The following is an 875,830-nucleotide window of genomic DNA, read 5'->3' on the forward strand; positions in this document are numbered from 1 at the left end:
GAACAATGAAAGGTTTTGGCCGGGCATGGCGGCTCATGCCCGTAATCCTAGCGTTTTGGGAGGCCAAGGTGGGCAGATCACTTAAGGTCAGGAGTTTGAGACCAGCCTGGCCAACATGGCAAAACCCCATATCTACTAAAAATAAAAAAATTAGCCTGGCATGGTGGCACATGCCTGTAGTCCCAGCTACTCAGGAGGCTGAGGCACGAGAATTGCTTGAACCTTGGAGGTGGAGGTTGCAGTGAGCCGAGATTGTGCCACTGCACTCCAGCCTGGATGACAGAGTGAGACTCCGTCTCAAAGAAAAACAAACAAACAAACAAACAAACAAAAAACAATGAAAGGTTTTGAGTTACTCTCTGTGGTCTGGGAAGGTTCTAGAGCCACAGCAGCAGGAAATAGAGGGTAAAATCCCCCTTGGGAGGCCTCTTGCCCCTCCCCTAAACAGAGCCTCATTTCCCACAAAGAACCTGTAACTTCCAGGCCAATCAGCAGTGACAGTAACTACCAGGCTTTTCAAAGCAGTGACCTAATCCATCCAATCTACTTCCTGTGCGAGTCATTTTTTATGCAGAATTGCTCATTGCGAGCATCAAGGCCACATGTCCTCTATGGATAACTCTTCTTCAGACACTTCGTCCTCAGAGCCCCTGAAGACTTCTGTACCTAAATAATACTCCAGGCCAGGCGCGGTGGCTCACGCCTGTAATCCCAGCACTTTGGGAGGCCGAGGCAGATGGATCACGAGATCAGGAGTTCGAGACCCTCCTGGCTAACACAGTGAAACCCTGTCTCTACTAAAAATACAAAAAATTAGCCAGGTGTGGTGGCATGCGCCTGTAACCCCAGCTACTTGGGAGGCTGAGGCATGAGAATGGCGTGAACCCAGGAGGCAGAGGTTGCAGTGAGCCAAGATCGTGCCACTGCACTCCAGCCTGGGTGACAGAGCGAGACTCTGTCTTAAAAAGAAAAAAATAATAATAGTAATACTCCAGCTGAGGGCTGTAACTCCTGGGCAATAATAACAATAATATAATTATGGAATAGCTAACATTTACTCAGCTCTCATTCTTTGCCACGTACAAGTTTAAGTGTTTTCATGAACTAATTCACAATAATTCTATAAAGAAGACACTATCAATCCCTCCCATTTTACAGATGAGAACAGTAAGGCATAAAGTAATTTACCCAGCATCTCACATCTGGTAGGTAGCAGAGCTGGGCTACAATCCCAGGCAGCTTGGCTTCAAAGACTGTGTGCCCAGCTTCTACACAAAACTTCTTAGAAATAAGCTTCCATTAGAATGTAAGGGGAGAGCCAGAAGAAAGGAATTAACCTGAAGAACAGATTTGTAGAGGGACAATGCAGGGAAAGAGGGAGAACACAAGTGGACAAATGATTCCAATATGACTGAGTGACTTTCCCTGTGTCACCAAGTCATTCCAAGTCTAATCCCCTGTATTTCTCTCTTCTTTCTGCAAAAGTAGAGAAGGCATCACTGTAGTTAAGCTATCTCCATGAACTTGCCAAGGTTACTGACAAGGTTTGGATCTATCCCCACCCAAATCTCTTGTTCAATTGTAATCCCCAGTGTTGGAGGTGGGGCCTGGTAGGGGTGATTGGATCATGGGGGTGGATCCTTCATGGATGATTTAACACTATCCCCTTGGTGCTGTTTTGTGATAAAGGGTCTCATGAGATTTGCGTGTTTAAAAGTGTGTAACACCTCCCCCTCCACACCTTCTTGCTCCTGCTCCAGTCATGTGACATGCCTGCTTCCCTTCTTTGCCTTCAGCCATGATTGTAAGTTTTCTGAGGCCTCCCCAGAAGCAGAGGCTGCTATGCTTCCTGTACAGCCTACAGAACTGTGAGCCAATTAAACCTCTTTTCTTTATAAATTACCCAGTCCCACGTATTTCTTCATAGTAGTGTGAGAACAGACTAATACAGTTACTAACCTCTTCTTCCAAGGCATCTACTTTTACTCTATCCATTCCTTCATTACTTTCGGTTTGTTTGTTTAATAATGTATTTTCCCCCTGCTAGACTTGAGCTTTAAGTTGCTGTTTTTCTTACCAATGTCTTGAAGACAAAAGATTGTGACAAAAGACACCCTTTTGATGACAAGGACTCAGTTTCAGTTTTCTTAAACAGAAAGGAGCCACAGGGTTGGCAAGATATACAAGAAAAATATTCCCTTTTTCTAGTGTTCCTTTCACCTAGGAGTACTCACAGCCAACATCAGACTGGGCTCCCAACATTACAACTCTTCAGTGACACCTACTCAAAGCCACTTTTCCCAGTAAGGATCCCATAGCACCCATGAGACTGGATCAGAAGCAGCTGCATTAGAACTTCCTCTAAGACAGTAATTCTCACCTCTAGGTGCAATTAGAATCACCTGGGGAGCTTTAAGAAAAAAACCCAAAGCCCACATTATGCCCCTGATCAATTATAGCAGAATTTCTGGAGTTGTGACCTAAGCAATAGTGTGGTTTAAAGCTCTCCTAGTGATTCTAATGTGGTTGAGAACAACTTTCCTAAATAATGTGTAACTTCATTATTAAAATATCACTTTCAAAAAGTAAAATCATGACTCTTATGCAAATATAAAATATATATGCCAAATTTATTCAGTTCATCAATAAGTGAGCCAGTAATATGGCAAAACCACCCTCAAAGAGCGTTTCAGGAGCTAAATATTTACAAGCAATGGGTCGGGCACAGTGGCTCATGCCTGTAATCCCAGCACTTTAGGAGGCCCAGGCGGGCAGATAATGAGGTCAGGAGATCGAGACCATCCTGGCTAACACAGTGAAACCCCGTCTCTGCTAAAAATACAAAAAATTAGCCGGGCATGGTGGCGGGCGCCTATAGTCCCAGCTACTTGGGAGGCTGAGGCAGGAGAATGGCGTGAACCTGGGAGGTGGAGCTTGCAGTGAGCCGAGATTGTACCACTGCACTCCAGCCTGGGCGACAGAGTGAGACTCCTTCTAAAAAAAAATATATATATATATATATATATAATATATATATACACACACATATATATTCTATATATATATATGCAATGTTAGCTTAAGGTGGTTGTTTTGATACAAAACTAGTTAATGTCACTCTCCAAAGCAAGCCACAGATTCACTGCAATTCCTATCAAAATCCCAATGGTAGTTTTTGAAGAAATGAAAAAGGTCAATGGGATTGCAGTGGACCCTGAATTGTGATTGATATGGAATTACAAGGGGCTCCGAATAGGCAAAATCATCTTTAAAAAGCAGAACAAAGTTGCAGGACTCAAACTTGCTGATTCAAAATCTTACTATAAAACTACAGTAATCAGAACAGTACGGGACTGGCATAAGTATAGACATATATATCAAGAGAATTGAATAGAAAGTCCAGAAATAAACCCATTCATCCATAGTCAATTGATTTTTTACAAGTATGCCAAGACCATTTAATGAGGCAAGAACAGTCTTTTCAACAAATGGTGCTGGGACAATTGATTATCCACATGCAAAATGAAGTTGAACCCTTCTTATCACATACCATATACAAACACCTCAAAATGGATCAAAGACCTAAATGTAAAAGCTAAAACTATAAAACTATAAAACTTAGAAGAAATCATAGGAGTACATCTTCATGACTTGGATTTGACAGTGGTTTCTTAGATAAAACACCAAAACCAAAAGCAACAAAATTAAAAAACAGATAAATTTGACTTAATCAAGTGTGAGAAGACAACCAACAGAATGGGGGAAAATATTTGTGGATCATAGATCTGATAATGGTTTAATATCCAGAATATATAAAGAATTCCTACAATTCAACAACAAAAAGACAAACAACCCAATTTTAAAATGACAAAGGACTTAAACATTTCTCCAACAAAGACATACAAATGGCCAAAAAGCACATAAAAAGATGCTCAATGTCATTAGTCATTAGAGAAAAGCAAATTACAACCACAGTGAGATAATACTGCACACCGACAAAGTTGGTCATAACCAAAAAAAAAAGGAGGTGAAAGACTAAGTATTGGCAAAGATGTAAAGAAATTGAAATCTCCATACATACATTGCTGGTTAGAATGTACAATGGTATAGTTGCTATGGAAAACGGTTTGGTGCATCCTCAAAAAATTAAGCATTGACTACAGGACCAGCAATTCCACTCCTAGGTAAATACCCAAAAGAATTGAAAATAGGCATTCAAACATATACTTGAATGCTCATAGTATCACTGTTCACAATAGCCAAAAGGTAGAAATAACCTAAATGTCCATCAACAGATGAATGCATCAACACAATGTAGTATACACATACAGTGGAATATTATTCAGCCCTAAAAATGAATAAAGTACTGATACATACTACAGCCAACACAAAGGAGCCTTAAAAACATTATGCTAGATGAAAGAAGGCAGATACAAAAGGTCACATATTATATGATTCTATTTATATAAACCATCTAGAATAAGCAAATCCATAGAGACAGAAATCAGATTAGTGGTTTCCAAGGACCAAGTGGATGGTGGGATGGGGAGTGACTGCTTAATGGGTATAGGATTTCAGGATTTCCTTTTAGAGTGATGAAAATATTTTAGAACTAGATACAGGTGGTGGTCAAACACATCGCAAAAATGATGAAAATGTTTCAGAACTAGATACAGGTGGTGGTCAAACACATCGCAAAAATGATGAAAATGTTTCAGAACTAGATACAGGTGGTGGTCAAACACATCGCAAAAATGATGTAAATGTTTCAGAACTAGATACAGGTGGTGGTCAAACAACATCACGAAAATATGAAATGCCACTAAATTGTATACTTTAAAATAGTCCATGAGGCCAGACACAGTGGCTCACACCTATAATCCTAGCACTTTGAGAGGCAGAGGTGGGAGGATTGCTTAGGCCCAGGAGTTCGAGACCCGCCTGGCAACATAGGAAGCCCCTGAATCCACAAAAAAAAAAAAATTTTTTTTTCAGACGGGGTCTCGCTCTGTCGCCCAGGCTGGAATGCAGTGGTGAGATCTCGGCTCACTGCAAGCTCCACCTCCCAGGTTCACACCATTCTCCTGCGTCAGCCTCCTGAGTAGCTGGGACTACAGGTGCCCGCCACCATGGCTGGCTAATTTTTTTGTATTTTTAGCAGAGACGGGGTTTCACCGTTAGCCAGGATGGTCTTGATCTCCTAACCTCGTGATCCGCCCACCTCGGCCTCCCAAAGTGCTGGGATTACAGGTGTCAGCCACTGCGCCCAGCCAAAAAAAATTTTTTTTTTAATTAGCCAGGCATGGTAGTGAGCGCCTGTGGTCCCAGCTACTCAGGAGGCTAAGGTGAGAGGATTGGGAGGTCAGGGCTGCAGTAATGATTGCACCACTGCACCCCAGCCTGGGGGACAGAGCAAGACTCTGTCTCTAAATTAATTAATAAATTAAATTTTCAAATAAAATGGTTAATGATTAATTTATGTTATATTAATTTTACCCCATTTTTAAAAAGAACTGGTTAATGTCCAATGAGACCATAATTTGTAACCCTTAGGGTTATCTGTTCCACCTGATAGAAACATTTCAACTGGCAAAACCCTCTCAGACAAAAAAATCTACAAGTTTACCTTTGCCCCTATGAGTTGCGAAATAGCCCTGACAAAAGAAAGTTAACCCAGCACTGTACCGAAAGAACAGCCAGTAACCTCTTCCCTATTTCCAAGTTTTAGGTTTTTTTTTTTCCTGACATCATATAGAGTCCAAATTACCAGTTCAGATTTCACTCTTACTGAGGGTTACTTTCACCATTGAAGTGGGCTCCCTTTTGTTTTTTTTTTTTAAGTCAGTTGGTCTTATTCAGGGCTATCTCAGTCCATTAGAAATGTACTTAAACTAGAAAGGGAATGTATTGGGATCTAGATTTCTTTATTCCCTGAAGATTTCTGGGAATGTATGCAAATTTTCCCACCTTTTCCCGGCAATCAACAAGCCTTCTGTGTGTGGATCTATCTACTTATCCATAGCATTGTATTAGTCTGTTCTCACACTGCTGATAAAGACATACCTGAGATTGGGTAATTTATACATGAAAAGGGGTTTAATGGACTTACAGTTCCATGTGGCTGGGGAAGCCTCACAATCATGCTGGAAGCCAATGAGGAGCAAGTCACATCCTATGTGGATGGCGGCAGGCAAAGAGAGAGAGCTTGCACAGGGAAACTCCCATTTTTTAAAACCATCAGATCTCGTGAGAGTTATTCACCACATGAGAAAAGCATGGGAAAGATCCACCCCCATGATTCAGTTATCTCCTACCGGGTCCCTCCCACATGTGGGAATTATGGGAGCTACAAGTGAGATTTGGGTGGGGACACAGAGCCAAACCATATCAAGCATGTATTTTGTATGCAACAATGAGTAAGAAATAAGTATCATTCACTCTGCCTGCAGAGCTGGATTCTCAGCCTTTTACAAGCAAAACCAAACAGAAAATTCTACAAAACTATTTCACCAAAATATTGGGGAAGAACAGTGTAAAGAAACAGAGAGAGGCCAGGTGCGGTGGCTCACGCCTGTAATCCCAGCACTTTGGGAGGCCAAGGAGGGCGGATTACCTGAGGTCAGGAGTTCAAGACCAGCCTGGCCAGCATGGTGAAACCCCATCTCTACTAAAAATACAAAAATTGACCAGATGTGGCGGTGCCCACCCTTAATCCCAGCTACTCAGGAGGCTGAGGCAGGAGAATCACTTGAACCCAGGAGGTAGAGATTGCAGTGAGCTGAGATCATGCCACTTCACCCCAGCCTGGGCGACAGAGTAAGACTCTGTCACAAAAAAAAAAAAAAAAAAAAAAAAAGAGAGAGAGAGAGATGGAGAACTCACAAGAGCATGCAGACCCTGGAGCACTTTTGTGTAGCACTTCAATTTTTTTCTTTCTTTTTTGAGACCAAGTTGCTCTGTCGCCCAGGCTGTAGTGTAGTGGCACGATCTCAGTTCACTGCAACCTCTGCCTCGCAGGTTGAAGCAATTCTCCTGCTTCAGCTTCCCAAGTAGCTGTAATTACAGGCCTGTGCCACCACACCCGGCTAATTTTTTTGTATTTTTCGTAGAGACAGGGTTTCACCGTGTTAGCCAGAATGGTCTCTATCTCCTGACCTTGTGATCCACCCACCTCAGCCTCCCAAAGTGCTGGGATTACAGGCATGAGCCACCGCGCCTGGCCAGCACTTCAATTTTTACTAAATATTTTGGGGGTAACAGAACCCTTTTAGAGTTTAAAGAAAGCTGAAGACATCTTCTGCAGGAAAACACACATAGATACATAAACGCAAAATGTCGCAGATAATTTCAAATGATTTTGTGCCTCCAGAAAGGTTTCCAGGTAAAGGATTCCTATTCTGCATCCCCCAAAACCAGCAGAAATGGCCAGAGTAAACAGTTTAAAAATGTTCCATGGGATCTGACTAACCCACGTGTAGACAAAGTCTCCAGTCTATAGCTTTCATCTTTTTGAAAAGAACCATAGAATATATAAAATTGCTCCCTTTCTTGGTAGGTTCCTGAAATGAGGAAATCAAATTGTTAACAGAGAAGAAAATGTCAAAGAAGAAAACTTCTTCATAGACCTGCTTTTTGGACTTCTGTTATTTTAACTAATTAGCCAACCACTCTTAAAAGACATTCATTTCGGAAAACTTATTTATTTTGGTCTGCCACATTTATTTGCTTAGTGTCACTCTCATGTACATGGATTACTGGTTAATGAAGTCTAGAACAGCCATATTCAGCATGCATTTCAGTATTAGTCTGAAAATGCAATAAATTTTCTATATCAACTTCTAATTGAAATTAATCATCTTCGCTTTCTTCTCAGCTTGAATACTTTTTATGGGCCTTTCTGCTCCTCCCACTCACAAACTCATTAGTTTCACCTGCTAATTTACTTTTTAATTATTTATCTCTGCCATACTGCCCCAGTAGTATTCAGTGGTTCTTAGTAAACCTTGGACTATTTCAGGAAGAAAAAAAAAACTGTCGGAATGGTATTTTTTTTTATAGGAGTCTAAAGTTAAAAATAAGATTTACTTTGCATGCACCATTAAAGGTGATAAATCTTCAAGCTTCAGTTAAGAACATAACAGCATCAAATGTCAGGGAAATTCCTTCTTTATGCCACCTATTTTATAATGAAGTTTAACATAGAATTTAAGGTATTTCTTTTTAAAATGTCACAGAGTTGATGAGCAATCAACTCTTGAAAGATGAAGAAAGAGCTGTGAAACCAGGACTTGTAATTAATTGCTATGCACCAGTACCCAGTGTGGGGTTTTACATCAAACATCTCTTCTCTTTGGGCCAGGGTTCATTCTGACTGGTCAGGCCCCTTGTTCTGATTGGTTGAATGTCTGGGGTGACAACTGTATTCCTGTTTGCATGGGACTTCCCCAGTTTTAGCACTGAAAGTCTAGCCTCCCTTTTTAGTTCCAGGAAAAGTGAGACAGTTACCTCTTTCAACAAAACTTAATGTTACTAATTTAAAAACACCCCAAGTTCACATTTTGTAAATAGTTGTCTCTCTTCAGATTTGTAATACACTCCAGAAAAACATTTTTTAATATACTCAATTTAAAACACATTTAAGACCAGAATGGAAATTACATGAGTATTATGTCAGAAAAGTCTGGTAGCAGAAAGACTAATTTGCATTGGCATTTATAATAGAGAAAATTTACATATTGTGAAATTAAAAGTAAAGTTTTTTTTAAAGTATACATGGAAATCTGCCTAAAATATGTTAATCTGAGAATAGTAAAGAATAGAATTGCTTCTACAGCTGAGATTTGTTATTGTTTTTATATTTGAATTGTATTTATTGGAATAAGTATATGAAGTACAAAAGTTCAAAAGAAACAAAAAGTGCACATACAATGAAACATCTCCCACATTTTCTAGACAACCACACAAACAGTTGTTATTTCTAATATTTCTGTCCAGAAATATTCTATGCAAAAAAGTAAATAAATGGAATTTTTACAGAGTAAAATGATAATTACTAAGGTGAAGTTGGAGGAGGAGACCTAACTTGGTGCCACAGCTGGAAAAGGCCTGCCCTGTGGGCTGACTGTAGAGTTGAACAGTAGGTGTTAGCCAAACTAGAAAGACCAGAAAGAACAAAGGCACGGGGTAGAGGTAGCATGGAGCATTCAGGGAAGTGTAAGCAGTTCAGAAGGGTCAGAGCTAAGGGGACAAAAACAGTGGGGACAGTGGGAGATTAATGTGGAGAGACAGGCAGGGCCAGCAAATATGCTTTCTTTCAGTATGAAAGCACAAGTTTCATCTTAAATTAGTGTGAACCAAAGAAAAGCAGATTAAGTCTCTACCAGGAGTCCAAAAACAAACAAAAAAATACAGTAAAAGGCAGTTCTCTTGTTGCCAAGCCTAGTTTGGTCCAACTGCTGGATAATGTGTTAATGACACGCTGTGGAGGAGGGGGAAGGTATCCACATAGAAGACAAAACTGAGTATTCTCCAAGACTGATGTCCATCTCTATCAAGTGAATCATAAGCAAGGCTCTGACAAAGGTAGATATTAGGGGAAATTATTTTAGCCAGAATGCTTACTTCCCACTAAACTGCTTTGACAAGCTCTGAAGGTCATTAGATCACTGGGAAGTACTGCTTTTTAAAACACTCATCAGCCCTGCCTCCTGCAATCATAGTGCAGCCGATGTCATAGCTGTGAGCTTTTAGAAGGCTTTCTCTATGGCTGAAACACTATGGGAGAACCTTAAGAAACACTGTCCTCACTAGCGCATTCCCTCTGCATGTCCATGGACTTCTGGCAACTGTAAACATATTTCTATTGCTGAGCCAATAAATAGGAACTCTTTCTAGAGAGAATGACTTGCACCATTGCATAGTAATTTCTAAGAAATAAAAGAAAGAAATTTCAATCAGTGCAAGACAGGAGTTCCCTTACCTGGCTCTATATTAGAATCGTCTTGAGAACTTAAAAGAGAAAAAAAAAAAGATTCTGACCTTGACTTACTAAGTCAAAAAGAGGGATTGGTGATAAAGGAGTCATCTTTAAAAAAAAAAAAAAAAAAAAACCTCTGGGATTATTTATACTGATCAACCAGATCTGGGAGATTTCATCTGCTAATACAGAATGGGGCAAAGTCTTCAAACAATCTTTTGGAATCATAAAACTTGTATCAAATGAGCCTGACTGCATTGAGACTGTTGAAAGGTTTCTAATGACAGGTTGTAAGACTCTTTAACTCTCTGGCAATTTGTTAGTCTCCGTAACAGAGGAAATGGCCAGTGGAGAAGAAAGTCCTTATAGAAACCCATTGGTGATGGGTCATTTAACCATATTGGTGTACCTTAATGCAGTAGATGTCTTCCAGAAAAAAGAGTGAATAAATCAAATTTTTATAAATGGAATTTTTTTAAGTATATGAAGAGCCTTAGAGATTTAAAGGGTTCTTGAGGGGCCTTTTTCAAATCAGCACTTTATTTTAAAAGTAATACATGCTCGGGGTTAAAACAATAATTCACACACAATAGAGAAAAAAGTAATGAGATGTAATAGTCACTTCTTCTCCTTCCAACTCCTCCCACATAATCAACTTAACCCTTACTTGTTTCCCAGACATTTTCACTGCATATTCCTTGATGATTTTATAAAACCTGTTTGTTATTTTTTTCTCTATCAAAGCATTATAGACACTACCCATTAGGAAATACAGAGCCCCCTCATTCTTGCAATGGCAGAATGGATGTACCACGATATGTAATATCTATGGTCTATGTAACTATTCCTCTTCTTACAGAAATTTAGGTGATTTCTTCTCTCTCTGTTTCTCTCTCTCTCTCTCTCTGTCACACACACACACACACACACACACACACACACACACACACCCCATCCTGGTAAATATATCCTTAGAAATATATATTTTTATATTTTATATATATTTATATCTAATATATATATTTATTTATATTTATATATTTTTATATTTTATATATTGTAGATATATATATAATTAAATAATATATAATAATATATGTTATTATATGTATATATAATATATAAATAATATGTAACATATATAAATAAATATATATGTAAATATATATATAGGATAATATATAGAATACCTATAGAATAATTTCCCAGGAGTAAAATTGCTGGGTAAGAGTATGTGCATGTCAAATTTGGCAGGCATTCTCAAAGCATATTCTCCAAAAAAGTATACCAACTTCCAATCCCAACAACAGTGTATGACATTCCCTACATTCCCACTTCCTCATCCCCTCTCTATATTATCATATGCTTCTTCTTGGTCAGTCTTATCAATGAAAATGGTATCTCAGCTGAGCATGGTGGCTCATGCCTGCAATCCCAGTACTTTGGGAGGCCAAGGTGGGAGGATCGCTTAAGGCCAGGATTTTGAGACCAGCCTGGGCAACACAGGGAGACTCCTGTTTCTATAAAAATTTTAAAAATACTAGTCAGGTGTGGTGGTTCACACCTGTGGTCCTAGCCACTTGGGAGGCTGAGGTGGGAGGACGGCTTGAGCCCAGGGAGTCAAGGCTGCAGTGGGCCGTAATTACACTGCTGCACTCCAGCCTGGGTGGCAGAGCGAGACCCTGTCTCAAAAAAACAAAAAAGGAAAATGTATCTCATTCTTATTTTAACTGATGCTGATTTTTCGTGGAGGCTGGGTATATTTTCCTGTTTTTTGGCCACTTGGATTCTATTGAGAATTCTTTTGCAAAGCAGAGAATCATTATTCAACGTGATCCTTCAGCTGCCATGATTTATCCCTTTCTAAGTTTGGGTTGTCACGAATCAGCCAAAACGTCATTTCCGGTGGATAACCATGCACAGGTCACCCTGATTTTGAAAAAGCCATCATTTGGTTCTGCTCCAGTCCCATTTCTATCCTTTGCTTTGCTGCCAAGAGGTTGATTCTTATTTCCTCCCCACCCACACCTTCCTCATTTCCCTGAGTTCTGGCATCTGTCCCCAGCACTCTAACAAACATGTGTTCTGGAAGGTCACCAAGGGTCTCTTTATTGCTAAACCCCTTGACCTATGCTCTGTCCTCATTCTCCTCCATTTGTCAGAGGCACATATAGGGCCCTGCTGCTGTCTAACCTCTCTGGGCCTCAGCTACATCATGAGATACTAAGAAGAATACCCTTTCTGTCTCATATTCGTTGGGCGTTTTAAGTGAAAAATATTAAACTGCTTTGTAAACTGTAAAATCTACATAAGTACAGCTTGTCATTATTGTTCATCTGGACTCCTGCGGTTCCCAGGACAGGGTTAAGCTTAGAGAAGATACTTCTTATTGATCAGCTACTGAGGTTAGTTCTTAGTTCTCCATCTCTCTTTAAAGAGATTTTTATTGAGTACCTACTGTGTGCCAAGCAGCATGAGGGGTGGAAAAAGCAGTAATCACTTTTGGGAAACCGCTATTGAGTGTTGACAATGCACCCAGACTGTGCCTAGTAGCCCACAGGCATAACAATGTTCAACCCGTATATCAAGTCTCAGAGACAAGTATTATCTTTTACATCTGTTTTTTTTTGTTTGTTTTGTTTCAGAGACAGGTTCTTGCTCTGTTACCCAGGCTGAAGTACAGTGGTACTATCACAGCTCACTGCAGCCTCAAACTCCTGGGCTCTAGCAATCCTTCTGCCTCTCCCTCTTGAGTACCTGGGACTACAGGCTATGCCAATACACCTGGCTAATTTTTTAATTTTTTGTAGAGATGGGGTCTCACTATGTTGTCAGGCTGGTCTCAAAGTCCTGTGCTCAAGAGATCCTCCCACCTCACCCTTCCAAAGCACTGAGATTACAGGTGTGAGCCAACAAGCCCAGCCTACCTCTGTTTTAAAGATAGCAATCTGAGACCTAGAGAGGTGAAGTAATTTACCCAAAGTTACACAGCTAGTAAGGATGGAAGCTGGGATTTGAACCCAAGTCTTTATGACTGCTCTATATAATGCTCATTACATATTACAGCCACCTGCCTTACATGGCTGTAGGGAGACAAGGCTGGCTGTCCAAATCAGAACCAGATGAACTCCTTTTGAACAAATAAGTGAGACAATGTAGATGCTTGATGCGAGCCTGTAGATGTAGATGAGATAAGTAGGTATTTAATAAAGGTAGACTCTTACTAACTCCAGGACCAAGAATGTCAAGATGTGTAACTCAGCTACAAGCAGGCTCTCGGCAGGATTGACATGAGCAGCTCATAGGCCTCAGGGGCACGTTGGTTTTCCAGGTGAGCACAACAGCGGGCAGTGCATGATGATTAGTCTATGCCACAACCAATTACCTATTTCCTCCTTCTGCCACAGGGGTCCGTAACCACTCCTGTTTTATTCACTGATTTTATGCCTCTTGCTGGAGGGAACAACAAGGGATCAGGTGTCATACTTCAGTCCTGAGCCAGAAGAAAGGTCCCTGCAGCCAGAGAGAGCAGTCTGCTTCCTTTGGAGAGGAACAGAAGCACTCCAGTATGTGGATCGCATTGTCTGGAAAAAGCCACCCAGAATTTGGAATTCCAAGTCATTCTGTAGATTGATCAGGTAAGTCAAAAAGACACCAAGTTCCTTGGTAAGTCAGCATTCCAGAAAATGAAAAAATTACCTACTCAGAGCTAAATGGTTCCGTCAGAAAATACACACGAACCCACAGGACACAAATCTAAATTCTATTATGAAAATTACTACTGCTGCCATTTCTCACCCAATCTAAGACAACGGACATTTGCAAAACATGCCACTTTTCAATGTACTCCTAAGAAAAAATGCTGCCAATTAAACTGTGCCATGCCACCATTTGTAAGATGCACCCTCATTTTGGAAGAGACTAACACATGAAAAGATAGGTGTGTCGAAATTGATAAAATTGGTAATAGTAAGAACAACTAAAATGTTATTGTCTGCTACCTACTGGACAGTCTTCCAGGTGCTTTGTACACCTTATCTTATTCAATCTTAAGTACCTGTGAGGGAGGCATGACTCTCTGTCTTTCACAAATGAGGACGCAGAGGCCTAGAAACATCTGCGCCAAACACGCAAGATCACAGAAGTGTTCCTGGAATCCAGATCTGTCCATCCACGCCCAGGTGCTCTCTCTGTCACCCCCCTACATAGGTTTGGGAAAGGTAAGTGTGTTCTTTGGAATGCCCAGTGGGCAATGTGGAGTCACTGAGGCTGAGTCGGAGAAGGAGCGTCGGTGGGAAAGGTGCCCAGAGCTGCCACCTGCCAAACAAACCTGGGACGTGGTGCAGAAGACGTCTGGCTCCATGAATAGTTTCACCAAGGTCATCTAACATCAAAGAACATGAGAAAAATTCCGGACAAGTTCTGGCATGTGGTTTACCAACAGGCCATTATTAATCTCAAGCAGTGAGCTGAGATAGCGGAGGTGACAGCAAGCACAGCGGGTGGACAGGACTCCACTGGCCAGCCCCAACTTTATAGAATGTGGCTTAATTCTGGAATCTAGGAGAATCCACAGACCAAGGCTGGCTGGCCAAATCTGAACCAGAAGAGCACCTCTTGAGCACCTTCTCTGAGAAACCTCCAATGAATGCTTAAAAAACACTTGTTATAATCATATGCTCTTCTATCATTAAATGCCTACACTCAGGAAATGGACCCCGGCAGGAAGTCATAACAAGAAAGGGTCACAGTCTGATAAAAAAGTCAGTCCCCTAGCTGCCCCATTCCATCCAAGCCAGTTTGTCTCAGAAGAAAACACCTGGATGTTTTTACGAGGAAAAATAACTTTTTCATTAGTAAGGGACAGCAATGTCCTCTGGCAACACTCTCAATGGACATGTCTTAGGACTCACCTGAGGAATTGCGTTAAAAATATGGATATCTGCACCCTCTTCCTCCATACCCAAATCATCTAGCATTTTTATTCTTTTAAAAGTGCTTTAGGTGATTCTTCTAATTCAGGAAGTTTGGAAAACCCTACCCTGCAAGCAGTTCTTGTTTTTTTGTTTGTTTTTTGTTTGTTTTTCTTTTAGACAGAGTCTCACTCTGTTGCCAGGCTAGCATGCAGTGGTGCAATCTTGGCTCACTGCAACCTCCACCTCCTGGGTTCAAGTGATTCTCCTGCCTCAGCCTCCCGAGTAGCTGGGACTACAGGTGTGCACCACCATGCTCAGCTAATTGTGTTTTGTTTTTGTTTTTTGCTTTTTGGTTTTTTTTTTTTTTGAGACAGAGTCTAGCTCTGTCGCCCAGGCTGGAGTGCAGTGGCACGATCTCAGCTCATTGCCATCTCCACCTCCCAGGTTCAAGTGATTCTCCTGCCTCAGCTTCCCGAGTAGCTTGGGATTACAGGCGCCCGCCACCACATCCAGGTAATTTTTGTACTTTTAGTAGAGATGGGGTTTCACTGTGTTGACCAGACTGGTCTCGAACTCCTCATCTCGTGATCCCCCCACCTTGGCCTCCCAAAGTGCTGGGATTACAAGCGTGAGCCACCACACCTGGCCAATTGTTGTATTTTTGGTAGAGTTGTGGTTTCACCATGTTGGCCAGGATGGTCTTGATCTCTTGACCTCGTGATCCGCCTGCCTCGGCCTCCCAAAGTGCTGGGATTACAGGTGTGAGCCACCGCCCCCGGCCACAGTTCTTGTTTTAATGGAGAGCCACTGAAATAGTTGTCACCTGGATGGGCAAATTGCTGGAGTGCAAATTAACTTCCTGAAACAAATGGATAATTGAAAGGGTCCTGGTTCTTATTCATTATTTTATCTTTAAAAAAAAAAAGTCTGGCCCAGTGGTGGCTCAGGCCTGTAATCTCAGCACTTAAGGAAGCCAAGGCAGGAGAATTGCTTGAGCTCAGGAGTCCAAGACCAGGCTGGGTAGCATAGTGAGACTCCCTCTATACAAAAACTAAATAAATTAGCCAAGCGTAGTGGTGCATGTCTGTAGTCCCTGCTATTAGGGAGGCTGAGGTGGGAGGATCCCTTGAGCCTGGGAGGTTGAGGCTGCAGTGAGCCATGATCGTATCACAAACAACTTCCAGTTGATTTCCTGTATCTTGATAAGAATGAGTTGCACCCTTAGTGGCTGCAGCCTAAGAAGGAAACTGAAGAACTGCAGATCAGGGACCATAATTTGGTGGCTACTGTTAAGCTTCCTGCAAGCAATAGTAGGTATGCTCTGTTATTATTACCATTTTACAGATGAAGATTCCAAAGCCCAAACAGGTTAGGAGCTTGCTAAAGAGTCAAATGTGAGCAGGGCTATTGGGAGCCAAAGAGATAGAAAAAACTCTCAACTTGAAATTTCCATTTAAATAAATCCAATCTCAATTTGGAAATGTTATTTTAGCCCCTTTAAAAGTCATTAAGCTTGGCAGTAAGAAAACTAAGCCCTACTCTAAAGGAAATTAGGTTCCAGCTTCTTCTGTCATTTTATTTATTTAATTTTGAGACAGAGCCTTGCTCTGTCACCCAGGCTGGAGTGCAGTGGTGTGATCTCGCCTCACTGAAACTTCTGCCTCCCGGGTTCAAGTAATTCTCCTGCCTCAGCCTCTCAAGTAGCTGGGATTACAGGTGTGTGCCAACACACCCAGCTAATTTTTGTATAGTTTTAGTAGAGACTGGGTTTCACCATGTTGACCGGGCTGGTCTCGAACTTCTGACCTCAAGTGATCTGCCCCCATCGGCCTCCCAAAGTGCTGGGATTACAGGGGTGAACCACTGCACCTGGCCTTTCTTCTGTCATTTAAACTTAACCAAAAAGCGTTATCAAAATCCAAACATATCACAGCTGTCATCTGATGAGGTTTTTTTAATTGTTCCAATGTCTTATTAATAAAGATAGAAAAATATTCATTGTGTTTCGGCTGCACCCATTTGTGGTGCCAAGTGTAAAGGGTCAACTGTACAAGAAAGGCCTTTACCTTCTACACAAATCCAAACAAAATTACTCCATCTTTATGTTAGTAAAATAATTCCTTAGATCTGTTGATTAAACTTCAGTATGCAGAAGAACTCTCTTGACAGCTTGTTTAAAATGCAGATTCCTGGACGTGAGATTAGGTCTGAGGTGAGGCCCAGAAATGTGAATTTTATTAGGTTGATGCAAAAGCAATGGCAGTTTTTGCCATTACTTTTAAGGACAAATTCGCAATTACTTTGGCACCAACCTAATAAAAAACAGCTCAGTTGCATCTCCTAATAGGGACTCATTTATCAGACTCTGAACTAATAAAACTTACATGTAACTGCTTTCTCCTCTTACTGTTATCTTCCACACCAAGAGAGCCTGTTTTTGTATTCAATGCAGAATTATCAGAAAAAGCTGGAAGAGCTCTGAATTTCCAGAAAAACAGGTGAATTTCCAGCAAAGTGAAATAACTCATTCATTTAGGCAAATCGGCTCCCCCTTGTGGAATGTCTTCTATGGCAGGTATGGGCCTCTTAAATGAAGCACACAGGTCTTAGTACTGAGCTGATCAACACAGTCAACCAAGAGTATTCTTGTGATTGTTGGAGCTGAAATTCTGGGAAAGACATTTGGTTTCATGCATCCTACTACACTCTGTTTCCTGCATCTGATCTGATGTTCTGAATTCCTGTCTCACTGATGTCACGAATAGAAATTAATTGAATTAGCCTGTCTCCAATTTTCATTTGCACAAACCAACTTCGAGTTTAATTCTGCAGTGTCCGCTTTCCTCACAGCCCTCTCTTTTTACAGGTGAAATCCCTAGATAAACAAACCACCAACAAAAGGACTTTTCCCTTGGCTATTTCCAAAGATAGGTAAGCTAAATGAATTTTGTATAATAGGTTCTATCATCATTTCTAAAAAAAAATTTTTTTTAATCTCTTAATTCTGTGATAATCTCTTGTAATATGTGTTTGCTGTATTATTTAAGATTATTCAATTCTGCAATGGAAAATAAGAGAAGCAAATAAGGAAAAGAGATGAAACTAAACATAGAAGAAGTGAGTAGCTTATGAGACACATTAGACATAGATAAGGTAAGCAGAGCAATGCATGTACTAAACATAGAAAGAGATGGAAGGACCAAGAAATTCCAAATAGCCGTGCTGCACAAGTTAGAGACAAGAGTTTTTAAAGTCAGGTTGTGCAGAAAATCACATTAAGGCAATGGTTGCCTTCAAGTGCATGAAGCATCTAATATTCAATCTATGAGGTCTTAAATTGTCTCCTATTGATGACATCCATCCTGATACCCAAAGTATCTGCCCAAGAAACACCTATGGCTTCTTATCAGCTTTTGGGCAGGCTACAGATGTCGGCCAGGAATACTTGCAAGTGTGTTTCTGATAGAGCAAGTATATGTTATGGTCCCAGATACCTTATGTTTTTTGGGTGCCTTGCTCAAACCTCACCTGTGGTCCTCCTAAAGATATCAGACCATCACTGTGAAGACTGATGCCAGAAAAGAGATATTGAGGAGGGAGGAGAAGGGGAGGAGAAGAAGAGGGGAAGAGAGGGGAGGAGGGAGAGAGGGAATGTAAACATCCCCAGAACTCAGTGTGAACTTTTCACCCCATTGACATCCTATATTCAGTGTGTTAACCTATCCCAACTCTCCCCTGTTGCTTCACACTGGGTGTTTTAAATTGCTTCAATGAACCATACAATTTGAACATCTTAATTTGGTTTGTGAGCCTTTCAGTTAACTGACCTCTTAGTTAGCTAGCCTGGTAGTGTGTTTGGAGCGTCATTCCACCAGGGAAATTTCCCATACAACATCTCTTATTCTTGTCTATAACATGTTCTAAAATACATCAGCGGAGACATGTAATAGATGTGCGAGTTAACATTACTCTAGCACCCTAAGTGTAATGAATTAACTTTCAAAGTGCCCTGATCAAGAATCCACACTCGGTCAGCATCTGAAGGATCCTAATCAGGAATCCACACACCAGAGAAGCCCCCTCCCCCAAGAGCTTCAAATATCCCTATTGAATCAGCACCAGAAGTTTTAATAATTAGCATAAGAGATGTTAAAAATAAGTTTTCGTGGATGAAACGTGAAGCTGGCAGGAAAATTTGTATAGGCATCTGCACTCTGACATGGATAAGGTCTAATTATCTGGCGAGCCCAGAAGCCTAATGTCTCCTGAGTGGTGCCTAAAGTTTATAACTCAGTTCACTTCTGTGTCATCTCAGCTTACATACTGAAGAATCCTTCACCTGAAAGCGAAGTCACTTCAGGTGAAGTTACCTTCACCTGAAGGTGTAGTCAAGATGACTCGAAAGTGGGGGATCCTGCCATCACCACATGATCGCATTTGTCTTGGAATAAACCACTCATGTAAAATGTCATCAAAGTGCCTAAAATGACAGAGAATAGCGACTTTTGGGAGTTTACAAGAGAGGATCTGTGATTGCTTTGTGTCTGCTTGTTTGCTTACCAGAATTAAATCTGAAACTTGCCTCATTGTTTTCATTCAGTGATATTGTCAGGAAGAACTAGAGCCCTCACCTACCCTAACTCTTAGAGGGTGCTAATATCCATCAAAAAGAACACATGAATTATGAACAACCACATTTACTTAGGTTAATTTGAGGTGTGTATTAGTTATCTATTGCTTTGTAATAACCCCAAAACTTAATGGCTTGAAACAATAAACATTCATTATCTCACAGTTTCCATGGATCAGGAATTCAGACGTGGCTTATCTGGCTGGTCTGGTTCAGAGTCTTTCATGAGGTTTTAGTCAAGATGTGGGTCAGGGCTGCAGCCATCTGAAGGCCTGACTGGGGCTGATGGATCAACTCCCAAGGTGCATCACTTACGTGATCTGCAAGATGGTGCTGGCCAGTGACAGGAGCTTCAGTTCCTTGCCAAGAATTTCTCCATAGGACTGCTTAAGTATCTTCAGGATATTGAAACTGGCTTTCTCCCAGAGTGACTGATCCAAACACAGTTAGGTGAAGGTGTCAATATGCTTTACAATACAGTCGGGTGCAGTGGCTCATGCCTATAATCCTAGCACTTTGTGAGGCCGAGGTGGGCAGATGACTTGAGGTCAGGAGTTCAAGACCAGCTTGGCCAACATGGTGAAACCTTGTCTCTACTAAAAATACAAAAATTATCCGGATGTGGTGACACACGCCTGTAATCTCAACTACTTGGGAGCCTGAGGCAGCAGAATTGCTTAAGCCCAGGAGGCGGAGGTTGCAGTGAGCTGAGATCACGCAGCTGCACTCCAGCCTGGGTGACAGAGCAAGACTCCATCTCAAAAAAAAAAAAGAAAAAAAAAAGTCTTACAATACAATCTCAGGAATCACACATATCATCACGGCCACATTCATTTACAGTGAGTGATTAAGTTTGTCCCACCCTCAAGGGGAGGAGAATTAGTCTCCACCTTTTATAGGATGAAATGCCAAATAATTTGTGGACATATTTTAAGGCTTCCACAAGGCACTTACTTGATGCTCATTTTTGCATATCAAATGGAATTTATTCTCTCCTCTCCATATTCTTACAGTAAATATTTGTCAAGCACTTACTATGTGCTAGGCCTTGCTGTAGGTGTTAGGAATACAGCTCTGAGCAAAGCAGGGGAGGTTAGGATTGAGCAGGATGGAGGAGATAGCTAATTAACAACAAATTCAAGTGCAACTGAAGGGAGTTGCCAAGTGTCAGGATATGGAATAATGGGGACCATGGTGAAATGACGAGTACCTTCCTAAGAAAGGCATTCACTGTCAAGTTCTGCGTGGGAATATGGGCCGCTCAGTATTTCCAGACTCTCTGATTTTTCAAGAGAAGGTGGAAATATATGCATGTATGTAAAATTCCCAGGATTTTAATGTTAGCAACTACTTCAAATATTTATAAAACACTATGAGGAAAAAAAGTCGGTGGGCCTAATTCAAGCAATAGACAAAAATATTCACATAAAATAATAAAAGCCTAGATAAAAGTTTAGATAAAATCTCTGCTGTTATCTTAGCGATACTGATTCATTTTTCTGTCTTAAAATGATGTTGATAATTATTTTAAAGATTAAAAACAAAAATCTCTGGGAAATAAGAGTAGGAAAAAATGATGTTGTGGAAGAAATGGGACAGCCTGCATTTAAGTAAAATGAATTTACAATCAAGTACGCAAGACCCTAGATACTTTTCTGCCCTTTCCCCTCACAGAAAATAAAACATTTATGGCATGTAAAAAATAGGTAGAAACAGACCCCACTTGTTGCATTTGGTGACTTAAAAATAAGAGCTAGTAACTTTTTTTTTTCTTTTTTTTGAGACAGAGTCTCACTCTGTCACCCAGGCTGGAGTGTAGTGGCATGATCTCGGCTCACTGCAACCTCTGCCTCCCAGGTTCAAGCAATTCTCGTGCCTTAGCCACCCAGATAGCTGGGAGTACAGGTGTGCACCACCACACCCGTCCAATTTTTTTAAATTTAGTAGCGACAGGGTTTCACCATGTTGCCCAGGCTGGCCTTGAACTGCTAAGTTCAGACAATCCATCTGCCTCAGCTTCCCAAAGTGCTAAGATTACAGGTATGAGCCACGGCACCCGGGCAAGAGCTAGTAATATTCTTAATTGATCATTTGTTTTTCTCCCCAATTATTTATTGTGTTATAAGTCTGCAGTTTACAATTAAGAACTAGAAATGGTGATGCCACATCTCTTTCTTTAAAAATGTAAATGTTAGGCGGGGCATGGTGGCTCACGCCTATAATCCCAGCACTTTGGGAGGCCAAGGCAGACAGATCACCTGAGGTCAGGAGTTTGAGACCAGCCTGGCCATCGTGGTGAAACCCTGTCTCTACTAAAAATACAAAAATATATATATATATTAGCCAGGCGTGGTGGTGCAGGCCTGTAGTCCCAGCTACTCAGGAGGCTGAGGCACAAGAATCACTTGAACCCAGGAGGAGGAGGTTGCAATGAGCCAAGATCACACCACTGCACTCCAGCCTGGGTAACAGAGCAAGACTCCATCTCAAAAAAAAAAGTAAATGTTGAAGTCAGTAAGATTTAATCTACCAGGCTTTCAGATTTAAATTAGAAATCATATGCTAACCTGGGCAACATAGCAAGACCCCGTCTCTTCAAAACAATTTTTTAGGCTGGGTGTGGTGGCTCACGCCTGTAATCCCAGCAATTTGGGAGGCCAAGGCGGGCTGATCACGAGGTCAGGAGATCGAGACCGTCCTGTCTAACACAGTGAAACCCCGTCTCTACTAAAAATACAAAAAATTAGCCGGGCATGGTTGCAGGCACCTGTACTCCCAGCTATTCAGGAGGCTGAGGCAGGAGAATGGCCTGAACCCGGGAGGCCGAGCTTGCAGTGAGCCGAGATTGCACCACTGCACTCCAGCCTGGGCAACAGAGCAAGACTCCGTCTCAAAAAAAAAAAAAAAAAAAGGAATTTTTAAAAATAAGATGTAGTGATATACACCTGTAGTCCCAGCTATTCAGGAGGCTTGAGCACAGAAGTTTGTGGTTACAGTGAGGTGTGATTGTGGCACTGCACTCCAGCCTAGGTGACAGAGTGAGACCTTGTCTCTAAAAAAATAAATAAACCATTCGACTGACATTCTGTAAATGAGGCAGAGTGAGCGGTGTGGCGATTTGGTTTAAGAAGGTGAATGACTTCTGCAGTTATAAGCACAGGATTTACATCAAGAGGGTATTGGTTAGAACATAGGTTTTTAGCTTCAGATTCTTGGTTCAAATTTTAGCCTTTGATCTTAGATAAGTTATTACATCTCTCCAGGCTTTTTCTTTTTTAATTTGCAAAATGGTGATAATTAGACATGCACCTAAGTATTGGAGAGATAATGAGATTATGTAAGTCTTGTGCGCATTCATTGTCAACGCTCAGTAAATGTCAGTTATTGTTGTCACTGGGCCACATGCCTTCCATATGGCTGCCTCCTGGGAGAGAAGTCAGTCCACCTCATACAAATCTTTCTTACCCTTAAAATCCAAGGGGTTCTTTGTAGGCCACAATTTGGGCCAACAGCTGCTTTCTTCAAAGGTAGTTTAACATCACCAGGTGGGTATTTGCTAAGTCCCTGAAAAATTGCCTTAATGGCATTTGTACAGGTCCAAATCCTGGAATTCTGTTCATGACCTCCTCTTTCAGGAAGGGTAAATCACTTAAACTCTCAGCTTGTTTGCCTAGAGAAAAGAATAAAAAGTCACTATCCCAACTGTGATATTAATTAGTAGAAGTAAAGGGTTTTGGAAATGCAGAATATGGTTACTTTTTAAAGGGTAAAACATAAATATTAAGTTCATTGGAATTTGATCACACTGTAGAGGGAATGTAACTGTTTTAATCCTTTTTTGCAGGAAAACATTAGACGGTAGTGGTGATGATTAGCCTGGGTTCATTTTGAGTAGATCTAAGAAGAACCTTGGGAGATGAGGCAAGTTTTTAAAAATTGGAGTTAAAACACACACACACACACACACACACACACACACACACACACACACACGCAGGACTTTTATAAGGCTGCTTTTTCTCTGAAATCCCTTTAGTAAAATGAATTTGTTTCCAGTTCCCCAACATTTCCACTATTGAATATCTCTAGCTTTAATACGGTCATAATAGCACTCAAGTTTTCTCTTTGTCACTAAGGGGCTCTCTGTTGAGTGTTAAATTGCTCATTTCACTTGTGGAAGTGAGGGTCCCTAAGTCACCAAATCAATGTAATAAATTTTATGAGCTGGTTTATATCGGTGAGGTGTTCTAGAATAATGACTTGTTTAAAGAACTATTTGACTTTTCAAAATGGAAGTATTATCCTTTTAACCAGGAAAGTTCACATAGAAATCCCCAACGGTAGCTGGCATGGTGGCTGATGCTTATAATCCCCACACTTTGGGAGGCCAACGAGGCCTTGAGTTCAAGACTAGCCTGGGCAACATGGCAAAACCCCATCTCTACAAAAAATACAAAAATTAGCTAGGCGTGGTGGTGTGTCTGTAGTCCCAGCTACTCAGGAGGTGGGAGGATCACTTAAGCCGGGGAGGTCAAGTCTACAGTGAGCTATTATCTCTCCATTACACTCCAGTCTTGGTGACAGAGCGAGACCCTGTCTCAAAAAAGAAAGAAAGAAAATGAAATCCCCAACGCCACGGGGGATAAACTGTCATGGCTCATGTTGACGTAATAAGGATACTTGCTTGTCTTTATTTTTTAAGTGTTAATTTTTATTTCTTTATCATAACTTAAAAAAATCCCCCATGGGGTAGAAGAGCGACATTATCTCCATTCACTGAAGGAAATCAGGACAGTGGGGCTTGGTGACTGACTTTTCCTGAGTTTGTAATGGAAGCTAATGAACGAGCCAAAATTAGAATCCCTAAGTTCCTCCCACTCTCCTTGCTCCACTGAACGCAGTTCATTCCAAGCAGAGGCCCTTCACTTTACCATTTCCTGTTTGCTCTCGGAGGGAGTTCAGCCCCTCCCTATTCCTTTTTCTTTGGTCTGACCTTCCAAAGACAGGAATATTTATCAAAGTCCTCTAAGTGCTCTGCCCAAGCACCAGCCATTTTCAGATTTTACATAAACAACAGGGGGGTGACACCCCAGCGTTTAGTGAATTTGAGGGGGATGGCATGCCTTTGAAAAGGGATAAACGATGTTTAGATGGGATGGGAAATGAGACCTATGCAACGAGGATGGAATTAACTTAGAAAAGGAAAAACAAAATCTAAAGATGGCCTGGAAAAGGAAATATTAAGGAAAGGAAAAATAGTCATTGGTGCTGGCATAGTGAGAACAGAGCTGGAAACCAAAGATTTAAATTGTAGGAAAGAGGTTAAAAGAGGAGGAAATTTTCTGTTTCCTGGCTCTGAGCAGAAAGGTGGATAACTTGATGATGATGATGATGATGATGATGATGATGATAATGTGCTTAGAAAGTTTGAAGGCAGTGCTGCCTAGGGCAGGAGAAAGGACTCAATGAGTCTGTTGGGCCTCGTGAGTCTCTGGGTTTTAGACTGAGAGCCTGAGAGGTGGGCAGAAGCACAGAGATCTTGGTAAAAAGCAGATTCCAGTTCTAACAAGGGGGCAGGAATCTGCATTTCTAACAAGGTCCTACAGGATGGTGTTGGTGCTGGTCAGTGAACCACATTTTGATTAGCAAGGCTCAGAACTAAGCTGTTAAATAGAAATATTATGTGAGCCACATATATAATGAAAAATTTTCTAGCCACTACCTCACAAAAAAGAAACCAGGAAAAGTAAATATATTTTATGTAATACCCTATATCTAAAATACTATATTAAAATCCAAAATGTTATATATTTACCATATAATCAATATAAAAATTTTTTTCCATACTAAGTCTTAAAATCCAGTGTGTAAGTGTGTATTTTATACTTAAAAAAGATCTCAATTTGAACTAGTCACATTTCAGTAGCCACATGTTGCTTGTGGCTTCCGCACTGGATGTGCAGGTCTAGACAATATTTACAAAAATTTAGCATCGTCCAAATGCCATTGGCAAGCTAAGAATAACTGTGCTTTTAGTACCGAAACCCACTTGGGTGAGATCCAAGAAAACCCAGGGCCATAATGAATTCTGTGCCACTGAGCCAGAGTCCTCAATGTTTAATTATTCACCAGGATTCCCTGAGGACAGGGTTAAATTGTAGATTCCTGGGCTTTACCCCTAGATATATATTTTTTAATCCCCAACTTTTTCTCGCTCTGTTGCCCAGGCTGGAGTGCAGTGGGGCGATCTCGGCTCACTGCAACCTCCACCTCCTGGGTTCAAGCAATTCTCTGCCTCAGCCTCCCAAGTAGCTGGGATTACAGGTGCCCGCCACCATAACTGTCTAATTTCTGTATTTTTTTTTAGTAGAGACAGGGTTTCACCATTTTGGCCAGGGTGGTCTTGAACTCCTGACTTCTTGATCCAAAGTGCTGGGATTACAGGCATGAGCCACCGCACCCAGCCTTGTTTTTTTGTTTGTTTGTTTGCTTGTTTGTTTTGTTTTGTTTGTTTGTTTTTTGAGATGGAGCCTCGCCCAGGCTGGAGTCCAGTGGCGCAATCTCAGCTTGCTGCAACCTCAGTCTCCTGGTTCAAGCGATTGTTGTGCCTCAGCCTCCCAAGTAGCTGGGATTACAGTTGCCCACCACCATCCTCAGCTAATTGTTTTGTATTTTTAGTAGAGATGGGGTTTTGCCATGTTGGCCAGGCTGGTCTCAAACTCCTGGCCTCAAGTGATCTGCCTGCCTTGGCATCCCAAAGTGTGGGGATTACAGGTGTGAGCCACTGCACCTGCCCCAAAACTTTTTATTATTAAAAAATGTGAATATCTATACATAGAGTAGAGAAAATAGGATATTAGACCTCTTCCCTTCCTTTCATGCCATTGATGTGGTTGTTAGAGAAACAATTATTTTGGGCGAATTGTCCCTCCTCCTTGATTTAGCTGATTGCTTCCCTATAGTGTTGTTTACTTGTTCTTATATTCCCCATATTTTCTGCAAACTGGCATTTATTGCTGGAGAACTGATGAGATTCAGAGTCACAGAGATCCTAATTAAAGTAGGGGTTTAAACCCTGGATCCCCATGGGAAACACTTGCGAGCTTTAAAAATTATTGATGGGCCAGGCACTGTGGCTCATTCCTATAATCCTGGCCCTTTGGGAGGCCGAGGCAGGAGGATGGCTTAAGGCTAGGAGTTTGAGAGCAGCCTGGGAAGCATAAGGAGCCCTCCATCTCTACAGATAAATAAAAATAGCCAAGCATGGTGGCACACACCTGAGTCCCAGTTACTCGGGAGGCTGAAGTGGGAGGATTGCTTGACCTGGGAAGCTGAGGCCACGGTTAGCCATGATGGTGCCACTGCACCACAACTTGGGCAAGACAGCAAGACTTCGTGTTTTTTTTTTTTTTTTAATAAATTACGGATGCCTGGGTTCCTCCCCCAGAGCTTCTGATGTAATTGGTATGGGGTATGTTGTGCACAACAGGATTTTTAAAAGCTGCTGGGTGGTTCTGGTGTGCAGCAAGGGTGGAGAACCACTGAATTAGACAAACTGTGGCTTGAAACAAGGTACGTTTTCCCTAAAGGCTTCAAAGTAGGTCTTCTCCACCTTCTTATCACTCTGACTATTCCACCTCCTGTCTTGAAGTTCTCCTCCTCCCCCTTATTCCAACAGGAAGAGAAATCACTGAAATGCTCCCAGAGCAAAGCCTAGAACACACTTGCAAGTCTTACTTGTAGAAAAAAAAATTATTTTTCATTTTATAATTAACTTTGCAAAGGAGCCTCAGAGACAGTGTCATGCTAAGAATCGAGAGTCACCTGGGGAGCTTAAAAAAATACCAACACCCACAGTTTTCCCCAGAGAATCGGATAGAATTGTTCTGGAGTGGGTCCTGGTTTGTTTGGTTTTAAAGGCTCCCTGGTGATTTTAAGGTATGGCAGGGATTGACATCTAGGACAGTACTTCTTGAATTTAAATAAGTCATCTGGGCATCTTGTTAAAATGCAGATTCAGATTCTGCAGGTCTGGGTTAAGTCCCAGGTTCATCATTTTGATGAACTTCCAGGTAATGCTGGTGTTGCTGGGACAACAATTTGAGCATCAAGGGTGTCGATGGATAATATGCACTACAGCGCTAGAAAGAACTGCCTTTTAATTCTGCGTTTGCAATTTACTAGCTTGTATGGCTTTCAGCAAGTCACTTTACTCCTCTGAGCTTTTTTTTCCACCCACAAACTAGTGAAAATAAGAATGCCTACCTTTACCCTGGCCAGGCACGGTGGCTCACGCCTGTAATCCCAGCACTTTGGGAGGCCGAGGTGAGCGGATCACGAGGTCAGGAGATGGAGACCATCCTGGCTAACACGGTGAAACCTCGTCTCTACTAAAAATACAAAAAATTAGCTGGGCGTGGTGGTGGGCGCCTGTAGTCCCAGCTACTTGGGAGGCTGAGGCAGGAGAATGGAGTGAACCTGGGAGGAGGAACTTGCAGTGAGCTGAGATTGCGCCACTGCACTCCAGCCTGGGCGACAGAGTGAGATCTCGTCTCAAAAAAAAAAAAAGAAAAAAAAATGCCTACCTTTACCCCATCCCATGCCAGGTGTTCATTAAACACTGCCCTATCACTGCCTGATGTGAATAGCATAGAGAGGCTAGTTGGATGCGGAGTTTCTCTAAGATCTTCACCCATTGAGGCTAGATCATTTCCAAGAGGTTTGTTTGGCTTTCTAGCAGACTCTTTGTTAAAAAGGACAGATCAAGAGTTTGTTTGTTTGTTGTTTGAGATGGAGTCTCGCTCTTGTTGCCCAGGCTGGAGTGCAATGGCGCGATCTTGGCTCACTGCAACCTCCGCCTCCCGGGTTCAAGCAATTCTCCTGCCTCAGTCTCTCTAGTAACTGGGATTACAGGCGCCTGCCACCACACCTGGCTAATTTTTGTATTTTTGTAGAAACAGGGTTTCACTATGTTGGCCCGGCTGGTCTCAAACTTCTGACCTCAAGTGAAACACCCGCCTCAGCCTCCCAAAATGCTGAGATTACAGGCATGAGCCACTGTGCCCAGCCAGATCAAAGCATTTAAATAAGTATTCTGAGGCCAGCATCAATACTCCTCTACATGGTGCCAGACTTTTTGGTTGGCAAAGCAGAATTTGAGGTGATTCATGACGTGCTGTCTCCTCACCTCTTGTCCTCATTTCCTCTGATCCCTTTCCCCCCCACTTTGCTTCTCCTGATGCTCTGGATTAATTGTCTTTATGTCATAAATCACAGCCAGCACCGCGTGTTTCTATGACTATGTTGAAATAAAACCCCTCTTTTCTCACCATCTGCCTAGCTTACCCTCATGTCTGAATCTCAGCAGGTTCTTGATGCCCTGACTTTCAGTGCTCAGAACAAATGCCAAGAGTTCATCTATTGTGAAGCTGAGAAAAGAAACTCTCCTGTTAACATAACTTATGAACTACAAGTTCAGATCCTCTATTTTTAGCCATATGGAATAATTTGGAAGGCTATAAATCACATAACTGTGTAAACCAAACCAAAACTACCTCCTTTTCACATTAAAAAGAATGTTATATTTATTCTGTTTTCTAAAATTGACAGACAAAACAGTTTGCTGTGGCTTCTTGACTTCACAGATGTGCCTTCCGGGTGCTTTCAGCATTGGTCTGAGTGTTAACAGTTCACAGTGGAAACTGATTAACACCATTAATAGTTTTCCAGTTCAACAGCCCTGTCCTATCTGAATTACTTTTAATATTTGTTTCTTCCATGTGCTCCTCATTCAGGCACCTGACTCCCTCTCAATTTCAAGTTCCCATTGTGTCTTTTGAGGGATCAAATAAATTAAAAGACTTTTTATTTGTTTCCCTGTAGAAATGCCTTTATGCTAAGTGACTGAAAATGTGTTTTCTATTCAAATTAGGGAAGGAAAAAAGATACAGCCTCTCCATATCAGTATTTTTAAAGTGAGCTATGTATTAACTGATTCAATAAGCCATTATTGGGTGTTTCGTTTGTTAAAAAAGCCATGCTGAGTGTCAGGGAAGGAACCAACAGAGATGAAAGTAATGAGAATATAAAATCTTTGTCTCCAAAGACTGAGAACCTAGAAAGAGAGACAAATCTACATATATGAGCACCTATAATGTAAGCACATGTGAAAAATGTCTAGCTGGGCGCTGTGGCTCATGCCTGTAATACCAGCACTTGACAGATCGCTTGAGCCCAGGAGTTTGCAACCAGCCCTGGCAACATAGTGAGACCCCATCTCTACAAAATGTACAAAAATTAGCCGGGTGTGGTGGGATGCACCTGTGGTCCCAGCTACTCGAGAGGCTGAGGTGGGAGGATCGCTTGAGCCTCAGAGGTTAAGACTGCAGTGAGCCATGGTTGCACCACTGCACTCCAACCTGGGCAGCAGAGCGAGACCCCGTCTCAAAAAACAAACAAAACAAAACAAAACAATACAAAACAAAACAGCGATGTTGCTCAAAGCCTTCCCAGGTCCAATTGTCCTTGTACACTCTGTTCACAATGCAAACACTATCCATTGTGTTATCATTGGTTGCCTACTGTCTGTCTCCTTGGGAGGGCTATAAGAACTCTGAGGTCAGAAACCTTTTCTCACCTCTCTATGGTCTAAGCAGAGCCTGGTATTTGAAGGTGTTTATGAATAAATGACAGGAAGGGAGGGAGGAGAAAGAGAGAAAGAGAGGCTAACTTGGGAGTGAGCTGACCTTAGAGCTACGAAATAGGTGGGGCCTGGTGGCTCACACCTGTAATCTCAGCATTTTGGGAGGCCTAGGCGGGAGGATTGCCTGAGGCCAGGAGCTTGAGACCAGGCTGGGCATAAAGTGAGACCCTTATCTCTACAAAAAAATAAGAAGAAGAAGAAGAAAAAAATGGTGCCTGTGCTCCAGGCATTCAGATCCTGTTGAGGGAGGTGAAATATAAGTCTCCAAACCTGGTGAGACTTCTGTTGAGTAAAAATGAAGTAGAAGACATTCAGGCTCAAGAGAAGCTACGAGGAGCAGAGTGGAGGCCGGTGTGGCAGGACTAATCTGAGAAGTAATTCGTGTATTTGCAGCTCCTACCAAGTCCAGGATAGAAACACTAAGAAATTTTGAGAGAGAGTTTAAGAAGCAGAAACACTCTGCAGTAGAAATGCCAGTGACTAAGCTGGTAAAAGTCCTGGTGGCAAAGCCATCTTCCCTTGTTCACTAACCCAACATATTTAATTGTAGGTACTGAGCCCTAATTCTGTGGAGGCTCTGTTCCAGGTTCTGAGGACCAGAAGAATGAGGATATATGAACTTCCTGCCTGTATGAGGCGCCTACTCCCATGGGCAAAGGCAATAATTAAGGAAACCAGGAAGATGATCCACACACACGATGGGATAATTGACTGGGAAGCGAAGAACAGGGTGCTGTGATAGAAAGTGACCAGTTGGGCCGGGCGCGGTGGCTCACACCTGTGATTCCAGCACTTTGGAAGGCTGAGGTGGGTGGATCACTTGAGGTCAGGAGTTGAACACCAGACTGGCCAATGTGGTGAAAGCCCGTCTCTACTAAAAGTACAAAAATTAGCCAGGCCTGGTGAGGTGTGCCTGTAATCCCAGCTACTCGGGAGGCTAAGGCAGGAGAATCGCTTGAACCCAGGAGGTGGAGGTTGCAGCGAGCGGAGATGGCGCCACTGCATTCCAGCCTGGGTGACAGAGCGAGACACCGCCTCAAAAAAAAAAAAAAAAAAAGACTCAGTCTCAAAAAAAGAAAAAAAAGTGACCAGTTGGGGCCAGGTGTGGTGGCTCACATCTGTAATCCCAGTACTTTGGGAGGCCAAGGCTGGCGGATTACTTGAAGTCAGGAGTTTGAGACCAGCGTGGCCAAAAGGGTGAAACCCTTGTCTCTACTAAGAATACAAAAAAATTAGCCAGGTATGGTGGTGGGTGCCTGTAATCCCAGCTACTTGGGAGGCTGAGGCAGGAGAACCGCTTGAACCCAGGAGTGGAGGTTGCAGTGAGCCGATATCATGCCACTGTACTCCAGCCTGGGTGACAGAGACTCCATTTCAAAAAAAAAGAAAAATGAGAAAAGCTGGGCACAGTGACCCCCTGTAATCCCAGCACTTTGGGAGGCGGGCAGATCACCTGCGGTCAAGCGTTTGAGACCAGCCTGGCCAACATGGCAAAACACTGTCTCTACTAAAAAATACAAAAATTAGCCGGGCATGGTGGCTCATGCCTGTAATCCCAGGTACTCAGGGGGCTGAGGCAGAGAATCACTTGAACCTGGGAGGCGGAGGTTGCAGTGAGCAGAGATCACGCCACTGCACTACAGTTTGGGCGACAAAGTGAGACCACATCTCAACAAATAAATTGATTAATTTTTTTAAAATGACGAGTTGGATAGAGTGGTCAGGGACAGCCTCTGTGAAGCCGAGCTGAGAAATGAGGAAAATGGCACAGCCAAACATTGAGGAAAATAACCCCAGCTAAAATAGTGGTCGCAGCTGGGAATTTGGCATGTAGAAGATATTTGGGGTTGTCACATCTTAGGGGAGGGGCTGCTACTGGCATCTAGTGGGTAGAGGCCAGTGATGCTGCTCAACATATTACAGTGCACAGGCCAGCCCCTCCACAACAAAGAATTATCTGGTCCCAAATGTCAATAGTGCCAAGGGTAAGAAACCCTGAGCAAGGGAAATGGACAACTGCAGAGACCCTGAAATGGGAGTTATGATAGCTGTTAAGTCTGAAAAACAGGAGGCAGGCTGATGTGGAGGGAACATTCTGAGGTCTGGGAGGAGTAGAAGGTGATGAGGGCGTTAGAGGTGCCGACCGAATCACGTGGGACCATGTTGGCTGTGGCAATGAGCCCACCTAATTGTGTTACTTTAGAGCAATTAACCTGGCTCCTATAGCTGCTACAATTTATAATTTTTAGGTGGATAAGGTATTTCCTTTAAAGACTTTAAAATAAACAAATCAGTTTATGGTCGCTATTCCCAGCTCTCTCTGCAATTCCAGTAGCAGACCAAAAAATGATTTCAGTACAATTTTCTTCTGAGAGCTTGAAGAAAAGAACTTCTAAACAATTGCCCCATTCATCCTATGGATCAACAAAAATTCCTGCAGTCAAGAGGGACCCAGGAAATGGAATCTTATTTAACCTTGTTTAATCCAATTCTCCAGCCTTCTGTCATACATCTTTATGGCTCTTTCGCCCACCCAAATTGCTAATGTGGAAAGAAAGACACCTTCATTACTAAGAACTCAGAAATGATGGATGATGATGTAATGATTGATTTGCCATTGTTGGAAAATGGAGCTGTACATGTTAAAACCTCAGTAGAGAGAAGCAAGATTGAATGGAAACGTGGCTATTAATGTGATTGTGGAGAAATATGAAATAATGTAGCTTCAGAGGCTTCTGATGTACATACAAATGTATAGTTTTATAAACATACCAGTAAATATTTAGTTCTCTATCATGCATGGTACTCTTGTGCATCTACTATGTAGAAGGAAATGTGTATGGTATTGGAAGCTAAAAAGAAAAATAAGGCAGAATCCTCCATTTCAAAGAGTTTGTAGTTTATAGGTAAGATATCACATAGTCAACACAGTATAATATAATCCAGAATTAAAGAAATACAAAGTGGAAGCCAGAGACATCTATAGTTTCTGCCTGTCTAGTATGTCTTCTCTTTCTTGTAGTAACAGCAACTTGATTTTTTCTTTGGGGAACCACTCTCCTTCATTCTCAGTCCAGGTGGACTGGATCAGTTTGACCCTCACTTATCCTCATGCCACCAGGACTGGGCACATATCCAGGCCCAGCCAACCAACTTATTCCATTCCTCTGGCCACAGGCTGGTGTATTCCAGGATTCCAGGGACACATGACCCATGTTGATCCAACAAGAGTCAGCCCCATCAAAGAGAAAGAAGGCCTATCTGAGAATAAATCCAGCCTAGAGTAAGAGAGACAAGAATTGCAGAGAGGATAACTCTTGCTGACATTGTTTAAGCTCCTGGATTTAACCATTCCTGAAGGCAGTGTCCTATTGAAAAAAAATTATTTTTAAGTTTACATACAGTAAAACTGACATTTCTTGGTGCACAGTTCCATGAGTTGTAGTACATACATATATTTGATTATAGTGGTGTACCTACCACTATAATTAAAATAAAGAACAACTCTATCACCTCAAAAATCTCCCTCCTATCAGGGGCAGTTGCTCACTCCTGTAATCCCAGTGCTTTGGGAGGTCTAGATGGGAGGATTGCTTGAGCCCAGGATTTCGAGACCAGCCTAGGCAACATAGTCAGACTTTTGTCCTCTACACACACACACACACACACACACACACACACACACACACACACACCACATACCACATACAAGTCAGGCATGGTGTTGCACGCCTTTAATCCTAGCTACTTGGGAGACTGAGGCAGGATGATTGCTTGAGCCCCCGAACTTGGGGTTGCAGTGAGTTATGATCATGCCACTGCACTCCAGCCTAGGTGACAGAGCAAGATTCTGTCTCTTAAAAAACAAAAACAAAAAACCGCCCTTCTTCATGATGACTCTTTATGATCAAACCCTTTCTATACCCCTAACCACTAGCAACTACTGATCTGTTCGCTATCTCTATAGTTTTATCTTTTCCAGAATGTTACACAAATGGAAGCATATGAATGTAATTTTTTGAGACTGGCTTCTTTCACTTGGGATAATACCTTTGAAATTCATCCAAGTGTTGCATGTATGAGTCATTTATACCTTTTTTTTTTTTTGTACCTTTTTACTGAGACAAGGTCTCACTCTGTCACTCAGGCTGGAGTGACAGAATGAGACCTCCTGAGCCTGGGAGGTCAAGTCTGCATGGGAGGTCGTGGCTCACTGCAGCCTTGACCTCCCTGGCTCAGGTGATCTTCCCATGTCAGCCTCCTGAGTAGCTGGGGCTACAGGTGCCCACCACAATGCCTGGATAATTTTTGTATTTTTTGTAGAGTCAGGGTATTGCAATGTTGAACAGGCTGGTCTTGAACTTCTGGGCTCAAGCAATCCACTCACCTTGGCCTCCCAAAGTGCTAGGATTACAGGCATGAGCCACCGCACCCGTCCCATTTGTACCTTTGTATTGTTGATTAATAGTCCATTGTTTAAATGTACCACAGTTTATCCCTTCTCTCTTTGAAGGGCATTTGGGTTGTTTCCAGTTTGGGGTGATTACAAAGAGAGCTGCTATAAATATTTGCATAGGGTTTTGTGTGAACATAGATTTTCATTTCTCTTGGGTAAATACCTAAAAACGGGATTGCTCAGTCATATGGTAAGTATACGTTTGACTTTATAGGAGCCTGCCAAAATGTTTACTAGAATGGCTACACCATATTATATTCCCACCAGCAATTAATAAGATTTCCCTTTGTTGTGCATTCCAGCCAAAACTTGGTATTGCCATTCTTTTCTTAATCTATTTTAATGGGTGTGTAATGATATCGTACTGATTTTAACTTGCATTTCCATAATGGATTATGATATTGAGCAACTTTTTATGTGCATGTTTGTCATCCATATATTTTCTTTGGTAAAGTATCTGTTCCTATATTTTGCCGATTTTTGCTTGTTTCCTTACTGTGGATTTTTGAGAGTTCTTTATTATTATTTTTAGAGATGGGGTCTCACTCTGTCACCCAGGCTGGAGTGTAGTGAGTGATTACAGCTCACCACATCCTCAAACTACTGAGCTCAAGTGATCCTCTCACCTCTGCCTCCTGAGTAGCTAGGACTATAGCCACATGCCACCATGCCTGGCTAACATTTTTTACTTTTTATTTTGTAGAGACAAGGTCTTGCTATGTTGACCAGGCTGTTTCTGAACTCCTGGCTTCAAGCAATCCTCCTGCCTTGGCCTCACAAAATGATGCAATTACAAATGTGAGCCACTGTGCATGGCCAATTTTTTTCTTTTTCCTTTTTTTTATTCCAATAGTTTTTGAGGTACAGGTGTTTTTTTGTTACAAGGATGAGGTTTTTTTTTTTTTTTTTTTTTTTTTTGAGACAGAGCCTTGTTCTGTCGCCCAGGCTGGAGTGCAGTGGCACGATCTCAGCTCACTGCAACCTCCGCCTCCCAGGTTCAAGCAATTCTCTGCCTCAGCCTCCTGAGTAGCTGGGATTACAGGCGCTGCCACCATGCCCGGCTAATTTTTTTGTATTTTTAGTAGAGACGGGGTTTCACCATCTTGACCAGGACGGTCTCGAACTCCTGACTTTGTGATCCACCCACCTCGGCCTCCCGAAGTGCTGGGATTATAGGCGTGAGCCACCGCGCCCGGCCTAGGATGAGTTCTTTAATGGTGAATTCTGAGATTTCAGTGCAGCTATCACCCGAGCAGTGTACACTGCACCCCATATATTTTCTTTTATCCCTCACCTACCTCCTAACCTCCCTCTGAGTCCCCACAGTCCATTATATTGCTTTGTATGTTTGTGTGTCCTCATAGCTTAGCTCCTACTTATAAGTGAGAACATACAGTATTTGGTTTTCCATTTCTGAGATACTTCACTTGGAATAATGGCCTCCAGTTCCATCCAAGTTGCTGCAAAAGACGTTATTTCATTCATTTTTATGGCTGGGTAGTATTCCAAGGTGTATATATACCATATGTTCTTTATCTACGTCTTGGTCAGTGGGCACTTAGGTTGGGTCCATATCCTTGCAATTGCAAACAAATTGTGCTGCTACAAACATGCGTGTGCATGTGTCTTTTTCATATACTGACTTCTTTTCCTTTGGGTAGATACCCAGTAATGGGATTGCTGGATCAAATGATAGATTTACCTTTGTTTTGTTTTGTTTTGTTTTTGTTTTTGTTTTTTGAGACGGAGTCTCGCTCTGTTGCCCAGGCTGGAGTGCAGTGGCGCATCTCGGCTCACTGCAAGCTCCACCTCCCAGGTTCACGCCATTCTCCTGCCTCGGCCTCCCGAGTAGCTGGGACTATGGGCACCCGCCACCACACCCGGCTAATTTTTTGTATTTTTAGTAGAGATGGGGTTTCACCGTGTTAGCCAGGATGGTCTCGATCTCCTGACCTCGTGATCTGCCCGCCTTGGCCTCCCAAAGTGCTGGGATTACAGGTGTGAGCCACCACACCCGGCCTACCGTTAGTTTTTAAAGGAATCTCTGTACTGTTTTCCATAGTGGTTGTACTAATTTACATTCCCACCAGCCGTGTAAATGTGTTCCTTTTTCACCATATCCATGCCACCATTTATGGTTCTTTGACTTTAATTATGGCTATTCTTGGCCGGGTGCGGTGTCTCATGCCTGTAATCCTAGCACTTTGGGAGGCCAAGGTGGGCGGGTTGCCTGAGCTCAGGAGTTTGAGACCAGCCTGGCCAACATGGTGAAACCCCATCTCTACTAAAAATACAAAAAATTATCCGGACATGGGGGTGTGTGCCTGTAGTCCCAGCTACTCGGAAGGCTGAGACAGGAGAATTGCTTGAACCTGGGGGCAGAGGTTGCAGTGAGCTGATATGGCGCCACTGCACTGCACTCCAGCCTGGGCGACAGAGTGAGGCTCTGTCTCCAAAAATAATAATAATAAAATTAAAAAAAATTAGCAATTATGGCCATTCTTGCAAGAGTAAGGTGGTATCTCATTGTGGTTTTACCCTGATGATTAGTTAAGCATTTATTCACATGTTTGTTGGCTGTTTGTATATCTTTTGAGAAATATCTTTTCATGTCCTTTGCCCACTTTTTGATGGGATTATTTGTTTTTTTCTTGCTGATTTGTTTAGATCCTTTGTCAGAAGCATAGTTTGCAAATATTTTCTTCCACTCTATGGGTTGTCTGTTTACTCTGCTGATTCTTTCTTTTGTTGTACAGAAACTTTTTCGTTAGTTTAATTAGGTCTCATTCATTTATTTTCGGTTGTATTGCATTTGTTTTTTTGTTTCGTTTTGTTTGAGATGGCGTCTTGCTTTGTCACCCAGGCTGGAATGCAATGGTGCGATCTTGGCTCACTGCAACCTCTGCCTTCCGGGTTCAAGCGATTCTCCTGCCTCAGCCTCCTGAGTAGCTGGGATTACAGATGTGCATCACCATGCCCAGCTAATTTTTGTACTTTTAGTAGAGACGGGGTTTCACCATGTTGGCTCGGCTGGTCTTGAACTCCTGACCTCGTGATCTGCCTGCCTCGGCCTCCCAAAGTGTTAGGATTACAGGTGTGAGCCACCATGCCTGGCCTGTTTTTTGGGTTCTTAGTCATAAAGTCTTTGCCTAAGTCAATGTCCAGAAGAGTTTTTCCAATGTTATATTCTAGAATTTTTATGGTTTCAGGTCTTAGATTCAAGTCTTTAATCCATCTTAAGTTGATTTTTGTATAAGGTGAGAGATGGTGATCCAGTTTCATTCTTTTACATGTGGCTTGCCAGTTTTCACAGTACCATTAATTGAATAGGGTGTCCTTTCACCAATTTATGTTTTTGTATGCTTTGTGGAAGATCAGTTGGCTGTAAGTATTTGGCTTTATTTCTGCATTCCCTATTCTGTTCCATTGGTGTAAGTGCCTATTTTTATACCAGTACCATGCTGTTTTGGTAACTATAGCCTTGTAGCATAATTTGAAGTCCAGTAATGTAATACCTCCAGATTTGTTCTTTTTGCTTAGTATTGCTTTGGCTATGTGGGCTCTTTTTTGATTTCGTATTAATTTTAGGATTTTTTTTCTAGTTCTGTGAAAAATGATGATGGTATTTTGATGGGAATTGCATTGCATCTGTAGACTGCTTTGAGCAGTATGGTCATTTTCACAATATTGATTCTTCCCATCCATGAGCATGGACTCTATTTCCATTTGTTTGTGTCATCTGTGATTTCTTTCAGCAGTGTTTTGTAGTTTCCCTTGTAGAGAACTTTCACCTCCCTGGTTAAATATATTCCTAGGTATTTTATTTTTACTTTTTTGCAGCTGTTGTAAAAGGGATTGAGTTCTTAATTTGATTCTCAACTTGGTCATTGTTGGTGTGTAGCAGTGCTACTGATTTGTGTACATCGATTTTGTAACCTGAGGCTTGACTTCAGGAACCTTTTGGATGAGTCCTTAGAGTTTTATACGTATATGATCATATCATCAGTGAACAGTGACAGTTTGACTTCCTCTTTTCCAATTTGGATTCCCTTTCTTTCTTTCTTTTGCCTGATTGCTCTGGCTAAGACTTCCAGTACTATGTTGAATAGAAGTGGTGAAAGTCGACATCCTTGTCTTGTCCCAGTTCTCAGGGGGAATGCTTTCAACTTTTCCCCATTCAGTATGTTGCCTATGGGTTTGTCAAATATGGCTTTTATTACTTTGAGGTAAGTCCCTTCTATGTCTATTTTGTTGAGGGTTTTTATCATAAAGGGATGCTGGATTTTATCAAATGCTTTTCCTGTTGTCTATTGAGATGATCATATGGTTTTTGTTTTTAATTGTTTATGTGATATATCACATTTGTTGATTTGCATATATTAAACAACCCCTGCATCTCTGGGATGAAACCTGCTCAATCATAAGGTATTATTTTTCGGATCTGCTGTTGGATTCAGTTAGCTAGAATTTTCTTGAGGATTTTTGCATCTATGTTCATCAGGGATATGGGTTTTCTTTTCTTTTTTTTTTTTTAATGTCCTTTCCTCATCTTGATATTACGGTGATGAGTGGCTCCATAGAATGATCTAGGGAGAATTCCCTCTTTCTCTACCTTTTGAAATAGTTTCAGTATGATTGGCACTAATTCTTCTTTGAATATCTGATGGAATTCAGCTGTGAATCCATCTGTTCTTGGACTTTTTTTGTTGGCAATTTGTTTATTACCGATTCAATTTCATTGTTTGTTATTGCTCTGCTCAAAATCTCTATTTCTTCCTGATTTAATCTAGGAGGGTTGTATGTTACCAGGAATTTATACTTCTTCTCTAGATTTTCTAGTTTGTGCATGTAAAGGTGGACTTAGTAGCCTTGAATGATCTTTTGTATTTCTGTGGTATTGTTGGCAATATTTCCAGTTTCATTTATTTACTTATTTATTTAAGATGGAGTTTCGCTCTTGTTGCCCAGGCTAGAGTGCAATGGCGCGATCTCAGCTCACTGCCACCTCTGCCTCCCAGGTTCAAGCGATTCTCCTGTCTCAGCCTCCCAAGTAGCTGGGATTACAGCCATGAGCCACCACGTCCAGCTAATTTTTGTATGTTTAATAGAGACGGGGTTTCACCATGTTGGCCAGGCTGGTCTTGAACTCCTGACCTCAGGTGGCCCACCCACCTCGGCCTCCCAAACTGCTGGGATTACAGGCGTGAGCCACCATGCCTTGCCTCCAGTTTCATTTCTAATTGAGCTTGTTTGGATCTTCTGTCTTGTTTTTTAAGTTAATCTTGCTAATGGTCTATCAATTTTGTTTATCTTTTCAAAGAACCAGCTTTTTGTTTTATTATCTTTTGTGTTTTTGTTTGTTTGTTTCAATTTCATTTAGTTCTGCTCTGATCTTTGTTATTTCTTTTCTGCTGGCTTTGGGTTTGGTTTGTTCTTTTTTCGTCTAGTTCCTTAAATTGTGACATTTGTTTGTCAATTTGTGCTCTTTTAGAGTTTTTTTTTTCTCTCTCTCTTTTTGAGACAAAGTCTCAGTCTGTCACCCAGGCTGGAGTGCAGTCACACCATCTCAGCTCACTGCAACCTCTGCCTCCCAGGTTCAAGTGATTCTTGTGCCTTAACCTCTTGAGTAGCTGAGATTACAAGTGCATGCCACCATGCCCAGCTAAATTTTGTATTTTTAGTAGAGATGGCGGGGTTTCACCGTGTTGGTCAGGCTGGTCTCGAACTTCTGAACTCAAGTGATCCACCTGCTTCTGCCTCCCAAAGTTCTGGGATTACAGGTGTGAGCCCCCACACCCATCCTATTTTGATGAAGTTATATTTATCATTTTTTTCTTTTATGGATTGTGCTTTTGGTGTCTTATTGGAGAACTCTTTGCTAACTCAATGACATAAAGATGTTCTCCTACGACTTCTAAATTTTTTGTAGTTTTATGTTTTACATTTAAACTTATATTCTATTTTAGTTAATTTTGCTGGCCGGGCGCGGTGGCTCACGCCTGTAATCCCAGCACTTTGGGAGGCCGAGACGGGCAGATCACGAGGTCAGGAGATTGAGACCATCCTGGATAACACGGTGAAACCCCGTCTCTACTAAAAATACAAAAAAATTAGCCAGGCGTGGTGGTGGGCGCCTGTAGTCCCAGCTACTCGGGAGGCTGAGGCAGGAGAATGGCATGAACCCAGGAGGCAGAGCTTGCAGTGAGCCAAGATCACGCCACTGCACTCCAGCCTGGGTGACAGAGCAAGACTCCGTCTCAAAAAAAAAAAAAAATTTTTTTTGCCATAAGATGTGAGGTATAGGCTGAGGATTTTTTTTTTTTTTTTTGCATATGGATGTCCAATTGTTCTAATATGTTTTGTTGAAAAAAACTATCCTCACTATATTAAATTGCTTTTGCATCTTTGTAAAAATCAATTGGCAATATTATGTGGGCCTATTTGTGGGTTCTCTATTTTATTTCATTATTTCATGTATCTATAACTCCACCAATACCATATTGGCTTGATTAATGAAGCTTTATAGTAAGTCTTACAGTCAAGTAATGTGAGGCTTCTAACTCTTCTTTTTCATAATTGCTTTGCTAGTCTAGTTCCTTTGCTTTTCTATATAAATTTAGTATCAGCTTGTCTGTATCTACAAAAAGTGGAAATGCACAAATGCATAGATTTATTGAAAATGTATATTTGACTATAATGTCATCCAACCCATGAATATAGTATATCTCTCATTTAATTAGTTTTTATTTGACTTATTTCATGAGCAGCTTATAGTTTTCTACATACTAATCCTACACATATGTTGCTAGGTTTATACTAAAGTATTTCATTTTGGGGAGTTTATCGTAAATGAGTTTTTTTGAATTTTAGTTTTCAATCTTTTGCTGCTCATATATAGACACAAAAATAATTGTTGTAGGTTGACCTTGCATCCTACAACCTTGCTAAACTCACTGGGAACTATGTAGATAATCATGTCATCTGTATAGGGGCAGTTTTATTTCTTGCTTTCTAATATATACGGTTTTTTTGGGTTGTTTTGTTGTCTTATTGTACTGGCTAGAATTTCCAGAATAATGTTGAATAAGAGTGCTGAGAATGTATTATTTACCCTGAGTGAGGAAAAAAAAAAAAAAAACAGTGGTGAAAATGAATATCCTTGCCTTGTTTGCAGTTTTGGAAGCAAATAATTCAGACTTGTATGAGTTTAGCTATGGGTTTTTTTTTAATAGATGTCCTTTATTATGTTAAGGAACCTCCTCTCTTCCTAGTTAACTGAGAGTTTTTATCATGAATGAATGTTGAATTTTGTCACATACCTTTTCTGCTTTAATTGATAGGATCATGTAGTTCTCTTTAATCTATCTTTAATGTAAAAGAGCCTTATCAGTCATATTTGCTATGACTATTTAATCCTTTTTTTTTAGACAGTGTCTAGCTCTGTCACCCAGCCTGGAGTGCAGTGCTGCAATTACAGCTCACTGTAGCCTCAATTTCCCAGGCTCAAGAGATCCTCTCACCTCAGACTCCTGAGTAGCTGGGAGTATAGCCACACACCACTAAGCTTGGCTGATTTTTTTTTAAGAGACTGGGGTCTCACTATGTTGCTCAGGCTGGTCTTGAACTCCTGGGCTCAAGTGATCCCCCCATCTTGGCCTCCCAAAATGTTGGGATGACAGGCATAAGCCACCACACCCAAATTTAATCCTACTTGTTAAATAGTGTATTAAAACACCACTATATGGCCGGGTGCAGTGGCTCACGCCTGTAATCCCAGCACTTTGGGAGGCGGAGGCAGGCAGATCACTTGAGGCCAGGAGTTTGAGACCAGCCTAGCCATCATGGCAAAACCCCATCTCTACTAAAAATACAAAAAATTAGCTGGGCGTGGTGGTGCACACCTGTAGTCCCAGCTACTCAGGAGGCTAAGGCAGGAGAACTGCTTGAATCCAGGAGGTGGAGGTTGCATTGAACTGAGATTGTGCCACTGTACTCCAGCCTAGGCAACAGAGCAAGACTCTGTTTCAAAAAAAAAAAAAATGCCACTGCATGTTCATTTTCTTTCAGCCACTGAATATAGGGCTTTTTGTAATGACAAAAGTTATTATTAGGGGACTTAAGAGATTTTCTATGGTTATATATATTTTCAGAATAAATAGGCTTTGCTAAGTCTTAAGTTCTTTAAAATAAACATTGCCTCAAAATTTAAAGTTAGGATGATTACAATGGGTTTTGTTGTTGTTGTACAAACATTCACTTGAGAAGTTGAAAGCCCAGTCACAAATGTGTTTTGTCTATACATGAAAACAAACGAAGGGTAAAAGGTAAATGGGCTTTGTATTTATTTCCTAGGGCTGATGTAACTAAGTACATCCAACTAAATGGCTTAAAACAACAGGAATTCAATGTCTCACAATTCTGGTGGCTAGGAGTCTAAAATGAAGGTGTCATCAGGGTTATGCTCCCTCTGAAATCTGTAAGGGAAGTTTTTGCCTCTTCCTAGCTTTTGGTGTTTGCTGGCAATACTTGGTGTTCCTTGGCTTGTAGATGCATCACTCCAATCACATGGCTGTCTTCTTCCTGTGTCTTCCCCTCATCTTTCCTGTGTGCTTGTCTGTGTCTGTGCCCAAACTTCCCTTTTCTATGAAGACACCAGTCATATTCGATTAGGACCCACACTAAGGACCTCATTTTAACTACATTACCTCTGGAATGACCATATGTCCAAATAAGTTCACATCCTGAGCTTCTAAGGGTTAGATACCTTCTTTCAACATTACTTCACAATAATTCAACCCATAACAGGCACTACTCACTTTTAACAGTAGATGAAGTAGATTGTTTGTATAGAAGGCCACAAAATTCCTCCTACCTTTCTATTCATGTCCTTTTGCTTCCTGACTTTGCTGCTTCTCCCATCAAGAACTGGAGTCCATTTCCACCTCCTCTTGAATCTGCCCTGGCCTTGTCTTGCTTTGACCAGTCAAATGAAATGGAAGTAATTTCACACAACTACTAAGTCTAGGTCTCCAGGTGCCTTGCAATTTTCACTCTCACTCTCCTACCTGAGATCTTTTTGTAAATAAGTCTGAGACAGGCTGCTATAGAGATTAGTGGGTGAGGTCTGAGATGCTCCAACCAACAGCCAGCACGAATTGCCAGGCATTTGAGTCAGGGAATCTTAGACTATGAAGCCCCAGCTGAGCATCTGGATTCTGGTGCTATAGATGCATGAGTGACCTCACACAGAACCAGCAGAAGAACTACTCAGCTGAGCCCACCCCAAACTTCTGTCCTACTGTTTTAAGCTACTATGTTTTGAAGTGATTTGTTACACAACAATAAATGATTGATACAGAAGAATGTTAAAAGCTTGAGTCTTCTGTTGTTTACAATCTGAATTGCCTCAACTAAATCACTTAATTCTAATAGCCCCTGCTTCCTTTTTTGTAAAATGTAGATATTTTACTCATCTGTCACCACTGGTTCCAGGTTTCAGGTTTTCAGTTTTAATGAATAAAAACGTAAGGGATAGGAATAAGAGGAAATTATTAGCTCAAGTAACTGACAAGTCAAGGAGTTGGTTTGGCTTCAGGTATGACTTGATTCAAGGACTCAAATGAAGATATCAGGGATTTGTTGGCCCCCACCTCTGTATTCTTTTTTTCTTCTTGTGTCAGATTCTCAGATGGGCTTGCCCCAAGTGAGGGCCCTCTTTGCAGTATGAGGTTTAAGTTGATCTGGCCTGGCAAACCTAAAAGGAAGTTTGACTTCATTGGACCTACTAGAAATATGTGCCCATCCCTAGACCAGTCAGGTCAGAGGGATGAAATGCTCCATTTGGTCAGGACTAGGGCACGTGTCCACCTAACCCAGTGAAGTGGAGAGGTGGAGGTAGGGATAGGGGAAGAAAGGGTTAGGCTCACCAAGACCATCTGGGGAGACTGGCACAAAGGAAAACTGGGACACTATTACTAGAAGAAAAGAAATGGACGCTGAGCAGGTAGAAAATAACAGATGTTCACTTCTTATTACATAGGCTGGGTAAACAGATAACAGTAATAGCTTATATTTATTAAATGCTTATTAGGTTCCCAGCACTGATCTGAATAGTTTATATATATTAATTCCTCTTATTCTTCTCTATTTAGGAAGATGTATGGTTATTATAGTATTCCTACTTTACAAATGAGGAAGCCAAGGCATAAAGTGATTAAGTTGCCTATGGTCATGCACATATGAGTAGCATCAGAATCTAACTAGACTGGCTTGAAAGCTACTGCCTTTAACCTCCAGTCTATATTCAAAATAGGTCACCAGCACTATAGTAGGCAGGATTCTAACGTGGTCCCCAAGATTCCCAACCCTTGGCATATAATTCCTTCTTCTTGAAAGTGGGTGGGACCTGTGAACATGACAGGATAGCCACTCCCTTGACTAGGTTACATTATATGACAAAAGTGATGAAACGGTCACTCTCTAGACTCCTGTAGGAGGATTCTCCTGCTGACTTTCAAGGAGTAAGCTGCCATGTTGTGAGGGCGCCGTGTGGCTTAGACCACTAGTTGAAAGCAGCCCTTGGCCAACAGCCAGCAAGAAAATAGTAATCTCAGTCCTACAACCACAAGGATCTGAATTTTGTCAATAACCTGAATGTGCTTGAAGGAGGAGCCCAAGCTCCAGATGAGAAAGCCTGGCCCATCCCTTGATTTCAGCCTGATGAGCCCTTGAGCAGAGGACCCAGCCATACTGTGCCCCAGCTTCTCACCTCTAAAAGTGACAGGCAGTGAGTATATATTTTTTTAAGCTGCTAAATTTGAGGGTCATTTGTTACTAACGTCAGCATCTTCTCTTTGTAGCCTTTTTATCTTCCATCAGGGTAGCTAGGCTCTCCCTCCTTTGGCACTCCCAGGGCTTTTCACACCAACTTGCTCACTGTTATCATAGAGCCCCCATATCACCTGGGTTAGGATTGTAATTACCAGGTAGGAGCATGGCAGGGCTACTGCTAGGTCATTATTGTGTGACTAGCACTTGAAAGTGTCTATTATATATGAATCGCTCTGTAATTGGTTGCAGAATAAATGAAAAGGCATCTGTGATGTATGTTTGCAAAATTTTATCTTTTGTAGGGACTGGTGGGGCCTGGATTGTGCTTCCAAGGGTAGTTTGGGGGTAACCTTCAGCCTGGGGTCCTAGGACAGTCACCAGTCCATACCGAATTGGATGTGAAGTTTTAGCATGGGGCCTCCTACACTACTAAGGTAGTGGTAATTCACTCTGCAAACCCATATGAGGTTTTCCCCGACTCTGAAGCTCTTTCTTTACATTCCACATTTTGGTGCCTTCTCAAGCCATTATTCTGTTGCCTTTTCACAGCTGTGGAGGCAAACAGGCCTGGGTTGAGAATCTCAGCTCTGCTGCCCACTAGCTGAGGATCCATCATTGTACTCTTCCGAGCATGTTTCCTTGTCTATTAAATGGGGAAAATAATTCTCACAGCTGGCAGTATTTTAAGGACTCCATGAGAGAACGGAGCATGGACTTAGGAAGGTATGCTCCCATAAGGCATGAGGGCTTGCCCTTTTTGTTCGAGGCTGAGTTCCCAGTGTGTCCCTCAAACAGTAGGTGCTCAATACATTTGTTGAATGAGCAAGCAGTTTATGGCATGAATTCAGCACAATGCCTGGTACACAGTAAGCATTCCACAAAGGACAGCTTTTCCTGTCCATTTCACAGAGGAGGAAACCTCACCAGAGGACGCTGACACAAGTGTTTCACGAGTTTTTCCTATTTTATCACTCGACATTAAGAAGGTAGTCAGGGATGCTGGGGTAATCTAACTTGAGGAACGAATATCCCTCAATACAACACTTCCAGGAAAAATGGCCCTCGCAATCTTTTATAAAGAAGTCAGGATTCCAATAAAACCAGGAAGGACCACATTCCAAAGCAAACAAACTCGCCTCATTCCCCACCCTGGAGGAGGGTGTTCACCCCCGTTGTGCTAAAGATAGAGCTAGGGCCCTCCCCAGGAACTTCCTGGCTTTTATTAGTTTGTAATCCCAAACGTAACTTTTCAAAGGTTTTTCTTTTGGAAGTGTGGGTGTGAAAATGCTTCCTTAATCACATCGAGCGGGAGGATCTCCGACCATCTGTACTTTATTTGAAAACCTAGCATCCGGTTGGGATGTTTGGGTGGGTGGAGGACCCTGCCGTGTTGGGATGAAACAGCAGGGACACGTTTAAAACACAAGAACCATGCGCGGTGGCTCACGCCTGTAATCTTAGCACTTTGGGAGGCTGAGGCAGGCGGATCACAAGGTCAGGAGTTCGAGACCAGCCTTGCCAAAACGGTGAAACCCCGCCTCTACCAAAAAAAAAAAAAAACCACCAAAAAAATAATCAGCCGGGCGTGGTGGCGGGCGCCTGTAGTCCCAGCTACTCGGGAGGCTGAGGCAGGAGAATCGCCTGAACCCGGGAGGCGAAGGTTGTAGTGAGCCGAAATCGAGCCACTGTACTCCAGCCTGGGCGACGGAGCGAGACTCTGTCTCAAAACAAAACAAAACAATCCCACGTCAAGATCGCTTTGAAACACAGGCAGAAAAATTAGGCAAAAAATGTCAAACGGCTAATTACCTTGGCTCAGTTACACATTTAATCGAAAGCCCGCCTCCCCCACTTTTAGCCCCAGCGTTAAGAATGTAAAATAGGGCTCTTAGAAGGCTAAGCGATAAAGATCTTCTTACCGAGAGGCAAGGGACAAAACTCATTACAGATAAGCCTAGTCCTCCCATTTCCCCCGGACGCCTCTCCCCGATTGCTAAAGAAGCAGCCGCTCCCCGGGTAGCTGCCAGGAAATCGGTCCGGCCCCGCGGCGCTGCTTTCACCCTGCAGGGGGTAAGAGGCGCACTTCCTGCGCCCTCCCCGCGGCCAAACCGGGGTGCGGGAACCTTCTCCAGAGAAGCTGCGAGTTGGGGAAACTCCGCCACCGATCCATCGTGGCGCCGGGAAAGGGGCTGTGGGGCTCGGAAGGGCTAGATTTCGCAATCCTGGGATCGATATTCCTCCCCTCCCCCACTTTCCCCGGCCTTGGACTGGGCCAATGAAAGCCCGAAAAGGAAAAAAAAAAAAAAAAAATTAAATCTCAACGTAGCCGGAGTGCAAAGGCCGCTCGGCTTTGTTTCCCGGCGGGGGAACGCGCTGTGGTGGAGGCGCGAACAGGAGCCGCAGACGGTGAGCCCCTCCGCTGCAACTGCCAGGGCAGTGAAGCCGAACAGAAAACCCCATCCCTTTAAAAAGGCAGCTGTCCGCCCTCCCCCTTTCCCCTCGCCCGGGCGAGGGGCCCCTCAAGTCCGGGATCCGCCAGCTACGCGGACGGAGGATCTCGCCAAACCCGAGCACCGTGCGGCGTCTTTTAAGAGCTCGAACAACGGGAATCCAGCAAAAGACAAGCCGGCCCCAGAAGGCAGCCTCCCTCCTCTCTCCGCGCACGGGCTACAATCGCCCCCAGTCCCCAAACTGTCCCAGTAGAGGCCGCGCGGAGAGAGCAGAGCCGAGGGACCCCGCGCAAGGCGGGAGTCAAGCGCGGCTGCTTTAAGAACGCGGAGAGCGCGCGCCCGCCGCCAGCTGGCCCGGGCTGCGCGCCCCCGCCGCCACCGCGCGCCCCCTGTTCGCTCGCTCCTTCGCTCGCCGGCTTTAAAGTCTCTGCCAGGATCCATGCTCACATGTTACTTCCTGTATGGAGGCATGGCCAGTTTCCAGCCCCGCGCTCTTCGTTCCTTCCCAGCCTGCGCCGGAGCCACAACTTTCAGGAGCATGGACTGAAGGCGCCCTCGCCCCAGCGCCCCTCTGAGATCCTTTGTGTTTTCCTCCGTTTCCTCCGGCCGTTTCTATTTTGGGGGGCTCTCCGCTCCCCCCGCCTCTCCCCTCCCCTTCCCCTCTCGCAAACATGCCTCCTTCCTTCCCGGGGCCCTGGAAGGAGCTGCCTGCCTGAAGCCCGGAGACGCCGCGCCGCGCTCAGCCCCGCCGCCGCCCGCCGGCTCTCGGGCTGTGCTGCGCTGCCGACTCAAGTTGGGGATCCTCGGCTGCTCGCGGCCGCCGCCCGCGGTCCCTGCCTGCCCCAGGCCCGGGGCATCGCCGCCGGCCGCCGACTCCGCGCCCTGCCCGATCGGTTCTCTCCTTTTTGAACGGAAAGCAGCCCTTCTCCGCCGAGAGGATCGTCCCCAGCGTGGCTCTGCGTTCCCGGTCACTTTTTGAGATTTTCCGGGGGGCGCTCGGCGGCTTCCCGGATTCCAAGGGGACTCGGGCCGCCGAGTGCGGGGGGCCCGTGGAGCGGGCGAGCCGGGGAAGCGCCCCGGCTTAGCGGAGGCTCGCACGGAGGCAAGAACTTACTCAACAAGTTTATCTCCCTGCTTTCCTCTTTTCGATGTGCGTTTTCGGACATGCGGAGGTTACTGGAACCGTGTTGGTGGATTTTGTTCCTGAAAATCACCAGTTCCGTGCTCCATTATGTCGTGTGTTTCCCCGGTGAGTGCCGGCCGCCGAGGGGATGCGGCCCCGGCCGGCGCGCGTTGGGGATGCGGAGTTGTCGCCTGGGCGCGGAGCTCCGGCACCCGTCCGGGAGACCCTGGAGAGGGTGGAGGGTGGCCCGGCGCCCGGGTAGGAGAGGAGGTTTGCTCCGCTGGCTTGGACGATGTTTAGGGAGGCAGGCTAGTGGTCGAGGAAGGTGGAGGCAGGGACCGGCCGGGGAGGGGGCTGGGGGACGCGGGGGTCTGCTCCCGCTCCCTTTTGGGGGGCCTGGGGAGCTGGAATCGGGAGAAAGGGGGACTTGCTTTGCTGACTCGTCGCCGATCGGGAGAACTCGAGTTGTGGGGCGGTTGGGGAGACTGAGGCCATGGAAAGGATGCTTCTGTGGGTTTGGGGGGCCCGGGATGAGTCCCCTCGCTCTGGCGGGTATTGAAGGAGCTCAGAAGGTGGGGGTTTGCTTTGCTGTTCTCCATCCCTTTGTGAGGGCTAGGTTTCGGGGAATGGAAGTCGGAGGCTGGCTGCGGAGGACTGAGGATGTGGGGAGCAGCCTGCGTTCTGGGGTCGGGGGTGTCCTCCTCTCTGGGGGCTGGGGCGGCGGGCAGCACTTCGGTGCCGGCGTGAGGCAGCCTCCTTGGGCGCAGTGAGACGGCAGGGCGCAGGCGGTTTCGGAGACATCCGTGTCCCCCCTAGCCCCGGCCGGTGGCCCTTTCCCTCCGCTGCTCTGCTCGATTGGATTGCCTAGTTCTGGACGCGGGGAGGGGGCGGGGGCGGTTTCGGCGGCCGGATTGCTGTTCGCGCCGGGGCTGATTTTTTTCCTGTCTCGCGCGCCCTGCCTACCTTCATCTTTGCCCTTTTGCAGGCTGTTCGCGGCTGGCAGACCCAGACTCGCTCCTTTCTGGCCAGGTTAAGTCAGGAACAATACTGGCCGTTGATAAGGAGAATAAATCACCGCACGTAACGGTGTGCGGCTCGGCGACCCTCCACTTCCAGCTCTCAGCTGGCAGTTCCCCCTCCTCTCTCCCCTGGGGAGGGCAGAGGCCAGTTGCCTCCCTCTACTCTCTTGCAGGTCCCCCGGGCAGCAGCCCCGAGCTCCCTCGTAGCTGTCCCTTGGGGTGGAGGCCAAGTCCTGCCCTAGCCCGGGGAAGGGCTGGAACAAGGGGTGATTTGCTTTTCATCCCTCGCTCCCCTAAGGACAGAGAATTCCCCGTTTTTCTGCCCTCTCATCCATCAGCTCCTGCATACCCGGAGGTGGAGATTATCTTTATCAAGAAAAAGAGGAATGTGCCCCGAGGTCTCCGCTCTGCCTAGTTACAGCCGCTTGTCCTCGGGCGGCTGGAGCGCCCGTTTTTGGTGCAGCGGGTCCCTTAGTCCCGTCGTGCGACCCGGAGCAGGGCGCGCGGGAGCCCTCGTCGCCCTTGGGGATCCCTCTCGGGGGACTGGCAGCGAATGCCCCCTTTGCAGAATCGGGGATGGCCTCGGGGGCAGAAAGGGAAAACACTGTCTTGTGTTCTGCACCCCCTTTTCTCTCTGCGCATCCTCCTGCCTGCGGAGCGGCACGGAGCTCCAGCCCAGAAACGCAGCTCGGAGGCCGAGCGAGGACGTGCGTCCACACTCACCCTGGGGTTTGCCCACTGGAGTCCTGCCTCTACGGTAGGACACTGGGGCCTGGGGTTTGCCCACTGGAGTCCTGCCTCTACGGCCTCTACGGTAGTGTAGGCCATGGGGACATCTCCCCCTAGAAACAGCTGCCTTCATTCACTGAAAGACCACTGCTCAGTATTTGGGTTAATTATCTCTCCTTTCTAGTCTCCCCTGCTTTACCACGGACTTGACGACTGAGCGGGCTCAGGTGCACACAGGGGTTGAGCCTTGTGAGGGCCACTCTTTAATGGGTTCAGTGGGAGGTCGTGGAGGGCTGCCTTGCAAATTAGAGGAATTTCCAATTCCACTTCTGTCCTTCTTGCGCTCGGGGATGCAGTCAGTGGGCTGACCGTGGTTTTCTTTTCCCTGGTGTGTGAGGAAGCTTGAGATCCAAAATGGGACTGCCAGGGAACCAGCCTTCGTGGGGCTTGGACCATTTTCGTCTTCTCATTTTCTTTTCGCGCCCACGCTGCGAGGTAAATAGCCCCTTTCCTGGTCCGGGAGCCGAGGGGTGTCGGAAAGGGAAAGGACAGTGGTGGGAGGCGCAGGGAAGAGGGCGGTTTGGTTTGGAAAAGTGCAGCCCGCGAGGGAGCAGCAGGCTTTGGAGCAAGGTAAAGTTAAAATATCAGATCTCTGGGAGACGCTGGCTTTTCGTTTTCCGAGGTTGCCGCGACGGCACTGGACCTCAGGGGGCGCCCCCGAGCCACTGATGGGGCTCCTGCCACCTCCACACTGGTCGGCCTCGGCCACCTCCACGCCGCAGGGATGGGGCGCGCGTGCCCGGGTTCCCAGGCTCTGGGGCTGCAGACACGCCTTGGCGCGAGGCGGCGGCCTCGGCCTGGCGATGCTGCTCCTGGCTTTCTCGAAACCCGCTGGGGGCTGGAGTTCGCCTTGGGACCCCCACTTCTTGCCTGCTGTGACCTCGAAAGCGCTTATCTGTTTGACATGAGGGATAAAAATGCTTCTGTTTTGGAGTAGGGTCCTCCTTGTGAGGTCTTAGCCAAAATCCCTTGTTATTTAGTATTTTTGTGTTTCCTCTCAGAATCATAACTCAGCATAACTCTTCAGTTGCATTTGAGTTCTCAGCTCCTGTTCAGGATATGGGTTAGCTGTAGTTTGGGCAGGGTTTTGGAAACACAGCCCTGGCATGAGCTTTTTCCCAGTGGATTGGAAACAGTGGATTTTAGTCTTTGAACAGCAGTGTGGCAGGTTTGGGATCCATTCAGGGTTAATAATGCTTCAAGTGATGCTTTCCAAGTGCAAAGCTAAGAGTGTTACCAAACATGATATTAGGCATATTACATTGCTATATACATCTTTATAAAGCACTGTAGAAACGTTTACAAAAATAGCAAAATATAATGGATCCCCCACCCAACTTCAACACTCACAACTCAATCTCTCATCTCTTCCTCCCCAACACCTTATTATTTTAAAGCAAATCCTACACATAGTTCATTCAAACTCTGATATATATCTCCAATCACTGGGAATTTAATTGCCTCTGACACAGTATAAAATGTTACTTCAGAGTGTTAACCTTTTATCTATTTTACATTCTCAAGTTCAGCAGATTTTTTTTTTTAATTGATTTTTGTCTTTCGGCCCTCAGAGTGAAACTCTGGTTTTGATATGTTTTGTATTGTAATTACATTATATCTAGGATGCTGCCATTGGAAACAGTTCAGATGGATAAGCTCAGCTGTGTACCTTGGATGTGTCAGAATTGGAGGCTCCATGATTAATGTCGGGTGAATCATGAATCTCCCTCTAAGCTGTCTCTTACTTTATTTGCATGTGCGGGCTTTAGTTCTGATGGGCATCCGTTATGGCCTTAGGAAAAGGCAAAAGTAATATTTGGAAATCAGCAATCTTTCTCTTTACAGGGTGTGAGATTGTACAGGTTTTTTTTCCCTCTCCCTCATGTATCATGTTTGAAAATGAAGAATCTTTACCCAGTCTCTAAACTGGGTTCCTTTGACACAGTTATGGAGTAAAATCTTTGATGTTTCCTTCTAAACAGTGTTCACATTTGAGGGTTGATGGACTTACAACACTAATAAAGATAGACATAAACAGGGCCTTTTGGAAATAGGGGAAGTTGCTGTTGTTGCTGGAAGAAGAAAGGTCATAGGAAGGGTTGGCTGATGTGGGAAAAGTGACTATTCCATAGTGAAGCTTTGAGTATCTTCCATTAATTATGGACCTGTTTTCACTGAATAAAAGATTATGTTGTTGTTTACATGAAGCGATCCAGGGAATGCTGATGATTTAATGCAGCAAAACAAACAGCCCTTTCAGATTTGCCTTTCTATTCTAAACAGCTCCCAAGTTAACAGAGTAGAATCAGTTATACACCTGTGTGCTGATTGAAAGTAACTTTCTTGGCATTCACGTGAGATCACTTAAAATGCCCTAGTGTAGTTACTTGGGAGCCTCTCCTACTCCCTTGCCTCCCTGCCTTTTCCTGGAGACTTCTTTTCTTTTTTTGAGATGGAGTCTCACTCTGTCACCCAGGCTGGAGTGCAGTAGTGAGATCCTAGCTCATTGCAACCTCTACTTCCCAGGTTCAAGCGATTCTCCTGCCTCAGCCTCCTGAGTAGCTGAGTCTACAGGCACGTGCCACTATGCCTAGCTAATTTTTGTAATTTTGTGGAGATGGAGTTCCGCCATGTTGGCCAGGGTGGTCTTGAACTCCTGACCTCAGGTGCTCTGCCCACCTCGGCCTCCCAGAGTGCTGGGATTACATTGCAACTGGGCTGTTGCTTTAACATTTTGCTTTTACAGTGACACGTTGTTTGTACTTTTTAAATCTTGATTTCCATTCAGCATGTGGGACAATGAAATGCCATTTCTAGGCAGGTTGAAGATTACAATATGTGTACATTCTGAATTAAGAGATTTAAACAATTGTAGTTAATACTGTCATCCTGGGTTACATTTCATGTGGTCACATTCCATAACCCGGAGCTTATGGGAAAAATTTAGGGCATCTGAAGTTCCCTCTAAAGCACTTGGTGCCCAGAAATTAGCCCTTGGTTTGCTTTGGTTCAAAGTTGACCTTGTTAGATGTTGGGTGGTGGTCACTGAAACTGTTTTTGGCTGTATCCTGTTTAGAGAATAAAAGGGCTGTTTTATTAATGTTATAGAAGCCAAGGAGTACACTGCTCCCCACCTTTAATTCTCCACCTGAGCTTGATCTAGGTTAAGCAGCCACTGATGAGGTAGAGGGAGTGGCTCAGGAGGGACTCAGGAGGGGCTGAGAAGAGCCTGCTCTGTGAGGGCTTCTTGTGGGATTTGGCAGTAGTCACTGAATTTGTCCCAGAATGAGGTTGCCTGTGCAAATGATTAAAAGATAAAACTTGGCACTGTGGCTCACTCCTATAATCACAGTGCTTTGGGAGGCGGGAGGGTCGCTTGAGCCCAGAAGTTCGAGACCAGCCAGGGCAACATAGGGAGACCCTGCCTCTACAAATAATAAAACAAAAATTAGCTGGGTGCACTCTTTTGTCCCCACTACTTGTGAGGCCAAGATGGGAGGATTGCTTGAGCCCACGAGGTTGAGGCCACAGTGTACTGTGATCATGCCACTGCACTCCAGCTTGAGTGACAAGTGAGACCCTGTCTCAAAAAAAAAAAAAAAAAAAATTAAAAGATCAAATGTAGGCTGGGCATGGTGGCTCATGCCTGTCATCTCAGCACTTTGGGAGACCCAGGTTGGGCAGATTGCTTGAGCCCAGGAGTTCGAGACCAGCCATGTGCAACATGGTGAGACCCCATCTCTACAAAAAATACAAAAATTAGCTGTACTTGGTGGTATGCGCGTGTAGTTCCAGCCACTCCAGAGGAGGAGGAGAGGACTTTGGGGCTGCAGTGAGGTGTGATGATGCCACTGCTCTCCAGCCTGGGCGACATAGTGAGACCCTGTCTCAAAAAAAAAAAAAAAAAAAAAAGTCCATTTGCCAGTCTGAGAAATGGGAGCAACCATCTTACTTGGAAACAAACTATATCCAGGACTAGGGCAACATTCTGTGCACTTAAAAAATCAACTATACTTGTGTAAAAAAGTTATCGGAGTTGGCTTTGACTTATTTTTGGTATTTAGTTTATGTGGAGTTGTAACCAACAAAATCAATAAAAAGGATAAGTATATTCCAGAAACCTGTATTTACGTCCCCTTGCTTTTCCCTACAATTTGCCTGTTGCAAATTTCTAAGTACACAGGATTGTTAATGTCTCTTTAAAAAATGTCTTAAAGTAATATAGGTAAATTTCACTTTCAGGAAAGTCTGTGATGATTGAGATGTAGAACAGATAAATTTGTGGTTAACTCAGTATGAAAAGGATTGTTAGGTATAAGTGATGGCTGTGCAAGATTGCTTTAAGTAGCTAGAGGGCTTCTTGAGTGATTGTCCCCTCCTATTGGGACAACTATAATTGGAGGGACCATTTCACCTGGTATCATTTGTAGCAAGATATTTGGTGTTTTGACAGAAAAATATATTCTGTGTGAGATAGCTTGCTGGATCTATGCAGGCCTAAGGTTTTTATGATTGGCAGCCCTTAATACAACTAATAAAAAAATTTTTTTTTGGCCGGGCATGGTGGCTCATGCCTATAATTCCAGCATTTTGGGAGGCCCAGGCGGACGGAACATGAGGTCAAGAGATTGAGACCATCCTGGCCAACATAGTGAAACCCCGTCTCTTCTAAAAATACAAAAATTAGCTGGGCATGGTGGTGCACACCTGTAGTCCCAGCTACTCGGGAGGCTGAGGTGGGAGAATCGCTTGAACCCAGGAGGCAGAGGTTGCAGTGAGTTGAGATTGCACCACTGCACTGCAGGCTGTGCGACAGAGCAAGACTCCGTCTCAAAAAAAAAAAAAGATTCGTTTTAAGTGCTTCCAGGGATAGGAAGAGGAATGACAGCTGATGAGGTTTCTCTATATGCCTGGTTTCTCTTTTGGAAGCCTCCCAAACGGAATTGGGTAGTGTTTCACTTGTACTTGTGGTGGGTGTGGGGATGGAGGTAACTTACACATTGAATGAAAACTTCATATGTCAGCCAGTTGATGAGAGTTGCCATACTATTTTGTCAGCACGTAGCAGGAAGAAAAATCTTTTAGGAGCCTGGAACTTGTTAATGCTTTTCTATTTGTTTTCTAAACTAGGTGGCTATTGAGAGTTATACAGAACATAGCAAAATAGGTAAGAATATGGCCTCTGGAGCCAGCCTACCTGTGCCATTGCTAGCCGTGCTACCTTAGAAAAGTTACATACCCTCTCTGTGCCTCATTATTTTTTTCTTCCTCTGTGAAATGGGGTGGTGATAGAAGCCTAACTCCTAAAGTCTTTGTGAGGCTTGAATGAGAATGTGTATAAGGACTTAGTGCAGTGCATGGTAAACAGTAAGTGCTCAGTAACCATTTTTTAAAATCAAAAGTTTTATATGTTTATTTTTATAGAGACAGGGTCTCTCCCTGTGTTGCCTAGGCTGGTCTTAAACTCCTGACCTCAAGTGATCCTCCTACCTCAACTTCCCAAAGTGCTAGGATTACAGACCTGAGCCATTGCTCCTGGCCACCGTTTTTAAGTGTTCTTAAGAGATTTGGATAGGAGTGTATGGAAAGAGGATGGTGGAACTGAAAAGGACAACTGTATGTATAGACAACTTTTTAAAAAATTGTATAAACATACGTGATGGGTTTTTGTATCTGTCTTTGCTGTTGAGGGTGAGGAGGAGTAGGGATCAGCATGGGGACATCCTATGTAAGATTACTAACAGGTTATATTTTGAGGTTTAAATAAATGAGAAAGTCCTCATGAAGTCTGAGATATCACCTTGCCCACATTGCAAAGGAGGTCTCTGCTTTCTCAGCTTAAAGTGGGAAAAATGCTTTCTGTGGGCTTAAAATGTGTCTCATAAATCTTCCAAATCCCTGTGTAGAAAGAGTCGCCTAGTCCTGCACCCTCAGATGTTAATTCCTCTTCTCAGGCTTAATGGACAGTGTGGTAATGGAGGGAAATAGGTTACTCATTACTGGGATTCAATTTGGCTCCACTGATGGGAAGCAAACAGTAGTTGGGTGTTTGCTTTTATTTTACACTTGTGTGACACTTGAACACATTGATGTCCTGTCTCTATATGTTCATGGATTCAGAGCTACAGAGCATATGAGAGAGAACCAAACACTGATGCACACCTCGTGCCCTCTAATCTTTTCTTCTTTTTTTGCAGACTGAAATCAGCATGATATTTTTCTGGCCAAACAACAAAATGTGATTTTAAACTACTCAGTTTAGCTATTTTTGGGGAGTAGCAAAGTGACACAGTTGGCTGCTGAATTCTAGCAACTAAAAAAGAAAAAAATGAAAGCATAGTTCATGGAATATGTAACACTTCCATGTAAGAAAATAGGACAACTGGTCTTATTTTTGGGTCTGTGATACTATCTTTCTAAGTGAGTGAAGCAGGGTGTTGTATAATGCAGTGGATATACTTTTGAGGAATTCATACTAGTTACAATATACATCTAAGAGGTATTTGAGTTTTCATAGCGTTGCTGCCTCATGAATCCTGCAGTGCACTTAAATCAGATCTGTTCATTAATTGGGAATGATTTGGATAAGGGGACACAGCCATAAGCAATTGACCAAGCATAAAAGCATAGTCCAGATTAGTGAGGAAATATTACTGACTTTTTAAGGTTGTCTCGAGAGCTTTTTAAGAATTGTCAAAAGGATTTATTTACAAAGCGGTGGTTATTTATAAATGAGTTCTACCTGTTTTTAAAATGACACTTTTCCAGAAGCGTTTCTCTTCAGTAAGTGTGGAGGCTTAGCTCTGTCTGTGGGTAGCTAAGGGTGGTTACCCAACATCTTACGAAAGTGGGGTTGGGTGGCGCTGGGGCTCTGGGAGTTTAAGATATACATGTCTCTTATTCAGAATCCACACCAAAACCACAGAGACCTGGGTTGAAATTCTTAGTTCATTACAGCATTTACCTTGGGCAAATGGGCCTCACCCTTTTAATCTATAAAATGGGAATAGTAATTATAATAGCCTACGCTTACCAAGCACATGTGATCTATGCGCCGTGCTTGAGCATTTTATATGCTTTTAATCATCCCTGGAAGTATAAACCATGATTATTTCCACTGTAGGGTTAGGAAACTAAAGTTGAAGAAGGTAGGTCCAAGGTCACCGGGGTAGCAAGGCGCGGGGAGCGGTGGGGGGCGGTGACTGTAATATGTTTCTCTAATCATTGCTCAGGATTTTTTTAAAATTTTATTTCAGACCATTTGCTTTTTGAAGAGAGTATGGAAACTTTTTCCTAATTGCACAGGAGGGCCAATTGAAAGATCTAGATTTTTATGTATTTCACCCTGTTACTTTTCCCATATAAGCAAGTGCCATGAACACTGGGTGGAATAAAGGTGTCTTCCTGTACTTGCTACAATTAAATAAGTAAGTAATGCAATTAGTATAGGATTTTATTTGGTTACGTTGAAGAGATGACCTTTCAGCAAATTACTTTAGCTTCTGAATAAGCTGATAATAACTGTGGATAGAGTCTGAATTTGTTGGTGGTTTTTTTTTTGACACTACTCCTCTTCCAAATTACCTAAATTGATTTGCTTTGTAATTTGAGAACTTTTGTTTGGGGCTTTGAATATGGTTACTTTGTAATAATGCGGTATTTTTACTCTCCCATGTATATCATCTAAGTGTGGGCAGCAGGCTCTGAATCATAACTTCAGGAAAGGTCTGAGGGTGTTGTGTTTGGCAAGAAATGGCTTGGATTCTGCATTTTTCCTCTGGAGTTTGGAACTAGCCATGGGAGCCAGCCAAACCAGCTGTGGGATCTTGGGCAAGACCCTCAATTTATTTCGGGTTGTTTTCCTCACCCTTCACTAAATGGCTTCTAAAATTTTTTTCTGGAATTTCAGAGATTGTTGATTCCAGGCTAGGCAGTTTGGAAGAGTTATGGTCTTTTTGCAATATGCAAGTCAGATGCCCAGGACACACTGTGATTTGTGAGGTGCACTTGTTGACTTTTTCCTGTGAGGGTTTGCTTCCTAAGGCATTGAGAACCCTTCCATTATCTTGCTAACCTTGCTACAGATTATCCTGAGGGAGTAGCAGACAAGGTGGTGAGTGGAACTTGGTTAATGGAATGCCTATAAGCTATGTTTTTGTTTGTTTGTTTGTTTTTTAAACATGAAACCTTATTTCTTCTGGAGACCAAGTAAAAAAAAATATGGAGATTTGCTCATGTCAACAAAGTTATGTGTATAGCGTTTAAAACTATCTAATGTGATTTATGATTGGAGTGGTGGGGGCAGACGTCTTTGTCTAAAATGAGAAACGAAGCTAGTTCCGGATCTTGTGTCTGGAAAGGAGAAATGGAGAAAGGACAGGCATTTGGGTTATCTGGAATTGTACAGATGTTCTTTTGGCCATACTGCATTTAAAAGAAAAAATAAATTAAAAATTAAGAATGCATTAAAAATCAGTCATTTTGCATTCATGCCATCAACAAGTTTCTGGGTGCCTAGAGCATGCCAGGTGCTGTTCTAGGCACTGGGGGAGACAGTGGTGACCAAAACAGATGGAAGCCCCGGCCTTCATGACAGCTTCCTGTGAAAGTGGGGTTACTCTTGAAAAATAGGAAGGTCTAGCAGCCTAGGGCCTATGTTAGTGCTTGGCAACAACATTAACCTGAAATTAAATAGTGCTACCCCTTGGGATGGGGCACACACCTGTCCTGTAGTGGTTATTTACAATACTCAGCTGGTCCCTGGAGGTGTTTGTCACCCAAGCATAGGTGATTTTCCTGAGGGACAGATTTTTTCTTTGGGCCTGTTTGGGGTTTTGTATTGCCTGGATTGGTCATGTATAACCATGTGCGTGGGCACATGCGCTAGTGCACACAGGTGCATTGCTGGCTGACGACATGACTTCTTTCCTATCAATCTTGCTTATGAAGCTGAAGCTCACCTCTCCTGGCTGTGTCGTTTTCTGGCTCTACAAATGGCCTGCTCCTTGGATATTTCACAGTCATGTGTTGACTTCCCTGGTTGATTTGAATTTCTGTTAGCTTGTTCAGTTAAAACAAAAGTGTGTTTTGAAAAATCGCTCATTTAAGAGCTGGTTCTCTTGATCAGTTATTTGTTATCAGATGGCCCAAGAAGGGGTATGATGTGGGGGGACAAGGGGGGAAAGCCAGTGACTATTAATAGAGTAGGATCTGAGTACATTATTATTGGAGATGCCATATTAGTGGGTCCCTTGCTACTTAGTTTTTTTTTACACAATATTGCTGCCCTCCTAATTTTTGCACATGGATTTCCAATAAATGATAGAAATAGTGCACATTTTAATTTTTACAACAACAACATGTGAAAGCCTGAACTTTGTACACAATAGAGTGGCTAGCTTTTGACTATTACAGATGGAAGATTTGAGGGGATGATTCCTTCACCCTTGTTTTAGTACATGTTCATTAAGTGGTCACCGTGATACGCAGTACATTTACATGAATTCCCCACATGTGATTCAGAGCCAAATTAGGCTATGTTCTTTGAGGGCAGGACCACATTCCTCCTTGTGCTGTGTCTTTGGTGTGTCAGTAGCGGTAGTCATGTTTGAGGGCTGACAGAATGAGTAGATAATGCTCTTCAAATGATTATAGGATGTTTTACAAGACATTGATGTCATTGTATGTAGTTTCAAGATATCTCATGTTTGTATATTGTGTCTTAAGAGATACACTATCCAAGGTTAATATCTTCCTTAAGAGAATTCTGAGTATATATATTGTCATGGTGGTTGAAGTTTATCTTTAAAAAGAGAAGCTAAATTCGTACCTTCTGTTGGCTGCTAAGGTATCTGTTGCTGAGAACAGGATTCTATTCTAATTAGAGGACAAATGTCTATAGGACAGCAGGGTTATGTTTTGATGGTTGCAATGGTAGTAAACCTTTTTTTTTTTTTCCTCTCGTGGAATAATTTAAGCTAAATTCTGTGAATCTGGTGGTCATTGTATCAAAAGTGGCCTTGGCTCTTAGGTGATTCAGGAGAAGGTAGCCCTCTTATTAGTGCTTTGTTCCAGAAACAGTGAATGAGGTATGCAGAGAGCAGCAGAGCTTGCCTCAGCTGACAGTAGAGCGCAAAAATGAATGCCATTGCCCAGTAATGGCTTTGTGCAGGTTGGACTAGGAGAAGGGCTTGCCTGAGCTGATCATTTTTGCTTGGTTGACAAGTACTAGTTGGTCACCAGATCTACTGCCCTTGATGAGGCAGATGTTGGCTGGTGCATCATGGTGATTCTAATGTGCATAGGCAGAAGCTAAGTTTTCTAGAACACATTGCTAGTCAATGCCTGCCCTGTTTTATCCCTCTTCCCACCAGTTGTTTTCTCTTCTAAAACTAGTCATTTTCTCTTATTTACATGTGTGTAAAGGTTACGAGTGGAGGGTGCAGAAAATCTCTTGACAGTTTTAGGCACTAGCTTCTCATTTTCCCAGTCAGTCAATTTGGGCAGAAGCTGCTGAAATTATTTCATGTGATAGAGGTTTGCATGCTAGAGGTCTTAGTCCATTTTGTGTTGCTGTAACATTATCTGAGACTGGCTGGTTTATAAAGAAAAGAGGTTTATTTAGCTTACAGTTTTACAGGCTGGGAAGTTCAAGGGCACGGCCCTGGTGTCTGGTGAGGGCTTTTGTGCTGCATCATAACATGGTGGAGAAGGTGGAAGGGGAAGTGGACATGTGCAAAGAGAGGCAAAACCCAAGTGATGTCCTGGCTTCGTAACAACCCCGCTCAAGGGAACTAATCCATTCCCACGAGAAGTGACTCGGGCTTGCCAGAATGAGAACTCAGTCACTGCCTCGAGAATGGCACCAAGCCATTCGTGAGGGACCCACCCTCATGACTCAGACAACTTCCACTAGGCTCCACTTCCCAGCACCACCACGTTGAGGATCAAATTTCAACAAGATTTGGTGAGGACAGACCGAAACCATAGCAGCGCATAACTTTAGCGTTAGAGTTCTTTCGGAACATATTTTAGGATGTGGTTTTTAGAAGAACACCTCAGTTGCTAGTGAAGTTTCTTAACTGAAATGAGGGAGTTGCTGGTTCTTGAAATTTCTGCTGCTCCTTATGATGCGAAGTGGAGGTAAAATTGATTTCTGGGGAGTCTAGGGGAAATGTAAGCACTCTGACCACATAAACGAAGGATTTTGTGAAAATAAATCTTACATGCCTTGGAACCTTTAAATGGGGTTGAGGGAATGAGACTTGAAGACAAGTGGATTCTGATGAAAGAGGCCAGTGGCAAATGTGTATTTAAAAAAAAATGCATTTTTTTTGCAGGTACCAGAGTGAATCCTAGCTTTGTCCTTTGCTATCTTTGGCCAGTTACTTAACTTTATTGGTTTTCTTACCTTTAAAATGGGGATAATGAGAATTTCAACCTTCTTGAGTCCTTGTGAGTATTAAATGAGATGTGTGTGCAAAGCACCAGAAAAGCATTAGGCACACAGAACTTATTTTTTTTTTTTTTGAGATGGAGTCTCGCTTTGTCACCCAGACTGTTCAGTGGCGCGATTTCGGCTCACTGAAACCTCTGCCTTCCGGGTTCAAGCAGTTCTCCCTGCCTCAGCCTCCTGAGTAGCTGGAATTACAGGCACATGCCACCACGCCCGGCTAATTTTTGTATTTTACATAGAGACGAGGTTTCGCCACGTTGGCCAGGCTGGTCTCGAACTCCTGAACTCAGGTGATGTGCCTTCCTCGGCCTTCCAAAGTGCTGGAGCTGATGATATAGACATGAGCCACTGTGCCCGGCTGGCACACAAAATCTTATAGATGGTACCTGTTTTTAATAGCCAGTGCTTAAGATTCATGAAACAAAAGTGTGCCTAAACACGCTCTCAACGAATGCTATGCCACTGTTGTGAAGACATGGGAGAGAGCTGGAGCTGTGACAGCAGAGATCCCACAGCGAATAAAGTGGCAGAACCAGAATCTGAACTGGCTTTTGGCTGTTGTCATGCTTTCTTCTGTGCAGAGCAGGAGTGCGATGAATTAAGGCTCACATGGCTACCAGGAAGAGGTTTTTTGTTTGTTTGTTTTGACAGAGGTTTAGCAAAGATGGCTTTTAGGATTTAATTTGTCCTATATCCCCCACCTTGAAGAAAAAGGTTTATAGCTACTCTTCATATTCTCATTGCTGAAATTATCAGCACGAGTAGGGTACACATGCCTTGCTGTATATCTTTGTGTTAATATGGGGCCAGTCACACCCCCTAGGTGCATATAAACAGGGACATTCAGTGAAAGTGAACAGCATATGTCTTCTTCCTGTCCCTGTGTGTTATTTTGCAGTTTTTCTACAGAGGAATTGGAGATTGGCATTTGAGCCAGTGGTCCCCATTCCCATAGCTGTGGTAGATGTTGCTAATTGATCACAGAGCTTTTTGCTACTGAAGCCTGAACTAGGTCTTAGAATCATTTTCAATAGTTGGTCTGGGAGAGGACTTTTGTGCCATCTCTGTGCCTATAATAAGGCAGATTAACCAACCTTCGAAAATAGCATGAGAAAGAGAGGTGTATCCAAGTGGCTACTGTATTCTTGGAAATAGGTGTGCTGCTACATGGGCAATTTTAAAGGTTTGCTTGTCCATAAAATTGATTTGAACTTATATTTGACTCACATTTGTTTATTCAGAAAAAAAAAATCCAGTCTCTTGATGGTGGTTACATCGTATTTTAATTGGTAAGATCCACTAATGGAGATATAGGGATCTAAATTCACTTGCTTATTTTTCCTTCAAAGCCCAGGGGTTTTGCATCAGATTATGGCGCTTGTAGGACTGTTTATATTCCAAAGTGACACCTTTCTGAATTCTTAGCTATTTAAGTAAGTGTTAAGAATGGGCTTGGTGAAAGCAGTTTTTAAAACTGTGATTGACTTATTGGATCTTTTCCCTCTGTTGTTTATACCTGACAGAGTATCTTATGTTTGTTCTGAATAAGTTGATTGTTACCTTTAGGGTAGCTTGTTTCTCAAAATTTGAGTGGTCCTCTGATCAGTGTTATTTTTGATAAGGAAATTGAAGAGTGGGCACGAAAGGTGAAAGGAATTCATTTGCAAAGCTGACATCAGAAAAATTTTAGGTGCTTGGTAACATACCAAGTACTCGGATGACATCAGGTAATCCTGTATTTGTTTCCTGTATATGAGTTTTTCCACTTCAAGATTACTTTTGATGTTGAGCCTTTGCTTAATTACTGTGAAATGTCTATAGAGCTCTCTGTTCAATATGGTAGCCACCAGCCACATGTGGCTAGTAAACACTTCAAGTGTGGCATGTCTAAATTGAGATGTGCTTCAAGTGTGAAATATACACCAGATTTCAAAGACAAATGAAAAAAGAATGTGAAATATCTCATTAAAACTTTTCATTGACTGCCTATTAAAATGATATTTTAGATATATTAAGTAGAAAATGCCATTGAAATTACTGCCACTTGTTTCCTTTTACTGTTTCATGTGACTACCATAAAATTTTAAATTACACATGTGGCTCGCATTGTATTTTTATCGGACAGCACTGGTCTAGAGAGCTCTTTCCAACCTTTTCTCCCCTTCCAGAAGAGCATTTCACAGCTGTAATCCCCTGTGTGACATTGATTACCTGTTTTCTCTTCCCTATCCCTTCAAAATGTAGGGCTAAGAGAAACTCTTGTAATTGATGGAGAAGGTTGTCTCCTAGAAGATAACTGCCTCTGGGATATTCCGGGTATGTTAGGATAGCAGGTTAGGGTCATTTAGCTTTGCGTGCCTGTTTACCCATCTGTGAAATGGGTTTAACAGTCCCTGCTCCCTGAGGTTGTTTGAGGAGTAAATGAGGTAAACCATGTAAGGCATTTGGCACAGGCCTTGGCATCTAGGGAGCACTTGAAAATAAAAGCCGTTGTTATTATTTTACCAGCTCATGAGTAGACATTTAGCAGAGTTCCTGGCATTGATTTCTCCCTCTCCTGGTTCCTGTTGGTGCTGCATCGTGGGACCTGTGTGTGTTGCAGACTGGTCCCTGCTACCTAGAAAATCCAGGGACAGCATCTCGCTTGAGCTCCTGCTCAGCAGTTTGAAAGGTAGAAGGGAACTTGGAGATTTTCAGAGATTGCACACGGCCTGCGGAAGCTTCTTGACAGACTGATGTAATCCATTGCAGCAATCAGCCCCTGGAGCCTGGTGAAAGAGCTTCATAATTTCGTGTATTTCATGAATAGCCAAGCTCATTTAGGATCCAAGCTGTGGACTCCAGGGTATTACCAGTGGTCCAGGCTTTAATACAGCTGTGGATTTATTTGACCAGTTGGATTGGGTGGTGGTCTCTGCATCTGAGTAGTGTAGAGACATCCAAAATCCCCTCTTGGGATGTTTGGTTCCTTTCTCCAACAGAATGCTAAAATGGGTGGCTTTTCCAAGTAAGGTGAATATTCTCTACTCTCCAGCCTGCTACTTAATTTGGAAATTAAAATGTGGAGAATGTGAGAGACAGACAGGACATACCCATCTGAGAAAACAGTTAGGTCTGCCCAGAAGGGCTTCTAGCTTGGATCCCATTGAGTCCATGTGCATCCACAGGCCAAGGACATGGGCAGTGGTGGCTAATGGCTAGGGAGGGATGCAGAGGCACAGCTGGGAAAACCCCATCCCTGTTTAATTGTTTTTGAGGTTCCCCCGATGGAAATGCATCCTTCCCAGGGAATGTTTGGCAGGGTGGACACATGCCCTTTGTTTGGTGCAGGTGATAAGAATCTGGGTTTCAGTGGTAAGTTCTTTTACGAGGGATAAACAAGGATGTTAAAGTCTTGCAGTTAGGGTGTTGAAGGGGCGTTGGAGGATCCTCAGGCCCCATCTCGAGCCTTGGAAACTCAGGGGAGGGCTTCTGAGAGCAGCCTGTGAGTGCCTACATGGGAGTGGGAACAAAAGGAGTTCCCTGAGGACTAGCTAATACCCTCCAGCAGAGCCAGACTTCAGAGTGACTCTGAAAGAGACTAGTCCTTCAGACCTTTCTGTTCACACGGAACTTTGGCCAAGTTATCTCTTGCTACATTATCAAGGCAAACCCTTTCTAGGGAGTGCTGTGATCACCTGCATCTGCCTCTAGCGACAGCTCCCTCTCCCCGTGTCCCTTCATGGGGTCTGGGAGTTTTACTCTTGTGTAGTATTTTCCACTGAAAGCCCCAAGGGAAGAACATCTCCCTCACCAGGGGTGAGGGAGGGCATCCTGAAATTCTGCTGCTATTCCGACAGGTGTTTTTTACAATGTGGCTAACACAAACCATTTTTTGAGCACCTACTGTGAGCATGAGCTGGTAAAATAAAATAACTTCATCTTAGGGGCTGGACACAGTTTATCTGTAATTCATCCTTGCATTTTCCAGGTGTAAAAGTTGAGGTTTTGCTAAGTTAAGAAATTTGCCCTGTATCACGTAACTTGGAAAGCGGCGAAAGCCGGGCTTCTGACTCCAAAGCCAGTGCTCTTCTTTCTAACAGTGTGGTGCTTCTGTTCATACATGGATACCATCTACGTGCAGCTTGTGAATTGCACTTATTGGACTGAATTTTGGGTACTTTAAGAGCTGAGTTCTGAAAAGGAGAAAGGCCAGGTGAGTGAGGACAGAAGGCTAACTTAGACTGATATCTTCATTTTCTGGCACTTGGCCACTGTAGGGATACATGGAATAGGGTGAAGTCTTTGTATGCACAGCTGACCCTCGAACAACATGGGTTTGAACTGTGTGGGTCCACTTATACGTGGATTTTTTCTTCAATAAATGTCTTAGAAGATTTTTTGGAGATTTGTGACAATTTTTTAAAAATCACATCAACCATGCAGCTGAGAAATATTGAAAAAAATAAAAAATATGTCATAAATGCATAAAATGAATGTAGATACTAGTCTGTTAATGTGTTAACTGATGGTTTATGTTATCAGTAAGGCTTGTGGTCAACGGTAGGCTATTAGTAAAGCTCCTGGGGAGTCCAAAGTTGTACTCTGAGCCAGGCACGGTGGAACCTGTAATCCCAGCTACTCTGGAGGCTGAGGCAGGAGGATTGTCAGAGCCCAGGAGTTTGCAGCCAGTCTGGGCAACATGGCGAGACCCTATCTCAAACAAACAAAATTAAAAAACAAACAACAGTTATACTCAGATTTTCGACCGTGCAGGAGTCAATACCCTTAACCCTTGAGTCGTTCAAGGGTCAACTCTATTCTGATTTTTTTTTTTTTTTTTTGAGACGGAGTCTTGCTCTGTCTCCAGGCTGGAGTGCAGTGGCGTGATCTCAGCTCACTGCAACCTCTGCCTCCCAGGTTCAAGAGATTCTCCTGCCTCAGCTAATTTTTGTATTTTTAGTAGAGACGGCATTTCACCATGTGGGCCAGGATGGTCTCGATCTCTTGACCTTGTGATCTGCCCGCCTCAGCCTCCTAAAGTGCTGGGATTATAGGCGTGAGCCAATGCGCCCAGCCATCTGATTTATGGTTGATAAAATACTATAATGTATTTTAAACTTAGTAAGTGTTACATATGTTAATAAAAGTAAGGGAAAAAACCTAACTGGGTAAGTGTGTTTTATTCCTGTGGCTAAGAATAAAATAAAAGGACTTAACGATTATTATTTTCTTTTGGCTGCAGAAACCCTTCAGTAGATCTTCTTAAGTTACCTTGGGTAACAGGATATAATTATACCCTTGGTCTGCAGAGGGCATGTTAGCAAGGTACTGTGTGATTTGTACTGGTTTCTGGAGGTTTTGGAGTAGTTACAGGGAAGTAATGTCTTGATGGAGAGAAAATATTTGTGTTTCCCTCATCGGCATGTTAGTTCTAGAGCATAGCAGACATGCCTTCTTGCTTTCTGACTTTTCAAAGCCTGGGCTTGGTCCATTCTGGTGTTTTTCTCAATGGTATTTTTTTGTACCCATCTATAGCCAAGGAAGCAGCCATGTAGCCAGGGATGAATTTTAAACTTTTCTGGAGGTGGATACTCTTTGAATAATGAATCCCATCTCACTATGCTCTCAGTTAGTTCTAGCCTGGAGGAGGCGTTGTAAATCTAGTCGTTAATTCCCCCAGAGAAAGTTGCCAGGGTTTGTTTTTGTCCTTCTTTCATGCCACACCTGTTAATTAGTTCCAGACACTAGCTAATCAGACTCAAGTGTAAAAGCTCTGGGGTAAGAAGGAAGGTCAAATCAGCTGTCTTTCTCCACACACAACAGAAGCCCTGGTTTTAGTAGCAAGGTTTTATGGCATCCTTTTCCCCACCTTAGTTCCCTGACTCTGCATTTGATTCATTTCTGAGTGCAGGCTGTGCGTAGCTGTGGGGCTTTTTGTCTCCTGTGGTGTTAGGTTTGTGCTTCTCAGTTTTAGAGCGTGTGGCCACGAGAATGTGAGAGGGGGAGCAGGGCAGAGTTAATGAGAGAACCCATGGTTGCTTCTTTTTTTCTTTTTTTCTTTTTTTTTATGAGACAGTCTCGCTCTGTCCCCCAGGCTGGAGCGCAGTGGCACAATCTCGGCTCCCTGCAACCTCTGCTTCCCAAGTTCAAGTGATTCTCATGCCTCAGTCTCCCAAGTAGCTAGAATTAGAGGCACGCGCCACCACGCCCAGCTAATTTTTATATTTTTAGTAGAGACAGGATTCCACCACGTTGGCCAGGCTGGTCTCGAACTCCTGACCTTAAGTGATCTGCTCACCTCAGCCTCCCAAAATGCTGGGATTACAGGTATGAGCCTGTACCTGGCATATGGGTCCTTCTTTATCTTGGCATGTACTGTACTCTTATTTTATTTTGTTTTGTTTTATTTTTATTTTTATTTTTTTGAGACAGGGTCTTGCTCTAACACCCAGGCTGGAGTGCAGTGGCGTGATCTCCCCTCATTGCAACCTCCCCCTACTGGGCTCAAGCCATCTTCCCATCTCAGCCTCCCGCATAACTGGTATTACAGACGTGTACCACCATGCCCGGCTGATTTCTGTATTTTTTGTAGAGACAGGGTTTTGCCATGTTGCCCAGGCTGGTCTCAAACTCCTGGTCTCAAGTGATCCACTCGCCTTGGCCTCTCAAAGTGCTGGGATTACAGGGTGTGAGCCACTGCACCTGGCCCTTATTTTGTTTTATTTATTAATTTTTGGGTGCTGGGAATGCTGAATATATCATATATTCATACATGTCATTATATCTAAATGATAAAAATCACAAGAGTAGCAACCACATGTAGCCAAAGTGGAAAGCTGTCCAGTACATTCTTTTTGGTCCTGGCACAACTCTGAGATTGATGCTGTTTCTCTAGGGGGGGATGGGGAATGCATGAGATAGAACAATTTATCCGAAGTGGCGAGTGCAGCCAGGACGTAGCCTGATAGGAACCCAGAAGCCTTTGCCTATGTTTGATAAGAGTGGAATTCATGTTAACTTTAACCATGTATTCTGTGTTTGTTGGGATGCTGTGAAGGGAAGGATGACCAGGCTTACTCTTGGGTCCAGCTGTTGACTTCTGGACCTTCCTGTTTCCAGGCTGTAGATGCAGAAATGAATGCCTGAGATGTCCAGTGGGACGTTATGATTTTTAACTATTAGGGAGTTTCCTCTTGTACATTATTGCAAGGAAGATAATGGATTCAAGTCAACTGTTAGTGGAAACTCCATGTGTTAGCACTTTGCTTCGGGTTTTGGGGGTTCAAAAAATGTGGGCAAAAAGTCCCTAAAGCAATGTGTTGCAGTGTAAGACTGAAGCTAATAACATGCTGAAATACTGATTCAGATCCCAAGTGTTCAGGAGCGATAGAATAATGAGATAAGATACCTTCCTACAGGTATCCTGGCTGGTATTTTATGTACACAATGAAGTGAACACAACGTGAACAGAGGCAATAATGAGCATACGGTGGTTGACCATGAGGCAAATGGGCTTATTCCTAGAGATGAATCATGCATTTCTGGGACTTGGACCCATATCTGTCTTGTATCTTAGGTGCTTCCTCATGGTATAAAGCCATTAGTGACTGCTAGCTGGCAGATGGGCCCTGCAGAGATTTGAGAGGCTTGGGAGCCAATGTTGAGACGCATGGGAGCCAATGCTGGATGCATTGACTGGCCCCTGAATGCAAGGCTGAGGCATTGTCCATGGAGACTGAGCACAGGGAAGGGCTCAGTGGCTTCCTTACAGTGGTCTTGTAAACTATAGTGTCTCTGTGCTTGCTGGTCATGGACTAGCTTTGTGTCCTCAGGCCCCAGTACATCTATAAGATGGAATGATGATCCCTGTCTCATAGAGCTGATGGAAGAATTGGATGCGGATGTAAGTAAAGCACTGGTCCCTAGCAAACACATGATTATTGTTGTTTTTATTGTACTGCTATTATTTTTGCCTGCCTAGCATCTCTTTTAACATTCTTTGCTAATAGGACCTTTGCTACTCTTTGGGTATTGATCTCCTCTCCTCTCCGTGTTCTTGATGGGATCATCTGCTGATTAAGGAGCTCTGTCCACACCTTTTTGAGGGTGGTAAAAAACTCAGGCTGGGCTCGATACACCTTTTCTCCCTAGAATTGGCATCTTGAGCCACGTGACATGAAGACATCCTCATCTTTCTCAATTCCTGCTCCCTGAAGCTCAGAGCCACTCTGATCCTTGCCCTTTCTAAAGCTGGATTGTTTGGTTCTTGATTGGTGTCTCTGAGATGTCCAAGGTTCTCTCAATACATTCTTTTAATGCCTACGTTAACCAAGGGTTGATTTGGGTCATTTTCAATCAAAGGGCACCAATATCAGCTGGAAGTACACAAAAGGATAGATAACTAGATGTGTTGAGAAGGACAGGAACCTTCTCCCCTGCCTGCCAAAAATAATCCTTTAATAGTGGTTTCATTTCTTTGTTTGGTTTTTCGAGTTCATTCATTTTGAGCTTTTTATCTTCGGGAATCTGAGGACTTTTATTTTGGTGCTAGGGACAGCCTCTCTGGAGGAGACATGCTGATAACACTTAGCCTTAACTGCTTCTCTTGATTTTATTTGTAAATTAGAATCCTAAGGATCTGTAAGGAAATGAGTAAAACTTAATTGAACAACATTTAGAGCCTGAATTAAAAATAATAATAAAAAGAGTCTATAATGGTAAGAGGCCCTGGAGGATGAGATGAATGCTGAGCTGTGTGTCTGGGCATGTATTTTGTCCACACCTAATCCTTTCTGTCATGTTTTAACTACTCCTTAGAGTGGAGGTCAGCAGAGTGTCTGATTACCTCCAGAGTTCCTCTCTCTTATCGTATCTTGTCCCTCGCTCCGTTTCCTTTTCTGGCATTATTGGACAGCAAGTGTTACAACTTAAAATCAATACGAAGCAATTTCATTTGTTTATAACTATGAAGATGAGCGCTTCCAGCAGAGCACTGTACTTTCAAGTAAAGTTTAGGTTTTTTTTTTCCTACTTTTTCTGGCTGGTGCCCAAAATGCATTAATTTTTCATTGTACGAGTTTGCTTATGTTACCCCGCTTTGATCTAAGGCCTTGCTACCATCATCATCTCTTTAAAACTGGGATTGTTGGCATCTGAATCATTTTTGTGTTTTATAGGTCCTTAGTAATCACAGCTCCATTGAGTTTGTCCAGCCCTCACACGGAATCTTATTAAAAATGCAGCATCTCTGCCTGCCCCAGACCAATGGAATCAGAATTTGTGTTTCAGCAAGATCGCCAGGTGACTTGGTACATGTTGGAGTTTGAAGACTGCTCTGTGTTTGAATGGGATGTCATTCTAATCTCCACATTTTTTCATAAATTTTTCACTAATTATTGAAGTGTAGCAAATGTTCGTTATAGAAAATAGGGGAATTCAGCTGGATGTGGTGGTTCACGCCTGTAATCCCAGCACTTTGGGAGGCTGAGGTGAGCAGATTGCTTGAGCTCAGGAGTTCCTGAGCCAACATGGCAAAACCCCATCTGTATTAAAAATACAAAAATTTGCCAGGTGTGGTGTCTGGCACCTACTGTAGTCCCAGCTACTTGGGAGGCTGAGGCAGGAGGATCACTTGAACCTGGGAGGCAGAGGTAGCAGTGAGCCAAGATTGCGCCACTGCACTCCAGCCTGGGCAACAGAGGGAGACCCTGTCTCAAAAAAAAAAAAAAAAAAAAGGGAAGAAAAGAAAATAGGGGAATAATTCATATAGGTACGTGGAGGAAAATGGCAATCTTCTGTAAATCATCTGTAACCTCAACACACAGTCTTATGACTTGCCATTTGGTCTATAGCCATTGGGTGGGTTGTTGATTCATTCTAAAAAGCAATATTAGAGGCTGGTGTGGTGGCTCCCACCTAAATCCCAGCACTTTGGGAGGCTGAGGAGGGCGGATTGGTTGAGCTCAGGTGTTGGACACCAGCCTGGGCAACATGGCAAAACCCTGTCTCTACAAAAAAAGTACAAAAATTAGCCAGGTGTGGTTCCGTGTGCCTATAGTCCCAGCTACTTGGGAGGCTGAGGGGTGGGAGGATGGCTTCAGCCCGGGAGGCAAAGGTTGCAGGGAGCTGAGATGGTGCCACCACACTCCAGCCTGGGCAACAGAGCCAGACCTTGTCTCGAAAGAAAACAATATTAGGACAATATTGCAAATATTAAAACATCTTTTATTCAGCATGCAGTTTGATTCTTAGGAGATGAATGATGAAGATCCAAGTTCTGTTTTGGTCAGTGGCACAAAATTCTTGAAGAAACCTCCTTTTCTCTCAAACCTGTTTCATTTGTTGGGGACCTGCTGTGTGCCAGGTGCTGCTGCCTACCTTGGGGAACCGTCTAGTTGGTAATCACAGTGGAAAATGAAAAGACACTGATTGGGCTATTGGATTATAACATGAATTTTTAGTGAAGCCTCTGGACGGTTGAGACAAAGGAAATTATTAATGCATTTTGTTTTCTGCTTTTTCTTCTTTTTATTTTTTGCCTTGTTTTGCTAGTATGGATTTTGATTTAATTGCTACTTCAATTGCTTTCATTGGGTGATAGATTCCTCTGATTGAGTAGACCTTTTCCATCCCAAAATATCTAGGAGTTGAAACTTAAGGTCAGGAAGGACAAGTTCTTCAGTGGGAAATAAAAAAAAAAAGGTGGTTGTCTTGGCAGCGGAAGCTTGCTAATTACACTGCCAGTTGTAGTATCTATTTATGATGGAGGCACTGGGGACCCAATTAGCAGGTCATTTTCATGTAAAAGTTTGGGATTGGACTCTCGTGTATGAAGATGATATGGCAACCAGTGAGCACCTTCCCAGTGCAGGGGAATTGAAGGTGGTTTTAGATCTCATTGCCTTGGATCTCCACAGGTCACTGATAGGAAACTAAAGCTTGACTGTTCCTTCTGTTCATTTGCACCACCAGTTTCTAAAGTTATCTTGTCTGCAGGGCCAACATTACTGAAAAGTTGCTACTTTTGAGAGCCTGACTTCCTGGGAAGGAACTGGTCATAGTGATGAGACCAATAGGGTTGTGAGAATTTGCAAACTGGAAACATAGGGATGGGAAAGGCAGTGGGACCAGGAGGGCATTGACACATCCCTTCGGTCTGGTTGTCCCATTTGTTTTGGGGCTGCCTCCCGGAAACAATCTACTTGGCTTCTTTGACTAACATTGATTTGGAAATGCTAGAGCATCATCAGACAGACTGGGCTACCATGTTCTCTCCCTGTTTATTCCTTATCATTTGTAGACTACGTGTTACCCAGGTATTTCTGTGCCCAGATATATGTGTCTGCTTCCAGCTCTCTGCCCACATGTAGGACACAGAGCAGGTGTGACTCACCTGGTGGATGCCAAGAACAGGGGAGTCTGTGATGGCCCATTGCAGGGGCCACTTGTTATGGGGGATGGGGGTAGTGTTCTGACTCCTTTTTATGTTACAGCAGAAATTAAGGGCCTATGGTGACAGTATACACAGTCTTGTTGTTAGTTTATTTGTAGCACTGATGGCAAATATCTCCTACATTATTGTGTAAAATAGAAATGTAGAAAGCAAACAGGCATGCTGTGTATAAAGGGCTTTTAACAGGGAACTTGTAGCTATCACTTACTCCTTGTCCTTAAATTTTTAAATTTTGAAATAATTTCAGATTTCTAGAAAAGTTACAAAATTGTACAAAGGATTTCTGTGTCCCCTTCTCAGGTTCTCCAAATGTTAAGTTGATCACATTTGTTTTTTCTCTCTATGCACATACACACTCTCTGTCAGACTCATTTTCTCTCAAACACACACTTTTTTTTTTCTCAGCAGTTTAAGTTGCAGCTGTGATGTTTCTTTACCTTTAAAGACTTGAAGATGTGTTTCCTCAAAACAGGGACTTTCTCTTGCTTAAGTATAATACAGTCATCAACATCAGAAAACCAACTCAGATACATTCTGTTATGTAATTACAGACCTTATTCAAATTTAGTTAATTATCCCACTAATGTCTTTTATTTAATAGGAAACAATAAAGTTTTTTATTTTATTTTATTTTATTTTTTTAAGACAGGGTCTTACTTTGTCATCCAGGCTGGAGTCCAGTGGCACAATCATAGCTCACTGCAGCCTCAACCACCTGGGCTCAAGCAATCCTCCCACCTCAGCCTCTTGAGTAGCCAGGACTACAGGTGCACACCACCATGTCCAGCTAGTTTTTAAAATTTATATTTGTAGAGGTGGCCTTACTGTGTTGGCCAGGCTGGTCTCAGACTCCTGGGCTTAAGTGATCCTTCCATCTTGGCCTCACAAAGTGTTGGGATTCCAGGCATGAGCCACTGCAGCTGTCCCATTTTTTTTTTTTAAACTTTTTTTCTGGTCCAGGATCCAAATCCATGATCACCATGTTACATTGGGTTGTCTTGTCGCTTTAAAAAGTCTTCTTAAATTAGGAACTTTATCTTTCATGACCCTGCCCCTTCAAGAGTACAGACCACTTAATTTTGTAGACTCTCCCTCACTTTGGATTTGTGTGATGCTTCCTGTGGTTAGATTCAGGTTATTATTTGCTTTTTATTACAGTTATGCGTCCTGTTTCTGAAAGGAGGCATGGAGAGCTCGTTTCAACTCTTTTTGATCTGGTACTCTTACTGCAGGGAGAAAGTTTTGAACATATACCCCTATTATATATACTTTCCTAAATTACAGTTGTACTCTTATGCTGATGTTATATCTATCATAAAACATTCCAGAAATACAAAATTTAAGGATAATTTTTTTTTTTTTTTTTTTTTTTTTTTTTTTTTTAAAATCTTGAGACAGAGTCTTGCCCTGTTGCCCAGGCCGGAGTGATGTTGGCTCACTGCAACCTCCACCTCTTGAGTTCAGGCAATTCTCATGCCTCAGCCTCTGGAGCAGTGGTGTGATGTTGGCTCACTGCAACCTCCACCTCCTGAGTTCAGGCAATTCTCATGCCTCAGCCTCTGGAGCAGCTGGGACTACAGGCCTGCACCACCACTCCCTGCTAATTTTTTGTATTTTAGTAGAGACAAGGTTTCACCATGTTGTCCAGGCTGGTCTCAGACTCCCGAGCTCAGATAGTCCGCCTGCCTTGGCCTCCCAAAGTGCTGGGATTACAGGCATGAGCCACCGCGCCTGGCCCTAGGAGGGATAAATATTCATTAACATTCATATATATGAAAAAAATATATACACACACATACTCATATATGCATCCGTGTATATGTATGCATAGATGCTCTGTTGTTTTCTTCAAGTAGCACAGTGCTGGAGACTTCTGCAACAAACAGCAGTTGTAGTCAGCTCTCTACAGGGAGGAAAAATTCATAGCATGCTAAATTGGGATTTATTGATCTCTCCATAGCTTATAGGATTTCCTGTAAAACAGGGGTCAGCAAATCATAGCCTGGGACCACCCAGTCTGGCCCACTGCCTATTCTGTACAGCTAGCAAGCTAAGAATATTTTGCTACATTTTTAATTGTTGAAAATAATTAAAAATAATATTATTTTGAGACGGACATAATTATATGACTTTCAAATTTCAGGTCCATAAGTAAAGTTTTCTTGAAATACCCATGCCCGTATTTTATTGAAATAGCCGTATCTGTTTTTTATGAACAGCACCACAATGGAAGAATGCTGTGTAGCCTGCATGCTTAAAATATTTATTATATGGCCTGTTACAGAAAAAGGCTGCCAACTCTTACTCTAATACCATCTCGTTAAGGAAACTATCACTTGTTGAATGATATGTTCCAGGTCCTGAACTTAGCACTTTGCATATATTAATTTAATCTTTGCCCCAAACCCATGAGATACAAGGGTCTTCTCAGATATCTGCTTCTAAGATACTGTCTCTGCCATAGAAGTGAGAAAACTTTGAGGCTCACAGAAAAATTTCCCCCAGTTACACAACTGGCCAGTGGCAGGGCTAGGATTTGAAAGCAGTTCTTTTCCATTTTGGTTGTTGGTGACTCAAAGTCATTCTGAACTTTCAGAATTTAGGTGGTTGATGGGGCGGGGTGGGGGTGTCAGTATGCGTAGCTCAGGCCACTAGACTGGTCTGCGTGTCAGGATGGCCTTGTCCATTGCTGTATGCTTAGCACATGGGGACACGTGGCAGCTGCTTAGTGAAGAGTTGTAGGGTGGATGGATGAGTGGATGGGTAGATGGGTGGATGGATAGGTGGATAGTGGACAGCTGGATGGATGGATGGATAGGTGATGCCTAAACTCAGCATGGAAAATGAAAGTCGAATATGGATGTGTAGTCAGGGTCAGTTACTAGACTAGATTTATAGAAAACAGCCACTCACATTTGGCCTAGAGCAAGAGACCCACAGTTTAGGGAATCTGTGGTGAGAAGTTGAGGAGTTAGGCCAGAGATGATGCTAGGAGCCAGAGGGTTTCAGACTGATGCTTTCCGAGACACGTGGTAAGTGGTGACTCAGGATGACACAGCTCTTTGGAAATGCCTAGAGCTTGTGTCCGTGTACCATTGGGCACAATCCTTCTCAGGATGGCATCATCTTCTATTTCAGATTGAGATGGATGGGCCAGGAGCATGGCAGCATCTACTCCTGGAGTAGGCATTGTTGGCATTTATTTTTTTCTTTAATCAAAAAAAAAAAAAAATAGGCTGGGTGCGGTGGCTCACGCCTGTAATCCCAGCACTTTGGGAGGCTGAGGTGGGCGGATCACTTGAGGTCAGGAGTTCAAGACGAGCCTGGCCAACATGGCCAAACCCCGTCTCTATTAAAAAAAATATAAAAATTAGCTGGCGTAGTGGCACACACCTGTAACCACAGCTACTTGGGAGGCTGAGGCAGGAGAATCGCTTGAACCTGGGAGGTGGAGATTGTGGTGAGCCAAGATCGTGCCACTGCACTCCAGCCTGGGCAACAGAGCAAGACTCCATCTCAAAAAAAAAAAAAAAAAAGTATAATACATAAATACGTTTTTTTCTTAGAACATTTCAACTAAGGCTTACATCTGTTGACTACTTCCCTCTTGTCCTGCTGCCCTAGAGTATGAAGAGATTTGAATAGGTTTACAAAAGTATATTTATAGAAATACGTAGATTATTTTTACATGAATAATATGCTGTATTTATCATTGTATTGCTTGCTTTTTTCATTTGGTAATAGTTTAAAAAATACTTGATTGTTGATCCCTAATACATTTAGCATAGTCTTTTTAGTTACAGTATAGTATTCTATTGTTGAAAATATGTTGCAGAGGTGCCATATGCAGTGGCTCATGCCTGTAATCCCAGCACTTTGGGATGCCAGATCACTCGAGGTCAGGAGTTCAAGACCAGCCTGGCCAACATGATGAAATACCATGTCTATTAAAAATACAAAAATTAGCCAGGTATGATGGTGCATGCCTCTAATCCCAGCTGTTTGAGAGGCTAAGGTGAGAGAATTGCTTGAGCCTGTGGGAAGTGGAGTGAAACCTCCACTGGGGAACAGAGCAAGACCCTGTCCCAAAAAAAGAAATGCTGCAAATGTAATTAGGCATTCTCCTGCTGATGGCCATTAAGGCCACTTCACAGAAAACAGTCTTTATATGTACCTCCTTGTGCACATTTGCCAGTATTTGTTTAGGGTCAATACAGAGATTTGGAACTGTTGGATCATAGGATAATAGAAACGAGGGTCTTGGCTAGCCCTCCCCTTCTTATGGTACTGGATACCCGAGGGCAAGATTCAGTCTCCATTAGCTGGTCCTCTTAGCTTTTCTTCTTGTGGATGCTATTTGTTTTTCTTTCTTTTTTTTGGAGATTGAGAGGGCACAGGGATGAGCTTGCTGTGATAATTGCAGGCCAAGTTTGTATGAATCCAGGACCTCCTATCTGCTGTGTCACTGGGCCTGCAATGGGTTTTCTTCCCTCCGTTGTTAAGGGACAGATAAGACGTAATTGCCTTAATGCTGAATTGCCTTTCAGCAGGAGGGAAAAGGGACCAGTGGCTTCTCCTTCTCTAGGCCAGTGGCATGGAAAGGAGATGGAGAAGGAGTAGGAAGAGGAGAGGGCAGTGAGGTGTGTAGAGGAACTAGAGAGAATCCTGTGGACCTCAGGTTTTGAACTTGGTGGTGGAAGCATGATATGCTCTGGCTTAAAAATATTCACTGAAGCACTATGTATAGTGGTTGGGTTTGGGGACATGGGCTTTGGAACTGGGTAGATGGTGACAAGGGCTTTGGAACTGGTAGATAGATACGGTTCGATTCCTGTTTCTAGGCATAACTAGCTAAGTTAGTCAACCTATTCTGAACTTGATTTCCCCAAGGATCCTTAAGAATTGTTCCTCAAAGGGGTAGAAGGGGATGTTCCAGAAGAAAACAGATGTGAAGTGCTCCTCCACACAGTGGAGTGCTAATTTTTTTTTTTTTTTTTTTGGATGGAGTTTCACTCTTGTTGCCCAGGCTGGAGTGCAACGGCATGATCTCCGTCTCACCGCAGCCTCCGCCTCCTGGGTTCGAGCAATTCTCCTGCCTCAGCCTCCCGAGCAGCTGGGATTACAGGCCACCACACCCAGCTAATTTTGTATTTTTAGTAGAAACAGGGTTTCTCCATGTTGGTCAGGGTGGTCTCGAACTCCCAACCTCAGGTGATCCGCCTGCCTCAGCCTCCCAAAGTGCTGGGATTACAGGTGTGAGCCTCCGCGTCCGGCAGTGGAGTGCTAATTGTTAATTCTCTGCTGTATGTCAGTTCCTAGTTTTGTGCGGAGACTGTAAAGGATAAGACGTGTTCCCGCCTTCAGAGCAAGTATGGCCTAGAAACTGCTGTGTAAGTCAATCAGCATGAATACAATGTTGGATGAGCCCAAACTGCTTGGAGTTTCTCTCAGTAAGAGGCACTGGGGGAAAAAAGGACTGAATTTTCCCTTTCTCTGAAGCTTAAACTGTGCCAGGGTGAATGGATGTTGCAGCATGCAATTTTTGTTTTTATATAAAGTTTAGCCTAATCAAAATAGTTGCATATTATTTTCTTAGTAGTCATTGTAGGAAACACCAATTTTTTCTTTTCTCTCTCTTTTTCTTTCTTTCTTTCTTTCTTTCTTTTTTTTTAAGAAAGGGGGTGATCTGTCTAGCTTGTGGACTCTCTCAATATTCACCCTGTCTCTGAAAATCACCCTCCCACCTCCTTGAATTCTGGTGAAGGCAGTCCCACAAGTTTGTGTTCCACCGGTTGAATAGCCCTGTTAGGAAGACATCCATTTTCCCCCACAAGTTCCCATAAAAGCCGTGGGGCTGACCCTTACTGGACTCCACTTGGGGCATGGCCCCATCCTTGACCTAAGTATGGCCCATGGGGCTGTGCTGAAGGTGGTTCCTTAGAGAGAATAAATACTGGGCAGGCAAAAACAATATAGGTCCTGAGTGGGCCTAGGGTATTCTAGGATATTCTATGTCTTACTACTCAGGGTATCATGCTCTGGTCAGCAGCATCACCATTACCTGGAAGCTTGTTGGAAATGCAGACTCATAGACTTTTAGGCCCCACTGTAGGATCTCATGGATCAGAATCTGTTCTTAACATATTCCTATGCACATTGGAATTTGAGATGTGTGCAGTGCTGGAGCAAGTCAGGGAACTCTGGCCCATATCCATCTCTTCTTCATGGCGTATCCCTGTATACACACTGGGCACCTCCATCCCCCACCAGGGCTCACACCTTTGAAACCCTAAAGCAGTGTGTGTCGAGAGAGGCCCCACCATGATGAATTGCTTTGAGATGTTCCTATAGTTTCCTTTAAGACCAGGAATCAGCATTTCCTTTAAGACCAGGAATCAGCATTTCCTTTGTTAGCTAGGTAAAAATAATGAATTGGAAAAAAAAAAAAAAAACCAACCACAAAAGATGGTCCAGGTTTTCCTCACAGTTAAAATAACTGGTTACATGGGTGGGAATTGCTGCATGAAGGCTTAAATCTACTCCTTAAAAACAAGCTGTGTATACAGTTCTCCTTTTCTTAGCTAAACAAAATGAACTGGGTTTCAAAAATTGGAGATGAATGAGGTTCTTATAATAATCACTTGCATTTACTCATCAGCTCTTGTTTCTGTTCTCTTCATTTCCTTTCAGATTGAGGCATTTTTAATGAGGAGAGAAGTTAGAAAAGGGGGTCAGGAAAACTGGAAAAAAAAAAAAAAGAAGAAAAAGCCAGAAAAATTCTTCTGCTGAGCTCTGTAGCTGTTCTCAGTTCTTTAAAGTGCTTGAAAAGTAATATTTTGTTGCTACTAAATCTAATTAATAGCTAGCTGGTACTCATCAAGACCTCATTTCTTTCAACCTTGAAGGCAATTGGAAAGATAACAGATCTGTGTATTATCACAGCAAACGAATTCTCTTTTTTCCTTAATCACTTAGAGCTTGGTAAAGCAATGTAGGCAGCAGACGGACAGCTGTGTTTTAAAAAATAAAACGCATCTCAGGATGTTCACTGTGGCTCGTAATGAATGTGTATTGATTTTTAGAATTACTTTTTGAAAAAAATACAATTTTGAAAGCAGAATCTAAACTGTATACTAGGCATGGTTCTTAACAGAATAGCCTACCTGTTCCTGAATGTTTGGATTGAGTGAATAAGTATTTGGAAGCCTGTCCTCTGCCCAGCACGGACTAATCAGAATGCTGTGGGCCAAAATGGATTTAAACACAAAGAGAGGATGAAAATACTCCTCCGGGAGGAGGGCGCCGGGTGGATTACAATGCAGAGCCCTGCATCTCTGCCTGTGTAGGGTGCAGCTGTGGGCTGTTAGTTACATGGGCATTTCTTCCATTCGGAGTGGACCAAGTGTGAATTGACTTGGTGCCTGAGGTGCAGATAGGCTCAAGGAAAGTAGGTCAGGCCTGAATTATGGCTGTTAGAGGTTGGGAGCGCAAGCAGAAGAGAAGACAGTGATTACAAATGCTGCCTATTTAGAGGACAAGAGCAACTTCGGAGAGTTGGAGGAGCACCCCCGTCTGCGTACCACCTCCTCCATCCAATCAGTTATTTCTGCTGAAGCACACCCAGGACTGATGATGTTTTGTGTGTTGTTAGGTAGACTGTTACTCATTTGGCAGATATTTATTGGGTATGTACTTTGTGCCAGGTCCTTTGTTTGAGCCTCAAACCTGCCTTGGGTTGGTTGTGCCAGTGGCGCCGACATCCATCACTACTTTGCATGTTGGTAATTTATATACTACACTAATAATCTGGCAGCCCTGCTTTCAAGCCTGACTCTTATCAATAAAGCGTAACTGAGAAATGCGCACAGTGTGTTTGGGGAAATAGTTTACAGGAAGAAACACGATGTTACAATAAAATTGGCCTGATCTAAGCATAGCTAAAGTCTGAAATCGACAGGGAATTGTTACAATTAGTGCACTGATTTTTTTTTTCTCTTTTAACCATTCCTTGTCTGTTGCGGGAAAATGAAAGTTTTTCCTCTCCGGATGAAAAGCGAGAAAACTGATCTGTTTATTTACAGATGTTTGTCATTTTGTCAAAACACACAGATGACGGTCTACGTTTCTTGGTTTCTGTCTGGACATGCTGCATGTGTCTGTATAATGAGAGCAGCAGTAATCTCCCACTTCCCCTGGACGAAACCGAACAAGATGTGTTTTTTTTTTTTTCCTTTGTGCTCTGAATGTGGGAACTTAATTGTCTGTGTTTGCTGGTGAACTATTTGTTTCTATGCTAGGTGCTAGTACATATTAACGTTGTACTTCCTTTGCAGAAGGGGAAAAAAATCTGATTATATAGTGTTACTTAGCTGCTCAAAGTTAATTGAAATTGACTGAAGTAAGACTGTGGGAAGTCCAAGATGTCTCTTCTTACAGCTGGGAATGTGTCCTCAAAGTTTGTATATTCTCCAAGATGGGTCAGCAGTGTTGCAATTCCAAGAAAGGGACTAGATGTCAGAACTTGGGCAAAGGAGGCATTTCCTGTGACTGCTTGAGAGAAGGTGGTAGAGAATTTCATTTTGGTAACTTTAGTAGTTTGGCCCTAGGCCTTGACCCTTCCTTCTCCTAATTGAAAAGACATTATGTTCATAGGCTAGTAGGCTGGAATACCATTTATATACTTGACACAGCATCTGTCAAGCTCAGTGGGGCTGTCTAATATTCACATGTAAAACTGGGGTGGGGTCTTGGAGTCTTTATTGGTTTTATAGGTTTAGGTAACTGATTCATATAGTAGCTAAGAAATCTATCTAGTGTTCACTCCAAGGGAAAAGATTAGATCATTTATATGTTGTATTTCTTTTTATACTTCTGTTTCTCTCAGTAAACAAAGTGTTTAAAGAATAAGCAGCTATAGCCTGAAGTGTTAGTACCATTGTGTTTTTTTTTAGCAAGACTTGGAAAAACTGAAGGTATTCTTGAAAAGAAAGCTCCGCCACCCCATGTAATTTATACATAGCCTACGTTCAAGGCAAAAATCCATTTAGGCAGAAGGACAATTCATTTTGAAAACAAATTGCACAATCTCCATTTGTATTTGGTTTTAGAAATGGAAAATGTACTCTTCTTAAGTCAGTTTTCAGAAACTTTTGGCCAAAGGATATTTTAGGACAAAGAGTATTCTTGAAAAGTTGCTTATCTTTGAAATGCTTAGGTTAACGTAGAAATTTTATCTGTTGTCACCCCCTCATTCCTGAACCCCGCAGTCTCAACTTGTTTTTCATTGTAAGAAGACAGTGGATATGTACATTTAGCTTAAATTAAGTGGAATTGTACCATAGTTTCACATTACTTTTACTGTGTGAGTATGAGACAACATACATATTCATTTATAAAAACAACAGGAATTTTTGCAAGAGAAAAACAGATTTCACTAGTGGTTTTCAAAACACAGAATCTGTTTCAATTCGGATGGATTTGTTGTTGTTGTTGAAGCACAGTATATGAAACATGTAGCATGACCTCTTTATTTGACAAATAACTGGGGCAGTGTAGGGCAAGACATTTGCTATCTGAGGCTTTAAAGCAAGCTATTTGTTTTTTATCTAGTGTAACACTTCTCTCATTCCTGATGAGGAAACTGAGATTCAGAAAGTCCGAGGCCCATTCAGAGTCACTGTGAGTTGGTGGCAGAAGTGAGTTTGAACCCAAGTCTCCTCATTGCTAGTTTGTAATTGTTTCCTTTTTGACAAGTAGAAAAGACAATGAACAAAAATGAGAATTGCATGAATATGAGTTTAGAGTCTCAATTAGTTTATTATTATTATTATTATGTTTACTCTTATTCCCTAGTGAGACAGAATTATTTTTTAGAAGTGAATAATTGTCTCAAGGTTTTTATGCAGCTTAACCTACATTTTAGTAACATATGTCTTAGTCCATTTTGTGCTGTTATAACAGAATACCTAAGACTAGGTAATTTACAGTGAAGAGAAATTTATTAGTGCAGGCTTTTGGAGGCTGGGAAGTCCAAGATTAAGGGGCCAGCATGTGGTGAGGGTCTTCTCGCTGTGTCATCCCATTGTGGAAAGGCAAAGAGAAGGCGAGGTAGGGAAGGGGCAAACTAGTCCTTTTATAAGGAACTTACTCTCCCAGTAACAAACCCGCTCCCTCCTTAATGACATTAATCCATTCATGAGGGCAGTGCTCCCATGACCCAAACACCTCCCATTACGCTCCACCTAACACTGCTGAATTGGGGAGCAGGTTTCCAGCACGTGACCTTTGGGCGACAGATTCAGACCATACTGTATTATCCGCCCTCCATATCTGCTGAGTATTGATTCTAGGACTCCCTGTGGATACCAACATTTGCAGATGCTCAAGTCCCTTATCGTCGGCCCTCTAGATCCTTGGATTTTGATCTGCTGTTGATTGAATTCAAGGATGTGGAACCTGCTGCTGTTAGGGAGGCCTGACTGCATATTTGATTGAAATAAATGGTATAGAACATTTAATGTTGAATTTTACTTTCCCTGGTCTATTAGTTTAGAATACCACCAGCTGCCCACATTATCTAGGGCATGTAAGTCCATTTGTTAAAGGGTCCGATTTAATCTTTTTACCATGTAGGATTTGGTGTTAGGTCATTGTCCTGAACTTAATAAATTGGTTTGGATTTCCTGTGTGTTGTGGGCTTATGTCATCTTTAATTTAATCTATTAAAATGGATAAATCTGCAAGGATGTTGAAGACCCTGTATTTCTCTGACAGATTTCTGTGAGCCACTGAATCACTTTATTTTTGCTAAATATTGATATATATGTGAAAATGGAGAGAGTGATTTGTGTTAGTTGTCATTAGGAACATTTTACTAATAAGAAATTTATCCTCTTAAAGCATTTTGGAGCCATTGTCATGGAGTATAAAACAAAGCTAAACATTATTCTAGCATGAAAAATCCACTTAAAGGGTACAGTAGTTGCCACAGTTTGTTTTTCTTTACCAACCAAGATACGGCTTTGAAACTGAGGGGCACTGGCTATGGGAAGGAACCGCTGGCACTGAATGAATAGAAATTTTGAACATGCTTGTTTTGAAACTCGGCTACTTCTGTTCAGGGTTGACTGGTCTCAGTGGTAACAAGCTAAAAGTGAAATAATGCCTTTTTGCCAACACCATCTTGATGCTTCTTGTATGGACTGCTTGAGCCAATGTAACACATAATGTAGAGCAAAACAAGGAATCGATAAAGCCATTAAGCAGCTCACTGTCTGGCTAGGAATGTTGATGAATGGGTCCGCATTTCCCCTTGGGTGTTTTTATTCACCACGGGAAGAAAAGGATTGGGCCAACAAAGTAGAAAAATGGAGAAGAACGGCTTTTCTTGCTTCAGTGAGGCAGCGCAGCTAGTGTCTGTCCTTTTACCCTGGAGATTCCTATTCTTATCTCTGAACTAGGATGTGAGGTTGAGCATCCTGTGCGGTCCCCCTCCTGTCTCTTATTTTGGGGCTTTATTACTTGATGATAGAGTGAAGAGCTATAAGACACGCTCATTAAACTCGGCCATCAGTTAAGGTGTGACTCCGCTTAGAGTCGGGGACCAGTGCCCAAGAGATGTGATGCCATTGAGTGGGGCCACAAGAGAAGATGTGAGCTTGGATGGTATATTCGTTTGCTAGGGCCCCTGTAACAAAGTACAACAGCATTACAACAGTCTGGGTGGCTTTAACAATGGCAATGTATTGTTTCATAGTTTTGGAGGGCAGAAATCTGAGAGTGTAGGCAGAGTTGGTTCCTTCTCAGGGTCGTGAGGGAGAATCTGTTCCGTGCCCTCCCCTAGCTTCTGGTGGTCTTTTGACATTCTTTGGCCCGCGGAAGCACCATACCGACGTAATTCCTTCATGTTCACATGGTGTTCTCCCTGGCTGCGTGTGTCTGTGTCCAAGTTTCTCCTTGCTGTAAGGATACCAGTTGTACTGGAATAAGGCCCACCCTAATGACCTCATCTTAATTAATGATATCTGCAGTGACCCAATGTCAATTCAACACATACAGATGGATAGGAAGATAGCTAATTTTGTGTCTCTAAAATCTTAGTTAAGAGTGGCTGCAGTCAAGCAACCTCAGTCAAGCAACCTACAGATTTGGAATTAGCACCTACTGTGCATTAAACCATTAATTAATTAATTAACTAATGATAGTCTTGCCCTGTCGCCCAGGCTGGAGTGCAGTGCAATGACTCGATTTCAGCTCACTGCAACCTCCGCCTCCCAGGTTCAAGCGATTCTCCTGCCTCAGCTTCCCAAGTAGCTGGGATTATAGGCACACCACCACGCCTGGCTAATTTTTGTATGTTTAGTAGAGACAGGATTTCACAATGTTGGCCAGACTGGTCTCGAACTCCTGACATCAAGTGATGTGCCTGCCTTGGCTTCCCAAAGTGTTGAGATTACAGGCATGACCCATTGTGCTTGGCCATTGAAACTTTTTTCTAGGTGCTTTCACATATCCTGCATTCTTTTTTCTTTGTTTGTTAGTTTGAGACAGGGTCTAGCTCTGTTGTCCAGGCTGAAGTGCAGAGGTATGATCTCGGTTCACTGCAATCTCCATTTCCTGGGCTCAAGTGGTCCTCCCAACTTAGGTTCCCAAGTAGCGGGGACTACAGGTGCACACCACCATGCCTCCCTAATTTTTTTTTTTTTTTGTAGTAGAGACGGGGTTTTGCTATGTCACCCAGGCTGGTCTTGAACTCCTGGACTGAAGTGATCTGCACGCCTTGGCCTCCTAAAGTGCTAGGATAATAGGCGTGAACCACCACACCTGGCTGATCCTGCATTCTTCACCACAGCAAACAAATGCATTCATGTTTCTGAAAGTTGTAAAGGCTTTATAATAGAATAGAATAGAATGGCTGGGCAGGGTGGCCCATGCCTGTAATCTCAGCACTTTGGGAAGCTGAGGCAGGCTGATCACTTGAGGCTAGGAGTTTGAGACCAGCCTGGCCAACTTGGCAAAACCCCATCTCTACCAAAAAATACAAAAATTAGCCAGGTGTGGTGGTGTACACCTGTAGTCCCAGCTATTCAAGAGGCTGAGACAGGAGAATCACTTGAGCCCAGGAGGCAGAGGTTGCAGTGAGCCAAGAGCAAGCCACTATACTCCAGCCTGGGCGACAGAGTGAGACATTGTCTCAAAAAAAAAAAAAAAATATATATATATATGTGTGTGTGTGTGTGTGTGTGTGTGTGTGTGTGTGTGTGTGTGTAAAATAGAATGAACTTTATAGACAAGCAGGCACACTTTAAAATCTTCTACTCATCTTTTATTCCTTTCTGGGTACTGAAAAGCATAGTAATTCTAATTCCCAGTCACCTGCACGAAGACTTTGATTTCAGTCAAGCTCAGTGGGCAGCCAGTGTTGACATTACACAAAACATGTACTGTATCATTACGTAAGACATGAACTGTACTTTTTGAGTGATTCACGGGATTTGTCAAGGGTAATTTTGACTCTGGATGAAACCTTTCACTTTGTCTTTTGAACTTCTTACTAAAGTTTGATGATGATGTGGTTTTGGTTCTTTTGTTTTTTGTTTTTGTTTTTTGAGACAAGGTCTTGTTCTGTCACCCAGGCTGGAGTGCAGCGGCACAATCACAGCCCACTGCAGCCTTAATTTCTCAGGCTCAAGTGATGCTCCCACTTCAGCCTCCCAAGTAGCTGGGACCATAGGTGTGCGCTACCATGCCTGGCTCATTTTTAATTTTTTTGTGGAGATAGAGTTTTCCCAGTGTTGCCGAGGCTGGTCTCAAACTCCTAAGCTCAAGCAGTCCTGCTACCTCGGTGTCCCAAAGTGCTGGGATTACAGGCTTGAGCCACTGCACCAGGCCTGTTTTTGTTTTTTAAAGTGTCTTAAAGTTGGGTATTTTCAAGCCTGCCGTTAGCAGTGGAACCTGTTTTGCAAATAAAATCTTATTTCAAATCTCAATGTATAAAACAGATTTTTAAAAAGAGCTTTTTTGGGCCAGATGTGGTGGCTCACGCCTGTGACCCCAGCACTCTGGGAGGTCGAGGCGGGCAGATCGCTTGAGGTCGGGAGTTCGAGACCAGCCTGGCTTACATGTCATAACCCTGTCTCTACCAAAAAATAGAAAAATTAGCCAGACGTGATGGCACACGCCTGTAGTTCCACCTCCTTGGGAGGCTGAGGTGGGAGAATCACTTGAACCCTGAAGGCGGAGGTTGCAGTGAGCTGAGATTGCACCACGGCACTCCAGCCTGGGTGACAGACGGGGACTCTGTCTCAAAAAGCAAAACAAAACAAAACAAAAAGAGCTTTTCTGAATCAGGGTATCGGCTTCTGTTCGATGCCTGCCTCCCACCTTTCTGGGTTGAGTTAACTCATCCAGAACACACTTTGGGAAGACACTGAAACACTGTAGAATGTGGGCATGTTGGCCTCTGATATTTGATGTGAGTTTTATTATCTAGAGGAAAATTGCAACATTATATCCTTTGGGTAATCTCCAGTATTTATGGGCTCAAATCAGTGTTGATGGTGTATTCTTTTGTTCACTTATTCAACAAAAACAAAAACGATGTTGGAGGTCAAAGGATCAGTGAGTCTCTTCCATAAGAGTTCTTGGTTTCCCTTTATCCATCCATCTCATATTTATTGAGTACCTCCTATGTGCCATACCTTATTTTAGGTATTTGGAAAAGTGACAAAACCAACAAATAATATCAGCCTTTATGGAGCTTGTATTTTAGTGGGGGGAAACAGACTAACATGATAGAAGGTGACAAGTGTCCGTAAAAAGGAAAGAAGAATCATGGAAATCAGGAATTGGGTGGGAGTTGGGTGGATTGCCACCTATCTTAAATAGACCTCATTGGAAGAAGTTAATATTTGAGCAGAAATGTGAAGGAGGTAAAGTTAAAAGTTAAGGAGCAGAGGGAACATACTACTCAGTCTCATGCGTGGTTTCATTTGAACCTTACAACAACGCTGTTAGAGCGTTGCTGTCAACCTTCAGCCAACACTGACGTTGTCCAGGATGAAGTGATTAGGAAACAGTGGTGGAATTCCCAGCCTGTGGGTGGCTTTATGCAAGATGCAGCTGGCTAATTGGACAAATGTATCTATGTGACTGTGTTAATGGAAGCTTTCTTGGGCTTCTGTTTCAGGCCTTCCTAGCCTTTTTTTTTTTTTAATTTTTAATTTCTGTGGGTACCTTCTAGCCTTTTGGCTGGCTGTCTTAGTCAATAGGGTTGAGACTGTACCTGTCTTGCTCACTTGGGTTTCCACAGTGTCTCGTTCATAGCTTACATGTGTTGATTAAACAAGAAGGATAAAATATGCCACCTGCCCCCTTGTAATTAAAAGAGAAATTCAAACATCCAACCCAGTGTACACAATCCAGAGGGAAATGAAATCAGCATCCTCAAGGTGGGACCAGTCAAGCGTCCAGCTACCTCACACACGTGGGCTTCTAATTTTCTCTGTGGGTCACACTAAATAGTCCATTGTTCATCAAGGAGAGAGGAAATTGATTTCAAATTACGCCTGTATTGGTTAAAAACTGAACTGCCATGAATGCTTTATGGGATCAGGGAGAAGATAGGCCCAGGGTTTTAGCTGCAGTAAAACCTGCTTAATTAACCAGACACTGTCTATTACTATCTTGACAGTCAGCAGGACCCCCTCTTCGGCACAGGGGCTTAGTTTTGCAGCCCATGCTTGCAGGGCCAGGCTTGGTTTAGACCTATAAGGGTGGAGGGTTTGGGCTTCTCATCTGTTGTCTACTTCCTTCCCTGGGTCACTGCTTGTGCCGGCTCGTGAGAACTGATTGTTACATTTTCAGGAATTTTGAGAGCCAATTATTAAACACAGTCTTTTAAAACATAGACTTATGTAAACTTACAATTAAATTACGTTTAAGAAGTGACAAATATCTCAAGCTCAACACTTCCTAATGATTTTCCTGCATTTTACTCTGATCTGTGCTCCGGAGGTTGTATCTGTGGTGTGTGTGGTAGTATTACTGTATAATGGTTTGCTACTGCACATCTTTCCTCCTTCACATTTAGTGATGTTACTTCATTTTGGTGCTTTGAAATGGGTCATCATGGGAATATTTATACCATGGAAATCAGCAAACACTATAAATCAGCCACCCTGCTGGAACTGGATGGTAAGTGTTCACCAAACCACCACTGACTTGGAGCATCCTCTGAGTTCCTTAGGGCTACTGATAAAGTTTGGATGTTTGTCCCTACCCAACACTCATGTTGAATTGTAATTCAGCATGCTGGAGGTGGGGCCTGGTGGGAGGAGTTTGGATAATAGGGGCGGAGCCCTTGTGGTTTGGTGCTGTCTATGCCATAGTGAGTTCCTATGAGATCTGGTCATTTAAAATTGTGTGGCATCCCTCACCTACCCCCACTTGCTTCTGCTTTGCCTTCTGCCATGATTGAAAGCTCCTTGAGGCTTCACCGGAAGCCAAGTAGATGCCAGCACTGTGCTTCCAGTATAGCCTGAAAAACTGTGAGCTCTTTTCTTTATAAATTACCCAGTCTCAGGTATTTCTTTATAGCAATGCAATCATGGCCTAATACAGCTACCATTACAAAATGCTACAAACCAGTGAGTTAAAAAAAAGAAGGAAATTTATTGCCTCACAGTTCTGGAGTTCAGATGGTCCAAAATCAAGGTGTTGGCAAGGTTGCTTTCATTTTGGAGGCTCTGAGGGAGAATCTGTCCCTTGCCACTTTGTAGCTTCTGGTCCTTGCTGGCAATCCTTGGCATTCCTTGCCTTGCAGATGTGGCTCCAGTCTCTGCCTCCATCTTCACATGGCACTCTACCTGTGTCTGTGTTTTCACATGGTCATCCTCCATCAGTGTCTCTCTCCCCTTACTATAAGGACACCAGTCATACTGGATTAAGGGCTCATTCTACTCCAATATGACTTCACCTTAACCAGTTATATCCACAGTGACCCTATTTCCAAATCATGTCACATTCTGAGGTATTGGGCATTAGAACTTTAGCATGGCTGGGCACGGTTTTATTGACATATATTTGTCAATATATGCCTGTAATCCCAGCTCATGCCTGTAATCCCAGCACTTTGGGAGGCCGAGGTGGCAGATCGCTTGAGGCTAGGAGTACAAGACCTGTCTGGCCAACATGGCAAAACCTTGTCTCTACTAAAAATACAAAAATTAGCTGGGCATAGTGGTGGGCACCTGTATTCCCAGGTACTCGGGAGGCTGAGGCAGGAGAATCGCTTGGACCTGGGAGGCGGAGGTTGCAGTGAGCAGAGATTGCACCACTGCACTCCAACCTAGGTGACAGGGTGAGACTCCATCTCAAAAAAATAAAATAAAAAATAGAACTTTAACATATCTTGTTCTTTGATGGTGACGGGAGGTTGTAATAATTCAACTTTTAACTTCTGCCAGTGGTTTTAAGTTGCCTATTGTGACATCTGGCCTGTAGGAGCCCAGCTCAGATCATACAAATAAACATTAACAGCCCATTCGTCTTAAGAACTTTAGTGGCTTACTATGCATCAGGTATTATTCTTTGTCAGATCAGTTCTCCTTTAACCCTCTCAACCAGCCTGTAATGTAAGTACCATTTTTTCCATTTACCAAATAAGGAATTTGGTAAACTGAGTAAGCTGGAATAATTGTCCTGGCTAACAAGTAGCATACTTGGTAGTTGAACGCAGGTCTGTGACCTTTTGTATTGTAACACTGCCATTCATCAGCTTGCTTGCCATAAGTTTTTTTTTCCCCTAGAATCCCATTAGCTGTGCCACTGCCACATGGAGGGTTCATTGTGGCAAAGTAGGAGAGAAGGAGTATCTGTTTTTCAATAAAACTCCTTGTAGATTCAGGGTCCAGGCAGGGTGCCCTGATATATATTACCTGATTTGATCTTCATGACAACTTTACAAGTCACTCGGTCTGCTAGATGAGAAAATGGAACTGGAGGGGAATAAAATGAACTTTGTACACAGAGCTGGTAAAGGGGACAACTGACGAGGTAGCCCAGGTCTCTTCGGACCTAAAGGCCTTTCTCGTTGGATCATGCCACACTCTGTCCTTCAGCACATCCAACATCTGATAAACTGGCATCTCCCATTCGCTATCCTTCTCTTTGCTGGAGGATTTAGTCACGCGTCTGTTTATTTTCTCATTCAGTTAGTACTGAGAGAACCCTAATGATGTGCTGAGGACTGTGTTGGAGGTGGGTTGTGACTTGTAAATAAACATTTATTTTAATTTTTTTCTTTTTTATTCTTTTGATACAGAGTCTTGCTCTGTCACCCAGGCTGGAGTGCAGTGGCATGATCTCGACTCACTGCAACCTCTGCCTCCCAGGTTCAAGTGATTCTCCTGCCTCAGCCTCCTGAGTAGCTGGGATTACAGGTGCCCACCACCACACCCAGCTAATTTTTGTGTTTTTAATAGAGACGGGGTTTTGCCATGTTGACTGGGCTGGTCTCAAACTCTGGACCTCAGGTGATCGGTCCACTTCGGCCTCCCAAAGTGCTAGGATTACAGGTGTGAGCCACCACACCAAGCCAATTTTTTTTTTTTTTTTTTTAAGAAAGAGTCTTGCTCCGTCACCTAGACTGAAGTGGCAGTGCTGTGATCATAGCTTACTGCTGCCTTGAACTCCTGGCCTCAAGTGATTCTTTCATCTCTGCCTCCCAAGTAGCTGGGACTATGGGCACACACCACCATGCTTGGCTAAGTTTTCTAGTTTTATATTTGTAGAGATGGTGTCTTGCTACCTTGCCCAGGCTGGTCTTGAACTCCTGGCCTCAGGCAATCCTCCTGCCTCACTTCTCAAAGCACTGGGACTACAGATGTGAGTCACCACACCCAGCCTGACTTGTGAATAAATATGAACAGCTTGGCTGCCAGAACTAGAAGGCTTTGGCATCTCCCACTGCCATGCTTCCTTAAAAGGGCATGAGGTCCCACCTCTGTCTTTTCCATTTTCCTGGTTGGTGGCACCCCTCACCCCGTGTGGTGTATCCATTTTCTATTGCTGTATAACAAATTACCATAAACTCAGCAATCTAAAACAACATGCATTTATTATCTTGCGGTTTCCTTGGGTCATGAGTCTGGGCATTAGCTGGGTCCTCTGCTCAGGCTGAAATGAGGGTGCCAGCCAGGGCTGTGATCTCATCGGAGGCTCATTCTCTCCCAGGCTTGCTGGTTGTTGGCAGAACGTAGCGCTTCATGTTTGTAGGACTGAGGCCTCAGCTCCTGAAGGATGCCTGCCTTTGCCTGCCACGTGGCTGTCTCCACAATGTGGATGTTTGCTTCTCCAAGGCCAACAAGGTGGTGGGGGTGCGGGGTGTCAGGGTGTCTCTGCTATTTGTAGTCTCTTTTAAAAGACTCACCTGATTAGGTCAGGCCCACTTAGAATAAATTCTCTTCATTAAATTAAAGTCAGCTGATCAGGGCCATTGATATACATCTGCAATATCCCTAGCTCCTGCGGAGCTATATACAGAGCTTATTTCTAAGGAGAGAAGTTCTTCTGGTGTCCCAATGTCAGTCCATGTATGTTGTTATAACAAAGTATCTGCAACCAGGTAACTTACAAAGAAGGGAAATTAATTTTCTTACACTTCTGGAGGCTGGGAAGCCCAGGATCAAGGCACTGGAGGCGTTCCTTGTCTGGCAAGGGCTACATCCTCCAGAGGGGAGGAACACTGCCCTCAACATGGTGGAAGGAAGAAAGGCAGCTTTCCTGGAGGCGCTGTGGGTCCTCTTTTGTAAGGGCCTTAATTTTATTCACCAGGGAGGAGCCCTCAGGGCCTCATCACCTCTTAAGGGCCCTAACTATTATTACTATCACATTGGCCACCTGGATTTTGGAGGGCAGGCACTCTAACCATAGCACCAGATATCATGCGTTACTCTTAATGATCAAGATTTGGGTCACGTTCAGCTGGACCAATAACTGAACAGGCTCAGATGACGTCCCCACCTACATGATAGAAGTGAGGATGAAAGCCCCCACTTCAGCCTCAGGGAATAGCATTCTCTTAGGAAAGAGGACTCTCTGCCAAGAGGTGAGAGAAGGAGCTTTGGGCAGGTAAGGATAACACATGCCCACTTTGGAACTTAGAGTGACCAGCACATCCTATACGGATCAACTTGGTTATCATTCTAGAGGTCTAGAATTGGTATTCTGTGTACCTCCTTCCTTGACACTGTAGTGGTATGGACAGCCACCTGTGAAATAAAGCTGTGGGTACAGAGCAGTCCCTGTTAGGTTTACATTTTGGTGTGAATCCTCTGTCTCCTTGACATGAGTATCCTTTAAATACCTAGAATATTGTCCCGAGAAAATGCCATATGAATTCAGAAATCGGATCAAACTGTGTTCTTTGGGATCCATTAAAACTGAAATGCCTGGGGCCAAAACACTTACCAGATGCATCAAACACTACCGTCAGTCTGAGACTGCGCTCAGCCGCATCACTACCGCTCTCATTTCATAGGAGTTTTCTTTCCCACAGAAAGGCAGCTCGACAAACTCTTTTAAACCTTCCTTTTTTTTGGTTTTGGTAGTGGTAGAGGGAAGGTCTGAGCAAAGATAACAGAGTGGCTACAAATTTAATTATTAATCTGACTCTTCTCTCCTGCTTCTCTTTAGAAGTGACATTCTCTGTGGAGAGGCCAGGAGGGGGAAGTTGTAGCATTCAGGTTTTATCAGTTTGAGGGCCCACTTTCTTCAGTGGGTCTCTGTGATGGCTGAAACGGGTTGCAAATAAATAAATGCCATGTGGGCTCAGGAAGCTAAAGTGAAAGAGTGAGGTGCAGGGCCACAGCGAGGGGCTGGACTGTGGAGAACTGGATGCGACTTGCCTCTTCTCCAGGCCTGGCGGGGTTGGGCTTGGGGTGAGGATTACCCTGTTGGAATTTGAGCCAGCATTGTTAGATCATTCTAATATTTCCAGAGAAACTAGACATCTTAAACTTTACCTAATTACTTCCAATTTTTATATTTTTTGAATGAATTCAGCTTTTATTACTGCATGAGGGCTGAAATAATTGTCTTTTGGCTAGACTTGTCCTGTGGGTGGCCAGTTTTGATCTCTGGTCCGCAACTTGCCAGGGCAGAAGGCTTATCGGGGATGCTGTTTGATGCCTTGTCAGCATCCATTTCTATCTTCCTTCTTCGTACAGAGCCTCAGTTTTGTATAGATATCTGTCCTCCTCCATAAAGCTGAGCAGCTAGGGAGAAGCTGAGCAGCAAGGGAGAAGCTGAGCCACTAGGGAGAAGCCCAGCAGTTGGGTAGAAGCCAGACGCTAGCTCCAGGTTGGCTATATTTGGTTCACAGCCATCATTAAGGATTGGTTCAGGAGCAACTATGTGATCTCACCACGTGTGTAATGGAATTGGGAGGATGTGTGTGCTGGGCCCTTCCGTGGAGAGCTGCGTCTTTCCTTGAAGCCTGGGAATCTGTATTCTGTTTGCTGTGGGTGCTGCCAGGATGTGCCACCCACAACTGCATGTGGCAGCCATCCTGCTGCCAGCCTGAGGGTACAAGGTTGAGGAGAGCTGACCTGGAAGGGAAGGGAAGCACCTGGATTCTTGTTTGACTTCTTTGAGCTGCTGAATCAGCTGGCTCTGGAAGCCTGCCTTTCCTTTGGACTCCCATTTGTGTGAAACAATAAATGTTTTATTGTTTAAGGCAGCATGAGTCGGCCTGGGAAGCAGACTAGGAGAGAGACCTCAGTCCATTTCTAGACTTCATGAACTATTGGTGATAAAGGATGCTTTCCCTGATGCCAGGCTAAGCTGCCACTAATTCAGGGCTAGATGATGGAAGGATTTCATCGTCTTTACGCTGAGCCCTTGCTATTGGCCCTTTAGGGGATTATCCAAGATAATACTCCATCTGAGGTCTGGGCTCAGTGGGGAAGAGCATAATCACTTACATCTGCCATGGGGGCTCAGCATGAGGAGTGGCAGGAGTACCAGTGTTTGCCCTGGATGTGTGAGGTTGGGTCAGCCTGAACATGATACGGAAGCCTTTGGTCTCTAGAGAGGGTTAGATATAGATTGATACTAAACTATGACCTTTTCCATTTATGAAAATTAACTCTTCAGGACGATATACCTTCATCAAGGTATAGGAAGTTATTGGACTTCCCTTAGGCTGTGTCTCCTTATCTGTAAAATGGGGCTAACCATCCCTCTATACCTTGCTGTGTGGGTCGAATGAAGTTATGTATGTAAAGTGATGAGCACAGTGCCTTTCTCATTTTAATTTTCATGTTTTCCTGTTCCATTTCTATGCATCATCTTGGCTACCAAGTCAGAAACCTAGAAAGCCTTTTGGGGAACTTCATATATGTTGTGCTGTTTGCTGATTTTTCTGGTGGAGTTTTCTGAGAAGGGAGCTTCGCCTTTCAAGGAAGAGCTGAGTTGTATGTGGTATCATCCACAGTTTCAGGTTCTTAAGAGTAGTACAAACAGAAAAGGTGGTTCACCAACAACTACAAGCACCCTACATCTCTTAGCATTCCAGATGTTTCTTTCTTTTTTTAAAATAAGAAATAAGACTGGGTGTGGTGGCTCATGCCTGTAATCCTTGCACTTTGTGAGGCCGAGTTGGGTGGATTGCTTGAGCCCAAGAGTTTGAGACTAGCCTGGGCAATACGGCAAAACCGCCCTCTACACAAAATACCAAAAAAATTAGCTGGGTGTGGTGGCGTGCACCTGTAGTCCTAGCTACTTGGAGGCCAAGGTGGGAGGATCACTTGAGTCTAGGAAGCCCAGGTTGCGGTGACTGCACTCTAGCCTGGGCAACAGAGTGAGATCCTATCTCAAAATAAATAAAATAGCATTGCATTTTGTTTTCTTATTTCTATCAATTTACACAGATTATTCTTTCCAACTTTTTTCCAACAAGTTAACAATTAAAGACAGCCCTTCTATTAATAATGCAGATAACTTTTGATTATATACAAATTATTTTCACACTTTAAAATGTTTTTATTTGTATCTAGTATGGAGAGGCAGTGAGGCATGTGATGTAAGGAGTATGAACTGCGATACCACACTGCCTGGGTTTGAATCCCAGCATGGCTACCTAGTGGTAAATCACTTAATCTTGTTGTGCCTCAGTTTCCTAATCTGTAAAATGAGAGCAATTATAGTACAACTTTGTAGGGATGTGAGGATTAACAGTTTAATGCATTTAATACATTTAATGTGCTTGGAATAGTGCCTGGCGCACTCTAAGTGCTGTGTGTTCACTTCTATGCATAGTCAAAAATAACAGTAATAAAATCTGCAGTGCTACTACTGGCTCTATCATCAGTCTTTGCTAAGAGATTTTGCAAGACCCAAATCATTTGGTAGATGTATTGTCATTGTCTCTTAGATTACAAGTGATTTACTGCTGAATATAAAAAAATTGCCCAGGCAGGTAAGCTTAGGAAAAGGAGCCTCCATGGGGCAAAGATGCTGGGCTATAGCCAGCAGTCTTCGTAGCAGATGGATAAAGAGATTATATCGTATGTTTGCCTACATAGATTTGGCTGTACTCAGGGTGATAGTAAGAACAGGAACTGAATGTTACTTAAGAGCTCAACACTAACACGTATGCAGCATTTAATAAGACAAATATTCCTCTGTTAAATGACCATTCCTTTCACAGGTAGGTAGTTATTTTTGTTTCACTCACTTGAGTATTACTTATTCTCTCATTGCCTGCCTGCCTGCCTGCCTGCCTCCCTCCCTCTCTCTCTCTCTCTCTCTCTCTCTTTGTTTTTCTTTCTTTCTTTCTCCTGTTGCCCAGGCTGGAGTGCAATTGCACTATCTTGGCTCACTGTACTGTCTACCTTCTGGGTTCAAGTGATTCTCCTGCCTCAGCCTCCCAAGTAGCTGGCACTACATGTGTGCGCCACCATACCCAGCTCATTTTAAAACTATTTTTAGTAGAGATGGAGCTTTGCCATGTTGGCCAGGCTGGTCCTGAACGCAAGTGATCCTCCTGTCTTGGCCTCCCAAAGTGCTGGGATTACAGGCATGAGCCACCGAGTCCGGTGTATTCTTTCTTTTTCTAAATGGCAAAAGCAAGTTTTCGAACAGAGATCCTAATCATCCTGTAATAGTTAAAAGTATGAGACTTAGAGCCAGTAAAACGTGGGCTTGAGCTCTGAAGATATCATATACCACTGTGACTTTATCAGAATGTTATTCAGCTTCTTGTGGGTTCAGTCTCCTTACCTGGAATAAGGTGAATAACCATCCCTCAGAACCTTGCTGTGTGGAACAAATGGAAAGATGTACACAAAGTGACAAGCACAGTGCCTCTCTCATCATTTTAATTTTCATTTTTTTCCCGCTCAATGTTAACTACCATCTTGACTGGTAAGTAAAAAAAACTTGAATGCTTTTTTGGGGACTTTATGTATATTGTGCCATTTACTGATTTTTCTAGTAGACTTTTTGGAGAAGGGAGCCTGTTTAGAAGGAAAAGAGTGATTTTTCTTGCATTAGTAAGTACATTTTTCTTGTGGGCCTTCAGTTTATTTGGAGCTGTTTTCCCCAAATTTGTGGGTCAATTAAGGCAGGGGTTGGCGAACATTTTCTGTAAAGAGCCCAATAGACATTTTCAGCTTTGCAGGCCGTATGCCTCAGTTGGACATACTCACTGCGTTGTAGTGCAGAAGTAGCCACAGACAGTACATCAACGAATGGGTATGGTAGTGTTCCAATAAAACTTTATTTATAGACTCTGAAGTTGAATTTCATATCCTTTTCATGTGTCAGGAAATATTCTTTTGACTTTTAAAAAACTATTTAAAAATATAAAAATCCTTCTTTACATGAGGACTATTCAAAAGGAAGCAGCAGGTCAGAGTTTGTTAACCTCTGCTGTAAGGGTTTTTTGTTTTATTTTTGAGATGGAGTCCTGCTCCATTGCCCAGGCTGGAGTGCAGTGGCACTAACTCGGCTCACTGCAACCTCCGCCTCCCGGGTTCAAGGAATTCTCCTGTCTCAGCCTCCCGAGTGGCTGGGACAACAGGCGCCTGCCACCATGACTGGCTAATTTTTGTATTTTTGGTAGAGACGGGGTTTCACCTTGTTGGTCAGGCTGGTCTTGAACTCCTGACCTCAGGTGATCCACCTGCCTTGGCCTAATCCCAAAGTGCTGGGATTACAGGTGTGAGCTACCACGCCTGGCCACTGTAAGGCTTTTGATAAGCCCTGTTGCAATCTGTGCAGTTGAGAAGGCTCTCATTTAAAGAGGTTGTCTGGTGAGCATCTTGGAATGCGAAGCATCTTTCTGTAGTAACCTTTGTCGTGACTCTACAATTCCATCCAGTTGAGAAACTGTTCTCTTGGATGGCCTTTGCCTAAAGTGAGATGCACACGTGCCTCCAGTTCAGTTGTAGGTAGTTCTCGGCAGTACTGCATGTGGCCTGTTTCCAGTTAGAAATGTCAACACTGTGAGCCCAGGTAGCTGCTGGGCACGAATTGCCTGATTGACTCTCTGAGAAGCTGTTAACTTCTCCACTGCTTTTGAAAGGATCTTCAGCTTTATGCATTCTCTAGCCTATTTTTTTCCTCTGTTTTTTTCCCCCGTCTTCTCTACATTAAAGGTGCATTAGTGTATTCTCAGTGCAACACTTTAGAGTTCTTGGAATGGGCAGAGAGCAGTTATATCCCATGATAGCAGGATAATCAATGGAAAGAGATAGATTGCCAGGTTGTAAATCATGTGAGAGAATTTGATGATATCAGCTTCGGGGGAATGGGATCCTATTACTCGTTCTGAATTCTCTGGTTCCTGGAATTAATTTGTGTGTGTGTGTGTGCGCGCACTTGTAATCTTTTGGTGGAACAGCATTTGCTGTGAACCAGAGGATGACAAAGGACAGGTCAGCTTGTCTCAATCTCTCCCTCCATTCTTTGCTGTCCGTGCTCACCTTCGACGAGAAATGCTTTCCATAAAGCCACCAATAGCGCAGCAGAGTGGCTTACACTTAGACTGTCAGAGTCAAAAGAACATTTATTTCTCCATATTCAAGGGAAATCACACCCTTTAGACTAGGACACTCAAAAGCCTAGCAGAATCCTAGCAAATGCATTTGCTGGCAATAGAAAGCAAAGGGCTTTTTCTATTTTTAAGAGGAATAAACTGTGCCTTTTACTTTCTGACTTAATGCAGAGAGATGAAAATATGCTAAAATCATGTTTTTTTTAAAGGCATAGACCAGAGACATTTTGGAAGCTTTTCATCTAGCAAAGCCAGCGTTCCTTTACGCAAAGCATCAGGATTGCTTCAATATTTAGGTATTAATATTCCCTTGTGGCTCAATCAGCTCTTTGAAGATGAATTTCTCAGCACTGCTGTCACAATTAAAGAAAGACATGCTGGGGTGAAAGGGAATTTGTGTGTTTCTTAGATTGGAAGGATGTGTTGAGTCAAATGAACATTCTCTCAAGGTTAAATTATCTATTTAAAACCCACCCAATTACAGTGCCAGGTACAATCTTTGATGAGATTCAGGGAAAACAAATTAATCTGTGTGGGAGAGATTCTCTTTGTATGAAGGCAAGCTATGAAATCAGAATGAACTGGGCATTGTTTGTTAAGGGGGAAATGGTTATATAAATTGAAGATGGTGTAGTCTCAAAAACCATGATCCATTATTAGGTTATTGAAGACCTCCTAATAGAGGAGGGTAGAGGTGGTTTATTACAGTTGTGCTTTTGTATTTTGTTGAAAGAATTGTGAGGTGACCACAACACAAAACCATGAGCAATACACTGTGACCTCTGTGTGCGGAGACTAATCCAAGGAATTTAGAGTAATCTCAGGGCATGGCTTTCTAGAATGATCCCCACATCCTGTTGGTTTCACCTCCCAAATAAATCTTGAATCTCCCTGAGCAGTGCTCTCTAAATTTACTGCTATTGACTTGGTGAGCTACCATCCTCCCTGGGTTAAAATATGGTGATAGCCCTCTAAGTGATCTTCCTCATTTTAGAAACATCTTCCTAGTACACATGAAAAAATCCAAACTCTCACCCATGGGCCTGCCTCCGCCTCTCACCTCTTCCCCTGTTGTTCCTCACTCACTCACTCAGTAGCTCCAGGCTTCATGGCTGGGATGGTTCAACAGGCCTGGCTCCATTGCGCCTCCCCATCCTTCTGTTAGTTGCTTGGGGTTGCCACAATGGCAGAGTAATTAAGTATAGCCTCTGGAGTCAAACTGGTAGATTCCAATCCTGGCTGTGCTACTAACCAACCCTATGACCTTGAGTGAGTTATTAAACCTTTCTGTGTCCCAGTTTCCTCATCTTTAAGTTGGGTATAATAATAATTTGACTTTAATAATACCTTTTTTTTTTTTTTTTTTTGAGACAGGATCTTGCCCAGGCTGGAGTGCAGGACTGCAGTGGCGTGATCTTGGCTCACTGCAACCTCTGCCTTCGGGGCTCAAGTGATCCTCCCACCTCAGCTTCCCAAGTAGTTGGGACCACAGGTGTGCACCAGCACGCCCAGCTAATTTTTTTGGTGTATTTTATGAGATGGGGCTTTAGCATGCTGCTCAGGCTGGTCTTGAGCTCCTGGATTCAAGCAATCCACCCGCTTTGGCCTCCCAAAGTGCTGGGATTACAGGCGTGAGCCACTGTACCCAGCCTACTTTAATAATACTTAATAATTCTAATTAGGTTTTTGTTGAGGAATAAATGAATTAAAATATAGAAGGAATTTTAGACCACTGCTTTGAGCTCAGTAGCACTGTATAGATTGTGGGACAGTTTTGTTATAAAATTAGCATCATCATTATTATCTCTGCCCCTTGGATTTGTATGTGGCAGCTCCTTCTCTTGTACATATCAGCTCTAGTGTCTTCTTTCAGAGTGACTTTCCCACCCAACTTCTGAAAGAACCTACCACTTCCAAACACACCGTGCGCTCCACCCATTATAGTTTTAAAAAGATGGAAAAAATTGTAACAACAACATAAAAGAACTTTTCCTCGCTGAACTACTTGGATTCATTGCCAGCCTGGCACCCTGTCCCCTCTGGACACTTGAATGTGTATTTCCTACAAACAAGAACAGTCGTGTATCACAATACATCCATCAATATTGTGAAATTAACTTTATACCACACTACTGTCTAGTCCTCAGACCTCATTCAAATATGCCCTAATTGTCCCAATGACAGAAGGAACCATTTAGAATCATGTGTCAGTTGTTAGTCTCTTTCAGGTCTGGAACAGTTTCTCGGAATTTCCTTGGCCTTTATGACCTCGATACTTTTGAAGATAACACACCAGTTGTTTAGCTAGACTGTCACTCAGTTTTGGTTTGTCTGAGGTTTCCTTGTGATTACGTTCAGGTTATGCGCTGGGACAGAAACACCAGCGGAGCGGTGCTCTGGGCCTTTTAGTCCTATCAGGTGATTTGATTTGTCCCATTGCTGGGGGTGTTAACTTTGATCACTTGATAAGGCAGCATCTGCCAGGCTTCCCCAGTTAAACTTATTCTTCTTTTTCCCTTTGTAATAAGTGTGTTTTGAGCAGGTACTTTGAGACTGCTTTCCATAAACTTTCAACTTGCTCTTTATTTGACTTAATCCATAAATCCTCATCAGTTTGGATGATGGATTTTTATTTTATTTGGGTTATAGTCTGTTACCATCATTATTTTGATGCTCAGATCTCTCCACATTTAGATAGTGGGAGTTCTTGCCAGCAGGTTCCTGTGTCCTTTTGACATATCCCCATCATTATTTGAGTAATTCCTTACTGTCTAGAACAAGAAGTTCCAGGTTCATCTTGTACTCTGCTGGCCCTGGCTCTGGATTTGGCCAAGAAGCTGAGGAGCCAAAGAGCTCTGATTTCTTTTAGAGGAGACTAGTATTTATTTACTTATTTGTTTGTTTGTTTGAGATGGAGTCTCGCTCTGTTCCCAGGCTGGAGTGCAGTGGCACAATCTCGGCTCACTGCAACCTCCGCCTTCTGGGTTCAAGCAATTCTCCCGCCTCAGCCTCCCAAGTAGCTGGAATTATAGTCATGTGCCACCATGCCAGGCTAATTTTCGTATTTTTAGTAGAGATGGGGGTTTCACCATGTTGGCTACGTTGGTCTTGAACTCCTGCCCTCAGGTCATCTGCCCACCTTGGCCTCCCTAAGTGCTGGGATTACAGGCGCGAGCCACCACGCCCGGCTGAGAATGGTATTTAGAAACCAACATCTGAGCATATCTTGGGATATTGCAGCCCCCAGGCCCTTTTAGTGGACAAATCTATGGGTTAAATATGTATGTGCATGTCCATATACACACATTAACATCTGTATGTCTGTTAACATTCACAAGTTCAACAACACATGCTTTATTTTAGTTTTCTCTTTCATGGATTTGTGGGACTCCTTCTGTGACAAGGTGAAACTGGGCTCTGACAGTTTTGAATATGTTTATTTACTCAGTCCATCCCACTGTGTGTTGGAATACTCTTCCGTGTAGACACTTCTCAACTCCCTCAAACACCAACCTCCACGCCAAGCCCTTCTCCCTGCCATATAGACACCCTCCTCGTCTCACTTGGTTAACCCTTCTGGACAGACGGTACTCTTCTGCAGAATAAGGCATGTCTTCCTCCTGGTGGAGGGCAGCCCCATGGCAAAGTACTTGGCTTGGCAAGCAGGGTGTGTTGGCTAGATTTCATTCTCTCAATTGACCGGACACCTTTGTGTTAATACGCAACTTTATGTGGCAACCCTGAGGACTCTGCCCCACCCCAGCTCTGCACCCATCTTGGGACTGAGGCACTGCTGCTGCAGGGGTGCTGCTCTGTTAAACCTAGGAACAGAAAGGGTGTTGTTGGTAGTTGACATTCCACCGTCGATGCCGGAAAATAACAGAAAACTCAGTAAGAGGGGCATAAAGTAGGTAGACAGAGAAGATAGCGAAAGAGGACTGCTGGAGTTTTGGTAAAAGGATTGTGTGCCTGATCCTGGTTTGTGTCCGAGGCTAGCTGCATCCCTGCCCTTGGTATTTGAGGGACAATGTTATAAAAGATTTCACTCTTGAAGTTAAGCTACCAACTGAAACAAGTCACATGGTCAAGCTCCAAGTCAAGGGACAGGAATTACACTGTGTGGGAGGAACTGCAAAGTTGCCTGTAGAAGGACCCGGATACAGACAGGGCCAATTACCCAGTCTACTATAGAGAGGTCAACTTGTTTGCCAAGGGCTAACTTGTTAATAAGTGGTAGAATCTAAATGAGGTCTGTCCAGCCAGGGTGTGTCGGCATTTAATGGCTCTTCTACTGCTTCTGGATAAAATAGTCAGGGACTTGTTCGGCATGTGGGTTGCTCAGGGTATACAGGCCATTTATAAGGGTGTTCCTTTCCTTTAGCTGTCTCTTGCCTCCTTGTATGTAGGAAGTATACTTTCAAGAAGATAGTGTTAATCAGATACAGAACTTCCAAGAACCAGATGGCCTTCATTTCTTTCTTCCTGATTAGCTATATAGAACCAATTGTCCAACTGAGAAAGGCTTAATTTTACAGGCTTACCGGGGAGGCAAGCTTATTGTTTACAGCTTTCAACCTCCCTCTTGCCTTCCTTGCCAGAGGCTCGGCTCCAGCAAGGGAACCTGAATCTAACACTAAAGAATTTTGGAAGAAGTTGGATTTTTACAAGGAGTCCTCACACAGTGGATAGATAGGAAAACGGTCTCTTCACTTCTGTGAGTTAAAGGTGTGCCTGTGTTGTTCTTAGGGCCTGCCTTGTATATCTTCTTTGTTGTGTCATATTTTAAATGGCAAATGGCATTGACTGACAGTAAGAGCTTGTATCGTATTTTTCAGATAGTATCTGCATTAATGTCCTGTAGGAAAACGTCTGATAATGCTGGAGACCATTTTAAGGAATGGAAATCTAAAAATTTCACTGAATTATAAATGTGCAGGTACACTATATAACTAATTATTAAGCTTACAAAGCGGCCAGGTGGTACTTGGAGAATCTTAGTATTTAGTGTGGTGGAAGAACTATTCTTGCATCAGTGGAAATATTACACTGAAGCCGTGTGCTTTTTTATGCAGAGTAAAGATAATAGTGGCTGGAATACAGGATCAGCCATGTGCTATGTGAAAGATGGCAGGCTTAAAAAAATCCATTTGTATTTCTGGCAAATTGTCTTAACATAATCCACATGCCTTTCTAATTTAAAATATAAAAAATTAAATAAAGTTTATACTGAAGTTACATCCATTAAGAAACTGGTAAATTAGTTAAGTCTCACAAGCTTAGACTCCAGCATGAGAGGGGGGTGTGTGTGCCTGTGTGTGTGTCCTGCTAACATTTGAATTGTGAATTCACATTGCATTCCCTTGCAAGGATGTGCCATTTTTAATTAAGACTAAAGCATGGTGGGGTATTCTAAATTGGGCCTGATTATAATTGCAGATGGCAATTGAGCTTTTGGAAGCTGGTTTCTTTAACTGTTAAATAAAAATTGTCTTTTTTAGTATTGGTTTGCAGAAGTTTAGCAGTGGTTGTTGAGGGAAAAAAAACGGTAACCTCTTTCTTTCCTTGAAACTAAATGTCACAGCATATCCATCTTCTGTTAAAGGGGTTTGGCTCTGAAGAAATTTTTCTTAAGGCCTTTTTAAACAATTGATCAGATAAAAAATTTTGGCTCATAAAGCTGAGCTTTCCAGAGACTTTCTGTTGATAAGAGTCAATGCAGTAAAAAATGACAGTATTCATTGTTATTATAAAGAGTACTTTTGACCATCACACTTTCAGTGATCATAATTAGTACCTTAGGCTGGGCTTGGTGGCTCACGCCTGTAATCCCAGCACTTTGGGAGCCCAAGGCAGGAGGACCATTTAAGCCCAGGAGTTCGAGACCAGCCTGGGCAGCATAGTGAGATCCTGTCTCTAAAAAAAAAAAAAAAAAAAAAAGTTAAAAACTACCCTGGTGTGTTGGTGCGCATCTGTGGTCCCAGCTATTCGGGAGGCTGAGGTGGGAGGATTGCCTGAGCCTGGGAGATCAAGGCTACAGTGAACCGTGATCATGCCACTGCATTCCAGCCTGGGCAAAACAGTAAGACCCTGTCTCAAAAAGAAAAAAAAGAAAAGGTACCTTTAGCATACAGAGCCTTCTTCTGTTTGGTAGGCAAACATGGCTTTGTTCTGTGCTCCAAAAAGGATGGGCTTGACAGTCTGGGCTTTTAATGAATTTCTGTATGAAGTTCTGTATACATACAATTTCTGCCTATTGATGAGTATGTACACCGACGAGACCAGTGGTTTGTAACTGAGGGAGGGTTAATAGTTTTGCTGTCTTCCAAGGGGACATTTGGCAATGTCTGGAAGCATTTTCGACTGTCAGGACTGGGAGGTTGGTGCTACTGGCATTTGGTAGGTAGAGGCCAGGCATGCTGCTGGGCATCCAGTAGTGCACAGGACAGCCACCGCAGGAAAGAATTATCCAGTCCAAAATGTCAGCAGTGCAGCCTTTGAGAAACCCAACACTGAACAATGAGCCTCTAGTGCCTCCTTTTGTCTCACTGCAAAAATGGGCTTGGGTTCAACATGGACTTCCTATATTTTATCTTCCCATTATAGTACTGGTGGGTGTATGAAACATGAATTAATAGAAAATGGTGTTTTCTGGAAGAAGTCAACAAGGAAGGTGAGCTATGAATTAGTGGCATAGCAGGTAACTGGTATTGTGGACAGAGCCAGAAGTTTACAACAGACCTGGTAGTGGATTTGTTTATGGGCTTTGGGGAAATGGACTGTTTTGAACCCTAGGAAGTCTAGCTTTTTTAGGGTAAACATCACCCCTTCAATGTTAACTCTTCTAAGTGGTGGATTATTAAACAGGTGCTGATGAAAGCATCTTAATAAAACACATCACACAGTTGTGTTACTCCTTCACGCTGAGCTCTGCCTAATGAAGATTGGCTGTGTAGAGCCACTACTGCTTCATTTTGTTGCATTTTGTATACACAGTTCAGAAAATTAAGAGACCAGGGAACTAGTATTGAGTAGAATAATAAAAGGACTTTCTTGAATGATGGCACTTTTTTTTTTTTTCCTGCCCTACGTGACTGGACGAATAAGGGAGGAAGATATCATGGGGCCTCTAAACAGCTGATAACAACAGGCTTCATTTACGTTTTGTAGCTTGTGTATCCCCCCGACTTCAAGCACATGCGTAGGGAATTGAAATTGCAGTTTGCCTATTACGTGTTGGCAGTAATCTTTCAAAAAAAATTTTATGTTTCAAAATCAGGCAGCCAACAGCAGTAGCCAGTGATATATGGGGCTATTGATGCGGATTGAATTTGCAGAGGGAAAATGGGATTTGGTTGCCATATGAACTCATAATGAGGTGGCCTCACAGATTTGTAATGGTCAGCCATTATTTGCACCCGGAATCCGCCAGGAATCAAATACCTTTCAAGGAGACACTGAAATGAAACTTGAGGGTTTTTTTTTTGTTCCTCGTCCGGTGAATGGAGCAGTTCCAAAGTAATGTCATTTGGTTTGTCAGTTGAAGATGCTTAAAGTTAACAGTTACTCTTTTTTTTTTCTTTTTTGAAATGGAGTTACGCTTTTGTCACCCAGGCTGGAGTGCAATGGTGCGATTTTGGCTCACTGCAACCTCCGCCTCCCAGGTTCAAGCAGTTCTCCTGCCTCAGCCTCCCGAGTAGCTGGGATTACAAGTGTGTGCCACCATGCCCAGCTAGTTTTTGTGTTTTTACTAGAGACAGGGTTTCACTATGTTGGCCAGGCAGGTCTGGAACTCCTGACCTCTGGTGATCCTCCCACCTTAGCCTCCCAACATGCTGGGATTACAGGCGTGAGCCACCGCGCCCGGCCTTACAGTTACTCTTCTAATAAGCGTAGTGTGGATCAGTGGTCTTCACTGATCCCAATGCCTTATCAGCAAAAAAAAATCTGGACCCATGCCCCAGTGTGTGTATATATATATATATGTGTGTGTGTCTGTGTGTGTGTATATGTGTATGTGTGTGTGTGTATATATATGTTTATTTATTTATCTGTTGTGTTCTTATACTAAAATCCTATGAAAATTATAAAACCTTAAAAATGTGAAGCATGAGGTCAAAACTATTCTGGATATAGAAGGCTAAATATTGTTTCCCACATCCCCTTTGAATTGTCTTATGCACCCCTGGATACTCAGTGCTGGAAATGACCGGCAGGAATCCTGCCTTAGGTGACGAGGCTGGCACTGGAGAATGTTGGGCCGTCCTTCCTTCCATCCTGCAGGGATCTTGCTAAAATAAATGACTTAACCTTGAAACTTTACTGATTACGTGGTATGTGCTATAGATGGGATTGGATTAATACTAAACATTTCAGCAGCAGTTCTTCTTCCCAGGTGTGGGGTGTAGGCATGAAATAGCTTAAGTCAACTAAAGCTCACCTCTTATGTTTTACCTGGATACTGTGCTTTAGAAGTTTACTTTCTGATTCATCTCAGCAATTTTGTTTTTTTCGCTTCCTCCCTCTTTCTCTCTCTGTCTTCCTTAACTCCTTCACTCTTTCTGTTCTTCCTTTCTTCGTGCCGGGGGAGATTGGGACACAGTATTTTCCAAATATATTTATCCTCTCAGTTCAGTTGGAGTTTGTGGGCTAAGAGTATGAGATTTGAAGTTAGGATAATTATAGTATTTGGATGAGTGAATGAATGAATCAGTAGATATGTCCCTTCATCCAAACTATGCTGGTTAGGTGATTGGTGGGCAAGCTGGTAAGTTCCTCTGATTCTCTGTTTTCTTATTTGTGAAGTGGAGATCGTTGCTAATGTATGTGGTTCTCTGTAGAAATTAAGTAGAGAACACGGGAAATAGCCAGCACATGGTCTGGCATTGTGTACATGCCCATTTAATTTTGGGGTAATTATTATCTCCACAGTCCCTGTCCTTCTTGGAAGTCCTGAAAGTATTTCTTGAAAGTCATCACTCAACTTCAGAGCATCTTAGATACCAAAATAACAGATGGTACAGTATTTGCTGGGCATACATCTTTCACTTAGGTGTTCTTTTACTTTCCTTTTCCCGCGTAAGTTAACTTTCTAGAGGGAGGAAACCAAGTCTTCACTTTACTTTGTGGTTGACTTTTCTTGCCTCCCTCTCCAACACCTCGCTCAACAGGTAATCAAATAACTAATTTTTAGTTGTCAGGCAAAAAGACATTTTTGTGTTTAAGTTCTTCAAACCTTAGCTTTTGGTTGCATCAGAAGACTTGCTTTGAAATTGCAGAAGGTAAAGAAGGGGGAGCTGGAAGGATTTCAGGAAGGAGAGTTTGCTATTTGTAATTAGTGCCTAACAGAAGTTGGTACATTTCTGTAGTTTTCCGTTGTCAGTCACTTTGGATGATAATTTTTTTTTTTTTTGCTATTATTTTTAAGTGACAGATTGCAGTACGTATTTTAGGACCTGCCACCCATTTTGATTTGAAAGATTATGTTGTTGGAATTTCAGACACTGCAGGTAAAGATCTAATTTTACTAAATAACAGGGACTTACAAATCTTGTAAATTACTTTCCTCTTGCAATGGAAAGTGCTTTTCTCTGATTTATTATACAAATAATTGCAAATCCTTATAACTGAACAAGGTAAAACTTTTCGTGTCTTTTGGAATCTGTTTTCTGGTTTTGTGCCTTCAGTAATAGTCTTACCTTAGTAGACAAGATGTATAAATTGTGTAAATTACTAAGCAAAGGTGAAGGGAAATATATTTCGGTTATTTCCAGTTAGTAACTGCCTCTTAATGAATCACATTAAGTGCCATAGTCACTTCTTTTTTTCCCAAATTGTCTTTAAGAAGGTACATTTGCACCCTAAGTACAAAAAAGGGACAGTATTATTTTGCTGCTTTTAATAAAAGTAATAATGTCATATTTTTCCTGTTCTAGAATTTCAGGCATCACCCCCTGGAGCTGATGGAGAGACTGGTATTCCACTGTGTATCTTAATATCAGGGAAATATCTCACAGGCACATCAAGCTGATATCACAGGGTTTCCTTGATTGTAAACAATAGAATGGGTTATGACTGACATGAGCCAACACTTGGATTTGGAAGGGTATGATAGATATTTTTGCTCAGGGTCTAAGAATCGTAAGATACCAAACCTTGGAAGGGGCAGGAATCAGGACAGTGGGAGCTAATGGCAAGTTGGTGGTGGAATACATTGGCCCTACCATGTTTTGTTTTTAGACATGGCATTCCCAAGACTCAGATCCCTCCTTGGGCGAGGTTCTGATCTGCATGACTAGGGAGGACAGAACAACTGCATGGTTAAGGCAGAGGAAAGTTGGGGGACTAGAACACAGAGAAATCGGGGGGAAGGACCTTGAGGTTAATTACAACTAGGCCTTACTTTTTTAAGGTTATCCAGTGCAGGGCTTTGATCATAGAGTGGATTTTCAAACATTGGAGCAGGAAGAGGCTCCCGACTCTCACCAAAGCCTTGGGGAATGAATGACTTGTTCAGGAGGTAGGTATAGCTTGGGGTTACACCTGGTTTTCTTTAGCTTTGCAACAGACTAGAGAATTTGGTTCTTAAGTGATATTATCTAAAATTGGGAAAGAAAATCTCTTTCAGTTAGCAGAGATAAAATATTGACAATGCTGTGGAGGGGATGTCTATACATAGGCCTTCTATAATTGAAAAGGAGCAATTAAAGAAGACACAAAACCTTCAGTTGCTGTTTGTAGATGTCACATACAGGGCTACCTGTGAAAGGCTTCACCTGTTTGAGGTTTATAACTATCACTTGAAGAAACAAAACATCTGAGGAGACAGGAGCAGGCAGCATGAGTCTATTTCTAAATTTTACTGCCAAGCACCAAGTACAGCCTCTGGTGTTTATTCGGAAATGCTATTGTTTGGAGGCATATCCAAAGTTCTGTTAGCCTCACTGCCTCCTTGCATTCAGGTGCTCAGTTTACCTGAAACCCCTAAAGAGCAGCCACTGAACTCAGGAGCAGATCAAAACCCTCTCTTAATTCCTTTACACTTGGGACCCACCCCTTGATAAAGGTTTTGGGTTTGCTGAGAGTGCAGTATGTCATGGTGGTCCCCTGTCCCAGTATGGGTTGGGGATTAAGATAATCCTGTGAATTTAAATCCCGACTCTCCCACTTAATAGCTGCGAACCGGAGCAAGCTTTTAACTTCCCTGGGCCTCTCTAGATATGCTGAATGAAAATCTACCCCCTCCTCCTTCCTTCTGAGTCCTGTATTATTAGGCATGGCAATGAACCCAACTAAAAAACTACATTTCCCAACTTCCCATGCCAGTAGGGATGGTCAGTGAGTTCCAAGTAGAAGTTGTTTTGGGCTTCCAGGAACACTGGAAGGTGAGAAGAAGTATGCTCTTTTTGATTTTTCACATTTTGCATTTTAGATACGAAATGTAGATGTGGTGGTTTGAGCCACAGCATCCATTTTGGGACCATGAGGGAAAGCCCAAGGGCATCGCAAAGACATGGCTATCTTTGGGGTGCTGAGTTCTATTAATACCTGCAGACTTCTTGTTATATGAAAGAAAATTAACCCTTATATGTTTAAGCCTCTGATAGCAGCAGCAGAATGCAGTTCCTGATACTTAACCTCAGGTTCTGCATCTGCAAAATGAGCATAATAGTACTTACCTTCTAGGGTCATTCTAAGGATTCAGTGATAGTGCATACACAGTACTTACCACTGTGACTGGCAGCTACTACTTTTCTTTTTAAAAGACTGTTACCATTATCAAATATAGGGATGTGTATTAATTTGCTAGGGTTGTCATAACAAAGTACCACAAACTGGGAGGCTCAGATAACGGACATTTACTGTCTCACAGTTCTGGAGGCTGGAAGTCTGAGGTCAAGGTGTCAGCAGGGTTAATTCCTTCTGAAGCTGGAAGGGATGGATCTCTCCAACTTTCTTTTCTTTGGCTCGTGGATGGCTGTCTTCTGCCTGTGTCACTTTGTGTCATCTTCCCTTTACGCATATCTCTGTGTTCATATTTTCTCTCTTTTCAAGGACATCAGCCATACTCGATTAGGGTCCAACCTAATACCTCATTTTAACTTGATTACCTCTGTAAGGACCCTATCTCTAAGTAAGGTCACATTCGGAGATACTAGATGGGGTTTAGGACTTCGACATACCATTTTTAAGGGGGGATATGATTCGACCCATCACAGTACATACGTAACATTATCAGTCAAACTTTAGTCTCTCACCCTTTTTCTGATTACAGAAACTCTTTATAAAAAAAATCAAATACTTCTTCATGAAAAATTGCTTCCCTTCCCACCAAAATTGTCCTGTTGTATAAATGACTTTTAACTTTCATCTCTTACATTTTAAACCCATCAACTAAACCCAGCTTCTGGAATCTAAGGGCTTGTAATGGGGCCATTTACATTTCCAGTTAGTTTTAGGGTGGTAATGATCGGCTCTTAGGACGCTCTTCGATTTGAGTATTCACTTGGGTGTGTTTCAAGCCCGTGACTTGGAAATACAAGGGTCTTCTGTTTATTATTCCATACTCTTTAGAGTAGTGTTGATGTGGTCATAGTCATACACGTCATGGGATGTTTGCTGCTCTCGATGAATTTACTGGCCATTGGTGCCCTGGAGTATCTACTACAGAGTGCTCAAGACAGGCTGCCTGGGGATATTTAATGTGTCTAAGAACACTCTTAAGCATTTCAGCCTCCAACATAAGCTCACTAAGGTGGGACTTGCTTAAATCATATTCCGTGTATAAAAATTTAAAAATGTTGAAGATTTTACTGTTGCAGAACTTACTCCATTTAAACTTGAAATCCAGTGTTCCTACAGCTGCTTTCCTTTTCTATGCAAATATTTCAAGCATTGAGACCATTACCTCCTGAGCAAAGCAGAGTCATTTATGCATTAAATAAATAACTTTCCTGTCCCAACAGGGTTTGTTTGTTTGTTTTTTTTTTTTCGGGGGGAGAGATCACTTTTAGGCGACATTATGTGTTTGTAGGGGCTTTTCTTCAAATAAAAAGCATAATTGAAATACAGCTGAATAGGAATCAAGAGTGTGATTCAAGTGTAAGGTAAAATTGATGGCATCTCTCATTGCTTCGTAGATGAATTACTTTATGGCAGTTTTTTCCCGATAAAGCTTTTTTAAAAACTAAAAATGCATTATTCTAGTGTCTAATTGTCCATCCTGACAGCAGCAAAAAAGAAAGGCTGTGTTTTGCTTTTTGTTTCTTTTCCCTCCCTTAGCAGTGATAGTAGAAATTGCTTATTGCTGGAAAATCTGTATTTGCCTGCTGGTATGCCATTAAAAAAGGGATTTGGTAGCCTGAATTCCATTTTTTCTTTAATGCAAAACATAAGGGGTTGCATTTTCCATACTGGCAGAATGTGGAATGGGTAGGTGACTTGAATGTTGTCTTTTCCACTTAGTATTACCGTTCAAAACCCACGTACACCAAGGAATTGGAATATTCGAATGTGAGACAGAAAGATGACATTGCGGTTAGCACTGTCTGTATCCACCAAATCGTGAACCTTCTCAGAGTCATAGTCCCAGCCAGGGAAGTAAGAGTGTCGCTCTTCACTATTGCTGCACACATCCTGCTGCTGGGTGCCAAAGTGGGGCAGGTGCTCAACTTCCCAGCAGTGTTAGGAGTAAAGGCTGGTGGGGGAGAAGGCTGGCTGGCAGATTATTAGATGTATTTTACATTTGCCATCCAGTTTCATTTTCATGGCCCACATGGCCACCTAGGATATATTCTTAGAAAAAGGAATAGTAACTCAAATCAAGATCAAGCTTCTGATCAAATGCTGGGGATACAGCCTGATGTAAAATGGGACACCTGGATGCAATCAGCAAAACCCACAATGAGGGGAATTCTACACTACAAATGATCCTGTTATATCCAATTTATGTATGGAATGGCTTAAAGAGGCAGAGAAAAGCCTTTGGATTAAAAGAGACTTGAGAGCCCTGTCACCCAAATGCAGTGTGTGGACTTTGAATTTGAACAAATCAATGTTAAAAGCAAATTTTTTTTTTTTTTGAAGTAGGGAAATTTGAGTACTGGATGTTACCTGATTTATGGAATTATTGTCACTTTTAAGTACAGGCAAAATAGTAGTGTTGGAATTATACTTTTTAAAAGAGTCCGTATCTTTTAGTGACAGATGCTGAATTAGTTATAGGGAAATTATGATGTCTGGAACTTGCTTTAGGATAATTCGGTTGGAGTAAGGTGTGATTTGGGGTAAAAAAAACATAAAATTTGCCTGATACGATAATTGTTGAGGGTAAGGGAATGGTTATGTGGGGACTCTTCTATCTCTGAATGTTGGAAATACAATAGAAAGTTAAAACATAATGACTTAACCTGTGTTCTATTCTTTATGATGGCTGCTGGCTTTATCAGGCCTACTTCTTTTTTAAGTATTTGTGGGGTAATGAATATTTAAATATATAACCTTTTTACCTCAAAGTAATCTAAGTATAAATATGGTCACTAACTGCACAACCAGGTCTCACAGAACTGACAGGTTTTATTTAATGACCCATTTTCCTTTATTTGAACTCAGCCCCATGGAATAAAGGGAATGTTTTATTCATCAGACTGTTCACTTTTTTAAATTTTAGAATGCTTTTGTAGGAATTAGCAGGTGTTTAATTATCAATGGGAGGATTCTTTATTTGCTGAATGCAGTAGAAGGTCATTAAAATAAGTTTAAAATATGAAAGAATCAAGTAGTGAGAGAACTTGGGAAATGAATAAATCTATTCTCTTGTGTCCTAGGTTTGTTAAGGTCAAGTGAGGTGTGGTTTAATGTTTTGCAGCTTCATTGTAAACCAAGCCAAAGGAAAATCTTTCTGCCCTTTGGTCAAACATTCCTGAGTGAAGAGAGCACTGGCTGACATGGAGGAGTGCCAACATTTTTGGGTCATACTTTAGAACTTAAGTTTAGATAATTGAGATAAGCCAGGATTTATGGACAGACAGATATATCCCTAGTCTCAACATTAAGCCATTATTTCCGTATTGCATCGTCTTTCATGCTCTAAGTATATGTTGGAGTGCCGACTGTGGATTTAGCTGTGTGCTAGGCACTGGGGAATAAGACAAATAAGAATTAGATATATGTGGCTCTTTTGTTTAACTTGAACATAAATGTTTTCCCTCTTATCTTTCCCTTTGCTTGTAATTTTTCTCTTTTCTAGCAACAATGCCCTATCAACTTCTTATCTATTTTTTCATTTTTATATATTTATTTTTTTTGAGATGGAGTCTCACTCTGTTGCCCAGGCTGGAGTGCAGTGGCGTGGTCTTGGCTCACTGCAGCCTCTGCCTCCTGGTTCAAGTGATTCTCCTGCCTCAGCCTCCCGAGTAGCTGGGACTACAGGTGTGCACCACCACACCCAGCTAATTTTTGTTGTTGTTGTTATTGTTGTATTTTTTGTGGAGACAGGGTTTTACCATGTTGGCCAGGCTGGTCTTGAACTCCTGACCTCAGGTGATCCGCCTGCCTTGGCCTCCCAAAGTGCTGGGATTACAGGCAAGAGCCACTGCACTCAGCCCTGTCAACTTCTAATGATACAGTGTTGGTGGTGATGGTAAATTATTTGGATTTGGGGAAAAGGTGTGGTTAAGGTGAAGCAGTTTGGAGGTGGGGTAAGGTAGGGGGAGGTGAACAGCTACCACTCATCCATCTCTGACCCTGTGCCATACTGCTTATTTATTCATCCACAAATCCTGCAAGATAAGAATCACCCCTATTTTGCAAGGAAGGAAAGGAAACTGAGCTTGAGTAACTTGATCACAGTCTCTCGACTCATAAGCATCTTTGTTGGTAAACACCCAGGTCTGTTTAAAGCTGTGCTTGTAACAAACATACCACATATGTTCTCCAAGACGGTAGGTAATGTGGGCTGTTTTTCAGTGAAACGTCTGCCATGCATTTTCACCATGATGTTGCTTTTTATTGATTTCATTTGGGAAGTTTAGGGAGAAGTAGGAGGGACACTTGGGAAATAGAGGCATTTGTGCCTTCAAGCAGTTCTCTCGGGGCACCTGCATGAACTTCCAGGTGTCCTAAGTTAGATTTCTTTTTTATTTTGAGATGGAGTCTTGCTCTGTCATCCAGGCTGGAGTGCAATGGCGCAATTTCAGCTCACTGCAACCTCTGCCTCCTGGGTTCAAGTGATTCTCCTGCCTCAGCCTCCTGAGTAGCTGGGATTACAGGCACCCACCACCATGACCGGCTAATTTTTGGGTTTTTAGTAGAGATGAGGTTTCACCATGTTGGCCAGGCTGGTCTTGAAACTCCTGACCTTGTGATCCGCCTGCCTTGGTCTCCTAAAGTGCTGAGATTACAGGTGTAAGCCACTGTACCCGGCCCCTAAGTTAGATTTATACCTCAAATGTTTTCTGGGTAAAAGAGGGTCCTAGGAAGGACAGACACTATTAGGTTTAATTGCTGTGAAATTAGTTGCTAGCTGTTCATCTGCACTGCTGCTTTGTTTTAACATCAAAGTTGACAAAGTCTCCACGGTGTAGTAGAGAGAGGTCTTTGTGAAGAAAGCTCCTTGCCAGCTGTGGGCATTGACAGGAAGGCACTCTCTTCCTAAACCTTGTAACTGATATTGCTTTTGCGGTCTCAGGTAAGAAGGAGAAAAAGGGTAAAAGTTTACTGTAGATTCTTTAGAAAGCCTGTGGCATTTTTGAAGTCATAATAAAAGATAGATTCCAGTGGATCTCCTAGAGGCTCTCTGTGTTAACTGGCATTGTTTAAGTGTAACATGTCTAAAGCTTTAGGCTCCTTAGCCTTTCAAGGGCCCTTCTGTCAAGCTGATGGGCTACCATGCCAGAAATGAAGTCCGATATTAAAATGTTTGTTCAACAGAAGGTGGATGGAGAGCAGCATTTTCAAGTAATGGGCAATAAATCATGGAATTGGAGGTTACTCAAATTTTGGTAATGTGCCCAAAGACCCTGGCCGTGGCCTTATGACTGAGACATGCATATAAGTGGTGGTTCTTGGCCTTAGGGTGCTAGGAATTGGTTGACTGGATGTGTGCTTTAAATAGATGATATTATTGGTTCAAAATAAAATGATGGGGTGAGAACTGTAAATGCCTCCTAGACCATATTCTGGGTCTTTTTTATGGAGTTGTAGATAGAGGAGATTTTGAGATAAGTATTCATTTAGTTAAAGGTGTTGTCATGAAATTCCTTCTCAAGGAGTTGACTTGAGCTAACTTGCATGTTAACAAATTCCACTGTTCTGGCTTTCCACCGTCCTGTATGAATATGGAAGTGACATAGAAATAAAACATTTTAAGTTTTCTTAGCGCTTAAAGCACTAAACTGTAACATATCTGGTTAATACTTTAGTATTGTGTGCTTTCCTGTTAATATGACTTTTTTCCCAAGTAAAAGATGTTTTCTCCTGTCTTCCTCTCTGATCAGGGAAAAGAAAACAGTTTCTGTTTTTCTTTGGAGAGCTCTTCAGGGGATCTTTTTAAGGATTGACTCAACTTTAGGAATTTTTCAGTTGAGCTGACATTCATTGCAATGTGTTTGTGGTTTAGCATGGTTCAAAGTATTTATCATCTCAAGTCTCTTTGACCACAAGGGTAGAAAGAAATATTCGCACACTTGCCCCAAAGTGCAAGTGTGCACTTAAGTAGATTGTCAACTACTTAAAAAATGTATTTTTAACGGGGCGCGGTGGCTCATGCCTGTAATCCCAGCACTTTGGGAGGCAGAGGCGGGCAGATCATGAGGTCAGGAGTTCGAGACCAGCCTGGCCAATATGGTAAAACCCTGTCTCTACTAAAAATACAAAAATTAGCCAGGCGTTGTGGCACGCGCCTGTAGTCCCAGCTACTTGGGAGGGTGAGGAAGAAAAATCGCTTGAACCCGAGAGGTGGAGGTTACCAGTGAGCCAAGATTGTGAGACTGCACTCCAGCCTGGGTGACAGAGCGAGACTCTGTCTCAAAAAAAAAAAAAAAAAAAAGAAAAAAAGTGTTTTTTTTTTTTTTTAAGACAAATGAAAATTCAAATCTTCAGACTATTGGAAGCAGGGAATTGTTATCAGAAGTGAGGAAGCAGAGCTTACCATTAAAGTTTTTTACTACTATCTTGAAATTGTATGGTAAGAAAAAAAAAATGGGTAGCAACCTTTTGCCAGGTGTGACAATTTCTACCTGATCTGTTAAATTAGTACAGTAGTCCACCCTTATCTGCGGTTTTGCTTTCTGTGGTTTCAGTTATCTGCAGTTGCCTGCATTCTGAAAATAGGTGAATATAGTATGATAGTATATTTTGAGAGAGAGAGACCAAGACTATATTCACATAACTTTTATTACTGTTTGCTGCTATACCTGTTCTATCTTAGTGGTTATTGTTAGTCTCTTACTGTGCCTAATTTATAAATTAAACTTTATCATGGATATAGTTGTATAGAAAAACCACAGTGTATATAGAGCTCAGCTCCATCCATGGTTTCAGGCATCCACTAGGGGTCTCAGAATGTATCCCCCTCAGATAAGGAGTGGGTCTGCTTTATATTATTTTCCAAAAATTGCGTTTGTTATATAAAAATCCATGTTGCCAAAGTTTTTAAGCTCTGTGTTTTCAAAAGTAGTTTAAATACTATAAAAGTGCTTATTCTACTCAGTCATTGGGGAGCCTATTTCTGGATCAGTAGAGAAAAGGGAAATTGCAAGTACATGAAAAGCTTCCCCTTATTTTTTTTGTGATGTAGGCACTGGAGGTACAGATATAAACAAGATGTGGAACCTCCCTTCAAGGAATTCATACTCCAGTGACAGAGAGGGAAATGTAAATAATCAATTGCTGTAAAATGATATAGATGCTCTGATTGTAGCCTGGATTGGAGGCAGTGGGAGCCACATATAGGGAGTGATCAATTCTGCAAAGGTGAGATTTCGGTCAAGAATCTATAGTCAGCTGGGTGCCATGGCTCACACCTATAATCCTAACACTTTGGGAGGCTGAGGTGGGCAGATTGCTTGAACCCAGGAGTTCAAGACCAGCCTTGGCAACATGGCTAAACCTCATCTGTACAAAAAATACCGAACAAATTAGCTGGGCATGGTGGCATGTGCCTGTAGTCCTAGCTACTTTGCAGGCTGAGGCAGGAGGATCACCTGAGCCTGGGGAGGTCAAGGCTGCAGTGAGCTGTGATTGTGCCATTGCACTCCAGTCTGGGTGACAGAGTGAGACTCTGTTACACACGCGCACACACACACACACACACACACAAATCTGTAGAGGAAGTTACAAGGCACATAGGTAATGCTTATAATTGATAGGAAGTGATGAGTATGAAAGGAGGTTGACAGATAAAGTGCTCTTTGTTTCTAGAGAAAGAAATCACTTCTGTTCTAGGATATTAGGGAAGGCCTCAGTGAGGAGGATGATAATTTTGCTATATGTTCAGCAGCCATTTTCAGATGAGATCAGGCACGTTCAGGGTGGCATGGCCATAGACACAGCAGCCATTGTCAGTTTGCAAAAAGCTTTCAAGTACATCATCTGCTAGTTATTTGGAAACCCTGGGAGGAAGTTGTAATAATTTAGATAATGACCCAGAGAAGTAGGGCAACATACCAAGGGCCACCCAGCAAGTGATGATGTAAGCATGTGTTTAAGTTGAGCATTTCTGACCAATTATTTCACAAAGAACTAGAGTCATTACATCACTTTCCTTCATCCCCTTCATCCCCCTCCCCTCCCTGCCCATGGCATCACATTACATGTAGGATAAAGCTTTCATTCTGGACTATGTTCTGCAAGATTGCACATGATCCAGCTTCTGTCTTTCCTCCAGGACTAGCCTTCTTGCTTACCTTGCATGCCGGCTGTTTCCAGAATTTATGAAACTGTTTTCCACCCCAGGGTTCTTACACATGCTGTTTCAGTTACATAGAAAGAGTCATCCCCACCATCCTTCTTCTTGATTTGGCGCATTGTTAGAATGTCACCTCCTTAGGGAGACTTCCCTGATCTTTGTATCTAAAGCACATCCCATCCTCCCATGAGCCTGCATCTCTCTTCTCTGTTTTATGTTCGTTATGGCACTTAGCACTATCAGAAGTTGTCCTTATTGTTCATTTGTATGTTGTCTTGTATTCCCAACTGGAGTGTGAGTTTCATGATGGGAGTGGCAGGGATTCTTTGTTCACTACTGTTTCCCCCAGCACTTGAGATATAGGAAGCACTTGGTAAGCATTTGTTAATCAAATAAAGGAACCTGTAGTAGCTTAGGGTACAATTACAAGTAGTTTTCCAAGAGCCAGAAATGAAAGTCATTGGGATGAGTTATAGATGCGGCTTATAGATTGGAAATTTGGAATGTATTTGGGACAAAATGATGTGAAACATTTTAATTTCATTTTTGGATTGTTCATTGCTAATGTATAAAAATACGATTGATTTTTTGTATATTTATCTTGTATCCTTCAACCTTGATGAACTCGTTTATGATCTCTGATAGTATTTTTTGTGGATTCCTTAAGATTTTCTGTATACAAGATTATGTCATTTGCAAATAGAAATAGTTTTACTTATTCTTTTCCAATCTGGATGCCTTTTATTTCTATTTCTTGCCTAATTGCTCTGGCTAGAACCTCAGTGTAGAAGTGAGGTGGCCTCCAAAATAGAAGTGGTGAGATCAGACATCTTTATCTTGTACCTTATCTTAGGAGGAAAAATATATAGTCTTTTACTATTGAGTATGATGTTAGCTGTGAGTTTCTAATAGATGCCCTTTTTTAGGTTGAGGAAGTTCTCTGTTATTCCTAGTTTGTCGAGTGGTTTTTTTTTTTTTTTTTTTTTTTGGTGTTGCTGTTTTGTTGTTTTTAAGAAAGGGTCTCAGTCTGTCACCCAGGCTGGAGTGCAGTGGTGTGATCTCAGCTCACTGCAACCTCCACCTCCTGGGTTCAAGCGATTGTCATGCCTCAGCCTCCCAAGTAGCTGGGATTACAGCAGTGTGCCACCATGTCTGGCTAATTTTTTTATTTTTAGTAGAGATGGGGTTTCGCCATATTGGCCAGGCTGTTCTTGAACTCCTGGCCTCAAGAGATCTGTGTGCCATATGATCTATATATATTAATTTCTTACTGAAACAAAAATACCCAAAGTGCCAGGATTACAGGTGTGAGCCACCAAACTGCCTGTTTTTTGAGACAGAGTCTCCTACTGTCATCTGGGCTGGGGTGCACTGGTGCGATCTCGGCTCACTGCAGCCTCCGCCTCCCGGGTTCAAGTGATTCTTCTTGCCTCAGCCTCCCAAGTAGCTGGGATACAGGTGCCTACCACCACGCCTGGCTAATTTTTTTGTATTTTTAGTAGAAACGGCGTTACAGTATGTTGGCCAGGCTGGTCTCAAACTCCTGACCTCATGATCTGCCACTTTGACCTCCCAAAGTGTTGGGATTACAGGCGTGAGCCACCGTGCCCAGCTTTGTTTTTTCTTTCTTTTTAAACCATGAAGTTGTGTTGGATTTTATCAAATGCTTTTTCTGTGGAAACCTAAACTTTTAGGCTACAGTTCTTTTTAAAGCAGGTAGCAGGACAAAACTTCTTGACCACCACTCAGCAGAGGTTTGAAAGTTTCCCCTCTTCTCCTGTGAGGTCACTAAGCATTTGTTACAGAGTTAACCGAGAAGAATGCCTGTGCTTATCCTCTGGGAACAACTGTAATGATGGGATGTTTCTCTATAAGTCTGAGAAATAAACTGCTGGAATGTGATGCCATATCTGATATGCTGTGTTTGTTTTGCCAGTGTAATACTGTCACAACACTGTTGAGTGAGCTGATTTCAAGCTGTTGATATAGTTCAGACATTGGCAGTTCTCTAATCTCCTTGACACTTTAGTGTTTGACTGCATTCCTTTGCCCTGCAAATAGTCGACAGTGTAAGTGATCTCAAAGTGAGAATATATCTAAAGTCTGTATTTGTAATAGACAAGGTTTGAAGTAGAGCTGAGACCTTGTAAAATTCACATATGGACTTCCTGAGCGTGCAGTAAAGACTTAAATTCTACTTGATGGAGCCTGTCAAACAGCCATATTACAGGCATGATTTGGTTGCATGGGACTTCTATTCTTAATGTTAAAATAAAATCCAATAAAATGAGTTGGCGAAAATGAAGCTGTCGTGGAGTTGCTAAAAATCTTGTTCCAATGAAATGCTATGAGAAAGGCGTTATTATGCTGTTTAGTTTTTACCAATTACCCTATAAAGTATTAATTTATATATACATATTATATATATAAATAATAATTATTATTAGAGACAGAGTCTCACTCTTATCACCCAGGTTGGAGTGCAGCGGCATGATCTCAGCTCACTGCAACCTTGGCCTCCCAGGTTCAAGTGATCCTCCTATCTCAGCTTTCTGAGTAGCTGGGACTATAGGCATGCGCCACCATGCCTGGCTAATTTTTGTATTTTTTTGTAGAGATGGGGTTTCACCGTGTTACCTAGGCTGGTTTCAAACTCTTGAGCTCAAGCAATCTGCCCTCTTTGGCCTCCCAAAGTGCTGGGATTACACATGTGAGCCACTGCACTTAGCCTATATTATTAATACTATTATTGTTGTTGTTGACTTCTTTTTACAAAACAGAAAGCTTGAGTCTTAGGCTGATTGCTTCCCTAAGGCTTAGATGGCCTATGGATTTGATTCCAGGTAGCCTATCTCCACATTTTGTACTCTTGAACATTTTCTAATTTATTTACTAATTCCTCAGTCACGTAAATGTCATCCATGAAAAATATTAGAGTTTTGGTATCTCAGAGATGGTTCCTTAGAGCTCTCAGCCCTAAATGGAAATACATCTTTTTGATAGTGTTTTTTATTTTCCAAATCCCAAGAATCTGTGAAATTAGTAGTGTTCTTGACCAACAGTTAGATAGCCTCTGCTTGAATGCTTCTAATAACTGGAGAGCTCACCACTTCATGGTGACAACCTTTTTCATTCTTGCATAAATTCTTCCTAACTTTGAGCCATCCTGAAGGTCAGTTTAGCTTTCCTATCGTCTAAAGTACTGTATATTGCTGTCTGAAAACACACAGACAACTAATTGCTCCAGTTGCTTTTTTTCCCTTTTGGTGACAGCTTTATTGAGATAGAATTCATATAGTATACAGTTTACTCATTTAAAGTATTTTGCATATATTCAAAGAGTTGTATAATGACCTTATTTTAGAACATTTTTATTATACCCGAAAGAAACCTTATACCCAGTAGCAGTTACCTATTTTCGTTAAACACCTCCAGCCCTAAGCATCTACTAATTACTGTCTTACTTTATAAATTCGCCTATTCTGGACATTTCATTTAATAGGTGGCCTTTTGTGTCTGACTTCTTTCACTTAGCAAAATATTTTCAAGATTCATCTATCTTGTATCAGTACTTTTTTTGTTGTATTTTTAGTAGAGACTGGGTTTCACCATGTTGGTCAGGCTGGTCTGGAACTCCCGGCCTCAAGTGATCTGCCTGCCTTGGCTTCCCGAAGTGCTGGGATTACAGGCGTGAGCCGCCACGCCCAGCCTTGTTGTATCAATACTTCATTTCTTTTATGGACAAATAAAAGTCCACTCTATGGATACACACATTTTGTTTATACACTCATTTCTTTATGGGTATTTGGGTAGTTTCCACTTTTGACTATCATGAATAGTGCTGATCTAAACATTTGTTTCAAATGCTTTTTTTGTATGAAACACTGCTCTGTCTGCTCCTGCACTGTGATGATTTTTTGATTAATCTCATGTAGTATTTTACTTGGTAAAATCTCATACTGTTGGTATTAGTCTGGTTCTGCCTTGCTGGAAGTTTGAAATTTTGATTCTTTGATTGATCATATGATTTGTTCATTTCAACCTTGGGTACTATGCCAATTGGTTAAATCTCTGTTCTCTGTCCTCATCCATGTCAGTGATCAGTATACTGATTGCTGAGTGGGGTGGCCTCTCTGCCACATAGCTTATTGCTGTGGAGGAAAGAGAGTCTTCTCTTAGCCATTGTTCTGTGTGGAGTTGGCGGACTAACACATTTTTATATTCATATGCAATATTTTCAATTCTAAAAATCCTTATGTTTGTACCAGAACTAAGATGTCCTGGGATTATGGAATTATTCATGTCAGTTGCTTATCTCTGGTCAGGTAGTTAGTTGTTACATCCAGCAGCTCAGACTAGAATTTGAATTCTGGCTCTTGTCCCACTTATTATCAGAATGACCTTCGGCAAATGACTTGAAGGTTAACTTGGGTAATTTTCTCACCTGGATAATGCGGATAGTAGAAGGACTTAACCTCATAAGGTTTTTGAGAGGACTGAGTGAAGCAGTCCACACAATACACCATCATGTGCTGGGCATGTTGGTAAGGGCTGGATTTCAAGGATGAAAACAGAGGCCAGAGAACTTTCTGTGGCTTTCTGAATGTCAAAACTGAGACTGTGCAGATCAAGCAGAACGCTTTCTGTTCCTTCCAAGGCTTGTTCCCTTCAGGTTTCAGTTTCAGACGGAAGCGAAGTTGTTTGTGATGCCGGAGCACACACCTGCGGGAACTGTAGACGTCTTAGGAGTCCACCGGGGTTGCGTCGCATTGCTTCCACGCCTCTGTCCTCACCAGTGTTGCCAACTGTGGATTTGTATGTGTGTGTTTATCATTGTTGGCCATGCACCACAAACAGAGATATCAGTCACATTTAAACTCTGCTGCCCAGGAAACTCCTGCCTACAAACCCAGCCTAGCCCTTTGAGAACCTCACCGACCAAGTGAGTGATATGTTGAGAGATGAGCATAGCCATCTTACCATTCACGTCTGTGAATTATTATTTATTCAGACTGGAATAATCTCGTTAAGAGAACTGTGTGTAATCTTAGCATGATAATCGGATTCCACTTATCACTTGGAACTGTGACTCACTCTTGGAATTTGAAGGACGTAATTACAAAAAAAATTCTTGGTTACCTTTTAAAAAGGAGTCTGTTGTCCTTAGACTTGTTAACTCTTCAACCGCTGTTTTCCAAATCGTGGTACAAAGTTATTATTTGCGGGTATTCCCAAGTGGCCTTATAAAAACCAAAAAGGCTTCTTGCTAATTCTCTTCAGATGCTGATATAGAAATGACACTGATTTTTTTCTTTTTAGTATTTAAGAGCACCCACTAGAAGGATATTTAATATTTGTATGTAGTTTTTTTTTTCCTGTTATGTTAAGCAGAATTTCAGGACCTTGCTGCAGAGCAGCATCTCTCCATTTAAGTAATGTGTAGACCCCTTTTCAAAGGGGAAAGCACCTTGCAAGAACCCTATGAATTGTACCAAACCCAACAAACATAAGGTAAACCTAAGGTTTACATGCAAGTCTCTTTTGATTGCCAGTTATCAGGGTTCTTGCCTGGCTTGTTGTTCATAAATGGGAATATTTTATTTTTAGATTATCATAGAAGTGAAAAAAAAATCTTCCCAAGTAGCTGGGACTACAGGCACACACCACCATGCCTGGCTAGTTTTTTTTTTTTTTTTTTTTTTTTTGGGGTAGAGGGATTTCCCCATGTTGAACAGGCTAGTCTTGAACTCCTAGCCTCAAGTGATCTGCCTGCCTTGACCTCCCAAAGTGCTGGGATTACAGGCGTGAGCCACCGTGCCCAGCCTTGCCATGCCTACTTTTTAATAAGGTTGTTTTTTGCTTGTTCAGTTGTTCAAATTCCTTATAGATTCTAGATATTAGATATTGGTCAGATGCATATTTGCAAATATTGTCTCCCATTCTGAAGGTTGTCTGTTTACTCTGCTGATATTTTTCTTTTGCTGTGCAGAGCCCTTTAGTTTAATTAGGTCCAGTTGTCTGTATTTGTTTTTATTGCAATTGCTTTTGAGGACTTAGTCATAAATTCTTTTCCAAGGCTGATGTTTATAATGGTGTTTCCTAGGTTTTCTTCTAGGATTCTTATAGTTCCTGATCTTACATTTAAATCTTTAATCCATCTTAATTTTCATATGTGGTGAAAGGTTCACTTTCATTCCGCTGCATATGGCTAGCCAGTTATCCCCAGTATCATTAATTGAATAGATAATCCTTTCCCTCTTGTTTATTTTTGTGGACTTTGTTGAAGATCAGATGGCTATCAATGTATGGCTTTATTTCTGGGTTCTCCATTCTGTTCCATTGGTGTATGTGTTGGTTTTTGTAATAGTACCATGCTGTTTTCGTCACTGTAGCCTTATAGTATAGTTTAAAATTAAGTAATGTGATGCATCTAACTGTGTTCTTTTTGCTTAAGATTGCTTTGGCTATTCGGGATCTTTTTTGGTTCCATATGAATTTTAGAATAGTTTTTGTTTTAATTTTGTGAAAAATGATATTGGTAGTTTGATAGGAATAGTGTTGAATCTGTACATTGCTTTGGGCAATATGGTTGTTTTAACAATATTGATTCTTCCAATCCATGAGCATGGGAGGTTTTTCTATTTGTTTGTGTCATTTGTGATTTTTTTCAGCAGTATTTCGTACTTCTTGTAGCAATCTTTCACCTGCTTGATTAGATGTATTCCTAGGTATTTTATTCTTTTTTGTGGCTATTGTAAATGTGATTGCGTTCTTGATTTGGCTGTCAGCTTGAACATTATTGGTCTATAGAAATGCTACTGGTTTTTATACATTAATTTTGTATCTCGAAACTTTACTGAAGTTGTTTATCAGTTCCAGGAGCGTTTGTCTTTAGGGTTTTCTAGTTATACAGTCATATCAGTGAAGAGAGATAGTTTGACTTCTTTTCCTATTTGGATGCCTTTTCTTTCTTTCTCTTACCTGATTGTTCTGGCTAGGACTTTCAGTACTATATTGAATAGGAGTGTTGAAAGTGGGTGTCCCTGTCTTTTTCCTATTCTGTTTTTCATTCAATAAAAACTCAACACATACTAAGCATGGAGTGGTATATACCTTTGAAAGCATTACAGACACTACGTTTCTCTTTAACTGGGTTTGCATTCCACTGGAGACTTTCACTGCTTTGCCTCTTGCTTTAAACTCTTACCAGCCAGATATTTTCCTTTCTTGATCTACCCTCTTAAGAGTCCTGCCCATTGTCCATGATTGACAGCCTGGTTTCCTGATTGAGTGCTTTATATGAACATGAAAATTCATAGCATCCTTAAGGGAGAAATGTAGTTGATGGGCAAAGAACAGACAACAATCAGTCTTTTCCCAAAATGAAAGCTGCCCTCTGGAGAGATCAGAGTAGGTCCTGGGGTATACACCTGCGGCCATTTCCAACACTAAAATGGGCTTTCTCTCCAGTGTATATGTGTTGATCCTCCTCCTCCTCCTCCTCTTCTTTCTCCTGATGAACACAACTTGTAGAACATAAACCAAGGATCAGGCTCTATACCAGGTGCTTTTTGCACATTACCATATTTAATCCCCGTAAGACCCCAAAAGGGAGGTACTCTTATCCCATTTAACAGATGAAGCAAATGTCTTAAAGGAAAGATGTTAGCTGTTTTAAAAGCCTTGTGGCTAGCAAGGGTCTGAGCTGTCTGATCAGAGCCTAATGGTTGCCATTAAGCAGTCTTCACCCTTTTCATGATGCAAAATGGACTTTCAGGTTTAAAGAAATGAAGTCTAACACAAACTGCAGTTATTTAAAAGGCAATGTAGTGATTTAATCAAGATCCACTTGCTTTTGGATATTTCACGTTTCTACTTCTGGTTTCTTCTTGGATCACTTTCTGAATATAATGGATCTGGAGTACAGGGCCACGGCCTTTAGAGTTTCTTTTCTCTTCCCTCAGTGTTTTAAGTGGGAAGGTGTTTGCCCATCAGAAGAGAAACTTTTGGATTGCATGGTGCCCCTTGCTGTTTGAGGTGCCTCTGAGGAACTTGGTGTGGAGATAGGAGGAGATCAGGAGAAGATTCTTCGAGCTTCGGCTAGAAGATGTCCAGGCAGGTTATCTTCTAACTACATGCAACTAGAGGCATATTTACAGAGAATAATCTGAAGCTTGACTCTTTGATCATCAACTCCTTGGAGTAGCCTGTTAGCTCTTAAATACTCTCAGTTCTAGTGAAACAAATAAAATTCCTACCTCCCCCTCCACCGTTCCTTCCTCCTCCTCTCTCCAGATTTCCTCCCCCTCCCTCCCTGAAATATATATAGAATACCCACCATCAAGCATTGTTCTTGGCTCTGGGGATGCAGCAGTGAATGGAAACAGATGAAGTCCCTGTCCTTATGGGATGTTTCTATTGGGGAACAAAGTGGAAATCTCGGGAGGGCAAGACGCCCAGCACATGGTTATCCTGTGGACTGCAGGAATAGTGAGTAGTTTGTTAAGCAATAATTATTTTTATTAACTTGGGGGAGAGAAAGTTTTCACATGTGTATTTCTCCTTGCCTTCTCTCCATGCCACCCATTTTACTGATATGTTTTTAAGGAAGAATCACCAAGTTAGTTCTGACTCTCATTTAGGTAAATGTTTCCAATTCATTTAAGGTTATCGGCTTTTGTGTTTTGTCCCACTACAGATGGGCTTGCGGTTCTGTTTAAAAGATGGGTCATCATTACATATATAGAAACTTAATCCAGGTTTAGTAGTGTCAACAGATGTCTTCATGAAATCTGATTTTAAAAAATCAATTTCTTTGGTTGATTTGGAAGGAGTGGGCCCAAATCTAGAAGCACGGTCATGGGCTATCATTTCAGTGCCTTTTAGAAAAATTGCAAAGCAGGAAGTAAACCTTGCTTGCTGAGGTTTAAAGATGGATGGGTCTAATTTTGTTTTGCATTTATATTTAATGGCCTGGGTGCCTTTCCTGTGGGCTGGTGCACATTTAGCTAATGAATGCCTTCTGAGGAGACCTTGTTGGTTATATGGAGGGCACGCCCAGCCTCCTCATCTGGAAGCCCAGAGAGAAACCTGGTGCCATTGCCCGCAAGGCCGCTGCAGGGCTCACCTGCAGAGTTGTTTTTGTGTTGCCCACTCGCCTGGATTGTTAGTTTGTAAAAATCAAAGGACTAAGGCAGAAGCCCTGATGCTGACCCCGAGTTATTAAATTGGTTCCTCTGGCCATTTTTCTCAGCCACAGAGCTGCCCACTAGCCACGGGCCCTGACCCCGGGCTGTGGCGTGCGCCTCTCTCTCCTTGGGGCCGTCAGCCTTGCAATTTGTAAAGCCATTTACAATTTGTAAAGTTGAGTTCAGGCTGTTGGTTCTATTTTTCTCAAGTACAGTTTGTTATTTTGCTCTGCTTTGCTGCTCATATGCGAGGACCTTTCTTGGCCAGCCTCTTGAGATCTTCTGTTCTGGTGATAGATGCTTGATTCGGGTTTGGAGAGCAGCTTAGTGTCCTCAGATAATTCTGGGAAAGCAACTGAAGAGTGATCTGGTTCTACAAGCTGGTGACTGGACCCACAATACCCAGAAGAGGTCTGCATTTTGCCCCTGGCACCGCAGAGTAAAAGGGAGGCCAGAGTTCTCTGCAGACTCCACCTGTTCTCCTTACTGCCCTTTATAGTGAATGGACATTGATTCAAGTTTGTCTATCTACACTCTTTGGGGAGCCCCTTAAAACCCGGATTTGACTTGGAAATGAAGCTTTTGGTTATGGCTTCTGATCATGCTATATGTAGTAGAAGCTTAGTGTCTGTATTTTTAAAATTCAGACTGGCTTTTAATACTGGGTAACTAAGTCATAGATGAGGGGAAGTTGATGGAGTGATGGAAATAGACAATTGCCATTTTGCAGCCCATCAATGAATTGATGGATCTGGGCATGAGACATTGACACTTGGTAATATCCTCCAGAGACAATAAGCTGTTGTTTGCCCCTGACAGTAGAATACTTTACCTCCAAGGAAGTAGTCTTACAAAAACAAATACAGCTGATCTGTTCAAGTAACAATTTACAGTAACTACAGAGGACAAGAAAACATGGTAAACAATGTTGTTAGGGATACCATTGGCCTATTCCAGACTGACCAAAGATCTGCTTTCTTTAACAAATAAATTACAAGAAAGGAAAAAATGATGGAATGGAAAACCTACAGATTAAAGAATTTGAGACATATCCATGAAAGTCTGTAGTCTCAGCTACCTGGGCGGCTGAAAAGGGAAGATTGCTTGACCCCACAAGTTCATTTCTAGCCTGGGAAACATAGCAAGACCCCATCTGGGGGGAGAGAGAGAGAGAGAGAGAGAGAGAGAGACAGAGACAGACAGACAGACAGAGACAGACATACCAACTGATCTCCATATGTACCTTATTTAGATCCCAATTCAAATGAATTAACTAGTAAAATCTGGGCAGTTGGAGATTTGAACCCTGATTGGAAATGGGGCAAAATTAGGGGAGAGTTGTTAGATTTTTCTAGGTCCAATAATAACTTTGTGTTTTTATTTTAAAAGCACCTACTGGCCGGGTGCGGTGGCTCATGCCTGTAATGCCAGCACTTTGGGAGGCCGAGGCGGTGAATCACTTGAGGTCAGGAGTTCGAGACCAGCCTGGCCAACATGATGAAACCCCCATCTCTACTAAAAATACAAAAATTAGCTGGGAATGGTGGCGCACGCCTGTAATCCCAGACAGGAGAATTGCTCTAACCAGGGAGGCAGAAGTTGCAGGTGAGCTGAAATTGCACCAGTGCACTCCAGCCTGGGTAACAGAATGAGACTCTGTCTCAAAAAAAACAAAAAAGCACCCACTGTAACACAGTGAATGTATATAGAGGACAGTCAGCAAATGCTTATTGAATGGTCAGTTTGATGATATAATATTTAAGTTTAATTGGATTCTTATAGATGAACTAGGATACCCTTTTCATTCTGAGTTGACCATTTGTACCCTGTAGGAAGGAACAGGTGAGGCTTCCAAGTTTGTCCTTCTTCCTGCTCTGTGGAACCAAATCCATTATGTACACAGCCCCTACCCTAACAGAGACGATCACAATCACATTTAAATTATACAGTGCACCTACAGAGTTTTAGCAGATGTGTGAATATTAAGTTATTAATAACTAATTGGGTGCTAATTATGTGCCCTGGAGTTCTTGGAGCTGATAAAGAAGTGTCACCTACTGTGTCAGGCCTCTGTCTTTTCAGCTTTGGAAAATCATTTTTGGCAGATGTGCCAAAGTTAACTTTGGAGCTTTAGGTTTTGAATATCATTTCTCACAAGTCTTATTTTATTTTTTTATGCCTTGTGAAAACTTACTGTGAAACTGATGTGACTTCCCATAAGTAAAAATTGCATGTACCGTTTTCCAAAGAGGGGGTGGCCTGTGTGTGATGATAGTGTTTCATCTCTGGGGAGATGGAAGAACTAAGATTAATCCGAGGGGAGAATTTAAAGCTGCTCAAGGGAATTCAGAAGTGATTCTGAAGCCCAGTGGGTTTTTGGTATATTTTGGGAGATAACTGGTTTGGAAGGGCTTTGAACTTGGATCTTGCAAGACTCAGCTCCATCACTAAGGATACGCATCTCGTATTTGTGCACACACGCCCCCACTGCCCCCTTTTTGTTCCATCTCTATCCGAAATAGGACTAGTTTGGCTTTTGTTAACTGGAAGAAATCATTGAGTTAGAAAGCCTGGATACCAGGTTAGGATACTAGGAATGTGATCCATGGTTTCTAAGATTTATAGAATCCTGTTAAATTTAGAAGAAGGGTTTTAATGAGATAATCATTGAAAGGCTACACTCTCCCCTTTCTGTCTCTAGTTGCTTGTAAGCTTTAGATTGCTGGAACTTTGTGCCTCCTATTCGGAACAGGCAATATACTCATTTGTCTTAAAGTCAAATCCAACAAGAAAAGAAGGTGTTGCTTTATGGTCGACATAACCCATTTGCTGCTGGAAAGTTGTTAGGACATTAGAGCTGCTTGGTTTGCTTTGTCTTTTAAAATTAGCTTCATAAATGCACACAATTGAAGAGGCTCCTGATCTTGGATATTGCTTTTCCTTCTCCCACACTAAGAACATTAAAAAAATCTCAGTATTTCCAACCCAGGGTTAAAAATATAATATAAAAGGTAGAAGGGAAAACTGAAGATGAAAGTAAATAAATAGAAGGCCAGAGTTACCAAATATTGACAGTGATTAACACCTGTTTGTTACTGGTCAAGCTGTCCAAAAACCCAGTGTTTGCATTTAGCCACAGAAAATAAAAGCTCTCCCAGTTGGGTTGTGGTTAATAGCTTTGTCCACACCCCGCATTCCTTTTCTATGCTGTGTGTTTGCCCACCTGTTGTTTGGAACTCCTTTCTAGGTTTTGGCCTTAACTGATAGATGAGTCCTGGTGGGATCCAGAGACTGTCTGAGGTTCAGGTTTCCAGCCTCCCTTGCAGCTAGTGTGTGGGCATGTGACCCGGGCTCCACCAATCACATGCATCTGTCCCAGACTTTGGATTTACTGCTAGTTTTGCCAACACAGACAGAAGAAAAGACATTTTGCCAGTTGCTACAACATCCTGTTGACAAGAATAGCAGTGGTGGTAGAGAAGCCTTGTTGCCTTAACGGGGCTAGTTCCTGAGCTCCATTATCTAGCCCAGGGGTTGGCAAATTTTTTCTTTAAAGGGCCTGATAGTAGATGCTTTACGTCCTATGGACCATACAATCTTTGTTGGAATTATTGATCTTTGTTGTGGTGTTGTGAAAGCAGCCATAGACAATATGTGAGCAAATGAGCATGGATGTGTTCCAGCAAAACTTTGTGTACAATAACAGGCAGTTGCCTGATTTGACTGTAGTTTGCCAATACCGGATCTAGCCTAACCAGTGATCCTGGGAGCTGAGCTACCCAAAACTTTCAGTAAATTCTGTTTCTTAGATCAGGTAGACTTGGTTTATTTTCCTTCCCACTAGGGTATTCATTCCTATTTCCAGACTTCATAATCTAACTTACTATGTGCAGAGGCCATAAAATCTTACCTGCTTTATGCAGACACAAATAAGGACTCCTCCATTCAGAGAGAGTAACTCTTTTGGATAAAATATGGTTTGTTTTTGATTCTCTGCAGTAGATCATCTTTTTTTATTTTTTTGAGATGGGGTCTCACTCTGTCACCCAGGCTGGAGTGCAGTGGCGCAATCTTGGCTCACTGCCACCTCCACCTCCTGAACTCGAGCAATCCTCCCACCTCAGCCTCCAGAGTAGCTGGGACCATGGGTCCCACCACGCCACCACGCTTGGCTAATTTTGTGTATTTTTGGTAGAGACGAGGTTTTGCCATGTTGTCCAGGCTGGTCTTGAACTTCTGAGCTCAAGTGATACGCCTGCCTTGGCCTCCCAAAGTGCTGGCATCAAAGGCATGAGCCCCCGCTCCTGGCCAGATCATCTAATTCTTAATTGAACTGCCTTCTTTGTCCACAACTCTTCTGGAATTACACATCTAGAAATGCTCCCATTCAAAACCTTCTTCCCCTAGAGGAGTTCTTTGTACCCTTTCCCCAGCCTCCCCCAATGATGCATTCTATATACTTATAGTGTAATATCAAAACCAAGAAACTGACTTTATCAATTCACAGACTTTATTCAGATTTCACCAGTTTAACATGCACTTATTTGTATTTACTCAGTGGTGTTTGTGTTGTGTATGTGTATGTGTAGTTTTATGCATTTTTGTCATACATGTAGATTTGTGTGACCAGCATCACAATCTAGATACAGGACAGTTCCATCACTGCAAAGATCTCATATGCTACCCCTTGATAGCCACCCCCACATCCCTAACCTCTAGCAATTACTAACCCATTGTTATTTCAAGAATGTCATTATATAAAGGAAATCATACAGTACATAACCTTTTGGTGCTGGCTTGCTTTACTCAGTGTAGCTCCCCAGACCCATCCAAGTTGTTTGTTCCTTTTTATTCCTGAGCAGTATTCCATGGTAGGGATGTGGCAGTTTGTTTATCCGTTCATCTGTTGAAGAACATCTGGGCTTTTCCTAGTTTGGGGCTATTACAAATAAAGCTGCTTATGAACATTTGTGTACATAGTTTTTGAGTGAACCTAAGTTTTTATTTCTCTGAGATGAATGCTCAAGGGTGCCATTGCTGGGTCGTATAGTAAGTACATATTTAGTTTTATGGGAAACTGCCAGACTATTCTCCTTTACTAAGCACGTGATAACTGGAATTGGCAGTGTTTGAACAGCTCTTCCTGTCTTTCATTTTACCGTCTTTCACACCATTATCTGGATTAATTTTTAAACAAAAGAGGAATTGCAGTTTTCTTACATGCCAGATATTATACTAAGCACCATACACATACTATCTAATTTAAGCCTCATAACAACTCCCCAAAGGAGGGTCAATACCATTGTTTCTCTAAAGAAGGAAACTGAGCCACATGGTTTGTGCGATTAATGAGCTTGATGATCCTGTAATTGTTCAGGTTCATCCAGCTCATTAAAAGTTATCAATTGGCCGGGCACGGTGGCTCACGCCTGTAATCCCAGCACTTTGGGAGGCCGAGGAGGGTGGATCACGAAGTCAGGAGATCGAGACCATCCTGGCTAACACAGTGAAACCCCGTCTCCACTAAAAAATACAAAAAAATTAGCCAGGCGTGGTGGCAGGCGCCTGTAGTCCCAGCTACTTGGGAGGCTGAGGCAGAAGAATGGTGTGAACCTGGGAGGCAGAGCCTGCAGTGAGCTGAGATCACGCCACTGCACTCCAGCCTGGGCGACAGAGTGAGACTCCGTCTCAAAAAAAAAAAAAAAAAAAAAAAAGAGTTAGCAATTCAAACTCTGACCTTGGAGCTGGTGCTGCTTTTCTGAAACCACTGAATGTTTGGTGCCCTTGATGCCTTGAGATGTTCCCTTACGAAGTGTCCTGATTGTGATTGCGGCCTGTGAGGCCCGTTATGGCTTGCCTATCTACTGACATTCCCTTGTACCCATCCGTGAATCCTCTGTCCTCTTGGGTTTTATTTTTCTGTCTTGCTTTTGATATGCCTGAAGCCCAAGACATGCTGCAACTTCATGATAAGTGGAGGCTTCATGTTTGATTAAACCAGTCCTATGCATTGTCACCTGAGAATATCCTGACAGTGGAATTAGTAAAGGAGACTACTGCAGGGTGTTGTGGACCCCCGTGGTGATGAAGACACTCTGAGATTAAAATAACATATTAGGAGATTCGTTAACATAGTTGTCCATTCGTTACCCAGGCAATCCTTGTTTCATTCGTAAGGTCTCATGACTGCATCTTAGTTGGACTTAGCAGCACCTAACTTCTGCGGATTCCCTGGCATCCCTCCAGGACCCCATTCTTTCCTGCCTTGAATGCCTTCCTGTGTTTCACACATAGGCACCAAGGATCCACGTGGAAGACACCTAGCTTGCTCCTACCAGGCTACACATTTTCACCCGAGGGGAAATGAAAACTGGGCAGCAAAAGAGGTTTTCTTTTGGAATTACACATCTTGAAATACCTCAGTTCCTCTGTCCTGAGACAAAGGCATTTCATTTTTTGTTGGCAGCTAAATGCAGGGTGTTTGAGTGGGGTGACCCCAGGCTGATGCACCAAGGGAACGTCTAATGCCTGCACTTCCCAGGCTTTCTGCTGCAGAACACACACTCATTTGGCTGCCATCTGTAATACAGTCAAAGAGAGGGGGCAGACATTTTTCTATTAGGTTCTATTACCTTGTATTGGAAGAATAATGGCATGTTGCTTGCATGTTTCCCAAGAGAATGTTTTCTGTGCTCCGTGTATATTTCAAACTCCAAATAAGAAAAGTAATGAGGGTTGGGGGCTGCTGGTGAGGCAATCTCCAGTTTAAAGATTCTGATCTTTGTTGAAGCAATTATTTATTTACATGAAAAAATAATGCCTTTTCCTTGAGCTGTCTCAGGAAATCCAAAAGTGAAGAAGCAAATAGACATTTCTTATAGTATAGCAGTGTCAAAGAACAGTCATGTGAGTTTATTACCAAGGTTAAAAAACCTAGTGTTAACTTTGGGTTTGTCTAAGTTTGTTTTTCATTGTTACAAGAGTATGCCTGAGACTGGTTAATTTATTTTACTTCCTCCCTCCCTCCCTCCCTTTTTCCCTTTTCGCTTCCCTCCCTCCCTTCTTTCCCTCCCTCCTTCCTTCCTTTTTCTATTTTCTTTTAAGAGATGAGGTCTTACAGTATTGCCTAGGCTGGTCCTGAACTCCTGGGCTCAAGTGATCCTCCCACCTCAGCCTGCTAAAGTACTAGGATTACAGGCATGAGCCCCTGTGCCTGGCTTTGGTAATTTATAAACAATATAAATTTATTTCTCACAGTTCTGGAGGCTGGGAAGTCCAAGATTTAGGTGCCAGCAGGTTCAGCTGTCTGGTGAGGGTTTTTCTCTGCTTCCAAGGTGGCACCTTATTGATGCATCCTCTAAGGAAGATATGCTGTGACCTCTCATGCGGAAGTGGAAAAACAAGTGAACCAAACACTATCTGAAGACTCTTTTATATGGTTCTTAATCTCATTAACAAGGGAGGAGCCCTCATGGCCTAATTGCCTCGTAAAGATCCCGATTCTTAATGCCATCACATTGACAACACCTACGTTTTGGAGGAGACATGTAGGCTTCAAATCACAGCAGGGCTAAATCAGCATAATATGACAACTTGGATTTATTGTGTTGAGTATAATGCAAGGCACTTTGCTTATATTACATTGGCTCCTCTTAGAAATAGGTTGTCGTATAGATGCACAGACTGACACTTAAAGTTTTAGTTACTTGGTCAAGATCATGTGGCTGATGACAGGGGTTGAAATTGGTAAAGCCTTGGTTTGGGGTTTGAATTCTGCCTTATGTCCCTGAGCTCATTATTTCAACAGACTTGCTATAATCTGCTCGTGGAAAGCAGACCATCAAGAACACCTTTTACAAATGGTAGCCTGAAGGTCCTAATAAACAGGGCACTGAGTTTTACTGCTAAACCTAATAAGGGGAGTCTCTGGTTTCTCTCAATTTCTCCTTGTCCTTAATTCTTCTACCTTTTCTTCCCAGAAGGAAAAATAAAACCCATAAGCACCAGCGATAAAAAAGCCTGGTACTTTTTTCCCCCTGTACAAATGCAGTGATACATATTGAATGTGTGAAAACCAGAGCTGTACACGGCTGCTGAGAAATTATCTTTTAATACATAAGGGTTACAAAACCAAATCAAGGAAGCCAAGGGTGGGGGCACCATGTACCTTGATCCTAAAAATGTTGAATGCCAGCGAGGTATTACAGAATCGACCATTGCCACTCACCTAGGAACACCAGTGGGAATGTGTAGTACAAGATTTTTGTGGAATGAGACTCATGTTCGAAGAACACAGTGGCGAGTTCCGCACAAAACTGTTGAGAAGCAGCCAAAAAAGAGCTCATAAGAGATTGAGTCCCGGCCAGGAGAAGGGAAACTTGGCACCTGATTTTATTAGGATGCAATAGTTATCCAACCATTGGATGTGCCTGCGGTTTTCACAGGGAAGACCGTAGACCTCAGGATGATAACTGAGTAAGAAAGAAGTTTTGTGTTTGAGCCCATGTGTTTCTAACCAGAGTGCTCTTTTCCATGGAATAAATGTTTCCTAACACTAGTGTGAAGATTTAATCAAATACACACTTCCTCATCAAACGCACAGTCAACTTTTATCTTAAAATTTATTAATGTGATCATTTTCATTTTCAAATGTAAGCATTTTCAAACACTTAATTGTTTAACTCTCGATTTGCAAAATGAGTTTTTTGGTGAAATGTGTCATTTGAGGGTCTTTTACCACTATTTGGTTTTATAGCTTGCTTTTCTTGTTTACTTTATGATGTAAACTAATTTTTACTACCAATAAAAGTTTTAGGAATCCTATTTACATGTGAACAGTGATTCAGCAATTTTGAACCTATATTTTTTGCTGTGGAGTTGTCTAGTAAAAGTTTATATGACTCTGCTGACTCTAATGGCTCCGATAAATTACACATTTATCCGTGTGTATGTTTATATTTCTTTCCTCATTGCCTACACTTTTAGAACCCTATTCATCAACCTCAATTACACGATGTATTTGGACACTCTTTCTCTTTTTTTTTTTTTTTTTAAAGGAAAAACATAATTTCTATATACTACCAGATGGGTGTGTTGGCTGTAAGATAAAAATCCCAAAATACTTAAGAGACCATCTGGTATCTTGGTAGGGTTTAGTTGATTAAGTTCTTGTGTATTGATTTCAGTCTGAGCAGAGGTAATCTTACCCCTTTGGATCTCTACTTAAAGAAAAAAGTTGTTGTTGACATTTTGTCCCATTGTTAATAATCTTTTTTTTTTTTTTAAGTTTCACAAAATACTAGTGATAGATGAGAGCAGCCATTGATTTATATGCTCACACAGTTGCTCATGACTAGTGGTTGTTTATCCTGAACGGGCCTGATGAAGCCGTAGGGCTAGACTTAGTTCATGAGACACAGATTTCTTTAGAAGATGATAATGGGTCCATGTGGGAATTGACCTGGATTCATTGGTGTTGAGCTTGAAGCTAAGCAATTTCCGTGCACCATGTTGGAAGTTTTCTGGGTGTTACTTTGTAGGCCACCAGTGAATACTGCACCTCTGGTGTACCTTGGAGAGTGTCAGAAGCTTTATATATATTGATCCATGTAAGTCATAGAAGAATCAAATAGCCAGGTGTGGTGGCTCACGCCTGGAATCCCAGCACTTTGGGAGGCCAAGGTAGGTGGATCACTTGAGGTCAGGAATTTAAGACCAGCCTGGCCAACCTGGTGAAACCCTGTCTCTACTAAAAATACAAAACTTAGCAGGGCGTGGTGACACACACCTGTAGTCCCAGTTATTCGGGAGGCTGAGGCAGGAGAATCACTTGAACCTGGGAGGCTGAGGTTGTAGTGAGTAGAGATCACACCACTGCACTCCAGCCTGGGCTACACAGCGAGACTTCATCTCAATATATATATAAAAGTAGGCCAGGCACAGTAGCTTATGCCTGTAATCCCAGCACTTTGGGAGGCTGAGGCAGGTGGATCACGAGATCAGGAGTTCAAGACCAGCCTGGCCAAGATGGTAAAACCCCATCTCTACTAAAAATACAGAAATTAGCAGGGTATGGTGGTGGATGCCTGTAATCCCAGCTACTTGAGAGGCTGAGGCAGAGAATTGCTTGAACCTGGGAGGCGGAGGTTGCACCGAGCCCAGATCGCCACTGCACTCCAACCTGGGAGACAGAGCGAGACTCCGTCTCAAAGTAAGTAAATAAAAAATAAAATGAAGAATCAAATAAATAGCACTCTATTCCTCATTCTGCAGATGCGGAGTGTGTTAGCCATTGGCAGGGCTGATCTTGAAGTTTACCTCTGCCTGACTCTGAAATTAGAATTTCCTCTACGGTGCAATCTATTTTCCCTGATGGACAGGACACTTGCTGAGCTCTTTCTTTGGGTCATGGACTGTGCTAGGGTTAAGGGATATTCAGTGGAGCAAATGTTCCCCTTCTCTGCCCTTCTAGAACCTTGTTCCTCTAGTTACAGTATTTTAATATTGTTAATAATAATGTTTCTTTTCTTATTTATATTTAAGATACATCCTCAGGCTCTTCATTTTAAACAGGGATTCTCAACCTTAGCACTAGTGGTATTTTTGGGCCCCGATAGTTCTATGTTGCTGGAGCTCTTCTGTGCATTGTAGGATGTGTAGTAGTATTCCTGGCGACTCACTGGATGCCGCTAGCATCCTCCTAAGTTGGAACATCCAGGGGTCGTCAAATGCCTTCTGGCAGGTGGGGGATTCTCCCCTAATAGAGAACCATTCTGCTAATGTAACTGCCAGCTATTTGTCACTGGGTGAAGGGTCAGAAGCCTGTTTGGCAGCTGCAGAATCTTCGTATCAAAGTGCTATGGAGTGGAGATGTACACTACAACCACCAGATATCATGGGGATAGAAATTATGCCAAACAACAGATTTGTATTCATTGCAGAACATTTTATAAGTACATATAAGGTGAACAAGGCTGATCCTTGTCCTCGTGGATCTTACAGTCTAGCTGCATATGTGTAGCTAAATCATTGCATATGTCTTTGTTTTGTTAGGATTCGTCGTGCCCTGCCATTTTCTCAGATGTGTTGTCCCCTGCCCTTTCAACTTTCTTTGCTCATCAGGGCAACCTCTTCCTGTATAAGGGCCCAGCCTCTATGAAAGGGAGGCTCTAGAATCTGCTCGCCTGTGAGATTAGAATTCACCTTGGCCCACACTGTTCCCAGTTATCTAGTGAAATCAGCATGAATCAGAATTTACTAGAAGCAGCATGTGTGCAGGTTGTTAAGCGAGGGGGAACTGTAAGGGAACATGTAAGGCTAATTAAGGTACATCATCTGTTAGGTGTCTTTTTTGTCCTGTTTTTCATGGATGACTCCAGGGGAAGCCCAGTGCCACACCTGAGAGGCATAGAGGGAACATGAGATACATGCCCTTCCAGGGCACTTTGACTTTGACAAATTACCTAATCTCTTCGGACCTCAGTTTACTCTTGTGCCTTATAGTGTTGTGGTGAGAAATGAATCATGTGTGAATAGCATTTACCATGGAGTCTGGGATGTGGGAGTCATTCAAGAGAATGGGGCTGCTCTTGTTCTTTAACCAACACCCGCCCCCCGCCCCCTGCACCCATATGCTAGATAATTGATGTGAGTTCTCAAGTCTTCATAGCACATTTAGGAGATATAGGTGGAATTTTGTTAGTTTTTGCTTCATATGCTTTGAGGCTCTGTTGTTAGGTGAATATATATCTATGATATCATTCTTTTTTTTTTTCTTTCTTTTTTTGAGACAGGGTCTCACTCTGTCCCCCAGGCCAGAGTGCAGTGGTGCAGTCTCAGCTGACTGCAGCCTCTGCCTCCCAGGCTCAAGCAATTCTCATGCCTCAGCCTCCTGAGTAGATGTGACTAGAGGCATGTGCCACCATGCTCAGCCAATTTTTTGTATTTTTAGTAGAGATGAGGTTTCGTCATGTTGTCCAGGCTGGTCTTGAACTCCTGAGCTCAGGCAGTCTGCCCGCCTCAGCCTCCCAAAGTGCTGGGATTACAGGCATGAGCCACCATGCCTGGCCTATAATATCATTCTATCCTGCTTTCTTGTATGCAGCCCACGGCTTAATGGGTTGACCTTCTATGCTGCTGACAAAGGAAGGCTACCTGCGCTTTTTCTTTCTTTTTTTCTTTTTTTGAGACAAAGTCTCACTCTGTCGCCCAGGCTGGAGTGCAGTGGTGCAATCTCGGCTCACTGCAACCTCTGCCTCCCGGGTTCAAGAGATTGTTGTGCCTCAGCCTCCTGAGTAGCTAGGATTATAGGTGCCCACCACCATGCCCAGCTAATTTTTGTATTTTTTTTTTAGTAGAGACGGGGTTTCACTACATTGGCCAGGCTGGTCTCAAACTCCTGACCTCAGGTGATCCACCCACCTCGGCTTCCGAAAGTGCTGGGATTACAGGCGTGAGCCACCGCACCCGGCCACCTGCGCTTTATCAGCTTATTGAGGTGTGCGGCAGGAGTCCTGGTTGCCTGGTGAGTCATCCTGCAGGTGGAATGGTTGAGTCGCTGAGTCCCCTTCCAGATTGTCCAGAGTTGTACAAGGGCACAGTGCTGCCTCTCAATGACAGGAAATAGGTATGATTTCCTCCCTCTTCTTTGTCCTTATTTCATCTCTGATTATTGTCTTCCCAGCATTTAACCACATTTGCAAGTTACGTTTTTCACTTATTTGTTGACCTGTTCATGATATTCATTAATCCTGTAGATTAAGATCTTCAGGGATTGTTATCAGTTTCATTTATTCTTGTATCATATGGTCCCAGGATACTGCCTGGCACATAGTAGGTGTTCAGAAATATGGACTAAATGAGTATTATAATTGACACATCTCAGTCAAGAAGGAGTGGCAGTTATACTCAGTTGTAACTTTTTCTTGAAGATATGTATCTTCAAGTTACTTGTGCTAATGGGTGGTTGCATATTTTGACTCTTTTACTTTGTATTTTTTTAGAAACAGGATCTTACTTTGTCACCCAGCTTGGAGTGTGGTGGCAGCATCACGGCTCACCACAGCTCACTCCTGGCTCACTCCTGGGCTCAAGTGATCCTCCTGCCTCAGCCTTCCCTGTAGCCAGGACAACAGGCATATGCCATCATGCCTGGCTAATTTTTAAATTTTTTTTGTAGATATAGGATCTCCCAATGTTGCCCAGACTGGTCTTGAACTCCTGGTCTCAAGCCATTCTCCTGTCTTGGCCAACCAATTGTGAAACTGTGTCTGGCCTGTTTAACTCTTAAGTGTAGATGTAATTTACTTCATGAAAGAGTCAGACTCAGTGGCTTATACCTGTAATCCTAGCCCTTTGTGGGAATCTGAGGTGGGAGGATTGCTTGAGGCCCTGAGTTTGATACCAACGTGGGCAACATAGCAAGACCGCCCCCCCATCTCTAAAGAAAATAAAATGAAAAAATAAGCTGGGCATAGTGGTGAGCTCCTGTAGTCCCACTTCTCAGGAGGCTGAGGAGGGAGGATCAGTTGAACCCAGGAGTTTGAAGCTGCAGTTAGCTATGAGTGTACCACTGTATTCCAGACTGGGCAACAGAGCCTGACCCTGTCTCTTAAAAAAAAAATAAATAAGAAAAACAAGAAAGGGCTTCTTTCCTTCTGAGTGTGTGAGCATCCCTCATTTGATGCAGAAGGTGAGGTGACACAGAAGTGGTCTCTGTCTCAGGGATTAGCAAATTTAGTAGGGAAATGCCTCTATAGCCCCCAATTTACGTATGAATAGTTAAAAACTGACAGTTTCATAAAATAAGCCCTAACCACGAATGCATTTTAAGGGAATACTCTTGTGATGAGTGGATTTCCAGAGCAAAGAAGAGACACAGTCTGAGTTACCGGTGCCAATTACTTGGTACCACTGCAAATCGTTCCCCTTTGGCAACATTATTTTTAAAATTAACTTTTAGGAATTTCTTCTCCAAGCATATTCTTGGTTCGGCCTTCTAACAGTTCATTTACCTGATTGCATTTGATGGGTCTGTTGGGATTCTGGAATGTCAATTTTACTTTTTAGGAGATAGGTTGCCTGGGTCACGTCCAACATTCTTGTAGGTTGAAGATATTTTCCTTAGCTTCTTGTTCTTTGCTTTCTGGACTCACATCCTTTAGTTGTTTTAGATTTGGAGCTACTATAAAAAATGTTTTTACTTATTCCCCAGGTATTTTCTTCCAGCCATATGCCGGGCCCCTTTGTTTCAGGCACCCAGGATAGAGTGGTGAACAAATCCCTGCCTGCACAGAGCTGACATTCTAGAACCTGTGTAGGGGAGAGAAGATTCCTTTCCCTTACACATCAAAAAGTTCCTGGCTGAGGCCCCCATAACAGATTAACAAGAGAAAAGCAAACATATTTATTGAATATCAGTTTTATGTGTCACAGGAGTTTTCAGAAATGAAGACCCAAAGCAACGGGGAAAACTGTATTTTTATGGACAGTGGTGCCAAAGTATGATTGGAGGAAAAAGGGGTATTATTGTCTACCGGTAATAAACTGTGGGGGTGGAGGGGAGCCAGCAAGGCTTGTTTTGTTCAATTTCTTCTTGGTGTCTCACAGAAATAAGGACGTTCCTTTCCTCTGGGCATGTGGAGGACCCCTCTAGAATGAGGGTGAGACTATGACCTACTTTCAGGGGAAGGTCAGTTAAGTTTTATAACCAGTTTCAGGGGGAGAAGGGATGAGAGAGGACCAGAGAGACCATCCTGCTTTTGATGTTCTCCCAAAGGCAAGGTGCTCCATTTTGATGCCAGGAGTTTGGTACTAGCTTGGGCAACATAGCAAGAGCCCCCGTCTCTACACAAAATAAAATAAAAAAATAAGCTGGGCATGATGGCGAGCTCCTGTAGTCCCACTACTCAGGAGGCTGAGGAGGGAGGATCAGATGAACCCAGGAGGTGTTCTCAACTCTGGCACATGCTTGTAGCTGAATTATTGACGATGCCTTTGATTTGTTTTCTTGGGATTCATTGTGCCCTAGTGTCTCCTGTATGTGCCGTCCCTCATGCCTCCAACTGTCTTTGCTCAAAATGAAACCAATTGATTATAAATGAAAGGATCAGTAGGCTTTAAAGCAGTTATTTACAACTGAGCATTTAGAGTTCCCACCCTTACAAAGTGCTGTTCCCATGGCTGCTGAGAGTGCTGCGGAAGCTGGTTCTCTTTGTCCTTAAGTTGATCGATAGCAGGCATCAGCGGGGAAGATGCTTTGTACTTTGCTTGTTAAACAGAGGGCTGCTAAGCAGCTGTGGCAGTGTGACCCTGGTTGTGCTGCTGTGGGTGACATGAGTGTGCATGTGGACAGTGGTTATGGTGCTTCCCTACACACTGGGCACCCACCCTATGGACAGACACACTCCATGAAAATGTTTGGGAAGTATAAGAGCTCCAGGCCATGGGATGAGATGGGAAGGACCTAACTCTGATTTCTAGATTTGGAATTGAATCTGCATGTACTGTTCAGGTCATAGTTCTGGCACATATTTGGCGGTTTGGTCGGCTTCAAGCTCAGGGGCTGCGAAAGTTGCCAGAATAGGAATGTTCTGGCCTGATGCAAGCAGGCACCCAGTGCCTGTGGATTCAGGACTGGTCACACTGCAGCTGGACATTATGAATTCAGATGTCCCTGATGAGACGGTGTCCTAGGATAGTGGCTAGGTGAGGTCTCAGGATCTCAGGTACAAGGTTAGAGGAGGCAACGTGGAGTCACAGTGGAGAGCTTGGTTGGTCCCACAGCCAGATAGCTACAGGTTCAGGTACCAGCTCTGCCCTCAACTATTTTTTGTGACCTTGGGAAAGTTAGATAACAATTTGAGCTCCTTTTTCTATCTTGAAAATAGGGATCAAATGTCTAACTTAGCTCCCTGGTTTTTCTCCCCATCTCATCCACATCACGCTTTTATTTTCAAGTCTTGTTTTCTTTCTGTCATTTATTCCCGAGATAAGTGTATGCTTGTTTTGTTGTTTATTTTCCCAGCTAGGATACAAGTTCTTTGCGAGTTAAGGATTTGATTAGTCTTGTTCACTGCTCTGTCTCAGCACCCAGCACCTACTAGGTGAAGTATTTATAGAATGAAAGGATGAGTTTGCTAGACACTCATGGCCATGATCTAGTGCTCCCAGGTCCGTATTTTTTGGCCAAAGCCAGAAAAAGACCATCTTCAAGTAGAAACATAGTTATACGCCTGTAAAAATTTGACACATTATAGATTCTGGCCACCATGCCCTTGGAACTTCACTTCTGAATCTGTGTTCAGACCAGGAATGTAGCACTGGTTCTCATGGCTTGCTTTGGAGGAAGTCTTTGGAAATTTTTGCTGATAGCCTTCTACCTAGGAGCATGAGCTCTGCTGTTTTCTCCTGCCCCTGCCCCTGCCCCTGTTCCCCTTTTTGGACAGTGCCCAAGACCTAGCAGACACACCTTGAGGCCCCTCCAGCCTGAAAGCCTTTGGTAATCCCTGCTTTTAAGGGCCTTTTGCCATGGCCTGATGAACATCAGACAGGATGCTGATGGTTTTATTCTTGTAGCTCCAAAGCCGTCAGCCTGAATAGATGTTCTCAGGGCTTCATATAGGCATATACAATGTATGTTTTCTTTCGTCGACAAAGGCACTGATGGTGCAAGTCCAAACAGTGCTGCTCAGTTGAGGATTTTCTTGTTCAATTTTCTGGAGCTCTTGACTGACTGCATTCTGCTTCACTGGAGAAGAAGATAGTTTGATGAGGCTGTGTACACTTCTTAAAAGTGAAAAAGCCTTTGCAGGCTTGTCCAGACAGTGGGGTGACCAGGAAGGAGAGTCAGAAGAGAAGGTAGGGGTCTGGATCCTGATTTTGAGTGTTCATTTCCCAAAAAATCTTAGGAAGATAAACACTTTCTTGGTAACCTTTGAGTGTCATGTTCCTTCGTCTGAAGAGTGTATTAGATTCCATGTGGTATACCCAGTAGATTGCATTTTGTGTGTCATTGATGATTAATGGATAGAGACTGCTTAGACCACTGTATGGAGAAGGATTCTGAAGTCATGTCTGGGTGCAGTGGGAGAGTGTCATGATACATTGATTATTACTTTTCATAACCGATTTACCTAAACCAAATAATACTAGTTTTTAAATTCCTGGATGTGATACACAATTTCCTTTAAAAATAAATTTAATTAGAAGAAATGAATGGTTTTTTTTAAATTAGGAAAACTAGAGTTTTTCAGGGGGAATGTGGATATGGTGGAAACTTTGAACATAGTATGAGAAAGAATGAAATTCTGGCCGGGCGCGGTGGCTCACACCTGTAATCCCAGCACTTTGGGAGGCCAAGGCAGGCGGATCACGAGGTCAGGAGATCGAGACCATCCTGGCCAACATGGTGAAACCCTGTCTCTACTAAAAATACAAAAATTAGCTGGGCCTGGTGGTTCGTGCCTGTAGTCCCAGCTACTCAGGAGGCTGAGGCAGGAGAATCGCTTGAACCTGGGAGGTAGAGGTTGTAGTGAGCTCAGATCATGCCACTGCACTCCAGCCTGGCAACATAGTGAGACTCCGTCTCAAAAAACAAATAAACAAAAACAAACAAAAACAAAAAAAGCACAAAGAATGAAATTCTGGAAACACTAAAGAGATGAATGTTTACCTACCTGACAGAATTGTTTTGGGAGTTTTAATGCAGGTGGCAGCTTGCTGTGACTTCTAAAGGCAGTACAGAAGTATCACAGTGTGGTTAAACTTCTTTTTTTGACCAGGAGGTAAACCTGAACTCAAAGTCTCCCAAAGCCCTCTCTGAACAAGAAAATAGAATAGTGGTCCAGAGTTTGGATACTGAGGCTGGACTGTCTGGGTTCGAGCCCCCTCTTGCCTCTGTTCACATAGTTAGCGAGTGATATATCCATTCAACTTCCCTGAGCCTCAGTTTCTCATTTGTTAAAGGCAGTACCTCATAGTGTTGGTATCAGGATTAAAAGACCATTTCAGAGGAAGCTTCTAGAACAGCACGTGGTTCAGTATAACACGGTGTCTACGGGTTGACAATGATAATGATGATTGGATATTTAAAAAAACCTGACTGGATGCGTTGGCTCACACCTGTAATCCCAGCACTTTGGGAGACTAAGGTGGGCTGATACCTGAGGTCAGGAGTTCGAGACCAGCCTGGCCAACATGTTGAAACCCCCATCTCTACTAAAAATAGAAAAATTAGCTGGGCATGATGGTGCACACCTTGTAATCCCAGCTACTCAGGAGGCTGAGGCATGAGAATCGCTTGAACCTGGGAGGCGGAGGTTGCAGTGAGCCTGGATTGTGCCACTTGCACTCCAGTCTGGGCCATAGAGTGAGACTCCATCTCAAAAAACAAAACCTTACACAATTTAATACATTAAACAGGTTTGGACACTTTTTCCCCCAATTAAAAAATTTCTTTTTTTCTTTAAGAGACAGAGTCTTGCTCAGTTTTCCAGGCTGAGTGCAGTGGCATGCTCCTAGCCTACTGCAGCCTCGAACTCCTGGGCTCAAGCGATCCTTTTGCCTCAGCCTCCCGAGTAGCTAGGACTACAAGTGCATGCCACTAGCCTAGGCTCCCCTCACTTAAAAAAAAATGGGTGCTTGGCCTTACAAATTGCTGAGATTACTCTGTCATCTTACTATTTTTATAAAATTTTCCTTTTTTTTTAATTTAAATTTTTAAGAGAGAAGTGATTTCTGAGTGAAGGAATAGCAAACCTTGACTGTGGTGAATATCTTATTTCTCCTTTAGTGTCTATATGCCCGTTTTTATGCTGCGTATATCTTATTTATCTGGCTTCCTAGGCAGTTTAGAATATGTAAAGCATTTATGCAACTGAATGTTTTTTAGAATTATAGCATCTTTAGTGAATGACTGTACCTACGCTGAGCCATTTTATCATGCTATAAATACCAAAAAACACTAGAAATTAAAGAACAAGTTTATTTCATTTTTGTATATAAATTCTATTCCTTTTATTTTTAACTTGGATAAAGAGCTTTGTTTGTTTCTTAATCACTTCTCTTTTCTTTGTAGTGAGTAAAGAGGAGATATCAATTTGTGTGTAGATATTAGCATTCTTATATAACAGACTCAGCCCTAGACACATAAAACGCCAGCACTTATTAGCTGGTGTTGAAATGTGATTGTGGCAAAGAGAATAATGATTTTGATTTACAAATACTTACCTGTCAAGAAATAACACCACCACCCAATCCCTTACTGTTTCTTTTCAGAAGTTAATAATTTAAATTTTAATAAGCACCAGGCTTAATGCCTCATCAAGTTTTTTTTTTTCTTTATTATTATACACGTTGGTGTAGCTAGCGTGTTGACCAGCTCTGGTTAGCACACTAACAAATAGAAACCAACACTATACTCACCTTCTAGGTTCTAGGTTTATAGTTAATTAACCCAAGTTCTCCTGAAGACCAGATTTCTTCTTGTCTTGGAAGGGGTTAGAAGGTAATAGTCATTTAAACGTATGTCCACAAAATATTTTTTCAGAAACTGAGGTTTAATTCTCCTCCTATTGACTATGAGCTAGACTTCGTGTCTCCTGATGAGCGTAATAAGGTTGAAGTGATAGTGACTTTAGAGACGATATCTCTAAAGAGACTTGCTGTCTTGGATAACTTTGAGGAAAGCCACCTGCCATGTTGTGAGGACACTCAAGCAGCCCTGTGGAGGGGCCTGTGTTGTGAGGAATGGAGGCCTCCCACTGATAGCCATATGAGTAAGGCTGGAAGTGGATCCTCTATCCCAGATTAAATATTCAGCTGACTGCAGTGCAGCCAACACTTGACTGTAACCTCATGAGAGAACCTGAGCCAGAAGCAAGCCAACTAAACTGCTCTTACATCCGTGCCCCACAGAGCCTATGAGATGATAAATGTTTGTTGTTAGAAGCCATTACGTTGTGGGATAATTTGTTACACAGTAATAGATCACTAATGCACAATAATGGTGGGGGTCAGATACACAGGAACAAACAATCATCACTGAATCCATAAGAAGATGATGGTCCTTGGCATGCCCTTGGAATGGCGTCCAATGATGTTGCAGAACTAGGTAAGGCCTTTCTAGGCGCAGAAAAGGGAATGTTTTGGGGTTAGATTTGGTACTTAGCATCAACAAGGAAGATCTGTTCCAGTAGCATTTTAAAAAGGCCTCGCAACTAAGACTTATTGATGGTGATGGTACATATGTCTGTCGGTCTGCAGAAATGCAGGTGAGCAAGGGAATGCAGAACAGATGCAGAGTATACACATAGGCGTCTGATGCAGGTTCAAGTCAAGTAGCTTCCGATATGACTCTTTTCTTTAGTTTTCACAACCATTGAAAAGAGCAGGCCAGGTATGGTGGCTCACACCTGTAATCTCAGCACTTTGGAAGGCTGAAGTGGGTGGATCACTTGAGCACAGGAATTTGAGACAAGCCTGGGCAACATGGCGAAAGTGTCTCTACCAAAAATACAAGAATCAGCTAGTCTCATAACCCGGTCTCAAAATTAATAAAAAATAAATTAAAATTAAAAATAAAATAAAGAGCAATGTCGTTGGCATCCTATTCATGTTTGGGAATGGAATCTGACTTTGCCACTTGGAAGATTGTAATCTCCATGAAGGTAGGGACATGTCTGTATTATTTACTCCCAAATGCCTGATGTCACAGAACGTGGAAGGTTCTCAGTAGGTATTTGTTGAAAGAATAAATGAATATCATTGTATAATTTTGAGCAGATGATACAATCTTTTTAAGCCTCAATATCCTGCTCTGTACAGTGGGGATAAATAACCCCTATCTTGCAATGTTATTGTAAGGCTTGGAGATAGCGTATTCAAAGCAGTAGTCCCCAGCCTTTTTGGCATCAGGGACCAGTTTTGTGGAAGACAGTTTTTCCATGGACCGGGGGTTGGGGGGATGGTTTTGGGATGAGTCAAGTGCATTACATTTATTATGCGCTGTATTTCTATTATTACTATATTGCAATATATAATGAAATAATTATACAGTTCACCAAACTGTAGAATCAGTGGGAGCCCTGAGCTTGCTTTCCTGCAACTAAGCAGTCCCATCTGAGGGTAATGGGAGACAGTGACAGATCATTAGGCATTAGAGTCTCATAAGGAGCGGGCAACCTAGATCCCTCACATGCACAGCCCATAATAGAATTTTTGCTCCTATGAGAATCTAATGCTACCACTGATCTGACAGGCGGCAGAGCTCAGGCAGTAATGCTCTCTTGCCCTCCACTCACCTCCTGTTGTGCAGCTCGGTTCCTGACAGGGCACGGACTGGTTGTGGTCTGTGTCCTGGGGGTTGGGGACCCCTGATTTAAAGCACTTACACAGTAGGTGGGCATGTATTTCTCAGAATCCTCAGAATTCATTCTTGTTATGATGGTCAGAGAACGAATGTGGAGTTTTGATCATGTTGTACTTTCTGTTTTGGCAGAATTAGCCTTGGTAATTCAGTTCCTTAAGTTGTGAGTGATGAATTCAAGAAGTGAACTGTTGCATTTTGTTCCACATCTGGATTGTATTAAGTGGATTATTGCCAAGTTCCCACTCTACATGCTCCTTGTAGTCAAGCTAGTGTCACGCCCCTCGCATTTTTAAGAAGGTAACATTACAGTTGTGAGTCATAGTTACCCAGCAGGAAGCCACATTCTTGGGACTCAACTGATGGGGTGGTTGAGCCCAGAGCTCTTGGTCTGATGGGCCATCACTCCTTGTCTTATAATCCTCAGTCCAAGAGCATGACAGAATTATTTCTTTCTGTCACTAAGATTGTTGCAGTAAAGTAACCTAGTATAAATCTGGATATTCTGTAAAAACAATTCACTTCTACCTTTGTGCTGTAAATAATTATGAGCATTACTTTTGGCATTTAAAAATGCATTGTAAAGGCCTGGCGCGGTGGCTCACACATGTAATCCCAGCACTTTGGTAAGCCAAGGCTGGTAGGTCACTTTGAGCCCAAGAGTTCCAGACCAGCCCAGGCAACATGGTGAAAACCCCATCTCTACAGAAGATACAAAAATTAGTCAGGTGTGGTTGTACGCGCCTGTAATCCCAGCTACTAGGGAGGCTGGGGTGGGAGGCTCCCTTGAGCCTGGGAGGCGGAGGTTGCGGTGAGCCGAGATCGTGCCATTGCACTCCAGCCTGGGCGACAGAGCCAGATCCTGTTTCAAAATAAATAAATAAATAAAAATAAAAAAATTAAAAAGCATTTAGGAAGATATTGAGTAGTAGGAAGTTTTTTCTGAAGGGTTATGTGAAATTTAAGGAACTGGACATCCCCTGTTTTGGTTCAGAATTTTTCTTGGAACCACTAGCAGGTGGAGTTTTCTGATAAATCTTACTGTCTCTATCAGTGTCACCCCTGTTTGAATAGGAACCCTCACAAGAGGATCCATGTTTATGTCAGATTTTATTCTGTCCCATTTTGTGTAGCTGGGCTGTGATTCAAGGTGAAATTCTTAGGAAAGGAAATCTTGTGTAGTAGGTAGGGGCTAATCTTCACCACACAAGCTCCTGCCTTTCTGCCATTCAGAAGTAGAGACCTAGAAGAGATAAGAAATGGGGAGCTAAGAAATACATTGCTGGCCTTCTGCGTTACTCGCCTACCAGTATTTTCCCTGTCCTCTCCTGGAAGTATGGTTTTAAATCTATTGCACAAAGTCAGACAAATAGGTTTATTTGAGTCAATGATTCTTTTATAGAGATATGGCGATGTTTTATGGAGGCTCAGAGTTATCTTGCAAGTCTGGGCCAAGTTGTAACTTGAAAGAAAACCCAAAGCTAAGATGGTGAATTTTAAATAAATACACACACACACACACACACACACACACACACGCACAAATATATTGAAGACTTTGTTTTTCTAGGCTGGGTTCAGGTACAAGGGTTCATGCTTGTAATTCCTGCACTTTGGGAGGCTGAGGCGGGAAGATCATTAGATTGCTGGAGTTCAAGACCAGGCTAGGCAACCTAGTGAGACCTTATCTGTATTAAAAAAAAGAAAAGAAAATTAACTGGGTGTGGTGGCATGCACCTGTAGTCCCAACTACAGGGGATGCTGAGGTGGGAGGATTGCTTGACCCCAGGAGTTTGAGGTTGCAGTGAACTGTGGTCATGCTACTGTACTCCAGTCTGGGCAACAGAATGATACCCCATCTCTTAAAGGAAAAGATTTTGTTTTTCTAAAAATGAATTATGGATATGAAACTCTTTTAGTTGGAATTTTATGTATGAATTTGAGAGGTCCAGAAAATGAAATAAAATTAGACTTATATTGGAAAGGATTAGAATTCTAGCTCTTAACGCCTTTTTACTTTTTTTTTTTTTTTTTTTGGCCAAGTAAAATGGCTAATTATACTGGGAACTAGAAACAGGTGGCTGTGTATCTTAGTAAATAAAGAATGATGTTAACCTCTCCAGAATGCTGGTGACTATTGAGTTTGGCCAGAAAATCCTATAAAGGAGAAAGAGTTGCAGAGTGTAATAAACTCCCAGATGCTCGATAAAAACCTCTGTTCCTCTTATGCCGGCTGGTGAAGATCAAGGGCGCCGCAGCAGAGCTGCTGAAGGCTCCTTACTGGTGTGAAGGTGATGAGATTTCTCTTCTGTTATCTGTCTGAATTACTTCTGGGCTTGACAGAGATGGGAACTCTCATTTGATAGCAGACTTTGGATATCTTATTTCCCTTAAGTTAAACTTACCAGTCTTCATTTGCCAAATAATTTCCACTTCTGGGAAGGGTGTGTGGCAAATCTGACAAGCTTGTGTTCAGTTCTCTGCTGTTACTTTGAGGCTAGGGGACTTGGAGCAGGCAGCCTAGCCTCTCTGTGCCATCTTTTCTTGCATCTAGCAATGGAAGAAAGGAAAACCAGCCTTTGTAGGGTTGTGATGAAGGTGAAATGAGATGATAAACACCAGGTACCTGGCAGGTGGTTTTACTGTCGCTGGTTTTCTCAAAACCTAAGGCAGGGTTTCTGAAACTCAGCACTATTGACATTTTGGGCTGGATAATTATTTGTTATTATCCAAAGGTTATTACCCAGCATCTGGGAGGACCATCCTGTTCATCGTAGGGTGTGTAGTAACATCTATCCTAGATGCCAGTAGCACACTCATCCTCTTTGTAATACCAGAGATGTCTCAAGAGTAATTTGTTTCTGACCACTGACAGAAGTCTACTTAAGAAAAGCTGACAGCTGATGTCAGGTGTTTTCTTTGTTCAAAAATGGTGTAGAACAGTACTTGGAGTGAATGGGTGACTTCAATTTAGTAATTGTTTTTACATTTAGTAAAGAAATTATGTAATGGTAGTGTCTCCTCTCCCTTACCCCCCCCAATTCATTTGAATTAATAATTTAAAAAGTACTTTTAAAACTTAGACCCAGCCATCTGTTCCTTCCTGTTGCCTTACAGCAGCAGTAATTGCTTTAGGATGGGCTTGGAAACAAGAGCGGAAATGGTCTCCAGTGACCCCAAATCATAACAGAACTCGAATCCTAAGAAAAACCACAAGTGGCTTATGAATAAGCTGAAAACTTAAATGCCTCCTCAACAATTTAAATTTGGATTGCATAGCTTATGGATTTGGTGGGACATTCTAACCTCGATGTATCTTTAACATTTTCTGCTTTTAAGATGCAAAGGCGTTAACATAGAGATGGAGAGAAAACTTCCTTCTAAGTTTTCCTAGAAAGTCTGGCATCTTTGACATAGCTATAACAGAAAGAAAAATATATATGTATTTGGTACTGGTTCTAGATAATGACATTAATTAGATTTAAAATGATGCTTATAGCAAGCATATGTACAACGTAATATGTTCCAGCTACGACTCTTAAGCACTTTTCCCATTTTAATTCACTTCCTTCTCAGAACAGTTCTATGAGGGAGGCTGTATTAGGCCTGACTCGTGCTCGGCATTTTGTACACGAGGAAACTAAAGCAAGGCAAAGTCGATTGCCCAGAATTACCAGCTAATAAATGTCAGTCTTGCCTGGTGCTGCACACCTGCAGTCCCAGGTACTTAGGAGGCTGAGGTGGGAGGATCTCTTGAGCCCAGGAGTTTGAATCTAACTGGGAAACATAGTGAGATTTTGTCTCTTTAAACAAAATTTTTTTAATTAAAAAAAAAAAAAGTCAGTCTGGCTACTAATCTTTTAAGTCCATTCTGCTGATTCTAAGACTTGATCCACAAGACCAGGGATTGGCAAACCATGGCCCATGGGCAAACATCTGGCCTACTGCCTATTTTTTTGTAAATAAAGTTTTATTGGTCAAGGTGTAGGGGCGGGAAAAAAGTTTTATTGGAATAGAGCCCCTGCTATTTGTTGACTTATTGTCTATGGCTGTTTTCTTGCTACAACAGTAGAATTGAGTGGTTGCAACAGAGACCATATGGCTTGCCAAGCCTAAAATATTTACTGTCTGGCTGTTAGCAGAGTGAGTCTGCCTACCCATACAGAAGACCATTCTCATCCATATGTATAGTCCAGAAAGGTAGGAACAAATTTTTAAAAATCTTAATTCCATATACTTTCAAATAAGATTGAGTTAAAACTCATACATTGAAGGTCCAAGTATTTGGTGCCATTCTCCAGTGTTACGATGAATGTGAAATCATTTACAGGACACCCCTCTATCAGGCATTTGGGGGAAGAGAAAGGAACAGATAAACATGTGAAAAATGGGAGAGTGTGTGAACTCTCTATAGTACTCTAGAAAGCCGGGCTTTAACGCTGCAAAATTTGAAAATAGCACTCTTAAACTTTCCGTTTTTCTCGCTGCTTTTCTGCAACAGCTTCAGAATAGAAACTGACAGGCCCATTTTAGTAGAAAGCAAATGGCAGTGTGTGGGTGGTGCCTTATAACACAGCAACTCAAGGTTAGGTGGGGGGAGACCAAGAATTGAGTTTCTTTTGTTAAATCAGAAATTATGCAAATTTTACAAAAAGTATTAGAGGAAATGTGTAAGGCTTTAATTGGTTTTATGGGTTTATCGCTTTTTTTTAAAAAAGGTTACTTTGTGAACATTACCCTCTGCTGAACATGTAGACACTTCCTGAAGTTTAATGAGATCTCAGAGTAGAATCACAACAAATGTGACTCTCAGATATTTTCAAGAGATGGTATTATCTTGGGCTGAAAGTATGTTACACTAAGGCTGTCATTTCTTAGGAGGATTTACTCTACCACACAAGCTCCTCTATCTGAAATTATGATGAGCCCCAACATAGAGCTTTTTGCTTATACTAAATTCAGAGAATACTTAGTTAGTATTTGCTAAATCAGTGGTGGCCTACTTTTTAAAGCTCATTTATTACACTGAACTTTAGATAATACAGAAATGCTTTCTAATTACAGTTTTGTCCCCTGGTAAAACTAACACTGTGCATTGCGTTTGTACTATTGACATTACCTTCTAGGGCCTTGAGTGAAGGATGCTGAGCTGCGCTGCTCTCTAGGATTGGTTATTTTAAACTTTGATTTTTGCTTGAGAGTGGACTAAGGTAGTGTAGTTAAATAAAAAGTATGAGCAGAAATGTTTGTTTCAGGCAAGATTTTTTCAGGGCCTCATTTCCAGTGGGGTTGATGGATGATTTTTGTGGCTTAGAGCTTGAGACATTATGAGTTGTTCACCGAGACCCAGAATCAGGTCAGAGGACTGACTCCAAATACTGTAATGTGCTTGGATGCTGGTACCGGTATCAAGAGGCTCAGAGGAACATTGGATGTGTCCCTAGTAATGACAGCAGAGTCACAGCTGGTCTGTGGCTTAACAGTGTCTGCAGGGGCATCCATTCCCATCCCTCTTACTCCTTCTTACTTCTCTTCCTAGACTTTACTATCTCTGTTAATTACAGTTCCATTTCAGATAGAGAGTTAATTGATTTAAGTTTATGATTGGACCCCCGTGCCTGCAGTGTATTGTTGAATGAATGGATGTTGTGATTTTTTCTTCTCCTTTGAAGCAAGGAATTTACTGCTTGGAACTATGCTGCACAGGTTTTTCTTAACGTTCTGCAGGATACACATTACTTTTTCTACTATGTGTCTTTTATTGCTGCAAAAGTCAGTTGTACTTGAGACAGTTTGGCACTGAGAGGGGAATGTGGCATATCTTGGCACTGTGGACAGCTGGTTGGGTGTTGATGTGGTGACAGGGAGGAGGGAAGGGCTCACAGACCAGACACGTGCTGCCTTTGAATGCAGGTGGTGATCAGTGTGCTTAGTCATGTAGGGCTACTCCTCGTGGAAGAGGTAGCTTGGTAGGGTGGTTGAGTTTCAGTACTGGAGTCGGCAGAACTAGACTTCTGTCCCCACCCTGGCTCACTAGCTGTTTGACATTGGACACCTTGATTCAATCCCTTTGAACATTAGTCTCCTTGCCTCTTTGATGGGGATAAATATCTGCTTCACACATAGCCCTGTGGGAAGATGTGAAAAGCCCAACTGTGGGTGTGTTGGGGCAAATAAATGCTGAGTGTTAGCTTTCCTTTAGCCGAATCTGAACTGATTGAATTGCATTGGGACTCAGTTTGTAGTCAGTGACTTATGTTCAAAAACTTGGGAAGACCCAGGAGGGGGTTGCCTTATCCTGAAAAATCAGGTTCTTTTTGAAAATGTGCTAATTCTTTCAGGCCAGCAAGGTGTCATCTAAGAATGTCTGCCAATAACTAGTTCCCAGGGGGTCTTAAAGATGTCACTGTAGCTTTCAGACATACCTGAGTTACTCTTAAGAGCACCTTGCCTTGTAGGAATCCATTTTGTGATATTTGTTTAAATTATGTCACAGCGCATTGCAGACTTGTAATCTGTTTTCAAAATGGTATTATCTGCGCCCTTATTGATCAGCGCCACATCTTTTACTTGCTTATCTCTGCTTTCCATATGGTCATACTCCAAAGCTAGACCTAGAGCAGACCCACTAACTCATTAACCTCTCTGACACGAAATAGAAACCTTCCAGAAGGGGACCAGCTATGAGAGGCAGAGTTCTCAAAATCTCTCGCAGCGCCCCCGGCATTTTCCTGAGCCTCCGGTTGTAGGTATTAGACTGGGCGCGAGTTTTCACAACACGGGGGAATTTGTCATGGTTGAGTCTGCTGTCGTTTGAAATACTGCTTAGTTCTTTAAGATATAATTAAGTAGAATCGCAGAAAAGAGACCTTTGTTGGCATTTTTTGTTTGTGTTGTGACTATCGAAATCCCTGCTCTCCGGAGGCTTGCCCTGACTTGGGGTGGGGAGTGTGACGTAGAGACACTGCGAAGCCGGAGCGATCAGGTTAGGTGAGGCCATGCTTAAGTTGGATTCGTTGAAAATATGATTCAATTTGAGAACACGGTAGTGCCCATTTCCGAGCTGTCACGGAGTCCAGGAGATGGGGAATAAAAAATCTTCGGCATCTCTCGGGGAAGATTATTTTGTTTGAGGTCTTAGGACTTCTCCTGATACTGTATGAATGTACTGCAGAGAAAACTTTCTTAAGGGTCCATCATGTTTTGGAGTCTAAAAGTTGGGACCAGGTGTGGGGGCACAACATCTGCAATGCTAGCACCTTGGGAGGCCAAGGCAGGAGGATTCTTGATTGGCCCAGGAGTTTGAGACCAGCCTGTGTGACATGGTGAGACTGTCTCTGCAAAATATAAAAAATTAGCTGGGTGTGGTGGTGCGTGCCCGTAGTCCTAGCTACTCGGAGAGACTGAGGTGGAGGGTATCACTCGAGCCTGGGAAGTCGAGGCTGTAGTAAGTGGCGATCGTGGCACCTGCACTCCAACCTAGGCAACAGAGCGATACTTTGTCTCAAAATAAAATGGAAAAAAAAAGATAAAACAAATAAATAACAAGCTATAAGTTGTCCCTGCATATAAAACAAAAATTGTCCCTGCATGTGAATCACAGTCTTTGCGCTTTCTGGAAAGTAATAGAAATTTCTGTGGATGAGCCGCTTGGCAAAGGTTATTTCTAAAACTCTGTGTTAGAGATTTTTGGTAAATAACAAAGAGCCTGAATGGTCCCATGGGATAAAACACCAGCTCAAGACTTTACAAAGTGGGGCTCTCATTGAGGTAGTTCCCAGTCTGCAAAATGAAGATGACACACCTTAGATGGTATATATTTCAATGCTATTATTATTGAGAGCCAGTTTGGCATTAGGCATCACACTGAGTACAAAATATATTTCTACATGTTCTTCTTTTAAAATATGGAATTCTTTTATTATTGTTTGTACTAGTTTATTATTACTGTTTGTATAAATCTATGCAAGTACAAGTGCAATTGTGGTACATGCATAGATTATGGAGTGATCAACTTGGGGCTTTTAGGGTATCCACCACCCAAGTAATGTACCTTATACCCAGTAAGTAATTTCTTATCATCTAACCCCGTTTCTGACTATTGAACTCTGAGCAACACTTGATTGGATTGGGAGGATTGGAGTAAGAAGAATGTACATTCCTTATGTTAAGATGTGGTAGAAAATAGAAACGTGGCTCTGTCCATAAAAACGTGTGAGTTCATGTCCTTTTCAGGATCATGGATGAAGCTGGAAACCATCATTCTCAGCAAACTCAGGAACAGAAAACCAAACACCGCTTGTTGTCATAAGTGGGAGTCGAACAAAGAGAACACATGGACACAGGGAGGGGAACATCACACACCGGCGTCTTTTGGGGGGTGGGTGGGGTAGGGTAGGGATAGCATTAGGAGAAATACCTAACGTAGATGACGGGTTGATGGGTGCAGCAAACCACCATGGCACGTGTATACCTATGTAACAAACCTGCACGTTCTGCACATGTATCCCAGAACAAGTATAATAATAATAAAAAAAATAAAAAAAGAAACATGGCTTTGCATGAGAAAAGCCTATTGAATGTCTCAGAGATGGACATGTTAATGTTGCCTTGAGTAGAAAGATCTGGATACTGATCTCCAGCTCCCCGCTCTTTCAGTTTTGGATTCTACTGTTACCTAATGTGTTTAAAGCCATATTGGTTAGCAGGGAGTGATGACAGGTGCCTGTAATCCCAGCTACTCAGGAGGCTGAGGTGGGAGGATTGCTTGAACCCAGGAGGTGGAGGCTGCAGTCAGCTGAGATCGCCCCACTGCCCTCCAGCCTGGGCAATAGAGTGAGACTGCATCTCCAAAAAAAAAAAAAAAAAAAAAAAAAAGCCATATTACTACTCTATAAATACTCCATTAAAAAAAGGTGGGAGGTAGGAGACGATTCCCCAGTTGTCCAAAAAATTCGATCGATGTGCTGCTGACTTCTGTTTGGTTTAGCAGATGTTTGTTGAGCAGCTGTTTGTTGAATTGGTTGAAAATAAATTAAAAATAATTTTATCTTGACCTTTCTCTTTGTAACTTTAACATCACCTCATGAGGTAGCTGGAAAAGTCCTGGAATGTCTTTCAAACTCTGGGTGGGAATTACTGTTTACAAGTTGTCAGCCGGTGTCACTAGGTGATAATTCCCCTCTGTGTGAGTGTCATGGTTACAGTATGCTTTTTTGCCTCTAAAAGAAGAATTATATTCAAGAAATTTCCTAGTGCATTTAAAAACAGCTGGGTGAAAGTCATTTTAAATCCCCAAATCCAACACATTAGTTCTTTTATGCATTTAATTAAGCAGAAGTTAAAATAAATTAGAACAGGAGACATTCAGTGCTGATTGTTGAATCAACAAAGCAAGAAAGAGCCTAGCATTACCCTACCACAGATGTCTGTCACTCAGTGCTGTTACCCTATAAATTTCCATCAACTCTTACCATTTTTTGAATAACAGTTTCTTTTCTAGTAAAAATTGGCATATGATGTATAGCAAGCAATATTCTTTATGCAAATGATATTTCCATATATCTCTAATTTTTTCCCCTTAATGATACATTTATGTTGGTGGCTTGGATAACTTTTCTGGAGGATGGAGGATGTGAGATGGGTTAGGCTAATGGTAAGGTTTAGGAAAATATAGAAAAATAAGATTTAGCAGTAAATTTGGGTATTATTAGTGGAAGTCACGGTTGAGATTGTTTCATTTATGATACTAAATTATTTTAAGGACATGTTAAGTTTAATTTGTCTTTATAATGCAAGTAATATATGGTTCATGGTAGAAAAAGTTGATTAAAAACATATCAGCCAGACACTGAGTCCCGTATTTTTCTCACCCACAGGTATCACTGTTAGCATTTCTAGGTAAACAGTCTTTTTTCCCCCTATTATGTATGTACTTTTGGCTATCTTTTAATAACAGGATTATGCTTCCTAGGCAGTTGTATGTCTTTTTTCTGCCATTTAGTAGAATATCATAATTGATATGGTATTTGATGTTGGCTTCTAAATAACCAAGGGGAGAGGTGAGGCCTATGGCTAATGTTCCAGCTGAAACAAGGTTTAGCCCTAAGTTGAGGATAGTTTTTGCAGATGAGTAATGAGGGTTTATTATACTGTTGCTTTTGCATACATTTTGAATTATCGTTCCTACATTTTTTTAAAGTGTTCAGTAAGCCATAAACATCTCCCCAGATCTACGCATTCACACCAATGCCATTCTTCAGAGCCATGTGTCATTCTGTGGTAGCATGGATCATATTAATAATTGAACCAGTATCCTATTGTTAGATACGTCTGTTCTCAGTTTTTTCGACCATTCTTGGAAATAGAGGAAAATTTGTCCAGTCATTTATTTAAGAAGGCATTTGTAAGTTAAATTTTTATTTATTTTTCACTACCCAAGAAGGAATCTGGAGTTACAGTAACAGAAGATACTGGCTAGTATTTTGCCTTAGTTAACAAAACAATCATGAAAAATGTTTGTTTAGAAAGTTACTAAAGTCTGGCCGGGCACAGTGGCTCACGCCTGTAATCCCAGCACTTTGGGAGGCTGAGGTGGGCAGATCACGAGGTCAGGAGATCAAGACCATCCTGGCTAACACAGTGAAACCCCGTCTCTACTAAAAATACAAAATATTAGCTGGGTGTGGTGGTGGGCATGTGTAGTCCCAGCTACTCGGGAGGCAGGAGAATGGCGTGAACCCAGGAGGCAGAGCTTGCAATGAGCTGAGATTGCACCACTGCACTCCAGCCTGGACAATAGAGCAAGACTCCATCTCAAAAAAAAAAAAAAAAAAGAAAATTACTAAAGTCTGTGAAGTTAGTACATTTTCTGAATACTTCACTGTAATTCCAGTGAATATTTTACTTTCACACACACACAAACACACACACAATTTAGTGTATCAAGTAATTTTTATTGCCCGGTGTCTTGGTGCCTTGATATATTTTAACGTGTTGCAGTTGCATGTGACTCTTCCAAAGACATCTATCGGGAAATGGATAGTTAATGCATGGTGTGTATCTCTCTGTTGTTTATTTACCATAAGTTACTAATTCCCATTTCTCAGCTGAGAGCTATTATAGGCCTTCCTCTCATCAGGGACAGTTGGAGCCAGATAGGATAGAGATTGGGTAACTGTTGGAACGTGGACCACCAATTTCTTTTATTGGCTTCCATAGCTAGTTAGATGGAGACTCCTGACCTGAGTGAGGAGTATTATCTGTCCTGTGAGCCTCCAGTTAGCCTGGGTAAAAACAGTACATTAAGAATCACTACCTCTTCTTAGCCAGGCACGATGGCTCAGGCCTGTAATCCCAGCACTTTGGGAGGCCGAGGCGGGTGGATCACAAGGTTAGGAGTTTGAGACCAACCTGGCCAATATGGTGAAACGCCATCTCTACTAAAAACATAAAAATTAGCTGGGCATGGTGGCGGGCGCCTGTAGTCCCAGCTACTCGAGAGGCTGAGGCAGGAGAATCACTTGAACCCAGGAGGCAGAGGTTGCAGTGAGCCCAGATCGCACCACTGCACTCCAGTGTGGGTGACAGAGCGAGACTCCGTCTCAAAAAAAAGAAAAAAAAAAAAATCACTACCTCTTCTTACGTATGTTTAGTGTGGGACAGGTGCTGTGTTATACCTGGCACCTACCTTAAACAACTGAATCTTTATGAAGGCCATCAGAGGCAGTCTCTCTTATTCTTCCCACTTTACATGTGAGGAAACGAGGCCTAGACAGTGAGAGAAACCAACTTGTTCAGTTAAAGTTGCACAGCTAGATATAGATTTTTTTGGACATGTTAATTAACCCTTTCAGTGGCTTGGATCAAGATCCCAGTAAATCAGTGATGAATTTTTGGTAGATGTCTATTTACTTATTAATTATAATGTATGCATATAAAAGCCATAGAGCTAGGCCTGTGATTAAAACGTGCCCATTGCTTATGTGTCTAAAAGTTCCTTTTCTCTCTGTGCCGCAATAGCTAAATTTTGCCGATTTTCTATTTTCTGTTCTTACTTTGATTTGGAACAAACCAAGCTTCAAATGCACAGGGTCCCAGAGTGGTAGAGTGGCTTGCTTATTTGATATATTTCTTAAGCTAGTGATTTCTGGAAATCGGCAGCCCCTCTTGATGTGGCACACCTAGACCATAATAAGTCAGTTATAAAGAGTCCTTATGAGTGCTGGGCCATGGATGGGAGGGGAAGGGAAGTGACTGGTAGAGTTTCAAAAGGTAGCTTGTGTACAGCCCTTCCTCATGAATTAAAATTTATGAAAGCTGTTTGGGAAATTCGATACCCAGAGGTGCAGACACCACATTTGGTAACACAACATGCTGTGTGCAGAGCTGGAGCAGAGGCCTGATGTTGGGCAGATTAGGATGTTTTATCATCATTAGACAAGCAGTGCCGTGAATGAGGGGCTGTGGCTGGGATCATCCAGCTCAGCTCATGCTGTTTCCAGTCTCATAAGCAAACCAAAGGCATGCGTGTGGCTGCCCTCCCGCAATCCAAAGGAAGATGGAAGATGAATGGAAAATGACTATCGTTCTAAAAGACACTTGAAAACTAACAGCTGGGAAAACTGCTCTGAATACTTGAAGGGGTAGCCCGACGGGTTTAAAAAAATGAAGGAAGCGATAGATATTCATGTGTTGTCCAGGGAAGAAATAGTCAACATGTGTTTTACAATGTCTGGTGTAGTTGTCTAGTCTTTACAAGTAGAGTTGTCTGAATACACAGCAGGGGAGTCAAGAATTCGGAGGAGTCGGGTGGGGCTGGAATTGACGGGAACAACCTGATGGTATCTCCCCACATTCCCTTCTTATTTGGAAAGAAGTGCAGTCCATTGTAGCTGTACCCTCTGTCTTTGCATCTTTGATTTCTCCAGCTCGGAGCATCCCCAGACAAGATGGCCTCATCCCTGGTAAAAAGTTCCCTGGCCGAGAGATCAACGTGAATTTCCCATCCTGGCTTCCAGTCGTCTCCGCTTGGCATCTCACATTTCTAGAAAAAGAGCACCCAACCTACTTCCCAGACGTGTCATAATCATGTCCCATTTTGATACGTATTACAAATAACCCCAAACACGTGTACTCTTTCTATTGGTTGTTTGTCTAAAACTTTATTTTTGTTCTCCAAAAGTAAATGCCCATTGTAATACCCAATAGTCTCTTTGAATTTGCATCCCCCATACCTAAGTTTTGGGAGGCCTCCCAATGCTCACCCCTCATTAATATCTCTGTATTATGTGCAATTTTTTTTTCCTTGAAAGCATTTCTGCAATAATGGCTTTTTTTTTCCCCCGTTAAGTGACGACAGTCATCCTAAGTTAAGTTTATTTGACTAGGAGAGGGAAGAATATTCACAAAGGGCACTGGTCTCATGTGATTGAGAGACTGATAGAAACATGGCAAGATTGGGCCACAGTCAAATCAGAGTCTGGAAAGCTTGCAGCCTCAGGGATGGCTGTACATACAAACTCCCAAATGATACATTAATTGATTTTGATTATATGACTCCAAAGCTTGAGCATTTCAAACTGTTTTCAAACTAATGGCCGTCGCATTTGGCAAGGAGCCCAACTGCGCATTGGGTTCATTATAAAAGGAGATCTTGACAGCCTGTCAGGAGGACAGAATGCATGCTAGGGTTTTGAGAAGTTGCTCAGTTTCAGAGGACTTGGTGTTGTTTTTCATTAAAAGGTACCAGAAATTTAGCAGCCCGACCAAGAGCCAGGCTTATAAGTCACAGAATGACCCTGGTCAGTACATGCAGAACCTTAACAGTATGGTCTTAAGATATCTCATTAGATTCCAGTGAATAAGGCCAGGTACCGTGGCTCACGCCTGTAATCCCAGCACTTTGGGAGGTCAAGGCGGGTGGATCACTTGAGTCCAGGAGTTTGAGAACGGCCACCACAGTGGAACCCTGTCTCTACTAAGAATACAAAAAATTAGCTGGGTGTGGTGGTGCATGCCTGTAATCCCAGCTACTCAGGAAGCTGAGGCACGAGAATTACTTGAACCCGGGAGGTGGAAGTTGCAGTGAGCTGAGATCATGCCGTTGCACTGCAGCCTGGGCGACGAGCGAAACTCTGTCTCAAAAAACCAAAAAAACAAAAAAGCAACCCCACAATCCAGTGAGTAAGACCTCAGCCGGCCTGAGGTTCACAGGGTTTAAATGGAATGCAGTGGGAAGTAAAGAGTGATCCCAAGGAGAAGTAAAAATCTTGACACCTTACCCTCTTCAGCTTGTCCCACTTTTCTTCAACTGCCCCGCTACTGGAACATTTTCTCTTTCTCAATTTCGATTGTCCCCTTAAGCAATTTACTAATTAGACATTAAAACTTCCTATTCTCTCAATCCCAAAGCAAAACTGATGAGCAGAGCAAACCAGAGCAGTTGGGCCAGAACAGAACAAAGACATACCTGATGCAGGGAATTGAAGCCAGACCCAAAACGGGCAATCCAGTAGGATGGCCATCTGCCCCATTAATGCCAGCTTGTCCAAGTGTAATTATTAACAGTGCCCCCTTTCACTCTCCAAAGAGTCCCTGTCCAGACAGTTAATTGTGAAGTCGCCTTCAGATGACTGGCGGTAAGGAAAGTAGAGTGAGGGAAGCAGGGTAGGTGGAGGTGTGAAAGGGAGAGGGCCTTATCTCAGGGTGGCTGGACCTGCACCAGCATCGTCCTGCATGAATGTGCTCCTACTCTTGCCCAGGCTGAGTAACAAGAGAAGCAAGAAATCTAGATAAAAATCCAAATCCAGAAACATTAGTGTTTTGAGGTTAACATGTTGTCAATTATTCAGCTTTATGAAAAAAAAAAAAAAACAGCATGGGAGCCTGGCAAAATATGTGGGTGACCCTTGGCCACTTTTGAATGAAGTTTTCCATTCTGTCCTTCAAAAAAAAATCATACAAAATAGGAGATCAAGGGGGGGGGGGGGAAGAGGGCATGGAAAAACCAGCCTCTGGTATAGGCTTTCAGGGTATATTGGTGAGCAAACTTTTCCTAGAGCTGTTTCTGGTTATCAGGTGTGGTACAGGTTGCAGGGAGGTGGGGATGGGGATGACTAGGGTCACAGCAGGCAATAACTAGGGTTATTGGCACCCGGTTGGTGTTTGGTGCCTGCTGTGTAACTTGCTGGGTGTTGGGAATCTGTATATGGCATATGCCATGTGCACAGTGGGATGTGTTTAAAATGTGGGAGACAGGAGCTGTATGGAAATCATTATTTTCAAATGTGGTCATGGCTTTTAGGTTGTGAATTTTTGTTCCTTTCCAAAACCGGTTTAGACGAGCAGCTTTGCTTTTTAGTGAGATTGAGTTAATCTTACATCTTTATGTTCTAAAAAAAAAAAAAAAAAAAAAAAAAAAAAAAAAAAAAAGAGAAGAAAGTAACAATGTCCAAACTTCCCTGGAGCCATTTCTGTCTCTGTGAAATAGGCAATTTAAGGTCCATCCCATCCTAAAAGCTTTTAGCTTGTGAAAAGCTTCTTTTCTTGCTTTTAAAACCTTCACTCTGCGTTTAGAATAAATGGCATTCCTGGATCTGTTAAATAGGCAGTTAATAATGCCGCAGAAACTACCCACCGCACACCCAACCATAAAACTTGCTCAGAGGCAGGATGTGTATTGGAATATTCTGTAATGATCCAATGCTGAAACATTACAATCAGCCTTGACCCTGCAATCTGCATTTTTAATTGCAGCCTTCATTTACAGTGGGGTATTGATCTGCTTTCAGTTTGTCCTGAAGGTTGACTGGATCTCGTAATCTATTCATGTCAGACTGCCTGCTAGGACCAGCATGAATTCAGCTCTTCAGAGGAAGCATTGTCATACAGAGAGGACTCGGCCGTTTGTTTCACCTTGATATATTTCCCAATATATGCTTCATTCCCTGGGGTAGTTTTTATTCCTCTTCTATAAAATGTGGATTATAAGGACTCATGCCCCATGGAATTTCTATAGGGTTTAGATGAGATAATACATGTAAAGTATTTGATATGGGCATGTAGGAAGCACCAAATAAACAGTAGCCATTATGATTTTTCTTGCTCTGGATTTAAATTTTTTAAGGTCCTGAATTTTGGATTAGTAATGTTGTTGACCATGGAGGAAAATTGAAAAAAGATGTTGGCTTCATTTTCTTGATGACTGAAAAGTAAACCAGTGGCCGGGCGCAGTGGCTTACTCCTGTAATCCCAGCACTTTGGGAGACTGAAGCTGGTGGATCACTTAAGGTCAAGAGATCGAGACCAGGCTGGCCAACATAGTGAAACCTTTTCGCTACTAAAAATACAAAAATTAGCCAGGCGTGGGGTGCACACCTGTAATCCCAACTATCTGGGAGGCTGAGGCAGGAGAATCACTTGAACCTGGGAGGCAGAGGTTGCAGTGAGCCGAGATTGTGTGACTGCACTTGGGCCTGGGCCACAGAGCAAGACTCCTGTCTCAAAAAAAAAAAAAAAAAAAAAAGGGAACTAGTAATGAGAAATGAATTTTGGAAATAATGGTGAACTGCAAACATGGACTATAAATTAGACCATATTATGTCAGTGTTAAATTCTCTGAATTTGATAATTCTACTTTGATTATATACGAGAATGTCTTTGTCTTAAGAAATTCACTCAAGTATTTGGGGTCCAAGGGGCATGATATCTTCAAGCTATTCTCAGATGGTTGAGGAATAAATATGTGCATAGAGACTTATATAGCAGATGCTGTTAAATGTTGACAGTAATGGGTATGGGTGATAGGGACATAGGCATTTGTTGTAAAGTTAAACATAAAAAAGTTTTTAATAAAGTGGGCCAGTGAGGAAAAAGGTAGCTGGTAACTTCATTCTGTGTTTTTTCACTAGGTCAGAACTACTGGTTCATTTATGATTTCTGTCCAAAGGTGGATTTTTCCCAATTAGTTTCTCTATCCTGTTCTTCTTTCCCACCCCTCAATTCTTGATTCCTGGGGATGGTTATTTGAAAAGAACTTCCTTGCCCAGCTTTCAGTGACCCTGCTGTTTTGTTTCCAACTCCCAGTCATAATCCTTTGTTCATGACATTATAATCATCACCACAAGTGGCTAATTGTGATGTCACAAATGGAGGATTATGACTCAAATGAGGAATAAACAGCAGGGGCGGATTAATTCCTAAGCAACGAAGAAGATTCTGTTTTGTGCAAATGCCCCAGGGTAATAAAATTTAAAACCAGAAAAAGGCAAGGGGAAGACAAAGCTGAACATATGTGATCTATTAGCTAAATTGTCTTTAAGTGGAAAGCTTTTCTTTCTCTCTCTCTTCCTTCCTTAATTTTCCACGTGGTATAAATAGCTCCTCTATGGTAGATAAATCGATTTGGTTTTAGGCCTAACAAAGCTCAAGGTGTCTTGCTGACTAATTACAGGGATGTCACACCTGGGCTGAAAAGTGAGTCGTTATGGAATCTTTGAGGTGTTTTTATTTTCCGTAAAGTTGAATTGCTCTTTTCAGTCAGCATTGCAAAAGTCAGACTATAAAGATCAGCACAATGGCCGAAGACAGCTGGGCTGATAATTGACAGCAGTCCCAACCTGGAAACTCTGGGTAAGGCCAGCAGAGCCGAATGGCGTCAGTCACTCAGGACAGTTTTCTGAATGGGTGATATGTAAATGAAGCAGTGGTAACAGCTGTTGCTGTGGATTGGCCTAGAAATAGTAGTCAATTCTCTGTGGAGGGTCAATTTTCGATTCTAAGTCAAGGATGTGTTTTTTTTCCCTTTTAGGAAATATGTGGTTCCCATACTATTCAGTTAACCAAGCAGCCAAATCCCTCTCTACACTTAACAGCTCCCTCATCCCTGGGGTTACTTGGCCATCTCAGGAACACTTTTGAGTTTGTGGCCTTTTCTAAAACCATGGTTGCAGTAGCCAAACTAAACTGGAAATCCCTTTGAATTGTTTTCCTTTTCATGGGACATAGTGTTCCTTTCTTCCGTTTGATATATTTCGTTCTCTGTCGTGCTTGAGCTCTCTCTCGACTTATGACTTCACCATCACTTGAATATTGGAAGCCTTCTTGAAAAACATTGGTGAAAGACTTGAGGCTACAGTTTGGCATCAGCAGCAGAGCAAATAAAACCACACTTTAAAAACTTGGTAAATTTAGTTATGAAGGAGACTTCCCATTCGAGTCTAGGCGTTTAATAATAGCCTGTATGCACAAAGTAGAAATTATGTGATTATCGTCTTGGGGCTGTGATTAGAATGTGTTGCTATATATTGGTAACGTTTAGAAATGTGTAACTTCATCCCAGCTCCATGGTACCGTAGGGCAAGCATGACATAAACATGGTCTTGCAGTTGTACACTGGTTTGAGATTCCCTGGAGACTAAACAGCCATGAGGGAGTCATGCTTCCGTTTGCCACTGTTGTCTCCCTTGTCTCGTATAGGCTATCAGAGATGTTTCCTGGACTTTTAAGAGTAGCTGTAACAGAAGTTTTGCCTTCTGAGTAGTAAGGTGGTCACGACTTGTCCTGTTTCCCCTATGGGAGTGTATATGCTGCTGGTGGTGGTGGGGGATCTCACCTTTGTTTCCACATCAGCATGCTGCTGCCAGCTCCCCTCCAGGCTGTGCTGTCGGGACACATCTGTGTGCCTGTATGTGGCCCATTAGGGAGCGGTTGCCTGTTCTTTTGAGGTGAGCATACATTTTGATTTTTCTTTTGGCATCTTTTGGTTTGGAACATTTACAGCCCTTTTTAAAAATATAGTCATTTCTGTGTGGGTTTTCTCCGAGCCAGTATTTGCCACACTCCAGTGATATTGAGAGAAACAAAGGGAACACGTCCAAGCCCAGAGGGGCTCTGTCTTAACATCTGACAGGAGCTTCTAAGCCCAGTGTGGTTGTTACTGTGGGAAGTCGGGAAGTCCATTACCCAAGGCTGTGGGAAACACAGGTCATAAAAGCGGGGGCCTCTGATCCTGGGGCATTCACAGCTTAGTTTGGGAGCCAAAACTGGACCATGTGAAACAGCTTAGAACAATTGCAGAACCAAGAATTAGCAAATGTGGATTAATGTAGATTAAAACTTGCCTGTGAGATTCCAAGGTACTTGGAAATTTGAGTTTTACAGTTGACTGGGAAAGCCTTCCTGGAGTAGTTGAGTTTGGGAACCAGGTTTTAAATGAACCAATATGGGGTGGTGAAGATGATCGTGATATCTGTCACCAGAGACACCTCTGTGTGAATCCCTTCCCTGCCATTGACTGACCTTGGGACAAATTATTTAAGCCAAGTCTAGTCTCCTGGGGATGAGCCTTTGTTTCTCTCTCCCCATCTCCCTCCCTCTCTCTGTTACTCCTCCTCCTGCTCTCCTCCTTTCTTTTCCCGCTCCTCCGCCTCTCTCATTCTCTTTCTTAAATACAAGACTGCCTACCTCCCTCATCTGGTCGTTATGAGGATTAAACGAGATAGTACATTTAAAAAATTGGGCAATGTGCTTGCACTTACTGTGTTGAGAATTTGGAATTATCAGTGGAGGCAGGAAGAGTTCAAGACAAGGAAACTGGCCTGTGCAAACAGGCGCACTGATGGGGAAGGAAGACATCAAATGCCTTATCGTGGAGGGCAAGTTAGTTTGGTCAGAAAGGAAGTCTGACCAGGGAGAAGAGGGTTGGTTAAAATTAAGAGTGTCCTTGATGGTCCCGATAGGGATCTGACTACCTCAGGGATGCAGATACTGAGTTAGCAGTGCAAGGAATTCATTGGGGGTTAGTGCCTGTAGCAGAAGTAAAGGGAAGAAGATTGGACAGGGAGAATCTCAGAATGTGCTGCAGATCTGCCATAGTGGACAGAAACAGGCAGACCCCAGTAGTACCCCTGACTCCTTGCACCCCTTGGCTGGGGAAGAGCTTTGCCTTGACACAAAAGCTGCTTGGAACCTGAAGGTTCTTTGCAGCTGAGTAGCAAGTTCTTTGCTGAAGGGACCTTCAGGTTGTGCCCCCGCTAGGGCTAGCTAGAGATACCTCCACTATCTGTGTTGGGGTCCCTATTCTGTCTTACTTCTGTCACATGTAGTTTATTTCCTACACAGCATTTTATCATCAACTATAATAAAAAGGTAATGAAAATGTATCCTGTTAGTCTCTGCCCCTAGAGTGTGGCCTTTGTCAGTGTAATTGACTGCTGGCACATTGAGGAGCACAGGAGAGGGCATTTCCTGGCAACATGGCATATAATGGTGTCAGATTTCTTATTGCCGTGTTCTCTTTTGAGCTTGGAAAGATTAGTTACCGCTTATTGGGGTATGAGTGGGAGCGCCGTGCTTCTGAACATTTGCAAAGCATCTGCCAGGACCCTGCACTGTGGGGAGCACTTGGTGCTCGTTACCTCATTCCCGTGGTCTTGCGTGGGGAGGGACTTGTTTACATTTGTTTTAGTACCGAGATGCATGCATGTCCACTTGATGGGTAAGGAAACTGAGTGTTAGAGAACTTAAATATTGAGGTTCTTCAGGATCACTCACCTCAGAGTGGCAGAGATGGGGCCTCAGCTCTTTCTGCCCACTAAGCCTGTCAACTTAATGGCTCTGCTGTCATGTGACAGATAGAGCTGGAGCTAGGGAATGAATGCAAAGAGAATTTGGCCCATATTAGCCCTCTGATACTTACCATTGTTCTCTGTGCCAGGGTTCATGTTAGAACTGGCCTGTGCCGTGAGTAGTTGGTGAGACTGGGGGAAATGAGTGGTCTTAGACATCACTGTTGGGGACTTTAAATGAGCACAGCTTCTATGAAGGCGACTGGGCCATGTCCATCACAGTTAGATTTGCCTATACCCTTGGATCAGGAAACTCTGCCCCCAGGTGTGTGCCCCACAGATGTACTTGGCTGCAGTGCAAAATGACTCATGTCAAGGTTATTCCTTGCATCAGTGTTTGGATTTTGAAAGGATTGGAAATAACCTGACAGCCCATTAATAGGGGCTGTTTTAATAAATTATGCTATGCTAAATAATGGCATATGTGCAGCTGTTAACAATCAGAGAAGCACTGCCCTATGAACAGATACATATGTTTGTCTGTATATCGAAATCTCTATTTCCCTAGATAGCCTTGTTAATCAGGTGGGGGAAAAGCAGGGCATACAACAGTATTTAGTTAAAGCTACTTTTTTTATGGGACACATACAGGATTATCTTTAGCATCATGGTATTAATGGTTGGTGTTGTCTTGAGAGGTATGGGGAAGAGGTGAGATAAGGAGTCCATGTTTTTGTACTTTGACTTTGATTTATAGAATATATACATACATTATCAGTTCAGAAAATTAAATTTAATAAAGACATCCCCCAAACCAGCCAACCAAAAATGCATCAAGCGTTGACCACTGGGACTAGCAAAGAGATCAGGTAGAGCTTACCAGTTAGACAATACCTACCCTGAAATGAAACCAAGTATGTGTTCACTTCCAGCTGACAGGAAAAGACCTAGGAAATCTTCACCAGATTTGAAGGAAATGTTTGGAATGGTTTGACTTAAACATCTTATTATCTGGCTTATTTGGAATTTTCTTTAGGGGGCCTTCAGTGACACCTCAAGTTGGTCCTTAGCCATCCACCCTGGTGGGTGCCCATAGATTCAGATAAGCAGTGGAGAGCATGTGTGCTGCACTAGCCCTGTTCAGGGTAATAGCCAGCATGTATTCATACAACACTGGTTAATGATTCTTCCCGGCAGTCCTACTAGGGACTCCACCTTTGTCAAGGCCGTAAATGGACTTTGGGGCTGTACATTAAGAGACCTGGCCTGACTTGATCTGGCTAAACATGGCTTTGGGACCCTCTTGGAAGTTTCCAGTTGATATTTTTTATTCTTTTCAAACCAAATCACTGCAGTGAAAAGAAAACAAAACTCTTAACTATTATATGTATACAAAAGTATGAAAAAGGAGTTTTTAAATTTATACAAAAGTATGAAAAAAATGAGAAGTTAGGAAAGTGTGAATTATATTTTAAGTAAGCCTTTGTGGCTTTGTTGATCATGGAAATCTTTTTATTAACACATTAGACAAATTCTTTACATGCCAATTTGCATTCACTTAAAGAAACATTTGTGGGGGTGGTGTGTAAAACGTGCAGCAATACCTGCTCCTTTTTGGGAAATCCATTTGTTAAATAGCCCTCAGAATATGACAGTTTTATAGTAGGATTATGACTTTTTTCTGTTTCCATGTCTGCTAAAAAGGCTAACAGAATAAGACAATTTAATCACATGCCATTATGTTTATAGGGGTTTGGGAAGCTCAGACATGTTTCTAGAAAAGGAATCGAGTACCCAGCTTTTCCAAGTTTCTTAGCAAAATTCGATAATTACTTGATTTGGAGATGTCCCCATTCAGCCCCTTCTTCTGAGGGCATCTGGCCTTCCTGAGTGTGGCTGACATCACTTTCATGACCTTGGCTCTATTGAGGTGGTTGTCAGGGAAGGTGTGTTGCCAGAACTGTCCCGTCACTCTTCGACAGAGAGAGACAGAGAGACCTTTCCTGGAGTAATCCATGTTTCCAGCCAGATTTTATTATTTACAGGGTATTAGGCAAGGACCAGGATTTAGCCAGGTGTTGCCCTGGAAAATTGTTTCGGACCTCAAGTCAAAAAAAGGCTGCATGCTGACTAGCGGAGGAAACAGCTCCCCACGGGGCAGCCTAGACTCTGTATCCTGGCATTTGTCATCCCAGCTGGAGTTTTTTGAGGAATCGGAGCTAGAATAAAGCAGGAGCTCATCAGAGGCTCTCTTTTCTCAGTCGCCTCCATCTTTCCAGAGACTCAGAGGCCACCAGCTGTGGCAGCAGGTCTCAAGCTTTGTCGGTGATTAGCTGCACGGCGGGGAAGGCTCTTCGCATTTTCCTCTGTTCTGGGGCTCTCTGGTGGATTGGAGCAGGCAAATCGGGCTCCTCACTGAGCAGGATGCAGGCAAGTCAGAGTGAAAGAAAGGAGCCAGTATCCCCACCACCCGCTAGTGTTTTCCATACCAAAGGACTTAACGCTTATGTTTGCAAAATTCAATTGTCAGTACGCTTGTCAGCTTCTGCTTTAAATTCTGTGTCCTTTGCCTGTTTCTGGGTCATTGCCTAGTAAATGGTAAACATTGCCATATCCCAGCTTCCTTTTTCTGGGTTGTCTTGTGTGAGCCTTGTCAGTAGAAGCTTAGATAGGGTGGCTTGACTTTGGCTGACTTGCCATATTCTTGAACTGTCCTGCCCTGCTTCTCAATGCATCAGGGAAAATATCCTAACATGTCTGGCATGCCCTTTAACTTGTCAGAGAGGGCAGAGGCTGAGGAAGTTTGGTGGTACGACTGCACTTGGTTAAGCAGCCAGTGCTGGCGAAACAGGCTTTACTTAGCCCAGGCATTCTGACTGCCATTTGAGGACTGTTTTTACTGTAATAATCCATCACTCTGGACTTCATGCTCTAGGAATGAAAATTGTATTTACTATTGGCCTAAGAAAAACATTTTGCAATTCATATTTGAAGCTGCTTTAACAAAGATCCCTAACACCAGCCAGAAGTGATTTGGCTATTGGAATTACCTATTTTGGAGAGTGATTCCTATAACTGCTTCCCTATCATCATCTGTAATGGTTGAAGCTATGTGTATACATTCACATGTTTACACACAAACAAGATAATTGCTTTACTGGGTCTTAGCAAAAAGTCTAGAAGAATTTTCAATAAAACTGGATGCATATTTATGATTGTCTGACTTAAAATGTAGACTGTGTGGCATGTATGAATTTCACTTTGGAGGGAACAGAGTCTTGAGCAAGCACCTCAAATAAATACATAGGCCATTACTCTGCTAGGGCAGCTGAAACTGAGAAATAGTGAGGGCTATGTGGCTGCTTATGTGGGAAGATTTAATTTCTGTTATAGGATGCTGAGGACCTCGGAAATTGAGGCACTGAAGCTGAAGTGGCAAGGGCAAGTGTGAATTGTATCAGATCTTTTTCTCTCAGGGTAATTTCTTCATATCCCAGGGAAGGTAGCATTTGGATTTCTAGTCTTTATATTTATTGGTGGTGAGTAATTCTCCCCAAAAATGGAGGGGGAGAAACTAGTATGCAAATAATGACAAAATAGTAGAAATCTATCTCATTTTACAGTGTTCTTATCCCATCATTAAAATTAGTTGATCAGATAAATTGAAGTGTTAACCAGATTCCATTTATTTCCTACTAGACGCATTTTGGAAATCTCAGTTTGTGTTCTGAAGATTTTCTAGCTAGAAAGTTTTAGTGGGGTTAGAAATAGTGTTCCTCTCAATTGCTTCTGAATGAAAGCATACTCCATTGGAAGGACCATCAGCAAGGGCCATACATTCTAACGAGTCTCATTGTTTTTCCCATGCTATTGTTCAGCTTCCTTTTTCTTTGGACACTGTCTCAACCATCGCCTGGGTTTGGTGATGCCAGACTTCCTTCTGGCATCATCCGCAACCGACAATGGACTTTACTTGTTACGACAATATCACCAGCTCTCATTGCATGCAGCAGATGGCCTGGAATGCAGTTTGTCACTATCACTTCTTGGAAATGCAGGGGCCTCCTGATTCTTCAAGGCCACTAAGCCCAGGAAGGGAGCAAGTGTGAGATGGCAAAGACCCCCTAAGGAACAGCATCAGATCCCTTTCTGGGTGTTTGTTGCAGGGTGGCTCACTTGCTGCTTTTCTCCAGGATAAATGGCAATTGCTTGATGCTTGATAGGGACGTATTAAATACAACGGCTGTCTCAGGACCCTGTCTGCCTTGTTTTTCATCACCTGAACATCTGATACATGCAAAGTGGAGGAAGTATTGCAAAGAGTGGAAGACAGGTTAAACAAACATGCACCAAAACAGTTAAAGCTTAAGTCACTAAAACACTCATTGTGTTTTTGCTCTGAAGGTCCATGAAGGGATAGATTCGTCCATCCTCCTTCTCCGTCATCACACATCAAGGCCAGGATTGTGCCATTTATGGATTTCACATCCTAAGAGAAAACTGTTCACTCAGATGGTTTCTGGTAGTGACTCCTCTTCTCTTTGAAATGCCCTTCAAAGTATTTAGCCAGAAACAAAGCTTTTTGGTTTTTGAGCTTGTGTCAGGCTTTTGCTAGAGAGTGATTTTATTTTTCAAGGAAATTAATAGATGATACAGTCAATGCTAGACAATTTTAGATCTCAGAGCTGTCTTCCTTGAAAGGTACATCACTGTTTCTTTTACATCTCTCAGATGAGACTGCTCAGAGAATGATTGATTTTGGGGTGAATTGCTATGTTTTTACATAGACAAAATAAAACCACAGAATCTGTCAATAGAGGAAATAAAATATGGCACGCCATCAATGTGGAATATTAGGCACCCTCAAGTGTAAGTCTATGTATATATGACATGGAAAAATGTTTAAGATGTGGTTGGGTGACTTTAAAACAAGTTGCAGTTTAGGCACAGTGCCTCATGCCTTTAGTCCCAGCACTTTGAGAGGCTGAAGTGGGAGGATTGCTTGAACCCAGGAGTTTGAGACCACCCTGGGCAACATAGAGAGACCCTATCTCCACAAAAAGAATTAGCTGGGTGTGGTGGCACATACCTGTAGTCCCAGCTACTCTGGAGGCTGATACAAGAGGATCGCTTAAGCCCAGGACATAAAGGCTGCAGTGAGTCGTGATCACACCACTGCACTCCAGCCTGGGAGACAGAGGGAGACCCTGTCTCAAACAAACAAAAAACAAGTTGCAGAACAATGTGCAAAATGGAGTGTGATCTTATTTGTGTTTCATATATATGAGGATCAGGACCATCCTAAATACGTATGTATATCTCTGTGTGTGTCTGTGTAATTGCTTAGAAAAATGACTAAAATGGTATGAATCAAACTGTGTTCCTTCAGGCAACGCTGGGGGGATGTGGACAGAGGGTGACCATTGCGTTTTGTTTACATCTGTGTATTGTCCTGATCTCATACAATGAGAAATATTTATACACTATGGATAAACAAATTTTGGAAAATATCCCAGCAACGTTAGTAATGCAACAGTGCTTTCCCTGGGGCCACCATTTTGGTTCTCACCAAGAACAGATGGTAGCATCAAGTATTTCAGTAAAATTTTAATATCATAAAAAGCATATGGGGCTTTCCTAAGGTCTGAGAGGCACAGTATAGTCATGTTAAATAAAGAGGACTTACGTTTAAACCTTGGATTCATTAACAATTTATTGCTGGGCGGATAAAAAGGGGATGTTTACATCACACACGGGTCGAAGACAAATACATTTTCGGTTGCAGAGAGTATATAAGGCAAGTAGAATGAAGAATGAGTATTTCATGATACATTTTTTACTTTTATTAATTTTTGAGTACATTCCAGTGCTAAGCAGTGAATAGTATATGATACATAATGAATTTTCTTCTGCTTCTATGCAGAGTTTTCTCCTTAAGGATTCAGCTGCCCTTCAATAGGTGTGGTGTTAGTTAATGGTTTGATGAAGAGTTTTATGTTGCACGTAAGTTGCAAATAGCATTCCTTTTATTTGGATGCCCAGTAGAATTGGACAAACCAGAGTTCAAATCTCCATGGAACAACTTAGTAGCGATACATCCTTGCATTCAACTTCGAGCTGGGGTTTTTCAGCTATAAAGTGTAAATAATAAAATTACTTAACTCCACAGAGTTGATGTATTAAATGAAATAGTGTACAAAATTGATGTAAGTTACAGGTTGTGGCACATGTTGTTTGGTAGATATTAGCTGCCATTACTACATTTTACAGTTTGGAAATTTTCATGCGCGTCCGTGTGAAGAGACCACCAAACAGGCTTTGTGTGAGCAGCAAGGCTGTTTATTTCACCTGGGTACAGGCGGGCTGAGTCCGAAAAGAGAGTCAGCGAGGCGAGATAGGGGTGGGGCTGTTTTATAGGATTTGGGTAGGTAAAGGAAAAAGGGGGGTTGTTCTCTGGCAGGCAGGAGTGGGGGTCACAAGGTGCTCAGTAGGGGAGCTTTTGAGCCAGGATGAGCCAGGAGAAGGAATTTCACAAGATAATGTCATCAGTTAAGGCAGGAACAGGCCATTTTCATTTCTTTTGTGGTGGAATGTCATCAGTTAAGGCAGGAACCGGCCATCTGGATGTGTACGTGCAGGTCACAGGGGATATGATGGCTTAGCTTGGGCCCAGAGGCCTGACAGAAATGAGCAGAATTGAAAGATTCATGACAAAAGTTGGCTACTTCTGTGCAAGCACCTATTAAGCTTTTTTTGGTATGTTGTACATTTTCTTCTTCAGGGTCTTCCCAGCCCTATTAGTAACAGTTGTTTTTATAGCAATTGGATATGATATGAAACTAAGAACTTTATTATTAATTGGTTGCTATTCCTTGGAATAAAAATGAAAAAAAGATTAACAATGGAAGAATATTAAAAGTACAATTTGCCCATTCATTATATCAGATGTCTCAGTTTTATGGCGAGGTAGGCATCATATTAAGGTACAACTATTTAGCGAGATGTATAAATGATTAATATATGAGAAATTATGAATTTAATACCCGTCCAAAACTTGTTAGAATAAATGATTTTTATGTTCCCATTAGGTTTTGTGATGGGAAATAATATATTTTATGTAAGAGAAAATTCAAATGCTTCTACTTATTACCCATGAGGTGTCCGTGAACTTGGCACGATATTCCTTTTTTCTAATATATTCTGAACTCTCATGGTTAAATGCGTAGGTAATGTGTCATAATTGAATACATGTTCTTATCGATAGTGTCTGTCAGCCAGTTTCCAGTAGATTCAGCAGACATTTTCTGCCTATTAGGGGGCTGGACTTGGTGCTGAGGAGTACCCAGGGAGGGTTAAGTTCTTGCCCTTGAAAGGTGTGCTCAGATACTCCAGTAAGAGGCAGGCATAATCTGCTGCAGAATAAAGGTGCACAAGGTGTGTGTGTTCAGGGCTGGGGAGGGAGAAGATGAAGACGTATTGAAATCTGACTCCAGGCTTGTGTGTGGAGAGGAATTAAGAGAAGCAAGGCTTTAGGCCGGGTGCAGCGGCTCACGCCTATAATTGCAGCACGTTTGGAGGCCGAGGTGGGCAGATTGCCTGAGCTCAGGAGTTCGAGACCATCCTGGGCAACACAGTGAAACCCCGTCTCTACTAAAAATACAAAAAAATTAGCCGGGCATGGCAGCGGGCGCTTGTAGTCCCAGCTACTCGGGAGGCTGAGGCAGGAGAATCGCTTGAACCCGGGAGGCAGAGGTTACAGTGAGCTGAGATCACGATACTGCACTCCAGCCTGGGTGACACAGTGAGACTCCATCTCCAGAAAAAAAAAAAAAAGAGAGGGAAGCAAGGCTTTAAAAAGTAGGTGATGTTAATGAGTTGAGTAGGGGATGAACCAGCTGGGCTTGAGGATCTACCATGCCATTTCAGAGACAGGGAACAGCATTTTGAATACAGGGAAGAATGCATGCTAAGACGTGGGTGCAAAAATGCCAATTAATTCTTTAGGGAATGACTAACTCTCTAACAGAGACAGAACTGGAATAAGGTAGACAGGCAAGAGGCCAGTTCATGAAGGGCCTTGGGTCTTTTAAAGACATTAAGAAAAAGATTTTTAAAAAGTCCCTTACATAGTTAAAACCACAGTGAGGTAACACTATCTCATGTTGATTGGCGAAGATCAAAATGTTTGATAAAATACCAAACTGGTATGGGTATGAATAAAAGTACTCTATTACCTACGTACTCCTAGACTGCAACTGTGTCAGTACGAACATGCATCTGGTTGAGAACCTATCGGTTTCCACAGAAAGTAAAAATACGCATACTTTCTGACTCAGTGATCCCACTTCTGAGAAATTATCCCATGGAAAAACTGCATATCTCTACCAAGGTTGATGTACTAAGATAGTTATTGCAGCAACGATGGGAATAGCATGAAACTTAAAACATCCTAGATATCCATAATTAGGGAATTTCAAATTGTGATATATTTGTGCAGTGGGGCACGATGTAGCCATTTATAAGAAAGGAAGCTCTGCATGTATTGATTTAGAATGATTTTCCATCTATATACTGAGTGAAAAGAGGCTATGTGCAGAATTTGTACGGTGTTCTGTTTAAGATTGTGGGAGTGAGGAACATGCTATTCATTCTCATTCTCTCTCTCTCACTCTCACCCTCACTCTCTCTCATTCACTCACACATACTGTCTTTGGAAGGATATGGAAGAACTGTTACCAAAAGTAGCTTCTGGGGAGGAGACCTACTTTTCACTGCGTACTCTTTTGAACTGTTTGGCTTTTTTTCTTTTTCTTTTTTTTTTTTGAGACAGAGTTTTGCTCTTGTCATCCAGGCTGGAGTGCAATGGCGCGATAGTGGCTCACTGCAACCTCCGCCTCCCGGGTTCAAGCGATTCTCCTGCCTGAGCCTCCTGAGTAGCTGGGATTACAGGCGCCTGCTACCATGCCCAGTTAATTTTTGTATTTTTAGGAGAGACAGGATTTCACCATGTTGCCAAGGCTGGTCTCGAACTCCCGACCTCGGGTGATCCACCCACCTTGGCCTCCCAAAGTGCTGGGATTACAAGTGTGAGCCACCGTGCCTGGCGTGTTTGGCTTTTTATTGCAAGGTCCTCCATTTTTTCAAAATTTGGAAATAAGAGTTCCTGCATTGGCTTGAGGCTCCTGATGTCTTAAGAGCATTGAAATGGGTGGACCACCATTGGTTAGGGTTATGGGTAGGGTCCTGAAAGGCTTAATTTAGTAGTTTCTAGGTCTCAATTTTCTCTCTATGAGAACAAGTTCCGTTGACTAAAGGATTTCTGTTCCCTTTCTACCTCTGATATCCAGTCCTTGCAGGGTCCAACTTTATACACCTCGGCATTTTAGGAATTAATTCGGGATTTTACAGTTTGGCTTGATTTGATTTTATTTTGTTTTTTGATTTTTGACTATTCACAAGATTTTTAAAAATGTCATACATTTCCATTGAAGATATGATGAGTTCTACAGCTAGTATGACATGTTCCAGGTTGCAGTGGTGTAGTTCAAGTTTTATGTTTGTTTGGTTTTAATTTTATTGTTTTTGCCAAGTGAACAATAGTTCGAATCAAGGATGCTAATTATATGATGTACAGAATTAATCAATTTTGAGATTAAAACACTACTGTATACTATATACTAAATATACATTAATGTTAATAAATACATCCCTAGTTCAAAAATGTTAGAATGAGTGAATGAGTATGTTCCAAGAGGGATGGAGTGAGACAGGGATTTAAGGATGTGTTTTGACAACATTCTGTGGCACAGTCAACATGAGGTTGAGCTGATTGGGATGTAACTACATGTTCTTAAAATGAAGACTTTGAGGGTGTTGTTATGAGAACAAACCAAAAATGCGGTTCTTCCATGCACTTGTAGTACCCCAAAATTCCCCCAATGCTTGTATGATTGTGCTATTTTGTTGTTGTTGCAAATTGATACGAGTACATATCTATTAAAAAATTCTAGCCAGGCCGGGCGCGGTGACTCACGCCTATAATCCTAGCACTGTGAGTGGCTGAGGTGCGTGGTTCACCTGAGGCCAGGAGTTCGAGACCGGTCTGACCAACATGGGGAAACCCTGTCTCTACTAAAAATACAAAAATTAGCCAGGTGTGGTGGCAGGTGCCTGTAATCCCAGCTACTTGGGAGGCTGAGGCAAGAGAATTGCTTGAACCCAGGAGGCGGAGGTTGCATTGAGCTGAGATCACACCATTGCACTCCATCCTGGGCGACAAGAGTGGGATTCTGTCTCAAAAACAAACAAACAAACAAACAAATTCTAGCCACATGCTTATTTGCAATGTGAGCCCACATTTGGTTTTATAATCCTTTCTCACTGATGGACTGATGGACTACATGAATACACTTTCTTTTGTATTCATACTGGCTGGGTACTTCAGTGGGTAGGTGCATGGAGGAGCAGGTAACCGGATCTGAGAATTAGTCTTTGCCGGGGAAGCGACTAGAGCCCTAGCTTTTTTCAATGGAGAAATCCATTTTCTGGCTTTGGCCAGTGTAGGGTAGACTGCAACAAGGCGCTATTATAACTTACCATACGTATTTTTCATGCTTCAATCTGGTAATGGTTGATCTTCGAGTCAGACTGGGGTTTAAATATTGCCTTCTCCACTGATACGGTCTTGTGACCTGAAAGTCTTTTAAACTTTCTGAGCTTTAAATTTTTCCTCTATTCAGTGGGGATGATGACAGAGTCTCTCTCCTGGAGTTAGTTATTGGGAAGATTGATTTTGATGGAATTCAGGACATACTACTCCAAAATATGGCACCTTGGAATTTGAGAAAACAGCAGAAGCAGAAAGGTCACTTTTACCTTCCCTGACCCTTCTCCCCTGAGGCAGGTTATAAAACCTAGGAAGGCCACTCTCTGGCTTTCTTCTGCTTTTCTTCACTGAAGTAGGTCCTAAGACCCTCATTCCAGAGGCGCCTCCCTCTACCCTGAGAAAAGAGGCATCCTTATCACTGAGGACAGTCTAGAGATGCTGTTGGGGCTCAGAGAACAATACTCCGAAGTCTCATACTTCGGCATGCTGAGTACTTTTGAATTAAAGAAAATTGGAAGGGCTTCAAAACTGCCCCAGAAGCAAGGATTTGGGAACTTTCTGTTGTACTCCCTTCATCCCCCAGGGTCTCTCTGGAATTCCCCATATCTGACTTAGAAAGCTTCTTACAAAATAAATGCAATGGTTTTAGAAGTCTCATTAAATAACCAGACACGATTAACCATCAGAGAAGAGAAAAGACTAAAAGTAGTCACCATGCCCAGACATGTTTTTCATCTTTTCTTCTGAAGGCAGCTTTGAGGGATTACCTGGAAGACTTTATCTGCATAATAAGATAACCTTTGGTAACAGTGCAGTTCTGCTCCTTACCTTCCAGTATTCAGTCCCATTCAGTTTCCAAAGAATCACTTATAAGCTATTGTCTGCCCTTTGGGCTCATTCATTCCCCCCTAAAAATCATTTATTGCTCCTTCAAAATTGCGCACAGCCCCCCACTTCCCTCTCCCCTATGAAAAGGGTAGTTACGCCTCAACCATTTGGCCCTTCTTTGAGTCTCATATTTTGCATGACTCCTGTACTTATGCCTGTTATTCTGTCTGTTGTCAGTTTGAGCACACATAAACATTCAGAGGGAGAGGGAAAATTCTTTTTATCCCTACAACACCAAGAAGAATTTGAACAAACAGTCCTTGCTAATTTCCCCTGCGTTTATTCCCATTAGACCATATTCTTTTATCCTGTAATTGTATTTCTCCGTGACTCTTCATTCTTCATCAAACATAGGCATAAAAATACATAAGGTTACCTATTTCTTAGAGTCTGCATTTCCAAATGAAGCTTCCCGTGTCACATAAAACTTATATTAAATAAATATCTATGCTTTTCTCTTGTTAATCTGCCTTTTGTTATAGGGGCCTCAACCATGAACTTAGGTTGGGAAGGAAAGAGATTTCTTTTTCCCTACAATTTGATATAAAGTCTCCATGGCACATAAGAGATAGTCAGTTAATGTTGCTTATCATCATCATCATTTTTTTCTGGAAAGGGCCACATAGAAAATGTTTTAGGCTTTGCAGGTCATACCTTATCTGTCAAAACTATTCAACACTGCCCTTGTAGCAGGCAAGCAGACATAGATAATACATAAGTGAATGGGTGTGGCTTTGTTCCAATAAAACTTTATTTACATAAACAGGCAGGCTGGATTTGGCCTGAAGATAGTATGTGAACCACTGTAGCTGTGTGTGTCAATACAGCCTTACTTACAAAACCAGGCAGGATAGATTTGGCCCATGGGACATAGTTGGCTAATCCTTACGTAGCAGTGGTTCTGAAACCTTTTAATTTCAGATCTCCTTTATACTCTTAAGAATTATTGAATAGGACCTGAAAGAGGTTTTGTTTATGTGGATCATATCTGTGGATATTTACTGTTCTAAAAATTTTAACTGACAAATTAAAAAAACTGTTAATTCATTTTAAATAACTAATACAACCATAGCATGTTAACATAAATAACACATTTTTATAAAAGAATATATGTGGCACATATACACCATGGAATACTATGCAGCCATAAAAAATGATGAGTTCATGTCCTTTGTAGGGACATGGATGAAACTGGAAACCATCATTCTCAGCAAACTACGGCAAGGACAAAAAACCAAACACTGCATGTTCTCACTCACAGGTGGGAAATTGAACAATGAGAACACATGGACACAGGAAGGGGAACATCACACACCAGGGACTGTTGTGGGGTGGGGGGAGCGGGGAGGGATAGCATTAGGAGATACACCTAATGTTAAATCACGAGTTAATGGGTGCAGCACAGCAACATGGCACATGTATACATATGTAACAAACCTGCATGTTGTGCACATGTACCCTAAAACTTAAAGTATAATAATAACAAAATTAAAAAAAATTATTTTTCAGATGAGATCGGGCGCGTTCAGGGTGGTATGGCCGTAGACAAAAAAAAAAATTATTTTTCAAAACAAATTTTAGTTGGAAGAGTGGCATTGCTTTATACTTTTGCAAATCTTTTTAATGTCTGCCTCAGCAGAAGACAGCTGGATTCTCCTAACTGCTTTTGCATTCAATCTGTTGTGATATTATAAGTCATATTGTCTCCTGAAAACTCCCTTGCACCTCCTGAAAGTACCTTGGGGACCCACAGGGGTCTTTGGACCACAGTTTGAGAATCTATGTCCTACAGACGACATTAAGGGAAATTAAGTTAAGTATTACCTTGTAAATGGCAGCTGCTTTTACCTATTATTTCAGAGTTTCTTTGTCATCTTTTTTTCTGAGCTAAAAGTGAACATTTCAGTGTCTGTTCCTTCCCCCTGCTGTAGAAGGCATATTTAGTCATGTGGTAGGTGTTTATGAAAGCAGGTTTGCTTTATTTTCTGAAATGATTGTCACCTTGGCTTGAATTGTCTGCTGCTGCATCACAATAGAGTTTTACTACTGTGGAGAAACAAAAGCCAGGAGATAGTCTGAATTCATTGGAGTAAAAGGGAACAAAAGAAGCTAGCTTCAGAGCAGGAAAATGCCTGTGATGACAAAGAAGCCTAAAAGAATGATTTGCATAAAACTGAAACACTTGAAAAGCTTCAAGATAATAAGGTTAAATACAAAAGGAGACTCAACCTCAGAGTGGCTGCTTTTGAAATAAGTTTTCTAGAGGGTTTTCAAGAACAAATATTTCATACTTAAGTTTTGAGGGCCCTTCAAGTTTAGGTCAGTGATATCTGGGATTCTGGGTTCTTGGCAGTGGTGAGGGGGTCTGTGTGGTCCTCTTGGAATTGATCCTTATATAGTGAACGGGTGGCTCTGAAAATCTGAGGAGGTTTCATGCCCAAAGTCTCCTTATTCTTCTCTCTACCCCCCAAGGATTTCCATATGCTGCTAAAACTTGTCTTTTCAACCAAGAAATAAGTCAACTCTCACATTGCTAGAACGATGCTGTGGGATCCTCATATGAACCTATATATGTGAGATTTTTCCCATAAAGGCAAAATTATTTCATCCAGATCTGTTTTCTTCTTTGATACCTGCAAGTAAATAGATTGGGGGATAAAGCTGCAAATAAGCTGAGAATGTTCCACAGTAAGATTTCTCACAGTCCTGACTAGATAGAAATGAATATTAAAGTAATTCAGCACAGTACTAAAAGCTTGTACCTAATTGCCTTTTCTTTATATTTAGCTTAACTTTAAAGGAAATTTATAACTAAATTGGGCTCAATGAATTCCCTGGTTGCCTACTTTTATTACCCATTATAACATATTTCTGTTTAATTTACCTCTTCCAACCGTGATACTTCAGTGAAGTTATGAGTATGTATTTGGAAGATGGTGAAGTGAACTTGACTGTTTTGGGAGGCTCAACTCCAGGGCTTCTCAAAAACAACAGCAATGTCAAGGAAACAATTTTAGCCTTGTTCCAGAATATTCACATTTTGGGTTTTCTCTTCTGAATGTAGAAGGAAAAATTCCCCTATTTTTTTCCACACTCATGTTCAGCTTTGTCATTTTCATTCTGGGTATACATCCCTTTCCCATTTATTACATCTGTTACTTTTATACTCCACAGGAAATACATGTAAAACATCCTACCCACTCTGATAGAAACAAATGTGCATCCCTGTCATTAAAGCTACACCTGTAAGCTTTGCCCCTATCCGGGTCAAAAGGCCCTATCATGTAAGGAATCCCAGCAACTAGCAAGGAAGTGAAGACAGTCTAGGAGGGAAAGACTCCTGGTTTTCTGGAAACCTATGCAGTGGGAGCTTTAATAGTTGCCCTCAATCTCCCTGCCCTCCTTGCTTGCCCCTTTGTTCTGTTTAAGGCTAGCTGCATATTTCTTCTTGTGTTTTCACGGAGCAGTCCACCATCACACCATATGGGCTTTTTCCTGTGGTGATTAATTAGGTTGCACGCTGAGCTCTCTGATTCTTTGGGGACTGTGTTTCCTCATGGTCTTGTCAGAACATGCAGAATAGCTGTGTGATACTTCTCACATTTGCACCCACTGCTAACAAGGTATCTGACAACTCCTCAATATCATGTTGGATGCAAGGCACAGGATGCTCCTGGGCTAGTGCTGTTTAATTTTCAGATCTCTGGTAGCTATGAGTTTGAGGAGGCTTGGGTCACATTTTCTTATTTATGTTTCATCTCTACTTTCATATGATTATAATAGTAATATTTGAAAACTTTTTGCATAAAGGCAGAAGAGGAAAAAACCCATATTTAGTGACTAATTCTTCTACAGTATAATAATGAAAAGAAGTGAGTGCAGAAACATTTCTAACAATTGTTATAATAATGATGGTGATAGAAATAATTGAAGGCTGGGCACAGTGGCTCACACCTGTGATCCCAGTAGTTTGGGAGGCCAAGGTGGGTGGATCCCTTGAGCCCAAGAGTTCAGGACCAGCCTGGGCAACATGGCAAAACCTCACCTCTACTAAAAATATAAAAATTATCCAGGTGTGGTGGCACGTGACTGTCATCTGAGCTACTCAGGAAGCTGAGGTGGGAGGATCAGTTGAGCCCCCAGGAGGTCGAGACTGAAGGGAGTGCCACTGTACTCAGCCTGGGTGACAGAGCCAAACCCTGTCTAAAAAAGAGAGAGAGAGAGAGGGAAGAGAAAGAGAGAAAGGAGAGGGAGGAAGGAAGGAAAGAAAAAAGGAAAAAAGTAGCCTGTGTGCTTTCTTTCTTTATTTTTTGAGACAGGGTCTCACTGTGTTGCCCAGGCTGGAGTGCAGTGGCGCGATCTCGGCTGACTGCAACCTCAGCCTCCTGGGTTCAAGTGATTCTCTTGCCTCAGCCTCCGGGGTAGCTGGGAGTATAGGCAAGCACCGCCACACCTGGATAATGTTTGTATTTTTAGTAGAGACAGGGTTTTGCCATGTTGGCCAGGCTGTTCTTGAACTGCTGGCCTCAAGTGATCTACCCACCTCGGCCTCCCAAAGTGCTGGGATTACAGGCGTGAGCCACCGCATCTGGCCATGAATAGTAGCCTGTGTGCTTTGATGCATCTTGCTAAGACTTTACCCATCCTTACCTTTTAAAATATTGACCCTAACATGCTGAGAATAGGAACTGTTACTTTCTTCATTTTAGAGAAGAGGAATTTGAGGCCCAGGAAATAAAGTAACTGACCGTAAGTCCCTCTTATGGAGAGTTACATTTTTACAAAACTTTTCATTAAACAATTAAAAAAATTTAGTTTGAGTTAAAACGTTTATACACACGTGCACACACACACACTGGCACAGTAAATTGTACAAATCTGAAGTATGTGGCTCAGTGTGTTTCTATAGGTGTGTTACTGCTTTCACCTGAGTGGCTGCCTTGCAGATCAAGATGGAATACTTTCTAGCATTCCAGGCACATCTGTCATTTTTCCCAACCCCCCACCAGGTAACCACTATTGTATTTCCACTCACCATACAGATAGATTTGCCCACATAACTTAGGGAACTCTTTTGGGTCTGTCTGCTTTTGCTCAATGTAATGTCTATGAAATTCACACGTGATGTTGTGAGGTACTTACTCTTTAGTTATTGATTATATAACTATACAACAGTTTGCCAGTTTTCTTCTTGTTAGACCTTTTGAGTTCTTTCTAGTTTTAGGCTTTCATGAGTAAAGCTGTAAAGAGCAATCTTGTAAATGCCTGTTGGTGCACATTTGTATGCAGTTCCCTCTGGTGCCTACCATAAGGGATAAGGTTAAATGTAATTCATACGGTGGGTGCAGAATTTGCATTTGAACCTTGATTCTCTATAGGCAGAGCCTTGGCTCGTTACCACTACCCTCTGCTGCTGCCTGTAATTTTAAAGCCTGTATTTCTCCCCAGGTAAGGAAGTTGAATCTTTTTTTTTTTCCCCCTGTATGAGAGTTCAGTGGACTGGCACTTTAAGATGGTTCTTAGCAGCTTGTGTTTGCCCCACTTATATAGGTGCCACACCATTAAACTGCCTATCATTTTCCGACTGATGCCTTTCTGGAAAATAGATAAAGGACATCAGAAGAATGCATCTTATCAGTATTGCTTTAGCCGAAAGGGTTGTAAAGAAATCAGTTACAGTAATGTCAAATTTCATAAGATTGGTTTTGAGAGAGTAGCTGTGTCAACTAGGCTGACATTTTTTCTCTTTTGGCTTTATTTCGTAGTATGGACATTAATGGTGGAGTGATCCAGATTTGGAAACCAAAAATGGTATTTCTAAGGCATTCCACAGGGCTGGGGGAGTTGATGCTGTATCTTTTCATGCTCCCTTGGTGCTAACTGGCTGTATGGCCTTGGGAAGGCCACTTAGTTTCTCCTGCCTCACTCATTTGTAAAGTGGGGGGCATAGGATTGTATCAGTGAAACTTCACCTTTTCTTGGTAATCTGATGGATGACCCTCTCCTTTGAAAAACAAACACAAATCTGTGTAAATTTCAAACCTATTTCATATGGGCTTGTTGATACCTGTTAGCTCATGATTTCTTAATTATAAAGGAAATTCCCAATTCTATTATTAATGAAAGTTCAGCTCTCTGCATTTTGGAGAAGTCTTTTATTACTCCAGGTTTATTGTTCTGGACAGCAATATATAGCATTGTAGCTAAAATGAAAATGATACTCCATGGTCTACCTGCAACAAAAGTGAGCTGGATATACTATTGATCACACTTTAAATAACTTATCTTTGTGGACTGCCACTCTGAGGCAGCCTTGTGCTGTGAGGGTAGAGAGGTAAATAAGTCATACTCCAGCTCTACCCCCATAGGATTTACAGTAGGGATAGGATCTGATTTGGTGAATTACTATGGAGAGGAGAGGCACAAATTGGTTGTCTGCAAGGCCAGGTAGTATATAAGGAGAGACACAAATTAGTTGTCTGGGAGGCCAAGTTCTGGAGGTAGACGGCCAGGTTTTTGTGGGCCAGTTACTAAAAACTGTACTTCAGTTTGTCCAGCTGTAAAAAGGGTATAGTAACTGTACCTACCATTTAGGATTGTTGGAGCTTTAAATGAGTCCATGCAGGGTTTCTTGGCTTGGGCACTATTGGACACTTTGGGCCAGATAATTGCTGTGCATTGTAGGGTGTTAAGCATTTGTAAAATGGGGGGCATAGGATTACATCAAAGATTCTTCACCTTTTCTTGGTAATCTGTTGGATGACCCTCTTCTTTGAAAAACAAATACAAATTTGTGTCAGTTTGGCCTCGGTTCACTAGATAGCTCCAGTGTGGCAACAAAAAATGTCTCCAGGTATTGCCAGATGTCCCCTGGAGGGGCAAAATCACCCCCCACCCACCCCACCTTGACTTTGAGAACCACTAGTCTTATGTTAAATTCTCTTCTAAATGCTATGGTAAAAACACCTGGTGGTTGTTGCCTTAAAGAAAAACTCCTCTGAGAAAGCCATAATTCCCTGCCTAGTGCCCCACTGATGGAAACAAAAATAGAAAGCTAACAAAGCCCTGGCAGCAAAGGTCTGTTTGTTCCCATTCCCCTGCTTACTGAATTATTGATATACTTTCTGAGATGAACTGCATTTGTTCAGGTAGGATTAATAGCCACCACCTTCCTGAAGAACAGTAGCTTCTGCCTGGCCCCCGCCCCTGGCCCTTGCAATTTGACAGTTTCTGCTACCTGCTCATTTGCAGCTCAGCTTCCCTGGCTTCCTGCAAGTAGGTCCTTTCTGAGAGCACACCTGTTAAATCATGTTAAAGCTAGGCAGCTCCTGGGAGAACCCCAGCCTGCTAGAGGTGTGAACACAGGTGCTGGACAGTGAGCTTAGCTGCCTGGGATAAAAAAACACATGCATTGAAGAGCTTTGGGTGGCTGAGCCCCAGGTATTTGCTCATCACCTGTTAATGACCACATACCCCATAGGCATCCACCACGAAGGGGCTCTTGGGGCACCTGAGAGTTGAAGTTAAGTTAGTGAAGATGCCTGCCCTGGGTGTGAAGAACAGGTGGAAATTACAGTTCTGAAAAGGCACTTGGAAAGCAGGGAGCAGAATACCAGTATCTGATGGGTTTTGATTGTTGGGAGAAGGAGTTGGAGGGTGGGAGAATGGGTAGATTCTGATTCTTCTTTTATTCTCCATTATTTGCTCAAGGCTGCTATTTTGTCAGGGGTTTCAGGCTTTGGATTTCGTGTACCAGTTAGTAAAACTGGAGGCCTGCTGTAAAGTAGCTAAATAACTTTTAAGTTTGTCCAATAGAGATGTTTGAAGAAAAAAAAAAACATACTATTTACTGTCACCATCACTGCATCAAAGAGAGGATGCTTTGTCACCAAAGGAGTAGGAGGAGTATAACTGTGCAATAAAGAAGAGTCATTTATGTTAAATGAATCAGGTGTTATGGGCCTTATTCTTGGTTATTTTACCAGGACCCGGGAACGATGTCATCATAGGCTGGTCCATTTGTTTCACTGCACATAGTAGGGATTAAATGCTTATTACTGCTTAGATGACGGAATTAATGAACAGTGGTACCCCGTATTCATCATTCTTGGGGAGGACTGATGCTTGAGCAGGGGCCGTGAGGTGCCCTCTTCAATGCATCCATCTTCAATTCTTCCTTTTTATCTTTTGCTTTTGACCTTTCCTGAAGTGGCTCAAGATTGTAGCAATACACAAGCATATTCCTATTTCCCCTAAGATGTTGTACCTCCCATCTGCTTCTTGTTTCATATTGTTTTGTTTTCATGTGCCCTAAGGGACAGTTATGTTGTATAAAGAGCAAGTCCCCCAAGTGTCCTCCCCACTTCGGGTCTGCAGAAAAATGATTGATTATGAGGAATGTGATTTCAGTAATGCAGGCAGGATTAAATGCTTGCCATCTATTGACACTTTGCAGTGCCTTAAAGAGAGCTTTTAAAATTTTGGGCTATCATTAAAAAAAGAAAAACCCAGAAATACCTTGGGGAAAAAAAAAAAAAACCTGGGAAAATGTACAGAATACAACTGGGAGCTGTCCCATTGAGTAAGTGCCCAATGTGAGCTGCATCTGCAACTTAAAGCAACACTCTGACCTATTTCTCTTACTAATAATTGGAACATATATAGTGAGATAATATCTGTAAAGGAAGCTGTATTTTTTTTTTATAACATGTATAAAGCTAACAGCCCAAATTCCTTGCTTTGGAGAATTGCAGAAATGACATTAACTCATTTTCTTTCTTTGATTTTTATCTGAATGTGCAAGTAATTTTTTTTTTTTTTTTCGAGATGAAGTCTCGCTCTTGTCCCCCAGGCTGAAATGCAATGGCACAATCTTGGCTCACTGCCACCTCCGCCTCCGGGGTTCAAGCGATTCTCCTGCCTCAGCCTCCTGAGTAGCTGGAATTACAGGCGCTACCACGCCCAGCTAATTTTTGTATTTTTAGTAGAGATGGGGTTTCACCATGTTGGCCAGGCTGGTCTCGAACTCCTGACCTCAGGTGATCCACCCGCCTCAGCCTCCCAAAGTGTTGGGATTACAGGGGTGAGCCACTGTGCCCGGCCAGTATTATTATTATTATTATTATTATTATTTTTAACTAGAAAGCAATATATGAATACATTGAAGTTTGAAAAAACTTAAAAATACATGAAACATGCTTAACCTACCCCTCCTAGTTCCAGTTTCCTCTCAGAGATAACTGCTGTGAATTTTATACATTTACTCTGCATTTACATATGGGGAAATACCTAATTTTCATGTTCCATGAATGGTATTTTCATATTATTAGCCTATTCTTTTTTCTACTTAATATCTCTTAGAAGTCTATACAGGTCATTCCATGGATAGTGTCTTTATTGTTGTTATAATAACTGCTGCATAGTTTTCCATAGTATAAATATTTCATAGTTTATGGAGTATGTAGCTGTTCATGGTTGTGTTCTATTACAAATAATGCTGAAGTGAAAAAAGTAGCATATGCATCCTTATGCATATATGCGTTTTTACCTATGATTAAATGCACAGAAGTTTAGTTAGTATTTGTATTCGTCAGTGTTCTCCAGAGAAATAGAACCAATGGGATCTATATGGAGAGAAAGATTTATTATAACAAATTGGCTCATCGGATTATGGAGGGTGACAAGTTCCAAGATCTGCCTGTTGGCCAGCTGGAGACCCAGGAGAGCCAGTGGTGTAGTTCTAGTTCAAGGCCAGCAGGCTGAAGACCCAGGAAGAGCTGATTTTTTTTCTATTTCAGTCCAAAGGCAAGAAACAAATGTGGCCCTAGCTTTAAGGCAGTCAGGCAGGAGGAATTACCTCTTGTTAGCAGGGAAGGTTAGACTTTGTATTCTGTTCAGGCCTTCAGCTGATTAGGTGATCCCACCCACATTAGGGAGGGCAATGTGCTTTTTACTCAGTCTATCAATTCAAATGTTAATCTCATCCAAAACACCCTCCAGGGCATACCCAGAATAATGAATTGACCAAATATCTGGGCACCTTGGCCCAGTCAAGTTGACACATAAACTTTACTGTCATAGTATTTGAGGATGTTTTTATTTTTTAATGCCTATTTTATTATTATTTTTGAGACAGGGTCTCTCTTTGTTGCCTAGGCTGGAGTGCAGTGGTGTGAACATGGTTCACTGCAGCCTTGACCTCCCTGTTTCAAGCAATTCTTCTCCCTCAGCCTCCCGAGTACCTGGGACTACAGGTGCACACCGCTGTGACCAGATAATTTTTGTATTTTTTGTAGAGATAGGGTTTCACCATGTTGCTCAGGCTGGTCTTGAAATCTTGAGCTGAAGGGATCCACCCACCTTGGCCTCCCAAAATGCTGGGATTACAGGTGTGAGCCACCACACCCAGTAGTTTTTTTAAAATTTTTTATGGATATTTGCCTCCCCCGAACGCTGTGTCACTTTGTGCTGCTCCTACTAACAAAGTATGAAAGGACTGTCCTTTCTGCACATCTCAGCCAACTGGTGATCTAAGCTCATTAAAAAAATATTGAGTCACTATGTCAGGGCAACTTTGAATAGTTAGTCTTCTGTACTAGTGAAGAGGGCATGATGTTTTAGAGTCATGATGGAAGCAGTGACCTGCCTCCAGGAGTGTCTCAGGAGCATGAGGACACTGGGCAACTTTCTCACAGCCCAACTGGGGGATCATTAGCTCACCAAAACTTCGACTTCTTAGATCTTCCCTAATGAACTGGGCTCTCTGCAAATCTTTTTTTTTTTTTTTTTGAGACAGAGTCTCGCTCTCTTGCTCTGTCACCCTGACTGGAGTGCAGTGGCGTAATCTGGGCAAGCTGTGCCCCCGGGTTCATGCCATTCTTCTGCCTCAGCCTCCTGAGTAGCTGGGACTACAGGCGCCTGCCACCACGCCCAGCTAATTTTTTTGTAATTTTTTAGTAGAGACGGGGTTTCACTGTGTTAGCCAGGATGGTCTCGATCTCCTGACCTCATGATCCGCCCGCCTCGGCCTCCCAAAGTGCTGGAATTACAGGCATGAGCCACCGCGCCCGGCTTTCTGCAAATCTTAAATTGAGCAATGCATAAACTTTTATTTCTGAATGGAAGATACCAGTCTGGATTCCTGAAAAATATTTTGGAAACTTATATTTCATGTGACTGTGAAGGTGGTTTAGAGCCTTTCAGGGGCGCACTTGCCCTAAACCAAAATCAAACAGGTTAATTTTTAAAATGTCACAAGGTTTGGCCAGTTTGGATTCTAAGTCTGTTGGAAGGAAGCAAACACTGGTAGTAAGATTACAGTAAAAACAATGCAGCTAGCTGCAGGTATGTTAATTTCAGCACTATGCATGTCTATGCTGGATCATTTTGTGCTTTAATCCTTTTTGTGTTTCATCCTTCCCACAGTCCCACTGAGTCAGAGCTATTGTTGTCTCCATTTTGCAGATAAGGCCACTGAGGTAGAGCTTGCCTACTGGGGATACAGCTGATAAGAGTGTAAGCCAGCTAATGCATGTGACATGTCAGCCTGACCCAAAACTTTTGGCCATATGGCTTATTGGCTTTGAATGGTTTTCATATTTTTAAACAGTTGCATTTTATTTTTTATTTTATTTATTTATTTTTTTTGAAATGGGGTCTCGCTCTGTCACCCAGGCTGGAGTGCAGTGGCGCAATCTCAGTTCACTGCAACCTCCACCTCCTAGATTCAAGTGGTTCTCCTGCCTCACCCTTCCGAATAGCTGGGATTACAGGCATGCACCACCACACCTGGCTAATTTTTGTATTTTTAGTAGAGAGGGCGTTTTGCCATGTTGGCCAGGCTGGTCTCAAACTTATGACCTCAGGTGATCTGCCCGCCTTGGCCTCTGAAAGTGTTAGGATTACAGGTGTGAGCCACCGTTCCCCGCCTTAAATGGTTGCATTTTAAATGGTTCCATAAATACCTACCTAATCTTGACTTTACTTCTTGCCTAAGATACTTACTATCTAGCCGTGTATGGAAAAATTTTGCAACGCCTCCTCTTGACTATTACTCCTTCATTTCCCAAGACTGAAAAGAAGCCTTTTCACTGTGCAAATTAACCACTGTGCCAGTGGTTCTCAAATTTCACTGTGCAAGAGAACCACTGTGCCAGTGGTTCTCAAATTTTAGCAGGGCCCTGAATCACCTGGACGGCTTGATGCAACATAGATTGCTGGGCCTTATTCCCAAGGTCTGGGTTGGAGCCTGAGAATTGGCATTTCTAGGTGCTGCTGATGCTGCTGTTCCTGGGACCACACTAGAAGTAACATTGAGCTAGAAGGGTGAACCAGTACTTCCGGGTGTTTGCCAAGTTACTGTGAGAGTGTCTCACTCCAGTTATTGGTAGTAGTAGCATCCCCTTTGAGTTTGAGCCATAGGTTTGTTGCCTGACAAAATCATGCACTAAGCACGGAAAACTTTTGTTTTGATGATGAAGAAATTTAAAGTATGATGGAAGTGGCTGTCTGAAAATGGAAACAGCTAGTATGAAAGAACTTCAGCTTTTTCTGCTTCCATGTTTTAATCTTAAATGTGGTTAGATCTATATTTAAATCTCTTCCTTATTTAAATGATGATAATTAGCATCAATTATTGATATTTCACTATGTGCCAGGCTTTGTGCTAGACCCCTTTCCATGTCGAATCCCATGTAGTGCGTACAATAGTTCTATGAGGTTAGATAATAGTAGCCCCATTTTAAAAGTAAGTAAATGAAGGCTTAGATATAAGAGGAAACTTCTGTTAGTCTCTTGACTAGTAACTGGCCCCAGATCATTCCAAGCTTGTCCAACCCGTGGCCCAGGGCAGCATGTACCCCAGGATGGCTTTGAATAAGGCCCAAAACAAATTCGTAAACTTAAAACATTATGAGTTTTTTTGCATTTTTTTTAAAGCTCATTAGCTATTGTTAGTGTTAATGTATTTTATGTGTGGCCCAAGACACAGTCCTTCTTTTTCCAGTGTGGCCGAGGGAAGCTAAAAGATTGGATACCTCTGATTTAGACCCTTGTTCATATAGTTTTCTCTTTACTTTCTTTTTATTATTATTATTATACTTCAAGTTCTGGGATACATGTGCAGAAAGTGCAGGTTTATTACATAGGTATGCATGTGCCATGGTGGTTTGCTGCACCCATCAACCCATCATCTACATTAGGTACTTATCCTAATGCTATCCCTCCCCTAGCCCCCCACCCCCAGAGAGGCCCTGGTGTGTGATGTTCCCCTCCCTGTGTCCATGTCTTCTCATTGTTCAACTCCCACTTATGACTCAGAACATGCAGTGTTTGGTTTTCTGTTCCTGTGTTAGTTTGCTGAGAATGATGGTTTCCAGCTTTATCCATGTGCCTGCAACAGACATAAACTCATCCTTTTTATGGCTGCATAGTATTCCATGGTGTATGTGTGCCACTTTTTCTTTATCCAGTCTGTCATTGATAGACATTTGGGTTGGTTCCAAGTCTTTGCTATGGTGAATAGTGCTGCAATAGACATATGTGTGCATGTGTCTTTATAGTAGAATGATTTATCATCCTTTGGGTATATACCCAGTAGTGGGATTGCTGGGTCAGATGGTATTTCTGGTTCTAGATCCTTGAGTTATCACAACACTGTCTTCTACAATGGTTGAACTAATTCACACTCCCACCAACAGTGTAAAGTATCCCTGTTTCTCCACATCCTTTCCAGCATCTGTTGTTTCCTGACTTTTTAATGATCACCATTCTAACTGGTGTGAGATGGTATCTCATTGTGGTTTTGATTTGCATTTCTCTAATGACCAGTGATGATGAGCTTTCTTTCATGTTTGTTGGCTGCATAAATGTCTTCTTTTGAGAAGTGTCTGTTCATATCCTTTGCCCACTTTTTAAAGAGCTTCTGCACAGCAAAAGAAACTATCAGAATGAACAGGCAACATACAGAATGGGAGAAAATTTTTGCAATGTGTACATCTGACAAAGGGCTGATATCCAGAATCTACAAGGAACTTAAACAAATTTACAAGTTTTCTCTTTACTTGCGTATCACTCAGCTTTCACCTTCCCCCATGGCTACCACGTGAATTTACATTTGTCTGTCTCTAAAACATTAGAAAAGTTTTACTCTGGAAAAAGATATGGCCCATCAGATACAAAGTTAGTGATGTTATTATAGTCTTTTTTTTTTTTTTTTTTTTTTGAGAAGGAGTTTCACTCTTGTTGCCCAGGCTGGAGTGCAATGGTACAATCTTGGTTCACTGCAACCTCTGCCTCCTGGGTTTAAACGATTCTCCTGCCTCAGCCTCCCAAGTAGCTGGGATTATAGGTACCTGCTACCATGCCCAGTTAATTTTTGTATTTTTAGTAGAGACGGGTTTTTGCCATGTTGGCCAGGCTGTTCTCGAACACCTGACCTTAGGTGACCCACCCGCCTTGGCCTCCCAAAGTGCTAGGATTACAGGTGTGAGCCACTGCGCCTGGTCTGTTATTATAGTCTTTAAAAAATTGTCCTTTAACTGCCATCGATTATTTTTACAAATTTGAATTATGTAAAATTTTTATATAGAAAAAATATATGAGACATTTAACAGATGCTAATATCTTGTCACAGAGGCTTAAGACTTTTTTTTTTTTTTTTGAAAGAGAGAACACTGGAGAATTGGCAAGTTCCTAAACATCCATATCCCTTTCTTCCCCATTGATATTGTTTGGCTCTATATCCCCACCCAAATCTCATCTGGAATATAATTCCCACGTGTCGAAGGAGGGACCTGGTGGGAAGTGATTGGATCACGGGGGAGGTTTCCCTCATGCCGTTCTCGTGATAGTGAGGGAGTTCTCATGAGATCTGATGGTTTAACAGTGGCAGCTTCCCCTGTGCTCTCTCTTCTGCTGCCTTGTGAAGAAGATGCCTGCTTCCCCTTCGCCTTCCACCATGATTGTAAGTTTCCTGAGGCCTCCCCAGCTGTGCGGTACTGAGTCAATTAAACCTCCTCTCTTTATAAATTACCCAGTCTCAGGTGATATCTTTATAGCACGGTGAGAATGGACTAATACATCTATCTCAAAGTAATAACTTCTTTTGCTTATGCATACTTTTATCTAGAGCAAAACTACAAAAACATGCATGAAAGGTCATATATAGCAGCTTCTGCATATGACATTGTAATCAATGGTGTGTTGACATTTTTTGAGTCAGTACACAGTGGGAGGTGACAAGATTAAGAGAATGAGCTCTCTTGATGTTCATGGAGGGGTAGGTTGTAGGCATGGTATTAGTAACATACCAACTTCAGGAATTTTTATCTGGCATCCCAAGTACTACCTTTCATCAGCCATGTTTTGTTGTTGTTTGTTTTATTCATGTTTTCCTAGTTTCTCCTAAATGCATGTCTTTGGGTTCAGAGTTATAGGGTCTTATCAGGGTTTTGACAGATTATTTGAAACATCAAATATGTTTTTTTTTTTTTTTGAGACGGAGTCTCACTCTGTCACCAGGCTGGAGTGCAGTGGCGCGATCTTGGCTCACTGCAACCTCCAACTCCCTGGTTCAAGTGATTTTCCTGCCTCAGCTTCCTAAGTAGCTGGGATTACAGGCACGTGAGACCACGCTCAGCTAATTTTTTTTTTTTTTTGTATTTTTAGTAGAGACGCGGTTTCACCATGTTGGCCAGGATTGTCTCAAACTCCTGACCTCGTGATCCACCCGCCTCAGCTTCCCAAAGTGCTGGGATTACAGGCATGAGCCACCACACCCGGGCTGAAACAACAAATAATTTTAAGCCTCTGTATGTATTGTAACTTCCTTTGTTAGGCAAGGGGATTATAGTAGAGAATGAGGCAGATAAAATACCCTTCCGCTTCCCCATGGACCTTAAATTCAGGTTATTCCAATTTTTATTAGCCCTCCCCCGAATTTAATATAATACGATTTTTCTAAAGGTAATACTTGTTAAATAGAGCCCCAGATTTTACGTGCTGGCCGCAGCATTCAGCAGTTAACATCATCCTGTGTGTGGCAGGCAGCGTGTCCCAATTTTTGGTTTGTAGAAGGTGGTCACCTTATCTATTATGTGGCAATGAGGCATCCACACTCTTATTAGATGGCCTGCACAAGTTATGTGCCCATTTCCATTTGTTATTAGACATTGTGCTAATTGCATGGGTGATTTAAATGTTAAAAAGGCATTAAAGCATTTGTTGTAATAATTAACAAAGAGATTGCTAGGTTACAAACGAACGATAATGCCGTATTTTAAAAATACAGCATTACATATCTGTGCAAAGTGATATATGTTATGAAACATTAATATCCAAATGAGAGATTTGAACTGAATGATCTCCAAAATCCTTTCTAATATGTCTTTTCTGGCTTTCTAAAATATGAGCTCTATGACTACTAATATATTTTGTGAGATGTCAACTGTGCCATATTTCTGCAAACCTCAAGGAGAGGCCACAGCCTATCTTTAGTCTTATGCCAGTATATTAACTGAACCTTGCATGGTGGACTAGAGGTTGCTGATTGTCTTCTATTATTTCTCCATAATAGAAGCCCTGTTTTTCTAGGTGGGCCCATAGCTGCAAGGAATAAAGACCAGCCTTCACCCTCCCTTGTAGTTAGCCATGGTTTAAGTATGCAACTTCTAGGACATTTCCTCAGTGGAAGATGGTCATGTCCTTAGTCTGTTCTTCCTCCCTGATAGCTTGAATGTGAATACAATGGCTGGATCTTAAGCAGCCATGATGGGACCACGAGATTGGTACTATGTGCCGAAGATGGGAGAGCCACAAGATAGAAGCAGTCTGGCAGCTGTACATACTCAGATGTACAGAATATTTCTTGCAGAAAAGTCTGCTACTGAGGGAAGGAGTTAGGGGCTGAGATTCAATCCAGGCTCTTCTCAAGTTGTGTTCTTAGAGAAAGGTGGGGCCTTTTACTTTCCACAAAAGGATCATATGTTTGCTAAACCATATACTTGCAGGGCTCCTTCCCAGGAGGGCTACCTTTCTTGTCATTTGTTCAGAGGCGCCACGTGAGCCTTGATACTGTGAAATGTCCCACCATCCCAGACTTCCCTACCTCTGAACTGTATTAATGGTAGAGAGAAGTTACAAGTTACAAGAAGTATCTTGTTTTAGCTACTCCTGTTTTGATATTTTCCATTACTGGTACCTGAGTCTAATCCGGATAAATATATCACTGTCTTTTTCTTTGCAAGAGTCACTTTGGATTTTTTGTTCACAAACAGAAATCAAATTTGAGTAACTCAGTTGAAGTGTTTTGGAAGGTTACAGAAGCTCCCAGAATAGAGAGGCAAACTGAAGAAACATTGCTGGTCATGGGCAAGGAATTCCAGAGGCTGGGAAGTGAGTGCTAGAGGACAGCATACTTAAAGCCGGGATGGTCTGGTCATAGGTACAGCTTCTGCTACAGAGAGAATCATCTCCTGCTTGTTTTTTTTTTTTTTCTTTCTTTCTTTTTTTTTTTTTCCTTAAGGAGCTCATTTTTTTGTTTGTTTGTTTTTGAGTCAGGGTTGTCCTGTCTTTTTCCAGGCTGGAGTGTAGTGGCATGATCATGGCTCACTGTAGCCTCCACCTCCCAGACTTAAGCCATCCTCCCACTTCAGCCTCCCTAGTAGCTGGGACTACAGGTGTGCGCCACCACATCTGGCTAATTTTTGTAGTTTTTCTGTAGAGACTGGGTTTCGCCATGTTGCCCAGGCTGGTCTTGAACTCCTGGGCTCAAGATGTCCACCTGCCTTGGCCTCCCAAAGTGCTGAGATTACTGGCATGAGCCACTGCGTCTGGCCCTCAGGAAGATGTCTGTCCATTTGGCAAGGCCCAGATCATATGTCTTGCCCCCTCACTCTACTGGGTTGGGTGCACTACTCCTGGAGCAGGAGTGAGTGCAGCTGGGTTGACTGCCTAACTGCCTGCAGTGGAGGGGGGACAGATTTCCAAAAAAGAAATGAAGCTGCTGGGAGGATGAGGGATGAATTCTGAGCAACCAAAATAGAGAAAACAGGAAAGAAGTAAAAGAAGACAACGATGATGACACATGATCACACGCCTCTGTGGTCTCCAGATTAGAAATGGAATAGGGTACATCCTAGTTTCCCACCAATGGCCTTTTTTTTTTTTTGGTCCTTAAATCTCTACCATCCAAGAAGTGAGTGCTAACTCTGTACTTATTAGTCCCTGGATAGATAAGCAGAGTCAGTACTCACTGCTTTGTGTAGGGTACTCTCCTAGACATAAGAGGAGCATAATGACATACTGGATGGAGAGGGTCTCCCGTGGTGAGGGTGCTGGGAACACTGAAATGCATCCAGAATCACAGGGAAGCTTCAGAAATGGCTCTAAGCTCTCAGCTCACTGCCACCGCCACACCCCTTTCCTTTATAACTCTTTAGGGAATGGTTGGTTTGCTTTTTTTCCCAGAATTGGGGATTACGTCACAACTCTGAGGTTCCTCTAACGTCATCTTGAACTCTGCAGAAGTATGTTTCTGCCTCTGAAGTGCTATTTTGTGGTAATTTAATGTATTTTTTTCATGAATAATTTACCCATAGAGTCCTAATATCTTGTTAAGACAGTGAATTTTGTTGTTTATCAAAGATGTATCTCAACTAGGAGAGAGAAATCAATTTCTTATTACAAAGCAAAGACAAAACACAAGATCATCTACCCTGTGGGATAACAATCTGTTTTGGAAGCATTTTGGATTATTAATATTTAAGTCAGGAACACATGGATAAAGAAATTATTGTCCCTTTTTATAAAGAAAGTGGTATATTTATTACTCATCTTATGTGTCCCCATTGCATACTCTTTTTTCTCTCATTATCTTTTCTTATTGTTGGGTTATGAAGTGTCCTGAATTCACAAAATTTTAGGGCTAAAAGACAAACTCTACTTAAACTACCTGGTGAAAATACTTGCTTACTTTCTAAATAAAAACTCCCAGCTGGGCATGTTGGCTCACGCCTGTAATCCCAGCACTTTGGAAGGCCAAGGTGGGTGGGTCACGAGGTCAGGAGTTCAAGACCAGCCTGGCCAAGATGGTGAAACCCCATCTCTACTAAAAACTACAAAAATTAGCTGGGCGCGGTGGCAGGCACGCGTAATCCCAGCTACTCAGGAGGCTGAGGCAGGAGAATCACTTGAACCTGGGCGGCAGAGGTTGCAGTGAGCCGAGATCGCGCCACTGCACTCCAGCCTGGGCAACACAGTGAGACTCCATCTCAACAAAAAATAAAAAATAAATATTCCCAGGGACATAGGCTTCATAACCAATTATGGTGACTTGTTTCTTTGTCTTAAACTCTAGTAGTATTTATTGCAAAAGATATATTGATGCTCTTGTTTAATTGTTATATAGCTGTTTCTTGGATTCACGTGTTGTAAAAGATTTTTATGTTTTTGAAGTCAAATAGTCCATACAGGCCATTTTTTTCTGCCTTGTGTGGTTAGTCTCTGAATGCCCACAGGAAAGAAAAATAGTAGCAATAATAGTAATGGTTACAATTTATTCATGCTTCCTATATGCAATGCATCATCCTGACCGTAACCCTTTGAGGTACATATTGTTATTATTCCCATTTTACAGATGAGGAAACTAAGGACTGAGTTTTCATAGCCAAAGGCAATAGACCTAGAACTTGAGAGGTCTCTGCCTCAAAATCACTCTTGTATTTTCCCACAATGAGTAAATTGATACACATACACTTTTTTTACTTGAAGGAGAACTAGTAGGTGTTACTATAAAGAATGATTTGTGGGCCAGGAGCGGTGGCTCATGCCTGTAATCCCAGCACTTTGGGAGGCCGAGGCAAGCGGATCATGAGGTCAAGAGATCAAGACCATCCTGGTCAACATTGTGAAGCCCCGTCTCTACTAAAAATACAAAAAAAATTAGCTGGGTGTGGTGGTTTGTGCCTATAGTCCCAGCTACTTGGGAGGCTGAGGCAGGAGAATCATTTGAACCTGGGAGTTGCAGATTGCAGTGAGCTGAGTTTGAGCCACTGCACTCCAGCCTGGCGACAGAGCCAGACCCTGTCTTTAAAAATAAAAATAAATAAAAATAAATACCCAAAGATTTGTGTTTTATTGTAGGTATTAGAACATATTAAGCTACTGTTTCACCCAGACATATAGCTTTGTAAAAACTAAGACTCGACTGGGTATGGTGGCTCACGCCTATAATCCCAGCACTTTGGAGGCCAAGGTGGGTGGATCACTTGAGGTCAGGAGATTGAGACCAGCCTGGCCAACATGGTGAAACCCTGTCTCTACTAAAAATAAAAAAATTAGCCGGGCATGGTGGTGCGGGCACCTGTAGTCCCAGCTACTTGGGAGGCTGAGGCAGGAGAGTTGCTTGACTGGGTGGTGGAGGTTGCAGGGAGCCAAGATCATGCCACTGCACTGTAGCATGGGTGACTGAGCAAGACCCTGTCTAAAACAAAACAAAACAAAACAAAACAAAAAAACAAAAACCAAAAAAAAAAAAAAAAAAAAACACGCAGACTCAGAGAACCAAGACAGATTTGGAAACTTCATTCAGGGAAGAATTTGTTAGATCATTGACATTGCTTTAGTTTTAAAAATTCATTTTATATTCTTAGCTAATTTTCATTTTAACAAGCTGTAATGGTCCATAGAAATGAATGAAAAAATGCCAGGTTGATTGAAACTGTATGCTGGAGAAGGTGTGGATCCACTTTAACACATACTTGGCTTCAGCAGGTTAAAAGACTACACAATCATGTGACATTGTGACATTGTGATGTGACCGTCCGTTAGTTTTAAAATCTGAGACTGTTTTATATTAGTTATGGGAGTGAGCAGAAAGCACAGAAGGAGGTTTTTGCCTGTGTCTCTGTTGCTTTGAAACAAAATCAGGAAAAACCGTATCTCCAAAAGCAGCCTGTGTGCCATCTTCTGTGCTACTGTAACTTAGTAACTTTTTTAAAGCAATTAGAAACCAGGGACTTGAAGTGGCCCAGAGACTCATAAGACAGGCTGATGATTTCGCTGGATAGAATTGGACTTTGCAGAAAGGTTTTGATAACCTTTTTGGCCTGGTGCCCTGCCCTCATCTAGTCCTTTCCCATTTGTAATAGAAGCATGAAATTCAATGCTATTGACTTCCCAGGAGTCATTGAATTGCCACACACACAGTGAATTTGGAGTTTGGTTCTTAAGTTGAAAGGGGATAAACAGTCGACATTGAATTTGTACCTGTTATAGCTTTGTTGACTTAATGGATTGTCCCCAACAATCCATCAAAAATGGTACATATACCAGCCATCACCTGGCTCACTAAAAGCCAATAGAAATTCCCAAACCTCATTTTAGGCAAGGATTTCCACTTCTCCTCTTGTAAAAGCTTTCCCAAACAGCAAGGATTCCAGACATGAGACATTGTATTGCTTTGCCTGCTGTGGAACTGTATGATCGTACAATGGAGAGAGAAGAATGGCAATTAGGTATGAATTGTAGAAATTTGGGAGAAGGAATTTGTTCGTTGACTTGTATTTTCTATGAAGAAGTAATCGAGGAAAGGCCCTGGGCTTAATTTTTTTAATTAATAGAGAAGACTGCAGGTGTTCTCAAGTATTTATCAAGTCCCTGCGCCTTGGGCCTCTAACTGGGAGTTGTGGGGATGACTGGTGTCGAGGTCTTTTCTTGCTAAAGTGTGTGGGGAGTGCATACTCAGGGGATGTGCCCCTCCTCTCTGTCCTTTGTAGTGACTCTTGGCTCTCCTGGGTCTCCCCACTGCCAGTTTTCCTCTGTGATACAGCCTTCGGTGGTGTCTTTGTCAGCAGGCTTGGCAGTGGCAGAGAAAGGGAACAGGGAGAAAGTGGAATAAACCTAACTGGTGGCTGGCCCTTTCCTATCGTGGTTCCTTACCCTCCCTTTTCCGTTTTCTCAATCCTTCATCCTGTTTCTTCCTCCCAGAAGTTATGTTAATCAATTCTGAAGTCTCTCTGAATTGAGGCCATGTGTGTTTGGGGTTTGGAAAAGCAGGGCTTACAGTTAGGTTGAGTCTGATCATCACTCACTCACTCTGCTCTAGCGACCCTGGCCTTCTTGCTGTTCCTCACACTTCCCAGACACCCTTGTGCCTCACTGTTTTGTAATTGCTCTCCCCTTTCCTGGAATGTTCTTTTCTGAGACCCAACTTGCTCTTGACTGCTTCTGTGAGTCTTCGCTCAAATGTCACATTTTCCTAAGGCCTTTGCTGGCCGCTCTCGCTCACTTTACAGTGCAGTCCTGACTTGTCCTATGTCCTCTCCCTACTTTTTTTCTCCTGGGCACCATTTGTCATTCTATATGTTTTACTTTATCTTGTTCATTATTTATCCCTCCTCCGTCCTGCTTAGGGGGTAAACACCATGATGACAAGGGAATTTCTTTCTTTTTTTTTTTGAGACACATTCTTGCTCTGTCCCCCAGGCTGGAGCTGGAGTGCAGTGGCAGGATCTTGGCTCACCACTGCCTCCACCTCCTGGGTTCAAGCAATTCTCCTGCCTCAGCCTCCCGAGTAGCTGGGATTACAGGCATGCACCACCACGTCCAGCTAATTTTTGTATTTTTAGGAGAGGTGGGGTTTCACCATGTTGACCAGTCTGGTTTTGAATTCCTGACTTCAAGTGATCCACCTGCCTCGGCCTCCCAAAGTGTGGGGATTACAGGTGTGAGCCACCACTCCCGGCCAACGGGAATTTTTAAACTCGTATTTAATTGTAACATGCATGTGGAAAAATGCATGCATTATAGTGAACCGCTCAATGAATAATCACAATATCTGAACACAGCCATGTAACCAACTCCCAGATGAAAAAACAGTATCACTCCCAAAGGTCTCCCCATGCTCCCCTCTTCCTACTTCAAGGGCTACTACCGTCCTGACTTCTGATATCATAGATGAGGTTTGGATGGCAAGAACTTTTGTCAGTTTATTTCACTGCTGTATGTGCAGGATATGGTAGGTGCAAAGTACACATTGATTGAGTACATTAAAATAATACTGGAAGAGAGACCTGTATTTCTGATGTAGCTAGATTTCTAAAGCTGACCTCCATTGATGGATTAATTCCCGTCAATGGAAAATGCAGTTAGAGGCTTTAGAAATATTATCCAGTGGCAAAACACTGGCCATTATAACTTAGACGATTAGATTTGTCACTTGTTTCTGCTGCGTTGGCCTTGATTATTTAAGTATTTTAGCTGTGATGTCTTTAAGTCCACTCTTCTTGCTTGTAATTTTAATTTATTGTGTGTTCTATTTGCTGGCACTTAATCAGACATCTCTCTGGTGATTGTCTTACAGGATTATTTAACTTCTTCTTGCCTTTCAACTGCATTGTAAATTTAACCAAGCATAATAAATTTGCACCAAATTTTACCCTTCAGTGTTGATTCTTCCCTAGCTAGAATTACTGTACATTTCTGTTTCTGGTCACTGGCCACTCTCTGGTACTACTTGAGAATTGATTACTGTTCCAGGTGGGTGACTACATTAGAATTGCAACCTGAACTATTTTAGCGCTTTAAGTAATATAGTGTCATCAGTTTTGATTTTGCTGTTAACCATTTGATATTTGATGATGAGTTCAAGGATACAGTGGCTTCCTAGAAGTTTGGGTTAGAGGTGCCTCCAGTAGAGATGTTTACAAACTCAAAGATGTACCATTCACTACAGAGACACTATGCAATTGAGTACAGTTATTGGGCCTTTATCCTGGAAGATGGTAGAGATGTGTCTAGAGAAGGGAGTACCTTTTCTAACTTGCACAAAGTCACATCAGCCAACTGTGGGGTTTGACCATCTGTAAGATGGAATATTATACAATAATTTAACAAGAAGAACATTATATTTTTGGATCAGCTTTGTGTCCTGTTTTTCATATTTAACACCATGTCCTGCATATTTTCCTAAGTCAAAAAGTTCCTGGAGAACTTTTTTTTCCCTTAAAATCCATAGAGGTCATCCCCTGGCTAGGGCTGCCATGTAAGCAAAATCCATGTGTCACCTGGGATGCTCTCGGTTCAAGTAAGGGAAGACCCAACTCAGAACAATGAGAAAATAAAGAAATAAGTTAGTATAAATACTGGAGATCCAGAAGTAGTGTATTTCCAGACAATCAGCGACCAGTGAACTTCACTGGAACCTCAGATTGTTTCTGACTTTCTGCTCTGTCATCTGTGGATCAGATTTAGCTTTAGAGTGGTTCTCCTTAGTATGGCAAGATGCAGCAACATGAAGTGTTGCATCGAGACCAGGAGAAAAAGGAGTAGACCAATTCGGGCCCTTGAGCTTGTCTTAATCTGTGTTGTGCTGCTGTAACAGATTACCACAGACTGAGTAATTTATAAGGCACAGAAATTTATTGTCTTATGGTTTTGGAGGCTGGGAAGTCAAAGATGGAGGGGCTGGCGTCTGGTGAGGGCTTTCTTGCTCTGTCCTTCCATAGCGAAAGGTGGAAGGGCAAAGAGGGCAAAACAAATACACACACACACACACACACGCACAAAAGAGGGCCAAACTAGTCTGTTTATAATGAACTCTCTCCCTTCATAATCCATTCATGAGGCTGATGCCCCCGTGGGCCAAATACGTTTATTAGGCTCTACCTCTCAACACCACTGCATTAGGGATCAAGTTTCTAAAAGCTGAACTTTGGGGGATACATTCAAATTATAGCAAAGTTTGCAGTTGAGCTGAAGGGAAATTTGGACACTAAATTGATTTTGATGTAGCAGAGGAAGCAGTCTGGATAAGGGTGGGGATCAGATACAGGATGGGGCATCCAGCCTACTTGCTAGAATTAGAATTGGGCTTTTGGAACTCTGTTTATGCATAAGTCTCCCTGCAAGGCTTATATTTAAAGCAACTATATAAAATATGAAAGTCAGTATCAAATTTCTAGTCCTGTTTTCCTTTAATTTCAGTACTATAACTTCAAAGTGAAATTGTAATTTTTGTTAGGAAATGAGTAACGGTGAATTTTATGTTATGTCTGTTTATTTTGGTTAAATTTTTAAACTGCCTTTTAAAATTTTCCTTCAGACGGGGTGTACTATCTGGCACACAGGATGCCTAACACATAGTTATTCAATCATGGAAATGTATTTTCTGTTCTTAAGAACTGTATAAAGGTGCCAACTGATGTTGGAGTTCTGAAAGTAATGTTTTAATTTGAATGATTTGAGAGATACAAGTGGAACTTAAAAAATTATTTGTCGAGTGGGTTTGTCGGGGTGAGCAGAGGTCGATGATAAATTTAGAGGAGTTGGTTTTGTGACCCAACCCTAGGTTAGAACTATGCAGTATTCAGTCTAAGTCAAATATTTAGGACTATTCTGATTTCCTGTCTCCTTTATTTTCAAGAAATGTCTTTGTTGTAGAATTCATATAATCCATCCTTTAATTGGTACATTGTTCAAAGGCCTGGTAATGTGTGGTAATAAACTTTTGTTTTATTTCCCAGTATTTTATTGGATGATTGACAGGAAGTTACAGATTTAAAGTCATGGTGACTTTTCTATTTTTTTTTTTTCTTTTTACTGTCACAACAGCATTAATTTTCATGGCCTGATTATCTGTTGAGATATCTTTCTAAGAAGTTGCTAAGTTTTATCTGCCCTCATCTTCCTCCATCCCTCCCCCTTGGTATTACCATTATAAATAGGATACATGTGCACATTTTTGGTGAAACAAGAAAAGGGAAACCCCCATGGTTTCATTGTCTTTAAATATATATTTTCTCATGTTACGAGGTCCTTGTTTCTATCAAAAAGGGTTGGATAGAAAGTAAAAATGATGGCTACTGTAGATTCACAGGAAGGTGCCAAGATAGTACAGAGCGGTCCCATATACCCCCTTTTTTTTGTTTTCTCTAGTGGTTCCATCTTACAGGATTACAGTACAATATCAAAACCAGGAGTTTGATATTGGCACGATATATGTTTGTAGTTCGTGGACATTTTATCTCATATATGGTGTAACCACTGCTGAAGTCCAGATACTGGATGATTCCCATGTCACAAAGATTTCCCTCATTCTACCCCTTTATAATTGCAAACATCCTTTCCTCTACTGTCTCCAAATGGTGGCATCCACTAATCTGTCTTACATCTCTCTCATTTTGTCATTTTGAGAATATTGGGCTGGGCCCTGTGGCTCATGCCTATAATCCCAGCACTTTGGGAGGCTGAGGCGGGTGGATCACTTGAGGTCAAGAGTTTGAGACCAGTCTGACCAATATGGTGAAACCTTGTCTCTACTAAAAATACGAAAATTAGCCTGGGTGTGGCAGTTGGCGTCTGTAACCCCAGCTACTTGGGAGGCTGAGGCACTGGAGGGGGAGGTTGCAGTGAGCTGAGATCATGCCACTGTACTCCAGCCTGGGTGACAGAGTGAGACTCCCATCTTCAAAAAAAAAAAAAAAAAAAAAGTAGTTATATACATAGAATCATATAATATGTATATAGTGTGTGACTTTCATAGTGCCCCTGATCTCCATCCAAGTCATTGTGTGCACCAATAGTTTGCTTGGCCTTATTGTAAAGTAGTATTCTGTGGCATGGATGCACCACAGTTGGTTTAATCTTTCACCTTTTGAGGGAGATTTTGGTTGTTTTCACTTCCTAGCTGCTACAAAGTCAAATATTAACAGTGCGTACACGTTTTTGGATGATCATAAGTTTTCACTTCCCTGGGATAGTCACCCCAGAATACCGTTGCTGGGGTGTATGGTAAATGTATATTTAAGTTTTTTTACTGCCAGGCTCTTCCAGAGTACCTTTCCCACTCTACACTCCCACCAGCAATGCATGAGAGATCCAGTTTTTTTGCATCCACCCCAGCAGCTTTTGGTATTACCACTATTTTTTTATTTTAGCGATTCTGATAGGTATGCAGTTATATCTCAGTGTGGTCCCAATTTTCATTTTCCTGGTGGCTAGTGATACCGAATATCCTTTCATGTGCTCATTTGCTGTCCTGTCTTTGTGTCTTTTGCCCACTTTCTTATTGGATTTCTTTTTACTGTTGAGTTCTGAGAGTTCTACACACACTCTAGATAGTAGATATTTGCAAACCCCATCAGATATGTGGTTTGCAAATATTTTTTATCAGTATAGAGCCTGTTCCCACGTCCTCTCACCAAGGCTCTTTATAGCACAAACATTCTTACTTTGAATGAAATCGAATTGATTGATTTCTTCTCTCTGGCCGATGCTTTGGTTGTCATATCTGAAAACTCTTCACCAAGCACCAGGTACAGAAGATTTTCTCTTCTCCTTTTTTACCACTTACGAGTTTCATACTTTACATTTAAATGTACAATCCATTTTGAGTTAATTTTTGTGTAAGTTGTGAGATTTACGTTGAGATACGCTTTTTTTTGGGACAGAATCTTGCTCTGTCACCCAGGCTGGAGTACAGTGGCGTGATCTGGGCTCACTGCAACCTCCACCTCCTGAGTTCAAGTGATTTCTGGCTAATTTTTGTATTTTTAGTAGAGACAGGATTTTCACCGTGTTGGCCAGGCTGATCTGGAACTCCTGACCTCAAGCGATCTACCTACCTCAGCCTCCCAAAGTGTGAGATAAATGAGATACACTTTGTATTTTATTTTTTAAATTTTTTGCCTGTGGATATCCAATTGCTCCAGCACCATTTGTTGAAAAGACTATCCTTCCTCCGTTGAATTGCCTTTGCATCTTTGTCAAAAATCAGTTGGCCGTACTCTGTGGGTCTCCTTCTGGGTTCTCTGTTCTGTTCCATTGATCTTTATGCCTGAATCTCTGCCTATACCACATAGTCTTGATAACTTTAGATATAGAACAAGTCTTGAATTTGGATAGAGTGATTCTACCCACTCTATTCTTCTCTTTTTGAAGATTTGATTCCATGCCTACCTCCACCACTACTCCCACCTTTTTTTTTTTTTTTTTTTTTGGCTTGGAATGGCTACTGTGTTCATTGCAAATGACCACAGCACTCCCTGAGAAATCTTCCCTTTCATGTGGCACATTTAATCCTGAGGGCCAGTTCTAACGGTTTGGTAATGTCTTATCATCTGTTTTATTCCTTTCTGGATTCCAATTTTAAGTCAGATCGAGAGAACAAGGCCTGGCCCAGCAGGAGAGTTATCTGATCCTTCGGTCCTATGTGACTTAGGTATGATAGGTATGTGGTATCAACAAAGCTGGGTTTTTGCCTCACTGGTATCAAATAAGGCACTGCTGAGTGTTAGTTGGAGAAGAGCCAGAAGCTTATGACTGGCTGGGATGAGTGGTAGAGAACAGGCCTTCCCCACGTATTTAATCTAACCTCTCTAGTTTAAATATTTCCAGTGGATCATCATACTCTATGACCTTGTGACATAAATCTGCACAGAGCGGCAGTTCTTATCTTCAGACTTCAGTCAAGTTTCATTACTGTGGTTTATGTATAGTGGCTTTGTTTTGGGGCTTCCGCTTATCCTGCTGTCTGCTTGTTTACCATCTCTTTCAAGCGAAAGGGTCTTTTGATTTATGACTTGGTGGGATCCTTTTCAGCATTGATAGAGAGATGTATGGGTTAATGGTTGAAAATATATAGAATTTGGTTGTTAGAGTATATCTAGAGAAATTGAGCTACTTTGAGGGAAATATAATACCAAATCTCACTTGTACTGATAATTTGTATAATGGAAATATACTGCCATTAAATGGATAACACAAAAAAATTGCTAAATATAATTGTAAGTAGGCACTTTCCTACCTAGGACATATAAGATAACCACAAAGCCATTTTATAATCCATTAAACACTGCTGATAGAATTATATCTTCTCCAATGCATGCCCCCTAAATTGCCTGTTTCGATGCCTGAAGTTTTGCCATTAAGGATTATTATTATTGTATTTTTGCATCCCTAGAAATTTTCTTTGTTGGATTGACAGTTCCTTTGAGTTTATGATTTGTTAAGCTGTTCCAATTTATTAAGATTGAATTGGCCGGGTGCGGTGGCTCACGCCTGTAATCCCAGCACTTTGGGAGGCCGAGGCGGGCGGATCACGAGGTCAGGAGATCCAGACCATCCTGGCTAACGCAGTGAAATCCCATCTCTACTGAAAGTACAAAAAATTAGCCAGCCATGGTGGCGGGCGTCTGTAGGCCCAGCTACTCGGGAGACTGAGACAGGAGAATGGCGTGAACCCGGAAGGCGGAGCTTGCAGTGAGCCGAGATTGTGCCACTGCAGTCCAGCCTGGGCAACACAGTGAGACTCCGTCTCAAAAAAAAAAAAAAAAGATTGAGCTATTGAATTTAATTTTGATTTTGATTTTCTGTGGCATTTTTCTGAGTGCTGTAGTTTTGAATGCAGGAGGGGAGAGGGATAGACCTGGAGCCCAAGTTGTTTGGGAAAGTGGTTTAAGTCATTGTAGTGTAAAATCATAATTTTTTTTTTTTTTTTTTTTTTTGAGATGGAGTAGTGCGGTGGAGTGATCTAATCTCACTGCAACCTCAGCCTCCCAAGTAGCTGGGATTATAGATGCTTGCCACCACACCCAGCTAATTTTTTTGTATTTTTGGTAGAAACAGGGTTTTGGACGGTTGGCCAGGCTGGTCTTAAACTCCTAACCTCAGGTGGTATGCCCAGCTCAGCCTGGGATTTGGGATTATGGGCATGACCCACTGTGCCCCGCCCATATCAAAAAGTTAAAACCATGGCTTTTATACAAGCAAAATGAATACATGTCAAACGCAAATCATTAATAAGGCAAACAGTAATCAAGTAAAGTTGGTTTAAAGGACATTTTGAGGAACTGGGTATTCATAAGTTACAAAGGCATGCCAGAATATGATTGCTAGGTTACAGCCAACACTGGTTAATGTCCTACAGGGTAATACAACTGCTGCCTGTTTTTCTTTCTTTAAACTGGATATAAATCTACAGGTTAATGTGTAAGGTCACCAAGCCTTACCTTTAATCCCAGTAATATCAAGTCAAACAATGGTATGCTCTAGGTAACTAAATAATTTAAGGTGAGCTTGTTAAATTCTTCACCTACCATGACACTGAAATTTCGGAGAATTTTTCTTCTCAGCAGTTTGCAAAGCTTCTTGGCTACTGATAATGCCTGGGTTTTATCTACTTTACAGTTTTGCTTTGGTCTGGTATGGAAGGCTGGTCTACCTGTTTGTGAGGCAAAGCACTTTACCAGCTGGTAGCTGAACCATTTGTGATATTTTCATTGTTTTTCTTCTTCTCTGTTGACATTTGCCACTTTCAGTCCCATTTCCATCTCCATGTCTTTCTTTCATCTTGTTAGAGTGCATTTATGCCTCTCAAATTTGCCTAGCATGCTGGCAAAGAGGAACAGGCTGTTGGAGATGAGTGAATTACAGAGTCCCATATGATTTACTTTCTTCACTGTCTTGGACTTGGAGTTAGGTGGACATGCCTCTGCACACACCCGTGCGACCTTGAGCAAGTCTGGTGCTTACTTTAAAAGGATACTGTGAGGAGTAAAGTGTTAAAATAAAGGATTTAAAGCTATGCATGGTCGTGCACATTTGTGATCCCAACACTTTGGAAGGCTGAGGTAGGAGAATCACTTGAGGCTAGGAGCTCAAGACCAGCCTGGTCAACATAGTAAGACCCCTTCGCTACAAAAAAATTAAAAAATTAGTTGGGTGTGGTCTTGTGTGCCTGTAGTCCCAGCTACTCGGGAGGTTGAGGCAAGAGGATCATTTCAACCTAGGAGTTAGAGGCTGCAGTGATCTCTGATTGCACCACTGCCCTCCAGCCTGGAAGACAGAGCAAGACCTTGTCTCAAAAAAAAAAGTTAAAAAAGAAAAAGATTTAAAAATGGTGTCTAGCACACACACAGTAAGTTTTCAATTAAGATGATCTAGCTAAGAGCTATGTATTATTTTTTGTATCTTATTATTTTATATCTTAGGTGCTCTAACATATTTGAAAACCCATATGCTTAAAAGGACCAGGGAGCATGCCTGGTGGCTCATGCCTAAAATTCCAACACTTTGGGAAGCTGAGATGGAAGGCTTGCTTGAGCCCACGAGTTCGAGCCCAGTCTGGGCATCATAGTGAGACCTAATCTGTACCAAAAAAAAAAAAAAAAAAAAGAAAGAAAAAAAAATTAGCTGGACATGGTGGCATGTTCCTGTAGTCCTGGTTCCTTGAGAGTTTGAGATGGGAGGATCGCTTGAGTTTGGGAGGTTGAGGCTGCAGTGGGCCGAGATTGCACCATTGCGCTCCAGTCTGGGCGGCAGAGAGAGAACCTGTCTCAAACAAACAAACAAACAAACAAAAAGGACCAGGGAGGCTCCCTGTAAGTAGCTAAAGGGGCTTACAGAATTAAATACAGGAGCAAGGGTAACTGGCAGCTGATATCTGGCATCCCAGCTGAGGGGAAAATAGTGATTAGTAGGGGCAGTGGTGAAGGGGAGAACATTTGCACTAAGTGAAGATGGCCCACAACTGTGCATCCGGGCCAGTTGTTGCCGTATGTTTCAGGATGGCTTGATACCAACATTTTAAAAGGGAAGAGTAAAGTCTGATTGTCCTATGTTCTTTCCCCTTTGTAAAGGTTGGCAACTGATTGACATTTAAAAACCGCTATATTTTTGGGTTTCATAGAGTAGGCTATCAGTTTGCCGTGTTTGCTCTGGGTTGATTTAGGTTACTCAACAATAAAGGTAAATAGTTAATTTAGACCTTGTAAGACCTTGTGACCATAGCAATCATTTTCCCAGTCCTCTGCTTTCACAGACAAGGGAGTAGCTTTGGGCAAAGTTACATGGCCCGTTAGTGACAGTACTTTTACTTTTTATGGAAATGAGCTTTACTTTTACACATTCTTTGATTTGGGGAGTTATATGGTTTAACATGCTCATTTTTTAACAATTCACCATGCATTTAAAACATGAGCCTAGTGATTGTTAGAACAAAGGAGGTAAATACACTGAAATTTGAACAGTGGTTATGGTTATTTTTATTTTCTTGTTTATGCTTTTTATGTACTCTCTTGCCTATTTAATGTACTCTGCTCATTAATGTACTTTGCTTAATGTGCTTCTATAGTGAATATTTATTGCTTTCATTATCAGAAAAAGCAATAAATGCCATTAAAAAAAGAATTCATCATGGAAATACCTAGATATGTGATAATATAATGATTGATTAGTTTCATGGCTCCCAAGATTGTTGCCCGTAACGTGGTGGTTCATTTCGTTTGCTCCATGAAAATGATAGTGCGTCTTATTTTGCACCTGAGATACATTTAGATGGGTCTTCCTTAGGTCTGCCGCGATTTCTTTGACTGAAGGGGTTTGTGACCACCACGGGGCATATAAGTTGCTGGTGCCACTCCTGGGCAGCTTGCCTGTAAGGGATACCGTCTGTGTTGGCAGAACCAGGGGCTTGTCCTGCTGGGCTGGAGCCCACCAACTGTTGCAGCTACAGTGCCTCAGCTGTCGTGCTTTTACACTAACTGTCATTAGCCATGCAGACCTTTATGGCTCAAACCAGGCCACATCTGTTGTGAGTCCTGTGACCTTCAAAACCCACACCAGGAAGAAATGCAAAACACATTTTTATCTCCAGGCTTTCTGCAAACACATCATTTTAGAGGGCTTATTTAAGAATGTTTTTCTAAACTTATAAGACTTTCATTTTTCTTGTCTTCCATTAACAGCGGAGTTTCATTGTTAATGATTTGAGCAAATTAGTGTTGCTCAGAAAGTGGTTTGTTAACCACTTGCATCTGATCACAGGAGTTTGTTAAAAATATTCTCTCAAGCCTCACAGTAGTCCAGTGGAATCATGATCTGAGGGGTGTTTTTGTCCATCCACATTTTAAACCAGTGATTTGGGCATTTAGGGCTATATGCCCTAAGGGACACTCTCTTCTAGAGAGGTAGGCATGAAGTTAGAAAGGTGACTCTAAGATGAGTGGTCATGTGGTGAATTGGGCACCTCCAGGAGTGCCTAGTCTTCTTAGAAAGTTTGCTTTTGTTCACTTATCACATTATTGAGAAAGGGAGAGTAAACTTTAGGGAAAGGGGTTCCAAAGTCATATTACTTGCAGAGTGTTTGTGGCCATTGAAAGATTGGGAACTGGATTTCTAGGTTACAACATTGATTCATTTGGTTATGCTTTTCAGAAATAGTAATGACTATCATGAAATTGTCCTATTTTCTGTATTTGCTGTGGGCCCCTTTAACTCAGTTCCCTCTGAAAACCTGCTGAACACTGTTCTACTGTTTCTGCATTATTCAATGCCAAGCCAAGGTGTTAGGCTTCCTGATGGATTTATGAGCCTCACATTTCCATTGCTAAAGCAGTGAATAGACCAAGGAACGATTTGGCTCCATAAAAATAGTTTTTACCCCCGTTGAGTTAGCAGTCTCTTGAATAGAAAAAAGGAAAAGAGAAAAAGTAGAGTTCCCTTAAATTGTGGGGATGGGATAGGTAGAGAATTGAAAGACAGAGGGTTTGACTAGTTTTGTTCTTGGGGACAGGAACATTAGTAGGGAGTATGCCATGAAGGAGACACAGAAGCTCACTTTCCTTTTTTCTTTTTTTCTTTTTTTGAGACGGAGTCTTGCTGTGTTGCTAGGCTGGAGTGCAGTGTCACAATCTCGGCTCACTGCAACCTCCGCCTCCCGGGTTCAAGCCATTCCCCTGCCTCAGCCTCCCGAGTAGCTGGGACTACAGGCACGCACCACCACGCCCAGCTAATTTTTTGTATTTTAGTAGAGACAGGGTTTCACTATGTTGGCCAGAATGGTCTAAATGTCCTGACCTCGTGATCTGCCCATCTCGGCCTCCCAAAGTGCTGGGATTACAGGCGTGAGCCACTGTGCCCGGTCAGAAGCTCCCTTTCACAGTGCTATGCAGGGCTTTAAAGCCACACATGCCAGACATTCTAGATGGAGATTTCTTTTTCCCATTTATTTTTCCAGCTTTTTCTGTAGTTCTCCACTGTCCAGTAGGAATGGAACGTGAACTGCATAGGTACTTTTTTTTTTCTTTTTTCTTTTTTTTGAAGCGGTCTGGCCCTGCCACCCAGGCTAGAGTGCAGTGGTGAGATCTTGGTTCACTGCAACCTTCACCTCCCAGGTTCAAGGGATTCTCCTGCTTTAGCCACCTGAATAACTGGTATTACAGGCGCCCACTACCATGTCCAGCTAATTTTTGTATTTTCAATAGAGACGGGGGAGTTCACCATGTTGGCCAGGCTGGTCTTGAACTCTTGACCTCAAGTGATCCACCTGCCTTGGCCACCCAAAGTTCTGGGATTACAGTGGTGAGCCACTGCGCCTGACCCACATAGGGACTTTTAAATTTTGTAGCAGCTACCATAAAAAGTAAAAAGAAATAGGTGAAATTAATTAGAACAATTTATATAACCCAGTATATCTAAAATGTCATTTAGACATATAATCAGAATTTTAAAAATGTTGATGAGATATTTTGCCTTTTTGTTTCTTACTAAGCATTTGAAATCCTGTATTAGCAGGCCGGGCGCGGTGGCTCATGCCTGTAATCCCAGCACTTTGGGAGGCCGAGGCGGGCGGATCACGGGGTCAGGAGATTGAGACCATCCTGGCTAACACGGTGAAACCCCGTCTCTACTAAAAATACAAAAAATTAGCCGGGCATGGTGGCGAGCACCTGTAGTCCCAGCTACTCGGGAGGCTGAGGCAGGAGAATGGCACGAACCCGGGAGGTGGAGCTTGCACTAACACGGTGAAACCCCGTCTATACTAAAAATACAAAAAATTAGCTGCACATGATGGCGAGCACCTGTAGTGCCAGCTACTCGGGAGGCTGAGGCAGGAGAATGGCATGAACCTGAGAGGCGGAGCTTGCAGTGAGCCAAGATCACTCCACTGCACTCCAGCGTGGGTGACAGAGCAAGACTCCGTCTCAAAAATCAACCAATCAATCAATCAATCAATCAATCAATCTTGTATTAGCTAGGGGCGACAGTGTCGGACAGCACAATTTGGAAGGGTGCTTCTTATCCCTACTGCTCAGTTAAAATGTGAACATATGCCTGCGTGGAACATTCCCTTTTTCTGTTTAAAAGAAAGTGAATTGTTTTCGCAGCAGTTAGTTGGTGTTAGCATAATGCCTTCCTGTGTAGGCTGTAGTGTTAGAATTCTCTTTACAAGCCTTGTAATAATTTTCAGGAATGATCACTTTTATTATAGTATTTTTAGTGCCACTAGAGGGTTTTTACAGTGTGAAATCTCTTAAAAGGACAGTCAAAAACATATTGTGTTTCTTGTGGGACACAGGGTTGGGCATTTAAGTACCTAGTAGTGTTCTTGAGACAGATTCTATGAAATTAGAATTGTCCAGGAGAAACCCAGGTCAAAGGTCACTTTGTATCAGTTCAAACATGTTCTATATTGGTATTTCATGTTTGGGTCTTTATACTTTGTATATTTTGTGAAATAACTAAATCTACATGATTCATTTCTATGTTGTAGCCCATCACACTTAAATAGGGGGTCCCAGTGGAGCTTCCTTTCCGTTTATCTGTTTAGAGTGTCTGGGTGTGTATTCATTTCTCTGTCATGTGCCATGTGACTTTGGCAAGGTCCTTAATCATTCTGTGCCTAGATTGCCTGGTTTTTAAAATGGGAATAATGAGAGCATTTATCCCAGAAAGCTCTGGTGAGGGTTAACATGAGATATTTCAGTTGAATAGATCAGCACAGTGCCTCCTGGTACATGGTAAGTGCTAAAGAAGCATTACCTATCACCAGCACCATTACTCATTTTCTTTGTGAATTTTAGCAACTAAAGCAGAGCAGGACAAGTTTTAGGAATGGATTTATTTCTTTGACATTGAGATGGAGCTTTAAAAAGCATTCCTGACTTCTTCCCAAAACATAAATTAAAAATCTTTGTTTCTGCCACAGTATCTTTAGTCTCATTTCCCTGTTCCCTCCACTGTTTCATCCTGGGATTGATCATCTCTTCACTTTTGTTTTGTTTTATTTTATTTTGAGACAAAGTCTTGCTCTGTACCCAGGCTGGAATGCAGTGGTGTAATCTCAGCTCACTGCAACCTTTGCCTGCCAGGCTCATGCGATCCTCCCACCTCAGCCTCCCAGGTAGCTGGGATTACAGGTGCATATCACCATACCTGGCTAATTTTTGTGTTTTTTGTAGAGATGGGTCTTACCATGTTTCCCAAGCTGAGCTCAAGTGATCCGCCTGCCTCGGCTTCCCAAAGTACTGCGATTACAGGCATGAGCCACCACGCCCAGCCAACATCTGTTCACTTTGGGTAAATTATTTTAATAAGAACTCTCTGGTTAGAGCATGACTGTTAAAGAGAAACTTCCTAAATGCATTTTACAAAGTGCTTTTTCTCTTTCTCACTTTTTCTGAAACACTGGTTCTTGAATAAACCTCAGATATCATGTATGATTTCTGAAATACCTAAAATCTGCAGACTTTTTTCTCTTCTACTTTTTGGTTCCATTATGTTAAATATCTAAGAATACATTAACCAGAATATGAATGGACAGGCATGCAAGAAAAACTGGAGGTTTCCACTTGCTCCTAATACCATCTATTTCTCTCACCTTTTCACTTAATACTCACTTACTGATTATGCAGAGGTGATATTTAAGAACAAATCCATTTAATAAAGCGTTGTAAGTAATATTTAAAGGAGTGTTTATTTTTCAGAATTCACCCAGGATTTCTGTGATCTGCGGTTCTTGGGCTTTGGCACCCGGTTGTCCCAATTTGTTCCAGAGTATTTTACTGCATATGAGATGTCTTTCTCGTTTGCTGTCTATAAATCAAAGGAAGAGTTCGTTTCATTCAATTTTGCCTGATAGGGAAACCCCCAAAGATACAAAATGACTCTTCAACGTTAGTGTATTTATTAAAAATAAAAAAGGAAACTGCCTTTTTGTTCTCCTTCCTATCCCAAGTTTGATTGACTGTATTGCAGAGTCATAAAAGGATTTAAATTCAGAGTTGAAAAGTCTCCCTGAAATTGATTTCACCCAGCTTCTTGTATACAAATAGATATTGAGAGGGGGGGAATAATACTGAACTGAAACTTTCAATTTTGAATGTGAGCTTTCCAAAGTCATGAAACTGCTTTTCCGTCTGACTCTTGAGATGGATCTTATAGCATAATTGGTCAGAGCCAGAGGAGGTTTTTGAAAAAGCATACCCAAAAAAGAGAAAGGAAACAAACCCCACTTTTTTAATAGCTGCAGTTTCTTCATCAGGAAAGGACTTTGGTTAAATAGTTCTTCTTCCCAAAAAGGCAAAACATTTTTCCTCATATAATTAATTTAAGAAATTGCTTTTAGAGCTATTTAAACAGACCTAGAGATAAGTGCTTTAGCCATCTTGATGTGCTCTAGCGAAAATTTTTATGTGGTTAGAATTTTTTTAATTAAATCACTTTATTTAAGATTGTAATAGCCCTTTTAAATTATTTTCCTTGAGACTTGTATTGTGTTATTTCAAGTTAATAACTCCTCTTCAAGCAAAGCAAAATGCAAGATATTTCTTCTGATGATTTCTTTCTGCAATTGAAGAGAACAAAGCCAGCCTCATTCTTGCTGGAAAGGAAGCAAATCTAACACCTAATAAAAATGGAGATAACAAAAATGAACCTGTAGCCCTGGGATATTCTGACTAGCAACATTAAAGTGGTTGCCTGGGCAATACTAACCCCAATTCCTTGAGTTTTTTTTTTTTTTTTTTCTTTGAAATGCCAGGGACAGGCCTACATTGATTGAATCAAACAAAGCCGATGAGAGGCCTGTGTTTGAGGGGGAAGAAATGTTCCTACAGACTTGGAGTGAGGAAGAGAGCAGTATATTTGGAATTTTTCTACCCAAAGCATATTTGTCCCTGAATACACATGCATGATTATAGAGCCATCCTGAACAGGTGCTAAAGACAAAGTCTTTCTCATTGTGCAGAGACAATTTACCATAGATTTAATTTATTAATTAGCCTTTACTTAGATGTGCTCACACCGACTTATGGAAAAGTTCTTTTTAGAATTGTTTTGGGAGGCAGAGTTGAGGTTGAGGCCATGCTCACATCCATGTTAAAACAATGATTTTTTTTTTTTTTTTTTTTTTGGAGACAGCATCTCGCTCTGTTGCCCAGGCTGGAGCGCAGTGGCATGATCTCAGCTCACTGCAACCTCCGCCTCCTGGGTTCAAGTGATTCTCCTGCCTCAGATTCCCGAGTAGCTGGGACTACAGGCGCATGCCAGCATGCCTGGCTAATTTTTTGTATTTTAGTAGAGATGGGGTTTCACCATGTTACCCAGGCTGGTCTCAAACTCCTGAGCTCAGGCAATCTGCCTGCCTCGGCCTCCCAAAGTGCTAGGATTACAGGTGTGAGTCACCGCACCCGGCCATTTTTTTTTTTTTTTAATTTTTTAATCATCACTGACATAAGGTTTCTCTGAAATCCATAGTAGAGCCTTCTGTACCTCTACAAGTATCATACAGGCAGGAAGGTTTTTTTTCTTGTATGATTTTCAAGGGTGTAATTTTATGTACTATATAGCTAAGGGAAAATTTAGTAATAATGTATATTCTTTCTTTTCCTTATTTTCTCTGTGAATACTTGTATTTGGCTTGATTCTCATTAACTGTTATCTTTTTTTTTTTCCCCATTGATCTGTCTAAGCAGTTCATTTTGTGAACAATCCTAATTCAGATGAAGAAGGGCAAAGGTGAAGTTTGTAAAAATAATATCAAAAGAAATCTAAAAACACGTTCATTAGGCATTTGACCAAGTAAATATAAGTAGATGAGTTGAATATTTGTTTTGCTTTCCAAACTTTTTCTTCCAGGAGCACTCCCACCCCAGTCCCCTGTGCACAGGTGGAAGTACACACTTAACAATGATTCGTCTTGACTCACCCTGGGGATGGGAGTGAGGAGCCACTGTTTCTGCTCTTGCCCGCCTCCCTCCAATCTGTTCCCTGCCCAGCAGAGTCGTTTTTACAAAGCATATATTGGTTAAAATGTTCTAAAATTAGATTACAGTAATGGTTTATGCAAGTCTGTAATTACACTAAAAACCATTATATCTCAATAATGCTGCTTTAAAGGAAGGCATATATCAGACCATATTGACTGCCATGTTGGTTCTTCATTGCCTTCTTAAGTTCCTTTAAGGTCCTGAAGGATCCTGACTTGGTACATCTTCAGCCTCCCACTTCTCCCCAACACCAGCTCATCAAGATTTACCAGGGTGGATGCCACCGTTTTTCCTGCCTCAACATCCTTGTATGTGCTGTTCCCCTGTCTTTGAACCCTATCATCTCTCCCTGTCAATGCCCTCAACTAAAATGATGTTCTTTTCTCCAAATGATGTTTCTTTCCCCGCCTCCTCTCTCTCTCTAAGTACATTCTTTCCCCGCTTGTATTCTCTGTGGCTGTATCATGTGTGTTTCACTTCATTTTTATGTTGTTCAGCCATTATACAAGTTTTGCTTTATGTGTTTATTGATTGCCTTCCTCATGGACTGGAAGCTCCAAGAGGGCAGGAACGGTGTAGAGTATATATTGTTGAATGCCATGGCAGCATCCTGTCATGGAGAGACCAAGAAAACTTGCCTAAATCTTACCAAACTCCCTAGAAATTATCTTTTTGATAAGCAGGAGTTAGGATCTACTTAAGCAGATGGTGGGTGTTGGAGGTGGAGTACATAGTTTGCTGACCAGAAGCCCAAAGCTTGGCGAATAGATGGCGATGGGCTATTGAGTGGCTGACCAGCTAGGGTTCAAGTGGTTTCTTCAACCTGGCTCTGGAAGTCAGAGGTCTTTGGGTTTACTCCGGGGAGAGTTTTGGAATGAGGTCCACCCCCTTCATGATATGGTGTTTTAAGCAAAGGGGTGTCATGGTTGGAGTGTCCCCTGTATTTGATCCCCAGACGCAGGTCCTAGGGCTTGTGCATTCAGGGTGTTTTCTACCATCTACCATGTTTGGGGATTATCTTGGTGGATATTTTTGTTATTGTGAAGCTTACTCATTTCTAAGTTCTGGAATTATTAATCACCTGCTTGCTCCTGGCACATTTTGCTAGAGGTTGCGGATATGCTGAGGTTTTTTTTTTTTTTTTTAAAGACAGAGTCTTGCTCTGTCGCCCAGGCTGGAGTGCAGTGGCGCGATCTTGGCTCACTGCAAGCTCTGCCTCTGGGGTTCACGCCATTCTCCTGCCTCAGCCTCCCTAGTAGCTGGGACTACAGGCGCCCGCCACCGCGCCCGGCTAATTTTTTTTGTATTTTTAGTAGAGATGGGGTTTCACCGTGGTCTCGATCTCCTGACCTTGTGATCCACCCACCTCGGCCTCCCAAAGTGCTGGGATTACAGGCATGAGCCACCGCACCCGGCCTATGCTGAGGTTTTAAAATGGGTACCCAACCACATTTAAATAGGGCTTCTTTGTCCATTTATATCTATATTAAAAAAAAACCCTATTTCATTCAATATTTCACATGGAATATGTATGTAAAAATGACTCAACTATATAAAAGGCCTATATAAAAGGCCTATTTCTTTCAAATACCAAAGTTAGGTGACATTGTTTGTTTTGGGGTTTGGCACAAAGTTACTAACCATGGTGCTCTATTCGGCTTATACAACTGACAAATAACTGCTGGATGAATCTGCTTTTTTTTTTTTGAGATGGAGTCTCGCTCTGTCGCCCAGGCTGGAGTGCAGTGGTGCAATCTTGGCTCACTGCAAGCTTATTTCTCATGGATAAAAATGTGTTAGGCAGTCACAATTACACATTTTAAATGAAAGATAACATGAATCAAGATAATTTATTAATCAACATGTCACTTTCTTATTTGCTTCCTTAACTCAAGTTGTAACTTAATGCTTACTTCTTTATTTTTATTTTATTTTTGAGACAAGGTCTTGCCCTGTTGCCCAGGCTGGAGTGCAGTGGTGCCATCACGGCTCATGGCAACCTCAGACTCCTGGGCACAAGTGATCCTCCCATCTCAGCCTCCTGAATAGCTGGAACCACCTTGCCTGGCTAATTTTTATTTTTATTTTTGTCGAGATGCAGTCTTGCTCTGTTGCTTTTTTTTTTTTTTTTGTAGAGATGGGGTTTTGCTTTGTTGCCTAGACTGGTCACAAACTCCTGGGCTCAAGCTCTCCTCACTGGTTGGCCTTCCAAAGTGATGCGACTTGGCCTATTTGAAAAAAAAAAATTTTTTTAAAGGCTAGTCAAGTGAAGCAGTGGGAGTGGAGAAAGAACAAAGAAATCTGTTCCTGGTTGTGATCAATTTGATACATATTTCTGCTTGGCTTGGAAGTGATTTTCTTATTTATAGACAATAACCAAAGTTTGTGTAGTTGTAATTGGAAGTTAGAAAAATCACTCTACATTTTACTGTTAATAATATTGGGAACATGATTTTATCTTAGACAATTGCCAATAGTGGTGCAAAGACTAACCTAGACAACTTCTTTCTTTTGGAATTGTTACATTTTTAGTTTTATGAGGCTCATGTAGAAATTTTTCACTTATGATGTTTGTTTACCTTTAAGCAAGTGGAGTAGCTATTCGTATTAACTCACAGATATTTTTATGATGCCTAAAATTCAATTTTGTGAAATATAGTTGTAGTGTAGTGTCAGTTATAGAGGATTGAGAGTAATATCTGGTTCAGACCTATGTGTTCTTATGTAAGTAACTTACCTTTTCTGAATAATTGTACCTAAGCTACAGGACTACTGGAAGAATTACATGAGCCTGTGTATTGATGGTAATTTTAATGATGCCTTCCTCATAGGCAATAATTGACTTGATTTAGTTAATAACTTATGATTGGGCCAGGCCATGGGTGCAAACACAGATGGCCACAGGGACTCTTTAAGAAATACAAATGAACAAGTGGGACTGGGTGGAGAAGGCAGCTAGCTGGATATTCATGACTCTTCTCTAAAGAGCTACTTGCTATTCATATAGCGTATTGTTGCCATTTGGGAACATGATCCAGCTCTCGCATTTTAAAAAAATGAAAATACACATATTGGTGTTCTCTCCTGGGGTTTTCCACACTGGCAACTAATGCAATACACATAAACCCATGCATATATGTACAGTGGGTGAAACAAAAGTTCAGATGGGTGGCCGTGTTCAGCATGGTGGCCACCAGCATGCAATCTCTCTGCTGTTTGCCATTTCTGTTGGCCATTAAAGATTTAAAGAGATGCCACAATTGTAAAATGGAAAGTAGAGGTCTGTGGCCTTTGATATTACACCAACACTGTCTGTCACTGATCTTCATTTTCCTGGTAATATTATAGAATCAGGAGATTTGATTCCTTGAGAACCAAACAGTAGTAAAATGGCCTGAAAGAGTAGTCATTTTATTTCTGTCTGATATTTGATGCCGTGAGCCCAGATTTTTTTAGGAAGGTGCCTCTGAGAAAGAGGGAACCATGGTATTTTTCAGATTTTCATCACAAATGTATAATGAGCTCCATTATAAATCAGTTTTATAAGTGTATCTTTTCTGAGATCTGTTGGAAAGTGTGTATTTTTTAATTTCTGAAGTTTTAAAACTGACAGAGTTAATGGCAGAGGAATGACTCCAATGTTTTGTCCCTTTTAGCCCTTATTTATTTTTTTTAATAGATTCTGCCCTTTGTAACTGACATTATTTAAGAGTAAAATAATAGAGGACTTCAGTATTTTGTTCTCTGCCTGGCTTAGCTCATTTTTACAATGCTTTTTTTTTCTGTTTGTTTTTCCCTCTAGGATACGACATTGCTGTGTGATTCCTCTTTCCCTTGAATTGCCTCTGAGTTTTAGTACTTTATTTTACTTAAAAAACATCATGGCTCTATATTAGGTCTCTTTATTCCTGTAAGGTGATGAAAAAAACTTTTTATAGTTGAAACAGTAAGTATATTTGAATATGATAAAATAGGTAATCTAGTGTAATATAATCTATTGTATTTGAGGTTAGCTCAGTATTACAAACAACTAGAAGGACCATTTATAATGCAGTGGTTACAAAGGAACACACTTTTTGAGTCTACTTTTTGGGACACTCACCGAGCACATTTTACTACAACTGATTGAAATACAGGCACAAAGGAAATGAGAGGTTGATCAGAATATTTAATTACTTTCAACTTAATTTGATACTTTTGCCCATTGTAGGCATAAAAAAAGATTTTCATTTTAGACTATTGTGTGAGATTTAATGTTCTTAAATGCTCTTTAAAATTTAGAGAAAATTGTGCTCAATGGAGATTTCACCATCCTTGAGGGATCTTTAATTTGTTTGTTGTATGTGGCGTTAAAATAGATATAAACAACCTACTTAACTGCTTGTCTGCTATTCTGGATATCTTCGTTCTAGATTTGACAATGTGAGTGCCTGTTGCTTGTTTTTAGTTGGCTTATGTTTTGGCAGTATATCTGGGAGAAGAACTAGGACTCCGTATATGAGAACTACCCACCCATCACCCTAAGTAGTTTTCATTTTGGCACTGGAGAACCAGAATTTCTTTGTTCTGATGTTTTCAATTTTAGATGGAAGCTGACCTATTCTCCCAGGCTTCTAAGTCCTTTGGAATGACCTAGAATTGGACATACAGTTAATGAGAAATACCCTTATGTGTTACTACGCTGTTTTGCTTTGATCATAGCATGTGCAGCCATATTGTAGATGGAACTTTGGGATGTTCTCATCACAGACTTACTCTGCTTTCACCTTTGCATAACCTTTGTCATATAATCACTTTTCCCTGTAGGAGATAATGACATAGCAGAGGTCAAGTCGACATGGCTGGTTCAATACAGTCAGATGAACCAGTGTTGTGGATGAATGCTGGGGTTATTTTGGAATCCTCTGTGGCCATGTATCTTCTTTTCTTGGTGGACACCTCAGACTTCCATTCACATTCATATACACAAATCTATATGTAAATGGACCACCTTTGTCAAAAACAGTAAGACATTCATTGTACTCTAATTTCAATCATGCATTTGCAATCTTGTAGGAAAAATATTCCCTATGGATATATTATGTGACAACATTTATTCATATTCAATATAGACTCAGTGACCCTTTCATCTCTCTGAGAGTAAAACTTAAGAAAAAACATCTATGTCAAGAATGCTGTTTCATGTGGTATTCAGAGGAGCCGGGCTCTTTGTATGAAAAATGTTTAGCCTGCAAATTAACACAGAAGAGTTAACACAGCTTGCAAGTCTTTTTTCCCCCGCAAGTCAATATTTCTGTGAAACACTGAGAGTAAGGATTACACAGAATCCTCCCGAAGACACAGTTAAGGCAGATGGGATACACATCTGCTTTTTTATTCTGGAATAAAAACATTTATTCTTATAAACTATGTCCGGTGGCTCTGGGAAATTAAATGAGGCACATAGGAAACAGTTGCGTTGATATCTTCAGTAGTAGGTGACTCTTAGGATATTTTTATAGGAAGAAATTGGGGCTTTGGGTCTGGAAATTTTTTTTTTTTTTGAACTGGTAATAGAATTTATTCAAATGTGCCTTAATATAGGCGCTGGGACTTGCTCATGGTGCTCTTGATATATAAGGCCCAGACATTCTGCCAGTTTTTCTTGAGCAATGACACCAAGAAGTTGACAGCCAGGTGAATGTTATACACAAGCTCATCGTCTGTCATCTTCACGTGACCAACAGCTACAGCCAGACATAACACCTTCTTCATTTGGAACTTGATTGTGGACTTCACCTCACCCACTTTGGCCACCATGTTTTCGTTGTGTGTGAGCAGGGAAGGGAACTTTCCTGCCTTATTTAGACCTGGGCCGAGGATTCGTGGAATCTGCTTGATCAGAGACTCTGAGGCCAAAAACGCATCTTACTTCTTGGCCAGCTTCTTGACCAGTTTTTTATTCTTGTTGAGTTTTTTCAGCGCCTCGATGTCCATGTGGGGGATATCCACGGCCTTAGCCTCGTCACAGTGCTGCTGGTCCCCCAGGACACACACACAGAACTTAGGGCGGGGAGTGGACTTAAGTCTGACGGTGCCCGAGAAGCGCTTGTCCTTCTGGAGGTCATACATAGTTCTTCAAGCTGATCTGCAACTCCACCGTCTCCAGGAACTTGCGGCGCTTGCGCTGGTTCCGGTGCAGGACTTCCCGCACCGCCTCGTACAGGGTGTCGCGAGAGACTTTGCTGCTCATGGCATCTCGCGCCATGCTAACCGGAAAAGAGCGGGTCTGGAAATATTTTTATCTTTTTTTTTGCTTCGGGCTGGAAATGAGGTAGGCTCAGTAGAAGTTCTGAGAAGAGATAGAGTTTATGGAAACTCCCTGATGAAAATACCTGTCACTCATTCAGCTCTCTGCCTAGCAACCAACTTGACTTAAGATTCCTCCTGCTGAGTGAGACGTAAGCATCATTGGCTAGTTAATACTATTGGTTTTGAAATCTCCACTCTTATCTTGTCAAAATCGAGAGACTCAAATTTTCCTGTATGATGGGAGTCACTGTATTCTTCCTTTCTAAACCCATTTCATTATTTCACTATTCAGACTACTTAAATTTGATATTCCTGATGCTCAGGTTTGTCAGGCCATGGGTGTCTGTGTGTGTGTGTGTGTGTGTTGGTTAAAATGTCATTAGAGATGACCTCTTTGAGGAGGAGAATGCAGCAATGTACAGCATATACTGCTGGGCTTCCCTGTGTCTTACATAACTGATATTCCAATTTCTCGCTATGCTATAACATGACTAAAAGTCCTCCTAAGCTTTTCACTGAAAAACGACTTCCCCTCCATAAACCATAGTGGGCTTGGTGCTGTAACACTTGGTAGAATATATGTTTGCATAACACCATGTCCTCCCTCTTGTTATTCACATGATAACCATAGGCAGATTTACACTTATTGTCTATTCTGAAGAGTGAAACTACATATTTTCATAAGCATGCTCCATTTTTAATTGTGTAATTAAGTTGCTGACATAAGCAAGTATGCAATTTCACATTAAGGTGAGGATCCGTAAAGGCATTCATTTGCATAATTTAATTTTCTGCACAGAAGATATTGAAAATCAATAGCATGATTCATAGCCATACCATATCATTGCCACACCGCCTTTGGTTGTCTGTCTGAGCTTAGAAGAGTACAAAGAGTATTAAAATTGATTGAATTTTGGTGTGCTGACTCTGTATCTTTACTTGGGAACCACAGGCTGTTTCTATTTGCAAATCACTGCTCCTTGCCAATAAAATATTAAGTTGCTTAATATACTCTATATATACTTTTTGACTGCTGTTCAAATAATAGTTTTAAAAGTTGGTTTTTTAAAAAAATCACAGCATCGTCGATTAAAATGCGTTTGAGGAGAGGACTTAAAATGTTGTCTTATTTTAAATTATGTGAGTGCCAGTAATAATGATAATTAGTCCTCAGACGCTTTTGTTGTGCGAACATCATAGAGTGTACTTAACAAACTCAGATGGAGTAGCCAGCCCACTACACACCTAGACCATATGGTGTAGCCTAATGCTGCTAGGCTACAAACCTGTACAACGTGTTACCGTCCTGGATACTGTAGGTAATTGTAGCACAATGGTAAGTATCTGTGTATCTAAACATATCCGAACACATAAAAGGTATGGTAAAAAATACCTTATTATAATCTCATGGGACCAGCATCATATATGCAGTTTTTCATTGACTGAAATTTTATCATGTGGCACATTACTTGATTATGCTCTTACAGATAGGGGAGGGGGAGAGGTCACACATTATTGACAGAGATGGAATAAAAGGGAAAACTAAATATAGTCACCTTTAATGAGTAGTTTATCTAGTTAAAAAATAAAATGTGCCGAGGTTAAAAGTCCTGCCCTGTTCATTTCTGAACAATTGCCTTCCTAAAGAATTGCTTATTGGTCACTCAGGGCCATTTTCTTTTTGCTTCATGTATTAAATGCTTGCTGTTTGTGATAGGTGGGCAGTGGCTAGAGAGTCAGTGAGGTTCTGGGTGGTGGTTTTGCCTGTGGCTTATGTAAACAGGCACATAACATGCATAGATACACACACATTTTCTTACCATCACTACCCTCTAGAACACAGAAACCATCAGCTTTTTGATCTTTCATGTGTTCATTCATTCCCTCACTCTTTTTTTTTTTTTTTTTTTTTTTTTGAGGTGGAGTCTTGCTCTGTTGCCAGGCTGGAGTGCAGTGATGCGATCTCGGCTCTCTGCAAGCTCCGCCTCCTGGGTTCAAGCGATTCTCCTGCCTCAGCCTCCCGAGTAGCTGGGACTACAGGCGCGCCACCATGCCCAGCTCATTTTTGTATTTTTAGTAGAGACGAAGTTTCACCATGTTGGCCGGGATGGTCTCGATCTCTTGACCTCATGATCTGCCCACCTTGGCCTCCCAAAGTGCTGGGATTACAGGCGTGAGCCTCGCACCTGGCTGCCATTCCCTCACTGTTGATGAACACACACCATGCGCTGATTTCCATTGTGAGTGGTAGGTTGACAGTAGTAGTTCAGGAATATGCCTGTGCCCTATTTCCAGGGAGCTTAGAGCCCTTCATATGCCATGCAGCATGCACTTTAGAAGCCAGTTTTCCTGCCCATGCTGACCTTGCTATGGAAAACCCACGTTGTACCTCAATACTTTGCGTAGTGTGAGGAAGATAAGATTAACCTACCTTCTTGGGATGGCCCTGTCCCTTCTGTTACCTCTTGTCGTATGTAGCAGAACCGTACCTTTTACTTCTGTCTTAAGTGAATTACCTTTAGACAGGCAGTCCTGTTGCTCAAGTCCAATTCCTTATACCACATTGTGATGTATATGTGTGTCTGGGGTGAAGTCCAAGGCATAGGGTTGGTTGGTTGGTTTTAAAATAGCCCAGGGTTAAGAGAGCTCTAGTACAACAATGGCCTTTTATGGATGGAGAAATTTATGACCAGGATTTCAGGTGATGGTTTAAAGCATACGATGGGTGTCATTTGAGGATCTTCTTTGGTACAAAAGACAGAAAAATGTGCTTTAGCAGGTAAAACTGGTCCCAGTAAAAATAGACCCTCAGAGAGGGCTAGCTTCAAATCAGCTTTGTCCAAGGTTGAAATATTTTATTTTAGTTATTTTATTAAACTTTCTTTCTTTTCTTTTTTTTTTTTTTTGAGACAGGTTCTCACTCTGTTGCCCAGGCTGGAGTGGAGTGGCACAATCACGGCTCACTTGAGCCTCCCTGGCTCACGCTATCGTCCCACCTCAGCCAGCCAAGTAGCTGGGACTACAGGCGTGTGCCACCACACACTCTATTTTTTTTTTTTTGAGACAGAATCTCGCTGTGTCTCCCAGGCTGGAGTGCGGTGGCGCCATCTCGGCTCACTGCAAGCCCCGCCTCCCAGGTTCACTCCATTCTCCTGCCTCAGCTGGGGCTACAGGTGCCGCCACTTCGCCCGTCTAATTTTGTTTTTGTATTTTTAGTAGAGACAGGGTTTCACCGTGTTAGCCAGGATGGCACACGCGCTAATTTTTTTATTTTTTGTAGAGATAGGGTTTCGCCTTGTTACCCAGGCTGGCAGAGTTTAAATTTTGTCAACAGAATTGATTTTTTGGTCCCCCTGGCTTGGTTCTAATTTTAAGGTCCTCTGTTAATCCCTTACTTGGTCCTCAGCCACCCCCCGAGGCTTCCACTTTGTCTAATACCTTCAGGAAGGAAGAAGAATCTCTCTGACTGGCCAGTGTGCCCATACCTGAATGCATCACTGGGGCCACGAGAATGGTTAAAAGTGATTGACTGGCTTGAACCAAACAAGGCTCACTTCTAGAGCTAACATTGGTGGTGGCGGGTTAGCTGTCCAATGCGTGACACACAGCTAGCTGGAGTGGGGATATGGTTATTACAAAACAGATCCTCTACAGCAAATTTCCACTATGTTGTCGGACACTAAAAAGCACTAGGGCTGGGTGCAGTGGCTCACACCTGCCATCCCAACACTTTGGGAGGACCAGGTGAGAAGATTGCATGAGCCCAGGAGTTTAAGATCAGCTACAAAAATAAAAAATCAGCTGAGCATAGTGGCATGCGCCGATGGTCCCAGCTACTCAAGAGGCTAAGTTGGGAGGACTGCTTGAACCCAGGGGTTAAGGTTGCAGTGAACCATGATCTTGCTACTGCACTCCAGCCTGTTCGACAGAGCAAGACCCTGTTTCAAAAAAAACAAAACCAAAAGCAGTGTATGCCCAGTGCTGAGTTAGGTGCTCTGCTCACCATAACTTGCGTTATCTTTGTAACAGTCTTAGAAGGCTGGCATTTTTAGGTCCATTTTACAGTCAAGGAAATTGAGGCTCAACCACATACCCTAATGGAAGCCACATTTATTACTAACATAGTCAAGACAGTGTTTTACTCACTGTTTTGATGGAAAGAGGAAGGATTAATGGGGAATAATTATTTGTAGAATGGTTTGGATGGAAGGCACCTAAACCTTCCTTGTACTTGAAAAATGAGTGGAAGCTTAGATTTTGACATGAATTTTCTTTGAGGACCAATGAGCAGACATAAATGACATCAGGTTTACTTTTTAGGCGTGTGTTGAGAATTTATAGGATTCTTGTTTCCCTCTAAAGGGCTCATCTCTGTGGAATACTTTTGTTCAAGCATTACATCTTTTAATGCTAGTCTTTTTAATTGAAGTGTAAGCATAAAGTACTCTACAGGTTTCTTAGTTTTTTTCATGACTGTCACATTGTCTAAAAGGCGAATGCTATCTTGGCGATATTATTCCATTGACTAATTTGGAATACAGAAGGCGTTGTGTTTTCCTGGTCCCATCTTTGTCTTCAATTGAATATACAGCTTCCCAAAACTTTCTTAATTTTTTTTTTCTCTTTGAAAGCATGCTTGCTTTTGTTTAGGTGCATTTAAATGTTATCATAGTCAGCTGGGGTATATTGTTTGCCTATAATTCCGTTTCATTTTGGATTTTGAGGCACCTGTGACATTTGTCTTCTTATACATCAGTGTTTTCAGGTGTGGGCTCACAATAAAAGAAATCCGCATCCGTGAGGTAGCTGGGAAGAGAGGGCTTTGAACGCTATAGCAGGCAGTTGGAAGCTCTCCATAATGGGTGAGAGTAGTATTTTTGCTGTTGCTTGGTGGATTGAAATGATTTTGAGATTTCAAATATACATCACTAATCAGTGTTTCTTTTCTGGGCATTGTGGGCCTTGGAGGCTTTCTTGTTTCATATCTTCTGGCACCACAGGTGACTGTTAGTGGCCCAAAGGATGTGGAAGACTGGTACTAATCACAAGGAGTCTCCTAGGTTTCAGATTGTCCTGTGTTTGGGTGGCTGGCTTTGATGCAGGGATGCTTAAGTCTGGTTTTCTCATCTACTGCATACCTACTGGGTGACCTGGGGCCAGTTACTTTGTGTCTCTGCTCCTTAGTTCCTCCATCTGTAAAAGAGATAGAATGACCCTGGCTCTGTAAAGATCAAATGGAGCCCGAGGGTCTTTACACACAGGTCGTAAACTTATACGTGCAGTTGGAACCGAAGTCTACCAGTTAGTTGTATGTATGACCTTGGTCAAGTTAAAGTTCTTTCTGTTGTTGAAGCTTCAGTTTGCTTATCCATAAAAGGGCCCCATTACTGGGGCCCTTTGTACTGCTTGGTGGTGTTTTGCAAATCAACTAAGATAATGTATATGAAGTGCTTAGTGTACTGCACTTCTTGGCACAAAGTAAAGGTTCCTTGTCAATTCCTAATATTAATAATAATAATTTGTCTGGACTTTCCTATAGTTTTTTTTTTTTTGTAAAATAAGTTGGTTCTAGTCAGTCATCCTCAAGGAATATGATTCTACGAAGTCACCCAATGGTGTTCATTTGACACCCTTCCTGTATCCAGTGGGGTGCTGCGTTTGTCTCATTGTGGGTTTCCCTCTCTTCCAGCGTTGACAGAAGGCTACGTTGGGGCCCTGCACGAGAATAGACACGGCAGCGCAGTGCAGATCCGCAGGCGCAAGGCTTCAGGCGACCCGTACTGGGCCTACTCTGGTAAGTCCAGTTGTTCTAATGGAGATCACGCAGGCCAGTTAACATCCCATTCAACTCACTTGAAAGCACACTTTGAATCACTTTTATGCCTGAGTTCTGTTTGCTCAAATCTTTCGTAGTTCACTAAAAGTTGAAATATTCGAGCCTGTTTTTCCTCAAGGTTATAAGCACCTTAATTTATCTCTACCACCTGTTCCCTCAACCTGTTTTCCCCTCAATTTGCATTTATTTCTGAACTTTACTGTTAATGAGTTATTGTACCAAACTTGTAATTTTCTGAAAGACGTAGTCTTGTCTTTTCTGTTTTTTCAGGGGCTGTGATTTCAGAGAGCAGAAAATATATGGCTAGTCTTGAGCTGCTAAATGTCTGCTAAACATTACAAACATCACATATCAGAATGCTCTATTAGGCTCTAAGCCAAGAAATGCAACTTTATTTTTAAATCACATCTTGTTCTTTGAATATATTTTAGCTGTCTACTCGATGGTAATCTGCAGTCCTTTTCATTTTTATTTTTACTTTTACCCTTTGAGCTAATGAAGGGAGAGAGCATTGTTCTAACTATGTGGAATGTTACATTGCAAATAATTTTCTTACATTTTAAGGGGACAAAAATGAAGACCGAAAACTGGGGATAGACTTTTCTGGATTAGGCTTCCCAAAACTCCCAAAATATGAGAGGTGGATTGTTATTTCTAGAAGAGATTTTTGATGCTCAAAAATATATGGAAAATGTATTAAGGCTAATTAAGGAATGCTTGAGTAAGATAGACCACTTTGGAAATTACTTTGGCACTGAATAATTCAAACTCCTTCTATGAAAGAGCTTGGAGGCATGGAGTATTAGTCTTAATAATAAATCTATGTATTATGCAATGTTGTTGCATATAGAACTGAAAGTATTCTTTTCATAATGATGCTCGGGTTTAAATCCTGAATTTCTCCCAGCAAATCCTGTTAAATTTATGTCAGTGTAAAATTTATAGGTCTGATCTTTAATTATACCTTATCTATTGGCTTTTTGCATCCTTTTGTCTATTGATAAATCTGCTGCCCCTGCAGGGAGAATATCCTATCTGTTTTGTTTTGCAGTGAACAGATAGTGATTCTGAAGTTTTCCATCACACCCAGTACCTTGTGATTAGAATTATCTAATTAGAGGCTTTTTGTCACCATTTCTGATAAATGAAGGAAATTGGCAGATGAAAGCCAAAATTACATATATATAGCATCTTGCCAAGAAACCCAAAGAAAATTTATCATTTTGTACTCTGTGGCTCTGACATCAGTCAGGAGGAGGCACAAAGTGGCTTGCTATTTACAGTTCATCAGTTTAGAATAATAATGCTGTTAGTCAGGAAATTGGAAGTTATATCCCATTAGCATGTCCAATTGCAAATGGCAGTGAAGAGATGAAAGCCCTTAAACTTTTCCCATTATGTAGTTAAGAATGACCATAAGTGGTGCCATCTTTGTGATGGAGTGATTGTTGATGTCTTTAACTTTGGTAGAGTTCAGAAGTCTCCATTTTGTATTTCTGGAATGCATTGTGTCTGAATTTGGGTATTGCCTCCAGTAGTAGAAGGACTAATGGTTCAAATTCAAGAGTTGGCACACTTTTTCTGAAAAGATCCAGGTAACAAACATCAAAAGCCATATCGTCTTTGTTGCAACTGCCCAACTCTGCCATTGTAGCTTAAAAGTACCCACTGACAATTCTGGACAGACTGGCTGTGCTCTGATAAAAATTTACTTATGAATACTGGAATTTGAATTTTATAATTTTCATGTGTCAGGAAATATTCTTCTTTTGATTTTTTCTCATTCATTAAAAAATATACAAACCATTCTTGCTTTGCAGGCTGTGCAGAAACAGGTGGCTGGTTGGATAGGGTCCACAGGTTATATAGTTTGTGAACCCTTGTTCCAGTTGATTTTTTTCCTAGAAATCAGATAGGAGAGTCATTTGAGGAATTGCTTGGAAGGATGTGGACTGGTTTGGAAGACTGAATGAAGTCATTTGTTAGGCATAATGGAAAAAATAAGAGTAAAAGAAGAATAGAATGGGACAGATATCAACTGATGGTATAAAGTTCTTATGCTTGCAACAGTTCTTCCTGACAATTCGACAGTATCTATGGTTGGCTCATGCTGACGTGGTGCAGTATTGGTTCTCATGTCAAGAAGGCTTGGAGTTCATCACAGACATTCCTTAGCATTTGGCCAATGTGTAAACAAGGCCAGGAAGAAGTAAGAGTTGGGGCCTGTTACTTTGGGTACATCAGACCAGCACCTTAAAACCACAGCAAATGAGATGTGGGACTATTAGCTGCAGGCATAGTCCTCTGGATATAAATGCTTGAAAAGTGGGACTGACAAAAAAAGGCTCATTTTTTATGAGGGAAATGTTTCTAAATTTAGCAAAATGAAGCAGGCAGTTCCTGAAAGATTGCTTTAATAGTCTAGATTTCAATCTGAGGCCTCAAATTCTCTGATTTGTCTTATTTCCTCCTAAGATAATGCCATGGGTGCTTTAGGGGTGCAGTGTGTGAGAGTATGAATTTTGAAGTCATATAGACAAACCATAGTTCAAAGCGAAGTTTTGTTAATATCTTGATGATGTTGGAAAAGTGTGACACGGGAATGATTAATATTAATAGCACTTCCCACATAGGATTGTTACAGGGATTCAGTGAGATGATATTTGTGAAAACATTAACATAGGCCGGACGCAGTGGCTCACGCCTGTAATCCCAGCACTTTGGGAGGCCGAGGTGGGCGGATCGCGAGGTCAGGAGATCGAGACCATCCTGGCTAACACGGTGAAATCCCGTCTCTACTAAAAATACAAAAAAAAATTAGCCAGGCGTAGCGGTGGGCGCCTGTAGTCCCAGCTGCTGGGGAGGCTAAGGCAGCAGAATGGCATGAACCCGGGAGGCGGAGCTTGCAGTGAGCCGAGATTGCGCCCACTGCACTCCAGCCTGGGTGACATAGCATGCCTCTGTCTCGGAAAAAAAAAAAAAAGAAAACGTTAACATAGTCTCTGGCGTAAAGTAAGTTGTTAATATTACTTCTTGCTTATTTTTGAGACTGTTATTATTACTTTTGCTGCAATTAATGTTGGTTTTAGAATGCACAAGTGTCGCGATTGACAGTGGGTAATGACTGGATAGTTCTGAGAGCTGAACAAGTTAGATTCTCTCAGCCATAATTCTCAAGGGGTGCCTAGTTGGGATTTGGGCATGAGGGTTAAGCAGACTATCCTGAAGTTCAGCGGTTGGCAAACTACAAACTGCAGCTGTGTTTTGTAAAATAAATTCTGCTGGAACACAAGCACACCCATCACATTGCATATTATCTATGGCTGCTTTTGTGCTACAGTTGCAGAACTGAGTGGTTGTGACAGAGACCTAGAATGTTACTATTCCAGTAATATTGAATATCTAGTAATATTGAATATTAAATATCTAGTAATGGTGAAAAGCCTAGAATATTACTATATCTGGCCTCTTACAGAAAAAGTTTGCTGGCCGGGTGCGGTGGCTCATGCCTCTGATCCCAGCACTTTGGGAGGCCGAGGCGGGCAGATCACGAGGTCAGGAGTTCGAGACCTGCCAACATGGTGAAACCCCATTTCTACTAAAAATACAAAAATTAGCTGGGTGTGGTGGCGGGCACCTATAATCCCAGCTGCTCGGGAGGCTGAGGGAAGAGAATTGTTTGAACCTGGGAGGTGGAGGTTGCAGTGAGCTGAAATCGTGCCACTGTGTATTCCAGCCTGGGTGACAGAGCAAGACTGTCTCAAAAAAAAAAAAAAAAAAAAAAGAAAATATTTGCCAACTCCTGCTTATAGTAATATAGGCTGGGTTTTTAGCAGATGTTAGTCTGGTGTAACTTTTCACTTCTCATTTTAAGACTAGCCTACTTTATTTCCACTTCACTGCATCACCTTGGAAAATGCAGACACCTTATTTATTTTTGAAATGTTAAACTTTACCTTTATAGGCCTATCAAACAATGCCTTTGTGAATACCTGTAATTTTAGCATAGAGAACTATTTATTGAGGAACCTGGAGATATGTATTAGAGTTCTCTTGTGGTCACTGGAAGATTTGTTGTTTCTCTGGATCTTAAATTTCATCTGCTAGTAAAAAAGGGGGACATAATATCTGATTTTGACATGAAAACATCATAGAAGGTATGAAATGGAACATAAATATAAGTTATTGTTGACATAATAATAGCAATGTAATTTGATGATTGATTTATATCTTTGGATTTCTTTTTCCTTGTACCAACATAGTAGGCAAAAATGGGAATGAGTTATGTTTCATATAGAGTTGTACTGAAAAAATGCAGTAGTTTAATAGTATCTCATTGGAAATAATAAAACAATTTCTTTTCTATTAATTTTACTCAGCTAAAGTATATTTCTGTTTTTCTTGAGGTGATGGTAGCTCATGAATTTTGGAGTTTGCCCAGAACTTCTATAATTATTGCACAAAGAGTAACACATGCTAGGCAGGTCATCAATGCAGGAAAGAGAAATGAAAAATAAATCATAAATCTAGAGTAACTTCAAGTAGAAATTTGAGGTTTTTTTTTTTTTTTTTTTTTTTGGAGATTGGATCTTGCTCTTTCACCCAGGCTGGAGTGCAGTGCCTCGATCTCAGCTCACTGCAACCCCCCAACCCCCTGCTTCCTGAGTTCAAGCAATTCTCACGCTTCAGCCTCTCAAGTAGCTGGGATTATAGGTGTGCACAACCACACTCCCAGCTAATTTGTGTATTTTTAGTAGAGATGGGGTTTCACCATGTTGGCCAGGCTGGTCTTGAACTCCTGACCTCAGGTGATCGGCCTGTCTCGGCCTCCCAAAGTGCTGGGATTACAAGCGTGAGCCACCACACCCGGCCAGAGGCATTTTTATATATAAAGTTATTTTCTCTCTTGCCACGCAAAGACTAGAGAAAAACAGGTGGTAGTTTCTTCCCTTCCTCTGCTTTTTTTTGTTTTAACTTAATTCTGTTTCATTTTTCACAATTTTAATAATCTCTATCTCATTTTCCCCTGTGTAGAAATAGCTTCTAAGAATCAGTACAAGGGGACCATTTCTCATTGTTAGAGAAATCCAGAATTGAAATAGGCAGTGACCAAAATTCCCCGTAAGACATTTCTGGCATTGGGCTGGGTGAAGGTCAAGCAGGATTATTCTAAGAGGCATTCCTGCCATAGCCAGGGGCCATGCATGGTCCTCTCCAACTGTCCTGGGATTTGAGGAATTGCTCAGCTGTAAAATGGAGATGGCTTTGAGGGTTAAAGGTAATATATATTGGCACCTGTAGTATGTACTTTTTGGCCTCCACCCTGGAGTAGAGTAGGTATTACCTATGTGGCTCTTCATTATATGCCACCTCACTACACTGTTCATATAAACATCTTGTTTTATAACATGCATGTGTGTGTCTGGGCGTGTGTCTCATTTCCCCGGCTAAGTGTAGAATCCTTGAAGGCAAGGATTATTGCTTATAATTCCTTGTTTCTCCTGCAGCGTGCCAGTGTGTCTTGTTTTGTGGAGATTTGGTGCATGTTATTCAAGTGGACAAGTGGATACACGGATAAACTAACTCAAGCCAGAGTCTGTCCTTGGGAATTTACTAAGGGGAGTCCTGCCATGAAATTCAGATAAATTAGTGGGTGATTTGCAAAAGGTTTCACTGTTGGATCCCTTTAAATAACGAGCTCCCCTGGTGAACTTAAGATATAATTAAATTCCTAAAATTACATTTTCATGCCTATTTTTAAGAATGTCTGTACAGGATAAAGCAAAATATACGTGCCTGCAGAATTCAGCTTTTGTCATTAGAAGAATGGAAGGCACCGTAGGACCTCAAAGTTTAATGTTAATATTGTTGTGTTATTTGCCTCTCTCCTAAAGCCTCCTCCAAAATCTCTTAAGGGAATCATTTCCTTAGAGACATTCTCTTCCTAATAGAGACCTCCTTCTTCTTCTTCTTTTTTTTTTTTCTTTTGAGACGGAGTCTTACCCTGTTGCCCAGATCTCAGCTCACTGCAACCTCCGCCTGTCGCCCTGATCTCAGCTCACTGCAACCTCCGCCTCCTGGGTTCAAGCTATTCTCCTGCCTGCACCTCCTGAGTGTCTGGGATTACAGGCATTTGCCACCACGCCCGACTAATTTTTGTATTTTTAGTAGAGTTGGGGTTTCGCCCTGTTAGCAAGGCTGGTCTCGAACTCCTGACCTCAAGTGATCTGCCTGTCTTGGCCTCCCAAAGTGCTGGGATTACAGGCATGAGCCACTGCGCCCAGCCCTAATAGAGACCTTCTGATCGGAAGGAACCACACCACTGAGGAGGAATCAGCCTTGAGAGTCTTCCTCCACGTCTCAGCTCAAAGGCTCCCTGTGCCTTGGTGCTTAGCCTGACCCATTTCTGCCTAAACTCCTCAGTCTCCCCTTTATTTATTTATTTTTAAAATTAATCTTTATCTTTTCTACATATCCCTATTAATCTTACAGTTTTAAAGTAGAAGTTCTTTACTTATTTGTTTACCACACTTACTAATTGTCTACTGTGTGCCAGGTGTTGTGCTAAATGTGAAGGGCCAGAGAAGCTGCCCATAAAATTGCTGTTGCCAGATTCCAGTCTTCAAAGACAGGCAGGTGTTTGCCAGGACACACATAGGCCTTGAGCCTGGAGGACTCTGGCAGTGATTAGAGAACCAGAAGCAGCTCAGAAGCTCTAGAGCATGCGGTGGGGTGGAGAAAGTTAAGGGCTTAATGAAGAGGATTGGAGTTAGACTATGGACGTAGCCTTATGATATTATTCTGCTAGTGACATAGAACTTCTTTCTAAGGATGATAGGGAGTAATTAAAGAGCTTCACCTGGAATTGGACTACAGTTGGTTTTATGTTTAAGACCACTGGTTGTAGGGTTAAGGACTGGGCAGTGGGAGGAAGAGGGCAGGATGAAAAATGATGGGGCTGTATCACTGGGGATTTGAGAATGAAAAGAAAAGAGCTCATGGGAATTCATTATCGTTTGTACAAGGAGGAGAAGGCAAAATGAATTGTTGTCCCCAAGATGATTGAAGATGGCATTGCATTTGTTTTGAAATAAGTAAATGAGGAGTGGTGGGTTGGTTGAAAAGATGAAGAATTTTGACTAGAACCTATTAAGATGTGTTATAGTGTTTTGTCGGCATTTCTTATGCCCTTTAGAGTTCATGCTCTTTGAACAGAACCTTTGTCTGTAATTAGTCATTGTATTTCCCTGTTTCTACCTAAATGTTTTTGGATAGGAGGGCTTCAAGATAGAGAACAAATTGTAGAATAAACTGTTTCTTCCTACAGGTATATTTTTCTTTTGTAGTTCATGTGTGGTTCCAAGGGTAGATGGTGTAAGAAAAAACACATATGGTCACACACTAATCAGAACTTTATGTACAAAGGAGAAAAATGTGTTGCCATACGCTTAAGGTACCTGGAGAATTTTTCAATACTTGGCCAAGTTTGGGAATTGCCTCTCCAGTGTTTGAAAGATGTTGTTCTCTCTACTTAGAGTTCTTTTCTTATTTTTTTTAAACTTTCATCCTTGGCACCTGAGTTCTAAAGTTTCTTGGCATTTTCTCTGTGGAGGTGGTTTCACATGTAAAGTTAATGGATGCTAATGCATTAATATATTATCAGAGGACATGAATACATTCCTTAGGGGCCTTGTGACCGTTGGAAAAGTCTAGCAGTAAGATGAAATACTGTTTAGTGCTGTGTTGGTATCAAGTGGTACATATCAGTGGTAACAAGATTTCAATTGTTGCTGTGATGGGGTATTTAAAACATGGGTAAATGGAATACTGGGAGTTTGGGTTTTAAAGTGACTCTGAAGGTAGTGGGGTGATGGATCCTTTTTGGAGGAGGGCTTTTCGGCAATATCTGTGAAAATGTTAAATACTGCTCATCTTTCATCCAGCACTTCTGCTTCTCAGAATTTCTCTTTCTGAAACACGTGTGCATGTCTCCAAAGTAGCATTGTGTTTAACAGCCTAAGTGACCAAAATAGGGACTTGGGTAATTATAATACATGCTTACAATGAAATGCTTACCTGAACATCCACCAAAATGGAGGAGGTTGAACTACAGGATGTATTAAAATACTATGGGTAATATGGTCCCATTAATGAATAAAGCTGAAGAATCCAGAGACTACACCCAAAAGTTAATTGCGGTTATCATTGAGAAATGAGGGATACTACCTTTTAATACTTAGATTTCTATAATATTTTAATATTTTATAGAAGCATATCTAGAATATTTCAATTTCTTATACCAGTAGATTCATAATTTTTTTAATGACCTTTTTATTTTAGAGTAGATGGCTAAATGGTATCAAATTCAGGCAGTTTTCTTTGTAACAATTTTGAGGGGGAGAAAAAGAAAAAAACCTAAAAGGGAAGCCAGAAGGAAAGCAAAAACCTTTTTGTCTCTTTAATTGGCTGTATCTAAATTTTTTAGGTGAAACATTGTCAGTGGCATTTCAATTTTTTATAAAATGCTGATATGAACCTTGCAGAAATTAATGAACTGATATTGACTTAGTTTGAAATGAACATCAAGATTTATTGAGCAAAGCAGTAAATATTGACCCAGCCAAAGATAAGGTCAATATTTACTTTGACATAACATAAATCCTAATATTCATTAATCTATAAATTTATTGTGTCAACACAAGGCATACAGAAGTTGTATATAAATATATTTTTTTCATATCTGCAATGAATCAGAGTCAAACATCTTTTTTCTTGGTTATAAATTTAAAAGGACAATGTTCTCTTCTTTGAAACTACTTTCTTTGGGGAGAGGGGTGTGCGCGTGGGTGGAAGGACATGATTAATTTAAAGGTTCAAAGGAAAAATATACCTAGCTGAATACTACATGTGTTATAATTGGAGCGCAGTGATTTGTATGTGCTGTGTGATTTACTTAAGGGCTACCAGTTTTCCTTTCTAACCTAACAAAACGTTCTCTTTCATTACATCTGATTTGATTCATAAAGCCCACCCACTTCTTTTTTCTTTCTTTTTTTCCATTTTTTGAGACAAGGTCTCACTCTGTCACCCAGGCTGAAGTGCCTGGTACTGACTATAGGCGCACACCACCACACCTGGCTAATTTTTGTAGAGTTGAGATTTCACCTTGTTGGCCAGGCCGATCTCAAACTCCTGGGCTCAAGCAGTATTCCCGATTTAGCCTCTCAAAGTGCTGGGATTACAGGCATGAGTCACGGTACCCGGCTAAAACCCACCTTCTGATGATATAAAATGGGGACTTTCTGTCTTTCCCTCTGGATATTGTTAAACTACTTACGTAGAATTTTGTTTGGTAAATAACATATTGTTGGTGTATATCATACTTCATAATACTTTATTGGCTGAAATTTCCCATGTTGAAATTATCTTAGTTTATTTTATTATTATTATTTTTGAGCCAGAGTTTCACTGTGTTGCCCAGGCTGGAGTGAAGTGGCACAATCTTAGTTCACTGCAACCTCTGCCTCCTGGATTCAAACAATTCTCTTGTCTCAGCCTCCTGAGTAGCTAGGACTACAGGCGTGCACCACCACGTCTGGCTAATTTTTGTATATTTTAGTAGAGACGGGGTTTCACCATATTGGCCAGGCTGGTCTCGAACTCCCGACCTCAGGTGATCCGCCCACCTCAGCCTCCCAAAGTGCCACCACGCTCGGCTTCATGTTGAAATTATCAATTTGAATTGAACTGTCATTCTTTATCTTGTGCCTTCTCTTGGTGGGGTGGTCTTGGTAGCAGTAAGAAGAACGTAAGGAGACCCGTTTCACTGGATTGTGAACTTTTAGAATTGCCAATATGTAGTTGGAATAAGTGTCTAATATATGCTTAAAGACTGAATTTTCTCGCTGTTCATTTAAGCGAAGAAAGTAACTCAGTCACAAGCTTAAGTATAATCTTGTCCCTATGCAATAGTCTTATATGATCCTGTTGTGCTCAGTCCACCTGGCATGTTCTTTGAGTGTAAAGTGGTGGTGTTAGTTTCAGTGTTGGCTGATCTTGAAATGACCATCACTTCTCTCTCTCAGCTGGTAATCTCCTATGACCCTGTTTGAGATCAGCTACCTTAAGGGTGGTTATCTTCTTGGTTGTCTTTCTTGCTATTAAAACTTAACTGTCCTATGTTTCGTTTACTTTAAGGCCCATTTTCTGTTACGTAACTGATAACTTGTGTAGGTTAAAAACTTATCAGTGGTGTGTATATAATATAGAACTTTGCCTTCTTGAGAAATACTTTCTAATAACTTCAGGAATTCTCACTTTTCATTCATGTCACTATAGTATATAATAATGTTTTCCACTGCGTGTAGTGGCTCACACCTGTAATCTCAACACTTTGGAAGGCTGAGGTGGGAGGATCACTTGAGCCGAGGAGTTCGAGACCAGCTTGGGAAACAAAGTGAGGACCTGTCTCTACAAAAAAATTAAAAAATTAGCTGGGCATGGTAGCTCACGCCTGTAAGTCCCAGCTACTCGGAAGGCTGAGGTGGGAGGATCGCCTGAACGCAGTCAAGGCTGGAGTGAACCCTGATCACACCACTGCATTCCCAGCCTGCGTGACAGAGTGAGACCTTGTCTCAAAAATAATAATAATAAGAATACTAACAATGTATTCCTTGAGTGTAGTATTCATTGGGATTTTTATGTCATGTGAAAAATGACTCTATGACTCTGCTGTGATACAAATATTTGACTTTCACATAATAAAGTCATTTCTTCTTGAGTTTTTTTTTTTTAAATTTAAATCAAGGAGAAAGTGAGTTTTGTACTAATAGGTCTTTAACATCTCTCTGTCACTTGCTCATACCTCTTTTTATCAAGAAGAGATAGGACTGGCCTCAGTCTGCTGGGAGAGTATCTTAGAATTTGATCTCGTGGATTTCGTTATACCCTGGTACCCTTCATGTCTGGCAAGCCATGCTAGTTTTCTGTTTTGATGTGTTACATTTCCTATTAAGTCATATTTGAGATTTTATAAAAAGTGGGCCAGTTTAAAGAAAAATTTTATCTAAGCAGTAGTACAGCTGGCTTTCCAATATGGCAAAAGAAGTCTTTCTGTAGGAGATATCACCATTTTGGCAGGATTGAAAAGCCTCTTGTTTTGTGCCATATAATCAAACTATATCTGTGATTTGAAAAATGACAAAGGGTATAATAATTCCTAGAATTGGTTTTAAAATGAAGGAAAATAGTATCCTAGTTCAAAAGTTATGGCTCATTGTAAGTGCTGGTCTGGTATAACCATACAGATTGTTTAAAATCTTTAAATAAATAGTTGGCCCAATCCCTTTTGTTCCCCCTTTCTCGCTGCCCTGGAAACTCCTTCTCTTATTTTGGGACCTTTTAAAAATCCTACCTTAGACCTGTAAACCCACTCTGTACCATCTGCTGTGACTGATTATTATCTCTGATTTGTTAAATGATTTAAGTTTCATTTCTGCTTATCATGACTTGGAGGGAATTTCAGAGTGATAGGCCTGACTTGGTAGGGTTTTGGGATATGTATTATACTCTGCAACCCATTCCTTTGTTTTTTTACATTTTATTTTAAGTTCAGGGGTACTTGTACAGGATGTGCAGGTTTGTTACAAAGGTAAATGTGCGCCTGGTGATTTGCTGCACCTATCAACCCATCACCTGGGTATTAAGCCCTGCATGCATTAGCTATTCTTCCTGATGCTCTCCCTCACCCCTCCCTGCTCTCCAGGCCCCAGTGTGTGTTGTTCTTTTCCCTGTGTCCGTGTGTTCAGCTCCCTCTTACAAGTGAGAACATGCAGTGTTTGGTTTTCTGTTCCTGCATTAGTTTGCTGAAGATGATGGCTTCCAGCTTCATTCACATCCCTGCAAAGGATGTGAATGAAGGATCTCATTCCTTTGTAAGGCTGCATAGTACTCCGTGATGTATTTGTACCACATTTTCTTTAGTCTATCATTGATAGGCATTTGGGTTTATTCCGTGTCTTTGCTATTGTGCACAGTGCTGCGATGAACATAGGCATGCATGTATCTTTATAACAGAATGATTTATATTCCTTTGGGTGTATACCCATTAATGGGATTGCTGGGTCTAATGGTATTTCTGATTCTAGGTCTTTGAGGAATCGCCACACCATCTTCCACAATGATTGAACTAATTTAAATTCCCACCAACAGTGTAAAAGCATTTCTGTTTCTCTGCAGCCTCTCCAGTATCTGTTGTTTCTTGACTTTCTAATCATCATCATTCTGGTCAGGCATGGTGGCTCACGCCTGTAATCCCAGCAGTTTGGGAGGTTGAGGTGGGCAGATCACTTGAAGTCAGGAGTTCAAAACAAGCCTGGCCAACATGGTGAAACTTCATCTCTACTAAAAATACAAAAAAATTAGCCAGGCGTGGTGGTGGACACCTGTAACCCAGCTACTTGGGAGGCTGAAGCAGGAGAATCGCTTGAACCCTGGAGGTGGAGGTTGCAGTGAGCTGAGATTGTGCCATTGCACTCCAGCCTGGGTAAGAGAGTGAGACTCCGCCTCAAAAAAAAAAAAAAAAAAACCGCAAACAAACCGTCATCCTGACTGGCATGGCGTGGTGTCTCACTGTAGTTTTGATTTCTGCAACCCATTTCTTGAATTGAGTTGATCTTGAGAGTTTCCTTGGACTCGGGAAGCCACTTAATCCAGATTTCCTATTTCTGTTGATCCACATTCTTCCAGCTTGAAAGCCTTTTTCTGGGGGAGGAAAACAACCTTCTTCTTAAAGCTGCATGAAATTTTGCTGCTCCCAAAGGCATCATTTAGTAGCTCTGCCCCAATTATTGTTGGCCACTTTTCCTCCTGGAAACTGTTTTTCTCTGTCCCACCCTTCCCCCTAGTTCCAAATGTTAGGTTGATGTTCTTCTTTTTAGCAGAGTGTGCATGCCATTAGTACACTGAGTATTGATTGGTCATTGAGAGATTTTAGCAGGAAAATGAAATATGAAGCTCTTCTTGGCTGTTGGACTAGCACCTGCAAAGATGAGCGAAGGCATTTTTAGTGTGTTTCTGGCTCTGGGGCTCACTGTGATAATGGGAGGTATTTTCTTCTCACTGTTGATAAGTACATGGTCCACACTCTCCTCTTGGGGAGTGATTTTGACACTTTTTGATGGTCCTATGGCTTTTACATTCTTATACCATTTCCTAATGAGTTATCTTTTCTCTCACCATCTACTAGGGTGTGAAAAGGAAGTTTCAACACTCAAGGCCAATTGAGCTGCTTACCTGCTGTGCCAGAAAGAACTAGTTAAGATTTGCTTCTGGCTGGGCATGGCGGCTCATGCCTGTAATCCCAGCACTTTGGGAGGCTGAGGCGGGTGGATCACCTGAGGTCAACAGTTCGAGACCAGCCTGGCCAACGTGGTGAAACCCATCTCTACTAAAAATACAAAAAGTAACCGGGTGTAGTGGTGGGCACCTGTAATCCCAGCTACTTGGGAGTTTGAGGCAGGAGAGACGGTTGAACCCAGGAGGTGGAGGTTGAAGTGAGCCGAGATCATGCCCCTGTACTTCAGCCTGGGCAGCAGAACAACACTGTTGCTTCTCTTTGACATATGAGTACACCATAGCTAGCAATATTACTAGGATTTTTCTCCTAAATTCCCATGGAAGTCATTTCCGGGAGTATGAATGTGTATAAGGATTTGTTTTTGGATCAGTTTTAGCCTCTAGAAAAGACCCCCTTACTCTCCTGGCCTAAGCGTAAGGGCAGTTTATCGCCTTACATAGCACACCTAGGGTAGGACACCTCTGGGCAGCACCTTTGTACCCTGCCATCTTTAAGGTACACCCCATGTTGTTTAGACTTTGCCATCCTTAGTGGGTAGGCTTGGTCCTTAGAATCACTTTCCTTGTGTTCTTAACATGGCTTCCAGAATTCTAGATGTCAAATACTGAGTACAAAGTTCAGAGGAGAAAGGGAACGTGTCCCTTACTTATGTCTCTGTTGAAGAGCATGTAACATGGTCTTCAAAGCATCCCACCCCTGGTGAATCAGCCTTCATATTTTGTTGTCCAGACTTGGATCGTGTTCTAATGCTTAAACCAATTATTGGCAACAGGAATGGGATTAGCACTGTTGCCTTAGACTGATCAGGATCTACCCCGAAGTAGAGGTCCTGGAAATATAGCCCGTGTGGCTGCTACCTATACCTACCCTTGTCATCATTTTCAGGTGTTTTTTTTTTGAGACGGAGTCTCACCCTGTTGCCCAGGCTGGAGTGCAGTGGCATGATCTTGGCTCACTGCAACCTCCACCTCCTGGGTTCAAGTGTCTCTCCTGCCTCAGCCTCCCAAGTAGCTGGGATTACAGGCGCGCACCACTACACCCGGCTAATTTTTGTATTTTTAGTAGAGACGGGTTTCACCGTCTGCCACTACAGCACCTCCCAGTTTCAAGCAATTCTCTTGCCTCAGCCTCCCAGGTAGCTGGGATTACAGACTCCTGCTGCCACGCCTGGCTAATTTTTTTTTTTTTTCCCTTCATTAGAGATGGGGTTTCACTGTGTTGGCCAGGCTGCTCTTGAACTCCTGACCTCAGGTGATCTGCCTGCCTCGGCCTCCCAAAGTGCTGGGATTACAGGCTTGAGCCACTGTGCCCGGCCCATTTTCAGGTTTTAAAGGCTAAGCAACCCCATGGCACTTAATACAGGAAAATGTTCTAGGAAAGAAATGTGTTTACTTTTGAAGTGAAAATTTGATTTGAAAAGCCTGACATCACTACAAATAAAATAATAAAGCTCCACGAATTTGGAGTCCTTTATGATATTCCTAGCTTCCCTGTACTCTTCTATAGTTACTAGTTACATTTGGCTATTTAAATTTAAATTAATTAAAATGAAATAAAATTTAAGATTCAGTTTCTCAGTCACACTAGCCAAATTTCAAGTTGTCAGGAGCCACACATAGCTAGTGACTACCCTTTTGTATTGCACAGATATGAAACATTTCCATCCCTGTAGGAAGCTCTATGTGACAGTGGTGTTCAGAGGATATAGGCATTATAGAGGAACCAGCAGGTAACATATTATTGAGTACTGAAGATGTGGGTATAAGACCTTTCTGAAAAGCTTGCATAGTGCCCCAGTTGTACAAGCTTCTAAAATTCAGGTAGACCTCCCTGTTCCTTTTGGAGGTCTTGAGAAGTTGACCTAGGGTATATTTTCTGAGCCTTGTTTTTACCAAGGTTCTGAATCTTTGGAGAAATACAGTGAGTGGAGCGTAGAAGTGAGGAGGCATGAGGGCATCCTCATACCAGTCTTCATTCATTGAGTCATTCAGTAAAAGTGTTTATCAAGCACAAGGCAGGTGGCAAACTCAGTTCGAGACTAGGGCTAACTACAACAGAGAACAAAACGTACACAGTTCTATTCCTACCTGGTGGAGGTGGACAGAGCAGCATATACAAAGTAACATGTAATATCATCACATCATTCTGTGAAATAAAGTGTAAAGTGAGGTGGTGCCTAGAGAGGGATTTAGGGGAGAGAGGTGTTATTTTAGCCTGGGAAGACCTCTCTGATCAGGTGATACTTGAGCAGACATCTGAACACAGAGGGACTGAGCCTTGTGGCTATGTGAGGTAAGCATTGCAGGTAGAGGGAAGCGGGGGAGATAATAGCACTCGGAAAGGTTCAATGTTATACCTTAAACTACTCTGTGAATTTTAATTAGGCCTCCTTCTAGAACTTTCTGGCCCTGTATTCTTGCTTAGGATAGATTTTGCATTGTTCTAGAGAAGTAGTTCTCAAGTGGGGACGCTTTCCTTTTTGTGGAAAATCTGACACAGTCTGCAGACATTTTTTGGTTGTCACAATTGGAGATGGTTGGGTGGCCAACTGGCATTTAGTGGGTAGAGGAACAAGATGCTGTTGAACATCCTACAATGTACAGAACAGCCCCCACAATAAAGAATTATCTGGACCCAAATGCCATTAGTGCCAAGATTGACGAACCCTAAACTGAAGGCTCACCAGAATCCATCGTTTTTACACAGTTGGTCTCCATGCTGCTGTGAGGTTCTACCTTTCTAGCCAGTCCTTAATTGAATGAGTACGTGGCACAAACACAGCAAGGTGTGTTGTGCACAGTGGCTAAGGTATTAGAGAATAAAGTGAGTGTCATGGTGTTTAATCCTCTTTGGAGATTAAAGAGTAGAAATGGAAAGCTTGGCAAGTTGACCGTTTCAGAAATCTGTGCATGAAATCATAAAGGAGTGAATCACGCTTCTGGTCGTGGTGAAAAGCCTACCTCGTAATGTCACATGGAGGTGATGAATGTTGATTGTGCTGCAGTAAAGAGGTGGTGAGATTGCTTTTATTATTATTGTTTTATTTTTGAGGTCTCTTGTGACTATGCCATTTGTCAACTCTTTGATTTAAGAGGCCGTTAGGAAATAGTATTCATCTTAGTATTGCTAACCATGAAGGACCCTAAAGGATCAGCTGGCCAAGCCACTACAGCACCCTGAGAAAATTTATAGTTACCCAGTTGTGAACCTTGACATGTCACTTCAGGGCTGGCAGGGAATAGCAGTTTCTTAAATGATCACTTTTCACTAAAGGAGTGGAAAGGAAACCAGAGCTGTGAATGGTGATTGACAGGCTACCGTGATCCAGCTTTTTGTCAAGTGTCAGCACCTTAATATTTGATAAGGGTTACATAAATGTAGTAGTAATGGCCACAGATATCTTCCAGAATAGATTTCTCACTTTTTTGTATAAATTAAGCAAAGCTACCTTGTGATGGGGTATAAATGCATGTATATTTATCTACACGTGTTATGGTGGCCTGAATTTTCCACAGAGCAGATGGCTGTTTGTACTCATTTGTTCCCAAACCCTCTTGTAGATATTTGAGTATAAAGATAGATTCATGTGGTCACCGCTTCTATGGAGCTCAAAGGCTCTCTTTCTCTTTTCTCTATTGAAACCCAATTTTTATTAGCATTGAAGGCCACTGACGTTGTAGGTTAAACATAAAAACATCTAATATATCTATCTCAATACTCCTATTGCAGGTCTACTAGGGGTTTGAAAAGGTGTAAGATGATTTATACATCAGGGTGGCTCAGAAATACTTTTTCTTTAAATTGGAATGATAATATTATACCAAAAGTATTGATATATCCATTTAAATCGTGAGCTGTGAATGTTATTCCATCTTCCTTCATTCCTATACAGTTTCGAGCTCAAATTGGAGAAGGTCATGTGAAAACCACTTTTCTCCCCAAAGAAATGTTGGCATTATTTTAACATCTTTTTCCTACCCTGGATTCTTTCTCACATCCCAGACTAATTCCAAAAGAGTTTCTTCAGTCACTGCTGTTGACAAGAGACTTTATTTTTGGAGATACTTTTTTCTTGTTAAGTTTTCTTTCTTAGATTTTGATTCTAACATCTCTAATTGATAATCACATTTTCCAGATTTCTATCTATATATTAAAGGAGTAGATCTGGAATTTCAGCTCTCTTTAGTAGACTGCATTATAGAAAGGAAACTTTGTTCGTATCACACATGTATTATTTAACACCATTATTAATGTTAAAAATTTTTTTTTTTTTTTCGTTTAAGACAGTCTCACCCTGTTGCCCAGATTGGAGTGTGGTGTCATAATCTCTGGTCACTGCAACCTCCAGCTCCTGAGTTTAAGCAATTCTCCTGTCTCAGCCTCCCTAGTAGCTGGGATTGCAGGCATTTGCCACCATACCCAGCTAATTTTTATTGTATTTTTAGTAGAGCTGGTTTTTCACCATGTTGGCCAGGCTGGTCTCAAACTCCTGATCTCAAATGATCTGCACACCTTGGCCTCCCAAAGTGCTGGGATTACAGGCATGAGCCATCGCGCCCAGCCCAGCCATTGATTATTAAACATGTTACTTAGAAAGTAGAATTAGGACAGGAGCACTGGCTCAGGCCTGTAATACCAGCACTTTGGGAGGCCGAGGCAGGCAGATGACTTGAGGTCAGGAGTTCGAGACCATCCCGGCCAACATGGTGAAACCCCATCTCTACTACAAATACAACAATTAGCTGGGCGTGGTGGTGCACGCCTGTAGTCCCAGCTACTTGAGAGGCTGAGGCAGGAGAATTCCTTGAACCTGAGAGGCAGAGGTTGCAGTGAGCCGAGATTGCACCACTGCACTCTAGCCTTGTGACAGCAAGATTCCATCTGAAAAAAAAAAAAGAAAGTAGAATTATCAAACTCCATTTTTTAACTAAATAATTTTTTATGTTAAAAAAGGCATACCATTTTCTTTTACTCTCATTTTGTTTTTGCTTATTCTAATACATGATGATTTCCTTGTAGTAAATAGTTTTTTCTAATTTTCCCCATGTAGACAAATCCAAAATGCATACATGCTCGTTTAAATAATTTGTCCACTGGTAACCTCAGCTGAGCGCTGCCCTTGGCAGAATATGTTTTACAGGATATTAAATGTGTTTAAAATATTCTTTCATATTAATTGGTTGGCATTTAGATGTCTTAAGTTGTTTTAATAAATTAGGGAAAGCTATAATATAAAAGGTAGAAAATATATACATTTTCAGTGTTCCAAGACACTTTGGTGGACTATAGAATGCTTTAAATGCAAGTTAAGATGAATATTTTTTATTTGGCTGGGCATAGTGTCTCATGCCTATAATCTCAGCACTTTGAGAAGCCGTGGTGGGAGGATCGCTTGAGCCCAGGAGTTCAAGACCAGCCTAAGCAACATAGTGGGATCCCGTTTGTACCAAAGGAAAAAAAAAAAAGCTGGATATGGTGGCACATGCCTGTAGTTCCAACTACTGTGGAGACTTACATAGGAGGATTGCTTGAGCCTGGGAGGTTGAGGCTACAGTGAGCTGTGATTGCACCAGTGCACTCCAGCCTGGGTGACAGAAAGCAAGACCCTGTCTCAAAAAAAAAAAAAAAAAAAAAAATCTTGGTATTTAATTTTGAGCTCTCAGTACGGAACAGAATAGATTTATGCATTGGGAGGATAGGAAATATAATAATTAGAGATATATTAATTGATTTTAGATTTTTGTCTGTAAAATACTAGTCATAAATGCAGTTACTAGAATCCATGTTTATGGTCTTTGAATTTGATCAAGACAGAGAGTTATTCATCAAAAAGCCACTAGACCCACCATTTATCACAACTAATCGTGAACTTATATCTCTGTAACTCACAGGTATGATGTATGTCTTTTTTTGGTAGGGATATTTACTAGAGGAATTAATTTCAGACATTGGGAGACTTTTATAGCCATTTAACTGTTAGCTACCTAGAGATTTAAATAATTTTACTGGTTTCTCTGTGTTAGCCTCTGGGAGTAGAGTTTCTCTGCACAAAAAGAATGTCATCAGTACAGAATTGTTGGAGTCTCTCTTTGCCAGCCTCAGTACTGAGTCTGTGTAGGAAGTCCCCGGCAAGTAGCTAAGTACGGGTTGTTGCTCGGAGAGCATTTTCTCAAAATCTGTGTCTGGAACATTAGTTGAGGAGGCTGTTCACAGGCTTTTTATGGCAGGAGGGTTCTGTGACCATGGAAGATTGGGAAAGGCCAAAGTAAAGATTGTCATACAGGTTTCTTTGCTGCAAGACTTTTCAGATCCTTTAATAGTCCACTCTTAATAGAACTGGAAACTTGTCCTTCACTGTGCACTTAGACGTCCGATTAGAATGTGAGGGAAAGAGGAAAATAGTTGTGTAGGGGAGGGTGTGTTTGCCCAGGGAAGAGGGGTATGGGGGAGGAGAAAGGTTGATTCTCCTGAGTTGGCTCAGTGTCTACTATCATGATGATTTCCCCACAGCTTTATGAGGGCTGTGCTGCTGTTGTGAGGTGTGGTCACAGGGAAATTTCAGTCTGAAAGATGAGTTCCACATGATTCACACACCTCCTATGAAGTAGTAAAAGGAAAAACTATGCCAATTTACATTAGAAGTATTTTCCTTTCTTCTTTATTTATTGGAAATGGAGCATTTGTGTATGAAAGAATTCCTTGGGGGATAAAATGCCATTTAGTTTAATGTGATGACAATATGTATTTAAGTCACCATATGAAAATATTTACTAGAAACAATGACATTTGAATTTATGGACGTGAATTTTGCGTAATACCTTCCTTAAGAGGGTGATGATGTATGGGAGTGTGGGATGGTTTTCTTTCACTGAATTTGGGATTAATAGAATTGTCACCCACAAATGTTTGTTTTTTTTGTTTTTGTTTCCATATAGGGTTTTACTCTGTCGCCCAGGCTGGAGTGCAGTATACTTTGGCCCAGTCATAGCCCACTAAAGCCTTGACCTCCTGGGCTCGTGATTGTTCCACCTCAGCTTCCTGAGTAGCTGAGACTACAGGTGTGTGCCACCACGCCTGGCTAATTTGTTCTTTTTCATAGAGATGGAGTCTCACTGTGTTGCCCAGGCTGGCCTCGAATTCCTGGCCTTAAGCGATCCTCCCAGCTTAGCCTTGCAAAGTGGTGGGATTATAAATGTGTGGCACCACACTTAGATGCCCACTAATGGTTTGGTGAAAGGATTAAACCCCCCAAGAACTGAATTTTCAGTAATAAGGAATTGAAGATTTTAGTCAAGCCAGAACACACATGATTGGACTTCAGCAGTGAGGGTACCAAAGAATATTACATTTGGAAATTACATTTTAAGAGAGAAGAGGAAAAAAACTGGGCGTAGAGAGTATGGGGAGAGAATAAAATATGGTGAATATGGTGATGTGATTCTTGAACTGTCCTTTTGTTTTTTTCTGACTGTAAAGAGTAGCACATTCCCCAATTAGACAATCAGAAGTGTTTTCAGATGTTCCCACCTATCCCCTGGGGAGTCAGGGGCAGACTCCTTTTTGGTAGAGAACCCTCTGCTGTAGAACGTGTGAGAAATAATAATAAATAGTAATAGTATGGAAGAGTGTAGAATTATTACATGGTAAAGGTAGCTGTGATTTTTGACCTGATAAGCTTATTTAGCCAATTCCAGAAGTTTCCTTATTGCAAAGTGGGCGGATTTTAAGTGTTCCTTACCAATTGTTAAATGTGGTGAGATGGATTTTATTTCCCTTGGATTCGTGCTATATCTGCCATGGAAAGCATGGGTGGTGTTGATTGTAGCTCAGATTGAAAATGACAGCCAGGAGTTGCTTAGTTAATGGGGTATATGTTGGTCCTCAATTTGTGCAATTCATTGTTTAATGTGAATGAATAATTTAGGGATGAATGATTGGGTTCATTTTTAGACACTGGCTACCTTAACAGGATGATAGTTGACAAAGCTTCATGTTATATTTCCTCACGTGAAGAGCTAAAGTTGTTGCCCAGGTTAAGTCAAAACATTAGACAAGGTCATAATGTTAATTATTTGAATATGTTAAACTGCTGAATATACATACGTTGGTGCAAAAGTAATTGCAGTCTTTTGCACCAACTTAATATATACACAAGTGTATATATTTGTGTGGTGGTAGGACTAATTACTTAAATAATTTTTCTCAACTTTGCATATACTTTTTTCTTCCTGCATTTAATCTAGTTTCATTTGGATTATGTCTAGTTTCTGTGGAAGTAGCTTCATAAATAATTTAAATGATCTTTGATTTGAGATTGACTCTTAAAAATGGAAATTGCCTTTATCTGGGTTAGAATTTTATCTAGGATTTTAATTTAATAGCTGTTATTTTTACTTTCAAATTCATATTTTAATACAATTAAAAGTTGGGTTTTTTAATTTGGGGACAGACAGCAAGCTGTTTTATTTTATTTTTGCCTGCCAAGGATTGCTTTTTTCCTTGACACGGACAAGGGTGCTCTTTCTTTTTCTGTTCTAGCTCTCCTGTGTCTTGGACTTCTTAATTCTTTCTGGTGGGATTTTTCTCCTTTCCTTCTTTACCTTTCACTAGAGATAGAGTTATCCCTTCTTCTGGCTCTTGTTTCCCTCCCAAGACAGCTACATCTCACCATTTGCCTTGGCCTCCTTTATTTCTCCTTCTATTCATCTTTTGTACTTGGAGTGGTCCGCAAGGTGAGGAGAGTTGAGCTCAATGAAAAGAAGGTAGACTTTTGCCTTTTTTATGCAGAACAATGTCTTCAAAAAAATCAGAACAGAAAAAATAAGATGCATTCTAATGGATCTTTGACACTTTTTGGTAATGAAGCTTTTAGTTCCCATAGAGTTGTGTGTAGGTCAGAAAATCTGCCAAGTTTCTTACTCTATGTTCAGCTCAGGTTTGCTCTGGCACCAAAGAGGAGAGAAACGGGGGGTTGCAGAAAACAGGGGGTTGAGAGCTTTATCTTTTTGTCCTTTACTTTCATCTTAAAAAAAAAAAAACTTTCTATGTAAGTCAAAAGGCATACTAATTTTATATTTCAGTGTTTCTTTTGAGTTTCATTTAGACCATACAAGCTGACCATGACATATGACTTCTGTGTGTTCAGTCATTTAAGATCATCAAATGCCTAGACTTTTTATTTGAAATCTTTGGCATCCCTTCTAACTTGTGTTTTGCAGTTAAATTACTTTGGAGATGAGATAGAAATCTGAACCAAAAATAATTATTGTAACTATGCAACTCTTATTTCCTACCTTGGCTTAATGTGTTCCTATGTGAACTGTGTTTGTTTGGAACAATTTAAAAATATATCTCCTCTCATCCTTTTTCTTTCCTGAACCATAGTAGGCTTTGGTGAGCAGATATGAAAATTGTGATGACCAGGCTGGGCACAGTGGCTCACACCTATAATCCCACCACTTTGGGAGGCTGAGGTGGCGGGTCACCTGAGGTCAGGATTTCGAGACCAGCCTGGCCAACATGGTGAAAACCTGTCTCTACTAAAAATACAAAAATTAACCAGGCGTGGTGGTAGGCGCATGTAATCCCAGCTACTCAGGAGGCTGAGGCAGGAGAATCACTTGAACCTGAGAGGCGGAGGGTGCAGTGAGCCGAGACGATGCCTCTGCACTCCAGCCTGGGTGACAGAGTAAGACTCTGTCTAAAAAAAAAAAAAAAAAAAAAAAAAGAATGAATGAATATTGTGATGATCTCTGAATCGTCTTCATGTTCCTTCTTTGCCAGTTCCCATCGGGGCCAACCAGGGACAAACTCAGGACTTCCTGGGAAATTATACAGTTGAGGGAGGGCGTTAAGCAGGGAGGTGTAAAATATGTTCTTGGAGACTACTTTGTCTACCAGAATCTGTGAAGCACCCGTTTAGTGTTGAATGAGGAATTTAGGAATGATTGGCCTTTGTTGCTGCCAATCATGGTGATGTGTGTATAGGATTATCAAAATGTGTTACAAATCAACCTGCTCATTCACATTACTCCTTTTCCGTAATGTCTAATTTTTGTATCATTAATATTTTTATATTTTATAAAGTATAAAATATTAATATTGATTTTCTTATTATAGCTGATCAATCAGTGGAAAAATGAATAATGTAACCTGCTATTCCTTTCCCCCAAGCCTACTTTCCTGAGATCATGATTATAATCTTTGTACATACACTCTTTTCTTTTTTTAAGCATTTGCCTTTGGTGACATCATTCTCTTCACAATGTAGAGTAGATATCCATCTGAGTCAATACATAAAAATCCATGTTTTTAAAAATAACTGCATCTGTTCTGCAGTGTAGATAGACCATATGTTATTCAAACATTTCCTTCATGATGGACATTCACTTTGTATCAAGCTTTTTCACACTACCAAAGCACTGCAGTATCTATCCTCATGTGCTGGTGCGTTTATTTTTGTAGGAGAGATGGTCAAAAATAGGGTTGCTAGATCAGAGAATATGCTGTAACTTTTTCCCGTGTCCTTCAGTATGGGGATTTTCAGATTTGATTATTTCTACCACAACGAATGGGAGAAATGAGTGGAACTCCATAATAATATAGACTGAAAATAAGTGAATTGATCAACAATGAAGGAATTGCTTTTAGAGGCAACATTTGAAAAGCAAGAAAGACAAGATAACATTTGAAACATTAGATGTTGGTTTGCTGAACTTAAAACATGCAGGTGTCTATCTTAGAAAATATGTGTGTTATCGGCTGGTGTAGGGTAGGGTGGTGGTAGGTTTGCAGAGGGGTTGAATGTATGCAATAAATTATTTGGAAGAGTGTGTTATTGATGCAGTCAGGTGGAAATTGTTCAGAAAAAAAGTGACAAAGACCATACAATGATAGTTAATTACTAATTAGAAATTTAGAAGATGAAATTTTACCAGGTAGAATATTTGAGAAATAAAAGTGATCTGTTGCTTGAGCTGAAGAGGAAGAGGAAAGATAAACGCCTAACTACAGACCATTGGTAGCAATGTAATAATAATAAAAGATTCCAATTTGATAGAAAGAAGTGGTGAAAACTTTCAGGGATGCTGTGGATTTGGAAGATCGATACATGTGGCCAAAATAAAAGACTTTTGGGATCGGACATGGTTATTGGATAAATAATAATGTATTGAGCATTTCTTTTGTGTAAAAGTGTTTTAGGTGAGTAATGTCTTTTAATTCCTCCTATCAGTCCTAAGAGGAGAGTATGATTACTGCTGTTATTATATAGCTGTGAAAATTGAGGTTCATAAAGAACTTGTCCAAAGCTCACTGCTGTATCCTGAGATCTCAAAAAAGAGCCTAGGATGCTGTGTATGCTTAGGGAAAAAAAATTGTCATGTAAATAAAAAAGTTAAAACCTTCTCCCCCATTGACTTTTTTTTTTTTTTTTTTTTGAGACAGAGTCTTACTCTGTCACCCAGGCTGGAGTACAGTGGTGTGATCTTGGCTCACCACAACCTCCGTACCCCGTGTTCAAGCAATTCTCCTGCCTCAGCCTCCCGACTAGCTGGGATTACAGGCGTGCACCACCACGCCTGGCTAATTTTTGTATTTTTAATAGAGATGGGGTTTCACCACATTGGCCAGGTTGGTCTGAAACTCCTGACCTCGGGGGATCCAACCGCCTCAGCCTCCCAAAGTGCTAGGATAACAGGTGTGAGCCACTGTGCCAGCCCAGACTTTTTCATTCATTCCAGGCTTAGAGAGTATCTAAGAGACTACAATCCTTTCCCAAAGTTGACCGCATAGAACACAGCAAAGCATGACATTGAAGAAAGATTTTGTCAAAAATCGAGTCAGTTCTCAAGTACAAAGTGCAGATGAGTTTGATGACTGAGGGGTTCCCAGAATGTGAGACATTCATGCTACTCTGGCCAGCACACCGGGAATGTGTGCCTGGGACCAGGAGTAGTAGTTATTCATTTATATGCATTCAGCTAATCATTTTTGCAGACGATTGCATGAATATAAATACCCCATTTGGAGTTTGCTTGCTGGCACTTGAAAATTTGGCTGTCTTATATATACGAAATGTGAGAGTTGGTACTGGAACTGTTGCATAAGAGTCCAAATAGTTTACAAATGCAGTGAGATCAATTGCAGCCTAACCAGAGTAGCACCAAGAGGACAAGAAGGCCACAAAGACTCTGGCAACTTCAGTTGGATGCAAATTTCAAGTCTGTTCCAGTTTGTTTTCTGTTTAAAAGGCTGGATGTGTCTTGCACACTCTCTTTGGAGATTTCAAAGTTAAAATTATTGTTTTATAATTAGCATCAATATAATCGACATGAGAGGAATGTTGCATGGATTAGTGCATGCAGGCAGCAGGGAGTGAAGGATGCTTGCCTACCGGTGTCTCTGCTTCATTCCCCATCCACGTATGGCTATTGAGCAGCTTCTCGGGTTGTTAAGAAAACACAGCCTTAAAAAGGTTATTAGTTAAAACAAGATGGGAATGGACGACTGAGTGACCCAGAGATTGGACTGTGTTTGACCTTTTCCCAAAGTGGAGAATGTATTCTTTTGTAATGCCCACTGTATCCGCTTCAAGTTGCACCTCTTTCTCTGTGCCTTCCATACTTCTGAATTCCCAACAGGGTGACCTCCTTCCCAACCCCAGTTAATTTTTTTGACCCGTATGTGATGGTGTGTGACATTTTATCCCTTAAAGAAAATTGTTGTTGTTGTTGTTGAGACAGAGTCTTACTCTGTCTCCCAGACTGGAGTGCAGCGGCACGATCTTGGCTCACTGCAACCTCTGCCTCCCAGGTTCAATCGATTCTCCTGCCTTGCTCTCCTGAGCAGCTGGGATTACAGGCATTTGCCACCACACCGGGATACTTTTTGTATTTTTAGTTGAGATGGGGTTTCACCATGGTGGCCAGGCTGGTCTCGAACTCCTGACCTCAAGTCATCTGCCCACTTTGGCCTCCCAAAGTGCTGGGATTATAGGCATGAGGCACTGCACCAGGCCCCTTAAGTAAAATCCTTTCAGTAATTTGAAGCTTGCAAGACTGTATGTAGCAAAGCTTGCAATGCAACATGGCCTGCTTTGGTTCCTGAATATGGGCAGATGTTTTTAATCGTATTAAAATAATGTTACGGCAGAAATGCTAACCTCATAATGGAAATCTTCTTTTTGATAATTTAGTCGATATTAAAAGACAAACTGAGTCTTAGGAAATGCTCAACAATCCTAGAAATAGCTTCATGTAAATAGTTTGTTTCCATGTAAAACAAACACCAAAGGTCTTGGCTAAGAAATCAAGGTTCTGCAACCCAAATGTCCAACAATGATAGACTGGATTAAGAAAATGTGGCACATATACACCATGGAATACGATGCAGCCATAAAAAACCATGAGTTCATGTCCTTTGTAGGGACATGGATGAAGCTGGAAACCATCATTCTCAGCAAACTATCGCAAGGACAAAAAACCAAACACTGCATGTTCTCACTTATAGGTGGGAAATTGAACAATGAGAACACATGGACACAGGAAGGGGAACATCATACACCGGGGGCTGTTGTGGGGTAGGGGGAGGGGGGAGGGATAGCATTAGGAGATATACCTAATGCTACATGACGAGTTAATGGGTGCAGCACACCAACATGGCACATGTATGCATATGTAACAAACCTGCTCGTTGTGCACATGTACCCTAAAACTTAAAGTATAATAATAATAAAATTAAAAAAGAATTCAAGGTTCTGGTATAAGTCATTGCATTGGTCAGGTTGGTCTGACCCCTCCCACATCTCCAGGTTTGTATCTAGAATGTTAGCATCAAGAGTGAGTGGGAGCGTAAAGAATACTGTTTGCTAAGGGAATGGAACTGCTGGCCAATCCAGAAGTGTTTGGTCAGTTTATTTCTTTGGGTGAGTGAGACCTATGAGCTTGACTTACTTCCTTAAAGGTTTGATGATTTTTTTGACCCCAAGTTCTCATTTTTATTGGAATAAAAAAATTAGTTGTATCGCATAGATTAAAATCAACACAGGCGCTTTCCTCTTCTGTGCCAAACACTCTTTGAAATCCCAGGTGTCACTTTATGCTTATGGTAAGAACCCGTTTGTGTCTGTTGTTAATTATTTTCTCTTGGTCAGACCAGTTCCCCAGCCTCAGAAAATTTCAGAGGAGAAAGTACATCCATAGTGAACTGGGAAAGTACTTTCTGTCCTAGACCTTATTAGGGCGGCACCTAGTTTACTACACAAGAAATTCTATCCTTTTAACTGGAACATCTGGGTTCTTAATGCTCTCTGCTTGCAATTATCTGTAGCCTTATATTTTGCCATGGTCTGTCTTGTCATTCTTGAACATTCTCCATCTGAATGCTAATTTGCACACATTCTGTAATTGTGTGTAACTGTGCTTCTTCTTGTGTATTAAAGTCCTCCCTGTCTTTAAGAGTAACTTAAAAACTACTTCTTTGCCTAAGTGTTGCCAGATTTTTTATTTTGCTCCACCCCTGAATTTGAATTAATTATTGCACGCCTGTATAACTTTACTTACTATTTCTGCACTGAACTGTAGCTAACTTTTGACTGGTATGTTTTGTTTGCATACTGGTTTGTGAAATTTGTGGGGGTCGAGGTTCAAGTCTCATTCCTCTTTGAATCTTTGCTGGGCCTAGATCAGTACTGCATATGAAGTTCTCAAATAAATATTTGAAGCATTTCATTGAATTGTGTGTCTCTGGAATATCAGAAATGACATTTCTCTTAGTCAATACATAATAAAATTTTACTCGGTAGCTTTATTTTTTAAAGATCCATACAAGTGCTGTCCAACAGAAGTTTCTACAATGATGGCAATGTTCTATGCTGTGCTGTCTAACACAGCAGCTACTTGCCACATGTGACCATGGAGCACTTGAAATATTGCCAGTATGGCTGAGGAATTGAATTTTGAATTAAATTTAAATTTAAATAGCCACATGTGGCTAGTGGCTACCATATTGTACAGCACAGGCAGAGAAATAAGCTTTCAATCTTGATCTTCTCCTCTTTCATTTCAGCAATCTTTATTAAGCACCTATTAGGTGGCAATACATTTTCCTAGGCCCTGGGAATACTAAGATGCATTGGTTAATTCCAGGACTGAGACAACTGTCACGGTACTGCAGAGAGATCAACAGGATCCTATCATTCATTAACACAGGACAGTAAATGCAGTGCTGTTAGGGTTAGCAGGGAATCGGAGACATTTAGAAAAGAGTGGTGTAAAGCCAGGGATCATTTTCAGCCAAAACCGTGGAAATCCGGGAAGACTTTTAAAGAGGTCAAGGAGGGTATCACACAGGAGGATTACGTGACAAAAACATATTTTATGGGCCCTCAGTGGGGAGGCCATTTGTGGTTGATCTGTTTCTAGATAACGTGAAACATGGCAGAGGGTAATCACATGATCTGTTCACCATATTTTTATTCTGAAGAAAGTCTCCCATAATAAAAGACAGAGTGAAGTCCTATTACTTTGTCCATTTATTTGACTCTAAGCCCTGACATTGTTAAATTTCCAGAGTTTCAGATACCAAGTGTATTTAGCTTGTAGTTGGTTCTTCAGTGCCTAGTACAATACGTGCCATTCACTCATTCATTCATTCATGTAACAGGATACTTGGAGGCCTGCTCCATGCCAAGCACTGTGGCTCCACTGGAGGTTGTAACCCATTTTGTTATTGGTAGAGGGTCTCAACTGCAAGTTATCCAGGTTCTTGGTGTTTTGATCAAAGAATTGGACAAAACGCTCAGAAAAGTGAGGAAAAGAACGAAGGAATGAAAGCTGAGATTTATTGAAAATGAAAGTACACTTTACAGGGTGGGAGCGGCAGGGGCTCAAGGGCTCCTGTTACAGAATCTCCTGGGATCCAAATGCCCCCTAGAGGTTTCCTATTGGCCACTTGGTGTTCACGCCATGTAAATGAAGTAGTGGCCCACAATCAGAGGCTGAACTGAAGTTACAAAGCTGCACTCCTATGCAAACGTCTGACTGGGTGGGGAAAAGCAACTAATCAGAGATACTTTCAATTTTCCATCTGCTACGCAGAAAACTCGGGATGGGGGTGGGTTTGCAAAGGGAGTAGCTTCTGGTCCTTTTGTTACTTAGGCCCGGAACGTTGGGGTTTTTCTTTTGATTTTGTTCTAGGAAGTCAGTGTGAATCAGCCTTAGGTTCCCTGCCCCCAGGCCCTATTCTCCTGACTCAACTTGGTCCCTGCTACTATCCTGAGACCCATCTTAGTTGGCCTGTCAGGTGAGAAACTAGTGAACACATCAATAGATAGTACTGACCTACTGTAGCCTTGAAGGAGTGAAGGATCTCAGATAGGTAACAGCAGCAGGATTGATTTTAGGCAATGGTGAGGGGAAGGTCTCCCAGTCATGTGATGAGTCAGGGAAAGAATTCCAGGCAGAGGGACCAACAAGTATCAGGACCACGTGGTGGGAAAAGCACATGGTTTGTTCTAGCATCTGAGTGCAGACCCTGGAAGCAGAGCAAAGTGAGAGAGAGAGGAATAGTGTGACAATGAGGTCTGAGAGGGAGGGAAGGAGGAAGGAAGGAGCTGGATCCTGCAGAGTCATGTAGGATGCATTAAAGACAATAAAATCCTAAGGATGATGAAAAATAATCATTTCAGGAGGATTTACACGCACACAGACACACACACACGTTCTAAGGGAGGGAAGTTTGCAAAATTTTAGTTTACCTTTGAAGTTACTGAACACTTCTCATGGTCAGTCATGTTGCTCTTTTGAGATACCTCATTATGGCCATAGATTAAAATGCATTAAAAAGCTGCACAGAGTTGTACATTCTCCTGAGAGTGCTTGAAGCTGAGCAAACTGGGGAAACATCAGATGAATCCTCGGGGAGGAAAAAGTGGAAGATATAATGCTATACAAGTAGGTTTTGACTCCCAAGTCTAATTTTAAGGGTAAGCCCCCCTGTGAGTGGCAGTAATTGGCTGGAAGAGTGTGATTGCTTCTAATTGCCTTCCTAATGACACGTGGCAGTGTTGGGAGCTGCAGGCTTGGTGCCTGGCACTGTACATCACAGATGACTTGACCCCGGGGAGATATGGCTAAAATATCTCCCTAAGGTGAGCCTTTTTTTGCAGTCCTCCAGTCAGTGAAGATGGAGGGATGTAGGTTATGTGAATGGTCCTTTAGGCATTTTAGGTAGGCATGTTCCACCTCAGAGGGTAGATATCCTACCAAACCTTTCAGCTTTAGGAAGATTAGCTTCTTAAATTTTCATATTTTAGCTCTTGTTTAGTATCAGTGGAGTATTCCAAGAAGTTGATGTTGCATAGATGCTGTTAATATCCCACCCACATTTTCTTATTTTCAAGCACTTATATTTTTATTTTTTGCATGCTGACCTGCTGTCCTCCTGCTGGCACTTGCAACTCTTTCCCCAAGGGCTCTATGGGGCCACAGATGACATGTCGCCATCCAGAAGGGCTGGGGGAATCCATGTCCGATAGCGAGCAGCTCTGAGGCGATAATTGATCAGAGTTAGATATTACCTTCCCTTATCTTGTTCCCTACTCCTCTATTGTTTCCTGGGTCACCTCCCAAAGAAAGTATTGGTACCTCAATCTTTGTCTTGGGACCTGTTTCCTGGGAAAGCCAGACTAAGACACACTACCTTAAGAAAAGTTGATGTAAGAAGTTAATGGCCAAAAAGCTTCATTGCCAGACATGGAAGTCACATATGAAACCCAAATGTGTTTCTCTGAATAAGACAAAGTCAGCGTTACTATATAAAGTTTAATCAAGTGATGACAAGTTACTTGAAATTAGTCATTTAATCAGCAGCTCTGGGTAATGACAATCAGACTTTGTTTTGTTGTTTCATGGGAGGGATCACTTTTTGAAGCTGGAAAATACCAGAAACTTGAGTGGGGGGCAGGCAGCCACTTAGGCCCCCAGGAAGAAATTACAAGAATGCTTAATGAAGCATTATGAGTTTCCTGCTTGTGACTAAATCACAGGAAGACTGGATTTGTCTCTGATTTGGGCTGTATTTAGTCTGTGAATATTGTATTTGTTCACCCAGTGTTTTTAACATCCTTGGATTCGTTCCCAATATTTAAAAATTGGGGATTTTAATTTAAAAGGTCAGTATTAATATCTTCCTTAAATCACAGTGCACACATTCTGAATTGAAACAGTAAAGTCAGGCAGTGGGGCAACAGGGAGCCTGCATTCTTCCCTGACAGCAATGTCTCTTCCTAGTCAGTCCCTACTGATGAGTGATATTGTGAACTTAGCCATTTATATGATCTGCCACACCCCATGAGACAGTTGTATTTGCATCCATGATCTAAGAATTTGTTTTCAGTTCATTAACCATTTGAAAAACTTAATTCTTAGGCACTCCTGCCAATGAGCTTTAAATAGGAAGATAAAATGTCCATGAAATTAAAATGTGTGCCTGTGTCCATATTCTTTGCTTTTGAGGGCGATGTACCTGATGGCGTGATATTATGAGTTAATGGGATTTTGCTAACAAAAACATGATTAGCTTAGAGCTCTCCTACAACAGGCCTCCAGAGGGAATGGGGAGGAATTTTGGTAATTATGTAGCTCTTAGAGTATTTGACTTGGGTCTCTTTAGTTATCTTAGCTAATTTCACATGACTTGAGAGTATCTGCCAAAAATTGAGGCAACACATGGATATATTAAAAGGAGTTGGATAGGATAGCCTCAGTGATGGCCTCTGTAGGAGGAAAGATGCCTTGGGGCTGAATCTATTGGGAAATTTAATATTGATTCCCATCTTTCCACCTGCATTAAAAAAAGTTCATAAACCTTTAGGAGTAGAAGAGCCAATGAAATAGAATTTGCCAAGTGTTTCACATAAAATAGGTTTAGTTGTGTGTGCTTTTCAGATAAAACGTTGAGGGATGACTGGGTATATGAGCATTTAGTCTGTTTTTCTAGATATAAATGATAGAGAAAAAACGTAACTTAAGTTTGACAACTGTCCTTTGATTATTATTTATAATTTAATATATTTTTTGAAACTAATGAGGAATACTCTGTTTTGTGTGGATCAGTGAATTTGGGATACATATCATCACTTCCTACATCCTGACCTCTCCACTGAATAAAAATTTGAGAATGCTTAATCTATCATGAGTTTCCTACATGAGGCAAAATCACAGGCAAACCAGATTTGTCTCTGATTCTCTGATTTGGTCAACAAATATTTTGTTTTTATCAGTATGATAATACTATTCAGCTCTGAATGTAGACAAACAGTTGATTTTTCAATTGAATTATTATGAGATGTTGATTACTAAATTAACAGAATTTATTAATTTCTCTTTTTTTTGAGATAGGGTCTTACTCTCTTATGTAGGCTGGAGTGCAGTGGCGAGATCATAGCTCACTGTAGCCTCAGCCTCCCAGGCTCGAGCGATCCTCCTGCCTCAGCCTCCCAAGTAGCTGGGACCCCAGGCATGCACCACCATGCCCAGTTTTTTTTTTTTTTTTTTTTTTTTATGGTAGAGACGGGATACTACTATGTTTCCCAGGGTGGTCTTGAACTCCTGGGCTCAAGCAATTCTCTTTCCTCAACCTCCCACCGATTTTTTGTTAATAAACATGATTTAAATCTGTCATAGCTTCAGCTCAGCAGGACATGACCATTGCAACCTCATTGAATGGGTATAATCCCCAGATCTAAGTGGAGATACTTTGTGGGTTGTTATTTTGTGCAGCTACTTTAAAATATTGGGAAACACCACTGTTGAGCTCCACTGTGACTTTGAGACCTTTAAGGCCAAGGGGCAAGGTACTTTATATTTCCATCTTCCTTTGGCTTGCATTAAACTTGCTTAAAGTTGAGCTTACTCTAGTGTAGTTATCTCTTCTACCGTCTCCTCAATGTCAGATGTTGTTTATTTTCCAAGGTATCACTTGGCTAATTTGATAAACCAATCAGTGCTAATTTAATAATAGATGAAGACAATGCTTTATTCATCAATTTAGTCGTGTGTTAAATCGGTCAGTAAATTGAGTGTGAACCATCAGCCAGGCTGATGAACCCTGCCTTCACAAAACTTGGTATGAAAGAGAGACATTGGACATATAATTTCACTAATCTTTGATTTTAAAATGTGATGTGTATAAAGACGTTTGGTGTACAGCTAAACAAAAGTGCCAGGTGAGCCAGAAACTGTGAAGTTTTAAGGACAAGAGTAATTGATTTTGTTAACTGAGGCAGAGTGCTCTGATGAAACAAGGGCTGAAAGAGAAAACTGAAGACGAATATTTAACCTAGTTGACCTGGCGCATTTTAGAACCCTTCGTTTTAAGCTGAAGGTTATGATATGCTCTTTCATTCATGGTAATAATTGCTTGAGTCTGGATGAGTATCGTGTTTTGTTTTGTTTTGTTTTGTTTTTTAAATAGAGCTAAGGTCTCATTCTGTTGCCCAGGTTGGAGTGCAGTGGTACAGTCATAGCTTACTGAAGCCTCAAACTCCTGGGCTCAAGTGATCCTCCTGCCTTAGCCTCCTAAGTAATTGGGACTACAGGTGTGTACAACCATACCCGGCTAATTAAAACAAATTTTTTTTAAGAGATGGGGACTCACTATGTTGTCCAGGCTGGTCTAAAACTCCTTGCCTCAAGCAATCCTCCTGCCTCAGCCTCCTAAAATACTGGGATTACAGGCATGAGCCAGCACACCCAGCTCAGTTTGGTTGAGTATTCCATTTGTAATTCACTTTTTAAAATATATTTCAACATGGCAAGACCCTGTCTCCACTAAAAATAAAAATTAGTTGGACATGGTAGCATGTGCCTATAGTCCTAGCTAATTGGGAGGCTGCGGTGGGAGGATTGCTTGAGCCCAGGAGGTTGAGGCAGCAATGAGCTGTGTTTGCACCACTGCACTCCAACCTGGGTGACAGAGTGAGACCCGTGTCAAAAGAAAAAAGTATATTTATTGATTATCTGCTTCATGCCAAGCATTCCTAGGAACTAAAATACTTAAAGAGTGTTCATTGTATTTAGGGTAGAGTAGATATAGATGCCAGTTCACACAGTATCACCATGTGATAACTACAATAATGCAGAAATGCATTGGTTGCTATAGGAACCAGCTATAATGTGTTCTAGGGTGTGGCTTGGTGGACAGGGAAGATTTCTGTGTGTCTGGGTGATATGTGTGCTGTGGTTGAGGAGGGTTGAGATGGTGTGTGCTGAGGGTTGAGATTGACGTTGAGTTGGGGTGGGAGTGGGGAGCTGGCAGCAGCATGTTTGGTGCAGTAGAGAAAGTATGAACAAGGGGTGGAAGCCAGGACTAGCATAGCTCATGCTGGGTGGAGGGCCACAGTGAGGTCCTAAGCCCTGGAAGGAATGTGAAGGCAGGCACTGGAGACAGATGAACTTGGGTTGCATATCGGGGCCTTGTCGTGGAGAGCCTTCATGCCAAGTTTTGGACTCTAAAGTGGAGACATGACAGGGATCTGTGCAGTGATTGACTGAGTTAATTGGAGGTGCTAGCTGGATGTACTGTTGGAAAAGTTCATCTGGCCATTGGGCATTTGAACCTGAGCATGGGATGGGGTCAGAGGTTTGGGATTAGCTTAGATGACTGAAGGAAAATTACAGAGCAATATCCCCTGAGAAACACCAATATTAAAGAAGCTGAAAAGCCAAGAGGAACCTGCATAGAGAAGGCTAGGAATGGTGAAAACTACACTGTGGACCTAAGAGCAGTGGGTGAGCCAGAAACTGCTGCAGAATTTGGAAGGAGGTGAATAATTGGTGACGTCAGCGGGGCCACACTCACAGGAGCCTGCCATCCTATTCCCAGCAGCTGATCTGAAGGGCAAGGCTACATGCTGAGTGGCGGTGGGGTTGGGGGACGGGGTTAGGTGATGTTGGATTGAGCCAGAAGCAGCCGTCATTTAACTAATGATTTTCCCTTCCTTCATTTTTTTCAGATACTTATTTCTTAATGCACACCATAATATGTAAATATTTTTGATTCTATAAAGACATAGTTTTAACCTAATTGGGTGGGGGAGAGAGTTTGTGTGAGTGAGTCAAATGAATCATAGAGTTTATTCCTGGAATGAGTACGGGCTGTGGTTGAGGATGTTGAGGGTAAGTTAGAAGCTGACATCTGTGTTTCACTTTAAGCTTCCACAAGACTTAAGCCAGATCTAGTTAGCTGATCATCTGCATAGTTGTTCTTTAAGTTGGGTATGCATAGCGCTGGTAAATTAGGAGCTTGATAATTTCATTAAGTGATCATGATCTATTTCTTCTGCCTTTCCATTTTTACATGTAGAAGCAAATATCGTTAGCAACCAAAATGACCCATTTGCTCTCATTATGAATTACAATTCTTTTAAAGAATTTAGTATGCATATCCTTGACCTTTTTTGAAATTAAAAATTATCTTGAAAATTTACCTCTCCGTCTCTAATTTCTGTGGTGTGCTCAAGAACAGCTTAATAGTCTGAAAACGGATGAATTTAAAATTAGAGAGTTGAAGGTCGTAACCCAGCAGTGATAACTCAGCTAATGAAATATTCATTTCCAAGTACGAAGTGGCACTGTATATCAATATGTTGTCACTGTCTGTCATCATTACGTAGAGCACAGGTATATTTATGCATTTATAAATAGCTAAGGGAAAAAAGAGGCTAATTACATGCAGAAATGCTACAGAAATTTCCGTGGCTGTGCTTCTAACAGGCAACTGCTAACCGTTTTTCCAAGCCACGTTTGTGAATTAAGTATAGGTTCTGCACATTAACCTCTGCCGTATTTGGTTTTTAGAATGATGCTCTTAGGGGGAGGACAATTCAGGAGATATACATACTTTTTAAGGTCATGTCCACACTAGGGATTTGTTTATACAAATGTAAAATGAAACGTGCAATTTAGCACCTATCTAGAAAAATTAAACCGAAAACTGTTTGGTTCGAAAAATCTAGAACATTGTAGAAGAGAGATATATTTATATAATTAGCATCACCAATTAAGAAGGAATTGACTTTAGCAAAAATCAATGTAATTATCTAGATAATTCAGGCTAATTAAAGACCTTCCCAAATCCTTAGATCTTCATTAGCTGCATGCTTCTGGTAAAAGCAGATTTTTGGGGTGTCACATTAGCTTTATATTTTGCATCAGTCTTGCTCTATTCTGCTGTCGTAGACCTGGCTTCAAATGATAGTGCCCACTTGATAAACAGATGTTGTTCAGGAGAAAATAAAGTAGGAAATATAAAATATTCTGTGTCGAATTGAAAGCATGAGGGTCCTCATGTTCTTAGAATCTTCTTAGAAATACAGTATAAAATCTTAATATACAGATACACATTGACAACAATAGAGAACTCATAAGCAGTTACCTGAGCAGGGTTGAACATATAGGTAGGGTCATGATGATAATACACTAATGAACAGCCTGCCTTACACACGTGCCTCCAATACACAGACACATACACACTTAGCTTAGGGAAGTAGGGTCACTTCTCTCCTGTTTGTTCTTTTCCTTGGATTCCTATACTTCCCTGGGCCTGTCAGTAACCATCCCTTCTCCCCAGTCACACTTTTTCTGTAGTCCCCTCTCTAAACAGGAAGCGACAACTACTAATTAGACTTATAAATAAAAGCCACCTTAAATGAACATCATGTGTAGGTTTCCCAAGTTATACGTGCCTCTGGCCTTTTTCTCATCATTTACTATGGAAATAAAAACAAACAAACATATTTTCCCCCATAATCTTTGGAGGGTAGAGTAGGTAGTGTCAGATGTGCCTGTTATGGTGGTTGTTCAGAAATTAAAAGAGGGTGATTTGCATTGGCCAATGGACACTTTAGCTTCTAAAAAATTCATTTTATTCTTCTTCTTTGATTATTCCTAGCTTTTAATCTGAGTAAAGGACATAGATTGTGGCTTGGCCTTACTTCATGGCATGGGAAGCACATGATACGAATAAACTTGACTTAGTACTGTATTTGGCCGTGGCTTGACTTGATACCTTGAGCCTCATGAGTTATTTCATCAGTTGGTTGCTAGTTATGGTTCTTTATCTTTCAAGGGCCTTAACAAAAATTTTTAAAGAGCCAGGCTGGTTATCGTAACTATTATAGGAATTCAAGGGTGGTTGGAGAGTCAACGTAGCGAAGAGTTAGAAAGGAGGAAAGAAATCCACCCCCAGACTGGGTATGTATCATTGATAGTGTCAGAAACAGGCAGGAGTATTATTTTTGGAGAAAAGACCTACTTTTACCTTTGTGCTTCTATTTTTATACTTATGTCTCATGATGTTTTTGAGACGCCAGAAATGACATATGTCTATCAAGTTTTGAAACTAATATGTCTTTAAATGATCATTCTCTGATTACATCATGTAGATTTAGAATATGCTAAATTTGAGGAAAATTAGCATTGTGTCTTTGAAATGTCCCACTGGAAATAGAAGCCTTACGCACCATAACTGCTTAAAGACAAAGAGAAAATAGATGTCTTTTGAATTCTTTCTTAATTATCACCATGATCTCCCATGTGTCAATGCTAGTTTTTCTAAGCAAAACACAGTTTTGGTTTTTAACATATATCCTGAAAGGGGAAATAGTTGGTGATCTGGTATCCTACTTTAAAAGCTCTTCATAACATAGGCTAAAAGAATCGCTTATATTTTCCCCAAAGCTGAATCCTTTGTGTGCCAAAAAAAAAAGTTATTTAACCTAAGAAGCAAATATTAATATTTCATTGAGTTGAAAAATGTGTCTGTTCTTCTCTCCGTCCTAACCCCAAATAAAGTGATTGATAAAGAAGGAATTATGGTGATGAATAATTCCTGATGGCCTTTTAATGTTCATTTGTATTTCCTGTAAATGATTAAGGATAATTACTCTGGAAAGAATCCGGAAACAAGAGTAACTCCATAGCAGGAATTATTTAATTTATGCTGTTACTTCCTTTCCTGCCTTTTCCCTGAATGAATCTAAGGCAACTTTGGTAGCATCACATTGCCTCCGTTTGAAAAACTTTGCTATGCTTAGTTTTAGTGGATGGGTTATCTCATTGGCATTTGAAATGGTAAATATTCCGAGTGGTATCATTAGTTTCGCTTTTCAGTGATCTGTGAAGTAAAGAGCCCCTAAGTAATGCGGGACAGTACAGTTACTGAATCACCATAGTCCGCTTTATTGGGTCCTTCTGGGAAGCCCATAAATGCTTGATCACTGACCCCAGACCTTAATGTTCATTCCTTATTGGAAGCCTTTAATTTTGGTATGATGGACACAATTATATCACAATGGTTCCTGTGGAGTTGTTAAAGTCAATCTGTTCTTAAAAACTTCTTAAAAGGCTGATTTATTGACTTGATGGGCTGTAAAACAGTTTCCGTTTATTACGGGAATTACCTTCTTAGGTAGACATTTGTGAACATGATGGCTTTAGTGATATCCCTCGTTACCCAGTGGAGTCCTGTTAAAATTCTTGAAATTAGGCCATTTATTCCCTCAAGGATATCGTCTCCAGTGGTGTCTTTTTTTCTTGAAGATGGCTCCCGCTATCTCAGACAAACTTGTGAGTTTGTCTGAGGAAAATAAAGGATTTGGAGCAGTATTCAAAATGTTCCCAGTTTGACAGTAGCTCCCAATTAGAGAGGCTCCTGCTGCTTGTGTCTACCTGTCCTCAAAGGACACACGGCCAACTTCTTTCCTTTTCCCAGTTTAAAAGTGATTTACTCCCACGGTTGAGACTGGTTTTCAGCATCAACGTGTGCTGCATGGCGTCTTCTAAGTATCAAAGCAGAGATTCACTTTTCCTTCCTGGGTATTTGGAAGATGATCAGGTGCCTAGGACTATTAGATGTATAATAAATATGTTTTACTTCTCAACCAGAGTACACAGGGTTACAGAGGGAACTAATTTTATTGAGTTATCAAAATATTAAAATTTGTGATTGGCAATGCGTGAACATTTTATTAACACATTACAAGATCTAGTAGCAGGTATAACAACTATCATAATATTAAAGTTGTCATGAATGCCTGTGACATTTTGAGATACCTGCAGCAACTGTAATGTGAGTGATTTCTCACTGACAAATTCTCAAGTATTGCTAATAGTACTGTGGATTTTCCTACATTGGTAAATTGAAGGAATTGCTAAATGCTGAATTCAACAACCAGTTTGAGATTGTTGAAAATAAAGATTGTTTCTTTTTCAATGCAAGTTCACAGATCACTGGAGTTCTAGCTACAGTTTGTTCTAGACCAGAGGTTGCAGATATTTTTGTCCTATAAAGAGACACATGGTTAATATTTTTGGCTTTGTGAGTTGTATAGTTTTCATTGTAGCTGTTCAGCTCTGCTACATAAAAGCAACCATAGACCATACCTTAACAATTGGTCACTTTTGAGTACCAATAAAACTTTATTTAGAAATAACAGAGGGCTGGATTTGGTCCTAGTTTGCTGAACCCTTTTCTAGATGAAGGCTCCTCTTGCCAAGACTGGCTCCCTACCTTGGCTGACAAATTCTCACTTTGGGACTTAGTCATTGTTGCTGCTCTCTGTTATTTTGCATGTCTTTTCTCATGTTTAGGTGCTGTGTCATAATACTTTTTTCTTACATTTAATTTAACAATCATTATTGAGCACTGGTATGTCTAGTTTCTTTTCTCTTCTTTCCTCCTTCTCTTTTCTTTTTTTCTTTTTCTTTATTTGAAGGCTCTCACTCTGTCACCCACACTGGAATGCAGTAGCAGGATCTCAGCTCACTGTAGCCTTGATGTCTCGGGCTCAGGTGATCCTCCCATCTCAGCCTCTTGAGTAGCAGGAACAATGAGTGCATGCCACAATGCCTGGCTCATTTTTTAAAATTTTTTGTAGAGACGGGGTCTCCCTATGTTGCCCAGGCTGGTCTCAGACTCTTGGTCCTGATCTCAAGTGATCCTCCAGCCTCAGCCTCTCAAAGTGTTAGGATTACAGGCATGAGCTACTGTGCCTAGCCTCTAGTTTCTTATAATACAGAGATAATTAAGACATACTTCTTGCCCTTACAGAAATTCATACTAGTTGAATAGACCAACACACAGATGGGTAAGTGTAAATATAGTGTTATAATTGCTACAGTAGTGCAGCATAAAGTGTTGCTGGAACAATGAGGACAAAAATAACGTATTCCTCCCTCATGGGACTTTTCAGTACTTTGCATTCAGTACTTTATATGGATAGTGTTCCTTTCTTTCCATGAACTGATATATCTAAAGATCAATGTGTCTATATTTAAGTAAGTATTTTATTTGAAAAGGATGAAGAGTTCTGAAACCCTAAGTGTTTGTATATGGTAATGGAAGTTTATTCACAGGTAATGATAACTTACTGCTTTGGAGGTACTTTGTTTCACGAGTTGATTGTTATTTGAGGCTTCTGTTGTAAGTGAGATGAGATAAAAAATAATGCCTAAAACCTAGTCCTCTAATCTGGGGACAGTAAATTTTGTGCATGGAGTGAATTTCCATAACTGGCATATCCTGTCCTGGTTGAGATCTTGTGCATCACATGATTTAGTGCTTCATTTTCAGCAGCTGTTTCCTGGTACCATCAGGGTCGGCATGGGATTCAGCTGATGTGCTTATTCCAGTGGGTGGTTTCTCCCTGTGTTGCAGAGTTCACAGGCTGTACCTAGCTCAGTGGAGTAGACTGGTGTGATCACTTAGCCCTGTCTGTCGTGGGCAGTGGAGTACAGAGGGTGGTTGCCCTCTCTCCATTTCACACTTGTACTGGAGGAACCCTGAGGCTAGATGGTTTTTCTGTTAATTTAGAAAATCTTTGTCCCCTAATGTTGCTGGACTTGCTGGGGTGGTGAACCATTCGAGTTGTTGCCTTCTCTTCTCCGTCTGTCCCTTCCTTAAGCACAGAGTACTTCGGGAACACCATCTTGTCTTCATCACTATCTTGGGCATCTATTTATTACAAACTTGGAATTGAACAAAAATGTTTTAGTCCAGTGGTTTGGATTAAAATCAAAGTTCATAACAAAACTCAGACCATGTTCTATTTTACTGAAAACATCAATAGTGAGTGTACTAGAGCTTTTGGAGTTAGAAAAAGAACCATGGAAAGCAGAGTTGCTGCTGATGTGTTTTGCTTCTTGGCTAAGTTTGTGTATAAGTTTATAGATGTATACTTTCCCTATGTATACACATGAGGAAGTACTAAAGCAGAACTTTATAGCTATTTACTTTACCCTTGGTTTCACAAATAGCTTCACTGAAACATTACAAGAGAAATTCTCAGTCTCAGAATCCCTTTCATTTCAGAAATTCTTTGACTTCTGTGATTTTTTTTTTTTTTTTTGGTTTGGTAATTTTTCCTGAAATTCAGTTATTCACATTGTGATTTAATTATTTCATCTAGGAAAATATGTCTGAATAAGTCATTCATCTCTGACATAGGTAGGTACAAGGATTGATTTGTTGATACTTTTTTGAATATCAATAAGATTAAAGTATATATAAAATGAGTTTTTGATCTGTTGTATGTTAGCAAGGATATTTGTAATTAAAATGAATTATCAGTCAGCACCTCCTTTTTCCTTTTACTGTGGTTAAGGTAAAGATGTCGGTTAACAGTTTAAAACAATAGTCTAATCAATGGTTGCCGTGTTGCTAAATTATTAATGAAACAGGGAAGAAGTATGGTATAATTTTTATTATTTGACTTGACTTCTGCACCTGTTTTTATGTATAATTGATCCTAAGCTATTAGAGCTGAAGCTTTGAGAATAGCTTTAGAAGCAAGAGACTGTCCTTTCTCAGTGGGCTGGAAAAACAAAGTCAGCATTTATCTCAGGTATTTACAATGTATTGTTTCTTAGATTTGTCATTTAGGCTTACTCCCACAGAGTCTGGGAAATAATTTTCTGTTGCAACTGTTTCTTGAGGCATGCTCTTCCAGCCTTTGAGTCAAACTTACCAAGTGACTTTAGGAACCAAAATGATTCTTTTACTTAGATAACCTGTTTGAGGCAAGAGTTGGGTATGTATGTGTAACTGTTTCAGATGCTGGATTTCTAATAAATTTATTTACTTACTTTTTTTGAGAGGGAGTCTTGCTCTGTTGCCCAGGCTGGAGCCCAGTGGCGCTATCTCGGGTAACTGCAACCTCTGCCTCCCAGGTTCAAGCGATTCTCCTGCCTCAGCCTCCTGAGTAGCTGGAATTACAGACATGTGCCACCACGCCTGGCTAATGTTTATATTTTCAGTAGAGATGGAGTTTCACCATGTTGGCCAGGCTGGTCTCAAACTCCTGACCTCAGGTGATCCGCCCATCTCGGCTTCCCAGAATGCTGGGATTACAGGCATAAGCCATCAGGCCCGGCCTGTTTCTAATAAACTTATAATATTTATTCAATGACATCTATAAACTACAAGTGTCTGTGCTAGTTCGGATGTTGTTTAAGGTCCTTTCTTGCCTTCAGAGGTATCATTTATTAGTGAATTTATTTTTATCTCACTTTTTAGATTTTGTTAATGATTTGCAGAGTTTTAAGAGAAATGGAAGGCAGAAAAGTACATGTTTAATGCATCTTCCTGTAGAATCTTTAGTTCTAGACACTGGAATGCCTCACTTGTTAGAGCTCCCCTTTTTGCTTGGGTTGCTGTGACCTCAGAGTATAGGAGTTTTTAGGGGAGCATGGAAGATGAGAGATCTGTAATCTTGTAGTTGGTATAGTGTCACCAAAGGGGACTCTGGCAGGCACATGACTTTATGTCTTTACTTCTTTCTTGAGGCGGGGAGTTGGGGGTGGGGGAAGGACCAGTTCTTATTCTGTCACCCAGGCTGAGTGCAGTGGTGCCATCACAACTCACTGCAGCCTTGATCTCCCGGGCTTAAGTGATCCTCCCACCTCAGCTCCACAGGCACCCACCCCCCTCACCCCTCCGTAGCTGGGACTGCAGGTGTGCGCCACCATGCCCAGCTAATATTTTTAAGTTTTTTGTAGAGATAGGGACTCACTATGTTGTCCAGGCTGGTGTCAAAACTCCTGGGCTCAAGCAGTTTTCCCTCCTTGGCCTCCTAAATGGCTTTACTTCTCCGTTGAGCCTACACTTAGTGGGCCCACGTTGGGCTATGCCACATTCTTCTCAGTTCTTGGCCCATTCCACCAATGCATTCAGGAATTTGGGTTCATATCTCAGGTGTGCTATGTCACATTTTTCTTAGTTCTGTTTCCCATGGAAAACATAACTTTTTTGTGGGTTTTTTTTCTTTCTTTCTTTCTTTGAGATGGAGTCTCGCTCGATTGCCAGGCTGGAGTGCAGTGGCGTGATCTTGGCTCACTGCAACCTCCGCCTCCTGGGTTCAAGCGATTCCCTTGCCTCAGCCTCCCGAGTAACTAGGACTACAGGCACGTGCCACCACGCCTGGCTAACTTTTTGTATTTCACCATGAGTTGGGGTTTCACCATGTTGGCCAGGATGATCTTGATCTCCTGACCTCATGATCTGGCCACTTCGGCCTTCCAAAGTGCTGGGATTACAGGCATGAGCCTGTAAATAGAAAGGCTTTGAGAGTGGCACAAGAAATATAAGATAGGAAATATAAACAAGTGGAGGAAAGGTCTCCAAGGTTCAGTGAATGATTGTGAATATTGGATGCATGTCAGGATTTGTCTCTTTATTGGTCCAGCCTGTCGCTTCCTATCTGTCCCTGCTTCTCACAGTTCTAGTATGGCTGTCTGTCACCGTGACCAGAATGGGAGTGGACCGCTTACCCAGCCCAGTCTCTTTCACTTGAATGGATATGTCACCTGGGCTTGTGGTGTACCTAGCCAAAGTGGTGGTTTCAGGACTGGTTATGTGTCTCAAAGCAAGGCTAATGTGCATCTTTTCTGAGTTTGCTAGTCCCCTCCCAAACAGAATTTATCTTCTTTTGGATGTGTTTCTCATCCAAAGAAGAATATGCTGCATTTTTGGCTTTGTGATGGCAACTTCCTGGCCTAGAAGGTAGAAAGAGAACCAGAGCTATGATGATACCTGAACCAGCTGTATCTGGAGCTTTGTACCTTAAACTTTTTAATTATTTGAGTCAATTCCTTATTTTATTTATTTGACTTAATTTATGTTCTTTTCTATCAAAAAATACTCAAGCGATACAATGGGGAAAGGGACACAAAAAGCTATTGATAAAAAAATAATAATAACAAGCTATTCTTACCATCCAAGACCTTAACTTGCAAATTGACAGAAGTCCAGTCCAGTACATCTTTCTGGATGCTGTCTACTTGTTGTTTTTTTTTTTCTGGCCACTGTCTCCACCCCTTGCCAGTTTCCTTGAGCTAAAAGGACCAAAATTAATTCCAAGTTTGGCTAGGTGGTGAAAATGACACTGTGAGAATCATCTGTTCTCTGTTTCTCCCTGCCATACAGAAATAAACATCTTTTTGATTATTAAATTAGAACTAGCCTGAAGTTTTTCCATGGCATGTTGAAGTTGTTTCCACCAAACACCTTGTTGGAGCAAAGTGATTTTGCTGTAGAGGAAGTGACATCCCTGGAAGTTAATGTCACAGATTTTGGAGTATCTGCTTAGTGTTGGAGAAAGGTGAACTTTTCTGTTTCGTTTGCCCAACTGCCTTGACTTGAGCACAGAAGGCCATTTTGCACGAATGCTTTTATCTAAATTCTGTCTTTCCCATTACTTTCCTTGTTTTCCACCCCCATCTCCATTTTACTTTCAAAAAAAAATCAGAATAGAATTTGTATAATTATTATGGACTTGTGTGTGGGGGGTATCTTTTTCTTAAGGATGTGTTAGAATTACTATTATTTAAAAAATTCTTCTTGTCTTTATTTTTCTATTGCCATCTGTTCATTTAAATATTCTCAGATTGTTTATGGTTTTGGTTTTCCCTCCATATATTTTCTGGCATTTGGCTCTCCTTTTCTGACACAATAGGTCAGGCTTTCAAAAATCTGGTCCCTATGTAATTTGACTTTTTCAGTAGTCAACATACCGCCCATGCCTTCAGAAGTCTTTCATCTCTTAGGTCTTTGAGCAGATGTTAACTGTTTAAATATTTTGTTGTTTTGGTGTAAAGAAAATTGAAATATAAGACGTCAGTGATAGCATGCTTTGCTTACACCAGAGCAGATTGCTGCTTACAAGTTGAATATGCAAACATCTTTAAAACATGGAACATTCCCTTATGCATTTTAACCATAATCTACAGGTTGTGTATTCTGAAAAATGAGTAAATTCATCAGGTTATAATGAAGATTTTCATTTGAAAGCTGGTGTTTTTATTCCCTGAATTGGTCTTCAACTTTGGGAACTTACCTGTGGATAGAGTCGGTCTCCCACCTGAGAATGAGAAAGGAATTTAGGTGTGTTTTATACTCTATAACTTCTGGTTCATATTATATTGATGATGGTATTTGGACTTATTTAGTCATAATATGAGTGGTTAAAATAAATGAATACTAAGTTGGTGGTGGTGTAGAGTCAACTAGGAAAGTGACCTCACTGTTACTAGTAGTAGCAACAGAAGCAGCAGTATCAATGATCAGCGTTCATTGCATACTTAATATATTCCTGACACAGTGTCAAGTGTCTCATTTAATCCTCCTGCCAGCCTTATCTGTTAATCCCTTTTAGTATCCCATTTTACAGATGAGGGAACTGAGGCTTAGAATAAGTAGCTTTTCTAAGGTCATACAACTAATAAGTAGTGGGGCTGGGATTTCAGTCATGGTGATCTGAGTCTATTGCTCATGGACTTGACCACTGTGTTGCATTTCTTCATTGTGGTATAGGGCTTAAGAGCACAGGCTGGTGAAGGTCAAGAAGTAGTAACCTCACTAAATCTTACTTTTTTAATCTGTAAAAAGTAGGCGGGAATAGGCCGGGCATGATGGCTCACACCTATAATCCCAGCACTTTGGGAGGCTGAGGCGGGCGGATCATCTGAGGTCAGTTCAAGACCAGCCTGACAAACATGGTGAACCCCATCTCTACTAAAAATACAAAAATTAGCCGGACATGGTGGTAGGTACCTGTAATCCTAGCTATTGAGGAGGCGGAGACAGGAGAATCACTTGAATCTGGGAAGCAGAGGTTGCAGTGAGCCGAGATCGTGCCACTGCACTCCAGCCTGGGTGACAGAGCAAGACTCCATCTCAAAAAAAAAAAAAAGTAAGTGGGAATAGTATCTACCTTCACAGTGTTGAGAGATTAAATGAGAAAATATAGACAACTGGTTGGCATAAGTGCTTAGTATATACCGGCTATTTTTATTATTTTTAAGGCTATTGATTACTAGTACTTTAGAACTTTGTATATACTGTGTCTCCCCACCCCCATTATGAAGTGGCCTTTGCATAGTAAAAGTTCGTATGGCTTTGAGTGTAATCATATCTTTGGGTAGATAATGCATCACTACCTTTGCCTTACATGATATATTAAATAACTGAACAGCAGCAGATACCTCTTTAACTTTATTCAGATTTTGTCCTTGGCCTGTTCCCCACCAGCCAAAGCAGGGAGAAATTTGTAGCTCAGGCCCTCAAGTTGAAAGTGGGCATTAATATTAGCAAATTCCCTTTAATAATCATCCCATTAAATTTGATGACCAGAGGGGACGTCCTCATAGCTTATAACAGAAAATAGTGTCTCTAGGAGTCAAGGGAGCTTTTCCCAAATGTTACCTATTGAGCAAGATTAAAGAGACAGATCACCCAGGAGGCTGATGGTAGGTGGTGTTAATCCAGTAGTCCACACGCAGATAACTCGTTAGGTTTCCTGAGCATCCCCCTTAATCTTGGCTGCAGAGATAGAAAAGGAGATTGTAGAAACTTGCCCTGCAGCAAAGATTATTGATATGTTTTCCTCTTACATGACTGAAAACCAAAAAGGAATGTAATAAATAACGGCTGTGACTCCTGGAGTGATTAAAGAGCACTCAGGAGCCAGGAGAGCTGATAGCTGCCAGCTCCAGAGCCTGAGTGGGCAGAATTTGGTTCCTTGAGACAGCAGCTGCCTAGGAAGGACAAAGTCTGCATGACGCTCTGTGGTGCTTTGTGTGCAAGTTGACCATTGTGGCAAGGTCATAGGATAGCATGGCGGGGAGGGGGTTGCCCCTTTGTGTTTGTTGCCGGCACCTTTGCCCTTGTGTGCAGGATTCTCTCTGCTTCCTTTTGTGGATGAATCCTTCTGACTTTTTAGGTCATAGAGTTTGTGTTGATTCTTAAGTGTGGCCTCTCCAGAGGTCGCTTGCCTTAATATGTTTATATTGTTGCTGTTAACTTTATTGTTTTTGTCTGTCTTACCAGACACAAGGCAAGATTTTGTTTCTCTCTTCACTCTCTTTTCTGGCTTAACCCAAGACCTGGTGGTGGCACATACTAACCACTCCAAAATTTTTAGAGGCTGAATGCCAGCTGTTGGCTTAATCCATATGTTTTCATGAAACCATTGTGTTCGTCTGTTTTCTCCCGGGTGAAGGGTTAGTTGTTGGATTCAGCTTTATATATTTGGAAATAAGAAATCAAGTGAGGGACTGTAGAAAAACGTAGAGCAGCTCCTGGTTTTGCGAGGTTGTTAGAGGCCAGCCAGCAAAGAAATGTTCGTATTCCTCCCAGGAGCTAAGATATTCATCATGAGCTCTTTGAGCCAGGTTTCCATCATCTGTGAAATACAGAAATGATGCTTACTGTGTTCTAGCTCCCCTTAAGGATTAAACCATTTAACAGATCTCATTGATGCAGAAATTTCTTCTTCACATTTTAATATCTCTGAAATCGGAATATACTTTTCATTGAATAATGTTTGAAAATTGTTGGATTTTTTCCCCCATATTTGAACATCACTGAGATTGGGCTGAGTCTTAAAATCACTGGTGTCTGACTTCATGAAATAAGGTAATTATGGGAGCCGCATTGGTCTTAGGTGTATACTAAATGTTAGTAACCTTTTTCCGTAATAACTAAGAAAAAAATGTTGATACAAACATCACTATGTGAAAGAAAGGCTCCTTTCTGTGGAGAGGCACAGGTGTGAGAAGAACAGGGAGGCTGGGTTCTTTCAGTTTTGGTGTTGTCACTAGCCTGGAGTCATTTATCTCCACACCCCCCCCCCCCCCCACCTCCCGCCTTCCTTTGTAAATCAAGATTTTTGGTTTCTCAGGTATGAAACTAGGTTTTCCATCTAGTGCCACTGATTACCAGTAGCTCATGAGAGTTCTGTGCTTGAGTAGAGTTGTAAAGCCAAGTCCTGTGTTCGTATGCTGGTGTTAGATCATGCTGACTGCCCGGAGTGTGGTGTGGAGAAGGAGACTTGACAGTGCCCTCAGTTTCCCCTGCTGGGTCACCTGATCCTCAACTCTAATTTTTAATGTCAAAAAGAAGGAAAGATGAAGGAGGGACGAAAAGAGTGGGAGAGAAGGAGAAAAAAATGAAAAAAAAAAAAAAAAGAAGGATGAGGATGAAATTTTTAAAAAACCAGGTCAATGGACTATTCTTCCCAGCATAAAATTAAAGAAGGCAGAGAGATACTTGAGTCTGCCTGCTGAATCCAAGCATATAGTAATACTGTTGAGACAGTTATGGTTGAATAATTTTTTCTTCATTCTTAAAATGCTTGTCTGCATTTTAATACAGACAATTGCATAAATTATCTCTTATAGGAATAAACTCTCTTTCCACAAAGATTAACCCTGCCCAGTATCATGGGGAGCTTTTAAAGAGTTTATTAGCTGTGATATAGGAAAGAAACACTTCAGATGATTGTGGAAAGAAAATAGATACAACTGTAGCTATAAATGCTAAAATACCAACTCAGCATGTTAGGATCCCTTCCCCCACACACACTTCACCACTATATAGGTTCCCACCAAAATCCCGTATGTGACAGTAAATGACAACTAGTTAATTCTTTTGGTAGGTTAAGAAGGGCTTTTAGGGTATGGACAGTAATATCAGGCATGAAATTACTTTATCAGTGTAATGTTTATCAGAATCACTTGCCAACTCACTATGCTTCCTCTGAGACTTATATCCAAAACATTTCCCTGAAAGGAATAAAAATTTTTTCACAGTCACTTTGCTTTTTAAAGAGTCTGTTCTTTACCACCTCATCAGGCATTCAAAGTGCTGTTGTTGTTGCTGCTGTTTTTTTTTTTTTTTTTTAAACCCTTTGAGTTATTTTGAATCTTTTCACTTTTACCTTTGGAAGGGACCCTTAGTGAAGGTCTTGTCTTTTCATCTGTAGCATCTTCCAATAAAAGTTGGCTCAACAACAGCCCATCTGATAACTCAAGAGTCGGAGACAAGGGCTTGACTAGTGAATGAAATGTTCTGCTTTTGTGGATAAGCAGCAAGTAGAAAAGGAATGTCAGTGGAACAGACCAGAGGCATGGTGAGTCTTTGGCCTCCTGTTGATGGGGTAGAGCTGTACAGTACAGAGCCAGCCTTCCGTTCCTGAGCAGAGTTCTCGTCATTAGTAGAACCTGAAACCTTGAGGGTTTCTTGGTCTTTTTCACCTTCTCTCCACCTGTTAGGGACATAAACATTAAAATTTTTTTTTAATTTTAAAATAGCTTTTGATTTATAGAACTCTACTATTTTCATAATAGTGTTATGAAATACTATTATGATAATTGCATGAATTATCTCTTACAGGAATAAACTGTCTTTCCAATAGTATTATGAAATTCTATTATGAAAATAAAGAGTTCCCATATACCCCAAATCCAGTTTTTTCTATTATTAACGATTTACATTAGGTTGGTACATTTATCACCAGTAAAGAACCAAAATTAATACATTTTGATTAAAGTTCATAGTTAATCTGTGCAGTACAAAGCCAGCCTTCCCTTCCTGAGTAGAGTTCTCGTCATTACTAGAACCAGAAACCTTGGCTATTCAGATGGCCTTATTTCTACCTAATGTCTTTTCTGTTCCAAGATCCCATACAGGATGCCACATTGCATCTAGTCATCATGTCTCTTTAGGTTCTGCTGGACTGCGACAGTTTCTCAGACTTTCCTTGTTCTTAATGACCTTGGCAATGTTGAGTACTGGTCACATATTTCATAGACTGTCCTTCAATTTGGATTTACCTAAAGTTTTCCTCATAATTACACGGGGCTTATAGGTTTTGGGGTAGAAGATAACACAGGTAAAGTGCCATTTTGATCACAACCTATCAAAGGTACTTGTTTTCAACACAATTTATGACCTTGATCTCCTGGACTGAGTTGGTATTTGTTAGATTTCTCCACTGTAAGTTTGCCCCCCACCATACTGTACTCCTTGTAACAAAGTCACTATGTGCAGCTCACACTTTAGGAGGTGGGCGTTATTCACTAACCCCTTGAGAGTGTGGACATAACGTTTTTCCCCAGAACAGTAAGTGTATTTATTTTATTGTTCAAGGGGTTGAATTCTGAATTTGGAAGATGCTGTACTATCACAGTTAAGAGTATGGACACTAAAGCCAGACTAGGGTGGGTGTGAATTCCAACCCTGCTAACTTCCTAGCTCTGTACCTGGAAGGTAATTTAAACTCTCTCTGCCTCACTTTCTTCATCTATCATATGGATCTAACAATGGAAATACAGTGAAAAATAAAGACCCCGTGGTACAATGCTTAGACCAGTGCCTGGAAAATTCTAATTACTGAATAAATATTGTGTGACTGTGTCCATCAGCTCGTTGTGGGGTGGGAGGGTAGGATGGTGACAGATATATTACTGGTTTTAAGCTGATTTGGTATGTTTTTTCATAGAGCCAGTGTTCTAGAAGGTGGTAGGTTTTCCAGGTGAGTTGAAGACAGGTGACATATTATTACAGCTCCAATTTCAAAAATAAAGACAGAAAACACAAAAAAAATTCTTTGGGTCAAAAATACCCTGAGCACTAGTAGAGGATAAGGAGTTTTTACTTGAAGTTTAGTAGGTACAAGAACTTGGAGAGTTTCCCAAGGATGCTTCTCGGTGCCTTGGCTGGGTTAGAGATTGTTGCTAGTTCTTGATGGCGTCCAAGTTACCTCCATGCCAGAGACTTCCCTATGAGGTTGGCACAATCCCTAGTCTGATTTCTCAGGATTAGTGTTTCAAGTTGGGTGAAGAAAGTCATGTTTCCTGAGGTAACAGGTGTGGAGAAAGAAGGGTGTTCCGTGGTGGGGACAGAACTGTGCACGATACTCTTTTTTTTTTTTTTTTTGCTCTTGTTGCCCAGGCTGGAGTGCAGTGGCACGATCTCGGCTTACTGCAACCTCTGCCTCCTGGGTTCAAGTGATTCTCCTGCCTCAGCCTCCCGAGTAGCTGGGATTACAGGCACCCGCCACCACGCCCAGCTAATTTTTGTACTTTTAGTAGAGATAGGGTTTCACCATGTTTGTCAGGCTGGTCTCGAACTCTGGACCTCAGGTGATCCACCCGCCCTCAGCCTCCCAAAGTTCTGGGATTACAGACGTGAGCCACCATGTCCGGCCAGAACTCTGCACAGTACCTTTAAGGAAGAAGAAAGATGGAAGGAAGCAGAAATCTGCTGAAGCTTTGCAGTGCTCTCTGGTGAAGCCCCTGCCCTGGCACCGCCTGCCGTAGCTTCCCTCTGGGAAGTGACTTCCTGGTGAGGTAAAAAGTGTGTCACCAGCTGCTTCTGCAAAACAGATGCACTGGCAGCCCAGGGGAGTGCTTGTGAGGTGGGAAATGGCTTCTGACTGCTTAATTTAGCTTCAAAAGCACACATATTTTCATGATTACCCCCCAGTGGTCTATGCACGCAGACGCCCTCAGGTGCTCTCCAGGTACAGACCACTGGGGAGGGTGGTGTGCGCACACGCATATGTGTGTGTGTAATTTTTTTTTTTTTTTTTTTTTTTTTTGAGACAGAGTCTTGCTCTGTCACCCAGGCTGGAGAGCAGTGGTGCGATCATGGCTCATTGCAGCCTCAACCTCTAGGGCTCAAGTAATCCTCCCACTTTAGCCCCCAAGTAGGTGGGACTACATAATTTTTTTTACACACATACATAGAAGAGGGGTGGAGGGGGGAAGAAAGGGGAGGATAAGACGAGGGTGATGTCTACAGCAATAACCTATGTGGAGTGCAGCAACAGAAACTCAAGTCGGCTTGTGTCATAATGGAAAAAATGGAAAAGAATAACGTTTGTGTTGGCCTCAGTGAGGGTTGGGTTCCGCTTCTCAAGATGGTTAGGGACTGTTTCTCTCTGTTTCTGGGCTCTGCCATCCATATTGTTAGCATTATCCTAATTCTGGCTCTGCATTATGGTGGGCTGTTCACTGTCCACAGGAGGGAATGTTTGGAAGAACTTTCTCAGAGGGCCGGATGCCAGGAGTTTGAGACCAGCCTGGCCAACATGGTGAAACTCTGGCTCTACTAAAAATACACACACACAAAATTAGCTGGCCGTGGTGGCGTGCGCCTGTAGTCCCAGCTACTCAGGAGGCTGAGGCAGGAGAATCACTTGAACCCGGGATGTGGAGGTTGCAGTGAGCTGAGATTGCACCATTGCACTCCAGCCTGGACAACAGAGCAAGACTCCATCTCAAAAAAAAAAAAAAAAAGACTCAGTGTTTCAGGTCATGTCAGTTGCATCCTAACTAGCTCCATTATTTGTGCAGCTGGTTATCTTAGCACCAAGATACATGCTGCACCCTACCCTACAGTCTGTTTAGGACCTTAAATCAATTTTTAAAAATGGAAATTATCAGTAATATACAAAAGTAGGAGGAGTAGGAGAATGAGCCCTGGTGTAGTCATTGCCAGTTTGGGTGGAACTTTTAAAAATCACCAGTTCATGATTTGAATAGGGAAGGTGTGACCACTGAGACGAGAACCAGCATTATTTTCCAGAGATGGCAAAATAGAGCTTGTGAAGCTGGCCAAAGAGAAGATGAAATGAATGCTGGTTGCACAGTGTTCATTGTATAGACATCAAGGGATTCTGGCCCTGTTAGATATGTTAGAGGAAAGGTTTGTTTAACATTAATACAATGTGCTACAGGGGAAGTGTTGTCAAACAGTTACGCCGGTTTCTTAGGTAAAGTTGGCCAGTATTCTTCTTGCAGGCCTAGCTTGCTTCATCATTAGGATAACTGTATGCATTCTCATTGGAGCCTGTTATCCAGATATAATTGTTAATTATGTCCATTCTTTCATTCTCAAAATTGATTTGGTTTGGACCATTTATCAGTCCTGGGTAGAAATGCACATTTTCTGACTTTCTGACTGTCTGTCTCTCTGGAGAGCCTCTTTGTATGACACCAGTTCTGCAGCAGGAGTGCTTGTGCACATGGCCATTATGAGAAGGCCAGTTAGATTTCAGGAGTCATGGGGACTGTGAGGACCTGGAATACCCATGCCCAGTATAAAGGTAATTCAAGTTCAGATTTGTGCAAAACCCACGCTGGATGCAAAAACACATTTGCTGGCCAAATTCAGATCACAGGCACCTGGTAGGTTCATCTTCCTCTTTATAGGGAACTGTTAATGTTCTAGACCCTGGGTAGGCAAACTAGGGCACACAGGCCAAATTCAGCTGTCTGATGAACTAATATTGGAACATAGCCACATTCATTTGTTTACATATTATCCATGGCTGCTTTAGCACCATAGACAGAGCCAGAGCCTAAAATATTTCCTGTCAGGCACTTACAGAAAATTTGCTGTGAGTAGAAATCTGTGAGCCATCAATGCCAGTCACACATGTAATTTAAAATTTTCTAGTGGTCATACTAAAAAAGTAAAAAAGGTGAAATTAAGTTTAGTTGTTTATTTTATTCAACCCATTATCTCTGCAATAGCATCATTTCAACCTGCAATCGATAAAAAAAATTATTAGTGAAATATTTTACATTCTTTTTTTTCCTGCGAAGTCTTTGAAATCTGATGTGTATTATACTCTGTAAGCCCATCCCATTTCTTACTAAGGGACATTGCAATTGCTTAATCGGCCACATGTGCCTGGTAGCCATTGTTTTGGACAACATGGTTCATAGAAGGTAATGCCTCAAACATTCTGCTAAGCACACTGCAACCCACAGTACTATTTCAACTTATGTTCATGTTTTACTGCATACTTGATGAGTTATTTTTTCCCCCAAAGGATTTTTGTTGTTGTTACTGCTTCCTGAATGTTGCACTTTTACAATAAAACAGTGTTGAAATGTGAATGTCTGGTGGTTGGCTGGGCTCTCTCACTGGGTGACACACCACCATATACTAGCTTTCAGGTGCTCAAAAGTAATTTCTTCCTCAAGAGATTGAAAAATACCTATTTGTCATGGGTCTTCTGGGTCTGTTAGAATAATTACCAAGTATTTGGATAGTTAAAAGTTGCAACGCTAGGGTCTTTTATACTTGCTCTAGGACATAGTTGTCAGGTATGAAAAATTTACCATGGCAAGATCCATTTGTTGTATTAATCACTACCTTTCCCTTAGAGTTGATTTATGGTTCAGAGGGATATTCTGGAAAATGCTTAGAGCAAACAAGACCACATTCATTCATGGAGAAAGAGTGGAATGCAGGTTCGTAGTAAAGAAAAATAATTTCCAGGGCTCCTGGGAAAAAGCGTTGGTCACTTAAATGCCCTTGGGCTTTCTGTAAGTAAACATCTGCAGTCCTCTCTATTGGTTTTCTAGCATATTCCACACAAAAGCAGGGGAGCAGAGTAGTGTTAATTACCCTGAGCCAAGTCAGTATTAATCTCAGGTCTCCATTGTTGTTTAAGATTGATGGATAAAGATGTGACTGCCCAGAACTACCTTTGTTCTCTTACTGGAAAGATGTGGACTTGGAGGGGCAATCTGGAGTTAATAGTCAGAACTAGATTGTATCCTCCTTACTGGGATGTGAGCTCTGTCACCTGAGTAACCAATCTTTGTAAAGGGATGTAATCTCAAATCTTAGCTTTCAAGCTGCCAGGCTTGGTTTGCTTTTATATCCCCAAATGGAACTGGAACCTTCTTTATTCCAATGGTACATTGTGGTAGACTGTATTCGGCAACCTTTTGTATGAAAGGGTTAACATAGATCTGTCTCATCAGTGTCTTTTTGTTTAAGGATAGCATAAAAGTGCTGATTGTTAACTTCACTTGGTCCTATGCTTATTCTTTATTTTTACTGTAGGATTTACTTTTTCTTTTCCTGTCTCTTTCTCTCTCCAAAAAAATAAAAAATAAAATCTTCCTTGATGTGTCAAAGAAATAAAAAAGATGTTATAAACATTAAACATACGTTCACGTTTCTGTTTCTTTGTGCCCCTGGTCCCCCTTTTAAAAATAGGCCTCACAGCATCAGGCATTTGCAAGTGCAGCAGTTTTGAAGCATAGGATTTTTCCTCTTCCTAATGTATAAATGCCAACTCTCTTCCCCCCTTTGCAGACACAGGCATTTTCCTCTTTTGAGTTTTAGTTTTATGATAGCACATTACAAAGAGTTTGACAGATCCTTTAAGATAAAGATCTGTTGATGTACTTCCTGTTTATGGTGGCTCCCAGCTTCACTGGTGATGAGGACACAGGCGCCTGAAACCCAGAGGCAGGGTGGATCTGCACTTCTCTGACCTTGCCAGGGCTGACCTTCATCATTCTAAAGGAACTTTTTTCCTTTTTTTCCCCTCCTTAAGCAGTGGTTCTCAATTTGGGGCTATTTTACTCCAGAAGGGGCTTTTGGCAATGTTTGGAGACATTTTTGGTTGTTACAGCAAGACTTGGAGCTACCAGCCTCTAGTGGGTAGAGGCCAAGGATACTGCTGAACATTCTACAATGCACTGGACTGTCCCCACAAAAGAATGATCTGTCCTGAATTGTTGATAGTGCCAAGGTTAAGAAACCCTCCCATAAGGGATGTTTTCTAGGCTTAAACAGTGGCCTGTATGTGTCTTTCTCCTTATTTCTTTATTTCAAGAAAAGAAAAATGCTGCCAAAGCAAAAGCCGTGCAGTATGTTCATAATAAATTACTTTTTAAAAGAAATCTCAGGCCTACTCTTCCCGAAAATGGGAAAGACAAAAAAAAAAAAAAAAAATCAAAGTGCCCCAAGGCACAAGTTATCCACTGATGACATTTCCCTCTGAGGACTGTTTTCTGGGTTAGGGTAATTACCACAACCCAGAAGGTCATGGAGTCTAAGTTAAAGGGCGTCACTGATTCAGCTCTCAGATGAGCCACCCCACTGGGATGTATGATGGTATAAACTGCAATTAAATCTTGTGCTGTATTTACTGTGTGATTGGAAGGACAGAAGGGAGATTTCCCTTTAGTCATTCTTACCTAGAGCAAAACTCATGTTTTTTAGTGTAATGTGATTTCTTGAGAATGGTAGATGTTAGTGAAGTGGGGCAGGGGGATGGATTTACAAATCTTGGAGTTTGCAAAATATGACTTGACCTTTTGTTCTTATGTTGTGGGCTGTGTTTTCTATTAAGCTGTCGATCATATTCTCTCTTTGCCATTTAAGAAAAATACAGCACAAACCTCTGTCAGATTTTAGTATATGGTGACCTAATTTGGTGGGATGATTGCTAAAGTTCTGGAACAGGCCCTTTGTAGCTGATTTTTGTTGAATTGACAAGCATCGAATATACTAAATATAATTTTTTGTGCCTAGGTCTCTTCCAAAACTTGCATACCATTTTTAGCCTGAACTCAGTGTTATCATTTTGGTCTTTTAGAGTGGAGGGAGGGGGAGAGGGAGAATCCAATTATAGCAAGCCTGACTTGATTGAATGATCTTAGAATGAACCTTGTGGGAAATAATGTGTTGGCGAGAAAGAAAGTTGAGTTTCTAAAGTTACAGAATCTGTAGATCTGTTACACAAGTGCATGTAGGTAAAGCCTCCCTGGAATGATTCAAAAGGTAGTTGTAATGGATGGGTTAAAGACTTCATTTCACCATCATCCTTATCCAGGTTCTAAATACACATGCCATGTCTGGTCTGTGGCTCATTTTAGATACAGTGAGTGGAAAATTGAATTTAATGATTAAGTCTTTTTGGTTTCTGATTTGTGGATTTTTTTGTGATTTTTGTACTTCTGGATTTATATTGCATCTTAGTGAATATCATTTTTTTTCTTCTTAAATTATCTAAAATATGTGATAGGGTAGTTAGCAAACCTGTGTTGGTTATACCTATTGGCAAATGAAAGGAGATGACAGAAATAGGCTCCAATGGGCCCGTGGCTGAATTACAGAGTGGTAATTATTCTTTAAATACTGAAATAAGAGTTTTGCCTATTAGAAGCCTCATAAAACCAGTGTCTACCATCTATCTGATTTTGCTGTTGATGTAATTTTAGGAAATCAAATGAACTGGGATGGAAATTAGGTTTCGTACTCCGTGGCTTGTGTACCCCTCTAAGTTCTATTAAATTTTATAGGAGTTTTACAGGTGGAAACACAGCAGGACAACAGCTTTTGTCACTTCAAAGAGCAGCCCTTTCATAAACAGAGAATACAGAATCATGCCTTTTATCTTGCCATTTAAAAATTCTTCATTTTCTGCACCCAAGTTATTTATCACATGGACGGAGAGGACAATTCAGGGTATTGTGTTTCGAAAAAGGGAAAGAGAAGCCATTCAAATTCCTATTAAAATGAATTGCACTAGCTGTACATCATTTTCTAATTTCTGAGACGACTTGTAAATCACAAGGAGAGAGGGCATTCTACCATTGGTCAGGGGAAAAATGGGAAATTTAATAGTTTGTCAAAGATTAACAAGAAAGGATTACCACTCTGAGAGACCCTAACTTGATGAGCAAGTACATTTTGAAGTTCATCAGACGTATAAGCAGTTGGAGAGTTTAATTAAAGTTACTTGTCATTACTCAAGTTTACATCCGGTCTGTCTCTGGGCCAGAGTATATGGTATGCCAGTGACATTGTCAGAACTTAGTTTTGACCCTGAGAGCTGTGCGTTGTTCTTTTACTCCCTCTTGATTCTTCTTTCATCATGTAGAAGCTGATGTGTATTTTAACATTGTGGTCAATTTGGTGACAGAGGTCTTGATCAGTGCAAGTTCCAGTAGTTAGCTGAATTTTATATTTTTCTTTATTTTTTAGCTGATAATGATTCAAGTTGTTGGAATAATCTAAGACTGCTAGGAAATAACATATATACACATATGTACACTTGTGTAAATGCCATCTTGATAACAGAATCATAAATGTGTTCATATAAGGGTATGTGTGTGTACGTAAATATGTATTATTGAATCGTATTGGGATGATTTTTTTTACCCTTTCAGATGTCAAATTGTATATTGAGACTATTTATTCCATTCTTATAAGCAAAGCCCTTCCTTTCCCTCTTGTTCCTGCAAAGCAGCTCAGAGAATGACTTTTATCTGGGCAACCATATTTTTGATCTTCTGCAGAGCTAGGAGCACTCTGACATATGGTTCAACAAAGGCTCGAAGACCGGGGCATCCAGTACTTGTGGTGCTTCTGTTAACGCCTGTTTATCAGATTATTGAAGGGCAAGCTGCTTTCCTCAGAACGTGCTTGCTCTCCCTGACTCTGTGTAATCCTATCCAGGCACGGAGCTGATATTGTTATACAAACAAAACTCAATAGGCATTACTGAAATCCAGAGAGTGGATTCTTTAGGATTGGACCTTTTGTGTGTGTAACCAAATTTGAAGGAGACCTAAGAATCATCATCTGGAACTTTTTAAAATTGCAGTTACTGGAAACTAAAGCCAGAAACTAGGAGAAAACCCTCCGATTTTTTGTTTGGTTATTTTTAAGTGGAGAAGTTACAAAGGTGTTAGCTGTTAAGATGTGGAGTGAACTGGAATCCAGTGGCTCTCAAATCTTGCAGCTCATCAGAAACCCCTGGTGAACTTTGTAAGTGGCACTCACCCCTATTCCTTAACTGTGAAATCTATACATTTTTTTTTCATCCACCCCAGATAAATCATATGTAGGTGGGCTCTTGGTCCAGTTTGGGAACCCGTAAAAGAGGTTATCAACCTCATCATAACCTTCCCAGGCAGGAATCAATTTCTTTGAATATAAGCCATTCAAATTCCATAATATGATACTGGCTCTAAAGGCACATTTAATTATGTAGGACACACCATCCCTTTCGCAAAATCGCACAAAGATTTCAACTTAGGCCTAAAATCTTTGGCACATACGTTGCATTGGGCACGGATCCCTTGGCCTAGATAATACTGAATTAAACTCCTCCCTTTCCTGCCCTCCCACACAGAATTTGGCCAGAGAAGCTCAGTGAAGGTTATTCTTAAACCCATCCCCGTTGTTCAAATCTGGCAGTAAAAAAGGCTTTACAACTTGGGTCAACTCCTAATGGGGCCTTTTGATCCAATTGCTTTAAAGTTTAGACCTTTTGTATCTTTGTTGATAAAAACTGAGGTGTAGTATACCATTAAAATTTTTAAAAAATTATTTCTACTGAACCTGTTGGATTTCATCTGTTTTTGCTATCTAGTAGGCTTGTGACCTTGAGCAGATGACTTAACTTTGCCACATTTTTTTCTTTTCTTGTAAAATGGGGGTAATGTAATCCATAGAGTTATCATAAGAATAAGTAAAAGAATGTGTAAAGTGTTAGTTCACTGCCTTCCACATAGTGAAGGCCCAGTAACTGTTGTTTCTTATTATTATCACGGTGGGGGAGGTTAGTGGGGGAAAGTTACAAAATGAATAAGCAGCAGACTTTGCCTTAGTCAAGAGCTTGCATCCTCAAATTTGGAGTAAGGTATAATTATATTACCATACTAGAAGTAGGAAGGATTAAAAGAAGAAAATAAAGATGCGCTCTTTTTTCAGAGAAAAATGTGATCACTGATGGCTTTTTGCTGCATCTTGAGGGGAGACATTGCCCATGAAACAGTTTTCTGAGCTGAGCCCAGAAGAATAACCCTATAGGAGTGGGACAGATAGAAAATCCAACTGGAAGAGGAAGTGGTATGGTGTACTAGTGTCTGACACACAGAAGATACCCAAGAAATAAGGGTTGAAAAACATGAGGCTTTATGGAGAGAAACTTACATTTGAGTTCTGATCCTGTTAATTTCTGTAAAATAAGTATTATAACACTGACCACATAGGGGCCAGTGTGGACAGCGAATACTATATGTCATGTACCTAGCAGGTTATCTGGCACGTTGTAAGCTTGAAAAGAAAATAATATAGTTATTCTGTATTAATATGAAGGGGAATAGAAAGACATAAACTTGCAACATAAATGTGGACCAGATAATTAAGGCATTTGAATCCTGAACCAAGGAGCTTAGATTTTATTCACTTGACAGTTGAGAGCCACGGAAACTTTTTGAGCGGGTGCACAGCTATTGAAGCTCTGTGCTCTCTTGATTTCAAGGTGATTAAGCAGAATAGTTTTCCCCCAGCTCCTGTATCAGGGAGGCAGAGCTTTCCCAGAAGTCCCAATGCATACTTCACCTCAGGTGTATGCTTGGAATTGTGGCCATGCCCACCTTATAGCTGCAAAGGGGGGCTGGGAAACTGTTTAGCCTGTTGAGCCTCTGTAGCTGGAAGTGGGCTGTGCCTGCACAGCCTAAATGGCTTTTGGTTTGTGGCCAGGAAGCCAGTGATACTTGCAACTGTGAGCATAATAGCATGTTGGAGGCCAAAGTGTACTCTACAGGGAGTGCAGGAGAAAATAAGAACAATACCACTGGTACAGAGAATAGAGGAAAGGGTAGAGGTTTGTATGAAAGCTGGCAAATTCAGTTCTAGACCAAAAATGAGTTTAGGGTGCAGGTAGGATATCCAGGAAGAAGTGATGCATGGGCAGGAGTAATTTAGGATTAGAGTGCAGGACTGAAAGTATTGATCAGTGAATCATTGATTTGGAAGATGACAGTAAAACCCTAAGAATCTGAGGTAAGGAAGGATGAGAGAGGAATGGACAAGAACCAGATAACAAGCTTAAAGGAATGATTTGTTTTTAGGTGCCCTGTATAAGCAATGACAGTGAGAAGGGATACCTTATTTAGCATTGTTTAAACCTCTTTATCTGCTCCATAAGCATATGACCTCAATAAAGGCAGCAGTGTGTTTATGATGCAGACCCAGCTAGAAGACAAGTTCCCAGGTCTGGCTACCCACCCCTACTCTTGGCCACCCAACTCCTACCTCTTTTGGACAGATTTCTCTTCTCAGCTCTGTCTGTGTAATGCAATTGTCCCTACAATGGCCTTTGACAGAGAAGTCATGGAGATCCAAAGAAACTAATTAGAATGAATAGGCATTTTTTATAAGTAATTCGGGACAAATGGAGAATCCAGTCCTTAAGAAGGATTGTAATGAGGGTAGCTGAATTTGCTTTTGTGGGCTTTTACTTTAGCGTTCCACCATCAAGGTGACATCATATGATGTAAGAATGAGTATCTGATTGGCTACCTGCCAGCCAATGAGGGTTCCCCCTTGCCTACCTGTGGTGGGGAGTGCAAGGCTGTCCCCAGGAGGGCAGGTTAGGGTGAATGTGGCAGCCCAGGTGAGGTAGACCTGATGATTGTTCGAATGTGACACTTTCTCCCTGTCATAGCCCAGCAGCCCCTTTAGTTTGTGACTCTGCTGTGCCTCCCAATTAGGCCTGCTGTGGACATCTCACTTCTGGGTGAACTTTGGGCTGGGTTTTGTGATGCTCTTTGGTCAGTGGAATGTCATGGAAGGCCCATGAATAGAGTGCTTGAATGTGCTTGCATGACTTTACTTGGCCTCTCTGTTCTGCTAGGTACCATGAGAAAAGCATGTCCTGGATTCACAGGTGGAACTTCCTGGCCCCAACCTGTTGCTTAACTCTCAGTCACCCAGTGTACCCAAACACCAGTGAGCAAGAAATAAATGCCTACTGTTGCTCAATACCAAAATCCTTTTTTCCCCTCTTGCTTTTGGTCCCACAGTATTGTTGCAGTAGAAATCTGACCAATACAGCAGACAAGTTGACTAATAGGTCTGCCCTTTGGCCAGGAAACCAATAAGAGCCAGAATGGACAGTGATGATGGAAATGAATTAGTTGCATCTAGGGCCATGTAACTTGCCCTCCATTTGACCAAAGCTGAATTTCATTGAAGTGTCCATTCCATCATGCCTGAGTTCTATATTGGAAAATGATCTGCTTTTTCACAAAACACAACTTTAGCTTTCATATCCTGATTAACAAAGACAATATGCATTATTAGACTTAATTTAAAGGTGTAATCAGCCATGCGAGTCAGATAAGGGAAAAAATAGTACCATGGACCTTTTCCAAATTCCCACAGGCTTAAAATATAAAAATTCCCTCAAGAGTGCTGACAGCATACCTTGCCTGTTACTACAGCTCGAGTTTTGTTTTGTTCCTCTGCCAGTACCAGAATATCATTAGGTTACAAATCAGATCTAACGGTTTAGATTATTGTTCATCTTGAGCTCTGCGCTTTCTCTCCATTTGTTGTGGCATAGCAGAAATAATTAAATTTATTAGTAGGCCTGTCTTCAAAAAAAGGCTTTTATTTCAAAATGTGCTTGAGGACATAGTGGGGAGCACCATGAGTTAAGCCTTAGTTTTTCAGGAGGTAGAACTGCTAGGATATAAATGTGTGGTTTTGCAGGATGAAGAGATGCTTGTACCCCAAAATAACGCATCCTTACTGCAAATAACAAGTTTTCTGGCAACTTCTTCCTGGTATCTACAGTTGATTGTGTGTGTGTGTGTGTGTGTGTGTGTGTGTGTGTGTGTGTGAAAACCATGATTTTTAGATTTACTGTCTTGAGGGTAGTTTAGCAGTGGTCCTGACCATTCATTCATTCATTCATTCATTCATTTTGTTAATCCATCTGTGAGCCATTCAGCAAATATTTATTTTCCACCTTCTTTTCAGGATGTGATCAATTTTTCTTTTGTATATAATAATCTTTCACACTTTGAAGATCATTCAAAACGGGTATGTACATTTTTGTGGTATAATGAAAACCCACCAGTTTAAGCCCAGATTTGTCATTAAACTTCCTAAGTTTCCACATACTGCCTCTATTTGTTCCTTTTTTGTAATAGAGGTTGAAGATTATTTGAAACAGAAATGGATGCCTTTGCTCACCAAAAGTCAGATTCATCCTATCTAGGTTTCCAGATAACTCCTCATTAGCTGCTTTCCACAGTAGAGATTCTTAAGGGACAACAAGACCAGCAAAATGACTCAGAGTCTTTAAGAAGAATGTGTCGCCCGAGGGCTCCTCAGATGTTCACCCTCAGTCTCCCTGCCCATGTTGGGCCAGCTCTCAGATAATTCTCTGATGCAGTTAAGAGTGTGGGAAGTGATAGAGGGCATTGCGGCAGAGAAAAACCCTGTGAACAACTGTTTTGCTGGTTTGATGAATATTTAATGTGCTCCTACTGGTTTAGGATGCTAGGTTCATCTAAATGTGCATAACTACCTTTAGGGTCTTAAATGCCCCCTTGCTTTATGGAGACATTTAACATTTTAAATCCTGTAAACAGTTTTGTTATATGCAAAGAATACTTGTGTAGATCACCTGAAACTGTTTCCCACCAATTGTTGTTTGGGAAAGACTGTTGTATTTGAAATACTAGAACAGGTGAGTGAGGTAGAACATAGTACAGATTCTCTCTAGCATGAGGTTATGTGGAGCTCAACGGAATGGTAGAGCATGGGGTCTGAGGCTGTAGAAAGAGTAAGGTATTTTAGAATGAAAATCTTTGTGGGTATGGCTGGGCACAGTGGCTCACGCCTGTAATCTCAGCACTTTGGGAGGCTTAGGCGAGTGGATCACCTGAGGTCAGGAGACCAGCCTGGTTAACATGGTTAAACCCCATCATTACTTAAAAAAAAAAAAAAAAAGAAAAGAAAAAAGAAAAATTAGTTGGGTGTGGTGACGTGCACCTGTAATCCCAGCTGCTTGGGAGGCTGAGGCACCGAGAACCACTTGAACCAGGGAGGCGGAGGTTGCATTGAGCTGAGATCGCACCACTGCACTCCAGCCTGGGTGACAGAACAAGACTCTGTCTCAAAAAAAAAAAAAAAAGAAAGAAAAAAGAAAATCTGTGTGTGTGTGTGTGTTTAGTTGTACTGGCTTATTTTTCAGCCGTGAAGAGTTCTAGATGCCTTTAATAGCAGTAGTTGTAGTCGTAGTCATAATAACTTATTGAATGTATACTATGTTCTTGGCTCTTCCATGGAACATCTTGTTTGATTTGTTCTAACAAGCCTATGATGAAGGGGCTGTTAATCTCATGTGACAAAAGAAGCAAGGTCTCGAAGTGGTTTGTTTATGTTCCAGACATTTGTGTAGTGCTGTAATACATGCTTTTCACATATTACATTAATTCTTACAGACATCTTATGAGATACTGGCTTTTTTTTTTTTTTTTTTTTTTTTGTGTTGGAGTCTCGTTCTGTCACCACCCAGGCTGGAGTGCAGTGGCGCAATCTTGTCTTGGCTCACTGCAACCTTGGTCTCCTGGGTTCAAGCGATTTTCCTGCCTCAGCCTCCAGAGTAGCTGGGACCACAGGCATGTGCCACAAGGCCTGACTAATTTTGTATTTTTAGTAGAGATGGGGTTTCACCATGTTAGCCAGGCTGGTCTCGAACTCCTGACCTCAGGCAATCTGCCCGCCTCAGCCTCCCAAAGTGCTGGGATTACAGGCGTGAGCCACCGCGCCCAGCTGAGATACTATTTTTACAGTGAAGATATTGATGGGGAGAAAGCTAAGGCGCCTTTCCAAACTCACATCCCTAACAAGCGGGTGAGCAGGATTTGAACCAGACCCTCTCGCTCTTTCACCATCTTACTAAAGAGCTTATAGTTCATAACCACTGGAGTATTCCACTTCTCGTATACAAGAACAGATGGAAGGACCGACTTTGCTAGTTTTTTATCAGAGAGTAAATCTGAAATCCACCTGCAGACCTATGTCTAGTGGTAACTTGCTTTGTTGATATCTGACTTACTGTAGTTCAGCTTCTCTCTAGTAGCCCCGTATGTTTTCTGCTTGTTTTTTGTTTGTTTATACTTGAAGATCAGCTCTGAAGATTTTCTCAGACCTCAGGTAACTGTGAGTTACATGGGAGGCTGCTTAGAATTCTTAAATGTCAGTAGTAGCTACCTAGTGTGCTGCTGCTTTATTTCATGCATAAGCAAAAGGAGAAATAACCTGTATAAAAACTTGTGTGCCCTGATAGGATATTGCTCTTGCTTTCTATCTTCATCTCACTTTTTTCTTCTTTGTATTCATCTAGGATGACTGGGAGGGACTCAGGGAAATAAATGTTGTTGCATGGTTGCTTGGTGCCAAGCATATTGTTAAGTGATTTGCATACCTGGTATCATTTACCCCTGGCAGCAACTCTATCAGGAAGCTAGCAGTTTTTATTGCTATTTCATAAATAAAGATGCTGAAGCTTAGAGTGGCCAGTGGTAGAGACAGGATTTAAACTCATATCTGCCTAGTGTCCTATCTAGTACATTTTCTCCTCTGCATGGCTGCCTCAGACTCAGGTTTTTTGTGACCTGCCTGCTAATTAGGTGGTTAGTGGCTGCTGCTTTCTCATGTTTTGTTTTGTTTATTATTAAAAGAAATCTGGCTGGGCACAGTGCTTCACACCTGTAACTGCAGCACTTTGGGAGGCCGAGGTGGGTGGATCTCTTGAGCTCAGGAGTTCAAGACCAGCCCGGCCAACATGGCGAAACCCTGTCTCTACTAAAAATACAAAAAAAAAAAAAAAAATTTAGTTGGGCATGGTGATGTGCACCTGTAATCCCAGCTACGTTGGAGGCTGAGGAGGGAGAACCGCTTCAGCCTGGGAGGTGGAGGTTGCAGTGACCTGACTGTCACACTCCAGACTGGGCAACAGAGCGAGACTGTCTCAAAAATTAAAAAATAAAAATAAAAGAAATCTTATTGTTTCATTTTACTGTCTTGATTGGCTTTAACCCTGTTTCCAATGCAGTCTTAGAGATGGAATACATTATAATGGGGATAACCATGTCTCAGTGTCATCTCTCATTTGATCTAATCAGAGAATACGAGGTTATATATTGACAAGATTGTAGGGACCCAGATGAGGGGGCTGCATTGTTTTACTGTGCAAAAGTAGTTTATCCGTTTTTTATTGTGAGTGCTTATTGAGAACCTCATTGCTCTGTGATCTTAATCATCACTAAGCAAGGTGAAAGATACAGTGGCTGTTTATTAGGTTAAGGGAAGCCCACACATCTATCCAATAAATATCTATAAAGCACCTGTTACATGCTGTGCACTGTTACAGGCACTGGGGATATAGGAATGAATACAGCAGAACAGGTTCCTCATTTGCCCTAAAAACATAACCAGTGTTTGGAAATTCTAGAATGGACCTCTCATTATTTTCATTTTTATTTCATTTTAGGCTATTTTATTTCCTAAAGTCACTGGTGACTGGCCATCTTTAACCCTTGAAAATATTACTACAAGTGAAGATCTCTTGATAGCAAAACTGATGACTTTAGGTCTTCCCTGCCTGCTGTTGAATAACTCTTTTAAGTTTGTTATGAAATCTGTAACATGACTTCAGTATCATCTAGTCAAGCTCCTACATTTACCTGGTGAGGAAATTGAGATCCAGGGATGAAGTTCAAATAGCAAGGCAACTCCATTCAAAGTAGGAATTGTGACATGCTGTTGTTTTGTGTCTTGTCATTCTTGAACAGAATTTCAAAAACCCAGAAAAAGGCTGGACGTGGTGGCTCACACCCATAATCTCAGCACTTTGGGAAGATGAGGCGGGCAGATCACTTGAGGTTAGGAGTTTGAGACCATCCTGGCCAACATGGCGAAACTCCGTCTCTACTAAAAATACAAAAAAAATTGCTGGGCATGGTGGTGGGGGCCTGTAATCCTAGCTACTTGGGAGGCTGAGGCAGGGGAATCACTTGAACCCTGGAGGCGGAGGTTGCAGTGAGCCAGGATTGCGCCACTGCACTCCAGCTTGGGTGACACAGCGAGACTCCGTCTCAAAAACAAACAAACAAACACCAGGAAAAATGTTGGAATGTTAACTCTATCCCATCCAGCTATCAGATGGTTGCAGCTTTACTGGGCCTAGAATTCCTTGGACATGTTCTCCCACAGAAAAATCCCAATGGCTACATGTATTCAAATTGTTTATGGAGTTTTTGAAAATGGATTGGGGAGGCACATGGATGGCTGTTTTTGCAGCAGTCTTGATGAGATATGATGAAAGTTTGGTTGAGTATGATTGTGAAGGAGATAATAGAGAAGTGACCAGATTTGAAGACCTTGGTGAGATAAAAGTGATGTCTCACTGTGCTGATGAGAAAAGTTTCAGTTGAAAATTTGTATTGACATGTAGCTTTTTGGTAGGGATGATTTACTGGTAAAATGAAATGAAATATAATGCTATAAAGCTTTTTGGTAGTACCTGAGAGTTTCAGTAATCACTTATATATATATTATTCATATATATATAATATATAAATAATATATATTATACACAATATTATATGTAATATATATTATATATAATATATGATATAACATATATTATGTATTATATAATATATAATATAATACGTAATATATGTTATATAATATATAATATATATAATTGTATTATATATATTATTTTATATATTATATATAATATATATTATGTATTATATATAGTATATATTATGTATTATATATTATATAATATGTATTATGTATTATATATTATATATAATATGTATTATATATATTTTTTATATATCATATAATATATAATATATATCATATAATATAATATATATTATATGTTATATGATATATATTATATATATTTTATATATATCATATAATATATAATATATATTATATATTATATAATATATAATATATTATATGAGTGCAGTGGAGCGATCATATGATATATATAAAATAATATATATTATATAATAATATATATAAATATATATTTATAGAGAGCTATTGGTAATCTCCATCAAAAGTAAGTGCTGAACCTTTTAAATCACTGAATTTTTTTTTTAAATGGTTCAACAATTTTATAGAAAACATTGGTAGGGGGAGATTTTTATTTTGGGGGGAGTTGGTAATTTAATGTACCTTTTCATATTTCTAAGAAAAATAAAATATTTAGTTGATTGTTGTTGGCTTTAGAATCATTATAGTTGAGTTTTCAATGAATTCTGAGAAGAAAACAACCAATAATGACAGTTTTTAAATCCCAAATTTTTCCATGGAAAAATAAAGCTACTAGGAAAGCTAAACTATAAACTCACAAACAATATCTGTAATGAAACTAGGTTATGAGGTATCTCCATCAGTCTCAGAATATGTGTGAATGGGACAAACCACCTACAGCTACGAGACCTGCGTGGAATTGGCCCCAGAGGGCAGAGACAGAGGACCTGAAGTTTCAAATCAGCTGCATATTGCAGATGCCCATGGGAAAGTGTGCTGGGCCTACTTGGGATGTGCATTGAAGAGTAGGCATGCTTCCATAGCATACCTAGTTCCTGGATGAGTGCAAGGAGACTGCAGTGGAGCAAGATGTGGTGATTTTGGGGCTCTATCGTTTTCCAAACTAATAACCTGAATCTGCCTTCTAAGGTAAAACTTGCAAGAGGAAGAACTGCTGGGGGTAGAAGTCAGAATGAACAAGATGGGGCAGTGAGAGTCAAGTATAGACAAGGTTCAGATAACAGTGTGGAAGTTGAGAAGACAGGTCTGTGAAAGCAGAAGGTCATAGTGTTTGGAATCACTTTGTGAAAATAATAACAGTGGGAGATCTACATGTTAAGAACTAGAAAAGCTCCACCATACCCCCCACCCTAACCCCATGATTAGCGTTTGGGAATATTTATTTTACATTAAAAAATGAGCAGAAGAAAAGCATTACACTTGAACTCTATATAAAGTTATTCCAAAAAAAGAGAACATGGAGCAGCACTCATAAAAGAGTTGAACACTATATACCTGATATTTTAAAATAAGACTAAAATATGAGAATGTGATAGATGGTATGAAAGAATGTTATACATTAGTTTTAGAGAAACTCAGAAATGCCAGAATTGAAGAGAAAGATGGCAGGATTTGGGAAAGAAGTAGAAATAAAATAATGTTTCAGAAATTAAGAATAAATTAGAAAGAATGCAAGAGCAAGTAGAGGAGGAGGAGATTTTAATAATCAAAGAGAAATATAATAATGAAAAAGTCATATAAAATGTATAATGAAAAAGTTGTATAGGTGGGCGTGGTGTCTCATGCCTGTAATCCCAGCACTTTGAGAGGCTGAAGTGGGAGGATCACTTGAGCCTGGGAGTTTGAGATAGCAGTGAGTCATGATTGTGGCACTGTACTCCAGCCTAGACAATAGAGCAAGAAGACCCTGTCTCCAAAAAGAAAAAAGGGAGAAAAGAAAAAGTTGTATAGAGGCTGCCTAAAGGAGAACCAAAATATGTGTGATAGGAGTCCTGTAAGAAGAAATTGAAAGTAAAGAGAAAAAAAATATTAAAAATCACAAGAAAAATTCGTTGAAATAGGGGTCCTTAAAGCTACATTTAAAGGGCCACTATGTTCCTTAGAAAATCTTCTCAAATCATCCCAGATAAATAATATAGAGGAAGTATGGGTCATTCATGAAAAAGAAAAACAAAAATCCTTTGAGCATCCCAGCAAAAAGACTGTCACTATAAGGAAAGGAAAACTGGATTCTTGGGAAACTTTTTTTTTCTTTGACAGTAGTGTTATATGCCAAAAAGACAATGGAGTATCATATTTAAGATATGCAAGGATAGAAAATGTGAACCATGAATTTTATAACTCTCCAAAATGGTCTTCAACTATGAAGATCAAATGATTGTGAGTGTGCCAGAAATCAGGCAATATAACTTCCATGAGCTGTTTTTGAAGGAACTAGTGGAGAACAAGCTTCAGACAACCTCAAAGCTTGAGGAAGCATTGATGACATAAGTAGAGGTCAGTAACCAAATGATTGCTAATGGTTCTTTCTCTTTACAGAAGTATTTCATCTACTAAGGATACCATATAGTGTTTCAGATAAGCATAATTGGAGTGTCCAGTGAATTTGGGGAAGATAGCACTAGAGGTAACACAGTTTTGTGGCCCTGAATAAATTTGTGTATCTAGGCAATAATTATCAATGGCCACTAGCATCACAAATGGGGGAGACACCTAGACTTTATATAATTCTCCATAGGAGAATGCAGTACTACCTATAAGGTAGTTCTGCCAACAAAATATGGAACTTTAGTCTGATCAAGCTTCTACATCTATCAATTTACAGAAATTAAACTGAGTATCATGTTAAATGACACCATGGGGATGCAATCAGCAAAACAGACAAAATCCGTAACATGGGAATCTTTATACAACAGAGGGTACAAAATGTTTTTAGCACAAAAAGGGGTAAATGGAGATAAAAGGGGAACCTATAGATTAAATGAGATTAAGGAGTACCTTGGTTTATCTTAATGTGTATGGCCCTTATTTGGATCCTGATTGAAGCAAACACATTGTAAAATGGAAAACATTATAACTAGTTGGGAAAATGTATGTGACTATTGGATTTTTAGGAATGGATCATTCATATTTTTTAAGTGTTTCCTGACATTTTGGTTTTTATTAATAATAAAAAAGAATACATTGAAGAAAAAGGGTTTGAGTCATCAGTAAGCGAACATAGGATGCTGAATCACTCATTTGAAATTTTAGTAGATATATGAGTTAGGGTTCTTCAGAGGAACAGAAAAAAGGAGATATATTTTTAAAAGACATTTATTATAAGGAATTGGTGTGACTGTGGAGGCTGAGAAGTCCCACAGTCTGCTGTCTGTAAGCTAGAGACCCAGGAGAGCCAATGGTGTAAATTCCCATCTCTCTTGGAGGCCTGAAGAAACTTATGGCCCTGCTTAAGCTTAAACACTCAGGCAGAGAGAAGATGTTTTCCCTTCCTCTGCCTTTTTGTTCTATTCAGGCACTCAGGGTGCCCTGAATGGGTACCTACCCACATTGAGGTACCCACTCATACTGAGTGGTGCCCACCCACATTGAGGAAGGCCATCTGCTTTAAACAGTCTATTGAATCCTAAACACCCTCACAGACCCACTAAGAGATAATGTTTAACCAAGTATCTGGGCACCCCATGGCCCAGTCAAGTTGACACACAGAAATATCCATCATCTCAGAAAACACTCCCCTTTTTAATTTCTTGTTCCTGTGTCTCTCTCTCTCTCTTTTTTTTTTTTTTTTACTGTGGCTGTAGGGATAAAACAGTAATTTTGGTGTTGAATCACTGTGTTCATTAAAATGGAGAAAGCAGGTTTTGCTGTTGGGTAGATAGAGGCGCCTCGCTGCTGGGGATTGTTTGAGTAACAGCTAGCTATAGCATTCATCTTCAGGGGTTCCTGTTTTGCACTTCCTCTGTGACCGCAGTGGGAAATTGTATATGAGTGAGACTTCCTAGGGTTCTTTGGCCACACTGGAGAACTTGATTACTTGTTACCTCTAACACCTTTATTGAACATGGTGTTTTTTTGATTCACTGTGAACATTTATGGATTTTTTTTCATTACGCCAAGCTTTTCAAATATTCCTTTCCTTATCCAGGATTTTTAAATGCTGTGTTTCATATGGACTTTGTCTACATTTTGCAGTATTCTCCTCAGCATAGATTTCCCCTTTTAATGGCTATTTCTTCAGCTTTATGAGTTTAACTTTTTCAATAATAACAACAGCACAAAATCATATTAGTTATGATCAGTTCTCATTTGTCTGCTCTTCTTGTTTTCTTTTCTTTTCTTTTCTTTTTTTTTTTTTTTTTTGAGACCGAGTCTGGCTCTGTTGCCCAGGCTGGAGTGCAGTGGCGCGATCTTGGCTCACTGCAAGCTCCGCCGCCCGGGTTCACGCCATTCTCCTGCCTCAGCCTCCCATGTAGCTGGGACTACAGGCGCCCGCTACCTCACCTGGCTACTTGTTTGTATTTTTAGTAGAGACGGGGTTTTACCGTGTTAGCCAGGATGGTCTCTATCTCCTGACCTCGTGATCCACCCGCCTCGGCCTCCCAAAGTGTTGGGATTACAGGCGTGAGCCACCGCGCCCGGCCGTCTGCTCTTCTTAAGTTGACAGAAAAGGAGTTTTACAGTTTTTACATTTCTTAATCCTTTATGGGAAATAGTATTTCTTTCGTTTTGCATGCCAGAGAACTGAGGCTTAAATGATAAGTAATGTGCTATGAGTTATAAAGCTAATAAAGGAAGGCTAGGATGACCCTAAGCATAGAAGACAGAGGCAAAAGAAGAGGGGAAATACGAAGGTTAAAGAGATATAAACAGTAGAGGGTAAGGGGTCGTGAGTTGAGTGTATGAATAGCAGTATGAGCGATGACAATACTGAATATGATAATGATTGAGAACATCCGCCCAAGATGCATGCTAAGCACTTTATTAGTATTATATCACTGGATTTCACAGCACCTTTATGTGGTAGTCACAATTATTTTCTCCATTTTACAGATGAGTAAACAGAGCTGTTAGAATATTATGTAATGTGCACTGGGCAGGCTCTGCCCAGTGAGTGCAGAAGCATAAGCTAGCAATTTAACTGCCTCTCAAATGCATCATAGTAATCTATCTTCCTCCTTCATCATCAGGGATTAAGTAACTGTACCATGGACAATGTAAGTAACTTGCCTAAGTAATTAGTTTCAGTCACTGGCACAGCCAAGTGGAGAATCTCTCTTTTCTGACCTGGAAGTATTATGAGTTTGCTCAGTGAGTTTGTTTTTGGAAATGCTCCTCTATGGCAACATTCTTGCCTATTCAATACTGTTTCTTTGACTTCTGTGTCTGTTTTTAATTGTTCAGCTCTTCTCTTTCCACCCACATCCCCAAATATGCAGTGAGTAGCCGTTGGGTTTCACGTTGTAATTGGAAAAGGTAAAAGCCAGCCTGAAAATAATTCTGGCCTGTTGGGAATGTTGGCTTGATGTTTTGAGAATTTCCCTCGTGTCCCTGACTTCAGAGTTAACTTTTTCTTTAATGAGGACTAACATGTTAATGTTGTCTCTGAACTTTATTTGCAGTAATTCACTAATGGAAGCTTTCACAGCCAACTCTGGTAATGAATGTAGAACAGCGACCTTCTGTAGAAAAGGAAAGAAAAAAATGCTTTCTGTCCTCAGAGGGATCTTTCCTGTTTGGAAAAACCAAATGGACAAGAAAAATAAATCAAGCATTTGAAGGAAAGGAGCTACATCCTTTAGAGTGTTATGTTTGTGAAAATTCTCATAGCCTAGAGATTTTCTTTCCAATTTAAGCAAGGAGGAATTTTCCAATGTGAAGCTATTTTTACATGGCCATTAATGGGGTATTTTTGGTGCAAAAATAGTTTCTGGTCCTTGGTGTAGCAACCTTTACCCTTTTAGTCAAATGTTTTATTCTTCCAACACACACAGTAGGAGAATTTCTTCTCTAACAGTCCTCATACCTTCCCCAAAAAAGGAGACAGAGGAAAGGCGATATTTGTTTTGAGACTGATTCGTTACATGGCCGATGGTGACTTGAAAACACCTCCCTGTGTGTGTTTTCTGGGAAAGAGAGGAACAAGTGAGTGTTAATTCTCCACTCTGACTGGGGGCCAACATCCCTTTGATACTCATTGTGCTGCCTTTCCTGGTTAGGAGTTCTTGGGGCACTTAATTACCCTGGGCTGAATATTTTTTACCATCTACTCCATCCCATCATGCGTAGTTTGCATTTGCAAGTTCGGTTACTTTGGGAGATTGATGGAGTTGAAATTGATGATGAGCCAGTTGCACAGGTTTGTTTGTTTGTTTTTGTTTTGAGATGGAGTCTTGTTCTGTCGCCCAGGCTAGAGTGCAGTGGCACCATCTCAGCTTACTACAACCTCTACCTCCCGGGTTCAAGGGATTCTCCTGCCTCAGCCTCTTAAGTAGCTGAGACTACAGACGCACGCCACCACAACCAGCTAATTTTTGTATTTTTAGTAGAGACGGGTTTCACCATGTTGAGCAGGATGGTCTCAATCTCCTGACCTCGTGATCCACCGCCTCGGCCTCCCAAAGTACTGGGATTACAGGCGTGAGCCACCAAGCCTGGCCGCACAGGGGTTATTAATTAGTGGAATCATATTGCTCATTGCAGAGGAGCAAGTAGAACTTAAATGTGTTATGCATTTTGGGTGTAACAAATTTATGCATTTAGAATAGATGTTAATGTAACAAAGGTGATGAAAAACTTAAAGATTATTATGGTAATTTATATATTTTTTTATTTTGTAGACTAGCTTAATAAGGTGTAAGGAAAAACAACTTGTTCTTCATGGAGTTTAAGTTCACATGGATTTATAGTGCAAGTAGAAATCAATAATGTAGGACAAAGGAGAAATGCCTTCATTCTTGGATATGTCTGTCCAGCAAATATACTGATGATAAATATCCATGTTATAAATGATGATGAAGCTGGGTGCAGTGGCTCACGCCTGTAATCCCAGGACTTTGGGAGGCCGAGGTGGGCAGATCACAAGGTCAGGAGATCGAGACCATCCTGGCTAACACAGGGAAACCCCGTCTCTACTAAAAATACAAAAATTAGCCAGGCGTGGTGGCGGGCGCCTGTAGTCCCAGCTACTCAAGAGGCTGAGGCAGGAGAATGGCATGAACCCGGGACGCGGAGCTTGCAGTGAGCCAAGATCGCTCCACTGCACTCCATTCAGCCTGGGCGACAGAGCGAGACTCCGTCTCAAAAAAAAAAAGATGATGAAAAATGAGTTGACAGTTGTGAGATTTGAGTGAGAGATTTTGAACAGTTTTCCAAACCACACTAGACTATTCCTATTGAGTTAGTTTAAAATATTTTCTAGGCTTTCCTGCAGAAATGACTTGTCATATTGGTAGATGAATGTGTTAATTTTGACTGAGAAGCCAGGTTAAATTTTTATTTGTTTCCTTAGGTGTTTCATAAGAATGTAAGCAACCTTCCCTCACAAACCCCACACAGTCTTCTACCACCAGGTTACTCATGTAGGATAGGTGGATGGAAGAAAACCAATCTTTACATCTAAGAGGCCTTCCCTTGCAGCAGGGAAAACCATAGCTGCAATTTAATTCTGCTTTGAGGATTTTCAATCTCAGTGGAATCCTTAAGTGAAACTGTGATTTCTCAGCAAGTATGGTGGCTCACGCCTGTAATCCCAGCACTTTAAAAAGCCAAAGCAGGAGGACTGCCTGAGCCCAGGAGTTTGAGACCAGCTTGGGCAAACAAAAATTAACTAGGTGTGGTGGCACATGCCTGTACTCAAGAGGCTGAAGCAGGAGGATCAGTCAAGCCCAGGAAGTCAAGGTTGCAGTGAGCTGTGACCTTGCCATTGTACTTCAGCCTGGGCAACAAAGCAAGACCTCATGTCAAAACAAATTGTGATTTCTCCACAGTGATGAAAATTTTGTATGACATAAACTCTAATCCTTCAACTACTTGCTGGTCATGTTGATAAGTCATACAAAGTCCAACTGGCTTCCTTAGATTTAACAACCCACTTAGGACAGAAAACCCTTGTGGATATGTGTTCCTTGACATTCAGTTAATTTAACTAGGTGTGGTCTTGAAGCTGCCATCAGATGTGGGCAGTGCAGAATGGGAAGCAAAAGGTGACATGCCAGAGTAGAGGTAAAGAATTGTCTTTTAACCCTGACTCCTGTCTCCTCTAGGGGTGATTTGTGAAAAGGGTAAGAATATTCGAGATGCATCAGTAAACGTACTCCTGAAGTCACAAAGCCTGAAGAAAGTTTTCAGGTTATTGGACAGAATTCAGTAATTCTGCACATTCATGTGTCTCAACACTTTTAGGGATTACTAATTAAGGGAAACCCATTGAGCTTACTATTCTCCCGTGTTTTATTTTAAAGACCAGTAAGTTAAATGCTTCAAGTGTAAGACTGGTCATACTGAACACAGATTAAATAGACAAACTACAGAAAAATGCAAATAAGTGGTTGAGGTTGCTTCTGGTTATGATCCATAGAAATTGTAAACACCAGAACATAATACAAAGAGGGAAAAGTGGAAACATAAGAGTTTCATACCTATTGTTTTGATGGTTTTACAATGCATATCATAGATTTTAAAAGCTGAACTAGCAGTTAGTTACTAGATTCTAGGTATGAAATGGGAGACATTATTGTATGGTAGTTAAATAAATTTCACAGATTTGGAATAAGACCAAGATAAGGTCTTAGTTCTACCACTTGGCTTATTCCATTTTCTTAGGTTTTTTTTTTTGAGACAGGTTCTCGCTGTGTCACCCAGGCTGGGGTGTAGAGATAGGATCACAGCTCACTGCAGCCTCCATCTCTTGGGCTCATGCCATTCTCCCTCCTCATCCTCCTAAGTAGCTGAGACTAGAGCTGTTCCCTACCACATCCAGCTACTTTTTGTTGTTGTTGTTGTTTGGTGGAAATGAGGTTATGCTATGTTGTCCAGGCTTGTCTCAAACTTCTAGACTCAAGTAATTTTCCTGCCTCAGCCTCCCAAAGTGCTGGGATTACAGGTGTGAGCCACCACTCCCAGCCAATCTTGTTAATAAATGATGATAACAGTAACAATTTTGGAAGATTCATGGAAATAATGCATAGGAACTACTTAGCACTCTGCATGGTACATAGAAACTGCTCAAATATCCTTAACTCGCATTATCATTACCAGCTGTCCTGTTGTTTTAGGAGGATAAAATACATATCTTAAGTTAAAATGTTTTTTTATTTGGTTGTGTCGTTTTGCATGGAATAGTAGGGAGAAGCCTCCTGATTTGTTTCTCTCGTGGAAATTTGATCTGTATCTGCTAAAAAATGTTTATCCCTTCTTCTGTAAAAGGGACTCTTTCCCCTATGGTGAGTAGTATATAGTGAATATCAATGCTGATACATTTAAACTGTGGAGGCATCAGGGGACCAACCTGCAGTGATGCTAAGTGGAACTGACAAGATAATGACATGCGGGTTATTGTTGATTAATCCAGGTCACTGGAGAATCATTGGGAAATGCATTTATCCTTTCACCTGACCCTCCCAACCCCACAAAAATGATTTACAGTAATCTTGGAGTCACCCAGTCCTTTCTTCCACATCTTCCAGAACTTAAAAAAAAAAAAAAATCTGATGTTTGTACTATTTCCCCTCTTCCCTACTTTTGATGACGGCCAATTTGTTAAAAATGTAAGAATGGCCAGATGTTTGGTGTTTGTGTTAGTGGCAGCCTGGAGCTAAGTATGATTTTTTACAGTGAGGTAAAATACTTGCTTCTTACTCTACCAAGTACTTTTTACACCTCCCTTTATAGCCCTTTTTGTAAGCAAAGATGCCTGACTTCTGTTTCTTATCTGTGAAGTATCATAGGTCTAGAGTCCATTAGACATGATAGCCAAATATAAAACGTTCTAAAAATGGAAAGGTTTTTTTTTTTCTTTTTTTTTCCGATTATGTGGTGGCAAAACCTAACCTGTCCTGAAATCATTTGGTGATTGAAGTAGTAATTACTATGCTTCTAGAAATATTTTTAGCTCTCCATCTCCAGGCGTATGGTAGCCTTACATATCCCGCCCTCTTCTAAGTTGAGCATGACTCTCAAACTCAATCAGGCAACTAGAATGAGAATATCGATATGAATGAGGATATAGACGTTTGTTACCTTTAGTTGGAATCTTTCAGAGTAAGGGCATGCTTTGCTGTGTTCTTCTATCCTCTATAGTCAGGGAAGTGTGAAGGTGGAGCTACCCTCTCAGCCTGGGTACCCCAGTAAGGGAGATGTTGGGCCTAGTCCCCTAAGTGGTGCATTTGCAGCATGAGCAAGAAAACATCTTGCTGTTGTAAGATTCTATTTTGGAGGACTGGTTTGCAGCATAACGTAGTTCACCCAGAGAAGTATGTGGTAAATATAGGGCTTTGATTTTTAGTCTTTCATGTAATCAAATGCACTTTCGGAGAAGGGTTTCAATCTCACTTCCAACCTTTGTATACCTTGTTCCTAATCACACCCCATCATACTATAGGAAAGGTGGAAGGTGGACAGAATCTGGGATCCCAGCCTCACTCATGGATCCAAGGTCAGAAATCATCTCATTTCTTTCTGCCAGTGAATGTCCTTCTCGTGACCTCATGATATTTTGTGACATCCCTGATCTGTCCTTCAGTCCATGGAAATGCCCCTGGCTGTAGTCATATTTCTCTGTCTATCTAACCATGTGTCTCTCTATATTTTCATATTTATCTGGTTGGAAGCATATATATATATCTTTCAAATACTGGGAAGGCCCAATATTTTGCCTCATTAGGTTATACATACATGATAAACAGCATGATATACATTTTAATATCAAGTAGATAAAACACAAGCTTTTCTAAGCTATAGGTCATCACTGGTGACCCTATCCTGATACAGTTACTTTAGAGATCTAAAGAGATTAGATATTATATTTTCTTATTATATAGTACCTTAAAAATGTCTATAACAGATAATAAAATAGTGCATTAGCTCATATATACTACCTAAAGAGAGACACTTAATCTTACTGTGTTTATTTGGAAAGTTTAGGTAATTTCTTACATTAAAATATTTTTCCTTAAATTAACTGCTGATTCTTAGATCAAGTCAGTTATGTATTCTTGACCTAAATTCCACGTACAGTAATTAGTTTTTGTTTTGCTGGTCATACTGAGTCATTGCTATATTTCTCTGGTATGTGATTTTAGTCTTCTACATGCGCTTTTTTCTCAGTCTATCAAGGTACATTACATAGTTTATTTATTCTAAGCGTTTCTACGAAATACAATAATTGTCACTCAAGTTTTAAAGGTTTAAATTCCTAGGCTAGCAAAGGAGTAAGTTATTTTCCTATATGCAGTCAAACCTGGGTGACACAGTACGGAAGATGTTTAATATCTGTCCATATGTCTGTTTATTCTTTCATACAGCGACACATGTGTTGCACAACTATAACATACCAGGCATAGTCAGTAGCGTCTGGGAATATTCAAGTGAAGAAATCTAAGTTCTAGCTACTCCATGGAGAAGATGCTTTTAGACTAGAACAAGGTAGACAAGGTGTGTTTTGCACGTAGTCTTTCATTTTCATAGTGCCTGGCCCATGCTTAACACCAAATGGGTAGAAAGTGAATGCATGGACTTGTAACCAACATGTGTCTCATCTGGCCTTTCAAGGAAGTGCTGTGTGAACCCAGAGGAAGTGCTGTGTGAACCCAGAGGAGGAGTGACTACACATGGTTGGCGTCGGATGCATTGGAAAGGCTTCAGATAGGATAGTATTGGACTTGAGCCAATGGGAATTGGCTTGGTGAAGACCTCCAGGGGACAGGGTGACAAGCCTTGCCTGCAGTGACAGCAGCTTGTGTGAAGGCACAGTGACAGGGATTATGTGAAAAGAGGTGAGCTGTGGTTTTCATGTCCCTGAGGGATCTGTTTATTTGGGCCAATAACCTATATTTCCTTTTTTTCCCTTGGTCATGGGTGTAAGATATTTACCTATATGACTGACTCTGTACCCAGAAGAGGTGAAAGCCTGGAACAGATGATTTCTCCAATATTTAAAGTGTAGGTTTTGTCAGCATCTGCATGTGTTATATAGATATATATCCTTAGCACGTGGTGTGTATGTGTGTGCATGAGCTTGCCTGTGTGTGCCCGAGTACGTGCCTATGAGTGAGAGAGAAGGAACTTACTTGGCATGGGATATGAAGGAAGATACCCAGTATTTGTTCCGACTCATGCATCCCAACAAAGGCGAAGTAAATGTCTCTGTGGTGTCCCACATAAAACATGAAGCACTAAATAATATTGAGAGAGCCTCGCTGAGCCCTCCACAAATAGTACATTAATGTCAAGGAAGTGTTGAGGAATTCCCAGAGAGCGTTGTAGTTCAATAATGACCGTTATTTATCACAAACGTGCACTCTGTTTGTTCACATTGGGTAATGAATGACCTTTCTGTTTCTGTGGCCAGGGCCAAACAGGCCTCTGTCGAGGCGGGTGCAGGCTGGGGGCCATTTATCATGCCTCACTTAGCCCGATCACTGCCTTAAACGACACCACCAGGGACATACTCAGGCTTAAAGGATCAGGCCCGAAGAAAGCCTTCATGGGTTAACTACTCCAAAAGCAAATACTGTCCAACCCTTCCTGCTGTCTCTTTCTCTTGGATTTGATGCGACTACAGTTTGGATGAAATCACATGACAGGTTGTCAGGGAGAGTGTATTAATCCACAGGAAAAGTATATTTCCAACATTGATGACTCTTGCAGGACTTTTTGTTGTTTTGTTGCTGTCTGACACAGCTTCCTTTTGTTTTTTTTAATTGAGAATTTCTGTCATCCTTCAAGTGAGAGGCATACAGTCAAGAAAATCACCCGGTAGATTAATTTAGCTGGTGTAACATGGTCCTGAACTTGGAATGAAAGGAGACAGAGCGCCTGTGTATTTTGGAGGAAGAGGTTGTCTTGCTTGTGATCTGGTTGGGACTGTTGATTTAGTGTGGAACTAAAGACTACTTCATTTTAGTTTTTATAATGCTGTGATGTTCTTGTATCCTCCACATGGTGGATACCTCACAGAAAAGAAGAGGAGAAACCTTTGCGTGTGGTGATTTAAATACTGCAGTGTGAAGACAGCATCTTTGTTATACACAGTAGTTGTCCTTAAAAGTTAGATTTACATCAAACGCTGGTCAAATCTATTCACTGAAAAATGCATTTAAAAGCCAGCTCTGAGAAATGCTGTGATGTCATGTGGCATAACCCTGGGAATACTGCCAGTTCTGAAAACCTGTGTAGCAAATCGGAATTGCCGTATTTTTGGAAACTTCACTGTGTGAATTTCAAGACTGCTATGCTTTGGAATTATACGGTGTGAACTGTCTTACTCTGTTGTCGTGGAAGAATACTATCATCTTTTAGGTTGATAATGTTTAATTTAGTTGTGTAATTACAGTTCAACCATAAAACCCAGAAATCTGTCAATCTCTCCAACTGTCTGCCTATAGATATCTTTTAAATAGAAAACAAACTTTAGGGGCTTCTCCAGGTTTGCTGATTCTTGACAGATTTGTCCACAATGTTCTCATCTTTGAATCTTCGACTTACGACTTACTTAAAACTGGTGATGGTTCTTTTTGTTTTTGGTTTTTTTTTTGGAGATGGAGTTTCGCTCTTGTTGCCCAGGCTGGAGCGCAATGCCGTGATCTCGGTTCACTGCAACCTCCACCTCTCAGGTTCAAGTGATTCTCCTGCCTCAGCCTCCGGAGTAGCTGGGATTACAGGCACGCGCCACCACACCTGGCTAATTTTGCGTTTTTAGTAGAAATGGGGTTTCTCCATGTTGGTCAGGCTGGTCTCGAACTCTCGACCTCAGGTGATCCACCTGCCTCGGCCTTCCAAAGTGCTGGGATCACAGGCATGGGCCACTGCGCCCTGCCGATGGGTCTCTTTATCAGGAGGTATAAATGCATCAAAATTTGTGGAGCTGTAGTGAAATTTGTGCTTTGTTTTTACTTGGTGGCTTCCTTTCTTTTTTTAAAGACCTAATGAGAATGTTTAAATAACAGACATCTGGGTTCAGCCTTTGAAGCCTTAGCTTGTACTGTCTGATATTCTCAAGTTTTTGAGGAATATCGGGTCAGTGATGGACATTTAGCTGCAAAATATATTCCTTTAGTGATCCATCTATTTAATCTCACTGATAAAAAGATACTGATACTGATGAGTATCTTTCCTATTTTCATGGAGGCATTATTCAGGCATAACCCAGGATACTCCTAGCTGCTGTTGCAGAATTTTTCACTGAAATATAGAAATATGTGTGTAAACATCTGTCTCACAACTTTTGTGAAAAAGCATAATACCCACTTATGGTGAAGAGAAGGAATAAGCAGTTAAGAAAGGAAGCAGTTAAGTGAATAATTTTGTCATTTGACTTGCATGAAATCATTGGGATAATTTTTACTTATAAATATACCACACACAGGAAGGACCTTTTGTTCCATTTTAAAAATTGCAGGTGACACCTGTTTTTTTGTTTTTGTTTTTGTTTTTTTTAACCTCATGTTACTTCTCTTGCTTGATGTTCAACCCAGCTTAATGTTAAAGCAGACTCAAGCCACCATTCATTCATTCTGTTGAGGACAGCATCCATCTGGTATCTTCTTACTTTGTTAATTCAGTTATTCTATCTACAATTGTTTCTCACATTGATGACTTAGGAATTTCAGGAATGGATGAGTTAGGAAAATGCCAATGACCATGGAAATAGAGAAAAAGGTATACCAAATTTTGGGTGCTTTTTGAGTTTTCTGTCTGATGGGTCAATGATATTTTTGTGCCTTTTTCTCCATTGCAAAAAGGAAATAGTTTTTCATAAGAATTGCTGGTTCAAACTGTGTATATAGATAAACACACACATAGGATAGATATTGATGGGTGGTAAAAGTTTTCTAATTGGTTCAGATGAGAAGATTTAAAAATTACTTAAAAGAGAATAAACAACATCTTGTCTATAACTATTCTAGGTGGTTTGTTTTTCTAAAAATAATGTAATATTTTAAAAATGTTTCTAGATGATTTCATTTATACATGGATTTATACATTTGTATCTTATAAATATCCCAGAAAGAGTCAATCAAAAAATTATATCTGCCAAAATAAGTGTAATCATGTTGTTCAGCCTAACAAGAAGGGGGTGCTTTGCATGCACAATTCCATGCAAATGAATTCACATTTCCATTTAGCTGTAATGGGCACATTCTCCCCACAGCTGTGCTTTTCGTTGTGACATGGAGATAGAAGCTCCACTTTCAAAATTATTGGATTTGGAAATGGAGTTAGAATATTGAATTTGGTGCCTAAAATAATAACTATCTCTTTTTAAAAACATTATTATATGCTCAAAACCCCTTCCCTGGACTAAGTCATTTAATTCTCATAACCCTATGAGATAGGTACTGTGATCATCTTCAGAAGAGAGTTTTGGAGCATAGAGAGTGGGTAAGCATCTGGGTCAGGGTCATGCAGCTGGGAAGAAACTGACCTGGACTTGAACCCAGGCTTTCTGGCTTTGGAACTAGCTCTGTTAAGTGCTCTGTGTACAGCCTTCAGGGTATCAGGTCCTTATCTGACATTATCTCACCCTCTTCCCCCAGTGGATCTTGTAGGGTAGGTATCATTATCTTCATTTTATAGCTGAGAAAACTGAGATGCAGAATATGCTGCTCTGATCTTTGGTTTTTACTTACTTTTTTAAAAAAAATATTTATTTCTAGTTTGTATTTCAGTAGGTTTTTGGGGAACAGGGTATTTGGTTACATGAGTAAGTTCTTTAGTGGTGATTTATCAGATTTTGCTGCATCCATCACTTGAGCAGTATACACTGAACCCAATATGTAGCTTTTTATCCCTCGTCCTCTTCCCACCCTTTCCCCGCTGAGTCCCCAAAGGCCAGCGTTATCATTCTTATGTCTTTGCATTCTCGTAGCTTGGTTCCCACTTATGAGTGAAAACATATGATGTTTGGTTTTCCATTCCTGAGTTATATCACTTAGAATAATAGTCTCCCATTCCATCCAGGTTGCTGTGAATGCCATTAGTTCATCCCTTTTTATGTCTGAGTAGTATTCCATTGTGTGTGTGTGTGTGTGTGTGTGTGTGTGTGTGTGTACACACAGTTTCTTTATCCACGTGTTGATTTATGAGCATTACCTCGTTCTCCTTCTTTTTATTTGAAGGGTGGAGTAGAGTTAGCCTGAGGTGCAGGTAGAGTCTCTTGACTGAAAGTTATAAATTGAATTCTACATATGACCCTAAATATATACTATAAGACTTTCACTATAATGCCCCCAATTTTGCAGGGCAATTTGCTACATCTGTCAAAATCCAGTGTGCATGTGCTTGATATAGCAAATCTGCTTAAAAACGTGCAGAAGAAATCTCTAGGGCTTTTACTGGCTTAATCTAGTTTATTTCAGAATGTCAGATCTTGCGCTTGGGGTGGTGTTTGTGACGATTCCAGACCTAAGCGAGAGTCCCTGCGAGGATGTAGTGAGCGTGTGTGCCAATGCCCTGGTGAATCCTTTATCCCCAGGCACTTCACTTGCTTTCCTCATTCCGGCAAAGTGTTTTCCTTTCTTTTCTTTTTCTTTTTTTGGAGACAAGTCTCACTCTGTCGCCCAGGCTGGAGTGCAGTGGCGTGATCTCGGCTAGCTGCAACCTCCGCCACCCGGGTTCAAGCAATTCTCCTGCCTCAGCCTCCTGAGTAGCTGGAACTACAGGTACCCGCCACCACGCCTGGCTACTTTTTTTGTATTTTTAGTAGAGATGGGGTTTCAGCATGTTGGCCAGGCTGGTTTCGAACTCCTGAGCTAAGGCAGTGTGCCCTCCTCGGCCTCCCAAAGCGCTAGGATTACAGGCGTGAGCCACCGCGCCCGGCCGTGTTGAAGTGTTTTCTATGGAAGCTCATGTTTGAAAGAAGAGCTCTGTCTAAATGTTAGGTATTCTCATCCACAAAGTTATGGGTCTTCTTTATTTCTCATCTACTTTATTGGCTTCAATTAGTCACAGCACAGTAACTTAAAATGATTAATAACATGGAGGTCAGCTTAGGATTTCAGAAGATGCTTTTCTTGGGAAGTAAACATAACGGATTACTTATATATTACTCTTTTAGGTTATTTGTCAAAGAACACATTTGCCTTGGGAGGATATTTGTTACAGCATCTTTTCTTCTTTCTTTCTTTGACATGTTGCCTCTCTTGAGTCATTTCTTCACAAAAAGTCTCTTGTGGTTACAATTGTTAGATGGAGCTTTGATAAAAATTGGTCTCAGAATCATCTGGAATATTTATATTGTCAAGTTTTTTCATATAAATTATTTTATGGCCTTAAGAGTGTTTTTTTCTCAAAGATACTACCCTGGCAAGAGGTCAGTTTACAGTTCAAAACTTTGTTTGCTGTTGAGCTTAATTGATTTAAAAATGTGCTTCTAGCCAGGTACAGTGGCATGTACCTGTAGTCCTAGCTGCTCAGGAGGCTGAGGTGGGAGGATCGCTTGAGCCCAGGAGTTCAAGACTAGCCTAGTGAGATCCTTTTTCTTAAAAACATAAGGCTTGCCACGGTGGCTCATGCCTGTAATCCCAACACTTTGGGAGGCTGAGGCAGGTGGATCAAGAGGTCAGGAGATCGAGGCCATCCTGGCCAACATGGTGAAACACTGTCTCTACTAAAAATACAAAAATTAGCTGGGCATGGTGGCGTGTGCCTGTAGTCCCAACTACTCAGGAAGCTGAGGCAGGAGAATTGCTTTAACCCAGGAGGTGGAGTTTGCAGTGAGCTGAGACCGTGCCACTGCACTTCGGCCTGGGCTGGAGTGAGACTCCATCTCAAAAAGAAAAAAACATGAACATTTTGGTTCTGATGTGAGCTGCCAATTTTTTCTCATCCTGGAAGTTTTCTAAGGCAAACATACTGGGAATCCAGCTCTCAGAAATTAGACAATTGAATTATATTTCATCTAGATTGCCCACCCAAGCTAGTGAAAGCTTGGGTTTTGATTTTGGTTGTGTTTAATAATTACAATCCTTTTGGCTGTGTTTTCTATCTGAAATTCAGCTAGATATAGAAATAAAGTCCAAATATACCTAAGATTCAGCATCATAAATGTCAGGTTCATGGAAGGATTATTTATACTTGTATTGAGAATTATGCTGTCCAATTTGGTAGTTTCCAGGTGTCTCATTGTGGCAGAGGCAGGCTCCCTTCCTTCGGTCGTTACTGTGCCTCAATTACCTCAATATTCTCTTGAGAGAAAAGGGCTTAGGTTATTCCATTAGCCTCTGGTCAGCCCTTCCTGACTCTACTGTTGCTTTCTCCTGCTCCAGCCTCCTTTGTAAATGTGGAAGTCAATTTCCTATTCAGTGGGATCATGTCATTCCTACTCCCCCCTTCCCCAGGCTGGAGTGCAGTGGTGCGATCTCAGCTCACTGCAACCTCTGCCTCCTGGATTCAAGCGATTCTCCTGCCTCAGCCTCCCGAGTAGCTGGGATTACAGGCACACGCCACCACACCTGGCTAATTTTTGTATTCCTAGTAGAGATGGGATTTCACCATGTTGGCCAGGCTGGGCTCGAACTCTTGACCTCGTGATCCAGCCGCCTCAGCCTCCCAAAGTGCTGGGATTATAGGCATGAACCACCACGCCCAGCCCGTTCCTACTATTTAAGTCCTTAATGGCCTGGCCTTGTTGGTAGTCTGAAGTGTCACATCAGTGGTTCTTAAACCAACCTTTTTATCAGGATCACTTTGGGCATATGTTAAAATATACACACGTGGGCCGGGCGCAGTGGCTCACACCTGTAATCCCAGCACTTTGGGAGGCCGAGGTGGGTGGATCACCTGAGAGGTCCGGAGTTCGAGATCAGCCTTGGCAACATGGTGAAACCCCATCTCTGTTAAAAATGCAAAATTAGCCAGGCATGGTGGCACATGCCTGTAATTCCAGCTACTTGGGAGGCTAAGGCAGGAGAATTGCTTGAAGCTGGGAGGTGGAGGATGCGGTGAGCTAAGATCGCGCCATTGCACTCCAGCCTGGGCAACAAGAGTAAATCTCCGTCTCACCACCCCCCCGCGCCCCCCCCACCACCAAAAAAAAAAAAATATATATATATATATATATATACACACACACCTGAACCCCACTGCAGATTAATGGCTCTTTGGATATTTGTAGGCCTGCTCTTTGTTCTTACAACTGTGTGTAGGAATCACTGGTAAGTCTTTACCTTCCTTGTCTCTTCTCTTTCCAAACTATTGTTCTTTGTTTAGGCCTTTGTTATAGAACATAGCCCTTTTCTGTTCATCCACTACCCTCTGACCTCTCTGATTCATGTACCCCTCACCTTCCTCATTGTTTTCTGAGTGTGTAGTACATGGTAAGTGCTTGAAAGTGGTTGAAGTAATGCAGTTTAAAGTTGTAACATTTTGAGGCCTGGTGTTGATCTACAAAGATGGTAGGCTCAGTTCCAAACAAGACACTAGCCTTTCATGTCTCCTGGAGGCCAGCTTTATTTAGGGATAGTGATAATAAAATATAGCAGCTACTATTTACTATGCTCTTACTACCTTCCGGGTACTTTGCATAATGCCTCTCAGACATTATTGACATCAAGGCCTGAACTGGGAATATCAGATAATAATATCTATTGCCATCACTTTGTAGTTGAGGAAATAGAGGTGCAGTAAGTTTTAATAACTTGCTGAATATGTTGCAGTTTGTAAATGGGTGAAGTTCTGTTTGAAACCAGTTTTTTGTTGTTGTTGTTGTTTTTTGTTTTGTTTTTGTTTTTTTTTATTTGTTTTTTTCAGATGGAGTCTCTGTCTGTCACCCAGGCTGGAGTGCAATGGCACAATCTCGGCTCACTGCAACCTCTGCCTCCCGGGTTCAAGCAGTTCTCCTGCGTCAGCCTCCCTAGTAGCTGGGACTACAGGCACACGCCACCAGGCCTGGCTGATTTTTTTTTTTCTTTTGAGATGGAGTCTTGCTCAGTCGCCCAGGCTGGAGTGCAATGGCACAATCTCGGCTTACTGCAGCCTTCACCTCCTGGGTTAAAGCGATTCTCCTGTCTCACCCCCCAGAGTAGCTGGGATTACAGGTAGGCAGCCATCATCATGCCCGGCCAATTTTTGTATTTTTGTAAAGATGGGGTTTTATCATATTGGCCACTCTGGTCTTGTACTCCTGACCTCAGGTGATCTGCCTGTCTTGGCCTTCCAAAGTGTTGGGATTATAGGTGTGAACCACTGGACCTGGTTAATTTTTGTATTTTTGGTAGAGACAGTGTTTTGCCATGTTGGCCAGGCTGGTCTCGAACTCCTGACCTCAAGTGATCTGCCTGCCACAGCCACCCAAAGTGCTGGGATTCACAGGTGTGAGCCACCGCGCCCAACCTGAATCCAGCTTTTTCGTCTTTAGATCTTGACCTTTTGACAGTTACCCAGTAATATCTCCTAAAATGTGGGATAGAGTAAAGTAACTGGAAGTTGAGTCACAAGCAGGGCTCCTGTTTGCCCGTGTCTTGCTGAATGTTCGGCATGCAGGGGGGTACTAGACTATTAAAGGCTGAATACGGAGGTGCAGCCTGAATAGTACGTCATAGACAAGAGCGGATCAGCAGCATTGATTGAACAATAGCAAGGTTTTAGCCTGGATTTTTGTGTTTGAGGTGAAGGAAGGGGATGAGGAATGTCTGTACACGTACACATGTACCATATTTTTCACTTGAGGGTGCTTTCACTGATAAATTTTGAGGGATTATTGAAAATAAGTGAAGACATTGAAACCAGATGTATTAGTCCACTAGGGCAGCTATAACACCACAAACTGGGTGACTTAACAGAAATTTACTTTCTTACAGTGCAGGAGGCTGCCAGTCAAATATCAGTGTATTGCAAGTTTGCTTTCTTCTGAGGCCTCTCCCCTTGGTTTGGAGATGGCCACTTTCTCTGTGTGTCTTCACATGGCCTTCCCTGTCTTTCTTCTTCCTCTTACAGGGACATCAGCCTTAATGGATCAGGCCCCCTACACTTTTGCCCACATTTAACCTTATTCACCCCTTTAAAAACCCTGTCTCCAAATACAGCCCTGTGAGGGCTTCAACATATGAATGTTGCAGGGGAGGCACAATTAAGTTCACAACACCGGGATGGTTAAACAACTGCCCTGAGATTTCAGATGGTGAATGGGAGGGAACTGGGCCTAAAAGCTGGTTTCTAGGACAAGTGGTGAAGGTGCTCAGAATTATTGTCCTGAACTCAGTATGTGAGAAATAGTTAAATGGGGAAGGTTGTGCTGTTGGGTTATCTACCTGAAATCAGTTGAAGAATCGTTTTTGGTTTCAAATAATTAACCCTAGAAGTTGGGCCTGACTGGAGACTTAGGCCACCAAAACTAGACAGGTTTATATAGTTTCTTTTCCCTTTGAAAGATCCCTTTTGGATTTACTTTCAAAATAAGATGGCCAAATGTAACCTCCCTGAAGTTTCATCATACCTTCAAGTTTTTCATATGTGTGAATGGACAGAGTGCCCACAATGTGATATTTTGGCCCCACATGGTGATTAAAATCAGGCTTTTCCTTTAAAACTCTTTAACAGTTTATGGCTGGGCATCCCTTAAATAAAAACAGTCTGTTAAATAAGTGATGGTATAAATCTGCTTGTATTTGGACCTTTTGAACCAAATACCAGAATGACTTTTTAAATTGACTAAGTTTTATTTCAATAACACTGTAATGTTCCATATCAAATGACTGGTCAAAAAGTGACAAATTGGGTATTCTTACCACTTTCCCTGAGCTTTTTCTTCTTCATTTGCTTTCTCTTGCTAAAACTGTCATTTGGAATTAGTTCTTGTCTTATGTTTCTGTAAATAAAATTGATAGCATGTTATTAGTGTCTTTGTTTCCAGAATTCTGAGAGTTTGCATTTTAAAAGGAGCTATATAAAATCTAAGCTTTTCATGCTTAATAGGCTAGTCTTTAAGTGAACAATTGTGTGAAGTTAGCACATACTAATTAAAATGTCTGCAAAACCAAAGCTTTATGAATTCAATAAGGATTGAGAGGAGTTTGCAGGTCTCTGATTTATGTGTTCCTACCAGAAAAATTTTAATATTGTAAGCAAATCTAAAACCAACAAGGCATATATCCTTTAAGATAATAGATAAACTTTCAATTAGGGGCTTTAAAGAAAGTAACATCACTGAGAAAAGAAATTTCACAGAAAATTACTTTTATTGGAGGCAGGAAAAGCTTATTTAATGTGTTAAATATATTTAAATAGCTCTTAAGTTGATTACACCTGAAAAATATTTACTGTTCGGTAGATTAGAGTTTGGCCTCTGTAGAATGAATCTTATTTTAGATGCACAGAATGTAGTAGGCACAAGAGACTATTCCATGATACTGTTCTGTTTCTTTAAAAATATGTCCAGCTGCTCCTGGAAGCCCCAGATCAACAAGGAAGATAAATGCAAAAACAAACTAAAGTAAAATAGTTAATATTCTTCAGCTGCTAGAAGGCTGGAATTTCTGGGAAGGACCAGCTCCAAGAGCCACAGCTTAAAACATTTTAAACTAATCTTGTCAGAGTTGGGACTTGAACTGAAAAGATAGGAATTTGCTTTAATAATAGACCTATATAGCAACAGTACTTTCGTATTTGAAAAAAATGCCTGTAAAATATTTTTAATGAAGTCTATTTTAAGGTTATAGAGCTAACACATGTTCCATATAGAGAATTTGGATAATAAACATTTAGAGAAATAAAATCGCAATTAATTACATTAGGGAAAAAGAATTGCTTTTGACATTTTCTGAATTTTCTTTCTGTACCATACCTGCTTCCCTCACCCCTCAACTCTCACCCCCTTCCCCCTTGTTGCCTACACAGCATTTTTTGTCGTTATAAAGCTCACACCCTTCAATGCATTTGGCATTTATTTTGTAATCCTAATGCATCTTAGAGTTGTGTGTATTTTATGTGGTACTATTTCTTTTTCCTCCAAAAAAGCTGCTATTAAAATGACTGCGTATTTCAGAATTCATGGAGTCTTGGAATTTAGATAATATAGCACACATATATTTATGTATACACTTATAGTTTATATGCACATATATATTTAGATGTGTACCTGCATTTTCCCCTTGATATTATATCATAAACATTTCCTGGTAGTATTAGGGTCTAGGCACTTGTAATGTCTAAATCATATTAATTTATGTGATTGTGACTTTATTGATATGATTTTGCTTCAGTCACTTAGGTTGCTTTTAGTTTTTTGACTAAGTGTAGTTAACATTCTTAAGAATATTTTTTGCTAGTTTTCTGTCTGAATATCCAGGGCCCATTTCGATCTGTATTCTTTAGTTACTAAATCTTTAAAATTTAAAATATTAGGGTTTTTAAGCCCATATAATTCAAGAAGTAAATGTTTTATATGTTGAATTATGATTTGGGCAAATGCATCTTATTGTTTTAGGGCAAAAAACTTAAGCTTTCTTCTATTAAAGTGATTTAATAAGCACTTTGTAAGTGTGTAATGAGGATGATTTGGGTTTTATTACAAATGATGTCATTCTGAATTGTGTAATGATTTCTTGCTTTGGTCATGCTAATTTAAGCTCTAGGAATAAATATTCTTTTATCAAAGAATCATTGATGACTGGGCACTCTGTGGGAGGGTACATGGGACAGAGAATATATTTTTACCTTTGGAGTTTATATTGGGGGAGGGACAGGTCATGTGGAGACAAACAATGCACAAGTAAACAAATATATAGGATATAGAAAATTTCAGATGCAGTTTTTTTTTTTTTTTTTTTTTTTTTGAGATGAGGTCTTGCTCTGTCACCCAGGCTGGAGTACAGTGGCAAGATCTCTGCTCACTGCAACCTCCACCACCTGGGCAAGCGATTCTTCTGCCTCAGTCTCCCGAGTAGCTGGATCTCCAGGGGCCTGCCGCTATGCCTGGCTAATTTTTGTATTTTTAGTAGAGGTGGGGTTTCACCCTGCTGGCCAGGCTGGTCTCAAACTCCTGACCTCAAGTGATCCACTGGCCTCGGCCTCCCAAAGTGCTGGGATTACAGATGTGAGCCACCACACCCGGCCGATAGGTAGCTATCTTAATAATGCCCTTTTCCATCCACTGATTATCTTACCAACTTTAACAATAAAAAAAGCATCAACGTATATATTGGGACTGTTATAGAAGTTTACGCCAAAAATGTTAAAGAGATGTTTTATATATACTTGACACAGTCATATTATAGTGAGCAGGAAAGAACCTTTCTATTTAATATTTGTTCTCCCAGGTCATGTGTTTGCTGAAAAGCCATCAGTCAAAGCGAGGCGGCCAGGTGCACTCTCTAGGTGGAGAAATTAAGAGCCTGTTGCTCTCTTTACAGTGATTTTAGTTTTGTGAGGTTTCTTCTTTCTTTTAAAAGAAAGAGAAAAAAATATCTTTGTCCTGTAGGTATAAAGTCATTATCCAGACTAATGGGGCATTGAACTAACCGGAGGTACAAGGTGGACTCTTTTCAAACCTTTTTATTGAATCCATTTCACTGTCAGGTCAAACAAGATGTGATTAAACTTAGCCCTCGTCCACCACCACCCCCACCTTACCCCTCTGCCCTTAAGAAATGTTTTCATGCTTAGGAAATGGCACCACAAAAGAACAGTCATGTGCTTATGTCCACTGGCAATTTACCAAGTGAAATAAGCTGAAAGTAAGAGAAAAAGAGAGTACTACTGTGGAATAGTAAAGCTGCTTGAGAAAGATGTGTAAATACAGGACGATAAAGGAATGTGCCAGGGCGACAGAGCGAGACTCCATCTCAAAAACAAAAACAAAAACAAAACAAAACAAAATAGACTTTTTGTACCAGAGCTCTAAGAGTTAATAATTTCAGGCAAATTACCCATAAAAATCCCGATGGTGGAACAAGAGAACTTGGGTCACCACACAACTCTATGACAGTCATTGTAGATGGTATGCACAGAGGTTGTTGTGACACAGCAACCCTGATAAGTAAGCAAGAAATGAAAGCCTTAGCTAAATGTTTCTTTATAGGATTGCAATTTCTAGTTTTATTTAATAAACACAGTTATAAGAACCAATGCAGCACTGAACGGGACAAGAGATAAATGAGCCTGTCTCTGAGTATGCATCACACCCTATACCATGTTTAGTTCAGAACAGCCAAGGTTAGCAACCTCCTCCTTCAAATATCACAATTCCATGTGCATCCATCACTCAGCAGCAATAACGTTTCTTATTGCTTCTAAAGGCAATGCCATACACTTGGAAAGCTGTAATTTCACTGCAACACATACATGCACACTACACACAAACACATTTATATGCTCTCTCGCCAGTCTGGTGAGCAGCAATCCTTGACTCAAGTCTTCAGTCTGCACCTTCGAAAGTACCAGAAATGTACTTTAGGTACTTTAGGAAGACAGTTCAGATTTACTTTCATTACATGTTCCCCTCCTTGTATTCCAGGGCAAGAGAGGAAAGATAATAGAAAAGATATTGAAGGCCCACATTAAATCAACCCAACGTACATTTAGTATGTGCAGTACACATTTAAATTATGCTGTAACAGAGATTTCTACTGCTACAACACAACTTGTTTCCTTTTTTCTGGATGACACAGATAAAGTGAATTTTTCAAACCCTCTCAGGGCAATGTATGTGTGGCAAAAAAAAAAAAAAGAAAAAAAGCCAATGGAATGTGGCAGAGTAATATTTACTACTTCTAGGCCTGACCCATAAAATGTTCCCAGTTAGATGGGGATGGCAGAGCTACAAGACAGAAGGAGACTTGGTCCCTGAATGACAACCTGGAGGGGAGCCTACTGACTCACCATACCTGTGCTACTAACTTTGCATAAGTTAAGAACAAACTTTTATTCTGTTGAACCACTGAGATTTGAGAGCCTATTACGGCCACCATCATTATTAATACATGCCCAAGCCACTGCAAATCAAATGGAAATCCAAATTATATTTCATGAAATGTCTGGTATCTCTCTTACAGCTCTGTTGCTCTAGCCTGATTTATACTACTTCCCACTTCATAGAAAAAGTTTTTTATCTCTCAGTTTCATATTGATTCATTCTGCAAAGAAAATCCAGTTTTACCGAATGCCAATTTAAATTTTGATAAGACACAATCCCACCAATATTTGAAAATGGCCAAGTTAATCTATAGCCCATCTGAAGCAAGAACCATCAGAAATAACTTGAAAAAACAAAACAAACAAAATCAAGGGTTTATACTGTAAGAAAAAGCGTAGAATAAAGTTGGTATTTAAAACAGTGTGGTACTGCCAATATAGATTATTATATAATATTGTATATACACACACACGTATGTCACACACATACATAAACATGGATCATAGAAACAGACCCATGTACAAATACAAAATAAGAGATATAAATGAATACAATGTAAGATAGTATCTATCTTCAGGGAGTATCCTGAGACAATTCAAGGTGGGCAAAATGAAACATTCATTGAAAAGTTTTGATGAAGAAGAAGTTAAAATGATGACTTAGGGTTGTATGTCAGATATTTTAATAATGTTGGCAGTTCCTAGATTCTACAGTCTTTCTCAAAACTAAGAGGTTTATCCCTAAGGCAATTTTCTTCTCTTTTTTTACTACCAAAAATGTTTATTCTATCGGCAGGTTTCCAGTGACTAGAAAAATGTCCTTCTTTACAACTCTGAAATCGTAGCTCAAATCCTTTTCTAACAGAGGGAAAGTAAAAACATTATTAGTTGATGTCAACACCAGCAGAAAATCTCTTAAAACTGGACATTTCTTTAAAAAAAAAAACCAAAAAACCCAGTTTTCCAAGTCACCAATTCCATGCACTTAAAATGCTGCAAATTTCAGGTGAGGTAAAATAACATTATAGTTTATGTTCGTGTCATTGATAGCTTGGAAAATTCACATTTTACAACTCTTTTTTCTTTTTTTGAAATGGAGTCTCATTCTGCCGCCCAGGCTGGAGTGCAGTGGCACAATCTTGGCTCACTGCAAATTCCGCCTCCCGGTTTCAAGCGATTCTCCTGCCTCAGCCTCCCGAGTAGCTGGGATTACAGGCATGTGCCCCCAGGCCCGGCTATATTTGTATTTTTTAGTAGAGATGGGGTTTCACCATATTGTTGAGGCTGGCCTCGAACTCCTGACCTGAGGTGATCTGCCTGCCTTTGCCTCCCAAAGTGCTAGGACTACAGGCGTGAGCCACCACGCCCAGCTGAAAAAAAGTCTGTTTTTATATTTGTATTGCAAGTTGACACTACTGATGAAATGGCGTATTAGCCTTGCTAGATAAAATACAGGATGCCCACTTAAATTTGAATTTGATCTGAATTTGAGATAAATGACAAATAATTTTTTAGGATAAGTAAATCCCATTCAATATTTGTGACGTACTTATCCTAAAAGTTATTTGTCAGAAATTCAAATTTAAGTGGGCATCTGTTTTTGTTGTTGTTGTAACTGTGTTTTTAAGAGGGAGAGTCTCGCCCTGTCACTCAGGCTGGAGTACAGTCATGTGATCATAGCTTAGTGTAGCCTTGAACTCATGGGCTCAAGTAATCCTCCCAATTCAGCCTCCCAAGTTGATGGGACTATAGGTGTACGCCGCCACATCTGGCTTTTTTTTTTCCCCCCCTGTTTGGTAGAGATGCGTATCTTGCTATATTGAACAGGGTGGTCTCGAACTCCTGGCCTCAAGCAGTCCTACCGCCTTGGTCTCCTAAAGTGCTGGGATTACAGGCATGAGCCACCACACCTGGCCAGCATCTGTATATTATTTCCTAAATCTGGCAACCCTAGTTTCTAGAACAATTTCATCAGACTTTAAAGGGACATTGAATGGTTAGATAGTAATAGGGATACCTACATCAAATAACTGGCAATAGTTGAAAGGTTTTTTAACTATATAAACTAGGGCAAGGCTATATCTGCCTTGTTTGTTGTTCCTAATCTTATTACAGTGCTTGGCACATACGTGCTAAATATTCAGTTCTTACATGGTTGTTTATCAATAAAGGGAAAATTGATTCATTCATTTTGTCATTCTCTTTCTTTTGGGTTTGTCACACTTTCCCCAGCAACCTACCTTAAGCATTTTATGAGTGGAGTTGTTTCATGTTCTTCTTTTGTGTTTTTAAAGTATTAGTGATTTAAAAGGCACCTGCCAAATACCTGGTAGGTGCTTGGTGAATGAACTGTCAAGGTTTTTAATGGGTGCAGAAAACTGAGGGAGGTGATGGGAGAGCAGCTTGTGGTTACCGTGTTGAAATTTAACAAATAATTTTAGGTTATAGATGAGGACAAATAACTTAACAGTGAGGACAATTAACCGTGGGGTGGCCTCTTGAGGCAAACAGCAGAGACTGTTGCTTTAGGCAGCCAAAGGCAAATGTTTCCACTGGGAAGATGTCTATTGATCCTATTATCCCGGGACTTGAAATAACATTTCCATTTTCCCCTTGAAAACCCATGATGCTGTTTTTAAAATCACATACTTCATCCTTAAACTCTCATGCAAAGCTATTACTTGAGTTAAGCCTCTCACCAGAAATGTCTTCAAGGAGTATTCTCTCTGTAAAGGTGTATATTGTGGAAGATGAAAACAGGAAGCTCTCTTTGGTTCTCTGTTACACGGGGTGGCTGCTTTGCAAGGTGAGTCACTTCGGAGACTGTGAAATATTTCATGTCTTATAATGTATTTTCCATTATTTTTGGTCCATAAGCATGTATATTAATAAGTTGTACGAAATCAAATGTCAGAGGTTCAGGGAGACAGTTTTGAAATCCCAGCATTTTGTGAGTGGAGGTTGTTTCATATTCTTCTTTGTGTTTTTAAAGTATTAGTGATTTAAAAGGCACCTGCCAAATACCTGATAGGTGCTTGGTGAAATGAACTGTCAAGGTTTTTTAGTGGGTGCAGAAAACTGAGGGAGGGTCCCAGTTTGGGATGTGAATTTGGGGTCCAGATGTAACATTAATTTGCGCTGTCACCTTGAGCAAAGTGCTTAACCTTTGAAAGCCTCAGCTTGCTCATCCATTAAATAGGGATAATAATAGTAATTATTGTGAAGATTAAAGAAGATCCGCCTAAAGCACTCACTACGGTGTCTAATCTCTGATAGATGCTCGAAATATTTGATTTGCTGTATTTTATTATTTATACCTGTAATTTAAAAGAGACAATTATTGTTACATTGTTAAGGCTCAAAGCTACAATAGCAAGTAATTAATTCGGACAATAGCAATTAATATCCGAGTGATGAATTGTCTTCCTATAAGAAGCAGCTAGGAATGTAGTCATCCATGTGACGGTTGCAGGTCCCAGGGTGGTTTCTTATTTAAATTGTAAAGGAAACAGCCGCTGGGGCAGCTCAAGAAACAGGCTTCAGAGTCAAAAAAAACACCCATCTGGATTCCCTTCCTGACTCTGAGGCTCATTGACCTTGAATAAAGTACCTTATTTACCCTCTCTGAACTTGGGCTTCCTCCTTGGGTAACTGGTGGCACCAGTGCCTTCTATGCATAGAGCTTGCCACAGTACCTAGAACACAGCAAGCTCTTGGTAAAAGCAAAGTGAAAGAGAGACAATATTTTTATTGGGCATGGTGGCTCATGCTTGTAATCCCAGCACTTGGGAGGTTGAAGTGGACAGATCACTTGAGCCCAGGAGCTCAAGACCAACCTGGGTAACATGGCAAAACCCCGTCTCTACTAAAAATAGAAAAATTAGCCAGGTGTGGTGGCACATGCCTATAGTCCCAGCTACTTAGGAAGCTGAGGTTGGAGGATTGCTTGAGTCCAGGAGGTGGAGGTTGCAGTGAGCTAAGATGGCACCACTGCACTCCAGTCTGGGTATCAGAGCTAGACCCTGTCTCAAAAAATAGAGAGAGAGGGACAATATTTTGCGACTGTGCTGTCTAGTACAGTAACCACTAGCCACGTGTGGCTATTCACATTCAAATAGATGGAAAAATAAAATTAAAAATTCAATTCTTTGGTGTTTGGAGTGGAGTTGTTTCCCCTTTCCCCCAGTCATATGTTGAATTCCTAACCCCTAGTACTTCAGAAAGTGACCTTCTTTGGAAATAAGGTTGCTACAGATATAATGAGTTAGGATGATGCCATACGGGAGTAGAATGGGCACCTAATCCAGTATAACAGGTGTCCTTATGTAAATGGGAAATTTGGATGGAGATACAAGCACACGGGGAGAACACCACACAAATGTTAAGGCATGGATCAGGGCAAGGCATCTACTGGCCAAGGAACCCCCCAAAGATTGCCATCAGCCCACGGGAAACTTCAAGAGGGGCATGGAGTAGATCTTCCCCTCATGGCTCTGAGAAGGGCCCAGTGCTGCTGACACCTTGATCTTGGACTTCTGTCCTCCAGAGCTGTGAGACAACAACTGTTGTTTTAGGCACCCAGTTTGTGGTGTGTTGTTATTAGCACCCCAGGACACTCATGCACTCAGTCTCACCGGCTGTATTTTGAGGGCTCAGGAGCCAGTGTGGCTACCATCTTGGACAGCGAGGACACTGAACATGGCTATCACTGCAGAAAATTCTAATAGACCTCCCTCCTTCGGGGATTCCAGGTTGCTCATTGCTCCAAAAACTCAAGCCAAGAAGATAGAAGAGGTTCAAATGATTGTATGAAGCATGTTCTTTGTCTGGAAATCCAGAACAAAACAAATAAATGATCTTTGAAAAAAAAAATCTCTGCCTTAAAGTTGGGCTGGTCAACATGTCCAGATATTCACAGAGACTTCTTGTTCTGGAAGAGATGCAGACAGAGGCTTAAGACAGCCTTCTGTCCTGTGACGGACGAATTTCTGATTCTGCTTCCACTGTTAAACTCTTACATAATTGCATTCTATATAGAGAGCTTCCCTTTGGATCCAGCTTGCTTTTCCCCTTGTCTTCTTCCTCAGACTTTATGAAAGTATTTGCAGAGACGCCTTGTCCCCTGCCATGAGCTGTAAATACTTATGCAGATCAAGGGTTTGTTACTCTAGTTGATGAGTGTTAGGGAACCTGGAGCCTTTCCTGGTTTTGAGCTGTGGCTGAGGACGTAGGCAATTCTCATGCACACTTTGCATTGGCTGAAGTGCATGTCCTGGAGTGCCTCATGCTACAGGACTGGCAGTGAAAAGCCTCTTAGGCTTGGGGTAGAGGTGAAAACCTCCCTCCATGTTTGCACTCTCTCCCGCCATGCCCCCACCTTCACGCGTGGTTGTGACTGCTGGGTGGGGCTGAAGTCACAGCCTTGCTGCAGTCTTTGCCCTAGGCAGGCTCTGTATGATCTTTGGTCAAGGGAGAGCACTTTGTGTGCCTGACCTCTGAGCAGCCCATTTTGGCCCTGAAATCCTCTGTTGGCAAACTTCACATTCAGTGAGTCAGAATGAAAGGAAAATGCTGAAGGAACATTTGCATTTTTTATCTTTTCCAAGTTAAGGCTGTTCTTTTCCAAAGTGGAGTTATACTTTAGAGTATCTTAATATATCTTATAGCAACTCATCAGGTCTTGCAAATGTATTTTATCTTTTCATATTAGAATTATTTCAGACTATTTTCATTCATTATGCGTTTTGTTAAACCAAGTTGTTCCTATAATGAACATGGAATATAAAGACTTGCTCTTCCCTAAATTGCTCAGTATACTATATCTTGAGTCGTCTTTATGCTCAATCTAATGCTTTATTAAAGGAGAAGACACAACATACACACATGTATACATGTGTAAAATACCTGTACTGTGCTCCTACTATGTGTCAGGCACTCTGCCAAGCACAATGCACTTGTTTTATTCCTTACAATAAATCTCATAAAGAGGCAGGTAATTCAATTCATCTTCACATTATAGTTGAGGAAACTGAAGTTCAGGGAAGTCAGGCCATCTGGCTGGAGAACAGTTTGATATCACAGCAAAAGTTCCTTCCCGGAGTGTTTGTGAAATAATGATTTCATTAAACATTGTTCAAACCTAAATTGCGTTTGTTCTTGCAGTCTTTGGAGTACACTGGGCCTTTTGCAGTTGGGACAAACCCATTTCCTCTCTCAGTGGGAAACACTCCAAGTATTCCTCTTGAAACAAAACGTCAAAGATTATTTTTGCAGACTTCTGTGGAGTCATTTTTGGACAACACCCTGGAACAGGAAACCACAGTTTCTCCTAAATTTGTACAGGATGGAAATAGATAACATTCTTCATAAAACCATGGCCACAATTAATGCTTTCAAATCAACATAATGGTGGATGGTTTGTTTTTTGCATTTCTTACCTGAATAGATTATGGGAACCTGCAGCATGGGAAATTTCATGAATAATTTTACAGGGTTTTATTTTATAAACTGGAAATGCAGTGAAAAGATATGTGTAGGTGATGAAAAAGAGTGCTATAGGATTCAACGTATTTGAAAGCTGTCCCTGAAAGATGGATTTGAAATAAAACAGAGTCTCGCACCCTAAGTTATGGGAATGAGATTTACGCTCGCTGACTGAAGCCCAGGTGCTCCTAAAGGTTAATTAGTGAGAGAATGTGATGAACTTAATGAAATAGGTGATGATGCAGTGTGAGGGAAGCCCACACAGTCATCAAAAGATAAATGCACCGAGACATTGTATTTTTCTTTTCTTTGCTACAGAGGAGTAGCTACAACTACACATAGAACAAATCCAGAGGAGTAGCTACAGCTACACATAGAACAAATCCTGCGTATACCCATAGCAGGTCCGGAAGGACTGGGGTGCTTAACTACAGACTTTGCTGGGAGCCATCGTTCCATAACTGCTGAAACTCCTCTTATTTTAGGTCTGTTTCTGCGAAGTCCTGATAGCTGACTTGACTTAAGAAGAGTTGGACTAAGTTTTTAAGGCTACTTTATTTTTATGATTGATTTTTAATTATTCTAAGCAATACATAGTTATTTTCTCTGGGCGAAAAGTTGAAATGTTTCATACAAACCTCAATTCCTTGTTTCCTAGCAAGGACCCTTCTCCCCTTCTTCTCAAATAAAAGCTAGCACTAGTTTTGTGCATATACTACTAGTTTGCTTTTAATGTGTATGTATGTTTATATTTTCTTAGGAAATATTTAATATCCTGTTCTTTTATTTATTTTTATTTTTTATTTTTGAAACCGAGTCTTGCTCTTTCACCCCTGCTGGAGTGCAACGGTGCAATCTCGGCTCACTGCAACCCCCGCCTCCTGGGTTCAAGCGATTCTCCCTGCCTCAGCCTCCCGAGTAGCTGGGATTACAGGCACCCACCACCACACCCAGCTGATTTTTGTATTTTTTAGTAGAGGTGGGGTTTCCGCATGTTGGCCAGGCTGGTCGTGAACTCCTGACCTCAGGTGATCCACCTTGGCCTCCCAAAGTGCTGGGATTACAGGCGTGAGCCGCTGTGCCCAATCCTTGTTCTTATATTTTTAAACATAGAAGGTATGATATATATGTTTTTGTGTGTATGTGTGTATATGAATTTTATACTTTGAAAAAATGTGTCCTATTTGTACCTCGTTTATGTGAATCTTCTTCAATTTGTATATACTTCCTGTTTTAAACTGTTGGACAGTATTTTCACATTGTGGCTATTTTATAGTTATTTATTTGCTTCTCCTTTACTAGATGTTTATATTGTTTATATTTTTATTGACATTAAGATGGTAGTTTACCAACATCTGTCTTCGTGCATCCTTGTACACATACGCTGCAGTTTGTGGTAGACCCATTTAAAATTTTAATAGACATGCAAAAATGAGAGCACCATCTTTAAGCAAATCTTAGAGATCCTTTTTGCAAAGCAAAACATGCCTTTGTATGAAACAGGATATATTTAAAGGTACATCTCAATTTTGCTTTCCTGTGATTTCTGGCAAGATGAAGCTTGCGTGGGCACCTGTGACTAGGTTTCTGAGAGGCTCCAGCACTGTCCATAGGTGTCAGGTTAGGTAAGATTCTTAGAATGTTAACGGTAACTCTCCCTCTTTTTGCCTGTTCACCGATAGCAGAATGCCCTTGGCAGATGAAGGAACACTATATGGTACTAAGACTGAGCCCACAAATGATACATAGTAACCTATGCTGTCAGTCAGTGTTGCAAACAACTGAAGGCTGCTATGGCTTAGTTTAAGCAAAGATGGACTTTGTTGGAGAAAGGGGAGCTGGGGAAATCTCTAGCTGAGCTGAAAACTCCAGCTCAGAAAGGATTAGATTCAGAGAAGAATCTAATCAGAACTTTTTCACTGTCTGTATTTCAAAGTCTCTTCATTGTAGGATGGGTCTATTTTATAGGAGGGTGAATACCCTGTTTGAATGGTTCCTCAAGAGAGGATCTAGTTGGGAAACATATTAACACAAAAGAAAACCGAGCTGCTTTTAGAAATACAGATGCTTGGTGGCCAGAAAATACACAATACCAGCTGCCATCAAATAAACTGACCAATATATCTCATGGCGTGCTTTATCTGTATAAACGTACCTAACATTTTCCAAATGTGCTTTTCACATCTAATATTCATTTATTTGCATGGTGGAAAAATGGGTTGTTTGAATCAGGTATCTATTTTTATAGAATTAGATTAGGGTGAAGTACACTTAACATTTAAAGCACATTTAAATTTTAAAATGCCTGAGAATTGTCATGAGGAGTCTTGGAATTATTAGACTTTTCTTAATGGGTTTGTTGTTACTTATTGGTAATGAGAGAGACATATTCTGATTGAGGTTCTAGTACAGCTGCTACAATCAGTTTCTTCTCTTTGCCTTCAGTAGCATAATTGTGGAGGTGAAAAATCAGAAGGGGTAGTTCAAAAAGTAGTTTTCATGTTAAACAGCCATTTTAAATTGGAGTCACGTAATTTTCCAGTGTCCTATGATTATAGCTATCTAGATTGGCTGACCCTCAGAAACTATGATGAGGTTAATATTAGTGGTTTTAGGCCACTAGATTTTGAGGTAATCTCTTATGCAGCAATAGATAACTAATACAATGTTGATACAATTGGGGCTGTATTTTTCGTTGATGGTAAAATATTTTGAGTTCTTTTGGAACTAGATTTTAGGGAGTTTAATAAACCCATTTTTGTTAATTTCTTTTTAAGATGTTTGGATACAGTATTAGCTGATACTACTTTTCTCTCTCTTTGCCTCTGTCCTTCACTAAACATAATCTTTGAAAAGGAGGCATTTTTGTTTGTTTGCTGTGCTTTCCAAGAAGGATGGGGTCTGACTTTCTCTTTTTATGGTCAGTTATAAAGTTGTAATAAGGATTATTTTGACCTTTCTGGAGAATATGTCATGACAATTATATTTCAAGCATGTTATACAGTGATTATAAGGTGGGTCCAGTACTTGGAATAACAATTCACAAACGGAATTTTACAGTAAGACACAGATCTATGTTTAGACAAACCTACTTGCATACTTCGGATTTTCTTACCTGAAGAGTTTTTTAAAAACCATGGACATATACTGTTAGCATCCAGCTTCAGTGACGTTATAATTGGGATGAGGTCTTACTGATAAATATTGTGTTTCTTACGAACATGGAAGCTGAGTCCCAGAGAGTTAAATTGATGAGTCTTTGGTTTAGAGGCAGAATCAAGATAGAATTGGAGACTCTGTATTTCTAGGTTACTTTGTGCTCTTTGTATTATGGTGCCTATGTCTTTGTCAAGTTCACGGTGGCTATGGAGATCCTGAGCTTTGAGGGCCATGTGTGAAAGCACCATGCAACAGTTTGCCTTATGAAAATTGCCTGATTTATTCTTGTTTCCAGGGGCCTATTTTAGAAATGTTATCTCAGTAAAGCGTATGGACATACATGCATGGACTTGCAAAGGTCCTAGAAGCTGGACGTCTCAAAGACCTCACCTTTATGAGTAAAGTAGACATTGATTGCCACTGCCTACCTGACATCCATGTCCCTTCCTCTTTGCATCTGTTCATCTAAATTCCATTTATTGAATGATTTCTTTGTAACAGCTGTTGTGTTACATGCAGGGGATAGGATAGTGACCAAAGCATACAAACATGCTTGTCCTTGTGGAGCTTACGTTCTACTGTGGGAAACAGACAAAGAGTAAGAAGTATGTTGTATGATGATAAGTTCTAAATAGAAAACATTAAAGCAGGGAAGGAGGGTTTGAGAAAATGGAAATTTTAGAGAAGGTGTGTGCAAGGTTCAGAATGGCCCCCATAATCCCCACTTCCAGGTATTCACACCCTTTTTTAGTCTTGTTAAACAAAGAGAGCTGGTTTGTGTGATCAGTTGACGATGGCAGAGGTGACACTGTGTGACTTCTTAAGACCAGGCCATAAAGGAATTGCGGCTTCTGCCTTTGGGCTTACTATTGATTGTTTCCTTTGGAACAAGCTCACTCCAATATCATTAGAACGCTGGGGAAGAACTGAGGCTCCACCAACAGCTGGTACCATTTTGCTGGCCATGTGATTGAACCACTTAGGAAATGGATCCTCCAGTCCACGTTAAGCCTCAGATAACTGCTGACCCAGCTGACATCTTGACTGCAATCTCATTTAGGAAACTTGATTCAGAACTGCACAGCTAAGCCATTGCTACATTCCTGACCTATAGAGATGGTGACAGATAATAAATGTTTATTGATGTTCTAACTTAGTGAGTTTTGGGGGATTTAGTTACACAGCATATGACAACTAAGATGCAGAGTGCTAGGAAAGTCTTTACATAAAATATTCCTTTTGGGGAATTCACTGTGACCCCTTTGTTTTCTCCTCCAAGTCGATGTGTTCTGGGGTGAGCTGTTTTCCTTCTCTGGGCTCTAGGAATGGACACATGACCCAGGTCTGGTCATTTAGGTTGTTAAGATTGCTTTGATTGGATTGGAGATGAATATGTGGCCATGGCCATCTAATGAAAGTCTCCTGTGCTTTACTTCAAATGGCCACATCAAAGTCCTTCCTGTGCTGAGGTTTCTGTGCTTTTCAGAACATAAGCTCAGAGGAACCGGTGGCCATTCAAAAGAGAAAGGCCTGTTTGAGAGTGCAGCCAGCACTGGAATGCAGAACTGAGTTGACAGCAAGAGAATGAGATCTCTTGAGAGAACAGCAGCCCTGTGCTGCTAGAAGGTAGCAGTACTACACACATGCACACCAAATGTACCCCCTGAATAGTTATGTGAGACAATAACCTCCTTGCCCTTTGGTTTTCTTTTGTTTGGGCCACTTTGAGGTGGGATGGTTTCACTTTAAACCAGTGCCCTGAGTTTTTACCATAATTATAAAAACATTGAGCCTCGGTTTCTTATCTGTAAAATAGGTCTGATTTCACCTATTCTCATCTATAGACTGTGAGAAATTAATAAGGGAAGACAGGTAAAGTACCTGGCAAAAAATTGATTCCTCTGTCTTCTCTATTTACTCTGTTTCTCCTTCCTGCAACTATGTACCCCATTTTGTTCTCCTAAGGTCTGTGCCTGTTCAGTGTGTACACATACATATTCATGGACATATGAATACATGCTTTTTAAAACGTGCACTATTAGGGAAACTGTACTGGTGCACTGTAATATACATGCAGCATTGTAAGTCTGCTGGCTTATCAAGCACTGTGCTAGTGGACTAGATATAGATGAGATACAGGAAGGTCTTTTCCCGTAAGAAGAGCAGTCTCATGTGAGTGGGCAATACTTACCTGAGGTTTAAACTAGGTATCAGGTAAGATTATAGCTATTTGAAGATCCACATATCCTAAAAACCTGTAATATGAGGGTCCTAGAGAAGGATAATGCTGACAGTGTGATAGAGAAGCTTCCGTTATATTGCTGGCTTATTAATAAAATTGCATATTACAATTTTGAATTTAACATGCCAAATTCTATGTTTTAGCATTTTTTCTTTGGTGCCTAAATCGCACATTTGCATTAATTTTTCTAGTAGAGGGAATGCTGCTGGTTTATAGTGGTATGAAGTATTTTTGGAGATGGCTGTGATTTAATTTCTTCTTCTTTTCACTGCATCAGAAGGTGAATGCAGTTACTGAGTGGTTCTCTTGTTTGACAACAAGCCTTTCCCTTGCCTGTTTTGTTCCCAGCCTTGTACTTAGGTCCCTAAAAGTGTTACTAAGCTCTCTGGGATTGCAGCTGCTGACCTTAAGACATGAGCCACCTGTAAGGTAAAAGTAATAGTATAGAAAGCTTTCATAACTGGGCTCTTGTCCTAGTTTAGCCGCCTTTCCTTTTCTTGTAGGAATTGTTCCTCAAGCAGTTCTCTCAGAACCATGGGTTTTGTAGTCATCTCATTGCAGATTGTACCTTCAGTGTTTTGTAATTAATCTCCTCTAGACTTTCGTGGTGTAGAGAAAGATGTTCTCATACCCCTTCCAAAACAGCAGGATTCTTGCCCAAGTCTGGTGGTTTTCAAAGTGTGTTCTGGAATTCTGTGGTTGCTTGGAGTCTTCTAAAATTTTACTTTCTATATTTTGGTCTTCCATGTAAAACTTCAAAACTCAGTTTCAAGAAAAACTTCTAAAATAGCTTTAAAATGTTCATGTTAAAGTAGACTTTATAGTCTTGTAATGTTTTACTAAGGGGTATAAAATAATATGAATGGGTAGGCCTTTTTTTTTTTTTTTTTTAAAGCAAAGCACTGATTTAATTATAGTAATTTCTTACTTTTATTTCTCTCTTAGTACTTCTCATACTCTTGGTTTACTGGTGCTTCAGGCCTCACATTAGGAAGCTTGCTGAGGTGTAAGCCTGAGGTAGTTGGAATGCTGTCTTGCTGGGGGGCTCTGGGACCTTGGAGGTTGGCATTAAACCAAGGAAGTGTGGAGCAACAGCCACTAGATGTCAAGGTGTTGTGGAATGGGGGAGTGGGTTTCCCTTGAGTTAGGAAGAAACAGATATCTCTATATCCCTCTGGCCACATAACTTAAATTTTACTTCTTCCTATTTCCAGAAGAACTTTCCCTTCCTCCCATCATGTTTTCCTTATTGATTGGGAGGATGCTAGTGATATTGATGGGTGGGTGCTAGTGACAGTCAAGTGTGATGCCCTCAGTCTCTTGTACTTACGTAGAATATTAAGACTAAGGGTCTTTTAAATTGTAAAATACACATAACATAAAATTTACCATTTTAACCACAGTGTACCTCTCAGTGGCGCTTAGTATATTCGCAGTGTGATGCACCCATCACCATTATCTAGTTCCAGAACATTTTAATCACCCCAAGTGGAAGCCTCATACCCATTGAGCAGTCACTCCCCACTTCCCATTTCCCACTGCCCTGGCAACCACTGATCTACTTTCTAAGACCAATAATTTTACAAGGTATTTTAGAAATTACAAAATTTATATTTTAAGCTCTAGCATAAGAACAAGCCAAAAGAAACAGTTACATGGAAACGAAGCCCACAGTTTGCACCGTGATTTCATTCTTCTTTTGATCATTTCTGATTTACCACCTCAACCTTGGTTCCAAAACATTTTGAAATATATCCTTCCATACTTTTTTTCTCATTGCATGCATACAAGTGTATTCCCGTATTTTGATTCATTTTCTGGACTGTTTATAAATATAGAACTATAGTGTACACATCCTTCTGCAACTAGCTTTTTCTGAACAGGTTTTGTTAACATGTCTCCAGGTCATTAACAAACAACTCTAACTTATTCACTCTGTAGCTATGTAATATTTCATAAGGTGGCTGTTCCACAAATTACTCATTATGCTGCTCTTGGAGGCCCTTTGAAGAATTAGTAATTAATGCTTAGAAAGTCTTATGAGGAGGACTGGACAGGTAGAATTAGCCCATTTTGTATGTTGGGGCACTGAACCTCAGAGGGTAAACCATTTAAAGTCACATAAACAGTACTGCTATATGATGTCTTGACTGCTGTCGCTCAAGCTGATGACTTTCAAGTCTTCTACTGCATTTTCTCTACATGAGGCTCCTTTATTTTCAAAGAAAAAAATGCCCTTTATGTTGGCTATTTCTTTTTCTGATCATTTCCCATCCTATTTTCCTATTTCTGTGTGTGTCTAGTATCTTTTTTTTTTTTTACCCCCTCTCTCAACATAGCCTCATTTAGTATTTGGCAGTTTTGCAGTTGAGGTAACCAATGCCTCATCACTCCAGAAATCTCATATTGTAAAATCTTTAGAATTAAAAAATCCTTATACAACTGAAGAAAATACAAGAGAGTTTCAATGACTTGCTCAAGTTCATACAGCCCTCCAGTGGCCAAGGCAAGACTTGAACCCACCTCTTATGAATTCATATCCCATCATAGGAGACAGATACACAGCAGCTCCCACAGCAACCTTCAACAACTGGTAGTGGCTCTCTACAGCACCATGTGTGAATAAATCTGAGACTTTGATTGATTAATGATGTTTGCCATGAATGGGATGGGTCAGGGAGTAGACTAGAGAGATAACTAAGTGGTGATACATGTGCCATGGGTTGCCTTTGCCCCAGCACAGCGTATTGACAGTGATGATTCTTGAGTGTGACTCGATAATTATTTTATTTCAAGGGTTTAAAAGGTCAGCCTGGGGACCAATCACAAAGTCAGGGTTGAGATCCTATATATCACAAGGCTTTGAGACTACCTGACCAACAATGAGTTTAATTACTAATCCTGCAAAGACTAATATAGTTCCTAATGTTTTATCCATGTTTTATTAGTATGCTGATGTTGAATGTTGGGTGTGTGTTGTTGGCTCCTTCATTTTTTTTCTGCAATCAAATATGGCTTTCTTTCTCCTTTGGAAGAAATGACGTAAGGTGGGTGAAATTGGGCTATCACAGTCTCAGCATTATGGACATTGGGGATAGCTAATTATTTGTTGTGGGGGCTGTCCTCTGATATTTAGCAACATCCCTGCCTCTATCCACTGGAAGTCACTGACACCTCCCTCTTAACACCAGGTCTTTAATCTTGACAACAGGAAATTTCTCCCAGACATTGCAGAATCCCGCCTGTATGAGAACCACTGGCTTAAACTGATACATGTTTTCAATGGGTTGTAATAAGTTTTTTAAAAGGTAATTTTCTCTATGGCCCATTTGTATTGTGGGCGTTGGAATAGTGACAGAAAAGCATGAAGGAAAACAAATGTTTATTATCTTTTGTAAGGCAGTGGGAAGCTTTTCTTCTCTATAGTACTGAATAGGAAAGCCACAAATACAGAAGTACATTTTACAACAATAGGTGGCACACTACTACCAGAAGCCTAGTTCAGAAAGTAGATGGAGACAGTTTTATAAGTGAATGTATTTCAATCGTTTTTTATTAACAGTATTCCCAACTTCATTTTATTTCTCTTAAAAAAACATATTCTGCTTTAACAGTCCTTCTAAAGCTAATTTTATTTTTAAAAATGAGCATAAATTTGCCCTTTGCTTTGCAAAACAAACCTGCAATCAATATAGTATTTATAATAGAGACGTCATATAATTGTGGGATTAAACCAGATTAACTTTGATGTCAATTATTTTTTCAATGCATTATAGAAAAAGGCATTTTTTTTAAAGCTTTTCTGGAATATTAGGTGTTCTGTATGTATTTTTTAAAACAAGTAAATGGATGTTTAGTCTCTATTAGTACTTAAGAATTAGTACTTAAGAAACACTATTATAATAAATATGACTTCTGTTGAAAACAGGTCATGAGATATCAATTGAGGGGAGCTGAAAATAGGGCAGCTCAGTGCCTTCTTTTCTTTTAAAAACTCTTAAACTTTTAATTATGATGCCTCAGTGTGTATTTGGAGAAGACTGTAAGTTGAAGTTTAAAGATTATAACCATGGTGCTCAGAGCTAGCATAAGAGACTAGTTTATTACAAACTCCTTTTAATAAACTCTCTGCCCATACATTTAAAAAATAAATGCCCTCCCTTTTCTTCCTGTTTGAGTAAATAGCACTTCCAATGTTTTAAGTATGCAGAGCATGATCAAAGAATGAGGAGATGGAGACCAAAAGTTGCTGAGTGAATATTTTTATTTTTGTAGTTGTGTCTCTGACTTGTTTAGGAGTTGATTTTTTTAAGACTTTAAGTAAAATAAAGCTTAATCTAGTGGAGACTCTCAAAAGGAATGATGTGTCACTCCTTTTCAAAATATATGTGCTTTAACTATATAGTAATGTTTTAAAGCTTTTATTAATGCTGGGGTTCTTTATAATGAGAATACCATTCATTGGTCATTTATTACAAACCTATTATATGTTAGATATGAAAGATCTTAGGTTATTTTCTTTCTTTAATCCATAAAATGATGGGAATTAGGACATTATATCCCAAGGAGGATTATTAAATAGTTAATGTCACGGTGTTAGTAAGTCACAGGGCTGAGATTCAAACCCGGGTCTAATTTTGAATTACCCTTTATCTAAAATCATGGAATATCACCACAAGGGAAAATCAGAGCTGACATGAACTTTCTTCCCCCTATGCCTCTGTCCCCCTTTTGTTCCTTCCTTTGGCTTTGGAAAAATTTGTTTAAGCGAAATTCTATGAGTCCCCAGGACAATTGACACAAGGAGAGTTTCTTATTTGAGATCTTGGTTTGATAGTCCATAGTTTTTTTTTTTGGTCATTGTTGTTTGTTTGTTATTTATGAGCAAGGAGCTTGAGTTACAGAAAGGCAAGCAAATGACCCCCATATTGAACTGCTGGAGAACTTATGACCTGAACCCAAGTCTTAGGAGAGACTCTTTCAAAATTACCTTTCTGTTGGCCTAATTTTAACTAATAAAATACTGCTGCCCACAATATTTAAACTGTGTGGTAATTATTGTTTCTTTTCTTGTTTTTCTTCCGCATTACAATATAAACTCTCCCATCTGCTGTATATTTATAGCACTTAATATAATCGATGGCACATAGATGCTCAGTAAACCAGTGTTTCATTATTCTTTCATAAGCAACTGCTCTTGTGACATCCTTTATTTTGATCAATAGAATATATCATGTATTAATTATATTTCCTTTATAATTTAGTAAACTCTAGGAAACACTGAGGAATTCCTGTTTGTACACCAATCCATAAAATCACGTGTGATTGCTTAGTCCTGTTACTAAAGATGTTGAGACACAGAAGAGGAAATATTGTATGTACATTTCAGAGTGAAAAGTAATTCCTCAGGGTTGGATATGAAATTGAAACAGTTGATAGTAAGAGTGCTGCACTAAGAAGGGAATCCTTCCCCTAAATTTTAATATGTCCCCTAGTCATGCTATTCCATCTTAATGAGAATTGATTTTGTCCTTTCACCTATCACAGACCCTTACATGCTTCCTTCCCAGCCCCTGAAAGCCATTGTTTGGTGAGAAAAAAATACATGACTTTTCTCCCCAGGCATAGAAGGATAATAGCTGTGCTTTTTTTTGTTTTTGTTCTTTTTTTTTTTTTTTTTGAGACGAAGTCTTGCTTTGTTGCCCAGGCTGGAGTGCAGTGGCACAATCTTGGCTCACTGCAACCTCTGCCTCCCAGGTTCAAATGATTATCCTGCCTCAGCCTCTGGAGTAGGTGGGATTACAGGCACGCACCAGCACTCACCGGCTAATTTTTTTGTATTTTTAGTAGAGACAGGGTTTCTGCAGGTTGGCCAGAGTGGTCTCGAACTCCTGACCTCAAGTGATCCACCCGCCTCAGCCTCCCAAAGTGCTGGGATTACAGGTGTGAGCCACCGCGCCTAGCCCATTTTTTAAAATTAAAGCTTTTCAGGTAACTGTTGTTTCACATGCAGTTGTATAAAATAATACAGAGAGGTCCCTTTTATACTTTTCCCAGGGTGTGTGTGTATTAAGTTCTACACAATTTTATCACTGGTGTAGATTCATGTATCCATCACCACAGTCAAGATTCTGAATAAGTCCAGCACCACAGGCAGGGTTGCCACAGCCACCCCCCTTCCCCGTCCCCATCTCTGTCCCCAACCCGGGCAACCACTAATTTATCCTGCATTTCGAAAACTGTCATTTCAAGATGTTGTATAAAAGGAATCATATAGTAAGTAGCTTTTTAGGATTGGCTTTTTTAATTGTCTGGTTTTCTGGACAATCATCCAAATTGTTGAAGATATCAATCATTGGTTTCTTTTTATTGCCAATTTTTAAAAATATAGAATGTTACTTTAAGAAGATCGTTTAGGAAGCTGAGCCTGTATTATGATAGTTTCAGTCACACAAGGTGTAAAGGGAGGTCGTTTGCTATGATTGTTGTTCTCCAGAGTCTCCAATGAGTAGCTTTTTCTTAGTGGGGAAAAAAAAAAAATTGGCACAGTCACTGCTTCTCAAAGCTTTTGTCAAGCTGGGGGCCAAAAACAAAATCCCACGAAGGCATTGATCAAAGATATCATTGTAGGAGGAAGTCCTAGAGGGCAGAAAATGCCGTCTTCCTTTTGCTGTCTTGCCACAGTTCCCTGTTATTAGAGTCCTGTCCTTTGTCTTCAAAGCTTTGGAGAAATGCTTCACATAAAAGAAAATGAAGCAGGGGCCACCTAAGAGGCTTGTCTTTGTTGTTGTTTATGCAGAAAGTACTGTTCTCTGCTATTGGCAAAGTAATTTTCAGCTCTAGATGAGCCCAGATCAGTCACAATAGTTTTCACAAGCCTGATAGGAAGGCCTAGAGTGGTGTTAATTAGTCAGAGATGGGAGAAGGAGGACATGTGTTAGCATATTCAATGAATGCAGAGTTTCTTCAACTGGCATGGGGGCACTCCTCAGCAGTCACTGCTACAGTAGGGCACTTAATGCATGCCGATGCCCGTGGGTTTGATTGCACTATTTAAATTTTCTGCCATGCATCCCAATGGTGGGAAAATACTGCTGTTTTAGAGATGCATTATGAGTTGTGAAATTAGATTGAAAGAACCTTATGGGGGCAGAATTAAGATATGACACAAGCAGAGGTGAAAGGGGTAAACATTTGTGTGCAAGTTGTATCATCATGTAATAATACAGGGGTCTCCAACTCCACGGATTGGTACCGGTCCCTGGCCTGTTAGGAACTGGGCTGCACAGCTGGAGGTGAGCAGCTGTGAGTGAGCTCCGTCTCCTGTCATATCAGTGGTGGCATTAGATTCTGACAGGAGCACGAACCCTGTTGTGAACTGCTCATGCCAGGGGTCTAGGTTGCTTGCTCCTTAAGAGATGCTAATGCCTATTGGAAAAAGTGTCTTCCACAAAACCAGGCTGTGGTGCCCAAAAGGTGGGGGACCGCTGGTATAATACATTTATTGAAACTTTTGGAAGTTGTCATGTAGTGTAGTGGCCTCCTTTGGCCAAGGAACCATAACTAATATTAAAGATTATTTCTGATGTAGGTATTACTCAGACTTTTTTTTTTTTTTTTTTTTGAGATGGAATTCCGCTGTTGTTGCCCAGGCTGGAGTGCAATGGCGTGATCTTGGCTCACCACAACCTCCACCTCTGCCTCCTGGGTTCCAGCAATTGTCCTGCCTCAGCCTCCCGAGTAGCTGGGATTACAGGCATGCACCACCACGCCCAGCACGCCCACTAATTTTGTATTTTTAATAGAGACGGGGTTTCTCCATGTTGGTCAGGCTGGTCTTGAGCTCCCAACCTCAGGTGATCTGCCCGCCCAGGCCTCACAAAGTGCTGGGATTACAGGTGTAAGCCACCGTGCCCGGCCTGATGTTACTCAGACTTAAAGAGTAGCCGCATACAGTTCCCTTTCACTCTTCTGGACTTTGTTTTCCAGACCTGCTTATAAAAATCTATTTCACGGAGTTCTCTCCTGTTTTCTTAGTGTCTGTCTGATGTCAGCCTACTTAGTATATCTGCAAAGACTCAGAGTGGTTTATTGGAAGGTTCCAAGTCCCTCCTACTATGTGACATTGGGCATGACATTTAACTTTGTGGGGTCTTAATTGCCTCAAGTATAAAAGCAAATGAGCAGATTTCACTAGATGACACCTAAACTCTCATCTAGGTTTAACAGTCAATAAAATCTATGAGGGCGAACTGTAAGACCTGGCACCTTTTTCTGAAGAGAGATTGATTATGCAGTGCAGTTGTCTTGAATGCACTGCACAAGGATGTGCAGACCCAGGAACTGCTTGTCTAATGAAAGGAACCAGCTGAATGTCTCACTGGGCTGCCAGTGCTTAGGGCCTGACCCAGACGGGGCTTCCCCCTCTTTGAGCAGTGGATTGTCATGGACTGAGACAGTGAAATCTCCTTTCTTCACTCCTCTTCTTTAAGGAGGATCAGTGTCATCTGCCTCACCTGTATGCCTTCCTTGGAGATGTTCATGAGAGCATTTAGGTGGTGGGTAGGTATATAGGCATTTGCTCTAAAATTACTTCAACTTTGTTTTATGTTTGAGCATTTTCATAGTATTAGATAGGGAAAAAAAACTAGTGGAAATTTAATTGCTTAAACTTTGGGAGCAAGTCAATTAGAATGTGTGCCTAGCTGCAGATCCCAGTAGCCTAGACTTAATTCCTGGCCTTCTCTCAGATGTCAAGTGTCGGCAGGACAGGAATTTGTAATGGGTGAAGGATGCCTTCATTTCCCCTTGCCTTTTCTGCTTATTTGCTATGCCAAGCAATTATTCCAGATTTTCAGTGTGGGCCTCAGGAGCCCCTGTGTTGCCTTGGGCAATATGACTCTGAGTTCCTAAGACAGGGCTCTGCTCCCTGCTGCTCCTTGCAAGCCTTGGGTGACTTCAGTGTGTTTTCCAGCTTGTCATAGCATTCTGAACGTACCATTTAAGCTGGTCAAAGGTAAGGCCACCTTTGAATGTGCAGTTCAACCTTTTCCCACTTTCCATAGAAAAGAGACAGTTCAGCAGGTTGAGGGAATGACCTAGTAGGAACCTCAGTGTTGTTCTATGTATTTAGCAGAACTCTTTTAACAACATCAATTCTGAACAACTTACCCAAGGTTAAGTTCATGCTGGTTGAGGAGAATAGTGCTGGAGCCAGATAGCTTTGAGTTCCAGCCCTGGATCTTATCCTCTCCTAAGTTAGGGAATTTTACGCAAGTCACTTAACTTCTGAATCCACAGCTCTTCACATTTGTACAACGGGGAGAGTAAAAATACCTTACCTACCTCCTGGGTTATTAGGAGAACACAGTCAAACAATCCCTTCAAAATCCTCTCTTTGAACCTGTCATGGATAATTCTCAATAAATGTCACCTAGGGTAATAAGAATTCTCCCTGCTGTATAAGTAGAACCTTTTGTATCATTTTACCCCTTATTTACCCAGGATTTCTATTTGTACCCCAGGAGACACAAGTGTCCTAATATCTCACAGAAATGTCAAGACTTTGTCTTGTGGCATTGATCTCTAACGATGCCCATGTATGATAGGTGGATAAGGGGACAGTGCTTCTCCTTGTGTCCCGATCGCTGAGTATGGAGGATCCCGGGCTTCTAATTCTCTCCAACTGCAAGCAAAGTAACGGAACTGAGCATTCAAGGATTTTGGGAGAATTAAGGCAAATCCCAGGGGGATTAGGAAACCAGAGTCATTTGGTTGTCCCTTGATCTTTCTTTAATAAACGATCAAGTTCAGCTTTGCATGGTGAACTGAATTTGTTTCAGCTCTTAATTTTTTACCTTGTAGCTATAATTCTCTGGCTGCTGTTGCTGTCTTTAAATCCGGTTCACCAGCCACCCGGAGCATTCCAATAACACAGGCATTTTAAGGTTTTCACTTCAACATCTGTGCTTTGGAAATTGAGAAGAGACCACAATTTAGGAATATGCTGAGAAGGAGGCATGGAAGACCAGGGGTTCCATCTCCTCGTAATGTGTGGTATCTGTTCTCTCATTCTTCCCAGATTGCTCCACAATGTTCCTCTCCCCACTTCTATTTAAATGGTCCAGGGGAAGCTCTGTCATGATATTTCAATGTCTCAGGAAGGCCCACCATGACAGCATGCCACTGTCACGGGGTCACATTCAGTCATTCATTCCCTTGCTCACGTGCTCAGAGACCATTTTATGTTTTGCCCCTTCCTAGGCTGCATGTTCAAGCACTTGGCTGTGTTTGGGTTTCTGGGGACTGGAAGTCATTTTTGCTGATTAATGGGGATGATGGTATTTTTGTCCAGGAGCAAACTGGGGAGTTGCTTTAGGTATATGGCCAGGAGAGAAATGCCTTGGATATTTGTGGGGTTAATACTGGGCTTATTAGAATGCTGTCAGTCACTCCTTGCTCTCAACTCTAGCCATGCATGCCAAACCCCCACAACAATAGTGACAACAACAGCAGTAATAATAGCAGCTACCAGTTAGAGAGCTACATGTGAGGCCTTGTTTGAGCGTCTCATTTAATTCTCCAAAAATCCCACAAGGAATGTGTTGTTATTTTTTACTTGTTCTAGCTGAGGAAACGGGATATTAGAGTTCTGAGTCCAAAGCATGTGTCTTGTAAATGGTGAAACTAAGATTTGAACTCAGATAACCTTGACCTAGTACCCAAGTTTGTACCAACTGTGCATCATTCCCTATCACCCTAAGCTAGGGAGTAGGTCGAATTAAGGGTACTACCTTCATATGGATGGCCCGATACCTGGTCATAATGAAATCATTCTTTCTTGGCCTTGGTCTCTCCACCTGCCGACAGGGCAGGTGGCAGCAAGCTGCTTACACCACATGAGCATGCCAGAGCCCCTTTGTCTTCTCATTGGCCAAGGTCTTCTTTCTCTCTTCATAAATACCTTCAGATTTCCTAGCCCACTGCTCTAGAAAATGTATTTCCTCTGATGGCCACACAGCCGGAGCAACCCCAGAAGGCCTGTGGTGTTGTGCTGCTCTTTATTTTCTGCCAGCTGCATCTGTACTCTTCTAGAAAATGCTGAGATTCAGCAGTTGCTCAAAAGGCACTGACATCTAATTATCATCCTATAGGCTGTTGCCACAAGTCTGCATAGTGAAGTCAATGCTGAGACAGGCTTCCTTTGCCAGTCAGAGGGGCTCTGGCTTGTTTACAGATAGAATCTTTAACTCCTTTGAAGGGCCAGCGTGAGGATACTGGGAAGGTTCCTGTGGGACAGTTTTATAATTGAACCAGGGAACTCCTCTGTGCCTGCTCATATGTGATATGGATAAGTCATGCAGCACCGGTCCTCCTGCATCCAGGAATGGGCTGACATTGATCTGTTCACTCTTCAGGGATGCTGTCTCCAACTACTTGCACAGGTATAATTTTATTATATTACGCTGCATATTAAATACCTGCACTTCCCTTTTCCCATCCTGATACAGATGATTTCATTTTGCCCACAGTAACACATGCTTCTGTTTGCACGTGACCATGATCATTTTCTCTACCTCTAGGCTTACAGAAGGGCCAGAGGTGGTGCTAATCGGGAACTGGAAACTTCTGACCCCACTGTGCAGGCTGGAGTAGGGTTGAGGCTGTGGCTAAGAACCAGAAGGAGAAAGCAGGGGCAAGTCCCCATTCTAGAATACCTGGCTAGGATGTGGGGGAGAGAGGTGAGCATAGCTCCTTTCTGTAAAAATTACACTTACACAGAGCTTCCCTGGCTTTGGAACTGTTTGCTCTTTTTTTTTTTTTTTTTTGAGACGGAGTCTTGGTCTGTCACCAGGCTGGAGTGCAGTGGTACGGTATCAGCTCACTGCAACTTTGCCTCCCTAGTTCAAGCGATTCTCCTGCCTCTGCCTCTGGAGTAGCTGGGACTACAGGCATGTGCCACCACGCCCAGCTAATTTTTGTATTTTTAGTAGAGATGGCATTTCACCATGTTGGCCTGGATGGTCTCGATCTCTTGAACTCGTGATCCATCCGCCTTGGCCTGCCAAAGTGCTGGGATTACAGGCATGTGACACCGCACCCGGCCAAAGTGGTTGCTTTTATTCTAACAACGTCTGTGTTTGCAACGGAAGAGAGACCACAGGAGTGCTAGAGCCTGAGTTCAGGGAAGGGTTTGACAGGAGTTTCAAGGCTTCTTGTTGGCGGGGTAGAACATCATCCTTCCAGCCAGGAGTAGCTCTTCATCAGATTGCCCGGGATTGGAAAGGGATCAGTACCAGATGGCCTCCTGGCCCCAGAAGTTCCTTCTGGAGCAGAACAGGGTTTTCTTGTTGCTATGATTCAGCAACAGCAGGCATTGATGGCGGCCCCACTGGGTGCCTGGCATGGCATCATACCCCCTGCCTCCCAGAACCTGCGGCCCTCCTCCATGGCCAAGGAGCAATTGCATGTGGAGCCATACCAGCAGCCCCCATTGAGCTGACTTGGTTGCCTGAAGTGAGAATGGTTAAATGGGTAATTGATGGAAGCAAAAAGCCAAGGGAAGGAGGTACCCGCTGGGTAACTGGTTAGTGTAAGAGGCTGTGTGTGTGTAGCTGAAGTTGATCACCATTCCAAGGTGAGTCTTTTCCCCTCTCTTCTTTCCCTCCTTTTTATTTAACAATAATAATAACTTTATTGATTCATTGCTTTTTTTGAGGCATGCATTAAGCCCTTCACATTTATTAACTTGAAAAAATAGGGGAGTTGAGGACCCAGAAAGGTAAAATGAAGTACCCAAAGTCACACGTTTTAGTGAGTGGCAAAAATGGGATCTCAGGGCATGGTTCCTGTCTCTTGACAGTCTAAGCTCTTCACCCTGTACCTCTTTTCCATCTCTGCAGCCCTCTCTCCCTCTCTTCTTTATAGATACTCTGAGCGTTTATCTTGCATCCAGTTAGCAATGCAGTTTCAGAGATAGAGGACATAGGACTTCCCTTACGGAACTCAAAATTGAGTTTGCAGAGACAACCTTAACCTTTGTAAGGTGAGGGAAGCCTAGAGTTGCGTGTGGTGTGTGGGGCCCAGGGATGCGTTTGTAAAGCTTGGGTGCAGTGGTCTTTCTTCCACAGGGAGTCTGAGACCTTGGTCTGCTTACCTTTCTCTAGGGCACCCAGGGCATGAGAAGGTGGTGGTGTTCCTTATAACCTTGGCCATCCAGTAAAGTTCAACAAGTAGGATTGGTTCAGTCTGATACCTGTAGTCCCCTATTTTACATAAGCCCCTCCCCACATTCTCCCTTAAACACATGAAGAAGTGCAGAGGAGAAGGGAGAGGGCATGTCTTGAGACCCAGTTATGTGAAGGCTGTGGATTGAGAGTTTACAGTGTTAGTGATCTCTCGTCATCATCACAACAACTCTATGCAGTGGACCCTGTTAGATCTTATATCACGGAGGAAAAGCTCCAAGATCAGAGTTTCAGGTATCTTCTGTTTCATCTCTGCTTACAATCTTCTCACAATTTCTTGCCTCTCTCAGATTTGATTCCAAAATCCCTGAGTGCTAGAAGAAAGGCATCATATCATGTTGTCCCTGGTTATCTCATTGAGTTCATTTTCCTGCCCTCTGCCCCCAGCTCCCTGGCCTCTCTGCTGCCTGATGCACTGCGTCCAACCTGCCTTGAGCCTGGGCATTCAACACTCTGCCTTCTTTCCCTCTGCCTTTCCTTGTTCACTTTCCCCCTTCCAATCTCTTTTCTTCCTCCTTTTAAATTTTCCTTGTGTGAGTTTGATTTTAAAGGTTTTGTTGGGCAAAGTGAACACACTTGGCTTATAGAATCACCCTTAGGCTAATTTGTTACAGAAAATGCTGTGTAATGGGACAGTTTTTTTGTTTGAGTCAGCACAAATAAAGCAAACTGTCCAGGGTTGTGGTCAAATGCTGTTTCTTACAGTTCTCAAGGTTTCTAAGTCCAGGCTCTCTAGTTCTCATGTTATTTGGAACTCCTTTGGGCATTGGTCTTTGTATCTAAAATGGTCTCATGTTTAATTCAATGTGCGCATTTATAACAAGGTCTGATTTGATGACTTGTTCAGAAGGGTGGTTTTTTTTTTGAAGATTTTGGTAGAATTGTATGATTTTCTGGTCTTTGGACTAGTCACTTCTAATAACTTTTTTTTGGTGAGTGAGTCTGGTCTTCTCCATAGTTTGCACGCTTCATAAAGCATTAGGAGGACGGCATTTCACTTGCCATTCCCTATGGTCTAATCTCCTGCTGATTTTATTTTAACTCTGAGGGATCTGCTGTTGGTCCAGCTTTACCATCAGTTGCATCTCCATCAATGAGTCTGACCTGGAGGGACTGGATTCAAATAGGGAGCAGCACCCAGTTCTCTCTACCTAGAGATTGCCAACTTCTCTGAAGCATTTCCATGAAATTTATAATTTAATTTCTATTTTGGCTCAAGAGCATCTTGGTACAAATCCTTGGGTGTGGCCCTCTTTTGTAAGAAGTACAGAATGAAAGACCATCTTGCCTGCAAACTGTGTGCAGATCTTTGTGAGAAATAAAGTCATGTTTCATTATTTTGGCTACATGACTTAAAAAATGTCATGACCCAGAATGAATATTGCTTTTTAGTCAGGTGGTTGCATGTTTCAAGATGGCTCCAGTGGCTTCTTAAATGTGTTTACCCTGCGAACATTGCAAAGTTCTCTGTGCTTTGTCCAGAATCCCTGGATGCCATTCTTTAACCTTCCCCTCCCCTCCCCTCCCCTCCCCTCCCCTCCCCTCCCCTCCCCTCCCCTCCCCTCCTCTCTTTGTCTGACAGAGTCTTACTCTGTCACCCAGGCGGGAGTGCAGTGGTGCATTCATGGCTTACTGCAGCCTCAATCTCCTGGGCTTAACTGATCTTCCCCCCTCAGCCTCCCGAGTATCTGGGAACGTAGGTGCACGCCACCATGCCTGGCTAATGTTTTGTTTTGTTTTGTTTTGTTTTGTTTTGTTTTGCAGAGATGAGGTTTTCCCATGTTTCCCAGGCTGGTCTCAACCTTCTGGGCTTAAGCGATCCACCCGCCTAAGTCTCCCAAACTGTTGGGATCACAAGTGTGAGCCACTGCACCTGGTCCTGGGTGCCATTCTTGACTACGTCACCTAAATGCTCCTTCTTGTGATTCTACTCTCATCCTATATACCTAGTGCCACCATGACCCCATCACCCTACGTCCCCTCCCCCTTTGACTTGTCCTCATCACTGCATATTGAGCTTTCACTTGGCAAAGTCTTCACCTCCTAGTACCATCACCTTGGGGCTTAAGTTTCAAGATATGAATTGTGGGAGGACACAAACATTTAGTCTATGGTGGTATGAAATGCCCAGCATTATTGTTTCTGTGACCTTAGGACAAAAGGGTACATAGATGCTATTGCATAAAATATTCTGTTTCCTAGCTTTTCTGTTGGGGAACTATATAAAAATAAGTTTTGGTACATAACATACTTTCCTGATGCTAATATTTCCATTGTCAACTAGGAAAAATTATTCTTTTTTTTTTTTTGGAGACGGAGTCTCACTCTGTTGCCCACGAGTGCAATGGTGTGATCTCAGCTCCAGTGCAGCCTCCACCTCCTGGGTTCAAGCAATTCTCCTGCCTCAGCCTCCTGAGTAGCTGGGACTACAGGCACGAACTACCACACCTAGCTTTTTTTTTTTTTTTTGTATTTTTAGTAGAGATGGATTTTTTTTTTTTTTTGTATTTTTAGTGGAGATGGATTTTTTTTTTTTTTTTTAACCATGTTGGCCAGGCTGGCCTCGAACTCCTGACCTCAGGTGATCCACCCACCTCAGCCTCCCAAAGTGCTGGGATTACAGGCATGAGCCATCGCACCCATTGTTGGGTAGGAAAAGTAATGATTACCTCCCAGTTTTGAGCATCAATTGGTAACAAAATCTGTGTAAGTGTTGTCTGTATAAATGGTAAAGTTCTGTTGAAATGTTGGATAAAATAGAGGCAATCATAGTAATAATAACTGCGTCATACTAGGCTTCTTTCTATGAAATAAATTAGGTCATTTACTAAAAGCTCAGTTAATGAATATGACTAAGAAATTTTCAGAAATCACTGCTTAGAAATCAGCAATGGGGTAGAGTGAGTTACTTACAGATGAATATTTGAATCAGGGGTTTCAGGAAAAACTGATGAGAATTGTTTGTTTAGACTGTCAGTCTCTGTGCCTCAGTTTCTTTTTTCTAGAATGAAGGGGCAATCACCAGAGTGTCTTGAAGGTCCCATTCAGTATTCCATTTTCCCTACATTCCCTGTTATGTTATGTTATGTTATGTTATATTATGTTAATGTTATATTTTAAGACAGGGTCTTGGTCTGTCACCCAAGCTGGAGTGCAGTGGCACAGTCACAACTCACTGCAGCCTCAACCTCCTGGGCTCAGGTGATCATTCTGCCTCAGCCTCCCAAGTAGATGGGACCAAGGCACATGTCACCACATCTAGCTAATTAAAAAAATTTTTTTTTGGAGAGATGGGGTCTTACTGGTCTCAAGCAATCCTCCCACCTTGGCTTCTCAACATGCTGGGATTATAGGCATGAGCTACCACACCCGGCCCCTTTTACTGTTTAAAAGCATAAAACTGCTGACTCTCCCTGAGTGTTTGATTCTAATAGGAAAAAGTTCATCCTCTGGGCCCTGTTGGATCACGGTTGATGTAGTTTGACAAAATCTGTAGTAGCTTCCATGGAAAGAGGAAAGTTTTGTTGATGTGAAGATTTGTTTCTCTTTAGTTTTATATTTTAGAACTCATCTTGGGTTCCACTTCCCATTGATTTGGGGGTTGTAGCTTTGGTAGTCAGGGAAGCAGGACCTGGAAATCACAAGGCCTTTTGGAATTGCAGCTCCCAAGCAACACGGCCTGCTTGCCTTCCCTTTTGAAGGAGATCAGTTGCTCCCTCTCTCTTTCTTAGTGTTTCTCAGCAAGACTATTTAACATTTAAGGCCATAGGCATTAAGGATCCAGGGATCTGTGTTTTAGAGCTGAATGTTCTTCTCCAAGCCAAGCTCAGAGCCAAAGCTCTCAACAGCTGAAATACCTGCTTGCTCTATTCTTTTTAACCAGTGCAGCAGTGCTTCCTTCTAGGATAACAGAGCTCTTCTCATATATTCCATTGACTGTTGAAATCTCAGTAAGGGAAACACTTTTCAAGATGTCTTGTTATGGAAAGGATTGGGCCAAATAAATATATTTCCTGTTGAAAGTAACGTGTACTTGCACTGAAGGATAGCTTCTCTACTACAGCTACTGTTTGAAAGACTATAAGAATGTTGATTCTAGCCAGGTGCAGCGTTGGGCACCTGGAGTTCTGGCAACTCAGGAGGCTGAGGCAGGGGATCACTTGAGTGTGCTGTGATTACACCTGTGAATAGTCACTTCACTCCAGTCTGGGCAACATAGTGAGACCCAGCCTCTTCAAAAATGAAAAGGAGAAAGAACGTTGGTTCTGGAGTCAGAATGAATTGGTTCTAGTGTTTGGCTCTTAGGCTCAGTAACTTGTGATCTTGGACAAGTTACTTATTTTGTCTGGCCGAACTCCAAATTCCCCATCTGTAAAGTGGGAATCATAACTCTGAGAATGGCTTGCCGATGCAATAAGATGAGATAGGTAGTGCTTGTGTTGCCTGACCCTGAGTAAGTGCTCACTCAATATTAACCACAATTTTTTTTTTCATGACCATTTGTACAGTGTATTGTCATGTATATGGAAGGGGTTTCAGTTCTGTCTTAGGGATTTCTCTTAGAAATCTCCAGCAATTTCACTTAGGGAGCTTTTGAAGCCATCTGCCTTAGTGAGCTGTGCTAGTGTGCTCTTTTTGAAAGGTAAGCAATCTTTGGGCCAGTTTGGATATGAATCTTTTACATGTCCAGTCCATATATTCCCAGAAGAATCCAGAAGTCATGGCCATCAAAGTAAAATACCCAGCCTTTTAAAACCACTACATTTGGATAGGAAGATGCTCTGCTTGAAATTACCTTTTACCTTTGAGATCCATCTAGAAAAAAATCTAAAGAGTTGATTGTGGGTCAGGCCCATCAGAGTGTAAGAATGAATTAGAGCTGTAAAAAATGTGATTCTTTTTCTTTTTTTTGAAGAGCCATTGGGCAGGAGTAAATTGGTAGAACCATTTTGGGGAGCTGTATATATTCAGTAAAGTTGAAGATTTCTATGCTGTTAGGATCAGGTAATTTCATTTGTAATTTAGAGAAATTTTGATACATGTAACCTGGGTGACATGTACAAGAATATTTGTAACAGCAGTTTGTAAGCGGAAAACTGGCTACAGCCTCAATGACATTCACCAGGCAGTAGGTGAATTTGATGTTGTTTATTCATACCTTGGGAGACCATGCAACTGCTAAAATGAATGAATAGGACCAGCAGATCAGTGTGGATACATTTTTAGCTTTACTCATAAGATGTCATATCTTAAAACATCTGATACAGAAATAGAAAAATATGAAATCATATTTTAAATATAGTAGCAAAAAATATAGACATAGCAAAATATGGAATCTTATTTTAACTATAGTAGTGACTGTATGGCTGTTGATTCTGTTGTTTCTGGGCATTTGCAGCATTTCTTACTTTTAGATAGCTGTTGGAAAAGAAAAATACTATAGGATGGGTTATGGGTTGCATTTGGCATTTATTTTTAATGTTATACAATATTGTATTTTTGAGGAAAATAAATTGGTAATGTGTGGAATTGGGTAACTGGGGGAGGGGTAGTTTTTGTCCACTGTATTCTCTGCTTATTTTTTATTTACTTTTTACCATTGGCTCTCTGATATAAGAAAAACGGAATGATGATTAAATTCAGTTGACGCAGTATAAATGATTAGCTAAGTGATCAGGGCTCTGAGGCTGCCTTTCTGGGTTTATGTCCCAGCTCTCATTCTTACTGGCTGTGAGATAGGAGGCAAGAGACTCAACCTCCTCCTGTCCTGTTGCTTCCCCTGTAAAATTGTTCAGTAGAGCAGTGAGGATTGAATTGGATTATTCCTGTTGATTCAAGTACTGGACAATGTTTGACACAGAATAAATGTTAGCTGTTTTTGTATTATTATAGTTTGATATGGAAGAAGGAACTGTAAAATGCAGTTAGTTACGGGATCCTGGTAAAAGATGCTCAAATCAGACTCTCAGGGCCACAAGAATCCAGAGTGCATCCCATTGAGCCTGCACCATTTCCTCGATCCTCACCTTATCTTTCCAGGTTGAGCCCTCCCCAGACAGTATAATCAGCAGGCACTACCCCTGTTTTCTTTCTCTTTTGTACCTTGAGACTTTAGGGTGGCCTAAAAGCATTTGCTGGATCCCCTCAACCTCCTTTGGGAGGCTCATGCTCTCATGGTTGACCACGTCTTACCAAATATGTTTATCCTCACAATTTATCTAGCCAATGCAAATGTCTTTTCAGTGGAGATGATAAATTGGGTATTTAAAGGCACCAGGATAATTTCAAATTTGTGACTTCCACTGGAATGGGGTACATTTTAAAGCAGAGAGGTAAATGTCTTTCTTTTCACTTAAATACCCACCATTCCTTTTTCTTTCTTCCTTTTTTTTTTCTACACATAAACACAGATACTCAACCACTTTAAATTTGTAGAAATTGATCTAGGACAGAGGTGGTTGATTCCCAGCCAGGAATGGGTCTCCTTCTCCCTGGAAATATTTGGCAATGTTTGAAGGCAATTTTGATTGTTAGGCTTTGGGACAGGGGGAGTGTGCTGTTAACATTTAGTGGGAGGAGTCCAGGGACGCCATAAACATAAAGCACAGGACAGTCCTCTACAACAAAGAATGATCTAGCCCAAAATATTAACAGACCTGAGGATGAGAAGCCCTGCCCTAATTTAATGAGAGAGATGTAAGTCCATACCCGTAACTGAAGTCCCAAGACTTCTTCACCATGGCATTGCTCCAGCATTGAGTAAATCTGGCATCACAAAATTTGTCTTATGTAGAGCTGGAGACAAAGCAGGGAAGAAGAGAAGGAAACCTGTTAAGTCCCACGTAGTCTACAACTCCATCAGGTTGAGCAGGAACAGAAAGCTGTTTTCTTTAGAAATTCTCACTCTTCTCTTTCCTCTGCCGCAAGCTCTTATCTAAAGAAGGGAGATACAGAGTGGATAAAGATCTCAGGAAATCTTTTGCTCTAGCTTTTGATCCCTCTTCTCAGTTTCTTCTCTTTTCAGTGTGAAGTCATATGTCAAAGCACAGACCTGTTTAGAATATCAAGAGTGTTAATAGAGGCTTCAGCCTTCTTTTAGGCCACATTCTCGTTCTGCAACTGACACTTGAGGAGGTATTTCCTGTTGATACCATTCAAGGAGCTGTTTCAGGAGGGCCCTGGTGCTGCCTGGGGATGGTGTTCTAAGTACTTGATTCCATCTGCAAGGCAAAGCGTTTTGAGAGAGAGAGGATTCTCTTTTAAAGGAATCATAATGTTTTTAATGTTAATTATACAGGCTACTCGATTAATCAGTTAAGTGCCATCTTTATACAGAAGGGAAACTGGGAAGTGTTTCAAAATGAAGAGTACCTAGCGGCTTGAAAGAGATGTTTGCTCTATATTTATATTTTGGGACTTGGGTAACTGACGATTCAGACATCTATCAGATGGAGGGCTGTCTGCTTGGAGTCATGCCTCAGCTATACACACACATGCACATGCGCACACACACACGGCACACACACACACAGCACACACTTTATAGGCCGTCTTCATGCCTTTGCCGAGGTCTTTCTGTTCCTTTTAAGAGTGCCATCATTTCTCGCAGAGATGTAACTGGAGAACAAAGCTTGCAGAGGCAGTTGGATATATATTCTTCTTACTCCCACCTTCTGCCTGGAATGAAGATGAGGTATAGGCTGCACTCCGTTTCATTTTTGGCCCACTTTGATAAGAACCCAAGGTGAGGGACCCAACTGGGCCTCACTGGTTTCCCACTGGGGAAACCTTATAACTGAAATCTAGTCTCTACTTTTGAAAATCTTAGTCATGATTGACTAAAGGCAGTCTTTCTTTAAATAAATAAATAAATAAAAGCACATTACAAATAAAGCCTTCAAGATTTGAGCATTTGGTAGCCCAATATCAGTCAGTGAAAGAAGTGTTTACAATTAAAAGTAGTAATTAGAAGGGACATGACATGATTTCTCTAGTATTCTTGACAAAAATGCATAACTGTACTCCAATCCTGGGATGACATCATACACCTTCAGATTGAGGGATATTCTACAGTAAGTGATCTGGACTCCTTTGTCAAGATCATGAGAGACAGGAGACTGAAGAACTTTTTATAGATTGGGGAGGGCTAAGGAGAAATAACAGCTAAATGTAATGTGGGATCCTGGATAAGATGCTGGAATTGAAAAAGGACATTAAGGGAAAATCTAGTACAATTCAAATAAGATTTTTCATTCAGTTTATGAGTTAATTCTGTCACGCTCGTGTCAATTTCCTGGTTTTGATCATTGTACTGTGGCTGTGGGCCACAGTCAACATTTGGGGAAGCTGGGTCAGGGATATATTCTTTGTACTGTTTTAGCAGCAACTTCTCTATAAATCTAAACTTCTCTCAATACAAACTTATTTTTTTAAAAAGTAATAATTAGTATGCATAACAAAACTAGGTTAAACAATTTCTTTTCCGGGCTGGGCGTGGTGGCTCACATCTGTAATCACAGCACTTTGGGAGGCCAAGGCGGGCGGATCCCCTGAAGTCGGGAGTTTGAGACCAGCCTGGCCAACATGGTGAAACCCTGTCTCTACTAAAAATACAAAAAAATTAGCTGGGCATGATAGCGCATGCCTGTAATCCCAGCTACTCAGGAGGGTGAGGTAGGGGAACTGCTTGAACCCGGGAGATAGAGGTTGCAGTGAGCCGGGACCGCACCCTTGTACTCTAGCCTGGGCAACAAGAATGAAACTCTGTCTCAGAAAAAAACAAACAAAAAAACAAGTTATTTTCCCTTCTAATCCAGATAGCAATTTAAATAGCATTTCACATAAATAGTTCACAAGTATGTTAGTTTTATGAGGTACAAAATCAGAAAAGTGTTGGTTCCAAATATTTAATGATAAATTTTTAAAATTGAGAGGATACATTAGTAAACTTTTTTGAGGTTATTAGTACCTGGCATTTTTAAGAATTCAAGTAATAGACATTGTGGAAATTTAAATAACATAAAGTAGAAATGAGATTATCCTGCTCAATTTCTATCTTTACTCCCCCTCACATTATCACTGGACCACCTCCCAGTGTTAAGTTGGGTACACAAGTTTCCAAAGTTTTTATTTCACAAATGAGACTATGTTATATATAACACAATGGGATCACATTGTATAAGGTATAAGCCCTTCTATTAATATAACTAGCTTCCTCCTCCTTCCCCACTACCACTTAATAGTAATTCATGTTTTTTTCCCAATATATATACTTCTGCCTAATATCATTTATCTGCCTAAAATATTACATTTTTAGAATTTGTCATAATGTATTTACTTAACTTCAGTAGTCTGTAACAGAGTGAGGTCATAAAGTGTTGAACATTCTCGTTCTTGTGGTTCTCCCTTTATTCCTTTTTTCTTGACATTAAGAAATACCGCCTGTAATTCAGGCTTACATTTTTGTGTCAGGAGGATTTGAGGTCTTTGCCTTGTGCAATCTTTGCATTCCTTTTTAATTCTTTTGTTTCTAAAGTGTAGCACTCCAGACATTAAATATCTGGGTCTAAATATAAGAATATTTTGCATTTTAATTTGCAGGGAAGAAAAATTATATTTTAAAGTCCACAGTTTCTGGCTTTTATTTACATATTTTGGACTACTTTGGTTATGCAGGGAGCACAGAAACATGCCTTAGCATTTGGATATTTATTATTTTCTAAGTATTAAGAACGTGGATGTTCTGCAGCAGTGGAGAGATGTTTGAGAATGCTGGCCTGGCTTGGCCCTCAGACGTTAATTTAGGGTTTTTAACTCTGGTGCAAATGCTTAGGTTACCGGCAGGGGGTTGATAAGTAAACCACAGAGAAGCCACAAAGGTGCCTACATGTGGTTGTTGTGTAGTTTATCATTAGGCCAGAAAGCGGGGGAAACAGCTGACCAACCAATTCACAGAAATTTATCATAATTGAGTGGTTAATGCAAGCATACTAAACAGATTAAATCTCAATAGTTTTTGTGTATGCCTTGGTAGAAAAAGTAGTAACTGCTTACTTGCACATCGGAAACATGCTCATGTGATGTTAACTTGTTTGCATACAGAAGCTTATGATGCAATGAGACTGAAATAATGAAAATGATGACAGTAAAAAGGAGAAAATGTAAAATGCATGCTAGTTGGTAAAAGAAAAAAGTCTTCTCTTTGCTTCCAAGGTATTTAAACTCTGAACAAACTGTGTGTGTTGTGGAATATATTGGGTTAGCGACCTTTCAGAATTAGGAAGAAGGAGTTGTATTTTTGAATATAGAAGGCCAGCATAATTACTCTGAGTACAGTAAATGTCCCTATCATTCTTTGAGTTTAATCTTAACATAATTAGCTCCTCGCACAATAGAGTGTTTAATTTGAAATGCTGCCAAGGCTCATTAAGTGAGAGAAGTACTTCCTGAGAGCTCTGTTGTTAAATTTGGGATTTTTTGTATGAGATAATTTTCTCAAGAAGTGTTAGGGTATCAGAATTGTTGTTCATATTCTGACATTTATCACCCAAACTCACTGAAACACTTAACATTTTCTGTTTTATTGATGGAGCCTTTTATGAATATTGGGGAATTTGCTGTGTCACATGGAAAGAAATTAATTTCCGAAGTCTTGACAAGCCTTCTGAGTGTTAGGTCCATTTGCACTGCTGTGCCTTCCCCACACAATAGCGATAGTAAATATGAGCTGGTAGGATTTATATGAGCTGGTAGGATTTAATTCTTTTATCTCTTCTTTTGGGTTCTGTTTGATTATTGATTTCTGAGTCAGGATAAGCAATACAAAATGTGAACACCAGTGTTTTGTTGTTGTTGTTTGTTTTTAGTTTGCATTTCTATTTTGGTTTGACTTGACATCTCCCCAGGTTGTTTTTGGTTTGTTTTTGTTTTTCATTAAGACAGGTAGGGTATCGCTCTGTCACCCAGGTTGCAGTGTAGTGGCAGGATCAGGGCTCACTGTAGCCTCAACCTCCTAGGCTCAAGCCATCCTCCTGCCTCTGTCTCCCAAGTAACTGGGACTACAGGCATGTGCTACCATGCCTGGCTAAGCTTATTTTATTTTTTTATCTTTAGTAGAGACGAGGTCTTACTATGTTGCCCAGGTTGGTCTCGAACTCCTGGGCTCAAGCCATCCTACCTCCTCTGCCTCCCAAAGTGCTTGCATTACAGGCATAAGCCACTGTGCCTGGCCCCCAGGTGTATAAAACACAATGGAACTGTCCTATATTTTTGGAATGAGAGTACAAAATATTTTAATATGCTTTGATAGTTTATTACATGTATCAATTGACATGGTTTTACTAGTAAGGCGTCTTATTTTATAAGATCACTAACCTGTGCATACTAGAATTCCTTGGTCTTTGTAAGTACTTCTATATATTAACAGGAAGTAAATCTAATCGAGTATAAAAAACTGAAAAGTAATGATTATTAAGAACCAATATAAATTTACTAGGAACAAATCCTGTGACATTAACCCCATTTCCTTTTTTGATAAGTAATGAACCAAAGGTGTAAAAATTGCTCAGAAAAGTCATTGGACAGTGTGAGCTGCAGGACTATAATGCTGTTCACTTTACATGGTGATCAGACACCCTGAGTGTTGATTACCAAGGCAATAAAAACCTAGAGAGACAGATTTCTTGCTATGCTTCTAGGCTGTGTTTTTCTCTGCGTCCTCACGATCAGCTTATACTGCAATATTAGAGCAGTTTTAAGTCTTCTGATATAGGAACATGGGAGTCTTTTCCCATTTATCGAGGTCTTCTTTTGTTTCTTTCTACGGTTTTCTGTAGTTTTCAGTGTATAATTCTTGTATTTTGGGGGATAAACTTATTCCTAAATATTTTATTCTTTTTGATTTTTTTTAAACGAAATTGTTTTCTTAATCTCATTTTTGGGTTAAATGAGATTAATCCAAAAACTGAATTTTATTCAGTCATATGTTGCTTAATGACAAGGATATGTTCTGAAACTTTGCTCAATTAGTTTATTGGATCTAATAGTTGTTTTGTAGATTTTAAATAATTTCTATATACAAGAGCATGTCATCTGTGAGCAGAGGTGGTTTTAATTCTTCCTTTGCAATCTATATGCCTTTAATTTTTTCTTGGCTAATTGCTGTAACTAGAACCTCCAGTGCAGTGTTGAATAGAATAGTGAGAGTGGACATTCTTGCTTTCCTAATGGATTTTAGGGTTTATATCCTTCTACTATCTGTATGTATATTTTTATCCTAGCTCAGCTCCATCTGTATATACAATCTTAATATGGTGCTTTGTATAAGCCTTTATGTTATAATGAAACAAATCAAAATTCCTTTTGCAACTGAGAATGTCAAAAACTGTACCAAGGATTGTCTTCACTACAGCCTATGGTTTTCCACATGAACTATTCACTTCAAAAATGACCTAGTGATGGTTCCTTTGACAGGTCCCTTTGTATGCAGCTTTACTGCATTGTGTCATGAGACAGCACCACTAGTTTTTGATTCCAGTAATACAATTGTCACATCTGGCAGGGATTTTTAAATTCATCTGTTTATCACATATTTATTGAGTGCTTATCAAATACCAGGCATAATTGATGTTCTGGGGAAATAACAGTTAATAAGAAACTTAGAGTCTTATTGCTAGAGGCTGACAGATTAAGAAATTGACAAATGTAAAATTTTTAGACTATCTCCGCACTGCTACCTTTTCTAGAATTTGTATTTTAGAATACATTTAGCAACGGACTGGCCGTGCACAATGGCTCATGCCACACACAATGGCTCATCCCAGAACTTCGGGAGACCAAGGCAAGTGGATTGCTTGAGCTCAGGAGTTTGAGATCAGCCTGGGCAACATGGTGAAACCCCATCTCTACAAAAAATAAAAAAATTAGCTGGGTATGTAGATGTAGGCCTGTGGTCCCAGCTACTTGTTGGGGGCGCTGAGGAAGGAGGATTGCTTGAGCTTGGAAAGTCGAAGCTGCAGTCAGCTGTGTTTGCGCCACTGCACCTTAGCTTGGGTGACAAAGCGAACCCTGTCTCAAAAAAGAAAAAAAAAGAAAAAAGAAAAAAAAAGACCTATGGCCAGGTGATGAGGTATGAAGCCATTTAATGCGAAGAAGAGCTAAAAGAATGAGAACGTGATTGCATGAAATGTTTAGCCAGAAATCTTGGGATATAGGAGAAGAGGGGGAGACTTGATTGATTTGGTTGTAAATATTTGTCCTACGGACACGGTAACGTGGATTAGCATTCAGAGTAGTAACCAGTAGTGGGAGTTGGAGTGATAGAGATTTGGGTCTCTTTATCCCAGGAGATTTCCAATGGGGTCAGTTTCTACTGTCCTTTTAGAGAGACCATGCTATGCTGTCTTTTTTTTTTTTTTTAATTTTAAATTTTGTTATAGCCCCTATTGATCTTCATTCCACTCATTTGTTACCGTCTTGGCATTCTTAATATCATTTGTGGCCCTGTCCTCATCATTTTACAAGGGTTTTTTTTTCCAGATATAAAAATGTTTAATAAAATTTAAGCACATCAAATTTAACATTATATAAAAAGAACAGTACTTTATAACAAAGTGAGGTTTACAAGGGGCTTGCTCTCTAAAAACAGCCTTCTTCTTTCCCGATAGATTGTAAGTCTGTGTTTGTAAAGTCATGATTCTCTGTGAGAAGATGAATTGTATGCATGACTGTTTTACTGTTGGTTACTACTGCATCTATCAACTTGGGGAGAAATGTATTAGAGACAAAATAAAATGGTTTTAATCTTAAAAAAGAGAGAACAATGGTGGTGGTAACATCTGCCTTACCAGCCTCCCAGGTAGAATCACACAGGTGGTGAGTCAGACGACTGTGAGTTTACAAACATGCAACACAGCAGCAATCGATGAACCTTCATGATGTGCTGGACGCTGTTTAGGGACCCAAATAGACCATTTCACCATCACTGCATGCAGATCTGAAAGCTCCTGTTTTCTAAAGGAGGTTTTTCTAGCCATTTGGGTTTTCCATGAGCAAGTTAGTAATACAGTGAATGTGATAAAAGCTTCTATGAAGTTGACTAGATTTATTTTAGGTAAAGAACACTTTCCTCAAATACATTTACACAACTTCCTTCCTCTCCTCTCCCTCCTATATATAGAAATGAAGAGAGAACCTTAGCCCAGATACCTATCCTCTTGGCTTCCTTTTCATTGTCTTAGATGGTGCCTGATGAGCCTCTTCAGAACCATTGGACACAGTTGGAAAATCACAGGCTCTGATATACTTTGTAGATCTGTATTCCTCCATAATAGTGTTTCCCAACCTCAACACTATTGACATTTTGATTCCCCTGACAGTCCTGCCCAACTCTTTCAGTTCCAGTCATCATGTATATAACTAGACCCGTGTATAGCAGAGCTACTGCTTTTCCTCATGGAGTCTCATGCTGGGGGTAAGAGCTTATGCGAAGGGAGTTCTACATTTGATTGACTCCTAGTTACATGCCATTACAACTGACAGTATACCCCCTTTTTAAGAAAATACATGTCAAGTCTTTCATCTTCTGAGAACAAAAACTGTGAACAACTTTCTGAATGGGAAAATCACTGGGCATTTTGAAATATAGTTAAAGAGTATTGGGGTAACTTATAAATGGTGGGTCGGTCAACTGCGTGTGTTGTTTACACAATTCCAGTGACTAGTTGGGAAGTTGTTTCCTCTGAAAAGGGACTTGCTCAGCTGGAATTGCTTGCTAAAAGGCTAGGTTTGTTAAATAGATTTGTACTCTGTTTTGGGAAGCCAAAATGTCCCTGAAACTATACTGTTCTGAGATGACACAGTTTGAAATTAGGTGAAAGCATTTACTATGGAGTTGCTCTTAATTAAATTTGAAAGATGAGTCATTGATCTTGGAGATGATGATTTGTCATAATTCTATCTTGGTGGCAGAGTTAGTATGAGGTACTAAGGGCTTTTATTTAAGCTGTGTGCCATCTCACTTATTTGTGTTTTTCTACAAAAGTCCTGCATACTTCCATGAATGTCAAAAGTGATGTCTTAGAATTACATATCTAAATACCTTGCGCATCATGCTAGTTGGCCTCTTAATTCAGAGTATTCGTCTCTGGATTTGAATCCCTGTGCCACTGCTTGTTCACCTGTCTGTCTTTCCCATTGGATTGAGTAGTCCAGAGTACATGTTTTTGTTTGTTTCTGTATCATACGTGTTTCTAAAAAGACTAGACCCACAGGAGGTATTTGCTGATTAAATGGGTGCCCCATTCTCCTCTGTTCTTCTTCTAAAATCTCCTTCAGTATTCAGCCTTCATTTTCCATTTCCTCTGCTGCCATCTCAGGCCTCTGCCATCTTGGCTGGGGATTCTACTAGATGCTTAATGGTTACCCCAGTGCCACTCTTCTCCTTAGCAGACAGAGCTCACTTTGCAACCTTCAACCCCTGTGTTCAAAACTTCTCATTACGGCTGGTGACATGCACAGATGGTCACCAACAGCTCAATACTGTGGCAGTTCGCACAGGTGAGGTGTTCAAGGCTGGGCCTCCAGGGTGTCTGTCCTTGGGGACTTTTTCCTTTGAACTTTAATTATCATTGTAAAGGTTTATCTTTACAATGTAACTTGAAGAAGCTTAGAATAATGATGAAAAAATTATTCGCTGAACACCATGCACTGTCTTCTGACCAAACCACCCCTCCACTTATGATCTTATTAATACATCAGGTCCTTTGTCACCTGTGTACTGGTGAGGCTCCTGATGTTCCTTGTTTCTGTGTGCCCTTCCCTGTGGTTCTCCACCTGGGGTCTACCAGTGCAAAAGTCCTTTCCTCCAGAAACTTTTCCTGGATTGTTCCAGGAGGAATAACTTCTCCTGCTAGGATGTCCTTTAAAAATACCTGTAAAGTAAGAGTCCTTATTTAGTAATTCAAAACTCCTCTCGTTCCAGAAAAGGAATTAAAATAGCTTACAGGAATATGTAAGAGTCAATAAGAATTCCATGGGGACAAAAAAAATAGTATCTGTGTGTTAGGATATAAAACAGGGCCAGAAATGAGATTAATATAAAAATACATATCATAAAGTTTGAGATACCTTTTATGGGTTGAAATAGTTACCTTGTCAAAGTCGCTCTTTTTTTGGAAGGCAGGGTGGAGTGGGGCCAGGTCTCACTCTGTCACCCAGGCTGGTAGTGCAGTGGCACAATCACAGCGCACTGTAGCCCCTACCTCTCAGGCTTAAGCAATCCTCCCACCCCAGCCTCTCAAGTAGTTGAGACTATAGGCATGTACCAGCATACCTAGCTAATTTCTGTTTTTGTTTTTTGTAGAGACAGGGTCTTACCATGTTGCTCAGGCTGTTCTTGAACTCCTGGCCTCAAGCAATCCTGCCACCTTGGCCTTCCGAAGTGTTGGGATTACAGGTGTACAACATTCTTAGTTGTATGCTTGTTTTCTTTGCTTACAAGCTTTTGGTGGTTTAAAATGGCAGAAGACATTGGACAATCCATGACATACTTAGGACATTTATAGTCACCTCTTTCTTCTTGACTCTGCTAAATTGTTTTGGGAGTTTTACATTTTTTCTCCTGAGCCATTTCTTTATCCCCCTTTTGAAACCTAGCTGTATGGTTGCTAAATTGATAATTATGTTACTCCAATCAAATGCTGTAAGTGGCAGAATAGTGATTTAGTAATGGGGTTAAAGTTAGTGTGCTTCACCTTAATATGAAGGCACATGGTATACCAACTCGGTGAAATGAATATTAAGATTATAAGGTTATCTGAGCATATGTTGGGTCAGCCCTCAGGGAATTGAGTCTGGTGGGGAAGATAGCAAAAGTTATATAAACAAACAAATGCATTAAATGATTAGAAATTGTGTCAAGTCATGTGGAGGAAAGTTTTGATAGAGTTGACCTGCCTAGAAGAAAGACTATGGAAGTTCTTTTCAAGATTGCATTTAAGGTGAACCAAGAAAAGTGAGAAGATACAAGGTGGAGGACCAGTTTACACACAGACTTCCGGGCTGGCAATGGTTTGATGTGTTCAGAAAGGTGAAGAATGTCCACATAATTGGAATGATACTTTAACTTTTCTTCTTTGGAAAAGTTGAAATTCTCTTTAAGGACATGAAGTTTATTTACCTTTCAAGGGCCTCGTCTCTTTTTGATTTGAAAAAGCCAGGTACAAGGCTACATTGTGGTTCAAGTTTTCCACTTGCCATTACTACTAAACTCTAAGGGGAGTGATCTTCAAATTGGATTCCTGACAGATTTAAAATTCCCCTAGCAAAAGAAAACCCCAGGGGAAAAACATGGTTAAAGCTAAGGAAAGTGGAATGCCTCAAGTTTAATCAGAGTACCTGTTCTCCTGCCCAGAGTCGCTTACAGATCTGTCCTGCGTGTGCATTTGGTAAATAATCTTGACGTGTGGTGTTTGCTTTCATTGTCGGCTGTAGTAAAATGTCATTTATTTCACTCTTCCAATTTGAAAATCATGCTCTTTTATGAAAATACAAGTAGATGCGGTGTAGAGGTGAGGTTTTTGTTGTCTTTTCACTCAATTTGTAAATTTCATAGATCATATAACAGGGTAGTAAACTATGACAGTTTGCTTAGAAGCAGACACTGGGCAAAATGTATTCTGAATTTTGACTGCAGATCTCTATTGGGCTGTTTGTTTCAAAAAACCACCTGTGTGGATTTCTTTTTTACTACTGTAGAATATTTGGAAAATATGCTGAAGATTACAGAGGCAAAAATGATTATCCATACTTCTGCCCCCAAGAGCTAGCCACTGTTGGTGTTTTTTTAAATTTCTTTTTCTATTTGTACATATGCACATTAATTCACGTGAGGACTCGTGTATGTGCAGTCTTGCTATCCTACTTCATTGTTATCCTCTCACATTTAACCCCAATATGTTTACACCAATTGCAATAAAGGCCAGATGTTAAAGGTCAAACTATCCATTTTATCAATGGTAATGCTATATTGGACAACACAGTTTGGATCTACCAACACAGTGGAGCATTTATAGACTCACTCTTTTCCTTCTCTCCTCTCCTCTCCTCCCCTCCCCTCCCCTCCCCTCCCCTCTCCTCCCCTCTCCTCCCCTCTCCTCTCCTCTCCTCCCCTCCCCTCTCCTCCCCTCCCCTCTCCTCCCCTCCCCTCTCCTCCCCTCCCCTCCCCCCTCCTCTCCCCTCCCCCCTCATCTCCCCTCCCCTCCCCCTCCCCTCCCGTCCCTCTCCCCTCCCCCTCCCGTCCCTCTCCCCTCCCTCTCCCCTCCCCTCTCCCCTCCCCGTCCCCTCCCCTCTCCCCTCCCCCTCCCCCCTCCCCCCTCCCCCCTCCCCCTCCCTCCTCCCCCCTCCCCTCCCCTCTCCTCTCCTCTCTCGACAGGGTCTTGCTCTGTCACCCAGACTACAGTGCAGTGGCACTATCGTAGCTCTCTAGGGACTTGAACTCCTGGACTCAAGTGCAGTTCCCGCCTCAGCCTGAGTAACTGGGACTATAGGCATGTGTCACCTCACCTTTCACCACCTTTTTGTTGGGTCTAAATCTTGGGACCTGTTTAATACAGAGCTGGGGTAGGTAGGGTAGATTCTTATTCAGCCAGCTACACTGATAGTCATTTTCTTACACTTCTGGTGCCTTCAGAATGGACCACAGGTAGATGGAAGACACCACATGCACACACAGGGAGAGAGGGAAACCCTGGACACTGACCCAGGACAACTCGAGCACCACCCCCTGACATGTCACGTACTAGGAGAAAGAGAGAGGAGAAAGAACCTATCATGGAAAAGTTATCTCACAGTTTAGATAACTTGGAAGATAACTTCGCTATTCCTGCTCGATCCTTCCTTCCAATTTCAAATCAGAAGAACTATCTTCCTTCTGAGGAAGAAAAGTGGGTAAGTGGATTCAGGTGGAGAAATTATAACCATAACCCTCCTCTTATAGGAGATGGAGGTTAAAACTGTTACTTTTTATGGCTACTTGAGGAGACACACAAAAGTAAACCTTTCTGCATTGAGTTTTCAAGTCTCAATGACTACCTAGTAGTTCATTTACTTACCTATATTTGTATATTCCTCTTTTTGTAGAGAGTATTTTTGTTTTATTGAATATTTTGGTTTGAGATCATGGGGAAATCGTTGCACTGATCAGTGACTAGGAGTCAGTAAGATAGTGTTCAAGGATATTGATGTCTGATGTTGGATGGTCTACAACTTGTCCTGTATGCCTTCCCCGCCCTGCCCCTTGCCACCTCCACTGCTGTTAGGATCTGCAGAAGTCAAAGGTGGAAAGACAGAAAGCTTCAATCAGGAAGATGGGGAGTTAACAGGTAGGGCTGTTTGATGCAAGACATATTGCTGGGTATGTACCTCCTAGCTACCCATGGCCCCAAACTATTTTGAACTACATTAACTAGCGTTTCCATTTTCTGTTTCTTTCCAAATTGTGTTTTATAGATAATCTTCTTCCAAATAGAAGGGTTTTATTTTCTGCTTAATTGGGTGTAAGCAATTGATTACATGTTTGCTTCATAGACTCTCTGTATCCTGGAATTTTTCTGCTGTTAGAGAATTGATGAGAAGAGGACTGGACTTTTTTTTTTTTTTTAAGTGAAGTTTTGATTAGGGATGAAGTCAAACAGCGCACAGTGTTCATGGACGATCAAGCAAACCATTGAAGCATCTTGTGTGCGCTACTAATATCTTGTGTGCGCCACTAGTAAGAGGAAACATCTCTTATTTTCTGATTGTTTTCCACTTAAGCATTATCTCGGAAAACTATTTTTAAAGTATAACCATAGCATATATATATATTTTTAATGCCATCATCAAACACTCATTTCAGCCTGGTAAGACAATTTCAGCCCTTGGTGAGGAGAGAAGGAAAGTTGAAAAAGAAAATTCACAGAACGATACTCTGCTGTGATTTCTAAGCCCGTGGCAATCATTTCTTTGCTCTAACTAAGAGCCATTAAACCAGTTTTAACAAGAGCTCTAGACATAGTGAAAAACACATGCTAAGAATAAAGAGTCCAGCAAAACTTTGAAGATTTTCTCACTTAGAGATTTCCCAGTGTACTGTTTACAAACATGTCCCCAGTCTTGAAGTGTATTCAGATTTCTTTAGGCTAGGAAAACAAAACAAAAAACCAAACCAAATGCAGACACACACCAGAAAGGAAGTTCCTTTACCAATTCATGAAATTCTGGGAACTTTTTATGTGAGCTGCTATTTAACCTTTTGATTGCTGTGTGGTAGTTTTGGACAGTAATCACATTACGTGGTTTGACTACTGTTGTTTTGCAAATTCTATGCCATATATTACCAGACCTTGATTATGGATGATGGCTTTCAGTAAGTTAAAAAAAAAAAAGGCTGATGGTTAAATCATCCATATTTATTTAGGGCAAAAATGAAGACCTCAGAGTATCTTTGCATATATTCTTTATTCTTAAAGAAAAATTAATACACCACTCATCTATATTGCTGAGGTCACATTCCTGGAAATGCAAAGATATTAGAGGAACATGACTTAAAATCTAATTTTTCACAGGGACAACATTATAGATTCAGTCAGAGAGCTCTGGAGAATACCAAAATGGATTAAAGTAAGTCCAAGTAAAAAAACCAAAAAAACAACAAACATAGAGCCAAAGTCAAAGACACAGAAGGCACTAAAATAGCTATTATGTGATGGTGAATCACGTCTTCCTCTATAGTGTGAAGAGGTTTTGGAGTACCTTTGTATTATTTTATAATTTCAAACTTAGAGAAAAGTTGAAAGAAAAGTACAAAAACCATCTGTATACTTTTGATCTAGTTTCACTAATTTTTAAATCTTTGTGTGTGTGTGTGTGTGTGTGTGTGTGTGTGTGTCTGTCCGTCTGTGTGTATTTATTAGTGAAGTTTTAGACGTATTATGCCCCTTTACTTTTAAACAATTTTCTATTTCTGTTCTAGGAAAATGGGTTGTTTTTTTGTTTGTTTGTTTGTTTTTTTGTTGTTTTTGAGAGGGACTCTTCCTCTGTCGCCCAGGCTGGAGTGCAGTGGTGCAATCTAGGCTCACTGCAAGCTCCACATCCCGGGTTCATGCCATTTTCCTGCCTCAGCCTCCCGACTAGCTGGGACTGGCCCCTGTCACTATGCGCGGCTAATTTTTTTGTATTTTTAGTAGAGACGGGGTTTCACCGTGTTAGCCAGGATGGTCTCGATCTCCTGACCTCGCGATCCGCCCGCCTTGGCCTCTCAAAGTGCTGGGATTACACGCTTGAGCCACAGTGCCCGGCCAAAAAAGGGTATTTTCTTACATAACAAAAGTATAGTTATCTGAATTGAGGAGTTCAGTGTTGGTATGATTTTATTCTCTCAATCCTTATTCTAAGTTTCAATCTCAGCCTTTGTCTCTTTGTTCCTATTATGTCCTTTATAGGAGATTTCTTCCCAAGCCAGATCATACATTGCATTTTGTTGTCATGTCTTTTTAGTCTCTCTTAATCTGGAACTGTTCCTGAGTCTGTCTTTGAATCTTATGAAATTGACATTTTGAAGAGTATATGGCAGTTATTTTGCAGAATGTCTCTCAAATTAGGTTTCCCTGATACTTCTTTGTGATTTGATTTGGGTCATGCAGGAATAATTATTAGTGATATTGTGTTTTTCTCAGTGCATATCAGGAGGCAGTGGATGCCAGTTTATAAAATTTCTCAACTGTAAAGCTAATAATGTTTTCTCAAGTTAAAGTGACTTGTAAGATGATACTTTGAATCTGTGTAAATACCATATTTTTCATCGAACCTTTACCCATTAACTTGAATATACTTTGATAATTGTTACTATTACTATTATGGTTGCCAAGTGGTGGTTTTCTAACTCTGTGATTTCTGTATATGTATTTCTGTACCTTTGTTGTCATTCTACTGGAAAGAAGCACTTTATTTCCTCCTCTAGTTATTTATTCGTTTGACTTTATCATTGGGGCTCATGTATTCTTGCCTTATTCGGTGGGTTATAATATATTACTATTGTTATTTTGCTGTTCAAATTGATTGTCCCAGATTTGGCGAGTGTGCTCTCTTCAAGCTGATCATTGTGTTATATATCCATGACCCTAACTTGTACATGTCTAACTTGATTAGCAAAGTTAAATTTTAACATGATAGTGACATGTTTACATACTCAGTAATGTGAAAACTTAACCGTTAAAGTGTTGCCGTGTTATCTCCGTTAGTATTTTTATGTTGCCCATATGAAAAGCTGTTGTTATTATTTCTGGTTTGTATGCTTGAGTCCTTAGCTCATTTGAACATTACAGTCTACTTAAAGCTAATTTACATTGTTTTAAAATGGAATCTTCCTGTAGGTGGATGGTTTTTAAGGAGGGATGGCATCACACTCTTCCCCAGGAATCAATCATGCCTTCTTAAACTATTTCCCTCATAAACTGCAGATGTGATTTAGTGTGTATTTTCTTCTTGTTATTTTAATGTTTAGCTTATTTCCCTTGTCAGTTCTGGAGAAGGCCAATATTCGTAATCTGGATTTAATTAAAAACACCCACTTATAATACAGAGACATACCTGCAAACAAGAATGTCAGAGAAACGGATGATGGGGGGCATTCTCTCTGAAACACATGGAATTATTTTAGCAAGTATTCTGTTAAGGGGCCTCCAAATCAAGAGATTTTGCACATAACTCTTCTCATACTTTTTGTACGAAGATATTTTAAGTTTTTCCCACTTAAGCTTTTCTGCAGAGTATATGGGGACAGCTGTTGCATTCTTTTTAGTAACAAAGTGTGATTCATTTTGCAGTCTGAAGGTCAGACTTGAAACTCAATTATTATCCTTAAAGTATTTATTAGATGGAAAATTATCCATAGCTTAGTATTTAAGGTTAACTGAATGGCCAGATTTAACTAAAGTAACAATTTAGTGAAGGATGTTGTCATTCATTCTTTGGTTCTCCTTGTCTCCCTTTTATGTGAATGTATCTTAGTCTGTTTGATTAACCAAGCACAGCATTTTGCTGTGCAAGGCGATGGGCAGTGGAAGTATTTATGGGTTTTGGGCGGGTTTCTTGTTCTTTGTTTTTTTTTTTTTTTAAGGGTCAGGTTTTTTTCAATTTTCCTTTCAGGTCCTAACTCAGTAACTCCATAGTCTTTGAGCAAAGATGCCTGGAAGCTTTGCCAACAACAAAATAACAAACATTCCTTGAAGCAACTATTTTTATATTAATGTTAATATTTTAACAGGTATTTTACTACCTTCTATCCATTTTTGTTCTAAACATGCAGTGACTTGAAATAATTTCCACCTCCAACTGCTGAATTTGAGAAAGAGTTTTCAGTGTAAAAATTGACTTTTAAAAAAAGTCTAAACCCAACTTGAGCCCTACTCCAGCCTTCAGGTTTGAAATCCATGTCAGTGCTTGTCATTTGAGAGCATGAGTCCTTTCTACCTGCCATTCAGTTTTTGAAAGGAGACATTGCTTATGTAAGTGTGAGAGAATGCGAAGCATTCTACAAATAATGTTTTGTTACTTTACATCCATATGAAAAGATAGCTCTTTGTTTTATAATTAGTAAGTACTTTTGCCAACTTTGATGAGTTTAATATTACATTTTATTCTTGAAAATTTGATGTTTTTACGGATAGCAACTATTTTTTTTCAGATATATATGTTGCATGTTTAAAAATTTTTTAAGGCTGGGTGCGGTGGCTCATGCCTGTAATCCCAGCACCTTGGGAGGCCGAGGTGGGTGGATCACGAGGTCAAGAGTTTGAGACCAGCCTGGCTAACATAGCAAAACCCCATCTCTACTAAAAATACAAAATTTAGCCAGGCGTTGTGGCATGCGCCTGTAATCCCAGCTACTCAGGAGGCTGAGGCAAGAGAATCACTTGAATCAGGGAGGCGTACCATTGCACTCCAGCCTGGGTGACAGAGCGAGACTCCATCTCCAAAAAAAATAAAAATACAAATAAAAATAAACTTAATCTCAGTGACCTTTGTCATCCTCCATCCTACCCTGCGTTTGATCCCAGCTGGCTTGGCTCTATCCCTTGAAAGACCAATTTTCTGAATCCCCTGAAAGACAATGTGGAGATTTTCTATGTGTAAACCATTTAATTTTAGTCTGTTCATGGAAACACATCTCTACAGATTTAAAAGAATTGTTTCATTCATGGCCATTTTTTGGTGAATCAACCTGAGAATCACCTAATGATGGTGAACGGAGACAGAATTGAAAGAATGAACTTTAAGGTCAAGAATGTTGTTACAGATGCTTACCCTCTGGAAAGCACATGAGGTAGCTGAGAGCAGTGGAGATCATCAGAGGCTAGTTTTAAACTAGAAAACACATTTTAATCTAAAGAGAGGCAAAGTGTTTTGTAAGCCATTATACACAAAGTACTTCCTGAAATATTTTTGATCCTCTATCATGGGAAGGCTCAGTTTCTTACTGTAATGAAGATAGTCTGTGTAAGATGTTCACCTACTTTTGTGTTGTTCCTTGTGGAAATTAGCATTATGAGAAAAATGTTTGTGTGATTTCACTAAGTTTTTTTTTTCTTTTTTTTTCCAGTAAATTAATACAAACTGATATGCATTTTCAGTAAATAAATTTAATCTTTAAAATTATTTTATAGCTGCCTTTATGAAAATAATAGTGCAAATTTACTAACTGCTGGTAATGTGCTAGGCACTGGACCATTTTGAAGAAAGATTTTTCATTCAGTCTTCATAATGGCTCTGTGAAGTAGTTAATACTGTTATCTCCATTTTACAGATGGGAAAGTATATCTCAGAGAGAGAGAGCTTATGGAACATTCTCCAATCCATTCAACTAGTTCAAGTAATAGAAACTAGGTTTCCAGCCCATACCATGTGATTTTTTTTTTCTTCTTTTGAGACAGAGTCTTGCTTTGTTGCCCAGGCTGGAGTGCAGTGGCATGATCATGGCCTACTGTAGCCTCAGCATCCTGGTCTCAAGTGATCTTCCTGCCTCAGTGTCCTGTGTAGCTGCACACCATGATGCCCAGCTAACCTTTTGATTTTTTGTAGGGATAGGGTCTTGCTTTGTTGCCTAGGCACATCTCAAACTCCTTGGCTCAAGTGATCCTCTCACTTCAGCCTCCCAAAGTGCTGGGATTACAGGCATGAGCCACCATGTGATTTCAATGCTGAAATAGGTACGTGGGTCAGGCGCGGTGGCTCATGCCTGTAATTCCAGCACTTTGGGAGGGAGAGGCGGGTGGATCACCTGAGGTCAGGAGTTTGAGACCAGCCTGACCAACATGGAGAAACCCCTTCTTTACTAAAAATACAAAATTAGCCGGGTGTGGTGGAACGTGCCTGTAATCCCAGCTACTCAGGAGGCTGAGGCAGGAGAATCGCCTGAACCCGGGAGGGGGAGGTTGCAGTGAGCCGAGATCGTGTCATTGCGCTCCAGCCTGAGCAACAAGAGGAAAACTCTGTCCCAAAAAAAAAAAAAAGTACCTGGGTCCCTTTAATTGATTATTGATATGTATGTGTATTAATGAATGAAATAAAAATTGGGGCTCACTTTGTTCAGTTTTTAATAAGACCATCTTAAGGGGTTAGGCTGGTTAATAACTAAAGAGTAGATATAATACAGCATAAGAATCAAACTCGATTCAAAACCTTCATTCCCAGTTTCTAATGCAGGGATGTAACAGATGTTCTTACATTTAGACTGTTATCTTGATGGGTGGCACGTCATTATCGTTGACTGCTGATGAGGTGCAGATGAATGCTGCTGAGAGCCATGTGTGATAGTGGAGGAAGTTCTAATTGGAGTGCTCTCAGTACAGAAAATTTAAGAATTTATCAATGTTTTAGGAGATAGCATATTTTGGGAAAGTCAGTGTGTCTGCAAGCTGCTGAAAGATGTTCTTGTAGACTTGTTGAAGAATTATGAACTGCAGGATGCCAGTTTTTGAAATCCCAATTCCTTTGGTAATAAGTATAAAAATAGCCACTATAAATTGAGCCCCAGGTTCTGTTAAACTAACTTAATTCTCATAAGAACCCCATAAGGTAGTCAATGTCAATATCTCTTTTTAGCATTTTGGGCAAAGTAGATCCAGAGTGATTACCCAGAGTGATTGATTATTGACTGTAGGTGGAAGAGCCCATTATCTACCGTTAGCTTTGGTAGTCTTAACCACTATGGCACAGCTGCCTCTGCAGTTTGGATGGCTCATACAAAAATCCACTTGAGGACTGGGTGATACTTTTTTTGGTAAGACAGGTTTTCTTTCATCTAATGAGGTATGTTTTGGAGTCTTTATGTGAAACATTTTCTTCTAAACCATGATTATTAAGGGCAGGAGCTATGTCTGTGTGTTCACCATTTTATCATCAGGCTTTCAGTGGTGTATAATAAATATTTGTTGATTGGACTTGGATTCTTGAGCAGGGGCATCCAGTTGGTATGGTTAGGGAACTTTTAAGAGAAACATTTCGTTTATGCAAACACCTCTTAAAGGATGTATCTTTCAAACATTTCTTTGGTGCTGGTCAGGTCACTTACTACTGGGCTAATAGGAGTGGTGGTTTCCTCCTTGTTAAAGTTGTCTGTTACCTGAGAGTATTTGGGACTGATAGAGAAGTTGGTGGTGGGGGTGTTATTTGCAGAGAAACCAGCTGGCACTAAGTTTACAGGCTAATTAGAAATGGTCACGCCTCTAATCCCAGCACTGTGAGAGGCTGAGGTGGGCAGATCACTTGAGGTCAGGAGTTCAAGACCAGTCTGGTCAACATGGCAAAACCCCGTCTCTACTAAAAATGCAAAAATCAGCTGGGTGTAGTGGTGCGTGCCTGTAATCCCAGCTACTGGGAGCTGAGGCGAAAGAATTGCTTGAACCTGGAAGGTGGAGGCTGCAGTGAGCCAAGATTGTGCCACTTCACTCCAGCCCGGGCAACAGAGCAAGACTCTGTCTCAAAAAAAAAAAAAAAAGGTCAGCTTTTATCTGGTGCTGGAGGAGTGGAAACTACTTAAAAGAGTAACCAAATTTAATCTGAAAAAGATGGTTTACTCTGTTGGCAGCTGAGAAATAAAAAGACTGGAGTAAAAATTGGAAAGAGTTCATTAGTAATAACAAAACATTTATTTTTGGAATCCATGCTATGGTTTTTGACAGTCATCTCTTATTTATTTTCGTTTTTCTAACAGCTCTTAGGGTGAAGAACAGTCATTAATTCCCCTTTACAGATAATAGAGACTTACTAAAGGTAATCGCCTAATTTAATGTCACCCAGGTATTAGATATTAAGTGTCAAAACTGTGATTTCAACTTGGGCTTTATGGCTCCAGCAATGAGGCTCTTAAAACATGGTCACAAAGAAAACCTTCTTCCTTGGGATGAATCAGATTTGAGAAGATCAAGGGAGTAACAGCTACCTTTGCCCTTGGAGATCAGATCCACTTAGTAGCTCTGAGTTATTAATCTTGCTTTTATTTTTATTTTTTTAATTGTATGTTAGCGATCCTTTTGTTAAATGCAATGCTAGCATCCCTCTCTGTCAGGAGTTTGAATCTCAGCACCATTGATATTTGGGGCCCCATAAGTCTTTGTTATAGGAGGGTATCTTGTACATTGTGGAATGGTTAGCAGTATCTCTGGGCCCTCTGCCCCCATAGCTGTGACAACCAGTGTCTCCAGATGGACGTTGTTAAACATCCCCTAGGGGCAGAATGGATCCCTGATGATAATCACTCTTCTGCAGGAAGAAGACAGCAGTAAATTATAAACAGGTAGGTGTTCTAACAGGGCTTCTGAAACTCATGCGTATGAGTCACTTCATAGCTTGTCATAGTGGTTTTTTCAAGCATTACTCTGACTTAGTTGGTCTGGCTGGGAGCCAAGGGATCTGGAAAGTGATTGATGCAGGGTGTTTCTTGGACCGTACTTTTAGGGGAAGTAGCCACAAAGAGCTGAACCTCACACCCTTTCATGTAAACTTCTTGCTTAGCAACAGAATAGAAGTACCTTCATGGTTATTAAAATGCTTTTCTCCTTGTCTTTTTATTTTTTCTTAGATCTGCTGGCCTATCTTGCTAGTGATTAAGTTTACAGTTCAGCTAATCATTTGCTCCAGGTTTCCGAGCTTGTAAAATCGCATGCGGTGCATATAAATGTATAGGATTTTGACCTTAGAAACTGAGGAGCAATTATCCACATGTCTTAAGACAGAGTAGGCCACCTTTTGAGTTTGAAAATATCACCAGGAGGGCATTTTATTTTTGGAAGTCAAGTTTTGTGTTTCGAAATATGTTTGTTGGGCTTCTTGGTAGCAGTTTAAGTTGTATTGTGATTAGGGGCTGAAACAAGTGATAAAAAATGAAGTTTCCTATTTAGTGATGTGATGTCACCTGTTGCTGCAGATGAGAGTTGGTTCTCTTTAAAAATTTGAAAGTGATACCATTTATATTTCAGGATTCTCACCATGTAATTTCTCTCTTCTGGCTATCAACCTGCACTTTTTAAATTTAAATTTTTATTCAGATTGTAGATTCACATACAGTTGTAAAAAATAATACAGAGATATCACTTATATACTTTGCCTAGTTTCCCCAAAGGTAGCATTCTGGTAAAACTATGGTATATCACAGGATATTGATATGGATATAGTCCACTGATCTTCTTCAGATTTCCTGATTTTAATTTATACTTATTATGTGCATTATGTAGGTGTGTGCATGTGTGTATAAATTCTATATAATTTTGTCATTTGCGTAGGTTCATGTATCCACTATCCCAGTCAAGATACTGAACAGTTCCAACACCATAAGGATCCCTCATGTTTCCCTTTTATAACCACGCCCACCTCCTCCCTCCTCCCATCTCTAACTCCTAGAAACCTCTAATCTGTCTTCATTTCTAAAGCTTTTGTCACTTCAAAAATGTTATATAAGTGGAAACATACAATATTTAATCTTTGCAGATTGCTTTTCTTTCACTCGGAATAATTCTCGGGAACTCATCCATTTTGTGTATATCAGTGTTTGTTCTGTTTTATTGTTGAGTAATATGCCAAGGTGTAGATGTGCCACAGTTTAACCTTTTACTTATTGAAGGATATCTGGACTGATTCCAGTTTTTGGCTATTACAGATAAAGCTACTGGGAACATGTGTGTACAGGTTTTTCTATGAACCTACATTTTCTATTTCTCTGGAATTAATAACCAAGAGTCCAGTTGCTGGGTTGTATGGTAGTTACGTATGCAGTTTTATGAGAAATTGGCAAATGGTTTTCCAGAGTGGCTGTACCATTTTACATTCCTGTAGCAACATATCTCTGCAGCCTTGGCAATTTTTGACATTACAATTTGATATTGATATTGATACTGATTTTTAATTTTTTACTTTAGCCTTTTGGATCACCAATGTAGTGATATCTCATTGTAGTTTGAATCTGCATTTACCTAATGGGTAATGATGTTGAACAACTTTTCCCATGCTTATTTGCTATCTGTATGTCCTCTTTGGTGAACTATTCGTGTCTTCTGCCGATTCTCTTTTCTAATTGTATTTTTTTCCTTCTTACTATTAAATTTTGAGAGTTTTTTTTTTTTTAAATATATTCTGAATACTAGTCCTTTGTTGAATTTATGGTGTGCAAGTATTTTTCCCAGTCTGTAACTTGTGTGTTTATCCTGTGTTATTTTGTCTTTATGAGCTTTCTCGGCAGAAAAGTTTTTAGTTTTTATTAGGCTCAATTTATCAAATTTTCCTTTTATAGATCATGCTCTTAGTGTTCAGGTCTAAGAACACTAAGAATGTAGGTCTTAGCCCTACATTACCAAGATTCTCTCCTATGTTTTTCTGAAAATTTTATAGTTTTACAATTGAAATTTAAATAGATGATCCATTTTGAGTTAATGTTTATATGAGGTGTGAGGTTTAGGCTGATCTCTTTTTTTTTGCCTAAGGTTTTCCAGTTACTTCGGCACCATCTGTTGAAAAGGGTATTCTTCCATTAATTTTATATCTTCATCAAAAATGAGTTGAGCATATTTGTGTGAGTCTATTTCTGGGTTCTCTCTTCTGTTCCATTGATTGATGTCCCTATCTCTCCACCAATATCACACTGTCTTGATTACTATAGCTGTACAGTAAGTCAATATCAGGTAGAAAGATTCTTCTCTCTCGATTGTTCTGTCAAGATTTTTGTAGCCATTCTAGGGCCTGTGCTATTCTATAGAAGTTTTATAGTCTTGTGGATGTCTGCAAAAACTTTCCTGGAATTTTAATAGGAATTGTATTAATAGTATAGATCAGTTTGGGGAGAACTGGCATTTTTACTACTTTGAGTCTAGGAACACACTGTATCTCTCCATTTATTTAGGTTTTTGATTTGTTTTCAATATCACATTGTAATTTTTAGCATACAGATACTGTACATGTTTTGTGTATACCTACATATTTTCTCTAGAGTACAGTTATAAATGGTATTTTTGTTCCATTTATTCCTTTTTTAGTATATAGAAATGTGATTGACTTTTCAGGTTGATCTTTTATTCTGTAACCTTACTGAACTCACTAGTTTTAGGAGGTTTTTTTTCATGGATTCCTTGGAATTTTCCATGTAGACAAGCCTGTCATCTGCAAACAGAGATAGTTTTATTTCTTCTTTTTTTCTTTCTGTATGACTTTACTTCTCTTTTATGCCTTATTTTAGTGGCTAGAACTTTCAGTGCTGTGTTGAATACGAGTAGTGAGAGCACACATCCTTGCCTTGTTCCCAATCTTAGAAAGAACACATTCGGTCTTTCATCATTAAGTATGCTAGCTATACTTATGTTACAAATCTCTCTGTAGGTGCTCCTTCTGATTCTTAGGTAATTCCTCTTAGTGAGACAAGGTCTCACTATATTGCCCAGGCTGGTCTTGAACTCTGGGGCTCAAGAAATCCTCCCACCTCAGCCTTCCAAAGTGCTGGGATTACAGGTGTGAGCCACCATGCCTGGCTGTATACATCTTTTTAAACATTGCACAGAGGTGCTCCGGCCTCATTGTTTGTCCTTATGCTGCTGCTTTTTTTCTGTCTTCCTCTTCTTCTGACTTTATCCTTGTTTCTCTTATTGTATCTCTAGAGGTTATGCTTTAGATAATTCGGGCAAGAACAGTTGAAGCAGGTTCTATTAGATGATACATCAGAATCATCTGAGTTCATATTTAAACCTAGCTTTTCTGGTTTGGCAGTTGAAATAGGCATGATAGGTTACATTGTGTTGTTTTCCCCAGGCATTACCTCTCCTCATTGTATGATTTTTGCAATGGAGTCTCTTTTCTTATTGAATAAAGCATGTGGCAAAGGTCTTTAAATGGAAAGAACCTTCTTTTGATGGTCTACTTGCTGTTGAAGTGAATAAATAAAGAAGAATGAAGAGCCAAAAGAGGAATTCAAAAAGAAAGAAAATGATTCTGTTGATTCTGGGGTAAGATTAATCTGACTTGAGCCTTGGTTCTGGAAATAAGTAACATTGTGTCCCTGGACAACTTGCTCAATCCCTTGTTATTTATTTGTCTGTCTGTCTGTTTAGAGACAGGGCTTCACTCTGTCGCCCAGGCTGGAGTGCGGCGGCACCATCATGGCTCACTGTAGCCTTGAGTTCTTGGGCTCAAGCGATCCTCCCACCTCAGCCTCCCAAGTCACTGGGACTATAGGCACATTCCACCATGCCTGGCTGATTTTCACTTTATTTTATTTTTTGTAGAGATGGAGTCTCATTCTATTAGCCAGGCTGTAAGTTTTTTAAATTTGTGAAATGGAGACATCTCTCTGGGTGGGTTAAATGAAATAATACAAGTTACCTACTCTGCCTAGTGCCTAGGTTCCTTGTGTGCCCTCTGTAAATGATGGTTAGTTCTGATAATGGTGTGTTAGTTACACATGGAATGGGTGAATAATTCTGACAGGGAAGAAGAATGAAAAATAGGAGGTGGTTTTGGAATGATTGCTGAGACAGAATTGCTAATATTTTTAGGTAAAAGGAACATAAGGGAAATATTTTCAGGAAAAAATCCAAAATGACTGAAAGAGTTGTGTTTGAGAGTGAACATGGTGAAAACTTGTGACTTGAAAGTGATTTCATATGGCCTTTTAAAAGGCCCCTTCAGGAGAGAGAGCTGTCGGTTTCTGCTTTGGTGTCATTTCAGTCTTGCTTGGAACATTGCTCTCTGTTGTTGTGCTGTCTATGGAAAAAAGGGTGAACCTCCAGAAGACTCACCAGTAATGGGTCCCAAACCACACTTCCCTGGAGACTCATCGGGGAACACCTGCTACTGGATTTTCAGAACCTGTTTGTGGATTCCAATTCAGTAGATTTGGGGGCAGGGGGACAGGCATCTGTATATAGTTTGAAACAGAGATCCTAGGAAATTCTGAAATGGGGCCAATGTGTCAGTGGGATTCATTGGGATGTCATGGGATTTAGCAGCTGTAGTAGCATCTTCAGTTCTGCTACCAACTTTGTGTGTAACCCCAGGAAAATCACTTAACCTTTTTGTACCTTCCTTAACTCAGCCTTCTGAAAGAGGAGGCATAAGGGATAATAACTCTGACCTACTTTACATCGTTGTGAAGAATTACTTTAAAAAATGACTGCAAAGCACTTTGCAAATAGAAATTGCTCTATAAATGTCTGTTTTTAAAAAAATGTAATTTTCTAACACAGTTTTAAACACAAATAGTCTTGTTGAGTGCATCAGCTCAAATTACAAGTATCAAATGACATGGTATGGTGGCTAGAAATAGTGTTTTTTTTTTTTAAATACCCAAAGTTAGAGGCAATAAGGAAACAACACAAGGTTGTAATGTCGTCGTTTATCTGTATCATCGTTAAAAAATAATGCTGACGCTAACCTCTACATCCACATTTTCCGGTTTGTTTTGTTTTGTATTTTTAATAGGCTACTCCCACGAATTTGAGAATTTAATTAGAAAAATAAATGACTTCTACCATTGCTGCTGTGCTGTTAATTCTCCCCCTCCTTCCCAATCTCTCAATGAAAGGCCTGCTCCTCCTGTCATAGACACATCTGTGGATCTGTTAGAAGTCTGTAAATGGACGCACACCTGCAGAGTTGGCAAAGACTCTGTAAGTCCCCATCCTCTGATGCAAGGTGTGTTTTCCTGTCATTCATCCATCCCTGCAGGAGCACCCCAAACACCTCCTCTTCAAATCTGCTGCAGTGCAGCTCCCAAACCACCCTGTCTCTAAGGCTAAGACAACTGGAGGCCCATTAATGCCCAGGTCCATGGATTGTAAGCTTATTTTCCACCTCCAAATTTGGTGGCAGGATGGTTGAGGTGGTAACAAATATCGGACAAGTTAGAGGACAGAGTCCATGTGAATTCAGAACACATAATTTTAGGCACTTGTCACTATATGTGTGTACTGTAGTTAAAAAAAAAAAAATCATAGGTGGCAGTATAGAATAGTTGCTCTGGAGTGTCACCAGCCAGGTAAAAATCCTGGTCCCGCTGTGGTTTTAGGCAAGGGATCTAACCTCACGAAGCCTCCATTACCTCATCTTTAACCTGTGGGTGCTAACAGCAATAATCTCATAACAATGCTGTGAAGGTCAGTGGAAATAAGCATAGAAACTTGTTAGTTCAGCGCCTGGAACATACTAAGTGTTCAACATAGCTGAGCGCTCTTAATCTGCTGACAAAGGCAGTGGTGCCCTTGTAGGAATAGATGGCAAACCATATGGACTAACGTGGATTTCAGATGTTGTAGTAGTCTACATTTAAATATTTTTAAGCTCGGCTACCAATAAACTTAATGGCTTATGTTTTGCTGGGTTTTCTCTTAAGTTATATTTTGCTACCATGTCTGTATATATCTGTAGTTTTTCATACAGATAACACAGTATGATGCTTTGTGCATCCTTCAGCAGTGTGTTATTGCAAACAAGGAGTGTGAAGGTTGGGTTGGTAAGCAAAGAACTGCCTCCATATTTGAGTTCTGTGATGCAAAAAAGTTACTGGATGGCTTTCAACTCTTAATTAATGTTTCTATTGACTGCTGATGCTAAGAAAGTATTATCACTTGTTCCCTCTGGGTGGTATACACTGAGATGAGGTAGATAAGAACAACCTTGGATGTACTGTTTCAGTTCCCTTGGAAACTATAAATCCAAAGGTGAATTTGCGCGCTATGTGCAAGATGTATATGCTTCCCAATTTCAACTGCAGTTCCCTCAGTCCACAGAGAAGTGTTCTTGTTTTGTACTGTCTATTGACTGGGCTAAGCGTTAATAGCATCCCAGATTCTTCAATCCAGCAAGCTTTAGAGCCTTTTCACACTGCTTCTGAGATAAGCCAATTTGCCAACTGCTTTCCTAGGGTGACCACCTGCTCCTGGGGTCTGAACCATCTGATTTTAGATAAATTCAGGCTCCACAATTTGTAGAATGCCATTTCTTTTTCCTTTACTTTGTAACATTGATATCACTGCTAGATATCTGGACCTTAAAAAAGTAAAAGAAACCTCTTTAATAAAAATGATGTTTTAAAATGATATTACCTGATAATTATGCTTGCCTATTTTTATATCTCTTCCCCCATTTTTCCTTGATGGTTTTTGTCTTGTAATGAAACGTGGTAATAAAGAGCATATTGGATGGGAAGGTACTCTATTGTCGTACCAGCTTGGTGTGGAGAAAATAAAATGTTAGGTATACACTGAATTGTTGGTTATCACCCGGTATGAATTGTCCTTCTCACCATGGGGTGTACCATATGCAGACTGTTAGCCTGCTCTGGGGACCTGGAGAGATGCCACATTCTTCTGTTTCCAGGCTGATTGGAACTGAAAGGGTTGGACATGAATGTTAGGGTGGCCTAAGGTAGTCTTTCTGCCTGCTTGTTTGGAAAGAATTAGGTGGGAGAACATGCTGAGAGCTACTTTCCATTGTATGGTTCTTAATACCTCAGGGCTGATTATAGCATTGGAGGGAGAAGCAGGTGCTTGGTAGACAGGTGCATGTAGGCCCAAGGGAACAAATGTAATTCATTGAGCCTTAGTTTCCATCACCTGTGTATTAAGATTCATCAAATGGAAGACGCCCTTGAATGTAAGACCTGCATTCTTTTATGTACCCCTAAGGAAGAAAACTCACTACCAGTTAAACTGTGCTATATTGCTAAGTTACCATCAATAATAGTATCTGTCCCGATTTCAGAGATAAAAGATGTAAGTTGTAAAATATAAAAGCACTTATATCATAAATTTCTAAGGACCACATTAGATAGTATACCTGTAAAGTATCAGCAGTGTCTTAACATATAGTGAGCACTCAGTAATCATTAACTGTTTTCTCTCAGCCCTCTCTCCTGGTAGTATTGGTAAATACTTCCTACCTGGTAAATCTTTATTGAGCATGTAATATGTATCTATCATTGTTTTGTGTATCTGGCATATATCAGTGAACAAAATAGGACATAGATCCTAGCTCTGTTGCTTATTTTTGATATCAGGGATATAATGTGGACTTAGGGACCTGCCATCTTGGTAACTAGGAGAGTCGCCCCTCAACTCAGCTCTCCTTTCCCACCAGGGGCTGCTTTACTTGGCCTTGTCTTTGGGGTTGAATGTGTGTGCCAGTAGCATAGGCACATGTAAGACCTGCCAAACTCCTTCCAGTCTCATTGCCTTCCAGTGTTTTCTGTGTACCTTACACTCTGTCTAAGCTGATGGCATACCTTGCCTCAAACAAATCATGCTCTCTCCCCTCTCCCTTTACCTGTCCCGTGCTGTTCTCTCCATCTGGTATTTTGTGTCCCCCACCATGAACATGCAGATTCCCCAGCGAATCCCATGAGCTGCTGCTCTCCTGATGCCTTTCCTCGTCCTTTCATCTGTGTGTAATTTACCACCTCAGGCTTTCTGCATGACACTGCTTTACATCTGCTCCTCTGAGGGTACTCACAGAATGCAATACTGATACTGCAGTCACGTGGCTATTGGCTTCTTTTTTTATTTTTAGTTTTTGAGACGGAGTCTTGTTCTGTCTCCCAGGCTGGAGTGCAGTGGCACAATCTCGGCTCACTGCAACCTCCGCCTCTCGGGTTCAGGTGATTCTCGTGTCTCAGCCTCCCAAGTAGTTGGGATTACAGGTGCCTACCACTAAGCCTGGCTAATTTTTGTATGTTGAGTAGAGACAGGGTTTCACCATGTTGGCCACGCTGGTCTGGAACTCCTGACCTCAGGTGATCCACCCACTTTGGCCTCCCAAAGTGCTGGGGTTAATTGTGTGAGCCACCGTTGCCGGGCCTGGCTATTATTGGCTTCTTAAGGAAGCCCACTTAACAGTAATTACTGGCCAAAGATACATGTTTTTATTAATGCAAATCAGCATGTCACACTGAATTATATAAACATATAGTGTGTATATTAAACAAATTAAGTCATGACCTTACAATCAGGTCATATGGTGGTCTGTACTTAATTATTTTTATATTTTATTAACAGGAAGTGTGTAATTAAGCACGGATGGCTCTTCCCACCCCTTTCTTTTTTATATATGTCTGTTCTGTCTTCTCACATTTCTGGACTGACTTAAACTTGTCAGCCAGAAAGATGGATGTCATTCAGGTATTGGCAGGAAGAGATGCTTCTGTAAATAGTCTCTTTCACATCTGGGTGTTCAGTTTTCCTGCTGGGGCTGAGAGAATCTGATGAGCTTTGGGTATTTCTTTCCATAGCCGGGACTGATCCAGCCTGTGCCTCCTCTCTGGCGTAACCTCATCCTGTCCTTCCTCATTTTTAACACCCAAGTGCAGCTGCAGGGGCTTTCATCCGCCTCAGACTTGCCAGTACCCACCACTTGAAACTGGGCCCTGCTGTGATTGTAAGTCTCCATCCAGAAGGAGCTGGGTTTTTTTCTCAGGACTCAAGAGACTGTGAAAGTCTGAAAAAATTTTGTGCCAAGAGAAAGAAGTGCAAACATCCTCTGTTTTCTGTCTCTAAAGCAGGGTCAAGTGGTTTCCAGTGCTGTGTTTTTATGTCATTTGACTAACCGTCTCCCTACAGGCCCAAGCAAATGTGGCCAGTGCAGATCAAGCCTGCTTCCCAGGACTTTTTGAGAGTGACGGTGGTACAGTATTTCACTGTTTGTAGCATGCCTATAGACTGCCGATTTACAGGATTTAAAACCTTCCTGGCAGATGTCCAGAGGCCTCTGGCTCATATCTACCTAGTTTCATGGTTGGCTTTCTAACTCTTACGTAACAGCTGGGGTTTTTCACTACATTTAAATTGTTACTCAGAATTTAATGTAGTCTTTCTAAAATGCTGTCCCCTAGGTGGCTTAACAAAGGTGTAAATCCAGTCTGTAGAAGCCAAGAAAGGCATTGCATATGAGTATAGCTGGTATTTACATTTCACATATGTATTTTTTTCCAGTTGACAAAAATCAGCCCAGTAATTTTACCCTGGGTTTTCATCCTAGTAAAGAAAATTGTTAAATATTACCAAAGTATAAAGTGATCTTTGATTCTAATTGGAAAGCCTTTTTTTTTTTTTGATGCTCAAAAGTAACGTTGTAAATGGGTAGAAAATTGTCCATTTGGTTCCTGCTGTCTGTCTTTTCCTGCACTTTGATGAAGGAAAGGCTTTTTTCCCCCCAGTCCCTAGAAGACCTCAAAGGAGCTGCTTTTTGAAGGAAAAGGCTTCATTCTCCCTGCTCGAAAGATTGCCACACTATAGATACTTGAAAATCAGATGCGGTAATCAGAAAGCTATTCTGATAGTCTGACTGCTCTGCCGATACAGGTTATATTACTCTCACACAATATGTTATCACATAAGGGCTGGGTAGGACATACATACTTCAGTGGGTAAACTGAGGTTAGGGACATAGGGAGCTTGACTGTGATTCCAAGTATGTGGTGAACTCACAACCCCCAAGATTATTTTATCCTCTAAACGGTCTTGTCATGCGCTTTTCAGGAGTCACATTAGAATCTGCTTTCTAAGACCATATCTAGTGGCTGGGCTGTTTTTTTTTTTTTTTTTTTTTTTTTTTAATTTATTTATTTTATTGATCATTCTTGGGTGTTTCTCACAGAGGGGGATTTGGCAGGGTCATAGGACAATAGTGGAGGGAGGGTCAGCAGATAAACAAGTGAACAAAGGTCTCTGGTTTTCCTATGCAGAGGACCCTGCGGCCTTCCGTAGTGTTTGTGTCCCTGGGTACTTGAGATTAGGGAGTGGTGATGACTCTTAACGAGCATGCTGCCTTCAAGCATCTGTTTAACAAAGCACAACTTGCACCACCCTTAATCCATTTAACCCTGAGTGGACACAGCACATGTTTCAGAGAGCACAGAGTTGGGGGTAAGGTCACCGATCAACAGGATCACAAGGCAGAAGAATTTTTCCTAGTACAGAACAAAATGAAAAGTCTCCTGTGTCTACCTCCCTCTACACAGACATGGCAACCATCCGATCTCTCAATCCCTTCCCCGCCTTTCACCCGCTTCTATTCCACAAAACCGCCATTGTCATCATGGCCCATTCCCAATGAGCTGCCGGGTACACCTCCCAGACGGGGCGGTGGCCGGGCAGAGGGGCTCCTCACTTCCCAGTAGGGGCGACCGGGCAGAGGCGCCTCTCATCTCCCGGACCGGGCGGCTGGCTGGGCGGGGGGCTGACCCCCCCACCTCCCTCCCAGACGGGGCGGCTGGCCAGGCAGAGGGGCTCCTCACTTCCCAGTAGGGGCGGCCGGGCAGAGGCGCCCCTCACCTCCCGGACGGGGCGGCCGGCCGGGCGGGGGGCTGACCCCCCCACCTCCCTCCCGGACAGGGCGGCGGGCCAGGCGGGGGGCTGACCCCCCCACCTCCCTCCCGGACGGGGTGGCTGGCCGGGCGGGGGGCTGACCCCCCCCACCTCCTTCCCGGACGGGGCGGCTGGCTGGGCAGAGGGGCTCCTCACTTTCCAGTAGGGGCAGCCAGGCAGAGGCACCCCTCACCTCCCAGACGGGGCGGCCGGCCGGGCAGGGGGCTGACCCCCCCCACCTCCCTCCCGGACGGGGTGGCTGGCCAGGCGGGGGGCTGACCCCCCCACCTCCCTCCCGGACGGGGCGGCTGGCCGGGCGGGGGGCTGACCCCCCCACCTCCCTCCCGGACGGGGCGGCTGGCCGGGCGGGGGGCTGACCCCCCCACCTCCCTCCCGGACGGGGCGGCTGGCCGGGCGGGGGGCTGACCCCCCCACCTCCCTCCCGGACGGGGCGGCTGGCCTGGTGGGGGCTGACCCCCACCTCCCTCCTGGATGGGGTGGCTGCCGGGCAGAGACGCTCCTCACTTCCCAGACGGGGTGGCTGCCGGGCGGAGGGGCTCCTCACTTCTCATATGGGGTGGTTGCCAGGTGGAGGGTCTCCTCACTTCTCAGACGGGGCGGCTGGGCAGAGACGCTCCTCACCTCCCAGACGGGGTCGCGGCCAGGTAGAGGCGCTCCTCACTTCCCAGACGGGGCGGTGGGGCAGAGGCGCTCCCCACATCTCAGACGATGGGCGGCTGGGCAGAGACGCTCCTCACTTCCTAGATGGGATGGTGGCCGGGAAGAGGCGCTCCTCACTTCCTAGATGGCATGGCGGCCGGGCAGAGACGCTCCTCACTTTCCAGACTGGGTAGCCAGGCAGAGGGGCTCCTCACGTCCCAGATGATGGGCGGCCAGGCAGAGACGCTCCTCACTTCCCAGATGGGGTGGCAGCCGGGCAGAGGCTGCAATCTCGGCACTTTGGGAGGCCAAGGCAGGCGGCATGCTTCGCCGGGTGGTCAGAGCTATTCGCCCATAGTCCGTAGCCCAGAGCCGGGGCTGCTCGGCTCTCCATCCCGGGGGGCCGGGGCCGGGCTGGAGGCGTGCGAGCCTCTCATCGCCGCCTCCCAGCACAGCCACCCGAGCCGCCGCCGCCGCCTCCCTCCATGGCTGCGGCGCCAAAAAGAAGTCTCTTGAAGAGAGGTAGGAAGGCAGTGAGGGAGCCAGCAATGCAGACTCTAATGAGAAGGGCCTGGGCTGTTTTTTAATGGATCACTTCCCCTTCCATCTTTTGACACTATCTATCCAATCCTCAGGATTCTTTGTCTTTCAAAACTTCATGTGCTGTATTGAACTTTTCATTTTCTCAGATTAAAGGTGGTCTTTTAACAGTTAGCGTACCTGCTTGTTCATCCATTTCTTTGTTAGACACGTAACACAAATTCAATCCCCAGGAGTATTTAAGCATCTCCGGAGCATTCTGTGTTTTGGTCTGTATTTCAGTGAAAGATCTACAAAATCAAGAGAGAACTTCTGAAGTCAAACCAAGCAGGTTCAGATATCTGCCTAACTTTGTTGATTTTCACTCTTTCTATGGTGGGATAAACAGGGACAGCTGAGAGGTGTTATTAGAAAACTTTCAACTGAGTCAAAAATAAAAGCAAGGGCCAAAGCTTCTTCACCCTTTGTCTGTGTCCATTTAACTTCCCAAAATACTTCTTCTCTAGATGAAATAGACCATTCAGTATTTCACCACTAATTTTACATGTATTATGTCTCCAGGATTAAGATTCCTTGTACTTAGGAGAAAATATTCTCTTATGAAAGAATCATGTAAGTATTAATTTTTTCATTAGTGTGTTTTATTTCAGAGAGACATGAATACATGGAGTTTTATTTTTTAGGTTTTCATTTAGCTCTAAAAGTACATGTGACATTATTAAAGTTGGAATGCTTCCTTTTTTTGCTGTGGAGAAAGTGAAGTCATATTTGAAGAAAACATTTTAAGACCTTGGATTTAAAAATTATAGGGACTTGGGGCTGGGCTCGGTGGCTCATGCCTGTAATCCCAGCACTTTGAGAGGCTGAGGCAGGTGGATCATGAGGTCAGGAGTTCAAGACCAGTCTGGCCAACATAATGAAACCCTGTCTCTACTAAAAATAAAAAAAAATTAGCCGGGTGTGATGGTGTGCACCTTTAATCCCAGCTCCTCGGGAGGCTGAGGCAGGAGAATCATGTGAACTGCGGAGGTGGAGGTTTCAGCGAGCCGAGATCATGCCATTGCATTCCAGCCCGGCTGACAATGCTCAACTCCACCTCAAAAAAAAAAAAAAAAAGAAAAAAAAACTATATATATATGGACTTGGTGTGGTGGCTCACACCTGTAATCTCAGCACTTTGTGAGGTCGAGGTAGGAGGATCACTTTAGCCCAGGAATTCGAGACCAGCCTGGGCAACATAGGTAGACCCCATTTCTCCAAATCAAAAGTAAAAACTAACCTAACCAAGGGTGGTGGCACAGGCCTGTAGTCCCAGCTCCTCTAGATGTTGAGGTAGGAGGATCACTTGGGTCTGGGAGATCAAGTCTGCGATGTGTTGTAATCACACCACTGTATTCTAGCTGGGCTGGGAGACAGAGTGAGACCCTGTAGGTAGGTAGGTAGGTAGGTAGGTAGGTAGGTAGGTAGGTAGATAGAATTGTATTCATATTGTAGAAATCCATATATCTGAGTTAGATTTTTAAAACGCTGTCTGACTACTGTTGCTCCTGGCTACAACATTAAAAAAAGGTATCCTGGTTTTCTTTTCAGGAAAGAGCGATATTTTTATTTTTTTCATAGAAAACAGAATTAAACCAATAAATGAAGTTATTACACTTTTGAGTTGGACAACTTAAATCACACAATGTTTGAAATTATAAAGCATTTTTGCAAGAAGTTGTTATTTGGGGTAACATATTCTGTCACAGTATGCTACTTATTCCTTCTCTTCCCCAACTTCCCCCACCCCCTTTTTTTTATATAAATGGTGTGTCATAGTCAATATTTATTATAGAATATGATAACTACTGGCCTGGTTCTTAATGCCTGGTTTATACTCTTGCTAAGAAAAGCTCGAGGGTGACTCTCAAATCTCAGGCTAATTCTAAAACCAACAATTGAGAAGCCTCCTTTCTGAATCCAAAGGCACATGGTCTCTCTCCCCTGCCTCCATGATCAAGGAAGACATCACTAATTGATCAGGCCGTCTTCCCAGCAGAGCCCAGATGTGCCCTCCTGATTCTTCTCAGCATTGCTCTGCAAGCTGCCTCCATCAGTCATGTCGAATTGGTACTCACGATGAAATCTCTTTGACATCCTTGAATAAAAGTGTGTTTTTATGGAAGGTCCTTTTATGAGCAAAACCCTGTGCTGAAGGGGATTGCAGAAAATACTTTCTTCTGGGAATTTATAAGTCTAGTAAGGAAGATTATTGCAGCACTGGGTAGAACCATAAGCAAAATGCAGACAAAAGTTCCTGTAATTAAGGGAACACAGATGATAACGATTGGCCTGGAAGAATTCTTGGTTGCTTTGATCTTATCTGAAATCGGACTGTCAGTGGGACTTCTTTCTCAATTGTGGTAAAGCTAAGGAGCCGATTTCCTTTGTAACTGCTGAGCAGAGACCAAGGTACAGGTCTGAAGGAACTTTTAAAGTCAGTATTTTGGGACTGGATGCAGCGGCTCATGCCTGTAATCCCAGCACTTTGGAGGCCATGGTGGGAAAAATCACTTGAGGCCAGGAGTTTGATGCCAGCCTAAGCAACATAGCGAGACCCCCGTCTCTGTGGAAAGTAAAACAATTAGCTGGGTGTAGTGGTGTGTGCCTGTAGTCTCAGCTGTTCTGGAGGCTGAGGCAAGAGGATGGCTTGAGCCTAAGAGTTCGAGGCTATAGTGAGTTATGATTGTGCCACTGCTCCAGCCTGGGTGACAGAACAAGATCACCTCTCTTTAAAAAAAAAAAAAAAAAAAATCGGCTGGGCTCACGCCTGTAATTCCAGCACTTTGGGAGGCCGAGGCAGGTGGATCACTTGAGGTCAGGAGTTCGAGACCAGCCTGGCCAACATGGTGAAACCCTGTCTCTACTAAAAATGCAAAAATTAGCCAGGCATGGTGGCACATGCCTGTAGTCCCAGCTACTCGGGAGGCTGAGGTGGGGAATCGCTTGAACCTGGGAGGCGGAGTTTGCAGTGAGCCGGGATCGTACTACTGTACTCCAGCCTGGGCAACAGAGCAAAAAAAAAAAAAAAAAAAAAAAAAATCAGTTTTTCAGAAGTGGAAATCTAGTTGTGAAATATATATTGGGAGGTCATTGGCTGCATTTGGCCACAGTTCCACATGTAAGATTTGGAGGACGTGGTTAGAGTTTGAGTAATTTAGGATCAACAGTTCAATCCTGTATAATTTAGTGACTCAGTGCAGCAATAAACCCTGGAACCTTCTGCTTCTGTGTTTCTCCTCTGCAGGAATTAAGGGCAGATAGAAAGAAAGCAAACATGAATTAATTTGATTTTATGTGCTTAAGGAGACATAATGAGAATCTGTTGGTGAGGTAGAAGTTACCACCAATCTACATAAAAATGAATAATACTGACATTAAAAGAGAGAACATCAATTATGTTGCAGTGATTGCAGGTTTAAATCATGTTAGGGCTTAGGCTTACACGTAAGAGTCTCCAGTTCCCGAATTTGTTGGGCCTTACATGGAAGCTGAGATATGACAGAGGGGTCTGAAATACTGCCCCCCATTCCAAGTGAGATTTCCTACTGTTCCTTTCACTGACTTGCCCTTTCACTAGATATGCTATCTTTTCTCAGAAACACTAAAAAGGATTTTTGTGTTTGCAAAGAGTAGGAATGAAATGGGGTTTTTCTATCCCTTCTGATAACTGGGTACTTTTAATGGCAAGGCTATTCTTGGTTTCATTCCTTGGCCAATTTTGAGATAATTTTTTAAGCACATTGGAGCCCACGTGCTCAGTAGTGGTTCTTCAGCAGAAAATTCGCAGATCAGCTGCTGAGAATTCTAGATTTCCTGTTGTAAGAGGTCAAACAAATGGTACAAGTTACATAAGCGTTTCTTGGATGATAAAGGAGCTGTTTTCTCTAGATAGGTGTACCCTTTTCAGCTAGCTAATATGAATCTGTGTCAACACAGGTTTTAATTTTTTAATTTTTATGTATTTATTTTTTGAGATAGGGTCTCACTCTGTTTCCCAGGTTAGAGTGCGATGGTGTGATCATGGCTCACTGCAGCCTTAACTTCTTGGGGCCAAGCAATCCTCCCACGTCAGTCCCCCAGTTAGCCAGGACCACACGTGCACCACCACACCTGACTAATTTTTAAAAATTTTTTTGTAGCAATACAGTCTCACTGTGTTTCCTAGGCTGGTCTTGAGCTCCTGGGCTCAAGCAGTTCTCTTGCCTCAGCCTCCCAAAATGCTCAAGCAGTTCTCTTGCCTCAGTCTCCCAAAATGCTGGGATTACAGTTATGAGCCATGGCATCTGACCTCAACTGAAGTTTTAAAATCTTTAGGACTATACAGTTTAAACCTCAAGGGTAGCAAAGTAATAATATAAAAACTACAATATATGAGGTTTGTTAGAGAAATCGAATTGCTAATATTGCTGCCATGGTATTTGTATACAATAATATACCAAGTGAGATTTTTATCGCTGGTAAATATTAAAGTCTGTTCCAAAATCATTTAAACATTTTTTAAAATTTGAACATCAGGTTCAGAGAGTTTAGTGATCATACTCTTCATGGCATACTGTCCTCCTTGGTTTGTGAAGGGGCTCCTTGTGGTTTGTTTTGCTTTACTTCATTTTTCTCTTTCACTCATATTCCATTCTTTTTTCCCCAAAGATGCTGATTAGTAGTATTTTTAATTCAGTTATTTTTGTGTGATATATCTCATTATGCTATTATGCATTTTAAATCAATGCCAGTTTTCAAAGTCTGTTCACATGCCTTACGTACCTCTTCATTGCTTTTGAATGCTGTGTCCTATTTCGTGTATTGATCCATCCCATTCTTACCCATTCCCCACAGGGAGACGCTTTGTTTGTCCTGATGAATTTTGCAAATTTAGTGAATTTGTTTGTTGCTGAATGTCACCAAAATGTGCTCCATCACTTCCTAGGATGACTCTACTGTTGTTCTGCACCATCTCTGTTTGAACATAAAGAGTCATATGAGCTTACCAAAGATTCTCATTGCCTCATATCCTAATGTTGTCCAACCCAGTGGGTATGAAATGGTAACTCACTGTTTTACCTTGCCTTTTTCTCTTGTTGCTGGTGATGTTGAGCATCATTTTACACCTTTAACCACTGGATTTTCCTCTCCTGGATATTGCCTGTTCCAATTTGTTCCTGTTCCTTTCCTTTCTATGCTGGTAGTGACTATGTTTTCTTAATTATGTTTAAGAAATTGAGAGTGAAGCCAGCCTTGTAGTACCTGGTGCAGGCTTTGTGTCTGTGAGATAACTCCTGAGGCTACTCCTAGAATTTCTTTTTGTCTTTTAACAATCCAAGGCTGTCATTTTCCCTATGCTGTTGATTCCCACCTGCTTTCCCCACAGAACCCCCTGCCTCCGTTCGGTGCAGCCAGGAGGAAATCTGAGCAAGCCCCAGACAGTCCCTGCTTTGATTAAAACTGTCAGGGGCTTCCCTTGGCACTTAGGTGGAAGGCCTGAATCTTTGCCGGTTCTCAGCCCCACCTCCCATGATTCAATTCTTGACTCTGGTTGTCCCCCGTTCTTTATGTTCTGGCCACAGAAGACCTCTGCCTTATTTTTCCAGCACCTTCTCTGGGCTCAGCACCTCTTATTCCCTCTGCTGCTCCTGTTGTCCTCTCTGCATCCTCTTTCACCTGGATAACGTCTACTCTTCCAGTTTCTCATAGTGTCTTTAGGAAAGCCCCTCTTGACCTTCATACTCCTCTCTCCTATGACAACCTCTATTTCCTTCTTTCAAACCCTTTCAATACTTATGAACTGATACTTAATACATTTTTGGTTTCAAGACAAAGAGGGGAAGGGGGCAGAAACATTTCCCTTGTGAACTTCATAATCATGAGGTCAGTACCTGTGCCTTTGTTTCTCCTTACTGTATTTTAAGTGTCTGGCCAGGCACCAGAGACATAGAAGTACAATTAATATTTGTTGAGAGTGGGATAAAAGTGTAGGCACATTAAATGCTAATTCCATCACTTTGGCTTCCTATGTTATTTTTACTAAACATTTGAACCTATTTTTCCATTTGGGACTACTTTTGATTCTGCTTTTCACATTCACTATGAAAATACATTTAATTGCATTTTTCTTGTTGATTGAATAAATATACTTAAATACATATCTTTCTGTTAATATTGTCTACAAGTGTATTTTTAATAGGGGATGTATTTTACATGTCATTACCTTAAATGTCATTATATACCATGCTGCTGTGTCATGGTTTGTATGATTGTTTCCCTATTTTGAAGCATTGTTTTCAATTTCATTATTTTATAATGAAATGTAATATTTCTTGGTATAAATTAATTTCTTTTTCCCCAAGTTACTTCTTTGAAATTACTGCGTTTGAACAGCTCTTATTAAAGTCTGCTAGATCATTTAGAAAGATTGAAGTTGGTTTCATTGCCAGCAGTGTGTACCTGTTTATCTAGAGCTCTACCAAAAATTGAATTTTATAATTTCATTGTATTTTAATAGCTGTGAAGTGTAACTTTAAAGTTGTTTCAATTTGCATTTCTTTCACTCCTGGTAAATCTGTGTATTTTTCACCAGGATGATTTACGCCCCCAATTTCTTCTATTTAAATTGTCAGTGTGCATCATTTGATGTCCTTCTAATGTAATTAAATCTTTTCTTTTTGTGAGTGGTGTAAGGAGCAAGTCCTCAGGATCTTATCTAGCTGCCTTCTATTTTTATGAAGTATTTTTGTAGCCCCATAGGATTTGCTTCTAAGAGTATTCCTTGGTACTCTTAGAAAATGCACAACAGTATAGTCAGCTTTAGAAATACCCCTTCTTTACATATAATTTCCATGGGAATGTAGTTATGGCCCCTTACCACTATTAAGACCAAAACAGTCAACAAACAAAACAATAACTCTTCTATTTAGTTGGGTGACAACTAGCCCACTGAGAAGGTAGGAGGAGTTTGCATAATGAAGAGTGTGTTTTCTTGGTTCCCTTTTAAATTTAAAAATTACTCATGGATTTGCATTCTGTAGTGTCTCAGCATCATTTAGAATTAGGCTTTGCTTACTGAAGTCAAACTGCAAAGCTTCACTTATGTATGACTTAATTACCCTTTAATGTTAAAAAGAGGAAAAAGTAAAGAAAAAAAATCCTTTGGAATTGGTCATCATGATTGATTTTTGTGCTCAGAAGACCGACAGTCTTTTCTAAAAGTTGTATAGCTGTTTTTTGATCTTTTGCCTTTTTGTTTGATATTCTTGAATAATCTGCATAGTTTTGATATTTAATTCCCCTTATTCTTGTCAATCGGGACCAAGATTTGGGAGGTTGGCATTTCTTTATTCTCCATGCAGTTAGGAGTTTCTTGTAAAGCATTTGAATTATGCAGAGCCTGGAATCATTTTAAGAGTGGTTTGATGTGGGTATTTTAGTTTACTGGCGGGAAACAGACTCTGGAAACAAGTCATTGATGTTTAGGTTTTATTTTTTTTTCACCATTTTTTAGTATTTTTCTTCCAATTTCTTTTTGCTTTACTGGTTTTTCTCATGCTGAAAATAACATGAACAGGTGTATGTGAAGGACTGCAGTGGACAGCTGGGCAGGCTGCTCACTGTGTGAGAGTACCAGCCAAGGAGACCAATGGCAGCTGCATATCAGAGCAAGGGACACCTTTTCTTTTCATTTAAACGTTAGATTCAGGGGATACATGTGCAGTTATGTTATATGGATGTATTGCATAATGTTGGAGTTTGGGCTTCTGTTGAACCCATCACCCAAATAGTGAGCGTAGTCCCCAGCAGGTACTTTTTCGACCCTTGAGGGGACAACTTTTTCTTTTTTTTTTTTTTTTCTGAGACGGAGTCTTGCTCTATCACCCAGGCTGGAGTGCAGTGGTGCGATCTTGGCTCACTGCAAGCTCCGCCTCCCGGGTTCATGCCATTCTCCTGCCTCAGCCTCCCGAGTAGCTGGGACTACAGGTGCCCGCCACCATGCCCGCCTAATTTTTTGTATTTTTAGTAGAGACGGGGTTTCACTGTGCTAGCCAGGATGGTTTCGATCTCCTGACCTCGTGATCCGCCTGCCTCAGCATTCCAAAGTGCTGGGATTACAGGCGTGAGCCACCGCACCCGGCCGAGGGACACCTTTTTCTGATTCATACAGATGTACTCTACGAGTGCATATGTATGTGTATGCACTCATATGGATGTGTGACTTCAGTGGTTGCTCACAGTTTTCTAGATCTTATATTTCTATATGAGTTTCTTTACGTCTTTTTGTAACCTTGCTTTTCTGGTCTTCACAAAGGGATATCCAGTGGTCTGTGCCTTTTATTCCATTGAAAGCATATTCCTTACTAAGTCTGCACCCATGGCTGGATGAGCATTACCTCGTTCATTACACCTGAAGTGAACATACTTGGTTATGTGACTAATCTCTAAGGGAAATCTCCCCAGCTTTTAGTTTTGTCTGCTGCTTTCTTCTCACCAGTGTGAATGTCTGGGGTTTTAAAGCTGTGTAAACTGAGAGGCGTGGTCTTAGAGAAGAGCTCAGCTCTCAGAGATCGGTCCAAATTTACTAAAGAATCCTATTTTGTTTCTGTGTTATAACAAAAGGAAAACCTCCCCCCTTTTCCAGCCTAATTGAGTATATTTCACAGTGGGATCACAAAGGCTCTGGTTTATGTCCCATCTGAGTGGAAACCTTGGTTCATGGAGTTACTTTTCCTCTCATCTACAGTTCAGTGGTCCTAGAATTGATGTCATGATTAGGTGAACATTAAAGATTCCACTGATCTCTGGCTTTTTGACTTCTTTGACCTACGTTTCCTGTTTGGAAAGGGTTAATTACACTTGACTTAAGCGTTTCTTTTTGTGATTCCATGTGGGGTGCTGGAATAAGGTATAAAGTTGATTAGTAGTCTTGGAGCTGGGTCTTCTACTTTAAGACCCAGTTCAAATCTGTGTTCCCCATGGGGACTTTGAATTTCTGCTCCCTGCTCATTTCTAGAGAAATGTTCCAGAGAAATGTGACTCCCGGCAATATTTGGTAGCTCCTTGCCATCTGGTAGTCATCATTGACTACGTCTCTTTCCTGCTATGAATACAGCAATGTAGGAGGCAGATACTTGCCCATGTCCTTGTTTTCACATTCCAAGTTTAAGCATCTGAAAGTATTCTTCGTAAATTAGTCAGAACGGTCTTGGACTTTATGAATAAACATGCTGTTCTGAAATGATACTAGTTTTCCCCCTTTAGAGTCAAGTACCTTCCTGGTTTCATTAATTCAATCTTCTTCCTAGCTTATTTCCAAGGAATTACAATATTGACCCATATCGAGGTATAATTACCTCAATATGTAAGTAATTTTAACATGTAGAAACAGGTTAGGAAAGATACACACAAAACAAATAAATTGTCATTAACTCTCCTTTAATGAGGAGGATGGGCATAGGCAGGGAGGAATACGTGGGCTTTATATGGGATGCATTTTATTTTTCTCCAAATGTTACCATATTGTTTGAGTCTTTTTAAAGCATATCTATTACATACATAATAATTAAGTGGGCTGGGTGCGGTGACTCACACCTGTAATCCCAGCACTTTGGGAGGCCAAGGCGGGTGGATCACCAGGTCAGGAGTTCCAGGCCAGCCTGAACAACATGGTGAAACCCCGTCTCTACTGAAAATGTAAAAATTAGCCGGGCGTGGTGGTGCGTGCCTGTAGTCCCAGCTACTCAGGAGGCTGAGGCAGGAGAATCGCTTGAACCCAGGTGGTGGAGGTTGCAGTAGGCTGAGATCACGCCACTGCACTCCAGTCTGGGTGACAGAGTGAGACTCTGTCTCAAAAATAAATAAATGAATAAATAAAAATTAAGCGGGCAAGATTTTGAAAATTATCTTAAGATAAATAGCTCTGTCGGTTCTCCATTTCCTTTTCTTTGCATGTTTGGAAGCAGGGCAGTGTTTCTTCCCCTGTTTTCCTGTTCTGTGTTTTCTGAATATTTCAGAACATCTCTCTCACTTCTTTTCTGTTGACTTCAATATGGCAGTGGAGGGGTAGTTGAGCTGAAATCTGATTAATGTGGAAGTGTTCGTGTTTCCTTACTCTTTTTAGCAAGAGACGGTGTCAAGTTAGAGGAAGGCATTGTTGTTCTGTAATTAGAGCTGTGAAATATATCTTATTTGTCATCATCTTATTATTCTTTGGCCTGTTTCTAGAGATCAGCACAATAAAGTTTGTAAATCCTTGTTCAGAAGCTATAGTTTGAGCCTTGCTGAATGAAGTCTTTTAGGAACATATTTTTTCTTTCTTTCTTCTTTCTATTTTATTTTTTTTGAGAAGTCCAGGAAGTGTCTGATTATGTTTCAGATGCTCTATGTAAATGGAAATTAATTCTTCAGCAAGAAGATGCAATCACAGAGGGTAAGATTGGTGTTTGCAAAGCATCATAATATCACTTGATTTAAAGTCAAATATCTGAACCTGAATACTATAGGAAATCCCAAATAGTGACACTGAGTTTAAGACAGCTTGAGTTGCATTTTATAACTCCTGGCTGAACAGCACAAATAATTGCAGCCCATTCCTGAATTAATGTGTCTGGGTGTGGGTCACTTTGCACAGATGAGGGAAAAGTAATCAAGTAAACTACTCAACTGCTTTTAATTCTTATGCATAAAAATATACAGAGTGCTATTAAATTAGATATGAATCTTACAGCACTTAAATCCCTTAGCCCAAATGCAGTCAGTTACGTTTGCCATGTAAGACATTTTGATTTAAACTTTAGTCAGGAAGCTGAGGAAACAGTCTCCTCTTGAGCCTAAACATTAAAAGTTGGCTGCATGTTTTTCTTTGTTGGCATTTGTAAATTGAGTTTTTCACAGGATTCTAGACTTATTTTTGGGTGTGTGTGTATAGAGCTACACTATTTAATGAAAATATAGTTTGATTCAGACATAGAGTGGTGTTGAAAATTATTTTAGTAAGGAGATTATCATAGTTATAAATTGATTTTGAAAATTCTAATTTTAGTGTTAGATGGCACCAAAGAGACTATTTTAACCTCCTACTCCCCACCTTGTATGTTTTAAAATAAATGATTTCTAGAGGTTAAGCTGTGACAAAACTGTGCTGAGAATAAAAATCTCACTGTCAAATTAGGCACCTTTCTGTGTGTGCTGTAACATGAGATCATGATAATTTAGATTGAAAATGGAGTTTCATAGATGCCTATTCGATTGTTTCTCTTTAAATCTGTTATTGTTATTATTATATTTATCTTTTAATCATTATATGTTTTTAATTGCTTGCATGTGTTAGGTTTCATACATGTTCAAAATCTGTTTTATCCTCATAACAGTCATGTAGCATATAGGAACTATTATGATGTCCATTTTTCACATGAAGACACTGAAGTATAGGAATATTAAATAATTTGTCTTGGGTTAAGCAAACTGGTATGTGGTGGCTCCATTTCCATTACAGATCTCAAGCTTTTAATCACTCTTGATAAAAATCCTACCCAGTGCCTTTTTAAGTTTAAAAATTATAACATTCTGAAAATGTCAAAATAATAAGTCGAAATTGATGGTGAATGATGCCCATTCTTGTGGATAATTTTTCCTTGCATTCTGAGCTGTTTTCTTCTGAAGCCTTCGACCTCTCTTCATCCTAGCGATGTGGGGACTGGAATGCTACGGAATCGGCTCTACTGGCTGATGGCAGATGCGTTTTGGGTCAAGGTGGCCGCCAGTGCTTTTTGGGTCCCCTGCAGCTGCTGAGACAATATGAATCTGTACGGTGGAGGCCTGCCAAGTTAGACGCTCAGCTCCTCATTATGCTTTGGGAACTCACACGTTCCACAAACCTCCTGCCCTGCAGTGGCTCACATCAGTGCATTGCTATGTCAGGCTGAATAATTCGCAGCATTTAGCACTTAAATTGGCTCATTGCAGACAATCCAATTAGAATAAAGTCTATTATCGTTTTGGTACCTTGGAATGAAATGGAGTGTTTAAGCGGTGAACATGCCACGTTGCCTGGCAGTTGCTCCATGTCTAACTCATATTCGTCTTGCAGGTTCTTTGCGTGTTGCTAAAATCACACCCTACCTTAGTGTGAGCCATGTATGAAGCTCAGTAACATACCTCTCACACAGGCGTTGTTTTAATGTGTCAGCATTCAGAGGATCCTGAGAGCTAGACAAACATGTCTTAAAATCTTGGTTACGTGTCCTGCTAACAATGGACATTTAATTAAGGTTGCTTTTCAGAAGAATCCAAGCAAAGGCGGGGCGTGGTGGCTCACGCCTGTAATCCCAGCACTTTGCGAGGCTGAGGCAGGCGGATCACCTGAGGTCAGGAGTTTGAGACCAGCCTGGCCAACATGGTGAAACCCTGTGTCTTTACTAAAAATATAAAACATTATCCGGGTGTGGTGGCGGACGCTTGTAATCCTAGCTACTCAGGAGGCTGCGGCAGAAGAATCACTTGAAGCCAAGAGGTGGAGGTTGCAGTGAGCCGAGATCACGCCGCTGCACTCTAGCCTGGGCAACAAGAGCGAAACTGTGTCTCAAAAAAATAAACAAATAAATAAATAAAAGAAGAAGAAGAGGAAGAATCCAAGCAGGCATTGATAAAGGACGAGGCATCATCCTGCAACTAATGAATCATGTAGCTTAGAGATCAGTAAAACAGAAGTTAGAAGAAGCAGTTTATAGAAATCTTGAATTTTTTCCCCTGTAACTTGGTCAGTGATAAATGAGATGAGGAGGAAAATATGAGGCAAAGGCAGGATGGTGGAGAGAAGTTCCAAGGAAGACACTAATCAAAAAAATACTTGGATTGAGACCAGGATAGAATGATGGAAATTTTGATGTCAATGTGAAAGTGAGGCTAAATCAGAGAGAAACGAGAATTAAGTACAAGTTGTTCCTAACACATGTATACTCATCAGGCTTATAAATGAGAAAGGAAATCAGTTATTGAATGGGAAATATGTATATATATATATATATATATACACACACACAGAGTATATATACATAAGGTGAGTATATGTGTGTGTATGTATTTAATTCTCCTATGATGCATTGTGGTACTCTGAAAATACTGTTGGGTGTTTGAGATACTAATTATTCTTTTGGAGCCACTTGTAAAAATAAGAATAAGATCGCCCTGTACAAATAGTACTGAGGATAGGAAATAGTATGGAAAAGCTCCTTATATTTAGTAAAAGCCATACATGTTGTCTAATTATTGTAACTTTAAGCTCAGAAATCACATGGACAAGAAAGGTGGCAAGGATAGCTTCCTTTACTCCTTTAAGGTTTTGAAAGGGGGCTGTATTTGAATTGGATACCAAAGGTGGACTGGGGAGCGGTAATGGGAAATGCCCTTACCGTCACTGAATATGGCAGGGATTTAAAGCATTTCTCTCTACCTCTCTCCTTTGTTTTTGTCTGACACAGGTTTTATATTGCCAGCCAACTTATCCTTATTGATTTATTTTACACTGTGAGTCAAAAGGCTACCTCATTTCCTGGTGAGAGATCGTGGTTCTGTAAATACTCCTTTATCCCTGTGTAAATGCTGTTAAAGGCTTTTTGAGGAGAATTCCGTGGTTGTGAGAGTGGGACTAGGCAATCTCTGTAGTCCCTTCCCACAGTGTAGTAGGGGAGTTGGTTTTGCACTTGGTTCCCTGTGCCTAAAATGTTCCCAAAAGTCGGGGCATTGATGCTTGTAATTCCTGTGATTCCTGCATTTCAAGTCAGAGATCTGAACTAGCATGCTTGGTAAGCATTGCTTTTGAACTGCCAAGGAGTACTGGTTTTTACATGGAGTCTAGCCATCAGATACCGGCTCATCTCCTGCTTCATTTTCGGTGCTGCGTTGAGGTTGGAGATACAGATGTGGTTGGTCATGCACAGTTAAGTAGGGGGGTGTTTTGGGTCTCTGCAAAGTAAGGATGTGGTAGAAATAGCAATACATCTAGAGAATGATCACATGGTGAGTCTGTTTATTATCCAACAAATAGAAAGCAAATCAAAATGCAGACAATATCCATGTGGTCATCTGCGATGTGTGCATCTCTATGCCTTAGGTGAAATTCCAGGGTCTAAACAGCTTTGTGCCTCCCTCCACGATGGAGTTTCCTACTTAATGATGAGCATGAATTGGAGGAGGGTTTTGCCCACAGCTGTCACAATCCAGTAGGGGTCACTGGTCCATTTGGGGAGTGAAGATGGACAAATGGGAATCGTCCTGAGCGGTCCCATTCATCTCCCTAGGGAATCATGGTTGCATCTCGTCATGGGGAGGGTTTTCTGTTTCATGTACCTCCTCTAAAGGAAGATTTTTTTCTCTGATTTATTTATCTGTGGACCTGCTTATCTACTGTTCTACCTAGCCTAGAGTTTTTAAATAAAAAAGCTTCTGGAATTGCTTAAAAAGTTGTTACATGTGCTTTCCCTCACCCTTACCTCTGCAGCTAAGAAGCCTGCCCTTACAAAAGGCGAACAGTCCAGTCGTGGGCAAGGTTTACGTAAAAGCAGTCACTAGTAGCTGCTGTCTTCTAATCCTATTGGTTACTGAAGAGAAGAAGAAAAATCATTATATGATGGTACCCAGGATTCCAGGCACTAGTTAGGAAATTTTCTTGATTTCTTACCCATAACCAGCTACAGAAGTGCTTGTGACATACTGTTGTGGAAGAGGAAGATGATCCCTGGTTGAGATGTTTTTCTCCATAGGGAGAATCCCACATGCCTGCACTCGTCCCCACATCTCAGTTCTAGAACAAACTCTCCCTCACTTGTCAAAGACTCAAAACACTCCCCTACTTAATACCAACCATATCTGTATCTCCAACCTCAAGACAGTCCAGAGTCCTTCCAGCTCTGTGCCTTCTGGAGACCATGTCTAGAAATGCTCATCATTCTCAGGCTCCTCCCAAAATGTCATAGTTTGTACATGAATGAGCATCTACTGAGTGTTCGGATAGTTGTAGTTCTCCATTTTGAAGTAGATTTTTTTTAAGACTTTTTTTATTTTTTATTTTTGAGACGGAGTCTTGCTCTGTTGACAGGCTGGAGTGCAGTGGCACAATCTCGGCTCACTGCAACCTCCACCTCCCGGGTTCAAGTAATTCTCCTGCCTCAGCCTCCTGAAGAGCTGGGACCATAGGCATGCACCACCACCCCCAGCTAATTTTTGTATTTTTAGTTTAGACAGGGTTTCACCATGTTGGCCAGGATGGTCTCTGTCTCCTGACCTCTTGATCCGCCTGCCTTGGCCTCCCAAAGTGCTGGGATTACAGGCGTGAGCCACTGCGCCTGGCCAATACTTTATTTTTTTAGAGCAATTTTAGGTCCACAGCAAAATTGAGAGGAAGGTACAGAGATATTCCTTATGCCCCCTGAGATACACATATTTTCATATTTTAGCATTTTTTAAATGTATGTGATTTTTAAACATTGATGTACTGTTCATTAAAGAATTGGAAATACTTAAAAAATTTAATGGGACATTTAATAAAAGTGAATTTTGAGTTGATGGTATCTTAGATTTGGTGAAATATGATGTTTTCCTTTGGTGTCTCCTATTCAATGGTAAGCTTTCTTTCATTGGATACCAGAAATCTTGGCTTATAATAGGTGCTTTGTGTCTCAGCAAACCGTGAGGGTCTTGTTATAATAAAATTAACAATTAATTACTTTCTTTTCTCCTTTCTTCTTGTCTTCCATCCATCTCCTTCCATCCATTTCCTTCCTTCCTTCCTTCCTTCCTTCCTTCCTTCCTTCCTTCTTTCTTACCTATCTACAGCTTAGGGAAAAAGATGGGACAGATTACTATTTAGCTTTAGGAAAGTCTTATTTTCTTTTATTTTAATTTAATATTTAAGATATTGGTAAAGATAAATCTTGTTGAAGAGCTAACTGTTGAAAACAAAATGATGAGAGAATGAGAACATATCGAAGTAAGATGATGACAGAAAGCTGAGATGGAAAATAGCATGCTAAAATCTAGTAGGATAACGGGATGGATCTTTAGCCCTTTGTGAGTGACATTACAGTTAAGCGTCCCTAATCTGAAAATTGGAGCTCCAAAAAACACTTCAAAATGTACGGCTTTTTGGCTGCCAGCATGGTATCAAAGTGGAAAATCCACACATGACTTCATGTGACGAGTTGCATTCAAAATACAGTCACAACTTTGTTTCAGGCACAAACTTATTAAAAATATTGTTTAAAATTACCTTCAGACTATGTGCATATATAAGGTATATATGAAACTTAAATGAATTTCATATTTAGACTTGGCTCTCACATTTAGACTCAAGATTTCTAAGATATCTCATTATTTATTTGAAAATATTCCAAAATTTGAAAAAATCCAAAATCTGAAATTTTGGATTTTTTGGAAAAGGTTCCTCAACCTCTACTGGATTCTGTACTTACAGGTTAGGAAATTGTTTTTTTTCTGTAACATCTTTATGTGAAGCAAAAAGCAGAGTTTATGCATATTGAGCTTTATTAAACCATGCCTTAACATTTGTACATGTCACCTTACTTGAGTTTCCACAACCTCTGTTTAACATAATAAATTAAGCATCCAGATCTGTCTTTAATGTATCAAGCATGACCCTAGATTTAGTATAAAGGAAGCTCTTCCAGAAATGTAAATTTTACTCAGTTAGTCAACATTTTGCAGCTTGTTGAGTTTCCTTCTGCAGGCATATCCTGCTTGTGAGCCCTGTACTTTTAAGTGAATGTGATCTGCCCTGAGGATTCCTTTTCCCCAGCAGTATGCTATTTCTCAGCCAAAAGTACTAAAATCACTTCAAGGGACTTGATTCATAGGTAAAATACAATTCACAAGTAATTCTGGAAAGCATTCTTCTCCTGGATATCTGCCCTGCATGTTCACTTAGAAAGATCGTTTAGTCATTCAACACACATTTCATGAATGTTTGTGCTAAATGCTTGGCATGCAGGCTTCCTGCCTTCAAAAGATATGCGCTCTGGATGGGGAGATGGACAAGAAAGCTGGCAATAGTAGCAGAGATGCACAGGGAGTGACAGGAGCATGTAGGTGCATACACTTGTGTAGGAATGTGTCTGTGTGAGTGTGTGTGTGTGTGTGTGTGTACGCTTGTGCGCATTTGTTATTGCTGTAGGACCTAAGGGGAATCCTTCTTTGGTACAGACTCAGGAGCCTGCACTTAACTATTTCTTGTCTGGAGCATGCTCTCCCTCACCCTCAGCTGTCATATAACTTGCTCCTTAGCTCAGTTCAGGTCTTTTATCTTTTGAGGCAGGCTCTTACTCTGTGGCCCAGGCCGGAGTACATTGGTGTGATCATGGCTCACTGCAGCCTCGACTTCCTGGGCTCAGGTGATCGTCCTGCTTCAGCCTCCTGAATAGCTGGGATTACAGGTGCGTGCCACCATACCTGGCTAATTTTTGTATTTTTGGTAGAGACAGAGTTTAGCCATGTTGCCGAGGCTGGTCTTGAGCTCCAGAACTCAGGTACTCTGCCTGGCTTGGCCTCGCAAAGTGTTGGGGTTACAAGCGTAAGCCACCATACCCCACCCAAATTAACCTCTTTAAAACATTATTTCTATCCTGCTCTATTCCCTTATGCCCCAATACGCCTTGAATTTTCTTCATAAAGATTATCCCCACTAGGTATTGTATCATTGTTGTCTCACACTCTCCAATAGAATTTAACTCTTTTTACCCTGTTGTTTTCCCACTGCCTAGAGCTTAGTAGGTACTGATTAAAATGTATTAAGTTAATGCTGTGACATACCAGCTCTGACTTTTCCACAGTTTGAGCCCATTAACTATTTGTGTCTTCCCCAAACTTCACAAAATTAATCATTATTTTGCACGTGTGTCAGTGGAGACCCTGAGCTGTGTGAAAATAAGCGATGGCTTTAGAAAAGTGCTAAGAATTGATTTAACCGTACATCATATTTGCTGTTCCTATGCATATCTTTACTTGCTCAGTGAAATTGTCAGCGTTTTCCCAAAAGCAGACACTCTTTTTTTATTTTTTATTTTTATTATTATTATACTTCAAGTTTTAGGGTACATGTGCACAACGAGCAGGTTTGTTACATACGTATACATGTGCCATGTTGGTGTGCTGCACCCATTAACTCGTCATTTAGCATTAGGTATATCTCCTAATGCTATCCCTTCCCCTCCCCCCACCCCACAACAGTCCCCGGTGTGTGATGTTCCCCTTCCTGTCTCCATGTGTTCTCATTGTTCAGTTCCCACCTATGAGCGAGAACAGTTCCCACCTATGAGCACCACCATGTCCAGTTTATTTTTTGTATTTTTTTTTTTTTTTTGTAGAGACAGGGTCTCACCATGTTGCACAGGCTGGTCTTGAACTGTTGGGCTCAAGCATTTTGGGAGGCCCACCTCAGCCTCCCGAAACACTGGGACTATAAGCATGAGCCACTGTGCCCAGCTTTGTTGGTTTTTCTATCACTACGCTATTATGCTATAAAATATAGTAAAGGGGATGTATTAACTGTTAATTTTATCAAGTAAACGATTCATCTTTGAGAATAACTAGGAGAAACATTCATTTCCATTATACTATTTGCTATAAGACAATTTCATAGACATTTTTAGAGGTTTCTTTTAGATATCCTGTATTAGTTGTTATGCTATAGAAAGCTAGGGCTTTTCCCATCGCTGGATCTGCTACTGAATTTTCCTTTTTTTCCGCCATTCAAAATTTATGTTTCCTCTTGGGCTCACTTTCCTTTCCTCAAAGCTGTACTGCTGTAGCGTGTTCTCTCTGTGCCATGGCCCCAGTTGGCCGGCAGTCAGGTGGCCTGTCCTTCTGTCTGCCAGAATGGTCCTGTGACCATGCAGATCCTGACCTGCACTTGCAGGTCACAGGGTCAGCTGCTTCTGGATATGGCAAGTCCTAATTTGGAAACTGGATTCCATCCTGCCTACCACCAGCCCAGAAGGAAGGAAATGGAGTTTGTGGTGGAAGAAAACCGGCTATTGTTATTAACAGGAGGTTATATTAAGCACTGTCATTTTTAGCACATTCTAAATAAATGCCTTATATTGAAGAGCCAGAGAAGGAAACGGAAACTTTGAAGCACCTTGATTAAAAAGTATGAGCTTAATTACAATTGGCACAAATTGTTCAGCATCTCCCACGTGCTGGCACTGTGCTGAGTACTTACATGTAGCAGTGAACAAGACAGCTATGGAAGAAATAATTGCTCCTGCTGAAAATACTATGGCAGTGAAACAGAAGATGGGATGAAGTATTTGAGTAGGTGATTTAATCCTCTGGTCCAGGGGTCAGGAAAGTTTTTCTGAAAAGGGCCAGATAGCAAATGTTTTAGGCTGTGAGGGTCATATGGTCTCTGCTGCAACTATTTGTCTTTGTCATTGTAGTAAAAAAGCAACTGTTGTGCACTGAATGTTTCTGTTGCTCTGAAATTCATATACTGAAGCCTTGCTCCCCAGTGTGATGGTATTTGGAGGTGGGGCATTTGGGAAGTAATTAGGTCATAAGCGTGGAGCTCTCATAAATGGGATTATTGCCTTTGTCTAAAGAGTCAGAAGAGAGATGATATCTGCAAGCCAGGAAGGTTATATTGAAATCTTTGTAAGAACCCCACAGAACACACTGGTCCCCTGATTTTGGACTTCCTTGCCTCCAGAACTGTGAGAAATAAATTTCTGTTGGTTAAGCCACCTAGTTTGTGGTATTTTGTCATAGCGGCTCAAGGTGACTTAAGACAGAATCATAAATAGTACACAAATGGACATGGCTTCTTTCAGTAAAACTTTATTTATAAAAACAGATGGCAGTCTGCATTTGGCCCATTGGCCGCATTCTGCTGACCCATCACCTTGGTGCTTTTTCTGCTTTTTCTCTGTTGTCCTCTGTGTGTGTTCCTTTGTCCTGATCCTTGTCACCTTGTGGGTCCAAAATGGTTCCACTAGCCTCATGGAGCCTGGCCTTACATTGCAGAGTCCAAAGCAGGAGCTGAGGGAAAATGAAAAACAACTTCTTCATCACCGGAAGCCCAGCAAACTTCTCCTTAAAAATCACTGGTTAGGGCTGGGTGCAGTGGCTCACACTTGTAATCCCAGCACTTTGGGAGGCTGAGATGGGCAGATCACCTGAGGTGAGGAGTTCGAGACCAGCCTGGCCAACATGGTGAAACCTCATCTCTACAAAAATGCAAAAATTAGCTGGGCCTGGTGGCGTGTGCCTGTAATCCCAGCTACTCAGGAGGCTGAGGCAGGAGAATCTCATGAACCTGGGAGGTGGAGGTTGCAGTGAGCCAAGACTGTGCCACTGCCTTCCAGCCTGGGCGACAGAGTGAGACTCTATCTTTAAAAAAAAAAAAAAATCATCAATGGTCAAAGTTGCAGCACCTGCCAACCTATACGCCAGTGTTCACCAGAGGGGATTAGGATTCTTATAACTGGCTTGTCCCGAGCATGACTTATTCCTTGGGATGAATACATTACTGTTCCAACAAAATCCCTGTTGATGAGGTAACCAGCAGTGTTTCCATAGGAACTCGAGCTCCTGGCTATTCCTAGCCTGGTTCTCTGACCAGCAGCACCAGCGTCACCTGCCAGCTTGTTAGAATGGCAGAACCTCAGACCCTTCCTGTAACTACTATATCAGAATAGAAACCGCATTTTAGCAAGATCTGCAGGTCATTCACAAACACAGTAAAGTTTTAGACATGCTGATCTGGAGAGGTAATGGAGGGCTATTTTAAGGAAATCCATGGAAATAAACTTGGAGAAAGAGTAGCTTGAGTGGTTGGTAGCTGATATGGTTCAGATCTGTGTCTCCCCCCAAATCTCATGTTCAGTTGTAGTACCCAGTGTTGGAGTTCGGTCCTGGTGAGAGGTGATTGGTTCATGGGGGTGGCTTTTCATGAATGGTTTAGCACCATCCCCTTGGTGCTGTTCTTGTGACAGTGAGATCCAGTTGTCTAAAAGTGTGTAGCACCTCCCCCTTCTCTCTCTTGCTCCTACTCCAGCCATGTGATACGTGTGCCTCCCCTTCACCTTCCTCCATGATTGTGAGTTTACTGAGGCCTTCCCAGAAGCCAAGTAGGTTGCAACACCATGCATCCTGTACAGGCTGCAGAACTGTGAGCCAATTAAACCTCTTTTCTTTATAAATTACTCAGTCTCAGTTCTCCTTTCTTCCCCTTTCCTCCCTCCCTCCCTCCCTCCCTCCCTCCCTCCCTCCTTCCTTCCTTCCTTCCTTCCTTCCACTAACATCATAAGGTATTTTTTTATATCAGTGCAAGAACAGATTAATATGGTAGCCCAGCCTTGACTCCCATTCATATAAATGCCATTATAATTCCAGTTTGTAGTGATATCTCAGATTTAATCCACATCTTAGTACATTTTATGGTGTTTAGTGTTCATAGTGGACCATAATTATTTAGAGGATCCTCCTTACTCCTTTTTGCCTCCAGCAAGTTCTGACAGTGTTCATAGTGTTAGGAGGTTGAAATTAAAACAAAAACGAAAAAAACAGTTCGGGGGGAAGAAAAAAAATCTGTACATGTTGTCCTTTTCTACCTGTAATGTAGTGCATGCAGATGACAGGACATTTCTTGTCTTTATTTTGAAAATCATTTGCCATCGTTCATGATGTGCAACTGCATGAGTACATATGACTGTCAAGTGTCTGGATTCTATTTCTGAATTCAGGAAACTCCAGAGTTAAGCAACCTAATTCCATTTCAGAATCCGCTTCTATTTTTGTTCTGTTCATTTGATCTTTTCCATCGGTAGGCACATTAGCTTACTAAGCATAAAGAACTTTTTTTTCTCCCAGCTATATATTCTCCACAAAACACTGAGGGCTTCCCTGGGAAATAAATCCCTGGCTAAATGGAAATGTGGTTGGTTTCATGGTATATCTTCAGATCTTGGACAACAGCTCTGTGCTTGCAGTCTTCTTTGTGTGACATTCGGAGGCCGAGCTCTCAAATGTCCCTTGAATTTCATTAACTGGTGTGCTGTTTTGAGTTAACTGTGGAGAGAGGCCTATTGGAGATGGTCCCTGCCAGTTGGGCAGCTCTCCCACTTGACTGTTTTGAGAATTGTTATATCCTGTACTATGGAAACAGGATGAACTTGGCCATGAGTGTGGGCCAGAAGCCTCTATCCCATTTATGCGGACTTGCTGGCTGAGTTTTGAGAAGTGCATGATTTCATTTGGGCTGTGGTTTGCTGCTAACCGTGTGAGTCTGCAAAATGATCCCTTTTAAGTAGAACCAGGACGGAATAACCCTGGAGCTATGTTTGGTGTGGTTTGTCTGCAAGGGTTAAAAGCTCACTACAGGATTTTGCTGCTTTATAAAATTGAGGCCTCCTTGAAAGTTGTGTCATTTCTATGCTTTATGAATTGGATTATCTTCTTTATGCAGCAGTCATTTGATGTTTAATAGAAGCTGAAGATACAGTTCCTCTGTAAAGATTTCATCATTGTTTGATTGGTAAAGGTGGACATTTTCCCCCTCTCCAGGTGAGGTATACATGTGTTCAAAGAGGGATGGGGCAGGAAAGCGGTTGGCGGTGGTCAGAAAGCCATCTGTAACTCAGGTGATTTTCCTGTACCAGTCACCTAGCTGAATCTGAATGAGAGCTTTTTGTAAAGTTGTGGTAGAAGATAAATTAGCCTGATGATGGATTATGCACTATTTCTCTTCTGCTATAAGGGGTATGAGGCCAGAGGTTAGGAGACTCACACACAGTCTGTCAGAGGGAGGATGAAGCCGAGAGTTGAGTGGCCTTCGAGCTCCCTCTGGTTGCTCATACCTTGTTTCTTTCTCCTTCCTATGAGTTGGGAACATGCCCAAGAAACCTTATAAGTGTGAAATACAGCATGCCTAGTCTCTCCTGCAGAATAATGCGACCCCATATTTGTTAACCACACAGACCTTAGAATGTGACAGTTTTCTATCTTAAGTGAATTGGAATGAAACCCTATCACATTTTCCAAACCAGACTTATTTTGCCTGAGTCCATTTTTTTTAAATCCCCTACTTTCTACTTGAAAAATGAAATTGCTTGAATTTACTGAAAGAAAAAATCATAGCAATTGTCAGACTGCATGAGGAGGGTATTTATTCAGATTTCATGGATGGGGCCAGTATTTTCTGGAACATGTTGCTGAAGTTTATGAGCATTTAAATTATAGGATGCTATTTGGGATTCTCCCTAAAACAAAAGTTTTATAGTGTGATACTATGCTTCTAAGAAGACAAAAACACTGGTTTGATTTTTTTTTCATTTCAGTTTTTACTTCTGTTTTAAAAGTTCAAATATATTTTCTAGAGATATTGGAGATAAGGGGGATGAAAATGTCTTATCTCTTTTCAGGGTTGATATATATTTATAGAAAGGTATCAGATGTATTGTGACAGTCTACAGATGTAATAAAATATTTCACTATAAAACAGTTGATTGGAGTTGTACAGTGGTTCTCAACTAAAGGTGATTTTTCTCTTCCCCTACTCCTGGGGACATTTGGCAGTGGATGGAGACATGTGTGGTTGTCACAACGGGAAGGATGTTGCTATTGGCAGTCTAGCGGGTAGAGGCCAGGGATGCTGCCGAACATCCTACAATGCACAAGGACAACCCCCACAGCAAAGGAGTCTTTGGCCCCAAATGAGAAACCCTAGAGTGGCATAACCAAAACCAAATGCTTTAATAAATACCCAGCCCTGAGGTTTTGGTATTTAAAGTGACATTTAACATCACCAAAAACATGTCAAAAATGTGTCAGCCATTTAACACATGCATAAAGCCTTCTTTTTTAAAATAACAGATGTGACACTTCTGAGCCACATTTTTCCTAGAGGTTGTTCTCTCTCTGGGAATGAATACCGAGGTGCTATTTCACATTATAAAATTTTTAGCTACTGAAGAATTATGTTTAAATTTGAAAAAAAAAATACTTTTGCTTTTTACCAGATCGAGCGTTTCTTTAGTGGCATTCTCTTTTAATCCAGTGATTTTCAAGTGACCCCGTATTTAGTCCTAAAATTCCATTTCTCAACTGAAACTCAACATTTAGTTGAGTAGCCCATTCTAGTTCTATATGCTTTTCATAATGGGCTTCCTTTGAGCAAAGTTCATGCATTGCACCTAACCGTCCTTTGGATGTGAGTTTTTCATTGTGGATGACTGCCCAAAAAAGTGATGAATTAAATTGTTAAACTCATTTAGCTGTGACCTCAGATGAATAGAGGGCATTTGAAAAATGAAGCACAGGTTGTTTATGAGCCGTCGTGTCGGCATCACACTTCAGAGTCGGTGTAGATTATCTACCGCTCTAGCCCTATGGACTGCAGTGATTCAGGAGCAAGAGCGAGCAGTGGGTTCTTTCTAACGTGTCAGCCTTTTGACCTTGAGCTGCATTAAGGCTTTCACATGTGCAGTTGATTAAGATTTTTATTTTCTTCCTTTATTTCATTTGTACCATATGCACAGAGAGTCGTGGATAACAGTTTAGACTAAATAAAGGACATTGAATTGTCAGTAATGAAATATCTTGTTTTAATTAAAACTATTAGTAATGCTCTTTCTTGCCCTGGGTACTAGGATATTGACATACTTAATGGTAGAATAACAGATAATGCGGTATTTTTTTTTTTTTTGCTTTTTACTCCTACAAATTGCTTTTAAATTCTCTAAGATCTGGTTGACAATTGCCAGTATAAGTATTTATAGAGAAAGATAAAGATGGAGCTACCTACACTGTATCTATAAATACAGCTGTACATATAAAATTTGATGGTGACAGCCATCTTGCCTGTTTCAGCTGTGCGTGTTTTTAGGAAGATTTGAATATAAAAGATTTGTATTTATATAAATTATTTTTTGTATTTTGTGTGGCTTCATACCCTCAAGGGTGACTTTGAAAGGTATCTTGACCCAGGGACACCAAAGAGTTTATTCCAACAATTCCACGTGGAAGAATGTCAGTGATTCCCTGGAGGTCAGAGTTCCGTCTCCCCCTGTCTTCTCAGCAGTGTGATGAGGGGCTCCCAGCACACAGATTATCACTTCCATTCCTTTTGGGATGTAGACCTGCATCTTATGTGTTGCCTCTTACTTTTGAGTTACTGTGAACAACTGTTTTCTTCATCTGCCAGTTAAAGACAAATTACAAGGAGGAAAGGATGGAAAATACAGGAAAAGAGTGTGAAAGCCCAAGAACTTAAAGCTCTGGATGTACAGTTGTTCTTTTTTGTGGAGTCAAGCGTCATTGTGGCATCATCTATGGGTGTTCCAAAATTACAATTATAGTTAGAGAAATAATATAGGTAATTATGCTGTCGAACCACTGTAAAGGAGAGCACGTAAAAGAAGGCAGTGCGGCCAGGCGCAGTGGCTCATGCTTGTAGTCCTAGCACTTTGGGAGGCCGAGGCCGGTGGATCATCACGAGGTCAGGAGTTCGAGACCAGCCTGGCCAATATGGTGAAACCCCATCTCTACTAAAAAATACAAAATACAGAAATTAGCCGGGCATGGTGGCGCACCTGTAGTCCCAGCTACTCGGGAAGCAGAAGAATCACTTGAACCTGGGAGGCGGAGGTTGCAGTGAGCTGAGATCACGCCACTGCAGTCCAGCCTGGGTGACAGAGTGCAGCCCCTAATTCATTGCTTAGAAAGGCCCAAAGCTCCTTCCTGCCCGTGGGCCATGTGTTGTGGTTCCTGCAGCCTCCCCAACCTGGTCTTCTCTGCTTGCTTTTGCTCATTTTGCTTCTGCAGCACTCACTGCTGGGCCACTTTGCTCTGTTCTGATTTGCATTCTTGTTCTGTGCTACCTGTGCCTGGAAGGTTCTGGAAGGTTTTGCGATGTTGAGCGCATTTTCACCCTCAACAGTTCTGCTTAAAGGTTTATTACTTGTTGTGGCTAACTCCAAGTTACTTTGCTGCCATTTTTCTGGAATCCTGCTTGATGATATTTGGTAAATAGAATAACGTTGGCACAGACACACTGCTCTTCTGTTTCATGTGTGGTAGTGGTATGTCCACAGTCTTTTTTTGATTCTTCCCTGACTAAGTCATGGCCACATTACCCGTGCTGCCTCCAGAGCTAAGCTAACCTCACTGGATCTGCTGGCGAGGGACTGTGTGTCCTGGGCCCAAATGGGTTACTGCTCTTACACAAGTCAAGACCCCGTGTCCTCTTAGAGCTGCCTTCCCACCCTCCTCTAACCTTGACTTTACTAATTTAAGTTTATGATCTAACATGATCAAACGCACAACTGAGTCTATGTTGTTTACTTTCTGGTGGCTTCAAAGAATATCCAACCACCTCCATTCCCCTCAAAACAAAAACAAAAACAAAAACAAAAACACCAGGAGATTCATTCAAGGATGATGACCATATCATCATTTTTCATTGTCTGATCCATGTTATTTGTTGAGTGGATGTTATGACAAACTCTCATGTTTAATAACAAAATCGTGTTTCTGTTCTTAGCTCCAAAGCCAGACCTTTGGTCCTAAAGTTTTTGAAGCTTCTGGTTGAAACATTGCTCTTCTATGTTGTCTTCCTTTCTTATGAATGGTCAACCTTTATTGTACTCATGACATTCATCATTTGTATTTTCATTTTTTATTTTTTTACTATTTAAAACATGTTTTTTGCTAACAATATTTTCCCCTGCCAAAATCTGTTTGCTTTTAAAAAATGAATTAGCTTAGATTTACTCTCCAGGTCAATTATATATCTACCACTAAGTGTGTGTCAGATGGGGTCTGCAGGTGTGGGACCAACTAGCTCCTTTCTGAAGCCAATGGTTTGGTAAAGCTTTGTGACCTGAGAGCTGCATCTTTGGATTGGATATTACATAGATTCTTGTAATGCAGCACTGCATGGAATTATCCCAATGTGGGCATCGGTGTTGAACACAACAGACCATAAAATTCCATTTCATTTCTGTTGCATAAACATAGGATCACAAATAGTGTGATTATTTCTGGCAGCCTCAGGCGTCTTAGCCAGGGGGAACATGTAGGAGACTATGAATACTTAAATATATTATAAGCTTCCCCACATGAGCTGACCAAGTACCTTTGACACTAGCCTTTAAAAGGGTCGAATATAAAAACCTCTAATACGGTCACTTGCTGAGTTCTTACTGTGTGCAAGGCGCTGTTTTCATGCTTTCATTTGCATTATCACAGCAAGTCTTCAAGCTAGCATTGTAGTGCATTATATTCTCACTTCACAGCTGAGGGCATGGAAGCCCAGAGAGGTCATGACACTTGGCAGAATTGCACAGTAAGGGCAAAAGGTGGGTTTTGAACCCATGTCTTTTGACTCAAAACTTGTAACCACCACCACCACCAAAATCTTGGTCAGAAACAATTCAGTTTCTCTCACAGTTCCTTTGATCTTGATTGGCTTTCCCTTATGGGTTTTTCAGGCGCAGCATTCTCGTGTTCTCCTTGTCTCAGTATTTCATGGGAGGCAGGCAGTGCCGCAGAGCCTTGAGGAAGACTAATCTGGACAAGACTAGGGCTAGAATAAATGAATGAAACCCCCCACTTGCTACTTCACTTTTAGCTAAAAAGTCCAAAATGGTTAAATTGGCTGTCTGGAGAGGGACCGCCAATTAGGAAACCCATATGGCTGAGAATTTGTGGCCAGACAAGCAAAACTGAGCACAGCCTCTGCTGCGATCCTGTGATTGGGGTCCCCAAAGCAAATGTCTGTTGGAGTTGGTCGGAAAGCATAAATATGCAAAACAAAAAGGTAAAAGACAGTAGGAAATAGCGGAGCTGGGGTCTATGTGGAAAGGTACATTTCTCTTTTCAACTTCAGGTTAAAAAGTAGTAACAAAATCCTAAAAACCTGGTGGTGAATCAAAATGATGCTGAGATACAATTTTGTCCCCTCTGCAGTAAGAGTGCTGATCTGTGATGGCAGAGATCTTTTTTATTTTTTTTTGCTCTCAACTATTAATTGTACTGGGTACCTGATGGGCACTCATTAAATATGTTGTGAACAAATAACAAACCACTGTAAGACTTAGTTTTCTCATCTATAAAATAGTCATGATGAGAGTTCACAGCTCAGGGGATAAAATGAGATTCCCCACCAAGCATACGTTGCTTCTGGTGTCTGGTGAGTGTAAGTGATAATGGAAGTGCTGACTGTTAATAACAATTTCCACTAATTGATTAATTGATTATTACCATGTCACTCCTCCATGCTTTACTTGGTAGCAATGACCTTTTGTAAAGGGTCACCTAAGACCATCAGAGTGTGACTCACATTGACGGTGGCCACTGACGCCCCCTTCCACTGCTCTCTAGTCCCATGGTTTCCTCTCCATTTTCTAGACTGTTTTTTAGATACTGTATCTCACCAGTAGCCATAGGAAATGATGAGATAATCAAACAGATTTCTGCCTTGTCTCCTCAATGATACCAGTTTTTTCTTTCTTTGGCATTTATATCAAACATGTAATCAGTAGATCAGCTAGTTTGAAAATAGTCTCCACTGCAGAAATTCACCCCATTAGATATCTGTGCCATCAAGCCCAGGGAAAGCAAATTTCCTCTCTGCAAGTGAGCCACATGTGGGTCAGGCAGGCTCATGCTTTCGCTCCTGCACCTGTGTTTTCGTGTCTGAATATTTTATGGGCTTAAAGATGCAGCTACAATTTCCTCACTTTGTGGGGACATTTAGCTTGTTCTACAGGGTGTTTAGACTTTCAGTGGTGTGGGGATGTGTATTCTAACAAGAACAAAAGAAAGGTGCCAGTCTTAAGCATAGCTCTCATCACATTAAGTTTTATATATGCATATATAGAGATGTGTATATATTTTTAAATGTATTAATTAGAATCACTGACACTGTATATTCTGGTGTATGTCAGAATGCCCTAGGAGATGGATGCTTAAGTAATCTGCAGAGTGGATTATATCCTTGCATTTGCTCTAAAACTTGGATTTTCTAATACTGACTGTGCTATTCACAAAATTTAAATATCTTTTCTCGGTGTGTGCATTTGCAATCCTGTTTTTCTGCTGTAACAATAGTCCAAGTAACAGTGACTTTTAACAATATGCTGAATTTTGTTCTCATCTAGTAGTCTGTCCTCCAGCAATTTAGGGCTGATCCGGTGACTATGTTGAGTTGATCCTGACTACGCCTATCTTGTTCCTGTGTTGTCCACCACCTGTCTCATGATCACAGGTGGGGACCCCAGTTCCTGCCATCATATCTGCATTGTGGCCAGCTGGAAGGTACAAAGTATAGAGTATGTCTCATTCCCTTTTAAGAGTGTGTGCTGCTCCCACTCTTGTCCTATTGGTCAGAATTTATTCACATGTACATACCTAGCTGCAAGGGAAGCTGGGACATGTAGTCTTAAACTTGGGTGGCCAGCAGCCACTGACCTGGGGGTTCTATTGCTCATTTTGTTGAAATAAATTGACATAATCTTCTGACCATGGGGAGCCTATTTGTCCTATTGTGTATCATGCCCCTGGTGCTCAAATCAGTGGCTGGCACATCATGATGCATGGGATGCGTTGCTTAAATGAATGAATGAAATGGAGTTCATCTCCTCTTTGGAACTTCTTGAGTGCGGAGTTCCCAACAAGTCCCTTCCACCTCCCTTTCACAGCTCTTCTTTCCATTCCAGGGGTTTACAGACATCCTCCTCTCCTTCCCACACATGTGCCTTTACTGGCTCTGAAGAGAGCTGCCACGTGCAGCCCCCATCTCCACCTCTCCCTACACCAGGCCCAGCACCCACATTCCCTTTAACTGTTGTGCATTTTCATAAGCTGAGGTCCTTCCCCCATCCTTGTCTCTCACCTCCAAACACATTCCAGTTTGCTCATTTATTCTTTAAAAGTGTGATCTACATAATGGAGCACAGCTTCTCAGTTTTGCAAGTAACAGATGGACAGAATACGTCCTGCTTCGTGTGCTTTTGATGGACATCCTGTCTTCTCCACACTCTTGACTACAATTTCTTTCTGTGTGGCACAGAACATGGCAAAATTACGCACGTGCACACATACACACTCACACACCCAACCCCACCAAAAATACATATTAAACAAACTTCATGGCAGGCAGAAGAAATGAACTTTCTTGATCTTTCTCCAGACGCAAAAAGAAATACTACCTGAAGCAGTGTAGACAGTTTAGGCATAAGGGCAGCTGGACAGTGGTACATTTTATACCACTCTTAGTATACTTGTGCCATGTAGGGTTTTATTTTGACCACTGACTTTACTGCTGGTATCTTTTTTTAATCTTATTCTCATTCTCGGAGGCCCTTACCTTTTTTTTTTTAATGTTGTAATTTCTGTATATTTGCAAGATGTCCCAAATCCAAGAAGTCATCATATATATAAAGTATGTATATCTTAGAATTATATTAATATTAGCCAACCTCACCTAATCTTGTCTGTCCTGGGCATTGTTCTGAGCACTTCATATAGAATATTTAATTTAATAACTGCTTGGTTTAAATGATGGTGTTCCCTTCAAAATGCGTGTTGAGACTTAATCCCCAGTGTAAAAGTATTAAGGTGTGGCCTTGGATGGTGATGAGGTCATGAGGACTTTGCCCTCATGAATGGTATTACTACCCTTATAAAAGAGATTAAAGTTGAATGAAGTGCTGTCTTGCCCTTCTATTCCCTCTGCCACATGAGGAAACAGCATTCCTCTTCTCTGGAGATTGCAATACAAGGCGCCATCTTGGAAGCAGAGAACAGCTCTCATCAGACATGAGTCCTGTTGGTGCCTTGACTTTGGACGTCCCATCTTCCAGGACCATGAGAAATAGATTTCTGTTCCTTATCAATTACTCAGTTTCAGGAATTTTGTTACAGCAGCACAGACAGACTAAGACAGTTACCCTGTGGGACAGGTACTAGTTCTATCCTCTTTAAGTGAGGTGAGTAACTTGCCCATGAATTCTTTTCAGAGATGAGATTCAGTACCAGGTGACTTGAATCCAGAACTCATGCTCTTGAGTAATCATTAAGCTCTACTGTATTTATTTGTGACTTTTTTAGCTTGGCTTTGACCAGGTGGGACCATGGGCATCATCATAGTTTACTGTGCATCAAATAAATAAAAGCCAGAAAGTAGTCACATTCAACCCCCTACCCGCCCCCTACTGGTCAAAACAGAGCTGTGCTCGGTCTGCTGGAGGTACAGATGAGGGCCAGAGCAAGAGCTGTGTGTTGAGATGGGCTAATTTTCATTGTAGCTGTGTAGCTCCAATTTTTCCTTAACATGTCTACTATGAAAGGGGATCATCGCTTTTTAGTTCTTCCTAACACCGTGAGGGCTTTAGGTTATGGCATCTCAAATCCTTACGTTTTGGATGTGGAAATTGTGTGTTATTTATAGCTGACACATGAAGAGAATTACCAGAAGTGATAATGGAGGAGGAATACCTTCTGTGGTTTTACTTTATCAAAAGCAACCACTGCGGAAACATCCCCTTATAAAAGCCATATGAGGGAATAGGATGTTTGGCTTAGAAGCAGAACTTGATCCTTGAAGAAGTTCACACAAGTGATGTACACAGAAGAAATGCTTTTAATCCCCACAGGTATCTTGCGAATCAGATGACCAGGCAGAGGAGGCTTTTTTTTGAGACATCCCTCGGGGATGCTATGAACTAAAATGGGAATCGTCTTCTCTAAATGTGGTGCACCGTTGCCCTGTCATTTAGATGAGATGTAGCATCAAAGGAAATCACTGGGGATATTCAGTTGCTAAAGTCTTTCCTTGAAAGATGCAAACCTTCAAGGAGACCTAACCTGTGTGAGAGATTGCTTTCTGGAGAGTCAACCTAGGCAAGCAAAGTGCTTGAATATACCCACCAGATTTGGCGTCCCTGGCCTTCCTTTTAATGTGAGGACTGCTGGCCATTTCATTTTGACCCTGGTTTCACTGCTGTCGCAAAGTGTCCTTTTGAATCCCGTGGTAGCTTGTGCAAGGTTCCTCGTGCTCTTTCACATCCCAGACATGGAGTTACCATTCTCTTGTAAACCAAACCCAGTTTCTGGGTGAGGCTGTCTCTAGATATTATCAGATCCCAAGTCTTAGAAGCCATTTGAAATACCCTTCATTGAGGATTTAAGGCTGATCATGTTTTCATTATTTAGAACAAATGCTTAAAAATAATGTAAAACCATCTTTACTCTGATGAAGGCAGCTGAAGCCATCATACTTCATAAGTTCTCTCTTCTTTTCTTTGAGGCCTGGAAACTTGGAAACATTTTCACAGCTTCTTGCTTATTTTAGAGGCAAGAAACATGCAGTCAGAGTGATCACAGTTTCAGATTTGTAACAGGTGACGGCAAAAGGAGAACATTGTGCTCATCGAACTGCTGTGCCACTTCCACCTCCCAGCTCCAGTATATTTATTAACGTCTTTTGAGTAAAGTCTTAAAATTATCTATTAAGCACAATTTTTCACCCTTTCTGATAGATCCCTGGTGCTGCCAAGAAGCTTTTAAGCTGTAAATGAAAAGGAAAAACAATCCTGCATTTGATCTTGGGTTTTTTTTTTTTCCCTTCAGTGAATTATCTTAGAACAGAATTTTGCTATCAGTGCTTTTATTGGAATTTAAAACTATAATACCGACTTTTCCTTCAGTCTGGGCTTAAGATTTCCCACTGTTCTAAGACTGCATTTGAAGTTATCTATCTTATCTTAGTGAAAGTTTAAAAAATACTCTTCCTTTGCATTTAAATTTCTTTCTCTGTGGTTAACTAAATCCAAATGAGTCATTTTATCAAAGCTTTAACATGTATGTTTGTTTTCTGGGTAGCTTATCACCCCTTTTTCTTTTTCCTTTTTGTTTTTTTACTTTAAAAGTTTTTTTATATTTGGTTGGATAACCACATGATACGGGTGTATAAAGTTGTTTGTATGACCATAAACTTTGAAAATGGGTTTTAAGAAGGCATTTGCACCATCTTATCCTGCAAATTAGTAACTTTCTGATCTGGAAAAGGACTTTTGGTATGCCTCATATATTTCCCTGGAGTTTGATGTAAATTGAAATTTATTATGAATCAAATTCAATTTTAGGTGTTCTTGAGGAATCTGTAAATGCCAGTTGAGAAGAGAAATTGATTTCGCGTTCAGCCCTCTATGATGAATATCCCTGTGTTTGACATGTATAAGTGTTCCGCTTATGTTAGTTATTTTTCCTAATAACCTTTCAGAAGTGTCTGCTAATGAAAGTTGTACCTGTTTTTTTCACTTAAGGTGCGGTCAGTTGAAATATTTGCTGTTGCTCTATATTTTATGCAGAGTCTAATGCTTACGCTACGTTATAAACTGAGTCTAAATGGAAAATGAAAATTTTCATTATAGTTGTCTCTTTTTCTAGGAGAAATTAACAGGTACATCTTCTGGAATGAGAAAAAAGTAATAGCATTGCTTAACATTTTCACTATTCAATATCCAGGTATAATTGGTTTCGAGATTTTTGCTTTGGGGTGAAATAGTTCATGAGCGGCCATTAATTCCCATAATAACTAATGTAAAAACTGAGCTTTATGAATGGAAAAGTAGATTCAGACATCAATCATATTTGCTTGGGATCACCCCCTGCAGTTCAGCATAAATCTGTGATTTCCATTATAATACGTTTAAATTACTGCAGCACCTGGGAAAACCGGAACTGGGTACAGGCGCGATGTCCACACTCACCGTTTTGACAGTTGTTTGGATCCCGTTCAAACTGGCAGTCACACTTGTAGTGTGTTGAGGAGCAGTTTTTGCACAACTTAAGGAAGCATTTAAAAATAAAACACTGTTTTCTGATAGAAAGCAGCCCTATATTTACTCACATGAGGGTTGCAAAGCTCAGTGGAATAATTTGACATGAAGTGCCTCTAAGCAGACCTCAAACAAGCTCCTTGCCTCCCATAAGCTTAGAAAGAGGATGCTTACATAGCAAAACTGAGTAAATATGCACAGGGCTCATAAAAAGTCGTAACTGATGGAACCTAAAGAAAAAGCCAATGCTTAATAAAATCGCAGTGTGAAGATAGATTGCTAAATCTGTCATCCTAGGAAAATGCCAGGCAAATACACAGAAACTGCTGAAGATTTTATAAGATTGTTTAAGGTTTAGCCATGTAAAAGAAGTAAGGTGCCGCATTTTGGGAGAAGATAATCCATACTCTATTTCTGAAATGTTGGGTTTCTAGTTTTCAATAATAGTACATGAAATGGTTTGAGAGTTATATTTAACTTTATTCTCCTGCATTGATCCAAAAGGTCCAATAAAATGTTAGATTGTATTATTTGAGAAGTAATCATCTATTTTGCAAAGCTAAATAGGGAACTCTGTTTTGCCCTTTCATGAAGAGATGGAGTTTCTGCAGCTGGAGCACCATGTGCAGCTCCATGGGCTTTGCAATGTCCACCCATGTTTGATGGAGAAAGAGAGTAACATTTTGGATAACTTTTGAATTGAATGGAAAGAAGTATTGGTGGGGTCCATGTCTTGGCTTCCTTACTGACTTGTCTTTTTTTTTTTTTTTTTTTTTTTTTTTGAGACAGTCTTGCTCTGTTGCCCAGGCTTGAGTACAGTGGCGAGCTATCTCAGCTCACTGCAACCTCTGCCTCCCAGGTTCAAGCAATTCTCCTGCCTCAGCCTCCTGAGTAGCTGGGACTACAGGCACAGACCACTGCACCCGGCTGATTTTTGTATTTTTAGTAGAGACAGGGTTTTACCATGTTGGCCAGGCTGGTCTCGAATTCCTGACCTCAGGTGATCCACCTGCCTCGCTGGGTGGATGAAGTGCTGGGATTACAGGCGTGAGCCACCGTGCCCAGGCACTGACTTGTTTTTAATGTGGTTGCATTACTTACTTTTCTGCACCTTCTTTAACTTTAAATGAAAAATAATCTTTCCTAGCAAAATACTGAGTGCGTAATTAGTAGATAGGTGAGATAGCACTGCTGGCAGAGGTCATGCATGAATGAATGAAACTTGAGAAATGCTGGACTTCAGAACAATTAATCTCATAGCAGTGAGGATACTCTGAAGGAAGTGCCAAGATTTTTTTTCTGCTTCACTGATTCCTCCTTTCTGCCCTGGTTGTTTTTGCATCTGATTTGGCATGTGCTCTATGTGTCTTGTGATGATTTCTTGTTTTGTTCTCTTGGTAGAATTACACATTTCTCAAGGGGATTTTATTCTGGTTTTTATTGATTTCTATGGATTCAATAGATGCTTTTTTTTTTTTTTTTTTTTTTTTTTTGAGACAGAGTCTCGCTCTGTTGGCCAGGCTGGAGTGCAGTGGCGCGATCTTGGCTTACTGCAAGCTCCGCCTCCTGGGTTCATGCCATTCTCCTGCCTCAGCCTCCCAAGTAGCTGGGACTACAGGTGCCTGCCACCATGCCCGGCTAATTTTTTTGTATTTTTAGTAGAGATGGGGTTTCACCGTGTTAGCCAGGATCTCGATCTCCTGACCTCATGATCCGCCCGCCTCGGCCTCCCAAAGTGCTGCGTTAGATGCTTCTTATATGATGGTCAAACCAATGTGGTCTGGTGGAAGGAGTTCTGTAGTTGAGATCAGACAGATTGACATTCTGATCCCAACAGCAGCCATTACTTATTGACTCTTCTTAGGCAAGTTAATTTACAGCTCTGTGCACTCTTCTTCCTGTATTAAATGGAAAGAATACTGCCATCTCACAAACTTGTTGTGTGGGTCCAAGGCGATAATCATTCATGAGTGCAATAATTGCCATACTTGTCATAATAATCCAGCAACCATTGTCCTGCAGTCGTCCAACATGCTTCATCCATGTAAAGGGCTTCGCCCAGTGCCTGAAATCTATGACTCTCATTATTATGATTCTCTATCAGGGATAATCTCAGAGAGTCAGATGATCAGTTAAGAGGTCAGTGATTTAGGCCAGGCGTGGTGGCTCACGCCGGTAATCCCAGCGCTTTGGGAGGCTGAGGCGGGCAGATCATGAGGTCAGGAGATCGAGACCGTCCTGGCCAACATGATGAAACCCCGTCTCTACTAAAATACAAAAAATTAGCTGGGCATGGCGGTGCACGCCTGTAGCCCCAGCTGCTTGGGAGGCTGAGGCAGGGGAATCTCTTGAACCCAGGAGGCGGAGGTTGCAGTGAGCCGAGAGCGCCACTGCACTCCAGCCTGGGCGACAAGCAAAACTCCATCTCAACAAAACAAAACAAAACAAAACAAAAAAACAGGTCGTGATTTATAGATGCCATAAAATATGACTTTTTGCTGAACTAACCATTGAAATTTGATCAATAGTCTCCCTCCAACTTCCCCTTTTTTTGGTCTTTAAAAACAGTTTTTTTCATTCTTAAGAAGTTTGACTCACACTCTATTGGCTTATGCTTTGTTTATAAAGAAATATTTGATTTGATAACCAGCAAGTAAGAACAGATTTTTTTTTTTTTCTTTAGAAAGCCAGAATGCTGGCCAGGTGCGGTGGCTCATGCCTGTAATCCCAATACTTTGGAAGGTCGCGGCGGGTGGATCACCTGAGGTCAGGAGCTGGAGACCAGTCTGGCCATCATGGTGAAACCCTGTCTCTACTAAAAATACCAAAAATTAGCCAGGTGTGGTGGCAGGCATCATAATCCCAGGTACTTGGGAGGCTGAGATAGGAGAGTCACTTGAACCCTCGTGGTGGAGGTTGCGTGAGCGGAGATTGCGCTACTACACTCCAGCCTGGGCAATAGGGCGAGACTCTGTCTAAAAAAAAAAAAGGGAAGGAAGTTAGTTTTGCATCATAAACAGAAATTGGCCATGGCCATGTTGGAGCTGTTCCCTTTACCTGGGTGCTCTCCCAGGAGCCATGGTCCTCAGCCATCTGTACTACCTTCTAACTCAGAGGCAGTTTCTATTTGTCACCACATTTGCTGTCATTTTCCAAACAGCAGAGTTAAGAGGAAGTGAAATGCCTATTTTCTTCATATACCTATTAAATAAGAGAAAACAAAAATTAGACCAAGCCCCATTCACTCATGTGAGTGTACCCCATGGCCCTTTTTTCATTTTGTCTATATTATTGAGTCAAATTTAGGTTCAACAAATATTTATTGTTCACTTCATAATGAGAACTGTGTTAGGCACATTTGCATATCTTATTTAATTCTCCTAACCATTATTTGAGATAGATAATGATGATGACCATGAATTCAGTTTTTTTAAGAGATGAAGAAACTGAGACTCAGAGAGGTTTGTGAACACAGCTATTACACAGCTATTAGCCAGAAGAGCTAAGTCTTAAACTCTGACCTGGACAATTCTGTTACTTTTATGTTTACTGTAACATAGAAACTTTGCCCCAAATCTCAAAAGTATTGCTTCTCTATTAAATGTCTTTTTAAAAATTGTCCCAGATAATAGAAAATATAATTTTTATATGACTTAGCAAACTTCCTTCCCAAACATGATAGGAAGAAATGAGTGAAATCTCCTTTAAATAGACATCTCAGTTTTTCTAAGTATTGTATGCCAGTAGGAAGAAGGCTAGTATTCTCCCTAGGATATGCAGGCCGGTGTATACAGATGTGTCTCACATCTGGGTGCAGATCTCCTTGCCAGGTGCAGAATGGGGACTTTACGCCAGGTATGCTTGTTGGTCATTATAAAGTTCAGGTGAATTGTGTATAAGTCTTTGGGTTTTCATGACAACTTTTTTTCCTGATGTTCAGGTACCAAACACAGAAAAATCCTTATGTGAAAAACAGATACAGATTCTTGTAGTAGGGAGGGAATTGCATTAGGGGTTGGAGTTTTGGAGTTTTTGGTCTAACCACATCCTGTCTTAGGAATTTTGCCATATCAGTTGTTGTGAACCTGTTTTCTAAAAATGCTGACAAAAATACATGTAATAGGCTGGACGTGGTGGCTCACGCCTGTAATCCTAGCACTTTGGGAGGCTGAGGCAGGTGGATCATCTGAGGTCAGGGGTATTCGAGACCAGCCTGGCCAACATGGCGCAACTCCGTCTCTACTAAAAAATATCAAAAGTAGCCAGGCCTTTAATCCCAGCTACCTGGGAGGCTGAGGCAGGAGAATCGCTTGAACCCAGGAGGCAGAGGTTTCAGTGAGCCAAGATCGCGCCACTGCACTCCAGCCTGGGCAACAGAGTGAGACTCTGTCTCAAAATAATAATAATAATTTTTACCTTGTAAGTTTACATTGCAATACTGAAGAACACATGGCAGTGAAAAAGTTCTTAATACAGGGGAGCTTTTATCATGTTAATGATTTACTGTCACCATCATGCCCTAAAATATTACTCTCTTCATGGGGTACCTCAAAATTTCTTATACGAGTCACTTAGTGTGGGTCCCTTTGAACAAAGCATGAATGAAATGGCAGGGCCTATGCTCCCAGAGGATTGGATAACTGCTGCTTAACTAATGGGATAGAGGTCATCACCCTCCCTAGTCTGAAGAATAGAGAAAACAGAGAAGCCAGAGTGTAGTTAGCAGTTTCAGATCTGGGTTATCTCCTTATACTTCCTTTAGTTCTCTTACACTAAAAGTAATTTAACTTTTTTTTTCATTGAATATATATTGAGCAGCTGCTATATGCCTTGGTTCCAGCAGCAAACAAAGTACCACATTTTGTCAGTTACATCAGGGTTTCTCAACCTCAACACTATTGACATTTTGAGCTCATTTTTTGTTGTTGTTGTTGTAGGGGCTTTCCTGTGCCTTTTAAGGGAGTTCTGCAGCATCCTGGGTCTCTACCCACTAGATAACTGCTGTGACACCTCCCATTTGTGACAACGAAGCCTCCCTAAACATTGCCCAGATGTTCATTGGTGTGCAGAACCACCCTGGCTGAGAGCCACTGAGTTGTTGGATGTACAGTTTTCACATATTGATGTCCCTGTGATCGGAGCACATCTTACAACTGATGCCCTCCTGTTCTTAAGATTGGCAGTGGGATTCTTCTTGGCTTGTGGCATTGTACAGCAGGTGGACACCGTGCTTCCATCGTCTTCCTCATTTCCCCTAGTCCCTTCTCAGAACTCACAGTCAGCTGGCTGCAGTGGAAGTCTGGGGATTAGATGAAGGTGAATTTAAGTCCCTCTCAGTTTGAAGAGCTCTATGTCTTTATCACAGTCTGAAATTCCCCTTTTCACAGGGCCAGACAGCCTCGCGCTACATGATAATCTGTTTGTGAGTTCGAGATCGTTGGATTCATTAGAGAATGACTAGGATAGTTGTCAGCCTCTGCTTTGTCAAAGTATAATCTTGAAAAAAAAAATTTCTTTTTCAATTTTAATATAGTCTTTCCCACTGGAATGTACTATCACTGGCAATAAACTGGCTCTGGTTCTTTTTAAAGAAATTACTGTTACGCTGTAGCATTTATCTGTATAATTTTAGTTATTGAATTAAAATCTTTTGGGACCCCGACAGGATGAGATCATTGGCCAGCTGGCTTCCTCCCACCTGCACCTGGACTGAAATTCCCCGTGGCATTAGAGGTGTTTCGTAAGGTGCTCCCTGCTGTCTGTCCTACAGATTGTAGTGGCTCTGCTGGAAAAGAATGGAATTCTATGCAAGTCGCATGTGTCATGAAGGGCTCTGCACAGTGGGTGTGTTTCTTTTTCTTCTTTTCTCCACTCTGCTCTTCTGTGAAATGTGCCAGCAGTGGACAGAACAGGGGCAGAGGTGATTAGTGACCATTGCACAGAATATCAGTAAGTGTTGTAAGGTATATAGTCTTGGCCAACAAATTGTAAGCAAAATACCAGGAACTTCCTAATCTAGTAGGAAATTTTGTATGCTTTTGACAACATCTGATCCTACTGACACTGAAAGTCCTTAAAAGGAAAAACTTGAGGCCAGGTGCTGTGGCTCACGCCTGTAATCTCAGCACTTTGGGAGGCCAAGGTGGGTGGATCACCTGAGGTCAGGAGTTCGAGACGAGCCTGGCCAACACGGTCAAACCCTTTCTCTACTGAAAGTACAAAATTAGGTGGGCGTGATGGTAGGCGCCTATAATCCCAGCTACTCGGAAGGCTGCGGCAAGAGAATTGCTTGAACCCGGAAGGTGGCGGTTGTAGTGAGCCAAGATGGCGCTACTGCACTCCAGCCTGGGCAATAGGAATGAAACTCCATCACCAAAAAAAAAAAAAAAAAAGGAAAAAACGTAAATGGAGGTGAGCTGGAAGATTGAGTGAACTTGTCTGAGCCAGAAAGGATACATCTACAAATTTTTCTGGGAGAGTATAATAGCAGGCTGCAAACATAAATATGTCATCTGTACTTAAGTAATTTTGCTAAATTAATAAAATCAACAATGGCTACCATTTAGAGAACACATTGCATAACTAGGCACCGTCCTGAGAACTCTGAATATAAAATGAATACTGACAGTGACTCTGAGAGGAGGCATGGCAGCAGACAAGATGGCTATTTCTGTTGCATTAGGTGAGAAAAACGAAACACAGAGACGTGAAGTGGCTTGCCCAAGCTATATGCTCATTAAACATCACTGGTGAAATGAGCTTTCCTCTGCTCAGCCAACTTTCTTGATTGATTGATTCATTCATTCATTCATTTTTTTTCTTTACTATTATCTCTCTCTTTGTATGAGACTACAAATTGTTATAGTAATTGACTTATTGATACAGTTACTAATTATTTAAACAGCACAAAATTAAAAACTTGGCCACAATATTATTAACACACAGCTGGGGATTAATATTTTGTGTCTTCCTCATACAATCCCAAAGTCAACTTCACCTTCCCTAGCAATAAATAAAATCACACTGGATAATTTTAAAATTTTCTGTCTATCAAATGTGTGATCAAGTCTGTGCTCTGACAGCAACTCTACAATTGGCAGGAGCTGAGAAACAAAATACATTTTTTAAAGTAATAAATAAAAATGTTAATTCCTGCCATGCCTTAGAGGTTTGAAACTGGGAACAGAGAAGGATTTAATTTAGGGAACAGAGAAAGATTTAATTTAGAAATGACTTCATAAAGACTTAGGTTCTAATTAAGAAGATTGAAAGAAGAGCATCAAACCCCACAGCCTACATTCTTCTGTGGGTCTGTTTGATAGTGAGCTCTCCCGCCTTCAGAAGTGCCCTCTGTACTACATAGATTGTGCTGTGCATGGTTGAATTTACATGGGATGCCTATCTACAGGTAAACCAAGTACAGGTATGATATTCCATTCCAGTGGATTTAGCTCCGTCTTGATTTTGTAAATGAGATGCCAAAAATACCTGTGTTCAGTAATTAGTGTCGTTTTCTGCATCAGTGTGCTATTTTGGCATTGCTCTCCTCTGTTGCAGAAATTTGAAGACATCTGTTTACTTTCAACTCTCAGAGACCTTTTTAAGCACACTGAATTTGTAGAGCATGAGCTTGTTCTTATGTTAGAGCTCCTTATGGTATCTTCCCTCTTCTAGAACTTTTTAACAAAATTATTGAAAATCAGTGAAAACATTTGAACAAATTTAGACATGGTATGATGAGAAATGACAGCTCTTATTAAAAGGAAGAGTGTTCTGCTAAAATCTCTTCTTGGGGGATGTATATTTGGGGTTAAGTAAGGAAGAGTTTCAGAGGTTTCCAGCAGCGATGTAATCCTTTATAGAAAAGGCCCATCGTTCTTTTAACAATCGCCACAGTGGACCGACCAGGGTGACAGCGTTTCCATTAGCAACGATAATTAGTCCAGCTTAATCACGTGGGCATTTGAGCTTTTGATCCCATGCAAATTTGTGGGCCTGCATAAGGAGATAAACCAAGTGAACTAAAGGTCAGTTTTGTGGTTGGCCTGTGTAATGAGCATCTGTTCAAAGTATATAAAAGACTTGCTTAAAAATTGACAACAATTTATGAAACCAGTTACAATGTAAAGGATGGTACTTAATTTATACCTGAGGAATTATACATGCAAAATACGTGACATAAGGAAGGGTTCATTTCAGCAGCAATGGTTCTGACCGGTGCCAGGGCAATATGGGAATGATAATTGAGATAAAGTGCACGGAGTACGCAGTGAAGGAATGTCAGTGATATATAGGAAATCTGAAGCTTTAGAGGTTGCCCAGATGGAGGTGACTTGTATCCGTTAGGATTTATTCAGGCATGTATAACAGAAAAGCCAGGACAAGCAGGGTGGAAGCAAAAAATTGGAACTGATTGACTGAAGTAACTGAAAAGTCTGGGGCTAGTTCTGGCCTTTGGCTTCCTGCCTCTTCATGCCTCTGCCTGGGTTGGCTTCCTTTCTAGGCAGGCCCTTTCTTCGTGGTGGCCCCTGGCATTACTGGGCTGAAATCATCTTATAGTTGCAATGCCAAAGGAACAGAAGCCTCTCTCCCTAGAATTTCTTGCAAAAGTCTTATCCTTGGACCAGTCACTGCAACTAGAGGGAAAAACTTGTCTAATTGCCAAGTGTGAATGTCTGCCTGCCTCCTTTTTCAGAGGAGGCCCTGACCAGACCCTGCTTGCCTTTCAGAAGGACTGAATATGGAATGAGGGGAATAGTTTCTTAAAAGGAAATCTGAGTGGGTCCTCAGAATGAGAAGAATTGATGCTGGCCAGGCACAGAAAACACATATCCCATAGGAAATCAAGAAGGAAACTCTAAGGCCAGGCGCAGTGGCTGAAGCCTGTAATCCCAGCACTTTGGGAGGTGGAGGCGGGTGGATCACCTGAGGTCGGGAGTTCAAGACCAGCCTAACCAACTTAGAGAAACCCGGTCTCTACTAAAAATAAAAAAATTAGCTGGGTGTGTTGGCACATGCCTGTAATCCCAGCTACTTGAGAGGCTGAGGCAGGAGAATTGCTTGAACCCGGGAGGTGGAGGTTGCAGTGAGCCAAGATCGCTCCATTGCATTCCATCCTGGGTAACAAGAGCAAAACTCCGTTTTACAAAAAAAAAAAAAAAAAAAAAAAAAAAAAAAAAAAAAAAAAGAAGGAAACTGTTGACTGCTCATAAATGCAGTCATTCACTCCCTCATCCTTCCTACCAAGAATTATTGAGCACCTGCTATGGCCAGGCATTGTTCTAGGTGCTGGGAATTCAGTAGTGCACAAAACACCTCAAATTCCTTTCTTCATGAAGCTTATAACATTTTTCATGCTAGTGTTGTGGGGGGCGGTCAAGGGTGGGTTACGTCCTCCAGATATGGAGTGATTGGTTGCTATAGCTACAATAAAAGGCAGAGGGGTTGACAGATTCTGTAGTGGGAAAAGTAATCTAGGGAACAGGAGATTCTATTAGAGAAAAGGAAGGGAGGGATGGAGAGAGGTTTGAATACCTCCAAAGTGGAGTCTGACTTTGGGTACCTGGAGTATTGTATCAAGCACAGAGGGATTTAGCATAGGTGTGTAAAGAGCCTTTTTGTTAATTGGGAGTGAGAGTTAATGTATTTACCTTTGAGAATGCAGTCATGATACTGTTTTATTTTAGATGCTTTGCCTGCCCTGGAAGAAGCACAGAGTTGATGATCTAATAGCTTGTTACCACCGTGAATGTCTATGATTATCTTTGTCACAGTGGGAATATAGCTGTCAGGGAAAGAGAAAGGCATTTCTTCTTCACTTTCAGTAATAGAGCTCAACCTGCTGACACTCCAAGGAAAAGAGAGAAGGCACTTAACAAAAAAGACAAGCCAAGAAAAAAAAAAAAAAGCCATGGGACCTTAGCATGTGATGGCTTTTAATGGGAATGCTAAGATGGTCTTGCCGATGGCCTGGTTTTCCCCACCAAGGGATTAGTAGAGTATGACCTGATGGCTTAAAAAAACAACTCAAAAAAACCAAATCAACCAACCAAACAAAAAAACCAGGTGTGATGGGGTATTTATAACTGAAGGAAAATGGATTTAAAGAACAGATGGAAAAATAAAAATAATGCAGTTTTTCTTGTTGATGGTAGCGTAATGAGGATTAAATAAAAATGTAGCCTTTTATGTTTTGAGGGGTGCAGTATGAAGGAGAGGCTCTGATACAGGCTGTCTCTTTAAGGAAAGAAGCAACAAAAATTAAGTATGTAGAGGAGAATCAGGGTCTTGAGCATTGCTGGTGGAGAAACCACAATTGAAGTGAGGCTTTGGGTAGCGTTTACTATGTGCCACATGCCTCAATGAGGGTCTAGTATATTTTACCTTTTATGCAACTCACCTGCCTGGAAAACAGTATTGTCCTAATTTCACATGGGAGGAATTTGTAACAGAGAGGGGTTAAGCAACCAAGTTTCCATGACTGTCAAATGCCAGCTCAGGTGCTGAAACCTAAGACATTTTTTCCCCTTCCTAAGCCTTCGGGTTTCTGTTTTGTTTTTAAAGTCTTTGGATTCTTTGTGGTTTTTTTTGTTTGTTTTGGAGAAGAAGTGTCACTCTGTCACTCTGTCACCCAGGCTGGAGTGCAGTGGCGTGATCTCGGCTCACTGCAACCTCCACCTCCTGGGTTCAAGCAATTCTCCTGCCTCAGCCTCCTGAGTAGTTGGGACTACAGGCACCCGCCACCGTGCCCGGCTGATTTTTGTATTTTCAGTAGAGACTGGATTTCACCATGTTGGCCAAGATGGTCTCAATCTCTTGACCTCATGATCCGCCTGCCTTGGCCTCCCAATGTGCTGGGATTACAGGTGTGAGCCACTGAGCCCGGCCAAGCCTTTGGTTTTTAATCACTGCCTTCCAGACCCCTCCTCCAGAAAAATCCCTGAATGGCCTTGCGTTACTAGTAATATAAAGTCTTAACATACTTTGTGTGGCCTACAAGGTCCTTTTTAGCTTTCTCTGGGAGACAGTTTCCAGGCCTGTGCTGAATTCTTTTGTCTTTCCTCACATTCTTTTCCCCCAGCTCTCCCCCATCTGACTTTCTGCCATCTTACTTACTTCCTCTTATGCCCCTGCAGTTTTGCTTATACCTGTGTTATGACACCTACGCCTCCAAATTGTCTTTTTCTGAATGCTTGATTGTGAGAGCTTCTGGGAGTTCCAGTCTTGTGGAAATTGTATCTTATGTTTTTTGCCCCCATGATTTTAGACATAGTAGGTGTTCAATGAAGTAAATGCTGAAAGAAAACTATAAATGGTAGGTTTCAGAGGGTTAATTGTTCTTGGTATTTCTTTCAGACAGAAGCCCAGAGGAACTTTAGGAGCAGCAACCATGCCTTAAATGGTTTTTATGAATACATTTTTTTTAAAGCATTGGTTATAGGTTCTTTCTGTACAGTTGTGTTAGAGGCAGATTACATTTACTTTCTTGCACCTCTGGTAACTGGATAAAAAAACTCTTTGTTCACCTAAGAAGTCTTGCTTCATATTTGAACTGGCTGATTTGACCCCCTTAATTATTTTACCATGTTTATGCCTGCCACAGGAAATGTGAAAGTGGGTGTTTTTTGATCTTTATGTTTAAATTATTAATGTAAAGTCAAAGCTGGGAAGAGAGCTCAGTTGCTGCATGGCATATTCATAAATATTATCCTATTTGAAGAATGGGATTTCTGGAAAAACTCATGGGGGTTTTGCAGTAATCCTATGTCCTGTCGTGTGGACAAGTATTTCAACCCAGCTGTCCCCAAGACATGCCATCGCTCCCTTTCAGCCCATTGGCTCTGTGGAATTTTCATTGCAGGAACATGGAAGTGGTTAAAATATCATTTTCGTAAGCAGTACAAGAAGCTGTAAATTGCCCCCTAGCTCTTAAAGAGAGTAAGTCATTCATTGTTAGCAGTGATAATGCATACCTATACAGATTTTAGGAGTGTTTCAGTTCTGATCTTTCGTGTTAGAAAAGTAATCTCCCTTCCCAGTTGAACTCTTTTTCCTAGTTACTAGAATTGGAAGTGGCAATCACTTCTATTCCAGCCTGTCCAGTGTTTTCTGCTGAAACTATTTAGAAAGTGTGATGTCCTAATGGGACCTGGCTAACTTCTTGAACTGTAGCTTTTAATGTTCTTGGTTTTGTAATAATCTCATCCTTTCAAAATTTGCTTGAAATTTGTGTTTCTTTGACCTCTGGTAGACTATACTTTGGTGCCCTTTGTAAAAAGATTTTCTTTGACTCAATATTGTAGATAGTTCAGGCAACCTTTTAAAGAAGTATTCTTCTTTGTATGGTTCTAAGAATTCTTTACACATTTAGTTCTGGATTATTTCGTGGGAGGATGGCTCCCAATCTGCTCTCTCTAGTCTCCTTGAGGGCAGAGGACTCCCCCAATTTCCTGTGTATTTCCAGTGCTTGTTTCAGTGTCTGGTTCTGAGATAGTCTACACAGAGTGTTTTTTGGGTAATGTGCAAGGGTTTCTTCTTGGCAACAATTGACTTCTACTGTTTTACAAAGTACAGAGAGGCTGTGCTCTGTTGCTGATGGGGTTACTTGATTCTGTGAAGTACTCTTTTCTGACTGGTATTAGCAAATAACGCAAACCCAAATTTTAAAAATGATAGAATCGGCCTGGCGTGGTGGCTCACGCCTGTAATCCCAGCACTTTGGGAGGCCGAGGCGGGCAGATCACGAGGTCCGGAGATCAAGACCATCGTGGCCAACATGGGGAAACCCTGTCTTTACTAAAAATACAAAAATTAGCTGGGCGTGGTGGTGCGTGCCTGTAATCTCAGCGACTCGGGAGGCTGAGGCAGGAGAATCACTTGAACCAGGGAGTCGGAGGTTGCAGTGAGCTGAGATCACGCCACAGCGCTGCAGCCTGGCGACAGATCGACACTCCACCTCAGAAAAAAAAAAGACAGTATCAGAATCCCTGTCTTCCTCAGACCTCATATGTGGAGGCAGTGCATGTTTAGCAAACCTGGGGCCCCGGGAGCCACCAATGACTGTTAGGACCACTTTAGTGCCTGTGCTGTAAGCCAGGATTTTGAAGTTCTTGGGGGCAATTTTGCTTTAAGCAGTGTTAGGGAACTCTTTACAGGCTTGTGAGCTGGGAGTGACAAGCCATTATTTTATCCACATCAAAGCTTTGAATGATAAAGGGGTTGAACCACTGTCATTCATTAACTGTTGGAATTCCTCTAAGGATCTATCTGCAGGCCCCTTCTCTTCTCACTCTGTACACCGTCTCCCCAGGCAACCTCATAATGGCTAAAATTACCATCTATTCCAAGAGCATGCTCAAATTGATATTTCTGGCTGAAATCTCCCTTTTGAGATTAAAGCCCTTATCACCTACTTCCTCCTTGACGCGGGAGTTCTCAGGACACCTTAAAACCAAGTTCAGTATCTCTGCCCACTTCTGCTTCCTTACCTTTAAACCTGTTCCTCATTCAGTCCTTTCTGTCGCCAGGAGTGGCAGAAACATAATCCATTTGCCCTAGCCTCAAACCTGGGATGTCTCTCTTCCTCCGTCTACAATTAATCATCAGCCAGCTCCTGTCAATGTCACTTGAATCCATATTTTCTCCCCTACTCACTGCCACCACTAAATAGTAATCTCTTGCCTTCTGTGGAAGCTGTAGAACATCGCTTCAAGTTTACCCTCTTGTGACCCACTGTTGTCTGCACAGAAAATCTGGAGGAACCTTTAAAAATGGGAATATGAATGTATCACTCCTGTGTCAGTAACTATTCCGGGACCATTTTTGTGGCTTCCAATAGGTCTCAGGATACATTCTAGGATCCAGTAATGACTTTTCTTAATTTCTCGCCCTTTCTACTTACCGTGCCCCAGGTCAAGCCCACAATTTTCCCTACACCTACTGCTGTCTCTACTCAGAAACGCTTTCCCTCCTCCCAACCTGCTTCACCTGGTTGAATTCTAGCTCCTGTTTCAGAAGCTTAGCTTTAATCACTTCCTTCAGGAGGCTTTTCTTGCCCCCAGGTAAGTCAGAGCCTTACTCTTCTCCCACCCACCCTTGCTCTGCTACTGACAATGAAGAATTGCTTGAAAAGGGCAAAAATAGAGAGAAACTAGATACTGACACAGGCACGCAGGCAAAAGGAATGGTTAGAAAAAAGGAATTGCTGGTCAATTTCGCCATTATTGACTTTGTCCCTTGGTATTTAAAAACCTAGGCAGGTTCCCTAGTATCAGTGCCTCTAGGAACGTGAGCACTTCTGGATGCCAGGCAGCACTTCTAAAGGTTACCTACGGGCTCCCTAGTAAATTAAGGTTGGATATTGCAATGGCAATTAAGCAGTGTAATAAATGAGATTGTTGTGGTGGTTCTATGGGGAGGGGAGACTCTTCCCACAGGCTGGGTTCCTTTCCTGCTGCTTGTCTAATTAACATAATTTCTAGCCCCAAGGCTCACTGCTGCATTTTCTCCTCCAATGTAGAAGGGTGATGGAGATGCACCTTCCATTCTTTCAGCACGTCAGTCATAGTAAACTACACTCTGTGAGGGCCAGGGGAAGGAAACAAAAACCCTTCTGTGTATGTAGAGTAAGAAGTTCTACTCTAAAGCACAAATGCTCCAGAGAAAATACAAGGGAGTGATATAATCTGCTGCTCTCTCAGATGCTTTGACCTGTTCCTATAGTGACTTTGTCACATGATTCTGAATTTAAGGATACATCTACTTCCTACATAAGACTAAGTTGCAAACCAGCTGCAAATATGTAGTACTCCCTTGGATGAAGAGTGTTGGATTGGAAATCTGGGGAGAGGACAGACTCATTGGTCTTCCAGTTTGTTTTCCTAAAGATTTCTTGAGAGTAATTTTGACGATGCCCTGGGTGGTTTCATGTTTCTTGCTGACTTTAGCACCGAAATCCCTTCCCTGCCCAACTTCCCGCCCTCACCAAACATACTGGTTCCTTACTGAGGTTTGAATGTAGGTTTGAATGTATGCATGGTTCCCTGTTAAAGTTCTCTTGTTTGAGGTTCATTTTTAAATAACCTTTGGCGGTGTGCTGGGAAATGTGTTAGTGGTATTAGTGGTGGTGTGCTGGGAAATGTATTGGTGGTAAATTTGTATATGTTTGTTTACAGATGAGTGTAATGTTGAGAGAGGTTGGGCTGGTGATGGTGTTGAAACACAGGATCTCAGACTCTTAGGGCTGGGGAAAGCTATTAATACCATCTGCTCTCATCACTTTGATGTTCTGTATAGGGCTGGTTTGTAGAGCCTTTCTATTAGATGAGGTAAGCAATAGGGACCTTCAGAGATTCGTGGGGAGACGTTTATTCTAGCCCTGAAAAAATGGCACAGTATGAGCTGGCAGGATTGGAGAGAGGAGGCTAGACTCAAGCGAAGCCAGGGGGAGAATTTAAGGTGAAGATGTGTCAGACACTGACACGTGTAAGATACTTCCCTTACAAAATCGCATACTACATCCATTATTTTTCCTTGAGTTAAGTTATAGCAGTGGTCCACTGGAAATGTTTTGTGGTGATATTATGGGAATTCTGCAGCATAAGGATGAACAGATGAGAATATCTCAATGAGATGTGGAGTTGGAGGACTTAACAAATCAGATGGGAAAGGACAAGCTTGAAGACAGATCAGTTTAGGTAAAAGTGATTGCATGCATGTGAGTTTGATTGAACAGTACCAACATGTCCTGAGAAAGATGGGAAACTTTCCTAATAATCATCTGATGGAATCAAGTTGTGATAAATTGTTATCATCATAGTATTATTTCAATTTAATGGCCATACATAATGGCATCTCCCAGCAATTAATCTAACATTAACCTCCACCTTAGTTATTGAATGTATACTGTGGTTTAGGCTGAAAACATGATGGATAAGAATTACTGACCGCTTTGGATCTGTGTACGATATGTCATAGCCTTGAACTTTGTTCTGTTCTGCTTCAGTCTTTTTCAGACCTTCCTGTATGAACCCAAGTCTTTATTATTTGTGACCCAATAGCATGTTAGATGTTTTTAACTGGAAAATGTGAATGGCCACTTTTTTTTCTCTTATGCGAAGTAAATGCTATGTAAATTGATTTTTAATGCTTTTATTGTCCCACAGGAAGATAAAAACCATTAGCTAATGACAATGGTAATGTTTAAATAGTTTTTAATTTTAAAATAATATTTGTAACCTGCGACGCTATGCTATCTCATTTTGGACTTAGCCAAAATGTGTGAGCATCTACATAAATGTATGTGAATTAGGCTCCAGGAATAAAATTGCATAAAAGTACAACTGTGGCTTAAATCTATTTATCTGTATGCTTGGATCCTGAGCAATATAGATATCTGGCTAGAAACCTGGCTGCTCCATTATAACTGAATGTCAAATTCCCCACAGTTAGCCATTATTAAAAATACCCTTGTCTTAAATTTACTTTGGCACGGGAATGTTCTTGGTGATTACCATACTGTGTTACTCTAGGGAGTTAAAGATTTATATTATGTTTCAGTTCTACTGAAATAATAGCATTCGTAGGCACACACATATCTCTATGTGTATACTGATATACTTGAGAAAGTTCTCCTTTAACAACGGGTGATTTTAATGTTATCTGAAATAAAATAAAAATACTTTGTTTCATAGCACTGTGGAGTGTCAACAGAAATCTTATTTTTTCTTTACTCCTAAAATAGGAGTATAACACAAAGTAATATGCTCACTAAAGAACAGAATCTCAATTTCAGAGATAGAATTGCCAAGTTCATTATTTCTGGAGAAAGGAACAAATATTAACCCCTTAGTTTAACCTGAAAATGAAAGAGCATGTGGACTAAGGGGAAAAAAATTATATAGATATATATATATATATGAAAAATTGACTCTTCTGTCTTTTAGTTGTATGTCTTTATCTCCAACAGATATGTGATTATCCTCCAAAGAGGACCATGAGAATTTATTTTTAATTTTCATTCCGTTAATTACTTGTGTAACATATGTATGTCCCCATAACAGCCAGTGCTCACTCGCGTGCACGCTGTCTCTCTCTCTCTCACACACACACACACACACACACACGCTTACTACATATTCATACATTTATTCTACAGGGAAGAAGAGACAGTTGGAGACACTAATATTCCAGCTGTCGGCAGCAGAATCATTTCACAACCTTCTTCCCAGAACTTTTGGTCATACTTACTATTCTTGCCCCTCAGCCTCACTACTCACTGAAAAAATATTTAATGTGGATCTAGTAAGTTCCAGTTTGGTTAGTTTAAAGAGATCCAGGAAGACTGAGCAATCATTTACTAATCTGTATTCTAAAAAACCAGCTCAAGAATTAATTCAATTAGATATGCCAGTCACCATATCTGGAGATTAAAAGCAGGCAAACAGAAGGGAAATAAGGAAAATGAAGCAGGGCAAATAGGACTATTACTGATATATTAAAATGAAAGACTATACTAAGACTTCTCATATGCGTATATTGAGATTTTTCCTCCTGGCAATGATCAAGTACAATTACATACCTTTTGTATGACATTTCTGATTGGAAAGGTTATGTGACATGCAGGGAGGGGTCTTAGTTATTGGCTCTTTAGCTATTTCCCTCTTTATCCTGGAATAGTATCACAGTGTGTTTTTCACTCCTTTAAAACATTCTTTAATGAAATTGCTTTGAGTCATGCCTGTCTCTGTGCTTTGCCTCTTTTATTCCATTGACTTGTTTAGGGTACATAGGAAATTAGGTTGAAAACGTGTTAGTATTCCACATTAATATTAACTTGAAGTCTCTCCCTTGTATCACTAAATCACTACAAATAAAAACTTGTACTGTGAATGCATGCTGCTTGTCTATAAATATCACCTGAAACAGCAAATAAAGCCATGTATGTTTAACTGAGAAGAGTTGAGAATTAATGCTAAATGAAAATATTGTCACACAGATTAGGAGAGGCATACACACACACAGTCTCTGATGCCTTTCTCTTTACTGTGAACACTGAATAATAATTATTTGACGAAGGTAGTGCGTTGTAAATATTTATAAACAGAAATGTAAAACAGTGAGACCACAGTGAATAAATTATTTTGAAATATTTTAAAATCCAGTTTTTATATGCTTTTTAGTAAAAATTATTCATGGTGATCAATATTTCTTTCTCACTTGCCATCTGCTCCACTTCTTTGCCTGTGCAGTTCTAGGTGAATGATGCACTGTGCTGTATAATGTACTCCACAAATTTATTGACTTGGATGCAGCATTTTTATGGAGAGCGGGCAAACATGTAATCACTAAACACAAGTCTTCTGCTGTTGTAATTGCCAGCTCCTTCCTAACCACGGGAACAATTAGGTGATCATTAAATGGCTTCCAAGGGGATGCCTTCTTCTCCTGTTTTAGTGCTGGTGTCATTTAGTAGCTTCTGCAGGGAGAAGGTGGAAGAAATCTATTCCACGTAGTCCTGGAGTGACTGGTCAAAAGGATTTCATCTTGTGTCTTACAGGCAATTTGTGAAGAGCCCCTGTTTTCATGCGATTCCATTTTAATTCAGTTGCAGCATCCAGTTTTGCACTATTGAATCACCCCACTTGAAAGCCTCAGAGAGGGGCTTTTGGGCTGAAACAATGACACTTAGGTGGTTTGACCACCCCTTTCTTAGTCTGAAAGCAGATGTCTGTATCCACTTACTAACCTGTGACTCTTGTAAAATTTTCCTTTTGTTACCTGGCTTGGAGCATTTGCCTTAATGAGGTTTATGTATTTTTCTGGTTTGTTAGTTATCCTTTTTATTCTTCCAAGCAAACCATGTTAGACTTTATTATTATTATTACTTTAATTTCTGCCTGTTTAGGGGCTAGTTACAAATATTCAAGGACTTTTCTTCTTTTTTTTCTTTTTTCTTTTTTTTTGAGACAGACTCTTACTCTGTTGCCCAGGCTGGAGTGCAGCGGTGCCATCTTAGCTCACTGCAACCTCTGCCTCCCGAGTTCAAACATTTCTCCTGTCTCAGTCTCCCAACCAGCTGGGACTATAGCTTCGTGCCACCACACCTGGCTAGTTTTTTTTGTATTTTTAGTAGACATGGAGTTTCCCCATGTTGGCCAGGCCAGGCTGGTCTCAAACTCCTGACATCTAGTTACCCACCCACTTCAGCCTCCCAAAGTGCTGGGATTGTAGGCCTGAGCCACCATGCCTGGCTGGAATTTTCTTGAATCAGGTAAAATCATAGCAACCTAGTAATGCTGCCTGTAATTTGAAGACACCTGAAGGTCAAGGGTTCTTAATGCTGCCTCTCCTGTTAAGCCATCCCTGATTCTCTTAATTTAAATTAATTGCCCTCTTTTGTATGCCTCCATAGTTACAGGTTTTTTCTTTTGTTGTTGTGTTTCATGAATCTGCCTTACATAAGTTCTCTTTATGATCATCATTCCTGCTGAGTGGCAAAGTCTTCAAAGGTAGACATTGAATCTTATCTGTCTTTGCTTTCCCCTGCTGAACACTGAATATACACTTTATAATTAATTGCTTGTTGAATTGGAGATAGTCACATTTTTCTAGCCTAATGCCCTCTAAAAGAACTCTCATTGTGTCATTCAAGGATCATTTAGTGGCAAGAATGGAAATCCACACGAACTTACTTTAGGCAAAGGCAGGAGGTTCTTTGGAGTATACAAGGATGTCTCTCACACTCAAGGCTAGGCAGTACATCTAGCCAGGACTCAGTGGGGAGAGGGGCCACTTCTGGGAAAGTCCTAGGAGCCCCACTCCTGTGCCGCACTCACTATCTTTCTGTCTCTTGGTCTGATGGTACTGCTGTACCATGGTACCAGCATCTGTCAGTCTGATTATCAAGCTTTTTGTTCTCTTTCATTAAGTAATGACTTACCAGGAATGCTGCTCCCTCTAGTCCCTGCAAATCTAAGGCCTCAATATGACTAGTTATGTGTTCCAATTTCAGATTCCCTGCAGAGAGAATATCATGGCCTTCTCTGGGTCAAGAGTCCACCTGTGTTAGCTTAGCCGAGGCTCTGAAGAAAGGAGGACATCTAAGAGAGGCTCACCTGATTTGGAGAACTACCCTGTCCTCAGGCTCCCAAGCCAGCAGTTCCCAAGCCAGCGGTCCCCAACCTTTTTGGCACCAGGGACTGGTTTTGTGGAAGACAATTTTTCCATGGGGGTTGGGGGGATGGTTTTGGGATGAAACTGTTCCACCTCAGATCATCAGGCACGTGCAACCTGGATCCCTTGCATGCGCAGTTCACAATAGGGTTCGCTCTCCTATGAGAATGTAATGCCGCCGCTGACCTAACCGGAGGCGGAGCTCAGGCAGTAATGCTGAGTCCTGCTGAGTGTCTTGGTTCCTAACACTAAGGGATGGGTTTGGAGGAGCAGAAATGATTGTTGGAACAAGTGATTGGTATCTGCATGCAACTGTGCCGCTCAAAGGTGCTGGAGAATGACTAATTTGGATGGAGGAAAATAGTAGCCCTATTAGTTGTGGTTTTCTTTTCAAAATTTCTTATGTTCACAACACTTGTGTTTTGTCCTCTGAAATTTACCCTCTACACCCTAATGCTTGATCAGTGTCCCTGCCTGTGTGAGAAACCCTCCTGGACCACTAAAGCCCAGTGTCATTTTGTTCTTCTTTGCCCTTTAAGAGAATGGTACATTGCATTCATTTTACATCTGCTTGGGCTGAGCTCTGTCCTGCCCCTAACGTTCTGTGCTGTTCTCATCGTTGTCTTCTCCTCTGCAGCTTCTGTTCATGCTGTTCCATGTGCCTGGAATGCCCCTCCCCTCATCCTTATATATCCATCAGAGCTCAGCTCATGTGCCACCTTCTCAGGAGTCGCTGTATTCTGTAGGGTCTCCTTGATATTTTTATTTCACATTCAATTATCTTATGTTCTTTTTCACAAGCTGCATTTACACAAGTTTGTGTTAGCTTACTTGCTTCATACCTTTCTCCCCCACTGGAATGCAAACCCCTGAAGGCTGTTCTGCCTTGTTCATCTTGGATCTCGGTGCTTGGTATCCAGTAGGAGCCCCGTAAATGTCTCTTTAACGTGCAGCTGTCTGGCTGTCATGCATCTCCTTGAGTGGTGGCATGGCCTCTTCTTCTTGAAATGACTGAAACGGAACCCTTTGTTAGGCCATCTGTATCAGGGTGATAAATTCCCTGTTTGTGTAGTCAGCTGCCCTGCCAGGAACATGGCACTCTGTAATGTGCATAATATAATCATTTAGCTTTTGGGGTGGTTTTTCTGCATCATTTGATCAAGTCATAAACCTAAGTTATGAAGTCTACTCTGGAGACTGAGCCTAAGTAAAACTGATCAATGGGATCTGTCTTGGGAACAAGAAATTTAATATACTCTGCTTGACAGCCGACTAGAGTCATTGTTTTTCCTTCCTAAATGCAGATCTAATCGTCCAGATATGACAAGGGTGGGATTTTTTGATGAGTAGGTTAGGCAATTTTGTCCCCCTTGCTTCTGGATCAGAAGACAAGATGGTTTTAGGCTGGTTGCTTTTGTCATTAAGTAATTATAGCTTTATAATGGGTCTTGGGGAGTATCCTGCATTCCTGTGTTCTGACCACTGTCCCCTGTACTCCCCTGTAGCTCAGCTTTTGAATTTCCTAAAATTAAGGCAATGAGTGGTATGTGTAAAATCTTGCATTATAGAGACTGGGCTCAAATCCTAGACCCTTCACTGATCAGCTGTGTTAACTTGGGCCAGTTACTCAATCCATTAGCCTGCATTCTTCATTTGTAAAATAGGGATAAAAATGTATTGTCTTAGCAGGGATCTAGTAAGGCTTCATTATGAAGATATGTGTTCTTTGCACAAGGCCAAACAGGCAGTAAAGTGTTAAAAAACTTTGGCATCAACATCATTCCCATTATCATCATTATCTCCATCTCTCCAGTAGGACCTTCAGAAGTGACACTGATGTTACCTGGAAGGAGGGGCCAGGAAGGGGAAAGGGTGTGACTAATACCCACAAACATTATCTTAGGCAGCATAAGTTTCCAGAAACATGGATTCATTTATTATTCATTGGTTTGAGTTCAGCTTTTCTTGTTGTTTCCAAATAATACCTTTAGGGTTGAAGTATTAGGGACAGGTGTGTATGCAGTTTTTTCTCAGCAGTGGGGATAAACATGTGGTTGCAGGACACACAGGCATCTTAAAATTCGGACTTAATTAAATAAAGGAAAAATAAACCATTTCACTTCATTTTTCTGCTCAGGTCAGATTGATGTCTGTTTTCTTAGGGTAATTGTGGCTTGATGCTCTGTTTGGTCCCCTAAATAAGAAAGTTTAGGCACATCATTCCTCAAAGATCAGGTATTCCTTGTCTGGAAGTCTTGTTTGTTTGATCTTCAGAGTATTTTAAAAATAGAAACAGACTGAGAAAATCCAGCCATGCTTGAAAAATCTTAAGGTTTCCATGGATCTACATTGCTCAGTCTCAACCAGAGACTAGAACTGAGTGGAAGCTGCTTTCTTTAGACCTGTCATTCTCAAATTGTGGTCCCTGGGACTAACAGCATCAGCATCAACCCAGGGGACTTGTAAGAAACGCCCATTTCTACAACCCATCATCCCAAGGCTTTTAAATGAGAAACTCTGGGGTGTGTGCCACTGTCTTTATCAGGCCTTCCAGGTGATGCCCATGTGGCTAGAGTTTGAGAAGCATTATTTCAGACAGAGCTCGGGCTCTGCACTCCCCAGTTACAGTTCTTTGCCCTTCTTTGCTGTCTTACACCCAGCTCCCTACACTGAGTTAAATCGCCTCCCTGGTGCCATGAAGTATTTTTTTGTCTAGGGACTGCTAAGGATTTTAGGGTTGGGTTTTAAGTATGTTGATTTCTCTTCTGCGTCAATATATCTGACACCTTAAGCTCACTTAAGTCCCTTAAGCTTCTCTAAGCCTAAGAAATACATGGTGAGAGGGATGTGTCTCTAAGAATATGTTTAACATTGTGGAAGACTGTTGACAGCTGTGTTGACTCTCAAGACAAGATCAGGATAATAGACTGTCTAAAAAGAATGTGTTAATTTTATTGCTTAAAGTATAAGCATATCAATTTTTCTTAATTATGCTAGAAATGGTGGTAGTCAGGTAGTCAGGTTCACCTAGTTGTGAAATCTTTCCTTTGCTCCTGTAGTTGCATAGCTTGAGGGAACATGTTTAACCTCTTGAGCACAACTTTGCTCACCTGTGAAATGGGAATTATATAACCTATGGCAAAGTGAAATGGGGAAGAGTTAAGTGTGGCGTGTATAGGAAACTGTTCCTTTGAGTTCCTTTGCTATTAAGGCTCATTTTTTTATATCCACAGTCACATTTATGAAGCTTTTCTGAAGAACAAACACACCGTTTGGGAAGTATAGTCAAAAGCGGGAACGTATTTATTGAGTAATCAATAAGCTGTATATTTTGTCATGTACGAATTATATATGAATTATTTATAATACCTCACACATGAATCATACTTATAGTAAGCATTTTTTGAATGCTTAGTATGTGTCAGGCACTGTTCTAGAAGCTGGGACACCAAAGAGAGCTGTTTAGATAAGATCTGTGTTTTTACGGTACTCATATTCCGCTTTGGAGATGGAAAGGGAGACACAATAAACAAGTGTTATGTTTATTTTTTTGTTTGTTTAGTCATTTAGTTTTTGTAATTTAATTTTTTAAAATAGATAATACATGTACAGCATTTGAAAGTCAAAATAATGTAAAAAGGTATATGCAGAGAAGTCTTATTTCCACCATGTTGGTGAATTCTATATTCCGTCCCCACCCTATCCTCCCACAGGTAACCATATTTATTAGTTTTCGTTTATCCTTCCAGGGTTTCTTTATGCAAATATAATTAAATTATATATGTTCGCAATTTCTGCCTTAATAAAAGGTAGCGTACTATACATGCTGTTCTGCACTTTTAAAGTAGGAGTTCTTAACCAGCATAAGACTTTAAGGGGTTATTAAACATACTCCCTCAAAGTTTTAAATACCATTTTATATGTATCTGTCAATAACTTTCATCATATTTTCAAAGTCATCTATGACCCCCAAAAAGGGTAAAACTCATTATTTCATAAGAGTTTACAGATTACCAAATACCTGGATTTGTAACAAACCATGAACTGCAGTAAAAGATATATATGGCATCTAGAAAAAAAATCAGAAAAAGATGCCATATATAGAAAAATGCATCTGAATTAATACGCGTTTAATGAATTCAGTGTAATTTTATGCTTTTATAGTTGGGGATGCTGGAAAGAGAAAATATTTATGATTAATTCCTTATGAGACTACCAAGTTAAGTACTTACAAGATACCAGTGAAATACATATTAATCCACATTAGAATTTAAAGACAGTATTTTATTTTCACAGGTCTCTGTTGTATCAAGTATAAATGACGAAATTGTTAATAGTTCTTAAAACTTGTATAAGTGGATAATTTGAACTGTAGAATATACTTTGTAGAAGATGGGTTTTTTGTTAGTTTCTTTTACCTAAATGAACATATTCATGACAAGTTGAAGGCTTGATCTGTGCTTGTCCTTTGGGAGAAAATTAAATCTTACCCTAAACAATGGAAATACTAAAGGAATGCTTGTTGAAAATATGTGCAATATATATTAAAAAAAAAAGACCTCAGAAGGCAAGGGTATATTTAGAATTTGGTAGAAATTTTGGTATCTGTATTCTAAACATGTGGTTTCAGTGTACAGGTGATATGTTTAAGTGAATGTAATTTAACAGTATTCTTTCAGATAGTATTCTATGCAGTACCTAGCAGCAGTTGCTCATTTAATACATGCAGGGAACACATAAGTAGCTGGAAAACAAACTTTATCAGTGTAAGTAGAATTGTCTCATGTGGAATTTGCTTCAGAAGGTATAGAGCACAATGGTTAATGTGTTATCTTTTCAGAAACATAGAACTAAGTTGATGGGAAAGAGGGGACAATTTTATTCTGTAATCACTAAAGTGGTTTGGAGACTTTCCCAAAGATATTGGCAGGATGGCTTTATAACATAAACCATGACTTGGAGAGGATAAAATTAATCAGTAATCTTCACTGAAGTATAAAGTGTGAATGAGGCGGGAAACGTCATGGGAAAGGAGATCTTTTCTTATGGACTGGGGGACTTTCTCAGATGGTTCTCTCAGCACTGTCCTCTCCTGGGCGGCACTGTCACATGCATTTATTTATTATGGGGTTATGAGTTAATGACCCACCTCCATTGCCGCTGCCAGAGCAAAATGTTAGTTTGAGATCAAAACTCTCCATCAAACATCGTTGAATTCCAAATCGCTGAACTGCCCTTCACTAGAAGGGAAAGTGATATGACCTGTTCTGCCTTTCTCCAGGCACCTATAAAGCCAATAATGCTCCATTCATGTGAAGCTCCTCTTGTCTTTATTGCCTTCACCACTTTTTTCCACTCTTTATTATAGTTCCTTTGTCCGTCCTTGTGTCGTGGTTTTACACGCGTGGCTCAGCCTGAGCTTCAGGCTTTGTTCTCTCTGCTTTTTTTATGGCCTTTTTGATGAGTCGCTGGGTAGTTCCAACCCACTCTATTGTCATTTGATCACATACTGTCTCATTGACCTAGAATTTTAGAAGGAAATGCAGTCTAGATTAGTATCTCTTTGAATTGTTCAGCCTTTAAAAAAAATCCAATCAAAATGAAATAATTTTGTAGTTAGTAAAGAATCCGGGGCCGGGTGCAGTCTCTCACGCCTGTAATTCCAGCACTTTGGGAGGCCAAGGTGGGCGGATCACCTGAGGTCAGGAGTCCGAGACCAGCCTGGCTAACATGGTGAAACCCTATTTCTACTAAAAATACAAAAAATTATCCAGGCGTGGTGGCATGTACCTGTAATCCCGTCTACTTAGGAGTCTGAGGCAGGAGAATTGCTTGAACCCGGGAGACGGAGGTTACATTGAGCCGAGATGGCGCCATTGCACTCCAGCTTGGGCAACAAGAGCGAAACTCTGTCTCAAAAAAAAAAAAAAAAAAAAAAAAAATCCAGAATGACTACAGTGTTAAGCTACGGTGGCTCACACCCAACATGGTGAAACCCCGTCTCTACTAAAAATACAAAAATTAGCTGGGCGTGCTAGTGCACGCCTGTAATCCCAGCTACTGGGGAGCCTGAGGCAGGAGAATGGCTTGAACCCAGGAGGTGGAGGTTGCACTGAGCCAAGATCACGCCATAGCACTCCAGCCTGGGTGACAGAGCAAGACTCCGTCTCAAAAAAAAAAAAAAAAAGTTAAGCTTAAGCCCTTAGGGTGGACTTACTTTAATGAGCAGAGAATGTGTGAGTTGTTCAAGAGTGTTCTTCTAAAGCACTTGCAAAAATAGCTTTAGGTATGCTCATTCATTCATTCATTCTTCTACAAGTATTTATTGTGGTCCAACTGTGTGTTTAGCATTGGGCAATAATAATGGCTAATATTTAACACGTAACATGCTCACTATTTGCAAGACACTAAGCATTTCACCTCATGTAATTCTAAGAGTTAGGTGCTGCAATTATTCTCATTTTGTAAACAAGGAAACAGATGAAGAGTTTAGGTAACTTGCCCAGGACCACTTACATGCCAAGTGGCAAAAGTGGGATTCTGTGGTCTTGTTCTAGGATTCATGGTCTTTATCACTGTGCTATGCATGATTTCTTTCTTTATTGAACTTGTCATCCAGTCAGATCTGACCCGCGCAGTTTTGTTTTCAGGACTCTCAAAGCAAACTTTTCTTTCATGGCAAAAACAAGTCTATTCTAGCTCCATCTGCATTACCACAGAATCCAGATTAGTAGATTTCAAAAGAAGGAGGTTTAACCATAGCTACTATACCTCCGCCCTCAACATGTGACTTGCATGTCAACAAGGTCTTCCATATTGACTGACATTTACATGTGATATTTGGTTATCGAGTTTAAGGAATCATCTTGCATGCTTAACTATCTGCTGGTGAAATTTTTGATGCCATGGAATGTGTCAGCGCCAGTGGAGCATTATAAGTTAATTACTTGTGTGCACAGCGGGCAACACTGATACAGGTGGCCTCTAGCAGTGCGGAGATGAGACATTACTTGAGACACCTGAGATGTGGCTGTGAGTGAGTTATCCTGATGAGTGGGGAATGGGGAATGTCAAGAAGGCCAGGTATGGCTCTGTCCTGATGGAATGTTCGTTCAGATGGAATGTTGATAGGTTGTGAACCATACCATTGTTTTACAGTGGGGTGTGCTGATGTGAGGTTGCCTTCTGGTGGCCCAGGTAGAATTATGTGATAGGGATTCAGGATTTATAATTCCTCTTCAATAACATGCAAAACATGTAAAGATGACTAGGACCCACTGACTTAGTTTTCATTCGTTCGTGTTTTTTTTTTCTCACTTTCCTTATTCAAGAATGATTTACTGGGTGTTTATTATATGCCAGTACTTGTTGCTACACTCTTTGGGAACAATGGGAAGCCAAATAGACATGTGGCTCTAGAATTTCTATATAAGATTCTGCCACTGCAGAGTGGGTAGAAGCGGATCTAGTTGGATTTGTCTTGAATCAACACTGGCATAGCAAGCACTTTGTTTCTGCTTAGCTTGTACGTTTATTAAGGCCACTTTGTTTGTGCTTAGCTTGTATGTTTATTAAGGCCACTTTGGCCGAAGTTTTCTCCTAGCCATTTCTGCCATAAAACTTAAAGTTGGGCTTGTGAGAAGTAGGACTTGTCACAAACAGCATTGGCTCAATTTCTTTCTAGTGGATCAGTGAAACTCAGATAGGTGTTCCCAGAGAAAACCTGGTTTTCTGAAGTGTATGACAAAGTAAACTAATCTGGAATGGTGGGCTCGAGGAAAACTTCTTGAATAAGTGACACTTCTGCTCAAGTTTGAAAATGGAATACAAAGTCTAGGCCTGACCTGGACCATTATGAGATCACACATAGGGCCTATTGCAGTTATCACATGCCTTATCTTTGTCCGCACATCTGGTTGGGAGATGGGTCTGTCAGTGGGGGCCTCTGATTGTGATTTGATCTCTTGCATTGAACTATAAAGGCTTTTTAACAAACTAGGCAGAGTCGAATGTTAAAAACCTCCATTAGAAACATTTTATTATTACTCATCTTATCAGCAAGACCTTCAATTCATCTCAGCTTTTTCAACTCCTTAATCTCCATTCTACTTGTCAGAAGTAGTAAGAAATATTAACCCACCATAGGAATGGTCTCACGCCTCATTTCAAATGTTAGTAATGCATCAAAACCCTAAGACTTATATTAGCTGCATTTTAGATGTCTAAATTCATTCCCTTACTGGGAAGGAAAGGTATATAGTTAAAAGCAGAAAAGGGCTCATGGCATAATAATTTATAATCATGGTGTTCTGATTAGAAATGAGTGACATTCTTCCAAATTTAGTGCATGTAACTGCCACTGAACACTGATTATAAATTTGGCTAATTTGAACAAAGGCTTTCCTTGTTGGTTAAGACAGCTGTGTCTATCTTTACTATTGTTGCAGTAAAACATTTTAAGTGGAATTTCTGGGTCAAAGTGAATGGATGTTTTGAAAGATGTATATATAAACAAAAGCTTGTGTGTGCGTTTGTGAATATGTATTTGTGTATACACAACTGACTTCTATATTTTCTCTAGTAAACGTGTAAAATAAGTATTTTTAATAATAATAATAATAATAGTATATGAGTAAGTTTAGATACAAAATTTTGGTCCTCTGGTGGGGAGATAAAGGAGGGGAATATGGATGTTAAAATATATCAAGCACGTCTTATTGGAAGTTGAGAAAGAAGAGAGAAATTCCTTATAGTGACATGTTACTCTTCCATGAAATAATGCTTCTGACATTAAGCTAAATGGATGATGTCATTTTGGCCATAAACAAGTACTAAATTTGGCTAATACAATGGTCTGAACCATTAAATGTAAAGATTTTTATTTTGTCAAGTGTGGTGTGATGGTTTATGCAATCATGGATATATGATTTCATATTCTGCTTTTTTTTTGCTTTTTTCATCATCCTTTCACTTACTAAATGGCTTCTATTTCAGAGCTATGTCATATTCCATCAGTGAGTATAGACTTGCATTGTTGGACAGGCAGTTTGTTCATCCCTTTTTGACGCTAAGAATATGGATATGAAGCCCATCTGTGCATAACTGTTCCTTTGCTGAGTTGGATTTTCTTAGGTTCTTAGATTCCCACATGTAGACTCATTGGGTTTAAGTGTGAAAATTGATAAAGTTTTTATATATATTGTGAGAACTCTTCCCCAAAATATTTGTGGTAAATTTTAGTGCCTTTGGCATTATCTGAGAGTGCTTCTGCCATTGTATCCTTGCCACTGGTAGCTTTTTATAGATCTATTTGATATAGATTTCAAACTAAAATTCCAGGTAAAATCAAGGTGCTGCCATTTGGGGGTTGACTTTGGCCTATTCATTTAAGCCCTCTCAACTTTACTTTCTTCATCTGTTAAATGTTGGATGGAGGAGGGGAGGGAATGATATATGAGGATGAACTTGATGATATCACCGTATCGATGGTGATACTCCATGGGACTGTGGAAAGAAAATCTGTGCTATGGCAGTTGGTCAACTTTAAAGAACATTTGTAGGGTAATGATTCTCATAGCTCACCTTTATTTAAACCTGTAAGTTCTTTGAGACATGGTGTTGTCTGTACTCTGTACATTTTACTGAACACATGATGTCACGTATAATTAAAACTAAGAGCACAAACTTGAGTCTCAGATTCACCAGAATTTGTACTCCTACTCCATGTGAGTTAAGTCCTGCATGTATCAGTTTATACATCCTTATTATGGGAATGTGGTACTATATTTGACACAGAATGGGGTGAGGAGTACAAGGAAACACTACAGGCCAACTGCCTGGCTCAATGAGTGGTTCATTAATGATAGTTAGCAATGGTGACAGCAAGAGTGGCAACAGGTGTGCACATGACAATGTGGTCTCCAGTGGAGCAGAGAACCTTGTCCCTCAACAATGTTCCAAGGTACCCTGGATGCAGAGCTCAGTACATGTGAGGTCTGGGGTAGAGGGAACCTTGAGTGAATATTTGCATCAATGAATATATAATAGGAGTAGTATAACAAATAATTTGTGAATGAATTAATTCTTCTTCTTGGGGAATTTTACTTAAAGCCATGAAATAATACAATCTTTTGGGTACACAGTAGTCCCGTACAGAATTGTATGATACACATTATCCTTTTCAGCAAAAAGTATTAAAGAAGTTGGAGAAGAGGCAGTCTTCTTCAAGGGCAAGATGGATAGTAGATGGTGATCCAGGAGTAAAGTGAGGAGGTGAGGTGGGTCTGGGAGTTGGAACTGGTGCCTTTTAGAAAGTTTTTTCCATAAATACCTACAGACTCGGTCACCCTCAGTCCCTGCATCTTGCATGGACCCTGGTGTGCACATCTGGTCATTGGGACTAAAACATTAGGCACCTATCAGCTGCATATGTCCAACCTGGGGAGCGAATCACCCGGCCCAGCATCCCTCAAGACATGATAGGGGAGGAGGGATACAGGGATAATGATTTTCCCTTTGGAAAGCTGCACTGGGTAGATGGTACACACCCATGTCCTTTCTCAATCACACTGGTAGAATAGATTAATTTATATGGAAGTACAACTTAATATGAAACCAGTGAGGTTGTTTTTTAGATTAATACGTTTCAAAAAGATTTTGAGATAATTTTGAGTTAAACTGTGAGGCAGATCAATCTTCAGCCATAGATAGATTCCTATCACTCCTTTTTAGCACAAATAATTGTTCATTTGACATCAGTCATAAATATTCTTAAGCAAGGTAATGAAATGCCACTTTTTTGAACCATGTGAGATATATCTTCTGATTGTGTTTCCAATGTCAACTCAAGTTAATGTGATTTACCCAGAGTAGGGTACCTGGGTAGCTTTTTGGATGGCATTGAGAAACTCATGAGGAGAAGAAAAGAAGGCTTTTAATTTTTTTGTCATGTTCTGACCTCTGTCTGTGTTTTAGTGTCAGGATAAAGACCATACTTAAGGAATTTTCCTTTCTTCTTTGTTTAGAAAAATCACTGACAAAGAAATGCAGAAAACACAGGGAAACATCTAAGGAGGGCTGAAGAAAACACAGTTGCCTTATTTTCAAATTTGGTGTAAATGCTTGCTAGTTGTAGAAGCTAATTTAATAGCTTCATCTGCAAATTATAAGTAATACTTGAAAGGACAAATATTCAGTATGTGTTTTGCTTTGAGATTTTAGTTGTTAATATGCAACACATTATCTATAAATATGCAAGGGGAAGAAACTCTTTGGGATTAGAAGGAGTTGTTTGGAATAATTAATAGTAAAGGTAGGTTAGTAGTGATGGCTTAACTGTGATTTTTTTTAAGTGGATGTTCAGAATTTATTTGAACTCTTAAAAAAATTCTAGGATCTAGATCTGCATCTTAAAGTCACATTTAATTCTTCTTGGCTTTGAACTTGGTACATCTGCAGTGGTAGGTTAGGAAAGAATCACCCAATAAAGGAATTTGAACCAAATGAGTTCATACATGGGAACTTATACCTGCCACTTATTCCTGACGCCATCTAAAATCCTGAGCTTATGAACCAAGTGAGTCCATATATGGAAAGTTATACCTGCCACTTACTTCTGAAACTGTCTAAAATCCTGAATTTAAGAGTGTAATATTGCTTATTTATTCTCTGTTCTGTCAATATTTCATTGATGCCCCAGTGTGGTTTGAATATTAGTGATGGTAGTAGTATCAGGGAGGACTTCATGTCTTTTTTTCTGAAACGGAATGTCGCTGTCACCCAGGTTGGAGTGCAGTGGTGCAATCTCAGCCAACTGCATCCTCTGCCTCCTGGGTTCAAGTGATTCTCCTACCTCAGCCTCCTAAGTAGCTGGATTACAGGCACCTGCCAACCATGTCCGGCTAATTTTTTTTGTATTTTTAGTAGAGATTGGGTTTCACCATGTTGGCCAGGCTGGGTTTGAACTCTGAAGGGAATAGAAGTAGGCTTATCATCATGGAAGTACTTACCTGGCCATATCTGAGTGAAGGACAGTTGAAGTACTTGGTCTCATTGGGACCATGTCAAGATATTCCAGGAAGAAAATCCTTGTCTCATTTTGTCAAGGCAATACTAGGAAATCAGTATTTGTATGGATATTCCATATTTTTGGTTAAAGGGCCGGAATCAAATTCTACTTATTTCCATTGCTCTTACAGTGCTGGGTACCATATTTGAACTAAAACTCATTATCTTGTAACTAAAGGAAATTAGAGGTTGATGAGTAACTAGTCCATGAGCAAGTTGCTTCAAAACTGTTCCTAGAAGTTTGACTACATTTTATAACAAGAGAGGAGATGTCACATAGGTATACTTCCAGTTAAGAATCCCTCTTCGGATCATTTGGTGTGATGGAAGTGTTCTGAAACTAGATCGTAGTGATGGTCGTACAACTCTGTAAATTTACTAAGAGTCATTGAATTGTACAATTAAACTGGTTGACATTAAGCATATATAAATTATACCTCAATAGAGTTGTTTAAAATCCACTATTTTAAAGTTAAACTGCAAGGAAGAAAAAACAAAAAAGAATAAAAATGAAGTGAAACTGCATTGTTATTTGTGTGTTTTAGAATACTTATTGACCCGTGTGTATGCAGCAATGCATATAATGGGCCCATCGCTGTCATTTTAGAATTTCCCTTGGGGCAGTGAGTGAACAATAGACAATATACGAAACAAATAAATGTGTACTGTATATTAGAAGGTGTGCGCTACAAAGGAAAAAATAAAAAGAGGAAGAAAGCACAATGGAAGACGGTTTACATTTGTGTGGCAGAATAGGTCTTATTGATAAAGTGACATATGAGGACCTCCAGAAGGTGACTGAGTTGCCTGTTACTCTAGGTAGGCTGAGGACAGCAGAAAAATGCTGATGATGTTCAAAGGACAGCAAGGTGGCCTGTTTGGCTTCTGTAGAGGGATCCATGGGGAGAGAAGTAGAAGCTGTGATCAGGGAGGTAAATTCGGGTAGAGGCCAGATGTGTAGGGCCTTATAGATGATTTTTCAGGTCTTTGTCTTTTACTCTGAATGATGTAGCATGCTATTGGGGGGTTTCATGCAGGTGAGTGACATGATCTGACTTAAGTTTTAACAGGATCCCTGGCTGCTGTGTTGATAATAGACTGAAGGGGAGGGGAGGGTGGGTCAGAGCGTCAGGTTAGGAGACGATTGCAGTCATTTCTAGGACAGGTGATGGCAGCATGGGACCCTGAGTGTTAGTAGTTAGAAAGGGCAAGAAGGAGTAGTTTCTGGATCTCTTTCTTCCCTCCCCTCCCCTCTTCTTTCTTTTTCTTTTCTTTTCTTTTTTTTTTTTTTTTTTTGAGACATGGTCTCAGTCTGCTGCCCAGGGTGGGGTGCAGTCGCAGAATCATGGCTTACTGCAGCCTTGATCTCCCGGGCTCAAGTGATACTCACACCTTAGACTCCTGAGTAGCTGGGACCGCTGGCATGTGCCACCATGCCCAGCTAATTTTTAATTTTTTTTTTTTTTTTTTATAGAGACAGGGTCCTCCTATGTTGCTCAGGCTGGTCTTAAACTTCTGGGCTCAAGTGATCCTCCCACCCCAGCCTCCTAAAGTGTTGGGCTTATAGGCATGCATCTCTGTGCCTGGCCTGGGATTTTTGTGAATGTACAACCAAGAATTTGCTGTGCTATCCGGGAGGGAGTCAGGGAGAAAAATTAATGCTAATAAATGAAAACAAGCTGTCCTGCCGAGACACTTGAAAGGTCTAAATTTCCCCTTAAAAAGTAGTCCTGCAGTTGAGAACTGAGGATACAAAGAGAATGAAAGCTGATTACAGCATGCTTCATCCTTTGTCCAGCATCTTCTGAAAACGGTTATTTTATATTGCAGCTTTGTCTGCATTAGCAGTTTTACCTGCAAGGAAAGGAATTCTAAATTGCTAATTAGAGCACTTGTTTTTCACAACTAGGATCCAACTGTTTTGGAAATCACTAAGCATTTTCTCTGGAATGGGAGTTCCTGAACTCCCATTATTATTATTGCAGCTAAGTTCATCAACATGGTAGATGGGAATTGACATATGCTTGCATCATTCAGGGTTTAGTTCTAGAATCTAAAAGGAAAAATGTGTGTGCTGTCTCCTCCTTACTGGCAAGCTGTGGATCTTAACTTCAGTTTCCTATTAATCGTATTTTTTATGCATCTTGCCAAATAGGACTCTTCATTGTGTTTAAGAAAATGATTTGGGTCCAGATGCGGTGGCTCGTACCTGTAATCACAGCACTTTGGGCGGCTGAGGCAGGCGGATCACTTGAGGTCAGGAGTTTGAGAACAGCCTGGCCAACGTGGTGAAACCTCATCTCTACTAAAAATATGAAAATTATCTGGGCGTGGTGGCGGGCGCCTATAATCCCAGCTACTCAGGAGGTTGAGGCAGGGAGAATTGCTTGAACCCGGGAGGTGGAGGTTGCAGTGAGCCAAGATGGCTCCACTGCACTCCAGCCTTGGTGACAGAGCGAGACTCCATTTCAAAATAAATAAATAAATAAATAAAAGATTGGTTTCTTCTTTAAAAAAATAAAACTCTCAGACATGTAGGAGCCCACCACAAAACTGTCAAATGATGCTTTCCTTTGCCTTCTTGATAATGTACATAGACTACTGTCAGAGTTTTTTTTTCATGATATTAGTGATATTTAAACAGGTAGTTGAAGAACTGTGGAACCAACACCACAGAGCCATACTCTAAGCCAAAGTTTTCTCTTTTCATTTCCAGTAAACAAGTTACTGTGATGCCTCATGACTGTCTTTTTTAGAGTGTGTTGGTATTGTTTTAAACTATTTTTTAATCATTTGATACCTTAAATAGGGCAGACTGTCTTAGTACACAAAGGCCTATGGTTTCAATTAGTTGTACATGGAACTTTTTTTTACCAGTTTTTATTTCTACCTTAATCTTGCAATGTTTATGTCATTAATCTTCTCAAATTTAGTATGTCCTTTGGGAGGCTGAGGTGGGCAGATCACCTCAGGTCAGGAGTTCAAGACCAGCCTGGGCAACATGGTGAAACCCCATCTCTACAAAAATTTAAAAATCAGCTGGGCATTATGGCTGGTTCCTGTAATCCCAGCTACTCGGGAGGCTGAGGCAGGAGAATCACTGGAACCCAGAAGGCGGAGGTTGCAGTGAGCCAAGATCATGCCATTGCACTCCAGCCTGGGCAACAAAGCAAGATTCCATCTTTAAAAAAAAAATTTTTTTTAATATGTCTTTTATGGAACACTGTGCCTTTTCGTGACTGACTGTCTTTAGGCAACAAAAGCAATTGCTTACTCACTTCATTTCCTTTTATCCACCTACTTAGCTTTGTGCCCCACCTAAAAACATATGATTCTATTGGAAACGTTGGTAATTTTGTTAATACATTTATAATGATAACTGTTTTCTTTGCAGATTATGAAGAGACAGGGTCAAAGATCCCAGTACTGGTAGTCTGTTCTCACCAGTGCATGTCCTTAGCTGAGAGATCCTGTCCTTTGTGGAGCAGCTGAACTCAGCTCTAAGACACAGACCTGAAGTCTGTGTTGAAATTGTCCTTCAGATTTGCCTAACATCCTAACTGCCCACCAGTACCAACCATTCAAATATTGCTATAGCAAGAAGTTTAACGAGAGTCTCTGGAGCCATCTGTCTGAGTCTGAATCTTGCTTTCACTACTTGCTTGATGGTGTGATCTAAATACCAAATAGCATAACCTTTCTTGGCTGCAATTTCTTCATTCAGAAAACGAGGGTAGTATTGTCAGGAGCAAATAAGGTAATCTGTGGACGTTGGTCCATTGTCAGTGGCCTATAAATGTTACCTGTTAATAAAGAATTGATGTGAAGGGTTAAAAACCGTTTACTAGGGGAATGATCTTGGACAGGTTATTTAACCCTCTGCCCTCACATGCCTCATCTATAAAATGGGGGTACTATGGAAGTTTATGACCTACAGTGAATTTGAGAATTATGTGAGATGACTCTTTGAAAGCACTTAGCACAAATGTCTGGTAACAGCTAGTACTCCATATCAGCCTGTAATATTGTTCTTGGCTGTTTTCCTCATTCTCAAAACAGTTTCCTTGCTCACTCTTGGAGGTGCTGTATGGGGCCTCAGAAATATGTTTTATTTCTAATGAGGTTCTGCACTGCAAATCTCCCAGCACTAGTCTTTTTGGTTTAGCATTTCAGAAACACTGTCTTCGTCATCCATGACCATTGTCAGTGAGCTGCCACATCTCACCATGTAAGTCCTAAAATGAAACTGTGTTTCACTTAAAAATAGAATTCTACCTATTTTTCTGAAGAATACTTTTTTTTTTTATGGTGGCCACTTTGTTTGCTGTCAATATAAATATATCGCTTCTGTAACTCTCACAGTTGCATGTGTTTCTCCTCCATCAATGATCTATTTAGCCCCTAAAATTATAATAATTCCTGTGGTCTGTAAAGATTTTCATCAAACATTTTATGTCGATCACAAATTTAGACACAATGAAAAACAAGAAAGCCGGCCATTTTTATGTTTTCACTGATTTGCTCTTTTTTATATATTCTCCTTGTATACCCCTATTTATTTGATGCAATTTTATTTGCCAAATGCCCCCACTGTCATGTGTTGGATTACAAAGGTGAAGTTCTATGTCCTACCCTTGAAGAACCGTCTTCTAATATTCCCCAAGGGAGGTCCCTTGTTACCTACTGTTGGGAACCCTGCAGTGTGCTGGAAAACATTACTACATTTTCAAGTGCAACTGACATGGATGCATTTCAGCGAGATCCTTGACAGAATATCTCTTGATATTCTCAGAGTTGACATGGGGAAATGAGGATTCATAATAGATTGAAAAACCCTTCCCAGGGAATTCTAGATAATGCACTACTGTAATGATGGAGAGTTCTATCTTTAGCCCTGGCCTTTTGAGCATTTTTATCAAACAGCTTGACAAAGGAGATGGATTTATTAAATTTGTGAATGTTGCCAGGAGGCATAGGTCAGAAATTGGATGACAGTCAGTATCTCCCTAGTTCCCAAGAGGTCTGATGGGTGAAATTTAAATATAATGCAGTAGAGAAGCAACAGGTAATGCAGTGTAATGGAAGAGCTGTATAAACTTGGGTCTAAATCACAGCATCAGCTTAATTGTTTACTTGTACTAATGGGTATATTAGCAACCTACAGGGTTCTCATATGTGGTTAACATGAAATACAATATTGACTTCCTTTTTAATAATAAATTGTCTCATTTTTAGTTTCAAATGAAGTATTTGTTTTAATATGGATCTGATATAACATCACATGGAAAAGACTGTAGGGTCTTTTTAAAAAAATTTTTTTTGAGAGGGAGTCTCGGTGTCTTGCCCAGGCTGGCATCCAATGGCGCGATCTCGGCTCACAGCAACCTCTGCCTCCCCGGTTCAAGCAATTTTCCTTGCCTCAGCCTCCCGAGTAGCTGGGATTACAGGCGCCCACCATCATGCCTGACTAATTTTTGTATTTTTATATAGATGGGGTTTCAACCTGTTGGCCAGCCTGTCCTTCAACTGCTGACCTCAGGTGTTCTGCCATGCCTTGGCCTCCCAAAGTGCTGCAATTACAGGTGTGAGCCACCGTGCCCAGCTTATTAGGGGTCTTTTTCTCCCACATAATTCCATAATACATTGTTTCTCAACCTTGTTTATTATTGCCTATCTCCCTAGGAGTCTTTTCAGACATTTTCTCTTTAATCACCCCCTAGTCCCTGAGATTTTAATACCACAGATAGATTGTATATCTGATTATGTGCTCTATGTATATTTGTGCCTTAAATGTAAAAAGAGTACAATATTTCTGCCCTCCCCCCCACCCCACACTCCAAGAACAAACTTTTACCTCACCGGGAGCAAGACCACCCCACTAGAGGCAGTGTCACCCCCATTGAGAATGCATGCTATGATGTGATAAAACCTCAGGGGTTTCAGAGTTCATCGAGAATGTCCTGAGATCAAGGTCTCATGAGTTCTCTAATTGTGTGTCTAATTTTTTAACACGTTTTTGGTTAATTATAGAAGTATTACATGTATTTTCAAAATAAGTATCTCCCTGGATCATGCATGTGTTTTGACTTCCAGAAGTCATCATCATTAATGGTTTAGGAAGTTGCCTTGTAATTTTTGTGTATATACCGTTACTGGTTTTGATTTGTATTTATTTTTTCTTTACATGATGTGATATATTTCTGTAATAATAGTTCTGCAACTAGCTTTTTTTTCACAGAATGGCATTAGATACTTCTACCTCCATTTGAAATTTATATGGTTTTTAAAAAAATTTAACTTTTAAATTGGTAAGATATTTATATGATTCAGTGTTCAAAGAGTATAAAATAATAAGTAGTAAAAAATTGCTCCTATTTCCTCTCCCTGTGTTAATGTTATAGTGTCTTAAATATGTTTACAGAGATACTGTATGGATGTAAAAAATGATCTGTGTGGCCACTTATTTTCTCATATTAGAAACACAAATGGTGTAACATAATGCATGTTGGGTTTTTCAATTAAAAATGTAACTTGGAGGTCTTTTAATTTGAGTTTAAAGAGGTTTATTTTTTCCCCCAATGAATTCCAGACTATTTCAGGCTCCTGAGTAGCTGGGATTGCAGGCACCTGCCACCACACTCAACTAATTTTTCTACTTTTAGTAGAGACGGGGTTTCGCCTTGCTGGCCAGGCTGTTCTCAAACTCCTGACCTCAAGTGATCTGCCCGCCTCAGCCTCCCAAAGTGCTGGGATTACAAGTGTAACCCACCATGCCTGACTGACATTTAGAGCTGATTGATTTCTAGCATCTCTTTGCGTACTAGAGAACTTTTACTTTTGCAGTATGGATTGCAAATGTGTTTTGCTGGTCATTTGTCATTTGATGTTTTTTACCGTAGTTCCTCCAATGGAGAACATTAAGTATTCTTTATTGTATTTGATTTTATCAGTCTTTTTTGGCTTCTAGTTAATATGTAGAAATGCTTTCCCTACTCTAATTCTTCCCACAACTGCTTCTTATACTTCTATATATTTATTTTAAACATTTAAATCTTGGATTCATTTGAAGTTTGTCCTAGAGTAAGGTCGTCTAGTTTTGGACCATTGCATGGTGTTATGTAATAAAATAAGTTTGCTTAGCAAGTTTCTAGTGGTGGATATTTGCATTATTGCCAATTCTTTCATATTATAAACATTGCTGAAATTTAATATGCTTTCTTGTAAACATATGTATGAAGTTGCTGTTACATAAGGTATGCAGATGTACATATTACCTATGTGCTGTATTTCTGCCAGGGAAGCAGTATTTTGTGATTTAGAGTCAAGGTCAATAAACAGTTTCTGTAAGGGCAGATGATAAATATTTTAGACTTTGCTGTCTCTTTTAAAACTACTCAAATCTGATTTTTAGACAATGTATGAATGAATGGATATGACCAAGTTCCAATAAAACTGTTTATAAAAACAGGTTGTGGGCTGGATTTGATTCAAAGGCCATAGTTTGCAAACGCCCGTTTTGGAGCATGGTCTAGTCCCGTAGATCTGGAATTGACTGTTTGATCTTAACACATACTACACGAGGGCAAGTTTTCTAGCTTCTGAGCCTCAGTTTCATTATCTGTAAAATGGGGAAGGTAGGGCATATTTGACACGAGTTGTTGAAAGGATCAAAGAAGATAAAATGTAGAAAGTTTTCATTACAATGGATATAGTGAATATTCTCCAAATGGATGATGGATTGTTGATGTTAGTCATTTGATAGCAGAAGTAGGACTTGGATGTTTAAAAACTCAGCTGTCAAGATAATTCAGATTTTGATGCAATATGGTTGATTATTGATTTTTCCTTTTGGTTCAGAGTCCAATAGTCTTTGCACAGCACCGTTACTGATAATATCTTTCTTTGTCTGCTCATCACAGATTTTTTGAACTCATTTAAAATTTTACGACACTTTTGAAATATTGTTTGTTTTGATAACTGAATTTTTGGTGAATGCCTTGTTTGCCTTACCCTAGTCCTATCCCTATTGAACAGATATGAAAATAGACAAGTCTCTGACATCATGAGGCTCATTTTCTCATGGGCCTTGTACTAGGAAGAGAAATTAACAAAGCTAACAAAATAGAGAGTGGCTAAGGTTGCTATTTTAGATAGTTAGGTCAGAAGGCCTCTCTGATTAGGTGATTTTTATGACTAGTATTTCTGCTAAAATCCCTCTAATTTTTTTCCTAGGTCTCATTTACTGGAAGTTACTTACACTATGAATTTATTGAAATAGAAGTGCAAGTTAAAATCAAGTATTCACAGTGTGACAGTGGGACACAGAATTCATCATGTTGTTTTGGCTTTACCTCATAAATATGGTGCTTTATGTCTAGACATTTCCCCAGATAGCATTTAATAGTTAATATATTTTGGAGCAAACATTCCTCCTTTTATGGTTGTCACAGGAAGTGAGTTAATCATCCTGTCTGCACCCTCTGAAGTGTTTCCTAGTCCCACATCCCATCCACACCAGGCCCCTGTGCTGTTGAGTGAGTGCCTTGTAAAACTGTTTTTAATTTCTTTTTTTTTTTCCTCTCAGCCTTTATGTCAGTGGGTTGGTATACAGACCCTCAGCCCTCCTAAACACCAAACTCCCAAATTCTGTCTCTGAGAATTTTTCCCTTTTCCTACTTGTGATTGAAATTTCTCATGAGCTTGAGCATCTTTTTAAATATTAAACAAAACCTTGTGGAGCGTGATACTGAGTAATGGTGTGAAAAAGCCCTTCCATACAAAGAAAGGAAATCCTGGCCATGTTTAAACCAGACCTTACCTGCCAGTTTTGTTTTGCTCTCTGGGTTGCATCTCTGACTTTTCAGAATAATGCGTGCTCACCTCAGCAAGTCTTTCCCACATGATAACTTGAGCGGTGGCATGTCTCTGAGGCAGAAGACTTCGGCAAGAGGCAGCTGTTCCCGTTAAGTGTTTCATGGATTTTTTTCCCATGACTGCTGTGTTAACAGTAAAAATTTACAGCAATGGACTTCAGAGCTTGTTTCTTCTTTTTTTGTCTAAATGAGATCTTTAAAACCTTAGCCAAGTTCGTCCTTCTCTTATAGGGAAAGAAGATAGGAAGAAAGAGGGAGAAGGAGGAGGGAATTTAGGGTTGTTATTTTTATATATTCCATCCAGAATGCATTCCTGATTTTTATCTTTATAATTTGACATTTTCGTCTTAGTGAAAACATCGAATAATTTAAATGTTGGTCTTCTTAAACCACCATTTTGATTATATCCTATATTTATTAGTTACAAATAGCACAAAGCCTACTCAGAAGGGTTAAAATACAAAGGCAGTTAAAACTGAAAAGTCTAGAGATAAAATTTAAATTCAGACATGGTTTGATCAGATCTTCCTCTCTATTTCCCTCCCTTTCTCTTGTTACTGTCTTTTTACTTTTCAGCTTTGGCCTTCAGCTGCTTCCCTCCTGATTGCAGGTCATTCTGCTCCCTTCCTTCTTCATTCACATTCAAGGGAGGGGGGCCTCTTCTCCCCCACAGGCTCTGAACAAAATTTTGGGCCTTGCCTTGTGAATAGTACCAACCTAAACCAGTCCCTCTGTATTAGTCCGTTCTCATGCTGCTATGAAGAAATACTTGAGACTGGGTAATTTATAAAGAAAAGAGGTTCAATTGACTCATAGTTCCACATGGCTGGGGAGGCCTCGGGGAACTTAAAATCATGGCAGAAGGCACCTCTTCACTGGGTGCCAGGACAGAGATTGAGTGCCCAGCACAGGGGGAGACCCCTTATAAAACCGTCAGATCTCGTTAGAACTCAGTCAGTATCACTGGAACAGGATGGGGGAAACTGCCCATATGACTCACTTTCCTCCACCTGGTCGCTTCCATGACACATGGAGATTATGGGAACTACAATTTAAGATGACATTTGGATGGGGACATAGCCAAACCATATCACCCTCTGAACTGAGAAATCTTCCAGGCACTAATTGGCTTAGGCCGGGGTTAACACCCTTTGCTGATTCAATCTCTTGTCAAGGAGGATGAGATTCCACTAATTGCCATATATTAGTCAAGTGCCGTTTCTGAAGATGGGTCAGGGTCATGCCATTTAGGTATTAGTATCTGGATGTATGTTCCTAGAGGAAAGTATGGATAATCATGTTTAGTGAGTACTTGGTATGTGCCAAGTACTGTTGGACATGCTGTTGGTGTAAATCATTTATTAAACCCTTATCACATCCTTGTGGTTACTTTTAGTAAGGTACTTGGTGGGGTTTGGAGGTCGGCTGGACTATCAGCAAATATTTTGTGTCTATTTGATTCTCCCAGGTATTACAGGACGTGCTCCAATTGAATTTAGAACTCTTAGGAGCTTTAGAGGTGATCTAATGTAACCCTGTAATTTACATGTAACAAAATTGAATTCTTATAAAACATCACCACTGCCATATTCATGTCCACTCTCCAGAGATGAAACTGGAATGGAAAGAGCAAATATGTGACATGGCTGTCCCCCTAGAAAGGTATTGCTCATTAATCTTGTCTTTATGAATAACTAGTCATACAATTTGTGAGTTATTTGGAGCCAACATGCAAGTTAAATCTTACTTGTTATCCTTGAACTAGAACTCAAGTTGCCAGTCACCTTGCCCAGTGCTCTTCGTACTCTGTTATGTGACCTTTTTAATCCTTGGATGATTGTTTCTATTATGTCTCGATGGAAAGTCAGGATTCTAAAAGAACATATTAGTCAAAATGTTGACCGTTTGAGGGTGTACCTAACTTTAAGGTTGAAAACTTCAGGTCTGGAACTAACTCATCTCCATTTTATAAACACTTAAGATGTTTGGCATTGACTAGTAAGAATTGTGATAACTTTGTTAGTATCTCAGATACTTGTCGAAGCCAGTTTCCTGTTGTATCTATGAGAAGCAGGAATAAAGTTGGTACAACTTTAAGTCAGACTGGTTAGGTTTGGGGTGAATAAATGATCCCAATTATTGGTAGAAATTTTTAATGAATGTTTGGATGTGGGGTGGATTCAACTTGAAAGATATAACTTTTAAATCCCAGATACACCTAAACATGCATAGGTCAAAGACTTTTAAGTCTTTAAAGGACCTTCAGAATCTTGCAGTGTGTGGATGGCATGCATATTCATGGTTTGCACTCTAATAATGTCATATTATACACCCATGCGGGCATCACTAATCAGTCAACTCCTTTTGAGCCTTTACTCAGCCTAGAGGTCTGTGGCTCAGAACTAAAAGGTAGCCATTATTGCCATCTTTACTCTTTTTAATACCCTCCTTTTCCAGAACAGTAAAACAGGCTCCAGAGAAGCTTTTACCATCAGGATTAGAGTCTGGGACCTCCAGTTTAGGCATTGATACTGAATGAAATTTTACCTGAAATAGTTTTAACATCCAGTCCTAAAATAGACACCCTGGGAAATTAGACAGACAATGGTATTAAAAAATGAACAAAGTAGTTTCTGTTTCTGGTGTTATTGTCTGATATTACTTCTGGTATTATGGTTAGTTGTTGATAGTTTTCTTTAAGCACACCATTGATATGAAATGGAGTACTGCAGTTTTTACACCTTAAATTTAAAACCAAAAAATGTGTATTTCATTATTTGCAAGGTAACTTTATATTTTCTTAACTGGCTTAAAATTTAGAATATTTCTATCAACAAAGTTGACCAGCTTTATAATTGAATATGAATAAAGTAAAAATAGTGGCAAGCAGTAATATGCATGCCTTTTAAGACTTTTTCCATTTTTCGTGTACACACAAACAATAAATGCACAAGAAGTAATTAAGCTATTAGTACTGGAGAATGCAAAAGAATTGTAATCAGAATCCCATAAAGATTTTAATTAAAACATGGAATAATTTAAACGTGTGTATTCGATTTCGGATAAAAAGCATTAATTATGATAGGTAAAAAATGATACACATATTTTTGGATTGTTGCTATTGGTTAAAAGTAGACAACAAAATGCAGAGTAATAAGCCTGGATTCAGGTAATATTTGTAATATAAGTTTATTGAGAGAGGCATTAATAAGCATATTTGACTAGAAACAGCACATAACATGTATATTAGTTTTGTTTTTAATTAGATTTAGACAGAATTCATTATTTTTAATGGCTTTTCATTAGTGAATAGGAACCATTATTTGGATCTATTGTGGTAAAATAAATTCAAGGTACATGCTTATTTTCAGCAAAGAACCTCTTATGTATTTAAAGAAACCACTGTTTGGAACATGAATCATATATAGGTATGTGAAATTCCTTGCTTTTAGACAAAAGTATGATTTCTGTGCTCATACAACTTTTATCTTAGGTCAGTTATTAACAGAGAACTATACTGAAGTGAGACAGTTTGCTTAAACTGTAGAAAATTCTTGTTGTTGACCAGTTTTATTTGTCCTTATTTGGACTTTTCAAGTAGTATTGCTGGGGCTGATGGTAGGGCAACATTAAGGTGTTTCTCTCATATTTTTATATGATATTTGTTTGAATAGAATTAACTAACATTGATTTAAAATTTACATGTGTCAACCAAGTCCTTTGGGCTAAATCTGCCTTAAAGAAACTGAGTATGAAGTGAAGTCTCAGATTCAAGCCCAGATTTACAGTATTTGCCATTATTTTCACGTGAGGAATTCTATCTGCCTTAAACAGACCAGTTGGAATTAATCTCCAATTGTGTGATTTATTCTCCCTACTGTAGAAATATGTCTTCCTGATGCTAGTCTACTGAATTGTAACAACTCAAAATGAGAAAAATACAGTGACTTGTGAATGGCACACTAAGGAGGTAGAAGTGGATTATTTTAATGCAGAAATGAGCTATAGGTTAAGCTAATGATGTTTTTCTTAATGACAGCTTTAAAAACTGAATTTCTCCAACTTTATATAAGGTTTTTATATAAGCTTAAATAATATCACCCATGAACTTGATTATTTTCTTTACCGTAGTCTCTTGTTTCCTTCGTCTTTTGTGTTTGCAGACTCCATTTATCCAAAAAGAATATGACAATCATCCCAGTATTACCCATAAATCAGTGCCCATCTCCCTCATCTATCATGCCATAGACACGGCCTAAGTGCATACCAGTAAATCCCGTAAAACCTGGATAGTAAAATTTAACTTATTTAACACAACTTATATTTTACTTGGCTTCTATGAAGTTTGCTCCATAATTTCTTCATTTCATTGTCAGAGTAGCCACAAAAGAATGACCTTTTGACAAGGACCTACTAGGAACCCAACATGGGTGTGTTTACTATTAACTGAGCACCAAACTTTACTCAGAGCTCATGAGTTTTTCCATTAATTTTTGTTTTTGATTCCACCATTCAATCTAGAGCACCACATTCTATTTATTGTCTGTGTCTCCTTAATCTTCTCTGATCTCTGACAGTGTTTTAGTCTTTCTCATGACCTTGACACTTTTGAGGAGTGTTTGTCAATTATATAGAATGTTCCCCAATTTGGGTTTGTCTGATGTATTCCCCATGATTATACCAGGGTTGTGAATTTTTGGAAAGAATACCACGGAGGTGATTTGCCCTTCTTACCACTTCCTGTCAGATGTCCAAGATAGCCATGTGGTCTCACTGGGGATGTTAACCTTCATCATTTGACTAAGGTGACTTTTGCTAGGCCTCTCCACTGGGAACTTACTCACTAAATCTAGCCAAAGATGGGATTAAGTTCTTCTTGCCAGAGGGGCGAACTCTACTTTTGACTCTTGGCTTCTGCCCAAATGGGAAATGCCTGAGTAAGATGACCACAGGCTAGTAAACTTCTCTGCACTGCAGGAAGTGACTTCACTCAAGTGTCACCCCCACCATAAGTTCTCTCCTGGGGAGGTGGGGCCCCTCCTCTCCCTTTGCATGCCATGAAATGCTTGCACCCACCTGCCTTAGCCGTTGGGTGGGCTACATGTCTGTTTCATCCATTGCCTAGTCAGTTTCTTGACAGTCTGCTATACATTTACAAGCCAGTAACAAAGGCAGTAATTATTGTGGGCAGCACTTATTGAACTTTTAGTGTTTGATAATGCTCTAAGCACATGGATTATCTAATATAATCCTTACAGCCACCCTTTGGTATCTGGGTACCTCATTGTACAGAGGAGGGGCTGTGAGCCACAGGCAGCTTAAATTGTCCAAGGGAACTGGGGCAGCCCTGCTCCTTATGTCCCATTTCTCAGCCCTGTCTGGGACTGAGCAAGTGTCGATTCTGTATTTAAATTGATAACAGTGATGGATTGATCATTAAGACTAAATTTCTTCTTTGATTGACCTTCTTTGATTACAGAGGTCTGTTAAAGCATAGAAAAAATAAGAGCAGTTTAAAAATGATGATGCTTCGCAGAAGGCATCAAAAGCAAGAGTTCTACTGCACCCTTTCTTTGAAAAGCCATAGTCACCTTTGCTGGGCTTGTTAAATTTGCACATAGATTCTTTCATGGACATCTCATATTTGCAGCTTATTTTACCTTGTCACAGTTCAAACGAATTTAATATATTAGTGAAGAACGAAAAGGAGTATTTACTCCTGAAGTTGACATCCTGGCTCTGGAGACCAAGGGAGTGAGGAATACTTAGCAAGAAGTCAGTAGATAGATGGGTAAACTCAAACTAAAATAAATATGACAATGATCATATTGAACAATCATATTTAATATGACAATCATCATATTTAATATGATTGAATCATCATATTAAAGAGTGGAACTCTGCCACTCTTTAATGTCTTCTTTCAGTTCTCTCTTCTTTCAATTCATTTAATTGTACCTAAAAATATGTTTTAAGGGCTTACTGTATGTGAGCCCCTGTGATAGGCATTGGAATGAAGTTGTACAAGATATAGAAGGAACCAGTTCTCAGAGTTTACCACCAGTGGGGAAGACAGACATTTAGATATAAATGGTAAATTGTATAATAGTAATAATGGGGTCCAAAGGAAACCAAGAACCCCTGTGTATCTCTCACAAAGGGACGTTTACCCTGAGATCAGACTTTTAGCCAGGGGTTTCAGATGTGTTTATTGAATTCATTAAAAAGGATATATTTGTCATCACATGTTGAATGAGAAACACTATTACATTCCCTTAGTACTTAGAGGTTGGCAGTATGTCTCAATCAAAATCTCATTTCTTTAAGACTTTCATCAGGTGAACAGGAAATTACTTTTGGCAGCCCAAATTGCCCTGTGTTTTCTACCCCGCCCTTACCTCTTCCCTTTTGAGAACACGGACTTGTGTACTAGATTGACGTGTTGGAGTTGGTGAGCCATTCAGAAGGATCTTGCTGCCAAAATACAGATGTCTTGTTACTTCTAAGAAAGAGTCAGTAAGAGGAAACTAAAGTGCAAGTGACTTCTTATTCTTATTTTAGATGGGTAATACCATGTCTCAGAGAGGAAGGCTTCTTGTTAAGTGTTCATCTCTTCCCAACTAGGTTTAAGTTAACCATAGTCTTTATTTAGTATCTTTTTTTTTTTCTTTTACTTAAAACTATTTATTCAAATTTGTGAAAAACAAAGCATTCAATATACTATGAGTCTTGTGGAACTGCAAATGATTAATGGTATAATTCTCAGTCTTTTATAAAGTGTCTTAACACTGAAGAGATTTATACAGTGTGGAATGGCAATGGTGCTTCGATGTGAGAATAGATAATCAATATCTGCAAGCTTGGAAAAAGTGTTCTATTTCCTCTGCTAATGACATAGGGGTTTTTGCAAGGCAAGGGTGTCTGAAGCATGAAGTACTCCAAAGAAGAATTAATTTGAAATCTGAAGTGGAAGATCAGTTTCAATTAAAATTGCACTTCAATGTATATTGGGTGGAAGTGTGAAAGCAAGCATGTAGTTGGCTTAAAGCTTCAGATTGTTACCAGTGAATAAATGAGTCCCACTGGTATGAACCCAGATTATATTTTTATAGAGTGATAAATTGTATTTTACCCATGTCTGGAAGGTTATGAGAAATAATATGAATGGCAAGTACTTTTCTGACATCACAGAGTATTTTTTAAATTGTTAGTAGTAGTAGGAGAATTATCAGGTATCTGTTTTTACAAATGATGGCTTGCATCTATTATTTGAGTCATATGTATTTGGATTTATTTTACTGTGTCCCATATCATTTTTCTCTGTTGAGTGTAATTTTATTGTACTGTAAGTTTCTAGAAGGCATGCATACATACACATGTGATATTATGATATTAAAACATTTAGATTCCATAATTTGGATTTACAAACTCAATTGTGGCTAAGTAAAATTCCTATTTTGGTCAGCCATCTAATAAATCAACAGTCACTTTATTTGGTTTTTCAATGGATTCTTTTGGCATCTGGAAGAAAATTTAAGCTGTAGACAGGATAATTAGAGCCATTCCTTACGTCTCGTTCGTCTCCTTTTTTTTCTTTTTTCTCCAAATATGTAGATGCAAGATGAAAATAAAGTTTGGCCAAAATAAAATTTGGCTAAATATATGGCAAATGCATACTATCCCTTTGTGACTCATCACAGTCATAGGGAATTTGACAAAGAGGTAAAAAAATACATGAGTGAAAAGCCTATGACAATTAGTTGTAATCGTGCAGTGAAGAAAATGGTGATGTGAACTTTTTCCAGATAGTAGCGTGACACCTTTAAATGACTTAAAAGTGCCCCAAGGTTGCTAGACCTTTGCCAGTCAGTGAACATGTTCATTTGGATAGTCTGTTTTTAATCTTACTCTTTGGGATGAGGATTAGGGAGAATGACTGAAGCATTAGAGTGAGGCTGCGGTATTTTCCAGATAGCAAAAATATGCATCATTTTTAAGGAGCTATATCCATTGCTCTTGCAGCCATGAAACCTCCCTTACCATAATGGAAAATACTTTCTGTGATTGTCCCATTTTTCTTGTACCATTATTTATATCTACTGTGAGCTGTTACCAGTTTTGGGGGAATGGGGAAAGCCATGGCAAATGATTGGGTGGCAGCCACTCATGTGGACTCTTATTTAGTGGTAGACAGGTTTATCTACTACTAAACTAACAAGGCTAGTAGTTAGACTTACCTACTAATAAACTAAACAAGATTTATTTGTGTCTTCCATTGTACGAGGCTAGGTATACAGGAGGCACAAAAATCCCCACCCATCTACCAGTATTTCTGTAGATGAATGTATATACACACATTAAGCTTTCTCATTGGGAAGCCTGTGTTTTACTTGCTAAAAATTGTGAAGTTTTTTCTTATCTAATTCTCAATAAAGGATTCAGTCTTAATCTTTCCAGCAAAAGTTGTTTCAGCAGGCTACTCCCGCTTTGTTGTGTCAACAAGGTTAAAAGTAGGATGCAGAAAAGTCTAAGAGCCTGTAGTCAACGTAATAGAAACTGCTCCCATAATATTTCATTTCCAAATAGGACAGGGAGGCAAATGCAGTGTGTTTTCTGTATTTATACCTGATTGGAACCTATTAGAATTATGCTTTATGGTTGTGCTTTCTTCGTTTATTTCTGTGGCATATGTCCCCCCAAATTCTTTATTTATATGAGCGCAGAGTCCAGTCTGAAGGTAACTTTATACCTGCATTTTCTATGAGAGAGAAGGATTGAAAAGGAGAGATGAGTGTCTTAACACTCAAGTGTACAAATGAGGGCCAAACTGAAAAATCTTTCACAATTAGCCAAAGGAAAAACCTGCCTTTATTGCCTCCATGATTTGTAATGCCTCTCATCTAGTTTTCTGTTGCCTTTAATTTTTTTTCCGTTTTTCATGTTTACAGTCTTTTATGGGCTAAGAAGAAAGTTGTATTTAGGATATTGCCCACAATAGCAAAACATGCTAACTCGATGAAGGTGCTTTTTTTGTGAATAAATGCTCTGCTTATTTTAGGAAACATTTAAAAATTGTCAAAAATATGGACAACCCTAACAGCCCTTCTACACAACTCTCTTAACCTGATTAAAGATAAAGTTAGCAAATGTTTGATTGTAAATCAAGAAGCAAAACTAACTTAAGTAACATCTTTTCTGAAATCTTCTTGTCACATCAGGCCAATGGCTTTGATTCATAGTTTTCAGTACATTCACCTCTTTGGATTGGGGACATGTTGAGAGATGCAGTGCTCAGCTTCCTAAGATTTATTCATTTCATCCCTGACCCTTGAACCATGAGGATTGAAGTGTTGTCTTCTTTCAACAGGTGCCTATGGTCCTGAGCACTGGGTCACGTCTAGTGTCAGCTGCGGGGGCCGTCACCAGTCTCCTATTGACATTTTAGACCAGTATGCGCGTGTTGGGGAAGAATACCAGGAACTGCAACTCGATGGCTTCGACAATGAGTCTTCTAACAAAACCTGGATGAAAAACACAGGGAAAACAGGTAGACAATGGCTTCTTTATTTGTCCACAGAGCAACAAGAACTATTTTTGGATGTCTCTGGTGTTTTCCTTAACCATGACTTGCTCCTTAAATAGGGCACATTGCTGTAGGGAGCCTAAATCAGTCCTTAGTTTCAGAACAAGTTATGTAACTCAGTAAATCACTCTGTGGCTAATCACCCTGTGTCTTCATTTTTTAAAAAATATAAACTATAGATAATAAAGTATTATACATCTAGACCTAGGGTAGTAGTGATTAAATGAGTTAGCAGATGTAAGGTATGTAGAAGGACTTTCAGAAAGCTACCCAATCTAGTAGCTACTAGCCACATGTGACTATTTCCATTTAAGTTTTAATTAAAAATTAAATAATATTAAAATTTGGTCCCTCAGTTGTATTAGGTACATTTCAAGTGCTTATCAGCCACATACGGCTAGTGACTACCCTATTGGGCAGCCCAGACAGAGGACATTCTCTCACTGCAGAAAGTTCTATCAGGTAACATTGTGCCAAATATGCAAATGGAAACAGAATTCTTATCTTTCTTGAGATTTTGCTTTATTAATATTTTTTATTACTTCCGAGTACAGATGAACTGTCTCATCCCTTTGTGTATCAGACCAGCAATTCAATTCTTCCACTTGTCATTTTGGGATTTGTGAATATGCAGCATCGTCTTTTTACCATTGCTAATGCGAAGAGCTGCCTCCCTCTCAATTACTGTTGTGCAAATATCAGTTTATAGATTGTCCTTGTAAGTACCAGAGAATGCCTTGCTGTGCTCCACTGTACGATCTGAAAATAAGCTCTGGGATGTTATATTACATCTCTGCTTAGTGCTACCTGGGGTTCTGTTGATGCCTAAAGATATTTTTCACTCTTATTACTTAACTACTTATAACTTTGGCCCATTAAAGCAAGTTTTTTTTTCTCTTTCTCTTTTTAAAGTGAACCCTTTGTAACCAAGGATGTCACTGTGAACCACTGTTAGTAATCCCTTTCAGGAGCCTTGGCTGTCAGAGCCCTCATGCTGGGCTAAAATGACTTAGCTCCTAGCCCTTTGGTGCTATTCATGTTGTAGGTCACAAAGTTGCCTTTTTTTTTTTTTTTTAAATAACCTAACTGGCTAAATGGGCAGCTTTAGGGATCCATTTTCTTTCTTTCTCCAAACCATCATTTGAGATTATTCATAGCTGATTGCTTTGAGTTTGCCTGGCATGTTCATAGAATTGCTTCCCACTCACTTAGCGCAGTGATTCCTGGCTTTGGGCCTTTTTTATAATGCCCCCAGAAACAATTCTGCTTCCTGTGTTATAGCAGGTGACCCTCTCCTGTACCTTGATTCATCTATATGAGTAGCTGCTTAGAAAAAACTGGTGATCCAATAATGTTATTTGTACGTAATTTTTTTAATTTTTGAGACGGAGTCTCATTCTGTTGCCCGGGCTGGAGTGCAGTGGCATGATCTTGGTTCACTGCAACCTCCACCTCCTAGGTTCAAGCGATTCTCCTGCCTCAGCCTCCCAAGTAGCTGGGATTACAGGCATGTGCCACCACCCCCAGCTAGTTTTTGTGTTTTTAGTAGAGATGGAATTTTGCCATGTTGGCCTGACTGGTCTCGAACTCCTGACCTCAGGTGATCTCCTCGCCTCGACCTCCCAAAGTGCTGGGATTACAGGCATGAGCCACTGCACCTGGCCTGTACGTACCTTTTCATCCTCACCTCTCTACCACCCCAGCACAGATTGTGTGCTTATTGTTACAATTCAGAATTTACCTATCAGTTGCCCTACTTTATGTTTTAAATATGGTGTTCTTAGGATAACCGCAATGAGATTATTTCTCTTCAGACCATCTAAATGTAGTGGGCGAGAGCTTTGCCACACTGGGTGCAATCAGATTGGAACTGAGTACCACCTCAGCACCACATTCTGGAAGGCTGTCAAAGACAATCACTGGGCTCTCTGATACGGTTTTCTACTTGACTTGCAACGCTTGACAGCCTTCGGCAAAGATAACACGTTTCAGTGACAGCTTTCAGCTTCGTATCACCAGTGACAGGTTTTAGACGTATGTAGGGTTCACTCGATGCAAGTTGATTCATGACCTTGGTCTTCCAGAAGCTGATTATCAATCTGTGTCACTCTCCTGGCTTCCTAGAGTGATCCACAACCTGTTGCATATCTCTGAGTGCATGCACTTGATTTTAGAGCAAAGCTATCCAAATATGAAGCCATCAGTCTCAGAAATTTCAGAAGCACAGTGTTCTGAGAAGCAGAAATAAATCTTTGTTACTCTCATACAACTTATTACTGTAAAATTCGCTACATAATATCAGATAGGCCAATATATCGTAAATACTCTAAGATGATTCTGTAGGAAGGGTTTTTAAAAAGTGACAACCAGTTATATGCAATTTGAAACAAAGAACGTGCATTTTTGCATTTTTTTTTTAATCTCTTGAAAGAGTTTTAACTTATGGTGGTTTAGAAACTTGGGTGCAGAAATCAACTTGTGTTGTTTTGTTTTAACACTAATAGAAACTTCCTTCATTTGGTAGGTCTTTTTTTCTGAGACGGTCTCACTCTGTTGCCCGGGCTGGAGTTCAGTGGCATGATCTCAGCTCATTGCAACCTCTGCCTCCCGGGTTCAAGCAGTTTTCGTGCCTCATCGGCCTGAGTAACTGGGATTACAGACCGCCACCTCCATGCCTGGCTAATTTTTTTTTTTTGAGGCGGAGTCTTGCTCTTGTCACCCAGGCCGCAGTGCAATGGTGCAATCTCGGCTCACTGCAACCTCCGCCTCCCGGGTTGAAGCAATTCTCCCACCTCAGCAACCCGAGTAGCTGGGAATACAGGAGTGCGCGCCACCACCCCTGGCTAATTTCTGTATTTTTAGTAGAGACGGGATTTCACCACACTGGCCAGACTGCTCTGGAACTCCTGACTTCAAGTGATCTGCCCGTCTCAGCCTCCCAAAGTGCTGGGATTACAGGCGTGAGCCACCGTGCCCGGCCATGCCCGGCTAATTTTTGTATTTTTAGTAGAGACAAGGTTTTGCCACGTTGGCCAGGCTGGTCTTGAGCTCCTGGCTTCAAGTGATCTGCCTGCCTCAGCCTCCCAAAATGCTAGGATTACAGGCATGAGCCACCATGCTTGGCTATTCTGTAGATCTTAACACGCCACATTAGTTCATAAATTTTTTAGAATTTTGGAGAAATGAGTATTTGCTCTGTTTTGTCTGGATCATATAAATTCAACTGAACAGTGCATATTAGTGCAGGCTAAATTAGGGTGGGGTTGATAATTTCCACATTGAATAATATTGATAGGTAACCTAATTCTTTTTTTTTTTTTTAAGAAACCACCTATCACTGTACTATAGTTTTTTTTTGTTGTTGTTTGTTTGGTTTATTTATTTATTTTTTTGAGATGGAGTTTTGATCTTGTTGCCCAGACTGGAGTGCAATGGTGTGATCTCAGCTCACCGCAACCTCTGCCTCCCGGGTTTAAGCAATTCTCCTGCCTCAGCCTCCTGAGTAGCTGGGATTACAGGCATGCGCCACCACACCTGGCTAATTTTTTATATTTTTAGTAGAGACGGGTTTCTCCATGTTGGTCAGGCTGGTCTCAAACTCCCAACCTCAGGTGATCCGCCCACTTCTGCCTCCCAAAGTGCTGGGATTACACGCATGAGCCTCCGTGCCCGGCCCACTGTACTAGTTTTGAAAGATGGTACAATTAAGAGAAATGGGTTAAAGGGCTCATGGTATCTGTGCATTATTTCTTACAACTGCATGTGAATCTGCTATTCTGAGAAAAATTAAAAGTTTAATTTTAAAAAATTCATGTATCATAAGCCACATGGTCTGTCTTTGTGCCATCCATTTTATATCTATCTTGCATACCTAAAAGTATTTTAGAGTATTTTGTGGAACTTTATATTCCAGGAAATAAATTCAAGAGGGAGTATTTATTTTTTTCTGATGGAAATTTACAGGTCACTTATCTGTAAAATAGACTCTGTCTTTTGTATATTAAAATATGAATATAGAAAGTTAATATTTAAAGCGGCCTATTACATACAGACAGTAACTCTCCCATAAAACAGCTTAAATGTTCAGATCTGTCTTAACCCCCTGAGAGTGCTATATATCCTATCCAGCATAATCAATAGAGCAACTTGGTTGTACCTAGCCCACTTCTCGAAAGTTGTCTAAAATATCTTCACAAGACAGATAGCATCTCTCTATTTCTTCCTGAGGAGCCGTAACTATCTATTGTGCCAGTTCCCATTTGATTTCATCTAAAGTTATTTCCCTTTCTTTCATTTTTGTAGAATGAAAAGGTAATGCATTCATCAAGAACATTTCAAGGCAATCTTGCTGTTCCTAGCATTAGCTTCCAGCAAAATGATCAGAATTTAATACTTAGATGGTGCTTCTGATGTATGTTAATAAGACGTGGCCTTCTATGAATTTTAACTATTGGGAGGGTTTTTATTTTATTTTTTTAAACTACTTTTTCTTATATCCCACACTGAGGACAAATAGTAAATGTGTTTACCACAAGGCATGCTACTTTCATCTTCTCACATTGTATTGGTTTATTATATTTTTTCTTTGCCTACATTCTTCCCTATTTGTCTGCATATGCCATAGTGCCTGTGATACAGGTGGATTCAAAATATGGTTATTCAATTCACACAAGAATCAACGGGAGGGAAACTATGTATAGATGGGGAAGTCAAGAGTCATTTTCTAGTATGTTACTGAACCCATAAAAGTAAGGCAAGTAGTAGGACACTGTTGCATTGAGTTTACTTTACCTGGCTCTTAGAAGTTTTCAGTAGAGTAGCAACTTAAGAGCACACACAGGCAAGCTAAATAATGAACAAACTAATTGCAAGCTGGTAAAAAGAGAAAAATAAAATCTTAACAACCTTGGTCATTTCCACATGCTATTTCCCTGACTGAGCTTGTGACCCAAGCTAAGTATTGGAGGAGGATGTAGCTCTGCTGCTCTGCTCAGACACAGGCCAGGGGTAACTACCCCTCCCCAAGGTCAAGCAAGTATCTGGAATTGAAAGATACTCTTTGCCCTGTTGACTGCTGCCTCTCGCAGCCCTGAAGAGCCACTTGTCTCTTCCAAGGTCAGTGGAGACAAGGATGTGTGAGCCTTACTGAGAGTCAGCACCAGGCTACCACTTTAGATGGGTACCTTACAGGTTTTTTTTTTCTTTTTTCTTTTCTTTCTTTTTTTTTTTTTTTGAGACAGAGTCTTGCTATGTTGCCCAGGCTGGAATGCAATGTCACCATCTTGGTTCACTGCAACCTCCGTCTCCTAGGTTCAAGTGATTCTTATGTCCCAGCCTCCCAAGTAGCTGGAATTACAGGTGCATGCCACCAAGCCAAATTCATTTTTGTATTTTTAGTAGAAACAGGGTTTCTCCATGTTGGCCAGGCTGGTCTCAAACTCCCGGCCTCAAGCAATCTGCCCCACCTCGGCCACCCAAAGTGCTGGGATTACAGGCATGAGCCACTGCGCCTGGCTCATTACAAGGTTTTCGATAGCAATCTTCATGATGTCTGATTTCCCTCCAAAACTGATGGACTTTTGTGCCTAGCCCTCATGCAAGATGTGATCCAACAGTGGCATGGTTGCTCAAGTGTAACACGGATGCCTTTAATCAAGAGATTGGTTAGGAAGTTTCTAGGAAAAGTGTGTTTGTGTGTGTGTGAGGGGGGCGTGGGTGTGTGGGTATGGGGGTGTGTAGGTATTGTGTATGTGTGTGTCTTCATATGTTTCTGATAGTCTAGGCTTTCCGCCTGCCTGCCCGCCCGCCCGCCCGCCCTCCCTCCCTTCCTTCCTTCCCTCCCTCCCTCCCTCCTTGTTTTTCTTTTTCTTTTTTTGATAGAGTCTCACTCTGTCTCCAAGCTGGAGTGCCGTGGTGCAATCTCTGCTCACTGCAACCTCTGCCTATTCTTTGTATTCTGTTGGACTCGATGTGTCTTTCTCTACGGATCTCTCCACGAGCCTTTACATTTTTTGTTGTTTCATTCTCTCCCACATTTTCTCCTGTGTCTTCTTGCATTTGCCTCCACTGGGGCATGTCTCTGTCTCTCTGCCTGATTCTGCCTGTTTTCACTCCCTGCTCCTAGCATTGGCCCCCTTCTCTCCCTTCTTCCTGTCTTCTTTCCTTAGAGCTGGCCATAGAAGAGAACTGAAGTTTAAAAAATGTTTTTATTTGTTGTATCTGTGGAGTAGATTTTGATATTGACAATAATAACCTAAATGTGTTCTTATTTCAATAAAACCTCTCTTATCCCTGATAATATTGGATGGGGAGGGCCTGGAAAAGTGAAATACATGAATGGTTCCCCAAATGTATTTTTGAGAGGGTTTCAAACTCACCTGGTACCAATCATTACTTTTATTTTGAATTATAACGCTTCCAGTAGCCTCCTCAATGTAATGATCCTTAATAGGTGTAAATATGGGACGATGATGGTAGACCATTGTGGAGTCATCATTCCTTGATCAACAGTTGCTTTTTTACTCTGAGTTTTGTTTATGGCACTGATGAATAGGTCATTTCACCTACAAAGAGACTGCCAAGCTTCTGATTAAGAGCAGAACATCAGCCAAGTAGACAGACATTTGGAAACATCTGGGCCCTTGGCATTGTTTATGTTGGGTGTGTCTAATATAAACAGTGTCTTTGTAGTACCCTGGGGCATCTCTGGTTAGCTTAAGGTTGCCCAAAGAAAGAAAATGTAAGTTTAATTTTTAAAATCCATTCTTTATTTGGGGAATGCTAAGTGTGCTTTTGCTCTACTTTATACATTTTCCTGTTTCAAAGGCCCACATTCTTTGGTTCTTTCATTCTAATACTATCCAGCTTTGCCTGAACCCTGGAATTGAGCTTGGAGCTATTTCACTGGGTCACTCTTTGGCTAGGTACTCTGCAAGCTGTGTTTCCTGTCTGCTAAGCTCCATTTTCTTTGTTATCCCCACAGCCTCAGTCCCCAAGTTCAGTAGTAGGAACTAGTTTTTGTGTAGACAGAAGCCTAATTAACCAATTACCCTGAATGTTACAGGCCATTTTTTGAAGAACCTTTTCTGTTTTAGGGTACAGCATTCTCTGCTAGACCCCTCCATCTTTCATGTCTTATATGGTTAAAAGTGTTAACTAATCTACCTTGTTCATCTCACTCAGTTTAGCAGTGAGTTAACTGAGACCCAGGATAATCCTGCAGTTTGTCATCTCTTGGATATCTGAGGTTGCTCTTACTCAGCACGTCCAGTGACTCTTTACTGGATTACTGCTATCAGCTCCTCACTTATTTCTACTGACCAGCATTGCTTTCCTCCCAGGCCTTCTCCACAGAGTAGCCAGAGTAATCTACTTAGTTCCCTAATCTGATCTTGCCTGTCTGTCTCTGCCTCTTTGTTGTTCTCTCTCTCAAGCATATCAAGGACTTCCCATTTCACTTGGGACAAACACAGACTGCTCACTGTCCGTGCCTCATGCTCTGTCCTCGTGTCCCATCCTGCTCTCTGGGTACCTGTCACCTTGGCTTTCTCTTACTCATTACCACTACCACAGGGCCATTGATTCTTTCTTGATGTTCTCCCATCTTGTTGGCACTTCCCCGGGGTAGCTCCTTTAACTCTCAGCTCAGACCATGACACCCTCCCCTTCTCTCATCTGGGGTTCGATGCTCAGGTGCTACCCCTTGTCCCAGTAGCAGGTTTGCTTCTGTTGTCTGTTTAGTTCTTGGGACCTGTCTTTCCCATCGGCCGTAAGTTCCATAAGGGCAAGAGTTGTGTCTGATTTACCCACCTTTTTCTGCCAGTGATTACTCAGTAAATATTTGTTGAGTGTTTGAAAAACATAAATGTCAATGTCTACAGGGAAATTAGTGGAAGGCTGGAACTAGAGCCAATGCATTCTGACTTTCAGACAACAGCGTTTCCCTTTTACCAGGAGTCCCAGGGCAACCCTCTGATGTCACAAGTATTGTGGAACGTGGTCTGGGGATCCCATCATTAGGGTCCAATAATGGTAGGCCTTTTTTTCTACCTTATACTCTTGGCAACGGTGCATCAGGGTAGGAGGATATGACAGTAAGCTGCTAGTTTTCCTCTCATCCATTTTTCTTTACTTTTTAGCACCTGCTGCTGTTTACTCAGATTTTGGTGTGAACATTTGCTTTAGCCTGTGTTATACACACATGTTGAATTTAATTTATAAACAGTTGGGGGATGTCCTGCAAAGAATGCTATGAATGCCAGGTACTTGGTCAACACTTCCAGTTCAGGAGAAAACTAATTCCTTATTTAAGATGTGACCTGACCCACGCTTTGCCCTGGCCCTTTGCATAGCCTGGAGCGTCTTTACATCATGGGGAGCCCCAAACATAGGGAGAATCTGGTGAAATCTGTGGATCCTTCCCTAGGATAATAACCTTCCTAAAGGTTGCATAACACCAGTGCTATTCTATGATGTGTATGAATTGCTGCTGTGAGCATTCGTCGTATATCAGCCCTTGTGAACCCCTTAACAAACCTGTGTAGTAGCTGCTATCTTATTCCAATTTTACAGAATAGGAACGAAGGCACCAAGAAGTGCATTAACTTTCTCGTAAGTGGACAGTGGCAGAACTAGGATTCAAGTTTGGACTTATTGGCTACAGAGTCCAGCTCCTAAGCTCCACGTGTGCCCCATGCTCAGAAATTTACTTCTTGTATCAAGAAGGTATAGACCTCCAGAGCCCATAGGTAGCCACGGCTATGGACTGTTGGCCTCTAGGTTAAGAAACCCTGAATTCGAAGCTTCCAGCTTCTTCTACTGTCTCCATCATTCTGCTTTGATTTCATCACAATCTACGTTAATCACAGCAAGGATAGTTCTAGAAACTTCATTCACTACGTAGACCTTTCCTGTCTTTGCTCTTAGCCCATCTGTCCTAGTTAGTTCAGGCTGCTGTAACAAAATAACATAAACTGGTGGCCTAAACAATAAACATTTCTCAGAGTTCTGGAGGCTGGAGGTCCAAGATTAAGGCACCAGCAGATTCAGTATCTGGTGAGGGCCTGCTTTCTGATTCATAGATGATCCTTCTCACATTCCGTGGTAGAAGGGAAGGCAGCTGGCTGGAGGCCTCTTTTTTTCTTTTCTTTTCTTTTTTTTTTTTTTTTTGATGATATCTCATTCTGTCACCTAGGCTGGAGTGCAGTGGCATTATCTCGGTCACCGCAGCCTCTGCCTCCTCAGTTCAAGTGATTTTCCTGCCTCAGCCTGCCAAGTAGCTGGGATTACAGGTGCCTGCCACCACACCCGGCTAACCTTTTGTACTTTTAGTAGAGACGGGATTTCACCATGTTGGCCAGGCTGGTCTCAAACTCCTAACCTCAGGTGATCCGTCCCCCTCAGCCTCCCAAAGCGCTGGGGTTATAAGTGCAAGCCACCATGCCTGGCCTGGGGATCTCTTTTTTAAGTGCACTAATCTCATTCACGAGGGTTCCACCCTCATGGCCTAATCACCTCCCAAAGGCCCTGACGCATCATACCATTACATGGGGGATTGGGGTTTCAATTTGTGAGTTTCCAGGGACAAAAACATTCAGTCTGTAACACCATTCATTGTTCTCCTGTCTTTAGCTGTTAGCTTGGCACCTTCCAGTTTGTGCCTTATCCAGATTCAACTTTTCCTGCTGTTGTTTTAATTTTTAGATTAAATTTTATTTGTATTTATTATTTTTGTAGTACCGTTTTCTTCTAATTTACTTATTTCGTTTTGATTAAATGAATTGATTTTAAAAGAAAACTCTTTATCAACACCATTATTGGAAAAACCAGTTCTGTTTGACTGGTAGAGGCTTACTGCTAGAAATATGTCCATAATCTACAAAAATAAATCAACCTTGCTCATGTTATTAAATTTTAGGATTATGCTTATTCTTGAGTAAAAGTGGCAAATGAATGAGTATCAGGGAACTATGTGGGTTATATTAGCACCCAACTATGATTTTCTTTTCTTTGATATGATCAAAAAGATAGAAATAATTCAGAAAAGGCAGTATCTTTTTTATTCTGTTTTAGTGAACTAAAAGCATCTACTCAATACTTAAGATCTCCCCCCCAGGCCCAGGCTGGGCACAGTGACTCACACCTGTGTAATCTCGGCACTTTGGGAGGCCAAGGTGGGTGAATCTCTTGAGGTCAGGAGTTCGAGACCAGCCTGGCTAACATGGTGAAACCCTGTCTCTACTAAAAATACAAAAATTATTTGAGCATGGCTACTCAGGACACTGAGGCAGGAGAATCACTTGAACCCAGGAGGCTGAGGTTGCAGTGAGCGGTGATCACATCATTGCGCTCCAGCCTGGGCAACAGAGCGAGACTCTGTCTCCAAAAAAAAAAAAAAAAGTCCTTACCAATTTGATAGACTCCAAATGGTATCTTATTGCTGTTTCTGCCTGTATATTCCTACCCAGGGCAGACTTCGGTGCCAGATTACAGAGAACTTAGAATGTAGAAAGAACGGTGCAGACCTAGGCAACAGAAAAGCGGAAGACATGTGGGAAAAGACATCCAGAGAGAGAAGCATCCAGAGAAAAAGGAGACCAGTGTCACATCCTTTTTGGCATGCAAATTTTTACATATTGCTTTAGGTTTTGAACATTTTCTTGAGAAGCCTTCTCACTTGCCTGCTCTTCAGAACGGACAGAGGTAGATGCCATCTCAAAAAAAGTAAAATAAAAGATCTCCTCCCAAATAGTATTTGAGCCACCCCTGCTCTTCCTATTGTCCCTGCCTAATGACACTTGTTATTGTGTGAGAAAGTGTTGCTTTAAAGTATAACTTTCTCTGAAAACAGAGAGTTACACCTGTGTGGCCAGTCTTCCGTGCTGTCCAGGAGCTCCATCCTTGATTCTAGAAATGAGTTTGAAAATAACCACCACTGAATATGTGTTTGCTGGCTTCCTGGCCCTGGATCATCTGCTTTCCCAGTGTGATTTTTCTCCAGGTGTCAAAATAGCCCAGCCAGGTAGGCACTGCAGTAATTATCACCATTTGAACAGTGGTAGAAACTGAGGCACAGAGAAGTTGGGTAACCTTCCTGAGGTCACGCCACTGTTAAGTGGCAGAATGGAATTCCAACATGTCTTGAGCTCATATGCATGACATCTTGTGCTCTGCAGTGACTGCCTTCGGTATATTCTGTTTCAAACAGTGCAATGTTATCACTGGTCATCAGAAAATGTGCTAGCTGGGGAAGTTCTCTCATTCCAGTTTTGTGTGTAAACAAAAATATAAGACATTTTTGGAAGGGGTGGGTGGACATGTAACATGCTGTGTGCTCTGGTGAGAAACACTGTAACATGAAAAATGAGATTAATGTTTCAGATTGTACAGTTCCCTAATTATGCTTTTAATTATTCATATAAAACAAGTAAAATGACCCCTGACAGAGATACAAATGATTTAGACAAAATCAAATATTTATAAGATGCTGCTGATTCCCTGGGTGTATTGTAACAGATGCAATCAAAACGTTTTGCCTTCGTCCTGTGGATGCAAAATGTTATGTATGGAACTTATAACTGGCTGAGAAGAATCAACAGTGTTTGAAACACTACTGAGCTAATGCCTAGATGTTTTGACATCAGAACTAAAGGTATGTGGTTGGTATAATATAATATTTTAGAAGATATTTTATAATATCTGTATATATATTTTATATAAGATTTTAGATATTATCTTCTAAGATATTATATTTTAGGGGTCACACAATGATAAGTTTCTCATTTTTACATTTTTAAATGATTTGAAAATTAAAAGTCGGTAATATTTCATGACACATTGAAAATTTTGTCAAATTTAAATATCAGTGTGGTTAAATAAAGGTTTATTGGATCATAGCCTCACCCATTCATTTAAGTATTATCTTTGGCTGCTTCTGTGCTATAAAGACAAGATTGAGTAGTTACAGTAGAGACCAATTGGCCTGCAAAGCCTAAAATATTTACCAACTGGCCCTTTACAGGAAAGGTTTATGACCCCTGTTCTAAAACATGCCCAACACAGAGTGAAGGTGGCACAGTGCTGTAGCATGTTTAATTGGCACAAGAAACACTTGCTTTTACTTCATTTTATCCTTTAATTTGCTGTTCTACTAATTGAGCATTCCTTGTATATTTTTTCAGAAGTTGGAGAAAAACTGCCTTTTGAATGCAATAAAAAGGGATTTATATGAGAAGTTTCCTTCACTTGCTTTTAATGCTTCCTTTATATAGAGAAGTACTGAAACTAATTGCAGTATTCTAGAAATGGGTCATTAGCCTAGTCCCTATCTTTTATGGAGACCTAATTTTCATGCAGGATTTCTCGCTAAAGCTCTAACTAGGATCTCTTTAGGAAAAGGAGACAATGAGGATAAGTACTTTCCCATGGCTTACACAAGCTTGGCTTTTGATCACAAACCATTCGGTATATTGTTTGGCACCTTACATGTGTTTAGCAGCCAATAAGTATTTATTGAATGAATGAATGAATGAATCCACTTCTAGAGAAACAAAAAAAGGGAATATATCTCTTGAATAGAATTTGTTTTTTATGCATTTAGACATTATATTCCTTTTGGAAAAATATTTTTTGTCAGTGTAAATCCAAGTTATTCTCAATTTCTCCTTCCTGTATTTCAAGAAAGAGCAGTATATTTTTGAAATTTAGGGTTGGAATTTAATTGAGGTTCCCTATGTTGCGGATGCTTTCAGGTGTTCTTTGGATGGGTTAAGGGAAAATATTTTTTGCTTGAAACTAAAAGAAACAGTCAAGAAAACTAGTTAGCTGCCAGTATTTGAGTGACTTCAAGAGTAGATTTTTGCATTACACTTTCCTGGGTACTGTTATTAAATACAGACTCCCAACTGTCTTCCCACTTACTGTTGCCTTGATATTGGAAGCACCCACAAATTTTTATTTCCTGATATCTTGCCTACATTTTCTGACCAAAGAAACATGCCTATTGCATCTGGCTGATCATATATATTTCCTCTCTTGTTCCAGACCTTGAATCTTGGGGTAGCCCCATGAATCAGTGCTTAAAAAGAAAAATCTTGCTCTCTAGATGATTTTGACCATCAAGCAGTTTTAGGAGACACTGATTCAGAGCGACTTTTTCTCTCATTGTTTCCATTTTTTTAAAAAAATCTGTTAAATGGATAAGTAATTCTGAGATCATTCTCTGGAAAGTATCATGATTTAGGGCCAACTGGTGCTCTGAGAGCATTCTGCAGCTAGAATGAACTAATTTATTCAGGCGGGTGTGTTCAACATATTTTTTCATAGGTACATGAGGACATAATTCATATCATGGTAATGGTGAACTTTATTAGAAGTAACAGAAAAACTCCATTTGGTTTTGAAACTCACTTTGTTTTCCTCTCTTCTCATTTGTTTCACACAGTCGCCATCCTTCTGAAAGACGACTATTTTGTCAGTGGAGCTGGTCTACCTGGCAGATTCAAAGCTGAGAAGGTGGAATTTCACTGGGGCCACAGCAATGGCTCAGCGGGCTCTGAACACAGCATCAATGGCAGGAGGTTTCCTGTTGAGGTGAGAGAAAGTCAAGATCTCAACGTGTAGCTGTGCTTCGGTCTTTATGTTAATCAGATGCTATGCCCTTACCCTCAGTCATTTTGCAAATCACACCTGTACAGTACCTAACTTCCTCTCTCTGGAAACCCTTTATCCATAGTATGGCAGGTGGGTATCCATCCTTGTTTCTCACCTTTGTTTAACTGGAGAAACACAGAAGCCACAGGCATCATGGTTTGAGTAGACTCACTACTGGTTGATGATGTTCATCATGTGTTTCATTTGACACAGTTTCTTTTCACTGTCTGTTCCCATTTTTGAAAGGTGACATTTTGTACGAAACTGGGTTGACTTCATTTTCACCCTTAAGAAAATAGAAAAGTTGGCAACATGAAGAGGAGTCTCTCTCAGAACCTTCTCTTGGTAGCAAAGTTTTAAGTTTTTTTTGCTCTCACTGGCTGTTGAAAAAGAGGCTGTGGTGGTATGAGTCACTGTTAATTTTGTTAGGATTGATGGTGACATTTTGCTTCTGCTGTGTCAGTCTTCTCAGTGATCCATCCTGCTGGACAGAAGAAGGGTGTGGGTGCACTAGGTCAGATGCTGCTGTGTATCTGCTTAGAGCCAGGGTGAGGGAGGGAGCATGTTTCCAACTCCTTTATTAATGTTGAGTAGGGACAGCACATCTCTTCCAATGCCAACCTTATATATTTCCTTTAATCATGATTGTTGTGTGAATATTCTTTTGTTGTGATGAACATGTTTGTTTCTTGGTAGGTCTCCCATGTGATAAGCCTTAGAAGTGTGTGGAAGAACAAAATGGATGTGGTTCTGAAACCTGCCCAATAGTCCTATAGACAGTTGCTTTGGATAAACATAGAAATTGACCCTTCCGCTCTTAAAACTTCACACTTATGTTTTATTTGAGTTCCTTCCTCAGGAAATTACCTTCAGGCCTCTCAAAAAAGTATCAAAGGGCTGAAGTTCACCAGACCATTGCACCAAATACCTCCTTGCCCCTCCTTAGTTCTTGTTTTCTTACACATTGTTACATTTCTTCCTTGCTATATAAATCTCTAGTTTTAGTCAGTTGGGGAGCTGGATTTGAGACTGAGCTCCCATCTCTTCTCTCGACTGCAGCACCCGATTAAAGCCTTCCTTGGCAATGCTTGTGATCTCAGTGATTGGCTTTCTGTGCAGCGAGCAGCCAGACCTAGACCGAACCCCTGGTGTTTCAGTAACAGTTCCAGCCGATGGCTGTACTCAAACATGGAGTGACTTTTCACTGGTAACATATGTTAATCAAAGGAGCTGCATGGCCAAGAAAGGTTTTCAACTGTTAGAATTTCATAGCTTCTAAGTCTTGTCCTGCTTTGATAAGCTAATGAATTCTTGAGACCCCCTTCACAAAGAAGACACATGCATCTATCTACACATAGATTTACATGTAACTGATAGGGTTTCATCATTCTCCCTAGCTCCTCAGGCCCATTTTTGCACTCTCTAAGTATCCTGGAAGCTCTGGTGAAGAATCTCTACACAATATGAAAGTAATATTTATTTTTCTATAGATGCTTATATGGCCATGTATATTTGTTTCTTATCCACTGTTCCTGGAGAAACCAGAGATAACTATTCTGAGAAAATGCTTCATGTTTTATCTTGTTTAGCTGACAGATTCTCAGTATCAGAATTCTTCCTGCATTAGGACTCCTCTATCTGTGGGACTTCCTATCCTAGTCACAATAACGATATCTTTCATGAGTTGGGTTTCTACTTAATTGGTTCTCTTCCACCCTTAAAATGGAATGAATCATTTCTTAGAAGTCTTAGCTTTATTTCCACTTGGAAAACTTTATTCCTAGAAGCAAAATTACATCATGTTCTTAAGTGTAGGATTTTCCTTCTGGTCTTGCTGACAGGTTCCCATTGGCAATATGAGTTGAAGGGGTAGCTTTGTGTCCAGCCAGCCTTGCTCTGAAGCCTCTTTGTCTTAGAATTGGGTTTCCGTTTGTTCATTTAATGTTGTTTTGGACAAAAGACCTGTCCTGAAAGCTTAAAAACTTAATCAGATGGCTACCTTGGAAAAGAAGACCTCTAGAGCTAGGAACTGGGAACCTTGCCTCTGTGTAATTACATTTCCTCATGCCAAAAATGGCCAGTTTCCTCTTTACATTTGATTCTGGGAATAATGTATCAAAGACATTAATATCCTTTTTTTTTTTTTTTTTTTTTTTTGAGATGGAGTCTCACTCTATTGCCCAGGCTGGAATGTAGTGGCGCATGATCTCAGCTCACTGCAATCTCCGCCTCCTGGGTTCAAGCAATTCTCCTGCCCCAGCTTCCCAGGAAGCTGGGATTGCAGGTGTGTGCCACCATGCCTGGCTAATTTTTGTATTTTTAGTAGAGACGAGGTTTCACCATGTTCACCAGGCTGGTCTTGAATTCCTGACTTAAAATGATCCACCTTTCACCTTTCTCAGCCTCCCAAAGTGTTGGGATTACAGGCGTGAGCCACCGTACCTGGCCAGAGATTAATATTGTTTTGAAACCTATGACTTTTGGTGAATATTTCAGTTTTACATTTCTCAGAGGGAGCCATTGAATTCAGAAGCTAATTAGAAATGGCAGCCACCATGCCCAGGCTTATTGTTTGACCAGGTTGTTTGGATGTTTTTCTTTTAAGTAATGTCAGATGGTAAGGCTGCCTGTATCAATTGGGTTCCTCATTGAAGTCCATCTGATTCATAGCTTGATTTCTAAAAATGTGATAACCATATTAATGGTATATTTGGAGGAACTTGAATTTCAGAGATTAAATAACTGCATTAAATTTAACTTTAAAATATGCACAAGAAAGTTGCTTGCTTTTGCCCAAAGTGTGTCTGTGATATTTTATGTTAAGTTGCTTTATTTGAGCTCTTCATTAATACCCATCTCTCCCTACGATTTTTATACGATTTGAGCATCTTACACTTGGTTTATTTCTTTTCATATAACTACATTGTTTTCCATATAACTACATTGTTTTCATTCTTAAAAACTAGAATGAAAGTAAGAAAATTTAATTTATCATGGAGCAATTTATCAGCATTGGGGGCATTAATTATTTGTCTTGCATGCAGTATGTATGAGGGCTACAGAAGAATCATTGTTGAAGATTGTACTAGGATTGGTAGAGTACAGCTATGGTTCTGAGCTGGGGTCAGCATCTCCCCCCTGCACCCTGGGACATTAGGTAATGTCTGGAGACATTTCTCGTTATTGCCATTGTTAGAAGTGTTATGGTATTACTTTCTAGTTGGTAGAGGCCAGGGATACTGCTATACATTCCAATGTAAAGGACAGCCCCCACTAAAAGGAATCATCTAGCCCCAAAATGTCACTAGTGTCACTGTGGTGAGATTCTGGAGTGGAGAAAGCAGTGCGTTTAGTGGAATTAAGCATTTCTTTATCTAAGTAGCATCATTTAAAATACATTTGAATAAAGAGGACTTGTTTCTTGGGAAGTCATTCCATCCTCTTTGGTTTTTAGAGAGTAAATGTACCTTGCCTTATGTGTAACAGCATTGCTGTTCCTGGTTTCTTTAGTATCTACTTGAGATGCAGTCACGACCTTGGGAATTTTAACAGCTCCCTCTGTGCTGTGGCTCTGCAGGCTGAATTTTAAACATATGCCCCACAAGAAGCTGGATCTGCTCCCTGAGGGTAAATGGCAGCAAACTCAACTTTGTAGGTTTTGTTGCTTCCCAGGAATTCTTTGAGGTCATCTGAGACAACTTTGTAGGCATCCAGAAATTAAAGCTCTCTGAATTTTCCTGGCTGGAATCCTAGACTCCGTCTTGTAGTTCCTACACTTAAAAACATCTAGTCTAATAGTTAACAAAGAAAGCCCTTGTACAAACAAAACAACAAAACAAGACGAAAGCTCTTCAATAACCAGTGTTCTTTACAGCTCAGTTAAAGTTAGAAAAGAAAGTTGAAGTCAGATTACAATGCCATGCCTTGGAGACTGAACCCAATTTGGATCCTCAGATGCCCTCACCTCCTGTTACTGAGCTTTATTCCTTGCCTAGCAGCACATTTTTCTTGAGTATCTTCTGTTGTACCTGTGCTGGTACACAAAGGTAAGTCAGAAAGTCACAGTTCCTGCCTTCAAGGTATTTACACTCCAGTGGTGACACAGAAATTAAACATTGGTCATGTAAATATATGTGCAATTTCATTTGTGTTATAGTCTGAAGTAGAGGGACATTTTGATAGGGGATGGAAGCTTTCAATGGAGACATGGATACTTATTAGATGGAAAAGATGAGTTGGAGCTTCCTAGTAGAATAAGGATATGCAAAAGCCCTGAGGCAGGTGGTGTTGGTTAAGTTTAAGGAATAAAGAGGCCAGTAGAGATTTTGGTAGGCAAGATAATGTCTCTTCTTCCAAATGTCTGCTGTAAATACGTTACTTTATGTGGTACAACAGACTTTGCAGATGTGATTAAGTGTCCTTAAAGTAAACAAACTCGGAATATTCCAGTCATTAAAACAGGATGACCTGTTTCAGTTCTTCTGTGGCTGCTCAGCTTTCTGTTGTCTGTCCAGCCACAGTTATCTATGACAGCTTCTATCGTATCCTAAACTTTTTTCCTATTCCACACTCATTCCTGTTCTGTGGTTGGTAACTTAAATAAAGGTTCATATAACACTAATAGAAATTGAATCATGCTGTATTTCCACTAATAACCAAAGTTGCAGTTAATGCAAAGAGAAACCTCCAGATAAAACCTTTGAGAACTCCATTAAAGTGGGGGGTTCATTGCATGCTTGTTGTTTGAGGTAATTAAAATCTTATTTATGACAATAAAAGATCACGGGAGTTGTTGATTCAGACTTACTGGTGCTTTATGAGTTGAAGTCTTCAATAAGCTTAAATGATCCAAATTGATTGTATGTGCCCCTTCTGGTAAAAGTCACAGCTGGTTCATTTCAGCTCTGTTCAGAGCATTTTAGTGAATGAATAGAAGCAAAGGCATTTTTCCTAATGTATACCATGTACACATTACCATATGGTACAGGTCTGCAATCCCTTATCTGAAACTCTTGAGGCCAGATGTTTTAGAATTCAGAATCTTTCTTAGAAAGTTATTATAGCCCAGCGGTCCCCAACCTTTTCGACACCAGGGACTGGTTTTGTGGAAGACAGTTTTTCCATGGACTGGGTGGGGTCGGGGGTTCAAAATGAAACTGTTCCACCTCAGATCATCAGGCATTAGTTGGATTCTCAAAAGGATCATGCAGCCTAGATCCCTCGCATGTGCAGTTCACAATAGGGTTTGTGCTCCTATGAGAATGTACTGCTGCTGATTTGACAGGAGGCAGAGCTCAGGCGGTAATGCTCCTTGCCCACCACTCACCTCCTGCTGTGCGGCCCGGATCCTAACAGGCCATGGACTAGTACTGGCCCTGTTGGAGCCCATATGCCATGTATATTTCAGAAGGCAACCAGTAAGGTCTGGAACTACACCCTTAAATTCATTAATATTCCTATAACGAGCAAATGAACAGCCATGCTAAGTGGAAATATCAGTACTCTACATAGCTTCACATTTCTTCATATCTGGTTTTACCACCAAATTAGTTTTTATACCAAATTCATAAAAAGAACAAAGCACCTTTTTGTCTTGAAAAAGTATCCAGGGCCATTGTATGGGTCTCATGCCTATTGAGTGACTTCAATGGCTTATGTCTAAAGAGCACTGCTGGGTAGTTACAACCATGACACAAGCAGGTTAAATCATGTGTCTCCCTGTGGGGTGGATGTGTCCCAGTACTTCTCTCTTCTTCCTCCTGTCTTTGTCTTCATATTGTGCAGCATTCTTAGGCAAAGTTCAGGATTGTCCAGCCAGAAGTTTCTAGTTTTAGGCTGACCTTGTTCTGTGATCGATTCTCGTTTGAACATTCTGTTTGGGCCTGCAATTGTCTTCAATATCCATGTCTTCAGGTATGTTACCTTGACCTCCTACTGCACTCTTCTCCTGTCTGCTCAAATCCTGCCTTCCTCCTGAGAGCCTTCCTAATGATTTGCCATCCATTTTATGAAGTCGATCGGGGTTCTTCCCTGGAATACGTCTGTCACATTTTGGTTGGAGAGTTGTCTTGTAATGACCCCTAGGTTATGGCTCAGGTAAGAGAATGTGTTCCTTGTCTCTGGTAAGCACGTCCAGTTGTGTCACACACATAAAGGCCTTGCACAGTGCCACCCTCTCCACACTGATGCAGGCACTCAGGTTCCTGCCTTACTCAGATGTGGACCAGCCTGTCTAGGGTTTGAGGCCCACATGGATCCTGAGCTTCAGCAGCATGATATGTTAAAGCCTAGACTACATGTCAGGTTGGGTAGCACCGCTTAAATAATCCCTCCTTCACTGCTGGAATAAGTTTATGTATACATATTTGTATGTATGTATGAATGACAAGGTCTTACTGTGTCACCCAGACTAGAGAGCAGTGGTGTGATCACAGCTCACTGCAGCCTCAACTTCCTGGGCTCAACCGGTTCTCTTGCCTCAGCCTCCCGAGTAGCTGGGGCTACAACCACACACCACCGTGCCCAGCTAATGTTTTTTATTTTTTGTAGAGACAAGGTCTTGCTATGTTGCCCACACTGGTCTTGAACTCCTGATCTCAAGTAGTCCTCCCTCTTCGCCCTCCCAAAGCCTGGGATTTCAGGTGTGAGCCACCATGCCTGGCCTGGAAATAAGTGTGATGGATGAAATACTTTCTTGAAGATTTATTTGTACATTGGCATATTAAGGGCTTTGAAGAGTCCTCCGCTGAAGAATCTGTTTACCTTTGTTTAACACAATGTTTCCCCAAACTTATATGACCTCTGTCCCTCTCTTCTTGTGTGTGTGTGTGTGTGTGTGTGTGTGTGTGTGTGTGTGTATAAGTTCATAATATCACTGTTTTGGAAATGTAAGTTTATACTTTTCTCCTCTCAACCTTTAGTCCATATTCCTTTTAAGAAATGGGGTCCTGTTCAAATACATTGTTGTTTTGGTTTCTTTTCCTTTTCTATTTTGTTTTTGAGATGAAGTTTTCCTGTGTTGCCCAGGCTGGTAGTGCTGGCTACTCAGCAGCATCTCATGAGCCCAGGAGTTCAAGGCCAGCCTGGGCAACATAATGAGACTCTATCTCTAATAAAATAAAATAAAATAAAACAAAATAAAATAAAATAAAATAAAATAAAAATAAAACTATAAAGACATCTTGGCTTGTTCAAGAAAATTTTTTAGCATCTTTATGAACTTGATGCTATCTTGTTTTATCATTAGAACTGTCATCAGAGGGGGTCTGAGATATTTTCTATTAAAAATAACATTTCCAATATAATAGTTTTTCCCCCGTGTTGTGTACTTTATGTTAGTTCCTGGAATTATTACAGGTGATGCATGACTTTTGCTCCTTTAGCTAAGCAAGGTCCAGGTTCTTGTCTCAAGACCAGGAAAAATTAGGCACGTGGACACCAGAGAGTGAGTGCAGTAGAATTTATTAAGTGAAAGGAAAGCCTTCAGCAAAGAGAAGGATCCTGAAAAAATGGTTTCCAGTTGCCCCCTTCCCAGTTGAATACCCTGGCTTGTATCTAAAAAACTGATGAGGCTGGGTTCCTTATTTGTATATGGCGTGAATTCCTGGTGGCTCCACCCCATCCTTCCAGTGCGCATGCAGGCCCTTAGAGTGAGCTGCTTCATATTGATTTATTTCCCTCCCGTGCATGTGTTAAGGAATTGAATTTTCCGCCGCTGGCATATTTAGGCAAGCTCCCTGTGCAGGTTCCCTTATCTGCACAAAGTATCTGGTGTAAACACATGGGGCGGGTCGGAGGTTCTACGGGAACCCTTCCCTTACTGTCTGCCTATAGAAAGCTGGTTAACTCCTTTCACAGAGTCTCTGAAAAGTTTCTTTTTTCACAGAGTCCTTTGTCATGAAGCTTAAGACAATGCCTGTTTTCTCTGTTGCTGCCTCTTCATGGAGCGTGGATGTGTTAGAGAGATCATCCCATGGTTATCTGGTGTTTGCTATTCTGTGGTGTAGCCTAGTAGTGACTTCCATCAAATGGGAAAGGAATTGGTTGAAATTTAGTTAATGGCTTTATTGAAATAAAGATTCCATTTTAGAGCAGAATGTTTCATCCTTTGCTAGTGAAATGTTTAATTTCCATCTGGCTGATCTTTTATGTGTATGTCCTGTGTTAATTAAGAGGAACATTTGAGAATGCCCTAGTACTTAGAGAATACTCAGTGGAGAAGTTAATGCCTGGTTGTGCAAAGCAAGCGTGCAGGTTTTGTGAGGTAAAATAGCTTTGGTCCCTGGCTTGGTAAATCTCCATGATGTCTGGCAGTCCTCATCGCAGTCATCCTTAGACAAGAACTTGGCTCAGGGCTGTTTGATGGTGTGTCACTGACACGTGGTGTGCTGATAGCTGTTTGAATCATACCAAAAACTGCAGTAAAGAAGATGGCACACTCTGAAAAGAAAACCTGGTTAAGTTGGAGATACTCTCAGTGTAGAAACTTGGTGACCGTGGTGGCCCTCACAACCATATAGAAGGCTTAGGGTAGTGGTGGTTGTGGTTGAAGTCACTGATACTGGTGTTGGTAGTGGTAATAGTGATGATATTGTAGATGCAATTTAATAGACACGACCTATATCAGGCACTTTCTAGATGTTTCTTCATGTCAGCCTTGTGAGAGAGGGACTCTTCTTATACCCATCTTAAAGATGGAAAGACTGAGCTTCTGCAGGCTTGGCTGAGACTTACTGTTAGTACTCCAGAATCTGGGCTCGAATATCTCCAACACCTTAACCATAATTGGTTTTATTAGTTAAGTAATTCTGCTGTTTTTCTTGTCATTGTTTTAGGTTGTTTTCAGAACCGCTGATGCAGTAGGTAGAAGTCATTTTTTCAGAATCTTAACTGTTGCTTATTGTACCAGTTGAGTGTTCCTCATCTGAAATGTTTGGGACCAGAAATGTTTAATTTTTAAATTTTTTTTATTTGGGAATATTTACTTATATATAATGAGGTTTCTTGGGGATAGGATTCAAGTCTAAAAACAGAATTCATTTATGTTTCATATGCCCCTTAAATACGTAACCTGAAGGTAATTTTATATAAGTTTTAAATAATTTTATGGGTGAAACAAAGTTGTGAGTGCATTTTCATTGCAACCCGTCACGTGAGGTCAGGTGTGGAATTTCCCACTTGTGGCATCATATCAGAGCTCAAAAAGTGTCAGATTTTCAAGCATTGAAAAGATTTTGGATTTTTAAGATTTGGGATGCTCAACCTGTATCGTAGGAAAGAAAAAAATGAAAGGGCTTCAAATGTTCAGAGATGGCTGAACCTGTAGTAAAATATACAGAGAGATACGAAGGGAATAGAAATTAGTCAGCACTTATGCCTAGAGCTATCTGTGCAAAAGGGTATACTTTTTATCTGGATTGACCGCTTCAGTCTATTTTTAATCACTGAGAGCAATACTATCTGGTAAAAATATAATGTGAACCATACATTGTCACTTTAAATTTTCAGAAGCCTCCTTAAAAGAGGTAAAAAGGAAGATATTATTTTATTTTATTTTAACAAATATTTTTATATTATACAATAATACAACTTATATTAAACAAGAATATTTACTATAAAAGAAATTCAATTTCAATTGAATTAATCTGTTTCCCCAATACATTCCAAAATATTGTTTTAACATAAAATCAATATAAAAAGGTATCGCTGAGACATAGTACATTCTGTTTTTATACTATGTCCGTGAAATCTGGTTTGTATTTTACAGTTACTACCATACTAAAACTTGCAAAAGTTTTTGATTCCAGACCACAATAATGGAATTTTGATAATAAACTACATGAGAGACTAACAAATTCTTTAGGAGGTGTTTTTTTGTTGAATTTTTGGTAATTTTGACTTCTTCTCTTCCAACGGCGGCAACAAAAAAGGTGAAAGGATAGAAAGTAGCAGGTATGTACAGTGAACAAGTCTGAAGAACTAATGTACAGCAGAGGGACTATAGTTAATAAAAATGTATTGTATGCAGTATTCAGGATTTTTGCTAAATGTGTGGATTATCTCTGCTCTTGCAGCAGGGCATGGGTAGCTATGGGAAATGATGGATATATTAATATGTTTCACTATAATCATCATTTTACTATCTAGATTATGTACCTCATAATGTTGTATACCTTAAAATAAAATTTGTTTTAAAAATACACATATAGTAGTTCAGTTTTATATTGGAATCTGATTTATTTATTGAAAAGGCTTCACTTAGATGCTGTACAGGTTTTTTTTTTTTCTTCTTCTTTATAAGCTGTAACTTTTTTCCTCTTATTCTTTTTTGCAACATTTGTTCCTGGAGCTTTGAACACTATTCTTCTCAGAATCCACTTCCAAACTCGGGAACTCAAATAAAGCTGGCTGGGGAGACCTTTGTGCACTGAAGGTAGAGACTTCAGGCTGCCAGATCAGATGTATTGTAAGTTCAGGTCAAGAGGATTTATGGGCCTGTGTATCAGCAACACCACCAACTGCCTTTTTTTTCTTGTCCTGTCAAAATTTGAGCGGGAAGGTTTCAAGCCATCTTAAATCTAAAGCCTTTAGCAAGTTCTTTAGTGCCACCGTCACTCAGAAGGGACAGTCAGAAAGATTTATAAGGAATAGAAGGGAGTCAAGTTTGAAAGAAAGTCTATTTCCTCTCTTCCCTTTAAATCCCTGGCATAGAATTTCATTGCACCCCCCTTTAATGGAATGGGAAGAAAGTTTCAAAAGCTTCTCAGTCCGGATTGTTTGGCCTGGCGCTGTATTGAGCACGGATACTGCTCTGGATACGTTTACTGTGATGGATGGAGACCAGCTGGGCAAATTCACCAAAACCCTATCTTATTTAAAAATATAAATTTCATCTCTTGAGTGTTGGAGGATGTCTTAGCAAGACAGGGTACTTTAAAACTCAGGTTAATATGTGGAAGATATTTAGGTTAATAGTAAAATAACTTCTAAATCCCAGCTATTACCACACAGATAGAGCTTCAACTCCTGAATCTCCCTATTAAAACCTTCACTCTGTTCATTTCTAAAATTCAGTATTTCAGGGAATTTTCTGAGTTCATGCCTCTGTGTTCAGCATTCCCTGATTAGGGAAGACTTGGAGTGAGAGAAACCTCACGCACTCCCCTTGCTATTTCTTAGCCTGCCTCTGTGTTCGCTTCTTTGAATTTGTCTTTGTCTCTGATTGCCTGTCTCTGTCTCTTTCATCATCATTCTTTGTGTCATTTATTGGAAGGGTATAAGTGGGTACTGAAATACCTAAGCATATATAGTCAGCACCCATCGAAAAAGATGCCCCCAGCATATTTTCTGGATTCATCTTATTCTATCTAAAGTATCTGCCTAAAAGTTGACTTAAGAAATGCTGCATGACATGTCTTCCTCTTAGAGCTTGATAATGGGTTATCACAGTCCTGAGACATATTCTAGGGCTAACATAGTCCTGAGACATATTCCAGGGCTAACATAGTTCTGTGACATATTCCAGTAGGGAAACCCCAAATAGTTCAGTGGAGAGCTTTTCTTTCAGCCATGATGCCATGATAATACAGTATGTAGAATGTTTAAATTACTTCCTTACTGGCTTCTCTAGAGACATTTCTAAATGACCCACAGTGTTTATTCATTTGGTTCATTAACAGAGCCTTCTCTGTGGAGGGCAGAGTGTCCTGGCCTCAAGAGGCTTTTTCTTCAGCAGGCCCTGAGGCCCTGAGACAGGAGCCTGCCTGGCCTGTTTGAGGCAGAGGCAGGAACCCGGGGCTGCTGAAACAGCAGGAGAAAGGAGCAGAGTGATAGGAGGTGCAGTCAGCAGATAGGCAGTGTGATGGTGTGAGGTCTTGGAGACCATGGGAAGCTCTGTGGCTTTTACTGCAGGCAAGATGGGAAATTGTTAGAATGTTTTCAGCAGAGAATGTTCTCCATCTCAGTTTCCTAACTTATATTTTTTAACATTTTATTTTAAACAAAAAATTTTTTTTTTTACAACCCAAGGTCTTGCTATGTTGCCCAGTCTGGCCTCGAACTCCTGGGCTAATGCAATCATTCCACCCCAGCCTCCTGAATAGCTGGGACTACAGGCACACACCATCACACCAGTCTATCTAGTTTATGTTTTAGAAGGATCCGTCTGGCTGCACTTGAGAGTGGGGAAGACCTGTGGGTGCTGAGAGCCAGGCTAGGAGATAATTGTAACATTTCAGGAGAGAGGATGGTTGGGTGGGCCACAGAGGAGTGTTTTGAGAAAAACATCTGATTCCAATTGTTTTGAAGGCAGAAGATGCTCCTCGAGGGGATATCATGTTGATGTTATCTCAGGGCATGTGGTTTATACTTCTTGGTTTAAAAAAAGAATAATTTGAGGAGAGAAAATCATGGATAACTTACCAGTCAGTAAGTTTTTTAAAAGTCTTTTAAAGCTTTGACTATCCAGTATTCAAATCTTGTGTAATACCTATTACAGATCAGTTTTCACTGCATAATATGTTATATACTAAAGAATGTAACATAGAGAAGTGATCATTAAGCACATTATTAATAGTATAAACCCCCTCCTCATAGAGTAAATTTGAGTTAATAGACATAGAGTACTTTGAGCAGGATTTGGCATTCTTACAGTTTATTTATATTAACTATATATTTTTTTAAGACCTAGTCTCACTCTGTTACCCAGGTTGGAGTGCAGTGGCACGATTTTGGCTCACTGCAACCTCCGCCTCCCGGGTTCAAGCAATTCTCCTGCCTATGCCTCCTGAGTAGCTGGGATTACAGGTGCTTCTACTACGCCCAGTGAATTTTTTGTATTTTTAGTAGAGACGGGGTTTCACTGTGTTGGCCAGGCTGGTCTCGAACTCCTGACCTCAAGTGATCTGCCCGCCTCAGCCTCCCAAAGTGCCGGGATTACAGGTGTGAGCCACCATGCCCGGCCTGTATTAACTATTAATATGAACTCAGTAGTCTTCTTGTCCCATGAAGCAACAGATCCCCAATCCATCTATTTTGTTTCTTTTCCACTATTTCTACCCTGATTCAAGCCAACACCATTTCTGACTTCAGTCATTGCTATAGATTCTTAAAAAGGTCTCTCTAGCCCTTCACAATCCACTCTTTATCCAGTAACCAAAGCTTTCTTTTAAACACTTGGATTGCATTACATTTTTCCCTCACTTAATATTTTCCAGTGGTTTCCAATCACATGTTGAGTAGGTCCAAAGATCTTACCTTGGCCTACAAGGCCCTAGTTGACCTGGCTTCTACTCTCCCTCATTCACCCCCACACTTCTCTCCACCCTCTTTTCACTGGCTTTGTTCTTCTCCCTGATTATCCCTCACTCCTTTCCTAAGCCGTCTTATCATTTCATGCTCTCTCCTTTTCCAAAGTAAGTCACTTTCTTTTCTATTACCCAGTTTTATTTTCTTCATAGCATTCATCACTTTTTTGAAGTTATTTACTTATTGATTTCTTTACTTATTTATTAACTCCCTCTCCCTCCCTCACCCCCGTATACTGCATGTGAGCTTTTAGAGGAGGGGATCAGAGGAGGGGATCGGTCTGTCTGTCTACTATTGAATCTTGGCTGCTAATGAGCAGAGTCCCATAACAGCGTAAGCAGTGTTACCCATTAGGAAACCAACATTCTTGTATTGTATCCTTATCTTGTGGGCCTGCTGGTTTAAAGGGTAAGAAACTCTAATTCCTGAGAACGAAAACTTTTAATTCTTCATAAAAAGAACGTTTAAGAAACCAAATCCTACCCCAAAAGTATGTCTTGTATTAAGAATGTGAAAGAGCCCAGTAAATTAGTTACTCCCAAATAAACACATTCATCCTCTTGCCTCATGCTGTGAGGCTAAGGGTTAATCGTTTAGCTCAGAAAATGATCTTTTTAAGGTCTGTTCTTCCAGAGTGTAGCTCTTATATTAACAACCATTACATCCACATATCAAGACAGATTGTTTCAATTAGTCAATGAGGCCCACGTTTTTGAGAGCTGTTAATATGTACATGAGCAATTACTGTAGCAGAGTTAAAAGGTGTGCCTTTGGGAATTTTAGATTGAGATTATCAGTTTCATTCATGAGCCAAGACAGAAGCCATGAGAATTGTATGCTGCATTTCTCTTCAGGTTTGTTCGCTAGAAGCCTCTCCAGTGCCCACACTCCAAAGGTTATGAAGTTGCCAGATTCCTTTCCTTGGTCCAGTCCTCATACCATCTCAGAACAGTGCCTTCCTTTGTATTCATTGAGAACCAGGCAATATGCTGAACATTTGGGAATTTCATAGTGAACAAGACAAGCAGGTTCCTTGACCTCATAGAACCTGAGAGACCAACAGAGTGAATCTTAACCCAAATGTACATCAGAATTAAGTGGGTACTTTTACATGTTCCAAAGCCAAATTTGAGTAATTTTCATTCATTCCTTATTACTGGTAAATGAAAAGAAAAATAAAAACCTTCAGCTGACAGTCTGCTTTTCCACGTTCAAATAAAAAGCCGTGCATCTTTAATGTGGATATGATGCCTCTCCATTGTGCTCAATCTCACCGTTTCCCTTTTAAAGTTTACTAGAATCCCACAATGTCAGCAGGAACTGGAGTCAAATAATAGATGATTTGTAGGCTTCAGGGGTGTCACCCCTCTCTTTCCAGTTGGCCAATCTTCTAAATGATTCGAAGTCTCCAAGTTAGTCTCAAAAATGCCTGAAATTCCATTATTTGAGTTAAGGTATTACTGCCTCTTCAAATGGTAGTCTAAGGAAAGAGCAAAATGTAAGCACTTGAACTACATTGAATACATTAATAAAACTCATCAGGTAATGCCCCAGCAGTAGCATTACAAAGCTCAAGGCATCCCTTGGAATAGGATGCATAGGAGGTCAACTCTGATAGGACAAAATGTGGGCGGGTCTACATGAGCCACATCCCGGGGAAGCAGGAGGACCCACCCACAGTTATGGTATGGATCAGTGTATGGATTGGGAGAGGAAGCATTAGGTATAGAAGGCACACTGGATTTATGACAGACAGTAAGTGAGCCTGCCCCAGTGCTAGAGGAAATGATTGGAATGGACAGTGGTGTGCAAATAGAGTGCAAGAGTGGGTCTTGATGTTTTTGAAGGGATCCTCTTAGAAGAAGGAATCAACTTGGTCTTTGGGGTCCCAGAATGAAACCAGGACCTGCAGAAGCTGACCTTACTGAAGAAACTGGTTACAGCTCGGGGCTCAGCACCCAGGCTAACAGCAGGAGCTAACCAGGTGCTCATCTGTTTCACATAATTCAGGGTAGATTTTCTAAAATCAAATTCCTGAGGTCCCTCTGCGACCTCCTGAATCAGATGTTGAACAGTAAGAGATATTCCCCATACTTCTATCAAAAACAATTCCTCGGGCCGGATGTAGTAGCTCACACTTGTAATCCAGCACTTTGAGAGGCCAAGGCGGGTGGATTGCTTGAGCTCAGGAGTTTGAGACCACCCTGGGCAACATGGGGAAACCTCATCTCTACCAAAAATACAAAAACTTAGTTGGGCGTGGTGGCACGCATCTGTGGTCCCAGCTACTTGGGAGGCTGAGAAGGGAGGATTGCTTGAACTCAGGGGGTGGAGGTTGCAGTGAGCTGAGATTGTGCCACTGTACTCCAGCCTGGGTGACAGAGTGAGACCCCACCTCAAAAAAAAAAAAAAAAAAAAAAAGTCCTTGGAAGGATAAGTTCAGGAGATCTGTTGTATAACAGGGTGATTATAATGAATGACAATGTATTGTATACTTGAAAATTGCTAAGAGAATAAGTTTTAAAATATTACTGCCACACACACACACACAAAAATGGTAAGTACGGGAGGTGATGGATGTGTTAATTAGCTTGATTGAGTCATTCCACAATACATTTTGAAACATAATGTTGTATGCCATGAATGTGTACAATTTTTATTTGCCAACTTAAAAAAATTAAAAACAAAGAAAAACTCTTACAATAATAATGATAGTTAACTTTTTGAAAACTACTTCCTGTGTATACTTAGAGTACTTACATGCATTGTGCCATTTAATCATCACTTATTAAAAACATTTTTCCACAAAAACCTCTATCTCTATTTTTCAGATAAAACTGAAGGAAGAGAGGTCATCCTTATAGAAATCTCAGTGGAGTCTAACATCTTCTTGATAGAAATAATTTTAGGAGTATAGTAGTCTGAGTTTAGGTACCATTTTCTGTTGATCATAGATTCTGTTGATCATAGAGTGATCTGTTGTCATTTTGACTCATTTCCTTCCAGTACTTGGCAGAGGGTAGGGGGAGATAAAAACATAGTCAATATCAAAATGAATATGTTTACAGTCTGCTTTATCACTTTGCATATTGTGAATATTTTCTAATATCTCTCAGTTCTTCAAAAATGAAATCTAATTTTCCTACTTGTACCTTGCTGCATTCTACAGATTTTTCACAATTAACACACTTTACTTTAAATTCAAGAAAAAAACCCAGAACAATGTGTCTCATTTAATGTCATTTCTAAGACCTTATTTTTGTAAGCTAGAACAAGTATAGAGGCAGAATATAAAAATAATTTTTTCTCAAAATGCAAATGGTTTATGGTCTTTTGATTATCAAAGTAATACATGTTCATTACAAAGTAATTCACACAATATGTGAGTTAAAGAAAGTATGTGTTTCTCCTGCAAACAAGTAACACTCTTTTGAAATGCCAATATGATTTCATAAACTCATTTCCACTTAATAGATAATGGGAGTCTTTTCATTGTCAGTAAGTAGCTATCTACACCTGTGACTCAGAGGGCAGCACCCAGGCCAGCAGCAAGTACTTAGCAGGGGCTTATTTCTGGTTTTGTTGTTGTTGTTGTTTGTTTGTGTTTTGAGGCAGGGTCTTGCTCTGTCTCCCAGGCTGGAATACAGTGGCACATCACAGCTCACTGCAGCCTCGAACTCCTGGGCTCAAGGAATGTGTCACCATGCACAGGTTTTTTTTGTTTTTTGTTTTTTTTTTTGGATACAGGGTCTTGCTATATTGCCCAGGTTGATCTTCAGCCCCTGGGCTCAAGCAGTCCTTCCACCTTGGTCTCCCAAAGTGCTGGGATTATATGTGTGAGCCACAGCACCTGGCCTCATCTATGTTTTTTAATGCTGCATAGCCGAGGCCCTTGAGCCAGATCCCTGGGGTTCATATTTCATTACTGCCACTGTGTGAGTATGACTCTGGTCATCTGTTGAACTTGTTTCCTCATCAGTAAAATGACTTTTAATACGAATACCTGCCTGATAAGAGTTTTTGTGGGAATTAAACTGTACTACTTAGAAACGTATAGTTTAGTGTCGCATAGTAGGTGATTGATAAATTTTTTCTTTTTTCCATGATGTGGATGCAATACATTGTTGGACCTTTCGGCTCTTTCTGTTGGTCTGTCTTATAAACATCACAGCTACTTAGATCATATATCTGGGATAAACTTAGGTTTAATAGGAGCCAGGTGTATATGACATGAAGATGAAAGGTAGGAGAGATGTCTAACATGCTATTTGACTTGTTGACATTTGAGACTATAAGCCAACATTAGTCAGAACATCTGACATTTTCAAAAGAAGCTCATAACTTGTTTGAAAAAGCCAAAAATATATGTTTATGTGTATAGTATACCCTTTTTGTTAAAATACAATACATTGTCTCGGCCTTCATGATGTACTTATGGGCTAGAATTAGTGATCAGTCAGGGTTTTAAATCCAGAATGTTTAATCTCAAAGTGGAAGTTCTTTGTGTTACAGTGCGCTTGTCCACCTTTACCTTCGTGAATTGAGATGTTTGGGTTGCTATGCTAAAAGTTAATTCATTTGATATTATGTGATGTAGCTTTATATGTCAGCTCTGAAACTGTCTATAATAATAGTGACTTTCTCTCACCAGAATGCAATATATGGGTTCCTAATATAGGGCTAACACATTTCTTGAAATTATATGTAAAATTTTGGCCATATAGGTCTTTTTCCTTTTCTTTTCTTTTTTTCTTTCTTTTTTTTTTTTTTTTTGCATTCCATGTTTTGTTTAGATTTTCTATTGTTTTCTGATTTCCTTTCTCCCTTCCCCCTCAAAAAAGAAAGTGTCTGGAGAGAGAGGAACAGACTTTTTTTCTGTAGAACTAAATTGTCTTTTACTTTCCAATGTAGAGAATACATATATATGTATACAATTTACATTAAATTTTATTCATAACCTCATTACTGGTCTCATGAATTTCTAGAGGTCTGAAAACTCACAGCCAAGGCTGCTGTACGTGACTATTCCGCCAGAATCCTATGGGCAGGTACCATTGCTGTCTCATTAATTTCTGTAACCTCAGTGCTGAGTGTAGTATATGTATGTTGTAGGTGACCTATTTACATTTTTTGTGAAATATAAGAATGAACCCACTATTATTTGTCTTAACTAATTTCAACATGTGAGAAGTCTTCCAGCTTATGTTTGTAAGAACTAGATCATAAAATGTCTGATCTTTTAGTTAAATCTAGTTTTGGTGCTAGGACTTGGCAGAACAATACCAGTATCGATGGGCATTTTGTTTTGACATAACTGACTGGCAGACATAATGCTTGTCACCTTCTCTTGGCTCAGGAGAGGGTGGAAAGCTCAACAGGTTTTACCCAACAGGCATTTTTCAATTTAAGTAGATTATGGTGTGAACGATGCAGGTAGAGATCAGAACTGGCAGGGAACTGGGATTTGAATAGGGCCTTCAATTTATTTGACATATCTAATGTTCTTATGAATGGGGATGGAACCCTGGTTTTTGGTGATAGGTAGAAAGATTGGCTCCCGGATTGATAGCGTCTTGGGTGGATTAGTAAATCGATTTGTTAAGAGCTGGAATTATATACCTTTTGGGTCTAAAATTTACCTCGCAACAGCTTAAGATAACAAACCTACTGCCCCTTGCATTTCAAAGGTATTTTGTATAGAAGCTGTAAGTTGCTTTTCTGTAGAACTACTATTTCTACAAAAATAAAAGCTATTATTTTACTAAATAAAAATTGGTAATTGATTTCTTAGTGATATATTGTTCATCTGAAGCCTTTTATTTTTCTTGTCTGTTATTATTTTAAAATTTGTTCTTCAATTGTCTTATTGCATGTTTATTAAAACAATATAATTAATACATTCAAAACAAAATTAAGAAAATACATCACCAATTAATTAAATTTGACCTCAAAAGGCTGCAGCTTACCTTTACAGCTATATATATTATGACTAAATTACTTGCTCTAAATAATGTAATGAAACAGAAAAAAACAATAATGCTAACAATGCATATTATCTTGAGTTAATTATATTTCTGTGTTATATTTAAACACAACCTTGAATTAACCTCAGATATAAATATATTAATGAACAGATATTGTGGTTCTCTCCCACATAATACTAATTGAAACATCAGGAAACTAGAACTTTTCCTTAGCCAAAGATGGAATTAATCAAAAACAGACTTATGATGAAATTTACCTCAACTCTTCATTAGCAGTGTTACTATGAGTGTATATCTCTCTGTGTATATTTGCAAATTTCAGCCAAAGACCCTGTTTTTTTCACTCCTCTTTTTACCTTCTTGCTGGGATTTCTCCAGTCATTTTTCTTCTAAAGTTGTAAGTGCTCCATCTGGTTTGGAGCCTTTCTTATTCCTATGCACTCCTCCAAGTATATTTTTGAGTATGCATTACTTTCCTCTCTAGCCATCATCCTTGTTTACTCCTCGACAAACAAACAAAAATCTTTTTCGTGCACAGTTACCAAAAATGGCTAAATTTAGATTCATCCAACATCTGCCTTTATTACGGATATGGAAACCTAGGGAGACTGTTGAGATTCCAAGGCTACCTGGCAAAACCAAGTCTTAAATGCGAAGAGATTAAAACCTACCTACTGTTTTGAGGTAAGCATTAAAGAAGGTACTAGTTGTGGCAGTGTTTTGGAACATAGTAAACCCTCAGTAAATGTGAAGTTTTTCAGAAATGCTCATGAGAACATGAGATGTTGTGCAGTAATCCTTCAATAATGGTGTTATTGTCCACATTATTGCTGGGGAATACTTGAATCCTCAATGAAAAGCTTATCTTAGGATGTATCCTAATTGTTTTCTTAGACAAGAAGAGGTTCAAAAACAAGAAAGGGGGTCTAGCTTTCTGTCATTATTGGAAAGACAAGTGAAACAAGGCTGTTGTAAGAGTGTCTGTTTAGTGTAGTTTTCTTTTTTAAATTTTAAATATTTTTTGACTGACAACTATGTTTATGGTACACTACATGATGTTTTGATATATGTGTACATTATGGAATATCTAAATCAAGGTAATTAACATACATTGCCAACTATTTTCTAGACGTTCACTTGCAAGTCCTTTTTGTGTTAATTCAGTGCTTTGGTTTAACCCAACCTGGTAATAGAAAGGAATAAATTTCTCCATTTATCAAGATACTTTTACAGAACACCCATCTCCCCACTTGTCCATGATATAATTATTTTGGCAATAGTGATAATGAAAGGTCACTATTTTGTGAGATTTTTGTTAAAGAAAAAGGAATAGAGCATACACTTTTTAATGCCAGGTAACTTCAAAAGAATATTTGGCACTGCTACTGTGATTAAGTGATTTTAATTTTCTACTCCATCACGCTTAGGTAGCCTGCACTTCCTGTATTTAAGCAGAAATGGAATGGAAGTAAGTCAAGTCAGAGTTGATATGAGTTTCACTAGCTATGGGTAAAGTTTCCAGTTTATTCCCTTCCCTGTAGAATATTTTTGGCCATTTCTTCATATTTACCCTTTCTTACCAAGTGGGTTTTTAAAGAAAGTAAACATTATTGGATGCAGGTTTTCCTTCTGCAACCCCTAATGTGTTATCTGATAGATAAGGATGGATTAACTAATGAATTTACTTAAACTCAGTAGATCTGATAAATGCTTTAGACTTGACTTCATACTGCTTGGGTTTAGGGACATAAATAGGGCTGTGTTTTGTGAATTTCGACATGAGATTTTCCAATTCATCAGTATCAGATAATGGGAAATTATTTACCACATTTTCAGTAATTATCTTTCAAAGCAGGTTGCTGCCTCTGTTGTGTCGACCTAACCCTAGCAATTTGTTGTTTTTTGGCATAAAAGTTATCTTCCAGGAGTATGAAAGTCATGCTTGTGACCCCAGTTAGAAGGGAGAGCTTTATATAATAGGCTGGGAGCTGGTCCAGTTTTCGCATGTGGGCAGTGAAATCAGAGTTAGACACTGCAACAGGGAGTGGGATGAAACACTAAAAATTTTTAATATGTGGTGTCTTAGCTGTCACTACCCACCTCAGTGCTTAAGAAATGAACTAATTGTTAAAAAAAATTATAGGTCTGAATGCACGTATATATATAGCAACACATATTTGTGATGCAGATGTGTTAATGTTACTATGGGGAATTTTGCTTTACATTTTGCTTTGGTGTTAGAGAAACCTTGGCAAAAGGACTGGGAAGGACTCTGAGAAAGCTTAGTGTTTGTGTTCCTTTATCTCCAATTATTTGTTTGGAATTTTCAATTAAATATAATGGGAAAACCCTTTTTTTTTCAGTTTTTTTGATGACTACTTTTCTTATTTTACATTACCCAAATTTTCATCTATTTTTTTAAATTGCTTGATTAGGATCTCAAAGGGTTCTAAGGTTTTGTTGTGTTGACAGCGGTAAAATGTAACCATTATGGAGTAATTTTTTTCCCTTTTAAGTCTTTTCATGTGACCTCAATTTTTCAAATGTTTTTTCCCTCAGGTATCTACCTGTCCTTAAAAATTGCCAAGCTTCAGAACAATTCTTTTATGAACTAATGTAAAAATTGTAAATGTTTTCACATAAAGGCACAATGAAAAATTATCTAGTTTGAAAACATTGTTTAAGTAGGCTCTGTATAGTCTTCAGTGATGACCTAACTAATTTTTACTAGAGTTAGAAGAGAAAATCTCTAGCAGTGGCTTCCTTACAAATTGGCTTTTAGAAGGCAAAACCATTTTTATATTCTTTCCCATATTTTACTGATACATTTGTAATCACAACTTTTTGAAAAGGTTAATGGAAATTGCAATGCTTTATTGTCATGATGCTTAAATGATTTCTTTTTCAATAAAGGGTATGTTATTAAAGAGAAAAATGATTTTGCGACCCAGGCATTAAAGTATGCAGTGCCATCTGTCTTAAGCCTGGGTAATCAATGGTGTAAGTGAGGCCAGTTTATTTCTCATAGATTTACTAGCATCACTGCATAAATAGCCATAATGGAATTGATTTCTTAGGCTGAAGCAGCTTTTATCACATACAAGGGTTTGATGATGACTGTATTAAATGTTGACCTTTGATTAGCCTTAGTCTTTCTTGGTTACAGAGGTCTTAGAAACTTCATGCTTAAAGATTGAAAATGCAATGTTCTTGACATTCAAGTGTTTTTTATATTAACTACTTGTTCTTATTTTTTACTTCCTAGACAAGCTCTTATGTTCCATGTGTCTTGACTGTTCTGTATCTCAGTAAAGTTTTATGGCTACCATGGGCACCTCCCTTCTGATCACCCAAGAGGCACAAAGAATAACACAGTGAGTTAGAGCATGAGATTTGAACACAGACACGTGTGCCCAGGTTTGAATGCTGGGCCCTTTACTGCTGCCTGCATGACCTAGACATGTAACTTTACTTATGCAAGCCTCAGTTTTCTCACCTTAAAAACACGTATTAGAGGCCGGGCACGGTGGCTCACGCCTGTAATTCCAGGACTTTGGGAGGCCAAGGTGGGTGGATCACAAGATTAGGAGATCAAGACCATCCTGGCTAACACGGTGAAACCCCGTCCCTACTAAAAATACAGAAAATTAGCCGGGCGTGGTGGCACGTGCCTGTAGTCCCAGCTACTCAGGAGTCTGAGGCAGGAGAATCGCTTGAACCCGGGAGGTGGAGGTTGCAGTAAGCCGAGATTGCACTGCTGCACTCCAGCCTGGGAAACAGAATAAAAAAAAAAAAAAAAAAAAAGATATAAGAAAATTCTGCTTAGATTGTTGTGTAAAACAAAACAAATAGTGTATTGATTGTACCTGGCAAGATGCCAGACATATGGGCAAATGAATAGGAGCAATTATTATTGTCTGCTATTCCTATTGTTTTTACTACTACTGAGTCAAATCATTTAGAGTCAGTGTAGATATTCTCTGTTTAAATTCTCTCCCCCTGCCCTGTTTTCTTTTTTTTAATCGTAGATCCCCCTTCTCCATGGCTAGTTAGTAGAACAAACTGGGGATGACGCTTATTACATTAATCTAAAATGGTTTTTCTGCAAATGATTTAAAAATCACTAACTGATAGTGTGGAGAAGACCTAACTTCCAGGCTGATCTAGCTCCGAGGAACATTATGAGGACAAGGAAGTCTTTGTCCCACCCAATGCCATGTCTCCAGAGCTGTGTCCCTTAAACTGACCTCCAGTCGCTATACTTTATTCTGATCCTGGTCATAGAAGGTGACTGGCGGCCTCATTTCTATTGCATTCCTCCTGCCACCCCACCATCCCCTGAAAAATGCAGTGAGCTGTGTCAGCATAAATCAGCTCCTCACATACCCCATTCAGCAGCCAGTGTCTTCAGTGTTTGAGATCCTGGCTGAAAGCAAGTGTCTGCTTAAAAATAATTTGTCGCTTACCTGAAAAAGCCTCTACACCCTGCAAAATCTAATTTTTCCAAATATTTTCAAGTGCCAACTCATATTTTAAGCCAAGCAGCTGACAGACATTTACCTGTAGGCTAGCTTAATCAGATTTTAACCTAGTCAGAAGCCTAGCCAATGAAATAAACTTCCTTTGTGGGCACAGATTTTTTAAATCCATCAAAAAACGTGCCCCAGAGCCAGTGTGATTTTTTTAAAAAAAGGATTTGCTAAATGATCACCCAGGAAATGTGTGTGTTCGTCTATAGGACAAGGCCGGGGATTAGGAAGAGAGGCACTTTTTTTTGTGTTTCAGTAAGTAATTTTCCTTGTTATAATAAAAAATCACATCACTTGTTGGAAATCTGGTTGGTGCCCAACTGCTCCGGGCAAGTGTTTGCAACTCGTGATTATTTATTCCCCAGATCTTTTTAGATGTGTTATGTGTGAATCAGCCCAGCCTGCATTTAAGGCTTGAAAAATGTTCTTTAGGATTCCTTGGTATCAAAGCATCCATTAATTACTGAAAGGATAAGACAGTGGTTTACTGGAAGTCAGAATCTGCATGTTCTTTGTTCTAAAGAGGAGAAAAGAAGTCTTCGGTAGAAAGGAGAGCCACTTTTAAAGATGCCCTTTTAATATATTTTTGAAAGGTATGCATTTTTTTGTCATAAAGAGCTCTTCAAAATGATCTTTTTGTGGTGACATCTACATTACTCTGGAAAATATTCTTATGTTTCTGGCAATGATATGCTAATTACAGCCTATACATTTTTAAGAGTTGAATCTGTCATATTCTAGGAGAGGAGTGATTCTGATTCCAAACAAAACTGAAATGCATGACCAAACACATTATGAAATGTGTGGTTTCATTAAATCCTGTTGTTAATTCAGTCAGAAGAAAATTGTTTAGTTCATAAGAGGAATAAGAATGCTGAGGTATTACGATTACATTTCCGAATATCCACAAACGTTTCCATTCATATTTAAGCCTTGCCACCGTATTATGTTATGTTGCATGGTGGCCATCAAGGAGGTCAGGTCACAATTTGGAAGAACATTGTTTTATACCAAGGCTTTGTTAGCATTCCTGGGTTGCACATAACAGAAACACACTCAAGTCAGACTAAACATAAAAAGATTGTTTATTTTTAAAATATAGGAGTGTCTAATGAAACTCAGTGGTACAAATGTGGCTAGACAGGGGCTAGAAAGGAGACAGAAGTCTTTTATTGCATCTTTAGCTTTTGTTTGTGTCTTGGACATTTCCTCCTTCTGCTGTAGACAGCTTCTTTTAGTTGGTGTCATATAGTCTGGTTCCTAATGCTTTTTTGAGTTTGCAGATTATGAGTTGATACTCACTGAGAGTCCTTTGGCCTAATGCCAAAGACCCAGGAACGACAACCTCATTGGTCCATCGTGGGTCAGGTGGTCATTACTTGGTCCAGTCCAGTTGGCTATGGCCATGGAATGCACAACATACATGGCAGACATGGGCCTATACCTGTGATCCTGTTTCCGGAAAATGGGGCACTCAGCAGACTCCCTAGTGTGTGTGAGTGTCTTCTCTCACACACACTAAGAATGTGTGTATTCTGACTTGTGAAGGGCCAGATGCATCTAGGATAGCCTCAAATCTCAAGGTCTTGCAAGAATTCTATGTGTATCTTCTGGACACAGTTCAGTATCTGAATCAAGGAGGACTAACACAGGTCCGAGTTAGAGTCCATTTGGAGACACTGCTTACTTCATTCTCACAAGTGCATTTCTCACTGTCACAAGCTTCAAATGTGCGTCCCAGAAAGGAAGAGAAAGCTATTATTTAAAGATGGGCTCGTTATCAAAAGGTGACCAGAGGTATCTGCTTACAATTCACATTCCTAGCACACCCTTAAAAACGCTAAAACACTAGATATTATTTATGAACAAGTCAAAATATCAGCATGTCCTCTGAAAGGATGCTTGGGTTATTTATTTATTAATTTATCCATCTTCATTGGAAAACTTACCATCTGGATGCTGTCCACATTTTAAAAACACATAAATTAAAACCCAAGGCGAATTGACTACAACATGGGTGACCTTCAAACCTCTTTTATTCCAGCCAATCATTTCCCATTCTGATTGTGCCCAAAGGAGGGAGGATGAAGGGAAAACATTCACACACATTAACAGAACTGCATCTTTTCTTCAGTAAAATCAGGTCTTCCTCCATAAGACCTTGCATTTATTTTAAACTTTATATTATAAGTGATGATAAAATGTGAATTATGAATAACATGCAAGAGTAATATTCCTAAAATAACACAGTGCATTTCATATTGCCTGGCCACCTTCCACCTGTCACAAGACATTGTCCAATCTGATTTTCTAACTCGCATTTTCTGACTCTGGTTGAATGACTTTATACATTGCTTTCATGATTATCTTTACATTCTGTTAAAGGATAGGGGTTTGATGAATAAATATATTGTTTGCAATTTGCCTCTATCATTTGTGTATCCTGAGTTACTCAAGTTTTAAATTGCATGAGGCTTTTAGTGAAATCATGTATATCCAAACACAGGTTTAACTTTATGCAGATAGGTGTTTTACATATACACACAGTTCTAAAATGATGGAAAAATTTTCCCTGTTTTTTTTTTTTTTTAAGTCAGTTCCTGCGTTTTTTGAACTAAGGCCATGTTGACACATTACTCCCCCTCTCACCCAAAGCTTAATTAGTTTTTCAAACTGATATTTATTGAGCATCCTAAAATCCACCTGCCAGATTCCTCATGAAAACAGTCTAATTGAAATATTGCTTTAAGGAACTTTTAGAGGTAGGGAGGAAGAAAAATATGTACATAAGACTAATTAGTATTTTTTAATGAATGCTACATTTGCATAAATGGAAAGTTTCAGCCTATGGATTTATTGTAGAGTTGTGGTTAAATCGGCATTAGTCAGCTTGGGCATGTTTCATGATTATGGGTAAAGGGAATTACACTTTTACTGGAGATGTCATCAATGATCAATCAGTTGACCAGCAAGTGAGCACTGGAGGAGGCGTGAATCTTGGGGTGGTGGGAGAGTCATCAATCACAAAACCCAGTTTGGGAGGTGAGATGCACTCATGGACAGTTAATGAACAGCAAACAGTATGAAATGAGAAATGCTGAATTGCAGACAAGTCTGAGGATATGTGAGTCTCTATAATGGAATTAATTGTTCAAAAAACTGAACAAAACAAGGAATTGTCATTGAATTCATTTGGGATGAAGGCTGATTTGCCTCTGGAATGGGGCAGGAACTTAGACTGACCCCCCACTGCCTGGGTAAATCTAAAGCAGATGCTTTAGATTTAGTCAATACGGATTTGAATAAAAATATCCAAGACACAATTTGTTGGTGTAAACCAATTGCACTATTGTAAGAAATTCTGAAATTTCCACTGGCTAAACTGGCAACTCTAATAGAGCCTTTATGGCTGGGAAAAGATGAAACAACTGGATTTTATTGAAACGATTTCAGTTTTTTAACAAAAGTATTGAAGGAAGGATGAACAAATACCTAATCAACAAATAGGTGTTTAGGAGTAACTGTATATCAGCTCATGTGTCAGGCGAATAAGATAGAACTCATATTCTAATTACAATTGTAATACAACAGGTGACCTGCAGGCTACATAGGAAGAAAATAAGATGAGTGGCTTACCTAGCCTAGAAGCAATGGGTTTACTTCCAAAGAAGAGTGGTATATTCTCTGAAACAGAAAGAATATAGAGGAGTTGGATAGGAGAACGTGGGGAAATGTGTGTCCAGGGAAAACTGCAGCAAGCCCCAGTGTTTAGGAAGAGAGTGGCACATTTGCAGAAGTCTCGGATGGCTATGGACAGAATGAAAATAAGATAGCCATGATATGGAGAGGTAGACAGGGGATATGACAGTAATGAGTTTGGATTTTATTTTAAGGGAGATGAGAATCCTTCGAAGCGTTGTGAAGAAGGAAGTAGCGCAGTGAGCTACCTGATCCTGGTAGATGACCGGGAATGGGGAATGGATGGTGGGATGGAATGACCTGCAGTGTAAAATTACCTTGGGAGGCTCTTAAAGTAATACAGCTAAGTGACGGTGGTTACTAATCTAGATCTGATTGGAGGCAGGGGCCGGGTTAAGAAGTGGACTGATTTAAGGGATGTTTGGCAAATGAGGTTGACAATTCTTGGTGTTAGTTATGGAGAGAAGATAGAGACATTATTTCAAGGGTTTTGGTTTGTGCAACTAGGTCCAAAGGCAGTGCTCCATTGAGACAGTGAGCTCTGTGGAAGTGGTGGGTGTAGGAGGAAGAGGATGAATTCTGTTTTAGATATATGTAGATATATCCAATTGGAAATGTCTAAGAAACCAGTTGGTTAGATGGGTCTGCCACTCAGGACACAAGTCAGAACTGGAAATAAAGATTTGAGAGGCATTAGTATGCACATGGAAATTAATGCCATAGGGCTAATGAGAATTCCTGGGACAGATGGATTGAGTGTGTACTGGTTCCCCTGAGCTGTGAGTTACACCAGCCTTCAGAAGACATCTTGGGGAAGGTAGATGGGCCTGCAGAGAACACAGAGTTGGACTAGCCAGAGAAGTACAAGGAAAACTCATGTTCACAGGAGCCAGTGGGCACATTTGCTTTGAGAAATATAGGATTAGTCAAAAGTGCCACCTATTCCCTGAAAGTCATGTGGGGAGAGGGACTGAAATGGAATTCAGCTACAAGAAAGCTCTTTAGTGACCTTTCCCCAAGCAATTGCTTTAGATTTAGTCAATATGGATTTGAGTAGAAATATCCAACACACCATTTGCTGAGCAAATTGAATACCGAATATACTATTGTAGGAAATTCTGGAGTTTCCAGTGGCTAAACTGGCAACTCAGTAGAGCCTTTGTGGCTAGGAAGAGACAAAACAACTGGATTTTGTTGAAGAGCATTCCCATTTTTTTTTTTTAGAAAAGTGTTGAAGGAAAGAGGGAAGCAACAAATCTGATTTAGTGAAGACGTTTTCCTTGACAGCAGGATTTACTCCTGAGTTATAAATTTGCCATGATCGAGACTAAAATGCAGTGAAAGTTAAATTTCACCTATATCTCATTCAATGCCTAACGTGATTTAAATGACAGGATTTCAGGAGTGACATGTAGCCTTGGATCTAAATATATTTTTTATGGCTGGAAATTTTAATTTCAGATCAGTGAAAAATCATGACGCCTCTTCATGTGTAAGAGACTTAAAGAGTGGAGTGTTAGGCCGGTGCAGATGGTTTTGTCAGGCAGAACTATTAATGCTAAGGGGAATCAGATGGCAGAATTTGCACAGGCTTATCTATAAATGCGCGCCCGCAAGATAATATTGAAATGGTTGAATGACCGACCTAGTTCTAAGATAGTGACATGATGAGTTCATCTTGTTTTAATCTCACATTGGATGTTCAATTTGCCTGTGACATGCTGGTATAGATGCCCTATAAAAGTATTATATGTGTGTGACCCGGCTCCTGCCTCCCAGCCCAGTTACATCTGGAAATACTCTTTCCCCTTTTCTCTCTGCTCCAGCTTTAATGACCTTCTTTAAAAGGCCTTGCCTCTTCCCACCTCAGGACCTATGAACCTACTTTCCTGCTTTGTCCTACCTCTGAGAAGAGTCTTTCCAGACTCTTCTTATTAAAGCTTCAGTTCAAATGTCACTTTCAGAGGAAGGCTTCTCTCTCTTCCTTGCTGAGATTTGGTATCCCTGGTATCTACTCTCAACTGCTCCCTATACATTTTTTTTTTTTTTTTTTGAGACAGGGTCTCACTCTGTTGCCCAGGCTAGAGTGCAGTAGTGCCATCATGGCTCACTGCAGCCTCAACTTCCCGGGCCCAAGTGATCCTCCCACCTAAGCCTCCCAAGTAGCTAGGACCACAGGTGCACACATACCATGCCTATCTTCCCCCACCCCACCCCCCACCAGAGATAGGGCCTCCCTGTGTTCCACGCTGGTCTTGAATTCCTAGGCTCAAGTAATCCTCCTGCCTTGGCCTCCCAAAATGTTGTGTTGACAGGCATGAGCCACCATGCCTGGCTTCCCTGTACTTTTTTGGAGTGGATGCAAATTAAAGGGGGAGAGAGTTTAGTAACAACTACCTTGACTACTCTTTTGAGGTTTCCAGCAACCCTCATTGTTGACTGATGATTCTTCTTTTTTGAGACGGAGTCTCACTCTGTCCTCCGGGCTGGAGTGCAGTGGTGTGATCTCAGCTCACTGCAACCTCTGCCTCCCAGGTTCAAGCGATTCTCCTGTCTCAGCCTGGGACTGAGCTGGGACTACAGGCGCCCGCTAATGCCCAGCTAATTTTTGTATTTTTGGTAGAGACGGGATTTCACCATGTTGGCCAGGCTGGTCTTGAACACCTGACCTCAGGTAATCCTCCTGCCTCGGCCTCCCAAATTGCTGGGATTACAGGCATGAGCCACTGAGCCCGGCCAGCTGATGATCCTTATGGAAAAAATGATAATACAAGCTAATACAGGGGATTGGTTCTGCAACCCCTGTATTATACCCGCATATACCAAAATGCTCACATACTCAAGTTCAAAGTCAGCCCTGTGGAACCCAAGTATACAAAGAGTCAGTCCTTCATATACATGGGTTTTGCATCCTGAGAATACTTTATTTTCAATCTGCATTTGTTTGGAAAAAGCAAACCCTTGCGGTTCAAACTCATGTTATTAAAGGGTCAACTGTATTTTAATTCTCACTGGAAACCTGCGGTGTTGGTATTATTTTCATACACATCATGTCAGGAAACTGAAGTACAAAGAGACGAGGCTACCAGCCTTGGGTCACTCAGCTAGTAAGTCCAGTGAGTGGTGTTGATGCAGTTCAGAACTTGCGTGAGGTCTGATTGTGGGGTCTTTTGGAAAGGCAGCAAGCTGCTCAGAGCCATGTGTGAGTCTGTTGGTAGAATGTCTTTCAAACTCTTCTCTCTTGTAGTCTTCCTAGTTCGTCAGTTACACTTAGAGGTAGATATCCATTAAAATTCTTAACAGCTGGTATACATTTCTCTGTTCTGATGGAAACTTGTATAGTCAGGTGATAAAGGCATTACAACAGTACCAAGTCAGCATCCCTCCACTCAAAAGAAATTTTTTAAATGTCCGTGCTGGCAGCAGACAAGGATGAATGATTAAAAAATAAATAAAATCAAAGCCATGGCTTTGATGAGTTTTCTGTATCTTTCTCCACAATATACTTGGCCACCCCCTCAGCCAGCTGCTGGAGGTGCTGGTTCAATAAATGTAATGGGAGCAATCTCACTCTATTACTTTTAAATTAACTTAGTCTATGTGGCCATCCCTGTCCATGGCTCCTTCTTGGGGAGGAGGACTGCACCGTATTGATTCAGGTGATGGATGGGAATATTAAATGTTCCAAGGCGGGACAGGAGTCCTATAGTGGGGACTCCACCGAGACAGACCTCCAGGCCTCTGAGCAAGTTAGCTCTGCTAGATCAGGGAATGGCAAAACCCTCCAGTAAATTTAAAGTTAAAATCTGAACACCGAGTCTCTGTTTGGGGCTTGAAAATGGCACTGTTTTCAGACTCTGAATTTGGAGACCATTTTCTCTTCCCCAAGTAAAAGCCAGAGCTAGAAGAAAGTAACATGAATTCATGGTCATCAGGCAGGGCTGATATTTCAAAAACCTCAGCATCACCTGGAAATGGGAATAGCACTGTCAAATGTAAAAGCCAATCAGAAAGGTTGCAGTTCAACTTTCTTGCCCTGAAAAATGAATGGGGTGGGGTGGGGTGAGAAGGTGTGAATAATCTTCCAGGACATTTCAGAGTAGTTCTAACAATAATGCATTAAAGTGTCAGTAGGTGAAATGATTAATTGAATTTGCCTTCATTTTTCTCATTTATTTGCTTTTGGTCCTGTCTTCACTATCTCCTATTTAAGAAATACAAGTAGTCCTGTTCAGCTCAGTCCCTAGCCCTGTCTCTGAAGTCCTTCATTATTGCAAAGTGACATATGTGAAACCTTGCCACTGACATTCATAGACTTACAATCCTACTCCTTCAATTGCTTTATTAATGCTTTGGCTTTCAGCATAAAAGCAAGCACATTGGAAACCACGGAAAATTTCTGATTATGACAGTGACATTTATCATTCTCTAATGGAGGAGCTGTAGCTTCTAGGTGGAAAGTTGGCGAGTGCGTCCAATGCACAATTTCCTTGTTTTAAATGCAGTCTTTGCTGAGAGGAGCTGTTCTCCCAGATGCTGGATAATACCTAAGCCTTACATGGTTGTAGGCCTATGTCCAGCAATTGGTGGGAGCACTGTTAATTTTTAACTGTAGGTTTTATGGGTGAAGAATTGATGTCGCATTAATTCAGGGATGTATTCAACATATTACCAAGTGCTTTCTATGTGCCAGACAGTGCTCTGTGCATTTGGAATGTGTCAGTGACCAAAAAAAAAAAAAAAAAAAAAAAAAAAATCCTGCTACCATGGAGCTTCTATTCTAGCAAGGGGTAGACAGATGCAAAAACATCATAAATAATTGCATATGTTAGAAGGTGAGAAGTACTTTGGAAAAATATAGCATAGGTTAAGGGAAATAAGCTGAACCAGAGTTTTGTGGGGGTTGTGGGTTACAGCTTAATAGGCCTTAATAGGCCTTGAAGGAGGTGAGTCTGGTTTGGAATATCTCAGAACTCCATAAGGAATTCCAGATGATGTGATAAAAAAGAAATCCATATTGAAGAACATGAAGTCCTGGGTTATTGCAAACTGAAAATGCATTCCTCTTTTTCTTCCCAGCTTCTGAATCCTCTTTTCTTCTGTCCAAGTCCTGGCATTATTTGGGAGCAGTGGCCACCTCTCCTGCCACTCCACACTGTAATGAGAATTGGATGAGAGAGTGCAGAATGTGACATTTTTGTGTGATGCTTACGGTTTGTCATGAAATCCACTCAAGAGTTAAACAAGTCAAGGGTGTTAGCTTTAGGCATGCTTTTGCCTCACATTTATTGGTGTTTAGTATGATTCACTGACCTGAATCAGTTCTAATGGTACACTTAGATATGCAACTTCTTGGGAAGGAAAAAGACAAAAATGTCCCTAGTGCAATTTTATTGAGATTTTGGTCCAAAAGGAAACAGTGTAAATAAACAGCAAAAAAAGCCATAGCTAAGGTAATGTGCTTCAAAACAAGCTAGAAGACAAATGCTAGGTAACTCGTACCATCCTCTGATTAAATGGCCATGAGCAAATCATCGAGCCCTCCAGGGCACACTCCATTCCTCTTTGTTGTGGCTGTGGGATGACACATCTGTGCACAGCTCTGCACTCAGAAAACTCAGGCTCGTTTGCCACCACTTTCCTACCTCCTGCGCGCGTGCGCGCGCGCGCACACACACACACACACACACACACACACACACACACACACACACACACAGTGTTCCCTGATGTACAAAAGCCAGTAATAGTAATTATTTAATGATAATAATCTTTGCGTGCATTATCTAATCTCCCAATGACTTTATCAGAGAAGTACTTATTTTATCCCTTGTTTACAGATTTGGAACCTGGAGCTAGGAGTGGTTAAATTACTGATGCCCAGCACACACAGCTAGTTCAGTGATAGGGTTAGGGTGGCTGGCCCCATAGGTCATATAAGGATACATTTGCTCATATGGAAACAAGTTATTTTTATTGACATGGTGCCAGATCACCGGGTTGGTGGAATTTGTCTCTTGATGTCATACTTCCTGATTGTCTCAATTGATATCTCCAATCCTCATTTCTTACCTTTAATCTACCTCTCCCTGCCCCTGTGTTCTTTGCATTATAGGATGTTTAGCAGCATCCCTGGTCTCTATCCAACAGATGCCAGTAGCAGGTAGCAGCCCCCTATAAGTTGTGACAATTGGAATATCTGCAGGCCTTAGCAAATATCCCTTGGGGGGCAAAATCGTCTCCATTTGAGAACTTCTGGTCCAGATGTTCAGGTTACATGGACCTACTCTTGTGTGCCAAAATCCAACTCTTCATCGATAGTCAAATTTCGAATCCATCTAGGAACTGTTTGGCTGTGGCTGAGTGTATTAATCTGCTCCTACTGCCATGACAACATACTGTAGACTAGATGGCTTAAATAAGAAATTAATTTCTCAGTTCTGAGGTGAGGGCTGGAAAGGCCCAGGTCAAAATGCAGGCACGGTTTCATTAGGTCTCACCTCTTCTTTGTGCATTCCTGGGGAGACAGCAAGTTCTTTGCTGTCTCTTCTTATAAAGGTGCTAATCCCATCATGAGGGCCCCACTGTCATGACCTCATCTAACCCTAATTACTTCCCAAAGGTCTCATCTTCAAATATCATCACACTGAGAAGTAGGGCTTCAATCTACGAATTTCAGGGGAGTAGGGGTGGGCAAACATTTAGTCCTTAACACTGAGCCTTGATATGTTGGAAGGACATCCAGAAGGAGTGTCAAGTCAAATAGGCCAGAGCTGGTTCATGTCCCAGCTCTATTATTTGGACAAGTTACTTAACCTTTCTTTGCCTATTTTCTGACCTACTAAATGGGGATAAAACTAGTTTGGTCTAGGGTTTTGGAAATTAAATGATTGATCCCAAGATGTGTCATTTTTATCAGGAAACTAATTTTTGTTCTTTTTGTTCGCACAGTCTCTCCACATGTACCCTAAGTTGGTAATGCAGGCCCACCTTCAAAGTTGGAAAATCATAGTAAAATGAGAGTTTGTAGCTCCTGGTGTGGTCTTTGCAGAGCATTTGATTAAGCACATTATTGCTTATCTAATGAATAGTTATGCTTTTTTCTTTTTCTTTATTTTTATTTTTTTGGAGACAGGGTCTTGCTCTATCACCCAGGTTGGAGTGCAGTGGTGCAATCTTGGCTCACTGCCGCCTCAACCTCCCAGACTCAAGCTATCCTCCCACCTCAGACTCTCCAGTAGCTGGGGCCATAGGCCCATGCCACCACACTCGGCTAATTTTTATATTTTTGTAGAGAGAGGGTTTTGCCATGTTGCCTAGGCTGGTCTTGACTTCTGGGCTGAAGTAATCTTCCTGACTTGGCCTTCCAAAGTGCTGGGATTACAGGTGTGAGCCACCTTGCCCGGCCATGCTTTGTTTCTTAATGACCACAGTTGTTACAGCCCACCCAAATGAGCCTATGTACATATATGGAGATATATATAGAGAGATTTTTTTTTCCAACTTCCTCTATTTTTAAATTTATTTTAACTTCAGGAGTACATGTGCAGTCTTGTTATATAGCTAAACTTGGATAATGGTAGTTTGTTGTATATTTAGTCACCCAGGTATTAAGCCTAGTACTCATTAGTTACTTTTCCTGATCGGAGAGAGATTTATTTTTTGAGACAGAGTGTTGCTCTGTCACCCAGGCTGAAGTGCAGTGGCATGATCTCAGTTCACTGCAACTTCCGCCTCCCAGGTTCAGGCAATTCTCTTGCTTCAGCCTCCTGAGTAGCTGGAACTACAGGCACATGCCACCATGCCTGACTAATTTTGTATTTTTAGTAGGGACAGGGTTTCACTATGTTGGCTAGGCTGCTCTTGAACTCCTGACGTTAAGTGATCCACCTGCCTTGGCCTCCCAAAGTGCTAGGATTATAGGCGTGAGCCACCACCCCTAGCCAAGAGTTGTGGTTTTTTTGTTTTTTTTTTTTTAAAGAGAAGTGTTTTATGTCTACTCTTCTAACACGTATGTACAACTTAAGTTAAAAAAAATTTTTTTAAGCTCGTAAGAAATTTCTGGGAAGTCCTTACCATCTCTGGTAAGAAGTGTTTTCATGCAACAGGGGGAAAAAATATCTTTTTTTCTAATAAAACTGTGGAAACAAGATGAGTAATTACTACACGAAAGCACAGAATGTTTTCCAAATATTGTGATGGGTGTTTATTCTACATTTTTCTTCTCTCAAGGCCAATCATGGGCTTGTACAGAAATGTGAACTTCAGGTCTCAATTATTGGTAGATCTGAAGGGAGTCTATGTACAGAACTATTGTTTACCATCCCGAGAAGTTAATTTCATAGATAGATCATTTAAACAAATATGACCGTGTTTTAAATTTGATTTAAGAATGCATTTGGGGTGATTAGCAATGTAGCAACTCCTGCAGCTGGTGAGCCTTAAATATGCTTTATAAAGATTCCTGTCCGTTGCCAGCACAGCTGTAAACACTTGGCGCCTTTGCTTTGTAACAGTTACAGCACTTGCCTTTTTTCCCCCCAGCCATAGAGCAGCAGTGCTAATCATTAAGTATGTTTAATAAAAAATATCTTCTGAGCCTCCAAGTGACTCTCTGTTAAATATTTTAAAAACTTATCCCACTTAGTGAGACATTCTTGACATTAAGTAGATTTAATAAGAAATTGTTAGTTTCTGATGGTTTTCAGTGTTAAGTATTTTTTATAGGTAGTTACTTTTCCAGCCGACAACCAGCTCTAAGTCTTTAATATTTAAAATGTTGCTTTTATAGCTGCGTCCTGCATCTGTGTATAAAATATAGCATGAGGGTTGCCTCTAAATTTTGAAAGACTCCTCCTAATGAACATAAGAAGAAAGCATTTTCATTTTCTAAGCATATTTATATTTCACATACCAAAGTACGTTCCAAGTTTCACAAATTGGAGACAATTTCTGCCCAAATATCAGTTTTAACATCTTGTAAGATGCCAGTAACAAAGGCACACTTGAAATGTACTTATCTGGCAGTGAGCACCTATGGGAAAATGTGCTGTGGGTAATGATGAGGACATGTAATGTTGTGTTCCACTGAAGCTCTCTAAGACAGTACAGAAAATTTCGACTGTCTTCACAGAGTTTATTCGAAGTTGCACGTGAGTCCAGTTTTATTTTTTAAGACGGAGTCTCACTCTGTTACCAGACTGGAGTGCAGTGGTGCAATCTCAGCTCACTGCAGCCTCCACCTCCAGGGTTCAAGCGATTCTCCTGCCTCAGCCTCCCACGTAGCTGGTACTACAGGCGTGCGCCACCACACCCAGCTAATTTTTTGTATTTTCAGTGGAGTTGGGATTTCAACATGTTGGCCAGGATGGTCTCCATCTCTTGACCTCATGATCCGCCCGCCTTGGCCTTCCAGAGTGCTTGGATTACAGGTGTGAGCCACCATGCCCAGCCGAGTCCAGCTTTTAAGTGGAAAATAGAGCACCGGAGTATAGGAGCTTGTCAGAGCCTGGTCAGGGACGTCGGGGCTAGCTGTGAACACACTTTGATTTCTATTTTGAGCCTGGGTGTGGCCTCTGCATATATAGAGGAGTTTCCGCAGTTTTGCCATCTTTGGGTGACTGACTTAGGCTATGCACTGGAGGCAACATGGGAGACAGACATAGAGGTCAAGCCCCTGGGATGCAGATGAACAGACCAAACTTTGAGTCCTGGCTCTGCCCACTTTTCTTTGTGAATCTGAGTCAAGACTTCACCATTCAGTGTCTCTGTCTCTTCCTCTGTAAAATGTGGGTAGTAATACCTGATGCTTGTGGTGGTTGTGAGAATTAAAGGAGTTGATACATACTCAAGTTTTCTATTCTCGGCACTTAACAATATATTCAGTGTTTATTGAACATTTACATTTACTCTATTTTGTGTGTGTGTAATTGACTAGCAGAGTAAATTCTTTGCAGCCATGCTTCAGAGAAGGATTGACTTGGAGACTTAGAAGCCTTTTCGGATGCCAAATTTGATAAATCCAGGAGACAGAATGTTGTTTCTTACCTCGTAGTACTTGAAGAATGCTGGGATCTTTTTTCATGGGTAAGCAGATTGTTGTCAAAAGGTTGAGATGATACCATCCAAGAATTCTAGAAACACACAAGACAAGACTTTTAGTCTGAAATTAACAAAGGATTGAGCATGTCCTTGAATGTCTCCTTTTTTGTAATGTGAGGAAATTCTGCCGAACCTCTGCCTTCACATACAACCTTCCACTCCTAATTCTGAATTTTAGATTTCTCCCATTGTGCTTAGAAATCACCTTTTGGCCTCTCCACAACCCCTGCCCCCTTCCACATCTGATATTGTGGGAGATTATACAGGATTCAAGTGGTGACTAAAAGGAACTTCTCATTTCTACCTGCAAAATCTTCTATTAGATGTCATATACCCAGATATGACGGTGGTAATGATCATTGTGATGGTGGTGATGGAGATGACAGTCATAGTGATGGTGGTGCAGATATGGACTTTGATGATGGTGATGGGGGTGGTTGTGGTGATGATAGTGACTATAATGCTGGTGGCTTCCTTGTACTGACTATGACCATGTGACTCACACAGTGCTGAGTGCTGTGCCTGCATTATCTCATTTAACCCTCATCGCCTCTTAATTCTGCATCATAATCATCCTTGTTTAATGAATGATTAAGCATCCATTAAACACCCAGGCTTTAGTTTACCCAGGATTATACCCAGGGAATGGTGAAATGAGGTCAGAACCCAGACCTGCCTCACCTCTTAACTGCTTTGCATGTTGCCTCTCAGAGGGTCACAGAAAATCTTGCACTGCTGGCATGCCAGTTGCTTCTGGGGCTCTAGGATTTGGGGCAAGCTCAGAGATGCACAAGGATAACCTGGAGCTTCCACACCAGTTATGGAGTCAGAGATGTGAACAGTAGTATTTCCAGCCTTGCCCTGGCCTGTCATAAAGCCATGCCCAGCGACAGGTATGGAATAAACCTGGGCTTCACCGGTAGGATCCAAGTGACCCTGTGCCTTTGGAGTAAGTCCCTGGGTGTCCCAGTGTCCATATTTTAAAGACCAGATATTTCTACAGCGTGTCTTTGTTATGCCAAAACCCCTTCTGAATTTAGATTTTCTGATCTTCTGACAGACGTATTTCAGGTTTTACTCATCTCTGATTCCAGGTCTCACCTTTTCTTTCTGTATCATGAATTTTTAAGCATGGTGTTCTTTTGCCTGAAATTTTCTTCCTCCCGCACCCCCACCCTGCATGACCATTTGATATTGTCTCTTTTCCTTTGGGTCTCAGCTTAGCTGCTTCATCCTAGAAGGCTTCAGGGTCTCCTCCAACCTCCACTCCAGTTCCTCTACTAGGTGTTCCTGTGACAGCTTCTCCTTTCATAGCTTCTATAATTCTGTGCTGTTAGTGCTTGCTTTCTCGGTTGTCTTTCTTGTGAGACTTTGAGATGCTAACCCTTTAGGCCCTATGAATCCCTGTGTGCTCAGCATTTGGGTGTTCAGTAAAGATTAATTCCGTGCTTGAATGAATTCATTGAATTCATGTCATGTTTGTGTCCCAGAAACACATCAAGGAGCACAGGATAGGAATTAGGGTTGTGACCTTTATCCTTTGACCCACATCTTTAAAAGGGTCAAATCTTTTACTTACGTACAATTAAGCACACGTAGTAAAAATAAATTTCCAACTGGAAGGTACTCTTTAGGGTACAATTTTTTTTATTAAGTGACGTGTCAAGATTATTGGGCTAAGTTGGGGTAAGTTCATCAGTTTAAAATTTTCATTTTTAACAGACAGAAGGCATGAGAAAGGCAAAACTCATTTTCCTGTGCTGTTTAATTTGATCACATAAAATTATCTCAACAAATACAAAGAAGCCCAATATGTTTTTCCACTAGGTTTCTATATTTATCTTGTAGAATCAACTCTATAGATACACCTTTAGTGCTTTGTTCTCCAAAACATAATTTTGTTTATTTTCATATCCTATTTTCTCTCTCCAGCTGCACACATCAAGACTTTTTAAATCAACATTCAATTATCACTAAATGACTTTTCTGCCTATTTCAGAATGATTTTAATGCGGTCATGTTTATTTTATTAAAGAATTTTTATATTTGTCTTGGGATAATGCAATTAGAATTCTTTTTACCTTTATGTGACCAGTTTAGAGCCCTTCTCATAAGAGAATAAACAAAGATAATAAGAAGGCAATATTTTTATTTTAAAAGGGCAGATAAAATATCCTCTGTTGCAAAAGGTCTTTTTTGGCTCTCTGTTGAATATGCGGCAATTCAGAGAAATAGATCATATACTTCGAAGTTAGGTCATCTTGGTTTTAGGTATAGAAGAATAAGCTTTGGTCGTGAATTTAAGGTTTGTTTGTTTGTTTGTTTGCTTGTTTTTACTTCTGCCAGGTTTATGATTGTTAAAGGATAGACTCTTGAGTTCCTAAACAGTAGAAAACACAACCGTTGTCTAAGGGGTGGTATAATCTAGTCAATTAGGAAGAAAATACGTGAATGAAGAAACAAAGTTGTCGGTGGAAGAAAGTTTTGAAATCCATTAGAAAACAGGACAGCTTATCAATATCATAGGGGCCTAGTGCAGATAGTTGGCATGTACAGGGAGCTAGAAGCAACACGAAAGACCGTGGTGAAAATTTTCAATTTTCTCAGTAGGGTATTTGGAGGATAATTTTTGCTCCCAATGATAATGGAGTCAGCACCCTCTTTGGAGCCATGAACACTCTCTCTTAACTTCTTTTCAGAACCTTTCCTGTATACTGCCACAATCTCAAATGCTTGGCATTAGCCAGAGGCTGGAGTGCAGGAATCTGATGAAGAGTGCAGCTTCTTAGCCTTGGCCTTTACTAACTGAGCACTACTGAGCAAGTCACTTAACCTCTCTCTGCTCAGTTTCTCTATTTTGAAAATGGCTCTTGGCCGGGTGTGGTGGCTCACGCCTGTAATCCCAGCACTTTGGGAGGCTGAGGCGGGCGGATCACCTGAGGTCAGAAGTTCAAGACAAGCCTGACCAATATGGTGAAACCCCGTCTCTACTAAAAATACAAAAATTAGCCGGGCATGGTGGCACATGCCTGTAGTCCCAGCTACTCAGGAGGCTGAGGCAGGAGAATCACTTGAACCCAGGAGACAGAGGTTGCAGTTAGCTGAGATCACGCCACTGCACTCCAGCCTGGGTGACAGAGCCAGACTGTATCTCAAAAAAAAAGGAAAAAAAATGGCTTAGGAATGCTTACCTCATGAGATTATTTTAAGATTAAATGAGCTATTGTATTTAAAGCATTTAATACACACAGTAACTACTCCTGAAATCTTAGCTGTGGCTATTAATAAAAATAAAAATAATCAATAACATATTGTGCAGCCATATTGTCATTATTATTAATATCCTTCTAATCTCAGATACGTCATTGCCCAGCCCAAATGCCAGCTCTTCCATTAAGCTTCCTCTTTTCACCCATTGGAATTAATTACCCTTCTGTATTCTTATTTACTTTGTCCTGTATGTTTATTATAGCCCTTAATACTTGATGGATTTTATTATGTATGTCCTGGAAACTTGGGAGCATTCCTTACCCATCCTTTTAATCAAGACTGAGCATAGTAATTATTTTAAATTAAATAGCATTGTGGTAGAGGAGAGGACAAATGAGTGTTTTAATTTGCATTCATTGTAAGAATGGGCAAGGGGTGTTGGTGTGGGGTGAGGGCAGCCATTTCATGAAACTCATAGTAGTTGTCTCAGAATGCTACCTTGTCTTAGCTTTGCAATTGAAAGGTAGCTTAGATGTCCATTGTTGCTTTTCAGATGATGCAAACAGTCTTAGGTTGAATATTCGCTGTTCAATTCAGGAAGAAGTTTCCCCAGATGGAAAGCCTTGAATTATTTATGCAGTGTTTATCTCTGAGTTTACTTCCCATCACAACCAATTAAGGCTATTTGGTTTCATTAAAAATAGCATTTTCTCATTTGGGAAAACATTTATCTGAAGGAAATTTAAATTTACCCACTTGGAGGCTACAAAGCTGGTGTCGAGTTAGCTGTACCGCCCTTAGCCAAGAAACAGAGAAGGAAACAAATGCAGTTTTCTCCTCGCTGTACATTTTTTTCCCTTTTAGTTCTTTAACAGACATGAACTGTGTAGAGTCAAACCTCATTTTGTCCAGCTCTTAGATTTAAATCTCTGCAAATCAGAAGCTTATAAATGGCACAGGGAAGTAGATCTTATTGCCCTCAATGCTGCTGTTTTCTGTACCTGTCAAATGTCCTTAGTAATTTGTTAAAATAGTTTAATAGACATAGAATGGTAACAGTCACCAGTGCCAGTCATTACCTTGAATAAAATGTGTTAGGTCTTCTCTTAACAGGTCATGACCTGAACACAAGGTTCTGAGCATCTCCTTCCCACTAATTCTGATGGTATGCCATTGAAAATGGCACTCAAGCTTTACCCTTTTGTAATGCAAGCTTTGCATTAATTCATAAACATATTTGAAGTGAGACTAGTTATCTTTGCATGGGCAAAGGTGAGGCAAAGTGATAGGGCCAGACAGAACCCAGTGACCATTCAGCCAGGATGTCTCAATGACAGTGCTCCAGCAGGGGCATCATGATCTAGATTCATCTATAGGAGGTGGTTGATCTCTCCAAGATGTGTTCTGTCCCTTCTCTTCCCCCTGTGAGGTGGTCGCACAAAGCACCATTCCCCTCTCTTGGTTGTTATGTGAGGGCTGTGACTGTCAAACTTTGGGATGCTCTAGTTACCTTACTAGGGCACCCTCTCCCCACTATACATCTTCCACAGAAGGCCAGTTATAACCTGTTAGGCAAGAATGGAATTGGAGGAACACTGAAATGGCATGATGTTGATGATTTGATTGGTGGTATCAGTTCATTTCCCCCAGAGCGTATCCTTGCATTCTCTCATCGACTCCATCCATTCATGCTTTGAAGTTACGTGTGTGGGGATGGACCCTCCAGGATTTATTCTGTTTTTCCCCCTTCTGTGTGACTGTCTATCTTTCATTGACCTTTTCTTTCTTTAGAGAGGTCAATAGCAGTATATAATGGAGGAATAACAAGTACCTTATGTATACACTTCCTGAGCCTGTGCCAAACCTCACTAACTGATCATAGAATTTTTTCCCAAGTCTGATAGGGCTTCTTAATCCTTCTCAAAGAAGGGAGCCAAGTAGCCACCACCAATTAGTCATCATTGGCATGCTACATTAAACCTATTTGCTGCCTTCATTTTAAGTCAAAGTCTTTCTTTCCTGCATTTAGTCTGGGGGACTTACTGTCTCTCATCATTAGGTGCTGATTTTTTTTTTTAATCAGACTTTCAGAATTCATGTATCACCTACTCTTTGAACTAGTCCCAAACAAAGATTTTTGTATTGAAAAAGCCTTTGAGAAGACATCCTTAAGTTTAAAGGTAGATGTTTGTTATTTATCTGGATTGTTTTGACTGTTGTTGTGTGGAAAGATGTTTTAGACCTGCAGTATGCGTGGAGAAAAGTATGCTAGTAACAACTACTACCATTTATGGGGCACTTATAGGGTGCAAGATTGTGCACTGAGCTAATTATGAACATTATGCCATTCTCTCAATGTGCTAAGCAGGTAATATTACCATCCTGCATTATGGATGATACAAGTGGGGCTTAGAGAGGGTAATTTGCCCATGGATATTAGTGCAGAGCAAGAAGTGGAACCCAGAATTAGAACCCACATTTTCTAAGTTTGCAAGCTTCATTTCAAATTTCAATCATAGTCTTTCTGGTTAAAACATGCTGTGTGATATAACCCCATTTACTTCAATATTCTTGCCTTATGCTGTATTTGAAAGTAGCTTCTAGAATGCAGGGATTTTTTGGATTCTTTGTTTCACTTGCTGAGCTTCCTATTATTTATTTATTTATTTATTTATTTATTTTTATTGAGATGGAGTCTTGCTCTGTCGCCCACGCTGGAGTGCAGTGGCATGATCTCAGCTCGCTGCAACCTCCGCCTCCCGGGTTCAAGCAATTCTCATGCTTCAGCTTCCCAAGTAGCTGAGACCACAAGCGTGAACCACCACGCCTGGCTAATTTTTTTGTATTTTTAGTAGAGATGGGGTTTCACCATGTTGGCCAGGTTGGTGTCGATCTCCTGACCTCAGGTGATCTGCCCTCCCCAGCCTCCCAAAGTGCTAGGATTACAGGCGTGAGCCACCATGCCCAGCCCCAGCTTCCTATTATTTAAATTGTATCCTGGAATGCCTTGCTCACTGTTACAGACTTGCATGAAGTTCAAGTTTTATGTAAGAGTTCTCTGACCCATTCAGCTGTCACCTTATGTAATATGCATTTTCCCCTCTCATTTAATGCTGGATGTCAATGCTGAGCTCCTCAGAGATAGTACATGCCTCAGGATGGTAGGACCCCTTCGTCCTAGATATAAATCATTCCAGCAGGGGCCTTTGAGTTCATAAATGCAATCAGCTTTTCTCTTCCTTTCCTTACCATTCCCTCCCCCAGCCTTTTAAAAACAGATTTCAGGTTTACATTTACAGGATCGCAAAAAAGCCAGCACAGTTATTTAGCTCCAGTCTGCAGTTGAAACAGTGGGATGCATAGCTAATTTCACTCATATTTTTTTAATGTGCATTAGTAACCTGGCGCTCCATTAATTACAATATTTTATATTGGGAAGCTAAACTGGCTTTTCTTGGAAACCTGCTGAAAGTCAGACAATTACCTCTGCAAGCTACCTCTGAGTGTTTCATATTTAATAGAACATGTTAACATAATAATGCTGTTTTATGGAGAAAAGAGGATGAATTGTGTACTGATAATAAAAAGCCCACTTAAAAAAAAAAGAAAGAAAACAAGGAGGTAATGAATGTTGCTCTTTCCTAGAATTAGAGAAAATATATCCAAATGAGGCAGTGTCTACACAAGCCAAAAACAGGTCCAGGTGGATAATGGGTATTGTAACCTGCTTGCTTGGCAGTTTATAACTTTCCTCCTGCTTGCTGTTGAGTCTTTGGGGTGGAAGAAAATACAGAACAGTTTAGAGTATGTCCTTATTTCTCCCAAGATAGGTATTTTGTGACCTCTAAGTATAGACAAAATGGATAGAAAGTAAATCCTTCTGTCTGGGCAGTGGAAAACTGCAATCGCTATGTGTACCTTTACCTCTTGTAAAATCAGGATGTAGGAAAACATTGTAGGGTTATCCACCAGAAGGGCAACCTTTTTTATATAAACTTATCTCTTCTTACTACCTTTTAAATCTATCTCCCAGTTGTTTTCAGTGCCTGGGAGTCCCCATGAACACTTGTATACGGAGATTGGAGTAAATGGTGCTATTAGCAGACTATTGTCTTCAGAAAATCCTAGTGGTCCTTTATTCTCTATCTAGAATCATACAAGTTTCCTGCATTACATAATTGCTTTGTCATCACATTTTATTTGATCTGTAAAGGTGAACATGTTCTTTTTCCCCTCCTGCAAGGAACAAAGCTGGAGAATATGTATAATTCAAAAATTCGTCCAGTGGAGGCACATAACTTTCATTTAATTAAAGGCGCTGAGTAAAGGGAGTTTGAGATAAGCTTGAACAAGGAGACTGCTGCCTGTTTCTCTGACCTTTTCAAAAGGGATACAATATGTAACTGAATATTTTGCGAATGGAGTCAGGAAATATAAAATAGAAGAAATGACTTTGACACAACTTTGAAGTTAATAACCTTGAAATGGAGTAAGAAGGTGAAGATCCTAAAAAGTAAAAACAAAACAAAACAAAACAAAAAAAAACAGAAGCCGGGGAGAAATGTATCTCATCGTCCCTCTTTTGTATCCTTCAGCTGACTCAGTACTCAAGCTATTCCCTGTCCACTTAAGATCTGTGTAATGCGAGCAGCATGTTCACTGTTTTAAGGTTGTACCACAGATTATGCATGCCACTTTTCACTGGTAAAACGGGTTTTAGTTTCTAGGAGTCTCCATTTTCTAATAAGTTAGTAAGATGTTTCGCCATTTGGTATACTGGGTAGAGAAGGATTTATTCAGAAGTAATTTTGAAAATCTTAGTCTGTTAAAAATGTCTTTCCCATTTGAAATATTTCATTTGCATTGTGCATATAATGGAAGTTTGCTTTGAATGATGCTCGTTGTTTCATGTAATCAAATGCATCTTTTACTCGGTAACTTTCCAAGTGGTGGATAGGATTTTCATTGTCTTGCACCCAGTAAAATCATCAACTGGAGTGGAATGGCTAGATAAGTCGCAAAAGATGCTGGGTGGTAATTTGTTTTTGAACTTGCATAGGTTCAAATACCATAATATGTTGATGGGAACATTTCTGGGGAAACTTAGACATGTATAATATCTTACGAGTTGTGCAGTACTCACCCTGCGTGGTAGGTCAACGGGAATTCAGAGTAGGGAAGGAAGATATTACTGAGCTGTTGAGCTGCATTCTGAAGGACACTGAAACTGCTTGGTTGAAATAAAGTAGTGTTAGGAAGTAATTTTCACGTGGCTTTCTATAGACTTTCTCATACTTCGCTGTTTTTGCTGGACTTTGAAAAACATCAAAAAATGATATTAAATTGGAGAAATATTAGAAATAATTGAATGTATGATTAAAGTGACACCAAGGAAATTCTTAAAGCTACCAGTGGACTGGAAAATCAAGCTTGTTGAATATTTTAGTGGATGTTAGCAGTATCAGAAAAAGGATAGTGTCTCTGAGTAGAGAAATTGTTAAAAGAGGTGCAGTAGGTAAAACAATACTGTAAATCCATTATTTGAAAGAAAATAGGATAAAGAGGCTCTTGACTGGTGTGGAGAATAATAGAAATACAGTTACACACCACATAACAATGTTTTGGTGAACAGTGGATCACATATATGACAGTGCTTCCAGAAGATTATATTACTGTATTTTTACTGTACCTGTTCTGTCTAGATATGTTTGGATACCGAAATACTTACCATCATGTTACAGTTGCCTACAGTATTCAATACAGTCATATAGTTTTACAGATTTGTAGCCTAGGAGCAGTAGGCTATACCACATAGCCAAGGTGTATAGCAGGCTATAGCATCTAGGTTTATGTAAGTACACTCTGATGTCTCAGCAACAATGAAATCGCCTAACAGTGCGCTTCTCAGAACATGTCCCTGTTGTTAAGTGACACTTGACTGTCTAGATTTGAAAGTTGCTTGAGAGATGGCCGAGTGGCCATGTTTTTTAAATAAGGAAGTTGAGAAACAGGGATATCAAGTGCTTGGTACAGTTTTGTTCGTTGTATTGTTTTGGTTGTAAACTATCTAATCTATCCCAATCTAGCTGAAGAAAAATGCGAGAATTTAGTGACTAACATAACTGCAAAGTCCAGAGGTATCATTGGTTTCTAGCCATAAAGACAAGGTATCAGGAATCTGTTTTTCTAGTGAGCTCCTGTTTTCCTGGATGACCTTCATTCCCAAGCAAGCTGTCTTCTTGGGGTTACATAAAACAGCTCCATCTTACATCCCTCTAGGTTCAAATTCAATGGAAAAGAGAATACCTTTCTAAATATTTCCGGAAAGTTCTCTATTAATACTCCGACTTTGTTTAAATGGATCACATTTACATCCCTGTACTCCAAGGTTCTATAGGAAGCTTTTCTTCTAAGGGAAGGAAAAGAATTGTTATCCAAAGGAAATCAGAAGTTGGTTACTAAGTGGCGGTTAAGTCAACAGGTGTCTCTTACAGAGTACAGAAAGCCACTTTCGGGCATAAGTGAGGCATATCTCCAGGTTTCCTGGTCTACCTCATCAGGCTGCCATTCTTCCCACTGGGACCATTAATCCAACAAATATTCATTGAGTGTCATCCATGAGCAAAATATAGAAAGTAATAAGAGTCTCACTGTCAAATTGATTTCAATTTGGATTGCTCTGGTTACTAATTTCAAAGTCAGTTGCTATAAGCATCATTTGGCACAACTGCCCTGGACCACTGGATCAGCATTTCTGGCATGGGAACCCAGAAATCTGCTCTTTCAACAAGCCTCCCAGTGACATGGTTGTGCAGCAAGGTTGAGGGGCTACTGTGCAAGAAAAGAGTGCTTTGAACATGTGTAAATGTCTTTATAAAAGCCATTTGCAGCTTATTTCTATCATAGTTGGAGTTTCTCAAAGCTTAGGAGGCATGAAGTACCTAATTTGGAATAATTACGTTAAATTCAGATTCCAGGGCCCCCCTTGAGACCTATTCAAATTTCTAATCTTGTTCCTAGGAATCCACATTTTCTTTAATCTACCCAGGTGAATTCTGATACGTGATAAAATTATTCTCCAAAGTGGAATATAAAATGTTGAACCATGGTGGCTCAGAGAAAGGTTTTAGAATACTAGTTTTATGTTTTGTCAATTAAAAGAAAGCTGTATTAATATTTGATATATATGTTGCAGCCGGCGCCCTCATGTGGTCTGTGTGCCAGGTGGTTACATGTCTTATTTGGCAGGTATTCAATGGAAAGAATGGGAATACCAGTGTACACGGAAATTCAATTGCTTTCAACATATTGCAATCAACTGCATTTTATGTATGCCTATTGTAAGTAAATCTGTGTGTTAATATACCTTTGTAACCAAACCACCTCTCCCAGAATAGACAAATGGCTTAATCAACATGGTCTCTGTCACCCATCTTCTGAGTAAAAAAAGGATCTAATCAGATCTGACATGGAGCTGGGCATGGAAATTATAAATTATCAAGACAGTTTGGTATATGCTTTTTTGATATATGCTTTTATACATGTCTTCTCTCATTAACCATAAGTCTCATCTGCAATATATTTTGTGAATTATTTCCAAGTGTTAAAGATTAGCACGATACTTTAAAATGATGTTTCTTTCATTTTCACTGCATCACTTTTTTTCTTCTTTTGTGATTGTTTTAGGATGAACATATTGTGTTAGTACAGTAATCCAGGTGTGTAGTTTATCGGTAAATAAAATAGTGGGAACTTACCCACCTACACAGAACTTGTACCAGTTGGATAGTACATGATCTAAAAAATTGCAGTGACCACTGTTCTGTCAAGGCCAGGCATAGCGGCTGATGCCTGTAATCCCAGTGCTTTGGGAAGCCAAGGCAGGAGGATCAGGAGGCCAGGAGTTTGAAACCAGCCTGGGCAAAATAGCTGAGATTGCATCTCTACAAAAAAATTTAAAATGTAACCAGGCATGGTGGCATACACCTGTGGTCCCAGCTACTTGGGAGGCTGAGTCAGGAAGATCACCTAAGCCTGGGAGTTCCAGGCTGCAGTGAGCTGTGATTGTACCACTGCACTCCAGCCTGGGTGACAGTGAGACCCTGTCTCTTAAAAAAAAAAAAAAAAAAAGAAAAGAAAAGAAATTGCCTGTCTTTGGAACTCTCTTGCTCACATTCTGGTACATTTGGTTAGCCTTTCATTTCCTTGTTACTTGACTTTAAAAAGACAAAAGAGAAGAAGAAAAAATAAACTGCCATTTATTGTTAGATTTCAACCATAAGGAAAACACCTTATCTGTATTTATTTACATGTTGATAATTGCCTTCTTTCTGTTTGTCAGATACATATGCATATCGCTTTGTTGATAGAAAAGGCGGAGATACCCAGAATAGCCAGGAAGCACAGCCCACACCACGCATTAATTTTTAAACCATTTCTCAGATCACAGAGTCTCTTGAATCCATTCGCTTTTCCAGTTTCAATAGTGTTTGACAAAAGGAATGTGTTAGTGTGCATTCCTCTGGCTTTGATTTTTTTTTTTTCTAAGGATACATCAAACTCTTGACAGATACATGAGTGTCATTTTTTGTGGTTTAATATAGACGGTATTTATATTTATAAATGTAATTGCTCTCCAAAGGAAATCAGTAATTTGTAAGTGATTATCTGTATTTTGAACTTCACTGCCTTGGGTTTTTTTTTTTTTTTTGGAGACGGAGTCTCTTTCTGTCTCCCAGGCTGGAGTGCAGTGGTGCTATCTCAGCTCACTGCAACCTTCACCTCCCAGGCTCAAGTGATTCTCCTGCCTCAGCCTCCCGAGTAGCTGGGATTACAGGCGTCTGCCATCACACCTGGCTAATTTTTGTATTTTTAGTAGAGACGGGGTTTCTCCATGTTGGCCAGGCTGGTCTTGAACTCCTGACCTCAGATAATCCACCCACCTCGGCCTCCCAAAGTTGTGGGATTCCAGGCATGAGCCATCATGCTTGGCCTTCCTTTTAATACATTTGAAACTTATCTAGCTAGTGCTTAATATTCTGAAGGGATGAATTTGTTTGCTGTAAGAAAGATAAGCATGGCATCTGCTTCATACCTGTGGTGTTGGGGATAAAGAGCATGCAGTAAGTTATATTGAGGGACCTTTGCAGGATCTTCAGGGAATGGCCTCTGTTCTGGGATTTTTTCTCATCTAAATGTAAACTAAAATATAGATTTCCTCTCCCCATGAGAGCATTTAGAGTTACGAGGCTCAAACTGCTGGTTAGATAATTTGACTTTCTAGCTCTGCCAAGCCCAGCTGTTCATGCAGTGCAAAATTTTTTAAACTTTCTATTGAGGCATAGCCTACATACGGTGAAATGTTCAAATATGAAGGGTACTACATGAGGGACTATACATGTGTATACACCCTGTAACCACTGTCTGGGTCAAGATATGGAACATGCCCATCACTCTGAAAGGCTTCCTAATGGACCTTCTCGGTCTTAACCTTACCTTTACTGCACATCTATGAGCGTACTGACTTCCGTCCTCTTCTGTCCCTTTTTGTCTATTTGTGACCAACAATGATTGCTGCTGCTATTGTAGTCCCAATTGTTAGACTCAGAGTCATTCTTGGGACTCTTACAGGACAATTCTAACATTTCTATAGCTCCAATAGGAGGACAAGGCCTGTCTGCCTTCAGACTCTCCTGGTAGGCCTGAAGTAATATACAAGGTGTTCATTATTTGTTAGCTACTATTTTGAATAATGGTTTTTTTTCTTCTATTTGGCCTTCTCTCCAGTTGGTCTTTAATGTGTATGTCACCTGTTTGGAATAACTGGTTATGTTAGTGTCTATAGATCCATTTGTAAGGATCAATTTGTCTGAGTAGCTTGCTGTTTTCTAACACTGGATGGGGCCTCCAGGGAGAGAAACATGGGCCAGGTAATTTGATAGAGAGGGAAATAATCAGGAAAGTCAGTGGTTCTTCTGGGTGTCACCTGACTTCACCTGGTTGCCAGAGCAGACTGTAAGGAACAAGAGGCAAGTTAGCAATAGAGGTTGAGGCAGCTGCCTAATCATGTGTCTCTTTGGGACATTTGAATTCTTCCAGGTATTTGGAAATGGAAGCAGAAATGGAAATCTTTGTTTTTGTACCTTTTTTGAGTTATATTTTGCAGTCTTAAAAGAACTGCATTGTTCCTTCATTTATGAAGCATACGGGAGTGTGTGACAGGGAATTCAAAGATGTGGTTTTGCATTATACAGTGCTTACGTGAGAGGCATGTATTTTGCTGAATAAGTTCATGGACGAGGTATAAAGATGAAATTATAGGCTTTATTGGGAGCAAAAAGTGGACACCACTTTCATGTTTCCATGGGGAAATGGGTCAGGGGAGTGATTGCTCATTGGAATCAGGAAATAATTCATGTAGCAGGTAGCACTTAATTTGAATCTTGAAAGATGATGAGTAGGAGTTTTTCAGGTAGAATTATATCTCAAGTTTTCCTGCTTCTGGTTGTTCTGAACTGATACACTCACATCATAAATTGCTATTGTAGTTAATATTGTAATTAAGGCCCAATTATGTTTCAAGTGTCAGTGGAATTGAGTCCACACTTTCACTGCATTGCAAAATTTAAAGCAGTAATTAATATAGGACTATTATTATACCATTATACTCATTTTAAAGATGATACCATACTTAGTTTTCTATGTTTTGGATTAAAATTGCAAAATGTGTTAAAAAATGTAAAGGCATCACAGAAATATCGCTAACAAGGCTTAAATCATTGAGGCTGGGCATGCTAATGAGAGAACAGCTACTGTTTGTTGAGCTTGTAACACGGACTAGTCACTCTGCTTTATTTTATCACAACTGCTTTTCATAGCAATCTCAATAACTAGGTGCTTGTTAGATCTAATCCTGTTTTTCAGATACAGAAAACCGAGACATAGGTGAAGTTCCCTGTATTCATTTCCTAGGGTTGCCTTGACAAATTATCACAAGCTGAGTAGCTTAGAACAGCAGATATTTGTTGTCTTACAGTTCTGGAGGGTCCACGTCTGAGATCAAGATGTCTGTAGGGTTGGTTCCTTCTGAGGGCTGTGGGAGAGAATCTCTTTTGTGCTTTTGCTCTTAGCTTCTGGTGGTTTGCAGGCAGTCTTTGACATTTCTTGGCTTTGTAGATGCATCACTTGCCTTCATCTTTGTGTGGCATTCTCCTTGTCTTTCTCTGTGTCCACATTTCCCTACTTTTTAAAGAACATAGTCATATTGGATTGGGATTCATTCTAATGGCCTCATCTCAATTTGATCATCTGCAAAGACCCTGTTTCTAAATTTTCCAAATAAGGTGACAGTCATAGGTATACAGAGGATAAGGACTTCAAAATCTTTTGGGAAGATATAATTCAAACCATAGCATTGCCCAAGCTCACTCAGCTAGTAAGCATTAGAGAGAATTCAAATCCAAGTACATATGACTCTATAGCCCAAGGCTCTAACAACTGTGCCATTATACATTAGGGAAATACATTCGTATCCAAGAATATTGTACGTTTTAAAATTCAGCAGTGAGTAGGCAAATATCAGGATATGAACATCCCATCCAGACAGGATTGACTTCGAATATGCCCTGGTAAGAAGTGTTAGTCCAGTTGTCATGGAATTGTAGGTGTTTGCTGTCCACTGAGATATGTGTTATGTGCTTCGTTCTGTACAAAGGAGGGGTATAGGAGTGATATTCTATTTAGTCTAAATCAAGCTTGTCCAACCTGTGACCCACGGACCACATGTAGCCCATGAGGACTTTGAATGTGGCCCAACACAAATTTGTAAACTTTCTTAATACATTATAAGATTTTTTTTTTTTAAGCACATCATTAGTGTTAGTGTATTTTATGGTAGCCCAAGACAATTCTTCTTCCATTGTGGCCAGGGAAGCCAAAAGATTGGACACCCCTGGTCTAAATACAAAACATTGTATCTCAACCTCAGCATTTTGGGCTTAATAAGCCTTTGTTATGTCATGTGCACTGTAGGATGTAAAATAATATTCTTGGCCTAAAATATCTAAGATGTAATAGATGCCAGTGGCACCCCTGACACAGTTGTGACAACCAAAAATGTTCCCAGACATTACCAAATGTACCCTGGGGTAATTACGATTACTGCAGTTTGAGAACCACTGGTTTAGAAAGAGAGGAATGACATGTGGCTAAACTGTGCCAGCCTGTCACTTGCTGTGCTTTGCCTAGACTTTATGTCTATTTAGGGTGGTTGCTGGCAAAGTGTGAGGAAGACAAACTGTTTCTGTTGAACTTCCCTTGAGGCTCTATGTCATTCATGGACACGAGAAGGAGGTCCACAGATGGAATGGAGAGTTGAAGACTGAAAGCGCATTATGCATGCTGTCTGCATAACTTGACTTTTACAAAGCAAGATAGTGGCTTTGGAATAAACGGGAGATAAAAGTAAAGCTCTTTCGTCTAAACAACAAGGATTATCCTTGTTTCCAGAGAAAGGCAAATGACTCTGATGGCAGACTGAAAGTCAATGTTTTGACTTAACTATTTTGGGAGGTATTTGCAATTGAGATCAGAGTTTTAATGGGCCTTACCTGAGAAGGAAAGGCAGGGATGGTTAACCCTGGCTACATCTTTGGGTTTTTAAACCTGGTGTTTATGGTGAGAAACCACACCCAATCTCAGCCAACCATTGAACATTGTCTGGAAATTCTGACTTAAGACTTACCCACATCCATCCTTCATCCTCCAGTTTACACTGTTTTCTCTTGTCCAGGAAGATGGAGAAGTACCTCTTTTTTTATTTCAAAAGAAGTGCTTTTCTGTAGGCTGCCTTGTGGGACTCCCAAAGGATGCCATTTCCTGAGACACGTCAAGGTATCTGCATCTTAGACAGTGGTGTTATCATGTCCGCACATCAGTCAGTGCATTTTCTCTTGGCCCCAGGCCAGTAATGTGATTGTGTACACTGGTCACAGCTCAAAAAACTGAAAAATGAACTCTGAGCTTTACTGCAAAGAATGCCAGCTAACAAAAATAACTGCCAAAGCAGTGCCCTGGACAGGTTTGCAGCTCTGAGAGCTAACAGTGCTGATGTCTGGGAGTCCAGTAGAATGCTTAAAAAGAAAGGAAAAAATAGAAAAAAATCCATCTGCTGTGCCGTTAACATTCCAAAAAGGTAATGCCCAAGAACTCCAAATGGGTCCTAATGTGCTGTTTAAGACTCAGAAAACTCAGCTGTAAGTTCTACACCACTCTGTGCTCCCAGACTGGGAACAAAAGCAGGGTATTTCCATGAAGTGCAAATAGATGATTGTATGGAGGAATCAGTGGGTGGGAATTATTTTGCTAGCATGTTAAAAATACTTCAGGTGTAGGCATTTCAAGAAATAATAAAGCCCAATACTGTAACCCTTAGACCAGAACTTGGGGCTACAGATGGAATACAATGCTTTGAATAAAACTACAACCCCTACCAGAGACCTCTTTGAAAACACAGCAGTGCTTGTATGGATGTGCTTCCCCTAGCATGCAATTCCCCATGGATCCAGCCTTATTGCATTTCTCTGTACAATTCAGAAAGCAGGATGGAAAATTGTGTGTACCTAGCCCAAGCTATCTTTATTGTCTGGTGTCTAATACAACCTCATTCCTAACCTCACCTTAATAATCTTATAAGGGAGCATAAGTTGCCTTACGGTGGGAAGGAACCTTGCTAGTGTGATGACATTTGGATATTCACTTATTTATTATTATTATTATTATTATTTTTAGAGACTGGGTTTTGCTATGTTAACCAGGGTTGTCTGAAACGCCTAACCTCAAGTGATCTTCCCACCTCAGTCTCTGAAAGTGTTGGGATTACATGAGCCACTGCACCCAGCTGGATGTTCATTTTAAGTGCGTCAGTCCTTTTATGCTAAAGCTTGTCATCCCCCTCCCCCTCATACACACCTTTTTGTTGGGATCTACAGAAAGTCGCCTATGGATTCTGCCAAGCTTCATTCTTGCCCTGCGTTTATGGATCTGGGGAGTTTATGTCCTGAGTATATAGGCCGTGGGTCTGTCCCAGGAAGCAGTGCATGTGTAGGTGCTGCTGTTAGCATGACCCAAGTAGGCAGTAGGGACCAGGTTGAATTCAGTGTTGATAACAGCATCCAGCAGATAGGACTAGGCTTAAATTCTGACCAAGGCAGTTGTTGAGTCAAACTAGGTCCAAGAAGAAAGAAAACAGAGCCCCAGTGATCTGAACCCACTGAAGTTGAGCTCTACTCCCAAGGGAAGGGCTCTTTTCTTCCCTAAACTGCATTATGATCCCTGCTGTGTCTTTCCCTTTGCTTATGAGCAATTGTCACACCAGAAGGAGATGGGGACTCTACCACAGAACCCTGCTCTTGGTAGGCAGACGGGAATGATCATCCAGTGTCTGGCCTGATGAAGCATCAGCCCCAGGTATCCGGTCTGCTCTGAAGGGGCACAGATTGTAGAGTCACTGGATCCCTAACTGTTCACCAGCTATGTTCTTGAAGCAGTTTCTTAACCTTCCTAAAATTCCCTTTCCCAGTCTTTAAAATGGGGATAATAGTAACACCCGCTATGTAGAATTGTCATGAAGATAAAATTTCCTAATCTTCACGAAGCACATGTCCTAGGGGACTCCTTCATAAGTGGAACTCACAAAATTATAGATGATTCTTAGACTTGGACTCTCTCAAATTCTGGTTCCTCATTCCATTCCCCTACTAGCAGTCAGCTTGAAAACAGCTCTAAAGCTTGCCCTCTGAAGACTCTGATCTCATTACCCCAAACCCCCATTGTCCATAAAACAGATCAGGAATGAGAATTCAGCTTTTGATCTTACCTTGTAAGAAATATGGACCGAGACCTGGTATGAAAGACATTTGTTTTAAAGCATCATAGAATCCCATGTTTAGAATGAGCTTAAAAACCAACTGCTGTTGAAAGTCAGGAGTTGGCTGGGCGCAGTGGCTCACGCCTATAATCCCAGCTCTCTGGGAGGCCCAGGCAGATAGATTGCATGAGCCCAGGAGTTCAAGACCGGCCTGGGAAACATGGCAAACCCCACGATATGGTTTGGCTGTATCCCCACCCAAATCTCATCTTGAATTATAGTTTCCATAATCCTCACGTGTCATGGGAGGAACCTAGTAGGTGGTAGTGGAATTATGGGGGCCGTTACTCCCATGCTGCTTTTCTCATGATAGTGAGTGAGTTCTCACGAGATCTGATGGTTTCATAAGGGGCTTTTCCGACTTTTGTTTGGCACTTCTTGCTGCTGCCATGTGAAGAAGGACGTGTTTGCTTCCCCCTCCACCATGATTGTAAGTTTCCTGAGGCCTCCCCAGCTGTACTGAACTGTGAGTCAATTAAACCTCTTTCCTTTATAAATTACCAGTCTTGGGTATGTCTTTATTAGCAGCATGAAGACAGATTAATACACACCATCTCTGCAAAGAAATACAAAAATTAGCTGGACATGATGGCACAAGCCTGTAGCCCCAGCTATTCCCCAGGCAGGAGGATCGTTTGAGCCCAGGAGGTCGAGGCTGCAGTGAGCCATGGTCACACTACCACACTCTAGCCTGAGCAACAGAGTGAGACCCTGTCTCAAAAACAAAAAACAAACAAAAAAAACCCTTCCTGCTGATTTCCTGTATCTTGATGAGAATGAGTTGCACCTTTAGTGGCTGTAGCCTTAGAAGGAAACTGAAGAACTGCAGATCAGGGATTATCATTTAATGGCTACTGGCTACTGTTACACTTCCTGCAAGCAGTAACAGGTAAATAGAAAGTCAGTAGATGGTTACTCTTGGTTGGAGGGTAGTGACCAGATGAGATTGCACAAGGCTTCTGGAGGAGCAAGAAGCGTTCTCTTTCCTCATCGGGATGCCAGTTACGTGGATGTGCTCACTCTGAGACTTCACTGAGATCACTCACAGTTGCGCTTACAGCTATGCACTGTTTTGTCTGTATGTCAGTATTCAGTAAAGTTTGAAAAGAAATCTTGTCATCCTGTGCTATGTGGTTCTTGTTTTAGTCTTTCTTTGTTGTTGTTGTCTTGTATTTGTTGTTTCAAATATTTACAAAAGAAATTCTTCTCCTTGATAAATCTTTAAACAATACTGAAGGTATGGAGTAGAAATTGAAGTCATTGTTTTATCTCTATTCTTGCCTGCATTTTCAGTTCTCAGAGGTAACCGAAGTTAAATATCTTATAGATTGTTTAAGGTTTTCTGCCCTCCTTTATCTGAAATATGGGATGATCATAATACATGGAGTTCTGTAACTTGCCTTATCATTGGCTTTTTTTGCATATCAGATACAGAATCAACATAGTTCTTTTTAATACCTGCATAATATTTCATAGTATGGATGCACCCTAATTTATCTTGTTATTCTCCTAAATTGTCAATGAACGTGTCTGTATCCTTCTGCTATTATAAATAATGCTTCTTGAACTCCCTGAATCTCCCTTGTAACATTTGTGACACTGGTCAAATCCCAACTAAGGTAGCCTGTTTTAGCATCCCTTGATTTAAAATACCTTCTTTGAAATTAAGCTTTTGTCCTGGAGTTTTTAATGGGCACAACTCTCTATGATGACTGAAATCTCAAATTTGGGAATTACAAACCAGACTTCCTGGGCAGACTTCTGAGTGTGTTCACTGTTGTGTATTATAAATTCAAGACAAATTAGAAAAACAAATGTTTGAGCAGGACTGTATTTAAAGTATCATCTCTCTGGATGTTTTCTATATCCACTAACAAGATAGGTCATAAATGGAGCCACTCTGTAACCTGATTATTGGTTGACACCATCTCCGGTAGACTTTCTTCATGAAGTCATGGTTTTGATATTCTGCTGTTTTTATCCCCTCCTTTAAACTCTATTTTTATTCCAAATTACTAACAGTTCCCTGCTGAGATTTATCTATCAGAGTCTCAAGATGCTCTCATTAATAAAGTTATTAACCCCTTTGCTAACCAGCAGGATCCAAAGCCTAAAAAACATTACTTGACTTTCTCTTTTCTTTTCTTTTCTTTTTTTTTTTTTTTAGATGGAGTCTCGCTCTGTCGCCCAGGCCGGAGTGTAGTGGTGCCATCTCAGCTCACTGCAATCTCTGCCTCCCGGGTTTCAGCGATTCTCCTGCCTCAGCCTCCTGGGTAGCTGGGATTATAGGCGCCCGCCACCACACCCAGTTAATTTTTGTATTTTTAGTAGAGACAGGGTTTCACCACGTTGGCCAGGCTGGTCTGGAACTCATGACGTCAGGTGATCTGCCTACCTCGGCCTCCCAAAGTGTTAGGATTACAGGCGTGAGCCACTGCGCCCAGCTGCCTGGCTTTGTCTTGATGCCAAGGTTGCTGCTTTTACAATGGCTGGCTGTTGGAGAGTGCTGATGGCATTTTTCGTTACAATTTAGTATGGGGGGGCGGGCGTGGTGGCTCACGCCTGTAATCCCAGCACTTTGGGAGGCCGAGGCGGGTGGATCACCTGAGGTTGGGAGTTCGAGACCAGCCTGACCAATGTGGAGAAACCCCATCTCTACTAAAAATATAAAATTAGCTGGGCGTGGTGGCGCGTGCCTGTAATCCCAGCTACTCAGGAGGCTGAGGCAGGAGAATAGCTTGAACCTGGGAGGTGGAGGTTGCTGTGAGCCGAGATTGTGCCATTGCACTCCATCCTGGGCAACAAAAGTGAAACTCCATCTCAAAAAAATAAATTTAGTATGGGATTAAATGAATGGATAGCAGGATGAACTGTTGTTTGATAAAGCAGGTACATTTAAATGTTAAGGGAGGTATCTAGGTGGGTTGTATGCAGGTGCTCACAGCAAAATTCTTTCAGCTTTGCTCGTATGCTTAATGCTTTTACTTAATAAAATGTTGGGGGGAAGCATATGAAACAGTAAGAAAATGGGAAAATCTAATTAATGAGGGACTTGATCTGAGTCATATGTAAATGAATTCCCTATCAAGTAACCAATTCAACAGAGACATCTATTTTTTGAAAAGAAGTTTTATAGAAATTACAATTATACTAATGATGAGTAAGAAGATAATGTTGATCTCATCTCATAGATTTTATGGCATTTTTTTTTTAAAGGCAGGATCTCATTGTGTTACTTAGGCTGGTGTGCAATCATGGCTCACTGCAGCCTGACCTCCTTCTGGGCTCAAGTGATTGCCCTACTTCAGCCTCCCAAGTAGCATGGACCACAGGCATGTGCCACCATGCCCAGTTAATTTTTGTAGAAATAAGGTTTCACCATGTTGCTTAGGCTGCTCTCGAACTCCTGAACTCAAGCTATCCACCCGCCTCAGCCTCCCAGAGTGCTGGGATTACAGGCATGAGCCACCATGCCCAGCCAATTTTGTGGCATTCTTATTTGCCCTGTGGTGTTAAATACTAACCCCAAACTAGTGTAAGGTTATATTCAATCATCAAACTTTGTTTTAAGTCACCATCATTCAAATGTATTTAAAAGCATCATCTCAATTTTGCATATTTGGAAATGGGGACCCAGAATAATTAAATGATTTACCCCTGATCTTAGCACCCGATGAGGCAGAGCTTGAACTTGAACTTTCATTTTCTAATTATTATCTTTTCCACTCCATCATATGTTTTCTCTGATTATGAGATTCTGAAACCCACATTTTCCAGAGAATTGATAGAAAGATCATCAAGCCAAGGATTTTGAACTATGATCAAAGCTACAGTGGTGGCAGCCCACTGTTCTTTTTACCACTAAAGCCTTTATCCAGTTCAGAAAATGCCTCTCTCTAATCATTCCTGTTGGGTTTTAACCAATATATCAGGAAGACGTGCTTTGCTGAGCTTTGGGCAGCCTTGTTTTGCTCTCTGATTCTCTGGTGTCCTTCTGAGCAAAGATACGGTCTGAGAGAGTTAATATTAATACTTTGTGTTTATATAAAGTAAAATTATAGTGCGCACTGTAATTTTATGGCTAGGTAGGTGGGAAATTATTAGTCTAAATAAATACACTTTTTAGTAGAGCAGCTGTGTTAAGTAAATTAAATTCTGCATAAATCTGAAACAGTACCTGGATTTTCATTTTTATTTATTTATATTTTTTGTAGAGAACTAGTATCGCTATGTTGCCCAGGCTAGTCTTGAACTGCTGGCTTCGAGCAATCCTCCTGCCTCATCCTCCCAAAATGCTGGGATTGTAGGTGTGAGTCACCTCACCTGGCCTCAATCTTTTCTTTATTTCTTTGTTTCCTTTGGAGTGTTAGTAAGCTTGAGTAGTTGTGTGTTTCATTGTGGTAAAAGATACATGAAGAGTGAATTGTGTTACAGTGAGATCAGGAATAAAGGAAGATTACACCCTGCGTGATGTGGAGCTGTCTGTTGCTAGGGGCTGATGGATGCATTCCTTTAGAACACTTTGCTGATGAGGCTGGTCTTCTGAGTTAGGTCCCTAAATGGATCTATTAGATTCACCCTCTTCTTCTTACAGCAGTGGTGGGGTTTGGGTTTTGTTCTTTTTTGATTTTTCTTTTTCTGCTCATTTCAAGGGAGACTTTTTTTCCGATGAGCTATATTTTTAGAGCCAGCAAGTGTTTTAAACAGTTGGGATAAACCACCTTTCTTGGCCCCAAATCAATACAAGTCTTCTCCCCAGAGAAAACTACTGTTAGTTTGTGCTGTTTTTCCAGACGTGAGCCTTCCGTTGCCTTAGATCTATATACTTGTGCATATACCCACAGGACACATACAATACTGAGTTGTATGACATTTTTAAAGTCAAATGTGATCACAGTGTATTTATTTTGCAACTTGATTTTCTCCTCTAACAATATATCTGAGAACTTTCAAGGCTGGTCTTGAACTCCTGGCCTGAAGCAATCCTCCTGCTTCAGTCTCCCAAATTAGTGCCTAATTTCTTCCTTCCCCCTCCGTAGGTTCTACCATTCTCCTATTTATTATGCATATCAAGTTTTTCTTTCCCCGATACCATCAATGGTGGGGCATAGATACTTGTATATTTGTCTTTGTATATGCAGCACTTGTGGCAAAGTATTAATATTCTGAATAAAGAGCTCCTTAAATAATAAAACAGGAAATCATTAGAAAAAACTAAGTAAAGATTCTTTACTTACTGGTTATTTGGATTTTTTTTTTTTTTTTTTTGAGGCGGAGTTTCAATGTTCTTGCCCAGCCTGGAGTATAATGGTGCAATCTTGGCTCACCGCAACATCCATCTCCCTGGTTCAAGTGATTCTCCTGCCTCAGCCTCCCGAGTAGTGTGATTACAGGCGTGTGCCACCACGCCAAGCTAATTTTTTGTATTTTTTAGTAAAGATGGGCTTTCACCATGTTAGCCAGGATGACCTTGATTTCCTGACCTCCTGATCCTTCCAACTCGGCTTTCCAAAGTGCTGAGATTATAGGTGTGAGCCACTGCACCCAGCCTTGTTTGGAAATTTTTAAATGAGAACAGAAGTACCCATCCAATGGTAAAAAATAAGAAGGATCCATAAATCCAGTGTTACGAATGGTATAGGAAAATTGGTATTCTCCTGCACTGTTGATTAGAGTAAAAAAATATGTGTAATCTTTTCAGGGGATGGTTTGGCTTGAACTGCTTCTAGATATCTGTCTTAGAGGAGGGATTTTTTGCTCACTGAGGCATGTTTACATATTTTTTTAGAGGTAGTGATTTTTAACCTTTCTGGCTTGTGGAGCCCTTGAAGATTCCAGTGAAGTCCATGGTTGTGTACCGCATGAGACCAGGGCTGAAAATGGGTCTTTCAGCACGTGGTTGTAGATGGAACCATAGAAATCTGTCTGATCAATGAACTGTTGAAGTGATGGACACTGTTCAGTGAATACATGTACCACCTTCGGCAGTCTTTCAGGGGGCTTGCAGACCTGCTGGAAGCCAGATTCATAGTTCCATAAATCTGTTTTTCCCCCTTGATCAGTCATCTGACCAATGCTGTTGGTTATTTTAAAGGATACTGAATAATAATAATAATAAAAAATCCCGGTGGAGCAATGCAACGTATTTTCTCCTGTGTGAGAAATAACTCATTCATTCATTCCATAGTCATTTAATGAGTGCCTACCATGTGCTTAGCTCTGTAAGGACCCTCCCAGTGGGAGAGGTCATGATACAATATCCAGAAGAACGTTTTGTAAGGGGATCTCCACCAGAAATGATAAGATGACCTCAGGAACAGAAGAGCTGTTTTAAAGAAAAGATGTTCTAGACCAGTTGACCCAGCTAACCTTAAAAATACTTCACTGTAGAGGTTCTTCCAAGGACACTAAAGGGTGTGGTTTGGATTTATAGAACTCAGAAGCATTTAGAAGCCTTCTGTTGTTTTGGATGTGTGTTCTCAGAAATGTTTTGCACCAACCTTTTTCTTATGGAGAACCATGATGTGGCAGCATTCAGCTGTATAGTGCAAAATGCAGTTTTCCAGATAAAAGAGCGTAACTTGTCTTTGTGACAAGCTTTCTTGGAGGTCTCTGGCTGGGAGAAGAGGAGGGAATACAACCAACTAGATCTACACCTGTGTTAATTTTGCTTAGCTTAATTGCAAATTCATGACATCATCATTTCCCCGAAAACATGAGGAGGTAGAAAATACAATATCAGAAATGAGGAAAGAACTCTAATGGTAACTTTGGTTGAGAAAGTAACAAATAAACTATATTTCAGCTTTCTTGTATTTCAAAATGGGAGACATATTGCTGATTCCTAGTTGGTTTTGAATGATTTATAACCTTTTATTTGTGGCTGAGTGTTGCAGTCTATGTTGTCATGGAAATTCTATTGAATTTATAGGTCCATTTATCCAAAATGATTTTCCAGACTTCATTTCATGGTGAATCATGTGGCTGTTACTCCCAAGTACAAAGCAGTTTCTAAAAAGTTTCATATTACAAAGAGCACAAACACTGTGGTAGTGATTTTTGTGTTTTTGAAATACAAATGAGTTCCAGATGCACCTAGGGACCCCTCCCCCTCCACTATGTCCAAGGCGTTAAGCTCCACTGCATTTCAGAACCAGCTTTATACATAAAATAGCCATGCAAGCAAGGAAACGTTTCATTAGAAAAGAAAGCCATTGCAGTCACCTCAAGAGAAGTTGAAATTACTGGTTTATGTGTATGGACAAAAGTGCTCTCCTGGCTGGGCACGGTGGCTCATGCCTGTAATCCCAGCACTTTGGGAGGCCGAGGTGGGCGGATCATGAGGTCAGGAGATCGAGACCATCCTGCTCAACATGGTGAAACCCCCTCTCTGCTAAAATTACAATAATTAGCTGGGTGTGGTGGCACGTGCTTGTAATCCCAGCTACTCAGGAGGCGGAGGCAGGAGAATCACTTGGACTCAGGAGGAGGAGGTTGCAGTGAGCCGAGATCACGCCACTGCACTCCAGCTTGGTGACAAAGTGAGAGATTCTGACTCAAAAAAAAAAAAAAAAAAAAAAAAGATCAACTGCTCTCCCAGTTTCAAGCTCCCTCACAGCAGACTTGATCCTCCCCGTCAAGGTTCAGTAGTGGTGTGAAAGGGAAAGAAAAACAAAGTGCTTTACCATGCCCACTGATCATGTTTCATGTTGACAGTGGGTGTAGGACAGGGTTTCTGCATCTCAGCACTATGGACATTCTGGGTGGATAATTCTTTTCTTTTCTTTTTTTTTTCTTTTGTCAACCTCCAAAGCGTGAGTAGGCACAGGAAACTCCCATGATGTGGGGGCACTATTCTTTGCATTTTGGGGTGTTTAGGAGCACCCCTGGCCTCTACCTGCTAGATCAGTGGTCCCCAACCTTTTTGGCACGAGGGACCGGTTTTGGGGAAGACAGTTTTTCCACGGACCTTGTCTGGGGTGGTGATAGTTTCAGGATGAGTCAGTTGCATTGTATTTATTGTGCACTTTATTTCTATTATTATTACATTGTAATATATAATGAAATAATTTTACAATGTATAATTGTATAATGTAGAATCAGTGGGAGCCCTGAGCATGTTTTCTTGCAACTAGATGGTCCCATCCAGGGATGATGGGAGACAGCGACAGATCATCAGGCATTAGATTCTCATTAGGAGTGTGCAACCTGGATTCCTCGCATGTGCAGTTCATAATAGGGTTTACGCTCCTGTGAGAATCTAATGGCGTCCTGATCTGACAGGAGGCAGAGCTCAGTCAATAATGTGAGCTATGAGGAGCAGCTGTAAATACAGATGAGGGGGTTAGGGACCTCTGTGCTAGATGCCTATCACCCCCTCAAAGAGTGACAACGAAAAATGTCTCTAGACATGGCCATATTTCCTCTGGGGTACAGAATCACCCCATGTTAAGAACACTGCTCTGGAAGCTTTGAACTAGGATCCTAGAGAGAACTAACAGGTAGTGCTCATTGCTAATGGAATTCTGGTGAGGATGTTGTGTGGTAGAACAGTTTTAAGTAAGTGGGCTCTACAAGCAAATGCCTAGATTTGAGTCCCAGTGTTAATTACTTCTTAGACAAGACCTACTATCTCAGCCTTAATTTCCTTCTGTATAAAATAGGAAAAATAAGAGTATCACTTCTAGAAAATAGTAGTATTGATTTAAGGAATTAATTGATGTAAAACGTTCAGAATCGGGCACATTTAAACAACCCTCCTGAGTGCTTTATGCTTGAGGCTGCCTCAGGGGAAAGGGCAGGCAGGGGCAGTGCCTGGCTCTTGTAATAGTTATTGGGCCCTAGGCTGGAGGGATTCTCTATGTTAAGGCCAGTCACTGGAACTTGCTCCGTCAAGCAGATAAGTTCAATCTGACCACACTGTCAGATTTAAAGTAGCTTATATTAAATGGAATGAATGCAAAACAGGGCAGTAAACTCGGCCCTGCTCTGTTTTGGTTTGTTTGTTTGTTTTTAATTGAAGCAGAGTCTCACTGTGTCACCCAGGTTGGAGTGCAGTGATGCAATCACAGCTCACTGCAGCCTTGAACTCCTGGGCTCAAGTGATCCTCCTGCCTCAGCCTCCTGAGTAGCTAGAACTACTGGTCTATGCTATCATGCCCAGCTAGTGTTTTTGTTTTGGTTTGGTTTGGTTTGGTTTGGTTTTTTGAGATAAGGTCTCGCTATGTTTCTCAGGCTGGTCTCAAACTCCTTGGCTCCAGGAGATCTCAAAAACATCCTGGCACCCAAGTATATGCCTCATAGCCCTAGTGTGCACCTTAGGTTCTACTGCCCCAGAACTTGGGATTCCTGCTGTAAAGTAGTTGAAGATAATTCCCTGTTACAGGGCAAATGAAAACAGGAAATAATTAAGGATTAGTGTACTCTGTGATTAATGATATTGCATAAAGGAAGTGTTTGAGAATGTTTATTTAAATGCCACCTTGCCTGCAAAGATACCCACTACCTACTATTCTTCAGAGCTTGGTTCCTCTAAAAATATTCTTCCAGTGAATGCCACACACTGGTTTCTTTGCCACACCCTGTGGCATGACTTATTGGGATGTTGGCTAGCCTGTGGAAATGGTTTATTTGAACCTTACTTTAAGTATCCCTTCTGGTCATAAAGAAAGTCATCAGGACATATTGTAAGAGAAAAATGAGAGCTGTTTCATCAGTTTTTACTTTTCCAAAGCAAGCGCTTAGTGAAAATGTATTACAACAGCCCCTTGAGGTGTGAGTATTACCTCTATTTCACAGAAGGGGACACTGGGCCTTAGAAATCTCCAGGCTCTTCAATATACAAATCCGGTCTTATTCTATAGCAAATACTCTTAGATCTTCATCTAATACTGCCAACTTTATGGATATTTTTCCGTATGCTGTAAGAGTGTGAACTGGGCTGTAACAGGGGCTACATTCTGCAAGGTAGAAGCCTGTTAGAAAGAAGTGAGAGAAGATGATAGAGTTCAGAGCTCAAAGAAGCCCAAAAAGTAACGGAGTTGCAAAATGGTTTTATAATGTGATACACAGACAGACATACCTGTGTACGTTTGCTTAAAACCAGTAATGATTTTAGGGGGTATATTAGTCAGGGTTCTCCAGAGAAAGAGAGCCATAGGATCGATGTCTCTCTCTCTCTCTGTCTCTCTCTCTCTCACACACACACACACACACATGCACGCACAGAGTAACTCTGGCCTATAATTCATGAATTTTAGCTAAGTTGCTCTAGCTAAGTTGATCTTGCAGTCTTGAGTTCAAAGGCTGGAAACCTGAGCTCAATCTGTGTTGCAGTGTAGAGGCAGAATTCCCTCCTCTTAAAAAGACCTCAGGTCTTCAGCTGATTGCATGAGACCCACCCACATTATAGAGGGTAATCAGCTTTACTTCTAAAGTCTACTGATTTAAATGTTAATCACATGTAAAAATACTTTCACAAAAAATAACAATGATCCTTTTAAAAAGTAACTAGGAATAGAAACTTTGTTCATTAGGATAAAACAAAATACCCAGTGTTTGTGTTATGTATTTTCATGTAATATGTATAATGTATATTTATAATTTTCTCCATAATTTAAATGAATAGATCTTCTTTTGTTGAAGTATTAAAATTTTAGGCCAGAGTTACTTAGACAATGGTTTGACTTTCTTGTGGATTAAAGAGAAAGTAACATAATCTGTATTTAGCAGAACCATACCTGGAGTCACTTGGCCATTTCACAGTGATTTTGGCTTGTATTTGCACCTTTCTGAGCATTTACTCCAGCAGTTTAAATTCCTTCATTCTTTCAATATCTTGAGCCCTCCTTGCCACTGAGTTTGTTATTTATTCCAAGAGATGGCATGGACTTTGTTAGTGTTTATGGCTTTATCACTTGGCTGTCCTTGCTTCAAGCCACTTAGAGCTCCCACTCATTTTATTCATTCCAGAAATAAATTACTAGTATTTACAATGGGCAGCACTGTGCTAGGGACACAGCCTTGCACTGCACAGACTTACGTCCTGCGTGCATACATCTTTCTGTCTACAGGCAATGGCAGAATTAGAGTTAGGGTGTAGTGTGTTGAGTGTGTGCGTCCTGGCCTCCTTAATACTAGCCGTTACAAAATAATTTAAAAATCATGTTAGATTAGGAGCTTATTTTACAAAATGCTTAACTCTGTCATTATCCTATGCATGTCATCAAAAAAGCAGAACTGGCAGATTCACTATGTTTGGATGTTTACTTTGCCTTCACTTCACATCTTTATTCTTAGGTACCTGTTTCTTGTCCACCACCACGTTCCCAACTGGCAGGTTAACACCAAGCTTGATTAGAAAAATACATTTCCACCTCCTCAGTTCTGTTGTCTGCTGCCTCCTATGTGATTTTTAATTCTGCTGTTGCCTTTTTGGTTACCCTCTTTATCTCGTCCTGTTTAAGTCTCATCTCCATCTGTTCTTTTCTGTAGCTTTTGCCTGTGTGTTCTTCCACTTTAATAAAAATCCCCAGCAGTATCGTGGAAATGTCTATTGAGTCTTTCAGTAGATTGCCTTCCCCCTGAGCTATCTGCATGCTGTTTCCTTACTTACTCCATCATGATTTTTTTTCTTGGGCCACGTGTGGGGGGCATGTGGGAGAAATCGCTTTTTGAGAGGAAATAAAACGTAGAGCTTTCTAAATCTGCATAGAAGTTACTGTTGGGTTTTCTACTCTCATGTTGGGATCATTTCCTTTTGCTTCCATGATCACAGCAACCAGGGAGCTGACTCAGGCACACAACTATAATAGTAGGCACACAACACACCTTCTGGGAAATGCCCCCTCCTGCCCATTGCCTGTATAAGTGTAGTATTTGTTTAATAGATGCCTCACTTGACCATGAGCCATTCATTGCCTTATGCTTTTATTTCGTGATACACTCAGTCAGCTTTGGCACTCAAAAATAAAGTTAACCTTGTCTCATTAATGATATTTTAGTCTTCCTGAGTGCAGACTGTATCTTCATCTGTCATGGTGCCTTACAGACAATAGGCATTAAGCAATACTCCTGCCAATTGGAAGGAAGCGCAGTGATTAAGATCTTGAACTCTGAGATTTGAAAGACAATTTTGAAAGATAATTTTTCTGTCCCAACCCCACTTTCCTTCCTTAGGAGCTTTGTAAATTTGAAATTACAAATTTTGTAAATCCTTGGTTTCCTTGCCTATAAAATGAGAATCGTGTGGATACCTACCTCACTGAGTGCCAATGAATCATAGTACAGTACCTAGCATACAGTAGGTACTTACTAAAGGTTTGAAAAACATTAACAATGTTTTAACATGATTAAAAGTATCAAAGGCTCGGGTTTTCAGATTTGTTGCTTTCTATTCATTCAACTTAACATGGACAGTGACACATGTAGGAAACCAGACATATACACATTTGTAAAGTCAAATTGCAACTGGAGTTATTTTAAATGTAAGGGAGAAGTTGCACAAGGCAGGAGAAAAGGGAAGCTAGGTGGACATTTTGTTGTCACTTTGTATGTGTCACACTAGTACCTTACAACAGTGGAGCATTGACTGTTGTCAACCCTGTACTCACAGTGTCCCTTTCACCTCCCTCCCATTACTTGATAGTATTGGGATTCATGCAGGCATTTGCCATATATGTATTTTAGGACATGTTTCCTGGTCGATGATGATGCTTTTAATGTGATTTGTTTTGCCCCTGTAAAATTCCATTTTCCAAATGTCAAATTATGCTATATGATACTCTATGTTATCCATCACCTTGATCTGGCTAGAAAAACACCTGGAGGGTTTTGCAGTCAAGACATTCCACAAGGCAGAGCTGAATGATCCATTTGGGCTAATGACTCTCACTTAGGCTTTGAAAAATTTGGCAGAACTGGTCCCATGATTGTGCCCTGGTGCAAGCAGTCTATCGGTGGCTTTTTAAGTGAGTTTCATATAGTTTGTTTCTGTGCTTGAGAATATATATATATATGTGTGTGTGTGTGTGTGTGTTTTATGTATATAATATATAGTATCTGCTATCTCATGGAACTCTACATGATGAAGGAATGTCTGTTTATACAGGATTGATTCAACTTTCCTTCCCTTGCAAAAGAGAGGCCTGCTTGGAATAGATTCATCGACCTTTAAGCTATATAGTATTCTTAAAGAATCAAACCCAAAGTATTCTATTTCAACTATGTTTGGAAAATACTGAGTTAAAGTTACTAAGTCTTCGAATAACCTTTGAACCAGGACTTAAATGGCCAATTCTAGGGATAGGGCAGGGAAAATGTAGGATGAGCCCAAAACATCTGTGCTTGATAGGAGTTGCTAAAAAATAAAAAAATAGGAGAACGTGGCAGAGTGACAGGGAAATAGTTTTGAAGGGTCTCCTACTGGGCAAATCTGGGACAATCTGAGCATCAAAATACATAATGTTAGTAATGGAATCTGATAATGGATTGAATAAATAGAAACAAAAATAAACAAGTCCATATGGATGTAAATGAATGAATGAATAAGTGAATAAACTGCAGTGCAGGGAAAGCAATTCCTTACTCTAGAATGCCATTAATGAATATAGAAGGAATGGTGGAGTTAGAAAGTCACCCAAGGATACTAAAGTAGTGAGTCAACATTAAATGAGGAGCAGGATATTTATCTCATGCCAAAGTATCTCTCTACAAAATACTTTTTAATTATGAAAGGAAAATTAATAACATTATAGTGGAGAAGCCCAATAGATAGCACCTTAGCCACATGATCAAGATAAATACCTCCAATAGCGGGATAAACCCGCATAAATGTGCTTGCTGATATGATGCACGGAGAAGATATAAGTTTTTTTTTTTTTTGAGACTGAGTCTCACTCTGTTGCCTAGGCTGGAGTGCAGTGGCGCAATCTCGGCTCACCACAACCTCCGTCTCCCAGGTTCAAGTGATGCTCCTGCCTCAGCCTCCCAAGTAGCCTCCCAAGTGGCAGGCACCTGCCACCGCACCTGGCTAATTTTTGTATTTTTGTAGAGACAGGGTTTCACCATGTTGGCCAGGCTGGTCTCAAACTCCTGACCTCAAGTGATCCATCCACCTTGGCCTCACAAAGTGCTGGGATTACAGGTGTAAGCCACCACACCCAGCTGACAAACCTCAATTCTATGAAATTTCTGCCCTGTACGCTTCTAATTGTCAGAGTAAAGAAAGAGGCTCAGTAACTGTTCCAGATGAAGATGGGGTTGGAAGAGGTCAGTGTAAAAAGACAGGACAACTAAATACAAAGTTTGATCCTAGATTGAATTCTGGACTGAGAACCAGAAAATGATCTGTAATGGACTTTATTTGGGCACTTGCCAAAACTTGAAAATGGTCTGTGAATTAGATAATAGTATTGTATTAATGTGAAGTTTGGTAATTCTAATAATTATTCTGTGATTATGTAAGAGAATGTCCTTATTCTTAGAAATTACACACTTAAGTATTTAGTGTTAAAGGGGCCTATTATCTCCCATTTGCTCCCAAATGATTGAGGAAAAAAAGTGAGTGTGTGTGTGTGTGTGTGTGTGTACAGAGAGAGCGCAAAAGAGGTATAGTATAAATAATTGGTGATACTGGGTAAAGGAGATAGGGAACAGTTAATAGATCCCTTTATTGCTGGATTTTCCAGATCTTTTTTTTTTTTTTTCTTTTCTTTTCTTTTCTTTTTTTTTGAGACAGGATCTTGCTCTGTCACTCAGGCTGGAGTGCAGTGGAGCCATCAGTAGCCTCAATAGCCTCAACCTCCTGGGCTCGAGCAATCCTCTCACCTCAGTTTCCTGAATAGGTGGGACTACACTCACCACTCCTGGCTAATTTTTTGTAGAGATGAGGTCTCACTGTGTTGCCCAGGCTGGCCTCAAACTCCTGTTCTCAAGCAGTCCTCCCACTTGGACCTCCCAAACTGCTGGGGTTACATGCATGAGCCACATTGCACCTGGCCCCAGATCTTTTCTTCAGCTTACGTACACCACGTTTCTTCATAGAAGGATTGCTGTAGAGTGAACATCACTTAGATTAACATTACTAGAAAGAACACACTTTGGGGAATATTGAAGGGAGGGCTCTGGGATCTAGAGCCCAGAATGTTGAAGGGAGGGCTCTGGGCACAGTTCATTTTGAGGATAAAATTGATGGTAGCTACCCCAAACACCTGCCAAAGGTGTTTTTGGAAAATAGTTTCCAGCCTCTGTCCAAACTTGGACATCACCACCGCTGACAAAGTATGTTTCAATTCACGCATGTCCAATTCGCTCAGCAAAACCTCATCTACTTATTCTTACATTTTAGACACTTCAAATATTACCGTAGTTCGTTAGGCTACAACTTGAGAAAAATAGTAAGAAAAATAGATATTTCAGACCTGTGCTACTGTCCTTTTTATGAGACATTTTATTATCCAGATGGGTGGAGCTGTGACCCAAACACATTTTCTAAAAATGTATTTTTTTACCCACTTGTAAATGAAAATGCCCTTGAAGAGGTCTTAAAGTATTTTGTATCACACACTATTCGGGTGATGCATTAAACAATGCTGCTCCTGCACATGGGCTGAAGTATAAGAAAGCCTTCTGTGAACCTACTTAATTTGAGGGCCTGAGTTTTAAAGAGAAAGTGAAGTGTAATTTTCTGAATACACCTGTGTTAAGTTTCTTTCTTGGGTTAGTAGTATTGTATCCAAAGCAATTCACCTAATATTAAACCATTCTAATCTGCACCTTATTGAATGGATTTTTCTCTAAAAATTCATGATGTCTAAAGCTGTCCAAACCGTAAGGCAACACATTTGTAAGAAACTGCCAGAATTGGTGCGAATTTACAGTCTTAGGAAAAAGAATTACCTTTAAGAAAGAAAACTCTCCAAAAGAAAACTACCCATCCTTCTCCCATGTACTTAGGTATCAGAATTTTTCTAGGAAGTGTCCTGATTTGGGCTACCTGATTGCCCTCTTCACAAAAGAAATGCCGTTGTATTCTTAGCATTTGAGTTAATTCAGTCATCAGAACTCTGTTTACCTTTGACCTATATTTAGCTTTTCCTGCTGGGACTTTATTGTTCACCGTCAAATCTCTAAATCTCTCTGGGGTGTGGTTGTTCAGTCTATTACAGAAAATAGCATCACGCCTTTTGGAAAAGTAGGGAAATAGAGGTCATGAAAGAACTAATTATATAGAAGATACTGTTTTCTGTAAGGAGTACCATCATTCTAGATGATTCAGTGGAATCACACTCTTACTAGAAATGTTAAGATGTTTGCCAAATGTTAATCTTAAAATATGATGATGATGATGATGATGACCAGGCGCAGTGGTTCATGCCTGTAATCTCAACACGTTGGGAGGCCAGGGTGGGCGGATTGCTTGAGCTCAGTTATTCTAAACCAGCCTGGGCAACATAGTGAGACCCTGCCTCTAAAAAAAAAAAAAAAAATATATATATATATATATATATATATATATATATATATATATATATACTAGCCCCATATGGTGGTGTATACCCGTAGTCCCAGCTGCTTAGGAGGCTGAGGTGGGAGGATCGCTTGAGTCCAGGAGGTCAAGGCCGCAGTGAGCCATGATCATGCCATTGCACTCCAGCCTGGGTGACAAAATGAGACCCTATCTTAGAAAAAACTACATATGTATATATGGTGATGATGATGGTGATTTGTTGAGCATCGATGAGGTCTAACCATGGTGCTTCATGTTATACGCTACGTTAACTTATTTGAGCCTCACAATTAGCCCAGTAAGTGGAAATACTTGACTTTATGCCTAAGAAAGCTGGTGCTTGCAAGTAAATAAGGAAGCTGGAATAGGAACCCAGGTCTGGTTTTTTTTGTTTGTTTGTTTGTTTGTTTGTTTGTTTGTTTTAATCAGTGTGGAGGCTTCTGGGGATACCCAATGGTTCATTTTTGTTCTCTACATCTTTTTTTTTTTTTTTCGAGACAGAGTTTTGCTCTTGTTGCCCAGGCTGGAGTGCAATGGCATGACCTCGGCTCACCGCAGCATCTGCCTCCCAGGTTCAAGTGATTCTCCTGCCTCAGCCTCCCGAGTAGCTGGGATTGCAGGCATGCACCACCATGCCTGGCTAATTTTGTATTTTTTGTAGAAATGGGGTTTCTCCATGTTGGTCAGGCTGGTCTCGAACTCCCGACCTCAGGTGACCTGCCCGCCACGGCCTCCCAAAGTGCTGGGATTACAGGCGTGAGCCACTGCATCCAACTGTTCTCTGCATCTTTTTAAATGTCAAAATGTGTGCCAGCATTAAAGTTGTATAATGATTCTGAGTTGACTTACCTGTGTTCTGCTTTTTGAATAAGAAATTCTAGTCAGGCCCAGTGGCTCACACTTGTAATCCCAGTGTTTTGGGAGGCTGAGGCATGCAGACTGCTTGAGGCCAGGAGTTTGAAACCAGCCTGGACAACAAGGCAAAACCCTGTCCTTACAGAAAATACACAAATTAGCTGGGTATTGTGGCATGCACCTGTAGTCCCAGCTACTCAGGAGGCTGAAGTGGGAGGATCTACTGAGCCTAGGAGATGGAGGCCGCAGTGAGCCGTGGTGGCTGCCACTGCATTCCAGCCTCGGCCACAGAGTGAGAGTGAGTTTGTTTGTTTGTTTAAAAAAAAAACAAACAAACCGTAATGCTAGCCAAATGTAAGAGAAGATATTTAAGGTTGGGATGAAAGCACATGGATTTTGGATTCTCTCTGATGTGTAATAGTAGGCAAATTATCATCAAATTTCTGAAGCACTATTTTCTCATCTATAGCTGAGTATAGTAATTTCTGCCCTAATTTTTTTTACAGGGCTTAAGAGGATTAAGAAAAATAATGTGTGGGTTAGCTTTTTGCAAAAAGGTGGTTAACTCCATTAAAATTTTGCTTCTTAATAGGGAAATTTCACCATGACCTGGCTATTAGAGGACTAGAAGGCATTGGTTTTACTTATTTTGGGTGGCATGAATGCATTGTAGTTATGTGAAAAGATGGGATATATTCTGACATATCTAGGGGTAAAATGACATGATGTCTGGGTTTGTTCTAAAATACGTTAGCAAAGGGCCGGGTGTGGTGGCTCATGCCTGTAATCCCAGCAGTTTGGGAGGCCAAAGCAAGCAGATCACTTTAGGTCAAGAGTTCAAGACCAGCCTGGTCAACATGGTGAAAGCCCATCTCTACAAAAATACAAAAATTAGTGGGCATGATGGCAGTTGCCTGTAATCCCAGCTATTCGGCTGAGGCAGGAGAATCGCTTGAACCTGGGAGGCGGAGGTTGTAGTGAGCTGAGATTGAGTCACTGCAGTCCAGCGTGGGCAACAGAGCGAGACCTTATCTCAAAAAAAAAAAAAAAAAAAAAAAAAAAAAAAAAAAATGTTAGCAAGGAAAAATATGAATAGGTGAATAAATTTGGCAAAATCTTATTAGCAACTGGAGAATATACATTTATGGTACTATTCTCTCAACTTTTTATTTATGTTTGAAAATTTTCCTAATACATTTTTTTAATTGTTCTTACAGATGCAGATTTTCTTTTACAATCCAGATGACTTTGACAGCTTTCAAACCGCAATTTCTGAGAACAGAATAATCGGAGCCATGGCCATATTTTTTCAAGTAAGTTAACAGTGGCTGAAGTACTTCAACCAAAGAATTCTTTGAGTATTTTTTTTAATTGGCCGAATTGTTTCATGTTTAATGAATGCATCTGTTTTCTAGTTCACACCTGTCCAAATGAAAGATATTTCATATTGTCTAATGTGTGATTTAAAATGTAAATAAGTATGTTTAGAAACATAATGAAAATTTTTGCATGAATTACTCTGATTTTATTGCTACTTGACTGGTGCACAGATTGAAGAACACATTTATCATCTAAGTTACTTCGCCGCTGAAGCATTTTGAACAGGTTCCTTCAGCATATTAAGAGACTGATATAAAAAAAAGGTGTTTTTTTGAGCAACTTTAAAATTTGACATTACTTGCAAGTAGGTTAATAAATAGCATCCATCACTTTTCTAAAGAGACCCCCTCTCTTTCCCTCTCAGAAATCCCCATAGTAACTAAAGTTTTTGTTGCAACTATCTCTGTGTTGGTACATTTATGAACTCTTATCCTTCCGTCCTCTCTTTTAATATGATTGTGTTGATGAATGCTCATAACTCAGTGTTGATTCTGCACCTAGAATCCCAGCATTGCATCCTTCGATAAAATAATGCTGTTCAGGCTTTTTAATAAGTCAAATCAAAGTAGTGTTGATCAGTGAGTGCCTTGACCAACTTGCCTGTAGGAGACCTTGGTGCTTTTTAGTGTGTAAGGTAGTCTGAGTAGTAGGCATCTGTGATTTGTCTTTCAGTATTAAAGTTGACCTAGCGACTACATAAAGGTGTTCATTTCACCAATGAGTCTCTGTTGGAAAATGAAGTCTTTTTGACAACTAAAGGAATGTTAAAGACATAAGAGCCTTCTCCAACACGTCTTTGACATCTGCCTTTTTGAGCAAGTTTGTCATTGAGGTGGAGCCATTCTTGTTTGGAGTATGTTAATTTCACCACCCTTTTCAATGGGTGACACATGAGTGACAGTTTTCTCCCTTTTAACTACCTTTCTCCCTTTTCTCAAGGGAGATAAAGGCTCAAATGAGAGATCAGATATGAAAATTTGAAAAGCTTGATATTCTACCTAGAATAAGAACAATGGTTGTCATTGGTGATTATGGCACTGGTTTTCAAACAGTGGGTTCTATCTTACTGTTGAGCCATGAAATTATTTCAGTAAGTTCTGATCAGCATTTTAAAAACAGTGACATAGAATAATATAGAATAGGAAATAAGTCAGAGAATATCAGTAAAATATAGTAAAGGTAAATGTATTTATAGAATTTGTTTATGCACAGTAAAGCATACTGGGTGTGTGCTGGGTCATGATATAATGTGTATTGCTTACTGTGGGTCGTGGTCAAGTATTTTGGAAGTTGTCTGTTTATGCTATGTATTGGTCTAATTTGCCCATTGTTCTCCAACACATCTCTTTTTCCTGATTACTTTTCATGAACACAATAGAGCATAGTGTTTTAAGAGCTTATTCACTGGAGTCAAGATACTTGCTTTTGAATTCCATGATTTCTACAGTGTAATGATAATGTAGTTATTTAAACTTTTCAATCTCAGTATCCTTATCTGTGAAGTAGAGAGAACAGCTAATACATCATGTCGATTGTAGTGGTAATTAAAGGACTTCCTAGTATGGCTCCTGGAACTTAGCGGACACTTGGAAATTCCCAAATAGTATGCATCTATAGCCCTCCATGTTTCTGTGGGATGGAGACCCCATGGTATACATATTATCTTTTTATGAACAGAAGTATGTTCTGGACACTGCCCTGTTGGCAGATGACTTGAGTTCTGTCTGGACCCCTTCGATTCTTTTTTTTTTTTTTTTGAGATGGAGTTTCGCTCTTGTTATGCCCAGGCTGGAGTGCAGTGGCGCTATCTCAGCTCACCACAACCTCCGCCTCCTGGGTTCAGGTGATTCTTCTGCCTCAGCCTCCTGAGTAGCTGGGAATTACAGGCATGTGCTACTATGCCCAGCTATTTTTTTTTTTTTTTTTTTTTTAGTAGAGGCAGGGTTTCTCCATGTTGGTCAGGCTGGTGTTAAACTCTCAACCTCACGTGATCCGCCTGCCTCGGCCTCCCAAAGTGCTGGGATTACAGGTGTGAGCCACTGCGCCCAGCCCCCTTCTGTTCTTAAACTGTGATTGGTTTGCGTTTGGTAGCACTGGGACCACACAAACTGCTCTTAAACAGTTCCCACGTGCCTGGCTAACACCTGGTTTTCTGTCATCGTTCCCTTAGCATGCTGCTTTTCATGCAGCTGGACCTCTGCTCCTGTGGACCTGCCGTCAGATCCACCCTCGCTTCCTTCTCTGTCATGCCAACCTGTGCTCAGACCTCCAAGATTCTACTTCATAGGGAACCTTTCTTAAATGAAAATTTTAAAAAAACTTTTTAATGTTTTTATGAGTACTGGAAGGACTAGTTTATAGCATGCTCTATCCAAACACTTTCTATTTTTTTCAGCTCTATAAACTCTTGTTAAATATAAGACCAATTAGAATTTTAGGCAGGCAAGACACATTGGTGTGCAAATCAACAAAATACCTCACTGTGAAATCTAGGTTTTGAATTTTTAAAGTATTTCGAGGACACGACTACTAGTTTGCATATAAAGATATTTAATGTACACTTCATTTGTTAGGTCCTTTTCTAAATTTGGCTTGCTATCCTATAGACACAAATTAGAGGTCAGATGATAAAAAATAGAACATAATTAGAGGCCGGGCGCGGTGGCTCACACCTGTAATCCCAGCACTTTGGGAGGCCGAGGCGGGCGGATCACTAGTTCAGGAGATCGAGACCATCCTGGCTAACACGGTGAAACCCCATCTCTACTAAAAATACAAAAAATTAGCCGGGCGTGGTGGCGGGCACCTGTAGTCCCAGCTACTCAGGAGGCTGAGGCAGGAGAATGGCGTGAACCTGGGAGGCAGAGCTTGCAGTGAGCCGAGATCGCGCCATTGCACTCCAGCCTGGGCGACAGAGTGAGACTCCGTCTCAAAAAAGAAAAAAAAGAACATAATTTTACATAGATAGCAGCTGTATTAAGCTGCTTCCTTTGTCTTTCTTATTTATTTATTTAGATACAAGTCTCCCTGTTGCCCAGGCGGAAGTGTAGTGGTGCAATTATGGCTCACTACAGCCTCCAACTCCTGGGTTCAAGGGGATCCTCCTGCAACAGCCTCTTGAGTAGCTGGGACTACAGGTGCAGGCCACCATGTCTGGCTAATTTTCTTATTTTTTTGTAGAGACAAGGTCTTGCTTTGTGGCCCAGCCTAGTCTGGAACTCCTGGGCTCAAGTGATCCTCCTGCCTCAGCCTTCTAAAGTGCTGGGATTATAGGCGTCAGCCACTGCGCCCAGCCCCTTTGTCTTTCTTGTAAGCACACACGTGCTTATATGCTTGAATTCTCACTATGTCATGCAATGCAAATAAAAAAAATTGTTACCTGAATTTGGCATTCTAGTTAGATCTCATTTTTTTATTTTTTTGCTCTCTATAAGAATGATAAATTTGAGAGTTTGATATTTCTTCCCAAAATAGAGAAATCTTGGTGTATATTTCCAAATTCAAACCTGGCATCTTACATTTTGGTATTGAAGAACGGTTTGTCATCTATCTATTCAACATCTATTCGATGCCAGGAGTGGTACTAGTTTCTATGTTAAGCATAATAAACACAATCTTCTCCTGTGCACTAGAACCTCACTGTCATGGTCCCACAAATAACGGCCAAAAAGAGTTGAACTCCTCTACTTGTAAAAAGGGTATACTCTGACTTGGTGCTTATAAACCCACATATTCATTATTCAGAGTGACACAAAGAGAATGACCCAAAAGCCCAGGCCTAGGCAAGGCCAAGTTCTGCAGAGATACCAGTAGTCCAGATGCTGATTTACTTCATGTACTAGAAGAATTTTTTTTACTGTTTCAATTTTTCACTATCCATGCTTCTTTTTTTGTTCTCAACATGTGCCCATTATTCCTGGTAATTTTGGCTTTCTCTCTGCCTTTGCTGTGCTTAGATATGATGAAGTTCATAATGTTGCCCCCCAAAAGCACCAAAATAGGCACAAACCTAGCAGACATCTGGTTGTCCAATGAACCCTTACATTGGCCTAGAGTAGTGGTTACTTGCACTGTGCCCCATTGTGGCTCACAGGCATGATTTGTTGAATTTACACAGTGTTTATGATTCTTTTCTTCAGTTAAATATGGAAGGTTTTACACAAAATGTCTTGATGATGTAGCAGTAATCGAGATGTGTCTAGTGGCTACTTTGGAGGGAGTGTGTGTTCCCATTGCAACAAAATCATCAAGCAGTCTTATTCATGTGTTCACATCAACGTGATCTTAAGATCATGATGACTGGCCCGGACCCCAGTAACTCTGAATGGCAGCTGATATATTTTGGTAACAGATAAGAGTTGAGGGTCAGTCTCAGTGCTGAAAGATGATGAGCCAGGTCTGCTGTTGAGCACAAGTGAAGGAAGGAAGAACAACCTCCATGTGTGGAAGACGGTGAATCAGGACAGCCACATCTTGGCCCAGACAGCTCTAGAAGGTGCGCTCCCTTTGTAGCCACTGGTTAAGTGTAATATTATAATTTTCCATCACATGGTAGTAATGTGTCTGGAGGAAGGATCACCTTTTTCTAAATCACGCAGATCACCTTTGGGTTTGTTCCCTATCGAAAGCATAGGGGAACAAGTAAGAGTAAAGTTTGCTTTTAAAGGATTTAAAACATAAATTTAAAATAAAAGTATTGTCAAGGGATAGAGGAATTTGTTGTTAAAACACTCAAGAGAATAAATACTTGTTTAGTTGATTTATGTAAGTACAGAAACTAAAATAATTATTTTTTATTTGTTAAAGTAAAACTTCTGTTCTCTACTGTCAACCTAATTTGAATGCCTATGAAAATATAAAATATCAGAAGTTATTATTTGGTTGGTGCAATAGTAATCGCGGTTTTTGCTATTACTTTTTTTTTTTTTCTTCCTTTTTGTGGAGAACGGGGTCTCACTATGTTGCTCAGGCAGGTCTTGAACTCCTGGGCTCAAGCTGTGCTCCTGCCTCTGCCTCCCTAAGAGCTGGGATTACAGGCATGAACCACCGTGCCCGGCTTTGCCATTACTTTTAAAGGCAAAAACCGCAATTACTTTTGCAGAAACCTAAAATGCTGTTTCAAAATATTGTGTGATTCTGATAACACCCTACATGGTTTATCTGGTGAAACAAATAAATATAAAAACCCAGCTTTACATGAAATAGAATCAGTGGAATCATTAGGCAATTTGTGGAAGGATACTTTGCTTTTAAAAACTGTAATTCACAGAACAATTTCATTGGTTTCTTTTTAAGTTGGTAGAAGAAAGAGTACCCAATACTTAGAATGACCTTATCTTTAAGTAGTCCTGTTCTTTTGAGGCCAAGAATCTTTTATCGTCACCCTCAGAATTGGGTTCTGGTGTTTTTCCCTTGGCTTCCGTCTGTTTCTTCACCATTAAATGCTTTCATCTACTTTCTCACTAGGACCAAAGTGTCTTTTAACCATGCAACCTTCTTAATGGATTTCAGTCAGATGCCCATAGAAGTTTGGTATTCCTGTTCTTTATCTTTGATTAATTGTGTTTTTTCATGAAGTATATTGTTATTGAATTTATTATCTTAAGGGGAACATCTCATTCATTTCATTACCCAGTTGCCATTGTCATATGAATGCTTGAAATTTCATTTATATTTCATTAATTCCATTGAACTTTGGAATCATAAATGCATGATTCTTCAAGAGCGTCTACATTAAGAAACGTTTCTTATGTGACATTGTTTCCAGCCTCCTTTATGGCTGTGGTCAGTTCTGAATCTTTGCATCAGAAACAAAGATATAAAATGATTGTCATGTCTGTATCCAGAGATCTAGTCAATAGGTATATTTCTGAATACATTTAAGAAATAAGTGAATTGCATCTGATTTATTCATCATTCTTAAACTATTTCTTTTTGACAAACTGTCGTCACCAACTCTACTGCAGTTTCCTCATTTAATGTTCTCCTTCTACTGGGAGAGTTGAGCTGCCTTCCTTTGTACCAGTTTTCATTTTTATTTAAATTCTACCCAGAATATGACTGTAGTCCTTTGGTTTTTCCCTCAGGTCTGTAGAGTCATTTGCCCCGTTTTCATTTCTGCCCTTCTTTCATAGTTGAAAGGAAACTTCAGAACTCAAATGCTTTGCAAGTTGCAAACCCATTCTTTATATCATGTCGGTGTTACAGACTGCTTAATTATTTTTCTCCATCTGGAGAGGCTTAGTAATTAAATGAATTGCAGCACCTGGGATTATTTATAGACATTGAGAAGGCAGGAGGAGTTCTTGATGACTCATCCATCCAGGGCTGGCGAGGAAGCCTTTCTCTCCACTTCCCTGCATTTCACCTTCCCCCTCCTTCCCCACCATAGGTAGATATGATCTGTCCTTCCTTTGACCCACTCTGACTTACAGCGTTCCATCTTGTATTAATGCTGTTATTTTACTTGCTTTCTTCTGCATTAGTACTGTGAGATCATTGAGGCTGGAGAGTCTTCATTCATCATTATGTCTCTTGCACACGGCTAAAACTGTGGCTTGATTGTGTAAATACTTAGCTGAATTTCATGGAAACACATTTAGGCTCCATTGTCTAGATTGGAAAGGGACAGCCTAATAGCTTATTAGCTACAAATTATAAAAAATAGGCATTAGGGGGTAGAACCTGAGACTACTAGAGTATAAACTCTCTGACGTTGAAGTCTGTGTCTTGTTCCTCTTCTTTTTGTATACCACCCACCCACCTTTCCCTAGCCCTCACAGTAGTGCATTGACCTCAATTATTGCTCAGGAAATATATACTAAGTAAAACTGAGCTAAAGGAAACCTCTGTGTTTTATCACATTATTAATTATTTGGGTTTTTGAAAAGCATATATCTAGATGGCTGTGTAAACTTCACCCAAAAAGGATGCTGTTTGTGTCAGAAGTGTAAGATTCTTGAGCTGGTCAAGGACATTGAACATGAAGACTGTGTAACGATTCATTGAGGATGGTAACTCTCTTCCCTGTGGCTCCATTGGGTCAAACATGTTAAAGGGATGCATCTCCATTCCGTAGTGCGTTCAGAGGCCTTAAAGGACTGTTTTACTGTAAAGAGTATCGGGGTGTATCTTTATAAGGTTTCCCAACAAAATGCGTTTATCTCACTAGGTGATGAGTGAAGAGGGTTTTTTGGATCATTTTGCTAATTTTCTTTCCCGTTGTCTCTGCCTCTTTCTTGCATTTTTCTTTACTAGGGTTCCTCTATGATAGTTGATGAGTTAGCTTCTGTGTGTTTTAGTTCATCTGTTAACTTTTTCTTGCTCTTGCTGTTCTTTACATGTCTATGTTTTTCTGCCTCTTTCCCCCCTTTCTCCTTCAGATTTTCTAAGCAAACAATGTAAGATTTTCTTGCTTATGTATTCATTCTTGCATTCATTTGCTAACTCATTTGTTCACTCTGCATATTTCTTAAGCACCTTCTCTGTGCCATGCTCCATGGAAATCATGAGGTATCCTCAGAATTGTGTCCTGCCCTCAAAGTAATTGAGGGACAGTAAGTTTTCAGAAGGACCTTAAAATTCTTTCTTCAAAAGTAGCTTTATTTTATCATTGGGAGCTAGGGGAGGACAGATCAAGTCAGGCAGATAAAATCTCAAGAGAATAATGCAAGAATTATATCTTATGTATATTTTTAAAATGATAAATATTTCAGTTTGAGAGTATGAAGTTTTGACTTTGTAAATTTTAGAATTGGACTCTTCTTTCTCCATTTTTCTTCTGTTCTGGTATAAAGCAGAACACCACTATTAAAGTATAATTCATTCCTTTTATTTATGGTGACCTAAATTAATCTTTTTATTCTTTTTAACTATCCCAAAAGAGTCTTTTTCTTTTTTTGATGAAGAATAAATTTTCTATCATGTTATGGTTTTAATTTTTTTTTCTTTTCATGGTTCTGATGGCAGTGTGAAACAAGGGCCTTTAACTCTGGAGAGAGAGAGAGAAGGGATAAATTAGTAATCTTACCCATCTACCAAATTCCCACCCTAACCCCAGACCCCCAGAAAAAAACAAGAACTATTTTTGAGTCTGAGAAAATTGAGTTTGTGTTGGAGAATGGTGGTAGATTATTTAGAACTTCCTTCTTAGACTGCTTTATAAGATAATGACGGTAAACTAATATGATTCCTAATTTATTCCTTTCCAGTTACTGCTGTTTGAATATCGTCCTTCTGACATTTTCCACATCCTTGGTTTTATCCAGATATAAGTTCAATTCTTTCACTACATTACCTAGAAGTGCAATTGCAGAATGTTTTGGGTTGATTAAGAAGACTTTTTTTTAATCCACACGCAAAAATTAAAATACATATGTTCCAATTAAACTATTTTAACAGCTAATTGATTTCATAGGACTTACCATTAAGTGAAGGCCAGAGTGATTCTTAATGTTCAGTTGCAATTTTGGAATAGATTTGTGGATGTACAACATTGAATTTATAGCCTATCAGGTGTTTTCAGCACATCTCCTGTCTGCAAATGGCCTGTAATTCAAATTTCCTCTTAGTGGACATTACAGAGGACTATTTAATTATTGGCGAAGCATTACATAATTAAGAGACTTGGAATTCTTTGAATGTGACCATGTGAAAATCTATTTTAATTAAATCATGGCACTTCAAGGACGTTACCAAGTACTTCGCTTTTGTACATCATTGAATGATAGTTTAAAATTGTTTTGGCCATTAGTTTTAATGTAAGTCACAGAATCTGATTTTCATAAACTCAGAGAAGATCTTAGGCACTCTGTAGTAACCTTACTATGACAGATGACAGGCCTGACCCTCTGATTGACCGTGGTCTCCTAGCTCTTTGCAGTCTGCCAAGCCAAGAATTTGAGTTGTGTGACTCCCAATCCAGCGACTTTGTTTTTTCCTAGATTTGGTCTTCCTGGAATATGATCTAGTAGGATGCTTTAGCTGATTAGATTTATCGGGAGAACTCCTGACATAAAGCACTTTTTTTTTTTTTTTTTTTTTTTTGAGACGGAGTCTCGCTCTGTCGCCCAGGCTGGAGTGCAGTGGCGCGATCTCGGCTCACTGCAAGCTCCGCCTCCCGGGTTCACGCCATTCTCCTGCCTCAGCCTCCCGAGTAGCTGGGACTACAGGCGCCCGCTCATAAAGCACTTTATATTCACAACCGTTCTTACCTCTCTTTCCTCCCCCAGATAAATTAGTTGCAAGATGTTTCTAAATAGAATACAAACACCACTAATAAAAGTTAACATTTGCTGAGGACTTAACTGATATAAAATGCTAATGACAACTACTATACAGTGTCTCACTTAATCTTCACTGGGACCCCTCAAGGTATTAGTACCTCCATTTTATAGATGTGGAAGCTGAGACATGGAGCTTTTTTCAGTATAAATTACTCAAAATTACACAGGCCAATAAGTGTTGGAGCCAGCATTTCAATGGCAACCGTATATCTCCAGGGTCTGTGCTCTCAGTGAAGAACTGAATGGGAAAAGTTGGGTTTTCTGTGGAAGAGGGTAGAGGGAGAAGTATATATTATTGGTCCCAGTTATTGTCATCTGCATATAATTGCGTTCAGGCCTCTCAGTTTTGCTGATAGCTGAAGAGGTATTTTCTTGTAACTTAAAATTATGTTCTTCTTCTTTTTGTCCATAGTTAAAATCTTCGATCCTAAATTATCTTAGGCTATGTGTCTGTAATTATTTTATAGATTTGATGACATCTTTTTTCTTTAGTTCCCTCCCTTTTATAAAAAGGCTATAAAGAGTATAGAATAAATGCTGTGGTTATGTAAGCATAGTGTGAGTGAATGGGGTAAAGATTTGAACTTTGAATTGAATGTATTAACTTTTTAATGGCAGCAGTTCTGAAGTGGGGAGGGAGGGAATGGGGGTTTTGCCCCACAGGCAATGTGGCCATGTCTGGAAACACTTTAGGTGTGTCAGGGCAGAGGCACTGCTGGCATCTCATGGAGAGTGCCCAGGAATGCTGCTCAACATCCTGCAGTGCACAGGAGAGTCCTCCACAACCAACAGTTAGCAGCCCAAAATGTCTGTGCTGGCTGAGGTCAGGAAACTCAGCTTTATGGTCATCAGCTAGCTAAGTGACTGAAGATACCAGAATATCTTCATCTCGGTAGAGGGGAGGTCAGTTAGGGCTATTTGGGTTATTTTCTGCAGGCCGAAGGCCATAAGAATAACTAATAATCCCAGTCCTAAGAACTCCAGTAGTCCCTGGCTAACCAAGACTTGGACAACTGGGATTCCAACATAAGGTGCAAAACTTGCATGCCAAAATATTTAAATCTGCCCTATTCCTACATATCCTAGGTTTACCTCTGCCCTGTTAAATTAAAGCACCCACATGGGTATTTGTTTGCAGACACTGCAGTGATTTTTGAAACAAGCACCAATTTAATAGAACATTGACATAGATGTAGAAAAGTAAACAGAGGTAAGAAGGTAAGAGCATGTACAAATGCTTTTGAACTTGAAATCAGCGAGAGCTAGTTTAAAAAACTCATAGGAAGATCAATGAAACTCCCTTGCAGAGGTTGTAGGAGAACCTGCTTCTGTAAATTACAGCACTACACAGTTTCCTTAGCATTATCGAAGGATTTTCCCAGGACAGGATTTAAAAATGATAAACGCTGGCTTATTTTAGAGGGTTACTGTTGTCTCTTGCGAAATCTTTTTACTATCTGGCCATCTAGGCATTGAGGGCCAGGATTATTAACCATCTTTAACTGTATGCATACAGATGCTACTCACCTGTGCCCATTTGAGAAGAACTTTACAATTCTCTTTTGATTTTGTTGTTCAGGGTTTACACTGAAGCTACTGTTTTCTCTATCTACAGCATCTTAACATTTATGATATGTCTGAACCCATCTGAAGCCCAGAACTTTTGTTCTTTGTCTTTTCTGGATAATGCCTGCCTGTCTCTTGAGTATCCCTGTGACCCACATTCCCAAAGCAGATATCATGTACATCACATAGATTATATTTTAAGACAGACCAGTCTGCACAGATCTTTCTGATTTTATGGAAATACATTCAAACATTTTTACATGATGGCAAACTTGGAAGAAACTTAATTTTATTTATCCATGTGAGACTTTTTATGATTTTCCCCATGTTCCTCTTTTTCTGTTAACATCTTGATCTTGGTAACACTGTTTTGCTGATTGTGATATTTTTCAAGAATGCAACTCCTGTGGTTTGTAAAGGATTAGGAAACGGTCTATTGCAAGAACGTCCATGATAGAAATATTTTATCCTTCCTGCCTTTTAACTTGCCATAGGTCAGAATCTCAATGTGATATAGTAAAAGACACAGTAGTTGGTGCTCATATCATCTCTTTATTATGATTGTACAGGTGTCTTTTGAGAAAATTTTTAGCATCAAATCCCCGTTTGGGGTCTGTTGGGAGCTATGAGCATACCTGTGCATTCACTCACCTCAACACGCTGGTACAGCAAATTCTGTTTTTCTTGGCTCATTGTGTTCTCTGAGTATGTATTAAGTTGTATGATTTTTTGTGAGTGTGCAAATTCCTAGGTAGCTGTATAAAAATGATATAAGGGAGCTAACTAATTTAGGTCTTGCGTATTTAGAATTTGGATTTGTCCAAAGTTGATGTAAGCCAAGAATTACTTATGCATTTTTAAGAAGGCATTTTATTAGACACATCAGGACTGTAAATAAAATTGCAATGGGAGGAGTTGCTTACTCCGTGTATCAACTGGCCATTGTCAACCCATTTTATGTGGGTATATTCATTTAATATAGCCCTTTGGTTATAACAGAGGACTCTTATGTGTTCACACAAATGGAACAGCCTGGCCAACATGGTTAAACCCCATCTCTACTAAAAATACAAAATTTAGCCGGCCGTGGTGGCGGGCGCCTGTAATCCCTGCTGCTCGGGAGGCCGAGGCAGGAGAATCGCTTGAACCCAGGAGGCAGAGGTTTCAGTGAGCTGAGATTGTGCCACTGCACTCCAACCTGGGCAACAGAGCAAGAGTCCATCTGAAAAAAAAAAAAAAAAAAGAAAAAGACAAGGACCTTTGCTTGTTTGGGGTTAATATCCTCAATGCCTATCACAGAGAGATAATGAATGAAAATAAGACATTCCTTGAGAGTCAGCTTGGTGAAGAAAATGGTCTCTAAATCCAGATTGCTCAATTAAATCTCAGTTCTGCCCATTAGTAGGAGTAAAATTCAGTCAAGTACACTTAACCTTTCTGTGCCTCAGTTTCCTCATTTGGAAAATAGGACCAGTAATAAGAGACCTACCTTGGAGGGTCATTTTGAGGTTTGTATTAGTTAATATGGGTAAAATCGACAGGTGACTGGTATGTAGTAAGTCCTCAGTAAATACTAGCTCTCATTATAATTTAAACAATAGCATGCGCCTGTCATATGTGTAGTGATAAGCATAAGTTACCATGTACAACAGTTGTGCGGTGGGAAGGGTCGTTAACCTGCATGTGTGAGAGAGGAAAGGCATTCTCACCTAACAGGTTTGTGATGTGTTACTATTTTCTGTTTCTTCCTCTCCAAACTCAGTGGGCCGAGAAAGTGTAAAACAACTTTCCTCAATCATGGCTCCACACCGGAATCACTGAGCAAGCTTTAAATAATACCGATGCTCAGGTTCCACCCCTGGGATTTAGGTGTAATTGGTCCAGGAGATGGCCTGAACATCAGTATTTTTAATAGCTGCTTGCATGATTCTAAATAGTGCACACAGGTTGAGAACTAGCAGAGCTTATCAGAGATCCCTTGGGGTCCCTTAATTGCCCTCCACCCCGGCTCCTATCACGCTAGCTTGCTGCTTAGGCGGTTGATGATTCATTTAGGCCATACTCTGGGGACTCTAGTTTTCTTAAAGAGCATGTTCTCAACTCCTGAGATTCATGATCCTCCCGCCCTCTACTTCACAGAGTCACACCAGTCCAACTTGAATTCTCTTCTCATTTTATAGTGAACGACAGGAAGCCAAGTGATCAGACGTGCCATTGTCTGTTGGTTTCCCCACCTTGGTTTATTATAAAAAGTAGTAGTAATCTCACAGGTGGAGGGGAGCATGGTCATTTGTCCCACCTCATTGGCACCAAAAGAAACCCAGGTATGAGATTTGCTCATAAGGTAGATTGGAGGATATGACTGGCACCAGAGGACGGTATACGTTTTCATGCTTCCTCCCTTGGAGATGAGCATGTGGAACAAGGCCTGCCTGGCCTGTCAACTCAGGTACAAGGGATTAGGAGCAGGTGCATGGTTGGCCCATGGACCTGCATATACTGGAGACTGGAAGTAAGATCATCCCCTCGGGCTGTTGCCTGAGAAGATAGCTCCAGAGGAAAGGGCTGAGCTTGCTTTTCCTTTGAGTGACCCTGCATTAAGATGGAACTATCCTTACCTTGGGGAGAGGTAGCTGGGGGTAGAGAGTTGGAGGGAAGAAAGACAGCTTTTTTTCCAAGCACTTTGGAATAAATTAGTTTTGCTACAAATTCCTACATCTGGTGAGAGAGGAAGGGCAAGTTCTTACCTTCTCTCTTCCTTTTCCTCCTGCTTCTCCTATTACCAGTAATATTAAGGAAGAAAACTTTGTTTCTGTGTGCCAGTTCATATCCATTATCTGCTTTGATGCCTCAAACCTGTAAAGTAGGAACTTCTATCCCCAGCTGACAAATGAAACCAAGGAACAGAGATATTCAATGATTTGCCCAAGGCCACTCAACTAGAAAATGGTAGGATTTGAAGCCATGTCTTTCTTACTCTGGAGGCTCTTTCCCTCTTCTGAACTTCAGTATTAGGCTGCCTCCTACCCTCCTGGAAACTCCCTACCCCCTTTTTCTTCCAAAGAGTGTGGATCTAGGGTAGGGTCAGCCACTCCAGTATATGTCTGGTCATCATCCCTTGGTGGGGTGCCCTTGTGACAATACTTAGGACCTAAGACAATTAGGACTTTGAGGAAAAGTCTTTTTTTTCAGTGGAGATCTTGTACTTTGAAACCACTTCTTCTGCAGGTCGCTCTCTCCTAAAATCTGGATGGTGCTATGGTTGTGAGAGCTTCGCGTTTTCCACTAGTCTGCCTCCAGACATTCTGTTGAATACCTATGGAATCTCACTTCAAGCTCATACAAATTGGGTTTTGACGGTTATTGCCATGCAGCTCCCCTGGTCCCATTGCTTCAGTAAAAGATTTTGGATATTCTGTGCTAGGATGTTCCAGGCTCTGGCAGCACCTGCTGAGTTGCTCAGTACCCAGAGCCAGGTCTCTTCTAGTCCAACGTCCCCACTGAGGCTATCCAGGGCCTATGCTGAGAATTTATTTCTGCAGTGGACCAGAAAAGATGCTTGTCTTATGAGACTGGGGAGAGTAGGGAGGCTGATGGACCCCTCAGCTGCTGCTGAAACTTTTTAGAAGCCCAGAAGCAGTTCTGCTCATGCCTGGCTGTGTTCTGCCAAGAGGCACTTGCAGACATTCCCACATCAGGAAGGCTGCGACCTGCCGCAAAGGAGCAGTTGTATCCACAGGCCGACTGTGCCATGCAGAATGGTAATCTACCTTCTGTGCCTTTATCTTCCAGAGCAGCAACATCATAATCTTCTCTCTGGCTTTATAAATGATGAAATGTCACACAGGGTTTTCTGTCAGGCAAACATGTAAAATCAGCCTGGATACCCAGCAAAGTACCATGCCTTCCATTACATCCTTGTTATGCAAGCTTCATTTAAAAATTCTTGGGTCATAAAGCGAAGAGAGAGCATGGTGTACCATCACCAGTTGTTAAGCAGACAGTCTTGGTGTCAGAGGGGACTCTTTTATGCCGTGATGCTATCAGTTACAGAGAATGTCAAAGCTGCATCCCCCATGTGACCTTCAGTGAGGCAAAGGAAGAATGTCTACAAGGAGATTTTTGTGACTTGGTGTGGTTGCAGCCTCGCTGTGGACTTAGGAGGCTCTCTGGGATACAGATGACAGCAGTTAGAGGTTACACCAGTACAGGAGATCACATACCATCCTGCGTTCTCAATGAAAGAAGAGTGTTACTGTCTCAGCCTGTCTAGCTTATACATATATAGTATAACCTGGCCTCCTTCAGTATTCATTCATCAGCTATTTCTTGTAGCCAACTGTATGCCAGGCACTGTGCTAGGCACTGAGGCTGACCTGATTAGAAAATACCTGTGTAGCCTTGGTCTTTGTGGACATCACAGGCTATCGGGGGAATAGAAGTTTATCATGTAAATGTGCCAGTGGACATATGATTCAACATGTGTGAGGTCTAGTGAGGGAAAAAGACATTGATTGCTTTGAGAGCATGTGATGAGGGTCAGGTCCAGGTTTGGGGGGTCAAGAAAGGCTCTCTGGGAGAAGACAGGATTCAGCTGAAGTTAACTAGAGTGGAAATTACAGGCTGAGCAGAGGAGATTCTCAGCTACTAGCAATAGCATGAGCAATGGCCCCAAGCAGGAGAACTGAGTGCTCAAGGACCAGAGAGAAAGCCCTCAGGGCTCAAGCTAGAGCATTGACTTCACTAGACCACAAAGAGCCTTGAAGGCCATCAGCCCTAGACTTTTCTTGGGGAGCCAATGAAAAACTGGCAGAGCAAGGGGACTAACTTGGTTGGCATTTTGAGCAGATAAGGAGCACTACCGAGAGAGCTGAGCTGGAGAGAAGTGGGGGAGGACACATGGGCACCCCTTTGGCAAAAAGAGGAGAGATGGTGGTAGCTGGGACCTCGGGAAAAATGATATCTTTCTATTACCAAGATTGTAAGGATTTTATGTTCTTATATAGGAGGAAGGGAATTTGTTTCAGGCTCTGGGAGCATGCATTTGAACCAACTTGGTGACTTATGAAAATAACACTTCCGGAGGATGAAAGCAGGTCAGAAGGGGCTTTAGAAATGCTGCTCACTATCAGGCTTATAGAAACACTCTTATTGTTGTTTTGATACTGGCAATTTTTCTGAGCTCACTTTTTGCTGCTTTTCTCATTTGATATTTTCTCCTGTCGTCTTTATTTCTTGTTTTATGTGTGTTATGCGAGTGTATTGAATGGGCTTTCTGCTTTCTTCTGGTTCTGTTTTAATTTTGGAGAGCTGGACAAGGGCATGATTATGATGATCAGCTCATGTGTATGTTTTGCCATGTGTTATCTCTGCAAATACAACTGGCTGCTTTCCATTGTAAATGTTAATTTTGCAGCCATATTGTAAAACCTGTAAATCCATAGATTGAACTTCTTGGGGGATTTCATTAGTGTATTTCTGCAAACAGTCCATTGATGTCTAATATATAAAAATGACAGCATTCATATAGTATCATATTATTCTCTCCAACCTCAGAGCTTCAGGACAGATTGATGACCAGGCTGAAACCTGATTATAATTATCCAAATAAAAGAACAAATTAGGTGGATGGTTCCTAGCTGCATTGGGCTTTAATGCCAAACACATTTTATACTCAGTTATAATTTGCAGTTCCAAAGACCTCCCATTTAGGTTTCATTTGTAGTACAGAAGGATTTTTAAATGTACACAGTTTACTAGCCCATCTTAGAAACATGAAGCAAAAATCCGCCCATCTTAAAAGTGAAATTATGGGCCAAGCTGGCTTAAGTTGGCAACATTAGCAGCCCACTGTCAGAAACACAAAGACACCCCCAGCCAGCCATTACTATTATCACGCGCTTAAGCAAAGGGCAAACTCAGAGTCTCTTTGGAACCGATTGCCTTTGTTCCACTTAGTATCATAAAGGAGATATTGGCTGTAAAAGCTAATGGTATAAGATAGGCTTGGTAAAGGACGCCCTTTTCAGTTCCTTAGATCTTGCTCATGTAATCTTCCAGCTGAGAAGTGAGAATGTGACTCCTATTAAATGCAGTTCAGGATGTTCTGCCAAAGGCGATATTACTCCAGACCTGTGTCCGTTCCAGCAAATGAAAACCTAAATAAGTCCCACAACAGCACCGAGTGTTCTCGAAAGGACTGTGGTCTGACATTTTCACGTAAAATAAACTAACACTTATAAGTAATGGTGCATTTTCAACATGCTCATGTGACAGGTATATGAACGCGATTGGTGGGGGGGGGGGCATATTTTTGGGGGCAAGAGAGGACTCCTCATTCACCCTTCCCCAAGATAGAAAATGCCATAGCATAGTAGGAATACATTCAAAAAAACAAATTTCTAGATGATATCCTGCATATGAAATAAACTTCAGTCTTTTGTACCATCTGTATCTAGCATACTTATAAAATAGAACAAAGTGTGCATTTTTAATAAAGAAGCATGGTGTTGATTTTCTTCTTCAGTCCTCTTCTTCTTTTCTATTATTTTATAAGGTACGCAAAGTATATTATTTGTTTTTAGGAATATTTTAGTGGGGCAACAAGCATGGCCAAACATTATCTCGTGAAGCACTTTTTAGAAGAGGAAGCATTTGAGATTCTCAAAAGCACTTTCAGCGAAATGTTTTTAAATGCACATTATAATGTTAAGAAATTAACTTGAGTTATTAAAGCGGCAAGTATGTTAGACTAATAACTACTACCATCATACTTTCCCAGGTTTGAAGAGCTGCTATCACAGAGATTTAATAATTCTAATTCGAGGTTATCTTCATTAAGAATACTAAGCTTTAGAATGATTGCATGACTGATAAAAGAATTAGAAAAAATAGTTTAATATCAATTTACTCTTCTATAGGGCTTGACAATTTATCAAGTGCCTTTACCTGTATTACATGATTTGATCTTTAAGACAAATACAAGCCCTCCATATCCTTGGGTTCTAGATTTATAAATTCAGCCCAGGAATTGAAATTATTTGAAAAAAAATAAAAAAAATACAACAATATGAAATCATACAAATGAAAAAATAATACCATTGTTTGCATATCACTTACATTGTATTAGGTATTATGAGTAATCTAGAGATGAGTTAAAGTAAGCAAGAAGATGAGTATAGGCTGTATGGAAATACTACACCATTTTATATAAGGGACTTAGGCATCTGTGGATTTGGGTATCTGTGGGGTTCCTGGAACCAATCCCCTGTGGATACTGGGGATAACTGTGGGCAAATAAGGCATTGTCAATTTTATCCCACCCTCCACCTTGGCCCCAGCTTTTATTCTGGCCATTAAAAAAAAAATAGAGTTGGGGGAAAAGATCAGAGGTTAAGTAACTTGCCCAAGGTCACATGGCTGGAACTGGCACCCAGACCCTGTAGCTTTTATTCCTGTATTCTTTATTGCCTTCCAGGAAACCTGGTTTTTCTGTAGTAGTTGGCCTTTTCTTAGGTTTTATGAGTGGACAGGTTCTGTGAATATTCTAGAAGGCATGCTAAGTATGTTTATATTTTCTCTCAGAAAGCTAGCAGAGTCTGGTATCTTCCAACCTTTCATACTTACATCTCCTTGTTAACAGATGGTAGAACTGAAGGGAATGCATAAACTTGAAGGGTTGTGGTCACAGAATATGTTCTGACTCCACATATAGGGGTGTGAAGTGTAGGATGTTTTAGAAACAAAAGGCATATCCTAGTGCCACTAGACAGACACATTGTGAGATGATGCATTTTTGTTATAATTTAGAATTTAGAGTTGTTTGAAACAGGACGTATCCCTGATGCCCACCTGCCTACACATATAGTTGCATTTCTTATTTGCTCTTGAAATTCCCATGTTTAGGAATTTTCACCACTGGCACTAAAACTGGGGCCCTTGTCCGGGATTTGATGGTATGAGGAAGATTTGCCTGAATTTGTGACTCAGAGTAAAGCAATAAAATCCAGAGGTCCAGTAGTTGAAGATTCTCATAACCATCTATTTCTGCTTCACCATTAATTCTGGTGTAAGCAAGCTCTTACTGTGGAATGTCATTTTTTGATTCCTTACTAACCGTCGCTACTTCCTAGTCTTTCAAAATGGTATTTTAGGCCTGAAAATTAATTCTAAGAAAATAATTCAAATACTAGAAAAGTTGTGGCCACAAAAGTGTTGATTCCACTCTTATGATAGTGAACATTGTTAGGAAAAAAACACAAATGCCCAACATTTTGGAAATTATTAAATAAATTAGGTCCATCCTGAAGTTGGAATTATATGACCATTAAAAATTACGCTTTATGTTCTTACACAGAAAGGTGGATGGAAAAAAAAGAAAAAACTTATGTTTTTAATGACATGAGCCATGTTATCAATTAATACTGTTATTGATAAAATGTTAATACCATAAGCAAACACTGCAATTAAAAATAGCAAACACGTATATGGTTCTTATTACAAGGCAACTCATCAAAGCATTTAATGTATATATCAAGTGACTTTGAGGTAAGTAGTCATAGTACTTAAGTGATAAATCTTTTTTTTTTTTTTTTTTTTTGAGGCAGAGTCTCACTCTTTTGCCCAGGCTGGAGCGCAGTGGCACGATCTTGGCTCACCACAGCCTCCGCCGCCCAGGTTCAAGCGATTCTCCTGCCTCAGCCTCCGGAGTAGCTGGGACTACAGGCGTGCACCACCAAGCCTGGCTAATTTTTGTATTTTTAGTAGAGACAGGGTTTCACCATGTTGACCAGGCTGATCTTGAACTCCTGACATTGTGATCTTCCCACCTTGGCCTCCCAAAGTGGATAAATCTTTTAATAATGTAATTTTTAGATGAGGAAACTGGAATCTAGCTAGTAGGTCACATACCTAATAAGTGGAGGAGCAGGAATTTGAACCCCCGAACTCAGCCACAACTGCTGTTTACCCCAAATAAGGTCCACAAATCATGACACAAAATGTGTTTTTGTGTATGAAAAATTTAGAAGGGTCTGTGACCCAATTCTCAGCTCTGGTGACCTGTGTGGTGGGAATTTGGATGACTTATTCCTGTTCTAGTCTTTTCTATATCTTAAACAGAAAACCGACACTTTGGTTATTACAACATAATGCAATTTTAAGTAAATAAGCAGGAGCCGTCTTTACCCTCCTGGGATTTCCTTGTGGCCGAGTGAAAACCCACCCCTACGCTGTCATTTTATGTCTTTCAGTTTCTGTGCAGTCAGACCACAGAGAGGGGCTTTCTTCACCATGGATTTGGCATCCCTTCAGTTAGAGAGTGGATCTGGACATATGCCAGATTTGCCTGGATGTTTTTCTGCTTTCCAATCATAAGCCAAAAAAACAAAAAACAAAAACAAGAAGCACACAGGAATGTATGATTTGAATTCTGGATCTCTCAGTTCCCATCTCTTAATTTTTTAGTTGTTTGGCTAAATGCTTGGGCATTTTAGCCATGGAATAAATACTAGTAAAGACTTTATGGAATATGTAGCAGGAAGCATTTTTAAATGGTGCACTGTTTCCACTGAGCTGTGGACAGATGGGTTGTTTATAGGCTGTTTCATATCCAGCCTCCTTTTTTGTTTTGTTTCGTTTTATTTTGTTTTGGTCTTTTGCTGGTGAGAAGTAGAACCACGCTTCTTTTGTTCTTTTTCTACCTCTCTGCTCAATCTTCTTTTATATGTAATATTCTTTAAAGTATAATTTGCAATGATAAAGTGGCATCCAAAATGCTACAGGAACATGTTAAGACATTTGAAGAATCTCTTTCTTCTAGAAATATGTATGAAAATATTTGTTAATAAAAAATGATTGAGGGTTTGCTTCAGCATAATTGGAGGAGTGTGAGGATGTAGACAGAAGAAGACTGGTCATGAAGCTGAGTGATGGGTACGTAGGAGTTCATTACACTTATTCTTTCTACTTTTGTTTATGTTGAACAGTTATCATCACTTAAAAAAAATGAAGCAGTCACTTAACTAGTATCTCAGCAATTCTATTGCATCACGAGATGCAGCAAATTTAGTTTGAAAGGGTAATTTTCAGGAAAGAAAACTTTAACATAGAACTTTAGTCTGTAAAAACCAAAACAAACAACTGAAATATGGAAAATTCTGACAGGCCATCACATTGTGTGCATACGGAATCTATACCATGCCAAAGAATAACTGATTGTTCATTTCAACTTAACTTTATGATGATATTATTAATCAGTTTTGATATGTTTAATTATGGCTTTTGAGCTTTAAGCCCTTTATAAACACTTCACTGTCTTACCCTTTACTACTACACAAGTATCTGAAATGTTCACTTTGACTGCAGACTCTCAGCCTTCCAGGCCATCCTGCAGTCTCCCTTGATGCTAACTAGGAGCACTTTTCTTTCATCGTTATCCTCATGTAGAATTTGGCAGTGGCCTCCAGTGGCCTGTGAATAAAATCCAGATGTTTTAGTTTGGCCCAAACCTACCCTTGCTGATTGATTTCTTCTTCTGTGAACCACTTCCTGGGAATGGAAACACATAGAGCAAAAATAATGAACTATTTAAAAACTCTTGATACTTATTTCCAAAGTCTTCAAAAACAGTTGTATCAATTTGCACTCCCATCAAGTATGTAACTCTGCCCATTTTGCCGTACACAAATAAACAGCAGGCATTATTATCTTTCAAAATCTCTCCTGATGTAAGCCAAAGAAAACATATCTCTTTCTTTTTTTAAGTTATCATTGAGAATGGACTTTTTTTTCCTACTTTGATTGGCATTCCTTCTTTCCTATTTAAAATGTATTTGCTCGTATCTTCCCCTATTGTTATCATATTCCTTAGTAATATTTTGGTAGCAGGATAGAGGCTCATTGTGTGTTCTCACATGTAAACTTCCTGAGGGGGTCTTGTTTCTTATCCATTTTTGCATCCTTAGTGCCTGGTCTAGAGCTTAGCACAGCGTGGATACTTAAGGTAACTGTTGCCGTGTTTGGACACCTTTCTTTCTTTTTTCCTTTCTTTCCTTTCTTCCCTTTCTTTTCTTTCTTTTCTTGATGGAGACTCACTCTGTTGCCCAGGCTGGAGTGCAGTGGTGCAGTCTTGGCTCACTGCAACCTCCGCCTCCTGGGTTCAAGCAGTTCTTCTGCCTCAGCCTCCCGAGTAGCGTGGGACAGGTGCACGCCTCCACGCCTGGCTGATTTTTGTATTTTTAGTAGAGATGGGGTTTCACCATATTGGCCAGGCTGGTCCCGAACTCCTGACCTCATGATCTGCCCACCTAAGCCTCCCAAAGTGCTGGGATTACAGGCGTGAGCCACCACGCCCAGCCTGGACACCTTTCTTTGAAAAATGAAAATGAACAGAGTGGTGTCCATTTTGAGTGGGTATTTCTATAATACTGGTTGCTAGGAAATCTGGTTTTTTTTCCCCTCTGCAGAATAAATCATCACTACTCTCTGCCAGTGACCCCTGGAGAGGTCTGAGAGGTCAGTGGCTACAACACAGGAATAATTGTCCTTCTGATTTGTAAGCTTTGTTCCCCATATCAGGAGCATTGGTTAGGAAAAAGAAGTGTATTGTGCTGAAATCTAAAAGTTGCTCATATTACAGGGCACCTACCAGTAATTTCTCATGCCATCATCTAAATTGAAGACTTAGTATTGTTAACAAGTTTTGAAAAGGCATTTTTTAGCTTGTTCCTCTAGATTATTTAGTGGCATTTTCCCCCACTGGTACTAAAAATCAGGAGTTAAATCACAAGTCTTTTTGTTATATCCTACCAGCCCATCTTTTGTGGCATCCTGCTTCTCTTCTTTTCTTCCTGTAAAAGAAGATTTTTGAACTTATAAAATCACTTTTTAAAATAGACATTTTTTCCTAACCCTCAGCTGTTCCTCATCAAGTTTTTTTTTTTAATTTATTTTGTGTTTCCAGCTATTGGAACATTCAACCTCAAGACTGTGATCTTTCTGTGGCATGCTTGGACTCATAGCACGCGGAAAGGAAGCCTGTCTTGTGCATTGTTCTAGGACAAAGTCCATTAAGTGAAGGTCTTAATAAAATATTGAAGGTCTTAATGAAATACTCTCAACCCTCACCAGCTCCCCACCAGTGCTAAGCAGGGTTTTGCCTTCTCCTCCCACATGTCTAACTAGAATTCTTCTAAAGGAATAAACTAAGAGCAAAATAAAAGTTATCCATCTCCAGTGCCTGGGATTCCGGTCTCACGGTTTTTAAACCTTTTTCCTGTTTCCATAGTCTGAGGTGTGCCTAGAAAGGCCAGCCCTAGAAAGGAATACATAATTATCTTCTAGTTTGCTCCATCTCCTTGGTTCCCATGAAGAAATTTCAAGCCTATGATGCCTTCTCCTACAGATAGATCCTCTTTTCATTCTGATGTCATTTTGTGACAGATGGTGAATAAAAGCAGCAAGCCCAGGCCAGGTGGCAGAGTATCTGTGTCTGCATTTTGATGACACCTGTCATCGGAGAATCTAGGCACACAGGCTGGGGCAGCATCCATGGACGAGGCAGAGGAAGTGGGTAGCCTAGAAACTCCACCAGCTGAGGAGTTGTTTCGTGGTCTCAACAGCTTATAGAGTGTTGATGTAATTTTGCAGGTAGACCCAAACCTTTAAGCAACCTGCATTTTACCAAGAGTTGCTCATCATTTCAGCCTCTCACTCGCTATTCTCACCATCAGATGCAGAATCCTGTTGCAATAAAATCATAAATGAAATAAAAGCACAGTCAAAACTGTGCCATCCCTCTAATTAACCAATGTTGTTAGCTCAGGGTCTAGAGTATTAGGTATATTTTTGTTACTTTATGGAGCCTAAGCTTGCTGCTACATGGGAGGGAGCTCTACTTGCTTTACTTCCTGCCAAAACACAAGATGCACTTTATGACAATACTGATTTGGAACCTTCTAGGGATTTTTTTGTTTTAATTGCCAATGGCAGAAGGACACTACTATGGTACTATTTTATACAACTCATGGACTCAGGCACAGTGTCATGGTGAAATGATTGTATATAGCCCTGCTGGCCTTCCATCTCGTACTCCTTCCATGATTTGTGGTTATTGTCTTCTTTTGCTTTGTTTTGTCAGCCAAATATGAGATTTGAGCATGAAATCGTATAGTTTTAGAAATTCCAGAATACTTCTTTAATCCCTGAAAGTCAGTACAATTCTACCTAAGGACTTTCAGCCCTTTGCCTTGTTATCTGAAAATTGTCTTTCTCTGGATAATTATCTTGACTTTATTTATTTGTTCATTCAGTTATCCACTTAGCAAATTATGATGAAGTACCTTGTATGCAACAGGCAGTAATAGCCTATTTCGTAGCAATTTCAATGTCCAGTGGAGAAATGTAGACTAGTATTTGTGTTTACGCCAGTTGAGGACCTTTTTAAATAGTGGACTTGAGCTTAACTCTCTGCTTCTTCTTGCTTTTGATGAGGAACAGAATTCACTTACACATTTCACTGGGAAAAGACCTTCCCATGTGCATTACTACTAGCGGGAACAAAAGCTGGAATTGATGGTCTGCAAGGTCATATGTCATCATATGTCAAAAACTTCAGAGCTTTGCAGATTTTTTTAACCTTGCATTATGCTGGGATTATTGCATTGTTCTAGAACTATTGCATTGAAAAAAGCCTAGAAGTGTAGTAATCAAAACAATAACATTGCTTATATCTAGGTAATAGGATACATTTTTATTTTTAGTTTGCCTATTCATCTTTCCTAATTTCTTTGCAGTTTATTATACAATAAAGAAATCATCATTACTTAAACAATATAGTTCAGGCAAGAAACGCCTCAGTTAACTGTGGTCATTTTGGAATGGTGAATTGCTGTATTTTTTATTAATGGATCTGGAAACTTCATTGCTATAGCGTGATGTTGGGGGAATGAAACAGTTGTTCATAGATATTTATGGATGGAGCTACACAAAGACAAATAACATGTTTTAGTCATTGTCAGTGGGAAAATTGGTTGTATTTCCAGGGCATCCGTATTAGCAGGAGTAGCCAAATAGCTATATTAATGTTCTGGTGTGTGATTTGAGTTAATTACTGCCATAGTTTTGTTAGACTTCGACATGATTTCTTTTCCAGCAAATAAAACTTGAGAAAATTCAAGATTGGTATTAATTATGTTGCTCCAAATGAATTTCTAATGTAGACACCTAAAATCAACAACTGTAAAGCCATACTGTCAATAGGAGAGTGAAGATCTCCTAGCATAGACATATCATAGAAAAACCTCATTTTGATTTTCACCTCCTTTCAGATAAGATTAGTTTACTTGTCTAGAGAGGCATTTAAGAATAGAAGATTTCCTGAAGACTTTCTCTAGGAGAGGCTGATGGAATTGCCTCTGGGTGCATAAGAAATTAGCTTAAAGGGAACATATGCTAGGGCCACAATATGGGTGGATTTGGTATTATTCAGTCTGGGCAGTTGAGGTTCTACAAATCACAGATTCTACAGTTTTTAGTGATACCATGGAATCTTTGAGGTATAATTTGTGAATCAGGAGCTAGTCAGTTGCCCAACATTCATATGTCAACCTAGATCTCTTGGTGTCTTCTCAAGGTCATTAAATCATTCACTAAACGTTTAATGAACATTCTACTATGTGCCTAGGGAACAACAATGAATATGACAGATGCAAGCTATGCTTTAAGGATGTCTGGTAGGATTAGTTTTGTAGAAACATTAACACATTTAGGGATTTTTTCTACCTTATAAACATCAAGACTGTATCACAGTAACTGATCTTTATAGTCATCCTCTAAAAATGAAGTTCCTAAATTTTATTTTCATGGTGACCTTACTAATCTATATATGTGTGTCTCCCAGATAAAACTTTTATCTATAGCAAAACTGAAAAGAAGGTGATATGGGCAGATTTTCTAAATCTATAGTTTTGCCATCATGGAAACAGAGGTAGAACCTAGAGAAGGTTGGGGAGGGCATCGCCAATTCACAGTGAGTGAATTTTCTTTGTTACTGGACTCTAACATCACAGTTGGGTAGCACCTTTGTGGAACATCTCAGCAGACACCATACACTAAGCAGAGCATTGCTGAAAGTCGTAACTCAGGAAAGTGAGATCAGAGTGCGGGATCTCTTGTCAGATATCCAACAGCTAAATGTTGTCTGTCCTGGGGCATTAATAGATAATTGTCTTATAGTCCTAGTCCTGAATTTTTTTGGTCCCCTGCAAACTCTTAAAGGCTTTTTTTTTTTTTTGTGGCAGGATCTCACTGTTGCCCAGGCTGGGGTGCAGTGGCGCAATCACGGTTCACCGCAGCCTTGACCTCCCCCAGGGTTCTAGCAGTCCTCCCACACCAGCCTCCCCAGTAGCTGGGGCTACGGGCATGTGCCACCATGCCTTGCTAACTTTTGTATGTTTTGTAGAGATGGGGTTTCACCAAGCCCTCTTGATATCTTTTGTGAAACTATACACACCTCTAGGAACAGAAACAGACAGTCTTGTGTTTCATCTGGCCTGGCTTCCTCTGATGGGAGTCATATACCTAAGAGTATTTTAATTGTATCTATTTCCATAGCCCTGAGTATCTTTGGGTGTATGACTTATATCCAGTCTCCTTTCTAAGGAATCATATGGTTTCCATAGGAAGAATATAATGGTCGATATTAATACAGGAACCTTATTGAAGAGGAAAATGATAACTGCCTTTTCTGGATTACCTTCACTGGCAATATAAGTGTCAGGCTACTCTCAGCATTAAGAACTTGATTTCCTATTTTGAACCAGGATCTCTCTCACCTGTAAGTTAGAGGTGTTCCAATTAAGAGAAATGTGAAACAGTTATAGAAATAGAAACGACAGTCATATGGTTGGTTATATCTCACTTTTCACAGTTGGCATCCCTGTTAAGAATTATGTTTCCATCCAGATCTTGTCCATAGAATCAGATTCGTAGTTACATCATGGGAGCCAACTGTTCCAGTGATCTATATGGCAAATCACTCATACCATGAAGCATACTTCTATAATATGATTGGTCACCTCCTAATGTGAGATTTTTGTGTCCCCAAGGTTTCATTAAAAGGAAGCTTCTGGGCTATTAAAGATGCATTGATATGCCTACAGCACAATAAATGCACATGAAATACTCCCATAACAGATAACACAAAGAAGATAGCTTTTTATAACTCAAACAAAATGTTTCTAAGTCCCAGGCAATAACCTGCTAACTTGAAGACATGTTTATTTCTGCTATAAATACCAGTGTATAAAATGGATTAAGACCCCTCTGGAGATTTTTTTCCATGTGAATTGAATTTTGAATAATATATGGTACATACTACAGTGAAAGTTTCCTAACTGATCTTGTAACAGAGAAAATGTACAAAACACATATTTTGGTGTCTGAATACTGATATTCTCTTCTCAAACTGGAAAACTAACCAGAGTCACGGTCAAAGATAAAACAGTAAAAACTCATATTTGTTTATTCATCCATTCATTCATTACATGTTTATTGAGCACCTATTTGTGCTAGCCAGTGTACTACTTACTAAATTCCCATTCTTCTGTGACTGAGAGAAAAAGCTTTTAATCAATGCCTTATAGACTTTTTAGCATATGCTGATGATAAATCCATGGAAATCTCTGCACTCTCACTCAGACTCTAATGGAAAGTATGCCAGTTAGTCATTTATTACCTCTGAGTTACAAGTTTGCCTTTTCTTGCCCAACTTTGTAATCTTGGTGTAGAACCCTGGAAACATTTCTCTCTCTCTTTTTTTTTTATATTATTATTAAAGTTTTGGGTTACATGTGCAGAATGTGCAGGTTTGTTACATATGTATACACGTGCCCCGGTGGTTTGCTGCACCCATCAACCCGTCACCTACGTTAGATATTTCTTCTAATGTTATCCCTCCCCCAGCCCCCCACCCTGCAACAGGCCCTGGTGTGTGATATTTCCCCGCTGTGTCCATGTGTCCTCATTGTTCAGCTCCCACTTAAGAGTGAGAACATGCAGTGTTTGGTTTTCTGTCCTTGTGATAGTTTGCTGAGAATGATGGTTTCCAGCTTCATCCATGTCCGTGCAAAGGAGATGAACTCATCCTTTTTAATGGCTGCATAGTATTCCATGGTATATATGTACCACATTTTCTAAATCCATTCTATCATTGATGGACATTTGGGTTGGTTCCAAGTCTTTGCTATTGTGAATAGTGCCTCAATAAACATATGTGTGCATGTGTCTTTATTGTAGAATGATTTATAATCTTTTGAGTATATGCCCAGTAATGGGATTGCTGGGTTAAATGGTATTTCTAGTTCTAGACCCTTGAGGAATCACCACACTGTCTTCCACAATGGTTGAACTAATTTACACTCCCTCCAACAGTGTAAAAGCGTTCCTATTTCTCCACATCCTCTCCAGCATCTTTTGTTTCCTGACTTCGTAATGATCCCCATTCTAACTGGTGTGAGACGGTATCTCATTGTGGTTTTGATTTGCATTTCTCTAATGACCAGTGATGATGAGCTTTTTTTCATGTGTCTGTTGGCTGCATAAATGTCTTTTGAGAAGTGTCTGTTCATATCCTTTGACCATTTTTTGATGGGGTTGTTTTTTTCTTGTAAATTTGTTTAATTTCTTTGTAGATACTAGATATTAGCCCTTTGTCAGATGGATAGATTGCAAAAATTTTCTCCAATTCTGTAGGTTGCCTGTTCACCCTGATGATAGTTTCTTTTGCTGTACAGAAGCTCTTTAGTTTAATTAGATCCCATTTGTCAATTTTGGCTTTTGTTGCCATTGCTTTTGATGTTTTAGACATGAAGTCTTTGCCAATGCCTATGCCCTGAATGGTATTGCCCAGGTTTTCTTCTAGGATTTTTATGGTCCTAGGTCTTACATTTAAGTCTTTGATCCATCTTGAGTTGATTTTTGTATAAGGTGTAAGGAAGGGGTCCAGTTTCAGTTCTCTGCATGTGGCTAGCCAGTTTTCCCAACACCATTTATTAAATACGGAATCTTTTCCCCATTGCTTGTGTGTGTCAGGTTTGTCAAAGATCAGATGATTGTAGCTGTGTGGTGTTATTTCTGAGGCCTCCGTTCTGTTTTATTGGACTATATATCTGTTTTGGTACCAGTACCGTGCTGTTTTGGTTACTGTAGCCTTGCAGTATAGTTTGAAGTCAGATAGCGTGATGCCTCCAGCTTTGTTCTTCTTGCCCAGGATTGTCTTGGCTATGCAGGCTCTTTTTTGGTTCCATATGAAGTTTAAAGTAGTTTTTTTCCCACATTCCTCCTTTAATAGCTGGTGCAGCAGTGGGTTGTGCCTGTAGAGGACACTGGGGGCACTGCAGAGGGAAGTCAGAGGTGGGGCTTTGCCTCCTGCTCTCTTTGCTGCTTAAGGGCCCTGTAGGCAGCTGATCAGCAAGAGGGAGGCCCAGCCAGTGCCACTCATCTCAGCAGCTCTCAAAACAGCTGCAGCCCACACCCTCCAGCAGATGTCTTTCCGGGCTGCTCCTTCTAACCTATGCTTTCTGGTAAATTTTTCCACAACCCAGTGAGCCACTCTTCTGGGTATGTGCTGGTCAGCTCTCACTCCACAGAGTTTCTTCATTACCTAGTGGGCCATTCCTATAAACCATCACCAGCACACCCTCTGGCAGTTTCTTTGCCACAGGTTCCATGTTCCTGTGACATTCATGCCCTCTCAAGGTCTAAATATCAGCCTTTGCACAGAGGGCCCTCTTCTGAGTTCTTAGTTTCTTCCTTATTCGGTAGCTCTCTCTCTCTATTCTAGAAATAATGGCTTTTTTTTTTTTTTTTGCAGTAGCTTTTCCTGTACCCCTTAGAGACCCCCCTCCCCATTTTTGGTAGTTACCTATCTTTTACTTGTCAGCAATTCTTTATATATTAAATTTTCCCTGCTCAAATTACTGACATGGTTTCTCTCTCCTGACAGGACCCTAACTGAAAGAGATGTGCTAAGAGAGAAGCCACCTACAAAAAGAATTGCCACCAAACTACCAACTTGTGACTAACAGCTATTTTGTTCAGCATGCTCAATAATTGATTTTAGTCTGATTACATCGGGCATTCCATAATCAGGTGCTGAATATTTTCCCCAGCGCGACTTTATTGAGTACAAAATAAATAAATGCCCTCTTATGCTTCCATAATATGAAGGCATTTATCCACTCAGTAGAGATTGTTTCAGTAACGTCTGCAGGCTTGGCATTGGAGTAGATGCTTTAAAAAAAAAAAAAAAGGAATGCTACGCTCTACCTTGCAAATTTTTCAGAGAGACAGGACTTCTGTGTGTGAAAAGTGCAATAGGGTTTGCAAGGCAGCATACAGTCCCATTAGCATTTGTATTGCTTCATATTTCTAGACTAAGTGATGTTGCAGAACACCAGTATTCTGTTCTATACAATCCGTTCACATTTCTAAGAGCATGAGCGTTCATTTGTCTTTTCAATTGTTTCCCACTTTCTCTGCATACACAGTACTTGCTGGTAGAAATTGCGAGGGCTGTAAGTTGGTAGGTTCTCTGTAATCAATGAAAATAAATAGTTTCTGACACTAGATCTTTGAAATGGTGTCTGAATATGCACACTTTGGGGCTTTAGGAGGCATCTCTTTGGCTGTATAAATTACTGGAAGCAAGCTGTGTGGGATGAAGCAGGAGAGCTTGTGGAATGTCATTGTTTTAGAGATTGTAGGGCTCTGTGGGAAGTGATTCTAGCTTTGGAACTTTACACAGCCAAGATTCTTGGAGCCAGATGTAGGGAGTCTGGTTTCTCTTCATACATGTACACTGTATGGAATAATATTTAAGATGTTATTATGCCAGAATTGTTGTAGTGAGTTCCTTGAGTGGAACTGTGTCTCCTTCTCTGTGCATTTCTTGTAGAGAAGTTAAGTCAAATCAACAGGCAGTGCCTGCGGAGCTCGGAAACTGTTGGTGAACGTGGTATTCTGGAATCCTTGTGGTACTCTGGAATCCACGAGGCCAGCCTTTCCCAGAACATCCTTTGAGGAGCACTACTCCTGGAAGATGCTCCACCTCGATCAAGTCCTGGAAAGTGCTGTCTAGTCTAGCACAGCTTCCTCTTAGAGACTGACAGTGTGCTTTAACATAATAAAGGCTGTCTGATAAAGACTGAAGTAAAAAGAATCTGTCATTTTCTTTTCTTTTTAGAGACAAGGTCTTTCCCTGTCACCCAGGCTGGAGTGCGGTGTCATGGTCATAGCTCACTGCAGCCTGGAACCTCCTAGGCTCAAGGAATTCTCTCATCTTAGCCTCCAAGTAGCTGAGACTACAGGTACGCATCACCAAGCCTGGCTATTTTCAAATTTTTAGTAGGGACAGGGTCTCACTGTGTTGTCCAGGCTGGTCTTGAACTCCTGGCCTCAGGTGACCCTCTGGCCTCGGCCTCCCAAAGTGCTGGGATTATAGGCGTGAGCCACCACCGGGCCCATTTTCTAACATAGTATTCCAGAAATATCATTGTCACCCTGGATCTTTTTTTCCTTTAAATGTCAGTTGTCCCACAGAAACATTGTTTTCCGTATGCAAATTGAGGATGTTGATTTTGCATATCTGTCCTCAAAGCCCTCATCTACGTGTATGTATGTATGAATCTGTAGGACTTAAACATTTTTGTTCTGGTGTTCTCTGCCATTCTTAAGGATTTGAATGATTAGATAAATGAGGCCTAAAGAGGAAACCATGCATGTGAGTTATAGGAATTATGATGAGTAGGCAGTGGCTTGGGTTGTACCAGAAACACCATGGCCCCAGGTTTAAGCCCAGTCACTACCACTTTCTTTTTTTCTTCTTTTTTTTTTTTTTTGAAGTGGAGTTTCACTCTGTCGCCCACGCTGGAGTGCAGTGGTGTGATCTTGGCTCACCGACTGCAACCTCTGCCTCCCAGATTCAAGTGATTCTCCTGCCTCAGCCTCCTGAGTAGCTGGGATTACAGGCACGCACCACCATGCGCAGCTAACTTTTGTATTTTTACTAGAGGTGGGTTTCACTATGTTGGCCAGGCTGGTCTCAAACTCCTGACCTCAAGCAATCCACCCACCTCGGCCTCCCAAAGTGCTGGGATTACAGGCGTGAGCCATCCCGCCCTGCCAGTCACTACTACTTTCTAGCTACGCCTTTAGGCAAACATTGGTTCTCTCAAAGTCTTAATTGCCAGAGCTGTTATATGAGAATGATTATTTGCTCTAACTCTTAGGGTTGTTGTAGATAAAGAGAAATAATGAATGTAAAGCACTAGTATAGTGAATGGTCCTTTATAAGCTCCCGGTAGATATTAACTGTTACTATTATTTGAGGAACAGATTGCTTCTAGCATTTGAGGTAGACCTTTGCGAGTCCTACCTGGGCATTAGAGGCAGGGACTGCAGTCACTTTTGCTAAGTTTTCAGAGGTTCTGTTGGTGAAATGAAAGATGTCACAACTGATATCAGGGTAACACCTGGAAACATTACCATGTCCCTAAGATGTATGTACGTTCGTGTCTGTGAGTAGTGGTCCTGAAGGAATGGGAAAGAAAAACAGCAACTCAAACCTGAGGTGACTTCTCCAGTTTGGTGTCAGATGTCCATGCTTGACTCTTCTTCTGCGACTATTTCTTTGGAGGTCACTTTGGAGTGTATGTCTTTAGGTCTCTTTCACCTTTCAGAGCAGACCATGCCACCTGAAGTCCTGTTGATTATAGAGAATCATATGTATCACAATTCTTGGGGCAAAAAAAAAATGATTCATGTCTGAGAGATGCTTTAACTTTGGGCCTGTTTGGGAAACCAGCTTCTTAGGTTTAGTGCAACATCTTCTTGTGCTCCTTACCCAGGTCAGGCTCCCAGAAGTTTGCTGAGAAATTCCATATTGGCATCTCCTGACCCCATCCAGCTCCACATGGGAGGAGAAGTAGATTAAAGATTAGCTGTGTGGGAATATGGCCTGTTCCTATTACCCGCCACAGAGGAGTCCAGCTGTGGTTTGACAGCATCTGACACTGTGTCAGAAACACAGCAGCCAGCTGGAAACCGATCAGCATGACTCTAGTTCCTGCCACTCACCCTAGGTTACTCTTTGCTGAAATGCTTACTGTGATATATTTAAATACTTATTTATAATTTAATCAGTTATACATCTGATACAAATGTGCCAAATTTGATATATACACAGATCCAAATCGTAAAATACACATACCAAATTATATATAAATATATGAAAATTGACATGCAGTATATCAACATTTGAATACAATGTGTTTTTGAAATGCAGATCACTTTTTCTGGTTCTAAAAATAATCATGCTTGTACAAATGTCAAGCAACATGAGGGACTATTAAGGAAAAGGGGATCCTACCCTCTGGAGGGAACCAGTAAGGTTTGCCTTTCTGCTGTCAGAAGTTTTAAAAACACCTATAAATATGTTACCTGAATAAAACAAAACTACTATAAAGTGGTTTTGACCCTAGTAATATGTAATAATCATGTCTTGATATTAGAAGATACAGACTTTCCTCATCCTTTTTAACTACTTCATAGTTGACACTAAATGGTGATGCCATAATTCATAGTAGGTAGCTATTTATGGATTTATTAGAGTAACTTCAGATTGTCATCCTCTGATAAAAAATACTGATACGTTGTATTGATATGTTTATGCCCATATCCACTTATCCACATTATTTTTTTGAAGTCTTAGAAGTGGCTTTCCGAGCGGGTGCGGTGGCTCGCACCCGTAATGCCAGCACTTTGGGAGGCCGAGGTGGGCAGATCACCTGAGGTCAGGAGTTTGAGACCAGCCTGGCCAACATGGTGAAACCCCATCTCTACTAAAAATACAAAACTTACCTGGACATGGTGGCACATGCCTGTGATCCCAGCTACTTGGGAGGCGGAGGCAGGAGAATCACTTGAACTTGGGAGGCGGAGGCTGCAGTGAGCCAAGATCGCACCACTACACTCCAGCCTGGGCAACCGAGTGAGGCTTTGTCTCAAACAAAAACAAAAACAAAAAAACACGTAGATTTCCTAGGTTAACAAGTATACTCAGTTTTAATTTTGAAAGGCTGTTGTTCATGTAATTCCCTTAACCAAGTACACGGGTAATCAGTTGACCATATTCTCATTAACACAGGGCATTTTTGTTGTTGTTGTTTAGGAGTCATTATTTTATCTTACAAGTTTCTTGTGCTTTTATGATATTCTTTCTCTTTCCTACATGTAGTAGCCAAAGTACTTCGTATACTTCAACTATTTGAGTTATGTAACAGAGTCAGTAAGAAGCCGAATAAGGAATGTTAACCTCTAAACATACCAAGATAATTTTTTTAATGTGTTTATTTATTTATTTGAGACAGGATCTTGCTCTGTCTCTGAGGCTGGAGTGCATTAGTGCAATCATAAGTCACTGCAGCCTCGAACTCTTGAGCCGAGGCAATCCTTCCATCTCAACCTCCTGAGCAGCTAGGACAGGTGCATGCCACGTTGCCCTACTAATTTTTAGTTTTTTGTAGAGACAGGGTTCACTATGTTGTCCAGGTTGGTCTTGAACTCCTGGCCTCAAGCAATCCTCCCATCTCAGCCTCCCAGTGTGCTGGGATTACAGGCATAAGCCACCACACCCAGCCATAAAAATGTTAGTAACTATTTTAAAGCCTCAAATAACTATGGTAATTTAAATTCTTGGGCTACTATTTACTGACACAGTTTTGCTAAACTGGGATTCAACTGACTGTTGCAATTGTACAGAGGCAGAGTTAAAGCTCAGATTTTCAGGTCATCAGAAAAATAGAGATTTTCAGAGCATCGTCACATGTTTCTCATCTCTTATCTTCCTACCTCTTGATCCATACCCGAGTGACCTGACTACCAACCAGACAGAGTTTTAATCTCCCTCAGGTTTCATGGAAGGTGGTGTACAGAGTATCTAAAACTCATAGATAACCTTCCCATTGGTTTATCTTCTCAACATTAATGCAGATGACTAGAAATCACGCATGAAAAAAATCCCTTTCCCTTGGGTGATTTAAAGAGTGTTTATCTTTGGTGCAGACTCAACTAAAATTTTTTTTGGTAGCATATATCAGGAGGTTTTCAAGGGTTGAGGAGTATAAGCAGGTAGGTTACCACTCGATGAAAAGTGATTGGTAATGGAGGAAAGACTGTGAAACTCATGTTTGCTCTTTACTGACAGCCAAACCCAAAGAGAATTAATATGTCACTCTATATCTGCTTGAAATCAATATTATTAATTTCTAGTATCTCAGAATTTCAACTTATAGAGTATAACTGTATCAGGCACCATATAAATTGATCCAAGGCACATTCTTTTTTTTTTTTTTTTTTTTTTTTTTTGAGACAGGATCTCACCCTGTCATCCAGGCTGGAGTACAGTGGCACTAATTTTTGTATTTTTTGCAGAGACAAGGGTTTTCCGTTTTGCCCAGGCAGGTCTTGAACTCCTGGGCTCAAGGGATCCACCTGCCTTGGCCTCCCAAAGTGCTAGGATTACAGGTGTGAGCCACCACTCCTGACCCCAAGGCACATTCTTATAGTGGGAAAGAATATCATTACAAGGGTTGCTCAAAAAATAAGTTTCCTATGATGTTTTTAATTTGCCAGTCAAGGTTTCAGTATATTGAAAGCAACTTTTTCAATTACAGTAATAACCAGTATTTTGGGGTGTTTATTCGATAAGTGGATTATTGTAGCAACTCTCATGACAGCTGTAAGAGGTTTATTGTCAGTGTTGTCTTTATTGTCAGTTGTTGTCAGAGTTGGGGGAATTGAGTCTCAAGGAGGTTAAGTTACTTGCCCAAAGTCAGCCAGCTAACCAGAGCCCAGAACCCAAACCTGAAGGTCTGCCCAACTCTTAAAGTCCTTGCACTTGGCTATGAGGTTCTGCTGACTTCCGTTGTCATAGGACGGATTGAAAATCCATCTAGTATCAGGTAGGCCTTTTAGTATCCTTTGGAAAAAATTAAAATTCAGCATGATTGCTGTGCTGCCTCCTTTCCTGAAATGTTACACCCTACTCTGATGTGCTTTATTGGCCGGAAATCTTCTTTCCATAAACTGCATCAAGTTGGTGATGCTTTATGCAACAGAAAGAGAAATAATTTACCATAAACACAGCAAATCATTGGATAAATCTATCTTGATATTTTCACATAATGGTATTCTCTACAGTAATAAAAATGAACTACTACTTGGACAAACATGGGTGAATCTCAGATATAACGACGAGTGAAAGAAGGTGAGACAAGATTCTGGTGTATGTTTCCATTAATGCATATGGAATATGGGGCTATCAACTGGAGGGTCTTAAGGAAGCCTTCTAGAGTTCTGGAAATTTTTGTCTTCATCTGGCTGAGGTTGCAGGGGTGTATACAGATGTGAAAATGCATCTAACTATATACTTAACATTTGTGTAGCTTACTGGTTTATGTTACACCTCAATGAAAAATAAAGATAACAGGCAAATCACAACACACGTTTCATCTGGGACCTCAATGTCTAATGGGAAGACCATTTTAAACTAAGGACCTCCACGTTTTAGAGTTGTTTCCTAATGAGACTTCTTGTAAGTCACCCAGCTTACAAGTGGATCAGTTACCTGACAGTCTTGAGGAGCTAATGCACAGGCAATAATTTTAAAATAATTTTAAAGGTTCATAGGCACCAATTTATATGTCACCATATCTATACATTAAAACACACATACTACATTCACTAGAGAGCTCTTCAGCGTTCTGTGTGTCTTTACTTTCTATGACACTTGCAGAAGAACATGTACCCTGAGACTTCTGCTTTATTAGAACCTGGTGACCCAATTATTATTCAAACGGACCATCTTTAGTCATTTATAGAGGCTTAAATTATGTTTAAGGAGGCAATGAAGCATGCAATACATTTTACAAAGGTTTCATCTGAAAATGTAAGAATAAAGTTTGAGAATTTAAAGGGGACTTTTCCCAACTAGCTCACAAACTGCTTGAATTCTGTATATTGTTCTACCAACAGAATCATTGCACTGTGCCTTATATAAATGTTGAACTTTGCATATTTAACATTCTAAAATAACTCTCACGTTTCTCAGAGCATGCCCAGTCTTTTAAATTACATTTGCAGGGATACCAAGATCTGATTAACACAACACTTGTAAAAAGCTGTTTCTAGATTTTTGGAGATGTTCCTGTGATGTTTACAGGTATGGTTCATTTACTGTGCCATAAAACTTGTGCAGTTTTTTATCATTAGAAGCCTCCCTCGTTGGTAAAAACTATCAATCTATCAGTCATTCCACAAGATATTTTGAAGGCTTACTGTGGAAGAGGCACTGGGTTTCCTATTGCAGTATATCTTCAAACAAAACAAAACTCGTAGTCTGGTTAACATAGTATTAATACTATATCTACTAATACCACAATTACACAATTCACAGGGTTCGAGCATCTGACTGGCAGAAAAATTTCATTTTCTTTTGTCTGTACTTTTGTTTGTCTAATAGATATATTTGCAGTACAATACATCCTAGTATAATTGTTGGCACTTATTAGGTGCTTAGTAAATATTTGTTGAATGTATGAGTTAGTGGGTGAATTAATGAATAGGTGGATGGATGAAGTTTAGCACTGATAATTTTAACAGTAATGTTTACTGTTCAGTAATTTCATCAGTGAATTCTTGCCATGTGCCTGGCATCGTGTGAAGTATTTTATGTGGATTATCTCATTGGTCTCTCCTCAGCCCTCTGAGGAAAGTACAGCCCTAAGAGGGAAGTATTGTTAATATCTCCATTTTCCAGACTGAAGAATCTGAGGCTTAGGACAGTTAAGTAATTTGTTTGTGTAAAACTGGAATTGGCAAACTTTTTCTATAAAGGGCCAAAGGGCCAGATTGTAATATTTTTGACTTTGCAGGCGATGAGCTCTCTGTTCCAATTGCTTGATTGTGTTTTTTTTAGCACAAAAACAGCCACCAACGATATGTAAATGAGTGGACCTGACTGTGTTCCAATAAAACTTTATTTACAGATGCAGTCTGTGGGTGGGATTTGCCTTGTTGGTCATAGTGTGCTGGCCCTTGTCACACCTCATCCATGATAGAAGTGTAATTTGAACCAAGGCAACCCGACTTGGAAGACCTTGTGTTTAACCAGTTAAGAGCAAATTCTACACTTGATCTTAGCCAAAAGGCTGAGAAGTGATAGGAGCAAATTCTGATCTAGAAAAAGGAAAAAGGCTAGAAACTTGCTTTAGAAGTCCTTGTTAATAATGACGACTATTTTTTTTTAAATTTTATGTTTTTTGCTTTTACCTTTCCTTCTTAATTCCATACCACTTTTCAGTCATGGATTAAAAGAAAATAAAAAGGAATCTCACCACAATGTGATAATCCCCTGGTCTGTATACAGTGGAAAAATAATGCCTGTGTCACAGGCATCTTTTCATTTTACCCCTGCAGAACAACCCAGGAGGTGTGTGTCATTGTCCACTTGCCCAGAGTGATTAAAGTCACTTACCTCAGGTCACACAGCCAAGACTTGGATCACATTTTTTGGACATAAATCCCAGAACTCTTTGAACTCTCTAAATACCCTGGTTAAAGTCTTCTTTTAGCTTCACCCTCCTTAACGTCTTTTCCCTGCTTCACCTCTTTAATAGCTATCTGCTTTTCTTCTAGGAAGCAAACATCTTGTTAGCACCAGCTCTGTATTGGCACTAAGATAGAGCTGGGAATATGAAACAAACTAAATAAAGTGCAAGCCCTGCCCTCAGGGAGCTTCTGGTCCAGTCACGCGATCAGATTTCTAAACAGGTAATTACAATGAAGGGTAGGAAGTGCAGGAGAGAGGTTGTGTTACAGGTGGGTGTGAGCATTTCTGACCTGCTTAAACTTAAGAGACTCTCCTGGATTTCCTCAGCTGACGCAACCAGTTGGGCTGTACCCTGAGCTTTAGGAATTGACAAACAGACTGGTGCCAGGAAGGAACTAACAAGAGTACTGAGTTAGCAAACATTTGGAATGGGCCAGGGAAGGCCTCCTGTGGGAGCCACATTGAGCTTAGCTCTGATGACTGAGAACTTGCCCTGCAAAGAGCTGAGGAATGAGCGGCCTAGTCAGTGGGAACAATGCGAACAAAGGCCTAGAGGCAGTGAAATGCTCTGAGTATTTGAGGAAGAGGAAGGAGGCCCTGGAGTCCTGTAGGGAACCATGGAAATCCTGGAAGAATCCAGAGGTCAACTGGGCCCAGATCGGGGAGAGCTTTTACGCTGGCATGGGTTGTGATTAGATTTATTTATTTTTATTTTTTATTTTATTTATTTATTTTGAGACAGAGTCTTGCTTTGTCACCCAGGCTGCAGTGCAGTGGCACAGTCTTGGCTCATTGCAAACTCCACGTCCTGGGTTCAAGTAATTCTTCTGCCTCAGCCTCTCGAGTAGCTAGGACTACAGGCATGCGCCACCACACCTGGCTAATTTTTTTTTTTTTTTTGTATTTTAGTAGAGGCGGGGTTTCACCATGTTGGCCAGGATGGTCTCGATCTCCTGACCTCTTGATCTGCCCACCTTGGGCTCCCAAAGTGCTGGAATTACAGGCGTGAGCCACCGTGCCCGGCCAGATTTATTTTTAAAAGCTCATTCTGACTCAGTGGTTCTCATCCCTGCCTGCACATCAGAATCATCAAGGGAGCTTTTCAACATCCAGATGCCCAGGCCACACCCTCAGGTCAATCAGAATAGTGTTTTGTCATTGTTGTAGTCTACTTTTGTTTTTAGTTTTTTGGGTTTTTTTTTTAAGCTGGTTAAAGATGATTCCAGTGGGCATCCAGGGTAAAACAACTACTGGTCTATCAGGCAGAGAAAGAATTGGAGGGTACAGCAGAGAAAGCAGGCAAACCAGTTAGGTCAGGCTTCTGGAAGTGGTTTAGGTACAAGATGGTGTTGATCCAGGATATGGTTAGACCAGAGGAACTGCAGAGAAGTGGTGGTCATATTTAAGATGCATTTAGGAGGTAGAATCTTCCAGAATTTTTGGGCATCAAGAAAGGAAGTGAGTGGGTCAGGAAAGGGGTGGAATCAAAATAATTCCTAGGTTTGAGGATTTAGTCTGCTGGATGGAAAAATGTTAAAATTGTATTAAAACAAAAGATTGAAGGCCAGGTGCAGTGGCTCACGCCTGTAATCCCAGTGCTTTGGGAGGCCGAGGCGGGTGGATCGCTTGAGGTCAGGAGTTCGAGACCAGCCTGGCCAACATGGTTAAACCCCATCCCTACTAAAAATACAAAAATTAGCCAATCATAGTGGCATGCACCTGTAATCCCAGCTACTGGGGAGCCTGAGGCAGGAGAATCGCTTGAACCCAGAGGTGGAGGTTGTAGTGAGCCGAGATAGTGCCACTGCACTCCAGCCTGGGTGACAGCAAGACTCCATCTCAAAAAAAAAAAAAAGATTGGAAGATGAAAGATTGGGGTGTGGGTAGACGATTATGATTGAATTTAGTTCAGGACTCCAAAAATAATTGATCTGTCTGTAGCAAGAAGTGGGAGTATTTTTGGAACTTTGTGTGTTCCTGGTTGGGTACCAGCAGGGCATGCCTGCCTCTTTGGGAGAAAGAATGGCTTATAGCTATAGGTTTTTTTTCACAAGACAGCCAGCTCTGTCGCCCAGGCTGGAGTGCAGTGGCCCTATCTCGGCTCACTGCAAGCTGTGCCCCCCGGGTTCATGCCATTCTCCTGCCTCAGCCTCCCGAGTAGCTGGGACTACAGGCGCCTGCCACTACACCTGGCTAATTTTTTTTTTTTTTTTGTATTTTTAGTAAAGACGGGGTTTCACCATGTTAGCCAGGATGGTCTCGATCTCCTGACCTCGTGATCCACCCGTCTCGGCCTCCCGAAGTGCTGGGATCACAGGCGTGAGCCACCGCGCCCAGCCTATAGCTACAGCTTTTAAGGATCTTGGATGTGTTAGGAACTGTGCTAAATACTCACGGATCTTGGATGTGTTAGGAACTGTGCTAAATACTCATTTAACCCTCTTAACAACCCTATGAGGTTTTTCAGGGGGGTGATCTCAACATTACATATGAGGAAATTGAGGCACAACTAGATTGTAATTCACTTTCCCATGACTATACAGCTGCTAAGTAGAAGAGCTGGGTTGTGAATCGGGCTCTAGCATCCTGGTTTCAGAAACCCTGTACTTAACCACTACACTAGTCTTAGGTACCCAGCTTGCAGTTTAAAATGAGCTCATCATGTTCACCTACAGGGGATCCATCTGCACGTTTTCTATGGAGTTACTTATTCCCAGTTTACTGTCAATGGCAGTTTTCATAAGATAAGCCTCTTCCTGGCTAAATGTTACCTACACCACCCTCTCCCCTACTGGGACCATTTTTTTCCATCCGAACTGCTGGAAGAATTGAAAGATCCTGAGCACAGTTGCTTAAATAAGTAGACTACATGCTCTATGAAGAAATCATATTATTTTCTCAGAGGAGAGAGAGTTGGCCCAGTGAGGAAATGATTGCTGGGAACAAACTTTCTGGTTTTCCATTTTGTTCTGCTACAAATGGCACGTTCTATCATTCAAGGCCTGCCGGGAAAGATTTTGTCTTTCCTCATTGCAATTTAATTTTATCCTCTGTTGAACTCAGGTGCATGTTAAATACAAAGCTGAACTCTTCAGTTAGCATTAATCTGTGTCGTCCTCGAGATGGGGCTGGATTTTGTTTAGACTGCCTCTTCCCAGAAAGGAATTTCCCTAATTTGTGGATTTTGAGATGTTTGTCCACTTAAATAAGCTATCTGTAACCCCCCACCCTGAAAAAACATAGCTTTACTGAGACCCTTAAATCAAATGCTCCAACAGCTTTAACGGTAGCTCCCTAAAAACAATTTTCACTGGTTTGTCTGTGAATGAAGTATAATGTTTAGGTGAGTTAGCAGGTTTATTTCATAGAGGATGATGACAAGGAGCTTAAGTTTCTCTTGTAGTATCAGGCAGCAGACCCCTTCCATGAGCCCATGGTTTGGAATAGGGAATGGCCTGTGAGGTATTGCTTAGGACAGTGAATTGATACTTAATCTTCGAGACTACATTATGAGAGCAATCATTCAGTGCTTCAAGAAAGCATAGAGTAAAACTACCCCCTCTTAAAAGAAAAAAAAGCTTTAAGATATGTAATTAGTTTACACTTAACTTAATTGCTGTGGATATGAAACAGCAGCACCCATGCCACTGCATAACGCTTTGTGCCTTGTTCAGTGGCACCTTTCACTTAGGTTCTGTGCTGCAATTAATTGGTTTTCTATGTTTGTTTAAACATAAAAGCTACTGAAAATTCTATATCCCAGAATTGATTATCGATGTTTATTTGCTGCATTTGGGGTTCGCTCATTATTTTTGCCAAGTTTTCTTGGTTGGAACTTGGATTCTAAACAAACTGCTTCTTTTCAAACTCTAGAAACGGTGACATAGCAGCTGAGGTCCATGAGGGGCAAGAACTCATCTAGAAGGAGGGGAAATGCCTTTTGATAGCTGATGCAGCAGTGTAAGGAAAATGGTGATGTGTGGGTTCATTACAGAAGCCAGGGCCCCCAACCTGTCTGTGGGAGCTAGAACTAGATCATCAGTTATATGAGGGCAGAGCACTGTGATTTGTTCAATGACATTTTCTATTCCGCTACTCAGTTCTTGGCATACGGTTATCTACTGATATGGAGCAAATTACTGCAAACTCAGCAGCTTAAAATAACACACATTTATCATCTCAGTTTGTGTGTGTCCTCAGATTCAAGGTTTCTCACAAAGCTACAATCAAGGTGTCAACTGGGACTATGATCTTATCCGAAAGTTCAACTGTGGAATGATTCACTTCTAATTTTACTTAGATTGCTGGCAGAACCCAGTTCCTCAAGGGCTATTTGACTGAGGAGCTTAGCTTCTCCTTAGCTGTTGGCCAAAGGCCGCTGTCACTTTGTTTTGGCATTATCATAGCTCACTGTAACCACTAACTCCCGGGCTCCAGCTGTCCTCCCGTCTCAGCCTCTGGGGTAGCTAGGACTATAGATGTGCACCACCAAACACTGGCTAATGTTTTTTTTTTGGCTTCAGACATGTTTTTTTATAATCTTATACAGTCTACATAAATTCGAACTTGTATTTATTTGGGTTCAGTTATAACATAGCATAATAAAAATCAAAACACTGGTCCTCTGAAATAAAGCAGGCAATCACCATTCAATAAACACACTTGATTTATTTTGTATAAAAGGGTTACGTTTACAACTAAAAGTTTAAACTTTTATAAAAAGTTTAGCATGAATAAGTACATCATTACACTTTTTAATGCAGAAATAGACATCTCTGCCACTGTACAAGAAAACTCTAATTAAAGAGTTAACAAGGTTTCACTCAAATAGATATATTTATATATAAATATATACACAGCATTCAGTAGGCTTGTGTCAAAAAGGTAATTTCTGACCAAAATACTTCATTTAAGTGACTGAATACTGGATCCTTCTGGTATTCACACTCCACCTTTGAAAAAAGGCAAAGTCTGCTTAGATTGGGCAATTCCTTGTGATTTTAACGTTTTTGCTCCCCATGGTGGGAACAGTATATAAAAAAACCCTCCAACTGCAGAAATGGCATTTAAAAGTCTTTTTCATAAATAATGAATATCACCGTCCAAGTGAGAGAACACCCTGGGAAGATGATCATTCTTAGTTTTCCTTCCCTTTTTTTTTTCTTTTTAAAAAGGTCCATTCAACTTGTCCTCCTTGTGAAATGGTTGAAAAATAAGTTCAGCACTTAAAAGATTCTGTGAATTTGTTGTTGTCGTTGTTGTGCAAAGAAAAAAAAGAAGTCAGGATTATTCAGCCACACAGTGCTTTCCTGTCATTTGACATTAACTCCGAAGGGAATTCAGAAGCCTGCAAGGACAGGATGCTGATGTCCATGTTGAGGGTGGTCAGTGGCATCCTGGATGCCTGGTTCTGCCCGGGTCTCTGGTGATGCAGGCTGACAATAGTGGGATGCAAGTCCAGGGTGATCTGCAGGTCCAAGATGTAGTCGATCACGTGCTGCAGGATTTCCATCTTGCTCACATTCTTGTTCTGGAGGATGCTGGGCACCAGCTCCTTGAGCTTGGAGTAGCAGTCATTCATGTTTTACAGCAGGCTCATCAGGTCATCCACCGGGGTTTTGCTCTGGGAGATGCCCAGGCGGTGGTCCAACAGGCTGTTTTTCCTAACGGACCTCACGGGACTGAAGGCTTTCATGCTGACCGTGAGGGAAGGTGAGACCGGGAGGGAGCTGGCTGTCCTGAAGCTCAGGCCGCCGCTGCCGCCTGCTGAGCTAGCTGCGCTTGGCACCGGACTTGGCTCAGAATCACACTGGCTAATTTTTAAAATTCTTTTCTAGAGACGTTGTGTTGCCCAGGCTGGTCTCAAACTCCTGGCCTCAAATGATCCTCCTGCCTCAGCCTCCCAAAGTGCTGGGATTACAGGCATGAGCCACTGCGCATAGCCAGAATCTTTCATAACGTTGCTTTTGCCTTGTTCTACTGAATAAAACTAAGCCACTAGATCTAGCCCACCCTCAAGGGAAGGTGATTACATAAGGGTCTGAATACCTGGAGTCAGGGGTCTTTGAAGGATCATCTTAGAGTGAGCCCATCACAGTCTTCAGTAGAATTCAGTACATATTGGTTGAATCAATGAGCTTAAGGAGCCAGTGCTTGTAATTCGAGCTGAGGGCCCCTAGCTTTGTCCTCCTGTCACCTTATTATATGACTATAAAGGGGTATTTAAGGTCATTTACGTCATTTTAACATTCTACATATGATACCTACATGATATTTACATGGTCTTCCCCCGTTCCTAATACTGCAAAATGATAATCTTCCCTACTCCTATGGAGGGATTCTTTTTCAAAAGAAGGATCAACCTGGCAACCTCTTTGATCCAATGTGCCTTGTCTCTTATATTTTTCATGCTGCATGCATGATGGGAATTTAAAGCCATCCCCACTCAGTGTTTTCTGGATTTCGAGCCTTTTGTAAATGGAGTGCCCCTGAGTAGCTTTTTGCTTCCAGGGAATGAAAAAACAAGGGTGAGAGTTCACATCTAATGTGTTTTGGTTGAAGTCACTTGCTACATGTGAAAACTGTCGGCTCTGCCTTCTCCACTAAGCCTTTGATATTGTTGGGGCTTTTCAGTGTATGGCGGGATTATTAACAAGGGAAAGTCAAAGTTGTCCAGCACTGCCACACAGAATCAGGAGAAACTTGCAAGCAAGTCACTGAACCTGAAATAAGCTCCTTTTGCCCCAGGCTTCCCCAGATCTCATACTTTTTTTTTTTTTTTTTTTTTTAATTCAAAGGTCATGACAATATCTGTGTGAAACAGTTTGCATTGTAGCTTAAGACTCTAGGTCATGCTTTGCAAAGCTGGAATTTCTGTTTTGCCTCTCCAGTTCAGGAGCAGCCTGCACTTTGAGAAGATTGGCAGGGGTGGGACAGACAGGTTCTGGGACCCCGTCTTGAAATGCTGTAAAGCCTTTCCCAAAACCTTCTTGGCTCTGAAACACAATGTATTAAAAAGACAGAAGGACAAAAATCACCATGCGGGCCCCCACGGGAGTACCATTTGCCAGGCACCCCAGCCATCCCACTTCCTCCCTCTCTTCTGCTCTGGCTTTGAAATGGCGTGTTGAGAGAATCCAAAGTTTGATCCTCATGAAAATGAGAAATTGCCTGTATTGACAATCTGCAAGACTGCTCCTGGCAAAATGTGCCATTTTGTACGGATTTGCTACCACCCTTGCTGTCGCCCTGCGGGGATTGGTTTTTCCAGTAATGCACTCCTCCAAGCCAAGTCTGACAATGAGATGGTAAATACTCTGGTGGGTTGGGGAGGCAGGGGCAGAGGGCCAGAGAATGGTCAGTTTAAGTAGATCAAAAGCACAAAATTCATTTCCTCAAGTGGCCTTCTGTGACCATGAATCTCAATTCTCTGGAGATGAATAACCTGTGAATTAACTGGTTTCCATTAAAATTATGAATTAACAGTAAGTAAGCCATGTCCGTGCTCAAGCTGCGTTTGAAGTGGGGAGGGTGAATCCTATTAGCATTTATAATTGTGTTTCCTTTTCATATTAATCCCTTCCCAAGGCTGAGGAATTAGGAGTTTTCTCATCTGCCGATGGAAACCAGTCCCAGGAGTCTGTCCCTGTCAAATCCTGGAAAATAGATGATGATACAGGGCCATACCTTTTGCTTCAGTCAGGGGCACTTCTGTGAGAGGCCTCGGTGACATTTTGCATGTCTGTTAGATTAGGCTTACTGTATGATCCTGGAATTTAGTAGTTGCATTTAAAGCAATTCTCTAGACCAGGAATCCACACTTGGTTACTCATCTTTATCGGAATTTCATGAAAAGTCCTACAGGTTTACAGAGCTCCTTTTTCCCTTGCCATTCATCACTGTGAATTGTGTCTCTGTATTCCTCTCCGACTTATTTCGTGGCAGTTTGGGATGCCACATGTGCCAACATCTCTGATTCTGCTTTTTGTAATATCCCATTGCAGCAGTGATAGGAGACACTAGAAAATGATGTTGGAATGTCAAAAGGGAAAAACTACATTTCTGTATCAGAAACTAAGACCATTGGCTATACAAGAAGGAAGGTAATATTTGTGAAGACTAAAAAGAAAAGTCAGGAAAAGAAAATTGTTTTCAATATAGCTCAGTGGTTAGTGGTTTCATGCTAAAATTGTCTTCTTGAACATGGCCACATTTCCTAAATTATTGCCAAGTGTTTAACTTATTAATAAAGGAAGCCAGGCAGTCATCTCTTTCCGGGTAAGGGCTAACCAAAATGCAAGGATGCAAAATAACCACATTATAAATGCTTTGTGACAGCAACGTGAACCAAAATCTAGTTAGTGGTCACTAGGATGTTGAAGTCAGAATGAAAGAAGCTACAGCATCCTTGCCACGTGGCTCTTTAGGTAAGAGCCACGGAAGGAGGGGAGATTCAGATGTGAAATCAAACATCCTGAGAAGTGCTTGCCCTTGTCCTAATACAGCAAATTAGCTTCTGAATACACAGTTACCTGCTAACTGCTGGGGTGGGTGAGTCCTCTTCTCTGCAATTCTGGAAGGCCATGTGGAGTCTCTGGTCCTGCCCTTTGTCACTTTCCTCTGCAGCCATGGTTAACGGTATAGCCATTCACCCTCAGCATGCATAAATCCTTTTTTCCCACAAGAGGATATTGGCTGGATGTGATGTTTATGGAACTAAAGGAGCAGCTGGCGGTGTCGGATTCAAGGCAAGTAGGTTGTCTTGACCATCCTATTTAGCAGATGGCCAGGACTTGATAGAGCAAAAATTATTAGGATCCAAGTCAAGGGCCAAATGGCATGGGGGACAGTAGAAGTAAATGGCAGCACATATCTGAACGCAGGCACATGTCGTCTGATGAGGTCTCTGTGCTTCCTTTTCATTTTACTTCAAGCAAGAGTAAACACAGGCCCTCCTGTAGAGCCTCCAGGTAAACATATCTCTAGAGATTATTGATAGCTTGGCTACTAATTTGATAATTGTGTGAATCCTTATGGTGGGCTATTAATTGAAAAGAAAATGTTACGAAGTTTAGATTTCATGAGCGTTTATATGAATTTGGCCTTCAGTCCAAACCTAGGTTTCATGGTTTTTCTGTATTGTCAGTATCTCTATATACTTTGGTTGTATCTAAAGACAACTGAAAAGCTTTAATTCAGAGCCCTCTTTCGAGTTTGTGTGCCATCCTTTTGAAGATGACTAATGCCACGAAAGCTGCTCCGAAGTGGAAGTGCCAGGAGTGAAGTTTTGCAATGAGAGTACGAACTCTGCAGGGAAAGGGGGTGTCTGTTTCTTCTAGTCCATTTTAAGCTCATTTGTGCAATTGCTGCCTTCTCCGTATTACTGCATAACTCCTTTGATCTTAAAGTGGAAGGAAGCAAATTTCAAGAGCCAGGATCACTTCTCATGTGGCTTTAAAAGGAACAGCATATTACAAAATTGAGTGGATGTCAAATAAAACATAAATTTGGATCTTTTGAAATTTGAACTCAGGGAGATATTACTTTCAGAGCCAAGCACGTTGACAAGCTCAGGGATAAATTGCATTTGTTTGTCATTCATTTAAATTCAAGTGTTAGGTCAACTTGTTGCCCAGTGTTATTGTCCTTTATTGGATGTGGCATTTGTACTCAGCATTATACTCTAAACTTTAAACGTTTAATCCTCATGACAACATTATAAGACTGTATCCCCATTTCACAGACAAGGACACTAAAGCTGAAAGCATCCATACCTGACTCAGAATTCCATATTTTCCCCATCCCTGGCCTCCTGCATCCTAGGTGGAGAATAAAATGTAAACACAGGTTGCTAATACAGCCCTCTTCACTCTTGTCATATTTAAAAGCTGCCAAAATTGCTTAGCTTATGCCCATGACATTTTTTTTAAGTGGCAAATTGATTGAAGCAGTGAGTGAAAGGGATTATTTCAGTTAGGGTTATGCCTGACTGGAACAAATCCACTTATTAGCGTGCTCTTTGGATTCCCCACCCTGACTTTTGGAACCAAGACATAGACCAGAGAATGAGCTCAGTATTATTAGTAAGTTACTTTGACCAGCCAATAATCTCCATTTTCTGTCCTTTTCTCCTCATTCATCTTCTCAACCCCAGCCATATTAACCACCAGTGAAGACGATGGGAGCTGAATGGATGTTGTAGAAGGCTTTGCATTTGTGCAGTTGTTAAGAATCTGGGGTCAGGTTCCTGAGCTCAGATGAGGTGAAGTCTGAGTATCAGACACGGAGAAGCTGTAATCAGAAATGACCAAAAATTGAACCTGGGCTAGGTTGACTGGTTGTTTTCCTTTTGCATAGCCTACAAATATTATTGGTGTGTGTCAGTCATGGAAGATTAGAGACACTTTCTTTGAGCCTTCACATTATCAGATAATACTAAATGCATTAAAAAGTTCCTGTCATAGTCTTTTTTGTGCTGCTGTCACAGAATGCCACACTGGGTAATTTATAATGAACAGAAATGTATTTGGTTAACGGTTCTGGAGGCTGAGAAGTCCAAGAGAATGGTCCTGACATCTGGCAAGGCTTTCTTGCTGCATCATAACCATGGCAACGCGTATCACATGAACAAGAGAGAGAATGTGAGAGAGCAAGAGGGGGTTGCAAGGGGTCCAAACTCACTTTTATAACAAATTCCCTCTAGCAATAATGATGATAATCTATTCATGAGGGCAGAACCCTCATGACCTAATCACTTCTTAAAGGTCCCACTTCTCAACACTGTTGCATTGGGAATTAAGTTTCCAACACGTGAAATGTTGGGGATGCATTCAAACCATAGTGGTCCCCCTGACTGTAAAATATTCCCTCTCATTCAGGATCCAAGATCAGAGTATCTGAGAAATGTTGCCATGGTAGAGAAGGGATAACACCTTTTTGGAGGAGCACATGAGTTGATCAGGTGGCCAGCAAATGCTGTGTCTTGTGATGTGGAATATTACTGGGAAACTTTTAAGACAAACCATAAGCCAGATATATTGTTTCAAAAAACTACTGGTATCATAGGCTGTTTCTCATTTTTTACCTTTGCATACAACTCATAGAAACTAATGGCTAAATTTTGCTGTGTACCAAATGATTCCAGTTAGTTAAAACAGATCGTTTTATGGGTCAGTAGGTTGGCTGGTCAGTTCTGGGTATGGCTAGTTCAGCCCATCTCTGTGGACTGCAGATGGTTGCACTGAGGCTGGATGGTCTTAAATGGACTCACTCACCTGTCTGGTGGTGGCAGGCCAGTGAGTCTAGAAGAACGTTAGCTAGGACTACCTATGTCTACTCCTTGTAGTCGCTCATCCTTTAATAGGCTAACTTGGAATTCTTCATTTGATCTTAGGATTCCAAAGAATCTGAGTGTTTTATGAGCTTGTGTCTGCATCATGTTCACTAATTCTCCATTCACTAAAGCAAGACATATGGACAAGCCCAATTTCAAAGAATGGAGTAATTGGTGTACACTTTTCATAGAGGAGGGCAAAGTCAAGTTGTAAAGGCACATGTAACAGGGATAGAGGGAATTTGTGGCCATTTTGTCATTTCTCACAGATATTAGAGTAACTAACTACAGATAGTTAAGCTGGCATCCCCACCAGAATGAATCAAAGGGACCATCTTTTTGTCTATAGCTTCAATTTGGTATGGAATCATTCTCTGGGATCCTTATTTTATTCTATTCTGGCCTCTTGAAACTTGGCCACTTTTACTGGTTAGGTTCTCTTCTCTTGCATTCCTGAGCTGTAATTCCATTTTTGACCAGGTTTTAAATTTTTGATCAATTACCTGCTAAGGTACAAATACGATGTTTCTTCTAATGCAATTTTGATTTGGTGTATTCTGTGCAGTTACCTTTCAAGAATGTTTCATGCTTTAGTCCCTGGCTGGAGCTTCTTCTCAGGCAATTTGTAGGCACACTTATGCCAACTCCCAGAATTCCACCTTTATGGTCTGATACACTGGGTTCCTATTCACTGATTTTTTTTTTATCTGTAATGTTTACAATGTAGTAGCAAATTCCACATATTTTATTAGTCTATAAACATAATCCTGTGTTTAGTAGCACCTGTATTCTGAATTTACGCTCTAGACATTAAGATATAATCACTATTAACTCATAGAGCATCTAATGAGGGCTTCTGACCCTCAACCTCTGCACCACTGACATCTTAGCCAGATAAGATATTGTAGAGAGCTATTCTGAGCATTATAGGATGTTTAGCAGCAGCTCTGGCCTCTACCTTGATGTCAGTAGCCCCTCCCCTTCTCATCCCCCTCCCACTGCTATGTGACAACGAAAAACGTCTCCAGACATGGTCACATGTCCCTCTTGTAGGGCAATATCTCCCCCATTTGAGAACCACTGCTCTCTTCTGGAGATGCTGAGGCTTAGGAGAGATGGAAGTGTGTGGAGTGTGTGTTATTGTCAGAGAGGACACACTAGGAACAGCAACCCAACAGGGAAAATTCGTAAGAGTAAAAAGGAATGTGGAAAATTTTCAGTCACCTTAAAGTTAATTCTAGGGGTGGCTCTTGATTCCTCTGAATTGACCTGAAAACATCAAATTGGATTGTGCTACACAGTGAAAGGTTCATCAATATCTCAACTTCATTATGTGAGAAGTGGATTAGATATAAATACTATCAGTGGGGGATGGGGGAAGCAGGAGCTATGCTGGCCATAGATAATAGATTTTTGAAAAACTCTTTATTTTGGAAAAACTTAATTATACATAAAAGTAAAGAAAATTGTATGACCCATCCTATACCCACCACCCAAGGTCATAAATGATTGATTCAAGCTGATCCTGTGGCATGTATACCCCACTCACTCCCCCTGCTGTTCACTCTTGGATTATTTTGAAACAAATTCAAGACGTCATTTCATGTCATTTGTAAATATCTCTATATGTCTAAAAGAAAAGACTTGAAAGCCAAAATTGTAATATGCTGCTAGAATTTTAATCTTCTAGAATGGGCAAGAATGAGGAGTTCTGCTGAGTAGTATCAGAAAGTTAAGGGAAAGAAGAGGTGGGAAGAAGACTGAAGAGACTTGACTTTTGGGGGGGATTAAAAACCCCAGGAGGAAATGAAGGTGGGAGACACTGTCTCTTCAAGCTTCTCTCCCCTCCTCTTTTGCTTTCCATAACTTTTAGAATATGTGATTTTTCACAGGGGACAGGGATCCTTACGAAGGAGAATAGGCTGGCAGAAAACAGATTCATTTTCTAAAAAGAAGGGGAAAACACAGTCACCAGAAGATGTTGAAATTTTCCGTCAATGATGGATTGCTCTCTCATGACTTTCAATGACTTTTTAGCCGATTGGGCCTACTTTTAATAAAACAAGGCAAGAAGAAAATCTTGCGGTTGCTTTTTAAGATTTTGCTAGGACTATAGTATTTCTCTCCTGTTATAATGTATTCTGAGAAGTTTCTTTCTTTTGATTTAGACTTCCTCACTTGATTTTATGATGCCATAAATCTCCTGCATTTGGTGAGAGCCATGGTGTATGTGAGACCTAAGCAGCTTGCTAGATAACATTCTATTCTCCCCCTTCTCTTTAGAAGATTAAACTGAGACTGTTGTGCCTGATGCCAGAATAGATTTAACCAATCATGTTTCCTTTACATGTAGGTCAGTCCGAGAGACAATTCTGCACTGGATCCTATTATCCATGGGTTGAAGGGTGTCGTACATCATGGTAAGTATGCCACATACACTTCCTTTTGCTGGGATGTGAAGGGCTCAGATCTCTACCTAAAAGAATCAGGTTGTCTTGCAGAGGACAGAGGGTGACACCCATTCCTCATCCCCTGATGTTGAAGGGCATTAGAGCCATTATTTGATGGGTAAAGAGCATGCCCATTTATTACCTGCAGATGGGTCTGTGTTAACAGTAAGCAGTTTGTTTCTTTTCAGATACTAGTTTGAATGCATATGTTATAAATCAGAACACCTTAAGATGTACTATTCTTATGTGTTGAACTTGCCATTTGTTTCATATCTCTCCTAAAAATATTCTTTCAATTGTCTTTTCACCTATAAATGTTTGGTTTGCGTCACAGATCTAGGGAAGCATTTTAAGTAGCCAGACAAGTTATTAAACTTTGCAGCATGTGAACAAGCGTCATGCAGCTACTAGAATGGAAAAGGCCAGGCTGCTGTTCTGTGCTGCAGATCTCTTATCCTCAGGCATAAAACTGGGAGAGAAAGTAAGATAAATGGGTTCTGTCTTTTCCAACTGGTTTTTATTGGAAGAGTTTCCCTGCAACTGTATTATCTGCACTGCATCATTACCTATGACATCAAGATCCTCTAATTTCAAAAGTACCCTTGTCGCAGTGAGGTGTGTAGTCGAGATGTAATGTAATGATTTGCAAAGTTTTAATAATCTAATTAGAATTCCAGAGACGTTGACAGAAATAGCATTAGTAACCATAATAAATCTCCCCTTCATCTCCACAGCTGTGATAAAACATCTTCACACCTTTTTGAGAGGATTGTCTTTAGACATTAGCCAACTCCATAGAGCTTAACAAACATCTTCCCCCTCTCTTTCCGTGAAACTAAAACCAGTTGTCAGGGTTCAATTGGAGCAAGTAGGATTTTGGATTAATTGTTCCGTTCTCAAAATTGGTCAGTCATGCAGCAGGTAACAATAGTAAACCTACTCAGTGTAGAAAAATAGGGTTACTGAAAACACCACATAGAGGCTTTCATTTTAAGATATTTCTGGGCCAGGCACGGTGGCTCATGCCTGTAATCCCAGTACTTTGGGAGGCCGAAGTGGGTGGATCACCTGAAGTCGAGAGTTTGAGACAAGCCTGGCCAACATGGTGAAACCCTGTCTCTACTAAATACAAAAATTAGCTGAGCATAGTGGTAGGCGCCTATAATCCCATCTACTCGAGAGGCTGAGGCAGGAGAATCACTTGAATCCGGGAGGCGGAGGTTGCAGTGAGCCAAAATTGCACCATTGCACTCCAGCCTGGACAACAGAGAGAGACTCTGTCTCAACAAAAAAAAAAAAAAAAAAAAAAAAAAAAAAAAAAAAGATATATATTTCCATTGTTTCTTCCCAGTTCTCAGTTTCTGGAAGGGTACTAGCCCCATTCTTCAGGGCTCTTACCTCCCAAAGCCTCCACCTCATGTCATAAACTTGGGGATTAGGATTTCAACATAGGAATTTGGTTAGGGGACACAAACCTTCAGGCGACAGCAGAGGCTGCTACATATGGAAAAACGATATCTGGCTCTGGGAGGGTTGCCAAGATGCCCGGGGTGTGGTTTCAACCCTACCCTCTAAGTGGGAAGTCAGACGAGACCTGCAAAATACACTGACCTACAAAGGAAGTTCACTTATTCATTCAGCAGAAATATATTTCATGCCCACGCTGTGCAAAGCCAGGTTTGGAACACTGATTAAGACACACACAGGCCAGCTCTCATGGACCTAGAAGGGAAGTGAAGTGCTGCCTTCCTCTCCCGCCAGTCTGCCTGGTATGCAGCCCCTCCCAGCTTGTGCATTTGCTGTTTCCTCTGTCGGGAGAGTTCTTCCTTCGCTTGTGCCAAGGGTGTCTCCTTCTTATGCCTTCAGGTCTCAGCTCTTATCTTGCCTCCTTAGAAAGTTGTTTCTTAAGTATCCTATCAAATTATTCATCCCACCCTACTCCCATCACTCTCTGTTACACCATCCCAGGTTTCTTTCTTCAAAGCACTTAAATGTATCTGAAATAACTGTGTTTGTGTTTTTGGTCATATATCAGCTTCTTGGGTATCAGTTTCCTGAGGGCAGAAAACCATGCTGATGTGGCACGCTGTGTCCAGCAAATAGTAGGTACTCAGTATCTTAGTCAAATGACTGAATCAAGTAAGCATACAAATAAATAAGTGAAAATTTTCAAAATATGAAATGGGATGAAGGGAGGGAGGAACTAAAGCCCATGTGGGTATTGCCTTGATTGGGAAGAAAAAGGAGTAGGAGTATGTCATTCTTCCAAAAGGGAATGGAGGACATTAGAAATAGTTTTTAAAAAAACTGTTGTTGGAGGCCAGGGGCAGTGGCTCATGCCTATAATCCCAGAACTTTGGCAGGCTGAGGTGGGTGAATCACTTGAGCCCAGGAGTTTGAGACCAGCCTGGGCAACATGGCAAAACCTTGTCTCTACAAAAAAATACAAAAATTAACTAGGCGTGATGGTACATGCCTGTAGTCCCAGCTACTTGGGAGGCTGAGGTGGGAGGATCACCTGAGCCCAGGAGATCGAGGCTGTAGCGAGCCATGATCATGCCAGCCTGCAGCCTGGGTGACAGAGTGAGATTCTGTCTCAAAAAAAAAAAAAAAGAAAGAAAAATAAAAAAGCTTTTGTTGGAACTAGAAGCATTTCGGTTGAAAGTCCTGTGAGGGATTTGAATGATCTGTTAATTTGAAGGAACAGAAATAATCATGTCCTTCACAGTCTCTGGCTTGGGAACAATGATAGAGATGTGTAAAGAGAAAAATCAATATGGATTTCTGTTGCAGTTCAGAAATGACTTTTATTTCTTCAGCTCTGGGAATCATATATTAGAATGTTAATTTCTCATTAATTTTTTTTTAAACAAGAAGCATCTTAAATGTTTCTTCAGCTGAAATGTGAAGGAGTAACCTGCTCATATCAGCCAACTGTATTTGGCAGTTGGTCATTGGGGTCCTCTGTTAAGCAGACGCCAAGGTGGAATTTGAAGTGCAAGAAAGATTTTTGGCAGGGAGGGTCTGCCTGGGAAGGATCAAATGGAGAAGGACCAGGGGTTGGTGGGGAGAGCGTTTGGGCCACGCATAGTGCAGGTCTGACACCTCTGCAAGGAGAGAGGTGAGCTAGGAGGATTGGCCGAAGGCAGCTGTAAGGAAGTCTTTGCCAAGCTGTCAGAGAGCCCCAGAGCAAAGACTGCCCCTGAAAGGAGTCCTGTGTTGGCAGGAATGGCCCAGCTCTTGTTCCCCACCATGCGTTGTCATTGGCTGGAGCGTCCCAGCAAGAATAGCCTGATTGTAGATGCTGGGCAGATCCTGGAGGTGCAGCTGCTGCAGGCTGTCAGCTCAACAAGCTCCTCACAGCAGCTTGTCTCTGGAAGGGGGATCTCAGGGGTGCACGCTTAAGAGTGGCACAGAGCTTCACGTCCCCTTCCAGAGGCACCTTCCTAATCACACTCCCGTAGTGCTCAGAGATTCTTACAAACAGTCCTGGCTCATTCTGTCCATAGTTACTGAGTGCCTAATCTCAGTACACCATGAAGCTAGGCATTGAGACATGGACCTGCCCTCACCATGTATGCATATGCTTGGTAGAGATGTACAATTAAGTATGTAATGACATTAAAGTGTGGGAAGCAGCACACTTAACTCAAACTTTGGTGATTGGAGGTGGCTCAAACCAAGTGAACATTAAGACCCAAAGAGTGCATAGAGATTATCCAGACAGAGAAGGGATGCAAGCAGGACCAGTATAGATGAAGGTGTCTGTTGGTAAGAGAGGATGTGGAGAATGGTGAGAATGTGGAGAATGGATTGTTGTCATATAAAATCCACTCTTTGTCGCATGTCACAGTCTGATCGAGAAACGATTCATTGTTGTTGCATAGAATAAGAGAAGACCACACCTCAAAACAGCAATTTAAAAAAAATTTTTGCTCAACTCATGAGGCACCCACTTATCGAGCTTTTTTACTGTTCCAATTTGCTTCAAATGTCGAACTACTGTAGAATGGTTATTGCTAAGTTCTTTGGCAACTTCTCATATAGTTGTAAGAGGATCAGCTTCAATGATTGCTCTCAATTGGTCATTGTCAACTTATGCTTCTCATCTTCAAGGCTCTCTTCTCTTTTGCAGAACTTCTTAGACCACTGCTGCACTGTATGTTCATTAGCAGTTCCTGGGCCAAATGCGTTGTTGATGTTGTGAGTTATATCTGCCGTTTTACAACCCATTTTGGACTCAAATAAGAAAATTGCTCGAATTTGCTTTTTGTCTAACATCATTTCCATAGTCTAAAATAAATATAAAATAAACAGCAAGTACTAAGTCATTAGCAAAAACACAAAGTGAGAAATGTGCATTAAAATGATGTGTAACATAACCATATTTATTGAAGAATGCATTCCCGTATCATTGTTGCAAATTTGAACAGTGCAAAAACTGCAGTTCCTTTTGCACCAACCTATTTGCATCAACAATTTTACCTAACTGGTCCATGTTAAGAAATGTGTGTGGGCTGGGTGCGGTGGCTCATGCCTGTAATGTCAGCATTTTGGGAGGCCAAGGCAGGTGGATCACCTTAGGTCAGGAGTTTGAGACCAGCCTGGCCAACATGGTGAAACTCCATCTCTACTAAAAATACAATTAGCCAGACATGGTGGCATGCATCTGTAATCCCAGCTACTTGGGAGGCTGAGGCAGGAGAATCACTTGAATCCAGGAGGCAGAATTTACAGTTAGCTGAGGCTGCGCCATTGTACTCCAGCCTCAGTGACAAGGGCAAAGCTCCAAAAAAAAAAAAAAAAAGAAAGAAAGAAAGAAAGAAAAGAAATATATGTGCATTATACGTCGCTTCTCATCCTTTCGGCTAAGATCGAGTATGTGTGCGTTATGTCCTGTGTCAGTTAAAAGGTTTGTGTTTTTTCTTTTCATGTTGTTGGAATACATAATTTGTCTTCCTTTTTATAGTGCTCACTCCAGGAAAATCCAGCAGGCTGTTTGTGTACACACACATATACTGTGAAAAGGCTTCAAAACACCATCCTCTTGTGTCAGTCGTCTAAAACGGACCACTTTTGTGTTCCTGATAGGAAACTTGCCTGTGGTGATTGCTTGGTATTTTATCATTGTCTGCTTGTCCTCTTTTCCCACCCCTTCCTCACTGTCACTTCCCTCTACTGGAGAATGTACCATCTTAGTGAGGTGTAATAGGCTTCTTTTTCTTTCAGAGGAAGTGTGAGGGGGACAGTCAGAAATTGCCACAGACAGCTGGGTACAGTGGCTCACACTTGTAATCCCAGCACTTTGGGAGGCTGAGGTGGGTGGATCACCTGAGGTCAGGAGTTCGAGACCAGCCTAGTCAACATGTTGAAACCCCATCTCTACTACAAAAATTAGCCAGGCTTGGTGGCGGGCACCTGTAATCTTAGCTACTCGGGAGGCTGAGGCAGGAGAATCGCTTGAACCTGAGAGGCGAAGTTTCCAGGGAACTGAGATCGCCCCACTGCACTCCAGCCTGGGAGACAGAGGGTGACTCTGTCCCCCCTTCCCCCAGAAAAAAGCCAAAAAGAAAGAAATTGCCACAGACATAATGAAATCTTCTGCTGGTCAGAGCTAGACGGCTGCTCTCTCTGGGTCTTCCCTTCCCTGGCTCTTCCAAGAAAGCTATCAGTGAAAGGACAAATAAGTTATCACCTGAGAACTCGCTTCTATTAGTGTCACAAAATGAGGCTCTTGCAAGTTTTTCTTGTCGAAACACGGCACTGGCAGTTGTGTCTATGACAAGATCAAAACTTTTCTTGCAGACCAGCTTTCTCATGTGACTAGTCTGTTCACTTGGCTCACATTTGGGGTCTCCCTCCACCTTTTTGCCCCTGCCCTGGGACACCCATCATCTCACCAAATCTGTGGACAAAGCCCTAGAATAGCTAGAGTCACTCTAGGCCTCTAGCAAAAAAGGAAGAAATAACAGTGAATTTGCAAATATGCATTGACTGCCCTGCCAAGCATTTCCAGAGAGTAGAGAAAGCTATCTGAGAAACTCCACATCATTCATCTTTCCGTATTCCACCTGCTGGGACTGAAGTTTCTACAATGCAGAGTAACGGAGTGTCATCTCCAGGTCAGTCCTCTGAATTCCTTCTAGAACAGTGGGTAGACTTCATCTTATACAATTGCTGTTGCATCACCAGCCACACATTCACTGTTTAAAAAGAAACCAGCCCCAGGGTATGGTGCTGCCTGCACTGTTCCCCTGCTGGGGATGCACTTGGTTCAGCCCCTTCAGAAGACCATGTACCTATTTCTGCTGACGTTACACATGCACCCCGCCCTCTGAGCCAGAAATACCACACTTAAGTATATCCCCAAGAAAAATATTGACAAAAGACTTGTGCATATGAGCCTTATTCATAATAACCACAAACTGAAAACAGCCTAAATGTCCATCAGTGGGAACAGGGATATAGAAGTTATAGACTATTCATACAATGGAATATTATGCCGCACTTACAAATAATGAACTATATAGATTTACACAAAAGCAAAACAGTGGGTAGTGCATGATTCCATTTATGTAAAGTGTGAGAACAGGTCCATCCACAAAATTAATCCATAGTGATGAAAGTCAGAATAGTGGGGAGGAGGGGCCGGGTGCAGTGGTTCATGCCTGTAATCCCAGCACTTTGGGAGGCCAAGGCGGGCAGATCACCTGAGGTCAGGATTTCAAGACCAGCCTGACCAACATGGTGAAACCCCTTCTCTACTAAAAATACAAAAATTAGCCAGGCATGGTGTTACGTGCCTGTAGTCCCAGCTACTCAGGAGACTGAGGCAGGAGAATCACTTGAACCCAGGAGGTGGAGGTTGCAGTGAGCCGAGATTAAGCCACTGCACTCCAGCTTGGGTGACAGACTGAGATGAGACTCGGTCTCAAAAAAAAAAAAAAAAAAAAAATGAGTGGGGTGGAGGAATATATTGAGTGAAAAGGAACCTGAGGAAATTTTCTTGGGTAATAAAAATATTTCTCTATCTTGATCTAGAGGATGATTGCCCAGGTATAATATAAAAATTTCCATGCTGTCCCCTTAGATTTCTGCATTTTAATGTTTGAAAATTAAAGAATAGCTCATATATATTACACATTAATTTCCCGAATATATTGCTTCCACAAAGCTTAAAAAAATTAGCACATACCAAATAGTCAAATATTAAAAATCTTGACAGTGTCAAGTGTTGGCAAGGATATGAATGCAGGAACTCTCATGTTGTTAGTAAGAGGATAACTGATATGATCACTCTTTAGAAAATAGTTTGGCAGTATCTAGTAAAATGAATCTAAGAGATTCCATTTCTGTGTATGTCCCCTAGAGAAACTCATATATGTGTACCAAGAGATGTATAGGCCAGGCGCAGTGGCTCTTGGCTGTGAGCCACTTTGGAGCTGAGGCAGGCAGATCACTTGAGCCCAGGAGTTTGAGACCAGCCTCAGCAACATGGTGTTTTATCTCTACAAAAAAGTAAACAAAATTAGCCTGGCATGGTGGCACCCACCTGTAGTCCCAGCTATTTTGGGGAGCTGAGGTGGGAGGATCGCTTGAGCCCAGGAGGCAGAGGTTCAGTGAGCCAAGATGGTGCCACTGCACTCCAGTCTGGGTGACAGAGCAAGACCTGGTCTTAAAAAAAAAGAAGATATGTGGCTGGCCGCAGTGGCTCACGCCTGTAACCCCAACACTGTGGGAGGACGAGGCTGGTGGATCCCTTCAGGTCAGGAGTTCGAGACCAGCCTGGCTAACGTGGCAAAACCCCGTCTCTACTAAAAAAAAAAAAAAAAAAAAAAAAAAAAAATTAGCTGGGTCTGGTGGTGCGTGCCTATAATCCCAGCTACTTTGGAGGCTGAGGCATGAGAATCACTTGAACCCAGGATGTTGAGGCTGCAGTGAGTCAAGACTGCACCACTGCACTCCAGCCTGGGTGACAGAGCAAGACTCTGTCTCAAAAAAAAAGAAGACATGTGGGCAAGAATGTTTGTGGTGGTGATTTTCCTAATTACCCAAACCTAGAAATGCCTCAGGTGCCCATCATTAGCAGGCTGGATAAAGACGTAGTGGTGCAGTCATAGAATAGAACATTTCACCACGATGAGAAAGAATGGCCCACTCAACAATATGAGTGCATCCGAGATTGGTAAAGTTAAGCAAGGCAGGCTGAATGAGAACTGGCCTCAAATTCAAACCTAATCTAAAAGGAATCACCTTTGAAGTCTTTTTACGTCTTAGCAAGCTTCTGAAGAAAACACTGTGCATTCCCAAAGAAAACTTCAAAACATGAGAAAACCCAATCTTTATTGCTTAGGAGTTTATATGTAGGTGGTAAAACTTAAGAAGAAACCCAAGTGATTATTTCAAAATGAGGATGGTGGTGACTTCTTGGGGATGGATGAGAGAGTGACAAGGGGCTGGCTGGCTGGGTAGGGGAAGGCAAGGTCTTCTCGTGTTCTGAGTGTTGGTCGCACACCCACACACCAGAGCTCACTTCAGGATCATTTTTCAACAGTACCTTGATGTTTTGCACGCCTTTCTGCATGGGTGTTATATTTCACAATCAAAGAAGACAATGATTAACATTAGAAAGGAAGAGATTCAGACATTGCTTTCCTCTGGGACACATCAAGTTCCAAGTGGCCTCACAGCAACCAAAGGGGAGTGACAGCACTTTTTAAAAACTTTTTTACCATAACTACCCCTGACAGGCTGTGTGTTCTCTCCACAAATTGATTGTGGTCCAATGAAAGAACTCTGCCTGCCTTGGAATTGTATCATTAAGAGGTAACTCTGAAAGCAAATATCTCCTTGTAGAGATTAGAAACAGGAAATCAGAAACAAAGGGGATGGGTTGTCAAGTGACAGGTTTAAACACAAAGGGCGCCTCACTGCTGCTGTGCTGGGGCATGCTTGCTCTGTCTGATTAGCCCAGCAGGGATCACTACATATTCCAGAAACCCTATGAGATACAACCACCATGGTCCCCATCATATAGAAAGGCAAGCAAAGCAGTCAGAGGCGGGGTGACTTGCCCCAGGGTCACATCATGAGAAGTGACCCAGCCCAGAGTCTAACCCAGGTCTTCCTGACTTCAGACTGGCTCTTCTGACTCCAGGTCCTCTCCCGCTCAGATCCCTGCCAGGCTCCCCACCTACCTTTTTCCATCTTGATTGAAGCTCATCATATGGGTTTCGTTGAAGGGGCAAGTGAAGACATATTGAACAGGACCATAATCTGTCACTGTCACCCTGACACCATTGTGACTATCCTTGTGGTCCAAAAGCTCGAAATAAGCCATCTGAGGCCAAATGCCTGAAGGTTCTGAAAATATCTTTTGTGGACTTTGGAAGAAGAGGACAAATTCTAGAAAAAGCGACTTTTGGGAAAAATGAATCCTGAGGCAGAAATGTCATTATAATCCAGCAGCAAGAAAATGGAGCAGAGCTGAGTTGCTGTGAGGGGTTCTTGCCTGTTTTTGTGTGTGTGAACTGCCAAGCTCCCTAAATCAGAGTCCACACATCCTTCCATCAACTGACTGCCTAAGGTGCTGAGGGTAAAATGAACAAGATTTCCCTTGTCCTTGGAAAAATTTTAGTCTCATGAAGAATCTTTTTTTTTTTTTTTAATTTTTTTTGCCCTTGACTTTCTTAGTGTAAAGACTAATGTTACTTGCATGCAAAGTAATCTCACGTTGAACCTTTGGAATGGGCTTTATTAAAAGTCTCCATTATGGAATACTTTTAAAGAAACGGAATTTTGTTATTTTTCACTTGAAGTTGGACTCTTAGGAACACAACTGAATGAGGTTTCTAGAGCAGTACTTCAAAGTTCAGGCTGGCCTGGGTTTGAATTCTGGCTCTCCAATTTGGGAGCTGTGTGACCCCAGTACAAATTACTGAACCTCTCTGTCCCTGACTTTCTGCCTTGTAAAATTAGGATAATGAAAGTGCTTATCTCACGAGTATCATCGCTAAATGCATTAAGACAGGGAAAACACAGAGAAAAGAAGGCGTGCCTGGTATGTGTTCAGTGCCCTCTAAATCAGTGGTCAGCAAACTATAATCTGCAGACCAAATCCAGCCTACTGCTTGCTTTTGTAAATAAAGTTTCATTGGAACACAGCTGTACTCACTTGTTTACATATCATCTATGGCTACTTTTGCACAACAATGGCAAACTTGAGTAGCTGTGACAGACGCACTGGCCTGCACCACCTTATGTATTTAATCTCTGGCCCTTTAAAGAAAAAGTTTGTCAATCCTACCTCATCTAAACGGTAGCTATTGTAGTAGCTCTACTAATAGTGTTGCCTGCACCCAGTAATTTGTTTATGTTGGGGCAATGTAAATACTCAGGTCATTACTTACCATTTGCTAGGCTTTACAGAGATAGGTTTCAGTTTTCATTTTGCCAAGATCATCACGTTTCAACTGAATTAATGAGGGTTCTGTTTTAAAGTTTAACTTAAAGAAATCCTCCAAATTATTTTCTCCCTTTTGAACAGGAAAACCAATGCTGTATTATCTATAGCTCACTGATAATTTTGAACATCTTAACATGCAACAAAGTTTCCCATTTGAAGTTTGTGTTTCCAGCATTTAATTACATGGAACTTTCCTGAAATGTGCTATAAATATGCAGCACCCTGATCTTGGCTAATTGGCTCACATCTATTAAGGATCCAGGAAGGACTGATGCTTATCAGAACACGTTTGATCTCAAAATCTTCTAGAAACAGGCACACTTAAGCCATTTCCACCATTTCCTGGATTTCAGTGCATCAAAACCACCACCATAGATGTGAGCTATTTCCACTTCTTTTCTTAGCCAGGAAATGGGATGCTGTGCGACTTCTATTTTATCACTAATAGTATTGTTAACAATAATGTTAAGACGTAAAAAGACTTCAAAAGTGATTCCTTTTAGATTAGGTTTGAATTTGAGGCCAGTTCTCATTCAGCCTGCCTTGTTTGTCAATATTTTATCGTTTGAACAGGATTATGGGAACCCAGGGAAATGCCGTTTTCCTGCTTGTTTCAGTGGGATGTGAAGAGCAAAGAGAGCTCTTAAAAAAATACCTCCATTTGCCTACTGCAAAAGTGCCTGCTAAAGTGCTTGGGACTACCGTGTGTGATTTTCTTACCCTGCTCGCATGCTCTATGTATGTCACCTCGGTATAGGAGAGACAGACACTATTGCGTAGTGGGTTTGAAATCCAGTTCTGCCTTTGACTAGTCGTACAACCTGAACAAACCACTTCACCTCTTTGTGGCTCAGTTTTCTCAACTGCATCGTGAGGTAATACTAATACCAGTCTTGCTGGTTTATCCTGAGGATTCAGTGACTTACTGTACATAACTGTGCCTGGCATGTGGTAAGCACTCAGTGATAGCTGTCACCACTGCCACCAACCCCCACTGCCCATCATCATCATTATTGTTACTTGTGGACTTGAATATGGAAACCACATGATGACAGGAAATGACTGCAGAGTTCTGGGTACTGCCACCATCACTGCCCATGTAGTACAATGGAATGCATGTTGCTCAACTTAATTCGTCCATACAAAAATAAAATGAAATGATGAAGAAGATGATGATGATGATGATGACGAAGATGATTTGGGTAGCCAGTTTCTTTTGAGATCAGGGGAAAGGGTAGTGGACAAAGAACCAGGAAGTGGGTGAAAGGAAGAAGCAGCAGCCTCTCTGCTTCTGCAACTGTTAACCTCTGTCTGTGTACCTAACCCTACCTGGATGTTCTATAAATACAATCTTATTGAATCCCATCAGCAACACATTGAGGTAAGAATTCTTAATCCCATTTTATAAATAGGTAAAGTGAGGTTTTAGAGAGATGAGCGAATGTATCCCAGCCATGCAGTGGAACAGTGATTTGAACCCAGTTGTATTGGACTCTGAATCACATTTCTTTGTGCTCTGCTGGGCCAGCTTCTAAGTCCCAGCATCGACTAACTTTCTGATAACTGTCAAAAGCACTTAACTCTTGTATATCTTGGTTTTCCTTTGTGAATTAGGTCATTGACTGAGCATCAAAAGGAAACTAAAAGAATGTACACGTCGTGTCAGTTATGGCCACCAGAACCCTGTAGGGGAGAAAGGCAATCAATGAAACTGTTCAGTGATAATATTGGGTTTTTGTCACTGTATGACTCTATATAATTTAAATGTCATGTTCATTTCCTTAATTGTTGACAAGACTGCTATCTTTATGTGCTTTCTCTTTGGAAATATTAATGTCAACATACATTTCATTTAAACATCAACCCTTAAATCAAAATGCCATCCTTGGTCAGCTGAAACCTCTAATAAAGTTGGAGGAGGCTAGATGTCTTAGATGTCTTTGAACCCTGTGAGGTGGCTATTCATGACCTTGGATTGCCCTTCTCCAGGTGCTTCAAGACAGGGATCTGATTAATAAGGTGGACTGTCTCCCTCCCAGGCCACCTGGTTCAGACCCCACAGCACTAGTTATTCATGCCATAGTATGGGCCCCGGGATTTTCTCTGGACTGTGCCTGTAAGGAAGGCCATGAGGCATGCATTTAATCCTCTGCCTACTGATGGAGAGTGTTTCACAGGCAAAAGTAAATTCCATACCTCCATCACTGCATGGAGTTGGCCCTATTCATGCTCATATGTATTGCCTGTTGCTTTTAAAAAAAAAAAAAAATACGCCGCCCTCATATAGGAGTGCAGGGGTTGGCAAAATTTCTCTGTAAGGTGACTGATAGCAAATATTTTAAGCTCTGTCAGCCATATATTCTCTGTTGCAACTACTCAACTCTGCAGTGGTAGCCTGAAAGCATCCGTAGACAATGCATAAACAAATGAGCTGTGTACCAACAGAACTTCATTTACAAAAGTAGGCACTAGGCCAGATTTGGCCCATGTACCATAGTTTGCCCACTTACGACTTTGAGATATGTCGTGAGTTAGTTTGGTCAATTTCTTTTAGCCATGTATGAAAGACCTACTTTATAAAGTGCTACGTTGGGTGCTGGGGATAAGGTCAGGAGGCATGGTCTTGCTGTAACAGAGCCTACAACCTGTCAAAGAGACCATGTTAGCCAATTACACAGACTGAAACCCAGATCTTAACAACCTATGACCTTGGGTAAGTTCTCAGCCCTCACTAGGATGTTGATTCCTACTTCACAGGGTTGTGAAGCTTCACTTAGAGAAAGGCCACAGCAGGGCCTGGCACCCAGTTTCTGAACCGTAAGTGTGAACTGGGAAAAGGAGGCAAACTGAAGCAAATCCCACAGTGTGGAATGGAGTCTTGGGGTGCAGGTCAGTGAAGGGTAAACTGAGGCTAGAGAACCCAGTCACTGTAAACAGATGAGAGTCAATGCTGCTGCTGCCTGGCCCTATGCACATCCTTTACTGTGGTCACATAAAACAACAAGCTCTATACCTGGCTTCTACTAGACTCAGAAAGTTGACGGGGCCCTTTGCTGTGAGTCCTACTGAATAATGTCAGTATCTTAGTTAATCAATTCTGCGACTCTCATGTCTTCATATTTTAACAACTCTAAAATTGGGATGCATCTTTGAGTTCATATCAAGTCATTGTTTAATTAGCAACATGTTTCCTTTATTAGTGGTATTGGAATAATGATGCATCTCACGATTGATGTTGACTTAGAGATGAGGAAAATGGTATCTAGGACTTGTTTGTTATTTAAAATATACCAATAGCTACTGTGCTTGTTTGTTTCTTCATTCTCTTTTCACATAATTATTAGGCACCTCCTGTGTTCTGGGGAAGTGTTTTAGCTGCTGGATATATGTACAGGCAAGGTCTTCGCTCTTGTGGAATAATCAAGCTGTTGTGGCAGACAGTAAACAAAGGAATGCTGGAAAGGAAATGAAGGTGTGATGCAGAAAGTTAATAACAAGCTGGGCGTGGTGGCTCACGCCTGTAATCCTAACACTTTGGGAGGCTGAGCCAGGTGGCAGGAGTTCAAGACCAGCCTGGCTAACATGGTGAAACCCCGTCTCTACTAAAAATACAAAAAAATTAGCCAGGCATGGTGGTGCACGCCTGTAGTTCAAGCTACTCGGGAGGCTGAGGCAAGATAATCACTTCAACCCGGGAGGTGGAGGTTGCAATGAGCCGAGATCGTGCTACTGCACTCCAGCCTGGGTGACAGAACAAGACTCTGTCTCAAAAATAAATAAATAAATAACAGAGAAAACATACTGAGATGGGGGGCTCAGGCAGTGACATTTGAACTCAGACATGAAGGATGAAAAGGAATCATCTCTATGGAGGGTGGTGGGAGGGGAAGCATTCCAGGCAGAGGGAACAGCAAGGTGAGGAGGCAGGTAGGTGGTCAGCAAGGGAGAGAGAGGAAAATACAGGCTGCAGAGGTAGACAGGTCATGTCGGGCCCCATGGCCACTGTAAGGAGTTTGGATTTTACTCTAAATGAACCAAGAAGCCACTGGAAGATTTTAAGCTGGGCAGTGTCAGGATTAGTTTTACATTTAAAAAGCTAAAAGAGGCTGGGCGTGGGGGCCCACCACTATAATCCTAGCACTTTGGGAGGCCGAGGCAGACAGATTGCCTGAGGTGACTCAGGAGTTTGAGACCAGCCTGGGCAACATGGTGAAACCCTGTCTCTACTAAAAATACACAAAATTAGTTGGGCGTGGTGGTGTGCCTGTAGTCCCAGCTACTCGGGAGGCTGAGGCAGACAATCACTTGAACTCAGAAGGTGGAGGTGGCAGTGAGCTGAGGTCACGCCACTGCACTGCAGCCTGGGGGACAGAGCGAGACTCCGTCTCCACAAAATAAAATAAATAAATAAATAAATAGCAAGCTAAAATAGTTGCCTAGTCTTCAGTGAGATTTCCTCACCTGATCCTGCAGATGAGGACCCCAGAGCCCAGGGATCCAGAATGAGGGTGGTAGAAAGATGGGCATAAGGAGAGCCAGATCCCTTCCCATGTCACACACAGTGCAGTTGTGGTCCAGCCTCTTTCCTTGTAAACCTTGTTTTCCTCTCATATATAAGACGAAAAACTAGTGTCTTTGAGACCTCCATTTCCCCATCACCCAATCATAACTTCAGTCTTGTGCCTGTTCCTTAAAATCATTTACTGTGAAGCCTTGCAGATGGCCCTACTTTGCAAACAGGACAGCCCCATTCCCATGCCGTCATTCCCATTACATCCTACTTATTAATGACAGAACGATGACATGCTTTGAGAATCAACACCCTGCTATAGAGAGCAAGTATTTTTGTTTGTATTTGGATCATAAAATTAACTCCCTCTGGGGTCCCCCTAGGGAGGCCTCTTTTTTTTTTTCCCCTCAAGGCAGAGTCTCACTCTGTCACCAGGCTGGAGTGCAGTGGCACGATCTTGGCTCACTGCAACCTCCACCTTCCCAGTTCAAGCGATTTTCCTGCCCCAGCCTCCCAACAAGCTGGGACTACAGGCACACGCCACCATACCTGGCTAATTTTTGTATCTTTAGATGGGGTTTTGCCAAGTTGGCCAGGTGGTCTCAAACTCCTGACCTCAGGTGACCCACCCACCTCGGCCTCCCCCAAAGTACTGGGAATACAGGCATGAGCCACTGCGCCCGGCCATCTTTGTTCTAATCTAATACTTTCTCACCTCCCTGCTGCCTTCTGGATTCTCACCCTCAGCCTCTTTCTTTCCTCCCAACTTGCCGTTTCTCACCCCTGTGTTCGGCAGGCCCTCCTGTCGCCCACTGTCACACCCACCTAAGACTCCTCCCAGGTTACACACTACATTCATGGCCGGTCTAGACTTAACCCAGAGCTGCTGACTCCATGTCTAGTGTTTTACTCAGTTGTGTCACCTCTTCACAATTCTGAGTGGGATTATCAATTGTACTTATCCAAAAGCTGATTTTTTCCCCCCTCAATCCTGGGAAGTTTTGGACAGTTGATCTTTTCCTTCTGTTTTCCCTCCTGCTTACTTCACTCCAACCATTTCTCTTTAAACCAGGCAGAGTCCCTCTGCACTGGCTTTTCTCCCTTCCTGGAGTGTTCTTCTCCCCATGTAGCCATGTAGCTCAGTTCCTCACTGCCTTCAGGCTTTCAATCAAATGTTTCCTTCTCAGTGATCCTGCCCTTGAAATTGCTGTTTGCAAAACAGTGATCAGGATAGGCCTCATTTAGAAACGGTGATTCAAATATGACTAAGTTTGCTAACAGCTGCAGAACATTTGGTCCAAAAGCAGCCGTGAATGGAGTAATGAAGAAATGTTCTGGACAGAGTGAAGAGCCAGTGCAAAGGCCCTGGGGGCAGTGTGTTCATGGGACAGCAATGAGGCCAGTGTAGCTATACCTAAAAATCAGAAAGTAGAAGTGAATGAGGCTGCACAGGATGTAGGAACCCTTTGATACAGTCCCTGTAGAAAGTGGCTAGTCAGATATGGTCCTGAGACCAGCAGCATCCATTTTATTAAAAACGCAGAATCTCAGCTCTCATCCCAGACCTACTGGATCAGAATCTGCATTTTAACAAGCTTCCCAGATGATTTGCATGCACATTGAAGTTTAAGTGGCGCTGTCATAAATCATCTTTCATTTCTAATGACTTAATGCCCAATTCTTTCCACTATCCACTCCTTCCTTCCCTCCTTGCATAACACCAGGCAGAGGCTCGCCCTGCCCCAGTGATCTTAGGCATTTAAGGAAAAGTTAATTGCTTTTCCTCTAAAAAAAAAAAAAGTTGTGGGAAACCCTGAAGAAACCAAATAATCATTGGGCTAAAAACAGAAGCTTGGGCTTTCATACACTTTCCTAAAATTAATTGGTCCTTTGTTTAGGGAATGCCTCAGGTTTTCTTCCCCTAGAAACTACCACATCCTGTCCAAATAACCTTCCAATCTTCCAATGTAATACATTGTTTATTGGGGTGTGTGAGTGGGTGTTCAGTGCACTTCCACAATTCCTGATTACTGCACAGGTCTCTTCTATACATTGACTGTTCATCATATTTTATAAAGAGCTTTCTTTTTTCCTATATAACCAAAGCATTGAAAATATTAGGCTATTAACATACCAAGAAATGCAATCAATCAGCTGATTATCATCTAATGTTTTAATGATCACATTTTTAATCCAATTATCCATGTTTGAATCTTTCAAATTTTCTTTAATTAAAAATTGCCTCCTGGCACTGCTATCAGAAGTACGAAATTGAACAGAATCAGCCAGATATAATTTAATGTTGAAAGGAAACTGCAAGGATAACTGGGCCACGCTGGGCTTAATGGTTGACCATGACTTTGAAGCCCTTATACAAAATTTCCTAATTGATAAGAAAAATTTAATCATCTTCAGGTATAAACCCTTTGCATTCAAATAAGGTATTTCGTTTTCCAAATAAATCTCCCCTAACTGGTTATTCATATTGTCATTCAAAATGCTTAAAAATGAAAGAAAGCGTTGGGTAAAATGTAGACTACTTAATACAGTGTGTATTTAATATAAAAGTCATACATTATTCATTTTTGCAATTTGAATAACTTTGAATTTAGCATCCCTGTTCCTCATCTTTTTCTTTGATGAACAATTAATTATTAAAATATAATATTGTCTGCATACAGCACCCGGGATCCTTGAAGGTGGAATACGAGATGCATTTCCTTTCAATTCTTTTATCTGGTAATGCACAGTACCTGCTTATTATGGTATAATGGAATGAATGGTGGTATAAATAGTTTTTCAAATATTTTTCTCAACTAGTAAGTGGCTGGGACAGGAATGTTTTGAATTCAAATGACTAATTATGATAAAAGTTGGAGGCAGAATGCACTGATCAGGATGGGCATGGAGTCACACTGCCCTTTTATAGCAAGACTTATTTAACAAGCACTATGCATGCTTACTGTGTCAAGCGCTCTCCTAAGCTCTCACCTGATGTTAACTCATTTGAGTCATACTCAGAACCTCCTTGTAATGTCAGTGTTATTATCCCATTTTACAGATGAGGAAACACTTACACAAAGGTTCAATAACCCTTCTCAAGTCAAACCTTTAAGTAGAATAGTTAGGATTCATATCCAGGGGACCTAGCTCTAGCACTTCTCCCCATTTTATAATATCTACATTTATTAAGATTTTATTAGCCAGGCATATGGGCTCACAGCTGTAATTTCAGCACTTTGGGAGGCTAGGGCTGGAGGATTGCTTGAGGCCAGAAGTTTGGGACCAGCTTGGGCAACACAGCAAGACCTCATGTCTACTAATTTTTTTTTTTTTTTTAATTAGGCAGGCGTGGTGATACAAGCCTGTAGTCCTAGCTACTCAGGAAGCTGAGAGGGGAGGATTACTTGAGCCCAGGAGTTCAAGGCTGCAGTGCCACCACAGCCTAGTGAACAGAGTGAGAATCTGTCTCTAATTTATACAAACAAAAAAAAGATTTTATAAATGGAAGAGTTGACATTTTCAGCTGAAAAGTGCTTTATTTCTTCCTCCCAGTGGCTATACTCAGGAACCACCAGTCTTGAGTCTGGCCAGTTGAGCCCCTATGGCTTAAGCTGGCATCAGTGGACAGTACTAGAAATGCAGAGCTACCATTTCTAAAATTGTTTCTAATTTGTAATTAAGCATTGCAAGCACCCCATTTATCAGTAGAGCACTGTCAGTGGGACTGAGCAGGCAATGAAATTTTCAGAAAGATCACTGCAAACTGCTCTTCGACTTGAACTGAGATGGGGGAAAAAAGTCGAGAGTTAATTGTGTAATGTATTGCTCGTGTTAATTCTGTAATGCATTGTCATTTACTAATGGGGGCACCTGAACATATAGCATAATTCCCCCCACCCCACAAGTCTGGCTATGGCTGTCAAGGTGACTTTCTGATACTTGGGATTCCTTTCCCACTTCCCACCCCCAACACTTGTGTTAAAATAGGGGCAGGCAGAATATGACCGAAGGCCAAATCCATTCTACTGTCTATTTTTGTATGGCCCCTGAGCTAAGAATGGTTTTTACATTTAATTCCTAATTAAGTGGAATGTTATTCCCCCAAAAAAGAATCATATTATTCTTATTAAGTAGATATATATTTTGAAAATTGTTCTCAGTTATTAATAGCATTTCAAATACAGTTAATAAGATTGTGAAAGTGTGCTTGTTATTTAAGTACCTACATAACATCTTCAAATTCACCTCTTGGCCTGCAAAGCCTAAAATATTTACTCTTTGGTACTTTATAGAAAACGGTTGCTCGTTCCTAGCTTAAAACCCAAAATGAGCCAGCCTGTACCTCAGCTGGGCTTGTGCTCAGCCACATGCTTGCCTTGATAAATCTGGGCTTACAGTGGGCCAGGAACTATACCAAGCCCCTTATGTCTGTTAACTTGCTTAATTGTCACAGCAACCCTGAGAGTAAATATTCTCATTATTCCCATTTTACAGATGATGGAAGTAGCTCAGAGAGGTTAAGGCCTTTGCCTAAGGTTGCACAGCCATCAAATGTCAGTTAATTCGAAGCCCATACTGGAGCTTTGGCAAAGAAAGCTTTAACCTAGACTGCTCATGCTGATGGACAATATATCTAACATGGTATGCCTTTAAGGGCACAAGCAGTAATCCAGTTAAAAAAAAAAACACAAAAAGACATGCACAAAACATTAAAGAAAGTACGTGACAAAACATTGGTAGCTTAGAGGAATAATAGTAAAAGTAACAACAATGAGAGTAAGAATAATATCTATCACGTATGAGATGTTTACTGTGTTCCCAGCTCTTTCTGAACCTCTTTCTTTTATTGACGTATTTATAATCTTCACTACTGCAGCCTAGGAAGGTTTCATAACTTGCCTATGCTCACACAGCTCACAGATAGCGGAGCTGGGATTTGAACCTGGGCAGGCTGAAAATCTGTTCTCCAGCAGCAACCCTTGAAGGAACGCACAAGTGCTGGGGGTGCTGGTGCAGGCAGTGGTTAGATGTCAGTTTTCAGCCCTGAATGATGTTTTCTGCTCTCCAGGCATACTGTTTCAGATTCCCTGAAGAAAGAATCCCATGTGAGTCTCTGTATTCTTCACATGTTTTTGACCTTAGGTCTTTTACTTCATCCTGGTCTTCTATTTATCCAGCCCTAAAGTCAAAGAATTGGACTAAATCGATGGTTTTCAAAGTGTCCCTGGATCCCCTACTCGGCTTCAGCCACCAGGGCTGACTTAACTTATTTGAGTTGCTGGGGTCTTGAGCAAGATTTTGTTTGAAGAGACCATCCTTTGGCCTCCAAAGCCACTGAACTAAGCCACTGAACTGTCCAAGTCCCTTCCAGATCACAAAGTCCTAAGATTCAATGGCAGTGATAGTGGTGCAATGAATAAGCAGTGAAGCCAGGCCCTCCTCCCCTGTCCCTTGTACTGGGTCTACCCACCTCGCCACCGATCTGACTGCACGTGCTGATCAGCAAAAGCCAGAACTTGCCTCTGAAGCCCTGGTGTTGGTCAAGAACAGAGATGCCCTTTTGAGTTTGCAGCAGGGGTCACACGCACTTTCCATCATGCCTGCTCAATCCATGAGCCCATCTGAGAACTTACATAAGAGTCCGACCCTGCCCAATCAGTGTTCCCCTTTGAAATCTAATCTCCTCCTGTTGGTGGGGCAGGTGCTTTTGCTTTATCTTTTGATGCTCTTTAAAGCCATGGCCTCTTCCTATAGTGTGTTTAGATGGGGGCTCGGCTGCCAGGGGTTTGCCGGGGTTGTCTTGTCACTTCCTGTCAGCATACAGCATGCTTAACTGCAACCCTGATGTTAGACTCGGCTCTGAGGGGAAAACTCTTCTGATTCTCTAGCCATTCGGCCTGGATCCCTTGATCGTAAGGCAGGTTGGTGTGCTGCAGTGTGACTCGAAGTTCACCTACAACATGAGGGAGACATGAAGGTGGTAGTTTTGCAGTTGGTGGTACCAAGCCCTACCCACACCCTCTATCGCTTGGGGCTTTGTGTTGACTATTTATACAGCCCAGGAAGCTCAGAGGCAGCAAGCAAAGGCCAAAATATTTTCTTCTCCGGGCCAAACCAGTCCCCGCCAAGCATGCTTGCAGAGATTTCCCCTGTCATTAGGCTGCTGGTAACCAGGTTTAAATTAAAGCCCAGACTTGCCAGTGGGCGGAGGGGCAATTCCGTTATTTCTAGCCTTTTGTACAACAGAAATTGTTTTTGTAATTTTGATTATAGAACCCTATGATTTGAAGACTTTTGCATTTATTGGGTAATACTAAATTTTTATTTTAGAAAAAGACGAATTGAACACCTCTCTGAGAATCAGCCAAGGTTTCTGAGCCTCACGAATAACTGCTGTTACTTCGCTGTTCACTAGTGCTTGGGCTTGGTTATTTAACCTCTCTGTTCCTTGATTTCCACATCTGTAAAATGAGTATTAGAAAGCACACACTTCATAGAGTTGTGAACTAAGAGAGCATAGTGATGTGAATAATAAAAGCCTGGATTCTAAACCCAGCTACCTGTTTCTGCATCCCGGCTCTGTAAACTGGGGATAATCATAGAACTAACTTCATGGAGTTATTTTAAGCATTAAATAAATTAATCTTTATAAAGCTCTTAGAACAGGGCCTCTTGCATATAATAAGTGCTGTTTAAGTGTTTGCGACATGTAAATACTCAGAATAGTGCCTGGCATATAGGCGAAGCTAAATCAATGTTAAGTCTTCTTCAACTAATCTTTTCCAAAAGGAAATTGCAATTTTAATTATAATGTAGTTGATTCTTGTTGGGTTTTTGCATTATCCCCTAGTTACACAGACTTCTCGAGTCTGGGGATGCACAGTTGCCCAAATGCCTGTACTAGTTGTTCTGCGTGAAAATGAGAAGAGGAAGGAAGGAGGAGGCATGAGGCTTGGGAATGATATTCCTGTAGGCTCAGGTGTGTCTATGAGGTCACCTGGAACCCTGTTCCCGGGGCCCATGGTGGAAGCCATGAAGGAGCTAAGGGACCCCATGAGCAGGACTCCAGTAGTCTTATTGCATCTGTAACAGGGAAGGGGAGAGAATACCAGATGTAAATTCAAGACTAGATGTCTGGAGATGTATGTAGAGACTAGAACCTTCTCTGACTCATGAAAGAAGCTAGATAGTTTACTGGGCATGCTTGGAAGAATTATAAGATATTTTCCTCATCTTCTCTACGACACTATTCCTTCCTGTCCCAGGGCCTTTGCTCATGCTGTTTCTACTGCTTACAATGTTTTTCTTCACCTTGTTTGCCCCCACCCTTGCATTTTCACCTGGCTAACCTCAGTGCCTTCTATGGCTGAGTCAGAGCTGTGTGGAGTCTTTGGTGTCAAGACACCTGGATTCACATCCTGGCTTTGCTTCTTAGGAGCTGCGTGACCTTGAGCAGACACTAACCCATTCCATGCCTTTCTTTCCTCATAGATTAATCATATTTTCATTGTTGGGTCTGAACTTGAATATCATTTCTTCTGTTTAAGGGAAGATACCGCCACATTTGTAAAAAGAATGCTGGTTCCTGGGGCCATTCTTTTTAAATTTCTAGTTGTGCCTTGGTTGGGCTTCACTTCGATTTGGAGAGGACTTGGGTGAAACCATAATGAAATGTAGCCAGCTTTGGAATTGCATGTTACTGGTGACTTACAGTTTTCTTTTCACGATGATTCTCTCATTGTGTCCCAAAGTTTGTTCCACTGATTATCTATCTGTTCATAGATAATTAGAGAAGAGTTCTATGATGAAACAAGATTGGGAAGGGGTGGGTTAAACAAAGTCAAGCCCATTTCTTTTCTGCAAGACTTCTCAGAGATTTTGGTATGCTAGAATATTTTGTCTATTTCCTGGGGAAGGGAGAGGGACTTTAATGTGGCCCAACCATGTTCATCATGGAACCTGTATTTTATTGAAATATACTGTGGTACTGGTGTCCTCAGAACACACCCTGGGAAATGCTGCTTTGTTTACTGAGGCTCTCCCACCACCAAATGCTAGTGCTTCTCAGGATATAAACAAACATAAGGCTTGTGATGTGGCACCAGCATGCCGAGGGTGTTGACTGTGTCTGCGGCTCGGAATGGCATGACTTACCATTGTGCTTTTCTTTTCCCTTTTTCCCCAAACAGAGAAGGAGACCTTTCTGGATCCTTTCGTCCTCCGGGACCTCCTGCCTGCATCCCTGGGCAGCTATTATCGGTACACAGGTTCCTTGACCACACCACCGTGTAGCGAAATAGTGGAGTGGATAGTCTTCCGGAGACCTGTCCCCATCTCTTACCATCAGGTAGATATTCTTCCTCAAGTGGGGTTTCTGTGTTTACTTGTTTTGTATTGACTTAACGATCCAGCATGGCTAGACTATACCACTAAGGAATTTGTTCTTGATCCTGTGCATATCATTGATTCCTGCAGTCTTTCCCACAAACATGTTTTTGAACCCAAGAACTGCAAGCGATAGAATGTGGTTTCTTAGCCACAAATGAAATTAACTCACTAAAGAGAATTGCACTCATGAAATCTGCGTATTGTTTAAGTATTCAATCTTGAGGAGGTAATAATAGCTATCCTCAATGATGATGACCTTTTGTGCCGGAAACTCTTCTAAGCTCTTTATAAATGTTGACCCATTTCATCTTCATGAACAACACTCTTGTGAGGTAGATGCTATTTGTACCCCCATTCTACAGTCTTATGAGGAAGGTGCTGTGCATACCCCCATTTTATAGAGGAGATCAAGCCACACAGAAGGTTATTTGCCCACAATCACACAACTGGTAACCATGCCATGGTGTCTGATTCCAAAGAGCATGCTCTGACCACTAAGCCTACCCACAGTTCAGAAAAGAAAGAGATTTGTGGACATGGAGAAATGAAATAAAACATACCATTGATTGAGTTCTTTCTGTGTGCTATGTACTTTACTCAGCACTTTATACATATCAACTTAATCAGTGGCAACACAAACATAGAGAGATGGGTATTCACATAGAACATCATGGCATGGAGAGATTGGGTAACATGCCCAAAGATTCATGGTTAATGAATGATGAAGCCAAAAACTAAGCCTGGGTTTGCCTGATTCCAAAACCCATGTTTCTGACCACTATATTGTACTGCTTCCTTCTGAGTGTGGACTGAGCACACTTCATGGGAAGGCATGATTTAGGCTGAGCAGTTAACTGTGGGTAGGAGCTGATGAACTGGAGATAGAATTGAGGCAGTGTCAGAGGAAGGGGAACCATCCAGGCAATGAGAGGTCTTTAAATCACCTCATGAGGTTTGAATGCATGGTTGGGGATGATTCTTAGGAGGGACATGTTAGTTGTGCAAAATTCAGCATGGATTGAATTACAAAAAGTGTCAAATTTCTTCTGCATTACTCCCAAAAATAGAGCCAGGAACAATGGGTAGGATTTGTAAGAAAGTGGATTTGAGCCATTAACCAAGACTGTCCAAAACTGGAAGGTACTTAGGATGTCTTTCATAGAAATGACCACCTCCTCCAGTCTGATTGTTCTAGTACCAGTTGACCTTCTGGGTCTTATGTCAAGTATTCCAGTAGGTGGGTCTGAATAGACATTGGCCAACCAACTACTTGGCTGGCCTTGGGTCACATGTCCATCTTTGAATGAGCCATCAGAGGTGAATGAGCCATCAGAGGTGCCAGATAGCATCCTGAAACATCCAGTGTTACCTGTCAGTGGGTAAATGGGGCAGGTTCCCTAGAAGAAGGTAGGGGCAGTAGAGACACTATCCCCCTAACCAAGTTAGGTCATGTAAGGCCACGCTGAACAAATTTATTTGGCCTCACTGCTGTTTTGGCAGTCATTTTACTTTCAGATTTTTTTTTCCTTTTAATCTGAGCCTGACAATAAAGAAAGGACTGGTGATTTGGTTTCAGAACAGGATCTGCCAGCCTTAAGGAGATAATGAAATAAGAAATGAGTTTTCTTCCTAATGGTGATGCCAACATTGTTTCATTAAAAAAAATAATAAAGTTACAGCCCAAATATTTATATATACAGCGTTGGTGGAAGGAATTTTTTTTTCAAGATCCTTTTTTGTCAATTAATAAATACTTTTGTCTTGAAAGATTGAAAGGTTTACGGCTCAGTGGCTCATGCCTATAATTTCAGCACTTTGGGAGGGTGAAGCAGGAAGAACCCTTGAGCCCAGGAATTCGAGACCAGCCTGGGCAACATGGCAAGACCCCGATCTCTACAAAAAAAAAAATTAAAAAATTATCCAGGCGTGGTGGCACATGTCTGTTGATCCCAGCTGCTTGGGAGGCTGAGGGGGGAGGATCACTTGAGTCTAGGAGGTCAAGGCTGCAGTGAACTGTGATCATGCCACTGCGGTCCAGTGTGGATGACAGAGTGAGACTGTCTCAAAAAAAAAAAAAAAAAAAAAAAAAAAAGAGAAAGATTTGAGATAATGAAGTTAAGAAATACTGATTTGGCTACTTTTCATATAGAATTCCATGTAAGGAGAGGCAGAGAGTCGTTGATTAGCTGGAGAGAAATAAGGACCATTAACATATGCTGGGTTTCATTATAGCTCCAGATTTGAAACAAAAAACAGTTTGGGGCTTGGATGTTTTGCCAAGTGTTTGTCTTTTAGAAGCATTTTGATCACCATTTTTGTAACTGGGGCTCTGAGAAAGTGCTTTTTAAATATCTGCTCACTATTCCACTCTCTGCCACCCATACGCTCAAAGAAGAAATAATGTAAGATTTGTATTTGCCTTCCAATATATAACTTCTCTCTAGGTATTGTGTTTCAGGGAAATAGAAAAGAAGTCAGTCATATTTGCTTTCCAGGTTCTTTGCTACAAACCGTCTTAAGATAATACTTTAGTTTTATCAGACACTGCTTCATGTGTCCCTCTCTCTCTCCCAAGGGAGGAAAACAGCTCATATTCATGTGGCCAAACTGGATCCTTGCTGGCTGGCTTTGTGGAGGTCACAGCTGTGTCAGCCCTTGGAAAGGAAAGCATTCGCCATCCAAGTATTATCGCTTCAGACCTTCCCACCCTGACCCTGCCAACATTCTTTCTGAAGTTAGCACAGAATGTTCATTTCAGAAAGGCGAACAGCCAATTCGGAAAAGCCAAGTAGTCAGGAATTCCATGTCTGCCTCTGACAGAAAGAAAACATTCCTAGTCTCTCGTTCTTCTACTTCTCTACAGTCTCTCTATTCTCTCTTTTCTTCCCTGTCATCCAGCATGGGTGCCTGCACTCAATGAAAGTTTGAGCATATTCACCATGAAATATAACGGTTAGCACAAAGTGTTGACTTGTATGATGTGGATTTCTTTGAAGCCTTTCAGAGTACACACAGGCAAACAGTAATCTTTCTTCTCTTGTTCCCTTTTGTGAGTCTAGTTGGGCATTCAAGTCAGCCCTGCCAGCCTGTGCACTTGTACCTCTGGCTTGTGTGATAATCTAGATTAAAATACAGCATTGCTAATGGAACCCCACATTGGTTTGGGATTCCCCACTTAGCATGGCTTATGTGGCCCCTCTAAACATCTTCTGAAAATATCAGGCCAAAATCATGTCCCCCAAACAAAATGGGTCACCCCAACAAAATGGCAGCACTCTCGGCCCTTCTGTGGGATGTCAGAGGAGCCGGACAACACATGGAGATGGTTGCAGGCAACGTGTTCATGATCAGTCATAGAAGATGATTAGCTTTCAGTCCAGTTAACTAGGATTTGTTTTCTTCTAGAATAGTGCTTCTCAGATGATGGTTCTTTGCCCATAGGCAACTAACCCAACCCTTCCTTTCCAGGACTGTTTGCATCTTGTAGGTTAAAATAAGGCACTACCTATGATTTTCCCCAGCTTGAATTTTACTTAAGTGCTTGTAGGGGGTGCTATCAAAAAGGCAATAAATAAGTCTGACTGCATCTACTTTGTTTACCTTTAGATGTGTGATTTTTTTTGTTTTGTTTTTTTTTTCTGACAGTAAGCTGGAGTGGACAGAAAAGGTTTAATTGCATGACCCTTTTTAACCAAAGGTATCTGTGAGAAACAGTAGAGCAGTTCTTTGAAATTAAGACTGTGTGCTTTGGCGGCAAACTGCCTGGGTTCCATTTATGGCTTTGTTCTTCGGCCAAATTACTCAAGTACTCTACTATTTGGTGCCTCGGTTTTCTCCTCTGTAACATCATGATGATAATACCCCCCTCATGGAGTCACAATAAGGGTTAAATGATGGCATACATATAAAATGCTTAGACTAGAATATGTATAAAACGCACATCACAGGAAGTGCTTGGGAGATATTAGGCGTTGTTGTTGTTGTTGTTTTTGTTGTTGTTGCAGGTATTAAATGATCACCAAGCCTCTAAAGCAGGACTGTCTGGTAGAAGTAAAACCACATCATTTAAAATGTTGTAGTAATCATGTTAAAAAATGTAAAGAGAAACAAGTGAGATTAATTTTAGTAGTATAATTTATTTAATCAAATGTAGCCACAATATTATCACTGCAAATGTAGGGCTAGCCATATTTCTAATGGAATAGCCACGTGTGGCTACTGGCTGTCACAGCTGTAAGGTTTATCTCAAGGCCACGACAACTGGTGAGTCACTTAATTCAGAACGTTTCTATTTCAACACATGACGTGCAGTGCATGTGAATGAAGGAGGTTTTTTAATGATGGGGTGAAGATGCCATATTAATCCAAGAGAGATGGCTTTCTTTGTTAATTATGGTTAAGTCCTTTTCCTTCTATAAAGCCCTTTCTATAATCACCTTCATGCAAAACTGACTGTAGCCACAGGAGGGGCATGGCCCTGCATTTAGCTAGCTGTTCTTAGATTTTATGTTTGCAGCTGTGGTTCAGTAAGTAAAATTTTGGATGCTTCAGGCTACTGGGAATTTAATATTCCATTATCATTGTCTTGTTTAATAAGGAGGCAACAAACACGACCTGCCCTGTCATCCCTCAAATGTGTGGTGAAGCTAAAAAAATCTCCATGACCTTAGGTGAGATTTTCCAGTTTCTAGTTAGTATCCTTGGGTTCCTTACTGTGCTAATAATGGACCGTGGTTTTGTTTAATTGCCATTATATGCCCATCCCTTAAACTATTGTACATATCAGCCTTTTAATGGCTCATAGTTATATTACTTTTGGTATTCTCTCATTTCTCCCTTTCATCCACAGTGGTGTCCTGCCCAAGTCTTGTGGACAGGAGCTCTCGCTACACACGAAGGGCATGAATAGATTTCAACTTGCCTTTGATTCGAACCGACAGATTAAAAACTAATTATTCTCTGTAATACTTTTATAATAAAAACTAAGTTGAAATGATTTATATACACTTCGAGCGAACACATTTGCAATTCAAGGTTAAAATTGTTCTTGAAACAGCACCAGTTAAACTGCAATTACAAATCCCCAAGCAGGGATAAAAGAAAGAAATGTTTTACACATTCACTTCAAAAGTTTAAGAGTCAATTTAATATTATAGAAATAAAAACTTTCATTTATTTTTACTAAATGATAAAGACTTCATTAGTTGTATTAAAGTCAAGATAAATCCAAGTGTGTTTATTACCCTGCTGTGGCAAAGGATCAGCCAAGAAAAGTGAGGGCTTTGGGAGGTAGACAGGATTTTCTCCTTGGGCCTGCTGTCTTGTTCATGCCTCCCAGTTCTTTCTGTGTTGGGCTATTGGCAGTTTCTATTCAGAGTGCAGAAGGATGAAGATAGATAGATGTATGTTGCTGATGCAGGGTGCCCTGTGTGGAATGGCCTTGAGGTTAGCTAAAGGGAATCGTTTGAGGACTTATACTATCACTGCATCCATTTCTCCACTGCAGTGTGGCTCTTTCAGTGGATAATGCTAAGGCCTTTTATGCCTGTGGCATGAAATAGCTGAGAGCATACAAAATAGAGTCACACAAACCTGCTATTCTAAGCCTCACTTCACCTCTTGGTTCCCGTGCCTGCATTAGTCCATTTTCACATTGCTATAAAGAACTACCTGAGACTGGGTAATTTATTAGAAAAGAGGTTTAATTGGCTGTGCAGGAGGCATGATTGGGAAGGCCTCAGGAAACTTACAATCATGGCGGACGGGAAGCAGGCATGCATTACATGGCTGGAGAAGGAAGAAGAGAGAGAAAGGGGAGGTGCTACACACTTTTAAACAACCAGATCTCGTGAGAATCCACTCACTGTCACGGGAACAGCAAGAGGGAAATTCCGTCCCCATGATCCAATCACCTCCCACCAGGCCCCTCCTCCAGCATTGAGGATTACAATTCCACCTGAGATTTGGGTGGGGACACAGATCCAAACTATATCAGTGACCTTGGGCAAGTTACTCAATGCCTCTAAGCCCAATTTCCTTACTAGTCAATAAAACTTATACTAATACTGCTATTAATAATAATATTACCACCAGCCTCATGGGATTTCTGTGGATTAAGTGAGAGAAAGCACATACCAGTCTCAGCACAGTGCCTTGCATGTAATAGGCACTCAGCAAATATTGGCTGCTAGTGTTCTTGATATAATAAGAGTGTTCTGTAATGCTACTTTAATGTCATTATTTAATGTCATTACTTTAAGCTAAAAAGAAGTTGGAAACCAAAATAATGTCAGTAAAGTACTTAAAGAAGTACCTGGCATGTCATAGGTTTGATAAATATAAGGGAGATAAGGAAGGGAAGGTTGATACAGCATTTTACAGTTGTTGTAAGCTTAGAGTACAATTGTAGTTACCACATTCCTCATGAAATAATAATGACAGTAGTGATAGTACTTACTGAGCACCTGCTGTGTGCCAGGAATTATTCCAAATATTTTATATCTCACAACTCATTGAATAGTTACAAAAACCACAGGAAATAGGTAATGCTGTTACCTCCATTGTACAAACAAAGACACTGAGGCACAGAAAGATTAAATAATTTGACCAAGGTCACACATTTAGCAAGTAGGGTTTAAAAACAGGATTTTGTACCCAGGTAGCAGGGATAAGGGTTTTGAATTTGGAGAATTAGGCATAGGCCAGATCATAAGGGCCCCACCATTAAGGATGGGAGGCTGTTAAAAAATATTGAACAGAGACATGATGTGATCTCATATACATTTTTCAAGGATCACTGTTTAGCTATTAACCAGATCTAGAAAAGCAGAACAGATTACGGACCAAACATAGGACCGGTCAAAGACCCAGAAAGACACAACTTTGTCCGTATGGTTTGTTCTGTGGCTCCAGCCTGATTTCCATATTGCACAACTCTAGGGGACACTTTCTCATGGTGGGCTTATGGCACCTTTTGGAATCAAACAAAGTGGAGGTCCAAGGCAAGGGTCAGGGTCTGGGGACAGACTGAAGTTGCTGTGTAATGATGTATCAGTAGATTTCATCACTGCCCACTTGCCAAAGTGAGAAATGTAGACTCCTCTCACCAATCCAAGGCTCCTGGAGGTTTTTAACTCACTGGCCAAGCATGCCAGTTGCCAAAGAGACAGGCCACTGGCGATTTTCATTTAAGTTAGAAAAATGACAGGGTTTTAGTGAATGCCGCCAACCCACAGAAGGACATTTGATGAGTGTGCTAAGCTCGTCCTCCTTTCCCTCTTTTGTATGACTGTCAAGCGCAACTGTGATCCAGTTGACAATATAATATCATTCAGGTCATCAGTTCACTCCCAGAACCATCACATCCTTTCTTCAAAATCTTGGGGCAAGTTAAGTTAATAACAAGGAAGCCACCATGCTTTTAAACCGTAGCATGTCATTAAGCTGTAATAGCAATTTAAGTAAAAGCATTTTTGTGTTAAATTCACAACCTGCCTCATTTTTACAGTTATGTGACTTGTTCTTTCCTGAGGCTTCAGAAATAAACTTTTTAGGAGAATTTAATGCTGGCTCTGAAAGAAGCAAGTATTCTAGAGAATAAACAAACTTCAGAGTCGTATTGCTGAGACAGTTTTCTGAGACAGGCCATTCTTTTCTGGCATCTCAGAGATTAAACTATTTCGGGACAGATGGCTGTCTCTTCCAGAAAATTTCCGGTCTAATTCACAATGTATGGCAGCCCAGTCCATTTCTCTAAAAAGTCATCCTGAAAGTTAAGGAATGTCTCTCTCTATTAAACTCACGTCTCTACGGCTTTAATTTAAGCCAATTTCCTTTTATTTGGTCTTCTCTGGACATGGAGAAGAGCTGGTCAGCATCTTCCACATATGAGGGGCTTTATGAAATTACTCCTTACTCGCCTTTTCTTCAGGCTAACCAATTCCACTTCCTTTAACCTTTCCTCACAGGATTTATTCTCCATCTTTTTAATCATTTTGATTGGTCTTTTTCTGGGCTGTCTCCAGAGGGTCTTTGTTAATACTTCTCATATGATTTTAAGAAGTTATTTTCTCTGAGAAATCAGAAACCTGCTCTCAACATTTGATGCATTCAGTTCTGACTTTGGTAGTCCTGTCAAGTGAGTTCATATCATGAGGTGGAGGTGATTTTTCAACATCTTTAGTTGTCTTCATTTGAGTGGCTCACATTTGGACAAAGTAATCAGTCCAATTTTCCTAATTTTTCTGTCATGTCTTGCCTTTCCTTTGCTGTAAATAAAGAAGGAATAGCAGAAAGAATGGGAAGGCAGGCAGATGCTACCTAGAGACACTATGAGTTTTTATGAGAGTAAAGTAACTCAGAGAATTGAAGTAACACAAGAGTAACAGGCTGTTTTGGCTTTTAGGCTGGTTGTGAATCTGTCCAACCAAAAGGCAGAAAAAATTCCATGGTTTATTATCATTTTACATAAGCTGTGGAATTGGAGGGGAGGTAGAATGATAGGTGAATTCACATACTTAAATGATTTTTGCATGGCTAATATCACTACCTCAATTCATCGCTTTCTCATGCAAAGAGAGGGCAGACTGTTTGGAAGCAGGTCATTTTCTGTGTCATTCTCTGAGGCTGTTTGAGAAACAGTGGGGGTTAGTTCCAGGGTTCAGGATGACCACCTAGAATTTGCAGAAACCCAGAGAGTGATTTCCCTTTTTTATTTTCCACATTAGTATTAACTGCCTTCTGGTTCCCCAAAGCCTTGACAGTCACTCAATGCACAGAGAGCATCTTTCTAGCACCATTCGACCATTTCTCCTGCAGAAAGCACTCTTATTTGGCACCAGAGGATCCAGATGGGCCAGAAACAGTTCATTCAGCTTTTCTCTTCATTCTATTTTCTTCTCCTATTAGTATTTTTGGTGGCTGCATATTTCAAATTACAGTTCATTTTTTTTTTTTTTTTTTTTGGTGACAAGAATAACTTTGTGGCCTGTTGAGGACAAGTCTCTGTCACTCAGTTGCTGTTCCATTCCTCATATGTAATAGAATGACTTTTTTTATTTTTAAAAAGTTTTTTATTATTTTTTTGAGACAGAGTCTCATTCCATCACCCAGGCTGGAGTGCAGTGGCACAATCTCGGTGCACTGCAGCCTCCGCCTCCCAGGTTCAAGCAATCCTCATGCCTCAGCCTCCCGAGTAGCTGGAATTAAGGCGTGCACCATTATGCCTGGCTAATTTTTGTATTTTTAGTAGAGACAGGGTTTCACCATGTTGGCCAGGCTGGTCTCGAACTCCTGACCTCAAGTGATCCACCCACCTTGGCCTCCCAAAGCGGTGGGATTTCAGGCATGAGCCACCGCGCCTGACCAGAATTACCTTTTTTAATGATCACAATGTTGAGGGACACAAAAAAATCCCTTTTTTGTTTTGTTCTGTTTTTGAGACAGGGTCTCACTCTGTCACCCAGACTGGAGTGCATGGTGCAATCATAGCTCATTGCAGCTTGCAACTCCCAGCCTCAAGTAACCCTCTCACCTCACCCTCCCAAGAAGCTGCGACTACAGGCATGCACCACCACGCCCGGCTGATTTTTGTATTTTTTATATAGGCAGGGTCTCGTTGTCTGGGCTACTCTCCAACTCCTGGGTTCAAGCGATCTTCCACCTCAGCCTCCCAAAGTGTTGGAATTATAGGCTTGAGTCACCACACCTGGCCCAAAGAATCCCTTTTGATAATAGAAATATGATTTGGGCACCCTGATTTTTTTCCTTTACTTTCCATAAAAGTTAGATCGGCAGTCTTGTAAGAGATGTTTCTTAATAATATTAATAATAATGATAGCAGCTAACCTTAATTGAGGACTTAACTGTGTGCTAAGCAATTTACATAAATTTTAATACTTCTGACAACTTTATAAGGTAAGTATTATTACGTGTTTTACAGTTGTGGATACTTGAGTTACAGAAAACTTGAACAGTTCATCTCCGATTACCCATCTGGTAAATGTTGAACTTAGGCAGTTTGACTTGCAAGTCACACATTTAGTGACCTGGTGACTTTGCCAAACTTGATCACTAGTATGTCGGAAGATGCCAAGAATTAAATCCCTAATATTTATGAAGCTCTTGTGATATGCTAGGAACTGTTTTAAGCACTGTACTTGGTTTAAATATTTTGTCAGCACTTAATATTGACAAAAATCCTTTTGGGTAAATATTGTTATGATTATCACCATTTTATTGAGGAAAAATGGTGGCTCAGGTTAAGCAGCTTGTTCAGGTCACAGAGTGGGTAGGCGATGGAGTTAGTATTCATACCCAGGCGGTCTGGCTCCGGGACATAACAGTTTGACTGTGACCCTGTGTTTCTTGCTAGAATGGTAAAGGCCTTTCCAGCAGGGCACTGCAGAAAGACTGGGACTCTCTCATGGGAGGCACAAACTCAGAGTGCGGTACAGCCCTCAAATGAAGTGTTTTCCTGGTTAGTTGGCAGGACAGAAACCACAGCCAGATGAGCCTGTTGGCAGTGTTTCCAGCAGGCAGCCTCAGGTCCTGCTGGGTTTAGCAGCCCTGGCATTGGGCACTTCCTACCGTTTCATGCTCTTATCACCTTCACCTGCTTTAGACCAAATAGCTTTTCTAATTAATGTGTGTTTCTTGTGTTTCTTTTTTTTTCCCCTCCCCTCTCTGGTCCTCTGTTCAGCTTGAGGCTTTTTATTCCATCTTCACCACGGAGCAGCAAGACCATGTCAAGTCGGTGGAGTATCTGAGAAATAACTTTCGACCACAGCAGCGTCTGCATGACAGGGTGGTGTCCAAGTCCGCCGTCCGTGACGCCTGGAACCACGACATGACAGACTTCTTAGAAAACCCACTGGGGACAGAAGCCTCTAAAGGTATATTTGGCTTAAGTGCCTTGCCCAGAGGAAGATTCCTTATCATAAATTACTTTAAATTAAAAGGAATTCAAAGCCAGCCAGGAATTGGGACTTGGTGTTAAATGCATATGTTTCTCTGCTAAAGGGAGCCTGTCTGGCTGAAAAATAGGAGCAGGTGTGGGAATAAATTCTGTTAAATAGGTATGGTAGAAATTGCCCTTTTGACCAATAATAGATAATTCTGTCTGCATTTCTGCCTTGTAACTTCAAAACTTACTAGCAGTGTCTAGAGAAAGCTTTCTGAAAAGTGTCTTACTTTTTATGTGTTTCCCTGTTGATCAGGAGTTTATCTCTGAGCTCAGACATCAGTGAAACGGGAGAGTTCCCTGACCCCACTCCCTGCTTTGAAGGACATGCAACAGGAATGTGGCTCATCTGTTCAGTCACCATTCGCTGCTCAGACACATAAGGTCTGGGGGAGCACATAAGGGAGGGGGAGCACACAGATGGGCAGGTGCAGGAGCCAGGGCGAGTTCCTTGGGGCTCTGGCACTAGGGTTATGTGTCTGTGACTCCTGAAGCCCAAGTGGGCATGTGTTACAGTGGGCTCTTTCAGCCTTGCCGTCTGTGGACAGCTTAAGTGTTAACCAGCTCAGTGACCTCTTGGTACCCAGGTCCTTGTCTGGCGTCCAGGAACAATCAAGTCGCCCATGGACTTGAAGGATGAATGTGGGGGTTTTATTGAGTGGCGGAGTTGGCTCTCAGCAGGATGTATAGGGAGCTGGAAGGGGTATCAAGTGAGAAGATGATGGAGTTTGGCCATTCGGTGGCTAGTCTCCTCTCTGATTGTCCCTTGACATTCAGATGCTCCTTCTCTTCTCCCTGCCATGCCATTCTGCTGTTCTTCTGCTCTTCTATTCATCCCTCTTGTCTGCTTCTGGAGCCTGGGGTCTGGGGTTTATATGGGTACAGGATAGCGGGATATGGCGGGCCAAAAGGCAACTTTTGGTCATGAAAACAGGAATGTCTGTTTTCACTTAGGGCCCAAGGGTCTCCAAATTTGAGGGTGGGGCCTTTGTCCAGGAACTGCCCTCTTCTAGCCAGTATTTCCCTGTCTCCTGTCCATATCATCAGGACCTTCGAATTGCTCCCAACACCCCAGTATATAGCAGTCTTACTACCATCCACCCCCGGCAAGAACTCCCATGCCAGCCTCACCCCTACTGGAAATCACTTGCTTATTATTTTTTTAACCTATTATTTAACAGTTTAACCCCGGTATCTGATAAACATAAGTTTATCATTTTCAGGCATCTCAGTCTTTTCCATCTCTACTTGCTCATGTGAGATGAATATGAATTTCTCTCCCAGGAAACTAGAACTTCTGGTTCTACCCTCACACCTCTCCCCTCAGGCTCTGGGATTTATCAGAATTGTGTCACAGAGCTCCGGAAATGCTGAGGGGAGCAAGGCTGATCAAAGCCCTATTACTTGGAAGGGAGGAAGGAAAAAGAAGGAATTTTCTTTTGGTGCGAAAAGGGATATTTCCCAACCCAGTGCTATCCTTCTTCAAAATTATGAGCTTGGGTAATAAAGGGAGAGCTTGTGTCATTTATCAACACTGGAGGTAGAGTGGGCTACTGTTAGTGTGGTACGTTATGTGGAGAGGTTTTCTTTCAAGAGTGCCCTCACCCCCAACAAAAGGGAACAGTTTATTGGCATATGGACTTTGTAGGAACAGGGGGAATGGGATTCTATTCCACAAGTAACTGCAGTGACATGCACTTTGATGATATGAAAGAGCCCATTTTCTAGGCTCATGTTTCTGAAAAGGAGCTAAAAGAAGAGGAGAGGGAGTTTAAGAATGTGATCATTTCCTTCCTGTCTGTGTGATTTTGTTTGAGGTTAGTGAGGAGAAGTGAGTCAGGCACCAGGTTCCCTCAAGAAATGCTTGAGATTCAAGTAATTTGGGGACAATAGATTGTCAAGGGCATCATTCTCTGGGAACAATGGGAGAATTAAGAAGCTCACAAACCTGTGAAATATCTTCGGTTGGGCTGCCGTGGAAAACCTCACATGAACTAATTTTTTTTTTTAACCTAGCTAAAAAAAAATAAAGAAAACAACCCAACTAGAAAGCTTTCTCCCAAGAGAAGTTGACTGAGAAAATCAGGTCTCCTGGGGATTTTGTGAGAGTTATATGCAGAGGACATGGATTCGGGGGGTGAGGAATTCCTATCACAAGTGAGTGCAAGATCTGATAGCTCAGAATTGCTGAGATGGTGACAGATACAAAGCTCTTTCCTGAAAAATGGGCCAAGCATATGATATATCAGCTGTACAGAGAAAATGCATGGCCTTTATTATCCAAGAAAGCTAGGGAGGATAATGGTTTCTATTGTGTTAAATTGTCAAAGTAGGCATGATCTTCCACTGAATGGGCCTTCTCTGAATTTGACCACAACCACAGAACCATCCTTAAATACGGCAAATTCATGCGTCATTCTACTAGGTTTGTTTGAATTATCATAGTGCTCGTTGCTGACTCTTTAAGACATGGGAATATTAAAATGTTTTCTGATATTTTTAGAGCCAAAGAGAGAGCAGGATCTAGATGCAGTCCTATTTGTGTGTTTAACTTATTATTGGAGAGCTACACATACATAAAAGTGCAGTACCTGTAATACGTGCACAGCTTGATGAATTTTCACAGCCTGAGCACACCTGAGTAACAAGCACCTAGATCAAGAAACTCCCGTCTAGGATCTCAGGACTCCCCCATCATCCCCCTTCCTAATCACTCTGTGTTCCCAAGGGTAACCACTTCCAGAAATTCACTTAGCCTGTTTAATAAATTGCATAAAGATAGAATCATTCAGTATGTCCTCTTTTGTGTCTTGCTTCTTTTGCTCTACAGTGATTTTAAGCATCCTCTCTGTTGTGGCCTGTAGTTGTAGTTTGTTCTTCTGTATTGCTAAATCCCATTGTGTGATTATACCTGAATATATTTATCCATTTCAGTATACATGTATATGTAGATTATTTTCAAGTCTGGGTGATTACGAAAATTCTTGAACCTGCCTTTTAATGAATATGTGGATATATCTCTATTGGGCATACACCCAGGAGTAAAATGGCAGCATCCTAGAGTACACATATTTTCAGGTTTGGTTAGAGACTGCCAAATGGCTTCCCAAAGTGATTGTATGTGCCACTTTACACTTTTGCCAGCAGTTTAGGAAATTTTCCTATTTTTACAGCATTTTTTTAAAGGCATAATTTACATACCATAATATACAGCTATGGTAAATGTATAATTTGATAATTTTAGCAAATTTATACTTGCGTAGCCATCACTGCAGTCCAGTTTTAGAATATTTTCATCGCCACAGAAAGTTCCTTCCTGCCCATTTGCAGTCAATTATTTCTCCTGCCCTCAACCCCAGGCAACCTCAGATCTGGTTTTGTCTTTCACTTGGTGTTAATGATTTTAACATTTACCCATGTTTGGCATGTATCAGTAGGTCATTTTTTTTTTATTGCTGAATAGTATCCCTATTTTTTTTTAATAACAGCTTTATTGAGATTTAATTCACATACCATGAAATTCATTCTTTTAACGTGTACACATCAGTGTTTTTTACTGTAGTCACAAAGTCATGCACCCATTGCCACCATTTATTTCTGGAACATTTTCATCACCCCAAAAAGAAACTCCATCTATAGCAATCACTCCCATTCTCCTTCCCTTCGTCTGCCCTGTATGTCCCTCCCTCCCTCCCTCCAGGGCTAGGCAACCACTAACGTACCTTTTGTCTCTATGAATTTGTCTGTTCTGCACATTTTATGCAAGTGGATCATATATGACTTTTTTGACTTAGCATAATACTTTCAAAGTTCATCTGTATTAGGGGCTATGTATCAGAATTTAATTATATTTTATGGCCAAGTAATATACCACATAATATGTGGAGGTGCCATGTTTTGTTTATCCATTTATCAATTAATGGACATTGAGTTTTTTCCACCTGTTGGCTGTTATGAATAATGCTTTTGTGAGCATCCATGTCCAAGTTTTTGTGTAAATATACATTTTCAAGTCTTTTAGATGTAAACCTAGGAATAGCATTGCTGGGTCATATGGTAACTTTCTGTTTACAGTTTTGAGGAACTATCAAACTATTTTCCAAAGTGGTGGCATCAGTTTACATTCCCATCAACAGTGTATGAGGGTTTCAATTTCTCCATATCCTCACCAACACTTGTTATTGTGCATCTCTTTTATTTTCACCAACCTAGTGAATATGAGGTTGCATCAGTTTATAGTTCTGATTTCCATCTCCTTAATGACTGATGATCTCCCTGTTTGTTTTTAAATGCACATGTCATGGAACCACAGCCCACATGACCAAATGTTCCTCCTTTTTTTTTTTCCCTACGAAGACTCAGGTAACTCAGCGCCACTATAGGCCAAAAGATGCTGACACATCATCAAACAGCCTGGAGGGCTTAGATTATTGACCTTAGAGATGTAAGCAGGAAAGAGCCAAAGCACGGAACAAGTCCTTTTCCTTCCTCTACTCTTCTGCGAAAAAAAGTTTTAAAAAGAGAATGAGTGGTATTCTGTAATCTTCAGGTAATTCAAAACGAGCAAAGCCTGCCTGATTGATATTCTCTATCTGATAATTATTGGAAGCTTTCAATGCCCAGGAAAGCTATGATGTTTTATGCATTTATCGGGCTGTTGTCACAGAAGAAGGAAAAATAAATTAATTACATAAGGCAGGAGTCATTTAACTTTTTTGGTTAAGGGCCAGATAGTAAATGTTTTTGGCTTTGTTGGCCATATGGTCTCTGTTGAATCCTGGGTACTTGTGGGACATTGGTTCCAGGACCCCTACGGACACCAGTATCCTTGGATGCTCAAGTCCCTTATATAAAATGGTGTTGTATTTGCACATAACCTGAACACATCCTCCAGTATACTTTAAAATATTTCTAAAGTACTTATAATATTAATACAATGTAAATGCCATGTAAATAGTTGTTATACTCTACTGGTTTTTGTTTGTACTGTTTTTTATTGTTATATTGCTATTTTTTTTTTTTTCCTTCCAAATATTTTTGGTCTATGGTTGGTTGAATCCATGCATGCAGAACCCATGGATATAAGTGCCGACTGTACTCAATTCTACCGGTATAGCAGGAAGGCACCTGCAGATGATATGTAAATGAGCGTAGAAAATGTCTTGCAGTAAACTTTTATTTCCAAAAAAAGATGGCAGACCAGAGTTGGCCTTGGGACTGTAGTTTACTGATCCCCACTCTATGGAGTAGCTTAAACTGAGTTGGAGAACCCTAAATGGGGAAATCATAGGCTTGTTGTAAGATACATATTTTCTGTCTTCAAGGTGGTAATGGCCATGACTGTGAATGTGTTGGATCTGTGTTTCCATTCCGCTGAAAGACCCTAGGACCAACCAGAGATTCATTAACTTGGTAACCACCCACTTACAATTCACTTTAACACCCGGTCATCTTTCACATCAGAGGGGTAACCAGAGCCTCAGTTGACTGAATATAGCTCCCCGCCTCCTCTGTTCCCCTGGTTATGATCGTGAACTTGAGGCAGCCAGTGGTGGGGGCCTGTGTTCATGCACCCGTATTTTATCAGGATGATTGGACGTCCTGGAATAGAGAATACAGAATCCAGCCTTTCGGTGCCAAGCACAAGAGGCAGGGCCCCCTAAGAAAGAAGTGGGGGAAAAGTCATCTTAATATTGTATTGTTGCTGAAGAAAGACTTCTATATGGATGTCATCCATAAAAAATAATAAAGCTCTAGTTCCAGTAAATGGAAACAATATTTAGGCTTATTGGATTGTTCAAGGGACATCCGATTTGCCACTCTGCCCTTTGTCGGTAAATAACTTAGGCAGACTTTAGGATTTAATGGGCTGTCATTTCAGTTATTCTGCAACACATCCCGGATACATGGGAGAGCATTCAGTGATTAAGTGCTGAATACTGTCTATTGTGAAGACTTTTGGAACAGGGAACAGAGAAAAATAACTTTCCTTCCAACAACATGAAACATATGGTTTATTAATTTAACCAAACCTGTTCAAACCGCAGTGGAATCAAAACCACTTGATCTGATAATTTGATTTGATGGCTTAATTAAAATGACACTGTATAATGTAATAAAAGCAAAGGAAATGGAGAGGACACCGGGCTGCCTGCATACCCTCTAGGCTCCTAAGCCAATGTCGTGTTTTTTTGGTGAGTGTTTTTTGCCTCTGCTGATGGAGGGATCTCTTTTTTAGCTATGTTTTCAATGCTAAACATTGCTTCCTGTTTTGGTTAAAAGCACTTTTAAAGGACATGTACCACTGTGCAAGGATGCCTGAGTAAGTAGCCTATTTAAAATCAGTACATTGAGAAAGAGGGTCACATTTTCTATCCAAATTAGCAAACAAAGAAGTAAATCCATGATTGGTTTAAAAAAGAGTTTGACATTGAAATCATGGTTTTCTGCTATTTTGGGAGAAAATATTAATGTTGTTCTATTTTCAGTTTAATCATTTCTACTCACCAGATTAATGAGCTTGAATTACTTATCTTATTAAAAGAAGCTCTGATATGAACACTTCATGCCTTTGCAGGCAGCTGCCCTCCTAGAAACTCTTGCAGAAAGTTACCTTGTTACTGCCAGAAACTTTTAGCATAGGAAAGTATTAAGAAAAACAAACTTTTCATGCAGCCCCTATGGAGAGTTTTTAACCCCCTTCTTTCAAAAATAACTTTGATTTGTCATTCTTTTTTAACCTTGAGTGTTTAAGAAAGAAGACAAAAAAAGCAGGTCTGTTTCAAGACCCTTGGAACATCCTAGGCTCTCATACTTCTGAAGGTCCTGCCATATTATATCCAACATTTTTAAATGCTCAGACATTTCATGATTACTCTAAGTTTATGTAAATATATGAGTTGGTGTTAAGTTGCATTTGATAGGTTGACATAATGTTGATATTTTATAGACTTTTAATGTAGCATTAAATATTTTGTATCAATTGTTGTAGCTAGTAAATTTCTTTTCATATGTCAGACATTTTTTCTAGCTTTGAAAAGCTTATGGACTCTAGGAGTGGTGCCTGAAACACCTGTGGTCAGAAAGGCTAGCAAGAGAGCCGAGTGCTGTGGCACGCGCCAGTAGTCCCAGCTTCTTGGGAGGTAGAGGTGAGCGGTTCGCTTGAGCCCAGGAGTTTGAGGCCATCCTGAGCAACATAGTAAGCCTACGTCTCTTAAAAAGAAAAGAAAAAGAAAGTCTGGGAAGAGGTTTTTGTGTGCCAGATGCTGTGCTATTGTTTCCTATTCATAGTTGTTTTATTTAATCCTCAAAACAACCTCTGCCAGGATTTGCTTTTCATTCATTAAATATTTATTGACCATCTACTATAAACAAGTTCTAGGTACTAGAAATAAAGTTGAACAAGGGATGGTCCCTCATCATGGAGTTTACATTCTAGAAAGGAGAAATAAATAAACAAGTCCACTGATGATGGGCTTCAATGTTGTCCCAAAGGGAATCAAATCAAGTCGTGTGCTAAGAGCGGTGGAGTGTGGTGAGGTGGTGGGGAGGAGCCCTTCTAGGGATAAGGCAAGTGAGGACAGGGAGCCAGCCCCACAGAGATCTGGAGAAGAAGGTCATTTGCAAGGGCCCTGAGGCATGGGATCCAACCTAGAGCGAGGTAAACAAAGGGGAAGCAAGATCAGAGGGAAGAGCTGGAGAAGTAGGCAAGAGCCACTCTGGCAAAGACTTCTCTTGGTAAAGAGTTAAGACTGTTAGGAGTTAAGATCTTCTAGCAGTGGGAAGCCTCTGGAGGGTTTTAAAGAGGACTCTGGAATAATCACAACGTCTATAAACTTATTGTTCTGGCTGTTATGTGGCGAATGCTTGCAGAGGACTTGCACTGGAGTCTGCAGGACCCTGCAAGAGGCTGATGGAAATATCGCAGGTTGGATGAGGATGATCATAGTAAAAGTATAAGTGATCATTAGGGATGGACTTTGGAGGAGAGCTTTGGAGATTTACTAACAGTTTGGATGGAGGGGTGGGTAGGGTGAGCAAAGAGAGAAATGGAGTGTTATTGTTTCTCTTTAACAAGTGAGGTGTCTAACGTTCAGAGAGGGTAAGTGAATCATCCAAAGCCTCTCAGCCAGGAAGTGGTAGAGCTCAGACGTGAACCAAGATCCTCTTATGTCCAAACGCAGTATTTCCATCATCCAAGGGACCACCATCTTCCACAAGAACTTGCAAGTGGTGCCTCTGTGTTTTGGATGTCATCAGGTGACTTGAACAACACAGTTTATTACTCCTTCCCTGAATGAAGGAGCTTTAAAACGAAACATACTTGTGGGAATGAGGTGCTCTTACCTTCCTTCCACTGGGCTCAGTCTTTATCTGCTTGGCTTTTATCTATGTTGTCAGGTTATCTTGGGTGCTCAGGGCATAGGGTATTGGTCACAGGGTTAGTCCTGAGAGTCCTGCACCCACTTGACCTGTACCGTGGGGCCATCTAGGCAGAAGATCTTGTGCATCCTTGGATGAGGAGGGCCTAACACAGTACCTGGTACATAGTAGGTGCACAGTCATTGCTAAGTGAACGAATGAATAAATAATAAGACAGGATAAGGCAGTGTTAGAATACAGACTTGGGATTCAGGCATACCTAGACTGAAATCCTAGGAATGATTCACTCGTTTGTGACCTTGCTCAAGCTAGTATCTAAGCTTCTATTTCCTTGCCTCTAAAATAGAGCTAATAAGGCAGAGCCCAGTGGCTCACGCTTGTAATCCCAACACTTTGGGAGGCCATGGTGGGAGGATCAATTGAGACCAGCAGTTCCTGACCAGCTTGGGCAACAGTGAGACCCCATCTCCACCAAGAAAAGAAAAAAAATTTATTTTTTTTTTAACATTAGCTGGGCTTGGTAGCACACACCTGTAGTCCCTAAGCTACTCAAGAGGCTAAGGCAGAAAGATCACTTGAGCCCAGGGGGTTGAGGCTGTAGTGAGCCATGGTCATGCCCACTGCACTCCAGCCTGGGTGACACAGTGAGACCCTGTCTCAAAACATAATAGTAATAAAATAGAGATAATCACACACTTTCTTCCTCAGCCAGTGGCCTTTCAAATGAGACTTATAGTACGGGATCTTGGATATGGAAATTACTCTGCAAATAATTGTATCTTCTTATCTGTAGGTCAGCAATAGCTTCTTTGTATGCCCAGGACAACCTGTTATATGTGACATGATCACTGGAGAACGTATTTCAGAATAAGGGTGCCATGCCCTCTTCCTGTTAGAAGTGTGAAGCCAGGCTGTTCGAACTTGTCAAAACCTTTCTGATGAAACGTATAATCCTTAAGGTGGTCCACACATCAAGTCCTGTCCCCCTCTCCAGCCCCGTCTTGTACTTTCCTTCCCTTGGCATCCTACACTTCAGTCCAGCAGCCATTCTGCAGTCCCAGCAGGCTGTTGCCTCTACCTGGAAGGCCCTTGTCCCACCTCTGTACGTAACTGACCCCTCCTCAGCCTTCATAACTCAGCTCAAGGGTCCCTTCCCCAAGGAAGTTTCCTGACTGCCTTGACCCAGCCACTTGTTTCAGGGCACCAGTACCTTTCCCTTATAGTACTTACCAAAGTTGGATTTTTACATCTGATTATGCGATGTGTGATTTTTTTTCCTAATATCCAGCTCTCCCACTACCCCATAAGTTCCATGAGGGGTGAGACTTTTCCTTTTCTCTGTTTTTATTGGAGAGAGGGTGCTATGGTAACTGTTGACTCCTCAGTAAATACTGGATTGGATGGGTTGTTGGGTGGGTGGGTGGGTGGGTGGGTGGATGGATGGATGGATGGATGGATGAAAATGTGAATCCATGGATGGATAAGAGGATGGATGGATGTGTGGATCCACAAATGGATGGGAGGATGGATGGATGGATGGATGCATGGATAAATGCATGGATCCATGGATGTATGGGAGGATGGAGGGATGGATGGGAGGATGGAGGGATGCATGGATGGATTAAGCTAACATATACATATCAGGTGGCCAGGAATAAAAAATTCTTACCAAAAGAGTTTGCACAGTTGGGACATGTATGATGTAGCCCAGGCTGGGTGCTCCTACTGGGGAGCATTGCCAGGCATCTGAAGTAGGATGTCATGCCAGTACTACTTCCTGAAATCAGAGAGGCTCCTGGGATTGGGGAAGCCACCTTTTACTCTGACCAAAAGCCACCTTGGATGGAAGCATACATTTCAACAAAACATGGAGCGAGGGCTTTTCTGTCTGCCTCAAGGAACAGCCTAAAAGCAGAGAATGGAGTCACTTAAAGTGTCAGGCACTCGTGTCAGGATGCTGTCAGGCAGAATCGGCTGTTATGGCTTGGGAGCGGTTGAGCTGATACTGGTAGCAGACTCCAGGGGCCATCTAGTGTTTTCACACTTTATAAACATTACCTAATTACTTAATCCTCTCCATCTCTAGGCAGGTAGACAGAGTTTGATCTTCAAGGCCAACTTAGCAACCCTCCTCTGGCTTTCTTTGCTCACTAGAAAAATCTTCTCTGACATTGGGTTTACTTGTGTGGGCACCATGGTGCTTGTGAACAGCAGTCTGGAAATTAATAAAGGCCAACAGCTTCCTTACTCCCAGAGCAGCACACTTCCCCTTTTTCACTAACTAGCATTCACAGCCTATGAAACATGAGGCTGCGAGACATTGGTGTGCCTCTCATTGGAGCCATAGGAGGTATCTAGCTGGGAGACATCTTCCCCATTCATCCCACTCATTATTCCTCAAACAAACACGGGTTGGTTGAAGCTGTTTTTCTTCAGGTATCTGTCCAGGAATATGGACAGAACCCTTCTTTCCTAGGGCATAAGAAACAGTCTCATCTCCCTGCCCCTGAAGCCTGAAAATCAGAGAACAACTGTTAAGACCCAGAAGAGGGAGCCCCATGTGGTGTCCTCTTGAGTCAGGCTTTTCTTATTCCTTCTGAGCACAGCCAGTGGTTGTTATGGTTGCTGGCTTCACTCCTGGGCAACTCTCTTGACTGGTTTTGTGATTCCTAAGCACTGGCTGGGACCGAAATAAGTATCTTGGCTGTCACATTTCAAATCTCTGCCTGTGCTGAGAAGGCGCTGCCTGTATGTCTGAGACTAAATGCTGTCAGGTATTATCAAGTGCACAGAGCTATGCAGTTCTTTGCTTCCGGGCTGGCACCAGGAAAGGCTTGCCAGAAGAGAAGAGCCTTCTCGGTGAGGAGTGTGCTGACTGTTGAAAACTTGGTTTTCACCCACCAGCTGCTCTTCAGAGCGTATGGACGTATTTGCCAGGGGCAGCCAAGAGACTCAAGTGGCTCAGTCCCTGCCATGTGCTGAATTGATGATTCCACTTGGGCCCACTCTCGGGCAGTGCCTGCCCATAGCCTGGTCTCTCCATCAACTGACAGTCTCCCTGTTTCCTTCTTGGGTCCCTTTGACCAAGTCTTGGCCTGAGGGCAGTACCCAGGTGTGGGAGGCCCTGAAACCATACCAGATAGGGCCATCCTTACCAAATGATCAGTTGGTTCAGACGCCACATCTGGGGATTGAAATGAGGTTGGAACCCAAACATTGGAGTTCATCCTACCACTCCACCCACACTCAGCCAGAACAGAGAACAAGTAAGAGTAGCAAGTGGCCAGGAAGTAGCAGAGATCCAGAGTTAACAGGTAAATGCCATGCGTGAGCCAGGATACTACTTTTAAGCATAGTAGGTACCAAGCTGAGCAGACTACCTGTTTCCAAGAGAAATTATTTTAAGGCTCAGATGGAAAACAAATGAGGGCACCTTAACCATTTGCATCATAATAATCTAGACTCAAGTATTTCTATAAAATCCCAGCTAAAGCCATCTGTGTGGGTCACTGGTTGATTTCCTGACATGGCTGTTGGGATCACTAATAAAAACAGCCCATGGGATCTTAGATCTTAGGATCTTAGATCTTAGATCTTGGATGGTGTTTGGGATGGTGTTTGGATACCAGCTTTAGAGCTCTATTTTAGGTGACCCGCTGTTTGTTCATAGTAAAGGGGACTACAACATTGTCTCAGCAGTGGGAAACAGGAGAAAAACATCGTTATGAAAGGACACTGGGCATTTACCCACCCTAGCTCCGCAGCCGGGTCTGTGGTTCAGACACTCAGTTGGAGCCCTTCACTAGGGCAAGACATGGGGAGAAGGTGGAAGGTCAGAAGCACCACGAGGGAAGGATGCTGTGCTCAATTAAAGTGGGATAGGTCCGCTTTGCTCTCTTAGCAGGAAATCACAGCATCATAAAGTTGAAAGGGAGGGAATGTACCCCAGGGTACATGGAATCCAGCCTTCCACCCAGCGTCCAAGATGCACGCAGCTGTTATCAAGTGAGGCTGGGAAGATGCATCATCCTGAACTTTGTCACCTCCCTTAGCGCTGAGCTGAACAATGCTCTTTCCTGCACAGGACATGGACACCTCCCATGGCCTTTAGCTCTCAGAGGAAGAGGGATATCATGTAGAAAAAAGAATCCAAGGAGGTACGAGAGGTCAGGGAGAGCATAACGTGGGAAGTCGAAACCAGTGCTTGAACTGGAGAATTGAATTTCTGCCTCTGCTTTCCCAGATACTGCCTATTTCTGTTTTCTGAGCATGTAGCTCTGTTACATGCACAGCAGAGACAGCCAACAGGATAAGAAACAGTTTTCAAATTTGCTTTCTTCCATGGTAATTGCAACACAGAGCATCTAATACTCATTTGTTTGCTGAGAAACTGAATTGTAATTCAGGGCTTGTTCATGGAAAGGGAGATGTCATTGTATTGTGTAGAAGAAAAGTCCGCAGGTAACAGGTGGCATCAGTGAAGACACCATGGATTTAAAACTTGAAAGCAGTTGTCCTAGCACTTAGGAGAATCTGGGGGCAACTCTGCACCAGGGTCCCACATCGGAAGAAGGTGGCGGGCTAGCCAGCAAATTCTGGCCTCGGCAGCCAGATTCACCCCGGGATAAACCCCAGCTCCAGTGCTTCCTAGCTTTGAGACCTAATCTTGGGCCACTCTCCTCCTCATTCCCTGCTCACCAGTCACACTAGTTTCCTTCCCAGTTTTCTCATCACAGGGCCTTTGTACACACTTTTTTTTTCTGTCTGACATACCCAAGCCTCCTTTTTTCCTCTTTCCTCTATAAACACCTACTCATTGTTCAGATTTCAGTTCAAGCTATGCTCAGTAAGTTCTCTAAGCAACTCCCCAAGTTTAGGTCAGGGTTCCTTATTAAACCTTTATACAGAACTACTATAACATTTTCCTTAAAAAGCATGTAATTACATATGCCTTAGTGCTAGATGGGTTTAACCATTTTGGTGCCATGGACTCCTTTAGCTTATCTTCTCATATTGATGGTTTTAGATGCTTAAAATAAAATATAATAGATTACAGAGGAAGCCAGTTATCCTCAGATATTTTCAAAATATCTTTAAAATTGTACTAATTTATCTGCTTCTTGATGAGGGCATTAAATTACAAGATCCAGCTGCAGATCTAAAAATCATTATAATGTTGAAATAATGATGAACATGAAGGAAATTTTGAAATGCACCTGAGTCCTGAACACCATGGAGATTGGAGTGTCCACACAATCAAATATCCAGTATAAATTTTGACTCTCCAAAAAGTTAATACTTAAGCCTTACCAGTAACATACACAGTCAATTAACACATATTTTGTATGTAATATGTATTATATGCTATATTCTCACAATAAAGTACTCTAGAGGAAAGAAAATGTTATTTAGAATATTATAAGGAAGAGAAAATGTATTTACTGTTCATTAAATGGGAGTGGATCATCACAAAGGTCTTCATCCTTGTCATCTTCATGTTGAGTAGGCTGAGGAGGAGAAAGAAGAGGAGGAGTTCGTTGCCCTGTCTCAGGGGTGGAAATTCACTTATAAATTGAACCATGCAGTTCAAACCTGTGTTGTTCAAGGGTCACCTGTATTGGTAATCACTGTAATCTAACAGGAATAGCTTTGTGATTTCTTTTGGTGATTATCACACAAGTCTCGTAACACTACTGTAGTTTGTTGCCAACATTTAAAATGTAAGGAAATGCTACATTTTTGTTAGAGATTAGTGAACATAAAAGTGGACTTTTTTGCTATCTAAGTTCACAAACTTCTGTGAATTCTATGCAGATCTCCTAAGGACACTCAAGTTAAAACGTCTGTTTTAGGGAGATTCTGTTGTTGATGTGTGTTCTCCCACTGGGCTATCATCTCCAGGGGGTCAGGAGCATGACAACATGTGTTCACCTTTATCCATAGTTCCTGGTCAAGGGCCTGACATATGGCCGGTGCCGAATAAATAGTTAACAGTAACTAATTCTTTGTTTGTTTGTTTGAGATGGAGTCTCGCTCTGTCGCCAGGCTGGAGTGCAGTGGTGCGATCTCAGCTCACTGCAACCTCCATCTTCCAGGTTCAAGCAATTCTTCTGCTTCAGTCTCCCGAGTAGCTGGTATTACAGGCACCTGCCACCATGCCCAGCTAATTTTTGTATATTTAGTAGAGATGGGGTTTCACCATGTTGGCCAGGATGGTCTCGATCTCTTGACCTCGTGATCCACCCGCCTCAGCCTCCCAAAGTGCTGGGATTACAGGCATGAGCCACTACGCCCGGCTAACAGTAACTATTTCTAAAGTACGTTTGCTGTATGTCAGTCCACGTGCATTTGTGCATTTCATGCATTTATCCCAGAAGCTTTTACCCAAGCTTTATCCAAGGCCACACAACTGGTTTGTCTAAAACCAAAGCAGTCTGACCCTAGAGTAAGCAAGTGAATGAATGACCCTCTTAGATCTAGGTCTCTAAAACAAGGGTAATGATAGAGCCAGCAGCCCCACAGAATTCCCGTGAGGATTTGATGACATAATCTGTGAAATGTACTAACAGCCCAGAGCTGGGCTCATCAGATAGGACTCGTTACTATTAATACGTCAGTACAGAGTAGGCCGGGCACGGGGCTCATGCCTGTAATCCCAACACTTTGAGAGGCCGAAGTGGGTGGATCACTTGAGGTCAGGAGTTCGAGACCAGCCTGGCCAGCATGGCGAAACTCTGTCTCTACTAAAGATACCAAAATTAGCCAGGTGTGGTGGTGGGTACCTGTAATCTCAGCTACTTGGGAGGCCGAGGCATGAAAATTGCTTGAATCCTGGAGGCAGAGGTTGCAGTGAGCCAAGATTACACCACTGCACTCCAGCCTAGGCGACAGAGCGAGACTCGTCTCAATTAAAAAAAAAAAAAAAAAAAGAATGGCACAGAATAAAGGCCTTGGTGGGTGGGCACCCTAGCAGCAATCTGTATATTTCCAGCATCCTGTCACTCCTTGAAGGACCGTGAGCTCCCTATGCGTTTCTGATGGGGGAAGAGGTGATTGCTGCGTCCAGTTTTAGAGAGACCCGAAGGAGTTGGAGGCTGCTCTGGAAATTGTCAAGAGACCCCACATTCTCATTTGTCATTGAGAACTGAGAAGGGAGTGGGGGTGGGGAAGGATGAAGGAGAAGGGAATGGGAAGGAAGCTTTTTACCTGCTGGGACAGCTTTCCCCTTTTAAGCTCTTGGAGTAATGCCCCTGACATCTTTATTAGCATCTTGAAGATAGGAAAACAGTTACGGGATGCGTATGGGGCAAGTACATACATGACTGCTTCATGGAGTGCCCTGTCAACTCTGGTTCAGACTCATTGAGATTGGGTTTCAGTTCTCCATTCTCTTCTCACTCTGGTTCCTTGGCCCAGCCCAGTAACTTGGTCTCTCTGAAGCCCAGTGTCATCATCTTTCATGGGGAGAATGGAGCCCAGCTCTCGGATTCGGTTATGCGTTGTGTGCGGGGGATGATCCGAGAGGAATGCACAGAGCCGGGCCCAGGGCATGTGCGTGGCAGCCGCAGCTCCAGCTAGAAATGATTCAGATGGAAATGCACATTACACTGGAGCTGGGGTCCTGCTTTGATTCCATCGTTCCCAGTTCCTTCCTCCGTGTGCTTTGCCCGTCTTGAGCTCTGGGGCAGGGATGGGGGAGGCAACACCCCAAGCACCAAGATTCCAGGTTTGAAGTCCTACGCGGGCTGCTGAGGAGGATTCTGTGTTTACCTAGACCTCTTTGATACAGCCCTTCAAAAAGATAATCACTCCCTGAGGCCATTTCTCTGGAAATTTCCCTTAAAGGATTCCATATTTGAAGGTGATAAAGAAATGACAGGCATTTAAGCAGTCTAAGGCAAGGCTTGGGCTCTCTTCCACCTGACTGGTTCCCTCCTGCTTTTAACAGGAAATGCCTCCTGCTCTTTCTCCCCGCCAGGGCCAGGCAGTCCCCAAGGAACAGGCATCTCCCCCACGGTCGTCTGCTGGCTTAAGCTAAGCTGTTCCCTCTGACACCGCCCCTGTGTGGCATATGATGTCGCAACACCTCCCACCCAGGAAGCAGCAGTTTCATCTGTGTTGACAGGCACTGTGAAATAGTGAATCTGCACCGAATTGGTTTGTTTGAGTAGTACTGTCTCTTTGACTCCTGATCAATATTTGGCCAGTTGCGTCGGGTGTGAAACTCCGAGGGGGCAGGTGCTGGAAGAAGGCCCCTGGAGGAACCTTGAACTGCAGATAGTTTAAGGCACTTGGAAATTACACTGACTTTCAGACAGAGCATATCACATTAGTTTATCTAAAGCCGCAAATGAAGAGGATGGGGTGGGGGTGGGGAGCCTACTATTTACTTGTGGAACCACTGAGAAAATATCCTTGACATTGATTTAGGATCAGAGGACCTTGGGTGCTCTGCTAGAAGACTCTTCATTACTTAAGGAAGCCTGGCATCATAATTAAAGGTGGTTCAGAGTGAAGGCAGAAATTCTCAGAGCTGGTGAGGAGCAGCACCTTCATGCCTGTGAGAAGCAATCGGACCCCAGTGGGAACATAATCAGGCCCCTGAGAGGGGAAAGGCTGTTGTCAGGAGTCCTCACAGGGGATATTTGTTTAGAGATCCGGGTGTGGCACCTCCCGCATGGTTAAAAGGCTTCAATTTTGTGCAAAAGGACGTATCAAGAGGTCTATCAGACTTCCCTTTGTTAGGTGCAGTTTACAAGGACCATTGAGAAGAGATAGATAAGTACAAGTATTGGGCATCTGTGGTGTGCCCTCGAGAGTGCTCCTGGTGTTCATTTTAGACCAGTAGAAAACTCACCTCGCCTTGGGGGCCGGAGAGCTGCCGGGGAAGTGGGCTGAGCAGAGGCAATGGGGAGTGGTGGGGACTATGGCAAAAAAAAAGAAAAATTGAGTACACACTCCCATCTAAAGGAAATGATTGCTCTCCTGCTCTAGCTCACCACTGCCACGTGTGGATGCAGGCGTGATTTTAAAGCCCATATTTATATGTAAAATATACCATTTTTTTTTAACACTGTGTGGGCCATAGAGTGTGTCCATGTACTTGCCATTGGGCCTGAGGCCCACAACTTTGGGTTTATCCACAGTGTTCCCTCGTAATCCTCACTGCAACCTTGTGAGGAAGATAATTGCTAGACCCTAGTCACCCATTTTATAGATGCGGACACAGGATTTGCGTGGGTCTGGCTCCAAAGCCCACACTTTCTATTATACCAGCTCTTCCAAACTGATCTATAAAGTTCTGTTTTGCTGCGTTTGCCTGTTTCCTTTTTGGACTTTTGAGGGAGGTGTTGTTTGAAAGAAGGGTTTCCATCACTTAAAGAGCAAGCAGAACTTTGGAAGCACAAGGCACAGTGGTGTCTGCCTGCTCGCTTGCCTGAGTTATTTGACGGGTGTCTGGTACTATCGTTGCCCCAGTCGCCAAGCATCGGTGGTTTTTGTTCCCTCTGTAGACTGAATGCTTTTCTTATTAGCAGAAGGCATGAGTTAAAGACCAGAGACAAGATCCTCAACACATTTGAGGCTCCTGGCAGTGACCCCAGGAATGAATTGTGTGGCACTGATTTTGTACATGGAATCCTCTTCAATGGAGGACGCTCAAAACAGCATCCCTCATTCCGTCAGAGAAACGCGAGCCCCTGCCAAGGGTACCAGTGATAAGGAGCTTGGTGGTCCCTGCCCGGGAGATGCTTGCAGCTCAGTCAGGGGGACACAGAGGTGGGTAGGTGGTGAGGACAGAGGGTGATGGGCACACAGGGTGAGGAGGGAAGCAGTGAGAGTGCAAGAGGACACGGGTGGCCCATCGGCCTCAGAGGGGAAGCAGGGTGTTGAAGCTGGATTTTTTTCTTTTCCTTTTTTTTTTTTTTTTTTTTTGAGATAGGGTCTTACTCGGTCACCCAGGCTGGAGCACAGTGGCATGATCAAAGCTCACGGCAACCTTCACTTCTTGGGTTAAAGTGATCTTCCACCTTAGCCTCCTGAGTAGCTGGGACTATAGGTGTGCGCCACCACACCTGGCTGATTTTTGTGTTTTTTTCTAGAGCTGGGGTTTCACCATGTTGTCCAGGTTGCTCTCGAACTCCTGGCCTCGAGCGATCCACCCACCATGGCCTCCCAAAGTGTTAGGATTACAGGCGTGAGCCACCACGCCTGGCCTTGAAGCCAGATCTTTAAGGGGGCTGGGGTGGGGGCTGGCCAGAGATGCGTCCATGAAGAGGAAGATGGCAAGCCATGAGGCTGACGATGTGGAAGGGGAACATGTCACACAGGACCTGTGGACCACGGGAAAGACTAAGGCTGTTACTCTATATACAACCAACTTTCTGTTCATTCAGCAAGTATTGAGTGAGAGCCCACTACGTGCCAGGCACTGTCTTAGATGCAAGGTAATGAACCAGACAAGACAGAAAAGGGGCCAGCCTTGTGGAGCTTCCACCTAGTGGGGGAGATAGATAATTACAGATCGTCAATGAAGTCAATAATACAACTCCACCTACTAGTAAGTGCTGGGAAGAATCTAAGCTCTGTGAAGGAGCAGGCCTGTCAGCCTGTGCTGAGGGGCAGAATTCAGTGCCAAGAATACAGTGCAGTTGATAATTGTGTTTCAAAAAAAGGCTTGGCCTCTCCTTACTGTCTCAATCCGGGATCAGCACTGATCCACGGGCCGAAACTTACTCCCCACCACCTTTTGTGTAACCATGAGCTAAGAATGGTTTCTATATTTTTAAACAGTTGGAGAAAAATCAAAAGAATATTTTGCAACACATGAAAATCCTATGAAATTGAACTTGTGTCCATAGATATTTCTGTTGGAGTACAGCCACACTCATTCATGTTTACATATTACCTGTGCTGCTTTGTGTTTCAAAGGTGGAATCAGTAGTGGTTACGAGAGACCATGTGGCCTGCAAAGCCGAAAATATTTACTATCTGGCCCTTTACAGAAAAAAATGTTTGCCATCCTCTATTCTAGGCCCTCCTAGTACTCTGCAAATGCCTCCTCCAAATTTGGCCCAGTATAGCTAGAAAAAGCCACTACCCAGGATGGGGGGTAGAGAGCAGAAGAGACATCTCTCATCAGACTGCTCTTCCTATAGCTCCTCAGCCTGCAAAGCCCTGGCCTCATGCTCCTCCTCTCGTGTAATCAGGGACAAGCATGGATCTTTGGAGGCCATTACGTTACAGAATTCCCTTCCTGGCAGGTGATCCCGTTAGAGTGAGGCCAGATCTACCTCCTTTGAGAGCTTAACTCAGTATTTTTTAATACATTGAGACAGTGAGATTCTGTACCATCATTCAAGACAATGACACTAAGCTCTACTTATTGACGAGGAAATATACCCATGAGTTGTTGAGTAAAACACAACAACAAAAAATTCTAGGGCCAGGCATGGTGGCTCACGTCTGTAATTCCAGTACTTTGGGAGGCCAAACAGGGAAGATCGCTTGAGCCCAGAAGTTCAAGACCAGTATGGGCAACATAGTGAGACCCCGTCTCTATTTTAAAAATTTTAAATTAGCTAAGTGTGGTGGTATGCACCTGTAGTCCTAGCTACTTAGGAGGACGAGGTGGGAGGATTACTTGAGCTCAGGAGGTTGAAGCTGCAGTGAGCCATGATCCAGCCACTGCACTCCAGCCTGGGTGACAGAGTGAGACACCACCACAGAACAAAACCAAACATTCCATTCTAGTGCCATCCACATCCTATTCCATTTCTATCAAATTTTACGTATGTACTTTCACATGTATATAAAGAGATAACTGCATGTTGGAGTCCCAGAATGTTCACAGTCGTTTTCTCTGGGCACTGAGATTTGGGGTGAATTTTTTCTTTTAACTTTCTTTTTACTTTTTTGTACTACTTGGGTTCCTTTTTTAAAAAATATTAACATGAATCATCTTAATGCACACAGAAAAACCCATCTATTTTAATTTCAAAAAATAAGAAGAATGGTTGCATCTGTATGTGGGTGACAGAATTATTTATGGGGGTATGATGTAACTGTCAGAGAGGGATGCTTCCCCATACAGTGTTCATTGCTATTTGGAGCAGGGGAATGAATGGTTTCAGAATGAGGAAGATAAATAAGAACATGGTGGGAGGTGAGAAAAGATAGAGAAGTTAGGAAATCTGAGATGGTCATCATTATGGGATATAGAAGCTTCCCAATATGTACATCTCGGTTCGTTATTAGTATTTGGAATGCTGGGGGTGTAGCTATTTCCTGATCTTTCCCCCGCCTCCTCCGTGTTCTGTCTTGAAAAACTATGAAGCCACTTAGAAGCCGGAGTATTTAAAAACAGTAGATTGGCGCCACCTAGTGCCCACGTTCTGTCACTCCGCCCTCATGTCTCCGTGGAAGCCTCCCTTGAGATTCTTTGTTTGATGTCCCTTCTCTGGTGGCATTTGCGCAGCGGACAGCGTGATGCCTCCCAGGGGTTCTGCGGGGCAGTGGGAATGCCTCACTAATTTATCCCTTCCTCCCTCCCTCCCTTCCTTCCATTTCTGTCGCACTAAGTGAACCTCACCAACTGAACTGGGGTTTGGCAGTTGAAGAGTAAAAGGTGGCCTCCCTGTCAAAACCAATCTACTTTTTTCCACCGGCCAGGTCCTCAAAGCTGGGCCGTGCGTCTCTGGCAGGAAAGCCATCCTGTCCCCAGGGCTGCCTTGGGTTTTGGGCTCTTGAGTAGGAAATACGGGAGTCTGGCTCCTGGTGGGCTGCAGGGCATGTGGGTGGTCTTTGGAAGATGCCAGCGGGTCAGAACCAAGCTGTGGTCCCCTGGCCTGTCTCTGCCAGCATGCCCACTTACTTCTTACCCGGTTCCTGCACCCAAACCAGAAGGTCCTCCTCACTCTCCCCTGCCCTCCTAACCCGGCACATCACCAGGCCTCTGCGTTTTACCTCCTAACTGTAAGCTCTAGGACCTGCCATTCCTCCCTGGTCTTCCAGCAATTGGCCATTGCCGCCCCTCCTCACAGGCCCCCTCCTCCACACTTGGCTTCTCTGGGGCCTTCTACACTCAGCTGAAGTTCAGGGGATCTTTGTAAAGCACCAACCTGATTGCATCACTCTGGGGCTCAGTTCTTTCCAGGGGCATCCAAGGACTCGTGGGAGAAAGGCCAGAGTTCAAATCTGGCCCCAAGGCTTCTCACTGCAGCTACACCTGTGCCCTGCCTGCCTGTCTTTTCTTTGCCTTGCTCCAGCCCCTCAGACCTTCCCACCGGATCCCTTTACAGCTCCCACCCCCTTCATCTCCATAAGCTCTCAGCTCTCAGTTACATGAACCTTCCTCAAGGGCATCTTCCCTGGGTGCCAAAGCCTGAGCCACCTCTTCCTCTCCCTCCTCTCCCTCCATCCTGTCCTGGCGTGCAGTGACGGCTCTGCGCGTGGGATTCTTTGGTGAGCCTCCATCTCTTAGAGTGGAGGTTCTCAGCCGAAGGTGATTGGCCCCCGCAAGCAACCTTTGGCAACACCTGGAGACATTTTTGGTTGTCACAAGTTGAGGACGGGGAGCAGAGCTACTGGCATCTAGCAGGTGGAGGCCAGGGATGCTGCTATACAGTATACAGGACAGCCCCCAAGAGCAAGGCATTGTCTAGCTCAAGAGGTCATGGGTGCTGAGGGTGAGAACCCCTGCCCTGGACCATCAGCTCCATGAAGGCAGGCAGCACGGCCACACGGGTCTGGACACCCCTGAGAAAGCACACATTTCCGGCTGACTGGATTGGACCTGTTGAGCATTTGTATAACTCATTCAGACCTGTCAAGGTCTCAACACTTTCATAGGTTTGTCTGTAAATGGATTTAGATCCACCATGTCCCTTAAACCTCTCAGCCCCAAGGAATAAGAAGATGAATGAGCCTGACTTTTCCTTACACCCCACGTCAGGATAATTACACAGGGTTCTGCTGTTTCAGAGAAAGTCATCCTTGTGTTATGTGACTTTGCTTTAAGATTATTTAAAGTCTCATTTTAAATTTATTTATTTACACTCGGACCTGTTTACAATAAGATTTCGTCTACAATTTTAGTTAGCATACTCCACCAGTCCAACAGCCTGGCTTCTTCAAAACGTCCATCATGGAGAAAAAGGCTGTTGACCATGAGGCTGAAGTCAGGGGGACACAGTGATTAAGGATCTTTTGGAGACAGCGGGGAAAATTTAAATATGGACTATATATGAGATAATAGTATTGAATTCATGTTTAGTTTTTTTGATATGAAACTGGTATTATGGTTACATAGGAGAGTATCCTCAATCTTGGGAGATGCAGGACAGAGTATCTAGAGGAGAAGCGTCAGAATGCTGCAGTGTTTACTGGCCTAGCAGAAAAACAGCTCTGTGTGTGTGCGCATGTGCATCTGTGTCCCATGCACATATGTGTATGTGCATTTGTGTCCAGTGCACGTGTGTGTGCATCTGTGTCCCGTGCACGTTTGTGTGTGCACATGTGCATCTGTGTCCCATGCGTGTATGTGCATCTGTGTCCCGTGCACGTGTGTGTGCATCTGTGCCCCGTGCACGTCTGTGCGTGTGTGCGTCTGTGTCCCGTGCACGTGTGTGCGCGCGCATGTGCATCTGTGCCCCGTGTACATATGTGTATGTGCATTTGTGTCCCGTGCACGTGTGTGCATCTGTGTCCCATGCACGTGTGTGTACATCTGTGTCCCTTGCACACGTGTGTGTGCATCTGTGTCCCGTGCACGTGTGTGTGTGTGTGAGAGAGAGAACAATGTTCTCCCTCTCTCTCTACACACACAATGTTAAGAGGACCCAGGAGAAGGGAGCATGGGTGCTTCCTGTATTACTCTTTCACCTTTTTGAGGCTGCAGTCCTTAGGGGCACGGATTGAATGGCGCATTGTTCTGAAAGCTCCCTGAGCTGAGCCCTGTGTATCTTCAGTTTGCAGCTCTCCACCCATCCACATGAAGGTGCAGCCTCTGAACCAGACGGCACTGCAGGTGTCCTGGAGCCAGCCGGAGACTATCTACCACCCACCCATCATGAACTACATGATCTCCTACAGCTGGACCAAGAATGAGGACGAGAAGGAGAAGACGTTTACAAAGGACAGTGACAAAGACTTGGTATGAAGCCCCTCCTCTGATTCAGGGTACATGCTGCAGAGAGGGACTCCTGCTGCAGCTCTCTGCCAGGCACTGCACAGTGTGCCAGCTCTGTGTCATCTGTCCTCACACTGTCTGGTGAACATGGGCACTGCCATTGCTGCGCTGCTTGAGAGTGCCGGGGAGGACAGTGGATGGAGCCTGCCTGGGCGCCATCCTGACCTTAGACTTAACAGCTATGCAACCCGGAGAGCCGGTTCATTTCTTTAGATTGGTTCCTTTAAAACTGACTGCTTTTTCTTTCATTTTTAACAGCCTCAATTAGGCCCTTTTCATCTGATGGGATTATCATAAATACTAAATGAGCTATGCAAGTATTCAACAGGTCCTATATAACTGTATAAATATTAACTATTATTTATTACAATCATTCTCCTCTTCTTCTTCCCCTACTAAAGCTACTGCTGCTAATGTCACCACCACCACTGTCCACAGTCGCTGCCACTTCCCTTTGTCACATTTGTTCTGCCTTACACATTTCCAATACCTGCCAAACCCCTACAGCTGTGTAATATTTTATCTCTTTTCTCAGATACTCAAATGCTATACTATCTGACCTCACTTTGGGCTACACGTGCCTAATTCAATGTCTCCTCTAAAAATTTACATAAATGTTTAGTGTCCAACACACAAGCCCCTTCAGAACAGATGTTTGCAGAAGCCATCTCCTTCCCTATAAAGCAAACTCTCCACAACTACTGTCTTTTTTTTTTTTTTTTTTTTTTTTTTTTTTTTTTTTTTTTGAGACAGAGTCTTGCTCTGTCGCCCAGGCTGGAGTGCAGTGGCGCAATCTCGGCTCACTGCAAGCTCCACCTCCCGGGTTCATGCCATTCTTCTGCCTCAGCCTCCCAAGTAGCTGGGACTACATGCATCCGCCACCATCCCTGGCTAATTTTTTTTTGTATTTTCAGTAGAGACAGGGTTTCACCGTGTTAGCCAGGATGGTCTCCATCTCCTGACCTCATGATCCGCCCACCTCGGCCTCCCAAAGTGCTGGGATTACAGGCGTGAGCCACCGCGCCCAGCCTACAACTTCTGTCTTTAAGTCTTTGCCTAAAAACTCAAAGTGACACATTTGGTTTGAAAGCCTTGCGTTTATTGTTAATCAAAGGAAGGCTCTGGAATAATGAAACCCGTAATTGTATATGCACATGAAAAATGCAATAGCACCAAGTGGGATTCTTAATGACTGTTATCACTTTTTTTCTCCAATACAGAGTCCTCCGGGCCCATTCAATCAGTTCTAGAATAATACTTTTCATATTTCTTTAGATGAAGATTCTTTTACTTCCATTTATATTTTCAATTTCCCCACTAGACATTGTTATCTGGGTCATGTTAGGGAATGATGAGCTTCGTGAAATCAAAGAGGAATCTGTTGAAAGGCACCCAAGTTTATGATGCATTTTAACCTTTCTCTTGTCACAACTGGAAGTCCATAAGGGATTTTTCTCTTTCTGAAGTGAAGATGGCTTGCATTAATCAGCAGAAACCATCTAGGCGCTTATGCAGTTTCTTGTTCTAAGTGGAAAATAATTAAACATGCAAAGATGAATAGATACCGTCTTGGAGTGAATTCTAATAAATCCCTGCATAGATGGAATGAAGATTTCGCTCTGAACAGAAGATGGGGTCAGAGGTTTAGAGAATGAAGCATAAATTAGTTTCAGAGAAAAAGAGAGATGTAGAGAAAAACATGCATTGACAGCAACTTCTTTCTTACAAGAATTTCTAGGGCTGGTTGTTTTCTTTGGGGACACACAAAATTAATTTTTCTAATTCCTCAGCGAGTGAAGAGTGCTGACTTAGTGGCAACAAAGCTATTCTCTAACTCATCATGGTTATTGTGGCCCAGAAACCTGGAAGTAATACATATCATTTGAGCAGCATTTTCTAGTGGGCATCCGCCTTCCGCATCGTCACCACAAACCTGTGGGCAGGTGTTATTGCCCGCCTTTTCCAAACGAGATCAGTGAGGCTTAAAGTTAAATAACATGGCCCTAGCCTACCCCTCTCACTAGGAAGCTGCTTTCAAGGCAACAGCAGCAGGTGTGGCCACAATAACATTTTAATACCAGTTCAGAGGTTTTCAATAGCTGTGTTGGGAAAACCCACTCCCAATCGGTGGTTAAGCTCACAGAGCTGCTTCTATACTTGGCCCAGAACACATGCTTTGATGATAAGACAACTCATCTATTAAGAAGAGTCTTTGAAAATCAGTTGCTTTTGTTGTTCGTTTCTTTAGGAAGCAAGTGCTGCCTGTTTTTTAGGTAGTTTCCATTTTCTCATTTTTAAAGGCTGTCAGAATGAAACTGTGAGGAAGAGGGACCTGGATTTGGCTAATGTTTGACAAGAGGTTGGCAAACTTTTTTCTGGAAATGGCCACATAGTAAATATCTGAGACTTTACAGGTCATGGAATCTCTGGCATAACTACTCAACTCTGCCATTGTAGAGTGGAGGGAGCCATATACCTACCTAAACAAATGGCCATGGCTGTGCCAATAAAACTTTATTTATAAAAACAGACAGTGGGCCACAGCTTGCCAACACCCCTATGTTAGCCAAGTGGCATTCTTTCTGTTGCTTGGTGTGGTCTACCTCTGAGCAAGGTTTGCTGGGCCTATGTTATGTAATTCTCACAAGTACCTATGAAGTAGCTCCTCCTCTCCCCATTTTACAGAAGATAGCAGAGGCTGAAAGAACTGACCCAGAACCCCATAGCTTGTGAATGGTATGAGGAGACTATGTCCTCTGCCTTCTAGCCTGGTGTTCTTCCTTGCATCATGCCCCATACTCTGCGTAATAAAAATACAGCGAGGCCTTTAAACTGTAAAGAAACAGACCTGGGCAGGCAGGGTGGCTCACACCTGCAATCCCAGCATTTTGAGAGGCTGAGGTGGGCAGATGATCGAGACCAGCCTGGCCAACATGGCAAAACCCCGTCTCTACTAAAAATAGAAAAATTAGCTGGGCTTGGTGGCGGCCTCCTGTAATCCCAGCTACTCGGGAGGCTGAGGCAAGAGAATCACTTGAACCTGGGAGACGGAAGTTGCAGTGAGCTGAGATTTTGCCATTGAACTCCAGCCTAGGTGACAGAGTGAGACTTCATCTCAATAAAAAAAAAAAGAATAATGTTACTCTTTCCTGTGTCCTGAACATTTCGGTGTTGAAAACAGGTTCCCAGGGAAGTTCATAAAAATAGATTCCCAGGCAGGGTCCAAGCGGTCTTTCCTTCCAAAGTGAGCCTTTGGTCAGCAGGGAAGCATCACATCTGTCAGGCTTTGTCACGGCACTCAGGTTTGGCTTTAGAATGCAAAATGTGCCCTGGCCTTCAAAACTAACTCACTGCTTTTTCCTTCTTTACTTACAGAAAGCCACCATTAGCCATGTCTCACCTGATAGCCTTTACCTGTTCCGAGTCCAGGCCGTGTGTCGGAACGACATGCGCAGCGACTTTAGCCAGACGATGCTGTTTCAAGGTGAGGCTGGCTTCCCCTCCTGTGGCCGGGGGCGCCCCTGAGACTCCCTCCCAATGCTTTCTGCTTCTTCCTGCTCAGGTGCTGGGGAAAAATACAACAAGCCTGGCAGAAGAATCAGTGTAGGGTTTTAAAGCCTATGCGGAAAGCCCTAGTAATTTAGGTCTTTTAGGTTGGAGGTTTTATAGGCAGAAGAGGGGAGAAAAAACAAAACATTTTTGATTGTTTTATTGTTATTTTCCAACTGTGGGGAACCAAGTACTCGGGCCTTTTTCTCGGTCACTGTCTAGTGCTGTGTCAGATCACACAATCACTTCCAAGTTGTACCGCTGAATATCCTCTTTGTCTTTCTAACGTGATTCAGTTAGCTGTTCTCTCAAAAACTGCAGCCCATAGCAGCTACATCTCACCCTTCCGACTTGCAAGCCACACAAACAAGCCCCTGCATGCAGGATCCTTGAGATTCCTGGATCTAGATAGATGGTCCTGATGACTTAGGGACTAATAGAAAGGTCCAGGGCCAGAACTAGGGTGAAGCAAATGGGACATTTGCCTTTGCTCAAAATTTTAAGGGGCACCAAAAAATTGAGTGACCAAGAGACATAACATTTTAATGGGATGTTTTTTTGTTTGTTTGTTTGTTTTGAGATGAAGTCTCGCTCTATTGCCCAAGCTGGAGTGCAGTGGGGTGGTGTCGGCTCACTGCAACCTCTGCCTCCTGGGTTCAAGTGATGCCTCAGCCTCCTGAGTAGCTGGGATTACAGGCACCTGCCACCACGCCCAGCTAATTTTTTTGTATTTTTACTACAGACGGGGGTTTCACCATGTTGGCCAGGCTGGTCTTGAACTCCTGACTTTGTGATCTGCCTGCCTTAGCCTCCCAAAGCTCTGGGATTACAGGCGTGAGCCACCACGCCCGGCAATGGGATGTTTTTTAAAAGCAAAATTAGGCTGAGTGCAGTGGCTCACACCTGTTGTCCCAGCACTTTGGGAGGCTGAGGTGGGTAGATCACGAGATCAGTTGGAGACCAGCCTGGCCAACATGGTGAAACCCCGTCTCTACTAAAAAAAAAACAAAAATTAGCTGGGCGTGGTGGTGCGTGCCTGTAATCCCAGCTACTCCCAGCTACTTGGGAGACTGAAGCAGGAGAATCGCTTGAACCTGGAAGGCGGAGGTTGCAGTGAGCCGAGATCATGCCACTGCACTCCAGGCTGGGCAACAAGAGTAAAACTCCGTCTCGAAAAAATGAAAATATAATAAAATAAATACAAAAATAAAAATAAAAGCAAAATTAATGTAAAAATCTCATGAATAAAATATCTGAATTTTAAGTAGAGATAGATACACTCTGTCTTACTTGCGCCAACCTAATCCCAGTCTTGGTTCCAGTATTATTTAGGCAGCTGTGGGCTGTAGCCACGGGCCATAGTTTGCTGATTTGGTTTGATGACAGGCCTTAAGACCAGCATGGAAGTAGGGACCAGGGTGCTGGACTCTGCTCTGCCAGCCTGAGGTCCTCTTGGATCAGGTCCTTGACTTCTCAGGTCCTCAGTTTTCCCTGAGGGAAAACTTATCTGTCAAATAAGAAAACCACGCCAGGTTAACCAGGCCAGTGGTGAACCCTTTTTGAGTTACAAATCTGATGAAGGTTTGGACATTTTCCCTACAAAGTGCTAGAATTTTGCATACAACTTTGGGGACCCAGTCAGGCATGTGAGTTGTAGACCAGCAGCAGCAGCAGCAACTGCAAGATCTCCTGGAAGCCTCATTTGAGAAGTGCACATTCATGGGCCCCTCCCAGACCAACTGCATCAGAATCTTACCTGGGGCAGGGGGCGTTATCCAGGAATCTGAGCTTTCACAAGTTGGCCCTGATGGCCCTGGGAGCTGGCAGGCACTGTAAGGGGTTCTGGAGTGAGGACCTCTGGTCTGAGTCCCAGCTGCCTTTTGGAAGCTGCACAACTTTGAGAATGTTTCTTAACTGCTTGAACCTGTAGTTTCCCAATCCAAAAAGTGGCAGTATCCATAGTACCTACCCCACAGGGTCTTTGTAGAATGATGTGGGGTAATGGATGTTAAGTCATTCACATAGTGCTAGTTACTGGCACTATGTATAAATCCCCCCCTTAGTATTAGTATATAAAAATAATAAATAATAAACCTAGGATTAGAAGCTCTCCAGCCTAGATTTCCTGCAGGGATCCCTTCTGGCTTGAACATTTTCCATTTAGTATTTAAATATTCTTTGCTAATGTTCACATTGATCTCATCCTTCCGTTTAAACTAATGGAAATGAGCATAGCTGCATTTTTTTCCATAAATAAATCATGCTCCCTGTGCCCACCTTTACTGTGAACATATTGGTCTCTTTCCCTGTGTCGAGGAAGGACTGCAGGCCAAGGCCAGGTCTGTGCTGGCCTAGAGGAGAAGGAAGGAAGGCAGACTGGGAGCTTGCTGAGGCCGGGGCCCTTGGAACTTCGGACACATAAATCATGATTAAGGCCTCCCATGTGCTCCATCCAAGAGCCTAGAATCTGCAGAACTGCCTTACCTGATTAATAGACCCAGAGCTCCCTGGCTTCTGCATGGACTTTGAAAAATTAAATGTTTGTAATATAATGTAATTCAAAAAGGCCCTGTCAGCTAATAAGTTCAAAGCATGGAATAGTTTAAATGTCTGATCACGATGACTTGCTGAAAATGGCCAGTGTCTCCTTGTCTACAGACTTTCTTTCCTCAGAGGTGGACGTGAGTTTACTCATTACATATATTGGCGTTTATCCCTCTATGTTGATAAGGGGGCAAGTTTTAAAATGGAAAGAAAAAAGATATCTCCTTTTTCAGAATAATTAGGTTTCTCAGTAATAAATTTAATCTGGCTTGGGAGCATTAGGAAGCCACATGGAATATTTACCTTATTATAGTAAATATAACACTATTTAGGTTGTATGTAACATTGCAATAAATATGTTTACCTTACTGTGGAAAATATAACAATAATAATAGCAAGCAATATTTGTAGAATGGCTCACAGTGACAGCATTGTTACATAAGTTATTTCATCTGAACCTCACTTTATGGCACCTGGTGCAGTAGGGGTTATTTTACAAACAGGGAAATGATGGCTTGGGTGCAGGTGACTTCAGAAGAACTCTGCTACTAAGCTGAGTTGGGTTTTCTTATTGCAAAGCCCAATCACTAACACACCGCAATGGCCCACCCCAAAGAGTAAAAATTACCAAATACCTGCAGTCTTCAACAAAAGGTTGAAAATATTGATGAGATATTCAAAGCCTTTTTGCAGTTCTCAACAGTCATGGAAAATGGGGGTTTATATGCTTCTTCTTTGAGCCACAGACTCATCCGTGGCAAAGCCCATGGATCCTCTCTCAGACTGGTTTTAGATAAATAAGTGAAATACACAGGAAAGGAACCAATTATATTCAATACAGTTGTCAAAATATTTTAAACACATTTGGGATATAATAATATATGTGCTTTTTAAAATTAAGGTATTAAATGACAAGTGGTTGGTCTGTTAGCTCCAGTGATTTTTGAGTAGTGATGAACATCAGTGATATTCCAAAATAGCTACAACAACTCTAAGGCAGTAAGAAAATCTGAGATTTCAATCAGAGACAAAGCTGCAGGTCCTGCGAATGCAGTTGAGATTGGTTGCCTACATGCATAGTGGAAAAAAGGGCACCATTGCAGTGAGAGCTTAGAAAAACCCCATTAGGCCCATGGACCCTAGGTTAAACACTCCTGATCTGAAAGGTCCTGTAGAAGCTAGTCCTAGTTACTAGGGCTATCAGCGACCCCAGTGGATATTGACCCCAGTGGAGATTGTTCAAGACCAGTGGAAAGCCACATGCTGATGGAGTGGCTGTTCAGTTTGTTGGCATTAAATAGAGCTCCTTTTAAAGGGCAGGTAAAGTAGTTCCTCCTGGGAATCTTTTTTCCTGTCTTAACTAGGGGAGGCATGCACACCTGTCTGAAGCATGAAGTATTGATCTTTGAGCAGCTCGATGATCATGGGAGGCTATATTTAGGCTGGGTGAGACCCCGTTATTTGCTTTCTTTGCTACCTTATTTGACCTGGGACCTACACGCGTTTGACTTTCCAACTATGCAAAATGGATATATCATCAGGTCAAGGTTGCAAACTCTGGCATCCATGGGGCCAGGCAGGGGGCATGTACACATGAGGGGAGTGCCGTCAGTGGGAAATTGGAGACCATGTGGCCACCTAAAGGGGGTGATAGACACTCAGCCCCAGCCGAATGGTGCCCTGCTGGAAGGTGAGCCTAGTTTTCCAATATTGTGAGTTTTCAGATAAGCAAGAGATTGAGAGCTTTAGATAAAGCTACCATCTACAATATTGGTGGCAAATTCTGTTTTGTTTTGTTTTGTTTTTATAGAAGTTTGCAGGCCAAACAAAAATATATGTGGGTCACTTGCCATTTCTGGTTTTGGTAACTATCATAGCAGGTACAAGTGTTATTATAGCATTTTCGCTAATCTCTCAGTGTATATAGGAAGCAGCTTTTCAGTTTATATAGCACTTTTGTTTTTTGAAAGAACCACATAGAAGCAGTTTGATGGGGTTTTAAAAAAGTCATGTTGTTTAGCATTATTTGCAATAGCCAAAAGGTGAAAGCAACCTAAGTGTCCATTGACCGATGAAGGGATAAACAAAATGTGCTATATACACACAATGGAATATTATTCACCCTCAAAAAGGAAGGGAATTCTGACACATGCTACAAGGTGGATGAAGCTTGAGGACGTTATGCTAAGTAAAATAAGTGAGATACAAAAGGACAAATATGTATGATTCCACTTATATGAAGTATCCGGAGCAGTCAGATTCATAGAGAAAGTACCGTGATGGTTGCCAGGGTTGGGGGAAGGAAGAAATGGGTTCTTCAATGCGTATAGAGTTTCTGTTTTGCAAGATGACAAAGTTCTGGAGATGGATAGAAGTAATGGTTGTACAACTGTGTGAACAACCTTAACACTACTGAACCATACACTTAAACATGGTTAAGATAGTAATTATTTTATTTAATTTTAATTTTTTTTTTTTTTTGAGACAAAGTCTTGCTCTGTCATCAGGCTGGAATGCAATGGTGCAATCTCTGCTCACTGCAGCCTCCACCTCCCGGATTCAAGCGATTCTCCTGCCTCAGCCTCCCGAGTAGCTGGGACTACAGGCGTTCACCACCACACCCAGCTAATTTTTTTGTATTTTAGTAGAGATGAGGTTTCATCATGTTGGCCAGGATGGTCTCAATCTCCTGACCTCATGATCCACCTGCCTCAGCCTCCCAAAGTGCTAGGATTACAGGCTTGAGCCACTGTGCCTGGCCATTTTGTTAAACTTTAAGATGATAAATTCTGTCATGTATTTTACCATAATCTTAAAAAAATTTTTTCTAAGTTATATTGTTTAATGATAACACATAGAACAGAGCTACAGGAAGAAATAAACACCAGAAAGGGTAATGTATGGTTAATACGAAATCATTAGACCATTTAAAACAATTGGCAGTAGCTTACAGGATTTTAAAATATAGGTAGGAATAAAAATATAACAGTACACAAAAGGTAAGGTGGGCAAATAGAGTTAAATTATTGTACAGTTCATTTTTAATAAGTGGTGAAATTACCAATTTAAGGTAAACAGTAATAAGTTAAGGATGGATAATTAGAATCACAAAAAGGATAAGAAATCATGACCAAAAAGATAGTAGAGGAGGAACAATGGTGTAATACGATTCCAGTTAAATCAAGTTCAAATACAGGTAAAACTGACAGAGTCCAAATAGTGGCTAGCTTTGGGGGTGGAGGTGGACATTGACTAGATGAGGGCACAGGTACACCTTTTCTCTAGCAACGCACTGGCGATATGTCTTTATATTACTGTGGGGAGTGGTTACACAGGTGTTTACGTATGTAAAATTCATTCAACTATACACCTATATTTTATGCATTTTACCGTATGTAAGCTTTTACCTCAATAAAACAGAAAACAGTAAAAATTGAAAAATAACTTTTTAACTAATAGCTTAAGACAGGGGTCAGCACGCTACTACCCACAAACCAAATCTAGCTCTCCGCATGTTTTTGTAGGGACTCGTAAGCCAAGAAGGGCTTTATATTTTTAAATGGTTGGAAAAAATCTACAGAATAATATTTTGACATGTGAAAATTATATGTAATTCAGATTTGTGTTCATAAGGAATATCTTGTTAGAGCCACAAAAAAAGTTTTATTGCTTAAATGTAATTTCTTTGTTTCTCAGCTAATACCACTCGAATATTCCAAGGGACCAGAATAGTGAAAACAGGAGTGGTAAGTAGAGAATGGGAAATTGCTTTGTCGTGGCTGGTTGTTAATTTGCTTGCAGTTAAAACTGTCACCACGAAGTGGCAGTATAATGTTGTTAAACTGCTCAGTGTAAAGCGGTTATAGTAGAGAAAAAATTACATTATTCACTTTTTATAATTCAGTACCTTATGAACATAAGCTGTGCAACAGTGTTAGGTGGTTATATTATATAATTTTGTGAAGGTAAAAATTCTTCATATTTTTAGTTATGATTTGTGGGATCAGACAATGCAGGACCACAAAGGAGTTAAATCTGTTCCAACCCTTTCATTTGACATATACTCAAATTCAGAGGTTGTCATTTGCGTAAAGTTATATGGATCTGAAAATTTCTGGAACCAGAATTAATATCTTAGTTTCCCCATTCCTGGTTGGTATAATGAATAATTGAAATACTAATCACAGCAGTGGTGATAATAGTAATAGCCTAAAATTCACTATGCTCTTCCTGGGTTTCAGGCACAGATTATTTTATTTACTTCTCCAGGCAGCCCACAAGGTCAGTGTTACAGTTGTTCCCGTTTTACAGATGAGGAAACCGAGGCTCAGTGAGTTAAAGTAATGTGTCCAGCATCACCCAGCAGGCAAGCTAAAATTAGACTAATAGCTCAGAGCAGCACTTCTTGTTTTCCTAAGATACCTTATGTGAGTAAAACCCCCAGATTTGAGCCCCAATTTAGTATGGTGGTAAGAACAAGCCGAGTCTTAGACCCAGGCAGCCCTGCATTTGTGCCTTCCAGGTCATGAACCTTGTGTAAGCTCTTTAACATCTCTGTGTCTCAGTTTCCTCACCTGCAAAATGGGGTGATGATCATGCCTGCCTCCAGAGTAGCATGGAAAGCCCTGGCACACGGTTGGCATTTGTTAATTGGAATTCTTGTTATTGTTGTTGATGTTGTTGTCATCTGTATGGGCTCAGATTTTCCCACGGATCAACTTAGAAACTGAAAGGTACAGTGACTCTGCAGTGCCCAACATGGAGATGCAGAGATGTAAACCAGTGCCCAGAGCATGCAGTGCAGAGCATGGCTCCTGCCTCTGACCCTGTCATTGCAGACCTGGGCAGGCTGCTTTCCCTCCTTGTCCACCCACTTCCTCACTGGGAGACAGTGGGGTTGGACTGGATCACCCAGTATCTTTCCAGACCTAGAGCTGAGTATCTACTCAAGTGTCAGTGATATACATAAAATCAAAGGTCTTCTGCCTCTCATCACCCCAAGAACAGATGACCATCTGATTTTTCCAATTCATGACTTCTTTGTTGTGTAAGTCAGCTTTAACACTACTTAGTTTTTTTGGCACCTAGCCTCATCTTGGGTAATATCAGTGAAAAGCTGAGTTTGATTGACTAGTTATGCTTTTTAACATGTTCACAATTATAAAACCATTAAAAATAAAAGGTGATCACCCATGGACCACCTAATGTCAACTTTATGCCATACATTGGAAAACTCCATAGCATAGATGAGTAAAATCCTCAGAGGGTGACAACCATGGCCTCATTCCCAATCTTAGTTACTGATGCTTCTCTGCTTTTTCTTCTTCTGCCTCTTTTCTACCCTTGCCGGGTGACCCTTTCCAGCCCACAGCGTCTCCTGCCTCTTCAGCCGACATGGCCCCCATCAGCTCGGGGTCTTCTACCTGGACGTCCTCTGGCATCCCATTCTCATTTGTTTCCATGGCAACTGGGATGGGCCCCTCCTCCAGTGGCAGCCAGGCCACAGTGGCCTCGGTGGTCACCAGCACGCTGCTCGCCGGCCTGGGGTTCGGTGGTGGTGGCATCTCCTCTTTCCCCAGCACTGTGTGGCCCACGCGCCTCCCGACGGCCGCCTCAGCCAGCAAGCAGGCGGCTAGGCCGGTCCTCGCCACCACAGAGGCCTTGGCTTCTCCAGGGCCCGATGGTGATTCGTCACCAACCAAGGACAGCGAGGGCACCGAGGAAGGAGAGAAGGATGAGAAAAGCGAGAGTGAGGATGGGGAGCGGGAGCACGAGGAGGATGGAGAGAAGGACTCCGAAAAGAAGGAGAAGAGTGGGGTGACCCACGCTGCCGAGCAGCAGAATCAGACGGAGCCTAGCCCCACACCCTCGTCTCCTAACAGGACTGCCGAGGGAGGGCATCAGACTATACCTGGGCATGAGCAGGATCACACTGCCGTCCCCACAGACCAGACGGGCGGAAGGAGGGATGCCGGCCCAGGCCTGGACCCCGACATGGTCACCTCCACCCAAGTGCCCCCCACCGCCACAGAGGAGCAGTATGCAGGGAGTGATCCCAAGAGGCCCGAAATGCCATCTAAAAAGCCTATGTCCCGCGGGGACCGATTTTCTGAAGACAGCAGATTTATCACTGTTAATCCAGGTAAGTGGTGCAGGTCTTCTTTGAGGGTTCCTGCTCCTGTGAATAGTCAAACCCTTTTTCAAAAAATTGGGAGCAGAAGGTGAAGCTTCAGAAAGTACTTAATATTCTTAGAATCATATATGTCTGTCATAGAAAAGGTGCACACATGTGAAATGTGTATGTGTGTGTCCCTGTTTTACTCCAAAAGCCTACTCTCTTATGCTGGAGTAAGTCTTTCTTTGATATTTGTTTTCTTGCCTCAGAATAACTCCAGGGACTTCAACCAGGCAATGATATACATGAATAAAAAAAGCCATCAATCTTAAGAAGTTTATTTATTAAGATTTAATTCCATATTCATTATGTAATGTATCTACAAATGGCTAGTTTGGTGCCAGGGACTGGGCAGGGTGCTGTCCCAGGGGATCCTAGTCCCTGCCTAAAAAGTTTAAAGGGGAAGGCAGACAGATGACAGACAGTAGCTAGCTGGAGCGCATGCCCAGAAGTTAGGTAGCAGGAACGTTAGAAAGCCAGCAAGCTAGATGGTGGTTAGTCGGCAAGCTAGATGGTTAACTGGCAAGCTGGAAAACTAGCTAACTGAAGTTTTCGATTGTGAAATGGTAATAGAGGAAATAAACAGGATGCTGTCCAAGAGAATTATGGAGAGGATAGGGACCTACCTTAATTAAGAAAGGCCACTCTGGAGAAGTGGCTTGTTCATGGAAACCTACAGAATGAAAGGCTTCAGCCTGGGGAGAGCTGGTATTGGCCCATGGTCCTTGCCCAAGAAATACGGCCCTCTCTCCCAGAGCTCCCATTGCTGTGGGAATGAGCCAGTGTATAGACAGTGAGGCCAAGGCATGAGATCCTCATCTCCTGGTGGCAATTTTCTTGCTCTATCATATGCTCAAATCTTAATGAACCGTCCTGATAGTTTCTGCAAGGGAGCCATAAGCATGAGGAGTTGTTATTGTTGTGAGGGCTTTTCTTAATAAGAAATTCTTCATTTTGCCAGACTACAAGATGTTTAGCAACAATTTTTTTTGCGTCTAAGCTGTTGTGGAGTTATAAGAGTGCAAAAAAAAAGCAACTGGTAAATATTTATTTGCTTTTGCACTTGTAAACATTAAAATTCATCTAAAGCTGAGATCTCGTATGTTAAGATACAACTTAGAATAAATTTTCATGTTTTGAATTACTTTCCTCTTAAAGCTGGTATGAACTAATTTTTTGAAGTGGGGGTCTCCTGCGGGTATTGCTCACTTTAGCTGTGACTGGGGGAAAGGTGCAGAGTAGCCTTTTGTGGAACTGAGTGAAGGAAATATGGGGCCACTTGGGAAGCTGTTTCTGTAAGAACAGTGACATTCCCTCTAGGAATTACTTTGAAAAAGTTGAATTTCTTGCATTTGAAGACGCTGAAGAAACATGTATGGAATGCCCACTGTATAAGAGGCACCAGGCTAGGCTTTGGCAGTAGAACATAGGTAACACAGACTTCTCTTCTCTTGGGGTTTGCGTTCTGGTAGGGGAGCTTGAGAATATGCCAGTAAACAAATACATACCCTTAAGTAGCCTTAATTGCTACAGTTGGGGAGCGGAGGGACAGTGTAGCTCTGAGTGGTCAAGGATGACCTCTGAGCAGAGATCCAAGTGGTAAGAAGGAGCTAGCCATGCAAAGATCCAGGGAGGGGAATTCTGGGCTGCAGGAACAGCAGGTCCAGAGACCCTACAGTGGGGAATTAATTTGGATCAGTTGAGGAGCTATCAGGCCAGTGTGGTTAGACCAGAGAGAGTGAGGGGGAGAGGAGGGGATGGATTTACAGATTGATGGAGGTGCTCTGGAAAGGTACTCGTTGACCACGCTGAGGATTTCCTTCTACTAGAAATGAGAAACCAGTGGTAGATCTCGGCTGCAGTGTTACTTGATTGATTTTTTGAAAGACCTCTCAGGCCTCTGCGTGGAGATGATATAGGAAGGCAGGAATGGATGAAAGAAGCCCAGTTAGGAGGCGGTGGTAATGGTGGCTTGGACCAGTGTGTTTTCTACGAAGACAGGTGGTGGACTTGGAATTGACTTTCAAGCTTGAGTGTTCAGCCTCTGGACTATGGGCTCTGGCAAAGTAGCATTCTCAGCCTGCTCCTCTTAAACATTTGTTTGACCACATTCCTGAAAAATATGGCTGCTGAGAGCTTAGGCTGGGAGTATATACAGTTTGAGAGATGGGAGAGAGGCAGGGACTGGGACTGCCCCAGGTAAGTGGAAATGAGTTCTTGCCATTGGAGTCAGGTTCCAGATTCCAGAGACAGGGGAGAAGAAACGGATGGCAAACTTTGGGGGCTCCCTACTCCAGGTATGAGGTGTGTAGGTCCTCAGCTTCCACCCTACAGAAATCTGAGAGCATCTACAATCTTGGCAGAGTGGCTTTGGGAGTCAGATCAACCCAGTTGGCTCTGTCCCTTATTCACTCAGGGTCCTCAGGTAAGTCTTAGTCCCGTGTCCTCATTTGCAAAGTGGAGCTAATGATCATGCTTAACGCCGAAGGTGGTGTGGCTGCGGAGACCCCCTCACTGTCACTGACAAATAGGAGCTGTCAGCAGCCCAGGTGCCACACAATGACGGTGACTGTGAGGAGGCCCCCCACAGCCCTTTCCTTTGCTATTGTCTGTGAACATTAAAGCCACTGGTCCCCAAGTAACTGCCATTAAAAATGACCTCCAGATGGCCGAGTGCAGTGGCTCACTCCTGTAGTCCCAGGACTTTGGGAGGCCAAGGAGGGTGGATCGCTTAAATCCAGAAGTTCATGACCAGCCTGGGCAACATGGTGAAACCCCGTCTCTAGAAAAAATACAACAATTAGCAGGGCATACTGGCTCATGCCTGTAGTCCAGCCACTCGGGAGGCTGAGGTGGGAGATCACTTGAGCCTGGAAGGCAGAGGCTGCAGTGAGAAGATCATGCCACTGCACTCCAGCCTGGATGACAGAGCAAGACTCTGTCTCCAAAAAAAAAATAAAATAAAAAGAAGGACCTCCTTCTGAAACTCAACACTGGTAAATCAGAGCTTTCCCTTATCACCTTCAGCTCAGCGAGAAGGTCCACTTCTGAAAGCTAAAAAACTTCCTTCAAAATTTCAAGCAGTTCAAGTCTGAAAATGGTGGTGATGATTGTTTAAGCCAGATACAGGCAAACTTTTTCAGCTAAGGGCCAGAGAGTAAATGTTTTTCAGTTTTGCAGGCCACAGGTCTCTGCTGCAGCTACTTAATTCTGCCTTGTAGCACAAAAGCCACCATAGACAAGACACAGCTGAGAGGAGGTGATAGTATTTCAATTAAAACTTTGTTTGCAGAAACAGGCGATGGGTCTGATATGGTCCACAATCTGTCATTTGCCAACCCCTGGTTTACACAGAAATCTGCATGTGCCTGTTGATTAGTAAAGGATGTGAGTGACCTGAAGGTAAAACAAGCAAATCCCACATCAGTCAATGATCCTTAAGGTCTTGCTTCACTTCCATTCACCCTGTCCTTTGCCCTGTCTGCCTCCTCCAGTATGGTATTTATTTTTTAATGAAATCGCCATCATTTTAATGTTAGTGATTTATTTTAAGGACTTTGTGTGTACATTTGCTTTAAATCTGTTACACATTTATTTTTTCTTCATATTAAGAAAAAACAATTACTTTAATCAATACCTGGTCTCTGAAAAGAGTGATAATGTGTAAAGTTACACACTGTTATATTTTTATGAGTATCTCCAAACAGCTTGTTTAAATCCCTTTGGTGTTTCATAACATATTCTTAAGTCCTGTGAGTAGTGGCTTTAATATATTATCTCCCAGGGAAGGAGAAGAAGGGAATCCTTCTATAGAAGAAGTGGCAAACCCAGACACCTACAGAAACCAGTTAATACTAATGAGAAACAAGGACCAGGTGTTAGACATTAGGGAGTGGTAAGGACTGCAGCAAATTAAAGAGCACATGACTTTTCTAAAGAGGGCCATCTCACTCAGCTCCAACAGATTACTGCCAGTGAGAATGCCTAGTGAGCCAGAAATCCAGGTTTTTGTGCAGAACCCCCCAACTTTTAAGTAAGCTCAAATTTTTAAAACAATTTCTCCTTTTTAAAAATGTAGGCCAAACTAAACCCATCCCTGGGCCAGGTAGGAACCGCTGGTGGTCAACCTCTACTGTAGTGTTGATTGCTAGAGTTGCAACTTCCTGAGAAGCCTTTCAGAAGGCTTGAAGGCCTAGGTGTACTCCCTCCCTTTCACCAGGCTTTTTTCTAGCGTTTCTTTAGTGCAAAGCCCTCAGCTGGATGTCTGCTACATGGAAATCCAGCATGTGGTCCCGTCCTGAGGAGCCACAGCGTGAACCCAGAAGCCAATTGATGCGATGAAATGTTCTTGGGGGTACTATGCAGTACAGCATACCCTACAAAAACATTTCAGAGTGGGCATCATCTACAAATTCATCATTTGGTGCTGGGATTTTCCATTTTTGTTTCCTTAAATTAGAGAAACTCTTTTTTCAGGTTGAATCTTGCTCAGAAACTCAGTATGTGAACACTCATTGCTGAAGGTTTACTGACTGCATCTTCTGGCTCAGCCCTGAGTCAGGTGCTAGGGGGACATTCCACTTCAGGGGTCGGCATACCACAGCCAGCAGGCCACTTCCATCCCCTGGCCTGCATTTGCATGGCCCATGAGCTAAGAATGAACACAATTGGGCAGAGGCTCTGGGCTGCTATCCTGCTTTGAGACAGAGTGGAGGGTGCAAAGCTGCAGCCACTCTGCTCCTTTGGGCAAACCATGAGGCGCCTCTTTGGAACTCTTAAGCACTAAGGAACCCAACGTGAAAACCTTTAATTACAGAAATAATAACAGCGTCACCAGTGAACATTTGTGCTAGCCCTGCCTGTGCAGAAGGCCAGCTGCATATGTCACTGATCCTAGAGTACTCCCATGAATGTCGTACTTTGTTGCTGTCATGCTGGTGAGGGAAGCGAGGCTCAGATGAAGGAACGTGCCCAGAGCCACACGGCCCATGGCAAGACAGAGCCCAAACATGGGCTCTGACTCTATAGTCCAGGGGGATCCTCCCCATGTGATGCTGGCTTTGGCGCCAGTTCCCAGAATGAGCAATGCCAGATGATTTCAGATGCAGTATTAATTAAGTGAATATTTTAATGTGTGCTTTTAAAAAGAGACCAACTTTCCATTGGTGACAGTGGTTCTCAACCAGAGGGAATTCTGTCCTTCTCCCTAGGAACATTTGGGAGCATCTGGAGACATTTTTAGTTGTCATAACTGGCACTGGGGTGCTACTTGGTGTCTCGTGGGTAGAGGCTAGGCCTGTTGCTAAACGTCATGTGGTGCACAGGACAGCTCCACAACAAGGAACCATCTGGTCAAAATGTCATTAATGCCAAGGCCGAGAACCCCTGATTTATAGTATTCATATAAAGTTTCCTTATTGAAGAAGTTTACTTGAGGACAAATAGAGTAGTAATTTAAAGACAAAAATAAGTACCAGTACAGGTTCATGCAGATTGGGCAGAAATCATGAATGCAGTGCCCAGCTGTCTAGGGATTGGGAGCACTGCAGCATGCTTTATTTAAAATTAGTTACATCAGGCACTTGTAAGGACTATCAGAAGTACTTTTCAGCCAGTGCTAGTTTTGCTGGTCAGGTTTCTTTCTAGAGAAATGTTTTCTTTATAATTCTGCCCACCCCCGTCCTGGTCTGTCATCTTCCTGGCATGTCCGTGGGAACAAGCTCAGGGTAGGCCGAAGGGGTTACTCAGCTGCCAGTATGGTTTAGTTTCTTCTCAGAAAGTATCTGGGTCCTTGGAGTTTCTATTGCCCACTGAACGATCTTTGAATTAAGACACATGGTAAATCTCATGGTATGGAAAACCAGACCCCACTAAGAACAATTAGATTTCCGGAGAGGTTGGAGTCAAGAATTCAGGTTGCAGCAGGTGGCATATTTGGTATAAGATTGGTGTACAACTTCTGTCCGTGACTGATTTCAGAACCACGTACTATTGCAACCAACTGTCAGTGGTGGCCGTCTGATAGGTTAGGGCTTGCCGTCTTTTAGGGGCTTGGAATTAAATTAGGATTTATCAAATGCCTCCCCACTTTCCCACCACCTAATTGAAATAGAGATGACAGACCATCATTTTGATTGTTTGAGTCTGGTGAATTAAGCTCTGCATGAAATGGTAAGGGAGCACTTATTCACAGGAACTCTTGGCAGTGATATAAATGGAAACGAATGATGCTGTAATCCTGCCCACATGTGTTAACACAGAGCCAGTGTCCTGTTGCAAGAGAACATATTTATTTGTAACTGATGAACAATCATCTCTCTGCAGCAGTGGTTTGGGTAACGTCAGGGCTCCAGAAAAATAAAAGGCCAGTTTTGTGGCCCTGTAAAAACAGCAGCCACCTTATCATTTCACACCCGTTAGAATGGCTTCTATCAAAAATATAGAAAATAAATGTTGGCAGAAATGTGGAAAGAAGGGAACCCTTTGTGCACTGCTAGTGGGAATGTAAAATGTGCAGCCCCTGTGAAAAATAGTATGGTAGTTCCTTAAAAAAGTGAAGCCAGAATTACCATATGATTTAGCAATTCTACTTCTGGGTATACAGTTGACCCTTGAAAAACAGTCTTGAACTGCTTATATCCACTTATACACGAGTTTTCTTCTGTCTCTGCTACCCCTGAGAGAGCAAGACCAACCCCTTTTCATTCTCCCCTCATCAACCTACTGAAAGATGATGAGAATGAAGACCTTTATGATGACCCACTTCCACTTAATGAATAGTAAATATAAATATGTTTTCTTCCTTACGATTTTCTTTATAACATTTTTTTCTAGCTTACTTTATTATAAGAATATAGCATATAATACAAATAATATACAAATATGTGTTAACTGACTATTTACGTTATTGGTGAGGCTTCCGGTCATCAGTAGGCTATTAGCAGGAAAGCTTTTGGAGACTCAAAAGTTATACATGAATTTCTGACTATTCAGGGATTAGCACCCCTAACGCCTATGTTGTTGGTGGGTTAACTGTATGCCCAAAGGATTGAAAGCAGGATCTCAAAGAGGTATCTGTAGACCCATGTTCATGGCAACATTATTGACAATAGCCAAGAGGTGGAAGCAACCCAAGTGTTCATCAGTGAGTGAATGGATAAACAAAATGTGGCATATAGTACATACAATGAAATAACTGTTTAGCCTTTAAAAGGAATGAAATCCTCTCACATGCTACAACATGGATGAACCCTGAGGACATTATGCTAAGTGCAATGAGCCAGTCACAAAAAGACAAGTAATACATGATTCCACCTATATCTAGCATAGTCAAACTCAAAGAAACAAAGTAGAATGGTGGTTGCCAGAGGCTGATGAAAGGGGAAATGGGGAGTTGTTTAATGGATGTGGAGTTTCTGTTTTGCAAGATGAAAAAGTTCTGGAGATCAGTTGGGCATCAGTTGCACAACAATGTGAATATACTAAACATCCCTGAATGGGACACTTAGAAATGGTTAAGATGGTAAATTTTGTGTTATGTGTTTTTCCACTATTTTTTTTTAAAGCAGCCACCTTAATTCACAGATGTGGGAGGTTTTTAATGAGTGGTATGGCTCAGAACAAATATGTTGAAATTCCCCACGATGGAAACAGGCTATAAATTTATGAGTATGCATATCGTCCTTCTCTTTATCTTCCTTGCAAATTAAAGAATCTTGCTCTTCCCTACTCCTGATAGAGGCCTCTTGGATCCAAGCTAGTTTTAGTCTTGACACCAGAGCGGTTCTTGTCCTGTAGCAGAAGTTGAGCCCTTCCTGGAGGGTAGGAGGCATTTCAGATGGGTCCATCTGATGTATTGCTGCCGGTAGCATTTATAGTACATTGTACTCCGTTTTTATTTGCTTCTACTGGGATGAGAGCCAAGCCAGTAAAAGGCAAACAGCATTAATTCAGTGATGACATATGCCACTGAAAACTGTTTTTCTTTTCTTTTTTTTTTTAATTTTTTTTTAAAAAGCAGAATGGAGGCACTTTACTCAGATTCTGCTGGGTGCTGAAATAAAGATGGAGAGAAAGAAAGGCTGTACGGAGAGAAAGAACGGCTGTGGGGAGGTTGTTAACCTTACCTTCCTCCTGCATACGCTCAGAGAGGGTTCGTTAGCATTTTGCTCCAAGTTTCATGGGGAAGACATTTCAGGAGCAGGCTCATTCTTTGAGTCTGGGCTCTAACTGGCCTCACATCACCCTCTGAGTAGCTGTTCACCTGCACATTACATCCACTGGGGGAGTACTGGGTATCAGTTGATACTCCTTTCCTCATTGTCATCTTCTACACACAGATCCAAATGTGCTGAGGAGAATGGACTATGTTATATGGGCAGAGCAACAGCATGGTTAGTTTCTAATTGGCCTAAAAATAAAATCTCTTCAAAAATAAACAGAATTGGAGAAAGCTGCTTTGTACAGAAAGAGCCTCTTCTCTTGAGCCAGGTTATTGGTATCAGGATCATGGTGAGTTTATTAAACCATGATTTTTACTTTCGTTTTTGAGGCCTTTTCAAAAGACCCGAGTTAGTGTTGTTCTGCAGACTCACTGGGTCAGAGTGCCATCTTGCAAACTGAAACTAGGCTGGCCAGAGTGAGCTTGCAATGGGAGTTGGGAGTGAGGAAAGCTGGTCTGGTGTGACATTAGGGAGTAGTGACGACTGTGGCAAACCAGTGAGACGCACCCTGTCTGAAGGGAGTGTGCCGCTTGGTTCCAACTGATGTGTGCCATGTGGGAATCCAGGCTTTTGTTGCCAACCTTGAACATTTCTAGTGGAAGCTACCATTGCTGATTTTTATCTGAATTCCTTTGCTTATTAAATGTTGGTAGCTATCTCACAATTAAAAAATAACTACTTGGAAGGGGTGTCAAACCAGGGTTGCCAGTTCATAACCCAAGTCAGGGAGGAATTGAAGGGCTAGTCCTGCTGGGAAAACTACATCATCTGGATGAACCAGAGATGGAGGTGAGGAGGAGCTCTGTTAACCCAGAGGTCCTGTCCTTATCTTGGTGTCACAATTTGGGCATCATGGAGGGAAGCAAACCTCCAGTAACTGGGCAGCTCAGTTCTGCTGGACCCTTCAGGAGGCAGCTAGGTTACCAGCAAAGCTCTGAGTGAAAGTGTGCTGCTCCTGACAGAGGGGAGCATCTAGTGTTACTAAACTGTCAGAATTGTTGTTTGGCTCCATTGAAGGAAAGAAAAGAATGAACATTTCTTGGGCACCTCCTCTGTGTCAGGCACTGTGCTTGGTGCCTGGCTGATCCAGAGCAGCTTCATAAGCAGGCAGCCTGTGCACTCACACAGGCCCTGTGCTCAGAAGGGCCTATGCTTGCTTTCATACTCTCTCATACTCTACTGTCACCTTCTCAAAACTCTTTAATAACTTTCGAATGGGCCCCATGATTTCATTTTGCATTTGGTCCTATAAGTTACGTAGCCATAACTTACATGGTCTGTTTTCACACGGACGATCTTTTTTCATCCTCAGGACTCCCCGAGAGGTGAGTGTTACCATTTGTCTCCCTTTGATACAGGAGTGAACAGACACTCAGAGATGGGCATTTACCCAAAGCCACACAGCTGGAAAGGCCTAAGTCAAAATTTGTACTCAGGTCTGCCTGAGTCTGGGGTGCGGAATTGCCCATCTTGTGGCACGCTGCAGCTGTTGTACCGAAAGGCCTACAGCATGTTCTGGTCTCTGGAGGCCTAGGCATGGGGAAGTTTAGCCTCATGGATTGTCGGTGTCTGAGGGCATATAATGATATGGGTGTATACTCAGTGCCACATTTTGTGTGTTGTAGTAGTCCTAGCAGCTTGCTGTTTTATTAGGGCCACAAATTGAGTCAGGGAGCAGGATGGGTATTTCTTCTGAAGGACACAGCAAGAAGTACGGGGGCCGTGCACAGTGGCTCACACCTATAATCCCAGCACTTTGAGTGGGGGCTGAGGCAGGAGGATCCCTTGAGCCCAGAAGTTCGAGACCAGCCTGGGCAACATATCAAGAAAGTGTCTCTACCAAAAAAAAAGAGGGAAAAAGCAGTATGATACAGTCTAGTCTCAGGGCAAACTGAGATTCTAGCTCTTTACCAGCAATCTCATCATAGGCAGCCCTTTGTGCTGATACTCAGCACATCTGAAGTTCTGTATGACTGCCACTTACACACTCAGATGTTACAGAGAGGAGTCAGATTCAGCAAACACCCGGTGAGTGCTCACCATCTCCTGCTGCTGTGTGAGGGTGCTGAGGAAGAGAGTGGTGGTGATGATAAGTAATGATGCTGTTGCTAGGATGGTGGCGGGTGATGGTGTTGCCGAAGCTGGGGTGGTGGTGATGACAATAATCACAATAGTTAACATTAACCAGGTGCCAGGCAACATTCTAAGTGTTTTGTATGCATTAACTCATTTAATCTTCATCCCACCACAATGCCGTATGCAATATTATTACTTCCATTTACAGAGGAGGAGACTGAGGCACAACGAGGTTAGGTTAGTTGCCCAAAGTTGCAAAGCTAGTAGGAGGCAGAGCTTTGTAACTGTTCTTCCATACACAGATGGAAATCAGCCCTGCCTTTGGGGACCTAGAGTAACAAAAGAGCGATTATAATTGAGTATGATGTGTGCAGTAAGAGCAACACAAGATGATGATAGTGGTGGTGGTACTTGGCATTTGCTTGATGCCAGGCACACTTCTAGGTGCTTACATGCACCTTCTCATTGAATTCCCCAACAGTCCTATGAAGTAGGCTCTTTTCATCCCATTTTATAGATGAAGAACTCCAGGCCCAAACTGGTTTAAGTTATTGGTTAAAAGTCACACAGAAAATGGCCAAGCCAGGATTTGAACCTATAATCTCTGCTCTGCCCTTAAGAGATAGTACAAACTGGCGGCTTCGGGAAGCCTCACAGAGAAGGCAGCATTTGAACCAGGACTGAAGGATCAATAAGATGAATTCTGGCATCAGGAAAGGAAAGGCACTCCCTGCAGTAGGAATGGGAGGGGCAAAGACAGAGAGGCGGGACCATGGCTCAGCATGGTCACTGATTAGGTGAGTGTGGCTGGAACCGTGACAGGGAACAGCAGGAGATGATGCTGGGTTGGGGATGGAAGGCTCTGCTCCTGAAGAGCCTTGCTTTCCCCACTCAGGGGTATCCTGAGGGCTATGAGGAGCTACTTAGGAAAGTGACAGGAGCAGATTTGACTTGGTCACCAGGAGATGGAATCCAATTCCAGGTTCCTGGCACCAGGAAGACAAAGCAGTATTAGGAATTTGAAAATGAAATCAACTTTATCATGCCCCACATGAAAATTCAGTCACTCTTATTTTTGCTGGGCTTTTATGTAAAAGACCCAAGCCAATGAAACTGCCTGCCATTAGTCAAGGTCAGAGTGAAACTTGTCAGAAAAACTTCCTTAGGTCTCTCACTGACACTACAAGTTATTGCCAACCTGAGAGCTCCTCCACAGAAACTACCATTTGGAGACTGTCCACAGTGGGATTTCAGATAGGCTCCAACCCCCTATGGGAACCCCCCCGCCAATTATTACACACTTTCACCAAATGTTAGAGGGAGAAATGACTCCATTGTGGAAATCAAGTTTGAGCCCAGCTCTGACCTGGGCTGTGACTCAAGAGCCTTGTCTTCGGGACCTTCATTCTCTCTCTATGCTGGTGGTTCTCACTTTTTCTGGGGCCTGAACCTCTCTGAGAATCTAATGAAAACTAAACACTCACCCTGTAGAGGAGGAGAGGGGGACAGACATTATCACCAACACAGAGATGCCCCTGTGGCTTGAGGGACGATATAATGTGCCACTGATCCACACAACCAGACGGTCACTCCCTAACCCCTTCCCAAGGCCGAGAAATTCTGGAGTGGTCACTTTTCACTGGTTTTAGAATGGCTGAAATATGCTGGGCGCGGTGGCTCACGCCTGTAATCCCAGCACTTTGGGAGGCCGAGGCGGGAGGATCACTTGAGGTCAGGAGTTCGAGGGCAGCCTGAGCAACATGGTGAAACCTCGTCTCTACTAAAAATATGAAAATTGGCCAGGCGTGGTGGCACACACCTGTAATTCCAGGTACTTGGAGGGCTAAGGTGGGAGGATCACTTGAGCCTGGGAGGCGGAGGCTGCAGTGAGCCGAGATCATGCACTCCAGCCTGGGAGACAGAGTGAGACCCTGTTTCAAAAAAGAAAAAAAAAAAGAATGATAGAAATAGCACAGAGGTGGTATTGCCAGTGATTGTTTAGGGATGTAAGTGTGAGGGACTATTTTGGCCAAGAGTTCTTTTCTGTGGTTCGGGATGAATAGGACATGGAGTTTGCATTCTTTGTAGCAGCACAGGCAAGAATCCTGTTCTGCAAGGAGTGAGGAGAGGAATAAGACACTGAGAGTCCCTCCTGTACCCAAGGGCTTCACAGAGTGGATACTGATTTTAACTGAACATGTGGCCTATAGCGTCAACCCTCCCAACATTGTTTTCCATTAACAGGACTTCCAGGTCTTTGAGATTCCCCCCCCCCCCCCGCCTCCCCCACCAGCCAGATAATTGCCTGGCTGGGCCACCCCCTTCTGGGACCCCACAAAATTATTCTTATTTGCAACTCTGGTTCCTCTGGCCAGCCACCAGAGCTCTGCTATAAAAGCATTATGTTGATGGAGAGAAGGCTTGCCTGATCTTTGTCTGCTTTGGCTTAAAACCCTGCAGTAGTTTCTACTGCTCTTACGACTAAAATCAGTTTCTTTATTTCAGCCTAAAAGGCCCTGGCTTCATCTGCCTTCCAATTCCCCATCTGGGTCCTCCTCCCTCTCATTCTTGAACTCCCACTGATTTGATGGTCTCCGTCCAGAACACCCTTCTTCCCCAACTCTCTGTTTGGCTAACAGAGAGTTAGCCCCTTCATCCTTCAACACTTGCCTTCGTTGGGGAGCTCATGGAGACCTGGGCTTGGAGAGCTATTCCCCTATGGCCCCCTGTGCTTCCCCTGGTGCCACATTCATTGCATTCTAATTAATTGTTGTTGTGCCCGCCTCTCCCCATTTAAAAGATTCCTCCCCATGGGTACAGCAGTGCTACTATCTGATGTACTGATGTGTCCCCATCCCCTCGCACCAGGCCTGTGCACAGTAGGGGCTTGGTAAGAATCTCTCCTATCTAATGAAAAAATGGAGCAGGGAGTTAGGAAAATGGGCAGGCACAGCTAGGAAGGCACTTTATAAATGGCAAAGTGCTCTGTGGAGGTTTTTAATCAGAGTGTGCTGCACCTACTTGACTCTGTCTTCTTACCTGTGAGCAGGGGATACATCAGGTCCTGTCGCGTCACAGGCCTGTGCCTGAAACAAAGGAGGTGGTCAACATCAAATGCATTAGAGGAAATCCAGTGAAACGCATCGTAACACACTTCTTCCTGACTCGGGAGTCTTGCCTCTTTAAAAATCTGCTCCCATAGCCAATTCTTTCTTCCCTACTCAGCCTACCTTCTCTCACCTGGAAACTCAGCCTGATTAGCTCTGCATTTAGTCCATCCTGCAGAGGGACACTCCGGGCTGGCTGAACGCTGGCCTCGTTTTTGCAGTGCAGGAGGAATCCTTGCTGGGCTCAAGTCAGCCTGCAGCCAGTGTTAGATTTTTTAAGGGGCTTCTCCCTGTGATCACAGGCAACCTTTGCTTTTTCACTGCTTGCCTCTGTGCACCTGTGCTCTTCCCAGCCCCAGCACCCCAACCGGGGCTTCATTTGGGCCACCTGGCATGTTCCAGGCATCTTCTTCACAGTGGAAGGGAAGATAGGATCTTCTGCTGAGGTTCCTGGGGACTTCTGAAGATATTCAGGGCCTGGAGAGGTGGAGGAAGGAGCTGCCTGGTTAACAGGTATTGGCCGACCAGAGAGAATCCTAAACTATTTGGCAAGCTTTCCCTGCTAACCTTTAGATTGTGGCTGCTGGTTACAGACGTGCTCTGGGAATAGGGTGTGGTATGGCTTCCTGTCTTTGGGAAAGAAAATAGGAGCTTTTGGAAGGATCTGGGGTAGGTGATAGGATCAAAGGACAAACTGGAGAAGCATATTTTAGGAAAAACAGGATCTCTGGGGATCCGGGTGGTAGGAGCCCACGGACAGAAGCACCTAGGTGCTCCTGCTGGGATGTGCTGTTGCTCAGTCTTAGAGTCGGTGGTTGAGATTCTAGGGCAAGATGTCGTTGTCCTGGCTTGAGTGCTAAATCGTTGACCAGAGCAGGGAGCCCCACACTCCGATGATTGTCCCACCATGACTGTGTCTGTTAGGGAAAGGTGGTTTCCCAAAGCAGAATTGGGGTGTAGTTGTTACTACAGGAAAGAGTAAGGGATGCTGAGCAGCAAAGAATAGATGGCCATCGTAGTCACAGCCAGTTCTCCTAGTTATCCTAGTGAAACCCATCATGCCAGCCCTCTTGCCCTTGCCCTAGAGAACCTGAGAGGCTCTTGGACAGCCATTCCACCCTTGCTTCTTTGAGACTTCAGCACATGTCCTCAGCACATTCAAAGGCTCTTCTGGGTCGGTCATGTTCTTGGGGTAAGGCTGGAATGTCTATGTCTTCTGTACAGCTGTCTAAAAACACCTTCAGCTCTATCTGTAAATCCATATAACTGCCAATTACAGAATGCAGCCCATAGAAGAGGCCCTGTGTGGGTTGGGATGGGGCAGGAAATGGTGAGGGCTGTGGATTGCCCCTCCTGTCATGGGGCAGCTCAGAGCAAGTGGCCCAGTTCGCCAGAAACCACACAAAACTGGAACAGAACTCTGCATCAATTCTGGCTCCCACCTCCACTAACCTCTGTCCTCTAACTGGGATGATTTCTCTTGGCAGCGGAAAAAAACACCTCTGGAATGATAAGCCGCCCTGCTCCAGGGAGGATGGAGTGGATCATCCCTCTGATTGTGGTATCAGCCTTGACCTTCGTGTGCCTCATCCTTCTCATTGCTGTGCTCGTTTACTGGAGGTAAGCCAGGCAGCACCTACAGCGTAGATTTGGGGGCCAGATGCTGGCCAGGTTTTGCTCACGGGAGGGGAATCCCACGGCCTCTGCATTCAGGAAGGTGAGGCAGCTTAAGTGTTTCTGGTCTTGCCACCTGGGAGGCCATCTTGTCTCTGTTAGACGATGGCAGGGCCAGATCCACTTTTGAGGTCAAGGCATTTATGGTAAGCCTCTGGGATTTAGTACCAAAGAGGTTTTTGTTTGAGAACCAGGGAGATCCAAGTTCAGATCCAAGCTCTGCTACTTGCTAGATCCAAATCCCGTGTCCACTTTGATCGTTAGTTTCAGAACCAGCAAAATGAGTTAACAAGTCATAGCATTTGCAGTTGTTCTGAGATGATGCTTACTTTGTTGTAGTCACATAATAACTCCTCTTTACCTTAGAATTTTTTTTCATAGTCTTTCACTGAAAATTAAATTGGGTGATAGGAAAACATTTAGCATATTATGTGGTATTTAATATATGTAAGATTAAAATGGCAGATTGTAAGCTATCCGGATTCTCACTGCTTCTCATGGGAAGCCAGGTTGCAGCCTCTGTTTAGAAGTTGTGTTTTTTCAGCCGGACCGTCTCAGCCAGCTCAGCTGAGCAACTCCATCAAGCCCACTCGGTTGGCCTGGGTGCCCTCACCTCTCAGACTAACGTAGGAGGCTTCTGCCCTTTATCTGACAGGCTTCACCAGTGAGAAATAGGTGTCATATTTTCATCTCTCCCTCCCTTCTTTCCATTCACTCAATTTTGAGCCCACACTTTGTGCCAGTCTTCTAGACACAAATGATTTCTGAAGAAGTGAGTAAAACAGATAAGAATCCTTACTGTCATGGAGCTTACAGTTTAGTGGAGGAGGCAGGCAATAAACAAAGCAAATAAGTAAAACATGTAATTTCTAAGATGGTGGTAACTGGATAATGGAGAAAGCTTAAATCTGGAAAGGGGAGGGGCCCATGGGGGCCTAGCAGGAGTGTTCAGAGTGGTCAAGGAGATGATACCTGAGCAAAGACCTAAAGGAGGAGGGAACCAAATGGGCTCCACCTGGGGCAAGTTCCAAGTAGAGGAAACAGCACATGCAAAGGCCCTGAGGCAAGGGCATGCCTGGTGTGTACCAGGAACAGCCAGAGGTCAGTGGGGCTGAGACGTGAGGACAGGGGTAAGGTGGCAGAAAAGGGTATCAGAAAGAAACAAGGTAGAGCAGGATCAGGTCATGCTGCACAGCCTTGTGGGCCATTATTAATGCATTGCCTTTCACTCGAAGATGAGTAGGGTTTGGTACAGAAGAATGTTATAATTTGACTTGAAGATTACTTGGCTGCTGTGTTGAATACAGACTGAAGAGGAGCAGGGGCAGAAACAGAGACCATCGGGGAGACCACTGGACTAGTTCAAGAAGGACACGATTGTGTCTCAGATGAGGGTAGCAGTGTAGGTGGTGAGAATTCATTGTGTATAGATCTATTTTGAAGGTGGGAGCAACAGAATCTGCTGGCAGATTGGGTCTGTTCCTAATTGGCTGGAACAGAAGAATAAGGAAGGAGGTCATCTCAGGTTTCCTCGGGCGTCTGACGGTAACCATAAGCCCTTTAGTGCTGCAGACCAGCAAGATTATGAAGTATGTTGTATTTTGGGGTGAGCATAGGAACACTAGACTCACCTTCATGTCATCCCTTCTCCAGGAAAAAGTATTGTGCAAATATGTTTGAAGCCCATTGGTAAACTGGAGGCCACCTAGTGTGAGTTTAACTAATCAAGTGAGGTTAACAAGGTCAGCATGCCTATCTCTTGGCTCTGCTCAGCACTGTTTGGTTTTAGTCTCAGACTGTCACCACAGGGGAGCAGAGAAGTCCCACAGCTGCCACAGCATAAAGAAACACCTTGTACCCAGCAATTCTGGCAAAACCCTCCAGATTGTTTCTGACTGGCCCACCTTGGATCCTCTACCCACCCCTAAATGGATCACAGTGACCAAGAAGGACCATGGGGCCAAACAGGCATCAATACCCAGCCAGCCAAAACATGAGTATTTACTGCAGGTTTCTTATAGGGAAGGGCTGTGTCATGTAGTAAACAGCTTTAAAATCCTTCCATTCAAGATGTATTTTCCGTTTAGAAAATGACAACTGTTTATACTTCTGAAAATCTCAGTGAGTCCAAATGGAAAATATGAATTGAATAATATCTTAATATTTCCTGTCTGAAATATTTTTATGATGTTTATTATACATGTATGCATATATTTCATCAAAAGCTTCATTTAAAGTAACCAGAGCTTTAAACTTCATCCAACAGAGTCTGGACTTGAGCTTTTACCAAATTCGTACTCCCAGTAGCACAAAAAATGAGTGTGAAAAAGAAAATTCTTACAGAGCAAGGAAAGTAAAATTAAATTAGTGTTAGGATGAATGAGTTGGCTAAGCATACAGCCTAGAGGGGACAAGGACCTTTTTTCTGTCCAACTTTTAAAAAATTATTATTAATGTGAAAGAAGAAAGCATTGGGGAGCTCACATAGAAAATTGGTAAATACAGAGGAGACATGTGTTTCCCTTTGGCAATGCAGTTTTTTAGCTAGAACAACAGTGCTTTTCTTCTGCCTTTTGAGGCACAGTAAGACTGGATGATTGGCAAACAGACTTGACATAAGTAGATCATTGAGGCAGATCAAAACCTTCTGGATCATTTCTTCAGGAGGCAGGCCTGGCACCGGGAGGTTCAAACCTGCTCACTGTGGCAGCATTTTCTACCACAACCAAGGAATGGCCCTTTGCAGTTATTCTGATTTTTGAGTGTGTTTTCTCCAAGTTGTTGATACTACAACTTAATAGGTTCATGAAATAGTGGAAAACTACACTCAAGGTCTCTGAATTCTGTCTCTTCCAAGTCTCCCGCTGTACAGTGGTGTTAGTGCTAATGTTCAGTGAGTCCTTTTGAGTGCCAGGCACTGTGCCAAGCACTTGGGTGGCACCAACTCATGTGATTCTCACAACAGATCTGTACGGTAGGTACTATCACTGTCCTTTCTATTTGACCCACATTCTTTGACCAAGGAAGAGAACGAGAACTCACATTTGTTGAAAGCCTGCTATGGGCCAAATAGTTGGCAATATCATCACCAGAACCCTTTTGTTGGTCAGAACCCTTTTTTATTGCAGTTGACAAAAATCCATTTCAAAATGCCTTAAAGCTCAAGGGGAAAAAAAAAAGTTTGATTCATGGAATTGAGAAGTTCAGGAGCATTGGGCCTGGCTGAATTTGTAAGATGGAACATCAGGACTTGGCTGGTTTGGTCTGTCTGTGTTTCTCTTGCCCTCAGTTTCTGGGATTTGCTGTCTGTGTGGTCTTCTCGCTCAAGCAGGCCCTCTGCCTGTTTGTACAGAGCAGCCTCTGGCCATGTTAGACTTACATGTCTCCACCCCAGTGCAAAGGGAATCTTTCTTCTCTAATAGTTCCACTTAAGTCCCAACATGGCATCTCTTATTACTGACTTCTGTCATTTGTCCATACCCCGGAGTCGTCTGGTGGCCAAAAGGATGGAACATTCTTGTCAGGCCTAGGTCTTATATTTAACTCTGGAGCTCAGAAGTAGGATCAGTACCATTGCCATCAAAACCTTGGACTGAAGCCGAACAAGGGATGGCTTTCCAAAGGACCATCAAGACCTAAAAAAGTGAGTAGAAGGTTCAGCTAAGTATTCTGTTACTTAAAAAATTATAAAGCTGTTTCTATTGCATGTGCACTGGAGCCATTTTCAGCTTCCTATTATTTATGCAATGCTTACAGAGTTCCTGCCATGCATCCTGGTGGGCCTAGAGATTTAGAGATCAGGTCCCTTGGCCCTCACAGTCCATTGGAAGAGGCAGATGAGTAAATAGAATTGAGTATGGGGAGTATTTGGAGAAGGATAAATCCAAGTTGCTATAACAGCATATAGGAAGGGCTTCAGCCCAACCTGGAATGGGGGTTGGGGTCAGGGAAAGCTCCCTGGAGGACCTGGGCCTTGAACCACAACCAGCTGTCAGCCAGGTGAAGAGGGTGTGGAAGAATGAGGCTGGGGAGAAAAAGCCTGGCCTACTGCAAGCAGATAATGTGGCTCAGTGTTGTTGGAGCAGAGTGTGGGGACAGCAAGGGCCGGATCATGAGGGCCTCATCGAAGGGAGATGTGCCATGTCCTGAGGATGATGGGAAGGTATTGAAGGAGCCAAAACTGCAGGAGGGCAAGATCAGAAAGAAACACTACTGTGTCTAGAGACTGTAACACGGGCCTATAGTCACATAGCCTGGATTTGGAGCTACACTCCACCACACTGTTTATCTGTGCAGCTGTGGAGCATGTGTTCCTACCAGCAGTGCTGTCATCTCTAAGGTGTGAATTTGTTTTGGGGAGATTTTTATAAACTTATTTTGTGTATAAAGCACAGATTTACATATACATAAATAGCATTGTGCATTCATGGTATTAAAATTGGCACTGGGCAATTGGGGGGGCGGAGTCTAAAAGGGCCCCTTAGAGGAGGTGCCAATGAAAAACAGGTCGAGAAACACTGCTTTAGACAAAGACTTCTCCACCAACTTCGGTTTCCTCATCTGCAAAATATAGTTAAGAAATGGGCCACAAGTTCACGTGAGGATTCAGTGCAAGCTATGGAAAATGCATGTCCTGGTGCCTGGCACATGGTGAATGTGAGGTAGTGTTATACCAGATCTGACTTTAGGGAAAAATGGAAAATATAACTCTGGGTCCTGGTATGCCTCAAATGACGTTGTTTTTTTAATAAGGAAAATCAAATGTACAGATCTAAATGAATTTTGTCCTTTAAATGTCATCACATTGTATAGCTGTACAGAGTTTCCAATATGTCCATTGCATACAACATGCTTGAAAATAACTTTTGGAATTTCTTTCTGGAGTTCATTCTTTTGAAGGATCTCAGTTGTGCAAAGTATTTATCCTAGAAATAGATAAAACTCATCTGTTTGGAGCTAAATATAGCATAAATGTAGGTTAACCAACTGAGCAGAACCACTTTGGGCCAAAAAAGGAAAGGGGTGACTATAATGTTAATGAAATTGGTTTGGGTGATGCTCCTAATAGGCCTTAAAGTCAATTCCAGAGGAGGACATTCCTAAATAACTGGGTTAAAGACATGACCCCACTCCCACCCGCAACCCCAGGAAACAACTCTGAAGCCCAGTGGCCAGCCTCATTAATTCCAGGTTGGCTGTATTAGAGTAAGCTTCACTGATGTTGCAGCAGACACACCCTAGAACCCCAGTGGCTTAATAACACACAAAGGTTTATTTCTCACCCACGTGAGGTCTGACAGGGTTGAGCAGCCCTCCTCCACCAGTGGTTTCTCTTTCTGGAACACATATCTCCCAAACTGGTGGAGCAGGGATAGAGAAGTTGAGGAGGCACCAAGCTCTCAACTGCTTGGCCTAGAAGTGGAACCCTTCACTCCTTCATTCACCACTGGCCACAGATGGTCACACAGCCCCAAGGACACAGATGAGGTAGGGGGAACACGTGGGTATTTGTTAAGCACTGCCACAGTATTCTTAAATATTTAAACCCATTGGTGTCATTGAATTACGTATATGTTTCCTGAAAGGGAGAACTTTGGAGACCATTCATTAGTCTGTACTTAAAATTTGGCTGAAACTAAAAACCATGAGCAGAAACCTCGGATACCTGTATGTCTGAGAGACCTCAGACATCAGTCTCATCGGGGACTATTTGAGCAGTGTTTTTATAGGCAGCAACATGGATCTGTGGGGAGACATTTATTCTAAAATGTTTTTAGCTGAGCTGTTTCAGGTAGGATGCTATAGTTCTCCCTTGAATGTCCCTCGCAAAGGTCTGCCTTGAAGAACTGTAGGAACCAGAATCTGTAAAAACACAGAAGTTGCTATAAAACTAGGAAGAAATGTAAGCAAAGTGATTTTGGACAAGGGGCAGGGTTGTGAGGCAGATAATAAAAATAAAATCAACTAACAGTTACAGCTTTAATGGCACCCTATTGTGTGCCTTATAAATATTGCAATCCATACAAGCATGCAGTGGTTCAGAGCTATTGGAAATAAGGGGAAAAAATCAATTCAAAAGTTTTCGCAGTGTGCCATTTTGGTCTTTTTACTTAAGATGGTAGTAAAACATACCTTTTGAATTCCAACAGTCAGATACTGCATTCCAAGAGCTCCGCATCCCCTGCCTTACCAAGACAAGCTGTTTTTATGGCAATAATGTGCTGACATTCCTGAAAAGACTTGGAGCAGCACAGCTGCTGCCACTCAGAGAGAAGAGGAAAATTTTGGAAGGTTTCTTTTTGATTTACATAATTTGAGGTTAATGCTGGGAGAGGAGCTATGTGCCCGGTGTCCAATCAGTGTGCTAGGGGGTGCAACTTACTAGTTGTGCTGTAGAATAGCATAGCTATTAAGAGCCAGACATTTCTGTCTGCTTAGAATTGTATTACAAAGATATTTTTAGTTTTTTTTTTTTTCTGTAATCCTGAGGGATGTTGCATAGAAGGTAGTTCTTATTGCTCTGATGAGCAATATCTCACCCCTGAAATGGCTTTGTATATCTGAAAAGGCTTTGTATATATCTAAAGGTTCTTACGCAAAAAACCTTTTTTTTTTTTTTTTGAGATGGAGTTTCACTTTTGTCACCGAGGCTGTAGTGCAATGGCGTGATCTCGGCTCACTGCACCTCCACCTCCTGGGTTCAAGCAATTCTCCTGCCTCAGCCTCTCACATAGCAGGGATTACAGGCACCCACCACCACGCCCAGCTAATTTTTGTATTTTTGGTGGAGACGGATTTTGCCATGTTGGCCAGGCTAGTCTCAAACTCCTGACCTCAGGTGATCCACCCGCCTCTGTCTCCCAAAGTGCTGGGATTACAGGTGTGAGCCACCACGCCTGGCCAAGCAAAGAACCTTTTATGACTATGTACCATACTAGACATGTGCTCAGCAGATTATACCCCCACCTAATTAGTATACGAATCCTGGGAAATAATTAGTATTGTTATGTTCATTTTGCAGATCAGAAAACAGAGGCTTAGTAAGATCATGTGACATCCCCAAGTCGCAGCGTTAATTTTTGGTGGATTGTGGATTTGAACCCAGACAATTTGACTTCATAGCCCACTGGGTTAGCCAATACGTTATCTTGTCCAGAGGAGGAGTAGCATGCCTGGTGGCATATACTTCCCTCCATAGCCTACTTTTATAGTGCATGTTTATGTGTCAAAAAGACACTCCAGGAAAAGGGGATGTCTCTGCTGCTGGACATGGTGGGAGTAAACTGGTTTGGAAGGCCAGCTATAAATCATCCTTTGTTTTGGATTTGCCAAAATCATGTGGAAGAAAACTTAAGAAACCAATTATATTTTCAGGTGTTCTGGAAGCTAACTAGTGGTATTCACTCAGTTACATCTCCATTATTTGAGAAGATTTTGATGTTGAATAATATAACCTATTTGGTCTTAGTCCCAGCTGATCAGTGCTAGTTTTCTTGATATTAAATGTTTAATATCTTATTGACCATAACTCTAGCCTAGAAAAAGACTTTCAAAAGTATAGAGCAGCTTTACTTCTCAAATTCAGATAGGGCTGAGCTAACTGCAGATTCTGGAACAGAAAACTGGAAACTCTCTAAGTGGGAATTGTAACATCTGACCCAGGTTTGTTAAAATTTGGTATGAGAAGGATTTCACACTCTGATCTGGTAGATTCACTTCAGCACATGACCAAGCCATCTGTAAATTCTGTGGTAAATCAGTCAACACCAATTTAGCCACATATGCAAATAGGAAAAGGTCTCTCTTTTACTCTAAGTCCCATCTTTAGATTTTCAGAAATTTTGCCATGTGTTGGTGCCTCCTCATTAAGAATGCTGTTCATGAAAACAAGTGAGTTTTGTTGACATTGCAATTTTTTTTCTTCCCTGGATGTTCAGTGGGAGACAGAGTGTAATAAATATGAAGGGATGCAAACCGCAAATGTGTGGGGGATTTGTGTTGGCATAATGGAGGCTCAGGCAAACAAACAGATGCATGCGAGAGTCGAGAGTGGCATGTGGTAACACCCCTCTCTTGCTTGAGGGATGACTGACCACATGTGCCTCACTGGAACACAGATCCCTCCTGTACTGCCACAGTAGCAACAATGACACCAGAGCTGCTGTGAGCCCAGGCACATGCTCTTCACCCATCTGCTCTAGCGGCCGACACTTCCAGGTCTACTTGACGATGACTGGATTTTTGGTATAGGTGTTTGTCCCCTTTTCACCCCAGCAAAGTCACAAAGGAGACAGGTATCATAAGAATGACTTCTCACATGCAGGTAACTGTGAAGACGTAGGAAAGGGGAAACACCCCTGTTAACCAGCAATAATAGCTGAATTAATACAAAGAACACCTTATGTTATTTAATCCTCCAGCAGCCATGTGTGGTAGGCAAGGCATCAGGGACTGCATCATTCTTGTCCCAAGAGAGGAAACGGTTTCCAGAAGGGGGAATGACTTGTCCAGGATCATAGAGCTTGTAAGTTTTAGAATTTCTCAGACTTAGGGTTTTGGGTTTTTTGTTGACCTAAGACCCTTTATGGCTGGCCTAGTTACTCCTTTGTTAGTTCATTCAACATTTCTTAAGCATCTAGTTAGTTCCAGGCACTGGAGAGCCATTGAGGGGACAGAGTTCCTGCATTTAAGGGGCTCATACCTGAGAGGAAGAGAGGAGCAGGTAAATCAAGGTAATCCCAAATAGAGGTCAAAAACTGGTGGCCTCCAGACCAATTTTATTTAGCTAACATGTTTTTTTAAAATCTTGAATTATTTAGAAAATAGAAAGATGTGATGAAAAACCCCAGTTATCTGGCTTCTTCTGATAAACTGGACAATTTAGCAACGTGTTCTCAGATTCCCTTGTGTCGTTGGTGGCTGGATGGCGCTATGGTGGCCCATTTTTGAGAGGCTCTCCCTTGCCAGTTTGCCAGTCTCTGCCCTCCCCGCTATTCCCTGCCTGTTTGGCGCCTGTGGGTGGTTCATTTTGCATTCCCCTGGGTTGCAATAGTGATCAAGGAAAATAGTGTGTTCTGGGAAGGACTCTGACCACAGCCAGGGTTAGGTGAGAGGGAGAGGGAGCCAAGAAGGATTTCTCGGAGGAGAGAATGTTTGGACTGTATTTTTTACAAAACAAAGAAAAAGGAGGCTGGGCACAGTGGCTCATGCCTGTCATCTCAGCACTTTGGGAGGTCAAGGTAGGTGGATCACGAGGTCAGGAGTTCAAGAACAGCCTGGCCAAAATGGTGAAACCCCGTCTACTAAAAATACAAAAACAATTAGCCGGATGTGGTGGTGGGTGCCTGTAATCCTAGCTACTTGGGAGGCTGAGGCAGAGAATTGCTTAAAATCAGAGGATGCAGTAGGTGGAGATCACGCCATTGCACTCCAGCCTGGGCAACAGAGCAAAACTCCATCTCAAAAAAAAAAAAAAAAAAGAAAAAGAAAAAGGATAAGTGCTCCAGGCAGAGGTCGCTGTGTAGGAGATGACCCAGAAGCACTGGATCATGGCACATTCATTATTTCTTAGGGCAAACTCTGCCAAACTGCCCTTCCTTTATGCAAAGCAAAGTCCACTGTTAACGGGTAGAATCAGATTATTTTCTGGAAGATTCTACATGTACAAAGGCACTGGGTCAGTCCTGGTTGCTCAATGTCCTCTTATGCTGAGGGAGAGTGAGAATCAAAAGGTAGGTTTATATAAAACTTTGTCTAGTTTGAAAAACTCTGAGCTTCCAAGTCATTATTTTTGGTGGGTTTGTGTGATCACCATCTTTTCTACCAACAGACCATTTACTGGACCACAGGTATTCTGGCATCATTTTTTTCTTTTAAAACTGGTGAGTGTGCCATTCTTTTCTTTTTGGAACCCATATCTGTGGCCATATTTCAAGACTTTTTTTTAATCATTAGGAATAATTTTTACAGTTCAGCTTTTCAAAGCCTGACAATGTGTCAAGCCACTGGGGAGAGCTCAAGCACATTTTGTGGTGCCAAAATATGGCTTGCCTCAGAGGGTTTGAGTTTATGACGACACCGTGGTGTTAAACTATCTTGCTCTGAGATGCTAAAAGAGATGGGGGTAGGGAGTCTTTTGAGGTCCCCAAACTGTTCCTGGAGGTGGTCACCCCTTTTTTTCTTTCTCCATGTGCCTGTGCTGGGAGATCTGGGTCACATGGCAGCTAATGCTGTGGATCCCAGGCAACTTTTTGCTCAATAACTGTTTCCCAAATGGCTACTCAGGGGCCTTTCAGAATTCACGAGAGCTGTCAGTTGTTATAGTAACCGGCCCCCTGCTGTCGAGTTGGCCCTGAGATGCCAGTGGAAGCTCTTGGAACAAGCTAACACATAGTCATTAGACAAAAGCGGAAAGAGATTCACTGCTAAAGGTTGCCAGTTAAACATGCTCCATGATACTTAAAAAGCTGGACTGATTCTGTTAGGGAAGCGGTGGGTGGGTAAATTTTTAAACCAAGCTTACTTTTCAGGAAAGGGAAACTCCTTGTATGTTCAGTCTATTCTAGGTAACAACCATCTTTCTTTGGATTTCTCAGAATTAACTGTCTTCTCCCCCCAGGGTTAATTATGTCTGTTCTGCTGGTTTGCTCAGGTAGCCTCAAATATCTCAATTATTCAAGATATTAGTTATTGATTGTGTGGCATTTGCTTCTCAGCAAAAGTGTTGTCAGTTTACGGGTGGTAGTTTTAAGCGCCTGTGATTGTGTGTGAGGAAAAACTGCGGAGATAGCCGGCTCTGCTCCAAAATTCCTGAAAGAGTGAATCTGGCAGAATTCAGAGTAGGGCTAAGGGTTGAGAAAAAGTCTAAATATTTTAGGAAGCTGCAAATTTCAAGTTTTTATGAGAATTTGTAAAAACATTCCAACACACTCATGATTTCTTCAGATTAATGTTCGTAGCCACACTGAGTATATCCATGATGTTTGTAGGACAGTTGTTGTAGTTCCAGGATGTACTCAATAGAGGGAGACAAGAAGTTCTGTGTTACAGCAATCCCTCCCCCCTTTTAATCGTATTTCCAAGTTTGACTTCTCCAAGTTTTGGTTCCTGTGCCAAGCACTTTTACCCAATATGGAGTCTAATAATTAACACAATCATCGAAAGCGTGTATTAAGGGTGAAGAAAACCTAACACTCCAGAATTAGAGGATGTTCATTCCTAGAAGTAAAAAACCACCAGCGGACTCAATAGTTAACAAAATGTTAACTCCTTTGGAATTACATACCTGGCTTCAGAATTCTTTGTGGGACTCAACAGAACTTCCAAAAAAAGAGAACTTCCATATATCTGAGTTTGTCATTGCTATTTTATCAACAGAGTTTGGAAAGAATAGGAATCATTTCAGTGTGAAATCCCATAGCCCAGCTGGTTTGGGAGACTAAATATAATTAAATAAATACTTTCAAGTGTTCTTGTGTGACAGAAGTGCATCTTTCAAATTCTGTAGCCAAGTCTCAGATGCTACAGTTATTTAAGTTTTAAGGGGAAACTAAATATAGGACTTAATATATAGTAATAACTTGCCAACTGCTGTTCCCATCTCCCTGAGGTGCCTCTCCTATTTATTCTCCAATCTGTATTGTGAATTAAGAAAATGTTTGTTCTGAGATGAGAGGAAAGCATGGGGTAAAAGACAAAACCCGAAATGTGTCTAATGGCACCAAATTCAGAGACATTTGTGGCAGAAGGGAGGACCAAATGATCTCCAAGTTCACTTTACTCCAATGATATTTTAAGCCATTCTGTTTGCCAGGGCAGTGTGTCAAAGGTGGAAGAGTGGGTATATGAATGACAAGGGTCATCACTGTGTTTGTGATATCCTAACCTTCCATTAACACCAGGGTAATAGAGGCTGCGAATATGTAAAGATGACTTAAAAGAGTAAAGTTCCCACTGGGTATTTCTTACCTCAGCATAAAAGCTCCTCATAAGCTCCTTTGTGCATAAGCATCCTCTTTTGAAAATGTCACAGATGAGGCCTGATGACGGGGTCTGTCTGTGTTAGATGGGAGGGGAGGGCATTTGTATGCAACTCTTGGTGGCCAATTGAAAATACTGTATTCTACACCTGTTCTCTTTTGTTTTTTGTCCATTTAGAGGGTGTAACAAAATAAAGTCCAAGGGCTTTCCCAGACGTTTCCATGAAGTGCCTTCTTCTGGGGAGAGAGGAGAGAAGGGGAGCAGGTGAGGGGCGGTCAAGCTTAAGTGGGGGGCGTCTTGATGGCCGGGACTGGCTTGCCAAATTTTTGTTTTGTTGCCATGGGGATTGAAGTCTTGTAGATGGCACAGTGCTGAAACTCACCTGCTTTACCTGAATTCCCAAAAGTAAGACTTGCAAATATCAATTCAGCTTGTGGGTAGCTGGTACCAATTAAAAGTATGTCCTGTGTGTGCTTGCTTTGCTTTATTTTGCAGTTTTGGGGGTGTTGTTTGTTTCTGGGTTTGTATGTACTGGGGGTGCTCTATGTTTGTGTGTCTGTATGTGTGTTGCATCCATTTTCTTTCCAAATTTTCAGATATTTGCATGGTTTTGAGCTTTTAAAAAAACATATAATGCATGCATATAGCCTTATGTGAAAAATACCTCTTAGAAACCTAAATTTGTAGATAAGTTAGGGATGAAGAGTAGGAAGGGGAGAGAGAAGTGAGCAAACATGGATGTACTATGTGTTTTTCCTTAAGAATGGTGAAGTTGTTTTTTTTTTTTTTAAAAAAGGAAACGCATATGAGTTCTGGATAGTTTGAATACTTGGAAAAACTATTGTCCTGGAAAGATTTATAATAAATGTTTGGAACTCATGATTGTACAGTTTTAATCACCACACTTGAGTCTCTTGATAATATTTCTGTAAGGCCTGTCTTAGGCAAACTGTATTTAATATTAATATCTTTTAATATTAAATTGCTAATTAGACTAATTCACTAATCCATATTATGTCAGGAGCAGTCCCTTTTTACTTTCAATGAACCAATTTATAGGATTTATGTTAGAATTTTTACATGGAATGATTCATCTCCATTGGTTGTGGGTAAATCAGATTACTGAGATGAAATTTTAGATATCCAACTATTATAATCAGATAAACCTATGAAATCTGAGAAGGTATAGTTTAGGAGTTGTGACAGATTAATGAGAAAGTATATGATCTATTTTCTTTTACACTGTACTGTGCAATTTTGGCCTTGTAGGGAAAGCAATAACTGCTAATACTGGTAACTAAATTATTCTGTGATCCCTTTTTGCTTATTAATGTCTTTAATTTCTAATACATTTTCAAAACTAAGGATAGAAACTGAAATAGAAACTTCTCTGTATAGTTTTGGAGTCAAAGACTAATCTTAAGAGAGGAAGACGTTGGACATCACTTAAATGCTTAACTGTCATACCCAGTCCATTATAAATATGTTGTGTTTTTGACTATAACACTTTAAAAAGCCAGCATCACCTTATGAATATCACAAAGATAAATGCACATCCAATTTCAAGTCCTCCCCAGAAGTGATGATGTAGCCTGCCAGACTATTTCTTTTATGTACTTCGACCCCCACGTCAGTGGGCCCATTATAGATATATTTTAGATCCTAACAGAGATGCCCCAGTCTCTCTGGTATCTTCTCTGCTGCTCAGTGAAGGAAGCACAATCAGTTTCATCTAGGTCTAGGAGTTGGGAACCATCTTGTGAAACTACAGGTATTTATAGAATCCCTCTGATTGTGAATCATATCACTTACTTTTTAAAATAGTGTAGCAGCTTAAAAGACAGACTTTGGCTCAGGGAGATATGTGTTCTAACTGCAGCTCTGCCACTTCCTGGCCCTGCGACTAGGAAGGGCCCATAGGGCCTTAGTTTCCTTATCTAGAAAATGAGTCTAATGATAGCAACTTTTCATGAGGTTGTTGTGAAGATTAAATGGGGGTAGTATATGTAAAATGCTTAGTGTGTGAAATATATTAACCCATTGAGAAGATGAGGAAATTCAGGCTCTGAGAAGTTGTCACTTGGCTAAGCCACCCTGCCTAAGTGGTTGCCTTGGGACTCCACTGCAGCGGTGTGAATCCTGAGCAGTACCCCCTCTCACAGCTACATGTGCTATGCTAAGTACTCCATGAAAACGATATGGGCCAGATACAGATCCTGTCCTCAAGGGGCGCTATGTCTGTGCTTCTTACGCTAGCCGCCCTGCTGTAATGTACAATTCCTCATTCTGGCCCACTGTCCCCTCTCCTTCCCCATGCTCTCTCCCCAGGCACTTTTGCTGCCTCCTTTCCTGACCCATGTCCATCCTGCTGCTGTTCTATAAAAGGGCTTTGAAAGACAGGGTGCCCCCTACCTCTGTCAGGCTTCTGCAGGAGGCTGGAATGCAAGCCCTTCAACCAGGCTCTCTCTCACCTTTGCCTTTTTCAGTCCGCTCTCATTTTCTTTCCTGGCTTGTATCTCCACCTAAAATGTGGCCAGGAATCAGAAGAAGAGCCCCCAGTGATAGCTAAATTGCAACCCTCCAAACAGCTACAAGAGCTGTTACAGAATCCCTACACATTAACTTCATGTGGCATTACTCTTCTGCCCCTGTCATCTCCCTGTCCCACAGCAGGAAGGAAGGAGACTGTGCCGCTAAGACGCGTTGCACAGAGAATTGCTAAAAGCAGGACAACAGCTGTGAGAGGTGATTATCCTCCCAGAAAGGAGAGGAAAAAAACATTGAAGATCAGACCCAAGTATTTAATTTTTTAATAAAGCTGATTTAAGTTTTGAGTAAGTAATACTTGACATGATTCAAAATAAAAAAGTTTAAAATTCTATGCACCACTAAATTACCATCCCATCACTCACCCACCCTGCTCCCTACCTCCTCACAAATAGGTAGCCCCTATTGCTAGTTTGTTGTCTATTCTTCCAGGGATTGCTACACATATATAATATATAAGCAAATAATGAATATCCTTTTATCTCCTTGTACACAATGGAATACAGCATATGCAATCATGTGCCTTGCTGTTCTCACTTAACACACGATTTCCCTATGCCTATATAATTTCCTCATCCTTTTACACAGAAGCATGGTATTCCTTTGTATAGAAGTGTCATGATTTAATTAACCTATCCCCTGTGGCTGTCATTTTGATTGTTCTCCGTCTTTTGTTATTATAAACAATCGTGTGATGAATAAGTTTATGTGTCACTTTGCAAGTGGATAAGCATGTCTGTAGGAAAATTTTCAGAGGAAAATTTATTGGCTGTATCACAAGGTACATGCTATTGTGCATGTATGGTGCCAAGTTGCCCTCCATAATGGGGTACCAAGGTGGGCTTCTCTCTGCAGTCTATGAGCATGCGTATTTCCCTACAGCCAACCCAGCACACTGCATTGTCAAACTTTGGCCTTTTTACTAACCTCATAGGTGAAAAAGAAACGGTGTCTCGGTGTGGTTTTAATGTATTATCTCTTACTATAAGTGGGATTGAACCATTTGTTTTTCTGTAAACTGTTTATATCTTTTGCTTGTTTTTTCTTTGAGTTATTGGTCTTTTTCTAATGAAGAGAGATAATCCCTTGGTAGCAATGTGAGTTGCAAATATTTTTTCCCAATTCATAGTTTACTTCTTAACTCTATTTATGGTTGTTCTTTGATGTTTATATAATCAGATTTATCTATATTTTCTGCTTTGTTTTCTAGATTTTGAGTTTTCTTTTAAAAGTCTCTCCATTCTGAGGTTACTCTTTTTTAAAATTACTTTTATGGTTTCAAATTTTAATAGTAAATTTATTTGGAATTTAACCTGGTTGATCATGTGATGTCTGAATCTACTTCCCCCCCGCCCCCCCCGATGGTCTCAAGTATTTAAAAAAAAATACTGCAATCTGGGGCTTAGTGAAGAGGCATATAATACCGTCTTAGATCCTTAAAATATCACTCACAGCAAAATACAGTCAATCAGTATATTAACAAAATAAGGAGTTGCCAAGAGGCTTTTACCCAGACATTTTAGATTATAAATACTGAAAAATATGTGCAGTAAATATAATGTGAATTTCATTTCTTACCTCCTCCCCAAAATGAGTTGGACTATCACATCACTGTTAACCTTCCAAAATCAGTGGGATATTGTGTCAGTGCCTTAAAACTGTGGCAAATGAGGTGGAGAGCCCCTCAAGCCTCAGTCCAGATGTTCAGAATATTCCAGTCTAGGGTCTGAAGGGTGAGACAGACACCTTAAAGCCCCTGACTTCAAGCCTTCTTTTCTAGGTAATAGCTGGAAGTCTTGGGAAGTCCTTTCCAGGGCTCACTTTCTCAAAGCCAGCTATAATAAAAGAACTGTCACGGTCTCATCAAAATGTGGTTTCTGAAGAGACCTTTTCTCTCCTATCTCCTGGAAAGTATTACCAGTACTTCAGTCAGACCTAGGTATCTGCAAGGATTTCTTGGCAAACTTAATGCCTAGCTAAGAGAATATAGTTTTGAGACCACTTGTGTGCCTATAATTTATCATTTTCTCCCACCTTCCTAAAGATGTTAATTGCAGGCAATTTGAATCATCCAATAAAATTCTCACTATGGGAATCAGATTTTTGTCACTTCTGACTGTACCAAAAGTCGACTAGGCCATCTCTCCTATTCATGTGAAATCCAAAATATTTTTGAAACATTCTCTCCTCGTTTTAGTATCTGTTTCCTCTTTCACACCCCGTCCATCACTGCATGATTTTGTTCTCTTTTCTCTTCCCTTTTCCCTTTCTCTCTCCTCATATCTGTTAAGCCCTGCTTATCTAAGGTATGACAGCCATATGCCCTGGGACTTCCACAGCCCTCATGTGAAACTTGCCATTTGATTATCCCCCAAAGCACATTGACATTTGTCAAATCTCACGCCCCCTTTTATGATTTGGAAAATATGGCCACTAGAAACATATTTTGGTTTGAGTTTTTCTTTTGAGAAGATCCCTTCCGGAAGAGATACTACAAGTGTAAACTGAGTTTTATAAACTGAATCACTTAACATGCCATAAAAGAAACTTAACAGCAAGTGAGTTGTTGTATATGAAAAATCTCAACTTAGAACTTACATTGGGCTCCTTTCCAAGTGGAATCCCGGAGTTATTTCAGACACTCCTCTTTGAGGAAAAGCCCAACAACGCCTACAGCCTTTTTCTTTTATTGTTGTATTTGTCACTTCAATTTCTTGAAACATTTTGCCCTAATGAATCAATCCATGCCTTTTTAATACAGCTCTCAATCATCCTCCTTGAAAGCATGTGAACGTTTTCAACTTTCTATTTGTAAGTGGCTCTTATTCATGCAGGGTTTACTACAACAGATCCATTTACAAAAGTAAATATTAATGCGATTTCTTTTCTTGACAGCATGAAAATAAATGGGATTATTAGCGGGTATGCTACTGTAAATTTAAATGAGGGCAGCGTGTAAATCAGTTAAGACTGTATAATTAATATTCAGCAGCAGCTCAGCTAACTGCCCTCTCTAGTCTGCAATTAGAATTTTGAGCTACACACTGCTAATAAACTCTTTGCCACCCTGATGTGATTATAGAACCATTGAGTTTAATTTGAAGACAGTCACTTGGTTTCTAATTCCTATATACCAACAATCAGTTAGTTCATGATTCTGGGTTTTCATATGAGTCTGGAGGCCACACTGTGGTCCTCCACCCTGCCCATGTCCAGTAGTCATGATGTTGTTCAGGGCAGTGTTGTAGTAAGCAGAGGACCCTGGATGAGAACAATGTGACATCCCAAGCTTCTCAGAGTGGGTGTACGTGTTGACCCAGATGTTTGTAAACCTCAGGAACCCCTTTTTCCTGTAAGCAGGTTTGGAGACCTGCCTTTTAAGGAGGTTTGTTTGTTTGTTTGTTTTTTAATACAGCAGTGTTGTGTGGAATTCCAGACATTTCTAATGTTCAGTCTTTCTGCACTCAAGTTCAGCACTTTGCTTCTGAAAAATATTGGTCACTAAATTATTTCCAGGTTCTTGTCAGAAGGGCAGAAAAAGATATAAGAAAACTGTTAGCTCATATCAGAGGTTATCTAAACAGGTTCCCGGAAAAACAGAAGCCACAGAAGAAAAGGCCTTTATGCAGAAATTTGGTCATTCTGGGTATTCTTCCTTAAGAATTCCTGGGTGGAAATGGGGGGTCAGAAGTCTAGAGGTTTTCTTTTTGTTTGTTTTGGTTATTTTGCTACATTTTGTTTGGGTAGTAAGTCTCTATAACTGGAATTTTATTAATACTTATAAAGGACTGTCAGAGCAGCTGGGCGTGTGTGTGTTTCATTAGTCAAGAAGGCCAATTAAACATACTGGAACCTGTCATGTGCTGGCAGTGTATATTTTTCAGCAGGGAGCTCAGGGACTTGACGTTGACAGCTGATACTGGCCGATGTGTTTCACATCCTGACTAAAAGATGTACTCTGCACGTTGTGTGTGCTCTGTTTTCCCAAGAGTAGACTTTATTTTTAAAGAGGTCTTTATCCTTAAAATATCTCCCTTATTTGAAAGCATGGAAGGTTATTTTTAGAAATTTCAGTCCAAGAGAAAATATTCCTAATCACAAGCTTCATGTGTCCCATGTGGGCTTTTAAGAAGCCATGCATACTTGCACATTGCTACCATCAGGGCTTCAGACACTGTACAGATCTGGACCACAGGTGTGGGTTGTGGGCTTGAGACCCAGAAAACTGCTAACCAGATGCCATACAGATTTGATCAGCTACTATCACACATTACCCTCTGGACTTCCAATCAAACCTTTCTTAGAAATCTTTTGAAGATATATGAGCCCATGTTTGGTTTTCCAAAAAGGGATGAACGAATGGAGAGTAACATAGGAAGCTTGCTTCCACTCTGCTACTTGGAACTTTCTATAGAAATGTGCATAGATCTAATATGTTAGTCATCTTTGGTCAAGCACCAGAAGCACTTCGGTAGCATTTAGGGCTATGCTGTAAGAAAAGTGCGTTCTTTTGAACAGGGACGCTCATTCAGTGAGGCAAAATGCTTACTCTGTGAGAGGCATATGAGAAATGGGACCAACTTAGGGACCAACAGATTCACATCTCCCGTTTCACTTTCATTCTGTCTCACATACCCACTGAGTTCGAACTGAGGAGATAACTTGTGCAAACTGAGCTCTTTCTTGTACCCATCTGGGAGCATTCAGTGAATGTTTCATGTAAGTCCCTCTATCTTGGGTATCTTGTTGATGGGGGTGGGCTTTAGAAAGCCATCTAAAACAGTGGTTTTCCAGTTTGTTTAAGTGGCAGGAAACTTGGAATTCAGGATGTCGGAACATCATTATTATTAATAATATTGAAATAAATATTGACAACTTCAATGCCTTCATAGAAACTGAAATTAATTTTCCTACCAGACAAGTATAGCAGTCCACAAGGGTGGACTCTCAGGAGCCATTTTCCCTTTCTCACAGTGGTTCATAATTGGACACAGTACATACCAGAATCCCTAGAGGGAGTCTTCACAATACACAGAGCTATATATACCCCACCCTGCACCTGCTCTGTTAGAATCATCATGAATGGGGCTTACCCTGCCTGGGTATTCTAAAAGCTCCCTAAGCCAAAGAGCTATGCACTGCTTGTTAATAACCACCATTTGACTGATACTTTACTGATAAGAGAGAGAGAGACTGAGAGACAGACTGACTGACTGTTCAGGGCCCTCCAAAATTAAGGCATACCTAAATCAGAGAACTTAAAGTGTCAGAAAGATATATGCTGCAAATGTACAATAGGGGGAAGTAGAAGATAACTAATATGGGTCATTACTAGGCCTGTCAGAGTCAGTGAAAATAATGTTACCTGGCCTCAGTTTCTTAAAGGGCACAGACAGCACCCAGGCGTTGGGGAAGGGATGAGAAGTAAAAGGGCAGAGGTGGAAACATGAAATATATGGTGGGGAATCACTGGATTATACTTTGTAGTTAAATTTGTAAACATACTTTTTCATTACAAACATCTATTTCATTGATTTCCCTTTTTAGGGTACTTACATATACAAATGTTCACTGAAGAGAAATTATAATTTTGGAAAATGGCTCTTTGTGATCCTAGAAATCTGATTCATTCAGGGAGGGTCTGTAAGGGTAAGTTAGTTGAAAGCGAATTAGACCTAGATAGAAAATTGAAATTGCACGCTCAGTGACACACGTAAGCACTTCGAGAAATTATTTTTTTTCTTTCGTTTTTGTTTGTTTGTTTGTTTGTTTGTTTTTTGAGACCAAGTCTTGCTCTGTTGCCCAGGCTAGAGTGCAGTGGTGTGATCTCGGCTCACTGCAACCTCTGCCTCTCAGGTTCCCAGGTTCCAACGTTTCTTCTGCCTCAGCCTCCCGAGTAGCTGGAACTACAGGCACGTGCCACCACACCTGCCTAATTTTTGTATTTTTAGTACAGACGGGGTTTCACCATCTTGGCCAGGCTGGTCTCAAACTTGTGATCCACCCACCTCGGCCTCCCAAAGTGCTGGGATTACAGGCGTGAGTCACTGTGTCTGGGCAGCGCTTTGAGAAATTCTATCTCCATTCCCCTGAGCTCAAAATTAGAGACAATACTGCCTCCTTAAGTAGATCACAGTTCAGAGGTTTAGAGGCATTAAAACTTGTGTTTTTCTTTTCCTTTTCTCCAAAATCCCTGCTTTTGCTTTTTTTATTCCTGGATACCTCTGAAGGTCAAGAAGCATAATTTCTCATGGAAATTCCCTGAAATGAGCAAGTTAAAATACAATGTCATGTGATATGCAGCTGCTTTTCTTAGGTATTAAACACAGTGTAGAATTTGTACATGCAAAGGGACCATCTTCATATTGTTAAGGATCATGAAAAGCTGACAATAGACTGACCACCTTCATCAGTCCCTGGCCCAGAGTAGACCCCCCAATAGATAGTTATTAAAGGAATAAATTAAATACCAGCATTGTAATGCCTCCATGAAATGGAAGATTAAGCAAACATTAATAAAGAGGATGCCAGTCTATATTTGTTATCAAGGAGAGATGCATATAGAATGATCTCATTCCGTTTTTTAAAAATAAAACCCCCATGTAGTCCCAGCTACTTAGGAGGCTGAGGCACGAGAGGCGTGAGGATCGCCCGAACCTGGGAGGCGGAGGTTGCAGTGAGCTGAGATCGTGCCACTGCACTCCAGCCTGGATGACAGAGCGAGACTCCGTCTCAAAATAAAATAAAATACCTACTCCCCCAATACCCAGAAAAAAAAAAAGGAAAACAGCCCATCTGTCTATATTTGGGTGAGATTATAATAATAGCCCACAGATTGATCTCCTTGTTCCATTTCTGCTGCCCTCTAATCCATTCATCATGTAGCAGCCAAAATGAGCTTTCTGAAAGAAGCAAATCAGATGGTGCCTCTCCATGGATTAAAGCCTTTCATTGACTGTCCCCTGCTCCTAGACACCAGTGAAGGTTCTTTGGTCGCTAGATCCTGCATGATCTGGCTCTGGCCCACCTCTCCAACCTTGCTTCCCACAGCCTTTCCCTTGCCTCTGGCTTCCTTCCAGTTTCCTAAAATGCACCAAGCTCCCTCTGCTCTAAGGCTCTTCAACTAGCTGCTTGACCTGCCTAAAATGGTCTTCCTCCAGAGTTTTACAGGGTTAGACCTCCTTAATCAGGCCTCAGCTCAAATGCCACCTCCTCAGTGAAGTCCGTTCCTTCAGCCGACTTCATTTACCACCACATCATCATCATTCTTATTTTCTTCATTGCTCTTGACTATTTGAAGCAATTTATTTGCTTGTTGTGGATTTTTCCCCATGAAGACATAAATACAAGGAGAGTAGGTGCCTTGTGTGTCTTGTTTATCATTGTGCTCCCAGCTCCTCACTGCAGATTGATCAAGGAATAGTGAATAAATGAGGAAAAGTATACAGGGATAGACCTCAAAATATTAATAGTGATCATCACTAGGAGGAAGATTTTGGGTGTTTTTAATTGATTTTTTTCTTTTTGTTCATTTGTCTTGCCTAATTTTTCTGCAAAGATCATCTGTTGCTTATATAATACTTTATCAATTACTCCAGTGCTTAGCCAGGCTTAAGGAAGTAGTTTTAAGGATTGCAGACAGCGGCGGGAATGTGTTGTCTGCATACTTGATGCTGTGCAGTGGGTGCTGAATAAACATTTGCCAAATCCATTGAAATCTTTATTCTACGGGAAGACATTCCCCACAAAGTTCTGTAGTTAGTTGCCCACCCATATATTTGTGTGGGAGGCAAGTGCATGATGTGCAGCAAGGTACAGATGCGGAGCTTTGTCCCCCAGGTTTCTGATCCTTATCCCCAGTCGTGTGCTTTTCTCTGGCAATCATGGAGTTATTTTGCTCCAGGGAAAATCCATTATAAACAGCAGCACATGGGGCACTAGAGTGTGATTTGCTTCAGTACACACTGCTTTTTTCAAAGATAATGTGGGGCCTGTAGTTCCACATATAACTGAGACTGGCTGAACTGTCTGCCTGTCTTGTAGGGAAGAAAAAATCTACAATATAGTATATATATATCCTTTCCAAGTCACTTTAACAGTAACTTGGCCAATAACAATTGTATTTACTAATAGCTTTACATTTTAGAAGTCTAATAGCCATAATAATTATGGTCTTAAAATCAAAGTTATTTCTTGCATGCATTTGTTTTTTTCAAGTTAAAGGCTAACCCAGTAAATTGCATCCCATTCATCTTAGTGACTTAGAGCACTTATTTGGGCTATTAAGTAGTTGAATAGCTGTCCTCTAACTCAACAAAAGCAGGTTTTCCTTAGCTATGATACTGGATGGTTAACGCTTTCATTCATTTGTGAAGTCCATAACCTGTGTTTTAACTTTTATGTTACATTCTGGAAATCTGTGCAAATTGGAGAAGGTGGGGGAGGAGAGGAAGGAATCCAATAGTAGAAAACTTAATAACTAATTTAGAGAGAGAAGGAAGTTATCTCAAACATCAAAATAATTTGTTTCACATAGATTTCCATTGCTTTACATTCAGAAGATTTGGTTAGCACCAGAGCCCTATAATATTATGTGCATTTCATATCCATGTAGCTTAAGTCTGACTAACTTATGTTCTTCACAAATTTAGGTAAAGGCAGCTACGCAAAGAGTGATGAAAACTTGTTTTATTATTTATATTATAAATGCTGAGCAATTCATAGGAAACAAAAAAAAACACACTCATTTTTCTTCAGTGCTCTATTAGAGTAGTCCTGGGAGGCATGTGTCAAGAGTTGTAGTAACTGACGTTCAAAATCTCCTAATGGTATGGAGCAGCAGTCTAGATTGATTCTAGAGCACTATCCAAATGGAAACTGCTTAGAGCTACTTTCCGTCTGAAAATAGGCACTGCTTAAAGAACAGCGCTTCATACTATGACATGTGATCATTTCTGATTGCGTGTGGTTATAATAGCCTGTATAAAAGCTGAGATGGAAACATCTTTGTAACTCTGTGGTCTCTTCACTCCCAAGGAGATCTTGTTTTTTATAGTTTCTTGATTTTTCTCTAACCTTCCCAACCCTAGCCCCTTCTTTGGCCTCATAGAAACAGGGTATGCCCATTGGAATCATCCCAGGATATTTTTGATTAGATTGAGCAAAGACAACTGTGAAGAAAAGTTGACTTATCTGGTAGTTGGAATACGGGCCCCAGAAAAAGCAAAGCTGTAATGTGTGTAAATGTTGTTTGGTGTGCGACGCCAGAGGAGGACAGATCCCAGTGACACTGTGCAGCAGAAGGATGCCGCCTGCTTGGCTAAAAGACCCAGCAGTAGGGCCAGCTATTGTAAAGCCCCTCCGCCAAATGAACAGGGACCCTTCTCTGGTCACAATAGCCATTCACGCTGAGCAGCTTCATTAAATATTCAGCCTGTGCTTCCGGCAGCTCATTAGGGCCGCAATGAGCAGTGACGTGGATGCAGGAAAGCTGAGGGCCAGCCAGCATCGGAGGCAGAGGCTGAGTGAGCTGCTGATGGCTTTTCTCTTCATTGCCTGTCCTATGATGACCAGTGTGTGCTCTCTGCTTTGCTTGAAATACAGGTAAAAAAAACAAACAAGCAGATGACACGTAAGGGCTTCAAGACCTTGTCTCAGATGTTGTCTGGCAAGGGCCTCTGATTCTGAGTGCTTGCCTTCCTGAAGCCCTCTGACCCCTTTAAAGAGCTGTCTGAGGCTTAGGGGGCCTTTGCATGAACAATGTGGTGCTATTGTGTACTTGGGCTGTTTGATGACGATGTTGGAAGGGGATATAAGGTGTGGTTTTGAACTTGGTGCTGGGGATTTAGAATAGCAAATTATTCCTCTGTAACATACCAAATTTAAAAATATTGTGAGATAACCCTAGCACTCTGTGTGGTAGGTTTACTCTCTACCATGTTTTCACGTATTTGAGTAGTTAAATACTAAGCCTTTCCCTTTGAACTATCAGTTTGGATGCGGTGATGATAAAAAAAAATGGATATGCTGTAGCAATTTTGGGCCCCTCCAACAGGCTGAATGTTGTCCTTGTATCTTGTTACTTTTACATGAGTTTACCCTCAGTGCTGTGTGATGTTTAAAGCTGGGAAGATCTGTAAAATAAGAATTAAAAGAAGATGAACTCAAATAAAGTATATTCTGTTATTGACATGTTTTTCTCTTTTCTATACAGAAAATGTTTTCAGACTGCTCATTTCTATGTGGAAGACAGCAGTTCACCTCGAGTGGTCCCTAATGAAAGTATTCCTATTATTCCTATTCCGGGTAAGTAAGACACTGCTCTTATTTCCAATGGGCTAATTGTTTTTCTCTTTTATTCTCAGTTTTATGTGATAAAACAACAAAATATTTTATAGCCTTTTAAAGCTTGCCCAGTATAAGAAATTCTCTTTAGAAGAACAAATAACTGAGTTAACGTAGTATACAGTCATATGCAGGAAAGGGAAGTACAGTAGAAAAAAGGGAAAAACCGTACAAAAACATTCTTAGTATCTACTTGGACTAAATTTAATTTGCATAGGCAATTTGTGCTTATATTTTTAAATCATAGTTTGTGACACATTTTTTTAAAGGTGATATTTTTCTAAGATTCTTTCCTCTAAAATAATGTATCTTAATGTTCAAAGTTTTGGTTCTTACGATGGTTGTGTGGAAATAGAGGGATACATTACTGGTCTGGTGGATATTTCACTTTTCTTCTAGTAAGAAGATAAAGCACTTGGTTAGTGTTGGGGTAGGGAATAATGGAGTGCACACTGTAGTGAATCCTAGCAAATGCCATAGACATTTAGAAGTTCAGCAGTGGGTTAGGTGTAATAGGATGTGGGATTTGAAGATCTCACCCACCATTTTTATTTGGCATCCCTTCTTCTTTGCCAGATTTTAACTTTCTACGTCCTGGTTTCATTATGTGCTTCCAAATACGTATCTTCAGATATTTTAGATACATCTATCCTCTTGACATTACTCTTTTGCAAACAGAAGCATCACTTTGATTATAATGCCACCCCTCCTCCACACCTGAAGCTCCCCCATCCTGCTGATCTGCCCTATTCTCCATAATGCTTTCCACCAGCTAATGTGCTATTTATTTCACTTTTTTCTTTGCTCTCTTCCCACTACAATGAGAGCTTTATAAGGGCAAGTGGCTATATCCTCAGTGCTAAAATAATTCTTGGCACATAGTAGGTATTCTTTAAGTACTTACATGAATGAACGTTAGAAAAATTTCCTTAAAGTTCTAAAAAGGTCTTGGCTGTGAAACTCAGAGGTACAGTCATTCTTTGGGTACCATGGAGAAATGCTTCTATTGTTTGCAGATTGTCACTACGTGTGGTTATGGTTGTGGACTGAATTGCCCTGTTATGTGTCTGTATATTGCTAAGTCATTAGATATTACTGGGATTGTCCATGTTTTGTACATTCTAGTCAGCTTTTCTCACTAAAACTTGTCACACAGAAACAAGAAGATTAACAGAAAGTCTCTGATTAACTTCCTGTTGGAGCATTTTGTGGCTGCTAAACTGATTCCCATAAAGATAGGATAAGTTTTGTGTTACTGTGTGTTCTCCACTAACCCTGCCCCTTTTTCCTTGCTGAAGGAGACTACTTTTCCTTTGAGAGTAGAGAAGGCAGACAGGAATCATCAGTCTTCATCAGCATGAAATAAGTAGTTTCATTGAATCTACTGGATTTGCACAATAGCGTGCATATACTTTTTCCTCTTGCTTTACCTACAATATGTGTTGACCACTGGAAAATTCCTGGCAGCCTTTCTCCCCTCTGACCTGATTTGTCCGACACAGACTCAGTTGTTTGGTAGCTGTGTAACTGAAATCCATTTTTGAAGAGTTAAATGGTGAAATACTTACTGGGCTGTTTTTCCATTTCTATTTTCTTTTACCACTGGATTAGGAATCAGAAAACCTAGGTCCACCCTGAAATCTTTGTTCAGTGCCTTCACCTCTCTGAACCTTAGTTTCCAGAATCTGTAAATTAATTGGGATGCCTATTCTCCTTGCCTTTTGAGGTAACTGTCAAGACAACAGTAGATGATATTTGTAAAAGCACTTTGGAAACCATACATTAAGTGAAAAGTGTAAGCTGTTGCAACTTTCCTTCCCAAATCATGGTACTGGTAATCCCAGCAGTCATGGAGAGAGAGCATTTGCATGACTCTCATGTTAAAATTGTGTCCCTGACACCGAACTACATCCACTAGGTGTGCCCTACCTTGAATCACTCTTCTTTGATATAGGCTTTAGAACTTTCAATTCACTAGGATCCTCTGAATATGCCTTGCAACACCTTTGAGTAGGTATATTAGACCAGAAATTGCTTTTGAATGTTTTCTGTTTCATTCCCAGTTACCTATTTAATTAAGAAGTTAAATACTCAAAACCCAGGGGCATTTCTTTACATGTGTCTTTTTCCCTTTTAAATATGTTTCTCCTAATTCATACTCACTACTAGTAATATAACTATATCAAAAGAAGACTGCTTCACATTCTCCACTGAATGAGAAGCCCATGTATTCAATTGTACTTCAGTTGGCAAGGTGAGGCATTCTTGACAAGCTGTAACACGTTTGTAAAGATGAATTATTTTAAATGTAAGGCAGTGTGATGTTAAAGGGCTTACCTAGTGAAATGACGAGTGAGGCTAATCTGCTTTCTCAGGTCTTCATAGCTAACATAGCCTTACTAGGAGTATGCCTAAACAAATGAACTTACTTCACCCTTAACTGAGAGTTACCCTAAATGACCTTTCCTTAAAGAGCTTTCAGCTTGATCACAATCTCTCAGCTTGGTAAATAAAACCCCACAGTCCTATTTAATAGTTACATTTGGAAAATATTTTAATTCACAAAGCACTTTTTAAACAATTCACTGTTCTATTCTTTAGGATTTCTTCTTCTTTAGTTATAGCAGTACAACGATGTCTCATAAAAGAAAAACACAATTCAATTTTTAACAAACTTGTGAGTTATTTTCACTCTACTAAAGCTTTTACCACAACTTTTCTTTAATGGAGACCTCCATGGAATCATTTTAAATGATTTATCTTAGAAATTATCCAATTGTTTTTATTTCTAAAAATAATACGAGATTTATAGAGCTCCTATGAAGTATTTATTCTACCCATTCAATCTCAGTTATATTTTATCCCTGCTCAAAACCTAAATAACAATAATACCAGACCCCAGATTTATCAAATTATTTTACCACTTGGGCTCTTCACTCTCTATAATTGATTTTTTTAAAGATATTTGCAGACAACAGACATAACTAGTAAACTGAATCATTATACTGGCTAAAAATATGTGCAGCAGGGTGAAGTTGAAAATTCTAGTACCAAGCTGTTGTAAAAATAGAGCTCCAGGGGTCATCACTGTGGAATATGCAATACACTGTGTTCCCAGAGCTTATTTTACAGTTAGCCTCTTAAAAAATTGTTATCTAATAATTATTGAGCTTTACCAACAAAGTATGTTTATTTTCACTATAGTCCTATAGAGACAGGTACAGTTGACACCCCCATTTTCTGGATGAAGAAACTGAGGTTCAGAGACATTTTTTTAATTTGCCCAAGGTTACAGAGCTAAGCAGTGGAGCTAACACTGGAATTATCTCTGTGACTTCAAAGCACAGATGCTTATAAATGGCTCTGCCACCTCTTGGCATACGACTGTAACAGTTTTCATATCTCAAGACTTCAGACTCCTCATTTGGATATTGATTCATTAAATCAAGGCATTTTCAAATACATGTGAATATTCTCTTTAGTTTTTTCTGAGTTATTGATCATTAACTTCTCTCACTAGCACTGACCATTTGGTTTTCCATTAAATTCTCTTTCATCCTCCTGGAGGGAATTTCATAATTCTTGGGTTGACATTTTCCCCATATTAAAAAAATCTCCCCTCTCATCTCTGTTCTCTACTTATTTTTATTCTCTTCCTTCCTGAGAGAAAGACTCAACTCAGCAAGACATCCATTCCCTGCACAAAAACAGGTCTGTGTGATTTAAATGACTTAGGAAACAAGTCACAGCCACGTTGAATGTTGAACAAATTTAGACACTAACTCAGCAACTTTGGATGATTCTGCTGTGGCTAAAATTCATAAATAAATAGCTTGTATCTTTAAATCCCAAAGCATACGTGGAATCAGTAAGTTATACTGACTTTTGGAAACTATTATAAAATAGGTAAATGATTAAGGAAAGCTTTCCTAACCCTTTGATACTCCTCCCTTTGAGATAGCAGTTTATAGGAGTTTTTGAAGAATTTTGAATGACCAGTTTTACTAATTCTAACAGGAATTTAGGATATTCACTGTGTTCTTCTGATTTAGTATAGCAAAGACAGTGTTTTAAGAACGAAGACTTTTTTTTTCCCCCGGTCTCACCTAACACTTATGCAAAATATGGAAATGCTAGACAGAGACTGTGAATATATATGGTGGCTGAGGTTAATTAGCCATGTTAGAAAAAACTCAAAATGCAAGAGTATTTATCCAGCTTGAAAGAAGTGCTTTTGAGGTTGGCTTCCAATCACTATAAAGGTAGTATCAATTATTTTATCAGATAGATTTTGAATGGTTAGTGCCTGTTCCATGCATGACATATGGGAAAAGTAGGAGCAGGAGAGATAAGTTAAACTGTGACTTCTGCAGGAGAGTGAAAGGGGTTTTGACTCAATATATTTCACTAAGGGTTTTTCAAAAGAAAATGTTCCCTGGTTACTGGTTTCCCATTGTTTCGGTGTGAGGATAAAGCATAATTGAATGCAGTAACCCAGCTGTCAGTCCCCTCATATGCTTTCCATCTTCTAAAATACTGAAGTGGTCACAAAATTCTGTCTTTAAGATCCATAATATTCTTAACATTGACAGGTACTTATAAAAATCTAGTGACTCAGGAATATTCTTTTGAAAAAACAAACTTGAATATTACAATTATTAATGAAGCATTCACTACATTATATTATTCTTTTAGGCTTTCATTATATATAAACTTTTAGAAATCAGAACTTAGCTCATGAAATTAACCTGTTATAGAGCATATTGAAAGGGCTTTCCTAAATATGCATACTGTCAGACACAAATGTCCTAACAAATGCTTTTCTCTGGAAATTAGAAAATCTAACTTTCTAATAAGAGCATTACAAAACAAAATGTTGCTGCTAACCAGTAGCTTAGAAATTCAGAAATGATTCATGCCTTTCCAGCAGTTAAAATACATCTTAATAATTTGAAGGTCACTGGCTTCAGCAGGGTGCCAGAATATAAAGGGGTTTTAAACATGCAGTTTAAAACCCTTGGGATTAAACCAACCTTGTTGGCATATTTTATTTATACAGAGATTATCTCCAAAAGAGATTCATTGGTCTTTTGACTATAATGAAGCCCTTTCTTTATTGACTTCATTGTGTCATAAATGAAAAGAGATTTCTTTTTATGGCAGGAAATAAAATGTTCCAACCTCCACAACACTCCATGCATCCTAAGAGTGGGATTTAGACAAAAATCTATTTGTTGTGTCCTAACTCAGGAAATCTTGATAATGTCCTTTTATTTCATATTTGCTTTATCTTCCTAAGTTGACACAAAGGTATTACCAAACACCTTGAGAGGCCTGAACTTGGCCTCTGAGAGACTGAGAGGGCAGACAGGAGGGGCAGGGGGCTGAATTCCTGAAAATGAGGTCTATCCACTAGAGGTGTGGTTAACAGTACCTGCTAACAGGCCAGTTGTTGGAGCAGGGTGGAGGGAAGGGGGTGGGTAAGGTCTGAGCTGCACTGATTTGACCCAAGTACTATGCTAGGGCTCTGTTTTTCTCTGCCCATGGAGATTTGGTCGGAATTTGGGATAGGGTTGAGAGATCTGCCAAGGGTTAAATGAACTTTACAGGGATTGCTCATAGAGTGGGTGACTTAAGGACCTCTGGAATCTTAATGGTATTTATATAAATACTCACACACTTCCAGAGTAAGCAAGAAGGGATATTTTATTAAATAGACCTTAAGTCAATCAACTGCAGCAGCTAAGCATCTTGTCAGGAAGGTAAATGCCGTTAACAATTTATCTACCTGGCATCATCAAGGTGACCAGTCTACCAGTGTGAATTTTCCAGGTAACTGAAGCTTACCCTCAAAGCCAAAGAATGTCATTTCAATCCTTTTTGCTGAAATGTTTCTTTTAAATGTAAGCTCTAGGGAGGTAATATAATAAGGAAGAACCCAGGCTTTGGAGTCTGCCTGGCCCTATTACTTGATAATGACAGTAGCCTTGGCAAGCTTCTTGGTCCCTGTTAGGCAGTTTCCTCATCTAGAAAATTAGATTAATCACAGCACCTAGAACATAGAGTTGTGCATGTAAAGCAAGTAGCACCTAACAATAAATCATAGATATGAAATGTTTACTAAATGCCAGGCACTCTTATAAGTACTTGTGTTATCTTGTTTACTTTTCATAACACTCTATGAATTATGAAATGTTTACTAAATGCCAGGCACTCTTATAAGTACTTGTGTTATCCTGATTGCTTTTCATAACACTCTATGAATTAAGTACTGTTATTCCCATTTTACAGATGAGGAAAGGGAATCAGAGAAGTGGAGTCACGCAGTCTGGCTCTGGCTTTTCCACTTATACCGCTGCCTCTGGCTTCCTGATACACAGCAAGCATCTCATCACTGGTGGCTGATAAGAATCACAGATACTCAGTTTTACTGAGTTACATGCTAATGGCCTTACCAGGAGCTGTGTACTAAGGCTGGGCCCTCTGTGCAGCTCCTCCCTGTGGTGTATGTTCAGGGACAGCTTTGGCTGCTTATTTTTCCTTTCTAATACCAAATAAAAAACTATGGGCAAGAAAGCTGTTTCTCTTTTTATTTATCTGTTATTCCTTAAGATTAAGAGAAAGGAAATTTAGCGTATATGAGTAGGTTAGAGGCATCAAGTGTTGGTGATTTCCCTCTAACAGTTCTGAAGATGCAAGTACGGCCGATACATAACTGTAGATTTTGGAAACAGCTTTATGTTCGAATGCCATCGTTCTTTATTGCCTACAGTGTTGCATTTGAGGTCAGCGTTATCTCAGCTTTGGTGTTTTCTTCTCAGTAGAAGTTGCGGTCATCAGTTCACCCTCTTCTGAGGCTCTGCTTTTGGTACCTACAAACCTAATTTCAAGCTTCATCAAAAGTACATAAGAAGGTTTTGTTGTGGATTGAACAAAATAAAAGGCCCGTTATGTACATAATCTAATTCTAACCACAAAAAGCTAAAATTTGGGAACTTACTTAAGGGTAAATAACAATATTTAATAACAATAAGCCCACCTCTTCAGGTACTGATTCTCTACATTAGTCATTTTATAATTGGGTGATTTAGTGATAATGGTAGTGGTCCCACTTTTGCCTAGTTTAAACCTTTGGTATCTGAAAATTTTGTAAGTACAAATAGTGGCTGAGTAAAGTGGCTCATGCCTATAATAATCTCAGTGCTTTGGGAGGCAGAGGCAGGAGGATCACTCGAGCCCAAGAGTTTGAGACTAGCCTGGACAACATAGTGAGACCCCATCTCTACAAAAAATATAAGCCAGGTGTGGTGACGTGGGCCTGTAGTCCCAGCTACGCAGGAGGCTGAAGTGGAAGGATTGCTTGAGGCTAGGAGTTCAAGACCAGCCTGGGCAACATAGCAAGACTCCATCTCTTTAAATTAGCCAGGCATGGTGGCACGGAACTATACCTAGCTACTTAGGAGACTGGGGTGGGAGGATCACTTGAGCTCAGGAGTTTGAGGTGGCAGTGAGATACAATTGAGCAGCTGCACTCCAACCAGCCTGGGTGACACAGTGAGACCATGTCTCAAAAAAAAAATTAGCACAAAATTATCAAGTGATATTTATCAGATTAACCAGGATATTAAGAATTAAAAAGTTTAATTTGTTATTCCTTGAAATTATAGTACTTTGAGAATGAAGACAAACAGTATATCATAGTACACAGGAATACAGTCTTCGGGTTCAATGGACCTGGGTTCAAATCTCAGCTCTGCCACTTAACTGAGTCTTTTTGGACAAGTTGCCTCGGTTTCCTTATGTGCATTTTGAGAATAACCATGTTCCCTTCATCTGGTTCTTACAGAGATAAATGTGTGAAAAACATTTAGCACAGTCCCTGGTAACCAGTAAGGGCTTAATAAATGGTGGTTTTCCTCTCATTCTACCAGCTTTATCATTATCCTGCTTTTGTTATACCATAATAATCTCTCATTTAATCTGTTGTCAGTGAAAACATCTTCACTTTGATTCCAGCCCCTTTTTTCCTTTATGCTTCTCCCACCACCACCACTGCATCAGTGACATTTACTCCCACTGTCATCAAATCCATCCTTTTAATGGCACTTGTAGTCTTTATCACATAATTACACTGTTCTTGCTCTCCCTTGTGTTCATCTCTTCACCAACACAAATGTCCTTGAGCAGAGACCATCTCCCTAATATCTGGCTGAATACTAGGTGCTCAGAAACAGCTTCATCCAGGGGTTTCCCATTCTCTCTGAGTCGGAGCACTTTTTATCTAGGGTCTGCAGCCAACTTCTTCTGCCATTCTAAACTTTTTTCAGCTGCAAGATGCATATGAAAACAGTATGCATTTCTTGGAGTACATGTTAATACATATAAAGTACACAGAAAGTGCCTGGCCTAGTTAATGCTGCTAATATTCCCTTCAATCTTTAATGAAACTCAGACATTTAGGTGGAGATAGCATGTTTTGGATGAATGTCTTCTTAAAACACACAGGGCCTTTCCAGATAAAAATTGAGCTGATTAGGCCTCTGATGCTGTCCTAATTGCTTGGCCTTCTGCTAGTTACATTGATTTTATAATCATCTGGCTCATGTTGAGAGAATGTAATAGAAAAATTATGAGAATGATTAGAATAATTAGTCATAGCCTTATATTCATCTCAATATAAAGAAAAGAGATTTATGACTCCTCAGCTATTTATCTTGATTGCAGGGCAAATGCTGTATTATCTGGGTAGCTGACAGTGGTCAGTACAGCATGCATCTGTATGTATGTCCGCCTGTCTGGTACTTTTGTGACATTATTGGTGGTGCCTGGAAACCCAGAGGGTGTGGTTAGGCGTCCTTGGATAAAGATGCAAATTGGAGAGACTAGTGAGTCATATATTTCCATGATTATCATACTGAACTCTGCTGGATTTTTGCTGCTTCTAGCCATAGTGGCAGCAGGCATACTGATTTCTGGGCATGTGTGTGTGACATTAGCTTGGATATTACAGTTGAGCACTTTGCAGAAAAAAAACAATAAGCAGTTAACCTGAAAGCATTTCTTTTAATGATCTGAGGTGGGCTATGGCCTTTAAAATGCTGTGGTTTTTACCTTACAGAGTAAAACAGTTCTAAAGCTGACATGTTTTTTCTTATTTTGAACTACAGTCCATGTTCCTAATCACGGCACTGTAAGTTCTCGGGAATCTAAAATTCTAAACTATCATTGTCGTACAAATGTTGCCTTCAACTTATTACTCTGCTAAATACGTCACTCTGCCCTTGAAAATAGTGTTGTATCTGTCATTTCTAAGTATATGAAAGTCCTATAGTCTACATACTAGAGCGATTCTGTGGTTAGGTTGTGTCCCATCTCACCCATTTTGCCTCTTGTTTGAAAATGAGTTTATTCTTGGGCTAATCATTTAGAGACTCTCCAGCTTTGTACATAGTAACCCTTTTCTCAACTTGAGATCATTTTCATTGCCACTGATCATTATTGTAGAATTTGCTTCTAAACATTTTAAGTGAAGTGATCAGATAATTTTGGAAATTTTCTTGAACTGTGCATTCTGCTAAATATTCTGGAGAAACATTTTGGCTCCGCTTACTCTGTTAATGCTGGTTACATCATGAGAGCTATAGATTTCTTGGGCATGCAAAATGATTGCATATTCATGAACATCTTCAATTCTGAAATATTTGTAAATAACTTGGCAATTTTTTTCATAAGGTTGCCTATTAACATGATTAGGACTTTAATTGTTCACACAGGAAGAATTTGTACTTACAGAGCACCACCTATTTGATAAGTAACATTTCTATGCTAAGCAACTTGGATTATGAACACATAAGTCACCTTCCTAAAACAAAGTATAAGAGATGCTATTTTCCACTTAAGCATGATTCAAGTTTGAAAATGTCAATAGATGCAAAAAGCCACCCTAGAGCTTTGCTCTCTCGCAAGAAAGAAGGAATGACATAGTCAATGTTAACTGTCACCAGATGAAGAGAAATCAGATTGTCAGGCCTGGATCTATAAAATTCTTGCCAAAGTAGGACCTCATTTACACATACAGATCTTCATACCCTTTGCTAAGAAAAGCATCTGTGGCAGTTTAGATGTTTGTGCGTTTGCCAAAGATCTTTCACTCTGAATAAAGTAAATGTCATGTCTGTTGTTTATCTCAAATTCAGCAGAGTATTTTTAAAAGGAAATATTTGTGGGGGAGGGTCGAGGGAGAAGGGAAGAAGGAGGTTGGGGAGCTCCAGTTAGTTGGGTGTGGCTATTTTATAGCAGTACTCAAGTATCATGATAAATAAGCTTAAAACATACTTTGGGCTTATGAACTGAAAGTCTCCTTTTGAAGTGACAACACGAAATAAATGGGAATGTGGAGTCTTCCCGAATCTATACCTAGTCTGTCAACACCAAAAAAATCCAGTTAATTCAGTCAAACTGATTATTTGGCATCATGTAGACACAGCTGTCTTGAGCTAAAATTTTGAACACTTAAAGATAGATGGCATTGTACCCAGAGCCAGCTGGTACAATGGCATCTATCTATAATTGTGTATAAAGGATTGCTTAAAACTTACAAGATTGGAAATAGAACTTAATTGCTTAAAGTTCAAGCTGGACTCCATTGAACAGCAATTAAAAAAAAAAAAACAACAAAGAAAACCCCTGGTGTGATAAAATTTCTTGGCAAATGGGTACCCTTGATAAATTCACACTTTTAGTTAAGAGTATGCTATGGTAATTTAACTATGTAAATTGCGTTGAATATAAAAATAAGGGGAATTCTCTATGTACCTTTTTTTAAAAACCATATTTAACCTGGCTTGTAGGCATTAAAGTCATAATGAGATCCTAATGTAAAATAAATTCTGAGACTTTTCTTCAGGACATCTATTTTGTGTGATACAATTATTTTGCTCTTTGCAAAAATCAAGTATTTGTCTTAAGGATGTTTTGCTTTATCAGTGTAATTTGTTTTATGGAAGTATTCTATGTAACTTTGAATATTATTTTATTCCCCCAGATGACATGGAAGCCATTCCTGTCAAACAGTTTGTCAAACACATCGGTGAGCTCTATTCTAATAACCAGCATGGGTTCTCTGAGGATTTTGAGGTATGTTTCAAGGCTGGAAGTTAACTTCCAGAAACCTAAGTCTTACTTTATGCAGATTTTTGTAAACTTGAACTGAATTCATTCCAAGCATAACAAAACAGTAACTATGGAAAGTGGAGTTTTTCTTTTCATCTATTATTTTAATAGGCATTCTTTTCCAAATAAAATTTAGGTGAAAGGGGAGTTGATTGTACCTGTCCTGAATATGTATTTCTACAAAAGAACCGACTTAGTGATAGAAAAGAAGCAAACTGGTAGGGATTGCTTTTCAGGTTCTTGCTACATCTAATTCTAACTGGGAACAGCAATCATAACACAAGGCTCCCTAATTCCATGTCTTTTCTGCAATGCACATGGTATAGTGAAGATAGCAGGTTTGGTGTCTGAGAAACTGGGTGCTGGCTTCATCAGTAGTGAGCTTCATAATCCTCGGACCAATCACCTCATCTCGGATCCCCAGTTTTCCCATTTTTGAAAAATGGCACCAGTGTCACCGACATTGTAACGTCGTTGGAAAAATAAATGATTAACATCTTTAAAAGTGCCGAGTTCATTGTTAAGAACCATGCAAAGGTTGACTGTTGTTGTTTTCATGATTATTAATCCTTGGAGAGAAGACTTGGGTTAACACAGCCTTCTGATTTTAAGAACTGGTGTGTAGGAAACAAGGTAGAGAGAGGCATGTACCACCCTGCCAACTCTGGGTTCTGTGCCAGTTCAGCAGTGACAGGGTGTCAATGAGGAGCTATTAAACAGACTGCCCTTTTCTTCACTGAGGCGCTTAACTAAGGCACATCTCTGGCAGCAAGAGTTGTGTCGAGGAGGCCAAGTTTTCATGGCAGCTCAGCTGTCTTCTAGCTCTGTGGGTAAGTTGGTTCCTTTCTCTGTCTCATTTCTACTTTAAAATGGAAATGATGATGATGATGCTAACCTACCCATCTCTTTCAACAAAATTGGTTACAGGGCAAAATGAAGTAATGGAAGGTAAGCACTTTAAGATCATCTAGGAGTCATACAGCTGGAAGGTGCAGTTACCTTGAATGAACAATGAGAAATAAAAACAGGATGAAAAGCCCCTGTCTGTGCAAATTTAGAATCCCAAAAGGCTATCATAAAGGCAGTTATATTGCTGACTTGTTTTAAATTAAGTCTTTCTCTTAGTTTTTTTGTTAGTTTTTGTTGTTTTGAGCAGAATGAAAACAAAGGTGGTAGAAAGAACCTCTGATTTATTCTACGAAGTCATATGTTTTATGGAACCAATAAAAGCATGTCAAGTATTTAATGCTATTAGATGCTTACTAAAAAAGGTGCCTATTCAACTACAAAGAACATGGTTTAAGTCAAACATTTTGTATTCATGAGGACAGCAAATGTGTGTGGTGTTAAAGTGATTTAGTTCAATTGACTGTTGGCTGGATGACTGAGCAAGAATATTGAGGCATTTAACAATGTTGATGGTATTCAGGACAAACATTTATCCTCTAGAGAGCCGAATTTGATCAGGATGATCAAATGCAACTCCAGTTTCTCAATTATTTATGATTTGAGACCCCAGTGCTATTCATCACAGCTGGTTTTGACACCATTTAATTATTCAAAATAATCAGCTACACCTCTGTAAACTTGATCTGACTTAAAATGGGCTTTGCTGCATCAAAATCATGCTTCTTAACAAATCCTGGGCATCTGTACCCTATTTCTGTCCTAAAAAAAATACTGCAGCTAAAAGCTTTAATTGCCTACATTGAACTTTAGAGCTTAAATAGTATTAGCTGATACTTATGGGAGTGGAATGGGGAGGGCAGGCAGGAAGGTGAAAGGGCTGTTGTGATTTCACTGTCTTTTCAGGTCTGAAAGGTTTAAAATCAGAGCTGTTCACAATAGGAAGAATATGCTTTCTTCTAAAAAGAACAGCAAAGCAGCAACGTAAAGGGGAGAATAAGAAAATAGAAAAGCTCACCAATACTACTGTCACCTTATAATTAGGTGAAAATTTGAAGTACTTTTAAAAGAGTAGTATTCCTTTTGGGTAACTGCTAAAAGGGAAAACTGGTAATAGGCTACATAAGAAGCTATTACGGCTATTTTATAAACAGAGATAGGCTTTATAAGAAAGGATAGAAAAAGATTTTGTGTAATTAAAAACAAAATTGTATTATGGTAAGAGAGTTAAGGTAATCTTAGTCTCAGATTTCCAGACCCATTTACCTGGAATAATGATGGCCAGCATTTACTAGTTAGCACTGTGCATGGATCATTCTATTTCCTGAGGTAGGTGCTATCTTATTGTCCCCATTTTACTGATGACGAAACTACCCATGAGAAAACTGAGGCTGTGGGTGGCTACATTTTGAAATGGCAGCAGTAGGGTTTAAGACCAGGGTATCTGACTTGAACCCACATGGTTCACCTTGACACCATCCAGACTCTCATTAAAGTAGTGTCCTGGGCCAGGCACAGTGGCTCACACCTGTAATCCCAACACTTTGGGAGAACAAGGTGGGAGGATCGCTTGAGATCAGGAGTTCCCAACCAGCCTGGACAACACAGCAAGACTCTGTCTCTACAAAAAAAATTTTTTTTAATTAGCCAGGTGTGGTGATGCACAACTGTGGTCCTAGCTATTCAGAGGCTGAGGCTGAGGCAGGAGGATCACTTGAGCCCAGGATATGGAGGCTGCAGTGACCTATGACTGTACCACTGCACTCCAGCCTGAGCGACAGAGCAAGACCCTGTCTCAGGAAAAAACACCAAAAAGCCAGAGTAATGTCCTGTAATGAGCCAAGGTCAGAAGGAGAAATAAGGAAGCTTGCAAGTGACTAGAAATGATCATGCCTCAGTGCCTTAACAATACAAAAGTGGGGAGAGCAGCCAAATTAGGAACCCCCCCACAAGGGGTATTAGCTGCCCATTACATGATCTTTATGGTCTCGAGCCTTCTAAGATAGCTGAGAATACAACTTATAAAAATCTTATCCAACATGTAGGCCTAAAATTAGTCTTAAAATTATGAGAAATACAACTGAAAAGTTAACAACTGGACATTAAGAGGAGCTAAAACAACCCATCTAACAGTTACTGATGATCTACCATTCTCTGGACATAATATAAGATACAAATATGAATTAGAGTCCTTGCCCTCAAAGAGTTCAATCTGGTATTGGGGGAGGCCAGAGTGTACACAACCAAAACAGAAACAGGACAAAGCAAAATAAGTGCTATTGTACAGGCATAAAGTTCTGAAGAAGTGCAAAGGAGAAAGGCATCTATGTATTTTCATTGGAGATTTCAGCAAAAATTCTCATCCATCATGTTTAAACATCTCGGAAGTAAAAAAATGTTGGTGAATAACTATCGTAGTTTCAGAACTTCACTGCTTGGAGAATGAGAAAAACAATTCACTGGTAATTTTGACTCTTTGTCTAGAAGTGTTGCTGTAAGCCAGCTTTTTGTTCTTGTCAGATAAATTCTAGAGACCGTGAAAAGCAACATCATACAGTATTTGCAGTCACTAGAAATAACATCAGTCCTTTTCTTGTGATAGCGTTGGATGACACCATTACCTTGGCTACCTGAGCTAACTTCAACCTCATTGTCCTTCCCAGGGAGTAGTTTCCCAGAGTAGTATTAAAAGATTGACAGCCTCTTCCTTGGCCCCCACAAACATAATGCAGAAGGCTTCCAAAAGACCAGTGCTAGCATACTCTTTCAAAAGGAAGGCACTCCAAAGCTCCATGAGTCAGAAGAATTAACAGGCAGGGACTGGTAGAATCAGAAGTCTAAAAGAGTGCAGGATGAGGCCAGAAGTCCACAGCCCCTGGACAAGATCCTTTGGGGGACTGCCTCTATTACAGTTAACCAGCTGTGCTAAATTTGGGCTGGTTGTTCATCTTAAATCAAAAGAACAAAGCTTAATCCACCTGAGCCCATGCTCTGAGGGACCAGTGGCCACAATCACTTTAGGAAATGAAGGGAGATGTCCAGGGCTGCTGATGATGTATAATAGGGAAGTCTCTGGTCAGAGGTGTAATGCTGCACCGACTGCTGCCTGCAAGAGGGCAGAAAATGAGCCTGTAGGCAGGGCTGTCCAATCTTTTGGCTTCCCTAGGCCACATTGGAAGAAGAAATGTCTTGGGCCACACATAAAATACACTAATGAGAGCTGATGAGCTAAAAAATTGCAGGAAAAAATAAAACCCTCAATGTTTTAAGAAAGTTTACGAATTTGTGTTGGGCTGCTTTCAAAGCCATCCTGGGCCGCCTGTGGCCTGTGGGCCATGGATTGGATAAGCTTGCTGTAGAGTTAGTTTCCTCAGCGTTTTTGACAAAAATGCCAGTTTGGGTCTTAAATATCTTAAGAAAAACATTTTTAAACGGTTATGAGGTAAATCACAGTTTTTTGAGATTTTGGTGAAGAGGGAGATAAAAGGGAGATAGCCAGATTTCATGAAAAATAATTCTTATGCTAGAGACCAGCTGCAGGATAATAATGCTGTGTTATACTCTCCAAAGATAGGTTAGTTTTCTAGGGGGCAAATGCAGTCATTTTGATAAAGATACATGGATTTGGATACAGGAAGAGAACAGGCATTCTTACCAAGGTAAATGGCAATAAAGCAATAAGCAGGAAATCAAATGGTCTTTTCAAAGGGTATGGAGTTAATATTGTCTGGGATTGGGAAGGGTGGGGAAGATAAGATGGGACCTTGAAAGCCTGGCTAAGGGAATGTGGAATCTCTCCACACGTTTCTGAGGAAGGGAATAACAAAGTCAGCACAACGTTTGAGGAAAATCAGTCTGGCAGCAATTTATACCCTGAGCAGAAGAGAGTAGGGGCTGGAAGATGCAGTGTAACCAGCACCTGTCAAAGGCCAGTTCTGTGTCCGACACCGTACATGCACTGGGTCACTACCATGACCTAAACACATCAGTCATCTGTAGAACAGTCTCTTTACCACAATTGTAGGCTGCCTGAACTCAGGCACTAAGAATGTTACCCCTACTTGGTGTAATACTTGGTAACCAGATCCAAATAATTTATTCTCAGCTACCTTTTTGGAACTGAGCAATCCGAAAGATTTCTAGAAGTTTTGTTGCATTATTTTTTTTGAATTGAGCCACAGTATAGTAGGACAGTAGGTCTTTAAGTGCTCTTTAAATAGCCTCTTGCATCAATGACTGTAGGTAGGAAGTGATTTAGCCTACATCACCTCCCTAAAATTCTCGTTATATCAATTTTTAGGGTTTGTTCAGTCTTCGATTTTTTGCTTTATTTTAAACCTGTTTTATGTCGGCCTTCTCCTATGCTTATGTGCCTGTTAAGATTCAAACTGTTCTTTTTGAGAATTCTAGCTTTGTTACATAGGGAGTAAAATATAAACAAGCTTAAACTATTTATCAAGTTCTGAATAGGTAAATTTACAATGCATACTCCATTGGCCAGTGTCTCTTTAAAGGGTTTTTAACACCTATTAAAATCCTGTTAACTTTGAAATGGCAGTTCTGATAGAGAAAAGCCACTCCCGGATCAGATGATATTATCAGCATCTAAATGAGCCAGGCAGTACAGCAAGGAATTACAGATGACATTATTATCTACATGACAAAATCAGAAGGCCTCAGGCAAACCCCATGGGTTCTACTAAAATCAGATTTGACAATATTTATTACGATTTTTTGTTTCTGTCATTCATCTAATTGGAAAAGTAAAACAGAGGCAACAGATCAGACAAGGGGTTTTAGGTAACAAAGAGTTTGGCCATATTGAATGACAGCTTTAAACAATACTGACAGCTGCTCCCAAGCAGTCTTGGTCAATTGCATTATATTAGAAAAGAGGCTCCAACTTCAGTCCATAGCTAGGGTGGTCAGATCTATACAACAGGAAAAAAAAAATCAATAAACAAAGTAAATCTCAGACTAAGGTACTAAAAGCCACAATCTCTCAGCATAAGATACCTGAACAACTCAACCCTAAAGAAGTACATGCCAAAGGTGTGACCTTCAAAACCCAAAAACAAAAGACTAACTTGTTTCAAATCCATTTTCAAAAGTTGTCTGCCCTTGAAACTCTTCAAAAGAGCATGGCTCAGAGCTTATAAGGCAGTTTCAAAAGGCAGGTCCCAATATTCTAAGTTTGGCTAGCATTGCTCATGTTCTTACGTAGACTGATTTGTGATCACACTTTATTATCTCATTTTAGAGAAGAGCCAAAGGGCAGCCTTAAAGCTCCTTAAACCAGTGTTTTCCAAACCATAGGTTATAAACTATGTTAGAACAGAAAATATTGGAGTTTAGTAAGAGTAAGGAAAGGGTAAGAACTGTCATTAAACACACTTTCCCAGAAAGGTGGATTGAATTAATGCCTGTGGGGCTTTTTTTTTTTTTTTTAAATGGACAGCTGGGAAGGACTATAATTATGGAAACTTCAATTTACAGTGTCCAACAATTGGAGAGTCATTGAATACTGTTTCTTTGAACACACAGAAATTCTTTGCTTTTATACCTTAAATTCTTTGAGTACAGTAACTTCCTCCTTCTAGAGAAGAAGTGTACTTCTCCCTGGGAAGTACTTTGTGAATATAAAAGACAACCAGTTCATTGTTTTCATTATGTTTAATGTAAATACTATGGAAAACATGCATAATTACTAGGCAACTCCTTTGTGGAAAAAAAAAAGTCTGCATGCTTCTAAACTCTGCTACATCTGTTCTGTGTAAAACATTTCTCCTGATAATTTTGTGTTACTTTGTTCAGGCTCTTTGTAGCAGCTGTGTACTGCTAATGACTTCCCTTATTAGTCAGCTCCAGTACTTTCTTGGGTTTGAAGCATATAGTGTAGAAAAATTTGGCTTTTCAGCAATGTTGTATTAGGCTAATGGATGACGTTTAAATCCACGGCCAAGGTAGGATAAGAGCGTTATTTCTGCTACTGTAATTTTTCCAAAGAAGGATAACTTTTAAAATACTAGAGTTCACAAATAATTTGTCAAGACTGTATATATGAGATATGACCATTAGTTGGGCTATTTTTAGGGTTATTTCAGCACTGAGTCTTTAGAGTCAATGCACCCTCACAATTATAAAATGAGGCTATAAGGCCTGTAAGCATATTGCAAATCATGGTAGAGATTATACTTCTTAGAAATTCCCTTTCTTCCTTTAAGACTTAGGTAAATTTTTTCACCTGTCTAAAGCCTTCCTCTGTTCTGTGCTCCCATCAGAGCTTTTTCAGGCCTCTTTTATATTCATCATGTTTGACTATCTTTTTGAATATTTTTCTCACCCATAGACTATGATGTATTCAAAAAGAGATATTGTTTTACATCTCAGGGACTAGGTCAAAAACTAGAATAAAGTAGATGATTGATGAAACAGTAAATAATGAAATCTTTATACCTTTTTCACATTCTTCATAAACTGGTTATAAATATATCAATAATTATATCCGAAGTTGGGATTCAGAAGGTAACGGTGGCTGTGGCCAGGGAGTGAGTAAATACTTTATGCCTTTAAATGTATATGGTGTTCCTTTGTTCTAAACTGTGTCTATAATCTTGCTGTTTTCTTCACTAGGAAGTCCAGCGCTGTACTGCTGATATGAACATCACTGCAGAGCATTCCAATCATCCAGAAAACAAGCACAAAAACAGATACATCAACATTTTAGCATGTGAGTAATAAGCTTTAAACTACCTTCAACTGCGAGGAAATTAAATTTTCATGCTGGGTGTAAGCTGAAAGCCAAGCAATCAGAAGCAGGATGCCAAGAAAGAATGATTCTTGCAAGCTAACCTCTTATTAGCCCATCTTCAACAGTGTAGAAGTTGGGACATTTTCTTCCCCCTTAGCCTTTCATTAGGCTGTCAGAGCTCAGCGAGCTTAATAAGGTGACTGAAAGAAAATGTTTGGAGCTTCGCTATTTTCACATGAAGTGATGTCATATCACATGTTGGGAGCCAAAATTTGAATGTCACTTGGTTATACTGACATTGTTTTTAACCTGTAAGGGCCAAATCTTTTAATACAAATGAAAATATTGGGAATTGAATCAAGCAAGCTGAATTTCAAAGCATTCTTTCAAAGACTACATAATTGGCTTGTACCTTAAATGATGAGCCTCCAGGCCTTTTGGTCCATGTGCTTACTCGTCTCTATCACATTTCCATGGTCAGGAATATTCTGTAGGTTAGGTACTCAAACAAATGGACATTCTTCATACAGAGCCTCAAGGAATACCCTAGGAGCACAAGCTACTTCTATGGCTAGAAGACCACATTTCACAGACATGTGGGGCTTGGCTCACTGGCATATAATATATGCTTTGATACTAAGGGTAGGGGCATAGATATTTATAGTTAACATATACCATGGTAAGGACATTACATAGAATTGTATACAATAGTGCATTTAAATTGGACCACTTAAAATTTGAACAGTACTGTATAATGTTTTCTTAAAGTTTTAGTGAAATATAATTCATATACCATATGAAATTTACCCATTTAAGGCCAGGCACAGTGGCTTACGCCTGTAATCCCAGCACTTTCGGAGGCCGAGGCAGGTGGATCACTTGAGGCCATGAGTGCAAGACCAGCCTGGCCAACATGGTGAAACTCTGTCTCTACAAAAAATACTGAACTTCGCTGGGCACAGTGACTCACGCCTGTAATCCCAGCACTTTGGGAGGCTGAGGCGGGCGGATCACGAGGTCAGGAGATCGAGACCATCCTGGCTAACACGGTGAAACCCTGTCTCTACTAAAAATACAAAAATTAGCCGGGCGTGGTGGCGGGCGCCTGTAGTCCCAGCTACTCGGGAGGCTAAGGCAGGAGAATGGCATGAACCCAGGAGGCGGAGCTTGCAGTGAGCCGAGATCACGCCACTGTACTCCATCCTGGGTGACAGAGTGAGACTCCATCTGAAAAAAAAAAAAATTCTGAAGTTAATGGGGTGTGGTGGCATGCGCCTGTAGTCCCAGCTACTGGAGAGGCACACGAATCACTTGAACCCAGGAGGGGGACGTTGCTGTGAGCCAAGATTGTGCCACTGCACTCAAGCCTGGGGAACAGAGCAAGACCTTGTCTCCAAAAAAAAAAAAAAAAATTTCCTAGGGTATACAACTCTGGGGTTTTAGTATATTCACAGAGTTGTACGATCATCACCACAATCTAATTTTAGAACAGTTTTTGCACCTCAGCAAGAAACCTGTTAGCAGGCACTCCCAATTCCTCCTTCTCTCCAGCACTTAGAAACCCTGTATCTACCTTCTGTCTCTGTGGTTTTGCATATTCTGGACATTTCATATAAACAGATTCATACTATATGTGACCTTTTGTGTCTGGCTTCTTTAGCACAATGATTTCAACACTCATCCATGTTGTACCATATATCAATACTTCATTCCCTTTTATGGCTGAATAATACTCTAATGTGTGGATATACAGCATTTTGTCTATTCATTCATCATTTGATGGACATTGTTTCTTTTCCGCTTCTCAGCTAGTATGAATACCGCTATGAGCATTCATGTACAAGTCTTTATGTAGACAGATATTTTCACTTCTCTTTGGTGTATACGTAGGAGTAGAATTTGCTAGATTATATGGTAATTCTATGTTTAAAATTTTGAGGAACTATCAAACTCTTTTCCAAAGTGGCTATTCATTTTACGTTCCCACCAACAATATATAAAGGGTCCAATGTTTCCACATCCTCACCAACTCTTACTATTTAAAAAAAAAAAAAAAAAAAAAGCCTTCCTAACCGGTATGAAGTGGTATCCTATTGTAGTTTCAATTTGCATGTCCCCAATTATTAGTGATGTTGAGCATCTTTTCGTGCTTATTGGCCATTTGTATAAATTGTTTGGAGAAATGTCTAATCAGATCCTTTACCATTTTTTAACTGGCTTACTTTTGTCTTTTGTTGAGTTGTAAGAGTTCTTTATATATTCTGGATACAGATCATTTATTGAATATACAGTTTGCGAATATTTTCTCATTCTGTGCATTGTCTTTTCACTTTCTTAATGTGAGTTCTCTAAATTTGTTCCTTTTTCAAGATGGTTTTGGCTATTCTTTCAACAATTGTTTCTGAATTGTACTATTGTACTGCTTTTGTTAAATTTATTCCTAAGTATTTTATTCCATTTGATCCTAATGTAAATGAAACTGTTTACTTAGTTTTATTTTTGGATTGCTCATTGCTAGTTTATATAAATACATTTGTAGGTTGTATCCTACAACCTTGCTGAATCCATCTTTTCTAGTAGTTTTTTGTTGATTCCTTGAATTTCTGTATACACGATGTCCTCTATAAACAAAGGTAGTTTTATTTCTAAATAAAATGTTACAAAAACTCCAAGTTACTTTTGAATAGGATTGTTTGTTCTACTTTTCTGAGAAAATGAACTGGTTAAAAAAGCCAGGGGGAGAACAAGGAAGAAAGTCAAACCTCTCCCTAGTCTTTGGATTGACTTTGGCAGTATTTGTTGGCCAACTCAATCAAGGCTCACCACTGCTGTGACTATGAGGATTTCTCTATCCAGATACACCTCCTTTCTAACCAGAGAAATCAGGCAAGGATATATATACATCTGTGCCTTATATATACATACATACACACACACACACACACACACACACACACACACACACACACCATTCTCTCCACCAGAGCATCCTTTACTTCTCTAATGTCAAACATTACTTACTGCCTTGCTAAAAGTATTGTGGCAAAAAAAGGAGGAGAAAATCAAAGCAACTAATGTGTGATGTGCCCAAAGGTCATGGTGTTTTGCTAGAAAACCATCATCTCTGGTTAAATGTGAATTGCACTTTCACAACTTCATTTGTGATTTTACTTTCACAATTTCAAATTAGATGTAATTTTATTTTTAAACATTCAGGGAGTTAGGTTTTGGTGTTCTCTTGGCCACTCAGATTCTGGGCACATTGCCTGCCTTCATCTACCCCCTATATTAATGCCTTTTCATAGCAAAGAATAGCATAGAAACAAGTAAAATCAGACCGTGAATGAGCCAGAAACATGATGTATGAAAAACCTTCTCTCAGATTCATCACAACTTTCAAGGTATATGTGGATGTTACCAAATCACCTCCCAAAATGATCTATTAATGTCTTATTTGTCAGTCTAAGAAATAACAATATGCAATTAATGACTACTAAGGCATAACGGTTTGGATCCAGATGCCTTAGGAGAAATTTTTCCTTTGGGGCCTATTTATATCAAGCAACACCTGTTTCATGTCAACTGTAAACTGAAAGTTTGTCAGAACAACAAAAACAGTTCACAGTTCCAAAAACATAGAGGGCTCTCAAAAATTGCTTGGTATATTCTGAGGTCAGTAATGCCTATGCTGATCCACTCATTGGACTTCTTTTTCAACTAGCCTTTTATGATAATGACTATAAACAGAAACATAAATTGGGTTTTGCCCATTCTGTTTCTACCTAGGGAAAATAAAATTATAACCTCAGCTTCCTTTTACTTATTTTGCTATCCTAAAAAAAACAGGCACAATCTGCTGGGCAACTAGATACACATGTCATGCATCACCTACCCCCAACTTTTGTTCATTAACTGAGGTTAAGTGGCTCCTAAAATCTGAACATTAACTTCAGATTCCTATAATGAGATTACTCTTAACAAAAGCTCTGGTTTCCTCAATTCCTTAGGTTCTGTTAGGGTAGCAGGGAATCCAAGTGAATTAGCAATGGAATTGCCTGAAAATATTAATAGATGTTTTGGACTTGACAGATCAGTCACCCTTTTATATTTGTATTAATGGGGAGGGAACAGGGGCATAGGGCATAATCAAAGCCCTTTGAACTTGGCTTTAAAATACAGAACAAGCAAATACCTTTGAACTTGGCTTTAAAATATAGAGGACTACAATTTGTAATAGTTTTACATGAGTTTGCATCCTGAGAGCAGGAGATGTAGGAGTGGCTCTGTATTTTGGGATGGGTTTGAATGCTCTATTTAGTTGTTCTGCCAAAAGTTTTCTCAGACTACCTTGGGAGATGTCATGTTACCTGATTGCCTTGTGTTGTGCTTTAGAATGGTGCTAGTTTCTGAATTATCCATTTTATTTCTGTTTTTTTTTCTTATCTTCTATAGATGATCACAGTAGGGTGAAGTTAAGACCTTTACCAGGAAAAGACTCTAAGCACAGCGACTACATTAATGCAAACTATGTTGATGTAAGTCAGAACTGTTATTATAAACCTGTTTCTAGAAATTGAAGACTGCAGCAGAAACTGTTTAATATATTTTAATACTGTACAGAGCTTTCACTAAAAACAAAGCCCATTCAATATGGAAGGCATTTGAATTATTGACTGGTCTTCTGTGATAACTGCTTTCATCTCACTTTGTGCTGTGTCATTTTGAAGGGTTACAACAAAGCAAAAGCCTACATTGCCACCCAAGGACCTTTGAAGTCTACATTTGAAGATTTCTGGAGGATGATTTGGGAACAAAACACTGGAATCATTGTGATGATTACAAACCTTGTGGAAAAAGGAAGAGTAAGAGCCTTTTGACTCACTATCTTAATAATGCACCTTCATTCAAAAAATACTTGTGGAGTACCTGCTTTAGGGTAGGAACTTGAGAAGGTATAAAGAGTTACAGAAATGAAAAGTGTTCTCTCTGCTTTATCTTGCTTATGATTCAGAAGGAAAGAGAGCTAAGGCATTATGAGAGTAAGTGTGATGACAGAGATGAACAGGGTATCAGTGGAATGCTGCAAAATGAATCAATGTATCCTCTGTACATTCCTCTGTACAGAGATTTTTTAAAGGAGCAAATACTTGAGACTTGAACAACGATTACGAGGAATTACACAGGCTAAAAAGAGAAGGAAAGGGTGTTCTAAGTACAGGGGACAGACAACAGTAAACAGGGAAATTGAAAGAAGCGTGGTGTAGACAAGGAGCTACTAATAGTTAAGATTGGGGGAAGCAAAAATTGCCTAAACAGTTTAACCATCATTAAGAGGACCTTTTAAAAAAATGATTAATGCTGTAGAATTTATTGGATTATGAGTTTACATTAGATGATGCTAATTTAGGCTGGAATAAAAGCTACACTTCAAGGAATCACCACACTGGGTTGATAGGTGCATCAAACCACTATGGCACATGATTCCCTATGTAACAAACCTGCAAATCTTGCACATGTACCCCAAAACTAAAACTAAAAATTAAAAATTAAAAACAAACAAAAATAAAAATAAATAAAAGAACCTGCGCTTCAGGTTCCCTGCTCAAAATCACCACTTCTTCATGTTGTGGAGTCACTGTTTTACTTTTGATGATCCAAGTTACAATAAGAAGAGTCTCACAGTTAGAAGAGAACCTTCCATGAATCCAACCCAGCCTTCCAAATGATACTTAAGCTCCCTTTATAACAAACCTTACCCACATTTCTTACAGGCCAGACATAGAGGTTTCTTTCTTAGTCCCTTTTAAAAATGCATTATAATGCAAAAATAAAAATGCATTATACATTGAAAGGTGACCATAAATACTAGGCCCATTTCTCACATGGTCTCACACAAACTTATCCCAAGCCATCAGCCTTGTCAGAGGTCACACCTGCCTTTAAGCAGTTAAACTCACGTATTCCTTTTTCAGTCAACTAAATGGCAATCTCACCTGTGTTTTAACATTGTCGTTTGAAATTACATTATCAACAGAATTGTGGCATAGATTGCAGTTATACTTTACAACTTTTTTCTTTCTGCAGCGAAAATGTGATCAGTATTGGCCAACAGAGAACAGTGAGGAATATGGAAACATTATTGTCACGCTGAAGAGCACAAAAATACATGCCTGCTACACTGTTCGTCGTTTTTCAATCAGAAATACAAAAGTGAAAAAGGTATGGAAGGAATTGGGTAGGCTGCCAGGGCATCTCCTTTTTATACTTGTATGAAAATTACTGTACAACCAAGGCCAAATCTCATAACCAACTTGGTTTTTAAAAAGTATTTTTAAAACATTTTTTCATAACTCTTTTGATTGACATCAGTGTATGGTGTGAAAGGTATTGGCAAAGCATCTAATAGAATTTAACTGGCCTGACTGAGCCTTTAATCTCAACATGAACAGGCTTCATTTTTTAAAAAATCATCCTCTTAGGTTTTGGTAATACTCAGCAAATATGGCAGCATCTGTTTGATTTAGCTTTTTTATTCCAATTTTCTGACAGATATAAAGCATTGTTTCCCAAAGTATGTTCCAAGGAATACTTGCCCTGTAAGATTCTTGTAAACATCAGATTCTGCTGTTCAAGAATGGGAAATGAATGCTACATAATATATATCCCCCCAGCATTTTAGAAATTTACAGTGAACATAAGTGACCAGAGCACTGGTGTTAACAATAATACCCTTCTCTATAGAACTACTAATACCCTAGGAATCACATTTTTGTGGAAATACTGTTTTCAGGTTATCTCAGTTTCTTTTTCAAAATCCACTGTCACAACAAATATCCTAGATCAATCATCACAGCTGTACACAGTCTCCCCTTAATTGTGGAAGGTATGTTTCAGGACCCCCCGGTGGATGCTTGAAACCTCAAGTAGTACTGAAGCCTATTTATAACAATGTCTTTTCCTATACGTACATATCTATGATAAAATTTAATTTATAAATTAGGCACAGCAAGAGAGTAACAATACTGAAATAGAACAATAATAATATTCTATAATAAAAGTTATATGAATATATACTGTTTCTCTTAAAATACTGTAATATTTTTGGACTGTGGTTGACCTTGGGAATGTGAAACTGCAGATAAGGAGGAAATACTGCATTAAGAACTGTAAATAGATGCTCATTAAAAAATGTAGTTATTCCACAGAACTTAGGTATGGCAGTTGTTTGCAGCAATGGGATAATTTTTTTTTTTTTCTTGGTGTCTTGGACATTTTGGAAAATGTGATAAAACTGTAGCCTCCTTGCCCCATTTATATTCACACTTACTCACATTTTTATGTAAAATTTCAGTGGCTCCAAAGCCCATCTGTTATCCCAGGTTAACTATCCTTTCTATGTATGTTTATTTCCCAAAATGGCAGAAATAACATGAATATCAGTAGCATAGCAATACATCTGTGTTCTCTACTATGAAATAGAGCTGCTGGCTGCCTCAAGATGATCAATAACCAGCAAAAAACTTACAAAGCCCAACTGATGAGAATATTTCAGGTATTTAAACAGGGCCCACTTACTCTTGTTTCAGAAACAGCTTAAGTCAGAGGAAGAAGTCAAATAGGAACTTTAGGTGTTTTACATACTAATAGGAAAAAGTAGAAAAATGAGAGTTAACAGAAGAATTAAATTAAAGCCATCATGGGCCTTTGTACAATAGCACAGGACCAGACACACTTCAAGCTTCAGTGTTAATGACCCTGAGTCATCCAAAAAAAATTTAGAAATTAGGTATTGATAATAAGAAATCGTATCATAGCAAATAATCTATTTGGGGAATATTTCATCTAAAGTAGTTAAAATGTAAAAAGTTCAGACACTTAAAGGAAAACTACTCTGAAAAAGTCATTTATGAAAGTGACAGATAAATGAGACATTGCCTCTGACTCTAAAGACAGAAGTATTTGACATTTAAAATCTTCCCATCACTTCCTGGATAGTTTACAGCAGCAACAAGCACTCTGGCTCCTAAAGGTCCAGCCTGGACAGTGGAGAAGGAATGGGAATCACAGCCCACAGAGACATGAAAGCAAAGTACTAAGATCTGGACTTGGGGCAGAAAGTCAGGAAATGGAGGCCTTGCAGGAAGAGTACAAGTGCTTTGGATAGTTCCAAATCCAAAAAAAAACTGATACTAAATGTTCATTCTTAGTACAATCTTAAACAGTCTTCTCTTCTAAGTGATAGTGACACTTCATATCCAGCTTGGTAATGTCTCCAATTTAATGGCATGAAAGTTGGCTACAAGGGGGAATAACCTAGCCTGGGAATAGTGATTAGGGTGAATGTGATCAGTGGTCATGTGTCCTGACACCCTTACATTATTTTTTTCCAGAATGTCCACCCCACCCCCTTAAAGACATCTTTTTTCACTTTTCTCACAGGGTCAGAAGGGAAATCCCAAGGGTCGTCAGAATGAAAGGGTAGTGATCCAGTATCACTATACACAGTGGCCTGACATGGGAGTTCCCGAGTATGCCCTTCCAGTACTGACTTTCGTGAGGAGATCCTCAGCAGCTCGGATGCCAGAAATGGGCCCTGTGTTGGTGCACTGCAGGTAGGGTCTGGGATTCAACATGTGAAATAGATGGGGCAGGGGACTTAGGCCTCAGTGACCTTGGACCACAATGATTGCTACTGCTTTCACTTAGAAGCTGAATCTTCCACTGGAAACTGGGATGGATAAGACCTATGATAGTCTTAAAGAGGCTCTATTCCTGTAACATTAAGAAATCATCTGCTGCTTCTGTGATTTTTAAAAAACTAGATCAATCTCTAGTTTTTATAAAATCTTCTTATTAATAATATCAGCCAGGCATGGAGGCCAACTCCTGTAATCCCAGCACTTTGGGAGGCTGAGGTGGGTGGATCACTTGAGCCCAGGAGTTTGAGACCAGCCTGGGCAACAAAGTGAGACCCCATTTCTACAAAAATTAAAAATAAAAAAATTAGCCAGCATGGTGGCACATGCCTGTGGTCCCAGCTACACGGGAGGCTGAGACAGAAGGATCCCTTGAACCCAGTAGGTCAAGGCTGCAGTGGGCTGTGTTCACATAACTGCACTCCAGCCTGGGTGATAGAGCAAGATCGTGACTCAAAAAAAAAAGAAAAAATTACAAAATCCCCATTGTTTATAGGAAAATTGTAGCCTGATCCTAATAAATAAAAATATGACATTAAACACAAGAACTTTCCACACTAGAATAGAGATTGTGTTTTTGTAAATGGCTTTTCTGAAAGGTTCTTCTAAATAACAATATTTATAGTATATATGAAAATATTTCATTTTTAAATTTTTAGTTTAAATGTTCCATATAAAATACCTTTTCAAAAGCACTGGGAAATCCTTGTATAAAGCTTGTTTTTTGTCAGCCACAGTAAATGACTTTAGTTGGTTGTTTAAAAATGCTTTTATTCTGTTCCATTTGAAAATGCATTCTTGCCTCTTTTTTGTTTGTTTTAAACTTTGGTACTCAAATACATGTCGCTTGTTCTGTGATTTATGTTGCAATGCTAAGTGAATAACATATGTCATCTAAGGTTATCTAAGTGGGGTTTAGGCTGGGAGTGGTGGCTCACACCTGTAATTCCAGCAGTTTGGGAGGCCAAAGTGGGCAGATCACCTGAGGTCAGGAGTTCGATACCAGTGTGGCCAACACGGTGAAACCTCTACTAAAGATAAAAAATTAGTCGGGTGTAGTGGTACACATCTGTAATCCCAGCTACTCGGTAGGCTGAGGCTCGAGAATTGCTTGAACTGGGAGGCGGAGGTTGCAGTGAACCGAGATTGCGCCACTGCACTCCAGCCTGGGCAACAGAGTGAAACTCCATCACATCTCAGAAAAATAATAAAATAAATGGGGTTTAGATTGGAATTTTTCGAATCCAAAGTTAACAGTATGATAAAACAAAAGTGCCAGTTGAGTGTCTTCATTTCTTACAGTGCTGGTGTGGGCAGAACAGGCACCTATATTGTAATAGACAGCATGCTGCAACAGATAAAAGACAAAAGCACAGTTAACGTCCTGGGATTCCTGAAGCATATCAGGACACAGCGTAACTACCTCGTCCAGACTGAGGTAAGGAGTAGCTGCCAGCGTCCTCACGACATTCTGGCAAATGCTGTAACTGAAATTTGTTAAATGATAATGAAGAGACAGATTCATTCTTTTAGGGCTTGCAGTAATTTACAGGTTTGTATTAGAAGATATTCTGACAATGATCCTATTCTACGGATCACAGTTTTCCATTTCTGTATGGATCTTAACATTTGGATTCCTAAATAACTACACAAGTACTTACGAAAGAGATACAGTTGTTTCAAGAGCTGTGTTAGATGGTAGGGGGAGTTAAACATGTTGTCTGGCCTGAGAAATACATAGGAGAGGATGGTTCTAAAACCCTTCATTGAACACGATTTTTTGTTTGCTTATTGAGTTGAAGCAATAAGCACAGTATAGAATACCGTGATCCAGGCACAGTATAGAATACAGAGCTAAACTTAACACAGTCTCTACCGTAAAATAAGTTAAGATTGTAAAGTGAGTATTGGAGCAAATCACCTAGCTGTAAGTGTTTGAAGGAAATCACTGGGAGGTCCCTGTTAGCAGCAGAATTAAACTAAGGTACACTTCATGAATGAGTGGCTAACCCTTAACACTCCCTCAGTGACTACCATGTATTGTACCTCTTAGGAGCAGTACATTTTCATCCATGATGCCTTGTTGGAAGCCATTCTTGGAAAGGAGACTGAAGTATCTTCAAATCAGCTGCACAGCTATGTTAACAGCATCCTTATACCAGGAGTAGGAGGAAAGACACGACTGGAAAAGCAATTCAAGGTAGTGCTTTGAAAAAGTTTCTTTGGCATAAAGCAAGAAAATGTTTTAAATGCCTTGAGTTTGGGGGTTATGTCTTCTTTGCATTAACGTATACACCGAAATGGATTACTATTTGTACTCCTTGTACTCCTTAAATGTGATGAAAAAGAAAATACAGTTTTGACCTATGTATGAATTGTTGGTATTCAAGTAGATATACAGCGTTGTATTTTCTTCTGAGCAATTTATGACTTTATCTGAAGATAAACATCAGCCCCTGGCCATAATGACATAGTACTTTAAAGTAACTCGTTTAGTCCAAAAAATGTCCTATTTTTTCTGAACTAATCTATCTTACCTTAATTATTAAGAATGATGACTTGTAGACATATTGTCCTAAAAATATGCCTATTTCAAAAACTATTTCAGAAGATAATTTAGGAATTTAAAAAGAATTACTAAACAATACTAGAGAAAAGTTAACTTTTCCTAAATGGTTGTTCTTTTTCTTTGATAGGGACATGAAGAAGCTTAAAAGCGGTTAAGGTTTATATGGAATTGACTGAAGTGAAGGTGAAAAAGAGAGATTATAAGGACTATTAAAATAATTAAGGCTCAGTCATCTGATAATAAATCAAAATTGCTTCTAACTTTCAAACATCGCCTGTCTCTCCAGTTACCAAGTGCTTTCCTATTTATCTTTGTCTTTTAAATTCTATTTTGCACATTGTTCTGTATGTAAATAGTTTCTCCCTTTGTATCAAGATTCAAAGAATGAGATGAATTTACAGTTTTAGTTTTCGTGGTAAAACTTTCCATAGACTCTGAAACTTTCATTTGAATCTCAGCTGAAGAAATGAGACTGCCAAGCAAATTATACCAAGTGATATGAAATGAAAAATAGTTTAATTTCACTGAGTTCAGTCATAAAAGTAATTTAAAATTTTTAGCTCCCCATTAACATTCTACTATAAAACCATGAGATAATTAATAATGAGGACACAGTGTATCATTTTAAATGTTTAACATCAGTTCTTACAAAATATTAAGTACCAACATTTCTTAAATTCTGCCTTTTTCGTTTCTTCAATTTTTTTTTATACATACTTTAAAACTTCATTTAAGAAATGCGACCAGGTAGTTGGTTCTTTTACAGGCACTAACCATTTTAGAGCTCAAGATGAAGAAAAAAACAAGACTCAAACTTGAAAATGAAAATTATATCCAGGGACCATGAGTTTTACTAAAGCATCTGGAGAAGAACACTGATCTCATATACTCCATTAGGATGGATGCCAGCCCCCCAAAAATAGGATTGACAAAATGGTTCAACCAAGCTACATAAACAGGAATAATAATCAAACTACTGGGCTGGTTACTTATAAAAGCCTTAGAACAATGTTAGTTCAGTTCAACAGAAATGTACTGAGAACTAGTTAGGTACTCCTTTATCTTCAAGAAACTTGATTAGCTCGTAATAAATAGCATTAAGCAATCTTTTTTAATGTAGACTCACGTAGGTCTTTTATGCCAGTGAGGAATCACAGAAAAAAATTCACAGCAGCAGTGACATCACATAACAGAAGAATCCACATAGTTCTAGAAATATCTATTGCACACAGTATCTATTTCTACCTGATAGTAGAAATAAGAAAGATACAATCAAGGTCACTGAGAGAAGTACCACTAGGAAAGCACAAGAGTGTTCTCTGGGGCTGGGCATGGTAGATTACATCTGTAATCCCAGAGCAGCCTGGGAAACACAGGAAGACCCCAATTCTATAAACAATTTTAAAAATTAGCTGGTTGTGCTGATGCACCTGTGGTCCTAACTACTCAGGAGGCTGAGGTGGGAGGATCACAGTTAACAGTGAGCTACAATCATGCCACTGCACTCCAGCCTGGGCAAGAGAGCAAGACCCTGTGTCTTAAAAGGTTCTTTGTGGCACAGAAATGGTCTTGTTTATCAGTAATCTGATTGGGATTTTTGCCAAAGCATCAAGCAAATGCTATCAATTATATCTTTGAATGAAGACTAAAATGTTTTTTCTTTTTCAGCTGGTCACACAGTGTAATGCAAAATATGTGGAATGTTTCAGTGCTCAGAAAGAGTGTAACAAAGAAAAGAATAGAAACTCTTCAGTTGTGCCATGTAAGACTTTAAAACAGTTTGTTAGTGATCTTTTATACTGGATTGTATGTTATGTACAGAGGCAGCCACTACTCTGATGCTATTGATAGCACCCTTCAATTGTACTGTACGTGGCCGTATGGTAGAAGGTTTTGAAAATGTCCTTTTAGTAACCTCATTAATGTATGACTTTATACCAGCCTCTTACCTGGTACTACCAAAAGGGAAAATGTTATGCTTATTCAACTAAGGTAGTTTAATGAAACTGGGAGAGGTGGTTGTCAGTGTCAGCAAGTGCTCCATCTATCTGACGTAGAATACAGCTTCATTTCACCTTGGAATGCAAGAATTGGGTTACTTCTACCATATTATGACATAAAAAATAATAATAGAGCTGTTATTGCTGTGGCATTAACATTCCTTTAAAACTTAGAATCCTGGATTAATCTGTACAACTAGAACTACCTTATTCAGTTACTGTGGCTATTGAGATCAAGGCACTGTTGATTGGTGGTGACCTCTGTATAAATAGCTAAGGACATAGCAGAGGATGCTGTCTGTGTGCTGTAGGCATAGACATGGGTGATCATTTGGGAGATTTATCTCTAATGAAAAAGGCCACTCTTTTCTAAGACCATCATGAGCAGAAAGACATGGAGAAAGGGGTTGGTAAAAGGGCAAAGTATATGTTGGTATAATTGTAGGAATAACAAACTAGAGTCAAAAGTTATCTAAAATCCTCTGTTGTGTCCATATAAAGTATTCTGTTATTGATCTGCTGTAAAAATCTCTCCCACAGTAAAACTGTATTCCTACAATGCCTGTGTCCTTCTGGGTATGTGCAGCAAAATTTCATTTTACATTCTGCCTCAGCTGATAACACTTTAGCTTGTTTAAAAATATAGATAAGTCTTAGAAAGGGAAGCCAGGAGGATATGTTATTCATCAAGCAAATCTCAGAAAGAGCTGTTGGTTCTGTGTGTATAATAAGGCAAATGTGGTGTTTTTGTTTTTTCCATATGATAGCTGAGCGTGCTCGAGTGGGTCTTGCACCATTGCCTGGAATGAAAGGAACAGATTACATTAATGCTTCTTATATCATGGTGAGAGTCAACAGTTAATTATAAATAAAGTCAACTAAACTGAAAGGTGTTAAAGAGCAGATACCACCTGTGTGACTGATGTCATTTTTGAAATAATTTCTCAATGTGTAATATGAAAAGTATAGAGATTTCTGTGTCTTGAAACTTTTAACAAAAGATACCTAATCAGTGCTGGTACAAAAATGCTTAAATTAAGCAGAATGCTTCTTAAGGAATTAATTTTATTGTTAATTTCACACATCTAGTCTTTGAATAAATGTTGAAATTTCCCTTAAGTGAAAACAGCAGGGTTAACTAGAAGTGAACTGCACATGGAGAGAAAATTGTCTGCACAGTGCTAGCAGAAGTACATCTAAAAATTAGCCAAATGTACCGAATGCCTTTCTCAATTATTTTAGTGTAGTCAAAACAGTGCTATCTTATTTCATGAATATATTTTACTACCACAAAGTTAGAATAAAACACTCATATTCACTGATTTTTTTTGTCTTCCCAACTGAAGGGCTATTATAGGAGCAATGAATTTATTATAACTCAGCATCCTCTGCCACATACTACGAAAGATTTCTGGCGAATGATTTGGGATCATAACGCACAGATCATTGTCATGCTGCCAGACAACCAGAGCTTGGTAAGTAAAGCACATCTGCTATATATTAATGAGCCCATGAGGCTACAAGCATAAATTACTTTGATACTTTGCCATAGGGCTATAGTATCCATATATGCTAGGGAGGGAATTTAAAATTTTTAAATTCTCATCTTGAAGTCTGTGGAGATTCCTTTCATAGTCTCACAATACTGTCCCTGTCAGTTCCATTACTTGAGTCTCTGATGCTATTGATATCACCCTTCAATTGTACTGTCTGTGGTGGTGTGGTAGAAGGTTTTGAAAATGTTTTTAGTAACCTCATTAATATATGACTACACCAACCTCTTAACCTGCTGTATGTCACTTTTGAAAAGTAAATAATTGTAGCTTACAGGTACTGAGTATGTAACTGTGTTTACATGCATTAACTTGTTTAATTCTCAACAATTTTAAGACATACGTACTATTATTATCTCATGTAATAGCTGAGAAAACTGAGAGAACAAACTTGCTCAAGAGCACACACAAGTAACTGGAGCCAGGATTTTAACCTGAGTCATCTGTCTCCAGAGACCATGCTTATATAATCATTTTACTGTATGTCTTACCCCAAAATATTGTATCAAAAGTACTAATAGTGAATTTTTTTTCCCATTCCATAGGCAAGTCAGATCTACTGCAGGGATAGGCTATTTTGTTCCCACTTAAAGGTCTTTAGGACTGAGCTGCTACTACTTTTCCCTCCCTTAGTCCTTCTCTATTTCAGTCTCTAAACTATACAGAAGGGTGAGCAAGTTTATAAAACAGACTTAAATGTTTCTGCTTAGATCTTGTGGATACTTAAGTTTCGGAATTAGCTGGGTCTATAAAAGTTACTGTGTGGACATGTGAACCCATAAGGTAAAAACAAAAAACAATGAGGATCTGCCTTTATGATAGTCAGATTAATGAGTTTTTTAATCAAGGAAGAACAGCATGTGACTGAACCCCCAGTCTTGGTGACATGCATTTGACTGTGTGCCCAGTCAGTAGGAACTTCTTCACTTTGTCGCATTTTGCTCCAGCTTCAGGATACCAAGACTGCTTCTGTATGATGGAATGGCAACAAAGTTGAGAATCTTAAACTAAAAGCTGGAGTGTAAATTTTCAAATTAGCTGGCAATAGGGTCTATTCTGTTTGGCATGTGGAAATTGGAGGCACTTAGGATTGTTAAAACGTTCATTTGTTGGATGAATCAGTATTTTGTTATTGTCACTTAACAGAGGGCAATCACCATAAAGCATCTACCCAGCAGCTCATTTGTATGGGGAGGCTGGAGGGAGACTGGACCAAATAAGTGGATACATGTTCTGCAGACACTGAGGATATAGGAACATGGCATCTCAGTGTCTCTCTGAGGCCTCGGAAGGCTAGATTAGAATCATAAACAACTGACCTCTCAGTTCTGAGATGGAGAGTTTCATCATTGCACAGTTTTTCCTAAAGATTGATGTCTCTGAGTTCTTTTTGTTTGTTGTATTATTACTGCTATACCTTTACCAGGTCATAATTCTGTAAGGAGCCCAAAAGTCACTGCTTCCTAACTCACAAAGTACTGATATAGATGCCCAGATATCTTTGACCTATAAATATACTTGTAAGCAAAACAGTCATGAGACCAGTGTGCCTGCTAAATTAAGAAGTAGCATTTATTTTTCTTAGACTTTCAAGATGAACCATTTTTCTACCTTTCTTCTACCATAACTCAAATCCCTTTGGTAGCCTTTAAGCTAGTTAATTTACTATTCATGTTATCATCATAGTATTTCTTTAAAGTAAGTAGTTTTTATTCCCACTTTTCAGATCTGGAAATTAAGGTTCAGATTAATTTACCCAGGATCACATCCACTCATAAATCCTATGCTTAATCTGTGCATATTTGTTACATTTAGATGCCCTGTTCATTACCTTATGTCTTTAATATCTGTGTCCTTGGACAAAACCTATTAAAACCCACGACAGTTACAGACTTCCTTTGTATAGACTAAACCCAGTTGCTAATCTGTTTCCCCTTATGCTGAGCTTTAAAAATAAAAATGTACTTGGCAATAAGCTATATTGAAACTTGAAAGGGTGATAAGTCTCATTGGACGTTGGCTCATTTCTAATGCAACAGTGTAAGATTAAACAAAGCCTTCTTTGTTTTGAACATTATTCAGAATTATTTCTGACTTCAATGATAGTAGCTAGGCATCCTCAGGAAAATGCCCGTAGAAACCTATATACTACAGGAAAACTACAGTTTGCCATTGGAGCTGATTAGGATACGTGGTGTACATCATAATCATATTTCTCACAGTCTCCAACCTATGCAACAATTAACTTTCTCTTAGGCATCCATAGTTTTTAGGGATAGAATTCAAGGACCAAGCCTGCATATCTATTTTTAATCTTAAAATGGATGAACATTTAAAGCTTGCCTGATTCAAGGCTGAAAGACTTTCTATGTTATCCCCTCTTGAAATATAACATTGACAGATTTCTTTTAAAACTGCCTTGTACATACAGCCAACCTACTTACTCACACACAATCTTCCAAAAAAGTTCTATCCCTTACCATTTATTAGCAGTGTGATTTTAGATAATTTATGGACCCCCTCCCCAAGGCCTTGTGTCCTCATCTGTAAAGACAGGTGATAAAAAATCTCCTCAGGGTTAATATACAAAATTTGTACAGAACTCATACAACTCAATAGTAGAATCATGAAATACCTGATTTAAATGTGGGCAAAAGACCTGAATAGACGTTTCTCCAAGGAAGACATAAAGATGGCCAAGAGGTATATGAAAAGATGCTCAATCTCATTAATTTTCAGGGAAATGTAAGTCAAGATACCCCACACCCATTAGGATAGCTATTAAAAACAATCAAAAGATACCAAATGTTGGCGAGGATAACAAAGAAAAGTCTCACACACTGTTGGTGGGAATGTAGATTGGTAGAGCCATGATGGAAAACTGTCTGGAGGTTTCTAAATAAATTAAAAATAGAACTACCATAAGACCCAGCAGTCCTTCTTGTGGGCATATACCCAAAGGAAGTGAAATCAACACCTCGTAAAGATATTTGCACTCCCCTGTTCATTGCAGCATTATTAGCAATCGCCAAGATATGGAAACAACCTAAGTTTCCATCAACAGATAAATGGATAAAGAAATTTGTGGGGTAGGGAGGAAATGGGAAGGTGTAAAATAAATCAAGAGGATACAAAACAACAGATGAGGAAGAACAAGTTTAGAGATCTCATATCCAACATGAGGACTACAGGTAATAAAATTGCACTGTATTTGGGAATCATGCCAATATTGAGTACATTTTAGCTGTTCCTGCCACAAAAATGAAAGTGAGATGATGGATATGTTAATTTGCTCCTAACTATAGTAACCTTTTTACTATCTGTATGTATCCAACATCATACTGAAAATATACAAGAAAACTTATAGTGTTTATGAAAGTCCTTTGCAAAATGCAGTTCAACTACAGAATTAGCATGTCTTGATTGCTTAAGCAATTGTGAAATAACAAAATTAACTGACCTAGATCCTGCTTTCTTTTTTACTATGTCAATATTACAGAATACTTCTCAACTGTAATAAGTCCCCTATAGTGGGAGTGTTTCAGGTTGCTACACTAACAGGTGAGAGATGCTAGAAAATGATTATCAAAATATATTTTACAATAGAATACAATAACCATTCAACTTGGTGTAGTTCGATGGGAACATATAACTCTATGAATTCAGTTTAAACGATGGCTTGAGAGGGATGGGAAATGACAAAATCAGTATGCAAGAAATAGAAAACAAATCCTTGACAGAACTGCAGAGGCTTTTTTTTTTTTTTTGGATTCCAAAGGCAGAAGATGAGTTTGTGTACTGGCCAAGTCGAGAAGAATCCATGAACTGTGAGGCCTTTACCGTCACCCTTATCAGCAAAGACAGACTGTGCCTCTCTAATGAAGAACAAATTATCATCCATGACTTTATCCTTGAAGCTACACAGGTAACCTAAACCTCAGTTCCTCACTAATAGCCATACCTGGGCCCTGGATCATCATTCTAAGTAATAATGAAATAATTTGCCACCCTCAAGCCAGGCTCAGGCATTTGAGTAAGACTTAATTTTAAATATGTACATTTTCCGTTTTTCTTCCTTCAAATATTTGCTTTTTCCAGCTGGCTAGATGAAATGTAACAGTTCCTCTGATTCAGCATGCATACAAATAGGTCTGTTGACCTAATTATAAAAACAATATACTAGAACTCAATATTTTCTTTGCCATCAGAAATGTAAGCTTTGCAATGTGTTGCACAGATGATAATACTAAGTTTTTTTAAGTAAATATTTTGCTGCCTTCTTGTGGGATGAGTAAGCGTGGGGGGGCTCTTATATTAGTAATTTAAAGGATGAGCCCCTTCCTTGTTTTCCTTTAATTTTATAAATAAGAAAATAGAGTAGGATATAAGGTCTTTAACAATTTATTGTCACTTGAAATTTTTGACTAAGCCAAATGAATTGTTTCACTAGCATAACCTACTTGGTTGTTTGTTTTGAGACAAGGTCTCACTCACAGTGGCATCATCAAAGCTCAGTGTAACCCCAAACTCCTGGGCTCAAGCGATCCTTTCACACCAGCCTCCCGAATAGCAAAGACTATAGGCATGTACCATATGACTGGTTAATTTTTTTTTTTTTAAATTTTTTTAGAGACAGGTCTCCCTGTGTTGCCCAGGTGGGTCTTGAACTCCTGGCCTCAAGCAATCCTCCCACCTTGGCCTCCCAAAGTACTGAATTACAAGCATGAACCACTATGCCTAGCCATGCTTTTTTTAAAAAAACCAAAAACCAAAAACAAAACAAAAAAAAAAAACCTTCCTGGTATTTTTCTTCTTTCCAGCTGTGGTTTGGTTAACACAACATTGTTGAGAGTTACCTATAACACATGGCTTTCTCAGGAGCAAGTTCTAGTCATTAGATTGTAGCTATGTGAAATAAAGGAAGGGATTTGACCCATGTTGTATTGGTTACAGGATGACTATGTCTTAGAAGTTCGGCACTTTCAGTGTCCCAAATGGCCTAACCCAGATGCCCCCATAAGTAGTACCTTTGAACTTATCAACGTCATCAAGGAAGAGGCCTTAACAAGGGATGGTCCCACCATTGTTCATGATGAGTATGTATCTGTTTCTTAATTTTAAAATGTAGACAGTTTTTTTGTTTAATTTCTTGTTGAAAGCAGTAGAAAAGGAAGCCAGAATTTTAAAACCTATCAACAACCTCAGCTTGTGACAACTCCATGTTATTTCTACTGTGGACATGTACAAAGTGTTGTTGCTCTGTTTACATTTTAATATGTCAAACTCTTCCAAGACTCCAGGTTCTTCTAGAGTATATGTTCTAGAAAGGGGAAAGTATTATATCTTAGCCTACAGAGGTAGACCTGCATGCATTTAGAGGTGTTATGTGTTAGTAACAAATGAGTAAATTAATAACTGTTTACCTTAATTAAATACTTTATAAAAATCCTTACACTGAATTTCAAACACTTGTTAGGGAAATAACCTTTAAAAATATGACTTAGTTGATGAGTAGAGATAAAACTACTAGTATTAATGATAATATTTAAAGTTCATGATGTGTTTTATAGTCTTCAGTATTGTCTTTTGGGATTTAAAGAATATGAATCTCAAAGAGAAAAATAACTTGCACCTGGTCTCAGAGCTTCTAAGTGTCACAATGGTATCCCAGCCCAGCACCTTTCCACTTTAATAAGAAGGAAAGGGTCATAGATATATCTTATTGTATATAGATATTTGGAGCCAAACTTCATGGCCTGTAAGTCAGTTGTATAATTGAATCGTTTCAAATCACAAACCTTTAGCCAATATGGAATCAATTATACATTCCCATTTTTATTTCAGTTCCAAGGTAGCTCTTGGTCAGCAGCATTCATTATGTTCATCAAATTACCAACTAGCTACCCAAGTAGCATAAAATATTAATAAATTTGAAAGTGAAGCTTATTGTGAAGGCTTTTTTTCCTGGCACTAATGCTGTATCATGATGTACACAAGAGCTCAGCACCTTCACCTCAAATCATAGTACTCTCCTACTTGAAGTAATGTGTACTAGCTGCTTCCAAAAAATTTTACAGTCTTTCAAAATGTTGGCCTGACTCTTGATTAGTAAGGTGAAAAATTAAGATTTGAAAAGCATTACAGTTGAAACATTAATTAAATAGCACACTAAGTAAGATCAATGGAAATGTGACAACCATCAACAGTGTTTAAATAGCACAGCCAGCCTCAAAATAACTGGGGAGTTGCTACTGAACTAAAACTTTGTGGTATGCAGTTACAGCATAAAGTTAGGGCATTTTCTAGAATTCCTGGGTTTTACCAGCTCTTATCATCTTGTCATCAAATTCTAATGTTACTGCCCAGTTACATGACTGATTTTGCTGTTATGGTAGTACTCCGAGGTGTTTTGTCCTGAAGTCAGTAATGCACCTAATCTTATATTTTAGGGTAAGGAAAGAGGAAAAGAAAAATAACCACCAGTTAAATACTAAACAGAAGTGTTTGATTCACTTATCTTCATTCAACTTTTCAGTATATTTGTCTTATTTAGTGATTTTTATGTCACATGCTGAAAATATATCCCCTCCAGAATTAATCAGATGTATACAGGCCTCATTCTTAGGCCTGTATACAAAAAGAGCAAATTAATCCTAAACCAGTAGATCTGCAAATATCATATAGGTGAGATGCCTTAAAAGCCACCAGTAGAAATGTATTAATTCATTTATCTACTATCTGTAGGGGATAAGTTAATTCCATTGAAATTATTGAAGAGAAACTTTAAAATTTTTGAACAGTTGCTAGCTCTAGTGAAATACCCTGAACACCAGTTCCTTTTCAGTTTCCATCTTACCTACTTTCTGTACCTCTAAACATCACTTCCTGATGGGCTACAAACACGTCACATTCAGCATAGCTAAAACCAAACTCATCTTCACTGCCTGCCCCTAATCAACTTAATTGTACAGACCAGAAACATATCAGAGTTCTTTTTGAGTCTCCCTCATCTCCAAGTCTGATTGGCCACCAAGTCTTCTTGGTGCCATCGATTCTTTCAGCAGACTTTTCAAAATCTTTTACAATCTAGTGTAAAGTTTACATTTCCAGTTATCATCCCAATCTGCCACTGAAGTACTTCCTGCATGCCACCTTGCCCCTGCAAATCCTCTTTCCTCTGAGCACCCTTTCATTCAATACACAGTTCAAAAGTCACTCTCTGAGACTCTAATTCATCCCAGAGGTGCTAAGCAAAATCATTAACATGACATCCATACCAGATAAATGTCATTCCTGCTTATCATGTCACACCATAATTATTTGTGTACATGACTGTCACTCTCACATTGCTGAGGCCAGCAATGGTAATTTATTCATCCCAATCTCCACCGGGGGAAACCCAATGCCTGGGACAGCGTGGGTACTAGACAAGTATTTGCACGAACGGGTATGTGTTTTAAATTGTGATAACTTACAAACTATTAAGTATATGTACCCCTATACAAACTGTCCCCAGAAAGCCTTGCTTTTTGTCTCATTTATTGTTCAAAGTCATTTTGGCTGCTTCAATTCTTCTTTTCAAAGTGTTTTTAAGCTCTGTCAAAAGCAGGAGTCAACAGGCTTGGAGAGAAGGCCTGCACGCAGTTGATCTGTGAGGCAGAGAGTTGAACTTTTAGTGTGCAAATGTTGTGACATCTATTTGGTCTTCATAGAGATCTTTTTAACACCTACTTTTGGGGGTGGCAGGTGGTTGTGGGGGGCGGTCTCAGGTGTGTCCCAGGTGGATGACATTTCTAGATAAGTGAGCTAAGAATAAAATTCCTAACCAAAAAGTAAACTGCTTCTATTTGAGGACAGGCACAGCTTAAAGACAAACTGCTTCATTCTCAGCATTCTATTGTCAACTGTTCAAGATTATTCTGCTCAGAGGCTGATCTACATCATTATTGTCAAATTTTAAAAACAGCCTCTGTTCCCATAGATATTTAGAACATAGGCATGGTTCTCATATAGTCTTATAAGACAGCTGTAGATCAGACCTCACCCAAATTACTCTACTCACTCACAGACTGAAGAAGAGTTCCCTTTGCAAATACTTAATTACTCACTCTGGAGATACATGTATCACCCTACTGGATAGCATAATAATATAAAAATACTATCTGCCTTATTCATACCCATTCTGTCATGAGTGGACAATTAAAAAGAGTTTTCCAGAAGTACATGACATGTCATAACATCATGACATGTGATAACATCACTTTTAGGGCTAATCGTATTTTAACATTTTCTCAGTTTTAATTTCTTAATACAGTAAATATTGACATATACAGCCCAAATCCCCTGGAGGTCCTCAATACTTTTTTATTTTAATTTGGCCTTGAGATCAAAGAGTCTAAAGACTGCTGAGATATTCTTTAAGTGACACAAGGCATATGGACTGTTTTCAATAGCAAAGGCTGCAAAGACACCCACAAATCATAACTAATTCCAGTATTTTCGCTTTTATTGAGAGCCTTATGGAAGGCTTTCATGTTGTCTTCTTCCCTAAGATTGATACTTATTCAAGCTTCAATTTTTTTGTTTTCCTTTCTGCCCTACTGATTTCAAAGGGAAGTTGCATTTCTTCACAGTGTCAGGGTTATAACTCCGGATAGCAATCTTGGTTATGATTTTAAAAACAACGTATTAAAAGCTACAATAATAAGTAAATATATGAAATAGTGAAAATGGTTAAATGCTCACAGGTATTATCCTGACTATACAAGGAATCACAATGTGTTTTAAAATGAATATAGACAGAGCACTTAAAAAAAAACATTACTTCAGGAACTTAAAGTACTTTCATTTCTTTTGTAAAATCTTTGAAGTAAATAAAGGCAGGGAAAGATGAAAAAAATAGGGTTTTTTTCTTAACATCACTAGTTAAATAAGCATTACTTTTAATGGAGCCCTTAGAGGAAGTGGCAAACAAAATATCAAAGCCAGTGAATTTATATACTACTCTCATTTTACCTAGGTTATAGATTACTTATACCACTTTTGCACCAAGTCCCTGTAGTTTTAAATGCAAATCCATGAAACTCGATGAACATTCTTTAATCCCACTTAGTTCCTAAACTTTTGAAAGAGAATGGCCCTTACTTTTTGTCTTTGCTCTGTCATTATGTTTGGTATGCAGAAGATATTTAAAAGTATCTGTGCATTTGATTGATTTGACTTGCGAGTTTCTTGTCATGTTTAAGCCATATTGTATAAATACTTCCTTAATTTTACTGCTTATTTAACCGTGGCTAAATACAGGAAAGGCAACCCATGGAAAGGTGAGAATAATCTCACATGGAGTGCATGCATACTCCGTAAAAACATACATGTTACCTGACTTTTCTGTATGGCTGGCCACAGATAGCTTTGAAAGAGCTAAGAAAAAAGGGGAGATTCTTAAGTTTAACCATTTCACTAGAACAGATTAAACAAATGTTAAATTCTTCCCCACCTAAACAAAATCAGTACAAATGTTAAATTCTTCCCCTCCTAAACAAAATCAGTACAAATGACTTTTTTTTAATACCATGCTAAAATGAGGTCAACTCAGTACAATTTAGAATCTGAGGGAAGACAACATGCTGAACAAGAACCAAAAACCACAATAAATCAGAGTTAATAGAGCTATCATAATAGGGTATTAAAATATATCCTCAGAGATCTAAAGGAAGATTTTATGAAATGAAGAACATTTATTATGAAATAGGAACAAATTCGGCCTAAGAATGAGAAAATACATTAATTAATGAAACTAAAAACTTAAAAGATAGGATACTAGTGGAGTGTAGAACTGAAATAAAACTAGAATGTGGAAGTCACATACAGAAGTTCTAACATACGTCTAAAAAGTTATCCATGGGGCAATAAAATACAGGTTAAAGAGGAAGAAATAACAGCTGAGGTTTTCTAAAAACAGAATAAAGTATTCAGTTCTTAAACTGAGCGACCAGGATACATTTGATCAGTAGCATTCAGAGAGATTTGAATACCACAGTTGACAAGCGTGATCTAATAGTGATATAGAGAAGTGAATACCACAGTTGACAAGCGTGATCTAATAGTGATATAGAGAAGTTCGCACCCAAGAGAGACTGCACAGAGAGACCTAGAGTCTCTTCAAACACAAATGGTTTATTTATATACATAGGCCATAAATGGAATTTCAATACATTCCCCCAAAACAGATATCATACAAGGCTACATTCATTGATTACAACCCACTTACATTAGAAACCACCAGTGAAATAACATCCCAAATCCTTATAACTAGAAACAACTAGAAACTGAAATCCTTACATCTAGGATTGCTTATAAATAATTCATGCATCAAAGATGTAACCAAAATAAGTATTTCACAGTGTCTAAAACTAAATGATGATGAAGGCACTGCATTTCAAAACCTGGTGAAATGGAGCCAAACTGTACTTAAAAAAAAAAAAAAAAAAAACAGCCTGTGTAAACTCTACATATTAGAAAGGTTAAAAATAAACAAACCAAGCATTCAGCTCAAGCCAGAAAAAGCACCAGAGAAATCAACAAAAAGTACAAGGAATTAAAAGCAAATAGTAATGAAAATGGGGGCTGGAAGGCGATAGTAAAATTTAAGCAATAAATAGTTTAATAAGAGATACAGTTTTGGAAATAGGATGAAGGAAAAAACCTACCGTATATCTGTAGCTACATTAAAAACATTCAAGAATTGGCCGGGCACGGTGACTCACACCTATAATCCCAGCACTTTGGGAGGCCAAGGCGGGCAGATCACCAGGTCAGGAGTTCAAGACCAGCCTGGCCAACATGGTGAAACCCCGTCTCTACTAAAAATACAAAAATTAGCTGGACATGGTGGCAGGCGCCAGTAATCCCAGCTACTCGGGAGGCTGAGGCAGGAGAATCGTTTGAACCTGGGAGGCAGAGGTTGCAGTGAACCAAGATTGCACCATTGCACTCCAGCCTGGGCGACAGGGTGATACTCCATCACAAAAAAAAAAAATTCGAAAGTTGTTAATTTGCTTAGGTGTGATAGTGTGTTTTCTTTAAATGCTTATCTTTTAGAGTTTGATACTAAATTATGACTAAAACACCTGAGATTTGCTTCAATATATATTGGGGACGAAACAGAAATGAAATGAGAATGGCCATGAGCTGTTGATCATTATAACTGAATGATGACTACATGAATGCTACTGTACTATTGGCCTTTGGTGTCTGTTTAACATTTTCTATAATAAAAAGCTAAAAATAATACATATTTTAAAAGAAATAAAATAAGCATTTAAGACTTTATAACTCTATACTAATAAATGTTTAAGCCTATAAATAAGCATAGTAAAATAACATTTAGTGAACACATGGTATGTGGTGTGTGCCAATCTCTGTTCTGAGCCATTTACAAGTATCAGCTCAATTTTAAACTCTAGTCTCACTATGCGATCTTGGCCAGTTACTTCACCTGAATGTGCCTTATTTATTCAACCTCAGAATGTGCCTTATTTATTCAACCTGAAATGGAGATAATACTGGTACCCATACCATAGGGTTACTGTGAGGACTAAGTCAGTACATGTAAATACCTATAAGAGAACATGGCACATAAAGTACAACACACGTTAGTGATCACTAAGAACTGAATAAAAGAATGAGTTTTCCACCTGTTAGGGCCCACAAGTCCTGGCCAAGGCTACATATGAACAGTAACACACAGAAGATTTAATGCAATGTTGATTTAAACAAACAAGGCTTAGCACCAGAATGGAAATGTATAGGCCAAGTCTTGCTTATTTGAACACTGATGCAAAAATGACAATAAAAAGCTGTCTAATAAAACCCAGTATATTAAAAGAATTACACATCATGAAAAACTTATCCTAGTAATGTAGAGCTGGTGTTAAGCTTTTGGTATATTATCAAAAGTTTATCAGTGAATTCAGGACATTTTGAGAGACATTTCAAAAAAAAATCGATATTGAAAAGCGTACAATAAAACAACACCCATTCATGATCCCCCCCCCAAAAAAACACTTAGAGTAAAAATAGAAAGCATCCTCTTTACCTTTATAATTGTTATTTACCAGATGTATATTAGCAAACATTTAAATTTAATATTAAAAACTTAGAAGCTTGAACATTTCAGATACATGATACTTGCTTTCAGTTCTAGCACGTAAGCCTATCTAGGTGCTAGCCAACACAGTAAAAGCAGAAGATAGAAGAAGCGTAAAAGATGAAAAGAGGGAAAATTCGCATTATTGGCAGATAAAGATGTGGTCAACTACCTAGAGAAGCCACAAACTATTAAAACTTAAGCAGGGTTCTTCTGTTTGACCGGATACAATTTCACGATGTGAAAATCAGTAACCTTCCCATGCATGAAGTGAAACCAAACAGAAAATGTTATCACAAAAGGAGGCCATTAATAGGGGTAATAAACTCTAAAGTACCTAACAATTTACCAAAAATGGAATTGGCAAAGACTATAAAGAAAACTATAAAACCTAGTTAAAAGCTATAAAAGGCCTGAATAAATGGAGAAAAGACATTGTGTTCATGAAGAGAAAAACTCAAGATTGAAAAGATGGTAATTTCCTCAGATCCATCTATACATTCAGTGCAACCTAATCAAAATCCCAACAAAAATGTTTGTGTTCCTTAACAATCTGGTTTCAAAATTACTATGAAACACGATGGAGTTGGGTGGAAGGTCAGAGTTATTTGGACATCAGTGTACCAGTAAAAAATGAAAATTATATGTTTGAATCACTAAAAACAATACGAAGTAAATGTAGAGACAGCCAAGACTATTACAGAAACTTGCTTTATCAGATATCAAGACTTATTAAGGAATTGGGATACACGTGGGGAGGTACAAGAAATAGACAAACAGAATAAAAGGTCAAAACAGAGTTCAGAAATAGGCTTGCATATATAAGAATGTAGTACATGATAAAAAGGAAGCTGATGTCAGTGAGAAAAGATCACACTGTAAAATAAGAAGTGCTGGGACAACTGGTTATCCAATGGAAAAATAAAATAACTGTAATCAGACCCCTTCCTTACATCAAAGCAAGAATAAGACTCAGATGAATTAGACAATTAAATGTAAAAAAGTAAAATTAGAACATGTAGGAGAGTATCTTTAAAATACAAGGTTAGAGAAAGCATTCTCAAACAAGATTCCAATAAAAGCCAAAAATAAAAGATTTATCAACTTGATTACATCTAAACTGTACTTCCGTATAACAAAATGACCACAAACAATGTTAAGAGAAACAGATCGGGGGGAAAAAAAACTCACAAGTACTACAGACACTATAAAAATAACTCCTATATAAATCATTTTGGAAGAGGCAAACTTAGTAGAAAAGTGTTAATTAGGCGATTTCAGAAGAGGAAATATAGATGGTCATTATTCATAAAAAGACATTCAGCCTCCCTGGTAATCAAGGAAATGCAAATTAAAACCCTAGTAAGATACAGTCTTCCACTCATCAGATTGGCAAAAGTGTTTCAAGTTTAAAATGATGAGGAGAAGCAAGTGTTCTCGTGCTGGGAATAGTATGAACAGGTAACAGCCACTTGGGAAAGAAATATGGCAGTGTCTTTAAAACTAAAAATAGGCATACCTGTGACCCTAGCCCTTCTACTCAGTACCTATGCTAAAGTGCACAAATTCAAACAAGCTAAATGTCCATCTAGAAGGTAAACCTGGTATGCATGTAGCAGATGAAATAATGAGTTGAACTGAAATGTAGTGATATACCTAAATCTGGAAGGCTGTATCTACATGTGTAATAATTTTTACCTCTGGAGAGGTTACCTCTAAAGTTGGGGGGTGGCTAAGGGGGACTCTGGTCTTATTTGTATTAAAGATATAAAACATGTAATATTTTAATTTTATGTAACAATTCAGAAATGACATTTAAGTTTTTCAAAAAACAATGGGCACAGGGCATCTGAACTCCAGTCTCATTTCTGCCACCAGCCAGCAACATCATCTTGAACAATTCATTTAATCCATCTGTTTTCTCATCACTAATGTGGAAACTGTGTGCCATCACAGATTCTTGTGAAAAGTGGAGTTGCCAACCTGGCCTGATGGAAATTTACTACCTTTCTAAGACTTTTTTGTGAAGCAAAGAGAACCACATTTATCTTTCCAAGGATTTCATAGAAAGTGCTCTCATTAGGAAAGTTCCACTTCAGTGCCAAAATAATTATTTCATATGAAATTAATTTTGGAAATTGTCTGTTTTGAGCCATATAATTCCATTTTTAAATTTTTCATATTCTGTAAGTTCAATTTAACTGTTTGGAATTGTTAAAAAAAATTTCAGAGCCCTTCATCACTGGCTGCTTGTCCAATAACGTCTAGTTAAGAGGTTCTCTTTATTGTTTTTTCTATTGTACCACCCAACTCATCACCAACACCAAATCATCTTTAGCTCTCCTAAGTCTACTTCTGAACCTCTCATTTCCTATTAGATATCAAGCTAAACGTCTAATGAACCAATTTGGGATACTCCACTTTCATAAACAAATCTCACCTTTATGCTAGCTTCCAAATCCCTCCCCCACCAGCATTTCATTCATTCGTGTCTTTAGAGTAAATGTCAAAACAGTCTACTTAGTTTCTATGAAAATACATGACAGTAATTTCATTTCAATATATTTGGTCCCTTTGTACATCTGAAATCATATCTTTTTTTTTCTCCCCCAGGTATGGAGCAGTTTCAGCAGGAATGTTATGTGCCCTTACCACCCTGTCCCAGCAACTGGAGAATGAAAACGCTGTGGATGTTTTCCAGGTTGCAAAAATGATCAATCTTATGAGGCCTGGAGTATTCACAGACATTGTAAGTAGTTTGCTTATGTGTAAAACCTGTACTACATCAGTTGAAACTCAGACTCACAGTTTAGAGCAGTAGTTCTCAACTGGGGGGTGATTTTGCCCCCCAGGGGACATTTGGCCATGTCTGGAGACTTTTTTGCTTGTCACAACTGCAGATGGATGGCATATAGAGGATACAAGCCAGAGATGCTGCTAAGCAAACTACACAGCACAAGACAGCCCTGAACACCATAGAATTATGTGGCCCAAAATGTCAGTAGTGCTCAGGTTGAGAAGCCCTGCTTTAGAGGATAGTATTCTCTGGTTGTCTTCATTAACCAGATATTAACCAGATATTGGTTATCTTCATTAACCAATAATGATTGTTCATTAACAATCAACACTGAGAATTGGTTCCAAGCTAACAGAGATCAAAAGGACATGAAGAAGGTATAGGTCTTGACTATAATAGATTCAAATGATTTTTTTTAAGTTTTTTTAGATAACATTTATGCTATTGCTGTTTCTCTAGTGTGTTTTTCACAATTACCATTTTAATTGGTATTTCCACCTTATGTGAAATCACTAAACTGTTCTTTGGCTCAAACTGTCTTCCTCTTGTTTTTCAGGAACAATACCAGTTCGTCTATAAAGCAATGCTTAGCTTGGTCAGCACTAAAGAAAATGGAAATGGTCCCATGACAGTGGACAAAAATGGTGCTGTTCTTATTGCAGATGAATCAGACCCTGCTGAGAGCATGGAGTCCCTAGTGTGACTAGAATCCTGAAAGGGCACTTAATTTGTAAACTTCTGAAGACTGAGAACTTTTTTGAGGCCTTTTTTGCCAGACTCTAGGTTATACAATAACCCAGTTACTTTTTTACACTGATAAAAGTTTTGATATTTATTTTTTGCCATTTTATGTCTTAACGGTATCCTACTGAGCATTTGCATTTGCACCTCTGTTCATTTCACACAGTGAAACGCAATTTTACCTAGTTTGCACTATATGATCAGTGTTACTGCCTATAATCTTATACAACAGCAAACCCTGATGTGACATTCCATGACGACATACATGCTACTTTTTTTTAGTTCAATACAGTGAAGGTCTTTGTTATGACAGTGAATATTGCTTTTATTATTATTATTATTGCTAAAGTGGTTGCATTCTACTAGCAGGCAATGCTGTACTTTTCTTCAGTCCTCCTCTCCTTTTTTTTTTAGGCACTGTTCAATACTGTATGCCTTCTGTATGTTAATGGAGTGGATAGCATTGTTTTCTTTTACAGACTAGCAGGCTACTGGGACCTAAAAAGGTCTGTTAATGTCATGGCCTTGAAACAGTTCCATTTATGCTGGTTAAGAGATCCCTTAAGAAGTTAGAAGGCTTAAGAACTGCTTCATGTGAACATCCCTTAATAGTTACAAAGTTATATTCACAGTTTTTTAAAAATGTGTCAAAATAAAGGATAACTCTGTATTACAGCTTTCACAGTAGCTATGTGGACAATGTGTTATTTCCATTTTGACTCTCTAAAATAGCTACATCCTAAAATCAGGGCTATCTTTAACAATAGCAAGATAGCAATATTATATACAACTCAGTTATGAGACCCTTTAGTTATTCTCCATTAATGCTTCTTAGTTTGTAATACCATACCTCACAGTAGGTAGAAGAATGAAAACTTCTGCAGGTGTATAATTTTGAAACTAGTCCTCTAAAAATTCCCTATTACTCCTATAGCAATCTAATAAAAACTACCTACATAGTTACTGTTTTCTTTCCTTCTTTGCCAAATGTTTTATAATAAATCTCTTAATTATATACATTCTTCTACTTAAGATTAAATTGGAAATACTGTATTAGCAAAAGTCTTGAGACTATCTAAACTCCCACACATAGATAAATCTGATTTGGAGAGAGAAATTTAAAATATTTAATTAAAGGTGATAACCACATTTTCAAGTTTTTAAAAGAGGGAGATGGCTTTGTATGCTTTTGTGTAGTTTAGAACAGATACACATTAGTAAAAGATACCAATAATCATTAGAGCTCAAGCAAGTTATTAGGTGCAGCCTCTGGAGCCATACTCACCCTGCAGTGCAATAATAGGAAAATTAGGAGCATTAATAAGAAATTTCAGTAGTGTTTGTAAGGAAAATAAGCTACTTACTGAGATCTGTTTCTTCTATTGCATGTTTGCTTTTGAGGGACAGCTTCTGTCAAAAGTGAAATCATCACCAGAACTGGGCCTGTTAGGAAGAATAGGGTTTTATTTACTTTTTATGTCAATTAACTTCAACAAAAAGGCCACGCTGGCTGCTGTCATGCCATCTGGGTATGCATTAAACATTAATGATGATCAGCACTGAGGTTCTATTTATCTTGATTTGGCTTTCATAAAGTTTGTCAGAATGGTGCTGGACGACCAGAATTGCTAAGGAGAAAGAAGCTATGGGCCAAGTTAAAGAATTTGAATGCAAAGGCCAGGTCAATGGAGTTTTCATAAACTACATAATTTACCAGGGTTTATCTCATCTTCTCAATACATAGATTTAACAACATGGAATACTGTGCTTTTCAAGAGCTGCGTAAGCTAGTCCTGAGATAAGATGTTCAAGAGAGCATGCTAAGTTGCATGTGCTAGATGACAGACACCTTTACAGCCCCTCCGCTCCAACCAGAGGTGACACAGGAAGCTCTGTAAAGTTCAAGTAAAGCTTGAACACAGGAACACTACAACTGCCAGATGCTGAGGAGAATCAGGAGAGCAATGAGCTAGACTCTTTTTTTAGTCAATTAAGTGGGTTATTTTAGTTGTATAGAGTATTGATATGAGTTAACTCTTTTTAGTAGATGGCAAAGTGGGCTTGATGTTCAAAAGTCATGTTCGAGTTAGGGTTCATGGTCCCTTTCTCAGTAATTTTTTCTTAATAAAAGTAAACACTGGTTCAAAGACAAATAGCAAGTATTCCCTCCTGTGCTATTTATAGAGGGCTCAATTCGTAGAAAGGCATACCCTCCAATGCAATTCTGTGGCTGTCCCTTACAGTGGTTTCAGAATCACGATAAAACAGCTAGTAAATAGGATAGAAACAATAAAAGAAAGAGTTTAGAAGTTCCCTGTGAGCAATCTGTGTGTCTTCAGCGAGCTTGAACCAAAGTCTTCATATCCTGACCCACTGAATTATAAGCAATTGCTACTTGCCCATCTTGCCAAAGTAGTCCAAACACACTTCAATGAGGACAGTTATATTTAGCAGGTCCTCACCCCTGCAAGAGACAGCATATCCTCACTATTATTATTCATGTGTTATTGGCAAAAACATAGCTTGCATCTTTCCAGAGGCAGAGTTTCAAAGACAGGGTTTTCTTTGAGACATAAGCACATTGCTTAAGTACATAACAAGGTTATTAACACTTGCACTCAGGGGAAAGGAAATAGCTATTGCAAATTAATGTGTGCAACTTAATAAAATAAGCTGTTTGTGTATATGAATTTAGCTCTAGGTAAGCAAAATGCACACATCATATAAAAATAAATTGCAATGATCAGACCAAGTGGCTGTGCTGGACATCAAAGAAAAGACATGCTGTTGCCATCAGGAGAACTCTTTCTTATATGCGATAGCCAAGATATCTTCTTTAATATGAAAAAAGTTAATTTCTGAATTTCAAAAAGAGTAAGATTAGCTAATTGATCTTCCTAACTTTTATGCCTTTAGAGTTTTTAGTCTATTCAAGTAGAAGAGTCCAGCGAGGCCAAAGAAGGGTTACGGTGTTCAAGTTCTGGTTGTTGGAGTTTTTAGCCCAGAGTGACATACTGAAATCAGTAAATAATTATTTTATAATGACACAGCACAACTGCCTTGTTTTATGAATTTTTCTTAAATGCATATATACTGTATTTAAAATTAAAATATAGATACCAATTTACCAAAGATACATATTACTAATTCTAAGCAAAACTAAAAAAAAAACCCAACTCATCATAATTTAAGAATCAAAATGTAGTTTGTCTTAAGAATTTAGCGGTTATACTGGAAATGCATTTTCAACTCCTATGTTCTAAAGTTTATGTTCAAATGGTGCCAGTGAATTTTTATATGAAGGGAAAATGCCTGCTTTTTTTTTTTTTTTAACAGATGTAATTTCACTTAACCCTTTGCGCTTTCCCTTAGTTGTCATTTAACATACAATACTGGCTTTACTTATCTCTAGAAAGAAGGCATGCTACAAATAGGAAGGAATTGTAATAATGATATTTGGCCTCTACTTTGTCTTAGCTGTTAAACTGTTTTTAGTATTTTTGTTAAATATTTGCAAAGGGAAGCATTTTCTACAGAGGATAATTAATTTCAAGAAAAATATCTTGAGTTTTAAAAATAAACATCTCCAGAAAAGGAGACAGTCGATTTTATAAAATGTCGCAACTCTCCAACATTTGGGGTAGTGACTCCTTTTTTGTTAGGACATTTGAAACTAGCAAGCAGCCATTGTTTCTAAAGAATTCTGGCTTCACGTTGACTCATGTTTCTTTCACTCCATTTTGAAATAGCTAAAAATCATTAAAACTGTAAATATTTTGTTGCTTGGGTAAGCATCTTCTGGGAACTTTGTATCTATGGTATATAATCATAGAATTTTATATTTTCATATAAAGCTAATTTTTTTCTAGTTTCAACTCCGTCGTAGTTTTTTTTCCTTTTTGTGGTGGATATGTGAATTCAACTTTCTGTGTATTGAAGTAGCAAAAACCATCTTTACATTCCAAAAGAATCCAACATGTGTTATTTCTTTGAGGCAGTGATTGTGAAAGTTGGGTTTTCTTTTTAATTCCATTGACCATTTGTGCAATAGGAATTAGACATAATTAGTCACTGAAAACATTCGTCACATTGACCCATTTGGAAAAAGTGTGCTTTTTTTTTTTTTTTTTAATTTGTTCAGGGGGAGGGGTTTTGTAACCTGAAATTTTTCCCTTTTTCTTCTGTTTAAACTATATCAAATCATTCTATTATAGTGTTATTTAATATGTAAATTGTATTGCTATACATAAAATAAAGTATGGTTTTTGATGTATTCAGTAGTGTTGAGCATTTCTATGAAAATGTCTATATCCAATAAAATAGGTTACTAGTCTCCCTTAACAGATCACATTAATACCCACCAACCCTCTGGTCTAAGTTTTCATGGTAGTAAAATGAACATTGGTAGTCGTCTTTACACAGGCAGCAAACCAAAAAGAATGGTCTTTGCTGGGTTGATTTATCAATGTTCTTTCTCCTTTAAAGAGTAAACAATGACAGTTTTACCTGCTCATCTAAGGAATCAAACTTTATTCAGTTTATGACTCTGCTGCTAAGTTGTGAACAGAATTACTATTTTCTCTAGTGTATCAACTAGGTTTGTAACAACTCTCTTAATATTTACGAGGTAGGATGAAGGATATATCCTGGCAAGAGTTCTGGAGAATCTATATGTGTAAGATCAGTACAATTGCTTCTACTTAACAAGAACTTTTGACATTTCCAAACAAGTATACAAGTCCCAAACTTGGCAGCTTTGGCCTACCATTCTGTCTTAACTTTTAGTGGCTCCATATCAGGTGCTCAACTCTTTCTACCCAAGGCCCCAGTTTTTCTTCCCATATAGATAAGAGCTGAAACTTCACTCTCGCTGTCATGAGGAATTTAAGAAACAATGTGTGAAGAGTATGTGGAAGAACAACTCTAGCACAAAAGAATGAAATCTCTTAGGATATAATCCTAGTCTTCCTCAAATTATATCCATGGGGAAACTACTGCCCTATATCATAGGATACACCAGAGGTCCACGAATTGATGGCCTGTAGATTGCATTCAGTCCACAGATATATTGTATTTGGCTCATAATTTTAAAGTTTGTATTAGTTACCAATATTTAAAACATGAAAACTTTTGCAATAAGATTCAGGTTTCAAACTCCTTTAAAAAATTTGGGTGTTGGTGTAACAGGCTCACACTCTCCCATGACAGTAACAAGATGGAAATGAACAGCAGTTTTTGCATTTAGGGGAAACATATGCTCTCCAGTTCACCAAAGTCTACATTGCTCCCTATCACCTTATGTCTAGCCATCATCAGTCATTTAATTAACCTGCCTGGATCCTGTGAGCAGTTGCCTCTGAGATATCCAATATGAATTTTGACACCATCTTCCATCTCAGGCTAGTAAACCAACAACCAAGAGTGGCAGTAGAAGTATCTCTAAGTCTTTCATCATGAAAATCCTAGACAACCAGCATACAGCCCAGTGGGTTCCCACATTACTAACTACCTCTAAGTCCACTCAAGATGATTCCATTAATCAGCAGTTATGACTATTCAAAATCATTTAAAAAAATCAATTTTCTACTCCATGGCTTTTACTGCCCAGGACATAACCTTAGACAAGGAAGCTTCATTTATGCTACTACAAGTGGCAGAAATAAACTAGAGTACAAAAAGCTACTGGTCCAAAACTCTATTTTTAAACAGCTAATTGTGGAACTTTGAGATTTAGAAACAAATCACTACTGACCATGCCTGGATTCAGAGACAGGATTGAAGACAATGGCTTTAAATTCCTGCCTACGTTAGTAAAATCGCATAAAGGCACTAGAAGATGGGAACCAGAAGTTGGTTACTAGCAAGTTAAAATTGGCTTTTGTGATTACGAAGTTAAGTTTGGCAGAAAAGGATAATTACACCAGCAGTTTATCTGAACATAACAATTATGTTCCTCAAAAGTTGAAATGAAGAAATTAACTTTATCTAATTTGTGGTAATTTCAAATCATTTGACTTGTAGTTACTGGCCTATAAACTATTTTCCCTTTCTCACACCCTACACTTGCAGGGTATAAAGGCAGGCTTTGTAGCAATATCCAGTGGGCCTTGCAAAGCTTAGGAGAACATTCTAAACCAGAGACATCTTTAGCACTATGTTAGGATCCATTCCATAAGCATTTCCTGCATGTCTACTACAGACCACATGTTAGTTATACTCTATATAGAATGTAGAGTTGTTGGCAGAGGCATTTCAAGTCAGATGAGACAAAGATGGTAATTTAGTCTTAAAAAAATTAGGTCTTCAATTTATTCCAAAATATTTAGTTGGCACTATAGTAGAGATGGTTTTTAGGGAAAGAATAAAAAAGACTATTGTGCACCAATGTGAGCAAACAAGTAAAACCTGTAATCACAGACACTCTGTATTACATAGTATGCTGACAAAATTCTGTTTATTCTATATTAGTTACTAGAACTCAGAAAACATTTTTCCATACAGTAAAAAATGTTCAAAGATAAGGACTACAACAGGGTCAAAAAGCCAAGGGTGCCAGTCAATTCTGCCACTTACAGTGTTATGAGGCAAGTTACTTCAGCTTCCTAAGTGCCATTTTCTTCATCTGTAAAATACAGAAACTAATGTTTACCTCATAGACTGCTCTGAGGAGTAAATGAGATGATGCATGCAAAGATCTTGGGATAGTAGACAGTAAGTACTCAATTAATACTAGCCATTTTAAGTATCATATAACCCTGCTTTATTTAATTGCTTGACAGACCTTTTGTCAATAATGAGTCAACCTACCTAAGCTTGCCCAATTAAATAGAAATACTGAGAAATTTCTGTCACTAATGAGGGAGCTCACAAAGTCAAATAAAGGCCGGGCGTGGTGACTCATGCCTGTAATCTCAGCACTTTGGGAGGATGAGATGGGCAGATCACTTGAGGTCAGGAGTTTGAGACCAGCGTGGCCAACATGGTGAAACTCTGTCTCTACTAAAAATGCAAAAATTAGCTGGATGTGGTGGCACACACCTATAATCCCAGCTACTCAGGAGGCTGAGGCAAGAGACACTTGAACCTGGGAGGAGGAGTTTGCAGTGAGCCAAGATCATGCCACTGCACCCCAGCCTGGGTGACAGAGTGAGACTCCGTCTCAAAAAAACAAAACAAAACAAAAACAAAGTCAAGTAAGATCCAAGAGAGGTGAATGGGGATAAAGGTAGGTAGTGAAAGCAACACATATACCCTACTGTCCAGAAACAAGAGTGGCAGAAGCAGGGAATGGATAAATACACATGATGCCCCAAAGCTTGAATATTTCTCTTCTAACCATTTAAGTCACTCTGTGCCTTCTAAGAAAGTTTTTTTTTTTCAAAAAAGAAAAAAGCTCCATAATTTCAGAAAAGTGGAACAGAAGGCTTAATAATATTTGTTAATGTCAAGGACCAAGCACAGAATATTGCACAATACTATGAAAATGGTGAATGTTATTTCCTTCACTAGCAGCAGCGCTCTATCTCTGCCCCAAAACTCTATAAGCCAGTACAAACAATGATAATTCCTTTCTCCTCAGCCAATTTTTATCTCCTATATCTCTCGCTACTTTCAGTAGATCACTGTCATTATCATAACCATCATCATCCCTTAACCTAGGCTTACTTGGCCTCATTAGCGATTCATTATTGTATTATGAAGAAGTGGCCATAAATTAGAGGCACTTCATGTTTTGGTATTTATATGGTGAAAGTATCTCACTATATAAATAATATTATCTGTTCCCTGTGTCAACACTATTGACTTACTAAATAAGTTATGATTACTTTTCTTATAACACTTGGTGTTTAAACAGTAAATTTAAAAATATATGCCAATATTTAACATTTTCATGACTCAGGAATCCTGACAATGTTTCAAAATTGACCATTTAAAAATAGCTATATGGGATGGGCTCTTACAATAGATTATTAGAAATGCAACATTTTCCATAGAAAGATGGGCAATAATCATGAGAACTTATAATTTATCATTAATATTTGTTATTAAGATACCTTTTGCTTAAGACACATTGCTTAAGAATATGTGAACTGGATTTTGTGTCAGAACATTCCAACGTGGTTAGCAGTTCTTTTCTGAGATTTTCATGTAATGTTTCTCTTATCTCACTGGTTAGGAACATGCTAAGAACAACCTGGGGTCCAAAAAATGCAACTCCCTTAGGTGCTTTTGCAGAGTGAAAATTACTCAAAAAGTTTGATGGGATTTTTCACTACCTCAATATTTGCTACTTTTCAAATCGCATTATTGGATTTACATCTAAATGCTGGCATGCCCCATGCTTCTGTTGAAGTAGCCCTTTTTTCTTCTATGTATAGCCTCTGTCCTCAGGTAATTCCATCCAAATCCATGGAATTATGTACTTTCTATATGCCAATGACTCCCAAAGTACATATGTTGTCCAAACCTATGCCCTGAACTCCAGATTTATATCCAGCTGAACATTTATCATCTCCATTTGTATATCTAATCAGCATCCCAAACTTAACATGACAAAAGCACAACTGGAATTTTCCCCCAACCTGTTCTTCCCCTAGTCTTCTAACAGTAGTAACATCTACTCAGGTAATCAAACTAAAAATCTAGCTGTCTTCCTTGACTTCTCCTTATTTCCTGCCATTTAAAAAGAAGAAACAATCCAATTTTTTAACACAGGCAAAAGAGCTGAACAGATACTTCATCAAAGATACACAGCTGGCAAGTAACACATAAAAATATACTCAATATATTTAGTCATTAAGTAAATGCAAAATGAAACCACAATGTAATACACATATTAGAATCAGTGAACTTGAAGACAGGTCAATATGTATAACCCAAAATAAAATACAGAGAGGAAAAGAATGAAAACAGCATAAAGAATCCAAACACTGTGGAATAATATCAAACAATGTACATACTGTATAACTGGAGAAGAAAGAGATAAAGAGGCAGAAGAAATACTTGAGGAAATGATGACTTAGGTTTTCCTGTATTCATGACATCAAGCCACAGATCCAAGGAGATTAGAGAACACCAAGCAGGATGACTACCCCTCCCACCCCCCCAAAAAAATCACACTTAGGCATATCATATTCAAATAGTAAAAACCAAACAAAAAAAAATCTTGAAGGCAGCCAGAGTTTAAAAAACACATTATCTAAAAGTAAATAAGAACTTATCTTCTTGTCATAAACCATGCAAGCCAGAAGACCAACAGAGCGACATATTTGTGTTCACTTCTGTCAACTCAGAATACTATACCCGGTGAATAGGAGGTTATTCTTCTAAATGATTTATGTGAACAGGTAAAAATATTTTCTATTTAGAGCCATATTCTTACAGACTGTTTTTGTTTTCCAAATGAAAGTCAATACTTGAATAGATATGTTTTGTACTCAAGGTGATGTTCCGCAAATATGGTTAAATGAAAGCCTAATTAGTTGTCATTAAGGTATTTATTTAGGGAAAAGCTTAGGCAGTCAGCACAATCCCTATGTACTAAGCTAGAATTAGCAGAAGGAATGCTTATGTTGCTTTGTTAATAAGGCTCAAATGAAGACAGAAACATACATTCAGATTCACATCCACATTATGCAAGCAGGAAAACAAATCAAAAAGACAAGACTAAAGCCACTTTCGGGAATAACCAGTGTGCTTCAAAAAACACTTTGGCAGAGAGCAAAGAAATCCAAGTACATTGTTGAGTTTGCATCATGCAGGCTATGTGTAAGCCACATGAGATACAGAGCAAAACGGATAAAAGCCAATATGTTTAACGGATGTATTGGAAAAACATTTTTTAAATGCAAATATAAAGTTCTGTTAATTAATCTCCCTTAAAAACCAACTAATTTAATCTTGTCAATCCTGCTTAGAGCATTCAATAGTTCTTTAATGATATCATCATTCCTCACTTTACTACTACCATTTATCCAACTTTGCATTTCCTCCTTTCTTCAACTCACACTCATTTTCTAGCCAAGTCCAATCTATTCATTCACATACTGTTTCATCCCTACACTGAGGTATTTACCTGTCACACCCCTCACTTGAAATGCTATCCCCTTCACTCCAATGCTCAGATGATGACCTTCTCTTTGAAACTATTTCTGACTTGTTAACCTGTAACTATTTTTAGTAAGATGAGCCACTTGGTTTTATACTCCTGCTATGACAAATTATCCCAAGTCTATTCTTCATCTTGTTATGCAGGAGTTGTCTCTGAGAAACAAAAGGTGATGGGTGAATGAGGACATGAGATATGAAACCACTACTAAAGACAAAATGCTCAACACTCCCAAAGAGCCTTGGGATGGGGTGGTATTCTTTTAACATTATAAGTTGACATGGAAGGTGACCTCCCAATTATGACTATGTGAGGTGAGGGCCTTCAATAACTGAGAGCTATAAAAAGAGAATGCATAATGAGTAAATATTGTTCACTTTCCTAAATAATCTTTTAAACACTTTTATGAAAGTTTTTCTAAGAGTACTGTTCTCAGAGATAGAAATCTTATGCTAAGAGTCTATGCCTTAGTTTCTAGGAATGGATTGGGGTCACCCCATCTTAAATGTTAAACCAGTCTTCCAACCAAGAACTACAATAGTTGGGAAGGTAACTATCACAACCATGTTAACATTTATTGAATATATTTTATATACCTATCTCTACATATTCCAAGCCCTGTAGAAGATAGGAACAATGTAAAATAATATGCAGTTTCTATACAAAGATACACACATACACACACACACACACACACACACACACGAAGTGTATACAGACCTGGACCGGGCATGGTGGCTCATGCCTACAATCCCAGCAGTTTGGGAGGCTGAGGTGAGTGGATCGCTTGAGGCCAGTAATTCGAAACCACCCCGGCCAACATGGCAAAATGCCATCTCTACTAAAAATACAAAAATTAGCTGGGTGTGGTGGCACACACCTGTAGTCCCAGCTACTTGGGAGGCTGAGGCATAAGAATTGCTTGAACCCAGGAGGTGGAGGTTGCAATGAGCAGAGATCACACCACTGCACTCCAGCCTGGGTGACAGATCGAGACTCTGTCTCACAAATAAATAAAATAAAATATATACAGACCTGAAAAGTTAAATAACACTACATGACAATTTATCATTAGGTTCCAAATAGATTCGTATTACATAAATTACAAATGGACTGGTATTATTAACATAAATAAGTGCCACAAGAGTTCAGAGGAAAAGCTTCAAGAAGGATGTGATACTTCAGCTGGACCTTAAAAAGCAGATAAATCTTGAGTGAAAAAAACAGGTAATGAAGGACATTCTGTTCACGTGAATGTTGGAAACAGACTTGCATAAACAAAACTTTTTGTCTTAAGAAATAAGATGAACTTGGAAAAGTAAGATAAGGTTTACACCATGGAAGACCTTAAATATCAACCTAAAGAGTTGGGACTTGACTTTGCCTGAAGGTGACAACCAAGGAAGATATATCAATAATGTTACTGTCAAAGAAAGACTATAAACAACTTCAGCAAAGTCTCACAATGTGCAAAAATCACAAGCATTCCTATACACCAATAATAGACAAGCAGAGAGCCAAATCATGAGTGAATTCCCTTTCACAGTTGTTACAAAGAAAATAAAATACCTAGGAATAAAACTTACAAGGGATGTGAAGGACCTCTTCAAGGAGAACTACAAACCACTGCTCAAGGAAATAAGAGAGGACACAAACAAATGGAAAAAAAAATTTGATGCTCATGGATAGGAAGAATCAATATCATGAAAATGGCCATACCACCCAAAGTAATTTATAGATTCAATGTTATTCCCATCAAGCTACCACTGACTTTCTTCACAGAACTAGAAGAAACTACTTTAAATTTCATATGGAACCAAAAAAGGGCCAGTATAGCCAAGACAATCCTAAGAAAGAAGGACAAAGCTGGAGGCATTGCACTACCTGACTTCAAACTATACTACAAGGCTACAGTAACGGAAACAGCATGGTACTGGTACCAAAACAGATATATAGACAAATGGAACAGAACAGAGGCCTCAGAAATAACACCACACATCTACAACCATTTGATCTTTGACAAACCTGACAAAAACAAGCAATGGGGAAAGGATTCCCTATTTAATAAATGGTGCTGGGAAACTGGCTAGCCATATGCAGAAAACAGAAACTGGATCCCTTCCTTACACCTTATACAAAAAATAACTCAAGATGGATTTAAGACTTAAAACCTAAAACCATAAAAACCCTAGAAGAAAACCTAGGCAACACCATTCAGGACATAGGCATGGGCAAAGACTTCATGACTAAACACCAAAAGCAATGGCAACAAAAGCCAGAATTGACAAATGGGATCTAATTAAACTAAAGAGCTTCTTCACAGCAAAAGAAACTATCATCAGAGTGAACAGGCAACCTACAGAATGGAAGAAAATTTTTGCAGTCTATCCACCTGACAAAGGTTTACTATCCAGAATCTACAATGAACTTAAAACAAATTTACAAGAAAAAAAACCCCATCAAAAACTGGGTAAAGGATATGAATAGATACTTCTCAAAAGAAGGCATTTATGCAGCCAACAAACATATGAAAAAAACCTCATCATCACTGGTCATTAGAGAAATGCAAATCAAAACCACAATAAGATACCATCTCATGTCAGTTAGAATGGGGATCACTAAGAAGTCTGGAAACAACGGATGCTGGAGGATGCGGAGAAATAGGAATGCTTTTACACTGTTGGTGGGAGTGTAAATTAATTCAACCATTGTGGAAGACAGTGTGGCAATTCCTCAAGAATCTAGAACCAGAAATACCATTTGAACCAACAATCCCATTACTGGGTATATGCCCAAAGGATTATAAATCATTCTACTATAAAGGCATGCACACGTATGCTTCTTGCAGCACTATTTACAATAGCAAAGACTTGGAACCAACCCAAATGCCCATCAATGATAGACTGAATAAAGAAAATGTGGCACATATACACCATGGAATACTATGCAGCCATAAAAAATAATGAGTTAATGTCCTTTGCAGGGACATGGATGAAACTGGAAACCATCATCCTCAGCAAACTAACACAGGAGCAGAAAACCAAACACCACATGTTCTCACTCATAAGTTGAAGGTGAACAATGAGAACACATGGACACACAGAGGGGAACATCACACACCAGGGCCTGTCGAGGGGTGGGAGGAAAAGGGAGGGAGAGCATTAGGACAAATACCTAATGCATGTGGGGCTTAAAACCTACATGATGTGTTGATAGGTGCAGCAAACAACCATGGCACATGTATACCTATGTAACAAACCTGCACGTTCAGGACATGTATCCCAGAACCTAAAGTAAAATTAAAAAATAAATAAATAAAGACTATAAAACAGACCATTTGAGTCAGTACAGTTTTTTTACATTTTCCTTGAAAACACTGCTTCTCAAAGATCAGAATTTTCTTGTACAGCTTTAAATATGGTCACTCTACTTAAAAGTATCCCAAGAACATGAAATTTTAATACAAATAGTACAGCTCTCTTTTAAGCAATAGGTCAAAAATAATGAAATCTATTCCACGCATGTGGAGATAAAATAGTATTATAATTTTGTGCTTTCAAAATATACCTCAAAATCCAAGATTTGTTAATTCTACTCCTCTGAGAAACTTTGCTCTGTGAGTTTAAAACGTTTTAAAATTAAGTTTAAATTATTTACTTGTCAATGACTTTTGAGAATTCATTTGTGTAAGTTCCAGGATGAAAAACGAATACCCAGTAATTCTGAGTCCAAAAGACATGGGAAAATTAGTTAACAACGCTGAATGAAAAATATAAATAAAGCTAAGAACACTATTGCAAGATTTACTGTAAAAAAAAAAAAAACCCTTTATTTGCATGTCAAATCAATGTATAAATACCTTTATTCACCTGCTAAGTAAACTTTAGAGCTTATCAGTCTTTTCAGCTCATATTATTACAAAGATGAGAGAAAATATTATCTTTGAAAAGATAAGGGCTGGAAATTCATAGAATAAATCAGGACTAAAATACACCACAGTCTTGCTATCAAGGAAAACTCAGTCCATAAGATAGGCACATATACTAAGTTAAACAATTTATAAGGTTTTTACACCACCTTAGTAAGAAGACTATGTGTGATACAGTCTAAGAAAATAGATCTAGTTTACTTTTAAAGCCACTCTAAAATGAAAACCTTACACTTCATAGTGTCTTCCAATTCCAAAAGCACTTTCATATCCATTATCTCACTTGGCCCTCACAAGTATCCTGTAACGTAGAGAAAGAAGGTAATTTTTGCCTTTCTTACCAATGATGAAACAGTTCATCAGTAGCAAATCTAGAGCTGGAATCTACATGTTCTCATTCAATAAGATGGCTATTCAACACACTGCCTCTCTAGCAAATATAAGTCTAAGGGCTCAGCACATTTCAATTGTAAAGGTCAAACTCCCTAGTTCTATTCACAGCATAAACTGGAATATGCCTGGGATATGAAGTTTACTGATTTTTTTTATTTCTTTTCCTGTATATACTTTGTTTAAGGGTGTGCTACCCTTACCCGATGAAGGTAGAAATTTGATAGGGATATATTTACATGCAGCAAAGTTGGCAGAGAAGTAAATTTATATAAACCAATTTTTTTCACAAACCTTCCCATAAAGTCACATAAGTACTCTCAACAGACTGTATTTTAAAATATCAATAAGAACTGGTGATCTTAAAATGAATTACAAAGCATTCACAGCTGTCAGAAATTCATCTGAACCATAAAATTATATATTTTTGAGAGAGAAATAATATTTTGGGCACATGAAATAAGTGAATGTTCCATCATTATACCCCTAAAACATCTTTTGTAGAGAATTTTCTCACACACATAAAGAGTTCACATGCAAAACAAACTGTAACAAAAACTATTCAAAAAAATCTTTCAGCAATGCTAAAATACTTTAACTATATAACATATTTTCTGTGCTGTGTCTACTGTGAATTACTTCTCTACCAAGAACTTACTCATACTAAGGATATTTAAAGCAAAGCAAATACCATACAAATAATTATTTAATCTTATTTCTCAGAATCCTTAGTTATCTGATAGCAATTCAAAGTACAGTCATGCATTACATTAATGATGGGCATATGTTCTGAGAAATTCATTGTTAGGCAATTTCATTGTTATTTGAACATCACAGAGTTACTTACACAAACCTAGAGTGCATAGCCTACTATATACCTAGGCAATATGGTACAGCCTATTGCCTCTAGGCTATGAACCTGTACAAAATGTTACCATACTGAATACTGTAGACAACTGTAACACAATAGTAAATGTTTGTGTATCTAAACATATCTAAACATTAAAAAGGTACCGTAAAAATATGGCATTATAATCTTATGGGACCACCTTCTTATAAGTAATCTCACTGACAGAAACTTTGTTTTGCAGTGCATGACTGTATCATTTAAAACACATCCCTAGGATTTACTGTGACCTTCAAATGTCAACACTACGTTGATTCAGAAAGGATAACTTTCTAATACATTTCATATTATTATAGTAGTCCACATGTAAAAACCACACTTTATGAATTTTGTAAATCATTTATGTGAATGTAGTTCTAGAAAGCATGTTTAAAATACCAGTTTTTAATTCTATCATATAGAAAGTCAAATTTCTAAAACAAAAACTGAAAAAAAGCTATTGTGAGATGGGTTACATGATGGGTAAATATGTCAAATGTACAGCATTGAGGTACCAGCATCATACTTACAGTATCTTCATAGTTTTGCTTCTGCAGCCCTTTCCAATTTGAGGTCTGTCTTGTACCATTCAGTGTCACCATGGTTACCTAGACTTTATTTATTCATTTATTTTACACTTCTCTTCAGCTGAATAGGGCTAGGCTCTCTTCTAGGTATTGGGGATATAGTAATTAGCAAGATAGACAAAGTTCCTGTCTTCATGAAATGTATGTATATGCCAGCGAGAGGAAAGACAAACAAGTAGGCAAATATATATCAGACAGAGGTTAAGTACTACTTTAAATAAAGAAAGAAAGCAAGGTAAGAAGACAGAAAATGATGGTGAAAGGAATTGTTTTTGGCAGGGTGGACAGGAAAGCCTCACTCGGGAAGTGACTAGCAAAGAACATATAAAGCTCTGTGGAAGATATTCCAGGCAAAGGGAACATCAGGTGAAAAAGTCCTTGAAATGGGACTAAGCTTGGAGTACATCAGCAAGATAAGAGTGAAGAAAGGGGAACCTGGTAAGAAACGAGTTTAGAGAAGTAAGCAGGGATCTGATCAAGCAGGGCCTTAGAGGCCATGCCAAGGAGTGTGTATTTTATAAGGGCAATGGAAAGCCACTATAGGGTTTAAGGAGGGGAGTTACAAATTCTGATTTATGTTTTTAAAAAATCACTAAGACCATAGAGAAGACTGTAGAAGGAAAAATGTAAGATAAAGACAACTAATGATGAAGGTGTCACATTTCTTTAGTACTTGCATGTTTGGACACAAGGTAGGTAGCACACTGTACCTATAACAACATACTCCCATAACTTAATTTAAGGTTATTCTTTGATCATGAAATTAGGAAGAAAAATGTAAAGGATAGGATCAGATATCCAAAGATATTATTCAAGACACTCATGGTGGATACGAAATAAAAGTCTTTTAGAAAAACCCCAAAATCTGATTTTAAAATAACTAAAGTATAACCTCACATATCACCAGATTGTATCCAATAACTAAAAGATTTTAAGCAATCAATTTTACAATATATGTTATTTTTAAATGAGCTAAAAAATGAGAGTGCTATACATTAAAGATTACAAACTCTCAGTCTGCTGGTATGTTTTAAATTTTTTGCTTTGTAGTTTTTTACTTGAATGACTTGCTAACACTGAGAAGTAAGATGATTTCATATGAAAATCCAGGTTTCTGTCTTTACCTCAAAAATCAGCAGCTCCAGGCTGGGCGCGGTGGCTCACGCCTGGAATCCCAGCACTTTGGGAGGCCGAAGCGGGAGGATCACAAGGTTAGGAGATCGAGACCATCCTGGCTAACACGGTAAAACCCCGTCTCTACTAAAAATACAAAAAATTAGCCTGGCGTGGTGGCGGGCGCCTGTAGTGCCAGCTACTCGGGAGACTGAGACAGGAGAAGGGCGTGAACCCAGGAGGCGGAGCTTGCAGTGGGCCGAGATCGTGCCACTACACCCCAGCCTGGGCGACAGCGCAAGACTGTCTCAAAAAAAAAAAAAAAAAAAAAAATCAGCATCTCCAGCACCTTTTATTCTTGCAAGGCAACAATCTTGGAAGTGAGCAACTCTATTTATTCTTATAGAATTCTACTAGAAGCTTCTCTAAAAATAAATGGATAAATTCTTTTACGTTACTTTTTGAGTAACATGGGACTTTTTATGTTGCTTTAAAAAGAAAAGAAAGTGTTTATCCTTTTGCCAACTTAAATATATTCCACTAGCATCCATGAAGAACCCATTATGAAACAATAACTGCTATGAAGAGTTTGGAGTCCAGGTAAATAATTCTAAAGGCACAGGAACTCTTGGAGATTCTACTGAACATTTAGGCAAATGCTGACTCCAAGATCTGAGGTGTCCAATAAGGTCCTAGTTTCCAGTAGGGTGACCTGCACCTCCACACCTTTATGCATGACAGTAACATTTCTTACAACTTCACAGGGCTTACAAAAGTGGAGAGCAAGTCCCTTCACCCAGGGCATCAGCTGCCATGTATGAGCTAATCCACTATTCAGACAGATACTCAGAGCATAAACTGCTATATATAGGAAATGAGAATCAAATCAACTAATCCTCTCAAAAGGATTATGTTATTTCATATAAAATCTACAATAAAGCATTTTTAAAACATATCACATCCTTTCCTTTTTTAAGCTATCTGACAAGTCAGATGAGACTCCTTAGGTCTACTTTAAGTTATTTTTGTACTATTTGCTAGATACCACATAAATGTATGGTGTTCATTAACAAGAAACAGTTGCACTCTACAAGTCTATAGAAATGACAGTACACAACGAGCTGAGACCATGAGATGACAACAAAGTATAATCAAACAAGCTTTTCTTTTCCCTCATAAATACCATCAGAAACATAATTTTAGCACCCCAGAAAGCAACAAGCTAAAATTGTGAATTAAACAGATGTAAAAATATATTTTTAATGCAAAGCAAAGGAAAGAAAAATGCGATCTCAAATGTACATGCATGGATATCTATGGCAGATTTTGAAGTCTACTTTTATGGAACACACTTCATGAAAATAAGCTTTGCTTCTACTTAAACATTTCAAAACATTAAATGTGTAATAGTTTTCCCAATGGCATATGGTTTGAATTGATAGTGGTAAATAATTGTACATAAAATGAAACTACACTGAACTAAATGTTAGTAAAAGTGACAAAATAAAATACTAGCAATATAAACCGTTGCATGGGTGTATGCCATATTACCAGGTGAAAAAAAAATTATTGCAATTACAGGCTTTCATTATTTATTTCGCCTTTATGTAATTACATCTTATACATGTTTATTTACTAATATCAATCTGAGACATCATTTTGAGAATATAATTAACTGGATAGTAAAACAGAACGTGTGTGTGTGTTACTATTTTTCTCTTTATTTCAAAAAAGTTGGTCTTTGTTAGTTGTGTTTAACTGCCATCTAGAGTTAAAATGAATCCATTTCTTTTCCCCTCTACTTCTTTTCAAAATTTTTGGCATACAGGCAAACATGTTTCACTTCTTCACATCAAACAAATATTCATCAGACAAAAAAACTGTAAAAGGATAACTTCATGCAATTTTTCAAATTACTGTTAGCAATTACACCTACTGCAAATACTTTAAGTTGACCAAAAATTAAGACTTACATTTACACTAGTTAAAACGCTATTTTTGACGATATAAACAAGCCAATGAACAACCTAATACACATCTGGACTTTGGGAAATACATTAAAAACTTCAGGTTATAGTCTATTTCATGACCTACAATTTGTTTTTTTTTTTTGAGTCCAAGAAAAGCAGACCCAAATAAAAAGATATTCAGTAGTTACTTCATTTTTTTCACATATGAAAAATATGATTATGAAAAATTAGCTAAATCCCAGGCCGGATGCGGTGGCTCACGCCTGAAATCCCAGCACTTTGGGAGGCTGAGGTGGGCAGATCACCTGAGGTTGGGAGTTCAAGACCAGCCTGACCAACATGGAGAAACCCCGTCTCTATTAAAAATACAAAATTAGCCAGGTATGGTGGCACATGCCTGTAATCCCAGCTACTCGAGAGGCTGAGGCAGGACAATCGCTTGAACCTGGGAGGCAGAGGCTGAGGTGAGCTAAGATCACACCATTGCCCTCCAGCCTGGGCAACAAGAGCAAAACTTTGTCTCAAACAAACAAACAAAAAAAATTAAAAAAAAAAAAAGAAAAATTAACTAAATCCCAACTGCATATTCAACTAACTAAACTTTTTACTATTCTTATGTTAAAAGTGGCATTCAAATCCCAATTTCAGCAGGGAGTTTGTAAGAATAAGCCATCAGTACAATTACTCAGCTTTCAATTTAAGAAAGGCATTATTAAAAATCTATTTTAAAAAGGGATACTGAAGAGAAAAATGAAATTAGATTTCAAAATAAGACTTGATGCCCTAGCACAGAAGAAATGTATTCACATGAAGTGTTCCAAAAATTACGTAAAATATTACTGTTCTCATATAAATAGAGTATAGGTTTTTTTAAATTAACTTTCCCAAATGCATTAAACCACAACAGCTTTTTCTAACAATATTTTTATACATCATTAGATTCTGAAACAAAGAAGTTGCAATCCAGTAAAACTGCAACTCTTGTTCAAAGGAAATTATATGCAAGTTTTCAAGTGGATGCACACAGCAAACAATGATGATGAAAAACCGGCTGGTGCAAAGAGCCTTGAATGTTTTCAATAAACACAACTGTAGAGCATTACAAGAAGATGGCAATAGCAGAATACAATACTTATCAAGTACAGTACTCAAGTACGCATTTAAGAAGGTTCTTAATTGCTTGCTCAATTGTGGACTAATAAAGTTATTACAGGATTATAAGAATCAAAGAGGAACAAACAGAGAGGAAAAAAAATAAGCAAGCCTGAAGGCCGTGAACGAGAAAACGCCTACCTCAAGAAAAGCCTGGATTAACAGTCATAGAGACTAGTGAATGTACTGAGAGCCACTGGAAAATCATGGAAACAGGATTGAAAAAAAAAATAAAACCTTCTATAAATTTTATACGTCTGGAAAAGTGTCCATTTAAGACAATGGGTTTGTCTGAGCTCTAAATTACTGAAATTTGTGAAGTAAAAAGTACAGATGGTCCCTGACTTACAACAGTTCGAGTTATAATTTCTTGACTTTACAATGGGCTTATAGGGTATTAAATGCATTTTTGACTTACAATATTTTTGACTTACAGTAAGTTTATCAGGATGTAACCTCATCACACATTAAGGAGCATGTGCATACACATTTACTATGTATACTGTTGGGGCTTAGAAAACAACACTGCAAAATGAATGGCGTTTTGGCATGCTGAACACTTTGAACCATAATAGGAAGGCCTTAGAAATTACCTCAGAATCAAGGACTTTCTTCTTTATTTTTTTTTTCTTTTGAGACAGGAGCTTGCTTTGTCACCCAGGCTGGTCTCGAACTCCAGGCTTCAAGCGATCCTCCCACCTCAGCCTCCCAAAGTGCTGGGATTATAGCCGTGAGCCACAGCACACCTATAATCCCAGAATCAAGGACTTTCTAATCTCTCCTGTCCTCCCTTCTCCCCACCCCCAGAACAGGGTGAAATTTAACTCTTAATATTCCTTTATCCGCCTTAAGACCTGGCCCACCAAAGAGAACACAACTGCCTTCCATCCCCTCCTTGAAATTTTATTACCAGGAAAGAAGACTGAGGCATGTAACCACACCTGAAGGGATTTTGTTCTGCCTGTTAGGCTCAAATTACAAAGAAAAACATTTACAAGCTAGTATTTCTACCTCCCAGGTCCATTCATCTTCCCTAAAGTCATGTATTACCTCTGTAGAAATTGTCTACAGCACCCCCTTCACCATTTCCCTCTCCCCGCTGGAGTATTTAAGCCTCAACCATCCGGCCCCTCTTTGAGCCTCATATTTTATATGGCTCCTGTGTTTATGCACATTAAGTATATTTGTATGCTGTATTAGTCCATTCTCACACTGCTAATAAAGACATACCCAAGACTGGGTAATTTATAAAGATAAGAGGTTTAATTGACTCACAGTTCTGCATGGCTGGGGAGGCCTCAGGAAACTTACAATCATGGCGGAAGGTACCTCTTCACGGGGCAGCAGAAAAGCGAATGAGTGCACAAGCCAAGGGGGAAACCCCTTATAAAACCATCAGATCTCTTGAGAACTCACTACACGAGGACAGTATGGGGAAAACCACCACCATGATTCAATTCTCTCTACTTGGTCCCACCCTTGACACAGGGGGATTATTACAATGCAAGGTGAGATTTGGGTGGGAACACCAAGCCAAACCATATCATATTCCTTTTTCTCTTATTAATTTGTTTATTGTCAGTCATTTCCACAAAGGTTCAAAGAGAGTAGAAGGGACACTTTCCCTCTCCTGCTATAATACAACAAACAAATGACTTCCTAAGAATCAACATGCGTGCTTTCAATTTAAAATTTCTAATGTATTCTCAAGTGCATTTTACAACTACTGCGGTTTTTGTTTTTCCAAGGAAGGAAGAGGCATATGCAAATTCTCACTGGCAATCTCTAGGATTGAGCATAGTTTTATCAGCAAGATCTCCGCTGAGAATGTCTAGAACATAAACATCAACTGTCAGAATGATTTCTCTATTGCAGCATTTTATCTGATTGAACCTAAATTGATACCTGGTTCACTAACAAAAGCTCTAAAGAAGTATCTGCTTATAAATTCTCTCTACTCAATATCCATCAGGGCCAATTTAAAGCATTTCAGATATATTTTGAGTATAGAATATTTTACCATAATAAAATGAACAGACTATAATTATGGAACAAGGTAAATTTCTGATTATTTTATTTCAAAGTAAAGTACGCAGGCAATTGGACCCACTACCAAATTTCACCCAGGATTTCCTGAAATAGGAAGAAAAACTATGTCAGTCATGAGCTCTTTATTTTTTTAGTACTTGTCTATCCAGAGAAAACTCAAAGTGGGTCTAAAAAGATGGCCTTCATATAAACTATAACAGAATTTACTGTTAATAACTTGGAGTATTTGAAATAGTCAAGGATTCTGCAATTTTTTTATTTCTTACTCTTTAAAGCTTGTCCTTTCTTTTCCATCCTCCAGCCTTCCTTTTCTGTCTTCATTTCTATTTTCTACTCACCAGTCTTACCTCCTCCAATAATTTCATCTCTTTATTACTATCAAACCTCCGTTTTCAAATTATATGGCATCAGAAATGAAATCTTCAAAATTAAGGAAAATGAGGAGAAAACATTCTTCCCAATGCTTCCTTTCCATTAGGCCTCACACCAGATGTACGCACATGCACACATTTCTATGCAAGCTGCTTCCCTCATTTAGAACACTCCACACCACACTCTCCTGCCACCTGATACACCCAATCACAAAATGACTTCCAAATCAGCCCATTTTTCAAGGTCCACCTGAGTCTTTCAAAATGCTGTCTATACTATTCCAGCTCATAGTGCTCTCTCCTGTCTTCTCTATCATCCTCATAATCGGCATACTTTTTAATTCTATAACCTCAAGATAACATACAGAATTATTTAGAATACTAACATCAAACACTTTGAAGTTCATTTACTAGCAGTGTGATCTTAAGTAAATAATTTCTCTAAGTCTCAATTTTCTCAGCTATAAAAATGAGGATACTAAGACTTCGGCACACTTGCTCATAGGGTTTTTATGAGGATAAGGTGATTCATGGAAAGTGTCTGGTACAGAATAAACATTCAATAAAAACCATTTTTTATGTTGTCAGCCATCATCCTCCAGCTTTTTGTGTATACTTTAAAAGCTCAGCCAGATTCTAGGCTCTTAAGGGCAGATTACATCTTACAGATGTTTAATACATACATGTTTATAGAATGTATGACTAAATGATACAATGTTTTCTAAATAATGAAGCTGGGGGCAATTATAGAACATTATATGAGGCTGAGGAGATAATTATCGCATGCTGGTGCATAGAACCAGTCCAGGGGTTAGGAAACATTAATTTCACACCACCTTTGCAGATTATCTCATTATGGGTCAGTTGTTACTTAGTAGGTTGCAATAATTTTCATGGCTGTGAATGCCTCACTCCAGAAAGTATCCAAACTTACCTGATAAATACAGAAGCTGTATATTAATAGATACAATGTTGCCATAGATTCTTCCTCAACAGCCTGGTGTCTCACAGAAAGGATCAGCTGTGGGCAATATAATGAGAAGGGCAGCTATCACAGACCTTTAAGTAGAAAGTAACCACCTTTATTGGATGCTATAAAATAAATTATCAAAGTCTATCTAGATAACCCCCAAGTGTCTGTGATATATTCCTGATTGCTGTTCTTAAAAACTGCAAGAAAACTCCCAAGGTATTCCTTAGTTCACAGCTAAGGCGGATGGTGACCTACAAAAGTTGGGCTCAAAGTTGAAAGAGCCGGATTTGTCCCAACTGTGTTACTATGCAAACTTACGCAAAGCAGGGAGGTCAGCAGTTTGTCAAGCAACATACAAATGCTGTAATGAGCCTACAGTTATTATTTTCATGCAACCCATTACCAACTTAAGAAAAATCCTTATTTGTAAATGTACATAAAAAATAAACAAGAATTCCTTATAACCATGCAAAAGCTCTATTTCATTCCTAGAACAGAGGACCACTCAAGGGTCTACTTTTCATCTTTCCTAAGTGGTAAGGGTAAGGAACAGCAAAATCAAAGTTCCTATCAAGTGAAGTTAGAGTACTCTGAAATTATGATGAATGTTAACGGGAGGAATTACTTCATTCGTTCATTCAAATATATTTACTGAGCACTTACATGTCAGGCAGTTCCGGTTGCTGAGGATACATCAGCAGAGACAAAAATACCTGTTCTTAGGATGTTCAAATTCTAGTGGTGGGTGCACCTGCTAAACAAATAAATGAGTGATTACACAATATATGTAATGTTACTGTGTTATGGAAAAAAATAAAGCAGGTGGAGGATAGGGAGCCAGGAGGTGGGGATATTCTTCTATTGGAGATTGAAGGAATGGTCCTGTGAGGTGACAGATTGAAAGATACAAGGAATCAAATCTATAAATGTCAGAAGGGGCTTTCCAAGCAAAGGAAACATTAAGTGCAGAAGTCCTGACGCAAGAGCTACGTTTTATGTAAATATTCTGCGAGGAGAAAATTTAAAAAACACCTTGGATTTTGGAGTCCTAGCTCTTTGTCTTTTACCAGCAGAGTATAATTTATAAAGAAAACAACTTTACCTCTCTTGAACCTGTTTCTTCCTCTGTATATTAGAGGACTGATACTACCATATACTTATTTCAAGGAACGAAAATTAAGAAATGCACTTTACAGAAACGAGATATTACAAAGTGCTAAATTAACAACCAAGCTTGTCTCCTTGGCTGTCAAATGAAGCTAATGTGCCCATTTCACAGGGCGTTGCGGGGACTCAATGAGATAACCAACGTAAATATGTCGACTGACACTCAGAAACCCCTCAAGGCATGATCCAGCAATACTACTGTCAACACAGGGTCTACGAACTATGAGCAGGCAGGGGCTCTTGCTGCTCTGCTCAGTATAAGACGCCCAGGACGAAGCACCTCGAAACTGCTCCACAGGCATTCGTTGAATAAACCGACTGTAAACTCCACTCACTTTAGAATACTGTGCCGAATTTTTCGCATTTCTACATTCTGCTGGGACATTCCAGCTTCTAAGAACCCAGCTTCACTCTCTGAAACTCTTTCAACATATGCAGGTCTCACTTTAAAAGGTCTTGAAATGGAGTTACTACCAGACGGCCTTTCCCTAGGGTTCATAAAGACTCTTTCAAGCCACCCTCCCGCGCGCCGCGTACCACACGCCCACCTCCTAGTTGCCGCGACTACACCTCACGAACCTTTCGCGCCCCAAGGCGGCCCTTTATAAAGATGCGGTGACGTCACCGCGCGCCGCGCGTGCGCAAATATGGTAACGTGACCACGCCCTGGCCTGCGCTGAGGCCCCGGCGTCGGCGCAGTAGCTTGTGCCTTCCCGGAAGGGCTCAGAGGCGGGCTCGGTGAGTGGAGTCGGACAGTGGGTGGGTGCCCTGACTGCCTGACGGCCGCGCAGGGCCCTGCAGGACAGCTGGGGAGGATGTTGTTAACGTAAAGAGCCAGGCTGATGAGGAAGGTTCATGAGTCCTTTGGGTATAAGCGGGAGTTGGGGCGGCCGGAGGGCAGATGACTCTGAGAAGGTGCGGATCTTCGATTCTAAGGGGAGAATTTGATTTGGTTTCGTCTAAAGTGCTGATAGTGGGCCTCACAGAAAAGTTACCATGAACCGACTTTCCGGGATTCCCTTGGCGCTGCATTAATTGGCCTCGTTGCAAAAGGAAACCGAGAGGAAGGCGGCAAGGCTTGGCCTGCGGATGATGTTAGCGGAAAATATCTGTAATTAGACCCCGGAGGGCGGGCCTGTGAGCGATTGCTGTCCGCGGTGCTGAAGGAAAGGCAGCCACGCCCAGAGGAGGAAACCTAATGAGGGCAGGGCGGTGTTTCCGTTTTCCTTGGCCGGGTTCTGCGCCCTACACTCAATAAGCGTGGGCTTTCTAGCAGGGCTGGACACTCAGGCGGTGTGTCAATCTTTAGACAATCTTTATAGAGTGCATAGATGTTTAATTTCATAAAATTTAGGAAAGCTTCATTTCAGGAAGGAATTTTATTCCTCTTTTTCTCCCTTAGGGCAAGCACTTTAACCTTTTAAGCCCAACCAGATGAGTTGCCTGCAGTTTTGGAGGCCTTCAGAGCATTTCACTAGACCTCTGTCTGTGTCGGTCCAGTGTCTTTAGCCAAGGTGAGCTTGCTCGTGGTGTGAAGTGTGCCACGAAAATGGGCTTTCCTGCACTCCACAAATGAGAGTGCTTAGCAGCCAGGGGAAGGGGAAGGTATCTATCTAATTGTGCTTTTCCTCGCAGTTACGCATGAAAAGTACTTTCCTATTTAGAAGAGAGATGGTAGAACTGGGCACTCTTCCAATAAAGGAAAGACCTTGAATTTCCAGTTGGTTCTCATACTTGTTTGCCTGCCTTTCTGTCTATGTGTGTTTGCACATGCATAAGGGATGGTGTTCCTGTGTTGAATTTTACAGAGCAGATTTTTTTTCTGTTGATTCAATAAAACGTTTAGTAGTCTTAGTACCAGCTGCTTGTTTGTTTTTAATTCTGATTAAGGTTAGAATCTAGAAAGAAAAGAGAAGACAATATGAAATATGTTGGGTTTACCTAATTCATAGTATTCTTAGATGTATCTGGCATGCTGAATAAAAATGTGTTTAATTGCATCCTTTCATTTTATACATTATTACATCTTAAGTTTTCTTTTCTCTTCTGAGAGAACCAATGGATTAAGGTACTAAAATAATCAAATGTTGCAAAGCTGAGGACATGTGGTAGAAGTAACTTTAAATGTTTTTATTCTTTATGACAGCTTTGATTAAAGATGACTTCCTTGTTTGCTCAAGAAATTCGCCTTTCTAAAAGACATGAAGAAATGTAAGTTTTTTTAAAGGGATGATTCAGATATAGAAATTGGACTGGCTTTGTTAGTGAAATATTGTATACACAGGATGACTTAAAAATTTGCAAGCATGTCATTTTAATTTTCTGACACTTAAGAGGTTTTAGTGTTAGGGAATTTCATTGTTTCTTATGAATAAGCAACATTAAAAGGTATGTTCTATGTATTTTTACTCTTTGTAAGTAATATATAGATAAATTTGCCCCTCCTCCCACCCTTTCTAGGCTCCACATTGGCATTTAATGGGCTTCTCTAAACCTCTTACCCAGGGCTGGCTTCATGGGTATGTGACTTATATACAGTCACAGGTCCTGCATTTGGTTTAATGCTCTCATGCCATTGTCTTGCATCATTTTGGACTGGACCCTGCAAATTGTGTAGCCAGTCCTGCTCTTTGTTTTGTATTATTCACTCTTTTCCTCCTCCGTTTGTGGGCTTTCAGGTTTTCCTTTTCTTTAATTAATTACCAGACGTTCTTTCCTTGGCTCCTAAGATACTTTCCTTACCAAAAAATTGACTGTTCATAGACCTGAGATTTTAATTCCACCTTTAAGACAGCCTGATGAAACACAGTGTTTCTTGAGAACCTCCACAACTATTTGGGAAACAGTTTGACTGTTACGTATACCAACGTATGTATCTTTTAATCATCTTACATATTGTCCTAAAAAGAACAAAAACATATAAAATAAGCATTTGACCAGCAAGAAACTTTTAAAGTATATTATATGTAACGAAGTAGTTTGAAGATGTTTACTTGTAATTTTTTACATCTTTCTTCAATTACTGTTTTACCTTGTTGTGAGTATGCATACATACACACAGCCTCTCACTCATATATCAAACCATCATCTTTCTCTTGGAAAAAGAGGGAAAAAATATTTTTATTGCTTCTTCAAACATATGGAAGTTTAGCACAATTCTAAATGTGTAACATGAGATTCAGGGGTACTGAAGTGTTAAGCAGAAGGTTTCATATAGCAAGTTATATCAATGTATGTGTGTCGGGAGGTATATATAACTATGTGTACAAAGGGATATGTATTACAGTTTGCATTTTCACCAAAAATTAAAACATATCTTCAACATTCTAAAATAATTTCAAAAGACCAGAGAGGCTAAAAAAACAGAAGCATGTACTTATGGCATATATAAAGAATATGTTAATGAAAATAAAAATAATTTTAACCAGATTGACTTAAGACTTATTGAACTACCTCATATTTTTCACTGTCTTATTAGTCAACATAGTAATTGACTTTCAGAATAGGTTAGAGTTGAAGTGAGGTGCAGTTAAGAAATGAATTTTTTATATTGGTCAAGCAGTAAAATGTTTGCTTTTACTTTTTTAACTCTATATAATCTTCATTTTTTTTCTAGAGTATCACAAAGATTAATGTTACTTCAACAAATGGAGAATAAATTGGGTGATCAACACACAGAAAAGGCATCTCAACTCCAAACTGTTGAGACTGCTTTTAAAAGGAACCTTAGTCTTTTAAAGGTAAGTTTCCATGACTTGAATATAGAGATTTATCCCACCTTCTCAAAAATCTTTTAGGTAAGTTTCATAAAATTGATTTATATAACTTATTGGTTCTCAGTAATAAGTAGAATTACTAAAGCACATCTTTTTTAAAAGCCCATGTCAGTCAGATAAGTAGCATATGTATCCTCATCCTCATTTTTTTAAATTAAAAAAATTGAACTTTGCTTAAGCTAAATGTTTGCAATCAACTAGAAAATCAATGACTACAGAAGGAATTGTAAGGTCACCCTTTTGCAAGAAGTAAGAAACAGAAGATGTACCTTTCCATCTTTCATCTTCTTTTATTTGAAAGGAAACCCTGAAAGGCCATAAAGTACCTATAAGATATTGAGAGCCAACTCACAACTATCAAACATCATAAAAACAAGAACAATTTGATTTTGCCTGACTAGGCAAACACACAGAATTCATATCTATGATAACAGATTTCCCAGCTCCCTCTTGATGGATATGGAGGAGTGGTCAAAGTGTATGATTGTGCGGGGCCTCACCATTTGGCCAATGTGCCCATTTGGAGTAGAATCATATGTGTAACATTTTTGGCTGCTTGTTATACTTTGCTTCCAGAATTGTATGGCTTCATCCATAATTAAAACCCTAAAGTTTGCTTCCATTCAAGCTTCCAAGAGATCCTATGACTAAAACATTTGGTAGTAAGACTATATTATTTAAGTTATAAAGCAGTGTTTTCAGTTTTTTATTGTTAAATATTTTCATCGATAGGCATGATATAGTTATCTTCTGTCCTCACTAGAGGATAAAGGAAGAGGAAAATTCAGTTATCTTCTCAGCTTCTGGCAGTTTGATCCACAGTAATTTAAGTCACAGCCATAGTGCTACCAAAGCATTCTATATTGCCATATGTCTTACTTGCCCAATGGTGTTAGCAATATTTATTTTTAAATGGAAATATATAGGATAATCTGGAATTTGCTCTGAAAAGTTAGAAAAACTAAATTAGAAGGCTTAATTGCTACCTACCTGCAGCACGTGATATGATATTTGGTTTTCAAGCATTTTCCTTTTAATGAGCAAGTATTTGATGAATGCTTAGAGGGTCTTTACTATTGAGCTAGTTCTGGGCAGAAAGTAGGGACAACAAAATAAGTATAAATCAGAGCTCTTGATATCAAGAACCCAGAAACTTTGTGTGATCAAACATTAAATTACATGGAATGGAGTCAGGACTACAGAAATAAGAGTTAAAACATCTTTGAGAGCTAGAATATTCAAAAAGTTCTCAGAGAAGAAGCTAAGCCTAGCCTGTTTTTCAATAGGCAGAAGGCAAGGCATACTGTTGGATTCTTACAAAAGAGCCAAGACCAGAAGACTGACCTTGTTAATGATCCTGGGAGCATGACTAACTAGCTTAGAAATTCACAGGAAGCAAGGTTGGATATGTGTTATGGGACCAAAGAAGTTGAGACTTGATATATAGACATAATTCAGTACTGAAAATGACTAAGCAAAAGGAAAATATAGACTTATATAAGAAATAAATGAGTGGGTATTTAAGAAAGATTCATTTGCTATTTAGATGCAAGATGATTTCAAAAATGGAGAGAATAGTGTTCAGAAGGGTAGCTAAGAAATCATAGTCATACATATATAAGGAACATAATGAACCTGGTTTCATAGTTATGAGAAACTTCAATTTGGTATGATTTTTCCCCTGATTATCAAAGTAATATATTCCTACTGTAAAAAAAAATGTTTAAAGGGTAAAGAAGACGAAATAGCATACCTTCCATATCATCCTATTGATCTAAAATTAATACATTTTTGTATATTTTCTTTCAGTACTTCAATAAACATTTATTGAGCATCTATTATATCACAAACACAGTGCTTGCTGCTAGAGATGCTGCCTCTTCTCTTTTTTTGCATTCTTTGAGTCATTGCATATGCAATTTTTAAAATCCTACTTTCCTCATATGTTTTTAAACTTTGGAAAGAATTTTAGTGGCTCTACCATAGAAGTCATTATGAAAGTAAAATAAATGAGACTTAGCCGGGCACAGTGGCTCATGTCTATAATCTTTGGATTACACGTGGGGAGGCCAAGGCTGGAGGATCACTTGAGCCCAGGAGTTCAGGACCAGCCTGAGCAACACAGCAAGACCCTATCTCTAAAAAAAAAGTTAAAAAACTAGCTGGACGTGGTGGTGTATGCCTTTAGTCCCAGCTGCTTGGGAGGCTGTGGCAGGAAGTTCCCTTGAGCCCAGGAGTTCAGGGTTACAGTGAGCTATGATCATGCACTGCAGTCAGTGAACTTGCAGCCTGAGTGACAGAGTGAGACTCTGTGTCTGGGGAAAAATAAATAAATAAGACTTGATTGCAGAATTTTGAGTTGGTAGACACTTTAAAAATATGTATATTAGATTTGATTCTCATCTAAAGGTATTTAACTTTTTTTAGCATTAAAACTTTTTTCATGTTAAAATAGATAGAGGTGGACCTGCTTTGGGTCAAAGCCTCACTGTTCAGTCTTTCCTTGACTGCCCAGCTGTGGCTTTAAGCAATTGTGAAAACCACTGATCTGGGCTAATTCCTTAATTTAAAGATGAGGAAACCATAGGGCAATTACTCCTGATAAACTTGTTCAGGACAAGTTAAGTTACATCTAGGATAGGTACTTCAGAAGTACAGCCTACACTTTAAAAATGGTTCCAATAAAACTTGAAAGCATTTCTGTAATAAGAGTACAAAATATGGATGACCTCTATTAACATCCATTATTTGACCTTATTTAGATCTTCTGACCAATATAAGAAACATTAAAAAGGAATGAGCTTTCACTTTTGAAAAGGAAAGTATAACACTAGCATTTTGGAATGATATGGTTATATACTTTAAAAAGCCAAATTTGTTCTAAAAGTAGTATAATATGAGTTAAGTAAAACTGATGGATAAAAGATACAAAAATCAATAGTAATTCTATGTATACAACTGGAAAATATAAGAAATCAAGTTCACATTAGCAATAAAATTCTAATACTTGGGAATGATCTTAGCAAGGGGTTTGCATGATTGGTGTGAAGACAATTATTACACTGAAATGGAAGATTTAAAAGAAAACTTACAAGGAAACATATGCCTTAATCCTGACTAGGAAGACTGTTGTTTTTTTAAAGTCAGCTGTTACACATACCCTCTGAATTGAGTCTTTGTAAAAACTAACATAAAATAAAAAAACAGCTATCACAAAATTATTTTTAGATTTAAATAAGTTCCAACAGAATTTGCCTTGAACTCAATAAAATTTCTGTAAATTCCTTTGGAAAGTAGCAGGAATATAAAATATCAAAGAATGTATTTTAAAAAGGAGCAGTGAGGAAGAGACCAATTCCATCAAATATTTGAACATATTAGTAAATGAATAGATATGAATGTAGGTAGTGAAGAATAGGCTTCAGTCAGTAACTATCATAAAAGATAGTGAACTTTGAAAACACAGGGTGGGTGATTTTTCCCTGTTAGTATTAGTAAAATGGAATTTATCTGCCTTTTAAGAACATAACAGAATTGGTATAGATTTGAAAGAGAAAGAGAAAATTGTGTTTTTTATAAATACTGCCACACTGTAAGCTGACATCTCTCCCCACGTACCTACCATAAAATTTAGTTTTATCTAGAAAGGCAATTGTGTAAGTAGGGCCAGGTGCGGTGGCTCACGCCTGTAATCCCAGCACTTTGGGAGGCCAAGGCGGGCGGATCAAGAGATCAAGACCATCCTGGCCAACATGGTGAAACCCCGTCTCTACTAAATACAAAAATTAGCAGGGTGTGGTGGTGCGCGCCTATAGTCCCAGCTACTCTGGAAGCTGAGGCAGGAAAATTGCTTGAACCGGGGAAGCAGGGGGTTGCAGTGAGCGAGATTGTGCCACTGCACTCCAGCCTGGGGACAGAGTGAGACTTCGCCTCAAAAAAAAAAAAAAAGGCAATTCTGTAAGTAGACATCACCTCAAGAATAAGCTCATGAGTAAGCTGGACAAACACTCCAGGGTGAGAAAGAATGAGAAAGTGCTGCAGCCGGTGAGAGAATCCTTCCACTGAAGAATGCCCTGGAAGCCTTTATGGGGCAGTTGGCAGTTAAACAGAGACTTCAACAAACTGCCATCCAAGATGGTCGGTGACTTACAGGACCCTATCTCTCCTTTTTCCTTCTTACATTTCTCACCTCCGGTTCCTTGAAGAATATGTTTAATAAATGCTTACATTGTACCAATGACCCTGTATCTCATGCTTTAGTATCTTATTTTTTCTATCCCAGAAATTGGCCCTCCAGCAGATTAAAAGATTAAAACCAGCCTGGCCATAGCTGGATTCACTGTATATATTTATAGTGAGGTATTAGATTTCAGGTTTTGGAGGAAGTGGCATGTATAGGGATGGGGAGAGAAAGAGATCTCAGCATGTGACTTTCTGTGCTCATATTTCACCTTTCCTAATCATGAATCAACTCATTTAAATATAGCCTTCTCAATTCTGCCATAGAGTAACATTTATACCATCATCCACACTGGGAACTTGTTTTTTAACTGTTATGAAGAGTTTCAAGCCTATATAGAAGAGGGAATGGAAGAATGTACTTGCATGTGCTTATTACCCAGATTCAATAATTATCGAAACATGGCCAATCTTGCTTCATCTATATAGCTCATCCCCTTCCCCAACCACTCAGATTATTTTGAAGGTATTCTCCAGAAATCATATTGTTTCTATAGCTATTTCTGAATATATGTATTTTTTCTGTGTATATCACTAAATGATAAGGACTATTTTACTATTTTAAGCAAAATCACAATACTATTATCAATAAGAAATTACCACTAATTCCTCAAGTATTCAGTCAGAGTTCACATTTCTCTGATAAATCTGTAGGCATGTTTACATTTGTTTGGATTAGACTCCAAATAAAATCTAACATTGTACTTGATTGATAAGTCTCTAAAAGTATCCCCTGACCTTTTTATCCACTTTTAATTTATGTGTAAAGGAATTAGGTCATTTGTCCTATGCGTTTCCCAGTTTGGATATTGCTAATTACATCTCTGACGTATCATTTTGCATGTTCCTGTATTCTCCGTAATTCCTATAAATTGATCTAGAGCTGTGCTGTCCAACAGAAATATAATGTGAGCACATATGTAATTAAAATTTTCTAGTAACCACTTTTAACAAAGTCAAAAGAAACAGATGAAATTAATAACATTTTAATGAGGCATCTACAAAATATTATTTCAAATGTTTCTATCAAAAATTCGTAATTAAATATCCCATATTCTTTTTCTTACTAAGCCTTCTGAATTCAGTGTATGTTTTGCACTTACAGTACATCTTAGTTTGGACTTGCCACATTTTAAGTGCTCAGTAGCCACATGAGGCTAATGGCTATCATATGAGCAGTGAAGTTCTAGAGGCTGGATCAGATTCAGGTTCATTGTTTGGGGGAAGAACATTTCCATAATTCCTGGCTGTCTCTCATTTTGGAACGTTGGCAGTCATTGATGATCATTGCCTAGATATATTCATTAGAAGTTGCAAAAAGGATATTCAAATTCTTTTATTCCTTCTCTTTCAATAGCTTGTAACTTACATGAAGAGAATCTTCCCCTCATCACTTACTTGATTACACTGAAGTACATATAGTTCATGTAGGAAAAGGTATGATGACTGTTGAACACTTTCTCTATAGCTTTCAAAATCATAGTTTGGTTCTCTGGCATCCTCTAATGGTGATGAATGAGGTGGTATTTTGTTTTTAATTTATCTGGGATTTGCAATGTTTCAATCCCTTGCAATTTTTGTTCTTATTTATGCCTGATGTGTCCCATTTTTACTATGGGGAAGCCTCTTCAAGTTAACTCTTGAATGTCTTTGACATGATCCTAACAGTCTTTGATAGTTTCTTTTCTTTATGATGTGATAAGTTATTCCAGGCTCATTGTGTGCCTTTGCTGCCCAGACCTGGAATTGGCCATTGCTCCAAGAAGCCCTGGTTCCTTTTGGCAGGAAATATATTTAGATCTCTCAATCTGGGCACTAGGAATATTTATTGCAACTTGTTTTGTTGTTGTTGTTAAGATAAAATACATCAAGAGCTGATAACAGTATCTCCAATTCAATTGCACGATTGCAGATTTAAATTAAAATCGCTGATCTTATGCATCTAACCTTCTTTTTCTAACACCAAAAATCTGTTTCCAAAGAATTATTCTATGATACAGGCATAGCTATCACCAATAATATGATTACTGAGAATGGTTTTCAGTAAGATAATTTTTACAATTTCTTTTTGTCCCCAGGGTGTACCCCCACTAGGGGTGTCCAGTCAATACTGTGTTCTAAGAATACTTGATGTAGCTCTTCTCTGTGTGGTTATACCACCAACTACATAATAGTTAGATTTGTCACATTTGGTTTCCATTTTGGGGGGAATTGCTTTTTTATTTGTCCTATAACTATATAAAATTTTAAATGTTCTAGTGGCAAGTCTATAAGACAAAGAAACAAAGTATAGTCAAGTAAGCATTGCCTCCCTTTTCGCCCCCCTTTTTCCTTTGCCTCTGCCTGCCTTGGATACCTTTTTTTAAAAAAAGTTTTGGTTTATAATCAGGAAACTTTGACATCTTATTTATGCATTTAATGAATATTTAATGCCTAGTACATGCCCTGCACTTTGTTAGATACTCAGATGCATAAAGGTTGTATGGGACACAGTCCTTACCTTCTGGTAGTATATAATCAAAGGAAAGGTTCTTATATGGAAGTATTAGGGTATAACTGGCTACAGAAGGCTAGGATCAAATTGCAAAGTTTTTTGTTTTGTTTTTTTTTTCAGTCAGGCTAAGGAATTCACACTTCATCCTCTATGTAGTGGGTACTGATGATTTTTTAAGACTAGGGAAAGACATATTCAAAGTAGTTCTTTAGAAAAATGAATTGATCCCCTCTTAGGTAAAACAAGACATACTCTAGGCATGCATCATAGAGTAAGTACTCCTCAAGTATTTGTTGAATGAATAAGTGTAATAATAAGGCCATAGCATTGGGAATGAAATGGAAAGGCTAGGAGAGATATCCTGAAAGAACAATTTATAAACCTTTGAAAATTTAAATGGCAGGTATAAGAAGAGTTAAAGATAGAGTATAGAGCATAGGTATCTGAGGGAAGAGAATTCCCACTATTGTTCATTCATTATATCCAGTAGGAATAAGATGAGCTTAGTTTCATTTGGTTGAGAAGTAAGGGCTAGGAAGAAAGGTTAGCCATGCCTCTACAGTAAAAGTTATTAAAGCTAGATAGACCACAATCTTGAGAGAGATAAGGTAAAAATAAGAGGACAGTTGCCACAGATCTTAAGAAAGCTCACACTTAGGAACAAGGAGAGAAAAATTAGCGAGCTAAAGAGGAAGAAAGGTAGTAATCAGAAGTGAGCATGTCATCTAAGAAAGCAAATATCTCTTAAGCTAAGGAAGAAGTTTTTCAGAGGGCTGATCATTTATAGTCAGAATGCTGCAGAGGTAACAGTCAAGTGTCTAACCATAGGCCTGCTTTACCAGGCCACATGTCTCCTATTTGTATCTGCTTTTCCATTTACAAATCTGCTCTCCTGTAAGAGAGATAATAAGTATCCTTATTTTCTGGTCTTCAAGAAAAATGTTTATAATATTGTCTACAATGCTAAGTGGCACCAAGATCTGCCACTAACAATAATCTTATAACTTCTTAGAATAATGACCATAATTGGACTTGTGATTATTTTATTTGTGTTTATTTGATTTATAAAGGTAAAAAACATTTTTTCCAGGACCTTGTAAAATCTCAGTGTAATCGCACAAATGTTATTAGGCTTCTGTATCTGTCATAGCGTCAGCATCAAAAGCTCTTTAGCAGGCATCTTAGCTATTAACTTCCGGTATGGGATAGACATGCTAAAAATCAGCTTTTTTCCCTAAATTCATGGCTTTTTTCCTTCAAATCACCTTCCTCTAGACAGCAGGTGCATTAATGGTTGTGCAACTTTGGGGAGTCCCTTTAGGGAATTTCCTGTTTTTCCCTTTTACATTTCACACCCATTCCTTGCTCCCGCCGCTACCATCTGCTATCTCTTTTCTCCTGTTCAGCATTGGCTTCTTCACACCCCACTCCCACGCCCTTTTCCATCTCTCTCCGTCTGTCCAACAGCCCTCTACTTAGATTGCTCCAATGCTTGTACAGGAATCAGAGAACTTTCTCTTTTCTATCAACTCACTAAGCTCAAAAGAGAGACAAAATTTATATGGCCTGTGACCAAGGCCACTGTGAACTTGACAGACATAAGTGGGAACAAGACAACATGGGTGCTGATTTTGGGAGCATTTATTAGACAATGTTCAAATGTTTCACTAAAAATTTGCGGAGTCCTGCATTTCTGGGCATTTACTTCATGTATATATCAAGATAAGAATCTTTACCAGGGTATGAATGAAGTTTAGTTACCTTGGTGTTTTTACAGCTATAAGAGAAAATACACATATGTACAAGTAAAACTACACATTAAAGCATGGTGCTTTGAATACTTTCAGCTGAATGACATACTAGCTAGCAATAAAACTTGCTATTGAAATTAGCTTAGAAAGCTAGTACTAAAAAAATCTAGACAGTATAATGAAAAGGTTCTTGTCACTAAGTACTGAGGTATCTTACTGAGCTTCCATTAAATATATGTAATATTTGCATATATATAAATTTTTAAATTGAACATTGAACAAATGAAATGTGTGCCATTGATACACTATTTGCATCATCTGGAGAGACTAGAACTCTTCACTTTTAAGATTAGCACAGGGTGGGTCTGAGTATCTGACTATTTTTGTATCTGAATATTTTATTATTTTATCTTTCTGGCTGTTTTTTAGTGATGTAAGAGCTAAATTAATGCACTGAGCAGTATTATAAGTCACTCTTGGTGCATGAATTACTGACATTTACTAGCTATTCAAAAGTGAAAAGGCAGAACTTAGAAGTACCACCTCCCCCACCTCTATCAAAATAAGAAATGCTGTATTCTTTATCTGAAATGGAGTAATTGAACAATGATCAGTTTTCCTACAGTAGTGTGCCTCCATCCATTCAGACTATATCCAGAGAAGAGTTGAGGTGAGAGATTTGAGATACAGATATTGCTAGTACAGGTGCCATTTGTTTTATGTAAATCCACTTTAATATAAAAAGCCGATATCTGTTACAGGATATAGAAGAAGCAGAAAAGTCACTACAGACCAGGATTCACCCACTTCCACGGCCTGAGGTGGTTTCTCTTGAGGTGAGCATCTTAAGGAACAAATGTAAAAAGAGAGACCCTATCTATCTATCAGTAGTGCACTACAAGTTAAACAATGGTTATGTGTATTTTCCAGATATATTTATTCAGTAAATTAAAGAAGATATGCCTGTTTGAGCTTTTTATGTCCACAGTACTGTGCTTTATACATAGTAGGTAACTGAGAAGTATCTTGATTTTAAAAAGTTTAGCAGTTGGAAATTTTATAAAGATAGGGATCTTTTCACCTTGTCACTTAGAAACAACTATCCTGTTAAACCGTAACAGACAATATGCACTAAATCATGAGATGACAACACGCCTAACTCAAATGCTTTTGCTGCTTGCTGATGTTAGAAGTAGCAGTTTAGTCCCTTCACCAAAAATTTAACCATAGCTAATTAAATGCATATTATCATACAATATAGTATGGCTTTTGTCTGTTTTATTTTGTTCAGTTCAAGAAGAGATTGGGAAGATGGTTAGCAAAAATAAACTATATTTGGTATATGAATATGTTTGTGATGAATGGGAATTTACTACATATAGAATAGTTTCATTTTGTATTTTTAATGACCTTTCTCAAATACAGTTTTGCTTTCTCCCCAACTGGGGATAAATAGACTCAAAATTAGAGGCTGAGAATTTTACCCTCAATTTTCTGTGTCATCTAGGGTAATAAAACAAGGCAGTGATCAAGGATACAAAAAACTCTGGTACAAAGTTGTGTCTTGGACATGCTTTTTCTTTGTTTGATTCTCCTATACCTTACTCTGGCATATACAGGACCCACACAATGGGAGTTACTCCAGCTGTGAATGTCAGGGAAACTCCCAACCACGGGCCTCAGATGGTATTTTTCTTAACTAGTCTTTCACAGCAGGATGACCTTTACTTTATGTATGTCAGGCTGTTTCTCAGACCACATGCATGGATATATAGACATATAGAATCCCTCACCATTTTCAACTTTCAGAACTGCTGTATTTAATGCTTGGAGTGAATATTTTTGTGTTTCTAGTGCTATCTCATTGGCTGAATTTCCAAAAATGAGATTGATAGTGATGATCTAATATCAGTTGCCCTCCTGTGACACAGGGCTTTGGGCAGTTTAGTTCTCTTTGACCTCCCTAGGGCAGTCACCCAAGAAACCAAAGCTAGACACAACACAGCAATGTTTCATGAGCTTCTAAAGCCTATAGACTTCTACAGTCAGACCAATAATACAGCATCTCAACTTCCAAGCTATTTGTATTAAAAATGGTTAAATTATATTGACATTTTGTCATCATAAAAATGGTGAAAAATTATAGTGGATATATATTTCCTACACAATTAAGGGTCCAATATATCTAATTCCTGTACTATAACGCACTAGTTGTATTTCAGTTCCTGATCTCATCCCAGGTCAAATCTTTTGATGTTAATCCTGAAGCATGATTTATGTTTGATAATTTCATTGTAATAATTTCAGTATGGGGTAATCATTTGGTATGGGATTTGGAATATTAAACAAAAACATTTAATGATTATATCACCATAAATGATACTATTAGCAATAATCATGAAGTTGGCCACAAGAGGGCGTGTAAAATCACAATAAAATTCTAAAACCTGTAATTCTGCCAGGCTCTGGTTTTACTGAGAAATTTGAAAATTAACACTAGTAAGTAGCCAGATTTTTTTCTAAAATTAACATAAAATATTCTGTAGAGGAAATGCATTCTACATATATGTGTGTGTGTGTGTGTGTGTGTGTATACACGCACACACACTCTTAAGTGAATAAACATTTAGACTATTATGAAGAGCCAAGTTCAATTGCTTGATATGCTTTTTTACTTTTGGATTTTTTTTTCCAGACTCGTTACTGGGCATCAGTAGAAGAATATATTCCCAAATGGGAACAGTTTCTTTTAGGAAGAGCACCATATCCTTTTGCTGTTGAAAATCAAAATGAAGCAGAAAATACCATTCAAAATGAGGCACAGGGATAACTTCTTCACATGCTATTTCAAAAAGCCTGTTTAATAAAGCTGAATGTTAAGGTGTATGTAGGTTATTGCAGGAACTTTAGGAATTAAATATGTTCATATTCTTGATTATCTCCTAAGTGACAGTGAAGATATGAGAATTTACTGGCAAGTCACATGTTATCACCTACTACTATTTCAAGGTCATGAATTTGCTTTCTACCAAACCCATAGATGTGTTAAACACGAATATTAAAAGGTGGACTCTTTATTAATTAAATTATTGTCAGTGTTGTGAGTGTGTTGCTTTAAAAAAAAAATTTACAATCATTCTCCTCTAAGCAGGTATCTTGGTTCTGGTTTGAAGTTTTTTAGAATCCTTACTTTTTAGGGACAAGGTATAGGATCAACATGGTTCTTTTTTTTTTTTTTAAACCATTATTGTTTCTTTTAACAAATTAAAAGACAATGACACCTAAACTGCTCTAGCAAAATAACTTATGAGAAAATAAATTCGTAGGATTTTGTCCCTCACAGATAGCCAAAGCTCTACAAGTTCTGGAGACAGAAAGAACTGAACTATAAAGCAGTCAATAAGTAGCCAGTTTCAAGAAGACTCAGACTTGGTTTTGAAAAAGGATGCCTTTTAGAGCTGGGAAAGGTTATTGGATTTTGACTTGGTTATTTAAAGATTGCCAACCTTGTGAATGCAAATAACCCCACTCTTGTCTTTTCATCTTTAAACTTCCCCTTCCCGCTTCCTTCTAATTTCATTATTCCTGAAAAAACTGTCAGTCAGAAAGCGTTGGGTCACAACCCTAAACAGCTTTGAGATTCCTCAGTCCACCACTGCTTGAGCACTTAAAAAAAAAAAAAGAAAAAAAAAATATGTATATATAACTTTCCAACTATAGAGGCAGCCTCTGCTAGTAAAGGGTACCTATGCTATATTACAATGAAATGTTTTAAATTTCAAACTGGTTTATGTTTTTAAAAGAAGACAATAGGAAAAGCTAAATACACAGCAACAACAACAACTATATTGAAACGTCCATTGTGCCGATAAGTTCCTTTAAACTACCATCTTGGAAATATCCTGTTGAGTGGGTGTTGGTGTGGGTAACAATAATGTTGTTTTCATAATATGTGCTGGCAGATTAGCACACTTCTCTACAGTGTTAACAGTTGTAATTAAGGAATAAACAGCACAGGGTGTCAGTCCGATGACAATTTCATCTATAGTGTCACAATACAAAATGTCACAAAATATTAGAACTGTTATATAACTATAAAAAGTATCAGCTTAAAAGCTAAAAGCCTTTGAAAAAAGAAGACAGAGGAAGGAAGAAAAAAGAAAACTGGCATAGCAACCAGAACAATTTTATACCTTCTCAAGAATGTTCTGTCATGAAAATAAATTGATAATTTTTTTCTGTTACATTACAGTTTGGTTTCTAGCCATCCAGTTGATTTAGCAGGAGAATGCAGGTTTTTTTAGCAGCTTTGAATTGGTAAACAGATTTAGATGTAGTAGAAAGGAACATGAGGAAGTTGTTTTTTTTTTTAACATCCAATCTTTCCCAGCATATGCACATAAGAAGGTGAATGAAGCAATGTGAAACTTACTTCTCTTTAGTCAAGTGAAAAAAAGGCTAAACATTTGTTAGATGGTAAAATATTGTGTCAAGCGAGTAGGCAAATTCCAAAATTACACAGTGGTTGATACATTAACATCCTCAAATATTTGAGCATGCACTTCCTTTGAGATCTGTAAATTAAATCACCAGTGGGTTAGATAAAAATACAAAACAAATGGCAATCTAACCATCTCAGAAAAGGTTCAGGTTTTTTTCTCCCCAAAACTGAGAACTTGCTAAATAATTTTTGAAAAGCATAAACGTAATACACCCTGGGTTACGATCGAGGGCAGAAGGGAAGGCATTTCCAAGGCTCCTGCTGTAGTGTTTTTCCCATTTTTGTTAATACCTCAAAAACTCCCAGAGATGACTTTATTCCTGGCCCCTGCAGAGCTCCCCTCCCCACCCCCACCTTGTAGACTGTAACAGATTGCACCACATGGTGTCTGTTTAAAAAAAAAAAAAAAATTCCCATAGGGACCTGGATATCCCATTAATGGGCTTTATGTTCCTCATGGCAAATTAGCTTTACACAGGAATTTCCAAACATTGTTTTCTGTTAAGAAGGGAGGAATACCATATATAATGTATATTTTTTCTACAATTAGTAGGAATCAGACAAGGAAAAGGAAATGTCATCTATTCATACCTTTCTCTCCAAATTCAGTGTTCTTTCCATATGCTCCATTGTACTCCACCACTCTTCTCCATGAAAACTATGAATTTATGGGTTTTTTTTTTAGAAAAATGGAGTTTTCAAAATGAAAGTCAAATAATTTTTTCCAAAGCCGTTTGTGGACTGTTGCAAATGCATAAATATTCAAAGCTCATTTTCTGCAGAAACACTTCTGGTATATGAAATTATTAAACTGTAGAATGCTAAAGATCAGAAGAAGCTACAGTTTTTCTTTAAACTTGAAAAAAAAATTAAGTATTAAGGAAAAAGCTTAATACTCTGGAAACCAGACATCTGGTCTTTCTCATGCGTAGGGAGCAGTGTGAATGAAAGTGAAGTCAAACGGACAGTTTTTTTCTGCATTATGCACAAGGTGTTTTAAATTGTCAGCTTAAGGTTTAGATGAAGATAATCTTTAACTTTGTTTACAATTTTTGCTATTTTGCATTATCCCCCTTTTTCCATAAAAAATAAAGTGAATATGTGTGCATATTTATTTTGAATCAAAATTAAACTTATTTTGAGATTATTTTGTCACTTCTGAGATAATTGGAGACACACATGTGTGCACGTGTGTGTGTGTGTGTGTGAGAGAGAGAGAGAGAGACAGAAACCAAGGGTTGCTGTCACCAATTCAAGAGGAAGATATTAAGCTTTAAACCCACTGGGAAGTAGGTTTTTAGTGTGTAAAGTTAATGCGCAAGGCCATAAATTTGGCTTATCTACAAAATATAGTCTTCCCTCTCCTTTCATTAGTGTATTAATTTATCTTTTTTACTGTAAGCCAATTCACATCTTTTTCTTTTTAAGCTAGTCTTTTATTTAAAACACAATAAAGTTTTCAATCCCGCTAAGGAGTTCCCCACCTCCTTTTCACACACCGCCCAAATATGAAGTTAATAGCTACATGGTTTAAAACACTATACATTTCAATAGTCACCTATTTTTTTAAACCTATTCCACTGTAATTAGTATAAAGAGATATCTTTTTTAAAGAGTTGCTGACCAAAACCTATTCTTCAGAGAAGGTAATAACCAAGTGATGAGTTCAAGCAGAAAAAAAGAAGTCTGGAAAATATGTAGGAGAAAGAGAAGAGAAGAGATTACTTTGGGAAACCTTCAAGTTGGAACAAGGGTCCCTCCCACCCCCATCCCACCCCATGTGTTTCTAAACACGTGTTTCTCTTATAATTTAGAAGTTAATTTGTCTATATGGGAAATTTAATTCCCCATGGTTAATAAAAGGGCATTTAGAGTTTTCTGGGACAAACATGGGGATGTGTCAAACTTTGGCAATTAAGAAGAGGATTGATTTGTGGATTTGACACCTGGCATTGTGATCTCCCTTTCTAACTGGATCTGAGATTATATCCTTATTAAAATCCAAGAAAAGGAAAATGACTTCAACAAAACCAGAGGCTCAAAATGCTTCCGGACATCACTTTACCTCACAGAGTCAAGTTTCCCTACTTACAAAGAAAAGGGACCAGGTCCCCTAAGTTATAGTAATGTTTTAAAGTTCTTGCTATTTTAAAAACTGAAATTCATGTCTCAGACAAAGAGACTGAGAGTCCGCAAAGTAGTATCTAGATTGACTATAGTAAAAAACAAGAAATAGTTGCACTGAGAGGAAACAATGAAATGTTCTCACTTTAGAAAGTGATGACTTAGTTTCTTTTTTATGTGACTGGTCATTCAGACTCCACTGTAAAACTCAAAGGATTTTTTGTTATTTCTCCCTAAATCTAGGTTATCAAAGTAGAAATTTTTCTGATGTTTTGTACAATACCACTTTGGGACCAATGCAGTCACATTAGAGGGAGACAAAATTCCTTTCATATATTTTGTCTAGAACATCTCTAGCTTCTTTCATCTCCCAATACCACTTAATTATTTTTCATACCTTGTTCCAGACATTTTTAAGGTCTGTAGAACTTACAAGCATTTCCTTGTACTAGAATACTCCAGCCTAGTAAAAACAATACTAAAATGTTCAAAAGAAGCCAAATCTAGAGCCCTTTAAAATGATACCCAATAAACACAGAGGTAGAGAACACTTGGACACCATTGATTCATTCATTCATTAACAGATCTTATTGACTGCTTTCTGTGTAGCAGGCACAGTTCTAAGCACCAAGAATACAGCAATGAAGAAAACAAAACAAAACAAAAAACCTGTGTCCTCATAGAATTTACATTCTGGTAGAGGCAGCAAGTAGAGGGGGCTAAAGGCAGACATAAACACCAGAAGAGTAATATGTGGTATATCAGATGGTGAGAAGGGCTAATATAGTATGAACATCTAAAATGTCTTAGTACAAGAAAATAAAGCAGACTTTGTAATTTTTCAGTAATATGATAGAACTGAGAGTCTCTTTTCCTATTCAAGGATCTTGAGTTGGGGTTTTCCAGTGAAGCAGCATTTCCGCTGCTTCTTATTTGTAAATTGTGCAAGCTTAATGAATAGGTTTATGATAAAGGATGAAAAAAACTTCTCAGTACTTCAGCAGATGTTTATACACAAACGTCCATAGCAGCATTATTCACAATAGCCAAAAGGTGGAAACAACCCAAATGTCCACTGATGGATGAATGGATAAAATGTGGTGCCTATATATATGGCGGGACATTATTCGGCCTCATAAAGGAGGAGAATTCTGATACATGCTACAACATGCATGAACTTTGAAGATGTATGCTAAGTGAAATAAGCCAGACACCAAAGGGCAAATATTGTATAATTTCTCTGATACGAAGTACCTAGAGTAATCAAATTCATAGAGCGGTAGTTGCCAGAGGCTAGGGGGGAGGAAGAATAGGGAGTTAGTATTTAATGGGCATAGAGTTTCAGTTTGGGAATATGAAAAATATCCAGAGATGGATGGTGGTAATGGTTGTACAGCAATCTGAATATCCTTAATGCCACTGAACTATATGCTTTACAATGGTTAAAACTTTTTATATTCTGTGTATTTTACCATGATAAAGAAGTCCTTTACTAAACATAACCTGAACACTTCCATATTGTAAGCGATTTGATTTAAATCTTATTTGTGATCATATATAAGCATACATATAAGCAAAGTTAATTCCTTCTAGAAAATGTCTATAAACATTGTCCTCCATGTTTTCAAATTAGTTGAATGTCTGCCTTTAGAAAGGTTGGTGTCCTGAGTTTTTGGTTGGTTTGTTTTTGTTTTGTTTGTCTATGAAACTCCTTACAAACAAGCTTCTAGTCCTGGTTCTGCCATTAACTGCTGCTCAGTTTCTTCAGTGAATTGAATTGGACCTCAATTGTCTAACAGAATTTTCTGCAGTGGCGGAAATGTTCTATATCTGCGCTGTCCAATATGGCAGCCACTAACCACAGGTGGCTATTAAGACTTGAAATGAAGCCAGTGCAACTGAGAAACTTAAATTTTATTTAATTTCAATTATTGGAAAAATGTTAAGTATGCCTGGGACAACTTGGGCGTGTGAATCTACTTTTTTAACTTTAAATTTTATAAAATCTCGAAAGAGATCAAGTATTCCAATGAAAATTTAGCATCCCAAATGGAGGTATGCTATAAGTGCAAAATACACACTGGATTTCAAAGACAGTGATACAGTTTGGCTGTGTCCCCACCCAAATCTTATCTTGAATTGTAGTTCCCATAATCCCCATGTGTCATGGGAGGGACCCAGTGGGAGGTAACTGAATCATGGAGGCGGTTTCCCCCATGCTATTCTGGTGATAGTAAGTCCTCACAAGATCTGATGGTTTTATAAGGGGCTTCCCCCTTCACTTGATTCTCATTCTACTCCCTGCTATCATGTGAAGAAGGATGTGTTTGCTTCCCCTTTCGCATCATTGTAAGTTCCCTGAGGCCTCTCAGCCATGGTGAACTGTGAGTCAATTAAACCTCTTTCCTTTATAAATTACCCAGTCTTGCATACGTCTTTATTAGCAGCATGAGAATTGACTAACACAGACAATAAAAAAGATATAATATTAAAATTAATTTTACCTGTTTTTTTATAAAGTAGCTACTAGAAAATTGAATCTTACATATGTAACATATTTTCTTGAACAGCATTAAACTAGACAATTCCTAAGAGCCCTTGCAATTCTCTGAGTCAATATCTTTTTGTTGTTGTTGTTTCTTTGTTTTTTGGTTGTTTTGTTTTGTTTTGTTTGAGACAGAGTCTCACCCTGTCATCCAGGCTGGAGTACAATGGAATGATCTCAGCTCACTGCATCCTCTGCCTCCCAGGTTCAAGTGATTCTCCTGCCTCAGCCTCCTGAGTAGCTGGGACTATAGGTGTGTGCCACCACACCCGGCTAATTTTGTATTTTTAGTACAGATGAGGTTTCACCATGTTGGCCAGGCTGGTCTCAAACTCCTGACCTCAGGCGATCCACCTGCCTCGGCCTCCCAAAGTTCTGGGATACAGGCATGAGCGTGCCCGGCCTGAGTCAATATCTTTATAAGCATTTTTTAAATGCACCCTAATATTTGACTAGAAGCCCATAATTGCTGAATTTGGGGGAAAGCTTAAGGTTAAATATTTAATTAATATTTGTATGCTTCCAACAGAATGCAAAAGAAGAATGAAGGTAAATGAAAGTTTATAAAGCCAGAGTAACCTGGGCATGGTGGCTCACACCTGTAATCCCAGCACTTTGGGAGGCCAAAGCAGGAGGATTACTTGAGCCCAGGAGTTCAAGACCACCTTGGCCAACAGAGCAAGACCTTGTCTCTATTATTATTGTTATTATTTAAAAAGCAGAGTATCATTTTGTTCTCAGAGTTATATTTGAATGTGTGCTCATTTTTAGAATCCCAAGTCCAAGTGGAAAGCCTAGAAGATATTAAATGCTCAAGAAGTATTTGGGGTTGGCCGGGTGCGGTGGCTCACGCCTGTAATCCCAGCACTTTGGGAGGCCAAGGCGGGCGGATCACAAGGTCAGGAGATGGAGACCATCCTGGCTAACACGGTGAAACCCTGTCTCTACTGAAAATACAAAAACTTAGCCAGGCGTGGTGGCGGGCGCCTGTAGTCCCAGCTACTCGGGAGGCTGAGGCAGGAGAATGTCGTGAACCTGGGGGGCGGAGCTTGCAGTGAGCCGAGATCGCACCACTGCACTCCAGCCTGGGTGACAGAGTGAGACTCCGTCTCAAAAAAAAAAAAAAAAAAAAAAAAAAAAAAGGTATTTTGGGTGAATGTTAAAACCAGGATTTGCATTTTGACCAGACTCTTAATTAAAGTACATTTGATGAGAACATTTATTAAAGATGAAACAGCATGAGGCTGCAAGCCAGAGTAAATAATTTGGCATTGGTTTTCATATGGTACAATATAAAAAGAAGTTGGATACTGAAAGCAAAGGTATGTCTTTGCTCGGAGGACCTTGATAATCACTGGAAGTAATGTTAATATTCAGTGATAACAAAGCATCTTTTATAGGAAAAATACATTATAGATGAATACTATTAATCGTCAAATTATAGATGGTGGAATGGAAGCAGTATGACATTAAGTGATTGTCAAAGTCACACTAGGGATTTGCCTCTTATACCTGGGGTCTCAGCATTCTTAGTTTTTCCTTCTCCCCTGTTCCCACTACCACACTGACAGATTCTGCAGAGGAACCATGGAGAAGCAATTACCAGTTAAAATTAGGTTGAAAGGAAACACTGGTTTCACAAAGCATGTATTTTAACTTTATAAACTTAACAGGCTGAGAGTCCGAAATGGAATTAACATCATTGTCACGAACTAGTTGAAGACTGAGCAAAGACCTTTGTATGTATTAACCTTCAATCAAAATTACCGTTTTTTGTTTTTGTTTTTGTTTTTGTCTTTTTTACAGATACACCAGGTCCTCAAAGTGCCCTGACATGCTGCCATTAGCAACACCAATAACCTGAGAAATGGTGCTGTTTTTGCAATTAGGTGATTGCTTGCTCATCTCACAGACTTTTTCTTTATTGACTTCCTTACATGTTTGTCAATTTCAGAAACTCCTGTAACTAGAAAAAAGCTTCCTTTTACCACATTCTCCCTTTTTAAATTGAACCAGAAATGAAGTTCAACTGAACAAATATTTATTACTTAGACCCAGAGTGGACTAGAAATTACAAGTGGAGATAAACAATATGCCTACCTCAGAGCTTTTTGTCTCTGGGGAGTCAGCTGGATAAACAGAAAAAGTAGAGTGTTATAGAAAGACCAAGGTAGGGCTTCTAACACGGCCTGGGGAGTGGAGAGGAACGGGGTGGTGAGGTAAGGGAGCTGGGAGTGAAAAGAGAAGAAACCTGTGCTACAGAAACTAGCCAAGAGACTTCCAGTAACATGGCAGGTAAGCAATACTAACATATCCCCCTCTGCAACCTTTATACATGAGGGACATGTTCACTTTCTCGCCTCTGATTTTCTCCCCAACTCTCTCCACTGACACTACTCTAGTTTGAGGTCCTTAGCACCTTTGATCTTACTAAATCCAATGTTTGTCCTAAGCACTCATCTTTCTAAATCCCTTGGCAGCATTTGACACAATTTATCACCCTTTTTTTTTTTTTTTTTTTTTGAGGCAGAGTTTCTCTCTGTTGCCCAGGCTTGAGTGCAGTGGTGCAATCATAGCTCACTGCAGCCTCAAATTTTCAGGCTCAAATTGCCTCAGCCTCCCAAGTAGCTGGAACCACAGTTGTGTGCCACCATACCTGGCTAATTTTTTGTTGTTGTTGTTGTTGAGAAGGGTTCTCCCTGTATTGCCTAGGCTGGTCTGGAAATCCTGGGCTCAAGTGATCCTCCTGCCTTAGCCTCCCAAAGTATTGGGATTACAGGTGTGAGCCATCTCACCCAGCACTTCCTCCTTCTTGAAACGATTCTTTTATGTTCTCCAGCACTGACAACTCCTCAGTCTACTGGCTCCTTTCCCTATTCCCTGTCTCCTAAATATTGGAATACCTCACAGCTCAGTCTTTGACCCTCTTCCCCTTTCTAGATATTCCCTCAGTGATATTTACCCATCCATAGTTTTAAATATACCCACTAAGGGACAAGTCCCAAGTAAATATTTTCAGCTCTGATTTTTCCCTTGAGCTGAATCAACACTTGACACTTGGGTATCTAATAAGCATCTCAGATTTAACATGTCCAAAACAGCTCTAGATTTCTCCCCTCAAACCTACTCTTCCCACAGTCTTCTCCCTCTTGGCAAATGCTGTTATTACCCCTCCAGCAGCTCAGATCAAAAGTTTGGAATCCTCCTCAACTATTCCTTTTTCCCCTCCCACCATACTTATGATCCATCAGCAAATCGTGTGGGTGCCACCTTCAAAATATGTCCCAAATCTGACTGTTCCTCACCACTGTGATCCCCAATATCCTGGACACCCTTGCCTGGATGACTGCAGTATCCACTTGACCGTTCTCTACACTTGCCCCTCTTTTCACGCAGAATCATCTAAATAACACTGTCCTGCCCACAAACCTCCAAGGCTTCCCATTATCCTTGAAATAAGATACACTCTTTATCATGGCCTAGAAAATCCTACATGACCTGGATCATGACTATGCAACGTTCTTTCCTACCATTCTACCCCTGACCTCTGAGTTCCAACCATACTGACTTTCTGCCCATCCCTTACCCCCACCTCTGTGCTTTTGCACTTGCTCATGCGTCTGCTTGGAAGGTTCTTCTCCCTCTCATTTCATTCAGGTCTCTGCTCAAAATCCCACCTCTTGGTAGAGACCTTCCCTGACCACCCTCTCTAACATAAGACACCATCTCCACATGCCCCATAAATTTCTGTCATCTGACCTGCTTTATCTTCATGATTGACATGGTTTGGATCTGTGTCCCTGCCCAAATCTCATGTCAAATTGTAATCCCCAGTGTTGGAGGAGAGGCCTGGTGGGAGGTGATTGGATCATGGAGGCAGACTTCCCTATTGCTGTTCTCGTGATACTGAGTGAGTTCTCACGAGATTTGGTTGTTTAAAAGTGTGTAGCACCTTCCCCTGCACTCTCTTCCTCCTTCTTCAGACATGTAAGACATGCCTGCTTCCCCTTTGCCTTCCACCATGATTGTAAGTTTCCTGAGGCCTCCCCAGCCATGCTTCCTTTACAGCCTGTGGAACTCTGAGTCAATTAAATCTCTTTTCTTTATAAATTACCCAGTCTCAAATAGTTCTTTATAACAATGCAAGAATGAACTAATACAATGATACAATGACATTGTGTCATGTACCCGCTTATTAATGTGTTGTATATGTCTGCCACTGAAATGTAAGTTCCATGATGACAGAAACTGTCTTGTCACCATCATATCATCGGCCCCATCACAGTATCTGGCACCTAGAAGGCACTCTATGAATATATTTTGAATAAATTAAAAGAAAAAGAAGCAAATATCTCTATAACCCTGTTTAAAAACAAGAAGAGAAACATCAAAGAGCCAGAAACAGTGAGAGCAGAGAAGCCACAGTAGCCATAGCCTAAACAAGAAGCAGTCAGAGAGGGTGGCCAGAAGCAAAGAATTCACAGAAAAGGAATGACAACAGCCAATAAAGGCAAGAAAAGATGCTAAATCTCAAATATAAATGGAGAAATGTGAATTTGCCCAACATACCATTTCTCACTCCTCACATTGGAAAAATTAACAAAGTTTGATAGTATTAAGTGTTGCTAAAAATGGAAGAAAATGTCCTTTCATATGATGCTGGTAGGACTGTAACTAGATATAAGCACTTTGAAGGGTGATTTTGCAGTATCTACAAAACCTGAAAATGCACCCCCAATGACCCAATATTTTCATTTATATCCTACAGAAACATTAACACAGTTGGACAATGATGCATATGTAAGAATGCTTCAGTAAGCATTTAAATTTAGATTTCTAATTTAAAAAATTAGAAACAAATATCCTCAGCACAGAAATAAGTAAAATCCCCATTGTCAAGAATATACTTTCGGTGATCATTTCTTTTTTAAAAACTGGCCTGTCGAGTCAAAGGGATCATTTCTATAGGTCATTACTAGAGAAGTTTCTCTGAATGTGTAGAGAACTAAAAAATAAGAATAAACTTAAAAAATGTAAAAACCCATTGTCTAGCCATACAATGGAACACCATGTAATAGTTATAAGGCATGAAGTACATCTATACACGGTAATATGGACCTCCGTATTACCAAGACATACGTCTCTCCACGACACACTTTTAAGTAAAACAGGCAATTTGCAGAATAATTCAATATGTTATTTCTATGAAAAATATACATGCACAGTATGACCATGTGTCTGCCAAAGAGATAATCTATTTTTACGTTAAAGAGTACAAAAGGAGGTGGATTGTCAAAGGAGACCTCACCTTTCTCTGTAACACTTTACTCTTTCACAGGTAATACATGAATATATGTGTGGTTTTTTTTTTTTTAGTATAAGGAAATTAACTGAGAAAACTGGAATAAGGTTGGTCTTTGGAACAGAGCTAACAGCAAGAAACCATGAAATCGTTCAGCATATGCGAAGAACAAATAGGTCTTTATTGTTAGAGCATAAAAATTGAAGTAAGGAGTGGCAGAAATTGAGACTGGAGAGGCTGTCTGAGCCAGATTGTGGATGGCCTTGGGTGCCAGCCTAAGGCTTATGGACTTTATCCAATGATTCCACACCATTCATCCATGTCTCTAATATACATCATAGCTTTGAGAATGATAAGAAGTTTCTCAGTAGCTTACCCATTTTTAAAAATACACCTTTTTTTGTTTGTTTGTTTGTTTGAGAGAGTCTTGCTCTGTCACCCAGGCTGGAATGCATTGGTGGGATCTCAGCTCACTGCAACCTCTGCCTTCCACGTTCAAGCGATTCTTGTGCCTCAGCCTCCCAAGTAGCTGGGACTACAGACACAAGCCAAAATGCCTGGCTAATTTTTTGTATTTTTAGTAGAGACAAAGTTTCACCATTTTGGCCAGGCTTGTCCCAAACTCCTGGCCTCAAGTGATCCGCCCGCCTCAGCCTCCCAAAGTGCTGGGATTACAGGTGTGAGCCACCACTCCTGGCCTAAAATACATATTAAACCATTGAGTTCTCTTGTAGCCTTGCAAAACAGTCATTATCTATAAGCCCCTTTCACAATTTATAAAACTTGCCCCACTAAAGCCAGATTATTTTAAACATCATAAAAAACAACAGACTAATTATGGCATGTAATAAATTGCTCATGACCTACTTCTTTGGAATCTTGGGATTAAAAAATTAAATGGAAAGAAAGACAATGATGGTTAATTATAAAGATATTGTCGCCAGGCTCGGTGGCTCACGCCTGTAATCCCAGCACTTTGGGAGGCCAAGGTGGGTGGATCATTTGAGTTCAGGAGTTCGAAACCGTCCTGGTCAACATGGTGAAACCATGTCTCTACTAAAAATACAAAAATTAGCTGGACGTGGTGGTGGGAGGCCTGTAATCCAGCTCCTCGGGAGGGGAGGCTGAGGCAGGAGAATTGTTTGAGCCGGGGAGGTGGAGCTTGCAGTGAGTAGAGATTTTGCCATTGCACTCCAGCCTGGGCAACAGAGCAAGACTACATCTCAAAATAGATAAATAAATAAAATAAAGATATTGTCAGTCCAGGCATGGTGGCTCGCTCACTCCTGTAATCCCAGCACTTTGGGAGGCCAAGGTGGGCAGATCACTTGAGATCAGGAGCTCGAGACCAGCCTGAACAACATGGTGAAACCCTGCCTGTACTAAAACATACAAAAATTAGCCGAGTGTGGTGGTGCATGCCTGTACTCCCAGCTACTTGGGAGGCTGAGGCAGGAGAATTGTTTGAGGCTGGGAGGCAGAGGTTGCAGTGAGCAGAGATTGGCCACTGTACTCCGGCCTGGGTGACAGAGTACTGACTTGGTCTCAAAAAAAAGAAAAAAGAAAAAGAAAAAGATATTGTCAACCTGCATATTTAACTGCTTTACAAGTGACAGCATTCAGTCCAGTAGTCAGCACTTAATTAATTCATCAAATATTTGTTGAGTTCAACTGTGTTAGGTGCTGAGGCTGGATGATAAGAAAAGACAATCCCCACTGTCATGGAGCTTACAATGGAAGGGAAATAGATATTAGTTGAGTTACTGCAACAGAGAAATGTAGAAATGCAACACCAATAAGTTTTATAAAGGAGTGGCCCATGATGGTTGAAGCACATAATGGGGGAATATGACTTAGGAAGGTCAGGGAAGGTTTTGCTGGGGAAGGGGTGATTGAGGTTTAAAGGAAGAAAAGGAAAAACTTAGAGAAGTGGCAATGGGTAAGGAAGTTAATTATTGACAGTTGGGAAAGCATATGCAAATGTCCTGTGGCTGAAAATACACAATGCTGATATTTTAATGGACCTTTAAAAACACAGTTCCTAGGCCAGGCACAGTGGTTCACGGCTGTGATCCCAGCACTTTGGGAGGCCTAGGCCGGCAAATCACCTGAGGTCAGGAGTTTGAGACTAGCCTGGCCAACATGGTGAAACCCCATCTCTACTAAAAATACAAAAATTAGCTGGGCATGGTGGTGGGCGCCTGTAATCCCAGCTACTTGGGAGGCTGAGGCGGGAGAATCACTTGAGCCTGGGAGGTGGAGGTTGCAGTGAGACAAAACTGCACCACTGAGGTGACAGAGTGAGACTCCATCTCAAAAAACAAAACAAAAAGCAGTTCCTAAAAAAAAACTTTTTAAAATTTCTGGCTGTTCTCTAATTTGTTGACCTGGAAGAAGATGAATAGAATATAAATCGAGCACATACCTAAACACTTGACCTTGACATTTTGCCCCACATAATGCTATTTCAGTGGCAGACAAAGCTCTAAATCCATTCTGTTTGAAAATGACATTCTTAAAATTGAGACTGTATCTTCTCTAGTAAAGTGCCTAGTCTTTAGTTACTTAATAAAGTACCACAAATAGTCAAATTAATAGCCACTAAGAATGAATAGCTGTGTATTCATAAGAAAATTCTAATTTAAAATAATGTCAAAGCATTTCTTTAGCTCCACACAAAAGAAACAAGCAGTTGATTGCTGAAATTTATACCTTATTGTATCTTTTTTGACATCAGTAGAAGCTGTGTATCTACAAGAGGAAAAGTTTGTTCCCAATTCCTGAGCCAAAATTTGTCAATGCCTTCAGCAATGACTTCCTAAAATGTTTTTGACTGCAACCCACATTAAGAAATCTATTTCAACTGTGACTTACCACAAACAGACATATAGAAAGATATATAAATAAAACAAGTTTTGTCTTTCAAATAGAACCACTGGGCCGGGTGTGGAGGCTCATGCCTGTAATCCCAGCACTTTTTAATCCCAGCACTTTGGGAGGCTGAGGCAGGCAGATTACCTGAGCTCAGGATTTCGTGACCATCCTGGCCAACATGGTGAAACCCCGTCTCTACTAAAAATACAAAAATTAGGCGGGTGTGGTGGCATGTGCCTGTAATCCCAGCTACTCAGGAAGCTGAGGTGGGAGAATAGCTTGAACCTGGGAGGTGGAGGTTTCAGTGAGCCAAGATCGCACCACTGCAGCAAGACTCCATCTCAAAAACAAAAACAAACAAACAAACGAAAACCAAAACAAAAACCTGTAAAAAGATTTTTAAGAAGAGTCAATTTGGGAAACAGGAATACAGATTAGATATCACATTAAGTCAAATAATAATTCTTAATTTTTTAAAATGAGGTCTCGCTCTGTTGCCCAGGCTAGAGTGCAATGGGGGGATCATGGTTCACTGCAATCTCAAACTCCTGGGCTCATGCAATCCGCCTGCCTCAGCCTCCTGAGAGCTGGGACTCCAGGCATGTACCACCATGCCTGGTGAATTTTTAAAATATTTTTGTAGATACAGGGTCTCACTATGTTGTCCAGGGTGGCCTCAGACTCCTGGCCTCAAGCAATACTCCCAAAGTGCTGGGATTACAGGTGTGAGCCACTGCACACCTGGCCTATTATTTTCACTAGTGATCATAATAATTACACTGTGGTTTTTTTTAAATGTTTATACTTTTTAAAGATACATGCAAAGTTTATGGTGAGAAATGATGTAATATTTGGGATTCCCTTTAAAATATATTTCATAAAAGAAAAAAAACAAGCTAATGTGGAAATGCTAATGCGGTAAAAACTTAATTATTTGATCTGGGCGATGGGTACGTGGGAGTTCATTAAACTATTCTCTCTAATTCTGTATATGCTTGAAATTTTTATAATATAAAATTAAGTTTGGCCAGGTTTGGTGGCTCACACTTGTAATCCCAGCACTTTGGGAGGCTGAGATGGGTGGATCACTTGGGGCCCAGGAGTTCAAGACCAGCCTGGCCGACATGGGGAAACCCCATCTCTACTAAAAATACAGAAAATTAACCAAGCGTGGTGGGGCGTGCCTGTAATCCCAGCTGCTTGGGAGGCTGAGGTGGGAGAATTGCTTGAACCCAGAAGGTGGAGCTTGCAGTGAGCTGAGAACATGCCACTGAACTCTAGACTGGGTGACAGAGTGAGACCCTGTCTCCAAAAAAAAAAAAAATTAAGATCACAGCCGGGTACAGTGGCTCATGCCTGTAATCCCAGCACTTTGGGAGGCCGAGGCAGGTGGATCACCTGAGGTCAGGAGTTCGTGACCAGCCTGGCCAACATGGTGAAACCTCGCCTCTGCTAAAAACACAAAATTAGCCAGGCATGGTGGCGCATGCCTATAATCTTAGCTACTTGGGAGGCTGGGGCAGGAGACTCACTTGAACCCGGAAGGTGGAGGTTGCAGTTAGCTGAGATCTCGCCATTGCACTCCGCCTGGGTGACAAGAGTGAAACTCCGTCTCAAAAAAATAAAAATAAAAATAAATAAAATTAAGTTCAAACGAAATGAACCTACTTTATGTACAATGCCCTCTGATATTTTATGTATCTTTTTAAATTAAATAATAGAAGAAAAAATGCTAATAATAAGCCCAGGTTGATTTCATGATGCACTAAAGCCTTGTGATGTATGGTTTGAGATGCTAGCTACCTCTGTCTCTGCTCTGCTCATACAAAATCACTGTAACACAAAAGACACTTTTTGGTCACTTGAATGCAAATTCAAAACAGAAAGCCTAATTCTGTTTCCAACTTCCAAAAATGTAATGCTTCTTGACATTTCCATAGTTGTCTATTTAAGTTCAATGTAAATAGCTGCTGCTACTTTGGGAGTGCCTGATAATGTCTATCACAGTACAAGGATGTATGTCTCTCTGGTGACATCTAAATGTTGATCTTGTAAATTCTGCGGCAACACATAATGTAGTACAAAGATATGCCAAGCAGCATCAAAGACTTTTTTTTCAAAATCTGAGTTTAATCTAAATGTCAAATTAAATTTAGAGGAAAACAAATTACAAAGTGTATGTAGATGACTTCAGCTAATTAATTCTCCCCATTGATAATATTTTGAACTTTGGACACAAAGGTTGTTAAATGCTTTATTTCTGTTGTTACTTACAGTTGCTGATTTACAAAGCAAGTTAACTGTATAACCCAAAGTTTTTTAAAAGGCAAATTCTATTTTTACATGAAGTGGGAATTTCCAACATTAAATCAATCTATCTATACCCAGTGTTTGTATTGTGCTGAGATTTAGATTTTAAAAAGAACCCTCTAGTTCAAAAAATAAATATATCACTCTCTACCTTTCTTTTGCTAATGGGGGAAACGTGTCCATCGGTTCTAAAAGGTCACTTTTTGTGAATTTGTGAATTTATGAATTTGTGATTTTGTGAATACCTTTCTTGCCCTCTTTCCTAAAACCCTATGTAGCAGAAACCATTGGCTGGTTATCTAACATCCTTACTACTCACCTTCCCCTTACTTAACTAAAACAGAATTTTATTCACATATCATCTTTTTCCAAGACATTGAGTGCTCCAGGGAAGCTGCTCCATCCCAATTGATAGTTCCAGGAGCTACAAACCAACTCATCTAAACCAGACATGCTAATCCCCTTCTCCTTGCCACTGATTGATTTAGGACTAAACATGTGATAAAATTCTGGCCAATGAAACAGAAGAGTAAGTTGGCAAAGAGCGTTTCTGGAAAACGTTTTCTTGCTCCAAAGAAACAGAATACTTTATTCACCTGGACATTCTCAGAGCTGCATACGAGGCCAGAACTCCTGCAGTATCTTTCTACCAGCCTCGAGGATAACCTCACACAGAGGATGGCCAGTCTAAGAGAACACAGAAACAGACTTGAGGCCCCTACTTCTGGGTTTCTAGTAATATGAAATGATCAGTTTCCTTATTGTTAAGCCACTTGCATGTTACTTGCAGCTAAGAGCTCTAAATGACACATTCACTTTGTAGAATTTCAGGCAAAACTTCAAATCCTTATTTGTTAAGCAATTTGTGATATTAAACAGAGAGTGGATCTGTGTAACTCTCAAACAGCTGGTCATTTCAATTCAAAAACAAAAAAATGGCCAGGCATGGTGGCTCCCTCCTGTAATCCCAGCACTTTGGGAGGCCAAGGTCGGTGGATCACTTGAGGTCAGGAGTTCGAGACCAGCCTGACCAACATGGTGAAACGCTGTCTCTACTAAAAATACAAAAATCAGCCGGGTGCAGTGGTCTGTGCCTGTAGTCCCAGCTACACGGGAGGCTAAGGCAGGAGAATAGCTTGAACCTGGGAGGCGGAGGTTGCAGTGAGCCGAGATTGCACCACTGCACTCCAGCCTGGGAGACACAGGTAGACACCGTCTCAAAAACAAACAGATAACTGTATGAGTTGATAAAGTATCAAGGAAAGATCCTAATGGTACAGGTCTCTGAAAAGTTTAGGGGTACTTTGGCAAATGAAGTGAATAGAAAGAGCAAAAAAGATGGACAAGTAGAATGATGACTCAGTTAACCCTATTAGAACAAGGGGGAGGGAAAAAAATCTCACACATCTGAATTTCACTCATCATTATCCTCAATGCGTTTGAAGGCATGACTATAAGATTGTCAGCTCCTACTGAGTAAGAGTTTGGCATTCTGGCCAATTATGAGACAAGCTATACTCTTACAAGGATGTCCAAATGGCTAAAGTTCTGAACACATACACAAGATGGGTCGACCTACATATTTCATTACATGGTACTGCACAGTATGTATAAGTAGGCAATTTCTGAATTTAAGTATCAGCAGAGAGAGATGCTGCTCTAATACCTGGAGAGACAGGATAAAAAGAAAATTGAATATTGACAACAGATCTTTTTATGGTAAAGGAGAGATTAGGCCACTCTCCTTCTGCAACTGATGAGCAATTACTGGGCAAAGAACTAGCAGAATTGCTGTATCACTCTGTCTTCACCAAGGACTGTATAATTACTCCTTTCCATTTCTAATTTTTAGAAAAGCATGCCTGGTGGAAGAAAAGGTAGGTAGGACTTGGTTTCCATTTTCAGGGGGATAATGTGAAGATAATGTGTTTTGACTCTAGAAACATCTTGAGCTCCTTGAAAGAAAGGAACTATGTAATTTTAAAATGAGAATAATTATATATTTTATGTAAAAGAGTTATACGCTTGGCTTATGATATTTAAAGCAAAATGATCACAGCATATGTTTGTTTTCTATGATTTGGGAAGTGGCATTCGATTTTAGAACATTGGCTGGCACATAGTAGGCACACAGATATTAGTTGAAGGAATATTTGTTAACTAATTGCCAGAAAAAAAGTTTAAAAGGATAAAAATATGTTGTTTATTCATCTGAATAGGGAGAAAAAGCCTTTTTTAACTTCTAAAACTTCTAAATAAGTTTAAAGTCCTTTTTTGCATGATACAACTTTAGAATAAATTATTTCTATTATTACCTTTGGGGTTTTTTTAAGCTGACAATTTTTAAAACTAGCAAATATATTTTTAAACAGTTTCTAAAACTAAATTAAGCTTGATAATTAGGTGTAAATTGAGATGTGAGTGGCAATTCTATTTAAACTCTTTAAAAATCCATTCTATACTTATCAGTATTCTTAATAGAACATTTGAATTTTAGAAGAATTTGAAAGGAGATAATGTTTAGGCATATCTGCCTTCTATGGAGGCTTCCATGGATTTATTTCAAATGTACTTTTGCTTTATTTTTAAAAATCCCATAAAGTAAGTTTAATAATTCAATGGGATTTTCATTAATGTGGCAGGACATTATAAACCACATTTGAAACCATACAAGTACATTTAATTCTAATTTGACCCATACATGTACTATTTCTTAAAAGCTTATCAAATCCAGACCTTTGAAAATGCATACACTGTAACAGATTTTTTAAAAACATGATGGAAAATATATACCACCCAGCTAAACACTCTCTTGATTTAGAATCGAGGCCTATATGTTTCTATTTCCATAGTGACTATTGCTGTGGAATCGACATGTTTTAATTTAGATATGAGATTATAAACATCATTTGGAGGCAGAATTTATTTTTTTCTCCTACAATTTCTGAAAATTGATCAGTCTAACTGCTGAACAGAAGCAAATTCTGGAGCAGGATTTAGAAATTATTTGGCTTTTGGGGCATTTGTGACTAACAAAAGATGAGTTTTCACAGAAACTCATGGCTTTTAAATCTTTAATCCTTAAAAAATGTAACTTTTCATACTTTATAAAACAAAGAAGAAATTCTTTATCAGGACTCCTTCAGAAGTATTTAAATTGTGCTAACATATAGTTTCAAAAAAGAAAAAAAAATCAGGGCAATTAGATAAGTACAGATTCTGCTTGCATTTTTGTCTAAAAATATCCTAAAAAGTTGAAATGAGACATTATACGGTCATCAATTACCTAAGAAGAGTAGTGACAGTGTGACACACATTTAGGTCAAGTAAAAGTTAGCAACCCAAATCACTCATGAAAGAAAAAGAAGGAAAACATTGTATACATTCGCTTTTTTCCATGAATTTTTTTGAACCCCTACCATTCCTGGTCAAGAAGCTCATAGATGAGGGTAGGCCATGAAGAGGAAACAGGCAAGTGTAGTGGAGGCTTGTAAGTGCTCCCGTGGAGAGAAGCTGAAGGTGTTGGCAGAGCACACAGGAGGAAGAATGCAAAGGGTGGAGGAAAGGGTCCCGAGGGTTCTACAAAAAGAAAAAGTTGTAGACACCAAAAGGGGCTCCTTCTTAAAAAATAATAATAAATAAAGACGAAACACTCAGACAACTCTGCCTAATATGGTGGAATCACAGAGCCCAGCTGGCACATAAGCAGACACCATCCCGTTCCTTATGACCGGAAGTTATTAAAAGTCATACGATTTCAATAACCCTTGAAATGCAGCTTTTGGATTAGGATGAATAAAGTTGGAAAAGGCCTTCATAAATTCATTCTGTACTTGTCACTCTTCTTATTATAACATTTGAATTTTAGAAGAATTTGAAAGGAGATTATTTAAACATCTCCAACTCTTTCTGATAGCTTTTTGTTTTCCCTCGTAAGGGTAGAGTGAATCCAAAAGTTTATACAACTCAAGGATTGCTAGAATTGCCCCGCCTTCAGAAGCCAGCTCCTTAGCCCAGGGATAATCTATCGAAAAGAAACTGTGGGTCTGCAGAGGGGAAATCATAAGAGACGTCAGCCATGAGGGGAGAAAAAAGATGGCGAGAGAAGACATTATTTTGTTTAACTGATGATCAGCCAGACTCATCAATGACAACAGAAAGCAAAAAGCTAAAGCTTTTACAGCATTATTTCAGGCTTAAATTTTCTCTGAAAGTCCTGCAGGTGTTTGCTGAAGGTCTTCTCCAATTTAATGAGGTGTGTCTAGTATACTCTTTGAAAGGATCATATTTAGGCCAGGCATAGTGGTTCATGCCTGTAATCCCAGCACTCTGGGAGGCCAAGGCAGGTGTATCACTTGAGGTCAGGAGTTCGAGACCAGCCTGGCCAACATGGTGAAACTCCATCTCTACTAAAAATACAAAAAATTAGCTGGGCACGGTGGTGCGTGCCTGTAATCCCAGTTGCTTGAGAGGCTATACTAGACAGGAAAATCACTTGAACCCAGGTTGCAGAGAGCAGAGATCACGCCATTGCACTCCAGCCTAGGCAGCAGAGCAAGACTCCATCTCAAAATAAAATAAAATGAAAATGCCATATTTAACATCTATTGTCAGGCTTTTTCACTCTTTGAAATGTTATTAAATGAAGACCTGCTGGGACTCTGGAGGCTATGAAAAGCAATGGGGCAGATCAGAAGGGACAAGACAGTCGTTCATGAAATATTTACTGAACACCCACTATGTGTTGGGTACTATTCTGGGATCTGAGGAATGCAGAAGTGAAAAGAATGTATAAAGATCCCTGCCTTCACGAAGCTTACACTCTAGTAGCTGGAGAAAGATAATCAATAAAGCAGGGAAGGGGGACAGGGAGTGTATGTGTGGGAGGGGAGAGAGAGAGAAGGAACGTGCCATCAGGGTAGATTTCATATTTCAAACAGATCTGTAGAGGAGTAGATTGGTAGAGGAAAGCCTGCCAAGATCTCAAAGGGCAAGATCTGAGCAAAGACATGAAGGAAGAGAAGGATGATCCGTAGGGAAAAGGGTTCCAAAGAAGGCACAGCAAATGCAAAGGTCCCAAGGCAGGAATGTGCTTGGCATGTGAGAAGAACATGAGGAGGCCAGCATAACTGGAGTAGAGAAGAGGAAGAAAGTAGGTGCGCTCAGAGACATTCATTTGAAGGGATGGGGGTGAAGGTCTTGCAAGTCACAGGAAGCCTTTTACTCTGAGTGGTAAATGGTAAAGCATTGGAGTGTTTTGAATGGAAGAGTGACACGATCCAATATTTTTCAACAAAGATTGACTGCACATCTACCGTGAGTCAAGTACTGTGCTGAGCCACATACTTAGGTGCTAAGAGTACACTAATAATCATGACAGACACAATCCTGGTCCTCGTTGACATTATATCCTAGTGGGAAAGAAAGAAAAAAAAACAAGTAAAACAACCCACAAAAAAGAATTTCTACTGTGATAAGGCTACAAAAAACAAAAACAAAAACTCAGGCACTTGAATAATGAGAGATGGGGTGAGAGGAGTGTATGGGGAAGTTTACTTTGTGTAGGAGCATCAAATAAAACTTCCCTGAGGAGGTGACATTTGAGGCAAGTCTTAAGAGATGCAGAGGAGCTAGCTCTAGCTAAATATAAAGTTGGGGAGAAGTATATCAAAGGGACGGAACTGCATGTTCAAGGGCCCCAGGAAACAAAAGGATGTGGCTTGTTACAAGGAGAGAAAGAAACCAGTACAGCTGGTCCACAAAACATGCAGAGAGAGAGGAAGATAGGATGAGACTGTAGCTATAAGCTGGAGCTCGACCAGGATAGTAAAGGGACCTGAATATGAAACTGATGACCTAAGGTAGACAAAATTTCAGACATCATAAGAGAACTATAGATTTTAAAAAACAGTAAGTTTTGAAGAAAAACAGCTGGCATGGGGCATTTGGAAGGAAGTAGTGTTGAACTATTTGTTGTGGATGCATTGAATCTGGCCATGTTCAGAAGGGAAGACGACATTATGAGAAGACAACATCATGGGAGTGGGTCGGAGTTGCCTTCAAATGCCTACTCAGCCAGTAACAGCTGTGGCTAAACTGACACTTTGAGAGCCTCTGTTTTCCCCCACCTGAAATGATGACATGTGCCTTGCAGGTGTGGGAGAATTAGAAATAATGTTCATAAAACTCCTCATGTATTGCAAGTGCCAAATAAGTGATAGTTATGATAGAATATGAGTTCTGTTGATTTGAGTTTCTACTCCCCAGCTTGAGTGAAAGCACAGAGCCAGTGACAGCCACCATCTGAACCTTGCAAATCATTTTCAACACATCACTTTATTTGTACCTCCAGCCTAGATTTGTTAAGTGCCTACAAGGTGCCAGGCATGAGCTTGGCATTGGAAATACACTGCTGACAACAAGCTCCTGCCCTGTGGTACTTCCAATGTACTTGGGAAGCAAACAAAGGAATAAGGAAATATATGACTTGTGATAAGTACTGTGAAGGAAAAGAATGAAAGAAATGTGGAATGAGTAAGGAGAAGGATGGAGGAAGAAGACAGGAAATCTAGGAAAATGATGTGAAGTAAGGGGAGACAAAGGCTCTTTCTAAAGTAAGCCTCTTTGTAAGATAAACTATCCCAAGTGTTACTACAATTAGTATTATTTAACTCCCTCCTTTTCAGGAAAAGCTCTTCTTAGTACCCTATACTCCGAGGAGGAGAGGTAGCCAGCCAGCCACAGGAAAAGTGAGGTAGAGGAGGGAGAAGGATTCTCACTCCTTGGGCTCACCTCAAAACACTAGGGGTGGGAAACAAACTAAGGAGGAAATCAGCCCCCATTAAAGGGCTCATAGGGAAAACTGAAAACTCCCAAATCTCTTTTTTCTCGCAGACACTTTGGCATTTATTTTCCCAGAGGACAGAATATATAACACTGACTTCCAAAGCCATTGATTTCCCTTGATCTAACCAGAAGTGATGTGATGAGTACTTTAAGCTTAGAGCAGCCACTTGTGAGTTCTACAAAGCACCCCTCGAGGGATGCAATTGCAAACATCAGTACATTCTTTTACAACACAATATTCCTATGCAGTAGATAGTTGACTTATGTCAATTTTATAGATTTGAGAGAAAACCGTAGAGACTTTGTGTGTCTTCTTCAAATTAATCCTAGACCTACAGCTTAAATCCCATGTTTACGCTGGCTCAGGCAGAACCTCCAACTCTGCTCTGCCTTCATCCCCAGAGAAACCCTGCAAATTTGATCATAGATGTATAAGATATGAGAAATTTATATGAGAGAAAATTTTGGCCAAGAGGGCAATTTTACTAAAAGTCATGCATTTTTATGAATCAGTCACAATAATCAGAGAGCTTTGATTTCCTTCATTTCTTTTTCCACAAACTGTGTCATGACTGAAGTTGTCTGGCGGCTTCTAGTTGTTATTAGGCAACACAACTGGTGCTAGCCTATGAGAACTTGATCTTATAGGTTAAGACTTATGAGCCTATACGAGAGCTTATGAACACATACTTCACAACATTTAAGGTTGAAGAGGTAACTTGAAAGAAAATCTGATCAAGGAAGTTGTGTTTGTTTTCTGATGTCTCTTAAAGATCAACAGTACGATATAATCCATTGTCCTTTCCTTGTTCATCTTAGGCCTTAGGAGACTCAATGTCTATTGAACCAGGCTTCTCTCTCAGTAATCTTTGTAGCTACCGTATTTTTCTCTTATTTGTAACCTTGTTTTCTATTTATACTAATAACTTTATTGAATATACGGCATCTTTATTTGAATATATGGAATCTTATTAAATATATGGGACAACCTTATTGAAATATGTATTCACTTTTGGAAAGGAACAAAGGATAGATACAGAAAACTTCTTCCCCAAATGTACAAGGTTGTAGGATCTGTGTTCAGTTAACAAAGCAGAGACTTCTAAACTCAGACTCTGGAAGCTAGCCTTCCTCCCATCTCACTGCTTGGCCTCAGGCAACTATCTTTCTTTCTTTTTTTTTTTTTTTTTTTTTTTTTTTTGAGACACAGTCTTGTTCTGTCCCACAGGCTGGAGTGCAGTGGTGCAATCTCGGCTCACTGCAAGCTCCACCTCCTGGGTTCATGCCATTCTCCTGCCTCAGCCTCCTGAGTAGCTGGGACTACAGGTGCGCACCTCCATGCCCGGCTAATTTTTTGTATTTTTAGTAGAGACGGGATTTCACCGTGTTAGCCAGGGTGGTCTTGATCTCCTGACCTCGTGATCCGCCCATCTCGGCCTCTCAAAGTGCTGGGATTACAGGCGTGAGACACCACGCCCGGCCTCAGGCAACTATCTTTCTAAAGTCTGGGTCGAGATGCTCTCTTTTTTAGTAGACTGCATTTAGCAACTTGTTCCTACATCATGGGAGTGCTGGGGGGAGAAAAAAAAAGTTATTTCCTAAGAACTCTTTCTAAGCAAAACAATCCTAACTCCCATTATTGTTGTGCTATATTTTTAACTTCTCTCTTTCCTAAGCTGTTTGACCAGTGCCAGCCCTTCTTACCCTAAAGACATTTTTATTCTGAATATAAATATGGGGTGTGGATAGTGTTTTCTTCCTCCAAATTTTTTTTTCAAGAAGCAAAGCAGAGCACTGAATGTGTAAAAGCCACGCTGCCTGAAGGACCCTCAGGAGTATAAGGAGGGATTCAGGTAGACAATAAAAATCCTGGAAAGGGAAATCCAATCTTGACTGTGAGGTGTCCTGGTTCCAGGACTACAAAGAGAAGGCGGGTCATGGAAGGAAGCTGACTATACTCATCTGCATCTTTGGTGGCAAGCCACAGTGGACAACACTGACCAATTTATGTGAAAAAGGAATTCACTGGAATGTTATTGGGCAGCTAATAAAACAAAACAAAGGTTGTAATGCCAGATTTGGAAAGGCAAAAATTAGAGCAACTCAGGGTGTGTAACTAACAGGTCCACAGTCTTCTTAAAATAAATTGATTCACAGTCTCCTTGGAATGAATGAGCATCAGTTATTTATAGTCTTATCCCTCTGCTCAAGGGTCAACAGAGAAAGCATCTGTATGACCTAGCTTGGGTCCCATGTCTGTTCCTTGGCCCAGTGGATACGGCATGGGGGGAAGGACAGATTGCTTCACAACAGTTCCAGTGATCTGTGTTCAGTGAAGAAGGGCAGCTATCCCAAAGCAAATTAGAATGCTGATAACCAGAAGAAGGGAAAGTGGATGCTGCTCAGGCAAAAACTAACAATAAATCATCCTTGTGTTTAGGAATTGTTCATTAGTGACAGTCATTGGCACTAAGACATCCTACAAACCTCATCATTCTAAGAGCTTGTGTAACAGTTCACTCTGTCGTTCCCTTCTCCTGACACTACAGCTAGGTCTCCGACTTCTGTGACTTCAGGAAGTGTGAGAGAAAGAGTGGTATCCTGGAAAGCTCTCACCCAAAAGTCTGTTAAGAGTCTCAAGTTCCTAAGACAAGCAACCACCTCCTTGTGGAAAAATATGGCCTACCCAATATAACTGTTAAACAGTCACATTTAAGTCAAGGATGTGTTGCTTCGGTGATTCCATCTGGAGACTTGGCTGGGAAATGCACGGTTTAAAAACATGGCAGCAGTATCTCTTTCTATAAATTTTTTTACTTTGATCAATTACCATTCCATTCAGTGGGAAAATGGTATGTGGGTCAATGGCCTACTCCACCCACTGGCCAGGAATGTTCTTTGTTTTCTGTGGCATACCCTCAAAAACTCCTTTTCTGAGTCCTAAAGCAGATTTGAGCTGGATCAACCAATGGGCAATTTGGAGCTCTGGGGGAAGGGAGGCTTTTTTATTAAATCCAAGTGGATTAATCTGAGGGGCCAACTGGAGTTGTATTGATGCTTCTCTTAGTTCCTGGGTGCATCAGGGACTTAAATTGCACCAAAACTGGTATCGGCCACCTATTTAAAGTAGCCTTCTCCTAGATATGTCCTATCTGGTCACTCTCTTTTATTTCCTTCCTGGTGTTTACCATCATCTGAAATTACTTCTTGTTACTTGGCATGTTTATCATGTGTCTCCCACCATTAGGATGTGAGCTCCACAAGGTCAGTCTGTCTTCTTTAGAGTTGTGTCCCTACTGCAATGCCCAGCACAGACCAAGCCTTCAAAAAATATTTGTTTTATGACTAAAGTGCTACAGAATGGAGTGCAACATGGCTATTCATAATACTGGGTTTGGTAACCTTCCCACCCATGGGGAGGAGTGGAAGCTGATATCCTCCTCTTAAATTTAATGTACCCACTAAATGCCAAGCATAGGACACAACATAGCCAACAAAGCAGACATAGTTCCTGCCCTTATAGTTCTTATAGCATTTTATTTGCTAAAGAACACTGTAGTCTATTTGCTCTGCCAAGCAAGTATCCCAAGATTAGAGTGGTAATAACATTAGCAGTAGTAATTAATCATAAGAGTAAATAGCTATAATTTATTCAACATCTATGTGCCATGTACTTTGCACATTTTATGTCATTTAAATCCTTCTAACAAGACACTGGGGACTCCAAAAAGTGGGAGGATGGGAGAGGAGCAAGAATCAAAAAATTGCCTATCAGGTACAACATTCACTATTTGGGAAATAGGTATACTAGAAGCCCATCCTACCAGACCAGTATGCAATATACCCACGTAACACACAAGCACATGTACCCCCCAAATCTAAAACAAAATGAAATATCTGGAAAAAAATCTTTCTAAAAACTACCCTATTAATATTAAAGATTTCAAAGATGAGACTACTGGGTCTCTGAATGTTAAGCGGAATCACCTACGGTCATGCAGCTGGTAAGTGTTGAAATCAGCTGACTTATGTGACTCGAAAGCCCATGACGTTTCATCTAGCTCCTACTGCTTCACTCAGAAACAGGCAGGCCTCAGCAACTGTTCTCTCTGCCCTAAGACGTCTCTAGCTCCAGAAGTCAACTCCATTGGATTATTCAGGAAATTTAGAATGCTGTCCAGTCACTACCTCGTAAGGTCCCTCACCTTCCAGCAATAATAATTGCGGTCACTTACCTAAATGCTGGCAATGGATCAGGTGTTAGACTTGTCCTATTGCATTAGATCATCATAACAGTCCTGTGCAGTAGATGTTATTGTGCTCATTTTGCAGATGAGGGACCTGAGGCTTAAAGAGGGCAAACCTCTAGCCCAGTGTCCCACAGCTGCTCAGCAGCAGAGCAAGGTTTCAGAGTCAGATCTGTTAATACTAAATCCAGCCATGTCAAACCACATATAGTTGCCATCAACTTCCTGTCTTTTTTTTTTTTGCTTCTGTGTTTTCACTTAAGTTGTCAGAGATATCTTTTCCTCCTTTCTTCCATAGCGAACACCTGCTGCTCTTTGAAATCTCAACGTAAGCATCACTTCCTCAAGAGGAGTATCTTAGACTTCCCTGTCTTCTGCCCAGTATCATTCAGGAATCTTAGGGTTAGAGCAGAGAGACTGCATTTAAGCAAATACATAAGTCCACATGTGCATTTGGCTTCAGTGATACCAGGGTCCAACGAGGTTAAGGGCCAGGTCTCAACTTTTCTCATGCTCTACCTCTAACATTCTCAGCACAGGAAGGTCTTTCCTAACATTGTAGCACACCAGATCCCCAGACTAACATCTAACTGTAACCTATTTATCAACCCAGAAGAAAGACATCTGCTCTGGCAAAGTCCTGAGTAGAACTCTCATTGGCCCTATTTGGGTCAGGTGCACAGTTCCGAGCCATTGGCTGTGACCAGGAAGGTGCTGCACTCTGATTGGCCAGGCCTGGATCACAAGCCCATGCGGAGGGCTGAAATAGCTTCCACCTTAACCGTGTGGACTGAGAATGGGGGAGGGGTGGTTTTTCCAAAGGAAATACTGGGTGCTATTACCAGACGGGAGAATGATTATAGCAGGCAAAAATAACAGATGTCCACTACACACACCAACCCAGACTAGATTGAATGCCCAATTTCATCTTCTTAACCACGCACTGTATGGGGATTTTTGTTGTATGTGTTTTTCTCCTCCACTAAACTATAAACCCCTCCAGGGCAGAGGCTATGTCCTCTCTCTCTCTCTCTGTATATGTATATATATATATATATATATATATTTTTTTTTTTTTTTTTTTTTTTTTTTTTTTTTGAGACGTAGTCTTGCTCTTCACCCAGGCTGGAGTGCAGTGGCGCAATCTCGGCTCACTGCAAGCTCCGCCTCCCGGGCTCACGCCATTCTCCTTCCTCAGCCTCCCTAGTAGCTGGGACTACAGGCACCTGCCACCACGTCCGGCTAATTTTTTGTATTTTTAATAGAGACGGGGTTTCACCGTGTTAGCCAGGATGGTCTCGATCTCCTGACCTCAGGATCCGCCCGCCTCGACCTCCCAAAGTGCTGGGATTACAGGCGTTAGCCACAGTGCCCGGCCTCTCCTCTTCTTCTTTGTAAATTCAGCACCCAATAGACTGCCTGACACATAAGAGATGTTCAAGCCATATTTGTTGAGAGAATGTCAAATGTATGAATTTAAGAAGAGCTGATGGTATTTCATCTTACGTCTTTCTTTCAAAGGCAGCACCATGGTGAAGTGGAAAGAACACACGTGCCAAATCAGTGTTTTTCAAAGTATAGTTTGGGGAACCACCTGCATCAGATCAGATGCAGATTCCTGGACCATAAACCAGATCTGTTGACTTGGCATCTCATGAAATGCTAAGTTTCATGGGGTCCAGAAATCTCCATTTTTAGCAAAATGTTTATGCGATTCTTATGTACATTCCTGTTAGTACCGTGGCACCACTATCAGACAATCAACTGAGGGTGAGTCCCAGCTTTATTGTGTGTCAGTTATGTGAACTAAAGGGAGTCATACCCTCTCAGCAACTCAGTTTGCTCCCTTTTAAAATAGGGCTAAGTAAACTACCTCATAAATACGTAGTAAGCCGGGTGCAGTGGCTCACGCCTTTAATCCCAACACATTGGGAGGCTGAGGAGGGAGGATTGCCTGAACCCAGGAGTTCAAGCCCAGCCTGGGCAATGTAGCAAGACACTACAAACATTTACAAAATTAGCTGAGCATGGTGGCACATGGTGGCGCATGGTGGCACACGCCAGCACATGCCTGTGGTCCCAGCTACTCAGGAATTTGAGGTGGGAGGATCACTTGGCTGCAGTGAGCTGTGATCAAGCAACCACATTCCAGCCCGGATGACAGAGCAAGACAAGACACTGTCTCAAAAAAAAAAAAAAGTAATGAGGAGTCAACAAGATAACACTGGTAGTTTCTTTATAAAGAGTTGTATAAAAGTTTTAATACTTGAGTTTTTCTAATAATAATGGACTCTGGAATGCTTAGTATATACACGCCAGTTGTTGTTCTGCAGTTCTAATTGTATGTGTTAACTCATTTAACTCTCACAACAACCCTGAGAGATAGGTATCCTTAATATTTCCATTTTGCAGATGAAGACACAGAGATAAAAGTTGTTTTCTGGCAAGTGGCTGAGACACGATTTGAACTCAGCTTGCTCTTATGCCAGACTCCAGGCTCCTAGCCACTCACCCTTTCTTCTTAGAGATAACATGCCATCCTTCCTTAGGCAATTAAGCACCAGCCACTTCAGTGGCAAAGTGAGGACATTTGGAAACTCTGGGGACACCATTGAAACTTTCTGAGGCAAAATAACTCCAAAATAAGACCTAGGACTGAAAAACACTGAAGAAAGGAGAGAAACAATGACAGTCATGTTGGGCCATGTAGCTTTAACAGGATGCCTTGGTGAAGAATTAACTGTATCAGATTCTGGTCTCTCTGCAGTAGAAAAGTCTCATTTTCACCTCCCTTTCCTGAAACACACCTTCTTGATTCTGTAACACTTCTGTGCTTTGAAAACCAGAGCTAGTCTCTAATCTTAGATGACTGTTTTTATTTTGAATTTGGTATACTTCTTCTTCCTCCTTTCTAACTTCTAGACACTAATACATTTTTTTCCATGAAGCATGAGCAAAGCCTGGAAGTGCAAGCCAAGCCCTCAGAAATGTGATAGCTGTTACCAAGGATTTGAGAGTAAGAATACAAAACCTAGAATCAAGATTTAAATGCTGCACTCTAGTATCTGAGATGGCACCCATCCACCTCAATGATGGAATCAACAAGGCATTAAGAAACCAGAGAATTTGTTCTGGGTTGCTTAACTAATGGACTAAACTTAAAAATCCTGTCACACCTCTAGGTTCTGTTTACCTGGCTCTGCTGAACACCGAGTGTAAAAGAACCTCTTTAACACTTCTGCTGTTGGGATGCCTGGACGTTTATGTTTAATTAAAATGTAATATGTATCTCATATAGACATATACTGTTGACCTACTTTGTTCAAAAAAGGAAACATTAAAATGAGGTAGTTTCTTAAAGCCAGAAGAACAACTATAATAATGTGAATGCTTCATGACCTATTCCACAAAGCCGTGGCAGGATCAATGTCTTCATTTCCTTGCCATCTCTGCTCCGTGCAGAATTAGGAAGGCAATCACCTAAGGGTGAAGGTTTTGAATGGTCACTAGGACAAAGGAGGGTAGAAACACTGAATGTGAGCTGGTAACATATGGTGCCCTTGGGAGGCCTATGGGTCTAGAAGAGAGGGGGGTGGCTTGCTGATTGCCAGCAGCTAATTACCAAATTATCAGAACTTTTGGGGAACCCTCGAATGCTAGCCTGATACATTCATTTTTCACTCATGAAAGAAACATCCAGAGGGTGGGGGATGGGCACCAAGAGCTTCAAATCAGCACCTCCAAAGGCCTGGGGCTGGTGGCTGGAGTTTGCTCTGCCACGGAGAGTCAGTCCACCCTTCTGCTTATTTCCTAACTCTTGGCCTGTTGAGTTCTTCACACTATCTGTCCACTGTCCACCAAGGGACCTGGCCATGGTTCCCTTTTCTTGGGCTATGTACTTTCAACCAGTTTTGAGCAGCCCCATTTCAGATTGGCCTTTTTATGTTTGATATAAAGAATAGTTGTTGGCCAATTTCATCTTTTCATCGCTGTTCTCTAGGCCTGAATCCAAGCAGTTTGTCAGATGCTCATTAACTCCCCCTTTGGCTCTTTCTAGTGTGTCTCCTAAGCTCATTGTGCCAAGAACTAACGCTTTCTTTTACACGATTCTCTTTCTCTGCTCCATCAGGGAGACAAATTACTTTCCAAAAGGGATCGCCAGGGATGGTTTAATGAGAATTTCTTTGGGGCTAGGCATAGAACGCAATGTAGTTAACATTCGGTGGACTTAATTGGACTTTTCTTTTCTGCCTCTTTTAAAAAAAATCTGAAGCTATCCTGTTAATCTCTCATTTGTAATCAATTGTGTTGACTAAACAAAAGTCTAGGTCGTCTTTTCTTCCTGTCCCAGACAATCCTTTGTTGCCTCTAAATGCCTCATTCTTGAGTGATCCTGGTCGCGTAGATGGGCCCGATTGTTGACAGTTCATTATTGCGCTTTTGTCCATTTAATCTTTCTTGCTGTGTTTTGCATGTGCATGCCTTAATGAGCTCCGTTGGCAATTAACATGTTTCTAGGAGCAAACTGGTTGCTCAGACGTTTGAGAGGGAAGTGCAGGGAAAAGGGCAACGCAGCTGCCTTGAGGTTGTTTATTTCCCAGCGTTTTCTCAAGACTCCTGTCCTCTCTTTGGCAGCCCCCCCACCCTTCCTCTTATCACCTCTTTCCCTCCCCCGGCCCACTCACCACCAGCACACCTGGACGCCTTACTGCTTTAACTCTTGGACCTGGCTCAAGCAGCCCCCTACTCACTTGTGAGCCAAGCAGCAAAATGGGGACCATCTAGACCCACTTCTGCGGCTAAGGCAAGAATGAGCACAGTGCCCCCCAAAATGTGTCTGGGATGTTGGCAACTTTTCTGTGTCACTCTTTGCAGAGAGGAACCTCTAACCCGCCTAAGGCAATAGGACTGTACAATCTGTTATGTACGAGGCTGTGGCTTTGGAAGAAGGTTTTTTTTTTTTTTTTTTTTTTTTTTGAGTCTTGCTGGCAAGATTGCTGAAGTGTGAGCAGTCATGGACAGAACAAACATCTTGTAGGGGAAAAGATAATTGGAGTCTTTTTTGTGTCTGTGACAGGATTCCCCTCCCCCGCAATTTGATTTTTTAAAAATATTTTTTAAGGGCAGCCTCTTCAATTTAATCAAGGTTAGAATATTAATATGTAGCTGACGACTACCTTGTTTAAGTCATTTATTAATATTATAAACTACAAGTCATGCAAACAGTTTAATATTAAGAGAGAGAAAAATCAGAAAACAGAGCCTTTCACCCATCAATTCCGATGCATGGTGAATAACTAAGAAGGATGAATAGCTAAGATGGTTACTGAAAGGGCTTAGTGTTGGCTTTAGAACATGTGCTGGCTGTGAAAGGTGTTTTGTAATTCAGGCAGAAGGTTCATTTTCTCCTCACACTACTTTTCAGGTGAAGGAATCCTTTCCTGGATCCCACACCTGAAGGAAGCCGACATCTTAAACCTGGGAGTGACTTCAAACTTGTGGAAAGTAGAACTAAGCCCTATAGATACAGAGAACTCTGTTTATCTACAATTAGCACCAGATGTGAAATAACACCTTCTCAGGTGAGAGCGATTGACAGAAGCTGGTGTGAAGGTTAAGTAACAATCAAGTTATGAGGAAACAACCTCAAGGATGTTGAAGTGTGCAAGAAACTCTACTCAGTTATACCCCTGAGCTACAGTTAATGTTCCTCCCCCCACCACTGCAGAGATGAGCAGTCCATGAGAGAAATGCCTCCACCTCTACGCATGAGTTTTATATTATTTGCTGCCTAGTTTGCAAGCAAGCACGCCCCCATCCCTCTTCAGAATTTTAAGCCTGGAAGCAAATTTCTCCAGTTTTATGAGATGGGGGACCCTAGGAGTCTCTCTCCGTGAAAACTTATTACAGACTTTCTCAAAGAATGTTCTCTCACTTGATGGTTAGGGAGTTATTTCCCTGGGCAGTGGTGGGGAAGGCGTTCTCTCTTTTATTTATCTCTCCTTCTTAAAGAGAACTTGACCCTGATTTCCACGTGCAGGCCAACTTTTCCCATAACTTTTAAAAGAGGAGACCTTGCATTAAATTTTGTGGTATCTGTCCCTCACCCAAAGTTTTGGAGCTATTTAAGAAGAAGGTGGGCTTGCCCTGGTCATTGTCTGGTCTTCAAGAACCACATTTGCAAAGGATCCTCTCCAGAGGAAGGAAAAGATTTTGGTTGAGATGGCTGTCATAGGGCACTGTCATAGAACACCCAAGATCTCCCAGACATAATGGGGGGAGAGCGCTAATAAGACACTATTGCACTATATGAGGACAAGGAAAGGGAGCTGACTCCTTAAACCGGCCTGCAGTCTCCCTGGGGATAGATGTCTGGGAAAAGCAAGGCGATATTTTCATATCCTTAGCCGCCAAGTCCTCCTCGCCCATCCTGGGGTTTCCTGGGGTTTGTGGCATCCACCGAGATTTCGGAGTTAAATCTGCATATTCCTCTGGGTCCCAATCTCCCCTAAGCGAACTGCAGCCAGAACGAGCTAACATTTAAATTCCCCCTCGCTTCCTCTTCCCCCCTCCCCTGGCTGCGTCTTCCTAGACTTGAGGGGAGGAGGGGAGGAATACAAAAAAACGAGGCCGCTCTCCTTTCAGGAAATGGAATTCTAATGTACGCGTTCCTATTTCTGAATCGGAGGTACTAAAAATACCCCCGCGACAGCCTGAGGAAGCTGTCGCCGTCCTCTGTGCAAACAAAATCGACAATTCTCCTTCCCCGCGCAATGGGTCTGCGAATTGGGCGGCGGGCGGGGACAGAACCGTTGGCTGACCAGGACACAACCTCCATCCTGCCCCAGAGCGTCTTTCTCCGAGCCCCAACCCCGAGATTCTTCCTCCGCTGAAGCCTAGGCTTCCTAAAACCCCCGGAGTTCGAATTCCTGCTCTACCAAGCCTGGTGACCCCAGGCATGTCACATAGTTCATCTCTGCCTCTATTTCTCCGTCTGTAGAGTGGGAATAATCGTGCCCAGCTTGAGGGTTGTAGTCACCGTTCGAGAGGATGTGTGTTAAGTTCCTGGCATAGAGCAAGCCCTCGGGAGATGACAGGGTTTTCGCTAGTGGAAACCACTGGCACTCTCAGCACTGAGCGCCTACTGTATACCAGGTGTTGGGCAAACCCGCACTCCAGTCACTTTCTGAGTTACTTGGCGGAGTGAGGGGGTGCCCTTTGCGTTAAGCATCTTTCCCTTCAAATAGTCGCCTCCCGCCGTGGAAATACGCGTGGGGTCAGCTCCCAGCCACACTCGCCCCCTCAATGGGGAGGTTGCGTGGAAGCGCACTCCCGGGCCCCGCGCCGCACTTCCTCCTGGCGCTGGGGAACATTGTTCCAAAAGACGTGGGCTGAATCGCCGCGCGGATATTAAAAGTGTGTGTGGGGGGAGGCCCGGAGCGACGCGCCAGTAATCCGAGCTCTTGATTATCCAGATTCGGATCAAACGGGGCGGCGGCGGCCGGCCCCCTCCTGGGAATGATTAGATGATTAATGTAATGCTGTTTGAAGGGTCTCTGTTTTCTCTCTTAATTTGGGTCATTACTTAGAAAGCAAGCGTGAGATCATTTCATCAGCGTGCTCGGCAGCAGAGATAGCTATTCAGGAAATGGGCTAACGGAGCGGTAATCAGGACCCAGGAGGCGGCGGCGGCGGCGGCGGCAGCGAGCTCGGGGAGCCCGGGCGCGCCCTCCGGCGGCAGGGCTCAGGGCACCGGGAGGCCAGCCCCAGACCGAGAGCGCAGGCCAGTGAGCCCCGAGGCTCTGGCTGGCCTGGGGGACCCTTACCCTCCAGTTCTCGCCGCCAAGGGAGATTGGGAGCGGTGGTTGCCCTCCTTAGGTCTCCCGGAGAAGGGGACGCGCCCAGAAGCTCTCCGGTGGGGTAGGGCGTAGATCGCTTACCCTCGCGGGGCGTGGCGCTTTGCTCAAGGACGTTCCCACAAGCTGCTCCCCAACACCCAGTCGCTTTTAACCCTTTTCTTTGAATTTGCTTACCCAAATAAGGCAACACCCAGAATCCCAAGCGTCTGAACAGTCACCAAATAAAAACTTGGCACCTGCTGTAGGCCGACGTAGGCCTGCTCGCCCTCACTCCTGGGGGCCTTAGCACACAAGCCCAGCAAGAACACCGGTTTGGCCTCAACCCTGGCCCCAGCGTCCCAAAATTGGTGCATTTAGGAAGGAGATGCTATAAACGCCTAATTCCTTCTCGTTCTTTGGGGTTGCTGAGCTGACCTCGCCGCGAGGGGAGAGGGGGAAAAAAACGCGCACTAATGATTCTGTTTATTGAGTTATATATGTATATATTCCGTGTTCGCTTGTACAGGAGGATTTACATGGCTGTATAAAGATGGCTAGGGGCGCCGCGCTCTTCTGGGGCGCTCACGGTGACAGACTGGGGTTAAAACTGGCTGCCCCAGGAGAAGCGGAGGCCTGGAATTAAATACGTTTCGGCGCACTGGATTTAAATAAGTTTCCTGAATATACAAAGGTGGGGGCCACGAGTTTGCTGCCAGTCATCGAGGAAACATTTAGCTTTCCAAAAATATGCTGGTTTCGATAAATAGATTTTAGCCTCTCTGCTATAGTTTTTTTTTTCTTTTAATTTTAGAAATAAGTTTATATGTGTGATCTGTTTTCAGGTGGTACAGGGAGGGAAGGAAGGGCAAGGCAGTAGCTCTCAGCTCTGCACTGTCCTAGTCAGGTCCTTTGCGGAGGGGGCAGCAGGGCCCACGCTGTCGTGGAGTTTGCGCACATGTTTCTTTAAGTCAAAGTTTCTGCAAAACCCTTTGCCGCAAGTGGCGCACGTGAAAGGCTTCTTGTCGTTGTGGGTGTGCATATGGAAGGTTAGGTTGTAGACCTGGTGGAAGGCCTTGTTGCAGATGGTACATTTGTACTGCTTCTCGCCGCTGTGGGTCAGCTTGTGGTTCTTGTAGTTCCCTACAACAGATCAAGAACAAAAAACGTGGGGGTATGGAGTAGAATGGTGGGGAGGAAGAGGCGGGCGTCCCAGGGGCAGCCCAGGTGCCTGCTCAAAAAAGGCGACGCTTGGCTAGGCGGGCGCGACCTCTTCGAGTGAAGAAGTTGTCAAACTTCGTAAGCGTCAAGCCGGGTGCTCTCCCGACAAGACCGAGACTGAGTCCCGCGGAGCCGCTCTGCGCTCCTGCTCTGCCCGCCACAGAGGCTGGTGCAGCGTCCCTCCCGCCGCGCTCCGCGGGCCGGGAAACTTTCGCGTAGCCCAGAGACGCACCGAGTCCTTCTCCTGGCTGATGCCTCGCTAGAAGAAATTCGCACGAACCTGGGCTTCATCCTTTTTCTTTTCCCCCTTCTCATTTTTAAAGTTACTTCTTTCTCGCCCCCCAACTACCAACTGAAGATCCAAAAGTGCCTTGGAAAATCCGATCCGGGGGCCAAGGATCATACCGGTTTCCCCCAATCTTAGATTGTTCCCGGGAGGGTTATTTTGCCTCCAATATTTTTCATTTGAAAGGGAAGTTCCGGATACAAAAGGAACCTTTTTCTATAGGGCAATACCCTCTCCTTTTCCTGCATCCTTTCCCTCTGTCCCCGTGCTTCCTTCGACCTCTCGAATTCGGAGTCTCTCAGTGCACCCAGCCTCCATACAGCGTGGTCTACTAACCCCGCTAGGAGAGCTTCCCCCTACACCAGGCACAACCCGATTCTAAAGAAATGCTGCGCCCGCGCCTGCAGATTTCGCCTTCTCTCTCCAGATCCCTCTTTGCCTTCCTGCCAGCCAGCCGCGACCCGAGTCCTGAGGTGAGGTGAGAAGAGAAGGCCTCGCCTGGCACGTTACCTTTTTGGTGAAAGCCTTTGCCGCAAAATTCGCAGACGAAGGGCTTGTAGCCCGCGTGGATGCGGATATGCGTGTTGAGCGTGGAGCTGCGGTTGAACGCTTTGCCGCACTGGTTGCATTTATGTGGCTTTTCCTGAGGAAAGGGGCGAGTGCACAGTAAGGAGAGGCCACCTCGGGAACACCTGGAAGGGACATCCCCCCCACCCCCACTCAACCCTAGAGGGTAAGGGATAATCTTTGGCCATCGTATCCCCAGTGTTATCACTAAGATTCTGGGGGTTGCGCGCGGGCTAGGCCCGACCCGGGGGCCACGTACCTGGGTGTGGATAATTTTGTGCCTGCAGAGCGTGCTGGCCTGGCGAAAGCCTTTGCCGCAGACTTTGCACACGAACGGTCTGGCTCCGGTGTGGACCGGCATGTGGCGGGTGAGATTATAGTGAGCGTTAAACACCTATGGAAAGACATGGGGGGCCTTGTGGTGCGTCTGTCCGAGGGCCTACAGTCAGCCCCGGGGGGGCCACAGCCTACCTCCCCCAACCAACACCCCCTTCAGAAACCAGAGCCTTTTTCAGTTTGTAAAGTGCTGCCCAAACTCCTGCTTACACCAATACTGTGTGGCCGCTGACAAGGGCATCCCCATTTTACAGAATAGGAAACTGAGGCCCAACGAGGCTCCCAATTTGGGTAGTCAACTACTGGGGAGCTCCTCAGCTTGAAAAAGGGGCGTTCCAGGCTGCCCCAAGGAAGCCGCCGCCGCCGATCGCCCCTCCCGGCCCCCCTCGCCGAACCCTGGGCCTCACCTTGCCGCACACCTCGCAGGTGAAGTTTTTGGGCTTGCCATCTGCGGAGCCTCCTGGCAGCTTGCTGTGGCCCTTGACGCCTCCGCGCTCTGCAGTCAGGGCCGAGTTTTCCTTCAGTACCTGCTCCAGCGGCGCCGGCAAGCGCTCCTTATGGGGATAGGGAGCCGGATGGGGGAACTTGTCCGCCGCCAGGCCGGCCAGCTTGGCGTTCTCCAGCAGAAAGAGCTTGGGGTGAGCAGCCAGGGCGGCGGGGGCCTGCGCATTGAGGAGGCCAGACGGGAAGAGGTGGCCGCTGAGGAGCTCAGACGGCGGGTACGCGGTCGAGTCCAGGTAGTTGAAGTAGTAGAGCGAGCCGCTGGCCGGCAGCCCCACAGCCTGGTTGATGACCTGCGGCTTGATGACCCTGCCCGCGGGCAGCGCGGACGGCGCCAGGCCCAGCTCGGCCTTGCAGCACACGCCACAGTTGGTTTTGCACAAGCCGCTGGCGCCGCACACTGGGGCCCCCCCGCCGCCGCCGCCGCCGCCACCACCGCCGCCGCCTCCGCCGCCGCCCGCCCGGAGGCTGCTTTTCCAGAGCTCCGAGTAACTGAGCAGTGTCTTTGACGGCACCTCGTAGCCTAGGGGCTGGAGGGGGATCATACAGGGCAGCGGCGAGCAGAGGTTGAGCAGTTTCTTGCCCTGGCTGCCGTCCGCCTCTAGCGCTCCAGGCCGGGGCTCAAAGGGCGCACGGGGCTCCGACGTCTTGGCCATGATGCGCTCGATGGAAAAGGCCAGTGTCTTGGAAGTGGCCGGCGACGCTCCGGCGCGCGGGCAGGCCGGGGGCACCATGGTCTCCAGGGAAGCCGAGCTTGCCATGGCGCGCGGAGCTGAGCCGAGCCAGGCTGGGCCAGGGCGCAGCCTCTCTCCTCTAAGTCTGCATTCCGGAAAAGGCAGGGGGGAAAACTGCAATTTAATAAGCACCTAGTCGGGCCCGGGTCACCCATTTGCATTCAAATGAACAGGGGCAAAACAAAGTGCACCCAAGGGTACCAAATTACCGCCCATTAACCCGGCGCGCAAAGGAACCCACCAGCCCCTGCCCTGGGACTTTGAAAGGGGGAAGAAGGGGGAGGGTTTACAAAAGAAAAGGGGGGGGCGGTGAGAAAAGAGTCTCAAATTAACCCCCCTGAGCCCTTCCCTGGACCCGGGCCTCTGCCACGCGTGCTGGGAGCTGGACAGTGAAGGGGCAAAGTTAAAGAGGACCGGAGAGCCACCTCGCATTTACCTCTTTCCCCCACCACCAAGGAGATGCGTTCCGAGCCATGCAGCGTGTCTCTTCTGTCACATTTTGATGGCAAACATCTTCCCCTCCGCGTGAGATCACTGTCTTTTACATTCAGCTGACATCACATGAAGTCACTTGAAGTGGAATGACATGGGCGGCGGCCCGGCTCCCGTAGCGGCCCCTGTGTTCCCCCGCGCCTGCCGGCCGCCGCCACCACCACCCCTCAAACTTTAAAAGGAGGCAACTGGCGCCCGCGCTCCTCTCGGGAAAGTGCGAGCGGTTTGCGAATAGGGAAAGAGGGAAGAGACGGGAGGGGGAGGGGGAGGAATCGTGATGGTTTTGCCGGTGGAAGGAAAGGGGGGGGGGACCCAAACCCAAACCTAGGCAGAGTTCCGTGCGTGATTCACAACTTTGGAGGCCTGCAGGTTTGGGGGACGCGGGGAGGGCGGAGGGTCCCGGACGCGGCGCCCCCAAAGGGCCCCTGGGTGTCAGTCTAGTAGCCGAAGTATCCCTTAGCCCTCCGCAGCCGAGCTGGGCATCGTGCTAATAAACTGCCATTTACCCACGGAACCAGCGCCAGCCCCGAACACGCGCAAATGATAATTACCTCATTAGGATGTGGCGCATGGACGCGGGCGCCGCGTTTGGAGGGGGGAACTTGTTAATGGGGAAATATTAATTTATGCAAAAGCAATGAGCTCGCCTTGGCTGGCGTCGGAGGTCGGGAGAAAGCTCCCACTGCCTAAGGACGACCCCGAAGCGTCACGGAGAGCAAGGCCGCTCGCCGGGATCTCGGGGGCCTCGGCGCCGCGCAGGTGCGCCTCCAGCTTTATGGCCAGCTCTGGGTCTGAGGCTGGGGGAGACTAAACCGAGAGCTGGAAGACTTTCGGAGATCCTAATAGATCAGAATTGTTGATTTATGATCGGGTTTCTGAGGCAAAGCCGAGTTCTGCTTCTGGTTTAGGGCTGCGTGCGGGGAGGATTCGGAGGGTAGCTCTCCCAGCTGATGGGTACTTACTGTTTGTATAATTGAGAAGGTCCAATCTCCACCTGTTTAAGGAGCAGATTGAAACAGCAGAACCTCCCCTGGATCCTATTAAAACGTTTTTCCTCCTAAGGCCATTCAGTCGAACCAATTTTCCGAAGTGATTCATAGAGCTGAATTCTGCCAAGGCAGCTCTTTCACTTTTAGCCACTAAAGCACCGCGTGGAACCGGGTTTTGTGTTTTTCTAAAATAAAGAGAAGGATTATCAGAGAGGAGAGGGAGGGGGCCTGAAGGGGGACGGGCAGAGACTTAGTGTGGCCAGAGGTACAAGCAGAGGGAAGAAAAGACCCTTTTCTAGACAGGCCCCAAGTAAGTTCGGAGGAATTCAGCGTTTTGTGCCTGGCGCACAAAAGCAGCGCGCTCCGCGCTTGGTTTGGAGGGGCTGAATTCATCTGTTTGCAGACCATTCCACCTGCGTATCACAACAAACTGCTCAAAGACGCTCCAGCACTTTCAACAGGCCGGGTGCTCTTGGCGACAACAAAAGTGGTCGAGGCTGAGGGTTCTTATGGAGGGGGGTGGTGGTGGCTAGCAAGAGAGCGAGCGAGAGAATTAGGTTTAGGAAAGGGGGAGGACTGGGTGCAAGGGTTTTTTGAAAAGTTTTGGCTGGTTTTGTTCGCGGGACAATTATATCTTGCTAGCCAGCTTTTGCAAGACCACGAGCTTTGTAGCCGCAACCACAGTTTAAGAGGATTACCGTGGATATAATATGAGCAAACAGGGTTTGATAGTGAATTCCATCTCCAAAGACACACGATCATGTGAAGCCAGAGAAAGTGGTGGTAGAGGTAAACCCTCTGTTTCTTCACCCAGGAACAAGTCTTGAGAGGGCTGAGTATCCTGTCCTAGGCCCCTCCATGCTGCGAAACATCCCTGGAGAACGTTAAGGGACGGGGGAGAAAAGCTCTAGTTTTAACTTCAGGCAAATCGCTCCCTTTTTCCCTTCAATAAAAGTCTCTTTCCTTCTGCTCACCCATCCAGTTGCGGCTCCTTTGAGTTGCAATTTTAGGCAGGATTTGGACATAGCAGGTAAAGGAAGGAAAAGTGTACTTGGAAAGAAAAGAGAGGGAACAGACAGAGGTCCCTGAGGGAAAGTGGCTTGGAGGTGGACTGCAATAGGCTAATGCTCTCACCCTGCCAAACTCTGAAACTGCCCCTAAATTCCGCAATCATAAGTCTGTTCCCATAACGTCACCCTCACACCCCCTCCCCAAACTACCAGATTTCTAAGCCAAGAGGCTTGCTCATCTGGAGAAGAACATTTCCATATAGCCCATTTAATTTAGAAGATGTTCAGAGAGACAGAATTCCAGACCCAGGGTACCCCTATCCCTATGTTAATGTGAACACAAGAGCACAGATTACTCCCTCCTCCCACCAAACATGAAACAAACCAACTCACCCCAACATTGAAACAATATCAATACACCTGCAGCATCTCAAGACCCGAATTTCTATTCCGATTCTCCTGTGGATCCCGTTTGCCACAAGTACTGCACCCCAACCCTTTTTCCAAATTGGGTAATTGTTGCTCTCTGCAGCAGCTCGAAAGATCTGCTGGTTTGAAAGCTCCATCAGGCTGAAAGGCTTCCAAGGGCTTCCCATGAACCTGCCTTGCCATTTCTATCGCTTTTTGTGGCTGCATAAGCCATCTCTCGCTCTCTCTCCAGCATCACAAAGGAGTGCTACCTCCACAGAAAGAAAACATTTGGGTAAAAACAAGTTGCCCCTAATGTGCCTCTCTTTCCAAATGTTGGGTGAATACACTGGCTTTTATGAAAGTATTTAATTAGCTTCCACAAACTTCTCCTTCCCTCGCCTGCAGATTATATTGAAGTGGAGGGTTGGAAACTATTTTACACCTTGCCACTCACATGTTAATTAATCTCTATCTAACCCTAATTGCAGTTTATTCAAGCACCGCTCAACAGCTCACCCACACAATAAACACTGATCCTACTTTTATACATATTACTTCACGTTAACACATTGAGTAATTAACTCCAGTACCAACTAATAGTGCAAACAAATATTTTCTGTAAACGAGATGATTTCAGGCAGAATAATAGAGGACTGGGGAAATGTGGCGCATGGTGGAGGGAGTGCTGAGATTTCCGTTCGCTGTCCCCAAATCCTCCAAATTCATTCTTATATACAGCATCTTTTTTTTTTTGTTTGCTTTGAGGCTGAACTGCTTTCTTTTTTTCTTTTCTTTCTTTTTTTTTTTAAAGAGGGACAACTATAGAAATTAAAATCTCACAGTTTTAGGGAGTCGGTGGAAGGGTTCTGTGGGATTTGGGGTGACATTTTTTCCACCTACGCATTTTCAGTAAAGGAAAATCCAAAATAACTCGACATGAAGGGCAACATGGGGCTCCAGGGCTGAGCAGATGTTTCAGGGATGTGGATTCATTTATGGAAAATAAAGTCATCTTATCCCTCCCTCCCCAAGAAGTCTGTCCCTCAAAGCATGATTTTCCAGTAGAAGTGGGCTGAGGCTATGCTGACATTCTGGAAGTCCCAGTCTCTTTCCCAACCCAAACTGGTACACAAGCTCCACGTTGGAGGTGTTGGTGCCTTCGGGTCAAGAGGAGGACCCAGCAAGCCGCCTGTCCGGGAGGCACGCGGTGGCGGCCCAAGTGAGGCCTACTAGGCCGCAGAACGCGCTCCGCTCCAGGGCAGGAGTCCTAGGTTGCCCTGTGTAATCCCCGGGCGCCCAGGCCCGTGGCCGTCCGATTCGTTCCATGGCGTGGGCTGCAGCCCGTCACGCACGGCCGCCGGGCCCGAATCCACCTTGACGCCTTCCCTAGCCCGAGGCCTCAGCCCCAGGCCTATTTCACTCGGAGCGCCTCAGCCTAGAGCCGGACGCTATGGCTTCTTCGCCATCTGGCCCTAGGTTGGGCCTCAAACTCCCGGCGGCGGTAGGGAAACAGACGATCACAGTTAGGCCTGAGGCCCCTCGGCGGCCTGTGTCCTTCCCACGCCGAAGAACAAGGCGCCAAGGCCGGGCGCGTCCGCTGCTCTGCGGGGCCTGACCGGGGCGGCGACCTCTGGGATCCGCGGCGGTGCGACGCCGCGCCCTAGCCAAGCAACCCGCACACCACTGACTGGGGATCCGGGCCCAACCTCAAGGACTGGAGAGCAGTGTTTTAATTGAAATCGCAGGTTTAAGCACAGCTGGCGGCTGTCTATTGATTTTTACAGGAGCTTCTCTTATGGGAAGCATATTAAATATGACTGGCGCGGCTAGAGCTGAGACTCTCCTCCCTCCCCTTCCCTCTGTCCATTTTATGGTCACTAACCCGAAGCACTGTAATGATGACTTTTGTTTAAAAAACATATTTTTTAAATGCCCGAAATCGCCCTCACTTTAGGACAAATTAGCAGATGCCTTCTTGCGGTGTAGACAACCTCAGAAGAAAATCCCTTTCTTGCGCAAAAAGCTCACACATTTGCACCACGGAAGAAAAAGGCAAGCATTTCCACTCCAAAAAGTGTTCCAATTTCAGCCCCTGTGGCATGCATATCTTGGTTCTGGATGACAAGGGGCACTATTATTTTAAAAACCGTTATTATTTTTTCATCTGGTTGCAATACATAACACATCGCCCTATGTATGCCATCTCCCCAGGGAGCCGAGCAGCTTGGAAGGAGAAGGCTTGCCCGCGGCTCCCGAGTTTGGGGAAACACGGGCACTGGGGACCCCGCTCCTTCCTGACTTTTTTTTTTGGCGGGGGGGAGGAACAAATCCTGAAACAAACAAACTTTATGGTTTAAGATATGTCTTTTCTTATTCCCTCCCTCCTCCCTCCTTCCCTCCCTCCCTCCTTCTTCCCTCCAGCTCTCCTTCCTTCCTCCTTTCCTTTCTTTTCTTCCTTCTTTCCAAAGGAACATTTAGAATCTGATTTACTTGGTGCCGCGCTTAACCGCTGCTGAAAATAGATTAACTTCTGAAGAGAAATTCTTTTGCTATCCTCTCTTTTTTCCCCAGGAAGCATTTTATTGAAAACATTCGAACTGGCTTGCCCGTGGCGGGCTTGTCCAAAGCACAGGGGCCTCCGCCTTCGGTGCGCGTTGTTCTCAGGATTAGTGCTGTTGGGAGACAAAGAGCCCCAGATACCCGAGGCTGGGAGCGCCGGAGAGCTCCCAGGTTTCGGGTACCCTCGCGGAGCACGCAAGCACAGTCCCAGGCCTTTAGGGACAGATGGGCCAGAGCCGTCTGCATCTGCCCGCATCCTTTGGGAGGCTGCGATGATCGCAGCCAGGGTGGCCGAGCGCCCGGCCCACTGCACCCGGCGGCTGTTTTGCAGCGCCCCTGGCATTCAGGGACTGGTTTGCAAATCTCAATGCACCACAGACTAGTTTTCACCCTGGAGCAGGAAAGGCGCCTATTAGCCAGGGGCAACCGGCTTTGCAGCCCTGGGCGGGGGCGTAGGGGGAGGGGCGGTGGTGCAAACCTATCGTGATTTCCAGGATCCTCCCAACTCCCTCCGCGATCACATCAGAGGACATTCGCTGACTCTTCGGAAATCTGGGCAGCGAATACACTTCTAGGCCAGAAGAATTCTCCTAAAAGAGCAGATCTGCAGTCTATCCGTGCAAGCTTAGTACTCTCCTCTCTGCCCTGGATGCATATATATTCACAAACATATATATGCATATCATATATATGCATATTGTTTATATGTATGTATGTATGTATATACTTATATACTATCGACAACCCATCACTAGAAATGCTATTTAATTAGGAATCTGATCCAATACCCGCGTGCAGCAATTTGCCAGCAGACGTGTCATTTTGTAAGGCGCAGTGAGGGAAGGAAGTCGTCTCGCCTACCTGGGTTTTCCACTTGCTACGCGATTTTGGTGTGCAACCCAAAGGAAATAATCGTTTATAGAGAACGATGATGATATATTTTTATATATGATATAACACACACATCCGTGTATGCATATTTGAAATTAAAAGGCGTTTTGGTGACTGACTGGCCCTGCGTAGTTGAGAGATGTCGGTTTCCGACTCCCTGGGAAGACGGCTTAGGATCCTCCGCGTTATTTAACTTGGCAGCTGGTTAAACTCCGCGGTGGAGCCTGCCCAAAGGTATTAGCGTTAAGTGCTGAGAGCAGGAGTTAAGCCGGCAGCGAAAAGGGACCGGAAGGGGTACAGGGGTGAGGGAAACCGATTTCAGACTTCCCCCCAACTTCTGTAAGTTTGCCAGGCAATGTAGGTCTGAGCTAGATGGTGCATTGAATAAGAACCTGAAGCGTTGTGATCGCTTTGCAAGCGAATCTCTCAGCTCTGTTTTGTTTGTTTGTTTTGTTTGGCTTTGATAAGAACTTCTCGTGTGTACCGGCAAACGGAAAAGTTCTCTCTTGCCCGCATCTCTGGAGCTCTCAGTCGAATCCCATCTTTTCTTTACCTGGGTAAAGATCCCTGATGCTCCACCCCGGAAATTTATAGTCTGACTTAGGTGAAGACAAAATGAGAACTCTAAAATACTGCGAAGAGCACATCAATCAATCAAAAAGGAATCAATCTCTTCTTTCTGCTTCCATCGCTGCCTTCATCACACACACAGACTCTCCCTCTTCGGGGATGAATCTAGGGTAGCAATTAGTAGATGATTACTTATTACTGAGGGCCTATTGTATGCCACAGCACTAAGTTTAATACCCACCCTAGTCAGTCCTCAACATCGTCCTGTGAATCCAGTGTATATAATAGATATCTCCATCACACAAATGCAAAATTTGAGGCTCTTGGAGGCTGGGTAGCATGTCAAAGCTCACGTAACTGGTAAGAGGTTTTCAGAGGTGTACTCCTAAGCACCATACTAAAAACCCAAAACTAAACAACTGGCTTGTACTGCTGGTGGAATGGAAATAGGGACAAACACTTTGGAAAACTGCATGGTGGTATCTACTATGGTTGAGTGTTTGCATTACTTATGACCCAGCAACACCACTCCTAAGTATATACCAAACAGAAATGAGTACCCATGTTCACCAAAAGACACGTACTATAATGTTTACAGCAGCACTATTTGTAATAGCCTTAAATTGGAAATTGACTGAATAACCATCAACAGTGGAACCCATAAATAGTGGTATACTTACAAAATTAAATACTATACATCAATAAGAATCAACAAACTACTGCTACACTCAGCTTCATGAATGAGTCTCAAAAATAATGTTGAGCAAAAGCAGCCAAATCCAAATACTTGGTACTGCATGATTGCATTCAAAATAGGCAACATCTGGGGACAGAAGAGAGGGGCTTCTGGGGTACTGAGAAAGGTCTGTTTCCCGATCTGGGTTCTGGTTTGTGAATGTTCATCAAGCTATGTACAGTTTATTTGTATACTTTTCTAACTATCTGTTAAATACACTTTTTATATTTCTATATACATATTATAATATCTATATATCTGTTAAATTAGTGAATCATTATGAGTTAGTTTGACTTGCTCCCATCCCTCAATTCCTCAAAGAGACACTACTCCTCACCTGCCTCTTGAGTCACGCTCTTTTAATTTCTTTCTCTGGACCAGACAACCACATCAATTAATTGGCCTCTCATCTAGACTTTTAAAAATAAACTGCATCCAAACTTCTAACACAGTTGTCTTTGGAGCCAGGCAGTTAATCCAGCTTCTTAGGGAACCTGCAATAAGCTCAAGAATGCTTAATCAAGGGAGCTCATTTGCAGCATTCTTCTCACCCACAACCTCAGCAGAGGGGTGGCAGTTGTGAACTTGAACCTGTACCCCTTGCCCTGGGGTTCTAGGTGAATGACTTCAGGCTAGAGACTGCCTCAAACTTTCCAGAGACATCATCTGGCAGGTTGCCTTTGGAGGTGGAGGATCTGGTTGAGGTCAGGAGGACAGGGTCTGAGATGTTTGTAGGAACTGGCATTAATAGAAAGCCTTGGCAAGTCCTTAGAGCTCAACTCACTGGGTCTTGGCCCTAGACAAGACCAGGGGAAAAAAGACAAAATCTTGGCTCCTTGGCAAGTGACCCAGTTAGCAGAACTGGGAATTTTGCTCTGGGAGAGGGTGGGGAAGTTTATTTTAGCAAGAAAAAGCCTTGGGACACAGAAACCAAACCAAATACTTGACAATCCCTTTGTGCAAACCCATGGTGAATCCTGCCAGGGACATAGGTTACAAATCCGACTTCGGCACTTCAAGAAAGATACAAAGAACCTACAGCTAAAGCAATTAAGGTGGGGGCAAGGAAAAGGTAAGAGCTGGTGCTCCAATTCACATAAATTAAAAAGATAATTCTTGTCCCCCAAAATTGAAAGGAGATAGGACCTGAGGCAATATAATTCATTCATTAGTTACCATCTTGAGCCTTTAGCTATCTTGAGCCTTTCTATACTGGGCACCATCTAGATGCCATATATACAGCACTTCCTGAGATAGACACAGTCCCTGCCCTCATGGAACTTACATTCCATCATTCAACCAATAGGCATGCATAAGTAAGTATCCTCTGTAAACCACTATGTGCTGTTATTGGAGTATTGGAGAATGAATGATGAGCATGGTGGGGTGATATAAGACTCTCAAAAAGGGTGGAGTTAAAAAAAAGTACAAGCAACCAGAAATAAACTCAAAGAATTCCCTGGCAGTAAGGTTAACAAATTTTAAAAACTTCTCACTCCAGCAGAAGTTACAGGCTAAAATCACAAATAAAGAGTTTCTGCAGGCATTTCCATGATGTGTGGGTAGATTCACCCTTTGGCAGCTCATTGCTTGGTGCTTTTTCTAGAGACAGATTTCTGGCCTGGATGGAACTTGGGTCTCCTTGGAGCAGGGCATTTCTTAAAACGTTATGACACAACATAAAACTCCTTCCTGGGCTTTGTAGGGCTAAGTGTCTTTGAGGCAGTGTGGCTTCTGCAATCAGATCAAGATAGAAGCCTTGCTTGTCAGTTCTGTGTGTCCACAGGCAACTTACTAAACCTCTCTGCAAGGCTGAGTTACCCTTCTTTGGCAGGAGAGAAATACCTGCTTCATCATAGGTAAGGACTAAAAGAAAATGCACAGAAGGATCTCAGCACTGGTGGCTGGCCAATAGAAAGCAGACTATTCACTATTGTGGTTATAATAACTATTTTGATAACAATGGTTGTTCAGGCTGACTAGAGGACGAGAGGAAAGAAGAGGGCAAAAAAAATTCTTTCTTATTCTGTTCTTTACTTCTTTTATTTGATTTTGTAAATAAGGTGGGTTTTTTTCTGATTTAAAAAATAATCGATGGAGAAATTTTGGGAAAAGTAGAGAATTACAAAGAAGAGAAATTAAAATTGCACAAATCCTACCACCCAGAAACTGCAGACAAGTCTTTGGTGTATATTCTTTCTATGCATTTACAAGATGACATCATATGATACATACTGCTTTATAATCTGCTTTTCCATTTAATATAGCATGAATATTTTCCCATGCTTTAAATATGCTACTAAGACATTATTTTAATGTCTCTGTAGTACTTCACTATATGTCTTTCACGTGAGTTATTCCTTTGTCATTGGATATTTAAGATGTTTACAATTTTTTTGCAAGAGTTCCATCGGGAACATTCTCACACATGAATTTTGTGCATAGCTGATCCTGTAGGACAAATTCCCAGAAGCAGAAGTACTATGGTAAAAGATATGCACATTTTTAAAGCTTTAGATACCAACTGACAAACTGCCCTTCAGAAAGGGGATACATATTTAGCCCCACTCCAGTCAGCAGGATGCGACAATTCCTTGTTCCCAGTACCTTCACAAATACTATGTATAATCATTTAAAAAATCCTTACCATTGCCTGAGCCTGGGAGGTGGAGGTTGCAGCGAGCAAAGACTGCGCCACTGCAATCCAGCCTGGGTGTCAGAGGAGACCCTGTCTAAAGAAACAAAACAAAACAAAAGGCTGGGCTCAGTGGCTCACACCTTTAATCCCAGCACTTGGGGAGGCCGAGGTGGGCAGATCACCTGAGGTCGGGAGTTTGAGACCAGCCTGGCCAACACGGTGAAACCTACTAAAAATACAACTGGTGAAACTCTACTAAAAATACAAAAAATTAGCTGGGCATGGTGGCGGGCGCCTGTAATCCCCCTTACTCAGGAGGCTGAGACAGGAGAATCGCTTGAACCCAGGAGGCGGAAGTTGCAGTGAGCCAAGATCACACCACTGCACTCCAGCCTGGGTAACAGAGTGAGACTCTGTCTCAAAAAAAAAAAAAAAAAAAATTCCTTACCAATTTGATAGACTCCAAATGGTATCTTATTGCTGTTTATGCCCATATATTCTTACCCAGGGCAGACTTGGGTGCCAAATTACAGAGAACTTAGAATGTAGAAAGAACGGTGCAGACCTAGGTAATAGAAAAGAGGAAGACATGTGGGAAAAGACATCCAGAGAGAGAAGCATCCAGAGAGAGAAGCATCCAGAGAAAAAGGAGACCCATGTCACATCCCTTTTGGCATGCAGATGTTTCCAGATTACTTTAGGCTTTGAACATTTTCTTGAGTAGTCTTCTCTTCTCTGCTCTTGAGAACCCCCTAGTCAGAAAATGGGCTGCTAACCCTCTACCCACCCTTCCTTTCTTTCTTCCTTCCTTCCTTCCTATTTTATTTCTCTTCTTTTCTTTTCTTTCTGACAGAGTCTCCCTCTGTTGCCCAGGCTGGAGTGCAGTGGTACGATCTCAACTCACTGCAACCTCCCCTTCCCAGGTTCAAGCAATTCTCCTGCCTCAGCCTCCCGAGTAACTGGGATTACAGGTGTGTGCCACCACACCAAGCTGATTTTTGTATTTTTAGTAGAAATAGGGTTTCACCATGTTGGCCAGGCTGGTCTTGAACTCCGGACCTCCAGTGATCCCCCTGCCTTGGCCTCGCAAAGTGCTAGGATTACAGGCTTGAGCTACCATGTCTGGCTCCTCTACACTTTATTTTTTTCTTTTTTTTTTTTTTGAGACGGAGTCTCGCTCTGTTACCCAGGCTGGAATGCAGTGGGGCGATCTGGGCTCAGTGTAAGCTCCGCCTCCTGGGTTCACGCCATTCTCCTATCTCAGCCTCCCAAGTAGCTGAGACTACAGGTGCCCACCACCACGCCTGGCTAATTTTTTGTATTTTTAGTAGAGATGGGGTTTATACCATGTTAGCCAGGATGGTCTCGATCTCCTGACCTCATGATCTGCCCACCTTGGCCTCCCAAAGTGCTGGGATTACAGGCTTGAGCCACCGCGCCCAGCCTCCTCTACACTTTCTAGACCTTCTGTTCTACAGCTTGCTTGTGGGTGCTTATCTGGCCACCTGAACTTGAGCCTAGTGAGCAGGAGCCTGGGGCTAATGAAGCCATGGTGGTCTGTGCCTCTTCCAAAGGGCTCCCAAACAATTAGGTTCTGGCCTTGGCCAGATGTTTTACAAATGCAGCCTGGCTGGCCAAAAGGGAGGACACTCATGAGAACTGCTGGGCCAGTGCAAACCTCTCACCATGCCTACCATGCCTAGAAAAAGAATCAGAAGCTCCAGCCAACGGAAGTACTAGAAATGAGAAGAGGGGTCCTGGCCATACCCCACAAATAGAAGAGAAGGTACAAAGAGGAGGATTATTTACCTGCATGAGCTAGACTTTTGTGCTGAATTTGAGCTCTCATCCAGCCAGAGAACTGCATGCTTGTAGTTGCTTCTCTGATTTCTGCTCTATCTCTTGTTGTGATTTAAAAATAACCAAATCTTATTTTGAGGAATTTTATATATGCACAAAGGAAGCACAGAGTAATATCATGAACCCATATACCATCATCCAGCCCCAAAAAGATCAATCCATGGCCAATCCTGATTCATTTACATACCTATCTATTTCCTCCTCATATTATTTTAAAGCAAGCCCCAGACATAATACTTTGTTATCCATACATTATTTAAAGACCATCACCTAAAATATGATAATTCTTTAACATCATCAAATATGCTCACATTTCCAATTTTTAAAATAAATGTCATAATTAAAAAATCCTTTCTTTAAATTATGGTCCAGATAATGTTCGTATATTATGATTGGTTGTTCTGCCTTTTAAATCTCTTAAAATTTATAGACTTCTCTCCATTTATTTATTTATTTATTTTTTATTTTTTGTCCTTGCAATTTACTTTTTGAGAAAATCAGGATGTTTGTCATGTAGTTTCCCACAGTCTATATTTTGCTGACAGCATCCGTGTGGTGTTGGCGATTTTAAAGACTCACTTCTTAGGATGCTGTCCTTCTTTCCACCACCCCTTATGAACATTCCTTTGGGAATAAAACTTTGCCGTTTAGGCCCCCTGGCCTGTGAACTCCTGGAGAACAGGGGTCTGTCTTGTTCAGCTTTGGTCCTTGCAGTCACATTCATCACCTGGGCCATACTTATGCTTGGTTTGTTGATGAATCAAATGACTCAAAGAATTTTGCTCTCTTTTCTTTATATTTCTGGCATGTACACCCTTGCACTCAGCTTATAGCAGTGTATTTTGTACAGCTGTTTTTTTCCCCACATGCATGTTCAGTGTCGAAGGACAGGACAAACTTCATGTTAAATACATAGACCTTTTCCCCACAGTCCTGTAGACAATGCTCAGTGCAAATCAAAATTTTTAGTCACTGTTGGTGGCTTACAGGCTGACTGACTTTCCATTTTCTTCGGTTCCAGAATGCGTATGCTGGTGCTTTCATTCTCCTTACTAATATTTTTTTTTATTTTTATTTTTTCCTTTTTCTTTTTTGAGATGGAGTCTCGCTCGGCTGCCCAGGCTGGAATACAGTGGTGCGACTAGCTGGGACTACAGGTGCCCGCCACCATGCCCGGCTAATTTTTGTATTTTTAGCAGGGACGGGGTTTCACCATGTTGGCCAGGCTGGTCTTTGACCTCAAGTGATCCACCTGCCTCGGCCTCCCAAAGTGCTGGGATTACAGGTGTGAGCTACCGCGCCTGGCCCTTACTAATATTTTAAAAGGTGCCTAGTTTTTAACCGAAGAGAAGGAAGTCTTCCCAGACTGTCCCTTGAATATTAAGAAAATATCTATTTTATTTCCATAATAAAGAATTCCTTTAGAGGTTCTTCTCACTCCCACCCATACCTCCACAATTTCCTTGGGAGTGGAAGTGGTACAAAGTAATGTACAGGAGAAACTTAACATTCTATGAATAAGGGCTTGCTAGGAGAATCAAAGGAAAGCTGAGCAAGCCCCTATTGTTTAATTAACTTTGAGCATCGGCTTATTTAACAGAGTTTGCTGTGGTAGGTATTCTCTTTTGATTTCTGTTTGTAGATGAAATTAAGTTTTCACTTAGCATAAAGAAGTAAATAAATGAATACTGATCAACTATGGAGCTATTAGTAGATTAAAGTTTTGTGTTTCCTCACTTTTTTTTGGATGCAATAATAAAAATCGCTAACACTAATTGAATTCAAACAATGTAATATAATATGTAGTGAAAATCAGGTCTCCCTTCCACCCCAAATCTCTACTGTCTTTCCACAGAGACAACCACTGTTACTGGTTTCTGTACCTGTGGGTATGGTAATTATGTACAATGATTGTTATTATTGTATCAACAATGTGAACCTATAAAGCAGGTGGACTGGTTATCCTCCTCTTCAGACGAAGTAAATGAGGTTTGGTGGGTATTAGTGATTAGTCTAAGGCCACATGTTTATTTGAATGGCAGAGTGGAAACTCATAGCTAGCCAGTTGAGACCACCCTACCCCCCTCCTTGCTCATAACCACTAATTTCATCCAATCACAGTTTCGTCCTGCCAAGAAACACAAAAATATGACCTATTAATATCCTCAAACAATAAACTAGAGACTATCATTTGTTGAATTGCTTGGCCGGTTTGATGGTTTGACTTTCTTTCAAAAAAGTAAAAGTAGGCCAGACACAGTGAATACACCTGTAATCCTAGCTACTTGGGAGGCTGAGATGGGGGGATTTCTTGAGCCCAGAGTTTGAGGCTGCAGTCAGCTATGGTCGCACTGCTGCACTCCAGCCTAGGTGACAGAGTGAGACCTGTTGCTAAAAACAAACAAACAAAGAAAGTAAAAGCATACAGCTTATGTGCTTTGTACAAAAAAAAGAAAAGGACACTATTGCTACTTTATAGGTAAATAAATTAGGATAAGAGTAAATGGGCAAAGCAAAAAGCGAGATGAGGAAGAGAAAGATGAAGAGCTTTGGCAGATGTTCTCAAGTTTTCTGTGTGTGTGCACACAGGCACTGCACCATGGACCCCACTGGTAGTCTGGTAAGCCCGCGGACCCCTTCTCAGAATAATGCTTTCATTTTTTAAAAATTTGTTATTATTATTTTATAGAGACAGGGTCTCACTTTGTTGCTCAGTGCAATGATGCAATCTTAGCTTGTTGCAGCCTCAAACTCCTGGGCTCAAGCAATCTTCCCACCTCAGCCTCCCACATAGCTGAGACTACAGGTATATGCCACCACACCAGGCTAATTTGTAAATTTTTTTGTAGAAATGGGGTCATGTTATGCTGACCAGGGTTGTCTTCAACTCCTGGCCTCAAGTGATCCTCCTGTCTCAGCCTCCCAAAGTCATGGAATTACAGGTGTGAGCCACCATGCCTTGCCCAGAATAATGCTTTTAAATGAATAAGATAAAATATATAGGCTTCTAAAAGATATCAATCATATTAATAATGTAGTTATTAATCAAAATATTAAAAAATAAATGTGTGATACAGTGATATATATGCTTCTTTCTTTCTTTCTTTTTTTTTTTTGAGATGGAGTTTCACTCTTGTTGCCCAGGCTGGAGTGCAGTGGCTCGATCTCGGCTCACCGTGACCTCTGCCTCCCAGGTTCAAGCAATTCTCCTGCCTCAGCCTCCCAAATAGCTGAGATTACAGGCATGCACTACTACGCCCAGCTAATTTTGTATTTTTTTTTTAGTAGAGATGGGGTTTCTCCATGTTGAGGCTGGTCTCGAACTCCTGACCTCAGGTGATCCGCCCGCCTCAGCCTCCCAAAGTGCTGGGATTATAGGCGTGAGCCACCGTGCCCAGCCCCTCTTTTTTTTTTTTTAAATTAGATTTTAAACTTATTCATGTTGCCTAACTGAAACTCTGTACCCTTTGACGAACATCTCTCTGCATCCCCTACCCCTTGTTCCTGGTAACCATTGCTCTACTCTCTGCTTCCATGAATTTGACTTTTTTAGATTCCACACATAAGTGAGATCACACAGTATTTGTCTTTCTGTGCCTGGCTTATTTCATTTAGCATAATATCCTCTGAGTTCATCCATGCTGTTGCAAATGACAGAATTTCCTTTTTTTCAAAGGCTAAGTAGTCTTCCATTTATATAGACACCAATTTTCTTTATCCATTTATCTATTGCTGGGCACTAAGGTGGATTCCATACCTTAGTTTTTGTGAATAATGCTACAATAAACAAGGGAGCGCAGATACCTCTTTGGTATGCGTCTTTCCTAATGCATGAAACAAGATCTAGTGGCAGATCTAATAATTAAGGTAATTTAGAAGCACTTATCACTCAGAAATCATAACAACTGTAATGTGATAGGAAAATACCTGATTTCCATTGGTCACAGAGTCACAAATACTACAAATGCTACTGTAGGTTGCTGCCTCCTATCTCCACCCCCATCCAAGCTCACGAACCTCTTGAGTCCTAGCCAAACTCTTCAGGTTAAGAAGCTCTTCTTTGTAAGAGGACCTGAGCAGAGGTTAGAGGGTGATACTTAACCTTCCATCCTGTGTCTGCTGCTAGGACTACACTTTAATTCTACATTTTTCTTGTCCAGGTACCACCTTTATTGGAACACTTTTTTTTTTCTTTTTTGAGACGGAGTCTCTGTCACCTAGGCTGGAGTGCAGTGGCACGATCTCGGCTCACTGCAACCTCCGCCTCTTGGGTTCACGCGATTCTCCTGCCTCAGCCTCCCGAGTAGCTGGGATTACAGGCGCCCGCTATCATGCTCAGCTATTTTATTTTCGTGTTTTTAGTAGAGACGGGGTTTCACTATGTTGGCCAGGCTGGTCTTGAACTCCTGACCCTGTGATCCGCCCGCCTCAGCCTCCTAAAGTGCCAGGATTACAGGCATGAGCCACTGCACCCGACCGGGACACTTTTTAAAAGCAAAGCTGTTTAAAATGCAATCTTTTAAAATGTCTTAAATTTGAAAGAATTGTAAATGCACAGGGTTGAAATAATCAAACAATAACATTAAAAATAAATTGAACTGAAAAATAAATCTCCTTTCCATCTGAATTTTGCCATCCCCTTTCCCAGAGATAAGCACTCTTATTAGTTTCTTCTAAATTTTTTTCCTACATCAGCCATTGCTCTCAGTTCTCAACAGTAGAACTTGACAGCAGAAAAGGAGTTTACACAGTAGCTCCCAGAATCGGCTGAAGGCTGGGACACAGGCTCCATCAGGAACCAATGGAACAGTGATGTGAGACACAGCCAAAAGCAACCATAGGGCAATTCTGCTTGGGCTGCTGCTGCTGGGCCCACTCACCAGTCTCCGGATGCCCCTCAATGATCCCGAGGCCCAGGAAAAGTCCTTCAATGCTGCCATGCCTTTTGGTCCTTCTCTCAAGAGTCAAGATTCTGAGCTAGAGCATCTGGTTATTAGGCACATTCTAGTTGTCAGGGGCAGGGAGAGGGAACATCCCTTCCTCTTCGGTTTCCATGGATTTGGATTCTGGGAAGCCAAAATGATAACTGTTCATTTGATTTATTGAAAAAAATATACACACACATAAATAGATTTGCTTATTTTTTTAAACAAATGGGAGAGTTCTTTAAATGCTGGTCTGCCTCTTGATTTTTTTTTAACTTAATGAAATATCAGCAATATATCTTGAACATTTTTCAGTACCAGTGTATATAGATCTACTTTGTTCTTTTTCCTGGCTCCATTGTATTCCACTGTATTGAAGGCTGGAATTTATTTCACCATCCTAGAGAGTCTTCCAAATCCAGCCTGGCCAGGCAATGCTTCTGGCAGTAGAACTGCTAATTCTGTCTTGCTGTTCTTAGGCCAACATTGACCACAGACTCTGTCCTGGGTTGCAAAAGGGTGATTGTAGCAGATAATGTTGGTGTCCTGCCCACCTCTCTTACCACTTCATTGCAACTGGGCTTGACTTACCATTGCTGTTCTTGTACTTATTTGTCTTAGGGCTTTCTGTGATGATCAGAGTCTGCTTTGCCCATCTGCCCTGCAAGTCTGAATTGCTGGAAAATTAACATTGCCTGCCCTCTCCCCCAGGCTGTCCTCAACCAATAATGAAAAAGAGTTGGAGTATAAATACCCCAGCTCTCTCACTCCTCAGGAGGAATAACTGAAAAGTATGTTCTACCCTGGCTCCCAGATTTTCCCAGAGCAATCAAACTTCAGTTACCCATAGTGGCTGCCTTGCTTCTCAATCTTTTCCCCCATTCCTCTATTAGTGTTTCCTGGATCACCTCCCAAGTAAACCACTTGCACTAGAATTCTTTTCTTAGGGTCTATTTATTTCTAGGGAAACACAAATTAAAGCAGTGATGATGAAGAAGGGGAGACATGGAAAGAAATTCATGTATTTATTCATTCCTTTAATACTTATTTACTGAGATCCATAGTCAAAGACAAGTAAAGGAGAATGTGAAGAAATGTAGACAAGGGGAACAAATGCTTCCCTTTCAAGGCATAAAAGCAAACGCTAAATAAAGAAGTGGGTAGCAAGAATACCTTTCTTGACACTGCTTAACACACTGCTGCCCAATCCACCACTGATCATGTGCTGTTCCTTTGGGAAGAAATGGAATAAGAACAGTGAGTAGCAGAATTCAGCTTTCTAAGCGTAGTGACTTGGCCATATCTATCATCTGTTCAAAGCCTGAAACATGTGGCAGGCTCTTAAATCCTTAAGAAATTAACAGTAGGCCAGGCGCAGTGGCTCACACCTGTAATCCCAACACTTTGGGAGCCAGGCAGGTGGATCACTTTAGGTCAGGAGTTTGAGACCAGCCTGATCAACATGGTGAAACCCCATCTCTACTAAAAATACAAAATTAGACAAGCATGGTGGAGGGCACCTGTAATCACAGGTACTTGGGAGGCTGAGGCAGGAGAATCACTTAAATCTGGGAGGCAGAGTTTGCAGTGAGCTGAGATCATGCCACTGCACTCCAACCTGGGCAACAGAGTGAGACTCTGTCTCAAGAAAAAAAAAAAAAAAGAGAAAGAAATTAACAGTAAAATATTAGCTAACATTTGTTGAGCACTTAGCATGTGTGCCTTTTTTTTTTTTTTTTTAGCACTTCACACATAGAAATACATTTAATCTTGATGACAACCTGATGAGCTTATAACAATGGGTAATACCTAGGGTATGATTCTATTTATATCTTACAGATGAGATAACTGAGGCCTAGGGAAATGAAGTAATTTTCCCAAGGTCACATGGCTAATGATTACCACTGATCATCTGAAATCTGGATCAAGGTCATCCTGACCCCAGAACCTATGAGAACCTATGCTCACAACCTCTTCCTTCTATTCACTCCTGTGATACCTGTTGCCCAATGGTCTACAAATCCTGTGGTCTCTTGCTTTCATCTTTACTTCAATATTTTAAATACAGTGGTTTGAGCTCCATCCTTTGTAATAACAAGATCTAGCCCTCCTTATTCTCAGAGATCATCTTTCTCTAATTTACTGGGAGAGGAATGAGTGCTTGTTTCAAGATCAACTCCTAAGTCTCTAGTTCCACCTCTGCCCTCAGTTCACTTTGTGAAAGTTTCTTCCCTAGGACAGCACCAACTTTTCCTTGTGCTCTCCAAGAGAATATTAACCCAAGACTGTGTGTATAGCAGCCTTGTTACGGAAGTTTGAAGATGACAAAGAGTAGATGCAACCTGAAGTTTATTAATTGTCATTTAATTAGGGCTCGGAAGAGTTCAGATTTTCCAAATAC

At 40.9% G+C, this 875,830-nt stretch overlaps 3 protein-coding genes and 3 pseudogenes across 7 annotated transcripts; 2 read left to right on the top strand and 4 right to left on the bottom strand.

The window, feature by feature from the left end:
* The first annotated feature begins 47,583 nt into the window (after positions 1 to 47,583).
* Positions 47,584 to 781,438, top strand: PTPRG (protein tyrosine phosphatase receptor type G). Of its 2 annotated transcripts, XM_003811607.6 has the most exons (30): positions 47,584 to 49,209; positions 233,380 to 233,484; positions 477,060 to 477,239; positions 490,717 to 490,865; positions 565,259 to 565,354; positions 617,624 to 617,690; positions 640,888 to 641,045; positions 651,786 to 651,978; positions 675,395 to 675,579; positions 678,991 to 679,099; positions 685,405 to 685,454; positions 687,073 to 687,850; positions 702,776 to 702,908; positions 715,119 to 715,205; positions 727,702 to 727,793; positions 738,877 to 738,968; positions 746,544 to 746,640; positions 751,114 to 751,196; positions 751,389 to 751,523; positions 752,746 to 752,880; positions 755,101 to 755,273; positions 756,660 to 756,795; positions 757,411 to 757,557; positions 759,595 to 759,688; positions 760,694 to 760,770; positions 761,273 to 761,401; positions 765,258 to 765,404; positions 766,433 to 766,575; positions 776,241 to 776,376; positions 776,981 to 781,438. In XM_003811607.6, exons 1-30 carry the CDS (start codon positions 49,125 to 49,127, stop codon positions 777,125 to 777,127), a joined length of 4,338 nt encoding a protein of 1,445 aa, XP_003811655.1. In that variant the 5' UTR covers positions 47,584 to 49,124; the 3' UTR covers positions 777,128 to 781,438. The 2 variants fall into 2 exon arrangements, with proteins under 2 accessions (XP_003811655.1, XP_003811656.1); XM_003811608.6 differs by lacking the exon at positions 715,119 to 715,205.
* LOC100983159 (large ribosomal subunit protein uL1-like) lies at positions 226,929 to 227,681 on the bottom strand (annotated as a pseudogene).
* On the bottom strand, positions 600,149 to 609,726 carry LOC134729969 (DNA-binding protein inhibitor ID-2-like; annotated as a pseudogene).
* Positions 603,339 to 603,549, bottom strand: LOC112439530 (U2 spliceosomal RNA; annotated as a pseudogene).
* Positions 744,616 to 857,293, bottom strand: FEZF2 (FEZ family zinc finger 2). Of its 2 annotated transcripts, XM_063602789.1 has the most exons (11): positions 856,785 to 857,293; positions 855,521 to 856,433; positions 855,037 to 855,171; positions 854,721 to 854,853; positions 852,695 to 853,846; positions 801,356 to 801,446; positions 800,654 to 800,740; positions 778,530 to 778,608; positions 747,074 to 747,888; positions 746,367 to 746,577; positions 744,616 to 744,841 (listed from the first exon to the last, which is right to left on the bottom strand). In XM_063602789.1, the coding sequence occupies exons 2-5, from the start codon at positions 856,373 to 856,375 to the stop codon at positions 853,587 to 853,589; spliced, it is 1,383 nt and encodes a 460-aa protein (XP_063458859.1). In that variant the 5' UTR covers positions 856,376 to 856,433; positions 856,785 to 857,293; the 3' UTR covers positions 744,616 to 744,841; positions 746,367 to 746,577; positions 747,074 to 747,888; positions 778,530 to 778,608; positions 800,654 to 800,740; positions 801,356 to 801,446; positions 852,695 to 853,586. The 2 variants fall into 2 exon arrangements, with proteins under 2 accessions (XP_063458859.1, XP_003811654.3); XM_003811606.5 differs by lacking the exons at positions 747,074 to 747,888; positions 800,654 to 800,740; positions 801,356 to 801,446 and having other exon boundaries at positions 744,616 to 746,577.
* CEP15 (centrosomal protein 15) lies at positions 802,489 to 817,205 on the top strand. 3 transcript variants are annotated; one of them, XM_003811609.4, is made up of 6 exons: positions 802,489 to 802,597; positions 803,262 to 803,373; positions 804,006 to 804,070; positions 805,476 to 805,599; positions 814,881 to 814,955; positions 816,815 to 817,205. In XM_003811609.4, exons 3-6 carry the CDS (start codon positions 804,018 to 804,020, stop codon positions 816,947 to 816,949), a joined length of 387 nt encoding a protein of 128 aa, XP_003811657.1. In that variant the 5' UTR covers positions 802,489 to 802,597; positions 803,262 to 803,373; positions 804,006 to 804,017; the 3' UTR covers positions 816,950 to 817,205. The 3 variants fall into 3 exon arrangements, with proteins under 3 accessions (XP_003811657.1, XP_003811658.1, XP_063458864.1); XM_003811610.5 differs by having other exon boundaries at positions 802,565 to 802,774; XM_063602794.1 differs by having other exon boundaries at positions 802,585 to 802,710.
* Positions 857,294 to 875,830: the final 18,537 nt, after the last annotated feature.

The sequence above is a fragment of the Pan paniscus genome, chromosome 2 (genome assembly GCF_029289425.2).
Source record: "Pan paniscus chromosome 2, NHGRI_mPanPan1-v2.0_pri, whole genome shotgun sequence".
In the NCBI taxonomy this organism is placed as follows: domain Eukaryota; kingdom Metazoa; phylum Chordata; class Mammalia; order Primates; family Hominidae; genus Pan; species Pan paniscus.

Bases quoted from the DNA above. Each gene is read 5' to 3' on its own strand.
- PTPRG (XM_003811607.6), top strand. From the start codon at position 49,125: ATGCGGAGGTTACTGGAACCGTGTTGGTGGATTTTGTTCCTGAAAATC. The intron at 752,881-755,100 runs GTATGGAAGGAA...CTTTTCTCACAG, and splicing joins GAAATACAAAAGTGAAAAAG to GGTCAGAAGGGAAATCCCAA. The intron at 766,576-776,240 runs GTATGTATCTGT...TTTCTCCCCCAG, and splicing joins CCCACCATTGTTCATGATGA to GTATGGAGCAGTTTCAGCAG.
- CEP15 (XM_003811609.4), top strand. From the start codon at position 804,018: ATGACTTCCTTGTTTGCTCAAGAAATTCGCCTTTCTAAAAGACATGAA. The intron at 804,071-805,475 runs GTAAGTTTTTTT...TTTTTTTTCTAG, and splicing joins TCTAAAAGACATGAAGAAAT to AGTATCACAAAGATTAATGT. The intron at 805,600-814,880 runs GTAAGTTTCCAT...TATCTGTTACAG, and splicing joins GGAACCTTAGTCTTTTAAAG to GATATAGAAGAAGCAGAAAA.
- FEZF2 (XM_003811606.5), bottom strand. From the start codon at position 856,375: ATGGCAAGCTCGGCTTCCCTGGAGACCATGGTGCCCCCGGCCTGCCCG. The intron at 854,854-855,036 runs GTACGTGGCCCC...CCCTTTCCTCAG, and splicing joins ACAAAATTATCCACACCCAG to GAAAAGCCACATAAATGCAA. The intron at 853,847-854,720 runs GTAACGTGCCAG...GATCTGTTGTAG, and splicing joins CAAAGGCTTTCACCAAAAAG to GGAACTACAAGAACCACAAG.